Genomic DNA, 1,132,500 nt, shown 5'->3' on the forward strand with positions numbered 1-1,132,500 from the left:
GAAACTCCAGAGAAATGTAAAGGGGAAAATGATGCAGAAACAGAAGTTATAATCTAGGAGTGAGGAGGAGAGAACTAAAGATCAATTAATAACAACAAGGACAGGTAAAGCTTAGTCTGATGGCATGAACCTCAAAGAACCAGAGGTTTTAAATAGAAGAGAAGGATACTAGTTTGGTAGTGCTGACAGGGAACAGGAACAACACCTTACCTCTAGATTTAGTAGTGATTTGAGGATGAAGAAGCAATATTTTTGGATTTCAGTTAGAGGCAAAGGGTGAAGGGAAAGTTCACTGACATTGTGAAAGTTAGGATCTTTCAGAGACCACAATGGAAGGATTATAAAATAGTTGAGGAGTAGGTAACACAACATCAAATTCAGGGACTTACCAAGTGAATATGGATGGGTCTTCATGACCAGGAATGAGCCCTTGGGAAATAGAGTATTTTTCCAGGAAGGTGATCACAGTGTCTTTGATTATGGAAATGACACTGATTTGGAGGAAAGAGAAGGGACTCACCAGGAAGGCAACATAGTTAGCAAGAACTTAGGAGGAGCCTGCAGAACTCACAGGGTTCCTTCTTCAGTCATGCAGATTATGATACTGAGGCCAGGGGAAGTCTCCAGGAACTGCAGCTGCTCCATCAATGTGCTTTACTGGAATAGTTCCCCAAAGAAGAAAAGATGTGAGTAGGAAAGGGAAAAGAAGGGAGTTGTGGGCTGGGGGTGTATGGGGATGTAGCTCAGTATGGAGTTATGTTTTTAGTAGGCACAGAGGCTGCAAGTTCAATCTCCAGTACTGGGAAAAAAAATTGATTAACAATGTGACTACAAAAGAGTTGTTCAGTTTGATTCTGGAGGCTTAAAGATACAATTCTGCCCTTAAAATATAATCTTGGTAGTTTAGATTAAGAGCATAAAATTTGGAACCCAAATATCTGAATTTAAATCACATCTCTTTTTTTTTGTTTTTTTTAACGTATTTAGATGAATGCTTTTATTTTTATTTATTTATTTATTTATTTATTTATTTATTTATTTATTAATTGGTTGTTCAAAACATTACAAAGCTCATGACATATCATCTTTCATACATTTGATTCACGTGGGTTATGAACTCCCATTTTTACCCCAAATACAAATTGCAGAATCACATCGGTTACACATCCACGTTTTTCTGCCAATGTCTTGGCTGGGCACAGAATCATGAGCCACCACACCGCTTTGTAGATTCAAACAGCCATCTTTATTCCCGAACTCAACACCGGCCTCTACACACACATTCTGGGGAAATCCCAGTTCTGTTGCTGCCCAATTCACCTACTCCACGAGGCTTTTTTCCAATCCTTTCTGAATCTCACGAGAACTCAACGGGAACTCAAGGATTGGGCGTGCCTGAGGAAGCAGGATATGCCCTATTCCCCCGCAGGGTACACCTTAAACCTGGAACTTCCCTAAACCCAAGTCTTAAACCGGGAACACCTTAAACCCAAATTATCCTAAACCGGGATACTTCCTAAAACCTGCAGGATACACCCTAAACCTGGATCCACCCTCGTCCTTGAGCAGGGTCACCTTTCTCAAACACACATGCAAGGTCACAGCAAATTTCCAAGGCAAGTCCATTTAACATGGGGTACGCTGGCAAGGAAATTTCGATGCGTCATTCCTACTTGGCAATGGCCCTCAGCACTTTCTTTCTTTCTTTCTTTTTCTTTCTTTCTTTTCCTTGCAAAGCTTGTAATCACTTGAGTACAATTTGGGAAGATGCACAGATTCTATATAAATCAATTAAGAGTTTTTTAAAAAGGATCAGTGTGGGAAGCCATACTAACATGTGATTGGGTGACTCACGTTAAGGGCCTGAGGCGCTTTGGCTCTGTCGAAGCTTTCCCGACCCTTTCCTGATGAGAGAGCCCATCCGTGTGGGGGTGTGCCTGACCACTGACCCCGGGGACCCAATCACTGACCCTGACCTTGGAGTGCAGCCCCCCCTCAACCTTCATTGGATGGAATTCTCCCCTGAATCTCTTGTTCCCCAATAAAGGGCTACTCCCAGGCGTGTTCGCTCTCTCTCTCTCCTGCTAGCCCTGTGTAATCCTCGCTGCCCTGCTGGGCGGCTAGAGGTGGGAACCAGAGAGGTGAGCCGTCTCGGACCTAGCAATATAAATGAGGTAACTGAGTCTGTGTGTTTATTTCGATCTCTTCTAACTAACTTTATGCCTAGAACCTCATTAATGAAACCACTGTGCAGGCCTTGTGGTAGAATTGGCGCCCACCGTGGGGCATTCTAGATTAGTTAGATTGAGTGGGAGCGCACGCTAAAAAGATAAGGAAAAAAATAAAGATAAAGGAAGATAAGGAATAAAAATAAAGATAAAGGAAGAGGTGACAATTGGGTCACAAAAGCACCTGGAGATATTGAAGGAAAGATACGTTAAATTACTTAAAATGGGAAATTCAGCTTCTATGGATAAGGAAATGTATCTGACTATTTTAGACAGTATAATTAATCAGAAAGGAAAACAGATAAAGAAAACTCAGTTATGACAATTTTTAAAGGTTGTAGGTGAATATTGTCCTTGGTTTTGTGACCAAGAGTCTCCAAATTTACTTACTTGGGAGAAATTGGGAAGGAAATTACAGAGTCTGTCTTTCTAATGAACTACCTGGAGGCATAGAAAATATACAGAAAACTTGGACGGCCCTAGAAGTTTGTCTTTTTGAATATATGGGCCAGAGTTCGTGGCCCCCTGAGGACCTTTTAAAAGGCATTCAAAGAGCTGTTAAGTCTATTCAAATGGAAAATCAGCCTGAGGCTAAGTTATTTCCCTTTCCCTTAAGCCATTTAAAAACAAAGGCACTAGGGGCCAAGCCAAAGGTTAGAAATGTGAACTTAAACTCACAGCCCCATGCGGAGGATTCAGATGGCTCGGATGAGCCCGCCTTCTCGCCGCCGGCATTTCCTCCTAGCGAGAGGACAAAAAACTTCCGTTCGGCCCTTCCCCGAGCAACAATACGGGGAAATTCAGGGAAGGTCGCACAGTGTGACGTCACTGGCGCCGACCAGGACAGTCCGTGATTTTTACTGGGACAGAGATCGCAGACAGTTTTCTTAGGACCTTCAAAGACAGTTGAATTAAATCCTGAAACGGGGCCAGAACAAATCCCTACTGGGATTTTCGGGCCGCTTCCTGATTATACTGTAGGTTTGATTTTGGAACGTAATGAATTAAAGGGAGCCATTGAGGTAATACCTGGTGTGATAGATTCAGAATTTAAAGGACAGTTATATGTTTCTGTAAAATCCAATTATGCCCTAAGGCTCACCCCAAAGGATATTTTTGCTCAATTAATATTATTGCCTTGTGTCTCAGAAAGGCACCTGCCGGTAGATTCAGTTTCTAAACCGCTGGACAGAGTATACTGGTCCCAGTTAGTATGACAAGAACACCCTTTATTAAAACTTAAAATTAATAATAAAAATTTCCTAGAAATAATAGACACAGGGGCTAATATTTCTGTATTGTCCAGTAGGTTTTGGCCTAGGAACTGGCCTTTACATGTAGCACCAGCTAACCTAGAGGGAATAGGACTGGTTTCACAGCCTGCCAACTATCTCCGTTGGGAAGATTCTGATGGGAACAGTGGAGTATTTAAGCCTTATATGTTAGAGTCTTTACCAGCTAACCTATGGGGAAGAGATATTTTAGCCAAAATGGGATTGTTATTAGTTACTCCAAACTCTATAAGGTCAGTTGAGGAAGTTAATCAGAGGTATTTTCCTGGAGATGATAAGGAGACCCTTCAGGAAGAGTATCTGTTTACAAGCCAGTCTCCACGACAAAGATTAGTAAATGCTCCAAACCAAAATTTTTTCTAGGGGCCCTGAGTACTTCCCCGATCCCTAAGACAGCTGAAAAAATCACGTGGCTCACAGAGGAGCCTATATGGATTTCTCAGTGGCCCATCTCAGGGGAAAAGCTTAAAATAATTCATAGATTAGTTGAGGAACAACCTCAGGCTGGTCATATTGAACCAACGCTTAGTCCTTGGAACACACCTATTTTTGTTATTAAGAAAAAGTCAGGAAGTTGGAGATTAGGATTTAAGGGTGATAAATCATGCAATTCAGCCTATGGGATCATTACAGCCAGGACTTCCCTCCCCCACAGCCATTCCTTTAGATTATAGCTTGATGGTAATAGATTTAAAAGACTGCTCTTTCTCTATAAGGTTACATCCTGAAGATTGTGAAAGATTTGCTTTCACTATCCCAGCAATTAATTTTAAGGAACCTGTTAAAAGATATTGCTGGAAGGTACTTCCTCAGGGAATGCGTAATAGTCCTACGCTGTACCAAAAATATGTTGACCAGGCGATAAATCCCATAAGAAATAGCTTTCCTGATGCATATATTATTCATTTTATGGATGATATATTATTGGCTCATGCTAATCCAGAAGTACTTTCAGAAATTTTTACTCAGTTAGAGACTTCGCTTGCAGCAATGGGTTTATGTATAGCTCCTCAAAAAATTCAAAAAGTGTCTCCTTTTCAATATCTAGGTCAGATAATTCAAGGATGTTCCGTCCATCCTCAAAATCTTCAGATAAGAGTTAAGGAGTTACGTACCCTTAATGACTTTCAAAAACTATTAGGAGATATTAACTGGCTAAGACCATCCTTAAAACTAACTACTTCTGAGTTAAGTCCTTCATTTCAGATATTACAAGGAAATCCTTCTCCAACCTCTCCACATCAACTAACCTTGGAAGCTAAGACAGCCTTAAGAAAAGTTGAAATTGCAATTAAAAATGCACAGCTTACTAGAATAGATCATAAAGAAATAGTGTATTTATTAATATTTCCAACTGAGCATACCCCAACAGGTGCCATATGACAAAGATTAGGAATTATTGAGTGGATTTATTTATCCCACTCCCCTCAAAAAACATTAATTCCTTTTCATGATTCTATAGCTCAATTAGTAATTAAAGGTAGAACTAGGATTTTACAATTAATTGGATCTGAGCCTGATATCATAATTATTCCATTTTCTGTTCAACAGACTAATTGGCTTTTTCAAACTTCTAGCTCATGGCAGATAGCCTTAGCAGATTTTCCTGGGCAGATAGATAGCCATTATCCTCGTGATAAGATTGTACAATTTGAATCATTAACGTCACTTGTCTTTCCAAAAATTGTACGAGCTTATCCAATAGAGAAATCTTTATCGGTGTTCACGGATGCTTCCAACTCCGGTAAGGCAGGTTTCTTCAGCCGTGTTCACACAGAGGTAATACAAACTTCTTATACTTCTGCCCAAAGAGCAGAGCTTCAAGCTCTGATTTGTGCCTTCGATTACTTTTCAAATGAGCCTATTAATATCTATTCTGACAGCTTATATGCAGTCGGAGTTACCAAAAATATTGAAACCTCAGTTATTGGGTTTACTTCATCACAGGAGTTATTTGGATTATTTCATAATTTACAAAAGACAGTGCTAATGCGAAAGTACCCATGTTTCATAGGACACATACGTGCCCATACTAATCTTCCTGGACCTCTAGTTTCAGGTAATGACAAAATTGATAAGTTAGTAGCTTTTTGTCAACAGATGTCTTTGTATGACTGTGCACTAGCTTCCCATTCCTTGCATCATCAAAATGCTTCTAGCTTACGTAAAAAATTTAATATTACTAGAGAACTCGTCAGATTGTAAGCCAATGCCCTAAGTGTGTTATTCACACTCCATCTGTGCCATCAGGGGTAAATACCCGTGGATTAAAACCAAATCAAATATGGCAAATGGATGTAACTCATATTCCTCAATTTGGTAAGCAATGTTATGTGCAAGTCATAGTGGATACTTATTCTAGATTTATTTTTGCCACAGCACGTACTAAGGAAAATACTCAACATGTAATTTCTCATTGCTTAGCAGCCTTTTCCGTTTTAGGGTGCCCTATGCAGATTAAAACAGATAATGCTCCAGCTTATGTAAGCTTTTCTTTTCAACAATTTTGCCAAGAATTTAAAATTAATCATAAAACAGAGATTCCTTATAACCCCCAAGGTCAAACCATTGTGGAACGAGCTCATTTATCTATTAAGCTTCAATTACAAAAATTAAAAGGGGGGAATAGGATTGTGACTCCCCAAAATAGCCTTAATCATGCCTTATTTGTTTTAAATTTTTTAAACTGTGACACAGAAGGTCACACTGCTGCTGAGAGGCAAATGTCTCCCTCAGTAACAGGCCCCTTAGGCAGAGTTCTGTGGAAAGATTTACAGACTGGTCAGTGGAAGGGTCCGGACCCGGTAATAATGTGGGGAAAAGGCCATGCTTGTATCTTCCCAGAAGGTGCTTTCCGTCCTATTTGGGTGCCTGAACGTGCTATCATACATGGAGGCGATAGAACCCAGATTCAAGCGACTGAGGATCGACCCGGAGGAGCCACTACCCAGAAGGAGGAGATATCGGAAAAAGATGAAGAAAGACAAGATTGAACCAGCTGAAAAGCTGATTTCGTGGAAAGATATGAAGAAGCTAACAACCAGGCTTCCCGAATACTTCGACACCTAGGAAAGAGCAGGACCCCAGTGATGATGGTAGCAACAGTAATTGCCCTACTGGGCTGTCAGGTAAAAGGGAATCAAGTAGACACTTATTGGACATATTTCCCAGATCCACCCCTGGTACACCCAGCTGTGTGGACTGGAGAATCTATTCCAGTATTTACTAATGACTCATTCATGATGGGAGGATTTACAGATACTCATATTACTCCCAATCATATGACTAGATTTAATTATTCTGGCTACAGTGCCCAATTACCTTTGTGTTGGTCACATGATAAACATGCTGGCTGTCTGAAAGTATCATTCGAAGAAAAGACAGCGATTGGTAGACCTAGACTGACAAATAATTCTATTTATGGGGAGTTAAAACCTAATACTACATCAGTAATTAAGATGGGACTTTCCCATAACAAGCCAGTCATTTCTGCAAAACCTCCACCAGTACCCCACTGTCCAAATAGTTCTATAATTGAGATCGGCACCTTCCCTAAATGGATGGATTGTGTAAATACCTTTCCTGTACAACATAAGGTGTCTAAAGATAGTGGATATATTTTCGACTGGTCTCCAAAAATTCATATGAGACAATTACGAAGAAATTCTGCTATGACACTTGCAGGATTTGTTAGTAATATTTTGACTTATAGTGAAGGAGGTGTTCAAAGAGATATTTGGCGTTTAATTGCTGCCTCAGAGTATTTACATTTTACAGATAAACCTTTACCAAAATTTGTCAGTAAGAACTGTAAAGAGGGATCTTGCTATGGCTTAAGAGCCTGTGTCCAATCTCCTTATGTTTTAATTATTGGAAATGTAAAAGTTAAATGGATAGATGATAGATATTTTGTTACTTGTAATAAGTGCAACCTAACCAATTGTATTACTAGGTATAATAGAGGAAAAGGAGTGCTGATACTTCATCAGCCCTCTTTCGTTTTATTACCTGCTAATATTTCAGAGCCATGGTATGCTGATGCTGGTTTACAAGTCTTGCAGCAAATTCATGCCCAGCTAACAAGACCTAAACGTGCTATTGGAGTCATAATTGTTGGTGTTTTAGCACTGGTCTCTTTTATTGCCTCAACTGTCTCTGCATCTCTGACATTGTCTCAGAATATTCAGCATGCAAAATTTCTTAATAATTTAGCTCAAAATACTTCCAAGGCTCTGCGTAATCAAGTAAATATTGATGAAAGGATTGAGACTAAATTAAATGCCTTAGAGGTGACTGTTATAAACATAGGTAATGAACTTTCAGCCTTAAAATTTAAGGAAAGGCTTAAATGCCATGCTAATTATAAGTATGTATGTGTTACAGCTGCCAAGTACAATGCTTCTCTCTGGGATTGGGAGAAGGTTAAAAACCATTTATTAGGTATTTGACAAAATAGTAATAATAGCTTGGATATTCTGGAACTTCATCACCATATCCAAGACATTCAAAATAATAGAGCTGATTTTTCAGATCCTTCTTCTTTGGCTAACCAAATATTGAAGGAGTTAAATGGATTCAACCCTGGAAATATTCTTAAACACTCCGCTTGGTACATTATTGGATTATTCTCTTTGCTGTTAATTCTCTTTTGTATTGTAACTATAGGATGGCGATTCTTCCAATCAAGAGTCCAGGAACTCCAGAGAGTGAACCGCCGCCTCATTGTTAAGAAAAGAAAGGGGGGATATGTGGGAAGCCATTCTAACACGTGATTGGGTGACTCCCGTTAAGGGCCTGAGGCGCTTTGGCTCTGTCGAAGCTTTCCCGACCCTTTCCTGATGAGAGAGCCCATCCGTGTGGGGGTGTGCCTGACCACTGACCCCGGGGACCCAATCACTGACCCTGACCTTGGAGTGCAGCCCCCCCTCAACCTTCATTGGATGGAATTCTCCCCTGAATCTTTTGTTCCCCAATAAAGGGCTACTCCCAGGCGTGTTCGCTCTCTCTCTCTCCTGCTAGCCCTGAATAATCCTCGCTGCCCTGCTGGGCGGCTAGAGGTGGGAACCAGAGAGGTGAGCCGTCTCGGACCTAGCAATATAAATGAGGTAACTGAGTCTGTGTGTTTATTTCGATCTCTTCTAACTAACTTTATGCCTAGAACCTCATTAATGAAACCACTGCACAGGCCGCGTGGTAGAGATCAGTCATCTGAATAGAAAAACCCTTATGTTTAATGGAAGATGGCAACTTCCAATTTCAAAAGTACTTATTGACATTGGATTCCATTTACATATCATAAAAACTTGAACCATTTTCTCTGAGTAGGAATGGACAGGCAGATTTGAGACCTTTTTTCCTAAAGCCCATAATGCCCTTACTTCTGCCAACTCAGCATTGTTATTTTGGAACAACTTTATCTTCATCTTTCAATGGAGAAAAATATGTACTCTTTCATCTTATCAGTTATTCCTAAATCAAGTACACTAGCACATGATTTTAAACCTGCTTAGGTCTTACCCTGACCAAAATAATACTGGACAGGAGTGCTATATTCCCCACATTCTATATTCATGGTAGAGATTGCTAAAGCATTCTTAGAACTAATTCTCACCAATTGTGTGTGTGTGTGTGTGTGTTTGGAAAAATGAGGACACAGTGCATCAAAGAAGAAACTTACTCAAGGTCATAACAAGTAAAAAGCAGGAGAACCAAAATTCAAATACGGTTCAACTTTTCTTCCAAAATCTCTCACTTAATCATTGTCTTTTATTTACTGGTACCAGTGGTGAAATGTCATTGCATTCCTGTGACATGTTTGACAATTTATAACAATATAGATGTTTTTGTAGGAGTAAAGAAGGTGAGCCAGACAGTGGAAAATAGGAGATTACAGACAATGAGAATGTCAGGAACCAAGGAAAGGAAGAGTGAAGAAATTCCTAAAGAAGGTAGTGAATCCATCTTAAGAAATAAATAATTAAAAGGTCACGAATAAAAAGTAGTACAAAAGGATAATTGTGTTAGAAGGAATAATAAATTAAAGTAGAAGGAGGCAGTTATATTTCACCAGGAAGAAACGTACTCAGAGTTTAAAAAAGCTATAACAACCTGAAAATACAGGCCTATGTTGAAAATCCATCAACTATAATTGCTATTGAGTTGTTGTGGTGGCACTATAATTATAGTATATGTACAAGTGGTCCAGATGAAAAAATTAGGACAATCAAAATATTTATATTTTTTCATAAAAGAACAGTTATGGCATTGCAGTAGGCAGCTTTGAATTGCCTCCTATTATTTCCTTTGATTATGGTTTTATCTAGAATCAGGGAGGATTACCAATCCTAAATGTACTTTTCTTTTAAATCAGAAAAAACACCTAATTTTTCATGTTCCTGTAAAGAAACATAAGTGTCTTAAAATGTCTTCATTTAGTTTTTGTCATATACTTTATTCTTTCATCTAGCTGTGGGTAAAGAAGATACGTCATCACTAACTGAAATTGTAGAGGAAGTTGCAAAACAACAACAATCCCAAACATCAGAAATAGAAATAAATAAAAAAGTTCTGTTTCATTTACAGGTAACTTATTTCATATAATTTTTTAAATGTCTTCAAAATATTAGTAGTGACAGAAGGTTTTACGAGAACTTCATATTGGGAATCAATTTTAAATTCCTACTCATTCTCTCAGTTTTTCTATTCTAAGTAAAGTCTGTATGAGTATTCCAGGTTTATGGAACATTTTATATTCCCAATACAGTATAAATATTCACCCATGTCATTGTAACTATAGAATAAGTGTATGAAACCTAACATGTCATATAGAATCATTTTCAATTCACTTTATTGGATAGTTTTTCCTAAAATACTGAATTCAATAAAAGTTACATTGTTAGCCAGTGTTTTAAAAGTTATAGCTTGTGAAAAACTAGTTGTCAGTGAACATTTCAAGCAGCCTCCTCCTATTCCTTGCCTTTCAGAATATATTCATAAGTCCAGTATGAGGAACATGGAAGCCATTCTTCTTTGCATGCAGCATAACCAATTATAACTATATTCTGTGAATATGATGAAATAAATCAATGTAAAAGTAGTATCATCATTTGTAAATCTTGTTATTTAATATATAAATTAAAAGAATAGGCTCTGGAGCTGAACCGTCTTATTTGAAAGGCCAGATTTGCTATTTTTAGTTCTGTATTTGAATTTGTGTCACTATCTCCTTATTTTTAAAATGGAGATAATAATGGGACTTTCCTCTAGGCTTTTGTAAGGTATAAATGAATGACCTCATAACTATCTATAAGGTATCATAGGTGGTGCCCTGGTGCACAGACATACAGGGCCTGATTTTCACATTGGCTTTAGCCAGTAAATTAGCAGACATATGTTGATGATAATTATGTTAATGTAACATGATTCCTTATAAGTATTTGCATGTTAGAACCCTTATAAAAAGCAGTACATTTATACAGTAGGATATAATGCAAGAATAATGTATTGGATTTTCTGGACAACTTACGATTCTTCAAAGAGTTTTGCAGATATTTATTTCTTTAGGGTCCACTTTCTATTGAGCATTTTGCTAAGCATTTTTTTCTGAACATTGTCCTTATCCTTGCATTGCTCACAATTTATTTGGGAAGGAGACAAAGTAAACAAATAACTGCACTCAGGGTGGTAGCATCTACAATAGAGGTAGGAGCCCAACATATTTAACACTGAAGAATGAGTGATTGTCAAAGAATCGATGTTTTAATCTTGGTTTTTAAAGAACAGTTGGAATTCACTGATTGATTTGGTATCTGCAGTAGATATAAGGTTAAGGGATCTGGGATGAGGAAGAAGATATTCCAGATAAATAGAATCTGAGAATATTCACAGAAGACTGAAACAGCATTGGAACATTCATAGAATTCTAAGTAATTTGGTAATAAAGTAATTTAATTTAAATCTAAGTAATTTAATATAGTATAGGGTACACTTTGAGAAGAGGTGGGAGATATATACTATGATAAGACTTTATTCTAAAAGTGATGGGAAACCTTTGATTTTTAAACAGGAAACAAATTATAAATTTCTCTTATATAGAGAGAATTTTTAAAAATATATATAAAAAGTGTTTCTTATAATCCAACATCTATTCATGACAAAAATGTCTTAGCAAATTAGGATTAGAAGGGAACTTCTTCCATCTTAAAAAAAAATACTAAAGACAACCATATACCTAAGGTTGGAAGACTGAATGTTTCTCTCTTAAGATGAAGACCAATGCAAGGATGTCTACTCTTGTTTCTATTCAGGAAGTTACTGGGAGTTGGAGCCAGTATAATCATGTAAGAAAAAGAAATAAAAGGTATCCAGATGAGAAAGGAAGAATTAACTGTTTCTATTCACAGGTAGCATGATTATTTTTTAAAAAATCCCAAATAATCTGTAAGAAAGCTTAGTTCTAAAAAGTTAGTTATAGGATATAAGATTGATATACAAAATAAACCATTGTATTTCTATATATTGGCAGAAATATATAGAGTTTTATAGTTTTCAGAAATTCTATAATTTTTAGAAATTAAAAATTTTTGAGCAATACCACTTACAATAGTACCAAAGTTATGCAATACTTAGGGATCATTTTGACATAAGGTTTATCAAATCTGTATGTTGAAAATGCAAAATAATAATGAGAAAAATTAAACAACACTTGAATAAATGGAGACAGAGACTATGATGTAAATCAGAAACCACAGGATTATGATGTCAGTTCTCCCAGTTTTACTTATAGACTAAAGGTAATACTAGTCAAAATCCCAGAAGATTTTGTTATTGTTGTTGTTTGCTGGCTCTTTGTGTAATTGACAGGCTGATTTCTACAAGTTATATGGAAATACAAAGGAGGACCTAGGCAGCCAAAATAATTTTGAAGAACAATGTTGGAAGTCTTATACTATTTGGATATTTTCCAACACCAACAAACAATTTTCTTATTTTCCCAATGCCAACTGCATATTGAAGAGTTCAATTAAATTCTGATATTATGTGAGGTTAGCATCAGATCTCACAAGTTAAAGGAATCATCCCCACAAGGCTTCCCCATTTCCATTGTCAGTTACAATTCCCAGACCACTCATACACTCATACTTCTGACCAACTGACTATAAATCAGGGATATTTTAGTCAAATTTTTATCACTATCATAAATACTTGAGAAAAATAACTTAGAATAGGAAAGCTTTGTTTTGGCTCATGGTTTCAGAGGATTTAGTCCGTGGTCAGCTGGTTCCAAGGCAGGAATGTCATGGAAGAAATTGTGGCAGAGGAAAGGCAGTCAGAAAGCACAGAGAAAAGTAGGCACCTAGGATGAATAGTCCCCAGGGCATGCCCCAGCGATCTATATCCTCACAAATGCCCCATCTTCCTTTAGTTCCTGCCACCTCCCAGTAGTCCATGAAGCTATCTGTGGGTTATTCCCCCGATGACATCAGAGCCCTCATGATCAATCATTTTCCAAAAGCCCACCTCTGAACCTTGCTGTACTGAGGACCAAGCCTTCAAGAAATAGGGAAAATACCAGATCCAGACCACAAAGAGGGTTTCTCATGTCTACCCCCCATTCATACTCAAGGCTTAATAATTTGCTAGAGTGAATCACAAAACTCAGGAAAGCACTTTACTTACTAGTACTAGTTTATTATAAAAGATACAATTCAGGAAGAGCCAAACAGAGAAGATTCACAGGACAAGGTGCTGGGAAGGGACTTGCATAGAGCTGCCATATGGAGCACACCACCTTCCCAGAACCTGTATATGTTCACCAACCTGAAAGGTCTCCAAAATTCATCATTAAAATTTTTTTAATGGAGGTTGCATCATGTAAGCTTGACTGATTATTAGCTCAACTTCTAGCCTCTCTCCTCTCCCAAGAGGTGGGGACAGTGTAGATAAGGCTGAAAGTCCAGGACTTTAATCAAGTTTCAGCCTTTCTGATAGCCAGTCCCCATCCTGAAGCTCTCTAGAAGCCCATTGAGAGAATTTTTAAAAATCAGATTGGAGAAAAACACTTGAATATCCTCATGCCAGGAAAATTCCTTGGAAGGAAAATTCCTAGGAAGGAAGGAAGGAAGGTAGAAAGGAAAAGAAAAGAAAAACAGGGAGAAAATGTTTGGGGGTAATGGATATGTTTATTATTTTAATTGTTCTGATGACTTTATTAACATAAAAATATTAAAACTCATCACATTGCAGCTTCAGTATATGTAGTTTCTTTCATTCTATTTTTGCCTCAAAAAGCCAAAGCAAACGAGCAAAGAATACTGAGAAAAGGGAAAAGAGAAATACAAAAGAGGAGGAGGAGAAGGATGTAAAACAAGAGGCTGATTAAAGAGGAGGAGGAAGAGGAAAGAGTAGTGGAAATGTATTGAAGGAAAAAGATCTTAAAGCTAGTAATAAAGTTTAACAGACTGTTACATTAGATCAGAAAAGAGAGGAGATCATGACCAAAGTAGTTTTCATCTCCTCTCCCTGTATTAATAAATAGAGTTGATATCCTAATGTAACTGACAACACCTGTCTATTTCCTGACCATGTGCATCACTCATTTAATAAATACCTACTGAGTACCTACTTTGTACTAGTACTATCTTAAGCATTGGGAACATGGTGATAATGACAGAAAAGATTTCTGTAGCCATAGAGTTACTTTATAGTTAGGGGAGGCAAAAAATAAAGAAGTTTTCTTAAAAAATAAAATTAATAATAATAATAATAATAATAATAATAATAATAATAATAATAGATAATTTTAGATACTGATGGGTTCCAAAGAAAATAAAGTAGGGTAATGTATAGAGAGTAACTGGGGGAGGGAAAAGGGTGGTTAATTTATATTTTGAGTCAGGGAAGCCTGTTTGAAGCAATAGTAGTAAGGCTGAATTGTGACAAGAACCAGCAGTGTTAGAGAATTTTTTTTTTTATGTCGTGCTGGGGATTGAACCCAGGGTCTCATGATTGCCAGGCAAGTGCTCTACCACTGAGCTATATTCTCAACCAAGGTTTGAGAATTATAAGGTAGATGGAAAAATAAACAGTTACAAATACTCTTAAGAAGGATTTAGGCATATTTAATAAACAGAAAGGAGGCTACAAGAAAGAAGAATAGTATATGGGCAAGATAGCAAAGTAGAGAAGTACTAGAGCATATAAGGCCTTACAAGCCACTTTGGTGAATTTGAATTTTATTATTAATGCAATGGGACACCACTGGAGAATCTTGAGCAGGGAGGTAGCGTGATATGATAAATGGAGCTTAGAGAAGGACAAGAATGAAAATAGGAAGATGTATTAGAAACTAGGCCACACTACAAAGATTGGCCAAAAGTAAATGTGGGGACTTAAGTGAAGGAACCAATTCTCACATTTTGGTGGGAAGTAAGATGTGGGGTAAGGGAAATGGAAAAATTAAGAATAACTTTTTGGCTTTGGATTATCCAGGTGGGAAATGGTGTAGTTTGTTGGAATCAGAAGAAGTAAGGAGGAGCATGGTTGTATATAAGGTGTCCTCCAAAGCTCCTGTGTTAGTGCAGGAATGTTCTCAGGTGCAATGATTGGATTGTGAGAGCTTTAACCTTCTAATCAGTCCATCCTAGTGTGAATGGACTGGATGGTAACTGTAGGCAGCTGGGGTTTGGCTGAAGGAGGTAGGTCACTGGGGAAGTGCCCTAGAAGGGTTCATCATCCCTGTGACTTCCTTCCTACTTTCCTCTGTCTACTTCCTTGCATCCATGTCTTCCACCACTCCCTTCCACTATGATGTGCTGCCGCTCTTGGGCCCAGAGCAATGGACTAGACCAAAATAAACTTTTCCTCCTCTCCATCGTTGTTGTTGGGTATTTTGGTCATAGCAATGAAAGGCTAACACAGCGTGTACATTGAATATTTTCTGAATATATCTAACTGAAGTGTCTATTAAACACCCAAACATAAATGTCAAGTGGGCATTTGAAATATTAGCACTGAAGACAAAAATTGAGTTTCACCAGCATATTGTACTTTTCAATGTACTTATCTTTTTGGTCTCTGTCAGAAAAAAGGATTGAAGGCCTTGTCTTTTTAATACAATGCCTTCCTCCCAACATTAAAACTTTATTTAGAGAGAATGACCATTTAGATAGAAAAAATAATGGAGATAGCCTGCAATTATTTTGGTGGGAGGATCTATAGAATTTGTTTTACAGTTAGATACAAAGAAAAGGAGGAATTAAGGACATCTCTCGAAGCCATACTGTTAAGTATTTGGGGAATATAGGGTTATATTAATTTGCATTTTTGTTCGCAATTTTTCATCCTTTTGTATATGCACTGTAATGCCAGATTCCTGAGATCCCAATAGACCTCCAGAAGCCAAATCCAGTGCAATCACACAAGAGTCTTTATTGCAAACTTAAGCCTCGACTCACAACCGATTCTGATGCAGTGGTCCCAGGGAGTGAGTCCCGGTCCTTTGTTCAGTGAGATATTATAGGTTTGGGGGGGATACTCTATGCGTCACAACATCACACAGCAAATCATTCCACACCACGGGAAAGGCAAACAACAACTCTTAACATTGATTAGCATATTCACTGGCGGGAACAAGTTGGGTAAGGGTGATTGGTTAGTACAAGAGGGGGATTCCTTTGAACTGATTGGTTTAGGCCACAAGGTGTGTACGTGCTACACTACATGGTTTCCCAACATGTTATAAACCACCATAAACTACTGGGGGTCATCTGGCATCCCAAGTATTTTCCCTGTCTCATGCTGATTGGTTGTTGCTAGGGGGTTGCTATGGGTCCTCACCTAGCCTAACTGAGTCAGGGACACCTGGCACCGCAGATCTCTCCTTTTATTTGCAGACAAATAACTCAGCAGGGTGGGTATGTGCTTAGGAGTACTCTGTGGGTTTTTCCAAGGACAAGGGTCATGCCCCCTTCCTTGGAAAGGCTTTGCTCTGAGGTAGGGACTGGTTTCTCAGCACACCCTTTCCCATATCATTATAATGCTCTCACATCATGGGTAGACATACTTCCACCCCTTGACTCTGAGTTTGATCATGTGACTGGCTGGGGTATTAGCAGATATGATTCCAGCAAAACCTTTTTAAAAGCTCTTAAATAGTTGAGCTTTGGCTTTTCTGCATCTGCTATTGCCGCAGTCCGGCTGAGCAGAATAACTGGGAGGTGACAAGCAACTTGAAGGTTGAAGCAGGAACTGCTTTATTGTAGGGAAAACTCAGCAGGAACTGAGCAAGAACTCAAGGTAGCGGGCACCCAAGGTAGCAGGAACCGCCTTATTGCAAAACAGCAGAGGTATATATATACCTAACTGGTTACACACAGCTTGACTCAATTAGCATCATCCAGTTACAGCAATCAGCCAATAAGGAATCCCTACCATCTTAATGGTTTGGTGGCATTGCCTTACAAACCACTCCTCCTGGCAAACTGCCAGGTGCCATCTTGACTTGATATGCGGTCCCCAACATCTCCTCCCTTTTGTTTTATTAAACAACAAGTATGTGGTTTAGGGACTGTGCCCGTTTTAGGTTGTCCAATACTACATATGGTCCTTACCCGTCATTGGATGGTCTGACCTCAAATCGTCAGCCTCCTGGGCTTAGGTTGGTACCATTGTAATTGGATCTTACCCGTCTTGACTACTGGCCCAACACACTTAGCCATACTTTTGGATAACAACCATAGTGGTTTTTACACAAACACCATAAACAACCTTCCACAAGCAGAAAGAGGAGGATGCAAATGCCAGGATACCAAGCCAATTGATGGCTCCAAGTAAGAAGCCCTTGGAAAAATTGTACCACTGATGACACTGTCAGCAAAGATACCCTGGTACTATTACAATTATCCATAGATTAGTTCATAATGCATATAAGTGATACAGAGTCCAGGTAAATTCTGTAAGCAGCTTAAAGCAGAGGAATCCATTAATATATCTATTTCTTCTTAAAGTAAATTGACTCTTTGATTGAGCATTACTTGTTGAATTACATTATTCATTGATGCATCAGTTTATACAGTTTGTTGTGATAGCTATCACAGAAGCTGTAGTAGCAGCAGCAGAAACAGCAACAGCTGTGATGATGGTAGCTGTAATTCCGAAGTCTCATTTGGTTTTTCAGTAATACTGGAAATTCTTCTTTTTCTGTCTTCACTGGCACTGGGAATGAAGGTAGGAATTCTGGCAATGATGGCCAAAGAAAATTGTGTAGCATTCCAGCAAGCACTAAGAAATCAATTTTCTGAACAATTTAGTACATTATCCTGAACAGAATTATTAGATATAATGAAAAGGAAAGGTGAAAGTAAACAAACAGGAGTAGGTTAAAACATTCTGTTAGGCTTTTATGTCGAACATCTTACTCGGTTGCAGTAAGCCAAATTACTTTGCTAAATTGCTTTCAGCCTAATCATATGCTATTTCTTAACACAGTCTCTGGTGTAACTACTACCAATTAATTGAAGTAAGCTTAACAGGTTCTGTTTTTTACATTTGAAATAGGCCTCAATGGTGCTCATTCTTCATTAGCCTCCAGGTGTGGGAGGACCATTGTTGCAGATGTAAGGATAGCTAAACTGGAGTTAGCATTCTGAACATTTGTATCCACAGGAATAGCGAGGAGTCTCATGGCAGCACCTGCAGCAAATAGGGAAAAACTGACGACTCATTAGTTATTGGCATTGGAAATGGCCAAACTTCAGGGGTGCTGGGTGCGTCCTGCTCCCCAGGCAGCCCCATGGCAGGGGGTGGGGGGTGATGGGCCAGTGGCTGCCGCCACCGCCGGCTGGAAAAACCCTGCTGCGCCTGCGACCCGCTTGAGCACACAGCAGCCACCGTGCCATGCTGCTTCATGCACCCTCTAATGACGAAAAGAGATTAGTAGCAGCCTCCTGTTGTAACTCCTTCCCTGATAGTCCTTCCTCCTCTGAACTTTCTTCCTCTTTCTGACTAGAGTTCCTGGGCTTTTATCAATGTATGCCCTAACTGTTCTTGGTTTTACTGGGGTGCCTCCTTCCTTTAGCAATTTACTTAACACTCCTCCGGTTCGACCTTCATGAACTTCTGATCCCATATTTCCGCAACAAAGACAACACAACACACTAAGATAAAACAAAACAAAAACACACTGTATCAATCTTCTCCATTTTCTTGAAATGGCCATTCGTCCTTCGTCCTATCTGCTTCCTCAGGGGCAAGCAGGTTTCCTCCTGTTCTATCTATTTCTAGGGACAGGCAGCTTTCCTCCCGTCCTATCTATTTCTAGGGATGGGTAGCTTACCTTGTCACTTACCCCCGAGCGTCCCGGAGTTCCCCATATAGGCCACCATATGCCATGGTCTGGCTGAGCAGAATAACTGGGAGATGACAAGCAACTTGAAGGTTGAAGCAGGAACTGCTTTATTGTAGGGAAAACTCAGCAGGAACTGAGCAAGAACTCAAGGTAGCGGGCACCCAAGGTAGCAGGAACTGCCTTATTGCAAAACAGCAGAGGTATATATATACCTAACTGGTTACACACAGCTTGACTCAATTAGCATCATCCAGTTACAGCAATCAGCCAATAAAGAATCCCTACCATCTTAATGGCTTGGTGGCGTTGCCTTACAAACCACTCTTCCTGGCAAACTGCCAGGTGCCATCTTGACTTGATATGTGGTCCCCAACATGCTATCATAAGCAGTACATGCCTGGGCTGACCCACTTGAGCACAGGAGACACATAAAGTAGAACCATGACACCCTACCAGCCAAGTTCCAAGCCAACATGTTATGTTGGTTATGTTGGCATGGTTATGTCTTATAACCAGCCAAACCCCAGTCATTTTTTTCTTTGATAAATATATAAATACTTAAATTTCAGATGTACCTATATTATTAAAGACATAGTACACCTGTATACTATTCTGGGAGGCAAAAATAAAAATTACAAACTGCACGAATAGAGTTCCTAAATTCAAAACCAGGATTTGACCCTTACTGGTCAAATGATGAATTACTTTTGTTATTAAACATCTCAGAACCTCAGTTTCATTATCATACAGTGGGAATAACAATGTTGAGGCTTTTCACCCATACCAGTCCTTTTCTCACTTCTTGCCTTTTACATAGGAAACTGTATCCAAAACTCTGTGGCTAATTTCTTCTTTTTTAAATTTTTTTTTTAGTTGTAGTTGGACACAATACCTTTATTTTATTTATTTATTTTTATGTGGTGCTGAGGATCAAACTCAGCACCTTGCACATGCTAGGTGAGCGCTCTACTGCTGAGCCACAACCCCAGCCCTGTGGCTAATTTCACATGTTCCTTTTTAAAAAATGCCAAGAGAAGGAACCTAATGAATACATTTCCTGAATAAGGGGACTTCAAATTTCTGCCTAAATGCAATTTTTAAAATAAGCCCCAGGGCAGGGATGTGACTCCAGTGAGCACTTGCATGGCATGCAAAGCCCTGGATTTAATCCCCAGATACACACTCATACACACACACACACACACACATACACACACACACACACAAAAACTCAGGTGTTTTGAGCTGTGATTAGAACAACATAGCCAAGCTAGCCAATCCCCACCTCTCCCAGTCATGTGAATCACCTAGCCAACACCTTCTTTTCCCTGTCATGTCAATATTTTTTACTATGAACACCTATTTGTTGTTGTGTCACTGAGGTTTTGTGGTTCTGGCAATAGATAACTGATACAAGGGGAAATAGGCTAGGAAGGGAGGAAAAATTAGTCTTTTGGGACATGATGAGTTTGCGATGGCCAATGGCATCTGGCTATGGAATTAAAAAGTCACTTATTCTCTGAATCATCGGTAGATGCATAGTTCAAAATTATAAGTATGGGCAAGGTAACCCAAGGGTTATGTAGAGAGGGAGAAGAGGAAATGATGAATTACTGAACTCTGAGGAAGACCTGTGTTTGAAGAAATCACTGAGATTAAGAAGGAATGCTCAGAGATAGCTAAGGAGAATGAGGAAGAGTGGTGCTAGGAAAACTCCTTTTAAGGAGGCACCAGTTAGCCATGCCCAATGCCCTAGAGAGGTAAAGTAGATATTGTAGATATATTAATACTCATTTTATAAATTAAGAAAGTGAGGTGGGATGGGTAATTAAATTTGTTATGCATGATCACACAAAGTAGTGAACAGCAGTAAGGATTGCTGGAACCTAGGTCTAGGTCTTTTATTTATTTATTTATTTTAAGTGTTGATGGACCTTTATTTTATTCATTTATTTATATGCAGTGCTGAGAATTGAACCCAGTGCCTCCCACATGGAAGGCAAGTGCTCTACCACTGACCACGATCCCAGCAGGTCTTTTAATTCTTGAGTCAGCATTTTATCATTTTATTGTCTTCCTTGACACCCATAAATATATTATTAAATGATTTTAAGTATTTTTACACATAAAATATTAAAACAAAATGATGAAATTTTAACATTTAGTATTAAATGACCATTAAAGAGTAATAAATATATAACTCTGGACTATTTCTGAGAAATAAATTGTTACATTATTGCATATTTGCTTCTATTATGCATCAGTTCTTTTCTGTATCTGATAAATGTATATTTTTATGTTAAATGATTTTCCTACATGCATTATGGATCAAAACAATTTTCCTCTCATGCTGAGTACCATGAATTAATAATGTTAATGTTGAAATATATTACAGAATGAACTTCATGAGCTTGAAAAACAAATAGCAGCTGTCTGTGCAGAAACTAAAGGCAACAGAGAGGCAGACTTTTACAGTCAATTATTATTTACATGAATGGAGAACAAATATTGAAAAGAACATGCTTTTAATAGTAAAAATTATTTCTACCATTACAGAATTAATATGGAAACTATGAAGATGCATATTTTCACTTGATTATGACTAATTTGACAAAATACAAAAAGCATCTGAAGTATTAAAGGTAAAATCCCCACATTTACATATTCTCTATAAAGAGATACCATGGAAGTACACCATAACAATAGAAAGGACACAACTCAATTCTTAAATTTTTTATTGAAGCTGGTAAGGTGTAGAACATCTGAAGTTTTAAACACTATTGGTGTGAATATACATTCTTAAAAGAATTTGGGAAAGGAATTTGAGATTACCTAGTACTTTTCTTATGCTGATAGGTTTTTCAAGGCACAATTGTCATAAGTCCACAAATTATAAATGTTTGATTTTTTTATTTTTATATGTTCTTTTTGTTACACATGACAGTAGAATCTATTTTGATATATTTAGACAAGCTTGGAATCTATCTTATTCTAATGAGGATCCTGGTTTTGTGCATGTACACAATGATGAGATTCACTACAGTATGTCCATATCTGTACATAGGAAATTACATGAGATTCATTCTAGTATCTTTTCCATTTCCATCTCTCCATTCCTTCACTTTGTTCCCCTTTGTCTAATGCAACGAACTTCTTTTTTCCCCATCCCAGGGTTAGCATCCACATATCAGAGAGAACATGCAACCCTAGATTTTTGGGGGAATGGCTTATTTTGCTTAGCATGATAATCTCCAGATTCATCCATTTACTGGCAAATGTCATAAAGTAATTCTTCTTTATGGCTGATTAACATTCCATTGTGTATATATAGCACAATTTCTTTATCTATTCATATGCTAGGGGGCATCTAGGTTGTTTCCATAGCTTAGGTATAGTGAAATGTGCTGCTATAAACATTGATGTAACTTGGTCACTGTAGTATAATGATTATAACTCCTTTGGATAAAAATTGAAGAGTGGACTAATTAGATCAAATAGTGGTTTCATTCCTAGTTTTATGAGGACTCTCCGTACCATTTTCCAGAATTGTTGCACTAATTGTAATCCTGCCAACAATGTATGAGTGTAGCCTCTTCCCCTCATCCCATCAACATTTATTGTTACTTGTATTCTTGATAATTGCCATTCTGGTTGGAGTGATGTGAAATCTCAGAGTAGTGTTTTTTGTTTGTTTGTTTTTGAATCTCAAAGTGTATTTTGACATTTTTTTCCATTTGATTTACATTTCTCTAATTGCTATAGATGTTGAACATTTTTTCATATATTTGTTGACTATTCATATTTCTTCTTTTGAGAAGTGTCTTTTTAGTTTCTTTGCCCATTTATTGATTGTGTTATTTGGGTGTTTTTGTTGTGGATTTTGTTTTGGCTTTGGTTTTGGTGTTAAGCTTTTTTAGTTCTTTGTATATCCTTATATGAGGCGGAGGCGGGGGGCGGGGCGAAAAGATTTTTCTCCCATCCTGTAGGCTCTCTTCACACTCTTGTTTCTTTTGCTGTGAAGAAACTTTTTCGTGTGATACCAACCCATTTATTGATTTTTATTTTACTTCTTGGGCTTTAGGAGTCTTATTAAGGAAGTTGATTCCTAAGATGACATGCTGGAGTGTTGGGCCTACATTTTCTTCTAGTAGGTTCAGTGTTTCTGGTCTAATACCTAGGTCTTGATCCATTTGAGTTTTGTGCAGGGTGAAAGATAGGGATTACTACATGATTTCTAGTTTGTTTGAGTTGATTTTCATTTTGATTAATGTAAACATGCATCTGTGTTACCATCATCTAGATCAAGACATAGAACTTTCCCAGCATGTCCAGAAAGTTGTTTTGTGCCCCTTTTATAGGCAAACCACAATTTCATCAGCTGAATTTTGAAAAGAGATTTACTGAGAAAAACTCATGTCCCATTCACCATTCAAATTATTTAATTCAGTGGCTTTTAGTAAATCTACAGATCCATGCAACCATCATCCAAATTAATTTTAGGAAATTTCTTCCTCAAAAGAAACCCATTGCTTTCTCTGTGACTTCTCCATCTGTCCTTATTTTATCCCTAATTTTGTTCCACCCTGATTTTTCTCCCTTCCTGATACTCTAAGATTCCATCTTTTATCCTTTCTCACTAGAAAACTTCTTAATTCATTCTCCCAGGGTAGGTTTGTTTGTGACAAATTATTTTCTTTTTATTTATTTTTTTTATCTTAGAATGTCTTGGTTTCCCCTCCTTTCCTGAAGAATGTTTTTGCTATAGATAAGGATATAGAATTGTGGGTCAACAGTTCTTTCCATAGTTTAAAAATACTGTATTACTGGAACCCTTCTGGCTTCCATGATTTCAATGAGGAATCTCCCATCAGCAGACATTTCTCCCCACACCAATGTTTATTTCTTGTTTCTTCAAGATTTTCTTATCTCTGGTTTTCATAAATTTTACTATGACATGTTTAGACATAGATTTATTTAAATTTAACTATTGGTAGTTCTCTCACCTTTTGGATTGTAAAAGTTTATGTCTTTTGCCAGATTTGGGATTTTTTTATCCATTATTTATTTGAATACTTTTTCAGTTTCTCTTTGTCCTCTCCTTACAGAACTTGAATGATAGGACTTTTCTTATAGTCTCATGGGCCCTTGAGACTCTCTTCCTTTCCTCTTTCAAACTATTTTCCATCTATTGCTCCAACTGAGTAGGTTTTAGTGCTCTTTCTTTTAGTTTATTAAATTCTCTTGTTATCTCCATCTACTGTTGAAATCCATGGAAATTTATCATTTGGGTTATTCTATCTTTAATTCTTCAATTTTTATTTTGGTCTTTTATCTTCTATTCATCTTACCAAGATGTTCTTTTTTTCTACTTTTTCCAGGCATGTTCATAATTGCTTGTTGAAGCATTTTTATGATGTTTGGTCTAAGATGCTTATCAGGTAATTGGAACGTCTGTGTTATTCTGGTGTTAGTGCATGTTGATTGTCATTTCTTAGTCAGTCTTGAGATCTTCCTGTTTTTTGGTATGATGAGTGGTTTTCTATTGAAATCTGGACACATTGAGTATTATGTTTCAAGATTCTGGATTCTCCAGGTAGTAAAGAAAGTCCAGATCCTCCTATCAGTGTCTATTGACACCCACAGAAGAGCAAGGGCTTCTTGTTACTGCTGGAGTGGGGTATTGGCTGGGTTCTGGGCCTCTGCTCATAGCACCCTGGCTCACCATTCCCCAAATAACCTCCACCACACTCTTTGGCAGTAGTCTTTTTACCACTGAGTAGTCATGAGATTCCAGACTCTCTGGGCCACCTCTGACACTTCTCAAGCAAGGAGAGGAATTATCACTATTGATGAGGGCAGAAGTCCAGGATCTTCAGATGGGCTCTGCTGACTACCTGATATGGCTTGCTACTGCCCAGAGGGGCTTGAAATTCATGATTCCACAGGTAGTGCTCCAGGTCCACCCTAGTATCGGGATTTGGGAACCTTATTATAGCTAGCAGTGATAGTTGTTTACACTTTCCACTGAGTCTTTACCAGTGTGAAGAGGTTTTTTTGTTTGTTTTTGTTTTCTTCCTGTGGTATTTGACTTAAGGAGTTATTGCCTAAACATTTTATTTTACTAGGCTATCATTTTCCTCATCTTTTGGCTAGAGAAAGCAGGCTTTCCATGGGACTTTTATTATCAGCCTTTACTGGCATTTCCAGAATATTCTCTAGGATATGTAGGAAAAAAGGAAAACCCATGTTATTCCTTGTGTCCTGAGGTCCCTAGGAAGTTTGCTTTCTTCTCTCCAACTTTCAGAAGCTTCTGATATTTGTTTTATACATGATGTCTAGGGGGGTTAGTTGTACTTATCAGGAAGAATAGATACATGAAGTAAATCTCCATTTTTCCATAAGCAGTAGTGTAAATTGGTATTTTAAATGACATAGTTCGAGTTAAGTGGCCACTGATATTAGATCTTGAGGAACTGTCACTGAAGTTAAGACTCCACTTTTAAATGTTTTTATCATAGAACTTCTTACCCTGAAATCTAATAACATTTTAAACATTCATAATAGGGAAGCCTCTCTAAAGATTCATTTATGTTTTTAAATTATAGTTCTATTACTTCTAATACATTCAAATCATTCCCCAATTCCATTAGAGTGTTATAGTCAAAAATGAAAATTTAAGAAATTAAAGACTCTTTGTAAAAATTTTTGAAACTGAAGAATAAATACAGTCAGCTTATTGTCTTGAGAACATTGTATTTTTTCAATAATTTTAATAACTGTCTGATGTGAATTGGTCATTGATTTGAATAACATACTTCTCAAAACAACCAGTTTTTTGAAGAAGAGGATAAGTTCAAATACCAGAAGATTTTTATTACTTATTTTTTATTTTGTGTCTTTTTTTTCTGTCCCTTAGGAATATATTACTGATAGCCTTGGTTGCGTTTAAGGGGGGTGCATTGCATATTTTAGTTTGTATGTCAATATTTCTTGTATATATTTTGGTTCAGAAAAATTGAAAATGGTTTTAGATTTCAATTTTTTCTGTCATGTAACTATTTTTAGTATTTCTAGGTCATACCTAAGTGAAAAAAATTCCAAATATTTATCCCAAAATGTCTTTTTATTCCCCTGTCTATTGTCTACCTTTATACATTTTGGAAGAAGGGAAATGAAGATGAGAGTGAAGAATAAAGATAAGCTATGAGTCATTGAGGGAAAAATTGTGAACCAAAAATACAAAGCATACACACACAAAGATTCAAATACAAAGCATTGAGCAACAATCAGTGATTTTTAGTCCAAAGTTAAAAAGAAAAGTGTTATTTGCCAAATGCAGGAAGAGACTGGAGCAATTCAGGCATTTTTAGCAAATGATGAGTGCTGCAAGCAGTGTTTTGTGATAACAGACATTTTGCAAAGCATTGGTGGTTTACTCTTGCCTAAATTTTGTACAATCTGAGCTGAAAATTTGAAAGGATGGGGGGGAAGTGACAGACTTTCAGAGCTCCTAGAGATCATGAACAAAACTTGTATAACTTGATACAACATGTAGCTGTACAACTGACAAATGCATTCATGTATTAATGTCTGCTGCAGAATGACTACACAGCTAGATGCCAGTCCTATGAGAAAACCCCAGAGAAGCAAGGGAAAAAGGGGGACCTAAAAGGCACCATAAGATTTGTTCAAGTAGATAGCTATAAAATATGGTAACAAATTATTCTGTTTTGTAGCAAGTAGAACAAATGTTAAGCATTATTGCCACGTCCGGCAAAATGGACGGAGTCCGGCGGGAGACGTCAGGGTTAAAAGAGTTCACAGGACACCAAGGTTCTTCATCCAGGGGGAGACTGACTTTATTATCTTAGCTCATACTTATATATTTCTTGCAGATAGAATGGAAAGTTACTGGTAGGCGGGAGCAAGGACAGAGGGGGACAAGTGGTTCTTGTCGACTCATACTAAGCCTTCAACCAGGAACCTTATCAGACCCAAGCAGGTCAGGACGTTCCCACATGACCGTTATAGGCTGAATATGAAAACAGAAACCACAAATCTTTCAAGGCCTTGGGAGCTGGCCTCTTTGGCGTGCACACAAGAAACCAGGGCTGGTACCGGGCCCCGGGGGCCAGGGGGGATCCGAGCCAGCACATTATTATTTATTGAGTTCCTGGTATTTATCAAGCACTTTATATAGTTAACTCACTTAAATCCTTATAACATATCTTACAGATTTTCAGAAAATTTAAATAATGCATACAAAGTTATACAGCTAAAGATAAGTGACAAAGCAAGATATGAATTCATATCTGTTTGTATTCTTTTTCTCCCAAGGTTATTTAAAATGTTTTTTTTTATTTCTAGGAATACATTCATCTTGATAAAAATTAGATATTAGAGGTAAGGTAAACCACTTCCTATCCCATTACTCTTTCTCATCACTGTCCCCTCTTATTAATGATACATACACATACACACACCTCCAGCACTACCACCCCATTCCCCTATGGGTAGGAGGTTATATAAATGTACATATATATGTTTGCCACTGATTTACTTGAGAATTTCTCATGTAGATTTTTTCTATTAGTACGTGTTGACCTATTGTACTCTTCTTAACTGTTACAAAATAGCCCACAGTATAGCTTAGCTTAATTTATATAATTATGTCACAACTGATGGATATTTAAACAGTTTCCAGGTTTTCATTATTAAGAGTTGTGTTTTTCATTATTAATGTTGAGTGAATACCATAGTATATACACCCTATTCACCAAAAATTAGAATTATAGTCATAATAGTCATATTGTCCAAGCTCTTTCTGTTACTTAAATTTTTTTTTGTTTTTTTAAGTTGGAACTCTTAGTTTACTAACAGCCAAAAATATCATATAACAGATACAAGTTCATTTTGTTACTCTCATTTGTAGCCAAATCTTTCAAAATCTTCTCATTCTGGTGTTATTTCCAATTCCCACATTCATTTTTTATTGATTTAAAAAAATAGATGACAGTGGAGTGCATTACAATTCTTATTACATGTATACAGCACAATTTTTCATATTTCTGATTGTATATAAACTATGTTGACACCATTTCATGTCTTCATACATGTACTTTGGATAATGATGTCTATCACATACCACCATCCTTGTAATCTCCTGTGCCCTCCCTTCCCCTCCCACCCCTCTGCCCTATCTAGAATTCACCAATTCCTCCCATGCTCCCCCTCCCTACCCCACTGTGAGTCAGCCTCCTTATATCAGAAAAAACATTCAGCATTTTTGGGGGGTATTGGCTAACTTTACTTAGCATTATCTTCTCCAACACCATCCATTTACCTGCCAATGCCATGATTTTATTCTCCTTTACTGCTAAGCAATATTCCATTGTGTATATATGCCACACTTTTTTATCCATTCATCCACTGAAGGGCACCTAGGTTGGCACCACAGTTTAGCTATTGTGAATAGTGCTGCTGTAAACATCGATGTAGCTGTTTCTCTGTAGTATGCTGTTTTTAAGTCTTTTGAGTATAATCAGAGGAGAGGGATAGCTGGGTCAAATGGTGGTTCTATTCCCAGTTTTCCAAGGAATCTCTATACTGCTTTCCATATTGGCTGCACCAATTTGCAGTCCCACCAGCAATGTTTGAGTGTACTTTTTCCCCCATATCCTTGCCAACACGTATTGTTGTTTGTCTTCATAATAGTTGCCATTCTGAATGGAGTGAGATAAAATCTTACAGTGATTTTGATTTGCATTTCTCTAATTGCTAGAGATGATGAACATTTTTTAATAAATTTGTTGATTGATTATATATCATCTTCTGAGAAGTGTCTGTTTGGGTTCTTGGCCCATTTGTTGAATGGGTTATTTGATTTTTTTGGTGCTTAGCTTTTTGAGTTATTTATATACCCTAGAGATTAGTGCTCTATCTAATGTGTGAGGGGTAAAGATTTGCTTCCAAGATGTAGCCTCTCTCTTCACTTCACAGATTGTTTCTTTTGCTGAGAAGAAACTTTTTAGATTGAGTCCATCCCATTTATTGATTCTTAATTTTAATTCTTGTGCCAAAGGAGTCTTATTAAGGAAGTTGGGGGGCTGGGGATGTGGCTCAAGTGGTAGCGCGCTTGCCTGGCATGCGTGCAGCCCGGGTTCGATTCTCAGCACCACATACAAACAAAGATGTTGTGTCCGCCGATAACTAAAAAATAAATATTAAAAAAAAAGGAAGTTGGGGCCTAATCCCACATGATGGAGATTAGGGCCTACTTTTTCTTGTTGTATTAGATGCAGGTCATACTATAGGGCTCAGCCACATCAATGTTTATAGCAGCACAATTCACAATAGTTAAACTGTGGAACCAACCTAGATGCCCTTCAATAGATGAATGGATTAAAAAATGAGGCATACATACACAATGGGATATTACTCAGCAATAAAAGAGAATATAATCATGGCATGTGCAGGTAAATGGATGGAGTTAGACAAGATAATGCTAAGTGAAGTTAGCCAATCCCAAATAATCAAATGCCAAAAGTTTTTCTTTTTTATTAAAACGAGTCTGATTCATAGTGGGATAGGGAGAGGGACCATGGGAGGAATAGATGAACTCTAGATAGGGCAGAGGGGTTGGAGGAGAAGGGAGGGGGCATGGGGTTATCATTATTATCCAAAGTACATGTATGAAGACATGAATTGGTGTGAATATATTTTGTATATAACCAGAGATATGAAAAATTGTGCTCATGGCATCTAGGAAGCAGACAGTGAGGAGCTAGGAACAAAATACAATCCCTGAGGATTTGCCCCAGTCACATGCTCCAGACCTAATTCCTCCAGTCACACCCCACCTGCCTACAGTTACCACCCCATAATCCATTCAAATTATTAATCCAAGTGGATTAATCCACTGATTAGGTTACAGCTCTCAGAATGTAAGCATTTCATTTCACCACTGAAATTCCTGAATTGCCTAACACCATGAGCTTTTCAGGGCATACCTCATATCATTATATATGTTGGTCATATGGTGTTATCAAGTCATAATGTCATGTCACCTACTAATTTTCCTATGCATATGCCCAAGAAAGATAAAAACATGCACATGTGCAGCAGTCTGGCTGGGCACAAAATCACGAGCCACTCAAGCAGGAACAAACTTTATTTTTGAAACTGCCGCCAATGCCCCGTACGCTCCCGGGAGAAACCGCCAACCGACACACGTGGTGTTCTCCTGGACCCCAACAGGAAGTCCCTCCTCCGGAATTCTCTCCTACTGCACTTCCCCAACCAATGGGAACTCTCCAGGAGTCCCTTAGCAGGCTGAGGTGGACAACAGGGGTCTAATATCCATAAGAATGCAGATCTTAACATAATCATATCATCTCAATGGCTTGCTGGCTTCACCTTTCAACCAAAAATGCCATGCATCACACTACTTGACTATGGCTCTTAGCATCTCCCCCCTTCTGTTTAATTAAGCAACAAGCAATGTGACTAGAGGACCGTACCTGTTAGGTTGTCCAATTCAACATATGGTTCTTACCCGTCATCGGATGAATTGACCTCTAGGCGTCAGCCTCCTGTCTTAGGTTGATACCACTGCAATTGGATCATACCTGTCACTGACTACCAGTCCAGCATATAGCCATACTTGTGGATAGGCCTATGCACCAGTGGGGGGGTGAGGTTCTTTGCCTCACCTCTGTTGGCCCCAAAATTTAGACCATCACTAGTAGAAGGGAGGAGGATACAGAAATGCCACAACACCAAGCCAATTGACGGCTCCTTAGGAAAAATTGCATCACAGGTGACACATCAGCAAAGATATGCCAGCACTACCATAATTCGCTGCATCAACAGAAAGATCACAATGCATACAAGTGATACATAGTCCAGGCAAGTTCTGCAAGCAGTTCAAAGCAGAGGAATCTATCAATATGTCCATTTCCTCCCAAAATAAATCGACTCCTTGAATGAGCATTACTTGTTGAGTTATTATTCATTGATGCATCAGTTTATACAGTTTGTTGTGATAACTATCGAAGAAGCTGTAGTTTGGTTTCATCTTTGTCTTCACCGGCACTGGGATGAAGATAGAAATTCTGAATGATGCTAAAAAAAAAATTATGTAACATTCCAACAGGTACTAAGAAAACAATTTTCTGAACAATTTACATTATCCTGAACAGAATTATTAAATATAATGAAAAGGAAAGGTGAAAGTAAACAAACAGATCTGTTAACCTCCTTATTTGTTCACATATTAAAGCAATCCTCAACAGCTGTTTACCCAATTTAAATTAAACCATTAAAATCACGTGAATAATAAAAAAATTTGGATCCATTTATTCATGAGCGCTGCTCCTCATATATGATATATGGACATACGCACATACAGACATACAACACAAAACAGAAGTGTGCACACATAACATACAACACATAAGACAATAGTAAAGGCCTTGTAGCTTTACATAGGTGAAATCTCCATTGCAATGTTTAAAAACTCCACAGTCAAAAAATAAAACGGATCAGAAAAACATTAACCTAGGTCTGTATGAGCTCAAAAATAAAATAGAACTTTATGATGGGGGAAAAAGCAATAATAAAATAGATATTGAAAAAAGCATCCTGGTTAATCACTGTCGCAGATGTAAGAATAGCCAAGCTGGAGCTCTGGATATCAGCTGTTATGGATTTGAGTCAAATCATCTTATTTTTGGTCTGTAGAAATTGTTTTGGTTAGTCTCTCTGGAATCCAAATCAGCTGTTGTTCTCCCTATGGAAACACACAAACAGAACCCCGACTCCAGACAATCACTGGGTCAGGACCTTTCCATTGTCCTGTTAGAATATCCTTCCAAAGTACCTTAGGCTTATGTACATTTTTTGGATACATATGTCTTTCCGCAGCACTAAGCCCTGATGAATCCAAATTTAAAAAGTTTAGAGTAAAAAGGGTTATTTTAAGTTTATCTTTGGGGGATATATACCCCTTTCCAATTCCCTCTTTTTGCTTTAATAAGTACATTTTAATAGTTTGATGAGCTCTTTCAATTATGCCTTGTCCCTGTGGATTGTATGGAATTCCTGTTATGTGAGTAATGCCAAATGATGCGCAAAATTGTTTAAAAGAGTTGGAGGTATAGCCAGGACCATTATCTGTTTTTAACTGTTTTGGAATGCCCACAGTGGCAAAATTTTGTAAGCAATGAGCTATAATATCTTTAGTTTTTTCTCCGGCATGAAGGGAGCCCATCAAAAATCTGGAAGAAGTATCAACTGTAACATGCAAATATTTTAATTTTCCAAATTCTGGCAAGTGTGTGACGTCCATCTGCCAAATATGGTTGGGTATCAATCCTCTAGGATTGACTCCAAGATTAACTTGTGGTAAAAATGTCACACAATTTTGACATTGTTTTATTATATGTCTGGCTTGTTCCTTAGTCATTTTAAAACACTTTTGTAAAGTATTAGCATTGACATGGAACCTTTTATGAAAATTTATAGCTTCTTCTATTGTGGAGAAAATATGTATGTCATGTGTAGATTTATCTGCTAATTCATTGCCCAAACTAAGGGCTCCAGGCAATCCTGTATGTGCCCTGATATGTCCTATAAAGAATGGATCTTTTATGTCCCAGATTAGACTTTGTATAGTGGAAAACAAAGAGAAAACAGTAGAGGAAGGGGAAATCCTGCCACCAAATGCCGCAGTCTGGCTGGGCACAAAATCACGAGCCACTCAAGCAGGAACAAACTTTATTTTTGAAACTTCGCCAATGCCCCGTACGCTCCCAGGAGAAACTGCCAACCGACACACGCGGTGTTCTCCCGGACCCCAACAGGAAGTCCCTCCTCTGGAATTCCCTCCTACTGCACTTCCCCAACCAATGGGAACTCTCCAGGAGTCCCTTAGCAGGCCGAGGTGGACAGCAGGGGTCTAACATCCATAAGAATGCAGATCTTAACATAATCTTATCATCTCAATGGCTTGCTGGCTTCACCTTTCAGCCAAAAATGCCATGCATCATACTACTTGGATATGGCTCTTAGCACACATGAACACTTGCCTGTAAATGTTCATAGCAGCATGATTCAAAATAGCTAAAAAGTGCAAACAACTTAAACATCCATTAAGTTATGAAGTAGATAAATAAAATGTGATAGATTATATAATGGGCTATTATTTGACAATATAAAGAATGAAATACAAATGCATACTATGAAGTAGTATGCATACTACGCCATAGATGACCCTGTGGTGAAAGAATTCAGTCATAAAAAAACAACATATTATGATTCCATTATAATGAAATGTAGGCAAATGCATAAAAAAGAGAAAGATTGGTAGGGATGCTAATTCACACTAAACGGGGAGAAGAACAGAGGTATTTTGGACTAGACAGAGAGGAAGGAAAGTAGGGGAGGGGCCATGGGTGTAGGAATGATAGTAGAATGGATCAGACATTATTCCATATGTAAATATATGATTACATGACCTATGTAACTTTATATCATGTACAACCTGAGGAATGAGACGTTATACTCCATTTATGTATGATGTGTCAAAATGCATTCTATTGTCATGTATAACTAAGTAGAATAAATAAAGATATATTTTTAAAATAATTGAATTATATGTGTGTTCCTTCTGTAGCCATCGGGAATTTTGACCTTTTTATTTTTTTGTGGAAGGACACCAACCACCTTCCCAATTTCCATTCTGCCTTATTGCCTTGTGTTGTTATCATTGTCTGGCTCAGCATAAATACTGATTCACTTAATAGTAGAGAAATACACTAAGTTATCTCTTAGATATTTAGATAGATGTATGGGTCAATTTCAGTGAACCACTGGATATGGGAAATGGAATCATTTCCATTAACTGATGGCAAGAAAAAAAGATTAAAGAAATTGAATTTAACAGTTTATTAGTAAAAAGAACAATTTGTGAATTGGGCATCCCTCAGAACCAGCAGGGGTTTACGAGATCCTTTCCATAATGTGAGCAGGTGGCCTTTCTAGACAGAAAATGAAAGTGAGGTAGAGAAAAATGTGATTGGTCACTTCTTAATATTGTTCTTATTTGAACATGTTCTGATCAGGTGAATGAAGCATGGCTACAATGATTGTCTGAGACTTGGCTATTTCTTACAAAAGTATACTCCTACGTTAGGTTCTCTATTAGCAAAATTAGTCAGCTTTTCATCACTGTGACCAAAATCCCTGACAAGAACAACTTTGAGGAGGAAAAATTTATTTTGGCTCACAGTTTTAGAGATCTTCTCTCTATGTTCCTCTTACTCCAATGCAGAAGCATGGCATAAAGACATTGTGGAGGAAACCTGCTCAACTTATCCCAGTCAGGAAGTAGAGAGGGAGGGAGAGAGGGAGGGAGGGAGGGAGAGAGGGAGGGAGGGAGGGAGGGGGAGAGAGAGAGAGAGAGAGGGAGGGAGGGAGGGAGGGAGGGGGAGAGAGAGAGAGAGAGAGAGAGAGAGAGAGAGAGAGAGAGAGAGAGAGAGAGAGAGATCCACCAGGAGAAGAGAAGAGGGAGCCAGGGAGAAGAAAAACCTTTCAACTAGGTCCCACCTCCCAGTAGTACAATCAGCTATCAATGATGGATTAATCCACTGATGAGATCAGAGCCCTCAGGATCTAATCATTGCCTAAAAGCCTCACCTCTGAACCTTGTTGCATTGGGAACCAGGCTTTCAGCACAGAAGTTGTTTGTTGTTGTTGTTGTTGTTGTTGTTGTTGTTGTTGTTTGATTTTTTTTTAAAGGGGGGCACATTCCAGATGCAAACCATTACACATACTAATTTAAGTTGCAGTTCTGAGAAGAGAGTCAGAATAAATTTGGTTTAATTTAATGCTGGGTAGCTGCCTTGAGAATGTGTTCCATCAAGGATGCTCACTTGGGTTCAATTCTTAAACACCACTAGCACTTGATAGCTATGAAAGCTTGGACCAATGACTCTTTGGTCTTTGGTTCCTTCATGAAAAATGAGAATAATAATACCCCCATCAGAAGGTGTCCTGAGAATTTACTTATATGCAGAAAGCTCTTGGCACAACAGCTAACTTGTAATAAGTATTGAATAAATAGTAATCACACAATTACTATTTACATTTACTATTATCATTGTTTACAATGGTTTCTAATCAAATGCTTTCCTCTTAGAGTAGGCAAAAGATCTTTCAAGGCTGTTGACTGTTCTTCTCAAGCCCTGTTGATGTGTGCTGTTCTCTTCACAGGTGCAACATAAGAGGTATTATGCAATTCTTAAGCGTTTACATTGTCAGGTGAACAAGCTTCAATCAAATAGAAGACAATGGCAATGGAACATTCAACAGCTGGAAAAAACTGCAGCTGAACTAAGAAAATGTGTTGGAATGAAAGAGTGACATTGCCATCGGGCAATGTGGAACACAGACCATGACAACAAAACTTTGGGGACAGAATTTTAAGAAAACCCTTTGGTTGCTTAACAACCAGCCTCCACTGGCAGAGGCCTGTCTAAATGACAGATGTGTTTTCTCTTTTTTGAATCAGTTATCTGTTGGTTAAAATACCTCCCAACCTTACAATGGATGGCACTAGATAGACAAAAGCAATGCTTACAAGAAAACAGTGGAAGGACCTTTGTGAATATTTCAAGTGTGAATAATATATTATGCTTACATCTTTTTAAATATATTTATTTTATGTATTTTTATGTAGTTCTGAGGATAGAACCCAGAGCCTCACATGTGCTAGGTGAGTGCTCTGCCACTGAGCCACAGCCCCAACCCCCATTATGCTTACATTTTAACAATGTTGTATTCACTACCCTACAAAGTAAAAAATCAGAAAAGAAACAATCAAATTTTCAATAATTTAAATTGTTGAGATAGTAAAAATGGTTGTTTTCAAACTTTTTATTACATCATGCTTTTTATAACTGCCTTCATAGTAGCCCACAAATATTAATATTCACAGTAATGTTGCTATATGTTTAATGTTCCAGATATTTCACACAGATTTCTCTTTTATCCCAAAGGTAACAATCATTTTTCTTTCTTATTAAATAACATATTTTAGAGTATTGCAATGCATATTATTTTTGTTCCTTTTTCTGTCTATACATTCTTTTTTTCTACTGTGACTAAGTTAAAGTTACAACATCATATAAGGCCAACATATGCCAGGTTTCTGTTCTCGTAACTAAAAGGCTCAGGGGTCACTCTAGTTAAACTGGGCTAACTGGGCTGCACGAAATAACCACACAAGAGACACAAATACCTTTTTCTTTGGGGTTGCTGTGACGGCTCCTCTGACCTTAAGTTTCCGCAGAAAGAGAGAGAGAGAGAGCTGACCCCTTTTATTGGGGAGAAGCTATTCAAATGAGGCAAGGGGTTAGGTTTCAGGGGGCTGAGTCTATCTTCATGATGTCCACTGTCAGCAGGTTGACTGACACCTGGGTAGGCCACACCCAAGGGCACAGTAAGAAAAGGGGACACACACAAGGCACTTCCATGGAAGATTCTATCCTAAACAGGGCAAGGGGTAATATTACAAAGGAACAGGTGAGCATAGCTTCACCCATGGGGCTGTAGCAAGACACACCCATTTCTGTGACTGAGTGCCTCAGCACCCAGCTGGGGAGTGTAACTCAGTCACCCATGAGGTTGGCCTCCCGAAAACATACAAGCAAGTTCTTAAAAGAAGTTAACTAGTATAGAGAAACAGTTTTATTCTCCTAGGAAAGCAAATATTATATCCATGGCAATAGATCACATAAATGTTAACTTTTCCTTTTAAAATACAGTGCTCCCTTTCATGGTTCCATTGAGTCAAATACTTGAGGCAAAACCCAAGTATTAGTTATTACAGAGACTAGTTTAAATCTTCACTTGTAGGATTAAATGATTTCAAAGCAACATCAACAAGTCATTTCAAATCCTTTTTCTCTTCACCTTTCTATGTGCCTGAGATTCAGTAAAAGTGTAGTTGATATAAAACCTGATATAAATAATCTCATTATGTCTGACATTAATAGTCTTATCATGGCTTACTATGGTTAACATTTCAAATGGCTCATCCTGTTGTTTAATCAAATGAAAATTGTTAAACCTACAGATTGTAGAGAGTACCTACTAAGCTCAGCTGGAGATAAGGCTGAAACAGATGGTGATCATATAAATATATTTTAATATAATTTGTAGGTTAAGAGTGCTTATATTTAAACTTCATAATTTTAACTATAGTTTATAAAAGAAAAATTTTCTAAACTTTTTAAGTTTATCATGAGATTCAAAATATTTATACATGATAAATAACACCTTGAGTTATAGTTTCAGGAAAATCCAGTGTCTAAGAAGTGACTGCATTAGTTGAGAATTGTCAAGAGACCACAGAAAGAGGCAAACAGATCCCAGATTGCACAGAGTACAAGTTACTGGGGACTTACTGACACAACCATGGTCAAGAGTGACAACAAGACTAGTAGATCCATAGCAATGTGGGCTTAGAAAGAGTGGCTTTCACCCAAGTAGAAGTATACCTGGACTTATCACAAGCTAACACCAAAGATGTCAGGCATATTCCTGGAGCTGACAGTACTAGAGTCTGGTCGTAAAGCTCCACGTACCTCTCTAGCGATTTTGTTAATCTGTCATAGTCTGGGTAACTATAAGGCAAATAGGCCAGAGGTTTCTCAGAGCACCCATGGTGGCTACAATTCAAGATGGTTGCAGTCAGGTTCACTTTATACTAAGATAAAAAATATATATAAGTCTAATCTACTTCAGATAATGTAGTTTTTAAAAATATCATTAGTAATAAACACAATTATTTTCAATATTATGGCAGTTCAATTATTTGAGAGAAATCATTTTTCTTTTCTCTTTCTCCTCTTTAAAACAATTTCAGATAATGGAGAGCTTAATATTAATCAAGAATTAAAACACGAGGTGACCTCAAACCTATTGAATTGGTAGATGTGACATTTCAGCCCCATCATAAAGCCTAAGGTTGGAAAATTCAAATTATTTACTTTTATTTCAATATAACTGAATCTAGCTTAGAATATGAGACCTTTAGCTTAGTGTTCTGTTAGAGACTCTTCTGTTACTATAACAGCATAACTGAGACTGTTTATTTATCAAGAAAACAACTTAGTTAGCCCATAGGTTTGGAGGTTGAAAGTCCAAATAGGGTAGTACCAGCTCTGGCAAGGGAAAGGGTAAGGGCCCCTCTTGCTACTTTACCTCATGGCAGATAGCATCATGGTGGGAGCATGTACAGGAATGACAGATCATATTGCAAGATGGGAATCCAAAGAGCCACTGGGGACGACTTGAGGTCCTAGGAGAACTATGCAATCCCTGAGGACCTAAGCACTTTCCACTAGCACCCACCTCTTAAAGTCCCACCAGCTAGACACTACTACTGGGGACCAAACCTCCAACTATAAACCTTTTGGGGACATAAATTATATAAAAACCATCTCATGGTCTTTATCACATGTTTCTGGTTCCTTTCACCTCCTTGGTTGTATTAATTCCCAGGAATCTTTTTAGGATATTGTGATTGGAATGGTTTTCTTGATTTCATTCTCAGAAGAGTCACTGTGGAAATACAGAAAAGCTATGGATTTATGAATGCTGCTCTTGTGTCATGCTACTTCATTGAATTAATTTATCAGCTCTAGTCTTCTGGTGCAGTGTTTGGGGACTTCTAAGTATAGACTCATGTCATCAGCAAACAGAAAGTTTGACTTCTTTATTTCCTATTTGTAAATCTTTTTTTTTTCCTATTTGTAAATCTTTAATTTCCTTCTCTTGCCTGATTGTTCTGGTTAGGATTTTAAGAACTATATTGAATAGAAGTTGTGAGGGTGAACATCCTTGTCTTGTTCCTGCTTTTACAGAAAATGGTTTCAGTTTTTATCCATTCAGTATGATACAGCCTTTGGGTTTGTCATCTATAGCCTTTATAATGTTGAGGTAAGTTCTTTTTTTTTTTCCTAGTTTCTCCATTCATGTTTTTAACATAAAGGTGTGTTGAAATTTATCAAAGGACTATTCTACATCTATTGGGATGATTATGTGATTTTTGTTCTTAATTTTGCTCCAGTGGCAAATTATATTTATTGATTTGCATATGCTGAATCAACCTTGCATGACTGGGATAATACATTTGATCATGGTCTATTATCTTCTTGATGTTTTTTAATGTCTTGCTGATATCTAGGATTTTTGTGTCTGTGTTCATCAGTGATATTGTTCTGTTAGTTTTCTTTCCTTGATGTGTCTTTGTCTGGTTTTGGTATCAGGATTATACTGGCTTCACAGAATGTATATGAGAATGTTCCCTCTCTTTTAATTTCATGAAATAATTTGAGAACGACCAGTATTAGTTCTTCTTTAAAGCTCTGGCTGAGAATACATCTGGTCCTGGGCTTTTCTTTGTTGGAAGGTTTTGTGGCTGTTACAATTTCACTACTTGATATTTGTCTGTTTAGGTTTTCTATGTCTTCCTGGTTCAACTTGGGCAGGTCATATTTGTCCAGAAATTTGTTGGCATCGTCTGGATTTTCTAGTTTATTGGAGTATAAAATTTCAAAATAGTTTCTAATGATTGTGTGTGTTTTAGAAGTGTCTGTGATGATATCTCCCTTTAAATCTCTAATTTTGTTTATGTGGGTCTTCTCTTTCTTTCTTTTGGTTAATTTTGCTAAGGGTTTATCAATCTTATTGAGCTTTATTGCATTGATCTCTTTATTGCATTGATCCTGTATATTTTTATTCTCTATTAATTAATTTGGACTCTGATATTAATTATTTCCTGTCTTCTAATAATTTGGAGTTAATTTGCTCTTCCTTTTCTGAAGCCTTGAAGTGGAACATAAGTTTATTTAGGATCTCTCTATTTTTTTAATGTATGTACTCATTTTTTCTCTTAGAACTGCTTTCCTACTGGCCAAGAGATTTTGATGTCTTCTATCTCTTATTTGTTTCCTAAAAATTTCTGGATTTCTTTTCTCATTTATTTATTCTATGATCATATTTTATTTAAAATAATGGTGTTAAATCTCCATGTGCTTATGTAGCTCTCTTTTCTTTTTATATTTATTTCTAGTTTTATTCCATTATGATCTCAGAAGAAGGTAAATTCAGTTTTTTTCTGGTGAAATACTCTGTAGAAGTCTATTAGGTACATTTGATTTATAGTATTAAAGTCAGAAAAATCCTTATTAATTTTATATTTGGATGAGCTATCTGCTGGTGATAGAGGTTGTTGTAAACCACATGGTTGGATCTTGTTTTTTGATCCAACCCATTAATCTGTGTCATTTAACTGGGGAGTTGAGACCAGATGCGTTCAGGGTTATTATGGATATGTGTTTGTAGTTTTCTGATATTTAGGTTTGTTTACTACATTTAATTCTGTCTTAATTTTCATTTAGTTGGTTGCTCTTCTCATGGTCACCATCTATTTAGGAGCTTTGGGGATTATTTTTGGGTACATCTTTGTGTAGTTTATCTTTGAGCATTCTTTGTAGTGCTTCTTTGGTGATCATAAATTCTTGAAGCTTATCCCTCTCATGTAAAGTTATACTTTCTGCATATATTTTGAAAGAGCTTTGCTGGATTTAGAAATCTTGACTGATAAAATTTTTCTTTAAGAGCTTTCTTTGAATATCTCATTCTGGGCCTTGCTCTTCTTTAGGATCTGAGTTCAGGAGTCAAAAGTGAGCCTTACTGGCTTGCTCCTAAATGAGACCTGATGGTTTTCTCTTGCAGCTTTTGGTGCTCTTTCCTTTTTTTCTATGTTAGGTATTTTGATTATCGTGTGTCTTAGGTTCTATTTTGATCTTGTCTATTTGGGACCTTATATGCCCCCTCTATGTGGATGCTCCCTCATTTCTGATATAAGGACATTTTTCTTTTACTGTCTCATTGAAAATGTTCTTAATGCTGTCAGCCTGTATTTCCACATTCTTTTCTATCCCAATGACACTCAGGTATGCTCTTTTAATCCTGTCCCAGAGTTCTTGTGCATTCTGAATATGGTGTTTTATTTTCCCCCTTTATTACATGCTGAGTATTCAAGTTCCTTTACCCTGTCTATTTTTTCTTTGACCCATTAAGAATAAATTATTATTTTTGCCTGTACAGAAATGCATCACAAAAATGATATTAAAATAATAACTTTATTATAAAGATAATATTTGATGAATAGGATAAAACTTTCATTGAAGGAAAACTGAAGGATGAGATTAGGAATATTTAGCCAATACACATTAACTTTCACCATGTGATTTTGGAAATTTCAATTTGTTTATAATTCTACTTTGGAAATTCCAATTTGTTGATAACTCTCTCAGTCAGCCAGAGAATATATAAGTGCTTGAATTTAATTATCACAATAACTAATAATGCTTTTCTTTAAAAAAAAGATTTTAAATTTTATGGTAGTACAAAAGTAAAAGACATTCAGTAGAACTCATACATTAGATTTGAATTTTCACTTGTTCCTGGGCTAGCAATATGCAGTACAACACCCCCTTGACAGGGCAGCACCAGTGAGTGGCAGCTCTCTATCAGCCCCATCTGCACACTGCAGAACATTAAGTGTGGTACATGCATTTTCAGTTTAACATGTTTTCAAGTTACAGAGGAATTCCCCGAATGTAGCTCTGCTCTAAGTAGAGGATCATCTCTGATGCTACATTGCACAAAGCTCAGGAGGCAGTTTAACATTTGTCAAATGAACTCCTAGGGCAACTTTCTTTAAATGTACATAAGAATGGCAATATAAATAAGTTATTCAATGTACAACTTCCAACTGTAAATAAGAACATCTTCATACAACTAAGCATCAAGTCAGGACTTTTTATAATGGGCTGAAAAAAAAATTAAAGAAATACTCTTAAGTTCTAAACAGCTGGTGCTGGTGTCATGGAAGTGATTTCAGTGATCCTTAGGATGCAAGTATGTCTCCTGGCTGTGGTGGTGATGGTCACATCAACCTATATGCATGATGAAATCACAGAGAACCATATCCGCAGAGTTGTAGGGAACTGGCAATGCCCCAGAAAAAAACTTCTTCTCCTCCTTTTTATACAAATTCTTCTAAAGATGATGAGCATTTCCTTCAGGTACATTTTCCGCACTATGTAAAAAAGTCACAACTAGTACTTTTTTTCTTTTTTGTAAATTGCTGGAGGTTTAAAAGATAAACCACATGTTCCTATCAAAGAAATTAAAAAAAGTTGACACTGAGAGAAAATTTTAAAAAAAGAAATAAAAAAGAAAAGCTGACACCTGCAGCTTCCAAAACCACTAAGAACACTTTCATTAAAATTAATTTAATTGTATAAAAATTTATATTAAATTATGTAATTCATATTAAATAATCTGATTTATCTTAAATTTTATTTAATTTCTTTACATTTTATTAAACTAATTTAAATAAAATTTAGTAAATTTTAAAATATAACTTATAATTAAATACAATTAATTTTATTAAATTAATAAGCAATACTAATTAAATAATAAATTTAAATTAAATATAATAAAAACTAACAAAATTAATAAAATAAACTTAAATTAAATGTAAGAAAATTAATTTATATTTAATTATGACATAATTTATTTTATATTAAATTTTATTAAATTAATTTTAATAAAAATGTTCTTAATGGTTCTAGAAACTACAGGTGTCAGAGAAACAATTGCCACATAATCTGCTTTCTCTCCTCTCCGACTTTGCCCAACTCAAGTTGGAAACTCTTGATTCATGTTTTATCTTAATTTACAAAAATAAAAAAGATTAATTTTAAATACTCCTTTTGTTAACCCAGAGAAGTGTGTAGATAAATAGTCCAGATTTTAATGATACATTCTTTTTTTTTTTTTTTTTTTTTTTTAGTGAGAGAGGAGAGAGAGAGAGAGAGAGAGAGAGAGAGAGAATTTTTAATATTTTTTAGTTCTCGGCGGACACAACATCTTTGTTGGTATGTGGTGCTGAGGATCGAACCCGGGCCGCACGCATGCCAGGCGAGCGCACTACCACTTTAGCCACATCCCCAGCCCAATGATACATTCTTACAAATTAACTTTTTTATTGGAAATGATTGATATAATGACTCAAACTTAACGTGTAGAAATCATTTTCCTTATGGACATATTTAACACCTAGAAAATTGAATTTAACATGAAGTGACTTTTTATACAAATGAAAATAGTAAAATGGATAGGTTCATAGTATTTTGATTAAAAGAATCTTAGAATTTATCCACTAAATTTCATGTTTGGGCCCTGCAACTGTAATTTTCTTTTAGTTTTATTTGATAAAGAATTCACAACTTCTTGCTACATCATAGTTTGGATTTTTCTTCTTTTCTGTTATTTAAATGTATCATTTTTATTTTAATACAATTAAATTTAACAAATAATATCATTAAAAGAGAGGTTGAGCTGTATAGTTCACTGATACTGTTCTGATTCACAAAGTATTTAAGAATTGATTACTGCTTATGGTTACCTAATAACATCAGAACAAATTTTTATAAACAGAAAGTGCTACAGCAAACAAAACAAAACAAAATTTTTAAGAGCTACATCAAAAAAAAAAAAAAGAAAGAAAAAAGGAAGACAAAATACCCAGTAGCTCTATATATCAGCCTTTTTTCTTTATCTTTTTTCTAAAAATACAGGACTTTTTTTCCAAAATGCCAAATTGTGAGAAGTACCTTGGGTTTATGGCTTCTTTAAAGTGCTAAATCATCTCTGGCTTGAGAATCACATATTGCTTTAAAAGGTCCTTTAGTACAACTCTGGGGCTGTTGTCAAGGGGCACTGGCAATAGTGTGCAGGTCAAATGAAGATGCCCAGGTCCATCAGGTCCAAATCCAGCTGCATTAATAAGAGTCACAGCTTCCAAATGGGGAGCCAAGAATGGTTCTTCTACCAGCTCTGGATTCTGCTGCATCTTTAAAACTTCCTGGTACTTTTGCCCCTTGCTTTCTCCTTCCTAGCGAGTCTAGAAGTTTCATGGCATGAACAGAAAGTTTTGGTGGTAGAATAGCTGGATGAATGTTAGGAAGGCCTTAGGCCTGAGCCTAAGCAACTCCGTTTTAAAAACTTCAGTTTGAAACCTGCAGTTTCACTAGGCACACTCACAGAGTCCTCCAGTATGTCCTCAAACAAGTTGCTTCCCCTCACTCTGTTAAACAGAGAGAAGTCCTTGGCAGGCTGTCCTCTCCTGATAAGAGGGAAAGGGGATAAGATCAGGGTGGAGACCACTAGACCAGTTGTTTCTGACCCCAGGGTAAGTGATGTCGCTGAGTAATCTGGTGGTAGCTGATAAGGATTGAAAGGGGGGTCAAAAAGCCCCCAAATTTAGTATAAATAATAGAGCAAATGAACAGGAATTCAGCCAGCCCAAACAAGGATGCACTCAAGCTGGAAAGCCTGCTAAGGACCTGACATCCCATCACTTGTCATAATTTCCTGAGCCTCTGTGTGAACCTCACTGCTCTCAAACTCCACCACCTTGTGTGGACCTTGGTGAGAGCCACAACTTCTCCCTAGGACCCTCTCCTCAACCAGTGGTCCACTGCATGCCAGGAAAAGCCTGCCTTGATTCTGGACCTGGTCACCGCAGTCTGAGTTAGTGTGCATCTGATGGACTTAAAGCCTAAGGCTTAGGACTTTTGAATTTAGCATGCAGAGGAAATGTCTGTCATTAGCCTATCATGATTAAGTGTGTTTTGCAGTGCTTAGAATTAATCTAGAATTGTTTGCTGTGAATTGATTATGTCTATTGCAGTCCCTAGCATTAAGGATTGTTGTTTTCTTGATTAAGAACCTATAGAGTGAAATTAGTAATTTGAATGAATAAAGCATTGAAAGGGGCAGAAGTACATGAACATTCTTTATTTCTCCCCTCAAGTGCATACATTGCAATTTTGCCCCCTAGTGACAATGAGATTCTGTTTCCAGAAACTGAACAAAAAGTCCTGAAAAAGAACTATTAAGCATAGTTTTCTCATCTGGTCTCAAAGGTATGCTGGGGAAACTTTTGGATCTTCTCATTTAAAACGTTCTCTTTCCACAGTGAAGTCTAGAGTTACTGCTAGAGGTCAAGGACATCCTAGGTGTATGAAACTGGAGACATTCTAGCAGGAAGAGCTCGTCTCTCCATGTCTTTCTGCTGGATAATTTGAGTAAGTTTCTCAACCTCATCTTTAGACAGCTGAACAATCTGTTTGGTTAAAGATATATTCCTTTCATTCAGAAGTTTAATCTCAAATACTCGTTCTTTGATTCTTTTCACAAATTTTTCCATTTTGGCTTTACACATGTCATGGTTTTCACTCCCATTTTCTATATTAAGGCTTTTTACTTTTGTTTCTTGGAAAATATCAGCATTCTCTGTTTGAATGACTTGTCTCTCTTCATGCCCCTGGGCTTTTATTTGTTCAATGGTTTTCTGCAAATTCTTAATTTCCTTGTCTTTTTCTAAAAACAATTGGGTATGTGCAGCCTTCATCTGCTCATACTGGTATTTAAATTCATCCATTTCCTCCTTCTGCTGCTGTAGAGACTGAAGTAGTTGCATTTGACTCTGGTTTTGATCTTCAATGACCTTTTGATGATGTGTAACTTCCTCTTCCAGATGATTCTTGATGGTATTCAGTTGAGATACCTCAGATTCTAGTTCTGTGATACTGTCGAGGGTTTCAGGCTCAGCCACAGCTCCAACTTGATTCTGCTGTTCCCTAAGTCTTTCCAATTCTTCTTGCAGATGACTGTTTTCTTCTTTCATGGAGCTAAGACTTCTGTCTTTTCCCTCTATGGTCTGCCTTAAAGTTTCATTTTGTTTTAAGGCCTGAGAACACTTATCTAAATCCTTTTGCAATTCTGAACTTTCTTGTTTGAGTTGGCCAATAAAAACTTCTTTCTCATTTATAAGTTGCATCAATTGCTTCTGTTCTTCTAAACGAGATGCCAACATTTCCTTAGTTTCTTTTTGATCAGTAGCCATTTGCTCAATATTCTTCTTGAGTCCTGCTATTTCAAAGTCCTTCTCTTGACTGAGTTGCACTACACGCTCTTGTTCCAGCTGTAAGGCAGAGGTATTACAATTACATACATTTGAGAGTTCCTGAATAGTCTGCCTATAATTGTTTGCTTCTTCCAACAGTTTCTTTTTGGCCTGACACAGTTCTACTTGTATCTGTTCTTTCTCTGTTTTCAGAGTCTCCATAATAGTGTCTTTTTCTAGAGAAATTTGGTTGTTACCAGCAATAGATTCTTCCAACTGATGCCTTACTTCTTCACATGCTGAAATTAACTTGTCATTTTCCATTTTCAGATCAAAAGCAACTTTCTTTAAATTTTCATTGAGCTGTTCTACTTCTGCAAGATTTTGCTTCAAGTTTGTAATTTCGACTTCCCCTTCTTTAAGCAAGTCATCCTTAAAATTAGAGTCTTCATTAACAGCACATCTTAACTCGTTCCGAACTCTACATAGTTCCTCTTCCTTTTGGCTAATGTATTCCTTAAGTTCCAGGTTTTCCTGCTGGATATTTAAACTACTTTTTTGTGACTGACTTAGCTGATTTACTAAATCTTCGACTTTATCTTCAAGCTTCTGCTTGGTTAAATGCAAATCACGGAGGCTCAGTGCACTCTCAGTTAACTTTTCTTTCTCTACATGCAACTCTTTAGTTATGTCCATTTTATCCTCCTCAAGTTGATGAACTCTCTCTTTTTTGTCATCTAGATCTTGTTTCAATTTCGTGATAAGACCATCTCCTTCATTTTGCTGTTTTGATAGCTCATCTATTTTCAAATTCATGTGCTTTGTAGCTTCCTGGTTCTCATTGTCCAGTTCTTCTAACTCATCTATCAGCATTTCCTTTTTATTAATACTTTCATTCAGTTCTTGCTCCTTAGCATCCATGTTAAGTGTTAAGTCATGTATTTGTACATTCAAATTCATGTCTGTTGAAGCCGAACTTTTAATGACTTCATATTTCCTGCTCAGTTTGCAAAGTGATATCTGAAGTTCTTCCTTTTCTTGACTCAATAATGACTTCTCTTTTTCTAAAACTTGGACATGCATTTGAAGTTTCAGATTGTCTTCAGCAAGACTGGTATCTTGTTTTAAACTACTCAGTCTCATTTTTTCATTTTCAGCATCAGACAGGGCTTGTTGTATTCTCAACACTTCTCCCACTGATGAACTCTGTGGAGAAATTGTTCCTGCCACAGGATCACTCTGCTCCATCACAGAAGGTTGCAATTTAGTACATTCCAATTTCAAGTTTTCACATTCTTCAATCATTTGTTGCTTTTCCACACTGAGCTGTTCTTTATCTCTCTTCAGGACATCTCTATCGTTTTCTGCAGAAGACAATTTTTTACTTATGTCTTTTATTGTATCCTCAAGTTCTTTGATTCTTCTTGTGGACTCTAGTTTTTCAGTTTGTAAAACTTGAATAGTGTTTTGCATTTCCCAGACTTGAGACTCATCAGTTACTGTAACTCCTGAGTCACCTTGATTTAACAGCTTTTCCAGTTCTGCAATCCGTCCTTCGTAGTCATTTGACTTCTGTTGATGCTGGTGATTTAACTCTGCCAGTTTCTGTTGATGTGCATTTTGCAAAACAGACATTTCATGTTGGTGATGATCCATGTCCTGACTTCGGTTTTGTTCCAGGACCTTAATAGTATGTTGTAGTTTGCAGATTTCAATGAGTCCATTACCAGATGAACAAGGTGCACTGGTTGCTGGTACACCACCCGCTCCTGAAGGTACTGATTGAGCAGCTGACTGCAGGCTCAACAACTGCTCCTGTAGTGCCATTTGGTTTGCTTGAAGATGGCTGATTTCTACCTGTTTCTGTTGCAGTTGGTTTCGGTAACTTGTAGATTGAAGGTTTATTTGAAGCTCTGATGCTTCATGCTTTTTTTCCAGATCAGTACAATACTTTTTAAGTCTTTTATTCTCAGATCTCAACCTTGATTTCCTGGCTTCAATTTTCTTTCTCCGACAATGAAGTGAACGGGTTTCCACAGCTTTGGAGACCTCCACAGCCATATCTATGGTGCAGTTGGAGACTTGGCCAGTGGGGGAAGCCAAGCTGTCTCCCACCTGACCCAAGGAGTGGCCCAAGCCAGAGCCTAGGCCTCTAAACCAGGATGACATTGCTAGAGCTTCAGAGAGCCATCAGCTCCTCTCTGAAAACCACTCTATGGCCATCCATCTTCCAGCTGAATGTCCTGGAGCGCTGTAGGGGTCAATTATGACCAAAGCATTCAGAATTCTGGGCAGTGCAGGGTTCCTGACACCCTTGGCACTCTGCCTCAAATGTAGAGGCCTGGCCTGGGCTTTGATCAGGAACTTGTTGCCAGGGGCGCAGTAACCCCCGTGGAGCCTCTGCTCTCTCCCTGGACTTTCAGCCCTCTGGTTGGGTGACCAGCTTCGTGGGCTGGTCCTGCCACTTCCATGCTGGCTACAAGAACAACCCCATCTGAGAGCCTTTACCCTGTCTTGGCGGCCTGAAGTTGAAGGTCTGTCCTCAAGGATTCAAGTTCTGTTTTGTATGCAATCTAATCTGTTGGTGATGGTTTCCAGTGGAATTTTTATTTTTTTTTAATATATGACAGTGGAATGCATTACAATTCTTATTACACATATAGAGCACAATTTTCCACATCTCTGATTTTATACAAAGTTTTTGAACACCAATTCATGTCTTCATATATGTACTTCATATATGTTCCAGAAAAAAAGTAAAATGGAAATGGGAATGTAGCTCAGTAGTAGAGCATTCTTGGGTTCAATCATTAGTACCACAAATCACTACCAGCACAACAACAAAAAACAACAACAACAACAACAAAGCTTAATACTAAGAGTTTGTATTTATTAAGACTTTACAGTGAGCCACAGTAACATTGTGAAGTAGATCACAAATGTATTTTAGAGATTATGTTAGATTACTTAGATTAGTAAATCATTTAGATTATTTTACGAACTGATTATTTGCTGTGATTCTTACATAAAGAATTTTTATTTTTTTATTTGTTCTAAGTAGTTATACGTGACGGTAGAATATATTCTGAACATCACACATAAATGGAGTATGACTTCTCATTCTTCTGGTTGTACATTATGTAGAATTATACCAGTCATGCAATCATATATACATACATGGTAACACTATCTGATTCATTCTACTATCCTTCCTACCTCACCTCACTCCCCTCTATCTAATCCAAAGTTCCTCTATGCATCCCTATCCTACTCACTTACAGTGGGTTAGCATCCACATATCAGAAAACATTCGGCTTTTGGTTTCTTGGAATTGGCTTATTTCATTTACTATGCTCCATCCATTTACTAGAAAATGCCATAATTTCATTTTTGTTTAAGGCTGAATAATATTCCATTGTGTATATATACCACATTTTCTTTATCCATTCATCTACTGAAAGGCATCTAGGTTGTCTCCACAATTTAGCTATTGTGAATTATGCTGCTATAAGCATTGATGTGGTTGTGTCCCTGTAGTATGCTGTTGTTTAAGTACTTGGGTACAGACCAAGGAGTGGGATAGGTGTGTCAAATGGTGGTTCCATGCCCAGCTTGCCAAGGAATCTCCATACTGCTTTCAAAATAGGCTGCACCAATTTATAGTACCACCAGCAATATATGAGTGTGACTTTTCCCCCATATCCTTGCCAACGCCTATTGTTGTTTGTATTCTTAATATCTGCCATTCTGACTGGACTGAGATGAAATCTTAGAGACTCATGCTATGTAGCAGGCAATCTTAAGAGATGGGTCCTGAGACATTTACAAATTCTTCAAATCCGAAATACCATTATAGCATGCAATTCTTATCATAAAGTGCACTCAAGTATTACTAAAACCTTTTAATTAACTCCCTAAGACTTTTATAATTCTATAAATAGAATTTATTAATGAGAGCCAGACTTATTAATGAAGCTAATAATACAAATTCTGTCTGGAAAATTTACTGAAAATTTGTGAGTTTCCTCTCCTTACTTCTTTACAGAATGCATGACAACATTCATCATATGCATCCATGCCACTTGTCCATGTGGCACTCCAACTCCATAATTCAGCCCAAATTTCTATTTTTTATGAATAAGCACAGGTTTCTTCTTCACTTTTTATTCAATTCTGGGGTGACACTATTTGCTGATTGGATTTAGAATGTTTTTGTTGTTGTCTTGTTTGGCTTTTTGCCTGTTTGTTCCTTTGTTTAGAGGGGGGCATTTTCCAAAGGATTCAGAGACTTTCGTGTTTCACAACAGGTACATGGATGGAAATATGAGCTAAAAACTATAAAGTCAGGCTGAGATGAGGATGCTTGCTGCTGAACAGACTCTAGCCCAGGTAAGTGATCACTCTGCAAACCATGTGTACATTGACAAAGTTCAAATTATTACATTATGTGGACCACTGGAGTTCCTTGAAAGCAATCAAAACTGTATATGTAAATTCTCTAAATGTGTAAGGTCTTAAAATGATTTTTAAAAAATATTCCAATATAATCTACAAATATATAGCCTTTTTGAGAGACTGAGGAAATGAGACTAAATTAGTGAGAATTAGTGAGCCCTGTAAAAAGAGCTGGGCTATTTGCTTTATGATTTAGAGACCTGATATTATTTATTTAATTCTTCCAATAACTTTTTTGTTGTTGTTGTTCTGTTCTGTTTTTGTTTAAGTGCTATGCATCCAACTAAGGCTTTGTTCAGGCTAAGTGGGTACTCTATTGCTAAGCTCTACCCTAACCTCCTTCCCGTAGTGTTTTGAGGTAGCTATGTGATTCCTATTTTTATAAGAAATGAAAGCTCATAGAAGATTTAGACATGTTCATTATTACACAACTAATCACTGGTTGGAAAAAATTCAAAGCTCTTTCTGTCTGACCCAATAATGTATTTCTTTCTTCCTGTCTGTGTTTTTGTAGTTGGAAGGCAGAATATAAAGGTCTAAAGAGGCAACAGATTCCCCAAAGTCCTTTATTTTTCTATACCATCTAGAGAACAGCAGAGAAGAAGGAAGGAAGGAAGGAAGGAAGGAAGGAAGGAAGGAAAGAAGGGAGTGAAGGAGGGAGGGAAACAGTCTTGGACATTAGTTTTCCCACCACTGGAGGATTAGTGTTTGGGCCATGGTGTGGGGAAAGTATGCAGTTGGAAATTTGGATGTATGTTTGTGTGGCAAAAGCCTGGGGAGCCAGCTGCCTCCTGCAGGCCCTGCCATGGGGCCTACACTACCCCTTGCTTCTGGAGCCATGATAGTCTAAACACCAAGAGAATTCACCTTTGTGAGGAAAGGGCTAAAACAATGTTGTTGCCAGAGAGAGCACGTTTTGAAATAAATGCTTTCTTCAGCCTGGGAAAAAGGTGCAAGAGTGAACTGGTAACCCTTTTAGGTAAACTACAACTTTTAAAATGGGGTGGAAGAGTGGGTAAAAATCAGATTTGGGTGACTGGAATGTCTGCAGCACTGTAGACTCTAAGGCTATGGTTCCAAACACCTAAACCTCAGCATATTAAAACTTATGGAAGGTCCTGGGCCTCCACTGAAATTGACTCTATTTTATTCCCATCTCAAATTATACTTTAAATAAAGCAAAGGAAAAGTTATATTCTTTAAGCTTGTTTTCAAGCTTATTATGCACATTCACCAATTATATGAAAAAACCAGATGCCAAATTGTTACCAAAAGTCAAGTGAAACTAAGGTTAATTTTTATCTATAACTTCCATGTGGAAATCCACGTAGAAATATATTTATGTTTTAAATCTAAAAATCCACGTATGCATCTATATATTTTTGCATATAGACATCAAAGGACATATCAGATGTCCACTGACTTACAGACAGTAACACTCTTGGAAGTAACACTCTTCCAATATTCCTATTGGAAGTATCACTTCTTTCACTCAATTGCTGGGACCAGCTTTTCAAAACATATTTTAAAAGATGGTATGAGGAATATGGAAAATACAAGTGTCATGGTTTAGACATGAGGTGTCCCCCAAAAGCTCATGTATAAGACAATGCAAGAACCACCAGAGTGAAATCATTAGATTATGAGAGTTATAACCTAATCAGTGGGTTAATCAACTGATGTGAATTAACTAGGTGGTCACTAAAAGCAAGTATGGTGTTGCTGGAAGACAGAGGTCACTGGGGGCATGTCTTTGGGGTTTAGATTTTGTCCCTGGTGAGTGGAGCTTTCTTCTCTGCTTCTTTGTTGCCATGTCCTCAGCTGCTTTCCTCTGCATGCCCTTTGGCCATGATGTTCTGCCTCACCTTGAGCCCAATGCTATGTAGTCAGCCAACCACAGACTGAACCTCTGAAATCAGGATCCAAAATAATCTTTCCCTCCTATATGTTGTTCTTATCAGGTCTTTTGGTCACGGTGATGGAAAAGGTGACTAAAACGACAATGAAGGAAACTTTGGTAAAAGAGCTACTTCTAAATTCAAACTGAAAACTCAAGGAAGGTCAAAGTCTAGAAGGGTGCTTTATGGGTACAGCAGTGGGCTTACATGGAGAGCCAGGCTAGTGGAATAGGCTCTGCTCAGGTTCAAGGTCCACTATGGGATTTTCTCATGGATCCTATTCTTTCTTCTTTTGCTTCTGCATGAACCTAAATAAACACATTCTTTATCTAGAAGGGTATGTTAACCATATGTTGTGGGCCCAGTTATTGGTTTCAGGGAGGAACCAAGTATTGAAATTGGCTGTGGACATGGTGGTCTTCACAGCCTTTGAGGCAGAGTGTTTACTCAGGGAGAGGAGCTGGCTGCAGGGAGGAGGCATTTGTCTCTGCTGCTGAATTTTAATGAATGGAATCTATCAACAGAGTCAGGACACTGCAAGGCCTACCAGGTTCCAGGACCCACCTGGACTGAGATGAAACTGAAGATTGGAGTCTGACACAGAACTTGTCACATTCAGTATTAACGCAACCCTACCGGGTTTCTGTTCTCAACTAAAAGGCTCAGAGGTTACTCCAGGTAAATTGAGATAATTGGGCTGCACAAAATAACCACACAAGAGACACAAATACCTTTTTCTTTAGGGTCACTCTGATAGCTCCTCTCACCTTAAGGGTCTGCAGGAGAGAGAGAGAGAGAGAGAGAGAGAGAGAGAGAGAGAGAGAGCGAGCGCACGTGCTGACCCCTTTTACTGAGGAGAAGCTATTCAAATGAGGCAAGGGGTATGGTTTCAGGGGGCTAAGTCTATCTTTATGATGTCCGCTGTCAGAAGGCACACCCAAGGGCACAGTAAGAAAAGGGGACACACACAAGGCACTTCCATGGAACATTCTATCCTAAACAGGGCAAGGGGGAATATTACAAAGGAACAGGTGAGCATAGCTCCACCCATGAGGCTGTAGGAAGACATGCCCAGGCAAAAAACAGTCACTTGAAACCTAGAAGAGCGGGGCAGTCTAGCAGCATGGGTGCCTGACACCACATCACTCAGCAGGGGAGTTAACTCAGTCATATGCAAGGTTGGTCTCCCACTAAACCCGAAGCCACAGCTACCAGTTCTCCTAAAACGAAGGATACTCAGCCTGCTCTGTCCTGCCCTGTTGCCAGATGCTACTGGGAAATAAAGGACACCTTCTTTAGCACACTGTATAAATAATGTAGAATAAGTTGCTACCATAGTTAGCAAACAAATGTCACATGTTATAAATTGTAAATACACAAATTCTATTTGCATTTTTCCCTTAAAATGAAAGACAAAACCTGCAGAAAGCAGATCTCCTTCAGCCCCAGGATACAATAGCCCAGAATACACGACAGAGCAGGCTCTACTTTTGGTCTGATCTAGTTGTGCACAGGTGGGAACACAGGTAGCAGTGGTAACTCATTCAATCTTATTCTTCCTAGGGTGTCTCTAAGTCCACTTGATTTATTTCACTGGCAGAAAGCATGTTTTTTCATCTGTTTGTGTCACTGAAAAGGGAGAGAACAAATGGATTCTATTCCTAGTGAATTATTAAAGCAAGCTGTCAGCAACTATAAATCCTGATAATAGGTGACAGCTTCAGAAGCAGAGAGATAAAACCCAGTCTGTAGAACTTGGTGGAAAAAAAGTAAGAAAATCAGTTCAATGAAAATCTGAAGAAACTCCTATTTAGATTTTGAATGCAGATTTTGATTTTCACAGTCAACTCTAATCAATAAATTAGTGAACAATAAATCCTTTTTTTAAAGAGAGAGAGGAGACAGAGAGAGAGAATTTTTTTTAATATTTATTTTTCAGTTTTCGGCAGACACAACATCTTTATTTCTTATTTTTATGTGGTGCTGAGAATAGAACCCAGAGCCCCGCGCATGCCAGGTGAGCGAATTACCACTTGAGCCACATCCCCAGCCCCCAATAAATCCTTTTGAAAAATGGTTGGATGAAGTTTTACCCTATTCCCTTTGCTCTTGTTCCTTAACATCTTATGTGGTTGAGCTTAGAATCATCTAAAGTGATTTAAGTGATGTTGGAGAGGAAAATTTTGTGGTTACTTAATGTGGATATGGCCTACACCTTCTACAAAAGGTGTAAAGAAACAAACAATAAAAAAAATATACAAAATAAAACAAACTTGCTACTTTAACTACCAGATAAAACCGAAATAAGGATACTGAATATTGGACTATTAGCATGAGTACATGTGTTCACATTCCTGTTGCCAGTTGTTATTCATTATCTATTCATTTGGCAAGCCCTTGCTGGGGTTTCAAAGTAACTTCCTCTCTATCCTTTTTGAAGCAAATACTTCTGGAATAGTCCTTTGAATTTTCTAGCCAGCGACAGGATAGGAAAAAAAATGTCTTTATGATGGTGTCAACCTAAATTTTTCTTTTCTGTCAGTTTAGGAGTTTACTTTCATTCATCCTAAATTAGTAAATGCCAGGGAGTAGCTAAATATTAATAAAGCATTTTGTCTTAAGAAACATCATGAACCCCACAGACTCCCTAATTCTGAATGGACGTGAGGGCCAATGTAGAGACCCAATGAGGGCCAATGCAGACCATTGGTGTGGTGGTGTTTGGCCTGAGAGGGAAGGGGATCTTCCCCTCTCAGAACCTGAGATTCCCTGCATTTCTATTATCCTAAGAGTGAATGCCTGCTTACCTGTTGCACGCTTAAGCTCCTTATTTGCCCACTCTAGTCCTGGCCTTGCCTCAATGCTGCTACTTTGGCGAGCTATATGACTCTAGAGACATATAGGACATGCCCCTTTCTTCTCTCCTAGTGTAAGACTAGTGAGATTTAAATAGCTTCCCTTGACTCCAGCCCCAAAGCCCAGCCATAAGTATACTTTTCAAAGAGGCTGCCCCACACTGGGGACAAGGAGACACTATTGCACAAAGAGCACTCACAGAGTCATTTATGAATGCTAACACTGCACATTTTTGCTCAATATTAAATACTTCTTTTGTTCCCATCCTATGCTTTGTCCATGACTTTTGCTGTGACTTTTGACTATGGCTTCTTCTAGGCTTCTATCACCTGGGTTCTACCTTCTCTCAATAATGGGACTTTCCACACTCACCATCAGCTGAGTTCTTGATCTGATTTGTTGTATGCATTCCCTTCATGTTTTCTCCTTTTCCCCCAAGGTTGTGGGCTGAGGTCCTGGTTTCATTTCATAACCCATGGTGGTTGCTGACAGTGTGTCACAGAAGGGAGAGAGGAGCCCAGAAAGACTTGCTTCCTAATGTTTTTTCCCTATCGGGAAAAAAGACTAAAAAAATATATACTTTGCTCTTTTGGACTGCATAGGTGTGTTACAAAGATCAACACTGATGAAGTCTGTGTGGATTAATGTGAAAAGCAGCCATGTAGAAGATTGCCAAGTTATTGCCTTGGTAACATCTCCACATTAGGAAGAAACCTATAACACAAGTGCAACTATAAAGCAGAAGGCTGGTTTTGTTTTTAGCAAACTGTACTTTTAGATGCCTTCTGCTCCCTTCAAATGAGCCATTGTGGGAAACTGTCAGTAATTTCATTTATTTCAGTAATGAATCCCTGCCCAAAAATTGTTTGGAATGACCTTCTGGTATTTCTTTTAGGCTGGTGGCACATCTTCCCCCACAAATATCCTGAATGGGAAAACATTTTTGATTTATCAGGAGGCCCTAAATTTAAACCACCAAGTCTCATGAGGAAAAGTAGCCATTAGTCTAAGAAAAGCTGGAGATAAAGAGACAAAGTAAATCTGGTTATAGATTTTATATATATATATATATATATATATATATATATATATATATATATAATTATTATATCTGATTCTAAAACAGAAAGGTGGAAAATGTGGGTTTACATACACTTATATGGAATAGGGATGCAGAACAGGTGTGAATAAGAGAATGAAAAAGAGGGAAAGAACATCCTAGGTATTCTAATTTATTGGTGAAGTAGTGACTTACCTGTCACAGAACAAAGAAAGCAAATGAACAGGCTGTGTGTGCTACAACACCTCCCCTACCAGCCCCATCAGGAAAATCTTGGAGCTTAAAGGCAAAAGATCCCATGGGACACACCACGGGAATGCCTTTCCTCCACCCAGGATCTGCATAGCATTGTCACCATCTCTCATCTTCAGCTGCTGTAGAAGGCCAGCCAACAGGGCTGGATGCAGACTTATCAAGGGTTTCCATTTGATTTTTGAGGAAAAGCTTCTTTTGCCAATTGGCCAATTTGCTACTTAGCTGCAAGATATCTTCCTCCTTATCTAAACACTTTTCCTTCTCCCTATTTCCACTATTCTCTCCCTCTGACCTCCTTCTACCTCTTTGTTTGTTTTTCTTCAAATAGGATGCTGCTCCTTAGGGGCCTTCCAAATACAGTAATTCTTGAAGAAGTTGGGTGATTTACAGATCAATGGATCCCCAAGAGATACTTTGGGATACTTGTCGTAAAGCCTAAGGGAAGGATGAGCAGTTTTGCTAGCCACAGAAATGAAAATCTGTAAGTGAAGAGCAACCAACCCCTCTCCCACTCCTCTTAAGAAATCTAGTTATTGCTTTCCTTCCCTTTGTCAGACAATTTCATTTTAAGGTGCCTACAAAAGAGACAGGAACATTCTTGCTTTGTGAATTCTGGTATTTACTTATTCATACTGTGTGTCGTTCCTGGCCAACATTAATAATGGGCTGAATTCTCAGGGTTTGCTATATTCCCTGCATCCCAGAAAGGCTGCCTGTCAGATTTTTCTGAGGACCACTTGAGGCTACTAAGGTTTCATATTTATGGCTTTTTGTTTGTTTTATGTATCGTAATTCCTCTTGTAGATTACTGATTGTAGATGGGATTAGTATGATCTGTTGCCTCAATCTCACTCAGTTTAATTATCACTATGAAATCCTTGCTAAAGGTAGACATAAAAGCTTCAAGGTTACATAAAAAATTAAAACATAGCTCACATTTTAAATGGATAGATCATCCAAATGTAACAAGATATTTAACACAGGATGGAGTGATACAGGCATCATAGGAAACATAAAAATTATTCATTTACTACTAGAGTGTTCTATGTATTAGGATTCCAGGAATGGAATACTAGTGAGAAAACAGGTGGGGGAAAACATGAAAAAGGAAAAGAATTCTATCAAACATTCCTGAGAAAAGATAAACCTAAGCCTGAATTATAAGGTTTATGCTCTTCTGGCTATACTGGAATGCTCTGAATAATATTATGTACATCTGGTTTTAGGGTATAAGTGTGGGGAAATGTCACAATATGTGACAGATCAAGGCCACTCCAGGTGGATTGGGCTGGCAATGAAAAAAACACATAAACACCAAAAATAACCTTTTTGGGGTTCAGGATGTCTCTCCAGCCTCAAGAATCAAGCTCCAATGTTGGAGGGCAAGAAGAGCAAGGGAGGCAAGATGCAAGAGGCAGGCAAGAGAGAGAACACACCCTGAACCCTGGTATTTATTGGGGAAAAGACATTCCATAGATATTTCCACCCAAATAAGGCAGGAATTGGGTTTTAGAGGGTGGAGCCTTGCTTGGTGATGTCTTGTGGTCAGCAGTTTGACATCTTGGAAAGTCACACCTATCTCAGGTATTGTGTGGGATCATAGGCAGAGCGAGAGAAACGGCACACATGAGTTGCACAGCCCAATCAGGCAGCAACCTCAGTCCAGTTCCCTCAGCCACTCAAATGCACACAGATCACACACACAGCCCATGGGTGGCTCATGACAGAGAAGCCCCTACTTTATTTCAGAAAATAATGGTGAAAACCAAAGAGTAGAAGGACCTGATGAGTCAGGGAATGTTGACATCTGCCTTTCAATAAAAATTCTATTCTAGCTGGGAGAATGGTCCTGTCTCTAAACACACCCAGAGGTGATTCATTTGTTTCTTCCTGACCCAGCAGCCCATTGATTCTTAAAACAACTCTGTTCAGCTTTCCTATAGTAAAGTAAATCTGCCTCCATGTGATTTCCCTCATATGGCTATCTCGGCCCTTCTCCATGAAATTCTCTCAGATGTTTCAAATAGGTACAAAATCATCCATCTTGTGGCACAATTTATCCCACTACTCCTTGCTTTTATGCAGCTATATACCACTACCTACTTCAATGTGTCTCCTCAAAATACTTTTATTTTATTAAAATATAAAAATAATCAGTGACTATTGTAGAAAATCCAAAAATGTATAAACAAACCTAGAAGTGTGTGGTCCACCTGGAAAACTGAATGTGTGACATAGACAATATACAATATCAGGAGGACAAAAAGTAGTTGTTTGAATGAAACTGGGTGAAAATGACGTTGAGCTGACTGATGACAAATAAACAGAAGAATAAGGTAAGCCTGGCCACAGAAGATGCTCCATGAAGAAAAGAGGTAGAAAAAAATACATGTTGTTTAGAGAACTGTGTGAGTTCAGTTTGGCAAATGGGTTAATTAAAGGAGTGGTAAAAGATGAAACTATAGATCTAGTGGGGCAGGAAGGACCTTACTAGCAAAGTACCTGAACAGACTCTTCTCTGAAGAGAATATACAATCAATCAACAAATATATGGGGAAAAAAATGCTCATCATCTCTAGAAATCAGAGAAATGCAAATCAAAACTACTCTAAGATATCATCTCACTCCAGTGAGAATGGCAGCTATTATGAAGACAAACAACAATAAATGTTGGCAAGGATGTGGGGAAAAAGGTATACTCATACACTGCTGGTGGTGCTACAAATTGGTGCAGCCAATATGGAAAACAGTATGGAGATTTCTTGGAAAATTGGGAATGGAACCACCATTTGACACAGCCACATCAATGTTTATAGCAGCACAATTCATAATAGCTAAACTGTGGACTCAACTAGATGCCCTTCAGTGAATGGATAAAAATGAATGGATAAAAAAAGTAGTATATATAAACAATGGAATTTTACTGAGCAATAAAATGGCAATTGCAGGTAAATGAATAGATTTAGACAATAATGCTAAGTGAAGTTAGCCAATCCCCAAAAAACAAATGCCGACTATCTTCTATGATATAAAGAGGCTGACTCATAGTGGGGTAGGGAGGGGGAACATGGGAGGAATAGATGAATTCTAGATAGGGCCAAGGGGTGGGAGGGAAAAGGAGGGGGTAGGGGGTTAGTAAGGATGGTGGAATGTGATGGACATCATTATCCAAAGTACATGTATGAAGACACGAATTGGGTGTCAACCTACTTCATATACAAACAGAGATTTGAAAAATTGTGGTATATATGTGTAATAAGAATTTTAATGAAAAAAACCTAAAATACATGTATAAAGACATGAATTGGCAATACCATACTTTATATAAAAGATATGAAAATTATGCTCTATATGAGTAATAAGAATTGTAACACATTCTGCTGTCATGTATTTTAAAAAATAAAATCAATAATAAATAAATAAATAAATAAATAAATAAATAAATTCTTCATTCCTAGAACAATGTGAAGGCTTTGAAGAGTGATCAGCAGAGTTTTCTAGGTCAGGGCTCCATTTCCAAAGAGTTCATTCAGGCCACAGTGTGAACAAGGAATTGGAAGAAGGGGTGAGATGAAGACAGAGATAAGTTAAGAGTATTGCAATTATTCACAAGAGAGAACATAGTAGCCTGGATGGAAGAGGTAACACTAGAGAGTGTTGTATTAGAAATATTCAGCATGAACTCCAACAAGATTTAGTAATTGATGTGATTATGATATTGGATATACTAACATCCAGTACATATACATTCTGGGCCTGCACTGTGTTCCCAGTATATAGGGTTTGGTCCCATCACAGAAGATAAGGTCATATTGAAAAGGAAGAGAGTTTCTACTTGAGGTTGGCATATCACAGGATGGTGGGATATACAATTCGAAAGTTCAGGAGAGGTATTGAGCTAGAGATTTAGATTTGGGGATCATCTACATACGTGTGGCAATTGAGACATTGAGAATAGATGAGGTTGCAGGGAGAATGTCTATAGACTGAGATTGGAAAAGATCTAGAGCCAAACACTGAAAAACAGAAATTAGTGACTTTTCCTGTTGAATCAGGATGGGTACTTATACCTATTGTTTCTAAGTACTCACCTCCTAAAGATGAGTGTCAGTCATTATTCTCAAGTATTCTCACTAGGGCTTTCTAAGAATTTTAGATTTCTTCCTACAACACATCCTGAAGTGGATCTACCATGAAACTAATAAAGCTTCAAACTTTAGGGTCCCTCACTAGCACTGGCCTCTTCTAAAGTATTTTGGGGACTTAATAATTTATTCACAAGTCTAATTTCTTTTAAAGTTTTCAAAAGTAAAATACAGGCATATATCCATGTTATCGCATGTTTGATTCCAGATCACTGCATAAAACAAATATAGCAACAAGTTCAAGTACAAGATATTTTAGTTTCCCAGTGCATATAAAGCTTACATTTACACTACACTATACTCTGAAAACTGTACAATGGTATTAAGTGTGGAAAAAAAATGCACAAATCTTAATTTGGAAATACTTTATTGTTAATAAAAATAAAAGACTAATGATCATCTGGGCCTTCAATGAGTCCTAATCTTAATGCTCCTGGTGTGTTTTGCCTGGATGCTGATGGCTTTTGATCAGGGTGGTGAAGGCTGGAGTTTGGGGTGCCTATAGTAATTTATTAAAATAAGACAACAATGAAATTTTTGACTTTTCCTCTCATGAAATACTTCTCTGTGGCAGACAATGCTGTTTTTTAGTAGTTTATCCACAGACCTTCTTTCAAAATTGGAGTCAATCCTCTCAAACCCTTACACTGTTTTGTCAATTCAATTTTTGAAATATTCTATGTCCTCTAACACAATGTCAACAATATTCATAGCATCTTCACCAGGAGTAGATTCCATCTCAAGAAACAAGTTCCTGTTCTGAGCCATAAGAAGACATTCCTCAAACAATAATGTTTTATCATCAGATAACAGCAATTCAATCACATCTTCAGGCTTCACATCTAACTCCATCTCTTACTATTTCCACTAGTTACTTTCTCCATGGAAGTCCTGAACCTCCCTCACAGTCATTCATGGTGGTTGGAATCAACTTCTTCCAAACCTCGGTTAATGTTGATATTTTGATCTCCACCCATGAATCATGGATGTTCTTAATGGCATTTAGAATAATGAATCCTTTCCAGAGTGTTTTCAATTTACTTTCCCCAGGGTCATCAGCAGAATCACTACAAATGGCAGCTGTAGCCTCACAGAATTTATTTCTTAAATAAATTTGAAATGACTCCCTAACCCATGGGCCACAGAATGAATGTCATGTTATCAGGCCTGAAAACAACATTAACTTCAATGTAGGTCTCTATCACAGCTCTTGGGCATTTTCATTGAGCAGCAACATTTTGACAGGAATTTTTTTTCCAAGCAGTAGGTCTCAACAGTGGGCTTATGTCATTCAGAAAACCATGTTGTAAACAGATGCACTGTCATCCAAGCTTTGTAGTTTCATTTATAGAGCGCAGGCTGAGGAAATTTAGTATAATTCTTAAGGAACGTAGGATTTTCAGAATGGAAAAGGAGCATTGTCTTCAATGCAAAGTCACCACTTATATTAGCTTTGAAGATAGGAATCAACTTCTCTCTAGTTATGAAAGTCTTAGATGGCATCTTCTTGCAATATAAGGCTGTTTCATCTACATTGAAAATGTGTTATTTATTGTAGCCACCTTCATTGATTTTCTTAGCTTGATCTTTTGAGTAACTTGCTACAGCCACTACATCAGCACTTGATGCTTCACCTTATACTTTTATGTTGTTGAGACAGCTTCTGTCCTTAACCCTCATGATCCAACTTTTGCAATGTTCAAGATATTACAGCTTACTCACCTCTCTTTGTCTTTATAAAATTAAAGAAATTTAGGGCCTTGCTCTGGATTAGGCTTTGGCTTAAGGGAATGTTGTAGCTAGTTTGATCTTCTATTCAGACCACTAAAACTTTGTCCATATCAGCAATAAGGGTATCTCACCTTTTTATCATTCATGAGTTCACTGGAATAGCACTTTCAATTTTGTGTTAAGAACTTTTCTTTTATATTTACAACTTGCTAATTAGTGCAAGAAAGAGGCCTAGCTTTTTTGGTCCATCTTGGCCTTTGACATCCCTTCCTCATTAAGCTTAATCATTTCTAGTTTGGGATGCAAAGTGAAAGATAAGCCATTGTAGGGTTATTAATTGGCCTAATTTCAATTTCATTGTGTCTCAGGGAATAGAGGGGGCTGAGGGATGGGGAAGATATTGTGGAAATAATAGCCTGTTAGTGAAGCAGACAGAACACATACAACATTTATTAAGTTCACCATCTTATATAGCAAGGTTTGTGGTGCTCCAAATCAATTATAATAGTAGCATCAAAGATAACTCACTGATCACAGGTTTAATAATAATAAAAAATTTTAAATATTGCAATAATTAGTAAAATTTGACACAGAGATACTGTGATTGCACACTTTCAGAAAAATGGCTCACAGAGACTTCCTCTATGTGAGGTTGCCACAAACCTTCAATGTGTAAAAAAAATGCAGTGTCTGCAAAGTGGAATAAAGTGAAGCACAATAAAATGAGCTATACCTGCACTTTAATTAAAATTATTGAAAATACTGCAAATTCTCTCCATCATATTTGTGTTTACACAACTTTTCATTTTTATGGCTGTACATGATGCTTAGTCACACCATTCATGCATTCATACAGGGACACAGAGTAATAATATACATCTCATTCCACCATCTTTCCGACCCCCAGACCCTCTCCCCTCCTCTCACTTCCCTCTGCCAAATCCAAAGTTTCTCTGTTATATTTTTACAAATATAATTTGGTAGAATGATAAGGGTTTTGAATTTTTCTAAGGGGACTCTGAGTTGGGGATTCATTTCGTTTGGGTTTAGTGGGACCTGTTTATATAGTTTTTAGTCACTTTCATGTATTGTTATTTCTGACTGCTCCATTTAGCAATGGATTCCAGAATGTTTCTATCACTCACCATGGCAATTCTCTCAAAATTGTGACAAGAGAACCCACAGCCATAGGACATGTACTGGTATTAACCTTGCACTTGGTACTGTGAATGCACAAGTAGCAAAAATGAAGATATGAAATCTTTGGAATCAAACTCTGGTCTTTGGAAAATTCTTCCAAATCTTAGATATCATGTATGAAAAAATACAACTGAGGTTTCCCTAAATTTGACAAAAATATTTACAATGTATATTAACAACCCTAAAATGAATTGTGAAACTTAAAGAAGCAGTTTAAAACATTGTCAATAATGAAAACAATAGGGTCTGGGGATGTGGCTCAAGTGGTAGTGCGCTCGCCTGGCATGCATGCGGCCCAGGTTCGATCCTCAGCACCACATACAAACAAAGATGTTGTGTCCGCCAAAAACTAAGAAATAAATATTAAAATTCTCTCTCTCTCTCTCTCTCTCTCTCTCTCTCTCTAAAAAAAAAAAAGCAAAACAAACAAACAAACAAAAAAACCCAACAACATGCTTTCTATAAGAAATCCACTTTAAATATGCAAAAGCATATCATGGTCAGAAATAAATCTTTTTCATATTTAATGTACCTATTAAGAGAGCTTCAAAATCATAAAGCAAATACTGATACTAATGGGAAAAATGAATAGACGAATTCACTGAGAGATTGAAATTTCAAAACCCTTCCTCAGTAATTTACAGAAGTAGATAGAAAATTGTAAAATATATAGAAGATTTGGATATCACTAACCTCTGACCTACTGAATTTTATAAAAGATTCTATTCAACATCAGTAGAATATGTATTTTTTAAACAAATATACGTAGTACATTTACCTTGTATGCTAGTTTCCTGGGGCTTCCATAAAAAAGTACCACAAATTGAGTTCTATGGTTTGGACATGGTTTGACTATATCTCAAAACTTTCATGTGATTGAAGGCTTGGTGTTCAGGGTGACAGCACTGGAAAGAGGTGGAGCCTAGGGCAGGTCCTCAGGTCATTGGGAGTGTGAGGTAGTTCTTTTGCAACCCTTTGGTAGTTCTCACAAGAAAGGTGGCTATAAAAGGAGCAATGCTGGCTCCTACCATCCTCTCTGTTTCCTGACTCACCAAGTGATTCTTCTTCACATGCACTCCACCATCTGCTATCACTACAGGTTCCTTGTCAGAGACAGAACATGTACCATGTCATTTGGGCCTTGAATATCCAAATCAGGAGCTAAATAAATCCCATTTTTTAAAAAATAACTATCCTCTGAAAGTATTTAACTACAGTAACATAAAGCTAACCAATACACAGAATGAGTTAAAACAACAGAAATGCATTTTCTCACATATTTGGAGGTTAGAAGTCTGAAATAAGGGTAATTGTCAAGGTTGGTTCCTTCTGGAGCCCCTGAAGGAAAATCTGTTCCATGCCTCTTTTCTAGGTTTTGGTGGTAACAACAATCCCTGGTGTTCCTTGACTTCTGGAGACATCCTTATATGGAATTATTCTATATGTTATTATATAGAATTCTCCCATGTATCTCTAAGTCCAGATTTACCTCTCGCAGTCATTGGATTAGGATCCAGCCTAACTAGTATGGTTTCATCTTATCTTGATGACATCTGAAAACACGTTTTCTAAATAAAGTCACATTCACAAGTACTGGCAATTAGGGTTTAAACATATTTTGGGTGGAATACAATTCAACCCACACCACCATAAATTTTAAATGACTGAAATAATATAATGTATATTCTCTAACCACAATCAAATTAACTTAAAAATCAATAATAAAAATATTCTCAATATATCAGTGACAAATCCTCTGAAATGGAAATGAGGACAACCACCCCATTCACAATATCCTCAAGAAAATAAAATAAAATACTCGGGAATCAACCCAACAAAAGAGGTGAAAGAACTATACAATGAAAATTACAGAACCCTAAAGAGAGAAATAGAAGAAGACCTTAGAAGATGGAAAGATATACCCTGTTCATGGATAGGCAGAACTAACATAATTAAAATGGTGATATTACCAAAAGTACTCCATAGGTTTAATGCAATGCCAATCAAAATCCCAACGGCATTTCTTGCAGAAATAGAAAAAGCAATCATGAAATTCATCTGGAAAAATAAAAGACCCAGAATAGCAAAAGCAATTCTAAGCAGGAAGAGTGAAATAGGCGGTATATCGATCCGATACCAGACTTTAAACTATACTACAGAGCAATAGTAATAAAAACAGCATGGTACTGGTACCAAAACAGGCCGGTAGACCAATGGTACAGAATAGAGGATGCAGAGATCAATCCACAAAATTACAACTACCTTATATTAGACAAAGGTGCTAAAAGCATGCAATGGAGAAAGGATAGCATCTTCAACAATTGGTGCTGGGAAAACTGGAAATCCATATGCAACAAAATGTAACTAAATCCCTTTTTCTCACCATGCACAAAAGTTAACTCAAAATGGATCAAGGAGCTAGGGATCAAACCAGAAACTCTGCATCTGATAGAAGAAAAAGTTGGCTCTAATCTCCATCTCGTGGGGTCAGGATCCAAATTCCTTAATAGGACACCTATAGCACAAGAGTTAAAATCTAGAATCAACAAATGGGACATACTCAAACTAAAAAGTTTTTTCTCAGGAAGAGAAACAATAAGAGAGGTAAATAGGGAGCCTACATCATGGGAACAAATTTTTACCCCTCACACCCAAAAATTAAACAATAAGAAAACAAATAACTAAATCAACAAATGGGCAAGGATCTGAACAGACACTTCTCAGAGAAGGATATACGATCAATTAACAAATACATGAAAAAAATGCTCACCATCTCTAGCAGTCAGAGAAATGCAAATTAAAACCACTCTAAGATACCATCTCACTCCAGTAAGATTGGCAGCCATTATGAAGTCAAACAACAAGTGCTGGCAAGGATGTGGGAAAAAGGGTTCACTTGTACATTGCTGGTGGGACTGCAAATTGGCGCGGCCAATTTGGAAAGCAGTATGGAGATTCCTTGGAAAGCTGGGAGTGGAACCACCATTTGACCCAGCTATTCCCCTTCTGGGTCTATTCCCTAAAGACCTAAAAACAGCATATTATAGGGATACAGCTACATCAATGTTCATAGCAATACAATTCACAATAGTTAGACTATGGAACCAACCTAGATGCCTGTCAATAGATGAATGGATAAAAAAATGTGGCATTTATACACAATGGAATATTACTCAGCACTAAAAGATAACAAAATCATGGCATTTGCAGGGAAATGGATGGCATTAGAGCAGATTATGCTAAATGAAGTTAGCCAATCCCTAAAAAACAAATACTGAATGTCTTCTTTGATATAAGGAGGGCGATTCAAAACAGAGCAGGGAGGAAGAGCATGAGAAGAAGATTACTATTAAGCAGGGACAAGAGGTGGGAGGGAATGGGAGAGAGAAGGGGAATTGCATGGAAGATGGAAGGAGACCCTCATTGTTATACAAAATTACATATAAGAGGATGTGAGGGAAAAGGGGGGAAAAGAGAGAGAAATGAATTACAATAGATGGGGCAGAGAGAGATGATGGGAGGGGAGGGGAGGGGAGAGGGGATAGGAAGGGGATAGGAAAGGCAGCAGAATACAACAGACACTAGTATGGCAGTATGTATAAACGTGGATGTATAACCAATGTGATCCTGCAATCTGTACACGTGGTAAAAATGGGAGTTCATAACCCACTTGAACCAAATGTATGAAATACGATATGTCAAGATCATTATAATATTTTGAGCAACCAATAAAAAAAGGAAAATTTCAATTTTATCTATGAGTTTAAAAATATAAGTATAATAATAAAAATGAAATTCTAAATAAAAAAATCGCCTCAAAATCTCCAAATATTTTGAAACTAAATAACACTTCTAAATTACCCAGGGGTCAAAAGCAAATCATGAGTAAGATTAGAAACTGAACAAAAATCAAAACACAACATCTTAAAATCTATGGACTTCATATATGAACTAGATGAATGGATTAAGAAATTGTGGTACACACACACACACACACACAAACACACACACAATGGAGTTCTTCTCAGCCATAAAAAAGAATGAAATTATGGCATTTGCTGGTAAATGGATAGAAATGGAAAATATCATGCTAAATTAAATAAACCAAACTCAGAAACTCAGTGGTCTAATGTTTCTCTCATGTGTGGAAGCTAGAGTAAAATAAAGGACATGTGGAGGGAAGGATAGGATAACATAAAGAACCAATCAAAGATTAATAGATGAGAAAAAGGAAGTCTAGTAGAGTAGATGAAGGAGAATAGTAGAGTAGATGGGAGAGAAGGGGGAGGATGAAAGGGGAAAAGGGAAGAGAAAAGGGGCATAGAGATCATGAGCTGAAATTGATTTCCATGCATCTGTGAGTTTGGCAGGATGAATTCAACTACTATATATATATTTAGATATATAGAGATATACATAGATATGATATATATATAATATATTATATAATATATATATATAATATAATAATATATGTATAATAAATAAATTTTATTATATATATATAATAAATAAAATTTATTGACTACAATCTAAATGTTCTTAGGGGTATCATAGGTTTAAGTGTTTGTAGTATATATAATATTCATGTATTAGTAATGTAGAAGGGTTTAAAATGAATGATTTAGGTTTATATCTTAAGAAACTAGAGAAAGAAGAAGCAATTAAGCCTATATATGCATAAAAAGGAATTAAAATAGATAATAACAGAAATCAATAAAACAGAGCACACAAATGCAATAGAGAAAAATAAATGAAACAAAAATCCATGCACAAAAATTCAGACACAAATATGTCACAACAAATCCCACTATTGTATATAAATATAATACATCATTTAAAAAGCAGGTCTTTTTAATACAATAAACAACATTAACAATTTTTAGCAAGAATGATCAGGAAAACACATAAATTATCAAGGTCAGGGATGAAACAGGAGGTTCTATTGTCATTAAAAGGAAGATTAAGAACAAGTTTATGCCACTAAATTCTACAACTTGATAAAATGAACAAAAATTCTTGAAAGACACAAATAACCAAAATTCACCTGAGAAAATTTAACTAGAAAACCCCTATATCTTTTAAAGAAATTTCACTCATAGCTAAATTTTCAAACATATACCTCTTTTTAACAGTTATTTTTAGTACTGACATACATATTTTAATTTTTTCAGTTGCTTATAAAATTTTCTCCTCATCTTTTGTGTTCTTAGTCTCATTGCATGTCTAATATGACTTTTGGCATGAAACTCCTCGTGTTTCCTAAATCTGAGAATTAATTATTTCCCTCAATTCCAGAAAATTCTCAGTCATACTTTTAGAAGTGAAACTGACACTCAATCTTTGTTTACCCAGTGTTAGGTTCACTTTTTGACTATAGTTGCAGAACATATTTAGGCAAACAGATCTATCTAGCTGAAATTTTACTTCTTATACACACTCCATTATGAAACCCTTCTGTATTTAGACAGGCTCCTTCTATAAATCATCAATGTCCTATCTCTAAAATTAATTAGTAGAATATCAAAACACTAATTAATTAGTAGAATATCAAAACACTAGAGTAGAGTATATGCTGAGTGCCTGGCCATTCTTTGTAATTTCTCTTGACTCTCACCCTTTCCTGATATATTTGTACCATGTTTTCTCTTCTCCCTTAATTAAGCAAAATGAAACAAAGATGGTGCCTCACTCAAACTGAGTTCCCTTTCTTTGAATTTCAGAATGAGGACACACGAGTCTAAGTCAGTTTATCTGAGGAAAGAAGAGACATAAACCAAAACAAATGTAACCAAGACTTTTTGAAGGAAGCACTATGATGAGGACGGAAAACTCCAAACTAGTAATACCCTCATAACTGACACTCTCTCCCTAAAAAGATTAGCTCCTATAGGAGTGGAATCCCCAGAACACCACCCAGTTTACTTAAGATAGAGTACAAGGGTTTTATGAGAAAAATAAGCAACCCCACAGCACTCCACTTTTCTAGGCATTGGCCTTGAATCCTTGAGTCTAACATTGAGAGAGACATAAAGAAAGACAATTTTTACATTCTTTCAGTATAGGAAGTTTGCCATGTTTTGACACAATATGTGTTGGCTATCAATTAGAATTCTAAATTCAATGCCATAGATATTATTTTTAAAATAAAGTTTCACCACCCATTGTTAAAAAACTATCAATAGTATCTGGTTTATTTCTGTCAATTCTCTTCTTTTATTGCTGTTGCTGCAGAAAGTAGAGATTGGCTCAGAAGGAGACAACTGTCTTGACATCCTTTCTCCACAGCACTAATGTTCATGTTTACAAGACAAAGCTATTGATAATGCTTTCTGATTATTTGGACTCTGACTTTCCACTGCCATGAATAAGCTTTTCGGAAATAAACTTTCCTTTTCATAAAAAATTTCCAGCTTCATAGATTTCCATAAAATTGCTCAAAACCTTAACACAATCCCACAATGTTTTTAATCTCTTATAACTCACCCACTAGAAAAATGATTAATTTCCAATCAGGTCTATATTAATGCTATTCATGATATTTTTATAGCAAAATCTGGGTCCATATTTCAGCATAAATGCCCTTGGAAAGTTTCAGATATATTCTAGTAACTTTAGCGTTGTAAGTGTCTGACTAGAAAACAAGACATTAGATAATCTAACTCAGAAAATTCACAGGAAATATAATAATCACACATCCTCCTTTATCCTCCCATGAACAATGAATGATGAAGAATCTGACAGTGTGCTAAGGAACACTCCTTGCTCCCAGATTGATTTGCTCAGTGACCACAAGAATGGTTTCACTTTTTGTTCTTCAGTCTCAATAAACAGAATTAAATCCACTTCTTTTAAGGTCAAAATTTTAATATAAATGTGTTGATAGGGCAATTTGAGGTCTCACATGATCATAAAGGTAAACTATTAAAGGAAGGCTACTATTATTTTGAGAAATCGAGGAATCTCCACTTGTGCTTGTCAACACCAGTGTTGCTCAATTTCCATAAAGGAATCCAGACATTGCTGTCCATCCCTATTATTTCACCACTGTGCAGTTAGGCCAAAGCATGCAGACTGATTTTGCTTTCAAAATTGGACTTGTAGACAATAAATTTATATACACAAGCAGAAAGCACATCAAATGCATGTGATCTCAACAGCAGAACAGTGTACATGTCAGGACCTCAGAAGGAAATAAGGAGAGCAGAAAGAAGGAAAGAGAAGAGAAGGGAGGGAGAGGGCCCTTGTATAAGTACTGATAACCTCAAATATAATTATCTTAAAGAAGAGTAGATGGGTTGGGGCTGTAGCTCAGTGGTGGAGCACTAGGCTAGCATATGTGAGGCACTGGGTTCGATCCTCAACACCACACAAATATAAACAAATAAAGGCATTCTCTCCATTTACAACAACAACAGAAATGAGAGTAGAGTGAGTTCATGATGAGCTTGGTCCTCCATACACCTAAATCTATCACCCACATACCCATTTCCATTATCCTCATAAGTGGTTATACATGAAAAAATAACTTCATTGCTTTCTTTTCTTTTCTTTTTTTTTTTTGAGAGAGAGAGAGAATTTTTTTAATATTTATTTTTTAGTTCTCGGCGGACACAACATCTTTGTTGGTATGTGGTGCTGAGGATCGAACCCCGGGCCGCACGTGTGCCAGGCGAGCGCGCTACCGCTTGAGCCACATCCCCAGCCCCATTGCTTTATTTTTTAAGAAAGAAAAGCATAAGCAAACATTAGTCTATCACATTTTAAATAAATAAGAAAGTAGATTAAATCACAGTCAATAAAGAACATCAGTTCTATAAGTTACTTCTTTTTCCCACGTACAGTCTATTAGGAGGGGAAAGAGAGAAAAAGGAAGGAAAAAAGGGAGAAAGAAAGAAGAAAAAGTAATAAATAAAGAAAAGGAGAGAGATTCAATGGGGGGAGTCACAGAATAACAAAAATGACATCAAATATACCAATAAAAATAGAAAAGGAATAAATGGAATGACTACCAATAACAAACTTAATTTTTTTGGTCAAAACTGAACTAATTCCAAAATGCCTCTCTCTCCCTTTCCTTTTACCTCTTTCATTTATCAAATTGGTAGTGACCTTTAAATTTCAATTTCAATACAGTAGCTTGCAGGGTTTGAATACAGTTCATACATCTTTCACCAGAAACTGAACTCTGAGCTTATATTCAGAGGTTTGTCAATTTTTTTTTCTGAAAAAAAGGGAAAAAAATTACTGCTTCTCAGTGCTTGTGAAGTTAAAATACAATGCTCTTTTTTTGGATTGAGGGGTCAGGAAAAAGGCTAAATGGTCAACCAACACCTCCAGTTTATTTCTGTCAAATAAGACTCAAAATGTTAAATCAAGTGAGTGGACATTGGCCAACAACCTGAATGTTGTGGACATCATCCCCTATGTAGACAATATAGCAGTGACCAGAGCAATGTTATAACTCTAAAGATAAAGTTTGAAATCATCACATAAAATCTCTAGCAAAGGTCCCATTCTACACTAAGATCATACCTAGGGCTTCCTCCAAACAGCTCAACTACTTACATTTTCATTTCTCATTAGGCCAAATTTCCTGTTCTTATATTTGTACTAACTGTGAAATTTCATTGCTGTATAAAAAAATCTACATAAGTTGCATGTAGCTCTGAGATTTGAGGTACAAATTTCTAGCTCTGCTGAATAAGATACCCAGAGCACACCCAAGCACAAACTGGGGTTCCCTAGGATAAGTTTGGAAGAGACACTGATTAATATTCTAGCTCCTAGATAATTACTTCTCACTTATAGAAATTATGAACTCCCTTAAGAGGAAATTTTAAAAAATAATCTATATCATATCACATTTTATTTTAATAAAAGCATAAAACAATATTTAAACTCCTTACTCCTTAAACACTTACACCCTTATGAAACCAAAAGAAAATTATAATCTCATAAACACATTGAAAAAAATTAGGAAAATTCAACTTTGCAATATTAATTTATTTTTTTTAATTTTTATTTTTTTATTGGTTGTTCACAACATTACAAAGCTCTTGACATATCATATTTCATACATTAGAATCAAGTGGGTTATGAACTCCCATTTTTACCCCAAATACAGATTGCAGAATCACATCAGTTACACATCCACATTTTTACATACTGCCATATTAGTGACTGTTGTATTCTGCTACCTTTCCTATCCTCTACTATCCCCCCTCCCCTCCCCTCCCATCTTCTCTCTCTACCCCATCTAATGTAATTCATTTCCCTCCATGTTTATTATCCCGTTCCCCTCACAACCTCTTATATGTAATTTTGTATAACAATGAGGGTCTCCCTCCATTTCCATGCAATTTCCCTTTTTTCTCCCTTTCCCTCCCACCCCATATCTCTGTTTAATGTTAATCTTTTCTTCCTGCTCTTCCTCCCTGCTCTGTTCTTAGTTGCTCTCATTATATCAAAGAAGACATTTGGTATTTGTTTTTTAGGGATTGGCTAGCTTCACTAAGCATAATCTGCTTTAGTGCCATCCATTTCCCTGCAAATCCATGATTTTGTCATTTTTTAGTGCTGCGTAATACTCCATGGTGTATAAATGCCACATTTTTTTTTTATCCATTCATCTATTGAAGGGCATCTGGGTTGATTCCACAGTCTAGCAATTGTGAATTGTGCTGCTATGAACATCAATGTGGCAGTATCCCTGTAGTGCGCTCTTTTAAGGTCTTCAGGGAATAGACCCAGAAGGGCAATAGCTGGGTCAAATGGTGGTTCCATTCCCAGCTTTCCCAGGAATCTCCATACTGCTTTCCAAATTGGCCGCACCCGTTTGCAGTCCCACCAGCAATGTACAAGAGTACCCTTCTCCCCACATCCTCGCCAGCACTCATTGTTGTTTGACTTCATAATGGCTGCCAATCTTACTGGAGTGAGATGGTATCTTAGGGTGGTTTTGATTTGCATTTCCTTGACTGCTAGAGATGGTGAGCATTTTTTCATGTACTTGTTGATTGATTGTATGTCCTCCTCTGTGAAGTGTTTGTTCATGTCCTTGGCCCATTTGTTGATTGGGTTATTTGTTTTCTTATTGTCTAATTTTTTGAGTTCTTTGTATACTCTTGATATTAGGGCTCTATCTGAAGTGTGAGGAGTAAAAATTTGTTCCCATGATGTAGGCTCCCTATTTACCTCTCTTATTGTTTCTCTTGCTGAGAAAAAAAAAATTTCAGTTTAAGAAAATCCCATTTGTTGATTCTTGTTATTAAATCTTGTGCTATGGGTGTCCTATTAAGGAATTTGGATCCCAACCCCACAATATGTAGATTGGAGCCAACTTTTTCTTCTATCAGACACAGAGTCTCTGATTTGATATATAGCTCCTTGATCCACTTTGAGTTGACTTTTGTGCATGGCGAGAGGAGGGGATTCAGTTTCATTTTGTTGCATATGGATTTCCAGTTTTCCCAACACCATTTGTTGAAGATGCTATCCTTCCTCCATTGCATGCTTTTAGCTCCTTTATCAAATATAAGATAGTTGTAGCTTTGTGGATTAGTCTCTGTGTCCTCTATTCTGTACCACTGGTCCACCCGCCTGTTTTGGTACCAGTACCATGCTGTTTTTGTTACTATTGCTCTGTAATATAGTTTGAAATCTGGTATCGCTATACCACCCGATTCACACTTCCTGCTTAGAATTGTTTTTGCTATTCTGGGTCTTTTATTTTTCCAGATGAATTTCATGATTGCTTTATCTATTTCTACAAGAAATGCCATTGGGAGGGATTTTGATTGGCATTGCATTAAACCTATAGAGAACTTTTGGTAATATTGCCATTTTGATAATGTTAGTTCTGCCTATCCATGAACAGGGTATATTTTTCCATCTTCTAAGATCCTCTTCTATTTCTCTCTTTAGGGTTCTGTAGTTTTCATTGTATAAGTCTTTCACCTCTTTTGTTAGGTTGATTCCCAAGTATTTTATTTTTTTTGAGGATATTGTGAATGGAGTGTTTTTCCTCATTTCCGTTTCAGAAGTTTTATTAATTTAATTTAATGGGTGGTATTGATCTGTGAAAACTCCATCTCTAAAACAGAAAAACATAAATTAAGATCCAGGTTTAAAATAGGCTCTCTTTCATCCACGAGAAAGATTTTCCCTGGTATGTGAAATAAAGTCTAACTCATTAGAATAGCATTCTAGACTCTCTTTGTAGTCAGACCTCTTCCAACCTATTCCCCTCTTTATCCCCTACTCACTCTTTAGAATTCCACCCAGATGATTTGCCATTTTCCAGAGAAGCCCAAACCTTGCCTGTACCTGTGATTTTTGTCAACACTGTCCTCCCAGCCTCCACTCTTCTCAGTCTACCAGCACTCTAATGTTCCTCTCAGATTCAGATCTAAAGCCATCTATTTCATGAAGCCATTTCCATTCCTGAGACTTAAAAATCTTAGCCCACTTCCCCACCAACTTTCTAGAGTGTTTGGCTCATAGTGTATCTTTTCACATCTGCTATTATGTCAGCCATTTATAGATCTGTTTTCTTTACTACACTGTAAACTGGGAAAAATACAGATTTATTTAGTTATAATTCACATAGCATACAATTCACCCATTTAAAGTGTATAACTGAATGATTTATAGTATTGTCACAGTGTTGTACAAACATCATCACAAACAATTTCTGAACATTTTTGTCACCCGTATTGGGAATCCTATGCCCATTTGTACTCACTTCCTGCACCCCACCCCAGACCTGAGCAACTGCTAATCTACTTTCTATATAGATATGTCTATCTAAACATTCCATGTAGATCGAATTATCCAATATGTGATATTTGGTGTATATGTAATCTTTTAAGGGCAGAAATCAAGACCTATTCATAGAACTAGGAGTTAATGAGAAGGACATGTGATATAATAAAAAAGAATGTGTTTGGAGTCAGACAAGTCCGAGTTAAAAATAATAATTCAGTTTTTTACTAGTTGTGTAACTTTGGAAAAGTCACTTGATCCCTGTTCATTGATCTATACAATGTGGATAACAATATCCTTCTTAAAAGACTGTTGTAAGGGTAAGAAAAAGGATATGGAAAGTTCCTGAATAAGAATTTGCTCGATAAACAGAAGTTGTTATTTGTATTTATCGGCACATCCACAGCACATGGCACAGTAGATCATAAGGTAGCTTCCTTTTGTTTCTCAACCACTGTTCTTCCTTAGAAGAAAATTAATCTAGTCAATATGGGGAGATGGTGAAGCCAATAAACAAATCTAGGATCTGAGATCAGAAGGAAGGCAGTTAGCCTTCTGAAGACACTTAGAAAAATCAGCTCATCCATCTCAACTTCTAGCTTTCACTTGCATATATTGTCATGTAGTAATTACTTCTGCTTTCCTTATCAGGAGACAATAGAAGCCTGAATCACACCTGAAATTCTTCTTAGGACTGAGGAGAAATACCATCTGAATCATGAGGAGAACAAAGTACAGAACCCTTTCACAAAACATATGTTTATCCATGAGAAGGAAAACCCAATCATCATGACAATTATATTATATCTAGAAATATCCAAATAAATTAGAGACCTTTACCATTGAACAATTAGGGTCCTCATAGACAAGAAAGGTATTCACATACTAATTCAATTCCACAACATAAACAGGAAAGAAAGAGACAAAAGTCACTATAATAAGTCACAATAATAAGTTTGTTTGAATCATACTTCTAATACAGGATATAAATGATTTAATTAAGAGCCAGAAAGAAACTGAGTAGTATGCCTTCAAATAAAAAGAGTATACAAGTAATTCAGTCCCTATGGAAGAGAAACACAATAGGATACTTAAAGAAGAAAACATCTAATTTACAAAGGACAACAGTATAAGTGATAGGAGTTTTCTGTAGGACATAATTAAAAAGTAATAATCCTACAAATCATGGCAATAAGAAAATATTTTTTTCAGAAGAGATAATGTAGCAATTGACTGTTACAGTAACTTGAATTAATTAATTCCAGCCCATTATGCAGGCTGAAGAAATTTTCAAACATAGTCATGAGGCAGCATTATTAGGACAGAAATAAGCTGAGAATTTCATTCTAAAATTACTCTTTCTCTTTTAATTTACCCTTTCTCCATACTTTTCAAAAACTTTTCTAATGTCACAATTTAAGTTGACCTTCTAATCCAAAGCAAGAGGGCCGCTAAGTTTTTCCATTCACTTGTTGCTTTCAAAATCAGACAGAAAAAGATAAATAATAAATACATATCAGTTCTTAATATATCTAGTTCCTTATGCTGGTGGTCTGCTCACATGTGTTCATGAACAAGTCACTCTGAAACCTCATGCCATCATCTCTCCTCACTTTGTGAAAAGAAATGCCCTGTCAAGACAGAAAAACTTGAGACCCTGTTTCTGGTTTACCATATAACCTAGCTATCACACTTCTGGCTATATCTCCAAAGGAAACCAAATCCGTGTATGAAAGTGATACCTGAACTCCCATGCTATTGCAGCACTGCTCACAATAGCCAAGATACAGATCAACCAATATGTGTCCAGCAACAGATAAATGGGTATAGTAAATCTGTTATATGTTACTATGCAATATATAATTATACATTGTAATATATATGGAATATTATTCAGCCATAAAAATAATGAAATTCCATTATTTGCGCAAAATGGATTAAAATGGAGTACACTCCTAAGTAGAAGCTAAAAAAGTTGACCTCCAAGAAGAGAGAACAGTGATTACCAGAGGTTCAGAAGGATAGGGAAAAGCAGGGACAAAGGTAGTTGGGTAACAGGTACAAAAATAGTTACTCAACTGGCCCAGCTCAGCTCTAGGACTTAGGCACCAAGGAGGGGAAGTATTGTCTACACTTTTTACTGGGCTTCTGTTTGCATAAGAAACTTTCTTATGCTGAGAAAGACATTTAGTACTGAGCATCTCTGAAAATGGTCCTTCAAGTTATGACAAGCTTAGGAACTAATGGGGGGAAGAGGGGAGGAAACTGAAGGGACAAGATATTGGCTTTCAGTATTACCCTAACCATACCTGGAGTGAATCAAAATCCAGAACTCAAAAAATCAACATGAAACTCACTGAAGAAAATGGCCAGAATACAAATATCCTCTCATGTAAAATGATGGAACAGGAAAATTGTTATTCACCAAGCTTTTGAGTCCTCTCTAACATTCACAATGACCTAGGGACTTATCCCAATATGGAATGTCTTCATTAACTCTCTCTTGCTGACAAACCACACAAAATCAAAACTTGAATTGTTTTTGTGCTTTTAACATTTCTTAAGAGTTTTGTTTCAAATGCCAAAAGTTTGCTTCCCAGGCCACTAATCATTAGAATCCTGCCCTATCTTTGGCTTTTCTATTGACTTGTTATTTTAACCAGTTGAGTAGATATTTTTAAATATCTCTAGTTTTTCTTTCTTAACATAGGAATGATAATATAGTACCTATCATTTGTCTTAACAGGGTATGATAAATGTTCTTCAATATTAAGGATATTCTTCTGAACAAATATGAAGAGGCATTTCATATTGAAATGTTATGACACAGGCTGGGGATGTGGCTCAAGTGTTAGCGTGCTTGCCTGGCATGCGCACGGCGCTGGGTTCGATCCTTAGCACCACATACAAATAAAGATGTTGTGTCCGCTGAAAACTAAAAAATAAATATTAAAAAATATTCTCTCTCTCTCTCTCTTTAAAAAATGTTATGACACACTAATACAATATTGAAATAAAACATTAAAGTAATAGTTCCATAGCATTAGCTAACAGAGGTGGTAGTCATGAATATACATACATCCCAGCCCTCAGAATACCTTATTACTGCCCACAGTTCTTTTTCTTCTTTGGAATGGAGGAGCCAATGGTTCATTCAATGTATTCCTTAGTCATCAAAATATTTTATATTCCACTAAAAGGCTTTTGCCTTTGACTCAAATATTTTAGAAACTGACCGAAGTATCCTCTTGCATCTAAGATCTCTATTTGCCTTAGATAGGTATATAAATTAGACTTGCTACTTATTATTATAAAGGTTAGTTTGATGTGAAATCAAAGTCAAAGGGGCAGAATTATGGAGAAATGGAAAGTAAATTTAATCCATTCTATATTCATTATCATGGGGCTCAATTCACCAAGATAATGGGCTTTTGTTGCCTTAAAGATACAAGGATCTCAGCAAAAGTGAGGTATGATAGGATGAGCCCTGTGCTCACCTTGTGGAGACAGCTATAAAGAATGACAGGAACGATTTTAGAATTTAAACCCCCTCAAAATTTTCAGTTTTTTTCTGTTTATAATATTAAACAAATTATTTAATTACTCTGAGGTTTCTTATGTATAAAATGGGAACAAAACTGCTTTTGTTACATTCGTCAAATCAAATATTCATTTGTTTATATTGTTCCTTTGTTTGTAGCTCTGCTCCTGAGTTTCTTGAGGGTAGAGACTAGTCTTATTCATTTCTATATCTTGAATACCTAACACAGTGCCCAATAAACAGAAACACTATTTGTTAAATTATATTGAATCAACTATATGTACTATTGCAGCTGTTTGATGACAACATACTGCATAATATTTGTCTGAGGATAAAAATGCCAGTTTTAAACTTAGATAGTGTGATCACATTAGATTACTGCTCAGGAAATCTTCACCATGACCTTCTCCTCAATGAGAAATTCCCCTACCCCTTGAATATAGGCTTGGCTATGTGCCTTGCTTTGGCTAATAGGATTTTAGTGGCCATGAGTAGAGGATTGTCTTGGGATTGCTCTCTTATTCCTGCCTTCCACCAAGAGAGGAGCATGCTATGGGTTGCCCCTAGTCCTGGAGGATGGGAGACACCAGGAGGGAGGCCTTCCTGAAGCCAGGTTGGATCAGCCAACCTTCAACTGGTTAAGATGTATCAGCCAGAAATAGTACTCTATGCCACTGTTTTGGGAGGGGGGATTGCTAGACAAATTACTGAAATGTACTTGATTAATACAGATGGTGTTTGGTTAAAGAATGTGCACCATTTTCTATAGTATTACTTCTAAAACTGGACTATACTTTTAATCTAATGGGTCCTATTTTCAGTTCAACTCAGTAGATTACCTAATTAATGTAAATGTGTTATTCATGTTTCAAGTAGTATAATGTTTAAAATTGAAGACCCAAATGAAATTCTTGAAACAAGGCATTTCTCCAAGGCAAAGTTCACCATGGCATTTACTGCATAGCTTTACCTAGAAGTAAGAGTTCCCTTTCTACTGCCACTCACATCACCCCTGAAAGCCTGATGTCAGCATTGGGAGCAGAACCATCTATCAACAAGAGCCACATTTTTTTTTTCTCCTCAGGCAACAAGACACATGGAACTCCCCATGTAGACACAGGTACGAGTTGAAGGAGAAAAGGAAACGAGTGGCCTTCTACTCATGGGAGTGGGAGCTAAGCCCCTCTTAAATGTTTTACCATTACTTTTAGAATCCACTAAGGCCCAATGCCATATATGACACTTTCACTTAGCAAGGCACTATGGTGTACACCTGTAATCCCATCAATTTAGGAGGCTGAGACAGGAGGATCACAAGTTCAAGTCCAGCCTCTGCAAATTAATGAGACCCTGTCTCAAAATAAATCATAAAAGGGCTAATACCATAAAGAAACAAAAACCACTTTAACTTAATAATGAAGCACCTCTAGGTGCATCTCCTTTATGATCAGCCAGTGATGAGACCACCAGTTCATATTGGTGTAGGTCCAAAAGTCACATGCAGACCTATAGCTGGCAGACACTTTCAGTGGAACCCCAGGAGCAAGTCATGATCTGTTTTTCAAAAGGAAAACAGTGACTTTATATAGAGGTCTGAGCCTTGTTCTAAAATCCTAGGGACCCATACTGATTCTCTCATCTGGACTTGCTGCAGGCTCTATTCATACTCCTCATCCACTCTGGACACGCAAGCACCTTGCTGTCCCCTGGTTAGAAAAGCTTAAATTTCATGGCCTCTTATACTGAAGTCTGGCCAATCCTGGAGTTCGTTTTCATTTGTCTTGCACTGGGCTCCACTGGAAATATTTCTGGTTGGTGACTAAATGAGCCAGAGAAGATCTAATTCAGTTCATTTTGCTTCAAAAATCCCAAGATGCCTGCTAAACATTGCTCCTCTTTCTTAATGGAAGGGGGGCACAGGGTGAACAATCATTTTCTCTGGATCCAATGTCCCGTCTCGATGCAAACAAATAGACCCTTCAAACTTGATTGAGATAGTGGGTACCTAAATTTTCAGAAATTTTAATCTCTCAACTACTGGCACCCACATCTTAGGGTGTCTATTATTTACTGCTACCAGGTCTTGCCAGTATGATATCAAAGATGTAATGCACAAATGTGTTGTCTTTCAGGACAGACAGAGTTGACATAAGCCTTTGGCAAGATTGGTTGTTGAATAGTTGGGAAATGCCCCAATTTCATGACTAGGTGCATCAGAAAGTGTGGCAGTTTGTATCAGAAAAAAATAACAACAATAACAACAAAACAAAAAACTACCTCTGAATATCTACCAGTTTCAACTGAATTGATTGAGTTTTAATAATTTATTGTCAATCACTAAAATGCAGTCAAACTGGTGAGCTAAATGAGAACATAATAGCAATTGCTTCTGTCTTAGGTCATTTTCTGTTGCTAAATCACAAACTGAGGAACTGAACAAGCATTTCACAGAAGAAGTACAATAGGTCAACAAATATATGAAAAAATATTCAACATCTCTAGCAGTTAGAGAAATGTAAATTAAAACTACACTGAGATTTCATCTCATTCCAGTCAAAGTGGAATTATGCAGAATCCATGTAACAATCTTGGTGAGGATGTGGGGAAAACATACACTTGTACATTGCTGGTGGATCGCAAATTGGTGCAACCACTATAAAATGCAGTATGGAGCTTCCTCAGAAAACATGGAATGGAACCATCATTTGACCCAGTTATTCCACTCTTCAGTTTATACCCAAAGGACTTAAAATCAGCATACTACAGATGCAGCCACATCAATGTTTATAGCAGCTCGGTTCACAATAACAAAACTATGGAACCAATATAGGGGCCCTTCAACAAATGAACAGATAAAGAAAATGTAGTATATATACATAAATAGAATATTATTCAGCCTCAAAAAAGAATGAAATTATGGCATTTGCAGGTAAATGGATAGATCTAGAGACTATAATGCTAAGTGGAATAAGGCAATCCCCATACAGGAAAGGCCAAATGTTCTCTGTGATATGCAGATGCTGACTCACAATAAGTGGGGTGGTGGCTGGATAGGAGTAAGTTCGATTACACAAAAAGGAATGAAGGGAATGTGGAAGGAATGGGAATAGGAAAGATAGTAGAATGAATCAGACATAACTTTCCTATGTATATATATGATTACACAATAACCAATGTGATTCTACATCATGTACAAGCAGAAGGATGAAAAGTTACACTCCATATCTATCTATGTATATATATGTATGTATATATAATATATGAAAATACATTATACTGTCATGTATAACTAATAAGGACAAATTTTAAAAATACCACATACTTGGTAACTAAGAAAATTATTGTTTTTTACAGCACTAGAAGCTGGGAAGTCTAATATCAAGTTGTCAGAATTTGGCAAGAGTCCTCTTGCAGCGTTATCCCACAACAGAAGGCAAGAAGGTGAAAAGGTGAGAAAATAAGACACTGATTTTGCAGCCTCAAGCCCTTTTATAATCTGAATTAGTTAATTCATGAGGGTGTAGCCCCACCTTCCAACACTGTGGCATTTTGGAACACTTTCAAACCACAGCAACTTTTCCAAACATAGTCTCTAAAATTTTAATGGTGGCAATTATCTCTATGGTCACTATTCAAGGATGTAGGATGGTTTGGTTTGTTTATTTGTTTTTTATTTGTTTAATAGTATGAGTAATAAGATCCAGAAGCTTCTACTGGTACCTACAATAGTCTTTGCTCTAAAGAAGTGGTTCTCAAATTTTAGAGTATACCATAATCACCTGGTGGGAGGGCTTTAAACAGAAATTGTTGGATCCAACCCCAGAAATTTATGATTCAGTAGACCTAGGAAAGTTTGAGAATTGGTATTTTTAAAAAATTCACAGAGAGTACTGATATCAATGTAGACTGTGCCTGAGGATTGCATATAAGAAAAAAAGAAATACATTTTTAAAGGAATGTAGAGCCTTACAAATTATTGGTCACTTACAGAGAATGAAATGGAGGCAAGTGGTGAATTTGGTTCTGTGACAACTGGTTAACACAACTACCTTTCCACCACATATAGACTCTGTAAATTTTAAATGAGATCATAAATTTACAGTGGTCAGAACCAGAACCTGGTATATGGAATCACTCAATAAATGAAGGAATATCATCATTATTTATTACTATTTTACTTTTTTCTTTATTAACTTAAAAACTCACCCAACACAGCTGATAACACTTCTGTATCTTTCTCTGTTATTTTACCACTTGGTCACTGAGTTTGTTCATCTGTAAAATAATAGGTGATCTTTGGTATTTTTTTCTAAATTTAAAAACCTTTGCTTTTACATCTGTACGAATGCTTTACAACTGCCCTAAGTTTTACATTTACTGAGAGTATAGTAGCTCTTGATGACTATGGCTCTGATGTCCTGAAAATCTTGTTTCTTATTTACCTTATCTAAAGTTTTCATCTTGTGGAAAAAGTAAAAAGTAGATTGAACTTTCGGTCAGTTTCTACCTCTATTCATTCCTGGAAACACAGAACTGAGGTACTACACAGAGAAAAACCCAAATAGAAAAGGTTGAGTCTTCTATCCATTAGCATCATACTTTTCCCATGTGGGTTTCTCTGAAGTTTTATTTGAGAGAACAAAAGCCCCATTTAGCAGAGGTTCCACAGAAACATAAAAGGAAGCTGTTTTTTTTTTAATTATATAGGTCTAATTATAATAATGTGAGAGATTACTTATCATATACCAAGGAGCAAGAGTTTCGAGTTATTCTAGGATTAGAAACTGGAAATTATTCATTAAGATACCACTGACTTCAATGGAAGTCCATTAAAAATTCTGCATAACAATCCTATTATCAGTGTAATTTCAAATTTTAATGATGAGAAAACAAAACAGACAAGAAATAAAATGTGCACTTGCCAAAATGGTTAGTTTACTGCTGACTTTACCATTGACAATCTGCCTCCTTTTGAAATGTCAAAAGGCTGAATTTTGTAAAAAAAAATTTTTTTTTAGTGGTCGATGGACCTTTATGTGATTTATTTATTTTTATATGCGGTGCTGAGAATCGAACCCAGTTCCTCACATATGCTAGGCAAGCTTTCTGTCACTGAGCCACAGCCCCTGTAATGTGCTCAGCAGAGCATGAAATCATAGCAAATTATATCTGGAAAGGAGACTATTTATGGATTGTGTTTAAATTTAGAACTAGTCTCTTAAGTACAAGAAAAAGAACCAGTCACATATCTCTTCATCTGCACAAAGTAGGATTTAGGCAGAACTCATTTTTATGTTTCCTTCCAATTTGGAGTTACTGATTCTTAATTCAAATACATGTAGCCCTATGTAGATATAGTCATAGACACATAAAATGTCCTTAATTTGGACTGTGTTAATTTGAGAATTTATGATCAACCATCAAAGTGAGGCTGGTTAAGTTAAGTTACAATCTTCCTCTACCAATGACATTAGTAGCTTGTTCAGAAACAACAAACAAATCATAAAAGGCTTACCAGCTTTAAAGAAAAAGCTATTTTCAAAACATTTGGAATTCCTGATTGTAAAGAAAGAGCAGAAGTGAAGGTCAGCCACTTGGAAAACACAGTGATGTTTTGATGTACTTCAGAGAGATCTTCAACTAGGACCTCTTAGAGAGAAGGCCCCCTTGACCCTCAGAGGACCAGGAAGCTTGCTGTGACAGAAGAAGTCAAGGGAAATCATCTGCAGAAGTACCATGGCCCAGAAAATTATCCTCATAGCCTCCTCTTGTATTTTCTGCTCTGGCAGTAAAAGACATTCAATGAAGTTATGCAATGAAGACCACTCAGTTACAGGTTATTATGTGAAATTCATTCATTCAGAAAGATTTATTGAATGCCTCCTTGCAAGATTTGCTATTATGTATCCTTACCAAGTTGATTTCATCTATTGCTTTTCAGGATATGTTATATGAGTACCTCACTATTACACAGATGACTCTAATGGGGGTTTAGTTACATTGTCTCAAAAGGCTGCATGTGGACCTCACAGGCAAATGGGATATTACCAAAAACAGAAACTAGGGCGGTTAGAGAATACTAAAATTTATTAATTGTTTTTAGCACTAACTCTAGAAAAGCTAAAATTCAGAATGAGAAGCAAATTTAGAAAAACCAGAAAAACAACCTGGAAACATATAACCAGAAACTTTCATCACACTTTAGGAAAACTATCACAAAATGAATGCCAAAGAGAATGTGGATGCAGGAGAGCAGCGATAGGAGTCAGCTGAGATAGGAGTCAGAGAACCCTTCAGATTCATTAAGTCACTCTAGCTGAGTCCAAAGGCTAATCAAGATTGGCCAAGGCCTTTCATCCCATTTGAACTCACTGACATAGACTCCTACCTGTCCCTCCTAATGCTGATCTCTTTTCCCCTGTCTGACTTTTCAGAAACTTCATACTTTAGAGAATTGCTCAGCTATCCCCACTGCAGTCCTCTCTGGTTCCTCCTTTCTCAACATGAGACCTACTTTCTGCATGTCCCAGGAAAACCTTTAAAACATGGCTATTTACCACTGAATGGTTCTCTTATGGGTATTGAGTTCTGGAAGTAATATCTTAAACTTTTTGATGATTTATGAATTGCCTTGTGCACAAAAGTCTTACAAGATATATAAATTAGATTGTATCAATTAAATAGTTAATGAATTGCATTTGTTAAAAGAATAAAAATGTAGAAGAATGACACTGTTTTAGAAATTTGGGCATTTATGTACGACCCACAATCCCCACTATTCCTAATTCCTATAAGAAAGAAGGAAGACATTTAAATATTTTTGCCAAATTGAAGAATGGGGTTAAGGAAGTTTTTCATTACTGAGAACTTTCATTCTAATCCATATATTAATGTATGAAGTTAATTAGTACAAATAATCAGACCAAAATGTCCCCAAATATACCGACATTCATCACCACCCCTCTAAGAACTACTCAGTTTCTGTATCCTCTCTCCTAATTAGTGACATCAGCTAGGAACCTGGGGTCCACCCAATTCTCTCTCCCACTCCCATATCTGATTATTCACCAAATTCTGTTGAAACTTTCAGATTCATTCTTGCTCCTCCTTCAGCTCAGGTTTTACCTTTGTTCAGGCCTTAACATCCCTGCCCATCCAGGCTCTATGGTCATTTCTAACTGGTTGCCTAGTTGGTCTTACCTCTTTCTAATCCACACCACAATCAGAAAGGATCTTTCTGAAAGACAAATCTGTTCTTGTCATTCCCCTTTTCTAAGTCTTGTAATAACTTCTAATACCTACAAGATAAAGCCTTAACTTCTTTGGAGTCCATCAACAGTCCTCATAATTTGGTCCCTGTCTTTGTTTCTTTTTTCTTATTTAGTTTGGTACCGGAGATTAGACCCAGGGGCACTTAACCACTGAGCCATATTCCCCAGCTGTTTTCTTTCTTTCTTTCCTTCCTTTCCTTCCTTTCCTCCTTCCTTCCTTCCTTCCTTCCTTCCTTCCTTCCTTCCTTCCTTCCTTCCTTCCTTCCTTCCTTCCTTTCTTTCTTTCTTTTTTGAGACAGGGTCCTGCTAAGTGGCTTAGAGTCTAACTAAATTGCTGAAGCTGGCCTAGAACTTGTGATCTTCCCACCTCAGCCTCCCAAGCCACTGGGATCCAGGTGGGCACCCCCACCCCCAGCTCCACCTTCCTAACATTGCCTTTTCCCACTTGCCTATGTGCAGAATACCTTCTACCCACCCTACCACTTTTAGGCTTTGAAGTGCCAAACTATTTCACCTCACTGTGTAGAAACATTTTGACCCTGTATCCTTTTAAACTACTTGAGTCACCTTCAGACTCAACACAAGGACCAGTTTTTTTTCTTGACCACCTCTGAAAGATGGATGCCTGGGTCACCATGCTGCCTGGTAATTGCCTCTAAAATGGCACATACCCATTTGACCTACTAGACTTTCTCAAGTAGGGAGGGCTGGGAAGAAGATAGATTCTGTGTGAGAGTAGAAAATAGAGTTGGGCATTTCCTATATTAATATCACCCATCACCTAATAACTACTCAAGTGCTTGCTGAACATTAGTGACTTTGGACTCAGCTAGAGTGAGGTGATGATGGAAGAGTTTCAAAGAGAAGGTATTTCAGGGAAAATGAAAGAGAAAAGCTCAGAAGCAAGAGCAAAAGCTCAGAAGTAAATGTGAAGTACACTGAGAACTGCACACCAAGTTTTTTTTTTTCTTTTGATATGGCTACATTGAAGGGTTTTTACAAAAGGGCTAAAGATGAGGAAAGGAGCCAGTCTGTACTAGTACTGAAGATGAAATAAACAAAAATAACTCAAAGACTTTTGCTTGGGAAACTGGGAGACTAGTAGTATCCTGATAGAATATGATGAACCTCAATTGCACATTCAGACATGTTCTTATCATATGAACTTGAAATAACATCGACCAAGAAAAACTGGAGGGTCACCTACAAACTACCTACAAATGTCATTACCAACCTGAAGTCTTATGCCATCTAGTGGTAGTTTACCCATATTTCTATATTCTTTGCTTCATGTTCAATTGTTTTTAAAGAATGGTATTCCTAATACAAGTTCTTACATACAACAGACACACAGTACTTTTTTTCCCTTTTATTTCGGTACTGAGCATTGAACCCAGGTGTACTCTATCACTGAACTACATCCATTGTCCATTTGCATTTATTTATTTTGAGACAGGATCTTGTTCAATAGCTAAATCTGGCCTTAAACTTCCTATTCTCCTGTTTTGGCATTCCTAATAGTTGGGATTATAGGCATGCACAAAAAAGGTATGTCAAAGATAAGGTATGGGTGATACTCAGTTCGTTTTAAAATTTGATCTTTATTATGATCATCATCCAAGGTTCAGCAGTAGGGCACTTGCCTAGACTGGGAAAGACATTGCTTTCGATCTTCAGCAGTGATGATGATGATGATACTAAATTAAATAATCAATAAATTCTAGGACTTGGGTTGGGACTATATAAGATGAGTTATATTCATGTAGTCTCAGAAAGAAGATCTATAGTGTCAGAAAGTAATGAAATGCTGGGTTTGATGGGCATAATCCCAGGTACTCAGGAGGCTGAGACAGGAGGATTGCAAATCGAAAGCCAGCCTGGAAAATTTTATAAGTCACTGTTTCGAAATAAAAAAGGACTGGGGAGTAGATTGCTGGCAAAGCGCCTGCTTAGTATGACTAAGGCCTTGGGATCAATCCCCAGAAGAGAGAGAGAGAGAGAGAGAGAGAGAGAGAGAGAGAGAAAGAAAAAGAGGGAGGGAGGGAGGAAAGAGTGGGGGGAGGGAGGGAAAGAGAGAGAAAAGGAAAGACAAAAGGACAAAAGAAAGGAAGGAAGGAAGAAAGGAAGGGAGGGAATGAGGAAGGAAGAAAAGTGCTTAAAAACTAAAAAGAAAAAAAAAAGGTTATGTCAAAGATAAATAGGAACCCAACTGGAAAAGCAACAAATGGATAATCTGAGCAACAAAAATAAAGTGACATTGGATTGAAATTCAAAGTAGAAAATACATATCCATAAGCCCATACTAATATAAATGATTAAATAATTCATGGAGGAAAGCAGACAACTCTCCTGTACAGAAGCATTTCAAATAATTTATGTAGACAACACACTGAGTTAAAACATAACTCCACTTAGCAAGTCGAGCTATGTATATACTTTCAAACAGTGAGGATCAAAAGGGAAATGAAAGAGTAACTTTCCAGTGGAGGAACCTGGGAAGCACTACTTCAGGCAGGTGACCAACAACATTGTGTTCTGTGGACAGGACAAATTCTTGATAAAAGGTTATGAGAATGACACTTTAGTTTTGTGATCTTCTCTCCAAAGTTTATAATCCCAGGCTAATTATGAGGAAAATATTAGACAAATCCTAAATGAGGGACATTCAACTAAATACCTGGCCAATCTTCCTCAAAGCTGCCAAGATCTTGACGAAACTGTCCCAGCCAAGAAAGCCTAAGGAGACATGATGACTGAATTCAATGTGGTTTCCAGGATGGAGGGCATCTTGGAAAAGAAAAAGAACTGGACATTAGGTAGGGAGATGGCTATCAGGTGGAAACAAAGGAAGTCTGATAAAGAAAGGACTTTAGTTAACAATAAGGTATCATTATGGGCTCATTAACTGTGACAAAGGAGACAAATAATAAGGCTAGTAATAGGGAAACTGGGCATGGGGTTTATGGAAATTGTACTATCTTTGCAATTCTCTGTAAATTGAAAGATATTAAAACAAGAAATTTATCTTTTAAATCAAAGCTATTACACTCAGCAATACCCAGTGCTATGTTCAAGGAAATGTCAAAATACTGCTAAGGAACTATGGGAAAATTAGCAGAACATACAAAGGAAACAGAAGTTTTTAATTTAGGTAAGAGGAAGAGTACAGATGGTTTAAGTGTAGTTGAATATATTTTTCATTAACGATAATATTGGGAAAACTACAAGATAGCAGAAAGGGGAGATAAAAGCTTTCACAATTTCATCTAGAACAATTATTATTAGGAATTTTTCATTTTTTAAAAATGTGTCCATATTTTTGTGGGTTTTTCATGGTTTAATCATAATTCACATGCAATTTAATCTCTTGGCCATTTCTGCCTCTCTTAATTGAATATAAATCTTAGGTAGTCCAAGTCAATTGGCCTCAATTTGCATTATGAACAGAGTTGGTTTAAGTGAAAGGGAACCATATGACTTCCCAAGAATAGAGGTGTTGAAAACCAGAATCTGCTCTGTTTATCTAGGACACAGTGCAGAGTCAGAGGAGATACACATGATATTATATGGGAACTCACTGGTCTATCTCTTGATTTCACTGTGGAGGTGGTATGATATTTAAGAAACAAAACAAAGTGGGGGAAAGCCCTCTGGTAGGCAAGATCCACAGAAATAAGAGGTAGAGTACTGAGAACACTGAAGATGGCAAGTGGGCTTGAGGGATTTGGAAAGGGCATGTATCTATTTCAGATGTGAAAATCTATACAATGGTGATGAAACTGAAGAACATGAGGGGACATTTATTTTGTACATGTGTGGTGTGTGAATTTGATAAAAGAAGGGAGAATGTGTTGAGAGAAATGGCAAGAAGTATTAACACTATTAAAATTCCTGTAGTCTTCTCTGGGGAGGAGCTTACATTCAAGACAATACTTTTTCTTAAGATTTGATAAAATGGCTATTTTCCTAGTGAAAAATTTTGATGTCTGAAATTCTGTAGAGTGAGACTAGAAACAGTAAACATTCTGTAAGAGTCTGGCGAAGCGTCGGAGGAAGAGACCATACAAGAGACTGGCTTCATGCAATTGGCAGAAGGGGATTTATTGATTCAGCATGCTGAGGCTCAAGGCTCACTCAGGAAGGGAGAGCAGCCCAGAGCCCAGAGCAGAGGTCAAGCAGAGCTTAAGTACACTTTTTGAGGAGGGCGGGGGGGCTTTGCATACATCAGAACAAATCATCATGAGGCACGGGAAAATTGAACAACAACTCTTGAGACATGATTAGTACATTCATTGGCGGGAACAGGCTGGGCAGGGGTGATTGGTCACTTCTAAGTGGGGTACACATTCAAACTGATTGGTTTCAGGGCCTAAATAACTACGTGAAGAACTACACAGAATCCCAGGTTATTAGACAACCAGGGAGTCAATGAGAATATTTACTGGGCAGTTCCAGTATTGTCCTAACAGCTACAGGGATTAAAGGTTCTGGGGGTAGCAGGGGAATTTTAACAATACCTAGTCTTTTACTTTTTAACCCAGGCCTTGCAGTTTAGAAACTTTACAATGCCCCGTCTTTTACACTTTAACTCATGCTTTATGGCTTAGAATCAGCTTAGAAATTTTTCCTTTACAATTCTTGAGCACAAACTGCCACCCAGTGGGTGAATGTGCATGATGCACAAAGCATTTGCAAAGGAAAAGACAAAGGAAGACAGCAGGGGGTTGTCTGATGTGAGGTTGAAGCCTTGTGTTCAGTGAAGGAGGCCTACCATGTGATCCAAAACTGATTATGCCACTCAGAATGCCAGGCCAGGTTTTACTATATGTTTTCAAAGTATCCTGATAAACATTATCAAAGGCTTTGGCAATGAAAGAGAAATATTTTGGGATGTTGATGAGGGCCACAGACAAGTCAAGATGGTGCTTGGCACTTTGCCAGAAGGAGTGGTTTGAGAAGTAACGCCAGCGAGCCATTAAGATGATGGAGATTCCTTAATGACTGACTGCTGTATCCAATGATGTTAATTAAGTTAAGCTGTGTATAATTATTAAGATGATGAGGATTCCTTAATGATTGATTGCTGTAACTGGATGATGCTAAATTGAGTCAAGCTGTATATTCAGTAATGTATATATACCTCTACTGTCCTACAATAAAGCGGCTCCCACTGTTTCAACCTTCACAAGTTGCTTGTCACCCCCCTGGTTATTTTGCCCAGCCAGACTGCAGCATGATATGTGTTTATCACCACACTAAATACTAAAGTCTCATTGATGCTAATGAAACTTATGCCCATGAATTTCCAATAAGACAAGTCAAAGTTACTTATCTTATAACAGGGCATAAAGAGGGTTGTCAAGGCATAGACTTGAGGCTCAAGTCATAATCCTCCAGGTACTGAGAGCTCTGACATAAAGTCTGAGATGAATTACATTTTAGGCATAATCACTTAAATATTCCTACACCTAAATGCAAAATAAAGATTTATTGTGGGAATATATAAAGACAACGAATGGAAGCTGGACCATTTAAATAAGAAGTGAGGTTGGGCTGGGATTGTGGCTTAGCGGTAGAGCACTCGCCTAGCACAGGCGGGACCCGGGTTCGATCCTCAGCACTACATAAAAAATAAATAAATAAATAAAGGCACTGTGTTGTGTCCATCTACACTAAAAAAATAAATATTTAAGAAAAAAAAAAAGAAGTGAGGCCATGTTTACCCTGGGATTTCCTAATGGTTCAATTGGGAGATACAGAGCAATATTTTTCTTTTGGGGGCAACTCCACAAGAGTAATCTGGTATTCTATAGACAAGTCCAAACCTATTCACGGTGTATTTAAACAAGAAAAACAGAATATATAAAATTGGAATGACACTGAAGGTCCAAGGAAATCATCTTGTCTGAGACTTTTTTTGTTCATATTCAGCATCCTCACAAAAATGTTTACCTATCCACCTCTAGAGAGAGAACCACCAACTGATATACTTATTCATTATTAGACCTGGGATTTATTGACTTTGCTCTACTTACAAGATAATAAAGTAGCCTATCATGGCTTCATGGATATTGGCAGAAGACTAGAGATATCTGCCTTAGACTTCATTATTCACCACTATGGAGAAGCATGAGCACCAGGTTTGAATTGGTTTTCCTAATCGCCCAAGCCCTATAGCAAGCAGCACCATGGAGGAGCCCAGATATACCCTATGCACAATTATTTGTTTCCTAGGTTGAGAATACCGAGTCAGGGGAATCCACCATTTTTTATAACAAATGGGAAGCAAGCTAGCTCATTTTTCCAATGTAGGACCTAATATACTTCTCAAGGTTGCTTGCTGAAAAATTGCCTGTATAAAAAGCAACCAGGGATTTGCATTCTTGGTACACCCAGTAAAAATGTGCTAGGATGCTTAAGCCTCATTAGTGATTGTGTTTCCCAATTCTTACCCAGCCAAAATCAGCTTTCTGATAATTCCCACTAGTTTTGATATTTTTCTAACTCTTTTGACCATTTTCTACTGCAAATACATGCTGGGTGTTATCCTCTTGCCAACTGAGACATCTTTTCCCCAGGCTGATCATTTCTAACCCCATTCCTCCATTGATCATATCTGATTCTGGGGTGCCCTCACCATCAGAATTGCTTTCCTCTAAACTTGTTTAAGAGTTACTTTCCCAAATGTACTATGATACTCCCAACGATGGTGCTAATGAAAAAGCAGACTAGAAAAAGCCCTTTACTTATTTTATATATATATTTAAGCAAACTATGCTTGGCAGTTCTATTACTTCCCAAAGCAAAATCCTGTTTTTTACCATAAACTGCCACTAAGTCATATATTTCTCTATTCCTATGGCAGAGGATGGAAATTCCATGTAGTTTTTTATCAAATAAATTATTATGTCAAGGAGATCCCATTCATCACAGTAGACAGTGTTAGCGTAAGATCCTTCTTTATTCATCATTAGTAGTTCTAGGAGGAAAGTATAACTACTGTTGTCTTTACTTTGCGAATTATGAAACTCTTCTATATAAGCTATTTGTTCTTTGTGTTATATATATGGCATATGACTCTCAGACTTTGTTTCAATAGGTACCCAGTCAGACACTTTTACCCACTCCACCATGCACATAGGAGAATAAAGACAATGTGCACCTATTGCTTTAAAAAAGGAAATTGATATGTATGTATGTGTGTATATATATACATATTTTAAAGAGAGAGATGTTACCCTATTACTACTAGCAGTATAAATTTAATTTTAAAAACAATATAACTACAAACACACAGAAGAATTGAGAAAATTGTACAATGGACCCCCAGATACCCATCACTCAGATTTCACAATTTTCATGATTTTGTCACATTTGTATCATCTGTCCCTGTGTTCTTTCTTGTTATTAATAGCATTGAAGCATGTAGTAGTAACACTTAGATAACATCAGCTCATCTCTAAATAGGTCAATATGTAGCAACATGGGTGCTTTTTACATAACTGCCATGCCACTAGCATCTAACAAGATTGACAATAATTCCTTGGTATCATTTAATAGCTAACTTTACTCAAATTTTCTGAATAAATTAGTCTTTAGAGTTGTTCTAATCACAATGCAAACTAAATTCACTCATTGTATGCAATTGACATGCTTCCTAAATCTTTGAATCTTATAGTCCCTTTGTCATTCATTTTTTAATTTCTTGACTTTGATCATCTGCAAAAAGTCAATCTTTAACCCACACTCTAAATTTGTGGTATCCTTTAACTTAATCCTCCCTCTCCATATTTCTTATAAACTGCAAAATTATTTCAAGGTGTCTTATGAACTTCTTCTTCCAGCAGATTGAGAAGCAGCAATGTCTGCTTGCCTCACATCTATGAAATCCTGTTAAGGAATTATTATTATTATTATTATTAAAGAGAGAATTTTTTAATATTTATTTTTTAGTTTTTGGCAGACACAATATTTTTATTTGTATATGGTGCTGAGGATCGAACCCAGCGCCGCGCGCATGCCAGGCAAGTGCGCTACTACTTGAGCCACATCCCCAGCCCAAGGAATTATTGACTCATTTCTTGAGCTAGCCTTCCTCTCTCCTTATCTGCCTCACTTTATCCTTACTTCTTTCCTCCCTCTCCCTCCCTCCTTCCTTCCCTTCATCCTTCTTTTTGTCAAGAATACATGTTAAATTTTGCATTCTATTTGACATTATAGATCCTATTTAACAATATTTTTAAAAGATTTTTCATTGATATTCATAAATCAGACAGGCCTGTAATTTTTTAGTACTATTTTATCAGGCCTTCATTTTGACACATACTTTATAAAAAGAATTTGATGTTTTCTCTCTTTTCTACACTCTGGAACAATTTACATACCACAGGGTACATCAGAAAATCCAAAGGCTAAAAGAATTTAAACTCAATTAGGTCTAGAAAGATTATCATGGGAGGAGGATGGCCACTAGTAGAGTACTGACAACTTTTCAAGGTTTCATGTACTTTTGCAAAGAATTATTTAAAGTAGAATTTTACTATTTTCTGTTTCAAACATTATTTCCCTGTGCTATTTTGTATTTTCTGAATTTGTATTTTCACCAAAGAGAATGATTCACAGCTTATTTCTCTTCATTATTAATCACCATTTTTAATGTTTTATTTTGCTTTCTAAATTGTCACCTTCGGCCCTTTTTTCTCCATTTCTTCTGCTTTATTTCAGTTTTCATTTCTGTATTTTTGTATTCTTTTGAGTTGAATATTGAATCCACTATTTCCATTTTATATATAAAGGATTTTAATGTAATAAATGTTTCTCAGAACACTGCTTCAAATGTATCCCAGGGGTTTTGATGTTTCATTATTATTATTTTCTAGAAGTTTGTATTTTCATTTTACTGTTACTTTCAGCAACACTTACAATACTGCAGTTTATCTTCATCTTGTTTAAGTCCTGCTCTTTTTGGTTATTTGGTTATATCCACCCATCGTCTGCGATTTGGAGGGATTTCAATTATATTTCATCTTGTTAATCTGTTTGAATTTCACAGAAGGAGTTTTGAAGTGATGACTCAAGACTGCTACTATGATCATGGATATGGAAGATCTTCCAGGAAGAAAAGCAGTGAGAATTATAGATACTTTTACGAGACCAAAGGCTACTGTCACAAAATGTACTAACAATTATAGAATCTGGGTGCCTTTACAGGGAGGTTCTTTGTTTGAACCAGCTTTTGCAAAGATAGTTTTATAACCCAGAATCATTTCTTTTTATGCATCTGGAGGAGAAGATGGAATTTTCCCTTCATCCTGTGATTTTTTTTATTTCCTTTGCCGGCAGGTTGAAGAGCCTACATCTTCAAGAACAAGCACAAGAATCACATTTAGCAATGAGAAGCTAAAACATTTACAACACGGAAAGTGAAGAATAGAACAATTTTAACAAATGAAACCTGGAGTTCCATATATATACACACACACACACACACACACACACACACACACATATACATATATATTTATATAAAACAATTATATACATATATGTATATGTGTATATATACATATACATGTGTGTGTGTATATATATATATATATATATATATAAAACATATAATGCTCCAATTATATTTCCAAAACCATAGCTTTGGAAGGGAAATATAAAGTCAGGAAGAAATTGATGACCACTTAGACCTTTAAATGAGTAAGATCTGCAATTAACCACTGAGTATTATCAAGGCCAAATTTTCTTCACAGTCTTTAAATACATGTGCTCTGTGTAAAGTTATGAATTTAAATGTACAAAAATAAAATAATATTACTAAAAGGGGGAGAAGGAGAGAAGATAAAACTGGTACAGATTTACTTCATATAAATCTTTTTATATAAAACTTCATCTAGGTTGGAAAAGATGTGATTTTCTATGAAGTTAACAAAATGTAATGGGAGAATGTTTTCCTACTGTGCAGCTCTTGTTGAGGGGCCAAATCTGAGAGCAACAGCTCCACACTCTATAAACAAACAAACAACAGGCCTAAAAAGAGTTTGCTAAGAGGTGGGTCACCAAATATCACCTGAGACGTCTAAAGCATTCTCTACCTGCAGAGATTAAGGCTTGGGATGGAGGAAGTTGGTAGGGCTTTTCTTAAAGAGTTTTGTCAAGGTCTTGTGCATTTTCCTTTCCTCCTCAAAAGAATCCCCACTCTCCACTCTCAGCAGAGACAGTTGACAAAAGGGAACTAAATCAATTGAAGAACTTTTGCTAAACTTGACCTATGCTTCCCATGACTGGGGTGTGACCTATGTTTATTCTCCCCTGTTTTACCTAAAGAAGAGGTAGGCTAATGGTTAGAGCTCTCTGCAGTAACAAAGAAAACAAAGAGGGCTATATGTGAGGAATAGTCTGCACATCCAGAATTTCTTGGGGGCCAAAAAGCCAGCTTTCCTGTAGGCTTAGGAACCATAGTAGGCTAGAACTATCTTTGAAAGACTTTGCCCAAGACTATAGAAAGAGGCTGTGTAAAGTGCTCTATCAAAGTAAGAGCTGAGAGGGACAGAGAATGATTAGTTGAACACCTTGTCTGAACATGTGTGTGAAGAATGTAACTGGGGAGGCCTCCCACTAACCCAGCCTAACTCTCATCTTTCCCTAATATCAAAACTCTGGCATCAGTGAGTAGAAAACATTGGCATCGTATGAAAAACAAAACATATTATACCTTGTTCCCCAGTATTTGTCCAGTCCCATCTGGTAAGGAGAGAAGCTTTAAATTGAGATTAGATTAGACTTGTTAATGTTCCAAACTTTTACCACAAATTAGAAACAGTTTAGTCTAGTGATAGGTAAAGAAACATGACCAAATGCCTTAAAATAGATCTCCTTTGGAAGCATTCTTTGTTTGCAGTTCTTTTAACATGTTATTATTATTTAAATGAATTCAACTAAATATTGAAGATATAAAAGCACCTGGTTAACAGTGGTCTTCAAAATTGGTTTCACATTAGAATTATCTAATAACTTTTAAAAACCACTGATTCTTGTCCTACCCGAGATTCTGATTTTCTAAAGCTTACCAGATGATTCTACTGTGCAGCCAAAGTAAGGAATGACTCTAAAAATAGTCTGCCAAAAAGTATACATATACCTCCCTACATTACCCTCAAATATCAAGAGAAATTAATGAAAAGGTGGAATTTTTCATGGAAAAGATCTACATGTTTGTTTTCTCTCTGGGCACTCTCCTAGAGAACTGATTAAATAGTTTGTATTCATTTCATTAAAGACATATAAATAAGTAAGTGCCAAGACAGGGTGGGATATAATATAAACACTCAAAATATACAGGTGTGGAAAGAAATACATTTGTAAAAATTAATTTTCTAACATACAAGATTTCTAACAAAGAGGTTTCTAACATACAGGATTCTTTGGAAAGCATGTATCGTAAAGTGGTATTTTAAAGTTTATCTTGCTATACAAGTTGGAAATAGGAATGTTTAAGGATAAATAAAGAAACATGGCCGAATGTCCAAAAACAGAACTTCATTAACGGTGTTCTTTCCTGAAAGTGACCTTAATTTTTCCCGATCATTTGAATAAATTCACCTAATCATTGAGAATATGATAGTACCTGGTGAAAATTGATAAAACACACACATACTCCAAAATACAATTTATTTATTTATTTATTTTACCGTTCCAGACCTGACATTACATCATTAAATGATTCTTTTACTTCTTTTCTTCCCTTTTTACTTCCATAGAGCTAAGATGATTGCAATGTAATAATCTATGCTAGATCATAAATATATGAAAATATGTTCTGTGAGTTCACAGGACAGAGGCATCACAATACCTGACTTCAAATTATACTACAGAGCTATAGTAACCATGTGGCATAGGCAGTATCTAGCAGAAAGTGAGTGGTATGGGCAAAGAGAATAACGTATCCATGGGGTTTAAGTCAGAAATACAGAGATGAATGCAACTAGCCTTCCCTTTGAGTCTGGCAGATCACATGACCAGCTGAAGAGGGTCAAGGAAACTGAAGAGGTGGGTATTGATACACTCAGGGACTAAGCCTGGGAAGGTAGTATTTTGGGGTGGCAGAGTGTGCCAGACCTGTGGAGGATTGGCTCCCCTGTCCTAATTCTTGGAAAGCACCTGAGATCCATACTCCCAGCAGGAACTGGTATCTGCTAGGCCCTTGGGGTATGTTGATCAAATCTCCCCACAACAGTTACCAACCAACAAAATCCCTAGGGTCTGATTAAATCTAAACCTCACCCCCAGAACCCAAAACGTCCCTCCCAGAACTCTGTAGAAGTCTCATCCTGGAGTGCATTGATCTGGTCTGTGCAGACAAAACTCCAATCAATAATACTTCCCATTCCATCCTACCTTATACTGGTGAGAACAGAAGCTGAAAGCTATTTCAACCAACTTCACACTTAGGCCACTCCTACTGGCAACTCAGTGAGCAACACAAAAAGAGGAAGGATTTAACAAGCCCTTGGTGTGTGTGCTCTCTTCCTCTCTCCATCTTTCAACATATCCCAGAAGAAATGGAAAGAACAGTCAGGTAGAGGCAGTGACCATTTGTCAATGTTGACAGTTTTGACTACTTCAGTAAAAACAATTCTTTCATTTTTCATTATGTGTGTGTCTGTATGTCTGTGTGTGTGTGTGTGTGTGTGTGTGTGTGTGTGTGTGTGTGTGTTTTCTTGCTGTGCTGATCAGTTTGTGGACATATTTCTTTCTCATTTTGTTAAAAATTTGTTAACTATTGATAAATAGTTATTTTTTGTTGTGTTGTCTTTTGATAGTTTTTTGTTCATTTTGTTTTGTTTGATTCTCATTTTTCTCTCTCCTTCTCCCATTTAACAGCCAAATTCTCTTGTTCATTTTCTCTCACTTTATTTTTTTCTCCTCCTTTTTATCCATCACTTGCTGCATCTCTTCTGCATTCTCCTCACATTTCAAACATCCTAAATTTTCTTTTACTTTCCTGTCACATTTTTTTCTTTTAAGGAACTGTATTTTTACAATCTCTTAGAATATTTGGTTTATATAATTATTGCCCCCACCATTCATGTTGTTGGAATTATTAGTACTGTGGATGGTATACTTGACACCTGCTGTTTACTTTGATACCAGACGTAGTTCATGGCTATTTATTGTTTTTGCTGTTGGCAATTTCCTGTTTTTGTGGTAATTAGTGTTGCAGATGTCATAATAGGCAAGAGGCATTTATTTTGATGCTGTATATTGTTGGCTTTGGTTTTTGCTATTATGTTTCCCCATTTCTGTGAGATGCTGGGAATCTATGGGGACACTGTGAGTTCCCTGGACAGAGGCATCCCAATACCTGACTTCAAATTACACTACAGAGCTATAGTAATTAAAATGTTACTTTTTTTTATGCATGGTACTGGCATAAAAACAGACACAGACTAATGGTAATGAAAAGATACACATCTACAGTCATCTGGTCCTTGACAAAAGTGCCAAAAACATACACTGGAGAAAAGATAGCTTTTTAAACAAATGGTGCTATGAACACTGGTTATCTATATGTAGAAGAGTAAGACTAGATCCTTATCTCTCACCTGCACAAAAATCAACTCAAAATGAATCAAAGACCGAGGAATCATACCAGAAACTAAGCAACTCTAGAAGAAAACAGAGGGTCAATATCCAACATGCAGGCACAGGGAATGACTTTCTCAGTCAGACCACTAAAGTTCAGAAAATAATGCCAAGAGTTAATAAATAGGATAGCATCAAATTAAACAGTTTCTGTACAGCAAAGGAAACAATTAGGAAAGTGAAGAGAGAATGTACAGAATGGGAGAAAATCTTTGCTAGCTACTCTTGTGATACAGGATTAATACCTAGGGGGGAAATATATATATATATATATATATATATATATATATAAATGTAACACCCAAAAGAAAAAATCCAATTAATAAATGGACAAATGAATTAAACAGACATATCTCTAAAGAAGAAATACAAGTGACCAATAAATAAATAAATAAATAAATGTTCAACAACATTAGTTATTAGGGAAATACAAACTAAAATGACACTGAGATTTCATCTTACACCAGTCACAATGGCAGTCATCAAAAATACAAAGAACAATAAGTGTTGGAGAGGATGTTGAGAAAAAGAACACTTTTCCATTACTGGTGTAGTTGTAAAGTACAACCATTTGGAAATCAGTAAGGAGGTTTCACAAAAAGTAGAAAGGAACCACCATATGAACCAGCTATAACACTCCTTGGTACTTATCCTGAAGAATTAAAGTCAGCATACTATAGCAATACATGCATACCCCTGTTTATAGCATCACAAATCACAATAGCCAAACTATAGAACCAGGCTAGATGTCCATCAATGGATTAATGGATAAAGAAAATGTGGCATACATACAAAGGAGTTTTAGTCAACCATAAAGAACAATGAAATCATGTCATTTGCAGGAGATGTGCATATACTACATATATATTTTTTAATTTTTTTGTAGTTGTAGATGGGCAGAATGCCTTTATTTTATTTGTTTATTTGTATGAGGTGCTGAGGATCAAATCCTGTGCCTCACAGATGCTAGACAAGTGCTCTGCCACTGAGCCTCAGCCCCAGCCCATGCATATACTATATTGACAACTGAATGTTGGCCATATCTCTGTAAGAAACTAGGGACACACACTGTATTCATTCCCTTACATGTTTACATTGTATATACATGTCATTGGTATTAAGATGCTAATTTAGTAGAAAGACTAAGTAAAAGTAATCTTGAACAAAGTCTTGATTTCTAAGTGGTCTTTGAATGAAAACCAACCTCTATGAGGCCTGACTTAGGTTACTGGCCCATATTCTAGGAATTGGAAAAGTACAAAATGACTAGAGTAGATGGTGTAGAAAAGGGAGTGCAAAGTGAAGAAGTAAGCAAGGGTGAGCTCATGACTACATTTGCACCTTTTAGTCAGCATGTTCATTTTGGAAGTGGTGGGAAAACCATGAAGTAATTTAGAAAAATGTCCTGGGACGATATTTGGATTTCAAAATAATCAATAATGGCAGGGTTAGATGCAATTAGAAAGAAAAAAAAAAGGCTTATCTAATGACACAGGTGAGCGATGATGACCTGAATGTCTGGTGGTTGAAACAGAAGCATAGGAATAGATGGTAGACATACCGAGTCATTAGTGTGGGAAAGGAAGGGGAAAGGAAAGGAAGGCTTTCGGAGGAACTCCAGGTCTTCTGGCTGGACAACAAAATGAATAATGGCTGAATTCTTTAAGATAACATAGAGCACCAGAGAGAAGCAGGTTTCAGTGAGATAAAGTTTGGAGGATATTGTATTTAAGGGGCCATAAAATATGGCCAATAAGCAACATAGACAAGAATGGATATGTGTTTAAAAACAGAAAACTCAAAGAATGAAGTTACCTGTGACTATGAAATATCAAGGATAAAAACAAGGTGATGGAGATAAGGAAACACAACCTTAAAGCATGTGATTCAGGAAAGCAGTGGGAAAGCATGGTAAGCTATAACTGAAGCAATGTATGATGCAAAATTTTAATTAAGAAAATGAAGGCTATTATAAACTCCATTGCCACCATCAGCAAATCTGTTTTCTACAAATATTTCTCATGAAATGGGAGTACTCATTTGGTGTATGTCTGGGCTGGGGGGGTGGCTGGTTGAAAAGGAATGTGGTATTTTAAGCTATAGAGACTCATGGAAAATTTAATCATTTAATAAAAGATGGCAACTGGACACTAAGAATTGTCCTGGACAACTGAGAATTTGATGAAACAAATGAGCCTGCTCCTGATATACAAGGGACATGGTTCACCTCAGACATCTGGCACAGCCACAGGTAATGTGATGTAAGCATTTCTTTCTCTGCAAAGAAAATGCATCCAAATAAAGTATGAAAAAACTGTCTCAACACAGTAGACATGTAATTACTGTGAGTTCAAACTAAATGTGTTAATCTGGAAAAAGCTGTACTGGCAGATTTCTTTTTCCTTCATTAAGCAATGACTTAGGGTAGAACAATATACTGCTCACAGCAGCTGTCTCATTCTTGAAATCACAATCAAAGTTTAAAAACACTGTCTATAATGGAAAGGTATGTGCCCTAGACCAGGTTACCATAAACACATCCAGTAAGCATACCTGTCATGCTTCCTATTCTTTGCTGCACAATTTATTTTTAAAAAATTTATAGAAAAACCTATGATTTCACTGCAGCTAATGTGTTTGTACATATGAACTGACATTAGGTACAGCAATGAGGCTGCACACCACACCTAACACATGCACATTTCTTGTTTGTACTTCAAACACAGAGACCCATGTATAAAACACACACACACACAAAAAAACACAGATAACTGAACAACGTTTCTTTAAAAGTGCTGGAATCCATTAATTGGTAGTATTCTCTAAGAGTTTACAAAAAAATTAAGATGGATACATTATAAATGTAAATTTAGGAGCCTGGAATTGGATGCTGGGTTGGATCCTCAGCACCACATATAAGTAAATAAACAAAATAGGGCTTTGTGTCCATCTACAACAACAACAACAACAACAACAAAAATCTTTTACATATAAATTTAGGACAACCAAGTAAAAACATCTGAAATCCACTTTGAGATTAAAACAATGTAACTCATATATTACTGTCCTCTTATATTCCAGATTTTGAACTCATCAGTAGCTTCAGTTTTTGTTTTGTAACATAGTATAAGCTTCTAAATTCCCCCAAAATGTCAACTCACATAAAAGTCGTTACTAACAATTGTGCAGAAGATTAAGGGTTCCTAAATGCTTTTATCAACTTGAAGTACAATGTTGTGCCTAAAGTAAGAACAATACACTCAGTCATTTTAAACACCATCCTCTCCTTTTTATTTTATTTCCCCACAAGAAAATTGTAGATAAAATAAGATTGGTTCAATTTCATGCAAAGAAACAGCAGAGGCACTCCTAGAAATTCTGCCACCTAGTGCTCAAGCCCTCTCTACTTTAAAAAGTACTGGACTACAGCCACCATGCAATTCTTCATAAGTTGAAATTATAATTAGATAAAGAGGACAAGGTCATCTTATGTTTGATAATTAGTACTTCCATAAAAGTCATCCCAGGAATTCATTTGATTTACAAATTTAATTCCTCTTACTAATAAAATGGCAACCACACAAGCCTCTGCAGGGCCCAGATGCACAGAGGGCCTGGTCCACCCCTTTCTGGGCAGGGCAGACACTCGCCAGAGCCTAACCTCTGGTGCAGGGCTGCCCCCTCTGATCAGCAGACTACCAAAGGAGCCAAGATCCATCCCAGAAGGCCCACATCAGCCCACATGGGATCCAGGATATCAGTAGGCAGGGTTCACCCCTCCCCAAACAGGGCAGACACTGCCAGAGCCTAGGCTTTGAGGCAGGACTGCCCCTTCCTACCAGCAGACTACTGTAGGAGGTCAAGCCCAACAGCCCAGATGCCTCTGCAGGGCCCAGGCACACAGCATGCCTGGCCCAGCCCTTTCCCGGTGGGGCAGACACTTGCCAGAGCCTAGCCTCTGGTGCAGGACCACCCCTTCTGACCAGCAGACTACCATGGGAGGTCAACTCCAGTGGCCCAGATCTACCCACTCCAACTTATGCAGGTCCCAGATCCAGGATGCAGCAGCATCCACTGAGGGACACCAGCAGGGTCTGGAAGCCCAACATCAAGGTGAGCTACAGACAATTTGTAGGGATACTACACGAATATAGGGAAGAAACGGTAATATCTCAGATCCACACTGCAAGAAAGGAAAACACATATAGACATCATGAAAAAACAAGTGAGAAAAATGTCCCAAACAAACCAGGACACTATAATAACAGAACCCATGGATAGTGGAGAAGGAGTTCAGAAGGTTCATCATTAAATTGATCTGTGAATTAAAGAATGACCTAAAAGAGCAAATATAAGCAAAAATTGATCACTCCAACAATGAGATAAAAGAGCAAATACAGGTAGCAAAAGATTACTTCAAGGGAGATAAAAAAAAAAAACCAGTCAGAAATCCTTGAAATGAAGGATTTAATGAATACAATAAATCAAAAAATCAACAGAAGGCATAACCAATAGACTAGATCACTTGGAAGAAAGAATGTCAGATAACGAAGACAAAGTTTACAATCTGGAAAATAAAACTGATCACACAGTGAAGAAATTATAAATATCAAATAAAATTACACACAGGAAAGAATTAGAAAATTATCAAACTTTCTCAAATAGTAAAATTTTTCCTTGATCTATATTGTTACTATTAAACAAAAGAATATTTTGCATGAGTTTGAAATTTCTATCCTGTGCTTTGTGTTCGATGCCTTCCCTGAACTGGTAAGAAATGAGGTGTTTTTTTTTTTTTTTTTTTTTTTTTTTAAACTTCACAGTGGGCTATCGAATGCACAGAAAAATTAAACAAAACAAGGTACCCAGTTGTGGCCACCTCCAAACACAGTATTGAAACTGCTGGTCTATTGACCACCAGTTTTCAGTATATGAAACATTTTGGGGGTTGCAACTATATGTTTTTAACCTATCCTAGTAGTACCTCAACAAAATTTTGACTGAATGTATGAATAAAGTTGAACATAAAATTTAGATATTTTTAATTAACGATAAATCTGAATGGAGATTTGGAGACACAAAATATGTGCTCAAATCTTATCTTAGGAGAAACAAACACTTCTGTAATTCCAGTGGCTCAGGAGGCTGAGGCAAGGGGGTCACAAGTTCAAGGCCAACCTCAGCAACTTAGTGAGGCCCTAATCAACCTAGTGAGACCCTGTCTCAAAATTTAACAAACAAAATAAAAGTGAAAATAGGTCTGGGAATGTGGCTCAGAGGTAAAAGCCCCTCTGAGTTCAATCTCTTCTACCACACACACACACACACACACACACAAAAAAAAATCACAAATTACATGATTTTGAATTCCACCTCAGTGCAGTTTCCCATCTGGAAAAAAAAGGGCAAACACCTATGTATTTCATAGTAGCTGTAAAGGAAAAATAAAGTAATAAATATGAAAGTCCTTTGTATATATTAAAAAAAAATGATATTTGAGTTGGGTGTGGTGGCCCATGCCTTTAATCCCAGTGGCTTGGGAGGCTGAGGCAGAAGAATTGCGAGTTCAAAGCTAGACACAGCAAAAGCAAGGCACTAAGCAACTCAGTGAGACCCTGTCTCTAAATAAAACATAAAAAGTAGGGCTAGAGAAGTGGCTCAGTGGCCCAGTGCCCCTGAGTTCAATACACATACCAAAAAAAAAAATAAATAAAAGATATCTGCTGTTATTATACTACATTATATACATGTAGAAATACATGCATGAAATTTACAAAATCTAAAATCTTTTAAGATGCAACATGACAACTTATATTTAAAATATTTCCCCAAATTAAATGAAACTTAACATTTCTCTTTAGCCTACAAATACATTCAACCAAAAATGTATATATATCTTTCTTCAAGCTTTTTCTCTTCTCAAGCAAATATTGTCAAAGAATGGACACCTATGCCTCTTCTTCCTCAATGCACCAACATCTGACCTGGCCACCACTGCCTGCAGAACAGCTTCAATACAGCCAAGCCATTAATTTTTCTTCTCAGCTTTTGCTTTATTTTACCCCTGAAGATTTCTTTTTGAGCACCTCTCATAACTATGTTGGCTTCTTCAAAACAGCAAAACTCTATTTATTTCTATAATTATTTTTTGTAACTGGTTCAGCTTCTTGTTCGTCAAATGCAGGTGTTCTCTGAGGTTCTATACTTGTACCTCTATATTGCTCACCCTATTTTTTTCTTAGATGATCAACTTGCTCCAACAGACTCAGGCATCATCTTGGCATAGCCAACTTCTAAATCCATGTGTTTTCTCAAGGTACCTTCAAAATATTTCCATCTGCATGGTCTTTTTTCTGTTTGAAGTGAAACTCACTACCTTTCTCCCTTCTCCAAAACCTCCTCCCTTCCTTCATTACCACTCATGGTAGTTGGTGGAACAAAAATTCTAGAGTCATCAGTGACTTCTCCACTCTTGCACCTTTCTCATTTCCGTGATCTATTCACATAATCTATTGATTCCATCTCTGAAGTGTCTCTCTAATGCATCTACTCTCTTTTCCATTTTAATGTCTACTCTCTTCATTGGGGCTTAGTTATTTCTTTTTTGAAATATTTTCACTGCCTCTTATCTAATCTCTCTGGTTTAGGTCTCTCAAAATTTGAATCCGTCCTGTGAATGGATGACAAGGAAATCAAAACACTCCTCTATTTTTGATGCTTTCACACTATCTGGAAAATAAAGTCCAAACTCTTTGACATGGCATTTGGGATCCTGCTAATCTATTTGCAACCTGTTTTTCCACTCCTAACACTGGCCACTCTGTTCTCTCTCTAGAACATGTTATAAACTTTCACAATTTCATGCCCTGGATCATGGTGTTCCCTCTACTTCTTATGGTTGTTCTTCATTTTGGGTCTATGTATATGTCATTTTCTCTATAACATTGTCTGTGATTGCCTTCTTTCTACTGTTATTAAAAGTACATTTCAGTTTCAAAAAGTGTTCATCTCTTCTACTGCAGTAGACCCAAAGGGAAAAGTCTTACTCATCTTGATTCACTTTGGATAGCACAATATCTGACAAAGACAGTATCTACTAAGTACTAAACTGAGCAGACCTATTCCTCATTTCAATAGGCTATACCAAAGAATCATTTTCATCTGTAAAACATCATACTTATACTGATTATTTTGTCAGATTCATTATAATGTCTTTCTTTCTTGAACTGAGGATTGAACCCAGAGGTGATTTAACTATATCCCCAGCCTTTTTATTTTTCATTTTGAGACAGGATCTCACTGAGTTGCTAAGGGCTTCACTTAGTTGCTGAGGCCGAACCTGAACTTGTGCTCCTCCTGTCTCAGCCTCCCAAGTCACTGCAGTTAGCAATAAAGTTCAGTGAAAATCATTTGGCTTTGGTAATAAAAGAGAAAATGTACCCTAAAGATGAATTATCCATTGTAATCCTCTTGGTTTTACATAAATCAAATAGTAGTTTTTCTCTTGCATTCAGTTTGGAAGGACACAGGAAGTTATTCAAAAATCCAGTCAAATGTCTGTAAAATACAAAGAAACATAATATAAGACCTTTTCTAGCACTATTAGAATACCAAGGTAGGAATTATAATGCCTATCAATTTTTTACATATTAAAAACCTAAAGATATTGTAAAGTCTAAACATAGTATTACTTCAACGAAAAGTAACCTTAGAGAAATTGCATATATGCTAAAGGGGCAGTGTTAAATCAATGTCATGAAATATTTTTGTATAACTCTGAAAAAAAATCTAATAAATACTATTTTAATGAAATTACCTTCAACCTTGCTCTATCACTGTGTATGATATAGTTTGTCAGCAAACTATATCCTGTGGGCAAAATGTGGCTCTTCGCCTGTTTTTTGTTTTAAAAAAAAAGTTTAACTGGCACACAGACACACTTCTGTTCTGTCAGAGTCTGCTTTTGCTCCACATTGGCAAAGGTGAGTAATTTAGATAGAGACTGAATATCACACAAAACATAAAATATTTATTATCTAGCCCTTTAAAGAAAAATCTGGTCAACTCTACTATAGATAGCAGTTGGAAATCTAGCTGAAAATTAATTCAATTTGTATATTGTGGATTTCTTTTTATTCTAGAATTTAGAATCTTTATGCAAAGATACCATTTCAACAAATTTTTTTAAAAAGCATTAAGATGATATGATAGGAATGTATAGATATCAAGTACATAGTAAACACAAAGAACTTACATACAGGATTTTTTTAAAAACTAAATCAGGTAATTGTAGTACTTTTATTATAAACCTGCTCGATTATTCACTAGGAAAAGGAATGGCTCATTTTTATAATAGAATATGTTACTACTACGGTCTCATTAAAAATATATTCTTTTTATAGGAATAAAAGGGTAAAATTATGTATACTTAATTATTTTTTTAAATAAGGGGAGAAAAAGGTTGACAGAGGAAGAAGAAGAGAGGAAAAGAAAGAAGGAAAAAGAGAGGGAGTCAGAGAAAGAGGCAAGAGAGACTGGAAAGGGAAGCGAGAACCCAGTACCTCATTCTCTAATTGATATGAAGCCAATCTGTGTGCCAAAATTAAGGCCATCTCGGACATGGGAGAAAAATTTGTCAGGATGGCAAGATGTACAAAGGTTGAGATCCTGGTTCAGGTCGTGAATATTCTGTGGAAGAATTCCTCCTTGTTCTAGAAGAATCCTTAGGATAAAGATTTTTTGAAAGAGAGCAAGCATTTATTTTACCAAATGCCCAAGAAATATGAAAATAGTATGTAAAACAATGTAAAAGAGTTCTATAAAAAATCTGGCAGGAATAATGCAAATTGTTACTTATGTACACAACAAGGACTAGCTAAGAAATGATAGATTTTTATCACCTAAATTTATAAATGAACTGTATGAACTTCTATACTGTCCTGAAGACATAATCTGGTTACATAAATTTATAATCAAAATCAAGGGCTTACTTAAGAAGAAATTTTTCAAACTACAAGAGTATTTTTAACCAAGATTTATTTGGTTTAGAAAGAGTGTGCTTTTTAGTGATCTAACCATCTAGTCTCCTTTCCTCTTAATTAGCCCTATTTTTCACTGAAAACGTGTTTCCCTATAAAACTTTATTTTTTTTTTTATTGATTATTTATCGCATTACATAGTTCATGATATATCATCTTTCATACATTAGACTCAAATTGTGCTTTGAACTCCCATTTTCACCCCAAATACAGATTGCAGAATCACATCTGTTACATATTCGCATTTTTACATAATGCCATATTAGTGACTGTTGTATTCTGCTACCTTTCCTATCCCCTACTATCCCCCCTCCCCTCCCCTCCCCTCCCATCTTCCCTCTCTACCTCCCCTGCTGTTGTTCAATTCTCTCCCTTTTTTTTTTCCCTCCCCCTTGCCCCTCATAACCTCTTATAATTTTATGTATCCTTGAAGGTCTCCTACCATTTCCATATGCTTTCCCTTCTCTCTCCGTTTCTCTCCCCCCATTCGTCTTTGTTTACTGTAGTCTTTTCCTCATGCTCTTTCTTCCTGTTCTGTTCTTAGTTTTTCTCTTTATATCAAAGCAGACATTTGGCATTTGTTTTTTAGGGCTTGGCTAGCTTCGCTTAGCATAATCTGCTCTAATGCCATCCATTTCCCCGCAAATTCTATGATTTTGTCATTTCTTAGTGCTGCATAATACTCCATTGTGTATAGATGCCACATTTTTTTTATCCATTCATCAATTGAAGGGCATCTAGGTTGGTTCCACAGTCTAGCTATTGTGAATTGTGCCGCTATAATCATTGATGCAGCCGTATCCCTATAGTGCGCTCTTTTAAGGTCCTCAGGGAATAGTCCGAGAAGTGCGATAGCTGGGTCAAATGGTGGTTCCATTCCCAGCTTTCCCAGGAATCTCCATACTGCTTTCCAAATTGGCCTCACCATTTTGCAGTCCCACCAGCAGTGTACAAGTGTACCCTTTTCCCCACATCCCCGCCAACACTTGTTGTTGTTTGACTTCATAATGGCTGCCAATCTTACTGGAGTGAGATGGTATCTTAGGGTGGTTTTGATTTGCATTTCTCTGATTGCTAGAGATGGTGAGCATTTTTTCATGTACTTGTTGATTGATTGTATGTCCTCCTCTGAGAAGTGTCTGTTGAGGTCCTTGGCCCATTTGTTAATTGGGTTATTTGTTATCTTATATGATATGAAATATGAATGAAAATTAGTGATATTATTTGACAAGTCAAATCAAGAATTAATTCCAATTCTTTACACTTAGGTATTAAGTGAGTAAGGTTTTACTGACTAGAATAAAAACACAATTCAAATCATCTATCAATTTCCTTTGTAGAAATAACAAATATTTTTCAAAAGACATTAAAAGCAAAAATTTTAAAATTCAACATGCATGAGACCACAAAAAAATGAAAAGTGGCTGTGTATTTATATTACCTGATATTGTTTCGAAAACATATATCCTTCTAATTAATTAGAAAATATGAACAATTTTAAAATATTAGCTTTCTAAATGTTTTTATATTCTAGAGAGTTTACCTGAGGAATAACTGTAATATCAAATAAATGCCAGTATTTTTATATGAAGTAGAAATTTAATCTTTTTCAAGGCCAGCTGTTTCTTCCTTCATTTTCAAATCAATGAGAGACACCAGATAAGAAATTTAATGTCATTTGAACAGGTTGAGAATAGATTTTATATTTAAAATGAGTTTTTGTGTAGTGTAGTGTGTTGTGTAGTGTATACTGCAGTGTATATCTGCCACCTGTCTTCTTGGAGTTAGCAGTTGTTCTCTAAAATAATTTTCATTTCAGAAGCAATAAACAATAATCAAACTTGCAGTTCCACAGTGAAATCAACATACCTGGTGGCTTTATGGATGTCAATATGGGGTCTGGGTGAGTTAAAAAGTCGTACGCATTCAGGATGAAGATTATGAAATGCGTTTGCTGATTCCCTGGGAAGAGTAAAACAGCAAGGTCCTACTGAAGGTCCCAGTACAACAATAATGTCTTCTAAGCTACAGCCATATTCTGCTATCATAGCATTCACTGTAGCCATAGCAACTCCTAATAAAGTACCTTTCCAGCCTGGTAAACAGGAAGAAAAAGAGATAAGGAAGATTACAGCATAAAATTTCAACTCAATTTGTGTCTAAGTTAAAAATGAATAGATTCAGTTTCTGATTCACATAATTATTACACACAGTACTTTTTCCAAAGTGAGATGTACTATTACAAAATACATGACACAGAAAAGCTATTTAATGAGAGTCACTGTCCTCTTCCTTTAAAATTTTCTATAGGCTTCATTTATACCATCTTAGTCTTCTCTCTTTACAAAATATTAATTGCGGTAAGAAACATATAAAATGTACCATTTTAAGTGTACAATTCAGTAGTATTAAGTATATTTACCATGTTGTATAACCAAACTCCAGCAGAACTTTCTCATTCTGCAAATCTGAATCTCTATATCCATTAAATAACTAATTTCTCCCTTCACTCAGTCCCTGGTGTCACAATTCTTCTTTGTTTCTACAAATTTTATTACTCTAGATACTCCTATAATTGAAATCGCATAGTTTTTATCTTTTGGGGAGTGGCTTATTTTATTTAGCATAACGATCTCAAGGCTCATTCATGATTTAGTATATGTCAGAATTTCCTACCTTTTTAAGGCTAATAATATTCTATTGTGGTATACCACAATTTGTTCATTCATTCACCTGTCATTGGATGTTTCATTTGCTTTCACATCTTAAGTATTATGAATAATGCTGCTATAAACATGGGACGGAATATTAATATTGTATTATTATGAATAATTATTCATGAATTATGAATTAATGAATTCATAATTATTATGAATAATGCTGCTATAAACATGGGGCGGGATACTAATATTAATATTGTAGATTCTGCTTTCAATTCTTTTAAATGTATATTCAGAAATATAGTTGATAAATCATATGGCAATTTTATTTTGAAATTTTGAGGAACTGCCATACTGTTTTCAGAGGTGTGAGTCATTTAACATTGTTCCTTTTTTTTTTTTCCTGAGATTGTTGTAACTATCTGGAGCCCTCTGAGATTCCAATGAAATTTCGAGATGGATTTATTTAGGAAAAAGTGCCTTTGGCATTTTGTAATTAATCTGTAGACCACTTTAGGTAATACTGACATCAATAATAAGTCCTCCAATCCATGAACATGGGATTTCTTACATTTGTTTGTTTCTTCTTTCATTTCTTTCAGCAATATTTTGTAGTTTTCATTTCTACCTCACTTTCTATATGTAAAACAAGTCTATTTCAATTAACCTTCCCTTTTACAAACTTCCCTTTCTCTTTGTTGGATCCTGTGGAATTCTAAGATTAAACCATTCTCCTGCTCTCATCTACTTCTGGAAGACAAAAACTATACAATGTTGCTTTTTTCCTTTATTCCCTATATTGGGAGTAAGATTCAGCTGATTTAGCTGGACAGTAAGGAGCCCCCTTACTCCTTCCTTTCAACACTCCATATGTATATGTTTCTAAAACTAAGCACTCAGGTGAAGAGACCAATCTTTCCAGATAAAGGAAGGAGATGATGAAAGCAAGAAATATTTAGATGATAAACTTCTCCTGGGAACCCACTAGATATGTGGTTTATGGAAAGAACAGAATGAAATATCAGATTCTAGGTAAGTAAGTGGATTATCAGTGGCCAAAATAGGAAACCAATGTGGTAGAGAAGGCATTAGGAAAAACATATTGCATTTTTAACATGATGATTTTCAGCTACCTCTGAAATTACAGGCAGTGATTTCAGAAGAAAGCAACTATGAAAAAGCATTCTGAGCTAAAAAGAGATATTGTCAAGACTTTTATATGTATAAGAGCATCTCTCTGCCTTGGAGGCCTTCCTTAATTATTCACACACATATAATATATTCATCCCCTCTCTATTTGTTTCTTTCCTGAAGGACATGCAAATGCAAATATATACATCTGGCTGAAGAATTTTTATTAAATTAATCATATAGAAGAATTTTATACTTTCTCTGATATCTGATAAAATAATTTCAAGGTTAAAAATTATAATGTGAAAGTTCACTTTTATAACTTCATTTTGACTGCTTCATCTGAGACACCTTAAAACTAAACATTTCAAAACATTATTATTAAATAATATTTCCTTTTTAAAACCAAGAACTGAGATTCAAAACTTAAACAACTTTTGACAATGTCATATGATAAATGTTACTTCTCAACCAATTCCATTAATCTAGTTAGGTCAAAAGAAAAACATGTCACTTTCTTCTTTATAGTCTAAATATCAAAGTAGTCACAGATTTACAACTAATAGGGAATTCAAAACATCATTTCTCATTCCACATAGAACCATAACCACAGGAAAATCTAAATATTATTTCAATACCTTCACACACAAAAAATTCTGTAACCTTAGTATAGCATCTGAAAGTACATCTGTGCTCTTCAGCAACAGTTATGGTTAAATACATATAGCTTTTTAAACTAAAAGCAGTTTTCCAAACGTGTCTTGTTCTTTTTAACTCCCTACTTTTACATCTGTTGCTACATCTGCGTGAATTACTTTCTACACCTGCCTGACATTCCTACTCCCTGGTGCCTGGATATCAAGGGTTCCAAACAGAGGCAGCACCATGTCCCTAGGCAGTGCTTAGACAAGCATGGAGGGTTGCTGTTTGATTATTGCAATGACTGGGGGTACTAATGGGATTAAGAATTGCAAGGGCCAAAGATACTTTCAAGGGCACAGTAGGATTATTTTACCCCTTAATGTTAATAATACCCTTGCTTGCAAACACTGACACTAAAGGATCCTTAGGAATCTACCTAGGGACCATCTCCTTTGGGAATTCTACTCTGATTCATATCATTTGACTTATATATTCCCTTTATCTGCTCCTATAATAAGAGTATGCTGCCCTACCCCTATCACAAAGTAATATAATTAACTGTCACACCCACTAGAAAAATTTATTTCCCAGTACTAAAAATTTAGGAAAAATCCTAAATGCTTAATTAAGTATACTTACCAGAGTGAGCAACCCCACATGCTTTTTTGACAGGATCTGCGAAAACTATAGGTATGCAGTCAGCACCAGGAGCTGCTATTGTGACTCCTCTCTGATTCGAAGTTATTCCATCAAAAGATTCAGGCTCCTTCCTTCCCATAATCCAGACTTCATTGGCATGATCAGTCTAATACCAAAGATACATTATAAAAAGTTTTTGAAAATTGGGTTTCTCATATCATAAGCTTTTCTGTAAGTACTTATTTGAGTGCAAAATTACATAATGAGCATAAATTACTAGAATTCAATAAATCTATCATTTCAATACAAAATACTAAATGCAATATCTCTGTATATTTTATTCAAAGGAAACTAGGTCTTAACACTTAAGAGTTTAATAAAATTCATCATGAAGACCTTATACTTGAAATGGGTACTAGTCTTCCAAAAAGTAGAAATTTAACATTTTAATGAGGAATTTAATTAACTATCAAATTAATATTGCATTTATTTTTCCTAGACTCAAATAAAGCTAGAATTTTGTAAGGAACAAGACATTATTCCTTAATTATGATGCTAGTTTTTAGAAAATAATGGCTTTTCTTTCCTACTCTTCAGGAACCTTTCTTCTACATCAAAAAGGACAGTGTTACTATACTAAGAATTAACCATACTTTTAGAATTGAAGAGCTCCAGTGGGTTACCAATGGTAACCTACCAATGGTAACCCACTGAATAAAAAAAGTAATCCATATGTGTGTGTGTGTGTGTGTGTGTGTGTGTGTGTATACAATGAGATTTATATAAATATGAGATTTATGTAAATATATATTTATGAGATTTATATATCTCATAAAATTGATCTTTAGGCTATGATATATAAATCTAAGAAAACAACTCCTAAAATTTTAGATAAAACACCAAAAGCAAAAGTGAAATACCTTAATTAAAATTCATTTAGTTACTGGTGTGGTCTAAAAATATGGTTCAAAATACAAAACAAAATTTTACCTTTATTTGATAAAATTTTTCCACATTAAATCCTGCAGTATTTGCCAACCTATGTAGATTTTCTTGAACAACCACCTTAGGATCTCTTCGTTTGGAACTACTGAAGAGATTCAAGGAACTAAGAGTTGGTATATAAGATATCCCACCTGTTCTTGTAGTAAATCCATGTATGAAAATATCTGTTGAAGACAAGTAATGAAGATTAAAAAGATTCTCCCAAAAGACTACAAAGCATTACAAAAGCCAGTCTCTCCAGCAGACCTCCCTGATCATTTCAACCAGCTCTTATTTATCTGGCTTCTAATTTTGACAGCACTTTGTACCTCCATATGTTCTTATTACCTACTGCTGTTTACCTTCCATATGGGATTACTGCTCTTCAAAGGGTATCTTCTGTCTCAGACCTGTCTTTTTCATACCAACAGCACACAGCTCACAGTAAATACTGTCTAACCAAGAAGGAAGATTGACTATTTTAAATTTCACCCTTCTGGGAAAGTATTAATGAGTTGATGTTTCAGAACTTCTAAATAAAAGATTTCCAGTGTTATAAATCACATTATAAGGAAGGGCTGGGAAATTTGCTTAAAGCTAAATTTGTTTAGAACAAATTTGTTTATTTAGTATGGCTTTGAAGGTGTTTTCTCTTTTCACCCCTGACTCACAAGGCCATCCATAACACACATTGCAAATGATGCTAATGACCAGTAAGTGAACAAAAGAAAGGGTGGGGAGAGGTGAGCAACCTCTGAAGACAGACTGGATTTTTCACATATACAGAAAAACAACAGAGAATACTGAATATACCTGGGATCGAAGGAGATTCGATAATACTTAATTCTCCTTTCAGTGCTGGCAGACTTCTCAAATATGTTTCTATTTCACTCTGGATTTCTTCTAGTTCATGAGCTGTGATTGTGTTTATCTCAGTGGACTGTTTCAAAAGGCCATCCCTCAAAGTCACCTGTAAATCTTCAAACTCAAAATTGTAAACCTCAGTGAAGAGACGATCAATAAAAGCCTTCATTAAGGTTTTTCTGTGTGCAGGTACAATTACCTTAATGCTGCTCAGATTTTTTTCATCTATTTTTTGTTTAATGGTATACAAAGAGGCAGCCATGCTGGGATTTCTAACAATCTCAAATTCTCTCATAAGAGTTAACAATCCATTGCTTGTTTCCAGTTCACAATCATCATGTTCACCATCCCTTTCACAGCTCATTTTACTGCAATCCATTATGCAAAGAAATTTGGCCTTGGCAGCAAGGTGGTATTGGATGGCATTCAATGTCTTCAATAATGTCTCATAGAAGTTTTCCTGACAGGTTAACTTCAAACCAAAGAGATCAATCAAAACTGCTTCTGCCATCCTTCAATAATACACAAAGTTTTTCAAAGAAGACTTCTATGCCAAACGAATTACCTGAAAAAAAGAAAAACTGGCACAAGTCAGAATACAAAATGATATCAGTTTTCTTACACTTACAAGAGAAATTTGTGGTGAATTAAAAACAAGAAGAATTAATTGTCTTGACCTCAAAAAGTAATCAAAATGGGTTGTGGCTCAGTGGAAGAGTGCTTGCCACTACAACACCACATAAAAAATAAAACAATACATTCATTATGTCCATCTACAACTATATATTTTAAAAAGTAACAAATTGTACCTATACCCCTTCCAGAAAAAAAACAGACCACTATTAATCATAAGAGAAACATGACAAAGTCATCTTTTATTCTTTCTGTGAACATGTGGGTACATCTTTCCAGAACAATAATTCTTTTTCAGTAGAAAATTACTTGTTGCCTTAGAAAGTCCTGTTTTTTAATTACAGGGTGTCAATCTACGTGCTCTACCATTGGTTCTGCATAACTGTTAAATTGGGTCACATCCCCCCATATGAAACCTAGAGAGGCCTTAAGTTTAAGAGTTTAACCTGAAAATCGAAGTTTTGTGGGATGGAAGCTGAGGGACTAAGGGACTTCCCTTCAGCGTGTGCCTTCTGGGCAAGGATCACGGAAGCGGCCGCCACTTGGATCCCAGGCGCTTCCTACCCACCTGGTTATTCTGGTTGGCGCCCAGCTCCTCACCTTCACGCGGGGTTAAAGGTCCCTCCCGGTGACGCTTTGGGTGACCCCTTTGCCCCGACCCTGTTCTTCCGCCGCCCCTCGTCCTCTCCGCTCCCGCCGAATTTCATTTCCACAGCTGTGAGAGGGTGGCCACCCGCCTTTGCTGGACACCACGGATTCCCGCGCGGCACGTCTGTCACCGCGGAGTCCCTGTCCACTGTGTGCCGCTGGGCTCCGGAGCGCGGGTGGCAGCTCCGCACCCACCCGGCTGCTCCACCGACCGCTCCCCGCCCACTTAGGGCTTTGGGACCTGCGGACAGACTGGCAGCAGCGCGGTTCCTCTTCTCGAGCCTCACCCTGGGCTGTCGGCCTGTCCGCAGGCAGCTCGGCCACGACCCGCAGCCTCCCTCCCGAGCCCCGAGTCCACCCGAAACCCGGAAGCCGCCAGCCCCACGCACCTACGTCCCTCACCGCGGCCGCGCGGCCCCGACAGCCTCCACTCCGGCTCCGGGTGGAAACCGGACTGCGGGGGCTCGGGGCCGGGGGTTACCGGGACGAGTCCGCGACGAGGTCCCGCCGCCGCTCAGCAGTTCCGGGTCAAGTCCGCCGCTGAGGTCGCAGGCGCAGGAGCCGCAGCCACGGAGGACCCTCAGGCGGGGCCCGAGGGGGTCAGGCCGGACCCAGAGAGGGGGCGGCGGGAGCGGGGGCGCCGAGGAGTGGTCGCCAGGAGGGAATGGCGGGTCCTGTGAGGGCCGGGGCGGCGGGAATGGCGGCCGTCGGGCCGCGAGCGCGCGGGAGGCAGGAGTCCGGGCTGCGGGCCAGTCCTCTGAGCGGGCTGGAAGTCCCCGCAGCTGGCGCTTCCCGACGACCCGCTGAGCCAGCAGTGGGCGGGGACACTTGGTCTAAGGAGTCCAGGCCGGTTTCCTTCACGTTAGCTCTTAGCGACTTGACCCCTCCAGGTTCAAGGAATGGGCCTCTAGGGGGCGATTGGTTAGTGTAGTTCTTGTTTGCCTTTTGGTGATTCTGCCTTTCTTGAGAACAAGCCAGTCCTCATGACAGCTCCCTCACTTTTATTGACTACACAAGGGTCGCTTATGCCCCTACCCCTTTTTTGCCCTTCTTTAAAAACAGGTGCCTCTAATTGGCAGAAGGCACTGATTCTTAGAATCGTGTTAAAGATACAATTAAGCATGTGTTACATTTCCTCCAAGAATATGATTTAACAAATATTGAACAGGTAAGGATGGAAGGCATGTGCTTTGTTAAAGGAGGAAAACTTCTGCCAATTACAGTCATTTCCTTTCACTTTCTGGTACTAAATTCATCTGTCATCCCATTACTCTACTTAACCCAATGGTTTTCAGTCCTGGCTACACATCAGAATTAAAGTGGAACTTTAAAATAATAATAATAATAATAATAATAATAATAATGCAGGAAACCCTACCCATACATTGAATCAAAATCTTCTAGAGTCAGTCCTGGCATGTTTTGTTTTTCTTTCTTGTTTTATTATTTACAGTTGATTTAGATGCATAATTTGTTTTCAAAAAATAACAGCCTTCTTCCCAAGCCATTCAGATAAAGGCTTTTTTTTTTTTTTTTTTTTTTTTGGATAGGCCACATGACTTCATCTTTTCTTTACATTTGCTGTTTGTTCTACTTAGGACATCCTTCTTTTTGTATGCCTGTTTAACTAATTACTCCTTATTCAGTCTTCAAGCCTAAACATAGCCTTCCTTGAATTCCCATCCAAGATGCAGAATTGTTTCTTTAGCATTTTGTTCACATACCAGAAACCTTCTTTTGATATAGTCCAGACCTCTATCCAAACAATAAATTGAAAAAGTTGGTTAAACATTGAGTTGTATACTTTATAGGGATGAACTTTGTTATGTAAATTATATCTAAGCAAAGCTTTTTTAAAATAGAAAAGAGCAGTTAAGCCAGAAAATCATGAAAAAGTGTAAAATTATAAACTTTTATTTTTTACCTAAAACAGCTGTCTGCTCATTTGCCAATCTATTCAGAAAGCCCAGGGTCTTTTCTTTGCACATGGTCTACTTATTGGAGTTCTGTATTTTATTTCCTGCATAAATCATTTAGCTAACTCACTAGTAAGATTTCCTGAGATTTTGTTCCTTTAAGAGGAGAATAAAGGCACTTGTGAATTAATCTGAGTGCAATTTTAATCTTTATAATCTTTAATAGTTATCTCACACAGCTTTATTGGATCTTTCCAAAATATTAAGCATAGTTTTTAAAGAAATGAGGAACTTTATTTCCATGCTATTACATTTATGTATATAATATGTTATAAAAGCACAATATCAAATACAAGTGGCCTAAACAGATTGGGAACAAACACAAGTAACTCATAGGACCCCACATCTGGTAGTGCAGAAACAGGCAGCCTCATTGGAGAGTACTTTGCTAGCCATGAGCATTTAGCATGATATGGGAATTAGCCACTGCTTACTGTAGATAGTGAGTAGGTTTCCTGGGTAGGTTGCTACAGATTGTTTCTCAGAGTTCTGATTCTTTTTTTAATGGTCTGACCATTGTATGTTTACATATTCATTCTTACACCTTCCATTGAATTTAGGGCCCACACAAAATCCCTTAACAAAACCACATCTGCAAAGATTCCTTCTTTTTTCCCCACTTAGGGTCACATTCATGGGTTTTGAGCATTAAGACATGGATGGATGTATCTTGGGAGCAACCATTCAACCCACCAAAATCTATTCTTGGTTTAGAAATGATGCCTGCTTGTTTAGAAAAATAAGACAGAAAGAAACAAAAACCTTGTCCCTTAGTGTCATAAATAGACAGGCAGGTAGATTATGACTAGATTTTGCCAAAGACCTATTATTTCTATCACAAAGGCAGGGACATTTTGCAACGGTTGCCTGGGCATTCCTTAAAGCTTGAATTGGAGTTTCAGACCAACCCTTTGGTCTACACTCCCAAATGAGATGTTTTAGAAGGCACTAACAAAACATGTCTATATATTCAGAGAAACTCCACCTTTGGTAGAAAGCTTGAAGCAATGTGGATAACATGAATATTGCCTGCATTATCTTAGAAAGTTAAGGAACAAAACAAACTTATCTAATTCTTTTTGTTTTCAATATCCTGAAATTTTCACTTCAGTGCCTGGTTAGAAAATGGAAAAAATTACTAGTTTCAGTAGATTCTAAGGCACTGAGATATAATAGTTACATATTAAAATTTTCATGATTTGATTTATTAATTCCTTTTGGCGAAGGCTGGATATGTTCTAACTTCTAAAAAAGTGGTTGAAAGTTCTGGGCTAGGGCTGTAGCTCAGTGGTAGAGCGCTTGCCTAGGAAATGTGAGTTTCTGGGTTTGATCCATAGCACCACATAAAACTACATAAAATAAATATTGTGAAAAAAAAATTTTTTTAACTTTTTATTGTTTTTATTTGTATATGATAGCAGAATGCATTACAATTCTTGTTACAAATATAGAACCCAATTTTTTATGTCTCTGGGTGTATACAAAGTATATTCACATCAATTCATGTCTTCATACATGAGCTTTGGATAATAATGTCCATCACATTCCACCATCAGTTTTAACACCATACCTCTCCCTTCTCCTCCCAGCACTCTGCCCTAACTAAAGTTCATCTATTCCTCCCACGCTCCCTGTCCCTACCCTACTATGAACCAACCACCTAATATCAGAGAAAACATATAGCATTTGTTTTTTGGGGATTGGCTAACTTTACTTAGCATTATCTTCTCCAACTCCATTTGTTTACCTGAAAATGCCATAATTTTATTCTCTTTTATTGCTGAGTAATATTCCATTGTGTATATATGCCACAGCTTTTTAATCCATTCATCTAATAAAGCATCTAGGTTGGTTCCACAGTTTAGCTGTTGTGAATTGTGCTGCTATAAACATTGATGTGACTGTGTCCCTGTAGTTTGATGTTTTAAGTCCTTTGGGTAAGACTCAGGAGAGGGATTGCTGGGTCAAATGGTGGTTCCATTCCCATTTCAAGAAATTTCCATACTGCTTTCCATATTGGCTGCACCAATTTGCAGAACCACCAGCAATGAATGAGTAGACCTTTTTCCCCACATCCTTGACAACACTAATTGTTGTATTCATAATAGCTGCCATTCTGTCGGCAGTGAGGTGAAATCTTACAGTGGTTTTGATTTGCATTTTTCTAATTGCTAGCAATGATGAACATTTTTTCATATATTTATTGATTGATTGTATATCATCTTCTGAGAAGTGTCAATTCAGGTCCTTGGCCCATTTATTGATTGGGTGATTTGTTTTTTTTTGTTGTTGTTGTTGTTGCTTAGCTTTTTGAGTTCTTTATATACCCTAGAGATTAGTGCTCTATCTGATGTGTGTGGCGTAAAGATTTGCTCCCAAGATCTAGGCTCTCTATTCACCTCACAGATTGTTGTTTCTTTTTCTGAGAAGAAACTTTTGAATTTCAATCCATCCCACTTATTGAGACTTGATTTTAATTCTTGTGTCACAGGAGTTTTATTCAGGAAGTTGGGGCCTAATCCCACATGATGGACATTAGGGCCTACTTTTTCTTCTATTAGACACAGGGGCTCTGGTTTTTTTTCTAGGTACTTGATTTATTTTGATTTGAGATTTGTGCATGGTGAGAGATAGGGGTTTAATTTCATTTTGTTGCATATGGATTTCCAGTTTTCCCAGCACCATTTGTTGAAGAGGCTATCTTTTCTTCGATGCATGTTCTTGGCACCTTTGTCTAATATAAGCTAATTGTAGTTTTGTGGGTTAGTCTCTGTGTCCTCTATTTTGTACCATTGGTCTACAACTCTCTTTTGGTGCCAATATCATGCTGTTTTTGATACTATAGCTATGTAGTACATTTTAAAGTTTGATGTGATGCCACCTGCTTCACTCTTCCTGATAAGGATTGTTCTAGCTATTCTGGGTCTCTTATTTTTTCAGAAGAATTTCATGACTGCTTTTTCTATTTCTATGGGGAATGTCATTGGAATTTTGATAGGAATTGCATTAAATCTGTATAGTGCTTTTGGTAGTATGGTCATTTTGATAATATAAATTCTGCCTATCCAAGAGCAAGGTAGATCTTTTCATCTTCTAAGGTTTTCTTTGAGTTCTTTCTTTAGGGTTCTGTAATTTTAAGTATATAGATCTTTTGCCTCTTTTGTGAAATTGATTCCCAAGTTGAAAATTCTAGGTTGGGATTGTAGCTCAGTGGTAGAGCGCTTGCCTAGCACATGGCAGCACTGGGTTCGATCTACAGCACCACATAAATAAAATAATGATATTGTGAAAAAAAATCTTAAAAAAAAACTCATTCAGTTTGGGGTCTGAAGTTCAATTTCCATTGATTTATGCAACTCCAATGAATTATCAGTAGATGGCAGTAGCATTGTTTTTATTTGTTTCCATTCTATTGTAGAGATACAGAAAAAGCTCACACACCCAATTTTACAGCAGATATCCTTTCATGATTAGTTGGTTTAAATAAATGACATGCACAAGTTCTTCAGCTTACATTGCGTTAGAAAAAGATAGTCAAGAAGTAGCAGTTATTTGATTATTTTCATTGTATAAATCTAATTGGCTTCATTCTTTAAGTTACTTCATCAAATATTCTAGGGAATACAAAAATGAATAACACATTGTATTTGCCCTTTTGCAGTTTATAGTCGAAGGGGAAAGATAGTGTAAAATATTGGAATTAATAAGAATAAATGTGTTGAATACTCACCATGTGGTAGGAATTTGCTGAGGGCTTTATATGCATTATTTAATTTCATGCATTGTCCTTGTAGTAACACTAATGAGGCAGGTACTATTGTTCCCATGTATAAATAAGGAATCTGAGGCTCAGGTTAGAAATAATTTACCTAATAAGCTATGAAATGGCACAACCTGGAATCAAAACTAGCTTTGTCTTACTCTAGAACCTATAATGTTATCTATCATCATATGAGGCAGAGAAACAATCATATTAAAGGAGATCACATATTCCCAGAAAGATTAAGAAAGGTTTCTTTAAATGCCACCCAAAGTAGATTTTTAAGATTGGTTTTGATGTTGACATTACAAGAAACTGTGTAAAAGCCATATTCTGTCAGAACAGAGTAAGTTGGAGTACAGATAGACCACAGTTAGACACCTATTCTGGGCCAGGCAGTGCTCTTCTCTCATGGAGTTTACATAAGTTGAAGGATACAGAAAAGATATAAATGTAAAAGATGTCAGTGGTAATAGATGTCAGTAATAGTAAATGCTATTAAGCAAAGCAAGGAAACAGAAGATGAAAGAATAAGGTCATGTTTTTAAGAGTGTTATCAGGAAAGCTCTGCTAAGACAGTTATTTGGGGGTAGGTGAGGAAAGATTACATTCCAATAGAATTTAAAAATACAATCAATTAATGAAAAAAATGCATTTAGTATGCATGATAATAAAAGAATCAAGATACTAGATTGTCTCTAGTATAAGACAATTATTGGGGGCAACATCCTTGGGCATCCTACCTATGAGGTCTTCAAATGTTTCCCAAAGGGCCTATGAAGTGACAACAATGAGCTCTCCTTTATGACTTGCTGGGGCAGGTCTGGTTGAATTGCCCTGGGGAATCTACCTTTCTAGAGACCTCTCTGCTAATTAATCTGGAGGTTTGGCTTGAACAACAAGAAAAATGAACTTGTAACTTACTGAGATGAATAAAAACTATGAAAGAGCAGTTTTAGTGGTGGTAAATGAGTGGGAAAAGGAACCAGAATTCAATTTGGTACATATTAATTTGAAATGCCTTTTAAATTCCAAGTGGAGATATAAGTAGGCCATTTCAAGACTCTGTACTTGAAGAAAGACATTCAGTCTACAGATATAAATTTGGGAGTTGTTAGTCTATAAATGGATTTTCAAACTGTACAACTAGATGGTGGGTGGCATAACCAGTAATATGTGTATGAGAAAAGTAGATGAGAACTGAGTCCTGGAACATTCCAACAAGTGAGAAAGATGAGAAGGAATTGGCAAAAGAAACCAAGTGTGGTTTTTCAGAGAAGGTAGTCAGTTCAAATGTGTCAAAAGATGCCATCAGGTCAAGTAAAAGGGAGACAGAACTTATCCATTGAATGTGACAACATAGAGGTCAGATAAGAGCTTTAAGAGTAGAGTGGCAACTGTTTGTTCTCATTGGTTGAAGAAGAATGAAGGGAAAGGAATTGAACAGCATGAATTGTTGCCTATAAATGGGAACAAGAAATGGTTGAGTAGCTGACGGCTTACAGAATCAAAGCAAGGGTGGTCGTGTTGGTAGGTGGTGATTTATCAGTTATTTAGGATGACACATACAGCTAAATAAAGAGTGGATTATGTTGAGAAAACATTGAAATAATGTCTTTGACAAAATGAGAAAGTCCAAGAGCAGATTATTGGCCTTAGTTATGAGCAAGGATGCTTTATTCATTATAAGAAAGGATAAATTAATATATGGGCACAGGTTCAGAAAGACTAGTAGATGAATAATTTAGTAACCTCTGATATTTTCTACTATCTCAATTAAATAAGAGGATAGGTTATCAGCTGAAAAGGGAAAATATATGTGGGAAGTTTGTTTGTTTTTAAAAAAAAAACATATTCAGCTACTTGAGCATAAGTGAAGCAACAAGTTTGATTTTTCCAAGAAGAAGGTCAAGGAAAGAGCTCTAGGGGAAGTGGGATGAATGCAAAGGAATCTAAGCCAGATAAAGAAGTAAGACTATATGAAGGGCTGAAGAATCACGTAAAGGTAGAAGTGTTAATGGACTGGAAGTCTTGGTGTGATTGAACAACCCTTATAATCAAAATACTGAATAGAACGAGCCAGAAAATTAAAATATAGTTTGAAACTGAATAAGTGTATGAGGTATTATTATTCCTGTGGGTGCCTGGGGAGAGTGGATGAAAGAAGACATCAAGGAACTCAGAGGCCAGGGTATTAGCTTTACCATCTGTGTGGATGTGGAAACTCCAGAGAAATGTAAAGGGGAAAATGATGCAGAAACAGAAGTTATAATCTAGGAATGAGGAGGAGAGAACTAAAGATCAATTAATAACAACAAGGACAGGTAAAGCTTAGTCTGATGGCATGAACCTCAAAGAACCAGAGATTTTAAATAGAAGAGAAGAATACTAGTTTGGTAGTGCTGACAGGGAACAGGAACAACGCCTTACCTCCAGATTTAGTAGTGATTTGAGGATGAAGAAGCGATAGTTTTGGATTTCAGTTAGAGGCAAAAGATGAAGGGAAAGTTCACTGAAATTGTGAAAGATAGGATTTTTCAGAGACCACAATGGAAGGATTATAAAATGTTTGAGGAGTAGGTAGCACAACATTAAATTCAGGGACTTACCAAGTGAATATGGATGGGTCTTCATGACCAGGAATGAGCCCTTGGGAAATAGAGTATAATGGGAACAGTGATCACAGTGTCTTTGATTATGGAAATGACACTGATTTGGAGTAAAGAGAAGGGACTCACCAGGAAGGCAACATAGTTAGCAAGAACTTAGGAGGAGCCTGCAGAACTCACAGGGTTCCCTCTTCAGTCATGCAGATTATGATACTGAGGCCAGGGGAAGTCTCCAGGAGCTGCTCCATCAATGTTTTTTACTTGAATATTTCACCAAAGAATAAAAGGTGATAGTAGGAAAGGGAATAGAAAGAAGGAAGTTGGGGGCTGGGGATATATGGGGATGTAGCTCAGTGGTGGAGTTATGTTCTTAGTAGGCACAGAGGCTGCAAGTTCAATCTCCAGAACTGGGGTGGGGGGGGGGAGAACGGCCATTAAAGCAACAAAATGACTACAAAAGTGTAGTTTAATTTGATTCTGGAGGGATAAAGATATACTTCTGCCCTTAAAATATAATCTTGGTAGTTTAGTTTAAGAGCATAAACTTTGGAGCCCAAACACCTGAATTTAAATCACGTCTCAATAGCTAGCTGGCTTTGGTTAACTTTCTCGATCTATTCGTGCTTCACTGTATTTTTCTATATAATGAAAATTATAATAATATCTACCTCATAGAGTCAAATGAGTTAGTATCTGTAAACTTCTTAGCATACTGCCAGGCACCACATAAACACTAAACAATATAGATTTTATTGTCGTTGTTGTTTTATCTAAACCACTCATAACAATGTCCTACATAAAGCAAGCACAATATAAATACTTATGGAGAGAACTGTCTGAAAGTATAAAGGCATGCAATTTTACGTTAGGTGGGCAGAATAAGGATGTTGTCTGTGAGCATGAAAGGCAAACTAAAGAGCTCGAGAGAAAAATCAGATTTGGATCTGTTAGCACTGATCTGGGACAGTTCTGTGTGCTAGGAAGAAAGGACTTAGAATAATGACATGAACAGAGTAAATGGACTTGGCATCAGGGAAAACTTCAGGAAAATGGTACATTTGAGGTGAGATTTGAAGGAAGTGACCTGAAGAGACAGGAAAGAATCATAAATTCTCAGGGGTGATATAACAATCTGCTAGTTAAGCTCTCAGGCTTTCTTTTGCATGGTAGGATATTCTGGATAGGCTTAAGTCTCCTCAGATAGAATCAATTTAACGTTGTTTTTCTCTTTTTGTTTATCATATTTTAATCCTTTAAAACGTGTGACTAATACATGAGTACTTTGTTTATAATATCTAGGAAACATATTTAAGTGTTTTTAAACATTTCCTAGCATGTGCCTTACTTTATAACATTTTTCCTTTTTCCTTCCTTCCTTCCTTCCTTCCTTCCTTCCTTCCTTCCTTCCTTCCTTCCTTTCTCTTTCTTTTTTTCTTACAAAGCTTGTAATCACTTGAGTACAATTTGGGAAGATGCACAGGTTCTATATAAATCAATTAAGAATTTTTAAAAAAGGATCAGTCATCTGAATAGAAAAATCCTTACGTTTAATGGGAGATGGCAACTTCCAATTTCAAAAGTACATATTTACATTGGATTCCATTTACATATCATAAAACCTTGAACCATTTTCTCTGCATAGGAATGGACAGGCAGATTTGGAGACCTTTTTTCCTAAAGCCGATAATGCCCTTACTTCTGCCAACTCAGCATTGTTATGTTGGAACAACTTTATCTTCATCTTTCAATGGAGAAAAATATGTACTCCTTCATCTTATCAGTTACTCCTAAATCAAGTACATTGGCACATGATTTTCAACCTACTTGGGTCTTACTCTGACCAAAATAACACTGGGCAAGAGTGCTATTTCCCTACATCCTATATTTGTGGTAGAGATTGCCAAAGCATTCTTAGAACTGATTCTCACCAATTGTGTGTGTGGTTGTTATAATTATTACAACAGCCCTATGAGGGTGTAGACTGAGGACACAGTGAATCAAAGAAGAAACTTACTCAAGGTCATAACAGCTAAAAAGCAGAAGAACCAAGATTCAAATACAGTTCAACTTTTCTTTCAAAATCTCTCCCTTATTCATTGCCTTTTAATTACTGGTACCAGTGGTGAAATGTCATTGCATTCCTGTGACATGTTTGACAATTTATAACAATATCTATGTTTTTGTAGGCATAAAGAAGGTGAGCCAGACTGTGGAAAAGAGGAGATTACAGACAATGATAATGTCAGGCAACAAGGAAAGGAAGAGTGAAGAAGTTCCTAAAGATGGTAATGAATCAATCTTAAGAAATAAAAAATTAAAAGAACATCAATAAAAAATAGTACCAAAAGATAATTATGTTAGAAGGAATAATAAATTAAAGTAGAAGGAGGCAGTTATATTTCACCAGGAAGAAATGTACTCAGTGTTTAGAAAACCATAACAATCTGAAAATACAGGCCTATGTTGAAAATCCATCAACTATAATTGCTATTGAGTTGTTGTGGTGACGCTATAGTATAAGTGCAAGTGGTCCAGATTAAAAAAAAAATTAGGTCAATCAAAATATTTATACTCTTCCAGAAAAGAACAGTTATGGCATTGCAGAAGACAGCTTTGAGTTGCCTGAATTGCCTACTATTATTGCCTTTGATTTTGATTTTGTCTAGAATCAGGGAGGATTACCAATCCAAAATGTACTTTTCTTTTAAATCATAAAAAAACACCTAATTTTTCATGTTCCAGTATAGAAACATAAGTGTCTTAAAATATCTGCATTTAGTTTTTGTCATGAACTTTATTCTTTTGTCTAGCTGTGGGTAAAGAAGATACATCATCATTAACTGAAGTTGTAAAACAAGTTGCAAAACAACAACAATCACAAACATCAGAAATAGAAAGAAACAAAAAAGTTCTGTTTCATTTACAGGTAACTTATTTCATATAATCTTAAATGTCTTCACAATTTAACAGTGACAAAATTTTTAAAAGAACTTCATATTGGGAATCAATTTTAATTATTAACTATACAATCAGTCAACAAATATATGAAAAAATGTTCATCGTTGCTAGCAATTAGAGAAATTCAAATCCAAACTACTCTAAGATATCATCTCACTCCAGTTAGAATGGCAGCTATTATGAGACAAACAACAATAAGTGTTGTCGAGGATATAGGGAAAAAGGTATACTCATATACTGCTGGTGCTGCAAATTGGTGTAGCCAATATGGAAAACAGTATGGAAATTTCTTGGAAAATTGGGAATGGAACCACCATTTGATCCAGCTATTCCTCTCCTTGGTCTATACCCAAAGGACTTAAAAACAGCATATTACAGGGACACAGCCACCTCAATGTCTATAGTAGTGCAATTCACAATAGCTAAACTAGGGCCCACTTTCTATTGAGAATTTTGCTAAGCATTTTTCTCAACATTGTCCTTACCCTTGCATTGCTCATGATTTATTTGGGAAGGAGTCCAAGTAAACAAATAATTGCACTCATGGTGGTAGCATCAACAATAGAGGTAGGAGCCCAACATATTTAACACTGAAGAATGAGTGATTGCAAAAGAAGTGATGTTTCAATGATGGGTTTAAAAAGACAGTTGGAATTCAATGTTGGGTTTTAAAAGACAGTTGGAATTCACTGATTGATTGGGTATCTTGGCCAGGTATAAGATTAAGGGAACTGGGATAAGGAGGATGATATTCCAGATTAACAGAATCTGAGAAATCACAGAAGCCTGAAACAGCATTGTACATTCATAGAACCCTAAGTAGTTTGATAATGGTATAGTATAGAGTATGTTTTGAGAAGAGGTGGAAGTTATATACCATGATAAAAAATTTGGACTTTATTCTAACAGTGATGAGAAACCTTTGGTTTTTAAACAAGAAGCAAATTAAAAATTGCTTTTATATAGAGAGAATTCTTTTTAAAAATATATATAAAGTGCTTGTTAAAATTCAACATCCATTCATGACAAAAATGTCTCAGAAAATTAGGATTAGAAGGGAACTTTGTCCATCTTAAAAAAAAAATCCTAAAGTCAACCATGTACCTAAGGTTGGAAGACTGAATGTTTTTTTTCTTTTGTTTTTTTTTTTTAGAAAAGTATATGACATTTTATTTTCACTTATGGATGTACAGTACACAAATTAGGAAATAAAATCATTACAGGGTTCTGAAATATTGATAGCTTATGACCTAACATACCAATAAGTCCATTCCCTGCAAGCAGCCACATTAGCGATTCAGACTTGGTCTTTGATGCAGTAGTTTTCACATTATTACCGTGAAATGCCCAGTAGTATTTGGATAATATATTACAGTAGTCATGAGTTATGTGTCAATATTCCATCTTTGGAACAAATTATGCTTATTTACATGTTAAGAATAGGTGGCTCTATCTACTTACCCTACTGTGAGTTTTAATGACTGATTTTAAGCTACACAGGGTTTTCCAAACTATTATTTCTTTCAGAGCTTCTAAAAGTAACAATTCTTATTAATGTTTGTAAAAGATTATATTGGAAAAGATAATGTTAAAATGAAGGCGCTTTAAGAAACATTTAAGGACAACATAAGGTACTACTATTGGGAAAAAAACTACACATTTTCAAGCAAAACACTGAAATATAGTAGCAGTGTTTAATTGAATTGTTTCAAAATAGTAGTAACTACACTACCTTACATACTGTACTATTATTGAAACCTCATAATTACAATTTGAATATACAATCTGACTTACAATTTCAACTATGCACAGCTTCTGAAGCATAATTTTCAGGTTTGTTTTTGCACATGAATTGAAGTTGAAGTTGGTCCTTGATTTGGAGAACTATAACTACCTGGAAGCACTAAATTTTAGACACAGTTATTGATAGCCAACAACAACAAAAAAAAACGTGACAGAGGGAAAAGCAATAGTAACATGCGTGGAAAAGCAGCTATTGCCCTAAGTGCAATATCAGATCTAGAGAGGCCTCTGGGTCTTAAGGAATAACCCCCAAAGAAACCAAAATGTACAAGAGGAAGCAGCTGGCCAGCCAGTCAAGGGTATTTCCCACAATGGGACAATCCTTAAAAAGTAGAGGCTTTGGACCTTTAGCATAAGAGAGAGACTTTCCATTCTTTGATTCCATGCACACTTGGTAAAAAGACAGAAGTCTGTCTTGACCCTTCATCACATGTAAACTACTGGTGCACTGCAGCAGCTCAAGCTGACTGAAGTGGAGGCAGCCCACCAGAAACTGAAGAATCCAGACCCCCATCCTCTTCCTCCTTCCCATGAAGTCACAGACTATTTCATCAAGCCATCTTCTGTAAGTAAGAGACTTATATTTTATAGACATAGTAGAGTTAGCTCATTATTAAAATTTGAAGAAAAGTCCAAAGGTGTGGAAAAATATGCTTGCTAACGGTGACTGCATCTACAATGACAATAACGAAACAGCTAGAAAAATAATTGTACTGTTTTAAATAATGAAAGAAGCTAATTTAAAAAAATATATTACTCATCTGCAACAGCTGATTAACTTAACAATGAGTATATTCCTTTTCTGTAAGCTGAATTCGGGTTATTTTTCAGTTGTTATATAGCTTCAAATTATAAATATAACCATCCCAATAGTAAAGAGATCATCAAGGCAGTAACATCAGATCAATTTTAAGTCATTACTCCACACAAAGCACAAGAGGTGCTTTTGGATAAAGGCTTTAAAAAGACAGTGACTAACTGTAGTGAAGACTCCAGTTCTGCATCATGGAATCTTCCAAGCCAAGCCACTTTCCACAAACACAGATTCAGTCTATCTTTTCTTTCTGGACCAATCTAGGAGTATCAACAAAATCTTTGCCATTGTAAAGAATAATAAAAAATGTTCCAATGCTTGCAGCTCCCCAGAAAAGTACATAAGCCAGTGTTTCTGTCCAAGTGTCACCAGCCATAAGCAAACAGATAATGCACTTTGAAAAGGCAACAACCATAATAATAGGCAAAGCCTGGAATTTCCAGTCCCTTGGAACACTTAAAGGACTATGAGATTCTAATTCATCCACTAAATAGTTCCCAAGAAATAAGTCTATGGAATCCTGTCTAAATCCATCAGAAAAGTTGATCTTGTAATATCATTTGAGTGAGTTCCAACCATCCCTTATGAGTACTAACTGAGTTCTCTTCTCAGTTCTGGTAAAGCCAGTCTTCAAGGTACCGGTTCCAGCATATTGTTTGGCACAAGCATTTGCTTTGTCAGCCCAGACATTTTTATAAATCTTCTCAAATTCATCTTGTTCTTCAAGCTTTTGTCCCACGTGCAAAGTACCTGGTCTCTGAAGCTGGGCCTGAAGAGACCGACGAGCTAACAAACTCAGGATCACATTGGTTCTATCCTAGACAATCCATACAATTTCTGAGGAACACACCTTCCTGGTTTGTCACCACTTTGCCGGCAGAGTCTACTAGAAAATAACTTAATTCATCTTGAATTTCTGATACCTGATCCAATAAAATACTTAGTTGATCCCATCTCATATTTTTACATACCTTATGGAAGTCAAAGGCAATGTATCTGATCATTCCACTTCCCAAGGAAGACACCATTGTTGCATATGTTTGTTCAAGTGGTTTCTCTGAGCCCTTCTGGTTTACCAGATTGATTATGACTTGTTTTCCATAAATAATTACTTGTGAATCAAAATGCTTTGGAAACCATCCATATAGTTTGCTTCTTTTTTGATCTGGGGTCATGGATTGTACTTGAGGTTTGGTCTTTGGTACGGGAAGACAGGGATTGATCCTCGAGTCTGTACAAATGAAGCCTTGCTCCCATTATAGTGCACAATTTGTTCTGTTTCTACAAAGTTAGCTGCATGGCCTTCAGAATCAATTCCTCTTACATAATAATCCACGCCAGCTCTGAAACAACTCCTCCTGGAAATGAGAATCCAATTGAAGTATTTTCCATTGATAGAACATGAGTGCATAGTAATAAAACCATGTGACACTGGAAGAGCAAAACGATGAACCTCAGGCTGAGCAGACAGTTCTCTTAGAAGATGACCATTCCATACAAATCGCTGATCTGCCCGTTCCAAGAGACTCATTTCTTGCAATTCTGGACTAGTGTTGGACAACTGCTGCAAAGTATGGATCAAATCATATGTTGTTGAAAAGTAAAACCCATCCACACTCAAGACATGGTTTAGCATCAAAACGAAAGTTTTATTATCTTGTAACTGAATATCAGTTAAGTGCAACATTATCTTCTTATAAGAAAGGACATCAAAATCTGTTGATTTCCAGATTACATGATTAAAAAATTCACCTATTTTTGTATTTTGGGTAATGATGATAAGATAATTACCTGCCACCAGATGGATTGTGCCCAGTATACAAAATATTGGTCTTGTGACAGCTGAAGGAGGAACATCTTTCTTGGCTATAAGGGTGACCTCTGTGGACACATGGTCAATGGTAAGTATGTCATCTGCTTCATCATCACAAGCTTCCACATAAAATTTTTCAGGTATAATATGCAGCTTCAGCCGCTCGTAAGTCATCGCCGCCATCCTACACCACCACTTCTTCTTCTCTGCCTCGCTGGCCTGCCATGAGCCTCACCACCACCTCTGCTAATGCCTACCTATCACCCTGGTACCCCAGCCACCGCGCCCGCCTCACCCCATCCCTTTGCCACCCCACGGAAAGAACCGAATATTTTTTTCTTCACATGAGTAGGAATGAAAGGATATCTTCCCTTTTTTCTAAACAGGAAGTTACTGGGAGTTGGAGCCAGTACAAACATGTAAGAAAAAGAAACAAAAGGTATCCAGATGAAAAAGGAAGAATGAAACTTTCTATTCACAGGTAGCATGATTATTTTTAGAAAATCCCAAATAATCTACAAGAAAGCTCTTAGTACTAAAAAGTAACTTGTAGGATAAAAGATTGATATACAAAAATGAACATTGATATACAAAACAAACCACTGTATTTCTATATATTGGCAGAAATATATAGAATTCTATAATTTTCAGAAATTCTATAATTCTATAATTTTCAGAAATTAAAAATTTTGAAGCAATTCCACTTACAATAGTACCAAAACTATGTGATACTTAGGGATCATTTTGACATAAGGTTTATCAAATCTATATTTTTTTTTAAAAAGAGAGAGAGAGAGAGAGAGAGAATTTTAATATTTTTTTTTTTTTAGTTTTCGGTGGACACAACATCTTTGTTTGTATGTGGTGCTGAGGATGGAACCCGGGCCGCACGCATGCCAGGCGAGCGCGCTACCGCTTGAGCCACATCCCCAGCCCTCAAATCTATATGTTGAAAATGCAAAATGATGAGAAAAATTAAACAACAATTAAATAAATTGAGACAGTATGTTGAAAATCAGAAACCACTGCGTTATGATGTCAGTTCTCCCAGGTTTACTTATAGATTAAAAGCGGTACTAGTAAAAATCCCAGAAGGTTTTGTTGTTGTTGTTGTTTGCTTCCTTTTTGCCGCAGTCTGGCTGGGCACAATTCACAAGCCACTTATCAAGCAGAAACGAACTTTATTTTTAGAACACACAGGCTGCACCACATGAGCTCTTCAGGAATTCCCTCAGAGCCCAACTGCCACCACTGGCTTCCCACAAGCCTCTCAACCCCCCCCCCCCACTCCTCCTGCTCTTGAGGCCAATTGGCTGGGTCGTGTGGGTGGAGCCAAAAGAGTCCCCCAATGAGCAGCTACTTGGTCTAAAAGGGCGGGAAATAGCCCAATGAGCATCACTGCAGAGGAGCCAATCAGCTGGCAGCTGGAAGTTTGCGGGGGGCTGCTGTGAGCCAATCATCAGCTGGCAGCTGGAAGTTTGCTGGGGCCCCTTCGCCTGTGGCTCTCAACACTTTTTGAGTAATTGACAGACTGATTTCTACAAGTTGTATGGAAATACAAAAGAGGACCTAGAACAGCTAAAATAATGTTGAAGAACAATGTTGGAAGTCTTATACTACTTTGGATATTTTCCAACACCAACAAACAATTTTCTGATTTTCCCAATGCCAACTTTGTATTGAATAGTTCAATTAAATTCTGATATTATTTGAGGTTAACATCAGATCTCACAAGTTAAAGGAATCATCCCCACAAGGCTTCCCCATTTCCAATGTCAATGATAATTCCCAGACCACTCATACACTCATACTTCTGACCAACTGACTATAAATCAGGGGTATTTTAGTCCTTTTTTTTTTATCACTATCATAAATACTTGAGAAAAATAACTTAGAATAGGAAAGCTTTGTTTTGGCTCATGGTTTTAGAGGATTCAGTCCATGGTCAGCTGGTTCCAAGGCAGGAATGTCATGGAAGAAAGTGTGGCAGAGGAAAGGTACTTATCCCATGGCAGTCAGAAAGCACAGAGAAAAGTATGCGCCTAGGATGGATAGTCCCCAGAGCATGCCCCAGTGATCTATATCCTTCCAAATGCCTCATTTTCCTTTAGTTCCTGCCACCTCCCAGTAGTCCATGAAGCTGTCTGTGGGTTATTCCCTCCATGACATCAGAGTCCTTATGATCAATAATCTTCCAAAAGGCCACCTTTAAACCTTGCTGTACTGAGGACCAAGCCTTCAAGAAATGAGACTTCAGGGAAAATATCAGATTCAGACCACAATGAGGGTTTCTCATGTCTACCCCCCCATCGATACTCAAGGCTTAATAATTTGCTAGAGTGAATCACAGAACTCAGGAAAGCACTTTACTTACTAGTACTAGTTTATTATAAAAGATACAATTCAGGAACAGCCAAACAGAGAAGATGCATAGGACAAGGTGCTGGGAAGGGACTTGCATAGAGCTGCCATATGGGGCACACCACCTTCCCAGAACCTGGATGTGTTCACCAAAGGAAGGTCTCCAAAATTCATCATTAAAATTTTTTTATGGAGGTTGCATCATGTAAGTTGACTGATTATTAGCTCAACTCCTAGCCTCTCTCCTCTCCCAAGAGGTGGGGGCAGTGTAGATAAGGACTTTAATCAAGTCTTGGCCTTTCTGATAGCCAGTCCCCATTCTGAAGCTCTCTAGAAGTCCATTGAGAGTTACCTCATTCCAAAACAAAACAAAAAACAACAAAAAACCCCAAGTTTTAAAAAAATTAGATAGTGGAAGAACACTTGAATATCTTCATGCCAGGAAAATTCCTTGGAAGGAAAATTCCTAGGAAGAAGGGAAGTTAGGTAGGAAGGAAAAGGGGAGAAAATGTTTGGGGTAATGGATATGTTTATTATCTTAATTGTTGTGATGACTTTATGAACATAATAATATTAAAGCTCATCAAATTGCAGCTTCAGTATATGTAGTTTCTTTCATTCTACTTTGCCTCAAAAAGCTAGAGCAAAGGAGCATACAAGACTAAGAAAAGAGAGAAGAGAAAGATAAAAGAGGAGGAGGAGGATGATGAAAAACAAGAGGCTGATTAAGAGGAAGAAGAAGAGGAAGGAGTAGTGGTAGTAATTTAAAGTTGGAAATGTATTGAAGGAAAAAGATATTAAAGCTAGTAATAAAATTTAACAGCCTGTTACATTCAATCAGAAAAGAGAGGAGATGATAACCAAAGTAGTGTTCATCTCCTCTCCCTGTATTAATAAATAGAGTTGATATCCTAATGTAACTGACAGAACACTTGTCTCTTTCCTGACCATGTGCATCACTCACTTAATAAACACTGAGTAAGCATTGGGAACATGGTGATAAGGACAGAAAAGATTCCTGCAGCCATAGAGTTACTTTACAGTTAGGGGAGGCAAAAATTAAAGAAGTTTTCTTTAAAAATAATAAAATAATGGATAATTTTAGACACTGATGGGTTCCAAAAAAATATAAAGGAGGGAAATGTATAGAGAGTAAAGGAGGGGAAAGGGGGTTAAATTATATTTTGAATCTGAGAAGCCTATTTGGAGGAATAGTAATAAAGCTGAATTGTGACAAGACCCAGCAGTGTTAGAGAATTTTTTTTTTATGTCATGCTGGGGATTGAACCCAGGGTCTCATGATTGCCAGGCAAGTGCTCTACCACTGAGCTGTATCTCCAGCCCAGGGTTGAGAATATAAGGTAGATGGAAAAATAAACAATTACAAATGCTCTTGGGAAGGAATTAGGCCTATTTAATAAACAGAAAGGAGGCTAGAAGAAGAGAGAATTGTAGATGAGAAAGATTGTAAAGTCGATAGGTACTAGAGCATATAAAGCCGTATAAGCCACTTTGGTGAGTTTGAATTTTATTATTAATGCAATGGGACACCACTGGAGATGCTTGAGCAGGGATGTAGCATGACATGATAAATGTCTTTCAAAGATCCTTCTTCCTGATAAATGGATCCTAAGAGAAGGACAAGAATGAAAATAGGAAGATGATTAGAAATTAGGCCACACCACAAAGATTGGTCAGAAGTAAATGTGGAGATTTATGTTGGAGAACCAATTCTCACATTTTGGTGGCAAGTAGGATGTGGGATAAGGGAAATGGAAAAATTAAAAATAACTTTATGGCTTTGGATTATCCAGGTGGAAAATGGTGTAGTTTGTTGGAATCAGAAGAAGTAAGGAGGAACATGTTTGGTGTGTGGTGTGGTTTGTACATAAGGTGTCCCCTAAAAGCTCCTGTGTTAGTGCAGGAATGTTCTGAGGTGCAATGATTGGATTGTGAGAGCTTTAACCTTCTAATCAGTCCATCCTAGCGTGAATGGACTGGATGGTAACTGTAGGCAGCTGGGGTTTGGCTGAAGGAGGTAGGTCACTGGGGAAGTGCCCTCTAAGGGTCCATCTTCCCTGTGACTTCCTTCCTACTTTCCTCTATCTACTTCCTTGCCTCCATGTCTTCCACCACTCCCTTCAACTATGTTGTGCTGCCTCAGTTGGGCCCAGAGGAATGGACTGGACCTCTGAGACTATGAGCCAATATAAACTTTTCCTCCTCTCCATCGTTCCTGTTGAGTATTTTGGTCACAGAAACGAAAGGCAAACACAGTGTGTAACTTAAATATTTTCTGAATATATCTAACTGAGGTGTCTATTAGACACCCAAACAGAAATGTCAAGTGGGCATTTGAAATATTAGCACTGAAGACAAAAATTGAGTTTCACTAGCATATTGTACTTTTCAATGTACTTATCTTTTTGGTCTCTGTCAGAAAAAGGATTGAAGGCCTTTGTCTTTTTAATACAATACCTTCCTCCAAACATTAAAACTTTATTTAAAGAGAATGACCATCTAGATAGAAAAAAGGAATGGAGATAGCCAGCAATTATTTTGGTGGGAGGATTTATAGAATTTGATGTATAGTTTTTTTTTTTTAAAGCCATACTGTTAAGTACTTTGGGGAATATAGAGTTATGTTAATTTGCATTTTTGTTCCCAATTTTTCATCCCTTTCTATATTGACACCCTTTCCCATATCATTATAATGTTCTCACATCATGGGTAGACATACTTCCACTCCTTGACTCTTGAGTTTGATCATGTGACTAGCTGGGGCATTAGCAGATGTGATTCCAGCAAAATCTTTTTAAAAGCTCTTAAACAGTTGAGCTTTGGCTTTTCTGTATCTGCTATCATCATGAGAAGGACATGCCTGGGCTGATCCATTGGAGGACAGGAGACACATAAAGTAGAAGCAAGACACCCCTGCCAGCTCAGTTCAAAGCCAAACTAAATTGTCTTACAACCAGCCAAACCACAGACATTTTTTTTCTTTGGTAAATACATAAATACTTAAATTTCAGATGTATCTGTATGTTTAAAAGACATAGTACATAGTATCTCTATAATAATGTAGGAGAGAAACAAAAAAAAAATTACAGACTGCCTGACTAGAGTTCAAAATTCAAAACCAGTGTTTGACACTTACTGGTAAAATGATGAATTATCTTTGTTATTCAACATCTCAGAACCTCAGTTTCATTATCATACAGAGGGAATAACAATGGCAACTGATGAGGGCACTCACCCATACCATTCCTTCTCATTTCTTAGTTTTACTTGGGAAACTGGATACAAAACTCTGTGGTTAATTTCATTTTTCCTTTTTAAAAAATGCCAAGAGAAGAAACTAAATGAATATGTTTCCTGAGTAAGGGGACTTAAAATTTCTGCCTAAAAGCAATTTTGAAAATAAGCCACCCCAGGGCAGGGATGTGACTCCAGTGAGCACTTGCTTAGAATGCAAGGCCCTGGATTTGATCCTCAGGTACACACACACACACACACACACACACACACACACACACACACAGGTGTTTGAGATGTGATTAGAAACACCTAGCCAAGCTAGCCAATCCCCACTTCTCCCAGTCATATGAATCACCTAGCCAACCCCTTCTTTTCCCAGTCATGTCAGTAATGAACACGTATTTATTGTTGTGTCACTGAGGTTTTGTGGTTCTAGCAATAGATAATTGATACAAGGGGAAATAGGCTAGGAAGGGAGGAAAAATTAGTCTTTTGGGGACATGAGTTTGCCATGGCCAAGGGCATCTGGCTATGGAATTAAAAAGTCACTTTTATTCTCCGTATCATCAGTAGATGCATAGCTGAAAATTATAAGTATGGGCAAGGTTACCCAAGGGTTATGTATGTAGAGAGGGAGAAGAAGGAATGATGAATTATTGAACTCTGAGGAAGACCTGTGTTTGAAGAAATCACTGAGATTAGAAGGAATGCTCAGAGATAGCTAAGGAGAATGAGGAAGAGTGGTGCTAGGAAAACTCCTTTTAAGGAGGCACCAGTTAGCCATGCCCAATGCCCTAGAGAGGTAAAGTAGATATTGTAGATATCTTAATACTCATTTTATAAATTAAGAAAGTGAGGTGGTAATTAAATTTGTTATGCATGATCACACAAAGTAGTGAACAGCAGTAAGGATCGCTGGAACCTAGGCCTAGGTCTTTTATTTATTTATTTATTTTTAGTGTTGATGGACCTTTATTTTATTCATTTATTTATATGCAGTGCTGAGAATTGAACCCAGTGCCTCCCACATGGAAGGCAAGTGCTCTACCACTGATCACGATCCCAGCAGGTCTTTTAATTCTTGAGTCAGTGTTTTATCATTTTATTATATTGTCTTCCTTGATACCCATAAATATATTATTAAAATATATTATTAAATGGTTTTAATATTTTTATACATAAAATATTAAAACAAAATGATGAAATTTAACATTTAGAATTAGATGACCAATAAAAAGCAAGAAATATATAACTCTGGGATCTTTCTGAGAAAGTAATTGTTACATTATTGCATATTTCCTTCTATTATGCATCAGTTCTTTACTGTATCTGATTAATGTATATATTTATGTTAAGTGATTTTCCTATATGCATTATGGATCAAAACAATTTTCCTCTCATGCTGAGTACCATGAATTAATAATGATAATGTTGAAATATATTACAGAATGAACTTCATGAGCTTGAAAAGCAAATAGCAGCCATCTCTGCAGAAACTAAAGAAACAGAGAGGCAAATTTATCAGAAGGATGCTGCCATAGAGAATTCCAGACTTCAGTGTGGAAGCCTGGAATCTCAAATCAAGTCCTTATATACAGAGAATGTGAAGCTTAAGTTTGATATCGAAATGGCCCAAGAAGATTTTGAGGAACGCATGATAAAATATAAGACTTACTATGCAAAAATAAAAGCACATAAAGACAGTTTGGGGGAGATAGAAAGCCAATGGCCATTTATGATTGAACTCTGTGAAAAACGAGATCTAGTAAAAAAACTAAAGACAATGAAAGAGGAACTTATACAAGATCTCCAAAATCCAGGAGGGAACCAAATGACACAAGTACAGGTTTGAATTGTTACTTATCAAAACTTTTCTTTCATTCTAGTATGTATTAAATAGTACATTCATCATTAAGTTAATAAAATGCTATTTTATTACATTCAGAAACTATTTTCACAATTTTTAAGAACTTGGATAAGTACATGAATTTAGATAACAACTACCTCAAATGTGCAAATGCATAAAGGAAATATTTACAAATACATTGTGGATTGCTAAAAATATATAGTTAAACAAAATCACAGTGAACAATTAATCCATGTGTTGCAGAAAGTATAAATTCAGAGAAAGGTTGAGGCTCTAGCTTCTATGCCAATGCATCCAGACCAATTCCAACCAATTTAGTATGCTGTTATGGAAAGAGTCTGAATTAAGAATTGCACTTTAAACATCTTTGTGTTTCTCTTACTATTCTTTGAAGTCAATAATAAGTACAAACTTAAAATACCATTTTTTTTTGCTATTGAATTAAGTATCCTTTGCATTGTTGTCAGGCAAATGCCACGATAAATACCACTTTCCTTTGTCTTAATTTGTTTTTACTTCTGAGTTTTCAAAGTAAGGTAGCTTTGTTTGAATAATAGTTATTTATCCAGTATACCTATAGAAGTCATAATCTAATCCTATGTATCAAAATTAAAATTTAATTTATCTACTTTTCTTAAAATATGGCCACACTGAGTGTTGCAGGTTTATATGAAACATGCCTTTCTGACTTGTATATTTTAAATTTAATAACTATACAGGAAGACATTTCAAAGCTAAAGAATGAAATTATAACTGTAAAAGAATCTATCATTGAAAAAACTTGTTTTCTTGAGGAAGAAAAAAGGAGACATGAAAAATTAACAAAAGAAATAGAGGTAAGTGTTAATTATTGAGATTTCAATGTTTTATAAGATCAGGTTTTGAGCATATGCTACATTCATGTTTCTATAGTTTACTCTCAATTATCAAAACAGCTAGAGAACAAAAAATTTTAAAATTTAGTAAATAAATGTATATTATTAATAGATAGACTCCTCATTCAAAGATGTTCAAATATGTTCAAGCAAAGGAATTACTAGTATTTAAATATGGCCTAGAATTCTTTCAGGTCTCATTGCACCCACAGCTTGATATCTGCTTAATGGCAAGACAGCAGAGGCTATAGTCATAGAAGATGACAATTCCTAGACACCAGATACTCCTCGAAATAAAGTGAAAGACAATGGGAATCGTCCTCATTCTAAATCTCTCTGATTACATATTTGTAATTCTCAAGAGTCAAGTTTTTTTAAAAAGCAATATGTAAAACCAAAAATGAGACAAAATTCTCATCACCTGCAGACTTTTACAGTGAATTATTATTTACATGAATGGAGACAAATATGGTAAAGAACACGCTTTTAACAGTAAAAATGCTTTCCACTATGACAGCATTAATATGGAAAGAAGATGCCTATTTTCACTTGATTATGACTAATCTGACACAATATAAAAAGCATCTGAAGTATTAAAGATAAAATCCTCACCTTTTCATGTTCTCTATAAAGAGATACCATGGAAGTACACCATAACAATAGAGAAGACAAGACTCTTAAATTTTTTTTGAAGCTGGTAAGGTGTAGAACACCTGAAGTTTTAAACACTGTTTGTGTCTGTATACATTGTTAAAAGCACTTTGGAAAGGAATTTGAGATTACGTAGTACTTTTCTTATGCTAACATGTTTTATCAAAGCACAATTGTCATAAGTCCATAAATTGTAAATGTTTGATTTTTTATTTTTATGTGTTCTTTTTAGTTACACATGACAGTAGAATCCACTTTGATATATTTAGACAAGCATGGAATATATCTTATTCTAATTAGGATCCCGGTCTTGTGCATGTATAGGATGATGAGATTCACTATGGTATGTCCATATCTGTACATAGGAAAGTTACATCAGATTCATTCCAGTGTCTTTTCCATTCCCATCTCTTTCTCCCTTCACTTCATTCCCCTTTGTCTAATGCAATGAACTTCTTTCTTCCCCATCCCATTATTGTGGGTTAGCATCCACATATCCGAGAGAACATTCAACCTTAGGTTTTTTGGGATTGGCTTATTTCACTTAGCATGATAGTCTCCAGATCCATTAATTTACTGGCAAATGTCATAAAGTAATTCTTCTTTATGGCTGATTAACATTCCATTGTGTATATATACCACAATTTCTTTATCTATTCATATGCTAATGGGCATCGAGGTTGTTTCCATAGCTTAAGTATGGTGAAATGTGCTGCTATAAACATTGATGTAACTTAGTCACTTTAGTAGGCCAATTTTAACACCTTTGGTTAAAAATTGAATAGTGAACTAACTAGATCAAATAGTGGTTTCATTCCTAGTTTTTTGAGGACTCTTGGTACTGTTCAGCATGGTTGCACTAATTGTAGTCTCACCAACAATGTATGAGTGTAGCCTTTTCCCCATATCCTACCAACATTTATTGTTACTTATATTCTTCATAATTATCATTCTGGTTGGAATGATGTGAAATCTCAGTGTAGTATTTGCTTGTTTATTTGTTTGTTTTTGAATTTCAAAGTGTATTTTGACGTTTATTTTCTATTTGATTTACAGACGTTGAACATTTTTTCATATATTTTTTAACTATTCATATTTCTTCTTTTGAGAAGTGTCTTTTTAGTTCCTTTGCCCACTTACTGATTGTGTTATTTGGATGTTTTTGGTTTTGGTTTTGGTGTTAATATTTTTTAAGTTCTTTGTAGATCCTTATGTGAGGTGCGGGTGGCAAAGATTTTTCTCCCATTCTGTAGGCTCTCTCTTCACACTCTTGGTTGTTTCTTTTGCTGTGAAGAAAATTTTTTTGTTAGTGTTCTTTAATTTTCATTATTTAGATCTTTCACCTCTTTCATTAAGTTGATTCCCAAGGTTTTGTTTGTTTGTTTGTTTGTTTGAGGCTATTGAGAATGGGGTAGTTTTCCTCACTTCCCTTTCTGAGGATTTGTCACTGATATACAGAAATGCCTTTGATTTATTGGTGTTGATTTTATATTCTGCTATTTTGCTGAATTCATTTACTAGTTCTAGAAGTTTTCTGGTGGAACTTTTAGGGTGTTCCAGATATAGAATCATATCATCAGCAAATAGTACCAATTTGAGTTCTTCTTTCCCTATATGTATCACTTTAATTTCTTTCATCTGTCTAATGGCTCTGGCCAGTGTTTCAAGAACTATGTTAAATAGAAGTGGTGAAAGAGGGCATCCCTGTCTTGTTCCAGGCATTTGAAGGTAAATGGATGGAGTTACAGAAGATAATGCTAAGTGAAGTTAGCCAATCCCAAAAAACCAAATGCTGAATGTTTTCTTTGATATAAGGAAGCTGATTCATAGTGGGATAAGGAGAGGGAGCATGGGAAGAATATAAGAACTCTAGATTGGGCAGAGGGTTAGGAAGGGAAGGGAAGGAGCATGGGATAATTAATGATGGTTGGATGTGATGCTCATTATTATCCAAAGTACATGTATGAAGACATGAATTGGTGTGTGTACACTATGTATACAACCAGAAAAATTGAGCTCTATATGTGTAATAAAATTGTAATGCATTCCGATGTTGTATATAAATATAAATAAGTAAATAAATAAAATTTAAAAAGAAACTTTTTCATGTGATTTTTTAATTTTACTTCTTGTGCTTTAGGAGTCTTATTAAGGAAGTTGATTCCTAAGATGACATGTTGGAGTGTTGGGCCTACATTTTCTTCTAGTAGTTCTGGTTTAATACCTAGGTCTTGATCCACTTTGAATTGAGTTTTGTGCCGGGTGAAGATAGGGATTAAATTTTATTTTACTACATATGGATTTCCAGTTTGTTTGAGTTGATTTTCATTTTGATTAATGTAAACATGCATCTGTGTTACCATCATCTAGATCAAGACATAGAACTTTCCCAGCATGTCCAGAAAGTTGTATTGTGCCCCTTTCATAGGCAAACTGCAATTTCATCAGCTGAGTTTTGAAAAGAGATTTACTGAGAAATAACTCATGTTCTATTCACCATTCAAATTATTTAATTCAGTGACTCTTAGTATATCTACGGATTTATGCAACCATCACCCAAATTAATTTTAAGAATTTTCTTCACCTCAAAAGAAACCCATTACTTTCACTGTGACTTCTCCATCTTTCCCTGTTTTATCCCTAATTTTGTTCCACCCTGATTTTTCTGCTTTCCTGATCTCCTAAGATTCTGTCTTTTATCATTTCCTTTCTTGCTAGAAAACTTCTTAATTCATTATCCTAGGGTAGGTCTGCCGGTGACAAATTCTTTTCTTTTATTTATTTATTTATTTTATCTGGGAATGTCTTGGTTTCCCCTTCTTTCCTGAAGAATGTCTTTGCTATATATAGGATATAGAATTGTGGGACAGCCGTTCCTTCCATAGTTGAAAAATATTGTACTACTGGAACCCTTCTGGCTTCCATGATTTCAATGAGAAATTTCCCATCAGCAGACAATCTCCCCACATTAGTGTTTGTTTCTTGTTTCTTCAAGATTTTCTTACCTCTGGTTTTCATAAATTTTACTATGACATGTTTAGACATAGATTTATTTAAATTTAACTATTGGTGGTTCTCTCACCTTTTGGATTTTAAAAGTTTATGTCTTTGGCCAGATTTGGGATTTTTTTTATCCATTACTTATTTGAATACTTTTTCAGTTTCTCTTTGTCCTCTCCTTGCAGAACATGAATGACAGAAAAGTTAGGACTTTTCCTATAGTCTCATGGGCTTTTGAGACTCTCTTCTTTTCCCCTTTCATTCTATTTTCCATCTATTGCTCTAACTGGGTAGATTTTAGTGCTCTTTCTTCTAGTTTATTAAATTCTCTTGTTATCTCCAGCTACTGTTGAAATCCATGTAGATTTATTATTTGGGTTATTCTGTCTTTAATTCTTCAAATTTTAATTTGATCTTTTATCTTCTATTCATCTGCCACTATTTTCTTCTACTTTTTCTAGGCATGTTTGTAATTGCTTGTTGAAGTATTTTTATAATGCTTGGTCTAAAATGCTCACCAGGTAATTGTAACTTCTGTGTTATTCTGGTGTTAGTGCTGATTACAGCAGCCACCAATGCAATTCTGCTAACTGCCCTTGCAGCAACTAATTGAGGAGTGGACCGTGGAGCAAGCACAGGGACTTCAACATGTGGCCTCAAGCCCAGGGCTGTGCCTACAGGGTAAGCAGACTGCTGATCACATGCCTAGCACAAGAGGAGTGGCCTGCCACTCAGATGCCCTTAACGTATGCCATGTAAGCAGTCTCCACTTGTCCCCACATGCACTTGTCTCCACAACAGAATAATTTGTTATCACATTTTCTAACTATCTACTTGAACAAATCTTATGGTGCCTTTTAGGTCTCCTTTTCTCCCTTGCTTCTCTGGGGTTTTCTCATAGGACTGACATCTAGCAGTGTAGTCATTCTGCAGCCAACATTAATACATGAACACATTTGTCAGTTGTACAGCTACGTGTTGAATCGTATCAAGTTATACAAGATTTGTTCATGATCTTCAGGAGCTCTGAAAGTGCATCCCCCTGTCCTTTCAAATTTTCAGCTCAGATTGTTCAAAATTTAGGTAAGAGTAAACCACCAATGCTTTGCAAAATGTCTGTTATCACAAAACACTGCTTGCAGCACTCATCATTTGCTAAAAATTTCTGCACTGCTCCAATCTCCTCCTGGATTTGGAAAATAACACTTTTCTTTTTTTCTTTTTTAACTTTGGTCTAAAAATCACTGATTGTTGCTCAATGCTTTGTATTTGAATATTTGAGTTTGTATGCTTTGTATTTTTGGTTCCCCAATTTTTCTCTCAATGACTCATAGCTTATCTTTATTCTCCACTCTCATCTTCAGTTCCCTTCTTCCAAAATGTATAAAGGTAGACAATAGACAGACGGGGATAAAAAGACATTTTGGGATAAATATTTGAATTTTTTTTTTCATTTAGGTATAACTTAGAAATACTAAAAATATTTATTTGACAGGAAAAACAACCACTGAAATCTAAAAACCATGTTCATTTTTTCTGAACCAAAAAATATAAAAGAAATATTGACACAAAAACTAAAATATGCAATGCAGCCCTTAAAAGCTACCAAGGGGGCTAGGGATATGGCTCAAGCGGTAGCACGCTCACCTGGCATGCGGCCTGGGTTTGATCCTCAGCACCACATACAAACAAAGATGTTGTGTCCGCGGAAAACTAAAAAAAAAAAAAAATACTAAAAAAAAAAAAATTCTCTCTCTCTCTCAAAAAAAAAAAAAAAGAAAAACAAAGAAAAAAAAAACCTATGCCTCGCTGAGTTCTTTCTTTAAAAAAAAAAAAAAAAAGCTACCAAGGTTGTCAGTAAGATATTCAGAAAGGACAGAAAAAAAAAAAACCCTCAAAATAAATAATAAAAACCTTCTGGTATTTGAACTTATCCTCCCTTTAAAAAATTGGTTGTTTTGAGAAGTACGTTATTCAAATTAATGACCAATTCACATCAGGCAGTTATTACAATTACTGTTTTAGGTTCTGATGATAGAGAAGTTAAAAAAAAAAATAATAAGAATCACGTACCTAATGGAAACTGCACTGTAGTTGGAGAGACAGGCATAAACAAGCTATACAAAGCATTTTAGATAAGAATAGGAGGTTTAAGAACAAAAATATGGAGAAGGTCTCTTTGGGGGAACACCCTGAAATATGTGAAGGAGATAGGTATATAAATATCTAAGGAAGAGCTTTCCAGGCAAAAGGAAAGGTAAGTGCAAAGATTTAAAATGGAAACGTGTCTGGGCTCAGGGCATAGAAGCACAGTGTGTCCAGAGTAGAGCAAATAAAGACAAAATTAGTAGGAAATTATTATATATGTTCTTGTTCACTTTTTTCAGTGTGTTTTGTGAATATCAAACCTATTTCTATTGGCTTTATTTTTGCCTGGCTGTCAACAATTACTAAGTAAAAGTAACCATCCATGTCCTAGGGCAAAATCTATCTCTTTCCATTTTTTTTTTAGTTGCAAATGAACACAATACCTTTTTTTTTCTTTCTATTTACTTATTTTCTGTGGTGCTGGGGATCGAACCCAATGTCTCACATGTGCTAGGCAAATACTCTACCACTGAGCTACAACCCTGGCTGCTATAAAGAATTTTTGTCTATAGAACCTCTATATCCTTAGCAGCTTAATGCTGATCAAGTTTTAATTTTAGGACACATATCAAATCACAATGCTACTTGTAGAGTCTCAACAAATGAACTGGTCTCTAAGAAGGCTCACAAGGTGACCTTTGCCTTCATGAAATCACCTCTGAGCCCAATACAAATCTATACTTGTCAGAAAGTACCAGAACAGAACTTCCAGCACATGTTCCTTCACTTGCCTATTTTTGTAATACCCTTTTTATGACACTCTCCTGAAGATATATTTTTTCTTTAGATTTATGAATGTCTTCTTTAAGTCTGACTATGGTTAATAATCAAGAGTTCTACTAATGGGACTCTGCACATCTTTACTCTGAACCATTGTGAATTAATTTCATAGCTTAATTATTGGAGGATAATTTTAGAAGTGGACCAATTTACAACTGACCAAATTTATTAACCAAAAGTTTGGTCTAGATATTTCATTACTATTAATACATCTGATAAACATGAATGTGAGCGTATTCAATGACATGTTTTTATTAACATTTTATATGTATATATGGAGAGAGAGAATGGATATGGTATGTGTAAATGGATACATATCATCTTGAATATATTCAATGTATTTAAAATTTCTTTTGGACATAGTTTCATTATTAACATATTTCATATTAAACTCATTCATTTCTAATATTTTAAGGGTGTTTTTTTGCCCATAGATCAATACGTCTAGTTCATCACTTGATAAATTTTCTACATTTGCAGAAATAACAAAAACTGAAAACTTAAAAGGATATAAAGTTCCAAGCAATTTTTGTGAAATGTTAGTTGACAGATTCTCACTTTGTTTTTCCAGCAGTATTGTTAAATGCTCAGATTGTTTCTGTTCTAGTTTCTCTGCTCCTCCTGCAGAACTGCATTTTAACTTAATTATTTTCCTTCGTAATTGTGTACATTTTATTTTATGCATTTAACAAAAAATTGTGTGAAGGTGTCCATGGTCTTCATTATATTGCCAAAGGGACCCATGGTAAAGTCAAGGTAAAGAACTCCTGGGCTAATGGGAAAGGTGGGAAAGAGTGAGAGAAGCAGGGAGGAGATTCAGCAGATAGCCTGATCTGGGTCCTAATGGGAAGAGAAATTGAGCGATAGAGAGATGGCGCATGGACTTAAGTCTTGGAAACTAAGAAGGATGGCTCCTATATGGTTTTGCCAAATCAGTTATTTTTATACATTTGTAAATTAGCATTTTGAAAACTTGATCCTTCTTTGAATTGACCAAAAAAACACCTTCCCGACTTGCTAGAGCACCTCTAAAATATATATGAAATAGATAGCTTTTGTAAGTCTTTTGTTTCTTTCATTGTATTGGTTAAGGTAGTGCTATAATGAGATATCTGTTCACACCCCTGAGGACAGCCATGACCAAAAAGGCAATAATATGTATACAATAACAAGAATATGAAGAAATTGGAAGCTTCACACATTACCCTTGGGGATGTAAAATGGCGCAGTCATTTTGGAAACTAGTTTGGGCACTTCTTCAAATGATTAAACATAGTTATCATATGTGTCAGTCAGCTTTTCAAGGCTGTGACTAAAATATCCAATAAGTACAACTTAGAGAAGGAGAAGTTTATTTTGGGTTCACACTTTGAAAGTGTGAGTTTCAATCCATAGTCAGTGGACTCCAGGGTTGTGGGCCTAAGAAAGGGCAGGATGTCATGGTAAAAGGGCATGGCAGAGGACTGCTGCTCAGCTCACAGCATCGAGGAAGCAGAGAGTGGGGAGCCAGAGACAAAATATAATCCCCAAGGGCATGCCCCAGTCACATGCCCTAGACCTATTTCCTTCAGTCACACCCCACCTGCCTACAGTTACCACCCCATAGTCCATTCAAATTATTAATCCAAGTGGATTAATGCATTGATTAGGTTACAGCTCTCAGAATGTAAGCATTTCATTTCATCACTGAAATTCCTGAATTGCCTAACACTATGAGCTTTTCAGGGCATACCTCATATCATTATATATGTTGGTCATATGGTGTTATCAAATCACAATGTCATGTCACCTACTAATTCTATGCATTTGCCCAAGAAAGATAAAAACATGCACATGAACACTTGCATGTAAATGTTTATAGCAGCATGATTCATAATAGTTAAAAAGTGCAAACAACTCAAACATCCCTCAAGTGATAAAGTGGATAAATAAAATGTGGTAGATTATATTATTTGACAGTATAAAGAATGAAGTACTAATGCATACTATGAAGTAGTATGCATACTACTCCATAGATGACCTTAACACATTATGCTAAGTGAAAGAATTCAGTCACAAAAAACAACATATAATTGATTCCATTATAATGAAATGTAGGCAAATGCATAAAGAGAAAGATTGGTGGGGATGCTAATTCACAATAAGTGGTGGTAAAGGTGCTCCCTCTCTCACTGTGAGGATAAGTGCTGGCAAAACCATGCTGGTAGGAAACAGAACCCTTTTTTTAATGTAATTGAGACTTTTCATTTTCATGCTCCTTTTCCCAACAGGAGGCATGAATATGTTTAATGCCAAACCAAATTAAATTTCAGATGGCTAGAACACAACAGGTAGTTCATGCCTTGAAGGATGTTCTACTACCCCTCAGCATTTCGAGGACAAAATAGAAGGCTGTTCTTCTATCTCAGCACATTGGGGACAAAACTGATAATGGACAACAATCATTCTCTGAAAGCTCACGAGAATTTTAGGCACCACATTGATTATATCAACTAAGAACACAAGCCCATATTTCCGGCCTCTTTGAAAGCTTAATCATTATGCTTATTGCACAAAGCCCACCATATATAGGTTTATTTGATTAAGGAAAAGTTATGTTATATACCTAGGAAAGTTAAGGCATATAAAGATACATCCTCCTCTTTTCTGTAAATCCACTTTTACTTCACATAGGGACTTATGATGAGCATAGTTAATATTGTCGATAAGTGGACTGATATTTAGAATTGCCTTTCACTGAGAGAGATTACAAAGATATAAGAATGAGTGCACCTTGACTAAGAAACAAAGAAACTCTTTGAGAAATCAGTTAAACCAGTTTTATGAGAATAAATGTAGGAATTAAAGTAGCTTTATACGACATTTTTAGAATAATGTTAGAAATATTATTTTATTTAGATTCTTGGGTTTAGAATTCTTAAGTTTTTAGCTGTATGCTTTCCTAATACGCTTTAAGAATAGTTTATAGACTTTAGGATATTTTAAGTATAATCTTTAAGGGGACTTCTTTAGATGGGAATTTTAGATTACAAATAAAGTACAGGTGTACTTTAAACTTAAAGGTTAATGAAAGGTTAGGAGACTTAGTGTCTGATTATGTAATTTGGCATCTGTTAATAAGAAAATAGTATATCTTGGGAAAAATAGTGCATCTTGGGAAAATCTGAAAAATGTAAATTAGTGTCACATTTTATTAATGATTTTGTACCCTTAATAATTGATAAGTAAATGTCACATCCTGGAAAAATGGAAAGAAATAACTATATTATTTCTTAGACCTTAAGATTGATGTATGGGTCTATCTTAGTGAACCACTGAATATAGGAAATGGAATCATTTTTATTAACTGATAACATTAGGCAAATTGAATTTAACATTTTGTTATTAAAAGAACAATATGTGAATTGGGCAGCCCTCAGAACCAGCAGAGGTTCAGGAGATCCTTTCCATAATATGGGCAGGTAGCATTTCTAGACAGAAAATGAAAGTGAGGTAGAGAAAAATTTGATTGGTCACTGCTTATGGCCTTATTTGAACATGTTCTAATCAGGTCGCAGCCCGTGATTTACTGAAGCATGGCTACAGTAATTGTCTGAGACTTGGCCATTTGTTACAAAAGTATACTCCTATATTAGGTCCTCCGTTAGTCCATATACTATATTAGTTAGCTTTTCATCACTGTGACCAAAATCCCTGACAAGAACAACTTTGAGGAGGAAAAATTTATTTTGGCTCACAGATTTAGAGGTCTCTGTCTATGGTCCTCTGACTCCAATGCAAAGGATACCTGTTCAACTCATGCCAGTTAGGAAGGAGAGAGACAAAGAGATCCACCAGGAGAAGAGAAGAGGGTGCCAGCAGGGAGAACAAAAACCCTTCAACTAGGTCCCACCTCCCAGTAGTACAATCAGCTATCAATGATGGATTAATCCACTGATGAGATCAGAGCCCTCAGGATCCAATCATTGCCTGAAAGCCTCACCTCTGAACCTTGTTGCATTGGGAACCAGGCTTTCAGCACAGAAGTTTGTTTGTTTGTTTCTTTTTGAGGGGAGCACATTCCAGATCCAAACCATTACACATACTAATTTAAGTTGCAGTTCTGAGAATAGAGTCAGAATAAATTTGGTTTAATTTAATGCTGCCTTGAGAAACAGAATGTGTTCCATCAAGGATGCTCACTTGGGTTCAATTCTCAAACACCACTAGCACTTGCTAGCTATGAAAGCGTGGACCAATGACTCTTTGATCTTTGGTTCCTTCATGAAAAATGAGAATAATAATACCCCCATCAGAAGGTGTCCTGAGAATTTACTTATAGGCAGAAATCTCTTGGCACAGCATCTAACTTGTAATAAGTATTGAATAAATAGTAATCACACAATTACTGTTTACATTTACTATTATCATTGTTTACAATGGTTTCTAATCAAATGCTTTCCTCTTAGAGTAGGCAAAAGATCTTTCATGGCTGTTGTGTTCTTCTCAAGCCCTGTTGATGTGTGCTGTTCTCTTCACAGGTGCAACATAAGAGGTATTATGCAATTCTTAAGCGTTTACATTGTCAGGTGAACAAGCTTCAATCAAATAGAAGACAATGGCAATGGAACATTCAACAGCTGGAAAAAACTGCAGCTGAACTAAGAAAATGTGTTGGAATGAAAGAGTGACATTGCCATCGGGCTATGTGGAACACAGACCATGACAACAAAACTTTGGGGACAGAATTTTAAGAAAACCCTTTGGTTGCTTAACAACCAGCTTCCACTGGCAGAGGCCTGTCTAAATGACAGATGCGTTTTCTCTTTTTTGAATCAGTTATCTGTTGGTTAAAGTACCCCCCAACCTTACAATGGATGGCACTAGATAGACAAAAGCAATGCTTACAAGAAAACAGTGGAAGGACAAGTGTGAATAATATATTATGCTTACATCTTTTTAAATACCTTTATTTTGTGTATTTTTATGTAGTTCTGAGGATAGAACCCAGAGCCTCACATGTGCTAGGCAAGTGCTCTACCGCTGAGCCACAGCCCTGACCCCCATTATGCTTACATTTTAACAATGTTGTACTCATTCCCCTACAAAGTAAAAAATTAGAAGAAGAGAAACAATCAGATTTTCAGTAATTTAAATTGGGTTGTTTTCAAAGTTTTTATTAGATCATGCTTTCTTACGACTGCCTTCATAGTAGCCCACAAATATTATTATTCACAATGATATTGTTATATATTTAATGTTCCAGATATTTCACTCAGATTTCTCTTTTATCCAGAAGGTAACAATCATTTTTTCTTTCTTATTAAATAACATATTTTAGAGTATTGCAATGTGTAATATTTTTTTCCTTTTTCTGTCTATACATACTTTATTCTACTGTGACTAAATTAAAGTTACAATATTATGTAAAGCAAAAATACAAGCAAGTTCTTAAAAGAAGTTAACTAATATAGACAAACATTTTCATTCACTCAGGAAACATATTATGTCCATGACAATAGGTCAAATGTTAAACTTTTTCTTTTAAAATGAGTTATGGCTATTTCATGGCTCCAATGAGCCAAATACTTGGTGGCAAAAACAAAATATTAATTATTGCAGGGACTGTTTTAAATATTCTCTAGTAGGATTAAATGAATTCAAAGCAACATCAACAAGTCATTTCAAATCCTTTTTCTCCTCACCTTTCTATGTGCCTGAGATTCATACTAAGTGTAGTTGATATAAAACTTGATATAAATAATCTCATTATGTCTGACATTAATAGTCTTATCATGGCTTAGCCTGGCTTACTGTAGTTAACATTTCAAATAGCTTATCCTGTAATATAATCAGCTTTGGTCCATGACTCAGAAACACAGCTACAAATGAAAATGGTTAAACTTACAGATTGTAGACAGTACCCACTTGTTGAGAGCCACAGCCAAAGGGGCCCCAGCAAACTTCCAGCTGCCAGCAAACTTCCAGCTGCCAGCTGATGATTGGTTCACAGCGGCCCCAGCAACATCTAGCTGATTGGCTTCTCTGCGGTGATGTTCATTGGGCTGTTTCCCCGCCCTTCAGACTGCCAGCTGATGATTGGCTCACAACGGCCCCAGCAACATCTAGCTGATTGGCTTCTCTGCGGTGATGTTCATTGGGCTGTTTCCCCGCCCTTCAGACTGCAAAGCTGATGATTGGCTCACAGCAGCCCCAGCAACATCTAGTTGATTGGCTCCTCTGCGGTGATGTTCATTGGGCTGTTTCCCTGCCCTTTCAGACCACGGAGCTACTCATTGGGGGACTTCTTTGGCTCCGCCCACGCGACCCAGCCAATCGGCCTCAAGAGTAGGAGGATTGTGGGAGGTGGTGAGGCTTGTGTGGGTGAGAGGCTTGTGGAAGCCGGTGGTGGCAGTTGGGCTCTGAGGGTTTTTTCCTGAGGAGCTGTTTTGTTTGGTGTTTGTAGTTCTAAAAATAAAGTTCGTTTCTTTTGACAAGTGGCTCCTGAATTGTGCCCAGCCAGACTGCGGCATTTGGTGGCTCGCACGGGGAGCGACTGAGGGTAAGTAAACTGCTCGCCCCTGAGGGCAGGGCGAGAGAATGGGTAGCCATTCTAAGTTTCCTCTTTTGTTTTGCTTCATTTTTGTTTTAAGTTGCCTGTCCCTGGAGATGAGTGAGACGGAAGAAAAACCGCTCACATCTGAGGAAAAACTATTTGCGTCTGAGGAACAGATAGGGAGAAAGGACGGATGCACATGTCAGGAGGATAGAAAGGCTATAATGAATTTTTATTGTTTGTTCCCTTTTTATTTCATTCTGTCTCGGTTTTGTTTGGTGTTATCTTGTTGGGTTGTATTATAGTAGAAATACGGGAACAGAAATTAGTAAAAAACAAACCGAAAGACTGTTAAGTAAATTGTTAGAGGAAGGAGGCTTCCCAGTAAAATCAAGAGCAGTCAGGGCATACGTTGATACAATACAAAAATGTAGCCCATGGCTTTTTAAGGAGGAGTTGTTAAATATATCACAGTGGGACCATCATGGTGAAGATTTAAAAAGAATAGAAAAGAACATCCCAGGGACACTGCCAGTTGGCACATTGCCATTGTGGGCATTGGTATCTGGTTTGCTTAGTCCAAAGCCTTCAGTTCAGACAATGGTAGAGGAAGGAGAAGACATATTGATTCAAGTAAAAAAGAAGGTCTCTCAAGTTAGTCAGACAGAGGAAAAGATTCAAGTAAAAGAGAAGTTCTTTCGAACTAGTCAGACAGAGGAAGAAAGTGTAAAGCAGAAAAAGCCATCAGGGGAAAAGTTACAACAGGAGACTGCTAATAACACCTTTCTATCAGAGAGCGTAAGTGTCCAACCAATAGCACCACCTCTACAGGAGACTGCTACTAACAGCATTCTATCACCAGAGGGCATAAGTGTCCAATCAACAGCACCACCTCCATATGCTAGGAGGCTCCCAACCCCCGCAGTTGATAGTTGGGATCCTGAGACAGGATCTCAAGTATTAACATACCCTGTATTTGAGGTAGGAGGGCAGCGAATTTACCAGGGTTTAAATTTCAAAACAGTGAAGGAGCTAAAAGAGGCTGTAACAACCTATGGTCCTCAAGCACCCTTCACTGTAAGCTTGGTCGAATCCATTAACAACTTGAACATGACGCCAGCAGATTGGGCTAATATGTGTAAAGCTGTGCTAAATGGAGGTCAATACCTGTTATGGAAGGTTGCCAATGAGGAATTTTGCAAGGAGACAGCTAAGCAAAATGCAGCAGCTGGTTATCCTCAGAGAAATCTAGGTATGTTGTTAGGAAAGGGACCTTATGAGGATCAGCAGCAACAAATTGCATATGATCCTGGCGTATACTCACAAATTGCTGCAGAGGCGATTAGGGCATGGAAGACTTTACAAGGACATGGAGGTTTACAAGGTCAATTATCTAAGGTAATACAAGCAGCTAATGAACCTTACGCTGAATTTGTAGATAGGCTTATTCAAACAGCTACCAGAGTTTTTGGGAATACAGAACAAGCAATGCCATTAATAAAACAACTGGCTTATGACCAAGAGAATCGTTGGTGCAGAGATATCATTAGACCATGGAAACAGGAAGATTTAAACACATATATTAAATTATGTAGAGACATTAATGAACAAGAGCAAGTCATGGCAGCTGCAGTAAAACAGGCTTTAAATGCCAGAGACATTAATGAACAAGGGCAAATTGTGGCAGCTGCAGTAAAACAGGCTTTATATGCCAGGCCAAGAACATGCTACAATTGTCAACAAACAGGACATTTTAAAAGGAATTGCCCCATAGGAGGAGGGTTTAACAAAACTAGGTATCAAAGGAGTAGAATACCGGGTATTTGCCCACGATGCCGTAGAGGGAGACATTGGGCTAATGAATGCCGTTCTCAAACCACCATAGAGGGTACTCCATTACATTGGGCTAATGAATGCCATTCTCAAACCACCATAGAGGGTACTCCATTATCAAAAAACGAACAAGGACAAGGTGTTCATCCACAATATCGTGGACAAAGGCATCAGGCTCCGTTGCCAAAAAATGAACAGGGGGCCCCAATGCTCCGGGGCCCCAAACCACAAATATACGGAGCACTGGAGGAACCCAGCAACCCCATCGGGGTAGTGCCCAGGACACATTGTCCATCAGATCCCTCATCAGAAAAACCAGAGGGAGCGCAGGGTTGAACATCTGCGCCCCCGCCAGATCAGTACTAACTCCAGAGATGGGAGTTCAAATCATTCCCACAGGGGTAAAAGGACCTCTTCCCAAAGGAACAGTAGGCTTATTATTGGGACACAGCTCTTCTACTCTAAAAGGACTTTTGATAAGTCCTGGGGTAATTGATCCCGATTATGAAGGTGAAATAAAAATTATAGCCAGTTCTCCAAAGGGTATAACAGTAATTTCACCAGGAGATAGAATAGCACTGTTACTAATAATACCAAGCCTACATGATAAATTTTCCAGTCGTGCTGTAGAAAGAGGTTCCAAGGGATTAGGCTCCACAGGTGTAGATTGGGCTATGCTTTCTTTAAATTTAGATTCTCGCCCCATGCTAAAACTAAATATTCAAGGACCTGAATTTAATGGGCTACTGGATACAGGTGCAGACCTTAGCATCATCTCTCATCAAGAATGGCCAAAACATTGGCCATTACAACAAGCCACTCAAACGCTTCGAGGCCTAGGAGTGGCGACTAATCCCCGTAGAAGTGCAATGGTATTAGATTGGAAGGATCCTGAAGGATGTGAAGGAACTATACAACCATATGTATTGGATCATCTTCCCATAAATTTATGGGGACGAGATGTCTTAGATCAATTAGGTTTGACATTAACAAATAATATCAATCAAAATGCACCCACTATTATGGCTAGACAAGGTTTTAGGAAAGGAAAAAGATTAGAAAAACAAGAACAAGGTATAGCAGCACCAATACAAATAGATCAAGGAACAGACAGACATGGGTTGGATTTTCAGAAAGGGCCACTGAGACAATAAAAATTACATGGAAATCAGAAAGACCAGTATGGGTTCCTCAGTGGCCCTTGACTAAAGAAAAGATACAAGTAGCCCATGATCTGGTCAAACAACAATTAGCGGAAGGACATATACAACCTTCTGTATCTCCCCATAATACTCCCATTTTTGTCATCAAGAAGAAATCTGGTAAATGGTGATTATTGCAAGATTTAAGAGCCATTAATAATGAAATGATCATTATGGGACCTGCTCAATCGGGGATTCCTCAATTGTCTGCTTTGCCAAAAACTTGGTATGTTTAATTATAGATATTAAAGATTGTTTTTTTTCAATTCCAATTCATCCTGAGGATAGTCCACGTTTTGCATTTACTATCCCTGCACTGAATCATGAAGGTCCTGATCAGAGATATGAATGGAAAGTACTCCCTCAAGGGATGGCTAACAGCCCAACTATGTGTCAAATTTATGTTAACAAAGTAATCCAGCCACTTAGAAATCAAAATCCTGAACTACAAATATTTCACTATATGGATGATGTATTATTAGCACACAAAGCTAAAAACACATTGCTAGAATGTTATGCCACACTTACAAACTTATTAAAGAATTATAATTTAGAGATAGCAATAGATAAAGTACAATTAAATTTTCCAATTAATTATTTAGGAGTTCTATTATCCTCAACCATGGTCCATCTACCAAAAATTCAAATACAAGTAGATCAACTCAAATCACTTAATGACTTTCAAAAGTTATTAGGAGACATAAATTGGATATGGCCTTATCTAGGTATTCCAACAGGAGAATTGGGAGCTTTATTTGATATCCTAAAAAGTCCATCAGATCCAAATTCACCCCGAATGTTAACGCCTGAAGCAAGAAAGGCATTAAAAATCATTGAAACATATATGGAAAATATGCATTTGGATAGAATCGATATAAGTTGGCCTTTATTATTCATTGTACGACCAACAAAAAATATTCCTACAGGAGTATTTTGGCAAGAAGGTCCATTATTATGGATACATTTATCTTATTCTCCTAACACTATTCTTACTAGGTATCCTGAGGCTGTAGGAAAATTAATACTCAAAGGAATAAAAACAGCAAAGGGAGTATTTGGAATTTCTCCCAATAAAATTATTACTCCATATACTATGAATAAAATTGATGAATTAGCTAATGAGTTAAATACTTGGGCAATAATCATGTGCAAATCTAATGTTTCATTTGATAACCACTTACCATCTAATCCTTTATTGTCTTTTTGGTCATTGCATCCTGTAATTTTTCCAAAAATGACAAGAAAAACACCTATCATGAATGCTCCAAATATATTCACTGATGGGTCAAATAATGGTACAGCAGCAATAGTTACACCTGATCAAACTTTTACATTTTTAGTACCCAATCAGCACAAAAGGTAGAGCTTAATGCAGTATTACAAGCTTTTGTGATGTTTAAAAATTCTGTATTTAATTTATTTTCTGATAGTCAGTATATAGTTAATGCTATAGTATCCCTTGAAGATGCTGGTAGGATTTCCCCTTCTTCTACTATTTTCTCTTTGTTTTCCACTATACAAAGTTTAATCTGGGACAGAAAAGATCCATTCTTTATAGGACATATCAGGGCACATACAGGATTGCCTGGAGCCCTTAGTTTGGGCAATGATTTAGCAGATAAAACTACACATGACATACATATTTTCTCTACACTAGAAGAAGCTATAAATTTTCACAAAAGGTTCCATGTCAATGCTAATACTTTACAAAAGTGTTTTAAAATTACTAAGGAACAAGCTAGACAAATAATAAAACAATGTCAAAATTGTGTGACCTTTTTACCACAAGTTAATCTTGGAGTCAATCCTAGAGGATTGATACCTAACCATATTTGGTAGATGGACGTCACACATTTGCCAGAATTTGGAAAATTAAAATATTTGCATGTTACAGTTGATACTTCTTCTGGATTTTTGATGGGCTCCCTTCATGCCGGAGAAAAAACTAAAGATGTTATAGCTCATTGCTTACAAAATTTTGCCACTGTGGGCATTCCAAAACAGTTAAAAACAGATAATGCCCCTGGTTATACTTCTACCTCTTTTAAACAATTTTGCTCATCATTTGGCATTACTCATATAACAGGAATCCCATACAATCCACAGAGACAAGGCATAGTTGAAAGAGCTCATCAAACTATTAAAATGTACTTATTAAAGCAAAAAGACGGAATTGGGAAGGGGTATATATTCCCCAAAGTTAAACTTAAAATAACCCTTTTTACTCTAAACTTTTTAAATTTGGATTCATCAGGACTTAGTGCTGCAGAAAGGCATATGTGTCCAAAAAATGTACATAAGCCCAAGGTACTTTGGAAAGATATTCTAACAGGACAATGGAAAGGTCCTGACCCAGTAATTGTCTGGAGTCGGGGGTCTGTTTGTGTGTTTCCACAGGAAGAACAGCAGCCGATTTGGATTCCAGAGAGATTAACCAAGGTCCTGACCCAGTGATTGTCTGGATTCGGGGGCCTGTTTGTGTGTTTCCACAGGGAGAACAGCAGCCGATTTGGATTCCAGAGAGATTAACTAAAGCGATTTCTACAGACCAAAAAGAAGATGATTTGGCTCAAATCTGTAACAGCTGATATCCAAAACTCCAGTTTGGCTATTCTTACATCTGCAACAGAACCAGGATGCTTTTTTAAATATCTATTTTATTATTGCCCTTTCCCATATCATGAAGTTCTAAGTTTGTTTTTTGAGCTCATACAGACCTAGGTTAATATTTTGCTGATCAGTTCTATTTTTTGACTATAGAGTTTTTAAACATTGCAATGGAGATTTCACCTGCAAAAAGTTATAAGGCCTTTACTATTATGTTATGTGTTGTATATATTATATTATGTGTGCACACTTGTGTTTTGTGTTATATGTTTGAATGTACGTATGCCCATATATCATATATGATGAGCGCTCATGAAAAAATGGATCCAAATTTTTTTTTATTCACGTGATTTAAATGGTTTAATTTAAATTGGGTAAATAACTGTTAAGGATTGTTTTAATATGTAAACAAAAAAGGAGGTTAACAGATCTGTTTGTTTACTTTCACCTTTCCTTTTCATTATATTTAATAATTCTCACCTTTCCTTTTCATTATATTTAATAATTCTCTTCAAGATAATGTAAATTGTTAAGAAAATTGTTTTCTTTTAGTGCCTCCTGGAATGTTACACAATTTTTTCTTTAGCCATTATTGCCAGAATTCCTATCTTCATCCCAGTGCCGGTGAAGACAAAGATAAAACTAATCTACAGCTTCTGCAATAGCCATCAGTGAACTGCTTGCAGAACTTGCCTAGACTATGTGCAGAACTTGCAGAACTTGCCTAGACTTGCCTAGACTATGCATTGTGAACTGTTGGTGCAGCGACTTGTGGTAGTGTTGGGGTATTTTTGCTGATGATGTCATCGGTACTACAATTTTTCCAACAAGAGCCGTCAATTGGCGTGGTGTATCTTCCTCCCTTCTGCTTGTCATGACAAAGACCTCTCCACAGGTATGGCTGTATACTGGACCGGTAGTCAATGATGGGTAAGATCCAATTACAATGGTACCAACCTAAGACAGGAGGCTGATGCCCTGAGGTCAGCTCATCCGAAGACAGGTAAGGACCATATGTAGTATTGGACAACCTAAGGCAGGCACGGTCCCTAAGCCACATGCTTGTTGTTTAAACAGAGAGGGGGAGATGTTGAGAGCCACAGCCAAAGGGGCCCCAGCAAACTTCTAGCTGCCAGCAAACTTCCAGCTGCCAGCTGATGATTGGTTCACAGCGGCCCCAGCAACATCTAGCTGATTGGCTTCTCTGCGGTGATGTTCATTGGGCTGTTTCCCCGCCCTTCAGACTGCCAGCTAATGATTGGCTCACAGCGGCCCCAGCAACATCTAGCTGATTGGCTCTTCTGTGGTGATGTTCATTGGGCTGTTTCCCTGCCCTTTCAGACCACGGAGCTGCTCATTGGGGGACTTCTTTGGCTCCGCCCACATGACCCAGCCAATCGGCCTCAAGAGTAGGAGGATTGTGGGAGGTGGTGAGGCTTGTGTGGGTGAGAGGCTTGTGGAAGCCGGTGGTGGCAGTTGGGCTCTGAGGGTTTTTTCCTGAGGAGCTGTTTTGTTTGGTGTTTGTAGTTCTAAAAATAAAGTTCATTTCTTTTGACAAGTGGCTCCTGAATTGTGCCCAGCCAGACTGCGGCACCCACTAAAGTCAGCTAGAGATAAGGCTGATACAGATTCTGATCATATAAATTTATTTTAATATAATTTATAGGTTAAGAGTTCTTATATTGTCACTTCATAATTTTAGCTATACCATATAAGAGAAAAATTTTCATGAGATTCAAAATATTTATACATTTAACTATATATATATATATATATATATATATATATATATATATATATATATATATATTTAACTACCCCTTGAGTTGTAGTTTCAAGAAAATCCAGTGTTTCAGAAGTGACTGCACTAGTTGAGAGTTGTCAAGAGACCACAGAAAGGGGCAAATAGATCCCAGATTGCACAGAGTACAAGTTACTGGGGACTTACTGACACAACCATGGTCAAGACTAGTGGATCCACATCAATGTGGGCTTAGAAAGAGTGGCTTTCACCCAAGTAGAAGTATACCTGGATTTATTGCAAGCTAACATCAAAGATGTCAGGCATATTCCTGGAGCTGACAGTGCTAGGGTCTGGTCATAAAGCTCTACATACCTCTCTAACGATTTTGTTAATCTGTCATAGTCTGGGTAACTATAAGGCAAATAGGCCAGAGGTTTCTCAGAGGCACCCATGGTGGCTACAATTCAAGATGGTTGCATTCAGGTTCACTTTTAAACTAAGATAAAAAATATAGAGAGTTCTAATCTACTTCAGATAATGTAGTTTTTAAAAGTATCAGTAATAATAAATGCAATTATTTTCAATATTGAGGCAGTTCAATTATTTGAGAGAAAACATTTTTCTTTTCTCTTTCTAATCTTTAACATGATTTCAGATAGTGGAGAGTTTAATATTAATCAAGAACTAAAATATGAAGTGACCTCAAACCTAGTGAATTGGTAGATATGACATTTCAGCCCCATAATAAAGCCTAAGGTTAGAAAATTGAAGTTTTTTATTTTTATTTCCGTATAACTGAATCTAGCTTAGAATATGAGACCTTCAGCCTAGTGTTAGGATAGACTCTCGTTTGTTACTATAACAGCATAACTGAGGCTGTTTAGTGATCAAGAAAAGAATTTAGTTAGCCCATAGTTTAGGAGGCCAAAAGTACAAATAGGATACTTTGGCACCAGCTCTGGCAAGGGCAAGGGCCCCTCTTGCTACATTACCTCATGGCAGATGGCATCATGGTAGGAGCATGTACAGGAATGACAGATCATATTGCAAGATGGGAATCCAAAGAGCCACTGGGGACTACTTGAGGTTCTAGGAGAACTACGCAATCCCTGAGGACCTAAGGACTTTCCACTAGTACCCACCTCTTAAAATCCCACCACCTAGACATTACCACACTGAAGACCAAGCCTCCAATATATCAACCTTATATATACAAACCATCTCATCGTCTTTCTCATGTGTTTCTGGTTTAAAACTCTCTTTGGGGTTACCACTCAGTTCATAATTCTCATCCTCATTTTCTTCTCCTGGGAAATGGTAAGTTCCTGAGGAGTTTAAATTGCTTTGTCATCAGAAGCAAGGCTGTGGCCCAAGTGCCATTCTCTGACATCACTGGCCTCTGCAGAAACAGAATCCATTCTTCCTGGTCTTAAGTATCATCTCTGTCAATGTTATACCTGCAGTCTTTCCTCTGATCAATGAAATCTAATTCCTTGTCCAATCACAATCCTTCAAAAGCTATGATTTAAAGAATATTGTTTTTAATACATACTTTAAGAAGTATCTGTCTTCACCCTGGCCTGCTAGGTGCTATTACTGAAATGATAGGGAAAAGGTAACTAATGCAAGGAAGCAGAGGGAGGAAAAAACTCACAGTTAATATCTTAAAATATTACATATGAAATATAAGTGCAAAATAGAGCTGATATCTCAAAATATTACTACAAATGCAAGCTGTGGGCAAATTAATGGACCAATGTTCAGAAATTGATATCTACTTTGCAGCCATATCTTAACACCATAGAAAGATTTTACATATTAAATCCAGTCACATTAACCATCATGGACACTTGCATGGTGAACATAAAGTACCTACATGTTATCTTTTCAGCCGTGTTTCTTCTAGTCCATTTATTAGACATGCTATTTTCCAAAATACCACTGATATGAAAACAACACTAAACAACAGTAATGTGCTCAGAAACTATGATATTTCATATTTGGCAAATTTTGTACTTTATTTCATTGAATTCCTAAAATAATGGTATAAGGCATATGTTATTATCCCCGGTTTATTGATGGAGGAAATGAGGCTAGACAGGTAATGCAACTTTCCTAAGACCTAATCACACAGCTCATGAGGCGGAGATAAAATTTAAAGTCTTATTTTAGTTACATAGCAATACAAGAAAAGGATTCTAAGGGTAAGTGCAACTGTAGTATAAATTGGAAATAATTCATGTTTATATTTCACCTGTCATTTTCATAGATTGCAAAGCATAAATGGATTTAATCAAAGAGAAAATTTATGGTTAAAAATAATCAGCGCTAAAATGCATAGGTAATTCTACATTGGTGTCTGAAAAAGCATTTTGGTTAAGGAAAAGAGCATTCTGTTTATAAAAACTGCTTTGGAAACTTTTGAAATTCACAAAGGAAATTGCAATTGAATTGAAACTAAGTTCCTTATCATCTTATAGTGAATGTGGGCTTCACCACTCATCCATAAAACTTATTAAACTGCTAAATGAATAATACAGTGATTTGGTGCTATTAGAAGTGGTAGTCCTTGTTTCGTAAGAATGTGTGGTTTTGATTTGCTAGTTGCTCATATTTGACTTGCTCCTATTTTCACTATTGTACTTTATTTTTCATTACTAAGGTAATGATTACTAAAAGCCAATGATCAGAAGCTAGAAGTTATGTGCCTATCACAAATGACCTATGTGATTCGAATTCTAAGGGAAGTGTTTTTCGTTGCTGATAAACTTGGCATTGTAAGAAACAGGTCTTCTATATGATATTAGCTACCATAAATAGTTTCTGTTGAATATTACTGAAAGTATGACTAAAACCAAGAAAAGTAAATTAAAACTGATACTAATAGCATAATCGATTTAATCAATACATAGCTAAGAATGGGATGCCCCAAATTGCTTTTTCTTTTTTATAATGTTCCATTTAAATTATGGCTGTGAGCTTTAAAACTTTGGAAATTTTTTTTTAAAAAGCATATGAATTGAGTTACTGTAATGACAGGGTTGCTGTTTACATAATCCAGTGAAGTCTGACATGCAGTAATTAGACTTCAACCTCTTAATTAATGAGATGGTGTATTCCAAAAGCAAAAACCAGAGTTTGACAGAGAAATCGTTTTAAAAAACTTCTTACCCAGAAAGCTCTGTGGCATAAAAATCATGTCAAAATTGGAATAAAACACTGACATTGCAGAAATTTGCCTGCATTGTTCAATCTCATAGCACAAGGTAATTTAGAGGCTGTGATAATACACTGTCAGTCTAAGATATAAATTTTCCAATATTTTTCCTAAAGTAAATAAGTCAAGACACATCATCTACTTCATTTGCTAATATTTATTGTTCCCCTGACATTAGTCTACATAGAATAGACCTCTGTGATTCCTGTGCTTGTGTTGGAGAAGCCTCCTTAAGGTGTTTTCAAAACCTTTTCTCCCTGAATCTACAATCCTTCTTTCTATATGTGACATGCAAAAAATAGCAAGCCAAAAATGTGCATGGGTTGTTTTGTCTTCCATGACTTAGCATTAACTAGTTGATGCACAGATCTAGCCCTATGTCAGTATGTCTACTTGGCAGAAAATATCACAAAATTTTCTCTTTGTGCACCTTTTCCAGAGACTGACAGCCACTTCAGTTGTCTATCAATCCTTAAGGTGAGAACTATCCAAGAGCATCCCCATCCCTTAAATGTACTATTGACTTTGCTGGACAGCTAGATAACGTAGGTATTATTTTAATTTGTGGTTCATACAAATTTGCATAAAACTCTCAATTCTCAGAAAGACCCATTTTCCCCTAACCCATAACTTATTTTGATTATTCATCCAAGCCTTTCAGTCTCAGTCTGTCCATGTAGTTTACCCATGCACAGGTTTAACAATTGGTGTAATTCCCTCATATTTCTTTTATCTATTTGTATCAAAAATACCACTTCCTCATTCAGACTCTTCCTTTTTCTGACCTTGAACATCCATAAATTGCATTACCTTCAGGCTCCAATTCTCAAGTTTTGGAACTCCAAAGCTTCATCTACTGTTCTAAAGTGAGAACCCAAACATTGAAAACAATTTCTTCATTTCCAATTGCCTTATGCAAGAGAATCTACCATTACTTCAAAATGCTTCACTAAGAGAAGCTTTCTCTGGAACATTATACAATAGACACAGTTAATGTTCTGCCCAGATCTTCTCAGACCTTGTTTTCTCCTTCCCAAGCAGCCCTCTCCCTTTTGAGGCATGCTTTTACCTCCAATTGCTCTTATCTGAGACTTTCCTTGGAAGGTTTGCTATCCTCAAAAGGACTTTGCCTGGTACTGCAGTTTGGCTTTGCCCTTTTTTCCTTACCAGACTTGCTTCCCATTCTGATCTCTCCTAGGAAGCCTTTAATAATAAACAACTAACTCAGGAATCTCCATCTGAGTCCACTTCCAGGAATCCCTAAGTCACCTGTGGAAATAATCACACAATGCAATCTTCATTTTCTTTTCTTTCTTTTTTTTTTTTTTTTAGGTGCCAACCAGTTTTATTTTTTACATATTTGAAGAAGTGATTAAAAAGACAATGTTAATCAGCTTTTATAGTCGAAAAATAATAATAGAGAAAGTAATGGTTTGTTTGCAAGGTTCATTTGTATGTGGGGCAAATTGCAATAAACTTCAAGAAAATTCTAAGTTTGTGGAACCTGGACTTTAAAAAAAAGCAGTTGGGCTGGGGATGTGGCTCAAGTGGTAACGCCCTCACCTGGCATGCACCGGGTGCTGGGTTCAATCCCTAGCACCACATAAAATAAAATAAAGATGTTGTGTCCACCAAAAAAAACCTGAAAAATAAATATTAAAAAATTCTCTGTCTTCTCCTCTTCTTCTTCTTCTTCTTCTTCTTCTTCTTCTTCTTCTTCTTCTTCTTCTTCTTCTTCTTCTTCTTCTTCTTCTTTTCTCTCTCTCTCTCTCTCTCTCTCTCTAAAAAAAAAGCAGTTGGAATTAACACTGCTCTTATATTCATGGCTCAAGGAAGCTGTCGTGTTTTGTTTGTTTCTTTGTATGGCAGATATAACCATATTGGTAGGAGCACCATAATTTTTCACAAAGACACCAAGAGACCAATCCGTATACACAAACTAAAAATTGAAAATGGATCCATTCAGACCTTACATTATTGAATCATATATAAAATCATAATGTGAAATTGTTGACAACTTCCCAGAAGACAGAACAGTATTAAAAAGCAGTCTTTTTCATCATTCTCAAAAATTTTTCCTCATTTATTTCTCCATCCCCATCACAACAGCTTCATCAAGCATTTCCTGCAGTTCATCATGGGTTAAATTCTCCCAGGGCTCCTTGGCAGCTCTCCTGATATTACTTAGTGTTATCTTCCCAGTATCATCATCATCAAATAATTTGAAAGCCTTCAATATGTCTTCTTTTTCATCTTTTTCACCCATTTTTACACTTATAATGGCAAAAAAAAATCAAAACTAAAGGTGCCAATTCCTTCTTTGTCCATTTCAGCTATCATTTGTTTAACTACTTCTTTCTTTGGTTCAAATACTAAGGCCCGCAATGCAATCTTCAATTCTTTCACATCTATGGTCCCAGAGCCATCAGCATCGAATAAGTCAAAGGCCTCTTTAATTTCTTGCTTTTGCATTTCCTTCAATTCAATTTTTGCTGCTCTTTTCTCTGAACACATCGCCCCTCCCGCCGCACCCCACCCCTCCACATGCATTGCTAGGGCGGCCCCCAATCTTCATTTTCAAGAGATGACTATTGTTCTATTCCTCTTTCTCCCTCATCCCAGATCAATTCCACTCACAGCAGGAGCCAAAAAGGATGACATGATAAGAAACAAATGAAGGAATAAGTTAGGAAAAACTTCAGTACCTTGGAAAACTAATCACAGTTCCTCCCCCATTTGCAGAAATTTGATATAATTTATTTACTTTTTTAAACAAACATGCCAAAAGACCCAAATTTTATTACATGTGTTTAGTCCACCACTCAAAGTACATATTACCTATCAAAATAATAAATCACTATTTTGTATTATGAATCTTTTTAATGTTAATACCCTTAGGAACCACCACGTTGCTACAAACAACACATTTGATAAGTAAATCTTGGCTTCTGTAACTCAAGGGTGAAAGCTTAGAATATTTTTTCAACTGTGTTGAGGACACACGACATTAAACGATTTACTAGAAGACTCAAACAATCAGACAAAAAGTTCATATTTGAGGAAAATCTTCTGGCTGCTTTCAATTCCAACTAGAAGACAAAGACAGATGCACGAGTAAATCATGTGCATATCCACAGAACTTATGTCATCATCTAATCATCCTCGTTCTCACAGACCATTCTGTCCTATCTTTTCTATGTTTAACAATTAGCAGTTCCCCCTTTCCTCATTCGTGTTCCAGCTCAAGAACACAAGAGTACCACTTGATACAGATCAAGAGCTATGAACTCAGAAAATGACAAGGAAAATGGAACTACACGACAAAACATTGTAAAATATCATAGTATGACTATGCAGTTGTCAGCATTTATCACCACAGTTACAGACAATTTATAGAAATTTTAAAAGCATTTGTTATTGGGCTGGGATGTAACTCAGTGATAGTGTACTTGCTTTCCATGGGTTCAATCCTTAGCACCACAGAGGTGTGGAGGGGAGAGTTCTTATTGTCAATACCAAACACTACCTTCCTGAAATCTTTATGATGTCAAAATTTAATATTAGTAATAATTTATCAAAAACAACAGTGATGTGAAAATTGTTTTATTTTTTGTGAACATCAATTTAACTTTTTTTGCTCAAATTAACTCTTTCTCCCTCACCCCAGATCAATTCCACTCACAATAATCATAAACATTGATGTTGCTAGCCCTCAAAATTTGTAGCTTTTATATAAATACTTTTAAACTGCTACACAACGTTACACACATGCAAAAGTAGGGGACAGCCATAGGAGAAGATTTTTAATATCAACTTTTGTTATATAGCCTCAAAAAGTTCACTAACATGAATTAGGTTTGAAAACAGAAAATTGATGATAAAACCCTCTTAAACATTTCACGTTATAAGTCCTCTGTGCTAGGTATCTGCAGAAATAAGAATGAGACGATTCTTTCCATTCTAGAGGCCAACTTAGTTGCCAAGAGAGATACACTCATGTATATAAAAGATTCAAATAAATTGTAGAACTTCCTGTAACAGAAGAATAAACCAAGCCCTTCTTTTATTTTGGAAACACAAAATAAGGAGCAATATATTCCAAGTGGGGAGGGGTTGATTAAAAGAAGAGATGACTTTTGAAGTTTGCTTTAAAACAGATTCTTATTCTTAAAGTTCTTACAGTAGATGTTTCCACTCATTAGACTTTGAAAGTTCCTATTTTATTCCCATATATCTGTGCCAGCTAACAGACAACTGGCAAAGAATAATGTTCTGATGTCTGTTGAGTGAATTCATGAATAAGATAACCAAGAAAACAGTCATTCAAACACAGTTTCTACCAAAATATCCCAAGCTTTCTAACTGAAATCTCTCCTAGATCTGATTTTACTGGTGTAGTATTTCCTGATTAAATTTCTTAAAAATTGAGCATATAATGCCTTTTTCTAAAAAGAAAGAAATTTTTAAAATCTTTCCATGGCCACAAAATCAGTTCCATGAGTGAATAGTAAACATTTTTTTAAATTAGAGTGTTATAGTTATAAATAGAAGTTGGGTTTATTTTGACAAAATTACACATGCATGGACTTTGATTTCCTCCATTGCAATCACCTTTTCCTCCCCTTCTCCCTCCCCCTATTCTACGGATCTTTCTTTCATTCATTTATTTATTTTTGATTTGTGTTTTCTGAATGTACCTAAAGGTGCAATTCCCTTTGCTGTGTGTGTGTGTGTGTGTATCAGATTTTGTTAAATTGATTTCTCATTTTCTCTTTCCCATCCTATCCCTCTTCCCTCCCTCTTAATTTTCTGCTCCACTCATCTTGCCTACATCTTTATAATATCAGATCCTCCCATCACTTCTTTCCCTTATTTTGCTCTAGCTTCCACATAGAAAACATTAGATCCTTGATTTTCTACATCTTGCCTATTACACTTAGAATGATGTTCTCCATTTCCATCTACTTACCGACAAACACTGTAATTTCATTCTTCTTTATGACTGAGTAAAACTCCATTATGTATGTGTTCCACATTTTCTTAATCCATTCACCTATGGATGGGCATTTGGGCTGATTCCATAATTTGGCTCTTGTGAACTGTCCTGCTAGAAACATTGAAGTGACTGTACCTTTACAAAAAGTTGATTTTAGTTCTTCTGAATAAATACCAAAGAGTGGGATAGATGGATCCTATAATATGATGGTTCTATTCTTATATTTTTGAGGAATCTTTATACTGCATTCCTGAACGATTACACTAATTTGCAGTCCCACTAACAATGTATGAGCAACCTTTTGTCCCACATCTTTGCCAACATTTATTGTTACTATTCGAAGTTGATCATTGTCATTCACCACATTGATGCTAAACCTTACTGTAGTTTTGATATGTATTTACCTGATTGCTAGAGATGTTGAATATTTCTCTTCTTCTTGGCATCTGACCATTTTCTCTCTGGTAAGCATCTTCATAACTCTCTTGCTTGCTTACAATTCTAGTTCCTTATTTAAATTATTCAATTATTCACCTCTCCTGTGAAACACTACAGCACAGGGACCAAAATCCCCTCATTTAACATTGAACTACATATTGTTTGGCACTGGCTTGACTATCCACCATTATCTGAAACTCAGTGTATTCAAAATGCCTGAGCCCTGTCTCCTCTCCAGCTTTCCTGATTCCTTCAATATTCTCCCATTTGCCAAACACTCAAACTAGAAACGTCCAAAGCATCTGCCTCTGTGACCCACACTCAGCCAGTCTCCATCAGCTCACACCCAGTCATTATCTCAGCTTCACAGTTGCCCCACTTCACTGTGGGGGGGAGGGTCTTTCCCCCACTATCCACCTCTCTTAAGTCCACCTTCCTAATACAGCCTCAGCATCAAACCTTACCTATGCAATGAGCTTCAGCAATTCCCAGTCTTAGGGAACGTGAAGACCTCACTGCAGCTTTCACACATTCTGCTTTCTCCTCTGCCTGTAGCTTCTTATTGAGCCACTGCCCAAAGAGACCTTTGCTTTGGTCAGGTTCCTCGTACAACAGACTAAAGGATGCACTGAGGACAGACCAGGGTTGCCTAGAAGGGGAGTTTCCTTTGCTTTTTTTTATACTAAGGGGTGCTTAATCACTGACCCACATCCCCAGCCCTTTTTAATATTTTTTTAGACACAGAGTCTCACTGAGTTTCTAAGTGCCTTGCTGAGGCTGACTTTAAACATCCTCCATCAGCCTCCTGAGCTGTTAGGATTACAGGTGGATGCCACCACACCTGGCTCCTTCACTTTTAGAAATGCCCTGTGTCAGCAATTCTGTGTTGAAACTAACCAATACTCTATTTTCTGCAATTTGCTAGCCCACACGTTTCTATGCTTAGACCCAGAACTCACCCCCACCTCTGCTCTAGCCTGAGCTCAGCTACCTCCTTGGGATGGTTGGTGTTGAGCCTGGATTTGCCCTTGGGGCTTTGTGCTTAGCTGGATGTACTCACTGCTCCTGTGGCAACTGCTCCCAGGTCATCACTGTATTTGAGGTGACCCAAGCTGTGGCACAAATCTTCCCTTTATTAGGGAAACACATCCTGATCATTCTTTTAGGTATGTTTGCAGTCGTTGTTTTTTGGAATGCAATGCTGGAATGCCTCTCCCTCATCTTTTAACTATCTAAGTACATCCATTTAAAAAAGCACAGACTAAGCTTCAACTCCTTGGCTTATAAAATTCATCAGCACAGACACCTCTCCTGTGAAACACTGCAGCACAGGGGCCCAAATCCCTCATTTAACATTGAACTATACATTGTTTGGCACTTGCTGCTACTTTACAATTTTCAGTTTTGTCTCTCCAAGTATATAGTCTAAGCTCCCCAAGAATAAAAACCATGATAGGTATTCTGGTATTTCCCTGTAGGGCCTACCTTGGCAGGTCCACAGTAAGTGCTGCACCAGAACAAGCTGACTAATGATTTTCAAAGGACTCAAATATCTACTGTTTGTCCAGAACCTCTTGAGTTCAATAGATGACAACTTGCCAATGACACAGCTTGGATCACCATCAACTCCCTAGGAAATTGTGGTTCATTAACCTTATTGGAGCCAGACCTAGATTATAAACACTGTTGTTATATAGTTATAGATAAGCTAGAAATACTGGGGCAGGGGAACCAACAGAATTTTAAAGAACTGAGATTCTAGATAGGGCAGAGGGGTGGGAGGGAAAGGCAGGGGGCAGGGGGTTAGCAAGGATAGTGGAATGTGATAGACATCATCATCCAAAGTACATGTATGAAGACACGAATTGGTGTCAACATACTTTATATACAACCAGAGATATGAAAAACTGTACTGTATACATGTAATAAGAATTGTTATGCATTCCACTGTCATTATTTTTTTAAATCAATAAAAAAAGAACTGAGATTCTAAAGATAAAGCCATAGATTAAAAATATGATGACATGACAGGAAAACTTATCCACCAAAAAAAGTATTTGTGATGACAAACAAATGTAAATATTGTTGTTCTTTATTTTTTAATTTTTTTATGCTGGACCAAATCCAGGGCCTTGTGTGTGCTAGGCAAGAGCCCTACTCCTGAGCGACATTCCTAGCCCATGTGAGCATACTGGATGTGTAGGCATTAATTACGGCTTGGGACTGCTGGAAGGCTATTCCCTAGTATAGAATTTTCATTGAGATTGTAGTTAAAAGTTTATTTATTTGCAGAGTATCAATGATAATTCACTTTTTTAATGTCACAGTTATTTCATGGGTACACAAACATGGCTGAAATAAAATGAAAATGAAACCACGGAAACAAAGCAGTTTGAGAAAGAAAAGCAACTAAGTGAATGAGATGCCAGCTTCCTCTGGGACAGACCAGCCAGTCTAGTTTCCTGGCTTTGCGCCCCAGCCAGGCTTCTGTTGTGCCCAGCAGCTAAGGGCTTCACCTTTCCATTTTAAATGCATTGCATCTTTCTCTCTAAGAGCCAATGTTTTCTGCTGTTTTTAGATATGAGCAGAGGGCAGGGGTGGCTCTGATATTGGGCCATAGGCTGTAGAAGAAATATGTGTGCTGTGCTCTGCCTGGAATGTGAGCAATAATTATATTGTGGAAGACCATTCTCATACCTCCATCTTCCCACCAGAAAATTCTGCAGAGGTTCAAATAAACCAGTTCTAGAAAATCATCTTAACGCCTGTCAGGCCTTGTTTCTTGTTATCATTTGAATGTCTGTTCCCTCTAAAACTCCTACTGAAATTTAGTTGCCACTGTAACTATATTAAAAAGTCAGATATTTGAGAGATGATTAGGTCCTCAGGATTCTGCCCTCATGTATACGGCTAGTATTACTATAGTAAAGTAAATTTAGTTCTCTTTTGTCTCTTTGTCATTCAAAGAGAATGACAAAGGTGATCTAGGTGATCTAGGGATAAATAAGGGCACTACCTGGAATCAGAATTGCTAGACCCTCTGGAGTCTTGATATTGGACTTCCCAGACTCCAGGTCAGTGAGGCAGTAAGTTTTGTTCTTGACAAATTATCCAGTCCGTGGTATTCTGTTAAAGGAGCACAAATGGACTAAGATATGTCTCTTTAATCACTTGTGTAAAATTTTAATTAAAAATTTTAATTTTGCATATGTATGAACAAAACAACAAACGTTAGTATTATTTTAAAATTCATATTCCTTAAACTGAGGATAGAGATCAGTGGGCAGGAGCAAGGTTTGAAACAATTTCTGGAAAGCTGATCAGTAACAATATTACTTATCACAACCTTGATATCAACAGGGCACAGAAAGGTGAGTTCTTTTCTGACCTCTCTGGGCAGAAACATATAAGAAGGTGGATGCAGTTAAGAAAGATACCCTTAAAAACAGACCACCAGGGCTGGGAATGTGGCTCAGTGATAGAGCACTTCCCCAGTATGTGCAATGCCCCTAGGTTTGATCCCTGGCACCACATACACGTGGGACACAGCAGACAACTTTTCTACAAAGATTATTACTTAAAAACAAAAACAAAATAAAGTGATTTAACTTCTGTGATTCAACTGCAACCTTGAGGAGAAGCTACATACCTGTGGGACCTATCCTTCAGTGATCAACCTTGTGTCCCATCATCTGTTCCTAGCCTCTAAAGGCAACTGCTAAAGCTCTGCTTACTATGACTTGTGCTATTTACTCCCATATTTTGGAATAATATTTATTTATTATTACTATTATTATTATTGTTATTATTTTATAGTCCTGGGGACTGAACCTAGAGGTATTCTACCAGTGAGCTATATCCCTATCCCCTTTAATTATTTTATTTTGAGACAGTGTTGCCTTGGGTGACCATGAACTTCAATCTTTCTGCCCTGTCCTCCTGAAAGGATAGGTATGCACCACCGCACCTGGTTTATGTTATCTTTACTTTTCAGACATAATCTATTGAATTCCTACAATGAAAGGTAAGGATTATTTTACCTTTTCACCTCAAATACATATCAATTTTCCTCCTCTCATCTTCCTAATAGAGTGGTATCATAAACAATAAAGATTAATTATTTAACTTGTTACTACATAAGTATGATAGTATGCTTCAGTGTGTAAAGAAATGTGTAATTATATACTACTATATATATTTCCATTAAAATAATACACATTACTATATAATTAATATACTATTTTATATAGATATATATTACTACTACATACTTTACTTTTTCATTTTCCCCACTAATCAATGTACTATTTAAGGACTCTTCATTAATTCATAACTCTATTTTATGTATCTATCTCTAATTGTTCCACAATTCTTCACCAAACCTGTGAGTTCTTCTCATGTCACCAGTCTATCACATTACTAGTTCCTTTCTATTGTTAAAAAAGACATCCAACTGGGCACCATGACACACACCTGTAATCCCAGGGACTTGGGAGGCTGAGGGAGGAGGTTGGCAAGTTTGAAGCCAGCCTCAGAAACCTAGTAAGGCCCTAACAACTTAGCAAGACTCTGTCTCAAAATGAATGAATGAGTGAATAGGCTGGCTGGAGATCTAACTCAGTGATAGAGAACCCCTGGATTCAGTCCCCATACCAGGAAAAAAATAAGATCTACTCTTTCTAGACCCTGTGTCTTCCCACTTCATTTTAGAGAGGTTGTTTCCAGGCCCCCTGCACAGCTAGGACACTCTGTCACTATCTTACTGGGAATTTATTACATTTGCCTCTTTCCTGGTTAAAGCCACTCTTTGTACCCATGTCTTCCTCTTTGTTGGCTATATCTTCTTATTGTACAGTGAGTTGCTTTCTGAGAAAGAATGCAAGTTTTTTTTAGATTTGAAAATTGGACAGTGTTTTTACAATATTTCCTACCTGCACACATGACTAACAGTGTGCAGCTAGATATAAACTCTAGGTTGGAAATTATTTTCCCTTTGACTTCTAAGGCTGCCAAGAAGGCCAGTGCCATTAGTCAGTCTTTCTTTCTTTCTTTCTTTTTAAAATATATTTTTAGTTGTAGATGGACATAATATCTTTATTTATTTATCTTTATGTGGTGCTGAGATTCAAACCCAGTGCCTCATGCATGCAAGGCAAGTGATCTATCACTGAGCTACAATCCCAGTACTCCCATATTACTCCCATTAGTATTTGAGACATGATAGTTAGAATTTTCTAGCACATTTTATATGACCTGTTTTCCACTGCCTCCAACTTTGAAGATTTCATCATTGCTTCATTATCTATGAATCTCTAAAATTTCAGGTGGATATGCTTTCCCATTTGTTACACTAATACCTGTTGTTCCATGAAATTTTCTGAAATTATTTTTTTGTGTGCTTTTCTGCCCTCTTGTTCTCTTCCTAGAGTTCATATTAGATACAACTTCCCCATCTTCTTTTTTTCTATTTTAGCTTTCTTTGGGTTTTGGAAGTGTTCTCTAATATCCAATACCTTATGTGGACTTTTATTAACCTTCTATCACTTTTTAATTTTCTAGAGATCTTCCTTGTTTTTTGAAGATTTCCTACATTAAAATATTATCCATTTTCAGTTTTTGATTTTAATATATTTTTCTTATCTCTCTGGGAATATCAATTGTCCTTTTGTGAAATGTTTTTCAACTATATGTACCACCCCTATATTTCAAAGTTCTTTTTTTTCTGTTTGTTTTGATTCCATACATCATGTAAGAAGTTACCCATTAATATTTAAAATTACTTGTAAAAAAAGTGGCATTTTTGCACTAGGGTAGGGCTGGTGAACAGGCAAGTCTTTGTAAAGTTTTAGGGAAAGAACTCGATGGTCATCCTTATCCGAAGTACGCATATGAAGACACGAATTGTTGTGAACATACTTTGCATTCAACCAGAAAATAAAATAAAATAAGAAGATATTCTATTTAAATCAAAACAGAAAAAGGAAATTTAAAAAAATGGTTACTTTCTGCTCCATCTTTCTAAAGCTTTTGCCCTGTATCTGGAAATAGCCAGATGACTTAATCCCTAAGAATGTGTTTACATCATATTTAAACTATGTTTTTCAAAAGAATTGATGGGAACTCTACTTAGAATGTCCAGCAACCTATATGTATTGCCATTTAATGAATGAATTTTCTCTCACTAATTATTTAGTTTTCTGTATGCTCCCTGTGGACACAGATAGAAAGATAAATAAAAATTATTCCCTCACAGTGATAAAAGGTAATCAAAGGTTTGCTTAATTTTCCACTGCCTTCAGGAAAAAATCTCATGACCTTGATAATACGATACAAGATTAATCTTCCGCCTTTTCTCCAGCTTTCCTATACAGCCCTCCTAGTGTATCTAACCAAACTGAGTTGCTTTCTATGATCCCCAAACTCTCTATCATAATTTCAATTCCATTGCAATATATTTTACTTTTCTTCTCCTTTAAAAAAAATATATTCTTGTCTTGGGCACAGTACTGTCCAAAAAGACTTTTGCTAATTTCCTGCCAAGAAGTGTATATATGTATACATACACACACACACACACACAGATGGCAGCTTCCTTGGATCCAAGTAAGGAAAGGGGTAGACTTTAACTTCATCTCTTCATTGTATGGTCTCACTCCTGGCCTATCCTAAGCTGTAGGAGTCTTCATTATAGTTCCTGCCTTTTGTATGGTAGGGGAGTGCTGCTGTCCAGGAGCACAAGGTAGAGGAGAAAGCCAAGATGTCTAGGCGGCCTCTGTACCAACTTTTAACTAATCTTCCAAATTCTTGGGCCACCCACACATCAATTTCTAGGACTACCCAGTGCCTTCAAGTCCTAAAGCAAACGAAGGCAAGAAAACTAAACAAGAAAAGCGAAGAAACACAGCACCAAATTTGACTTGCTGTTTACTGTTCTCAGGACTCAAGCTCGATGATGTATGTTTTGCTGTGTGTTTTTTAGTCTTATAATTTGTCTTTAGAATAGGCTAAACACTATAATCCTCTGCTGACAATTGTCCTATCATTGATTTCCTGCTTTCCTTCAAGTTGACAAGTTTAGGCAAAGGCCATTTTTTTCAATTCCATTTTTGGGCTTGACAAAACTTTCTCTAAACAGGATTACAAACAAAGCTTTCATTTTAACACTAGGATAGATGATGAATTATGTAACTCATTGGGTCATGATTTAATGTTGGGTATTTAGGTAACACTGTTTCATTTTAATTTGCTTTGTTTCCATGTAAGCATTAAAGTATTCTGTAGCCCAATATTACCTAAATCCTATGTTTCTAATTTTTATTGTTTACTGAGGATTCACTCTGGGTCAGGCATTTATCATATATTTTTCTTATATTATCTTTATATTATGATTAGAAAATGAGGTTTTCAGGGCTGGGGATGTGGCTCAAGCAGTAATGTGCTCTCCTGGCATGTGTGGGGCACTGGGTTCGATCCTCAGCACCACATAAAAATAAAGATGTTGTGTCCATCAAAAACTAAAAAAATAAATATTAAAAAATTCTCTTTTAAAAAAAAAGTAAAGAAAATGAGGTTTTGAAAGAATAATTCATTTGTCAAAGATCCCATACAATGTTCAAAAGGGATTTGAAACCTGGTATGACCACTCCGAATTTCATGCTCTTAACCAATATGCTATACTGCTTATGAATAACAATCATAATTATGTTTGTAAACATAATGATAAGAAAGTTTCTTTCTATAGTCATTGTGATGTGTTGACTATACATATTATGCATCAAATAAGTTCAGCATTGTAAAAATTGTAGAGCCATTGAATATGAACCTATTCATGGCATTTGACACCTCAATTTATAGTAGGTATATTCCTGAGTTAATTTACTTTCCTTATATAAGGAAAATTGCCTTAAATATTTTTTCTAAGTTTGCCTTATTTATTTATCATATTGCTCAACAATATGTGCTGAGGATATGGTAACATTCAGCATAATGATCTTAAAGCTTGTCATGAGAGAAGAGAGCTAAAATATTCCTGCTGATGATTTGAAAAGAAATTTCTCAAGGTTAGGCCTTTCCTAGAGAGTGAAAGTTGATATTTCTATTTTTAACCTTAATTTAAAAGTCTATAAACCCCACAATTTTCTTAGTTTTTAGGGATGTCAGTCTCCTTGTATGGCCCAAAAGGTTAATGAAAATAGTTTCCCTAAAATCACAAACTTGCTGATTTGCTTGTCTTAAGGAGGTGGTTACTGATTTAATTTTAGTTGTATTTGACAATTTCAGATAATCTTATCAATGGAAGCATTACTTCTGGAAAGAATGCAATATCAAGTGGCAGGTTTTCTTTGTTCTGAAATACAATGGATATAAGAAAGGAGGCCCCTACACATGAACCCAGGGGCATCATCTCACTTGAGGACAGACTTCTCTCCAATTCTTGGCTCAAACCAAGCTCCCAGTTCAAGAACGGCCCTGCACACCTGCAACTGGTACAACTCTAGGCAACTACATTTCCCAGAGACAGCATGACACCATCTAGTCTGTGTTCTCAGTCCCCCCTTCCCTTTTCTTTCACCTCTCTCTTCCTATTCACATTCCATTGCCTTGTATCTCAAAATCCTCGCTCTTAGGTAACTGTCATCATGCTCCTCAGGCAGTTGGTTGATAAAGACTTAATTAAGCCAGTGGCATGCGGGAGCCAAACTGTACCAGCTTGTGAGAGATAACTGCTCAATATTCAGGAATTTTACAAGCAAACTTTCAACTTTTGGTAGCTGGTCATCAGCCTTGGAGGAAATGCTTATCCCCAGGAAATCAGCATCGTTAACATTCCCTACTGGCCTGTGAGGAGCTGGCTTATCTGCACACCACTGGGTACTACACTGCCCAGGGGACTTGCAGTCTTAGAGGGTACTCCTGAAAAGCTTAAAGATTCAAAACAAACTTCCATCTCTAAGATTTCTCTAACGGAATATTTTCTAACAGGGGTAAGTGATAAAAATAATAGAGATATTGCCAAGGGTTACCACATAGGCACACCCCTAGATCATCTTGGTCCAAGTTGGCTCTACAGATACATATCACTATGAGATATGTCAGGAAAAGGTCAGAAAGGCAATGCCTCTCTGGGTCAAGAAAGATTCCCAAAGATACGTGTACACGTAACCATTATATAAAACAATTCTGTAACACTGACCTGCTGAGACAGACTATTTTCCCATTACTGACCAAAACAAATAATGAAGCATGCTTTCCAAGAGAGGACCAGGCTTCTTGTACCACCACAAAGGATGTGGCAGTAACTCAGTCTGTGCACTGAAAAACTAAATTTACTGAATGCCAATTAAATAATCTAATGATTTCTAAAATGAAAATAGGTCTTAATATTCTACTGAGATCTTTAAAAATCAAAACTTCTGGACTAATGCCTAAAGAAAGGCCACCTTTGTTACCTAAGTTGCATTGAACTGCACTTATTCATAGCCCCAGAATATTTTCTTTAAAAGAGGGAATGGATCAATGGTGCTTAATATAAATTAGTCATCTTTTCCATGTATTTCTTTCCATGCTTCTCTAAGAATTGATTGTATGCTAACTCTGTACCAGTCACTGTCATGGCTATACACAAGAACATTTAAGTTGTAGTCCCACATTGGGTTTCAGAAGATTCTGTGCATTTCAAAAATAGATGGTGAAGGAAGTACTACTGAAAGCCCTCATAGAGATTCTACCAGTAATATACAGAGAAATCACTTTCTGATTTGCTCACTATAATTAGAAAATGACATTTGAAAGTTATAACCTTTTACCTTTTTGGTCCCACAATAATAGTCATCAAAAGCTTTTGAAAGTATATGATTTTATTTCTAAGGAAAAATGTGATGTAGCTTTATAGCATTCTTGAGAGGAACATTAATGTAACAAATTAAAAATATACTTTACAGGGAATATCATGAAATATAGCAAGAAAAATTTTGGTTTATCATTAACCCATGTTTCTGAAAATATTATAGAGTCACATTTTAATAAAAATGGGTTCTAGGAACTGCAGTTGTAGCAACACTTGAATTTATTTTTATACTTGTTTACTATTGGAAAAACACATGTTTCTGTCAAAGCACATCAAATTCATGATCACATTTTATATGCAGAGCTCAATAAATATGGTCTTGCAAGCTGTACTCATTTTAAAATATGATCAATAATGGAAAAGATTCCATGAGCTTCTGGAACAAGGTAAATTCATTTCAGCTGTCTGGGGGTGAAATAGTGTGTAGATGTCTATTAGGTACATTTGATTTATAGTATTAAAGTCAGAAAAATCCTTATTAATTTTATACTTGGATGACCTGTCTGCTGGTGATAGGGGTTGTTGCAAACAACTTTTATTTAGATCTTGTTTTTTGATCCAATCCATTAATCTGTGTCTTTTAACTGAGGAGTTGAGGCCAGATGCATTCATGGTTATTATGTATATGCATTTGTAATTTTCTGATATTTTGGTTTGTTTACTACATTTAATTCTGTCTTAATTTTCATTTAGTTGGTTGCTCTTCTCATGGTCATCATCTATTTAGGAGCTTTGGGAGTTATTTTTGAGGTATATCTTTGTGCAGTTTATCTTTGAGTATTCTTTGTAGTGCTTCTTCGGTAATCATAAATTCTTTTAGCTTATCCATATCATGTAAAGCAATTCTTTCTACATGGATTTTGAAAGAGCTTTGCTGGATTTAGAAATCTTGACTGACAAAATTTTTCTTTAAGAGTGTTCTTGAATATCTCATTCTAGGCCTTGTTCTTCTTTAGGATCTGAGTTTAGAAGCCAGAAGTGAGCCTTTGTGGCTTGCTCCTAACTGAGACTGATGGTTTTCTCTTGCAGCTTTTAGTGCTCTTGCCTTCTTTTCTATGTTAGGTATTTTAATTATCATGTGTAAAAAACCAAAAAGTTGAAACAGAGAAATTTTTTAAAAATGAAATAAAAAAGGAAGAAAAGATGACATATATTTATAGCTACCAGGTATTTTGTCTTCCCTTTTTGATTTTTGTAACTTAAGAAAAAAGATAAAAGTTACCAGCCCAAGCTAGGTGAAATCGGAGAAGAGAAAAAAGCAGATCATACAACAAATACCTTTCTGACACCTGGAGCTTCCAAAACCACTAAGAACACTTCCTTAAAATTAATTGTATGAAAATTTATATTAAATTATGTAATGAATATTAATTAATCATATTTATATTAAATTTTATTTAAATTCATTTCTTTATATTTTATTAAATTAATTTAAATAAAATTTAATAAATTTTTAAATATAAATTGTTATAATTTAATATAAATTAATTTTATTAAATTAAAAAGCAATGCAAATAAAATTTTAAGTGCTACATCAAAAAATAAAGTTAAATGTAATAAAACTATCATAAAATTAATTATTAAAATAAATTTAAATTAAAGGTAATAATATTAATTTATATTTAATTATAATATAATTTATATTTAAAAATTTGTTTCATACTAAATTAATTTTAATAAAAATGTTCTTAATGGTTCTAGAAACTACAGGTGTCAGAGAAGCAATTGCCACATAATCTGCTTTCTCTCCTCTCCGACTTTCACCCAGCTCAAGCTGGAAACTCTTGATTCATCTTTTATCTTAATTTACAAAAATAAAAAAAGATTAATTTTAAATACTTTTTGATAACCCAGAGAAGCGTTTAGATAAACAGTCCAGATTTTAATGATACATTCTTACAAATTAACTTTTCCATTGGAAATGATTGATAAAGTATTAAGACTTTTGGTTTGACTCACACTTAACGTGTAGAAACCATTTTCCTTATGGACATATTTAACACCTAGAAAATTGAATTTAACCTGAAGTGACTTTGTAGCCAATTGAAATAGTTAAATGGATAAGTTTTGATTAAAGAATTTTGATAAAGAGAATCTTAGAATTGAACCACTAAATTTCATATTTGGGCCCTCCAAGTGTAATTTTGTTTTAGTATTTGGACAATGTTGAATAAAAAGTCCTGATAAAGAACTATTAAGCCTAGTTTGCTCATCTGGTCTCAAGGGTATGTTGGGGACACTTTTGGATCTTCCCATTCAAAATGCCTACATTTAACACCTAGAAAATTGAATTTAACCTGAAGTGACTTTGTAGCCAATTGAAATATTTAAATGGATACTAACAAATAATCCTTGTTCTCGTTCCATAGTGAAGGTCTGGAGTTGCTGCTGGAGGTCAAGGACATCCTAGGTGTATGGAACTGGAGACATTCTAGCACAAAGAGCTCGTCTCTCCACATCTTTCTGCTGGATAATTTGAGTGAGTTTCTCAACCTCATCTTTAGACAGCTGATCGATCTGTTTGGTTAAAGATATATTCTTTGAATTACAAAGTTGAATCTCAAGTACTTGTTCTTTGATTCTTTTCACAAATTTTTCCATTTTGGCTTTACATACGGCATGGTTTTCACTCCCATTTTCTATATTAAGGCTTTTCGCTTTTGTTTCTGGAAAACTATCAGCATTCTCTGTTTGAATGTCCTGTCTCTCTTCATGCCCCTGGGCTTTTATTTGTTCGATGGTTTTCTGCAAATTCTTAATTTCCTTGTCTTTTTTAAAAAACAGTTGGGTATGTGCAGCCTTCATCTGCTCATACTGGTATTTAAATTCATCCATTTCCTCCTTCTGCTCCTGTAGAGACTGAAGTAGTTGCATTTGACTCTGGTTTTGATCTTCAATGACCTTTTGATAATGTGTAACTTCCTCTTCCAGATGATTCTTGATGGCATTCAGTTGAGATACCTCAGATTCTAGTTCTGTGATACTATCGAGGGTTTGAGGCTCAGCCACAGCTCCAACTTGATTCCGCTGTTCCCTAAGTCTTTCCAATTCTTCTTGTAGATGTCTGTTTTCTTCTTTCGTGGAGCTAAGACTTCTGTCTTTTGCCTCTATGGTCTGCCTTAAAGTTTCATTTTGTTTTAAGGCCTGAGAACACTTATCTAAATCCTTTTGCAGTTCTGAACTTTCTTCTTTGAGTTGGCCAATGAAAACTTCTTTCTCATTTATAAGTTGCATCAATTGCTTCTGTTCTTCTAAACAAGATGCCAATATTTCCTTAGTTTCTTTTTGATCAGTAGCCATTTGCTCAATATTCTTCTTGAGTCCTGCTATTTCACAGTCTTTCTCTTGACTGAGTTGCACTACACGCTCCTGTTCAAGCTGTAAGGCAGAGGTATTACAATTACATTCATTTGAGAGTTCCTGAATAGTCTGCCTGTAATTGTTTGCCTCTTCCAACAGTCTCTTTTTTGCCTGACACAGTTCTACTTGTATCTGTTCTTTCTCTCTTTTCAGCATCTCCATAATAGTGTCTTTTTCTAGAGAAATTTGGTTGTTACAAGCAATAGATTCTTCCAACTGTTGCCTTACATCTTCATATGCTGAAATCAACTTGTCATTTTCTGTTTTCAGATCAAAAGCAACTTTCTTTAAATTTTCATTGAGCTGTTCTATTTCTGCAAGATTTTGCTTCAGGTTTGTAATTTTGACTTCCCCTTCTTTAAGCAAGTCATCCTTAAAATTAGAGTCTTCATTAACAGCATGTCTTAACTGGTTCTGAACTCTACATAGTTCCTCTTCCTTTTGGCTAATGTATTCCTTAAGTTCCAGGTTTTCCTGCTGGATGTTTAAACTACTTTTTTGTGACTGACCTAGCTGAACTACTAAATCTTTGACTTTAACTTCAAGCTTCTGCTTGGTTAAATGCAAATCACAGAGGCTCAGTGCACTCTCAGTTAACTTTTCTTTCTGTACATGCAACTCTTTAGTTATGTCCATTTTATCCTCCTCAAGTTGATGAACTCTCTCTTTTTCATTATCCAGATCTTGTTTCAACTTTTCCACACTGAGCTGCTCTTTTTCTCTCTTCAGGACATCTCTGTCGTGTTCTGCAGAAGATAATTTTTTCTTTATGACTTTGATTGTATCCTCAAGTTCTTTGATTCTTCTTGTGGACTCTAGTTTCTCAGTTTGTAGAACCTGAATAGTGTTTTGCATCTCCCAGACTTGAGACTGATCAGTGACAGTAACTCCTGAGTCACCTTGGTGTAACAGCTTTTCAAGTTCTGCGATCCGTCCTTCATAGTCATTTGACTCCTGTTGATGCTGGTGACTTAACTCTGCCAGTTTCTGTTGATGTGCATTCTGCAAAATGGACATTTCATGTTGGTGATGATCCATGTCCTGACTTCGGTTTTGTTCCAGGACCTTAATTGTATGGTGTAGTTTGCTGATTTCACTTTGATCTGAATCATTTGTTCCTTGTACCTGCGTGTTACGCCTCCAATGGCCAACTTCACATTCAAGTCTTGAAACTTCATTTTTCAATCTGTTTATTTCCTGTTGTGATGAAATTATGTCACTAAAGTTCTTGGCATCATCACAGAAAAGTGACAAATGATGGCTGAGTCCATAACCGAATGAACAAGGTGCGCTGGTTGCTGGTACACCACTCGCTCCTGAAGGTACTGATTGAGCAGCTGACTGCAGGCTCAACGTCTGCTCCTGTAGTGCCATCTGGCTTGCTTGAAGATGGCTGAAGTCTACCTGTTTCTGTTGCAGCTGATTTTGGTAACTTGTAGATTGAAGGTTTATTTGAAGCTCTGATGCTTCATCCTTTTTTTCCAGATCAGTACAATACTTATTAAGTCTTGTATTCTCTGATCTCAACCTTGATTCTGTGGCTTCAATTTTCTTTCTCCGACAATGAAGTGAACTGTCTTCTACAGCTTTGGAGACCTCCACAGGCATATCTATGGTGCAGCTGGAGACTTGGCCAGTGGGGGAAGCCAAGCTGCCTCCCACCTGACCCAAGGACTGGCCCAAGCCGAAGCCTAGACCTCTAAACCACAAAGACATTGCTAGAGCTTCAGAGAGCCCTCAGCTCTGCTCCAAAAACCGCTCTATGACCATCCACCTTCTAGCTGAATGTCCTGGAGAATTGCAGGGATCAATTATGACCAAAGCATTCAGAATTCCGGGGAGTGCAGGGTTCCTGCCATTTTGGCATTCTGCCTTAAAGGTAGAGGCCTGGCCTGGACTTTGACTAGAAACTTGCCACCAGGGGCTCAGTCACCCCCGCGGGGCTTCTGCTCCCTCCCTCGACTTTCAGCCTGCTGGTTGGGTGACTTCTCCCTCAGAGTTAGTGACTCCCCCAGCTCCATCTGGTCCTGCCACCTCCATGCTGGCCGCCAGAATACCCCCATCTGAGACATTTTACCCTGTCTTGGAGGCCTGAATTTGAAGTTCTGTCCTCAAGGACTCAAGTTTTCTATGAAATCTAATCTGTTGGTGATGGTTTCCAGTGGAATTTTCTTTCTTTCTTTCTTTCTTTCTTTTTTAATATATAACAGCGGAATGCATTACAAATCTTATCACACACATAGAGCACCATTTTCCACATCTTTGGTTTTATACAAAGTTTTTGCACACCAATTCATGTCTTCATACATGTACTTTGTATAATAATGATCATCACATTCCACCATCATTTATAATCCCACGCCCCCTCCCTTCTTTTCCCACCCTCTCTGGCCAATCTAGAGTTCCTTTATTCCTCCCATGCTCCCTCTCCCTATCCCACTATGAATCAGCCTCCTTATATCAAAAGAAACATTTGGCATTTGTTTTTTGGGGGATTGGCTAACTTCACTTAGCATTATCTTCTCTAATTCCATCCATTTACCTGCAAATGCCATGATTTATTCTCCTTTATTGCTGAGTAATATTCCATTGTGTATATATGTCACATTTTTAAAAAATCCATTCTTCCATTTAAGGGCATCTAGGTTGGTTCCACAGTTGAGCTATTGTGATGTGTGATTTGTGTCTTTCATTTTCATGAGTTCTGACTGGTTCCTTTTCAATATTTCTATTTCTTTATTGAAGTGGTCTTTTATCTCCAATATTAGCTTTCTTCATTCATTGCTTAGATCTTCTTTTAGTTTAACATTTTAATAATCATTTTTATAATCTTTGAAATTTCATCTACTTTCATATCTGTGGGATCCTTTGTTGGGAGATTCTGAATTTTAGAGGAGATTTCTTGGCCTATTTCCTCATGTTTTCAGAAGTCTTGGTTGGACTTGTGCATCAGTTTAGATAGATTTTCCTTCCTCTTTTAAGTCCTCTTGTGGATAGTTATCTTTTTTTGCTTTATGAGTAGATATCCAATGTGCAACCTGAGATGCCCCTCTGATTGTTCCTCCTTGAGACCTGTTTTTTTGTTTTTTGGTTTTGGTTTTGGTTTTTTGGTTTGAGAGTTTTGTTTTCCCAATTCTCTGCCCTTGAAGTAATGTGAAGGCTCAGGTGGGGCTAGATCATCATGTGTGGAGTGAGATTTGCTGTTACTTACTTGGCAGAGTTGTGAGTATTGCTCCACAGTGAAGATCTCCACTCTATGATCTTGAAATGTCCTGATCACTTTCCAGTCCCTCTTTTAGGAAGTGGGAGTCAGGAATAGCACTACTGTTAGCAACAGATGTACAGTTTCTGCTGTCCACTTTGACATCTAGAGCAATAATTGCCACCTATATAGGAATATTGAGGTGAGCATCAGTACCATCAATACCAAAAATAAAAAATCATGAACTCAATCAAGAATTAAACAGCAGGTGTCTACTATGTCATGCATTCTATCAATAATCACAACAACATGAATGGAGTATGAGTTACATTAACTAATTCTATTAGACAGTTAAATTAAAGTTTCTTAAGTAAAGAGAAAATAGGGTAGGAAGGCAAGAAAAGTTTGAAATATGTTAAGTAAACAAAAGAGAGTCAGGAGATAGGTAGCTGATGTTGACTATAAAGAAGGAATTACAAAAAAAATTAACTATAAGTAATTAAAAGACAAAAGAGGAGTGGGAGCATGAAAATTTGGTATTGGGGTGGAGAGAAACTAAAGAAGTGGGATTAAGGACATAAACCAATATAGAAACAAACGAGCAAATGTAAGATCAAAACAGTTCAAACCTATATATAATTATATCCCACCTAAGTCAAAACAAGGCTAAATCATAAACAGATGCAAAAGAAAGCAATTAAATGAAAGTAAAATTACATAAATATATATTTTTTCTAACCTATCCACACAGTGAGGATACACACACACACACACACACACACACACACACACACACACCTCAAAAATTGCAGAATAAAAAGAAATAACAAATAAATAAAATATAATAATTAGCCAACCACAGGAATATGGTTTATTTATCCCAGATTATTAAGGAAAATGTGTATTATATGGTATAAACTATGTAATTTCTAATACATCACAATTTAGGTAAATAAGTTCAAGAACTCTAAACTCTGAAAGTTCATGCATTCTTTGAATCTGAATTTAAAATATAGCACTCTTCATTAGGGTAGGCACTAGATTGACACAAATAAAATATGAAAGTCAAGTATAAATACATATGGAAAAAGAATTTATAAAAATACATATAACCAATAGTATGAACTCATTGAATGAGTTATAGATTATGAAACATCATAAATAATATATCTAATTATGTTTTTGACAAAGTAGCTATGTTTGAGTTTCAAGGAGCTGGAAATATTTAGCCATGACCAAATCAAGCACTGTTTTCTCTGGGCTAATTATTCCCAGTTCTTCTCTCATAACTTATGTGGCTTCAGTTCAAGCACTTTCACCATCCTACTCACATCTCTTTGGATATATTCTGCCTTAACATAATCCTATAGAAGATGAATAATAACAAATGATAGTTGAAGAATAGCCCAATTGGCTACTTACAGAAGAGGCCCATTCTGTTTTGTAATGGGGATGCCGCTTTGTAATAATGCAGCCTGAATTGAGAAGTGCTTTGTACTGTAGTCATATTGTATTGCTCACTCATATTAAACTCATTCTACTAATCTGAAAGATCACATTGGCATACACAGGTACACTCCAGCATATGCTGGAACATGGAACTCTTACTGCCATTTCATAACATATTCCTTACTTGCTCATCCTGGACCTTATGGAATAGTGAATAGAATATGACACTGAGAATAAAATTTGGTTTAGGATAGTGAATATTTTAAGTTGAAACTAAATATGTTCTACATGGGAAAATAAATTTTGAGGATATTTTCATTATCATGTATGTTCTTTCTACAACATCTTCAAAAACAGAGAGTATATTCTTCAAAAAGACAAATTATACTTAGGAGGCTGAGTCAGTAGGAGTCCATGTTCCAGAAAAAATGTAAAAAGGAAAATGGAGATGGGAATGTAGCTTACTAGTAGAGCATTCTTGGGTTCTATCATTAGTACCACAAACCACCATCAGCACAACAACAAAAAACAACGGAAGAAAAAAGCATAATTCTAAGAGTTCGTATTTATTGAGACTTTACAGTGAGCCACAGTAACACTGTGAAGTAGATCACAAATGTATTTTAGAGATTATTTTAGATTACTTAGATTAGTAAATAATTTAGATTATTTTAGGAACTGATTACTTGCTGTGATTCTGACATAAAGAATTTTTTAAATTTATTTTTTAAATTTTTCTAAGTAGTTATACATGACAGTAGAATGCATTTTGAACATCACACATAAGTGGAGTATAACTTCTCGTTCTTCTGGTTGTACATTATGTAGAATTATACAAGACATGTAATCATATATGCACATATGGTAATAATGTCTGATTCATTCTACTATCCTTCCTACCTCACCTCACTCACCTCTGTTCAATCCAAAGTTCCTCTGTGCTTCCCTACCCTACTCCCTTATTGTGGGTTAGCATCCACATATCAGAAAACATTCAGCTTTTTGTTCCTTGGAATTGGCTTATTTCACTTACTATGATATGGTCCAGCTCCATCTATTTACTAGCAAATTCCATAATTTCATTCTTGTATAAGGCTGAATAAACAAGATTTTATTCTTAAATATATACCACATTTTCTTTATCCATTCATCTACTGAAGGACATCTAGGTTGTTTCCACAATTTAGCTATTGTGAATTGTGCTGCTATAAAATTGATGTGGCTGTATCCCTGTAGTATGCTGATTTTAAGTCCTTTGGGTATAGACCAAGAAGAGGGATAGCTGGGGCAAATGGTGGTTTCATTCTCAATTTTTCAAAAATCTCCATACTGATTTTCATATCCGCTACAGCAATTTGCAGTCCTGACAGCAATATATTAGTGTACCTTTTTCCCCACATCCTCAACAACACTTATTATTGTTTGTATGCATAATAGTTGACATTCTGACTGGAGTGAGATGAAGTCATAGAGTGGTTTTGATTTGCATTTCTCTAATTGCTGGTGATGATGAACATTTTTTCATATATTTGTTGATTGATAGTATATCATTTTCTGAGAAGTGTCTCTTCAGGTCCTTGGCCTATTTGTTGATCAGGTTATTTGTTTTTTTGGTGTTTAGCTTTTTGAGTTCTTTACATACCCTAGAGATTACTGTTCTACCTGATGTTTGAAGGGTAAAGATTTGCTTCCAAGATGTATGCTGTCTATTCATCTTACAGATTGTTTTTTTTTTTTGCTGAGAAGAAATTTTAGTTTGAGTCCATCCCATTTATTGATACATGATTTTAATTCTTGTGCTATAGGAGTCTTATTAAGAAGTTGGGGCCTAATCCCACATGATAAAGATTAGGGTCTATTGATAGAGGGGGGCATTCATTTCATTTTGTTGCATATGGATTTCCAGTTTTCCTAGCACCATTTGTTGAAGAGGCTATCTTTTCTCCAGTGCATGTCCTTGGCACCTTTTTATAAGAAAGGAAAGCTCATTATTACACAACTAATCATTGGTTGGAAAATAATCAAAGCTCTGTCTGTCTCACCCAATCCTGTATTTCTTTCTTCCTGTCTGTTTTTGTTATTGAAATGCAGAATATAAAGGTCCAAAGAGGCCACAGATTCATCAAAGTGATTTATTTTTCTATACCACTTAGAGAATAGTAGATAGGAAAGAAGGAAAGAGGAAAGGAAGGAAGGAAGGAAGGAAGGAAGGAAGGAAGGAAGGAAGGAAGGAAGGAAGGAAGAAAGGAAGGAAGGAAGGGAGGGAGGGAGGGAGGGAGGAAGGGAGGGAAAGGAAACAGTCTTGACATTAGTTTTCCCACCACTGGAGGATTAGTGTTTGGGGCCATGGTGTGGGGAAAGTATGCAGTTGGAGACTTGGATGTATGTGTGTGTGGCAAAAGCCTGGGGAGCCAGCTGCCTCCTGCAGCCCCTGCCATGGGGCCTACACTACCCCTTGCTTCTGGAGCCATGATAGTCTAAACACCAAGAGAATTCACCTTTGTGAGGAAAGGGCTAAAACAATGTTGTTGCCAGAGAGAGCACTTTTTTTGATTTTTTAAAAAAATGACAGCGGAAAGCTTTACAATTCTCATTACATGTGCACAGCACAATTTTTCATATCTCTGGTTGTATATAAAGTATGTTGACACCCATTCATGTCTTTATACATGTAATTTGGATGATGATGTCTATCACATTCCACCATCCTTGCTAATCCCCTTCCTCCTCCTTTACCCTCCCACCCTTCTGCCTTATCTAGAATTCACCAATTCCTCTCATGCTCCCCCTCCCTACCTCACTATGAGTCAGCCTCCTTATATCAGAGAAAACATTTGGCAGTTGATTTTTTGGGATTGGCTAACTTCACTTAGCATTATCTTCTCCAACGCCATGCATTTACCTGCAAGTGCCATGATTTTATTCTCTTTTATTGCTGAGTAAAATTCCATTGTGTGTATATGGCACTTTTTTTTTATCCATTTATCCACTGAAGGGCATCTAGGTTGCCTCCACAGTTTAGCTATTGTGAATTGTGCTGACATAAACATTGATGTGGCTTTGTCCCTGTAGTATGCTGATTTTAAGTCTTTTGGGTATAAATCAAGCAGAAAGAGACCTGGGACAAATGGTGGTTCCATTTCCAGATTTCCAAGGAATCTCCATACTGCTTTCCAAATTGACTGCACCAATTTGCAGTCCCACCAGCAATGTATGAGTGTACCTTGTCCCCCACATCCTCACCAACTCTTGTTGTTGTTTGTCTTCATAATAGCTACTATTCTGACTGGAGTGAGATGATATCTTAGAGTAGTTTTGATTTGCATTTCTTTAATTGCGAGAGATGATGAACATTTTTTCATATATTTGTTGATTGATAGTACATTCTCTTTTTTATTGGTTGTTCACAACATTACAAAGCTCTTGATATATCATATTTCATACATTAGATTGAAGTGGGTTATGAACTCCCAATTTTTACCCCAAATGCAGATTGCAGAATCACGTCGGTTACACATCCACAATTTTACATAATGCCCTATTAGTAACTGTTGTATTCTGCTACCTTTCCTATCCCCTACTATCCCCCCTCCCCTTCCCTCACATCTTCTCTCTCTACCCCATCTACTGTAATTCATTTCTCTCCTTGTTTATTTTCCCATTCCCCCCACAACCTCTTATATGTAATTTTGTATAGCAATGAGGGTCTCCCTTCATTTCCATGCAATTTCCCTTTTCTCTCCCTTTCCCTCCCATCTCATGACTCTGTTTAATGCTAATCTTTTCTTCCTGCTCTTCCTCCCTGCTCTGTTTATAGTTGCTCTCATTATATCAAAGAAGACATTTGGTATTTGTTTTTTAGGGATTGGCTAGCTTCACTAAGCATAATCTGCTCTAGTGCCATCCATTTCCCTGCAAATTCCATGATTTTGTCATTTTTTAATGCTGCGTAATACTCCATGGTGTATAGATGCCACATTTTTTTTTATCCATTCATCTATTGAAGGGCATCTGGGTTGGTTCCACAGTCTAGCTATTGTGAATTGTGCTGCTATGAACATCGATGTGGCAGTATCCTATGCTCTTTTAAGGTCTTCAGGGAATAGTCTGAGAAGGGCAATAGCTGGGTCAAATGGTGGTTCCATTGCCAGCTTTCCCAGGAATCTCCATACTGCTTTCCAAATTGGCCTCACCAATTTGCAGTCCCACCAGCAATGTACAAGTGTACCCTTTTCTCCACATCCTTGCCAGCACTTCTTGTTGTTTGACTTCATAGTGGCTGCCAATCTTACTGGAGTGAGATGGTATCTTAGGGTGGTTTTGATTTGCATTTCTCTGACTGCTAGAGATGGTGAGCATTTTTTCATGTACTTGTTGATTGATTGTATATCCTCCTCTGAGAAGTGTCTGTTCAGGTCCTTGGCCCATTTGTTGATTGGGTGATTTGTTATCTTATTGTGTAATTTTTTGAGTTCTTTGTATACTCTGGATATTAGGGCTCTATCTGAAGTGTGAGGAGTAAAAATTTGTTCCCATGATGTAGGCTCCCTATTTACCTCTCTTATTGTTTCTCTTGCTGAGAAAAAACTTTTTAGTTTAAGTAAGTCCCATTTGTTGATTCTTGTGATTAACTCTTGAGCTATGGGTGTCCTATTAAGGAATTTGGAGCCCGACCCCAAAATATGTAGATCGGAGCCAACTTTTTCCTCTTCTGAGAAGCGTCTCTTCAGGTCCTTGGCCCATTTGTTGACTGGGTTATTTGTTTTTTTGCTGTTTAGCTTTTTGTGTTCTTTATATATCTTAGAGATTAGTGCTCTATCTGATGTGTGGGGGGTAAAAATTTGCTCCCAGGGTGTAGACTGTCTATTCGTCTTATAGATTGTTTCTTTTGCTGAGAGGAAACTTTTTAGTTTGATTCCATCCCATTAATTGATTCTTGGTTTTAAATTTTGTGCTATAGGAGTTTTATTAAGGAAGTTGGGGCCTAATCCCACATGATGCAGATTAGGGACTACTTTTTCTTGCATTAGACATAGAATCTCTGGTTTAATTCCTGGATCATGATCCACTTTGAGTTGAGTTTTGTGCATGGTGAGAGATAGAGGTTTCATCTCATTTTTTTTTTTTTTGCATATGGATTTCCAGTTTTCCCAGAACCATTAGTTGAAGATGCTATCTTTTCTCCAATGCCTGTTTTTAGCCACTTTGTCTAATATAAGAAAATTGTAGTTTTGGGGGTTAGTCTCTGTGTCCTCTATTCTGTACCATTGGTCTACCAGTCTGTTTTGGTGCTGTTTTTGTCACTATTGCTCTGTAGTATAGTTTCAGGTCTGGTATAGTGATGCCACCTGCTTCACTCTTTCTGCTAAGAGTTGCTTTAGATATTCTAGGTCTCTTATTTTTCCAGATGAATTTCATGATTGTTTTTTCTATGTCTATGAGGAATGCCATTGGGATTTTGATCAGAATTGCATTAAATCTGTATAGTGCTTTTGGTAGTATGGTCATTTTGATAATATTAATTCTGCCTATCCAAGAGCAAGGTAGATCTTTCCATCTTCTAAGGTCTTCTTTGAGTTCTTTCTTTAGGGTTCTGTAGTTTTCATTGTATAGATCTTTCATCTCTTTTCTTAAGTTGATTCCCAGGTATCTTATTTTTTTGAGGTTATTGTAAATGGGGTAGATTTCCTCATTTCCTTCTCAGAGAGTTTGTCATTGATATACAGAAATGCCTTTGATTTATGGGTGTTGATTTTATATCCTGCTATTTTGCTGAATTCACTTACTAGTTCTAGAAGTTTTCTGGTAGAGCTTTGTGTGTCTTCTAGGTATAGAATCGTATCATCAGCAAATAGGCTAATTTAAGTCCTTCTTTTCCTATATATATCCTTTTAATTTCTTTCATCTGTCTAATTTCTCTGGCCAGCATTTCAAGAACTATTTTGAATAGAAGTGGTGAAAGAGGGCATCCATGTCTTGTTCCAGTTTTTAGAGGGAATGCCTTTAATTTGTCTCCATTTAGGATGATGTTGGTCTGGGGCTTAGCATAGCTAGCCCTTACAATGTTGAGATATATTCCTGTTATCCCTTGTTTTTCCTAGTGTTTTGAACATGAAAGGGTGCTGTATTGTGTCAAATCCTTTTTCTGCATCTATTGAGATGATCATATGATTCTTATCTTTGAGTCTGTTGATGTGATGAATTACATTTATTGATTTCTGGATGTTGAACCAACCTTGCCTGGGATGAATCCCACTTGATCATGGTGCAAATCTTTTTGATATGTTTTTGTATTCGAGTTGCCAGAATTTTATTGAGAATTTTTGCATCTATGTTCATTGGAGATATTGGTCTGAAGTTTTCTAATACTCTCAATTTCCAATACTCTACAATTTATTTCAGGAAATAGAGAAAGAGGCAGCTCTTCCAAATATGTTTCATGAAGCCAATATAACCCTGATCCCCAAACCAGGCAAAGACACATCAAAGAAAGAAAACTTCAGAGAGTGCATATTTTGGAATAAATTCTTTTTTCAGCCAGGGTAAAAGGTGTAAGAGTGAACTGGTAACCCTTTTAGGTCCACTACAAGTTGTTATTTTGAAAATATTTTCTTATTTATTTATTTTTATTTATAAATAACAGTAGAATGCATTAAAATTCTTATTACATATATACAGCTCAATTTTTCATATGCCTGGTTGTGTACATAGTACACTACAACTTTTAAACTGCAATGGAAGAATGGGGAAAAATCATATTTGGGTGACTGGAATTTCAGCACCAAAGTAGACTATAGGGCTATAGTTCCAAACACATAAACCTTAGCATATTAAAACTTATGGAAGCTCCTAGGCCTTCAGTGAAATTGACTCTATTTTACTCCCACTTCAAATTATACTTTAAATATACAAAGGAAAAGTTATATTCTTTAAGCTCCCTTTCAAGCTCATTCTGCGCATTTATCAATTATATGAAAAAAAAAAAACAGATGCCAATTAGTTAGCAAAAGCCAAGTGAAACTAAGGTTAATTTTTATCTGTAACTTCCATGTTTGGTTCCAAATCACTGCATAAAACAAATACAGCAATAAGTTCAATCACATGATATTTAATTTCCCATTGTACTCTGATAACTGTGCAATGGCATTAAGTCTGGAAAAAATACACATATCTTAATTTGGAAATACTTTATTGTTAATAAAAATAAAAGTCTAATGATCATCTGGGCCTTCAGTGAGTCCTAATCTTTATGCTCCTGGTGGGTTTTGCCTGGAAGTTGATGGCTTTTGATCAGGGTGGTGAAGGCTTAAGTTGGGGTGCCTATGGTAATTTATTAAAATTAGACAACAATGAAATTTTTGACTTTTCCTCTCATGAAAACTTCTCTGAGGCAGACAATGCTGTTTTTTAATAGTTTACCCACAGACCTTCTTTCAAAATATGAGTCACTCCTCTCAAACCCTAACACTGTTTTGTCAACTCAATTTTTGAAATATTCTATGTCCTCTAACACAATTTCAACAATATTCATAGCATCTTCACCAGGAGTACATTCCATCTCAAGAAACAAGTTCCTGTTCTCAGCCATTAGTAGACACTCCTCAACCAATAATGTTTTATCATCAGATAACAGCAATTCAATCACATCTTCCGGCTTCACATCTAACTCTGTCTTTTACTATTTCTACCAACTACTTTCTCCATGGAAATCCTGAACCCCTCATAGTCATCCATGGGGGTTGGATCAAGTTCTTCCAAATCTGTGATAATGTTGATATTTTGACCTCCATCCATGAATCATGGATGTTCTTAATGACATATAATGATGAATCCTTTCCAGAGTGTTTTCAATTTACTTCCCCCAGAGTCATCAGCAGAATCACTATCTAGGGTATCTGTAGCCTGAAAAAATTTATTTCTTAAACCTTGAAATTTGAAATGACTCCCTGACCCATGGGCCACAGAATGAATGTCATGTTATCAGGCCTGAAAACAACATTAACCTCAATGTAGGTCTCCATCACAGCTCTTGGGCATTTTCAATGAGCCGCAACATTTTGAAAGGAATTATTTTTCTAAGCAACAGTGGGCTTATGACATTCAGAAAACCATGTTGTAAACAGATGCACTGTCATCCAAGCTTTGTTGTTTCATAGAGCGCAGGCTGAGGAAATTTAGTATAATTCTTAAGGGCCCGAGGATTTTCAGAATGGAAAAGGAGCATTGCCTTCAATGTAGAGTCACCAGTGGCATTAGCTTTGAAGCTAAGCACTGACTGCTCTCTAGTTTTGAAAGTCTTAGATGGCATCTTCTGCTTCACCTTATACTTTTATGTTGTAGAGTCGGCTTCTGTCCTTAATCCTCTTGATCCAGCCTCTGCAATATTCAAGGTATTGCAGCTTCCTCACCTCTCTTGGCCTTTATAAAATTAAAGAGAGTTAGGGACTTTGGCTTAAGGGAATGTTGTGCCTAGTTTGATCTTCGATCCAGACCACTGAAACTTTGTCCATATGAGCACTAAGGGTATCTCACCTTTTTATCATTCATGTGTTCACTGGAATAGCACTTTTAGTTTTGTGTCAAGAACTTTTCTTTTGTATTTACACCTGGCTAGTTGGTGCAAGAAAGAGGGTTGCTTTTTTGGTCTGTCTTGGCCTTTGACATCCCTTCCTCATTCAGCTTAATCATTTCTAGTTTGAGATGCAAAGTGAAAGATAAGATATTGTAGGGTTATTAATTGGCACAATTTAAATTTCATTGTGACTCAGGGAATAGAGAGGCCTAAGGAGGAGGGAAGATATGGGGAAACAGCCTGTTGGTGAAGCAGATAGCACACATACAACATTTATTAAGTTCACCATCTTATATAGGCAAAGTTTGTGGTACTCCAAATCATTACAATAGCACCATCGAAGATATCTCACTGATCACCTATTTAATAATAATTTTAAAATTTTAAATATTGCAAGAATTACTAAAATATGACACAGAGACACAAAGTGAGTGCACACTTTTGGAAAAATGGCTCAGAGAGACTTCCTCTATGTGAGGTTGCCACAAACTTTCAATGTGTAAAAAAAAAAAATTCAGTGTCTGCAAAGTGGAATAAAGTAAAGCACAATAAAATGAGCTATGCCTCCACTTTAAATCAAATTATTAAATATACTCCAGATTCTCTCCATCATATTTTTGTTCACACAACTTTCCATTTCTATGGTTGTACATGATGCTGAGTCACACCATTCATGCACTCATACATGGACACAGGGTAATAATTTCCATCTCATTCCACCACCTTTCCCACCTCAGATTCCCTCCACTTCTCTCACTCCCCTCTGCCCAATCTAATGTTTCTCTGTCATAATTTTATAAAAATAATTTGGTAGAATGATAAGGGATTTGAATTTTCTAAGGGGACTCTGAGTTGGGGATTCATTTAGTTTGGGTTTAGTGGGACCTGTTTATATAGTTTTAGTCACTTTCATGTATTGTTATTTCTAATTGCTCTGGTTTAGCAAGGGATTCCAGAATAGGTAGAGAATAGTGATGGGAGGGAAGGGGAGGGGAGGGGGGATAGGGAGGGCAGAAGAATACAACTGACACTAGGATTGCTGTATGTATACACATGGATGTATAACCAATGTAATCCTGTAATTTGTAGAGGTGGAAAAATGAGAATTCATGCCCTATTTGAATCAAATGTATGATATGTCAAGATCATTGTATTGTCTTGAGCAACTAAAAAAAAAAAAGTGAACTTAACACTGAGTAAATGAAGATTGAGTGTCAGTTTCCACTTTTGAAAGTATGACTGAGAATTTTCTGGAACTGAGAAAAATAATCACTTACCATGGCAATTCTCTTAAAATTGTGACAAGAGAACCCAACATCCATAGGACACGTACTGGTATTATCATTGCACTTGGTACTGTGAACACATAGGTAGCAAAAATGAAGACATGAAATCTTTTGAGCCAAATTATGGTCTTTGGAAAATTCCTTCAAATCTCAGATATCACATATGGAAAAATACAACTGAAGTTTCCCAAATTTGACAAAAATATTTACAATGAATATGACCATTCCTAAAATGAACTGTGAAACTGAAAGAAACAGTTAAAAACATTATCAATAATGAAAACAATATTGATTGGCCACATTAGAAGATAGAACTGCTTGTATATTATTTCTACAGAAATATCAGCCGGCCAGTGTGGTGGACGAGTAGCATCCAGGCAGTCACGTCACACTGGTTGGAGTGGGGGTTGAACAGAGCCGCCGCCAGCGTCCGGAAGGAGCCCAGAGACCCGTTGGAGAGGCAGTTAGGTACCCCCACTGGGAGTGGGGGTTGAGCAGAACTGCCGCCCAGGCCCGCAGGGTGGGCAGATCTGAGACCCACCGGCGGAACAGGCTTGGAGGCCGACCAGCGTGGTAGACACGTCACATCAATTGGAGTAGGGGTGGAGAAGAGCTGCTGCCCACGTCCGGATCAGGACCAACGATCCGAGGATGTGGTAGGAACGTCACCGCAATTGGAGTGGGGGCAGAGTAGAGCAGCCACCCGTGCCCGCAGGGCGGGCAGACCTACGACCAACCAGCGTAGTGGATAGATCACCCTGATTAGAGGAGGATCACAGCCACTACCCGCCCTACAAGAGAGATATCCCAAATATACAAGAGCAACATAAATAAACAGGGGGGGGGGAAATTTCAAAAACACAACAGTTTCACGAAGCAGAAAGAAACGCAAGCAACATGAAAAGACAAGGAAAGAAAGGACCACAAGCAATGCAGGTCAACTCAACTCTAGAAGAGGTAATAGCTGCAACAGATGGAATGTCAGATAAAGAGTTCAGGATATACATGCTTCAGATGATCTGGAGTCTCAAGGAAGACATGAGACAGCAAAATCAGACAATGAAAGATCACATTGACAAGGAACTACAGAAACAAATCCAGGAAGTAAAAGATCAATTTCACAGGGAGTTAGAAGTAATAAAAAACAAACAAATAGAAATCCTAGAAATGCAGGAAGCAATAAACCAACTTAAAACCTCAATTGACAATACTACCAGCAGAATAGATCACTTAGAAGATAGAACATCAGACAATGAAGACAAAGTATTTCAACTTGAGAAGAACATAGACAGTTCAGCAAGACTGCTAAGAAACCATGAGCAGAACATCCAAGAGATATGGGATAACATTAAAAGACCAAACCTTTGGTAGTTCTCACAAGAAAGGTGCCTATAAAAGGAGAAACGCTGGCTCCTACACCCTCTCTGCTTCCTGGCTCACCATGTGGTCCTTCTTTCACATGCACTCCACCATCTGCTATCTGCCACAGGTTCCTTGAAAGAGACAGAACCCGTGCCATGTCATTTGGGCCTTGAACCTCCAAATTAGGAGCTAATAATGCATCCCCCTCTTTTTATGACTATCATCTGTCAAGTATTTAACTATATTAACAATAAAGCTAATCAATATACTGAATGACATAAAATAACAGAAATGCATTCGCTCACAATTTGGGAGGTTAGAAGTCTGAAATATGGGTATCCTCAAGGTTGGTTCCTTCTGGAGCTTCTAAGGGAAAATCTGTTCCACACCTTTCTTCTAGGATTTGGTGCTTACCAACAATCCCTGGTGTTCCTTGGCTTCTAGTTACATCCCTATGTGGAATTATTCCACATATTATTACTTACAATTCTCCAATGTGTCTCTGTGTCCAGATTTACCTCTTGCAGTCATTGGATTAGGATCCAGCCTAATCAAGTATGGCTTCATCTTATCTTGATTACATCTGAAAAGACTATTTCTAAATAAAGTCACATTCACAGGTACTGAAGATTAGGGGTTTAAACATATATTTTTTTTGGGGGGGACACAATTCAACCCACATAATCTAACTATAATCACATTAACTTAAAAATCAACAACAAAAATATTCTCAAAATCTCCAAATATTTGGAAACTAAATAGCACTTCTAAATTACCCAGGGGTCAAAAGCAAATCATGAGGAAGATTAGAAACCGGGCTGAATGAAAATGAAAACACAACATCTTAAAATCTATCAACTCAATATATGAATGTATACGAATGGATTAAGAAATTGTGGTACACACACAGAAACACACAATGGAATTCTTCTCAGCCATAAAAAAGAATGAAATTATAGCATTTGCTGGTAAATGGATGGAAATGGAAAATATCATGCTAAATTAAATAAACCAAACTCAGAAACCCAATGGTCTAATGTTTCTCTCATGTGTGGAAGCTAGAGTAAAATGAAGGACATGTGGAGGGAAGGATAGGATAACATAAAGAACCACACACAGAGAAACACACAATGGAATTCTTCTCAGCCATAAAAAAGAATGAAATTATGGCATTGCTGGTAAATGGATGGAAATGGAAAATATCATGCTAAATTAAATAAACCAAACTCAGAAACCCAATGGTCTAATGTTTCTCTCATGTGCGGAAACTAGAGTAAAATAAAGGACATGGAGGGAAGGATAGGATAACATAAAGAACCAATCAAACATAGATTCATAGATGACAAAAAGGAAGTCTAGTAGAGCAGATGAATGAGAATAGTAGAGTAGATGACAGAGAGGAGAGAGGATGAAAGGGAAAGGGAGAGGGAAAAGAGATACAGAGATCATGAACTGAAATTGATTTCCATGCATGTATGAGTTTGTCAGGATGAATCTAACTACTATATGTACTATAATGTGCTAATAAATAAGTAAAATAAAATAAAATTTATTGACTACAGTCTAAGTGTTCTCAGGGGATGTATCATAGGTTTAAGTACTTGTAGTATATATAATATTAGTAATGTAAAGGATTTCAAATGAATAATTTAGGTTTATATCTTAAGAAACTAGAGAAAGAAGAAGCAATTATATATACATAAAAATGAATTAAAATAGATAATAACAGAAATCAATAAAACAGAGCACACAAATGCAATAGAGAAAAATCAATGAAACAAAAATCCATGCATAAAAATTCATATACAAATATGTCACAACAAATATCACTAATCTGTATAAAGCAGGTCTTTTTAATGAAATAAACAACATTAACAAATTTTAGCCAGAATGATCAAGAAAACACATGAATTATCAAGGTCAGGGATGAAAGAGGAGATTCTATTATCATTAAAAGGAAAATTATGCCACTAAATTCTACAACTTTATAAAATGAAAAAAAAATCCTTTAAAGACACAAATAACCAGAAATAACCTAAGAAAATTTAACTAGAGAAACCCTATATCTTTTAAAGAAACTGAACTCTATTTGGGGTAAAAATGGGAGTTCATAACCCACTTGAATCTAATGTATGAAATAGGATATGTCAAGAGCTTTGTAATGTTTTGAACAACCAATAAAAAAAATGTAAAAAAAAAGAAAAAAATAAAGAACATAAGGCTAAAAAAAAAGAAAAAAATAAATAAAGAAACTGAACTCATAAACAAATACATGTTTTTAAGAGTTATATTTAGTATGAACTTAAACATTTTAATTTTTCATTTGCTTATAAAATTTTCTCCTTGTCATGTGTGTTCTTAGTCTCATTGCATGTCTAATATGGTTTTTGGCATGAGACTCCTTGTATTTCCTAAATCTGAGAATTAATTATTTTTCTCAGTTCCAGAAAATTCTCAGTCATACTTTCAAAAGTGGAAATTGACACTCAATCTTCAGTTACTCAGTGTTAAGTTCACTTTTTTTTTTAGTTGCTCAAGACAATACAATGATCTTGACATATCATACATTTGATTCAAATAGGGCATGAATTCTCATTTTTCCACCTCTACAAATTACAGGATTACATTGGTTATACATCCATGTGTATACATACAGCAATCCTAGTGTCAGTTGTATTCTTCTGCTCTCCCTATCCCCCCTCCCCTCCCCTTCCCTCCCATCACTATTCTCTACCTATTCTACGGTAACACTTATCTCTCTCTTTTTTTCTTCCCTTCCCCCTCACACCATCAAATATGTATTTTGTGAACCCATGAGGGTCTCCTTCCATCTTCCATGCAATTCCCCTTCTCCCTCCCTTTCCCTCCCACCTCTTTTCCTTGTTTCGTGGTAATCTTCTTCTCTTGCTCTTCCTTCCTACTCTGTTTTGAGTCACCTCCCTTATATCAGAGAAGACAATCAGCATTTTTTTTAGGGATTGGCTAACTTCGCTTAGCATAATCTGCTCTAATGCCATCCATTTCCCTGCAAATGCCATGATTTTGTTATTTTTTAGTGCTGAGTAATATTCCATTGTGTATAAATGCCACATTTTTTTTATCCATTCATCTGTTGAAGGGCATCTGGATTGGTTCCACAGTCTAGCTATTGTGAATTGTGCTGCTATGAACATTGACGTAGCTGTGTCCTTGTAGTAAGCTCTTTTAAGGTCTTCAGGGAATAGTCCGAGAAAGGCAATAGCTGGGTCAAATGGTGGTTCCATTCCCAGCTTTCCCAGGAATCTCCCTACTGCCCTCCAAATTGACTGCACAAATTTGCAGTCCCACCAGCAATGTACAAGTGTACCTTTTCCCCCACATCCTCACCAGCACTTGTTATTGTTTGACTTCATAATGGCTGCCATTCTTACTGGAGTGAGATGGTATCTTAGAGTGGTTTTAATGGTTTTAATTTGTATTTCTATGATTGCTAGAGATGATGAGCATTTTTTCGTGTACTTGTTGATTGATTGCATATCCTCCTCTGTGAAGTGTCTATTTAGATCTTTGGCCCATTTGTTGATTGGGTTATTTGTGCTTTTTTTTTTTTGTTATTGTTGTTTAACTTTTTGAGTTCTTTGTATATTCTGGAGATTAGTGCTCTATCTGAAGTGTGAGGGGTAAAAATTTGTTCCCAGGATGTAGGCTCCTTATTCACCTCACTTACTATTTCTCTTGCTGAGAAAAAACTTTTTAGTTTAAATATGTCCCATTTGTTGATTCTTGATTTTAACTCTTGTGCAATAGGTGTCCTACTAAGGAATTTGGAGCCCGACCCCACGAGTTAGAGATTAGGGTCAACTTTTTCTTCTATTAGATGCAGAGTCTCTGGTTTGATTCCTAGCTCCTTGATCCATTTTGAGTTAATTTTTGTGCATGGTGAGAGAAAGGGATTCAATTTCATTTTATTGTATATGGATTTCCAGTTCTCCCAGCACCATTTGTTGAAGATGCTATCTTTTTCCATTGCATACTTTTAGCACCTTTGTCTAATATAAGGTAGTTGTAATTTTGTGGATTGGTCTCTGTATCCTCTATTCTGTACCATTGGTCTACCCACCTGTTTTGGTACCAGTACCATGCTGTTTTTGTTACTATTGTTCTATAATATAGTTTGAAATCTGGTATCGCTATACCACCTGTTTCACTCTTCCTGCTTAGAATTGCTTTAGCTATTCTGGGTCTTTTATTTCTCCAGATGAATTTCATGATTGCTTTTTCTATTTCTTCGAGGAATGTCATTGGGATTTTGATTGGCATTGTATTAAACCTATAGAGTACTTTTGATAGTATGGCCATTTTAATGATATTAATTCTGCCTATCCATGAACACGGTATACCTTTCCATCTTCTAAGGTCTTATTCTATTTCACTCTTTAGGGTTCTGTAGTTTTCGTTGTAAAGATCTTTCACCTCTTTTGTTAGGTTGATTCCCAAATATTTTATTTTTTTGAGGATATTGTGAATGGGGTGATTGTCCTCTGATTTCCCTTTCAGAGGGTTTGTCACTGATATACAGGAATGCCTTAGACTTATGAGTGTTGATTTTATACCCTGCCACTTTGCTGAATTCATTTACTAGTTCTAGAAGTTTTTTGGTAGAACCTTTTGGTCCACTAGGTATAGGACATGTCATCCACATATAGTGCTAATTTCAGTTCTTCTTTTCCTATTTTTATGCCTTTAATTTATATCATCTGTCTTATTGCTTTGGCCAGTGTTTTGAGAACTATGTTGAATAGGAGTGGTGAGATAGGGCATCCCTGTTTTGTTCCAGATTTTAGAGGGAATGCCTTCAATTTTTCTCCGTTTAGAATGATGCTAGCCTAAAGCTTAGCATAAATAGCTTTTACAATGTTGAGGTAAGTTCCTGTTATCCCTAGTTTTTCTAATTTTTTTTATATAAAGGGATGTTGTATTTTGTTGAATACTTTTTCTGTGTCTATCGAGATGATCTTATGGTTCTTATTTTTAAGTCTATTGATGTGGTGAATAACATTTATTAATTTCCGTATATTGAATCAGCCTTGCATCTCAGGGATGAATCCTACTTGATTATGGTGCACAATCTTTTTGATATGTTTTTGTATCCGATTTGCCAGAATTTTATTGAGGATTTTTGCATCTATGTTCATTAGAGATATTGGTCTGTAGTTTTCTTTCTTTGAAGTGTCCTTATCTGGTTTAGGAATCAGGGTGATGTTGGCCTCCTAGAATGAATTTGTAAGTACTCCCTCTTTTTTTATTTCGCAAAATAGCTTGAAAAGTATTGGTATTAGTTCTTCTTTAAAGGTTTTGTAAAACTCTGCTGTATACCCACCCAGTCCTGGGCTTTTCTTGGTTGGTAGTCTTTCGATGGCTTCTTCTATTTCCTCAATTGATATTGGTCTGTTTAAGTTGTGTATATCCTCTTGACTCAATCTGGGAAGATCATATGACTTAAGAAATTTATTGATGCCTTCACTATCTTCTATTTTATTGGCATATAATATTTTGAAATAATTTCTAATTATCATCTGTATTTCTGTAGTGTCTGTTGTGATATTGCCTTTTTCATCCCATATGCTAGTAATCTGAGTTCTCACTTTTCTACTCTTTGTTAGCATAGCTAAGGGTCTGTCAATCTTATTTATTTTTTCGAAGAACCAACTTTTAGTTTTGTCAATTTTTTCAATTGTTTCTTTTATTTCAATTTCATATCTGATTTTAATTATTTCTTGCTTTCTACTACATTTGCTGTTGTTTTGCTCTTCTTTTTCAAGGGCTTTGAGATGAAGTGTGAGATCATTTATTTGTTGGTTTTTCCTTTTTTTTGAGGAATGAATTCCAAGCAATGAATTCTCCTCTTAGAACTGCTTTCATTATGTCCCAGAGATTCCGATATGTTGTGTCTGTGTTTTCATTTATCTCAATGAATTTTTTAATTTCCTCCTTGATGTCTTCTGTAATCCATTGATCATTCAGTAACATATGGTTCATTCTCCAAGTGATATAGGGGTTTTCCCTCCTTCTTTTATCGTTGATTTCCAGTTTCATTCCATTATGATCAGATAAGATGCATGGTATTATCTCTACTCCTTTATAATTGCTAAAAGTTGCCCTATGGCATAATATATGATCTATTTTTGAGAAGTATCTATGTGCTGCTGATAAAAAAGTATATCTGCTTGTTGATGGTTGATATATCCTATATATGTGAGTTAAGTCTAGGTTATTAATTGTGTTATTGATTTCTATAGTTTCTTTATTCAACTTTTGTTTGGAAGATCTGTCCAGTGGTGATAGAGGTGTGTTGAAGTCACCCATAATTATTGTGTTGTGGTCAATTTGTTCCTTGAACTTGAAGAGAGTTTGTTTTATGAACATAGCAGCACCATTGTTTGGGGCATATAAATTGATAATTGTTATGTCTTGTTGGTGAATGGTTCCCTTTAACAGTATATAGTGTCCTTCTTTATCCCTTTTGATTAATTTAGGCTTGAAGTTTGATATTTTATTTGATATGAGTATAGCCACCCCTGCTTGCTTCCACATGTGCATGGTATGATTTTTCCTAGCCTTTCACCTTCAGCCTGTGTGTGTCTTTTCCTATCAGATGAGTCTCCTGAAGGCAGCATATTGTTGAATCTGCTTTTTTAATCCAGGTTACTAGCCTATGTCCTTTAATTGGTGAGTTTAAGCCATTAACATTTAGGGTTACTATTGATATATGGTTTGTACTTCCAGACATGTTTGTTTATTTATTTATTTATTTTTAAAATTTGGTTTGTTTTTCCTCTTTGATTAGTTTTTTATCTCCCCCCCCCCTTACTGAGGTACTTCCCGCTGTTGGTTTTTGTTGTTTTCCATTTCCTCTTTGTGTATAGTGTTTTGCCCAAAATGCTTTGCAGTGCTGGTTTTCTGGCTGCAAATTCCTTTAACTTTTGTTTATCATGGAAGATTTTTATTTCATTGTCAAATCTGAAGCTTAGTTTTGCTGGATACAATATTCTTGGTTGGCACCCATTATCTTTCATCGTTTGAAGAACGTTGTTCCAGGATCTTCTCGCTTTCAGTGTCTGTGATGAGAAATCAGCCATTAACCTAATTGGTTTACCCCTAAATGTTATCTGCCTCCTTTCTCTTGTAGCTTTTAATATTCTCTCCTTGTTCTGTATGTTGGATATCTTCATAATAATGTGTCTTGGTGTTGGTCTGTTGTGGTTTTGAACATTCGGCATCCTGTAAGCTTCTAGGATTTGGACATCCATTTCATTTTTCATGTCTGGAAAGTTATTTCATTTAACAGATTGCTCATTCCTTTGGATTGGACCTCTATACCTTCCTCTATCCCAATGACTCTTAAATTTTTTTTAATGATATCTCATATCTCTTGGATGTTTTGCTCATGATTTCTTACCAAACTTTCTGAGTTGACTAGACTCTTTTCGAGATGATATATTTTGTCTTTGTTGTCTGATGTTCTGACTTCTACTTGGTCTACTCTACTGGTGATATTTTCATTTGAATTTTTTAATTTGGTTTATACTTTCCTTCATTTCTAGGATTTATGTTTGATTTTTTTACAACCTCTATCTCCCTGTAGAGTTGTTCATTTGCTTTTTGAATTTGTTTGTGTAATTCATTGTCGAGGTGTTCTTTCATTGCTTGCATTTGCTGTCTAATGACCACTTTAAGACTCCATTCCATCAGAATCAAGTATGCCTTGAGTTCTTTATCTGACCATCTTTCTGATGCATCTAGCATCTCCTGTAAATTTAAGTTGTCTTGCTTTTTTGTGTTCCTTTTCTTCCTTTTTTCATGATGCTTGTGTTTCTTTCCAGCACTGTTTGACTGCTGTGTTATTATTTTCTCCTATAAATTTGTTTTGGTTTTGTATATCTCCAAGATCTCTCCTTTGTGATGGGAGACAATGTCTAGAGATGTTGGGTTTAATTGTGATTTAAAGTAAATTCATTAAAGGCCTACAGATTTTGATGGCATATAGAGAATTAAGGTTTGAACTTAGGATTTTATGTTAAGGTCAGGAGATGTGATGGTATGGAAGTTAGTATATCTTAGCTTCTTTGGTGGATTGCTCAAATGCAGGCGGATATTAACACAACAATAGACAGGAGTATTTGGGGATAGCTAAGGGCTTAGGAGGACTATAGACCATCTTGTAACATTCATCTATTTGCATTTAGTAAATTACACGTAATCAGAGTGGACATGCTTGGGAGGAAAGATAGGGGAAAAAGTAAGGAAGAAAACCAAGAAAGAGAAAGGGAGAGAGGAAAGGAAAAAAAAGGAAAAGAAAAAGAAGAAATGGGAAAAAATAATAATAAAGTAAAATAAAAATTAAAATTAAAAAAAAAATGCACTGTTAGGCTTCTATTTTCTTTGCTTCCAATAGGTGGAGCTGTGCTTTCCAGATCAAGATTTTGTAGGAAACAATCCGTGTGAGGTGGCTCCCCCACCCCACCTGGTGTCTCTTCAATCCTGTTCACTTAGGGTTGCTCCTGGTCTCTAGCTTCCTGGCTTCTCCCGCCAGCCAGGCCTTCCCCAGTGTGGTACCTCTCCACAGTTCAAGCTACATACACTCTGGGCCTGCAGTTTCCTGGATGTGGAGCACGGGAGTTGGAAACCTGCCCCCTAGTCTTTCGATTTCCTTCAATAGCCACGCCCCTAAGAGCTGGCAAGACAAGTTTCCTTTAAGCTGCTGATGGGAGGGGGGAGTTGGAGGTCAGGTGCCTTTACTGTTCCCCACGCCTCTGATATTCATGCCCACAGAGAGCTAGGGAGAGATTTTATGCGATTTCCCCGCTGTATGGGAGAGGGGCTGAGTGTCACATACCTGTTCTTTCACTGAATTTGCTGCGATGGGGTCGGATCAGTCGAAAGCTGGCAATTGTGACATCAGCTCCCCAATATGGTGGTCGCTAGACTCCTGGATGGGGTGTCCGGTGTGGAGGGCAGATCTGGGCCGTTTCTCTCCCCCATCCCAACCCCAGAATTCAGCCTGGAGCACTGTAGGGGCACAGTTGGCAGGACCCCACATAATTCATAGCACTGTTTCTCTGTGTTGCTGGCACATCAGCGCGCAGACTCCGGCTGCTGGGTGAGCCGCCAATCAGTCAGCCTGGATCTCCGCACACAGTTCACTCACGATTGAGCCATGATTGATGATCCTCAGGTGTTGAAACTCTTCCTCTAGGTTTCAGTACAGCCCAATTTTGCTGGACATTCCTATCAAGATATCTTCTGGCCCTTCTAAACTCTCTAATCACCAGCACAGTGAAGCGGGACATGGGGGTGTCGCACTCCATTCGCCGCCATCATCCTCAACCGCCTCAGTTCACTTTTTGACTGTAGTTGCAGAACATATGTAGACACATAGATCTATCAAGCTGAAATGTTAGTTCTTGTAGACACTCCACTATTGTAGCCCCTCTGCATTTAGATAGACTTCTTCTACAAATAATCAATGCCCTATCTCTAAATTTAATTAGTACAATATTGAAAAATAAAACCCTACAGTAGAGACATTTTGGAGTATCTGCTGAGTGCCTGGCCCTTCTTTGTAATTTCTCTTGACTCTCACCCATTCCTGCTATATTTTACCATATTTTCTCTGGTCCCTTAATGAAGCAAATTGAAACAAAGATGGTGCCTCCATTAAACTGAGTTTCTTTTATTTGAATTTCAGGATGAGGACACATGAGTCTAAGTCAATTTATATAAGAAGAGACATAAACCAAAACAAATGTAACCAAGGCCTTTTGAAGGAAGCACTATGATGGGGATGGAAAACTCCAAACTAGTGTTACCTTCAGATCTGATACTCTCTCCCTAAAAAGATTAGCTTCTACAGGATTGGAATCCCCAGAACATCGCCCAGTTTACTTAATATAGAGTATGAGGGTTTTATGAGAAAAATAAGCAACCCCACAGCACTCCACTTTCCTAGTCATTGGCTTTGAATCTTTTGAGTCTAACATTGAGAGAGACATAAAGAAAGACAATTTTTACTTTCTTTCAGTATAGTAAGTTTGTCATGATTTTGTGGCACAAAATGTTTTGGGTATCAATTAGAATTCTAAATTCAGTGCCATAGATATTGTTTTTAAAGGAAAGTTTCACCATACACTATTTAAAAAAAAAAAAAACTATCATTAGTATCTGGTGAATTTTTGTCAATTCTGCTCTTTTATTGATGTTGCCCCAGAAAGAAGAGAATGGCCCAGACATCCTTCTCCACAGCAATAATATTCATGTTTATAAAACAAAGCTATTGATAATGCTCTTTGATTATGTGGACTCTGACTTTTCCACTGTCATAATAAGCTTTTCCAAAAATAATATCTTTTTCATAAAAAACTCCAGCTTCATAGATTTCCATATGATCGCTCAAAACCTGTACACAATTCCATAGTCTTTTTAATCTCTTATATCTCACCCACTAGTAAAATGATTAATTTCCAATCAGTTCTATATTAATACTATTCATGATATTTTTATAGCAAAATCTGGCTCCATATTTCAGCATAAATACCCCTGGAACGTCTCAGATATATTCTAGTACCTTTGGTGTTGTAAGTCTCTGACTAGAAACCAAGACATTAGATAATCTCACTCAGAGAATTCACAGGAAATATTATAATCACACATGTTCCTTTATCCTCCCATGAACAATGAATGATGAAGTATCTGACAGTGTGCTAAGGATCACTCCTTGCTCCCAGGTTGATTTGCTCAGTGACCCACAAGAATGGTTTCACTTTCTGTTCTTCAGCCTCAATAAACAGAATTTAATCCACTTACTTTATGGTCAAAATATTTAATATGAATGTGTTGGTAGGGCAATTTGAGGTCTCACATGATCATAAATGTCAAGCTACTAAAGGAAGGTTACTGTTCTTTTGAGAAATTGAGGAATCTCCGCTTGTGCTTGTCCACATCGGTGTTGCTCAACTTCCAGAAAGGAATCTAGACATTGCTGTCTATCCCTAATTATTTCTTCACTATACAGTTAGGCCAAATCATGCAGACTGATTTTGGTATTAGAAGTGGAATTGTGGACAATAAATTTAAATACACAATCAGAAAGCATATCAAATGCATATGATCTCAACAGCAGAACAGTGTACATGTCAGGACCTCAGCAGGAAATAAGGAGAGCAGAAAGAAGGAAAGAGAAGAGAAGGGAGGGAGAGGGCCCTTGTACAAGTACTGATAACCTCAAATATAATTGTCTTAAAGAAGAGTAGATGGGTTGGGGCTGTAGCTCAGTGGTGGAGCACTTGGCTAGCATGTGTGAGGCACTGGGTTCGATCCTTAGCACCACATAAAAATAAAAAATTAAAGGTATTCTCTCCATTTACAACAACAACAACAAAATGAGAGTAGAGTGAGTTCGTGATCATCTTGGTCCTCCATACACCTAAATTTATCACCCCCCATACCCATTTCCATTATCCTCATAAATGGTTATACATGAAAAAATAACTTCATTGCTTTGTTTTCTAAGAAAAGCATAAGCAAAGATGGATCTATCAGATTTTAAGTGAATAACAAATTAGTTTAAATCACACCCAATAAAGAGCATCAGTTCTATAAATTATTTCCTATTCCCATGTATAGTCCATGAAGGGTGGAAAGAGAGAAAAGGGAATGAAAAAGGGAAGAAAGAAAGAAGAAAAAGTATTAAATTAAAAAAAGGAGAGAGTCAATGGAGGAGGTACAGAGTAACAAAAGTGACATCAAATATACCAATAAAAATAGAAAAGGAATAAGTGGAAAGACTACCAATAACAAACTTAATTTTTTTTGGTAGAAAATGAATTCCATTTCTTTTTACCTCCTTCATTTATCAAATTGGTAGTAATCTTTAAATTTAAATCTCAATACAATAGCTTGCAGGGTTTAAAGGCAGTTCTTACATCTTTCACCAGAAACTGGACTCTAAGCTTATATTCAGAAGTTTGTCAATTTTTTTTTTCTGAAAAACAATGAAAAGAAAAAAATGACTGCTTCTCAGTGCTTATGAAGTTAAAATATAATGGCACTCCATTTTGGGTTGAGGGGTCAGGAAAAAGGCTAAATGGTCAACCAACACCTCCAGTTTATTTCTGTCAAATAAGAGACAAAATGTTAAATCAAGTGAGTGGACATTGGGCAATGACCTGAATGTTGTGAGCTTCTTTCCCTATGTAGGCAATATAGCAGTGACCAGAGCAATGTTATTACTCTAAAGAAAGTTTGAAGTCATCACATAAAATCTATAGCAAAGATCCCATTGTACACTAAGATCATGCCTAGTGCTTCCTCCAAGCAGCTCAACTACTGACATTTTCATTACTCATTAGGCCAAATTTCCTGTTCTTATGTTTGCACTAACAAACTGTGAGACTTCACTGCTGTATACATATTTACATAAGTTGCATGTGGCACTGAGATTTGAGGTACAAATTTCCAGCTCTGCTGAATTAGACATCCAGACCACACCCAAGCACAGACTGGGATTCCCTAGGATAAGTTTGGAAGAGACACTGATTAGTATTCTAGCTCCTAGATAATTACGTCTCACTTATGGAAATTATGAACTCCCTTAAGAGGAAAGGTTTAAAAATAATCTATATCATATCACATTTTATTTTTAATAAAAGCATTAAATTATATTTTATCCTTACTCCTTAAACACTTACACCCTTATGAAACCAAAAGAAAATTACAATCTCATAAACACATTGAAAAAAAATTAGGAAAATTCAACTTTGCGATATTCATTTAATTTAATGGATGGCAATGATCTGTGAAAACTCCATCCCTAAAACAGAAAAACATAAATTAAGATCCAGGTTTAAAATAGGCTCTCTTTCATCCATGAAAAAGATTCTCCTTGGTATATAGAATAAAGTTTAACCCTTTCGCATGGCATTCTAGATCCTCTTTGTAGTCAGACCTCTTCCAACCTCATTCCTCTCTTTATCCCTTACTCACTCTTCAGACTTCCACCCAGATGATTTGCCATTTTCCAGAGAAGCCCAAACCTTGCCTGTACCTGTGATTTTTGTCAACACTGTCCTCTCAGACTCCACTCTTCTCAGGCTACCAGCACTCTAATGTTCCTCTCAGATTCAGATCCAAAGCCCTTTATTTCATGAAGCCATTTCCATTCCTGGGTCTTAAAAATCTCAGCCCACTTCCCCACCAACTTTCTAGAGTGTTTGGCTCATAGTTTATCTTTTCACACCTTCTGCTATTATGTCAGCCATTTATAGACTTGTTTTCTTTACTACACTGTTAACTGGGAAAAAAATACATATTTATTATTTATAATTCACATAGCATACAATTCACCCATTTAAAGTGTATAACTGAATGATTTATAGTATTGTCACAGGATTGTACAATCATCATCACAAACAATTTCTGAACATTTTTATCACCTGCCTTGGGAATTCTATGCCCATTTGTACTCAGTTCCTGCACCCCACCCCAGACCTGAGCAACTGCTAATCTACTTTCTATATAGATCTGCCTATCTAAACATTCCATGTAGATTTAATTATCCAATATGTGATATTTGGTGTATATGTAATATTTTAAGGGTAGAAAACAAGACCTTTTCATAGAAATAGGAGTTAATGAGAAGGACATGTGATATAATAAAAGAGAATATGTTGGGAGTCAGACAGGTCTGAGTTAAAAATAACAATTAAGTTTTTTACTAGTCGTGTAACTTTGGGTAAGTCACTTGATCGTAACTTTGGGTAAGTCACTTGATCCCTCTGTTTATTGATCTATAAAATGTGGATAATAATATCCTTCTTAAAAGATTGTTGTAAGGGTAAGAAAAAGTATATGGAAAGTTCTTGAAGAAGAGTTTGCTCAATAAACAGAAGTTGTTATTTGTATTTATCTGTACACCCACAGCACATGGCACAGTAGATCACAAGGTAGCTTCCTTTTGTTTCTCAGCCACTGTTCTTCCTAAGAAGAAAATTAATCTAGTCAATATAGGGAAACGGTGAAGCCAATAAACAAATCTAGGATCTGAGATCAGAAGGAAGGCAGTTAGTTAGCCTTCTGAAGACACTTAGAAAAATCAGCTCATCCATTTCAACTTCTAGCTTTCATTTGCATATACTTATCATGTAGTAATTATTTCTGCTTTCCTTATGAGGGGACAATAGAAGCCTAAATCACACCTGAAATTCTCCTTAAGACAGAGGAGCAATACCATCTGAATCTTGAGGAGAAAGAAGTATAGAACCCTTTCACAAAACACATATTTATCCATGAGAAGGAAAATCCAATCATCATGACAATTAAATTATATCTAGAAATATCCAAATAAATTAGAAAACTTCACCATCGAAAAATCAGGGTCCTTCATAGAAAAGAAAGGTATTCGCATATAATTCAATTCCAAAACATAAACAGGAAAGAAAGAGACAAAAGTCATAGTAATAAGTTTGTTTGAATCATACTTCTAATAGAGGATATAAATGATTTAATTAAGAGTCAGAAAGAAAGTGAGTAGTATGCCTTCAAATAAAAAGGTATACAAGTAATTCAGTCCTTACGGAAGATAAACATGACAGGATGCTTAAAGAAGAAAACATCTCATTTACAAAGGACAACAGTATAAGTTATAGGAGTTGTCTGTAGGAATTAATTTAAAAAATAATAATCCTACAAATCATGGCAATAATTAAGAAATTTTTTTTCAGAAGAGATAATGTAACAATTGACTGTTATACTAACTTGAATTAATAAATTCCAGCCCATTAAGCAGGCTGAAGAAATTTTCAAACATAGCCATGTGTAGGATCCATTATTAGGACGGAAGTAAGCTGAGCATTTCCATGTGAAATTGCTCTTGCTCTTTAATTTACCCTTTCCCACACTTTTCGAAAACTTTTCTGATAATAAAATTTAAGTTGACCTTCCAATCCAAAGAAAGAGGGCCTCTAAGTTTTCCCATTCACTTGTTGCTTTTAAAATCAGACAGAAAAAGATAAATAGTAAATACATATCATTTTTAATATATATCTGTTTCCTTATGCTGGTGGTCCTCTCACATGTGTTCATGAACAAGTCACTCTAAAACTTCATGCTATTACCTCTCTTCCCTTTGTGAAAAGAAATGCTCTGTCCAGAAAGAAAACTTGAGACCTGGTTTCCAGTTTACCATATAACCTATCTATCACACTCTGGCTATATCTCCAAAGGAAACCAAATCAGTGTATGAAAGTGATACCTGAACTCCCATGCTATTGCAGCACTGCTCACAATAGCCAAGATACAGATCAACCGATGTGTGTCCAGCAGCAGATAAATAGGTATAGAAAATCTGTTATATGTTATTATGGAATATGTAATTATGTATTGTTATATATGTGGAATATTATTCAGCCATAAAAATAATGAAATTCCATCATTTGCAGCAAAATGGATTAAACTGGAGGACGTTATGCTAAGTGAAATAAACCAGGTGCAGAAGAAGTAGAAGCTAAAAAAGTTGACCTCCAAGAAGTTGGGTAACAGGTACAAAAATAATTACCCAACAATAATAATCCCAACCCAGCTCCAGGATTTAGCCACAAAGGAGGGGAAGCAATGTCTACACTTTTGACTTGGCTTCTGTTTGCATAAGAAACTTTCTTATGCTAAGATAGGCGTTTAGTACTGAGCATCTCTGAAAATGGTCCTTCAAGTTCTGACAAGCTTAGGAACTATGTGGGGGGAAGGGGGAGAAAACTGAAGGGACCATTCAGTAGTACCCTAACATACCTGGAATGAATCAACATCCAGAACCGAAACAACCAACGTGAAACTCACTGTAGAAAATGAACAGAATACAAATATCCTCTCCTGTAAAATGATGGAACAGGACAATTGTTATTCACCAAGCTTCTGAGTCCTCTCTAACATTCACAATGACCTAGGTACTAATCCCAGCATTGAGTGTCTTCCTTAACTCTCTGTTGCTGACAAAACACACAAAATCAAGCTTTAGGGCTTGGATTAGTTTTTGTGCTTTCAACATTTCCCAATAGTTTTGTTTCAAATGCCAAAAGTCCTCTCCCCAGGCTAGTAATCATTAGAATCCTGGTCTATCTTTGGCTTTTCAATTGACTTGTTACTTTACCCAGTTGATTGGATATTTTTAAATTTCTCTAGTTTCTGTTTCTTTCGATAAGAATGATAATATAGTACCTATCAGTTGCCTTAACAGGCTATGGTAAATGTTCTTCAATCTTATGGATATTCTTCTGAACAAATATGAAGAGGCATTTCATATTGAAATGTTGTGACACACACTAATATGATATTGAAATAAAACGTTAAATAATAGCTCCATGGCACTAGTTAACAGAGGTAGTAGTCATGAATGTACATACATTCCAGCCCTCAGGATACCTTATAACTGCCCACAATTCTTTTTCTTCTTTGGAATGGAGAAGCCAATGGTACATTCAATGTATTCCTTAGTCATCAAAATATTTTATATTCCACTAAAAGACTATTGCCTGTGACTCAAGTATTTTAAAAACTGATCAAGGTATCCTCTAGCATCTAAGATCTCTATTTGCCTTAGATAGGTATATAAATCAGACTTGCTACTTATTATTATAAAGGTTAGTTTGATGTGAAATCTAAGTCAAAGGAGCATAATTATGGAGAAATGGAAAGTACATTTAATCCATTCTACATGCATTATCATGGGGCTCAATTCACCAAGATAATGGGTTTTTGTTGCCTTAAAGATACAAGGATCTCAGCAAAAGTGAGGTATGAGATAGGATGACCTCTGTGCTTACCTTGTGGAGACAGCTGTAAGGAATGACAGGAAGGATTTTAGAACTTAAACCCCCTCAAAAAGCTTAAATTTCAGTTTTGTCTGTTATACAATATTAAACAAATTATTTAATTGCTCTGAGGTTTCTTATGTATAAAATGGGAACAAAACTGCTTTTGTTGCATTCATCAAATCAAATATTCATTTGTTTATATTGTTCCTTTGTTTGTAGCTCTGCCCCTGAGTTTCTTGAGGGTAGGGACTAGTCTTATTCATTTCTATATTTTGAATACCTAACACAGTGCCCAACAAACAAAAACACTATTTGTTAAATTATATTGAATCAACTATATGTACTATTGCAGCTGTTTGATGACAACATACTGCATAATATTTTTCTGAGGATAAAAATGCCAGTTTTAAACTTAGATAGTGTGGTCACATTAGATTATTGCTCAGGAAATCTTCACCATGACCTTCTCCTCAATGAGAAATTCTCCTACCCCTTGAATATAGGATTGGCTATGTGCCTTGCTTTGGCTAATAGGATTTTAGTGGCCATGAGTAGAGGCTTGTCTTGGGATTGCTTGCTTAAGTTCCTGCCTTCCACCAAGAGAGAAGCATGCTATGGGTGGCCCCTAGTCCTGGAGGATTGGAGTCACCAGGAGGGAGGCCTTCCTGAAGCCAGGTTGGATCAGCCAACCTTCAACTGTCTTTTAGATGTGTCAGCCAGAAATAGTATTCTATGCCACAATTTGGGAGGATTTCTAAACAATATTACTTCAGTACACTTGATTAATACAGATGGTGTTTGATTAAAGAATGTGCACCATTTTCTATAGTATTACTTCTAAAACTGGACAATACTTTTAATCCAATGGTTTCAATATTCAGGTCAACTCAGTAGATTACCTAATTAATGTAAATGTGTTATTTGTGCTTCAAGTAGTATAATGTTTAAAATTGAAGAACCAAGAGCAATTCTTGAAACAAGGTATTTCTCACAGGCAAAGTTCACCATAGCATTTTTGCTTAGCTTTACCTAGAGGTAAGATTTCCTGACATGGAAATCCACTCATGTCACCCCTGAAAGCCTGATGTCAGCATTTGGAGCACAACCATCTATCAATAAGAGCTGCATATTTTTTTCCTCCTCAGGCAACAAGGCACAGGAAACTCCTCAGGCAGCCAGAGATAGAAGAAGAAGGTGAAAAGGGAATGAGTGGCCTTCTATTCATGGGAGTGGGAGCTAAGCCCCTCTTGAATGTTTTCCCATTGCTTTTAGGATCCATTAAGGCCCAATACTAGGTGCATCAGAAAGTATGCAGTTTTTATCAGAAAAATTAACAACAATAATAACAAAACAAAAAAACTACCTCTGAACATCTACCAGTTTCAATTGAATTGGTTGAGTTTTAATAATTCATTGTCAATGATTTATTAAATCGAATACAGCCAAACTGGTGAGCTAAATGAGAATATAATAGCAATTCCTTCTGTTTTAGGTCATTTTCTGTTGCTAAACCACATACTGAGGAACTGAAGAGGCACTTCACAGAAGTTCGATAGGTCAACAAATATATGAAAAAAATGTTCAGTATCTCCAGCAGTTAGAGAAATGCAAATTAAAACTATACTGTGATTTCATCTCACTCCAGTCAAAATGCCAATTATCCAGAATCCAAGTAACAATTACTGTTGGTGAGGATGTGGGGGAAAAGAATACTCATACATTACTGGTGGGACTGCAAATTGATGCAAACACTATAAAAAGCAGTATGGAGCTTTCCTCAGAAAACTTGGAACAGAACTACCATTTGTTATCCCACTGGTCAAATGACTTTATACTCAAAGGACTTAAAAGCAGCATACTACAGTGACACAGCCACATCAGTGTTTATAGAAGCTCAATTAACAATAGCAAAACTATGGAACCAACATAGGGGCCCTCCAACAGATGAATAGATAAAGAAAATGTAGTATATAAATGGAATATTATTCAGCGTCAAAGAAGAATGAAATTATGGCATTTGCAGGTAAATGGATGGATCTGGAGACTATAATGCTAAGTGGAATAAGGTAATCCCCAAACATGAAATGCCAAAAAACTACCTTTCCACCACATATAGATGCTATAAATGTTAAATGAGATCATGAATTTAAAGTGGTCAGCACAGTACCCAGTATATGGAATCACTCAATAAATGAAGGAATATCTTAATTATTTCTCTCTGATATCAGATCCTGAATTACAGTAGGTGAGGTGGTGGGGGATAGAAGTAAGTTGGATTACACAAAGAGGAATAAAGGGAAGGGAGAAGGAATGGGAATAGGAAAGATAGTAGAATGAATCAGACATTACTTTCCTATGTGTATATATGATTACATGATGACCAATGTAATTCTACATCATTTACAAGCAGAAGAATGAAAAGATGAAAAGTTTCTCTCTCTCTCTCTCTATATATATACACACACACACACACACACACACACACACACACACATTATACTGTCATGTATAACTAATAAGAACACATTTTTAAAATACCACATACTTTGTAACTAAGAAAATTATTGTTTTTTACAGCACCAGAAGCTGGGAAGTCCAATATCAAGTTGTCAGCATTTGGCAAGAATCCTCTTGCAGCATTATCCCACAGCAGAAGGCAAGAAGGTGAGAAGGTGAGAAAATAAGACACTGATTTTGCAGCCTCAAGCCCTTTTATAATCTGAATTAGTTAATTCACGAGGGTGAAGCCCCACCTTCCAACACTGTGGCATTGGGTTTAAGTTCCTAACACATATATTTTGGAACACTTTCAAACCACAGCAACTTTTCCAAACAAACATAGCCTCTAAGTCTTTAATGGTGGCAATTATCTCTATGGTCACTACTCAAGGATGTAGGATGGTTTGGTTGGTTGGTTTATTTGTTTGTTTGTTTAATAGTATGAGGAAAGAGATCCAGAAGCTTATACTGGTGCCTATAATAGTCTGCAGTGGTTCTCAAATTTTAGTGTATATTTTAATTACCTGGTAGGAGGGCTTTAAACAGAAATTGCTGATTCAGTAGACCTAGGAAGGTTTGAGAATTGGTACTTTTAAAAATTTCACAGATAGTATTGATACCAATGTAGACTGTGCCTGAGGATTACATAGTAAAGAAATAAAAATATATTTTTAAAGGAATGTAACGCCTCAAGCATTCAGCATTATAAATTATTGGTCACTTACAGAGAATGAAATGGAGGCAAGTGATGAATTTGGTTCTGTGACAACTGGTTAATACAACAGGAGGGAGGGCTGAGCTGAGGAGCACAGTGTTGAGAGGTTGGAGAAAAGGCAGCTACTCTAACTTGCATCCAAACCAGGGGTTAGCAAGTCTTCTGGTCTAGTTCAAGGCAGTTGAGGCTGGGACTGGGAAAACAATGGGAAAGGTGGGCTTCAGCAGAGAGATGTAGCTTTGTAACTATCAGGCAAAGAATGAGAGAGTAGAGCTCCAAACACTGAACAGGTTATCCACCTGAAACTACAGGTGTCCTGGAACAGAAGACAATCTGCCACACCTGAAGGAGACCTATCACCCTGATGCCTATTTCCTTGATTTCAGTGCAGAATCAGGGCTACCTGCATGATTCATGTTCAACTTCACAGCAGCTACTAGGAAAGAACTGGAGCAAGTACAATTGGGAATGAAAAGACAAATAAAACATAATCTCTTCCTTCAAAGTATCTGTAGACTTTTAGGAGATAAGACACAGCCAATAGATGTAAGAGCATTACATAACATGTAATGTGCTCAGCAGAGCATGGAATCATAGCAAATTATATCAGAAAGGAGGCTATTTATGGATTGTGTTTAAATTTAGAACTAGCCTCTTAAGTACAAAAAAAGAACAATCTACCAGTCACACATCTCTTCATCTGTACAAAGTAGGATTTAGGCAGAATTCATTTTTATATTTCCTTCCAATTTGGAGTTACTGATTCATAATTCACATATGTGAAATCCTATGTAGATACAGACATAGACACAGATAATAAAATGTCCTCCATTAGGACTATGTTAATTTGAGAATTTTTGATCAACCATCAAAGTGTGGCTCATTAAGTTACAATCTTGCTTTATCAGTGACATTAGTAGCTTGTTGAGAAACAATAAAACAAATCATAAAAGGATTACCTGCTTTAAAGAAAAAACTGTTTTCAAAACATTTTGAATTCCTATTTGTAAACAAATAACAAAAGTGGAGGTCAGCCACTTGGTAAACAGAAGTCATGTTTTGATGTACTTCAGAGACATCTTCAGCTCGGACCCCCTAGAGAGAAGGGTCCCTGACCCTCAGAGGACCAGGAAGCTTGTTGTGACAGAAGAAGCCAAAGGAAATCAGATGCAGAAGCACCATGGCCTAGCAAATTATCCTCTGAGCCCCTCTTGTATATCTTGCTCTGGCAGTAAAACACATTTAATGAAGTTATACAATGAAGAAGATGCAGTCTTCCTTATTTACAGGTTATTATGTGAAACTCACTCATTCAGAAAGATTTATTGAATGCCTTCTTGCAAGATGTGCTATTATGTATCCTTACCAAATGTTGAATTCATCTACTGCTTTTCAGGATATGTTATATGAGTACCTCATCATTACACAGTTAACTCTAATGGGAGTTTAGTTACATCGCCTCAAAAGGCTGCATGTGGACCTCACAGGCAAATGGGATGTTACCAAAAAAAAAAAAAAAAACAAACAAACAAACAAAAAACTAGGGCAGTTAGAGAATACTAAAATTTATTAAATGATTTTAGCACTAAGGCCAGAAAATCTAAAATTCAGAATGAGATGCAGATTTAGAAAAAACAGGTAAGGGATAGAAAAACAACATGGAAAACATATAATCAAGAATTTTAATTACACCTTAGGAAAACTATCACAAAATGAATGCTGAAGAGAATGTGGATGCTGGAGAGCAGCAATAGGAGTCAGAGAACCTATCAGATTCATTAAGTTACTCTAGCTGAGTCCAAGGGGTAATCAAGATTGGCCAAGGCCTTTCATCCCCCTTGAACTCACTGACATGGACTCCTACCTGTCCCTCATAAGGCTGTTCTCTTTGCCCCATCTGACTTTTCAGAATCTGCTCATACTTTAGAGATTTGCTCAGCTATCCCCACTGCAGTCCTCTTTGGTTCCTCCTTACTCAACATGATGCCCACTTTCTGGATGTCCCACAAACATCTTTAAAACATAGCCATTTACTGCTGAATGGTTCTCTATTGGGTATTGAGTTCTGGAAGTCATATCTTAAACCTTTTGATGATTTATGAGTTTACATGTGCACAAAAGTCTTACAGAAATAAAAATTACATTGTATCAATTACAGAGTAAACAAATTGCATTTGTTAAAATAATAAAAATGTACAAGAATGACACTGTTATTTTTTATATATTTGGGAATCTATGATCCACAATCCCCACTGTTCCTAACTACTACAAGAAAGAAGGAACACATTTAAATATTTTTGCCAAATTGAAGAATGGTATTAAGGAAGTTTTTCAATACTGAGAACTTTCATTATAACCCATATACTAATGTATGAAGTTAATTAATACAAATAATCAGACCAAAATATTCCCAAATAAACTCAACACATTCATCATCACCATCTCTAAGAACTATTCAGTTCCTGTATCCTCTCTCCTAATTAGTGACATCAGCTAGGAACCTGGGGTCCACCCAATCCTCTCTCCCACTCCCATATCTGATTATTCACCAAATTCTGTTGAACCTTTCAGATCCATTCTTGCCCCTCCTTCAGCACAGCTTTTACCCTTCTTCAGGGCTTAACATCCCCACCCATCCAGGCTCTATGGTCATTTCTAATTGGTTGCCTAGTTGGTCTTACCCCTTTCTAATCCACACCACAATCAGAAAGGATCTTTCTGAAAGGCAAATCAGTTCTTGTCATTCCCCTTTTCTAAGTCTTGTAATAACTTCTAATGCCTATAGGATAAAGCCTTAACTTCTTTGCAAGCCCATCAACAGTCCTCATAATCTAGTCCCTGCCTTTATTTTTTCTCTTATTTGTTTTGGTACTAGAGATTGGACCCAGCAGCACTTAACCACTGAGCCACATTTCCAGCCATTTTCATTTCTTTCTTTCTTCCTTTCTTTTTTTTTTTTTTTTTTTTTTTTTTGAGATAGGGTCTTGCTAAGTGGCGGAGGGTTTCACTAAGCTGCTGAAGCTGGCCTAGACCTTGTGATCTCCTGCCTCAGCCTCCCAAGCCACTGGGATTCCAGGTGGGCACCCCCACACCCAGCTCTACCTTCCTAAATTGCCTTTTCCCACTTACCTATGTGCAGGATACCTTCTACCCACCCTACCACTGTTAGGCTTTGAAGTGCCAAACTATTTCACCTCACTGTGTAGAAACATTTTTGACCCTGTATGCTTTTAAATTACTTGAATCACCTTCAGACTCCACACAAGGACCAGTCTTTTTCTTGACCACCTCTGCAGGATTGATACCTAGGTCACCATGCTGCCTGGTAAAATGCCTCTAAGATGGCACATACCCATTTGATCTACTAGACTTTCTCAAGTAGGAAGAGCTGGGAAGAAGATAGATTCTGTGTGAGGGTAGAAAATAGAGTTGGGCCTTTCCTATATTACTATCACTCATGTTTTGATGTACTAAGATATCTCTTTTCAGTTACATCTTGTATTTTAGCTGAAAAACAACTACTCAAGTGCTTGCTGAACATTAGTGACTTTGGACTCAGCTAGAGTGAGGTGATGATGGAGAGAGTTTTAAAGACAAGGAATTTCAGGGAAAATGAACAGCAGGAGCAAAACTCAGAAGCAGTAAAATTGAAATACGCTGAGAAATGCACACAAGGTATTTTTTTTCTTTTCTTTCTGATATGGCTACATTGGAGGGTTTTTACAAAAGAGCTAAAGATGAGGAAAGGAGCCAGTCTGTACTAGCAGTGACTCATTAAGTAAGAGATGAAATAAAACAAAAATAACTCAAAGACTTTTGCCTGGGAAGCTGGAAGAATTGTGGTATCCTGATAGAAAATGATAAGCCTCAATTGCACATTCAGACCTGTTCTTATCATTTGAACTTGAAATGATATCAAGGAGGAAAAATTGGAGGGTCACCTACAAACTATCTACAAATGTCATTACCTACCTGAAGTCTTATGCCACCTGGTGGTATATTACTCATATTTCTATTTAATTACTAAAAGTGGTGCAAATTTGTACTTGCGAACTCTAGCATAGTGTCAGGCATGAAACAGCTCTCATAAACATTCTGTGGAATAAATGAATGAGTCAGATGTACAAATGTTTAACAAAGCACAATTCTGTAGAAAAAATCTCTGATTTGGGGCTAGGGTTCTGGCTCAGCAATAGAGCACTCGATTATCACATGCGAGGCCCTGGGTTTGATCCTCAACACCACATAAAAATAAGTGAAATAAAGGTATTGTGTCCAACTAAAATGAAAAAAGAAATATTTTTTTTTAAAAAAAGCTCTGATCTGAAGTTCAAGAGAGTCAGTATTTAATTCCACACTATTGACTGTGGAGTGACCCAAAGGAATACACCAGACCTCTCTGGGTCTTGTCCTAGTACATATAGAATCATTATGTAAGTGATCTCTAAGGTTATGTCCTCCTCTAATGTTCTTGACTTTATAATAGGAATTTAGTTTGAAAAAAATGATAGGTGACCATCCCTTATAGTCATGGGATTGTTTGATAAAAACACACAAACCATGGTTTTCCTTGAAAGTTATTACCTGAGTTCAAAGCTTCCAAGAGAGTCAGAGCATAAGAACAACTGTCAAAAATGACAAGGAAGCTTGTGGCAATTGAATTTGAATTCATAACTGGAGGAATCTTTCTGGTTCTGATCTAGCTTTTTGCTGATTATGTCATCATCTTTTCTCCTTAGCAAGAAGTTTCTCAAAAAGGCTTTCTAGATGCCATTCCTTTTGGCTTGACCAACCCTAGGATCTTCTCTTACAGCACAGTTGATGCCTCCCTCAAAAACAAGCTTCACTCATGGACAGTAGTTGAAAGGTAAACAAATACTACATGAATTATTTTTCATTTTTTAAAATATGTTCATATTTTTGTGGGTTTTTCATGGTTCGTAGTCATACTTGACATGCACTTTAGTCTCTTGTACATTTTTCTCCCCTTATTGAAGATAAATATTAAGTTTAATAAATGAAACTGAGATATATATATATATATATATATATATATATATATATATATATATACACACACACACACATATATATATCATCTGAATTTGAAATGACATCGAGGAGGAAAAATTGGAAGGTCACCTAAAAACTACCTACAAATGTCATTACCTACTTGAAGTCTTATATTTGTGTAATTTTTTCAGCCAAAATACAAGATGTAACTGAAAAGAGATCTTAGTAAATTATATTTCTGCTCTTCCTGTCAAAGGCCTGAAGTGCTCTATTAAATGGCTTGCTATTCCCTTAACCCAGAGAACCCCACAAATTCAAGCAAATCAAGAGATTCAACTCTTCATGTTCAATTGTTTTTAAAGAATGGTATTCCTAATACAAGTTCTTACACACAACAGACACACAGTACTTTTTTTCCCTTTTTAAAAAAATATTTATTATTATTATTTTTTTTTAGTTTTCGGTGGACACAACATCTTTGTTTGTATGTGGTGCTGAGGATTGAACCCCGGGCCGCATGCATGCCAGGCAAGCGTGCTACCGCTTGAGCCACATCCCCAGCCCCACTTTTTTTCCCCTTTTATTATGGTACTGAGCATTGAACCCGGGGGTGTTTATCACTGAACTATATCCATAGTCCATTTGCATTTTTTATGCTCGAATTCGGGACCCCCAAAAGACCACCAGAGATCCAAGATCGATGTAAGCAGCAAAGAGATGTTTATTGCGAGCTAGCTCGGTCCTCTGCGTGCACACACAGCAACTGGTGGCGCTGAGAGGCCCCGAGCCCAGGGTTGGCAGCAGTTTTATACACTCTTTGGAGAAGGCAGGGACCCCCCACATACATCATAGCATCTCTTAGCAAATCATCACACACCGCGGGAAAATCAAATAGCAACTCTAAAACATGATTAGCACATTCACTGGTGGGAACAAGTTGGGTAGGGGTGATTGGTTACTACAAGAGGGGGATTCATTTGACCTGATTGGTTTAAGCCAAAAGGGGTGTACATGCTGAACTACATGGTTTCCCAACACTTTATCAACCACCATAAACTACTGGGAGGGTCATCTGGCATCCCAGGTATTTCCCTGTCTCATGCTGATTGGTGGGTGCTAGGGGGTTGCTATGGATCCCCACCTAGCCTGACTGAGTCAGGGACACCTGGTGCAGCAGATCTCTCCTGTTATTTGTAGATAAACATCTTAGCAGGGTGGGAATGTGCCTAGGAGTGCTCTGTGGGTCTTTCCAAGGACAAAGGTGATGTCCCTTCCTTGGACAGGCTTTGCTCTGAGGTAGAGGCTGGTTTTTCACATTTATTTATTTAGAGACAGGGTCTTGTTCAATTGTTAAATCTGGGCTCAAACCTGCTATTCTCCTGTGTTGGCCTTCTTAATAGCTGGGATTACAGCATGCACCTCTGTGCCTGAATGATACTCAGTTCGTTTTAAAATTTGATCTTTATTATGATCATCATACAAGGTTCATACAAGTGCCTCAGCAGTAGGGCACTTGCCTAGGCTGGGCAAGACACTGCTTTCAATCTTCAGCAATAATGATAATGATTATGATGATGATAATAATAAATTAAATAATCAACAAATTCTAGGACTTGGGTAGGGACTATATAAGAAGAATTATATCCATGTAGTCTCAGAAGGAAGATCTATAGTGTCAGAAAGTAATGGAATGCTGGGCTCCATGGGCATGCCTATAATCCCAGGTACTCAGGAGGCTGAGACAGGAGGACTGCAAATCAAAAGCCAGCCTGGAAAATTTAGCAAGTCACTGTTTCAGAATAAAAAGTACTGGGGAATAGATTGCTGGCAAAGTTCTTGCTTAGTGTGCCTGAGGGCCTGGGATCAAACCTCAGAAGAGAGAGAGACAGAGAAAAAAAATTAAAGAAATGAGAGAGAGAGAGAGAGAGAGAGAGAGAGAGAGAGAGAGAGAAGAAAAGACAGAAAAAAGGAAGGAAGGAAGGAATAAAAGGGCTTAAAAAGTATAAAGAAAAAAAAGTTATGTCAAAGATAAATAGGAACCCAACTGGAAAAACTCCAAATGAATAATCTGAGCAACAAAAGTATAGTAACATTGGATTAATATTCAAAGTAGAAAATACATATCCACCCAAAGGACTTAAAAACAGCATACTACAGGGACACAGCCACATTAATGTTATAGCAGCACAATTCACAATAGCTAAACTGTAGAGCCAACCTATATGCGCTTCAGTGGATGAATGGATAAAAAAAATGTGTCATATATACATAGTGGAATTTTACTCAGCATTAAAATAGCATAAAATCATGGTATTTGCAGGTAAATAGATGGTGTTGGAGAAGATAATGCTAAGTGAAGTTAGCCAATCCCCCAAAAAACTAATGCCAAATGTTTTCTCTGATATAAGGTGGCTGTCTCATTGTGAGGTATGAAGGGGGAGAATGGGAGGATTAAATGATTTCTAAATAGGGAAGAGGGGTGGGAGGGAAAGAGAGGGGGAAGGAGATTAGCAAGGGTAGTGGAATATGATGGACATCATTATCCAAAGCACATGTATGGAGACTTGAATTGCATATCAACATACTTTATATATAAAGAGATATGAAAATTTTTGGTATATATGTGTAATAAGAATTGTAATGCAAAAAAAGTACATGTATAAAGGCATGAATTGATGTGAATATACTCTGTATACAAAGATATGAAAAATTGTACTCTATATATGTAATAAGAACTATAATGCATTCTGCTGATATCATGTATTTTTCTTAAAGAGAGAGTGAGAGAGGGGGAGAGAGAGAGAGAGAGAGAATTTTTAATATTTATTTTTTAGTTCTCGGAGGACACAACATCTTTGTTGGTATGTGGTGCTGAGGATCGAACCCGGGCCGCACGCATGCCAGGCAAGCGCGCTACCGCTTGAGCCACATCCCCAGCCCCTGATGTCATGTATTTTAAAAAATCAATAAAATTAAAAAAATACATATCCAAAAGTCCATACTAATATAAATGATTAAATAATAAATGGAGGAAAGCAGACAACTCTCCTATACAGAAGCATTTCAAATAATTTATGTAGACATCACATTGAGGTAAAACATAACTCTCCACTTAGCAAGTCTGAGCTATGTATACACTTTCAAACAGTGAGGATCAAAAGGGAAATTAAAGAGTAACTTTCCAGTGGAGGAACCTGGGAAACACTACTTCAGGCAGGTGACCAACAACACTGTGTTCTGTGGGCAGGACATAGTCTTGATAAAAGGTTATGAGAATGACACTTCACTTTTGTGATCTTCTCTCCAAAGTCTAAAATTCCAGGCTAATTATGAGGAAAATATTAGAAAAATCCTAAATGAGGGACAGTCAACTAAATACCTGGCCAGTACTCCTCAAAGCTGCCAAGATCTTGACTAGGTCTGAGAAACTGCCCCAGCCAAGAAAGCCTAAGGAGACATGATGACTGAATTCAACGTGCCTTCCTGGACAGCATCCTGGAAAAGAAAAAGGACTGGACATTAGGTAGGAGAGATGGCCATCAGGTGGAAACAAAGGAAGTCTGATAAAGAAAGGACTTAATTAACAATAAGGTATCATTATGGATTCATTAACTGTGACAAAGGAGACAAATAATTTTAGAGGCTAGTAATAGGGGAAACTGGGCATGGGGTTTATGGAAATTGTACTGTTTTTGCAATTCTCTGTAAAACAAAAGCTAGTCAAAATAAGAAATTTATTTTTTGTAAAAAAATAAGTCAAAGCTATTACACTCAGCAATAACCAGTGCTATGTGGATATTCAAGGAAATGTCAAAATACTGCTAAGGAACTATGGGGAAATTAGCAGAACATACAAAGGAAACAGAAGTTTTTAATCTAGGTAAGAGAAAAATTAAAGATGATTTAAGTATAGTTGTATATATTTTTCATTAAGGATAATATAGGGAAAACCACAAGATAGCAGAAAGGGGACATAAAAGCTTTCACAACTCCATCTAGAACAACTATTATTAGGAATTTTTTTTCGTATTTTAAAATATGTCCATATTTTTGTGGGTTTTTCATGGTTGTAATCATACTTGACATGTACTTTAATCTCTTGGACATTTTTGCCTCCCTTCATTGAAGATAAGTCTCACATAATCCAAGTCAATTGGCCTCATTGTTCATCATGAAAAAAAAAAATTGGTTTCAGTAAAAGGGAACCATATGATTTCCAAGACTATAGGTAATGAAACCGGAATCTGCTGTTTATCTAGGACACAGTGCAGAGTCAGAGGAGATAATATGATATTATATGGGAACTCACTGGTATATCTCTTGATTTCACTGTGGGAGGTGGTATAATATTTAAGAAACTAAACAGAAAGTGGGGGGAAGCCCTCTGGCAGGCAAGAGCCACAGGAATAAGAGGTAGGGTACCGAGAACACTGAAGATGGCAAGTGGGCTTGAGGGATTTGGAAAGGGAATGTGTCTATTTCAGATGTGAAAATCTATACAATGGTGATGAAACTGAAGAGCATGTGGGGAAATCTATTTTGTACATGTGTGGTGTGTGAATTTGATAACAGAAGGGAGAATGTGTTGAGAGTAAATGGCAAGAAGTATTAACACTATTAAAATTCCTGTAGTCTCCTCTGGATAGGAGCTTACATTCAAGACAATAAGTTTTCTTAAGATGGCTATTTTCCTAGTCAAAAAGTTTGATGTCTGAAATTCTGTTAGAGACCAGAAACAGTAAACATTCTAGAGCACATACTGCCACCCAGTGGATGAATGTGCATGATGCACAAAGCATTTTCAAAGGAAAAGGAAGACAGCAGGGGGTTGCCTGATGTGAGGTTGAAGCCTTGTGTTCAGTGAAGGAGGCCTACCATGTGATCCAAAACTGATTATGCCACTCAGAATGCCAGGCCAGGTTTTACTGTGGGAGGCCATCCTCGCATGGCCATCCTCGCATGATTTGAGTTACCTCCCTGGCTGGGTGAGAGGCGCTTAAACACAGCTATGTTGAAAGCCTTCCCCACCCTTTCCCAGGTCTGAGGGCTTGTCCTTGCAGAGGCGTGCCTGGCCATTGACGTGAACACCCAGTTGTCCTTGACCTTGGGATGCTGTCCCCCTTAGCCTTCATTGGATGGGATTTTCCCTTGAATTTTTTGTTCCCCAATAAAAGCTCACTCCCTGGCGTGCTCTCCCTCTCTCGCTAGTCTCTTCTGTAAACCTTGCCACCACATTAGGTGGCTGGAGGTGGGAGCTAGGAGAAGCCATCTTGGAGCTGGTGTTAAGGTAATGAGAGTCTGTCTCTTTAATTTAAAACTCACTAGCAATTTCTTATGAACCGAACCTTCTTTCATGAAGCTCCCACTGGTCGCATGTTAGATTTTACTATATGTTTTCAAAGTATCCTGATAAACATTATCAGAGGCTTTGGCAATGAAAGAAATATTTTGGGATGTGTGTTTACCACCACACTAAATACTAAAGTCTCATTGATGCTAATGAAACTTATGCCCATGAATTTCCAATAAGACAAGTCAAAGTTACTTATAACAGGGCATAAAGAAGACTGTCAAGGCATAGACTTGAGGTTCAAGTCATAATCCTTCAGTTACTGAGATCTCTGACATAAAGTCTGAGATGAATTACATTTTGGGCATAATCATTTAAATATCCCTACATCTAAATGCAAAATAAATATTTATAGTGGGAATATATAAAGACAACGGATGGAAGCTGGACCATTTAAAAGCAGTGAGGCCATGTTTACCTGGAGATTTCCTGATGGTCCAACTGGGAGGGACAGAGCAATATTTTTGTTTTGGGGGTAACTCCATAAGAGTCATCTGATATTCTGTAGAGAAATCCAAACCTATTCACTGTGTTATTTAAACAAGAAGGACAGAATATATGGAATTGGAATGACATTGAAGATCCAAGGAAATCATCTTGTCTGAGACTTGATTTTTTGCTTATATTCAGCATTCTCACAAAAATGTTTACCTATCCACCTCTAGATAGAGAACCGCCAACTGATATGCTTATTCATTGTCAGGCCTGGGATTTATTGACTTTGCCCTACTTACAAGGTAATAAAGTAGCCTATCATGGCTTTATGGATATTGGCAGAAAACAAGAGGGATCTGTTTTTTTATTCACCACTATGGAGCAGCATGAACACCAGGTTTGAATTGTTTTCCCTAATCGCCCAATCCCTGTAGCAAGCAGCACCAAGGAGGAGCCCAGATATACCCTATGCACAATTATTTGTTTCCTAGGTTGAAAATACTGAGTCTGGGGAATCCACCATTTTTTAAAACAAAAGGGAAGCAAGCTAGTTCATTTTCCCAAAGTAGGGCCTAATATAACTCAAGGTTGCTTGCTGAAAAATCACCTGTATAAAGAGCAACTAGGGATTTGCATTCTTGGTATAACCAGTAAAAATGTGCTAGGGTGCTTAAGCCTCATTAGTGATTGCCTTTCCCAGTATTCTTACCAAGCCAAAATCAACTTTCTGATGATTCCCACTAGTTTTGGTGTTTTTCCTAACAATTGAACATTTTCTACTTCAAATACATGCTGGGATTTATCCTCTTGTCACTGAGACTTCTTTTCTCCAAGCTGATCGTTTCTAACCCCATTCCTCCATTGACCATATCTGATTCTGTGTGCCCTCACCTTCAGAATTGCTTTCCTCTGAACTTGTTTAAGAGTTACTTTCCCAAATGGACTATGATACTCCCAATGATGGTACAATACATTTAGACCAGACCAGAAAAAGTACTTTTATTTTAGAAATATACTTCTTAAATTTATTTATTTTTATCAAACTATGCTTTGATGAGATTTCTTGGCAGTTCTGTTAGTTCTCAAAGCAAAATCCTGGTTTTTACCATAAACTGCCACTAAGTCATATATTTCTCTATTCCTATGGCAGAGAATGGAAACTCCATGTAGTGTTTTATCAAAAGAATTATTATGCAAAAGGGATTCCATTCATCACAGTAAAAAGTGAGCGCCTTCTTTCTTCACCATTCAGTAGATCTAGCAGGAAAGTATATCTACTGTTATCTTTACTTTGTGAATTATGAAACTCTTCTATATAAATTATTGGTTCTTTGTGTAAATATATATGGCATATGACTCTCTTTGTTTCAATAGGTATCCAACAGTCAGATGCTTTTACCCACTCCACCATACACACAGGAAAATATACACAATGTGCACCTGTTGCTTTAAAAAAGGAATTGATATGTATGGATGTGTGTGTGTGTGTGTGTATATATATATATATATATATATATTTTTTTAAGAGAGAGATGTTACCCTATTACTACTAGGAGTATAAGTTTAATTTTAAAAACAATATAACAACTACAAACACAGAAAAATTGAGAAAATAGTGCAATGGACCCCCAGATACCCATCACTCAGATTCCACAATTATCAAGATTTTGTCACATTTGTATCATCTGTCCCTGTGTTCTTTCTTGTTATTGATAACCTTGAAGCATGTAGTAGCAACACTTAGATAACATCATCTCTAAATAGGTCAATATGTAGCAACATGGGTACTTTTTACATAACTGCCATGCCACTATCATCTAACAAGATTGACACTGATTCCTTGGTATCATTTAATAGCTAACTTTACTCAAATTTTCTGAATAAATCAGTCTTTAGAGTTGTTCCAATCACAATGCAAATTAGATTCACTCATTATATGTGATTGACATGCTTCCTAAATCTTTGAATCTAATAGTCCCTTTGTCATTTGTTTTTTAATTTCTTGACTTTGACCATCTGCAAAAAGTCAATCTTTAACTCACACTCTAAATATGTGATATCCTTTAACTTAATCCTCCCTCTCCATATTTCTTATAATCTGTGGAATTATTTAAAGGCCTTTTGTGTTCTTATTCCAGCAGATTGAGAAGCAGCAATGTCTGCTTGCCTTACATGTATGAAATCCTGTCAAGAAATTATTGACTCTTTTCTTGAGCTAGCCTTCCTCACTCATTACCTCCTTCACTTTTTCTTTCTTTCTGTCCTCCCTCTCCCTTCCTCCTTCCCTTCCTTCCTTCTTTTTTTCAAGCATATATGTTGAATTTTGTTAAGACTTTTAGATACCTATAAAGACAGTTACATGATTTTTCTTCTTAACAAGTATGGTATGATGAGTAGATGAATTATCCTAATGATTTTTCTAATATTGAACTTGTGGCATTTCCATAATGAATGCCATGTGCTTATGATATATTCTTAATATTTTGCATTCTATTTAACATTACAGATCCTATTTAACAATATTTTTAAAAGATTTTGCATTAATATTCATAAATCAGACAGGCCTGTAATTTTTAAGTACTATTTATCAGGCTTTCATTTTGACACATACTTTATAAAAACAATTTGGAAGTTTTCTCTTTTCTACACTCTATAACAATTTATATACCACAGGGTTTATTAAATCATCCAAACGCTAACAGAATTTCTTGGTAAAGTCAATTAGAATGATTATCTAGAATGATTATCATGGGAGGAGGATGGCCAGTAGCAGAATTTTGAAAAATTTTGGAGTTTTCAGGTAATTTTGCACAGAATTATTCCAAGTAGACTTTTACTATTTTCTGTTTCAAACATTATTTCACTGTATCATTTTGTATTTTGTGAATTTGTATTTTCACCAATTAGGATGATTCACACTTTATTTCTCTTCATTCTTAATCACCTTTTTTAATGTTTTATTTTGCTAAGCTGTCAATTTCTGCGCTTTTTTTCTTGATTTCTTCTGCTTCATTTTAGTTTTCATTTTTGTATTTTTGTATTCTTTTGAATTTAATATTGAATCCACTATTTTCACCTTATAAAGGTTTTAATGTAATAAATGTTTCTAAAAACACTGCTTCAAATGTATCCCATGAGTTTTGATGTTTTTTTCATTTTTATTATTTTCCTGAAACTTTGTAGTTTCCTTTTACTGTTACTTTCAGCAACACTTACAATACTGCTGTTCATCTTCATCTTGTTTAAGTCCTGCTCTTTTTGGTGATTTGGTCACATCCACCCATAGTCTGAGATTTGGAGGGATTTCAAGTCACCAACTTTTCTTGAAGATGCTATCCATGTTTTTTGTTTTGTTTTGTTTTTCTCTCTGTTATCTTGTTAATCTGTTTGAATTTCACAGAAGGAGTTCTGAAGTGATGATTCAAGACTGCTACTATGATCACTGATCTGGAAGATCTCCCAGGAAGAAAACCAGTGAGAATTATAGATACTTTTATGAGACCAAGGGTACTGTCACAAAATGTACTAACAACTATAGAATCTGGGTGCCTTTACAGGGAGGTTGTTTGTTAGAAACAGCTTTTGAAAGGATAGTTTTACAACCCAGAATCATTTCTTTTTATGCATCTAGAGGAGAATAATGGAATTTTCCCTTCATCCTGTGATTTTTTTTTTTAATTTCCTTTGCTGGCAGGTTGAAGAATCTATAGTTTCAAGATCAAGCACAAGAATCGCATTAGCAATGAGAAGCTAAAAACTTACAACATGGAAAGTGAACATTACAACAAAAATTTTAACAAGTGAAACCTGAAGAATAAAATGTTCCAATTATATTCCTAAGACCATAGCTTTGGAAGGAAGTGAAAGTCAGGAAGAAAATGATGACCACTTATGGGGCTGGGATTGTGGCTCAGTGGTAGAGCCTCCTCTAACACATGCGAGGCCCTGGGTTCCATCCTCAGCACTATATAAAAATAAATTAATAAAATAAAGGTGTTGGTTAAAAAAAAGAAAATGATGACCACTTAGACCTTCAAGTAAGTAAGATCTGCAACTAACCACTGAGTATTATCAAGGCCAAATTTTCTTCATAGTCTTTAAATAGAGGTACTATGTAGAAGGTTATGCATTTAAATGTACATAAATAAAATAATATGACTAAAAGGGGGAGAAGGAGAAAAGATAAAGCTGGTACAGATTCACTTCATATAAATCTTTTTACAAAACTTCATCTAGGTTGGAAAAGAAAAGATGTGATTTTCTATAAAGTTAACAAAATGTAATGGGAAAATGTTTTCCAACTGTCTAGCTCTTTTTGAGGGTCCAAAACTGAGAGCAACAGCTCCACACTCTATAAACAAACAAACAAACAAACAAGCATAAAAAGAATTTGCTAAGAGGTGGGTCCCCAAATATCATCTGAAATCTCTAAAGCATCCTCTAACTACAGAGATTAAGGCTTGGGATGGGGGAATTTATGGGCTTTTCTTAGTATTGTCAAGGTCTTGTGCATTTTCCTTCTGTCCTCAAAAGAATCCCCACTTTCCACCCTCAGCAGAGACAGGTGACAAAAGGGAACTAAATAAATTGAAGAACTTTTGCTACTTTGGAGTTCTCCCAGGGATTCCTGGGGAGTTCGCGTTGGTTGGGGAAGTGCTGGAGGAGGGATTTCCAGTTGGTGTGTGGTGTGTCCAGGGAGAAGGCCGCGTGTGTGGCATTCACGGGAGTTGGGAAATAAAGTTTGTTCCTGCTTGAGTGGCTCGTGTTTTGTGCCCAGCCAGACTGTGGCAAACTTCTATGCTTAGAACCTCTAATATGAAGCTAGCATGCTGGTCGTGCGCGGTTGACCAGACCTTACATTACATCATTAAAGGATTCTTTCTCCTCCTTTCTTCTCTTTTTCCTTCCATAGAGCTAAGATGATTGCAATGTGAAAATCTTTGCTAGATCATAAAAATATGAAAATAATTAAGACATGGTCCTTACTCTATGAAGGTTATATTTAGTAGTAGACAGGCAAACAGAACAATATTTACAAATCAATTCATTAGGAACTCTAAAAATTGATGCTCAGAATGTATAATAATGAGGCAAACAGCCAAACAAAATGCTCTGGTAGAAGTGATCTCTGATCTAAATCTTTTTTTTTTTTTTAATACTGGAGAATGAACCCAGGCCTTACACATTCTAGGCAAGCACTCTACCATTGTGTTAAATCTCCACTTCTGATCTGACTCTTAAAGGGTGGTTATGAGTTCTTCAAGAGAGTGAGGACTCAAGATGGCAGATTAGAGGAAAACTGAATTTCCAGTTGGTTCATGGCTCAGAATTCAAGCAGTGGGAGTATTACTTCAGTGCAAAGTGGGTGAAAGAGGGTATTAACCCAATGTCGGGCAGAGTTCCTTAGAGACTCAGAAATTTGGGTGCATTGAACAAAGAACAAGAAGGAGTATGTTGGAGCCAAGTAGGCTGCAGCAGTAGCAATAGAGCTGGTTCACCTCAGAGAGGAGGAGTAATACAAAGACAAATACAGTGGACACATTTGGCACATACAAAAAACTGTGGATCAAATAAAGCAGCCTGAACTTAGCTGATCCAGAGGCTGCATAGCAAACTGGTGTCTGGAAAGTGGAGAGAAAGCTAAGGCCAGAGCCTTCTTGGGCTACACTGCAGCTGACTGCTGTAGAAACCTGGGAGACCAGAGAAAATGTTGCCATATTGTCCAAGCAAGCCCCTACCATGTGTCATAGGCTGTATCTAGCAGAAAGTGAGTGGCATGGGCAAAAAGAAGAATGTATCCAGGGGGATTTAAGTCATACATACAGAAGAGAATGCAACTAACCTTCCCTTTGAGTCTGGCAGATCACACGACCAGCTGAAGAGGGTCAAGGAAACTAAACAGATGGGTGCTGATACACTCAGGGACTAAGCATGGGAAGGTAGTATTTTGGGGTGGCAGAGTGTGCAAGACCTGTGGAGGATTAGCTCCTATGTCCCACCAATAGAATTCTTGGGAAGCACCTGAGATCCTTACTCCCTGCAGGAATTGGTATCTGCTAGGCCCTTGGGGTATGTTGATCTAATCTCCCCAGAGCAGACCAACAAAGCACCTAGGGTCTGATTAGACCTAAAAGCCACCCCCAAAACTTCCCTCCCAGAATTCTGCAGAAGTCTCATCCTGGAGTGCATTGATCTGTTCTGTGCAGACAAAACTCCAATCAACAGTACTTCCCATTCCATCCTACCTTAAACTGGCGAGAAGAGAAGCTGAGATCTACTTCAACCAAATTCAGGCTTAGGCCACTCCTGTTGGCAGCTCAGTAGGCAACACAAAAAGAGGAAGGGTTTAACAACCCCTTGCGGTGTGTGCTCTCTCTCTCTCCCTCTTTCAACATAGTGCAAGAAAAAAATAGAACAGTTAGGTAGAGGCAGTAACTATTCATCCATATTGACAGTTTTGATTACCTCAGTAAAAACAATTCTTTCATTTTTCATTGTGTGTGTGTGTATGTGTGTGTGTGTGTTTTCTTGCTGTGCTGATCAGTTTATGGACATATTTCTCTCTCCTTTTTAAAAATAGTTATTGTTTATTGTGTTGTCTTTTGATAGTTTTTTGTATATTTTGTTTTGTTTGATTCTCTTGTTTTTCTCTCTCCTTCTCCCGTTTAACAGCCAAATTCTCTTGTTCATTTTCTCATTTTTTCTCCTCCTTCTTTTTACCCATCACATACATGCTGCATCTCTTCTGCATTCTCTTCATTCCAAACATCCTAAACTTTCTTTTACTTTCCTGTCACATTTTTTTTCTTTTAATAAACTGTAGTTTCACAATCTCTTAGAACTATTTGGTTTATATAATTATTGCCCCCACCATTCATGTTGTTGCAATTATTAGTACTGTGGATGGTATACTTGACACCTATTGCTTACTGTGATACCAGATGTAGTTCATGGCTATTTATTGTTTTTTCTGTTGGCAATTGCTGACTCATCTTTCCTGTTTTTCTGTTAATTATTGTTGTAGATCTCATAATAGGAAAGAGGCATTTATATTGATACTGTACATTGTTAGCTTTGGTTTTTGCCATTGTATGTTTCCCCCATTTCTGTGAGATGCTGGGAATCTACGGGGACACTATGAGCTCACAGGACAGAGGGAGGCATCACAATACCTTAGTTCAAATTACACTACAGAGGTATAGTAACAAAAAAACTGCATGGTACTGGCATAAAAACAGACACACACTAATGGTAATAACAGAAGACACAGAGAAAAACACACACATCTACAGCCATCTGATCCTTGACAAAGGTGCCAAAAACCTACATTGGAGAAAAGATAGCTTTTTAAACAAATGGTGCTGTGAAAACTGGTTATCCATATGAGGAAGAATAAGACTAGATCCTTATCTCTCACCTGCACAAAAATCAACTCAAAATGAATCAAAGACCGAGGAATCAGACCAGAAACTATGTAACTCCTAGAAGAAAACACAGGATCAATATCCAACATGCAGGCACAGGGAATGACTTTCTCAGTCAGACCTCTAAAGTTCAGGAAATAATGCCAAGTGCTAATAAACAGGACAGCATCAAATGAAAAAAGCTTCTGTACACAAAAGGAAACAATTAGGAATGTGAAGAGAGAATGTACAGAATGGGAGAAAATCTTTGCTAGCACTCTTCTGATACAGGATTAATACCTAGAATATGTATATATAAAAACTTAACACCAAAAAGAAAAAAGACCCAATTAATAAATGAATTAAACAGACACATCTTTGAAGAAGACATACAAATGGCCAATAAATAAATAAATAAACGTTCAACATCATTAGTTATTAGGGCCATACAAACTAAAATGACATTGAGATTTCATCTGACACCAGTCACAATGGCAATCATCAAGAATACAAAGAACAATAAGTGTTGGAGAGAATGTTGAGAAAAAGAACACTTTTCCACTATTGGTGTAATTGTAAAGTAGTACAACCATCTTGGAAATCAGTAATGAGGTTCCACAAAAAGTAGAAAAGGAACCACCATATGACCCAGCTATAACACTCCTTGGAATTTATCCTGAAGAATTCAAGTCAGCATACTATAGCAATACATGGATACCCATGTTTATACCATCACAATTCACAATAGCCAAACCATAGAACCAAGCTAGATGTCCATCAATGGATGAAAGATAAAGAAAATGTGGCATACATACAATGGAGTTTTATTCACCATAAAGAACAATGAAATCATGTCATTTGCAGGAGATGTGATATACTATATATTTAAAAAAATTTTTTTGTAAGTTGTAGATGGGCAGAATGCTGTTATTTGTTTATTTGTATGGAGTACTCAGGATCGAACCCAGTGCCTCACATATGCTAGACAAGCACTCTGCCACTGAGCCCCAGCCCCAGCCCATGCATATACTATATTGACAACTGAATGTTGGCCGTACCTCTGCAAGAAACTAGGGAAACACGTTGTGTTCATTCCCTTACATGTTTACATTGTATATACATGTCATTGGTATTAAGATGCTAATTTAGTAGAAAGACTAATTGAAAGGAATCTTGAACAAAGTCTTGATTTCTAGATGGTCTTGAATGCAAACCAACCTCTATGGCCTGTCCTAGCTTACTGGCCCATATTCTAGGAATTGGAAAAGTATAGAGTGACTAGAGTAGATGGTGTAGAAAAGGGAGTGCAAAGTAAAGAAGTAAGCAAGGGTGAGCTCATGACTACATTTGCACATTTTAGTTAGCATGTTCATTTTGGAGGTGGTGGGAAAACCATGAAGTAATTTAGAAAAATATCCTGGGGTGATATTTGATTTCAAAATAATCAATAATGGCAGGGTTAGATGCAATTAGAAAAAAAAAAGGCTTATCTAGTGATACAGGTGAGCGATGATGACCTGAATGTCTGGTGGTTGAAACAGAAGCACAGGAACAGATGGTAGACATACCGAGTCATTAGTGTGGGAAAGGAAAGGGAAAGGAAAGGGAGACATTCAGAGGAACACCAGGTCTTCTGGCTGGACAACAAAATGAATAATGGTTGAATTCTCTAAGATAACATAGAGCACAAGAGAGAAGCAGGTTTCAGTGAGATAGAGTTAAGTTTGGAGGATGTTGTAATTAAGGGGCCATATAATATGGCCAACAAGCAACATAGTCAAGAGTGGATATGTTTTTAAAAATAGAAAACTCAAAGAATGAAGTTATCTGTGACTATGAAATATCAAGGATGAAAACAAGGTGATGGAGATAAGGAAACACAACCTTAAAGCATGTGATTCAGGAAAGCAGTGGGAAAGCATGGTAAGCTATAACTGAAGCAATGTATGATGCAAAATTTTAATTAAGAAAATGAAGGCTATTATAAACTCCATTGCCACCATCAGCAAATCTGTTTTCTATAAATATTTCTCATGAAATGGGAGTACTCATTTGGTGTGTGTCTTGGCTGGGGGTGGCTGGTTGAAAAGGAATGTGGTATTTTAAGCTATAGAGACTCATGGAAAATTTGATCACTTAATAAAATGTGGTAACCGGACACTCCAGCCTTCTGAGAATTTGATGAAACAAATAAGCCTGCTCCTGATAAACAAGGGACATGGTTCACCTCAGACATCTGGCACAAGCCACAGGTAATGTGATGTAAGCATTTCTTTCTCTGCAAAGAAAATGCATCTAAATAAAGTATGAAAAAATTGTCTCAACACAGTAGACATGTAACCACTGTGAGTTCAAACTAAATGTGTTAATCTGGAAAAAGCTGTACTGGCAGATTTCTTTTTCCTTCATTAAGCAATGACCTAGCGTAGAACAATGCACTGCTTACAGCAGCTGTCTCATTCTTGAAATCACAAGCAAAGTTTAAAAACACTGTCTATAATGGAAATGTATGTGCCCTAGACCAGGTTACCATAAACACATCCAGTAAGCATACCTGTCATGCTTCCTATTCTTTGCTGCACAATTTATTTTTTAAAAAAAATTATAGCAAAATCTATGATTTCACTGCAGCTAACATGTTTGTGCATATGAACTGACATTAGGTACAGCAATGAGGCTACACACCACACCTAACACATGCACATTTCTTGTTTGTACTTCAAACACAGAGATCCATGCATAACACACACACACACACAAAAAAAAAAACCCAAAACATAGATAATTGAACAATGTTTCTTTAAAAGTTCTGGGATTCCATAGATTGGTAGCATTCTCTAAGAGTTCACAAAAAAATTAAGATGTATACATTATAAATATAAATTTAGGAGGCTGGGGTTGGGTGCTGGGTAGGAGCCTCAGCACCACATGGAAGTAAATAAACTAAATAGGGGTTTGTGTCCATCTACAACTAAAAAAAAGAAAAATCTTTTACATATAAATTTAGGATAAATAAGTGAAAACATTTGAAATCCACTTTGAGATTAAAATATTGTAACTCATGTAACTCATATATTACTGTCCTCTTACATTCCAGATTTTGAATTCATCATTAGTTTCTGTTTTTGTTTTGTAACACAGTATAAGCTTCTGAATTCCCCCAAAATATCAACTCACATAAAAGTTGTTACTAAAAGTTGTGCAGAAGATTAAGGGTTCCTAAATGCTTTTATCAACTTCAAGTAAAATATGTTGTGCCTAAAGTAAGAACAATACACTCAGTTATTTTAAATATCATCCTCTTCCCTTTTTTTCCACAAGAAAATTAAAGGTTAAATAAGATTTGTTTAATTTCATGCAAAGAAACAGCAGAGATGCTTGTAGAAATTCCACCACCTAGTGTTCAAGCCCTCTCTTTGCTTTATAAAGCACTAAAGTACAGCCACTATGCAATTCATCACAATTTGAAATTATAATTATAATTATAATTAGAAGACAAGGTTGTCTTACATGACCTATTAAAATTGCTTGATAATTAATTAGTACTTCCATAAAAGTCATGCCATGAATTCATTTTATTTGCCAATTTAATTCCTCTTACTAATAAAATGGCAACCCAAATCACCTATGTACAGTTAGTAGCAGTGCTTAAACTAAAAACAAAATTTACTAGAAATAACCATTGTTTTGTACCCTAAAAGTCCCAGAAACCTATACATATATGCTTGAGAATTATAGGGTCTTTAGAGGCAATAAGATATGATTATTTAATAACCTAGTAGTTCTCTGAGTAGCTGAATCAATTCTTCTCACTCAGTAAAAACAAGAACACAATTTGGTACAGATAATCCAAAATAACAGATAATAAAAATAATTTCATTTGTATTTTGAATGTAGTCATACATAGTGAAATGTGGCTCATACTGCCTAATACTCTGAAATTATAAATGTCAAATACAATAACACAGAGGGAAGAATTAGAAAATTATCAACCTTTCTCAACAGTAAAATTTTCCCTTGATCTATATTGTTACTATTAAACAAAAGAATATTTTGCATGAGTTTGAAATTTCTATCCTGTGCTTTGTGTTCAATACCTTCCCTGAATTGGTAAGAAATGAGGTTTTTGTGTTTTTTTTTTTAAACTTCACACTGGTCTATCAAATGCACAGAAAAATTAAACAAAACAAGGTACCCAGTTGTGGCAACCTCCAAACATAGTATTAAAACTGCTGGTCTATTGGCCACCAGTTTTCACTATATGAAACATCTTGGGGGTTGCAACTATATGTTTTTTAACCTATCCTAGTAGTACCTCAACAAAATTTTGACTGAATGTATGAATAAACGATATTAACAGAAAGTTGAATATAAAATTTAGATATCTTTAATTAACTATAAAATCTGAATGGAGATTTGGAGACACAAAATATGTGTTCAAATCTTATCTTAGGGGAGGCACACACCCCTGTAATTCCAGTGGCTCAGGAGGCTGAGGAAGAGGGTAGCAAGTTCAAGGCCAGCCTAGCAACTTAGTGAGGCCCTAAGCAACCTAGTGAGACCCTGTCTCAAAATTTAACAAACAAAATAAAAATTAAAATAGGTCTGAGAATGTGGCTCAGTGGTAAAAGCCCCTCTGAATTCAATCTCTACTACTACTACACACACACACACACACACACACACACACAATATCACAAATTTCATGATTCTGAACTCCATCTGAGTACAGTTTCCCATCTGAAAAAAAGGGTAAACAACTATAGTATCTGTAAAGGCAAAATGAGGTAATAAATATAAAAGTCCTTTGTATGTATTTAAAAAAATGATATCTGAGCTAGGTGTGGTGGTGCATGTCTTTAATCCCAGTGGCTTGGGAGGTTGAGGCAGAAGAATCTCGAGTTCAAAGCCAGATGCAGCAAAAGCAAGGCACTAAGCAACTCAGTGAGACCCTGTTTCTAAATAAAACATACAAAGTAGGGCTAGGGATGTGGCTCAGTGGCCTACTGCCCCTGAGTTCAATCTCCAATACCAAAAACAAACAAAAAAAAGATATCTGCTGTTATTATACTACATTAAATACATGTAGAAAATACATGCATGAAATTTACAAAATCTTTTAAGATGCAACATGACATCTTACATTTAAAATATTTCCCCAAATTAAATGAATCTTAACATTTCTCTTTAGCCTACAAATACATTCAACCAAAAAAAAAAAAAAATATATATATATATATATATATATATATATATATATATATATATATATCTTCCTTCAAGATGTAGCTCCTAGAATTTTCTCTTTTCAAGCAAATATTGTCAACGAATGGACATCTATGCCTCCTCTTCCTCAATGCACCAACATCTGACCTGGCCACCACTGCCTGCAGAACAGCTTTAATACAGCCAAGCCATTAGTTTTTCTTCTCAGCTTTTGCTTTATTTTACACCTGAAGATTTCTTTTTGAGCACCTCTCATAACTATGTTGGCTTCTTCAAAACAGCAAAACCCTATTTATTTCTATAGTTATTTTTTGTAACTGGTTCAGCTTCTTGTTCTTCAAATGCAGGTGTTGTATGAGGTTCCATCCTTGCACCTCTTTTTTGCTCACCCTATTTTTTTTCTTAGATGATCAACTTGCTCCAACAGACTTAGGCATCATCTTGGCATAGCCAACTTCTAAATCCATGTGTTTGTCTCAAGGTACCTTCAAAATATTTCCATCTGCATGGTCTTTTTTCTGTTTGAAGTGAAACTCACTACATTTCTCCCTTCTCCAAAACCTCCTCCCTTCCTTCGTTACCACTCATGGTAGTTGGTGGAACAAAAATTCTAGAGTCATCAGTAACTTCTCCACTCTTGCACCCTTCTCATTTCCATGATCTATTCACATAATCTATTGATTCCATCTCTGAAGTGTCTCTCTAATGTATCTACTCTCTCCATTTTAACTTCTACCATCTTCATTGGGGCTTGGTTATTTATTTTTGAAATATTTTAATGGCCTCTTATCTAATCTATTTTTTTTTTGAGCTCTCAAAATTTGAATCCATCCTGTGAATGGATGACAAGGAAATTAAAACACTCTTCTACTTTTGATGCTCACACACTATCTGGAAAATAAAGTCGAAACTCTTCAACATGGCATTTGGGACCCTGCTAATCTATTTCAAGCCTGTTTTTTCACTCCTAACTCTGCCCACACTGCTCTCTCTCTAAAACATGTTATAAACTTTCACAATTTCATGCTCTGGATTGTGATGTTCCCTCTACCTATTATGGTTGTTCTTCACTTTGGGTCTATGTATGTCATTTTCTCTGTAATACTGTCTGTGTCTTGCCTTCTCTCATACCCTTCCTTCTTCTGTTATTAAAAGTACATTTTAGTTACAGAATGTGTTCATCTCCTCTACTGCAGTAGGCCCAAAGGGAAAAGTTTTACTCATTTTGATTCACTTTGGGTAACACAATATCTGACAAAGAGAGTATCCACTAAAATACTAAACAGACTTATTCCTCATTTCAATAGGCTATACTAAAGAATCATTCTCATCTGTAAAACATCATACTGATATTTTGTCAGTTATCATTATAATGTCTTTATTTCTTGTACTGAGGATTGAACCCAGAGGTACTTTACCACTAAACTATATCCCCAGTCTTTTTATTTTTCATTATGAGGCAGGGTCTTGCTGAGTTTCAAAAGACCTCACTTAATTGCTGAGGCTAACCTTGAACTTGTGCTCCTCCTGTCTCAGCCTCCCCAGTCACTGCAGTTAGCATTTGAGTTAAATTAAAATCATTTGGCTTTGATAACAATAGGGAAAATATACCCTAAAGATGAATTATCCAGGGGCTGGAGTTGTGGCTCAGCGGTAGGCGCTCGCCTAGCACATGTGAGGCCCTGGGTTCTATCCTCAGCACCACATAAAAATAAATAAATAAAGACATTGTGTCCAACTAAAAAAATAAAATATTTAAAAAGATGAATTATCCATTGTAATATTCTTGGTTTTACATAAATCAACTAGCTAAATTTCTCTCTTGCAGTCAGTTTGGAAGGACACAGGGAAGTTATTCAAAAATCCAGTCAAATGTCTGCAAAATACACAGAAACAAAATATAAGACCTTTACTAGCACTATTAGAATACCAAGGTAGGAATCATAATGCCTATGAATTTTTTGCATATTAAAAAGCTAAAGATATTGTAAAGTGTAAACATATTATTACTTCAATGAAAAGTAATCTTAGAGAAATAGCATATATGCTAAAGGGGCAATGTTAAATCAATGTTTTGAAATATTTTTGTATAACTCTTTTAAAAAATCGAATAAATACTATTTTAATGAAATTTCCTTCAATCTTGCTCTATTACCGTGTGTGAGGTGTCAGTAAACTATATCCTGTGAGCAAAATGTAGCTCCTCACCTGTTTTTTGTTTTGAAAAAAAAAAAAGTTTAACTGGCACACAGACACACTCACTTCTGTTCTGTCAGAATATGATTTTGCTCCACGTTGGCAAAGGTGAGTAATTGAGACAGAGACTGAATATCACACAAAACACAAAATATTTATTATATGGCCCTTTAAAAAAAATCTGGTCAACTCTACTATAGATAACAGTTGGAAATCTAGCTGAAAACTAATCTAATTTGTTATTGTGGACTTCTTTTTATTCTAGAATTCAGAATCTTTATGCAAAGATATCTGTTAGGGTCCGTAAACAAGTCAGGATGGCGCCTTGCATTTTGCCAGAGGGAGTGGTTTGTGAAGTAACGCCAGCGAGCCATTAAGTGTGGAGATTCCTTATTGGTTGACTGCTGTATCTAGTTTATGTTAATTAAGATAAGCTGTGTGGAATGTATATATACCCCTCCTGTCCTACAATAAACGGCTCCCACTCCTGCTGTATCAACGTACACAAGTTGTTCCTCACCCGCCCCCCCCCCCCCCCCCGTTATTTTGCTGCAGCCGGACTGCGGCAGATATCATTTCAACAAATTTTTTTAAAAGGCATAAAGATGATATGATAGAAATGTACAGATATCAAGTATATAGTAAACACAAAGAACATACAGGATTTTTTAAAAACGAAATCAGTTTATTTTAGTTCTTTTAATATAAGCCTGCCTGATTACTCACTAACTAGGAAAAGGAATGGCTCATTTTTATAATAGAATATGTTACTGAAAATGAGGTTTTCTACTACTATGATCACAATAAAAAAGAAAGACCAATTCTTTTTATAGAAATAAAAGGGTAAAATTAAGTATACTTAATTATTTTTTTAAATGAGGGGAGAAAAAGGCTAGAAGAGGAAGAAGAAGAGAGGAAAAAAAAGAAGGAGAAAGAGAGGGAGTCAGATAAAGAGGCAAGAGAGACTGGAGAGAAAAGGGAGAACCCAGTACCTCATTCTCTAATTCATATGAAGCCAATCTGTGTGTCAAAATTAAGACCATCTTGGACATGGGAGAAAAATTTGTCAGGATGGCAAGATGTACAAAGGATGAGATTCTGGTTCAGGTCGTGAATATTCTATGGAAGAATTCCTTCTTGTTCTAGAAGAATCCTTAGGATAAAGATTTTTCGAAAGAGAGCAAGCATTTATTTTACCAAATGCCAAAGAAATATGAAAACAGTATGTACAACGATGTAAAAGAGTTCTATAAAAAATCTGGTAGGAATAATGCAAATTGTTACTTATGTACACAACAAGGAATAGCTAAGAAATTATAGATTTTTATCACCTAAGTTTATAAATGAACTGTATGAACTTCCATACTGTCCTGTAGACATAATCTAGTTACAGAATTTTATAATCAAAATCAAGGGCTTACTTTCAAATACAAGAGTATTTTTAACTAAGATTCATTTGGTTTAGACAGAGTGTGCTTTTTAGTCATCTAACTGTCTGGTCTTCTTTCCTCTTAATTAGCCATATTTTCACTGAAAACTTGCTTCCCTCTAAAACTTGAAATATGAATGAAAATTAGTGATATTATTTGACAAGTCAAATCAAGAATCAATTCCAATTCTTTATACTTAGGTATTAAATGAGTAAGGTTTTACTGATTGGAATAGGAACACAATTCAAATCAGCTATCAATTTTCCTTTGTAGAAATAACAAATATTTTCCAATAGATATTAAAAGCAAAATTTTTTAAATTCAAGATGCATGAGACCACAAAAAAAGAAAAGTGGCTGTGTATTTATGTTACCTAATATTTTTTGAAGACATATATCCTTCCAATTAATTAGAAAATATGAACAATTTTAAAATATTAGCTTTCTAAATGTTTTTATATTCTAGAGAGTTTACCTGAGTAATGAATGTAATGTCAAGTAAATGCTAGTTAAGTTTAAGTAGAAATTGAAACTTTTTCAAGGCTAACTGTTTCTTCCTTCACTTTCAAATTAATGAGAGATACCAGACAAGAAATTTTATGTCATTTGCACATGTTGAGAATAGATTTTATATTTAAAATGAGTTTTATTGCAGTGTATATCTGCCACCTGTCTTCTTGGAGTTAGCAACTGGTCTCTAAAATAATTTTCATTTCAGAAGCAATAAACAATAATCAAACTTGCAGTTCCACAGTGAAAATCAAACATACCTGGTGGCTTTAGGGATGTCAATATGAGGACTGGGTGAGTTAAAAAGTCATAGGCATTCAGGATGAAGATTATGAAATGTGTTTGCTGAATCCCTGGGAAGAGTAAAACAGCAAGGTCCTACTGAAGGGACATACAGCAATAATGTCTTCTAATCTACAGCCATATTCTGCTATCATAGCATTCACTGTAGCCATTGCAAACCTAATATAGTACCTCTCAGGCCTGGAAAATAGGAAGAAAAAGAGACAAGGAAGATTAAAACATAAAATTTCAACTCAATTTATGTCTAAGTTAAAAATGAATAGATTCAGTTTCTGATTCACATAATTATTACACATAATACTTTTTCCAATGTGAGATGTACTTTTACAAAATACATGACACAGAATAGCTATTTAATGGGAGTCACTATCCTCTTTCTTTAAAAACTGTTCTATATGCTTCATTTATACCATCTTACTCTTCTCTCTTTACAAAATATTAATTGTGGTAAGAAACATATAAAATGTACCATTGTAAATGTACAATTCAGTAGTATTAAGCATATTTACACTGTTGCATAACCAATCTCCTGCAGAACTTTTTCATTCTGCAAATTTGAATCTCTATATCCATTAAATAACTAATTTCTCCCTTCCCTCAGTCCGTGGCATCACAATTCTTTGTTTCTACAAATTTTATCACTCTAGATACTCCTATAACTGAAATCACATAGTTTTTATCTTTTGGGAAGAGGCTTATTTTATTTAGCATAATGATCTCAAGGCTCACCATGATGTATTATGTCAGAATTTCCTACCTTTTTAAAGCTAGATAATATTCCATTGTGGTATACCACAATCTGCTCATTTATTCACCTGTTATTGGGTGTTTCGTTTGCTTCCAACTCTTAGGTATTATGAATAATGCTGCTATAAACATGGGGCGGGATATGTCTTTTAGGTTGTGCTTTCAATTCTTTTAAATGTATATTCAGAAATATAGTTGATAAATCATATGGCAATTTTATTTTGAAATTTTGAGGAATTGCCATACTGTTTTCGGAGGTGTGAGTCATTCAACATTGTTCCTTTTTTTTCCCCCTGAGATTGTTGTAACTATCAGAATCCCTTTGAGATTCCAATGAAATTTTGGGATGGATTTATTTAGAAAAAAGTGCCTTTGGGATTTTCTATGGATTGCGTTAAATCTGTAGACCACTTTAGGTAATGACATGAATATTAAGTCCTCCAATCCATGAACATGGGATTTCTCACCATTTGTTTTTTCTTCTTTCATTTCTTTCAGCAGTATTTTGTAGTTTTCATTTCTACCTCACTTTTTACACATAAAACAAGTCTACTTCCATTAACTTTCCCTTTTACAAACTTCCCTTCCTCTTTGTTGGATCCTGTGGAATTCTAAGATTAAACCATTTACTTCAATCATGCTTTCATCTACTTCCTGAAGACAAAAACCAAACAATGTTGCTTTTTTCCTTTATTCCCTATATTGGGAGTTAGATTCAGCTGATTAAGCTGGAGAATAAGGAGCCCCCTTACTCCTTCCTTCAGCACTCCATATGTATATGCTTCTAAAACTAAGCACTCAGGAGAAGAGACCAATCTTTCTAGATAAAGGAAGAAGATGATGAAAGCAACAAATATTTAGATGATAAATTAAACTTCTGCTGGGAAACCATGAGATATGTGGTTATGGGAAGAACAGAATGAAATATCAGATTCTAGGTAAGTAAGTGGATGGGATATCAATAGCCAAAATAGAAAACCAATGTGGTAAAGAAGGCTGCAGAAAAAACATATTGCATTTTTAACATGATGATTTTGAGCTACCTCCGAAATTAAAGGCAGTGATTTAAAAAGAAAGCAAATAGAAAAAAGTATTCTGAGCTAAAAAGAGATATTGTCAAGACTTTTATATGGACTAGAGCATCTCTCTGCCTTGGAGGCCATCCTTAATTATTCACATACCTATAATGTATTCATCCCCTATTTGTTTCTTTCCTGAAGGACATGCATATGCAAATATATACATCTGGCTGAGGAATTTTTATTAAATTCATCATATAGACTGCTTCATCTTAGAGATCTTAAAAATAAACATTTCAAAACATTATTAGTAAATAGTATTTCCTTTTTAAAACCAAGAACTGAGATCCAAAACTTAAAAACTTTTGACAATGTCATATGATAACCCTGAATGCTCAATCAATTCCATTAATTTAGCTAGGTCAGAAGAAAAATATGTCACTTTATTCTTTATAGTCTAAATATCAAAGTAGTCACAGATTTACAAGTAAGAAGGAATTCAAAACATCAGTTCTCATTTCACATAGAATCATAATCACAGGATAATTTAAATATTATTTTCAAATACCTTCACCAAAAAAAATTCTGTAACCTTAGTATAGCATCTAAAAGTACATCTGTGCTCTTCGGCAACAGTTATTGTTAAACACATGTTGTCGTTTAAACTAAATGCAGTTTTGCAAACACGTCTTCCTTTTTTTAACTCCCTACTTTTACATGGGCTGCTGCATCTGTGTGAATTTCTTTGTATACCATGCCTGACATTCCTACTCCCTGGTGCCTGAATATCAAGGGTCCCCAAGCAGAGGTAGCACTATGTCCCTAGGCAGTACTTAGACAAGAATGGAGGGTTGCTGTTTGATTATTGCAATGACTGGGGGTGCTACTGGCATTAAGAATTTCAAGGGCCAAAGAAACTTTCAAGGGCACAGTAGAATTATCTTACCCCTTAATGTTAATAATATCCTTGCTTACCAAGTCAGTGAGACCCTGTCTCTACATAAAATACAAAATAGGACTGGGGATGTGGCTCAGAGATAAAGTATCCCTCTAAAATTTTCTCATCTTCTCAGCTTTTAGAAAACTTTATTTCATGCAAAGATATTCTAAGATTTTTCTACAAGCCACTGCCCATACTTCTCCATTATCGAATATACCAGTTATACCAATTTACCTGCCCACTACATGTGAGAAGGAGTTTCATGCATCCAGCAGCACCCAGAGGCAGTAAAGCACAGTGGTTAGCAGCATAGGCACAAAGCCACTTCTGAGCTTAGTCTGGCTCTACCAAATACTAGCCACATGATCTTGGGTTAAGTTACTTAAATTGCTGTTCTTCAGTTTCCCCATCTGTAAAATGGGGATAATGATAGATTTGACTACTTTCCATTGTTGGAAAGCTGACAGATGTTAAACACTTAACAAGTCAATATAATAATGCTTAGTATGTGCTACACATTATGCCTGTTATAGGTGAAAATGGTTTCTGTTGTGAATTCCTTCTATAATTCATAAATGTTAAGCATTAAAAAATAATAATATCCTTACTTACAAACACTGATACTGAGCCAAAACCTAAAGACTCCTCAGGAATCTACCTAGGGACCATCTCCTTTGAGAATTCTACTCTAATTCGTATCATTTGACTTATATATTCCCTTTATCTGCTCCTATAATAAGAGTATAGTACTGGCACGCCCACTAGAAAAATTTATTTTTTCCTCTACTAAAAATTTATGAGAATCCTCAATGCTTAATTAAATATATTTACTGGAGTGAGAAACCCCACATGCTTTTTTGACAGGATCTGCGAAAACTATAGGTATGCAGTCAGCACCAAGAGCTGCTATTGTGACTCCTCTCTGGTTCGAGGTTATTCCATCAAAAATTTAGGCTCCTCCCTTCCCATAATCCACACTTCATTGGTATGATCAGTCTAATATCAAAAATACATGATAAAAAGATTTTGAAAATGGGGTTTCTCATAACATAAGCTTTTCTGAAAGTACTTATTTCAGCGCAAAATTATGTAACCAGCATAAATTACTAGAATTCAATAGGTCTATAATTTCAATACAAAACACTACATGCAATATCTCTGCATGTTTTACTTAAAGGAAACTAGGTTTTAACACTTAAGAGTTCAATAAAGCTCATGATGAATACCTCATACTTGAAATGGGTACTAGTCTTCCAAAAATTAGAATTTAACATTTTCAAAAGAAATTAAAATTAATTATCAAATTAATATTGCATTTATTTTCCCTAGACTCAAATAAAGCTAGAATTTTAAGGAATAAGATATTATTCCTTAATTATGACGGTAGTATTTAGAAAATAATGGCTTTTCTTTCTTATAATTCAGGAATCTTTCTTCTACCTCAAAAACAACAGTGTTACTATACGAAGTATTAACCATACTTTTAGAATTGAAGAGCTCCAGATGAAAAAAAAATCTGTATGTGTGTGTGTGTGTGAGTGTGTGTGTGTGTGTGTGTGTGTATATGTATATATATAATGAGATTTATATAAATATGAGATTTATGTAAATATATATTTATGAGATTTATATATCTCATAAAATTGATTTTTAGGCTATGATATATAAATCTCAGAAAAAAACTACTAAATTTTTAGATAAAACACCAGAAGCAAAAGAGAAATAACTTAATTAAATTCCATGTAGTTAATGGTGTGGTCTAAAAATATGGCTCAAAATATGAAACAAAATTTTACCTTTATTTGATAAAATTTTTCCACACTAAATCCTGCAGTATTTGCCAACCTATGTAGATTTTCTTGAACAACTACCTTGGGATCTCTTCGTTTGGAACTACTGAAGAGACTGAAAGAACTAAGAGTTGGTATATAAGATATCCCACCTATTCTTATAGTAATTCCATGTATGAAAATATCTGTTGAAGACAAGTAATGAAGATTAAAAAGATGCTCTCCAAAAGACTACAAAGCAAAAAAAAAAAAAAAAAGACTACAAAGCATTACAAAAGCCAGTCTCTCCAGCAGACCTCCCTGATCACTTCAACCAGCTCTTATTTATCTGGCTTCTAATTTTGACAGCACTTTGTACCTCCATATGTTCTTATTACCTACTGCTGTTTACCTTCCATATGGGATTACTGCTCTTCAAAGGGTATCTTCTGTCTCACCTGTCTTTTTGGTACCAACAGCATACAGCTCACATTAAATACTGTTTAACCAAGAAGGAAGATTGACTATTTTAAATTTCACTCTTCTGGGAAAGTATTAATGAGTTGATGTTTTAGAACTTCTAAATAAAAGATTTCTAGTGTTATAAATTGCATCATAAAGAAGGGCTGGGAAATTTGCTTAAAGCTAAATTGGTTTAGAACAAATTTGTATATTTAGTATGGCATTGAAGGAGTCTTCTCTTGTCACCCCTGACCCACAAGGCCATGCATAACATATATTGCAAATGATGCTAATGAACAATAAGTGAACATAAGAAAGGATGGGAAGAGGTTAGCAACCTCTGAAGACAGACTGGATTTTCACATATACAGAAAAACAACAGAGAATGTTAAATATACCTGGGATCAAAGGAGATGTGATAATAGTTAATTCTCCTTTCAGTGCTGGCTGGCAGACTTCTCAAATATATTTCTATTTCACTCTGGATTTCTTCTAGTTCATGAGCTGTGATTGTGTTTATCTCAGTGGACTGTTTCAAAAGGCCATCCCTCAAAGTCACCTATAAATCTTCAATCTCAAAATTGTAAACCCCAATGAAGAGACGATCAATAAAAGCCTTCATTAAGGTTTTCCTGTGTGCAGGTACAATTACCTTAATGCTGCTTAGATTTTTTTCATCTATTTTTTGTTTAATGGTATACAAAGAGGCAGCCATACTGGGATTACTAACAGTCTCAAATTCTCTCAAGAGAGCTAATAATCCATTGCTTGTTTCCAGTTCACAATTACCATGTTTACCAACACTTTCATACCTCATGTTACTTGCAACCCATTATGCAAAGGAACTTGGCCTTGGCAGCAAGGTGGTATTGGATGACATTCAATGTCTTCAATAATGTCTCATGGCAGTTTTCCTGACAGGTCAATTTCAAAACAAAAAATCAATCAAAACTGCTTCTGCCATCCTTCAATAATATACAAAGTTTTGCAAAGAAGACTTCTGTGCCTAAGAAATTACCTGAAAAAAGAAAAACTGGCACAAGTAAGAATACAAAATGATATCAATTTTCTTACACTTACAACAGAAATGTGTGGCAAATTAAAAAAAAATAATTAATTGTCTTGATCTCAAAAAATAATCAAAATAGGGTTGGGGTTGTGGCTCAGTGGAAGAGTGCTTGCCTAGCAAGTGTGAGGGTCCATCTACAACACCACATAAAAATAAAACAATACAGTCATTGTGTCCATCTACAACTAAACACACACACACACACACACACACACACACACACACACACACATATTTTTTAAACTAACCAAATAGTACCTATACCCCTTCCAGAAAAGAAAGACCACTATTAATCACAGGAGAAACATGCCAAAGTGATCTTTTATTCTTTTTGTGAACATGTGGGTACATCTTTCCAGAACAATAATTCTTTTTCAGTAGAAAATTACTTGTTGCCTTAGAAAGTCCTGTTTTTTAATTACAGGGTGTCAATCCACGTGCTCTACCATTGGTTCTGCATAACTGTTAAATTGGGTCACATCCCCCCATATGAAACCTAGAGAGGCCTTAAGTTTAAGAGTTTAACCTGAAAATCGAAGTTTTGTAGGATGGAAGCTGAGGGACTAAGGGACTTCCCTTCAGCGTGTGCCTTCTGGGCAAGGATCACGGAAGCGGCCGCCACTTGGATCCCAGGCGCTTCCTACCCACCTGGTTATTCTGGTTGGCGCCCAGCTCCTCACCTTCACGCGGGGTTAAAGGTCCCTCCCGGTGACGCTTTGGGTGATCCCTTTGACCGACCCTGTTCTCCCGCCGCCCCTCGTCCTCTCCGCTCCCGCCGAATTTCATTTCCACAGCTGTGAGAGGGTGGCCACCCGCCTTTGCTGGACACCACGGATTCCCGCGCGGCACGTCTGTCACCGCGGAGTCCCTGTCCACTGTGTGCCGCTGGGCTCCGGAGCGCGGGTGGCAGCTCCGCACCCACCCGGCTGCTCCACCGACCGCTCCCCGCCCACTTAGGGCTTTGGGACCTGCGGACAGACTGGCAGCAGCGCGGTTCCCCTTCTCGAGCCTCACCCTGGGCTGTCGGCCTGTCCGCAGGCAGCTCGGCCACGACCCGCAGCCTCCCTCCCGAGCCCCGAGTCCGCCCGAAACCCGGAAGCCGCCAGCCCCACGCACCTTTGCCCCTCACCGCGCCCCGGCGCCCCAGCAACCTCCGCGTCTGCTCCGGGTGGAAACCCGATGTCACAGGATGGGGGCCGGGGGTTCCTGGGACCGGTCCGCGCAGAGCGCCCGCCGCCGACCAGCAGTTCGCAGTCAGGAGCCGCAGCCGCGGAGGACCCTCTGGCGGAGCCAGGCGTGTCGGCGGCCCCGAGGCGGGCAGGCGGGACCCAGAGAGGGGGCGGCGGGAGCGGGGGCGCCATGGAGTGGTCGCCAAGAGGGAACGGCGGGTTGTGTGAGGGCCGGGGCGGCGGGAATGGCGGCCGTGGGGCCGCGAGCGCGCAGAGGGCACGAGTCCGGGCTGCGGGCGACTCCCCTGAGCGGGCTGGAAGTCCCCGCAGCTGGCGCTTCCCGACGACCCGCTGAGCCAGCAGTGGGCGGGGACACTTGGTCTAAGGAGTCCAGGCCGGATTCCTTCACGTTAGCTCTTAGCGACTTGTCCCCTCCAGGTTCAAGGAATGGGCCTCTAGGGGGCGATTGGTTAGTGTAGTTCTTGTTTGCCTTTTGGTGATTCTGCCTTTCTTGAGAACAAGCCAGTCCTCATGACAGCTCCCTCACTTTTATTGACTACACAAGGGTCGCTTATGCCCCTACCCCTTTTTTGCCCTTTTAAAAATATATTCCTCTAATTGGAAGAAGGCACCGATTCCTAGAATAGTGTTAAAGGTACAATTCAGCGTCCCTTACCTTTCCTCCAAGAATATGATTTAACAAATATTGAGCAGCTAAGGTATGGAAGGCATGTGATATGATAGTAAAAGGGGGAAAAAAATCCAGCCTCCTCAGAATAAGAGTCTCTGTAGAACTGGCTAAGATGGAAGAAGAGGTCCCCCTATTATTGTTCAGGTGATAAGTACTGAAGAAGCCTTGCATGAATGACAGAGAATCTCTTGGAGGTGGGCACCTGCTTTTTCTTGACCAGAGACTGGGAGCACCAGCCCAGAATAGAACCCATTCTCCATTGTCCCTGGCAACTGTTCTTGTCAAATTGGTATTTTCATTGGACATTTTTTAAAAAACTTTGAGTGGTAAGTGGTATCCCTAATCGAAGGTACACTATTTACCTCAAGCAATATATAGGTCTTTTAGTTATTAAAGTAAGTTTAATATATTTATTCCTGCTTTTATAGGCAGTGTTGAGAATTCAAATTTTTTCATGCAACAGTAAGTGGCAGTAAAGGACAAAAAGAAAATATTTCCAAACAGTGAAGTTGTTAGGGAAGAGAGTTTGTTAAATTGTGTTTACAGTCCTTTCACTTTCTGGTACTAACTTCATCTGTCATTTCATTCTTACTCATCCTACCCCAGTGGTTTTCAGTCCTGGCTACACATCAGAATTAAATAGGAAATTTTAAAAAAATAATAATGCAGTGAACCCCACCCCAGATAAACATTGAATCAAAATCTCCTAGAGTTAGTCCTGGCATATTTTGTTTTTCTTTCTTTTTTTAATCTTTATAGATGGTTCCGATGCATAATTAGTATTGAAAAACTGCCTTCTTCCCAAGCCATTCAAATAAAGGCTGTTCTGTGGCTAGGCCACATGACTTCATCTTTACATTTGCTATTTGTTCTACTTAGGACACCCTTCTTTTTGTATGCGTGTTTAGCTAGTAACTGCTCCTTATTCAACCTTCAGGCTCAAACATAGCCTTCTTTGAATTCCCATCATAGATGCAGAATAGTTTCTTTAGCATTTTGTTCACATACCAGAAGCCCTGTTGTAGATGCAATCCAGACCTCCATCCAAATAATAAATTGAAAAAAGTTGGTTAAATATTGAATTGTAGACTACCACTGGAGCCAAGATCCAGCCCAGACTCCCCACACAAGCTCAGGTTACAGGCTCTCAGTAGGCCCAGTTCAACCCTCCCCCAACGGGGCAGACACTGGACAGAACCTACCCACTGGCATAAGATTGCCCCTTGCGACTAGCAGACTACCACTGGAGATCAAGCCCAGCAGCCCAAACCCACCCACTCCAACTTATGCAGGTCCCAAATCCAGGATGCAGTAGCATCCATTGAGGGACACCTGCAGGGTCTGGAAACACAACATCAATGTAAGGTACAGACAATCTGCACAGGTACAAAAATATAGGGAAGCAACTGTAATATCTCTGTAAGAGATATAACTGTAACTCTAAGATCCACGCTACAAGAAAGGAAGACACATAGACAACATGAAAAACCAAGGGAGGAAAGTGCCCCAAACAAACCAGGACAGTATAATAACAGAACCCATGGACAGCGAAGTTGATGAAATATCAGAGAAGGGGTTCAGAAGGTTCATAAATAAAATGATATGTGAATTAAAGAATGACCTAAATGAGAAAACACAGGCAAAGATTGATCACTACAACAATGAGAGCAAATACAGGTAGCAAAAGATTACTTCAAGAGAGAGAGACTCTAAAAAAAAAACAAAACCAGAAATCCTTGAAATGAAGGATACAATAAATTAATAAAAAACTTAATAGAAAGCATAACCTACAGACTAGATCATTTGGAAGAAAGAACATCAGATAATAAAGATAAAGTATACAATCTGGAAAATACAGATGATCATACAGTGAAGAAAGTTAGAAACCATGAGCAGAACATTCAAGAATTATGGGACATCATCAAAACACCAAATCTAAGAGTTATTGGCATAGAGGAACGCACAATCTCTCCTATGAGATAATATAAGAAAATTTCCCAAGCATGAAGAACGAACTGGAAAACCAAATATAAGAGGCTTATAGGACTCCATATGTATAAAATTACAACAGATCTACACCAAGGCACACTATAATGAAAATCCCTAGCATACAGAATAAGGATAGAATCTTTTTTTTTTTTTTTTGGTTTGTCTTTCACATTTACATTTTTTTTTATTGTTGGTTGTTCAAAACATTACATAGTTCTTGACATATCATATTTCACATTTTGATTCAAGTGGGTTATGAACTCCCATTTTTACCCTGTATACAGATTGCAGAATCACATCAGTTACACTTCCATTGATTTACATATTACCATACTAGAGTCTGTTGTATTCTGCTGCCTTTCCTATCCTCTACTATCCCCCCTCCCCTCCCCTCCCCTCTTCTCTCTCTACCCCCTCTACTGTAATTCATTTCTCCCCCTTGTATTATTTTTCCCTTTCCCCTCACTTCCTCTTGTATGTAATTTTGTATAACCATGAGGGTCTCCTTCCATTTCCATGCAATTTCCCTTCCCTCTCGCTTTCCCTCCCACCTCTCATCCCTGTTTAATGTTAATCTTCTTCTCATGCTCTTCGTCCCTACTCTGTTCTTCGTTACTCTCCTTATATCAAAGAAGACATTTGGCATTTGTTTTTTAGGGATTGGCTGGCTTCACTTAGCATAATCTGCTCTAATGCCATCCATTTCCCTCCAAATTCTATGATTTTGTCATTTTTTAATGCAGAGTAATACTCCATTGTGTATAGATGCCACATTTTTTAATCCATTCATCTATTGAAGGGCATCTAGGTTGGTTCCACAGTCTTGCTATTGTGAATTGTGCTGCTATGAACATCGATGTAGCAGTGTCCCTGTAGCATGCTCTTTTTAGGTCTTTAGGGAATAGACCGAGAAGGGGAATAGCTGGGTCAAATGGTGGTTCCATTCCCAGCTTTCCAAGAAATCTCCATACTGCTTTCCAAATTGGCTGCACCAATTTGCAGTCCCACCAACAATGAGCAAGTGTACCCTTTTCCCCACATCCTCGCCAGCACTTGTTGTTGTTTGACTTCCTAATGGCTGCCAATCTTACTGGAGTGAGATGGTATCTTAGGGTGGTTTTGATTTGCATTTCTCTGACTGCTAGTGATGCTGAGCATTTTTTCATGTGCTTGTTGATTGATAGTATGTCCTCCTCTGAGAATTGTCTGTTCAGGTCCTTGGCCCATTTGTTGATTGGGTTATTTGTTATCTTATTGTCTAATTTTTTGAGTTCTTTGTATACTCTGGATATTAGGGCTCTATCTGAAGTGTGAGGAGTAAAGATTTGTTCCCAGGACGTAGGCTCCGTATCTACCTCTCTTATTGTTTCTTTTGCTGAGAAAAAACTTTTTAGTTTGAGTAAGTCCCATTTGTTGATTCTAGTTATTAACTCTTGTGCTATGGGTGTCCTATTGAGGAATTTGGGGCCGACCCCACAGTATGTAGATTGTAGCCAACTTTTTCTTCTATCAGACGCTGTGTCTCTGATTTGATATCAAGCTCCTTGATCCATTTTGAGTTAACTTTTGTGCATGGTGAGAGAAAGGGATTCAGTTTCATTTTGATGCATGTGGATTTCCAGTTTTCCCAGCACCATTTGTTGAAGATGCTATCCTTCCTCCATTGCATGCTTTTAGCCCCTTTATCAAATATAATCTTAAAAGCCACAAGATAGAGGAATCAGATCCCATAGGGGGGAGACCAAATCGTATCTCAGCAGATTTTTCAACTCAGACTCTCAAAGCCAGGAGATCGTGAAACAACATATACCAAGCTATGAAAGAAAATGGATGCCAACCAAGAATATTATATCCAGCAAAACTAAGTTTTAAATTTGATTTTGAAAGAAAAATCTTCCATGATAAACAACAGAACATCATCAGCAAAATATTCCAAGAAGAGGAAATGAAAAAATAAGGCTGAAAATCAGTAGAGGGAGGGATTACACTAAAGAAAATCTAATCAGAGGAGAAACCAAGTCACAACAAATACCAAACATAAACAAAAATGGCTGGGAATACAAACCATGTCTCAATAATAACCCTGAATGTTAATGGCCTAAACTCACCAATCAAAAGACATAGACTAGCAGATTGGATTAAAAAAAAAAAAGACCCAACCATATGCTGCCTCCAAGAGACTCATCTCATAGAAAAAGACATTCACAGATTGAAAGTGAAGGGTTGGGAAAAATCATACCACTCACATGGTCTGCAGAAGCAAGCAGGGGTTTCTATCCTCATATCAAATAAAGTAGACTTCAAGCTAAAGTTAATCAAAAGGAATAAAGAAGTACACTACATACTGCTCAATCGAGCCATACACCAACAAGACTTGACAATTATAAATATATATACCCCAAAACAATGGAGCATCTATATTCATCAAACAAATTCTTCTCAAGTTCAAGAGTCAAATAGATCACAACACAATAATTTTGGTGACTTTACCACACCTCTTTCATCAATAGATAGTTCTTAAAAAAAGCTGAACAAAGAAACTATAGAACTCAATAATACAATCAATAACTTAGACTTAACAGACATATACAGAAAATTTCATCCTTCAACAAGTGAGTACACTTTCTTCTCAGCAGCATATGAATCCTTCTCTAAAACAGACCATATATAATGCCACAAAACAACTCCTAGCAAATATAAAAAGGTAGAGATACTACCCTGCATTCAATCAGATCATAATGAAATAAAATTAGAAATCAATGATAAAATAAGAAATGCTACTACAACACCTGGAAACTAAATAATATGTTAATGAATGAACAATAGATTGCAGAAGACATGAAGGAGGAAATTTAAAAAAATTAGTATTGAATGATAACAGATACAACATATAGAAATCTCTTGGATGCTCTGAAAGCAGTTCTAAGAGGAAAGTTCATCACATGGAGTTCATTCCTTAAAATAAGAAAAAGTCAACAAACAATTGACTTAAAGTTACATCTCAAAGCCCAAGAAAAAGAGAACAAATCATCACCAAAAGCAGCAGAAGACAGAACATAATTAAAATCAGAACTGACATCAATGAAATTGAAACAAAAGAAACAATTGAAAATATTGACAGAACAAAAACTTGCTTTTTTGAAAAAATAAATAAATAAAATTGACAGACCCGTAGCCATGCTAACAAATTGAAGAGGAAAGAAAACTCATATTACTAACTTATATGATGAAAAAGGAAGTATCACAACAAACACTATAGAAATAAAGAAGATAATTAGAAATTATTTTGAAAACTTTTATTCCAATAAAATAGAAAATATTGAAGGCATTTACAAATTTCTAGAGTCATATAATTTGCCCAAATTTAATGAGAATGATATATACAATTTAAACAGATCAATTTCAACCAATAAAATAGAAGACACCATCAAATGTCTATAAACCAAGAAAAGCCCAGGACTGGATAGATACATAGCCAAGTTCTACAAGACGTTTAACGAAGAACTAATACCAATACTCTTCAATTTATTTCAGGAAATAGAAAAAGAGACAGTACTTTTAAACTCATTCTATGAGGCCAATATCACTCTGATTCCAAAACCAGGCAAAGTCACATCAAAAAAGAAAACTTCAGACCAATATCTCTAATGAATATAGATGCAAAAATTATCAATAAAATTCTGGCAAATCAAATACAAAATATAAAAAAGATTGTGCACCATGATCAAGTGGGGTTCATCCCAGTGATGTAAGGTTGGTTCAACATATGGAAACCAATAAATGTAATTCATCACATCAGTGGATTTAAGAACCATATGATCATCTCAATAGATGCAAAAAGAAGCATTTGACAAAATACAGCATCCCTTCATATTCAAAACACTAGAAAAATGAGGGATAACAGGAACATTGTAAAAGCTATCTATGCTAAGCCCCAGGCCAATATCATTCTAAATGGAGAAAAATTGAAAGCATTCCCTCTAAAAACTGGAACAAGACAGGGATGCCCTCTTTGACCACTTCTATTTAACATAGTTCTTGAAACACTGGCCAGAGCAATTAGACAGATGAAAGAAATCAAAGGGATACACATAGGAAAAGAAGAACTCAAATTGGCACTATTTGCTGATGATATGATTCTATACATAGAAGATTCTAAAGGTTCCACCAGAAAACTTCTAGAACTAGTAAATGAATTCAGTAAAGTGGCAGGATCTAAAATCAACACTCATAAATCAAAGGAATTTCTATATATCAGAGAAAAATTCTCTGAAAGGGAAACAAGGAAATCTACTCCATTCTCAAGAGCCTCAAATAAAATAAAATAAAATACATAGGATCAACTTAATGAAAAAAGTGAAAGATCTATATAATGAAAATTACAGAACCCTAAAGAAAGAAATCAAAGAAGACCTTAGAAGATGGAAAGATCTACTTTGCTCTTTGATAGGCAGAATTAATGTCATCAAAATGACCATACTTCCAAAAGCACTATACAGATTTAATGCAATTACAATGAACAAATGACATTCAAAATCACAATGGCATTCCTCGTAGAAATAGAAAAAGCAATCATGAAATCAGTCTGGAAAAATAAGAGACCCAGAATAGCTAAAGCAATCCTTAGCAGGAAGAGTGAAATTAGCCAATCCTCCCAAAAAACAAATGCTGAATCTTTTCTCTGATACAAGGAGGCTACTCATAGTCGAGTAGGGAGGGGGAACATAGGAGGAATAGATGAATCCTAGATAGGGAAGATCAGAAGGAGGGAAAGGGAGGAGGCGGGGGATTAGCAAGGATGGTGGAATGTGATGGACATCATTATCCAAAGTACATGTATGAAGACACAAATTGGGTGTCAACTTATTTTATATACAGAGATATGAAAAATTGTGGTATGTATGTGTAATAAGAATTGTAATGAAAAAATAACAAAGTACATATATAAAGACATGAATTGGCATGAACATATTTTATATACAAAGATGAAAAATTGTGCCTTATATGTGTAATAAGAATTATAATGCATTCCTCTGTCCTGTATTAAAAAAATAAAATCAATTATAAAAAAACAAGAATAAAATGTTCCAACAGGTAAAAACAAACAAAACAGAACAAATATCCTTAGGAAGAGTGAAGCAGGTAGCATCACTATACCAGACCTTAAACTATACTACAGAGAAATAGTAACAAAAAACAGCACAGTATTGGCACCAAAACAGAGTGGTAAACCAAAGGTACAGAAAAGAGGACGCAGAGACTAACCCACAAAACTACAATTAGCTTTTATTAGACAAAGGGGCCAAGAACATGCATTGGATGGGCTGGGGATGTGGCTCAAGTGGTAGTGCGCTTGCCTGGCATGCATGCGGCCCAGGTTCGATCCTCAGCACCACATACAAACAAAGATGTTGTGTCTGCCGAAAACTAAAAAATAAATATTAAAAGATTCTCTCTCTCTCTCTCTCTCTCTCTCTCTTAAAAAAAAAAAAAGAACATGCATTGGAGAAAAGATACCCTCTTCAACAAATGGTGCTGGGAAAACTGGAAATCCACATGCAACAAAATGAAATGAAACCCCTATCTCTCACCATGCACAAAACTCAACTCAAAAAGGATCAAGGACCAAGGAACAAAACCAGAGACTCTGAATATAATAGAAGAAAAAGACCTAATATCCATCATGTGGGATTAGGCCCAACTTCCTTAATAAGACTCCTGTGTGTGCATAAGAATTAAAACCAAGAATCAATAAATGGGATGTACTCAAACTAAAAAATTTCTTCTCAGCAAAAGAAAAAAATCTGTGAGGGGAAAAGAGAACCTACATCTTGGGAGCAAATCTTTACCCCTCACACATCAGTTAGAGCACTAATCACTAGGGTATATAAAGAACTCAAAAAGCTAAACACCAAAAAAACAAATAACCCAATCTATAAATGGGCCTAGGACCTGAATAGATACTTCTCAGAATATGATGGACAATCAATCAACAAATATATCAAAAAATGTTCATCATCACTAGCAGTTAGAGAAATGCAAATCAAAACTACTCAAAGATATCATCTCACTCCAGTCAGAATGGCAGCTATTATGAAGACAAGAAGTGTTGGCGAAGGTGTGGGGAAAAAGGTACACTCATATACTGCTGGTGGGAGACTGAAAATTGGTTCAGCCAATATGGAAAGCAGAATGGAGATTCCTTGGAAAATTGGGAATGGAACCACCATTTGACCCAGCTATCCCTCTCCTTGGTCTATACCAAAGACTTAAAAACAGCATATTACAGGGACACAGCCATATCAATGTTTATAGCAGCACAATTCACAGTAGCTAAACTGTGGAACCAACCTATATGCCCTTCAGAAGATGAATGGATTAAAAAATGTGGCATGTATACACAATGAAATATTACTCAGCAAAAAGAGAATAAAATCATGGCATTTGCAGGTAAATGGATGGAGTTAGAGAAGATAATGCTAAGTGAAGTTAGCCAATCCCCAAAATCCAAATGCCGAATGTTTTCTCTGATATAAGGAGGCTGATTCATAGTGGGATAAGGAGCAGGAACATGGGAGGAATAGACAAAAATTCTAGATAGGGCAGAGGGGTTGGAGGGGAAGGGAGGAGGCATGGAATTATTAATGATGGTGGAATGTGCTGATCATTAATATCCAAATTACAGGTATGAAGACATGAATTGTTATGAATATACTATGTAAAAGACCAGAGATATGAAAAAAATTGTACTCTATATGTGTAATGATAATTGTATTTCATTCTGCTGTCATATAGAAATAAAAACCCCAATGTTGGCTAGCTAAATGTACAATTAAAAAATTTAAAAAAGAAAATATTGAATTGTATACTTTATAAGGATTAACTTTGTGTTATATAAATTATATATAAGTGAAACTTTTTAAAAATAGAAACAGCAGTTAAACTAGAGAGTCATGAAAGAGTGTAACATAAAAAACTTTTATTTTAACCTAAAACAGCTGTAAGCTCATTTTCCAATCTATTAAGAAAGCCCAGGGCCTTTTATTTGCACATGGTCTAATGATTGGAGTTCTGCATTTTATCTCTTGCATAAACCATACAGCTAACTCACTAGTTAGATTTCCCAAGATTTTGTTCCTTTAAGAGGAGAATAATTTAAAGGTACTTGTGAAGCAATCTGAGTTTAATTTTAATCTTTATAATCTTCAATAGTTATCTCACACAGCTTTGTTGGATCTTTCCAAAATATTAAACATAGGTTTTAAAGAAAAAACAAACTTTATTTCCAAGCTATTTCATTTAATTATATAATTTTAAATTATGTTATAAAAGCACTATATCAAATACAAGTGACATAAATAGATTGGAAACAAACACAAGAAACTCATAGGACCCTACATCTGGTAGTGCAGAAACAGGCAGCCTCATTGGAGAGTACTTTGGTATCCATGAGCATTAAGCATGATATGGGAATTAGCCACTTAAGATTTACAAAAGAAATAGGGTTAATAGCTTAGAGATCAAATGTAGATAGGCTAGGAGAGCATCTACTCTGCCTCTCCATTTTTTAAATTATTTGACTATATGTGTTCTTCCTCATAGAGATTTAGAACATTTATTCTGAAGACAGAGATTGGGCCTATCTTTTCAGGGGAACTGCTGGGGAAATCCCCAGACATTCTTACCCTAACATGTGAATTTCATGAAAACAAGTGAAATTTTTAAAAATTATTAACAGTTTTTTAAGGCATTTGCACTACAGTTTATGAATCTTTAATGAAAAGGCCATGTAACAGATAAATTTTACCTTCTTAAAGCTTGAACTAGTTTCCCAGGGCTGCCATACCAAATTACCACAAACTAGATGGTTTATAATAACAAAGTTCCCTCAGAGTTATGGAGGCCAGGTTATAAAACAGAGGTGTTGACAGGACTGTGTACCCTTTGAAGCTTTCCTTGCCTCTTCCAGCTTTTGGTGGCTCCAGACATTCCCAGCCTGGTGACTACCTGACTTAGGGGTCTGTGCCTCCATCTTCACTTGGTCTTTCTGTGTGTCTGAGTCTCAAACCTCTCTCTATATTTCTCTTATAAGGACAGTTTGAAAATAAATGGAAGATCAACCAAATGAGAACAAGCGAAGGCTATTTGTTCAGAGGTTGCAAGGAATTGGGCTACCATCTGCATTTTAGCTGAGTCAGAGGCAGGAAATGGAGTGAGTATGACTTGATTGTAGGTATAGACATAGGGAAGCTACAGGCAGGCTAATTAGAAGTGAAGCATCCAATGTGATTCATCAGGGGTGTATATTTGGTGTTTTCTGGTTGGTCCCAAGTTGGAAGCAGAGATGAGAATTAGGGAAAATATCATCATTAATCAGGGAGTGACTATTTGGGGGCACTTGTTATATTTGGTTTCCTGGGTTGTTACTAGAGATAGTGTTCTAACTTCCTACATGTCTGATTTATAAATAACAAATTGGCTTCTTGACTGCTTACTATAGATAGTGAGTTGGCTTCCTGGGTAAATTGCTGCAGATTGTTTCTCAGAGTTCTGATTTTTATTTTAATGGTCTGGCCATTGTATGGTTGCATATTTATTCTTACACCTGCCATTGAATTTAGGGCCCACACAAAATCCCTTAACCAAATCACATCAACAAACATCTCTTCTTCTTCTTCTTCTTTTTTTTCCCACATACGGTCACATTCGTGGGTTTTGAGCATTTAGGACACGGACAGACATATCTTGGGAACCACCATTCAAATCACCAAAAACTCTTCTTGGAGCTGGGGATGTGGCTCAAGGGGTAGCGGGCTCGCCTGGCATGCGTGTGGCCCGGGTTCTATCCTCAGCACTACATACAAAACAAAAGATGTTGTGTCTGCCGAAAACTAAAAAAAAAAATTTTAAAATTCTCTCTCTCTCTCTCTTTCTCTCTTTAAAAACAAAAACTCTTCTTGGTTTAGAAATGATGCTTACTTGTTCAGAGTTATAAAACAGAACAAAACAAAAACCTTGTCCCTTAGTGTCCTAAATAGACAGGCAGGGGGGTTATGACTAGCTTTTACAAAAGACCTATTATTTCTGTCACAAAGGCAGGGATATTTAAATTGCAATGGTTGCCTGGGCATTCTTTAAAGCTTGATTGGAGTTTCAGACCAATGCCTTTATGTCAACACTCCCAAATGAGATGTTGGTAGGTACTAACAAAACATGTCTATATATTGAGAGGAAACTCTACCTTTGGTAGAAAGCTTGAAGCAATGTGGATAACATATGAATACTGCCTGCATTATCTTAGAGAGCTAAGGGACAAAACAAACCTTTTCTGTTTCTTTCTGTTTACAATATCCTGAAATTGTAATTTCAGTGCCTGGTCATAAAAGGGAAAAACCACTAGTTTCAATAAATCCTAACACTGGGATATAATAGCTATCTAATAAAATTTTAATGATTTCATTTATTAATTCCTTTTGAATGGCTGCTAGCTATGTTCTAACTTCACTTAAAAACATGTTTGAAAGTTCTGGTCTGGGGCTATAGCTCAGTGATAGAGTGCTTGCCTAGCACATGTGAGGTGCCAGGTTCAATCCACAGCACCACGTAAAGATAAATAAATAAAACTAAAGTATTGTGAAAAAAAAATTCTTAAAAAAAAAAGTCCTTTAGTCTTGGCTCTGAAGTTCAATTCCCATTGATTTATGCAATTCCAATGAATTATCAGTAGATGGCAGTACATTGTTTCTAATCTATTGTAGAGATTCCAAAAAAGCTCAAATACCCAATTTTACAGCATATATCCTTTTATGATTAGTTGGTTTAAATAAATGTCATGCAAGAGTTCTTCAGCTTACGTTGCTTTAGAAATAGGGATCAAGAAGTACCAGTAATTTTATTATTTTCATTGAATAAATCTATTTGCTTCATTTTTTAAGTTACTTCATCAAATATTCTAGGGAATACAAAAATGAGTAACACATTGTATTTGCCTTTTTGCAGCTTATAGTCACAGGGGAAAGATAGTATAAAATAATTAAATTAATAAGAACAAATATGTTAAATACTCACCATGTGGTGGGAATTTGCTGAGGGCTTTAAATACATTATTTAATTTCATGCATTGTCCTTACAGTAACACTAATGAGGAAGGTACTATTGTTTCCATGAAGAGATAAGGAATCTGAGGCTAAGGTTAGAAATAATTTACCTAGTAAGCTATAAAGTGGCAGAACCTCAAAATAGCTTTATCTTTCTCTAGAACCTGTAATGTTATCTATCATCATTGTGAGACAGAGAAACAATTGAGTTAAAGACAGAGATCATATATTCCCAGAAAGATTAAGAAAGGTCTCTTAAAATGCCACTCCAAGTAGAGTTAGAAGATTGGTTTTGATGTTGACATGACCAGAGAGTGTCATAGAGGCTATATTCTGTCAGAATAGGGTAAATTGGAATAGAGGTTGACCACAGTTAGACACCTATTCTGTACCAGGAAGTAGTGGGTCTCTATTCTCATGGAGCTTACATAAGTTGAAGGATAAAGAAAATATATAAATGTAAAAGATGTCAGTGGTAACGTAACAGATGTCAGTAATAATAAATGCTATTAAGCAAAGCAAGGAAACAGAAGATGAAAGAATAAGGTTACGTTTTTAAGAGTATTATCAGGAAAGATTTCTCTGCTAAGACGGTTATTTGGGGGTGGGTAAGGAAAGATTACATTCCAATAGAATTTAAAAATATAATCAATTAATGAAAAAATTGCATGTATGGTAATAAAAAAATCAAGATACTAGACTGTCTCAAGTATAAGACAATTGGGGCAACATCCTTAGACAGCTTACCTGTGGGGTGTCTTCAAATATTTCCCAAAGGGCCTATGAAATGACAACAATGATCTCTCCTTTATGACTATCTGGGGCAGGTCTGGTTGAATTGCCCTGTAGTTTCTACCTTTCTAGATACCTCTTTGATAATTAATCTGGAGGTTTGGCTTTAACAAGAAAAATAAACTTGTAACTTACTGAGATGGAAAAAAATATGAAAGAGCAGCTTTAGTGGTGGTGATTGAGTGGAAAAAGGAACCAGAATTCAATTTGGAACATATTAATTTGAAATGCCTTTTAAATTCCAAGTGGAGATAACAAGTAGTCCATTTGGCCTGAGTCTGTACTTCAAGAAGGACAGATACAAATTTTGGAGTTGTTAATCTATAAATGGATTTTAAAGCTGTAGAACTGGATAGTGGGTGGCACAACCAGTAACATGTATATGAGAAAAGTAGATGAGAACTGAGCCCTGAAACATTCCAACAAGTGAGAAATATGAGAAAGAATCAGCAAAAGAAACCAAGTGTGGTTTTTCAGAGAAGGTGGTCAGATCAAATTTGTCAAATGATGCTATTAGGTCAAGGGAAAGGGAGATTGAACTTATCTATTGAATGTTACAACATGGAGGTCAGATAAGAGCTTTAAAAATGTGGAGTGGCAACTGTTTGATTCTACTGGTTTCAAGTAGAAATGAAGGGAAAAGAATTGAACAGAATGTATTTGTTGCCTATACATGGGAACAAAAAATGGTTGAGTAGCTGACAGGAGTTACAGAATCAAAGCAAGGGTGCTAGTATTAGTAGGTGGGAGTCATTCAGGATGACACATATGGCCAAATAAAGAGGGGAATTATGTTGAGGGAACATTCAAACAATGTCGTTGAAAAGATGAGAAAATCCAAGAGCAGAGTACTGGCAAGGACGCTTTATTCATTGTAAGAAAAGAATAGACTAGTATATGGGTACAGGTTCAGAAAGACTAGTAGATGAATAATTTAAAACCTCTGATATTTTCTATTATATGATATTTTTATTATCTGATATTTTCTATTATCTAAGTTAAATAGGAAGGTAGGTTATCAGCTGAAAAGGAAAAATAGATGTGGGAGGTTTGAAGTCAGAGGAGGAATGAAATAACCATCTATAAAATTCGATAAATTCTAAGGGTCTACAATCCAGGGCCCACTTGACATGAATTGCCTTGAATTTAAAAAGAGAACATAGCACATTTGTGTATTTAAAAAAAAAACATATTCAGCTACTTGAGCATAAGTGAAGCAACTGTTTGGATTTTTCTAGGAAGAAGGTCAAGGAAAGAGCTCTAAGGGAAGTGGGGGGGGGGTGAATGCAAAGGAATCTAACCCAGATAAGGAGGTAAGAATACTCAAAGAGATGAAGGATCAGGCAAAGATAGAAGTGTTAATGGATTGGAAGTCTTGGTGTGATTCAACAACTCTTAAAATATTGAATGGAATGAATTAGAAAATTAATTTCAAATTGCATTTGAAATAATGTATGAGGTACTATTATAATCTGTGGGTGGCTGGGGAGAATGGATGAAAGAAGACATCAAGGAACTCAGGCCAGGGTATTTGATTTGCCATCTGTGTGACATGGAAACTCCAGGGAAATGTAAAGGGGAAAATGATGCAGAAACAGTCAGAAGTTATAATCTAGGAGTAAGGAGGAGAGAAGTAAATATCAATAACAACAATGCAGGTAAAGCTTAGTATGATGGCATGAACTTCAGAGGAACCAGAGGTTTTAAATAGAAGAGAAGGATCCTAGTTTGGCAGTGCCAACAGGGAACAGGAACAATGCCTTACCTACAGATTTAGTAATGATTTGAGGATGAAGAAGCAATATCTTTAGATTTCAGTTAAAGCCAAAAGGTGAAGGGAAAGTTCACTGAAATTGTGAAAGATGGACCTTAATTTCAGAGACTACAATGAAAGCATTATAAAAAGGTTGGGGAGTAGGTAACACAACATCAAATTCAGGTACTTGCCAAGTGAATATGCATGGGTCTTCACAACAAGGAATGAGCCCTAGGGAAACAGAGTATAATGGGAACAGTGATCACAGTGTCTTTGATTATGGAAATGACACTGATTTGGAGGAAAGAGAAGGGACTCTCAAGAAAGCAATTTAGCTAGCAAGAACGTAGGAGGAACATGCAGAACTCACAGGGTTCCCTCTTCAGTCATGCAAATTATGATATTGAGGCCAGGGAAAGTCTCCAGGAGCTGCAGCAGCTCCATCCCTGCCCTTTATTGAAATATTTCCCCTAAGAAGAAAAAGGTGTAGGAAAGGGAATATAGAAAGAAGGAAGTTGGGGACTGGGAATATATGGGGATGTAGCTCAGTGGTGGAGTTATGTTCTTACTAGGCACAGAGGCTGCAAGTTCAGTCCCCAGTAATGGGAAAAAAATTGATTAAAGAAAAACAGTGACTACAAAAGAGTAGTTCAATTTGATTCTGGAGGGATAAAGATATAATTCTGCCCTTAAAATATATTCCTGGTAGTTTAGTTTAAGAGCATAAACTTTGGAGCCCAAAATAACTGAATTTAAATCACATCTCAATAGCTACCTGGATTCAGTTAAGTTTCTTGATCTATTTGTGCCTCACTGTACATGTCTGCAAAATGAAATTATAATAACAATGATAATATGTACATCATAGAGCCAATTGAGTTAATATTTGTAAAGTTCTTAGAATACTGCCAGGTACAACATAAACACTATGTAATATAGTTTTGTTGTCATTATTGTTGTTGTTTTATCTAAACCACTCGTAACAATGTCTGGCATAAAGCAAGCACAATATAAATACTTATGGAGAGAACTGTCTGAAAGTATAAAGGCATGCATTTTCACGTTAGGTAGGCAGAATTAAGGATGTTATCTGCGAGCATGAAAGGCAAACTAAAGAGTTCAGGAGAAAATCAGATTTGGATTTGTTAGCACTGATCTGGGACAGTTCTGTGTTCTAGGAGGAAAGGACTTAGAATAATGACATGAACGGAGTAAATGGACTCAGCATCAGGAAAGACTTCAGGAAAGTGGTACATTTGAGGTGAGATTTGAAGGAAGTGACCTGAAGAGACAGGAAAGAATCATAAATTCTCAGGGGTGTTTATAACAATCTGGTAGTTAAGCTCTCAGACTTTCTTTTGCATGGTAGGATATTCTGGATAGACTTAAATCTCCCCAGGTAGGAAGCAATTTAACTATGTTTTTCTCTCTTTTTGTTTATATATCATGTTTTAATCCTTTAAAACACGTGTGACTAATACATGAGTACTTTGTCTATAATTTTTAGAAAACATATTTAGTGATTTTAAACATTTCCTAGCATGTTTCTTACTTTATGATATTTCTTTCTTTTTTTTATTCTTGCAAAGCTTGTAATCACCTGAGTACAATTTGTGAAGATGCACAGTTTCTATATAAATCAATGAAGAATTTTTTAAAAAGGATCAGTCATCAGAATAGAAAAACCCTTATGTTTAATGGGAGATGGCAACTTCCAATTTCAAAAGTACTTATTGACATTGGATTCCATTTACATATCATAAAAACTTGAACCATTTTCTCTGAGTAGGAATGGACAGGCAGATTTGGAGACCTTTTGTCCTAAAGCCGATAATGCCCTTACTTCTGCCAACTCAGCATTGTTATGTTGGAACAATTTTCTCTTCATCTTTCAATGGAGAAAAATATGTACTCCTTCATATTATCAGTTATTCCTAAATCAAGTACACTGGCACGTGATTTTCAACCTGCTTAGGTCTTAGCCTGACCAAAATGACACTGGACAGGAGTGCTATTAGAACTGATTCTCACCAATTGTGTGTGTGTGTGTGTGTGTGTGTGCGTGTGTGTGCACGCGCGCGCGTGTGTGGTAATTATTACAACAACCCTATGAGGGTGTAGAGATGAGGACACTGGGAATCAAAGAAGAAAATTACTCAGAGTCATAACAGCTGAAAAGCAGGAGAACCAAGATTCAAATATGGTTCAACTTTCCTGCCCAAATCTCTCACTTAATCATTGTCTTTTAATTACTGGTACCAGGGGTGAAATGTCATTGCACTCCTGTGACATGTTTGACAATTTATAACAATATAGATGTTTTTGTAGGAGTAAAGAAGGTGAGCCAGATAGTGGAAAAGAGGAGATTACAGACAATGAGAATGTCAGGAAGTAAGGAAAGGAAGAGTGAAGGAGTTCCTAAAGAAGGTAGTGAATCAATCTTAAGAAATAAATAATTAAAAGATCATCAACAAAAATTGTACAAAAGGATAATTATATTAGCAGGAATAATAAATTAAAGTAGAAGGAGGCAGTTATATTTCACCAGGAAGAAACATACTCAGTGTTTAGAAAAAGGCATAACAACCTGAAAATACAGGCCTATGTTTAAAATCCATCAACTATAATTGCTATTGAGTTGTTGTGGTGGCGCCATAATTATAGTATATGTGCAAGTGGTCCAGATAAAAAAAATTAGGACAATCAAAATATTTATACTCTTCCATAAAAGAACAGTTATGGCATTTGCAGTAGGCAACTTTGAATTGCCTACTATTATTGTCTTTGATTTTGGTTTTGTCTAGAATCAGGGAGGATTACCAATCCTAAATGTACTTTTCTTATAAATCAGAAAAAAAAACACCTAATTTTTCATGTTCCAGTAAAGAAATATAAGTGTCTTAAAATGTCTGCATTTAGTTCTTCTCATACATTTTATTCTTTTGTCTAACTGTGGGTAAACAAGATACATCATCATTAACTGAAGTTGTAGAGCAAGTTGCAAAACAACAACAATCATAAACATCAGAAATAGAAAGAAACAGAAACGTTCTGTTTCATTTGCAGGTAACTTATTTCATATAATCTTTTAAATGTCTTCAAAATATTATTAGTGACAGAAGGTTTTAAGAGAACTTCATATTGGGAATCAATTTCAAATTCCTACTCATTCTTTCAGTTTTTCTGTTCTAAGTAAAATCCATATGAGTATTCCAGGTTTATGGAATATTTTGTATTTCCAATACAGTATGAAGATTCACCAATGTCATTGTAACTATAGAATAAGTGTATGAAACCTAACATGTCATATAGAATCATTTCAAATTCATTTAATTTGATAATTTTTCCTAAAATACTGAATTCAATGAAGCTTACATTGTAAGCCAGTGTTTTAAAAGCTATGGCTTGTGAAAAATTAGTTGTCAGTGAACATTTCAAGCACCCTCCCCCTATCCCTTGCCTTCTACAATATATTCAACAGCCCACTATCAGGAACATGGAAGCCATTCTTGGTCTTTGCATGCAGCATAACTAAATGTAACTGCATTTTGTGAATATGACTAACTAAATGAATATAAAACCATTGTCTTTCTATATATTGGCAGAAATATATAAAATTCTATAATTTTCAGAAATTAAAAAATTTATAATAAATGCCACTTACAATAATACCAAAATTATGAAATACTTAGGGATCATTTTGACATAAGGTTTATCAAATCTATATGTTGAAAATGCAAAATAATGATGAGAAAAATTAAACAACACTTAAATAAATGGAGACAGACAGTATGTTGTAAATCAGACACCACTGCATTATGATGTCAGTTCTCCTAGGTTTACTTATAGATTAAAACTAATACTAGTCAAAATACCAAAAGGTTTTGTTGTTGTTTGCTGGCTCTTTGTGTAATTGACAGGCTGATTTCTAAAAGTTATATGGAAATACAAAAGAGGACCTAGAACACCAAAATAATTTTGAAGAACAATGTTGGAAGTCTTATACTACTTTGGATATTTTCCAACACAACAATTTTCTGATTCCCCCAATGCCAACTGCATATTGAACAGTTCAATTAAATTCTGATATTATTTGAGGTTAGCATCAGATCTCACAAGTTAAAGGAGTCATCCCCACAAGGCTTCCTGATTTCCAATGTCAATTATAATTCCCAGACTACTTATACACTCATACTTCTGACCAACTGACTATAAATCAGGGGTATTTTAGTCAGTTTTTTTTATCACTATCATAAATACTTGAGAAAAATAACTTAGAATAGGAAAGCTTTGTTTTGGCTCATGGTTTCAGAGGTTTCAATCCGTGGTCAGCTGGCTCCAAGGCAGGAATGTCATGGAACAAAATGTGGCAGAGGAAAGGTACTTAGCCCATGGCAGTCAGAAAGCACAGAGAAAAGTAGGCGCCTAGGATGGATAGTCCCCAGGGGTGCCCCAGTGATCTATATCCTCCCAAATGCCCCATCTTCCTTTAGTTCCTGCCACCTCCCAGTAGTCCATGAAACCGTCTGTGGATTATTCCCTCCATGACATCAGAGCCCTCATGATCAATCATTTTCCAAAAGCCCACCTCTGAACCTTGCTGTACTGAAGACTAAGCCTTCAAGAAATGAGACTTCATAACCAAGTTGAATCTAATGTATGAAACATGATATGTCAAGAGCTTTGTAATGTTTTGAACAACCAATAAAAAAAAAAAGAAGAAAAGAAATGAGACTTCAGGGAAAATACCAGATCCAGACCATAACGAGGGTTTCTCCTGTCTACCTCCGATCCATACTCAAGGCTTAATAATTTGCTAGAGTGAATCACAGAACTTAGGAAAGCAGTTTACTTACTATTACTAGTTTATTATAAAAGATACAATTCAGGAACAGCCAAACAGAGAAGATGCACAGGACAAGGTACTGGGAAGGGACTTGTATAGAGCTGTCATATGGAGCACACCACCTTCCCAGAACCTGGATGTATTCACCAACCTGGAAGGTCTCCAAAATTCATCATCATTTAAGATATTTTTTTATGGAGTTTACATCATGTAAGCTTGATTTATTATTAGCTCAGCTTCTAGCCTCTCTCCTCTCCCAAGAGGTTGGAGCAGTGTAGATAAGGCTGAGTTCCAGAACTTTAATCAGGTCTAGGCCTTCCTGATATCCAGTCCCCATCCTGAAGCTCTCTAGAAGCCCATTGAAAGTTACCTCATTCAAAAAAAAAAAAAAAAAAAAAAAAAAAGAAAGAAAAAAAGAAAAAGAAAGAAGAAAAGAAAAAAATTCTTTATCAAATACTAGAGGAACACTTGAATAACCTCATGCCAGGAAAATTCCTTGGAAGGAAATTCCTAGGAAGGAAGGAAGGTAGGTAAGAAAGAAAAGGAAAAGAAAAGAAAAAAAAGGTAGAAAATGTTTGGGGGTAATGGATATGTTAGTGGTAGTAATTTAAGGATGGATGTATTGAAGGAAAAAGATCTTAAAGCTAGTAATAAAATTTAACAACCTGTAACATTAGTTCAGAAAAGAGAGTATGATGACCAAAGTAGTGTTCATCTCCTCTCCCTGTATTAATAAATAGAGTTGATATCTTAATGTGACTGACAGAACACCTGTCTCTTTCCTGACCATGTGCATCACTCACTTAATAAACACTTACTGAGTACCTACTTTGTGCTAGTACTCTCTTAAGCATTGGAAACATGGTGATAAAGACAGAAAAGATTCCTACAGCCGTAGAGTTACTTTATAGTTAGGGGAGACAAAAAATAAAGACATTTTCTTAAAAAAAAAATATATATATATATATAGATAGATAGATAGATATAGATAAAATTTTAGAGACTGATGGGTTCCAAAGAAAATAAAATAGGGTAATGTGTAGAGAGTAACTTGGGGAGGAGAAAGTGTGGTTAATTTATATTTTTGAATCAAGGAAGACTATTTGGAGGAATAGTAATAAAGCTGAATTGTGACAAAGACCCAGTAGGGTTAGAGAATTTTTTATAATGTGGTGCTAGGGATTGAACCCAGGGCCTCATGCTTGCTAGGTAAGTGTTCTACCACTGAGCTATGTCCCCAGCCCAGGGTTGAGAATTTTAAGATAGATGGATTAACAATTACAAATTCTCTTAGGAAGGAATTAGGCATATTTAATAAACAGAAAAGGCGCTAAAAGAAGGGAAAATAATAGATGGGAAAGATAGCAAAGTAGATAGGTACTAGAGCATATAAGGTAAGGCCGTATAAGCCATTTCAGTGAAATTGAATTTTATTATTAATGCAATAATAATAAAATTATTATTTTATTATTATTGCATTAATAATAATGGGACACCACTGGAGAATCTTGAGCACAGAAGTAGCGTGATGTGATATGATAAATGTCTTTAAAAGATCCTTCTTCCTGATAAATGGAGCCTAAGAGAATGACAAGAATGAAAATAGGAAGATGAACTAGAAATTAGGCCATACTACAAAGACTGGCCAGAAGTAAATGTAGGGATTTATGTTAGAGAACCAATTCTCACATTTTGTTGGGAAGTAGATTGTGGAGTAAAGGAAATAGAAAAATTAAGAATAACTTTTTGGCTTTTGAGTATCCAGGTGGAAAATGGTGCAGTGTATTGGAATCAGAAGGACTAGAGTGGGAACTTGTTTGGTGTGTGGTGTGGTTTGTATATAAGGTGTCCCCTAAAAGCTCCTGTGTTAGTGCAGGAATGTTCTGAGGTGCAATGATTGGATTGTGAGAGCTTTAACCTTCTAATTGGTCCGTCCTAGTGTGAATGGACTGGATGGTAACTGTAGGCAGCTGGGGTTTGGCTGAAGGAGGGAGGTCACTGGGGAAGTGCCCTCTAAGGGTTCATCTTCCCTGTGACTTCCTTCCTACTTTCCTCTGTCTACTTCCTAGCCTCCATGTCTTCCACCACCCCCTTCTACGATGATTTCCTGCCTCAGTTGGGCCCAGAGGAATGGACTAGACCTCTGAGACCATGAGCCAAAATAAACTTTTCCTCCTCTCCATCGTTATCTTTGGGTATTTTGGTCAAACCTAACACAGTGTGTAATTAAATATTTTCTGAATATATCTAACTGAAGTGTCTATTAGACATCTAAACAGAAATGTCAAGTGGGCATTTGAAATATTAGCACTGAAGACAAAAATTGAGTTTCACCAGTGTAGTGTACTTTTCAGTGTACTTACCTTTTTTTGTCTCTGTCAGAAAAAAAATTGAAGGACATTGCCTTTTTAATACAATACCTTCCTCCCAACATTAAAACTTCATTTAAAGAGAATGAGCATCTAGACAGAAAAAAAGAATGCAGATGGCCTGCAATTATTTTGTTTGGAGGATCTATAGAATTTGATGAACAGTTAGATATAAAGTAAAGAAGAAATTAAGTACATCTCTCAAAGTCTTACTGTTAAGTACTTGAGGGAATATAAAGTTATGTTAATTTGCATTTTTGTTCCCAATTTTTATCCATACCCTTTCCTATATCATCATAATGCTCTTGGCTCATGGGTAGACATACTTCTACCCCTTGACTCTGAGTTTGATGATGTGACTAACTGGGGTATTAGCAGATACTATTCTAGCAACAGCTTTTTTTTTAAGTTTTTTAAAAGTTATATATATGACATCAGAATACATAACAATTCTTATTACACATACATAGCACCATCTCTGGTTGTATATTCACATCAATTTGTGTCTTTCTACATGTACTTTTGATAATAATGATCATCACATTCCACCATCATTGATACCTCCATGCCCCCTCCCTTCCCCTCTAACCACTCTGCTCTATCTAGAGTTATTTTTATCCTCCTATGCTCCCTCTCCCTATCCCACTATGAATCAGCCTCCTTATATCAAAGAAAACATTCGGCTTTTGGTTTTTGGGGATTGGCTAACTTCACTTAGCATTATCTTCTCTAACTCCATCCATTTACCTACAAATGCCATGATTTTATTCTCTCTTATTGCTGAGTAATATTTCATTGTGTATACATGCTACATTTTTTAATCCATCTACTGAAGGGCATCTAGGTTGGCTACTGTGAATTGTGCTGTTATAAACATTGATGTGGCTGTGTCCCTGTAATATGCTGTTTTTAAGTCCTTTGGATATAGAGTGAGGAGAGGGATAGCAGGGTCAAATGGTGGTTCCATTCCCAATTTTCCAAGGAATCTCCATTCTGTTTTCCATATTGGCTGCACCAATTTGCAGTCTCCCACCAGCAGTATATGAGTGTACCGTTTTCCCCACACCTTTGCCAATACTTATTGTTGTTTGTCTTCATAATAGCTGCCATTCTGATTGTAGTGAGATGAAATCTTTGAGTAGTTTTGATTTGCACTTCTCTAATTGCTAGTGATGATGAACATTTTTTCATATATTTGTTGATTGGTTGTCCATCATATTCTAAGAAGTGTCTGTTCAGGTCCTTGGCCCATTTATAGATAGGGTTATTTGTTTTTTAAGTGTTTATCTTTTTGAGTTCTTTATATATCCTAGAGATTAGTGCTCTATCTGTTGTGTGAGGGGTAAAGATTTACTCCCAAGATATAGGCTCTCTATTCACCTCACAGATTGTTTCTTTTTCCGAGAAGAAACCTTTTAGTTTGAGTTCATCCCATTTATTGATTCATGATTTTGATTCTTTTTTTTAATTGTATCTCTGATATTCTGATTAACAAATATTTTATATATTTTTAAAAATTTATTTATTTTGCATTACGATACTTTTTTTTAAAGGAGAGAGAGAGAGAGAGAGAGAGAGAGAGAGAGAGAGAATCTCTTTTGTAGATGGACACAACACAATTCCTTTTTATTAATTAATTTATTTTTTATGTGGTGCTGAGAATTGAACCCGGGTCCTGCCCGTGCTAGGTGAGTACTCTACCACTGAACCACAATCCCATTCCAACATTACAATTCTTAATACACCATTATAAAATAATTTATTATATCTCTGATTATATATAAAGTATGTTGACACCAAATTCATATCTTCATACATGAATTTTGTATAATGATGAGAATCTCTTTTGACCATCCATGCTATTCTCCTTCTCCCTCCCTTTCCCTCCCACCCCTATTCCCTATTTAGAGGTAATCTTCTTCTTCGTTGCTCTCCCTCCCAACCCCATTTTGAGTCACCCCCCTTATATCAGAGAAGACATTCGGCATTTGTTTTTTTGGGATTGGCTAACTTCACTTAGCATAATCTGCTCTAATGCCATCCATTTCCCTGCAAATGCCATGATCTTATTATTTTTTATTGCTGAGTAATATTCCATTGTGTATAAATGCCACATTTTTTTTCTCAATTCATCCACTGAAGGACATTAGATTGTCTTCACAGTTTAGCTATTGTGAATTGTGCTGCTATAAACATTGATGTAGCTGTGTCCCTGTAATATGCTGTTTTTAGGTCCTTTGGGTATAGTCTGAGAAGAGGAATAGCTGGGTCAAATGCTGGTTCCATTCCCAGTTTTCCAAGGAATCTCCATACTGCTTTCCAAATTGGCTGCACCAATTTGCAGTCCCACCAGCAAAGTATGAGTGTACCTTTTTCCCCAGCATCCTCTCCAGCACTTGTTGTTGTTTGTCTTCATAATGGCTGCCACTCTTACTGGAGTGAGATGGTATCTTATAGTAGTTTTAATTTGCATTTCTCTGATTGTTAGAGATGATGAGCATTTTTTTGTATATTTGTTGGTTGATTGTATATCATCTTCTGAGAAGTGTCTGTTCAGGTTCTTGGCCCATTTATTGTTTGTATTTTTTGTTTTTTCGGTGCTTATCTTGTTCAGCTCTTTATATACCCTAGAGATTAGAGCTCTATCTGATGTGTGAGGGGTAAAAAATTGTTCCCAGGATGTAGGCTCCCTATTCACCTCACATATTATTTCTTTTGCTGTGAAAAAACTTTTTAGTTTGAATCTGTCCCATGTGTTGATTCTTGGTTTTAATTCTTATGCTATAGGCATCTTATTAAGGAAGTTGTGGCCTAGCCCCACGTGATGGAGATTAGGGACTACTTTTTCTTCTATTATACGCAGAGTCTCTGGTTTAATCCCTAGATCCTTGATCCATTTTGAGTTAACTTTTGTGCATGGTGAGAGATAGGGATTCAATTTCATTTTGTTGCACATGGATTTCCAGTTTTCCCAGTACCATTTGTTGAAGATGCTATCTTTTCTCCAGTGCATGGTTTTGGCACCTAAGGTAGTTGTAATTTTGTGGGTTAGTCTCTGTGTCCTCTATTCTGTACCATTGGTTTACTAGCCTGTTTTGGTGCCAGTATCATGCTGTTTTTGTTACTATTGCTTTGTAATATTGTTTAAGGTCTGGTATAGTGATGCCACCTATTTCACTCTTCCTGCTTAGAATTGCTTTAGCTATTCTGGGTCTCTTATTTTTCCAGATGAATTTCATGATTGCTTTTTCTATTTGTACGAGGAATGCCATTGGGATTTTGATCAGAATTGCATTGAACCTGTATAGTGCATTTGGTAGTAAGGTCATTCTAATAATATTAACTCTGCCTATCCATGAGCAAGGTAGATCTTTCCATCTTCTAAGGTCTTCTTCTATTTCTCTCTTTAGCGTTCTATAGTTTTCATTGTAAGGATCTTTCACCTCTTTTGTTAGGTTGATTCCCAAGTTTTTTTTTTGAGGATATTGTTTTCTTCATGTCCTTTTCAGAGGATTTGTCACTGATATACAGATATGCCTTTGATTTATGGTGTTGATTTTATATCCTGCTCTTTGCTGAATTCATTTACTAGTTCTAGAAGTTTCTTGGTAGTTTTTTGGGCCTTCTAGGTATAGAATCATATCATCAGCAAATAGTGCTAGTTTAAGTTCTTCTTTTCCTATAGTTATTCCTTTAATTTCTTTCATATAATTTCTCTAGCCAGTGTTTCAAGAACTATGTTGAATAGAATGGTGAGAGAGGGCATCCCTGTCTTATTCCAGATTTTACAGGGAATGCCTTCAGTTTTTCTCCATTTAGAATGATGCTGACCTGAGGCTTCTTACAAATAGCTTTTACAATGTTGAGGTAAGTTCCTGTTATCCCCAGTTTTTCTAGTGTTTTGAACATAAAGGGATGCTGTATTTTGTCAAATGTTTTTTTCTGCATCTATTGAAATGATCATATGGTTCTTATCTTTAAGTCTATTGATGTGATGAATTACATTTATTGATTTCTGTATGTTGAACCAACCTTGCATCCAGGTGTTGAATCCCTCTTGATCATGGTGCACAATCTTTTTGATATGTTTTTGTAATCCAATTTGCCTGAATTTTATTGAGGATTTTTGCATCTATATTCATTAGAGATATTGGTCTGAAGTTTTTTTTTTCTTTGAGCTGTCTTTGTCTGGTTTTGGAATCAGGGTGATATTGGCCTCGTAGAATGAATTTTGGAATTTGAAATAGATTGTAGAGTATTGGAATTAGTTCTTCTTTAAAGATCTTGTAAAGCTTGGCTGTATATCCATCTGGTCCTGGGTTTTTCTTGGTTGGTAATCTTTTGATGGCTTCTTCTATTTCCTCGCTTGATATTGATCTGTTTAAGTTGTGTATATCTTCCTGACTCAATCTGGGCAGATCATATGAATTAAGGAATTTATCGATGCCTTCACTATCTTCTATTTTATTAGAATATAAGGTTTCAAAATAATTTCTAATGATCTTCTGTATTTCTGTATTGTCTGCTGTGGTATTGCCTTTTTCATCCCATATGCTAGTAATTTGGGTTCTCTCTCTCCTTCTCTTCCTTAGCATGGCTAAAGGTCTGTCAATCTTATTTATTTTTTCAAAGAACCAGCTTTTAGTTTTGTCAATTTTTTCAATTGTTTCTTTTGTTTCAATTTCATTGATTTCAGCTCTGATTTTAATTATTTCTTGCCTTCTACTGCATTTGCTGCTGATTTGTTCTTCTTTTTCTAAGACTTTGAGATGTAGTGTGAGGTCATTTATTTTTTGGCTTTTTCTTATTTTAAAGAATAAACTCCATGCAATTAATTTTCCTCTTACTACTGCTTTCATAGTGTCCCAGAGATTTTGATATGTTGTATTGGGGTTTTCATTTACCTCTAAGAATTTTTAAATTTCCTCTTTGATGTCTTCTGTAACCCATTGTTCATTCAGTAGCATATTGCTCATTCTCCATGTGATACAGGAATTTTTCTTTCTTATTTCATCATTGATTTCCAATTTAATTCCATTATGATCAGATAAAATGCATGGTAGTATCTCTACTCCTTTGTATTTGCTAAGAGTTGCCCTGTGACATAATATATGGTCTATTTTTTGAGAAGGATCCATGTGCTGCTGAGAAAAAAAAGTGTATCTGCTTGATGTTTGTTGATATATTCTATATATGTCAATTAAGTCTAAGTTATTAATTATGTTTATGAGTTCTATAGTTTCTTTATTCAACTTTTGTTTGTAAGATCTGTCCAGTGGTGAGAGAGGTGTGTTAAAATCACCCATGATTATTGTGTTGTGGTTGATTTGACTCTTGAACTTGAGAAGTGTTTGTTTGATGAACATAGCTACACCATTGTTTGGGGCATATATTTTAATGATTGTTATGTCTTGTTGGTGTATGGTTCCCTTGAGCAGTATGTAGTGTCCTTCCTTATCCCTTTTGATTAACTTTGGCTTGAAGTCTATTTTATTTCATATGAGTATGGACACCCCTGCTTGCTTCTGAGGTCCATGTGAGTGGTATGATTTTTTACCAACCTTTCACCTTCAGTCTGTGTATGTCTTTTCCTATCAGATGAGTCTTCTATAGGCAGCATATTGTTGGATCTTTTTTTAATCCAGTCTACTAGCTTATGTCTTTTGATTGGTGAGTTTAAGCCATTAACATTTAGGGTTACTATTGAGATATGGTTTGTATTTTCAGCCATATTTGTTTATTTTTGTTATTTAACTTGATTTGTTTTTCCTCTTTGATTAGTTTTTCCTTTACTGTACTACCTCCTACTGTTGGTTTTAATGGTTATTTTTCATTTCCTGTTCATGTAATGTTTTGCCAAGGATGTTTTGAAGTGCTGGTTTTTCTAGCTGCAAATTATTTTAACTTTTGTTTATCATGGAAGGTTTTTATTTCATCTTCAAACTTGAAGCTTAATTTTTTTGGATACAAGATTCTTGGTAGGAACCCATTATCTTTCAGCATTTGAAATATGTTGTTCCAGGATCTTCTAGCTTTCTGAGTCTAAGATCAGCCATTAACCTAACTGGTTTACCCCTAAATGTAATCTGTTTCCTTTCTCTTGTGGCTTTTAAAATTCTCTCCTAGTTCTGTATGTTGGACATCTTCATTATAATTGTCTTCATGTGGATCTCTTGTGATTTTGCACATTCAGCCTCCTATAGGCTTCTAGGATTTGGATTTCTGTTTCATTCTTCATGTCTGGGAAGTTTTCTAATATTATTTCATTGAACAGTTGCTCATTCCTTTGGTTTGGACCTCTATACCTTCCTGTATCCCAATAACTCTTAAATTTGGTCTCTTTATGCTATCCCATATTTCTTGGATGTTCTGCTTGTGGTTTCTTATCAGTCTTACTGTGCTGTCTACAGTCTTTTTGAGATGATATACTTTGTCTTCATTGTCTGATGTTCTATCGTCTAAGTGTTCTATTCTGCTGGTGATACTCTCATTTGAGTCTTTAATTTGGTTTATTATTTTCTTCATTTCTAGGATTTCTGTTTTTTTTTTTTTTTTATAAACTCTATCTCCCTGTAGAGTTGATCTTTTGCTTCTTGGATTTGTTTATGTAATTCGTTGTCAAAGTGGTCTTTCATTGTCTGCATTTGCAGTCTAATGTCTTCCTTGAGACTCCAGATAATCTGAACCATGTATATCCTGAAATCTTTATCTGACATTCCTTCTGCTCCAGATGTTACCTCTTCTAATGCTGAATTGTCCTGCATCATTTGTGGTCCTTTCTTTCCTTGTCTTTTCATATGGCTCATGCTTCTTTCCAGCTCTGTGTGACTGTTGTGTTAATGATTTTCCCTTATATATTCATATTGCTCTTGTATAGTTCAAAATCTCTCTGATCAGCTACAGAACCATGCTGGTAGCCTCGCCCACCAATAAATGGCAAGTAAGATTTCCTGTCTGTTTCCCACCTAGGGTGTTTGATGTGGTGGGGGGTGCTGGGGTTACCTTGTTCTGTGTTTAGAGCTCAGTCTGGTGACCCAAAAGCAAAGCCTCTGCATTCTGTGCTGCACCCTTGATTTTAATTATTGCACCACAAAATTGTTATTAATGAAGGGGGCTAATCCCACATGATGGAGATTAGGGCCTACTTTTACTTCTATTAGATGCTGGGTCTCTGGTTTTGTTCCTAGGTACTTGATCCATTTTGAGTTGAGTTTTGTGCATGGTGAGAGATAGGGGTTTCATTTCATTTTGTTGCATGTGGATTTCCAGTTTTTCCATCACCATTTGTTGAAGAGGCTATCTTTTCTCCAGTGCATGTTCTTGGCCCCTTTGTCTAATATAAGCTAATTGTAGTTTCGTGGGTTAGTCTCTGTGTCCTCTATTCTGTACCATTGGTTTACCAGTCTATTTTGGTGCCAATACCGTGCTGTTTTTGTTACTATTTCTCTGTAGTATAGTTTAAGGTTTGGTATAGAGACACCTGTTTCACTCTTTCTGCTAAGGATTGCTTTAGCTATTCTGGGTCTCTTATATTTCCAGATGGATTTCATGATTGCTTTTTCTATTTCTATGAGGAATGTCATTGTGATTTTGATTGGAATTGCATTAAATCTGTATAGTGCTTTTGGAAGTATGGTCATTTTGATAATATTAATTCTGCCTATCGAAGAGCAAAATAGATCTTTCCATCTTCTAAGGTCTTCTTTGATTTCTTTCTTTAGGGTTCTGTAATTTTCATTATATAAATCTTTAACCTCTTTTGTTGATTCCCATGTATTTTATTTTATTTTAATGTTTTTGAGGCTCTTGAGAATATAGAAATTCCTTTGATTTATGCATGTTGACTTAGATCCTGCCACTTTACTGAATTCATTTACTAGTTCTAGAAGTTTTCTGGTGGAACCTATAGAATCTTCTATGTATAGAATCATATCATCAGCAAATAGTGCCAACATGAGTTCTTCTTTTCCTATGTGTATCCCTTTGATTTCTTTCATCTGTCTAATTGCTCTGGCCAGTATTTCAAGAACTATGTTAAATAGAAGTGGTGAAAGAGGGCATCCTTGTCTTGTTCCAGTTTTTAGAGGGAATGCTTTCAATTTTTCTCCATTTAGAATGATGTTGGCCTGGGGCTTAGCAAAGATAACTTTTATGATGTTGAGATATGTTCCTGTTATACCTAGTTTTTCTAGTGTTTTGAACATAAAGGGGTGTTGTATTTTGTCAAATGCCTTTTCTGCATCTATTGCGATGATCATATGATTCTTTTCTTTAAATCTATTGATGTGATGATTTCCACTTATTGATTTCCGTATGTTGAAATAACCTTGCATAGCTAGGATAAATGCCACTTGATCGTGGTGCACGATCTTTTTGATATGTTTTGTATTTGATTTGCCAGAATTTTATTGAGAATTTTTGCATCTATGTTCATTAGAGATATTGGTCTGAAGTTTTCTTTTTTGATGTGTCTTTGCCTGGTTTTGGAATCAGAGTGATATTGGTCTCATAGAATGAATTTTGAAGTACTGCCTCTTTTTCTATTTCCTGAAATAAATTGAAGAAGTAGTTCTTCCTTAAAGGTCTTGTAGAATGTCACTGTGTATCCATTCAGTCCTGGGCTTTTCTTGGTTTGTAGACTTTTGATGTTGTCTTCTATTTCATTGCTTGAAGTTGATCTGCTTAAATTGTGTATATGATCCTCATTCAATTTGGGCAAAATATACAACTCTAGAAATTTGTCAATGCCTTCAATATTTTCTATTTTATTGGAGTAAATGTTTTCAAAATAATTTCTGTAGTGTCTGTTGTGATATTTCCTTGTTCATCATATAAGTTAGTAATTTGAGTTTTCTCTTTCCTTCTCTTTGTTAGCATGGCTAAGGGTCTGTCAATTTTATTCTTTTTTTCAAAGATCCAACTTTTTATTCTGTCAATTTTTTCAATTGTTTCTTTTGTTTCAATTTCATTGATTTCAGTTTTGATTATAATTTTTCTGTCTTCTGCTGCTTTTGGAATTGATTTGTTCTTTTTTTCTAGGGCTTTGGGTTTAATATTATGTCATTTTTTGTTGACTTTTTCTTCTTTTAATCAATGACTCCATGCAATAAACTTTTATCTTAGAACTACTTTCATAGTGTCCCTGTGATTTCAATATTTTGTATCTGTGTTCTTATGCACCTCTAAGAATTATTTAATCTCCTCCTTGATGTCTTTTGCAACCTGTTGTACATTCATTAGCATATTATTTAGTGGCCAGGTGTTGGAGTGCCTTTATTTTTTATTTTACCATTGATTTCTAATTTCATTCCATTATAATCTGACAGAATGCAGAGTAGTATCACTACTTTTTTATATTCACTAAGAGTTGCTTTGTGGCATAGCATATGGTCTATTTTAGAGAAGGATCATGTGCTGCTGAGAAGAAAGAATATTCTCACTTTGAATGATGAAATATTCTATATATGTCAGTTAACTCTAAGTTTTGATTGTACTATTGAGTTCTATAGTTTCTTTGTTCAGCTTTTGTTTGGAAGATCTATCTAGTGATGAAAGAAATGTGTTAAAAACACCAAAAAATATTGTATTGTGGTCTATTTGACCTTGAACTTGAGAAGAGTTTGTTTGATGATTGTAGATGCTGCATTGATTGGGGCATATATGTAAATTTATTTTTTTCTTTTTCATTTTTAATTGATTTTTTTAAAAAATAAATGACAGCAGAATGCATTACAATTCTTATTGTACATATACAGAACAATTTTTCACATCTCTAGTTGTATACAAAGTATATTCACACCAATTCATGTCTTCATACATGTACTTTGGATAATAATGTCTATCACATTCCACCATCCTTGCTAACCCCCTGCCAACTCCCTTTCCCTCCAACCCCTCTGCCCTATCTAGAGTTTGTCTATTCCTCCCATGCTCCCCCTCCCTACCCCAATATGAATCAGCCTCCTAATATCAGAGATAACATTTGGCTTTTCTTTTTGGGGGATTGGCTAACTTCACTTTGCATTATCTTCTCCAACACCATTCATTTAACTGCAAATGCCATGATTTTATTCTCTTTTATTGCTCAGTAAAATTCCATTGTGTATATATGCCACATTTTTTTTATCCATTCATATACTGAGGGGCATCTAGTTTGGCTCCACAGTTTAGCTATTGTGAATTGTGCTGTTATAAACATTGATGTGGCTGTGTCCCTGTAGTAAGCTGTTTTTTAAGTCCTTTGGGTATAGACCAAGGAGAGGGAAAGCTGGGTCAGATGGTGGCTCCATTCTCCTCTTGTCAAGGAATCTCCATACTGCTTTCCATATTCATTGCACCAATTTGCAATCCTACCAGCAGTGTATTGAGTGTTACTTTTCCCCCACATCCTTGCCAACATATATTGTTTTTTATATTCTTAACAGCTTCCATTTTGACTGGAGTCAGATGAAATCTTAAGAGTAGTTTTGACTTGCATTTCTCTAATTGCTAGTGATGATGAACATTTTTTCGTATATTTGTTGATTGACTGTATATCATTTTCTGAGAATTTTCTCTGTAGGTCCTTGGCCCATTTTTTGATTGGGTTATTTTTTGTTGTTGTTGTTGTTGTTTGTTTTGTTTTTATTTTTTTATTTTTGTTTTTATTTTTTTGATGTTTAGCTTTTAGAGTTCTTTATATACCCTAGAGATTAGTGCCCTTTCTGATGTGTGAGGGGTAAAGATTTGCTCCCAACATATAGGCTCTCTATTCATCTCACAGATTTTTTCTTTTGCTGAGAAGATTGACTTTTGTTTGAAGTCTACTTTATTTGATATGAGGATGGAAACCCCTACTTGCTTCCGCAGTCCATGTGAGCAGTATGATTTTTCCCAAACCTTCACCTTCATTCTGTGGATGTCTTTTTCTTTGAGATGAGTCCCTTGGAGGCAACATTTTTTTAAAATATAATCTGCTAGTCTATGTTGTTTGGTGATTTTAGGCTACTAACATTCAGGGTTATTATTGATAACCCTGAATGTTATTATTGATACATGATTTGTATTCCCAGCCATTATTGTTTATGTTTGGTATTTAACGTGACTTGTTTTCTCCTCTGATTAGATTTTCCTTTAGTGTAATACCTCTCTCTGCTAATTTTTTCATTGTTTTTTATTTCATCTTCTCAGAATATTTTGCTGACAATGTTCTGTAGCACAGGCTTTCTAGTTGTAAATTCTTTAAACTTTTGTTTATCATGGAAGGTTTTTCTTTCATCATCTATCTGATCCTGGGCTTTTCTTGGTTGGTAGGCTTTTGATGGCATTTTCTATTTCATTACTTGAAATTGATCTATTTAAATCATGTATGACCTCATCCTAAGTTTGGGTAAGTCATATGTCTCAAGAAATTTGTTGATGTCTTTGATATTTCCTATTTTATTAGAGTATAAATTTTCAAAATAGTTTCTAATTATTTTCTGTATTTCAGATGTGTCTGTTGTGATGTTTCCTTCTTCATCTTGTATTTTAGTAATTTGAGTTTTCTGTCTTTTTCTCTTTATTAGCATGGCAAGGGATTTATCTATTTTTACTTATCTTTTCAAGGAACCAACTTTTTGTTTTGTCAGTTTTTTCAATTGTTACTGTGGTTTCAATTCATTAATTTCAGCTCTTATTTTAATTATTTCTTGTCTTCTACTGCTTTTGGTGTTGATTTGTTCTTCTTTTTCTAGGGCTTTGAGATAAAGTTTTAGGTCATTTACTTGTTGACTTCTTATTCTTTTAATGAATTCACTCAATGCAATAAACTTCCCTCTTAATACTGCCTTCATAGTGCCCCAGAGATTTTGCTATGTTGTATCAGTGTTCTCATTTACCTCTAAGAATTTTTTTATTTCATCCTTGATTTCTTCTACTATCCATACATCATTCAATTGTGTATTATTTAGTTTACACTTGTTACAGTAGCTTCTATTTTTATTTTATCCTTGACTTCTAATTTCATTCCATTGTGGTCTGATAGAATGCAGCATATTAACTCTGTTTGTTTGTTTGTTTGTATTTACTAAGAGTTGCTGCTTTGTGGCATAAGATATGGTCTATTTTAGAGAAGGAGCTATGTGCTGCTGAGAAAAAAGTATATTTGTTCATTGATAGATGAAATATTCTATATATATCTGTTAAGTCTAAATCGTTGATTGTATTATTTAGTTCTATAGTTTCTTTACTTAGTTTTTGTTTGGAAGATCTGTCCAGTAGTGAGATAGGTGTGTTAAAGTCACACAGTATTATTGTATTGTGGTCTATTTGACTCTTGAAATGAGAAGGTTTTTTTTGATGTATATAGATCTTCCATTGTTTGGGGCATAAATATTTATAATTGTTATGTCCTGCTTATATATAATTCCCTTAAGAAGTATGAAATGTCCTTCTTTGTCTCTTCTGATTAACTTTGGTTTGAAGTCTACTTTATCTGAAATGAGAATGGAAACCCCCACTTGTTTACACAATCCATATGAGTGATAAGTTTTTCCCATCCTTTCACCTTCAGCCTGTGAATGGATATCTTTGCCCATGAGGTGAATCTCTTGAGGACAGCATATTGTTGGGTTTTTCTTTTTAATCCAATCTTCCAGTCTGTCTTTTGATTGATGAGTTTAGGCCATTAACATTCAAGGTTATTATTGAGATATGATTTGTATTCCCTCTCATTTTGATTTTTTTCTGGCTTTTGATTTGTCTTAGTTTCTGATTTGGTTGAATGTCACTTTAATGTAGACCCTCCCTTTGCTGGTTTTTAGTTATTTTTTCACTTCATCCTCATGGAATATTTTGTTGAGAATGCTCTGTAGTGTAGGCTTTCTAGTTGTGAATTCATTTAATTTTTGTTTATCATGGAATGTTTTAATTTCATCTTCAAATCTGAAACTTAATTTTGCTGGATATAAAATTCTTGGTTGCATCCATTTTCTTTCAGAGTGTGTAATATATTATTTCGGGACCTCCTAGCTTTGAGGGTCAGGGCTAAGAAATCAGTTGGGATCTGAATTCGTTTCCCCCATAACATAATTTGATTTTTTTTCTCTCACAGCCTTTAAAATTTTATCTTTATTCTGTGTTAGTCATTCTCATTACAATGTATCTTGATGTGGGTCTGCTGTAATTTGTACTTTTGGGGTACTGTAAGCCTCTTGTATTTGATTTTCCATTCCATTCTTTAGGTTTGGGGAATCTTCTGCTATTATATCATTGAAAAGCTTTTGCATTCCTTTGGTCTATATCTCTGCTCCTTCACCTATTCTGATAACTCTTAAATTTGGTCTTTTCATGTTATCCCATAATTCTTAGATGTTCTGTTCATTTTTTTTACCATCTTCTCCACATGTTCAACTCTTCTTTCAAGGTTATAAATTTTGTCTTTATTGTCTGAGGTTCTATATTCCAAGTGGTTTAATCTGTTGGTGATGCATTCTATTGAATTTATAATTTGGGTTACTGTTTCCTTCATTTCAAGGATTTCTGCTTGTTTTTTTCCCACAATCTCATACACTTTATTGAAGTGGTCTTTCACTTCCTGCATTTTTTCTTTGATTTCACTCCTTATACTATCCTTTTCTTCACATGTCAGTTTAACTACATAAAATCTGAACTCCTTCTTGGACATTTCTTCTATGTGTTATCAGTGGCTTCTGTTGTTGAAGCATCTTTGTTTGTTTGTGGTGATTTATTCCCTTGTTTTTTCATGTTGTTAGTGTATTTTCCCACTAAAAGTATGGATCTAATGCAAGATAAATTCTATACTGTAGACCTATAATGTCCCTGAAGGTTTCCAGTGCTTTGCCTTTACTGGTATATATTGTGTTCATTGGGTGGTATCAATACCACCCAATGAACACAATATATAGCCTTAAACCTAATAGTTCCCACTAAGGTGTCTATTGATTTCTCACATTGAACCAAAATGATGAGTTCAATAACTATCTATAATATAAGCAGAATATTTGTTAAAATGATTTACAATTCCAAATGGTGGATGAGAGAACAGAGGTAGTGTAGTACTCAATATTCCCAATGGAGAAAGGTAGAAACTAGAAGTAAAAAATTCACAGGAAGAGTGGAAAGTAGCTGACAGAGATTGGCTGTTGGTTGGAGAAAAGTTGGAAAGAAAATCCTAGAAAATATACTAGAGAGAGGAAGAATATGAACAAAGAAAAAAGATTAAAGACATAAGAATACAACAAAAATGCAAAATACCAATCATATATTATTGTCCTCCATAAACTGATGCATAAAAAATTTTTGTTTCAAATATGGTAGAGAGATTAGTGAATCAAAAAATAAAATAAGTCTTGCTGGACAGTTGAACTGTCTCTGCCAGTGTTCAACAGTTTCTCAGCCTTGTCCCTGGCATCTCTTGGGATCACTAAACCCAGATGATCCCTCAAAAACCTAGTCTCGTCCTACTGATCTGGGATCTAGATACCTCAGGATTGGCCATGTTGCAGTCTCAAGGTCTCAATGCTACTCCTACTTGCAGAGAGACCACTAGGGATACACTCATGCAAAGGAGATGCAGCAGCAAGACAATGACCACCAGTGCTCTCAGCAGGAAGACCCTAGACTCCCCCAAACCTGAGGAACCTCCACATTGGTCCTGCAGGTCCCATCTGGAGTCCCCAGACTGAAGCTCTTGTGGTGGTAAACCTGCTGGCATCCAGGCTCCAGGCCCTGGCTGGTGTCCCAAAATGGATATAGTCACATTCAACCAAACCTGGAGTGTTCCCCTAAGCAGTCCTCTAGGCCATGGTAGCAATGGTAGTGGTGGTGTTGTTGGCATCAGGCAGTGGGTCAGCAGTAGCGTGACTGCAGACATATCTACATTTGCAGCTGTGGGGGCATTGTCTCCAGGCAATCTCCAAGGGTCAGCAGCAGTGTTGGTTTCAGTTGCATCCATGGCAGTGGTTTCTTCTGTGGGATCAGCCCTCAGAAAGAAGACCTCCAGGCGATCTCAGGCTGGCAGCAGCAGAATCAGAGAAAGCAGCAATGGCTGCAGCAGTGCAGGCAACAGTTGATTGATAGGAAACCTCCAGTTCAGCAGTAGTGACCACAGAGGTAGCTACAGAATTGCCTCCGAAGTAATGGAGGCTGTGCCCAGAGAAGAGACCTGGAGGCTATGCCCAGAGAAGAGACCTGATGGCACTGCAGCAGGGTCTGTGGCAGCAGCCCAGTCTTTTAAGCCCAGTCTTAAGTCAGGGTTATATCATTTTTATTATATTGTCTTCCTTGACACCCATAAATATATTCTTTAAATGTATTATTAAATGATTTTACGTATTTTTACACGTAAAATGTTAAAACAAAATGACGAAATTTTAACATTTAGAATTAGATGAACATTAAAAAGTAAGAAATATATAACTCTGGGTTCTTTCTTAGAAAGTAATTGTTACATTATTACATATTTCCTTCTATTATGCATATTTCCTTCTATTATGCGTCAGTTTTTTTCTATATCTCATAAGTGTATTTTTTTATGTTAAGTGATTTTCCTACATGCATTATGGATCAAAACAATTACTTTCCTCTTATGCTAAATACCATGAATTAATAATGATAATGTTGAACTATATTATAGAATGAACTCATGAGCTTAAAAAACAAATAGCAGCTGTCTCTGCAGAAAGTAAAGTAACGGAGAGGCAAATTTATCAGGAGGATGCTGCCATAGAGAATTCCAAACTTCAATGTGGAAACCCAGAATCTCAAAACAAGTCCTTATATACAGACAATGTGAAGCTTAAGTTTGATATCAAAATCTCCCAAGAAGATTTTCAGGAGCACATGATAAAATATAAGATTTATCGTGCAAAAATAAAAGCACATAAAGATAGTTTGGGGGAGATAGAAAGCCAATGGTCATTTATGATTGAACTCTGTGAAAAACAAGATCTAGTTAAAAAACTAAAGACAATAAAGAGGAACTTACACAAGATCTCCAAAATCCAGGAGGGAACCAAATGACACAAGTACATGTTTGAACTGTTACTTATCAAAACTTTTTCTATTATTCACATTATAAGAATATATTAAATAATACATTTATTATTAAGTTAGTAAAATGCTCTCTATTAACCTTCAGAAACTATTTTCACAATTTTTAAGTACTTCAATAAGTACATGAGTTAACATAACATAACAACTATCTCAAATGTGCAAATGCATAAAGGAAATATTTACACTGTATTTCTAAAAATATATAGTCAAAATCACATTGAACACTTAATCCATTTGTTGCAGAAATTATAATTCAGAAAAGATTGAATATGAATTAATAATTGTACCTTAAGCATCTTTGTATTTCTCTTACTATTCTTTTAAGACCATAAAAAGTACAAACTTAAAATATATTTTTTTTGCTAGATAATTAAGTATCCTTTGCATTGTTGTCAGGAAAATGCCACCATAAATACCACTTTCTTTTGTCTTAATTTGTTTTACTTCTGAGTTTTCAAAATAAGGTAGCTTTGTTTGAATAGCAGTTATTTGTCCAGTATACCTATAAAAGTAATATTCTAATCCAATGTATCAAAATTAAAATTTAATTTATCCAGCTTTCTTAAAATATGGCAACACTGAAAATTGTGGATTTATAGTATTGACCATTCCTCTCTGACTTGTATATTTTAAATTTAATAAATATACAGGAAGATATTTCAAAGCTAAAGAATGAAATTATATTTGTAAAGGAATCATTGAAAAATGTGTTTTCTTGAAGAAGAAAAGAGGAGACATGAAAAATAAACAAAAGAAATAGAGGTATGTGTTAATGGTTGAGATTTCAATGTTCTGTAAGATAATTTCTTAATTTTCTGCTATATTCATGTTTCCATAGTTTACTCTTAATTATCAAAATAGCTAGGGGACAAAAATTATAAAATTCAGTAGATAAATACATATTATTAATAGATAGACCCCTCATTCAAAGATGTTTAAATATGTAAATATATTCAAACAAAGCAAGTACTTCTATTTTAATATATCCTAGAATTCTTTCAGGTCTCATTGTACCAACAGCTTGATACCTGCTTAATGGCAAGACAGCAAAGGTTATAGTCATAGAAGATGACAATTCCTAGACACCAGATACTCCACAAAATAAAGTGAAACACAATGGAAATTATCCTCATTCTAAATCTCTCTGATTACATATTTGTAATTATCAAGAGCCATGTTTAAACAAAGCAAAATGCAAAACCAAAAATGAGACAAATTCTCATCAACTGCTGTGGTACCACCTACAGAATTTTATAGTCAATTATTATTTACATGAATGGAGAACAAATATGGAAAAGAACAAGCTTTTAATAGTAAAAATGATTTCCACCATTAAAGCATTAATATGGAAACTAAGAAGATGCATATTTTCACTTGATTATAACTAATTTGACACAATATGAAAAGCATCTGAAGTATTAAAGATAAAAATTCCCACCTTTACATATTCTCTATCAAGAGATACCATGGAAGTACACCATAACAACAGAGAAGACAAGACTCAACTCTTAAATTTCTTGAAGCTGGTAAGGTGTAGAACACCTGAAGTTTTAAGCACTATTGGTGTGAGTATATGTTGTTAAAAGCATTTTGGAAAGGAATTTGAGATTACCTAGTACTATTCTTATGCTGAAATGCTTTATCAAGGCACAATTGTCATAAGTCCACAAATTGCAAATGTTTGACTTTTTTATTTTTATGTGTTTTTTTTAGTTATACATGACAATAGAATCCATTTTGATATATTTAGACAAGCACGGAATATATCTTATTCTAATTAGGATCCTGGTCTGGTGCATGTACAGGATGATGAGATTCATTATTGTATGTCCCTATCTGTAAATAGGAAAGTTACATCAGGTTCATTCCAGTGTCTTTTCCATTTCCATCTCTCCCTCTCTTCACTTCATTCTCCTTTGTCTAATGCAATGAACTTCTTTCTTCCCCATCCCATTATTGTGGGTTAGCATCCACATATCAGATAGAACATTCAACCTTAGGATTTGGGGGATTGGCTTATTTCACTTAGCATGATAGTCTCCAGATCCATCCATTTACTGACAAATGTCAGCAAATAATTCTTCTTTATGGAGGAATCACATTCCCTTGTGTATATATACCACAATTTCCTTATCTATTCTTTTTCTAATAAGCTTCTAGGTTGTTTCCATAGCTTAGGTATACTGAAATATGCTGCTCTAAACACTGATGTAACTTGTCACTGTAGTATGCTGATTTTAACACCTTTGGGTAAAAAATGAAGAATGGACTAACTAGATCAAATAGTGGTTCCAGTCCTAGTTTTTTGAGGAATCTCATCCTGTTTTCTAGAGTGTTTGCATTAATTTGCAGTCCCATCAATAATATATATGTGTAGCCTTTCCCCCACATCCTACCAACATTTGTTTTTGCTTGTATTCTTGATAATTGCCATTCTGGTTGGAGTGAGGTGAAATCTTAGTGTTTCTTGTTTTTGAGTTTCAAAGTGTATTTTGACATTTATTTTCTCTTTGGTTTGCATTTCTCTAATTGCTAGAGATGCTCAACATTTTTTCATACATTTGTTGGCTATTTGTATTTCTTTTGAGAATTGTCTTTTTAGTGTCTTTTCTCACTTATTGATTGTGTTATTTGAATGTTTTTGTTGTGGTTTTGGTTTTGGTGTTAAGCTGTTTTAGTTCTTTGTGTATCCTCATGTGAGTTGTGGTTGGCAAAGATTTTTCTCCCATTCATAGGCTCTCTCTTTACTCTCTTGATTGTTCCTTTTGCTGTGAAGAAACTTTTTTGTGTGTGATACCAACCCATTTATTGGTTTTTTATTTTACTTCTTGTGCTTTAGGAGTCTTATTAAGGAACTTGATTCCTAAGACGACATGTTGGAGTGTTGAGCCTACATTTTCTTCTAGTAGGTGCAGTGTTTCTGGTCTAATACCTCATAGGTCTTGATCCACTTTGAATTGAGTTTTGTGCAGGGGGAAAGATAGGAATTAAATCTTATTTTACTCCATATGGATTTCCAGTTTGTTTGACCTGATTTTTATTTTGATTAATTTAAACATGCATCTGTGTTACCATAATCTAGATCAAGACATAGAACTTTCCCAGCATGTCCAGAAAGTTGTTTTGTGCCCCTTTCATAGCAACTGCAATTTCATCAGCTGAATTTTGAAAAGAGAATTACTGAGAAATAACTCATGTTCCATTCACCAAAGCATTTAATTCAGTGGCCTTTAGTGTATTTATAGATCCATGTAACCATCATCCAAATTAATTTTAGGAGTTTTCTTCAACTCAAAAAGAAACCCATTACTTTCTCTATGACTTCTCCATCTGTCCCTGTTTTATACCTAATTTTGTTCCATCTTGCTTTTTCTTCCTTCCTGATAATTCTAAGATTCCTTCTTTTAATTTCCTTTCTCACTAGAAAACTAGTTAATTCATTCTCCTAGGGTAGGTCAGCTGGTGACAAATTCTTTTATTTATTTATTTTATCTGAGAATGTCTATATTTCCCCTTTCCTGAAAAATGTTTTTTCCACATATATGATATAGAACTGTGGGTTAACAGTTCTTTCCATAGTTGAAAAATACTGTGCTACTGGAACCCTTCTGACTTCCATGATTTCTGATGAGAAATCTCTGTCAGTAGACATTTCTTCCCACACCAGTGCTTGTTTCTTGTTTCTTTGGGATTTTTATGTCTCTGGTTTTCATAAATTTTACTACAACATGTTTAGACATACATCTATTTAAATTTAACTATTGTTGTTCTCTCACCTTTTTGATTTTAAAAGTTTATGTCTTTTTCCAAATTTGGGCTTTTCCATTCATTATTTATTGGAATATTTTTTCAGTTTCTCTTTGTCCTGTCTTGCAGGACTTGAATGACACAAAAGTTATATCTTTTGTTATAGTCTCATGGGCCCTTGAGACTCTGTTCCTTTCCCTTTTCAATCTATTTTCTATCTATTGCTCCAACTAAGTAGCTTTTAGTGCTCTTTTTTTCTAGTTTATTAAATTCTCTTGTCACCTCTAGTTACTGTTGAAATCCATGGACATTTTTCATTTTGTTTATTTTATCTTTAGTTCTTTAATTTTTATTTTGGTTTTTTATCTTCTATTCATCTGCCAAGACTTTCTCTTTTTCCACTTTTTCAGGCATGTTTGTAATTGCTTGTTGAAGCATTTTTATGATGATTGATCTAAAATGCTCATCAAGTAATTTTAACTTCTGTGTTATTCTGCTGTTAGTGCATGTTGATTGTCATTTCTTAGTGAGTCTGAGATCTTCCTGGTTTTTGGTATGATGAGTGGTTTTCTATTGAAATCTGGACACGTTGAGTATTATGTTTCAAGATTCTGGATTCTCTAGGTAGTAAAGAAAGTCCACATTCTCCTATTAATGTCTGTCGACACCCACAGAAGGGCAAGGGCTTCTTGTTACTGCTTAAGTGGGGGGTGTTGGCTGGGTTCTGGGCCTCTGCTCATAGCGCCCTGGCTTACTGTTCCCCAAATAACCTCCACCACACTCTTTGGCAGTGGTCTTTTTACCACTGAGTAGTGGTGAGAGCCCAGACTCTCTGGGCCTCCTCTGACATTTCTAAAGCAAGGAGAGGAATTATCACTATTGATGAGGGCAGAAGTCCAGGTTCTTCAGATGGGCTCTGCTGATTACCTGATGTGGCTTGCTACTGTCCATCAGGGGCTTGAAATTCCTGATTCCACAGTTAGCACTCCAGTTCCACGCCAGAATTAGGATTTGGGAAGCTTGTTATAGTTAGCAATGATAGTTGTTTACACTTTCCACTGAGTCTTCACCAGTGTGAAGAGGTTTTTTGTTGTTGTTTGTTTTGTTTTGTTTTCTCCCTGTGGTATTTGACTTAAGGAGTTATTGACTAAACATTTTTGTTTTACTAGGCTACCATTTTCCTCATCTGTTGGCTAGAGAAAGCAGGCTTTCCATGGAACTTTCATTATCTGCCTTCACTGGCATTTCCAGAATATTCTCTAGGATATGTAGGAAAAAAGGAAAACCCATGTTATTCCTTGTGTACTGAGGTCCCTAGGCAGTTTGCTTTCTTCTCCAACTTTCAGAAACTTCTTATATTTGTATTATACATGATGTCTAGGGGGTTTAGTTGTACTTATCAGGAAAATAGATACATGAAGTAAATCTCTATTTTGCCATAAGCAATAGTGTAAATTGGTATTTTTTTAGAGAAGAGGATAAGTTCAAATATCAGAAGATTTTTTATTACTTATTTCTTATTTTGAGTCTTTTTTTTCTGTCCTTTCTGAATATCTGATGGCCTTGGTACAGTTTGAAGGTCATGTTTTGCCTGTAAGATGGCATCTTTTTTCCTATTTTTTAATGCTTTTAAATATGCATGGTTTTGTGCATTGCATAATTTAGATTTTATGTCAATATTTCTTTTTTATTTTTTGGTTCAGAAAAATTAAGATGGTTTTTAGATTTCAGTGTTTTTTTATATTCTGTCAAATAAATATTTTTAGTATTTTTAGTATTTCTACATCATTCCTAAATGAAAATTTTTTTTTCAAATATTTATCCCAAAATGTCTTTTTATTCCCCTGTCCATTGCTTGTCTTTATATATTTTGGAAGAAGGGAATGGAAGATAAGAGAGAGGAGAATAAAAATAATCTTTGAGTCATTGAGGGAAAAATTGAGGAAGCAAAATACAAAGTATACAAACACAAAGATTAAAATACAAAGCATTGAACACAATCACTGATTTTTAGTTCAAAGTCAAAAAAAAAAAAATAAAAGTGTTATTTGCCAAATTCAGGAAGAGACTGGAGCATTTCAGACATTTTTAGGAAATATGGAGTGCTACAAGCAGTGTTTTATGATAACACACATTGTGCAAAGCATTGATGGTTTACTCTTGCCTAAATTTTGTACAATCTGAGCTCAAAATTTGAAAGGACATGGGGGAAAGTGATGCACTTTCAGAGCTCCTGGAGATCATGAACAAAGCTTGTATAACTTGAAGATACAACATGTAGCTGTACAGCTGACAAATGCATTCATGTATTAATGTCGGCTGCAGAATGACTACACAGCTAGATGCCAGTCCTATGAGAAAACCCCAGAGAAACAAGGGAGAAAAGGTGACCTAAAAGGCACCATAAGATTTGTTCCAGTAGATAGCTATAAAATATGGTAACAAATTATTCTGTTTTGTAGAAAGTAGAACAAATGTTAAGCATTATTATTTCTTGATATTCCTGTATTTATCAAGCACTTTATTTCTAACTCATTTAAATCCTCATATCTTACAGAATTTCAAAAAAATTTAAATAATGCATACAAAGTCATACAGCTAAACATAAGTGACAGAGCAGCATATGAATTCAGATCTGTTTGGATTCTTTTTCTCCCAAGTTTACTTAAAAATGTTTTTTATTTCTAGGAACCCATTCTTCTTGTTAAAAATTAAATATTAGAGGTAAGGCTATAGTTCCTTAAAAACTACTTCCTTTCCCATTACTCTTTCTCATCACCCTCCCCTCTTATTAGTGTACACACACAAACATATACCTTCAGCACCACCCTATGGGTAGGAGATTATATAAATGTGTGGGTGTGTGTCTATATATGTGTGTGTGTGTGTGTGTGTGTGTGTATATATATATATATATATATATATATATATATATATATATATGCCACTGATTAACTTAAGAATTTCTCTTGTAGATTTTTATCTAATTTTTTAAATTCTCTTTTATTGCTGAGTAATATTCCATTGTGTGAATATTTAAACAGTTTCCAGGTTTTCTTTATTAGGAGTTGTATTTTTCATTATTAATGTTGAGTGAATAAAACGATATACACATTATTTTCACCAAAAATTAGAATTATAGTCATAATGGTTATATAGTCTAAGCTCTTTCTGTTATTTAAATTTTTATTCCATTGTCCCAGATGTGGAACACCTAGAAAAATTTACATTGAGCAATAAATAATAGCGCTTATGATAACTCTGAAATAATGTCTGAATCCTTACTATGTTTGCAGAATTGAAAATTTGGGAGCTAATGAGTTAATACTTGCTCTTAATGAAGACGAAAATAATATCTTGAATTTGAAATAATTTTATTCTGTTTTATAGATTCTTAGTCCTTTCTTGTGAAATTGATTGGGTGAATATTAAAATTAGTCAATTTTAATATGGGGAATTTCAAGTATCCATATTAATTCCTTTCAAATCTTTGCCGGTAACTTGAACTACGTGCCTAGGTGATAAAACTCCAAGGAGCACAGTTAGGAAACAATAGTAAGAATGCTGATGAGCTGAGTAAAGTCTCAAAGTTCAGGATGATCCACCAGTCATTTAACTGTTCCAACAAAACACAACACTTTCAGAGGAAAATAACAAAATCCAGAGTTTACAATTCTGGTTATACACAAGGTTTAATTAGTATTCCAACAGTACTAGATAAGTTAAGAAACTGAAAAATATTACCCATAGATACGAAAATAATAAAATAATCACTAGAGCACTATTTGACTCAGAAATTGTTAAAGACTGAATACAGGTAAAGACAGATATATTGATGGATATAAGGGATAAAATTAAGAATGAAAATCTAAGCACTGAAAAATAATATGTTGAAATAAGTATTTTCTTTCCTTGAATTATTTGAAAGTCAATAGATGCTTCAGAATGTATTTTGAATTTTACAACCTACATACAGTAAGAGATATCTAAAACTCTTTTCATTATAGAGTGCTTACATTTATATGAACTGGTATAATTTTAATTGAAGACAGATTATGATATTTTAAGGGTTCACATTAAAATTCCTATAGTGACTTTTTAAAATGACTTTTTGTTTTACTTTTACTTTTATTTGATACATAATAATCACCCCCATACAGGGTACAATGTGATGTTTTAGTTCATGCATACATTTTTAATGATCAAATCATGGTGATTACACATTTAACATTTATTCATGATATGAACATTCAAAATCCTCTCTTCTAGCTATTTTTAAACATACAGTGTGTGTCATTAACTGTAGTCACCCTACACATTACTGTACAATACTGCACAATAGAACACCAGAACTTATTCCTCCTAACTATAACATTGTACATATTGACTAACCTTTCCCCACCACCCCTCTCACTTTTCCCAGCCTCCAGTCACCACGATTATACTCTCAACTTCTATGAGGTCAGTTCTTTCAGATTACACATGAGTGTGATCATGCGATATTTATCTTTCTATGCCTGGTTCATTTCACTTAATGTCCTTTGGGTTCATGCATATGGTTGCAAATGGCAGGATTTTATCCTTTTTCTGGAAGCAAAGAACTTCGTTGAATATATATTCAAATTTTCTTTATCAATTCATACATTGATGGATAATTAGGTTGATTCCATATCTTAGCTATTGTTAATTGTACCTAGAGCAACTTATTTTTAAAAACATACATGGATATAGGCATAGAAAAACAGACAAAGGAAGAATCAGATGGAACAATAAAAATACTTTATTAACTCAAAGAAGAAAGAAAAAAGGAGTAAAATGAAATAATGAAAGAAACTAATAGAAGACAAATATTAAGATGGTTGTGTTAAGCCCCTCAAAACCAATATTTATGTCATATGTAAATAGACTAAACCCTCCAACTAAAAGGGAGAAGTTTCAGTCTGGATTTTAAGAAATGAATTGCAAGCATAACCTCATAACCTCTTCAAAAAAGATGCACTTTTAATATAAAGGCACAGGATAGACTGAAAGTAAAAAATAAACTATAAAGCTACCAATCCTAAGAAACCTGGTGTGACTGTGTTAGTATCAAATCAATTGCAAGATATGAACTTTGAGTTCAAGAGAGTTGGTAAATTCACCAAGAAGTCACACAATGCTAAAGGTGTATTCACAGTCTAATAACAGAGCTGGAAAATACATAAGCAAAAACTTCATAAAATTAAAGAAAAAAAGAAAAACCTATAATAATACTAAGAGATCTTTACCTTTTGAATAATTGTGTGTGTGTGTGTGTCTGTGTGTGTGTCTCTGTGTGTGTGTGTGTGTGTAAGTACCAGGGATTGAATTCAGGATCATTCAACCACTGAGCCATATTCCCAGCCCTATTTTGTATTTTATTTAGAGACATGGTGTCACCAAGTTGCTTAGTGCCTTGTGGTTGCTGAGATTGGCTTTGCACTTTTGTTTCAGAAACAGCAAAAATAAAAATTCAACCCATTTATAGTAATGACTCTCAGAAAATTAAGAATAGAATGAATCTTCCTCATCACACTTATTCAACATACTGTAATCCTAATCAGTGTTACAAGGAAAGAAAAAAAAATAAAGTTATAAAGACCTGAATGAGAGAATTAAAATATCATTATTCATATACAGCATGGGAATCTGCAAAATTATTATTAGAAATTAATAAGTGAAATCAGTAAATTAGGAATTATACCTTAATATTAAAACGTTAGTATATACCTACATTACATCAAACCAATTCCTCTCCTAGCTGTTTCCTTAAGAAAAAAATGTAAACATACCTTAAAATTTTTTGTATGGTCTTATAGCAGCTATATTCTTTTTTTTTTTTTTTTAGAGAGAGAGAGAGAGAGAGAGAGAGAGAGAGAGAGAGAAAGAATTTTTTTTTTTAGTATTTATTTTTAGTTCTCGGCGGACACAACATCTTTGTTGATATGTGGTGCTGAGGATCGAACCCTGGCCGCATGCATGCCAGGTGAGCGTGCTATTGCTTGAGCCACATCCTCATCCCTCAGCTCTATTCTTAATAGCTCCCAAATAGAAACATCCAAAATGCCCCTAAAAAAGGAGAGGATAAATAAATTGTACCATATTCATATATAGAATACACATATGCTATATATATATATTATACTACAATGAGCTATGGATACACACGTTATGGGTGTTTAAATTTGAAAGAAATCATTGAACTTCACACTTAAATGTCTGTGCATTTATATCTCCATAAAAACATTTAGTTGTACTTTTTTGATTTGACATCTGAAACAGAGATGTTAAATGATATGTTCAAATAATAGCAAAACTTACATTTTTTAAGTGCAGCATTTTCTCCATTGTAAATAATGACATTGTGTGTATGACATATATGGAGAAATTTTAAACAACATAAATTTCAGCCATATATTTCTTGTAACATTCTACCAAGTAGTGTAACAATTCCATTAACTTATAGGTCTTAAAGTAGTGTAATTCTTGATTTACAAGAACCGTCTTGTTTTATTCATTTACTTGTTAATTCATTCAACACATTTGTTGAGTGATTACCACATGCCAATTACTCTCTGATGATAGAGTAGTGGAAAAAAATTAATAAAAATATCTTTCCTCATGGAAAATGCACTGTATTGGAGAGATAGGCATAAATAAGATATACAAAGCATTTTAGATAAGAATAGGATTAAGGATAAAAATATGGAGAAAGCCTCTTGGGGGAATACCCTGAAATATGTGAAGGAGATAGGTATATAAACATCTAAGGAAGAGCTTTTTAGGCAAAAGGAAAGGTAAGTGCAAAGATTTAAATTGGGAACATGCCTGGGCTCAGGGCATAGAAGCACAGTGTGTCCAGAGTAGAGCAAATGAAGACCAAATTAATAGGAAATGAGATTGGAGTGTTATTCAAGTTATATACTTGTTCACTGTTTTCAGTGTGTTTTGTGAGTACCACACCTATTTCTATTGGTTTTATTTCTGCTTGGCTGGCAACAATATCTAAGTAAAAGTAACCATCCATGTCCCAGGAGCAAAAGCTTTTTCTTTTTTTCTTTTTTTAGTTGTAGATGGACACAATACCTTTTCTTTCTATTTATTTATTTTATGTGGTGCTGAGGATCAAACCCAATGCCTCACATGTGCTACGCAAGCACTCTACCACTGAGCTACAACCCCAGCCGCCATAAAGGATTTTTCTCTTCTGAACCTCTATATCCTAAGCAGCTTAATGCTAATCAAGTTTTAATTTTAGGACACATATCAAAATCACAATACTACCTGTAGAGGCTCAGCAAATGACTGAGCCTCTAAGAAAGCTCACAAGGTGACCTTTGCTTCATGAAATCACCTCTGAGCCCAAACTGCTTTTTAGCCTTGTAAACTAGAAATGTAAACTTGTTAGTGTCTCAGTCAGGTAGTCATGGAGAGACGCTGATATAGTTTGCAAGTAACTGACATATAAAACTCAAATGCCAGATTATTAATTTATAACAATAAATCTTTCAAGGAAACCAGTCACCTAAGTCAGTGATCAGTGCTGCTTCTTCCTGTAGGGAAACTATGGCTTTGGAAGCCACTTTATCACAAGATTGGGTAGTGATCATGGTAATTGAGTCAGTCATCTGAGTGTGAGTGTTCTTAACCTCTGGCTCTGTGTGCTTAAACTGCCAATCTCCAACACAAAGCTATACTTGTCAAATAGGACCAGGACAGAACTTCCAACACATATTCCTTACTTGTCTATTTTTGTAATACTCTTTTTATGAAACTCTCCCAAAGATATATTCTTCGTTTAGATGTATTAATGCCTTATTTAAGTCTGACTATGGTTAGTAATCTAGAGTTCCACTAATGTGACTCTGCACATTTTTACTCTGAACCATTGTAAATTAATTCATAGCTTAATTATTGGAGGATAATTTTAGAAGTGGACCAATTTGCAACTGACCAAATTTACTAACCAAAAATTTGCTCTAGATATCTTATTACTATTAATACATCTGATAAAGATGAATGTGAGCAAATTCAGTGACATGTTTTTATTAATATATATATATATATATATATATATATATATATATATATATATGGAGAGAGAGAATGGATATGGTATGTGTAAATGGATACATATCCTCTTGAATATATTTAATGTATTTAAAACTTCTTTTGGATATAGTTTCATTATTAACATATTTTAAAATTATACTAATTCATTTCTAATATTTTAAGAGTGTTTTATTTTTTGCCCATAGATCAACAAGACTAGTTCACCAGTTGGAATAAATTATCTACATTTGCAGAAATAACAAAAACTGAAAACTTAAAAAGATATAAAGTTCATAGCAATTTTTTGTGAAATATTAGTTGACAGATTCTCACTTTGTTTTTATAGCAGTATTTTTAAATGCTTAGATTGTTTCTGTCCCAGTTTTTCGCTCCTGCTGCAGAACTGCATTTCAACATAATTGGTTTCCTCTGTAATTGTGTGTTTTATTTTATGAATTTAACAAAACATTCTGCCAAGGAGTCCATAATTTTCATTATGTTGTCAAAAGGACTCAAAGAAAAATCAAGGTAAAGAACTCCTGGGCTAAGGGAAAGGTGGGAAAGAGAGAGGGAACCAAAGAGGAGATTCAGCAGATAGCCTGATCTGGTCCTAGGAGGAAGAGAAAATGAGGGATAGAGAGAATGGTGCATGGTCCCAAGTCCTCAGAAACTAAGAAGCATGGCTCCTATATGGTTTTGCCAAATCAGTTATTTTAATACATTTGTAAGTTAACATTTTGACAACTTGATGGTTCTTTGAATTGACCAAAAAAAACACCTTCCTGACTTGCTAGAGCACCTCTAAAATATATATGAAATGGATAGCTTTCTTAGGTCTTTTGTTTCTTTTATTGTATTGGTTCATGTAAAAATAGATGTTTTGCTATAATGAGATATCTGTTCATTTCCCTGATGACAGGCATGACCAAAAAAGGCAATATAACGATAACAAGTATTGGAAGAAATTAGAAGCTTCACACATTACTCTTGGGGATGTAAATTGTGTAGTCATTTTGGAAAATAGGGCACTTCTTCAAATGATTAAACATAGTTATCATATGCATCAGTCAGCTTTTCAAGGCTGTGACTAAAAAATCCAATAAGGACAACTTAGAGGAGGAAAAGTTTATTTTGGGTTCACACTTTCAGAGTTTCAATTCATAGTCAGTGGACTCCAGGGTTGGGGGCCTAAGAAAGGGCAGAACGTCATGGTAAAAGGGCATGGCAGAGGACTGCTGCTCAGCTCATGGCATTGAGGAAGCAGAGAGAGGGGAGCCAGGGACAAAATATAATCCCAAGGGTGTGCCCCAGTTACTTGCCCTAGACCTACTTCCTTCAGTCACACCTGCCTACAGTCACCACCCCATAATCCATTCAAATTATTAATCCAAATGGGTTAATCCACTGATTAAGTTACAGTTCTGAGAAGGTAATCATTTCATTTCACCACTCAACATTCCTGAATTGCCTAACATCATGTACTTTTCAGGGCATACTGCATATTATATATATGTTGGTAATATGGTGTTATCAAGTCATAAGGTCATGTTACCTACTAATTCTCCTGTTCATATGCCCATGAAAGTAAAAAATATGCACAGGAACTCTTACATGTAAATGTTCATAGCAGCATGATTAATAATAGCTAAAAAGTGGAAACAACTCAAATATTCCTCAAGTGATAAAGTAGATAAATAAAATGTGGTAGTTTATATAATGGTCTATTATTTGACAGTATAAAGAATGAAGTACTAATGCATACTACACCATAGACGACCCTTGACACATTATGCTAAGTGAAAGAATTCAGTCATAAAAAACAACATATGCTTCCATTATAATGAAATGTATTCAATTGCATAAAAAGAGAAAGTAGATTAGTGGGGATACTAATTAATTAGTGGGGTATTTTGGACTAGAGAGAGAGGAGAGAAGGGAGGGGAAGTGGCATGGTAGTAGGAATGATAGTAGAATGAACTGGACATTATTACCACATGTGCATATATAATACATGACCTATGTAACTTTACAACATATACAACCAGACGAATGAGAAATTATACTCCATTTATGTATGATGTGTCAAAATTTGTTCTATTCATGTATAATTAATTAGAAGAAATAAAAATTATTAAAAATCATTCAATTATACACTTCAAAGGATGAATTATATGGTTGTAAAAAATAAAGATGTGTATTCCTTGTATAGTTAACATTGACATCGGGAATTTTGACCTTTTTATTTTTTTATGAAAGGACACCAACAATCTTCCAAATTTCCATTGTGCTTTATTGCCTTGGGTGTTATCATTGTCTGGTTCAGCATAAATACTGATTCACTTAATAGTAAAAAAAAATAAACTATGTTATCTCTTAGAGCTTTAGATTGATGTATGGGTCTATTTCAGTGAACCACTGGATATGAGAAATGGAATCCTTTCTATTAACTGGTGGCAAGAAAAAACAGCAGAGGTTCAGGAGATCCTTTCGATAATGTGAGCAGGTAGCATTTCTGGACAGAAAACGAAAGTGAGGTAGAGAAAATTTTGATTGGTCACTGCTTAGTGTTGGCTTCATTTGAACACGTTCTGATCAAGTAGAAGCCTGTGATTGACTGAAGCATGGTTACAGTAATTGTCTGAGACTCAGCTATTTGTTACAAAAGTCTACTCGTATGTTAGATTTTCTATTAGTCTAATATACTGTATTAGTCAGCTTTTCATCACTGTGACCAAAATATCTGACAAGAACAACTTTGAGGAAGAAAAATTTATTTTGGCTCACAGTTATAGAGGTCTCTGTCTATGGTCCTCTGACTCCAATGCAGAAACATGACAGAAAGACCATGTGGAGAAAATCTGCACAACTCATGGCAGTCAGAGAGAGAGAGAGAGAGAGAGATCCACCAGGAGAAGAGAAGAGGGGGCCAGGGAGTAGAAAAACCCTTCAACTAGGTCCCACCTCCCAGTAATACATTTAGCTATCAATGGATTAATCCACTGATGAAATCAGAGCCCTCAGGATCCAATCATTGCCTAAAAGTAGAAGCCTCACCTCTGAACCTTATTGCATTGGGAACCAGGCTTTCAGCACACAAGTTTTTTTTTTTTTTTTTTTTTTTTGAGGGGTGAACATTCCAGATCCAAACCATTACACATACTAACTTAAGTCGCAGTTCAGAAAAGAGAGTGAGCCTCAGAATGAATTTAGTTTAATTTAATACTGGGTAGCTGCCTTGAGAAACAGAATGTATTTCATTAAGGATACTTCACTTGGGTTCAATTCTCAAACAACCATCAGCACTTGCTAGCTATGAAAGCTTGGACCAATGACTCTTTGATCTTTGGTCCCTTCATGAAAAATGAAGATAATAATACCCCCATCATAAGGTGTTCTGAGAATTTAATTATATGCAGAAAGCTCTTGGCACAGCATCTAACTTGTAATAAGTATTGAATAAATAGTTATTCACACAATTACTGTTTATATTTATTATCATTATTATTTTCAACAGTTTCTAATCAAATGCTTTCCTCTTAGAGTAGGCAAAAGATCTTTCATGGCTGTTGACTCTTCTTCTCAAGCCCTGTTGATGTGTACTGTCCTCTTCACAGATCAACATAAAAGATATGATGCAATTCTTAAGCTTTTACATTGTCAGTTGAACAAAGTTCAGTCAAATAGAAGATAATGGCGATGGAACATTCAACAGCTGGAAAAAACTGCAGCTGAACTAAGAAAATGTGTTTGAAAAAAAGAGTGACATTGCCATCGGGCAATGTGGAACACAGACCATGACAACAAAACTTTGGGGACAGAATTTTAAGAAAACCCTTTGGTTGCTTAACAACCAGCATCCACTGGCAGAGGGCTGTCTTAATGACAGATATATTTTATCATTATTGAATCAGTTATCTGTTGTTTAAAGTACTTTCCAACCTTATAACAGGTGGCACTAGATAGAAAAAAGCAATGCTTACAAGAAAATAGTGGAATAATCTGTGTGAACATTTCAAGTGTGTATAATACATTATGCTTACATTTTAACAATGTTGAATTCACTGTGCTACAAAGTAAAAACTTAGAAGAAGAGAAACAACAGAATTTTCAATAATTTAAATTGTTGAGATAGTAAAAATGGTTGTTTTCAAACTTTTTATTGGATCATTCTTTTTACTACTGCCTTCATATTAGCCCACAAATATTAATATTCACAATAATATTGTTATATGTTTAATGCTCCAGATATTTCACTCAGATTTGTCTTTTAGAAGGTAACAATCATTTTTATTTCTTATTAAATAACATATTTTAGAGTATTGCAATACGTAGTATTTTTGTTCCTTTTTCTGACTATAAATTCTTTATTTCTACTGTGACTAAATTAAAGTTACAACATCATGTAAGGCAAACATACAAGCAAGTTCTTGAAAGAAGTTAACTGGTATAGACAAATATATTTTTATTCTCCTAGAAAAGCAAATATTATGTCCATGGCAATAGATCAAATGTTAACTTTTTCTTTTAAAATAAAGGTGCTCCCTTTCATGGCTCCATTGAGTCAAATACTTAGTAGCAAAAACAAAATATTAATTATTGCCGAGACTGTTTTAAATATTCACTTGTAGGACAAAATGATTTCAAAGCAACATCAACAACACATTTAAAATCCTTTTTATCCTCACCTTTCTATATGCCTGAGATTCAACAAAAGTATAGTTGATACAAAATCTGATATAAATAATCTCATTATGTCTGACATTAATAGTCTTATCATGGCTTAGCATGGCTTACTATGGTTAACACTTCAAATGGCTTATCCTGTAACATAATCAGCTTTGGACCATGACTCAGAAACACAGCTACAAATGAAAATAGTTGAACCTAAAGATTGTAGAGAGTACCCACTAAGCTAAGCTGGAGATGAGGCAGAAACAGATGCTGATCATATAAATATATTTTAATATAATTTGTAGGTTAAGAATTCTTATATTGACACTTCACAATTTTAACTATAGCTTATGGAAATAAAAATTTTCTAAACTTTAAGTTTATGATGAGATTCAAAATATTTATACATAATAAATAATACCTTATATAGTTTCAGGAAAATCCAGTGTCTAAGAAGTGACTGCACTAGGTGAAAGTTGTCAAGAGACCACAGAAAGGGGCAAATAGATCCAAAATTGCACAGCGTACACATTATGGGGGACTCACTGACAGAACCATGGTCAAGGATGACAATAAGACTAGTGGATCCAGGGCTGGGGATGTGGCTTAAGTGGTAGCGTGCTCGCCTAGCATGTGTGAGGCACTGGGTTCGATTCTCAGTACCACATAAAAATAAAATAAAGATATTGTGTCCACCTTAAACTAAAAAATAAATATATAAAAAAAAAAGACTAGTGGATACATAGCAATGTAGGCTTAAAAAGAGTGGCTTTCACCCAAGTAGAAGTATTCCTGGATTTATCGCAAGCTAACATCAAAGATGTCAAGCATATTCCTGGAGCTGACAGTGCTAGGGTCTGGTCCTAAAGCTCCACATACCTCTCTAATGATTTTGTTGACCTGTCATAGTCTGGGAAACTATATAAGGCAAACAGGCCAGAGGTTTCTCAGAGCAATCATGGTGGCTACAATTCAAGATGGTTGCAGTCTGGTCAAGCTGGGTCCCTACAATCATATGTGTGGAAGTTCATTTTTAAATTAAGATTAAGAGGCTGGGGATGTGGCTCAAGTGGTAGCGCGCACTCGCCTTGCATGCGTGCAGCCCGGGTTCGATCCTCAGCACCACATACAAACAAAGATGTTGTGTCCGCTGAAAACTAAAAAATAAAAAAATAAAAATAAATAAAAAAAGATTAAAAATATATAGGTCTAATCTGCTTCAGATAACATAGTTTTTAAAAATATCATTAATAATACATGCAATATTTTCAATTTTGTGGCAGCTAAATTATTTGAAAGTATTTTCCTTTCTCTTTCTAATCTTTAAAATGATTTCAGATAGTGGAGATTTTAATATTAATCAAGAATAACTAAAGCATGAGGTGACCTCCAACTTAATGAATTGGTAGTTATGATATTTCAGCCCCATCATAAAGCCTAAGGTTGGAAAATTAAAGTTTTTAAATTTTTATTTCTGTATAACTGAATCTAGCTTAAAATATGAGATCTTTAGCCTAGTGTTCTGTTAGACTCTTTTCTGTTACTATAACAGTATATCTGAGGCTGTTTAGTTATCCAGTAAAGAAGTTTAGTTATCCCATAGATTTGGAGGTCAAAAGTCCAAATAGGATAGCACCAGCTCTGGCAAGGGCAAGGGCCCCTCTTGCTACATTACCTCATGGCAGATGACATCATGGTAGGAGTAGGTGTAGGAATGACAGATCACATTGCAACATGGGAATCCAAAGATCCACTGGGGACTACTTGAGATCCTAGGAGAACTATGCAATCTCTGAGGACCTAAGGACTTTCCATTAGGGCCCACCCCTTAAAGATTCCATCTCCTAGACATTACCACACTGAGGACCAAAGCTCCAACATATAAACCTTTTGGGGACATAAATTATATACAAACCATCTCATGGTCTTTCTCACATATTTCTTGTTTAAAACTCTGTCTCTTTAGGGTCAACACTCAGTTCATAATTCTCATCCTCATTTTCTTCTCCTTAGAAATGGTAAGTCTCTGGAAGGCAAGAGTTGGTTTCACAAAGATGGAAGCAGAGTTCAGAGATCATCCAGAACATCTACACAACTTGAAGCTTCAGAACCAGCAAAAGTCCCATAGGGATACTCTCAGCACAGCAAAATAGAGACAGCCTAAAAGATCTAGGTCAGGCTTGGCCCAGATCCCCACTGACCTGCATGGGAACTCGGGCCCAAGGTAGGCCAGAGTCCATCCTGCCACTGGCAGACATCAGCTGAAGCTCAGGATCCACCCAGGACCACCTTCACTCACAGGCCCAGGACTCCCTCCGTCCATCAGTAGACACCAGCCAGAGTCAGGCTTAGCCCAGATCTGCCTCATTGATCTTCAGCGGGATCCAGGGCCCAGGGTAAGCTTGGGTCTGTCCCCACCTCGAAGACCAGGTGTAACCCAGTTTCATCTTGAGACACTGAAGCCAGCTCCATAGCCTTCACCATGCAGTAGCCTCTACCTTGGGACAACAGACAGGGCCTAGAAGCAGCTGTATCCTGGAGCAGGCATCCCAAAGCCACCTGTTCAGCCCCCATCTCTGAAAGACATTGCATCCATCTTGGGGCACCTCCATTGCTATCTCCATTTTCGTCCTGCAATTACCACCACCAGTTGCAATAGCATCCATCCTGGGACACCAACAGGGTCTGGAAGCCCAACACCAAGGTGAGACACAGATAATATGCACAGACACTACAAGATTATAGGGTAAAAATTGTAATACCTCAGATTCACACTACAAGTAAGGAAATCAAATAGAGAACATAAAAAAAAAAACAAGGGAGGAAAGTGCCCCAAACAAACCAGGATACTATAATAAGAGAACCTATGGACAGTGCCATTCATGAAATCTCAGAGGAGTTAAGAATGTTCATAATTAAGATGATCTGTGAATTAAAATATGTTCTAAATAAGAAAATACAGGCAAAAAAAGAAGGAGGAGGAGGAGGAAGAGGAGGAGGAGGAGGAGGAGGAGGAGGAGAAGGAGGAGGAGAAGGAGGAGGAGGAGGAGGAGGAGGAGGAGGAGGAGGAGGAGGAGGAGAAAACGATGAAGGAGGAGGAGGAGGAGGAGAAAAAGAAGGAGAAGAAGGAGAAGGAGGAGGAGGAGGAGGAGGAGGAGGAGAAGGGGGAAGAGGAGGAGGAGGAGAAAAAGATGAAGGAGGAGGAGGAGGAGGAAACTTTTGAAATTCACACAGGAAACTGCAATTGATTTGAAACTAAGTTCCTTATCATCTTATACTGAACATGGGATTCACTCTTCATCCATAAAACTTATTAAACTGCTATATGAATACTACAGTTACTTGAGTCTATTGGAAGTGGCAGTCCTTGATTCAGAAGAATGTGTGGTTTTGATTTGCTAGTTACTAATATTTTACTTGCTCATATTTTCACTATTATATTTTATTTTTCATATTAAGCTAATGCTTACTAAAGCTAATGATCAGAAGCTAGAAGTTACGTGCCTATCAAAAATAACCTATGTTATTTGAATTCATAATATGCTTCTAAGGAAAGTGTTTTTCTTTGCTGATAAATTTGGCAATGTAAGAAACAGGTCTTCTATATGATATTGGCTATCATATAATACTTTCTCTTGAACATTACTGAACTATGACTAAAACCAAGAAAAAGTAAATTAAAACAGATACTAATAGCACAATAGATTTATTCAATACATAGCTAAGAATGGGATGCTCCAAATTGCTTTCTCTTTTTTGTAATGTTCAATTTAAATGATGGCTGTGAGCTCTAAATCTTTAGAAAAATAAAAATAGCATATGAATTGGTAATGACAGGGTTGCTGTTTACATAATCCAGTGAAGACTGACACGAAGTAATGAGACTCCAACCTCTTAATTAATGAGATGATGTATTCCAAAAGCAAAAACCAGAATTCGAGAGAGAAATTGTTTTAAAAGTCTTCTTACCCAGAAAGCTCTCTGGCATAAAAATCATGTCAAAATTGGAATAAAACACTTAAATTACAGAAATTTGCCAGCATTGCTCAAATCACAGAGCACAGGGTAATTTAGAGGCTGTGATAATACACTGTCAGTCTAAGATATAAATTTTCCAGTATTTTTTCCTAAAGTAAATAAGTCAAGACACATCATCTACTTCATTTGCTAATATTTATTGTTCCCCTGACATTAGTCTACATAGAATAGACCCATGTAATCCTTGTGCTTGTGTGGGAGAAGCCTCCTTAAGGTGTTTTCAAAACCTTTTTCTCCTTGAATCTATAGTCCTTCTTTCTATATGTGACATGGAAAAATAGCAAAAATTTGCATGGGTTGTTTTGTCTTCCATGACTTAGCGTTAACTAGCTCATGCACAGATCTAGCCCCATGTCAGTACGTCTACTTGGCTGAAAATATCACAAATTTTCTCTTTGTCCACCTTTTCCAGAGACTGACAGCCACTTCACTTGTTTGTCAATCCTTAAGGTGAGAACTATCTGAGAGCATCTCCATCCCTTAAATGTACTATTGACTTTGCTGGACAGCTAGATAACATAGATATTATTTTATTTTATTTTGTGGTTCATACAAATTTGCATAAAACTCTCAATTCTCAAAAGACCCATTTTTTTCCTAAGCTTTTGCTAATTTAGATTATTCATCTAAGCCTTTCAGTCTCAATCTGTCCATGCAGTTTACCCATGCACAGGTTTAATAATTATTGTAATTCTCTCATGTTTCTTTTATCTATTTGCATCAAAAATGCCACTTACTCACTCAGACTTTTTCCTTTTTCTGTCCCTGAACATCCCTAAATTTTATTGCCTTCAGGCTTCAGTTCTCAAGTTTTGGAACTCCAAAGCTTCATCTACTGTTCTAAAGTGAGATCCCAAACATCGAAAACAATTTCTTCATTTCCAACTGCCTTATGCAAGAGAATCTACCATTACTTCAAAATGCTTCACTAAGAGAAGCTTTCTCTGGAATATTGTACAATAGACACAGTTAATGTTCTGCCCAGATCCTCTCAGACCTCGTTTTCTCCTTCCCAAGCAGCCCTCTCCCTATTGAGGCATGCTTTTACCTCCAATTACTCTTATCTGAAACTTTCCTTGGAGGTTTGCTGTCCTCAAAAGGACTTTGCCTGATATTGCAGTTTGGCTTTGCTTTTTTTTTTCCTTACCAGTCTTGCTTCCCATTCTGATCTCTCCTAGGAAGCCTTTAATAATAAACAACTAACTCAGGAATTTCCATCTGAGTTGACTTCTGGGAATCCCAAACTAAGTCATCTTGTGAAATAATCACACAATGAAATCTTCATTTTCAAGAGATGACTATTATTCTATTCCTGTTTCTCCCTCAACCCAGATCAATTCCACTAACATTAGCAGCCAAAATTAAAAAGAAAAGAAAAAAGGAAGACAAGAAACAAATGAAGGAATGAGTTAGGAAAACTTCAGTATCTTTGAAATCTATTCACGGTTCCTCCCCCATTTGGAGTAATTTGATATGATTTATTCACTTTTTGTAAGCAAACATACCAAAAGACACAAATTTTATTACATGTATTTAGTCCACCACTCAAAGTACATATTACCTATCAAAATAATAAATCATTAGTTTGTATTATTAATCTTTTATGTTAATACCCTTAGGAACTACCAGGTGCTACAAACAACAAATTCAATAAATAAATCTTGCTTCTGTTGAGGTCACATGACATTATTAAGCAGATTTACTAGAAGACTCAAACAACTAGACAAAAAGTTCATATTTGAGGAATATATTCTGGCTGCTTTCAATTCCAGCTAGAAGACAAAGACAGGGACAGGGACACGAGTAAATCATGTGCATATTCACAGAACTTATGTCATCATCTAATCATCCTCATTCTCACAAACCATTCTGTGCTATCTTTTCTATGCTTTAAAATTAGCAGTTCCCCCTTTAGTCATTCGGTGTTCCAACTCAAGAACATTAGAGTAACCACTTGATACAAATCAAGAGCTAATAAGTCAGAAAATTATAAGGAAAAATGGAACTACAGGACAGAACATTGTAAATGTAATAGTATGACTATGCAATTGCCATCAGTTGCCATCACAATTACAGACAATTTATAGTAACTTTAAAAGTATTTATTATTGGGCTGGGATGTAGCTCACGTAGTGTACTTGCTTCCCATGGTGGGACCCTGGTTTCAATCCTTAGCACCAAGGGGGCTGGGGGTTGGGGGGAAGAGTATTTATTGTTAATAACAACATACTATCTTCCTGAAATCTTTATAATGTCAAAACTTAAAACTAGTAATAATTTATCAAAAACAACAGTCTTTTGAAAATGGTTTTATTTTTCGTGAAAGTCAATATAAATTTTTTTGCATTTGAACTGACAATAATCATAAACATTGATGTTGCTAGTCCTCAAAATCTGTAGCTTTTATATAAATAATTTAAAATTGCTACACAATGTTACACACATGCAGAAGTAGGGGACAGCCATAGGAGAAGATTTTTAATATCAACTTTTGTTATATAGCATCAAAAAGTTCATTAACATGAATTAGGGTTGAAAACTGGAAATTGATGATAAAAAAACCTCTTAAACATTTCACATGTTATAAGTCCTCTGTGTTAGGAATCTGCAAAAAAATAAGAATGAGATGATTCTTTCCATTCTAGCGGTCAATTTAGTTGCCAAGAGGGACATACTCATGTGTATAATAGATTCAAATAAATTGTAGAACATCCTATAACAGAAGCATAGACCAAGCCCTTATTTCATTTTGGAAACAAAATAAGGAGCAATATATTCCAACTAGGGAAGTGTTGATTAAAAGAAGAGATGACTTTTGAAGTTTGCTTCAAAACAAATTCTCATTCTTAAAGTTCTTACAGTATATGTTTCCACTCATTAGACTTTGAAAGCTCATATTTTATTCCCTTGAATCTCTGCTAGCTAACAGACATCTGGCACAGGATAAATGTTCTGATGTCTCTTGAATGAATTCATGAATAAGATAATCAACAAATCAGTCATTCAACCACAATTTCTTGTTACCAAAATCTCCCAACCTTTGTAACTGAAATCTCTCCTAGATGTGATTTTATTGATGTATTATTGCTTTATTAATTTTTTTAAAAATCGGGCATGTAATGCTTATTGTAAAAAGAAAGAAATTTTAAAAATCTTTCCCTGGGCACAAAATCCATTTCATAAGTGAACAGTAAACATTTTTTTTTATTAGAGCATTATAGTTATAAATAGTAGTTGGGTTTATTTTGACAAAATCACACATGCATGGAATGTGATGTACTCCATTGCAATCACATTTTCCTCCTCTTTTCCCTCTGCATATTCTATGAATCTTTTTTTATTCATTTATTTATTTATTTTTGATAATATACATAAAGGTAAAATTCCCTTTGGGATATATATATATAATTATTATAATTATTATAATTATTATTATTATTATTAACAGATTTTGTTAAATTGATTTCTCATTTTCTCTTTCCCATCCCATCCCTCTTCCCTCTCTCTTAATCTTCTTCTCCACTCATCTTGCCTATATCTTTATAATATCAGATTTTCCCATTACTTCTTTCCATTATTTTGCTCTAACTTCCACATAGAAAACACTAGATCCTTGATTTTCTACATCTTGCTTATTTCACTTAGTATGATATTCTCCATTTCCATCTACTTACCAACAAATACTGTTGTAATTTCATTCTTCATAATTACTGAGTAAAACTCCATTGTGTATGTGTTCCACATTTTTTAAAAATGTTTATTTTTTAGTTGTAGTTGGACACAGTATCTTTATTTCACTTATTTATTTTTATGCGGTGCTGAGGATTGAACCCAGGATCTCAAACATGCGAGGCAAGCACTCTACCACTGAGCCACACCCCCAGGCCCTCCACATGTTCTTAATCTATTCACCTATTGTTGGGCATTTGGGCCGATTCCATAATTTGGTTCTTGTGAATTGTGCTGCTATAAACATTGAAGTGACTGTACCTCTACAGTAAGTTGATTTTAGTTCATCTGAATAAATACTAAAGAGTGGGATAGTTGGATATATTTTTGAGGAATCTTCATACTGTTTTCTAGAATGATTGCACTAATTTGCAGTCCCACCAACAATGTATGAGCAAACCTTTTGTTCTTCATCATTGCCAGCATTTATTGTTACTATTTGTAGTTGATCATTGTCATTCACTGCAGTGACATGAAACCTTAGTGTGGTTTTGATAGGTATTTGCTTGATTGCTAGAGATGTTGAATATTTCTTATTTGTTTGTTGGTCATTTGTGTTTCTTCTTTTGAGAAAGATCTATTTAGTTATTTTTTTCCACTTACTGATACTTTCTTGTTAAGTTTTTTGAGTTTTTTAATATATTTTGGATATTAATATGATGTCAGAGAAGCATCTGGCAAAGATTTTCTTCCATTCTGTGGACTCTCTCCTCATGTTTTTAATCATTTTATTTGCTGTAGAGAAGTTTTTAATTTGATGGCATTCCACTTATTAATTCTTGGTTGTATTTCTTGAGCTTTGTGTGTGCCTGCACCTATATAATGGAATGTTGACTCTAGGTATTCTTCTAGCAGTTAACAAAATTTATAGTCTAATTCCTAAGTTATTGATCCCTTTTGATTTGACTTTGGGGTAGGGTGAGAGATAGGGATCCGGTTTCATTCTTCTACATATGGATATGCAGTTTTTAGCATCATTGTTAAAAGACTGTCTTTTCTCCAGCATATATTTTTGGCACCTTTGTCAAGTGTCAGATGGCTGTATGTATGTGAGTTGGTCTCTGTGTTGTGTATTCTATTCCACTGGTCTTCATTTCTATTTTCATGTCACTATTAGGCTGTTTGTTTCTTTTTACTGTAGCTCTATAATATAATTTGAGATCAGGTATTGTGATACTCTTCTTACTTGTGAGCACTCTTCTTGCTCAGAATTGCTCTAGCTATTCTGTGTCTCTTATTATCACAAATGAATTTTAGGACAATTTTTTCTAGTTCTGTGAAGAATGTCATTGGTATTTATTTATTTATTTTTTATTTTTTATTTTTGTTACACATGACAGTACAATGATCTTGACAATTCATACATTTGAATCAAATGGAGTATAATTTCTCATTTTTTCTGATTGTACAGGTTACAGAATCACATTGGTCATACAGTCACCTATATACATACAGAAATAATAATGTCTATTTTATTCTGCTGCCCTTACTATCCCCCCTTTCCCCCTCCCATCACATCTCTCTACCCAATCTAATGTGACACACTTCATTTTTTTCTCCTCACAACATCATACATGTATTCTGTATAACAATGAGTGTCTCCTTCCTCTTCCGTGCAATTACCCTTCTCCCTCCTTTTCCCTCCCACCTTTCTTCCCTATTTAGTGGTAATCTTCTCATGCTCTTCCTCCCTATTCCTGATGGGGAAGGCAATGAATATGTATATTGCCTTTGGTAGTTAGGACCATTTAACAATATTAATTCTGCCTATCCAAGATCATGGGAGGTCTTCCATTCTCTAAGGTCTTTTTATATTTCTATCTTCAGTGTTCTATAATTTTTATCACGCTATCTCTCACCTCCTTGGTTAGATTAATTCCCAGGAATCTTTTAGGATATTGTGAATGAGATGGTTTTCTTCATTTCTTTCTCAGAAGAATCATTGTCCAAATATAGAAAAGCTATGGATTTATGAATGTTGCTCTTGTGTCATGCTACTTTGTTGAATTAATTTATCAGCTCTAGTCATCTGATGCAGTGTTTGGGGTCTTCTAAGTATAGACTCATGTCATCAGCAAACAGAAAGTTTGACATCTTCATTTCCTATTTGTAAACCTTTTATTTCCTTCTCTTGCCTGATTGCTCTGGTTAGGATATTTTAAGAACAATATTGAATAGAAGTGGTGAGGGTGAACATCTTTGTCTTGTTCCTGCTTTTACAGAAAATGCTTTCAGTTTTTCTCCATTCAGTACAGGATTTGGGTTTGTCATCTACAGCCTTTGTAATGTTGAGGTAAGTTCTTTCTTTTCCTAGTTTCTCCATTCATGTTTTTAACATGAAGGGGTGTTGAACTTTATCCAAGGCCTTTACTACATCTATTGAGATGATTATGTGATTCTTGTTCTTAATTTTGCTTGAGTGGCAAATTACATTTATTGATTTGCATATGTCAAATCAACCTTGCATGCCTGGGATAATACACTTAATTATGGTCTATTATCTTCTTGATGTGATTTCTAATGTGACTTGCTAATATCAAGGATTTTTGTGTCTGTGTTCATCAGTGATATTGGTCTGTAGTTTTCTTTCCTTGTTGTGTCTTTGTCTGGTTTTTGTATCAGGATTATACTGTGTTCATAGAATGTATTTGGGAATGTTCCTACCCTTTCAATTTCATGAAATAATTTGAGAACAACTGGTATTAGTTCTTCTTTAAAAGAACATGGCTGAGAATACATCAGGTCCTGGGCTTTCCTCTGTTGGAAGGTTTTGTGCTGTTGCAATTTCACTACTTGATATTTGTCTGTTTAGGTTTTCTATGTCTTCCTGGTTCAACTTGGGCAGGTCATATTTGTACAGATATTTGTTAGTATCTTCTGGATTTTCCAGTTTTTTTGGAGTATCAAGTGTCAAAATAGTTTCTAATGTTTATGTTTTAGAAGTATCTGTGATGATATCTCTCTTTAAATCTCTAATTTTGTTTATGTGGGTCTTCTCTCTCTTTCTTTTGGTTGATTTTACTAAGGGTTTATCAATCTTATTAAGCTTTCCATAGAACTCTTTATTGCATTGATCCTGTATATTTTTATTCTCTATTCATTAATTTGGACTCTGATATTATTTCCTGTCTTCTGATCATTTTGGAGTTAATTTGATCTTCCTTTTCTAAGGCCTTGAAGTGGAACATAAGTTTATTTAGGATCTCTCTATTTTTTAAATGTAGGTACTCATTTTTTCTCTTAGAACTGCTTTCCTACTGTCCAAGAGATTTTGATGTCTTCTATCTCTTATTTGTTTCCTAAAAATTTCTGGATTTCTTTTCTCATTTATTCTATGATCATATTTTATTTAAATAGTGGTGTTCAATCACCATGTGATTATATAGTTCCTTTTTTTGCTGTTTTTTTCTAGTTTTATTCCATTATGATCTGATGAGATATATATATATATATATATATATATATATATATATATATATATATATATATACACACACACACACACACATACATATATAGTACTTGTGACTTATATAGAGACCTAGAAATATATAATATTTTTGACTTATATCATGACCTAGAATATGGTCAATAATGTAAAAGATTCCATGAGCTTCTGAGAAGAAGGTAAATTCAGCTGTTTGGGGGTGAAATAGTCTGTAGATGTCTATTAGGTACATTTGATTTATAGTATTAAAGTCAGAAAAATCCTTATTAATTTTATATTTGGATGACCTGTGTGCTGGTGATAGGGGTTGTTGCAAACAACATTTAGTTGGATCTTGTTTTCTGACCAATCCATTAATCTGTGTCTTTTAACTGGGGAATTGAGACCATATGCATTCAGGGTTATTATGGATATGCGTTTGTAGTTTTCTGATATTTTGGTTTGTTTACTACATTTAATTCTGTCTTAATTTTCATTTAGTTGGTTGCTCTTCTCATGGTCATCATCTATTTAGGAGCTTTGGGAGTTATTTTGGGGTACATCTTTGTGCAGTGTATCTTTGAGTATTCTTTGTAGTGCTTCTTTGGTGATCATAAATACTTTTTGCTTATCCCTGTTATGTAAAGCTTTTCTTTCTACATCGATTTTGAAAGAGCTTTGCTGGATTTAGAAAGTTAAAAATTTTTCTTTTAGAGCTTTATTTGAATATCTCATTCTGGGCCCTGCTCTTCTGTAGGATCTGAGTTCAGAAGCCAGAAGTGAGCCTTAGTGGCTTGCTCCTAAATGAGACCTGATGGTTTTCTTTTGCAGCTTTTAGTACTCTTTCCTTCTTTTCTATGTTAGGTACTTTGATTATCATGTGTCTTAGGTTCTATTTTGACCTTGTCTATTTGGGGCTCTATATGTTCCCTCTATGTGGATGCTCCCTCATTTCTGATATAAGGACATTTTTCTTTTACTGTCTCATTGAAAATGTTCTTAATGCCGTCAACCTGTATTTCCATGTTCTTTTCTATCCCAATGACACCCAGGTGTGTTTTCTTAATCCTGTCCCAGAGTTCTTGTGCATTCTGAATATGATGTTTTATTTTCCCCCTTTATTACATGCTGAGTATTCAAGTACCTTTACCCTATCTTTTTTTCTTTGACCCATTAAGAATAAATTATTATTTTTGCCTGTAAAGAAATGCATCACACAAATGAGATTAAAATAATAACTTTATTATAAAGATAATATTTGATGAATAGGATAAAACTTTCACCAAAGGGAGACTGAAGGATGGGATTAGGAATATTTAGCCAATACACATTAACTTTCACCATGTGATTTTGGAAATTCCAATTTGTTTATAACTCTACTTTGAAAATTCCAATTTGTTGAAAAAATTTCTCTCTAGCTGGAGCCAGACCTCTTTACATATTTGAACTAGCCTTGTTTTCAACTTTTCTGACTATACAAATTTTCTATTTCAAAGGCATATCTAATTTAAAAAACATGCAAGAAATACCTCTTCGATATACAACTTAAAACTGTAAATATGAACATCCTCATACAATGAAGCGTCAAGTCAGGACTTTTTATAATGGGCTCATTAAAAAATTTAATAAATACACAGGTTCCCCCAATTCAATTTTTTTTAAATAAACCATACTGTCCTCTCTCTGCCTGTGCTCCCCCCTTACCCCCAGCAGTTGCCACCAGCCAAGCTGGCCCTGCTCTAACATAAAATTTTTCATATGATTTTTGAAGTTTCTGACTTCCCATGTCTCTGTGGTTTCTTTTATGCTCCAGTATAAAGTTTCAGTGAGTTCCCTTAGTTATCCACTTTGCTGAGGAGCAGTCTTCCTACTTTGTTAAGTCTGTACTGAGGAGCTTCTGGGACCTGTACCCTTCCTCTAATCTGCCATCTTCCCATCTTGGAGCAGCAAACAGAGATCTGTCAGCAACCTCCCTGTTCATTCTCATGTTTTCCTATTCTAGCAAAGAAACCCTATGCTTCGCCAGAATAAAATTCTAGCTCTTCTGTGATCATGTGTTTTCATATATTATTCTATCTGCCTGAAAGTTCTCTCTCCTACTTCCAGGAGTTAATTCCAACTCGGCCTTCAGGATCATGTTCAACAATTACCGCTACTTTAGCACTTAAAATGCCTCAATTTTTCTCAATGCCATAGTTTAGAAATACTAAAAGATCTATATTATGAATTCTTAATAAAAAATTGGCTTACCAGTTAAAGAACTTATGTAGTTGCTTGTTTGGAATATATTAAAATGATTTTTAGTGTTTAGATATTGTGCTTCATTATGGATAGTCTAGCATTTGATTAATGTAAGAGGAAACCAAATCTTCCTACTTCCTAAGTCTACTTTCATAATTTTAAACCAAAGTTCATGAACAATTATAAAGACCAAAGACTTTTTAAAAATGCTTTTCTGGAACATTTAATGATACTTTAGGTAGCTCTAATGAAAATAGACATACTTAACAAGCATGCTTTTGTGTTCTTTTGTTATAAACACTTTGAACTATGCTTTTAATATATTGAAACTACGCTTTTCATATATTGAAAAAATATGTAAAATATTCTACCCTTTAAATGAGAAACGTATCATAAACTCCATGAAAATATACCTAAATAAATGGGACTTCATGGGGATCAACAGGAAAAGTCTTATTATTAAATATATTCCATTTTTCTGAACATTAGAAGTTAATTACAAATATGATGAGTATTTAGGATGATTTGTGGAATTTTCATTTTGTTTTACTGTTTCTACATGGTTGGGAATGACTATGGAATTTTACTGTAATTCTAATATCATTTTTCTCAGTGACATGCTTTATATCTTTTGTAATTACGCCTGTAGCACAATTATTTTCAGGAACCCAGCTTTCTGTGTATGGTATATTATTTTTTGCACTACTGAAAATAACCTCTTTTCTATCACTTTCAAATATTCTTTACTTTTCCCCTAAAATTACAATATTTCATTAGTTGATGCCACAAGAGTTTTAAGTACTTCTCTGAGTGTTGGCATCAGAGGTATCCTTAACCATGCTTATTAGGCCTTAGAGAATCCTAATTTCCTTGTACAAAGGGAGTTTTGAGCTTTCATTAGGATGTTTCCCAGATGCTTTAATTTTCAGATGCACTTTAGTACAATATGGCTGCTTTAACCAAGGATATTTGAAAAAAATATACACAGAAAAATGGAAGAGTAATAAGTAACCAAATATTAACCAACCATAGGAATATGGCTTATATATCCCATATCCAATAAAGAAAATGTGTATTATATGGTGTAAACTATGTAATTGCTAATACATACATCATAATTTAGACAAATAAATTCAAGAATACCAAAATCTCTGAAAGCTCATGCATTCTTTGAATCTGAATTAAAAATATAGTACTATTCAATAGGGTAGGCACTAGAGTGACACAAATAAAAAATGAAAGTCAATTATAAACTATAAACACACATGGAAAAAAAGAATTTATAAAAATGCATATAACTAATAGTATGAACTCATTGAATGAGTTAAGAGAAAAAGTAGATTATAAAACATTATTAATAATATATTCTGATTATGTTTTTTTTTTTAACAAAGTAGCTATGTTTGTGTTTCAAGGAGCTGGAAATATTTAGACAAATCAAACACTGTTTTCTCTGGGCTAAATATTCCCAGTTCTTCTCTCATAACTTATGTGGCTTAAGTTCAAGCACTTTCACCATCCTACTCACATCTCTTTGGATATATTCTGCCTTAACATAATCCTATAAAAGATGAATAATAACAAAATGGCCCATTCTGTTTTGTATAGGTAGGCTGTTTTGTAATAATGCAGCCGAAGTTGAGAAGGGCTTTATACTGTAGTCATATTGTATTGTTCACTCATATTAAACTCATTTCTCTAATCTGACAGATTACATTGACATACACAGGTTATACTCCAGCATATGCCAAATATGTTACTGTTACTGTCATTTCATAACATATTCCTTACTTGCCCCTCCTGGACTTTACGGAATAGTGAATAGAATATGACATTTGAGAATAAAATTTAGTTTAGGATAGTGAATATTTTAAGTTGAAACCAAATATGTTCTACATGGGAAAATAAATTTTGAGGATATTCTCACTATCATGTATGTTCTTTCTATAACATCTTCAAAAACAGAGAGTATATTCTTCAAAAAGATGAATTATACTCAGGAGGCTGAGTCAGTAGGAGTCCATGTTCCAGAACAAAGTAAAAAAGGAAAATGGAGATGGGAATGTAGCTCAGTAGTAGAGCATTCTTGGGTTCAATCACCAGCAACACAAACCACCATCAGCACAATAACAAAAAACAACAAAAAAGAGTAATTCTAAGAGTTTGTACTTATTGAGACTTTACAGTGAGCCACAGTAACACAGTGAAGTAGATCACAAATGCATTTTAGAGATGAGGAACTGATTATTTGCTGTGATTCTTATATAAAGAATTTTTAAAATTTATTTTTTATTGTTTTGTTTGTTCTGAGTAGTTATACATGACAGTAGAATGCATTTTGACACATCACACATAAATGGAGTATAACTTCTCATTCTTCTGGTTGTATATTACACCAGTCATGTAATCATATATGCACATATGGTAATAATGTCCATTTCATTCTTCTATCCTTCCTACCTCTATACCCCCTCCACTCCTCTCATTCCCCTCTCTCTAATCCAAAGTACCTCTGTGCTTCCCTAGCCTCTCCTCTGTCTAATCCCAAAGTACCTCTATGCTTCCCTAGCCCAACCCCCTTACTGTGAATTAGCATCCACATATCAGAGAAAACATTCGGCCTTTGGTTTCTTGGAATTGGCTTATTTCACTTACTATGATATTCTCCAGCTCCATCCTCTTGACCAGTGGGGGCTTCTTCAAGTTAGCTTCTACATCCTTTTGGCATAACCCCAAGTTTTCTATGGCTTACCTCATGTAAGGAATTGATGAATTGTCCCAGAGTTATGGTCCATATTCACTGCCTCAGAACTGAAACCTGCCACTCCACCATGGAGCTCTTGTTTGTTTATTAGAGAACAATATATAGAAACCACAAGCCAAGTGCTAGGATGGTTCACTAAAACTAGTTTTTCACTTTTCCTAGGACTTCTAGGACTATTCATAAGGCAGAAGTAGGTGATATCAACATTTTTCGACTAAAAAATCAGTTTATATGGTATTTTCAAGTCAAATTAAAAAGCACATGAAGTTTTACTTAAAATCTTCAATTTATGTGTGTATAAATTGAAATCTTAGTTCCTAAATCACATTAACATAAATGTGGGCTGGGGTTGTGACTCAGAGGTAGAGCACTTGCCTAGCATGTATGAGGCACTGGGTTCAATCCTCAGCACCACATAAAGTAAAATAAAGACACTGTATCTACCTATAACTAAAAAAAAAATTTAAAAACCCATAAATGCTTGTCACTTCAAAGTAACAAAATAACAATAATAATTGCTTCAAAATAATAATAATAACTTTATTCACAGTAAGATAGTTTCAAAATTGTAGTTGTTTTTGTTCTTGTGATATTCCACTAGCAATGAACAGACAAAATATGCATTCTTAAGTCCCTTAATTATTGTCTATGTGGCTATGTCTTTGAATGATATACACTTAAATTCATTCGTTCTCTTTGCTAAATAGTTTAAGAAACTGCATTTTTAAAAAATCTCCATTTCATCATTTTATGTGAGATATTTGCAAGATTCCAAATACAAACTATAAAATAAAATAAATATAGAGATGTCTGGATTCTATACCTGTTACTCTCCTTGCTTTCTTTCTCCCCTTATACCAAGAAATTGTATCTAGTTTTAGATTCATTTAGATTCATTCTTTCAATGTTTCCTTTTAAATATAATACTATACTGTATTACACCATTTATGAGGGGAAAAGTAGCATACTCCACTTTTAAATTTTGTGGGTTTTTTTAATTGGGGGAAAGTCAACTAAAGATATCTTGTATATAAAATTACATATAAGAGGTTGTGAGGGGAATGGGGAAAAAAACAAGGAGAGAAATGAATTACAGTAGATGGGGTAGAGAGAGAAGATGGGAGGGGAGGGGAGGGGGTATAGTAGAGGATAGGACAGGTAGCAGAATACAACAGTTACCAATATGGCAGTATGTAAAAATGTGGATGTGTAACCGATGTGATTCTGCAATCTTTGTAATGTTTTGAACAACCAATAAAATAAAAAAAAAGATATCTTGTAGATACTTGTATAGCAGTACACAGAAGTCTTCCTACTTTCTCATTTATAGCTATGTAACTTCGCACCATAACCACTTTTCTATTTTTGTCTCTATGAGATTACTCTAGGAACCTCGTATAAATAGAACCATATAACATTTGGAATTTTTTCACTTGGCACAAGGTCTTCCAGTTTAATAGATATGTCAGAATTTCCCTCCTTTTGAAGATTTAACAACATGCCATTGTAGGCATGTACCATGTATTGCTTATGCATTCATTTACCAATGGACACATGGGTTGCGCCTACATTTTAGCTATTATACATAATGTAATTATGAACTTGGGTTCATAATTTCTTTTGGATATACATTATTATGGTTTGCCTTTGTACCCTAAAATTCATGTGTTGAAAACTCAATCCCCAATGCAACAATGTTGGGAGGTGGGGCCTAATGGGAGGTGTTTAGGTTGTAAGAGCTTTGCCCTCATGAATGGACTAATGCCATCATAGAAAGGGGTAGCTAGAATGGGTTCACCTTCTGCTCTTTTGCCATGTGGAAACACAAAATCTGTCGCTCTTTTACCTTCTATCTTCTGCCATGTGAGAACTCAGCAAGAAGTTCCAGCCCTGGCTTATGTCTTGGACTGCCCAGCCTCCAGAACTAAGAAAAAAATATCTGTTCTCAGGTATTGTGTTGTAGCAATACAAAACAAACTAGGACACATACCCAGAAGTATATTGTATGGTAATTCTATTCGAGCATATACTTGTGGGAATGTATGGTAATTCCATGTTTAAGGTTTTGAGAAGCCACCAGACTTTTCCCCCTATTTACTGTACCATTTCACATTCCCATCAGCAAAGTACAATGGTTTCAGTTCCTTCACATCTTCACCAACACTTGCTGTTTTTTTTTTTTTTAAATAATGGCCATATTTATTGGAATGAAGTAGGATCTCATAGTTTTGATTTGTTCTCTACGTGATATTGGACAACTTTTCATGATCTTATCAGCCATTGGTAATAGAAATAGACATGTCTATTTAAATAGACATGTCTATTTTAAAACTTAAATAGACATGTCTATTTAAGTTCTTTGCCCATTTTAAAAACAGGTCATATTGCATTGTTATTATTGCTGTGGAGTTATAACAGTTCTTATAATAGTCTAGATAGTAATTCCTTATCAGGAATATGATTTGCACATATTTTCTCATATTCTGTGATAGTATTGACACATAGAATTTTAAAATTTCTATGAAGTTCAATTTATTTATTTATTTTCATAGCCTGTGCTATTGGTGTCATACCCAAAAAATCCTTACAAAATCCAGTAACATGAAGCTTCCCTCCTGGTTTTCATCTGAGGGTTTTACTGTTTTGTTTCTTATATTTAGATCTTTGATCCACTTTGAGTTAATTTTTTTTTGTATGGTATATAAAGAGAATCCAACATCATTGTTTTGTGTGTAGATATCCAGTTTTTCCAGCATCACTTGTGGAAAACTCTGTCTTTTCCTTATTGAGTGATCTAAACACCCTTGTCAAAAATCACTTCATCATATATTTCTGAGAACTCATTCTATCCCATTAGTCAAGATTGTTATCTTGGGACCATAATAAGTTTTTGTTTGTGACCAAAGTGGCAAATATTTTTTTTTCAGTTTGTCCTTTGTTTTTCTACTTTGTTTATAGTACTGCCAGATAAATTTTTTTATATTTTGTATGGAGTTAATTTCTCTTTTTTTTTTTAAATATTTTTTTAGATGTTGATGAAACTTTATTTTATTCATTTAAATAAATGTGTGATGCTGAGAATTGAACCCAGTGCCTCACACATGCTAGGCAAGTAATCTACCACTGAGCCACAACTTTAGCCCTGTATGGAGTTAATTTCATCAGTCTTTTTTAAAATTATACTAGCTTATAAAGGAACATGCTGATGTTTCCTTCTAGCACATGAGGAATACCATGTCAATCCATCTAATAATTATTATACTCAATTCTACTTTAATGTTCAGAGAAACTGAGAGATTGGCTGCTTTTAGTAAATCCATGATAAAAAGCCAAATTAAAAGAGACTACAAAAGGACACCAGCCAAGTTAGGATGTAATCTTTTGTTTTAGTAACAATGGCACTAATAGTGATGATGATGACAGCTACTATTTAATGACTTGGGAGACTGCATAAAGCACTGTGCGAGGTCTCTGCATAAACCAACTAGAGGCAAAGAAGCAAAGCACAGTTTTTAAGAGCTTTAACTTCAGAGCTACATAAACCTGAGTTCTAATTGTTGCTATACTAGATTTGATTCCAAACTCGGTCACTGACATGTCGTATGGCTTTGAGAAAGTTTCTTACATTCATTAAGTCTCAGTTTTTAAATCTGTGAAGTGAAAATAAAATCAGATTCACTTCATGAAGTTGTTATAAGATTAAATAAGTCTATGAATATAAAGTCCTTAGGGATTAGCATGCAATACATGTTGGTCACTGCTAGTCCCCAATTTATAAATGAAATTATGAAACTGATGAGAAATCAAATAACATCATATACTATCATGTGTCAGAACTGGAATCTATTTTCACTCCAAAGCTCTTCTCCTTCCTTCTACTACATCAGTAGAAAGTAATTTTTACATGAATGCTGACTTTTAGAAATGTCTAGAGTAAAGCAGACTTGTGTGTTAAGGGAACTCTTCTTGATTAGAAACAATGGTATTTATACAAGGAATTTAGTGTCCAAAAGCAAAGTGCACAAACCCATCCTTACAATCAAATGGAAAGTATTTAAATTTTTAGAGCTGAGAAGTCAGAGAAGAAAAGGACTTAGGCAGTGTCTCTGTCTGGAGATGGTTGAAATGTGCCTCTGATTCCTGCATAAACTTCTATGTCTCTGGGGAGAAAAAAATAAGAAAGAAAAAAGAAAAAGAAAAATGGATGGAAACAGGGTCATTAGATTATGTGTTGCAAGCCATTAATGGGCTGTGTGTGTGAGCTATATGCATTGGAGCTATATGAGGGGACAGGTCTGGTTTTGCATGCTGAGTGGGCTACGCGACACAAGTGCACCTTTCCTCTCGCTCTGCCTGTGATCCCACACAGCACCTGAGATGGGTGTGACTTGCCAAGGTGTAAATCAATCTGCTGACCACAAGACATCACAAAGCAAGACTCCACCTTTGAAAAACATTATCCCCTGCCTTATTTGGTGCAGAACATTCCATCGAATCTCCTTTTGGGTCCCCCCTATAAAAATAAAGAGATTCCAGGTGCATGCTCTCTTTCCAGCGCTGTCCATCTTAGAAGCTGACCCTTACAGTTGCAGAGCCGTCCCACCCTCAACATGATAACTCATGATAACTACTTCTGTGTTGCGGTGACTTCTCACCATTTTCTTAGCTCTTTTGAGCCTAGATCATCTAGTCAGCGTGAGCAGCTGGCGGGAATTGGGTAATTAAGATCTTGTGGTTGATTATTGGGCAGAAATCATGGTGTATGATTAAGGAGTGAGTGCAGACCAACATCAGGGCTGGTACAGGCTAGATGGGTCAGAGCCAAGATTAGATAGACTTCTGGGACAGAACAGGAACTGGGAGAAGCCCCAGCAAGAAGGCAGAAAATGGATAGTGGGGACCATTTATTCCCCATGACTCACACTTCCATACAAGGAAGGAGATGTTCAATCTATTCTCCAGGAATGGAAAATTATGGTAGGAATGTTTCCAGCTTATCTCCAATCTTTCTTTCTTTCTTTTTTTCTCAAAAGAGTGACTTGTTCTTTGTAAATTTGGAAGAAGGCTTAGCTCCTGACTCTCCCATAAGGTAGCCAAGTGCAAACGAAGTGCAGAAGATTCATCCTGGGCTGTTCTTGAAAGGGAAAAATTCACTATAACAAGGCTTTTGACCAAACACCTAAAGACATATTCTCCAATCAGTCCTATCAGTAGTGGTGTTAACATTTGATGTCAGTTTACACATTGACAAATAAGATAGTAAATGAAAGGCCAGAAATACAACCATAACTTATAGGGTAACAGGAAGGGTCAAGAGAAAGATTTTCTAGAACTTGGGTAATCTGACCATTAAAGCATTATTTTAAATAGTTATTCTTTCCTGTGGTATTATAGACATAAATATAAAAATTGTAAAAAATAATATTGAACTCAAAACATACCTTGGAAGTAGCTTGTCTGATTTGCTACTTCATTTTAAAACCAAATTCAACATCTCATATCATAAGTAGAGTGCAAGTATTTATTAAACACCTAAGAAATGCCACACATGTGCTAGGGCACACACAAATATGTAACTTGATTTTATTAAGTACTCCAATTGGTCAGGTTCTGAGTCAGTTCTACATCTAACTGCATCTCTCTCCAACATGATGTAATGTGCAGTGCATGGTCCTCTCTTGTTTATCTTACAACCAGTTATGAGACATGAATGAGATTAAACAGTGTAACAACAAAGAAAGGGTAAATATAACAAAATACCAATATGTGTTACAAACTTTTAGAGAAATTAAGAACATGAGTTAGCTTTGAGATGTTGGGCAGGATTTGGATGAAAAGGAAAAAAAAAAAGATTGGATATTTCCACCCAGAGCTATTGTGTGCCAGAACAACCACAGTGTGTGGATCAAAATACTAGGGGAAAGGAATAAAAGAGAATCTGAATCAGTTTCACTGAGACTCTGGCTGGGCTGGTAGGAATAGGAGAGAAGGGAGATATCTCTGAAAATCTGCACCATTAATTCAACTGCTTCTTCCAGCTTCTCTAGGTTGTTTTAGATTTGAAGTAATAACTATGGCATGCTTCTTTCTATAGTTTTCTATGAATATTATTATTTAAAATAATTTCATTTTAGTGTCTTTCAAAACATGAAGTGTCTAAGAACTGGTGTACTCTGTAATTGTTGAAGTAAGTCCCTCTCCTCAGAGCCAACCTTCAGAAACCCATCAGTCAAAGTCAAATTGTAGCCTACTAACTTTGGAGTAAGACACAAGGCCTTTAAAAGAGCTAAACTTTTTCCTTTTATAAGCCTTAAAATATACTAAATAAATATTGAGAGAGAGAGAGTACCGTTTAAATATTTGAACTTCTCTTTTAATGTCATAAACTGAGTTGTGATGTTTTTATTGTTTATGGATTCAAAAGAAGCCAATGGGTTGATATCATTTTGTCAAACCTCTTGGAACTGAAAAGAAACAGAGTTGTAATTGTTTCGTTTTGATAAATTCTTGAACAAAATCCTCCGGAATATATTCACTAACCCTCTACCCTACAGCAGGTCATGGATAATGCCAGAATGCCCCTGAGTCAGGAAGATCCTAGACAGCTAGTTAGCTGTAAGGTATCTCAGGAGTTGACTTAGTTCAGTCTACACATCCCTCCTGAATCCCCAGCTCTTCTCACAAAGAAGCTAGATGGGTAGGTAGTCTGGCCTAGGCGGCCACCCTCCAAGCCTATACCTCCTTTCACACCTAACACTTTGACATTTAACAAAAATATCTATGGAGCAGGTTGTTCATGCCACTGGGATTCAGAGTGATAAGACAGACATGGTTCATGTGATCATGGAGTTTACAACTGATAAGGGAAGGAATACAATAAAAAGTGATTATGATTTAATTGTACTTATTTAATTGTTAATTATTTCACTGTAAATGAGGTAAATTCTTTGCTGTCTCTCTACCAGGGCCCATATGAAGCTTAAGGGAAGAAGCAAGTACATCCATGTATAAAGTATGCTTGTGCTTAATTTAAGTTATATCACTTTTCTGCATATGATAACAAAATACAACCAGATAAAAATTAAGTTCTTTAAGAGATCAAAGTTGAGCTGCATAATATTTTTAATTTATATTTTTTTATCACTTATTTTTCCCTTAATCTTTCCAGATTCAAGCAAGTAGCCAGATCTTTGCTTCACCTACTCCAGATATAGAAAGGTAAAGTGGTCCCTATCCTTTTTGGCTTTTGTTTCTGAAAATAAAACTAAGCCCATGGAACAAATTATACTGTTTAGTAAAGTAGATGCACAAGGGGTAAAACATTTTCAGGAACAAGTATTCTCCCCAGGGATGGAGGTTCTGGAGCAGGAGATATAGCTTCCAGGAATTATCCAGCAAGAGCCTAACATATAATGGCTTCAAGCAATGGCTATGATTGGGGAGGAAGGAGGATGTGGAAGCATCTGAGGACAGCCAGACCTGAAGGGACAAAGCATGTGGAAAGAGATAACATTCTCTGTAGGATGCAACCAGGAAACTATTGTCCTCATTCATTATGTTCAGTTGGGTATAACCTCTCCTACCACTTGGCAATATTGCAGAGAGATCCTGCTCATTTTACCATAGCTACAGTCTCATTGCTAGGAAAGTATAAATCTAGCTTTAATTACTTGTTTGAATTCAAGCTTCTGGGTATCAGGAGTAGAAAGTACAGGCTGTTTTTACTATTAGGAGGCAGTTAAATGAGAATGGTGAGAACACCAGATTAAAGGATAATTTTATAAAATGAGGCCACTGTGCCAAGAAGCAATTTGCCTGCAACCCCATCTGGCCTAAGTGAACAAGATATGTCACTTTCCTTAGCAAAGGGCAAAGGTCAGGCAGTCAGTGTAGGTAATGAAGTATGGGGGTCAAGAGGATTAAGACTGGTTATCAAAGAGAGAACAATGGGTTGCTAAGGGTTATTCTCCTGGATGGAGCTCCTGTGCACTCTTGGTTGCTAAAAATTAACCTCTGCACTCCTGCCTTTGGTCACATATACACGGAAGAGAGGGATGACAATAATTAAAGAGGGGGGTTCTGGAGTCTACAAAAAGGCAAGTTGCATCCCCTACCATAGGCTTTCAGTTCCAAGGCCCCTTCCTCTCCAGAGGAGTGTGTCTCTATCACTTTCTTAAAGAAAACTTGATCTCTATGTTTGCCTCCGAGTCTCTCAGGTGTTTTATTCTTCAACACCTGGGAAAAAGAACCTGTTCCTGATCTGCACCAGACTGGTATCATTACTGCTGTCTTCTCCAACTCTCAATACCACCAATGCCTGATTTGCATAGCTTTTGTTCTTTGTACTTTGTCTAGAAAGTCATTATAATGTACTCAGTCTCTGCCTCTCTTCTCTCTCATATTTTTAGATTATTTAAGTACCTTCCCACCAGGGAACTCTAATCTGTGGTTCTCTGGTAAGATAGATTCCAGATGACCTATTACCATGCTGCCGCTGTTGTGCTCCACAGTCTCTTTCTGCGCCAGTCCTTTTACTTCAACAGGCAGCCTGTGAAGATGGTTCAAACCTGGCTCCACCTGGTGGTGTGCAAAATTCTGGATCAATGACATATTTTGGGTTTGAAAGGCTTCCAGAAAATTAAACCAGAACAATCAGATCCTCCATCTGGCACGTTATGCCTGTGGTTTGAGAGTCATATCTGCTAAAATAGTAAGTCACCTATTGAATGTTGTCCCTGCAATTGTGTAACATGGCCATGATCTTCAGTTCATGTAGGCCAGGAAGGTTTTTCCCACTTCAATATATTTCTCTGGACTTCTTTTGCCATAGTTGTACAGGAGGGAAAAAATAATTGCTTTTATTGTCCAAGAGGCTGAGGGAGTTATTTCTAACCAATTTCCAAAGCTAGAAATGAGGTTTTCTCATGCAAGTGTTTAAGAATAGGGTTTCCTTTCATAGAGTAAAAAAGAGAAAGGGATTTTTACCCCTCCTCCCTTTCCCCAAACCTCCCTCTTTCTTTTGTCAGTTCATCAGTAATTCAAATTCCTCAATTCACTGCTAATAGCTGACTGGCACAAAGTTGGCTTCTGGTTGCTATCTACTTTCAGATTTTACATTGTCCTTGCTGAGACCATAGGGGCCATCATGTTTTGACAATTTCTGTTCTGTTGATCTTCTCTGTTAATTTTCAAAATAGTTAGCAAGGGAACCCTTTATTCTGTTGTGGGGGGGGGATCTGTTCCCTGGGCATTTATCCATTAATAATAGTTCTAAAAGAAAAAAAAATCCATGCTTAAAAGTATATGATGCTACCGTGCCATTGTATTCTACTTCATCTCTAAAGAGCTATTTTAAATGCTGCTAGGTCAACTTTGACATACTTAGTTAATGGGGAAAAGAGAACAAAGAAAATCAACCTACATAACGGGTCTGTGAATAAAAAGAAGACTGCATGGTTGGGGGTCTCTCAAGAATCACACATCTGTGTATTATGTCTCTCACTCTGCCTTTCTGCTTTGTCAAGTCTTTTTGATTTTTCAATTACACATACCTGAACTCTTAGAAAGGTATCAAAACCAAAACTTAGCAAACTCTGTCAGAATCCTCAAAACAGAAACAAAAAGCAAGGAAGGTGGAATAGAATAGAGAGGGGTATTCTTAGCTTGAAGAGAATGTTTCTGGAAGGATGACATGGTTTCCTAACAGTTTTAGGTCAATAGTTCATATTTCTCTTCCAAGTTTCATTCTTCAACTGGTTACAAGCTCTTTTACAGTTGTCCTCAAAGTTCCCTATACACTCATAAGGGCCTATTCAGGGAAATTGGCAGATAAAAATGCCCATTCTTTAAAAGTGTTCAAAAACACATTTTTTATAAACAAATTATGTATTTCAGGCTAGCTCGTTTTTCCTGGTAAATTAGATGTTAGACATGTAGAATTTATGCCATCATCATTTCCATTGATTACAGACAGAAATATTAGGGTTCCAGTGATGTGGAATACAATTAAATAAAAAATTTTGAATAGCTAGAGGAGGGCACTCTGTCCTAATGTGAACCATTTTATTTTAACAAAACCCATTACACACATATATTTATCAGCCATTCGCATATACCCCCAGACACTTTATGTGCTTTGAAAAATAGAGTGATGGGCTGAGAAATAACCCAGGCGAATGTACTTGATAGTAATTAACTTCTAAAATCCTGGAAATGGCACAGAGTGGGCAGTAAACCCAGTCCAATGTGATCGCTGGCAACTTCATCTACTGGGCAGAGCGTTTGAGTGGGAGCCGTGAGTTCTAAATTCCATCCAAGGCAATCGTCTCCTTGGAATAAATCATATCTCTTGACTCCTTAATTTTTCCAGCATTAGAGGTTGGCAGAAATGCTTGGGAAGGGAAAACATTGGCAGAGTGTCTCAAGATATTGTTTTAGCAGAGCTTTCCATCTCATACCATTTTATAATTCATATTTTAACGAGGTAGTTCTTAAACTCACGTAACTCTAACCCTAGCCCTAACCTTAAGGTAGTTATTTTCCTAAGGTGATAGAAGAAGGGTAGAATATAATGTATCTCTGAATTGTGTTTCTGTAATTTATTTGGTTTCATTTTAGTCTACATTCCTGACTTCTTCCTTATTGTAAATATCTCTGCTTGCATATATTCATTTTTAATAGCTAAACCTTAAGCCAGGATTGTGGTCTAAATTGTGAGTAAAGGCAAAATAGGAACTTCTTAGATGAGCACAATCAAAAAGAAAAAGTGGAGTATTCTCAATTTTAACAGACACTAGAATTACCAAGAGAATTTTAAAAACATCGACTCCTGGCAAGTCTCCAGAACAACAGAATCAAACTTGCTTAGGGAGCCTGTGCATAAACATTTTACAAAGTTGGGTTTCTAAAATGTAGCTAGCATTGAGAGCCATTGGAACAGACATATCCACAATGAGTTAGAAGAGGATGTGTCTATGGCTGTGGAAGACTCTGGAGAATGAGATAAGAATTATGCTTAAAGAACAACAGAATTGCCTGAAGGGCAGTTCTGTAGACATGGAAAAGGGATGCAGAACTGAGGAGAATAGCAAAAGAGGTAAGCTTCTACCATCACCAAGTAAAGAAGAATGGGTCTGGGAAGGAGATGAGTCTGAGATTCCAGAGGGTGTCTTAACCAAAGACATATCCCACTCTGTGACTCTGTAATTGCCAGTCTGCAGCAGGCACAACAAATTCTGCATGAAAAGAGCTTCTGAGCACACCTATAAACTGCTATTCATGTCGTTCTTGAGGAGACATGTGAGAGGAAAAGTTGCATCAAAGGAGCTAACATTTACTTTCTCCTGTGTGAGATTCTATAGAAGACACAAACAAAAGACATGATCCCTGGTTTTAATGAGCATGTTTCCAATGAGTTAGAACGATTATTGTAAAGTGAATATCAATACTCATGTGACATATTATTCTGAATTTTCACTTCCAAATCATTCTTCTTTACACCTCTGATCTTCAGCTCAACTTTAAGAACTATTTCGAAACAGTCTGTAACTTAGTTGTTGCATAGTGGCTCAGACTATATATGCTTTGGTTTTGGAGAAAGGAGACCACTATGGATGAACTTCAGAGAAGGCTGAGACCTGAGATGGACTTGATGGCTAATCTGGCAATAGATAAGTGTATCCTTAGTCCCAGGGATAAGGATATCCTTGGTTTCTCCTATCACTTTTTCAGGTGGGGTAGTGAGAGACAAGTCAGTTTTGTTGATTCCTTATTACCTTCATGGTATATACCAATATTTCCAGAACAGATGACACTTCACACAAGTCACCTGCCACAAAGGACTCTGTTCAAACTTCCACAGTATTCACAGTGTGTTCTGATTCAACCACACATGCCCAACAGCATAATACCATAAAGGCTTCACCAGGATAAATCCATGGACATTATATGTAAAGAAGGAGGATTAAGTCTAAAATCATAGTTGGACAAAGAATAAATTGTGTATTGATATTACATTACAATACATGACAAAATAATATTTTGTTTCCAGACTTTATAGCTATGCTGTGAGCATCTAAATTAATTAAAGCTAGTGTTCTGGAAGAGCTGTCACCAACAAGCCCCATCAAGAATAGAATAAATGAAAGGAATCAGAGAATAGGGAGAAAAAGAGATGGAGAGGTCCACAGAGAAGGGGACAGTGTCAAGAGCAAGGAGGGATGACATTCAGTAGGAAGTCAGCCAACACAGGCTGTCTGCTTCAGGGTCTTCCTGAGGACTATCTTTTGCAGGAGTGATCCTAGAGTTTCCCTAAACCCACAGCTGGCCAAGATTGGCTGTACATCAGCAACACCTGAGAAGATACCTAGTGGCTCAGAATCACTGAAACAGGACCCAGGGTTGCATAACTGCTAAAATTGCCAAAGTTGGTGCTGATGTGCAGCCATGCACTGCTCTGGAAGAGTTCTCACAGGAAAGGCTGGGAATGGATCACTGTAGGCTCCACCATCCAACCAAAGAGTATAAGGTAGCAGACCAGAAGTTTTAAAATTTAGCATGTCTTGTGTTCAGGCCAGGAACTTGCATCTTTAACAAGCTCCCCAGGTTGTCTTGATACTAGTGGTCCAAGGACCACAATTTGAGAAACACTGTTTCTGGGCTGTGAGTTAATGTCAACTGGTAGAGAAAGCCAGATGACCCAGTGCAGAGTCCTCTGAGGAAAAGACTGGGGATAGCACACCTAGCCCTGCTATGGTTTGGATATGGTTTGAGAGTGTCCCCAAAGGAACATATATTGGAAGTTTGGTCCCTCATGTGGTGATGGTAGAAGGTGATGGGACCTTTAAAAGATGGGGCTTAAAAGAAGGTAATGAGTTCACTGGTGGTATTACCCTCGAAAGAGACAGAAGTTGGTCATACAGAATGAGATAGTTGTTTTCCTGAGAGTGAACTTTTTATGAAAAAGAAAGATTGGCCCCTCCCTATTCTCTAAATCTCTCACTATAATTCCATCTACAACAATATGACCCAGTTAAGGGACCATAACCAGAGGCCAAACTAATATGGTTGCTGTATCTTGGACTTTTAGGCCCTATGACTTTGAGTTAAATCAACTTCTTTTTTTTATGAAGTATCCAGCCTTGTTATAGCAATGGAAAACAGACTAATAAAAACTCCTTCTTTTCCAGCAAGTGGGCAGCATAGAATGAGTATTTCTACATACTATGTAGGCCATGGCCTCCTTATGGGAAGTGGTGGATTAGACTGAAGTTGGAAAGGAGAATCATCAGTTGAGCAGAGGAATTGAACTATTTCATAAACCTGAGGGTTTCTCTCAGTTCTTACTTGGTAATGTTTCTATGTAAAGTAACTGTTGTTGTTTGGGTGTTTTAAAGAAAAAAATTTAAGGGGCTGGGATTGTAGCTCAGTAGTAGAGCACTTGCCTAGCACATGTGAAGTACTGTAGTTCAATCCTTAGCACCACATAAAAAAAAATAAAGGTATTGTGTCTGTCTACAACTAAATTAATACTTTAAAAAAGAATTTTAAAATATCAAGATATATTTCTTTGAAATAAATTATTTTGTTTTTATTGAATATTTATTTTAGTATCAATAATAAAATGGCTTTGAATGTATTCATAAGGAGACAAATACAGCCATTGCTTTTAAATAGCTTAAAATATTTATCATATTTCATACTTATCAAATGTTTTCTTTTTTATATATTCAATATTCACAATAAAATTATGATCATCTGCCAACCCTATAACAAAAAGAAAATTAAAGTCCAATAGATGGCACTGTTTGCTACTTTTTACAAATGCATTCTGAGAATAGTCACCACCAAACTTATATATTTTTAATTGTATAAGTTCAACTTCCATTTTTTAAAAGCATTACTTACAATGATTCTAATCATTATGTCTTTTCCAGGCCCACATTAAGAGAGTCTGCCACAGTTTATTAAATCAAAAACTACTTCAGAATTATTAATCTTGAGAATAAAAAGCATTTACCTTGATCCTTCTCTTTCAGTGTTCCTAGGACAGCTGTTTTTCTCCTTCTCTGTCAACTCCCCCACACTCTACAGATGTGATCAAAAAAAGATGAGAGTTCAAACATTAATTTCAATACAGAACTACACTTGTGTCTAATAAAATTATGTTTATATTGAGAACACAACTAGCTGTCCTCAAAAGTTTTTTTTGCAAATATTATACTGCATTTATAAAAAAAACCTTATATTGTCTTTTGACATAAGAAAAGGAGTAGTATAGGTAGGTCTCTGAAACAGAAAGGGCACAGGTATCTTTGGAGATCTGGTCCCAGCTCTAATCATGTAGAATGGTAATTAGCTTTTCTGCACATCCGTCTTATCACATTTATAGCTGTGATAATAATGCCTACTCCATATGGTTATTATGAAAATGAAATTAGATAAAATATGACACCCACTACAGTACACAGTATATGGTAGATACTCAGTAAATGGTACTTTGTTTATGTTATAGTGAGCTTAGAGTCAGATATGCCTTACACAAAGCTCTCTTCAAGGAGTCCAGAAAAATAAGTTCTATAATCTCCATTATCAATATGTTTAGTCCCAACTCTCCTCCAACCTAAGCAATGCTAATTTACTGTGTTTTCTCATCATTAGCATCAAACCTATACTTTTGAGCTTCCTGGGCTTTGGAGGCACACAGAGGCAATGGAGAAAGCATCATTTACTGTTGAAGGTTAAAGCAGTGTACTTTATAATCTCTTCCTCAGCTGCCAAAGCCAATTTAATACAGGGAGGTGAGCACATGGCTGAAATGTTTAGCACAGTATTTATTTTTCCCATCTTGTCTTAGGATTATGAAAATTACATATTGTCTACAAAAGGTAGTGTTTCTAGTTAGTGATAGTTTCCCAACATCAGGGCAGTAAATACATCAAAGCGCCAACTTATTCTGCATGAATTAAAATTTGATTATCTGTCAGTATTCAGTTTAATTAAAACTCAAAAGTAATGCAGAAAAAGATTTTAAAAATGAACTGAAATATACAGAAGGAAGAAAAATACCAAGAAGTAAAGAGAAAAGGGGGAAAAGAAAACTCACCCTAACAATAGCTTGAGTTTTCTATATTTATCCATGTGTATTTGCTTCGCTTGGCTGTCAATTTTAATTGGTCTGCAACATACTGAGGTTCTAATGGATTCAGAATTTCAATTGTTGTTGCTTCCATCTTTTATAGTATCCAAAATGCAGTCTATTCCTAGTGAATACTAAGACTTTCTCTTATTATAGAAATAAATAGCTTATTAAATCTACTGTTAGTTTTTATAGCTGATGACACAACTCTTTACAGGTGCAGAAAATGGGAAACTGTCTCCTTCACAAATCATATTTACTTTACTAAGAGCAACGATGATTCATCAAGGTTGTCCCAATGCTAATTAAGACTTTGTAAAGGTTAAAACTAAGGTAGGTTTATACCAAAATGTCATAAGCTCACACTGGTTTGCATATCTTTCCAATGCAATTGCTTTTGGGATGTCAAGACTAGCTTGAAAAAGGAAAAACCCTATTCTGTGTGTGAATGGGTATGCAAATACATGCATCTGTACAAAACTTGGTGATTTTAGAATTTGAGAGGCCACATGATACACACACACACACACACACACACACACACACACACAGAGATACACACAGGCCTTGGAAAAAGGCAGATTTGGATATCTAGACAGATTCTATCATTTATTACCTTGGGAACTTATTCAACCTTTCTGAAGCAGAGCTTTGTCATCTATAAAAAATGAGAATAATAACATACGCCCTACAGGAAGTGATTGGTGTACTTTATCATATTGCCTAAAATGTAGGAGATGTTCAATACCTGATTAAAATTCAACTCAGTGTATAGGTGGGCCCTTATATGACTTGATATTGAAAATCTAGATTTTCAACAAGAAATTAGTTGTTGATGATTATTTTCAAAGGTTATTTTATGAAAAATATCAGGAGAATCACTTGAAAAAGCATTTATTCATGTACACAAAATTTTTAAAAATAGTGTTGTGAAAATTTTAAGTGAAATATACCTATAGAATTAACAGAACACCGAAGGACTCAATGTGTTGTTTCTGGACCATTCATTTATTCATTCCTATTAATAAAAATGAACCATCTTCACACTTGGGTAAAAAAATCTAATAAGTACTTATCTATGTTTCACTTTAAATAAAATTTGCTGATCTTTAGATATTTAGGTTTGCTAGTTTAGCCAGTGTCAATATGTTACATATATTGTCATATATATATATATATATATATATATATATATATATATATTATGCATAATACATATATATAAAATACATATATATTTTTATATAAATGAATACATGTTTTGCCCTGTTCAGAAATGTTAGTCAATATGTGACTAATCAGCATATGAAAATTAAAGGGAAAAAAATAAACATGAAGAAAAATTAAGAGTCTTGGTATAGGAAGATGAAACCCACTTTCCTCTGTCATTTTTCTGCGTGTCCCTCAGCCTTAACTTGATAAAAAATTTGGAGAAGTACAAAAATTCTCAGATGACTTTATTAATGGGATAATAATATTGAACTACCCCATGTTGATACTGACTGAATTAATAAATCCCAGGTTGTATGTTCTATAATTATTCAAAATGTGATTAGAACATATCATAAGGTCTTCATTTTAAATAAGCTTTTCTTCCAAGAGAAATGATGATTCATTTGTGGATGGATGATTCACTTGTCAGTTTTTCTGGAAAATGAAAACCAGAACAAGAGATGTGGGTTTTTCTGTAATACAACAATATGTGTGTTGGAGAAAATCTTTAGAAAAGATTGGTGGTCAATCTTGAATTGATTCTGATTCTGAGAAATGAGATAGTAAGTTCAACCACTCATTCCTTTGAAAAGATATTTAGCTAAGATGCTAGTAAAAAAAAAAAAGACAAAGCATCTGAAAAGTGATAGCATTAATAGAAAGGATGTTGATTTGGTCCTGAAGCAACTGCATATATTAAAGATATGCACTGTGACTAGATTTTTGTTCTGATCAAGGGTTGTAGGGATTTCTAACAACCAATAGGTTAGCATCTCCCTCACCCAGATCTGTCCTTCCACATCTAAGAAAAGTAGTCACTGAGAAGTGCACAGCCATTCTAACACCCTTCTGAACTTCATTACTCTCAATGCCCACCACCCTTTGAAGCTTGATGCAATCCACGAATGGCTCAGAGCTCTCCTAAGCCATTAGCACAGACAGAGGACATGAATATTAGATTCCCTATTGTAAATCATGTGTATCCTTGAATCAGTGTTTGGCTTTAGGAGGGTGGGCATCTGAACAGCTCACAAGGCTTTTACAGTTAAATACACCATGTATTTTCTTAATGAAATAAAAAGCTAAGCTTTCATTTTCTAGGGCTTTTCCATTTATTGCATTTTGCAGGTTATAGTTAAGTCTATGAGAGAAGTGGCTACATCACTGAGTTACTGAATGCAACTTGTTGGGAGAAAGATAGGACTGTAATGCAGTATTGGAAACAAAGATTAACAATACCTAACAGTATGGATTAAGCAAGAGTTAGATGGCAAGGATATCAGGCCTTTCCATTGATTCAGTAATTTGTTTTTAAGATCTGATTTGATCAGCATTATTAATAACTGAATAAACAATGATTTCCAAAGCACTTCCTATGGGTTAGGTGCACAGTTAAGAGCTACAATACAAAGGTACCAAAACAGATGTGATTTTGACATGTTCAAAACCCACCACAGTTATTGCCATGAAGTTTCTTTGTCATTGGTTAAGAATCACACAGAGATGCTGCAGGTGTGGGTCCTCCTCTAGCTGTGCTACTTGATGTAGGACCTTGGATGAGGCACATAACTGCTTACTCTTACTTATCCTCCATGGCACAGGAAGGATGATTGTCAAACTGTACTATCTGGCTTTCTCACAGTGTTGGTGTCATGTATAAATAAAAATTGAGAGGAGAATGCTTTGAATATTGTTAAGTAGCCATTTTCTTTTCTCCTTGCTATAGACAGAAATAATCACTCTCACCTCTTCACCTCACATGGATGCTGTTGCTTCTTGGCATTTATAGAACAACAATGCTCTCTCCCTGATTTACAAATAGAATTAGACAGAGTTCCTGCCCTGTGATTTTTAAATTAGGCAGATATGCATGATAAAAAGATGAGAAAACACACAATGCAGACAAAATTGTGTGATCATTAATGTGTTCACAGAAGGCCTCAGTGTTTTCATAGTCCTTAGGATATTTTCTTATTGTGAAAAAAAATGTAATGTGCATGATGTAAGACAAAAAGAAAAGTATAGTACAAGAAGACTGAAAAGAAATTAAAGAAGGGAATAAATGAAACATGGGTCAGGTGAGTAAGACCCCAATACATTAGCATTTATACAATAACTTAGATTTTACAAAACATTTATGAAAGCAATATCACTCTCATAATAACTTACTGGTATGTGCATCACCATTAGCTTAAATTTAGATCTGAGAAAGCTGGACAGGAGCTGGCAAAGTAATTTATTCTAGGTAAGACAGTAAGTGGAAGAATCATGGCTTGAACTCAGGATTTCTGACTCTTTAAGATTTGTGCATTTTCTATCTCCACATCACATCAATAAATCAATGGCTTAAAATAAAGCACTATCATCGTGGGATGGGGAAGAACTCTGAAAGATAAATTTAAAAGCAAATTCAAAGCCTTGGTTGAATTTTGAAGCATGGTCCCTTACATCTCCTTCATATTCCTGTTCTTGATTTTGCAAGTTAATTCCATTGGTTTCCAGAGCAATGCAGTTACTATGAGGGCTTTATGAAATGGTCATTCCAGGCCAACACTGCTTCCTTAAGAAATGACTCTGAGGGCTTAATTGTGGATTGTGGTTTTGTGTAAGTAATGGAAAATAGATACATCCAGGGCTGGGGCTGTAGCTCAGTGGTAGAGTGCTTGCCTAGCTCATGTGGGACACTGGGTTCCATCCTCTGCACCACATTAAAAAAAAACAAAGTTATTTTTAAAAAATAGATGTGCCCAAGTGTATGCAATGAAGTTCTCTTTTGAGCAGAGAAGCAGCTTCAATAAGTCAGAGGAAAAAGGAAGAGAGCTGATACCTTGAAGAAATACAGAGAAAATGGACAAGTGACCTCAATGGTCTATTGGTGGAGAAAGAAAGCAAACTCTACACTTCTGTATCCCTTATGGGCATGTCAACACCAGGGAAGGAACAAATGCTGTCAATTGTCTCATTTCACCTTTACAAAGGTCATGAGAGGTAGACACTAAGTTGTCACTATTTTTAAATGAGGATGCTGAAGTCTAGTGAGGCTAAAAGAAATTTACCCAAGTTCATAGACCCATGATTCAAATCCAGCTCAGTCTGATGAAAACTCTCCTTATAGCTTCACTTTTCCATGCTTCCTACCTTACCATTAAATATTAATATTTATTCTATTGACATTGGTTTGTAAAAATTAAGTTAAAGGGCGTATAGCCAAACTACAGATATAGTTTATCTCATGTGTTAACACTTTGTTACCTTATTATTTTCTTTATATTTGTTGAAATACAGAATATAAATTATTTACTTAAAACTTTCACAACTTACAACATAGGGTATATGTATATTTACAGAGAACTCCAAAAATCCCACCTGATTTAATTCTGTCTTCCTCCCCACCTCTTTTTTCCCTTCCATTGATTCTACAGTTTTAATTTTAAGAAAAGTAGCACACGAAGTCCTGGTCCCTTAGATTTGTAGAATGGAAGGGGCGGTATGAAGCTATTTTCTCTGGAAACCTGTTGCCTTCTGTACAGCTAGTGAATTGGCAAAATTATTAACTTTGGTGGACTTTTTGTTAATGGTGATAGCTTGCTTCCTGGATAAAATAGTGAGCATACTAATCTGCGAAAGTAGAAAATTCTATTGGAACTTGAACTGAACTTTGTTCAGTATAGTTTATAGACTCTTTTTAAAAAAATATTTCTTTAATTGTAGTTGGACATAATATCTTTATTTTTATGTAGTACTGAGGATCAAACCCAGTGCCTCACACATGCAAGGTGGGTACTCCACACTGAGCTACCGCCCCAGCCCTAGACTCTTAAAATATATATATATATATATATATATATATATATATATATATATATATATATATGTTGTAGAGAGACACAATACCTTTATTTTGTTTATTTATTTTTATGTGGTGCTGAAGATGGAACCCAGTGCCTGCACATGTAAGGCAAGTGCTCTATTGCTGAGCCACAACCCCAGCCCCCGTTTATATACTCTTAGAAGCAAAATATAACAAACTCCCCAGATTTTGCCTGCAGAATTTAACATAAACATGAATTCAACAATTCACCACCTCTGGGCAAGCCCTCTGCAGAACCTGTCCATGGCCACTCCAGTGAACAATCTGGTTACTTATTGAAATCAAGAATCTTTTCTGTTCCTCGGGGACTGTTGTATCAAATCCAAGGTTAGAGCTGGACCTCATTTTGGGGGTAGAGGTTAAGTAATGCAAAGCAACCACAGAATGGCCAGAGGCCAAGGAGTAGGGCTTGTGACTCCAGAACACGTCAGCACAAGGTGACATTAAAAAGTGCTCATTATTAGAAATAATGAAAGTAAAGAAATAAAGTGGGAAGGTTTCAAGGTTGACCAGTTAAAATTCTCAGGACTTGATGAGCAAAGATCCCATCTTGATGAAAAGTATGAATGAAAAAAAATTGAACTTTTGTGAAAGTGTTTAACTCTTTTTGCTAAAATGATGGCATTTAGATGGTTGTGCTTTGACTTGAAAGACATTTAAAGAGAACAATTATAAATTAAAAGAAATATCTGAAAGGATGTATACCAAAATAGTATCCAAGGTTCATCCCTGAGAGGTAATGTTACTGAGATTTCTTTTCTTTTTTCTTTATACATTCTGTAGTCCCCTCCCCACCACAATGAGCACACCCACTACTTTTACAATTAAGTTTGGGGATGGGAATGGCAGAGAACAGTAAACTATTTTTGTTTAAAAGAAAAGAAGTCTTATGGTTGGTACTAATCTGCAAAATGAATGTTTGCATAGTCAAATTAGCACAGCAAAATGTTATTGGGGAAGCAGAATCTGCATGACAGGGGAAAAGAAGAGAGAATAATTAAAAACAAATGAACGCAAAAGCCTGGAACAGTAGTAGAATTTATAGAATTACAGCACCTCTAAAATTATGGAATCTGCAATTTCCTGCATGTGTCAGTTTGTGCCAACTTTGGTTGTATGTGGTTTTCTTAAAATATCCTTGGAAAGGACTTCCAGGAACCATCAACCCAGTTCAACCTTCAATCTAGCAAATGTTTCCAGAATTTCTGGAGAAGCTTCCCATTCATGTCTGCGTTCCATTTACATCTGGCACATACTTTTCATTTAGATCCAAGATTATACTATGTCAGTACCCTTTCTTGTTTACATCATGTAATTTTTTAAACAAACCAATGAGGTAGGGTTGTTATCATATTTCACATGTGTAGTAACTGAAGCTAACTAAGTAAGGTGCCCAAAGTCACATGGCAAGTGATTGGCTGGGCTGGGATTTGAACTCAGATCTTATGACTTAGTGTCCTGTGCTATTTTCATGCTGCTTTAAGATCTGGAAAAGTCAAAAGGTGTGACTTCCTATTTCCCATATGAAGCTTCTGGGACCCCTGGGGAGGCAAGTTATGTAAATGTTCAATACATGGATGGCTGGGCTTTCAGCAGCTCTAATTAGGTAGATGGCTTTATGTCAATGCCACCATATAAGTGGCAGGGAGTCCATGTTACACTGCTTTTAACCATTGAAAATTTTTTTCTGTGGATTATTACTTTTCTACTCTTTATAATTTTATCATGAACTGAATGAAGGAGTTATATTTTTAAAAGTTATATTAACCAAAATATTTCTGTGTTAATAAGTAAAAAGAATCTGAGAAGGCAAATATTAAGAAATCCTAAAGAGTAATAATAAAATATTATATTAAAGTCATCCAAGAATAGACTGCTGGGTCTTTGTGGATACAGAAATTTCACACTACATGGGCAGCCCTACAAATTCTTTGATGGATTGATTATAAGCTGTAGCATATTCTAATCTTTCTACTCCGCCCAGGGATCCCCAGCATAGGTAATCCATAGTTTCCATTTTATATCCCCAATCTCAAATTCAGATGATGGTATTAAACTAGCTTTTTACTTTATATAACATGTGATAATCTAAATTATTATTACAGAAAGCATGAATGTGAAAATATGCACATATACATTGTTCACTAGTAATCAGTTCTCACCAAAACCATGTGCTTATTTAATAATTGCTCTATTCAGTCTTATTTGTAGTTTAAATTGAAGTTCATTGTACCTGGTCAAGTGATAAATTTGCCTACATCCACATTTTTGTTTTCAAGAATAATGATAGGTAAATTGTAGGCTCCTTACTCAGTGCAAAGAGAACTGATTATGAAGTAAGGACTTAATAGTTGTTTAACTAACTTTGCATGTGCATCTTTTTGTGTTGGCCATCAAATGAATTTCTGGGTTAAAAAAAGAAGTGAGGATATTATCAAGTCTACACATTCATTTTCCTTTAGCCATGACATATCAGTATGGGAAGGATCTATATTAGGCAGGGCTCTTAACCTGAGCACCAGAGAATATCCCCTCAACTCCCTGAAATTTTATTCAAACGTTTTTGTGAACATTTGTATGTTCATTTTTTCTGGAGAGAGGATCCATAGCTTTCTTTGGCTTCCATGAAACCCCCACACTTCATAAACTATTAGAACCATGGGTATATAACATACTACCTGCACCCCAAATTTCAGCGCTGATGATTGAGAAAGAAAACTTGTCTATTTTTTTGTTTAGAATAAATAATAAGCTTCTGATTTTATTTTTTTACTTTCCCAAGGATGTCTGACATCAGGTCAGAATTAAGTTGTCCTAAGAAGCATCTGGAATAATACAATGTATAACAACATATACACAAAGAAGGTAATTCAAGACTGCTTCTTGCTTCTGGGCTCCACTCTGCATTGAATTGGCACTTTAGTACTAGGTTCAGGTCAAGGTGTTTTTTATCATTTAAAACTCTAATGGACTAAGTGATCTGGGACCTAATTGTGTGGGAAATTACCTGTATCCTTATGCATGCTCACAGTCACTAAAATCCACAGCAGTGCACTTCAGCTAACGGTTCCTGCCCTCTCACTTCAAAGAATTGGGGCAACCTGTGCCCAGACTGAGAAGTTGACTTTGGAATTCATAGTACTTCTCACAGCCTAAATTTACCAGTCTTGAGAGGTGGAAAGCTTTTTTTTTTTTTTTTTAAATCTAGACTGAACAGTTAGATGTGATCAAATCAGCTTAAAGTGTTTCTCTACATGCTCCACCCCTTCACAACCCTGTGATATTGAGGAAGTTAATATTTGACCAGTTTGTTGCACTTTTACAAATTGAAAAAAAATGTAGCATTCCCTTTTTAGGAAGAAAAATAGACCTTTAGAAATATGCTGTTGGGTCTCAGACTTACTGATAATTAAGTATAAAAATGAATGTCTCAGGGCTGGGGTTGTGGCTCAGTGGTAGAGCACTTGCCTAGCATGTATGAGACACTGGGTTCGATTCTCAGCACTGCATATAAATAAATGAATAAAATAAAGGTTCATCAACATCTAAAAAATATTTTAAAATAATGATTGTCTCAGCTGTATATTTTATTATTATCTAGCAATTATGCAGCATGAGCATTTATGGGTTAATGACAGTTTAATCACAGTTGCTTCTCTAAACTTTTAAAGTATGTCAGAAATACTACATATCTTATTTTGTTTTTCTTTCCATTATCTTTTATTTGTCAGTAACTTATCTTTTAAATTAACATCCATTCACATTGCTGCATGCCTACGTTATTTTCCAATGTTAGCTTCTTATAAATATCTATTTTTACAAAGAAAAGACTGCTCCCTTTGGTGTCCACCAAAGAAACTACAGCTTTGTTAACATTCCAGCAAGTAAGACAAGCACTTGGGAAACTGCTGAAACCCTAAAGGCGACTTTCTAAGGAAAACAAAACTTTAAAATTATTTTGGAAGAATTTTCACCAACACCTATTTTTTTAGGTTGCCTGTCAAGGGTCAATTTGGGGTATCAGTTTTCTGCTTGCTCTACAAGTTTTAGGGATTCCTTTCAAGTAAAAATTTCTTTTTACTCGTTTTCAACATAATAAAAAGCATAGGAATTCCAATATCAAAACATACGTCTTCCAAGAAAGATTATAAATTGAGTGAAAGTGCAAGTCATTTAAAGGGACCCCTACTAGATAAAACAAAATGGATTTATTTGGCAGCACCCAAATAAATCCATTTTAATTTTCACTTTATTTCAGTTACATTTCACAGCTGTGATATCCTAAATGGAGAGAGAAGCTGCTCATAGAAGAGTCTAAGTTCAAAGGAACTGAAATTTAGCATGGAATGTGAAATTGAGGACTTCAGCTTCTAAGGAGATGATTGTGCAATCACCAAGGTTGAAGGATGTGAGCTTGGTGCTACAGCAGAATAAGTAGCTTGGACGACCACACATGTTTTGGCCAGTGTTCATGAAGTTCTGCTCTTTGCAAGAGAAAAGTTTGTTCCCGACAAGCTATCAAAACGTACATTTCTCTTAAAACTCTTTTCCCATCATCTATTCTAGAAGGGACTGCATAAACTAAAAATGAAGAGTGACTTTAATATTTTGAGAGGCTCGGTTCCCCTAGGACCGAAATAAAGCAAACTTGAGCCTTCTCACATTCAGAGTATCCCATTGGGTTCCTTTGCATGCATCCTTTGGTAAGGTTGCACAATGGGTCAATATTCTCTATTTTCTTTCTTTGCACTGGGGCTCTAGCTGCCAGAGGGGAAAATAGCCACACACAGGGAAATAGCATAAGTTAAAATCAAGCAAGCCTAGTGGGATGGTAATGAATTTCCCAGCATCCAAGTGTTTTTTTTTTTTTTTTTTTTTGCCTCTGGGATACGTGAAGCTAGAAAACAACGCCATTCATTCAACATTTATAGAAAACACACAATGTAAGCGGTACTGTGCTAAGTACTGGAGGGCATGCAAAAGTATGCAAAACAATCCCTGCACAGGATTCATGCCAAGAAGTGCATTTCAAGTATTACCTTGCGACCCTTGAAGAAATACATAGGTGAATAGAAACCCACTCGAATTTTAAACTAAGCATGGAATGATATGTTTTAGGAAGCAGGACAAATAATGTGCTTTCAAAATTTATATCTAGGTATTACAATGTGGAGTGCATGGACCAAGGAATAGGGTTCTTGGAGAAGCCTGATTGAAAAGAGGCACCGCCTGGATGCCTACACAGCGGAATCCTAACAAAGAGGCCAGCAGTCTTATCAGGGAAGTGGGTAACTTTCAGTAGAACTGGCCTCCAAGGAGGACAAAAAGGCCCAACCAACTTCAGCTCCCTAACCCGGATACTTTGCCCAGGCCAGACAGTAGTCTGCTTTGGCCAAATTCCTCTTTGCACCCCAAACCAGCATCTTCGCACAGGCCGCCTATATCCTGGAGACTGCCACGTGCGCCCCGGGTTCTGGGCTCAATCCCTAAACAGGCCCAGCGCCTTCAAGGTCGCCATGGCAACTGAGGGGTTCCTATCTTTGTCCCTCAGAGCCTAGCCGAGAAGTCCGGACCGCGGCAGCCACCAGAGGAAGCACTCTTGGCCCCTCCTCAGAGCAGGGGTAGCGCGATCTTGAGCTGCAGGCGCCACTTTTGCCGCATCAGTGGCTGCGCGCTCCACTTGGCTTATCCAGGCTCGGATCCGGAGCCCAGAGAGCTGCGCTGCCTTTATCTTCACCTCTGTCGCCACCCGGCGGGCAGCTCCTCCAGGCAAGACGGGCGATCCATCTTCTTTCCCCGGCTTTACGGATTTCCGGGGGCAAAGAATTTTGCCTCGGTCCCTACGAGCATCTCTCAGCCTCTTTCCCCCTCCCCTTGCGACTCCCCCTCGCTGTGGGCGCGCGCGCGCACACATACACTCACACTGGCAGGCGCGCGTGCGCACGCCCGCGCGCCCCGAGCCGCGGAGTCTCCAGCGCCCCTGAGCAGATCCCACTCTCCCGGGCGCCGCTACTCACACAGGCTTCCAGCCGCCACGGGGCGTCCTCTGTCTGCGGCAGCAGCGACGGTGGCGGAGGGAAAGGCGTCTGCAGCCTGGCCCCGACTGGCAGCTTCGTGCTTGGGACAGAGTCCGGGAGAAGCGGAGAAGAAGGAGGACGCCGAGGCGAGGAGGAGCCGCGCCGCACCCGGCGCTTGGCTTTGCGCGGCGGGCTGCCTTCGCTCCGCGTACCGCGGCCCCAGGTAAGCTCCGCGGCCCGCAGCATCCTCGAGGCGTTGGGGCTGGGAGCGGGGGTTCTTTGGTCCCACCCCCGTCAGGGCACTGGGACCGAGGCTGGAAGGGGAGTGGGCGAGGGGGGAGGGGAGTGGAGCTAGAGGTGAGGCTGGTATAAGGAGCGGTGCGTGAAAGCGTGGGGCTACTGTGGGCTGCCTCCCCGCCCTTCTCCGCCGTACCCTAGTTCAAGCTCCATCACTTTTATGAGCCGGGGTGCCGGCGCCCCAGACAGCTGTGCTCTGCTTCTTCTCCGCCAGCTAGCCGGTGTTGGCTGCGGGCTGGGCGCCCGCCGCGCGGCAACCACCTCCCCTGCACCTTGGACAGCGCACCCCGCCGCTCGCCGCCCCCCGGCACTGCACCCGGGAACTGTCCTGCCCGTGCAGCCCTCCCACTGTCCTCTTCTTTCCAGATTGTCACCATCCCGCCCTGGATCCCATCTCCTTCCTGCCTTGGCATACTCTGCTCTGGTGCGGGCCGGAAACTTTCCTCTCAGCTTGATCTGCGCTAGATACTATTGTTATTTGTGGCTGTCCCCTCTCACGGGGAACTAGACACCTTGGACAGGTCTTCCTTGGCGGGAGCGCTCCCTGGCAGGCCCAGCCAGAGGCAGAGGAAGCACTGGGCAGCTGGACTTGGCGGCTGCCCGGGTGCAGAGCCCGCACCTTGGCAGCTGGACGCTCTCGGGTTCCCCGCCTCTCTGGACACGTGCACGCCTCCCACGGACGCGGCCCCTCCCGGACCACCCCACGTCCTCCTCCTGCACAGCCACGGCCACCCCATAGGTTGGACACCCGGGGATCGCGGGTTCTGATTGGTTGAAGGCGTAACCCCGCCTCCTTGGAGGGGGGTGGTTCTGGAGTGTTGTGGTTGTCATCCCGAGGCGAGCACATGGGGGAAGTGGGGTCCACAGGTGGGGATGCCCAGCTGTGTAGGATTCCTGAGTCCCACTCTGTCTAACCCGCTTGTCCGTCTTCTTCCCTCACATACAGACTAGCTTTTCTTTACTCTCTTCCTCGGTCTTTCACTGCTATAACATTTAAAAAACTAGCTTGTAACCCTAATTTTATTAAGATGGTTCCGTGTAGCAATTTTTAAAAGCAGATCTAGTAGAATCCGGGGAAACAAGTGCCTATGAAGAGGTTCATGGCACACTGAGCCGCGGATTTGAGTCTGATAGTTTGGAGAAAGTAATGAGGGGTACTTAACGGATCTGAAGGGGTGGAGAAAGGGAAAAGGAAATTGATTCTTGGAGAAAAAGAGACACAGGTGAACGAGGGTAAGAAGCTGAGGAAGAAGTAAGTAGGTCATTTGTAGGGTGAGATTGAAGGAGAAACCTAGAGGTGGGTGTGTTCTGCTGAAGACAGCTGCCTGGAAAAGTGGTAATTTTGGCTAATACTTAGTTTCTTATCATGCTTTGCTTTTGTTTTGCTAGCGTTGCATTTTTGATAGGCGACTTTATAATAATGTATATCCATCTAAAGGATATTGATTATTCCAGTTTCTTGTTACATACAGATTTGCAAATGGTAATAAATTTCATGAAGTGAAAGGCCCCTCTAGAGGGATGCATTAAACAGTTAACTTAAAGTGCTTTTGAAATACTGGGGGAGAAGGCAGATGAGCATTGTGTAAAATACTGATTGTTCTGGCATTATTTTGAGCCTTTGCAGAAATACATATAAATGATACTGATTTCATTTCAAAGTGTGATTGCCTCTAGCATTTTCAAACTTTAATTCCTTCAGGCTGTTTTGATGTTGTGTCTGTACATCTAAGAATATTGTAATTCTTATCTTTAGAAGTCTTGTCAATGCAAAACAAACAGCACTGGTGCAAATTAATGTTGACAACTTTATATTGAGTACAATGTGTGTTATTTTACTTGTAAGAAAGTAAAATATGGAAAAGTAACACAGCCTGACTGTTACTCCCCCTGGGGATTCATATCAAAACAAAGTGGAGGATTATATGAGGCTATTCCAGGGATAAATTTTAATTTTTTTTCTTTTTAAAGATGAATACTTTTTAAGATTCATAGGTATAAACAATAACATTAATTGAATTATCTTTTTACACATTGATAGCACAGGATATTAAGTAAAACACGATATTTAATATGTTAGATAGTTTCAAAGTGGATGGTAAAGGTTATCCATTTATTACTATATAAGTAGATAGAATTGCTTTTCTGACTGGAGGACTTCATATTCAAGGAGCAGGATTTGATACATCTGACAAATTGGAAAATTCCTATTGTTGAGAAAATAATTCTGTGTTTTCATTTCTTTACTTCATGCCTTGATTTGCCTTCAGGGATTTGGATTCCAGTTGTTGGCCTACAAATCTAGATGGGTTTATAGATAGAAAGAATGTATATAATCATGCCTACATATATGCATATCTGTAAAATGTATGTATTTATGTCAACGCATGGTTATATATTTATACACAATTTTAGTGTATATTCCATGTCTTTATATGCATGTTGTTATCATCCTTAGATTTTTTTGCTCATTTCTTCTTGTCCAAAAGGTGGCCCTCTTTTAAACTGTAGAAAGCATTATCACCAGAATTGGCCAATAGATCATGGAAACAGACAATAGTATTTTGTTGCCTGGCAACCACCTACTGTGAATGAAAAACAAAGCAGTGACAGCTGCTTCCACATCCTGATATTCATACTGTAGCTCAGGCATTGCAACCCTGCACATGAGACAGATCTAAGTTTCATTTCAGTAAGGTGAAGCTATTTCTTTTTTTCGATGTTTTAAGAAGAATATTAATTGTTTTATTGTAGTAGAAATTATGTTGTTATTGTGGGATGAAATGAAGCATCTAATTTCAATTGTTCTCTTAAGCCTAATATAAACTGAAAAATACAAAATCATGGGGACTGTTCAGACCCTTCTCATTCTTCCCTTTATAGTCATTAAACATCCATAAGCACATTTTCTGCTGCTCTCAGTTGCTCTTAGGATATTATAAAAACCTTGAGTTATCTGTGATATCTAAATGAATGGCAGGCTTTTTAAAAAAATATTCTTTAAGTTATACATGGGCACAATATCTTTATTTGTTTGTTTATTTTTATGTGGTGCTGAGGATCGAACCCAGGGACTCACTCACACGTGCGAGGCGAGCACTCTACCACTGAGCCACAACCCTAGCCCCCAAATGGCAGGCTTTTACTGCTAAAAGGAAAGCAGAGATTGTTGCTCTGCCCCAACCCTTTAATTTTAAAGAACAGTAAGGCAGAGTGAGTGAGTCAACCCTGGTGTCAGAGCTGGTTTCAGGGTGTCTTCCTCTGTGGAACACTTGACAATTCCCACCCTCCGAATTATATTTTCTTTTTTTTTTTTTTTTTTTAAAGAGAGAGTGAGAGAGGAGAGAGAGAGAGAGAACTTTTAATATTTATTTCTTAGTTCTCGGCGGACACAACATCTTTGTTGGTATGTGGTGCTGAGGATCGAACCCGGGCCACACGCATGCCAGGCGAGCGCGCTACCGCTTGAGCCACATCCCCAGCCCCCGAATTATATTTTCTTTGTTCTCTATTTACATAAAATTTGTAGCTCAAATTACAATAAGAATACTTAGAAAGTACAGTCATATATGCAAGTAGAATTTTGATATTGACATACTAGGGCTATATTGTGGCCTTAGATGCATTGTATACATCTAACTCATATACATGAGTTCAGTCAGTTCTATGAATCCCACCTCTCTCAAAACAGTGAAGCCAAGATACTTGCTTAAATAGTTGTTTACAGCTATTGATAATCTTCGATAATATCTTATTCTATGTGTGCATTTTTTAACAGGGATGAAATTGAAGATTGCATTGGTCAGGATGCCCACTTGCAAGAGTTTAAATTTTATGGGTGATTAATGCATCACGGTTTGAAGTTTCCTGTCCTGCAACACTAAACATATGTTGGTATAGTGATTTGGGCTCTTTTAAAGTTGGTGGGACAGACTCTGTGGCTGCATACTCTTGTCTATACCACTTTGCCAGAGGGGCTGCCTGGTGCCTGTTGATAGAGGATGAGCCACTTGTCTCTGAGAGAGGTAAAATGGAGATTGTTTCTGAACTTTAAAATGATAACAAATGATTAGGTGACAAACTTGAATTACATATACACAGTTTAAGGGTATCTCCTAAACTTGGGTAACGTATTGCATGTGTGATGTTTTGAGGTTCCTTACGCTATTTTAAAGAACCTGTACTATGTTGTTTATTGTTTATGACAAAAGTAAGCATTTAACTTTAAAGAATATCTTAAGTAGAAAAACCTGGAGTGGATTGATTGTAGAAACAGTATAGTGATGGTATTAAGTACCATTGAAGAGTCATTTTCACCAGAAAAGATGCACGTTAGCAGATTTGTGAGGGGGGAAGAAATTGATTTACAGCATGTTTAAACTAATTTTAGAAGGCTGCCATTAACTTTTTGTAGCTAGAAGGCTTTTCAAACAGAATAATGATTTGGCAGATTTCAAGTGAACTTTATAATTTGAAAAACAAAAACAAAACATTTTCTAGTATCTGGGTATAATCTCTTGAGGGACAAGTACTTGTTTTTGAACCTTTGAGAGAAATATGAATTTCAAGGATATTTAAAAAAAATCGGAACCATTTCTGTATCCATTTTCATAGTGTGATGTTAAATATTCAATAGTTCATACATTTAATCCACTGGAATCTTGAAATTTAGTTAACTTCCCTCTTCTTTTTTCTTGTATTAGGTAATGTATGTGTAGATATGTGCACACACACAGTACTTAGATTTTTTTCTTATTGCCATTTTTCATCCTTATGATAGAATACTATTGGACTTGATTTGTGGTGTTTTTCATGCAGTAAAGAGAAGCTTTAAACAAGAGATATTTACGTTTTCTATTTCTTTATATCAGCTTCTGATATTATATCCTGTAAACTCTCACCATCCTGAATAAGATGATTGCTAAAAACAAGCCAGCAAATAAATATATAAGCAGCATCCTATTTGCTACCCTCCAGGCTAGCTGGGAAACTATATTTTCTCATTCTGAGACATACATTTGCTTCTGTGCACACCCACGTACACATATAGAGCTTAAGGTCCTGCAGACTCCTGTTTTAAAGGTGGATAGATACAGTATTGTGGGGGCAGATCTATGTGTGATAGTACTTGAAGTAAAGACAATGTAGTTAGGTTTTCAGAAATACAACAGTATAGAAAGTATCAAATTTATTCCTTTTGTAAAATGTTCACATTGATGTTGATGGTATGACCAACCCATGGCACCTAGAGTAGTGCTCAATACCTGCAGTAGAGGTTTGCATGTGGTAGACAGTACATATTTTGTGAAATTAATGCACCTTTCATCCCTTTCAGATAATGATGCAAGTATTTTAGTCTTTGTGTGAAAAATATAACTGAGAGAATGAAGAAGAAACACTATATTTTTCTAATTGTTTTTATATAAGAAAAGTCAAAATAGCTAATGTTTCCAGTGGTATTTTGGAATATACTTCTTGTCAGTGTGGAAAGTTATACCAGGGCTATTGATTTTTCACAAAAACAGCCATCCCAAGTATAGGACAGTTCTTTAATAGCCCACAGCAGCAAAACAAAGGTTATGGCACCAAGTCTAAAGGAATACTTTATTCAGCTGGTGCTGGAGGGTGAAGTTTGCTAGCCCCAATGTAATTATCCAGACTGGAATTCGGCCAACATGCTGTGGTTAACATCCCCAACAGTGGGAGAAAAACCACCAATGAAGTCTTTAAGGACTAAAGTGGCCAGAGCTTCTGCTTTGTTCTTATTTGCAAGAGGACACCTTGAGCATCTAGTAAGCCTTGAAAGCCATTGTGCACCTAAGGGATAAGAGTCTGCAGTTGACATGCAACCTCAGGTGCAAAAATTGTGGTCATTGGAAAAAAGTTACAATCCTAGGTGTTCAGTGCCAGTGAAACAAGACCTTTATCCTGCCACATCTGTGTGATGTAGGTAGAGAGTAGTGGTGTCTTGCAGACAATTCTAGAGGGTCATTAAGTAGGCTCCAGTTCCTTTTATTCCTTTTACCATTACACCACGGCTTAGATATTTATCTCCTTTGTAGGGCTTTATTCATAATTTTACAACAAATATTTGTTAAAATGTGAGATGATAAAAGGTTGAATTACAGGTTTAGAATCCCTAATATTAAGTGTGAAGTGTAAAATACAAAATTTTTGAGCTCTGATATGATGCTACAGGTGCAAAATTCCATAGCTGTTCTCATGTGACAGGTCATAGTCAAAAAAATCACTAAAAATATTGTATAAGGTATATATGAACCATAAATGAATTTTATGTTCATACTTGGTTCTCATCCCTAGGATATCTCATTATGTATATACAAACATTCCAAATCCAAATTTCAAAACACCTCTGGTCCCAAGCATTTTGAATAAAGAACACTCAACCTATACTTTTCTGGAAGAATTCCTGATTATTTTGTGTATAATAGATGCTCAACATATATTTGTTTGAAAATATACAGTGAAATAATTTGTATATTTCGTTGGGGCAATTAATTGTTTTATTTAGGGAACCTTTGATCTTCAAACATTTATTGCGCAATCACTCTATGAATGGTACTGTGTTTGACTCTGGGAGTCATAAAGACTCTTTAAGACACAGATCCTACTCACAGAAGAGGGGGCAAAGTGCACAAAAGTGACATGCACAAATTCACTGTGATTTGATAGGTGACTGTGTGTGGGGGTCAGTTGGCTGGCAGGACCAGGAAGGGTCTACTAAAAAGGTTTTGAACTTAATAATGAGATTGGCAAGCTTTTCTCAAATCTACTTGTTTGTAGGAACGAGGTGCTCATAACAATGCTGATTTCCAGATTATACCCAGGACTCACTGTGTGGGAATCTGTAGGGACATGGCCTGGTGGAGCAAACACAATCAATTTTGTATTCATAACTCTGATACTCCATATGCCAGTACATGTCTATAGAATTTGTTTGCAAATGTTTCCTATTCTCTGAGTGCTCTTTCTCTCACATGTGGGACTGCTTGGTAATGTGACAGAGTTAATGGCCTCAGGAGTTGACCTCAGCCATGACAGAACACAGCTAAATAATAATACCCTAGCATCCTTGACTCTTTGAGTGCAGTAACTCTAATTCGCATTCTATACCATGTTCCAGAGTCCCCTCATGAAACCCAGACTCAGTAACCCAAAGGGACTGCCTGTTAGACAAACTGTGCTTTCTGGCTATTATCCTTCCCACTTCTCTACCAGTACTTCTAGGATTCCCTCCCAGATAAAAAACTTGCTCTCCTGAGCTGCCTCAAGGTCTGCTTCTGGGGAAATTCAATATGAGAGCTGGAAGAATCTGCTTTTACCTTTTACAATGAGGCAGGTTTTGGAGGCTCAGTCTTAGGCGAAAAAGAGCTCCTGAAGAGTTTGGGAGAGGGCATTTCCATGTTGGATTTGGAACTTAGAAAGATCCCTCTGGCAGATGTGTGGGGAAGGGATTGACAGAGGAAGAATCAGGGACATGAAGGCCAGCTGGGAAGTAGCAGTGCCCAGGTAAGCAGTGATAAGCACTTAAGCTAAGGTAAGTGCTGGAAGTGCAGGAAAGGATTTTAGATGGATTTTGACAGAATACTACCTAGAAAAACTAGTGATGTGATGTGTGATTAGGTCCCAAGAGGAGCTTCCAGTCCTTCACCCTGCCCCATTGCCTTGTTGTGCCCATTAGACTTGGCACCCTTGGAAGGGCTGCGAATCCTCTGTCTTGCCTATAATCTCACTCAAACTTTCTAGAGTTAAATTGTACAATTCTGAGCATAAATAAAAGAAGGAAGGATAAGTTGAAGAATATAAATAATTCACTATCAGATCATTAAAGGAAGAAAGTTATTTTATAGGAAGGATTTGTGGAGTTTATAGGAGGGCTGGAGAGGTATCTGTGATGCATGTTCATTTTGTGATGAATAGTAATTTTTCCCCCTTTGCTCTTGGCCCAGAAGTGATTTCCATCCACCATCAGTTTCTGGAAGACCTAGCATGACTCTCTGTGCACTTATGCCTATTGTTTTTCCTGCTGCTCTGATAGCCTGTGTTTTAGCTAAGTGAATGAGTGGTAGCTGGAGGTGGGGCGGGATTTTTCCTCTTGTTCTGTCATAATTCCAGGCTTTGGACTGCAATTTCTCCTGCCAGTTCTTAAGCTACCAGTTCCTAAAGAAGATCAAGAGGTAACAGAGTGGGAGAAAGAAAGCATAAATCCATAAAGAGAACTGTTTTGAATTAAATGCTTAATTATGAAATGAGCAAGTTAAAGCTTGTTAGATGATATGAAATGAGATAAGGCAGTCTTCTAATTAGTATTATGAATACTAATATTCAGGCTCTGTCTATAGTCAGAAATGTGAAGACTGAATAATCAAACAAAAGGAACCTGACACCATCGTATTTTTGGAAAAGTGTCATTGACTCAATGACAAAAAGACCAAATTATGAGAAGTTGTAGAATGGGTCAGGAAAGAACTTCCTAGGCTATGATTAACAGGGAGAACAAAGAGTCATGACAGTAAAAATGCTGAGCATGTGGGTGTAAGGCCAGGGACACTGTGGGTGAAACAAAATAGGAAGGAAGAGGCCTTTTTAACGTAAGAAATTATGCGCGTGTGTGTGTGTGTGTGTGTGTGTGTGTGTGTGTGAGAGAGAGAGAGAGAGAGAGAGAGAGAGAGAGAGAGAGAGAGGGAGGGAGGGAGGGATAATATCCCCCCACTGCCCATGACACTGGGGATTGAACCCAGGGGTTTCCTACCAGCATTTCTCTCCTTCCCTCTTATGTTGGGTGCAGCCTTCCTTGCCCTTCTCAGTTGCTTTCTGTATCAGATGGGGCTCACTCCTGCAGCTTCCTTTCTGCGATTTCTTGGGAAATCGTGGCTTGCTGTATTGGGTCCATGGGAGGCCCGGGTGGGAGACAGTAGGGAGAAGGGCAGAGCAGGGTATTTTTTTCTTTGCCCTGATTGGGCAAAGGAGTCTCTCTCATAGCATATCTAATGCCCCAGCTGCTCACTGGTGCCCTTGGTCCAGAAGGCTTCGGTACCTCTGGCTATCCTCTGTTTAGTTGGGGGGTCAGAGGGCTTCTTGTTCTTACTTATTCGTCTCTGGATTACCTCACTGTCTGGTGTTGGGCTTGTAGTGCCTCCATCACCTGAACCACCAATTCTCTATGAAATTTCCTCACTGAAAATTAATTGGAGAGATTCTGATTTCCTAGTTAGACATTCTCTAGTTTCTGAAAGCATGGGAACGAGGTAAATCTGATGAACCCACATTTATAATCTCATCCCTGGCCCAGGAGTCTCCACCTCTTTACTGATTCTTCTTTCCTTAGCATTAGTCTTCCCTTTTCAAATATATGTGTCATTTTTGCAGTCTCCTTCCAATGTCTTCACTATTTTATCCTTCATCCTCTCATTTGCTAACGTTCCTTATTTTATGCCGGCAATTCTTACTGACTTCATCTCTATGTGTGATATCCTTAACATATTAATGTAATGGTCTTATGACACTCTCCTGCATGTGCTTTGGCTTAAGGTCATACCTCTGCTACAGGAGGGTTCAATTTTGGTGATACTTCACTTTTCTTTTTTTTTTTTTTTAAAGAGTGAGAAAGAGAGAGAGAGAGAGAGACAGAGAGAGAATTTCTTAATATTTATTTTTTAGTTTTCGGCGGACACAACATCTTTGTATGTGGTGCTGAGGATCGAACCCAGGCCGCACTCATGCCAGGCGAGCGTGCTACCGCTTGAGCCACATCCCCAGCCCCGGTACTTCACTTTTCTGCATCAGCATGCTTTTGATATATGTTATCAGATTCCACCTCATCTCCTATAAAAGTATATGTGGTTTTATAGGAAAAACAAAGCAAGAATGTTGGCAAGAAGGGAAGAGTTCTCAAGCTGGGCCACCATGGTGGCCACACATGGCTTTAAAAAGACCATAAAAGAGCAACTTGGAGTCCGCAGAGGTGGTGGTGGGATAGTGCAGTGACTGTTCAGAGTCCTCTTCCTGCTAGAAAGCAGTCTTGTTGGTTGCTACCATATTGGTCCTATAGCATCTTCATCCCTTATCCAAGGTGTCCCCAGCCAAGCACAGAGAGTTGGAAGCTGGATCCTCTGTCAAGAAAAAGATATAGAGGTATCTTCAATAGAAATGTTCAAAAGGGCCCATGAACCAGCTGAGGTGCTGCATACTCTAATGCCAGAGGCAGTACATTTGGGCATTGTAGCACACATGGGGACATTTTAAAAATTAATAGCCATGCAAATCACCACTAGTTCTACACATCTGGCACCTGGGAAAATTAAAAGCGTTGACCAAAGAAGAATTTAAGTTTTGAAAAACAGCCCATGGCATGGGTAGTAAATGTGTTTTCTTACCTTTGAGTATAAATAGGGCTGGGGACTGTGGGCTGGTGAACACATTTATGAACAAATGGATCTTTTTGGAACCTGCCTTTAAGGCTACTTGATTGTCTGTGCTCTCCATAATGATAAGAAGTGGTGAGTGCCAGGCTGCAGAATTGTGGATTAGGCAGCTCTGGATGAGTTGACAATGGAAAAGAAATAAGCTTATTTTAAATGGGCATAAGCTTCAAGGCAAGTAATTAAGACACACTTCAGCATCATGGAAAAATTAGGGTTCTAGTTAATACAAACACGAGATTGGAAAAAATAAATCGCATACCTATAATCACCACAGAACAGTTTGTTTAGTAACAAAACACCAATTATACTCACTCTTCTGTGCATTTATCCTCTTTTCCCTGTATCTTTCAGAACTGAGTTCAGGGTGTTTTTTTATCCTGGTAGTGCTCTGTGCACTTTTCTTTAAAAAGTCATGTCTGTGAGAGCAGCTGACAGTTTCTTGTGAGATCTTTCGGAAGCCTGGTCTTTTACCCTTTTCAATATTGCATCTTTCTACAGAGATGTACACTGTTTCTTTCCTTATTACTCAGTAATGTGCAGTGGCGTGAGGAGAGAGCTTTTAAATGGAACTTTCTTGATCATCAGGGACTTTATCCTGTCAAGTAACACAAAGAAGGGGGCTAGGAATGTGGCTCAGGCGGTAGCGCGCTCGTCTGGTATGCGTGCGGCCCGGGTTTGAGCCTCAACACCACATACCAACAAAGATGTTGTGTCCGCCGAGAATTAAAAAATAAATATTAAAATTCTCTCTCTCTCTCTCTCTCTCTAAAAAAAAAAAGTAACACAAAGAGGGTGCTTTGAAAGTTAAAGAAGCTGTTTTCTGTGCATTCACTGAGGCAGATTTTATATACAGCACGCCAAGTTGATCTTACATAGTTTGATTTTTTTCTTATCTAGTTATTAAGGGATTATTTTTGACATGTATATTTTAGGTCTCATGAAATATTGTGACCTACCTTAACGCTCATTTTTTAGGAGAGATTTAATGGTTTTTGGATGCTAAATCCATGCTAAATGTTCTGTTTGATGAATGAATAGGTATTTATTGGGCTAAGTTCATACTAGGTACAGGTAATACAGTAGTGAGCAAAATAATCATTATTTCCATCTTGCTTGGAGTACACAGTTTACTGGAAAGGACACTAGATAAATCAATGAAAAAAATAATTAGGTAATTGAAATTTATAATAAGTACTTGGAAAAGACCACATTTTTCTGAAGGGGCATGGTGAGGGTGAGATGGTCAGGGACCTTGAATGGGAAAGTAATTTATAAATCAGTGCATGAAGAATGACTGGGGTTATCCGGTGGGGAGTCCTGTGTTATAGCCAGATAGAGTTTGACCAATGTTGCTGAAAAGCAGAAAGCAAAGGTAGACACTAGCTGAGAACAAGGCTGCTGAGATATAGGGCTTGGTTATGCCAGAGCTACTAGGCCATGCTCTGGACTTTCGATCTGTGGGGAGATATTGAAAGGTTTTTGTTTTCCTTATTTTATATAGAGGCGAAATTCATATGACATAAAAGGAACCATTTCAAATGAACAATTCAGTGGCATTTAGTATATTCACATGATTGTATAAGTACTATCTATCTATTCTAAAACATTTCATACCCCAGATTAAAACTCTATGCTGATTAAGAGTCTCTGAAGGATTTTAACTGACTTATCTTTATGGAAAGCTTCCTGAGAAAGGATCATTGTGGCAAGACTAGAAGCTGGAGAACCAACTTGGAAATTATCGTCAAGTCCAGAGGTACATGGTGGTGGCTTCCTAAACAAGCAACAAGAATAGTGACTGGAGATATGGAGATGACGAGAATGATCCAAGATAGAGTTATATGATTAGTTTGATTATACTATATGCATTCTTATAATTTTGAGTGGAAAAGGTCCTTATAGTAGATGCATCTTTAACTTGATCCCAATGCCAAATATAAAGTATTGACAATATGATAGGTGGTGTTTATTTTCGATTCTTTCTTCAGGTGCTGTGACTCTCCTAATTAAATGGTGACTGTTAATAATGGCAGTATCATGCATTATAATGTAAGCACAGTATAGTGATTTACTGTAAAAGAAATAAATAACTGCTGGAAATTAACTTGTGAAACAAGTTAAAAAAATTTCAGCTACCTGATATCTATAAATTTCCTATTACTTTAAGGAGATGTTCAAACTGATAAACTGATACTAGAAGCTAAAGTTTCTGAGATCTTCTTTTTGGAGATCCTACTAGTTGGAGTAAAAAAAAAATCACCCAGTAAATCAATCAAGATTTTTATCTTTGACATTTGTTTTCTTTTTGCCTTTAAGTACTTTTCCTAACCGGTTGCTACCTCTTAGATCTGTGATTTCCAGCCTGAGTCTATTACACTCAGATGCCACTGACCCAAAGGTATTCAGAAATCTAAGTGATCTCCTATCCTCCAACAATTTATATAATGTATCTAACTGAATGGTAATTTTAGAACTGAAAGAGGTCACAAAGAACATTTAGTCTTCTAGTTTGCTTGAAAGCAATACATTGGGAGGGTGTGAAGTGCCTGGAATAAGACTCTACTGAGGGTGGGTTAGGTCCTGGTTTATGCAAGGAAGCGGAAGTCCAGCAGCAGTCAGGGATAAGCCATCTCTCTGCTCGACATAATGGCACTCAACACCAGCCACTCTTTGCAGCTTTTCAGTGACGTCCATAGTCCCTCCATCTGAAACCCTGTCATCGCTCAGACTGTGCCTTTTCCTCCCTCAAAGAGGAGTCTTTTTGTTTTGGGGTATGAACTGTTCAGCTTCTGTAAGAAGATGTTTCATTTTGATTAATGTTATTCCTACTCTTCTAGAAAGATGCTTAGGCACCCCTGGCTATGTTTCTTTTCTGTCATGTATGGATTCACATCTGAACGTTATTTTGTTCCTTCATCATGGAATTTTATAATGAAATAATATTTGGAGTGCCTGGCTAGTTTCTTTGACTTTTTCCTCCCTGGAACACTTAAGTTTGGAAAGAGTTTTTAGGCCAAGCTGTCAATTTATTTTACAATAAAGGCAGAATCAATAAATAGCCAGTTTTTTCCCCCTGGATATCTGCAGTGCAACACTTGCATTTCAGTCTTTCTAATCTCTCTCTTTTTTTAGTTTTTTAAAGATTTATTTATTCAGGGCTGGGGTTATGGCTCAGCGGTAGAGCCCCTCACCTCGAATGTGCAAGGCTCTGGGTTTGATCTTTGTCATCTCATTAAATAAATAAATAAATAAATAGTTATAAAAATTTATTTATTCCAATTAAGTATATATGACAACAGAATGAATTTGATGTGGCATCGCACCATATTTGCAGTCACATATGTACCCAGGATAATAATGTCCATTTCATTCCACCATCTTTTCTACCCCCGTTTCTCCTCCTTTCCCCTCCCTCCCCTTTGCCCTATCCAGAGTTCTTCCACTCCTCTCATGCTTCCCCCTGCCCCATCCTCATTATGGATCAGCATCCACTTATCAGAAAATATTCAGCCCTTGGTTTTTGGGGATTGGCTTACGTTGCTTAGCATGATATTCCCCAGCTCCATCCATTTACCAGCAAATGCCATAATTTTATTCTCTCTTAATGTTGGGTAATATTCCATTGTGTATATATACCACAGTTTCTTTATCCATTCATCTAGGTTGGTTCCACAGTTTAGCTATTGTGAATTGAGCTGCTATAAACATTGATGTGGCTGTGTTACTATAATATGCTGTTTCTAAGTCCTTTGGTTATAGACTGAGGAGTAGGATAGCTAAAATGGTGGTTCCATTGCAAGTTTTCCAAGAAATCTCCATACTGCTTTCCAGAGTGGTTGCACCAATTTGCAGTCCCATCAGCAATGTACAAGTGTGCCTTTCCCCCTACACCCTCGCCAACACTTATTGTTGTTTGTGTTCTTGATAACTGCCATTCTGACTGGCATGAAATAACATCTTAGAGTAGTTTTGATTTGCATTTCTCTAATTTTTAGAGATGCTGTATATTTTTTCATATATTTGTTGATCTATTGTATGTCATCTTTTGAGAAGTGTATGTTCAGCTCCTTAGCCCATTTATTGATTGGGTTGTTTGTTTTTTCAGTGGTACAGTGCTTGCCTAGCATGTGTGAGGCATTGGGTTCAATCCTTAGTACCACATAAACTTAAAAAATGTATTGTGTCCATCCAGTTTTTTTTAAGCTTAATTCCCTGCCTTAAAATGCATGTGGTTGTAAAACAGCAAATGCTATAGAAAAATTCAAAAAGGAAAGTAATATTTCTCAAATGTCCTACTAGAGATAACCATTGTTGATATTTTAGTGAAATTCTTCCAGGCAGATATCTGAGTCTGTGTGTGTCTCTCTCTATGTGTATATATACATGTACGTGTGTGTGTGAATTCACATATAAGCACTAAGTATAGATAACATTCTAAATAAATGAAATTCTTCAACCTGTATTTTTCTGATAACATGTAGCCATTTTTTTATGTCAGTAAAAAATATATGTATTTAATGACTGTATACTTTTATTGGATGTAAGAAAAACAATTTCTGGGGAAAACTGGCATTTTATGTATATATGTATGTGTAAAATAAATAAATAAATAAATAAATATTTATATATAAATATAAATACAGCTGCTGTAATTTAGATCTGGGCCCATGTGTTGAAAACTAGGTCCCCAGCCCATTGCACTGTTGGGAGGTGGTGGAACTTTTAGGAGGCAGGGCCTACTGAAAGGAAATTTATTTAGATGAACCCTTGGAGGGGATATTAGGATGCTTGCCCCTCTTCTTCCTACCTCTTGAATTCCTGGCCTCTGTGAGGTAAGCAATTCCTTCTGCTATGTGCTCCTGCCATGATGTGCTATCTCATCACAGGCCCAGAAGCAATGGGGCCAACTGAGCATCAACTTGAACCTCTCAAACAATGAGCCAAAATAAACCTTTCCTCTTTATAAGTTGATTTTCTCAGATATTTGTTATTGAAATAAAGCCAATTTCTGATTGCCTTAGATTTGGGTAAAAATTTATGTTAATCCCATCCAAACTTTATGAATTGGAAACTCAAGAGTTCTCTTGGAGAAAAAGGGGAAACATCTTGCTGAGTAGGCAGCTAATGGTGTCTATTAAGAGTTCTCTCTAGTTTTACTGATAGACATTTGTTTTCAATTTTTCATTCTAAAAGTCATTGCTGCTCTAAGCATACTCATATGTACACTATTTTACACTTGGGTGGTTATCTCATTTGGGTAAATTCTTATTAGAGAAATTGCTGGATCAAAAGGTATACCCATTTTATATTTTAATAGCCATAAGCCATCTAAGCTATAATACCACACTTTTGCCAATTATGCGTTGATATCCCTCAACTGCCTGTTGGGAGTTTTTCTTTTAAGCCTCTGAATCTTTAAGTGGAGGCTTCAGAATTGAAGCAGAATCTCAGGTGTCACAATTTCTCTGAGCAAGACAAATTTGAAGTGACATCATGTGAGGTGAATCAAAGCCTCTGTGGTGTTAAAATGCTTCACCAGGAAGGCAAGGAGGGAAAGATAGAGTGGAGCGTGCTCTACCTGTTGCAAGTGAGTGATGGCCCAAAGATTGACTATTGGGGAGCCTCTGAATCTGCTCATAGCACATTGCTGTTTCTGTAGTCATGTGTTATTGTCTACCTCTTTCTTTATTTCAATGAATGAGGCAAACACCAGTGAGCCATATTGGAAGTCCTGGGAGTTGATGGCCATTCATGCATCTACTCTGAGCTCTCAACTTGTATATTTTATGCAGTTGAATTTATTGGAAAATGAGTAACTTAGAAATCAGTGGTTTCTCGGATGGCAGGGCAGTGGGTACATTGGTCATCCTTTGAGACAGTGAATGGGGATGCTTTGGGGATGATACACTTTCAGGAACCCAATGCAGAGATAAGTTTGCCAGGGTAAATAAGTACATTTGATTGGAAACCTGAAGAATGTCAGAGTTATGATTAACACCTTTTGAGTATTTTAGGCATAGTGGCATATATTATCCTCTTTAATCCTCATGACAATTCTTTATACCAATAAGAGGAAACCATAATTTGTCCACTTAAGCAAGAATCTTGAACCCTTTTTTCTATAATATTGTGTTCCATGATGCTTCTCTCTTAAAATAGGAATATTATAGCAACTTGCTTTTTTTAACTGATAATGGAAAAGAAGCACTCAGTGTTGAGTATTGAAATTGAAATATGGCATTGAAGGAATTTACCTTTTATGATTACAAATGATAAAAATGACTAAATTATAAATGACTCAGACAAAAATCGTGCAACTTAGAAAACAAGGAAGTTGGATCAACAGTGGCAAAGGGAACAGGCTTTCCCTTAGGAAATGACTTGGCAAATTGGAAGTTTTCATGAACATTAGACAAGTAGAAAGAGGCTAAGTAGTACAAATAGACAAGATAAATGATATGGTATATGTGTATATGTTTTAAAGCTATAAATATGCTAAAGAAATATAAATAATTATTTTTAAACAAGAAATGTTTACCATGGAAGCATAAGTCCATGACAGAAAATTTTATTACAAAATATGAAGTAAGTGGAGATTTGGAGATATCTGAACTTATCTGCTGTGGTTTTTTGGGTTCAGAATGCTAGAAAGGCATAGATCAGTGGAGTCAAACCATAGCCTAATCAAAAAAAGTGGGGGGAGGAGGACAGATTATAAAAAAAAGCATAACTTGATCAGAATGAAATACATGTATATGAAAAAAGAGAACATTAGGGTATAGAGGACTCAGTGGAGAAAAATAATCTTACTAGAATGGAGTTACATAACGTAAGTCCAGTTCCTCTGACATTCAGCACATGGGAGAGTTCTTTGGGAGCATGGATCAGAAAGGCCCAGCTCTCTTAGTACCTGTCTCTCCTCTCCCTTTCTAATTGTTGAATGCTTGGTGGAGCTAGAGGCACTGACCGATGAGTGGTCTTAGTGAGTCTTGTATTGCATCTGGCAGCAAGTGTATTGCTCTCCTCAGGCTCTTGCCAGCTGCCTCATACTGCCTGTGTGTGTGGTGTCTGCCAGTGGACAACTGATGAAGAGCCACTGGGGAAAATACAAGCTTTGGCAAGTGTCCAGCAATACATGGCAGAACCTATTCACTGTGAGTGCTTTGGTGGGAGTTGAGTGCATTCTTTCCCACTGATCTCTAATGAACCTGTTATGGAATATTTGCTATAGTATCTCCTAAGTCACCTTTATTGGGAATCAAATCCCTTTCCTAGTTGCACTGGTTGTTAGAAACTTTCTTTTAACGTGCAGTCTAAACTTTTCTCACCTTGGTTTCAGGGAGTTGCTGCCTATCTTATTTGGCAGTTGCTGGGAGTAGCAGTGGCCACTGGTGATGTTGTAGAATGAGGAGCAAAACAGAAGCTGAATAAAGTTTGGCTTTCTGCATACGCCAGGACAGAACTTTGGGTTCCAAGGTAAAAAATAACACAGAAACAGGAACTGGACATGTTACTGAGCAGTGAGTGCATCCATGAGTGGCCTTTGATGCCCAGTAGGTGTATCTGTGTCTCAGTGTTAAAAGAAGTTGCTTCAAACTTCCAGTGCTCCAAATTTGTGCCCATGTCTCTTTAGTCTCAAAATCTTAGCGTGAAATATTTAGTACCTTAGGAAAGTTAAATTAATGGTGAGTCAGAGTAATTAAGGCAAAGTAAATAATCTCCAAGGTTCTCATTCCCCGTGAAACTAATTTCATATCTTATCCTTCATGTGTTAAAAATAGTTCTCTGCTAATTCAAGATGCCTGTGCTCTGTGTTGGTGAAGTGCACTTCAGTTCTATTGAAAGGATGCAGATTAGAGAGTTATTTTCAATTGGGCATTTTTTTTTTTAAAGTGAGACATTCATTTTGGCACCACAAGAGCATGAATCTCTTTGGGTGAGTTGAGAGTTGGATACAGCTGCAGCTGGGCAGATGATGGGCCAACTAGCTTATGATAACTCACAGCTGGAGCATCCTTTTCATCCTTCTAGAGAGAACTCTTAAGTTCCCTTTCATCTTTCTGACGATGAGGTTAGTTTTACTCTTGCAGCATTTTTGACTGGCCACAGTGTATTTATGTCTACAAGTTTATAAAGTAAAGCTCTTTTGTTCTTCTGAGCAATGGGAACATTAGGATTGAAACACAATTTTAATTATTTTTTTAAGTTAAAATAATCACAAAATTTGAGCTTACACTTGTTCCCTTATTTGTGTATTTTTGGATGTCAGTGCACCAAATCAGCTACAGCCTCACACTGCCCCATCGTCCCAATGCCTAAGGTCATCATAGTGCTCTGGCTTGAAGGCAGGGCTAGGATGCTGTGCTTGTCTGCAAATGAAACTGCTTTAGGACTTATTGTTATAGGGTAGTCTTTGTGAAATGAGAGAATCCTTGTGAAATGAGAGAATCCTCTCTCTGTAACAAGAGGATTTTTTTGTTTGGAAATAGAAATATTTAACATAATCTTCTGTTACCTATAGCTGAAATATAAGATCATTATCACTACAGTGCACCTTCAAAATCCCTGTTATCTTTTTCTCTTCAAAGAGAAGCCTCAACTCTTTAGTGCATCATGGGCCTATTCTTCCAGAAAACAGTTTTGCTTTTAAAATGTTTTGAGAAAGCAAGATGGGAGTGGAAGTTGTGGGGTCCTGTGTATGTTATAGAATACAATCTGTATATTGCTACATGTCCAAGTAGGAACAAAATGCTTATTTAATGGAGAAGCATATGTGTAAAGTGACTTTAATGAATTTCTGATTTTTAAGATATCTAGTTTCAGTGTCATTTCACATATTGGGCAGTGAAGTAGCACCTTTTGTCAAATTTTTAATTTCTCTTTCTGACAAAAAAAGAAAAGAAAAATGAAAATACTGAAATTGAGTTGAGTTTAGGCATGTGATGTGTATGGGTGATAATAACTCCTTTGTTGTATGCCAAGACATCAGACTTCATTATGACCTTTATTTTTTTGTGATACCAGGGATTGAACCCAGGGACACATAACCACTGAGCCACATCCCCGGGCATTTTTTATATTTTGTTTAGAGACAGCGTTTCACTAAGTTGGTGAGGCTGTCCTGCTTCAGCCTGTGGAGCTGCTGGGATTACAGGTGTGTGCCAACCGGCCTGGCTTCATTATGACTTTTTGACTTCACTATCCATATAATAATAATTATGTAAATATAGAACCGAACAATGTGAAAAGCCACATCTCACCTTTTGATCAACATGAGTGAATTGTGTCATGACTAGTATCAGTTTGAAAAGTGATGACATAGAAATTTGGTGGAGTTGGTTTATCCTTTGTTCCTTCATTGGTTGATCCTTTCCTTCATAATTATTTACTACGTGCTTTCTAATGTTACAGCAGCTCCAAAGGTTCAAAAATGAGTTGATCCTGTCCCCTTGGAGTACGTGGGTTACAAAAGGAAATGGAGTGGTAACCAGCACTAAGTGATCAGTCTCAGGAAGCAAACAGTTGAATATTTGAGGAGCAACCAGAGGGTGGAGATTAATTCTGACCTGGGCATTGGACTGCCTTTCTCAGAGAAGACAATGAAGCTTCCTGCAAAGGAGCTCTTCAGCTGAGCCACAGAGGTGCAAAGAACACAGTACATCTGGGTAGAGTAGTCCGCAGTGACTGGGGCATTGAGAATGTGGGGAGAGTTACAAGGAGATGAGGCTTGGAAAGGTCACATAGCTTGTGAAGGACAGGGCTGGAAGGAACAGGGTTTGTTGCTTCCCAGTTGATGTTTCTCCATTACACTAGGTTCTTTGTTATTTAGATTCCCCCGAAACCATGTCATTAGTACCCTCTATACAAGCCATGTTGAAGGATATGATAACTAGACATTTTACTTGACAAGATTATTCCATTTAGCTAGTGGCACAGCTTGTGTTTTGGTCAGTGTGGAGCTCTGTGGATTCCTGTGGATTTGTCAATGCAGGAAATAGGGGCTGAAGTTCACCCTGGTGTTCTCAGCTAGGTGTTTTCTGGCAGGCCAGGAAAATGCCATTTTAATCAGCCACAAAAAGGCCTATTCTTACCGCATGACCTGCACCAGTTTTAAGGTCTCACAGGTTATGTCTGGGGAATATATAAGTTTTATTAATTATTTTGAAGGAGATGGTGTATTTAAGCTATTTCTTCCATTGAAAATGACTTTTTTGGTTCATATACATGAGTAAGTGCTAGAAATAATTGGAAATGTCTTAAAGAAAAAGGGTAAAGTCGAGGTAAGGCTTGTTAGCTGTTAGCTGATACTCTTGCTTGAAAGCAGGCAGGTTTTGTTAGATTTAGTACACTGTATGTGGTGTAAAGAACAAACCTTTCCATTTTTTTTTTTTCCTGAGAGCCATGATGTTATCTCCATAATTGAAAATAATCTTCTAAAGTTGCTCTTTAACTAGATTTACACAATCCCCTTTCAAATCAGCTGTTATCTGCCCTTACATTTCACAGTAAATGTTGCTGTCTGCACAGCTCCTGCTAACAAGAAGATCAAGTGTAACTCGTTTCATGATTCGAAATAAAGTGTTTCTATTGTAATTATCCTAGCTCTTGGTTGTGCTATTACAAGTGGGCTCATTTCTCAGCTGCATTTATGAGGATGTTTGATTGTGGAGTGAAGGCCCTTGGTTGAAGCAATGTTTTCTTTCATGAACATCTTACGGATTTTTCTAACTCTCCCAATCACTTTAGTTTTTTTATGTTTGAAATGCTTTTGTAGCTGTTTCAAGGTTGTGGCTGGCATTAAGTGAGGTAGGTTTTGAGAATGTTTTCCTCAGCTATACTGGGTGATACTAAAGAGGCATTATATTCCCTGTTTATATCTTCACTGATTCAATTTTGGCAAAATTAGAATAAACACTATGCCTATTAAGCTGCAGTTGGCAGATTTTAAATAGGTGTTTTATGATGGCAGTAAGGGAAGTCAACATTTAAATGTGCCACCAGGCAATGTTGTGAAAAGCTGTGGCATTTCCTTTGGAATTCCTCAGGTACAGGACAAATTCTCGTATGTTTAAGATATACTCTGAGTCTTTCATATCTGTGATAATCCATGTAACTTTCTAGATAGTGTTCACATTTCATTATTATTATGTTGTTCCACTTACATTATTGATCTAAAAAAAGACTTTTGCTTATTTTAGGCTAGCAACATTTTCAATATTTTTTCTTTTAAATCAAAACTGCTAGTTGCTTATATCCTCAGGGAAGATGTTAATCAGCAGCTTTGGAAAGATGAGACATTACATGCTGTTTAAGTTGGAGCATCAAATCCATCTTGAGACTGCATATAGGAGGCATTCCACAGGTGTTTGTGTCTGGTACTTTGGGAAATGAACAAGGCTTGAAAGTGGAATGAAAGATGGGTCTGGGGAGGAAAGACATCGAGGCAGCTGATTGGTTTTCAGACTTCTTTGAATAGAGTCAAGACTCCACTTCATGATGTTAGTTGGAATGTTTAGATGAAGACCTATAGGTTGAATGTTTGTGTCCTCCCCAAATTAGGATTCCCTAAATCCTAATCCCCAAGGCTGTGTGGGAATCTTTAGGAGGTGGTTAGGGCATAAGAGCACAGGCCTCATGATTGGGGTTAGTGCTTTTATAAGAGACCCAGGAGAGCACCCTCTCCCTCTCTACTAAGTGAGGATGTGGTAACAGGAAGGAAGCCCTTGCCTGACACTGAATCTGCAGGCACCTTGATCTTCCTACCCTTTAGGATTAGATGGTAGAATGAATTCCTGTTGTTCATAAGCCACCTAATCTATGTTATTGTCATAGAAGCCCAAATGAATTAAAGATAAGACCTAACTCTTCTATTTAACAACTGTATTTTAAATATTTAAGGCTAACTTTCCTTGGATAAAAAATAAGAGGGCTGCACAAGAAGCAACTGCTCCAAAATGAATTTTGTTAAATCTGAAGATCCAATGTACATGTACCGATAATAAAGAGACTGAATTTATGAGCTGTATTTAAACTAGTTTGCCATTTTAGACTATCTGTTGTATTGATCAGTTCCATTAGTAGGGATAATTGAGAATTGACTGAATCACTTAGACACCTTCCTAATTACATTTACACAAATATAAATATTCCATAAATATTCCACATACTATTTCACAGGCTTCATAAAATGTGAAACTTTGTTCCCTTAAAATATCTTGTGACTTTGGGTAGAATAAGCATTGTTTTGCATTATAATTAGGAAGAGTAAACCTCTTGCCCAATTCCCACAGTTAGCTACAAACAGTGCCTCTTTAGGAATGCAGGGTTCCACCTGATGCTTGTCCCAGAGTGCTGGCTTCCATCTGGTGAAAGTAGATACTGCTGGCTCACATGTGTGGGAGGCAGGAGATTCAAGATGTGTTCTACTTTTTATATTGCATTCTAACAAGTCAAAGCTTACTACTGCTGCTACTCTAAAGACATATAGGGACAGTCTTAAATTAAAATTTTGTACTATGGTTAACTAAACAAGTGAAGAAGTTAATCAGAAGGAAACTCCAATCTGACAAAGTGAAACAAGCAGATGAGGCTGTGCTATAGGATAAATAATAGCTCTCCACCTGCACGCTGTTTCCTCTTTCTTCTCAGTACTAGGTTGTTGACAGCTCAGGGAGTAATGAAAATTGGAAGGGGAGGTCTGAGGAGGACATGGAAATGGCTACATCTGTAGCTTATATTTATTTATTCTAGCACTCTGAACAGAGGGCATACTGTAGGAGGAGAGATGGACTTGGTAAGAAGTTTAAATTGCCCCTGAGCTGCTTTAATTTATGAGTTTCTCAATCGAGATGTTGCCAGATGAATTCTTCAGACCTTTGCCAACACTGAGCTATCCCTGAAGACATATCTCAGCAGTTGTATCTATCTCAGATACTCCCATGCACATTAAACATTATCCTTCTACTTGCACCAATAAGTTCAGCTTTATTGGACATATGGTGTAGAAAAAGTAAAAAAGGAGGATGTGCATTAATTAGTTTTGCAGGAGGAGGCAGTTGACCTAGAGAAGGGCAGAGAAGCCCGCCTGTACTTTCTTTTATTGTTTGTTTCTGCTGCTGCCTACTTGGAAGGCTGTTTCCAATTCCCTGTCTGTAAAAGTGTGTAGTATTCTACTAATTGAGACTGGAAAGTGAAACAGGTTTTGCTTAAAGTAGCAAGAACATTGTGAACACTTTAAAATGTTCTATACCAAGAATTCTGGGTGATTTTAGCACACAGAAATGAGGAGAGCAAAGAGCCACAGGACCTGTATCTGAATAGCAAGTAGAGGCTGCCCTAGCGGAATGAAATCCATCTGAAAACAATCAAGTCTAATGCAGCAAAGTGAGGAGGTGGCCAGAGACCATGGACAGGGCGCTGGTATTTGAAACAGGCTAATGCAGAGTCATTTCTGTGAAGGTGAGTAGCTGTGTATACTTTCATGGAATGGAGTGGTTTTCTTCACTGTTTGAATAGTGCTCTGAGAGTTTCTGCATTCGTTGGAAGTAATTTCAAGGTGTTTGAAAAGTTGACCAATCTGGTGATGTAGAAAGATGAGGGTATTTTTCTTGTAAATTTCACGTACTTTCTCTTAAGTTTTTGTGCAAGATAAAGCTCATTTTCTTTGGACTGAAAAAATTTTTAAATTTTCTTTTCATTACTTTTTTATGTATCTGAGTTCTGAGGAACTTGCTTTTCTTGCCTCAACTTCTCTGTATCTGAGGGGAATATTAAGTATCTTAACGCTTCCAGAGCAGAGATGCAGATATTTCCTGGAAAGGAAAAGGCAGAGAGGCAGGATGACCCTTAGGCCTCTTTCAGTGACTTTGGACAACTAAGAATCTTGGTGGTCTGTTTCAAACTATTAATAATTTATACCTGCTTTTTCTTATAACTCTAGAGTTTGGAGGAAAATAAGTGATATTAATAATCAGTGCAAATGTTTGAGTTCTTTCTAAGAAAAAATTCTGTATAAGCATATTCATAATGGACACAGTGCTCACTGCCAGACAGGTGGTGTTTGTTTTCATTTAGAAATATTTATTATCCTGGAGGTAAAGTCAAGAAAGCATGGTGCCTCTTGGCTCAAAGAAAATATTTTCCACAAATCCCATGCACTTGAAATTTATTTTAGGTAAAGGTTCTTTGTATGTTAAATTTATATATGGTGGTGCATGACGCATGGGTTCCCTTGAATATTTTCATTGTTTTCCTCGTTATAAAATATATAACACCTAGCTGGAGAGAGTGTGTTAGAAGGCAGGAATGATGTCAGGTAGGCAGTGTGGACAAGTGTCAGTGGAGTCAGTGGTTCCTCAGGACAACAGTGATAGGGATGTTGAAGGTAAGGGACACATGCTGCTGAATGCCCTCAGCACAGGGAGTGGTGGGGAGGGTGTGGACAGATGGCAGGGTATGGCATGCTTAGGCAGCTCAGTTCCTTCGTGCACCTCAGGAGAGTTCAGTATTTGGGCATGGATACATGATGCTGGCAATCACAGTAATCACAAGGGCCACTGAAAATAGTGTAAATTACAATCATTTGTCTATTATGATGATGCAGGGCAGTACATAATTGGTGTCATTTTAGAAGGAGTGGTTTTTAGAAATTTTAAATAGAATTTCAGCAAAGAGTGATACACTCCAGCTATCTAGAAAGTGCACTTAACCAGATCAGGACATTCTTTCATGATAGAAGATAAATTGAGGATTTATTTTCATTATTGAAATGGTCAAACAAAAATTTGAGCCATGTTTTCTTAATTTATCATTGTAGGGAAGAGTCAGAATGTAGATGATCCCCTTTCAGGGGATAAATGATATAATCTCCTCTTTATAGCCCTCAACATTGTTCATTTTGTGGCAATTAAGCCATTATTTGAATCTCTTGATAGTCTCTGCCTTCATAAAAGTTACATTCTATGTCACTCTTGCTTGTAGCTACATAATCAGCGGCAGTGCTCGCACACAGAAGATGCTTAATAATTGTATGTTGAATGAATGATTGATGGATAGATATATTTAAAGATGGTACAAACTCAATTTTCCTGTACCTTGGATGGATGAAGACACCATCCAAGAAGTAAATACCGTACTTAAGGTTTTGCCTATATCTAGACACAGAAGAGGCATCACTTTACCTTCCCAAGCTGACAAAAAAGTCACACCTTTACAAACCATTAATCCTTATTTTAAAAATGCTTATTAGCTGATTCTGATGTGTCTCAGAATATTGGCCTCTAATTGAGTGCTTAACAGTTACATTTTACTCTGCAAGGCAGTGGCTTCTCCATCACTGGAAGTTTAGATAACAGAAGACATTTCCTTTTGAAGCATGGTAGAAATTGTTTGAGAATAGCATGAGAGGTTAAAAAGGTTCTAGGTTAAATTCTAATTTAACCCCAGGATTCTATGACTCTTGAGATATGTGTTTAATAATATATCTTTTGGCAGATTCTAGAGACTAATCAATTCCCATCCCAAGATTTCATTTGCTTTCTGACACATGTGTTCTTTGTTTCATTCTATGCATTTTTTTCTAAAACAGAGCTATTTTCTCAGTTCTCTGGCCCTGGAACAAATAGGGCCTCCTTTCCTTTGCTTCAGTCAACACCTTAACAAAATGAGCTGCTCTAGTCTTCCTTGTTCTTATGCCCCCTATTTTCCCAGACTTTAAACAAATTTTTAAAATTTTGATTAATTTATGAATTGGACTAGGCATACTTATTATCTTTGTTGCTATTGCTACTAATATAATAATAACATTTTAAAATATTTATTTATTTATTTATTTATTAGGTGTAGATGGACACAACACAATGCCTTTATTTTTATGTGGTGCTGAGGATCGAACCCGTGTCCCGCCCCATGCCAGGGGAGCACTCTACTGCTGAGCCACATTCCTAGCCCCTAATAACATCGTTTATTGAATGCTATTTATGCTCTAAGAATGTTATACACATTTTATTTAATCATCTAATTTTAGCAGTAGTAAGTATTATTTTTCCCGATTTTACAGATAAGGAAAGCAGGATTTAGACAGATTCAGTAACCAACTCAAGGCCATTCAAGAAGTTCCTTTTAAATTAAACATTTTGAGATATTTATATACAAAGAAATATGATTTTGGCCCTTTGCTTTGTTTCTTGAAATAGTAGCATTTTGCAAAACTGTGGTTGGAAAGCAGTTAGGATACTGACTCAACAGGTCAGATCAGAACTTCACTGCAAGGATACCTGTGTTGCCCATTTATAGCCATGCCCACCTCCTTGCCCCTTCCCTAGTCTGTGATCTTGGCAGCTCCTAATCTGCTTTCCATTTCTATAATTTTAAAAAACAGTTTTTGATGTATGGACCTTTATTTTATTCATTTATTTATATGTGGTGCTGAGAATAGAACCCATTGCCTCCCATATGCTAGGCAAGCACTGTACCACTAAGCCCCAGCCCTTCCATTTCTATAATTTTGTTACTTCTGAAATGTTATATAATACAATGTCATTTTTTTTTGGTTTGGCTTCCCTTCCTCCCACTCAGCATAACTACCTGGCAATTCATCCAAGTTCTTGTATCTATCAATAGTTGATTTCACATTGTTTTGCTGAGGGGTAATTCTGGTTTTAATTCTGTTGAAAATCTTCTGGGTCGTTTGCAGATTTTGATTACAGTAAATAAAGTTGCCATGGACATTTGTGTATAGGTTTTTTAAAATATTTTTTTTAGTTGTTGATGGACCTTTATTTTTTACTTATTTATCTGTGGCTGAGAATAGAACCCAGGGCCTCACACATGCTAGGCAAGTGCTCTACCACAGAGCCACAACCTCAGCCACTGTGTGCAGGTTTTTATCTGAACATAGGTTTTTATTTGTCTGGGATAAATGCCCAAGAATGCAATTGACGGGTAGTTGCATGTTTTAATTTTGTAAGAAACTTCCAAAATGTTTTTCATGGTGGTTGCACTATTTTATGTTTCTGCCAACTATGTGTGAATGATCTTGTTTCTCTGCATTCTCACTAATATTTGGTTCCATTATTTTTTAAAATATTTATTTTTTAGTTGTACACAATAACTTTATTTTGTTTATTTGCTTTTATGTGGTGCTGAGAATCGAACCCAGGGCCTCGCATGTGCTAGGTGAGCGCTCTACTGCTGAGCCACAACCCCAGCCCATTATTTTTTTAATAAATGTAAAAGTGTAGTGATATCTCAATTTGATTTTAATTTGCATTTCCCCCTTTGGTAAAGTGTCAGGCATCTGTACTTACATGGCAGAGTGGCTCAAGGCTGACTGGTCTAGGATGTCTTTATTCACATGGTGGTTGGCTCATTGTCAGCTGGAGGGATGAGGTTAGCTGACCCACAGGGCCACATGTATCCCATCATCCTAATGACTGGATGGGTGGCTGGGCAGGGTTCTGAGTGAAAGTACAAGCTCAAAAGATCTTTCTAGACCTAATTTTGGAACTGGCATACCTTGGGGGAAATGGACTGTCTCTTTCTTGATGGAGGAACCTGTAAAATCAGATGTCAGAAGGCATGGATATGGAAAGAAACAGAATTTCGGACCATTTTGCAATTAATCTACCACAACAGGTATATAGAATAATTGTGTGATACTTATTTTTCTCCTGAAATGCATATTAATCTTGGAAGCAGTATATCTTAGTGATAAAAATGTTCAACTGGGAGTTGGAAGATAATTGTGTGTGTGTGTGTGTGTGTGTGCGTGCATGTGTGTAAAGAAGTTGGTTTAAGAGTGCCTAGAGCCTTAAAACTCTCCAGCTCATTCATGAACATTTACCTGTAACATATGAAAATAGTTTCTGCCTAAATAACGACAGAACAGTTATAATTAGAGATTTTTTTTTCATTTTTTAGTAAATAGACATTATGTAGACAGATTCCTCTATCCAATGTCAGCTCAACTGATTCTAGGGTAGCCTCTAAATACAGCAAATCCTAAGTGCCAGACGCTAGGGATCAAAAAAGAGGACTAAGGTATACCTGCTAAGGATTTCCAGTTGTGAAAGACATGGACACACAGCAAGGGACAGATAGTGCATTGTATTTTCCACCTTGCATATCTTTTTTCTGGACTCCTGGCACTTTTCCTTCTTACTAGGAACAACATAACTTTGGCTCTTTTCCATTTTCCTACCCACAAGTATGTTGATGCCCTGTAAGTAGGGGCTGCTAGAGGGTTGTCTGTTTGTTTGTTTTTGGGTCAGTTCATGTTACCTTGATGAATGACAGTGTTCATGGCCTGGTTTTCTGATTAGTAGATTTCCGATTCTTTTACTAATAAACGATGGACTGGCTATCGGTAGTTCAGGTCTTACATTGTAATTATTTTATGGCTTTGTTTGAAGATCTCATTCTTTCTGTCATATTATACTCACTTTCCTAAGATTGTACCAAAAAGTAATTGACCTGTCTTCCTGCCATTTTACCTATTCAATAACTCAGAAAGCAACTGAGAATAACTTCTCAATTTCAGTTTTCTTGAAAATGTAACAGGGGGGAAAATGTGGGGGAATATATACCAAATGTTAGAAGTGATAGTTTCTAGGTAGTAATTTTCCTATTTAGGATAAATTTTGTTTTCTAATTTTATACTGTAAAACTGTATTGTTATTATAAAAACAATAATGTAATTATATGTGAAAAACACTTAAGGCCCATGGGTAAGGACTTATGACTGGAGAGAGCACATCAATCTGAGAGCCCTCAGAAATCCACAGGTATGCCAGGCCTGGTGGAAGCCGTGCAGGCCTTCTGAACAATGGGAACATCAATCTAGGGGAGACAGAGCAGGTTTGGGGAATTTTGACAAGATTTCATTCTTTGATGTTAATTTGGTGTGTCTTTTTTGGTGTGTGTTTCTCCCTGCCCTTCCTGAAGCATGCCTTTCATATTCAAAGATAATGCTTCTGACAGTGATAGTCATCTGGAAACACAGATGCAGCTGAAAATGCTCATGTTCAACCAAAACTCCTTCCAGTTAGGAACATGCTTTGAGGTTTTCTGTGCAGTGTGGAACAGAGAAGTGGTTTGTGTTCTGGGGCTTGTAACAATAGTTTCCTTTCTTTTGTGTTCTGAGCAGACAGAGTTCTGGTGATGTGAAGGATGGAGAAACATGTGACCTCTGAATTTTCTATTGTAGAGAATCGATGCAGCAGCCTCTGCTGCATCGTTAAGCACACATCTTGTTTTTGGATGCAGGGTTGACAGAAGTACCAGTCAAATAAATTAATATATAGGATTTTGAATCAGGAATCCAAGAGTAATCACTCAACATGTAAGTAGACATATTGAGAAATTGCTGCCACTTAAGCAGTTCTGAAATATAAGGACTAGATTCCTAGGAAGGAAATCTGATCATAAAAGGTCAAGGAAAAGAGGCAGAAACCCACTTAATAAAATAATCAAGACCAAAGAACAGTGAGGCATTGCAGTTTCTGTTCTCCTGAGTTCCTCTTCTGTGTTTACACTGTTTCACATTTTGGAAACTTCTTTTAGAAGGATCATATGCATTAATTCTTCAGACTTTTCCCAAATCACTCGATGAATGTGGATGCTAACTCAAATTATCAAAGGCATAGACATGGAAATACTGAGGTTATGTCTACTTCTCCTCTCTCCCCTAACAAATGTGTCTCCACAGCATACATTTTGCTGTCTAGTTGTGAGCAACTTCCTTTGTCCTCCAAGGCATTGAGATGTTCATTTTAATTTTTAATTCCAGTGAACTCTGTTGTAGGACATATCAATGTATAAAAATCAGTTGTGTTACTGTATACTAGCAATGAGCAATCAGAAATTGAAATGAAAATGCCATTTGCAATAGTGTCAGATTATAAAATGCATAGAAATAAATCTAATAAAAGATGTGCAGTTGGGGATGTAACTTAATGTCATGTGGGTGCTTAGCATGTACAAGGCCCAGGATTTCATCCCCAACACCCCCCGACACACACAAAATGCAGAATTTATATATAGAAAATCACGATATTTTTTGGAGAGAACTGTAACTTGTCCATGGTCAGAAGTCTCAGAATTATTATGGGTCTGTTTTCCCCAAATTGATTCAGAGATTCAGTGTAACCCTGATCAAAATGCCAGAAGTTTTTGATATGAAAAAAATGAATCTAAAAAGTCATGTAGAAATGTGGAGAATCTAGAATAGTTAAAAACAACCTTTTTCAAAGAAGAATAAGGTTGAAGGACTAACTCTAATTTCAAGACTTACAAAGCTATTATAATCAACAGGAGTGTGGTACTGGTGTCATAACAGACAAATAGGTCACTGGAACAGAAGAGAGAGCCAGAAATAGATTCACAAATGTGTAAACCACTGATTTTTAAACAAAGGTGCAGAGTCATTTTGGATAATATCTTTATCAAACATCAACAGGAAAATTGAACCATATCTTATAATATATTTAAAAATGAACACAAAATAGATTATAGACATGTAATACCTAAAACTATAAATCTTATAAAACAGGAATAAATTTTTGTGACATTGGATTTCTTAGATATAATACAAAAAAATCCATTAAGAACAAATGACATCATCAAAACTAAATTTTTTCTTTATAAAAGGGTTGAGAATGCAAAGATAAGTCACAGATTGAGAAAAAATACTTGTAAATCAGATATCTGATTTGTAGTTCATAATATACAAATTACTTAAAAAATAACTAACTAAAAAATGAGTAAATGATTTGAACAGATAATTTGCCAAATAAGAAATATGGATGCCAAATAAGCACATGAAAAGATGATCAACATGATTAATCATTGAGGAAATGCAAATTAAAACCCCAATTAGATAACACAATAGATGTAGTAGACTGTAATTAAAACAACAAACCAGATCGAGGATATATTGACAAGGATTTGTAGGAAATGGAGCTTTCATACATTGTTAGAGTGTGGCACAACACACTGCTTGGCAGTTTCTTAAAAAGTTAAACATACACCTACCACTTGCTCTATCCCCTCCCCTACCTAAGAGGAAAGAAAACATATGAAAACTTGCAGGTGATTGTTGCAAACTTGAAATAACCAAAATGTCTATCAACAGGTGAAAAGGTAGATTCATCATAACATGTCCATATCCATGCTGCAGCCACTCGCCAATAAACTAATGAACTATCTATTCATGGAGCAGTGTGGATGAATCTCAATGTAATTATGCCAAATGCAGAAAACAAGACAAAACTAAAACGATTTTATATATTTAAAACTCTGGAAAATGCTACTTAATCTATAGGATCAGAAAGGAAGTTGGAACCATTCCACCAGGGACAGAGGTAAGGCAGTGTGACAAAAGGGCATGGGAAACTTTTCCTTATCTTGATTGTAGTCATGGTTTCACAGGTAAATACATATGTTATAACTTACAAAATTATATGCTTGAAAATGTGCAGTTTGTTATATTTGAATTATTCCTTCTTGCTATTTAAAGTCAGTGCCATCAAATGCTGTGGCATCCGTAAGAGCAACTGTGGCACAGGGGACTTTGTGGCTGCTCCTCCTTACAAAGGCAGGGTGGTTCAGTCTTTCCTGGTAAGGAGGGTTGGTAAAAGCTTTTCAGCTGAGCTGGGAAAGGTGAGTAAGCATTTGTTGAGGTGGCTACAAAGATGGAACATTCTAGGTACAGAGGCAGTGTGCAGAAGGGCTGAGGGGTAAGAAGGAGCATAGAAAAAAAATTCAGTACTCCTAGAGGAATGTAGTGTCCTGGCAGTCTGGAGGTAAATAAAACAAGAGAAGTGTGTAGCAGCTAGACCGCAGAGGTCTTGTTTGTCATCCTGAAGTATTAGTTTAGCCTATGAGCACTGAGGAGCCACTAAAGGTGTTTAATTTGGGGAGTACCAGGCTATGTTTGTGTTTATGGAATGAATATTTACAATGATGAAGGAAGGATATGTAGGATTTTATTTAAATAATAAAATGTTCCATTGGTAAAGGTTTGATATAAGCACTTCCTGTAAAATTATTTTATTTGAATGGGCTCCAGAGAAATTTAATCACATGGAAAATTATGCACCAAATGCCAACTGTGTAGCTGCATATATATGGATGTATGTTCTTGGGTTTCTCTCCTGTCTTCCTCTAACCTATCTATTAACATAGAGGGCCCATTTGTCAATCTTACTTTAAGCCTCTTTTGATAAGCGTTTTCAGACCAAAGCTCTTGCCTTATCTTCACTGCAGAATAACATCAGAGTGACGTTGAGAACCAGGCTTAGCAGCCCCGAAATTTGGAAGGCATCTCAGTGTGGTTGAGCTCCTGTGGTCTGAGCACTAAAAACCAGACCCACTTGGACCTAGGGTGCATTAAAAAGCCCCTTGTGTTGACAGCCAGCACTGCAAGAGCAGCTGCTTATCCCTCAGCCGCATGTTGGACTGTTGGCATCATGAGGGACACTGGAAAAAAATCACACAGACATGAGGAGAACATTGAAAAGTGGAGCCCTCTGCTTGTTACTTCTGCCTTGACTTCACTGTTAGTGTTTTTACCCCCTGATAATCTTTGGTCACTAAATTCAGAGTATGCCAAATTTTATTTTCCCTTTAGGAGTAAAAGCTTCTTGGTTTTAGTTTCTCATGGGAATGGGTTTTTAGTCATGTGTTGGAAAATAAATATCAAAGGATAGCTCCGTGTGCATCTGGGAAAAACCTAAAGACTATTGCTTCTGACTTTTTAACACTAGTTTTTAATTGTTATAATTAAAAAAAATCAGATCTAACATTTTGATTTTGGTGAGTAGTGGGAATGATAATCATTAATCTCAGAGTATAATGGAATTATTGTGATACGTATCATAATATGATTTTTTAAAAAATATTTATATTTTCATTTTAGGTGGATCCAATATCTTTATATTTTATTTTTATGTGGTACTGAGGATGGAACCCAGTGCCTCATACATGCTAGGTGAGCACTCTACCACTGAGCCACAACCCCAGCCCCTCATAATATGAGTTGAATATTCATTTTCATCCATGTTGGGAGAGTTAATACTATATGCAGTGAATAATTTTGAATTCTTTTAAACTCATAAGTAAAAAATAGTGAAATAAAATATTGGTGAGAATCCATTGACTTGCTTCATAATTTTGCTATAATGACTAATTGTTCAGGTAATAATTACTCAGCTACCTAAAAGATGGGGAGAAGTAAAGTGCTTGTTCCTGTCATTATTGTTTTTATACTTGCTTTTAGTTCAGAAAATAATCAGTGGCATTCTCAGAGATCAGTGGTTTGTTTAGGTTTAAAATGAAGTATACCTTACTAATTGCTAGGTGAGGAGCAAGGCTAGTCCCCTGCTGGGAAACTGGAAAACTGTGTCTTTGCTCCTGTAATGCTGATGTGGTCCTTGTTGTTGTCACCAAGCCCAGCATTTCCTTGACTCCTTTCTCCAAGGTGAGCTCTGTCCAAGGCCCCAGGAGCTCCTGTGTGTATTTGTTTAAAGGTGAAAGAGCAAAGTTATCCCGATAATGCATAGACCTGTTACCATTAAAGAAGCATTTCAGACTCTAGAGGGTTTCTCTTACACAGTCTTTGACTTGACTAAAAAAGCCAAAGGATGTGGGGTCTTTCTAGTCACTTCTTGGAAATAATTATAGCTGAATTTGCTTTGTTCCTAGTCTTCATTAACATCAAGAATATTCAGTGGAAATAGTTTCATTTAAGTGGCTTATTTCATTTATAAGAAATCTTTACTAAAATTCAGATAGGAGGAGGAAGAAGTGGTTCTATGTAACTTAGTGAGAAACTACAAAATAATGACTATTGATAACAATAATGCCTGATAATTACAAAGTACTCTATGCCAGACACCTTTAAATGTGCTTTATATGACCCTTTAAATGATCCTTATAATGATCCTTGTTATAAGGATCTCAGAGAAGTTTTGCCTACTTGACAGATCTGAAATATAGGATCTCAGAGAAATTAACTAATTTATCCAGAGTCACACAGCAAGGAATTGGTCGAGTAAAATTCAAACTCAGGCAGTCTATTGTTAGAGTTTGTGCTCTGAAGCAATATACTATATTACCTCTTAATTTTAGAATCTTTTAATGAAATTTTAAAGTCTCAATATAAATTATTATTTAAATTACATTAATGAATAAAATAGGGCAATACTATTACTATAAGTCATTGAGCATTCATTGTGTCAGGGTACTTTGTTTTCATTGTGCTAAGTACTTTGCATCTATTTTGTAGTTTTTGTGTATTGTTTAGTCCTCTCAATGCTGTGATATATTATCCTTCACATTTTATAGATGAGGAAACTGGGGCTTAAAGGGGTTTTTCTGACTTTGCTAAGTACATTTAGTAAACTTGAGATAGGATTCAGAACCCAGATCTTGATGACTAGAAATTTTTATGTTTTTAACCCTGTGTTAAAAAGTAATAAAACGAATTCAAGTTGTACTGTTGCATACATGGATTGAATCATGCCATTAGTTTTGAACTTTTTAGTCAAGAAAAATAACTCCTTGCAGATTCTCAAGTAGTGTTTTCATATGCACATTTAAAAATGTTTGAAGTAATGACTCTGGTATGTATATAAAGCTTAGAATTATTGGGCAGGATCATCAAGAACATAGGTTCTCAGCTTTTCAGTGCTTTGGACAACTTTGGTAGACTGCCAGAGTCTGTGTGGACTGTTTCTCAGAGTAGAGCATTTGAGTGCATAAAATACCTAAAATGACAAGCAATTATATTGAAAGAGTTATCAAATTATTAAAACAAATTGGGATTATAGTAATATACATGCTTCTTCATTAACACTTATATTAGATCTAGTAGTGGATATAATGACCACTGTAATTTCAAACTGGTGATGAACTTAGATAATATTTTGAGATATAAGATATAATGAGTTGCAAAAATATCTATGATTTCTGTTGGTGACAAATGTATGAGTACTGCTAATATAACCAGGATTGGTTTTAAGGTCCAAATTCATAATAAAAGCAAATGCTATATTTCAGTTAGATATGGATGATAATAATTCAGGTCTATTGCTTTCCCTATCAGAGTTTAAGCACTTAAATGAATTCTCTCAATGGTTCCTTCAGATCTGAGGTCTCAGATTACAAACTCTAGCCAGTATTTCTAAATCTTATGTCCTTCACGTGGAAGATAACCAAACTTGGAGTGCTGTTCACATCTAGGTCTTCAAAAAATTTTTTTTTTTACCTCAACGTTATCAAAGGACCTGGAATTTTTTTTACTGTTATCATGTAGGTGTTGGCACCAGGTTCTCCCTAGGTCTGAGGGAGACTTAGAAATAGTTTCCTCTCTGAATGTTTTGATGGTTATGTGCCTGGTCTCATGAATGATGAAGACAAAGTCCTTTTCATCCTGGAGCTTATAGTTGTGAAGAGAGATGACAAAACGCACCGAAATATACTTTCAAGGATACAGATAGGATTACAGGTGACTGGAAACTTGCTTAGGAAGGCAGTAACAGAAATAGAAGCAGTAATTGGGGTGATAAAGGGAAATTCCTTGACCTTACTACATTGATAAAATTCACTACAGTATTATGCTTTCCCATGTCTTTTTATCATGCACAATAATGGTATCATATAGAACCATACCACATTGGTTCATTTATTCATTCAAATATATTTATTGAGTGTCTACTGTGTCTGAAGAATTGAGCTGTCATTGATCTGTCATTTAAATCTCACAGTTCTTTGACATTAAACCCACTTTTGAAACTAGAAACTGAAGCATGTAGTGGTTGTAAATGGTAGAGACAGTCATTTTGCATTTTATACTGACAGGTACCACTTACTTATGTCACCATTCCCAGTCTGCTAAACTGGAGGGGCAGGCCCAGTAACTGAACAATTTAGCTACCCCAATTCCAGGAAGCATCTGAGACATGGTGACACAGACTAACTATATAAAGATGGTGATTTTCAACTGAAATTTGCTGAACTTGTTAAGGGCAGAAAAACTGCATTTTGAAGTTCAGATTGCTATTTGGAAGCAAGAAAGTGGATTTCAGGTTAATGGATTTTGAACCAGATTACTTTGTGCTTGACTGGCTTTTGGCAAATCAGCCATGTGTTATGAGGCCCCTCATAAATTCTGTGTATTGTCCTGTATTTTATTCACTTTTACCCATTAACTGTCTGTTTTTTTTTTTTTTGCCACCTCCTTTTTCTCTTGTTTCCAAAATTCCTTGTCACTTTTTCTCAGAACTCCATGGCTGCACAGTGGTCTTTTGTACCTTATGACATACTTTCTCCTGCATTTATTCTTGTTTTTCTATCTCTTGTCACCTCCCAACTTACTGTAGCTAGTTAACTATTGCCCAGGATAGAGCTCATTTATTTTCTCATTATTAACAGTTGTTGTGACTGTTCACATATGCTTTGATTGCCTTTCAGACACAGTGTGGTCATTTTACAGTAGAAGATTAAAGGAAACTTCAAAAGAAAACTGATATGCTCACAGTTCTATCACTTTCATTCAGTAGTTTTGACTTCTCTGTATTCTCTTCGACAACAGCAGCCTTTTGTATATGTGATTTTATGTCTTTATCATTTTGTATTTTCTTTTTAAATTTAACATTATTTTGTAAGCACTTCCACATGTAGGTAAATTTTCTTGGTTTAATGGAAGCATTATTTTCTGGGACACTGATGTTCTGGTTGGACTTGGAATCTTCTACCCTCTTTTCTGCTTTTTGCTGCCCACCTCCTGCTGCTTCACTGCCTCAAGCTTTCTGTTGCCTGTGCCTCTCTTGCTCTACCATATCTTCTGCGAGGCCGCGGCTTTTCCTCCACTCCTGTGAAACCTTCTGATGGGAGGCTGCCATCACCTTATCACCTCCTCTGGGGAGTTAAAGGCCCAGCTCAATGCAATGATCCTTGTTTGTGAGTGAATGCTTGCAGTTACTTCCCTAAGAATTTTCTTCACATTGCAGTGCCTCTGCAAACACTGCTTCTGGAGGAACTGTTGGTAATCCATAATGCTAAGATGCATTATGGATGTAATTTATATTCACAGCCATTTACACACTGTATTATTTAGGTAGTTCAGCACCAAGGAGAGTGACTATTTGTTTTAGCTGGGGTTCAAGGTCAGTGGAGGATTTACTGTTTAGGCCTCTCTAGTGCTGTTGGCAAGATGTAATTTTTCCATAATAGATGAAAAGCCAAACCCTGTATAAACATACTTTAATAATGGTGAAAGCACTAGCAGAGCTGTACACTGAGGAAATATTAAAGTTCACACTCCCATAGCTTAGACTTAATTGAAGCAAATAGCCTTTGTATTTACATTTGGGTTGTTTGTTTTAATATCAGTTCTTGAAGGGGTTCATCACATGTCTTCCATTCCTCTACACATAACTGCTTAATAGCCCATTCTAGGATTCTGCTTGGTCTTTGTCCTGTCTCTAGGCCCCAGGACAGATACACGTCTTCCTTTGTGTGCCTTGGAAATTCTTGATGTGGTATCCTAGCCTCCTTTCCTCCGAGTACCTCCAGTGCTTTGAGGCACAGCTTCCTCATTAGCTGTTGGTTCACTGGCAAAAAATGACTTCAGGGTCTCTCTTTGTGTAACAATTTCTCAGAACCTGCTTTCAGAGAAGGCTGAAGCCTCCTGCTTTCACTGGACAGGAACACTAGCCAGTGCTATTCCTTATGCCCTGTGGTCAGTGGATTTTCACTGAGATGGAAATCTTTTGAGGATAGAAGGGAATGGAAAGCAGCTAAATCCAGAAGGGGAAAAAATCCTTTCTTATGCAGAAAGAGGCAGCTTTAGTGCATCTGTTTTCTCCCTGTGTGTTGTAGTACTTATCCTACTTCACCTCCCTCTCTTGAGGCCAGGGAAGGAAGATTAAGCCTCTTCAAGGGACACTAGCTGCAGTGACTTTTTTGCAGTACAGTAGGATGAGCTGGTGGGGTTATGCCTTGGCCGTTTCCTCAAGGGCCTTCAATAGAACTTGAGGATTTATGCCTGAGAACCCCCTCCGCTAAAGCTGTTAGAAAAAATGCCACAAAAGGTGCTCAAAAGAGTTTCTGAGTTAATAGGAATTGAGGTGCTATTTTATTCAATTGGAGTTGTTCCAGAAAAGTGTGATTTGAGGTATGTCTCAAATCCCATCTACCCTGTAATATCTCCTCCGTTGACTTAGGGTGAAATTTATAGTTTTCATGATTTTTTGTTTGACATTTGTCATAGTATCTCTAAACAATACTAATGACATTTCAAGTGAATTCCTGATGCAGGATTATCAAGGTAGCTTTCTGATGGGTTTCTCTGCTTTGTTCCTATCCCCCCAACTATTATTACACTAGAAGTATGAATGATCATGTCACTCTTACCCACAAAACTGCAGTGTGTCTGACCTCAGAACCAGAAGCATCCCATTCAACCCAGAGTCCTTCCTGTCTCTCAGCCACATTCAGTCTTAGCAGATCTGATCAGTTCCACTTTCAGAGAACCCAGAGTCCTGCTGCTTCTCACCACATGTACAATAACCCTCTTGGTTGAGCCACTGTCATCTCTTATCTGTTGTGATGATTAATTTTACATTTCAGCATGACCAGGCTGTTTAACTAGTAAGATATTATTTCTGGGTATGACAGTGAGGATGCTTCCAGAAGAGATGAGCATTCAAATCCATAAATTATCCATAAATAAATAAAGAAGATGACCCCTACAGAGGTAGGTGGGCATCATCTAATCCTTGGAGGGCCCAAATAGAATAAAAATATGCAGATGGGTGAATTTTCCCTGCTGGGCATCATCTTCTACCATTGAACATTAGTGCTTCTGATTATCGAGTCTTCTGACTTTGATTAGGGCTTACAGTATTGGTTCCCTTAAATCTTAGGCCTTTGGATTTGAACTGAAACTATACCACAAACTTTTTGGGATTCCAGCTTGCAGATCATAGGACTCTTCTGTCTCCATAATCATGTGTACCAATCATTCATAATAAATCTCTTTCCATATATCTCTATTTGTCTTGATGGTTCTTTTTCTCTGGAGAACCTCAATATACCTGATTTATGATAGTAGCATCCTAACTGGTCTTTCTACTTCTGCCCTTGCCCTGTTAGTCTATTATTAATAAAGAAGCTAGAGAAATATTGTTAAAATGTAACTTTAGTTTAATGTGGGTATAAGATCATCCCATGGGAGAAAGAATATGGTCTTTTCAATTAATGGTGCTGAGACACTGGATTTCTGTATACAAAAGAATAAAGTCAGACCTTATTCCCTTATACCATATACAAAATTTATCTTATTTATTTATTTATTTATTTATTTATTAATTATATGGACATACCAGCGATCCAACCCAGGGGTGCTTTACCATTGAGCTATATTCCCCAGCCCCTTTTTGATATTTAATTTAGAGACAGGGTCTTTCTGAGTTGCTTAGAGCCTCACTAAGTTGCTGAGGCTGGCTTTGAACTTGTGATCCTCCTGCCTCAGCCTTCTGAGCTGCTGGAATTATAGGCATGCACCACCATAACTGGCACAAAATTAATTTTAAAATGTACTTAAAACCTCAAGGTCAAAGCCGGTCTATAAAACTGTTAGAAGAAAACATAAATTTAAACTTTCATGACCTTGGATTAGGCAACTGCTTCTTAAATGTAACACCAAAAGGACAAGCAACAAAAGAAAAAACTAAATTGGATTTCATCAAAATTAAAACCTTGTTTCTTTCAAAGCACACCAGAAAGAAGTGTAAAGACAACCATAAAATAGGAGAAAATATTTGCAAATCATATATCTGATGAGGGACATGTGTCTAGGGTATACATACATAAAATCTCTTGTAACTCAGTTACAAAAAGACATAAAATTTAAAAATGAGCAAAGGATCTGAATAGACATATCTTCAAAGAAGATATATAAAGATCAATAGCACATGAAAGTGTATTCAACATCATTAGGCATCTGTTACATGCAAATCAACAACAAGATCTACCCTTTATATAAACTTAAATGGATCTATTCCAAAAGACCAATAACAACAACTGTTGTTAAGGGAATGAAGAAGCCAGAACCTTCATACACAGCTGGTAGAATGTCAAAATGTTCAGCTACGTTGGACAATGATTTGATAGTTCTTCAAAAGGTTGAATGTGAGTTACCATATGACTCATAAGTTCTACTCCTAAATGTTTGCCTGAGAGAATATAAAATGTGCATTTTCACAAAAATTAATACACGAACTTTCACAGAAGCACTGTTCACTATAGTTAAAAAGTAGAAACAATCAAAATTTCTGTCAATCAATGAATGGATAAATAATATGTGATTTATCCAGATAATGAGATACTATTCAACAATAAATAAATGCAGGGCTGACCCTTGAAAACATGCTAAATGAAAGAATCCAGTAATAAAGAATGCTTATTTATGATTCCTTTTATGTTAAACATTCAGAATGTTCTAATCTATGTAGAGTGTAGATTAGTGATGCTTAGAGTGGGAGTTTAAAGTGGAATGGGTGACTGCTGATAGATATGGAATTTCTTTTTGGAGTGATAAAAATGTTCTAATGTTGATTGTGATGATTGCACAACTCTGAATATCCCAAACACCATTGAATTACATAGTTTAAATAGGTTAATTGCATGGCACACTAATTGTATCTAAAAAAGAGGGTTATATGTATCATTTTCTATTGTTAATAGTATAATACCACAGAATGGGTAAGTTATAAAGAAAAAAATGTTTATTTTGGCTCATAGTTCAGGAAGTGCAACGTCAAGGAGCAGCACTTGGTGATGACCTTCTTGCTGGGAGCGTCCCAAGATGGTGCAGGGGGCATCATGTGGCAAGAGACCGTGTATGATTGTGTTTCTTCTTGCCTCTCTCCCTCTTTTTATAAAGCCAGCGGGATTCAATCTGGGCCTCCACTGTAATGACCTTGTCACCTCTCAGAGGTTCCACCTGTAAACACCAGTCAGATTTAGTTTCCATTAATGAGGCACACTTGAGGATTAAATTTGAGCTTGAGTTTGAAGGAACAAACTATATTCAAATCAGCAAAGTGCTTTACAAAAGCAGATATGTCAGATGAAGTCACTCCTTTTACTTAGAACTCTCCAGTGCTTTCCCTGCTCACTGAGAGTAAAAGCAAAATTTTGTATAATGGTTGCTGAGGTCTCCTGAGTTGAACACCCACCACATTTAGTCTCTTTTACCCCACTGTAGACCCAGCCCTAAAGTTCTGTTCCTCAAAAACGTTCGTCTTCTAACTTAAGACTTTTGAATCTCCTTTTCCCTCTGATGGGAACACTTTCCCCATAAAAATACAAGCTTCTCCCTCACTTTCTTGACATCTTTATTCCAAGTATCATCTTGTCTTAAGAACTTATTTTAAATGCAGCCCCATACAAAACCTCTTATGTTGTTTTTCTCTACCAGTCTTAGAACCAACTAACAGTACATACTCATATATACACATGTATATAAATTTATTATTAATAGATTGACTATATAACATGTTACCCTCCAATGAAGGCAAAACTTTTGGTCTGGTATTGTTCACTGATATATCCCCAGTACCTAGAAGAGTGTTGTAATGAAGTAGTATGCGGTGGATATTTGTTAAATCAGTGAATCTTGGAAGATGGTTAGTGAACTATTGGTATCAATTAATCTGATTTATCTAGTTGCACCCTATGTACAGTGGGTAAGAGAAGAGATGGGAATAGGACAGTTTTATTTTTTAACATATGACTTTGCAGATTGGTAAGCACTCTCCATAAAGCTACAGTACCTCTAAGCCATGAATACAGAGGATGGAAGTCCTGGGTGCTAGTAGAGAAAAAGATTTCAGAGAAGATGTGGTATGCAAAAACCTTCAAAACAAATGGGTATGGTTAAAGGCAGTATCTCTCTTTTTGAAGTTTTAGTTGTGGTGAGTACTGACCTTTCTTAAGCATTGAGTTACTGTTAAACCAAATTAGTATGAGTAAGTGAGATGGCTTCAGAGTTCTTGAGACAAGAAAATTGTCTATATATGCTTGACATGGTCAGGATCATGAAAAAGAACTGAGCAAACATAACCCAAGAAGAATCAGTTGCCATCTTGGTATGCCTTTTGGGCATTAACTTGCTTGTTCCCCCCGCCCCCAGAACATCTCTAAATAATATATAATTAAAGATTTATTATTTAGAAGGCAATTGTCTTTGAAAAGTAGTGAGAATATTGTTTCAATTTAAATTGGATGAGAGATGTTATATGATATAGTTAATATTATCTTTACCAATTAATCTTTTTAATTGATAATTTGAGAAATAGTTCCATTATAACTCCATACATGGTATGAAAGCAAGGCAGTTAATCATAGAATAGATGGTTTCAGTACAAGGTATTTTATATCTGTTCATTTAATGTTAAAGAGCTTTTCTGCAAATTACTGGATTGTTTGTAGACTTGACTGCATAACTACATCATTATGTTGGAAAACTGATTAAAGACTCTTACATTTAAAACACTATGGCTTAATTTATAAAATAATTTTCCTCCAGGTGGAATCATACTACGTACTCTTTGAGCTTGGGTAAAAGGGCTTTTGAAGTGATTCATAACCATAAAATAAAGAATGTGACATTTCTAGTGCTTTATGATCATATTTGGAAAATACCACCTTTTAAATAACATTTTGTGCCCATTTCAGCTAAAGTACACAAGGTTTTCAAGAAAATTAATTGTGGTGATGAATTTGGGTCTAAATTAAAATTCTTCAGAAGGGACAGAAAAGTGGGTTAAAATCATAGCCTGGTTTTCTATCTTCTGTGGGGAAGTGAAGCTGAACAGGAATCAGACCCCACAGTATCAGATATGTTTGCTGTGTAAGGGCCCCTTGTATGTTCAGGCAAATTAGCTGTATGTGAATTTTAAATAAAAAAAGCCAAGATATATGTATGATGTCTGCAAATTATGACTTTTTAAATGAAATTTATTAGTGGATACCAGATCTTTATTTGGGTAGATCCTTTTAAAAGGTCAAGCCCGGGGGATCCAACATGGCGGCCGGCAAGGAAGCAGCGATTCCAATGTCTCCACATTAACGGGATCAGAAAGACCCATTGGAACAGCTGCAGTCTACCTACTGAGGAACTTCTAGCAAAATTCCGTTAAGAGGAGACCTGCCGGGAATTGGTAGGTTTATTAGAAGTGACAGTTTGTCCCAGACAAGTGGATCTTGGCCAGCCACGCGGGCGCAGAGGTCCAGTCCCGCAGCCACCAGCCGCTTCTGTGGGCGGCCAGCGGCCCGCCCGAACCGGCAGACGGCCCCGCCATCCCGGCTCTCCCGGGAGGCTCCGTTCTCGCTCTGCGATCGACCACCCCCCCGCCCGGCTCTTAGCCATGCGGCTGCAGCTGCCCGGCTCTACAGGCGGCCCCCGGCGGGCGCAGAGGTCCAATTCCGCGGCCACCAGCCGCTTCTGTAGGCGACCGGCGGCCCGGAGCGGCAGACGACCCCTGCCATCCCGGGTCTCCCGGGAGGCTCCGTTCTCGCTCTGCGAGCGACCGCCCTGCCCGCCCGGCTCTTAGCCACGTGGCCACAGCTGCCCAGCTCTACAGGTGGCCCCCGGTGGCCCGGCACAGCGAGAAGTGTCCCCGCCTGGCCCAGCAGACGGCCCGTGCCCTCCCGGCTCTGCTAACAGCCCCGCCCACCCAGCGAACGGCCACCCCCGTGAGACCACGTGAAGGGAATCTAACCAAGCCTTTACGAAATAGCGAACTGGGAACTAAAACCAGAGATTGTGTCAGACCAGAGACAAACCAGTTCCATCCCTCCCTCCGGACACTCCGGCAAGGAGCCAGGGGCCCGCCATAGCAGAGAGGGAAAGTCACCAAAGTTCGGCATAAGAGATTCCTTCCCAGCGGAATCTACTTTAGCAGGTGTGTGACTCCCACCCACACCAGATACAAACAACCGGGAAACTTCAAAATCTTTCCGTGGGCGTGACCGTAAGGGCCAAAGGACTCTTGACCCCCAACTCCCCCTACTGCCAGTGACGTGGGCGTGACTGTAGGGGCAGAGGGAAGCAGAGAAGACTCCCCACCCCCAACTCCCCCAACCGTGAACTGAGAGGGTGTGACGGTAGGGGCGGAGGGAAACAGACGACACTCCAGACCCCCAACTCCTTCTACTGCCAGCAGAGTGGTTGTGATTGTAGGGGCTGAGGGAAGCAGAGGGTATCCTCAACCCCCAACTCCTATTACCACCAGCAGCGACACCAATGGTCTTAGCCACCAGATTCCGAAGGTGTGCCCACCAAAGGGGTCCAGAAAAATTAAAAAATTGACTCCCAGACCACAGCTCCACATCACTGGGGCTTAGATGAATGACAGAGAGAGTGCTCAGTTGTTAGAGAAATAGAGCACTCGGTGGGGCTGAAAGTGTAACCAAATCCTTGGGGAACTGCCTCCGGTGAGCAGGACCTGGCTGGCTGGCAGGAGGAAGGGGAGGAGGGGCCGTAGAAGTGCAACGGCTCTGGACCAACAGGATTGAGAGACTCCCAGGAACTGCCTTACAGGGATTGCTGTTGACACTTTGAGGGCAAAACTCAGCCCGGAGGGCACAGCTTTGCCTACAGGAAGAGAAGAAAATGGATCTCTAAGACCTAATTTTATTTCCTATTTCATTTTTTTTATCTCCCTTTTCCCTCCCTCTCTCTCACCTTCCAAGTTTTATTGCTCTTTTCATTCTCCTCTATGCTGTCTATCTCCCTCTCCTTCTTTCTTTTCAAGAGCACCTACCTTCCCCTTCCCCCCAACTTTCATCCCAAGCATTACGTCCTCCATTTTGTGTAAGTGTCTAAATGCAAATAGGTGAATGTTTCAAGGCCGTCTATAGTGCTCCTAAATACCTAGCTCCTACCAACACCCTGACCCAATCGACGGTTAGTATCCCCCTTCAGTAGAGCAATCTTCTAAAGTCGCCAAGACATACTAACCCTTATACCTGCATAGCACCTAACCTAAAGTCCTAAGAATAAAAAACAAACGACTATATGCATACAAAATCCGGAAGCCCTTTATAAATTGAATGAATCAGCTCTAAAGTACAATAAAGCCCAACATCTATAGGCATAATCTCCCACCACAAAGGAGAGACAACAGAGATAAACGAAGCCAAAACAAATGTATAGGAGAAAGCAGTTTCAAAGCAGTCAAACGGAGCTGGAAAATAACGTGAACAACATGAAAAAACAGGGGAAAAAAGGATTACAGATAATGCAGGACAACTTAAATCTACAGGAGGACCTAGAAGCATCAGAAACATGGACAGGGAAAGAAATCAAGGCATACCTAACTCAGATGGAACGGAATTTTAGAGAAGACATGAGACAGCAAGTCCAAGAATTGAAAGTATATTTTGAAAACGAACTAAACAAACAAATTCAAACTGCAAAGAAGGAGCTTTACCAGGAGATAGAGATCATAAAAAAAAACCAAACAGTAATTTTAGAAATGCAAGAAACCATAAACCAGATTAAAAACGCTAACGAGAGTATTACAAATAGGCTAGATCAAGTAGAAGTCAGAACATCAGATAATGAAGAGAAAGTTTATCAACTTGAAAAGAGTATAGTCAGCATTGAAAAGATGCTTAAATCTCATGAGCAATCTATCCAAGCGTTATGGGATCTCATCAAAAAACCAAATTTGAGAGTCATTGGGATAGAAGAAGGCACAGAGGTTCAAACCAAAGGAATGCACAACCTATTAAATGAAATAATCCTAGAAAACTTTCCAGAGATGAAAGATGGAATGGATTACCAAATCCTGGAAGCCTATAGGACCCCAAACATCCAAAACTGTAATAGACCAACTCCAAGACATATAATTATGAAGATAGCCAACATACAGAACAAGGAGAGAATATTAAAGGCTACAAGGGAAAGGAGGCAGATTACATTCAGGGGTAAACCAATTAGGTTAACGGCTGATTTTTCATCACAGACTTTGAAAGCGAGAAGATCCTGGAACAATGTATTCCAAACACTGAAAAATAATGGTCTCCAACCAAGAATACTGTATCCAGCAAAATTAAGCTTCAGATTTGACAATGAAATTAAAATCTTTCATGATAAACAAAAGCTAAAAGAATTCGCAGCCAGAAAACCAGCACTGCAAAGCATTTTGGGCAAAATTCTACAAGAAGAGGAATGGAAAAATAGTGCCCAAAACCAACAGCGGGAGGTTTCTCAGTAAAGGGGGAGGAAAAAAATCAAAGTAAAAACTAGCCAAACTAAAATAAATAAATAAATAAACATGACTGGAAGTACAAATCATATTTCAATTGTAACCTTAAATGTTAATGGACTAAACTCACCAATCAAGAGACACAGGCTGGTAACCTGGATCAAAAAAACAAACCCAACAATATGCTGCCTTCAGGAGACTCATATGATAGGAAAAGACATACACAGGCTGAAGGTGAAAGGTTGGGAAAAATCATACCACTCACATGGCCCTCGGAAGCAAGCAGGAGTGGCCATACATATATCGAATAAAATCAACTTCAAACCTAAGTTAATCAAAAGGGATAAAGAAGGACACTATATCCTGTTAAAAGGAACTATCCACCAACATGACATAACAATTATCAATTTATATGCACCAAATAATGGTGCAGCAACGTTTGTAAAACAAACTCTCCTCAAGTTCAAGAGTCAAATTGACCACAACACAATAATTGACTTCAACACACCACTCTCACCATTAGACAGATCCTCCAGACAAAAGCTGAATAAAGAAACTTTAGAACTCAATGACACAATCAAGAACCTAGACTTAACCGACATATATAGAATATATCAACCATCATCAAGTGGATACACGTTCTTCTCAGCAGCACATGGATCTTACTCAAAGGTAGATCATATATTATGCCATAGGGCAACTCTTAGTAAATATAAAGGTGTGGAGATAATACCATGCACCATATCTGATCACAATGGAATGAAACTGGAAATCAATGATAAAAGAAGGAAGGAAAAATCCAGCATCACATGGAAAATAAACAATATGTTACTGAATGATCAATGGGTTACAGAAGACATAAAGGAGGAAATCAAAAAATTCTTAGAGATAAACAACAATTCAGACACAACACTGGAATCTATGGGACACAATGAAAGCAGTTCTAAGAGGGAAATTCATTTCCTGGAGTTCATTCCTCAAAAAAAGAAAAAACCAACAAATAAACGAACTCACACTACATCTCAAAACCCTAGAAAAGGAAGAGCAAAACAACAGCAAATATAGCAGAAGACAAGAAAAAATTAAAACCAGAGTGGAAATCAACAAAATCGAAACCAAAAAAACCATTGAAAAAATTGATAAAACTAAAAGTTGGTTCTTTGAAAGAATAAATAAGATTGACAGACCCTTAGCCATGCTAACGAAGAGAAGAAGAGAGAAAACTCAAATTACTAACATACGGGATGAAAAAGGCAATATCACAACAGACACTACAGAAATACAGAAGATAATTAGAAAGTATTTCAAAACCCTATATTCTAATAAAATAGAAGACAGTGAAGACATTGAAAAATTTCTTAAGTCATATGAGCTGCCCAGATTGAGTCAGGAAGACACACACAATTTAAACAGACCAATAACAAAGGAAGAAATAGAAGAAGACATTAAAAGATTACCAACCAAGAAAATCCCAGGACCGGATGGGTATACAGCGGAGTTTTACAAAACCTTCAAAGGAGAATTAATACCAATACTTTTCAAGCTATTTCAAGAAATAGAAAAAGAAGGAGCTCTTCCAAATTCATTCTATGAGGCCAACATCACCTTGATCCCAAAACCAGACAAAGACACTTCAAAGAAAGAAAACTACAGACCAATATCTCTAATGAACATAGATGCAAAAATCCTCAATAAAATCCTGGCGAATCGAATACAAAAGCATATCAAAAAAATAGTGCACCCTGATCAAGTAGGATTCATCCCTGGGATGCAAGGTTGGTTCAATATACGGAAATCAATAAATATTATTCACCACATCAATAGACCTAAAGATAAGAACCATATGATCATCTCCATAGATGCAGAAAAAGCATTCGACAAAGTACAGCATCCTTTTATGTTCAAAACACTAGAAAAACTGGGGATAACAGGAACTTACCTCAACATTGTAAAAGCTATCTATGCTAAGCCTCAGGCTAGCATCATTCTAAATGGAGAAAAACTGAAGGCATTCCCGCTAAAATCTGGAACAAGACAGGGATGCCCTCTCTCACCACTTCTATTTAATTTAGTCCTTGAAATACTAGCCAGAGCAATTAGACAGACAAAAGAAATTAAAGGCATAAAAATAGGAAAAGAAGAACTTAAAATATCACTATTTGTGGACGATATGATCCTATGCCTAGAAGACCCAAAAGGGTCTACAAAGAAACTACTAGAACTAATAAATGAATTCAGCAAAGTGGCAGGATATAAAATCAACACGCATAAATCAAAGGCATTCCTGTATATCAGCAACAAAACTTCTAAAATGGAAATGAGGAAAACCACCCCATTCAAAATATCCTCAAGAAAAATTAAATACTTGGGAATCAACCTAACAAAAGAGGTGAAAGATTTATACAATGAAAACTACAGAACCCTAAAGAGAGAGATAGAAGAAGATCTTAGAAGATGGAAAAATGTACCCTGTTCATGGATAGGCAGAACTAATATCATCAAAATGGCAATATTACCCAAAGTTCTCTAGAGGTTTAATGTGATGCCAATTAAAATCCCAATGGCATTTCTTGTAGAAATAGACAAAGCTATCATGAAATTCATATGGAAAAACAAAAGACCCAGAATAGCAAAAGCAATTCTAAGCAGGAAGTGCGAATCAGGCAGTATAGCGATACCAGATTTCAAACTATATTACAGAGCAATAGTAACAAAAACAGCATGGTACTGGTACCAAAATAGGCAGGTGGACCAATGGTACAGAATAGAGGACACAGAGACTAATCCACAAAGCTACAACTATGTTATATTTGATAAAGGAGCTAAAAGCATGCAATGGAGGGAGGATAGCATCTTCAACAAATGGTGTTGGGAAAACTGGAAATCCATATGCAACAAAATGAAACTGAATCCCCTCCTCTCGCCATGCACAAAAGTCAACTCAAAGTGGATCAAGGAGCTTGATATCAAATCAGAGACTGTCCGTCTGATAGAAGAAAAAGTTGGCTCCAATCTACATATTGTGGGGTTGGGCTCCAAATTCCTTAATAGGACACCCATAGCACAAGAGTTAATAACAAGAATCAACAAATGGGACTTATTTAAACTGAAAAGTTTTTTTCTCAGCAAGAGAAACAATAAGAGAGGTAAATAGTGAGCCTGCATCCTGGGAACAAATTTTTACTCCTCACACTTCAGATAGAGCCCTAATATCCAGAGTATACAAAGAACTCAAAAAATTAGACAATAAGATAACAAATTACCCAATCTACAAATGAGCCAAGGACCTGAACAGACACTTCTCAGAGGAGGGCATACAATCAATAAGTATATGAAAAAATGCTCACCATCTCTAGCAGTCAGAGAAATGCAAATCAAAACCACCCTAAGATACCATCTCACTCCAGTAAGATTGGCAGCCATTATGAAGTCAAACAACAACACGTGCTGGTGAGGATGTGGGGAAAAAGGTACACTTGTACATTGCTGGTGGGACTGCAAATTGGTGCGGCCAATATGGAAAGCAGTATGGAGATTCCTAGGAAAGCTTGGAATGGAACCACCATTTGACCCAGCTATCGCCCTTCTTGGTCTATTCCCTGAGGACCTTAAAAGAGCATACTATAGGGATACTGCCACATCAATGATCATAGCAGCACAATTCACAATAGCTAGACTTTGGAATCAACGTAGATGCCCTTCAATAGATGAATGGATTAAAAAACTGTGGCATTTATACACAATGGAGTATTATGTAGCACTAAAAAATGACAAAATCGTGGATTTTGCAGGGAAATGGATGGCATTAGAGCAGATAATGCTAAGTGAAGCTAGCCAATCCTTAAAAAACAAATGCCAAATGTCTTCTTTGATATAAAGAGAGCAACTAAGATCAGAACATGGAAGAAGAGCATGAGGAAAAGACTAACATTAAACAGAGACGAGTGGGGTGGGAGAAAGGGAGAGAGAAGGGAAACTGTATGGAAATGGAAGGAGACCTTCATTGTTACACAAAATTACATATAAGAGTTTGTGAGGGGAAAGGGGAAAAAAAACAAGGGAGAGAATTAAACAACAGCAGATGGGGTAGAGAGGGAAAATGAGAGGGAAGGGGAGGGGGGATAGTAGGGGATAGGAAAGGTAGCAAAATACAACAGTCATTAACATGGTATTATGCAAAAATGTGGATGTGTAACCGATGTGATTCTGCAACTTGTATTTGGGGTAAAAAATGGGAGTTCATAACCCACTTGAATCAAATGTATGGAAGATGATATGTCATGAGCTTTGTAATGTTTTGAACAACCAATAAAAAAAATAAATTAAAAAAAAAAGGTCAAGCCCGGGCTCCTTCCTTGTTGAATATGTTATCATATAAATCATATAAATCATATCATATAAATATATTAAATATGCATTCTAGGTTATGCATGTAACTTGTGCCAGTGGATGGTGTCTTTGGCCCAGGAGATAACTTCTGGGGAAGGGTTCCCATCTATTTGGAATAGTTCAGTGAAGGACTGCACCAAATGGAAGGAGTTTTGTGTGGACTCAGGAACAGTAAACCTTGCAAGAGAGCAGAACTTGGCTGACTTTTCAAGCATTCATTACCATTGCTGAGCAATGCAGAGCTTTTTCAGAGATCCAGAGCAACATTGGCTTGGGGAAGTCTATTTCCATCACTAGTCCAGTGCCCAGGCTTTCTAGCATTTACTATCAGTGCTCCAAGATGTGTAGTCCTTCTCTTAATACTCAGGACCATTCAGCCCCAAAATGGCCAATCTTCACATTATTGCCTAGAAATGGGAAATTTAAATCATTTAAATGCAAATTTAAATCATTCCAAATCGGATCCATGATTCTGATCCATGATGTAAATAAAACATACATCATTGCCTTGCTATTGCAAAGTATAAGATGCAGTGGGGAACATATTTGCTGGTAATCATTGAAAAAATACTAAGTGTAAGATTGGCTTCCCCTAGAAATTGTTTGTGGCATAGTGGAGTTTTGCCTGCATTAGGATTTATCTTTTTACTGGTTCCCTTAATCAAAGTGCAAGCTGACTCTATTTAAGGCTAGCTAAAGTGGTATTTCAGAGAAGAAATGGGGGAGGACTTTGAGCAGGAAAGAACATCTAAAGCTTAATCTCTGATCTACCTTGAACCTCATGTCTTTGTTGCCTCCTGTGTCTTCAGTAAGGTCCCAATACTGCCCCTCCCACTTCTACCAGAGGTCCTGCTTTTCATTTGAGCCTGGTGATTGGTTCTGTAGTTTCCCACCTAGAGTGTCCTCTTACTTTTTCTGTTAATTTAGTGCAGAGTATCTAGATGAGAATGAGTCGTTCCTTAGGAGTAGAGGGCCATGCTGTAGATTAGAGACAGAGTATTAAGAATTAATGTAAGTGGGATAAAGTAGTTCCACAGACAATGTGTGACACTTTAATTTGTCCCATAACTGTTAGCACAGGTTGTTAGTCTTATGGCAATTTTGTTAGCAAACTTGCTCACCTGATGTGTGTCTGTAAATCTGAATATCACCACACTGAAATTGAACACTTGCTTGTTGTTCCTGGGTCAAATTAGGGCATATGAGTAATAATATTTCTGGAAATTAAAACAATGTTTTAAAATTTATTGAATTGTTTAGGCTAATATGATTCTGATTTTAGAAAAAAAAATTAACAGCACATATGAAGTATAAGCTGTTGACTAGCCTTTTAAAAAGAACTTTGCTGACAGTTTTTGATAATTTCCTTGCCATAATCTGAAAAAAAGAAAAAAGCCAAAGCTCTTCAGGTTTTGTGGCTTACATTAATAATTAAAAGATCAATAAATGCACTGTAGTGAAAGTTTCTACACAAGTATAAATGTGTACAATTGAATCAATAAGGCACATTAAATGATGTTCCCTGCAACCAAGCTGATGGAGGGAGTGCAAAGTGGATAAAAAAATCAATAAAAGGAGGGAAATGGAAGGAGTTCGTCCTGAAAATGGGTTTTGATCATCATTCTCGGTAGCTCACTTTACCTTCTATAATGCTGCTCTTTTACGGGAAGTCTGAGAACGTGAGGAGGCTTTTCTTCTCCCCATCACGGTATATACTGTGATCAGTATGAAATGGAAGGACCCTTGTTGTTTTAAGCCTTCACCTTGAGTGACCTTCTGGTGTGAGGTGTGTGTGTGTGTGTGAGAGAGAACTGTCCTTCTAATTGGGAGATTTTGAATTATTTTCCTCAATGGCCTCATCTCTCTCTCACATTTCATTTTTGCTCCAAATTTGCCTTTTCCTTCTGTACTTCTTGATTCTACAAGCACTTGTATTGTTTAAAATGAGTGGTAGTAAATTCTGTTATTTGTTTTAGCTTGGTAAATAATGTGTTTTATTGATCATATTCTTGTTTTGTTATATATAGCACAGAAGAATTTTTTATGTCTGTTCAGAAAAACCAACTTGTAATTGTGGTCTTTAAAGGCCCAGTTACTAAATTGTTACTCTTAAATGTCATGCTTTCTTATACATTTAAACATTGAATATTTTGATTTACTTTTTATAGTATAGGAATATGTTCCCCATTTTCCACTTTAAAATGGTAGCCAGCTTGCCTGTCTGACTTCTTCCTTCTTTCCTCCCTCCCTTCCTTCCTTCCTTCTCAAATTAAACTGGTTTTAGCTGGGATATCTGAAGCATATTATAAACAAATATCATCATCGTCCTTTGGAGATGGAGAAGCATATGGATTGCAGTCTGTTATAAAGCCTGTCTCGGCCAGGGTTGGCAGTGGTGACTCACAGATGTATCTTCAGCATGATTTTTTCTCATCTGTAAAATTATGGTAAGATCTCTAAAAATATAACTAGCAACAAGTTCTCAGATGCTGTCTTCCTTAGCATTCCTCTATCTTTGTGAACATATCCCATATATCTTATTCCAAACAGAGCAAACTAGAATCTCCTTTACCTTGCATTTTATTATAGTGTCTCCAACAGGAACACTCAGTTTTACCAGTTGCTAGTGGTGCATGCTGTCATTTCTTTAAATGTCTTAGAGCCATCATCTATGTACTCATACCTGCAGATGGCAAAATGTGAAGTTACTAAGGGTGTTCTGAGAAGCAAATGACAAGGATCAGAAGTTGGTTGCTGGTCCTTTGGGATGTCCTCATTGCCTCCTGCAGGATAATTCCCTCAGGAAAAGAAGGCAGGATGACCTCAGCAGTTTCCAAAGATACCTTCAGGCTTGAAGGTATTGAATTGTATTAACACAAAAGGTTTCTCTTTTGATTGTGGGTAACAATTTCTGATGTAGAAATGCTTATCTTTTGGGATAGACCATCCATCAGGATTTTTATGCAGTCCTACTGGAAGGTAAAAAGATGGAGGAGACAGCCCTTATTTTAATTTCTTAGGTTTACTATTGAAATACTGCAGATGAGGTTGCTTTGTTGAAACAACAACAACAAAAAATACTGTTTCATGGTTCTGGGCGATAGAATTCTGAAATCCAGGTGTTGTCTGGGCCATGCCTCTTTTGACACTCTCAGGGGAGAATTCTCCCTTGCTGCTGCTTCCTTTCTGGCAGTTTACCTAAAGTCCTTGGCCATCCTTGGCTTTTGCTCGGAACTTCAGTCTCTCTTTTCATCACCACAAGTAGCTTTGTCTGTTCTCCTTCGCATAAGGATTCCAATCGTATTGAAATGATCTGATCTTAACTTGAGTCCAGTTTGAATGACTCCATTTTCAAACAAGTCAGATTCACAGGTACTGGATGGGGGAACACAATTCAACCTATAATAACCCTGAAGTGGTTTTGTTTTTCCCATGTCGGAGATGCAGAAAGTCTTTCAGTTAGTGGTTGAACCAGAAGCTCAGCAATCCAAACAGTATGTTTGGAAAACAATTGTCTGTACAAGGAAAGATGAGAAAGCTTTTTTTAAAGGACAGTGCTTTTGGTGTATTGAAAAACTGGGTCTCTGTTTTTCTTTTGAGCATTCAGACAAAGTCAAGGATAAATCACCACATCGGATGTGGCTTACTCTAATGCCTTTTGATGCTTCTGGCATGTTTGTAAAGCCCAAGATTCGTTTGTGCATAGAGGTTATTATCTTTCAGTTCTTTGTGTGGAAAATAACTGAGCTGACGGTGTTTTTCAGTGGCAGTTACTGTGCTTTCCATATAGCAATTGCTATTTGCTGTTTGCTCTTCTCTTGCTGTAGAAGGTATTTTACATACCATTTGTTGTATTTTTGTCATTGTCATTATTTCCCTGTGTGGATGGGATAAAATCATCTGGAGTGTATGAAATCCTTATATTTTTCCCCCAATCCCATAATACTCATGTTTTTTTTATGGAGAATGGGGTCTGGTAATCCAGGTATGAAGGTATATCCTTTAGGCACAGAGGGAGGGTTCCAGGAAGGGATGAGTTAATAGCCAGATCTGTTTTGCAACTGGCCCAGCCAATTAGGCATGAGCTGTCTTTTACTCTGCATATGTGCCCCTGTGCAATTGGATACAATTTGTGTCAGTGATGCAAGCTGTCACTGTGTGCAGCCTGAGCACTGACTTTTTCACAGAGAAGTCTGATGGGCAGGTGAAGAACTTGCTTTGTCTCCTGTTCCTCGGGCAAACCCAATAGCTAGAGTATTAAGTGATTGCTGAGGGCCAGTAACTGAAAACAGGCAGGCAGCACTGTCTGAACCCGTAGTTCATTCTCTGAACTTTTAAAAAAGTCTATCAAATTAATTTGCAGGATTCTCAATTAAGAAAGTTTTGGAGCAAGATTTAATTTTACTATTCTTTTATGTAATAGTATATTGTTTTTTTCCCTTAAGAATATTGTGTTTGGTCTTGTTTCTTCAGTGTTTCAAAGCTAGTTTACTTTTTAGTTTTTTAAAAAAATAAAGGGCCAATTGGGCACTTTTTACTTGGTACATTATTTTTCAATGAATCCATAGAAAATAAAGCTAATTGTATGGGAATTCAATTCTAGAGACTTAAATTGTTTATCCATCAATTTCAAATGCTAGCCTTTGGTAATAAGGATGTGAGGGTGCATATTTAGGAACAAACACAGTTTGAGATAACTATAAGGTTGTATGTTTTCTTTCATTGCATGCTTAGTCATAAGGGGTGTGGGAAGACAGAAAACGCAAAGAAAATTATTGAGTTATGAAACAGGAGTGGGTCCCTGGAGTTCATCTTGTCCATCCTGTGTCTTCAGGCAGTTCTATCTATTGACTGTGTGAGGTATAAGAATCAACCCCAATAAGATGCCATTAAGGAGTTAGCCAAGTAGATGTGGGAGCAAGAGGGTATCAGGTGGACCTGCTATTGTTACAAGCTTCTTAAATTAGATTCACATTACAGATGACTCCTGTAAGGTTTGAAGTGAATTCTGATGCTGTTAATATTGATTTTAATTTTCTTTCCCCTTTCCTTCTCTGCTTGGGATAAAATGTTAATTAACTCTCACCTGTGAAACTTGTGTGACTCATATTGCTTGTTTAATTTAGATTACAAACCCATGGGGCAAACTGCTTTCTTCTTTCCCTCTTCAGTGCCAAGGGCCTAAATGGGAGAAATGTTTATTATTATTATGTATTATAATAATCGTGATGTTCTGCTGAATATTATGCTGATTACATTTACTCATAAGTGATAGCTTCAGTCTTTTCTTTTTTTTACATTGAAAATATCTTATTTAGCTTTAAGCTGGCCAGACAGTGACTTCATATGGAAGACTAAGCGAGTGATGAAATTGAAATGTATTTTGAATGCATTTTAGAATTATGTTGGCTATTCTGAGCCAAAAGCAGTTACACCTTCCATGTAAAGTATGTTTTAATCATTTCCAATTTTCTTTCACTCTAGAATGGCTAAGTGGAATTTTTCCCCTCAAATTATTCCCAAAGAAAGAAAAAAAAATAGGCCTAGGACCAAGCTTAAAAAGTTTGGCTGAGGAAAGATGCTATGATTGAGTGGAAACAGGTGGCCATAATATCCTCTTCTTAGAAATGTCTTCAACAAGAACTTTTGAAAAATTAAAAACTCTGTCATTTACTGTAGAAGACTCTACCCATGGAAAGTGTCAGAGAACAGAGGCACAAGTAAGAATAATTCCATCCAGAAAACACTCTGTGAAGTATCTCAACAGAGGAAACCTCTTTAATTAAAACTGACTTGGAAAGGCCAGCCAAATTAGTGAAGTTTAAATTAGAGTAATCTCCAGTGTATGGCAAATTGATGTGATTACCCAGTGCCATTACCTAGAACTTGGCAGGGGTCCTCAGGAGTGGGGAGGAACTCAGAGAAGGGCCCTGGTGGGCCTGGGCTCCTCATCACTGCATACTTGCTTTATGCATTCAACAGATGTTTGCTGGGCACCTGTTCTGGAATAGGCAATGTGCTAGGAGCTGGGCGTGTGTGGATGAGTAAACATTGTCTTGATCTTCCAAGGATGAAATACACTGCAAGGAGAGAATTGGGAAGCAATGCTAAAGAGCAATAGATACTACAGGGTATTAGAGGAATACTGAGAATAGATAGACTCCTCCAGGAGACAGGGCAGCTTCCGGAGGAGGTGATGCCTGAGCCAAATCCTGCAGGATGAGGAAAGGATGAAGGAATAGTGGGAGCAAATGCTCATGTTAGAAATAGCACAGACATTGCAGGAAGCTACAGGTGGCCCTAGACCACACAGGGGTGGTGGTATGACTGAGCACTCTGAATCCCACTGTTCTTGTTTGACTATCAGAGGAATTTGCTAGTGCTAACAGCTGAGACTAAGAACAGAAATGGAGGTATTAGTGAGGGTGTAGATCAAGACAGACTTAGTTTGATATGTATGTGATGCCAGGCTGGAGATAACACCTTCCTTCTTTCTTTTCTATTTTTTCCCTTTGCTCCTTCACTGCAATCTTGATGGATTAGGGATTCATTGACACATTGGTTAGATAAGACTGTGACAATAGGAGAGATCTGCCCTTTCCCCATGGGTAGACAGAATGAAGCTAAGAGTATAGTTAAGATCCCCATCCAGAGTCGAGGTGTCCCAGAGGATAAAGAGGTGATCTCTGGAGTAGGACAAAATTTCACCCAAAAGGAGAAGTTCTCCCAGGAGCAGCAGAAGGGATTCCACCCAGAGTGGCTTAAGAAGGGATCCAGTGCAGGGGAATAGACCCCTTGCAAAGTTCACTATTGCCTTTCAATAAAGGCAAAACTTTACTCATTCCTTCCATAAGAGAGATGTTAATTATTTTCAGGTTACATTTGCTTTCGTATGCAGTTACCTTAGTAGCTTTAAAACTGTATTCACTCAGAATAAAACATTGACTTTTGGAGGGTGATGGGATGAGATCCAATAGAGAATACACTATGCTAATCTAAGCTACACTTATTTATTGTTTTACTTTTGAAGCTAGGGGTTGCACCCCAGGGCCTTTCATAAGCTAAGAGGGCTTCCAGGGTAAGTGATACCTGAGCTATACTCCAGCCCAAGACTGCTCTTATTAAGAATATTTTTATACTACTATATTTTCAAGATATAAATAACACAACAAAATGTTATACAATGTTTTAGTAAGTCAGTATGTTTTTCAAGATGTAAAAATCAAAACATCACAAAAATGTTTTGATAAATGAAAAGTAGATGAAAAATGAGTTATTGGTGTGCTACTGTTAGATACTTGAAAATTATTTTTTTGGTCTGTTGTGTATGAATTCAGTATATCCTATGATAATTATGTTTACATTAGACATGTTCCTTCTTCATAAATAATGCAAAGGAAATGCTAACCTCTACCTAGCTGAATTATACTAAATGCCACATTTGCAGAATAGGAATTAATAGGTTTTACTGTAATTTAATCAGACGATTGGTATTTTTAACCTGAGTTAAATAGATACTTATTCAGATTTTATAGTTTATCTTTGCATATATAAATATATCCAGAGTACATACTGAGTAAAGATAATTTGGGGGGATGTTGGCTGTTGTGGAATATTAGATTTCCTACTTTATATTTTGCCACTTTCTCATTGAATGACCTCAGGCAAAGCAGGTATCTTTTTTGGTCCTATTTTCTCATGTGTAAAACAGAGGGACTGAACTAAATGGATGGACTTTGTGGTTATTCTTTTTTTGAGACATAATATTTGTACATCTTTATGGGGTGTTTTATGATAATTTGATACATGTATTTAGTGTGGACAAATCAAATCAGGGTAGTAAGCCTTTCTGTTTCTTTAAGCATTCGTCATTTTTAACTGTGAATTTTGTACTTTTGTCTAGTCATTTTAAAATGCGATTCTATCTCACTCAAGTCAAAATGGCTATCACCAAAATCCAAAAAATAACAGATGATGATGAGGATGTGGAGAAAGGGGAACTGTTGGTGGGAATGTAAATCAGTAGAGCTCCTATAGAAAACAGTATGAAGATTCCTTAACTTCCATATGATACTGCAATTCTGTTACTAGGTGTGTATCCAAATGCACTCATTTTACCAAAGAGATACTTGCACTCTCATGTTTGTTGCAGCACGATTGAGGTGCCCATCAGTGAATGAATGGATAAAGAAAACATAGTACATAAACACAATGGAATATTATTGAGCCATAAAAAATGAAATCTTGTCATTTTCAGCAACATTAATGGAAGTGGAGGTCATTATGCCAAGTGAAATAGACCAGAAAGACAATTGTACTTACTCATTTGAGGAGACTGAGAAGTCAATAAAAGAGTGGTGTGGAAAAGTAGTCATTTGGTAGTAAAAAGGGTGGAGAGGGCTATTGATTGGGACTAGGAAGAAATTAGATAAAGGGTACTAAAACACAAAGTTTTGGTTTTCTATAGCACAGTAGGGTAACTTTGTAAAAAAGAAAATCTATGACATATTTTATTTTTCTTGATCAAATGAATACAGCTGAGTGAACCCTCAGGAACTTAGCTGCCTAAAAGACACCAACTTCTTTCTATGTTCCTTTCCTGGTCATTCAGATTCTTCATGACAACTCACACACCTCCATTTTCCATTTAAAATATTTAGATAAAATATTCATAAATATGCATGATTATATTTTAATTATGTGGTCTATTCTTTTTTTCCTCCTGTTGTGTTTTGTAGAACAAATGTTAGTGACATGTAACGCCAAAGGATTTAGTGGTCAGATAAGTCTTGGGAAATGCTGCTTACCAGTCTTACCATTTCCTATCATAGAAATTCCCAGATGCATCTTACGGTCTCTAAGAGGTTCTGCTGTAAATGAGTATACTTTTATTTTTTTTTTAAACACAGTAGTTTGCAAATGAATTTACGAGACTCCTTAATTTACTCAGAATCTATTACCATCTCAGAGAGTCCCAGGTCTCAGTGCACACTTTGGGAAATGGTGATCTATTTGCCCAGGCTCTCCAGATGTTCACTGAGGTGTTTAAATGCCAGAGGGATGAGCACTGATTAGTAGACTCAGATACATTCACCCACCCCCACGAGTGCTTGCAATCTGAGGAGGCCTGGAAAGTGAATGAGAAAAAGAAGACACAAATGTCCCCACCAGAGACTTTAAACCGAGGCATGCCGCTGCCTTTGGTTTGTCTTTAATTTCACAGTAAGCAAGAGAGTTCACCTAAAACTTATGTATTTAAGGTTTCTCCTTTTCCTTTTATTCTGGGGAGAGTCCTAGAAAAAGAATGTGCTCTGACTTGTGAAAATTTGACCTGATTTGATCCATAGGTCACTTAACCTATCCCCACCTCACTTCTGTCCCTTCTCCTCATTCTAGGGAATAAGGAAAAGAAAGATGAACTGAGAAGAGCAAAGGAAAATAAAAGGGGGAAAATTGGGCTTTTAAAAATCCAAGCAGCATTAAATTCTGGCAGCTGGTGCCGTGGCGTTTACTGTATTCGACTACTGTATATTTTCTATAGTAGAAGATGGTGTGGAGGGAGCTTTTCTTTTCAATTGAAAATGATTTATTATTGTGGATCAGCAATATTAGTGTTTATTCTGGATGTGCTAATATAGTTATTTTGACTCTACCGCTAACCTTTTTAAAATTTTGATTTGTTTAAAATGACTCAATAGGTAAATGCACAATAATTATGATAATAATTTTAGCAGCTAAAGTCATTTAAAAAAAACTCTCAAAGTCAATATATTTTTCAAATGGGTTTTAACATTTAATTAAAGCTGGGGACAACAGGGGGGTGCCCTCTAATCCTTTTTTTGATGTGGCCATTGGCTAATTCAGAGAGCTTCTTCCCCACACTTCTGCAGCCTTTCCTCTCCTGCTGTCCTTCCTCAGGCACCCGTGCACTCTGCAACACCACCTTTGCTGAGAGCCTGTCCCCCTTGCGAGCCCACGGATCTCAAGAAACACCCTCTGTAAAGCTGGATTTTCAGAGCAATGCTGTGGTTAAAATATGGCTATGCTGTCTGTCAGCTAAGTAGAAAAGAACATTGGGTTGCATTCATTTTTATCTGTGTCTACATTGTCCACAAGAGTGAGGTGTAGTATAATCAGGAAATCCTTGCAAAGACAGAACTCAGCTGTGTGTGAGGGCATGAGAAATACCCATTGTTGCTGGGGCTGAAGGAAGATTGTCATCTGGCTTAACAAGTATGATGAGGAGCTAGCACCACAATGGTCATAAAAAAAGATCTAACTCGTGTCCTTTAAAATGATTTGGGGGGCATCTGCCTTTGCTTTGCCATTTGAGGTGGCAAGAAGTGCTCCAGGAAACAGCTGGAAGGCATACAGTTTGTGACAACTCCTGCGGAGAGGGAAAGAAATGTCCTGAAGCACAAAGAGTGTTCCTTGGTGCCAGACTTTGGCTTTGAGGCTTCTGCCTAAAAGAAACAATGCATTTCTCAAGTCTTCTTCTTTTAGAGCTGGTCCTGACTCCTAACCTCTACTTTCCCCATCAAGTGCACTATCCACTGATATGGATCAACCCTGTGGTAACTGTAGGTGGGTAGGGTGTGGCTGGAGAAGGTAGGTCATTAGGGATGTGCTCTCTCTACTTCCTTATTGTCATGTCCTGAGCTGCTTTCCTCTTCTACCATGATGGTCTTCTACCTCACCTTGTGCCCAGAGCAATAGAATTGGTTAGCTATTGGCTGAGACCTCTGAAATTGTGAGCCCCCCCCAAAAAAAATTCACCACCTCTAAAATTGTTCTTGTCAGATCTTTTGATCACAGCAGTGAAAAAAACTGGCTAAAACATTATCTTATATATGCTTTGTTCATAGCAAGTCAAAGCAGGATAATGGTGACTACATAAGGTAAAAGTGTATTTTTTGTAGGGGTTTTAGTAGAAGCTAGTGAGTAGGAAAGATTGCTTGTGTGAGTGCTCCCTAGCTGGGGAAGAGGAAGGATAGAGAAGGAGACACGGGAAGGAAAAAGATCTTTCTCTTGAGAGAAGGTAAATTAAATAAATATGATTTGGAGAAGAAAATCCAGATTCTTTAGTTCACTTTAGTTTTTATTTAAATTTTCCTCCAACATCTATTACCAGAATTACAATAAAAAGACAAACTAGACTGGTTTTAGTTTAATCTGTGATTATGTATTTGGTATCTGTTGGGTTTTAATGTCTACTACTAGTCAGGGGAGATACACAATGAATAAAATAGTGCCTGTGCTCAGGCAAATAGAATGTCTCATCAAGATGGTGTGATTGTGCTGCCGAAGAGAGGATGCACAGGTGCTATGGGAATTCCCTCTCTGTCCTTTCTATCCATGTATTGGAAGCATTGACAACACAGAGGTTGAAGGTGGAAGAGAAGCTAGGTAGCAGCTTATGAGAGCATGTGGAGGAACCCAGAACTCTGTATTCTGGGTTCTTGGAAACACACATAGGCCATTCCTATTTGAGCAGAAGCATGTGTTACCTTTCATACATGAAAAGTGTTTTGTATACATTTGATTTATTTAATTGAAAGGAACTGGTGGTGAGGCAAAGTAGAAATTTCCATGTGGGCAGTAGCAAAAAGAACATGAAAAATGAATCCCTAGAATATTTTCCTGGTGTTCACAACATTATTTTGAAAACCTAATGTGATGTCATGTATGATTTATGCCATGTAGGTGTTTCTCTACTGTGTTTGAAGCAGATAGGTGTTAAAGTATAATATATTATGTAGTTCAAACTTAAAAACTACTCTGGTGATGTGAAGAGATAAGGCGTTGTACTGCTGATCAGATAGTCCAAAAGAACTGTTTTCGGTGGCTACGCTTATATTTGGACATTTTTATCCTAATGAAACATTCATGAGTTTCATTTCTTTTTTCCTACTTGTAGCTTGATAGTTTGGTCTAATTATTTGTGTGTGTGTGTGTGTGTGTGTGTGTGTGTGTGTGTGTTTTAAGGCATTATTTGTAAAGGTGCTTACAGTGCTACCGCCAGTTTGAAGAAGAGCTACAGCTGGACAGTCTTGGATCCCGTTTATAGCTATGATAGCATCTCACTTCTAATATTGAGTGCCTTCAGTGATTCTCACTTCTTTTTCTTGGCTTTCCCTTGTTTTAAAAAAAAAGTGTGTTAGAAATGCATTTGCGCCCATGGAGTACTTTGTTACCTACTTGAAATGAATGTAAGAAGATTAAGAGTTTGAAGTGCTTTTCGAATAGCAGACAGAGACGGCTGTCTTCCAGTTCATAATTTTCAGTTGAAATTTGTGGTGATGTCATTTGAAAACAATCCTAACAGGTAGCACACAGAGCACTTACAAGGCTCCTGAGTAATTTTTTGATAATGGAAACATTTAAATGAGCATTGCAGCTTTGCTTTTGCAGATCCAGGTTTCAGTTGTGTTCTGGGCTTAAGTGGTAGGGAAGCGAACGGTGTGCTACTAAAGGTAATTTCACACCTGCTCTACTTCGAAGTGCCCAAATATGGCTTTCCCAGAGTGATTTTCAAGATGTTTGCATCTAAAGAACCGTGCAGCATATCTTCAGATGGAACAAAGGCACTATCTGGCAGGCCCGGCTCCAACTTGCCCTGTCACAATGGAGGCTAAGGCCTGAGTTTAGGGATCTGATGGGGGAAGACCAGCTCCTTGAGATTTTTTTATGTGTGTGTGTGTGTGTGTGTGTATATATATTATGTAGTATATATATTATATAGTATATATATGTGTGTGTGTGTATGTGTATGCCACTCTCAAACCTCCTTCACACACACACATATACATACATATATATATAATAAATTATCAATGCAATGTAATTATACATAATAGTAGGATTTGTTGTTACATATTTATACATGCACACAACATAAGGATAAAATTTGGTTAATTGAGGTTCTGCTTTATAATGATGTAATCCTGAACAGATTTAGCGTATCTTTTAGTTTTCTTCGTGATCCAGATGGATATTGCCATGTTTATGTGAAATTGAGGATGCCATTTTGGGAGTCCTTCACATTCAGATATGGGATTTGTAATCATTCTTATTTCTTTTAGCATTTGGGTAAAAGTCCAATTTTTTTGAATCTCAGACTTTGGAGAGAATTCAGTGAAAGAGGACTATCTTTCTGATCTTGGATTAATTATGACCTTTCTTCTTTCCCTTCAGGGTAATAATAAGAGGAATAGTCCCTATGAATTTGTTGTTACAATATAAAAAGATGATGTATGTGAAGTGCCTCTCCTAATGCCTGGTATTTAGGATGTGTCAAGAAATAATGTCTACCACCATTATTATTATCATTGTTTCATGACCAGTCTCATCTGATGTTATGTATTTAAGACCTTGTGAGGGACTTCCTGTCCTCTCCTAAGGACAGGAAACTTACTTTATCTCTGGGCAGGTCCATGTTTGTCTCATGGTTCCTCGTATTGGTTTTTGAACTTATTATAAATTGCTTCCCAGGCTGGGATATGGTGCCATCTTGACACTTTGGTTAATCTCCTGTAGACACTTTCTAGTTCACATTGTAATAACTAACACGTGTACAGAGCGTGAGATTTTGCAAAATGCTTTTCTCTTAAATTATCTTTTTAAATACCCTATTATCCCTATTTTTCAAATGAGAAAACCGAGGCTTACAAAGGTTAATTAACTTCTTTTAGTTACATAGTTAGTAGGCTGCTGAAATAGTTTGAACTCAGTACCTTTTGATGATTTCTTTTTTATATTCCTTTTCAAATGTGACTCTTGGTATTGGGCATAATACCCCAGGTGTAGTCTATCTAGCACTGAATGAAGAGTGGGATTATTGCTTCTTGGCTTTCATTCTGAATTTTATCTACTACATTCTACATTTAGCAAGAATTCACTGAAAACTGAATGAACATAAAACAATAGCCTGAGTTCTGCCCTTATATAGCCATGAATGAAGCAATGTCTTTGTGCTCAAGGTATTGATGTCTTAGGAACAGCCATCTACATAATGTGCAGGGTCTAATACAGATGAAAATATGTGGCCCTTTATTCAGAAAACAGGGAAAAGTACACTTAAAGCTATAAAATATAAAACATTTTCCTTATTTCTGCAGTCTCTTCACTTATGGTACTTTGTAAATTTGCTATTTAATATTATTCAAAGTAAAGAATGATTAAGTTTAAATTATTAGCATGAAATTCATCATTCTTCTTATACAATGCAGGTTTTAAATGTAAGTACAAGAGCCCTTAATTGGTATATGGACTCCTTGAAATTACATAATTATCTTGTCACCAAACTAACTCAGTATTCATTTCACTTCCCCTCACTCTCTACACAGTATTCTCTACCTTTTGACTACTGGTCAATGCAGAGGGACTGAAATGACCTATAGGTTGCCCCATCCTTCCTGTCCTTCTATGTTTTGAGTTTCCGGATAAGTGGTTGTCAACTGTTTTCTGGAATGCAGATAAAGTTGTGGTTCAGATGGAAAGATCTCCTTTAAGGGCAGCCAGTGCCCTGCTTTCTCACTGTTGAGCCACAAATGCAGTGCATTTACCCTGCACTTGGTTTGAGTCTTGCTCAACTTCCAAATGTTGTGGAATTCTGTCTTCATGAGGCACTGAGCAAATCAGATGCAAATGAGATACAAAGGAATGGTGGAAATGAAATCTCTTTTGCTATGTTCCTTTGCCCTATCAGACCTCGCTTACAAGATAAATGTTCAAGATGATGACAACACAGTGTTAAACCAAATATGAGCCCTTCTGAGAGTGGGGGCTCTGCATGGTTCTACAAGTCACACCTCCATAACATCAGCCTAATGGAAAAACAGCTAAGTTCAGTACAGGTTGAGCATGCCTAACCCTAAAATCAGAAATTTGACAGTTCCAACATAGAAAACAATTTGAATGTTAACATGATGCCACAAGTAGAAAATTCCACACCTTAATCTCATGTGACAGGTTGCAGCCAAACATGCAGGTACACTAAAAAGATTATATAAAATTATCTTCATATATGTCTCAGGATTTACATGAAAGATAAATGAATTTTATGTTTAGAGTTCGCTTTTGTCCCTAAGATATTTCATTATGTATATATAAATATTATAACTTCTGAAAGATTCCACAATCTGAAATAGTTCTGGTCCCACATATTTTTGTAGGGATACTCAAGCTATCAAAGCAAATGGAAGCTGAGCTGCGATTGAGACAGTTCTAAGGCCAAGGTCCCTGAGAAGATGGGAAAATTTCAAAAAAGGGTGTTGTTTGAGTAGGCAGTTAGGAAGGAAGATGACAGAGAGAGACATTGAATGTGCCTCTGAATTAGGCATAACTTGGTGCTAGGGAACTAAGGGGTGGAAGTTCAGAACCCAGTAGGTTCAGGGAGCAGCTACTGGAGCCAGGTGGCCTGAGCAAAGAGAATGAGGTGTGTCTACAGAACATTTATTCTGAGTAGCAGGAGAATATTGAATAAGGCTGTTGCTTCCTCATTCTCATTTATATTGCATAGGGTCTATAAATCTGCAAACACAGTCTGGAGAGAAATAGCAGATTTATATATGTGATTTTTTAATAATAATGTAAGTAATTTATATTAACTTTAGACAATTTCCTCCCAAAATGAAACACTATTAATTCTCTGTCTTGCCTTTAGAATGATTACAGTTAGAGATATAAATCTTGAATTTCTTCAAATATATCTCTTTGAAAAGAGGACTAGGTGCACATGTTGTTGGTTCTTTACTTTATATGTGAATATTCCAGCAAATTCACAAATGTGGCCCTGATGATATCTCAGAAGTAGTGTGAATTCTAACGCATTTTCAACAGCCTCAGAAGGCCAGAACTTACTCTTTCATTTGGCGAGGCTGGGGTTTAGGGGAGAGTATAGTCCATTATGTGGCAAGCGCCATGACTGGAGGAAGTAGCTAGCTCTTTAGGATGTGGCCAGCACTGCAGCATTCTGGTTGCTCTGGTACATATTCGAGGACTATCTATACTTGATAAGCTACTTTAGAGGTCTCTGCCGGTTGCTTCTTTGGATTCTTTATGTGGAGGTGAGGGCTTACAGCTGTTTTGTCAATGAGAGCCTTATGACTTTGTGCATCTCTAGTTTCTACTCCTTTCACTTGTGATCCCTTCCTCTCCCAACTTTGCAGCCACTGCATTTTGAGCACTAGGGCAGGAAGATTCCAGGGTAGATTAAATGCTTGGGAAGAGCATTTAGTAGCTTCAACCCTCAGGCAGAGGGGCAGGCTAGAACAAGGCCAAGTCACAGAAACCAAAGCCCACCCCTAACCTTTCACATGCAAGTACCACAACATGTGCATGCATGTGTATGTTAATGAGTGTAAATGATTTTCTTTCTTTTTTTTTTTTTGACTTTAAAAACCAACTTTGTTCATTATTTCACAAAAATTCACAATAAAACAATAGAAAGTGAACCAAATAAAATAATATTTTTTCATTCTTAGATTATACATTATTCACTAACATTCCATGGCAAATCAGATATATTTAAACCTATTGCTTTGGAATAGAACAACAAATTCACACAGCTTCAAAAGTAAAGTATGTTTATTATTATTAAAAGAAATTTGACAAAAAGTACCTTTAAAATGATAAATAAATCTAAAAACATTGAATGACCATTACTATTTTTTCTCTTTTTTTACACAATGCTATTACATTACAGCCCAGAAAATTTACATAGAACAATAAAAAGAAGGCATTGTGCTAACAAATGTAAGTGGATAATTAAAATTAGTGAACATTAAAAGCTATATTTAAGTCTAACTTTAAATCTTTTTTTTTTAAATTTTTTATTGATTATTTAAAGCATTACATAGCTCATGATATATCATCTTTCATACATTAGACTCAAATTGTGTTTTGAACTCCCATTTTCACCCCAAATATAGATTGCAGAATCACATCTGTTACATATTCACATTTTTACATAATGCCATATTAGTGTCTGTTGTATTCTGCTACCTTTCCTAACCCCTACTATCCCCCGTCCCCTCCCCTCCCATCTTCCCTCTCTATCTCCCCTGCTGTTGTTCAATTCTCTCCCTTTTTTCCCTCCCCCTTGCCCCTCATAGCCTCTTATAATTTTATGTATCCTTGAAGGTCTCCTACCATTTCCATATGCTTTCCCTTCTCTCTCCGTTTCTCTCCCCCCATTCGTCTTTGTTTACTGTAGTCTTTTCCACATGCTCTTCCTTCCTGTTCTGTTCTTAGTTGTTCTCTTTATATCAAAGCAGACATTTGGCATTTGTTTTTTAGGGCTTGGCTAGCTTCACTTAGCATAATCTGCTCTAATGCCATCCATTTCCCTGCAAATTCTATGATTTTGTCATTTCTTAGTGCTGCATAATATTCCATTGTGTATAGATGCCACATTTTTTTTATCCATTCATCTATTGAAGGGCATCTAGGTTGGTTCCACAGTCTAGCTATTGTGAATTGTGCCGCTATAATCATTGATGCAGCCGTATCCCTATAGTGCGCTCTTTTAAGGTCCTCAGGGAATAGTCCCTGAAGTGCAATAGCTGGGTCAAATGGTGGTTCCATTCCCAGCTTTCCCAGGAATCTCCATACTGCTTTCCAAATTGGCCTCACCATTCTGCAGCCCCACCAGCAGTGTACAAGTGTACCTTTTTCCCCACATCCCCGCCAACACTTGTTGTTGTTTGACTTCATAATGGCTGCCAATCTTACTGGAGTGAGATGGTATCTTAGGGTGGTTTTGATTTGCATTTCTCTGATTGCTAGAGATGGTGAGCATTTTTTCATGAACTTGTTGATTGATTGTATGTCCTCCTCTGAGAAGTGTCTGTTGAGGTCCTTGGCCCATTTGTTAATTGGGTTATTTGTTATCTTATTGTTTAATTTTTTGAGTTCTTTGTACATTCGTGTAAATGATTTTCTAAAACTCAGTGGGAAATGTAAGGACATAGTTATCATTGCAGAATGACTTCTGACTTCTAAAAGATTTAGGAATCTTTTTGGAAACCAAGATCTGGCATTCATCCTTTCACGAGGACTGAGCCCCTATAACATAAACACCTCCCCAAAGACCCTACTTCTCAACATTGTTGTATTAGGAATTTAAAATTTCCAATACATGAATTTTGAGGGACACATTCAGATTATAATATTCTGCTCCAGGCCCCCCAGATTCATCTCCATCTCATATGTCTCAATAGCTCCCAAAAGTCTTAACTCATTGCAGTGTCAAATTACCCTCCAGCTATGAGTCTGTGAAATCAAACAAGTTATATGCTTCCTAAATATATGGGCAGGACAAGCATAGGATAGATTTTCTTATACAATAGGAAGAAATAGGAAAAATGAAGAAAAATGAAGAAGAGGATCAGGTCACCTCGTAGGGTAAACACCATGCAGTTTTAAGGCTTGAACATAATCTCCCTTGACTCTATGCTCTGCCTTCCAGGTACACTGATACACCTGATTAGGACCCCAAGGACTCAGGCAGCCCCTAAGTGAGGTCTATGCTTTAGTTCTCATGCTGAAGTTGCATGTTAGCAGCTTTTCCAGCCGGTGGCTGTGTCTTCTGGGGTTTGGGGATGGCTGTCTCCATGACTCTACTAGGCATTATTCTCATTGATGGTTCTGATTCTGTGGCCGGTCTGTACCTACACTTTTGCTCTACAAAGGTTGTCTGACATATTCTTTGAACTCTAGGTGGAGGAAGACGTGTCCAGGGTGCTTGTATTTTAGGTGCCTACATATTAGCACCACACGGATGCTGCCAAGGCTCACTGTTTATGCCCTGTGGAGCAGTGGCCAAGCTATACCTTGGTTTGCTTGAGCCACAGTTGCAGCAGCTAAGAAGTAGTACCCTGGAATGCCAGGAGCAGAGATCTGAGGCATCTCGGTACAAAGATCCCTTCTGGGGCATTCTCCCATTGTCATCCTGAATGGCATCTGATAGCATCTGGCTGGCTTCTATCCATACTGTTTCATTATCAGGTGGTTGTTTGGCCACACTCTGGATTTTTCTCCTAAACATGCCTTTTCATTCTTTACATGGCCTGGCAGAGAATTTTCCAAATCTTTACATTTTCCTTTCCTTTAATTATAAATTCCACCTTTAAATCATCTTCCTCTTCTTTCATTTTACTATAAGCAATTAAGAGAAACAACACAGCAACTGAATGCCTTGCTTTTTAGAGAGTTCTTCTGACAAATATTCTAGTTCATTGTTCTTATATGCCTTGAACAGAGTCCTAGGACACAGACATAACTCAGCCAAGTTCTTTGCTGCTTTACAACAAGGATGTTCCTTCCTGCAGTTTCCAGCCCCTTGTCCCTCATTTCCATCTGACACCTCATCAGAAGGGTGTTTACTGTCCCCAGTTCTACCAGTGTTCTTATCATAACCACTTGGACACCACTAAATTTATTTCTCATAGTTCTAGAGCCTAGGAAGTCCAAGATCATGCTCTGGCTTCCAGTAAGGACTTTTCACTACATCCTTACCTGGAAGATGGTGGAAGGACAAGAAAGAATGAACCCATTCCCAACAACCCTTGTAATATGGCATTAATCCATTCATGTCATCTGTGTCCTCATGACATGAACACGTCCTAAAAGGCCCCACTTTCTGACACCACTGCATTGGGGTTAAGTTTCTAATACATGAATTTTGAGGGATACATTCAAAATTGTCATTTGTAGTGTGTGTGTGTGTCTGTGTGTGTGTGTGTGTGTGGTGTTTTTCATTTTTTTAAACAGTGTTACTTTGTTTTTTCCTAGCTGTGGTTTATTTTTTACTTAGATTTGTGATTATTTAGAATAAATTTGTAATATTTTCAGCCACCCTAGTTTCAAGACAGCTTTTCTGTTCCAATCTCTCTCTTCTCTGAAGTTTCCAATTCCAAATATGTTAATTTGTAATGCCCCACCATTTATTGAGACTTTGTTTTAGTAATGAATTTTTTGTTCATTTCTGATATTTGTGCTTTAGTTTGGATGATTTTTGTTGAACTTCTTTTAATTTTTTGTATCATTTCTTGTACCTAATACTATTAATCCCACCTATTAAAAATTTCAGATACCGTGTTTTTCAGTTTAGGACTTTTTAGTACGGTTCTCCTTTTACAGTTTTAATCTTTCCTGAAATGACCCATATAGTCATCCTTTGGACTCAAATTCTCTTGTAGATTTTATAATGACTTTATTGTATTTAAAGTTCTTATTGTGAATTCCAATATCAGCATTGCTTCTATTCTGAGTTGTCTCTTAACTATATGTTACATTTAATTATTTTTTGTGCATGCCAGTACTGTGGGATATGTTATACTCTGTGTTAATTTTTTTCTGAATTCTTTTGTGTTTTGTTTTAGCAATAAATTATGTTAATAGTTGATTGTATTAAACTTGAAGAGGCTTAGTATTAGATTTAGTTGAGGTAGGTCTGTTTTGATTTTACTTTTAGTCCTAGGTCAATTAGGCCTGAAATATAGTCTTTATTTCTATATTTTGGCCCTTCTATGGAATCAGTGAAAATCCCTTGTTATTTCCCAAGCCCCACCTAAGTTGGCAGAGCTTGAATTGCATATTCTGATTCCCCTAAGATGTGAAGCTATTGAGTAAGCGGTTTCCCTCAGGCTTCCACTAACCCCATTCATTAGGTTCTTTATCTCCTAGACTCTACCTCTTACTACTTATTTAAATTCCAACATATTCATTTTGAGGCAACACATTCAGACCATAGAAATGCCTGAGAGGTGAGTTAGGGAGTACAAATTTTTAACACTTTGGACTTCTAAATCTACCTGTTACTAGTTCCCCGTCTAGCCCCATGGGTGAGTTTTAAACCTGTAATAGCATACCAGCCAACACTTTGAGCAGCAGATATAAACCAGGTTCTCCTATCAGCTGGAACAGTAAAACACTAATATCCTCACTTTCTATCTCCCTGTGTCATTTGTCTTATTTGATTCAGAACTTGAGAGAAATAATAATTATCAAATATATGAAAAAATGTTCAACATCTCTAGCAATTAGAGAAATGCAAATTAAAACTATACTGAGATTCTGTATCACTCCAGTCAGAATGGAAATTATAAAGAATACAGTAATAATAAATGTTGGTGAGGATATGGGGAGAAAGGTACTCTAATATGTTGCTGATGGGACTGCAAATCTGGAAAGCAGTATGGAGATTCCTTAGAAAACTTTGAATGGGACCACCATTTGATACAGTTATCCCACTCCTCAGTTTATACCCAAAGGACTTAAAATCGGCAAACTACGGTGATGCAGCCACATCAATGTTTATAGCAGCTAAATTTGCAATAGCCAAGCTATGAAACCAACCTAGGTGTCCTTCAGTGGATGAATGGATAAAGAAAATGTGTGTGTGTGTGTGTGTGTGTGTGTGTGTGTATGTATGTATGTATATATATATATATATATATATATACACACACACACACACACACACACACACACACACAATGGAATATTACTTAACCATAATAAAGAATGAAATTATGGCATTTGCTGGTAAATGGATGGAACTGAAGAATATCAGGCTAAGTGAAATAAGCCAATCCCCCTGCAAAACAAAGGCTCAATATTCTCTCTGATATGTGGATGCTAGCCCACAACAAGGGTTGGTGGGGACGGAAGAACAGAAGTCCAGATTAGACAAAGGGAAACAAAGGGAAGGGAGAAGGAAGGGGAATAGAAAAGGACAATAGAATTACTCAGACATAACTTTCCTAGCCTGATATTTATAAATACATGCCGAGGGTAACTCCGCGTCCTATACAACCACAAGAATAGGATCCTGATTAGAATTAGTTATACTCCATGCAAGTATAATATGTCAAAATACATTCTATTGTCAGGTTTAACTAAAATTAAGAACAACAACAACAAAAAAGAAAACAATGTATCTTTTTATCATGATGATCAAAATGATAGCAATAGCTGGACATGGTGGGGTACGCCTGTAATCCCAGCAACTCAGGAGGTTGAGGCAGGAGGATTACAAGTTCAAAACAAGCCTCAGCAATTTAGTGAGGCCCTCAGAAAGATTCTGTCCCTACATAAAATATAAAAAAGTGGCTCACCTTTGGGTTCAATCACTTGTACAAAAAATTAGCAATATTTTAGATCACTAAAATGGGTACAAATGAACTGTCGATATATGAAATAACTTTGATGGATTTAAAGTGCATTAGGCTAGGCTGAGGCTGTGGCTCAGAGGTAACACACTTGCCTGGCATGTGTGAAGCACTGGGTTCGATTCTCAGCACCACGTATAAAATAAAGATCTATCAACAACTAAAAAAATTTTTTTTAAAAAGTGCATTAGGCTGAATGAAAACGGTCAATGTCAAGAAGTTTCATACTGTATGATTCCATTTATTCTTGAAAAGACATAATTATGGGGATGAGGAACATATTACTAGTGGCCAAAGGTTAGAGACAAAGTAGATGGCCTAGTATAAGGGAGTTCCTTGGTACAGACTGAAGAATTTTACACCTTGATTTTAGTAGTAGGTATATGCATCTATTCTGGGAATAAAATTACCTAGAACTATACAAATGCATATACACAAATAAATAGTGTATGCCAAAGCTGGTAAAATCTGAATGAGGCCTGTGGTCTGTTTAAGAGTATTATTCCAATGTAGTTTCTAGAACTTGGTAATAAGATGTTATCATTGGGGGAAGTTGAACAAGGTACACAGAACTCTACTATTTTTGTATCTTTCTGTGAATTTATAAGTATTTCTAAATAAAAAGTTTTCAGAAGTGTGCAAACATTCTCACTCTAAGTTCCTCACATAAAAGATAATAAGCAAGAGGTTGAACAGGAGCTTAGTTATACAGATTATGAGAGCCTTTTCAGTAATACATTTTGTCTTAGCTAAAGTTATGACACACTCTTGAAAACCCAAGAAAACTCTTAGTAAATAATGAATTTGTAAAATTTCATTTATCTCATCTCAAAGATCGTTAATTTAACTAATTTTTTTTAAAATTTATGCCCTTTAGATGGGATTGTTGACTGTCTTGCTACCTGGTTGAATTCCAAGACTTATGAAATCCAAATTCACCTGTGAATGGTACAAATGGATTTTCACTTACAATTGGCTTAATTAAAATTTTCAAAATTAAGGGTTTTTTAAAGCACAGTAATTGTGGGGAAAGAAGAGCAGACTTAGAAACAATTAATCGTTTTGGTAATTATTCTTTTCTGTGCAGGCATGAACAGTAACCACTCTTTAGTGGCAATATGTACTTCAGGCCCTAAATATTCAAAACATGAACTAATTTTTCTTCATTATTGAAATCTCTGTATGCAAACCTAGTAGCATATGAAAGCTACTCTCCCTATGTGCCAGAGTAATTACAGAAAAGTAAATAATCTCCAGTGTTCATATTCCCCATAGAAATGGTTTAATATCTTATCTTTCAAAACTGGTTTTCAGCTCATTCAAAAAGGCTAAGAAAAGTTCTTTAGTGTTCAGAAAATGGGTAACTTTAAGAGCAGTCTGGAAGTATCTCTCTTCTCTAGCAATTGGTGTTGTGTTGGGGCACTTTCTCCAACCTAGAAAGAGAAAACAATTATCTCTGCTCCTTTTTCCTACCATGGGGCATGAGTTTCGCCTGTATGGCCCCAAATAGACCCCCTGAATTGGAAGTTGCTATAGGTAAATGGGAAATGCTCCGTTGGGCTTGTGGAGTATTCCACAGGTGGAATTCTTCCCTCAAGTCATTTTCTAAACTGATGCCCCCATGTCCCATAACAAGCTACTTATCTTTTCCACAAGATTTTGTAGGATGCCTGAGCAGCCATGCTGATTGGTTATCTACTGAGATATTGTAACCTTTATAGAGTTTGTGGAGTTTGTCCAGGGCCCACACAAGTTCTAGGGAGAGTCATTATGCTATTGCTTCCCAAATTGAAAGGCAGTCAACACCTAGGATGCCTTTTTTTTTTCTGCTTCTTTATCTGAAATATTGTATATCAGGCCTCAAAGTGCCAAAGTGAGCCTTGCTTTTTAAACTGTGAAATTGTTTTTTCACAGGCTCCTTACTAGTGTATGGGCTGGAAGCTATGCCTTTTTTCCCCCAAAAGTTGAAACTGTGAGGAGAGTTTCCTGACATATGTGACTTATGTTCTTTCTAGAGCAGGATCGCTGAGAGACATTTTGTTTTGAATAAACATATATTTTGTGACGTGTGTAATAATGTGACATGTGCTACTTGCAGTTTTCAGCCTGTTATAATTCTGTGAGAAGTGTAGTGCTAATTGAAATTTTGTGTTTTCGATCATGGTGTTAAGATGATCTTTGTTTTGTTTTACTTTTTGCCTCAATATAACATGACAAGCTATTTATTTTTATGAGGTTTTGTTTGTATTGAAATTGTAATGCTTTAAGTTTTCAAAAAAAGTCTTTATATAGATAATAGTTTAATTATTTACATTTTAATCACAATCCATTTTATAACCACTGAGTTTTACATTTTCTTATTTATGCTGTGATTTGGTAGTCTTTGAAATTTCTGATATTTTGATGGCTACTTTAAGAATTAGGGCCTTTGATGATCTGTATTTCCAGTTTCATATAATTAAACTTTGTTTTTCATAAAGCTTCTGGATCCAACTTGAATGTCATTTTCAAAAGGTATTTATGTAAGAGTTACTATTCATGTTGCCAAAAATTTAAAAAGAGGACTTTTAAAGTGGGCTGACAAGCAAAGCATTATTTGTAATAGATCATCACAGTTGGATACAGTGAGGAGAAACTTTTGGTGAGAACCAGTGAGATCTGAAAGATTGCCTAGCAACTCGCCCCTCCCTCCTGAGTCCTCTCCTGTTCTGTTAAGATCTGCCTCTCTCCTGCTTCACTGCCACTCCCTCCTGAAGTATAGTGTTTGCTGAATTCTCTACCTTGTCTTCTTTTCTCCTCTTCCTTCTTTGCCCTGAAGGTGTGGGTATTTTGTAAGCGGCTAACCTTCTCTTCCTCTACCCTAATTTTGGAGGAACTGAGCATTGTCAGCTCAGCTTCACTCAGTTTCTGAGCCTTTCTGAGTACAGCAGAAAGAAAAAGAGGCGCTTCCTCTGTAGGAGCAAGATGCCTAAGTCAGCCTTGCTTCCCTGGGATAAATGTGGAAAGAGGGGAGGCAGGATAGGTATTGGTTAGCTACATGCATAGCAAATGGTATCCCTCCTCCAAGCCTTCTGGATCCATCCAATCCATGTGAAACAGGGCCCTCCTGGAGCCCCATCCCTTTGACCAGAACTTGGCTTTTTCACCCAGCTCTTGCTAGTTCTGGGAAGACTGCTTTTCAGGTCCTGGGTCAGTGGTGGGTGATCTCTGAGACAGTTCTCTCCAATTTGAAATTCCTGCTGTTGTGTCTGACCTATTGGATTAAACCTCCCATGGATTGGCACTAAAGTCAGTTTGATGTACCTCTCAGAACATTGCAGTTAGACAGCCAGTACCCTTCTCAAGGTTCTACCTTAAATTAGGGTCAGTTCTTCAAACTATGCGCCTACCTTATCCTGATCTCCTGGGCTTCCCTAGTAGCTCAAGTGCCCTGTTTGAGTAGAAGTTATAACAGATTTTATTTTTGTCCCTCTTCACCATCTGAAGGCTTGATTAACAACTTCCATTAGGAAATATATTTCTTAAATTCCAATTCTATATATTTTTTTCTGCCTAATGGATCCCAAGTGCATATGTTTCCTTAGTACCTTAAACTCAGATTATGTCTAAAATTGAACTCATTGCCTCCTCTCTCCCACCAGCTCTTCCTCTAGGCTTTATTCTCATTTCTGACGCTATCATCCATCCCATTTCCCAAGCTCAAAACCTGGAGTTGCCTGTCCCTCCACCTTCTCCCTCACTTTTCATATTCAGCACTGGCTGAATGTTTGTTCATATCTGTATCTTTTTCTTTCTAACTCTTCATTCTGCCTTTGTTTATACAGTTTTCACTGTGGAATGCAATTCCTCCTTATTATCCATTAAGATCCATTAAAGGTGTTTTCTACTCTCCCAAATTGTCTTTCCAGCTGGAAATACCATCTCGAAAATTGTTTTTTAAAAAAACCAAACCAACACAAATAGCACCCAAAATTTATTTTGTCATTATTTGTGTGCCTGTACCTGTTGAATTGTCCTGTGGTAGTGAAAACACCTGAGATACAGGTGCTATGCATATGTGTGGTTTACTATTACATCAAAACCCACACAGATAGTCCTAAATCAGTCCCTGAACTCCAGGCATAGAACCAAGCATTGTTGCCTGGCACAGAAGACCTTGATGTGTGCACTCTAGTGTCACCTTTTGTGGTTTCCAGGTTTACTCCAACATTTTTGCTGTTTATATTGACCCACAGTGATGACAATTTTTGTAGGAAATGCTTTCACAAGCACCAATTTTCTCACATCCCCAACATAGCTAAGCTACACAACCATAAAGCAGATGGAGAAGGAAATCAAAAGAAGTCAAATAGTCAAAACAATGGTGCAACCACTGTGGAGAACAGTTTGAGTTTCTTAAAAGATTAAACATAGTTACCCCATGATTCAGTGGTTCTTCTCCTAGGTATATATCCAAGAGAAAAGAAAATATATGTTCTCATAAATAACTGTACACAAAGGTTAACAGCATTATTAATAAAACTATAAAGTGTAAACAACCCAAATGCCCATCACCTGATCAGTGTATAAACAATATATGGTACAGCCATGCAAAGGAATTTTATCCAGTTGCATAAAGGAATGAATTACAGATGCATGTTGTGGCATGGGAGAAACTTGAAGACATAAGCTAAGTGAAAGAATTCAGTCAAAAACGTCATGTATTTTGTAATTCATTTATATAAAATGTCCAGAATAGGCAAATCTGTACAAAGTAGAGTAGTGGTTACTATGCATTGGAAGAGGGTGTGAGGGCGGGGGTGGGGGAGGCTGTTAACAGGTATGAGGTTTCCTTAAGTTGATGAAAATGTTCTGGAATTAGATAGTGGTAATAGTAGACCAACTCTGGCTACAATAAATTCTACATTTGAAAAAAAAACTGAACTTTTATTGTTTGTGAATCATATCTCATTAAGACTATTATTAAAAAAATAGTGAAAAAAATCTAAAGTAAATGGAGAAACTGTTTGATGCTTTGTTGAACAAGGGTGGACCCTTGACTGCAGTAAGGTCACTTAAAGTACTTTTACAGAAGAGCAGATCAAGGTTCAGAGAGGTAAGTGACCCTACTTGGTGGGGATGGAGAAAGGAACTATTTTTTTTAAAATACATGCTTGTTCTGCTAGTCCTGTTGCCTTCTCAGGCGAATACACACCTCATATCAGGTGTGTCTTTGTGGACACACCTATCTCTGTAGAACCTGAGGGCAGCATACATTTCAAGTATAAATTTACTAAGAATTAAGCCTTACCCATGGCCTTCTGGTGCCTTGAAGGGTGCTGTAGATGTGTACTTATTAGTGTTTGCATTTTTCTCACTCTGTTAGTAGTGTTTTGTATTTTCACTAGAAATAGAGTGGTTGCTGGTTATGCCTATGAGAGGAGAATGATTGGAAGCTGTATTTAAGGGTGGCTTTGATTTCTTATGCCCACAAGGGTGAAGACAAAATGCACCAGAGAATAAAGGAGAGGATTTTAATCAAGTTTTTGAAGGGGGAGAATGTTCATTAATAATAATGATTGTCTCAAAGAGAAGGGAGAAAATCTTGGGTTATCTAGGGAGAAATCTTATTGATTTCATCCAATGAGGGAGTCATTGAGGAAGGGTGGAAGTGGGTCTTATAATAGGAGAGCACAGAGTGGTCCTTTGCCCTCAGCTGTTTCTTCAACTGCATCTTCTCTAAAATTAACAGTACATGGAAATTATGTGTACTTCCATATCTGGTATTATAAAGAGGACAGCAATCTGGTAATATCACTCATGTATTGCCCGATATTTACATAATTGTGCTGAGGCTCATTTATTCTCTGATGGCCAGTTTTGAAGGAAACACAAAAGAAGATTAACCAAAGAATTCATGAAAGAAGGACTAACTTGTCAGAACAAGGTAACAGTGTCTTGGCAAAGTTACTGCTGAGCCAGAGCCACTGCCAGGTAGGAAGAATGACCTCAGCAGGTGAGTAACTTTGGAGGGAGCTGAAGGAAAGATTTTTCTTAAGAGCAGCGGGAGTTATTTTTGAATATAAGAAGTGGTCAAAATTCCTAGACGTGTTGTCAGGACTGATTTTGTTCCAGCATAGAATAGCTCCATAACAAATTAGTCTATTTCATTTTTATTTTTTTCCTAAGCCTAATTTCCATGATTTCACCATATGGAAACTCCGACTTTTAAAAAGAACTTGCTCCATTGAGCAAGGTTGGTACATTTTTCAAATGTTTCTTGACATTAACAGCTCTATTTCTCAATTAGCAAAGGGAATAAAGTTGATTATGCATATCCATGGGGTGACAATTTACATCTGATTAGCAGCTCTAAGGTATACATTAAAAGGTCACTATAAATAACTTTTACTTCTTTTGTTCTCAGAAAGACCAGTTACTAAGTTCTAGCTTTCCCCCACTTCCCTTGGTTGATAAAACCCTATTTTAAGATGAACTTAAAACTGATATTGGATAATAAAATCTATAGAATTTAAAGCTTTTTTAGTTGACATTTTGCTTGTTTCATTTTCCCTATCCATATTCTGATACCCATCTGCTTTTGTGACAACTATTAGCTAATTATAGACATTAAGAAAATAAATAAATAAATAAATAAATAAATAAATAAATAAATGAATAAAGAAGGAACATATGTATAGGCTTACATGACTTGGTAACCTATCATGGGTTTATCCTTAGTACCAAAATGTCTTCCATCTCTTTTGTTTTTAAAGAGCAAATTGTCTGAAGGGGAAGGAGGAATAGCTCTACCTCCTCTACTATAATAATGGTCAGAGTCCTTGAATAGGAAACAGTTCAATCTTATTTGTTTTTCTAAATATAAATATAAATATATATATATATATATATATATATATATATATATTTTTTTTTTTTTTTTGTTTTTTTAAGTTGTAGTTGGACACAGTGCCTTCATTTTATTTATTTATTTTTATGTGGTGCTGAGGATCAAACCCGATGCCTCACACATGCTAGGCAAGTGCTCTACTGCTTGAGCCACAACCACAGCCTTGGAAACAGTTTATTCTTGTTTTATGTTTACTGGAATCAGAATGACAGCTGACTGACTGTCTTATAAGACAATATAAGAAAGTGTAAGATTCAGAAAAAGAAATTGATAGTGTTGATTGCACAGGCAGTACTTTGGTGGTCTTATGTATTATGACTTTATGTTAATTGGATATGATACGGCTGTTGAGAATGGACTTTGAGAGGTCCTTGTTGGTAGTTGGTATGATTTAGTTAAAATGGCAGCTTTTCCAGACATGTGATTACTCTCTCAATTCATTCATATGAACTCTTTTTTTGTCTGCTCCATTCTTTTTAAACAGTGGAAATAATTATGTCGTTGATCATTATTTTTAATTGAAAAAGTATACATGCTCTTTAAAAAAATCAAAATCAAAAAGGTGTGATGATAGAAAGAAGGGTTGAAGAAGGAATTCATTCATTATATCTTAGATGGTATACATTTTAGTAAATACTCTTTCAAAGGTTTTTATGTTTGTTTGCTTCTTTTTCTGGGCATGTAAACATACCTGTTTTCAGAGAACTATATTATGCATTGTTTTTAACCCAAAATTTGGAAAAAAAAATATAGCATATACTTAGCTTTCTGTGTAAATATGCATATCGTTGATTATGATAGGTACATGATATTACTATTCCATGACTAGATATATTGGTCAAGGAGCTAGTATAATTTGTTTGACAGCTTTCTTTTGATGTGTGTTTAGGTTATTTGGTAGGATAAATGCTAATGAACATTTTAGGTCATAATTTTTAATATGTGCTGTTAAAACTATTTTCCAGAAATTTTTATGAGTTTATTTTTATCAGTAGTATTTAGTGGTGCCCATTTTCTCACAACTTTCATTTATAACTCAAGAGTATTTTAAAATCTTTACTATTATTTTATACAAAATAGCATGTAAAATGTGAATTTCCTTGATTTTAAAGTTTGAAAATTTCATGTAAATTTGGAGGCAATTTGTATGTTTGTTCATGTCATTTATTCTGATTTTTCTAATATGAAGTTTTTCTTTTTATTGATTCACAAGAATTCTTTATATACTAGGGAGATTAGTCACTTGCTATATAAATCAATTTACTCAGACTATGTTAGGTTCTAGGCAATGTGTTAAATATACTTTTTTTTTTTTTGGTATTTAATGATTGTCTTTTCACTTGGACTTACAGTATTTTTTTTCCAATTGAAGAACTACTTACTTACTCAAATGTATCAATCTTTGTAGTTTCTGGCTTTTAAAATCATGCTTGGAAAAATATCTTCCCTCTGGATTATAGAAATTGTCTTTTTAATTTTATTCTAGTTTTGTGATTTTTTTAAAAAAACATTTAAATATTTAATCCTCTTGGGGTTAATTTGGGGGAAAATAATTGGTAAGAATAGGGAATTTTTTTTTTACATATTTAAGTCATTATCCCAACACCATTATTTCAGAATTGACTGCTTTGCCACTTTCATCATACATGAAGTTCCCATGGGTCTTTGGATCTAATTCTGTTTCCTCTATTGGGTTCCAGAGATCTGTTACATTTGCTATCTCAGAGATACAAAAATAGATCATCATGTAGAAGTATTAATTCACTCAGAATTAAGTAGGGAGTGCTTGGAGAATATTGAGAATGAGTCTTAAGCTTCCAGGAGGTGACCCCCTAGTGAACCTTAAAGATATGATTGAAGTGAGTCAAGAGAGAATCTGGTGGGGTAATGAGACAGTGAAGAGACTTGAGTGTGAGCAAAGTCTCAGGAGTAAGAACCAGCAGATGTATGTGTATGGTATGAAATATGGGGCACAATTCATGAGAAGTGAGGTTGTGGCCATGGTCAGGCACCTAATGTTAGCAGAGTTCCTCTGTCATGTCATACATGTAGACTGATCTCAGATGGCATATATTGTTATAGTGTTTTAAGCACTATCTGAAGTGTGTTGTAGATAGATTTTTTTTTCTTTTCATGGAAGGTGACTAGGATTCATTATAGAAAAATTAGCCTGTAAACAAGGAAATCTCCAGAGGTTTCTGTAGTTATCCAGATAAGTGACCTGGACTAAGATGGGGGCCACAGAAAGAGAGAACAGGGCAGACAAAAGACCTATTTGGTGATTACTTATGAACAATGATGGATAATGCAGATTGAAGAGTGAAGCATTGGTTTCTCAGCATTGGTGAATATCATCATGGGAGAAACAAAAGTGTCTTGTGAGGAGAAAGAGATGGCAGGGTTGACTTGTCTGCTTAAGGAGAATAAAAGAAAAAAGAGAAGGGTCTAACCAAACAGATTCGATGGACTTTCAGCCCAGTTGCCTTTTTTTTTTTTTTTTAAGAGTGAGAGAGAGAGGGGGACAGAGAGAGAGAGAATTTTAATATTTATTTTTTCTTAGTTCTCGGCGGACACAACATCTTTGTTGGTATGTGGTGCTGAGGATCGAACCCGGGCCACACGCATGCCAGGCGAGCGCGCTACCGCTTGAGCCACATCCCCAGCCCAGCCCAGTTGCCTTTTGAAGGCATTAGATATAGTGCTCAAATATTCTTTTGAACAAACGCCTGACTTTTCCCAAGCTATGTCAACATTATATTGGCCAGCTCTTGCTCATCTCCACACCCACCCGTTCAGACTAGCTGAGAGATCCTAGATTTTTTTTTTCCTTAAACTACATGTTGAACAGCTAGTGGGAAACAAATTACAGTTTTTCAGTTTCATACATTATCCGTATCAGCAGCTAAATTTCTAGATGTGCTTTGCTGATGACATTTGAAGCTAGCAGACTTTGAATAATGATGACTCTATAAAAGTAGCAATAAGAAAGACTTGTTGGAGCTGACAGAAAATCTCATCACAGAAGCCTGAGTAGAAATGCTGCTTGCAAAGTTTTCCTGTTTATATACACTGGTTGATCTATCTCCAATAAAGAATTAACTTTTCTAATTGGAAGGCTATTTTCCATAGCTCAACTCACACCTGATGTGAGTTACAATGTGAGGAGCAGTAAAAGAACAAGAAAATGTGCATGATTTGTGTTTGTGAACTGCTAACTGAGTGTCATTAAGTAAGGACACATGGATAGCATTGTTACTATCTTCAATTTATATTTATTGAATACCATGATGTTTGAGGTCAGGCTTATAAATAGTTACTTGGTTAGATTGAGTACACTAATAATTTATGAAGGGCAACTAGAAGAGGTTACTAATTTGTTCTCTTTACTATCTGTGTAATCTGTGTGCCTTTGGGGCAGATAATCTTTTAAAAATCTGCTTGTCTTTTTTAAAACTTATTTGTAAGCAAGACTGATCATTTTTTCTGCTTGGAAAAAAAAGCACTATAGATACAAACCCCTCCAAACACCCTCACATTCTGAAGAGAGAGAAGAGGGTAGATTGATAGACCCTGCTCTGCTATTTGGTAGCATGCCAAGATCTCAGGTTCCTCTCTTTCTAGCTGAGGACTCTTGGATGTAAGAACAGAGGAAGGGCATATGGGTGTTCCTGCCTGGATATTTTATTAAAGCTACATGCTCAGTTGTGTTTTATAATAATGGGCGCATGGCTTAAAATGTCAGGGAAGCTAGCATCTTTTCTTTGGTCTTCTCACCCAAAACCATGAACAGGGGTAGGGTGGGAGGTGAAGGAAAAGCTTTGAGCAAAGCAGAGAGCATGGAGCATTGCAAAAAATGGAAGCAAAAAAGAAATGCATTTTGGTAACAAATCCTGTAAGTGTGTGTATATAGAGACACAGGTATATATTCATATTTACATTAATGTTTACATGTATATAAGATCATATAAAATTCTTGATGCAAAATACACACTTAGGTAGGTTGATTTTTGTGGTGTCTACAAAAGTAAATGGAAAGAAATGAATATTACAATACACAGCTCTAAAGCAATCCATCTACAGGGTAATGAAAATTGGACTTTTTTAAGGAGTTAGTGTTGCCATTGTCTCTTAACTGCGATTTGGCTCATTTTTAATTCAAATATCTGAGGTACCCAGCTTATCAGAGATGGGTTCAATTCCTAATGATTATTTCTATGTCCAGTCATTAAGTATATAACACAACCTCCTAATTTTATTTTCGTTTTGTTGTTGTTCTTCTTGGCTGGACCCTCTTATCTGAGTTAATCTGCTGACATTGATGTTCATTGGATCTCTGACTTGGTCTCAAGCTTCAGTTTCGTGGATTGCTTTCATTCATCTTCATGCGTTCCTGGCCTATTGGACTCTACTGGTAGTTCCTAGTATCTCTCTACCCTCTCAACCCTTGATCCTAGAAACACAGTGAATCCTGCATTTCCCAGCTTCTCTCGAAGTTGCTTCATCTCCCATTTAGTTCATGAATCAGTATGTTTCAGCCTTGGGCCAAATTCAGCCTGCTGGCCAGTTTTTTTAGTAAATTTTATTGGAACACGAGTGAATTCATTCATTTGCATGCTGTCTACGTCCATTTTTCTCACTACCACAGAAGAGTTGAGTGTTAGTGACAGAAACCATATGGTTGGTAAAGCTTAGATATTTCTTATCTGGTCTTTTTTAGAAAAAAATAATTGCCAATCACTGATCTAGTCAATTTCCAAAGCTTGTTAATTTTGTCTTCTTGGTATTAAACTGATTTGCTTCACTTCCAGTAGCAACTTTACCATCCTCATTTGGACTACTGAAATAGCATCCTAAATGGTTTCTGTGCATCTGATCTCACATTCTCATAATCCATATTCAGAGATATGGCAGCCAGAGCAATCTTGCTAAAAAAGGAAAATGTTGAGGTCTACTTGTTACTACAGTTAGCCTACTCTAATGATACTACTCCTAAATCCGTATGTCTTTATCTTCAACCCAAGTTTCTCTCCAGAAACTCAGACTGAAATGTCACCAGCTGGGTTAAAATCCTTCAGTGGCTTTCCATTTTCCAGCCACTGAAGGATTTTAACCCAGACCTGAGCTCACCTCCTCACTTAAACTAACCCTTCTTAACTTTTAGGTGTTTGGTTTATATCAAGTTTTCTATTGTCTTTTGGTCTCCCTCCTTTCCCATAGTCTGTTCACCTAGGTAAATATTGTTTGTTTCTCAGGTCAAAACTTGGCTAGGAGGTCTTTACTGATCTTCAGATTAGATTTGGTCTCCTTCATATGTGCCCCACGGTCCCTTGAGTTTCCTGTCACTATACTTATACACTTTATTGGTTTCATTATTTATCTTTCTTCTTCTCACTTCTGCAAAAGGAGGCACCTTGTTTCTACTGGGTCTTGCAGAATATCTAGCATCCAACATACTTGGAATATGGTTGGCAGGTTATAGGCAGTGCTGCAGAGATAATATCAAGTCAGAGTTCCTGCCCTCCCTTCCCTCCAGGATATTACAATAAGAAGAATATCTTTTTAGAATATGAGTTTTAATTGACTCAATTAAATTCAAAGAAAAATATTCATGAAATAAGCTGGCTTGGTGGATGCAAAAGAGTAGGAAATATACAGAATAAGGAGCAAAGGAATCTGACACAGACATAGACATGTAACCACACACAGTACTTACATAATTACAAAAATATCCCGGACACCTAATCCTCCAAACAGACATGATCCACCTCCCCATCTAAGTGTATCCATGCCAATTGTCTTCAGTCATAAAGAATAGAAGAAAAAGAACCTTTCTTTTTGTCCCAGTAGAGAGAGCCCTGGAGCAAATTGTCATTTATTCATTGTTCCATTTAATCTTTCATTTGTTTGTTTAACAAATATTTGTTAAGCATGAATACCAGATGCTTAGTATACAAATGTTAAGGGGAAAAAGGAGCTATTACACTAGTTGGAAGGCAGACACCTAAAATCTAATTATAGGACAATATGGTAAGCACTGTAATTTAGCAATTTGTACAAAGTAGTATGAGAGCACAGAGGAGGAAGCAAATTATGTTTTCACCTGTTTCTGGTGAGATGAAAATGGAACTGTTATATGTGTGTGTTTTTTGTGAGGAGCAGAGGATGTGGATAAAGTTCACCTCTCTCGTGTTTCAGTTTTGCCTCAGTAATTTCTTGTTGCTGTCTTCCTCACTTCTCTCTGGGGCTGGGATGAAGATGCTATGCTCTTTTCCATGTGAATTTGCTTAGCAGTTGGAATAATTCATTGCTGCTGGACCATCAGTAGCAGCATTTCTTCCACATTCTTGGTTGAGTCACAGGAGAGAAGAGAGATGCTGTTCCCATGACGTCACCACTCCTCCCCAAACTCCCTGGAGATGTGGTAGGAAAACTCAGCTCCTGGGCGTTGACCACTTGAAATAGCCAAATGGAGAGGAATCACACTTGAAATACCATGTAAATGTGGCCGGAGTCTACGTGAAAAACTTTGTTTAGCGGAAAAATTACTTAGTTAAGAACAAACTCCAGTCTTTGTGGGCAAATATTCAATTTTAGACCCTCCTTTTGCTTCCTTAATCAAGAGATAATAGAAATGAACCAACAATGAAGTAGGAGAGAAATCCACCCCCAGGTTGTTTCTCTTTAATTCTGGTCTTTTTTTTTTTCTTTTTTAAAGGAACTCTGATTTTTCTACTCAGATCTTTTCCTTCATCCTCCAGAATTCTTGAAAATAGGCTAATTGTGAGGAAAAATTTCACTGATCATTGATAAACACAAGAAATTGATAGCATGTATTCATATCCCATTTCTGCCACTTAACCGAGGATACTTGAATGAGTTAATTATGCTCACTAAGCTTTAGTTTCATCACCTTAAAAATTATAATATTAATACTACTATTTACCTCAAAAGAGTATATTGAGAATTGAATGAAATAACACAAATAAAGTCTGTATATTCCATGAGCTTCTTAACGTTATCTTTTGTTTTCAACTCCATCATCCAAGCCTTGTTACATTTTCTTGTCTGTTTCCTTTGCCATTCCAATCACAATGGGAGCAAAAACCTGCTGAGAGATCATTCTAAGAGATTACAACTTATTTTTTTAATATGGGGGATTGAACCCAGGGGGGGGTCTACCATTGAACCCAGGGGGCCTCTACCAGGGATTGTTCTACATCCCCAGCCCTTTTTATTTTTTATTTAGAGTCAGGTTCTCACTAAGTTGCTGAGGGTCTTGCGAACTTTCCCAGACTGGCCTTGAACTTTGGATTCTCCAGCCTCATCCTCCCAAGTTGCTGGTATTATAGGTGCCCAAAACCATGCCTAGCAGGATTCACATGACTTTTGACTCCTTGTGAGACAGAAAGATGGACTACCCATCGGGCAGCCAGGAAGAGGGTCTCAGAGAAGAAAAGGAGGAAGAGAGAATTGGGGAATCAAACTCTAATCCCAGCTATTCCTAGTTACAAAGAGAGTTCCTTAACAGCCCCTAGACACAACCAACCCCCAAAGGTACTTCTTCTTGTGCCAACAGACCCCTCATCCCTACTCTTTTGCTGAGTAAGTTTTAGAAATCACTTTCTTCAGATTTGCTGAAGAAAGCAAAATAGAGTTTATTGACTCCCTTTCTAAATCCTATATCCCACCAATCATTTATAGGCACAGATCAAGCCCATAGAAACACCTAGACAACAGACACCTGTTGGCTTCCCTCTCTTGGGACCCCTTCTTCGTTGGAAGCTCTGCTTTCCATTACTCTAATAAATCCTGTTACTTTGCTCTCACCCTTGTGTATGTGGATTTCATTCTTCAAATTTTCCGGACAAAGAACCTAACCATCCACCTCCCACCCCTGCTATACGTGATTAATGTATGATGGCTGACAGTTCACTTACAATTGCAGATTTCTGAGTGTTAAACCATGTAACTAACACACACACACACACACACACACACACACACACACACTCAGAGACACACACATATATTTTTTGGTGTTTCCCCTCTGCGTTTTCTAAAAAGCTATGGCAAATTTTTGCAAATCCTGATCTGGGTTGGTCTGGTAAGTAATGGGTAAACCTCTCCTTAGGCCAGAGTGCTCTCACTCTCCAGAATGCCCCGGAGGCAACCACTGGCTGAGCTCCAGTTGAGCTCACAGTCATCTCAAAGTCCAGAAAGATGAAAACAGCAGAGGAATACAGATGTCTATAATTCATTAGCCTTTAATCCCATCACGAGCACCATAATGAAAATAAATCTGTCACCATTTAATGCTTTTCTTCCAGAATTTCCTATTGAATTAAGGCCTTACATAGCTCAGAGTCTGAATTGCCAAGTACACTGACTCATTTCTTCATTATGTAAGCCATTAATAGGTTACTGCTCAGGTCCTGGAATACCTGCTGTAGGCTAACAGCAAGGTGCCCAAATGACTCTCAGCTGTGCCCTTACACTTTCACTCACCTGGACTCCCCAGAGAAACCACACTCAGCTCCTCACCATTAGCTCTGAGTCCTGCACTGGGGCCTCATTAGCATCCAAAAGCTCCTCCTCTCCTCTGCCTTCCTGGCAGCAACCTACCCAGGGGAGAAGGAAACTATACAAGAGGCAGTATGCAATTACTGGGGAGAGAAACTTCTTGCAGAAAATGCAGATAGACTAGATCTGGATGTAGGGAAATATGAAGAGACACAGTGTGGGAAAGTGTCATCCGAGTGAACTCGAAAGCTGAGACAGACTCTCTGGCACCAAGTTGTATTTAAAGCAAACACCACACCGTGGAGAATGACCTTGGGGATCCTGGGAAATTAAGGAAGAGCAGCATGATTTACACAATGAGGCCAAAAGGAAAGCACATGCTTAAGGAATAGTAATATCTAAAAACTATCACCTCTAAAGAGACATCCTAAATACTATTTCTTTGATTTTTTTAGCTATGATCATGATTTATATGTACATATGTGTATATATACTAGTTTGATTATAGTATATACATTCCCATTTTGTAATAATCTAGGAAAAAAATATCATTCCAAAAAATCCATGGAAAGACTTAGGTTGTCAGCTTGACTGTAGCTACTATGCATGGAGAAGCATTGGCTCAATTGAGCTCTTTTCTTTTTCCCTTCTCTCTAAAGAGTTCATATCATCCAGCCTGATAAATGCAAACATGGGAATTCAATTGCTTCTGAAGATTACCTGTTCTCTGTAGGGTGGTAGTCCTCAGAGGAGTTCCAAGGCCTCAAAAACAAAGATATTATCTCCTAATCATTATAACCACTGGTGTGGGATTAGAGGTGCTATTGGGGGGATTGATGATGATGTTTTAAAAGGAGTTCCAATTTCCTTTCATGACCACTCAAAAGTTCATCAGAATATACTGTATTTTACATATCAGTGCTAGGAAACATCCCGAGACTTCAGACTTTCACTCATCTTCATCTTTACTTTAAACATGCTTTTATTTGCTTCATTTATAGTGTCCCATCAAGTAGGGCTAGGGGAAGTCCTTCATAATCACTTGGATTCCTTAATAACAGAGATACTTTTGTTTACCACACAAGAGTAAGGAATTTGACATGTTGTGACATGTATTACTTTTACCAGGCATTAAAATGACATTGCCCCAAGAATTTAAGAGGACAATATGACAAATATATCAATGTCTAAAACTGAAGAGAGAAAAGGACCTAGGTGTTCAAGAGAGTGTAATATTACTTCTGGTTGGAACAACCTCATGGAGTTGGTGGACATTTAAGGTGGACCCCATAGATAATCCAATTTGGGCAGGTGAGGTTACTTCCTGCACAGATGTGCATCTTCATTAGTTTATGGGGTGATCTCTGTGGAGGCAAATTTGATTTGTCTTTTTCATCTTTAATAATAAATGATTGAGTAGTTGAGACAACAATCTTGCCAGAAGCAGAAAAATAACCATTCTTTCTAGTGGGAAATATAAGTTGAGGTAATACAGCCATAATATTCACCTACGTGTTAGAACATATAGCCTTGAAATGCTTTTAAGAGACCATGTTTACTTGACCTCTCTGTTAGCTTCCTAGACATAATTACTTCCATGCTATATTAAAGAGATGGTGAAAGAGTGAATGGATGACTTAAGGGGGTTGTCTGATTGAGCCTCCAGTCATCCTTGGAGATGGAAATGTGACTGCTTCATCCTGGAAGGAAGAGTAACCATCTCAGAAACCTAATTGGAGTTGGTCTACTTTTAAATCTCTGTCTTTCGGTTCTATTGTTTTTGATATACTGCTTTGCATTTAATTAGGAGAGGATATACTGAACTCAGAAATCACTATTGCATTAGTTTAGTGAGCCTGGAGAGATCCAGGAGTCAGGGACACCAGTTCCCTCTTCCCATCATCAGCTAAAACCCTGGGCCTACTTCTGCAACTGTGGAGATACTCTAATGCCTTCTTCTGCAACCCTAGCATCTCCTGTCACAGATTTATCTGGAGGCCACTGAGGAGCTCCATGGCTAGTGGGGGAGGTAGGATGCTTGAAAATACCTCATGCTGTGCAGCCCCCTTCACCAAGGATTTGCTGGATAGTTGTAAGAACCTCAGAAGAGTGCACAGCAGTCAGCCACAGAAGTAGAGTTTCTCAGCAAGCATCTGCCATTGACCTTGACCTAATTCGTCCTGTTTTGGCTGACAGTTCCAAAGATAAAGGTTGAGGTACCTATTAGATTTGATGTGCCACATTCTCCTTCTGAAGCTGTTTGTTTTACTAGCTAGTAATTCAGTTCTATTAAAAACCCAAGGTTTATTTTATAAGCATGACAACTAGCCATTATATGAGTAGTATTCCACAGGCCCTAAGCCGAACATGTAAAATGTCATTTCAAGTGCCAGTTTTTTTCTAATGCTTTTTTTTTTCTTTACAGAATTTTGAAAGCGGCTTAAATCTAATTGGCTCCCCCAGGATCTCAACTCCTGTTACATTTGTGGCATTTCTTTTTTCTGAGAGGCATCTGGAGAGACTGAGCTGCTGCTGCTGGCTGGCATGCAGGGTAGGAGGATGCAGCAATTTTTTTTTCCTTCCTTCCTTAGAAACTTTCACATCTTGCCTCAACTCTTCTTGAGCTTTGAACACTTGATTTTTACTTTTTTTTTTTTTGTAACAATGGGTACTGCCTTTCCTATTATTGAATTTCCTATGAGTGAGAATGGCATCCACTACTGCGTCCGCCCATGGTAGCCAGCCTGCATCTCCTGTGTGAGAAAAGGAAAAACAAAACACATAATAGTAGTCAGGGACAGAGCCACATAAGTAATATTTACCAAATGTAGTTCTAATAAGCTAGCTTTATGCAAAGTTCATTCACAAAAAGTAAACACTTCTTTGGACAATGGAAGGGAATTATTTTTAGTGGTCCAGAATCAGAAGTTCCTGTAGTCTAAACAACTATGAAGAGACTGCCCAAACCTTTCCCTTCATCACAATGAGTTCATACTGTCTAAACCCTGCATGGTGAAGTGAATGAGAGGAGAGAAAGGATATTCCCTTGAGGCCAGGGATAAGGACAGGGGAGAGTGGAAGCAAACACATGAAAGAGGAGAGAGAGGGACTTTCCCTACCTCTTTCAAAATGTTTTAGTTGGATTCTTAATCTTAAGGATCTGAGTTATGTTAACAGAAAAACAGACTGTTTTCAATACATTATTAAAAAGGCTCTAGCTTCTGAACCTCAGTCTTCCGCTATGCAGTTGAATCCTGGGAGGAAGGAATGATGCCCATTTAGGATGCCACGTACCTGGTTTGGACAAAGCATGCTCTAGACATTCAGAAACCAGATGCAAAGGCTTGTTGAATATATTCCATCAGCTGCCTTTTGCTGTTGGGGTAAAAATAGCACAGGAAGCAATGGCAAGAAAGTTGTTCATCCTCTGGAAAATAAATCAAGTTTCTGTATTAGGAGAGCCTAATCTTAAATGTTCACTACCTCCTCCTCCTACCATAAGCTAGACTAGTGACAATAAGAATGGGCTTGAACTTTGTTTTGATTAAATGCCCTTGATATTGTGTGAGTGTGAATGAATGAGTGTGTGTGTGTGTGTATGTGTGTGTGTGTGTGTGTGTGTGTGTGTGTGTGATGGCCCAAGTGGGAATATCTGTTTAATTGCAATCTGGTTGTCCTGTTATTGGTTAGGCAGGACCTGCCCAAGCATAGAAAAACCTAATTTCAGGCTTAGCAGGCAATGAAGTTAATAATAAAACATGTTTATTAAATTAAAAACAGTAATATTTTTACTAATTCATTTAAAAATATTTCTCCAAGATTTTCTTCCCAAGGGAAAAATTTATATATCTGCCAAATGGGATAAGGGCCAGCCAGACTACATTTTGGTAAATATATTCATTTTGTTGTTCTAAGGGAGAAAGCACAGACTCAGGGAGTCCAGTTTTAATTTTGTGTGTGCCATTATAGAGTTGTACAACTGGGGGCGAGTCTTTGTCTCACTGGCTCTTGATTTTTCTCATGCATAAACAAAGAAAATTGGATTAAGTGATTTCTAAGGTCCTTTCTACATCTAATTTTCTACAAAAAAAAGTATAAACAGTAGAAGGAGATGCACAGAAATAGTTAGGAGAAGATGAGCATGGAAGCTCAGTGCATGAGGAAGGGCTTACTTGGGAGAGAAGGGAGAGGAGCAGGGTAGGTGTTCCCTCCCTATATCCTCTCCTGCCTTTCTCGTGGCTCAGTATAACCCAGAAGTGTCCCCCCCCCCTCTTTCATGTGATTGTTTCTTTACATCATCTCTCTCCACTTCCACTCACCTCTATTTTTACCTCTCTGAGCAATGATATAGTTAGGATTTGTCAGGGAAGATGCAGGAATATTGATTAAATCTGAAAAAAATGATTTTTGAGTATGTTTTTGTCCTTTCATTTCATTCTTTTAAATTTTAATTTGTTATATATGACAGCAGAATGCATTACAGTTCACATTACACCTATAAAGCACAATTTTTCATATCTCTGGTTGTATAGAAAGTATGTTCACACCATTCGTGCCTTCATACATAGACTTAGGGTTATGATGCTCATCTCTTTCCACCCTCTTTTCTACCCCCATACACCTTCCCTTCTCCTCCCACCCCTTTACCTTATCTAGAGTTTGTCTAATCTTCCCATGCTCCCCCTTCCAACCCCACTATGAATCAGCCTCCTTATATCAGATAAAAAATTTGGCATTTAGTTTTTTGGGATTGGCTAACTTCACTTAGCATTATCTTCTCCAACTCCATACATTTACCTGCAAATGCCATGATTTTATTCTCTTTTATTGCTGTGTAATATTCCATTGTTTATATATACCACATTTTCTTTATCCACTCATCTACTGAAGGGCCTAGGATCTGTTACAGTTTCAAGTTTATTAAAAAGAAAACAATGAATTGTTTTTAGGCCGTGGGTTGTATATTCACAATAAGGATAACTGGGATGATACTAACACGGATACATAGTGTGCCAGGAACCACTTTTAATGCTTTTGAAGTAATAACTTACCTAATAATGCTAACCTAACAACAATGCTATGAGGTTGACACTATAACCCTCACCATTATTCAGATAAGGATACCAAATCAGGAAGGCTAAGTAACTTACCCAAGTTTTATATCTTTTTTAGGGTAAAGTTGGGATTCAGTCATGGGCAGTCATTTTCTAATGTCACTGCTCTTATACCTGGTATTACATGTTTTATTCATGTTCATATCCGTATTAGAATAGGTATAGTGTCTGAGGGAAGTATACTTTGAATTTGTGTAGAATTGAATTAAAGAAACTCCCTCCTACTGGGAGACAACTGTCCATGGTTTCCTTTGACTCTGGTCTCTGGTGAACAGTCTTATGATGCCTTCCTAGGTGTGCAGTTAACATATAATTGACTTGTTATTTGAAAGTATCTACTTCCAGCCATCATGGTGGCACATGCCTATAATCTCAGCTACCTGGGAGGCTGAGGCAGGAAGACCACTTCAAGTTTGAGGCCAGTCAGGCAACTTAAGGGGGCTCTGTCTCAAAATAAAATAAAAAAGGGCTGGGATTGTGCCCCAGTGGTAGAGTTCCCTAGGGTTCTATTGGCAGATCTGTTAAAAGAAGGGTGGGGAGGGAGAGAGAGAAAGGCAAAGTATCCACTTTTTTCAGTGGAAAACTCATGAATTCTTAGAAGTTTCAGTTTAATAAATTTAGACTAGTTTAAGGAAATCAGATTGAATTTCTTTGCAAAGACTGAAACTAGTTTTATTTAAACAGATGTGCTAATAAATTAATATAGGAATCAGGTGGCACTTGAAGAAATAGCTAGGAACACAAAGGGTCAATGAAAACACTGTATTTAGGTATTAGAAAAAAATTCCTTAAGATTTTTATTTGCTTGAACTCAGTTGACTTCTTTTGAGATATATGAGGGTTTTTCACTTATTAACAACATTTGACACAGAAAAAAAGGATCAATATGTTTACACTCTAAGTTCAATATTTCTACCTTATATATGGTATTAGTACTGAGAGAAAGAAATAAGAGAGCTAATTCTTTTTCTGTTCGTTGCTTCGGAATAAAGATAATACCTTCTTGATGGGATATCCATATTAGAGGGCATAGGATGCATTGTTTGTTCATTATAGCCACCAGTACCTCGCCTATCAGGTGGTCATATTTCCAGCAGCTCTATCATCTGAAACATATATATGTGTTTACAAACACAGGGTATAGAAGATTACTATTGGGAAGGATCTTGGGATAATTTAACCCACATGCCTTACTGTGCAGATGCAGATGAAGTACAGCCCCAAGTCCTAGCCATGGATTAGGCAAAAGCCTACAAATAGGAAATAGTAATTACAAAATTTGTATACTGTTTACTCTGTTAATTCACTTTGTAAATGTTTTTTTGAGGAGCTGTTATGTATGAGACTTCAGGGAGAGAGCAGTCTTCCTTGGACTAGAGGCTGTCTTGTCAACTCACACCAGTTTGTGTGTCATGAGGCCACAGATGAGGAATGGCTGTGAAGTGTTTTTGGTGAATTCTTTGAAGATGACAGGGAATTGATCTTGTTCATTCCCCATGTCTCCCATCTCTCAAGGGATGAAGGTACTGACCACAGGTAGAAATTAAAGGAAGGACCATAGCTTAGCAATCTGAGATCCTTTCCAGTAGTAATTGACTGTGGGCAAATCTAGTGGATTTAAAAAAATTCTAGGAGTTATCATTTTTTAATCTAGATAAAAATTAGTGCTAAGTCTAATTTCATGTTGATGACCGCAAAAAAAAAAGTTTTTTTTTCCCACCTACTGTTGTTATAGGGTAGTGGTTAATGGTATAATATATTTTGAAAGCATTCAAATATAAACAGTATTGGTGCCTAAAAGAGTGAGCTTAAGTTCTCTGGGATATTTATTCCAAAGTCATCAAAATTTATTGAACACCTGGTGTGTATAACAACTTATCTCTAGGCTGTAAATAGATAAGTTTGATGCTAGTAGAGGGGGAAATTGAGTGTCATTGTAAATAAACCTGATGTTTAGCCATTACTTTTACAATAAGGTTTTGTATACTGAGACACCTTTATTAAGGTGGATGTTTTGTAAGGGGTCATGGTAAATTTGAGCTAGCAAGTGAGGGGAGATAAATAACCTACATTAACATATGTAATCTTGATCACATAACAAGTCTGTAACTTCATTTGGGCCTGAGTGGTACTCAGTATTATCCTCATTTCATTCATGGAGAAAACTTGGAATAAAGAGGCAGTATGACTGACAAACAACTAGACCTGAATCTGTGGGATTTTTAAGCTTAGAGCTGGCCCATCCTACCTGACGTAAGTGTTATTTGATGCTCACATTGACTGCTATTGTTAATTTATGCACACATGGATTCATTTATTTATGAATCCATATACCAAACAAATATTTGAAAACCAATTTAATGCCACACTCTATAAGAAGAGGCAGATCTGAATTAATAGAAATTATGAATGATAGGATAATATGATACATAACAAAGGTACTTGATAAAACCACATGACTTATATTTTAGCTTAATGTCTCAGTACAGTTATTTTAGATGGATAAAATTTCTTTTAAAATTTCTTTTAAATTTTTAAAAATAGTGATTAGCTATAAGAATAAACTAAATCATTTGTAGTTAGAAAATTGATTTTTTAAAATAATGGCATATTGGTGCTATGTTGGTAATATTGATCCTGATGATGAACTGAAGGCAAGCTTTCTTCCCCAACCCTTTACAAGATGGTAGCTTTCCCTCTCCAGCCTCCTTGCTATTTATGTGCAGCATTTACTGTAGCATCTTGTAGATTTCCAAGGAAATGGTCTACCAAATAGTCTGAAGTAGAGACGTCTTGATTAGTAGAATATGTAGTAGAGATAATCCTTGAATATGACAGGGTTGTGTCACTGTATACCTATGGTAATTTGAAAATCATTTTAAGTTGAAAATGCATTTAGTGCACTCACCTAATGAACACCATAGCGAGGTGACAGGGTAAGGAGCAGTGGCTAAACTGGAGTGATTCTGTAGCTGACTAGGAGCTGAGGCTCACTGCTGCTGCCCAGCATCACAAGAGAGGATCGTAACACATATCAAGATCAAAATTCAAGATTCCAAGTACAAATTCTACAAGGAACACTTTCACATCATTGTACAGTCAAAAAAATTGTTAAGTTGAACTGCTATAAGCCAGGGATATCTGTATAAACAATAAGAGAAAAAAATAGTCTAATGATGTATTCTGGAAGTCACAGGACCTCACATCAGCAGATCAGGGACTGGGGGCTGTGGCTGTATGTAGCTCAGTGGTAAAGTGCTTGCCTTGCATGTGTGAAGCACTGGGTTCGATCTTGAGCACCACATAAAAATAAATAAAGATATTGTGAGTCCATCTACAACTAAATTTTTTTTTTTTAAAAAAAGGATAACATCAGGATCTGAATGTAGATTCTCTCACTTTTGTGGAATTGCACAAGATTCTGAGTCTCTTTGGGACCTGGATTTATTTAATAGTCTTATGTCACATTGTTGTCAGAATTAAAAGACATGATAGATTTGAAGAATGCTTTGGAGAGGGAGTTACAGTGTGTAATTTTATAAACATTTTTTTCAGGATCTTCACTGTGATCATTGGTACCTCATTATGTCAGGTGTCAAGTGAGGATAATAGGGCGTTTGACATGGGCTCAAGCTGTGAAGGGAAGAAGAGAAATAGGGCTCTAGAGAGAGGTTGTTTTGAGAATAAAGGGAAAAGTGTGTCAGCGCTTGCCTTATTCTTGACTACTCAATGTTTGTCTCTTCCAGTGGCTGGTCATGCCACTGACATCCTGCAGCCTTCTGTTCCAGCTTCTGGAGTGACCCTGAGATGTCTTGCAGTGGTGTCGAAGGCCGCCTCCTTGGGTCCTCCCTGGTCTCTGTCTGCTTCCTTTGGGCTACTCCCCACCCGTGCTTGTCTGCTCTCCAGGCCTCCAGCCTCAGCCTGTCCTCATCCTCTCTGGGTCAAGTCCCCTCTGAGTCATGCCCAGTTTGCTTTTCCTCTTGCCACCTTTGTCTCCTGTACTCCCTTGGCAAACTACAATCACCACACTACCAAAAAGGGAAGAACATTTTAATGATAAGGGAAAAGAGAGTTAAGAATGCAAAGGATTCAGGCAGTAAAAAGAGCAGAATACACAGGGAGACAGGGCCTGGATGAAAGGCAGGGTGTGATGCCCTGTGGGCAGTTTCAGAGGGTGACCCACATGTTTATCAACTCTGTTCTTGTGTGTGTTAGGAGCATATCACTTAAAATGCCTTTATTAAAGCAGGATCATGAATAGTGCATGAAAATTACTCTGTTTTAATACACATGACCCCCAGGTGCTTAGTCCTGAAGGTAATATTTTAAATCTTTAGCCTAGAGGCTAGGGTGCAGCTCATGAGGCATTTCAAACTCCTTTCCCCTGGACCATCTTTGGATGTTCTCAGTTCATTTCCTGAGGGAACCCATAGCTGTCATCCTATGAAGTCACCAGTTGCCCATTAGTGGAACTGTGCTTACAGTGGAAGGGGGCCTTTGGGAAAATATTAGAGAAAAACAGCAGAGAGGAAGTCTGCAAATCAACAAGAAAACAAACAACCCACATTTAGTAGGAACAAAAATGTATGACTCACAGGGCCAAACACAGAGGTGGACACCCCCTCACTGTTTCTCTGTCAGTATGCAAACTGTGGGGAGGTAGGGTGCAAGATGCCTGAGGAAGTGCCTGACAGGTGAGAACTGGAAGCCTGTTTTTAAAAGGTGGACAGGTGGTGTGCAGACTAGATAGTGTGTCCAGGATCTTGAGGCCTGCCCTTGATGCTTGTCTTCTCTAAGTAAGATCTGTGTTATTTCAGAGGTAATCCCATCTAATTAAATTTTACTTCCTTAAATAATGTTACAGAGACCAGGGCTGTGATTCTTTGGTTCTAGTGGTTTTGTTTTTTCTTTCCCTAAAATTTGTTTAGTGCTTTTGATATTCTTTGAGAAAATAATTGATGAGGAATTCCAGAGGCGGCCACATACAACAATACTCTTAGGTTAGTGAGCCCTTCCCATTATAAGGGATCCTGCCTCTGTGGACCTGGGGAGGGTTTCTGATGTGCTTGTGCGATGTTGCTCATAATTAAAATGTATGCTTAAAAATCTGTGTCACATTGCACTTTAATATTTGATTTGCTGTCTGTAAGGTTTGCTTTAATGCCATTGATTTTGTTTTTTTGTTTTACATAATCCATTTTGTGGATTATTTAACTAGCATCTGTGATGGGATCAGGCAAAGGAAAGGTAAGAGCAGCACCTCAAAAACTTTACCTCCTCAGGAGTGTATTTTCTCAGATCCAAGCAGTGCCTGCAGGTGTCCTGGGAGGTGCTCTGGGGGGTGCACAGAGGCTGTGAGGATGGTGTGATCGCTCTTCTTGCTCTGGTTGTGTGATGGCTTGCTGTGTCAGTGAGACTGGTCACCTCATTTGCCCTCATGTTTGTTGCATAGTAATCAGGACATCAATAAGAGCAACAATCCTTTCTCTCTATTCCTTGAAAGATTGTTGCAATGATTTAAACTTTTCTCTGCATTGCAAAAATGGTGTTTAAAATAATGTGTTTACATGTGCATGTGTATGTACAGATGCGTTTGCTGTTTCCATTGAGGTAGAAATTAAGCAAGCTGAACTTGAGTTCTTTTGGTGGACTTGAATATGCCTATCACTTCCCTCATCCCTAGGTCTACAATATGGCATATGCCACCTCTTTGGTCTTCATAGCTTGTCTTCAAGAAGGATCATTTTCCTATCAGTGCACGGTGTCTCTTCCCATTCAGAAATGCCTTTGATTCCTCTTTTCTCCTTATCCCTCACATTCAATTTATCCATCACCAATTCTGTCAGCTGTTCTTTAAAAACATCTTTCAAATTCTTCCACTTTTCTTCTAATGCAGTCTCCTTTGACCCAGACTCCCACCATCAGCAGCCTCTGTGGTCTGCTTCTCTATAATCTCTTTTCTACCCAGTAGCCAGAGTGAACTTTCAAAAATGTAAAAACATTAAGACTAACCCTATTTGAAATGTTTCAATGCCTTCTTGGAGCTTTTAAACTGAAAGTCACACTTCTATCCACGACCTTCCTGGTGTACCTTCATGCCAGCTCATGTGCTCCCATTTGTTAGATTCTAGCAGAGCTGGACCCAGCACTTTTTTTATACCTTAAACATTTAAAAAATAGACTTTTTTTTTTAAGAAGAATTTTAGGTTTGAAGCAAAATTTAATGGGAAGTACATAGGTTTTCCAAATATTACCCAGGTCCCCCCAATGTTGAATAAGCCTCCCCTGCAATCAGCATTCCTACCAGAGTGGTGCATTTGTTAGAATTGAGGAACATACATTGATGCAGCATTATTGCTCAACGTCCAAAGCTCATGTGTGGATTCACTCTTGTTGTTTTCTAGTCTGTGGGTTTGGACAAATGCATAATGTCATGTACCCAACACCGTAGTGTCATAGAGAGTAGCTGTGACCTAAAAAGCCTCTTCGGTCCACCTGTTCATCCCTCCCTTCCCCCAAGCCCCTGGAAACCCCTGATTCTTTCGCTGTCTCTATAGTTTTGACTTTTCCTGAATGCCATGTAGGTGGAATCTTAGCATATGGAGCCTGTTGTGACTGGCTTCTCTTGCTTAGTAATATGCATCCATGCTTCCTCTGTGTCTTTTCATGACCTTAAGGATTCTGCTATAGTTTTTTGCTTGGCTTGGCTTTAAATTTCCATCCAATTTAATAAGATTCTCTTATCACGGCTGTTGTATTTTCTTTATAGCACTTGTTGCCCTCTTATTTATTTATTTTTCCTGCTCATCACCTCTCTCACCCACTAGAACATAAGTTCAGAGGGACTAGGGGTCTGGTCTGAATTTTTCTGGGCTCTTCTTCCCAGTACCTAGAACAGTATCTGCTGCATAGTAGGCTCAGCAAATGTTTGAAGAGGTGAATGCACACATGGCTTGAATATTAATTTCCTTGAGCTTTACTCTTCTCTCCTACATGGTTTTCAAGGTGACAAACTCTTTCATTCACTGTGCTCTGGATTTTGTTCAGAGGATGAGTCAGAAATTCATGTTAAGTCACTGAGTCTGGGAATTATTTCTTGTTCACCTTTGGCTTCTGAAGCTCTGTTGGCTGCCTGCTGAATTTAATGGGCCTCCAGGCGAATGGCAGGGTGGTAGCCTTGGTGAAATCAGTCACATTGTGAGAGAGAACAGAGGCTGTAGAAAATGATTAAGGGAAAATAACAGAAAAGTGTGATTTAACATTTATTAAGTCATACATTGCACTCAAAGCTGTGTATAACATAAAAGGGGAATTAGGAGACAAGGCTGATATAAAATGAGTGAGTACACACAAGCATACAAACATCACCCGGAGGAAGGTATTGCCTCAGATGTCTTCACTCACTGACCAAACTGTAGTCTTTTATCAAAAAATTAAGGGCTAGTTCAGGAGGGAGATGATTCAGCCAGTGCTTGTGGCCCAGTCATGCCCTGTGGGTCAGAGGGAAGCCTGCAATTTCATTATTGGTTTTTAAAGAAACTTTCTCTAAGGCTAACAGTCTTTCTAGGAAGTCCAAACCAAGTGAAGCTGAGTTAATGTTCTCATTAAAATGTTAAAGAGGCTTTATTCATGAAGGACTGAAGCTGTGATTGCTTTATCCTTGTAAACTATGAAAATACGGAGGTGATGTCTCTGGAGGCTTCCACCTAGTTCCTGTGTCAGGAGGAGCTTTGTTTAAGAGGGCTTGGCTGGATCTAGGGATGGAGTCGATCCCTGGGTTCTCTCTTTCTGGTAAGCAGTGGAAGTGGTGGTGAGGGCCACTCAATCAGTCTGTTCTCATTCTTCTGCAAGAGGTATTTGACTATTTGATCTTGAGTTCCCATTTGGAAATCATTTGCACACATGCACACACACACTGTGGAAGGAAGTATTTTCTTATTTTCTATCCTTCCTAAAAACACAGTTTGTGAGATGAGGACAGAAGAAATCTAAAGAAGTTAAAGTGCTGGTGAAAGTGAACAGAGAATCAATCTAGAAAAGCTATTGAAAATGAATGGCAGAGGGAAAGGGCACTCAGAGAGCTGGCTTTAGGAGATAACAGATGTCCCCCCACTCCTTGCCAGCCCTTGGTACTGCAGCACAAAAACAGCCGTAGAACTTTAGGTAGTGAATGCAGACGGCAAATGCAACTGTTTTTTTTCTTTCTGGAAATGACTTATAATGATGTTTGGATAACACCAAAATTATGAAGCTGCTATTTTTATGGAAACCTTGTTGCTGGAAAGCTGAAAATGAAATTTAAGGAAAAAAAGATTAAAACATACCACCTTTTCTCTAATTCCTTCTTAGTAGAAAACCCTGTTTGTTGATTGTTAGAAAATGTTTAGGTCTTTTTATATACAGACATACTAGTAGAAGTAATATCTAGGGATTGCTTAAAAGTAGTGCAGGGGGGCGGGGAATGTATTTTTATTATACCTCCTAGGTTGGTGGCTGAGGCCACTCTAACAAAAGACAGCAAGAGAGAACATAGAAATTTGCTTGAGCTTTATATGGGAAGGGGGGCTTTGCAAGGAAATGAAGACCTGAAGAACCTATTAAACTGTGGACAAGGTGGATTTGATCTGATAGTAATAATGGAGGGATGAGAGTGAAGCATGACATCTACCAAGGCCAGTGTGTTCAGATTCTTCTTGGTATCACTTGTCTTTGGTTCCTTTCTTTTGCATGTAGGGAGGGTATCTCCCACAGGAGAATATAAAGATCTGCTTCAGGAGAAGTAAGAAAATCTCTCACAAATTTTGTGAATTGCTTTGTGGGAGAAGGGTAAGAGGACACGGCAAAGACCTATTTGCCTCTCCTGTTTTCTCAAATGCCAGCCAGGGTGCCATATTTTGGGCTAGCATGTCTTAAAGCCCATTAATAGTTACTTTTATTTTTCTTTTCCCTCTACTGGGTTTTAGATATTTGAGCCTAAGTCAGATTTAGGTTGAAACACAAATGTGCTAGGGCTGTCAAAGTTTTTTCTTCATGGGTTGACTCCTCTTCAGGTGAGTTCAGGGCATTTATTAAACTGGCTACAGAGTTAGAGGCGGTGGTGTTGCAGGTTAACCCAGGATGCTCTAAAGGTTCCTAAGGAGTTGTGTTCTAGAGAGGCAATCATCCCAGTCCTGCGATATTAATGGTGTTAATGTAAAAAAAAAAAAAAAAAAAAAAAAAAAACGAAACACAAAACTCTTGATAGTTTTGAACTTCAGTGAATTCCAATTTCTGGAACACTGTTGGTGATACATAATGAAATAGATTCTTAAAAAAAAGTATTAAGAGAATCAAAGCAATAAATAACAAATTTCTAGTCTGGCTCCATGGGGTGACTTGCAATCCCTGTTTTGAGAAACTGTTGACCTGGTCTTTGAATTTAGAGGTGAATCCATAGAGATGGGGCTTCCTTGTTTTTGTTTTTTTTTTTTTTCCAGACACAGCTTAACTGGTCATGGCTCATTTTTCCTTTATCCAAGGTAGAATTCCAACCCTGTTCCTGGCCTGTGGAGTGAGTCCATTCTGGAGGCTTTTTCTTGCTTGCCCGGGAAATCTTGGTGTTTCATGATGAGGTCTTTACTTCCCAGTATGACTCAGAAGCCTCTGAAAGAGCATAATTGTAGGACAAGACATTCTGTGATAATGGGGTAGGTACAAGCAACCTTGGGAACAAACAGAAAGATTGACTAATTTGTCTAGGGCATTGTGTTTTTTTTGAGAACTCTTGTCCACTTTTCTGATTTTTTTTCCTATTTCCTCATTTGCTGTTATAATGTTAGTTATCACATCTGACTGTGCAGTATCCCTGGCAAAAGCAGCCCCTCTTCACATTCTGGTGCTTGGAGACAAGTTACCTCTGAGATTCTATGTTGACCTTATAATTAGACGACAGTGTCAGAAACCTAGGGGAAGTTTTCAAAGTCCCTCAGTGTGTGATAACAGTTTCCTCCAGCTAGGACTTCTGTGTGTTAGACTTCACATTGGTTGGATGGTTGATTGTTTACGTAACTCATCTATTCACCAGATACTTGGGGAACATATGCTGTATGCCAGGGAGCATGTATTATATCTAGGGGATGTGATAAAAAGGTGGCAAACCAGATTTACCTACAAAGTTTTACTGATAGCTCACAGGTTGAATATAAAAGCATGGAATACCTGAAGAAAACCAAATTGCTTTTCTGGAATTTGAAGAATCTGTGTTGCCAGGTCACAGCCCGCTCTGTAAAGTCCTACCTAAGCATATTTTATGTGGGAAGTAGTACCAGATACTTTATATGTTGCAATAATCTCCATATATTTATTAAGCTAAACTTATAAGACTTCCTGATGGGGCATTGAATGAGACCTTTTGTGTGCTGCGTTGTGTCTTTGTCAAGAAGCTCTCCGGTAATTCCTGCCTGCATCATTCATCTGGCTTATGCTGGTAATGCAGCATGTTTCAGTCATTCTGAGAGGGTTTGGGGATCTGCACAAAGAAGAAAACGACTAACAAAGGATTGGTTTCATGGCAGGTTGGAGAGAAAGAGGGAATGCACTTAGGGGCATTTAGGGAAAACAAAAGAGAGAATGAAACTCTTTGCCTAGTGTATTTTACATCTTTATTCCTTTTCAGTATGGCAACTGAATATTCCAGAGTTCTATGTTTTTAAAAATGCTAAGAAAATGTTAGGTTACTGTATTATTTTTAATAGGTTCTTTTGAGTTATACATGACAGTAGAAAGCATTTTGACATACTTTTGTTCTAACTCAGATCCCAGTATTTCTACTTCCCTTTCCTCTCTCCACCCACTACTCTCTTCCCTATATTGATCTTTCTGCCATTTACCCATAGTATTTCTTATATTAATTTCTTGTGGATGTTCTTTATGGTGAGATTCACTATGGTGTACTCATGTATGTACATAGGAAAGTTATGTCAGATTCATTCCACTAACTTTCTTTATGACATCCCTCGTCCCTTCCCTTCATTCTCCTTTTTCTCCTCCACTGAATTTCAGCCCTCCCCCCCACCTCCACCTTATTGTGAGTTAGCTTCCACATATCAGAGAAAACATGTGACCTTTGATTTTTTTTGGGACTGGCTTATTTCACTTAGCATGATAGTCTCCAAATTCATCCATTTACTGGCAAATGTCATAAAGTCATTCTTAATGTCTGAGTGATATTTCATTATGTATATATGCCACATTTTCTTTACCTATTCATCTGTTGAAGGGCACACCTAGGTTGGCTCCATAGCTTAGATATTGTGAATTGTGCTTCTATAAACATTGATGTGGCTGCATCATTGTAGTATGCTGATTTTAAATCCTTTGAATTTATACCCAGGGGTGGGATAGCTGGGTCAAGTGGTGGTTCCATTCCTCGTTTTCTGAGAAATCTCCATACCACTTTCTAGAGTAGTTGCACCATTTGTAGACCCATCAACAATGTATGAGTGAACCTTTTTCCCCATATCCTCGGCAAGGTAATTACTTTTTACTTCTATTATTGGTAATATCCATTCTGACAGGAATAAGATGAAATTTCAGTGTAGTTTTAATTTGCATTTCTCTAATTGCTAGGGATGTTGAACATTTTTTCTTATACTTGTTGACTGTTCATATTATATTTCTTTTGAGAAGTGTCTGCTTAATTCCTTTGCCCATTTATTTATTTATTTGGTGTTAAGCTTTTTGAGTTTGTTGTATATCCTGGAAATTAATGCCTTATCTGAGGTGTAGTTTCTCTCCTAAGGAGCAACCAATGGTTTTCTCCCATTATATAGACTCTCTCTTCATGCTCTTGATTGTTTCCTTTGATGTGAAGAAGCTTTTAAATTTGATGCCATTTTGTTTATTGATTTTAAAATTTTACTTCTTGTGTTTTAGGAGTTTTGCTAAGGATGTTCATTCCTGAGCTGAAATGTTGGAATGTGAGGCCTATATTTTCTTCTAGCAGTTTCAGGATTTCTGATCTAATTTTTATGTCTTTGATCCACTGTGAGTTGAGTTTTGTGCAGGGTAGGAAATAGGGGTTTATTTTTATTCTGCAACATATGGATTTTCCAGTTTTACCAGCACCATTTGTTGAAGATGCTATCTTTTCTCCAATGTATGTCTGTGGTGCCTTTGTCTAGTATGAGATGATTGTATTTATGTGGGTTTGTCTCTGTATCTTCTATTCTATTCCATTAGTCTTCAACTATACTACAGAGCTATAGTAACAAAAACACCATGGTATTGGTGTCCAAACAGGCAGGTTACTGCATTTTTTGAAAGCATTCTCCTAAATGACCTGACATAGGTAGAAGAATCTGAGAACTCCAGTATTACACCGGAGCTGTAGAGGAGTCCAGCATTATTCTGTGGTTTCCAAACTCTGTGCTTGGGAACACTGACTCTATGCTAATAACAGAGATTCTGCTCTGGGAGAGGGAAGGGCATCAAGGAGGGCAATATAAATGTGGGAATGTTAGTGAAGAAAAGGGTAAAGATGGAAGGAACGTATGGAAGGGCAGGAAGATGTTTGTTGGTCCTTCCTCCTCTCCCTGTCTCCTGCACACAAAGGTAGAGTGCGACAAAGGAGGGAAGGAGAGCGCTGGTTGGAGAACAGAGGGCACTGGAGGCCATAAGGGAGAAGGAAAATGAGTTAAAGAAATCACAAGGATAAGTGAGGGGGAAGGAGACAGGATAAAAACTATTTAAATGCAAGAAAAAGAACCACAGAAAGGGGCGCTCCCACTTTGGTCACACTGAGAGCCTTCAATTGCTCCCAGCAGTGCATCTGCCAAATAGCCAGTGTCCCTTGCCGAAGACATTTTCCTGACTTTTGTATTAACTTTAATGCAATTCTCTTTATGGTCCCTGTATTGCTCATTGACACTCTGCATGATCGCATAGCCAGTGTGGAGGCACAGTTCTGTTATCCCTGCCCCCTTGGCGTGTGCAGCTGACTTCCCAGGCAGTGCTTCTTATGTTTGATGTTTTCCATTCCTCCCTGTCTACAGGTAGGCAAGTTAAAAGGAAAGTGGAAGAAAAAAAAAAAAAAACCCTTTCTTAAGGGCTGCTACATAAGTTCATGCATACAAATATCCAGAGCAGCTAAAAAAAAATTCTATAAAATCACAACTACTATTTTTTTTTGAAGCAAGGTAGTTGACTCTTTTTTTGCTGGACTGCTTACTTGCCCTAACTAACCCAGTGCCACACTCACTGTACCTGTAAGTGGACTGCTTCTTGAAAGATCTTATCTTTCCTTAGTCTTTTTTAAGACTGAGCTCAGAAAACCTTCCCAGTATGCCAGGTCTGGGTCAGGTGCTTTCTAAGTGGGACACCAGTGCCCATTATTATTCCTGGTTTCCTGTGCAGTCCCTTCTTGTTAGAGCTACTAGCCATGTCACAATTTGTGTTTGTCTACTTTGGGGTCTTTGCACAGTATTTGTTATTATTGAGATCCTATTTGTGGAATGAATGATATCTGTCATCAGTATCCATAATGCTGGCCTTTTGACTATAAAATAAATTCTTCTAGTATTGGCTATACTTTCAGATATTCATTTACAATTGGTCTACATATTATGGAAAAGAAAAGGGAGTTGTCCAGTAGTAAGGGGCTTCCAGAAAGTTTAGTAGATATTTATCCCAGATTCACACAACTATAATGAAAGGATTGTGATGCTACTAGCTTCTGAATACAAGAGGATAGTCTTGAAGTTGGAAGCAATCTGTTACTTGTGATCCTGGCAACCACAGGCTTGATGCACTTTCAAACCAGGCTTCTCAGACTTTACTGCACTAGAAACCATCTAAAGAATCTTGTTAAAATGCAGATTTTGGTGATAGGTCTCCTTAGAGATGATACTGTCCGTCGACCATGCTCTGAGAAACAAGGCTTTGAAATAGTTCCCAGAAAATTAAGTTGGGATTTGTTCTAATTTGAAAATATCCAGGTGTGTTTTATAGTTTCCAGAACAACAGATTTTTCTGAACAAAAATATAAATAGCTAACTCATTTCAGCTTGGAAATTTGCAAGAATTTCCCACACTTAAAAATAGTATATCTGATCTTGGTAAGCCCCCAAATTTTCTTTTGAATGACTTGAATGGCACTGTGAGTTATACTGCCCTGATTAACTTACAGATTTATTTCTTTAGGCTTTCTTAGATGGGAAGGCTACCCAGCACTAGCCCCAGTGTAACTACCTTAGCAACAAGGATTACTTTTAACGCAGAGATATTCTATGGAAGATTGACTGTTCAAAGGCTGTGTTTATGATGAGACCTTCACATTTATTGATTGTTACCAGGTTAGCACCATGCAGAGACCTTCTGCAAGGGCATTCAGTTGGAATGGCTAGAAATGGAAAGGGCAATGTTCAGCTCAAATTCTGCAAGTGAACCTTGCATCTGCTTACATATGTTCAATCAGCTCTTTGAAATTGATGTTTGAAGTTTCTTCTAACAAGATGGCCTTTGTTTTACAGGTCCTTTGCAGCCAGCATGCTATCATATTTATAACATATGGAGAAGAGATTGTTCACCATGCTCAGGTAAAGGGATTGTGTGCGTGGCACAAATGACAAGCAGGACTAATGTCAGGTTGTCACTGTATGAAAACTGATTTGGCTTAATTATACTACTGACATAATTCCCTTACTCAAGTTATGCCTGTGCTTCAGAGAGCCCATGGTTAAACATCATGAACTAACATGCATTTAGGGAGCATCTACAAAGTACCTACAACAGGGCCTCTGCAAACAACCAGAAAAGAAACAAGACCAGTCACAGGAGATCTGTTGGCAACTTCTACAGAGTTAATATAGAACAGTTACTATTGTTCATCTTATTCCCTTATCAGAAATCTTTTTTTTCAAATTTATGTAAATATGTGAATATTGAAGGCTTCTAATTAAAGTGTTATCTCTGTCTCCTTATCTGAAGTGATCCTTCTAAATTTCCTTTGCATATTCTTTTAAAATAAATGCCTATCTCACAACTTTGATTTGCCCAAATAGGTCACCATGATTAATTTCCATTAACTTTTAGGGCTTTCTAACCATCTTTTTAGAGGATTAAACTGTCTCCATTGAGTCAATCTGCTCCTTAGGAAAGAAACCATCTTTTTTTTTCTCTGATCACCTTTATAGAACTATTGTAGATGGTGTTGATCAGTGGTGTAGGGCCCAAATCTGGCTCCATTAATTGAGCCAAAACAGTGTAGATAGACCTACACTGTGAGTTCTCTTGCCCTTGCCAATTTTGTTATTAGTTTTATTTATTTTCTGAGCCAGTTGATATTAGTTTCTTAAAACTACCTTAACAAAGTACTACAGACTGATTGGCTTTAGTAATAGAAATGTGTTGTCTCACAGTTCTGGAGGCTGAAGTCCAACATCAAGGTGTTGGTGGCTTTGCTTCTCAGGGTGAGGAAGATGCTGTTCCAGGCCACCTTCTGGTTGCCTTAGGAATTCCTTGGCTTATAGATGGCATCTGTTTTTACATTGCCTTCCCTCTCTATGTGTCTATCTCTATGTCCAAATTTTCCCTATTTATAAGAGTACCCATTCATGTTGGGTCAAGGCCTACTGTAATGACCTATCTTAACTCTATCATCTTTATCATTGTCCTATTTCCAAATAAAATTACATTCACATGTATTGAAGGTTAGGACTTCAGCATCTTTTGAGTCACACAGCTCAACTGGAATACTGTCTAAGGGAAGGGAATGTATTTACTCTTGGTATACCCTTAAAATCTAGCATAGTGTGTGCTGCTTATTATTTGTTGAATGTGTGTGAATGACTAAGAACACAACAGCCATGGTCACTAGTTTGAACAAGCAAAGTGCAGTTACCAGAGGTGGGGAGGCAGCATGCTGACTCTTACTATCCTCAGTGAACTCTTAGTTTTAGGATAGTCCAAATTAAGCAACATTATAACAGGGATAAGACTTTTCCTTTATTAGTAATAGAAAGTGGGCTTAAGAAAACAAAAACCAACCACACAAAAAACTACAACAACAAACCTCCCCAAGCCCTCTGTAGGAGCAGTCCTGCCTTCTCTGCTGGCATCACAGGCTGAACTGCCAATTTACATGAGTCCTTTATCAGTACATCAAGATATATTTCCAGCTAATTCAGGGCCATTTAAATCATACTGAGCGGGTCTATTCTTCCTTTCCAGCTGCATCACTTTGCACTTATTAAATTTAATGTTCTATTCCCTACCTTCAGTCTGTAAGTGCTGTCCTGTAACAGATCTGCCCGTGGAGCATCTTCTCCTGTTTCTATGCTTCTTCAGCTCAAAATTATTAGAAGTTATCTACTGAGTGTTCAGATTTGGGTGTTGATGAAATATTAAGATACTGATCTCAAGGAAGTACTTAAATGATCTATTCTTTAGGGATGTTTATTGGGGAAAACTTTGTGTCCAGTTGGGTTAGTACATTCTGTCCCTGTCTGTGGTTACTTCCACAAAAGGAAGAGGAAGGGTCCTGATGAAAAGAGGCAAAAGCCAGGGGCAGATTTCCTCCTGGGAATAAGTGGACAGTTTAGGAGCTCTGAATTCTTCTAAGCCCCTGGACTAGTGCTGTGTAGAGCTGTAAGGCCACAGTGTAGGTATTGACTGTGGGTCAGGCCCAGGCCTTCTTCAAGCCTGTGCTGCAGGCAGGTTGGAAACATTTACTTATAGGCTGCCCCAGCCCCACGGGGGCATCTGTGCTCCTGGCATGGGGCTTTAGGCTGTCCCATGGCCAAGGGATAACATTGGCTCTGTCAACATTGGATTTATTAGATGATGACAGGCAGTAAAATATGAAAATGAATAAAAATTTATTTCAGCATTTTCTACAACCACATTAGTCCTAAGAAAATTGGTAAATAAAGCAGCAAGTGTTTATGGCGTGTATGATGCATGTAGGCGCGGTTCCACCAAACACCGTGTAAGGATGTATAACTTCATCTTGGTGCCTTCACTGTTTAATTTTCTTTTCCATTTTCTTCAAGGGCTTACTACTGTCGATTAGAGGCCTTCTATAACTTTCCATGTGCATTCTCCTTGGTTGGTTTGTGAGGATGTCTGCAGGGCTTCATTAAAATTAAAATAATAAAATTGTTTCGGTCACACAAGTGATCAAATCAGAGTGATGGTGGGATTGTTCTTCGTTGTCTGTAGGTGGAGGAGCCCCGTGAGCTCCTGCTAATTGAAATAGCTAGCAAAGTACTCCACGGTGTGCGTGACTCAGTGATAAATAAGTGATAAATCGTACTTTAATAACTAATTTATTTTGTGTGTACCTAGTACTTTCCTGTTATTAAAAAGGAAATTACCCACGAATTACACTTTAAGAACCCTGATCACTGAAAGCTTAGCTTACTGTTGATGCCCAGTCTTTTTTTCTACTACCATTTTACATTTCTTCAGCTTTGTCAATCTTAGATTTCTGAGAAGTCGGCTCTAAGACTTTCATGGAACTGATCATAATGGATTGTCAAACACTGATTTCAAAAAGTGGAAAGTCATTTTTATATCCATCTAGTTAAGAATTAATGTGGTAGGTTTTAAAAAATCTCTTCAAGTGTATTTGTGACATTATGGAAAGTATTTAAATTCAACAAATTCTACTTTGAATCAAGATCCTATCAAATTTCCTTAGGAAATTTTTGCAATGAATAAGTTAAAATATGAATCTTAGTGTTTGCTTTCTCTGGGTTCTTCCTCTGTGTCTCTCTGATGATTCCTTCTTGGTTTCATTTAAAATTCATGAGTTTATGTTGAGTGATCCTGAGCTGATAATATAAAATGATGAAGAGGAGCAGTGGGCTCCTGCTAGGGAGCGCAGAAGCCTGGCATTCTCCCCCATCTTTTGCTGCTTCTACATTTAGTTTCATATATCTACTTTCCTTTTCCTTTGTATCTGTGACTGTCCTTTCTTCAGACTTTGCACGTTTTCTCTTAGTTTATTAGTTCATTCAGTCATTTGTCTATTTATTCATTCACCCACATATTGCCCTTCTGTCCTGTGCCAAAAATTACTCTGAGGAAGATGTCAAGTGTATTGTAATTTAGATAGGAGATAGTCATGCAAACATCATCGCTCTGATGGAGCTATCCATATACCGTATATAACTTCCATATAAAAAGCAGAGCAACTGAATTGGCTTGAGGGAGTTAGGAAATGCTTCATAAGTGAAGACTTAATTGGAGTGGAGATTGGAAAAAGCAGGAAAGAGATTGCTAGGTGGATCAGCAAGGTAGAGAGAGATCATTCCAAATGGGAAATGGGTGGATTGGCAGGGAGGTCTGAGGGAGGAGGGTGTGTTTTTATTGTTCAGAATATTGCTGGATCATACAGTGGAAGAGGGAGGTGCGGATAGGTAAGGCTTTTTCGGAACATGGAAATCAGGTTTTGAAGGTCCTTTTGTACATTACCAAGCCTTCCCGTCTCAGGCCTACAAACAACAATTGTTTTTAGTTCATCCTGCAAGAAGGCTGAGTTAAAGAAGTGCATATCTTCTGCCAGACTCTTCCTTTATGACCCTTACCCTGGTCTCACTACTTCCAAAGGAAAATCGGGCCTTTTTCACCTTTTATTTATGCATTAAATAATTTATGCTCCTAGATTAGTTTGTTTTGCTTCTCACAATTTGCTACTTTTCTATTTCCATTTTCAAAATGCTTTGGTTCTTCAAGACCTTCCTGAAATTCATATTCTTTATGAAAACTTCTGTGCTCCTTCTGAATCCCCAGAGAACTTTCAATGGACTCACTATTTTCACATACTTCTCTATATCATGTTATTTTTATAACACTCTCAGACACCCACACATTGAAGGGAAGGGCAGCATGTCTTTTTTGTAGCCTATCTACGCTGAAAGTGCAGCTTCTCATGTGTAATTGATACTGCATTGGCATTTGTTAAAAGAATGCTGGGAAACAGGGTTCCTGCAATTCGTAATGCTATTATAGAGGTGGAACTGAGGGATTGATTAATTGTCATATGGAAGAGGCAGTGGATAATGTAACATACAGATGAAACTTGTGGGGTAGAAAAATTGTCAGTGAAAGTAGAAAGATTTTATTAAAAGACAGACATAAGTACAAAAAATAGGTCCATTTTAATTGAAAATCTATAAGTATCCTCAGGCTTAGATATGGGAGGAAGACGGTTAGAAAGCCATTGAGCCACATGTGATTGACTTTGACAGTGAATGATAAATGACCCAGCAGGTAAAAGCACCTATATTGCATTAAGATGCTCTGCATCATTATACAAAATGATCTCTGGAAAGTGTGATTCAATTTCAGACTTCTCAGTTATAGATCTGGAGACAATCATGAATTCAGAAATACATTTATGAAACTCTGTTGCCACTGAACTCAAAAGACCATAATCCTATTACTTGTGGTTTTGAAAAGGGTAAACATGAGTAACTGGAAAGAGATATTGATTAAAGAAGGAATATGAGCAGGAATAATGGAATTAAAGTAATTGAGGCAATATTGGGCCTAATGGACCTTGTTCTCTTAATGCTTTCCTTCTGCTTTTGTATTGAGTTGACTCTAAGTCGATTGGACTGTGTGCACTGAAAGAGAAGAACATGATGGAAGAATTAGTATTGCTGTCTATAAAGAAATCAATCTTAATTGATGCTCTTCATTCTTAAGGAAGAGCATCAATCAGTCTGTGAAATTAATTAACTGGAATTTTTAACATTTGACTTATAATGAAACAAATGGTGAGACAAGACTTTATGCCTAGCTCAACATATATACTCAGTATTTCTTGTATTCTATTTGGTCTTCCATTGAAGACCAAAGGATATCAGGGTTTAGTTTTAAAATGACATCAGTGTACATCCTTTTGTTAGTACTAATTCATCCTGTTCTTTTTACCTGACTGCCCATATCTACAGTACTGTAAATGTGGGTTGCTCAATTTCATTGATTCTCTCTAAAGTTAGTTTTCTCACATTTCTACTGCCAGCCAGGCCAGGCCAGGCCAACTTTGTGTGACCTTGGATCCTGGATTATTTAGTGTTTTAACCACTTTTTTTCCTGTTGTTTTATTTTATTGATTTTTGTAATCGGACTTTCTGCCCTAGGCAACCACTGGAAGTTTTAATTTTTGAAATAGCATGTTGATGACAAAACTCCCTATTCAGAAAACTTCAGTGTTTTCCTTTTGTCTACCAAGTTATGGGTTCAGTGTATTTGGAGTTCATTCCCTACTGTATTGCTTTGAAGAGTTTCTGTGTTTAGGCTTCTGCTACCTGTCATACTAAATCTCCCCCAGTCCCCACCCCGATCCTAAGGGGAAAACAGGTCTGTCTCTTCATGGTATCATTCTACTTTTGAACATATACAGTGTTCTACTTGGAATCCTTCTTTTCATATCTTTATCTGTCCAATTAAATCAATTTAGCTTCAGACAATAGTGATATAGTGATTTTTTTTTTTAATCAAAAGCTGTGTTATAAAGACGGTTACTTCAGTGGTATAAAAAGTATTAGGGCCTAAAGAATCTCGGGTGCACAATACCAAAGTTGTTTTTACCTACAGTTATTTCAATAATTAGGCTGTTTTCGATCTCTATAAGTGTATAACTTTAAAACTTGAGCATCACTACAAAATGCATTTTACTATATCTCTTTTCATAAGATTGTAGTGAGCTCAAGTAAACAATGATTTCTGGATCTTAATGATCCACTTACTATGAGAAGCAAGATAAAAATACTTAAAGCCCAAGTGTGCATGAAAGAAATCTTATCTCCAGTTGATCTCTGCATCTGCTATACATTACACAACCTTTGCAAAGAAGTATCTGTAATACTTATTTTCAAACCTGAGGGTTTTTCCTCCACTGAGTTTCCTCTGACCATTCTACTCCCTTGTCTGGTGGTTTTCTCCCTCTGAATACCCTCTTTTAGGTTAATTATCAGCACAAAAACTTCTTTACTAGTTCACGTTTTAAGAATTTTAAAAGTCTATATTGAAATAAGGGCATGCTTTTATTTCCCACAATGTTCAGTGTGGGAAATGCACATTGCTAGACAATGAGTTGTACTATGTGTTAGAACAGGCAGATATTAAAACCAGATTGATCTAAATTCTCAAGTTACTATTTTCCCCACTTCCTCCTGAAGGCTTGGCTTAATGCCGAAAACAAAATTCCTAGTGCAAAAGGATGAAGAATGATCAACAGGTTTCAGGTTAAAGATGAATTCATGTGTTCCTGACCCTTCTAAAATGCCATTGAAATGACCCATTAGTTTTTGTTTTTTAAAGGCTCACACCTTTAAGAACAATAAAACATACCTACACTATAGACTTTTAGAAGCTAGGATGCAGATGGATGGGTGGTACCTTATTTAGAAGCCTGAAAAAGTAGAGTTTATTTAAATCTGGCAAAGGAGAAAGGAAGGAGTAGTCCAGTTTGAACTGATGAACTCAGCAAAAACTCAGAAACAAGAACCTCTGGAAGTAAAGGTGAAGATAGGGTTAAGAGCAGAACTATTCATTAAAAGTTCAGTTCTGCTCTCCAATTTCTGCTTGCAAGATATCAAGGGAAAGCAAAAAGTCTTGAAATATGGTGGATTATGTTGATTTACCAAACTCTAAATACCATAGTACCTTCTTCCTGTTCCTTAGCAGATAGGTTGAAATTTCACCTGTAGGAGGCTGCAGGAGACTTTCCTGGGAATCAACCTGAAAACAAAACTCAAGGAGCCTGACATCAGGGTTTCTCAAAGGAAAGGCCTAGCCAAAACAATCATGAAATGAATCCCATATAAACACCCCCAATCTTCGTGTTGACTTTCTGGTCCCCAACCCTTAAATATCAGTAGACAACCAGTGATCATCAGACATTTCAGGAAATCTTCTATCACAAGAGGCAGAAATTAAAGGGTGCAAACAGAAACCTTATAGGAAGAAGAAATCTTTCAGAAAGAAATCATTAGTATATCTGGAGAATTAAGGGAAGATATTACAATTGTGGAACACAATAGAGTATGTAATAATTACAAGGTAAAGTTAAGGAAATATCCAAGAAAGTGGAATAAAAGGAAAAAGAATAGCAAATAATATGAAAAATGCATGAAACTTAAAGGATTTGTTTATGAACTCCAGCATCCAAAATAGCAACACCAGATGGAGAAAATATGGAAAATGCAGGACAGAAAACCATCAAAGGAGCAGTGCAACAAAACTTCCCACTGCCAAATTACAGGAGTTTCCCAGTCAGAAAAGAACAACAAATCATCACGAAACTTTACAACTCTAGGATGTGCTTCAATAAATGACAGGGTAAATTAATAAAAGGAGACCCAGGACCCCAGAGACAGACCCAACATGAGAGGTGAAAAGATTCCCCAAAGTGGAGGTAAAAGTGTGTGTGTGTGTGTGTGTGTGTGTGTGTGTGTGTGTGTGTGTGTGCGCGTTCGTGCGCATGCATGTATAGCAAGAGAAGATTTTCAAATCTTGAAGAGGCTTTGGGGATAAAATGATAAGTACATGGGAAACTAACCTAAACTGAATTTAACAGTAAGTAACTCTGGAGAGGTTCACAGGTCATGCAGAAAAGGGAATGTAGTCAGAGTGCTATAGGACTCAGCATCAGTAGTTTTTCCAAAGCTCTTGTATTTAGTGTTTTACAACCAGAATTATGGCAAAATTCTATGAAGATGGGAACATGGGTCACATATCTGAGTATGAAGGATAACCTAACCCTCATCTTCCTCATTGGAAGGTCAATATACTTAATATTGGAAAACCAAGAAGTAGTAATATCAACATGTTATTTATATTTATTGCATCTCATATTTGTCTCTTACACACAGAGACTATGATACTAAATAACACAGGAAGCTGAAAATACCTATTTGGGGAGTATTCAATAGATATAAAACTTCCAAATAAAATATTTTTAAATTAGAAACCTGAACTTGCTTTTATGAATACAGCTTTTAAAATATTGTTTATATACCTGAAGTGGCTAAACACATTCTTGATCAAAATTTCAGTGATTTTTCTCTTCAGCTTCTTCTTGGTCAATGCTATATGGTTTGGATCTTAAATGCCCCCCAAAGGCCATATATTGAAGGCTTGGTCCCCGATCTATGGTGCTACTGGAGGTGGTGGGACCTAGTTGGAGGAGGTTAAGTCATTGGCAGGTATGTGCTCTTGAAGGGGATATTGGGACTCTAGACCCTTCTTCTGTTTTTCTTTGTTTCCTGGCCACCATGTGGTGATTAGGCTTCCTTTGCTACTTGCTCCACTGTGCTGCCATAGGCTTAAAGTGACAGGGCCAAGTGATTATGGACTGAAATCTCTGAAACCGTGAACCAAAATAAAGCCATCCTTTCTTTGTGTTTATTATCTCAGGTATTTTATTATAGTAACACAAACCCGACTAACATGGTATCATTGCGGTACTATAGAAATAGTGATTAAACCAACAAAAATTTAAGCCATTTTAGAAAATCCAAAGTTCTTCAACTTGGAATTTTGTAGATTTAGCCTTGGATGGTGGTACATGCCAGTCATCTCAGCAGCTTGGGAGGCTGGGGCCAGAGGATCACAAGTCCAAAGCCAGCCTCAACAACTTAGTGAGGCCTTAAGCAACTTAGTGAAACCCTGTTTCTTAATAAAATATAAAAAGGGATGGGGATGTGCTTCAGTGGTTAAGCACCCCTGGGTTCAATCCCTGGTACAAAAATAAAAACTAGTTTTAGCCTTTTTCTTTGCTAGAAAAATCTACTCTGATAATTCCAATAGGTTTCAAATCCACTTAAATTTTTTCCTGTGAAATGATTACAAGTAGAAGCACATTAATCTCAAATGTGATAGAAAAACTGAGGTGCTGCAAGAAGTCAAATCTGTGCTCATAAGTGGATGGGCAAGGCAAACTTTTACTACTGCCAGAGGGGCATGCTACCAGAATGTGGCTAGCAAGCATGCCTGGGTGGGCAGTCTGCCTGTTAATATCCCTAATGCAGCTCTGCCCTTCACCCTGCCTGGAGGAGTTTTGGGTTACAGTCTCCATGATTGGCTAATTTTAAAATTGGGGTGAGCGAAGGGAAGGACTGTAATTCAGATGCTACAATTGGATCCAATTAAGGCTATATTCTGAAAATGGACCACTGGATTTTCTGTTTCTCACAAATGGAAAGAAGTGTATGATACTGATAAAGCCAGGATTTGGAAGGCTGCCCTTTCCCCCCAACTTTCCAGACCCTTATCTTCAACCAGACGCATCTTATACACCCGGAGCTGGAACTCCTGAAGCAGCTGCATGGGCTGCTTTTCCATAGTGCAGTGGAGCTCTCTGTAGAAACCTGTTAAGTTAGTTTCCCTGGTTTCTGTGCCTCTCAGCAGAGCTTTGAGAATCATGCCTACTGGCCTTGGGGCGGCCAATAGTCAAGTAGGAACTACCCAGACACCAGCTACTCCAGACCCCACTTGGTTCTCCAAGGCTGAGGTCATTAGTATCTCATAGCATGTTTGAAACCAAGTTTTAGCACAGTGGTGTAATAGCAGACCTATCAGTTGGGAAACACCAATTTGCAGATGAGGAAGCAAATTTCAAAATAATTGCTTAAAAATTGAAGGCAGTTTCCTTTGTGTCTAGTACTATTTAACAATTGAGACTGCATTATTAATGTTCATTTAAATACAATCTAATTTTTAAAAAGCATCTCTCAGGTTTTATTAAGTCTTCCAGACAGTTTGCCTTTCAACTGTTTTCATGAGATAAGATGTGAATATATATAATTGTGGAATATGGTCTACTTCTTAAGTATAGAGACTAGTCACTTTGTGGATTATCTACATGGCATCTTATACCTCAAGGATTAAGATAAAGATAAGAATAGCAAATCTAAAGATAGCAAACTTTATTTTAAAATAAAGAGGTTGAAATCAGTGAAAAGTAGCACTTGTGTTTTGAAACTTCACTTGATTATTTTCCTGCTGTCTCTTTAACATGCTCCTAGGGAAGTCACTAATGATATTTTAAAAGAAGAGTTTGGAAACCGAGAGCCACTCTTTCACCAAATTAGCTGGAAAAGAAGAAAGGCACTTGATAATCCACAGTGGAGAACCCTGCCCCTCTGTGGTAGGGACTGAGAACCTGCAGGTCAGGTTTGGCGCTGTCTGTATTCAAGTCTGGAATTGGAATCATGGAACTTTAATTCACTGCTCAGCTAATGGGCCTGCTGATTTGCTCTCATTTTTCCGGCTTCTAATATGTCCTTAAAACCTTTACAGGGGCTTTATACTTTTAGCCTGAGGTCTCTGTGCTTTACATTTCCCTTTGTTTTTTAGACACTTAAATCACCTCACTCTGTTCCATCTTCTGAGAGGTTCAGAATAATATATGATATGCACTGAATAATTTGGATGAAGCTTATGACATGTCTTGATGATGTTCAACTACTCAAAGTCCTAGGAAACAGTTCCAGCTTGCATTAGCACAAGATTAATGCAGGTGAACTTTATAAAGTCTTAATTTTTAAAAAATTTACATTTTTACAAGTGATGATTGAAAAAAACTATAGTATTCTTTCAGCCCACATTACTGATTACAATTGCAAATATCTGCAAAAAGTGCTAAAATGGCTTCTCACTGTTCCATAAGAATCTGAATATTATTTTACTCATTTAATGGCTATTAAATATTTTAAAAAGTATTTTCTAAAAATATATCCATAACTATATGTAACATGTGCATAACTCATAATGGGAAATGTATTATGATATGCATGCATAATAATACTTGCTTAGACAGGTTTATATTCTAAGAAAATTTGACAAGAGGAAATTCAAGTTTTTGAGAGATTTCTTATTTGAGACATCATTATGAGAAAAGGTAAAAATAGGGGTGCTTTCACATGAAGTCAAGATAGTAATTATTCAGGTAGTTACTATCATTTTCTCCAGGATTTTCTGGATGTGAATTACAAATGGTAGAAAAATGTGATAAGCTAGTTATTTCCAGGGTGGGACAAGGAAACCCGTCAGCCCTTGAACTTTTCCAATGAAAAATGAATATGTGTCAGTTTTTTAATCATAAGAGATATCTTTTCTTAGTGGAGATTCAAAGGAGAGCAGGAATATGTCCTCCTAGAATTAATGGCAGCTGAGGGCTTACCAACCTCTGCAAGCTGGGGAGAACAAGGGAGTAGGGGGCAGCAGTTGGAAGGAGAGTCAAGGGGATTAACTGTTGGATTTGTAGATCTGGGATAGAAATTTAATTTAAGGAGAAACAGTTGGAACATTTGGCAACATGATCAAAATGACATTTAGGGGAGATGATTCTTACTTTGGACTGTAAAATAGCTCAGAGAGTAGGAAGATGGCTGGCACATGATAAGAAGGACTGCCAAAGAGGGAGGGAGAAGGGTTTGACTTGGTGACAGGATTGATAGAGAAGACAGAAGATAGAAGAAGTTACAGATAACTTAAGTCAAGCCTGGATTGCTGCCTTGGAGCAATCTCTACCAATCAATGAATCAATAATAAATAAATGAATGAATGAATAAATAAACACACACACACACACACACACACACACCCCTGAAACAAAAGCAGTGTATCCAGTAGATTATCCAGCAAATATCCAAATACTTTCTGCAATAGGTCAGTTCTCTTTCCAGCTCACAAGTTTTAGACCAGAGGCAATGGAACAGTTTGCAAAATATAGAAATTTGCTACATTAATAAATCTTTCCTGCATATGTTACTACCTTCCCTGTTGCTTCACCTAACCCAGAAAATCCTCCTGACAAATATAAATAAAGGAGCATGGTAAGAGAGGTCAGGGAAGGAAGCGGAGGTCTGGGAGCATCTGTGCACACACAGGAATAGGATCCCAGTGTATGGATGAGCATCCATCACAACTGAGGAAGGAGAGGAGCAGAGGCTTGGAAGAAAATATTATAGGCTGCTCTATGGAAAGGCCAGGGACAAGAAGACAGAGAATGGTTGGAATTTCAAGTTTGAAATTGTTTGATCTAAACTTTAAATAAGATATTTGCTTCATTAAAGTAGACTGATTTGTGGTTTTAGGCTATAAATAGGGCACAGTTCCATCAAGAATAGCATCCACAGAAAATTCACAATTTAAATATAGCAGGGTGAGCCCCCAAACTGGCATGTCTGAGCAGTTTGGAATCACCAGAAAGGTTTTCATGAACTTCTCTTGTTGAACAAACACAGTTCATCTTTATTCTTCTTAGAGTTGACTGAAATTTTTAGAGTGAGTGTTAGGAAGGAAATTTTCAATAAAAAGTAGAGCAGTTATTGAAAGAATATATTAATTTCTACATTGCAGTCAAAATCAACCAGCTCTCATCCATCTATCAGAAGGGATTATGATACTGTGTATTTTAAAAAATTCTAAACTAGAAATTCTTTTGAATATGTTTATCAGTAAGTATTCACCAGAGAAATGGAATCTACCTGTATATCATGAGCATGTATATGTATTGGTTAATGATGATTGTAGGGAATTGACTCATACAAATGTGGAATCCATCAAGTCTCAAACTCATGGGCTGGCCAGCAGTCTGGGAATTTGAGTTGATTTGTACCCTTAAATCTTCTGGCAGAATTTCTGTGTTAGTCTTGAGGCAGAATTTCTTCTTTCCCCAGAAACCCAATTTTTGTTCTTAAGACTTTGAGTTGCTTAGACAAGACCCGTCCACATTATCAAGAGTCATCTCCTTTATCTAAAGTGAACTGATTATAGATGTTAGAGACATCTAAAAACAAAATACTTTCATGGTAACGTCTGACCTCTTGTCAGACCCAGGCAACAATTCAGCTCACAGCCTAGCCCATGTGACACAAAGTTTTGTAGTCACAAATATCTTACTTACATAGCAAAAGATCAGAGTCAGCTTTATTTGATAGGATTTCCTTAATGTTGTGATCTTAACAACAAAGAACCTGTGAACAATGTAGTGGAATGTAGTGGTGGCAGTTTTAGTTTATTTTTAGTTTATTTTTCTTTGAAATTATTAAATAAAATAATTTGTCTAAAAATCTGGGCAATGTTAGCACCTTACCTTTGCCCCACCCGGCACCACATAGCCTTGTCTGCTTTGCTTGGTGAGTTGGGTGGGCAAGAGTTATGCAGATTTTGGTGGAGCTGGATTATTGACTTCTCAAGTTCTGCAGTGAGCCTGCTCAGCTGACTATATGACAGTCACATGGGATGTGGGGAGTTAATATTTTCTGGGAAGAATTTTAATGTTAGAATTTACTGTCTTTTGCTCATATAAATTTGAAGGCTTAATGTTATGCTCTTCTGGTTATTTGCATTTAATATGCATGCAAATTCACAATGTATACTATGTGCTGAGAACATAATTTATAAATCGGTACTTTCCCTGGTTGTTAGCAATTTTGGCTGCTTTAAAAATTAATACTTTGAAGAAATATATGTTTTCAAATTTATTTGTAGTATCTTTAGTTCCCAGCGAAAAATATGTAGTGCATTCTCTATCGGAAAGGTAGACCTCTGCCGTCTCATTCTCTTGGGTTTAAAAAAAGTTGTGCATAATGGTGAAGGTTAGAATGCTTTCATTTATCTTCCTTATGAATGGGTTTGGATTAGGTGCTGCAGAAGTTTGTTTCTATTAACAATGCTGAAAAATATGTGTTTCTGAAGGATGATTGCAACCTGCAGTATTCTGGTACAATCAGGGGTGAGTCACTTCAGTGGTAAACACACTTTGAGTAACAGAGTAGAATATTATGCTTCTGAGTTGAAGATCTGTTTACAGCATCATGGAAAGCAAGAACATCCCATAGAGGACTTCTGAAGCCTCTAAAGCTGCCTTTAGGCGTGTCGTCCTGACAACTAAAACATAGCCATGCGTCCTTCCCTAGATTGGGAGTGTCAGTCATCCTTGGTTCTGCCATGGCCTTTTCCCCTCCCACTTCTAATCTGTTTCTCAGTTCTGCCATGCCTCTCCCAGGCAGCTTCAGGTTTCTCTTCCCCAGACATCTTTAGCTCAGCACCGTGTTCTTCTCTTTCCCCGCTGGACCATCAAAACCTCAGCATTGGCTCCTTACCTGCTTGACACTTCCGTCACTTCAAAGCAAGGCCACTCAACTCTTCCTGGCAAAAGTTAATTCATCTTTTGGCATGGATTTTGGGTACACTGTTCTTTCCAGGGTGCAGATGTTCATTCTGTGCTTTGGCAGTCTGCTCCTTCACACTGTTTAGAGTCATTTCTTAACTATTCTCTGTGAGCTGGGCATCTTTCATGACTGTTGCTCTCTTCTACTTTACGAACCCCAAGGACCAGTTTACTTTCTGTTTCTGAGTTACCTCATCCTTTTCTCCAAACAGCCCTTTCTAAGTGGTGATGAGCAGAGGATCCCAGCTGCAAAGTTCAGCTGCTGGCAAATGTCACCACCATCATTGCCCTGTCACCATGAACCTTGGCCATATGGGGATGTAGTACGAGTGTCTGAAAAAAATGGGCTAATTTCAGCTGCCCTGTGGACACTGACTCAAAATCTAGGTCAGGGCCTCCATGTGTACTTTTGCAGCCTGGCCAAGGGCACAAGTCCCAACAAGAGTCCTTGGAGACACCTGGGTCTGCCAGGGTTAAGAAGTAACTTTTATTCCTCACTAATTTCCCCCCAACAAAGCCATTAGAGAAAGCCCAGTGGTGCTAAGATTCAAAGCTCTAGGGTTACAGTTTTCTAATTCAGTTTTGGGCTGAGGAGGCATCAATTACTAATTTGCAGCTGGTAACCTATAGGCCTTGGTATACATATAGGATATATGTGAAAATCAACAAAAATCAAAGTGAACACTTCTATTAAGATGGTAAAACATCAAAAGGGAAACCAAATCTAATTCTTCTCCATTAGACACTAAAAATGGTACTGAATATTACTTTTGAATTAAATCACCATTTTTGATGAAGTTGATGTAAATACCAACTGAAGATAATTTGGTTTTGTGGTAATAATGACCTCCCATCCAGGCAAAATTTTCATCAGTGGTTTTTCCTCTCCCTCCTGCTGACCTTCTCATCTCCCTTATACCTCTCCCCTCTTTTCTACCCACTTTCTTCATTCCTCCCTTCCCCTTGCCCTCTTTCCCTTCTACCTTTTTGATAATAATTGAATAGTCAATAAATGTATAAAATATTCTGACTCAGAGATGCATTTTTATGGCTTGATGGTATCATAGGTGGCTCCAACCAAGAGGGCCCATGTACTATGGGCAGAGCAGCCTTCTAACTGCCATAGAATGTTAGGGCCCTGGAAGCCACACAATTTGCATAGAGCCCAGGATTCCCAAGTGTGAGAACTTGAGTGTGACTCCCTTTCAGAGTTCAGACACCTACTGATCTCTCCCCTGGCTTATAATTCCCAGAAGAGGCTGGATCAAAGGGAAGTGTCAGCTCTCCAAGAGAAAGCCACAAGTGAAGAAATCTGCCAGAGAGCCCTGACTGAGCCACAGGGTCTGGATTTCCAACGGAGTGGTGGGTCCAGGTACCTCCCCTGATTTAAGTGCTTCCTTTCAGGGACTCTACCAATAGCAGATTTCAGCTCACAACAAACCAGATATGCTTTCTTATAAATGAGGGTCAAGGGAGAAAGCAGGGTGGGAAGTTTAAGGCCCTTGAGAAAGTTCAGCTTGTGTCCTATTTATTTACGGCCCAAGGCTAAAAGGTTGTTTTGTTTTGTTTTTTCTTAAACATTTTTTAAATGTTGTATAAAAATAGCAAATAAATATGTACTAGAAAGACATGTGGTCTGCAAAATTAAAGTATCAACTGACTCTTTACATGTGAAGTTTGCTGACTCTCGCAAAGAACTAGCTAGTGATACTGAATGGGGCTGTCTTTGTCTTGAAAGAGCAAGGCCCGAGAGTGGAATTGGCTTCCTTGATGACTGAGCAGTGAGGCTGGTGTCCCAGATGAAATTATTTGCCCATAGATTGCTGTTGTCGATGGTGACTTGTGGATGGTAGAGGGACCTAGGTCAGTGAGGTAGAGGAAGCGCTAGGAGAACAGGGAGGAAGGCCTGGGTTTGAAACTGCCAGCCGTGGATGGAGCCGTGGATGGAGAATTCCAGAGTCTGTTGCTAAACACAGCTGTGTCTGAAGCAGCATGAATGGGGAGGTGGGGAACTTTGAGTTTACACTTGTGTAGTTCAGAGTCTCATTTTGTAATTGTGAAAACCCTTTGAGGCCAGCATGATTGTTACTGTTGACCTCAATTTATAGAGAAAAAAAGGATTGCTCCTGGGTCAGGGAAGTGTCTTCTTCAAGGTCATATAGTTATTATATGGTGGAGTTGGAAATCAAATCCAGATATTCTGGCTCTAAAACTTCAGAGTCAGTGCATTCTCACTGCTCAAAGTGTTAACCCTGCACCTTCAACACAGAAGCCTTTCCACTTGCTATTGTTTAAGTGTATTTGTAAGTTGATTATGTTTACACTCGAAACAACAACAGGAATGGGCAGGATGGCTCCAGAACTGGAACAACTTGGTGTATCTCAGCTTAGTTCCTTTCCCACACAGAACAAACTGACAAGATGTAAGAGGTAATTTGCATTCTGGTTTATATATATATATATATATATGTGTGTGTGTGTGTGTGTGTGTGTGTGTGTGTGTGTGTGTGTGTATGTCTGGGAATGCTGGGTAGAGACAGGTTAGTTAGAGGTTCTAGTCTTGCTTAAAAAACCTATGAAAGGAGAAATTGTGAGAAGCAATTTTTTTGACACTGTGACACCTTAATCAAAGTCAGAACTGTTTTTACTACTTTACCATAGACATTAGACCAAGACACTATGCAATACATGAATTGAATGGCATGTTTTGTGTGTATAATGGTTTGGTTATCAAAGACAATCATTTGCTGCATGATAAGACAGGAGAGGAAATTTTATATACTTACTTGCTGCCTTCACACTTTGATATTTTTGTCATAATTAATGTGCAGTGGAGCCAGTGGTGGTCCACACAGGCTCTAGCGCTGTCTGGGTCTGCCCTGAGCAGTGAATTTGGGCCCTGGAGCCAGTGTCACTGATAAGTGCTGCAGCAGCCATAGGGAAATCCATCACAGTAACAACATCTGGCTGTCTCAGGGAATCTAACCACATCCATATTCAGATAAGGAGAACACTGAGTGTGCTTGCTGAGAATGATATCCAGGGACTCTGGGATAATGCCACCTTTACACTGTTCATAAAATATGTTAAAAAATAAAGCCTTAAAAGTCATGCTGGTGAAGAGTGAGGACAGGAAAATGAGAATAGCAATTCACACAGTGCATTTTTCCTTGGAGCGAGAAGTGGTGTCAATTTTTCAAAATGGGTGTTTCATCTCTTGTAGTATCCTTAAGAAGGCCAGGTTGGCCCTGGTTTAGTGGCTTATGAGCTCACTTGGAGCTTTGCCTGTCTGGCTCCTTGTACCTGTTAGATCTCGGCTCAAATGTCGTTTCTTAGAGAGCTTTTTATCTGCCCAATCTAGGGATTCTGTCCCCTCAGCTCTTCCCCCTGTGTTTTCTACCTTATTGTCTCGTTTGATTTTCTTCACAGTTTGTACCTCTGTTTGCAGTTTTACTTTATTTACAGGTTTGATTAGTGTCCTTTTCTTGTAGCTCTGGATCCTGAGCTCCATGGGTACTGAAGCCAACACTGACTCTCTGGCTCATTGTTGCTTTCTGTGGCACACACATGGTGCCCAGCCTGTGGCAGGTGCTCAGTAAATCCACAGAGTGAGTCGATGAATGAATAAATTAGTGAGCAAACATGTGCTTTCTGGTTGCTTAATCCCACAGTCCTAGATTGTAGTCTTTCACTAGTGGAAGAATCCAAAAGAACGATATTGGCTTTCTATTGTTGCAGTGACAAATTACCACAAACTTAGAGGTTTTATGCAATACAGATTTATTATCTTAGAATTCTGGAGGTCAAAAGTTCAACATGGAGCTGAAACCAAGGTGTCTACAGGGCTGCATTCCTTCACTCGGACTGGAGGAGAAATCCATTCTCTTCCTCCCTTCAATTCCTGAAGGCCTCACACATACTTGGTCTGCTGTCCTTTCCATCTTCAAAGCCAGCAATGCTGAGTTCTTTACAGCTGGAAAAAGTGCTATGTTTTTAAGTACTGATGTGATTAGATTGAGTTTATTTGGATAATCCAGGATAATCTTGAATCTCAAGGTTCTTAAACTTAATCATGTCCGAAAAATTCTTTTTACCAAGTAAAGTATCAGGGGAAGGATTCTTGTGTCTGGAGGGAAGGTTATTATTCTGCCTTTTAAATGAATGTACTCATGAAAGAAGTATAGCAATGGTCAAGCCAAAACCTCATTTCTCTTCCAGAATAAATATTGTGAAAGAGTCTTCCCAAGTTATTTATTCATTCAACAAGAAATATTGGTTGTGCTTGTGACAATCCCCTTGGCAATTTTGTTACTAATGGCAGACCAGGCCTAGATTACAGAGGACGAGATTGCTAAACAGAATGGGATCAGTGTGTCCAAAGAGGACTAAAAGCAGTTGTGGTGGTAGTGATTGTGGTGAGAGACAATACTTATTGAGTTTAGGCTTATTTGGAGTGATTTTTTGAATCATGCAATATTTAAAATTATCCTGTAATGAGAAGTACTACTTTTAAATCTCACAGATAATGAAACTAATATACAAGTAGGTAACTGAATTGCTTAAGATCACACAACTAATGAATGACAGAGCCAGGATCCATAATCCCAGGCATTCTGGCTCTTGGCCCTGCTCCCTAATCATTGTACTCCCGTGCCTCTTACAGGGCCAAAGAGAAAATGGCCAAAGTAGCCTTTGAGGGCCAGAGGGGTACTAAAGAGCAGAGCTTCAATTTCTGTGTATATAGTGCACTAGGTTATTAGAACCTCTTGGTTTCTGCCTCAGGGACCGCCCAGAACAGAGAGTAGATCCCATTGTACTTCAGGCATTTGTCACTGGAGCTCAGGGATGTAAAAAATGCTTTCTGAGCTCCGGAGCCTGCAGAACCACACAGCCTATAGGCATTCCCTGAGGGGTTGTTGGGGGAAACACAAGGTAATGTGAAATTTGCTGACCCATCTGTTGGGGTTCTAGGTTTTGTGTAGTAGAGGAAAACCCCTCTCTGGTTAACAGGATTGGGAGCTGGGTCAAGCCATTTCAGTTCATTAAGCCTGTGAAGAGAGTATCCACATGCTGTTTGTCTACATATGCGGGGCAAGAGAAAGTTCAAATGAATATTGAGAAGCTCTGTTAGTTATTACTGTCCATTTGCCTGTATGACAGGTGAGGAAGGGAAGCAAGTGCTATCGCCTCCATGCCCCAAGAAACTGTCTGGCTTGTGTCACCCTGGGATAAGCCAGAGAGCCTGATTGAGACAGGAAGTCTTCTTCCCATAGCCTCTGTGAGAGAGGCTGATTGATGGTGGGGATTTACAGGTCAGCCTGTGAAAGCATGTAATCAATCAGGACTCCAGAAGGCTAGCTTGTCTTTGGTGTACAGATGAGGGCTCTAATAACCCAACTGTGGATTGGGTTTTCTCTGATCCCCTTATTTCAGTAGCTGAGGGGTAGCTAGGCAATCCCATTTCTTGCACCAGATGGTATTTTGAGAACAAGTGGCACCTTTAAGTTTTAGGTTTCAGAGGGAGGAATGAACAGTTGACCTTGAACTTAGTGAGCATCAGAATATATTTAATCAGTCATAGATAAGTGGCAAGATTAGGGAGGGGTCTGAGATTTTACTCTACCTGGAAGCCAACAAGTCAGCCTGATAGTTTTATACATTCAGACAGAAGACACAGGGCTCTTGGGTCAAATACAAAGGATGTTATCCATCCTGGCACAGCAGGCAGCTTAGCGTCATGTGCTCACCATTTTCCATGTCCCAAGCTCTGTGCGGTGGCAGGGAAGGGCAGTGCAGTGTGGGCTCAAGTGGATGCTTCACACATGGTGGGTTGTGTCACAGCTGAGGAGCACAGAGTTAGGAAATTACTAATCCTATAAAAGGCTGATGGCAAACCTGTCCAACCTTTGCCCTGGCAGAAGACCTTGTCTTTATTGCCCTGGCCAGGAAACAGAACCATCCTCTGTCCTGGGAGGAGACAGGATCTTTATCCTTCAGCTGTTTGCCTTACAAATATCCTTGAAAAGGTCCTCTAGACCAAAAGATGTTGTAGAATGAGAATGACTTCCCAGTAGAAACTAATATATAAGTAATTAAATTTCTAATAATGATAGTGAGAATTATTTTTATTTAAATATTCGGAATTGTAGCAGTGAATTGATATAAAATGAATTCTATTTGAGAATGAAATTCTTTTTCTAATTCCCTTCACTTAGTCCGATTTTGTAATTTGGTGATTCAGCCAAACTTGTTGCTAAAATACACAATTTCCATGGAGTTTAGAACTTCCAATGAATTGATAATTAAATGGTATTCGAATGAAAGGTTGTTTATGTGGAATATGCAAGGGGCATATGGCCAATCATCTGTGTGATTATCTTTAGTTACAGGAATAAGTGAAAGTATGAATTTTGTGCTTTAACAGTTGAAGATACTGATTTTGGCTTAGAAAAACAGAACCTTTTCTTTGATTTCCTTAATAATTTTCTAGGCATATTCTCAGTGGGAAAATTATTACTAAATGCACAAGTTTCTTTGTATTTGATTTTTCAATTCCTAAAGTACATTGTTTTTATTTATAGTCATGATTCAAAATATAGATGGAATCCAGATGAACCCAAATGAACTGGATAATCCATAAGACAGTCAATCTCTATACTAAAAAAGTATCAACAAGACCATGAGTTCTCTAAATTGTCCAGAAGTTTGACGATCCATATTTTACCAGGCGCCATGCTATGTGAACATGGCTATAAAAGCAGCTGAGTCTGAACTCAACTCCAGCTTTACAACACTTCCTAATTCTGTGATTCATCTAAAATATCTTCAGTCTGTTTTCTCACCTATAAATTGTATATAAGGATTACTGCATTACAGAGTAGTTGTGCATTCTACATGAAATAAGTTATTTGAAGCTGATGCATTCCTTTAATAATGTCAAGAGAATATTGAATTCAGTTCAGGACCATTTTAAGTTTTTTATTATTATTATTACTTTCAGCTTGGGTGAAGCTTTAAATTCTTAGTTAAATTCCTTCTCTAAAGTACTCATTTATTGTCTATTATTTTTCTAGTTATCTAGGTGCATTGGGGAATTAAAATCATCATTTAAAAATCATCCCATGGATATCAAAAGCTCATAAATTGTTAGATGCTAATGGGAAAGTCAAGAATCTGCTCCAACTTATTATTGTAGGCATACACAGAGCTATCTAGGGAAAAGCAAGGGTTGGCTTAAATTCCCAGAATAAAATGCTTTGCAAATTTTAAAATATGTCACTCACTATAAAATTAATTCAATTATTTACCAGCTACACACATACTAATCAGGGCTGAAAATATGAAATACCACAGGGAAGAATGGACGGTTACCTTTCTATTATGAGTGCTGTATTAAGAAATAATGACAGCTCACATGTGAGTGATGCCCTCAGTTTTATGGGAAATCAGGAATTGAATATTTAAAAGCTAATTACAATTAATTAAGATGAGTAAAAGAGCTGTGACAGTTTGGGATTCTATTTTTATAAATTTAATCAATCTCTTCAATGAAAACTAGAAGAGATTTTAGATTAGACACACAACTTAAAAGCCTTTTAATGGGAATGGAATGAGAAAGCACAGTGAGTAGAGTACAACTTAGTGGAATCACACACTCTTTAAAATAAGCAGCTACTTTTTTTCTGAGCTTGTAGACGTAAGGAGAGAGGGAGAAGAAAGTTAATGTGTTTCCACCAGTGGAGTGATAGAAGATAAATTGTGAGGTGCCTGCCTTCTCCTCTCAATGTAAATCTCTATTTGCTGCTCCGTGTAGAAAACGGCCTTCTATCATACTGCCAGCTTTCATTCTCTCTCTCTATATATAAATGTGTGTTCATATATAGTGCACATTGATATCCATATTTATGTATGGGTGTGTATACACACATACACACATGGATATACCACATATGAGCACGCTCTGATGAGTATACTTAAAATGTTAGGAACTTTACTTAGTAGAGATTGATTAGACATTTGCTTCTTGCTAAGTATTAATAGTAGCTATTCCAAGAAGAGAAAACAAACTAAACAATTTGGAAGACATGCCAAATCTATCTTTAACTGATTGTTAATGGAGGTGACACGGAAAAAGATGACATTATAATTTTAGACCAGCACATAGTAAATAGACACGTGCCATCAATGGGAAGGGTGCTATTCTGGATCTGTAGTAACTAAACTTATCATCACCATTAGTATGGTCTTCTCAGTTCATTCACAGCCAGAGAGTAGATGGGGGTGTGAGAAATAGAAAGTCCTGTGGTCCATTTTCAACATACAGCATTTGGCCTTAAATGTAGAATTACTGGGTAAGTTAAAAAGAAAACAAAACCAGGGAAATAGAACAGAGTGTTTACCAGCAGTTAACACTTGAGTGTGGCAGATTCAAAGTCTATACACAGAAAGTGTGGAAGGAGCCAGCCTGACCAACACAGATAAACTGCAAACATGCCATGATATATTCACCCCAAGAAGGCCTTTCCACCACAAGAGAACAAAGAGAGGTGGAGACAACTAAAGGAGCATTTCCTTAAATAACCCAATAGGTAACAGTTATGCCTAGGCAATGTCTGGAAGAATTGTGCACCTCATAGTGCTCAGCCAATGAGGTACTGGGGGAGGGACCTTGCACACTAGGGAATAAAATGCTGATTATAGCTGCTCTGGTATGCCTGCTTACCCAGACACCTGATCTTGCAAGACCATCAATAAAAGTCTAGCTTTATCTTTTGTGTCTCAGTCCATTCTTTGTTTTGGGCAGGTGAACATGTTTCTAACAGGAGAAACACAAACACTATGTGCTCATCCCTAGTCATTGACATCCCAAGTAACTGACAAGGTTTTTCAGTCAAACCCTTGCCCTCAAGAATCTTATGATATGGTAGGGAGGCAGGCACACTGGAGAAGCAGGACATCTGTAGATATGTAAATCAGTATATCAGAACAAATTTTCTTTATGTATTAAAGTGGTTTGAATTACAGCTATTACCCCCTTTTCTCCACATAATTGTTTTACTTCAAAAGATGATGAAATGTATGTTTCCTCCTTTTAATTTTCAACTTGTATTTTTCTTTATCTTGGACTCTGCATGACTGCACAAACGTTCCACACCTTTTATAAAAACAGTTGTAGCATAAATGAGGAAGTAGAATATCCGCTCATGAGAAGGAAGTTCAAACTCTGGGCTCTGTGAGACAGGAAAATGGATATTCCAATAAATAGAGTTGTTGAGGCCACAGCAAGTTATCAGCACACAGCTGCAGGGTCAGCAGTTTTAAGATAGCATCTTGGATGAGTAGTTAATTAAGTAAAGGAATCCAGTCCCAGTGGAATCTTGGAGAAATGAGGTCTATGCTGTCTTCTCCTGGAACATGGGGCAAATTGGTCTTTGATTCTATTGTAGCCATCTCCTGGGTGCTTGTGCCCCCGAGTTCTGCTTCTGTTACTTTGAAAATCCTTCTTATTGAAGTGACCTTAGTGTCAGTGATGCCCATTGGCTAAATTTAATTGCCTTTCTGAAAAAATACCATTCCCCCCCAATAATTACTTCAGTTCACAAGTAATTAAAGCATAATGTGTTGGAAACTTTTTTGTTTAAACTCTTTGTATTCTTTACCTTATCAATGTATTTATTTATCCACAAATGACCAACTTAGCAAGGGAAGTATTTTTCTAAGATCTAAGATTTCTTTCCTATAATTTATTAAATTTTGAGATGTTTTAAGTTAACAGACCACAGGGACAGATGAAATTGGACCCCTGTGTTTTTATATATGTGTGTTCCTGTGTAGGGAAGTTGTCATTCCTTTTAAAGAACTATTTATAGTACAGTGGTTAGAGCTTTGAAAATAGAGTTGTGTTTAAAGTTCCTGAATTGTATAATGATTATTATTAGCACACGTTAATTAGGTTATTAAATAACTCCCTAACCTCCTTTTTTCTTTTTTTTTTAATAAAATTAGGTTGATAATATCTAATGACTTTTTTTTTTAAGAGAGAGAGAGAGAGAGAGAGAATTTTTTAATATTTATTATTTTTTAGTTCTCGGCGGACACAACATCTTTGTTGGTATGTGGTGCTGAGGATCGAACCCGGGCCGCACGCATGCCAGGCGAGCGCGCTACCGCTTGAGCCACATCCCCAGCCCTTTAATGACTTTGTTGTGGATTAAATAATAAAAAGCACTTAGCAATGTGTCTGGCATGTAGTAAGTGTCCAATTAATGTTAACATCATGGAAATTATCATCATGGTTCATTCTTATGTGGATTATTTATGTTAGGACTTTGTCAAAATGAAAAACTTCTTTTCATTTGAAATCTAAGAGGCACATGAGACTTCTTTTTCGGTTTCTCTGTGTTACTTCCATGTCTGAGTTCAATTGAATTGATTTGAAAACCACAGTTTGTTATCTAGACTCAAGGGCCTTGAAGGCAGGACCATGTCTTACTCTGGTGTACATTATCTCTAGGATAGCACTTTATACAGAATAGGTGTTCAACGAACTTAGGCAAAACTCTAGGATGTGGAATTGTAAGACTTGGATTTAGTTGTTTATTATTAGCTATGAGGTTTCTCAGGTCACCTTTCTAAACTCGGAGAAGGCCTGTTTGTAAACCCAAAGGCCAGAGATTTGAGTTCCACCTCAGATAAGTGTGGGTCCAAGGTGAGCGGAGTTTCCTGTTCAGGCTTATATTTTTACACCATCCAAATGTATATTTTTAAAACTTTTGTTTACTGTTTATTTAATGGAGGCATGGGGGAAATTATTCTTAGTTAATAAAAATGTAATATACTCAGAGTCACTAGATCATTTGTTGTCTCTTGCCAAGGCAGGATCAATGTCATTGTTGATTTTGCTGTAGGGTATTTGTGTGTATGTGTATGTTTTCTAAATCAACAGTGGTTAGGAGGTATATTAAAAGATTCAAATCTTTATTAACAAAATATTTCACTGGATTCAGTCAAGGAGCACAAGCCCTGCTTATTTGATTTCATAATTTTAGCAGGCAGTAAGAGGTTACTGTATTGGTGGGGGAAAGAGACAGAAAGAAAGAGAGGGAGAGAGAGAAAGAATACTGGCAGATTTTCTTTTGACTAGGTGGATGGGGTTGGGGAACACAGATTTTTTTTTCTACTTTAGAGTACTGTATTTATATTTTGTTTAATATAAAGGATTTCCTGATAGAATTTTAGGTTTTTGGGCATTTTAACTTGAGTAATCTTTTAGTACTCTAAAAAATGTGGCTCTTGAGAAATTGGTCTGCTATTCTGAGGCTGCTTGTTAGGGCTCTCTGTGTATCTAGCTTCTAGAAGCTGGTAAGTAGTAGGCATATAAAAAACTAAACATATTTTCTTATGTCTTATATACTATAAAATAAAAATGTTTTAAGGAAAATAAAGAAGCAATCACATTTTATATATACTATTATGAGATAAATCTTATTTTTATAAATGTTAAAATGGGAAAAAGTCATCCATCCTGGAATTTCCCAGAAGTAGATGTGATTATAGTCATCTTAAAACATATTTTTTCCATTAGATAACATTTTTAATAGAGCATAAATTTATTGCATGGTTTTGGCTACTCAAATTAAAAACAGAAGCTCTTTTTAGAGATCATATCATCTACTATGTTTAAAATATTTTTTAGTTGTCAATGGAGCTTTAATTAATTAATATGTGGTGCTGAGACTCAAACTCAGAGCCTCACACATTCTAGACAAGCACTCTACCACTGAGCTACAACCATAGCCTTCATCTACTTTTACTGTAATAATTTGGGGAAATTACTTTAAGATTAATTTTGTAAGTTTGCCAGAACACATATTTTAATATAATAAAAATAACAAATGAAGATTTTTATTTATTTAAAATAGCATTGAAAATTCTAAAGAAATCACAGATATGAAGTGTTTTTTTTTTTTTTTAACATAAATACCAGGCTGGTTGAACACATGGTCTCTCTGGTAACACTACAGGATGTGTCATGGCAAGATGTGATCATTATCTCGGTGGTTGATGTGCCCCTGACTCACTCCCAATCAATGCCCTTTATTTTCAGTTCTGTTAATAAATATGAACTGAAGGTTGGGTACTACTGGCATTAGACTAATGTCAACATCTAAGACCAGTGCAAAACTTTTGAAGAAAATGGTGGAGTTCTTAACAGTTTTGTACAATAGCCAGTTTATCCTCATCGATTGATTTTTACCAAATTTCCCCAACTTTTTCTCCTCATCAGAGAGTTTCTATATGTCATATTTTTTTTCCGGTGAATGTACTAATGTTCCTGCCAATTCTGTGCTGTCTGTAGTTCCTAAAGAAGTATTAATATTCCTAGAACAAAGGGAACAAAAACCCCCCAAAATCCTGATTGTTAGAAAGTTTAGATGTGAGCCTGAAGCCCCAGTGAATTAGTTATATAACGCTGTCCATCAATGGTGGTTTCCAAATCCCAGTACTGAGAGGTATTACACAGGCATAGAAAGTATCCTTCATCATCAGTTGTTTTATCACAGTCTAAATTTAGATAAGTCTGTACATCTACACACAGAGTTTATATATAGTATATAAATAGGTCATGAAACAACCTTGGAGAATAAAATGCATCACCATAAATAAATAAAGACCCAGTATTGTTGCTGGGAGACATGTGGATTAAAAAAAATCACCATTTGTTTCTATTTTCAGTGATTATACACTGCACAGATTTCAACTTTTTAGTTTATCTGGCAAGGAAGTTTATTAGGTTAGAAATCAGTTCATTAAATTACAGCCTTTGTTAAGCTCAAGGCATTTAAAGAAACTCTTTTTAAATTGGAGGGTCAAATATTATAGTCTCTGAAAGAGATCCCAGACACTTGTGCTGATAGTGTGAGTGAATTCACTTTCCATAAGTGAGGAGGTCTCACTGTGAGGACACAGTGCAGCACTTTGGCTAATAATGCTGTTTTCAATAAATATGGAAATTATGGCTTCCAGTGCAGTGGCCTGGTATGAAATCTCATGGGAAAAAAGCTCAAAACGATGTAAAGATTGAAATTAATTCCTAGCCACTTCCGTGAAGCAACAAACTCACATGTGGAGGATGTACCATTATTTCTTGGCCATCCAGAAGGATGAATAAATATTGTCCTCTTTTATAAAATGAGACTGCAGCAATAAAAGTCTCTTGGTCCATATATCCTCCTCAGAGGGCAAGTTGAACAGAGCAAGCCATGATATCACAGTTCAACAAAGTGGGCTAAGCTTTTGTAAGTTAGAGTTGCTCTTTGCCCCCTTTCCATTCTGTTGCCTAAGCTATATTTTTTTTTTTTTTGTACCAGGGATTGAATCCAGGGGTGCTTAACCACTGAGCCACATCCCTAGCACATTTTAATTTTTTTAAAATTTTGGACAGTGTCTTGCTAAGTTGCTTATGGACTCGCTAAGTTGCTGAGGCTGGCTTTGGACCTGGATCTTCCTGAGTCGTCCTCCCAAACCACTGGGATTACAGGCGTGTGCCATCTCACCCAGTTTCTATTTTTAATGACTCTGCTGAAAATGAGGTTTTCCTTTTTGCCAGATGACAGTGGTTTTGCAATGATGGGTTTCAACTAAACTCAAGTTCTCATCTTTGTGAAATCCTGATAGAACAAAGGTGAAATGTGCATGTCATTTTTGAATTGTCTGTTAAGAAACCACTGGAGATTTATTATCCTGTAAAATTTTTCCAGAAAGCTGTTAAGAGTGGGGAACAATTAGAGATGAGAAAGCAATTTGGAAATCTCTGAAGATAAGGCAGAGACAATTGGTAAACAGTTGCCAGAAAGCTCTTCTTAGAAGTCTTAAATTCAAATGTCGCAAATGACCCCTGGAGGTCAGAAATAGTGAACAAATATCTGCTCCTATTCTCTTAGTATATGAGAATAGAAGAGCCACAGGAGGCCTGGATATTTGTAGGCAAAGGCTTGTGGACATGCCATTAATTTTTCTCCCTTCTTTAAAGACCAGTATCTCTGAGTCTCCTCCTGAATGACCAATGTCAACTGTTCTCTTTAAATAAATCATGCTTTACCAGTCAACAAAACATATGAAGCTAACCCCACTTTGTTCATTTCTCACCAAAGGGAATGGAGCTTTGTAAAAATTCAGTAGATTAATGAAAAAATAAATACTTCTATGGAATATGTTGAGTTCCTGGGAAATTGGTTCTGAATAAAACTAAAGTATGTGTGTCATGTCAGGGTTGGAATTCCATGAAACAGGAGGAGCCTGAAGCTGCATTCCCTGGGTTTTACATAGCAGTGTTCTCAGGCAGTGCTACTAGAAAGTTATGCTTTTTTTTCCCCATGAAATTAGGTCCATGTGGTAGGTTATTCAGCTCCATTTGTCTCATTGTGTGTGAAGTCCATTTGTCCTAACTGCCTAATCAACAAACTCAAAGTTGTAATTTGATCAAAGTTTAAAATTGGGCTGTGCCAGGACTTAGGGCCCAAGCCTTTCTCTCCAGTCCTGTTTTCTACAGTGCACCATGTAACGTGAAATACCTCATTGCATGCTCCCACCCTCCACCCTCTCTGTTTATTTTCTGAGCTGTAATTTCTTTCCTAGTGATTTCCTCATGTCGTAGCATTTCTTCAGTGCCTGGTCTCCCTCCTCGTCTTAGTTCCTTCTTGTCTCTTGGATCTCTGCCACCCAAGGCTTTGTTATGCTCTTGTTATGACTATTTTTCAAAGGACTTCTGTGAAGCAAGCTAGAATATTCCTGAACATCTATTTTGGAATGTAATTATTCCTTTTAGACTTGTAGAATAATTGAGAGTATCAAAATATAGGATACCTTTTATTAAGAGAATACAGGTTGAACATCCCTAATTCAGAAACCCCAAATGCTCCAAAATGCAAAACTTCTGAGTGCTGACATGATGACACAGGTAGAAAATTCCATACCTGACGTTCATGTGATGAGTCACAGTCAAGTGCAGATGCACTAAAAATATTATTTGAAATTACCTTCAGGGCTGGGGTTGTGGCTCAGTGGTACAGCGGTTGCATGTGTGAGGCCCTGGGTTCAATCCTCAGCACCACATAAAAAATAAATGAATAAAATAAAGCTATAAAAAATTCCCTTCAGGCTATTCGTGCAAGTTGTATATGAAACATAAATGAATTTTGCATTTAGACTTGGGCTCCATCCTTGAGATATCTCACTAAGTATATTCAAACACTCTAAAATCTGAAAAAGTTAGAAATCTGAAGTTCTTCTGGTACCAAGACTTTCAGATGAGGAATACTCAAGCCATATTTATAACAAGAACTTTGTGTTAAAAATTCATGGGCTTCTTAAATTTTAAGAGGTATCCTAGAGACTGTTGGGCATGAGAAAATTGAGGCCCTGGGCAGATACTAGATGATCTGCCAGCTCTTCCAGGTTCATCTTCCCATGATTTCACAAATTTAAATGCAAAATCTTCACCTTTAAGAAGACTAACATTTGAAATTGGATGTGATATTATGCTACTGCTAGTAATAGGAGAACTTTTCATATTATTTGTCATGTGTCATTATTATTTGTATGATGCTGGGCATGTACCCAACCTTGGTCTATTATCAGCTCTGCTCATTTGGCATCAATTCTTCTTGATGCCATTGCTAAACAGCAAAACTTTTGTGTCTGAATTCCCAAGATGCAGGCAGGTCAGAACTCCCTTCTTATTCAGTCACCAGGTCTCTGTTCTTGGAATGAGGCAAACATTGCTCTGCTATGCACTTTGGGCTGTTCTGAGGCTATGCTACTCCAGAAATCCAGTCCTGTGATAGGGCCCTGCTGCTTCCCCATTGACAGATTAATTGTGCACTGACCACTGCAGGAGGGCTTCCAAGGACTGCTGGCCTGCTTCTGCAGCTTGCCCTGGTTCCTTCCACTCTTTATCTTTCTTTGCTGCTGAATTGAGGTCAAAGTGAGTATTATGTTTGCTCACTCCAGCATGTACACACACACACACACACACACACACACACACACACATACACACACACAAGCACACATTTGCTCTCACAGCAAGGTTAATGCAAGCCTCTGCCCTTCCTTCACTGCCTTATCTTTCTATAAGTAGCTGCCAGAATCCTGATATTTATCATATTTTCCTGACACTGGATAATTTTAAACACTATTTCTCACTTCTCACTTGTGGAAATTACAGGAAATATATAAATCTAACATCTACTTTTAACACTTAAGATAAAGAATGGAAGATATCCTTCCATTGCATTTCTTTGTCAAAAGATGCCCCCCCAAAAAAAAAAACAAAAAAAGAAACAAAAATTTAAGAAACCCCACATTTATTGTTTTAATGCTTTTTTCTAAGTTTCTTTATAGGGAACAACATTAGACACTGAAAAGTCAATACAATTGTGGCTTTGTTTCTTATAATGGGCATTTGTTTAAATACTTATCGGTGGAAATGATAAACTGTGATAAATTGCCTCAGCTTCTTCGTGTTTACCTACTATTTTCTGGTGGCAATAAATCCTAGTTTTAAGTCTGAACAAAACTAAGCTAAATGTCTTTCCAGCAAATCTTCCATTTCACATTGATTATTTTTTAAAAATATTTTTATTAGTTATAGATGGACACAATGCCTTTATTTTTATTTATTTTTTTTATGGTGCTGAGAATTGAACCCAGTGCCTCACACATGCTAGGCAAGTACTCTACCATTGAGCCACAACCCCAGCCCTACCATTGATTATTTGTAGAATTTTTCTCATACACCTGTTCTTGGACTCTTGCCTTTTTTATCACTTCCCAGATATTAATCCCCCCTTTATCCCTTACTATCTAACTTTATTTCTACCAAGATTTCAGCCTCTCCATATTCCTTAATTCTTCCCTTTTCTTTCTCTCCCCTTGCTTCTGATCTTCAGAACAGTTGCTGTAGACACTTCCCTCTTCTCTGCACACAAATCTGATGAACGTGTTCTTAGTCCTTGGGGGAATTAATACCTAGGAGAGTCACCTAGCTTGATTAGTAAGTGACAGATATCCCCACAGTGCAAAAGAGTGTTCTGGGAGTTGTGTGTGCTCACGTATGTGTTCATAGCTTCGTTGGCCCATTAGCAATGTTGTGTTGTATTTGGGACCTTTCTTTTAAGACAAAAGAGCACATTTATAGTACCAACTGACTAATAGGGCCTGATGCAGCCTCTCCCAACTTTCCACTTAAATACCACTGGTGTATACTGGTGGAAAATGCTACTGATGAGCTTTCACAAAATTCCTGGAGGAATTTATGCTGATTACAAGGCTGATGGAGTTGAATTGAGAATAACTATCATTGGCCAACTCTGGGTTTCTGTACCAGTCAGGAAGCCATCTCCTGTGGATAGTGCTTTGTAACATGTTAAGAATACTGTTGCATATCTTTTCTACAACAGCCTTTTTGTCCTTGGTGCTGGAAGGAAAGAATAGAATATCTATCCTATGTGGTGAGGCTTCCTTCACCCCTGCAAGATCCCATCATCAGAGTCAGTAAGTCTCAGAAGCAGGACTAGCTCGTCTGCATTGAGTGCAGGGATTGTGACTTCTCTTGTACTGTGTGTTGGATGAAGATTTGGAGAAGAGAAACAACAGGAAAAACATCTTTCCCCAGTCACTTAGCTTGGTCTAGGATGTAAAGTACCTAATTCCAATTGGATGGCTTTTGGGTGCACTATTGGGAGCACCCAGAATGGGATTCAGAAACCACCACCCAAGAATGCTGTCAGCCAGGAAAGCCACATGTCACCCCCTGGGACCAATCTATGTGTGAATGACTCTGTACCAGTTAATCCATGTGTGGCTCTTTCTCTGTTCAGGAGCAAATAAATATGCCCCAAATGGTGATCCAGGGACAGGTGATGTTAATAGTGAGTGGGTGTGGATTTAAACATTTTTAATTTAAAATATAGAAGTTAAGGGTGAAGCTGAACTTATGGTGGATAAATAAAATAGTATATGGATACTTAGATTAGAAAGTTATAGTTTCTTTTTACTAATTTCACTTAATTTCCTAGAAGGAAATACTATTACTTTCTTCATGTCTGTCACATATACACCTTACATACAACACAGATACACTCACACTCACACAGAGATAAAATATCTCATAAAAAGCATTATCTTGGTCATATTGTTTTGAAACTTGTCTTTTTATTTAATGTGTCTTAGAGGTTTTTCCATATTATGTGAAGATTTATTTAATTTTTAAATAGCTGCTTAGTATTCCATTGTATGAATACTTCATATTCTACTTTATTATTCCCTTATAAATAGACTGTGATGTGGAATCAAATATGGGATTTTTACAAACAATGCTACAAGGAACTGCCTTTTATCTTTGTGAACATGTGTAAGAATATCTGTGGGACAGATTCCAAGAAGGGGGATTGTTGGATTAAATGGTGCCCATATTTTGCATTTGATAGATACTGACAGATTTTCCTTAAAATAATTCTACTAATTTTCTTTTCTATCAGTCGTTTGTAAAACACCCATATCACCCATATTTATACCACACTGGATATTATCAGTCTTTACAATTTTTACTTAGTAGATTGCATATTGGAGTTCCATACTTAGTAGCAAGGTTTGATGGCTTTTTATGTATTTACTAGTATAAACTTTTTAAAAAATCTTAATTTTTTCTTAATTTTTTTTGTTTTATTAGTTATACATGACAGTAGAATACATTTATGCACTTTGATATACAGAGATGGGATATAATTCTTATTTTTCTGAGTGTACATGTTGCAGAATCATATTGGTCATGTAGTCACATATATACATATAGTAATAATGTCTGTTTCATTCTATCTTTTCTATCCCCACATCCCCTCCACTTCCTTCCCATCACTTCCCTCTACCTAATCCCTGTTCTTCCCTAGTGCCCCTCACTACCCCCGACTTATTGTGAATTAGCATCTGCATATTAGAGAAAACACTCGGCCTTGGTTTTGTGAGACTGGCTTATTTTGCTTAGCACGATATTCTCCAACTTCAACTATTTACTTGCAAATGCCATAATTTTACTCCTCTTTAAAACTGAATAGTATTCCATTAAGTGTGTGTGTGTGTGTGTATATATATATATATATACACACATATATACATACACACATACACACATACACATACATACCATATTTTCTTTATCCATTCATCTATTGAGGGACACCTAGGTTGGTTCCATAGCCTAGCTATTGTGAATTGAGCTGCTATAAACATTGATGTGGCTGTGTCACTATAGTATCCTGATTCTAAGTCCTTTGGGTATAAACCAAGGAGTAGGATAGCTGGGTCAAATGGTGGTTCCATTCCCAATTTTCTGAGGAATCTCCATAGTGGTTTCCATAGTGGTTGAACCAATTTGCAGTCACACCAGCAATGTATGAGTTCACCTTTTTCACCATATCCTCGCCAACATTAATTGTTGCCTGTATTCTTGATGATTGCCATTCTGACAGGAGTGAGATGAAATCTTAGAGTAGTTTTGATTTGCACTTCCCTAATTGCTAGAGATGTTAAACACTTTTTCATATATTTATGATCAGTTGCATTTCTTCTTCTGTGAAGCATCTGTTCAGTTCCTTAGCTCATTAATTGATTGGGTTTTTGTTTTATTGGTGTTAAGTTTTTTGAGTTCTTTATATACCCTAGAGATTAAGGCTTTATGGGAGGTGGTAAAGATTTTCTCCCAATCTGTAGGCTCTCTCCTCACATTATTAATTGTTTCCTTTTCTGAGAAGAAGCTTTTTAATTTGAATCCATCCCATTTATTGATTCTTGATTTTACTTCTTGTGGTTTAGGAGTCTTGTTAAGGAAGTCAAATCCTGAGCCAATGTGGTGAAGATTTGGATTTAGTTTTTCTTCTATTAGTCACAGGCTCTCTGTTCTAGTGCCTAAGTCTTTGATCCACTTTGAGTTGATTTTTGTGCAGGGTGAGAGAAAGAGGTTTAATTTCATTTTGCTACATATGAATTTCTAGTTTTGCCAGCACCATTTGTTGAATAGGCTATATTTCTCCAGTGAATTTTTTTGGCACCCTTGTCTAGTATGACATAACCATATTTATGTGGGTTTGTATCTGTATCCCGTATTCTGTATCATTGGTCTATAAGTCTATTTTGGTGCCCAAACCATGCTGTTTTTGTTACTACAACTCTGTAGTATAGTTTAATGTCTGGTATTGTGATGCCTCCTGCTTCACTTTTCTTGCTAAGGATTACTTTAGTTATTCTGGGTTATTTTTCCAAATAAATTCCATGATTGCTTTTTCTATTTCTATGAAGAATGTCATTGGGATTTTAATAGGAATTGCATTAAATCCATATAAAGCTTTTGGTAGTATGGCCAAAACAAAAAGAGAAAACTCAAATTACCAAAATACAAGATGAAGAAGGAAATGTGATCACAACAGACACATATGAAATATAGAAGATAATTAGAAACTATTTTGAAAATTTATGCTCTAATAAAATAGAAAATATCGATGACATCGACAAAATTTCTAAAGACATATGACCTACCCAAACTGATTGAGGAGGTCATACCATGCTTTAAATAGGCCAATTTCAAGTAATAAAATAGAAAACACTATCAAAAGCCTACCAACCAAGAAAAGCCCAGGACCAGATGGGTTCTCAGCTAAGTTTTACAAGACTTTCACAGAATAATTAACACCAATACTCCTGAAAGTACTCCATGAAATAGAAAAGGAGGGACCCCTTCCAAACTCATTCTATGAGGCTAATATCACCCTGACACCAAAACCAGACAAAGACCATCAAGGAAAGAAAACTTTAGACCGATATCCCCAATGAATATTGATGCAAAAATTCTCAATAAAATTCTGGCAAATCACATACATAAGTATATCAAAAATTTAGTGCACCATGATCAAGTAGGATTCATTCTAGGGATGCAGTGTTGGTTCAACATATGGAAATTAATAAAAGTAATTAATCATATTAATAGACTTAAAAATCATATGATCATCTCAATAGATGCAGAAAAAGCATTTGACAACATACAGCACATCTTCATATTCAAAATATTAAAAAACTAGGGATACTAGGAACATACCTCAGCAGTGTAAACTTATTTTTAAAATTAAAAGAATTTCTATTTTGAAACTTGAATTATTCTAAAATGTATTTAGAAGAGTAAATGGGTGTGCCACTTAAAATGTTGAAAAAAAAAGTAAACTATCAAAAAAGAGTAGTTGTTTTACAAGATATCATACATGTGACACATCTCTAATAAATAATCTAAAGGATCAATAGATCCACAGTGGTACAACTAGAAGGGTTAGAAAAGACCAGTATATTAAATAATGTAGTCAGTGAGAAATGTGGCATCTAAATCAATTTGAATAACTAAGTCATTTCTCAAAACAGATTGGCTATTTAAAAATCATGATAAAGCTAAATTATGTTCATTAAAATATAACATAATAAAACTAGAATAAGAAAATATAATTAAAGAATCTATATGTACACACATATATACACATTTGTTTATATATGATTTTGAGGTTAGGAACATGTATTAATTGTGAAACTAAAGAAATAAATGCTACAGTAAAAGGCATTTTAAATGCACTAAATTTGAATATTTCTGAATGATAGAAAAGAAGTCTACCATATATAAAACAGATGGCACTGAAAACTTGAAGAAACATTTGCAGCAAATATGACAGATACAGGATTGAGTAAAGGACTTTCTCAAATCCACAAGAAGAAAAAAATAAAACTAACACCTCAATAGAAAATTTAATGATGGGCATGAATAAATAAAATATAAATCCTTCCCTGCTAAGGCTGCTCCAAGAAAAGCAAACAGCTGATAGAAAGTGGGCTTTTCAAAGTAAGTAGACAGATGAGCACTTCTTTTGTACAAAGATACTGTTGTTTGTCCTGGTGGCAATGGAAAACATTCTTATTTTAAAGAATATAGTATTAGAAGGTAGTTTATAACAAGCCAAATTTTTATAATTAACATATAATATCTATTAAGGAAATGGCTTCAAAATTGCCTTATTGACAGCAACATGTGCCCAGAGATGAAGTACTATAATCAGATAATGTAATGAAACTAGGTGTTACCTAAATTTTGGAAAAAGAAAACATAAAACATTACTTACATATAGATATTGTGTTGCCAACATGATTTTAAAGGTACTACTTCATTATACTAAGGAAGTTACTCTATTTTTCCTGAAATAAATCAGCAGTCAGGACTTCCTGCAAAATCTGTTACTCACCTTGTGTGGATTCATGCTCTCATTTTCGTCCTCATTACTCTTGTGGTGAACATAAGCAGAATACAAACCAAAGGAGGCATGCTTGTGTGATTTGGTTTCTTTGGTTCCTGGAAGGCCTTCTAAGGAGCTGGGGAGGCAAATATACCTTGCAAGCTAGAAGCACCCTAGGTCTGCTTGGCCTCACCACTGCACAGAAAAGAACTACTTTAAAGAGAACCTCCAAGGTGCCTTGCCAGAGGTGCAGAGGTCTGCACCCTCTTTTAAGTGAAGGGGCCAGGAGGAAACTTGGCCTTTGGGAGGGAGCCTGTGCTGGCAGTAATGTAACTTCTAGCAGTCCACCCTAAGAAAAATGTAAAGGAATATGTAAAAGGATATGCATTGCATTGCTATTTAAAATGGGAAAAATGTAGACATCTAAATATCCTCACATAAAAGAATGTTAAACATATTATGGTGTCTTCATGAGGTAGAATATTATTGCAGCTCTTAAAGACATGGTTTTCAAGACTGTTTAACCAAATGAAAAAACACATTATTGTGTTATGTGAATAAAGCAGGATTCAAATGGTATTTATGATGTGAGCTCATTTTATACAAAAAAAATGTTATTCAGAGAGAGAGTATAGCAAAATATTCCCCCCCAAATTACAGTAGTTTATAGCTATTGTAGTATAATATAGTAGATGCATTCTTATGCATTCCCTTTTTTTCCCCACAAATATTTTACAGTGAACAGTTATTTCATCAGAAGCTTTTATTTATATCTTTACACATTCTTTTACGCTACTTGAGGTTGAAAGGAGATAATAATTCTGTTACTTCATTGTGTGTTTCTCTGTAGAGAAAAGTAGAACCTTCAGATTTTGGAAAAAAAAATCAAAACCAAACGTTTTTGGAAATATTTGTGAAATAATGGCGATATTCTTTAACTGACAGAGAGTGTTTTAATTGTATTCCTGTTTAAGTTGGGAGAGTTTCCTAGTCATACTTCTCTCTTATTCTTTGTTCACACAAGTGTTGAAAGTAGCATTTAAGAATTATCAGACAAACATGTCTGGAAAATAAAGATGTAGTATAATTAAGTGGGAGGGCTAGAAAAATGAAAATGAATTCTCAACCAGCAAGGGTTCTATTGCCTGTCCTTAATTATTTCATGTATGTTGACCTTCAGATGCCTCTGAAAAGGAGCTGTTTATATAAGGTGTCTATTTAATGTTTCTTTGAATGTTGGCGCCTACCCTTCATCCCCCGATACAAATATTCTGCAAAATACCAGACCAGACAAAAAGAGCATTGGATGGTGGGGAAAATAGTTAGACTAGGGAAGGCCTCAATAAAATGCTACAAATCTCAAGGAAGTTAACACAGTCCAATGTGGATCAGTTTAAAAGAAGATACCAGGGGTCCTAATTAGAATAAGATATGTCCTAAGCTTATTTAATTTTATCAAAATGGATTTTTCTGTCATGTATAACTAAAATAAAATAAAATTTTAAAAATATATCCTTATCAGGACTCTGTAGTACTTATTTCTATAAGTAGAGGAGACTTAGTAAATCTCCACTAATAGACTTCAGATCAGATCCATAAGGGCTGGGTGAGAGGCAAGCAGATGAAAGGAGGCATCTACCAGAAGCTCATGTCTGTATGTCATAACTTATTTTCTACCCTACAATTTTCTATAAGAAATCACTAAATTGACTCTGAAGTGGCAGGCATGGAATCTCAATAATCTGGACAAATTTATAAGGGTAAAAATAAATGGCAACAAGTGGTTTCTGCAATGAAAGCCAAAGGCATAGAGCAATGTCAATTCTGCAGAATTGTTGTTGGTTTGACTGAAATGTAAATTGGTACATTTATAGAAAGAAATGAAGTGATATTTAAATTAAAAATGCAAACTTCTAGGTCATTGAACTGTAGATTGTCCTTATTTCTTCCACTAAGTGTAACTAAAACCCCCAGACATTACATATAATAGAATAAATAAACGAAGTTCCTGAATGGTGGAGAAAAGTAGGCAATGTGATTAGGGACATCAAAACCAGTGCTTTGCTTACATTTTCTTCTTGCTGCATGTATTTAAGATTTGACATTGAAGAAGCCAGCAACCTGGGAATACAAATGCATGCAGACAACAGAGCCCCCAATGAATCCTACTATATCTAGCCAGAAAAATAGGAAAGGGAGAACACAGAAGAAAAACCTGTAACCTTACCCTACCCGTGCCAGGGAAGCTGAGTGGGGAACCTGGACTCTGTCTCCAACTGGGAGTAATGAGGTGGTATCCTTTCCTCTCCTGTTGGAGCAGGGTCAGGAAAAGCCAGTTTAAAGATTTAAATAAGATGCAAAATCTCAGAGCATAATGTAAAAAGTATGTAGGTTTCAAATGAAATCACTCAATTCCAAGAACCAGGAAGTCTCAAATTATATGAAAAAGGCAATCAATAGATTCCAAAGTTGAAAAGACTGTCAGAATTATCGAACATGTATTTTAAAGCAATCATGAGAAAAATGAGAAAAAAAATACCTTCAGTTTTGGTAATTACAAACCCTTGAATAACTGGAAAAAATACTCAAAATAAGAATTAGAAATTCTCAGCCTGGAAACATAAAATATAAAGGACCAAGTTAAAATTTAGAAATGGAAATATGAGAACTGAAATAAAATGTTCAATGAAATGGCTCAGTAACACAATGGAGAGGAGAGAGAGAAAAGAATTAACGATTTGGAAATAAAAATGACAGAATTTCATTCCATCTGAACAATGAGAAAAAGTAGAATAATAAAAAAAAATAAACAGAGCCTCCAGGTCCTGTGAGATTATAAGAAAGATTCTAACATTTATGGCTTTGTAGTCCTAGAAGGAATGAGCAAGAGGGCAATATTGGAGAAGGACCTAAAGAAATAATGGCTCTAAACTTTCCAAATTTGACAAGAAATATAAACTAGTTTGGGGATCAGAGTGTTGTTGGCCTCACAGAATGAATTTGGAAGAGCTCTTTCTTTTTCTATTTCTTGAAATAGCTTGAAAAGTATTGGTATTAATTCTCCTTTGAAGGTTTTGTAGAACTCCGCTGTATACCCATCGGGTCCAGGGCTTTTCTTGGTTGGTAGTCTTTTGATGGCTTCTTCTATTTCTTCCTTTGTTATTGGTCTGTTTAAATTGTGTGTGTCTTCCTGTCTCAATCTGGGCAGATCATATGCCTTAAGAAATTTATCAATATCTTCACTATCTTTTATTTTATTGGAATATAGGGTTTCAAAATACTTTCTAATTATCTTCTGTATTTCTGTAGTGTCTCTTGTGATATTGCCTTTTTCATCCCGTATGTTGGTAATTTGAGTTCTCTCTCTTCTTCTCTTCGTTAGCATGGCTAAGGGCCTATCTTATTTATTTTTTCAAAGAACCAACTTTTAGTTTTATCAATTTTTTCAATGTTTTTTTTTGTTTCAATTTCGTTGATTTCTGCTCTAATTTTAATTATTTCTTGTCTTCTACTACATTTGCTGTTGTTTTGCTCTTCCTTTTCTAGGTTTTTGAGGTGTAGTGTGAGTTCATTTATTTGTTGGTTATTTCTTTTTTTGAGGAAAGAACTCCAAGAAATGAATTTTCCTCTTAAAACTGCTTTCATTGTGTCCCATACAGAAAGAAAACTACAGACCAATATCTCTAATGAACTTGGATGCAAAAATTCTCAATAAAATTCTGGCGAATCGAATACAAAAACATATCAAAAAACTTGTGCACCATGATCAAGTAGGATTCATCCCTGGGATGCAAGGCTGGTTCAATATACAGAAATCAATAAATGCTATTCACCACATCAACAGACTTAAAGACAAGAACCATATGATCATCTCAATAGATGCAGAGAAAGCATTCAACAAAGTACAGCATGCCTTTATGTTCAAAACACTAGAAAAACTAGGGATAACAGGAACTTACCTCAACATTGTAAAAGCTATATATGCTAAACCTCAGGCTAGCATCATCCTAAACGGAGAAAAACTGAAGGCATTCCCTCTAAAATCTGGAACAAGACAGGGATGCCCTCTCTCACCACTTCTATTCAATTTAGTTCTCGAAGTACTAGCCAGAGCAATTAGACAAAAGAAATTAAAGGCATAAAAATAGGAAAAGAAGAAATTAAATTATCGCTATTTGCGGATGACATGATAATATACCTAACAGACCCAAAAGGGTCTACAAAGAAGCTGCTAGAGTTAATAAATGAATTCAGCAAAGTAGCAGGCTATAAAATCAACACGCATAAATCAAAGGTATTCCTGTATATCAGCAACAAAACCTCTGAAATGGAAATAAGGAAAACCACTCCATTCACAATATCCTCAAAGAAAATAAGATACTTGGGAATCAACCTAACAAAAGAGGTGAAAGATCTATACAATGAAAACTACAGAACCCTAAAGAGAGAGATAGAAGAAGATCTCAGAAGATGGAAAAATGTACCCTGTTCATGGATAGGCAGAACTAACATCATCAAAATGGCGATATTACCCAAAGTTCTCTACAGGTTTAATGCGATGCCAATCAAAATCCCAAGGGCATTTCTTGTTGAAATAGATAAAGCAATCATGAAATTCATATGGAAAGACAAAAGACCCAGAATAGCAAAAGCAATTCTAAGCAGGAAGAGTGAATCTGGAGGTATAGCGATACCAGAGGTCAAACTGTACTACAAAGCAATAGTAACAAAAACAGCATGGTACTGGTACCAAAACAGGCAGGTGGACCAATGGTACAGAATAGAGGACACAGAGACTAATCCACAAAGTTACAACTATCTTATATTTGATAAAGGAGCTAAAAACATGCAATAGAGAAAGGATAGCATCTTCAACAAATGGTGCTGGGAAAATTGGAAATCCATATGCAACAAAATGAAATTGAATCCCTTTCTCTCGCCATCCACAAAAGTTAACTCAAAATGGATCAAGGAGCTAGATATCAAATCAGAGAAGGTGCGTCTGATAGAAGAAAAAGTTGGCTCCGATCTACATATAGTGGGGCCAGGCTCCAAATCCCTTAATAGGACGCCCATAGCCCAAGAGTTAATAACAAGAATAAACAAATGGGACTTACTTCAACTAAAAAGTTTTTTCTCAGCAAGAGAAACAATAAAAGAGGTAAATAGAGAGCCTACATCATGGGAACAAATTTTTACCCTTCACACCTCAGATAGAGCCCTAATATCCAGAATGTACAAAGAACTCAAAAAATTAAACAATAAGATAACAAACAACCCAATCAACAAATGGGCCAAGGACATGAACAGATACTTCTCAGAGGAGGACATACAATCAATCAACAAGTACATGAAAAAATGCTCACCATCTCTAGCAATCAGAGAAATGCAAATCAAAACCACCCTAAGATACCATCTCACTCCAGTAAGATTGGCAGCCATTATGAAGTCAAACAACAATAAGTGTTGGTGGGGATGTGGGGAAAAGGGTACAGTTGTACACTGCTGGTGGGACTGCAAAATGGTGAGGCCAATTTGGAAAGCAGTATGGAGATTCCTGGGAAAGCTGGGAATGGATCCACCATTCAACCCAGCTATCGCCCTTCTCGGACTATTCCCTGAGGACCTTAAAAGAGCGCACTATAGGGATACGGCCACATCAATGATTATAGCGGCACAATTCACAGTAGCTAGACTGTGGAACCAACCTAGATGCCCTTCAATAGATGAATGGATAAAAAAAATGTGGCATCTATACACAATGGAGTATTATGCAGCACTAAGAAATGACAAAATCATAGAATTTGCAGGGAAATGGATGGCATTAGAGCAGATTATGCTAAGTGAAGCTAGCCAAGCCCTAAAAAACAAATGCCAAATGTCTTCTTTGATATAAAGAGAGCAACTAAGAACAGAACAGGAAGGAAAAGCATGAGGAAAAGACTAATAGTAAACAAAGACGAATGGGGGGAGAGAAAGGGAGAGAGAAGGGAAAGCATATGGAAATGGTAGGAGACCTTCAATGATACACAAAATTATAAGAGGTTATGAGGGGCAAGGGGGAGGGGGGAAAAGGGAGAGAGAATTGAACAACAGCAGAGGAGGTAGAGAGGGAAGATGGGAGGGGAGGGGAGGGGAGGGGGGATAGTAGGGGATAGGAAAGGTAGCTGAATACAACAGTCACTAATATGCCATTATGTAATAATGTGAGTATGTAACAGTTGTGATTCTGCAATCTGTATTTGGGGTAAAAATGGGAGTTCAAAACCCAATTGAGTCTAATGTATGAAAGATGATATATCATGAGCTCTGTAATGTTTTGAACAATCAATAAAAAAAAGAAATATAAACTAAACATTCAAGAAACTGATTGATCCCCAAACAGAATAAATCAATCTACACCAAGACATTCTAATTAAAAATAGAAAAATTATTTTCAAGAAGAAGTCTTGAAAGAGCAAGAGGAAAGCAAAACTTTACTTAAGGGAAAGAACAGTTAGAATTACATATTTTTCTTCAAGTGCAATGGAAGCTAGAAGGAAGTGGCATAATATATTTCAAGTGTTGGAAGAAAAGAGCTATGGACTCACCCCTAATCCAGTGAATTTATCCATCAGGAATAAAGAAGAAATGAAGAAATTCTATTAATCATCATTAAACCTACCCCCAAATTGTAGCTTGAACAAGTTCTTCAAATGGGAGGGAAATAATAAAAGAAAGAACTTTGGGAAATCAGGAAGGAAGGAAGAAAGAACCCAGTAATCAAAGACTTGGGTAAATATGTTAGGCTTTCCTTCTCATTTTGGGTTTTATAAGTTATGCTTGGTGATTGAATGAAAATGATAACACTGTTTGATGTAGGTTCTCAATAAATTCAGTGGAAATATTTAAGACACTCATATTTCAAATGGGGAAGGCAGATATATTAAAATAGGGAGGGTTTCTATACTTTCTAGAACTGGTAAAATTATAACACTAATAGACTGTACAAGTTCTGTAATCCCAGAAAAATCACTAAAAAACATTAAAAACTACTATGATATAAATGAATTCTAAATTTCTGACTAGGATATATAAAGAACACACACACACAGGAAACAGAAATGAAAAACCGAACAAATAGAAAAGAAATAATAAGATAGCAGACTTAAACCTAACACATCAGTAATTACATTAAATGCTGATAATTTCAAATATTTGGTGAAAGAGATTGATAGAGTGGTATTAAAATTCATGAACCAACTTATGTTGTCTAGAAGAAAGTCACTTCAAATTAGGTATATTTAAAGGAAAACCATCTGAGCCTGAAATTTCTTTCTTGAGTTCTCAAATTGTGAATCTAATTTTCTTAATAGTTATAGGGTTATTCAAATATATATATATATATATATATATATATATATATATATATATATATATATATATACACATACACACACATACACATACATATATATATACACATACATACTTACTCTATACCGTAATAAATACCAAATGGAGTAAAGTTATGAAAGGAAAAATGAAAAAAATGTATAGTTTGCAAGCATTTTCTTTCTTTCTGTAAAGTTGGCTGTTTACTATGTTAATTGTTTGCTGCACAGAAACTTTTTACTTTTGATGTAGTTGCCCTGGTCTATTTTTGCATTTGTTGCCTGTGCTTTTGTATCATGTTTAAGAAATCATTTCTGAGACCAATACTATGAAGATACCCCTCCCATGTTTTTCTCTAGGAGTTTCATAGTTTTAGATCTTTTGTTTAAGCTTTTAATCCATCTTAGATTGTGTGTTTTATTTTGTATGATGATGAATGTCCAATTTCATTTTATTGTAAATAGTTATCTAGTTTCCTTAGCATTATTTGTTGAGGAAAATATCCTGTCCCATGTGAAATCTTGGTACCCTGTGGAAGTTCTGAGTTCTTTATTCTGTTTTATTTGTCTGTCCATCCATTGTATGCTAAAATCATATTATTTTGATTATGGTAGCTTATATTATGAATTGAAGTCAGGAAATATGAGGCCTCCTTCCACTTTGCTACTGTTTTTCAATACTGTTATAGATATCCAAGGTCCTTTATGATTCCACATAAAAGAAGATTTTTTTCTATTTTTAATACATAATGCCATTGGCATTTGATAGGGATTGCATTCAATCTGTATATAACTTCAGGTTATGTGGACATTATAACAATATTAAGAACTGTGTTCCATGAGCCAAGGAATTATTTCTACTGATTTGTGTCTTTAATTTCTTTCTGTGCTGTTTTGCAGTTTTCCGTGTATGTCTTTCACTTATTGTTGGTTTATTTCCAAGTATTTTAATTTTTTTGATGATTTTTTAAATGGGATTGTTAATTTCCTTTTTGGATCATTAATTATTGGTATATGGAAACAAATGATTTTTAAGTGTTGATGTTTTTATTCTGAAATTACTGAATTCATTTATTCTAGGTGTTGGGATTTGTGTGTGTGTATAATTTAGGGTTTTCTTTATATAAACTCTATATTATCTAAGAACAAATATATTTTTACTTTTCTTTTATAATTCGGATATTATGTATAGTCTTTCATAATTGTCCTAGCTAGGATTTCCAGTGGTCTGTTGAATAAAACTGGCATGAATGGGCATTCTTGCCTTATTCTAAATCTTAGACTATAATCTTTCAGTGTTTAACCATTGAGTATGATGTCACCTGTGGGCTTTTTTTTCTTTCATGTTTTTATTTTAATTTGTTATATATGACAGCAGCATGCATTACAATTCATATTACACATATAGAGTAAATTTTTCGCATCTGTAGTTGTACACAATGTAGAGTCATGCCATTCGTGCCTTCATACATGTACTTAGGGTAATGATGTCCATCTCATTCCACAGTCTTTCTGTACCCTCTCCCTTCCTCTCCCTCCCCTTTTTCCCTTTGCCTTATCTAGAGTTCATCTAATCCTCCCACGCTGCCCCCCACCACTTTATGAATCAGCATCCTTAAATCAGTGAAAACATTGGGCATTTGGTTTTTGGGGATTGTCTAACTTTACTTAGCATTATTCTCCATCTCCATCCATTTACTTGCAAATACCATGATTTTATTCTCTTTAATGCTGAGTAATATTCTATTATGTATATATACCACATTTTCTTTATACCTTCATCTACTGAAGGGCATGTAGGTTAGCTCCACAGTTTAGTTATTGTGAATTGTGCTGCTCTAAACATTGATATGGCTGTGTCCCTGTAGTGTGCTGTTTCTAAGTCCTTTGAGTATAGATCAAGGAGTGGGATAGCTGGATCAAAAGGTGGTTCCATTCCCAGTTTTCCAAGGAATCTCCACACTGCTTTCCATATTGACTGCACCATTTTGCAGTCCCACCGAGCAATATATGAATGTGCCTTTCCCCCCACATCCTCACCAACATGTATTCTTGTTTGAATTCTTAATAACTGCCATTCTGACTGGAGTAGGATGAAATCTTAGAGTAGTTTTGATTTGCATTTCTCTAATTGCTAGAGATGTTGAACATTTTTTGATATATTTGTTTATTGATTACATATCACCTTCTGAGAAGTGTCAGCTCAATTCCTTGGTCCATATATTGATTTTATTTTTTGGAGTTAAGATTTTTGAGTTCTTTTTTATGTCCTAGAGATTAGTGCTCTATTTGATGTTTGTGTGGGAAAATTTCTTTCCCAAATTGTAGGCTTTCTATTCACCTCACTAATTGTTTCTTTTGCTGAGAAGCTTTTTAATTTGAATCCATCTTATTTATTGTTGTTGATTTTAATTCTTGCACTATAGGAATCTTATTAAGGAAGTAGGGGCCTAATCTGATATGATGGAGACTTGGGCCTACTTTTTCTTCTTTAGACACATGGTCTCTGGTTTAATTCCTAGGCCCTTGATCCACTTTGAGTTGAGTTTTGTACATGATGAGAGATAGGATTTAATTTCATTTTGTTGCATATGGATTTTCAGTTTTCCCAGCACCATTTGGTGAAGAGGCTATCTTTTCTTCAATGTATGTTTTTGGTGCCTTTGTCTAATATAACTGTAATTATGTGGGTTAGTCTCTGTGTCCTCTATTCTGTACCATTGGTCTACCACTCTATTTTGGTGTCAATACCATGCTGTTTTTGTTACTATTGCTCTGTAGTATAGTTTAAGGTCTGGTATAATGATGCCACCTGCTTCACTCTTCCTACTAAGGATTGCTTTAGCTATTTTGGGTCTCATATTTTTCCCGATTAATTTCATGAGTGCCTTTTCTATTTCTATGAGGAATGCCATTGGGATTTTGTTTGGAATTGCATTAAATCTATATAGCACTTTTGGTAGTATGGTCATTTTGACAATATTAATTATTCCTATCCAAGAATAAGGTAAATCTTTCCATCTTCTGATGTCTTCTTTAATTTCATTCTTGAGCGTTCTGTAGTTTTCATTGTCTTTCACCTCTTTTGTTAAGTTGATTCCCAAGTATTTTATTTTATTTTAACTTTTTTGAGGATATTGTAAATGGTGTAGTTTCCCTTTGATTTATAGGTGTTGATTTTGTATCCTACTCCTTTGCTGAATTTATTTACTAGTTGTATAAGTTTTCTGGTGCCAATTTGAATTCTTTTTTTTTTTCCTATGTGTATCTCTTTAATTTATTTCATCTGTCTAATTGATCTGGCCAGTGTTTCAAGAACTATGTTAAGTAGAAGTGGTGAAAGAGGGCATCCTGTCTTGTTCTAGTTTTTAGAGGGAATACTTTCAATTTTTCTCCATTTAGAATGATGTTGGCCTGGGGCTTAGCATAGATAGCTTTTACAATGTTGAGGTATATTCCTGTTATCCCTAGTGTTTTGAACATGAAGGGATACTATATTTTTTTCTGCATCTGTTGAGATGATCATATGATTCTTATCTTTTAAGTCTGTTGATGTGATGAATTACATTTATTGATTTCCATATGTTGAACCAACCATGTATCCCTGGGATGATCCCCACTTGATTGCGGTGAACTACCTTTATGATATGTTTTTGTATTCGATTTGCTGTAATTTTATTGAGAATTTTTGCATCTGTGTTCATTGGAGATATTGGTCAAAAGTTTTCTTTCTTTGATGTGTCTTTGCTTGGTTTTGGAATCATGGTGATATTGGCCTCATAGAATGAGTTTGGAAGTGCTGCCTCTTTTTCTATATCCTGAAATAAATTGAAGAATATTGGTATTAGTTCTTCTTTAAAGGTCCTGTAGAACTCGACTGTGCAACCGCCTGGTCCTGGGTTTTTCTTGATTGGTAGGCTTCTGATGGCATCTTCTATTTCATCACTTCAAATTGGTCTGTTTAAATTGTGTATATCATCCTGATTTAATTTGTACAAATCATATGACTCTAGAAATTTGTCGATGTCTTTGATATTTTCTATTTTATTGGAGTAAAATATTTTAAAACAATTTCTAATTATCTTCTGTATTTCTGTAGCTTCTGTTGTGATATTTCCTTTTTCATCACATATGTTAGTAATTTGAGTTTTCTTTTTCCTCTTCATTAGCATGACTAAGGGTCTGTCAATTTTATTTATTTTTTCAATGAACCAACTTCTTGTTCTGTCAGTTTTTTCAATTGTTTCAATTTCATTGATTTCAACTCTGATTTTAATTATTTCCTGTCTTCTTCTACTTTTGGTGTTGATTTTTTGTTAATTTTGGGGGGCTTTGAGATGTAATGTTAAGTCATTTATTTGTTAACCTTTTCTTTTAAGGAATGAACTCCATGCAATGAACTTTCTTCTTAATACTGCCTTTATAGTTTTCCAGAGATTTTGATATGCTGTATCTGTGTTCTCATTCACCTCTAAGAATTATTTAATCTTTTGCAACTTTTGTTCATTCAATAGCATATTATTTTGTCTCTTAGTGTTGGAGTAGTTTTCAATTTTTATTTTATCCTTGATGTCTAATTTCGTTTCATTATGATGTGATAGAATGAAGGGTACTATCTCTACTTTTTTTGTATTTGTTAAAAGTTGCTTTCTGGCATAATATATGGTCTATTTTAGAGAAGGATCCATGTGCTGGCGAGAAGAAAGTGTATTCACTTATTGAAAGGTGAAATAGTCTATATGTGTCAGTTAAGTCTAAGTTGTTGATAGTATTATTGAATTCTTTAGTTTTTTTGTTCAGCCTTTGCTTTGAAGATCTATTCAGTGGTGAAAGAGGTGTGTTAAAGTCACCCATAATTATTGTGTTTTGGTCTATTTGACTCTTGAACTTGAAAAGAGTTTGTTTGATAAACATAGATACTCCATTGTTTGGAGCATATATATTTATTATTATTATGTATTTTTGATGAATATTTTCCTTAAATAGTATGACATATCCTTCTTTATCCCTTTTGATTAACTTTAGCTTGACATTTACTTTATTTGAAATGAAAACCCTGCTTGCCTCCACAGTCCATGTGAGTGGTATGATTTTTACCAACCTTTCACCTTCAGTCTGTGGATGTCTTTTCCTATGAGATGAGTCTCTTGGAGGCAGCATATTGTTGGGTCATTTTTTAAATCCAATCCTCCAGTCTATGTCTTTTGATTAGTGAGTTTAGGCTATTAACATTTAGGGTTATTATTGAGACATAATTTGTACTTCCAGGCATTTTTGTTTATTTTTGGTATTTTACTTGACTTGGTTTTTCCTTTGATTAGTTTTTCCTTTAGTATATTACCTCCCTTTGCTGATTTTCATTGTTGTTTATTAATTTTTCTTCATGGAATATTTTGCCGAAGTTGTTCTATAATGCAGGTTTTCTAGTTGTAAATTCTTTTAACTTTTGTTTATCATGGAAGGTTTTTATTTCATCATCAAATCTAAAGCTTGGTTTTCCTGGGTATAAGATTTTTGGTTGGCATTCATGTTCTTTCAGAGATTGATACATACTGTTTTAGGGTCTCCTGGCTTTGAGCGTCTTGGTTTAAAAATCTGCCATGACACAAATTGGTCTCCCTCTATATGTGGCCTGATTCTTCTCTCTTGGGCCTCTTAAGATTCTATCCTTATTCTGTATGCTAGGCATTTTCATTATAATGTGCCTTGGTGTAGATCTGTGGTAATTTTGTACATTTGGTGTCCTGTAAGGCTCTTGTATTTGATTTTCCAATTCATTCTTTATGTTTAGGAAATTTTCTGATGTTATTTCATTGAAGAGATTGTGCATTTCTTTGATTTGAATCTCTGTGCCTTCCTCTATCCCAATAACTCTTAGATTTGATCTTTTGATGCTATCACATAATTCTTGGATGTTCTGCTCTTGGTTCCTTACCATCTTCACTGTGTGGACAACTTTATTTTCCAGATTATATACTTTGTCTTCATTTTATTTGCTGTTCTATCTTCCAAGTGATCTAGTCTCTTGGTGATGCTTCCTATTGAGTTTTTTATTTGGTTTATTGTTTCCTTCATTTCAAGGATTTCTGATTGTTTTTCAGAGACTTTATCTCTTTCTTGAAGTAATCTTTTGCTATCTGTATTTGCTCCCTTATCTGTTTTTTGGTGTCATCAATGGTTGCCTATATTTGTTCTCTGATCTCTTTTTGCCTGTATTTGCTCATCTAGGTAATTCTTTAATTAACAGATCATTTTAATTATGAATATTCTGAACTCCTTCTCTCACATTTCATCAACTTTGCTGTCCATGGGTTATGTTATTGCACTATCCTGGTTTGATGGGGGCACTTTCCTTCCTTGTTTTTTCATGTTGTCTATGTGATTTCCTTACTTGTAGTGTGGATCTGAGGTATTACAGTTTCTACCCTATAATCTTGTAGTATCTGTGCAGATCATTTATATCTCACTTTGGTGTTGGACTTCCAGACCCTGCGGGTGACCCAGGATGGATGCCCCTGCAACTATAGGTGGTGGTGGCAATAGCAGGAGGTAACTGGAGATAGCAGTGGAGGTGCCCCAAGGTGAATGCAACGTCTTTCAGAGATGGAGCTGGAAGGGTTGGCCTTACACTGGCTTTGGGATGCCTGCTCCAAGGTGCAGCTGCTTCTATGCCCCATCTGTTGTTCCAGGGTAGAGGCTACTGCATGGGGAAGGTTATGGGAATGGCTGTAGTGTTTCAAGCTGGATGTGTGTAAGACCTGGGCTCCCAGATTGGGGTGGGAGGGACCCAAGTTTACCCTGGTCCCTGGTTCTCGTGCAGGTCAGCGAATTGGATCTGAGCTGGGCCTGAGCTCTGGAGGGGTCTCTACAGGTGATGGGGTAGACTCGGGCCTATCCTGGCCCTGAGTTCCCGTGCAGGTCAGCAAGACAGGTCTGGGCTGAGCCTGACTCCAGTGGTGTCTAATGGTGGGTGGAGGCAGTCCTGGGACCTGTGGGCTTTTTATACATGGGTATTGTTACACTGAAGTGATTTTACATACAAGTAATTTCTTTGTATACTAAATTTGATGAGATTTTTAAGTAATGAAAAAATGTTGATTTTTGCCAAATCTTTTTTTAATCTATTGAGATGATCATGCGATTTTTATCCTTTGTTCAGTTAATATTGTCTATCAGTTAAATGATTCTTCTGTTGAGCCATCCTTCTATCCCAGGGATAAATCCACTTTGATCATGGTGCATGATCCTGTTCATATGCTGTTGAATTGGACTTACTATCATTTTATTGAGTAGTTTTGCAGCTGTATTCATTAGTGACATTGTCCTGTAGTTTTCTTTTCTTTAGTTGCCTTGTCTGAGTTTGGGATAGGAGTAATGCTGTCCTTCCAAAATGAATTTGGAAGTGTTCCATCACTTTAAATTTTTTGGGAGAGTTTAAAAGGATTGCCATTAATTCTTCAAATGTCTGTTAAAATTTACCAGCAGGATTCTCTTGTCCTAAGTTTATCTTTCTCAGGAGAATTTTTGATTCCAGATTCAATCTTCTTGCTAGTTGTAGGTCTGCTTAAATTTTCTGTCTCTTCATGAAATATTCTTCACAGGATATATGGTTCAAGGTTCTTTCAGGTTTTATCTAATTAGTTTGCATATAATAATCTTGTATTCTTTTAATTTCTCTGCCGTCAGTCATAATGCTTTCTCGTTTATTTCTGGTTTGAGTCTTTTCTCTTTTTTCCTTAATTATCTAGCTCAAGTTTATTAATTTTTCTGAACTTTTTAACAAAGTCTTAATGTTGATTGATCCATTTTAAAATAGCTTTGATGAGATATAATTTACATACCATAAAATTCAAATTATACAACTTAATAGTTTTTAGTGTGTGTATAGAGTTCTGCAACCATTGTAATATAATTTTATTTAATTTAATTTTTACATCCTAAAAGAAACTTCTACTTGTTAGCAGACTGAGCTGTTTTTAACTGCATAAATGATGGACTGTTAAGAACTTTTTTTTTCCTTTTGGTATTGGGGATTAAACCCAGGGGTACTTTACCACTGAGCTTCATTCCTAGACCTTTTTAATTTTCATTTTCAGATAAGGTCTTACTTACTTGCTTAGGGCATCACTCATTTGCTGAGGCTAGTTTTGAACTTGCAATCTTTCTGCCTCATCTTCCCAAGTTGCTGGGATTATAGGCATGCACCACCCCCTTTTGAGAACCTATTTTAAACTAAAACATATGAACTTTTGAAGACAGATTAGAAATTGATAAAATTTATTAAGAAATATATTCTCTAGTTATCAACTGATGTAAATTTTTATCGCTCAACTATTTTAATTGATAAAATTTATATATATTTAACGTGTACAACATGTTTTGAAATTATACTTATGTGTATTGTAGTATGGCTAAATGAGTTAATTAACATATGTATTGCCACACATACTTATCAATCAAATATTTATTAACATGTTTTATCACTCAGAAGTACTTAATAAAGCAATGTAGGGATAGTTCAGTAGTAGAGGTCCTGAGGCTCTGGGGTTGACCCTCAGTACTGAAAAAAATTAATACAAAATGTCAGGCTTAACATTTGTTTGTAGTAATTATGTTTCACTGATGGTATTGAAGAAGTGAGTAAAAGCAGTAGGTGAAATAAAATATTCTTTGTGTTGTGTTTATAGGACAAGTCCTGAGCTGTGGCAGAGGGCACAGATTTAAGTCAGTGTAGCTGACTTATCTTGGGAATCATGTCACGAAAGTCACAGTGAGGGAAAACACTGAGGAGAATTTATGAGAATTAATTGGTTACCAGATTAAGTTTTTATGCAAGTTGCCCTGGGGGAAAAAGCATTAATTTTCAAGTCCATAGTACAAAGAATTCTTGAGTAAAAACTTTCTAGGAGCCATGAAATCTGTTTTTGCTTTACATTTTTGGAAAGTACCCAAAGTTCTATTCCTAAGCATTTAGTGAAAAAAAAAAATCTTCCCTTTATAGCTTTATGACAGTTGGGGCCCCAAGAAATATGTTATTTCTGTTCATTTAGAGCTATTTATCAATGAGGATGCAATTCTTCTCCCAATCTTTCTCATTCATCAAGAAAACTCTGCCTTTCATATATGGTTCTCCAGAGCTAGTGACTGACAAGACAGTGAGTGTGACCCGTACAGCATAAATCTGCATTTCATTTCTAGTGTGTTCAGATTCCATCAATGGGGCTGGTCACTGTGATCTGTAGTGAGCCCTTCCTAACTTTAACAGGCACTGTCCTGTTCAAAAGTGCTCTGCCTGTTCTCTCTGATAGCATTCCAGAGCTACGCTTCCAGAGGAGTTTAAATGGTTTTCTGTGAGTTCCTTTTATGGTTCATCCCACATCAGTCAGTTCAGCCCACAAAACAAATTACCAAGAACTCTTTAATAACACAGTATCAACATTCATATATGAAGATGGCTTGGCCGTGATATGAGTGATTGAAAAAAACTGCACAACTGGCAAAAAGGAAAAGAGCGTGTCCTGAATGTGATATCAGACTCCTGGAGAGCATGTGGGGAATCTGTGTTTATGAGGTCAGTGCGTTAGCAGGCTGGAAAGCAATGTGACATTACTGGAACTCATGAAGAAGAGCAAGGTACCGTGCCAGGGGCAAGCCTGGCCTGTGGGCAAAGCTCCCAACTGCTGAGAAGCTTACTTGTTTTGCAAACTGTACAAGTAATTGATTGTTAAGTCCCATTCTGTGGTTGCTGGCCCTATTGTGCAACCTGGCTCTACCAAAGAAGCATTTCTAGAGTTCCTTAGAAATGGTGACTGCAAATTGTAGTGGCCCTCTTGAAGTGACCTAAATTACATGGTGCAACATGTTTTTTTTCCCGGATGGCTAAAATCACTGACTTAAGATGTTTCAAATGCCAGAAACATGTATTCTTAATAAGGCCGGAGCATCAGCCATACTTGAGGGAGTATCATAGGTCTTCATCATCTCTGTGGCCCTTGATTTCTCTCATTATAAAATAAGTCCTAAATGACTCATGTATTCAGACATCCAGACAGGGCTGAAACAGATGTGTGACGAAGTCATGGTTGAAAATTTCTTGCTTCAAATCCTTCAGTGTGTATCTGGCATTCAACATTTAAACATTTACTCTAAAAGATTGTTCTTCTAGGTATTGTGATTCTTCATGCTGGACAGATAGATATAAGGGTGCATGTGTGTATCTGGGGGAACAGTGCTGGATTGAGGAATAGCTGTTTCCCTGGTCATATGGAATTGGAATTTCATTGATGGAAGTGGGAAACAAGGCACCTGCTAACTGGGTTTTCTACAGGTAAAACAGGCGATCGGCAAGCAGAGTTTATAACTCTCTCAAGGGAAGGAAAGAGATAACAATAATTGTTGCTGTTGTTGAACTCTGTTGAATGTTTTTATAACAATATTGAAAAATCATTGGCATTGCTGAACTCTATTGAGTATTTTGCACAATGTAATAGCAAAGCCCACTACCATTGTAATTTAGAATCATCCGAATTTGACGGCTCACACTCATTTGAAATCCTTATAACAAGTAGAATTTTTGTATAGGCTTGTTTTTTGGCAGTGAGTTATTTTTTTTTTATTATTTTATTGTTGGTTGTTCAAAACATTACATAGTTCTTAATATACCATATTTCACAGATTGATTCGAGTGTGTTATGAACTCCCATTTTTACCCCGTATACAGATTGCTGTGTCACATCAGTTACATTTCCATTGATTTACAAATTGCCTTTCTAGTGACTGATGTATTCTGCTGTCTATCCCATTCTCCACTGTCCCCTCACCCCTCCCCTCCCCTCCCCTCCCCTTCTCTCTCTCCATCCCCTCTACTATAAATCGTTTCTTCCACTTCTATAATTTTCCTCCTACTCCTCCTTTCCTCTTATATGTAATTGTGTATAACCCTGAGGCTCACCTTCCAATTCCATGCAATTTCCCTTAACTCTCACTTTCCCTCCCGCCTATCATCCCTGTTTAATGTTATTCTTCTTCTCCAGCTCTTCGTCTCTACCCTGTCCTTGGTTACTCCCCTTATATCAAAGCAGACATTTGACATTTGTTTTTTAAGGATTGGCTAGCTTCACTTAGCATAATCTGCTCTAATGCCATCCATTTCCCTCCAAATTCTATGATTTTGTCATTTCTTATTGCAGAGTAATACTCCATTGTGTATAAATGCCACATTTTTTTAATCCATTCATCTATTGAAGGGCTTCTAGGTGGGTTCCACAATCTTGCTATCGTGAATTGTGCTGCTATGAACATCGATATAGCAGTGTCCCTGTAGCATGCTCTTATTAGGTCTTTAGGGAATAGACCGAGTAGGGGAATAGCTGGGTCAAATGGTGGTTCCATTCCCAGCTTTCCAAGGAATCTCCATACTGCTTTCCAAATTGGCTGCACCATTTTGCAGTCCCACCAACAATGAACAAGTGTACCCATTTCCCCGCATCCTTGCCAGCACTTGTTGTTGTTTGACTTCTTAATGGCTGCCAATCTTACTGGAGTAAGATGGTATCTTAGGGTGGTTTTGATTTGCATTTCTCTGACTGCTAGCGATGTTGAGCATTTTTTCATGTACTTGTTGATTGATTGTATGTCCTCCTCTGAGAAGTGTCTGTTCAGGTCCTTGGCCCATTTGTTGATTGGGTTATTTGTTATCTTATTATCTAATTTTTTGAGTTCTTTGTATACTCTGGATATTAGGGCTCTATCTGAAGTGTGTGGGGTAAAGATTTGTTCCCAGGATGTAGGCTCCCAAGACCCAGAATAGCAAAAACAATGCTAAGCAGGAAGTGTGAATCAGGCGGTATAGCGATACCAGACTTCAAACTATACTACAGAGCAATAGTAACAAAAACAGCATGGTACTGGTACCAAAACAGGCGAGTGGACCAATGGTACAGAATAGAAGACACAGTAACCAATCCGCAAAACTACAACTATCTTATATTTGATAAAGGGGCTAAAAGCATGCAATGGAGGAAGTATAGCATCTTCAACAAATGGTGCTGGGAAAACTGGAAATCCATTTGCATCAAAATGAAACTGAATCCCTTTCTCTCGCCATGCACAAAAGTTAACTCAAAATGGATCAAGGAGCTCGATATTAAATCAGAGACACGGCGTCTGATAGAAGAAAAAATCGGCTATGATCTACATACTGTGGGGTCAGGCCCCAAATTCCTCAATAGGACACCCATAGCGCAAGAGTTAACAACCAGAATCAACAAATGGGACTTACTCAAACTAAAAAGTTTTCTCTCAACAAAAGAAACAATAAGTGAATTATTTTTTTAACATCCAAAATTAGAAGTTGTTGCTCTGGTTAGTAAGAATTTGTTTGATCTAATAAATCGTAAAAGAAAACTGAATTGAGAAATGGGACCATGAAAAAATGGGAAATGTCTTTACTTGATTTAAGAAACTAAAAGAACTTTGGAATTTGTTTTGTAATTTTGTAATTGTTATTGTTATTGAGTTACCTCTGCCCTCCCTGGTATGAGCAATGAGAAACCAGAAATATGTGAAACCAAGAGGGTTAAGCAAATGAAATGGCATCTTCATTCAGTGTGTGAACCAACAGTAGCAACTAAGCATAAATATATATACAAGCTATTCTTAAAAGAAAATAAGTTTTCCCAACTCTACTTAATGTTGAGTAAATTCCTTAAAAATAGCAGTTTGAATGAATACCAAAACTTTAGTCTTCCTGGATACCCACATGATTTAAGCTCAGTTTGGAGGTCTTGTGTACATGTGTGCATGTGTGTATCTCTCACATACACATCACAACTGTGAGAGGCATGGGAATGGGAAGAGACAGCAAGTGAGCAAGTATGAACATACATATTTGAAGATAGAGCACAAGAAAAGTATCATTCGTGAGAGTCAGTGGTTCTCCAGTTTGGAAAAGCTGGAATCCATTTATCACCTACAAAATGTTGCAGAAGCAGAAGCATTACATAAATTCTAAGAACACTTTTGACTTAATAATATTACATTGGAGAAACATTGAGATTCTGTACCAATGGCCAGGGCAGATGGTTGACATCATGTACTAAGAATGGGGACTTGGCAATTCCCAGCCTTTGAGAGTCTGCCATGTAAATTTGAAATGGATCAAAATGAAATACTGGGATTTTCGTATGGTTATGAGAATTTCAAAACTGGGGGAGAAGTAGGAATTTATTTTCTGATTAAAAAACTCTACAAATAAAGATATGTTTGGGACCTGCAACTAATTTATCTAGCTCTTATCTGGATGAACATGTAATGAGGAAAATTCTTAAATGAAATCCCTAAGAGTATAGTGGATTAATGTTTTTCCTATATTTGTAAATGTCATTTTTAATATTTGTTTAGTTCCTTACATTAATTCTCATGCCGTAATAATATAAAAGTTATCACTTTTCAATGCAATTGTGTGTGCAAGTGTTAATGAGAGTCTGCAAGGAGATTAAAATAAAATAGAATGACATGGTTTGTTACAAGTAAGAAAATAATATTTTTTCAATTGCAAGTGTGAAGTTATGTGGAAAAAAATTAGATGCTACATGTGCTGTAGTTTATAATTCCTCTGCCTTTTAAATTTGCATCTTAGGTTTTCATCTAATCTGGAGTTGTGGTCACAAGACAAGAGTGGGCAGCATCAAGATGGTGGTGATGCAGCCTCTAGAAAGCTGAAATTGTTTGTCCACAGCGTACCTCAGACCTGGCATTATTCATTCTATTAAAACATTCTACTTTTAAAATATAAATGAAGCCAAAGTGACTATTTTCATTAAATTAGAACCATTGGGTAGAGAATGTTCACGAAAATAAGAATCTTTTAAAATGTCAAACTATTCAGTAAACAAATGAATTATTACAGTATAGACAAGAACAATGAGTACCTCATGCAGGGGTGAAAGGAAAACACCTTTATTCACAGATATGCATAAGTGGAAAGTAATGGGTTGCAACTTGTTGTTTTGCTGACCTTAAAGAAGAACAGTATCTATATGTACCAGCCTGGTCATAAAAGGGAGGAGAGACTGGGGAAAATGTCAGGTAAAAGATGGTACAGAGAAAGGGACTCCTAGTGTTGATTGAGTGCTTGCTCTGTGATAGGCTTTGTGTGGGGGAGGATTTTATACACAATGTAATTTAATAACACACAGAGTGATGGATAGTAGAATAATTGGCAGAGATTAGATTAGAATGGGTGGTGCAAGTGGTGCAGAATTTCAGGTGATGGGGGCGGGGGCTGCTGCTGATGTTAGAGAAGAGGCCCAACAACAAGGAGTAACCTTAAGTCAGCTCTGTAGTCTTCAGAGTGCTCAGCAGGAGACAGTCTCTGCTGCAGCTGCCTAGGCCTCAGTGATGGCTCACGCTATTAGGCTTATTCTAGATTTTCACCTTTTCATTAAATTGGTGATTTCTTGAGGGAAGGAATCATCAATTATGCATCTTTATATCCTTTGACATATAGCACAGTGCTTTTTACTTAATAGATAAAATATTTGTACCACAGCATAGGAATAATTTAAGTTTTGGGGAGAAATTGTACCATTAAATATCCAGTACTCCTGTTATCAGGAAACTCAACCAGAAATGTCACATTCCCATGCCTGTGCTCTTATCCATCCTTAACCCTCAAAATGAGATGGTATTTTTAAGTATTGGAATTAAAAATTCAATTACTTGACCTGGGGATGTAGCTCAGTGATAGAGTGCTTGTCTAGGATTTTTTAGGAGCAAGGGCCCTGGGTTTAGTTTCCAGCAACACACACACACACACACACACACACACACACACACACACACACACACATACACACATATAATAGTAATAAATAAAGAATTTGGTTACTGAAATGTCTTTAATAATGAAGAGGCTGGCTATATTTCAAGATTTTTCAGGGACATTTAATGAAGGTATATATAAAGATGGTGTCACATGCAATAATCATTCCCTGCCATTCTGTATCATATGTGCCAAGCAGAGGCATATTCTCCTGCCTTTTTCTTGGATGGTTCTTCATATGACTTGGTGCCATTAGCCATAAGCCTCATGCAACCAACTGAGCTCAGGTGAGACTGGCCAAATAACACCTGTGATGAGGTCAGTAGGCCTTCCAAAGGATGCCCCTGCCTTGGCCAGCACACCTTGCATCTCCCCATATCTATCACCTACCCCTACAGAGACTTCCCTCCAAGAGTACCAGCATCATTGTTAGACTAAGCAGTAGGGTCTGGAGCCTGAGAACTGGGGTGTCAGTGATCACATTCACCCTTCAGTGGTGAACAGAAGCTGCCATGTGTGTTGTTTTCCCTAATTACCAAATGAGTATTATAACATCTGATCTACAGAAGTATTGGTCAGATTATGTGAAACAATGTGTCTGATGCACTGGGCTCTTTCTAAGCCTCACACAGGCATCAGATCAGGGTCCTCCCGGTGCCCACAGTGACCTTTGATAGTTTTCTTCCCAACAGTGTGTTACTTTACTATCACTGGTAATGGGAGAAAATAAGGAAAAGTATAAGGAACTTTGACAATAAAGTATGCAGTTACAAATTATTTAAGGTGTATTGATTAAGGTAAAGGAAAACTGCCCATGAAGCACAGGCGGTATGTCTGCTCTCGGCGCACTTAGTACAGTGCTTTGATTCTGATATCTTTGTCACAGACTCTCTCCCCTTCCCCATGGAATTCCAATCCCCATGGTGTTCCCCAAGCTCACTAACACATTAGTATTCCTACTTAAATCTAGGTAAAGCCCCATTAACCCTTCAAAGTGGGTCAGCAATGTTCTCTATTGATAGAGACATTTTACTCACCACAGAGTTATGCACAGTGTGCCTGAAGGAATGTCTCCTCTGCAGGTCTTCGTCAGCTTGCCTTTTCCTTCAGAGCCTCTCAAACTGCTCTTGAATCCTAAAAATAAATACATAAATGGTTTCACATTTCAAACACCATGTTTTAAAGAAGTCTTGTTAAACATTTCCCTCAACTTTAACTAACATTTCCTGTGACTTTATACATAGCATACCATATCAACTGCAGTTTAGAATTTAACAAGTTACAGTGAGAGTGAAGAACTGGCTTTGTCTTTCTTTTCCCAATTTGCTCTTTTGCCTTTTGTCACTTGGAGATACGTGCAGAAACTGAGGTGTGCTGAAATGTTTGTATCTTCAGTGCAAGAACCACTCAAGTGGAGAGGAACCCCCTTTGGGAATGGATGTAGGAGGACCAGGGAAATGGCTTACCTTTCTCAACCCAAGAACATATGTAGGACTGTTCTAAATACACAAGTCTGGAGTTCTGGAGCTCTTTTGTCAGTCTGAGCATAGGAGATATGATAAAATATTAACTCATTTAACTAATTCTTACCTTGCTCCCACAATGTGCCAAGTACCATTGGTTCTGTGGAGAAAGCATTGGTTTCAAGCTTTATGAAGCTTATTTTCTTGTCAGGAAGGGCTGTATATTCTTAGAAGAAAGTGCTGTGAGGGAAATTTGGCTCTCAGGTTATACAAGACAAAACAAAAATCCAATTTTTAATGTTTGCTCATCACAGCTGAGTTCAGGATAGCAATGCAATGTCATTGGGTGAGAGTGGGAAGAAGTGGGCACAGTCAGCTCTGTGAAACTGGGGAGCGAAGGAGAGGCCGCTGCTAACAAAATTAGCAAAAATGTAACAGGTCGGGTGGTGATAGGCACTGAGAAGGATAAGACAGCAGAGAGGAAAGACTGGGGATGTCAGAGAAGGGAGACTGTCGTAAATACAGTGACTGGGTGGGTCCTACTGAGCTGGTAATGGTTGGGTAAAGACCAGAGGAAGTGAGAGGAGAGCTCTGGGCAGAGACCGCAGCAAGTACATAATCTTGAGAAGATGCCAGGCAGCAAGGAGCTGGTGAGGCCAGAGAAGAAGGAAAGAAGGTGAGTGACACAGACATTCCTTATGTAGGACTGGTAGTGCACAGAGGACTCAGTTGCTTCTCCACAGGAGATGGGAGCCTTTAAAGGGTTGTAAGCAGAAGAACACCATGGTCTGCTCCAAAAAAAAAAAAATTTTTTTGTATCAAGGATTAACCCTAGGGGTACTTAACAACTGAGTCACATCCCCAGCCCTTTTAAAAATATTTTTTTTAGGTTAGGGCCCTGCTAAGTTGCTGAGGCTGGCTTTGGACTCCTGCCTCAGCTCCTGAGCTGGTGGGATTACAGGTATGTGCCACTGTGTCCAACTCTGATCAGACATTTTAATGGAACCCAGATGACTGCCCTCAAAGGACAGATAAAACAGAGGAGGAGCTGAAAAAGTGGGAGATGGGTTTGGAGTTGACCTATTAATCCAAGTGAGGGGAGGCTGGCATTTGGACCAGGGCTGGTAGATGTGGTCATATTCTAGGTTTATTGGTGCTAGAGCCAATGAGTTTTTTGGTGGGTTGAACATAATGTATGCCATGGGGCTAGGTGAAGTCAGGTGAAGTCAGTCAGACCTGAGCCATTGGACCTGAAGTCCCATTCCCACCTCTGTCTCTCATTGCCTACGTTTCCCTTTCTTGCCCATAGTTGGTGAGCTCCATGAGGAGAGGGATGTACAGTAATTCTTACCCTTCTATTCCTGGTGTCCCACATGGTGCCTGCACACAGCAGGCTGAGTCCATGTTTGCTAAGAGTATGTTGTCATACCTCTTTTCATACTTTAGCCTCTATAAGATCAAAATCATAATTCCAACTTTACAGGTGGTTATGAAGAATAAGTGAAAAACGGGGTGTTTAAAGTGCACCGGACAACCAACATACAGACAGCATTACTATATTGAAGCTACAATTATCATCACCCATATCACATGCACTTTAGCACTCTGATAAAATTTTGAACACTCAAAGGATGCTTTTCATAGGAAAAGTAATGGTGGGTCATTTTCACAATTTTTATTAAGACTTCATCATCAAGAACCATCTCTTCACTGACTCAGAAAAAGAGGAAGGACTTCCATGTCTAAAAGCCAGAAAAATCCAAACCAGTTAATTGCATCCCTGAAAATGGAAAGGATTAAAGTAGGACAGTAGCAAGAGAAACATCCTTGAGGAACTTAACTTTCTACCCATAAATATTACTTGCTATGTTGATTGTTGTTTTAAAATGGTTAAAAATGAAAGGACTGTACAGTGGGAAAAGCAGAGACAACCGTTTGGGAGACAGTGCACTTTAGTTGTCATGGAGGCCAAAAGCTCCCAGACAGGTCCTTTCTCTCCTGTCCAGATGTTGTGTCTGTATTGACATGGCCTGAATGGTGGTGGAGCCAGATGTGGATGTGTAATGCCACTTATTTATTCTTGTTCCCAGCAGTTTAGAAAATCTTTTTAAGTCTCAGAGATTGAGTTTAGCTGGGACTAAGTGAGAATTTGTTAGTACATCTGTGTTTCTGAAGTTTGTGTTTTTAAGCCATATGTGAAAACTCACTTGCCTTTCTGGATGAATGTATTAATTCCTCACATTTTATAAAGGAGTTCATAGAATCAATTAACAAGAGTGTATCTATCTGGTCATTGAGACTGTGGAATTTTGAAGTGTCTATGTAAGTCCTTCATTTTCTACTATCATGGCTTATATACCAATTTAGGCTAATGATTAATAAAGAACAGACATTAATTTGTAAGTAGCTCCTAAGGTCATGTGCTTTAAGAAAGAACTTTGCCTTAGTCATACTTTTTTTTTTTTAGGTGAGTAAAATTGTATATACCTCTTTTCATAAGAACATTTGATTTTCATGTGTTTTACTTTTATTTTGTACAAAAAGTTTACACCATTGTTTTCCCCCTGTGAAAATCTCTCTGATGAAGGAAAAGAGCATAACTTTTCCTTGCCCTTGACCCATGACCTTATGAAAGAATGCTGATGGAGGGCAGTGATATATGCTGCAATAGCAGTGAACTCTTCTTGATAAAGAAATGTTTAATGTCCAATTAGTGTGTATGAAGAAAAATGCACATATGTCTAGCACATAAAAGAAATAAAATATTTATTGCAGCTACATTTTTATTTTCCCTGGTGACTACAGGGTGAAAAAAAACAACAACAGGGAGAATCAGTTGTTTGCTTTTTTAAATAGGATCAGAGAGTCAGATAAAATTCTATTTCTCTCAGACCTTTGCGTCTCCTGGGTCCTAGTTTCCCTTCTCACTCCAAAGCCACATAAAATCTGGGGCACTGAGTTCCCTTCTGATCTGCATAGCCACTCTGCCCTCTTGGAGGCTCCTTGTCTTTCCCCAGCTCTGGGTCCAACCCCACAGAGGCATGTGAGACCCATGTGGCTGCTGAACCACCCTGGCCCTTCACCTCTGATAGCCTTGTGCCTGTAGGTTCTGGGAGACTTCTGTCTCAAAGGGAAGCATCTCTTAAGTAAGTCTTGTATACCTCCCTTTGTACCTGTACAGAGTTCAACTCAGTGAACTCCTTGAAAGCAAAAGTTGTTCTTTTAACATAATGTCATTTAACAGAACTTTCTGCAGTGGTAGAAATATTCTGTCCTTGTTGTTCAATATGGTATACAATAGCAATATGTAGCAACTTAGATTTAAATGAATAAAATGCAATAAAATTCATTAAGTTAAATAAACCAGGTACAGAAGGGCAAATGCTGCGTGATCTCATTTACATGTGCAGTCTAGAAAAGTTGATCTCATAGAAGTTGAGAATAGAATAGTGACTAGAGCGGGAGGGAGAGTCATGCTGAGGAAGGGGTGTCCAACAGGCATAATGTTTCAGTTAGATAGGAGGGATGAACTCTGGTGTTCTCTGACACATAATGGTGACTGTAGTTCAGAATAATGTACACTTCAAAATAGCTAGAAGAGAGGATTTTGAATGTCCCCACCACAAAGAAATAATAAATGTTTATATGAAAGATAATAATTATCTTGACTTGATCATCACACTGCATATACATGTGTTAAAATATCACACCATTGCCCATAAACATAATTTTTATGTAATTAGAAATATAAATAAACAATTCCATTTCTTAGTCATTCTACCCTACTTTAGATGCATGGTAGCTGCAAGCGGTGAGTGGATACAGGGGTCCCACTGTGCAGCTTCAGGGGATCTCAGATCTGGTGGCAGCAGGCCAGTTCTAGTGCTCCAGCATGCCCAGACCAGCTGATCTTGGGCTTGGAGTGAAAACTATGGTAGACACTAAGCCATAGCAACTGAAGGTTGTCAGTCAGCTGTGCTCCTTGAAGTGGCTTCTCCTGAAGGGAGACCAAAGCCAGCACCTCCCTGCCCACCACATGCACTGTCTCCCAGTAAATATAGTGAGCGTAGGATTTGGAGTCAGGCCTGGGTTTGATGTTGGCTCTGCTAGTAGTTAGCTGTGGACCAGGGGCAGTTGGGGTTAGTTCTTTCAATCTTTTTTCGTTCACTTTTAAAATGGAGATAATGCCACCTCCCCAGGGTTGTCATGAAAATTCAGTGAGATGATAAATGGAGAGCAACCCAGGGCCTGACATATCCTAACCACCCACTGTGTAAGCTGATGATTAGATACTATGGGTACTATGTCAGTTTCAACCCCCTCTTCCTACAATTTAAACAAAATGCTAATTAGCCTTTTGAACTGGAGTACTCAATAAACAAAAGAATAATCCAGGAATTGTTGCTGCATAATTTTCAAACACATTGTTTTTTGAAAATGTGATGCTCTTATATGAAGATGCTATTTTGAGGGATTGCATGTGTGTGTCTATACAGACTAATCTTTATTCGCACTTACACCAGGAAAGCAATGTCTAACTACAGTGTATATGAAAAGATGTACTTGACCACAGTTTATAGATCCAAACCAGTTGCTATTTTCATCACTGACATTCACACTTGCTGACAATCCGAATCCTCTATTCAAAGAATTGCACCACATTCCTGGATTTTGCATTCCAGATTGCAAAAGGAGCAGAAATATTTGTAAGGGTAGTATCTGTATATCTTGGAAAAATTCCTTCTGCCTCCTTTCCAGACTCTTTCACCCATGCACAATGGCCTTGATGTTAGTGGGCTTGGTAAGAAAAATTTCAGGTTGGGCACATCCCTCTAACCAAACTCTGGTAGGAGTCAACTGGCTGACCTTCCCATTTTAGCATGTTTTTCAACTCCATTGCTCAGTAACTTCTGTGCAAAACAGGTCATAGATTTGACAATAGGAGAAGGAGGAGGAGTTTGACAGCTAATATTTACTGAGCATTCTTACTTAAGGGATTGAGTTTTGAATAGTTCAAGAGTTTCTCTGATAAATTATTTCAAAAAGGCAGAAGTGTGTGGGAGGGGGGCAATAGAACTATGAATCCAAATCTGTCCTTTGAGTTAAAGGGACCCCTTTTGGCTGTCCCCATTCTTTCTGATTTTTGCTTTTCTGACTCCTGTTTTCTATAGCTCCCTTTTAATTCCCTTACCTCCCAGGTGAACTTTGAAGGACTTTTTGTTTGTTTGTTTTAGAGGTTTCACTGCAGACAAGGTAACTAAGAAAGCCAATTTGGGCAAGTTGCAGCTGCCTCAGAGACTTGGAATGGCCCTCCTACAGTGTCTCTCAGACCCACACCATCTGCTCAACCTCGTCCCCAAGCAATTTTATTTCTGATCCCAATCCTGTCAGTAGGTAAAGATATGGAATTGTGTCTTCACTTTGGTCCTTCTCCCTGTGAGTATGTAGCTAGGGAATGCCCTTTAGGTGAAACAGTAGAATCCTTTCATTAATAGTGAAACAGGAAATCAGTGAGCAGGAAGCCATACCAGGCTGCAGTCTTTATCAGGACATAGACTATTCTTCTCTGCAGGTCTTGGAATTCATTGACATTTATTCTGTTAATATATGAAACATTAGCAAAACATTCCTGCCAAACAACTATTATGATAGTTTCTTATATTACTTCAAAAATGTAGCTTACTAAGTAAAATTTCAACAGTTTCTAAATGTCTTTTTGAATGGGTATCTGCCAAAGAAGTAATGATAAAGCAACTTGAGGTAGATTTTTAGTTTGCTAAAGAATTGTTGATTGCATCAGATCCAAATTTAACTGTAGGAGAGTTTGTGATAAGCATTAATGTTTTCAGGGCTCTTCCTCTGCAGAGAAGGGATAGCAATGTGATAAATAGCAATGCATTACATTAAATTGGTTTAGTTAGGTCATATAGACTGTCTTTAGAAAAACATTGATTCCTTCTTTTCTTCCTTCCTTCCATAATATATTTCATTAAGATTGCATTTCCAGCACAGAAAAATGTATAATTTTTGCATAGTGATGCAAAAACATTGAAAATCTAACCAAACTAATTTTGAGAAATGAACTTAAATTACATACTTATAGTTATTGATATTCTATTATTGGCAAGAATAAATAAATCACACTGTTAGCCTCAAATGGCCTAGTCTTTACTCTTTTATTTTATTTTTCTGTAGTTTCAGTTACCTAGAAATTGTATTAGGAAAAGTCCTGATTATCACATAATCCATTGGTGGTAGCATTCATGGATGGGGAATGTAAGAACTGCCTTTCAGGCCAAAAAAGATACAGGTGAGAGGGAGACAGACACACTTGGCCAAGTACATAGTCTTGCCTGAGTTTTGCTGCTTACTCCCAATGCCAGTGCTCTTCTAAGAATTTTAATACTTAAGTATTTCATGCATATATAAGGAAGTACATGTATTTGCATTGTAAGACCAATAAAGCAAACACCTGGGGGTGTACCACCTAGCTGAAGAAATAGGCCAATCTCCTATTTTACACTTGTAGACAGCCTTCTCCATTTTGTCCCTTCTCTTGTGTCTGCCCATTATGAAAAAATTATTAGGAGTCTGTACTGAGGATGCTGTTTTCTCCAGAGTAGACTTGCCTGTGCTTCATTGGACATTAGGGAGTGCTGTCAAGGACACTTAGGATGGCTTTAATTTAATAATTTGGCCTGAGGTTTTTCTGAAAGCCCAAATAATACAAATTTGAACTCCATACCAAATGAGAGCAGGTCATCTGTGGTAGATTCAAAGGGGAGACTGTTATTCTTTCCCACTATTAATTTTTATCCTGAGACTGGTCAAGGACAGGTAGGGTTACCATTTGGTTCCTTTGCAACATGCTGTTGTGTCTAGTGCTCATTTTCTGTGAGTATGAAGTTCTTTCAAGAACAAGTTGCATGTAGTAGTATTGGGATTAACAGCCCCATTTCCCCATAAACTTGTGGTTTATTTATTTACTTTTCCCCTCCATTAGTGTCCAAAATCCTGGGTACTTGGTTTAGTCATTTTCCCTCAGGGAAGTCATAGCTTAGTGTTTATTTACCATTCTCATTTTTATTTGTAGCTTCCCTCTTTTATGAGCTTCCCTTGTTTTCAGGAAAGCTCAGAAATGTCTACACATATAACTTGTTACTTATCCAATGTGTAGGTGTTTGTGACAGAACAGCTCTCCTGAATATTTAGACCATCAGTAATTAGAAGTTTAAATCTGGCCCAGGGCTCTTTACTATTAAAATACATCTTGTCCCTCGCACCACATCTTGCAGGTACATTATAGTTGAGAGACATGGAGACTTTATAGTTGTATAGGACCATATCCAAATTTTTTCCATTGGTTTTAAATTTGCTTTCTGGAGCTGTGCCTGGACTTACAGAATGGAGGGTTAGAGCAGCTCCCTGCATCTTTAACATCTGCGTCACCAGAGCAGTTTTCATCATTTATTTATGGAGGTTCTGAGCAAAATGTCACCTTCAAGGACAAGAATTTGAAACTGGTACCATCAATCTCATGCACTATGGAGGTGTCTGAGGCTTAGAAGCTACTTCTCTAGACATATGGGGAGTGGGGCTCAAGTAGGACTTTCGACTTCAAATTTAAGCCTGATTTTCCTGACACTGGGATTCCAGGTTCTATGCTACAGATTATACTGATCCACATTATAAGATTGTATTTTAATATTATTCTTCATTCTTTAAGGGTTGTATGGATTTCTTAGTCATGATGACAATGGAGCCAAGAAGGCAGAGTGTAAGCATTAGTGTGGTTATTTTCTTTATCAAATAAGGAAAAAGGACATCTAGAGGGGTAATATGATATTTTTGATCTGATAGTGAATGACACTGTGAACCAGAAGTTTTTCACTTCAAAATGACTCATTTATATCTAATGAGATAATATTAAAATTATCTTTAAAGTATGTCACAATTTAAAAATAATATTTGCATGTTTTAATCTTACCAGGTCAGCATAAAAAGTGAAATTAATTTTCATGAATTAGTGGAAATATGATCTAGAGTCAAAGATTTTATTCCCCAAGAGCAAGAGATGAATTTTTTTGTTCATTTTGTCTATTTCACATCAGAATCATTATATGGATCTCTACTTTCATTACTTGATCAGAAAGGCAGATACCTAAAAAGCACTCTGCCTTCACTTTTTCTTTCTCATTTTAGTATTTTTCAAACATAAAGAGATTAGTGAAATCTGAGGATAACCCCTAAAAATATTTCCATATGGTCTAAATTGTTATTTCAGTTGTTTATGGCTTCTAAAAGCAAGTTGTATAAACTGTTAGGTGAGGAGTATGTGTGTTTATTTTTTGCTTTGAATTGAATTACAATTTGCCCACATAAATATGTAACATTTAAAAATGAAACTGATAGAGAACTTTTTGAAGCTTATTTGAGTCTAATGGTTCTAATTATAGATTGGAACATCAAGTCAAGACGAGTTAGACTGTCAGTACATGAGACAGCTCTTTGCCAAAAGCATGTGGTTTTTATTATTCTAGGGGGAAAAAATACTGAGAGACTATCCTAGCCATCACAAAGAGTAGAATTGACTTTTAAATATTCTTCAGGTAAAAAGCCATCTCACCTGTCACTTGGGGATAAGTCAGCAATATAGGGCTGTTGTCACCCAAGTGAACACGATCTAGGATTATACTAACCAGGCTGCAGCACATAGAACCATGAAAGAAGCCACTCACAGTGTTCAATATGGGTAAGACCCATATGAGAGTCTAATTTTCAGCTCCACAAATTAGGAAATTGGAGATGGGCCAGAGAAAAGAAATGAAAGTAATTAGAAAGTATAAAACATTATCTGTGCTGAGGATTGAAAGTGGAGTTCTTTATAACCAAGAGGGGAAAACAATGGGGTGGCATAAAGGTTGCTTTGAGTGTGTCCCCAACTATAGAGGAAATGAGACTGACAAGTGTTTGTTGTGCTTAATCTATTTTTTTTTTTTTTTTGGTACCAGGGATTGAACCCAGGGGTGCTTTAACCACTTAACCAAAATGAGCCCTTTGTTAAAAATATTTTATTTAGAGACAGGGTCTCACTGAGTCACTTAGGGCCTTGCTAAATTGCTAAGGCTGGCTTTGAACTTGTAATCCTCTTGCCTCAGCCTCCGGAGCCGCTGGGATTTCAGGCATGCGCCTTAAATCTAGCACTTGCTAACTGAAAATAGCCAGGTAAAAGGGCATATGTCAAACTATGAAAGAGCTTTTCTTCAGGGAAAAGAAACATAATTGCTATTCTGCTGTTTACAGTAAGCCATTGGACTTGAGACATTATCCAGTTTGGGTTGCATTAAGAACTTCTGGGGCATTTGGAGCATGACCTTGCCTAGGTTGAGATGAGAAGAACCAGTGGTCTGAGAAAATGCAGGGAGGCTAGTAAGGAGTCACAGGACCAAGATTTGTTCCAGAAGGGAACATGAAGAATTTAGGAAAAAGAATCAATAAGTCTTGGTAAGTCATTGAGAAAAATTTAAAGTGATCAATGAATAAGAATGCTTCAAAGTGGTACCACAAACCAAGAAGAGAATTAATTGGTCTATTAATGTCCTATTATTGCTATAAGAAAATATCACAAATTTGTGACTTAAAACAGTAAAAAATTGTTATCTTATAATTCTGGAAGCCAGAAGTCTGAGATTGGTTTCAGTGTGCTGAAATCCAAGTGTCAGCAGGGCTCCACTCCATCTGGCTATGTTGAAGAGAATCTTTCCTTGCCTCTTCCAGCTCTTGAGGCTATTTGTTTCATGGAACCTCTTCTGTCATTAAAACTAGCAATGACCAGTCAAGTCTCTCTTACATCAAATCATACACTGACTTTCAGCCTCTCTCATAAGGCCCCTCATGATTTCATTGAGCCCACCTATATGATCCAGTACTGTCTTCCATCTCAAGATTCTTAACCTAATCACATCTGCAAATATTTATTTTGCTTTCTAAGGTAACATATCCAAAGGTTCTGGGGCTTAGGATATGGACGACTGTGTATGTGTGTGTGTGGGGGTACTTTTTTCAGCCTACCACAGTTGATATGCGAGAAGTAGGCTCAGTTAATGTATGTGATGAGGTTAAAAAAAGAAAAGAAAACAAAACAAAAACTTTGACAGTTGGGCCTCTGATTCCTGTCTGGAGATATTTTGGTGACAGAAGACTTTGACTATAGTTAGGTTGTCAATGAAGCCAGCAAAAAATGGATCAATAGAAGAGCAGGAAAAAAAAAGTAACTACTAGTTTTTCTTACTAGCAAAGTGCTAGTTATGTAAATTTCATTGGTTCTCCTGGTCTTAAAGTGTTGTTAACTCTTGTATTCTGAAGGAACCATAAATTTGTAATTTCAGTAGATTTCATTACTTTTGAAATTATAATCATAATAACAGATTTATGTTGGAAATTCAGTTTCCAAGAACTATATCAACGATGGTTGGAATATGGCCTTTTTGTATTGTTCTGACCTTGTGTCAGTGTCGTACGTTAAGTCTCATAGCCTCTCCTCTGTTAATTATCTGTTATTCACAAAACTAAAGATACAGTGCTGATAGGACTGTTGACTCTGCTGCCCATAACAAATTATACATACATTTTGAAATTCAATATTATAACTGTCTCACAAGCTCATATATTTTCAGTGAAAGTATAGAACGCAGTTAATATTTGGGGTTTATAAAAAATGAAAATGTAAAGACGATAAATGAAAATGTAAAGAGGATGAGCGTGTTAGAGGGGTGTGTGTGTGAAGTACTTCCTTCCCAAATAGCAGTCTAACAAAGGCAGCAGTTTCATCCTGACTCCTTCACTCACCCCACCTCCATGCCTGCAATTGATGGTAGTGGCTGCTTTTTGGCTTCTGCAGTAGCTGTTGCTGTCAGCTACTGACTGGCTGAGGATAATTAGAGTTCCTCAGTCTGGAGCTCGAGCTTGCTTCATGCTGCCATGACTCTGGCTGTGGGATGCTAGTGGGGCTGACATGGCTGCTGCCATGCTGATTTTCAGATTCTACCTTTTCATTCTGCACACGTGCAGTAATGTTTTAAGGAAAACCACTACTCACAAGTCTTCAGTAGACTTTTGCTTCAACAGTCTGGAGTTTTGTGTATTCATGCAGCGAAATGTGCAAGGATTAAGGCTTGGGTGATTGAAATACAAAAGTACATATGACATAGCCCTTATCCTCAAGAAAAATAACCAGTACAATAGGAGAAGCAGGACTTTTATGCAAATGTATGTAATAACAGAGTTACATGTAAAAGTGCTATGAGAGAGAGAGGGAGCGCACGTGCGAGCGAGCCAGCATGTTGGTGGTTCTGCAGGAAAAGGTTCCTGATGGTGGAGACAATCCAGGATTTTTTTTTCTTATGAGTTAATATTTAAATTAGGTTTTTGTGGAGTAGAGAGGACATTTAGAACTAGGAAGAAGTTTAGGCAGATGGCATTCTGAACACAGATACAAAATCATCAAAAGATAGGAAACAGTGTAAAATAGTGAATGACGTTGTTTTGCCTCCATTAGAATAGAGAGTAATTGGGAGAGGAATTGTTTAACCCTATGTTATAGATATTTACATTTTAAAGGCTCTATGTTGTAGAATAAAAGTCTTTGAATGCCATTGTGAGGAATTTGGTGTTCATAGATTTATTTATAAATTGTTTTGTTTATTTCTCTTTCCTTTTTAATAAATCTCTTCTAGATGTGGTGTATTATTTTAATTACTGTTAGATTCTATTTGTCAATATTTAATTTAGAATTGTAGCATTGCTATTCCTAAGTGAGTTTGCTCTATAATTTTCTTTTTGATGCAATCTGTCAGGTTCTGGTATCAATGTTACTATAGCTTTGCAAAAAGAACTTGGAGAGTACCCTAATCATATTTCCCTTATGCTGGAAGAGGTTAATGATAGGGGAATTATCGGTTATTTTAAAGGATTGGCAAATTGTTTTATGGAACCATCTAGGCCTTGCACGTGTGTATCTGTCCAGGTATGAGTACAAATCTCACAATTCCCTTTATTTGTGTCGTAATTGTTCTACTAGATTTTCTCTCTACTGTAAGTATTTTGCACACCATCATTTTAGAAAATTATCTCTTTCATTCAAGTTTTTAGATTGACTTGCATCAAGATGAGAAAATAAATCTTTTGTGGTTTTTTAAAATTTCTTCTATTTTGGCATTATTTGTTTTTAAATTTTATGTAATTGTATTAACCTCCTTAATTTAGCTGTTAAGTTTTCCCTTAGTAAGCTGTGTAAGTACTGGATTGGCAATTTATCTATTCTCTGTGTCTATTTCTTCCGTTTAATTTGTACTTATGCATACTAATTCCTTTTTATGTTTTCTGTAGTTTTTGTTTCTATTAATTCCCTAAGTTGGATGCTTGCTTTATTTTTTATTGTTCCATATTGGCTAACAAACTAAGTCTATAAATTTCCCTTTCAGCATGACTTCAGCTATTCATAGGTTTTAAAATATACTTGTTTTCTAGGTATTATTATTTTTTTCTTCTTTGACTCCAAGATTATGAGGGAAGTTTAAAATTTTCAGAAGGTAGGACATACCATTTTTTCTGCTTTTGTTAGTAATTGATAATTCTATTGTACTGTGATATAAATGATGTTTTGTGTATTTTCTTATTTTAAGGAATTTAGTCATATTTTGTTTATGGAATAATACACATTTTCAAATTTATGGCCATTTGATGGCTACTAATAAAGAAGGTATTTTCCATTTTCCGATGTAGATTTTGTGTGTATGTGTAATACACATACATACATCTCTTACCCCTTACATACATACACACATACAAGACACGATCTGTCATTTTAATTATGTTATTCAGATATTCTATACCATTACTTTTTTGTCCACTGATTTATCATAAATAGAATGAGAGAGATAATTTCTTTCTATTAATTGGTTTTTGTATTCTCTCCCAAGTCACCAAAGATGTTTCAGGGGGGATGGTTCTTCATTCTGTATGCTGCCACATGCATTGTCAGAGATTTAGCATCCCTGCCTTCTACACAATAAAGGCCAGTGGAGTTCTCCTGTTTATTTTGACAATCAAAAACACCCACTAGTGTCTTAGGAACAGTGTCATTTATAACCGAAAACCACTGATGTTTGGAAAATATGTGCTTTAAATGTTTTTTTTTCCCCCTCGTTCACATTATGTCTGCATATTCTATTGTGGGTATTCTAAAATTTAAAATTGTTTCTATTTGTGTACAAAAAAGTGATTTTTTCACCCCTGGTAATGGAAAAAAAAAAAAAACTATGAAATAGTGATGCCGGAAGTAACAAACAGTCATGGAGAGCTCAAATTGTTTAACTCAGATCCCCTCTTTTATGCCCTGTGTTCAGGACCAGGAGACTACAAGGGATACAGATAAGCTAACTCTACCAGAAGTCTTAAAATAAATACATATCTCATATTTCAACACAGAGAACTTATTACCACCTGCTGCAATTAATCTCTTAAAGGGCAAGCTATATTAAATTGACAAGTTATTGAATGTAAATTCAGCTTACTAAATAGCATTTACACATGTAAATTTAAGACTTTGCAAGGTTCTAAAATGAACACCTAAAAGCTCAAGTATCTGTATATACAGAAAAAAAAAAGGAATTATGTTGAAAGGGAGTGGAACATTAATTGTTAAAAATAAAGTTTGAAGTTCTTTGAACTCAAAATGAGCTTACTAAAATTGTGTGCAAACATTGAAGACGAAGTATAACAATTTTGAGGCAACTTTTGGTTAGCTCATCAGAATTTGAAAGACTCCCCCCACATGTATGTATAGGATTTGAACCAGCGTAACTGAGGCTAACACATATTGACATCAAAGTCTTTTGTAGGGAGGTTGAAAATGACTTTCCCTGCTATAGAAAGGAGAAAGGTGTGTATTTTTAGATATTCACCTGAGCATACAAGAACTGTTCTTAGTGCAGCTATTCTGGTCAGCAGTTGAAAACATCTTGCAGAGAAGCTGCTCCAAATCTACCGCTGGTGAGAATTAAGTCATACTATGTCAGTGAATACTGCATAACATTATTTGTTGATGAGAAAGGGGTTCATTAATTTTTAGAAGAAAGAAAAAAAATACTGAAGGTCAACTGACCATGCACATACACTTATTATTTTTTTTTTTTTGGAGAATTAGGATATGATCGATTCCATTAATAAAAAATGAACATAGATGACATTTAATTGATCTTTTGTGGTAAAGCAGGTGAAATCAGAATTTTGTATATCTGATATGAGTGTTCCAGGTTATGTCCTTAGACTGTAGACTTAGAAGTCCCCTGACTCATTCTCTCAGTCTAAACCTGGACTTAGGTTTTTTTAGGTCTTCTTTCCTTCAGAAGAGACAGGATCACCAGCTGCTTGCACCTAGGTGCACCCCTGCACAGAGCACTCACAGCCCTACCTCTGTGCTCTTTGCTGTTCATATCCGTGGTCATTTTGAAGAGCATCTTGAACTCTTCCCTACTTTAGGACACTTCTTTTGGTGAAGTCACCTAGTTCCCAGTTTCCTTTATCCTTAGTAGGGCTTTTTTTTTTTTTTTAATTTGCATTAATTTAAATTTTTATTTTCTAATTAAGAACTACAGCTGTTTATTTTGTATTTTTAGAGATTTTTTTGAAGATCTCATGTTGTTAGCAATTTCTCCCCTTTACGCGTGCTCTTGCTTCTCTTGAAGCAATCATGCATGAGCCACCTAAGCAAGCATAGGTGGCTCATATTCCTGAAAGGAAACCCTATACCCATTTGGCAGTCATTCCCTACTCTCTTCTCCCCAACACCTGTTTCATGTCCCATGTTTATCTACCCCTGAATCCTTGTGATCTCATAGGAAATAGGGAGCAGAGGCAGCAGTGGTAAGAGGTCACAGGAAGATCTTCTGCATGGAGAAGACACTGGCTCAATTTGAAAATAGTAGAAATGCATCTGTTGGATATCGGAGGCTGAAATAAGTCTGTTTTGGGGCCTGAGAATTGTGGTGTGTAGTTCTGAGCCTCAGTTTACAGTGATAGTATATCTTGGGATTTTAGAGTTGGAAACTTAGGAAGGGTAATGTTGAATGTTATCTAATGTAAATGACTTTCTGATACATGAATCCTCCTTCCCATATCTCCAGCAAAGTTGAAAATTAAGTTTCTGTTTGAACACCTTTGGGTGCAGATATCTTACTCCTAAAACCATCTGTTCTGTTTTGAGGACAGAAAAATCTTTCATTTTATTAAGCCACTATTCTTCCTCCATGACTTCAACCTATTATGGAATTTGCACACAGTGAGTGTTTAGTAGGTCCTAGATAACTGTCTATACAGTTTTAGTTTTTAAATAAGTATTAATTATTTGATTTTACTGATAAGGAACTATATTAGTCAAATCACTATGACCAAAATTCCTAACAAGAACAACTCAGAAAGAGGAAGGGTTTATTTTGATTATTTCAGAGGATTCAGTCCATGGCCAGCTGGCTCCAAGGTAGAAATATCATGGAGTGAGGTTATGGTGAAAGAGAGCTGCTTAGTTCAGGCAGCCAGGAATGAGAGAGGGAGAGGGAGAGGGAGAGGGAGGGGAAGGGGAAGAACACAGGGGCAGATTTAGTACCCAGGCTCATGCCCAGTGACCTACTTTCTCCATCCCTACCTGCCTACAGTTACCACCCACCCACGAGTCTATTCAAATTATTAATTCATTAAGTGGATTAATTCACTGATCAGGTTATAGTCTTCACAAGTCAACCATTTTCTTCAGGCCCTACCTCTGAACATTGCCACATTGGGGACCATGTTTTCAAAACATGGGATTTTAGGGGCACAATCCAGATCCACACCAAAACAGGAACCAGGCCGTAGAATGGCAAAATAGCTTACCCAAGGTTACATAACTAGAAGAAAATAAGGAATTAGAATTTGTATGCAGGAAATAGGATTTCTGGACCCATGCTTTTAATTAACAGTAGAATACCCATTAAATGTAACAGGACGACTGGAAACAACATGAAACCAACAAATCTTCAAGTTATATAGTCCTGGAAATCATTGCTGGAGGAAATAGGAGGCGAGATAAAGTTAAGACAATAATAATCGAATATCTTACCATTAATATCAGCAAAGGTACCTACTAAGTGCTGGCAATCTTATAGAGGTAGCTAATAAAGCTGCGCACAAGACATACCAGCTGTGCTTTAATGGAGCTTATATTGTTGAGGGAGAAGGCAGACATAGACAGCTATAAACTGAAAAACATAAAGATAGGTAGAAAGTGGAGGTAATGATCAGGAGGTGCTAAGGCAAGGTGATTTGGTTGTATCTCTTAAATGATGCTGCTTTTGATAGGAAGGCCTTTCTTAGAAATAGCTGAACTGAAAACCAGTATTTGGAATTTCATTCATTATTATTAAGAATTAAAAATAATAGTGTTCAAAAGTTTTAAAAATTTTAGAAACACAATCCTCTTGGACACAAATACATTTTCCCCAAGTTGCCTTTTCTTTTATATCAAGTATACAGTTGAATTTGAGCCATCTCTTAGTTGACAAGATTTTATTGACATTTCCAGACTCAACAGAAGCCAGCTGGGTCTCATCTGTCTTCATGTCTATGGTATGAGTTTGATGACCTCTTGTTCTTCCCAGATTGTCTTCAGATCTATGCATCTTACTTGAATCAGAAGCCTGATGGTTTCAAAGGGCTGTCCTGTGCAGTCAGATAAAGTCCAAGATAACCTAGTTCTGGTTGTTTCTCTCCCTCCCTCTAATTACATATTACACACATCTTTTGTTGGATTGCTCATAGAATCAATCACGTCTCTGGTTCCCATTCCCTTTCCTTCCTCGGTAGTTTCTCATTTTAAACATCTCTTTGTTCCATGGGTTCTGTAATTGTGGATAACTACAGTAACTGTGGCTGCAAGGATTTCTCTGTGAGGACTATCAATTAGGATAGGGACAAGGAAGCAGACAGTTGTCAATTAATTGAGAATGCCAAGAGTCTGAAAAGTCAGCCAGGGATGCTGTAAGTTAGCTTTCTGTCTGGAATATTCCTTCTGCCACAGTTTGCATCTTCATCTTGAAGATTTGGCTAAAACATCTCATGGAGTTTATAGTCTAACCCATTTTATCCTTTCAAGCTTCCCCTGCCCCCAACAACTGTTTCTTTAACCTACCCTCATTCCCTACCTTCCCCTTGCCCTTCGCATAAGCAGCTATGGTCTGGATACAGTGGTATGGCGTAAGGCCCCTGGTGCTCTATGGCGTGTTTTTTCCCACATACTTCTCTTGGCTGCACTGAGCTCCTTGAGGTCAGGGACAAGAGACCATGCCACCCTTTTGTTTATTTTATTATTATTTTATTTTTATTGAGGTGAAATTCACAGAACATAAAAGTAACCAATTTAAAGTAAACAATTCAATGACATTTAGTACATTCACAGTGTTGTGCAAGCACCATTCCTATCTAGTTCCAAAATGTTCTCATATTCCTGAAAGGAAACCCTATACCCATTTGGCAGTCATTCCCTACTCTCTTCTCCCCATAGCCTCTGGCAACTACTTCTTGTTATATTTATTTCCTTGGCACCTTGCATAGTACCTGGTTCAAAGTAATTTTTTTTTTTGCTAGAATAATGAATGGATTAAAAGTTCTGTAGGGAGAAGAACTTTTTATTTAAATTGCCTTATTCATTTATTATATTTTGGACTGACCACAAGTATCCATCTGTGTGCTGGGTTCAGGACATGGAGTAATGAACAAAATAGACATGCCTCTGCCCTCATGGAGTTTATAGTGTAACCCAGAGCTGGCTGATAGTTACATTATATGATCCACACATGAAATTTAAACTTTCTAATAGCCACTTGTGTTGGCTTCCTATTGCTGCTATGAAAATTATCACCAACTAATGACTTACAAGCTCTAACCTAAGTTTATTCTTTTTTTTATTTATATATGACAGCAGAATGTATTACCATTCTTATTACACATGTAAAGCTTAATTTTTCATATCTCTGGCTGTATACATAGTATATTCACACCAATTTGTGTCTTCATTCCTGTACTGTGGATAATAATGATCATCACATTCCACCCTCATTAATAACCCCATGCCCCCTCCCTTCCCCTCCAACCCCTCTGCCCTGTCTAGAGTTTGTCTGTTCCTCCCATGCTCTTGCTCCAATGTACATTGCCCTCAATGGGCTAAAATCAAGGTGCCAGATAGGCTACATTCCTTCTAGAGTGATAACATATTATTAAGTCTTGCCACATCTGATGTGGTTTACGAAAGAGCACATCTCAGTTTAAACTAGACATATTTTCTATGCACCTGTGGTTACTGTTTTCCCTGTTGGTCAGCATAGATTTAGGAGGATAGACAGAGATTAAAAATAATAATTTCTAGTGTGATATATGTTAAGAAAAATTGCAGTGCTCTACAAGATTGCATTCAAGGGAATCTGACCTTATTGTGAGGTGTGGGACAGTTTCCCAGAGAAAGCAAAAACCTGAGTGACAAGTGGAATGAGTCTTAAAAGCAGAGGGAGTGATTACATGCTCCCTTCCCCTTCCAGTTTAACACCTTTAAATAGCTTCTGTCATTCTATGGCACAAGTCCACATCAAAGAATTTTTACCCATGGAAGCAGGGAAGTGATGGGATTGGGTATGCATTTCTTAGACAAGCATGTTCATAAGATCCCATTTTCTTAACTCTTAATATTTCTCCATCAGTTTTGTTTGTAACTGAAGAAAATATTTTTGGTACATTATTTTTTGTCACAAGTTCACCTTAGACCATAAGGTCAGTACATTGCAATAGAACATAAATTATAATGCTTTTTTTCTTTTTAGGTTTTAGAAACATATGTTATAATATATTCCTAAATTGTGCTTTTATGAATTCCCTCCTAGGCAACCTCTTAGGCACAGTGCAGGCATATACCTTCATTCCTTACCACCAAGGTGACTGTCGTGCCACTTGTGGGGTCCACTTTACAGAGGAGGAACCTAGAGTCATATTTTAAGTGGCCAGATAGTCAGTTTATTGGACGAGGAGAACTACAGATGGGAATTTGCCAAATTACTGAGGAATCTTTATTTGTTCCACTGGTATTAATCCTCCTCCTGCTGTTTTGAGCCATTAGGGTAGATAGGAGCTTTTTAATAACTACCATGTAATAGCATCTTGTAATATGCATCTCTTGAGAGGAGTTAAGGAGGGGTAGGTCAGCAGCAAGACTAGGGGTACATTTTAGGAATAGTTAATACAGCTGACTTCAGGTGGCTGGAAGGAATACGGGGATTCTCCCAACGAAATCTGCTGTGTTGCTTAGAACTGTCCAGAGTGTGGCTGACCTATTTTCCCTGTGTCAGGAGTTGGGCCTGGAGGGCAAAGAAAGGAGCAGTAGTGTAGTTTCCTGAGATTTATCTGGTTTGTTGTATGAAAACCATGTACCTTTGGCAAACCTTCCTTTAATCTCTCACCTGGTGAGCAGGTAGTGCTTTCTTCCTTTTTTAAAGAGGACTGAGACTTAAGGTACTGGATGAAGCCAAACTTCCTAATAGTCCTTCTCAAGTCTGTGCTTGTCTTGCCTCCTTCAGGAGGCTGTGTGGGTCTATTTTCATAAGGTTAAATGTTAAAGGGACAAGCGATTGATTCACGCCGTACTGGACACTTGTAATTTTTTTTCCTCTCAAAACTTAACATTATTTAATTATAGGTGCTTAAGATGGAATTTATATTCAGTTTTAGGTCAACTTTAGTGCAGTGAGCTTTGAGGATACATTTGGGTCTCTTTCTTTGGCATCTCTCCAGTAAGCTGTTGGTTCTTTTGCTACTGTCCCTGTCCTCTTTGACTCTGAACGGTCCTAGAAGAGGCTTTTCCTGAGTCTTCTGGATCCAGGCTACTGTGTGTGTTCCTGACACTATTTATTTTCTTAGTCTCGTTTCTGTTTAGGCTCTACTTTGGAGAAACATCCACAAGTGAAGGAAAGAGAACATATAGTATTTGCCAGCCCATTTCCCATTCTGTTACCTTTCAGTATGACACACAGTTTCTAGAACCTTCAGCAGGCACACCTAGAGGACAGTTTGGAGTCTCCCAATACAGATGCCAATCATTGTAGGAGAGGTTGACAACCTCCATTGTCTGCACACCACATCTCTGCAGTGAATCCATGTAGTAAACATCCCCGCAGCGGTTCCTGGGGATGTTTCCCTTCTATGATTGAGAATGTATGAGAGCAGTGGTTTCTTTTTACCAACCACTCAAGCATGAGATGTATTTAAATAGCATGGATGCCCTGACTGGGATTAAAGTTGAAAACAAAATGTGTGTTTAAGTTAGCAGTGGGAGTTTTCAAATTCTGAGTGTTCTGCCTCTCACAATTTTGGTGCATAGTGGATTACAAAGATTGAAAACTCTAGAAATAGTATTCGTGACATACACATTAAATCATTTCCACTAATGTCTTCTAAGCATTGATTTTAACCCAAAACATTAATTTTAGTGGAAACTAATGTATTATACATTGAAGGTCAGCTAATTGAGTGGGTATATGCCATTGAGCTCATGGGCTGGAAAGAACCTTTCATTTGTAGAACTTGCTGACAATACTGCACTTTAACTAATTGGATTGGAAAAGCTGTTTGGTAGTTCTCTTTCTGAACTGTCATCTTTATAACCTTTTAGGACCCCTGCCTACCTGAAAAGTCCTTCCTTGGCCTCTTGTTATTTTCCCATCAGATTGACACATATATTATTACATTTTAAACAGCACTTAGTCTGTCATATGGAGCATTAGCCTTGAAGATTTGCAGTCCATGCTGGAATTTCAAGGGGGAAAATTGGTTAAATGACAGGAGAAATATGGCAGTTCATGAACAAAATTCTTTCTGAGTTTCAGTTTCTGTTTTAGTCATCCATATCCCTGTCACTAACCTCATTAGGTCAAGGGCTTAGAGGCATTTTGTACAGAATTGGCATATGTTTTGGTGACAGTGGCACACATTTTAGCATCTGAACAGTGATATTCCCTCTTGTTTGGGGGAGCAGTCATTTCAAATGCTTCTGATTTTTAGCTTGAGAAATTAATACTGTGAGATGTATTTTGCCTCCGGAGGCCTTTACAGCTGGATTCTGAAGTTCATCTCTCTTCTCCCATAAGTCTGGGCCTTCCTCAAACTTCCTCCAGCAGCCGTGAAGGTCAGAGAATCTAATCAACTTCTCTGGCAGGTCTGGAGTTTGGGGTACTGTTCTTTAATTTATCCTGAAGTTACCAGGCCTCTGAGTCAAATAACAGACTACTACAGGTTTAAATCCTTAAGGTACACTTCTTTATTTGAATGATAATGGAAAAAAAAATTGGCCATGTTCATATTGAACACGGACCATGGAAGGAGCATCCATAGCCCTCAGTGGGCGACTGGGGGACATACTTAGGGTGTTGTATTTCCAGCTTACATCTACAATAGTTCATTACTACTGAACAGATGCAGCCTGAAGTAGGTCATCATTGTGGCAGGGCATGAGAATGCACACATTTCTTTATTCTTACAGAGACAACCATTGCATTTTATCCATTGCTAATTTTGACAATGTCATACCCTCTCAGAAATAGGAATACATGTACAATAGTGAGTCTTGGAAGCATCTAGAGGTAAAATCAAACTAGCCCCAGAGGATTCATAAAGCACTATCTCCTTGGTACATTCAAATAACTCTTTTGATGCAAAGGCATGGAATCAGAGGAAGGAGGGGAACAAGGATGCAAGGGGTTCTAATATAGGTATTTTGGGATGCTAGAAAAATTGGGTGTTAATTCATAGGGGAACATCAGTCCTGTGAAAAGAGAAGTCATTGAGATAAGAAAAATGGACAACATGTGGACATGAAGCCATGACATTTAGTGAGTCCTTGTCATCAACATTGATTAGGATGCAAGCTTGATATTAGTTTTCCATGGTTTATGGGTTTTTCTTGACCAAGCAGGGAACCTTTGGAGGATTAGTAGCAGTTAATATCACACATGATATTGTTTCTGGAATGTCTTATATTTTTAGTACCAATGAGATACTTCTTTGTCCCCATGTGCCTCTAAAATTTTAAAGAGAATCAAAGAATGCATAATTTATATCTGTCCCAGAGGTAACAGAGTAACTCAATGATATCTATGAAGGGATGATTTTAAATTTCATGTCTTATGCAAGAGGTGATTTTTATGTGAAAACTGTGAGAACTGGCCTCAGGGATAACCAGATAATTATCCCTCTAACAGCAGAGATAGATTCCAGAGGGACTGAAGCCGAAAGCTGTGGTAGATCAGCTATGCCCTTGTGGATCATGGTTGCCACAGTGGAGCACATGGCAACAGATGCACTGCACAAAACACATCCTGCCTCTCCCTCTGGAGAGGGCTGTTGGAAACCTTGTGTGTCTCAAAAGGCAGGTGAGCAGAGATTTCCTGTGGAAGAATCCAGGGCAAGGCTGAGTGAGATGTTTGTTTACAACAGTAGCAAAAAAAAAAAAAAAAAAAAAAAAAATTGTTTTTTCCACTCTGATCCCCGAGGTGCTCACTGATAATCAGATGATTATCAGGAGTGCCATGACTGCCCTGGATCATCCTTTCTATCATTGCACTAGATCCTGGAACCTTCCACACTTAAGCCCTGTGGTGTATGGAATGCTGGATTTGGAAAGGTCTTAGTGCTGTCCAAGGAGCAATAGGACAAAATAATATACTATTGTCCTCGGCTTGGTTAAGTCAAAGTTTTGTTCTCTGAGCCAAACAATTTTTAGCATAGGTTTTAATCATTTTCTGGTTATTCATCACCCACACCCCAGAAAGTATAGGTCCAGAGGAACAAAATCTTCTAACCTAGTGGGGAAGGGGAGCTTGTGTAAGTGTTGAAGGGCTGGTGGAATGCGAGAGTTTTTTTTTTTTACGGTTGATTTTCTTTTTTGTTATTATATTTATATGTATTGGATATCCTTGTATCTATATGTTTTTGTTTATATATAGCAATTCTCATTTATCCATCAGGGTATGCTCTTGATAAGCCAAAGGTCTCTTTGTATTTCTAGGAGAACTTTCTCCTTACTAGACTGTCACTGTCAATCACCTACTCCTGCTCTGCATCCTATCTTCCTTTGGCTTCTAAGATATGTCTGACTTTTGCTCCTCCTACTTCTCTGATATGCACATGTACACAAAGCAAACAAATGTTTAAGGATTGCTGGAAGGGACTTTAGAGATTATCCACTTGAACAGCTTCATCTCTCAAATGAGGAATTGGAGGCCTTTTTTTTTTTTTTAAATCTCTAGTTTCATAGCAGTGTGACTGAGAAAGAGGGAAAGCTATAGGCAGGAAAACCCTTTAAGAAAGGCTGTTGACGACATTATTACCCTATATACACATATGATTATATGATTATATGTGCATATAGGGTAATAATATACACACGTTATATATGTGTATTTATAGTATATGGAGCGACTCTACAACCAGAGGAATGAGAAGTTGTGCTCCATTTGTGTACAATATGTCAAAATGCACTTTATTGTAAAATAAATAAATAAATAAATAAATAATAAATGGAAAGGCTGTTGGAAGTATTTCAGATGAAAGGTGAGTGAATGGATGAATGAAAGAAGGAATATATTCATATTTAATGACATACAGCTATTTAATATCTGTTATGTTTTTGTAAAGCTTCTTTTCCAAAGAGACCTCAGCCGTATTTCATAAAACCATTCATTGAAACATATTGAAACACAAATATTTATTGATTTTCTACACATATTGTAAGCTCTGGGGATTTGACTGGCCTGCACCCATGGGTGGTGGACAACATAAAGTCATTAGATTGTGCTTTCCCAGTATGACCAGCCTCCCAATTCTCCTTGTTAGACCTCTGGATGCCAATACTCATAGATAAGCTATTGGCTTTGAAATGAAATCTGTTTGCCTTCTTCTACCTAGCGTCAGTAGAGTGAATTTTAAAAACTTACTGATTGAGGACATGAAAATAATAATTGTACTAATAGGCACAAAACAACAAATTAGTATAAGAACTTGAATTTTGGCAGACCAAGAGAAACACAGCACTGGAGTTTTAGGACCTGCCCGAAATGAAAGAATGGTGACTGTGTAGGGGATGTGTACTTTTTTGGAGCTTGGTATCTGATTTGTGTGGCTTTCTTCTCTCAACTTGTGATCGATTTGACCCTTAGAAGTTCAAGTGGAGTGGGCCAGTCTAATGGTATTTCTGGGAGGAGGTTATCAGCCTGACGTTGGTTTGGTTAAAGTATGTTTTTTCTCTCATTTAGTGATGGAAATGGCTGGGAGACTCTCTGGCTTTCTTCTGAGGGCAGCTGACATAATGGCTGAAGACAGCTCCTCTATGGCATAGCTAAAATTTTAAGTCAAATGTTGTGTGTTCTTAATGAATGTTGTTCTAACAGGCAGTATGTTGCTTCCTGCTTGCTGCTGGAGAAGGTCTCTTATGTTGGGAAGGGAAAATGGCTTCTGGATTAGTCTTTGGGCACAAATCATTTATCTGACATCTTTTATCAAAATATTGTGGCACTAGTTATGTACTACCCTATGTAACTCAAGTTTATAAATAACAGTTCCACTTGTCAAAGAATTGAGAAAAGAGTGTTACTCTATCACAAAGAAAGATTCATCGCTTAGGGATTTTTCATATTATGATTTGAAAGTATAATAGGTCCACATTTTTGTAGCAGGGCACTTTTCTGTGGTTTTTAGAGACCCACAGTAAACCTCTTTAAATGTCAGAAAGCTTTAAAACCCAAACAGGCTGTAGTCTCATTAGAGAGCAGTCTGGCTAGAATTCACAAATTGAAATATTCTGCCATAAAGTTTATTGTAAATGAAATGCAAGGAAAAGGCATATGTGTGCGATTCAATAACTATCAAGCTTGGGGTTTCTAGGTTGTTGAATGCAAAGATATTCAAAGTTACATGATCATACCCTGACTCATGTTATCATGATTTACAAATCTAATTTATACATTCTGTATCTCATTCTTGCAGACAGTGGGGAGGGAGCAGTGTAGTCTTAGATCCAGCAATGATCCCTCCTCTGCAAAAACCCCTCTCTGTACCTTGGTACCTTTCCTTTAAATTATGAATGTTTGTGATTCTCATTCAAAATGGAGGTAAAATGATCTTTGAGAGTTACATTAATCATTTCAAATAATTAAAAAAAAATTTAACAAATGCCTCTTGGCAAGCAGTATATTTATTGGATATGCTTTTGTTCATTTTAAAACATTAAATATTTAAAGCTACTATAGAAAGGCTAGATAAAAGGGAGAGTGATCGAATTCATCAGGCTGGAGATCACCTTTTCTAAAAAACAATGATAGAGGTAAAATGAGATTAAAAAAATAAATGCTGATTCAGAGAAAAAGCTCTTGATGCTGACATTGTATAAGAATATGTTATTTTGCTAACTCTTCAAAGTGTAATGAATATATTCTGATACCTTCCTGTTAAGCATTTTGTGACCTGGTTTTTACTCCAAGCTTTCCAGGCCACTAATTGTGGTTTTAGTTGTATTGTTTTTTCCCTCCATCCATTTTAGCGAGTTTTAAAAAGTTTGTGAAGGGACCAATCAGAATTGGCATAAAGGCATTTTATTCAAATTTTGAATGAACAAATTGATTTATTGGATGGAGTGACATTTTCCATTGGTTGTCTCTCCTTTTAAAAGGTCAGATTGTTCAGCTTATTCTTATTTTTGATGGTCTGGAGCTGCATTGAAAAAATAATAATAGGCAGGACTTTAGCCACAAGAATTGCCAAAAAGTAAACCAACTCCAAAAATAATAATCACATACCTTTACATTTTACACTAGTTTATAATTTGCAAAGCACTTTCACATCCATGAACATTTAAAATACAAATATAGTTCAGTAAAATATTAAACTTGCCAAAGACCTGTACTGTGGGCTTTACATCATTATTTTTTAAATTTTTTTAAGAGAGAGAGAGAGAGAGAGAGAGAGAGAGAGAGAGAGAGAGAGAGAGAGAAGAGAGAGGGAGAGAGAGAGAATTTTAATATTTATTTTTTAGTTTTCGGTGGACACAACATTTTTGTTTGTATGCGGTGCTGAGGATCGAACCCAGGCCACACGCATGCCAGGCGAACGTGCTACCACTTGAGCCACATCCCCAGCCCCGGCTTTACATCATTCTAATGAAATATCTGAGATAAATTCATTTATAAAGAGAAAGTTTTTATGTTATGGTTTATGGTTTGGTCTAGTCCATGATAATTGGCCCCATTGTTTGGGGTTTTTGATGAAGCAGCACCTCATGGCCTGAGTATGTGGTGGATCAGAACTGTTCACATCACAAGGTGGAGAGTCCAGGGAGAGGAACAGGTTAGGGTCCAACAGTACCTTTCAAGGGCACACACCCAGTGACCTATAGACGTCACATTAGGCTCCACCTATTAAAGGCTCCACCACCTCTCTTGCCTCTGTGGGGACTAAGCCTTTTAACACAGGGGCCTTTGTAGGCCATTTAACTTTGAAACCATAGCATAGAACTTGCCTTCTGAGAGTGGGGACAGCATCTTATAATTTTCTTTTCTTTGTCAATATTAGTCTAGGTAATTCCATGATCTTCTAGCCTTAGCTTTTTGTCCTTTTAAATCACAGTTTATTTCACAAATAAACAGTGTTCTTTCTGTATTATTGCAAATGTACTAAAAAAATTCTATCAAAACATAGACACAGTGTTGACATTGAGAAAATAATACTTTATATAGTCCAAATCCAGAAATAAAATACATTATTTACCCTGGGGGGCCCATATTCCTTAGAAGTACTAGTATAATAGAGTTTCATGTGATATAGCAAATGTAAAATTCATTGGCCTCGGCGTTCATTGATGGTTTGCCGTATGATGACTATACTTGAAATCTTCAAAATGCCTAGAATTTGTGGCCAAGTTCATTTGAGTTTTACCCCTCACAACCATGGAATAATCATGCTTTTCAAGAAAGCATTATGATCTCATTGGGAAATCTCTAAAAATCTAGTGTCAAATACAAATGAGCATGTTAACTCATGCTAATTAATAACAAATGGGGAAAAAATGTAAACAATAACCTCCCCAGAGCAACTTACTTATATCCAGAATCTGTATAAGAAAACACAATTTTTTTTAGCAAAAACATTTAAAACTTGGCTCAGGAAAGAAGACATTTCTTAAACTTCCTATTCTTAATTATCATCAGTCACAAGTTATTTTGCTACTGTAATATGTATGGTAGTTATAAAGATCAAGCATTTAAAAACAAGGCCAACAAATAAAACTGAAAAGCTCATTAAAATTGCTATAACAGGTGAGAATAATTTTCTATCAGTTGGTGGTTTTACTTCTCAGTGATCCTAAGGGACATTTACTGTGATGTCATGTTTTCGTTTGTCTGTTTGTTTTCTGGCATAAACGTTGATGAAGTGCCAGCAGCTCCTAGTTCTCCTAGTCTTGGTATGTGCCTACCCTGCCCATGGATTTTTCTTTCTTTTCTTTTCTTTTTTCTTTCTTTCTTTCTTTCTTTTTTTTTTTTTTTGCCATCCCCATGTGATTTTGACTAGTGTGCTAATTTGGAAGCTCACAGACAAAATAAGGAAGATTCTGCTAACAATGCATGGAAATCCTCCAGTCCCCAAAGTGTGTCTTTGTGGGTACTGGAGCTATAAACCCTTTGGTGACTCCACACCCAAGCCTTTCACTGTCCTCCATTTAGCTCTTGGGATCCCAAGGTCCCACTCTGGATCCATGTGGCCCCAGGCCCACACATTTTTGTTTTGTGAACTAAGGTTCTACTACATCTCTCACCCCACAGAAAGAAGGGGGAGATGTGTGTTTCGTGTTCAAAGCTGGACTTCAGAATTCCTTTTGGCCTAGAACCTGAGTCCCTGGCTTGCTCCCTGGGTCCTCCCTGTTTCTGGCTGGCCGGCCTTCCTCTCATTCTATGAACTCGCCAAGCAGGCCCTTCCCAGCCTCCTCTTGCTCTTGCTCTTGCTCTTGCACTTGCTCTTGCTCTTGCTCTTGCTCTTGCTCTTGCTCTTGCTCTTGCTCTTGCTCTTGCTCTTGCTCGGCCCTTTGCCTGGGATGTCCTGCCACTTATGTTCTATCTCATCATTCAGCTCTCAATCCAGATGTCACTTCCTCAGAGCAGCCTGTCCCATGACAGCACCTCTTTTGTTTTTGGGAAGTCCTCTCCATCGCTGTTTATTTTTATGCTGTGTCCATTGTCCCACCCTGTGCTTCCCCGCACTAGCAGAAGCCCTATGAGAAGAGAGACCTTGCTGATTTTTCCTCACCTTCCCTTCTCTTAGAGCTTGGAAGGGACTGGTGGTGGGCATTCATCAGACACACACTGAGTGACAAGATGTGACAGACAGCAGTGCCTCTGCTTCCCCATCACAGCACGCATGGTCAGGGCCTGCAGAGACCAGCCTGGAAAGTTGTCCATCCTCTAGGGCAGCTTTTCTTTTCAAATATTTGCCTTGGAGATAAACTTCTGGAACATAACTTTCTTAAGTTAAGAATTAATGCTACTTCTCTGGTAACAGCTGATTCAGTTTACTAATTGAGAGCAAAGAATAAGTAAACACTGTCTTATTTAAATAAACAGAAAGAGTCTGAGATGTTTGAGAGGCTAACTCTTTGGCAATCTACATTTTTAAGTATTCCCAGCTATCTAGATGTATTCACCCCATGCCTCCACAGTCCCTGAAGTCCACAGTTTTTCTGTTAAGGCACTCTCCTACTTTGGAAAGTACACAACACTTCCTGGTGCTTATTTTAGGCCTCCTACTAAAATTCTGTCTACCTCTTGTTGCATTTCTTGAGTGCTCCTTGGGGGCTCCCTTTTCTATGATTGTTAGTACTTGCTGATGCACTTGGTGCATGCCAGTGGCAAGTACAGTGGAATCACACTCTTATATTGTTGTCCATATTAATTATTATTATACTCACAGGCCACATTTAATAAAATGCCACGTGTATGCGGGCACTGCTCTGTATAATAACTTTTTTCAACTATAGCAGTCCTCTGATGTTACTGCTTTTATTATTCCAACATATTGTATCTGTCCACATCTATGGATAAGGAATCTGAGGCCAGAGAGGTTATCCAGCCCTGGGTAATATAGTCACCTGCACGGAGGGTCAGGATTTGCTCAGGGACCAGGCTCCAGGACATGTTCCGCCTCCCCATCTGCTCATCTGCACAAGCACAGGGGAGCTCTTTGTTGGCTGGGCTGATGCCTTGGAACTTGGTGCATGCCAGTGGCAAGGACAGTAAGTGCCCTACACAGAGTATCCCCCAATTGGTATGAGGATAAGAGGGAGCATGCAAGATCTTAGAATATAAGCTGTAGGTAAACACTGTGAAGATACAAAAGGAATCCCAGGAAGTTGCTGAATTTTTTCAACAATAAAATAATAATTCTCTAGATCTGCCTTTTGGTTACATACTTTGTTCTGTCCCTGCAAGAATTGTAAGTCAAGAAGCAGGACAACAAATAAAAGAGTGGCTTTTGAGCAGCTTCCAAAAAAGGGTGCAAGTACTCTGGAGTGGGGATCCCTACTGAGAATAAGAAAAGCTGCTGCCAGGAGAGATGAAGGCATTACAGAAGGCCTCTGTGGCTTTGTGAAACTTGAGGGAGTTTTCACTAATTAGTCCTGTGACCTTGTTACTTAAGACAAGCATGAACACCTGATCAGAACACATCCTTGCTGGCAGCATGCAGCCTGTTTTACAGTTACTAATGTGCTGTCTAAAATGCCTTCTCTTCTAGAGACTGTCCCACTCCTGAACAAAGCAAAGCCAGTTGTTTTAGTCAGCATTTTTGCTGCCATGACCAAAAGACCTGATAAGAACAATTAGAGGAGGGCTCATGGTTCAGAGGTCTCAGTCCATAGATAGCCAGCTCCTAGCTCTGGGCCCAAGGTGAAGCAGAATGTCATGGCAGAAGAGTGTGGCAGAGGAAAGCCCCTCAGGACATCACAGGAGGAAGCAGAGAGCTCTGCTCACTAAGCACAAAATGTGTACTTGAAAGGCATGCCCTCCTAATGACCCACCCCCTCCAGCCACACCCCACCTCTCTATAGTTACCACCAAATTAATCCCTATCAGCAGATTAATGCACCAGATAGGTTAGGCTCTCATAACCCATCATTTCATCTCTAAGCTTTCTTGCATTGTCTCACACATGAGCTTTTGGGATACACTTCATATCTAAACCATAACATCAGTAGATAAATGGAAAATTAGGAAAAGTATTTGCAGGATATGATATGTGAAGAGATGAGTGCTGATTTCCTTGTTAAACAAGAGGCACATATGTATCAATCAATTAAAAAGAAATAATCCATGGGCTGGGGTTGTGGCTCAGTGGTAGATCACTTGCCTAGCACAATGTGAGGCACTGGGTTTAATCTTCAGCACCATATAATAAATAAATAAATAAATAAATAAATAAATAAATAAAGTTATATTAAAAGGTAATCCAATAGAAGAAAATATGGAAATAATATAATTGGACAGTTCAAAAAATACAGTGGCTGACAAACATTAATGATGTTAGTGATGGAAACAAAATAGGACAGTATTTTTCAATTATTGAAGACAGTTGATGCTATTCAGTAATGGTGTGAAGCTATCATGCTGTTTGAAGGAGTGTAGATGGAGAAAATATTTCTTGGTGGTGTTTTAGTTCTAATACAGGAAAATATATTCTATATTTTTTGTTGAGGTCAAAACTTAGAACTAATCAAAAAGTACACTGATAGGAATATGGGTGTTGTTAGTGTACCTATTCAGTAGAATACAATGTTGCCATTCTATGCCAGTTATGTGGAATAATGATATATGAATATCATACATAGTATAAGCTCCTCTGGATAAAATAATAAGTGTTTTCATATAGTTTAAGCATGTATCATAAAATATTCATATGTGTAAATATGCAGATACACATTTTTGTATATGCAAAGGCTGTACATGAAACAGTTTGTGGTCCTTTAGAAAGTGGGACTGTGGTGAGAGAGAGCTGACATTTCTTGCTTTGGTTTTTTAACTGGTTGAAACTTGCAGTTTAATTATATATTACTTTTAGGAATGGACTATAGGGAATACATAAAGTACCTTACTAAAGAACATTGTTTTATTATTTCTTAAAAGTTACTTAACCTGATAAATCTGACATTTTTTTTTCTTGTAGTCCATGCTTCTGGCATGTTGTAATTTCTTTTGGAAATTGAAGTTCTCTTTGTTACAAACTGTATACATTTTTCTAAGCTCCTATATGAGACCCCCTTCCACCATTGTTCTGTGTGGTTCCTTTCTACTGTAGCACCTCTGGCAATGAAGTTAAAGGGAAGAAATCCACAAATTCTCTGCAGCCCTTGTTCTCATATTCACAGCTTTGGATAGCTATGATTTAGCATAATACATGTATATACTTCAAAACAATAGAGGAAGTATATTTAAATACCCATTTTCAGAAGTTGTCTTAGCTTCCTGAGAGACGTTGAAGTCTCAATCCGTAGTTTGGGGCCATAGACTTAGTTCCACATCTGTCTGAATTTTGTAGTCTTCTGTGTCCAACACAAAGTAAAATTGTGAACCAAATACTGGATTCCAGTGTAGTTTATAAAGAGCCAAGGTATAAAACCAGTTCTAAGAAGATAACTGAACCCTGAAAATGCAAAAGAAGTACAAAGGCACTAAATAAGGGGACCTGTGTTTTCAGGGGCTATTTTTGTGGCCCATGACCTTTGCACATTTTGGGGGTCCGCAAGGCAGGGGCGTGTTTCTCTCTGAGAGGTATCTCCTCATCCATGTTTTGGCGCAGCTGAATTCTGCAGAGATATGCCAACAGGCCAGATGTGTGTGAATTTGCCAGAGTTAGCTGAAGGAGTACTGCAGTGAACTGAGAGAGTCTCTAGTAACATATTTTTGCCCTATTTATGGCATTCTTAGTTATGGAAGCCAAATAGGTCTCAGAGAAGAGGGACAAGTGTTCAGAAGAGTGAGAAAGAGAAGAATTTTCTCATGTTGTCTTTATCTTCCTTAAAAGGACCAAGTATGGGAGAGAATGTAAGTGGAAGAAAAGAAATGCTCTTTGATCAGAAAGGAATATCAGTCTCAAGACTGTATTGGTCAGCTGGTAAATGGATGTCTGCTACATTGAAACACCAACCTAAGAGTTTTATTAATAAAAATCTGTTTCTCCTTAATCTCTATCTTTTGTTGATTTCCCATCTGTAATTTGCCATAATGATCTATTTTTGCCCCTGACCTGGAAGAGTGGAAAATGACAAAAAGAAAAATAATGAATATTCAGTCTATCTGGTATGAAAGGTAAAAGGATCTCCCTGTAACAGGAAAAATAAAGTATGCCCTAGCAACTAAGGCAAATAGATGAGTGATTCACTGTCATCAGGTTAGAAGTGCTGGACTTCTCCTAACACCAGTACAAACCCAGACCCATCTTGGAAACGCTCTGGCCCCTTCAGAGTGTTGTGCCGGGATGTTCGTCCAGCCTGACAGCCTGTCCAACCTTGCTGTGCCTCAAAGAAGTGAGTGGCCGGCTAATTGTTTTCAAATTAACTGCTGCTTGAACAAGGACACCCAGAGGAATTGTTCAGACTGGAGACTGCAAAATTCTTTCAGCCAGTGGAGCCCTGTCATCAACACGATAGCTGATAGCCTCATTGCTAAAAAACTGTCGGCAGAAAGGTGCTTCTGCTGGGTGGAAAAGGCAGTTGTCAGCTGGACACTCTTTGCCTGGCATAGACATTTTGTGGTCTCCCCAGAGGTCCCCAACTCTGCAGATCCTGCCTTCTAGACAGCTCTGCACTGGGTTGGTTTTCCAGCTCCCAGAGGGCACCTTGGGGCAGCCTTCCCCTCAGCATCCTTCATGGCAGGGCTCTTGCAGAAGCGCTCTTCTCCCATCAATATCAGCTCTTTTTTTTTTTCTTCTTGTGACTTCCCACAGTGGTGCACTGGGCATAAATTCACTTAAACTTCAGAAGACAGGAGAGGGTGTGAGGGTAGAAGAATGTCAGTTTAATACTTAGTATAACCTGTGGCCTCCTAATGACACATCTCCCTATGTCTTGTTTCTCACCATGCCTGTTTTTCGTGCTTACAGTCTCAAAATGAATCTCTGCTTTCAGCTCACTTCCTTAAGTTGCTAGAATCTGGCAGGTTGCACTCTAAGGTATCTTAGGATGTTACCCTTGCCAGGGATGGGAGAGGCCGGTGAGGTGCTGTTCCTAGCACTGTGTGCAGCTCCTGACCCAGCGGGACCTCTGATTTCACTCAGAAGTAGAAGATCAAAGCTACCTGATTCTCATCTCTGCCATCCTTGCCCCCCACCCCACTCATTCCTGTACTTGTCAGGGAGTTGCTACAAAAAGAGCCATTCTCCCCATGCCCCCTCCTTGGAGATGTGACTTGCTCCTCATCTTCTGAAACCTCGTTGCTGTGGTAGGCAAGCTTCCTGATGGTCTCAGGCTTCTTTACCCAGGTTCCCACCTCCATCGCTTCTTGGTCACATCCCTTCCTTTGCCATTTCAATTCCCCCAGTCCTTCTGGATGAGGGGATGGAATGTACATTCTCCTGACTCTCCATGTTTCTCCCATCTTAAGGAAAAACTCTCCTGACTTGAGGCTCTCACAGTTTTCCTGCCTCTTGGGGAGGACCCGCCCCTGATCTGCAACATGTCCACAGGGCCGTCTCTTTGCATGGCATTGTGTACTTGCACCTGCTTTTTCAAACTTTCTCCATCCATGAGAATAAGTGTTCTTTTCTCCACCTACTTGAATCACATCTAGCTAGCTAGTCCTTTGTGTCTCTTCCCAATAACCTCTGCCAGTAGAAATTTCCTTTCATCTTAGTGTATTCATTCTTTGGCACATGACCATATGTGGTAAATGTGACAGTTGACTTTTACTTTGAATTATAATTTACATCTTCTAATATTGTTGAATGTTTTAAGTGTTGTGTTACTAACATACATGCTTAGATTGTCAAGTTCTTGGAGGATAGAACCTTTGGGGAGCTTTCTTTAATATAATTATCATCATACCTAAGCCTTGTATTTAAATTCCTGAAAATGTTTTACTGAACAAAATAATTAATCATGAATGAATGAATGTTTCAAGATTTTGGGAGAGCTTTGCTTTCTTTTGTTGCTGAATTTGCCAGCTATGACCTTTCTAAATAAATTTTCTGATGCAAGCTCATCGTTCTAACTTACCATGAAGTTTGACAGATTTCTAGTAAAGTGATTTGAACTCATCCGAAAAAGAATATTTTCGATTAAACTTTACAAATACAAAACAAAAGTTGTAGTAGAATTAAAATAGTGTCTTTATTCACCATCATCTCAACAAGTAGGAAAATACTGCAGCCTTAAGGGAAAGCCTAACCTTATATGGTATTAATCTCTGTAAAATGTTCCTTTTGTCTTTTTGTTCCATAATAGAAAAGCAAAATTGTTCTTGAGTTAAAAGAGAAAACTGGACCAGTAAGCCTAGAAACTTCTTTTAATTGCTCACTTGTTTTTCTAGGAGCATCAAAGAGAATGGGAATGATTAAGGGTTTAGGGGAAAAAAATACTATTATTTATGTCTCATGATACAGTGAGAACTCACCACAGGATGCTTTTTGCTATACATTGAACATTCACTGCTATCAAAGTCCTTTTCATTTTAGGAAACTGTACCCAACTGAGTAATTTAAGTAGAGGAAGATTTGGAAGATTGAGAACTGCTAAACGTGGGAGGAGGGGGAGGGAGATTGCAACCACTGATCCGTCCTCTACTTTGATTTCTCTGCCCTGTGCTATCTCTAGAAAGCAGTATGTCATCCCTCACTGCAGTGGAACAGATTCATACATATTTACTAGTTGCAAATTATAAATGTGCAGCCCAGAGAGTAGCAGTGTTCTTTGTCTTCCTACTTTTCTTCGTCACTAATGATTCAAAATTCTTTATATACTCAGAACTGGGAGACTGGTTTTGTAGCTTGTCATATCCTTTGTACAACCAATTAGGTCTTTTTCACTTACATGGAATTTTATTTACCAGTTTGGAAGCTTGTATGGAGGTAGACTGAGGTTTTCTCCATCCTGTGTCCAGCCTTTGATGTAATGATTTATGAAGGTACTAGGAGAGATATTGATCCTGCTAATAGCTTCTGCCTTGCCACATAATGTTTTACATTTTACTCAGCTAAAAGACCATATTCCCTTTCTCCTCATCTGATTGACCATAAATGCTTTGGCCTTTCCTCGATAATTATCTCACTTACCAAAGCAGTGGGTAAAAGTCAAGTATTTATAGACTAATTAGTGAAGTCAACATGCCTAAGTAGGGTACTTTACATAATACCAAGAAATATGGTACAGTACTATGAAATTAGCAAAGTTTGGTATGAGGCAAAAAAGCCAGGGCCAGGAATGCCAAAGGTGGAGGCTGGATGCTGTGGTAGCAGCTGGCTGTGGTGGCAGTGGGCTGTGGTGTGAGTGGCAGGACACAGCCAAGGTGCTGCTCTGATAACAGCATGCTTGCTCTGTAGCTTCTCCCCTTGCTTCTCATTTTTTTTTTTTTTTTTACTTACAAAAGTTTTGGAATATTAGTGAGGTCTGATTTGACTTCAGGATTTTTTTTTTTTTTTTGGAATTTACTATCTTATGATACAAACAAATGTCTTTGGCATCATTTAAAACACTTTAGTTCTGGGGTAGAATGCAAGATCATTTTGTTGTATATTAAGCTATATTACACTTTTGAAATGCATTCATTCTTGTCCATTGTATAGTTAGCTTGACTTTGAAAATTAGAAAAACACTTCCGATGTGACAGTTGTGGGCTAGGAGTCAGAAAACATAGTTTGGGTTCCGGCTTTGTAAGCAGTCACTACATGTCCTCGTGCTGGCCACACAAGCCCTTTGGGTACCAGTATCCTCCTTTTGAAACTAGAGATACAACATATTATAAAAATCAAAGGGGATAATGAATATCCAATTACTTTGTAAATTGTACAGCACTGTAGAGATGAAATACTTTTAAAAACTCATTTACAGTTGCATAAGGGCCAGTGAAGGATTTCTTTCAAGATAAACGTGGGCAGAAATAGGATTGCAGCCTAGTCTGCTATTAAGTCAGTATGTTTTTGCCAGTGATCCGATGTATAGCTAGATCCTCATGTAACTTGCCTTCTGCACCCCATATACTTTTAGACAGGATGAAAAATCTCTTAGAATCTCCAAAGAAGGTGTGGGATTTCTTTGGAAATAAGAAGGAATATCTCATTAGCTAGGACTCATGTGTAATGATTGCTATTTCTGCCAAATAGCAGTTATGCATTTGGAAAGATCCTTTATGCTTTCTTAGAGTATTCTAGACCTAGAATGGGAAACAAAGTTGGCCACAGACCAGCAGTACCTCAGTCTGTCTGCCCCAAGTGAACATCCCTGTGCATCTGATTTATGCCTACTTTTGTTTGTTCATTATCCTGTACTTCCTTTAATCCCTTTACTTGTCATCATCCACAGGAACTAACAATTTGCAAAACCAGATGATAAAGCAAAATTGAAGCCCACCCATGACATCAAAAAGGGAGAAGGCAGGCGAATTTAAATGAGCCAGCTTTAAAGAAGCGGTGAGTACCTGCACATGAATGAGGTGTGAACTTTCTGACCTTGTCATCAAGGGCTGCCCGGGCTCAAGTGCTGTCTGTCTTATGTGTAACATTTGTTTGGTTTGGTTTTATTGGGGGGGGGGGGATATGTGCAAAACAAAATCATGTTGAAATGATGGTGGTCATATGTTCACTGTTAATTTTGTCATGACTGTTCTATAGACCACTCAATGTAAGTTCCACAATTCAGCACATAGATGTTATTAATATAGATACACAATTCTAATCCTAGTACAATTACCTGTATTCAGGTTTTTTTGCTATCAGTCATTTTTCTATCTTCCCTACCTCCTGGTGCCCCTCACACCCATGTTTAGATGCCAGTAGGTATCTAGGTATCTAGATTTTAGGTATCTAGAATTTAGATAACTAGATTGCCCCTGACATCCTAAATTTCCCAATTTGTTTGAGGACCCCTCAACCCCTCTCTTTTTGTTCTATTTCCACCTACAAAATATCTCAGCCTCCAAAATTGCCTTTTCTTCCTTGGGATTATTAAAAACTGTCCTCTTTTCTTGTTACAACTGGCTAAATTACCAGTTGATCACTAAATTATAACAAAGTAGCATCCTAATTTATAATAAAGTGTCTCTAACCAATGATGCTCCTCCTTTAATTCTCAATTCTCCCTTAATTTAAACTTTAAAGGAGAAAGATGATCCTCAGGTATGCTATTTACATGGCAAAGCAATAATTTGTTTGTTTACTAGTTCACTACTTGAGTGGCTGGTCTTCCCTGGATGTAGTAAGATAGGTGAAGGACTGTGAGGGTATGTAAATCCTTCTGGGCAGGTATGTCCTAGACCTCACCTTATGACAGAGGAACTTTTTGATGTCAAGCTCATCTTGGTTCTACCATTTAGAAACAAGTGACCATGTTCTTCTCTGTGCCTGCCCTGTAGGCAGCAACAATTTCACAACAAATGGGGAAAATAATAATAATTACAAAGATGAATGGAAGCAAGCCAGGTATGAAGCTGCATGGAGAAGACAAAGCCAGAGGGGTTGAGTAATTTAGCCTGCAAGGTTTTTTTCTCACCCTGAGGTTCTGGGTAATTGAGAAAGAAGAAAGGCAGAATAAGAGATGGTATGAAAGGGAAAGCGGAGATTTTCAGAGAATACAGTGAGGGCTACATTTTTTAGTTAAAAGCCTCCAGATTAATAAATATATTATGATGTATTGTTTACCTCCAGGAGCAGAGGTTAGCTCTTTTCTGTGGACTCTAGGAGTTTCAGAAATCAATTGGCTTGTGGCCTCTCTGGCATGCCCCTCTGGAGATATCAGAGGACATCTCCCACAGTGAGGTTGAGGCTGTCAATAAATACTTACCCATTTTCTTTTTAATCATTTGCTACCCTAATTCAGAATGCCTAGAAAGGGTTGGTAAGAGATCACAAATCTCTCAGAGGGACAAGGCTAAAGGTCCTTGCCTTTTCCTGCTGAGGTTGCAGACAACTCAGGCACCAGGGCTTCAGAGGGACACTGAAATTCAGAGAGGCTAAGGACAAACCCCAGCTCCTTCTAAAATGAATGATTCCTAAACTGAAGAAGCAAGTGGGGAGAAATTAAATGTGTGTGAAAATAATTTAAATACAACAAGCTTACTGCATAAAGTTCAAGTTGAAACCACTTCATCTGTCTGAGTTAGTGCACAGGTGTGGCTCTGTCAGCCCATCCTTACCTGCCCTGATCATGGCCAGAGAAGAGGACATGTAGGGAATCGCTGGAAAGCTAGAACAGCTTCTAGGGCAATTGTGTCATTAGAATATTGGGTGCAATTTAACTTGGTATTAAGATGCCATTTTTTTTTTTGCTTTGCAGTCATCATATTATCAAATATAATCATCCATGGTTGCAGCCTATTAAACCCATAACTATCAAATTTGACTAAATGTTAGTGTACCTTTTAAGATAAAAATGTTTTTGTTGTATAAAAATGCTTTGTAGCTTTAAAAGGTCAATAGCTTCCTAGAGCAGAAATATGCCATGTAATTTTTAGAAGATAAATAATCCCCCAAACTTGATTTAATTGCTCTATTTTGAAGGATCGCCATGGACAAATGTCAACTCTGTTCTGTTAGGTGTGTTATGCTTGGAGGAGGACTTGAGAAAGCATTTCTTAAATCTGCAATTTTCAATTTCATTTTAAAAATCCAAACAAAATTATATTTAGGATCTTTTGAAGTGTTTTCTGAAGTTTCTTATAGAAAAAGAAACCATATCTTAAGTGATAAAGGTATTTGAGGATGTTACTAGGATGAAACACAATTTCACAGGATTTACTTTACAAATATGGATTGTTTATTATCTAAACTCTTAAACAATTAATAGGCATATTTTGTGATATAAAACCCTTGCCAAGCACAAACTGATGATTTAAATTACTATTGTAATACCTTAAAAGGTTCATTGGTCGAAGATAATTAATGCTCCCTTCAAGATAATACAAAATGCATCTCCTTTGCTATGTACAAATATCCTAAAAATAACTATCAGAATCCTTGTGAGGAAAAGAATTGTAGTAGGACTTTTTGAAATATAATTGTCAGAAACTTATTTAAACTCTCTGAGGCTCTTGTTTCTTATATATTAACAAGACTAGTAATAATTTAACCCTCTCAGAGTTTGTATGGTGTTAACTAAGGCACTAACCCTCTCAGAGTTTGTATGGTGTTAACTGAGGCACTGAGCAGCCTTGAGATGTGCAGTCACATCTTATCTCAGGCAGGGATTCAATGCACCTTATCTGGAGTCAGTAGAAGATAACTGTGTAGAGGGACTACTCTTAAAACTCCCCGAAATTTCCCCTAAAGAGCAGCACAGCACGCGTGGTTCTCTGCCTTCTTGTGCCACCCATTGAGAAGTCTAGCATAGTCCATCGTCTCTCCAGTGTGAAACCAGATTCTCACAGCCAAGCATGGGAGGTAAATGTCAAGTGGAATGAGAAGTTACATTTGGGTGACTCCACTTGTGTGTGGCACACCTAACTCCATGCATTGAACAGTTCACAGTAATTGACCTTTGCCTTGACACTCACACATTGGTATAAGTCTCTCCTGAAACTGTAGGCCCTAGATGTGATATTCATTCAGTACACCTTTAAATGTCTTGATCAATAGGATTCAAGTTGACAGGGATGGTTCTAAAACCTGAGATGCTGAAAGTGGGTTATTATGGAATAATGCTCATTTCTATCCAAGGCTGAGGAGGAGACCTGTGAACATTAGGCTCAGGGTACATATATAATTTGCAGAATGCAAAGGAGTATTCTCTAGACTCCATTTATGTAGTTAGTGTATTTTAAGTAGTGGTAAATTTCAGCAATGTTAAAAATAACATCATCTGAATAGTCATGCATTGCTGTTCCATAGGCTGTTTTTACATGAAGTATCTTTGATCATAATGGAATACAAAACCTATATTTTTGTGAAGTCAGAAGATGAACTGAGGGTATAACTGAAGTTGGGGATGAATCATGATTATTTTACTAGGCTTGGTGTTGAATAGAGGAGCTAGCACTTCCTAATGAATTATTTTAAGTTCCTTTAGCAGTTAATATTTTACTGTTCTTGTCTGAGTTCCAGTCTTCAAGACTAGGTAAAAATGCATTTCTCAGTTGCTGAATTTTCAAGTTTTCATCTACAAGATAACAACATCAAAGACCAAAGTTTTGCTGGAGAGTGTTTCAGAATTATTTCAGAATAAATTCAGTATAACTGATATTATAGTAGGCCTGTCAGTATACCCCAAGAAAGAACTGCCTCCATCAACAACAGCCCAGTTTCGTAAATTTACATCTTTTGTGGCAAATATTGTCCTAGGTGTCAAGGACAGGAAAAAAAAGCAAAGAGGAAAAAACAGTTACAAAAAGTGTGGTAAATTTTCAACTGAGGGAAGCATGAGTATGTTGTGGGACAATCACCAAAAAGAGAGAATCTGGACCAGCTCTTTGCTTTTTTAATTAACCATTTCTGAGTAAACAACTCAGTGGAATTTGGAGAGTGTGTCTGCAGAAGATAGTACCTTGATTTGTCTTGAAAGGCTTTTGGGGAAAAGAGGAAATAGGTAAGTGGAGGCAGCAGATGGATATTACCATAACATTTGGTCTTAGAGGGCAGCTTACTTCCCTGGTGAAAGCACATCAAGTTTTCCTGTGGAAGCCAAATCACACCCCATTGTCCTTGTGGAATCCAAGGGATGCAGCTGCAGGAGCGGGTCCCCAGGGAGGTCCTGTGATCCAAGCCAGGCTTTTGAAACCCAATCCAAAGACATTTGTTGAACTCTAGGAGGAACTTTTGTTTTGTTTTAACAGTGAGATTTGTTAGTTACATGATTCATTGTAAATCTGGAGCTTCTAGCGTTATTTTGTTTTCAGTTAAACATACCCTGCTTAAAGTTGAGCCAATGCAGAGGGCAACAGAGTTAAGAGATGGAGAAAGGTTCTCATGATGTAATATCCTAGGTCCACCCATACCTGAACCAAAGGGGCTTTGGATTTAAGTCTGTCTCTATTCCCCCCTTTCACTTTAGCTGCTTGGAGTTGGCTTCCTGCCACTGGCAACTGGAATAGCATTGACAAAGTTGTTTTTTTGTTTTGTTTTGTTTTTGCAGGGAGGGTTTAGGAATTGTTTTGCTTTTAAAAAATTTTGATTATTTTGACTTAAAAAAGAAACTGGGAGTTTCCACATAAATATATTTTGAAAGAGAATTTTTCTTTTTCTCTAATATCTTCCAAATATCAAAAATTGAAGTTCAGTTCTAAAACCAGTGTTCCATTTCAGAACAGAATTTTGTGTATCAGTTACACAAAACATAGAAAGTCATTGTTTTTCTGCAAAAGGTTTATTGTGTTTTTATATACTCTCCAGCTACTCTCTTGCTAGGTTTCTGGACATGGATTCCCCCAGCTGTGGGGAAGTCAAGCCTACCACCAGGTTAGGGTTGCACCAGCCTCATCTGACAGCACTGATAGCTGTCTTTCTTCTGGGGTTCACAGGATATCTCCTTAGTACCAGAGACTCACTTTCTGGAGTTGCCTCTTAGGAGATCATCTGTTATTCAGCCCTAGTACAGGTTTTGTGAGCCATCTGAGGATATGTGGACAGGACATATTTCAGTGCGATCATGCCTGATAATATCTGACCCGTGTCATTAACTCGAACTTGTCATTTCAAATTGTTAAATTTCTGGATTTTGTTGCTGACCAGTTTTTCCAAACCAAAAGCATTCCCTTTAAACCAATATGAATAAAACTAACCAAAATTGCACCTACATTGGTCTTATCTGGTGATTATTTAGGAAGTTCACTTTCAGAGCATTCTCTTTGATGTCTTTAATCAGTTACCACACATCATTGATGAATTTTTTAAAAATTTTGCTTCCCTCTTGCACTTATCCTCTCATTTACCTGGAAGCCCATAGGACGTTAATGTGTTCTTCCACAAGGCTCCCTGGCTGTTTGAAACCATTTCCTTTCCATGCTGTGTCTCTGATTTATCTGCATTTCAGGAAACCAGAATAGGTACAGACTTAAGAACATGAATTTGACAAAAAAACGGTTGATTGTGTTGGGAAAATCTTTCCTCCTGGAAGCAAAATTTGAACCTCGATAAAGAGCCTTGTTGCCCAGTTGGTCTGTGGACCTGGGCTGGGGCTCTCAGAAGATACTCTGATCTAGTTCAGAGGCAAGAAGATGGGCCAGGCTGACTCTTCCATGATGTGTGGCTGGCTGAGCCAGTTTCGCCAACAATGAGCTTGCAGGCGCTGTTGAAACAGTAATCCTCAATTGGCCCACAAGGAACTGTTGACATCTCTGTTGAGGCACTTTGTGGAAGGCACTCATTTCCAGGGAACCAATCTGACAAGGGGACTTGGCAACTCAGTCCTCAGGATGCAGTGAGAAGGATAGTTCAGATTAGTCTGTACTGTTTTGGCTGTTTTCTGGTGTTGTGTGTTTCTGTTTAAGCTACTAGGAAGAATGAGACGGGTAAGTGAGAAGTGTGGTAGTAGGTGACAGATCTTACTATTTTATTTTTAGACACAAATTGTCATTGCAGTTCAGTCTACATTGAATTGCAGATAATGAAAAAGCAGAAACTGAGGTTGCAGGGAAGTTATCTCTGTGCTGTCAACATCTGTGTAGGCCCAAAAGGAACGAGTCCTTAGAATGTGGTAAACTGAGGACATGCGGAGAGGTAGCAAAGGGTATTTAGTTTGATTTGGATTCCTTCCACTTGTTTACTTCTGCAAGGAGAGTGACAGGAACTTCATGCCACCCATAAGCCCCTGCGGGATATGACCCTGCTGCCACCAGTGGCCTTTCTCATGCCTGTGCCCATTGTTCACCATGCTTCAGAGATGCAGGTGGAGCGTATCTTCCACTGACACCACAGGACATTGCATCTTCTGCCTGGGATACTCTTGACCAGAACTGAGGCTTGGCAGCTCCTTCTGACGCTTTAGCTTTCAGCTGGAATGCCAACTCCTCTGAGGGACCTTCTCTACACCTACCTAAAAGTGTCTCCACTCCATAGCCAGTGACCACATTTTAAGTTCTTCATGGCACTGACCATTATTCGAAGTTATTCTCCTAATTTTTTTGCTTCTCTATTTTTGTCTTTTCCTACTAGAATACCTGTTTTATGAAGGCAAGGATCTTTTAAAAAAATATTTTTTTTCAGTTGTAGATGGACACAATATCTTTACTTACTTATTTTTATGTGGGGCTGAGGACTGAATCCAGTGCCTCACACATGCAGGGCAAGTGCTGTACCATTGAGCTACAACCCCAGCCCGAAGGCAAGGATCCTGCCACTGTATTCCCAGCACTTCAGTATTTTCCAACATAACATAGGGTCTCCTTTAACACTGAGCATATAAACTTCCCATACCTGTCTGAATTCTGACCCATTATTTTGTGTTTCACACATAAACAAGCAGTTTTATTGCCCTTTTACATTATGGGGAAAATGTCACCCTCCACACACTGTGCCCCCCACCTAATACCCATTGGAGTCCCTGAAACTCAGATAAGGTGACTGGTTTTAGTTAGTGAAAGTGGAGAGATGATTTTGGACACTAATGATTAGACACATATCAAATCCTTGAATAGAGGTGACACCCTCCTGTGACATGAACAGTCATCTTCTCATGCTGCGGAGCATGCATATTTTTACACAGCATGGGCATTAATTTAAAAAATCAACAGCTCCCTAAAAGTTTTTGTCATCTCTCCATCTTCAACTTTGCTTTATGAATCATGGTTCCAGCCCTTGGGAAGAAAAGCAGAAGCAGGTGTCCAGAAAGCTTAGCATCCAGGTGACCTCACAGTGACCAGGGCCCACAGACCAGGCCTCCATCTGAGGCTGCTCACAGGATCTGATTCCATCACATTTGCTCCACCCTTGGGGCCTTTTATGTATGTGTGTGAGAGGAAAGAGAAAGGAACTTGACAAGAAGATTTTTTGTGAGGCAGTTGAATAGCAGAATAGACAACAAATGCCACCCTAGGGTAAGTTGGAAAGGCTAGTTGCACAAAAATTGCATTTTTTCATTATTATTTTAAAGATGGAAGGATGGGAAAATGCAGCAGCTTCCTACACCTCAGGTCCTTTAGAGATGAGTGTCAGCTCACTGAAACACACATGGCCTGTTTCATGTGGTGACACAGATACTTTGATTTTAATGATATCTGGAATTCATTTTGAGATAGAAAAGAGATGGTGTTGAACTCTGTGCTCCCTCGGCCCCTGGACTCAGCCCTGTGGTTGCCAGAGCATGGGGCTGCCTGTGAGGTCTGCTCAGAGGTGCACCTGCCCCCTAAGGAGGATAAGGATTCAGAGGACAGGACACTTGGAGAAGGGTTAGGGGCATAGGGTGGTGTTTATATGCAGAAGGAAGAAAGTTTTTTGAGGAAAATAACTACTGGCTTCTGTTCAAGATGGTTAATTGTAGGCTTGCTTCAGAATGAACCAACTCCTCTTTCTTATGAACTCATTTATTTCTTTTGAAGATAAGCAAAAATCTGACTCCCTCCTCAGCCTAAGCATGCCACTGGTCTTGACCGGCAGGTGCTTTCAATTACTGGCTTCTGCCTGAGCTGAGATGTGTTAAATTCCTGCCAGGTAAGGAGAAACTTGCTTGATGAAGCTTGACTTTTGTCCCCTTATTAGTTGGATCATTTGGAAAGTGGGTGGTTCCTATTGTGGTTATGTTTCCAGTCCAAAAAATTAACAAGCTAATGTGGGCATTATAATTGGTTTTTATAGTTATTTTGGCAATGAGCATATTCTCTTATCAAGAAAACAAAACAGTACCCTTTCTGCATTCAATTCTGTCAACTTTTATTAAACATCAACTGTGTGTTGGGCCCTGTGTCGGCCCTCAGGGGAGGAAAAGTGATGAAATATTTTCTTCAAAACAGTGGGAAACAAGATGCTGGCTTCTGTGCGGGGAGACAAAAGACACTGTTGCGGCCGAGGCTCTCATTTTATTGATTCAAAAATGCTTATTTATTGAATGCTTAACAGTTGTCAGGCACTTTGCATGAACCTCCCCCTTGCAGCAGTCTGGTTCAGGGGATAATACTGATGTTACAATCAACGAAATGGAGGCTCAGAGAGAGTGAGGGATTCCCAAGCTCATACAACAAGGAGGGACTTCTGATGTTTTGTATGTCTATTTTTCTGTCGGATGACAATTTAGATAGGAAAGCACTTTTAAATAAAAACACCTCATAGATTGATTAAGGTCATCTACAAAAGAGACGAAGGAGAAAAATGATCTTCATAGTCTTAAACAGCTCTGTGATCTAGCATAGCTCAAAGATTTTAGAACTTTTAACGGAGAATCAACATCAAGAATTTCTGAGAAGTTGGAAGTAAGGTTTTCTTTTCTGCTTCATTTTTAGAAACAGAAGCAAAGAAAACTCAGTGGTTTGTTCTGAAGGTATATAACACAAGTAAAATAACAGTTTTTACTATTGGAAGGAGGCAGGGGACCTTAAATACTATAGCTTAGTGACTCATTTTACTACAAACCGTGGCGCAAATGAGAAATCAATAGACAATGTACATATTCCTACACAGTTTACTCACGTGTGTGAAACAAAGTTTCCATGAAGTATTACTTCACTTGCACAGCTGCCATGATAACACCCTCCCCTTCCTTTCCCCATCCTGTGTTCCATGCACAACATGCTTACCCCGCCCCCACCAAATATACTTGTTGCTGGAGACTGAATGCTGTGTCTCCCCCAAAGGCCTATGTTGACATCCTAATCCCCAAATGACGTTATTAGGAGGTGGGGTCCTTGGGATGTCATTAGGTTATAAATGGGAAATTGCCCTTATAAAAGAGACCCTAGATAATTGCTCCCTCACTTCTGCCATGTGAGGACTCAGCAGGAAGGCAGCTGTCCCTGAACCTCATGAGACCCTCACCAGACACCAAATCTGTTATCGTCCTGCTCTGAGAGCTCTGCCTCTAGAATGTCACACGTCTGGTGCTCACAGGTCTGTGGCATTTTGTTACAGCAGCCAGAGTGGACTATGGCACCTGTACTTTAAATTCTGAGGAACCCTGCCATCGCCACCACTTCATCTTCGCAGATGAGGGATGTATGTCCTTTGTCACTGGCACTTTGCAGGTTTTGACTGCTGAGGGGAGTTTCTCCCAGTAAATGAAGCTTTCATATTGTTCAAAAAAACTTTCTCTCTCTTTTTTTTTTTTTGTGTGTGTGTGTGTGGAAGGGATTGCTTTTTGACCTACTTTTTTACAACTGGAAAGAGAAGAAAATTTTGTCAGTCTTAACAGTCTTACAATTCCATTAGAAATTTTACCCTTTTCATTTTAGAAAGAACTCAAAACTTGAAAGCCTAAATAAACTCCAGGCCCAGTAAATGATTGGAGGGTTATCATTTCAATTACAAGCATGGTTGTGTAATGGAAATGCTTCTTTTGAAAGCAGTGGTACTGGAGTTTTGTGTTAGGGAAAAATAAATTATCTTTTCCCAGGATTGTCTATTTCAATTTTATTTTCTTGAAAAAAAAAACAGAATGTAATGAAACTTCTGTGTATTAATTTTTTTAGAGCCTCTGTCAACCTGGTCTCACTTCTGAAGTTTTCTCTCTGAACTGTATTGTGTCCTTTTAAAGGAAAATAGTATGTGGTGCACTGTTTAGTTTTATTCAAAATCATTTTTAGCCTAAAAACTGCAGGAAAAAAAGTGATGTCATTAGGAGGTGGGGTCTTCAGGAAGCACTTTTCCTTTCACCAGGACCCTCCCCTCCCCTCACCACCTAACAGACTTCAAAGCTACAGAATTGGAACTATGAGAGATTTCTAGAGCTTGCCATTTTAAAAGTGTTGTAAATAATGGAAATAAGATAAAATAACAGCCAGTGGATTTGATAAGTGGGCTATAAATATCACACTTCGCTGTAAGTATAAATTCACTATAAACACTTCCATTACCATGTTACTTGATATAAATCATGGACATCATCCTCCGTACTACCCTTACTCCTCACAGGAGGTACCACTATCCCCTATTGAGCCAGGCACAGTGGCACACACCTGTAATCCCAGCTACTCAAGAGGCTTAAGCAGGAGGATCACAAGTTTGAGGACAGCCTGGGGAACTTAATGAGACCATGTCTCAAAAAATGAAAAGGGGCGGGGATATAGCTTGGTTGTAGAGCATCCCTGGGTTCAATCCCATATATATATCTCACACACACAGAAAAAAAGCCATAACATCCTGTTGATTAGCCCTCAGCAACAACTCATTTCCTATGTACTTCTATTTCTCAAATAAAAGGTACTACTTTATTTTGGGGGAGGAGGGTCTTTAGAATACTGAAATGGTTGTCTTATCACCTACTGAACTCCATCCTTGCTTCCTATAATCAATTTTTACCCAGACACCCAAATAAACAGTTAAAAACAGAGGCTGGTAGTATAGCTCAGTGATAGAGCACTTGCCTAGCCAGAGCAGGAGGCTCTGGGTTTGATACCCAGCATAGCAAACAAAACAAAATAAAACAAAATGTAAATCCAAACATGGCATTGCCATACACAGTAGGAAGTACATTTCTAACAAAGTCAACAACCCCACAAAGCTCAACAGGATCCAGTTTATGACCATTTCTCATCACTTCTTGCGTCTTTGACCTCCTTTCCATTCCTTTAACTCTCTGAGCCTATCCTTCAACATACCTTTCTATGACAAGTATCATGAGCTTAGTTTGTTTGAAAACATACACCTTAAGAAACATTTATTATATTGCTGTTACTTTATGTACATTATAATGCTACCTTTTTTAAAAAATAGAAAGGAAAGAAGGTTGATTGAGGACACTGTAGGTTTCAAAGCTTTAAATTTTGTATTATCCTCACAAGACCCACATTTGTAATTGATACTTACGTTAAGAAAAGCTGAAGGGATAGTAAGATAGTAGACCTAAATCCAAAAATGTTAGCAATGAAATTAATTGTAAACAGACAAAATACTCCAATTAAAAGTCAAAGATTGTTGGAATAAATAGATAACCTACAACTTAATGATACTGTTAAGAGATATGTCTAAAATATAAGAATGTAAAAAGATTAAATGTAAAAAATGAAAAAAGTCTGAAATGCAAATACTCCAATGCCCCTTCTCAGAAAAGGGATATAATAACAACATTAACACTAATAAGACTTTAAAGCAAACAAAAAATACCAGATATAAAGAGGATATTTTCAAGTGTGAAAGTTTTAATTCACCTGGAAGAAAATAATCCCAAAGTTTTAGTCACTTTAGTCATTAACATAAACTAATTAAAGCAAAGATTGACAGAAGAGGTAAAAGAGAAAAACACACAGATAGTAAGAGATTGTGATATATAGATTTCAGTAATTGAAAGAGCAGAGAAAAGCCAAGCATTTAGCAGGTTTGTATAACCTGATTATAAACTTTACTTATGGATACGTAAAGACATTGAACACACAAGTACAGAAACTATTTTTCTAGTACACATGGGACATATGAAAAACCTGGCTAGATAGTTAGCCCGAAACAACTCTAAAATTATTTCAAAGAATTAAAAACTTAAAAAGTATTAAAATTTGATCATGATTCATTTAAATTACAAATTAGCAATGTCAATTCTGAAAACAACAGTAATTTTTTTTTGGGGGGGTACCAGGGATTGAACCCAAAGGTGCCTAATTACTGAGCCACATCCCTGACACTTTTTATATTTTATTTAGAGACATGAACTTGTGATCCTTCTGCCTCAGCTTCCTGAGCCTCTGGGATTATAGATATGTACCACCACACTGGACAACAACAATAAAATCTTGAATGTTCTCATATTTTAAAATGAAAAATTTCACTTCTATATAGTTATAGTTCAAAACAAAATCACAATGGAAATGACATGATATTTTGAACTGAATGATATTAAAACTTTGGTATACCAAAATATATACATGCAACCAACACCATCTTTGAGGGAAATGAATAGCCTTAAATGCAAGTCAGAAAGAAGTCTGAAAATTAATAAATAGCTATATCCAGAAATGTTTTTTAAAAGAGAAAACTAAACTGAAATCAAGTGAAAGAAGAAAAAATAAAGGGCAAACAGAAAACTATGACAATTAAAAAACAAAGAATACATAGCAGAAACCATCACTAAAGCCAAAATTTTTTTCTTTGAAAAATATACTGAAATTAGTAATTTCCCACGAAGAAAAAGAGATTAAAATAATACCTGGGTGGGCATTAGGGATGAACAAAAATCATCAGTTGTTTACAAACATTGAGAGAATAATAAGAGGGTATTACCAACAACATTGTCAAGCAAGTAAAAACTTTCTGAAGAAACAATAGCAAGTTAAGTCTGGTAATATAATAAAATGTTAATAAGTGAGTAAATTGGGTTTAAACCTGCAAAATAAGACTAGCTTAATGTAACTCTTCATGTTAATTTTATAAAGGAGAAAAAATTATGTTTACCAACAAAATATTCATTATAATTCAACGTTAGTAGTGATCTTTACACAAGAAATAAAAGGAAGTTTTCTTATTCTGAAAAGCCCATCCACCCCCAAATCCATAGAGTGTGCATGTGTGTGTGTATACATATACGTATAATATATATATATATATATATATATACACACACACACACACACACACACACATATACACATACACACATGTATCAGATGAACACATGTTCAGGCTGTAGATTTGATATGTATCAAATGTACTGTAGATTTGATACATATATATTTAATCAAATATATATGTATCAAATCTACGCCTGAACATGTGTCCATCTGACCTCTTTCAGACATGTGCCCTGCAGCTCAACATTTAGTCACTCGTCTTCTCTGTGGTTTAAAAAGAATGAAGAAATAGAAAAATGAGGGAAATTCTTCACCTGTTTTTGAAACTATACAGAGTGCATGGTAGGAATAGATTAAATCTGTCCCGTGATTTTAAGTTAGGCCTTACATGATAGAGCATAGACATGTAGGAACGTGAGTGTAGAACTGGCAGGGAAGGCCAGGCTTGGAAGGCAGCATGATCAGGTGGCCAGCCCTAGGACGTGCTGATGGACCAGCTAGTGCTCAGAGGATGGCTGTCAGTTTGGCGTCCAGCAGGCTGAGTGAGTCTAGAGCACAGGAGACACAAGTCACTGAGAGTCAGAGGCAAGTACCTTGTAGGTCATCTCTGCTTTCAGGTGTTTGAGTACCCTGGTTCCTGGGACCCTGCACTTGAGTAAGAGACTGGGAAGATGTTGGAAGTGCTCCACAAAGGCCTGGACTTCAGGCAGATTAGACATTCTTTCTTTCTCTTGGTTCCAATCAGTAATAAGCCAAGAGATGTGTTTTGACTGTGACTTATTATCATGAGAAGATAGAGGAAACATTGATTTTCAGCAGTTTTCTCCACCTAGTTTAATACTTTGGGATGTTATATCACAAGCTCTTTTATAATTTAACTTGAAAGCTTATTAATTTTCAGTGAAATATTTCAATATAGCTGTCTTACTTTACAGAAACAATGCGGAGAACTACACAGAAAACAAAGTAGTTATTATCACAGTCATCATTATTACTTCTGCATGTTTCCTGTATTTCCCAAGCCACTTCTTCCTGGGGATAGAAACATATCACAATAGCAGTTAAAAATCCCTACAAAAACAGCATTTCTTTGGCTCCAGCTGGCTGTCTCAGATTCCTTCCAAATAGCTCTGGAGTCTTCAGGGAGAGTTTCACGTGTATTCTGGGAGTCAGCCCTCTTGATTACCGCTAATCACCAGTAAGCTTTTTCCCCACCCAGGGGAGGGTCCCAGTTGCTGCACTTCCACATGTGGTCCCTATATCATTCAGGAGTAGGAATTGTAACTTCTGGCACCCATCCATGGTGATAGACCCTCACATCCAGGGCGTATCTCTGTTCATAAGTTGACAAATGGTACTAATGTCTTTCATTTCTGGTACTCCCAAGACTTCAGATTAACTGCTTTCATATCTTAGCTCTACCCTTATTATAATTTCTCTGTCTAGGGCTGTGGCATGCCCATCACAGCAGTCTTTCTGTGTTCAAAGAGTAGATGTGTTTTTCTCAGCATTATTTCTTTTGGGGACATCTCTGTCCCTTTTCCAAGAAGAATATGGTTTTCTTGTTGCTCATTTTCCTTCCATTTCTATCCTTAGTTCTCATAAAAATTGGTCCAAAGAAAACCTCCCCTCCCCAAAACCCACACATAGTCCTGCATATAAATCTGATAAGCCTGGGTCTGAGGGCAAATGGAGCAGCGGCTCCGATGCAGAAAGTGTGCTCCCAGGACCGCACCACAAAGGGTGGGCAGCTTCTTGCTTTAATTTACAGTTTGGTCTTAAGAGTACTACTTTTCAAACATATAAGGTTTTGAGTGACCAGAAAAATGGAGCACATGTTCTGGAATGTAATAATATATTTTGAAGAAAGAAGGCTGTCAGGCAGACACTTCTGTACCTCCTTTATCATTCTGGTTTAGAAAGTATATTTTTCCTTGAAGAAGGGTTTATAGGGTTGAGAAACCATGGAGTGGGTTTAAAACAAAATGAAATTCTCTGCTTTCTAAATACTCCAAAAACTAATTATCTTGTATCCTCTTATGGTTTGAAGCTTCTCAGCAAAGTATGGGATTTTTGTATTACATGCAAGTAAATCAGCAATAACTTTCTCTGAAGTAAATGCTGTAAACTTTTCTATGCAAGAGGACAAAGTTCCTAAGATGCAACACTAGTTACCTGCTTCATTAAGAAACATGAGTGCAAACAAATTTTATGAAGAAATTATGGAAAGCAATTGGCTAGAGAGTGATTACAGAGGTTAATGTGTATACTAATTGGCTTGTTTAGGACATACCATAAAACCAGATTCACCAATCATTTCTAGTTTAAGTAAATTATGCAGCATTATAGCAATTAAAATATGATTCATTTTTCCACAGTGTTTCTACATTAACTAAAAAACAATCATTTGGGTTTAATCCAACTCAACAAAAAATATATAGCATCTAAATGGAGCATTTACCTTTCAAGTAATTTTTTTGTATTGCTGAATGTGTAAAACAGGATAAGACATAACCTCATCTCTGAACTGCAGAGCTTGGAGGATATTCTCTGAAGGCATATCCTTCCTTACAGCCCCTATTTATTTATGCTATAGGTCATAATTCTAGTGAATGTGACACTGCAGTCATTCTTATAGTCACAAATTATAATGTGTATGTGCAAATTATAACTTTCTTGCACAGAGGAAGGTACAGAGCTGTATCAGGTGATAAGAAGGATAAGTAAAAGTCACTTGATATAATAAGGAAAATAAATTTTAAAGACTTTTTTAATGAGGAGAATTTTTTCCGAGAAAGATGCTTAGTTCTGCTAAATTAAGAGTTTCCAGCTGACAAATGTAAAAAATTCCCATGTGGGACAGGTAGCCAGAGGGATATACCAACAATGTGCTCCTCATGGGCTGAAATGTTAGTTCCCAAGTCTTGAACATGGTGACATTTTCAGCTCTGCCCCTTTCTGGGGTCCCTGGAAAGTCTTTGTGATGAGGGTCAGTCTTTGCCACAAAATGCCTGAGGTACCAAACTAGAGTATCTGGGGTTCTGAAGGGAGGGAGTGGTAGCAGGGAGGTAGAATATGAGAAGACTCAGTTAAGATTAGCACCCCTTCCTGGGATTATATTGGCAAATGAAAAGACCTATCTGATGATTAGTGGGATAGGACTTCTGACTGTACTTTTGCTTAGCTAAGTGTCTCTCTGAGCTCTGTAATGATAGATTCCCAAGTCTGTCTTCATTCCTCTACTTCCGGGTCCAAACATAATGTTAGGTACCTAATAGTTATTAAATGCTTGATGATGATGATAAGAACAAGAGCAGCAGCTAACATTTATCCACTGAGCATTTTGTGTGTATTATCTCTGCTTATAGATGAGGAAGAGAGAGTTTAAGTTTCTTGCTTAAGGTCACACATCTGGTAAGAGTTAAAGCCAAATCACCTCTCACATAGTGAAAACAGTACACAAACACAAGTAGTTGAACTGACTCTTGAGTGACGTGAGCAGTGTCTCCATTTACATACATGGGTCCAGAAGCATGTGTTTTGCATTAGACCGGTTCAAGGTCTCTCGACCTATTGACATATTGACCTATTGGCTGAATGATATTTTGATGTAGGGGCTATCCCGAGCATTTTAGGCTCTTCAGTGGTATTCCTCCCTAACTTTTAGCCACTAGTTGTCAGTGACAATCTCAAGCCAAAAATTTCTCCAGAAATTGCCAAATATTTCCTGCAGTACAAAATTGTTACTAGTTAAGTAGTATTGAGCTGAGAAGACCACCTTAGGCATATGTAACTTAGGAGCACCAACCTGTTCTCTACTATGGTCATCAGGAAATACTCTAATTTGTCAAGAGATTAGAAGCATCACATTCATAGCACTTGATATAACTCCAGAATATACATTTCTTGAAAATGATGACTGCTATGTAAATCCTAAAGGGCACAGGACAGTGTGTGCACCCAATAAGTCACGAACTGATTTGGAGTTGGAGCCACAGCTGAAGGTTCTCATATCTTCTTCCCAGGAGTAGGGAAGATTCGGGGGAAAGCCTCAGTACTAGAACTTTTTCTGCCTCTGATTTGTTATGTTTTAGTCAACTTTTGCACTGCTGTGACCAAAATATCTGACCAAAACAACTGAGAGGAAGAAAATTTAATTTGGGGCTCATGATTTCAGAGTTCTAAGTCACTCATTGCTCTGGGCCCAAGATGAGGCAGCACATCCTGAGGGAAAGTCCCAGCAGAGGAACGTTGTTCAACTCATGGTGGGGTCACTTAGCAGAGAGGTATGGGAGGGGGCACAGGGAAGATTAACCCTTCCAGGGCACACCCCCAGTGAACCACCTCCTCCAGTCATGTCCTACTTTCCTATAGTTACCACCTTGTTAGTCCACTTAAACTAGAATGGACTGATTAGGTTACAGCTCTTATAATCCAGTCATTTTACCTCTGAATATTTCTGCATTAACAGAAGCATTTGGAGGATACCTCACAACCACAACATCCTGCCCTGGCCTCTAAAAACTCATGACCATCTTACAATGCAAAATTTATTTAGTCTATGGGAGTCATTTCTAAGATTCCCATAGTCATAATAGTGATAGAAATACTCAATAGTCCAAGTCCCACTTCTTTGACTCAAGGCAAATTCTTGTGTGTTCCCTGGGGGGGGGGGGTGTTACATATATCCATATATACATTGGCATGGAGCAAACATTCACATTCCAGAAGGGTATAGAAAGAATGGATGATGCCAAAGCAGGATCAAAACACAACCCAGTAAATAGGTCCTGGAACTCTGTGTACAGCATGTAGGACACATGTGAATAAGATGTGCTTTCCAAAAGGCTCAGGCAACCCTGCCCCTTTGGTCTTGTCAGTTGCAGTGCAAATGGACTACCTCTTAGCCATAGCCAGCACCTTCTCTTGGCAGACAGTCCATGTTACTGGCATCTCTTAATTTCTGAGGTCTCCATTCCAACTTTGACTTCATCTTCACAGCTTCACACATTGCCCTCTCAGGGGCAGCTTGCAAGGACTCTGACCCTACTACATTTTGCCTAATGGCCTTCCTTTGAAATCTAGATAGAAGCCTTTATTGACCCTTAACCTCCAGAATCCTGCATTCCTGCAGAACTGGCACATTTGGATGATGCCAAGGTCTACTGCCAGCTTATGCAATATGCAGGCCCTCTAGAGTCATTGCTGCAATAGCTTCCGAGTGTCTGCTAGCTTAACGTGGTGAAACAGCTTCCTAGGCCCCCTTGTACAAGTAGGGCACTTCCATGTTTTCTTCTCTATGAAATTTACTCATTTATATCCATGAGCCTGTAGTGGATATGGTCTTTCACATTCCTAGGAAATCATTAAGGCATGTTTCTTAGTATCTTTGTACAAAGCACTTAGCATCTGTTTACGGGATAAAGCACACTTTCTTTGACCCTTGCTTTACATGTTCTTTTCTGGCCATATTTCAAGTTTTTAAAGTTCTTTAGTTCTGTTTTCTGCTCCCAATTCTCACAGTAAATGTGGTTAAAAGATGCCATCAATATCCATGCTACTATTGAATGCTGTTCTGTCTTGAAATTTCCTATGCCAGATTAATTTTAACATTTAATTTAGTCTCACATAAAGTCTCAGGACATGGAAAAAATGTATCCAGGTTCTTTGCTAGAATAGGAGAGTAGCTTCTAGTCAAATTCTCAGTAGAATGCTCATTTCCCTCTGAAACCTCAGGACATTGTCCACATTCCTGTCAGCATTCTGGTCTTCTGAGCTCCCACCACACTCGCCCATTAAGTTTCACTTGCAACATTCTGAACTTTTAAAGTTTGCATTTATAAATATTTAAAATTTATTCCCATAAACTATCTCCAAGGGCTTCTGAAATACATGATCAGTTTAGTCACAGCAATTGCTCTACTTATTGGTACCAGTTTCTGTTTTAGTCAGATTTGTATGTGACTGTGACCAAAATAGCCAACAAGAACAACTTAGAAGAGGTAGAGATTATTTGGGGCTCATGGTTTTAGAGATTCAGTCTATAGATGGCTAACTCCATTGCTCTGTGCCCTAGATGAGGCAGTACATCATGGGGGAAGGGTCCAGCAGATGAAAGCTGCTTAGCCAGGTGGGGTCAGGAAACGGAGGGAGGGAGGGAAGATGCACCAGGGCATGCCCCCAGTGACCCCCCTCATCCAGCCACATTCCACCTCTCTACAGTTAGCACCCCATCATTCAAACCAGGATGGACTGATAATTTAGCCATTTCACCTCTAAATACTCCTGTATAAATGGGAGCTCTAGGGTACATCTCGTAACCAAACCATAATACATTCATTCCCATGCTCCATTTTTTTTCCTGCTCGCTATTTTTTAAAAATTTTTAAAAGATTTCAACAGTAACATATTGAAAGAGGTTGAAGGGCAAATTTATTTCAGTAAGTCCAGTGACATTTTCTTTTTGTTCACTTTAGGATTGGGACATATATTTTTTTTCATGTCTGGTTGAGAATTAGGTTGATAATCAGGTATCTTATTTCACTCTTCTCCCTTCTCATTCTTATTGCCTCTGGATCAAATCACTAGTGATACACCAGAAGTATTATTTAAATCAGGCTTTAATTTTAAAGAAGGCTAAAAATATATTTATAGTATTAAGAACTCATAGCCCCAAGTTTATGTTTTGGAAATCAAAATTTTCTTAAGCCAGATTACTGACCTTAATTGATCTTTTTGATTAATTGGATTTTTAAAAGTCTTCCCTGATTGCTTAAGCTACAAATTCTATAAAATGCTTTTCTTTCATGCATTAATATTACTGTTTTAATGAATTAAATATATACAGAGTTAGCCTCATTAAACTCAAATGGTCTCTGGGGAGCCGACCTAAGGAACTTAAACCAGTCCATCTCCCTAAAATGTATTCTGAAGTACTTAGGGATTTTCATTGTTATAGAAGCACTTGAGCCCTATTTTAAGTAGTTCAGGGCATTCATTCCAGAGTGCTGCACAGAGTAGAACTAAAGGAGAGTGGGCCACATGAGGTTCTTACACTGCAAACACTGGTGCTATAGATCTTTATTAGTGCAAAATGAGTATGGGAATCCTAAAAAAAATGTGGCATATATACACAACAGAATATTACTCAGCAATATAAGAGAATAAAATCATGGCATTTACAGGTAAATGGATGGTGTTGGAAAAGATAATGCTAAATGAAGTTAGCCAATCCCAAAAAAACAAATGCCACATGTTTTCTCTACATAAGGTGACTGACTTATAGTGGGGTAGGGAGGGGGAGCATGGGAGGAATAGATGAACTCTAGATAGGGCAGAGGGGTGGGAGGGGAAGGAAGGAGACAGGGGGTTAGCAAGGATGGTGGAATGTGATGGACATCATTATCCAAAGTACATGATGAAGACATGAATTGGTATGAACATACTTTATATACAATCAGAGATATAAAAAATTGTTCTGTGTATGTCTAATAAGAATTGTAATGCATTCCACTGTCATTTATTTTTAAAAAATCAATTAAAAATTTTAAAAAATAAAGATAAAAAATTTTTAAATGTAAAAGTTGAATTTGTCCTCCAAAAATCTGTACTGGCCCTTCTGTTGTAAATAAAACCTTATCCTCTTAGTCTAACATACCCTTTCTATTTTATGCATCAACCACAGTAGACTTTGGAGCATCAATGAACAGATTCTCAAGAAAACATACCAGTGGAATATGGAACAGTCCACTTGATTCCTCCTCATGTTCCTTTGGGCTTAGGAGGAGTGCATCTGGGCCACAGGGTTGTATTTCTAAGAGTGGACCTGATGTTGCTGGTAACCACTGAGTTGAAACTTTTTCCACTGATACAATGCCTCTCATCCTTGACTCTACTTCTAAATGTCTTATCTGTTGCCTCTGTTGGAAGAGGAAAGTGATTTCCATACTACATACGGATTCTATTGTTTTGCACACACACAAAACAAACAAACAAACAAAAAACCAAAACCATTCTAACCCATCCCCTCGATTTTAAAGAATGAAGACAGTAATGCTGTTATAAACAGAAGAAGGTCAATGTATCTCAGCTAGGTCTTGTAGGGCCCTGCAAAATCGTGTGGGTTACCAGTGATTTGACTCAGAGGCAGTAAGGATGGGAAAGAAGCCAAGAAACAAAACTAAGGTGCCATGTTCAGTCTGCTTGAATATCAACCAGAAATGGAGAAAAATATATCCATTATCTGGGTGAGCTAAAGGAAAATGCCAGTGGAGGTACTGAAATAAGTTTATATTCTAACTTCTTTCAACATGTTTCTGTGGAAATCCTTGAGAAATCAGATTATTGAGAAGGGAAAACAAAACCAAGCAGAGGAATGAACATACTTGTAGTGGTGGAGGGAGCTCCTTGAGGGTCTGAGGACCCTGAGCTGTGGCTCCAGATTCAGATCAGCTTGTGAGGCACCAGGTGCACACCTGTGGAGGGCCCTTCAGGATTTACACTGCAGTCCTCACTTTCAGGAAGGTGTATTCTGGAGTTAAATAGATTAAGGCATGTGTATTAAAACAAAATCACGTTTTCAATAAAAGTACTGTTAAAAAAAGAACATTTTCCACACTTTTTGGCTTGGGGACTTGTTTTACCCTCTTAAAAATTATTGGTAACTCCAAAGAATTTTTTTTCAGGCAAGTTCTGTTCATCAAAATTTAATTAGAAATAAATTTAATTTGAAATTAAAACAATTTTAATATATCTGTATTTATAAATTTAAAAGTAATAGTAAACACGCAAACATTCTACCTATTAACATAAGTAATCATTTTTAGAAAATAACTATTTTTTCAAAACAAAAATAGTAGCAAAATGGTTACTGTTCTTTTACATTTTTGAAGTTTTCTTTCATAACTTACTTAACTAACTTAAAAGAAAGCATCTGGATTATCTTACCTTTGTCACTATTCAACCTTTTGTGATATGTATCAGTTAAAGAATATAAAGAAGCTTTACAAATATATGGGGTCATAAAGTTATTTTCAGATGATTGCAGATATTGTTATTTGATACTGTACTCAAAAACCACTTTGATGTTTTAAACCTACCACATTTTGGTCCACTCTTGCTTTTGCCACATCAGTGCAAATATCAGTAAGCAAAATAAAAATAATAATAATTATTATTACTATTATTATTATTTTAATTATAATAATGTTTCAGTTTTACTATAAAAGAGGATTTGACTTCCCAGACCCCAAGAAAGAAACTCAAGAATATATCTAGAGGTCTCCAGACCATATTTTGAGAACTATATGTATAGAAGAACATTTTTAAAATGTGGGAAAAGTCCACAATGTATTGTCAAGTGATAAAGGGACAGAATTGTTATTACTATTATAACTTTAAAATTATATATTTTTAATTAAAACTATAACAAAGAGAAAAACTTGAAAAATATATATCAAAATGTTAAACTGGGTAGGAATATCATTATTTGTCTATTATTTTCTTTTTACTAATAAATTTCTTATAGAAAATATTCTATAACAGAACAAAGTAATTATTAATTTGTCTTTTAACACGTTAAATACAAAACATTTTGAAAACTTAAGGAAAATACAAAAACTTATGTAGGCCCATTATCCTAGTAATACTGTTTGCACTTGATTGTTTTGGTTCTCATTCCTTTGTATTTACATTTTGCATGGTGGTTTTCAAAGAGAAGTAGAATTTGTTTTTCCACTTATTACTTCCTAAGAACTTTCCCACATTGTATATGGCAAGGAATCTTTTCCCTAGTTATATAAAAGTATTAGTAATTCTAATTACTGGTACAAATTTTGGCTTATATTGAGATGAACTGGCTAATTTAAATGGGAACCAATGATATAAATTAATGCAATTTTGTCCTAAAAGGGAGTAACAGTGATTTTTCATTAATAGAATTCAAAGAAATGTAATCATCGCATTAATATGCTAACAATTTTAGATCTTTAATTATGCTAATTTGAATTTAATGATTTAGCAAATTCCTGTTTGTTCTTAAAGATTTAAAAATAGCCAGAGGTACTTTCAGTTTAGGCACAGTTTTGTTTAATATTATTGTTGTTGAAACTACACTCTTTAAACTTTTAATCATATTTAACCTGGTTTATTCCACGACTTTGGGCTAATGTGTAAAGGTAACTATTTTCAAATTTTCATTTCATTAAGTCTGCACAGAGAGAGCCCTGCTTTTTGGCATTCTGCTACAACCATTTTCTAAACCTTATAGTTTTCAGTTTGTGGTATCATCTGCATGATGAGCTATAGGCAAGGGAATTTTAACAGGTTTGCTCTGCAGGCTCACTCCCACATGGATTCCTATCAGAAGCGAGAGTAGGAAATAATTAAATGTCTGTACCTTTACTTTGTACAGCTTTCATTCTTTTGGAGAAATTTTACTTCATCTATCACAAAGTGAATCCTCAGAACATCTTGTGTCTACTCTGATTATATACTTCAGTTCTCAACAATATCTGTGTCAAGATTGCCATCTCCATAGAATCAGATGATTTATGAAAACTGATAGGTATTGTTAGAAATGCTATGAACATTGGATGCTTTGTTTAGTTACTCTCTGTCTTCCCCAGGATAGTCTGTGCTCACATACAACATGAAGTAGTAGATGAATATTGAAATATTACATGTATACAGGAGAGCCATCCTTATTTTAATCTCTGATACAGACAGATCCTGAGTTCAAGGCATTCTTGTCATTGAAACTGAGACTACTGTAGGTTCAACAGCTTAGTGTGGCAGCTCCATTTATTGTTGTTTTCCAAGCTATTGACTGGGACCTTGGGAGAGCTGGCCTAGGATAAATCCAAGCTCTTCCACTTCTAGTAGCATCATTTGGGGAAGCTACTTGACCTTTTTATGTTAATCATCTTTAAAAAATACTTTTTAAATTGTACATGGACACAATATCTTTATTTATTTATATGTGGTATTGAGGATCAAACCCAGTCCTCATGCGTGCTAGGCAAGCATTCCATCACTGAGCCACAACAACCCTAGCCCCCCTCTTAATGTCTTTATATGTAAAGACAAAAGTAACATGGTTTCTATAGCATGTGGTTTCTAAAACAGGTAGAAATTTTCAGCAATTTATATTAGCTACTGATATTGTTGCTAAAAGTCTTTATTTAGGTAAGCACATAGTATTAATACACAGTATTAATTAAGCAACGTCCTACAATTCTGAAACCTAAACTCAGATGCTATGTTAGAGTTGGGGATCAAGTTTTATATACTTTGGCCTCATTGATGTGTATTTCAAGTGTAAGAAAAGATCATACTGCTCAGACTTAAGAAATGGGGGAAGGAAAATGTTAGAGAACAAGAAAGAGATTCTGGAAAGTAAACATGAACTGTCCCAAACTAAAATAGTAAGAGCCATCAGATGAGTGGCTAAACAATAGAGTGGATATACTGAATGCCAAAATGGTGATTTGGAAGGTTAAGGCACTCCAAGAATATAAAGCAATGAGGCAGAAGATTGAAAACAGTAGTGAAGAGTGGGGTGGAAAATCAATCCAAGAGGTCAGATATTTATTGACTAGGAATTTTAGAAAAAAAGGAACAGGGAAAATTGATAAGACAATTAGCGAAGATATTATCGGAGAAATAATGGAAGGTAATCTCTCTATATTGATGATAGAATGTGTCTTCAGATTAAATGGTCAACCAGTTTCTCAACACAGTGAAAGAAAAATCACCTATACCTATGTACACCTTGATGAAACTTCAGAACTCCTAGGGCAAAGAGAAAATCCTGACTGTTTCTAAGTATGGGTGTTGGGGAGCTACCTAATAAGAAAGAGCATTCTGATGGGGGAGTTCTCTTGGGCTGCCCTGGATTCTGCAATAGTGAAGCATCAGGCTTTAAAATTCTCAGGGAAAATAATTTTGAACACAGGATTCTTAAGCATAAAGATGAAATATTTTTAGAGGTGTAAAACTTCCTCTAGAAGAAAAATTTATAGATCTAAGAGAATAGAATAAAAAATACTCAAAGGTAAGATAAGAAAATTTTTAAATGGACTATAAGATACTAAAACTCATAGTAAATATGGGATTATAAATTACTGATAATAACAAGTGAAATTTTATATAATAGATTGGTAATATCCAACACACACACGCACACACACAAGCACACGCACACGCACACGCAAACATACTCTTGGTGAGTATTATATGTCCCCTGAAAGTTCATGTGTAAGACAATGCAAGAAGATTTAGTTGTGAAATGATCGAGTTATGAGAGCCTTAACCCAGTCAGTGAATTCATCCCCTGATATGGATTAAATTAGTGGTAATTGTAGGCAGGTAGATGTGGCTGGAGGAGGTGGGTCCCTGGGCACATGCCTTTAGGGTATATATTTTGTCTTTGTTGAGCATAGCTCTCTCTGTTTCTTGGTGGCCATGTCCTGACCTGCTTTCCTCCACTACACTCTTCTGCCATGATATTCTGTCTCACCTCCAGCCCAAGATATGGAGTCGGCCATCTATGGACCGAGATCTCTGAAAATGTAAGCCCCCAAATAAACTTTTCCTCCTCCAAAATTGTTCTTGTAAGGTGTTTTGGTCATAGTAGCAAAAAGCTGACTAAACCAGTGAGATTATAATAACCAGTATAGCTCTTTTGGAAGATAGTTCAGCACTGTTTAAAATGCACATTGCATCTAATCCAACAATTCTGGTTGTAGTTTTCAATCATGAGACAATATACAAAGAGTGTCCTAGGAAGTTCATTGTACAAGGGAAAATGAACTTCCATAGTGTTCTGCACTATTACATTACTTAAGTAACTATTCTAAGTACCCAAGACTTCAGACACAGGATGATACCTGAAGTCTGTGAGAAGCTTCATCAGCAAAAATGAGATTAAACCTGGACTATTTGTATAGGAAGCAGTCATATGATCAACAGGAAAGGTTGAGTTAAATTTTCTCTAAGTTCAAGTGAATCAGACATTCGGTTTTGAGCTGAAATGAAGCTTAGAAAATTTCAACCTCAAAGGAAACCCTTTTGGAAAATTATGACAGAGTGCAAATTGGATTATAATGGAAGTCTGTGTACTCTATAATTTTATGGTTTTCCAAAGAGTATATCATCTCATTTTGCATTGTGTTTACCTAATTAGATGTTTGAAATATGGAAAACAATATTTAGAAGAAGGCAGAAACAGAGTCTTAATGAGAATCAAATAACATAAACAGGAGAGATAAATTCAGGTGTCTTTATGTTTTAATCATACAAATAATAATTCTGGTGTTGAAGGTAAGCCAGTTGTTTAATTGTTTTCCATGAGTCAGATTCTTTGTCACATATGTTAATATCAGACATCTCTTGTAAAATGCATCGGGGGTACATTCAGTGACATAGAATGAAATAAACAAAACAAAACATTATTTTTAGACTTATTCTCTGCTGAGCTGAAGTTAGATGAGTTATGGGGAGAAATACAGAATTGAGTGGAGTAGAGTCTGGTAGTCACTTCATGACCACAGCTGCCCTTAGAGTGTTGTGACATCATGAGTGTGAAACACATAACCTGAGGGCTTCCTGTAATACCAACAAATTCTACATAATATTTAAGTCATAAATGTATATGTCACATTTTTATTTAGTGTCTTCTCTGCATAAGGGACTATGTGCTCCCTTATATGTAGGGCTTTGGGAAGAGGGAACTGAGGCTGAGGAAGGTCGTGTCCTGCCAGGCCATTTTCTGCAGAGCAAATAACTGTTCCAATTAAGAAGAAGGGAACGCAGGCTGTCACATAACTGAATGGCTTTTCTCGTTAAAACTCCAAGCTGGTACCCTTGAAGTATGGTTTCTTTCAGTTAGCATGAGTAGAGTGGTAGAAAGAAATTATTTATTAATGTAAATTCTTTTTAGAATATAAAAGAAAATTTAAATCCAAAAATGTTCTGCTAAACAGAGCTTTTCTTCCCCCTTAGCCTTCTAGTTTAAAGAACATTAAAATCTTATTTTTTCAATATTTTAGAAAACTATGCCTTTCTATTATGATAGCATAAAAAGCTCATTTAGGAACTTTTGTGCTTTTACTATTTCTCATCCTGGTTTTTCAAGGGTAGAATAAAGAATGAAAATAATGGGTACGAAACAATGGCTTTCAAGTGCAAGATGTAGAGGTTTTAATTAAAGGATGATGAAAAAGTGACTAGTCCTCCAAATCTTTAATAAAGCTAGTTAATTCTCCACTAATGCTGTAGGAATTATGCTGTAGTGAACTGGGACATTTTATTCATAAGCAAGCAACATTATGTGCTTTTAATTAACAGTTGTACTTCGATTTGTTGGCCACTATTGAAAGAAAAGTGATACTAAATAATAGTTCTTGTTTCATAGTCATCCTCCAATCTTTAAGCATCAAGTGTGCAAAAAGCATTATTCATTAAGCATGGCATGCATCAAATCACAGATACCGTCTCTGTTCTCTAGGAGTGTACTGTCCAGAATGAGTAAAACCATTTTGGAAAGATTAAAAGGACACCAACCAATTGGGGGAATTAAAATATACATTATTTAGTAACCCACTAAATGGGGGAAATGTTCTCAAATAATGTATCTGATAAGTTAATATTCAGCATATATAAGAACTCCTACAACTTAACAATAACAATAAATATACTTGCTACCAGGTATAATGTGGTATCTCACTATTCATTAGGGAAATGCAAATCAGAAACAGTGAGATACCATGTCATACCTGTTAGATAGACTGTTAAAACAAAGAAACAAAACATCCAGACAGTAACTGTTGGAAAGTATATGAGAAATTGGAATCCTTGAGCACTATTGATATGGGTATAAAATGGTGCAGCTGCTGTGTAGAACAGAATGGTGGTTCCTCAAAAAGCAGAAGTAAAATTACCATATACTCCAGAAATTACATTTCTGGGTATATATCCCAAATAATTGAAAACTGGATCTCAAAGAAATATTTGTACACCTGTCTTTATAGCTTTATTCATAATAGCTAAAAGATAGAAGCAAGCCAAATATCTACCAATGAATGTATGGGCAAAATAAATGTGAGGTGTGTATGTGTCTGTGTGTGTGTGTGCATGTAATATTATTCAGCCTTAAAAAGGAAGAAAATTCTGGTACATGCCACATAACTTGAGGACATTATGCTTAGTGAAATAAGCAAATCAAAGTATGAGTCCATTTATTTTAGGTGTCTAGAGTAAATTCATAGATTCAGAAAGCAGAATGGTAATTTCAAGGGGCTAGAGAAAGGGAGAATATGGAGTTGTTGAGTAATGGATCTAGAATTTCAGTTTTGCAAAATGAAGAGTTCTGTGGGTGGGTGGTGATGGTGGTAAATGTAAAACTGGTTAATATGGTAAATTTTATGTTATATGCATTTTAACAAAATTTTAAAAATATATGTAGATAGTTTAGCATTTAATGTGAAAGAGTCGTTTATGAAATGAGAGCTTTAAAGACAGGTCACCTTTTGGAGATTTATTTATTTATAATATTTGTCAAACATCTTCCAAGTGCCCTGTATTACTGTAGACAGTAGGGATGCTAGGTCAAAAACATAAAGTTACCACTCATGATGCTGAGGAACTGATGAGAGTGGAACCAGACAGTAAACATCAACTAGTGCATATATAATTGATTTTTCAAGTGGTAATGTCATGAGAAAAGCAAGCAGGATAAATATAGAATAATGAGAGTACTCCATTGAATAAGGTAGTCCATGAAAGAACTCTGTGAATAGTAATATTTAAACAGAAAGCAAAATGAAAAGAGGGACAACTCCATGCAGATATCTTGGGGAAGAGTTTTATAGGCAGAGGAACTTGCAGAGGTTGAGAAGCCATGTGTGCTTGGTGTATCTGAGAACAGCATGAAGGCCGGGGAGTGAGAACTGGGCTGGGGGAAAGCACCAGGAGCTGAGAGCAAGGAGAGAGCCAGGGAGGCACCATGGTGGCTGGGCGGGGAGAGGATTTCATACATGAGGGGTCGGGTGAGGACGTGAGAGAAGTTAGCACATCAGGAATGACTATAAGGATCTGACGTGAACACCTGTGTGAATTGTGGCAGTTGTTGTCTACCATGAAGGGGACCTAGACAGGAACAGGGTGGGGTATAAAAAGGGCTTGGATCCTGATGGTTCCAAAAGACCACTAAGCAGACATGCTTGGTAATGAAAAGAGCTTGGAAATGTGGGTGGCTGGGAGTGCAGGAGTATCTCGGTGCAGACCAAGGGGGTGAGAATTTAAACCTGATCATGGTTGGATTTTCAGATGTCACTATCAAGACGGCAAGTTGGGTAAGCAGGCTTGAGGTGACTAAAGGGAACTGCAGGCCAGGGTCCTGTGAGGAAGGTAGCCGAGTGGCCCACATAGTTTCCTGAAACTTGTACCATGCCACTGGCCATGGAGGATGGAAAGTAAGAGGCAGATTCCATAGGAACTCTGAAGAAAGAGCGAGCAAGAGACTTGGCAAAACCCTCTATGTTAAGTGAAGAACAGAGTGGACTAGATGTACAGTTATCTTCTCATTGACGGTGTTGTGGTGTGCCCAGTTGCTGAGATGTCTCACAGGAGTCACCTGTCAAGGAGATTCTGGTGAGAGGGTGGCTACATTTCCTATGCTGATTATAGACAGATCAGTGGCACTGGTTGATGGGTTATGGTTGGAACTTCCCTGTCTGGAGCAAGAGGGAGAACTCAGAGGCCAGAGAGTTCTATCATCATCTAGAGTAGGGGTCTCAGAGGATCGCCGTATGGTTCTTCTGTCACTACTTCCAGAGCAGCTCTTCATTTGCTGAATGAGATGGCTTCCTATAATGTTTTACTTCCTTAAAATATTTTTCTTCAACATGGTTTAGCTGCTGTGAGGGATGTTAAAAAGTCACATTGATCTAGTTCACAATCCTCATTTGTCCAAGGAGAAAACAGACATTGGAACAAGTTATTGCCTTCCTCCACTGTTCTCTTGGTTCTCGTCCTTCTTGCTCTTGTTCTCCTTTCTCTTTTTCTTCTTCTTTTTCTTGTGTTTCAAGGTGATTTAATCCTTATAATCTTACCATCATTCTATTTGGTCAGATATTAACCATAATTTAAAAAACAAGAACTTGGGTTTCTTGTCTTCTGACCCAGACCTTATAGAGCTAGATCCCATTTCTGTAGAACTTCATATGGGGCAGAGTCAAGGAACTTGCTTTTTAATATGCACCATAGGTCATTTTGATACAGGTAGTCCTGAAGCCACGTTTTTGGAGAACAACCAAAGGAGATTTATTTTTTTTTAGAGGAATAACTCTTTCAGTGGGTAAAATGAGGATCGGTCAGAAATTATTTTTGAACTTTATGGATTTAAAATTATACTTAGATGTCAAAATAACTTACCTGTGGATACACTGCTCCTCTGGTGTGGTTGAGAGCTAAAATTCTTGCCACAAAACCATTGCTCCCCAAATACTGGTCTACAGAATAGTGACTTTCCACATTGGATTTTTTTTTTCTATGATCCATAGGGAAATGAGAAACATAGGGAACAGTACCGTATTTTATAAAGGATCTTGATTTATCCTCAGATTCTGTCCTTCCAAATGTTTTGAGTAGTAAAATACTCCTTTTATTATATAATGATAATTATATATGGTACTTTGTGCTTTTCTTTTTGATGGCAGGAAACCCACAAATGTGGTTATCAGAGTACTAAAGTGCTGTGATCTGCATGAAGACAGCATGATACAAAAGTGAAACTCTGCTGCTGGGGCTCTCCAGCCCCTGCCTCCTGTTCCTGTAGGAGTTCTGAGGATACTCTTTTAAAACACTGTTGTGATGTAAAGTATACTAAATAATTGTGAGACCAAAATCCCCATCTGTTCTCCTTCATTAATCAGCTGTGTGACTTTGGAAAATCACTTCATTTCTCTGGGCTTATATCATCATCTAGGGTTCTGTGTGCTTAAGGATATTTTTTTTTATTTTGAAATATGGGAATCATTAAAATGGATGAAGAGTTATTTTCCTTCATTATGAGTAATTCATCAGCTCTAACATATGTACATGAAATGACTAATACAATTTTTTCATTAAGCCCAATACACAAAAAGCTCATTAAGCCAATGCTGGATTACTCAGGGTGGTATTTTATTTGAGGCAATTGCTATTCCCTAGTAATCCAGATTTCTGTGGTTTACTAGTAAAATATTGAATTAGCTGAATTTAGTTAGTGAAAGACTTATTTTTTAATCTCTGTATTTTTACATAGTCCCTCCCCACCCCACCCCATACATTAGGAACTGGATGTGGCAGAGACATATTTGCGAATGAGCGTTAACCTCTGTCTTCTTGGAAGGAAGGGACCCACCTTGCTGTCCAGGGTACTCTTCCAGTGATTTTGTCCACAAATAAATGTTCACATACTTGGGATTTGAATCTTCCTATGGTTCTGTATAAATCCATCTCTATGGTATCATAAGTACTCGAATGTCACATCAGCTCTAAATCTCTTTATTTTCCTTTAGAGCCACTCTCCTGCCTTCAGCATTTATTTTCTCATGTACTCAAAAGGCATGATATGAGTCCACACTATCTGCTGAACCATAAGAGAGGCTCGGGATACCTCAGGGAGCTCCTTGTCTCAGAGGAGTTGGCCTTCGACCAGGTCATCATAATATAGTGTAATTATAATCTAGGAACATTTGGATCTTCAGTAAGTGCTTGCACTCAAGCTCCTTTTCATATTTACTCTAAGCAAGACCCTTCTAAGTCAGAGTATATTTTATATCTCTTCCTTTTAGGGGGAAGGACATGAGAGTGGCCTTATAGAAATTGGGGACAAAGGACTACATGTCATGAAGAACAAGCTGGGTAGGGTGCAGGGGAGACTTTGCAGTCCTTCTCTTGAGGATAAGGGTAGTCCCTGGCCTCATGGGAAAAAGAATTTGGATGCAACTCCACTGCTGGGAGCAGCGGTACTCAGCCCCACAGCAGTTGTTGTTGGGCAACCTGGGTAAGTCTCTAGTATCAGGTGTTGGACAGTTCTGACTGCTTCTCTCTAGAGGCCATGATACCCTGCATGAGACATGTCATCATGTCAGGTTGAACTCAAATATCTCTTCTTACAGTGGTTATCTCATTGTTCTAAAATTGAACATGTCCCTTGGAGTTTGATTTGTGTCTTTCATAAAGTACCTATAAACTATAGAATTTAATTATTCTCTTATTATAAGAAAAGTCTGTTTCTAGACACAAGGGACCAGTGTACCTCATGAAAAAGGTCCAGACAAAACTCAAATTATGTTAGTTTTCCACATAGCTCCAAATAAGAGTGGGCCGGAGTATGCTTTTTTGGAGTTTGGTTTGGAAAATAGTGATATATTCTCCTACATCCCTGTGAAAGGTAAACTGTTAAAAAAAAAGTCCATCTATTTATCTGTCTCTATTTATCTACTCCTAGAAATTACTACTTTAGTTTCCTTCCTCGTACTCTGCTGCTCCCCCTCCCTCCCTCCCTTCCCTTTAGCTAAGTTGAAAGAACTCATAACATTTGGATGTGGTGGATGACAGGTTAAAACATGGCTCTTCTGGTCTGTTTCTTTCTGTTTGTGTCTGGACCTGAGAGGCCAATTTCTTCCCTTCTCTGGACTCCTATGGTAATTTTTTTGGTGGTTATGTTTGCCATTGTGCCTAACAATGCTTCCTGTTGCTTGTCAGTGTCCCCCACAGTACTGTGTTTCTTTAAGGACAGGAATCCTATCTAAGTGCATCTTCCACACTAAATGGCATAATGTTGTGCTGCAGTTGGGGTCAATGAAAGGGTAACAGAGTGAATTTTGCCTTACTCCATTCACCAGCCCAAAGTAATTTCAGACAGCCAAATTATGTAGGTAGATGTTCATATTTCCTTACAATTATTTGTTTAACATCAAATCCTCTTTTTAAAAACATGGATCAGATAGGCTTAATTATAGACCATGGCTAATCACTGGTTTTTGCTTCTTTGGACTCCAAGTGTCTGCAAAAACATCTCAGTTGAGCCCCATTCTCCTTCTGCTGGGCCTCCCCAGGAGGTACCAGTGTTTACATCCCAGTTCATGCTGCTCAGTGGTGGAACTGAGGGAAGGCTGCAGGATGGAGCAGTTCTTTGCACACTGCTCTGCCTTCCTGGCCTTCTCTCCTGTGCTATGCCTTTGGACTCAGGTCAGTGTTTAGGTCCTAACTTCACCCCTTGTTTTCTTCAGGCCTTGGACAAAGCACTCAACCTCTTGTAGCATCACTTCAGTTGTTCATTAAAATGAAGATAAAACCTACCATATGGGTTTGTTGCAGAAACTAAGTAAGGCAACTAATAGACATCAGTTTCCTTCCTTTTCTCTCACCTGGTGGGAATCTGTGGGAGAAGGAGAGAAAAAGACTGAGCATTCTTTCTGGTGTAATTAGTAGGCACAGTCTTTATATTTCAGCTCTCTGAAGTAATGCCACATTTTTTTTTTTTCTGAGTACAAAAGATGTCTGTTGAGCTGGTGCTACAACCCTTTGCAGATTAAAAAAAAAAGAAGAAGAAGTGTAGATTTCTGCATTGGTGAAAGTCACCTTAGCTTACTTTTGATTAAAGTTCATGGTATCATGCTAATATCTTAAAATGGGTCTGAAAATTGGAACATAGTTTAGAATTGGTATGCCAGGCCTTTCTTGATATTGTGCAGTTAAACATGGTTAGGGTTCAACTCTGCAGAAACACGAAGTTCTGCCAGGTCACATCATCATGCCCCTTCACCTTTGCATTTGGCCCATTTTAGCCACTCTGTTACTATAGCAGCTGGCCATAAGGGGTGCACCAGTGGCCACTTTAACAACACTGATTTGCCAGGACATTTTTATCCAGTACAAATGTGACACACTGAAAAGTTTTCAACAATTTAAATTATTTATTATCTATTATATATGTTAATACTTTTATTTTTATCCTGGTATCTAAAGAGGAAGAGAGAGTTCACTGGAGACTTGCATTAAAGGAGTGATGGCTAATGCAGGTGGGGGCTGGTGCCCAGAGTGAATCTTCCATGTGATCATTGTGGCTCCTAACTTAAACCTGCCTTGTCTCTGCCCTTCCATGGAGCCTGACCTTGGTCTGTCTTCACCTACTGTTGGATTGCTGCAAAGCATTCTTAGGCCTAGGCCATAAATGATTCCTTAATCCTCAAGTACCCTCTCTTATACCTGATGGATGGTCACCTGGCATAGCCTCCCTAATCCACCATCAGTGTAGCTCCTTTGATGGTGGTTTTATTCATAGGTATACATCTATCTCCTCATATAGACAAAAAGATCTGTGAAGAGAAAGATTGTCGTACCACTTTTGGGACCTGACCCAACTAGCCTGATTTCTTGCACACAATAGTTTATTAGTAATATTGGAGAATTATTAAGAATTCAAATAAAACATATCCATTAAATTAAAAAGCAACAGCAATTTGCTTTTTGCTTTAGAGAACTTATTAGTAAGAAAATGAGAACATGGAGATGCCTTGTGTGTTTTCAAGGTGACTTTTGTACTTGAATTATAATGAGCAACGAGGGACAACACAAGTGAAGAATGTTCCTGCAGAGTTGCTGGGTAAAGGCTCAAGGGCTTGTTTCTGGCATAGTATAGAAGTGTTAGAAAGTGGGTATTATCCAGGGTCATGGTGATGGTGATCTAGATCAGCAAACCTGCAGGAGGTGCTGTCACATTTCTAAACTAGAGTACATTTATTTGTTTATTTATTGGAAAAACACTTTAAAAAGGATTTACCATGAGCTAAGGACACTTCTGGGTTCTGGGAACCCTAAGATGCATGAGACCCATATCTATTTGGGAAGCTTATGACTCAGTGGGGAGCGAGACACACTTAAAATGCAATGTAAATGTAAGGGAAGGAGGGAACTGTTGTACATATCACTGGAAGGATACTACACCAACTGGAAGTCCAGATCCAGCTTCTTAGTCTAAGTCAGAGGCATACAGAATGGAGACAGCTTGTGTAGAAGAGAAGAGTGCGTGTGGAGAATTGCTCCTGAGCTTGGTCAAAGACACTGACTGAGGTTTATTTCATGAGATTTGTATTTAACTGGCCTGCACATTTCACAAGAAATTTGCGGAGACCTAAAAAGTTGAGGGCACTTTCCTTAAATAGCGAGGCCGACAGCTTCATTAACATATTTGCCATCATGAAATATACTTGTAAAGTATGGCATGGTCTCTGTTATCTGAAATGCCTTGTTTATTTGTGTGGTAATCTGAGCTCTTCATCACTAGATCAGCATAATGACGATAGCCTGTTTTCATCTTAGCATATTGTTGAGAAAGAAAAATTAATATAGTCTGTTTCTACTAATCACAAATTGCATTTTGTATTTCTTTGATAGGGATTCTTTGATGTGAGGGGAAACTTTAAACTTCTTTTAAAGGAGGAAAGATGTCAATGTGTCTATTTAACATGTACACAATCTCAAAAAATTTAGTAAGTGCACAAGAAGGGGAATGTATGCTTGGGGCTGCTTTGTTTGAGGAATTTAATTATGAGTTACGTGGCTTTCTAGGTACATAAGTAATTTTATTCTAAGATTGTAGAACATTTTGATTTACTAGGCCACTGAGAGAACAAGTTAGATAAAACACTAACTAGAGTTTTCTGGAAGCAGGAGCTAAAGAACCAAAGTCCTGCAGCTTTGTTCTTTTCGGTGTTCCCTATGTTCTTCTTGTGCAAAATAATTCTGATTCCTCAGATGGCTTCAGTGGTCATTGCAGAGCAGGGAAACCTGACCCTTGGGTAGCCAGGAGAGCAGAGCTCTAAACAACATTTCTTGCTTGTGCCAGCTGGAGAGAAAGGTCTGAATTCACAAGCCAAGCTTTGCTTCTCCACCTACTAACACATTTATAACACTAGGGCCAACATGCTCTATGTGGCCACACTCCCTTGTAAGCCACAGAAGTGTCCTTGAAAACCTGTGTTCAATCCCATTTTCACAGATCCCATAGAATTTTTCCTACTGACTTCCCTTATAATTTCAGAGATGTTATATTGAAATTGGATTGATCTCAAGTTGGCAGTGGCTTTAACTTTCTGCCCTCAAGGCTTTCTGTAAAGAAATTAATGATATGTCAGTGAACACAGGGATTTAAAAACCTTAGGTAAACTCTGTCATAAAGGGAATAACCACTCCTTACTCTATATCCAGCCATTTATTTATTCCTCAAACACCTGTGAATTTCCTGCTCACTGCTAGACACCTAGGGCAGAAAATAATAAGTATCCATGTCAGTCCTAAGGGGGTTTAGAGTTTCCTGCAGAAGATGGAGTTAAGGCTTCAGGTATAGCATGGTGTGATTGAGGCCTGTGTGCACCACACACTGGAGCACAGAGGAGGGCCATCTGCTTCATTCTGGACATCCAGGGGGATTTGTGGAGGAGGAGGAATTAGCCATGTGAAGAAAGAGGTGGGGTATTCAGGATTGTTCACAGGGAGGGAAGGATCTTGTTATTGAGTCTCTGGGTGCCTCAACCTAATCTGGCACAAGAAAGCCAATCTATGTCAGTTCTGGTGACAGGGTTATTTTAGGAAGGGAGGTTGCTGTTGAAGCTGGACCTCTGGCCACTGTGATCCACACCTGCCTGTTCTACTTCTCTTGTCTATGGCGTCTTGACTGATTATCCAGATAATATTTCCAGTGCTCCACCCACATATGTGGTGGCAGTTACTACTTAATAAGGCAGACAGTCCAATGGTTAGATGGCTTTTGCTGTAAGAAAGTTCTATAAATTAAGCTCAAATGGGACTGCCGGTAGGTTTTATCATGTCACTTTAGAAAACAAAAGGGTTAACTAGAAGATGCTGGTTAGACTGGATGGGGAGATCCCAGAGGAGGGCTGATGGGCTGCTAAGCCCCTGCATTGATCCCTCCCAGCCGGTGAGTTTACAGTCCTGTTGGGACAATCATGTGGACTACAAGAGCAAGTTCACAGGCCACCGTGAAAAGAGAAACAAGAGTGGATTGAGGGTGGGTAGAAGAGACATTTTATAATTTATTAAGGTAAACATATATTTGGTGCTTGATATAAACATTTAAATAATTGTTTCCTGAAATATAGTTGGTTCTGGCTAAGGAATTTAGTATCTACTTCAAAGGAACTTACTATGATAGAGTCAAGTATTTTGGACTTAAAATGAAAATAACTCTCCACTGGAAATTAGGACATGTAAACCTGACTTGGATTGTATTTTGCTCTACTTTAATTTTAATGGACTCCAACAAGAAAAGGAGCGAAAGCCCAAAATTGCCTTTGTCTCTGGAGGTAAACATGCAGTCGATATTATTTCTCTACCTAATTCACAAAGGTAAAGGCTAATAATTACTTCTACTTCTGTAACTGCCTGTGAAGAGAGAAATAGATGCACACTCAAAGTATATATGAATGCATCTCAGCATAAACAAGCATTGTGTGACTATATGCACTTCATTTTAAAGAACGTGATGTTACCTGTAAAAAACATTTTATTATTCATACAATAAGTTAGTGAAAAATCATGATTTAGAGATCTTTTCCTTTGAAAACTATACCATTTTCAGACTGTGTGATCAATAGCTAAGGTGAGCTTTTAAAGATAAAAGTTGTTTTTCTTCATTTTTTATTGATTTTAAGTGTATTCATTATTTTGTGTTATTTTTCCCCAATTATAATCAATTTCCTAAAGGAGAAATCACCAAATGTAGCTCTGGTTATAATGCTTGCTCTGCCATTTAGAAGGCTTTCTAAAACTTCCTGGTGGAACAGATGGGTAGTTGTTTTGTGTTTTGTTATAGACAGTTCTCTGGGTTACAAGGAGAGGCTGTGTTAAGAATGATGGAATAATGTTTATATTATTTATTGCCACTTCAGGATGTGTTATTAGTTACCCTGTCCAGAGTTTATTAAAACTATAAATGATAATAGTTGATAAATCAAGGACAAAGGATACATGTTAGAAAAGCAAGACAAGTCCCAGCCTGCAGCCAGCTCTCTAGTCTTTTCTTAAAACTTCTCCCCTTGTTCTCTGCACACCAGCCATTCCTCTCAAGTTTTTTTTTTTTTTTGATATTTCACATTCTCCTTCCCCTGGTTATTAAATTGTATGGTTCCCTCCAGCCTTCAACTCCCTTGATTTTTTTCCCCCTGACCTCCTGCTATTTCTTAAAGCCTCAAGGCTGTCAGGAACGGTTTATGACCTTTCTCTGCACTCCCCCTTGTAGCTATTCTCTTTATACCAGCGTTTAGCACAAATCATTGTTTCCATTCCTTTAACCATGAGTCTTTCCAAGGAGGCAAAAAACTCCATTTTGGCAGTGATTGTCTTGTCTGACATTATTTCTAGCATTCAGCACAATGAGCGATGCATCTGAGGTACTCTACTAATATTTGTTAGAAAAGGGGATGGATGGGTAGCTGACTGGAAGAGTGGGGAAATGAATAAGTAGAAAAATATAACATTCATAAAGAGGGCAGATGTTGACCTTATGAAGCAGGATCTTTACAATAGCAATTTAGCCGGGAAATTAGTTTTTCTTAGCTTCTCAATAATAAATACAGGCTGATTGACTGATTTATTTGACTGTCATTCAAAAAAATAATGTGAGAGGCAGAAAATAAAATGCAGAAATCCAAAGTATGAAAACTCATTAATATCAAAGTATTTTCTTGGCCTAAAATGAAAAACTTAAAAAAAAAACAACTGTGTATACATCAGTTTTAGAAGCTATCTAAAAGTGCATTTATGACATTTAGGAGTTTTTTTGTGTAAATGGTTTTCTTTATTATGTATATGTTAGAAATCTCTAGCACAGTGCTGGCAAGTCTTTCAGTCAACTGTATGCTCATTGGCAAAGTGATTCAAAATATTGTGGTAAACTTCGGAGCTGTGCGCTATTCAGAGCTCACATGACATTTCCATGTCAGCGTGCTGCTTTTTTTATTGCATTTTGTTCACTCATCACTTGAGTGCTTCTTGCCAGCTTTGTTCTCAGAATGGAGTAGGTTTGGATTTGTAGATGAAAATATGCAAAATGGAATGAGAGCCTAACCATGTGGTGAAATTTCAAGCTTGCTGGGCAGTGAGAAGGAAAGCAGGTTAGGACAAACTTTCTGGGCTCTGTGACCCTGGGAGGATGTTTGCTTGGAATTGAATACAGGGCATTCTTTATGCTTAGCAAGTGCCCTACTAGTAAGCTACACCCCCAGCCCTTCTGGTAGGATTTCTTTGTGTGTGTGTGTGTTTGTAATTGTTTATAATTTGAACAGCCTTTGTAGAACTGCCAGTAATAAGAAAAGTCAACCTGATCTCATAAAACAATTAGCCAGTCAATCAGTCCACATGTGTGTATGTAGATTAGATATACATACAAAATCCATAAAGTATGTATACAGAAAATATACAAATATGTTATCTACATATTATATAAAACATTAATATATGCATAGTATATGTGTTTTGTATATACATAAGCTACATATGCTGATTACATAGATTATACTTCTGAGCTTTGCATTTGGGAAAAAAAATGTTTGGTTCTCCCTTCTTGGATCCCCTAAAATCAACCTGGAAGATTATTACAGTTGGAAGCACTAGCTGCTGGTGACAGTTTTTCTCCTACAAAGTGAAGTGATGCAGACCAGTGGTCCAACATTTCCCAAAGCACCATCAAAGAAAGAATCAGAATCAGTGAAATGGCATATTGTTTTATGTCTTATTTTTGGAATTTTAGAATCTCTTTAGCAAACCACTTTTTCCCAAGAGAACTCCTTGACCTAATTTAGCAAGTTCTAACCAAAAGGTCTTGCTCACAGTGCAAGATGCAGTGCGTTGTTCTGTTTTGGGTGTTTTCTTTTAAAGGTTCCAGGGTAATTAAGGTTAATCTGATTTGCTTATATTAAAGAAAACTGATATTTGGATTTCAATACTAAGGGAACAAATAGGAAAAGTAAATATAATTACACAACCTCATGTATATAATAACCCATAAACTAACCTCCTCTGATTTAAATTACTGGCTGAAACATCAGTTACCAACTCTAAGGATATTCCTAAAGCAAATCTCAATGAAAACTAAAATTGTTTTATGTTTAAATAAGTTTGTCATGTCTAAGTAACTTTTCAAAAAGGCCTTCATGAAATAGAAAACACATTTAGCAATGTGCTATGAAAAACAGGCAAAAAATGAATAGAGACCCTGAGGCTGCTTCTGTGATTAAATGCCTCAGCTCATATCCTTATTTTATCCCAAACATACTTTATTGAGCAGTAGCTCCACTGGTCTCTTTAAGGAACTACATATGGAGAATACTACATCAAGGTGAAACTTCAGAGAAATTTAGGAATATAAAATATAGCCTCAAACTTTTATGGCCTAATAAAAAAAAAAGAGGAGTAGGAGAAGATGATGAATTTGGGCATTGCTGGATTTCTGGAAACAGTACATCTACATTAACCTTACTATACCTGGTACTTCCTTTGTACCAGGCCTGTTTTTCAATGAGTTAGGTAAAGTCATCCATTTAATTCTCACAACAACCTGGTGACCTGGGCACTATCATTATCTTTAAATTTGTAGACAAGGTAACTAAGCATAAAGAGGTTAAATTATCTTCTCAAGATAATACAGGTGGCAAGTCAGTGGTAGAGGTGGCATTTGAACCTGGGCAGTCTGATTCCTGTGTTCATATTCTGAAAAACTGCATTATTTGGGCATCTCTCCGGTAGTTGAATCTTAATTATAGCCCTACATTAGAGTTCAAATCATAGGGCTTTATCAGAACCTTTAGGGTTGGCCTCAGCAGGGGTTAGATTAAGCAGAACAATGATGCCTCCCAGATCAAAATGTTTTGAATTTACAAAGTACTTTCACCTGGACTTGTACTTTTACTCTTTACAATAAAAGTATGGAGGTATCATTCATTTAAATTTATTTTAATTTAAAAGAAATTTATAGTCCCTTTTATATATTGGACCCTCTTTCTAGATTTTTGGATACAGTAATGAAAGACAGGATCCTTGCTCTCGTGGAGCTTCTTTGAGAAGGATCATATCATTATGCTGGTAACAACCATCACTGCATGTGAATGCACAGAAATGTGTGCACAGGGATGGCAGGGGAGCAGAATCTTTTTCTTTACCAATGCCGGAGGACTGTAAAGGCTCACATGGAGTGATCCTCAGGTTCTGTAAGCTCTAGTTCCACCCACAGCAAGATAACTCAAAATCATTTAGATATAACTTTATTCTTCTTTTTGTTGTTTTATGGCAAAAACAGTCTGGTAACTTTTCTACATAGACCTGTATATGTATGGATAAACCTTTTCTGTAATGACTTCCAACAGAGGTCTGAAATCTGTTACTACTTGTGAAACTTTCTGAGCCCCAATTTTTAGAAAATAGGAAAAATGAATAGTTAGATATAGGACTGCCCAACCCTAACAACATGTCTGGAGACTTCCAGTTGCTGGAAAATTCTAATTCAGGGAAGGGGTGGGGGGAAGAGCCCGTGGGTATTTTTCGCTTGCTTTCTTTAGGAAAAGCGATCCAAGCATTCATCTGTAAAACTCCTGCAAGATGTGAAGACGGAGTATTTAAAGTATGCTGTGGAATTCAGATGTTTGTCTATATCAAATGACATTGGAAAAACTCTTCATTTGAAATGTTTAAACACACAGCATCAGAAATTTGTGGATGAATGAGAATACCATGCCAATACTCTATACTCTTTCTTATTTTGATGTCTCCTTTTAAGCTTTTTTACTCATTTTTTTCATTTTTTCTAAATCTGTATTGCAGAGTAGTCATCACATCCAGGAAGTCCAATTCATGCCACATCAGATATATTCCAGATTTGAATTGACTTAATTCTGTGGTATCCTACTAAGTCTGATGTCTTCTGAGCTATGTCATTTTTAATGGTGGAGCTGTTGTGTCCTAGAGAGGAAAGCTGGGGATGCAGCTCACAGACTCTGTTTCTGATGGGCATTTTGTCATCTTGCACATTGGAAATCACAGTGGCATTAAATGACAGACTTAGGATATTTCAGGACAGCACCAATTTAAGCAGTCCTCCATTGTTGCATTAATGAGCAAGAAGACCAACACTCCCCTTTCTCTGACATGTGTTCGGTACATCACGGAGAGTTATTAGGACAGGTATGTACTTACCTCATGTATTTTTCATAAATATTTTAACCAGCTTCATTTCTTTACACCTAATATTCCTGAAGTAGGCTATTTTGTCACATATTCTAAAGTATTGCTGTGATACTATCTGCCACAGGATAGAATATGTAGAAGACATTTCTATTTGAGACTTAAAAATGTATGTTTTAATTTTTGAATTTCCAGCAGGCCCACATTTAAATGCCGAGGGCTGCATTGTGAAGCAGAAGTCTAGTTGGATGATTTCCTGATGGATTTTTTTTTAATGTTGATAAATGTTGCATGTTTATTTTTCATCAATAAAACATATATACATCTCTTAGAAATCAAAAAAAAAAAAAAAACAGGAGACTTATAATGAAAAACTAGTCTTTGATTCCACCTCAAGTTATTTACCCACAGAAGAGCTTATAATTCTGTATCTGTTTCTACGTTTATTTTTTTCTTAGTTCCTTTTTTTTTACCCCTTTGGTACTAGGTATTAAACCCAGGGGCTCTTAACCACTGAGCCTCATCCTCAGCCCGATTTTATATTTTATTTAGAGACAGTCTCACTGAGTTGCTTAGGGCCTCACTAAATTACTGAGGCTGGCTTTGAACTCGTGATCCTCCTGCGCCACTGCGCCTGGCTTGTTGGTTTCTTTATAAATCTAAATATACTTATAATATTGGCTGAATCAATATATACGTTTATGTATATATGTAATCATAATTTCTTGATTTATCAAAGTTTAATATTATTAGTGACTTAGCACTGTGGTAGTAAAGATCTAGTTTATTTGTATCATTAGCAGCCCACGTCCAATGTACCTTTATTTTTAGTTCTTTTACCTATATACCTCTAAATAATATACTTACACTATCATTTAGATCTATATATTCCTCAGTGGCCCATGTGTTGAAGTCTTTGCACTATTGGGAGGTGGTAGAAACTTTAGAAAGCAGCGTCTAGTGGAAGGAAGTTAGGTCATTGAAGGTGTGCCCTTGAAGGCGTATTAGAACCCCTGTTTTTGTTTTTTGTTTTTCCCACATGAAGTAAGCAGTTTGATCCACCACATCCTCCCTGCCTCCCTCCTTGCTGCAGAACAACCCCCCAACCCTGCTAAAAAAAAAAGCAGTAGGGTCAAGCAACTATGGATTGAAACCTGAAACAGTGAGACATAATAAACTTTTCCTCATTGTAAAATGATTTTCTCAAGTATTTTGTTATAAGAACAGAAAGCTGATTAACACAATTTATTCCGTTACTTCTCTCTTATCAACTATTAAAAATACTGATTTCTTTGTAAGATGAATTCTCATTACCTGCATTTAACTAGGAACAAAATACCTGATACTGGGTAGTTTATAAAGGACAGATTTGTTTTCACAATACTGGAGTGTGGAAAATCTAAGAACAAGATACCTTCCAGTTTGGTGTCTGGCGAGAGACTGTTCTATCAGTGGCATCTTTCCATAGTAGGACCCTCATGTAGATGAGAAAGAAAGACAAAAGAATGAACACCATATTCTCATATGACAGAAGAACAAAAAACGACCTAAGATAGTTTCCTCCAGCCCTTTTATGAGGCACTAATTCATTAACAATATTGGAACCCTCATGATATATATGCAGTTCCTAAAAGAATCTACTTAATATCACAGTGGGGACAGTTGTAACACCTGAATTTTGGTGGACACATTCAGACCATTGGAGTTACTCTTTCCATAAGTCTTTTCTTACCTTTAATACCTTCCAGTTTTTCTCATATGATTTTAATTTTACATTATGAAGGTTGATATCAGTTATAATCTTTCTTTAGTTATATCAAGACTTTAGCAGTCTATTTGTAACATGATTCTAAAAATTAAAAGTCCATAAAAAGTATTTTATATATATATATATATATATATATATATATATATATATATATATATATATATAAAATATCACTCAGTCCTGATGTAAGTAGTACAGTGTAATGACATTCCCTTATTTTGTATAAATTTTTGTGTTCCTGGAGTTTTAATTGCTTATATTTTCCTGTGCATCTTCTGCCTGTATGGCATCCTTATGTACATTTTACCTTTTTTGGAAGTGGAATGAAATCTTTAGAACTCTCTCTCCTGGATACTTCCTCATGTCCTGGACTAAAGAAATTGATATCTGTGCATCTTATTTTGTGCTGTTCGCCTTCCCTTTGTTCATTTTAATCTCAGGTCCTGCTGAAGTACATGTTCAAGAATCTTCCTAAATAGGAAATATAAGGTAAATATTCTGGATTTCTTTATATCTGAAGTGATTTCATTAAGCTCATTTTGTGCCATCATCTCAGATGAGGATGTATGAATAAAAAGATAAATATAATTATAGAATAAGAATAAAATAATTATACAATTATAATCATATGTAAATTTTATGACTAATACAATTACATAAACTCTAAGAGTATGATTTTTCATCCTATTTCAACACATCTCTGTCAACTTCATTGAAATATTTGCAGAATTAAAAGCTTGAGACTTAATGGGTTTAAATGTTTTATCTAGATCAATAATTTTAAGTTAAAAATAATTTTTCTTTAGAACTTTTGAAGCATTGCTCTATGTTTTAGCATCTAGGTTGCTAACAATAAATCTCATTTTTGTCTCTTTGTAGGCTACTTTTTTTTCCTCCCCAGTTTTTAGAAACTTATCTATCAAATCTCTTGCTAAAATGTATCTAGTTATGGTTCTTTTCCTTTTTTTCATTAATTATTTTTACCTTTGGATGTGCCTTTTATTCAGAAAACTTTGTCCTTTAGTTGTGGGAATTTCTTTTCAATTATTTAATTTATTATAACTCTACTTGTTTTACTTCTTGGGGTTTCCTTCGGCATTCTTAGTAGTTGGTTCTTATGGTTGGATTCTCGACATCTTTTGTCATTTTCCTGGGTATTGCGTTTCTCTCTTAATTTTTAAACACTTTCTAGAAGATTTATTCAACACCATTTTCTTACACTGATTTTTTAAAAAAAAAATACTGTTAGCTATTTTTCTGACAATCTAATTTATTTGTTGTACCTTTTTTATAGAACCACTTTCTTGATTTTAGAGTTTCAAATATTCTTATTTCTCTGAATTATTCAGGCTTCCTCAGAGGCATTTTTGTTTGCTTTGTTTATTCTTTTTCCTTTATTTTTCTTTCTTCAAAATTTTGTCAATAATTGTTATCCAATTATATTTAAGAATGAGCATTTGACTATGAACTTTGTGCCATCAGAAATTATAGCCTGGCATCCTGCTTTTTCAGGTGTATTGTTGGAAACCTGGGTGCTTTGCTTCAAGACTCTCCCACGTTTCTGCATTCTTTTTTTTTTTTTTTTGCCCATTTTATTTTTTATTTATTTATTTTTTTATTGGTTGTTCACAACATTACAAAGCTCTTGACATCATATTTCATACATTAGATTGAAGTGGGTTATGAACTCCCAATTTTACCCCAAATGCAGATTGCAGAATCACGTCGGTTACTCATCCACAATTTTACATAATGCCCTATTATTAATTGTTGTATTCTGCTACCTTTCCTATCCCCTACTATCCCCCCTCACCTTCCCTCACATCTTCTCTCTCTACCCCGTCTACTGTAATTCATTTCTCTCCTTGTTTATTTTCCCATTCCCCTCACAACCTCTTCTCACATACACCTACATTGTAGCTTTATCAGTCCTCTGTTCGATTCCATCATTGTGCATTTTGCTAGGCTTTTTTATTCACTCTTATTTATTTGGTTTTTTGAATTTATGGACATATGGCTTCTTGACTTCAATATTAATGGAAACCAGGGGAGATACAGAACTTGGCTACTTTTCCATGTGGAGTTGGATGCATCTGGAAAGACTATAAATCTTGTGTCCTTTGAAAAACGCTTGAAAGTTAAAATTTTAAATAATTTGGTACCATCTCACCAAAAGATAGCTGTTTCTTTTATTTATTTGTTTCCTAAGAAACACAATGGTACTTTCCAGACTTTTGAAGTTGGAATGTGTTTTAGTTAACTTTTGCTCTATCATGATTAAAAGACCTGACAAAAACAATTTTAGAGGAGGAAGAGTTTATTTGGTGCTCATGTTTTAGAGGTCTTGGTCTACAGGTGGCAAAATCCATTGCTCTAGGTCTGAAATGAGGCAGAACATCATGGCAGAAGGCTGTGGAGGAGGAAAGCAGCCCCAGACATGGCCATCAAGAAGAAGAGAGAACTCCATTCACCAGGATCAAAATATAAACCCCAAAGTCTTGCTTACAGTGATCAATTTCTTCCAGCTATACCCTCCCAGCCTATAGTTACTGCCTAGTTAATCTATTTCAGTAGATTAATACACTGATTAGTTAAGGACCAATCTTTTCACTTCTGAACTCTGAAGCATTTTCTCACACATGTACTTTTAGGGGACCCCATTTATCTAAGTCACAACAGAATAGCTTTTGGATATTGACTGTTTTAACAAAACCACTGTATTAAGGTAAGATTGTTAAACAAGAAGATGTATATAGTTTGATGAGTTTGGAGGTAAGTATATACAACCATGAAACCATCAGTATGATCTATGACATGAACATGTCAATCACCTCCAACATTTCGCTATTAATTATTACTGTTTGGGGCTAAGAACACCTAATATAAGATCTAGAAAATAAAATTTTAGCAAAACTGCAAGTGTATAATAAAATGTTTTAATATTTGCGTTGTAAACTATACTATAGATCTCTAGGATTTACTCATCTTTTTGTACCTGAAACTTTCTACTCTTTGACTCATGCTCCCTCTAGCCCTTGGCAACCACCATTCTACTATCTGCTTCTGTGAGTGTGACTAGTTTAGATCCCTCACATAAATGGTCTCATGTAGTGTTTGCCCTTCTATGTCTGGTATAACTTACTGAGCATAAAATCTTCCAGGCCCATTCATGGTACTACAAATGGCAGGATTTCTAAAGGCAGAAGAATGTTTCATTGTATGTATATACCACATTTTCTTTATCCATTCATCTATTGATGGATATTAATGTTGTTTCTACTTCTTGACTATTATGAACATGAGAGTGCAGATATCTCTTAGAAATCTGGATTTTGTTTCCTTTGGGTCTGTACTCAGAAGTGGGATTACTGCTATCAAGTGATAGATAATTCTATTGTTAATTGTTTTTGAGGAGAATCTCCACACTGTTTTCCATAGTAGCTGTGTCCACCCACACTGATTATCCTTGGTTTTGTTATTTTTATTGTTGTTGTTGATAATGATAATGTTTTATAATATCCAGCCTAACAGATGTAAGGTGATACTTTGTTGTTGTTTTGATTCACATTTCTCTGAGTGTCTTTTCATGTACATATTGACTCTTTGTATGTCTTTGTAGAAATGTCTGTTTAGTTACTTTGCCCTGTGTTTATTGGATGTTTTGTCTGCTATTGAGTAATAGGACTTCCTTTTATATTTGGATATTAAACATTTATCAGATAAAGATTGCAAATATTCTTTCTTTCCATAAGTTACCTTTTCATTTTGTAGATTGTTTTCTTTGCTACATAGAAGCTTTTTAGATTGATACAATTCTACTGATCTACTTTTGTTTTCATTGCCTTCAATTTTTGTGTTATAGCTAAGAAATCATTGCCATAGTTAATATTCTGGAACTTTCTCCTTCAGTTTTCTTTTCAAAATGTTATGGATTCAGGTTTTCTTATAAGTCTTGAATTCATTTGAATTGATTTTTTAAATCTTTTTTTTTATTGTTGGTTGTTCAAAACATTACATAGTTCGTGACATATCATATTTCACACTTTGATTCAAGTGGGTTATGAACTCCCATTTTTACCCCATATACAGATTGCAGAATCACATCAGTTACACTTCCATTGATTTACATATTGCCATACTAGTGTCTGTTGTATTCTGCTGCCTTTCCTATCCTCTACTATCCCCCTCCCCTCCCCTCCCCTCTTCTCTCTCTACCCCCTCTACTGTAATTCATTTCTCCCCCTTGTATTATTTTTCCTTTTCCCCTCACTTCCTCTTGTATGTAATTTTGTATAACCCTGGGGGTCTCCTTCCATTTCCATGCAATTTCCCTTCTCTCTCACTTTCCCTCCCACCTCTCATCCCTGTTTAATGTTAATCTTCTTCTCATGCTCTTCGTCCCTACTCTGTTCTTAGTTACTCTCCTTATATCAAAGAAGACATTTGGCATTTGTTTTTTAGGGATTGGCTGGCTTCACTTAGCATAATCTGCTCTAATGCCATCCATTTCCCTCCAAATTCTATGATTTTGTCATTTTTTTAATGCAGAGTAATACTCCATTGTGTATAAATGCCACATATTTTATCCATTCGTCTATTGAAGGGCATCTAGGTTGGTTCCACAGCCTTGCTATTGTGAATTGTGCTGCTATGAACATCCATGTAGCAGTGTCCCTGTAGCAAGCGCTTTTTAGGTCTTTAGGGAATAGACCCAGAAGGGGAATAGCTGGGTCAAATGGTGGTTCCATTCCCAGCTTTCCAAAAAATCTCCATACTGCTTTCCAAATTGGTTTCACCAATTTGCAGTCCCACCAACAATGAACAAGTGTACCCTTTTCCCCACATCCTCGCCAGAACTTGTTGTTGTTTGACTTCCTAATGGCTGCCAATCTTACTGGAGTGAGATGGTATCTTAGAGTGGTTTTGATTTGCATTTCTCTGACTGCTAGCAATGTTGAGCATTTTTTCATGAACTTGTTGATTGATTGTATGTCCTCCTCTGAGAAGTGTCTGTTCAGGTCCTTGGCCCATTTGTTGATTGGGTTATTTGTTATCTTATTGTTTAATTTTTTGAGTTCTTTGTATACTCTGGATATTAGGGCTCTATCTGAAGTGTGAGGAGTAAAGATTTGTTCCCAGGATGTATAAGGAATTTGGAGCCCGACCCCACAGTATGTAGATCGTAGCCAACATTTTCTTCTATCAGACACTGTGTCTCTGATTTGATATCAAGCTCCTTGATCCATTTTGAGTTAACTTTTGCGCATGGTGAGAGAAAGGGATTCAGTTTCATTTTGATGCATATGGATTTCCAGTTTTCCCAGCACCATTTGTTGAAGATGCTATCCTTCCTCCATTGCACGTTTTAAGCCCCTTTATCAAATATAAGATAGTTGTAGTTTTGTGGATTGGTTTCTGTGTACTCTATTCTGTACCATTGGTCCACCCGCCTGTTTTGGTACCAGTACCATGCTGTTTTTGTTACTATTGCTCTGTAGTATAGTTTGAAGTCTGGTATCGCTATACCTCCAGATTCACACTTCCTGCTTAGCATTGTTTTTGCTATTCTGGGTCTTTTATTTTTCCATATGAATTTCATGATTGCTTTCTCTATTTCTACAAGAAATGCCATTGGGATTTTGATTGGCCTTGCATTAAACCTATAGAGAACTTTTGGTAATATGGCCATTTTGATGATGTTAGTTCTGCCTATCCATGAACAGGGTATATTTTTCCATCTTCTAAGATCTTCTTCAATTTCTCTCTTTAGGGTTCTGTAGTTTTCATTGTATAAATCTTTCACCTCTTTTGTTAGGTTGATTCCCAAGTATTTTATTTTTTTGAGGATATTGTGAATGGAGTGTTTTTCCTCATTTCCATTTCAGAGGATTTGTCGCTGATATACAGGAATGCCTTTGATTTATGCGTGTTGATTTTATATCCTGCCACTTTGCTAAATTCATTTATTAGCTCTAATAGTTTCTTTGTAGACCCTTTTGGGCCTGCTAGGTATAGAATCATGTCATCCGCAAATATTGATAATTTAAGTTCTTCTTTTCCTATTTTTATGCCTTTAATTTCTTTCGTCTGTCTAACTGCTCTGGCCAGTGTTTCGAGAACTATGTTGAACAGAAGTGGTGAGAGAGGGCATCCCTGTCTTGTTCCAGATTTTAGAGGGAATGCCTTCAATTTTCCTCCATTCAGAATGATGCTAGCCTGAGGCTTAGCATAGATTTCTTTTACAGTGTTGAGGTATGTTCCTGTTATCCTTAGTTTTTCTAGAGTTTTGAACATAAAGGGATGCTGTACTTTGTCAAATGCTTTTTCTGCATCTATGGAGATGATCATATGGTTCTTAATTTTAAGTCTATTGATGTGGTGAATGACATTTATTGATTTCCGTATATTGAACTAGCCTTGCATCCCAGGGATGAATCCTACTTGATCATGGTGCACAATTTTTTTGATATGTTTTTGAATCCGATTCGCCAGAATTTTATTGAGGATTTTTGCATCTGGGTTCATTAGAGATATTTGTCTGCAGTTTTCTTTCTTTGAAGTGTCTTTGTCTGGTTTAGGAATCAGGGTGATGTTGGCCTCGTAGAATGAATTTGGAAGTTTTCCCTCTTTTTCTATTTCCTGAAATAGCTTGAAAAGTATTGGTATTAGTTCCTCCTTAAAGGTTTTGTAAAACTCTGCTGTATACCCATCCGGTCCTGGGCTTTTCTTAGTTGGTAGTCTTTTGATGGTCTCTTCTATTTCCTCAATTGATATTGGTCTGTTTAGGTTGTCTATATCCTCCTGACTCTAGGCAGATCATATGACTTAAGAAATTTATCGATGCCTTCACTATCTTCTATTTTATTGGAGTATAAGGATTCAAAATAATTTCTGATTATCTTCTGTATTTCTGAAGTGTCTGTTGTGATGTTGCCTTTTTCATCCCATATGCTAGTAATTTGAGTTCTCTCTCTTCTTCTCTTTGTTAGCATGGCTAAGGGTCTGTCGATTTTATTTATTTTTTCAAAGAACCAACTTTTAGTTTTGTCAACTTTTTCAATTGTTTCTTTTCTTTCGATTTCATTAATTTCAGCTCTGATTTTAATTATTTCTTGCCTTCTACTTCTTTTGCTGTTGTTTTGCTCTTCTTTTTCTAGGATTTTGAGATGAAGTATGAGATCATTTATTTGTTGGTTTTTTCTTTTTTTAAGGAATGAACTCCAAGCAATGAATTTTCCTCTTAGAACTGCTTTCAGTGTGTCCCATAGATTCCAATATGTTGTGTCTGTGTTTTCATTTATCTCTAAGAATTTTTTAATTTCCTCCTTGATGTCTTCTATAACCCATTGATCATTCAGTAACCTATTATTCATTCTCCAAGTGATGCATGATTTTCCTTCCTTCTTTTATCATTGATTTTCAGTTTCATTCCATTATGATCAGATAAGATGCATGGTATTATCTCTACTCCTTTATATTGTCTAAATGTTGCCCTGTGACATAATATATTATCTATTTTTGAGAAGGATCCATGTGCTGCTGAGAAAAAAAGTGTAACTGCTTGATGTTGGGTGGTATATTCTGTATATGTCAATTAAGTCTAGGTTGTTAATTGTGTTATTGAGTTCTATAGTTTCCTTATTCAGCTTTTGTTTGGAAGATCTGTCCAGTGGTGAGAGAGGTGTGTTGAAGTCTCCCATGATTATTGTATGGTGGTCTATTAGACTCTTGAACTTGAGAAGAGTTTGCTTGATGAACATAGCTGCACCGTTGTTTGGGGCATATATATTTATGATTGTTATGTCTTGTTGGTGTATGGTTCCCTTGAGCAGTATGTAGTGTCCCTCTTTATCCCTTTTGATTAACTTTGGCTTGAAATCTATTTTATTTGATATGAGTGTGGACACTCCTGCTTGTTTCCGAAGTCCATATGAGTGATATGATTTTTCCCAACCTTTCACCTTCAGTCTATGTATGTCTTTTCCTATCAAATGCGTCTCCTGTAGGCAGCATATTGTTGGGTCATGTTTTGTGATCCATTCTACTAGCCTGTGTCTCTTAATTGGTGAGTTTAAGCCATTAACATTTAGGGTTATTATTGAGATATGGGTTATCCTTCCAGCCATATTTGTTTATTTATGTTACTGAATATGGTTTGTTTTCCTCTTTGATTATTTTCCCCCCTTTACTGTCCTATCTCCCACTGTTGGTTTTCATTGTTTTTTTCCATTTCCTCTTCCTGAAATGTTTTTCCAAGGATGTTTTGAAGGGATGGTTTTCTAGCTGCAAATTCTTTTAACTTTTTTTATCATGGAAGGTTTTAATTTCATCTTCCATCCTGAAGCTTAATTTCGCCCCCTACTGCAGTTGGGGTGAAGTGATATCATGCTGGCGGGTTGCTAGGCCTGTTCCGGGCGCGGGCGGCAGCTCTGCTCTGCCCCTACTCCAATTGGTGTGACGTGTCTACCATGCCGGCAGGCCGCTGGGCCTGATCCGCCGATCGGTCGCTGGTCTGCCTACCTTGCAGGCTCGGGCGGTGGCTCTGCTGGGCCCCTACTGCAGTTGGGGTGAAGTGATACCATGTCGGCGGGTCGCTGGGGCTGTTCCGGGCGCGGGCGGCGTCTCTGCTCTGCCCCTCTGGCTTCCACAGTATTCAGCAGGATCCGGACCGAGAAGCAGTTTCCGCGGGTTCTTTAGCCCTGGTCCAGAGCAGTTCCAGGAGCCAGAATTCGGCCACTCCCGGCTCGGTGTATGTTCTGAAAGGAGCAGGCTCCAAGAGGCAGTTTCCGCGGGTTCTTTAGCACTGAGCCTGAGTACTTTGTCTGCGAGACGCAGGCGAATGACAGCCTGAAATTACCTGTTCTATAGTTGAATGAGCTGTGATCAGTCGAAAACAGGGATGATGACGTCAGCTCTCCAAGATGGTGGCCGCTGGCCTCCTCTGTGGTCTGACCGGTGTGGAGAACCTAACTGGACCGCTTCCTTCCCCTGTCTCAAACCCAGAATTCAGCACTGTGTACAGTGATTGTACAGCTGGCAGGAGCCCACAGAATCTGAAGCGCTATATCTTTGCGTTGCTATCTCTTGCTTCCCAGCGCGTGCCGCAGATTCTAGCCGCGGGGCACTTTGCTGAATAAGCAGCGTGACCCTCCGTGCGGACAAATCGCTCACGTTTGAGCCCCTGTAGCTGATCCTCGTGCGATGAAAATCCTTCCATTAGGTTTTGGAGCACCCCAGTTTTGCTAGAAATTCCTAACAAGATAGTTTTTAGCTGATCTAACTCATCATTCTCCCGAACGGTGATGCAGTACATGGGGGTGATGCACTCCCTTCGCCGCCATCTTCCCTATCTTCATTTGAATTGCTTTTTTCTGCATTATGGAATCAGCATTCAATTTTGTTCTGTTGCGTACAGACATACAGTTTTCAAAGCACCACATATTTTAGAAACATTTTCCCCCATTGTGTCATCTTAGCATTCTTGTCAAAGATCATTTGATCATTTTTTCTTTTTAAATGTTTTAGTTGTAAATGGACACAATGCCTTTATTTATTTATTTTTATGTGATGTTGAGGATCCAACCCAGTGCCTCACACCTGCTAGGCAAGCATTCTGCCACTGAGCTACAGCCTCAGCCCTGATCATTTGATCTTATATGCATGGGTACATTCCTGAGCTCTCTTTTTTGTTCCATATATCTGTGTTTATACAGGATAGTTCTCATTGGATTATTTTAGCTTTATAATATGTTTTGAGGTCAAGATTGTGATGCCTATAGTTATTTTGTCTTAATTAAAAGTGCTTTGGTTATTCAGGATTTCTACATGAATTGTTTTTCTATTTATATAAAACATGCCAATGGAATTTTGATAGGGAGTGCATTGAATTTGTAAATTTATATTGTATGGACACAATTTTGAGTTTTCTAATTTGTGAACATGTGATATTTTCCCATTTATTTGTTTGTGCTTTAATGACTTTTATCATGCTTTTCAGTTTTGTCTAGAAGTCTTTCACCTATGTGGTTAAGTTTCTTCCCAAATACTTAATTCTTTTCCATGTTACTATAAATGGGATGCTTTTCCTGATTTCCTTTTTAGATAGCTCATTGTTAGTGTATAGAAACAGAACTGATCTTTATATGTTGTTTTCTTTTCCACAACTTTATTAAAAGTCATTTATCAGTTCTAATATTTTTTATGGACTCTTTAGAGTTTTCTGTATATAAAATCATGTCATTAACAAACAGAATTGATTTTATTTCTTATTTTCCAATTTGGAATTCTTTTTTTTTCCTTGCCTAATGCTATGGCAAGAATTCTACTACTCTATTGAAGTTCTGAGAGTGGGCATTTGTACCTGTTGCTAATTAGAGGAGAAGCTCTCAGTTTTAACTATTGGGTGGGCTGTTACTTTGAACTTTTCATATAAAGCCTTTATTATATTGAGTTATGTCCATTATTTGTTGACTGCTTTAATCATGAAAAGGTGATGAATTTTCTCAAGTGCTTTTTCTGCATGTATTGAGAATGATTATGTGATTCTTTTTTATCCTTCATTATATTTATGTGTCATATCACATTGATTGATTTTTGTATGTTAAACCATCCGTGCATCTAAGAGATAAATTCCATTTGGTCTTGGTGTATGACCCCATACACCATATTGTTGAATTTAGTGTGCTGTAATTTTGGTGAGGATTTTTCGTATCAATATTCAACAAGAATATTGGTCTGGGTCTTTAATTTTGTTTTTATTTATTTATTTGCTTTTTTTTCTTTGTTCATTTGTTTGTTTGTTTATTTATTTATTTATTTATTTATTTATTTATTTATTTATTTATTTATTTATTTATTGGAAAATAGGGATTGAAATCCAGGGGCTCTTTCCAACTTAACCATGCTCCCAGCTCATTCTCTTTTTCTAAATTTTTGAGACAGAATCTCGCTAAGTTACTGAAGCTGACCTCAAACTCCTCCCTCAGCCTCCAGAATCACTGGGATTATAGGCACACCAGCCAGCACACCCGACTGCTTTTCTTTTCTTGTGATGTTCCAGTCTTGGTTTGTATCAGGGTGACTGGACTCATATAAAACATGTTTGGAATTATTCCCACTTTTGTTTTTCTGGAAGACTTCAGAAAAATTGGTATTAAATCTTAAGTATTAATGTTTGATAGAATCTATCTGTGAAACCATCTCAGGCTGGGTTTTTCTTTGTTGGGTAGTGTTTGAATTTTTTATTCAATCTCCTCATTTGTTATCAATCTCATTAAGCTTTCTGTTTCTTTTGGATTCAGTCTAATAGATTGTATGTTTAGAATTTACCTTTTTTTCTGTAGGTCATCCAATTTATGGCATATAATTGCTCATAATGGTCCCTTATGATATATTTCATTTCTTTGGCATCACTTGTGATGTTCCCCCTTTTGTTTCAGATTTTATTTTTTGAGTTTTTTCTCTTTTTGTGTTAGTGTTGCTAGGATTTTGTCAAGTTTGTCTTAAAAATAAAACAACTCTTGGTTTTGTTGACTTTTATTCTCATGTTTTTCTATTCTCTATTTATGCTCTAACCTTTAGTGTTTCCTTCTCACTGCTAATTTTTTTTATCTGGTTTGCTCTTTCTTAGTTCCTTGAGGTGTTAAATTAGGTTGTTCATTTGAAATCTTCTTTGATTATTAATGTGGATGTTTATAACTATTAATATTTCTCTTAGTACTCCTTTTGTTGCATCTAATAAATTTTGGTATGTTGTTTTTATTGTTCTCAAGATATTTTCTAATTTTATTTTTATTTCTTCTTTGACCCAGCAGTTGTTTGAGTGTATGTTTTTAGTTTTCACATGCATGGTAATTTCCCCTTTATGCTTGATATTCTGATTGGGTTCATTGTGGTCAGAAAAGATAATTAGTATGATTTCAGTGTTTTAAAAATTGTTAAGATTTATTTTGTGACCCCACATGTAATCTATTCTGGAGAATGTTCCACACACATTTGAGAACACTGTGTATTTTGCTCTTGGGTGGAATACTGTATATTATGTCTGTTAGTTCCATTTGTTATATAGTGTTGTTCAAGCTGGCTGTATCCTTATTGATTTTCTGTGTGTATGATATATCCATTATTGGAAGTAGGATATTGAAGTTTCCTACTAATATTTTATTTCTGTTTTTTCCTTCAGATCTGTTAATGTTTTTTTAAACATATATTTAGGGTTTCTGATGTGGAAATATTATATATTTACAATCATTATATTATCCTATTGTATTGATCCTTTTTTATTATATGATGATGTTTGCTTCTTGTGATAATTTGTGACTTTTTGTCATTGTCTGATATTAATAGAACCATGCCTTCTCTTTTTTTGTTTACTATCACAAAGGATTTTTTTCCCATCCTTTTACTTTAGCATATGTGTGTCATTAAATTTAAAGTGTTTCTTTTGTAGATGGCATATAGTTGTATCTTATTTGTATATATTCAACATCTTTATATCTTTTGAATGAATTTAATCAATCTGCATTTAAAGTAATTATAGGTAAGGGCTTATAACTATTTGGATAGTTGTTTTCCATCTATTTTATGATTCTTTTATTCTTCTCTTCACTTGCTGTCTTCTTTTGTGATTTGATGATTTTTTATGGTGATATGCTTTGATTCTCCTATAGTTTGTTTTCTCTGTGACTACTATGAGACCTGAATAAAACTTCTCATCACAGACAAATGATCATCAACACATACAAAACGTATTCCATTATTACACATGCGTACATTGTTATTGATATCTGAAATTATTTTTCATATTGTATATCTAATAGTAGATCTTTATACTCTTAATACTTTTGCATTAGGATTAATAAAAATTTGGGTACCACTATTACAATTCATATTGTTCTGTACATATCTATAAGTTTACCTTTATCAATGAGGTGTATGCTTAGATATGCTTTGTTATTCCAAGTTAGTGCCCTTTCATTTTTAACTTGAAGAACTTCTTTTGGAATTTCTTGTAAGATTGGGCTAATGGTGGCAAACTCCCTATGTTTGTCTTAGAATGTCTTTATCTCTCATTCAGTTTTAATGGCGTTTTTCCAGGTATAGTATTCCTGGATGGCAGATTTTTTTCTTTTCGCACATTGAATACATCATCCTATTCTCTTCCAGTCTGTGATGTTTCTGATAAGAAGTCTGCTGATAGTCTTGTGTAGGCTTCCTTATATGTGATGAGTTGCTTTTCTCTCTCTCTGCTTTCAAAATCACTTCTTTGTTTTTGGTTTTTGACAATTTTAGAACTTTTTTTTGTGTGAATCTGATTGTCCATTTCCCTCCCCAGTATGAGAAGTGTTCAACCATTATTTGTTTAAATAAGCTTTCAGCCTTTTGTTCTCAATTTTCCATAATGCATGTGCTGGTTTGCTTGATATCACCCCATTAATACTGGTAGGCTTTCTTGACTCTTTTTCATTATTTTTTATTTCTGCCACTCTGATAACTTAGAGTTATTGATTTTTCTGTTTTATCTAGTCTGTTGTTGAAGCTATTTGATTTGTCATTTTAGTTATTAAAATTTAAGTTTCAGAATTTCCATTTGATTATTTTTATGGCTTTTATCTCTTTGTTGAATTTGAAATTTTGTTCATTCATTGTTTTATTGATATTTCTTTTAATTGTTTATATTCCCTGTGTTCATAGAACTTTTTAAAAGATGATTATTTTGAAATCTTCTTTCAGTGTTTCATAGATCTCCATTTCTTTAGGGCTGTTTCCTGAAATTTTTTCTATTCCTTTGTGTGGTGTCATATATTCCTGATTCTTTGTGATTCTTGTAGGTTTTCTTGATGTCTGTGCATTTGAAGAATTAGTTTCTTTGTCTACTCTTTATAGTCTGGCTTTCGCAGGAAAAGTCCTTCATCATTCAGCCCATCCAGTGATCTGAGATGGCTGGTTGGTGTGGCCTGTGGGTAGGCCAAATGATGAGGTCTATGGGTGGTTCTGCTTTTGGGGTCTGTGAGTTGATAGGTATTCCTGTGAGGTCTGTTTGTGTGTGGAAATACCCTTTGTTTCTCTAATAGCACCCTGAATTTTCATGGAAATAATTAGCATGAATATTACTAGTGATGACTACTGAATTGTTCTTGTTTATCCCTAATTGTGGTACATTTATGAAAACTAAGAAAGTAACATTTATATAATGTAATTAACTTTAGTCCAGTTTAATTCTGCCTTATCTAATTTTCAACTTTGTTCTTTTTCTGTTCTAGGATCCAATACAGGGATTAAATTTCTTTAACCTTCACTAACCTGTGTCAATTGAACAGGTTTTTCTTTTACTTTTTAAGAGTACTCCTCAGGTATTTTACATCATATTCCTCAGTTTTTCCCCCTGATGCTCTGTCACAGTTAGACAAGATTTATTAGTTCTTGGGAAGAATACCACAGAGGTTCAGCACATTTCTTATCATATCAAATATACATATTATCAACATTATAAGTGGTGATGTAAAATTTGATGACTTTATTAGGGTAGTGTCTTATACGTTTCTCCACAATTATATTTGTTTCAGGAAAGTCATTAAGTCTAGCACATAGTCAAGGGGAGAATAAATATGTTTCATCTCTTAGATGGAAGAGTATTTTTTAAAAAATCAGACATGTTAAAGCAATATTTATTAACATTTATTAAACTAATAAATATTTCAAGGGGCTACTTTATGGCTGTTTAACTATCTTGGTCTTCATTGAAGTTTGGCCCACTCATTAGTATTATTTTTGTATTCATCATTGGATCAAACCTATAGCATGGTCTACTGTATTTTTTCATCATCTCTTTACTTCATTTCTTTTACATTTTTTTGAAATTTAGAATTCTAGAAAAGAGTGACTTGTCTCTTCTATCTATCCAGTTTTCTATTTATCCAATAATTTATTTACAGAATGTTAGACTTGTGAATTTTTTTCCCTCTGGATTATATGATCTTTGTTATAGTTTGGATCCAGAACGTCCCCCAAAGTTTTATGTGTTGAAGGCTTTGTTGCTAATACATTAAGGTGGAGCTTTGGGGAAGTGATTGGGTCATAAGGACTCTGATTTAATCAATGGATTAATCCATTCATGGGTTCATGAATGGGCTATTGAGAGGTGGTGGAAACTGTAGGTTGGGGACTAATGATATGACTCCAAGATTTACTATAAAATCAATAATTAAGAAAATATAGGTAAATTAGATAGATTAGTGGAACAAAATGGATTGTCAAGAAAATAGACACACGTTTATATAGTTGATTGATTTTCACACAGGCACCACAGCAGTTTCATGGGATAAAAGAAGTGCTTATTTAAAACTGCAGGAAATTGCTGGAGCAATCCATTAACTGTTTTGAAACAAAATAAATATTAGAACATACCTCATATCATACACCAAAATTAATTCAAAGTGAATAATAGACTTTTACATAAAAGTAAATGAAGTATAAACCTTCTAGAAAAAAAACTAGTAGAATGTCTTTGAAAGATGGAAACTATTTCTTAGGATACAAAAAAGTATTAGCATTATAAGAAAAAATTAGTAAATTAGACTTCACAATAATTAAGAACTCTTATTAAAAGATATTGTTAATAGTCAAGACACAGTGGTAATATATTTTGCTATACATATGATAGAGGAATTGAATCCAGATTATATGAAGAATCTTTGTAGCTCAACTTAAAAATACAAAGAAAACCCTTCCCAAAATGTGCACACTATTTAAACAGAACCTTCAGAGAAAGATATAAGGATGTTCAGTAAATATTTGAAGTTGTAATAACACCTCACTAGCCAGGAGCGAAATGCAGACTAAGAACCAGTTCACACCACTAGAATAGTTAAAAGTCAAAGGACTGGGGACAGGAACTGTTGATTAGGATGTGGCAATACAGATACTCATAAAATGCTGGTGAGGCTATCACATAGTATAGCCCTTTGTGGAAAACTAGGGTTTCTTATAAACTTCAATACATTTTTTTTATCAAATATACTGAGCATCTACTATATGACAGGCACAGTACTAGAGCTGTAGACTTATTTGCAAGCATATTAACAGACCTTGAAACCTATGTGTTAGAAATTGCAGTACTTATAATTCAGTGAGATAAATGTGATGGGTGTATATCATACTAGTTTTGCAATTTGTATGGTCATTGTGTTAGTCCACTGTGACTATTGTGATTGTTGACTTTGGTTGTCCATGTGACTGGATTAAGGGACACCTTGCTAATTGGTAAAGCATTAATTAACTATTGCATTAGGCACTGAGCCCATCCTCATCAGCTGAAAGGGAAACTCATGTGGTTTGGAACTTGATTAGAATAATCAGGCTGCCCCAATCTCACTCAGTAGTTGTTTGACTGAGGGCCTCATTTCCTGGCTGGCCGTTGCTTAGAAACTTCTCTCCATGTTTTTTCAAAGGGGCCTCTTCATAGGATGATTGACAACACGACAGTGAATGCCAACAAACTGAGAGGGCAAGAGAGCTGTCACTTCTCACTACTTTTGTCATATTCTAATTCTGTAGAAGTCACAAGGTGCAGCCCACACTCAAAGTGGAAGCGGGGAAGAGGAGATGCACAAGGGTGTGTAAACACTTAGTGTAGCATTGAGCCACTTGGAGGGCACTGCCTTAGGATTCCAGGTGAAGAGGGAGAAGGGAAGTCTTTCCAAGCACAAAGAACAACCCCATGGACCTGGTATGGAGACAGGGCAAGGCTGCTGGGAGGAACTGAAATTTCTTATGGCTGAGGCTACAGAGAGCTTCAAAGTTCTGTTGGTTTGTAGGTGATTCCAGGAAGCATTGGGATTCAATAAAGGAAGAAATGAAGACCAGGAGTAAATCGTATTGAAGGATCTGAAGTGGGAAGTTGGGGTAGCTTTTAAATTGGAAACCACAAAGCAAAGACAAAGTAGAGATCAGGCTTCTTACTCACCCATCTATATTTAATTTTGGCTCGGCACGAAACATTTAGACAGAAAAAGGCAAGAGAGAAGATAATCAAAGCTTGCTTATGAGTCACAAGCCCTGTGTCTAACTTTGGAACCTCAAGTAATAATTCCAGCATGGTTCTGTAAAGTAAGAGAGTAAGAAAAATCATTTGGCTTTCAAATTTTGCTTCTGGTGTCTATAATGGTCAGGCTAGATAATGCATTACTCATGCAGATACCTGTAGGAACCAGGCAGAATCTCCCTGAAAGATAGTAGGGAGTGGTGAAGATAGTAGGGAAGGGTGGCAGCTAGGTAGCTCAGGCCCTTGGTCCATTCACACACCAACCTCTTAGCTCTAGCTAGACACTGACATGAGGGAATTAGTTCCCAGTGTTCTCAGATCTTGGTTTTATGATTTTATTTACTTTTTATTTTTTGGTACCAGAAATTGAAGCCAGACGCACATAACCACTGAGACACATTCCTAGCCCTTTTTATTTTTTATTGTGAGACAGGTTCTTGCTAAGTTAGTTAGGGCCACACTAAGTTGCTGAGGCTGGCTTTTAACTTGCGGTCCTGCTGCCTCAGCTGGGATTACAGGCATGTGCCATTGCTTCCAGCTCTTATTTTAAATGTTGCTGGTTCATTCAAATGTACTTAAAACTCTGCATAGAACATGCCTAATGGCTATGTATGTTCTAGACTCATTGAGAATCACTGGAATTCCCTTATAGTTAAAATATTTGTACCCTACAATGAAAAACTAGAGAATACATGAAATATTGTTGTGGTTTGGGAAGATTCAGTTAAGGAAGTGAGGCTTCTGGTGTGTCTACCAGGTTGGGTAGATACACTTGGAAGAATCACACCATTTATACTTAAATGTCCATCTGAATCTCCTATGGAACATTTTTTAAGCATATGATGAGACTTCTCAAAGATTCTATTCAGTACATCAAGATGTCCATGATATATGGGCCCTTAGTTGAGATGCACTGCAATATAATGAGCAGTGTAGTTAGTTCTATTTGATATAATTGTTTAGGACAGAAATGGCCTGTTTGAGGATTGAAGAGTCACACTTAAAAAAAAAAAAAAGTCATACTTAAGAATTATTTATTGATTCTGGGGGGAAGATGGCGGCGGGAAGTGAGTAAGCCGCTCCGTGCTCCGCGCCACCACGCCCACAGCGTATGTTGCTGCGTCTTAAAAGATGAAGTAAAGATCATTAAAGGAGATCTGTCGACAAAGACTGAGCACCTTTCAAGAAAGGGGCCTAGGTGGAGTGAATCCGCCACAACTCCAGCCAAGGTGGAGTGAGTCCATAACGACTTCAGCGCGAGCAGTAAGGCTGCAGCCCCCGAGCTGCCCGGCTCCCTCAGCCCCTTCTCCTTCTCCTCTCCGCCTTTCTGCTTTGCTTCTCCCCCGCCGTCTCTCCTCCCACGCTCAGTCCCTAAATCTAGATCTCAATTTCTTTCCCCCACCCCGCCCGCTCTCCCGCGTGTCCAGTACCCGGCCCGGGCGGGCCCCGAGGCACTGCCTCCCCTCCCCCAGCCCACACCCCCTCCCCGGGGGTCCCGAAGGCCACAGCTGGTCCGCCACTGCGCCTCTGCCGCCGGCGCCGCTTCCCGCGGAGCACCATAGAGCAGACTCTATGGAACAGCTGATGAGTGACAATTTAAAATCTAAGTGATCCAACATGGCGGCGGACGCGGACAGATCAAATCTCTAACCCCTTGAGCTGCGCGAGCATAGGGAGAAGTAAACTGTCAAAATACTGTTCGCTCAGGACCACTAGGCACTGTTGAGCTGAAGGGGATCCCGGGCGAACAGTCTGCCCCTCTCAGAACACACCGAGCCCGGATTGGGCTGCATTCTAGTTCTGGTTCGCCTGCTTCTCGTGACTCAGCACTAATGATCCCGCTGAAATAACTAGTCGGCCCACCTGAACTCACAGAGGTAAAAGCCAACTGAGCACGATAGTCAGACCCAGGGTATCTCTCTGCTGACAACAGAGGTCCCTTGCACCAGCTACCAGGGGAGTTGCTACCTGAGGGCAAAAAAATTTGCAGGGGGTCCTCAGCCCCAAGCCCTACAAACTTAGGGTCTGAGGGAGGCAAACAGAAAGGGTGTGCCCAGGCATCCATGGAAACAGGGCTCCCAGGAGCAGCAGACCCGGCGTGTAGCCAGTATTGTGGTGAGCGTCACAGGTGAGTGGACCTGGCTTGAGGAACCACAAGAGAAGGCCCTAGGCACTCAGGATTGGAGACCCGCACAGTCTGGGAAGAAGAGCTGAGGCACAGTGATTGGTTCCCACCCATCAAGAAGAGAAGCCTGGCCCAGTTCCCACCTACTGGAAGAGAAGTTAATTGAGCTCTATGACTGCATTTATTATTATTATTTATTTTATTAATGATTATTATTGGTATTTTTTTTTAATTTTATTTTCACTTTTTGTTGTTGTTCTTCAACTTTCTTATTAATGGTTTCAATTTTTTTAATTCTTTTTATTCTATTATTATTACTATTTTTTAAACTTTAATTTCCATTTGTTTATCATCATTATATTTTTTTTTCGTTTTTTCTTTCTTTCTTTACACTTTTTTTCTTTTGTCTTTTCATTTCTTTTCAATTTTCTTATTCCCCCTTTCTTGAATTCTACCTGCCTACACTCACTCTCTTTAGTGACTTCTTCCCTTCCCTTCTAATACCTCTCCTCCCAAGCATCAAATAAATTTATAAGAGTAAACAGTAACTCAGCAGTCAAACAGAACAAGAAGTATCATGAGCATAAAAAAGCAAGGAAGAAAAGGAGTACAAACAATGAAGGACAGCCTAAATATTCAGGAGGACCTGGAGTCATCAGAAAAATGGCCATATAAAGAAATCAAGGAACACCTTAGACAGATGGAAAGGAACCTTAAAGATCACATTGAAAATGAATTACATAAACAGATAAAAGAAGAAGTTAAGCATCTTTATCAGGAGATAGAGATTATTTAAAAAAATCAAACAATAATTCTAGAAATGAAGGAAACGATAAACCAAATTAAAAACTCAATCGAGAGTATCACTAACAGAGTGGAGCAAGTAGAAGCCAGAACGTCAGATAATGAAGACAAAATATATCATCTTGAAAAGAGTCTAGCCAACTCAGATAGGCTGGTAAAAAATCACGAGAAAAACATCCAAGAGATTTGGGATAACTTAAAAAAACCAAACTTACGAGTCATCGGGATAGAGGAAGGCACAGAGATTCATGCCAAGGGAATGAGTAACTTGCTGAATGAAATAATTACAGAAAACTTTCCAGAAATAAAAAAGGAAACAGATATACAAATTGTAGATGCATACAGGACACCGAGTACACAAAATCACAGTAGACCAACGCCAGGACACATTGTTATGAAGATATCCAATATACAGAACAAAGAGAAAATATTAAAAGCTACAAGAGAAAAGAGGCACATTACATTTAGGGGTAAACCAATAAGGTTAACAACGGATTTTTCATCACAGACGCTGAAAGCGAGAAGATCCTGGAACAACGTATTTCAAACACTGAAAGACAATGGATGCCAACCAAGAATTCTGTATCCAGCAAAACTAAGCTTCAGATACGACAACGAAATAAAAATCTTTCATGATAAACAAAATCTAAAAGAATTTGTAGCCAGAAAACCAGCATTGCAAAGCGTCTTGAGCAAAACTCTACACGAGGAAGAAGTGAAAAACAATAACCAAAACCATCAGCGGGAAGTGCCTCGGTAAAGACAGAGGACGGGGGGAAAGCTAATCATGGAGAAACAAACTAAATTAGAAAAAAAAAAAAGAGAGATAAATAATCAAGCATGGCAGGAAGTACAAACCATATATCAATGGTAACTCTAAACGTTAATGGCTTAAACTCTCCAATAAAGCGACATAGGCTGGTAACATGGATTAAAAAAACAAACCCAACAATATGCTGCCTCCAGGAGACACATCTGATTGGAAAAGACATACACAGGCTCAAGGTAAAAGGTTGGGAAAAAATATACCACGCACACGGTCCTCGTAAGCAAGCAGGGGTGGCCATTCTCATATCGAATAAAATCTACTTCAAGACTAAGTTAATCAAAAGGGATAAGGAAGGACATTATATACTGTTAAAAGGAACCATTCACCAACAAGACATAACAATTATCAATATTTATGCACCAAATAATGGCGCTGCGACATTCATAAAACAAACTCTCCTCAATTTCAAGAATCAAATAGACCACAACACAATAATCATGGGAGAATTCAACACACCTCTCTCACCATTGGACAGATCCTCCAAACAAAAGTTGAATACAGAAACTATTGACCTCAATATCACAATCAGTAACCTAGACTTAACTGACATATATAGAATATATCAACCATCATCAAGTGGATATACTTTTTTCTCAGCAGCACATGGATCCTTCTCAAAAATAGACCATATATTATGCCATAGGGCAACCCTCAGTAAATATAAAGGGGTGGAGATAATACCATGCACTTTATCAGATCATAATGGAATGAAACTGGAAATCAGTGATAAAAGAAGGAAGGAAAAATCCTACATCACATGGACAATGAACAATACGTTACTGAATGATCAATGGGTTACAGAAGACATAAAGGAGGAAATGAAAAAATTCTTAGAGATAAATGAAAATACAGACACAACATATCGGAATCTATGGGACACAATGAAAGCAGTCTTAAGAGGGAAATTCATCGCCTGGAGGTCATTCCTCAAAAAAAGGAAAAACCAACAAATAAATGAGCTCACACTTCATCTCAAAGTCCTAGAAAAGGAAGAGCAAAACAACAGCAAATGTAGCAGAAGGCAAGAATTAATTAAAATCAGAGCAGAAATCAATGAAATTGAAACAAAAGAAACTATTGAAAAAATTAACAAAACAAAAAGTTGGTTCTTTGAAAAAATAAATAAGATCGACAGACCCCTAGCCATACTAACGAAGAGAAGAAGAGAGAGAACTCAAATTACTAACATACGGGATGAAAAAGGCAATATTACAACAGACGCTTCAGAAATACAGAAGACAAGTAGAAATTATTTTGAAAACCTATATTCCAATAAAATAGAAGATAGTGAAGACATCGATAAATTCCTTAAGTCATATGATTTGCCCAGACTGAGTCAGGAGGATACTCACAACTTAAACAGACCAATATCAATAGATGAAATAGAAGAAGCAATCAAAAGACTTCCAACCAAGAAAAGCCCAGGACCGGATGGGTGACAGCAGAGTTTTATAAAACCTTTAAAGAAGAATTAATACCAATACTTTTCAAGTTATTTCAGGAAGTAGAAAAAGAGGGAGCTCTGCCAAATTCATTCTATGAAGCCAACATCACCCTGATTCCGAAACCAGACAAAGACACCTCAAAGAAAGAAAACTACAGACCAATATCTCTAATGAACCTAGATGCAAAAATCCTCAATAAAATCCTGGTGAATTGGATACAAAGGCACATCAAAAAAATTGTGCACCATGATCAAGTAGGATTCATCCCTGGGATGCAAGGATGGTTCAATATACGGAAATCAATAAATGTTATTCACCACATCAATAGACTTAAAGATAAGAACCATATGATCATCTCGATAGATGCAGAAAAAGCATTTGACAAAGTACAGCATCCCTTTATGTTCAAAACATTAGAAAAACTAGGGATAACAGGAACTTACCTCGACATTGTAAAAGCTATCTATGCTAAGCCTCAGGCTAGCATCATTCTGAATGGAGAAAAATTGAAGGCATTCCCTCTAAAATCTGGAATAAGACAGGGATGCCCCCTATCACCACTTCTATTCAATATAGTTCTCGAAACACTGGCCAGAGCAATTAGACAGACGAAAGAAATTAAAGGCATAAAAATAGGAAAAGAAGAACTTAAATTGTCACTATTTGCGGATGACATGATTCTATACCTAGAAGACCCAAAAGGGTCTACAAAGAAACTACTAGAACTAATAAATGAATTCAGCAAAGTGGCAGGATATAAAATCAACACGCATAAATCAAAGGCATTTTTGTATATCAGCGACAAAACTTCTGAAACGGAAATGAGGAAAAACACTCCATTCACAATATCCTCAAAAAAAATAAAATACTTGGGAATCAACCTAACAAAAGAGGTGAAAGACCTATACAATGAAAACTACAGAACCCTAAAGAGAAATAGAAGAGGATCTTAGAAGATGGAAAAATATACCTTGTTCATGGATAGGCAGAACTAACATCATCAAAATGGCGATATTACCAAAAGTTCTCTATAGGTTTAATGTGATGCCAATCAAAATCCCAATGGCATTTCTTGTAGAAATAGGTAAAGCAATCGTGAAATTCATATGGAAAAATAAAAGACCCAGAATAGCAAAAACAATTCTAAGCAGGAAGTGTGAATCAGGTGGTATAGTGATACCAGATTTCAAACTATATTACAGAGCAATAGTAATAAAAACAGCATGGTACTGGTACCAAAACAGGCGGGTGGACCAATGGTATAGAATAGAGGACACAGAGACTAATCCACAAAGTTACAACTATCTTATATTTGATAAAGGAGCTAAAAACATGCAATGGAGAAAGGATAGCATCTTCAACAAATGGTGTTGGGAAAACTGGAAATCCATATGCAACAAAATGAAACTGAATCCCCTCCTCTGGCCATGCACAAAAGTCAACTCAAAGTGGATCAAGGAGCTAGATATCAAATCAGAGACTCTCCGTCTGATAGAAGAAAAAGTTGGCTCTGATCTACATATTGTGGGGTCGGGCTCCAAATTCCTTAATAGGACACCCATAGCACAAGAGTTAATAACAAGAATCAACAAATGGGACTTACTTAAACTGAAAAGTTTTTTCTCAGCAAGAGAAACAATAAGAGAGGTAAATAGGGAGCCTACATCCTGGGAACAAATCTTTACTCCTCACACTTCAGATAGAGCCCTAATATCCAGAGTATACAAAGAACTCAAAAAATTAGACAATAAGAAAACAAATAACCCAATCAACAAATGGGCCAAGGACATGAACAAACACTTCACAGAGGAGGACATACAATCAATCAACAAGTACATGAAAAAGTGCTCACCATCTCTAGCAGTCAAGGAAATGCAAATCAAAACCACCCTAAGATACCACCTCACCCCAGTAAGATTGGCAGCCACTATGAAGTCAAACAACAATGAGTGCTGGTGAGGATGTGGGGAAAAGGGTACTCTTGTACACTGCTGGTGGGACTGCAAACGGGTGCGGCCAATTTGGAAAGCAGTATGGAGATTCCTGGGAAAGCTGGGAATGGAACCACCATTTGACCCAGCTATTGCCCTTCTCGGACTATTTCCTGAAGACCTTAAAAGAGCACACTACAGGGATACTCCACATCGATGTTCATAGCAGCACAATTCACAGTTGCCAGACTGTGGAATCAACCCAGATGCCCTTCAATAGATGAATGGATAAAAAAAATGTGGCATTTATACACCATGGAGTATTACACAGCACTAAAAAATGATAAAATCACGGAATTTGCAGGGAAATGGATGGCACTAGAGCAGATTATGCTTAGTGAAGCTAGCTAATCCCTAAAAAACAAATACCAAATGTCTTCTTTGATATAATGAGAGCAACTAAGAACAGAACAGGGAGGAAGAGCAGGAAGAAAAGATTAACATTAAACAGAGACATGAGGTGGGAGGGAAAGGGAGAAAAAAAAGGGAAATCACGTGGAAATGGAGGGAGACCCTCATTGTTATACAAAATTACATATAAGAGGTTATGAGGGGAATGGGATAACAAACATGGAGGGAAATGAATTACAGTAGATGGGGTAGAGAGAGATGATGGGAGGGGAGGGGAGGGGGGATAGTAGAGGTTAGGAAAGGTAGCAGAATACAACAGTCACTAATATGGCAGTATGTAAAAGTGTGATGTGTAACCGATGTGATTCTGCAATCTGTATTTGGGGTAAAAATGGGAGTTCATAACCCACTTGATTCTAATGTATGAAATATGATATGTCAAGAGCTTTGTAATGTTGTGAACAACCAATAAAAAAAAGAATTATTTATTCATTTGTAAGCTTTTTTACCCAAATATTTATCATTGTTGTAGATTATTCCAAGGGATGTTGATTTTTTCAGGATCAACGACAAGTTGGAAAGACTATTACAAGTTTGTGCTAGTGCATGAAATGCAGCATCATGAGTTAGAATGAATGGAAAGAAGAATTGATAGGATTTTATAATTCAGTCAGAGGGATGAAGATGGATGAGGAGGGGATGATGACACTGGCTCTTTAGGTTCACTATCTTAGTCCTTTTGTGATGTTATGACACAACCATGTAGAATAACCACTGAATAACTGAAGCACAATGAAGTTTTATTTTCTATTTCTTGAGTCTTGGAAGTTAAAGATCAAGGCACTAGTGGGTTTAGTTGTCTGATGATGACTGCTCTTTGCCTCCCAGATGATTCTTCTACAGTGTAGGAATGATGGGTCCTCATGTGGTGGAATGCAGAAGGGCTAGGCACCTGAATGCTGTGGTAAGCCTCTTCTATCAGGGCCTTAATCCCATTCATGAGGAAGGAACTCTCAAGGCCTTACCACCTCCTCTAGGCTCCACCTTGTAGTACATCTCATTGACAGCACCTTCAAGCCACAGCATTCTGCTTCTGACCTCCAAAAAATTCATTTCCTTCTTCCATGCAAAACACAATCTCTCCAGTCTCAATAGCTAAAAATTCTCAATTTGTTCCAGCATCTAATCAAAAGTCTATAGTCCCCAGAGTCTTATCTAAGTAAGACTGAAGATGTCTTTCAAACTGAGGCCCACTGGGCTTGCACTGGGCATGGCAGGCTTGAAGTTGTCTGAAATGCCTTTGAGGTCATTCTCCCATGTTTTGATTAATAGCACCAGGCTTCCTTCTGTTCATATTAGTCTTTTATTGAAGGACCACTTGGTCACACTCTTGATTTGTTCTCTTTTTTGGGGATGGGAGTGTACCCAGGATTGAACACAGGGGCACTTGACCACTGAGCCTCATCTCCAGCCCTAATTATGCATGTCTTTTTTAAAGACAGGGTCTCACTGAGTTGCTTAGCACCTCCCTTTTGCTGAGGCTGGCTTTGAACTCTCGATCCTCTTGCCTCAGCCTCCCAAGCCACTGGGATTACAGGTGTGTGCCATTGCACCCAGCTAGGTTTGTTCTCTTAAAGGTACTTTTTATATTCTTCACATGACAGGCTGAGAATTTTCCAAATTTTACATTCTACTTCTCTTTTAATTACAAATTCCATCTTTAAATTGTTTCTCTCTTCTCACATTTAAGAGAAGCCATTAGCCCCCTGAATGCTTTGCTGCTTAGAGATTTCTTCCATCGAATATCCTAGTTCATTGCTCTAGAGTTCTGCCTTCCTTAGAGTCCTAGGGCAGGCCTAATTTGATCAAATACTTTGCTGCTTTACAACAAGGATGGACCTTCCTATAGTTCCTCATTACCCCTTGTTCCTTATTATCATCTGAGACCTCATCAGAAGGGTCTTTACTATCCATATTTCTACTAGAATTCTCATCGTGGCTACTTGGATAATTACTAAATAGGCTGAAGTTTTCCCTTCTACTCTTCTCTTCACTAGAATTGCCCTGAATGTTTTATTCACAGTGATGATATAGGCCTTTCTCAGTATTCACTTCAGACCTCTCCTGGTCTCTATTTATCACCAAATTCCAAAACTGCTTCCACAGAAATGTCTTTATCATAACAACACCTCACCCCTCTGTTACCCATTTTAGGTCTTCATTCATTTGATACAGCTGTAACAAAATACCATAGAGTGGGTAATTTATGAAGAATAGAGATTTATTTTCTCACAGTGTGGGAGGCAGGGAATTCCAAGGTCAAGACATCAGCAGGCTTGGTTTTCTAGTGAGGGCTGCCCTCTGCTTACAAGATGGTTCCTTCTGAGAGGAGAAATGCTATATCCTCACAGGCAGAAGAAGAGGCTACCCGGATGCAGGTGAAGACTTTTTTATAAGGGCCATAACCCTGTTAGCAAGGAGGGAGCCCTCATGTCCAGTCACCTCCTGAAGGCCCACCTCTTAATACTATTGCATTGGTAAGGGACACGTTTGAACCATAAACTCTCATAGAGAAGATGGCCCTGAGCTAGAAGCTAGAGGGTGGGGGAGAAGTCAAGCCACTGTGTGCTTCTTGGTCTTCTGTTTAGTTCAGTTATTGTAAGAGCCTGGCAAGGACAAAGTGGTGGCTCAGTACACTCTTAGAAAAAGGATATATTCAGAGGGATTATATTTTAAATCTACAAGTGAGGGGATTTCTGCCAAGCTTCTTTTGAATTAAAGTCCAGAATATGGGAGGAATAGGAATGGCCATTAATGCAATAAGACAACGTTTCTGAATGAAGGATGTAGAATCAAATAGAGTCTGTTTTTGCTGCTCCTGGAGAATCACAGCAACAATCATTTTGCCACTCTGTGCTTTAACAATACAGTACATCTTTCATTATACTTTCCAGAGTGAAAGGGCGTGTGGTTTCTCTCCACAGTAACAGACATGTTTTCTTGAACAATACCCAGTAAAGGTCACATTGGAGATTTAAGTCACAAGCCCTGTGATTTAAATTTGAGGCTAGGTTTAAAAACGGTATGTCTAGAGCTTGCCAAGTTCCATTAAAAGCCCTGGTGTCATTTTGGATTACCGTTGAATAGAACAGGATCCTATGGGATATTGTACCTTTGTTAGTAGCAATACATAGATTTTCTCCTTTGTGTTATTCCTTGGCTGTGTTGTTATGGTAAATATCTACTTTCATGCCAAATATTAGAAAATATCATCAACGTTCCTGAGTCTACTGTTTCTGTAGGATGCCTAATTTTCTGACTTTTGAATTATCATCAGAGGACTTCTGAAGAGCCCTATCATGTGAAAAGGCTTACCATATTTATTTAGTAATAGTTTATCTTAAATGCTGCTTTCCTCCCCGAAGCATTCTCAATTCCCTACATCCCCAGCAGAGCACATCGCCAGCTTCTCTGAAGCTCAGAGCAGCTCCTACCCCAGCTGATGTTGTCATGCTGTTACGCAGCAGAACTACTTATATTTTCTAGCATCCACTGAGTTCCTACTTTGTGCCCCTTAGTGCACCAAACAGTTCATATGGATTACCTTACTTAATCTTCCAAGTATATCACACAGTGAGGAAGCTGAGGTAAGAGGGTACCATGGCCAAGGCTGTAAGTGATGAAGCAGGAGAACCCCAGCCAGCCTGGCTTCAGGCCCGTTCTTGAATTTATTAGTACAGCCTTCTTATTGTTTTTGATGTTTATAGTTTATGCTTCTACAAGGGCAGTCCGTTGCTTAGGGGGTGAGGTATACAGAGACAATCTTGTGCATTTCAGTGTTTCTAGAATTTTCCAAATTATTGATTGACTCATAAATATTCAATGAATAGTAGCTGAATGAATACCTGTAAATTGAACTGGGACATTCTAGCAAACAGGCATGTTGGTTTAGGAATACAACCTGAAAGTTTCGTTTTGGAGAGCGATGAGGAAAAAAGAATGTTAGTATATGAGGTTTGAAGAGGAGTTTCCATTTGTTTTTTATTCCTGTCACTTAGGTTGGATTCTGTGTTCCAAACTGCCCTCCCCCAGCTCTTCTTCCTTCTTTCATGCAAAGATGATCCAGCTTTTTCACTGTTCTTTTTTCTTTTTTGCCCCATGTAACAATCCCAGGCTTCAGTTCTACAGAACTTGAAAATACTGTCAATCATTCCCCCTCTTTGTTTATTCATGACGTAAGCTCAAGTTGACAAAAATAAAATTTTGAAAAGTTAATGTGTGACCTCCTGGCCCCATCATTTTCTAGCCTTTTTGAGGCTTCACAAGTGCAATGTGGAAATAAGCTAAAAGTTCTAAAACTCAGACAAAAGTCCGTGGCTTTAAAAGCTGGCATTTGGAGGGAAATTTTGAATTGTTTAGTTGGTGGGTACTGACCCTGAAACACTTGTAAGAGTGGGTACTAGGACAACTGGCAGAGAGTAAGCGTGGGGCTCTCTGAGTTGGCACTGGATCTAAGAGAAGCATGTAGATAATTGACTAAAAATCAGGATAGAAATCCAGAGAAAGCCTGCCAAGCCTTGTTCGGTCACCCTTAGCTATTGAGACGAATGTAGCCACAGGGAGATAGTCATAATACTCAGGGACATCCAGGGAGGATGCGGGCTTGGTTCTTAATTGCATCAGAAAAACCATGACAGCTCTCTTGTACCATGACAGCGAAGGAACTGTGAGTCATGAGGAGGGGCCGGAGGAAGATGGGCAGTTTGGGCTGTCTCCTTGATGTAGCAGCACACAGAATCAGCACCCTCACACCAGGGACTCCATTTCCAAGGAGCATCGTCTGTGGAAGAAAGGGTGCATCACTTAAAGCTGGATGTATTTCTGTAGGCTTGACCAAAGAAGACAAAATTTAACATGTAATTAGAACAGATTAGAAAAGATAATTTCATAATTAATTTAGTAATGTTTGAATTAATTTAGTGTATTGTGGTGGCATTATGTATCCTCTCGTCAATTCTGTTTGTGAAATATTTTTCTAAATCCAATAGTCTACAGAGTTCAGTCAGGGAAAGAGACAGGCTTCTAGGTTTTAGTGGACAGTTTACTAAGGTTTGAGCTCAGCAATCTGTGTGTAGGTTTTCTCATCTCTAAAATGAGCCAGTTGCAGGGCTGTTTCAAAGGTCAAAGATCCTCCATGTCTGAAGCCCCTGGCACAGAGCCTCACCCTTGGTAGGTAATGGGGAATGAGCCTTGCTGCCTCTGTACTCAGACCTGCCCACAGTTTTCCAACCCCAGCCTGCTAATTAAGGGAAAATGCAGACGTGTACTTAGTTACAAAATACTGCTGACTTTTAGCTGTCTCTGAATACAGTGCGGAAAGGCAATATCCCACCTTGCCATTTGTGAATAAAAGGTTTTGGGATACACAATTAGTAAAAATTAATAATATCATGCTGATAATTCCTGCAGGTGCTAATATAGTACTTCCTCACTACCAGGGATGGAACTCACAGTAATGGTACTTTGAACATTCCCTAATGGTGCTTTTTTTTTTTCTTCCAGAAGTTTCTGGCATGTCAGAGTCATTCTGTCTTCCATGGGACTTCTTTCTTGAACAACTTTCATTGAAAAGACTTTTATGAATATATTGTTTCAGTAAAGCCCCAAAGAACACATTTGTCTTCTGATCTGCTGGCAGTTTTAAGGTTTGTATTATTTTTTTCCATTGTTCTTACTGGAAGATATTGTTCATTTTAAGGGATACTTTTAAAATGCATAGTAGTCATGTTCCATTTTAAGAAGAACTCTGCAAACAGAAATGCACAAATTGTAATCCTTTGATTTCATTGAAAGATGGTTATAAATGAAAAGAAATAGGTTATACTACTTTTAATACGTATTGTATACTCTGTGGGATGCTATAAGAGTAATAGACATGAAATATACTCCACATTAATTGAAAACACATTTTAATTTTAGGTTAATAAATTTAAACTGAATAGCCAGTAAGTTTTATGTAAAGTGCCTATATCAGCTTTTAAGTACTTTGAAATAATTAATACCTTGTGAAAAATTTATATTTTGAGACATCAAAAACTAAAACTGCATTTATCAATATCAATTATTATTATTGTTATTTTTATACTTTTCAAATTACAAAATCTCAGTGCTACCAGGAAATATTCATCTTAGTTTCATGAATTATAGAATAGGGTTTGTTTAGGATTTGTGTGTGTCTGTATATGTATGTATATTAAAAGTTTGAAAAATTGACAGTATTGTTACTTACTCAAGGAAAAGCTTGCTAGTGAAACAAGCCTTTCATTTGGAAGTTTATGTTAGCCATTGAGATAAAACACTTCCATTTTGAAGACACTTTCTGACAAAGACCTAACCAAAGGTTAAATTCAGTTCATGCATCTTTCATAGCCAGAGAAAGAAACAGGGTATAGGGTGAAGTCTGGTGGTGCTTGAGTGAATGGAAACTAAATGTAGAGCAAATGAGAAGGATCATAGTACTTTCTAGCACTATGACACGTCTTTTCCCAAAGGCATTGATTGCATTTGGTGGGACTTTTATTCTGTTCAAGGTGACAAATGTTTTCCCCCTAATAGAACTTTACTGTGTTTTACTATTTTATTTCTTTTATTTCTACTGAGAAATCAAAGCTGATTTTACTGCAACACTGAGCTATATTCCAGTTTTCCCAGTGCACCCTCACTATTGGGCTTCACGATTAGCTCACACTGAAGAGGGAGGAGGCTGGTATTTATTGAGGGAGCTGGCGGATGGGTAATTGTGCCCCTATCTTCCACCCTCCAGTCTGTCAGTGTGGTAGGATGTACAGTCTGTTGGAACCTAATAACTGTATCCATGGAAACAGAAGCACTGGAAAGGAATTGAGAAGTTACCCAAATGTTCCTGCCTAGTCTACAAGCAAGATTCTGCTTAAACTATCTGAAACCTAGAAGAGCCTATTTGTTTTTAAATTTTCATACCCAGGGATCTAGTTTTCTTTTAAATTGTGGTGAACACACACATACAACATGAAATCTACCCTCTAACAAAATTTTAAGTGCATTTTAAATTATATGCATGTTGTAATAAAGTAAATCCTTATTACTTTTTTAATGTTGCTCGACTGAAACTTTATACCTGTTGAACACCATATCTCCTAACTCCATTCCTGGGCAACTGCTTTTCTACTTTCTCCTTGTGTAAGTTTTATCACTTTAGATACTTATATGAGTGGAATCATACAGTTTGTCCTTTTGTAACTAGATTGTATCACTATCACTTAGCCTAATGACCTCAGTTCATCCATGTTGTCACATACATACGCAAGATTTTCTTTCTAAGTCTGAATAATATTCCTTTCTAGGTATATGTCACATTCTCTTTATTCTTCTGTTGATAGACATTTAGATTGTGTACAGGGGTGAAATTGACTGTCGCAAATATGCCTTAATGAATATGGTATGCAAGCATTTCTACAAGGTCTTTTAAAATTTTTTTGGATATATACCCAGTGGGATTGCTGGATCATCTATCAGTTCTATTTTCAGTTTTTGGAAGAATCTCCATACTGTTGTCTGCAATGCTGCACTATATTGTATTCACACCAACAGTGTACAAGAGTTTCATTTTCTCTGGTTCTTGTTATTTTGATAATAGTCATCCTGACAGGCTCATTTTAGTTTTGATTTGCATTTCTCTAATGATTGATGATGCTGAACATCATTTTATATATCTGTTGAACATTTGGATGTTTTCTTTTTTTTATTGGTTGTTCACAACATTACAAAGCTCTTGACATATCATATTTCATACATTAGATTGATGTGGGTTATGAACTCCCAATTTTTACCCCAAATGCAGATTGCAGAATCACATCGGTTACACATCCACAATTTTACATACTGCCCTAATAGTAATTGTTGTATTCTGCTACCTTTCCTATCCCCTACTATCCCCCCTCCCCTCCCCTCCCCACTTCTCTCTCTACCCCATCTACTGTAATTCATTTCTCTCTTTGTTTATTTTCCCATTCCCCTCACAACCTCTTATATGTAATTTTGTTTAGCAATGAGGGTCTCCCTTCATTTCCATGCAATTTCCCTTTTCTCTCCCTTTCCCTCCCATCTCAAGTCTCTGTTTAATGTTAATCTTTTCTTCTTACTCTTCCTCCCTGCTCTGTTCATAGTTGCTCTCATTATATCAAAGAAGACATTTGGTATTTGTTTTTTAGGGTTTGGCTAGCTTCACTAAGCATAATCTGCTCTAGTGCCATCCATTTCCCTGAAAATTCTATGATTTTGTCATTTTTTATTGCTGCATAGTACTCCATTGTGTATAGATGCCACATTTTTTTTATCCATTCATCTATTGAAGGGCATCTGGGTTGGTTCCACAGTCTAGCTATTGTGAATTGTGCTGCTATGAACATCGATGTGGCAGTGTCCCTGTAGCATGCTCTTTTAAGGTCTTCAGGGAATAGTCCGAGAAGGGCAATAGCAGGGTCAAATGGTGGTTCCATTCCCAGCTTTCCCAGGAATCTCCAAACTGGTTTCCAAATTGGCCGCACCAATTTGCAGTCCCACCAGCAATGTACAAGTGTACCCTTTTCTCCACATCCTCGCCAGCACTTGTTGTTGTTTGACTTCATAGTGGCTGCCAATCTTACTGGAGTGAGATGGTATCTTAGGGTGGTTTTGATTTGCATTTCTCTGACTGCCAGAGATGGAGAGCATTTTTTCATGTACTTGTTGATTGATTGTATATCCTCCTCTGAGAAGTGTCTGTTCAGGTCCTTGGCCCATTTGTTGATTGGGTTATTTGTTATCTTATTGTCTAATTTTTTGAGTTCTTTGTATACTCTGGATATTAGGGCTCTATCTGAAGTGTGAGGCGTAAAAATTTGTTCCCAGGATGTAGGCTCCCTATTTACCTCTCTTATTGTTTCTTTTGCTGAGAAAAAACTTTTAAGTTTAATTAAGTCCCATTTGTTGATTCTAGTTGTTAACTCTTGTGCTATGGGTGTCCTATTAAGGAATTTGGAGCCCAACCCCACAATCTGTAGATCAGAGCCAACTTTATCTTCTATCAGACGCAGAGTTTCTGATTTGATATCAAGCTCCTTGATCCATTTTGAGTTAACTTTTGTGCATGGCGAGAGAAAGGGATTCAGTTTCATATTGTTGCATATGGATTTCCAGTTTTCCCAACACCATTTGTTGAAGATGCTATCCTTCCTCCATTGCATGCTTATAGCCCCTTTATCAAATATAAGATAGTTGTAACTTTGTGGATTAGTCTCTGTATCCTCTATTTTATACCATTGGTCCACCCGCCTGTTTTGGTACCAGTACCATGCTGTTTTTGTCACTATTGCTCTGTAATATAGTTTGAAATCTGGTATCGCTATACCGCCTGATTCTCACTTTCTGCTTAGAATTGCTTTTGCTATTCTGGGTTTTTTATTTTTCCATATGAATTTCATGATTGCTTTATCTATTTCTACAAGAAATGCCTTTGGGATTTTGATTGGCATTGCATTAAACCTATAGATAACTTTTGGTAATATCGCCATTTTGATGATGTTAGTTCTGCCTATCCATGAACAGGGTATATTTTTCCATCTTCTAAGATCTTCTTCTACTTCTCTCTTTAGGGTTCTGTAGTTTTCATTTTATAGGTCTTTCACCTCTTTTGTTAGGTTGATTCCCAAGTATTTTATTTTTTTTGAGGATATTGTGAATGGAGTGTTTTTCCTCATTTCCATTTCAGAAGTTTTGTCGCTGATATACAGAAATGCCTTTGATTTATGCGTGTTGATTTTATATCCTGCCACTTTGCTGAATTCATTTATTAGTTCTAGTAGTTTCTTTGTAGACCCTTTCGGGTCTTCTAGGTATAGAATCATGTCATCTGCAAATAGTGATAATTTAAGTTCTTCTTTTCCAATTTTTATGCCTTTAATTTCTTTCGTCTGTCTAATTGCTCTGGCCAGTGTTTCAAGAACTATATTGAATAGAAGTGGAGATAGAGGGCATCCCTGTCTTGTTCCGGATTTTAGAGGGAATGCCTTCAACTTTTGTCCATTCAGAATGATGCTAGCCTGAGGCTTAGCATAGATAGCTTTTACAATGTCAAGGTAAGTTCCTGTTATCCCTAGTTTTTCTAATGTTTTGAACATAAAGGCATGCTGTACTTTGTCAAATGCTTTCTCTGCATCTATCGAGATGATCATATGGTTCTTGTCTTTAAGTCTATTGATGTGGTGAATAACATTTATTGATTTCCGTATATTGAACCAGCCTTGCATCCCAGGGATGAATCCTACTTGATCATGGTGCATTATTTTTTTGATGTGTTTTTGTATTCGATTCGCCAGAATTTTATTGAGGATTTTTGCATCTAGGTTCATTAGAGATATTGGTCTGTAGTTTTCTTTCTTTGAGGTGTCTTTGTCTGGTTTCGGGATCAGGGTGATGTTGGCCTCATGGAATGAATTTGGAAGAGCTCCCTCTTTTTCTATTTCCTGAAATAACTTGAAAAGTATTGGTATTAATTCTTCTTTAAAGGTTTTGTAAAACTCCGCTGTATACCCATCCGGTCCTGGGCTTTTCTTGGTTGGTAGTCTTTTGATGGCTTCTTCAATTTCATCCATTGATATTGGTCTGTTCAGATTGTGTGTATCCTCCTGACTCAGTCTGGGCAAATCATATGACTTAAGAAAACATTTGGATGTTTTCTTGGAAGAAACGTCTATTCAAGTTCCTTGTTCAACTTTTAATTACATTATTTGTGTTTTTGCTATTAAATTGAAGCAGTTCTTTTGATTCTTTTAGATATTAACCCCACATCACATATATTGTTAGCAAGTATTTTCTTCCATTTTTTAAGTTGTCTTTCACTCTGTTGATTATTTTCTTTGTTGCACAAAAGCTTTTTATCTTTTTTTTTTTTTTTTTTTTTGGTACCAGGTATTGAACCCAGGGCCACTTAACCACTGAGCCAAATCTTAAGTGAATTTTCATATTTTGTTTAGAGACAGGGCCTTGCCAAGTTGATGAGCCTGGCTTTGAACTAGCGATTCTCCTACCTCAGCCTCCTGAGCTGCTGGGATAACAGGTGTACACCACTGTACCCAGCTAAAAACTTTTTAGTTTGATGTAATCCTAGTTCTCTATTTGCTTAAGTCACCTACATTTTTGGTGTCATATCTGAGAAATCATAGCCATAAACAATGCTACAGAACTTTTTTCATGTTTTCCACTAGTAGTTTTGTTATCTTGGGTCTTATGTGTAATTCTATGATTAATTTTGGGTTGGATTTCATGTAGGATGTAAGATAATAGCTCATTTCATTCCTTTGCCTATGGATTACCAGTTTTCACAGCGTAATGTGTTGAAGAGACTGTGCTTACCTTACTGTGCAGTCTTAGTACCCTTGCCAAAATCATTTGATTGAATATGCATGGGTTGATTTCTGGACTCTCTTGTTCTATGCTGTTGATCTATATGGATGCCTCTAGGTTAGTACTATATCATCTTGATTACTATAGCTTTGTAATATGTTTTAAAGACAGGAAGTATGAGGCTTCCAGTATAGTTATTTTTTTTTCTCAATTTTAGAATTGTTTTTGTTTCTCTGTTTCTGTGAAAAATGCCATTGGGGGTTTTGTAAAGATTGCATTGAATCTGTGGATCACCTTGGTTAATATGGACATTTTAGCCATCTTATCAATGTTAAGTCTTTCAGTCCATGAACATGAGAGGTCTTCTCATTTATTTGTGTATTCTTTGGTTTTATTGTTGTTGTTTACAATTTTTATAGTTTTTAATATATAAATATTTTGCCATTTTTGGTTAAGTTTATTCTGAACTATTTTCTTTTACATTATGGTGGATGGACTTGTTTTCTTAATACCTTTTTTAGACTGGTCGTTGTTAGTATATTGAAATACAACTAAATTTTCATCTGAAAATTTACTGAATTTATTCTAACAATTATCTTTATTATTATTACATGCAATCTCTAGATATATCTGCATATAAGATTAAATCATTAGGAAATAGAAATTATTTTGCTACTTCCTTTCCAATTTTTATTTTTTCATTTTTTTTTTGCCTAATTTTTCTGACAAAGACTTCCAATAATATGTTGAGTAGACGTTGTAAGAGTGACAACCTTGCCTTGTTTTTGATCTTAGAAGGAAATATTTAGATTTTCACCATTTAGTATGGTATCTGCTCTGAGTTTCTTATATATTACTTTTATTATGTTGAGATAATCTCCTCCTGAATCTAATTTACTGATTTTTTTTTTATCATGAAAGAGTGCTAAAATTTTGTCAAGTACTTTTCTGCATATGTTGAAATGCTCTTGTGATTTTAAGTTTTTTCTTTTTGGTTCATATTGTGTGTTTTATTGAATGTTTTTTTTGTCTTGAACCATCCTTGCATCCGGGGATAACTCCCACTTGCTCTTGGCATATGATGCTGTTATTGTGTCATTGAATATTTCCACTAGCATCCTTTGGTCAGCTAACATCCTTGAGGATTTTTGTAGTTGAATTCATCAGAACTACTGGCCTGATTTTTCTTTACCTGTTTGTTTATGTCTGGCTTGGACCTCTTGTTATACTGGCCTCATATAAGTTTGGAAGTGTTAAATCTTCTTCAATTTTTTGAAAAGTTAATTCTTCTCTAAGTGTTTGGTAGAATTTTCCAGTAAAACTAAATCTGATCTAAAGCTTTTCTTCATTGGTAGGTTTTTGATTATGAATTCAGTCTCTTTTCTAGTTATAGGTCTGTTCAGGCTTTCTATTTCTAGATTTGATCTTGTTAGGTTATATATTTCTATTTTATTTATGTTATACAATTTTTTTGGTATTTTCTGTTCATTGTGGTTTCTTTTGATTCTTTTTATGTCTGTGTTGTCAGTTGTAATGTCTTCTTTCATTTTTTATTTTATTTATTTGGTGATACTGGTAATTGAATGCACAGTCACTGTACTACTGAGCTACATCCTTAGCTCTTTTTAATTTTTATTTTGAGACAAGGTCTCACTATGTTGTCCAGTTTGGCCTCAAACTCAGGAAGCTCCTGCCGTAGTCTCCCAAGTAGGTGGGATTACAGGTGTGTGCCATCTCGCCTGGCTATTTCCTGATCTGTTATTGTGTTAATTTATTTTTTCTTCTATAGACAAAAGTTTTTATCAGAGTTCCTCCATATCATCAGCATTTCAATTTTCAAATTGTCATTTTTCCTCTTTGGTAGAGACAAGTCCATTTAAAAACAAACAAGCAAACAAACAAAAAACCTTTTCCTATAAAATTATATAATTTAGAATTTTACTGACCTTTATAGTTCTTTTCTAATACTCTTACATTCCTTACATTTCACTTAACTTTAAGATATCAGATGGGTTGAAGGAATATTAAAAATTATCTATTGGTATTTCTCAATTGAGGCCAAATGCGCATCTCAAGTAGGACAGTTTTTTGTAATACAAGGCTGCATCATGCAGTTTGAAATTTTTAATAATCTTGGTTCTCAGGAACTACAAGCCAACAGCTCCTCCATACCCCAGTCATTGTGATAACCCAATTCAGACCTATTTTCCAATGTACCTCTGGAGGAGGTCTGCAACTGCCCAACTACAAAGTCCTCACTTAAAGTTGACGGTACTGAAATTGATGGAGTTGAGTTCAGGGTGGAATTGTGCCCAGACACTCCTCTTTAACTGTGGATAAAATTCTTTTTCCATTTGTCATACTTTAACTCCGAGGTCACATCATTCTTTCCGGTGTTGAGAAACACACCGTCATACGTATGTGGATACTCTTTTAGAGGACAGGGAATTCTGGTTTGATACTGAAGGGTGACCATTTTTGATGCAAGAACATGGATGATGGGATGATGATATGATAATATATGATGATATTTATTTGGTGTTATTCAGGAAAATGGCAGAAAGAGAATAGCTCTGGGATGGAGGGACACCACTGGGCCTGGGCCTCAGGAGAAATGCTGGGACTGATAGCAGGTCAGTTACTAAGAGCAAGAGGAGGATGTAGAAAATATGAAATCTGAGAGAAGACCAAGAAAAGGAGAAGTAATGAAGTACTTTTTTCACTCTCTTTCCACCACATGTCCTAGTTTTGACAGTCTACTCCAGGGCATAACCCTTCTCAGACATTCAAAGATGCTGATGTGAGAAAGCCAAGGGATTCTGGATTCCAGCTCAGCCCCCCTTTCCCTCCCTTCAGGCCCAACACCTGCTGCCTCAGCCACCTGCTGTCCCCACTCACCTCTCTGTCTTCTTCCTCAGTTATTTGTTACCCCCTTTCATTCCTCATGCTTGCATAGTATGGCCAAATGACAACTTCTGTCCCTCCTGATTCTTCCAAGAGATCAAATAAAGTTATCAATTAAAAGGAGAGGACTAAGAAACAATTGATCATTGGGAAATTTCTCCCTCTAAAGCTTTGTTAAAGTTCTGATCACATTAGACTGTTATCATAATATGGGAACAGCCTCTCCAAGGAGAAACTAATTCTCATTTACTGCTGTTTTCTTTGGGTTTAATGTAAGAAATCATTGAATTCCCTAGTCCAGAGGTTACTAAATAAGAATCCATAACTTAAGGATACAAATCTAAATAGGGGCACATTATTTTTATGGTAGGATAACACTTAGTTTCTGCCTTAGCTTCCAGGAATAAAAGGCAAGTTCAGGGACGAAAATGAGAACTGGACAGAAGAGGCATATTCTTTACTTTCTAATAAAATGAGGAGTCCTCCCTGATGATATTTATCATGTCTAAAAGGCTATATTTGTTGTAAAAAGAAAAAGGACTTCTATTATCTTGTGTTATTTAATTATTTAAAGCTCCGTGACTAAGTTCCTGACTCAGGTTGTTAAAACAGTGGTTTTCCTATCCTGTCTTCTTTTATGCCTACGATTCCAAGTTATATTTGGCCTCTCAGAGTTTCTCATTTCCTGAGATGCACTACTAGCTCTATAAACATGGAAGAATAAATATTAGCTTTATGAGAACACGTTCTTCTACTAGTTGAAAAATAGCATATAATAAAAAAATACAGGGATGTAATATTGAAAATTATAGATCAATATGCCATCTTATCGTGGGTGTATATCTAATCCTCATGAAGGAAGTCTGCTTTTTCAGAAAAATGCATGCTGTGTAATACCACTTGTGTCCATGATATATTTTCATCCCTCATGCTTAACAATATATTGCAAGTGACTCTTGCTACACTGTGAAATGCAGGCTTATTTTCTATCATGACTTTTTTTTGAATGCTCTTTGGATTCTCACTATTAATTCTTGGAATTAAATATGATCCAAAGTTAATAAAATGTTTGTAGGTCCCTTTCCTGCTGGAGCCCATAGTCCAACATGAATGAACTCCTTGGGAATTACATTAGAAAAGGTTATTGCAATTTTGAAAGAAAAGGGAATCTTTGCAGGGGACGTTAAAGTCAGTTGTCAGTCTTCCAAAGCTAATCAATGCCTAAAAGTGTGCAAATTGTTATTCCAAAATCCAGACTCTGTACATATGCAGAAGCAATGAAACTGTGTCATCCATTAACTGTGGCCCTTAAACCTCATAGTCATGCCCTGAAAGGAAATAAAGGAGGAACTCACATGAATAGTTTTGTATGAAGTGAAACACTCTTCCACAGTGAGAGAATGCAATACAAGTATGTTCACCTAGTACACTTCATTTAGAAATGACCATCCATTTGCCACTGACTTCTCATCTCAAGGACAGCTTTTCTTTACTTCAACTCTTCATTGTTCCTCTTTCTGAATATAGAGAATAATCAGCCTTGTACATTCCTGGCTCAGAAATAAGAAAATTAGACTTATAGGAATAGTTCCTTCTAATTGTCTGAATTTCTACAGATTTTTTCTTTTACACACAATTTTTAAAAAGTATTCATTTTTATTATGAAGTAGTATAAGACTACAGATAAGAATAAAGCCTATGTGTCTACCCCCATATCTTAAAATGTTGGCACTACTGTATTTCCAGCAGATCCCTGCTTTTTACATATAAAAAGTAAATCACTATTCTTTCCACTCTTCTCTTCCCAAAGGTAATATCACCACAATAAGATTGTTGTATATTATTTCTGTTTTAGTCAGTGTTTGTTTCCTGCTGTGATCAAATGATTTGACAAGAACAATTAGAGAAATAAAAGTTTATTTGGGGGCTTACGATATCAGAGGTCTCAGTCCATAGATAGCTGACTCCATTGCTCTGGGCCTGAAATAAGGCAGAACATCATGGAAGAAGGGTATGGTAGAGGAAAGCAGCTCAAGACCTGGAAATAGGAAGTAGAGATAGAGAGAGAGTTTCCTCTCACCAAGGACAAAATAGAAACCCCAAAGGCATGCTCTCAGTGACCCACCTCTTTCAGCCATACCCTTCCTACATAGAATTCTCATCGACTTAATCTCTGTTAGGCAATTAATGCACTGATTAGATTAAAAATTCTCATAACCCCGTCATTTCACTCTGAACTGTTTATCACACATGAGCTTTTGTGAGGCACCTCATATTAAGTCATAACAATTCAATATTATGTGTATGTATATATGTGTGTATATATACACATATATAACTGATGAATTGATGTGTCTGTGTCTATACATATACACACACATGCACTGTTTAATTAGCTATATCATCTCTGTGTCCAAAAGTCCTGACAGGAGCATCCTAAAGGAGGAAAAGTTTATTTTGACTCATGGTTTCAGTAGTTCAGTCCATAGTCAACCAACTCACAGCCCTGGGTCCCAGGGGAGACAGGATATCATAATGGAAGGGCACAGTAGAGGAAAGCAGCTCAGAATATGGCCATGATGAAGCAGAGAGAGAGAGAGCTCTGCTCACAGGGATAAAACACAAACCCCAAAGGCACACCCCTAGTGAACTGTCTCCCTAGTCACGCCCTACCTGCCTGTTGTTACTTTTCAGTAATCCATACCAGTGGATTAATCCACTGATTAGATTATAGCTCTCATAATCTAATAATTTCACCATCTCACACATAAGCTTTTGGGGTACACCTAATCTCTAAGCCATAACATAATATTTTTTAAGTTACATAAATGGCCGCACACTGAATCTATTTATACCCTCTGTGACTTGTTTTTTTAAAGAACACTATTGTTTTTAGAATTATTTCTGTTAATATATGAATATCCATTTCTTTCAAAACAGTTTATTGTTCAGTAGTTTTTCACAAATGAATTCCTCTATGGCCACCCTCTAAAAAAGAGTATTTACCAGTCTTTTGCTTGTTCTGGATAATTACCTGTCTGCACCCATCTCATTTTTGCAGTAGATGTATGATTTTACTATATGGCACTTCTGTTTTCTAGCTACATAGAATAGGCACCTGGGAAATACCCTTCTTTATTTTCTGCCACAAAACCTTTTATTTCCTTCTGGTTGACAAAAGTTTCTGCTTTGTTTCTTTGTTACTGTAAGATGTATCTTTTCTTTTCTATTGACTTTTTTATGAGTAGTTTCTAATGTGGCTTTACCAGTTCCATCTCAATCAAGTATAATTGTGTCTGAAGAGTGAACAGTGACAAAGAAAACAGAGCAAAGACAAATGAGAGAGAGTAAAAGAAGAAAAAGGGGTTATTTCCAGCCTTGTGCTTCTGAAGCTCAGCTGGTGGACGGGAGTGACACTTTTTGAAGTATATTTGTGGATTCTTCTACACCTCTTGTCTCAGAGGTCAGCTTGTTTTTAGAGGCAGTTTCTCTTCCCTTAGATCAAGAGAAAATTTCCTTTCATCTCTTTGTTTCATAATGATATTAGAAAATATACATCATTCTTAAAAAGTTTGGTACCTTGTTAAAGATTTCAGATATATCTTCTGTAAAAAAATTTTAGTGTCTTGTACTGTCACAAAATGGGAGCTCTCAAAAATTCTCAAAAAAATATATATATATAATTTAATTTTTTATTTCTTATTTTTACTTATTATTTATTATAATATATATATATATATATATATATATATATATATATATATTATTGTAGCTTTTGATAGATTTTTACAGTTGTTTTATGGAGCATTTTGCCTAGCATGTGACAAATGATAAAATGAGTAGGCAAAATAATAAAATTAATAGATGTTACAGTAATAAATGTTTGTAGATGCTACATGGTCATTTGGCTTGGAGGTGTTTTAGAATTCTTATTAATCATGTTTTATCTATTGGAACACAGAACTTGAACAGTTAGACCACCTGTGATTGAACACTGAGATCTAAAAACAATTGGAAGGCTAGAGTTAACTGAGAGCATAAATTCCCAAGATATTGAATTTAAAGCATATTTAGGGTTTACAGCTTATTTAAGATTTTTTAAAGTGTTCTCTACATTAAAATTTTAAAAGCTGTATTTCTTAAATTTTAGACTACTTTCAAAATGTGTTGTTTTGACACTCTAAGAAATTAAAACATTTTTTGCCAGTTATATTTTTTTGTATACACTTGTGGGCTGAGCCAGTTGCCACCATTGAACACACACACACACACACACACACACACACACACACACACACATTACAAAATTAAAGTGTAAAAGCAATTATTTCTAGAATGAATCCAGTCTTTCCTGGGTCCAATTATTGCTTTTTTTTTCAATTATTTACTCTCTTGAAATATTGGAAAATTTTAGACTATAAATGATCTTACCACTGTCCAAATGTTATTTTTTACATAAAAAGATTAATTAATAAGTATTGAGAACTTCCATAGCAATGACCTGGGTTTTTTAAAATCAAATTTGTAGGGCTTCCCCCCCTCAATCCTTATTTTTGTTACATTTGATGGAATTCTTCTAAGCTTTGTGCCAAGTTTAGTTTGCAGTAGACTTTTGTAACTCAGTATAAGTCCTCAGAAAATAGGGTTTCTGTCAGAAATTCTGACACACATTCCCTGTCGCTGCTCTGCTGGCTGTCACCATGCTGCTTTGGCATGTGTGGCTGAGTGGAATCAGCAGGGGAATGCTTTTTGGTCTTAGCTCCCCATATGTTTTTAAGTAGAATTTGTTCTAGGCTAGTACTATATTCCCAGTATGAGATCATTAGTGCTGTTTTCTTAACAGTAAATTTATGATACTTATCAGTATCCATCATAATGATAGATTTGCTGATGGCCCTGGGTTCTTATTTGATATGTTTACTAATATATGATAAATGTAGTAGCTTATTCTAATAAATTTTAAGCTCTGTTTCTGGTTCATTTTACTTTAGAAAACCAAATGCTTGTGCTGTCCATCTTTCTGCCTCTCAGTTGTTACATTGGACTCTGGTCAAACTACCACCAGACTCTGCCTTCCTCTCCTTTCCTAGGGAAGCCCATTCTGTCCTCTTGGTTCTGAAATACAGCTGCTGGGTTTTGATGCCAGCCACGGTCAAGCCACAGAGAAATGAGAGATGTCTAGTATTAGGCCTGCTGTTATTTTTTTACATATTTTTCCTTTTTGTATTTCAGGGACCACATAAATTTTTAAAGTAATAATTAAACTACTGAAATAGCTTAGAAAGTCATATTGTTGGATTATAAATTTTTCAAATAAAATTTGAGAAAATAACCCATTAAAATTTGAAATGGAATGGAGAATAGCGGAAAAGTGTGGGTCTTAATTCAGGGAAGAATACCAGCAACTTCATTTAGAATAAATTGAAGCATGAATTTGGATTCTTTTATACAGAAAGAGCTATGCCAAATTTAAAGATAATGCATTAGGCTCAAAATTGTTGAGAAGGCAAAATTATATGATCAGGTCTAGGCAGAAAACAAAACTGGTAAGTATTAGGAACTTAGGAAAATCTTCAATTTCAAGTGTGCTCTTAATACTTGAGACATAGACATAAATAATTAATGACAAAGTCTCAAGGATGCTTGTGTAAGAGCCAGAATTACTAAAGGGAAGCCTCCCTAATTTGGATGAATGAGGGTGAGCATACTTGTTGGAATTAGATGATGTTTCATTTCTCGGGCAGTTGTACTGCCTGAACTACATACAGTAATGTAGGCTCAGGGCTGATGGAAACTACTATGATAACAACAAACACCCTCCCTGTCCTGCTTCATGATCCCTAATTGCCCCCTTAGAGTTTTACTCTAAGGAGATCCACACTAGGAAGAACTACAAAAGTTTGTCCTTTTATAAGAGTAAGCAAATTGTATTCATTTAGAAAACAGTGAATTCACCTGAAGGTAAACTTAATTTGAGCATAGGTCTCCTAAAATACTACCTTGACAAATCCATTACTATTTAAATTGAAAAGATGTTTTAAGAGTACAGGTATATTGGCATTGTAACACTGGAAGATGACTTCTAAGTGACTATTTTCATTTACATGCAACATTTTATTTCTTCCTAACAGCAAGGTTTCACTTAAGGGGAAGAATAATAAGACATTAATGTGCAGGGCATCTGGTTCACCTGCTTGTGTTTCCACTCAGAGGTGACAGAGTGCAGACACACCAGCACCCCTAGTCTGGGGGAGATAAGGGGAGGGAGTAATTGCCAGCCAGCTTTCTCTTCCCTAGTATTCCAGGATTTGGCATGCAGCCAGCATTTCTTTAATTTTATCTTTAGCTTCTATTGTGAGCACAAAGTTAGTTTGTGTGGCTGGAGGTAAAAGAGGAAGTTCCTTTTTATAAAAGTCATAGGGAATACATATTTTCACAAAACAACATTTTTTCTAGATCTCCCCAAATATGACACTTAAATGCATAATAAGTGAAAATTTGCCAAATAAACATTCTGAGACTATTTCCATTTGTTTGAAATTTTTCACATGCAATACCACTGTTTATTGAACAATGTCGTCACTGTTAGAAATGACACCCTAAATTTCAGCAGAGAGTGATATTACCCACCCCCATCCAAATTGAAAGATGAGCTTAGGGAACAGAATGTACTTTTTAATTTGGAAGAATTTTATTTATTGTTTAAAAATTCTGGGTAAAATCCATTAATCATAGTTTCTTACAATTCAATGTGTGCATGTATGTATGTGTGTGTGTGTGAGAGAGAGAGAGACAACTCAAAGGACTGCAGTCAATAGGACGAAGCAATTAATTTTCAGGATTCTCGATTCTAGAGCTTAATTTTTTCATCAGAAATAACTGAAAGTAATAGATTTCATGTTAAGAAGTTCTACATACATTAAAAAATATATATTTATAAAAATGGTAACACATATTCCATATATAATATAATTCACAAAATCTTATTTTCACTTATATTCATTAGCAAAGTGAGACATAATCCATCCACAAAAGAAATTCTGCTATTTTTTCCCTGAGAATTTCTATCATTTGTGAAAATATTCTGTTGCTTAATCTACTGACTGAAAATGCTAAAATTATATTTTTGAAATAAATATTGCAGTAGGAGGTGGCAGGATGTAAATAGTATTAAGCTTTCATTATACTGTTGGAACATTTTTTCCCCCTAAAATTTCCTTAATGTCACTTTGCTGAGGTCCTGGGAGACATGTAGAGAACTTGGCTCATAGTAGGCTATGATTTAAATGATTGTTGAACAAATAAATAAGAATATAAATTAAAGGTGGTCTACAAAGGTGAATGTCCCAAAATCCCCTAACCTCAATGGGCAAAGTACCAGATGGGAAGGGTGTTAGAGACATAACGCTCCACATTCTCCTTTCATGTGTTGTCTCCAAGTCCCCACTCTATTTATTGCTGCGGCATCTGGCAAGCTTTCTTTTCTGGGCCCTGCATGCTTCATGCCGTGTGTTAGCATTTTCCTGGAATGAAAGTCAAGGAAATACCGTTTCTAAAAATATGCTTTATGAGTTTTTAAAAATGTAATATTTCCCTTCTACTAGTTCATTCACTTAGAGATCTTAATAAATGACATTCAAATGCAGAAAAAAAATTTGATATTATAACAGGACTATTTTATTTTAACAAAATATGTAAACATTGCTTTGTTTTTGTGGGTTTACAGCCACAGGCGCTCACTCTGTTTACTAAAATAGTAGCTAAAACATCTACTTAATTCTTATTTATACCAGGAACTTCTCTTTACACATACGAACAAGTATAATTCTTTAATGATTCTGGAGATTAGACATTATTTATTATTTTATTTTATAAATGAGGAAATTTAGTCTCTTTAAAAAACATGGCTAGGAATTTATGAAGCTGCCACAGCTTTCACCTTTTTTTTCTTTAAATTTTTTTCCCTTTTTTAAAAAAAATAATAAAATGCTCAGATTTTAAGGACTTTTTTCTTTTCCATACTATATGAAGAAAATGTTTAACCATGCAGAAAAATTGAATCACAAATCTACAGTGAACACTTTTATTTACCATGATGCATATTTCTTTTTTTACTTAATAATACATCTTTCTGTCCATCCATGAATTCATTTTATTTTTGGACACATTTTAAAGTAAGTTGTAAATATTATTACATTTCCTCCTAAATTCTTTGGCATGTGTATCATATTAGCATTCACTATTTTATGTATGATTCTTTTTTTCTTTTGAGGTAAAATTTACATATGATACAATATACAGTTCTTACATGTGAATTATCTGGAGTCTGATAAATGTGTACACCTGTGCCACCCATATCTATAGCACTCTGGAAAGTTGCCTCATGAACTTTTATGGAAGGGTCCCAGTAAATCCCTACCCCCAACCCCCAGAGTAAATCGGTTCTTGGTCTAGAACTTCGTATAAATGGAATCACATGTTACAAGATCTTTTGTGTCAGTCTTTCACAAAGCAAAATGGTTTTATGGGCTAATTGCTTCTTAAGTTATTTTTAGCTCTTTTCTATTTGTTGCTGAGTAATTTTCCATTTTATTACAGTTTGTTTATTATCCATTCTTCTAATGATAGACATGAATTGTCTCCATGCTTTGACTAGCAAAAATGAACTGTGAACATTGTTGCACAAGTCTTTTTGTAAACATAGGCTTTTGTTTGTTAGGTCAACATCTAAAAGTAGAATTGTGATCCTAGATAGGTATATAAGTTTTAGAAGCAATTGTCAAAAATTTTCCAGTGTAATTGTTCACATTCCCACCAACAATTTATGATAGTTTTATTTGCTCCATGTTCTCAACAGCATTTGGTATGGTCGGTCCTTTTCTTTTTAACCATTCTGGTGGGTTTGTAGTGATGTTTTATCATAATTTAAAATTCATTTCCCTTGAACAAGGTGTTTGAATTATTTTCATGTTCTTATTGTCATTCTAATGTCTTCCTTCATAAAATGCCTATTAAAATCATTTTCTCATTTATATATTTGGTTATTCATATTTTTATTGCTAATGTATAGGAGTTCTTTACATATATCACCAGTGTTTTATCAGATATGTTTTTCAAGCATATGTGGTTGCTCTATTATTCTCTGATAAGCATAAGTTTTAAATTTTGAGATCTAATTTATCAGGGTTTTTTTCCCAAGATTTTGTCCTCTGTGTTGTCCAAAAATAAAGTAACTACTGCTAAGTAAAAAAAAAAAAAAAAAGGAAAGAAAGAAAAAGTTCTCTTGCTTAAGCTTTATAGTTTTAGCTTTTATGTTTAGATTTATGATCCATATTGAATTAATTTTTATTTATCATGTGAGGTCAGAGTAGGGTTAATTATTTTTTTGTATGGGCTTTTAATTTTTCCAGCACTATTTGTTGAAGAGACTTTACTTTCCCTGAAATGCCTCATAGCTATTCTCAAAAATGAAAGGACTACATAAATGTGCATCTGTTTCTGGGCTCTACTCTGCTCCATTGATTCTCGAGCTCTTCATGTCAGTATTATGCTGTAAGATTACTGTAGCTTTATAGTAAGTCTTCAAGTGAGATGGTTTAGCTCTCCATCTTAGTTATTCTTTACAAAATTAGTTTAGATATTCTAGTTCCCATGAAACTTATTTACATTTTATAATTAGCTTTTCCATTTCTAAAAAAATCAGCTGGGTGTGATTATAACTGGGAATATATTGATAGTTGGGCTCAGTTTAGGGAGGATCTGTATCTTAATATTGAGCTCCAATCCATATGCATAAACTCTCTCTCTACTGCTCTGAGACTTCTTTAATATATCTCAGTAATATTTTGAAGCTTATAGTATAAAAATCTTACATATCTATTATTGGATTTTGTTTTTTAAAAAATATTGTACATAAAATTTAAAATTTAAATTTTCCAGTGGTTCTAATTTTTATTACATTTCTTAGCTCTTTTGGTGAGAAGGTCTGAGAGCAGTGATAACTCAGTAGGATCAAGAACACTCAGCACCCAGATCTTGATTTCTTAATATTATCCTCAATAATAGGAACTAGAGATCTTTGAAGAAATGGCTGGTTCAATGACTGGGGCAGTCAAAATATAAGACAAACCAGGAGTACCTGATTTGTCCTAAAATAAAATTAAAGCACTTAAAAAGATTGCAGGCATGTCAAAAGGAGACAGGAATTAACCTTAAAAAGTTATAACAGGGTATTTGATTACAACCCAAAGGAAAAGATATACCTGAGTTCATCCTGATATAAATAAATGATCAAACAAATAAATAAATGGACTAGAAGGAACAAATCTTCTTTTAGAAGACTTGCAAAATAGTAAAGGCAGAATTCCTCTCTACAAAATGAAGCTGACTCTCTTGTAAATGTGGGTTGTATTATTGACTGGCTTCAAAAGAGGAAAAAGAGTAACATTTCACTGGAGAAACCTGTTAAACACCACCTTAACCTGTTGGCCAAGGTTTATGTCACCAGCGATAATTCATGTTGGTATCATTTGCTCACCCCTCGTGTGGCATGATGAAAAGCATGCCCTGCCTCTGTGATATTCTTCCCAACAAACATAGCCAGTCACGAGGAAAGCATCTACAGCCCCAAAGAGAGGAACATTCTGTAAAATATGTGACAAATACTCCTCAAGACTCAGTGTCATGGGAAGCAAAGGAAGACTGAGGAACCGTCACAGACCTAAAGACACCCAATGACTCATGCAATGGGGTATCCTGGATTGGATCCTGGAACAGAGAAAGGATATTAGTGGAAAAACTGGTGGAATCCAAAGAAGATCTGGAGTTTAGTTAACGGTCACGCACCAGTGTTGTTTTCTTGGTTGTGACAGGCGAGCCATGGTAACGTAAGATGTTCACAAATGGGGCGGTTGGGAGACGGGTGTGTAGGAATTCTCTGGTTTTTTTTATCTTTGTAACTTTTCTGTGTACCCAAAATTGTCCCAAAGTAAAAAGTAATCAAAACAGTGGTAATAAGAGGATGGCCCAATATACACAACAGATTTTAGCAAAACTAATGTGGTTGAAGTAGGGGCTTAGGGCCTGAGTCCCCACTGCCCTACCTCCCCTTGCCCTTATCCCTCCTCTTCCCAGAACCTCAGGTTTCTCCAGCATGTGTTCTGAAAAATACTGCCCTCAGGATTAAACACAGATTCCTTGACGTGCCTTGCAGGGCCTTCCCATTCTCAGCCTGGCCTAGCTTTCATCTTCACTGTCTGTTGGCCTGTTGCTCCTGTACTTATTGCCTTCATATATTCTAAAGGCAATCTCTTTGCTTCAAGCAGACCATGACCTTCTTGTTTATTTTGCATGTCCCATCCTTTCAGCTTGGAATGTTATTCTCAAACACATTCACCCTCAAAAATCTCTTCAGAAATCATCTTAGAGTTCAACTCAAGTGTCTTTTCTCTTGAAAGGCTATGGAGTGTGTGTGGGGGGGTGACACATCTTTAAGTCTTGAAATCTCCACAATAGTGCAGCATCATCCCAAGTTGCCTGCATGGGGATCAGGGCTCACCCACTCCTTAGGGAGATACCAACTTTCAAGCACTGTGCCTGGCTTGATACTCAGTAAGTGTCAAATAAATGGACGAATGGATGCATGAATGAGTGAAGAATGATAGCAAGTTTATTAAAATGAAGTTATTTTCTTTTTAGTAACCTTTATTTGATCTGGCTGTCACAAAGCAACAAATTCAATAACTAGTAAGGAAACCGATCTCAGTTGGCCAGATTTAAAAGAAAAGCATTGACTTTTCAAAAGTAAGTAGAAGTCTGCAGCCAGTATGCATATATGAGATATGGAACCCGATTAAGTTTTTTTTTCCTTTAAGTAACAAAAATTTTACATGGTGTGTAAGAAAGAAGGTACTGTGAGGTTGCCTTTTTTCAGTCTGCTGGTATTTGAGGGAGTTGTCAGTAAAGCTAGTTGCATACATTTATCTTCATTAACCATTCCAAGGTGATGCTTTCTGATTCAGGTGGCCCAGCCATTCTCAGGCATTTTAATTTGCCAATTACTGTACCCACAGCTAGGAACAGATAGTGATTAGTTTCACATTTTGCTCACTGGGCAGCTTAATGTTCTTGTCACCTTACATTGTGTCTTAAATGTGCAAAGCACAAAGAATGTCAAACATGTTTCTCAGACTTGCAGGGGCTGGGGGTCATGCCGACTGTTGTGAATTACTTCTGGATATAGAAATTAAAGGGCCTGGTTGATTAATAATACCATAAGATAATATTGCAAAAGTGCATCAGGCAGGTAACACGAACATGTAGGGTGTGATGGGTAAAATCTGAGGCATATCTTTTAACTTTTCTTTTACAAAAGAATTTTTCAGAGCCAATGGAATATGTGCTAGCTTGCTGGTTTAGACTACTGCCATTAGAAAGAGCCAGTGTTATGATCTTGTTTATAAAATAGCTATCAGCCTTAAGATTTTCCTTCTTTGAATATTCCAAGGCAACATAGGTCAACCAAAAAAGAAAAAGAGTCGCACCAATTTTTTAACCTAATGAATATTCACTGTCTTTTATTCTGGATAACCTTACTCCAGATATCACTTGCTAAGGCCTTCTTTTTAAAATTGCCATAGAAAAAGTTCCCTTTGGAAAAATCCAGCACCACACATGGCAGTTTTGTCTGCTGTTCTTTTGCTTAATTGCCTGGGAGTGAAGTTGACTCATTTATGGGGACTTAAACTAGTGCCACTATTAGCAGAAAAGATTATTTATCATTTTTAAGAAGGCATGGGAAAATGTCAGGCACACAGCATCTCAAACAAACTTTATTTGCTAGCTTCTTAAAGAATTTGTTTACCTAAAATGTTGTTCACACCACTGATAAGAGAAAATGTATTTAATAACTACGCAGAATTAATATGCTATAGTGAGCATGGCTGCCTAATTTAATTTATCTCTGATTAAGCCTATTATGTTTGAGATCACTTTACAGAAGAGATTTTTTTTTGCCAGCTGTAAGCTTATTTGAATTGTAATATAAGTTAATAATGTGTGAAATAACCAGTGGTGCCTACTTCTAAATGTTAATTTTGTCAACCGACTTCCTGAGTAGACACATACCGAGATTATTTATTGGCATTAGTTAATATCTTGCACAGAGACCATATATTGGAAAAAATATGAAAAATATGCCTATTTTAGGAGGCAAAGACAAATGGAGCAGAGGTACTTTAATTCTAAAATCTAAAGGAAAGGCCATTACATTATAAAAGTAATTTAAAAATCAGTGATTGATTAATCATATAACGTGACATTTAAGATAGCACGAATCTCTTGCATGATTTCTGTTCTAAATCTGTTCTTTAAACATTAAATCCTCATGGCTCAGATAAAGTGGAAGCCTCAGGGATTTGGCAGGGTTCTGTATAGCATCTGCCTCTGGGTCTGGGTGATCAACTCCCCTCCTTGAGACCAGCATGAAAGGGACGGGGCTATGTTGTCGTTGTTGAGTGACTTATTCTCTGTATTAAAAGACCAAATTTGTCATTTTGCTTATGCTGAACTATGTATCATTGGCCTGCCTAATTCTTCTTTGCAATATTTTAAGTGGTTATCACCAAAAAGGTGATTGGGCTAAATATTTTCCTTCTTCAGCAGTTGGCTTCATATACAGTTTATATATGGTCTGGTTCCTCAGATATGAACTTTATTACTTAGATATGCAATATTAAATTTGTAGTTTAATTGCTTCTTACCTGCTCCCCAGTGCTTTTCTTCCTATTTGGAATGCCCTGTCTGGCCCTCTAATTAGAATACTACCCAGTCCTCCTGGCCCTCTTGAAATCCTACCTACTCAGTACATTCACCTCAGTCATTTAGACCCATTTCATATATTTTAAGATAGTTCCTTGAAGTTAGAGATGTTGAATATTAAATCTCTTGGTGCCATTGTGCCTAAACTTTTTTCTCTTTCTTTTTTTCTTTCCCTTCTTTCTTTTTTTCTTTCTTTTTTTTTTTTTTTTTTTTTTTTTTTTTTTTTTTTTTTTTTTTTTTTTTACTACCCATGGTGCTAGGAATTGAATCCAGAGCCTCATACATGCTAAGCAAGTACTGTACCACTGAGCTGAATCTTCAGCCTTATGGTTTCTTATTTAAAAAATGATATCAATAGATGTGATGATTGGTGCTCAGGATGCAAACACAACAGGGGAGAAAATTACATAGCACAAACTCTATGTGAATAAATATAACTTAATAAAGTCAGTTTGTGGATTCTAATTTCTTTTATATGTGAAGTAGAAACTTGCATGCAGTATTTAAAAGGCAAAAAGTTGTAAGTAGATTTCTCTTTGCCATGAATAGCTCTTAACTAGATCTATCTTTTGAATATCAGTGTGTGTAAAACATTGTTTCAGAGGCTTACATGAGATTCAGCTAGGGTACTTCAAATATTTATGCCATTGACAGGGACTTACCTTCAGATCTACTGAATCAGGGAGTAGTATAATTTTTAAAAAGCTAACCAGATGATTCTACTAAGCAGCCAGAACTGAAATCCACTGGTATAAAGGAAACTTAAAGGTCATTAAATACATCATCCATCTGGTGTTTGATTGCTTTCTACAGCTGTTTAGCAATGAAAGAAGAGTACTTCTAATAAGAGGAGTGACATTTCAACTCAGTGATGGTATATCCATGCCACATCTAGTCTTCTTGCAGCTGTCACCCAAGGTGACCCACCAACTTGGTCTGTCCCCATTTTAACATGAAAGTCCCATGTAGTTGGGCATCCCTCAGTGCTGGGCAAAGTAGGACCACTGGTCCCTCTATTGCCACACACAGTTTTTTGGATGAGACAAAATTGACTTTTGACAAATTTCCATTTGAGAAAAAAGGAAAGTGTGTTTTTTGGGTAGACTTTTTAAATGAAAAGATGCACATAATTAGAAGACTTTAAAAACTTAGTAGAGTGGAGGGGAAAGAGACACATCTAGAAAAGGATAACACTGCACCAGGTTCTTATGGAGTTCCTGAGTTAAAAGGAGGGGGCTTTATGGAATGTAATTAATTAAAGAACATCAAAATATTTATTCATTTTTTAATGTTAGTAGGCATTACGAGAAAAATTCCAAATTTGTATATGTAATCAACTAAACTACAAGATCTTTGAGGATACTTTCGTTTACAAGTGAGAAATCAAAGACTTATTGGAGGTTATATGGGAAGTTACTGATAGCTGACATCTGACTCCTAGATCTTTTTATGGTAGAGTTTTTGTATCTTTTTTTTCCGCTGCACATTCTTTTATTCCTAGCAACATTTAGCACAGGTTCTTCATTTCAGATAAATGCCAGTAGATTTATATAAAAAGTGAAAGTATTTCACTAACAGAAGTAGTTCTTACAGTTTAATGTATAATGCTAGCATTAAACAGTATTCCATCATGAATGCCCATATAAGTTGTATTCTGATACCATTGCAACCAAAGGATTATGTTATCCCACAGTTGTTTTCTGTTTTGGTCACATTGATCACTGAGCAGTCAGTCTGATCACTACATGGTTGATTCATTTCATTCATTGATTGCCAAAATTGCCAGATGTGTCCCAGCAATCTGACTGTGTTCATGACCAAATCAAATCAACTATGCAACCATTCAGCCAATGGTATGGTGTTCAGCTGTCCTAGATATTGATGGTTCTACAGAGATGAGATATTAAGCTCTACAGGAAATATCTAGCCTCATTTAAATCATGATAGATTTTTCTCCCACTCTAAAATTTATATGCTGCTATGGGAGAAAGCATCAATAAATAAGAATTTTAAAATATTAAGTTTTCCCCTTTTTTCTTAATGAAAACATTTAGAAAAAGTTGTAAAACTCACAAAAACATGTTAAAATGAAAGTTGCAGATCAACAAATACAGGATTTTTCATAATATGTTATCAAGCATTGCCTAAAAGGGGTGGGGGGAGGAGGAGTGTCTGCAGTCAAGTAAGTTTGCATAATTGCATATGTACTGTGGAGCTTCAAGAATGGCAAAATGATCTAATGTCAGTACTCTTTATCATGAATAGTTGGAGAGACAACCAACTTTCCAAATTTGTAGTTAAACAAAATGGATCCAGAAAGGTGAAGAAACTGCTCCAGAGTCAAATATTTTCCTTAATTTTCTGTCAAGGTGCCAAGGCCTCATTTTTCTCCACTTTTGTATTGCTCTCCCTAATTGCCTATAAGTGCTTTCTGTGCCACTCTTCAGTGGCTGACTGCAAGTAGCTTCCAGGAGACCAGCTTACCAGGTATGAAAATGATAAACTTATGGAAGAAGGTCAACATCATGAGGTACTTGGAGAGAAGCCAACTGATTCATCCTGCAGGAACTAGAGGATTAGAGAGGTGTGCAGAATGAGACTGGAAAAGGCAGGATAGATTGCAGGTAGTTACAGAGCAGCTACTAATGGTAGAACATGATACATGAAGTAGTTAGCCTTTTTCCTCTCTCTACTTCACATTGCCACCCAATTCCCATCCCTTCTGGGGGTTCCAGGGGTAGTCTGGGCTGCACTGATTAGAGATGCTGTGGACACAGGGATTAGGCTCAAGGGAGGGCTGAAACTCCACAGAGTGAACAGGTAAAACCATCTTGGACTACTCTCCACATTGTTCCCAGGGCACCCACAGCCAGGAATGGCTCTAGGCAGGAGTTAGAAGATTCTTATTTGGAAAAACTAAATGGCCCAAAGAAATTACCTCACTGGTATCTGGAATCCCCACTGAAATGGCTGGATTCCCACCCCAGTTACCACACAAGGATGCCCACCTGGCAATAAGTATACTCTGCACCCTTCAAAGTTGGAAATGGAACTTACTGTCCCTAAATATAAATGAATTTTTATATTTTCTGTATTTAAATTTTTTATTTTCTATTCATAGGTATATCAAGGTCTTAAATGTAAGTGAATAGTGAGGGGTCAAAAAGTATTTGAGGATAGTCCTCAATGTAAAATACACAGGCCAAAGCAGGGCAGCAGCAAGAGGGTGAGGTGCCAGCAGGGCTCAGAGAAGAGAGTGATAATTCATGAAGTACAAGAAAGGCTTTAAAAACCCTATTATATCTTCAGAAAGATGAGAAAAACTATTTTATTCATGAAGTAAAAAGAGCATTCTATAGAAAAGAAATAATCAGAAAGAAAATAAGATATTGAAGAGGAGATATGAAGCTCTACTGGAAATATCTAGCTTCATTTAAAACATAATAAAAAAATAAAAAAGTTTTCAAATTTATATTTTTAAAAAGTCATTCAGAGTATAGAAGATAAAGTCAAGTAAACTTCCTAGAAAGTATATTAACAGGCATAGATGAAGGTGAGGCGGGATGGAGGTAAGAACAATGGGGGATCAACCAGCATTTTACCAGAGGAGTTCCAGAAAGGGAAAAACTGTGGAGAGATGAGCATCAAAAAATAATATGAGAAAAAGTTTCAGTGAGAAGAGCAGGAATTTTCAGATTTAAAGGAACTAGAAAGTGCCCAGAACGATGAATGAGGAAAAACCCTCATTCTGGTTCTTTATTATGAGATTTCAGAACTGTAGGATTAAAAAGAAGATCCCAAAACCCTTCAAAGAAAGAAAATAAGTAACATGTAAAAGATTGAGGATACCAGTAGCTTCAGTTCTGGAAGCCAGAAGATAGCGATACACAGTTGGAAAATCTGGGAGAAAATGCCATCTTCTTAGAAATCTGTTACAAACTTAGCTTTCAAACACCTGTGAATATGAAGACATTTTTCAGACATGCAAGGTCTCAACAAATGTATCACTCATGTACCTTTTCTCTAAAAGGAGCCCCAGGCAATAGCTAGGCAGCTGGCCTGGAAACCCACCAGAACGAACAAACTAGATGGAAGGCTGTGCAACAAATGGATCAGATAGATTGACTGGTTGGGTTGATCATGTTAAAAAAAAATAGTGATTTTAATAGGGGTTTTGAAGTTCCTTTGAATCATTCAGAAACAATTAGTAAAATAGGTTAAAAAAAGAGAATAGAATAAAAGACAGTAAAAGGAAAAACAAATTGTTGAATAAAATTAAAAGTGTACACTTACATTACTTGCCTCAATAGTGAATAAGATTACATGGTCAAAATAATGTAAACATAGAATATTGATTTAATCCCAAAATGGTTTTTAAACCAAGAAAAACGGGGGACGAAAGTTTATTGGGAGGTAATGATGGTATTAGTGCTAGATTCTTCTCATTTTGCATGATAATAACATATGAGGAAATCCCTAAAAATTATAATTGAAGAAATAATATGCACGTGGTATTTAAATTTCGGGTAGTGAATATCAGAACCAAAAGTTAAGAGTAGTTTCCTCCATTGTGGGTTCAGCCTCTTTGAAGTTAGGGTGGGTTAAAGTACTGGGCCTAACATCTTCCTGCAGCACATGGGGCAAGACTGTGGATTAACCAAACTGAGAACAATTGGTGGGAGCAAAAGTCTTACTTGTGTAGGATGTTACTCGCCCCAGCACATAAATGTTTTTCATGATTAAACAAAAACAAAACATGAAATGCCTTTCTCTGAGGAGCAGGAAGGGTAGCAGAGGAGAGATTATTGGTTTTGGTTACAGGCCTTATCATACCATTTACCTTTTTAAACTATTGGCAAATGGTACCTTGATAAATAGTAAGTTGGCTTCAAAAAATTACTAGAATCACAAATGGAAAAATCCTATTTCCAAAGTACACAACTTTTCATACCCCTAAAAAAAGCAAAAAAGGAGGAAGAAGGTGATTTTTTTCCCCTTGATATCTTTCAGAACTCTCTTATTTAATCCAGTTATAGTAACGAAGTAGGGGACTCAGGACCCTCTTACTCCAACCATTTCCTGTCTTCTACATTCGCTCCCCTCGTTCTGTACTGAAGCCATAAAGGCAACTCAGTGTTCCCTTTATGAAGTCTGTATTTTCCCTCTCTGGGCCTTTTCACATGTGATTATTGCTCACCTTCCATGCACAAACATTCCCAAACACACTCACTCACACATTCATCCAAAATCCCCTGTATTACCTCATCCCTTGGACAGGTTACCTGTTTAGGTTTCATTGATGGCCTCCAAATACTAGAATCCTCCCCTTTCCTTGAGTTCTTATTTTATTGCCTCTGGTATTACTTACCACACACTGGTGTGAATGATGGTGGTTTTTTCATGTGTCCTGTCTTTGTGAAGATCCAAAATGGTGACAAGGGCAGGAACAACAATGCACTGATATTTCTTCCTCTTATAGTGCCTGGCAGAGTGCTGACATATTCCAGGGACTACCTCAGACATTAATTAAATGAATAATCTAATCTTCCATTAAATTAAAATCTGTTCAGTCATATGGTCCAGCACTAAACATCTGCATCTGCATAAATAAATATTACTGGAAAGTAAAGATTTTGTTTTTATTTTAAGGAAGCCCCTGTGTTTTCTGTGTGAGAGAGATCAGGCACAGTGCTCAGAGGGTAAACTGTTCCCTGAAATTTCTGCTTATGCTTCCTTCATGGGGAATATGGAAAGCTTGTCAGCTTGACAGTTAACATTTGTATTTAACTGTGTCAGCGGCACAGGTATGCTGGCACTGAGGAAATGTTGCAAGCAAGATGACACCTAGGCCTGCAGCTGGAGGAGCCCCTACACAGCACCACAGGCCTCATGACAATAGTATCACCGAAGAGGTGAAAGGAAAAAAGAAACTTCTCATGAGAGTAGAGCACTAATACAAAGAAGGGGAGTCCACAAATTCTCAATGCCATGAAAAGGCCACCTAGGTAGACAGCAGCACAGATAGGACTTGGATCTATACCTTCTTACACCTCATTAGGGCCCTTTCTATTTAATCAGGATTTATATTGCAAAACCCAAATCTCTTTATAACCACTCAAATGACCATCTAACAAATTATGACAGGATTAATCTCCAATATCTATTCTGGAAATAACAAAATGCCCAGCACTATTGTGTACATGCAAACAGTATAGTACTCTAGAGCCTTTAAAAAGAATAAGGTGGATCTGTAATTACTGATGTATTTCTAAAGGAAAAAGGAGGTGTAGAATAGGAAGTCTTCCTTCATGCCTCGACTGAAATATCACCTTTTCAAGAGGACTTGCAAACATCCACTCCTCTCCCTCACTACTTGTCCTCATTGGATACATATATAATTGCCTTACTGGGATGTAAGATACTTAAGGGACTGTGTTTTGTGTACTGCTCCCCTCCCCCACCCTCAGCTCCTTGGAATGCCTGAATGAATTAATTTGCATGAAAAATATTCTTATTGCACAGAATGGTCCTAAAAGGCTTACTGAGCAGAACTCAGACTAGGACTGTTTAGGAGGAAGTCTAACTTTTTATTGTATATATTTTACTGCATACTTGTATCACTTTTAAAATATAAAGCATGCATTTAATAGGGAATCCCATTGTAAGTGTTTTGGGAATGTCTGTGATAAACTTATCAGTTATTTAATCCCCACCATCTATTTTTGATCCTGAAATAATGAATACTGTTTTGAATTTCTCTCCTTTCCCAGATTATAAATGGGCCACTATTCATGTCTCTGAACTTATTATTATTTTATGAAGTTTTTACCAATAGATGGTTTTTATTTTCCATCAAAGTAGTGCCATCTGCACTTAAGTTGCCATGGGGAAAATGGGTTTTTAGGCCAAATACATTTGTATCTTCTAAGTTATAGCTAAGTGACCTTGGCAGGTCACTTAACTGCCTTGAATCTCCAATCCCATATCTATGAAATTGGGGTAAATTTTCTTATGAAAAAAGGTTGTTATCTGGAGAAAACAAGCTCAAGTATGTATCCTCAGTGCCTCCCAGCAGAGCTTAATAAATGTTAGCTCCTTTTGTGGTACAAGTTGGCCCAGAGAGAAGACTCCTGGCAATAGTTTTATCACTGACTATTCAAGAGTGTAGTCCCAACATCACCTAGAAGTTTATTAGAAATGCCATCTCAGCCTCCACCCAATCTGATGATTCAGAATCTATATCTAGCACATACCCAACTGTTTTCTATGAACTGTAAGTTTGAGAAACTCTTTACCTGTGGAATTATATTTAAATTTTTTTCTCTATTCTATGATGTTTTAACATGTGGACGGCTTGCAGACTTGGGCTTGAGGAGGGACTGTCCCTTCCAGGCCTAGCTATTTGCTGGAGATGGCAAACATCTTGCCTTTGAGCTGGCCATAGATATTCAAACCAGCCAATCCTGGTGGTATCCTACATGCCTCTTTGTGTTAGCCCCCTGTGGTCTGGAGCACTATCTTCTTGACCTAGGTCACCAAAGCCAGGTACTCGATAACTAGGAACCACTCTGTACCTCAGGACCTGCTGAAATTATTCCAACTAGCCAATCCTAAGCCTGGTTACCTGCCTCACCCATTCTTTCCCAGGGAAACCACAGTGAAGGTGCATTTGTCCACATTTTTCCCCTACTCTCTCTGCCTCCTGACCAACCCTAGCACCTCCCCATGTGGACCCAAATGACATGATGTGCCCCCCAACTCTTGGGAACCATGGGTAGCAACCCCAGAAGCCCCAGGCATATTTTTAAAAAGGCTGCCCTTCTACACTTCTTACTTAAATTTTCCTTGCCATCTTCCTCTGCCCCCACTTCATCTTGTGAATTGTAGGTTCATTTGGAACAGTGTGAGGGAGCCCAGCAGAACCAGATGTTCTGGTAAAGCAAAACTAACAGGCTGAAACACTAGGAGAATGCTAAGCTACCCCATCAGCCTAAACTTAGTTTTAAATGAAGATGATCAAGGATAACCACGTTTTAGGCTGTAAATCTGCTTAATGTACTATGACTATGTTGAATGCCAATAATACTCCTTAAGCACACACTTTGAACACTTCAGAAACTGCTATTACAAATGATTAAGACCTCCAAGATAAGGGAACTGTTTGAATTGAAACACACGAACTTATTTACAGTATTCTTAGATGTCAGAAAAACAAATGAAAACCTGCCATCCACATCCATTCATTTTTCCCTCTGGCTTCTTAATATGGTATGTATGTTTTAGATAGAAACAACTCCTGCCAGGAAGCAGGTATTACCTGCAGCTTGGTATTACCAAGCAGCTTTCCTTCCCCTATTTGCATTTACCACTTGTCGCTTCTATTTTGAAGAGAATCTGAATATGTGGAAGAAAGCTAACAAGGCTGAGGTTAATACAGGCAAATACTAAAAGAACATAAAATAGACTTTCTCCTTATGATTGATTCAACAACAACAACAGAAATATAAGGAGTATCTATTTCAGAAACACTCCATGTTTGTTAGGTATGATGGTTTTCTCTCTCTCTCTCTCTCTCTTTCTCTCTCTCTCTCTCTCTCTCTCTCTCTCTCTCTCTCTATATATATATATATATATATATATATATATATAAAGTTCTTTTATGATAATTGTATTAAGAAATTAAAATTTGTTTAGAAGTTTTGAATTAGAAATATTAAAAAGGAAATTTTCCATTCTCTTATTACCATCAGGTTAATGCCCATAAAAAAATAAGTCCACGTATTATGACAATGAAAGGAAACTGGCTGCCGATATCAGGATTTTGCTCTCCATACCTACCCCTATCATATTCAGCATTATTTCCCAACCAGTGTCTAAAATTTGAGTTGTAGTCTACATGAGTGACAACATCACCTGAAACTACAGGCTTGTTTCTAGTAGGTGTCTGATTGCTCCTTGACCCTTTTCCAAGAAACCTAATTTGCCCAAGGGAGTCTGGCACTGGAAAAGCGTGTTTGCATCTGCTTAGGGAAATGTGCCTGAAATAGTGACTTATTTGGAACTGAGAACAGAATGGAATGGGATGGAGAGATGAGCCAGTTTGAGCAGGCAGAGAGCAATCTGGGCCTCCTAACTCTTATAAAAGGGGCTCTGCAGCAAAGCAGTTTGTTGAGTCAGGATCCAGCAAGACTCGTCACCATTCAACAAACTGTCTCTGTAAACTCTTTGCAAAATTCCTACTCTAACAAATGCCTTAGGACAAGCCATCTCATCCTAAGTTCCTGTGAGTCTTATAAGATGGTACGGATTTCTCGATTCAGCCCTGCAGACACCACTGTAGAAATTGTTCTCCAAGGTATGTTGCACATCTTAAACCCAGTTGCATACCTTAGTTGGCTGCAGAATGCTTGCTGGTGGTGATGTGACTCTTGAGTTCAGATGCTTTCTTGATTGCCAGGAGAGTTGACAAGTGCGCTGATGCACTGATTACCCAAAGAGGGGCCTTGACACAGCAGCTTCTTTTTCACTCACTGACCTGAAAATGAACTGGCAGTCAGAAGTGCGGAGTTGACATCTCATCTAGAGAAATGAAGAATGAATTGAGGCAAATACAAAAAATAGAATATTGTCACTGCATAGTCCTTTTGTGCTGCTCCATTTCTTGTTTCTCTTTTTCTCCTCACTTTTTGCCGATGAAATATAGTTCATAAGTTTATAATCATAGCCTTGAGGCTCATAACTCTAAACTGGCAAAAATGACAATAAGAGGCTCTTAAAATAAAATTTAAAACCCCAAAGTTAGATTAATTTATGTCTTAATCTTTCTCTGCTGTTTAGTAAAAAAGAAAAAAAAGAAACCATTGACCATATTTAAATTGGCAAGGTTAAGCATATACAGTATCCTGTTTAGGTACAGTAATAATAAGTATACATTTTTTTAAAATTTAAATCTATCTTTGAACAATTAGCAACTTATTAAATGACCTTTCCTTCAAAGTCTGCAAGCAATTGCCTGTTCTCACTAATAAGAGAACATGTTTTACAAGGTTCACGTTGATTAATTGACAAATGCTGATAAAATCAAAGCAGTACTAAAATGCGGTGCACCAACTACAGCATAAATTACACTTGTTCAATAGTGTTTCAAGGGGCTATGTGTTTACGGCTTACCTTTTGACAAATATTACTGTCTTAATTGAAACACCTATTGTGGAAATTTATCTCTGAGGATGACTGTCAGGAACCACAGCTGGGACTAAGCATTTCTACATCTGTGTATGGATTTCAGCTTAATTAAAAACATTGATTGATTGCTATGACTATTTTAGAGAGGTGCTTTAAGATTTTGTATGAATGTTACACACCCACATTTTAATATAGTACTTTGAAAAATCATAGATCCTTGATCGATTTTCCTGTTCCATACATCTCTAATAGCTCCCACTACTAAAATAAATAAATAAATAAATAAATATTCTAAACATCTAGTCTTACAGCCTTCACTAACAGCCTTACATTCTTAGAGTTGTGATGGCAGCTTTGATGCAACTCACTTAAGGACTAGATATCTCTCTGTTTTATGCACATGCATACAAACACCAGGGATGCCAGACCAGATTCCTGATTTTATGTATGAATGATAGGCTGTCTACAAGGGTCTCTCACATCCTGCCAAACTCAAAAAGTCTAGAGGTTGCCAGCAGAAGGTGAATGAAGAGAAGTTGGGGTGGGTGGGAACGTATATCCTGTTGTGGTTCATACCCCTGGGATAGACTCCCACGCTCTACTGCCTCAAGAATTCTGTAGCATATAAATCGAGGGGTCCAAACAATCTCATAGCTTTGTTAGAACTGAATGGTTTCTCTATCCTGAAGAAGCTTATAGTATCCAATTGTATCTCTCAACATTTTCCTTGTGTTATATAATAGTTGTACTCATGATTATCTCAGCTGCCAGACCTGAATTGATATTGGGGTTTGACCAGGAGGAGTGAACAGAGACTATCACTCTACCTGAGGGCATGAAGATTGTGGAGCAGGAACATGGGACTGCAGGATGTAGGAGTTAAGGGAACTTTGGGATATATGAGAACCAAGCTGACCTAGGGATGTGGAGTCATAGTAAAGGCAGATGACACTGGCCTGCAAAACCTATAGTGACATTGGATGGTACTAGTAAATAGTAGAGTTCTGTGATTGCCTAGAAGGAGGACTAGTAATGGAGGTCACAGAGGCAGCCAGTTAAAGGAGATCAGTGCAAGTTAGCAAGCAGGTGAGTTGTTAGAACCCCCATAGTCTTGAAGCATTCTCAAAGATAAGGAGCTGTGGGGAGGGGTTTAACCAACAGGAGACTCAAGTGGAAGGACAGAAAACAGAAGATCCCTAGCCACTGAGATCTCCAGTCACAAGCAGCGCATGCTTCAGGTAATCTAGGCCACACGGCTCTGAGCAAGGCTGGCAGCATGATGGAGAGCTTCTGAGTTGGGGCTCATTTTGTTCTTTCAGCCCAGACATCATTAAGACAGTGTCTGGCACACAGTAGAGACTCCACAAATATTCCACTGAGCTGGCCTGGGTTTCGAGAGGAAGGCAGGTTCCAAAATGAGGTGATTTTTATATGGCAATATAAAAATTCTTAATTAAATTGCCCTGACAGTTAATGAAAAGAAAAAAAAAAGCATAGGACAAATGCTGAAGGAAGAAGATGATCATTTGCTTCAGTGATACCTGTGTTGTCCCAGTATTTACATCTGTTTCCCCTTTGGTCCCTTCACTTCTGGGACTGCAGTGAGAAGAGGGCCAGGATGACATAAAACCTGGAAAGTTCTCTGAGTGTGTGGTCAGTGTTAAACCAGAGACATTGCCCTTGTGGGTGCATTTGAGAAAAAGGTGATGAGAAGGAGAGAGTGACGTGATTAAAACCCTGCTCAACTCCCAGAGGCTCAGTGAAATGCTCCATGGCTATGGTGCCTGGTCACCCAGAATCTCTTCTAAGGAAGTTGCTGCCCTCTGACAGCCATGCCCATCTCCAGGAGGTTCGATTGTGTTCGATTGTGACAGATATCAACAAAAATGATAAGAAAGATTATGTGGTACAACCTTGATAAAAAAAAGTCCTGCTGTGCTGGTATAGTACATCACACATAAAAGTTGTAAAACACAGTCTTTTAAAACATGCTCTACTTCTCCAAGTGGGGTCAGTGGGGTAGAGCAAAGGCCAGTGGGCTGCATTTATGCCAGCCACCATACTGAGCCCCGAAGCCGCCATCCTTCTAAGCGCCATTCCTCACTCTGCACTCCTGGACCATGTTCCCTGTTTTGACACTAGATGGGGCATTTTGTTATAACAGTAGCTCTAAAAAACTAAATATACAAAACCTAGGAGGAGGAAAACGTTTCCATAGGACATAATATTGTTCTGTGGAATCAGAGAACATTGCAGCAGGAAGCAGCCATGAAAAATGTCTAATCTCAAAACTTCTACTTCCATTTTTACATGAGAAAACTGTGAACAGCACAAGTTGATGTAGTGAGGGGGTAGCAGACCCCAGACCAAATCAGGGCCCATGTATCCTAAGCCCAGGGCACTCAGTCCCTACCCCTGCCTCAGGCCCATACACCCAGAGAAGAGGTGCAGGTGACTAAGGGGCCATCTTCTTTAGTATGGAAAATAATACAAGAGTTAAATCTCTAAGGCATGCCCTCCTAAATGCATTCCTCCCACAACTCAGGTCTACATGTAGATGACTCCAACAGAAGTAAACAATGAACATAATCCAGTTATTTTTACCTGTCTCTTAAGAACACACTCATTTTTAAATACCAATATGAATGAATGAATTTTATTTTATTAAATGCAAATAAGCAAAATAGAAATTTCTAGTTAACCTAAATTTCCCTTAGGTTTTTAACTCCAGTCTGGTTAGCTCCTAGGCACTGCAAAGCAGCTGAAAGTCTTGTCCTTTTCCTAAGCTCTGCACCTGTACCCCAGCCCCTTCACAGAGCATTAGAACCCAGGGGCTTCTAGTCCTGTCTCACCCATTTTCACCTAGACAGAAGGCAAGGGGTTTCCCAGCTGTCCTTCCTCCCTTCAGGAGACCTGGCTGCCCTTTCACCCCCCACCATGGCAGAAGAGGAACACACCACAAACATTCAATCTGCAGCCAACCTTCATCTCCTCTCACTATACTAGTGATTAAAGAGCTGAAGAGAAGGATGGGGCTCCCTCTGTCCTCCCTTCTGCTGGCAGGTCCCAGCACAGAGCACAGCCATTGCAGAACTGTAGTTGATTGCCCTTTTCAGACTTCTTTGTAAAGCAGCTGTTCTTTTATAAGAAGACTAATGTAACTTGTGTTTTAAGCAGACTGGAAAAAGATGTGGTTGCCATGGGCTTTTCCTCTCCATGCCTCTGTGCAGCCGCAGTGCTCCTCTCTCCTGGGCCACTGTGCTGCTGCCCCTCTGCATTTCAGTATCGCAGCGTTCTCACTTGCTCTGTGTCTACAAAGGTCAAGTCCTCTCCTCCACTTGCTACATGCATTTCCCCAAACTTCCTGAGCCCTTGGGAGAAGAACAGCAAGTCAGGAAAGAACCATCTGGAGACTTTTTTTGTGTGTGTTCAACATTACCAACTTAAACTTTTTGAAAGAAAACACTTAAAAAAAAGTCTAATGTGAAGAAGTTGGCATGTGCCAGCTGATTGTTTTCTCTACTTGGAATACCTCTCCTCTGTCTGGTCTAATCTCATTCATCTTTGAAGGCTCTGCTCAGATGTTACCTCCTTGGCTGAGCCATTACCCTCCCTGTGCCCATGTCCTCTTCCAGAATCCTCAATCTTTATCCTGGGCTGCCAGAGGATCTTATTCATCTGCCTGGAGTATAACATTGATCTCCAGCATATCACAACCAAGTTATACACATGTCTGTCCTGACAGCCCATCTGTGGACAGGAGGGACAGTGGATAGTGTATAATTAATCTTGTATCATCTCTGTGGAGCATAGTGGACACTGTGCCCTGGGAGCTCTGTACATATTTATGGAATTGAATCAAACCATGTCGGCACCAGCTCTTTTAATATAAAGATTCTGAGCTTTCAGAAGGTGTATCGCCTAAAGTGTGATTTAAAAGTCATAGTCCTCAGAAATATCCTTAAGACTTAAAATTTTTATATTCTTATTTTTAAATGAAAGTATTAGATAAAACTAGGCATATATTTTCAGGCATTTGGGGATTCTGGTCATTTGTTTATTTTCCATATTTAATTTTTTGTCACAAATTTACTTTGCTTTATGCAAGAGAAGTATATGGAAAAGTCATATGCAAATCTTAACATCTATAAATCAAATTATGTAGTAAGATACACTAAGGGAGTTGCTTAAAAGAGAACATTTTTCCAAACAAAGAACATTTATATAAAAAAGAAAAATTTCTGGAGTTATCAGAAGATTTGCCTTTTATAGAATAGAGTATAAATGATTAAAGCATTTCTGTATTCTCTTGGCATTAGTTTTGTGTTGTCCACAGTATATTTAAAACTCTGGACTTATTCCTAAGAAGATTTTTTAAAATTGTGATTCTCATTTTTTAAAAATATTTTTATTCTAGTTTGTTATATATGACAACAAAATGCATTACAATTCATATTACACATATAAAGCACAATTTTTCATATCTCTGTGAACAAAGTATTTATATTACAGATATTCTTGGCTTACTAAAGTTAATAATTCCCTTCACTGTCATAAAATGGGTATGTATTATTTCTGGTTCAGTTAATAAAAAATCACTTGCATGGACATTTAATGATTTTAACACAAATCTTATTTGAAGGAATCAGTACTCTGTATTCTTGATTTGCAAAAACAACTGGGGTTGATATGAATGCTTGTCCAGATCCAGGATATGGAAAGGACACTAAGCATATATTTCAGCAAAACACTTATTGTCCAAAGGATCCCAAATTTTATGTCTGAAACTGAAGATTTATATGTGTTTTATTTAAATGTTTTTCTTTTTCTTTTTTTCCTAGGTCGACCAAAATAGATTAGGAGAGAGGTATGGGGTAGCATATGGGTTTGGGGACATGGTCATTAGAGTTTATAGGCAGTGAGTCAGTAGGTTAGTGTCCCCTTACTTCTGAATTCAGGGTCACCGCTGCCCTATCTTCTGGTGGTGAGCACAGCAGAGTCCTTTTAATAATGCATTCACTGAGTTGAAAAATAATGTTCTTGGCTCTGGAACTACGAATTTAACACATCCTCAGCATATGTCACGTGGTAAGCCTGGTGCTGTTAGACTGAGGTTCTGCCACGCATAAATAAAACACTCCAGTGTTGACCTTTTTCGGTAAACAATACTAGAAATGTTGAGTACCTTTAAAATTCAAATGCAGCTTTTAAAATGTGTTCTCATTTTCATGGACAGCTGAGACCTGCCTGCAGTAATACCCAGCTAATCTGAGATCTGGGAAGAGCTTGAGAATCAGTCAAACTCGGTGCATGTACGCTTATTCTAGCTCTGTGTGCCGATGCTCTGGGTCTCTGGTCTGTTCAATTCTCCCCTCACACAGGCCTTTTAATTTCCCAGGAGATCTTTCTCGTGTCTGAGCATTTATATCAGGAACAACACATCTGAACCAACATATATGCCTCCATCCAATTTTAATTAAGTACTAAAGCTGATCTTTATTTATTAGAAACTTATTTTAAACAGATATACCCCTTTTTACCTCAACCTTAAAAATATTTTTATTGGCTTAGTCTCTTCTCATGGCAACAAATACCTAAGGAGAACACCTCCACCTTATTATAAGAGCTCCTCCAAATTTTATTGCTTGTCCTTGGGATCACAACCTTCGGAGCCAAGTAGTTGACTAACCCTAAAGGTAACCACGACCAGCAGACCTGCAGTCTGCCCTGAGGCAGGAAGGTTCTGGAGCAAGACCTCCAGGTAAAAAAAGCTGCATCTGACCTGTTCCATGGTCCAGAAATTTAAATCTACTCAAACCAGGCTGCTCTCTTCTATCCTGAAGCCTGTGGTAGTCAGCCAGGGTTAGTCAGTGTGTTCCAAAGTCTTGCCGTTTCCCTTTCTCTTTTCCTTACTTCTGTTGTCTTTCTTGTTTGGACAATGGAAGTAACGGAGATAATTCTCATAATTCAAGCTAAGGTGCTGATTAAGAAAAATATACAGCCCTAGTAAGAAATGACATATGTAAATTTACCTTAGTGTGATCTAATTTTCATATAACTAGAGTATTACTCTATAGGGAATCTTTTAGTGATTATAACGGCTAGTGGGAATTGAAAATAATATATTAACAAGCTTACCTCATAGAATTTACTGAATATCCTGGATGCGACATGAAATCATTCCCAATTCTTTTTCTTTTTGGTAGTTGTAGATGGACAGTATGCCCTTGTTTTATTTATTTATTTTTATATGGTGTGAAGGATCGAACCCAGTGCCTCATAAGGTGCTAGGCAAGCACTCTACATTTAAAAATCCAGGACTTTGTAATGACCACTGATCTTCAGAATGATGATCCGAATATATCAGAATTAGCACAAAGCAGTAACATGATTTTTCAATCTGTCTTTGTCTTTCATGACTATGACATTTTTGAAGTGTATTACTGGTTATTTTATGAAATGTCCTTGATTTGGTTTTGTCTGATGTTTTCTCTAGATTGAATTGATATTATATAATGATATAATATATCACAAAGTTATATAACTTTGGTATATTGTATCCAAAGGCACTTCATTTCATCATGATCTTATTGCCACTTTTGACATCTGTTTAATAACATCACTTGAAACAATAATTTCTTCTTAGTTATTAGTCAGAACATAGTATTCTATCATTGTGATCATTGAGGTTCATATTTAATATTTTCATGAAAAGTGCTTTTGTAGGGGCTGGGTTTGTGGCTCAGTGGTAGAGCATTTGCCTAGGATGCATGAGGCACTGGTTTGATCCCTGGCACCAAATAAAAGTAAAAATAAATAAATAAATAAATAAAATAAAGGTTAAAAAAAAGTGCTTTTGAAAATAAAATGGGCATTTTCACCTGGATAAAATGATACTTCAGTGATTTTCATTTAACACCTATTCTTAGTTTTAGGTATATATTGTTGCGCTAATCTTTAGTGTCCTGATACAGTGTAGTTTTTGTGAGAATTAGATGAAATACATAAATGAATATGGTAGCAGATTATAAGTAGTATTGGGCAAATTTTAGGTGAAGTACAATTCCGATTTTCATAACTTTATAAATGAATAGGCTCATGTTCATTTCAGGACAGTAAAATGTCTAAAAAAATTCATGAGTTAGTAAAATATTCTAATAAGCACTGGCAGCAAATATTTAACTTTTCCAACAACAATAAAGCCACATTTATAGTCACAGTTAATACAGAGATTATTAACATTTCTAGCTCTCAAAGTTAGTCACCTGTTTCCACTTCTTTCATTACCTAATTGGTATGTACTTTGGATTTCCCACTAGTTCACCTTTTCATTCATTCAGTTGTTCTATATCAAATTGTTAAACTTTATCATTAGACAAATAATAGAAATATCCCAGATCCATTAAGCTCCAAGACTGAGGTTTCTTAAATCTACACGAGGGATAGCAATAAGGTTTAAATTACGTTTTTCAAGTTAAACACCTGTTCCTATTTCATTCTTTAGCTATCTAGTCCACATTTTCAATTTGATATTTTGATGTAAGGACTATCTTATATACCATCAAAAGTTTCAGGGGCCAAAATGTTTCCTCAGGGTTAAAAAAAAATACACCTCAAACCTCTAAAAATTTCTTGTCTGTTGTTTTTATTATTTCTGAGCCCCATTTATGCATATCAGATACACTCATGAAGAGGTCTATAAACTTATTAAAAGTGATGGAATGGAGGCTAAAGTTTTTCACAAGGAAAATCTGGTCCACGTACTCATAAAATACCTGTGCTTTGCTGGATCAATGCTAAATACAAAATGGTGAGTAAATGCCTATCTGCATGAGATTTTAGTCTAGTAAGAGAAATAAATATTGAGGAAAAAGTAAATGGAGAGAAATATGTACTTACAAGTGCACAAGAAGTAGGAATTTAAAGGACTAGTTGGTATAAGACAGCATAGTCATCAAAATGTAAAAAAAAAAAAAAACTGAGAAAAGATGCACCACGTCAAACCAGTGATCTCTCAGGCAGTGCTCTGTCTCCAAGAGATGAAACTAGAAATGTTGCCACAAGGCATCTGTGGACCCTGAAGTTTGGAGACCTAAAAGGCCAATTTCAAACTTCCTGCCCCATAGTACACTGTTGAGCATAGAAAGTCAAACAGCTTTATCATTGTACACTTTAAGCAGCCTTCTCCCCTTCCCTTTCTTGTAATTAATTTATGGAACAATTATTTACTATATCATAGGGGCTGTCAAATTTTGATGCATATTAGAACCTCTCTTAGAACTGTTTTTAAAAATGCCTGTGCCCCATATGAGACCCACTAAAGCAAAAGCTCCCTGGGGTAGAGACCAGGCACATGTGTTTGTTAAAACTTACTGAGTTATTCCAGTGATCATCAAAGGTTGAGAACCACTGTGTGCCAAGCACACAGGCCAGCTGTGTGGCTACAGAGAGAAGCCAGTAGCCACTGGGGGACACATGTGCTCGTGTTGGTTATATAAGTTCAGTATCAAAGCACTTAATTGCTCTACAGAAAGCTCACATTTTTCCCTTGAACTACTCTAATCTTTTAACTGTTCTCATGCCTTCAACAGTCTGTTTTTATCCTCCTGAGTCCCCTGGGCAAGAATCCTGAGAATAATTTTTGCATTTCTTTTGTTGTAGTTTACTCTATTTTTCATTGTTTCTTTTTCAGTTAGTGCATATTAATCATGCAGAATAGTAGCTCTCTCCTTGTGTCACATTCATTAACACAGGCATCACCGAGTTGGCACCATTATGCTTGCCACTCAGTCCTGGTCACCTCCACCTTCCATTTGCTCAGCAAGCCCACCTCTTCCAGAAATCTCCCTCAAAGACACTGCCTCTCTCCTCCACTGCCATTGCTTCATCTTGCCTGGTGTCCAGTAATTATCTCCACATAGATGAACCCTCCTAGAACTTCTCTCCCTGTAGGATTCCCCTCCACTTCACATAAAAATTATCATTCTAAATTCCAAACTTCATCTTGTCACTCCCAATTTAAAATACACTATTCAGTCCACATTGCCTGTGGGAATCAAACTTCTTAGCCTGGCTTATATTTCCAGCATCAGTCCTTACCAATTCACCATTTGTCCCACAAACTTCAGCCAAACAAGAATATTCACTTTCTTAACTGTGCCACATACTTTTCCCACCTAAGTTCTTTTGGTCATAGTATTATCAATGCCTAAAACACCTTTTTATTCTTTTGCAGTTTCCCTTCCCACCAACTTTCACCTTTATTCATCCTTTAAGAAAATCTAAAATCACCGTCACTGGCAGAGTTAATTAGTTTTCCTCTGCATTGTTTCTATTAACCTGTGTTTTAATTAATTTACCCACTTATCTAAGTACCTGCCTGTATAGTGACCTAGCTATCTGGGCCTTCCTTCTTCTTGTTTGCCTAGAACTTAAAATGAGTTGCACAGTATAGGCATTAACTAAATGAATGGATGAGAAAAGGAATGCAAGAACAGTATGGAACCCTTATCTATCAGCCTTCATTCTACTCTTTGGATTGTTACTTAACTAATGTAGTCCATCCTTTGTATCTGGTTTCCTTCTTATATATGAAGATCACTTGCATCCTGTATCTTTTTCTCCAATCATTGTCATTCTAAAACAAGCACCAGCTCTTTGAAATTCTAGTGCCATTGTAAACAGTTTTCAAAGCTGTCCCAAGTTCTCAAGTTCAAATGATAGGATCCTGGTAAACTTGCTACCATCTCAGGTTTTTGAGAGGAAATTGGGAAACATCAGCCCTAGCATCAAATCATGTTTGTCTCAGGATTGGGGCTTATTCTGGCTCATTCTGAGAATATATCATGCTGACTCTAGGGTCTCCCCATCCCCACTTCTATGACCACCTCAGCTGAAATTCCATACTTATGTTTTTTATTCTATCCCTCCAAGTTTATGGATGATTTTGCCCCCAAGGAACAACACAAAATGAAACAAACAATTCTGACATCTTTGCTATTTATTGTTAATGGCTTTCCCCCAAAGAACTTTTTCCTGTTCTTCCTTTACAGATATTTTAAAATATGTTCTATGTACTACCTTTGTTATTTGTTTCGATATATGTGATCCTAGTCCTTCTGGATTTAAGCCTGTCAAACTAACATACTAAAGAATTTTCCTCATATATCTGTGATTGTCTTGCCTCTTGTATCTGCATTTCCATTTATTGTGTATCCTTTTAGAATCAGAATTCATCAGAGAAGTGCTTGTAAAGGCAGACATTTCTGTAGCGTCGTCTCCTTTCCTTTCGCTGGGGGTATGACTGTTCATATAAGCAAACTATTATTTTTCTGAATTTCTCTTAATGCTTGTTAGAACTGTTAGTTATGTATTTATATCATACTTGTATTTTTCTGAACTTTTAAAAATGTTTTCCATTCATTGATGGTATGGATCTGATTAGTTTATGTTCTCTGTCCTGTATTGTGGACTCTGGGTTGTATCATAAGATTCTTCTAAGAGCCCTGTCCTATTTCTTCTATTATTGGCTGTTTTTGCAGCTACTCAATATGAAAGCTGTTATATAGTTCTTCCTTGTCATCAGAGATTGTGAACAGACTCTTGCCCTTCCTACCCTGGTTTAATTAAAACATTGTAAATCTGTTCTCCATGACTTTATTTAAAGCTCTCTTAAAATATACAATATCTTGTGTGTTGTTTTGGTCTCTTGGTTAATGAATTCTAAGATTCCTCTCTGTGCTATAAAAATGTATTTTATTTTCTTTCTACTAAAATGCTCTCCTTGTGCTTTGAACAGTAAACCCTAGTTTTAGTATTTCACGAGTTGGTAAGTGCATGTTTATATTGTCAAGGCTTTCCTAATCTTTTCAGGCTATCTTTTATAAAGAGGCTCACTTTGGTTTTCTAGTTGATAAACCAGCATCTTTATGTGGGAAAACACTGTACTTAGGAAGCTCGAATTTAAATCCCTTGACATTTTCTCAAAGCAGCGTTTTAAAGAATAAAACTACCATTTTCTACCATTATCATTATGTACATACAGACACCAATATAATCCGCATAACTTCACTGAAATGTTAAGATAGCAGAGAAGCATTTCTACCCCTTGGCAGCCTCTTCTGACACTCCCCATTTCACACACTTGTGTCCCACTCCTTCCTTGAGCTGCCTGCCCACTCTACCCCACTCTTCCTGGCGGGGACTTTTTTATTCTGTGACACTCAGCCTGTATTCTGCAGCTTGTGATGTCTCCTGATACCTCAGACTGAAGTAACATCTTTCCTCTCCCTTAACTACTCTAACTTCTATGATAAATATTTCTCTCGACTCCTCTGTTTGTTTCAGCATCCATTGCTGGTCCCTTCAGTTGTCAGGAGACCCACTGTTTTATGAGTGGAAGTAGAGACTGGGTTAGTAACAGAATTTTGCTTCTTAACCACCATATAAAAAAAGCATATATGACCAAAGTTTCAAAATCCCAACAACCCATGAGCACTTTATGTTTTTAAAGCAGAAATGAAATATGTAGGTGGTACGAGTACCATTAGTTTTATTTTTGAAGCACTTCAGTCATAATTATCCCTATACATTTCCAAAGTCTCAGGCATCATTTTTGAAGGTTCTCATTTAAAAGAACCTAATGCTGGTATTTTAGGCAGCCTTTTCGCTGTTGTGACCAAAAGAACTGACAAGAACAATTTTAGAGGAGAAAGAGTTTTTTGTGGGGATCACGGTTTCAGAGGTTTCAGTCCAGAGACACCCGGCTCCCTTGGAATCTGGGCCCAAGGTGAGGTAGAATATCAAGATGGAAGAATGTGGAGGAGGAAAGCAGCTCAGGATAGGCCCCCAGGAAGTAGAGAGAGTGTACTCTGGTTCACCAGGGACAAAATATATACCCCAAAGACATGCCCCAGTAACCCATCTCCTCCAGTCATACCCTCTCTGCCTATAGTTACCACCCAGTTAATCCTTATCAGGGGATTAATGCACTAATCAGGTTAAAATTCTCATAACCCAATCATTTTAACCTCTAAACTTATTGCACTGTCTCACATATGAGCTTTTGGAGACACACCTTATATAAATCATAATAGCTGGTGACAGTGTTCAGTGGCTAAGCAGAAAGTATAGGTTCCAAAAGAAGTTGAGAGGAGGAGCTGGCTCCCTGAGGCCTCTTTTTTTCTCACCTGTTGATGGCTTTGTCGGTTGAGGGCAAGAACTAGAGGGGACCATGCACATTATGCTGCAAAATAGAATGAGTCCAGATGGCCAACCTATGTTCAGCCCCACAGACCACATTACCCCTAAACACTTTGCAGTGGTGAGGTGGGTTCCCAGCGGACAGTGCCACAGAGTCCTCTGGTTCACATTGCTCCAGGTCATAGAATTCCAGGCTACAACAGCATGCTCCATTGCATGGCACATCTGTTTCATTTTAGAATGACCATGGAGGGAAGCAAATAGTATTTCCTGGTGAGATATCATCATCACCAGTGACCAGACAAATCCTTGTCATGACTCTTTTCTGCTGGGCACAGGATATTATGTGAAGAGGTTTCTAATTTCAAATTGCCCCTGGCATCTAAACATCCAGAAAACTAATTGAAGAAAAACACAAATAGATATCCAAAAGGGGAAAAAAAAAGATTGTGCACACAAAAAAAGAGGAAATGTAAGGGACCCTATAAAACACTGCTTTTCAGAACGCAGTTGTTCAGTGATTCGATGATAGATAGAAGCTTCATAACTTTTGCTGTCTCACACCACCAAAACATTTACTTAATATTTATTTACCACTCAATACTCATTCTCAGCCTAAGTACTAATATCAGCAAAATCCTAGAGTTTTCTTCTAATATACTTCTTGTAACATGTATTTGGTTGAAATATATCCCAGCGTTTGACCCTTTTTTAAATCCTCAGAAACTTCAATTTCTCATGGCTCAAAGCTAATCTAACTATTAGAAATGAAAACAATGGTTTGGGATTCCACATTAAGCCCCCTGGGGACTTCTGGAGTTTGGGGGAACAAGAGCTAGTCTTGTAAGGTGCCTTAGAGGAGGTGAGTCTTGATGCTGACCTGAAAGGAAGGAGGCGTGGACAGAGAAGAAAGAGCGAAGCTCCCTGGGGAGCTGCTATGGGCAGTGGTGGGTAGGAGGCTGATGTACACTACCAGTCAGGAGGCAAAGCTAAAGGACCAGAGGGAGAGCTCCTCCATCCTTTGATGTAAATTCTCAATCCTTGCATCTATCTGAACAGCACGTTTTCAAAGTATGTGAGCACAGATCTAAGCCCTCTCTGAATTCTCCTGAGAAATTATTATCTTATTGTTACTAATACCCTGAACAGGCATTTCTATTAGAGGGGTGACCAAGTTGGCAACAGTTCCGTGATGTCAGTTAGGAGGCCTGGATCTGACTGCATGGCGACAGCTGCATGGGCTATCAAATCCCAGTGAAGGCTCCTCTGCCAAGGTCAGCAACTGAATGGGTTGTGATTCCTCCAGTTCATTCCAGAAGCACCCTTGGCCATTCTTGCAGACATCTTTATATCTTTCTCACCCATTCCTGCTGTGCTAAGACTCCAGCCTCAGGCCTTTGTCCTTACCTAGTACAAGTAATGGGTAACCACCCAGCACATTCCTCTGGGCTTACTTCTGAGAGTATATTAAAGGTCAGTTTCCCAAGATCAGTTTCTGTAGCTGCCAGGCCCTATCAGACCCTGGCTTAGCCCTGCTGGAGGTGTGTTCCAACAGAGAACAGCAAGGCATCTGACCAATGGGCCGTGGAACAACATGAACTCTATCTTTTGGAATGAAAAGAGAACAAATGTGTTATGTGTTGAAAAATTCACTGGGTGCTCCAAGTTGTAGAAATGTGTCCTCATTACCTTTAGAGCTAGCTATAATTTAGGAAATTTATAATTTAGGAAATTGTGGGCAGGATTTATTATTTTCTTCAGTAAAAGGCTAGATGTGTTTTTTTAAGTGACCTTATTTTTAATAGCAGTTTTAAGTTCCTAGCAATATTAAGCAAAAGATACAGAAATTTTCCTTATACCTCCCATCCACGCATGGACCCTGCCCCAGCAACATCTTTCACCAGAAGTGTTCATTCATTATATCATCATCTGAAGTCCATAGAGTGTATGTATTTTAATGATAATTTACTGGTATTAGGTGTAGAGTGTTAATTACATCTATCTGGCAGAAGGAATAAGACAGGGCTGCTCCCTTGAGTTAATAGTATTATAATTTAAAAAAAAATGCTTGAGGGTTGAGGATCAAAGTAGAAGTCAACAATAATAACCACAAAAACAATCCATAAATTAATTTCAGAACTGAGATGAAGGCTGAATTATATACAGATCCTTAGAATATCACAGTCATTTTGTTTCTTGTGAGTCCAGGGAAGCTGGAACTCCTGATGATGATTATATATCATTTTCCTTGATGATGCAGTGAAATTCATTTGTCTGAGTCATCCAGCATATTTGTGTGTTTGCATTTTAAAATGTCTTTTTCATTATCATGCTATTATTATTTAGGGATGGTGAGACCAACAGATCAGGAGCCTGCCACAGAGAAGACAGTGTGTTTCTCACAGTTCCCAAGAGGGAAGGGGCACACCATGCCACACAAGGCAGTGTGACTAGACATGGGGAAGCATGGGATCCATCCCAAAGGAGAGGAAGTGGGAGGAATCCTTAGGCAAGGGCCTTTATTGTGGTTTCTGCAGGAGAGAAGATAGGCTTAGGATTGGCTGGTTCCAGTAATTTAAGCAAGCTCTGTGGGAAGGGCTGTCTCTAGTTGTTGGATGCCTACTTGGTCCTGGGGTGGTCAGGGCAGAGGTAGTGGCTCAGCACAGTGAAGGTGGTGCAGGGACTCTGGACTGGCTGGTTTGCACTTGAAGAATGCCCTCTCAGGAGGTTGAGGTTGTTTTACTGTCTGCAGCAAAGGGTTGGCCCTGGGAAAGGCAGTGCCTCCAGTTGCTGCAAGGCCCCAAATGTCAGAGCATCAGGAATACAGAAAATAGAAAGGTAGGATTAATACCATGTGTGTGTGTATATACACATATTCATTTGTAGTTATTAGTCAATGAATTTGAGTGTGTGGGGGAGGCAGGGTTTGTGTACATACCAAGTACCAGGCCCTGTTTTGGCTGATGGTGATTTAGCAGGGAAAAGATTTTTTAAATGTTTAAAAATAAGTCTTTCCTAATGGAAAACTTAACATTTCAAAGAAATAGCTATGTAGTATAACCTTAGATACTCAGAAATCCAAGAGAGAAAAATAAGAGTAGTGAAAGCACAGAAGGTAACAGAAGTTGCCATGTTAAGTAGGGGTCCTCTGTAGGAAGACGTCTCATCAGAGCAGGGTTAAGGTGAGGCAGTGGGGGTGTCATGCAGGTGTCTAGAGGGGCCACAGTACAGTTACCAAGTGAAGACTATGGCAGGCTCAAGCTCCAGGAACAAGCCCTGTGCTCCATGAGAAGAAGAAGCCACAGGAAAAGAGGTGGCAGAGGTAGCCAGGAGCCGCATTCTGGAAGGTCTTAGAGATCACCTAAGAATGGGGGGAAGCTGTTTATGTATGTTTCTGTGAAGCTGGATACTGAAGCCATCTGAAGACAAGAGTTAGGCTTTATCCTCAAAATGTGAATTAAGTACACATCACCCCACTCTATTTTCTTTTCTTTTCTCTACTATTAAATTCTTTTTATAGTCATTTGAGATAACCTTAGTTTGCAGATGGAGAATTTTCATATCTTTCTCCACAAAGGTCTACATTTAGAAGTCATTTTTACAGTCTAAAACAAATAAAAACTTCTCCCTTACAGGATGAAAGGACAGCTTTGGGTCATGACTGAAAATGACTTTCTGTACTATTGAATGCTCTGGTATATGTGTGGCATTTAAATAAAATGGAATACAATTTTAAAAGCTGCCACACTTCTGTAAATCTAGGAGACGAGAAAAGAGCTATGAAAATCAACAATTTCCTTTTGTTTTCTATTACGTAGTAGTGTTTTGCATTTGGTATCATTTACTGAATATGAAATCTCCCCACCCTCCACAAAGAAAACCTCATTTCAAATCTAATTGTAGACATAGTTCCCTCATTAAAAATTCATAAGATTTGTGAATATATCACATAATTACTGGTATCTTTTTTCCCTAGCTCTTTTCACATTATCAATCCTGATCAAAAATTTTAAGCACCCATATCTAGAAAGTTGATCTCTGAAGAATAACAATAACAATAAAACAAAAAAAGGAGAAGAAGAAGGGGGTGGGAAATAAAAGAAATTATAAGTTTAAATAGAGAAGAGGAGGAGGAGGAAGGGAAATAAAGAAATTATGAATTTAAATAAAAAGACCCACAGAATTAATATACTGTAGTTTTCCCAATTTTTTTTTCAGTATATATAGATAAATGAACAGGGGAAACAACCTGCATTATCCTTCACATCTTTTTTTGGGGGGCGGTGGGCAGAACTAAGGGTGTACTGGTAATTGAACCCAGGGGCTCTTTACCACTGAGCTAAATCCTCAGCCCTTTTTTATTTTTCATTTTGAAACAGGGTCTGACTAAGTCACCCAGACTGGCCTTGAACTTGCCAAAGCTGGCCTTAAACTTGCAATCCTTCTGCTTCAACCTCTATAGAGTTGCTGGGATTACAGGGTTGTGCTACCGGGGCCCTCTATATATTGCAATTATTTCCTTCTCTCATCAACTTTTAAATGTGTTATTAACTAGTAGCAGACTGGTCATTTTGTTTTGTTTCAGGTAAAGGGAAGAAACTGAAGTGTAGGCTGTTGTCCTAGTTCTGCTGCCTCTCTACCCACATTAGTCAGACCTGAGTAAACACCTCTTTTAACACTGTTCATGCCATTTGCTGCAGTAGACAAGACAAGCAATGCCATTGAATTAAATGCCTTGGTTAGACTTCACTTTGAGACCCTCTTCCTTATAATTTATATGCTTTTATTGATTTGTATCAAGAATATACAAGTATGGTCATATACACTTAACAGCATTTCAGCCAACAACATATACAAGGATGTTTCCATATGATTTTAATGGAGCTTAAAAATTTGTATCACCTAGTGATGTCATAGCACGAGACATTATAAATATGCTGTGGTGATGTTAGTGTAAACAAACTAGTTATATAAAAGTATAGCAACACAGCTTTGTACAGTACACATATTTTTATCCTAGAGTGTACTCCTTCTGGTGGTTAAATTAAAAAAAATGTTTACTGTAAAACAGTCTACCCTGTATGTTGGCAGCAGCCTCATGCATCTATTTTTCTCAAGTATTTCTTGATTCCTTTATGAAGCCCTATTGAGTGATTGACATACACCATCTAGGTTCCTGAAGTCTACTCCATGATTTTCATATGATGACATTGCATTAACAATACATTTCTCAGAAATTATCCCTGTTGTTAAGCAACACATGACCACATGAGAAAAGTGATAGATGGCCAGGCCCAGTGGCACATGCCTATAATCCCAGCTATGAAGGAGGCTGAGGCAGGAAGGTTGCAATTTCAGGACCAGCCTCAGCAACTTAGTGAGACTCTCAGCAACTTAACAAGACTCTGTCTCAAAATAAAAAATAAAAAGAACTGGGTTGTAGCTCAGTGGCAAAGTACCCCAGGTTCAATCCCCAGTACTGAAAATAGAAAAGAAAAGCAGTGGATTACATAAAATAAGACTGTAGCTCCATATAATAAAACTGTGATCACATGGAATGGAGAAAATATACTCTTCCGGACTTCATATATAAACTTGAAGCAATTCTACTATGTTTAATATATTTCAGAAATAACCTTTTCTCCTCATATAAACCTATTTTTGCAATTTAGCTCAGCAAGGAACTTGCAAATTCAGAAGCAATTTCAGCTCAATACAACTCTGATTGGAAGGATACAACTATAACCTCCATTTTATTCTGCATCACATTTTTTATATTAACTCACATTTTCTCTTTAATTTGTTACCCTTCCTAACATGGCCTGCTCATCTCCTTGGTTCCCCTGAATGCAATCTAATGGCAAATGACATTGCGAAAGGGCCCTGCCATGGCTATCTGTTGGTCTGAAGTCTAAGGGCTGGATTAAGATGAAAGATTCTGAGTCTGTCCCCCATGTGATCTCTTGGACATAGAAGCTTATAAACTAAAACAGTGATAGTGCTACCAAACCCCTGCCACAATCAGGCTCAAACCACCTAATTCATTGTTCTGTACTCACATGTGCTAACAATGGATCAAACCACAGTCCCTGTAGAGAAAACAGGCAGGAATGTGTACCTTCCATGGGAAACAGTTGTGGTGGAGATGTGCTGAGGAAACTGCCTTTGGTGGGTTTTCTGAGGTTGTCATAAACAGTATTTCTCTGTGAGGGGCCTCCTAAAGGGACATGGATTTTAAATATCAAAGTATCTGGCAGTTTAACGAGTAATAGCTCATTTCTTTCAGCTCCTCCACCAGGCATTGTCCCTCCCATGACTGGTGATGTGAGGATTAAAAGCATTCAGTGAAAAAGCTCTGGAATGAGCCCACAGAGAGCCTATGACAGAAGCCCTCCTCTGGTACGCAAAGTGTGCCACCAAACTTCTTCGCATACTTCGTAGGAGAGTAGAGAGAGCCGTGTCCCCTGATCAGCTCTCAGGGCCTAAGTTCACCTTTGCTGAGAACAGAAATGTAGCTTCACAGTGGACAGTGATCCTAGCAAGCGCGGGGGCTTTTAATTCAAGCTTGTCACATGATAATCAACCCTGACTCTAGTGCTTCCTGAACCTTGAAGATGTTAGTGGTCCCTTGGAGAAATCAGAAACTTGGGTTTTCTAATTTCCCATGAATGCCATAGAACCTAGCCTTCCTTGCTTTTTAGCACTTGTTCATGGTGCAGCTTAAAAGGAGAAGTGAATTCCAGGCCCCTGCCTTGTAGCTGGATGCCAGTGCAATGACATAGCTGCTGTTGGTGACACTGCGCAGGAAGAGAAGTAGGAAGGAAAGGGGTTCTGGCGGATGGGAATGAGTTAAAGAAAAATAACAGTCTCCTGGCTTTACCAACCTCAGCCCAGAGAGAACAGTTCTGGGCAATTACTGATGGTGGTGATGCTTCTACCTCCTTTGTATCAAGCATTCAGCTCAAACCACTGACTTATCCTCCGTATACATATTTGGACAAAATTAAGCCCACTTTGGGCTACACATCAGTGCAAGCAGACAATTATGTGTTTGTTCTCCTTCTTTTCCACCAAAGACACAAGTATTACCCTGACTTTAAGAAAAATGTGCTTCTCAAGAAAGCGTGGTTCTAGAGTTAATTTGCCACAGTGATTTCTGCTAGTTTGCTCAGGTTCTTTCCTTGGCTGCTTCTATGACTAGAATAAAAGATCCAAGAAGGCTGACTGGGTGAGGGCCATGTAGAGAAACAGTCAAACTTCAGGGATGGATTCCCACAGGCCCTGAGACCCACAGGTTCTCTCCCAGCAGATGGTGGCATTTTTTCCCTCCCAGTAACCCTGGCTTCATTTTCCCTACTTCTCATGGCCCATCCCTCTGGTTTCAGGCTACTGAGTAGGAGGGAAGGCAAGGAGTAAATGAATAAATAGTTTTGTACAGAATCCAGTTAGGGTTTTTTTCTGGCAACAGGCACATTCCTGAGAGTATCTGTCTTGCCACACTATAGCAAGCCAAAGTCTGCTAATGCTTTTTGATTTGTTCATTTCTCTGGCTGTATTGCTGTAGATACCTTTGATGACATAATCTAGGTCTTGCTCACAATTCCATTTGTAGTATCAAGCACAGTGACCTACATACAGTAAGTGTTTAATAAAGATCCATTGAGTGAATTCATTCCTGGGGGATGGAAGTAACCCTTTAAGATGGCTCTTCCATCTTTAGAACCAGTAAAACCCATAGGTACTTCCTAGCCAGACTGTTGGAGGAAACATCATTTTCCCACATCCGTAACAACCTTGAGGAAATGATCCACATCTTAACCTTCTGAAACTTTTTTCTTTTTTACAAAGTTACAAATATATCTCATAGGGTTTCCCCCTACCCTCTGTGAGATCAATATATGAGCTGCTTACTCCAGGTGCTATTAGGTAGTAAGGTATATTCCTGGTGGGTAGCTGGAGAGTATGGCTAGCTAGGGAATGAGTCGGGGGATAAAGGAATGATATTCCCCTTTTACTTTATAGCTTGTTACTTTTACTTGTTAGCTTGTTTGAACTCATTGCATATATTAGCTTAAAGTAAAAATGTCTTGGTTAAAGTATTATCTCCCTTCTCCCTAATGTACATTGATATTAATTCTCAAATTGAAGAGAATTATGTCATTGCATTTCTGGGAAAATCTCACCTCTAGAGAAAAGGACAGTTGAATTAGCTGGTAGTTAAGAATGGCAGCAAGAGTCTGGGTGTATTTGAATGAAGACAGTGACCCCAATTGCAGTGGGGTTTGGTGGCAGCAGATAGTGGTGGGAAGCCTGGAATCCTGGTATATATATATATTTTAAATGTTTTTAGATGTTGATGGACCTTTATTTTATTCATTTATTTAATATGCAATGCTGAGAATTGAACCCAGTGCCTCACACTTGTTAAGCAAGTACTGTACCACTGAGCCCCAATCCCAGCTCTCCTGGTATATTTTGTTTTATGTTAACCATGTATCTTGCTGTTACATTTACTTTGTTTTTACCTGTTAGTAGAACTCTGTGAGGAGGCGGTGTCAACTTGATATGCTGGAAAAGTAAACAAGCACTTGTCTACTTCATTGTACAAAGTAACAAAATCATTATTGTAGTTGCCATAACAGTCAAGGCCTGGTGAATATTTGTAGTTCACAGCCACTGCAGTTCCCAGTTGCCGCCACTTCAGACACTGCACTGTGTAACCACCACTAGTTGCTGGTTATTTTCTGAAGTCATTATTTTACAATAAGCATTACTGTAAAATAAACCATAATATTTAGAATTGCTCAAGAATAAGGATATCAGAGGACTTGAAGAGCAGAAGATCTTTTGCAGTAAGACTAGAAAAGAAAAAAATGTGATAATGCTAGTGGGAATTCTTTTAAAGTATTTGTTTAGGTTGGGTTTAAGCCATCTAGCTGTGAAAATAATAAACTGTGGTAGCAGTAACAATATACTGTAATTCCCACAAAGCACATTCAGCATAACTTCTTTTATATAAATAATAAAACCATAAATAAATATGATTACTCTAAGCTAACATGAAATTATATTCAGTACTGTGGATCAGATGTTTTTCTCTCATCTTTGTGTTTCTTAAGTTTAGTGTTGGTCTACTCCTACCTCCACCTTCCATGACACATTTAACTAATCTATGAGTGCTTTGGGGTAGCACTTGACCTTGAGCTGAGTTTGGCAGATGGAGGGGAAGTGGGACATTGTGTATTTCTCAGGCAGCAGGCAGGAGGAGAAAGAGTGCCTTCAAACCTATGTGGACAGTGGCAGCTTTACTTCTGGAGGCCTTGGTCTGTATCATGTCAAGCATTCACATCTGACAATCAGACAATAAGATTTTGTCCATAGGAATTCTGGACAATCTTTGTATTGTCTTCTGAGTCACATATGTTCTTGGAGGCCAGAAGCACTTTTTCATGCCTTTGGAGATCTGAATACCTATGGGCCATGAGGGTCTTCTTTCCCTCCAAACAACTCCATTTGAATCTTGCTAACCCTAACCAATGGACCAGAATGTTCTTGGTTAAACTAGAAACTTCCAGTTGGATGCCCAACTGCACATGCATTTGCACCAGGCTCTCCTGCCCCAGGCACCTCCTTAGCTACTCACCAAGCCTTCTGGTTCACCTCCATTAAAAAACACGTAGTTTTTGAGGCCCAGAGGAGTAAACACGGACATCTCAGGGAGGTGGGGCTCCACTGTCCTTACTCCACGGTTACAGAGCAAAATGAGGACTGTAAGTAGTCATTTGGAAAAAGAAAAAGTCGGGTGTCTGGCCCAGGGCAACACATTGCAAGGTGGTAGCAGCATCCTACTGAGGCAATAAGTTCTGGGGCATCATGACTACAGGGCTAATGCTTTATTCATTGGGTGGCAATGGCATCATTAAGAGCACATTAGCTTAAAAAGTAACTAACATGTTCTTTGTGACTCTACTAAAAGAAATGTTAAACAGGATGAGCCACTGGTTCAGGCTGGTCAGGACCTGATCTGGATTTCACTGCAGGTAGATTTCCATAGACTAAAGGGCTTTTTGGAAAATAGATAACTCATTTACCAGAGTTTTCAGCTATTTAGGAGTTAGTTATTACCTATGACAATTAAAATTTCTTACTTTGTAGTTTAATATGTTTTCCATGGTTGGGTCAGGGTGTAAAGAGGGTACATAATGAAAACAGCACAAAACAGCACAAATTATAGAATGATGTATTGTCTGGTTTACTTTATATACGAAGGTAATAATGTTTACAGAAATTGCTTTCTCCACATCAGTGTGGCCTAAAAGACCAATATGTGAGCAGTATTGCCTTTCTATACTGCACATGCATTAAAGACTTATTCTTTGATTTGGGGCTGTCCTCATAGTGTATAGTTCACCTCCCTTGATGCTTGGGCCTTTGGAACATGGAATCTACTTGCAGTATTGTTCCAGAGGTGCTACCCCATTCTCTAAAGGACTCATTCCTGGGTCTTTCTTATTTATCAGCAATCCACAGATTTTTGCTTTAGGTGAAGCCTTTATTTCATTGCAACCTTCTGTTTACTTTGTCCACTCTGTAGAATTTTCTGAATGTTAGCATGAAGAGAACAGAGAAAGTGCAAAACTCAGAAACGACTTAGCAGTGAAAGAAAGGCAAGAGTTTCCTATGTTCTTATTTACTTCCACAAATTTGTCTGTGACTTATTTAAATGGTACTTGAGCCTTAGTAACCTTCTTCAGGAGGTAGAAGAGCCACTTTCTCAAGGTCATGAATCAGTGCAAAAGTAGCATTTGGGACAGAATTCACATTTAGATTTTCTCTTCTCCTGGTATGGTGAAAGGAGAGCTCTGGAACTCTTACAGCTGTTTGAAACACTGGGTGGCCACAGCTCTGCACCATGGCTGAGGCTGGACAATTACCTACCAGAAACATTTTTGGAGTCTTTAATATCTGGGGAGGAGCTGGAATTGATGAGGCCCAGGTTTCATCAAGTTCTTCAAGCCTTGATGCTCTGTGATTCTGGTGTCCTATATCCCAGGGGTCAGAAAGCTTTACTTGGGTGGATCTAGGCTTTGGTTGACCAGTGATGTTACTCTCTTTACTGATTCACTGACTAATTCATTGGCATCCAGTAATGAGAGTAATAAGTTGAATCACACAGTTCATAAACACTTTTCATCTATAATATTGCCCTTTCCAGAAAATCTGATGTAGTCAGCATGTTTTATTATTCGTTTAATCTAGAGATATAAAGTGTAGCCTTTTTCAAAAGTAAAGGTTTCCTGGTGGAAAATTTATTTCTGCCATTTCTCTATACTTGGGCATGTCATGTTGACTAGTATTTTTCTTGTGTCAAAAGGTAATTGGTTTAACTCTTCTACCTGTGTTAGTTTACTTACATGGGTGAGTCTCGTGGGCAAATTTTCCATTGTGGTTTGATTGCATGAGTTCAAAGAGAGATCTTCTGCTGCTCTCCCATCTCTTTTACTATCCCTCCTCCTCTCCTCCTCTTCCTTCTCTTTCTCCTTCCTTGAAGACAGACATGCCATGGGTAAAAACTGTTCCATTCAGTAACCATCCCCTCCCTAAGAGAGAAGGAAGATGATTTGTAGTATAAAACTAGCAGGCAGACAAAGTAGAAAAATGGAGGAGATAATCACAGACCCATAATGGGATTGTGTGTGTGAGAAATGGCCAGATCTGCATCTCTCCTCTGCATACAAGTCACATGGAAACTTTCCCTTTCTTCCAATGATTTCACTTCTTCAGCACTATACATTTATGCCTCTGTCACACTAATATACTGCTTAATGGGTCTGGTGATGCAGTTATTTATAGATTTCAGCTCATTCAAAGAGCAGCTGCAGGAAGTCTCACAGAAGGAGAACATCCTGCAACCTGCTTTTGACCCTGCAGTGTTGCCAGGGAGGTATGGAATCTTAAATCTTAGCGCATGACTTGTTAAGTGCACCAAAAGATTATCTGATAATCTCTGAAAGATTTTTTTTAATTATTTTTCTTTGACACTTTAAATTCATCTGCACTCTAGCTTCCAAAAGACATTTCCCCTTGGTGTTCTTTTAACTTTCAAACTTCCAAGCTCTGGGATTGAACCCTAGAACTGAATTTCTTGTTTTTTTCTAATCCTTTATTACTTCCTTCTTTTTCTTTTTTTTCTTCACTTTTCTTATCGTTTCATCCTTCCATGCATAAATTAATTTGGAAATGTAGAATATTTGCATAGAATTTATGAATGTTTTTTCAACTTGTAAATATTGATAAGTAGATAAAGAGGGGGAGGGAAGTAGGGGGAGACTGCCACATTCCATGAACTGTGCTTGCTAGCTGCAGGGTATGCAAAGATGACTAATTTCCTTAATCTTCCTATGCCCTTAGTTTATTAGGAAGATAGAGATAAAAAACTAATTAGAATGTGAAGTGACCAGTGCTGGTACAGAGAGATGCCCAGATTGCTGTGGGAACACAGAAGAGGGATTTCCTATCACCTCTGTCTTCTTGCCTTAAAGGGAAAACTGAAAAAAATACTTAGAATAGGAAGGGCATCTTTCCTCGGGAGCATTGTGATGGGGTGTGTGTCGAATTGTGACACTTTGACAAGTGCAGTGATTTTTATAAATACATGAGTCAGAGACTAGATATTAAAACAGACCTTTTGATTTCATGATTTGATAGAAAGTGCAGCAGGATTCACCCTTTTTAAAATTCATCTCTCCTGAGCTCTGTCCTCTGCCCATCCCATTTTCAAGAGGTGTCTTTCTACTATGTCACTAGGAAGGAGCTTTCCAGTTTAGTTTAATAGAATAGTCCTACTTTACAAACCTCTGATGAGAAATTTCCCATGAAGAGCCTAAACTAAATCTCGTCTTCAAAATCCAAATTCTATTATTTCCCACTAGTCAGAGGTAGTTAGCATTAATAATTAATCAGTATTCTGTATATTTAACAGACTTGGAAACTTTATCATGTAGGATATTAGGTTATCTCCATTGTCAACTACCTTTTCATTATCATCTGTATTCTCCCTTCCAAAGTGCCCCCAACAAACAACAATTACTCTTAAGAATTAAGAAGCAATGTAGACTTTGCTAACATTTCTGTAGAGGGGGATGGGGAAATATTTGCTTAGCATGCTTTCCAGTAAATGCCCCTGAAATCCTAATTTTGCCACTGTTCTTCTCCATAGCTCCTCCTTTATGTGGGTGGCCAGTGTTTCCTGCAGAGCACTCAGCTTTGGGTTCAGCTTGGCCACATTTTGCAGAGCAATTCCACTCTGACTCTAGACTTGCAAACTTCACTCATCTCTCTGAGCAGTAAAACAAAATACCCCACAGTTGACTGTTCCATTACCCATAGAAGCCTGTTTGATAACCCCCTACAGTAAATAGAGCATTTCCTTTGAGTTTCTTTTGTTTGTGCACAGATAATAGAATTTTACAAAATAGATGAAAAGGCATTAGGCTTTCCAATTTGTTCCTCAATAGAAAGATTGGTCTGCAGTTACTTAGCTTATCATTATAGGAAGCAGAAACATCTCCCTTTTTATTCATAAAGAGTTGCTTAAGAATCACAACCTCAGTACATAAGAAACATCTATTTAATAATATTTTCTTTTGTTTAATCTATAGAACATTCCCATAATCTCAAGAGCATGTCCTATCAATTTCATGAAGACCAAAGTTAGATAGTTTCTTAGTGACAGAAGAGTGAAATTTGGATGGATATGCATTTTTTCTTTATATTACAAGTGTAAACTATGGTGATGCTAATGAAGAGTTCCTATGAAATAAGAAGGGTTCAGATATTATATGAAATGCTTCATTTGGTATCAGCTATTTTTAAGATATTAATAAACCTGCTCTTCTCACTATAATTATTTTGCTATTAAAGTAGGTAATGAACCTAAGGAACTAGATCAAACAAAATTATTTTAATAAAAATAAATTTCAGTAACTACCTGATCTCTACCTGCTTTACAGTAAGAATCTATGCATCATGGACAATTATGAGTTTTATTATTCAAAATATGTATGCCCTTGATGCCTGCAAAAAATTAGAAAGGATTATAAAGGGTTATATTTTTAAGAGTGGGAGTGTTCTGTGCCCCATTTTATGCCAAATAATATTTTTATAGGCTTGTGACTTTTAAAGCTATTTTCTCCGTTGATATAACCCAGTGAAGTATTGAGCAAGTATATGTTGTTGAAGAGTTATGAAACTGGGCATGAGATTTTGTACTTCAGTAGATCTTTATAAAGAGCAGGTTAGATAGTCATTAACTCTAAACAAAGATCTGTTATCCTTGACATTTTATGTATCTGATTATTTTAGGATGGTCAGACATCAGAGGAACCTATAAGTAGAAACTGCCAATTTCATAATTGGTCATGAATCTCCTAAAAGCTTTTGTAGTGCATGAAAAGAAAAAACTTAGGAAAAAAAAATCATACATTTTTAAGTGCATTATATTATTTTATAAAGGAATTGTGGAAAATAAAATATTCTTCTTCAATTTAGGTGTGGCATAGAAAACTAGGGCAACACTTACTTTAGAAATATCAAGTGTTATTCACTGTTTTATAATTAATTACATAATTACCACCAGAACACAAAGATCCCAGGGTACCTTAATGGAAACACTACATTTCCAAATAAAATAATAATAATTATCACCTACTATATTCAAAGTGCTTTATTAGCTATAATTTCTAGCTCCCCACATCTCTGTGTGTAAATAAACACCATTAAGAATATTACTCTTTTCTATAGTTTAGGAATAAGAAAACTAAGGCAGAGAAATTTATTTGAATGATAAATTAGGTACTATTGTTTTGAATCATTTGAAGAGGCAGATATTCAATAGGAACAATAGATGTTGGTAGGGTACAAAAATAGGTCTTGCCACTAGTCATAAATCACCATGTAGTAATTAATTACAAGAATTACCTTTCTTCCAAACCATATGATCAAATCAGCTTAAATCTTGTAAACAATGTCATGGCAGCCTTGAGACTGTTGGAAATACCGGGGATATGATAGAACTTACTTTAAGAGTCACAATCCTAGGTTCCTGTTCACCTCATGACATTATGTGTCATAAAAAGCATTGGATTTGGAGATTGATGAGATGTAATGAATTGAGTGTCTCAGAATTCAATTAGAGGATAAATCAAGCTCTACAAATTATATCTTGCCAGTCTTGTTCCTTGCCAATGGAACAAGACTTTTTTTGTTTTTTAAATCCCCCCAAAGAAATAGAAGCAGTTTATTAAGATGGCCATGGAAAGCATAGGTAGAAGCTGTGGGCCTCCAGCACACTGGATACCCTTGTTTGGGCCTGGAGCCCTGGAGCAGATGCTTTCCCTAAAATATTGTAGCAGAAAGTCAAGGTGAAACGTGGCCAGCAAGGACCAAGTCATAAAGCCTACAAAGTAAAGGGATGTTCTTTATTACAGTGTTTACAAACTGTAGACTCATTAGACCATACACACACAACCAAAATATGTGATTGATGCCCTAAAATGGTTGAAAGCGGAGAAAGAGAAGTGCTTTGAGGTTTCATGATAGAAATATTGTAGTGGATGAATAACTATAGGGCAGACATTGAAGATACCTAAGTATTTCTTAACACCATTAAGTTTATTTTATGTGATGAGAATCTCTGTATCTGATGGCACTCATTGCCTCAGATACCTGATGCACCATATAGGAGTATGTTCTGAACTCATTTGGGTAGTAGAGTGTAATGGCAAGGACATTTACGTATCCTGAGTGCCGTGTACTCCCAAAATTACAATCACTCACTGCTGTTTAGATAGAAATTTTTTGGGAAAAAATCCTATTTGACAGGCCCCTTTAGTTGAAAGCTAGAGATTTTTTGAGACCATAGAAACCATTTGTTCATTATCCACCTATCCTGGAGATATTGAAACCTGAACTTCCATTTGAATTAAACTTCTGTTCAACTAGCAAGAAGCTCTTTTTGACATTACAGTATTCAAGGGACTACTGATTCTTGCACCTAAGAATTAAGGAATAAGAGAACATACCCTGAAAAGATCAAACTTCACGTGAGATATACTGACACACTAGGACATTTAATTCTAAAATTATCACTACCACAAACCTGGTTTAAAAAATTTATAATTTGACATCCAAATGAGAATTAACACTTAAACTCATGTGCTATATCAAGCCAGCTAAAAATCGAACTCATCAGGTTGCTCATCTAGATTGAGAACAGGTGAAAGAATACTTAACCTGTAGAGTTATGCATGCTATGGGTTCTTGCATTTTTAAGAGTAGAGAGAAGGCATAGAATTTTATAAACAGCGTGATAAAAAGGGAATCTTTGTAACTATATTTAATGTTTTATTGTTATTTATATCTGGTAGAGCAATGCTGTGAGAATATAATAAAAAAACATATTTAAATTGTGCAATTCTAAGGAAAATCCAGACCAAACAAATTTTGACCTGTAAAGTTTGGTAATACCATTCTACGGAGCTTAAAAATTTTTTTTTTTCTTGCTGCTCCAGCCCTCTTCAGATTTCCTTATGGACAGCTTGCTCTTCTCCCCTCTTGCTTTTCCTGACTTTTGTAATTTAGGCACCCTCCTTTTCCAGCCTCACAGCAAAAGGGTTCTTGCTTTTTTCTTCCTCCTGACATTCTTTGCTCTCTGAATATATTTCACAGACGACTGTCTCCCAAAATAACAACATCAATTAATTTTTTAACTTAAAAAAATCATATTTTGCCCTGAGTCTGCCCTCTCCATTGATGTGCAGTGTGTGGAAGAGGCTGCACAGGGGCTGATAAGCTCCATTTGTGAAGGCTCTTCTTTCGAGGCGGAGCATTGACATACACACAGACCATGCTGTTTATTAAGCCAGCCTGGTGCTAGGTGAGTTGATGAGTTGACCCACATATCTCACCAAGCTCCCAGAAACTGAGCCACAAGACAAGCTGCTGAGGGACCAACAGGAAGCAGCTGTACTTCTATGCCTATCTGGAAGTTGTTCTTTGTTATTTGTTTTGAATACACAACAGTTGGTCCTGTGAAGTTCTCACTCAGTTAACTATTATGATTTCTCACCACACTCCTCTCCCCTTTTGCAGAATCTGATGATCTCCAAGAGGACCCCCAACTCAGCTATCAAAGTGCTCCTGCATCCCAGGATGCTTGTAATTCAATGGTAGATGCAGGTGGAATTGAGAGCATCACTCAGTGTCCTCAGGAGCTTCCCCAGATGATGGCTGCAGGTAAAGCCACAGGATGCAAAAAGACATTTTGAGTTCTCACTAGAAAAGCTTGCTTGGCCAAGAAAATAGGAATTAAACCAGGAGCTGAGGCTCTGAAAAAAATCAGACCATGAAACTCGGGAAAATCAAAGAGCATGAAGTCAAATTTAACACATTTTTTTTTAAAACCTCTGTACTCTTTGTGTTTTAATTTTTTAATTTATTTTATAAATTCAGTGTTTATAGGGAATACTTTGGAAAAGTCACTTTAGGTAGACATCTGCATTTGCTTAACATTATGATTCCTTAATTTCCTTAATGTAATAGAAGTGTGAAAAGGAGGAAATGTGTTTCTAGGTAACACTTAAAAATTCAATCAGGACCAGTCCTACTGATTGGCATCTGCTCTTTTGTTGCACAGTTAAGAGTACCTGGTCCAGAATTACACTTGGAAACAGATACATTTATTTATCCTCAGTTTACTAAGCTAGTTGACTTGCTTTACCAATAGCGTACTGCTACACTGCTTCTTGACCTTGAACTTGTCTAATGTTTCACTGGGAGGAGGAAGCACTTCTTTGCTTTTTTCCAAGGGTATCTGCCTCCTTAATGGCATGCTGGGTATAACGCAAACTACATGTCATTAAATTTCCTCCCAGAAAGTATTTGGGAACTCTTTGTGTCTGCAGAAAACATTGTTGTAGATTATAGTGCTTTAATATTATCATTACTTTTGTGTCTCTGTGTGTGTGTGGGGGGGTGAAAATGTGCTAAATGAAGCCTCATATGTTTAGAACTGTGATTTTCTTTAAAGTGAAGACCCTTGTATGTTGACTCTAAGCCAGAGTTTATTTTTCCCACAGCAGCTGATGGTTTGGGGAGTATAGCAATAGACACGACGCAGCTCAACATGTCCGTGACAGATCCCACAGCCTGGGCCACAGCTATGAACAACTTGGGCATGGTTCCCGTGGGGTTGCCTGGACAGCAGCTTGTATCTGGTAAGCTTTCGCCTGGTTTCGAAGATGCTTGCAGTGTTGCCAAAGGGTTTGGGTGACAGGTGCCTGTAATCTCTCCCCATGGCGGGTGTTGAACATGGTCTTTGATATATGAGTGGGGCGTGTTTGTTGGATTGTGTTAGAGATTCTTTTCCTTGTTGCCTTGTTCTTATGCCTGATAGCCATTCTCCAAAGCAGCAGTCACCTGCACTGTTACTGCTACATGGAGTGTCTCAGCTCTGTTGCCTCACAGCATCAATTGCATTTTTCAAATTTGTATACAGAATGGCTAATTCTTGATCTCTGATTTGCAAAATTTATTTATGTACATCATCCCTTTGGTTGCAGTCTTCCCTCTGAAGTAGGTAGATATGTATTTTTGTTGTTGCTTCTGTCAGTGTTCCCATTTCACAGGTAGGAAAATAAAGCATTGAAGTGTCAGAGCTAGAAACTCAGCTTAACTGACCCCAAGTCTACATTTTTTGGTCTACAACACTTTTGAATAGTAAGTCGATGAATTTGATAGATAATGTGTTTAGAAATGTCACCATGTCAAAGGTCGTTTAAGATTTTATTATTTAATTCAACACGTTTGTGGAGGATTTTATATGTGTTTTATAAAAAAATTCTTTGGGAAATAGAGTAAACATATACATTTATAAGTGTTTTTGAAAAGCATAGCTTCCTAAATTTGGAAAAAAAAGTAATGAACAACAAGAGTTTAAAAAAATCATGTGTAGAATCAGGTGTTAAATGGTTGTACAGATGAGTCATGTAGTAATTTCCAGATCAGTCACTTGGACTCTTAGGGAAATGTCTTCAGGAAGGTAAGATGGGCTGTCTCTGGAGGAGAGACACATTGGATTTGCATGTTCCTGCCTCACTCACTTTCTCACTCAACACACACTCACTAAGGCAGGCCCTGCCCTGGCACAAGGGTTCTGCAGTAAACAAAACAGGTATGGTCCACACCCTCACAGGCTGTGCCATGGAAAGGGGATGGTCAGTTATTATGCTAAGATCTTTGTTGTAATAGCAGATGAACCCTTCAGTGTGTACTACTTAGGAAACAGTTGCCTTGGGAATGCTGAGTCAGGCCCACAAACATGGACTTTGTGTGCTGAGTTGACTAAGCATTTTATTTCTTTTTCTTCTTTCTTCAAAAAAAAAAAAAGAAAGTGTGTATGGATAAATGTCTGAATTAGCAATGTTAAATTATAGGTGTGCATATATACAATGTATACATACATGAATGTATGTGTATATTCATATATACCCATGTATACATGTACACATATGTATCTAAATATATATAGTTTTTTTTAATATAATAAGAAAGAACATAAGGATAGATAGGACATGGAAAAATAACAGACAGAGAAAAGGAAAGATGAAGATTGAATTATAAAACATTATACTTAGCATATTTATAAAATTCCTGGAGATACTATGAAATCCCTACACTTGAAGAGCTCTCTGTGGCAGGGATCAGGGTGCGCATACATAAATGACATTGTCTGTGGGTTGGACATGTGTTTATACAGGGCCCTTTCCTCAAAAGCTGATCTAGACATTTCTTCTGATAATAGGAGAATAAGATTGGTAATCTTCCACCCAGGTTTTCCCACCTGCCTAACTGAGATTTCACATAGCAGAAATTACTTTATTCTTGTCTCATCTCTCACTTTTCTCAGAAAATGTTGTGTGACTTCTAGAGGAAACCAAAATCTCAATTATTCATTATTTTTCATATGATTTTGAGTCTTGTGGCATTTTAACCATGGCCAATTTATGATTTTCCCAGCAACTTAACCATGAAAGGAATTATAGCCCTACTCGTTATAGAAGATTTACCGCATCTGCCCTGAATTGCGTTCTCTATCTCCTGTATTAGCCAAACTGCTGAAACAGGTTTTGAGCCTTCCAGGGTCTTCCTGGGATTCTCTTCCTCCTTTCTGCAGTCTCACAATGGAATGATACTTTGCTTTGTTCTCAGGGTTACCAGCCAGCTGCTTTTATTGACCTGACCTCAGGCCAATAAGAGTGAAAAGGTTTTCTTTTATGTATGGTTATTGTCCATGTATTTTGTTCCTGTCTTTTTTCTTTGAAAATATTTCAATCACATTGAATACAAGATTTTATTTTATGCACTTTGTTAACGTCTCAAATTGTTTTCCTACTTAATGCTTTTATATTAAAAATGTAAATAATTTATCAAATAAATCATCTTCATGTTGCTTAACCATTCTAAATGTTTCCACTTTTCCACTTTGACTAGCCAAGTGTCTTTATGGAATTTACTCTCTCTGAGCATGTGAATGTATTTTACCTTTCATGTAATATGGTGGTCCTGTCTATTTTATGAAATCATTGTGAGACTTAAATGTGATAACTTGTTAAAAGCAACTTATATCTATATATAGTAAGTATTCACTAAATATTGGCTGTCTTCCTTGGTTTTTTTTTTAAACTAATAATATTACAGTGGATATTTTTAAACATAGCACTTTTCAGCAGTTAGAATTATTTCCTCATATAAATTCCCACATGTAGGTCAAAAGAAGTTAACATTTTAAAGATTATTTTTATGTACTGGGCAACTAATTTTTCAAATATGCAGATGTATTTAGAATTCACTAATTTGATCCTACCATTTTACCTTGAATTATTTTAGGATGCAAATCATGCACTTTCATTCTTTTGTGATTTAGATCTTAAGTATCCCCCAAAGGCCCATTTACTAAAGGCTTGATTGACAGCCTCTGGCACTATTGGGAGAGGTAGAACCTGTAGGAGGTGGGACCTGAGGGGAGAAAGTTAAGTCATTAGGGGTATGCCCTGGAGGGGATATTGAGACCCCTGCCCCTTCCTCTCTTTTCATTTCTCAGCTTCCATGAAGTGAGTAACTTTGGTCCACCACAGGCTCCCACCATGATGGTTCTGCCTTGCCATGCATCCAAAAACATGGGGCCAAGTGACCATGAATTGAAACCTCTGAAACCACAGCCCATTTTCTCTCCCTTTAAGTTGATTTTATCACAGTGAGAGAAAGCTAATATGCCTTCTTAATCCTTTATTTACTGTTGAGTATTCCTCTTTATAAATAGATTTTTCTCATACTGTGTCCATTTATCAGATAGGGTTCTTGGTAATTTTTTAAATTGGTTATGTGTTACTCATTTTAATCCTTTGACTTAATATTTCTTCAAATTATCTGGTCTGTATTTTGCCTTTTAATGTTGGTATTTTTTAAAAAAATTGTTTAATTTTCCCATATAAGTTCTTCATTCCATTTCTAAATACATAATGATTTACCTGCTCCAGAGTTGGCTATGTTTTTGATTTTCCATGCTTTCATTGGCTTTCCTGTCTTTTATCAGAAATTAAATTCTTAGGTATGTGTTTGCCTGTTTCTGGCATATCTATCCTGTATTGCTGATCTTTCTATTTTTAATTCCAGCACCTCATTGTTTCATTTATGACAGTTCTATAATGCGTTTATAGGGAGCGTGTTCTGCTCCGTGCTGTACCTGTTGTGTGGTACTCTTTGTTTCTTTTCAGCATAGCCGCAGAGCCCTGGAAAGCTGTGTCTCCCTCATTGTTCCTGCTGGCCACCTCTGGAGTTCTTCAGTGTGACTGTAGAATGTTAGAGGCAGTCTTTAATGTTTCAAAAAAGGGACTTAAAGATTATTTAGTGTAACATTCCTTCCCAGAAATCCCCTGTAAAATATCTCTGACAGGATTATAGAGAGGCTGGATTTTATGAGCACTTGGCTTTCTCCCAAAGTTTCTGATATTTCTAAATGACCAAGCACTCTTCCCATATTTGTTAAAATTAAACTGACACTAAATCCCCTTTCTTGCTGCTTCTCCAGTTTATTGAGAGATTAAAATTATCAGCAAAGCAAGGTGTCCATTCTTCATACCCTCTGATTTTATCCAGAGGCTTTCCCAGGGAATTACATCCCATTTACCGCCATGTCGCACCTTTCTGATGAGCTGTTGTTATGGGCTCCCATAAACACACCTCTTGCATCTGCCTCTCCTTTTATCGTCATAATTCCATTCCGAATTTAGGAACTTTCATTTGCCTTCCTCATATGAAGCGCTACTTGAGACCATTACATTGAACTTGTTTCTTTTGCCCAAAACACTCCTTTTTTGTTGTTAGAGCCCAATCCTGCATTCCACACTCCAAAGTCTTGCCTTCTCTATTAGGTACTGTTTATCTCCACCTGTCATTTTTTTTCACGTTTGTTTTATATCCATAGTTTATTTCAGTTTTGTGATGTGATTGTTGTTGATTTGTTTTGCTATCAATATTTTGTGATTTGTTATAAATCCAGGTTTTCTGCATGGGTCTATTGGAGCATTAGTGTCCCACAGTTCTTGTTCGGTAGGGTAAATGTCACCTAAGTATTTAGGTGGACTAACAACCATGGCAAACTCTCAAAGTCTTTACTATGCTAATGTGCAGTGTGCACATTCAAAGAGTAGGAGCTAGTACCAAGATTCCTCAAACCTAATTTAGTCTTTAAAAAATACTCACTAGCATCTCATGAGACACTAGAATGCAACCATCTACACCAGATTTTTCCTGTCAACTGAGGAGGCTCCTCTTCTTTGCCTTATGAGACATCCTTCCTATGATCTAGTTTTATAATTTTGTTTGTGTTTGTGCTGAACAGTGTCACTCTCTAATGCCCTAATTTCAAGTTTCAGAATAACTTTTGTGGACAGGTGTTGCCTAAAACCTTCTACTGAGTTTTTGGTGGCATGCCTTGTCCCTTTCCAGGGACCACCACACACACATATACACATACACCACACACTTCTGGCATCATAGGCTAAAATCTGGGTATCAAATACTGAGCTTTGACACTATCTGTGTGATCAGTTGCTCCCTTACTATCTGCCCTTGTTTCTTTCCCCAAGCTATCATCGTCAGCTGGAAGGAGAGTCAAAGAGCAGGAGTTGGGTCCTGGAGTTGGCCCCAGGCCCACACGGGAACTAGTGGTACCTCAAGGATACCCTCCGGGCAATGATATTCTACCTTGCTCTTTTCCAAACTTTCTGAAATCACCTTTCCAAGTGCTAACACTCTTTCCTTAACTGTTTTTGAATTTAAGTTGACATACCTCTTTGACCCCATATTTTTTAGCATGCCATTTTTTAGAGCATTCTTCTGGAAGGAACTGTGCCACCTCGTCAGCCATGATGGAAGGGCTGCCTGCAAGAGAGCACCACACGCTCATCATGAGGAACCCAGAGGCAGCAAGAGGCTTGTTACTTGCACATGTCTGTAAACACTCTAGGTTGCCTGGGCTCACACCTGGCTGTCTCCTCAGAAGCTCAGTGCTCCCATTGCTACTGGCTTCCTGCCACTCTGAGGGAAGGCTGAGGTGGCAGATAGTCTCCCCGCCGTCCTCTTCATCACCCTCTCCCCGCCGTCCTCTTCATCACCCTCTCCCCTTCACTGATGTTTTCACTCATTTTAATTCTACTCTGCTTCCTAAGGGTATTTTTCCCCTAGTTTCCTTCTGGGGTTATTTAATCCTCCCAGGAACACCTTTATCCTCTCTAATATGCCCAGATATGAAGAGGCATTTGTTAAATCCCTTCATCTCCTCAAGCATCCCCCTTTTAACTGGATTTACTGAGCCAGATGTTGTGCTGAATACTGGGAATTCAAGACATAGACCTTGCTGTCATGTTTTAGAGTCTAGTGGGAGAAACAGAAAAGAGTAAATAGGCAGATACAAATCAACATGGTAAGTGGTTACATTATAACAGATAAAGGGTGCTGTCGGTGTCACTGAAGAGCCTCAATCAGGAGAGTCATGGGGTTAACACTGTTTCTGCAGAGGACTTTTGTAAGTTCTGCAGAGTAGCAGTGGCAGTGTAGGAAGGCTGACAACAGGAAAGTCAGATTGGGCTGTAGGAGCTGCCCAGACAAGAGCTAATAATGACAGAGCCAGTCATAATCCTGGCAGCAGAGAGCGGGCAATCTGAAGGTACTCGAGAGCCATTTAAAAGTAGAAACAATGGAAATGGTTGACTGAGTCCCTGTAGAACATAACAAGAGTAAGGAATCACCATGACTCCTGGGTACATAGGCTTGGAAATTGAATAAATAGTAGGGTCGTTTACTGAGAAGAGAATGAGGGGAAGGTAGAAAGAGAAGAGGGGTAAGGGAAGGTGACTGGTTTCCTTTGAAAGGCTTGATGGAAAGTTTGGAGGGCCTATTAGGTGGAAACATGGAGTGAGTAGTCCACTTATGATTCTAGAGCTCAGGAAGGAAGCGCAGATGGAAACGTGTGGCTTTGGCAGCCACAGCACACAAATGGTTGTGGAAGTCCTGGGGATCTTTCTGCCCCAGCCAAGCTTTTGCTGTGAAATTAGATGGGCCCTTGGCTGTTCAGCTCGTGTCAGTCTAATCTCCAATCATGTCCCCAATTCCCCCTTCACCAGTTTCTGCCCTGGTGACCCACTGGATTCCTGACCATTCCTGGACTCCAGCATTTGAATTGAGAGAAGTGGTCAGAAGTAACAAATATAATCTGGAAACCCTGCCTGAAATAATCGCTTCCACCTACAGACACACCCAAGAGAAATGTCTGTCCATAAACCAACCCATGTGCTTGCTTTTAAAATAAAAAGAATACTCCATATCAGCATACTTCCTGTCTCGAGTCTCTCCAGATATTAATGGTGACACTCCCTGACCCAGTCATGATTAAGGGCATACAGACAGCCTGGTGCACAGTGGTGGGGCTCTTTCACAGATAATGCCCAGAATTTGCCTTTGCTTTTATTTTCTATCTTGTTGAATGATTTCTCATTATCCAATGTCAGATAGCAAATAGGCCCTTGGCTTATGTTTCACATTCTGTGTACCTGATTTCATGTATTTTTGACAGTTTTGTTACACTTTGCACAGTTATTTACCTCCACTCCAAGATATTAGGACAGTACATTGGCATATTTATTCATTACTGAAGATTCTCAGAGTACAGTTATTTTAAAGGAAGTAGAGAAACAGCAATTTATGTGACAGATAGATGATGCTCTCATGGAGCCTATGTATTTCTAAAAATAGTAGATGTTATCTAAATAACTGTGCAAATGATTAATTACAGTTATGGAATATTATGGCTCTCTATGGGGACCTACCTTTGTCTGGTGGTATTGAGGTGGGGTTCAGAAAGGCTTTTCTGAAGAAGTAATATTTAGGCTAAGCCCTGAAGGATAACTTATCCAGGTAGCAGGAGGGAAGAGCAAGAGAAAAGGGGAAATTGGGCAGATGATAAAATTCCAAGAACAGAAAATGCCCTGTGCAAAGTCCTGAGGTGATGGGAGCCCTGCTGTTTCAAGGAAATGAAAGGTGGACGTCTGTGGGCAAGAGGTAGTGTTTGGGGTGGAGTGGGTTTTGGCAAGTTGGCACTTATCATGAATCTGCAAGGGTTGGCTGAGGTCAGATCTTCCCTACCAAAGTAAGGAGTGGAGATTTTATTGAAGTGTAAATTATTGAAGGATTTTAAGCACAAAGGCAACTTCCAAAAGTGTGTGTGTGTGTGTGTGTGTGTGTGTGTGTGTGTTTCTTTTTCAAAGCTATCTAAATTGTTTTATAGGGATTATATTTAATTGTGGCAAGAGAGGAGGTGGGTTTTGCACCTGTGCTGCAGATCCACAAATGGATGGTGGAGGTAGAGAGCCCAATTATATCCATGTATGGTGCTGGGCACACACACACTGTCTTGGAACTTTCATTCTAGTGTTATGCTTGTGCTATGTGTATCTACAGAATTTCTTGAGAGAAGAGAATCTGTAGAAAATTGTTTCCAAAAAATAGTTGGTTCTGCCTGTACCATGATCCTATTCAAGGTAATTGACTTCACTTAAAGCCAATCAAGAAATATTTTCAAATAAGTGTTCACAAATGAAAATAGCCTGCATCCTTGCTGGCTAGAAATGTTATCAAATGAAATTGCTTGTCAAATGCTTAATATAATAATTTTATCATCCATGCTATCAAAAAGATAAATTTGCTTGCTTTGTATAGATTGACTTCTTCTCAATTATTAATGTTTAATTTTGATTTTCCTGTGTGTGCTACAATATCCTAAAAATTTTATACTAGATTATGCCTCTTGGTTAGTGTAATCTTTATTTATTCAGTCATACTCGGATACATGCACTAATCATTAGTCTGTCTGACTATCCTAGTCACTTTATTACCAACTAGACAATAATTAGAGAAAGTATTTCAAAAATAATTGTATATCTATTTGTCTGTGAATATGTTCTGTACACATTCCCTAATTTTCCTGGTTTCCTCAGGAGTAGAGAAATTTTGGTATCTTTAATAGTTTCATGAACTGATGGAAAATATTTACATTCATTCCATGCTTGAAATTCATAATTTTCTTCAGATGGGCCATTCTAATTCAGCAGAGAACAGGAGGAAAAACCAAATGGTTAAGTTTCCATATTAAAATTAATTTGGGTGTTCCTCTCCTGATACAAGGATATGTGTCTCTGCACATGCATGCATACACATTAGTATATATTGGATTTTTGTTTTGGACTAATGTCAAAGCTTTTTATTTATAACTATGGAATAATTGTCCAGTGATTTATATATCCTTTGTTTCTCTTTATTTCCTTTCATATTCTGTAGCCTTACCATTTAGTGTGTGTTCTCAAGTTGTGGATACATCATATTATGCACCTATCTGTCATCTGTCTAATAGACTGTCTGGTTTCTTTGGGCAAGAACATACCTAATTCATCTGTTTTTCTTCTCATCAAACACAGAGTTTGGCACTCAGTAATCATACAATTAAATAAATGTATTATTAATACATTTATATAAATAATTATGTAAAGATACATAAGATTTGTAAAAGCAACTTTTATATTCAGTCCTTAGACAATTCTAAAGAATATCCTTTATGTCTTTAAGCGTGTGTAGAAGTAAAGGGTAGCCTCAACCACTAACCCCTGTTATCTGACATCTGTGATGTATTTTGCTCATAATTGAGCATTATCTTTCCAGATTACTTCTGTTTTAAAAATGTATCTCCACGTCTTTCCTTATCATGTTTCAGCTTTCATCCACCTTCTTGTGCATCTGGAGTGTATTTTTAAGAGCTGCTTTAGTGTACTTATCTGCTAATTCTGTTATCTGTAACGTTTGAGACTCTCTCTTGATTGATTTCTCTCCTGGTGGTGGGTCCCATTTTCCCATTTCTTTGCATGCCTAGTAATATTTTATTGGTTGCTGAAGAGTCTGAATTTCATGTTGTCAAGATCTGGGTTCCTTTTAAATTGCATTAACTATTTTTGAGATTGGATTGGAGTTCCTTGGCAACAGTTTAATTCTTTCTTTTTTTTTTTTTACTTGTTGATGGACCTTTATTTTATTATATATGGTTCTGAGAATGAAACCCAGTGCCTCATACATACTAGTCAAGTGCTCTACCACTGAGCCACAACTCCAGCCAACAGTTTGATTCTTTTCAGCTTGATTTTGAGCCTGGGTAAGTCCAGAGCTGCCTTAAGACGGGAGAGAATTTAGTCTACTCCTGAGGTGAAATACTTCCAGGAATTTCCTCGGTGTATGGTTTCTCCTTTCTGCCTGTTGGGAACTAGACCTCTTTCCAGCCCTTGATGAGCTTCAGAAATGATACCAGGGCTCCTTTCCCCTGGCTTTGCTCCCAGCTTGGTACTTCCTGATGGACACTCAGCCAAGGACTTTGAGGATGTCCCTCTGAAGATCTGCAGAACTTGCTCTCTGATGTGTTCTTTATTCCTTATATTCTGCTGTGTAATTTCCAGAGGCCTTGGCTCCACAAATACTGAACTCAGAGTAGGCTTCAGTCTCTGTTTGGGTTTTTTTTTTTCTTGTGTTAAGTCCTGGAAACTTTCTACACAGTAAGCTAGGACAGTCATAGGTTTCATTTCATCTTTTTCCCTTTGGTTAATGATCATTGTCCTGTGCCTTCTATTGTCCCATGTCTTAAAAACTGTCATTTGGCATATTTAATCTCCTATCTTGGTTGACATGGGAGGATAAATTCTATCCCATGTTTTCATCATTATTGTGACCAAAACGCCCAACCAGAAAAATTTAGAGAAAGAAAAGTTTATTTGGGGCTCACAGCTTCAGAAGTCTCAGTCCACAGAAAGCCAGCCTTATTGTTGTGGGTCCAAGGTGAGGCAGCAAATCATGGGGAAAGGCAAAGTGGAGAAAACTGCTCAAAACATGGTGGAATTCAGGACATGGAGGGTGATAACAGGGAAAACACACCATTCCAGGTCATGCCCCTGGTGACCCACCTCCTCCAGCCATGTCCCACCTGCCCATAGTTACCACCCAGTCATTCCATTCAAACAAGGATGCACTGATTAGGTTACAGCTCTCATGATCTAATCATGTCATCACTGGATATTCTTGCATTAAAATGAGCTTTTAGGAAATACCTCACTTCCAAACCATGGTACCCTATTACTTCCTTGTGTCTAGAAGCAGCAGTTTTCAGACAGTCTTTTAAAAGGCTTTTATATGTTCCTTAGAGTTATAATCAGTATAAATATGAGGCTTTGTTATGAATGACTTTACTATGCATGCAAAAAAAGATAGTAACAAAACCTGTCTTCTTCTACTAGTGACCCCATTTTATAGGTGAGAAACTGAGCCTGGTGAAATCAACTAATTTACCCAAAAGTTACCCAGATGGAAGGAGAGAGTGCTGGAATTGATATCCATGTCTGTTGACCTAAACCATTTCCACTTTATCAAGATTTGGGGAGAAATAACTAAAGCAAAATATCTTATGCAAAAGATAGGTCTAAAGATAAATCAGCCCTATCTTCATATTTAAAAAAAAAATATCATTTAAAAGAAAACAATGCTTAAGTGGAAAGTTATCATTGATGATGAAAGAGGGGAATCATAGATATTTTTAATCTTATATCAAAATTAAAAAGGTTTCAATTATTTAATTTTTGTGTTTGAAATGTGAGGATTTCCAGGAAATCGCAAGAATTTAGGATTTGGGTTCCAGTGATTTAGAATTAGTACTAAAGTTGAACCGGGAATACCATAATGATATGAAGTAGACTGCTATGAATGAGACCATAATGGTCATACTCTCAGATTTATGACAGAAACCAAAAAAATGACAATAAATAGTAAGACTAACATGAACATTTATGTCTAAAAATAAGTAAAGCAAGCTCTCTCAAAGAAAAAAGAAAATTTGAATTTTTTAGGATTAGCATAGGTAAGATGAACTTTTGTCAGCAACAGTAGGTGGGAACCCTGTCTGTAGTATTCGCATTAGAAAAAATATTTTGCCTTTCATATGTGGAGCAATTGTTTTTGAAAGAAGTAGATGATGGGTAGCTTTAGAGCCTGAGTTCTTAGGGTTGAATCCAGGCCCTTTCTCTCAGCTGTGTGAACTTAGGCAAATTACATAACTTCTCTGAGTCTTTTTATCTATAAAGTGGGAAATGATAACATCAGAGAATTATTGCCATTTCCAAGATTAGTAATGTAAAGTATATGACATATGGTAGGGACCCAAACATGTTAATATACTCTCAGTGGAGAGAAATGTAGGAAGGAGGAGGGAAGAAGAGGAGAGTGATCTTGGATGAATTACTGTTTTATGGGAATGAAAAGAAAAGGGTTGGCCCCTGTGACAAAGGTCCCCTCATCCAGACTTCTCCCATTCTAGGAGTAGTAACAAAGCCATTGTCCTCTACAAGCCATCTGGAGGCAACCCATGTGTGCCTAGTGCACACCCATCACTCAAGGCAGTTTCCACAAGTCACCTGTATCAGTGTTTCCTGGACAGTAGCTTTCTAAGCCTGCTTTAGACCTTCACCTGTGACGCCCTAGAATCTGCAAGTGAAATTTGAGTCCTTAAGTCACTGCAGGTGCTGGGCTCTTGGAGAAACAGTACACCCCATTTGGCCAGGGCATGGGTAGAGAAAATGATTAGATGCTAAATTTCTGTGGTATTAACTACAACACAATTTCACAACAAAAAATAGTTTTTGTCAAAGTAGCTTAGCCAAAAAGTGCCTATAAGTTAGCTTGCAGATACAAATTTTAAAATTGCATATGGATTATCTACTGCACTCAAGCACTGTGCTATATAGTCTGATTGTTTGTGTTCCCCCCAAAATTCATATGTTTAAATTCTAACCCTTATGGTGATGGATTTAGGAGATGGGGCTTTTGGCTGTGATTAAGTCATGAAGCCAGCACCCTTGTGGTTGGGAACAGCAAAGAGATTTAGGAGAGTTTCTCACCCCTTCTACAGTGGGAGGATGCAGGGAGAAGAGGCCCTCTATGAAACAAGAAGTGACATCACCAGATTTCAAATCCACCACCACTCTTGGACTTTACAGCCTCCAGGAGAGTGAGAAACTTTTGTTTATAAGCCACCTAGACTATGGTATTTTGCTATAGTAGCCAAACAAACAAACCAAAAAACCTAAGACACACTCTGTATAATCTTTTAATCTGTTTTTATCTTAAAGAAAAAGATGTTTTTGTGTCAAGACACATATCTTTGAACCGTAGTAAACTATATTTTTCCTCATCAGGGACATTTTCTTGCTACCATAAAAGATACAGTTTTGACCTTGAGGGTTTACTTCTGAAAGTTAACGCCTACAGAGCAAAAGGATACTTTCTTCTTAAGGAAAGGAGAAATACTGTAGTCTTCAAGTTCCGCTAAGTCTCCCAGACCACAAGGGCATCTTTAAAGAAATATTCCTCACTTCACTGGATGGGACCCTTGTGACCTCCATCAGTTAATGCATCCTCACCACTTATTCCATCTCAGCAGGAAAAATAGGCCTTGGTGCCCTAATGTGAGGCAACTAAAGTCACCGCAGGGGACTTCTTGCCCAGAGTGAATCACTGCTGATGAGGGTCTAACCAGAGACATTTTTATGAGCTGTGCAATCACTCAAAAAATGCTCATTTTATATTTTCAAGACTTTAGTGGCCTCTCTCTTGGAAACCATGTATTTGAGAATGTCTTTTGAATTTGTTCATCCCCAGCTGTGAGAAAATACTGCCTAGTCATGGGTAGGAAAAAGGCAATTTAGAAAAATAATAGAGGAAAATGATTTCATCTTTGTCTAGATTTTCTATGTCATCCTTGCTGGGAATTGGCCAGGAGTAGGGCAGAACCTAGATGGTTCAGGGGCAATGCGGGGCCCACTGTGCAGCAAGCCCTGACTGGCTAGAGGAGACTGGGAAGGCCACCGAAGCATAGAAAAAAGTCAGAGTAAGAAGGGTAAAGCAGAGCACCGAAGGCCCTGGCAACAGACCTTGTTAACTCCTACTCCACTCTGTCACGTGGTGGCCATAGGAGGGTGTTCAGCTCCCTAGCAGCTCTCACACTGTATGACTTAGAGGGAAAATCCTAAAAATATAGAATATATGATACCCAATGGTAAAATGACTAGCATCTGGTTAATACCATCAGGAAATAAAGCAACCTAGTAACTTCTAACAAGAACCACAGGAAGAGTATCTCTATAATTAAAGTAATCTTTTTGGTAGTGAAGGCATTTCTCGTTTGTTTGTATATCTGTTCTCTAATGGATCCAAGGAGGCTGTGCAGCATTAATCACATGCACCGCCTTGTGAGTGATACAGGAGAATCATTGTAAGAAGCTCTAATCTCTCCAGGCTTTCAAGAAACAAGTGCAAGAGGTGGGAGGACAGATTTCTGCTCTTTCAGGGCCTTTGACTTGGTCATGGCATCTGCCGAGCAGCCAGTCCTGGAGGACAAATGGGAAGGTGCACAAACTTGAAGACAAAAGAGTTCAGATGCTTAAAATTAGATGGTCTCAGTTCTAGTAATCTGAGGAAAAGCGTGCAGTGCTGTTCTTTTCTTACTATTACTAGGTACAGACTACCTAAAATCTCACATCAATAGCTACATTAGTTTGTATTATTGCTTTTCATCTTGATTCTACCTGATTTCTGAATTTATATTCTTTGAAGAAAATTAGGAATTTTGTGAAAATATGAACAGGAAAGAGCCAGAAGTGTTCGTTTTCTCACCCACTTCCCTGGCAAAGCTCTTGACATTGTTGAGCCCACGTTGGAACCCAAGCAGAGTGTGCGCAGGGCGTGCACCCTTCCTTCACAGTGTATATGTGATGACCTCTCTCAATGTGTAAACAAAGGATTCCCTCTAAACAGCCTCCTTCTGGCCAAGTATCCAGGAAGGAACAGTGGATGAAGCCTTGCTTCTTCTGCTCATGTAAATGGGAGCCTAAAAAGGAAGATGTGGGGCAAAAATAATGGAATAATGGATAGATAAAAATGTGTTGTTGGGGCTTGGCTGTTGCTCAGTGGTAGAGGGCTTGTCTAGTGTGCATGAGGCTTTGTGTCGGATACCCTGCATCATCCACAAAAAAAAAATTCATTGTAATATGATGCTCACTGTGTGGGATCATGGCAGCTCCAACTCAGAGTTAGTAGAATCATGAAGTAGGAGAGCTAGAAGAAGGAGAGCTTTAGGTTGTAATATCTCACACTGGGGTTTAGTGTGTTAATCATTTGCAGAGAGATTTGAGAGACAGTGCGCTGTTGAAGCTTTAGTGATCTACTCCACACTGGCAAATCTATCTTCACTGTTTCTGTGCATATAGCAGACTGCTCTCATCTGTTCTTTGTCCTTATGTCACCACAGGATACTCCAGGTATCTGGCACCAGAGTTTATGTGAAATCTTTGTGTCCACCCTTTGATTTTTTTGTTTGTTTGTTTACTTTAAAGGTTTTATTGTGAATGGGAGTGGGGCTTTCCTCACGGTGTCTGGGACATCCTCTCCCCTCCTCTTGGTGAGGATGTGTGATTTACCCTTTCTTGATGAATCTGAGGGCCTCTTTGTCTTTGGTGACCTTCAGCAACTCCATGGCAGGCTCAAGGTGCAAAGCCACATACCTCTTGGATGCTCTCCCATGTGCTTGATGGAATTAGTAAGGAGCTGTGGCCATAGCTGCATCTCCACTTGCTCTTGCTCTTGCTCTTGCTCACCTTGTAGACCCGTGTGAAGGTCCAGGGGTAGCACAGAGCACTGGTGGCTGCTCTCCAATGGCTGCCTGCCCTTTCATCTCCTGGATGAGGACACAGAGGTCTGGAGAAGGTCCAGGTAAGTCCTGAAGAACAACATGTCTTGACCATTTTCTCTAGTTTGGGTGGGTTTGGAAAAGTACTAGTGCCTCTTTTTGTGCCTGATGAGGGATGTGCTGGGTTTGGGAGTGCTACTATGAATGAAACTGACTAGTCAGAAAAGAACCACTAAATCCTCACCTTGACTGCTTAAGCAAGACTTGACCAAGAGGAGGTATTTTTTATTCATTCACTATAAGGATTTTGTATATTAAAACAAAAGAAAAGCGTATTGAGATTTCACAAGGCAACTGAGAAATGGACCAAATAATAAACTGCCCATTTCTTCACACTCATAACCAAAGTCTCCCCAGCTCCTCCTTATTTCATTTTACATTCTTTTTATTGCAAGGAGACCATGATCAGTCACTTCCCTCCCTTTATGCAGTATTTATTTATCCATCTTTATGTCTGTTCGTTCATCTATCTGTCCATCCAACCACCTCTTCTGCTTGATGAAAATCTTATTGAAGTAGAGAACTGTTTTACTTATTCTTTGTGCCCCTTACACCTCCTGACATAGTTATTGCCCATGAATTGGTACTCAATGAATGTGTATTAAAGAAAATAATATTTTGCCTATGATTTCTGGCCCCTTTCACCCATTCTTTTTTTATTAGGATGATCACGAGCCATTTTTCCCCTTTCCAATACAAAGAGAAGAAATTAGAAAGTACCTTCCTTCAAGGCTCATGATTGTCTTTTATGAGGTTTTTAGGCCTAAGTTCCCACAGCAGGTAGCTCCAAAAATTTATATATGATCTTCCTGGAGCCAGTTACCGGTACTTGTAGCCAACTACATGTCAAAGGGGTGAAGTACTATTGTGTTTTGGCTGAAAATGAATTTCCTTCCAGCAGTAATTCAAAAACATATAATGCTTCACATTATTTTCTCTTATTTGTGGTTCATCTTTTTTATGTGAATTATTTATAATGACTAGTGTAAAATAGCAGAAATGCCTGCAGAGCCATGCCTGATTTTGCCTCAGACTTTTTGGCATTAACTTAGAATTGTCAGGACAGAGGGACCCATCCCACCCCAGCAGCCTCATACCCATTGCCTTTGGCTGAGGGCAGATGAAGAAACAAAAAGGATTTCCTTAAACTATTTTTAAATAAACACATTAATTTTATACTTTGAAATTTTTTTTCAAAGAAATTAGTAGTTTTGAGAAGAAGATATGATTTTAATGTATATATAAAAATAAATCCAAAGTATATAAAAATAATATTGAAACAATTTTTATTAAACACAAATAGATTTTTTGAATTAATATTAACATTCTCCCACCCCGATTTTAGTGATTCATACAATTTTTAATTTCATAGCTTGACAGTGTCCTTCCTTCGCTCCATCCCACATTTACCCATCAATTTACCACTGTGAAAAATGATGGTGGAGACAGTTAACAAGCGAACAAATAGTAATAGTAATTATGGAGAAAATAATGTAACATTGCAATCACAGAGTATAAAAGGAAGAATCCCTAGCCTGGATCTTCAAGCAACCAGGAAAAGCTTCTCTCTGAAGATCAATGTAAACTGGGATCCAGAAGGATGGAAGGAGCCAAGTCTGGGGAAATCGGAGGAAAGAGCTGGACTTGCTCAAAGGAATCCTGGAGGGTCCTTTTGGCAGATGAAGTGGATGCCATTAGGAGAAGAGTTTAAAATGAATAGTCAGAGGCCTTGTAGGTCCTGAGAAAGAGCTTGGACTTAATTTTAAAATTAAGTGGAAGTGATTTATTAACTCCCTTAACATACTGACTCTGTGATCAAATTTAAATGTCATAAGATGAGGGATTGGGGGTGGGGAGACGGAGCAATGAAGTCAGTCAGGACCTGCAGGTATCCAGGAGAGGTGAGCATGGCTCTCACTTAAGGGATGGAAGTGAGTTGGAGACATGAGGCAGATTTGAGATACATCCTTGGGGTAGAGGACTTGTGATTTAGGGTGAATTTTGGGAGAGGAGAAATCAAAATGGGTCCCATCTTTCTAGCTTGAGCAACTGCACGGTGCTGGCATTTCATGAAATAAGGAACAAATTTGGTGGAAATCGGGCATTCAGATTTGTTCCCCAGGTTTGGGCTCCTGTGAGAAGTCTTGATGTGAATGAGTAGGCAGAGGGATATGTGTGTCTGGAGTAAGGACCGAGGGAGCCAGAGATAGTCATGTGTAGAGATATCTGTGTTCATCAGCATACAGACTGTAATTGGCCTGTGGACATGGGGGAGAGGGCATGAGGAGAACAGAGGAAGGAGAGGTGTGGGAGTTGGCTTTGGAAACTTCCAGCAGTTACAGGTTCAGAAGAAGATGATAAGCCGGCAAACGGGGTTGAGAAGAAGCAGGTGGCCAGAAAACTGTAAGGGAAACAGAAGTGTACGACGTTATGGGAGCCACATCACATCTCTCAGCCACATAGCTGCTAGCAGGATTGACTGTTTTCTGAAAAGTAAGTTAAAAGATGGCAGTGGGTGATGGGAGCATTGAAATCCTTAACAGGAGCCATTTTGGCAGAGTTGTTGGGGTAGAAGCCAGTTTGGTGGGCTCAAGATTGAATGAAGGATTGAGTGAGATGGTACCAGAGGAGACCCTATGAAAAGTCAAAAGGGGCTACACACACACACACACACACACACACACACACACACACACACACGATTAGCATCAGCATGCCCTCATGATATTAATGGTTTCATGGTTTTTAATTTTTTTTCATATTTAAATTTGGACTAACTATTAAATCCTTTTCAAAAATGACAACCAGAGGAAAAAAGAATGATGAGAAATTTGTAAACTAGAAATACCTTGTATGATCAACTCTGTGATGATACTTGTCTATAAGTCAGGCAGATGTATTGAGGGGTAACTTGAGGGAAATGTGATATCAAGAAAAAATTAAGACAGCCAGGCACAGTAGTTGCACTCCTGTAATCCCAGTGACATGGGAGGCTGAAGCAGGAGGATCACCAGTTGAAAGCCAGCCTCAGCAACTGCAAGTCCTTGTCTCAAAATAAAAAAATAAAAAGGTCAGGGGGGTAGATAAGTAGTAGAGTACCTCTAGGTTCACTTTCTAGAGTGCAGAGGTGGTGGAACTGAGAGAGAATCAAGATAAACTAAGATTAAGATGATGTCTTTTTGGAAATGATAGGAAAAAATATTTAATTTAGGACAGAGAGGGTAAGGTAAAAAGTAAAGTCCTTGAATGGAAGGAGTCTCAAACTTCTGATTTGGGGCAGAGATTTTCCTCTTCAGAATGCAGATGGTGAAATTGAGACACAGAAAAATGGTCTGGAATCAAGTAACAAGGCCCTGAAAAGGGGATATTTTAAAACCCAAAATGAAATACATTATTAGCTGACACAGTCTTGTTGTACTCGCCAAAAATATCATCTACTCACTGAATGTCCGCAGGCATTGTCCTTGATAAATAATTGAATGAATATGATATGCATCCTCTGAAGTTACTATTGGACACAGACACCTGGTGCCATGCCACCTTCTCCTCCTTAAGCAACCTTGCCTTCTGAAGAGTCGGTTTTCATGTCTGATGCTCATTTCTGTGCCCTGATTTTATATCTCTGTGCTGTAACTAGTGTTAAATATTTTCTTCATTAATTAATTGATTATTGTGAAACTCACATGGCTTTTAAAAACAGTAAGACTTATCACATTTCCTGCTGTGAAATAATAATGCCTCACCTGGCTTTTGAATCTGCTGCTAAGCCTGCACAGCCCTGGGAGGGAGAGCTCCTACAACTGCACCTTCCTTTAAGTATTCACACTGCATCTTATATTTGCATACAAGTTATTTTTATTTGTTCTTTCACACAAGCTAGGTCAGAGGACCAACAAATCATCCTCCTCCCCCTCTCCTACCTCTCTCCCAAGAATAGTGGAAACAGTGTTGTAATTCCCAGGCTAGCTAGAATAGGCAAGCCATTGTTTGCTCCCATGTGTGCTGCTGCGCTGCCCCCTGCCACCCCATGGGGTTCTATTCCTAAACAAAGACGTACTGTGACCTAAATAAGATGTCTGCCTTTAGCCTTATGAAATTTCCACCTGCTATATCATGGAACATGAGTGAAAGATTTGGCTTTTTCTTGTTAGGAATATTAATTTAGGGCTAGTAAGGATAAATCCCTTTACTACTTTGATCTTCAAGTTTCCCATGGGGAAAAAAAATGGGTCTATCAATAATATCTATATCACTATCCTTTTTTTCAAAGATAAAGTGTATTATGGGTGATCTGATTTTTAAAAAACATAAAATTAGAAGATGTCTTGAAATGAGTGTATCTCTTATACACTTTAAGTGCTTTAACTATCTGGTACTCTGCGTTTCTGGAACTGACCCACAGGACTGTACATTTTAAATTCTGATATTGCCCAAGTTGCCTTCTAAAAAAAATTCAACCCACTCTGCACTCCCACCTGCAGTGAGTATTAAAAATCATTTTAGCCTTTCACCGTTCCACGGCTTAATGATCACCTTCATCTATTTCCATTACTTCAACAACCCTGTTGATAGTCCTTAAGATGCTCCCCATTTGCAGATAGTATGAATCATTCTGCAATTAGTATCTTTGGATTTTTATTTCCCATTTGGACTGTTTCTTTAAGATCATTTTCCAGGTCAACAGATGATACGGTCATTTTGGTTAATCTTGAAACACCCTGAAATTATTTCCAAAAGAGTTTTCTATTCATAGTCTCATCAGGGATGCCTGGATATTTTCTTTGTAGCATCCTTGATGAATCTGGGAATTATTTAAATTAATTTTGCTGGTTTAATAAGCACAAGATTCCTCCCTCTTGGTATTGCCCAGGTAGTAGGATGTAAAGGCTCTCCTGATGGTGTTGCTGCCAGGTGGAAGCTGGCGGTGACGCCAGTGGTTTGTTTCCCCTTGGTTCACCTGCTAGCTAATAATTAGGCAGTATTTCCAGACTCACAGTTGGAGCAGATTGAACTGCTCTCATTGAGCTGTTAATGATTCAGAAACACCTTCCCCTGCCTCTCCACCACATTATCTAAATTCCACAGGCACTGGGAGGACAGCCTCAAGTCCCACGTGATTCCAGCAGCCTTCCCTGGTAGCTCTGGCCAATTTCAGTGATGCCCTTTCCTGCCCACCCTCAGGCAACTGTTGCTGTTGCCATAGGGTGTGACCCTGGGCTGTAGTCAAGTTGTTCCCATTATCTGCTCTGTTGAGAGGCTTCTGTGAAAGGATGCACTCCACATGCCAGGCACTGTTCCCATCCTGCCTTTTCTCTTGAGTAGGTTTTACTCTGTATGAGCACGGACCATCCTAGCACAGTGGTAGCCACACACAGATGCATAATTAATACTGTCAGTGACATCAAACCGAATCTCTTTATCAAACGGATTTTACCCCAAAGGGTAATGGAGTACAAGAAGTAGTGCAGTCTCCCCTGTCAGGTCATTCCTATAACTCTGAGCAAAACAAAGTAAATTTTTTATTATACTTGGCTCTCAGGTATTATTGTTTTCATATTGTTCTGATTTGCTTTCTCCCTAATATTTTTTGCCCCCATTTGGTCTTCCAGCTTATTCCAGTGTGCAAGATTATATTTCTTCAAACAAAACAACTTGCACCTTCTCACACAGAGGATTGAGTTTCTTTCTATTTAGATCATGTCTTGTATGTGGCACCAATCCACTTAATTCTGGCAGCCTTCATTGTTGTTATTGACTCTGTCTCTAATGTTAGCATTTTCCAGCTCTGCTATTTTCAGAATATGCCTGTCCATGTCATTTGTGTGTCTTTTATTAGTAACCTTTGGTTTCTTGAGCTCCACCCACAGATGGCTAACTTGGCCTCCGCAGCTGAAGTATTTCCAAATCGTAGTGCTCAGTTTTACCTCCTTTACCAAGATTTGTAAGTCACTGATTGTGTCCTGTGGATCCTTGTCCAGTGTTCAAAAGCACCTGTATGTGTGTGTCTGCCTTTTCTCTTGAGTAAGTTTTACTCTGTGTGAGCACAGACTGTCCTAGCACAGTGGTAGCCACACACTGTACATGTTTACATGCTTATATATGCATATGTTTGTGAATTTACATTTTGTAGCATGTTTATATATATATGTGTGTATGTGTGTGTGTGTGTGTGTGTGTGTGTGTGTATATATATATATATATATATATATATTGTGTGTGTGTGTGTGTATCCTGCAGCAACTGGAATAAAGTTAAAACTACTTACAGAGATTTTCAAATATTTCTTTTTGACTTTAGTGTACTTTGTCTGTCCCAGCAGAAAGACAATAGGCACAGAAGATGGTGATTCTCCAATTCAACAGTGGGAATGAGGCCCCCCTTAGTGTACTCTATTGAATCTCATGTCTCTTCACTTGCACCCCTGGCCCACCAGGTTTATCCACACTGGCCTCCTTTTAGTTCCAGAACATGCTAAGGTTGTTCTTGCCCTCAGGCCTTTGCTTTGACTACCTTCCTGTTTGCAATCTCCTCATCTGTATCTGCCCACTAGAGGCTGGTTCCTTGTTATTAGGAATTCAACCCAAAAGTCATATGTCACCAGACAAACTATCCTTAACTAAGGGAATGGCTTCTCCCTCTTCTTCCACCCCCAGGAAACTCTGTTCCATCTCTGTAACTGGCACTCCTCAGCACATAAAAGTAACTTCTTTTTATTTCTGTTCCATCAGTCCCCATTAGGAGGTAGGCTCCCAAAGATCAAGGAACAAATCTGTCCTGTCCAAAGTTGTGTCTCCAGTTCCTAAAACAATGCCTGGCATATAGTAGGCACTGATTAATACTTGCTGGGAGAATGAAGACTGTAAATCTTTTTGTATGATTTTCTTTTCCCATTTTTTTAACGTCATGTTTGCTTTTTAACATCCAGTTTTTAAAAGTGTTTATTTTTTAACATTCAGTTTTTAAAAGTGGTTTCACAAGCTTTCTTCTGTGGGTGTTAGGTTCTAAGTTTTGGTAGTTGAACTCAATTCATAGCAGGAATTTGAAAGCTTGTGTCAAAGGCTACTATAAAGAATAAACTAAAATGTGTTAAAATCAGTTCTCCACATTTTAAAAGAACAGCTAAGGAGCAATTTCTGTTTATAAAGCAAGTATCATTTCAAAGTTAATTTCCAAAAAGGGATCCTCAAGATACCATGAGCTTGTGTCTATGACTTCTAATGCTAAAAAGTAATTTTATTTCTAATTGTTTAATTGTTTAAACGTAAAGCAAACCATTTTTACATTCAAATCAACAAAGGGTGGTAAAAAAAAAACAGTCCTTAATAAACATGAGTTTCAACCCACTTTTTCCCCATTTACAGACACATTGAAGGGGAAGCAACTATTAATCACATAATTTACTTGTAAAAATAACCTTAATATGCTGTTGTAATTTAGGTTCTTTTCTTCCCTTTATCATGGAAGAGTTGCCCATGTAGAATTTGACTTCTAGTTCTAAAAATTATTTTAAACAAAAATAAATTTTCCAGTAGACGTACCCATCTAATCTTAAATAATCTTCATGGGGAAACAACACATTGTTGCAAAGAAATTTCATACATAAGTCTGTGTTTTTCATATCAGAGGAGTGACAAGAATCCTGTCTCATCTATATTCATCAAAGATAGAGTGTTTTGTTTTGTCTTGCTTTAAAAAAGGAACTTGGAATGTACAGGAAAGTTTTGATAACATAATTTTATTATAAATATTTTGAATGAATGGAAAAAAGCAGGAAAAAATCATAATTTAGGGACTCAGAAATAACCATTGTGTGTATCTTGATATATTTTCTTCCAGTTTCTTTGTCTACAAATGTGTAAGCAAACATGCTTAATTCTTTAAAATTTGGTATTGTTTCTTTAGTTTCAATTTCGTTGATTTTTGCCCTCATTTTAATTATTTCCTGTCTTTTTCTACTTTTGGTGTTGGTTTGTCCTTTTATTCCCTAGGGCTTTGACCTGTAATGTAAGGTCGTTTATTTATTGACTGTTACTTCTTTTAATGAATGAACTCCATGCAGTGAACTTTCCTCTTAGCATTGTCTTCATAGTGTCCCAGAGATTTTGATAAGTTGTATTGGAGTTCTCAATGAGAATTAATAAGTGGAATGGACTCAAACTAAAAAGCTTTTTCCTCAGCCAAAGAAATAATCACTGAGGTGAACAGAGAGCCTACATTTTGGGAGCAAATTTTTGCCACACGCACATCAGATAGATCACTAATCTTCAGGTTATATAAAGAAATCAAAAAACTTAATACCAAAAAAACAAACAACCTGATCAATAAATGGGCTAAGGAGCTGAACAGACACTTCTCAGAAGAAGATATACATTCTATCGACAAATATATGGAAAAATGTTCAACATTTCTAGCAATTTAGAGAAATGCAAATCAAAGCTAAGATTTTGTCTCACACCAGTCAGAATGGCAGTTATGAAGAATACAGACAACAAAAAATGTTGGCGAGGATGTGGGGGAAAAGACACACTCATATACATTGCTGGTGGCACTGCAAATGGGTGCAACCAATCTGGAAAGCAGTATGGAGATTCCTTAGAAAACTTGGAATGGAACCACCATTTGACCCAGCTGTCCATTCCTCGGTCTATACCCAAAGGACTTAAAATTACCATATTATAGGAATGCAGCTACATCAATGTTCATAGCAGCCAAATTCACTATAGCTGAACTGTGGAAGCAACCTAGATGCTCTTCAGTAGATGAATGGATAAAGAAACCATGGTATATATACACAATGGGATATTACTCAGCATTAAAAGAGAATAAAATTATGGCATTTTTCAGGTAAATGGATGGAGTTGGAGAATATGCTAAGTGAAATAGCCAATCTCCAGAAACCAAAGGCTGAATGTTCTCTCTGATGAGTGGACACTGATCCATAAGAATGCGGGTTAGGGGTTTGGTGAGGGGAGGGAGAGCCCACAGGAAAGATGTTGTAATGAGATGGACATCATTACCCTAGGTAAATGTATGACTGCACATTTGGTGCAATGCTACATCGTGTACAACCAGAGAAATGAAAAATTGTGCTGCAGTTGTGTATAAATAATCAAAATGCATTCGGCTGTCCTATATACCTAATTAAAATAAATTAATTAAAATTTTTGATATTATTTCAAACATACAGTTATCTCTTTTTCTTACTAGTGGAAGGAAGGAGGCACAATTTTCTCATGTCAGTAAATATTGTTTGGGTGTGTACAAATGAATTAGCCACATATATTGTTAATCCATTCCTCAAATCCTTGGTAAAACTGCTATTGCAAAGAATAAACTAAAGTGTGTTAAAATCTGTTAATATTATTTGTTAAATATTTGCAAATAAGATGGATGAAAAGCCTCTTGCTTTTATTTGAAACTTTTCAAATCTTAATTGACTATATTTCTTCTCTTGTAAATTCCCCAGTTTTTTTTTTAACTTTCTGTTAAAATTTCCCCTTTTGCTTGTTAGCTTGCTAGGGTTCTTTGTAAGTTGGGGATTTTACCCCTTTACAGCATGTCATGTACATTGCAAATATCTTAGTAATTAGAGGTTTGAATTTATTTAGGCTATAATGTTTTCATAGAACTTATATAAATAAATATAAAAATTAATCATTATAAATAAGTCTTAAAATTTTTCTGGTAGTTATGAGTTTATTGACATTGTAAAATAAAACTTTCTCCTAGTTATCAATACTTTTTCATATGTAATTTTGTAATATTCCAAATGGGCTCATTTTACTATCCATCAGAGACCTGAGACCCCCTGCCTCTGACTGGGAAGCAGGGAATTTCCGTCTGATCTTGATGCCCCAGAGTTTCCAAAGATGGCCCCACTGCCAGCAGGTCACACAGTCTCTTCTCTGAGCTTTCTGCTCCTTGAGGAAGTGAGCGCTGAACATCCTCTCTTGAATTCCCAGACCAAGTATAGGCCAGCAGAAAATAAGAGACAAGTGATTTTCATCCATATGTGTTACCTTGCCACACATAGATGACCTAACAGCAACACTGTTCTGTGTTCAGGTGTGACAAAGAAACTCTGTTTCACCCAGACTGCCCCTCTTGTCATGGTTACAAAGGCTGTGCACTGTTGGAAACCCCACCTCTTAACAGATTTGTCTTCCTCCTGACTGCCTATGCTCAGAACATAGCACTACCTTTTAGATTGAAAAGCTAGGTGGTATAGTGGAAAACCTATGGGCTGAGAGCCAGCAGTTTCATCTTATGAGACAAAAGGTCTGAGGAAAGTTGTCTGTCTTCTCTGGGTTTCTGTTTCCTTGTCTAGAAAAATCAGAATTCTATCATCTACATCATGGTGTTGTTGCAGGAGTTAATAAGACAACATGTATGGTATCCTTTATACACTGCAGGGTGTGCAGAAGCTACTCAGTAACTGTTGGCATTAGTCTATTATTGTTACTTGAGAGAATGGTCTTGTCTGGTTCTCTTTTACAGATTTCACTGCATCATTAGATGATGCTCTTCCACTTTTTATTCCTACTGTGCTTGTTGTAAGGAGGCAGCTTACAAGGGCTGCTGTCACCCATGCTCCACCAATGCTATTGTACCCACAGAGCTGTGTTAATAATAAGTGTTGCTTACATGTATTGCCTATGTGCTGGGTGTTTTTCTAAGGATCTAATCTTCACCCAACGAAATATAAGCTATAATGACCTCTCTTTTGCAAGTAAGTGCACGAAGGCACAGAGAGGCTGAGTAATCTGTTGGGAGTCACACTGCTAGTGAGTGGCCCACCAGGATGTGAACACAGGCAGACTGTCTCCACAGCACAACAGTCTCATGTATTTTGTTCCATTGCTTCCCTGTAGTGGCAGCCTTTAAATCCTGGGACACTTAATTTAGAAAGGTGTGAAAACACCTACTGGAAGGAGAGAAGGAGGATGCTCAGAATTGAGTGTCATTAACCTGCAGTGGTGTGTCCAGAAGGAGCAAAGCCATTGCCAAAAAAAAAAAAAAAAATCCATGTACTGCTAACAATAAACTGGGTTTGTATTTCTTTAAATAAAGAATCTCCACAGTGCTAGGAGAATTCTTGTCGATGGTAATGGTGTCATTTCTTGTTTTGCCCAGAACCCTTTCTGTAATTGCAACCCTATAAACAGCAGCAGCAGGAGACCACGAGGGAAGCCCTTGTGGATAGTACATGGGGTCTGTCGCCTTGGAATAAATAAATAGACCCTATTTATTAGGCATGTAGAATTTATTTAAAATACCAATTCTAAGGGAAGCAATTGAAGGAGGCATGAGTTTCCCATGGGTTGCAAACCAAAAATAATAATCTTGCAATATTAATAATATCTAAAACTAGCTTTATCTTATTATTCATTTTAGCACCCAGGATGATGATGTTTCTTTCCTCAACTCTATTTTAATCTGAAATACAAACAGTTTAAGGTTTTCTTGCCTTGAATCATTATTACTGTGAGGTTTAGCCATCTGTGTTTTTCTCATTCTGCTCATGGCTCCCAGGAAAAGTCTTGAAATTTAACAAGTTGGGAGAAAAATTTCTGCAGAGTAAATTCAGATATACAGTGACATCTAAAACCCTGCAAGTTTTTATGTTACTTTGGAGACATTTTCTTTCTTGGATTGAGTTGAAAGTGAGAATTAATCTCACCCTACCAAATCAGCTGCAGTTTTTCAAAACCTTTTGAGGTCGGGCCATGTTTCATGCCAGATTTTGTTCATTTCATCTATAATCCCCAATATGTTTCTTGTTGACTTCTCTTAAGATTGTGGAATTGGCATATAGTTGACTGTTTAACTTGAGATCTATTAAGTATATCTCGCTGGGAAACTGAAAAGCTTTATGTGTACACATCCAGTGCTTTTAAGTTGATTTCAGGAGGCTAGCCATGCCTGCTGCCCCTGCATTCCCTGCTGGGTGGATTTTACTTGGGTCACTGTAGCAGTGTTTTCATTTTTGTGGATGACCTAAAGTATCTGTTATAGTTTATAGTACTAATGAAGTATAATGGCACATAATAAGTTATACCTATTTGAATTGTGCAGTTCATAAGTTTTGACATATACTTGTGAAATTATCATCAGTCAAGATAGTGAATGTAACACAACAGTTACTAATAGGGCATTATGTAAAATTGTGGATGTGTAACCGACGTGATTCTGTAATCTGCATTTGGGGTAAAAATTGGGAGTTCATAACCCACTTCAAACTAATGTATGAAATATGATATGTCAAGAGCTTTGTAATGTTGTGAACAACCAATTAAAAAAATGCTTTAAAAAAAAAAGATAGTGAATGTATAAATCACACCAGCAAGCTTCCTGTTCCCTCCATAATCTTCTACCTACTCAGATCCCCTTTCCCATCCACCACCACACCCAGGAAACCACTGATCTTATGTCCATCTCTATAAATTATTTGGCATTTTCCAGCATTTTATCTAAATGAAACAACACAGAATAGAGTCAATGTCTGGCTTTCTAAATTCAGTATAGGTATTCTGAAAGTCATCCATGTTGTCATATAGGTTGATGGTTAAACAGACTATGAGAGAGGATATTCTTGCCTTATTTCTTCTCTTATGAGGAAACACCATCAGATTTGTGCATATCTTTAAGTACATTTGTCTTTATCATGTTTAGCTTTCTTCAAGCTTTTAATTTGTCAAGAGAATGGACATTGGGTTTTGGCAGATGCTTTTTCTGCATCTTTTGACATGATTTTTTTTCTTATTTACTCTACTACATTGGTAAGTTATATTGATTTTTTTTAAATGTTTGACCAATATCACATTCCTTATGTGGTTGTGATGTAGTATCCTTTGTATATATCACTAGATTCAATTTGCTTTAAACTGAGGTTTAAAATTTTGCATCCAAGTTCATGATGGATGTTGTCTATGATTTTCTTTTGTTTTTGTCTGGCATCAGGGTATGGCTAGAATCCTACAGTGAATTGGGAAGTATTCGCTTTCCTTCAAATTCCAGGAAAAGTTTGTATAGAATTAGTACTTACCTTTACTTTAGTGTTTAATTTCTACAAGAGAGAATATTCTAGTGACATCATCTAGGCTTAGAATTCCCTTTCAGGAAAAATTGAAACTACAAATTCAATCTAGAACTATATAGAATATTTGTTTCTCTTTAGTGAGATTTGGTAAATTTTATATTTCAAGGAATCTGTTTTATCTCAATTTTATTGATGTAAATTTTTCATAGTATTCCTTTATACTTTTCATGTATAGGATTTGTAGGTATGTTACTTTCTCAGACCTAATATTAGTAGTTTGTATCTTCTCTTTCCTTCCCAATACTGGCTGGAAGCTTAATAATTTCACTGGTCTTCACAAAGAACTGAATTTACTTTCATTGATTATTCTCTTTAGTTTTCCTGTTTTATATTTCACTGATTTCTGTTCTCATCTTTATTATCCACCTCTCCCCCATATGAGGTTTAATTTGCTCTTTCTATTTTTAAGGTAGGAGCCATGGTCAGTGATTTGAGACCTCTTTTCTTTTCTATGTAAGCACTTAGTGCCATATATTTCTCTGTAAGTACCACTTTAGTTGCATCTCATGAGTTTTTGTATGTTGTATTTTCACTTAATTCAAAATGCTTTTTAATTTCCCTTTTGGTTTCCTTTTTGACCTATAGGTTATTTAGAAATGTGTTATTTAGTTTCCAATTATTCTAGGATTCTCCAGATCTCTTTCTGTCATTAATTTCTATAATTCCTTTGTGGTCCAAGAACATGTTTTGTATGATTTGTGTCTTTGTAATTTTATCAGGGTTTCATTTATGCCCAGAATATGGCATAAATGAAATAAAATTAAAAAATGCACCATATATACTTGAAGAAGTGTTTTCTGTTTTTATTTGATCAATTTTTATGAATGTAATTAGTTTGATTTGGTTGATAGTGTTATTTAAATTTTCTATATCCTTACTGATTCTCTTTATCTGTTCTAGCAATTATTGAGTGAGGATTGTTGAAATTTCTATTATTGTGGAGTTGTCTACCTTACTTTCCCTTCTGTTTGTTGTGACTGCATATGTTTTGAAGCTGTGTTATTCAGTACACATTTGGGATTATTATGTTTACTTGATGAATTTACCTCTTTATTACCGTAAAATGATCTTTTCCCCCAGTAATATTTTTGGTTAAAAACCTACTTTAACAGATATAAATTAGCTCCACTCTCTAGCCTTCTTCCCCGCCCCCCATGAACAAAATGGAAGTTAAATAAAGAAATAAAATAATCAAAGAACAAAATAAATTCCAAAAGTGAAGAATACTGTGATAGAACTGGAAATTTAGTGGAGAATTTTAATAGTGGTATTTATTTCACCACATATATCATATTTGTATGTCTTAAATATATACAGGTTTTTCTGCTTTTTTAATTGGTGCATCACAGTTGTACATAATGGTGGTATTTGTTGTTATCTAGCCTTCTTTCAATTAGTGTTAGCATGATGTATTTTTTTAGTCCTTTTATTTTTTAACCTGACTTCATATTTAAAGTGGGTTTCTTATAGGAAACATACAGTTGGGTCTTATTTTTTTAATCCAATCTGATAATCTCTGCTTTTACTTGGAATATTTAGACTATTTCCTTTTAACGTAATTATTAGTATAAATGGTTAAAAATCAATCTTTCTAATTGGCTTTGCCTATTCTGTCTATATTCTAATTTTTTTTTGTTTTTCTGCCTTTCTTCAGCTTGAGGATTACAATTTTACTCCTTTGTAGGTTTACTACCTTATATGTAATATATAAACCATACTCTCCTGTCCTGTATGCTATTTGCTGTTATACATTTTACTTCTGTGGATGTTATAAGCCCAAAATAAATCATTAGGGCTTTTTTTGTTTTTCTTTTTAAGTAAATTATCTTTTAAAACTTTTTTTAAAAATTTTTAGTTATAGATGGACACAATACCTTCATTTTATTTATTTATTTCTATGTGGTTCTGAGAATCAAATCCAGTGCCTCACACATGCTAGGCAGGCACTGTACCACAGAGCCACATCCCTAGCCCTAAAATAGTTTATGCTTAACCACATATTTGCTATATCTAATATTCTTCATTCCTTCATGTGGATCAAGATTTACATCTCATATTTTGTCTCTGCCTAAGGGAATTTCTTTCTGATATTTTCCATCATGTAGTTGTGCTGGTGATAGATTCTTTCAGCTTATTATCCCTGAAAAAGTCTTTCTGTTGTTTTCATTTTTAGAAGATATTTTCACTGGGTATAGAATTCATATTGCCAGAATTTATTTTCTTTCAGTTCTTCAAAGTTGCTATGCCAGTGTCTTCTGAAGCCTTTTGCATTGTTTCCAACAAGAAATATACTTTCATTTCCATCTTTATTCCTCTATATGTGAGATGCACATTAATCTATTTATTTATGTCTATTTTGCCTTCTGTTCTTGAACTTCTTAGATCTCTGAGTTATTGTTTTTTGTGAATAATCTTCTATTATTTCTTGGAGTAATTTTGGCCCACCCTATTCCCTTCAGGTGATATAATTACAAACATATTCAACTTCTTGAAGTTATCCCCCAGCTCTTTGCATGTTCTGTTCACTTTGTTGTTGTTGGTTTTCTTCTTATATTTCATTTTGAATAGTTTATTGCTATTCTTTAAGTTCACTAGCTTTTTCATAAAAAATCAGTCTGTATTTAATTTCATGCAGTATGTTTTCATATCATTGATTGTACTTCTCTATAAGTTCACTTTGAGTCTTTTTTAAATCTTCCATTTCTCTCTTTAACATGTTCAATCTTCTGCCTTCTTAAACATATGGAACACAGTTATGACCATTTAATATCCTTGCGTACTGTTTCTGTCATCTGTGTTATTTATATTTTTGTTTTTATTGATTTATTTTTCTCTTTATTATGGGTCATATTTTTCTTCATTTTTTTGTGTCACTTTCTTTTTTTTTTTTTTTCTTAACTGTTGCTCCAACAAGTAAGCACAAACTTGCTGGCTTAAAACAATACAGATTTATTATCTTACAGTGCTGTGGGTTAGAAGTCTCTGCTGACTATACTGCAGTAAAGTCAAGGCATCATCAGGGCTGATCCCATTCTGGAGGCTCCTGGAAGGAAATCTGTTTCTTTGTCTTTTCCAACTTCTGAAGGCTGCCATCACTGGCTCACAGCCCTGCCATTTTTTCCCCCTGTCTTTTCCTTTGGCAGTATTGGGGGTTGAATTCGGGGACTCTGTACCCCTGAGCTAAGTCTCAAACTCTTCTTATTCTTCATTTTGAGAAAGGGTCTTGCTAAATTGCTGAGGATGGCTTCAAACTTGCAATCCTCCTGTTTGAGCTTCCTGAGTTGCTGGGATTACAGTTGTATACCACTGGGCCAGGTAGCCCTGTCATTTTTAAAGCCAGCAATGGTAGCCTGACTCCTTCACCCATCAAATCATTCAAGCCTTCTCTTCTGTCTTCCTATTTTAAGGACCCTTGTAATGATATGGGGTCCCCTGAAATAATTTAGAATAATCTTTCGCAAGGCAAGATGATCACCAATCTGAGGTATAAATAAAATATTCAAAGGTTCTGGGATTAGCCTGCCCCACCTGGTAATTTTTCACTGGTTGCCAGACTTAAATTTTGCCTTGTTAGGTGCTGGATATTTTTGTATTCCTCTCAATGTCCTTGAAGTCTACTACGGGACACATGTAAGTTACCAGGAAACAATCTGAACCTTTTGAGTCTTGCTTTTGAAGCTTTGCTATGAGAGATCAGAGCAGCCTTCAGTCCACAGTTATTTTTACCGTACTACTTAGGCAACACCATTCAGAATATTCTACTACATGAATCACGAGGCTTTCCTACGCTAGCCATTGAGGGCAAACTCCTCCCAGCCTTTTATTCTCTCCATGGATTATTCCCTCCAATCCTTTTGTGCAGTTCTCTCCCAAATCTTGTATAGTTTCCTCACACACACACTGATCAGTTCTCAACTCAGGATTTGGGGTGGGCCCTCTTTAGATCTCTGAGGTGTGTACACGTGCTTGCATGTGTGTGCACATATATAAACACATGTGTTTAGTTCTCTCTGACATCCTGCCCCATGGACTCTGGTTGCTTCGGTTTCTCCAAACTACCTACAATGTCTGTACTCAGAAAAACTGCCAGACTCCTTCTCCCTTGGCTATAGCCAGGAAACTCCAGGGAGCAGGCTGGGGCAGTCATGTGGCTTCTCTTGCTCACCTCCTCTCAGGACTCATTATCTTGCACAGCCTGTGTCTGACACCTGAAACTCCCTTCCTATGTATTTTTATCTGGCTTTTTAGTTATTTCAGGTGGAAAGCATATCCAATCACAGTTACTCTCTCTTTGCCAGAAGTAGAAGTCAAACATTTGTTATTTGCCACATATTTCATTTTGATAAGGGCAACAATGATACCCAAATATTTAACAACTGATCTGTCTTAGGCACTGACCAAGCAGAACAGATGCTGGCCTAAAGCAATGATATGGCCATCCTGTTGTTTACAAGTTAAAGATCAATTCTGTCCTGTGTTGTGGCCAAACCCCATAATCCATCCAGTTTAGGGTTTTGTCATTGACAGCCCTGGTGAGACAAAGGAGCTTTGCAATAGGACTGACCTGGATTTGAGTCTTGAGTCTGCTACTTTGGACACTTGACTTGGATTTTCTCCACTCTAATTTAAACTTTCCCTGAACTGTGGTCATGAAAACTAGATGGGCTGTGAAAGTGCCTTGCAGCTTGCCTAGCACCTAGAATGCCTTCCTCTGTGGACCATCTGGAGTCACCAAGGTCAACCACACTGTTCTGCAAATGGCAGATTTTTACTCAGAGGGCAATTCAGTCTCTGAGACCATGCTCAGGAGTACTGTTTATGGGGAGAAATATCCAAAAGAATCACAAGTGTGAGGTGGGGAGGGAGGCAAAAACCAGGGCAGAGAACCTGATAGCCAGGAGCTATCTTTCTAGTCAGGCTGCATCAGGTTGGGGTGGTATCCACAGCCACAGAAGAGGCTGGAGCCCACAGGCCAGCCCAGCAGGTGTGGAGGGGAGGCCAGGGCAGAGTGCCCAGAACTCAGGAGGGCTCAACAGGAGTGTGTCTGGCCTGGATCCTCCCAGCTCAGACCTCTCTGCTTCATAGGGTAGGTAGCAATTCAGAGCTGGCCTGGCCCTACCACTTTACAGACAGTGGCAGAGGGTTCTGGGGTGGCAGTGAGACCTTTCAGGACCTGACCTCTCTGATACTGCCCTCTGGGATTCTGATTTACCCCTTACACATAGGACTTTCTTTTCTTAATCCATTGTGACTGGGTCAGACATGTAACTCTGGGTGTAGTGGCAGCTCTTTCATTTAATTTCAGAATGTTTTCAATAAATTCAGATACTTTTTTATTTATTACTTTTATCTGCTCTGAAAGTCTCTGTCCTTCCTGAAGCCTGAAGCCCAAACACTTGTCTCTCCCTTTGGTTCCTAGCACCCAAGTGCCTTGGACACAAGTGCCTGTTGGTGACAGTGAATAATGAGCGTGTCACAGGGTTCCTTGTTCAGACATCAGGAAAAGATACCGAGCAGTGAAGGCCCAGAGTAAATTCTTTAACACTCACTTGATTCATCCTCCTGAGTTCTCTGTTTTATTTTTATTTTAGTTTAACTTATCTCTGTTTAACAAAAAGTTGATGCTGAAACGATTCACTTCCCTTGGTCTCTGCCCAATCATTCTGTGATGGAAGGAAGTTAAATACTTGTGATATAGTTTTCAAATTCTTTTGACTGACTGACCAAATGCATCTTAAAAAAAAATGTGAAGATCTGTTTTTGTTACAGTCAAGAAAACATAATTGAATAAGGGCATGAATGCCCAAGCTAACATTTCTATTCCGGCTTTCTGGCAAATGGAAATCCCCGTTCAGTTGCAAAAAAAAAAAAAAAAAAAAAAACAGATATAGATTAGCTGGCCCTTGTTCTCTGTCTCTGCAACAAATCCACCCTTTACAACCTCAGTCCTTCTCATCATGGGCACGTTTGATGTAAGCTCAGCCTCAAGGAGCCCGCTGATCCAGAATGCCCCTGTTTAAGATGAGGAGAAAGGTAAGTAATAATATAGATAAAGAAGGATAAATAACAAATCATTCAATAGTCTCCTGCCCATAAAGTCACTTGATAAATTCAGTGAAAACGGCTGCATTTGAAAATATGGCTGGAGCCAAAGGGACTCTTTGACTTGGGTATGTATTCACAAAGAGCTGCTTGCTTGGCTTTGGGACACAGTGGCTCAACTAGATAGATCCTTTCACTGAGGAAGGCCACCTGTAGCTAAAGCAGGGTGAGGCTCTTCTCAGGGTGGTAGCACTATGTTTGTGACCCTATTTATACTGCTGCTTTCCAGTTGGCTTGTGGCCCTATATCTGCAAAACATCAACAGGGAGCACCTTAGGCCAAGGATCCTGACTTGCCTCTGCACCTCCAGCAGCTAGCACATTGCCTAACGACTTTGTAGGTGATTAATAAACGTTTAATGGATAAATATCTCAGAGGAACCTATGGGCAATAAAAGAAAACTGCTCGTCAGTTTTTCCAGCTATAAAACATTCCAGCCAACCCCGCTGTGGAGAAGGCACAGTTCTGCAGAGAAGCATGTATTGTAGTGAGAAGAGAGAACGCATCTCACAAATACTCACACTCTCGCATACTCACACGCACACACATGCTCACACACTCTCAGGCTCACATACACTCTCTCCCTTTTGCCTCCTCCCTTCTCTCCATGTCACTTGTCAAGCTTCTATATATTCTTTAAAGCAGAGTAATATATTGAATAATATATTGAATTTTCTTTCTGCTCGAGACAGTCACTTAGTACCACTGTGGATCCCCAGGGGCCATTGAAACAGAAAAAAAAATGCTAACTATAATTTACATTTGTGTATTGATCACTTATTTGTAAATTGCTGTCACATAAATGTCCATCACACTGTTTGGCACTCAGAAAAACACTGAAGCAGGCAAGGCAGCTTTTACCCTTACATCTCAGAGAGGGAACCTAAGGTGGATTCGGGACTGAATCCTAGTACTGTGCATCCTACCTCCCCTCTGTGCTCTGCCTCCTGCTTCCCTAGAGCAAATAGATGCCCATTGTGGTCAGGACAGTGTGGACCACATTCTTCTGCTTTTGTGGTTTCAGGATGCTGAAGTAAGTAAAGTCTTCCAAACTTTGATTTCCTTGTCCATCTGTAGGGCGGATGTATTGAGGACCAGCAGGATAAATAACTGAAAAGTGGTAAATGTAGCATTGCATAAGGCTTAGGAATAATTGACAACTAGATGCTTCTGGGAATGAGATTAAGATGAAGACCTATAAGTAAAGAACAAAAATTTATTTGAGGTCTGGGGGCATAGCGAAATGGCAGAGCATTTGCCCAGAATGTTTGAGGCCCTGGGTTCAATCCACAACACCACACACAAATTGAAATTACAACAGAGGCAGAAAATAATTAATTTAAAATGAAAGTCTGGGTGATAATCTGTGCCTTTTCTTGGAAATTCCCAGGGAAAAGACGTTCAGGGTTTGTTTTTCATGCAGGAAAGAGTTCTCTGTGTTTCTAAAGCTGAGGGATGGATGCACAATCAAACCAGTTAGGGCTAAGTTAGTTTCAAATGGCAATTTGTTAAATTATTCCACCTTTCTTTACTTCTCTGAAAAATTAGCTGCTATGATGTTGCCAGAAATAATGGGCTGTGGGAGACATGGCTGGCTACTGGTGCTTTCTAAACCAACATATGCACATCATGTAAATATTAAATCTGTCCAATCCCCAGATGCAATGAAGTACGTTCAAGTCTGGTGCTCCTCAGTTTTAATGTATTAAAAAGATGTGTGTGCACGTACATATGCATTAGATAGACACATTCATTTAGACAAATAAAATGGAATTACCAAAGGAAAAAGTAAGTTTAAGGGAAAAGCAGACACACCAAACATAGGAATGAGCACAGCTGGAGTGTTTGTGTGTAATATCTATTTATTTTTCTGGTAGAAGAAGCAGGGAGGAAATATCTCTTAGTTCTGTGTTCTCAGTCCTGAGGGAGAATTTTTCTGATATTACACCCTTAGAGAAATTTCTCACTTAGGAAAGCTGTGTGGCACCTGCCTCTTCTATTGTTTTCCTAGAAGACCCTCTAATTCCCAGCCAATTATTTCTCAGAATTAGGAGACAAAATAAAATATGAACTTAAAAAGCAATAGAGAATTTTTTAAAAGAAAGGACATGAAAGGAGTTTTGTCGCACAGATGTCACATCGTACACCCCTTTCCTCTGCCTCCCACCATTAAGGGCAGGCCTGTTTCCATGTAGCCCTGAGCAGGCAGGAGGGGGAGGAGGAGGTCTGACTTTTAGGGATGTCATGCTGCAGAGCAGTTCTGCCTAGGGGTTCTTGACGCTGAGCACATCTCTCTCTCCTTGTGCCTCAGTTATATTATCTGTAAAGTAGCACCAACCATCATCATTTCCCAATAGCATTAAGAGGAATAACTGCCAGAAACCCTCATAGCTCTCATTGTTCAGTTAAGGTAAAACATGCCGGAGATCAGTTGCTTAGAATCACATATGAGCTGATGCAATGACATTATGGATTGAACAACCATTTATTACTTTCTCTTATCCCTTTAGTGTGAACCCTGAATTCAGTATGTCTTATAGTTTCTTAGATTCACTTAACCAGTGATCTTTAAAAGCGATGCTATGTGCCAAGACAGTGTTGGACCCCAAGATAAGGTGGTATTTAAGCTACCCAGCTCTCCTAACCCACTTAGTCTAGCAGTGAAATTAAATTAACATTCATTTAAGATTTGAAATCCATACATGTTTTGCAGTTCCCTTTAGGAACACCCTTGATGTGTTTACCTATAAAACAGGCTTTCTTTTCTCTCCCAAGTCCACAGCTGTATGCTGATTTTATTTAAAGAGACAAATTCTGTGTTGTTTCAACCATCTCTAACAGTAAATTTAAATTGAACTCTATATAAATTGTTTAAAATAATACAATGTGAGTATTTTCTTTGATGTTAAATATTGAATAAGTTTTCCTTTGTTCTTTTTTAAATTTATGAGATGTTAATGTGTCAGATGCTTTTGTAAACTGAAACTGAGGTTGATAAATAAGATCCAAAGGTTAGCTCCTGTACCTTCCATTGAAAAGAATCAAGTTTTATAGGGAAGATCCCTGCAGAGACACTTACTTGCTGTGAAATACCATCTCTGCTGTTTTGACCAGGTGACTGTGGTGGGCATTTTATCACTAGGATGTCGCCAGGCTGTTCCCGACTTAAAGAAAGAGAAAAGTTCTGTGAAGCAGGGAAATATTGGACACCAGAAAGAAACATGTTGGCAAAAATTGTTTAGTCTTTCAACATACTTCTGGAGCATCCACAGTCCTTGGGAGGGTAATCAATGAATCAATATATAAAAAGTAAAAAGCACTTCTTGTGTTTGTGTATTCAAACAAAATTTTACCTCTGCTGTCTGCTCCAACACCATTGTCTTGTCAGTTTAGATAAAGCAGAGAACACCCAAGGATCTAGTCAGTCCTTTTTTGCCTCGCCCCGCCACATCATTATATAAAGTCATACTGTACAAAGTCACATAATATCATACAGAGAGAAAATTAATCATCAGCTAATGAGATAGGGATGTGGAAAGAAGTTTGAAAGAAATAATTCAGAGGGTCGAATTAAGGCATATTCTCATGGGTCTCCCATGGGCATTGTTGACTGATAACAGGTTCAGGGTGTGAGGAGGGCATGGGAAAGGAGTAGAGGAAGGAAGGACAGGAGAGGGGAGAGGGGAGAGGAAAGTAAGAAAGACAGAGAGCAAGATACAGAAGCCATATCTCTGGGACAAAATGAGGCCTTTGCATTATTCTGGATGACAGCTAATGAGAATCTCAATTATCAATAGGAACAGACCAGATGATGATACAGACATACTTTCAAAGGCAGATCTTTCCAAGAGGGTTTAACACATTACTGAATATGGTTACCCACAGAGGCTTTAAACTAAGAACTGAGAGAAAAGGTGGTGACCTTAAAAGAAATAGACAAGACCGAGTAGTAGGGATGGATAGGACAGATGCCCAGGGTTCCATGAACAGTCTGCTGTGGACCACGTCAGACAACACATACAGACAAGGGAGAGGACACCTATAGGCTACAGAGCAAAGAAATAGCTTGGTACTCATGAGATGTCAACACAAGGAATTGAGCAACCCTCTGTCCATCCCTGAGATTTGGCAATGGCCCTCAAAACTGGAAATAACAACAGAGGGTTCAGCAGAAACAAATGTTATGTGAAAGGATTCCTAATGGATTTGACTAAGGAAATGTTTCCATAAACACGTGCTAGAATTCACAGACCTGAGGGTGCAGGGACAGTAGAGAACAATCAGGATAAAGGTAAAGACAGGGAAGAGTAGAAACACTTGTTGGGGGCAAAGGGCAGAGGGTGGTAGTGAATGAGGACAAGCTGCAGGCACCCAGCAGGAAAAGAAGATAACATTTACCCTCCCAAATCTGGTAATAGGCGGATCTCCCACCTCTGTGGCCGAGTGGGACAGGGAAGGAGAAGTTCACCCGTAAATGAGAAATGGAAGGAACTCTGCTAGAGAGTTGTTCTGCCATTTTATAGAGCTTGAGGTCCAGGTTGGGAAAATTCAAGACAGGAGGAAAACCTAAGGAGACACATTTGGAAAATTAGATGGAAAATGCAAAATCCTTCATTTCGTTTCAAAATGTCAACTGCCAAGTTGCACTGGGACATCATCCTGCAGAGACAAGATGTGTATCTTTCCATTGAATGAGGTCATTCATGGTGTCAGCTCCGTGAAATGGGGACTACCAAAGGATCATATAATAAGTCACAAAGCACTCAGTATAGGCCTGGCACAAGGTAAGCATCAAACATGACCAATGCTTTCCAAGTGGTTAAAATAAATAAATAGATAGATAGATCAGAATGCAGAAAGGGAGACATGACTGCTAATCATTCAGCTTCTTTGTGGCTAGAGCTCAGAAAAGGTGGACCGTTAGGAAAGGGCCATCACATATAGAGGGACTGAGGGAAGCAGGGTACTGAGGCTGGAGTGAGCTTCCTTCAGGCATGTGACCAGTAATGGTGGGAAAGAGACTCAGACCAGGAACTCAGAATAAGAAGTATGGATTTAGGCTGGGTGCAGTGGTACACAACCTGTAATCCCAGAGGCTCAGGAGGCTGAGGCAGGAGATTGTGAGTTTGAGGCCAGCCTCTGCAATTTGGAGACCCTGTCTCAGAAAAAGAGGGTGGGGGACTGAGGATGTAGCTTAGTGGTAGAGTGCCAAAAAAGGAGAAAAAAAAATGACTTTGACTACAGTTTTCTGGGTCCTGAGTCAACATGTGAGGATATATTTCTCACAATGAAGCCCATTAGGAAATAGAATAGGCTGTGAATAAGCCATCTCTAGAAGTCTCCAAAGGCAGGCAGGCTGGAAAGTCACCAAACAATCCAATTGCACAATGAAGTGGCACTATGACTGTCTGTTCTCATTCTATCCCCACCCTTAGCATGCTGTGACTAGCTCAAACTTTGGGAAAGTCACTTTACTCTCTCTGGGCATTGTTTTCTCATCTCTAAATCCAGAGAATAGAACTAGGTCATGCCCATCCATGTCTCTTTCACCTTGGAAATTTATCTTTAGTTAGGTCCAGTGTACCTGGCTTCTTGTCTAAGGGACCCCTCTGCACCTGACCAGCACCTGACCAGCATGCTTCAGCATCTTTGATGGGCCCTTACCTCAGGTTCACTCAAAACACTTTTGGTTTTGCAAATGCAGCCTTGCTGGCAAGATCTGACAGACATCCTTGAGCAGTCACTTCTGTGTTTCTGTTGTGGCCAGAAGTTTTGAAATGTTCTTTACTTCGTGTCATTGCATATTTTCAAACATGGACACAAATCTTCTCACCCAAGTCAACAGTACTTAAAATAGCTGTTGACAACTGCATTGCACCATGCTGCTAGCGTAGCCCCCCTGGTCAAGGAGACAGAGGGTTTTATTGATAGAATGAGGTCTTTGTTTATAAAGCGTGCACAGTGAGGCTCCAGAAGCTCACGCTGGATATACACCTTGGATTTAAGTGGAAAAAATGTGACTTTCTGCCTTTGGATCCCTTTGGAAAGATCATGAGTGCATTTTTAATTTCACTTCCTTCAAGATCCTGCTTGTGGGCATTCACTTATAAAGTACACTATTATGCTCATGTATAATCTGTGCTGTTGATTTGTTCTTAACAATACATAGAAATCTTCAGGGTTTGTTTTTTCCACAACAGGAAAACCTAAGAGCAATTCTGCCTCCGGGGATGAGGTTGGAACATTTCCTCTAAGAGAACGTTTAGACATTTTTGTATTTATGATCCCAATAAGTATATCTCAGGGACTCCTTCTTTTCTACATGTCCACCGCACATAAGTCATCTTTTCAAAGGATGAGGTTGTCTCTCACACTTCCAGGATCCCTTTCCTAACACTGTCCCCTGTATTGGTTTCCTAGGGCTGCTGTAACAAACCTGGTGGCTTGAAATAACAGAAACATATTCTCCCACAGTTCTGGAGGCCAGAGGTTTGAAATTAAGATGTCTGCAGGGCTGTGTTCTTTCTGTAGGACCTAGGGAAGATTTTGTCTCATGCCTTTCTATGTTTCTGGTGTCTGCTGACGGTCCTTAGTGATCCTGGACTTGCAGCTACATATCTCCAAATCACTACCATTGTCAGCACAGGACATGCTCCCTGTGTGTCTCTGTCTCTTCTTATCTTATAAGGACACTAGTCCTATTTTTAGATAGAACTGACTCTGATTCAGTATGACCTCAATTTAGCTTGATTACATCTGCAAATACCGTGTTTCCAAATGACATCATATTCACTGGTATGAGGGCTTAGAACTATAAAATCTCCATAATGTAACCCTTATAACACTCCCTCTTGCAGACTGGTTTAGATGTTCCTGTTTCCATAAGCCTCTGTTATGTTAATATTCCACACAGTTATACTGTATTGTCACTTTCTATCAGGTTGCTCTTTATCACTTGGACGTGTCACATCTGTGAAGACAGGACTCGTACCCCACAATGTCTGTGCTTGCACAATACCTAGCAAAACATCCAACAGCTAGCAGGTGCTCACATGTTTGTCAAATGAAATATTTTGTTATCTTCACATATCATGAGCATTTATGTATATTCTGTATTAACCATATGACATCCATATAAGGTTATATAAATACTTATTACACTTATAGATATATTTGTTAATGCTTTATGTAATTAATACCATTTATTGAGTACTTACCTTGTTCTGGACATACCAAACATTGTCCTTTTAAATACCATTAGTTCTCACAAGAACATAAAAAAAGATAAATTACTCTATTTTACAGATATTATAAGGGAGGTTTAGAAAGATTAGTTAAGTTTCCTAAGGTTAAACCCCGCCAGTCCATGGCAGACCCAGGACTTGGTCTCAGGTCTGTTTGTAGATATGGACTCTTTGCACTTTGATATGCTTTCACCCAGGTGGTCTTGGATCCTCCTGTTTTGTGGCCATACTATGTCTGCTATACATGTTCATATTCACACTGAAACCCAGAGAGGTTCGGAAGCCTATCAGCCTTAGGTCGCCCAGTCTGATCCATGACTTCAGGATCACCTTTTTAAAAACAACTTTTCCTCCCAGCGGCTGGGGAGGCTGAAGCAGGAGGATCATGAGTTCAAAGCCAGCCTCAGCAACTGTGAGGCGCTAAGCAACTCAATGAGACCCTGTCTCTAAATAAAATGCAAAATAGGGCTGTGGTCGAGCACCCCTGAGTTTAATCCATAGTACCAAAAAAAAAAAAAAAGCCTTTTCCTCTGCTGTTCACAAAATGGTTTTTAAAGAACAAAGGAGAACATGAAACAGAATTTTTGAAAGTGTTACTTTAACAGTTTATGTGCTAGCTCACATTATAAAAGAGCACAGCATTGATCAATTGTAGCTTGAGACTACTCTGAAAAAGTCTCTTCATCCTAAACTTCCAGGAAGTAGTGCCCTCATGTGTCATGTGGCTTCTCTGTAAGGTGATAATTGCTTGTATTTTAGGGGAGGGGTTTTACCAGGGATTGAACTCGGGGGCACTCGAGCACTGAGCCACATCCCCAGCCCTATTTATATTTTATTTAGAGACAGGTTATCACTGTAGCACCTTGCTTTTGCTAAAGCTGGCTTTTATCCTCCTGCCTCAGCCTTCCAAGTAGCTGGGATTACAGCACCCAGCTTGATTGTGTTTTTAAGTCAATGATTCTTCTGGAGAAAGGAGAGGTACTGCTGCATGTCTGTCTGACCCATGGATCCACGGGCCTCAGGAGGAAGGACCCTAGAGCCCTGCCTTCTGGGACTCAGCACCCATGCAGGCTTCATCCTCTAACCTGGGCCCCATGTGTGATAACTGAGGTGCCTGCCAAAATCCTGTGCTTCAGTTCTGGTGTCCAGATTCTGTCTTACTTCTGCTTGAGACCCAGCATAGGTAACCTGCCAGATGGCATAGAATTTCTTGACCTAAGACCCAGTGGTGCTGATACTGAGGTAGAACCCTGGCCCAGGATGTTGCAGGCCTGTGACTTGCACAGAGTACCCTGTGCAGCAGCCCTGCCTGGACATTGTTTTACCTGTTCTAACGTCCATGTGCTCAGCCACTCTGTTGGGTACCCTCGGTCCAGGATGAGGCCTGCATTGCTCCCATTTACTCTGATTAATCTCTTTCCTCTTATTCTCTTAGAACACTCTGTTCTGCCTCTGGGCCACAGTTTTTCCTGGCACTGACATCTTGTTTCTGTCCCCTCATCCCCAGCCTCCGCCTGGTTTCCCAGCTCACACCTAACCTAATTACGTCCAGCCCTGACTGGCAAGAGGCCCTACGCCTTTCTTTTCATTGGAATCCAGTTCTCACCTCAAATGGGAAACTCTTCACTAGGAATGTCCACCAGAAACAGCAGAAAAGATCAAGCCACTGCTAGAGCATAGCAGACAGAGAAAAGAAGGATGAGGGCTGCCCAGCCCTGCTGGCCGTGCAGGGTCTGGCTGGCCGACTGCACTTCTGACCTTCAGGGGCTGCCAGTGAGAAGAAAGTAGAAACTCACCAGGTTGAAGGGCAAGGTCCTTTCTGGTCTGCAAGACCCATACAGCCTCTCAGCATGTCATGGTCACCCTGTCACGCACACACCATTACAGAGCCATGGAAAGTATTTGGGATCCCCAGCCTAGGGGACTCTCCACCAGCAGTTCCCTTCCTGGACCACGCATTGAGTCTCATCTCAGGTACCCCACCATTTTGTTGGGTCTGAGGCCTGTCCTTTATTCTCTTCTTGAACTCTGTGATTTCCCAGGGGCGAGTTGATTACTGTTACCCTGACAACTCCAGATCCTGGCAATAGCAAATGACCAAGAAATTCTGAATGAATGAGCTAATAATTAATTCAGCTGCTGTCCCTCTACAATCCCAAACACAAACCTCTCCAACCACACGTGGAAAAATGTTCATCTTGTTTGTAAAACACTGGACTATGAATCAGTAAACCAAACTTTTGTTATAGTTTTTGTCTTCACCAATTGAGAATAAACAGCCAAAAAGAAATGTTGCTGAGCTGTGGCCTCCCGGCTCTGTGCTTGGAGCCAGCAGTACAGGGAGGAGCCAGATAGGGCTACAGTCTAAAGTGGAAAGCCCTCCCTTGGGTAAGAACAGTCTCTAAAGGAAAGTCCTGCTACATACTTTGAGTCTTTTCATCGAATGGCTTATGCGTAGCTCATCATCTCTGAGGTTCATGGGCAATTTTTCAAACAAGCCCAGGACTGACTCTTGAAACTTGTGTTGCCTTCGCCTTTGTCTTCCTGTGTACATGTCTTTCATTTTTAAAGTTTGTGCATTGAATGTAGTGAGTTAGTATGTAATGTGCTTTTGTGCCATTTGAGAAAACAATTTCCATCTGTTCATATATTGTTAAAAAGTAATGGTTTGTTTCTTTTTTTTTTTAAATCTAATCCCTCCCTATTTCCTCCCTCCACTCAAAGACTGAATCTCAGATCCTTTGAGGTCCAACATAATTTAAGTGTTAATTCCTTTCTAAGCTCTTTTCAAGCTACTGCACTCACCATGCAGATTTTATAAAACCTCATAGTCTCTTCATATTGATGTCTCAGAAAAGGCAAAGTAACTCCTGCTGTATATTAAAACATTTGCTCAGGAGTAGTGCCTTTTATCCCTATTTCTGAATATTTATTTATTTGGCCTCTGGAAAGAAAACAGAAGTCTGTTAGAACTAAAAGAGAATGTAAGCTCTGGCTTCTCATCTCATTTGTGGAAAACATCTGCTTATTATAATTCACAGGACTAACATTTCAGGGTTTGCAGTCCTGAGTGGTTTCAGCCTTAAATCATCCTGCATTGGCAAACAATAGTGAGGACCAGGCCAGGAAAGAAACAGATGAAGCCTATGTATGGAATGAGATTAAATTAAAAGCACAACCATGCCCATATTCCCATGGCCAGTACTTCTATGTCCAATATATGCACCTTAGAAGCCAATATATTATTTCAGTGATCAAAATGTGGAAAAGCATTCTATTCTGGACCTTCTTTAGAGTTAGCATCTGGATCAGCAGGGAAAATCTTGATTTTTTCTTTAAGGATAAAGTATATTTTTAAAAGTAGTGGCATGTATAAGCTGACTAATCAAGTTGGGTCATTCTACGTGGAAATTTTGAAATAGTGATATTTAAACATGTTTAAATATAGAGCAGAGACTTAGACCATAGTTCTGACTATCATTTGTTTGCTTTGGGAGGTCCAAAATTTTACTAAACGGCTTTAAGCTCGATTTCTGTATCTATAAAATGGGAATGATGCTTGTGGAACTTTGTGAGGATTAAATGAATAGTTGGAGTTTGAATCTTGTTTTTGTCACTTCCAAACTTTATGTTGCTTGTATAGCTCTTCTTCCTAAACACCATCTGCATGCAGTCCTGGAGTCCTGGGAGTGCTAGTGCTCTAAGGGATAATAAATTCAGTCAAAGGGTCCCATGTTACAGGTGAGAAAACAGAACCATGAGTACAAAGAAAGCACCTGGAATGTCAAGGTGACTTCTAAAAGAAAATGCTTCTTTCGAATTTAAATTTAGAACTTAACCACCCCCCTCCCCCCGCCACACACACACACACAAAGCCCTCATTTTACGGAAGTGACTCTGGTAAGCTATGAAATTAAATGGAGTTTCTAATAAATGAGACATGTTTTCTCCTGAGATTACAGATCAGGGTCACACTCTTTATAATGGTCTACCCAGAGGAGGAATGGGCCTATTCAGAGAAGCAGGAGGAATACTAGCTGCCTTTTCCCAGAAAGAAAAAGCTTTTTGCCTAGCCTTCCATATCCTCTGGAGCATCTTAGTAAACAGAGGGTACAGTTGTCATCACGTCTGCCTCTGGGCTCATCCAGCCTTTCAGCACAGGTAAGCTAAGAGTAGGGCCATGCATAGGGCTAGGGGACAGGCTGGACATGAGAGCATAAAAAGAGATGGCGGGGGGGGGGGGGGCAGAAAGAAAGAATGGGAATGATCTAAGATGAGGGGAGAGAAGGAGCCAGGAGAGTAGGAGATGAGAAGAAATGTCATCCATGCAGAATGGAGTAGAGTCACCATGCCCTCTCTCAGTGGCATCTATGCTACCATCTGTGTACCTGGGAACATCAGAGATAGCATTGTTTTCTGCAAACAGAAAAACCCTCAGAAGAGGGATCCCCTTGCAGATAAGTCTTACAAAAGCAGTGCAGTATTTTAATAGCTCCTGCTCTTAGAAAAGGCTTCCTTTTTTCTGTGTAAAATTGGCAGATAAAATTGTGTATATTTATGGTAAAAAAATATTTTGAAGCATATATATACAGCATAAGACAGTGAAATCTAGCTAATTAACAAAGGCATCGCCTCACATGGTTACCACTTTTAGGGTGAAACCACTTAATATCCACTCTGCATTTTTCAAGAATATAAGATATCATCATTAAGAATAGTCGCCATCCTGTACAACATGAACTTATTCCCCGTATGTAACTATAATGCTATATCCTTTGACTAACATCTTCCCAACCTACCTCTTCAACCACCCCAACCCCTGATAACTACCATTCTACTTTTTACTTCACAAATTCAACTTATTACATTTGCAGATGTGGCACTGTTTGTCACTCAGCCTGGCTTTATTCACTTAACATACTCTCTTCAGGTTCATTCATATTGTCACCAAAGAAAATATTTTTTTCTTTTATGGATTAATAGTATTCCATTGTGTACACATATACCACAGTTTCTTTATCCATTCATCTGTTGATGGATGTTTAGGTTGATTTCATACATTATCTATTCTGAATAGAACTGTGGGAATCATGGGAGTGCAGATGTCTCTTTGACACACTGATTTCATTTCCTTTGGATGTGCACCTGGTAGTGGGATTGCTAGATCATATGGTAGTTCTATTTTTACCATTTCCCATAATGACTGTATTAATTTACATTCCCACCAACAATATATAAGGGTTCCCTTTTTTTTCCAAATGCCTGCCAACACTTGTTATCTTTTGTCTTTTTAATAATAGAGGTCATACATTAAAAAAAAGTTCCTGATATTACCTTGAAAATTAATTGCTTTATTATCCCACTAAAACAATTTTTATACTTTTGGATGTTTTGGTTTTTTTTTTTTTTTTGGTTTGTTTTACTTTTGTACTGGTATAAAGATTTCTGCTGATTGAAGAAAATGTGATTACCCAATAGAATTCTGCAATGTATATAGCTAATTTTTTTCCTGTATGTCTGTAACCCAGCCATAGTAGTTATAATCATTCTTTGCCCAACCTCTACCCCTGCACCTTCCCTCAGGAGAGCTGGGTTAGGTGGGAGCTGAGTGATCATTATAAAGTCTGCACATATAAATCGAACTTTCCCAAATCTAGGTCAGTTGGGCAGGAAGACTCTTTTGATAAAACTAGCTGACAATTAGATTCACAGGGCACTTCAATGTTAAATGATATTCTTCCCACATTCTGGGTCATAAGGCTGTATAAACAGTACACTGATGTTAAGAAACAGAAAACAGATTCACAGTAATAGTGAAGCTTCATGGTGCATGGTTTTACACTTTAATAGGCTGTGTTCTGTTCTGCCATGTTAATATTTTAAGTAATATAATTTCCTTTTCGTGTAGTTTCGGGTTCATCTTTTTTTCTTTCTCTGTTTACCTTTTGAAATAGCTTTCTATAGTGCTGCATCTATGCCATGAGAAATTCCTGAAAAACAAAAAGTATAAAGTCAAATAATCTTTGCAGGAAACTAACAAAAACAGTCTTGAAAATGGATTTAAGATTCTGCCACCAAAATGTTATCTTGTGTGCTTTACAGATTCAATCTGTGTCCCAGGCTTTGATCCAAGCCTCAACATGATGACTGGAATAACCCCCATTAACCCAATGATACCAGGCCTGGGTCTAGTACCACCCCCACCACCAACAGAAGTGGCAGTTGTCAAAGAAATAATCCACTGCAAAAGTTGTACTCTTTTCCCTCAAAATCCAAGTAAGTAACACCTATGAGAAATATTTGTTCATCATTTTAAATTTCTTTTTTTAAAATCTGGAATATTATTGCATTAATTTTCATATATGACTCACACATGCATATATAAAACCAGGAGCCTTTATAAGAAGACTTTTGTCTCTAGATTGGAACAGATATACAAGGACATGTCTGTGTGTCTGTCTAGGGGCTGACATGACACTACAGAGCCAGTACCCGGGATTTGGGGATTTATCTGTAGCATTAAGAATCTTTTTGCATGCAGTGAAGCCTAGCATTTCCTGGAAAACATAATGTGAAATATATAAGCACTTCCATCTATCTTCACAAATGTAGGAGAAAAACTCCAAAATGTGTTTTGTTAGATGGAAATTTGAATTAATTTGGCAGTTAGCAATTTGGGGGCAGGGGTAGCCTGCATCTCAGAATTTCTGGACCAGATTGCATTTGCTCAAAGGAATCCATACATTTGATGGAGTAAATAGGCTGGGAATTTTTTTTTTTTTAATTTAGCCTCAGATACTAAGTTTATGGACTTAAATAGCTAGGATTTTTTTTATTCATATTAATCAGTGTTTCCTTTTTTAAGTGGACTTTTCAGGAGATTGCTTTAGTAATCTACATATAAACTAGGTAAAATGTGTGACAGTGTACATTTTATCTTTTTATACAGCCTCCCCCAAATTTAATAGTTTGCTCATTTAAATGTGAATAATAACAAAGTATTTTTTTTCAGGCATGATGTTTCACAGCCAAGTAAGTATTGTGTGTGCTTCCCTGGGTTGTGCTTCCTGTGTTCAGCCTTTTCTCTCCTTTACCTAGCAACGAGACAAAGCAGATAACAAGCTGAGGTTTCTCATCATGTTGTTATTTCATCATGTTTTGTACTTTGTGAATGTTCCCCCGCCCCTTTCTGGGCCTCTGTGTTATAAAGAAGAAATGAAATTATGCTAACATGTGCGTTATCTTTGTTCATGGACAAGCACAGTCACTCTATGTAGAAATGAACACAGCAAGTAAAGATTGGTAGGAGGAGGGGAGAGGAACCTAAAACAAGACAGCCCAGGAAAAATGTAACTTGGGACAGAAGTTGACCTTTACTCAGCCTGGGCAGAATAACTGGGGCAAGCTTTACCTTTCTTTGCCAGGGAAGCCAGGAAAAGAGAGCCAATCAATAAGACAAAACTTTCTATTTTGTTGTGATATTAGATCTCCCACCTCCTTCCACAAGAGAACGACCTCCGGGGTGTAAGACTGTGTTTGTCGGAGGATTACCAGAAAATGCTACTGAGGAAATTATTCAAGAAGTCTTTGAGCAGTGCGGTGATATTACAGCCATCCGAAAAAGCAAGAAGAATTTTTGTCACATTCGCTTTGCAGAGGAATTCATGGTTGATAAAGCCATTTACCTTTCTGGTACTTTGCATTACATAAGGGGTTTTCTAGGCATTTTGTCATGTTTTGTGATGTTAATATGAGCTTATTCCCTTTTGCCTTAATGCACAATAAAGCCCAAATACTTTGGGGCTACCAAAGGAGGAATTCTGCCTTTTTCCTTGGCTCCCAGAAGCTCTCTGTTAAGCCTGTGAATGTACCTCACTGCAGGAATGATTTCCTACCCTCCAGTCTTAAGGAATTCCATCGAGTTTCTAATTAATGCTCTCAAGCACTTATTAGATGAAAAGCAATATTATGAGTACGGAGGACCATTATTATTATTGGATGTAAATCCACTGGGGGAGTAAAGTACTCTCAGAATAATTTTAGTTTTTTTAGAAGTGAATTCACTTTTTTGACACCAGGGCACCAAAGCAAGATCAGTTCCTTTCAGGAAAGTGTTTTAGGGGCATGATAATAAAGCTCAATATCATGCCCACTTGATGGTTCCTTAAGACTAACCTCCTGGGACTGGGGTTGTAGATCAGTGATAGAACGCTGGCCTAGCCTGGCATGTGTGAGACACTGGGTTCCATTCTCAGCACTGCATATAAATAAATAAAATTTTAAAAAGTATTAAAAAAATCCATCAACAACTAAAAATATACATATAAAAGACTAACTATCCTTAGTCTTTGGTGGCAGTTTTTATAAGAGATTTTTACAGACGTTGAAATGAAGCCTAATGTTACCTTCCACTGTGTGGGTATTAAAGTAAGTGTTATGGAGTCTGTCAACAGGCTTTTGCCAAATCTAAGAACAATGGGACTATTATTAATATGTGGCTTTCAGAGGACTTATTTTCAACTTGATCACCTTTCCCTCGAACCCTCCAATGCCGTTTTCCAGTCGGCCACGCTGCATACCACCTCTCTATTCCTAATGCAAAGCTAATGGGGGAAGGTGGGAAAACAACAGGAGGGGGAAACCATGTGATATTATGGGGAGATTTTACTTAATTTCTGCAATCAGCCTTCATTGCCAGGACGTTCTGTACAAATCCCAGACGCCTTGAGGTTTTCTCAGTACCCCAGAGATTTTCCTGAACCAGATAATGACACAGGGAAATTTTAACCTTTATTCCAATGAATCCTTAGAAAGTGAAAAATGAAGTCTGAAGGCATTCCACAATGGAGATGGAAGACAAACCTGGAAGAAAGACATTTGGCAACTCACTCACAGCTACTAGGCCACCAGGGATTCTGGAGAGGGTAGGGCACTGGGTTTCACATACCCTGATCTAGATGACCTCTCTTCCAGCTTCCACTTCCTCATCTGCACAATAGAGATCCTTACGGTTTACCAACCAAGACTGCAAAGACTAACTCAAATGATGTTAAGCGTTTAGCAGGTACCTGTGATAGGAACCATTCAGTACATGGCTATTTTAAGCAGAAGTATCCTGATCAGGATAAAGAACTGCTTCTTATTTCTCAGCAAACTCTGCCCTAGGGACTTGGGTTCTAATCACGGCTCTATCAGTTATAGTACTACTTGATCCCTCCTGATTCAATGAAAGGGTTAGAGTAGATCATAGGTCTTTTACAACACTAGTTTAGACCCAACCCAGTACTTAGACCTAATCAGAGCCTCATAAGGACACTAACAAGGATGAACAGTCTCAGATTTAGGCATCCAAAAGGTATTCCTTTACTTAGTCTTTGGTCCTTGCTTTTCCTATCTCAGCAAGCCCCTCATGGCTCCTTGGTCCACCCCTTTGCCGCAGGATGAACCACCAGCACAGGTCTCAGCTGCAGCCTCCCTGCCTGGGTGTAGAGGTCTCCAGCCTGCTGCCCTGTGGAGGCTGCGACATCAGAGTCAGGATGATCTGAAAGGCTGGCTAATTGAAGGGGTAGGAAGGCAGGCAGGCTATACCCCAAACCCTGCATCTGAGCTCCTGCAAGCCCAGCCCAGCTGGAAGGCCTATCTAATTTTAGACCCATGTTTGCATTTGAGGGCCAGGCTAATTTTAGTCTCATCCTCATCAGGGTCTCTTTTAAGGCCTTAATGATGATGTTTTGGAGAAAGAGACGATGTTTTGGTGAAAGAGAGGATGTTGGAACCAGAAGCATGAGACAAGTCATTTCTCTGTACATAAGCGAGGGAAAGTTGCTGGGCCAGTTGGGGCAGCTGGCCAGTCCCAAGCAGTCTAGTCAGCTCAGCTGTTATGTATGTATCACCATGGCCTGCTGACTTGTTAACTTTACATGGCCCACAACCAAGACACATTTTACTCTAGCATTAACTCTGCTCATCTGGGAACAGAGGGCTGTTTGCATTTTTGATGGGTATTGTGATATCTTCCCATTTTTAAATAACACTTTGGAAACCTAGGAGGGAGAAAAGTTCAGTGGCATGCAGGCATCAGATGTGAGATCTGTATCTTATTTATAACTTTTGAAAGATATGAAATGCTCTACCTAGGGGGAAGCCAACCTCTACAGGGATTTTCAGCTGTATCTTAACCCAAAATGCTACAGTAATCCATTGAAACCTACCATGAGATCTTGAATACCAGCATAGCACAGCCTAGCATTCTGTAGTCGTATCTTATTTGCAAAGCCCCTGCACAGCAAAAGTGCTTATTTTGGTCTCTCCTCTGGCAGCCCCTGGCAGTCGTGTTCCTGCTGGGACCTGAATTTATGTTCTGAAAATCTGAGTAGCCCAAACTGAAGAACAACCTCAAAGTCAACTCTTCTTCATTTGAAGTTGGGCTGGCTGGCTGGTTTCAGTCCTGTGTTGATTTCTCAGATCTAGTTTTTGCTCATAATCTTTATAAGTTTGGTAGCTCTCAGTAAATCCCCCAAAGATTTCCAGGCCCATTTTTTTTTCTGGCCTACCTCTGGGCTCTTGCATAGGGCTCCCGTGGCCTTTAAAGACTGTATGGACAATTTGTATGATGCTGCATGCAAGATGAGGGTGCTGCGGGGCTGCAAGGGAGGCAGCATTGAGGCCTCTTGATTGAAGGTAAAATATTCCCCTGCATGCCCCAGAGGATAAGTGGAAATAAAACAGCATTGCAAAATTGCCTTGGTAATTGTGGCTTTTGCAGCTGCGAGAGAAAACTGAGCAGCCGTATTTTCTAGGGGAATGAAGCAACAGCCTAAGCGAGGTGTTCTGGAATTTACTTTGGAGATCTTTTTAAATATTATAGATGCTCTTTATTTACTCATACCTCCCATCCCTCTTCTGTGAAAAATTTGAGTGCTTATGCAATAAAATTATAGTAAATTGAAAATAAAAACATCAAGGCCATAAAAGGGCAGGAATAAAAAATATACTACATACCAAATTTGTTTCTGAGCTTCCTGGAAGCCAGAGGGAAGAAGGAATTACCACAATTTGACCGCTGGTTCTTAAGATCATCCTCTGTTGGTGACACTGGGTTAGAACATGGTTAAGACATCCTCTGAAAAACCTCCCAGAGTTATCTTTATTCTCATACCCTAACAGGCTTAATTAATTTAGTAGGGCTTCAGGGTCTCTGGGGAGGAGAAGTGCTTTCCTACCTCTTTGGGGGAGATGTCCTGTCCTGAGGGCAACGGAGTTAAGTGGTTTGCCTAGCCCCAGTGAGGGCCTGGAGCAGAAGTGAGTCCATGGTGACCCTGATATGACCAGACTTTCCACTGGTTTCAGGTTACCGGATGCGATTAGGGTCTAGCACAGACAAAAAGGATTCAGGCCGACTTCACGTAGACTTCGCCCAGGCCAGAGACGACTTCTATGAGTGGGAATGCAAGCAGAGGATGAGAGCCCGTGAGGAGCGGCATCGTCGCAAGCTGGAGGAGGACCGGCTCCGGCCGCCCTCACCACCAGCCATAATGCACTACTCGGAGCATGAAGCAGCGCTGCTGGCAGAGAAGCTGAAAGGTAGGAAGCCACGTGTGCTGGTTTTTCTTCCTGCACCACAGTCACTACTGAAAGAGAAAGCAGTGATCCTCAAATGCCGGAGCCCTGTGTGTTCCTGTTGCCCCTCTCCTGCTGGTTTCAAGTGAGCCAAAGTGTTGACACCTAGGCTTTGTCGTCCTGCTCGGGAGTGAGCCCTATCCTTCTCACCATCAGTGCGTGTGTACTGCCATATGACCAAACTCACTGAATGACGGGGCAGAACAGTGGACAGCGGCAAACCCAAGAGCAGGTTCTTGTCCTCTGGCCTGGTGTTGAATGAGCCTGGGAAGTAACTTCACCTATGGTTTGGCAGTTCCTAGTATTCCCAGAGCTTTGTGGAGTTTGCATCCACAAGACTCTACTCGTAACTTCTTGAGCCATGTCAGACACTGTGCTAGGTAGGATCCATTGCAGGATAGAGGAGGATCTCTGTATTTCATGGAGGCCCGTCTTCAGAGTTGGAGGTGAAGGAACACTCTGAACGCCTACAGATGAGCAGCAGCAGAAGAGAGCTATTTCATTTCCTCCAGTGTTTGCTGAGGCTTCCTCTGGGTTTAAGGACACTACCCTACTGAACATCGTAGTGATTGGAAAGAGGCTAGAGTTTGACATTAGGATGATGCGTGTGTGAACTCAGTTCTATTTTTGACCAAAGTTGTGAGAGCTGAGCAACATCAGGATATTTTATAGGCAAACAATGGACAGACCATCTTTGGGTCATTGGGTGCTGTCAGGACTAGCATAGGTCACAGTTGCCATAGGCAAGTGTCCACAGGGAAATGAAAAACTGTGGAATGAAGCACATGGATAGCCACCAGCCCAAGGCTGTGCAATATGCTCTGGGAAATCAGGCAAGTGCAACAAAGTTGATGAAGGTGTCGAGAAGGTCTTCACAGAGCAGGTAGAATTGGACCTTGGCAGAATAAACAAGATTTTCTTCCAAGATTATAAGGGAAGTCGGGGGCACATAAAGGCATTCTATCCAGAGTTTGGAGCCTAGAAATAAAGACACTTGGGAAGCAGGGAGGAATGTGGCCCAGGTGCTACATTTATAGAAAAAGGTGAAGCTAGAAAAGCAGTCTGGAGCCTGAAAGGCTATTGCTGGATTTGGGTTTTATTTCATAAAGAGCAGAGTGAGAGGAAAAAATTCCAGGTGAGAGGAGGGGTGTGGCCAGTCCTAACTGTTTCAGAGCCTAGCTGATGTGTTTCTGGCAGTGGCTTAAGTGGATGGTATGTTTTCACCGAAGAAAATATATGAAAAGCTGCCTGACACCTATTTTAGAAAGAGAAAAAATGACATTCTATGCTTTAAAATAAAAGGCCTGTGCATCTAGCCCGCAACCCCCTGTCCGGCTAGGGAATTCCTAATCAGCCTCAGTTGCTACTGCAGTGCCCCTGTGTAACCATGGAGCACTTCTTACTGACACTTTAGGTGCATATTTTGTTGCTCTCTGGAGACTTATCAGATGGGCATAAATACATAGGCAGTGGCTGCCCCTTCAATAAAAGTCACACATGGTGTAAATACAGACCTCTCTCTCACTTCTCCAGTCAGCTTAGAAACCACAAGGAGTATCCAAAATGAGAAAGAGCAGTATTCTCAGCCAGGAATGTTCATTGGAACAAATAATTTCTTCTTTAATATTCAGTGCTTTATGTGGTCTCAACTCCTGATCTACATGGACTAAATTATATTTATTCACATCCATCCCTAGAAGTGACAAATACTAGTACCTTGGTTCTGCAACCTCCTGGAGGAATTTCATGAAAGTTTGGCATCTACATTATGTTATTTTTAAGAAACCAGCCCAGAGACATCTATGCATGTATGAGGTACATGGCATTTGCCTCTCCTTTTAGAGGATAGCAGATTGGGATGTCAATTTGGTAGAGTAATTTGCAAGCCTTGCCATTTAAAAAATATATATTTATATAGATGAATATAATTTGCAAAATTCAGAAGCTGTACCTTTGCCAAGTACTGTATGATCCCTTGAGGAGAGAACAGATTGGAAATTTTAATAGATGGCTGTTACAGTAGAATGAACTAGCTGAGAATACATCTTAGGCAAGAGTCAGGTAATATCAGGCTTGACAATTTCAACCCAAGCACAGAGTTTGGAATATAAACAGCATTTAATTGCTTAGGAAATTGGCTGCCTCGGAGAGGAAATCCACTCCATGCTCCTTATAACACTGCAAAGCCAGACAAGAGGAGCCAAGGAAACTGTTTCCCTGAAGATGATTTCACTGATGTGGGGCTATAAAATGCAGTCAAGATGTAAGGTACGGAAACCTGTGTCAGAAAAGCAGTGAAAAAGCAATCTGAATATACCTAATTGGATTTGATTTTTTTCCTCCCCTGAGAAATCTTGCTATCTTAGGTTTATTACAGACATTTTCTCCCATTTTACATCATACTTATTTATTCTTACAACTTTCTTTTTTTGAAGATCAGCTTCATTCAGCAAAACCTGTATAAGCCAATTCTTTCTTATGGCTCACAAGGCTCTCCATGCCCTGATGGTGCCAGAACTACACACAGTAGGTGTTCAGAAATGAATTCCTTTCTCTCTTTTCCATCTCTTTGATGCATCGGTATACTGCTTTTCTGGCCACTAGTGCTGCTCAGTGTGTCAGAAAACGTAGGGAAGGATGTGTGTCTACTCGGCTCTCTCTCCTGTCACTCAGGAAGTATTTGCTGAGCATTCTACTACACAAGCCCCTGCCTTATAGAGGTGAGTCGATAACAAATCACTCTGAACTTTCCACTTACCGTAGTGGGATTGTTATGTTATGATAATAGTATACTTTTATAAGTTGGCAAATGCAGGGTATTCTCCCCAGGTAGATAGCTTACTCAGTGGGGCAGTGCAGGGCTCAGAAAGGGAGCATCTTCTGGGACCAGGTCACCCCCATTTACTGGCTGCTGGGCCTTCGAAGCCAGGAGAAACACTGGGTTGTAATTGTACAGAGTCTAAGGCACGAAGTCACCCAGCGTCTATTACAGTCATATAAATTCTAAAAAAGAAAATCAGCAGGCACCCTGCTGATTAAATAGACATTGTTCGGAGACAATTCAACCTAATGAAGACTGACTGGGAAGTAACCGCACACGGACCCAAAGTTTATGGCGTGGCTTTGAGAAAGTGAGAAGGAGCTCGATACACCATAATTACACTTTATTGGAAACAGTGGCACCAGGCAGATGAGATAATGAATTTCTGTGTGTCTAGCCCAGACCATCCAGCCCTGGAGGAGCCCTGTGTTTGGGCTGTGCAAGGAAAAGATTGATTAGACCGTGCGGAAGGATTATATCCTAATTCACGGGAGATTTCTCTGGGCAAGAACATTAAAAAGTTTTTGTGTACTTTTTCCCCTTTGGAAAGCTGCACATAATCTTTCATTATGTGTTGAAATGAAGAGTTTCTGTCTGTGTCAGGTGAAATTGTAGGAAGACTCTGCACACAGTGCCCTTAGGATTCCCTGTGTGTCATCCAGAATCTAGTCCTCCTGGGATCCTACTCATCATCTCCAGAGGACTGAGATTTGCACACAGAGTGGCCCAAGGATCAGCCTGCCAGCAGGAGATAGGTAGGGAGGGAGGTACTGGCATTTAACTGAGATGGTTGTCAATATTTATGGTTCCATGAAAATAAAAATCAATAATGCTATGAGCCAAATGGGCGTTCCATTAGCTAAAAGCTAGAACTCCTTCTTCAAGCAAGAGGAATATGAAGCACAGGAGCCTGTTTGAGAATCACTTGTTTCATTGTTATTGACCTTCATAGAGGCAAGATAGGCCATTTCATTTAGAAACATTTTGCTTGGCCCTGAAGCAGAAATAACCAGTACATTTTCATATTGCCCCCTTAATTCTCTCATTTTTACAGACAATAATAATAGGGGAGATTGTGTGTGTGTGTGTGTGTGTGTGTGTGTTGGGGACATAGAGAAGCATTAGCCACTTATAAATATCCTTTTATGCCATCTGATTGGTTAATTGATGTGTAGTTCATTGAGCAGCCAGAAATGGAGACTCATTTGAGAATTGTCTTAGTTTTCCAGTACTATAATAAAATACTTATATCTGGATCATTTATAAACAATAAAAGTTTGTTTGGTTCATGGTTCTGGAGGATGGAATTAAAGAGCATAGCACCTGCTTCTGGGGAGGGCATTTATGCCACAGTACCCCCCATGGTCAAAGGAGGAAGGACAAGCGAGCGCACAAGATAGAGGATGAGGACTTACTTGTCCTTTCACCAGGAGCACGCTACCATGATAGTGGCATGATACATTCATGAGGGTCCCATCTCTTAATACTATCACAAGGCAATTAAATTTCTCCACAAGTTTTGGAAGGGATATTCAAACCATAACAGATACACCCAGTGGAATTTTCGGAATGTGATAGCAGCAATGGGTTGACCATGCTGGAATTCCAAATCTACTTAGATCCACACATGACCGTACTCTGTAACCAATTTCCAGCTGTCATCAAGGCCAGAAATCTCTGAGAGTTGTATAGACATGCCATTCATTGTATGTCCACGTCCTCATTTCTTTGGGAAGAAAAGTTTCATATAATGTCTTTTTATTTTTATTTTTTTTCACTTTCTTTCTGTTCAAACATGGAACACCCTCCTGTTGTTCCTGTGTACAACAATAAGTAAAAGCACTGTGGCCCACTTAAATTTCATATTCCATGTTTATGGCCTGGCTTAGAGCCTATCACTGTTGTGAAATTCAAGGCTGGATCTCCCTGAGCACACAAAAAGGTAGGAAAAAACTACTTACCACTTTGGTTCCTTCCCCCATCATTTTCTACATATCAATTATATTAAAATTCACCAAATATCTACCCCTTTCTGCCTTGCCTTGAGGTTTCAGACATGACTATAGCAGGAGCCCTGCTTTTGAAGAAGGTGTTAAAGGACCTATGGTGGTGAAGTCATGACTATCTTACAAATATAAAATGAGCAGTTGCCAGAGATTTTATTTAACTCGTTAATTAATGAGAAAGCAATAAGATGTTAAAATGGGTTTAAAGGAAAATGTGTTCATTATAAAGATTAAAATGTTTCTACATTTGTAATGTTACAGAGAGGAAGTGTTTTCCACAATTTATATTCTATTCCCACAGAGTTGTAAAATGGCCTAGTCAAAGACAAGTGAAGGTTCACACCCCAACAACCAGATAATATTTGTGTGTGTTGTGGGGGGTCCTAGTCCATGCCAAGCATTCCATTGAAAGGATTTGCAGGGATGGCTATGTGCATTTCCAAGTCTTGGATACTTATTTCTTTCTTGGATGGAAGTATCAGCTTCTCTTTGATTGGGAATGGGGATTTAGGGACAGGGATCCCCAAAGTTTCTCAAAATCACATCAGATTCTTCAGTATTCCCTACTATCTTAGCTGCTGCTTTAAATTTCAGGTTTTCGTTATGTCTTAACTTAGATTAGTGCCTAACTAGTTTATCTGGCCTTCATTGAGTTATTTCTTCCAGTGCTTCTCAAACTTCATTGTACCTGTCAGTCACTTGGGGTAAAATGCAGATTCACAGTTGGGAGGTCTGAGAAAGGCTGAACCTGCGTTTTAAACACGCTCCCAAAGGATGCTGATGCATGTGGTCTTTTAGCAGAAATTATCCTACATACAATTTTTAAATGCCTACTGTATGGCAGTTACTCATAAACATGGAAGACAGGGAGAAGGAAGGAGAACCACAAAGTCTGAAATGAGATGGGCATGGATACAGGTGGGAACATTGGGGGATGATAGATAATCATTCTCATATTACTTGTTCCTCAAAAGGCTAAGCAGTGCTTTCCTCCATTCCAGGATTAAAAATGCTTTCAAAATTTTTTGAATCAATTGATAATCTGGTAAGTGTCTTACTGCCAAAGGCTTTGCTTCTATGCCATTATCTGACATCACTTCTAACTTTCATAGCCAGTGATAATGACCTCAGAGACTTGAAGGATAAAAGGAGCAGTCAGCTTGAAGGTCCTGAGAACATTTATCTGTGGTAGACAATGAAATGTGGGAAAATACTCCTTAACATGAGATTAATTTTTTTTTTATTATCAACTGTGAAGCTTTCTGACTCTTATTTGTTGAATTTGTAGCTTTCTAGTAGTAATCACTACAAGTCCATGAGAAATAGAGCACAATAAAATATAAATTACAAAGAAAAAAAAGCCAAAGCAACCAAAAACATTGAAATATGTTTGGCAGGTTTTATTCTCATATTAGACCCTCAGAACAGGAGACAGAGGTATGAGCCAACAGTACTGTGCAGGGTGACTGTATCAGTGGGACACATGGAGAAGGGTGGGAACATAGCAAAGAGTGCAAGCCAGGTTGCTGAAGTTTTCTGTGTGAAAGGGCAGCTGAATCTTAAGGGAAAAATGACCCTGGCCAGGGGGACAGAGTGTTTAAGGATCTCTCTGAGGAAGAGCACAGCAAGTACAAAAGCAGGGCCAGGGCCATGGTGCTTAGCCAGGGCTGTGAAAAAAAAAAAAAAAATGGGGTCCCATTCCTGCCAAGCAGGAAGGAAGACCCGTGAGCAAACATTTCTAGTCACCCAAGTGTGACATGGTGAGGACCCTGCTTAGAAGACGCTGGGCAAGTTTTACTGAGCAAATGGTCCATATTCATGCCATAATATGGCAATTTCCCCAATTCTTACTGTGGAAAAAAGCACATCTGCAGATTTTAATTTCTAAACTGCACACCCATGTTCAGAGTTATGCCTAAACATGTTCATGGAAAGTGCTTAGAATTTTTATAAGTGCATCTTTGATGTGATTTTTATGAGCGGCGTTAATTTCTTTCCGCATGAATAGCTTTAATAATGCTGCAATCTAAAATCCTGTTTAAATTAGTTTATATTGTTTTCTGCTTTCTCAGTGATCTTTCCACTGAATACAAAATTGAATTTACAGATGGGCATTGAAAATGACTGCTCCCAATAAGCTCGTGTAGCCATCCAGAGGGAGTTACTGGCTTCGTCTTAATTAATATAAATTAAAGACACTTCTTACATGGCAACAAATATTGACCGAAGTTACCAAGCATGCCTTAACTGATGTGTTTTAAATTTAATTTGAATGGCAGTACATCAATCATACAGAAAGTTCAAAAATGAAGACGAAGTTGAGAGTTTTCACAACTCTACACTCTCTTAGGCTAATGGGATTTGCCTACTAGTATGAGTTAAAATGTTAGAAAACCTCTTGGCTACTCACTTTTAAATAGTGTATTTTTAGTTGCTTAATCCCAAGGGTGTTGTTTCCTTTCTAGAAGCTATCAGTTAACTATAATCTGCTGCCTGTAACTTGTGCTTAGCTTAGATCTAGGAGTGAAAAGCAATAAAATGTGTTTTTTGGACCACTTGAGCAAACATACATTTTTAAAATTTAAGTGTGTTCTTCCTGACAGTAACTTAGTATATTTATGAACTGAACTACCAAGAGCAAGAAAAGGAAAAACTACCCACTACTATGTGCAAGAGAAAGAAAGATGAGGCACATGGCTTGCTTTCTCGCTTGTGCGTGTGGGCGCACTTTCTCTCTCTCTCTCTCTCTCTCTCTCTCTCTCTCTCTCTCTCTCTCTCTCTTTCTCTCTCCATCTTTCTTCCTCTCTCTCTCTCCCCCTCCCCGCCCTCTCTTTCTCCCTCTCCCTCTCTCTCCCCCCCACCACAAGTCCCAGGGTTTTTCTTTCTCTGTGCTGTGTAGAGGCTAATTCTCAGCAAAGGTGAAAAATAGTACATGAACTCAGTGTTCTTTTTTGTTGTTATTTTTTAAGAAGGAAAAAAAAAGCCTTCTTATAAGCTTTAAGTTTATTTCTGCTGTCTGTTCCAAGATCCATTCTCCAAACATATATTGGCAGGGGGAGCGGTTGAGAGTGTGGAGGGAGGCAGAATTTATTCTGACTGTAACGGTCGCAGTGGGCCTCTCACAAACATAATGCTAAATTATGGGCCTCTCTGTGGGCTGAGCGTAATGCTAAGTTGTGTATGATGGATTTTATCTTACACAAGCCGCTTCAGTCCATGAAATGAGATAAGAAACCACTGCAGCCAGAGTTCACTGAGGGTTGAACTTAGACTGGAATTCCAGAGTTAACACAATTGCATGAGCCAGCAGTACTACTGAGTGTGCTGTGTGCCTGTGGGTTGAGATTTTCAAGGAAACTTGAGTCTTTCACTTGCAGGATATTCTGTGAACATCCCCAGGCAGTTATCTCCTCTGATTCAAGTGTGAGGGCTGAGGAGTCCATTTGCTCAAAAAAAAAAAAAAAAAGAAAAGAAAAGAGAAAAAGGCTTTGATCCCCAGGCCCAGAGGGCAGCTGGGGAACAAGAGAGGGCCTGGAATTGTGTCTGGTCAGCAGCAGAAGTGCCGCTGCATCTGGAGAAGGCAGAGCTCACCGTGCATAGCCTTGAGTTGGGCTGAGTCCTGCCTTCACACAGTGCGTGGGCACACTGGGCTATATACCCTAGTTTGGGCAAATGTCTTTAGGACTTTAGTAAGGTATTTGTACAGCATCCCACAAAATTGGCAAAGTGCTGTAACAAATGGAATACACATAACAATATAATAGTTGATTTTTAAAAATCTGTTAAGTAAAAACTGAATCCCTTCATCAAACATGAATCACCTCTGTCCATAGGTGTGCACAGCACAGGAGGATTCTCCTAGTCCACCGGGGAGCAGGCAGTACCTGGCGTGGAGTAGCACTCAGTGTTTGTCAAATGAATGAATAAGAATCTGAGTCTTGCAGTCTAGTTGGTCCTGATTTTTAGAATTCAGGGTCTGTCTTCACTTGAATACATGTAGGGTAGTTTTCCTAAGTCATGTTTTGTAAGGGGCGGAAAGGCTTCTGCCCTCAAGTCTGCCTAAAAATATGCAGTGAGCCTTCAGCAGTCATCAGATCGATTAATGTAATAACCAACATCCAACTTGCAGTTCTCATTAACTTAATCACCTTCACACTTGCTTTTTCTCCACCTCCGAGCCATACAACACCGGTCTGTTCCAGCAACACTCCTAAACAGGCAAGTCTCTTGTTTTCTTTGAAATAAACTTTATCACTTATTTACAGCAGAACCTCATTTCCCACTTTCTATCCTCCTGCCCTGGCCTCACACCAGGTTCAAAGAGACTTTGTAGTAGCCATCCAAGAAAACACCAACCACCTCGGGGAGCATGTTCTCTACAAAAAAAAAAAAAAAAAAAAAAAGGAAATACTCTATTTTTCAGAGTATTTAAATATTTTTATACTAACCTTAAAATGAAATTAGTTTTGAACTGCAGAACAGAAATGACTTATTCCCACTACTGCCTTGGAAACAATATCTTGCTTTACGACTAGTTTTAAAATAATGTGCCATCTGTATTTTGATGCTAACTCGGCTGATTTCATAAGTCAGAAAACTGGTATCTTCAGGAAATATTTCTGATAAGAGAATAAAGAAGTGAAGCTGAGGACAAATAGGTTAATAACAGTTTTTCAAGTCAGTTTTAAGAAAGAGTAATCAAGATTTGGTGTTAAGAATGGAGTACAACATATTGCTTACAATGCCCAGAGTAAATGTCCTATGATTGAGTCCTTGGAGTTGGTAGGTGAGAGTGGGAGTCTCAGGGATGGTTTCGTGGTGCCATGAGTTGATGAAAAAGAGGAGTTAAGAAAAGCAGTCAGTCACAGGAAGGCTCACTTTGTCCAGTTCTGAGAATTTATCCATCAGAATGGACTGTGTGTGTTGTTCAGTTTTGTTCTTTCAGTACTGGGGACAGAGTCCAGGGACCCTCTATCATTAAGCCATATGTCAAGCCCTTTTTTTAAATTTTGAGACAGGGCCTTACTACATTGCCCAGGTTGGCCTCAAATTTAGGATCATCCTGCCTCAGCCTCCTGAGTTACTGGGATTACAGGTGTGCCCATCGCATCCCTCACAAATTGCTTTTTGAGTGGAACCAGAATAAAGCGTTTTTTCCTCACCTTGGCATGATTTGTACTTGGTGGTTTTCCATTTCCAGATGATAGCAAGTTCTCCGAGGCTATCACAGTACTGCTTTCCTGGATTGAAAGGGGGGAAGTGAATCGGCGTTCTGCAAACCAGTTCTATTCCATGGTGCAGTCGGCCAACAGCCACGTCCGCAGGCTAATGAATGAAAAAGCCACCCATGAGCAAGAGATGGAGGAGGCCAAGGAGAATTTTAAAAATGCCTTAACTGGGATCCTCACTCAATGTAAGTAAAATTTTGGGGGCCATCTCTTTCATTGTGATTTTGCTTTTTCTTTTGTATTCATTTTATGTTCTCATTTGGGGGTAAGTAGTTCAATAATCTCCCATTTTACTCCATATTGAATGACAAACCTCATAACCTATTTCATGTTCTGTGGCAACTTGGAGGAACAAGGACCCTGCCCTGAGAGCTTACTTATCAAGGTGAGCAAAGTTTCTGTAGCTTTTCCTCGGAGCACCAGGCCTGGACCCCAGGGCAGGGCTGCCACACATACCTGTGTTTGTTGGACCCACCACAGGTCACACCACCCCTGAGGGTGCCACCCTCTACCTGCAGGCTGTCCACACATTCATGTGTCCTCCTAGGGCTGTCAGTAGAAAGCAGACCCTGAACACATTGTCTTGGGGCTCTGTTTAGAAAGACAGTCCCAGCAGATAAACTCCTCAGGATCCTTTATTTGAGGTGAGCTTTGGCTGTCTGCATGGGTAACTCAGGAGTGGAGATTTTTTTTTTTTTTGTCCTTTCTTCATTTGGAAAGCAAATTGCCTTAACTACTTAATGTCGGTGATTTTTCATGTCTAGATGCTAAATTGATGAAGGGGTATAAATGGGGCTTTCTCCTAGAACAATAGTCAAGGTAATTACCCAGGGCTCTATTCAAAAAAAAGGGTGTCTACTTTTTCTGTGGGCACTCTGTGTCTGTAGTTAACTTCACAGCAGCATAATGCATCACAGCTGCCCATGTGCTCTCGCTTGGTAAAAAGCCATTGAATGACACTGTAACAATGCAGTGCTCCATTCCACACCAGGTGCAGGGGCCCCCATGCAACAGCGATTTACATTATTTATTCTGAGGATAAGTATTATTTGCAGTGATATAATGTGCCAAAATGTCTATCACCTCTTCCATCAGTATAAACCCAAGAGATAATGTGTCTGTTAGGATGGGTAATAAGAGGGGTAGGAAAAACCAGGATCTTAAATGTAAAAGTAGACTCTGTTGTCAAAAGACAGTTTTTGCAGCAGCATAGGATGTAATGTCATGAAGTCTGAAACATAAACTCTAGTAAGTGACCAAATATTCAATATGAGAATTACCTGTGTTTAAAAAAAAAAAAAAAAAGAAATAAGAAAAATGGAACTGCCCTGTCTCAGACTGATATAATACCACTTTACCTACACTCGCCAGCCCTGAAGATTGACCCTTTATCCAAAGGTGTATGTCCAGCAGTTTTGAAGTTAGGGATACTAGAGAGAGAATAAAGAAAACTGGTATTGTCTTCTGCTTTTAAAGGAGGAAAAAAAAAAGAATGAATTAGTGACCAGAGGGAAAGTAAAGATGGCCTAGTAGGAAAGAAATGAAGAGAGGACAAAGCAAAACGATTCCAATACACAATTCCTACAGAGTCAGGGCAGGAAACCACATACCTGAGCAGTGATTACTGTGTTGTTACCTTTTGGTCACTCACATCAATTTTTTAAATTGATTTTTTTAAATAAATGAGAACGGAATGTATTACAATTCTTATTACACATATAGAGCACAATTTTTCATATCTCTGGTTGTACACCAATTCATGTCTTTATATGTGTACTTTGCATAATGATGTCCATCACATTCCACCATAATTGCTAACCCCCTGCCCTGTCCTTCCCCTCCCACCCCTCTGCCCTATCTAGAATTCATCTATTCCTCCCATGCGCCCCCTCCCTACCCCACTATGAGTCAGTCACCTTATATCAGAGAAAACATTCAGCATTTGTTTTTTTGGGATTGGCTAACTTCACTTAGCATTATCATTAACTCCATCCATTTACAGGCATGATTTTATTCTCTTTTATTGCTGAGTAATATTCCATTGTGTATATATGCCACATTTTTAATCTATTCATCTACTGAAGGGCATCTAAGTTGGTTTCACAGTTTAGCTATTGTGATTGTGCTGCTATAAACATTGATGTGGCAGTGTCCCTGTATTATGATGTTTTAAGTACTTTGGGTATAGACTGAAGTGAAGGATAGCTGGGTCAAATGGTGGTTCCATTCCCAGTTTTCTAAGGAATTTCCATACTTCTTTCCATATTGGCTGCACCAATTTATTGTATCACTTTTAAATAGCTTGCCATTCATGCCGTTTATGTCTCATCTGACAGGGAAGACTCAGCCCTTGGGTCTCACAGTGAAAATATGAGGGCAGCTGTGGAGTAGAATAGAGGAGAAATTTGGTGTTTGGGGCAATAGCTATTGAAAGAGGCACCAGTAAAAATGAGGCCCCTATTATGTGGCTGAATGAATGCAAAATGCCTACCTGTCAACATGGAGGCGTTAAGTCAGCCCGTCTTTGAAACAGCAGAGAGACAGGCAAGAAAATGTAACATGTGGGGCCCCAAATGTCAGCTTTTTTATTACCAATAAAGACCAATTGGGGAAGGAGATTGGATGTGCAGCAGTGCTGGGCTTCCCGATGGCGAGTCTCAGGGCTGAGCAGACAGCACTGGAGACCACAGGCCTCATCCCCTGGGGCATCTGCCTGGACACCTGAGCAGTAGAAGAGCTGACCAGGAGGAGCATTCACTATTAAGAGGGGGTAAGGGAGAGGCTGGAACAGGGTAGGAAATCGTAGGAGTGGAGATCACCATCACAGATACCTCTTACCTCAACATAAAATAACAAAAACTAAATTCTTCCTTGACTTCTTCAAATCATTCCTCTTCCCATTTTAATAAATTCTCAGGCCAAAATCTTGTAAATTTTTTTTTACACCCTCCATCTCCCACTATAAGGCCCCATATCCTAGCCATCAGTAAGTCCTGTTATTTCTACCTTGAAAAATGTACCTCTGTTTGGCCTACTTTTCTTCATTGTGATGGTCACTGCTTAAGTCCATGAAGCCTGGGCAACTCTAACTGCCTAGTGGGTCATTTAGAATCAGTATCCACTGTGGGTAATGGAAATCTCCACCAAACTGCTTCTTTCTTTTTTCTTTTCTTTTCTTTTTTTTTTTTTTTTTTTTTTATTTTGCCATGCTAGGCTAAGGGTCTTGTTTATACTAGACAGGCACTCTACCACTGAACTACAGCTCCCAACTCTCCACCAAACTGTATCTTAAACAATAGGATTGATGTTCTTTCTTCTCCCCCCCCCCTTTTTTGTCACTCAAAGTAAAATTCAGATACAAGTCTTGGTGGTACTGGTTCAGTGGTTCAAGTCTGCATGGGCTCAGGTTTCTATGATGCTATTGGTTTTTCCTAGATTATTATCTAGGATGACTGCTGGTGCTCCTGCCATTACGTCTTTGTTTTCCCTTCCTTTTTAACATAAGAAAAAGGAGAAGAAAAAAGAAAGCTGAAGGAGTTGCATCATTAGAGTAAGAAAGCAAAACTTACCCTAAGGTTCCTCATAGCCTTCCACATATGTCTTATTAGGCAGAATAATTACTCATAGCCACTCCTAACTCCAAGGAAAGTGAGAAATATAAGCTTTAACTAGGTCTACTGCTTTCCAGAAAAAAACTCAGGTCTTTTATTTAGGCCTATTGAAAAGCCTTTGTGGTGCTACCATACATTATAACTCCCTTTACACCTTTACTCTGCTTCAGTTTGTTTTTCACTCATCATCTGATAATAAATCAGCCTGTCTTCTCCATGTAGATCCCTTGGGTAGCTTTCCATTGCACTAGAGATACTGCTCACACTCTAGCCCACAAAACTTTCTGAGCCTTCCTCTTCCGAGTTGGGTGTTTACTGTGTAACATCCACTGGCAGCCTTCCTCCTGAGCCCCTCAGAGCTACCTTCCACCTCCAAGACTTCACACATGCTGTGTGTGAAGGGCTCTTCCCTCCACTCTTTGCATGCTTGAGTCTTTCTTACCCTGTAGGTCTCAGCTGAAGGGCTGCCCCCTTTAGAGAGCTCTTTCTGGTCCACCTTCTTCTAGTCAATGCACCATTACCACACCTTATCACCAGGTCCATGAAGCCCTTGGAGATGATGATTTCATGCCTTGTCTGCTTTTAATCATTGTGCCAGGAAGAGAAAAGACAAGTCTTAGTCATTGAGAGTGTGTGTGTGTACATACACACACAAGTGCCTAGAACATAGAAATATGCAGAAAGTCCTTGGTGGATGATGCAGTGAGTAATGAATGGGCGATGAGTAAATCTGAAGGCAGACAAGAGGGAAGCCTGAAAAGTGAGCTCAAACTTCCTGGTGACCTCGCTGGGCAGTTTGGAGTTGGTATTAGCATTATCCACATGTAAGAAGATTTGGGCTTGCATGTATAATTAATCAAATCAAAGACAGAGCTCAGTAGCTGTGCTGTTCTTAGAAATCATTGTAATTTACCAGACCACTGGTAATAGACTAGGGGATCTGAGGACAGTTGTGGTAGAAAACCAGAGACATTCAAGCTGGAGTGTCCCCACTTGTGGCCTTCCTCCAGTCTTTACTTTCACCCATTACTATTCACAAATTCCTCTTGGCCCTGTAATTTGATCCTGGAAAATACTTCAATAGTCAACAGATACCAAGGAAGATTGTGGAAACCACAGCTGATCCTGACCTTCAACAGCGGCTGACCTAGGGGTGCGTCCCAGCTGTGAAGTGTCCCAGGGACCGTCCCTTGCATCTTTGATAGCCCAGCTTTTTAAGGATGACTTGAAGAGATACCTTAAATGTAGTCTGAGTTGCAATGAAGTAGAACAGGAAGAAAAAACAAAAAAACAAAGATGACTACTTTCTGGATGTGAAGGGAACCAAATCTTTTTTTTTTTTTTTTAAGTTGAGGATGGACACAATACCTTTATTTATTTATCCTTATAAATAAGTGGTGCTGAGGATCAAACCCAATGCCTCACCAGTGCTAGGCTGGAGCTCTACCACTGAGCCACAACCCCACCACCACACCCCCAACCAAATCTTTACCATGAAAATACCAGCAGTAGCCTGACTAACATGATAGGTACACACGTATTTCATCACCCTGTGAATTTTGAATGTCTCATTTTCTGGATGAGTGTCCTTCTGGTGTAATTGTTTGTGTGTCTTCTCAGAATTTTCTGCTTTCCCAAAGCTCATGTCAGTGTAGTAAGAGGAGTTTGGTGCCAGCACTGTGGAGCTGCTTTGAAAACAAGAACTGGTCGAGTTCACAGTGATGGACAACCTGCTGCATTTTCCAAAAGCAGAACCCATCATATCCCTCTTTGTCTGCATTGATATTCATTTCTCACCTAGAATGAGATTAAGACTATATAGCACTGATACTCAAGAAATGGCCTCTTGGTTCACTTTCTCCTAGATGCAGGAAAACTTCCAACTGGGCAGTATCCCTGAGGTGCCCACCCAGTGCTATTCTGCACAGCATCTTTTGGCAGCCTGTCCGTCAAACAGCCAACACTTCTGGAAAATTGTTCTGATGCATCCTGGAAGGAGGGGTATTAACAAAGTAGCTTATTATAGCAAGTGGACTCAGCTGAAGGAGGGCTCATTTACCACCTTCCAAAAAAGTCCAGATATACTGCAAAGCTCAAAGCATGGTGGGCTCCTTTGTAAGTTTTGCTAAAAGTAGCCAGTTGGCAGAGCAAACAAAGGCAGCTTTGGGTGCGAAGTTGTCCATGGTGCTGGACAAGATGCACCTCTTCTTCCTTGTTTCACTTGTCTTATTTGTCTTTGCTTATTTTGAAAAGTAAATGCCAAAAGAATCAGCCTAGATGGCTCTCCAGCCATTTAGGAAAAAGAAAGCAGAGATGCTATGCCTGAATTTTAGTGCTAAACAAAATTTTCTCAAAAAAGACCAAGAACTATCAATAGCAACAACAAGAAGAAAGAAGTATGATGTCAAGGTCTACATCAAAATCCAGCAGTTATCTTCTAGCTTTGATAGTGTTGATCCTGAACAATATTTGCATAAATTCTAACCCTTTTCATATCTGTAGTCTTCACCCCAGGACCATCACTTATCCATGATCATGACAAATAGGCACTGTTTTCATATAAGCCTTGGTTTGTCTGAAAGGCAGCAGCTGAACCCAACCAGGGGCGTGGGGAGTACAGCATCCATTCTCTTGTGTTTGGGGTAACTTTTCACTTATGACCATGGATGTGCAGTTATCCAAGATATTAAACAAAGACATGGTCCATCCTAGTGTGACACGTGGGGCTTTCTCTTCCCTTTTGGGCCACATAGATAGGTCTCATTTGTTAGATATAGAAGAAAGAAAAAAAAAAGCTGCAGAACAGTGAGTCATCTCATTTTCATGTCATTTTATCCTTATATCATCCTTGTCTCACCTTTGTCATTTCTTAATCGGTTCATTTGGCAGAAACTTCCCCGGCTTTTCCATCCTCAGAGACTCTTGGGATTTACTCTCCTTTGCTTTTGGGTTTTGGTCTTCTTTGCTTTTTAAACATTTATACTTCATAGCAACTCCCCATTGGCCTTCCCACTTTGAGTTTTCCAGTTCTGAGCAAAGCTTGTCATTTCAAAGCTCCGACAGGAGCTGTTTTATAAGTCCAGGAAGCATGGACCACTGCATTCACTTATTAATATGCATGCCGATGTGATCAGTTGTGCATGCCTTGTTATGACACATACACTTGAACAAAAAGTGCAGCATTCCATGATAGTCCCACTTGGTACTTTCCCAGCAAGCTTCCTGGTGAAAGAGAGAGAAGGACGCAAAGTGGAGACAACGCAAACGGGAAAGCAGACCTCAGTGGAGAAGGGTCTATTTTTTTTCACATTTTTTTTTTTATTTTTATTAGCTACACATGACATTACAATGATCTTGGAAATTCATACATTTGAATCATTTGGGGTATAATTTCTCATTTTTCTGATTATACAGATTGCAGAATCACACTGGTTATACAGTCACCTATATACATACAGCAATCATAATGTCTATTCTATTCAGATTCTGTGCCATAAATATAATGAGCATGAATGACAGAGCTAGAAGGTACCTTAGAGACCTGTTGGGCCAACCTTTCTCTCATTTTGCAAAGGAGGAAACTGAGGCTTGGGGCACAGACTTGAAATATCTTGGTCATTTATCAATTTATGGGAAAATTAGGACCAAGACATTTTGGCCTGTACAGTTTGCTTTCAAACACCATGTATTTTTTTAAATGCAAAAATGAGAATGATCAGAAAAGGGTATTATAAATGTAAATTTATAGTTTAGGTAGCTTTAAAGAGGTATGCTGGTATCACACTGACCATACATGCTGCTATCTGGTTTGAAAATGGAGTATTTATTTCTAGCACTCCCTTCTTTACCACCTCCACACATTGGCTTGTGCCACTTGTCTTATCTGAAATACCCCTTCCTCCCAGAGCCAGCACTGAAACCCCCTGCTGTCATGCTTCATTCATGAACCCTGTCACATAGCCATCTCTCATCTTCCCTCTACAGCACTCCATACTATATACTCAAGTATTTAATTCAATGTTTTCTAATTTTATGTGCATCAGATTTGTCTGTTTTCTTCTAGCGAGATCTTAGGCTGGAGACAGCCATATACTGTTCTCTTTCCTTACCTCATTGCACCACTCATGGGCGTGACCATATAAACACATAGAAGACCTCAGTGCAAGTAATGGTTATTGAGCAATCACAGATGGAATGAAAAAGGTGCTGGAAATTGGGCTAGAACTAAAAAACTGCAGACAATACTCAAAGGTGGCTTTTTTCCCCCCAGCATAAGCCATGATGGTCTGAGCTAACTTGGCTTGAATATTCATTGTCTTTTAATGGAACACAGAGAATATACTTCAGTGGTGAATTTTGCTGTAGTAGCACTATAGTACTGTTATTAATTATTTCAGCTTATAGATTGGAAAGATTAGAACTAACAGGCAACTTTGCTTTATACATTTATGGTATGAAATAGCCTTAGACTTCTCTTTGGTCTTGAAAAGAGCAAATGGTAACAGTACTTTTGGCTAAGTCTAAAGAGATCCTGGTTCTAATTCCAGCTCAAGCATTACTTAGTCATTTCACTTTAGGACAGTCTTCTCAGCTCTTTGAATTCTGTTTCTTCATCTCTGTGTGAAAGGGTTTGCTCGGAGTACACCCAAGGTACTCAAAGTCCCACGGTCCCTACTCTGTCAACAGCTTGGATCCTTGAATGAGTCTCGATGTCTAAGTGCAACATGGCTGCCGCGGCCCTGCCATGATGTCCAAAGCTCCTGAGGTGACCACACAACAGAGGACAGGAAGTCCCCAGAGCACATGTCCCATCTGTACTCTGCTGTGGAGTTACCCCTGCTGGGCTGCACAGTGAATTTGAAGCCACATTTTGACCCTGAGCATGTGTGCCCGACACCCTTGCAGAAGCTGAAGGCTGGTCAGAGTTATTATCAGAGAAGGCCGTGCAACACACTGACACCCACCCCCCCAGACCTGTCCTCATCTGTCTTCTTGACCAAAATCGTAAAAGCCTCAGCTGTTCGAATGAATGATTAAATTCATTCCACAAATATTTATTGGGGCCTGGTTAAGTGCCAGGTAAGTGCCGTAGTGAAATGTGTGGGTTTCTGACCTCTGTGTACCACAATCCCCCTTTTAAGCAGATTGGTGTCCTTGTCCACATTTCTTCTGCCTAAAAACCTCTCTCTGAAATCATTTACTTCTCAGAAACATCTCAGCTAAACATTTTTTATTTCTGCCAAGGGAAATTTGGTGCCTATGTCCCCTGCTGTCGAAAAAGAATTTTATGAAGTGCTAAAATGTTCTTCCATGTCTGTAGAAGTCATTGCTATAGTTCATCCATGGGAAGGAAAAATCACCATAACTGCTTTAGCAACTCAATAGGTTGTTTAAATTTCTCTCAAAATCATGCTGATGGCTATATTTGCCAATGTATTAAATGCTGGAAACACTGTTTCCATTTAAAAAATATTTCTTTGTTCTAAGGGAATAAATGTCCAGAGGAAATGATTTTACAAAAGCTTCCAAATCAAGGATGAGCACAGAATGTTCTATTCCACAGGATACCAAAGTCAATAGTAGAGGACGCTAGAAGCCTGCCACACTGAGCACAGCCATTTTTAGTATCCTTGCTTTCAGTATCACCAAAACAACAACAAAAAACACAACCAAGTGGAATGATGATGTTGTCATTAAAAAATGTTTTTTAATGATAACCAAAATGTGAAAGAGAAATGAAGTCTTACACTCTGAAACAGTGAAGAATTACAGAAGGCTAGATCTCAAGATTTAACACAGTACGTGGTCATTCACAAAATCACAGCAACTTAGGAAAGATAAAACTTTGCTATGAAAACCCCACTATCTTGATATGAGCCTCGTTCTAGGGACTGGAAAAGAAGCCACCACTGCCAAGCCTCAGGGGAGGTGGGAGGCATGTGTATGTGGTTAGGGTGGGGGATCATGGAAAAACTTAGTCCTTTGGTGGAATGAATCCACAAAAAAAAATATATTTTTTTTTCATGAAATTGATTGAAAGCCAGATATTTAGAGGAAAAGTGAGATGTGACGAAGTTACTATGAGGCAGAAATGAACTTTTCTTCAGTCCATACATCTGAAAAATTCCAGTTGAGCTTAGTGTGCTAGATCTCCATGAGAAGAAAACTGTATCCAGAAAGAGAGTGGGTTTCTGTTGAAGGAGACAAGCCACTGAGGTGTGCAGACACCTTCTGTGGCAGGGCAGGTGTATGACCCACAAAGTCCAAAATGATTACTATCTGTTCCTATGCAGAAAAAATGGCCAACCCCTGTCTCAGAGACTCCAGGACTCCAGGACTGTCTAGTGAAACCCCCTTTGTCTTGGGATCCAGGACAGAGGCTGTTCTCAGGTCACATAGCCATATGGTCGTGGGCTCAGACCTGACTTAATTGGTTTCCCAGCTCCACATCCCTCTCATACAACAGCAGTCCCCAGCCCCACCTCCTTAAGTTTCCCCCACTGAAATGTATTACTCAACAAGGTATATTTCAACCAAAAGAGAAAATGCATATTAGACAAAGGGGAGAAAGCTGAAGGCACAGACTGAGAGAAGACAGTGGTAGCTGGTAGACACAAAAGACGCAGGAACCCTTTTTCCAGACGTTTTGATTCTTCTGCACTGTGGTTCAGATTCCTCAATAAACTTTTGAAGAGAGATAAACATGGCTTCCTGCCTCATCACAACCTCAAATGTTTGGCTTCTTTGCCTTGGAAAATTCTACTGACCTACAAGTGTCAGCCCACAGGTTTTTAAACCTGTCCAGCCTCGACTGGCGCTCTCCCTTGGACTCCCTTACAGTAGTTCCCATGTGGCAAGCTCATCAAGTATGTAGCTCTTTTTCCCAGCTTTGAGCACCTCAAGGACGGGCCACATCTTTGCTTTTTTCATCCCTAGTATCTAGTGCAATGTCTAGATATATTGTATGCCACAGAGCTCATAAGACTGGATGATGTGGACATAAATTCATGAACTGAAGTTTGGCAAATGTGATTTCCATTTCTAACTTTGCCACTTGCTAAATATATGACCTTGGATGAGAAATTACTTATCTCCTTGAATCTCAATTTCTTCATCAGTGGAATGGGCTGATAATGGCAGCTACTTCAGAGGATTGTTGGGAAATTGAAATGAGATAATGTTTTAAATCAGAGGTCCTCAAACAGCAGCATGCATTGGAACCACCTGGAGAGCTTTTAAATAGCAGACCCTTGAAGCCCACCCTCAGTTCCTGATTCAGTGGGTCTGAGGCTCTAGTATTTGCATTTCTAGTGAGTTCCCAAGTGATGCTGATGATGTTGGTTCAGGAAACATGTTTTGGGATCTACCATTTGAAATCATTAAGCATTGTGCCCAGTAATTGGAAATAGCCTAATACCACTGGATAATTTTCATAGTACCATTACTAGAGTTAATCATGGGAAAGAAGAGTCACTGTTTTGAGGAATAAAAGATCTGGAAACCAATATTTCCTCCTCCTACTGGTTGACCACTCTTAACAATGAATCAGCTACTAAAAAAGGGCAGATTTGATAAGCCTGGACTTGTGTCTATCAGTTATAATAGAAACTACAAATATGGATATTGCTGGAGCAGAAATTTGGTTGCCATTTAATTCTTGCCTTCTCTCATCTATCACAAATGGCAAAAATTAATCCTGAGTACCCACTATTGGCCAAGGAAAGGGAAACATTAAGAAAAACATTTCGTGGACATACATCAGAGTACAATTTGGCAATAGGTCTCAAAATTAAAAATTCAGATATTATTTTATCTATCTTCTCCTGAGAACTTTTCATAAAGACATTTACGTAAAAATATTAGAATATATGACTGAGGATACGCATTGCAACTTTATGTATGAATAATTTCCAAGATATGTTAAGTAAATAAAAACAAGGTACAAAGCAGTATGTATAATATTAGCACCATTGTGCAAATGAAAAATGTACAGAATATACATGATCCGCAGAGATGCTTCTCTGGATAGATCTGCCAGAAACATTTAACACCAGTTTTCCTTAAACTGGTAAGGGGAATCAGGATGTGAAGGAAGACTTTTACTTTTTCTTTTGTTCCTTTTTTTCTTGCATACACATATTACTTTCATTGAGTTAATAGGTGTAGACTAGACAGGGACTGTGTCGTATTTTAAAAGCTTTGAAAATGCTATATCATCATAAGGAACCACTGGAATTAGAATCCCTTTGCTTCATTGCTTTCCAAAATATTTTAACCTGTGCATTAATAAGGGGTCCCATAGTTTTCTGAAATGTCTTGAGACTTATACACATCTTTAAAAGTCAATCTCTGTTTAATATCTTTTCATCTATTTGAGCAATCTGATCATTTCCTGCTTGCTGGAAATTTGCTAAAAACATCATCTTTCCATTTTTATAATTTGAACAGCATGTTTCTCTTCCTGCCGTAGGTACCTGTTCCCTAAAAGAACCAAACTTCTGGCCTTATCTAGCCAGGAAGTTTAGAAATACTGCGTTTGAAGTTGGTGTCTTAGACTCTGGCTTAAAGGCTGTAATGGATTCACAATGTCACAGATGCTCTTTTTACCCATCACAAGACAGAAGAACCCCAATGCTCTTTTTCCTCCTTAGCTTGAAATTCTAGTCCAGGTCTCCCATTTCCTGGGCTTCCGGCCAGGCAACTGTGCTTAAGCCCAGCCTCCGACATGAAGTGCAGGAGTCCATCTGGAGGTCACTTTCAAAGTGACCTCCTCATGCTCTTCCTCCCTGGCCTCTGTCCTGCCTCTCTGGGTGTCCCAAGAGCCAGAAACCCTTTAGGGCATTTTTCCAATCTAGGGACAAAATTTCCGAGTCTGGCACATCTGTCACAGCATTATATCTAAAGTCTCAGTCTTTCGTTCCTTCTCCCTGAAAAAGAATTACACCCCAGCTTTCATATTTAAATACAATACCAAGCTTGGGTGGTGGAGGCCAACTGTTTCATTTGTTAAATGCCTTAGAAAATCTCTTCTGAATTGTTCATGGAGGATTTGGAAAAATGTCATCCTTTAAATAAATTAAAAAAAAAAGTTCCTCTGAACCATACAGAGCGGAGGCTCTATCATGAGCCCAGATAGCATTCAAAACAAAAAAATTAGGCGTGGAAGATTTGTTTGAGGTGCTTTATAAAAGCAAGCCTACTGCCTAGAAGAATGTAATCAGTTGCTCCAGATATTTGGGACACTGAATGGATTTAAGGCTCTTTCACAGCTATTTAGCTGGAACAAGGATGCGGGAGGCTCAGGGACCATGAGGAAGAGGGTGGCAAAGGAGCAAGGGCTGTGTTTATGTTCTGAGGAGGAGCTAACATTTCTCTTTGAACACTTCCAATGCTTCTGTGCATACAGCTGAAAATTCAGGGGCTCTGTAAAGCCCCCAAATCTGAGATTTGCCTGAGTGCCCTGCTCTTTCCCAGGAGCCTGTTTAACTGTGGTCTGTTTCTGCACAAGTAGATGTCCTGTTCTGATCTTCCCTTCCTTAAGAAGACTAAAAGCAAGTGCTTTTCAAGGGAGTTAGTCACATTCCTCTATCAAGCAAGAGGTGTGCAGTAATGTGTACATATGATGTATATGTGTATGTGGTGTGTGGGTAGCTGTGTCTCCACACAGACACATGCATGCGTTAATGAACACTCCAGAAGGGATTTACAGCTATACACAGTGCTTTACCAGTTTCATGGAGGCTTTCTTTATCCTTCCCATTTTAACCTGCTGGGTGTACTGGGGACCCTAGTATGGCAGCTAAGGCTGACACTCTGAAGAATTGATCACTTTTCTCATGCTCCTCAAACAACCTAATTTAGGCAAAACACTTACAGAATTTGGGAGGAAAGATTTGCAAGGTATGATGAGTAAATTTAAATTTTCTGACTGAGAGCTCTTTCTGTTGATATATTTCAAAGCTTTGGACTATACTTTCTTGAATAAATAAGTAGCAATCAAAACAGGATTCATGCTTTTTATCTGATACAGGATCATATGGGGCCCTCCAGCCACTGGCGTAGTGAAGGAACTGGGCAGGGGGTGATCTGAATTTGTTATGCCTATAGCACAATTTTCTGAAAGCTGCTTTTTTGAACAAATGCCAATGTCATCTGGTTTGCCATTTATCTCTTTTCTGAGAAGTAGAGTTTTGAAGGTAACAGTAACTACTTGTGACTTTATTGTGCATAGAGCAAGCAATATGAGTTATATGAGAGAAGTAGTAAATCGTAGTTTAATTCATGGACTTCCGCTTTGGTGTTCCCTGCTGGAGACAATGAACAGTGTATGGTCTTTTCCTGTGACATCAACAGTAGTGGTCATCTGATTTATGGCTTTAAAAACATGCCTTTGAATCGCATTCATTAGGGCATTCTGTTTGGGGGTGGTTTTCCCTTAATGATGATGAATTCATGCTGATCCAAGTACTCTTCCAGAGTCTTTCTGTGTGCCCATGAACTTTCATTTGCAAGACAAATGGCTGGTTTAGGGTCAGTCTGCAGAAATGAGAGAAGAAAACTGGGCCATAGGAGTACAGTAAGAGCATTTTCAAACCTATGCTGGGTTGCACTATTTTTATTTTTCTGTCTTTTGGATTTGTGAATATGTGAGCAAACAGGTTGGAAAGCAAATTTCACATCTTTCTCAGCCCTTGTTCTGTGCTTGTTCTTTTGGTCTCTGATGTTCTTCCTAAGCTGGAGTCATTTGATCTCTCTTCTCCCTTCCTCCTCCAGAGCCAGTGAGCCCCTTGTTCTGTCACTGCTCCCTGTCCAATGACTATTCGCTCTGCCCTCCATTCAGAGCCTCTGCCTTAATGTAAGCCTTCATTATTTCTCCTAAACAAATCCTCCTGGCATGTGTCTCCCATGAATATAGTATAAAGTTCAGAGTCTCGATCAGCATTCATGGTTCTTCCTAATTAGTTCTCTCCCAGCATCAGCCCCATCCCTACTAAGGGCTTTCATATGAAGTCCTTTTATAACTCCAGCCTTAGAGGGGCCACTTTTATTTTTCTGCTGAGTAGTCATTGAGTCACTATTTAAAGCCTATCAAAAATGCTGCCTTCTTATGGAGTGATCCCTGATTCCACCTACCTACTTAGTTACTCTCTCCTCTGTCTGTGTCCCCAAAGCACTCATGCAGACCTCTCTTATAGAGGGTAATTATCTGCTTCCCTTTCTTTCTGCCCAAAGACTAAGATCTCATCAAGGGTAAGAACTATGTCTTAATCATATATTTCTAACAGTTAAAATCTCAGATGTTTGTTGAATGAATGAATGGATGGTTGGATGGATGGATAGAACTTATGCCCTAGAATATAGTAATCATGTTTTCTTTGAAATTATATCACAATTTTATTTATAGTTTTTACAGAACATGATCCTTCTTGACATATTATTTTGAAATCTAGTATTTGTTGTTAATAATATCATTATGTAAAAATATATTATTTAGCCCTATGTAAATTAAAATATGATGATTACTACTATTAGGTTCAACATGAATCCCTTTCTTTTATCGTACCATTTTATTTTAATATAGAAATAATAACAATAGTGACACAATTTTAAAATGAGAACTTTTATATGCAGTGAATTACTTAACTGACACACCTGAAAACCAAATCCTATACCTTTGGGGATCCAGGGAATTTCCCACTATCCTCACCACCTTTGTTTTTCCAAGATTCCTTTATAAGTCTGCCAGTTATCAGTTGATGATTGCAAAATACTATGTTGGTCAGCTTTCAGAAAGCCAGAGAAATATAGCACAGGTTAATCATCTCTAATCTGAAAATTTGGAGTCCAAATACTCTTGATTCTAAAAATTTTGAATAACAACATGACACCACAAGCAAAATTCCACACAATGAACTTTATTTCATGCACATAAATATTTAAAACATTGCATAAAATTACTTCCAGATTATGTATACAAGATGTATAGTATACATAAATGAGTAGTTATGTGTTTTAACTGAGATATCACTATACACTTACATGCTTGAGTTGATCTGTTTTTACCCTTAAACCTGTGCATCTTGAGCTCACTGGGTCTTTCTAATAAGTGCTTTGTCTTATCTACTCCTCTGTATGCATTATTGGCTGGCTTTGAACTCACAATCCTCCTGCCTCAGCCTCCTGAGCTGCTGGCATTATAGGCGTGTGCCACTGCACCGAGCTGTGTCTTGTTTATTAAGAGCCTTCCCTGACTAACAGCAGAATTTTGACTATCACCACCCAATGATCAACCTCAACCTTTGTTGCTCCTTCCTCTCCAGCTCTTCTCTCAGGATACCATTTTTCTTCCTCTTCTAAATGATGCCAAAGAGTTCTGCTATTAAATCTTCCCCATTACTCTTTATTTAGTAATCTCATGATCACCCCCTGCCAGATGTTCTCATCCCAGTTGACTGTTGCAACCGTTGCCCCTGCAAAAGGCAACTGAAATCCCTAGGTCCCCAGCCTGCAGGCGGACAAAGCAAATAAAGTCCAGATAGTCTAGCTTAAACAGATTATCTTCTCCACCAGCCCATGCTACACACTGGGGGTGGTGGTCAGGCAAAGGCCGGGACTTACAGCAGCTCAACTAGCAGTGCCAGTTCCTCCAGGTGAGGTTCGAGAAAGAAGCCACGTGAGCTCAGGGACTTGTGTGAGCCAGTTGGTGGCAAATCCTCACATTAAAATTGAGTAAAACAAATTCATCGTGTGAAATGATGACAGTTTATTAAATAAAAAGGTCTACTGCTGAGGTTCCCCTGAAGTAGAAAACAGTAAACATAAATGTCCCCATACATTTAGAAGTAATTATTAGCATTGTAAAGATATTCACAGTGCCAGTGGTGTTTATTTCCTTCTCTGTTTATTTATTTCATGTGCTAATTTTTTAAACTAAGACATTGAGTATTGTGCTTCTGTGAAGGTTATTATTTACTCTCTGACATTCTTTAGACACTAGAAGATCTGGAAGAGCTTTGATGCCCTTTTTTAAATAATAGAGCCTTGGGAATCACTTGTAAAAGATTTATGTCGATAGGGTGTTAACACCCATGACAACCTAGTCTGAGCTGTGCCCTTCTAAGTAAATATTTAGAAGTTCTGATTTAATCATGTGATTAAACCAGTACTCTAGTTTCCTTAATCCCCTGCTTACTGGATCAATACCTATTTAAGCAATATTGAGTCCATATTTGGTTGCCCCCCCACAACACCTACTACTAAGTTCTATCCCTTCCTCTATATAATTCTCATCACAACCCCTCCACCCATATCATTCCAATAGTACCATGTCTGGAAGCAACACAAGTGCCAGACGAAGACAAGGTAATAGAGTTAGAACTTTAAGAGATTTGAGAGCCAGATTGTGGGGATCCTTGTTAACACGATAACAGAATAACAGAGAATAGTATGTGATCATGATGAAGAACTATGGAGGCACCATATGGTGTTGAAATCAGACCTGCATGGCAGTGCTGCCAGTTGGGTGAGCCTTGGTCTGTCTTGATGTGGAGGCGATGGCTCCCGGGACAGCCAGAGGGATGGAGGGCTGGCTGCAGTGGATGCAGTGGGGGGAGAAACAAGAATAAGGAGGAAAACAGTCCCTGAGGTTGAGGGAAGCCGTGACACAGCTATTCATTTTCCCACCTTGGAACCTGGACACGGTAATGTCTTTAGAGGGCTGCAATGGAGTCCTTAAGATGGGACCAAAAGAAGAAATGATATATGCTTGGCTCTTCTCATTCAGCTACTCCTCCCTGGCTTCCCTTCTAAGCTCTTAAACAGGCATTACTTTATCTTTATTCGTATGCCAATACCGGAGTCTATATATCTATAGACCTAGGTATATAGACCTACTAAATCGCATTTTAAACAAGAGCCAGAAAACATTTGGAAGTAGATCTCCATGACCTTTTGCCAGTCATATTTGGAATTTGTTTTAACCTTAAGTTATGGAGACAGACTTGAAGGGAGACATCCCCAACCTTGCTAAAAATGTAAGTACATAAAGGCACAAATTGGATGGATATTGATGATGTTGTAGCTACTGTGACATCATCCATAGACTCCTAGTGTCTTTGCTTTGCTTCCCTATAGTGATCACAACATAAATTACTTGTCTTGTTTGACTTCCTTGTTCACCAAAGTTGAGCAGATTGTGGCCGTTTTCAACGCTTCCACCAGACAAAAAGCTTGGGACCATTTCTCGAAAGCTCAGCGCAAGAACATAGACATTTGGCGAAAGCATTCTGAGGTTGGTGATTTTATTTTTACTTTTTAACCACCATCACACAGCTGGATTGGCAGAGAATAGTGTGGCTGCAGCCACTACAGTTTTTGTGACAGTGGGCAGTCCTCCTGCTGTTGTCCTGTCTTGTTGTCAGCTCAGACGTGTTCCTTCCCCAAGAAGAGCAGCCGACTTAACACTTAGAAGATTCCTCTCCCCTACAAAGGGAGAAGGGAATTTTTCCCATTCATAGTACAGATCTCAGAAGTAAGCCAAGATATTTTTCCTAACAAATTAGTTTGAAGAAAAGTGTAACTTAACATAGGACAAAAGTACAAATTTTTTTTCCAGTGTTCTTCAAGATGACAGTTTGCTCTTTGGGCTAGAAATGGCAGGTATGCCTCTCCATCCATGTCTTCTCATCACAAGCAGTGTCAGTTCCCTGTGCAAGCCATCAGGTTCTATACACATCTCCCCAGAGCAAACGTCACAAGGGTGTGATGTCGGCCCTTCAGCATCAGTGCATGTGTGAAGTGTGAGTATCTATCCTCAGGGAAGGAGCCCACCTTGCCACCTAGACAGACCAAAATGTCACATTAGGCATTGGTCATCCAGCTGTTATTTTTAACTCCACAGTGTAGTGTACGCTTTGAACCTGTAATTTCAAAGTAAGTATACTGTCTTTGTTTGCTTCTTTTTTTTTTTTTTTTGTAAGTGAAAGAATGTTTTTCATTTGGATGCCTCTTCATCTCTAGCATGTTAATATTAAAGTTCTCAAAATGATATTCCCCTCTTTCAAAAATCACAAACTTATAGAAGGTAAGATTTATTTATTTAATGATGTTGGGTCACACTTGTAAAATAAGTGTTTCACAAAGAGTTTGAGGAACCACAAAGTACTATGGTATCAATCATCTGGGTAGCATTTTAAGTTCTCATTTACTAATACTAAATTACAGTTGAATACCAGTGGCACGGGATGTAACATCCACATGAATACCAAATAGATTCTTTATTATCACCATTATTACTGAATGACTGACTTCACAATAATGGGACACTTAAAATGCTAGTGCAATTTATTGTTAAGGGCATTTTAAAAATTTTGTTCCCTAGTGCCTAAGAAGGTGTTGGTGACTGATACAGTTCTGTTCCTCTATTTAGGATTATGAGTGAGGAGGAGATGGGATTTCTCATGAGTTTTTTCAGGGCCCCCCAAATTAGGGCACTTTCCTGATGTTCTCCCTGAAAACGGAATTGAGACCCAAGTCAAGGGTTATTTTCAAGAGGGACAGAGTCCTCTATTTTTGATGCAGATGAAAACACAGATTGGAATCTATAAACTATGATCCAGATTTGGGAATGATCAGTATATAATTTTTTTCCTTCACATAAAAGCCAAAAATTATTAAAAGAAATGTTAAGAGAAAGGCAGGTAGCATGGTACTGAATAAACATGGGCATGAAAAAGACCATTATTGGCATGGGAGGTCAGCAGATAGAGATGTTGATCTAAATCATGCTTCCTATAATGTCTGACTCCACCCACCGCCATCCCTTATTCCTGCCTCCCCCCAGACTGGGGCTGTCCAAAGCAGGACATTCAGGGCTTCTAGCCCTGGTCTAAGGAAGCCTGCTTGCTTTGCTTGGTCCTGGAAGTGGAAATGTGCCCTGCAGAGGGACAGGTAGAATGCAGTCCAAAAGGTCCACCTGTAAAAGGGCTTCACGCCTCCCGCCACTCTGCTACCTCTTTAGGTTTACATTAAGACATGGAACTCTAAATTACCTTTGAGTTTCTCTCCTACATGTTGCTTAATTGATTAAATACCAGTTGGTAATTTGACATTGTGGATGATTTCTCAGTTGCATATAAGCTTGATAATTGGCTTGATTTTTTTTCCCCCACATTCACATGTACAGCATCTGTTAATTATCTGCCGCACCTCTACGGATTTATTAAAGTGTACTAGTGATTTACAGCTGATACAGAGGCACCCTGTGGAAACACCCTCAGCGCCCCCACCCCATGTTTTCCTGTTCTGCCACCCTTCCCCACAAAAACAGCTGTGGTGTGACAGTTTGTCATTAATGTAGGGACTAAACAACAGGCCCTTTGAGCCTTGTTATTCTTTCCACCTGACTTTTCTTTGTTTTAAGTATTTGCAAGCCACCCCTCTGGCAGTTGGATTCTTTGTCAATAGAAAAATTAGCTGTCCACCACCTAAATTTCTCCCCACCGATCATGGGTGACATCACTTCCAAGATCCAATGATGTTATTTAAAGCAGAATTGGCACTTATTTCTTCTAGGTGGCCTGGTCCCATAAGGAGGTGTTCTCTGTCATCCCTGGGCCTCTCAGGCATTGTGATGGCCCCTCCCAGGACCTTGCCTCTCGGCCTTCCCTCTTTCCTGTCCTCTGCAATTGTGATTCCCAGAGTGCAGAAGTGACCAAATACTGTTAGCAGTAATTTCCTTTCCATCATGTGTAGTTAAATTCTAAGAGCTAAGGGGAGCAAAGAATTGAGAGGACCGACCATCTGGGATGATGGGCAATGGAACAATGTTTAAAGTCATGCCACTAATAAATTAAGTGTAGTGATTTAATTTATTGTTCTAACAATTTGACTTTTACTGAGGCTCCAATTTAAAGAAGGAAAATAGAATAATGGAGACTTTTCCCTGTAAGACTTTTCGAGGACAATACATGTAAGACAACAGAATGAATGAGGAATCACAATATATAACATGCAGCTTGGGAAAAAATAATGATGTAATTATTTAAAGGGAATGGTTACAATGTCTTGATTTGAGGCATAGTAATAAAAAATTTAACGTGTAATTCTTTATTCAGTGAGGTTTCATGTATACTATTGTATTCAAACAGCCTTGTATTATTATTATCCCCTGCTTATGGGTGAATGGAAAAAGGCTCAAAGAAATTGAATGACTAGATTGCAGCCACGCCCCTCATTAGTAGAGAAAGTAGGCTCTAAAAGCAATGCTGAAACAATCAGCCATCACCCCAAAAACCATAGCCCCAACATGATAATGTGAAACCCAAAATGAGAAACATCTGTTTTTATTTTGTTCCCTACTATCTTTAGAATTTTAAACTTTGGATATCTGAATGTTGTGAGTGTGCATGCGTGTGTGATCACACACAGGCACATACGTACATGCAAGGCACTAAATTCGTGTGAAAATAGCTCAGTATCATCAGCTTAGCACACCATTTGTCTAGAGTGATGCTAAGACTCGTATGTGCATTTTCTCATTTCATCCTCAAAACTCGTAGCATCAAATTATTCCAGGAAACAAATTGAGGCTAAGATAATAAGAAGAAATGTTCCTAAAGTTACCCCACGGGCCAGTGACAGACTAGGCTCTTTTAAACTTCTGTTGCTCAGGTTCCTTACCAGTCACTGTGCTAGCTAAGTAATAGGTATTTCTATGTAAACTTTGCCACAGACCTGCTAGATTATTAATGCCCCCGTTTCTAACAAATGAGGAAATAGAGACTGAAGAGAGATTTAAAAATTTGTGAAAGGGCCTGTCACGAGGCCTTGGTGATTAGGGATTTATCTCAAGTGTGACACCAAAGCTTTTAACCGGTTTTTGTTTTTGTTTTTTTTTTTTTTTTAACCCTAGCCCCCTTAGAACTTCATCACAGATTAGGTGAAATGATGCTTGGGTCCAAGCTTCAGATTCTAAACATTGATGTGTCAGTCTTAATATACCCAGAGACCAGTGGGAAGAGGTAGGATGGCTGTGTCCGTGACTCTGATAGTCATGTATCTTCTGCTTTCAGGAGCTCCGAAACGCTCAAAGTGAGCAGCTCATGGGCATCCGTCGTGAAGAAGAAATGGAAATGTCTGATGATGAGAATTGTGACAGCCCTACTAAAAAAATGAGAGTCGATGAGTCAGGTAATGCTGATAACTACCACATACCTGCAAGGTATCGGAATGAGTGTCTGAATCTGGAGATGGAGAATAAGTCCCGGGAAGTAGCCTTATAACTCACTTTTGAGTTACACTGAACTTTTGTGTTTGACTGACTCTGCCTTTATTAATAGAACTTTAAAGTCTTAGGAACATAGTGATTTAAGTTGTTCCAGTTATTTCTCCATATGTAGATCTGGGGCCATTAGACTTTTTTTTTTCCAGGGATGTTTGCCTGTTCCCATAAAAATCCTTTTCCAGAGGGTGGCAGCCACACCTGAAGCTGAAATACAGATAAAATTTGGTTTCAGTCCATATACTTGTTATTTGGGAATTATTTAATCCCTAAAGACTCTCTCTAGCCTCTGAGCCAACACGCTGGAAAATTATTAGACTTTTTCCCCAATAAATTTTAGTTCGCCTAACCTGTAATCAAAAGGATGGCCCCATTTGGCACCAAGCGAGGGGCGCCACTCCTTAGATTATAAAAAGAAGAAGCTTAGAGAGAGCCTTGCTTTATGTGTTCTGTCTAATCTGAGATGCTGATTAAAACTCTCTCCTAGAATTGTATATAAATTCTTTGATATTATAAGAGCAGGCAAGTGAAATGCTCATTCAAACCTGGGACACCAAGGGAGACAGCTTGTCTGAGGGGAAGGGTGATAAATAAAGGATCTAGAAGACCCACAATTGCCACCATTACCAGAGAAGAAAATTAGAGAACTGGTATAGATTTGCTCGGTCTCCTCCTAGGTACCAGTGAATAAAGCACACACCTGTCTAAGGCTTTTTAACAGAAAGATTGCAGGAGACTAGAAAAAGGATCTTTGCTAATTTGTCGATAGAAGAGTAGGAACAAAAGGAAAGAGTTTCCTTCGCCCTCTGACAGTTCACTAAAATGAACTGAAAATAAACAGAAAGAGCATGAGAAAAAGAGACACAAACTTCTGATGCACAGAGGTGATCACAGTGTGTAACCACCCCCCACAGCTCAGAAGCTTATGTACCCCTTTAACATAGAGGGGCAGGATGGAGAATATAGACAGTTTTGAGAAGAATAGTCAGTTGTTTCTAGGGGCACTCAGTGGGCTTGTAGAAACACAGTGGCCGGGGATAAATTCCCTAGTTCTATGGACCAGATAATGAATTTTAAATGGTTCTCTTTGGAATGCTGAATGGGACCAAATAGAAGACAATGGTGTATGACAAAAAGTGTCCAGGTGAGTTTACAGACTTCAGCCTCACTTCCTGCAATGAGTTTAGCCAATGAAAGCTCAGGGAAGGGACCAGAGGGAATCCTTCTCTTCTTCTGAGGGTCTGGACTCCTAGCCAACAAGGAGGTATTAGAGCCAAGCCTCTCCCTGTACCCGCTGCTCTCTAAGCTAAAACAATCAGCATACCAGGGGGGGGCTGCTGTTGTAGGGTGGCTGTCCCTGGACTCCTTCAGAAGTGAAAACCAAGATTGCAAAAAGATCAGGTCATTGAGATGGCAAAATGGTTAAGATGGTCATGAGAAAACTCCTGCATCCAGGCCACATGGAAAGGATTTTAATTTCCTTAAAGCAGTCCTTCTCAAAAGTGTGGTCCCAGTCTAGTAACATCTGCCTTACTTAGGAATGTATTAAAAATGTAAGTTCTCAGGCCCCACCCATGACCTACTGAATCAGAGACTCTATGGGGAAGGGAAATAAGATCCAGCCTTCTGTGGTTTAAACCCTGTTAGGGGATCCTGATTGATGCTAGAGGAAGTCTGAGAACCACTGCCTTAGCAAAGTAGAGCTTTCATCCTCAAATTCCATTCACATAAATCTTTCAGAAGCTTAGCATACAAGTAGGCACCATGCCACCCCTTTCTGAAGCCATATATCCTTTGTCTGAAAAAATAAGCCCAGCATCTGAGTGTCAATGTATGTCTCTTATTAAGCTGATCTCACATTTCTCAAGAGTGTTTCACTATCAGGTTTGGGTTTGTTTTTGAGGGAACCACCTTCTTCACAGCATTTCTATTCCATAAGCCTCCGTATGTCAAAAGAAGGGAGCATTGGTTTGATTCTCTTAAATTCAATGAGATCTTGAGATAAATAAAACATTTTTTTCTCAAAAAGAAATAAACACCAGCTTTTATTGTTTTTGAAGTTTGTAGATGAGAGGCAAGTTGACATGCAACTTGGAGTCTTAATTTCTTTACAAGGTAGGTGTAGAAGAAAAGAATTGAGTCAATCAGAAATTCTGATTTGAACTTGTGGCTTTTTTTTTTCTTTCTTTTTGGTGGTGACATTTCTTTTTAAATAACCTGTCAATTGTCCAAAGAGGAAATGTGTATAATTTCAGAGTCTGCTCAGGATAGGACTAGAATAAGAATGACTCTGAACGGTCCGCTCACTGAGAGGTCCCAGCTAGCCTTGGCAGCACATATCCACCTCCAGGACTGGCTCCTGACCTGTGCAGTTAAGTGTCTCTGGAGATGTCAAAGACCTCTCCCCTGGCCTGGGGCCAGAGATCCTCTGGAGGTTTGCCTGCAGAGCACTCTTCCCAGATGTCTCTTAGTTTATTCCCCAGGCATCTGATGAGAGCAGGAAGTCTAATTTGAACTTTTAAAAACTTTCACCAGGCCTGTTACTTGGTCAGCAGAATTAATGAACAAATGCAGCACATGTTCTCTACCACGTACTGAGGGAAGCGATGAAAGAATTGGAGTTCAAATGCCAGGCCCTGAGCAGTTCAAAGTCTTTTTTGTGCTTTTTTCAAAATGGACCGAGGACATGGCATGTGGTTTCTGAAGAAAGCACAGGAGTGATTAAAGAGAAGGGGAAGCAACTAGCCTTTTTCATTCCACTGGGCCCTGAAGATGCTGCCCAAAGGCAGGCAGTTGTTTTTTCTTTCAGCCATGGGTTTTCAGGGACGTGGCCTGACAGCAAGGATCCTTTCTGGTCTTTTTCACTAAACCACAGACAAATCCCTGCTAACTGCTGATTGAAGCAAGGAATGGAAGCTGGAGGAAAGCACCCCCCCCCCCAGTGTATCTTGTTAGGTGACACACTACTCATTTTAGGTACAAATTTGCAATTGCCGCTAACCTGCATAGAAGCTGGCCTCGACATGTAGTGGTCTGATTCACTGGAATTGCCAGATGTGGAAGAAGGTGTGAAATTCTCTGTATTTAAGGAATCCCTTGTTCATGTCCTCTCTGCTAACACAGCAGGAATTTTACCTCAGCTCTATTAGGGAAGTAGCTAAACCAGGAATTCTTGGAATCTCTAGGGAAAAAAATCCTTGGTGGCTGTTTGTTGGGGGCCGTAGTCCTACAGGGTGCTCAGGTCTGGGCATCCCAGTGCCCCACTTTGCTTGTCATCTCCCCTCTAGAACAGAGACCACCCTGCAGGGGTTTCTTTCTGGGAGAGATGGAGAGAATTGCCTTTGTTTCCAGAAAAGGCACAGTTTATTTGGTAAGGACTTGATGATACCTTGGGTTTAATAATTTTTTTTTTAAATAATCAAGCTGGGCAGGATGACATGATTGGAATCTTAAATACAAAAAAATGAATAAATACAATAAATAAGATTGGAGTCTTACACAAACCTGTAATCCCAGCAGCTGGGAGAGTAAAGTTGGGGGATAGCAAGTTTAAAGCCAGCCTCTGGAACTTATCAAGACGCTATCTCAAAATAAAATTATTAAAAGGGCTGGGGATGTGCAAGGCCCTGGGTTCAATCCCCAACACCTTAAAAAAGACAAACAAAAAATGATATTCAAAAAATATTAAATATATTTAAAGTGATATTCAAAATATTCAATATATCTCTCCATTTCTGATTATGAAGAATATTACATTCTAGTCTTACCTTTTACTACATAAAATGATTTAGGACGTCTTTGGCTGGAGTTCCTGGGCTCTGTAGTAAAACTACAGCGTGATTCTGGGCAGGCAAGTCACCCTTCCTCATCCACTCATCTTAAGAGGGGAAAGGAGTTTGTTGGAACAAAACTAAGATGCTGATAAAACTGGAAATGAATTTGTTCACAAGTTTGAAAACCATGATGGATTTATGAAATCAGCTGTTCAAGAAGACTGGTGTCCCACTCGGAAGACTGTGAAGATAAATTTTTATAAAAATTCAAATGTGTGACAGTTTAGTTGGCAGGTCCATCCTTCTTCCTCTTTTTCCCCACTTCCTCCCTCTCTTTCTTCCCCTCTCTCCTGTGACTTTTCCTGCCTCTCTCCTCCTTCTCCCTCACCTCCTCCATCCACCCCCCCCCCTTTTAGGTCGATGGTGGGGGTGGGGCAGATGTGCACCAGGATGGAAAAGGAGAAGGGTCAGAGGAAGTCTGTCCTAGACTATAAGACCTGCCACGGGGCTGGGGATGTGGCTCAAGCGGTAGCGCGCTCGCCTGGCATGCGTGCGGCCCGGGTTCGATCCTCAGCACCACATACAAACAAAGATGTTGTGTCCGCCGAGAACTAAAAAATAAATATTAAAAATTCTCTCTTTCTCTCTCTCTCTCTCTCTCTCTCTCTCTCTCTCTCTCTCTCTCTCTCTCTCTCTCCTCTATCACTCTCTCTTTAAAAAAAAAAAAAAAAAACCTGCCACGGCAGAACCTGATTAGTTTTAGTGTTGAGAGAGTGCAATGAGCCAATGCATGTCAGGCACTTCTGGTTTTAGAGATAATGCCCAGCCTAAAATAGGTGCCCAGTGAGTGTTAAGTCCACTTGTTATCTCCCTCTTCTCCAGCACCTAGCCCTGGACCAATCCCCAGGTAATAGCTGAATGAAAGGGTTGTTGACTTCACTTGCCTATTCCCCTTGGTCTGTTCTTAGTGTTTTTGCTGCCTTTGCCCAAACATCATGAGGAAGATGTGAACATTTACTCTGATTGAATTTAAATGGCAATGGCAAGTGTTAAGAAGCATGTTTAAATAAAAGCATGATTTCTTTCCTCAAAATGTGTGAAAATTTGAATGAAACTCAGTGCTACATGCTGTATAGGCATCCTTCTAATTATTGACAACATTCTGATTTGACGACATTCCGACATTTACAGAACACCTTCTCACACTAAAGCACACTGGACCCAGGTGGAGTTAGATGTGGCAGTCCTGCCCTCCAGGGCGTGAGATGCCTTTTGAAAAGAAAATTTTAAGTTAATAAAGATACAGTGGCCAATAACAAGTATCCTAATGTCAGAAAATTAAATTTAGTATAAACCCAAATGAATGTCACTACCTAGTATACATGCCCCACCCAACATTTGATGAATGTACACTGAACACAAAATGTTTTTATAAGAGTGAAACTAAAATAGCCTTTGCTTAATAGAAAACCCTTAAATCACTCCATAATACACAAGCAAATGCTCTTGGATTTTAACTACATCTCATTTAAACTCTAAGCTCTTTAAAGGAGAAAACACTCTTTTAATCATGAAGAGTGTTCTCTGGGTTGTCAGTTTTCCATGGAAATTCACAACATAGAAACAGAGGTGGTTTTGTTTATTTGTTTGTTTTGTTTTAATTTTCACTAAGAAGTCAAACAAAGATTTTCCAGGTCTTTCAGCCAACTAAGTCAAGTTAGGGACTCAGTTAAGTTCAGTTGGAATTAGCAGTATTCAGTCTTTATACCTTTATATGTAGCTGGAAATATTAGGTTAAACAATTACTATGTATAAGGCTTTCTCTGGTCCTCCCTTTGATTTCTTTGAATACCAGGACTATCTTTGGTTTTCTGATTTAGCTCATTTCCTGCATGGTATTGCTTCTGAAAAATACTAAAGGTCACCTAACCAGGGATATCATCTTCGGGCACAAGCTTAGGAAGAAGCTCGCTGGCCTCCTCCACCAGGCAGCCACAGAAGAAGAGAGTTCTTAAATGCCAGACCAGGCTCTCGTTGCCAACTGAAGAGGCTGACTGCAGAAGGCCATGTTACTGGCAGCTGCTACTGGCTTTCTTTTAGGAAGCATTGACTGTGATCTAAAGCAGCTGACTTTGGAGCTGCTCAGAATTTGGCAGAGGGTCAAGAGCACTGACACATGGAAAGCGGGATGGCTCAGTGGGAGACAACAGGCCAGGGTTCGAGCTTCTGCACCAGCAGATGTGGAAAGCAGGGGCATGCGTCATAGTTGAGTGGAAGCCTGGAAGGATAATATGTTTTCCCATTCATTGACAGCCTGGGACATTATCTCCTGAAAGAGAAATAGAAGAATGGTGCATGTCCAGCAGGAACCACCAAATTAAAGACAAGCACTTTCTTTCCGATCACAGCCAAACATCTTTTGGGAACCTAAGTGCCAAACAAGGAAAAGTAAAGTGATTAATTGAACTAACATAGCTGAAAGATGGTGGGAGGAATCTTCTAAGGTGATTGAGTAGCTGCTTTCTTCTTTCTGTCTTGCTAATTTTGCTGAAGGAATTCAAACAAATGTTTATTTGGGGTCAGTTTTGCAATTATCTGATTTTATGTAGTTAAAATTTGCTTTTCATAATGAACATGCTTCTGAAAAATGTAGAAAATCATTTCTTCTTGCAAATTGCTTTACCTTTTAAACGCAAAGAGATAGATGCTATTAAATCGATCCTGCAGCACAGGATTCCTTTCTACTGGAAGCCCTCCTGCTGCCCAACCATACTGTGTTCCTTTGCTTTATAAATTCACATTTCCAGTGTCAACTTCATGATCCTATTTTTATATTGCACCTAACCATGCCATCATTCCTGACATCTGTCATACTTGCCAAAACTTTCCATAATCCTGTACTTCATATAAAATTGACCCATGTTGCTACATGCCATTGCGTCTCCCCAGTATTCCCACCCTCTCACTACTGTGATGCCCTCCATAAAACTCAGCTGAGCCCTAGCTGAGTTTCTTAAGCAGTACACACCTGGTTGCTACCATTGTGGAGTTGCGTAGGTTCTTCAATTGGCCCATTTTCCCAGCTGCATTTGCAGAGCAGATTCCGGCTCTGTGAGGCCCCGGCTTCTTGCCTCATGCTATGAGCCCTGTGAGCCTTGTAGAAGGCTTGGGCTGATGGGCGGTTATCAGGCAGAGGAGGAGCGTCAGGAAGTTAACAACCAATCTTCTGAAAGGGAGAGCTAAAGAGACCTCTACCTGGGAAGGGTTCAGACAAATGGCCAGCGATCAACACGGGGTCACAGCATGGCCGCTGTGTACAGCCCGCCATGCCCCAATGCTTCTCAACCTCCAGGAACACCATTATCTAGATTACAGTTGATTGTGTTTTCCGGGCATTTCATTCTGGTAAGGCTTGACGCAGGACCATTACATAGGAGAGTAGATTTAATCCCATTTCCTTAGTAGGCTTTAAGGACACTTAGGGAATATTTATGTAATAAGATGCAAAGTTGCTATGGAAAATACTATAGCAACCTAACATCTCCCAGAGCCAAGCAGCCGCTTGTAACAGCAATCTAAATTTACATTTATTTTAGTGTCATTTTATCGACACTCTTAGTATCTCATTCTGACAGGATGTTAAAATATGTTTTCAGCTTGCATTTGAGCAAAATTAACACAGTGTTGTTGGAATTTAAGTGTGGTTTGCACAACTTCTGGAAAAAATCAGAATATTTTTGAAGTTTAGATGACAAAATCTGGGTAAGTTTGTAAGCTTCCCCACCCTCTAAACATGGGAACAAATTCCTTAGTAGCATTTATTCCAAATTTTTTATTTTAGTTTGTAAACAGTAATTAGCAATTCCTACTTACAAAAAAAGGAATCATCCTTTTTTAATGTTGACTTATTTTGTTAAATGCTTACTAGTGAGTGTACTATGTTTATAGAAAATACCTTCAATAGGTCAATCCATTGCCCTCTGGCAACAGGGAAAATTTTTTTTAAGTTAAAAAATTGTCTATCACATAAATTAAAATTTCATCATTTAAAAACCTAATGAATTAAGAAGGAAGAAAATAATACAGTTATATGTTTTGATTTCTATTTTTTCTTTGGCATAGATGAACTTCAAATATTTTTCTATGTATTTTTTAAAGATCAGTAACAATAATTCTAAATGATTTTGGTTTCAGACAGACCTCCTATGTAATAAGTTTAGAAGGTGAAACTAAGATCTTTTGAAGTAGTTACAGGTGCCTGAGGTTATTAAAGTCTGATAACTGGATGAGTCCTTCCAAGAGCACATTTTTAGGTCCCTTAGCTATGAACATGGCTGAGAAATTTTAGATATGTAAGCCAGTTGGTAGAGGGAAGGTAGTGTCTATTGATATTCTTCTCCTCCCCATCTAAAATTTTGAAGTGTCACCATAATGCTGGTAAAATTGGACATTAGCCAAAAGAATCAATAACACAACCATGTTAAAACATATTCTGTTGCCAGTCTCTTAGCACTTTGTAATGTGCTGCTGATGAACATCATTGCCCTAATCGCCTTTGCTTCTATATTGCATTGTTCATCTAAACACAGTTGGTGACATAAAGGTATCAGACCTTCACCAGAGGACATCTTGTAGAATTCCCAGCAGCCATATAACTAATGAAAAAAGGATATTGAAAAAAGTACTTACTTTCTTCCTTTTCTCAGAAATTCCACTTGCCATTATATGATACTTATCTTGTACTTAGACATCCTGGAAATTGAAGCTCATAGCAATATTAAACATTATTATAGTAAGCTCGCCCACATAGAAATGTCTAGAGACTCTTCTCTTGTAAACGATTGAATGCTCTTGATTCCAGGAGGTTCTAAGTACCAACTCTTCTCCCCAGTTTCAGGACACAATGGTTGAAGGCTTCTGGGAAGTTGCTAGAGAAGAATTTTATTTAGATTCCTCATCACTAGAGAAAAAAAAAGAGAAACATTTCTGGGGAAAAGTCATAAGGCAGACTCTGCTAATAGTAATGCTTCAGGCAGGTACTACAGGTTCTTGCAAATGAGCCTGCCCTGACTCTTAGAGTTCCTATGTCCCAGACTATATAATGACATGAGAGAATGTTCTCAATATATTGCTAAGTGATAAAAGCAATTCGAAATCATCATATGTAAATAATTCCAAACATGTGTTGTTTTCATACTTCATGTGTTAGGGAAAAATCTGAAAGGATATGGGCTAAAATATTCAGTGATTGTCTTTAGAAGGTTTGGGTTACAGGTGATTTTATTTTTTCTTCTTTTTGCATTTCCAGAATGTCCACTATAGGTACACATGTTATTTTAATAATACTATAATAAATATTAATTTTAAAATTATCTATAAGACTCTGTGGTAAAACTAATTGTTAGTTGGGGATTCCCTCCTCTCCATTTCCAATCATTTTTAACAAGTCTAAAGTAGTGACAGCTAATATCAGGTGATAGAATATTACTGAATTGCCTTCTCTTGCTTTAAATGAGAGAACTTCCACATTTAACTTACCATAATAATATGCTTACCATCCTAGACCACATAATATTAGAATTTTATATCCCAAGGGATGATCACATTTGCATAACTTTTAAATCAAAGATCCAAGAAACAATTCAAGTTCTAAACCCAGTAGAAAGTGTTCTCACACACTGGGAGACGGGTGACAATGTGACTCCTGAGATATAGGAGAGACTTTAGAAATGTTCTGGAACTTCTTCCCTTCCTCACAAATAGGAAAATGCAATACCATGTCCAGAAGTGATGTTATTTGCTCAAGAGAGTCAGTGGAAAGTCTAGAATCAATATTAGCTTCCTTCTTTTCAAGCTAATTGCCTTAAAATGGTACCACTTAATTTTATGGGGAAAAGACTCCAGAATCTCTCTCAAATATCTTAAGTAGGCTCACAGGAGAGACAGTAATCAAGTAAAATCAACCAAGGGTTTTGGATGCCTGCTTTGTGCATGAAGCCGTGATGCCATTTGGAGGGAAAGGTGACTGGAGACCTTTATCACCTTAAAATGCTAATCCAGACAGAGCTGAATGAGATTTATGCTTAGTCTCAATTTTCTATGTTTTCTGCTACCTTGAGATTTTCTTCAGCATAGTCAGTGTAACCAACAAATTGTTTTTAAGTCCATTTCAACAGAAATGGCAGCTTTAAAAAAAAATTCAGTAAATTGGCACAATCCCTTTTCTAGTTGAATGATATTTATTTCCACAAAGCAGAGCCTTCTGCATGGCTTCCGGCAAGAGAAGAAATGCTTTGAAGAGGTGGAGATACAGAAGGAGCAGCAGCAAGTCACATGTCTCCTCCGATGAACCACACACCATCTTAGCCACGTTCTCTGCTTCCTAACCCTCTAAAATCATGAAGAGAAAAGCAAAGATGCTTCTCAGAACACAGGCATGCACTTGATAGTTGATCTGAAATGATCTGAGCTTCAATGTCAGTCATTGAATTTTTCTCTCTCATCCCTGGTTCTCTCTGCACCCCAGGGTCTGGGAGAGCCTACAAAGATCATCAGTTTATTCACTCACCATCTAATTTCAAGACTTATTGAACTGCCTCTCCTTGTTTTCCACTCCCAGAACTTAGCTTTATGAGATGTACCTCTCAATATATCTTAAAAATAGAAGTCTGAGGAAGAGTATCTACAATATTATCAATCTTATTGAGTTTCACAGACTCAGGGAAGGTTTGATCTGGAAGAGGTTTTGGAAGTAATATATCTTCTTCTTTCCCCTAATGTTCTCAATGCAATAAGAAAAAAAAATGAGTTTTGGCACCCCTAATAATAATCAGTTGAGTTGCTGACTAAATACAAAACGTTTATATTGGATATTTGTGATCCCAGGTTTTCAGGCACAACTTGATCTATAAGGTACATTTGGCAAATCTTTTGCAGGTAGGATGAGAGTTTTCATCCTCCAGTGATTTACCAGTCACTTCCTAAAATATCTGTGCAGCAAACCAAAATCTTCAGTGGAGTTTATATAATCTGAACATCCTAAAGCTATCCATTTCTCTATCTTTAGCACTTTACCTCCATGAATTGTCTTAAGTGATGTCATAATACAAAGCAGGGATAAAATTAAGCAAATATTCAGTGAATTCTTACAACGTTGTTTGGGACAGTATTCTTTGACTCTCAGTGCCAGGTTAAGAGGAAATTTAGCTAGCAAACAAGGTCTTATACTAATTGAGACTCAGTTTTTGATTTTGAGAGATTTTTTCCACTTTAAAAAAATCCTAGCAGCATGTCATCAGTTCTCCTTTTCCTGGAATAGCACCAGATCATGCGTCTGCACAGTCTCTGCTTTCTATGCTCTCAAAGTCACAGCCAAAGGCTGACAGAAAAATGCTGATATGAAGGACTGTGAAAGCTCAGAGTATCTGAGAAGTGTAAATCTGTTCACCTGGACTCTCAGCCCTAGAGAAGCTTTTGTGTAAGCAAAAATGGTGAACATGTGCTGAATTGGGTAATTTTCCCCCACATAAGCTCAGGACCCTTCTTTCTCCATACATAGCCCATTGCCTTGTACACAGCTTTTGAAATAGTAGGTGGATACGCATTTGTTAGATGAATAACAGGAAATCAAAACAAGAACTAATTTTTCATCTCTTGGAGAATATTTTGTATTTTATTGTGGACCAAAAGGGGAGAGAAAACCCTTGATTATCTAATCTTTATAGCATTGACCACATTTTTGCAATAAGGACCCTGAGGTCTCATGGAGATTTGCTCCCAGTCTAAAGCTGGTTTATGGCTTCAAAGCCCCTTCTCTCTCTCTACCACCCTCTTTCTTCCTGCAATTTAGAATCCATGTCTACTTGACTCTAAGATTGATAGGAGCAGAAATGTGGGGTGCAGAGTAACATGTCTGGTGTTTCTCTCAAAACCGCCACTCCTCAGGGGAGGTCCAGTAGACTCCAGACTACTGCATGTGTCTGGTCTACCTTTTCTGTGGAATTCTGCATCCCTAAGTACATATCAGACTCTAGGGCGGGAAGAATAAGATGGCCTTTCAGGTCCTTAAAACCCAGGAGAGTATGGCAAGGTTAAAAGATGAAACTAAGAGAAAGAAGATTTTAAAAATAAGTAAGGTAACATTTGAAAATTAGAAATAGATTGAAATTATTGCAGAGGAAAAATATATCTTGTTTTTTTTTTTTTTGTAATTGAAAGTTGTTAGGTCCTTGGGCTTTTGAAATATAAATTAACATTTAAATTGGACTTTTTGCCCCTTCTATGTGACATTTAGGCTCCTAAGGAATATTATAGTGGATGCCAAATCATCAGCATCATGTTAACAAAGCACTTTCTATAAAACCATCCATAACACTTTCTCTCTCATGTTCAATAAAAAGCTAGTAACAAGAGAGCTGCCTTCTCAGAGGAATTCCTTTAACCTTTCAGAAACAAAATATTTCATGCTAATTCCTGCTTAATTGGAAGGAAGTCATTTTTTAAAAATCATTGAATATGGGTTTGAAGTCGGTTCCATCCCTGACCTCTTTAATTTAATCAAGGTCACCTCATAAACTTGCCCAAACAGCTCTATTTCTCAATTAGAAAAAGAGGCAAAGCCATTTAAAAGCATTTAGTGTCTGATTAATAATGCTTAACTGGTTCTTCAGCACTTGCAGGGGCTTTGTAAGGAGTTGCTGTAAGAATAAAACATTGCTACCTGAAAAATTATACTCATCAGAAATTCAAAACAAATCATTTTAATGAGCAAAGCAAAAACTGGTTTGTTTGGGTTTTTTTTTTGGGGGGGGGGATGTGAGAAAGGTTATCTTGCTTATTATAAAAGAGAGTTTTAATGTCTGAACAGCTCTCTCCCAAGGAAAAATTGCTATAATTTAGCTGTTTAGACAGTTTATGCAATTCACACACTCCCCTGCCCAAGGACTCAGACAAGACAGAGTTTGCCAAAGCGGGGATTTTTGTAACACTCAAACTACAGGGATGAAAAGAAGTAATGAGATTGCCTTGCCTGGTGGAGGAATGTGATCTGGAGCCGTCTGCATGGATGAAATATCAAGCTTTCTTGAATATGTCTTTGGATCCTTCTATACACTCCCACTTTCTGAGCCTACTGAGGACAGTCAAGCTCATCTTACACTCTTTTGAGGAGAGGGTCGTTATTTGGGTGGTCAAAGCATTAGGATGGCTCTGAGAAAGGAGCCTGTGAGCATAAGAACTGGTATCCCTGGCAGGAGAGTTTAGTGTCTGATTTAAAAAAATATATAGCAAGATGAAGTCAGAAGCTCCTAGAAATGTCTTAGTGTTGTATCTGGCACATAGTTTGGCAAATGATATCCCTTCTCCAAGCCTTTCTTAGCAGTAATGTAAATAAAGGTCATGTTAAAATTTCAATGATGAGTTTGTCAGAAATAACCAATTAAGGAACTTGGTGGCATTTTGCAAATACCAAGTTCAATGGTAATGTGGAGAACTGATACTGGTAAGCAATAACAAGAGATATAAATGAGTGGGTCACACAGCCCAGGCTGCACACGGGAATCACCTGGAGCACTGTCTACAAATACTAATGCCTGGGGGTTAATGCGCAAGTATCTGTTATTAAAACACATCCCTCCCCAGGTGATTCTGATGCACACAGTATTGAAAAGTGAACTTTCATGTGAGGAATGATGGCTGTTAGGAAGGAAGGAACCAAACAGTCATGGTAAGGTAATGAAAAGTGAGAATTGAGAATAAAAACGAAGATAAAAGTGTGCCACAAACAGGAAGTGTCTGACAAAGGACCAGTGGAAGGAGAAACTTGAGGGAGGTAGTTCAAGTCTAGCTTGAATCAGGCCAGGAATTCCCCTCACCAGGTCTGTGCCAGGAGTACCTGCAGTATCCCTTGGTTCATTGGAATGGGAGTGTTGTAGGAAAGCTGGGGTGGCCTGATATAGGGTAATGTGATGTGAGCTGGAGACAAATGTCTCTCTTACTCCTGGAGAACCACCAAGGATTATTTTTCCTCACCTGTCAATAGAGAGGGAAGTAGCGGCAGGTCTGGGGAACACGGCCACAGGAGGGCCTCATCTCCCACAGCAAGAGGTTGGTCTGAGGACCCCTGGCCAAGGGCAGTCAGTTCGAGGTTCTGCCTGGCTTCTCTTGGGTGCAAGCCACATACCTGTCATAGCTGCAAGAAATATGGCTGCAAGAAAAGTAATACATGACAACGTCTAGTAGATCAGAACAATGTATTCCGGAGACGGAGCCTGGAGGATTTATGGAAGCATTCAGTCACAATATCATCACAGGAGAGGCAGTAAGTAGCATTCAGAGTGGAGCAGGTAGATGAATGAAATGTGAGGAGACGTGGCAGAAGGCACAGAAGCCGAGAAGGCTATGTTGGACAGTAACAGTTGGAGACAAGATCCTTTCTCCAACAGAACCTATTGGGAAAGAATGAAAGAAAGCAGGTGCCAAAGATATATTGAAAATAAAAGACTGCAAGAAAGTTATGAAGAAAGCATTAGGAAATGGATGCCAGTCCCTAAAGGCTAAGGCAGTGGTTCTGAAAGGCCATCATGCAAGGGGGGGCTCTTCCCACAGTGTGGCAGTGAGAGGAGGGTGGGAGGCCTCTGGCTATGAGGGGAGCTCGGGCAGCGCTGGCTCTTTGTTGAAGAATGTGGGGTTGGACTGGGCCCTGAGGTCGGGCTCCCAACGCACAGAGAGGGAAACGGGTGCAGAGGGGCTGGCAGACCACCTGGACAGGCAGGGCTGTGCTTGTTTGGAAAAGGGTCCTTTATTATTTTTCAAATTATAAGTGTGGGGGGGTGGGATGGGGGTGAAGGGAGACATGCAGCATGGAAAGGAAAATCCTGCTTCTTGGGAAGGATTCGTGAAGGAAATGAGAAGTGATCATTTGTTAAAAGGGAAGGAAATTAGCAGGCTGGGAGGAGAAAGAGGTGACTGACTGCCCTTAGGTTGCAGGCTTGATGAGAAATTCAGAAGTCACTGTGGGCTGGGAGGAAGAATTGCTGTGTAAAGCTTCTCTCTCTTACTAGTCTTACACAACTAGTGGTTGGACAAAACTAACCGCTAGTTATGGAAGTCACTAAAGCAAGTGACTTCCCAAGGTGGAGCCCTGCAGTGAGGGAGGGGCATGTCTGGGGCGGGAGGGGGGGCGTCCCTACTTCCGGAAACCAGTGTCATTTTGTGATATATATTGGTCTAGCAAAGGCTGACTGCCCTAAAAAAAGAATCTTTAAATCCTTTAGAGGTTAGAAAAAAATGGAGTGCTTGGCCTTGGAAGTCAAAATAGAGATTGAAAGTGAAAAAGAAAGCTGAAATCTGATCAAAAGAAGAGTGGGAGTGGAGAGACCAGCAGCCCTCCTGAGGCACCTCATACAGAGGTCCTGAGGGGCTCTGGGAGGAGCTGGCCTCCCAGGCCCCTGGCTGATCTCGCCTCATTGGCCTCAGCACCTTCTGCTGGAGCTTGTCAGGTGCTTCTTTAAGCACTTTCTGCTGTAGTGAGATCCCCCTCTTCTTCCCTTCAGCTTCTCAGCGTGGGAGGCCTGGTGCGGAGGTCCAGCCCCACCTGCTTTAGGAAGGAGCCCTCCCCAGCTCTTCCCACGGCCAGGAGCCTTTTCCCCTTTCCCTCCTGCCACCACCCAGTGTGGAGAGAGTGCTTTCTAATGGCTTTCACCTGGCTCCACAGCACCTGTGATTCTCCCTGCAGCTGGGCTGGAGCTCCTAAGGTCAGGCCAGGCAGAAGTCAAGAACTCTGCTTCCCTGGCCTAGCCTGCCCTGCCCCAGTTTAGCTCAGTGTGAGCTTGGCCATGTTTGCAGGAGCCATCCCCCTCTGGGTTTCTCTGAGGACTCTAAAGCTACCCCGCACCCATCGGAGCATCTTTCGACATTTGAAATGACAGACTTCACCTGCTCCTGGAAGAAGTGAGCATGCCTCTTTATTTTGCTTATTTTCCTCTGAGGAAAATGGGGCTGGTTGGGGGAGGTATCAAAGGATAACAATCCAAGTGGAAAAGTGATAAGGCATGATGTGAATCTCAATCATGTCAGGAGCCCCGCAGCACCTGACAGGGCTGCCACTATGCACACTGCTTTATTAGGAAGAGCCATGTCGGGGAGGGACAGAGGATTTTTTTTTCTCTGAGTCACCTGCTGCCGGTTGTGCCTCCAGACTCACACTGAAGCCATTATAATAACAGGCTCTAGCTTACCTGCACGCTCAAAATTACCCTTATTCCACTGGCCTCATACAAAGATGGAAATAGACACTGCCTTATGCGTCTGTTTAACTCTCCCTAATAATAGCTAATGCGCAGACTATAATACACACCGCAAACATAAAATGTTATGTCAATGCTGTTGTAATAATAATAATCCTGCAAAAATGTAGCAGAAGGAATTTCCATGAGCAATTTGAGGAAGATTGCTGCTTCAGTGGTGATACAGGTGTTACTGAAAAACAGATCAATTGCACTTTGTTGGCACCAGTAGAGGCTCTGTAAGCAGAAGACTGGCTGTTTAGCAGACATCCCACAGTGCCCTCCAGCTCTCCTGGGAGGCACTGGGAGGCACGGATGGCAAAAGCAGCCCAAGGACCCAGATCCTTCATTCAGTCTACTGAGGTGGGGCTGGTCCTTGTCCCTGTCCCACTGAGAGTAGAACCGGGGGACAGCTCCATAGGAGGTCAGAATCAATAGGAAGAGGAGTCTCTGATGCCTTTACTCCAACTGAAGGCCCATATACCTACAAAAGTAATACATAACCAAGTTCAGAGGGATGGGCAGCACTCTGCCTTGGCTCTTCAGGAATCCTGAGGTCAGCATGAGTCTTTGGATACAGCTCTCTTAATGAAGACTTAATTTAACAAACGAGGCTCTGGAGCTTAGGGATTAGTGGGTATCACTGCGGCCCTCTCCCAGGAGAGATCAGAAGGAGGGATCCTCACGTGGCTCAAGTCAGGCCTGCAGACTTCTAGAAGGGGAAGTTTAACTTGCATGGATCATCCACAGATTTGTCCTGCAGAAAGAGCATGTGCTTATTTTGAAATAGATTGACCACCTCCTCCACTTTCTAACAGATCCTCTTTCCAGCAGAACACTCCCCAAACAGAGCCAGAAGTGGAATGTTTCACTTCTGTTAGGAACAAACTAGTCACCGCAGTAGGGTCCCTAGCTTCCCCCTTTCTCAGGTTGCAGCACACAGGTGAACCTTGGCCACTTGATGTCAAGGATCCCACTGGCTGCTTCCCAGGTAAGAAACGGTACTGATAGGATAGGTCTAGAACATAGGAGGGGGGCACACCCTATACCTCCAACAAGCTGTGCTAACTCACTCTCCCTAAAATGTAGCTCCATTACCTGCAAATAGAAATAATAATCATATTTACTGTGTCATATTTTGGTGAGGATGAAAGGAGATGGACATTGTACAAGTGCCATGCTTATCATAGCTTCTGGCACATGGAATTCACTAGCTGTTACCACCACTACTGCCAAGACGCTGATTATTTGGGGAAAATAGGGGAAGGAAAACAAAATGGTGACTGTACCTTTTGCCCAGGTCTTCCCCTGACCCCAGAAGGAGGTGCTGAGGGCATTGGAGCAGGGCCATGGGACCTGAGAACAGCAGTGAGACAGGATTGCTTTCACAGGCACACAGCAGGATGACAAAAGTGGCACGTGTGGTTCCTTGAGAAGGATTTGTCCAAACAAGGCCCAGTTCAGGACCCAAGGGATGGAGAGAGCAGTGGTTGTCAATTGTGGTCTTAGCACCAGTAGCATCAGCACCACCTAGGGAGTTGGAGGAACGTAGATGCTGGAACTTCATCCCAGGCACATGGAACTGGAAACCCTGGTGGTAGGGCCCAGGAATCTGCCTACCCGAAAGCACTTGAAGAACAGTGGGTTAGAGTAACACCAGTGGCTATTATAAGTAAGTCCAAAATTTTCAGTGGCTTAACCAAAAAAAGCATTTTATTTCTGGATCCCAGAACAGTCTATAAGGCACCTTTCTTGGACTAACTCCGAGACCCAAGCTGTTCCAGCAGCAGGAAGAAAACGAAGCACTGCATGGAAGGCACACATCACTCCCTCACACTCTGCTGGCGAGGACTCCTCACCTACAACCCCCAGGGCAGTTCCCCCTAGGAGCAGCAATGAGAACCACTCGAAGAGAAACAAGAGTTTGGGTACACAGCATGATGTGTCTGCCCTAAAATAGTGCCTGGAGACCCCAGGCACCCCACTGGAAAATTGAGATGAGCCCAGAGAGAGTCCCTAGGTCACTAGGTCATGGATGCAGCCTCTGTTTCATAGGGGACCAGAAGGTACAGTCACAGCAGAGGAGGGAGCCCTGGAAGCACACAGATATTGTGGAGTAATCTTTCAGGCTCTGAACCCATCCCCGTCCTCCTATGTTCTAGACATATCTGTAGAGTTTCTTATCTGGGAAGCAGCAAGTGGGATCCTTCGGAAAAGATTTTCTTTGAATGTGGGAAAGAAATTCACAGTTCAGCAGTGTCCTCCCAGCATTCCAGGAAGACATCTGGCAAAGTAGAGGCAGAATGCAAAACACAGTGTTCCCCAAAGACGCAAAGATTAACAGTTCTGGAGAAATCCAGATATTGGTAGCAACAATATGTTAAAGTGTTTTATTATTTAGTTGCATCTTGCCTGAGCATGAAAAAGATATTAACATACTGTCAGCTTACTGGGACATAACCCAAAATAACTCACATTTTTCTTATATTGCTAATTATTTTTCTGAGACTGGCTCAGGCTGGTAAGAGAGAGATTTCAAGGCTTTCACCAGATTATTTACTTAAAGAAGTTAAGCCTGCCATTATCTGTTCCCATGGAAACACCGTAATACAGTAGATGGAGGAGGAGGTCACTTTGACCATAATTAATATAAAGAATAATGGTTTACAGAGAATCTAGTAAAGGATGCCACAGGAAGCGATGTAATACTTTTACAACTTTTCTTTAGCAGTGCAATTTAGCCATTGGATAAATTTTCATATACCAGTGACACTTTGGGAGTTTTACTAGGAAATTTTTGAAGTGCAACAGTTTTGTCTAGCAAAAGTTTTGCAGTTGTTTTTACTCTTGACTCAATTAGAAAATTCTAATATTCAGAATTTTTCTAAAGTATTGAGCAAATATAAAAGTATGACCATATTGGCTTTACCCTTCTTGTGTATACTACAGTTCTTGCCATGTTTTTTTTTTTTTAATAAATGGTTGGTAAATAAGTCATTAATAACCAGAGGCACTAGGTTTAACAGTGGTTTTAAAATCACTGAGGGATTTACTTACGTTCAGTGTAGTTTATATTTAGGGTGCCTTATTGTATCCCCTTTAAAATTGAAAATTGGTAGTCCATATGGAATGTCTCTTAACTAAATATTCCATTTATAAGAACATAGTGCACTCCTTGGAGATTCTTACCCAAAGATGCACAGTGTGGTTTATTTTTAATCCTAATACTTATTTGAATAGTGGATTTCTTGTGCATTCTCTTAAGGATAAATATTATCATGGAAATTTGATGACACATTCATCAAAACTTTAATTTAGTAGAGTGTAACAGAACTAAAGAGAAAGAGAAATGAAAGAGTTGACCCTTCAAATTTCTGAATTTTTAACACACTGAGAAATCACATGAAGTCTGAAATTGGGACTTTGTTTCCTTAAGAGCTGGCTTAAAAAATATATAATGTAGTCTCTTCCAAGTAGCCTTGTCTGAGAGGTAGACCCAGGATGGCAGCCCCATCCTAAATAGTATTTACGACAGGTGACCTGAAGTCAAGTGGAGTCAATATGTGATTTCTCACCCTTTGAAAGATAGCCACTTTGCTGCCACATGAATGACCAGATTTTTTTTTTTTTGTAAATATCAAGCTTGAAATCCTTTAATCAGGAATATAAATCAGTTAGTGCTCCGATTATAAAAATGATGATGGGATTGGCTATGGTATTGATTTTTTTTTCTTTTTTGGTGGGGAAAGCATTACAGCAATCTTTCCTTCCTTTTCTTTTAAATATATCACATTCCTATTCCTGGAATGCAAACTGCATTGTATCCTGCTTGGCAGGCAAAGTGGTCATTTGGCTTAGCCAAGAATAAGAGCTCTCGGCAGTACCATTCCATAGGCCTATAAGAGAGTCCCTAAAATAATGGATGGTGCACTTTCCTATATGTATTTATGTTCAGATAATTTATTTAAATAATGTTGCTGGCACATGCTTTATAGCTGCCTGCATTTTGCTACACAGATTTCAGCATATCTTGCAAACTATGCAATTCATTTGGAAAATGTAATTTCCATCCCTGCATACTAATCGATTTCTTCACAAACACCTGCTATCAGTTATGATAATAAAAATGCCACTCTGAATTGAAAAGGGGCCAAATAGAGCTTCCTAAGGAAATGACTTAAGTGTCTTTGAATGCCACTAAATGTAGTAATGTGCTTGTGTAGTGCCAACACTTTTTTTATCATTTGCATTTTCTGTGATTTTGCCCTATTACAACATCCTTCTTTCAAACGATGTCTCATAACCATTTCCTTGTGGATGGGTGAACTGAGTTGTCAGGAGTTGGTATCTCAGGGTGCAGAAGAGTCTTGATGTTGGCCTGCAGGATGTTAAAAAGCACTAGCTCGTGCTCCTGGGTATGCCCTGGGTCATTTCCGATTTTCTATGTCCCTGAAAACCGTAAAATTGGCCGCTCCTTGGTTTTGCACACCCATCTACACCAAATAAAATTTCCTTTATTCATTCTCTTCAGCCTCCAGTTCATTCCACGCACCATTGCCAAACGAATCTTCCTAAATCACCAATTCCCAGGCACCTTCAGCTCTCAATTGGCCACCCCACTGAGCTTGACCTTCCTGACAGCCCCCACGTGGCTCACCATTCTCTCCCAGCTTCCAGACTGACATTTGCCTTTTTGGTCAAGCCTCTCTCCTTCCTGCTCTGCATATTCTGCCTTCTAGTCTCATCTCAGGGCTTTTGCTTATGATCTTGCTTCTAACTGAGCCATCTGTCCCCAGTCCTGGAACTTTCATATTCCAAAGCCCTCTTCTATTCTTCCAGTTTGCGTTTTTCTTCCTCTTCCCTAAATTCCTATAGAGTGTTTTCCTTTGTCACATCCCACTCTATGCCAGTGGTCATGCTGCTCTTCCTGTGAATGTGTCAGTTGCCTTTTAAATGTGTCAGTTTCTATTTGATTTTAAGTTATTTGATAGAAGAGACATGTTCTGTCCCCACATCTTGTGATCCCATATTCTCAGACAGATGTGGGCATAGGGAAGTATACAGTGAATGTTTGCTGACTAACTGATGCCTAATGGCTCGAGGTGGGGACTTTCCTGGTTAATTGCACGTTCTGTTTGATTAGTATTTCAGTGTGTACTCCACATAGATAATCATTTTACAGAGTGGAATACCATAAAACACTTAACTGTAAAACTATCATTAACATAATTTGATGTTTGATATTTGTGGAGAGAATTCACTGAGGTCTCAGAGCACCTCAGTAAAGCCCAATGATCATTTTACTGCAGTGTGCAGGTGGAGCATCTGGGAGGCTGACCTCCTGTGGCCTTTGAATGCAGGAAATTGGGGCAGGGTTTGAAATGAGCATGTATTGAGAGCCTGTTGCTCAGTGGCTCGCTCTTACATATCAGAAGTTACATCTACCAGGGAGTTTCTCATAACCAGCTTCTCGGATTTCCATCCACTTTTCTCTTGCTGACAAAAGTAGAATTCTGTGAGGGGGAAGGAGTGATGGGACACCTGTGGGAGAGTAGAGGGGAGAACAGGAGACTGGTTTTGAGCAGTTGGTAAACTAAACCTACAGGAACTGACAAGGTGGACAGCAAGGACTTGTGCTGGCCGTCTGTGTTTGGAGACTGTGCCAGCTGCTTACTTTGTGTGATCAAATAAGTATCTGCCTTCTCTGGGCCTCATTTCTTTCATCTGTAAGAATGGGGATCAGAACACCTTCGTCCTAGGCTTGAGTGGGGAGTCAGGGTTAAGTGTGTCAGTTCAGATGAACCTCTTGGTCCAGGGTCCGGTGCTCTTTCAGTGTCCAACAGGCCCTTATATTATTAGAGAGACCATGAGGCAAGAGGGTAGAAACTATGGAGCTGGATTCCCCTCCTCTATCTTGGTTTTGTACCACCCTGTCTTCCCTTTAATTTGGCTTCAACTGTTTCTGAAGCCTTGAGATGTGTAAGACCCTGAGTGAACTGTCTTGGTTTCTCAGTGAGATGGAGATGTGAATGAAGTCAGAATCTACACATTGGGAATTTCAGGTTTCAGGGAGGAGGAGGAGGAGGAGGAGGAGAAGGAGGAGGAGGAGGAGGAGGAGGAGAGAAAGCACTCAGCCTTGCAGGGAAAAGAGTTTTAATCTGTTGGTGAAACAGATGGAACTAGGTTACCATTCTGATAGGAGTTAGAGAAAACAATTTGTGCAATTTGTCCCAGCAATAGAGCAGGAAGGAGTGGTGTGCATATAAATTCCTCTCTCCCCTGGGAGGCTGCTGCATGCCTCAACCTGTGGAAGGGAACAGCTGACTATTTGAAAGAAAGCAGCACTTCAAGTAGCAGAGCAATCCTGCAAAATGAGAGCTGACAACAATGTGGTAGATGTGATTGTTGCCTGAAATTCTGAAAATCCTCATCACTGAGCAATACAGGCCAGTTTGTATGTGGGTGTCTGGGGTTGGGGAAAAGATCAAGAGACAAGAATTGGAAGGAATTGATCTGTGCCTACAAGAAGCATTCATACATAAGACAAGGCAAATAGAAGAGATAAAAAGTCCATAAAGGGGCTGAGGGTGGAACTCAGTTGTAGAGTGCTTGCCTAGCATGTGCAAAGCCCTGGGTTCCTTTCCCAGTGCTGCAAAAGCAAAAACCAATACAAAAACAAAATCACAAAAACTTCCAACAGAAGTGATGCTCACCAGCTGCAAAATAAAAAGCCCCAAGGCAAGACATTTGGGTCTTAAATCTGAGCCGATACAGTGTGAACATTATGAGTTTAGGTGAGAGACTCCCTTTCCCACTAAAGACTTCAATCTAAGCAAGAATAAAACTCACTTGAACTCTTTCTGTTTGTCCTTCAGCCCTGGCTGCTCAGGCCTATGCTCTTAAAGAGGAGAATGACAGTCTCCGTTGGCAGCTGGACGCCTACAGGAATGAGGTGGAGCTGCTGAAACAAGAAAAAGAGCAGCTTTTTCGAACAGAAGAAAACCTCACCAAGGACCAGCAGCTGCAGTTCCTGCAGCAAACCATGCAAGGCATGCAGCAGGTACCAGGCCCAGGCATTTTATTTATGTATTTTTAATGAGGAAAGGATATGTGTGTTTAATGGGAGCAAAATGGCAGCCATTTGCCAGAAAGGATAAAGAAGAAACAACTACCATAAAGCTAAATTCATAGGAAAGAAAAGTGCCAGTGACATTTTGTGGATAAGCAGAATCTGGAGAAAAGTCAAGCTTAAGAAATATGATTGAGCCAGGCATGGTGGCGCACGCCTGTAATCCAAGCGGCTCAGGAGACAGAGGCAGGAGGATTGTGAGTTCAAAGCCAGCCTCAGCAAAAGCAAGGCATTAAGCAACTCAGTGAGACTCTGTCTCTAAACAAAGTACCAAATAGGGCAAGAGATGTGTCTCACCAGTTGAGTGCCTCTGAGTTCAATCCCTGGTATCCAAAAACAAACAAACAAAAAAAAATGTTGAAAAAATTTACCCCAGAGGTAAGAAATAAAGGGAAAGAATTTAGGAGGGCAAAAGATTGTATGTGAAGCTTGGCCTCCTGGCAAATGGTCAGCAAATCCTGGCCTGTTATAAAGCAAGTGGTCTTTAATCACAGAACTTCACATCCAAAGCATCACCACTAATGTTTATGAAAGCAGTTTGTTTTGTTTATAAGATCAGTATAAATATAAACTCTATTGTTTCTGCTTCAGGATCATACGTAGCGTCTGGTCAGATATAAGATATGTTTGTTGATGGATTGGAGAAAGCCCTGGAGGTGGGGCTGGGTGACTTTAGAACAGAGTGCCAGACTTGAGCCTGGCATATTGAATCTAAGGCTATGTATTTATGGAAGTTGTGACAAAAGAAGGGAAGACGGTGGGATTTGGAGTATGAAAAAGGAGCATGTGTTGTGGGAAATAAGAAGTAGAGGAAAGAGGAAATCAGATTCATATCTGGATTTGTATCTGAAAAAATTAATTGATGTTCTTTAGGTATTTGGGCCTTTGAGTCATCTTAGAATAATAAAGCATAAATTATCATCATTTACACATAGGTATTTTTAATGACCCCTCTGAATATTCAAATCCAACCAATATTTTCTGGAAAAAAAATGGTTGTTTTTATTTAAACAAAAGAAATATTAAAATATTTAATGAGAAGGATCTTTTTTTTTTTTTTTTCCAATTTCTCCCATCCATATTGACTGCCCTCTAAGCCCAGGAGCACAAATTGCCGACCAAAGTGTTTCGGTGATTAGGGATAACTACCACAGAAACCTGAGCCACACAGGGGAAAATAATTGAGAGGGAAAGATATAAAAAAGAATCACGGATTGGAAGTGAGCACGTTAATGGCCAGGTCACAGAAATTATGTCTTAAACATCTCTTGCCATTTTAAAGCAATTTTTTGAGACTTGGCTTTGAGTTCTAACTGGTTGATGTTCACAGCGTGTGTTAGACTAATCAGTGAGATTCAGAGGTCAGAGCCAGCCAGGAAAATGTCATTACAGTCGTTGCTCAGGTCCCTGTACTTGGAAATCGATGTAACAGCTGCTGTGTGAGGCTCCAGGGTTGTCCATATGCCCCAACGTGGGGTGTGGGGGAGAGGAAGTTGCCAGGGTGAGAATCTGTAGATTTCCCCAAAGAACATGACGCCTGACACAGCCTGCAAACTACTGTCACACTTTAGGCAACGGGCACTCTTTTCCTCCTGAAAAGATTAAGAGCAGGTAAGACCTTTAAGATTTAAATCTAAAAGAAGTCAGAGAAGGCGAGGCAGAGAAGGTGAGTAAGTAAGATCTGACACCGGGCTGTGTGTGGTGCTCCCTTAGCACTAGGAAGCTCTTAAGCCTCAAGCCAGGCATCTGCAGGAGCCTGAGTTTTTACTGGCTGTTAGGTGGATGCACCACCACACGTGTGGCAGCACATCTCTAATACAGCTCTCAGATAGGTGCTTTTTAAGAGTCCTTTTTCTACCATATCCTTTAACATGTGAGTGAAGGACCACAACTTGTTCACTTGGATCCCAGGACTAAGGATTTTTCCTGATTTTAAAACCTACTCTTAATCTACCCCCTAGCCACTTAGGAAACCATGGTCTTCCCCACCAGCAAGGAGAGGAGGAGCTAGCCTCCTGTGTTAGCTCTCTTTGGCTATAAATACTACCTGAGATAAATCATCTTATAAGGAGGAAAGAATTATTTTGGCTCAGTTTCAAAGGTTTCAGTGCATGGTCAGTTGATCCTGTTGCTTTGGGGCCTGTTTTAGGCAGAACATCATGGTGGGAGTTCCTGAGCTGCTGGCTTCATGGCAACCAGGAAGCAAAGAGAAAAAGAAAGAGAAAGGGGCAGGGTTCCCAATATCCTCTTCCAGGGTACATTCCCAATGCTAACTTCCTCCAACTAGGCCCCACCTCTTAAAGGTTCCACCACCTCCCAACAGCACCACAGATACATATAGGCCTCTAGGGGAAGGTAAAGATTCCAACGATAATACCTCCCATATGTCCTTGGTTCTTCAATCCATCTACATTTTGGAAATTATTCCTATACCAAACAAAACAGAGTAAAGAATTTCAGTGAATTTCAGTGACCTAAGAACTAGCATTTTTTTAGACTTTTCTTCAAGTTTAGACACCAAGTTTTTTTTTGTCTTTTTTAAAAATTTGAAGATGGACAATACCTTTTATTTATTTATCTTTATGTGGTACTGAGGCTCGAACCCAGTGCCTCACACATGCTAAGTAAGCACTCTACCACTGAGCCACAACTCCAGCCCCAGCCACCAAGTTTTTAACTTTTTCTTCTTTTAATCCCTGAAGGATAGTTCACTTATATCACAGTTGCTCACATGTTCAACAAGAAAACATGGGCAGGGTTCTTAAAAATGAAAAACATTTGGGTGACTTCGGATGTTTCTGAGTTACCTCTGCACTGCATGTTACTCACAATTTAATAATATGCTAGGTTAATACAAAAGGGAACAATGGCTTGTATCCATGGTAACATGGGAGTCTTTACCAAATCATAAGACAGTAATGAAGCTAACACATCTCTGCCATGGGGATAGCCATTATTTTTACTTTCATTTGTATCTTCAGGTGTTAAAAATGAACATATAATATATAATCCCAGCAGCTTGGGAGGCTGATCCAGAAAGATGGCAAGTTCAAAGCCAGCCTCAGTAAAAGCAAGGCTCTAAGCAACTCAGTGAGACCCTGTCTCTAAATAAAATACAAAATAGGTCTGGGGATGTGGCTTAGTGGTCGGTACCCCTGAGTTCAATCCCTGGTACCAAAAAAAGAAAAAAAAAGAACATATTTTAAATTCTTGTTTCAATGTTTCAAATCTTAAGGTTACACTGAATTGTTAAGATCATTGAGGTAAAATACATATGATAAAATTTACTCTTTTTAGGTGTGTAGTTCTGTGAATTTTGACAAATGCATACAACCACATAGCTATCACTGCCACAATCAATATGTCACTTACATCATCATTCCCTCATGTCCCCCATTAGTCAGCCTTACTCCTAGCAACTCCTGATCTGTGTTCCAGCCTCTGTTCTTGCCATTTCGAGAAGGTCCCATCAGAGGAATTTTGTAGTATGCAACCTGTTGAGTCTGGCACCCTTTACTTAGCACTTTGAATTTGAGATTCATCTATATTGCTTGCCGTGTGTATAAGAAATGCATTCCTTTTTTTATGCTCTGTTGTATTCCATTGTAGGGAAGAACTATAGTTTGTTTATCTGGTCACCATTTAGGTGGTCTCTTGTTTGGGGAAAATGTGAATAAATCTGCTATAAATGTTCATCAACTGGCTTTTTGTTTAGACATAATATTTCATTTCATTTGTGTAAATATCTAGAGGTAGGATTTCTGGATCGTATGTAAGCCTGTTCAACTTATTAAGAAACTGTTTCCCAAAGCACTTGTACCATTGTGTGTTCTCATGGGACTGCTCAGGAATTCCAGTTTTCCTACATCCTCATCATTTAACTCTGGCACAGTTGGTTTTATCATCTTAGCCTTAGAAGTAAGTGTATAGTGGTATCTCATTATGCTTTTATCCACACCTAAGTTTAAATAATATTTTTGCATTCATTCATGAGGAAAGGTCAAAATATCATATTTTTAAACAATAAATTTTAAATTCAAAATTCTTTTTGAAGCCTCTGTAAATCATATGGACAGGACTACTAAATATTCAGATAACAACAGATGCCATTAAAAACTGCTGAGCATAAAACTGTGTAAGACTAAGGGTGATTGTTGGAAGCCACCTTCATAAATACTTTAATATGATGCTTTTTCAGTAGTGTTAGCAAATCCAATCTGAAGACCAGCTGTCTTAGGCCAACAAACCATTGGCCCGTGTAGAACAATGGCTCTCTAATGCTCTTAGCTCGACATTAGTAAGGGCCAGTGCTTGACAGCTGTCTGAACAACTTTCAGCAAGGGAAGATAGGGGAAAATGGGAAATAGCAAGTATTTTTCTCCTTAAAATCAAAGAACATATGTGTGATTTTCTGTATTTGCATTACAGAATCTCACTAATTCAGATTGATTTTATGGAACCTGGAGAACTAAATTATCACTGCTTTCCCGATGGGGTAACCCCAGTTAGTTTGCTGAAGTCAGGCAAGAGTCGTCTTTGGGGTACATATTAAGGAATCAGTAAGTGTTTTCAAAGTAGAACATGAGTAAGTTAATCAGGCCTACTGCAAACTTGTGTAAACAATAATTGCTTAATAATTACTTTTTCTTTTCTTAGTGATAGAGAAAAGCTCACGCTTGGTTGCACCCCTACACTCACATGTAATGAAGTATGATGTGTATGTTGAAATCAAGACAATAATAATGACAACGGGAGTGGCACATGAGGTGTCAGTGGTAGCTGTGGAGGTGTAGGTGGCTGTGGTGGGGAGACAGAGTGTGGAGGTGAAGGTGGCGTTTGATTCCGTGCCATGTAGGTGGGTGGGGTGCAGATGTTGCTGCTCTTAATGATTAGAAAATTTTAGGGAAGAGATAATTTCTTTTAAAAAACAAAACTCTTGAAAGCTGTGAAAATCCTCAAAAGTGCAGCAGACCCAGTTCTCCCAGCCCATCGAGAAGGGCGAGAAGGGCGTGCTAGGAGAGCTGGGAGACCAATATGCCTTGAGGGCTTATTTACAAGGGAGTCTCTCCTCTTGATCATTTTTCACTTTTGTTTTCAGATTTTATTTTTTTTAATTTATTTGTTCTTTTTAGTTATACGTGACAGTAGAATCTATTTTGACATAGCATGGAGTATGTCTTGCTCTAATTAGGATACCAGTCTTGTGGATGTACGTGATATGGAGCTTCATGGTGGTATAGTCATATCTGTACATAGAAAGTTATGTCAGATTCATTCTACTGTCTTTCCTATTCCCATTCCCCCTCCCTTCCTTCATTCCCCTTTGTCTAGTCCACTGCACTTCTATTCTTCATTCCACCCCCCTTGTTGTGGGTTAGTATCCACATATCAGAAAGAACATTTGATCTTTGGTTTTTGGAAATTGGCTTATTTCACTTAGCATGAGAGTTTTCAGATCCTTCCATTTCAGGTTTTCTTTTTTGTGTTTTTGGTACTGGGGATTGAACTCAGGGGCATTTAACCACTGAGCCACATCCCCAGCCCTTTTTTGTATTTTATTTAGAGACAGGGTCTCACATAGTTGCTTAGGGCCTCGCTAAGTTGCTGAGGCTGGCTTTGAACTTGTGATCCTTCTGCCTCAGCCTCCCAAGCCACTGGGATTATAGACATGCACCACCACACCCAGCTCATTTCAGGTTTTCATTTTTTTCTGAAATAAGCACCGTTCAGATAATGGATCTATGAGGATGATATTCTTTATCTAACATTTTCCATTTTAACTTTTTCTTTCATCCTTTCCATTGAAGTATCTGCTTGATAATTATGTTATTTCCAAAACTTTATTTTGTTCTGTGATTATTCTCTTTTCATGTAGTCACATTCTTTTTGTTTTGTTTTGTTTTATGGTATGTTCTCAACTCTTTTTGAGAATACTAATTAGAATTTTTAAAATTCCTTTGTTCCCAAGACATTTCCATTAATTCCAGTATTGGCTGTTCAGTTTTTGAATTTTAGTCTCTTTCATGACAGGCTTCTTCATGAGTGAGGTTATGATTCGCCATCTGTCTGTTTAAATGTGTGGTCTGCTCATTGTTGCATCCAGCACTCCTGCCTGGCTGTCTTCTCCCGCATGGTAGCTGGGGGCTCACTGACCAGCAGGCTCCATTTTAAGGCAAGCAGAGGATGCTACAGGTGCAAAACCTGTCATATACCATGAACTCCCTGGAATTCCCTTTCTGTTTGGTTTCTTCACTGACAGATATTTGAATCAAGTTCCTAGAGGAAGGGAAACACACACACACACACACACACACACACACACACACACACACACGCTGCATCTGATATCTTGAACAGAAACCTGTTTCAGGGGCTTTCAACTTTAACCCAGTCTTTGGATGGATTCTTATTTAGCATGTGGCCAGGTGTAGAGGTGGGGAGGGTGTTGCAAATTATTCTGGCCATCCAGAAATAGAAGGAAAGAAAGAACAACAAGCAAATTTTATGAAGGCAACTTAAAGCAGCATATTTTGGAGTAAAAAAATAGTTGTTCTAGGATTAAAAGGGAATTAGAAGGAGGAAAAGGAAGACAAGCAGTCGGGAAAGGAGACATGAAGGGGCTGTGATAGCCATAAAGATAGAGGAATGGCTAACTTTGCTAGCCACCCAGTCTGTCTTCTTAGAAGACAGAGGAGGCAGGGAACCAAAGAAAACAACAAACAGAAAAAACAAAAACGATGGTACAAAGGAGCCTAGGCGCCAGGGACTATGCAGAAAGTAGAAGAGTAGAAAATGTCCCAAATCAGATTGAGAAGGACTTGCAGAGATATGGGAAGGTGCTGTGGAAGAACAACTAATTATTCATCTGTTGTTAAAACTAAAAAAAAAAAAAAAAGCTGGCATAAACACAGAAGGACAAGAAAAAGGGAAAAGGAGAAATCCCTCTATGAGAAGAAATTCAACATTTTTTATAATAAATTATATCTTAAGGACTCTTACGCAATATCTATCTAGATGCTAGTCAAAAACATTGACTGTCTAAGTAGAGTCTCTGACTATCAGAAATGGCCAGTTGGAAGGAATAATAATATATATGTGATGATCTCATTGTTGACTCATCCAGGAAGAAGCTTTTAACAATATTATCATAATGTCTTTAATATATGAAAGAATTATACATCATGCACATAAGAATTTTGTACCACTGGACAGGGCAAGAAAACATCATTATTACCATATAGAGCCACAGGACTACTTTTAGTAAAGCCTTCAGCTCTAAAAAGTTCAAAAATATATGCATGTATAAATAGACACATAAAAACCTGGAGTCTTTACAAGCTGTGACTGCAGACATACCCCACGTTTATCTGATTCCATTTCAACTACCCAGATGCAGTTCCTTTTTTTTTTGGCATAGAAAATAATTTGCAAGACATTTCCCACATTCACATTAAAAGCCACTGGCATTTTACTTGAATCAGAATAACATGGACATCTCTCAGATGACGGAGCTTTAAAAGGGTCCAATGTCTAAAACATCAGGGCTCACAAGAGCAGCCAGATTTTTGAGTCCACTGTGATCTCCCTTTCTTTTCATTATCCCAGAGTTTTTCATTTCATTTTCTTTCCATTTTTCAGGCACATACTTAGGGTTGGTGCATTATAGTAGCAGCCCACGTGATGAAAATTCATTAGCCTCCTCAAGGTCATTTGTAGAGTTCCTGCTGGCAACATGTGCATGCTCTGACGTTTGCAGCGCGCCTTCCCCCTTACACCTGGAGAAGGTAGCTATCCCACTTCAGCAGGAGACTCTTGCAGAGATTGTTGGCTACACTTGGAACCAAAAATAGAAATCAATTCTCTAATTCTTGGCCCGGGGCTTTACATTAAAAAGTCCTGCCTATTGGAAATGATTGCACCTGACATCTGTTAGGGGCTTGGGAGTTTTCAAATCACTTTCCTGTTGGACTCTGGAGAAGACAGAAAGACAAAAAGTAAAGATAATGGAGAGGAGAACCTCCCTAAGGTTTTTTATTTATTTTTTTATTAGCAAGGGTGGACCATGGGGTACCTTGCTGTCTTCCCTGGAGAGAAGTCATATCATAAGATGAGGGAAGAAAGAAGCTGTGTTCACACCACTGAAGGCATGAATAATAAGATGACACTGAACTAGTGAAAGGAAAAGGAGGCTCTGGCTTCACTGTTTTTTGTTCTGCTTTGGGACATCAGGCTGTCTGAGCCTAGGTTCTTCACCTGGAGAGTGAGTCCTTCTGACTCACTGAGGCTTAGCTGTCATACAATGAGACCACATCTGCAAACCCAATTCAAAAAGCTACTATGCAGATGCAGACGGCAACTGCCATGCTCCAGGTAAAAAATATAAACAGCTGCAGAAATTTAAGAGAATACTCAGGATTCACAGAGTAAGTGTGGATGAGTCCAGATCCAAAGTTCCCTGATCCCATATAGCTTGTGCGATTGCTCTTGTGCCACTTCCAGGGAGGCTACTCCCTCACAGAAGCACCTGTAGAGTATTTTACTCAATCCTCATAACAGCTCAAAGCATAAGCCTAGGCCAGTTTGTCCAGAAAGAAACAGAGCTACATCTGGGCACTGTGGTGCACACCTGTAATCCCAGTGGCTCAGGAGGTTGAGAAAGGAGGATCGTAAGTTCAAAGCCAGCCTCAGCAAAAGTGAGGAGCTAAGTGACTCAGTGAGATCCTGTCTCTAAATAAAATTCAAAATAGGGCTGGGGATGTGGCTCAGTGGTCAAGTACCCCTGAGTTCAATACCTGGTACCCCAAAAGAAAGAAAGAAACAGACCTACAGGTGTCAAGTAACTGTCCCATCATGCAGTTATACCTGGCAGAGACTGGACTCCATCCCAAATCTGTCTGGCCACAGCTCCTGTACGCCTTCTGTTGTCCCATAACTTTTTGAGAGCTTCTCTGAAAAATAGTGCCTTAGAACTACAGTGACCATGATTGCAGAAGCCCGGGAAGTTTGCTTTTTGTTGGTTTCTGTGCAGTGCTGGGAATTGAACCCAGGGTCTAGTGCATGTAAGCAAGTGCTCTACCATTGAGCTACACCTCCAACTCCAAAAGCCTGGGGAGTGTTTGTGCATTGTAACAGTACCATGGCAAAAACCCATGGTCTGTTTTCTGACTCGTTGTCACAGTGCTAATTTGGTCTTTGCATTAGCAGAGTAAGAGCTAGCCAAAGGAAAATAACATACATGTGGCTTTTAGTTATTAAATTTGAACTGCAAAAATAAATCTCTTCACTTCTGGGAAGAGAAAGAGAAGCCTAATAAAACTTAACTATGGGAGGTTTCATCTCATCATTAGTTATCCCACTCTGCCATTAATTAATCTGATCATCAAATGCATCCTCATTAGTTATCATTCCTTCTAAAAATAATGAGGCCAGCAGACGAATCATTGTAGGAGCCAGGAGAAGAAATAATGGCATTGCCCTGCAGACCATTACCATCATCTGGCTTCTGCCTTCTGCAGCTTTCTCTGACATCTGCATGGGAAACCTTGAATCTCTAGTCGACTTGCAGCCATTCCTGGGCTGGAGGAACTGCTTTTCCTGACTCTGCCAGCAGCAGTGATCGGTTATCCTTTGAATGACCTTCCCTTTCACCACCTCTTTTGGAAATTGCCTCCTGACTTATAGGCCATATCACACTATGAGTACCAGATTTATAGAGAAATGGATCTTTTCTTAAATGTAGTAAATCAAGACAGACTTTTGCCGCAGACACATTCTAGCCTTCTACTCAGCTTGACCACTGCCGTCTCTCTCCCTCCAGCCATGGATGCTAAAATGAATCCTGATGGTCTGGCCTTGACTTCCTTTCTTTATAGCCTGCCAGTGCACAGAAGCCTGCTCCTTCACTTGGAAGCCCTGAACCCTGCCAGTTCCATGGCTGCCTGCATACAGCAGGTGTCCTGCTCCCAGCCAGACTCACACAATTATCCGCCTCTCCAGTCGGGCTGCAGTTGGGAGGGCATCAAGCTCCAGGGCTTTCTCCATGCAGCTGGTTAGGAGAGGCAACCTGGAGATTCGAAAGATGGGCCAATATCCTTCTCATCAGAAACGAAGGTTATGAAGAGGAAGCAAGGGTAGATTTTCCAACAATTACCTTCCCAAACCCTGCCTCCACACCTTACCATACAAAAGTTTACCCAGTCATTGTGAACACAAAAGCATATTTTAAATTTGTCTTCTCTATCTCGTCATTATTTTCCTACTCTAAGTGATATCATCTTTCTGTGAGATCATCATTTAGCTTTCTAAGTGATATTCTTGCTTTTCCTCTTATCTCTGTGAAGGAACACAACTTGGAAACAAAGAATGAGTCAGAAAAAAAAAAACTCCTCTTTAGACCCTCATTGTTACACAAAATTACATATAAGAGTTTGTGCGGGGAAAGGGGGAAAAAAGAGAGAGAATTAAACAACAGTAGATGGGGTAGAGAGGGAAGGGGAGAGGGAAGGGGAGGGGGGATAGTAGGGGATAGGAAAGGTAACAGAATATAACAGTCATTAATATGGTATTATGTAAAAATGTGGATGTGTAACCAATGTGATTCTGCAACTTGTACTTGGGGTAAAAAAATGGGAGTTCATAACCCACTTGAATCAAATGTATGGAAGATGATATGTCATGAGTTTTGAAATGCTTTGAACAACCAATAAAAAAATAAAATAAAATATAAAAAAAAAACTCCTCTTTATCTGAATAAGAGAATACACAAAGGGGCAGAAATGTAGGTGTGACTATTGTTTTCCTGAGCCCAAGTTTGTCATTTTAGTTTTTGTTTTATTTTCCATTTTGCAAAAGAACTCATGCTCAATGCAGAAAACTTGGAAATATAAAGGAAATAATTAACAGGAAACAAAAATTATTCATAGCATTACTACCCAGATCTAACTGCTATTAACATCTGCATGTCTCCTTCCAGTCATTTTCTCTAGATACATAAAAACACACAGTGTTGATCACTTCTAAGTATTGACCAGTGGGATAGCCAAACATAGTTAAAGTTCCTAGAACTGTAACCAAAGTGTGGAATTGGGAATTCACTTCCAAGATTCTCAATGGTTAGTTAAAAACTACCTTTTCTCCTCTGTTTAACAAAGCACCCTGAATAGTCATCTAGGGAAACTTAAAGTTAGTGCCCAATCTGGTCCTCACTTTGTAGAGCACCCACTTCTCGCCTCTAATCAGTGAAAACACCTGTTTCCTGAAGGTTTTTTTTTTTTATTGTTGGTTGTTCAAAACATTACATAGTTCTTGATATATTTCACACTTTGATTCAAGATAATGAAAGACCAACATAGTGATTTTTCGGAGCTTTATCTTAGTCTTCCTTTTGTTCTCTTAATTTGCCCTGTGGTCCTGCCCCACATGCACAAGTCCTTTTCCTAGGTCTTCACCATCATTACTACCTTAGTTTATTTAAAGCTGGGTATCACTCATATGTTCAGAGAGGGTGAGGAGGGAAACTCTCATTTCCACATCAGGTGTGTGTTTCCACCCATGATTTACATTTTATCCTGAGCAAGTGATTTACTGAGATGGTGCACTACACACTTCCAGACATTTAAACACAATCATACACTGCAATTTTGTACTTCATTCGTTATCTATGTACCTTGCTCTCTTTTCTCTGTCTTTTATATTTCTTCCCTATGTTTCTTATTTCTTCATTGCTACTCACAATTTATGTCAGGAAGGTTTTAGTAATGGCCTAACTGTAAACTCTGTCCTGCCAAGTTCTCTTTACCATTTTCCCCCAGCAGTCCTCCTGTTAATCACTTGGGGAGAAAGGACAGGGAGTACTCAAGATAGAGTTTTGACACTCTACCTTTGGTAATATGAACTGATCAAGTTCAGAGAAGATGTAAGGAGAGCCTCCAAGGTTTTGTCTTTTCCCCTTTGGGGCCCTTGGGGTCTTTCATAATGAGGTCAGTCTTCAGCCAAGCTGGAAACTGACTTGCCTGACTTTAAGTCCACAATTTGCTAGCCATTTCTCTGTGAAATCTATGCTCATCTTTAACTACATAACCCATTCACAGTTAATAAATAAATAAATAAGGAAAAGAAAGTAGAATGTGATCATAATTGGAATTTTTCTTTAGATACAAAACTTAGGGGCTGGGGTTGTGGCTCAGTGGTAGAGTGCTTGCCTAGCGTGTGTGAGGCCCTGGGTTCGATCCTCAGAACCACATATAAATAAATAAGTAAAATAAAAGTATTGTGTCTGGGGCTGAGGATATACTCAGTTGTAGAGTGCTTGCCATGAATGCACAAGGCCCTGGGTTCGATCCCCAGCACCAAAAAAACAAAATAAACAAATTTAGAAAACATATGTTTACCACTATTGTTACAACAAGAGCAATACAAAATACAGAAGTTAGAACAAGGAAGGGCTCTAGGGAGTCCCTAATTCCACCTATTTACTATATAGTTTCAATCAAATTGAGAAGTCAAGTCACTGAGCTAAGCCCAGCCCCTCACCTTTGTCTCCCTTCCCACTACCTAGGCCCCTGACTCTTGTCCCCTCCTGCCTGTCTGCATTCTGAGATTTTTTTTTCCTTTCTTGTTTATTTATATCTCACTCTGTGAGTTGGGACATAGGGGCCATATGTTAGATAAGTGTTAATTTATTTTTTTCTTCAGATACTGAATGGAACTGAAACTAATCCTGATACCTAAACCAATCTTCTATGGCTAATTTAGTGGTTCATACCCAGCAACTATATGAATGAATGAATGAATGAATGAATGAATGAATTAATGGCTCCTTGAGTCAGCACACATTTACTCTCAGCAACTGAACACTCTGAACTGTTGCCTGGTTCTCAGACTCTGATTCTTTCCCCACTCGTCGCCCCATAAACAATGTCATCCTGTGGACCAAACAGGTCTGGATTTCTGAGAAGTCTGTTGAAGTGTAAGGATGGATCAAGTCAACCTGTCCTCAGAAGTCATTATCAGGCTCTGCTGGAATGGAGATGCTAGGGCCTGTCAGTCACTGGTCTTCTCCAGTGCAACCTGTGCTGGCCCACAGCTATAAAAGACAGCTGGAACCTTAAGAACCAGGCCAGCACATCAGCATTGATGCCATCTGTGTGTATGTCTGATTGCAGATATTTCTGATCCAACAAGTTTCTTTCTATCCAAAGGCTTGAAGAGCCTTGATAAGTTAGAAAAGACAGTTGAGAAGCCTCCAGACGAGGCAGCACAGTGCTTAAAATTTCTCCTAATTGTTTTGCTTAATATTAAAAAGCAAGGTTATATCACAGATGTACACTTTAAGGTCAAGAATATACAACCCCAGTATTTAGCTGAAAGACTAAAAATACATTAGGGAATCTGGACACTCTTCTAAGCAGCTCTGCTGTTTCTAGTTTGAACTGCTGTGACCACCTGTGTTTGTAGCAATGAAGCATTCTCACAGAACTCAGCCACTAGTTTTGATCCCCAGGATATATACAGAAAACTCTCCTTTTAAAATATACCTGAAATATTTACAAAAATTAATCCTTCACTGGGCCTTCAAGCAAATCTCAACAAATTTCAAAGGAGTGGTATAATTTTCTGATCACAATAAAACTTAAGAAAAATCAATGCCAAAAAAAAAAGGATAGCTAAATCCTATATATTTGGAAGTTAGACGTATACTTCTAAACCCTTGTATCCAAAAAAAATTAAACTTTGAACTTAAAATGTTTAGAGGTAATTGATAATTAAAATACAATATCAGAGCTGGTGGGATACATGTAAGACAGAAGTTAGAGGAAAATTACAAACTTTAAATGAGTAACAGCAGATACAAAATTGCTTCCAGGGGCAAGTTCTACCCTCATTCAAGGGCAAATTCTGCCAATCTTTACAAATTTATTCAGAGAACACAAAAGGAGGAGGAAATACTTCCCAACTAGTTCATAAGGTTTGATACCATTCAAGACAAGGACCAGGGCTGGGGATGTGGCTCAAGCGGTAGCGTGCTCGCCTGGCATGTGTGTGGCCTGAGTTCGATCCTCAGCACCACATACAAACAAAGATGTTGTGTCCACCCAAAACTAGAAAATAAATATTTTTTTAAAAATCCCCCCCCCCCTCTCTCTCTCTCTCTCTCTCTCTCTCTCTCTCTCTCTCTCTTTAAAAAAAAAAGACAAGGACCATGTAAACAGGGAGGAAATTACAGACCAGTGTCATTTATGAATATAGATTTAAAATCCTTTAAAAAAGAAAATTTTAATCTGGTATTTTATAAACTATAAAATTAGACTTACTCCAGGAATTCAAGGTTGTTTCAAAGTTAGAAAAGTCTGTTAATGGAAGCTATCTCATTAACAGATTAAAGCTGGAGTAATATAATCATTTTAGTAGCTAAAGAATATCAGTTCATGATTTAAAACTAAAACAACCAAAGAAAAGTGAAGTTTTTTAACAACTTGGAATAGCAGAGAACTTTCTTACCATGATAAAAGTTATCTACAGTGAACTCAGTGACAAAATGTGTTTTTTATAACCCTCCCAGATTAATCCAGAGATAATTTTTTTAATTACTTGGACTAGAATGCAACTGTTTATTATCATTTGCTCTATATCATGATTTACATTTTCAAGTTGTCATCTGGAAGCAAAAACTCATGGTACACCAAGTCTGCTATCAGACCCTTAAAATGTGGTTTCCCTGTTCTTTCCTTTTGAGAAGACAACAATAACTTTGCTATCTATCATTTTTGTAATGCAAACTTAAGTATCTATATTGTATGGATGATCATCTTTTCTGCACTATTATTGTTAGGAACTGGACTTTGAGCTGCCTTCAGCAAAACTTATGCTTGAAATTTTCACCTAAAGGACATAGGTAGACATCCCACAAGTGATATGGAACTGCATGCAGTTGCAGATTGAGAACAGGGATATGGCTTAGGCTAGAGGAACTCTTTATTATAGTGTGTGATGTCAATAGTAATTATGAAGCTACAGCTCTAGTTTCCTTTAATTTTTGTAACCTGAAGACCTTTTATTTTTTTATTTATTTTTTTTTTTTTGCTGTTATCATTCTTGGCCATACTAACACCCCATACCATTACAAAGGGTCTGATGTACTCAGCTTACTTCCTTAGTTTCCTATATTTAATGTTTTAGAGGTAGAGAAGATTGGTTTAAGTTGGTAATTTTCTCTCTGCACTTTTAAGATCTATGCAAGATGGTGATGCTGTATTGTATTTTACCAGTTAAACCTCAGCCCCAGCTATTAAGAATATGTGGCACATTTCACAATGGCAGTATTTGTTAAGGTTTTCTGTTACTGCTGCTGTCATCATTATTTCTCCTTTAAAAGTGTCTGCAGTTCAAAGAAGGACAAATCCATATAGTTCAGAGGCTAAGCAGCTGCAACAAGACCACCTACAGGTTGTTAAAAACACTCAGGGAAAGGAGTCTTGTCTGGTACAGCCCTTACCTGACCCTGGAGCCAACAACAGGTAAAACTTAGAGATCTCCAAGGGTACCGCTATTCTAAGACTCCTAAACTGTGGGGTTCCAGGCCAGCCTAAATGTATTAAAATACCTTGGAAACCTTGGGGGAAGAGGCAGACTTTCTCTGCCTCTCACTTCTCCTATGATAGATGAATATGCCCATTTATTTATGAAGTTTGTCCTTGAGTCACCCAAAGATTCAAGAAGTTCAGGGACTATGTTTCTCTATCCTGCCCCTAGATATCTGATTCTCCAAGTCTTTAAAATGTCAATTTGTGTTAACTGAGAAAAATTGGAAATATTGTAATCATTGAATTATTGAATTATGTTTACTAAAGTTCTGCCATTATCTGGAGTTAAGTGTTAGGTGATAAGGACCATCTACATCCAGAATAAAGAAAAGTTCCATCCTTGGATAAGACCTGCAACTGTATTTCCTCCTTTCATTTATCTGCAGAACATGCTAGGTCTTTGCAATACCAGTAAGATTCAACTAGAAGTTCTTAAGCCTCTAACACATATCCTTATTCCACACCCATTAAATCAAAAGCTGCTTTCCCCAAACTACAACCAAAGAGGCTAGTGATAGTGTTAATATATGTTGCTGATGATGCTGAAATGAATTATGGATTGACTCTCCAGTGGCTGAATTTGATCAGGCCCTGATTGCTAGCGAAAGACACATCCAAAAATGGCTACAAGATTTTGGTCACAAGTCACCTATATAGGGTTTTCTAGCTGTCGTCTCTGATCATGACTGAGTTATAACCCTTACAAAGAACCAGTCTCTGTTGGCCTTTGGAGCACATTGCAAGACCCAGCTGTTCAATCAGGTTCTTGTTTGATTGAGGTAAATGGGCAACCCAGCTGGAAAACATGTTAATGTTTTAAATTTCTACATTAACAACTGTACATGTGCCCAGAGGTTGGGGTGATAACCACCTCATATAATTGCAAAAGGAGTGATACAAATAAATAAATCCCAGCAAATTGGATTATCATTTGCAGCAGAATTGCCAGGAAATGCAATGGAGAGACTGGCACTCATATCTATTCCTACTTCAGCAAGGCATTTGACATCTTCTCTTATAAATTGCATGAATGATGTTAATTCAAGTTGGCTAGTCTGTGTTTTGAAATTGGCTGAAGGACGGTAAGCAGCATGGTGAGGGTGGGGCAAACAATATACCTTTCTCTGTGAATATTAATCCCTGGCACTGCTCACTCAGGTCAGTTAAAACTCACTTGACCTTGCTGGATTTCCCTCTCCATTTTTTCAGAGAGGATAATGGCAGCACTTTTATTTAACTCAGTATCTTTTGCCATTCAAGGAGCCTCCCACACTTAATCGATGTTCTTCAATTTCACAATATCCCAAGGGTAAGAATTGTTTATTTAATATGTGAAGAAATTGAAGATCAGGAAACTAAGATGACACTGCAAATTACACTATAAAGAAAAATCATCTAAAAAAAAGAGAAAATGGGTTTAGAGCCTTCTGAATTACTTTTGCATCTGCTTTTCCTGTGTTCAGGAAATTAATTGGTGCATTGCTTTGCAGATGAGAAATTAATCCTTATGAGATAGTGCTGAGGGTGGAAAGTTTAGGAAAAAGAGGAGACCAGGGCAGTAAACTGGCTTGTTCAAGGTTTCACAGCAAATCAACAGTAGAACTAATCAGGCTAATAACTTCTGAAATGTTGACATTTGGCTTATTTTTTGCCTTTGTGCCAATCCTTGGCTTTCTTTTAGGTTGTTGCCTTATTTGGGATATAGCATATTGTTGCTGAGAATTTCACTGGTTTATATGAATACCAGGAAGCATCTGTCTTTCACATAAGTCCCTCCCAAGGGTTTATTTAAAAAAAAAAAAAAGGAAGTGGTCTTTAAAACCATGTCTACTGGAAGATTCTTCCAGCTCCCAGCCCAGGGTCATGATATCCCTCTCTTGGGCACCTGATTGCCCTATACATAGTCGATAATTTTGCACCTAGTTCAATTTAACGCTAAGAGAGAATCTTTGTTATCCTTTCCCTCCTTTAAATGACATTGCTTTCAGTGTCAACCATGTAGTGATACAAATGATGATAATGACCAGGGAGGAGATGCAGACTGAAGTTTCTAATATATTTAATTTCATATATATCCAAGCCAGAACAAAGTATTATAGTACAATGAAAAAAATCCATTCAGTAGTTTTCATTAACCCACCTAAGAGTTTGAACTTTGATCCTTTTTTACAGTTAACATAATACTGTATGTAAATCATTGCCCCTTAAGTAATAAGTGAATTTTAATAAAACCTGATGCAAAAGGCACAGTTTAGGCAACTACTAATTATGCCACAAATATAACATTTTCTTGATTTATCTTTTAGTTTTAAAGTTAACAATTAACAATACATTCAATATTTTAAATATTAAAATTCAGTAAGATGTTTCATATAGGAACTAAAATTAGCACTTAGTAACCCAAAATAATACCACTCATAGTTTTTAATCTCACTGTTTTACATTTTAAATATAAAAATTCTTGAAGCAGACCTGTGGTATGAATCCAATTAGCTCAAGTTCAAGTTTGTAGTCTTTGTGGTAAGTGTGCTATCGTTGTTTATTTTTAATCTACTGCTGAAATTCAGGATATATGTGGTGCTCCAGGGACTCTAGAGACACTGCTTTCAAAGCAAGCTCAAAAGATTCTAAATTTAAAAAAAAAAAAAATGAGTGTAGGTGAGTTCTCTTGTGAGGAAGGGGAGAGGGCTGAGAAATGGAGCAAGTCAGTTTCAATATATAATATGTTTGTGAAAGAGTAAACAATGGAATGGGCTAATTTGAAGATGATGTATGTGTTGCTAAATTTTAATAGTACTGGTCGAAATTGTTTAGAATTTAGATCAACTGAAGATTTTTATGAGGAAGGAATATTTCATCACCAATTTTGCTTAGAATTGCTGATGCACTGTGATAATAAATGGATGGACCTTCAGTTAGCTTTGTTGTTGTTTCAAAATTCAGTACCACTGTACTCACTTAACTCCTCCACCCCTAGCAGACAGTTCCCAGGCCCCGCCCTTGGGACCACACTACTTCCTACAGATTTAGACCCTCAGATATGCATTTCCATAACTTCCTGTGATTTCACAACTTCCCCATGGTTTTTGCAGACTGATAAAAATCACTCTTGCCTCTTTTTGCAAATTTTGCATGACTTAAAGGATTCTTGGATTTCCTCCCTCTTTCTTTACAACAGGGAAAGTGCTACTGCATCATAGACCAGCCCTGGGGAACCTGGGGAAAATATTTTTAGCCATCAGTTCCTGTTCTTTGGGGTTCCTTCCTAGTGTTGCTTACCTCTCGCCTTGCATGTCCTAGGAGAGCTCACTCAGATGTATGTACACTGTGCATCCTTTGGTTCAGGCTCTTAATCAGCAAGGAGGAATGGAGTTCCTGGCTCTGTGTGGCCCACGGGAGGAAGCAGGGTACTTCATGTCTCAGGCATCCTGGGGGCCCAGACCCTTGAAAACATTTATTTCTGATTTCTCATTAGCAGTCTCAGGTACCCAAGGTACTGATAAGCATGACCCCATGGTTAATGGTGTTTATGATTGGGAGGGCAATCCCCACCCTCCTGCCCACCTGTACACTCCTCACCCTCCCACGTCGGCCAGGAGGCCTGCACCTGGGTTGTTTTGTTCTGGCTGACATTCAGATCTTTGCAGCAGTGTCAGGGGACAGGACCATGCTCCAGGTGTCCCTTGGCTGTAAATGAAGCCTGATCCCATCAAGAACAAGAGATTGCCTTTTCTGCCTAGCAATGAGAATGGCATTTAAAATTCAATATCAAGAAAGATATTGACGAGATTAAAGGCCCGGAGGAATTGATTTATGAGGAAAGACCCAAGGAATTAAATATGTATGGCCTGGTGTAATAGGATATTAGCTCTGAACACAATTTCATTTCTATGATCCAGGGTTCTGGTATCAGTCATCAGAATGGTGGAGTTCTCTCCAAGCCATGTTCCTCCCCCAGGGGTCATGCGCCTGAGGGAGGGAGGCCACAGGCATAGTTACTTTCATACCTTGGCATAAATTGAAGTGCGGCTTCATCCCCAGGTGGAAGCAGATGACATTTTCAACTAGAATAGATCTTGAGTAGTAGTCTTACCACCCCCTGTGATGAGAAAATTCAGGCTTGTTCAATCCTGTCTTTTTTTTTTTTTTCCCAAGGAGAAGCGTGAACTTTGCAGGAACTGGGTGGTAAATGATGGTCCTTCCCCTGAGCCAGGTTTCTCTGCTTTGTCAGAAATACCATTTGATGTGTTTGCCTTTAGGCAAAGCCTTCCTCCTAGGCTGTTCTGATATGCACTTGATTTTTTTACACCTCACACTTTCCCTAACAATTGGGGATTGGCTCGGGATTCAGAGCATTAGATGTAAAACAGGCAAAGGTGGGAGACTGTCAGCAGGACTCCTGGCTGATGTTCCTGGACAGTATGAAGTCAGAAGAAAACAGGATGGAGGGTTGGAGGGTCTGGAGAGCAGGGGAGACATGGGGGCGAAGGATGGTACCAAGGGGGAAGAGATTAAGGGGGGGTTCTCCTGACTCAAGACTGGCAGGACATGGAGCTGGCAAAGTTGGCCCCAGGAGTGGGGGGTGTCACATTGCAGGCTGAAAAATTGGAGAAATGGGGCTAGAGTCAGGGTGCACAGACAGTATGAGGCTGGCTGCTCCCAAGCATTGCCACAGAGACTGAACATTGCAAGTGCTCCTGGGACCAGTCCATCCAGACACAGTCACACCCACATGGCCTTTGGTGGAAATTCCCTTTGGAAGTCCCTGGCCTCATTTCCTTAGGTGATATTTTACTAGCTTTAAAGGCGTGTCCTCCTGAGTAGGGCATCTAATTTATAACAGAGTTATGGAGATGGAATACTCTCTGTTTAAACTGAGTCAAAAGGGCAAAAACATGTAGAATTTAAGTTGATGATCCTCTGTGAGTTAACAGGTTTCCAGGTTTCTATCATGACTATTTAGTTCCAATAAGTAGAACAGGTTGTGATTCACAGTGGATGCCTCTGAGCCTGTTCTTCCAACCCTGAATCTGATTCCCCCAAACCTCCTGGATTCCTATGAAAACAATATTGGTTCTAGCTATTATTAAGAATATTTCTTGCTTTCCTAAATTAATTAGCATCCTCATGACCTATCATCTTGAGGACAAGGTCCTTATTGATTGTTTCCTCTGTAGCTTCCATGATACCCAGTCCTGCACATAGGAAACTCAGAGCTGATTGAAGGAATGAATGAATATTAGCAGATTGCTTCAGAACTGAATAGAGAGCCAAGCAAAGGGAAGAGAGGAAAAGTATAGTGATTTTGTGTGTGTGTGTGTGTGTGTGTGTGTGTGTGTGCGCGCGCGCGCGCGTGCTGGTGTCACAGTTACCTGGCCTAACAAAAAAGAGTTTCCTGACCTGCCAGCAACATAAATTTAGAAAGGGCACTTAGTCCTCTGCCACCTTGGAAAACACAAAATCGTTGTTCTATTTTAGGGTCTTCTCTACTTTGTGCCAACCACCACTTCTATCCCTAGCCACACATTATCCTGCCAAAGATTCCTGTGAGTGTCAGCTTATAATGGCATGTTGCTGGTGTATTTCATACAGAGTGTTTACACTGCCATCTATGACTTTCTTGGAATCTAACCTTATATAATCTGTTAACTGTATAAAAACTTCACCCTGGTAACAAAACTATAATAAGAGTTTTAGAAAAAACACAGGAAGGGGTTATAATTTTTTTTGTCCTTTCTTTTTGGTACTGAGCTCAAACCCCAAGACCACATGCCTGCCATGCCACTGAGTCACATCTCCAGCCTGGGGGTCACAGTTTATAAAGGAAAGTGAAATCCACCCCATGGCTCACAGGTACACACAATGGCGGGTCTCCAGCAGCCTAGCTTCCAAGTGGGAGTGATGCGTGCTTGGGTGGAGGTCATTGCTAGGAGGATTTTAAGATTGGCATTTCCTGATTTCCATTTAAATTTGATGGTGCAGTGTGGTTTCCAAGGTAGAATTCACAATTTGAGGGAGGAAAATTAAGCTGTGTAAGTGGTAGGTCTCTCCCAGACAGTGTGACCTCAGATACATGACTCAGCCTCTGTGTGCCTACGATTCTCCCATCTGTAAAAGTGAAAATGTGACCTCACTTATTCTGGGGCTCCAAATAACATTTGTAATGCTCTTTGAATTTATCAGAAAGAAAGACCCAATACACATGGAAGTCTACGTCCCCAAAGAGCTTTACAAATGATCCTATTAAATCAGTCACCTGGAAATACCAAGATGTGTCAGGTATGGCATTTATTTACCTGTTTATTGTCCACCAGAGTGTTTCCACTTGATTGGCATATGGATAATTGTCTAATTGGAACACACTCAGTTGTAACCACCGAAGAATGTAATAGTGCATCTGTTGAATGCCATACTCTCAAATGTTAAATTAAAATTATGCTGCAGTCAGCCAATCTAGCCAGGAGACACTTCTGATTAAGTTCTAGCTGCTTGTGAACTTCTATAATTGAGACACGTTGGTACTTAAAAATTCCAGCCAGAAAGAATATTATACAGTCTCATAAATTTCAATGAAAAGGGCCAGAAAGCCTAACTTAAATTATCTGGTTGTGAACTATCTCACCGTTTTTATAGGGCATCTAGACAAATGAAGAATACCAGTTTTGAATCACCACTGTTTTGAATATGTAAATATTAGATTCACGAGTTTCTATTTTGTAAACAAAAGAAAGCATTAATTTTATAGAATGCAAAGAGCAGTCCAAGGATTTTGATTTTATTTTCCCCTCTACTGGTGGTTTTGCTCTCTTTTGGTGGTTTATGGGAAATAAATTACATATTTATAAACTCATTGATTGGAATTATTTAACCTTTTAAGAAATATTCCTATTCAAATTAAGAAAGAAATCTGAAACTACCAGACTAATGAATCAAAATGTCTTCAATGGAGCTTTCCTTTGAAAGCTTTATGTCTACAACAATAAATTACCCAGTGATAGAACCTCAAGTAGTCTTTTTATGTTGTTTGCTAAAACATGATTTAATCCCATAAAGTAGGCAAACCAGAGACATTCATCATCCCGGCATTCATTCATTAATTTACTACCTACCTTTGACCTTCCCATTGGTGGATATGGTCTAGTTGGAGAGATAGATATAAAATGTGACATACCGTAGCAAGTATTCTGGGAACATAGAAGGTGGATGACTAGCTGTGCTTGGGTGATTGGAGGACATCTTTATTTAGGAAGAGGCCAAGGCTACTGCATATAATTGTGTAGCTTCTGCCCTGGACGGGGGTATTGTTCCAGAGGAGTAACCAAGAATGTAACCAAGTTCCTGCTGTAAGGTCTGAGCATGCACCCTGGTGACAGTCATGTGTGCCTAGAGGATGGGTTCTTTTCAGCTGCACAAAGAAACCCTGTTCTGACTCAAAAGATTGAGTCAGAATCTGCCTGGCAAAATTATTGGTAGTTACTTTTGTCATGGAAGGGACCTGGCATGTCTGGGGAAGAGAAGAATGAAAGTGAGAAGTGCACTGGTTTGGGAGCTAACTGGATTTTTAAGCAATGGGACACTTTAATTCTGGGGTGATATGTGGTGAAAGTTAGTGGGACAGGCAACATCCAGAGGAGAAGAGATGTGGTAACTATGACAGCGAAGATGAATGGAGAAAGGGTGGAGGAATAGGCATCCGGCTTTAGAGAGTGATGAACTGGTGACTTAGGGTCCTAACTCTAGATCCCTGGGGAGGAAGTTTGGGGTGGGAAAATGTGCTGACAGCCACAGTTTGGAGCAGTTAAGAGTCTGGTGAGCAGTAAGAGACAGGCAGTGTTATAATGTAGGCTCTGTAATGCGCCAGCATTTGAGGTCTGTGGCTGAAGCCATGGGCACAAATAGGATCGCTGAAAAGAGCATATGACAAGAAGAAAAGGCCCTGCCATGTGAGCTGCAGTTACAAAAGGCTTCTTGATGCTAGTGAGAACTGTTTAAGTAGAGGACTCGGGATGGAGGTCACCTTGCACAAGACTGAGGATTAAATGAGCACTCAAGGGGACAGAGGTTCTCATCCCTACTACCACGTTAGCATTTTCTGGGAAGGTTTTAGAAAAACAATCAATGCCTTCATCCTACCTTTAGATATTTAGAGTTAATTGGTCTTCTGTGGGGCCCAGAAATCAGTATTAAAAAAGAAAAGAAAAGAAAACTTCCTAGATAATATTAGTGGATTGACAGAATCAAGAACCTCTGGACTTGACTATTCTTTAAGAAGTATAAATAAAAACCCCAAAGCTTGCAAGCACGTGATAAGATGCTTATAATCACAGGGGATCAGAGAAGAATAGAATTTTTGTTTTAAAGGTGAAGAATCTATATATTCTAATGTTGGCAGAAATGGAAAATCTGAACAAGGCTTTCTTGTAGCTGTGGTGTACCCCAGCTCTCAAGAGAATACTGGTGGGTAACGGCACTGCTGCAGCTGCTCTGTGGGGCAGTGTGGATATGTGACCTCCTTAGGGCAGCCCTGTGACCCAGCAGTTTCACTGCTGGATGTGTCTCAGGAAAATTCTCCCACAGGACTTAAAGGAACACACACCAGCATGTTCCAAGACAGCCAGTGTAGAGTAGGGAGAATTGGAGATAACCTGAGTATCCTTCCCTAGGACAGTGGATTCAGTAAAATTGGGCCATTGTACCCCTTAGAATATACTATGCAGCCATTAGAAAGAATAGATCAGATCTATAGAATATTAACATGGATGGATCCTAAAAACATCATGCTTACTAATATCATAGTAAACAATAAAGAAATATGGTAAACCCTTAAAAATGCATGCAAAACAGCCATGTATATATAAATAAGAAAAATATACTCAAATAAAAACCTAGACATTATAAGCCATTAAAGTGATCGCCTACACATGAGTGATGATGTGTTATTTGAAACGTGTGATTCCCAGACGTAACTTTCCTCTGTTCATATCTGAATACATGACCAGTGAAACTCCACCTCATGTACAACCACAAGAATGGGATCCTAGTTAAAGTAAGTTATACTCCATGTGTGTATAATATGTCAGAATACACTCTACTGTCATGTATATCTAAAAAGAACAAATAAAAAAAAATGTGAATTAAAAAAAAAGTACCCTGGAGAAAGGCCATGTGAGCCCACAGAGAAGGTCACCAAGCGGGAAGCCTTCACCAGAAACCTACCCAGGGTAATCTGGAACTTCTGGCCTCTAGAACCATGAGAAAGGAAGTCTCTGTTATTTAAGGGACTCAGCCTGTGATGTTTCCTTATATTATCCCAAACTGACTAATACCGTCTAACTGTTCAAAAAAATAAAAGTGTGATTCCAAGAGGAATGAGACAGGATGGAAGCTAAAACAGGAAGTGGGGAAGGGGAAGGAGTGTATGTTTTAACAGTTCGAAGAGTTGTGAATGGGTGGATGAAATGGAAGACTCCAGGGGATTTATTTCCAAGTAGTATTCCTTTCTTTGTCTTGTCCCCAACCTTAAGCTCATTGTTTGTTCCTCATTACTAAAGTAGTATTTGCTCATTACAGATATGTCAGGAAACTGACAGCAAAACTAAAAGAAAGATCCAAAAACCTACTCACCCAGAGACAGAGTCAGGGATCCTTTTTTATGAACAATTGCCAAATTAAATGGAAGCCTTTTGGTAAATGGAAGTGTGTGAGCTGCCTCGTGAGTGTGGAGTTTGTGCAGCTTCATTTTTAATGTCTTCCTGGTGTTCTGTTGTGCAGACCCAGGGACAGAAATGTGGTGAGCCCCCCATCACTAGACATCATCAGTTTCTAAATTTTGCCACCTCAAGTGCTGCCGTGAGCAAACTTAGGCAATGCCTACCTTTAAAGACAATTTACTGTCCTTCATTTCCCTCATTTTGAAAGGAAGATTAAAGATGGGATTTTAAAATTTCTACCAAAAAGTAAAAATTAATTCTGCATCACCTAAAGTCAGAGCACCGACCCTCTTGGGACTGTTCTGGGGGTCAGTGGTGAATGAGAATGAAGGAACAAGGTCATCCCCCACTGGGTAGACACAGTCATAGGTGCTTGACCCTATGCCAAGGGCCCCCTAGTTGCTGTACTTTAATCTCTGATGCATAAATTAAATTACACAGACTCTTAGGAGATCTACTGTGGGTGGTATGATCCCCTCATGTGATGGTGGTATGGATAGGTGGTAGGACGGGAGGTACTGAGCTTTGGGAGATTATCTGAAATAACTGTTTATGACAAAGGAACCAAAGTATGTTATTGAATCTATATGCAGTACCCAAGTTACAAACAACGCCAACAAGCCCCAAGGAAAGCACAGTGTGTATTTTGAGCACTTGCTTTCCCACAAGTTCCCCAAACCCAGTAGTTTTGAAGATTAAATGTAATCCTTCCAGTTGGTGGGCTTACGCACGAGAAATCCGGTGCCAGTGTTTCTTCAGACTCTTATAGTTAGGAACTGGCCAGGCCACTCTGCAGCCAGCTTGTCAAGGCCCTGAAGAAATAGCCTGGATGTGGGAGACAGGTCCCTGGAAAACAGGAATACACCAACACTTTCACATCATCCATGCAGCATTTGTTATGTATGGCAGCAGGAAAAGAGCTCTCCTGTATTTTTAAATAGGTCCTTTGTTGTCTAGAAACTCTGAACAGACAGAGCTGTTTCCAGGGGCTGTTTTGAAGCTCCAGCCTATGTGTATTTTAACATAGAACCATATCCCAAAGAGTCGGTGCAGGGCAGCGCTGAGCTTTTGGCAGACAGGGCAAGCCTCCGCATGAGTTACAGTTGATAGGGCAAGGAGAGCTCAAGGCTTACAAAAATCCCTTCTGTGGCCTGCTTAAAAATAGCAGTGTAGGCCATAGCTTAGTGTTTTGACAGCTTATATCAGCAGTTTTCTTGCCTGATATATTGATTGCAGTTTGGACTTCAGTCCTGCTGATCTAATAAAACATCACCATCATTAACAGAGAAAGTAAAAGGATCTTTGGTCCCTGCCACTTGGTAAAGTAGCTCTACAAAGCTACTATGAACCTAGCTGTATTGTTTTATGTAAAATGAAATAAAATTGGACCAGTTTACTGATTACATTTTTATTAATCTTTAGTTTCTTCATCCGTCAGCATGTTGCTTACTAACACTATTCAACATATTTTTACAAATATGCATTTGTTCAAAGAAATTCAATGGTATCCTCACAAATTCTAAAATGAGTTTCATGCATCAGTAACACAAACAGCCTAATAGTGCATCCAAGATGGTGATGCTCCTGACATTAAGTGGGGAAAATGCATGCACAAAAAGGCAACCAGTGTCTGAATGAATGTCTAAGGTGTGTATGTACAAGTTTCCTTGTCATTCTGAGGATATTTTTACTATCTTGCATTCACCCAGCCTTCCATCCTAATTATGCTAAATATCCTTTAACTTTACAGCAATTGCTGACCATCCAGGAGGAATTAAACAACAAAAAGTCAGAACTGGAACAAGCAAAGGAAGAGCAGTCCCACACACAAGCTTTACTAAAAGTCCTCCAGGAGCAAGTAAGTGAACGAGAAAACACTCTGATTGACGCATCAAGTCAAATGTGCCTGGTGCAAACACCCTACCGTGTCACTCACACAAGCATGGCTGAGGTCATCTCTGGAGTAATTAGCCCATACCCTGTCAATCCTACTGGCAGCTTTGCTTTGTGGAATTTGTCATTCTCAACTTCTCTGTCCTCACCCTGCATTTACTTATATTCCCCAAGCCCACCCTCATTGTGTGAATGTTTCTTCCAGAAGATAAGTGAATTTTGATAAATTTTTTCAATGCTGGTAGTGCAGATATATTTCAAAGTAAGCAGCTAGCTTCCTCTAAGTCTAATAGTGAGGAAAATGAATTTAGCATAATCCATGATGTTCCTGCAGATTTATAACTAAGAAGGACTGATTCATAGCAACATTTAAAAAAAGTCTCTTCCCTGTGTGCATCAGGGCACTTATCTGACCACGACAAGCAACAAACCTTTCATATGATCTGATCATTTCATTCTGGCTTTCCTTGATACGAAAGTGTGGCCTGACATTGATAGGTGGATGGAAAATATCATCTTACAGCAGGATGAGATGGATCACTCCACAGTCAACAGAGTGAAATCTAAGCCTCACTCTCTGTACGGGAGGAGCCAGGAGAGTCCTCGAGAGGTTTTCTGATTTTCTGGCCTTCACTTGCTGCCAACAATGTAATGATTGGTAATTAGGAGGGGAAAAAATCACAGTAACCTCAACTCTCTGTAGTCAAAATGTAGGTGGTTTTAAATTTTTTATTCACACTTAGTGGTTTATAAGAAGATTATTTTAGAAAATAGGAAGCAGCAAGAGTGTGGCCCTAGTCAGCTGGGACTCAGTCACTTAAAAATGATTTTTATTTTTTCAAAAATTTGGGGTATATATATATTTTTTTTCAAGAAAGCAAAGATATTAATTAGATAGTTTATAAACATTTTATAGCTATGCAAGAAAATATTTTTTAAAAGTAATGGTTATCTTTATTGAATAATAGAGACTCAATAACTTATACTGAGGCTGAATTGTATGATTTCAGGTATGTTAGATTGAACTGAAAACTTCAGTCAACTAAATTCACAATGACCTACTACTTGGGAGACCACAAATCACTGTCCACCCCACCTTGATATAACCCTAGCAAAATTGAGCTGAATTGGTCCAAATTTGCTTCAGGTCAGATAGTCATAACTTTGGGCTTTCATTATTTTCTGCTCTCTCTGCTGATTTTTTTTTAAGACGGCTTTAACTGAGGTGAGGAGAGGTGACTTTCTCTTTTCTCTAAATGACTCAAAGCCTTTATTTTTATTTAAAGTCGAAACTCCAGTTATGAAAATAGATTCTGAGTTGTGCAGAAAGTATCAACGTAGTCTTGTTAGGGTATGCATTTTCAAAGAGCAAAGTGCATAGGTAGGCATTGATGGAATATCACATCTCACTTTACATGACTTAAATTTTAAAAAGGAGAATGTTAAGAGAATTCAGAATAACTGAAATCATGCAAGACATAGAAAAATACAACTGAGAAGAAAGTGTTTTTACGTTTACAGTATTAATTTAAATGCGAGGGCCCTTTTTAAGCAAGGTCACCAAGAATACCTAAGTCTACGGAGCCAGTGAGACATAGCAGCCAAAGGAATTTGAACAACACCAAGCCATTTGCCTGAGAGCCCCTTGCCTGCTACCCCTGGTCTGCCTTTCAGAAGGTGGCATACAATGTACATGGAATCTCCCTACAACCAACCAGCCACCTACCCACAGGCTGAAAAATGCACCCCTCACTTCCACCAACATTGCTTTATGAGGTTTGCTTTGGATTTGTGTAAATCCATTATGAGCTTATGTATGGCCTTAACAAATGGGCTCACGCATGCACACCACACACACACACACACACACACACACACACACACACAAACACACACTGTATTTTGCTATTCAATACAGCTGCCACTTGCTGGGAATCCTTACCAGAAAGGCAAAGTCTTGAGGGCAGACCCTCCTACTGCTGGCTCTCCACCCATCAGGGAAGTCAGGTCACTCTCTATGCCCTGTACCTTCCTGTATGCTGAAATACAGATTCCTTAGGTCCCTCCAGGCACACAGACTCCTATCTTTCATCTTCTTGACAATCAAGGGTACATTCTACATCCAATGTTTGTTCATTAACCTAAAATCCATCAGATAAAATGTTCATGTTCTAGCTGAAGAAAGCAGCAGAGTGAGCGATAGCAGTGGACAGAGGTAGGAAGAGAGACAGCGGGCACATCAAAGGGAGGGCAGTTGGAGGATAGCATGGACTAGGGAGGAAGGAGTTTATTTGAAAGGGAGAAGGAGGCCAACTGGCATTTTTATGCAGGTAAATAAACTTGTAGAAGGTAGAATGGTGGAATGGACTTTGACAAATAGTCATTTACTTCTGCTGCAGAACAGAGCCACCTTCTGAGCAATCCCCACACCAGCTCATAAAAGCACAAGTTATGGGACCAAATGTGGAATGAGCAGAGGAATGTTAAATAGGAAGATGAGGAAATCTTCAGCTAGAAGAGATAGTTTTTGTTTATTTGTTTTTTTGTTTTTTAAACCAGGGACTTAACTCATGGCCACTTAACCATTGAGCCACATCCCCAGCCCTTTTAATTTCTTTTTAGTTTGATACTGCTTTTAAACTTGAAATTCTCCTGCCTCAGCATCCCAAGTCACTGAGATTACAGGCATGCACCACCGCACCCAACAAGCAGAGCTAGTTTTTTTTTTGTTGTTGTTGTTGTTTTTACTTTATAAAGAAAAGAGCTAGTTTTTTAAGTCCTTTTATGTACTACCTCTAATTTGGTGCACCTTTTCTATTCTTATGTATCAACTGCATTTGTTATGCATAAGAACATCTATGATGTAGACCTAAAGAAGAATGGGCATTTTTTTCCCCTTAAGCCAGTTGATGTGACAATAAGCCAAAGAGCCTTGGTTCCATAATCAGCTGCCCCATCCTCAAATTCTGCATGACAAATTTTTCATGTCACTTTGGCAAAACTCCTCTGTCGGCCTGGAGGGCATGTGGCTTTCTTTCTGAGATTAAGATTGCATTAAAAAAATCTAAAGATGCCTTCATTTTAATACACACAAATAGCCAGAAAGAATCAATGTTCTGAATCAAACACATTGGTAGTGCATGCAAATTTCTTTTCTTTCACATTTTAAGTATTTATTTCCCACCATTAATAGGTCAGGAGGAAGTGCTGGCAAACTGTTTCAAGGCCAGCTTACCCTTCTTCTTTGCTCTCTGCCTCCAAAGGTCTGCTTTGAGTCAGAATAGGATAAAATGCCAATTACAGGTTTCCTGAAATCTCTTGATAACTGATTACTCTTAAGCCTTCTGAGAGAGAGGAGTATTTCCAAATGTTCACAAGTTAAAAATCTCATTTAAGAAATAGCTTTTCTTTGAATGCTTCAGTGGCCAAAGAGATGTCTTCCCAATTCTTCCTTTACTAAAAGAAGCAAACTGTCTTCTCCAGTTAGGCCTCCAGAGGTGATGTCATTCATTCAAATATGTACTCGAGGAGGACATGTACAGTCGCATTGCAGCATGTTCAAATGGCTGAAAAAATCAATCATTCACAAATAATCGTTAGTATAACATCATTTAGCTACTGGCAACTTGCAAACACTGCAGGGTTTAAATTAATAGCAATCCAACTAGGAAATGAAATCATTTATTATTCTTAAGAACCAATTTTATACATTTTATGCCTATGGAACTGCTTTCTAATCTTATTATTTAAAAAATAATGACCAAGACCCATTTACTTTTTTGCCAGCCCTCAAGCTTCACAAAATATTGGTCTCAAACTGATTTCTATAAGACTCATTAGAATTATGTGCTCCATCTGTTTCTACTCTTCCATTATACAATGCAACCTCAGATAAATCAGAGTTAATAAGATGATTTATATACTTAACAGTTATGCTTGCATGTTCATTTTTTTTTTGTTTTTCTTTAAAAATTGCAGTTAAAAGGTACCAAGGAATTGGTGGAGACCAATGGCCATAGCCATGAGGATGCAAATGTAAGTACCACAAATATGGTATTTGCTCTTTTCACTGGATGTCAGTTGAACCCATAGAGATATGGTCCTTTATTTGTAACATAAAGGAAATCAGAAACTCTGCCTCTCAGTAGCTTAAAAATTATTATGTAGGCTTTGGCAATGAAATCTGGTAGATAGGCACTGGTGTTGTTTGCTTAGTTTACTACATGCCAATTTAAAAGTACTTGAGCTAATCCCCACCATCAAAAATTCTAATCTCTCTGAATTTGTTTGATCCCTTTATATTTCCAAAGCTATAAAGTAATAATGTATTGGGAGGGAAAATGGAATGTGTCCCAATAGGGTAATAAGTTGTATATTGCATGTATAGCTATTAAGTTTGCCTGCCAATGAAGATAGTAATTAAATGATTGACATGCTGAAGAGGTCTCAGAACACCCCACTTCTCCCAGAATAACCCTTGAAATTGTACTTCTCTTCTGTTTCTGATCCAAAACAGTAACCGGATGTATTCATCTTTTTGATAGAACGTGAGGTACAATGATGCAAGATCCCAGTTAGCACCACAACTTTCTACGTTAGTGTTCCCTGAATATCTCATGGCTAGAAAAGAAACTAGTATTCTTCATACCTTAGAAGCTCTTTGGTCTCAGGTGATGGAGAATTATACCTTGCGGATCATTGTCTCTGCATATGCTCGGTAGTTTTGTTTATGTCTTTTTTCAGATCTCTCTTGTATCTGTATGTATTTGATTAGCCTTGTCACAGGAAATGCTTACTAAGCAGTTCTTTTCACATAACACAGAATCAGACATGGTGATGAACGCCTGATTAAGCTACAGCTTGGAGAAATTATATATTTCATGTTCTCTCTTGTTTTAATTATATACGGTAGAGAACCCAATAACCAGAGTGCCAAAAAAATCCCTCTTTGCAAGTGTGTTCATGCCCAATGGATGTGCACAGTAGGATGCTAAGTGAGGATCATTGTGTTCCTGTACCCTACTGAGTTCCGGGGAGAGGGGCAGGGAGTCCAAAGAGGCATAAAGTGTGTAGTCTGCCCTCAAGAAATTGAAACCCAAGCAAAAGAATCTAGGAACACTTGACAATGTATAGGAGGTAAGGTACCCAAGAAGGTGAGGTAGCTGTGACAGGGTGTGATTTGAAATCCAGATTTTGCTGCTTATTAATTAATTGCATCAGCTTGCCAATTAACCTCTCTGATCTGAGCTCCATTTGCCTCATTTGTAAAAAGAATGACAAAGCTTCTCTTAAAGAACTTGTCATGATATGTAATGAGCTAAGGCCTAAATGAGTGAAAGTCTCAAGGTGTCACGACTGTTTCTTTGTGCTGGATAATCAAGAAAAGCTTCCTGAGTCTGTGGGATCTAGGTTGGCTTGGGCTTCACTGACAAATAGAATGTCAAGTGGCACGAACCCTGTTCATAAAGCGCTCCCCACTGACAATGTTGTGGCATCTGTAGAGTTAGCCTTCCTACTGCCACAGTTCTTCACTGCCATAGCCTTTTGCCCTGGAACCCCTCTCTAGTATCCTGTATTCCAGGAACACACTGCCGTCACATTCACAACCAAAACTTTCATATCTATTCCACTCAGAGCCTGTCCCTCTGTGCCTTCCAAGGAAGCTGTTGTCTAACCCAGCAACCCAGTGGCAGTGTGCCTCAGTGTCCTCATCTGTAAAATGGGGGTATTTCCTGCCTTCCCTGCCCTAAGGTTTCTTGTGAGGAGCAAATGCAATGACAGATGTGGAAGTGCTTTGTCACTGTGAGCTTCTGAGTAAGAAAGCCCTTTCCTGGAGAAATGTTGAAAGTCATCTATTATCAAATAATAAGGGTGGTGGGAAGGGAGTTCATATTTAAGATCTTAAAAGAAAGTTCCCAGATTTTAATAATACTTCTCTAGGGTCAAAGAAATGACCATCAAGAGGTGGGGTTCTAACTATGGAGAGAGAAGAGTGACCCTTGGCCAAGAGAAGTGACAGAGCCTGACCATCCTAGCCAGTCAGTATTGGTGTTCCTTCCCCACTGGGCAGAGAACGGAGCTAATTTTTCTGCCTAGATTGTCAAGGGGTTTCCCAGTACGTGGATGAAGCACTTTTTCTTTTCTTTCTTGTCTGTAGTTTTGTCTCCTTTTGGAATTTTCCTTAGTACTTCCAAAAGGATTATGTGAGAGCCAAGAAATAATTTTTAAAAATCAGTTATTTGGGTCATGCATCAGAGGCTCTAGCAAAATACTTTGTGAAGACATTTTTTAATGTCTGAAACTAAGTCTCCATTTCATCTGGAGTTTCCACCAGCCCTACTGCGATTGAAAAAAACAAAGCTTTCATACCAGAAGGAGGGTTTGCATCCTGTGTGATCATTGAATAGCCATCTGACCCTTCTGAACTTCACCTTCCTTTTGTGTTAAGGGAACCATAGACATGAACACCTGGCCTGGAGTGTGCACCAACTGGTGTGGATTCCCTCTTCATGCCTCAGTGGTATTTAACATAGCAGGCAGGATGAATTCTAATGCAGCTCATGAGGTTTAAAGCCTCTGGCCCAGAGGCTGTTTACTAAGACATATGGATTTTTTTTTACTATAATTATTCACATCTAGAGGCAGGAATTTTACACATTATCATTTATTAATAATAATTAAACAGTGGACTGGTGCCAGCTAAGATGGGTATTCTTGTGAGAGTTGACAGTTTCTTTTAAAAAAACAGTATATCTTATTTCTTTTTTTTTTTCAAAAAAAAATGTCTATTTGAAGTTTGCATATTACAGAAAAGAATACAGAGACAAAGAAAAAATAATTTAGCACATCATTATTCAGAGATAACCACTACTCACATCTCATTTTAGGTTTTTCCCTCTGGTCATGGATGTGTACCTGATAGGGAAAATCTATAAACAAATGAATAATTACATGTTATTATATTACCTATTTGAACCTTTTTGATTTCTCATTATATCATAAATATTTTTCTTGCCACCAAAGGTTCCTCAAAGATGTGATTCTTAATGGCTATACACTGTGAATATGTAATAACAGACCCCTGTGCCTATGTGTTAGGCATTTATGTTTCCATTTTTTGCTGTTATAAATAATGCTGTAATTAGCATGCCCTTAAATCTTGGTTGCATCTCTTGTATTTGTTTCTGGGGGAATCCGTATCTATGTCAGTAGTTCTGGCAGAGAGCTTCAGACTTTTGGAATTGCTTGGCCTTTGGAATGGTAGTGTCGTACCTGCACTTTTATGCTATCCACTTTTATGATATTGAAGTGATCCACTAGAAGATATGGTGAGTCTTGCAGTTTCGACTTTTGCCTTATTCTCCAGTCATGGTGTGCTGCTACTACTTTTCTATTATTTTAACATTTTCCTGAGCACCACTGAATCTTACTGATGCTTGGTCCTGCATTCTTGAGGTCTCAAAAAAGTAAATCAACCTTTAGAAAGCACCCCCTTCCATGTCACAAGACTTTCCGTTAGGTCATGCCCAGGAGGAGAGTGTTCTAGAGGGTAATTTAACAGAAACCAAAGGCACCTGCAAAGGCCTTGTTCTCCAAGAGGATTTGTACAGTTCAGACTCACACTTGCTGATTTTCAGTATTTTTCTTCTTTTTATTTAGAACTGGATATATTAATAATAGATGGTGAGTCCAACCTTTTACACGTACCCACATTTAAAATTAACCCTCAGCACAACTCCTTTAGGCACTTCAGTTAGTCCACACCCCAATTTCTTTTCTAGAAAGCAAAACTGTAAATTTCCTTTTGATCTCTATCTGGAGCTCTCTCCTTATCCCTAGGACCCCCAAATAACTAGACTGGTCCCTGGCAATTATGTATAATAGATATCAAAATCTGAAATTTTTTTTTTTAAAAAATCTGTCCTCATCTTGGATCTTTTTTGTCAGCCTTCTTAGCAGCAGCACCATCCATGATTCTAATGTGCATGTTAGGAGATTAAAGGGTTTACAGGGATGGGGGATGGAAGAAATGTTGCAGCAGGTAGGAGATATGAAAGAAAGGGTCAGCTGAAGCCTTCAGTGTACAGAACCCCTGGGTCTAAAAGGTTTCTATGCACATCCCTCCTGCACCCTTGTTGCTGGTATAGGAAAGCTGCCACCCCCCATCCCTCATTTGCAGGATTCAGACTCCCACACGGTGGAGAGAGGTGAAGAAATCATTTGCAATCTGTAAAGAGGTTTAATGGGTGACACCCATGGTTTCCACTGTCAAACAGAACACCCTTCCCACTCAACAATAAAACAAAAGCACAAAAGGACAAAGACTTTTTGGGTTTTCACGTGTCTCCTTAAGAACATAAATCCTCAGAGCTGTCTTTAAATCTGTCAGAGTAAAGGTGTTAAGGGTGTATAGAAGAGATACTGTGTGAGGAACATTCTTCAAGTTTAGCACACCATGGCCAAAAGCTGCCATTAACCATGTATTTTAATGATGGATATGAAGGATCCTCTGTAGGTGCCCTTTGCCCAGTTTCAGAGTATGGCTTTCATCTTTCAGTCAGGTAAAGCAAGAGATAAGAACACATACTGTGTGTTGAACAAGGAGAGACCAAACACCCCTAATAGGAAGCAGATCCTCATTCTCAAAGGGAGAGAGCAACTCGGGCTCCATTCTTTTTTCCATAACCACTTGCTGCCTAGCCTAAGGGGCCCCAATCTTGAGCTGGAATAATAACAGACTTAATGACAGAGTACCCTACTCCATCCCACCAGCTCCAACAAAGTCCCAGGGAGGACTGACCAGCAGACATCATTCCCTGGGGCCAAATATGCCACAGTCCTTCATCTTCCACTCAATTCTCTCCTTCTCACCATCTCATGCTGACCCCGCTTGTACAGAACCCTCACTCTGTGTTCCCATGCTGCCTGCCATCCCTTTCTTATTCCTTAAACCCACATATACTCATGAAGGGAGGTGGAAAAGTGCAGGGGTGAAGCACAGATCTGAGTGCTAAGCAGTTTCAATCCTGACTGTCTCTGAGGACCCTGAGCAATACACCAAACTCCTACACCTCTGTTCTTTTCACCTCTCGGGTGGAGGTAAAATCAGAGCCCTCCTAGAGTTATTGTGATGCTGTCTCGCGGTGCAGATGTGACCAGTATGTGAAGTGTTATTACTCAAGCCTGCACACTGGACACTGGCTCAGTTTGGGAGACCAATTCAGCGAATAAGCATGTGGTCCTTGCCCCCTACCATGGAGCCACTCCCTCTCTTGTCCCATTTATTCTCTTTGCCTTCAGGTCAGTATCACTGTGGCAATGATGGGCTCATCATCTCTAGAAGCAAGACCTTTATTGGAAGGATTGGCTTTCTGGAGGAGGGGGAGCCTGATGAGAGTGGAGCACAATGAATGGTCCACAGGGAGCTTTAAGACCCCCAGAAAACAACTGGAAAATAATTAACCATTTTGTCCCTCCTTCAGGGAGAGATGGACCCACAGGTACAGATGCCCGAGCTTACCCTTGTTCTATAGATGCCTGAAATCAAGAAGGTGGATTTTTAGACTAGTATTTCTTTTACCCTGTAATTTATTCTCTGGTTCACATGTCAAATGCTCACACCCAGAACTGGCCTCTCCCTCCAGTCACAGCTCCTATGATATCACTGATTTCCTCTAGATAATGCTTCCTTTCTAGCTCTCCACCCCTCCTTACCCCACACAGCTGTCTTCTTCAGGCTGCTTCACCACATTTTCTGCTGTTGGTTGTGAAACCAGTAATTCCACCCAAAAAGACCACACATACACATCCCAACCCAGTACTCTTGAGTAGGTTGGCAGCTAGAAGGGACCCCATGGTATACCCCACTCCCTACACTCCCAAGGAGTGTGTGAGCTCCAAGGAGGGATGAGCAAGGGAGCTGTCAAGGCTTGGCAGAACTAGTTCCCCAAGAAGCACCTTTCCCGTCAGCACTCAAGACAGTTTCCTGCCCAAGCACCTCAGCCAGCCTGGGGTTTGACCTTTCAGTCAGGACAGGAGTGGATGTACCTGCTGGGCCCAGAATGGATCTGGGCCATGGAAACAGGATTAGCCCATGTTTAATGAAACTGACCAGTTAGTTGAGAGGAGTGAAAATACCTTCTTCCCCCAGGTCAGGTTAGAGGATAACAGAGCAAGAAATATCAATTTCAGCACCGTGTGAAAGAGTCAGACGTGGACATGGATACCTATATGTGTAAAACCAAGATCTGAACTAAAGTTGTTCATTTTGAAGACAGAATGTACTTCCCCAGAAAGGTTCATGGTCACCCTGCCTGATAAAGCAAATTGCAGCCATTTATTATTATTTTCTTGGGGGGAGGGGGTAACCAGGGATCGAACTCAGGGGCACGGGGCCACAGAGCCATATCCCCAGCCCTATTTTGTATTTTATTTAGAGACAGGGTCTCACTGAGTTGCCTTGCTTTTGTTGAGCTGACTTTGAGCTTCCGATCCTCCTGCCTCAGCCTCTCAAGCTGCTGGGATTACAGGCATGCGCCACTATACCCAGTGCAAATGCAGCCATGTCGAATGGAAGGTTGGCACTTTTACAGAGTCAGTACACATACATATAATTACACAGATACTTTTTATCTTCAAAATGATATTTTCTTTGAGGGGGAAACTTGAAAGTGCAGAAAATAAATAAAGGAAAAAAATTATCTGCAATCTCACCACTCAGAAATTAGTGTTTACACTTCTTTGTATTTTCTTCCCTTTTTGTCTATATTTATGCATATTCATCTTTTACTATATTTATAGCATATCATATGGACAATTTTATAGTCTATTTTTTTCTTTATAAATCATGAGCATTTCCCCATGGTATTAAATATGTTTTCTTAATATGATTTTTAATGACTGCCTAATATTTCATGCTACAGATGTGCTGTAGTTTATTTTATCATCTCTGCTGTGAGACTTTAAAATACTATTTGTTTTTGTTGTCATGGATAGTACACAGTGAATGTGCTGTAACAATGTATTGGTTAATTCATTCATCATTTAAGCACTTTATAAATGGAAAAGCTTTTGTGCTGGGTTGGGATTTAGGGATAGAGGGAAATCTGCTGATTCTTTAAAAAGATTAAAGCTCAGCTCCTACTTGGTAAGGGACGAAATAAATAGCCCAATATAATGTCTGGATATTACCTCAAAGAGTCATGCTGAGTGCCTCAACATGAGAAGAAAATCTCTCTCAAGCATATTTGCACTTTAAAGAGAAAGGAAAATTGTGGATGCTTCATAAATAATTTAGATGAAGGTTACTTAAATTTGGTATGTGGGGGTCTTGTGCTGTCAGTCTTCTTCATAGCCTAGGGACTATAGAGGCCATGCTCTGTGTGGATCCCTGACCAAAGCTCATGGAATCAGGCCACTATCCCAGTGAAATTTGTCCACCCTCTCTGGAGAATAAGTAAGATTGAGAAGAGTGATTTAAAAGAAAATTATATGTAAGTAACATGTAAGCTCCAAACCATCAACAACGGTTGCATATACAGACATACAGCCAGGACATAAATGTAAAAATTACCATTCTGAAGTCAAATAAACCTAGAGGGCTTCATCACAGGACTCCTGCCTCCCATGAGATTCGGCTTGACACCAACCCTGACCAGAACTGATCAGAGGATCATTCAGTAGTATTTGTAAACATGGATAGGAGCCCAAAAGGTGGACAGAAGCAGAAGGTTGCTCTGGTGCCTCATAGAGACAGCAGGGGCTGCCTTTACTCCAGCACCCTCAGGCCCTCCAGCACAGCACCAGGACCCGCAGTCTGAAACAGCAAGGGGGACAATGACCAGCCGGTGAACCTTGCTTCTTTTTAGCTGTGTATGTTACTCAGGTGGCAGAGGGCTTCCTAGAAGTCTGTTTTTATTATTTAGAATATTAAATGCTCTGTAGTGATTTTCATACCCCTTAGTTTCTGCTAACTGCAGGAAACCAGCAAGAGAGGGGTGTGAAATGTATCAGCCATGCTTGGGCTGGCGCTGGCTCCGCTCGTCACCCTATTTTCTGCAAGGACTCCCTCCTGGGCCTGCCCAGCTCTCCTAGAAGGGCTCTGTGATGCCACAGAGGGCGGTCTTCCTGTCTTTCTATGTACATCTCCAGACTTCATTCATCATACTACCCATAACTCACTAGACTGTGGGATTTGTGTGAGGAAAAATCTAGGGAAATAACATAGGAAAACAACAACCAAAAAAAAAAAAAAAAAAAGATACACAGATAGAAAACAGGGAGAAGGGCAATAAAGACAAGAACAGGAAAGACCAGGAGCAGCTGCTACCAGCCCTTCTAGATCAGCCCTGGCAAACAGCAGAGCAGTAACTTCCACCATCAAATGACTCCCTGCCAACTCTAGCAGAGAGTGTGTTTGTGGTTGCATGAATATCCACACTTCGTGAAAAGATGAAACAGAAGTTAGACTCTTAAATGCAAGTCACAAAGCTCAGGTGTCAGCCTGCAAATAATATTAGTGGTGGGCTTCCTGGTAGACACTACACAGCTTGGAATTGGAAATAAACATACTTAAATTGTCCACAACCAAATGAAGTATGTCCTCATCTTTCCAGCCTTAAAACTTCTCCAGCTTGGATGGAGACTCTCCTCTCCATGACCTGTCCTCTCTCTTATCCTAGGTGTGAGTTCACAGCCACCAGCTGCAGCATTCCATGCCCTCCTTCTTGGCCTGTTCAACTTATTGGACATTTTAACCAAGAAGGTTGCAACCCTTATACCAGTGGCTCTAAATCTAACTTAGGTATAGCAAAATTTCAGAACCTCAGCAAACCGCACCTAATGTGAATTAAATCCCCTCCAGGTGTTCCAAATTCAGGCAGAGCAAAAGTTGAATCTGGAAGGAAAACTCTTGTCTAAAAGAAGAGGGGTTCACATGTTTTGATACATTTTTAAATTATGTTCCTTATAGACAGTGAAACTTTCCCCAAAATGATAGGTCTGCGGTTCTGAACTGTGTAAGTACATGTCAGAGTCAGGGAGGTCCTAGGTGCTTGTCACCACCTCTTCCAGCAGCAGCAGCACCTTATAAACATGCAAAAAAATCACTGGGAGACTTGCAAGCATCCTATTGTCAGGTGGTTGATCTCTGAAACTCTGCAGTTTCCCCTGAAAAGATTCTCCAGCTTTGTTGTACTTGATTGATGGTGCCCCCCACCTCCCAGTGAGCAAATTGTCCATACCCTAGTCTTCTCAGTCCTGAAATTGCCCTTGCAAGGGAGATTTGAGGCTGTGATACTCAACATCACGTCATTTCTATTATGTCAGCTTCCCCATGAGATTACAGAGTGGTTTTCTCTGTCTGGACAATTTCCAGACTGTTCAGTGTATGCTGATGAGCTACTTATGTTTATGAGACTTTGCGGAATCTAATTTGCTCAGGCAATTCTTTTCCATGCCAACTTTAAGAAAATGAAACTATGAAAGGTCTGTGAGTGCAAACTATATATAAATCCCTGATACCTAAGTAGGTGTAATTCCCACACCACACATGCACACCCCCCATACACACACACACACATACACACACTTAGACATTGTTCCTAATCATTTCATATGACAGTATTCAAATTGCCTCCCTTGGTAAAAACAGAATCACTACTGGCCTGGTATTGAAATTAACTATTGGCCTGGTATTCTGAATAATGACTTTAGTTAACAGTTCAAATTCAGCGAGGTGAACCATTCATTAAAAATTCCAAATAATTAGATTTTTTATTGATAATTCAGCTTCCTCCATCTGTCATGTCATCCTTTTTGCCTGCAGCACAATTTCCACCTATTTTTAAGCCCGGCTCAATTCCCATTGCTTGGGGTCTTACCCTATGATAAGCTCAAATCAATTACCATCTTCTCTACTTTCCCACAGCATGCATCTACTTTCTAACTATTTTGAACAACCCAGTTATGATAGGCTTTTCCCCAACTCAGGTATGAGTTCCTCAGGGGATTTGTATGTATCCTTACAGAACCTAACTTAGCAAGGAACCCTTATAGGCAGGTACATTCTAGTACTCGTGGATGGATTTTGATAGAACTGTGTAGAATTCGAGCAACCTCAGGCAGTGCTGTGAATCTGTTTGACCTGGTTAGGTGAGACAAACACATTTCATTCTGGTTAGCATTAAGGTATGTACTGAAGTTTATAGACTGTGAAAGTTAGAATTGAGGTGGTAAGGATTACCACCACCAATGTTCTTGTAGTACTGATTGTAACTTGGCAAGAGTTTTCTTATTCGTTTTGTGCATGTGAATCTTATGTTGTACAAGGTAATACTTCACAACTTTACTAAGCAACAGAATCAAACAGTTTTTTAAAGCACAAAGTACTAACCACCCCACCCCCAACAGTTTCTGATTGGGTAGGCCCAGGCTGGGGTCTGAGAAACTTCATTCTTAATAAGCACTCAGGTGATACCAGTGCAATCAGTCTGTGAACCACACTTTGAGTAATGGTACTGCCTACTCTTCAGGCCAGGTTAGGCGGCACTCTGGGCTTCTATAGCATCCCAGCCCTTCCCTTATTAAGAACTTATGTTGCACTTTATTTTGATACATTTTATATGCCTCTTGAATCTTGCACTCTTTGGGAACAGTAACCACTATTATTTGTATTTATATCTTGTTATCTCACAAACTCTACCATTCTAGTAGATAATCAATGAATATTTGATGAATGAAAGAATGGTGGAGACTTAATAAATTCTAATCAAATTGTAGAGAACTAAGACGTCCCAGTGACTGAATAATACTTTATTTAGCCCAAATGTTGAACTTTGCTGCTATTCAGTTCCAAAGAGAAAATGCACAATTAGTCATTGCTGGGCCCTTAATTTCTAAGAAATTGCAACAATTTAGACAGTATACAAAAGGTTGGTGGACCTGCAACTGGCCCCACCTTAGCAGGTCTGTGCAGGTCTATGGGACAAGCAGAGCAGCGCAGTATAGCAGGCATGGTGCTCTCTGTTGGGGGTACACTCCTTCACAGGGAGCATATGAACCATTAAAAAGCCAGTATATGACAGAAAGGCTAACTTACCCAAGAAAATCTGAGGACGCATCAAGGAATAAGGTAGAGAAGCTGTGATTCTCTGAAAGGTGACTTGGAAACAAGCTGTTATATACTAAAGGGCCTGGAGCCTTGACTTCCTGGACCCAGTCTCAATACCACCACTTTCCAGGTGAGTAAATTTAAGGGAGTTACTTACCTGATTTGTGTCTCACTTTTTCCATCTGTAAAATGGAAATAATAATAGTACCAGCACATATCATCCACCAAGCGCTCAGTAAGGGCTATTAATATTATCTTCGTCATTATTTATATCTGTTTTTAACTCATTGGACATCAAATTCTAAATCCCTCACACACCATACCCAGCAAACCAGAATTCTCAGTTCTTGGAATATTTCTCAGGTTTGGCATATGCAAGAAGACAGTGAGGAGAGGGAATGTGATTTTGGTGTTGGGGGGGTGGCTATTTAATGTTTTACCAAGATCTTGCTGGATGCCAGACAGGCATTGTGAAATTTGATTTACTTTAATAATAATCAAATGTCTGTCTTTCCCACTTGTCAGATTTCATCCCGTCTATTTTCATGACCTAATTTACCACTGTAAAGGTCAAAAAAACCCTCTAAATTTTAATATTATCATTAGTAATGTAAACTCAGCAGGTGAAAATTATGATAGTGAGTGCTTTGCCACAGAGAAAAATAAGAAATGTCATACTGAGAAATGAACTGAGAAAATAACATGCCAAGAGCACCATAATACAATTAATCTTTACCAGCAAGAGAGTCAGTATCATGTAAGATAAATCAAGCCAACTAATTCTGGTTGCACATACATACATTTTAAAAAAGTATTTTACTTTAGTTTCTTCTATTTGTTGCTCCATTTTTATTGGCTATAAGGAGATTTTTTGTGTCAGTACTTTTTCAGGCTATGAAGTATATGGACTTGTACAGATACAGCATTTTTTTTTTACATGGTGAAGAGAAAGGATATTTTTGAAATCAAGTATTGTTTTTCATTTGGTAATGTCTACAGTGGTATATAGTAAAACTAAAAGTGTTACAAGTTGTAGTTTAAATAATGAATGGAGTCACCGGAACACAAAGGATTTTTTTTTTTTGCTCATTTTTAGATCATTTTTATTTGACATGACTGTCACAAAACTATGCCAAAAGAAAGTCATTTAATTGCCAGCTTGAGACCACTGTTTAAGCATGGTGCAAACTCTGATAGCCATAATTAAGCTCTGACCCAAGCAGCAGCGATGTTAGTAGTATTCAATGAGAAAGATTAAGAAATTTAAATTACTCTTTCCTATCAAAATCTTTGTTCTTTTTGTGGGATATTCTACTTACATATGTGGGACAACCCTGTTTTTCAAATAAGAACTACACAACAATAACATATACATACACACATATTTTTATATATATGGAAGGAGGATTATATATCAATATAAACGGTAATTATCTGAAAATTAATAGTGCCTATATCTGTGTAGTAGAACTTCAGTTTTTATATTCTATTAATCTATATTTTAGAAATTTTCTTCAGTAAATTATACATTTCATACTTATAAAGAGAAAACCATTAACAATTATTACTAATACTGTGAACTAAGGAAAAATCTTATATTTTGGAAAGGAAAAGTGATATTTATTGTTTGCTCACTTTAAAAAAGATTTAAATTTGAGAACATCAAATTGAGAACATCAAAAATGGATACAAACTCAGAATTAACTTCTTACTTCAATCTGAAAGTAAAACAAATTGTTACTTTAAAATAATGCCATAATACCACATCAATGTTTATAGCAGCTCAACTCCCAATAGCTAAACTATGAAACCAACCTAGGTGTCCTGCAACAGATGAATGAATACAGAAAATGTGACACACACACACACACACACACACACACACACACACAATGGAATTTTACTTATCCTTAAAAAGAATGAAATGATGGCATGTGCCATAAGTGCATGGAGCTGGAGAATATTATCCTAAGCTAAATAAGCCAATCCAAAAAAACCAAAAGCTGATATTTTTTTCTCTGATATGTGAATGCTAATTCACAATAAGGGGAGGGGAGCTAGGGAAGAATAGAGGTTAGGCAGAGGGGAGCAAAGGGAGAGGAGGGGGTATGAGAGTAGGAAGCAGGTAGAATGAACTGGATATTATTACCCTGTGTGCATATATGACCACACAACTGGTGTGATTCTACACCATGTACAACCAGAAGAAGGAGCATTCATACTCCATTTATGTATGATGTGCCAAAATGCTTTCTACTGATATGTATAACTAATTAAAACAAATAATAAATAATGCTATAATAGATGCATTTAGGAACAAAATGCCCAAAGTGATTGTGGTGTTTTGTTTTGACTCTCCACTCTTCATACTCCTCACAGATTTCGTGTCCATCACTCCAAGACCAGGGTTCTAACCAGATCCTTAGGATTACCTGTCAATGTTACCCATGAAGTTTATCCTCTCTCTGTATATAGTATCAAATTCGTTATCAGTAATTCAATAAATATTACTAAGAGGCTCAGATTTATTCTTCCAGAAAATACTGGTATGGCTCTGTGGAGGGCACCATGCTAGGTACTAGAGGTATTCTTGCAATGCAGAGAAATGATCATGGTAGAATGAGCACAGAAAGTCTCCATGGGGCTATTTGAATCTGCGCATCCTTCCTTCACAGTACTTCTGTGTCCCCTTTTTTCTCTCGTCCCATCAGCAGTTAATACAATATGCTTGGGGTGTGGCTTGGGCTGTATCATAGTTGTCTGCTTCAATTGCATGCCCAGCCAATTCTACACATGGCCCCAAAGTGGTTTCTCAGAATGCACTTTGACCTCAGCCTTCCTCTCCCCACTTCTTCCAAACCAGGAGGGTAGGTGTGCCAATCTTCTTTTTCATTGGCCCTAGCACTCTGGCAGAGTTACATGTCACACTAGTCCGTGGGAAGTCTGTCATCACCATACAACAGCAGCCACTCAGACCCTGCTGATGCTGCTGTGTGGCTCCTGCCTTGCCCCATTTTGTTCCCATGGCTGTGCAGAATCCACTGCTTACTGGCCCTGCCTGGAGCCCCTGCTGACTCCTGAGTGAGCTGGGACTATAGGCAGCCCTCAGAAGGGGTTTCTGTCCCAGTGCTCTGCAGCTTCTCAGCATTCATGCTCCAGATATTTTTTAGTTGACAGAGATGGTACCAGGGGGGCATTTAAGAGGCAACTGAGAACAATGGTTAAGGCTCTGGAATGAGGCGGCATTGGTTCAAGTCCTAAGTCTACTTCTTACTACTAGTATGACCTTAGGCAAGTCATTAGCCTTTTTTTTTGCTTAGTTTTCCTCATCTGTAAAATGGGAATACATAGGGTTTTTATAAGGATTAAATGAGTTTATACTTGTAAAGTTTTTATAACACTACCTGCAAATAGTAAGCCCAACATAAAGGTTTGTGATATGAATATAAATAAAGATGACCACCAGGAAAAATTCAGTATCTGGATATCTCTGGCACCTAAACCATACTGAGTTTTGGCCTGTATTTCTTTAAAAAGTTCTCTTTTCTTGCCCTGTTACCAGTCCCCACCTATTGGAATCTTTGTAATTGGAAATCTTAGAAAATATAGTTTTTGAAGTTGTCTAAGAACATGATGCATGATCTCTGGGTCCAGCAATTCAACCCCAATGAGGTGGAACATCTCAGAATGTAAAATATGGCCACATCGTGATGCATTACTGAATCTTGGCTTAGGGCAGGACCTTAAATATCTGTTTTCAAATTCTTTCTCTGACACTAATGTCTGATGGGCCTCTGAGGCTTGCCTTGTGCAGATCCGGAATATCAAAGTCTGCTAGAGAAAAACACAGGTGGGTCAGAGCCTGATTGTGCCAAGATTTAGAAACTGGTTAGGTTAACAAGGCTTTGGGGTTTCTGAGGGATGGAAAATTCCTGAGATTCTGCTCACCCTTGGACTAGAGACATTCTTACTACCCTCAAACCAAGAGAAGTTCTAGAGTTTAGTCACTCCTTCCCATTAATCCTTTTCTTACTCATTTGGTTTCTTACTGATTTTCTTCTTTTGCTTTGTCTTTCTTCTCTAATTCTTATTGACATCAGAAATCCAGGATAAGTATATATTAGCTGTACCAAGTCAGCCTGATTCTGGAGGGAAAGGGCACAGAGCAGGCATAGGACTTTGGAGCAGGAAGACTCTGTAGAGATCATCTGCTTCAAATCTTTTTACAAAGAGAAAAATGAAACAAGGGTACACAGCAGGTCAGTGGCAATTAAAGCCGGAGTCTTCTGTGTCTGGATCCATCATTTTGTCACTATCGCAGTCTATTCCATCATTTATCAGCCACTGGGCGCCTGCTATATGCTAGCAACTGGCTCATAAAGAAAAATACGAGGGATGTCTTCATTCTCCTTCCTCCCACGGTTCTAATCCTGTGAAGAATAACTTGAAGGTTAACAGAGACTAGTATATCACTTAGCAGACTACTTTTTGTATTTTGCAAAAATGTGAGTAAAGGATAAGAAACTAGTTGATTGGCATCTTGATTATTGTCTATTGGGCCCCTGAGTTTATGAAGTGTGACATTTAAGACCAGGACATATAGGTACTTGGGTTGTGGCTCAGCGGTAGAGAGCTCACCTAGCACATGTGAGGCCCTGGGTTTGATCCTCAGCACTACATAAAAATAAATAAAATGAAGGTATTGTATCCATCTACAACTAAAAAAATAAGTATTTTTTTAGTTATGTAAGCAAACTGCAGAACAAAGTCATGGAACCAGTGGCTTAATGGGAGGTGACACGGTGAACCTATACCATGTAGATCTTATTGACTTCCCTTTCATCTTGCATTAGTAGGTATAGAAGCCACCAGCCCTTGGAGGCCATCAAGGAAGTCACATGGCTGTGATCTCAGTTTTAAGGGTATAGGTGTGAGGGGTGTCACTCAGTAAGTTACTTAATGAAATATTTAGCTGCTGGCTCTATACATACATATAGCTCTTCAAAATGGTATTTATGTGCACTTGGTTTCTTTTATTTTTTTAATGATAGGAATAACAGTATAAAAAATGTGACAGAAAATTTAGGAAAGAGAAAATATCCACTATTCAAACACAAACACAGTTACCATTTTTTGCATACTATTTTTACACGACTGCAATCAAGGTCTACACAGATTTCTTGCAAGGATTCTGAACCCCAAGTATATGTTAGGTACCTGTTTTATATCCAGGCAGTTTTATCAATAATAAGAATGGATAATGATGGCACTACAACATATTCCTAGAAGTTTATAGTATTTAAATTTGGTTCTCACGGCCACCTGGATGATAGCCTTAGGATAGTATCCCTGTTTTATGTAAGAAAAAGTTAAAGTTTAAGGAAATATTCTGCCTAATGTTATCCAATATGTATATATTGTGACAGAATTAGAGCTTCCACTTGGCCACATAGCCTCACTTGCATAAATGTGGTCAACACACCAAAGGGGTCAGTGGTTTTGTTGAGAAAGCAAACATGAAAGTCAGTTCTCCCCAAATGCATAATGATCAATTGCTGCATCACTAGCATAGAAAATGTGTTCAGGTGAAGAAGGCTTGCAAGTTGCCTAGAACAAATGTTCTTGGAGACACGGGACTTGTGCTTTGTGGAAATTTAAGTAAAAATGGGAAGGAAGAGAGAGAAAAGAGCTTTCTAAGACCGTATCTAGACATAGCATAGAAGGGGTTGGGTTCTTTGATAGAACTTAGACCTGAATTACCAAGAGGTGTCACCTGTCTTTTTCTTATGGACCACCAGAAAGCAGCTGAAGTTTAAAATCAGAAATTAACATAAGTTGAAAGTTAAACTGTATAAAATAGATGGGAGGAGGAAGGGCCCACAGGCAGAGAGGAAGTAGGTGGTTGTTGCAATGGTCAAAGTATAAAACTAGGAGACCTGACCTGACAGTGGAACACCAGTAGTGAAAATGGGATGGGCCTGAGAGATGCTGCAGGCAGACCTGATGGAATTCAGGTTTAGACAGATCTTAAAAACTTAGGAGACCAGAGAGAATGGATCCAAAGTTGTAGATTTTATACCCCAGCAAGTGAAAGAATGATGGTGTTACTAATAAAGAGAAAAGTTAGAAAGCAATGCAGTTTGTTGAGCAAGGTGAGTTGGATGTTAGACATTTTATTATATTATTCTATATAGAATTTTTAAAAACTGTATCATTAGGAACTGAGTTCAGACTGTAAAAAAAAATAAGTACATTTATTCAAATGAAACTTCTTATAGAATTCCTGTATTGTAAAATAGAAGAAAAGACTAAAGGAGTGGGAATTCCAGGTAACTGTCCTCTTGGACTTTTTCTTTTCTCTCTTTCTTTCTTTCTTTTTCTTTTTTTTTTTTGGGGGGGGGGGTACTAGGGATTGAACTCAAGGACACTCTACCACTGAGCCACATCCCCAGCCCTATTTTGTATTTTATTAGATACAGGATCTCACTGAGTTGCTTAGCACCTTTCTTTGCTGAGGCTGTCTTTGAACTCACTTCAGCCTCCCAAGCCACTGGGATCACAGGCATGCACCACCATGCCTGGCCCTTTTGGACCTTTCATGTCCCATCTGGAAAAACTGATGAGATTCTATGAAGCATTATAAAAGGGTGATTGACGGACCCTACCCAGTACCTTCATGTTTATACAAGTGATCTGAGTCTTAAAGATGTTGAGTAGTTTGTCCAAGGTCAACCAATAGTCAGTGGAAGAACCAAGGCTTAAGCCCAATTATGTAATGTCTCTTCTACCTCTGTGTGGCCACCTCTTATTTTGAATTTGAACTGGGCAGTGGTGAACTCAAGCAACAAGCCCAGTCAGTCAGTCGATGATAAGGAACAGAAACTTAAAGAGTTAAATTTGATCATAATTGAATCTGTGAGAATAAAAGAATGCTGACTAAAAGGGAACAGAGAAGGACTTTGGCAACGAGCAAAGTTTGAGTAGAAGAGGAAGAAGAGGGTAGACGACTCTTTATAGGCAGAGGGACAGCAGAGGGAAAGGAAAAGTCAGTTAAAACTAATTAAAAAAAAGAAGGACAAAGACCAGGTACTTGTTTGCAATAGAAGTAAGTAAAATATCCCCCCAAACCAAAGGCTGAATGTTTTCTCTGATATGCAGATGCTAACTCACAGGAAGGCATGGGGGTGGGGGCACAGCTAGGGAAGAACAGAGTTACCTTAGATTAGGTAGAGGGAGTGAAGGGAGGGGAGGTGGTGTGGGGGTAGGAAGGATAGTAGAATGAAACAGACATTATTATGTGTATATATGACTGCATGACCATTGTGATTCTACAACATGTACAACCAAAAGAATGAGAAATTATACTCCATTTTCATATGACGTATCAAAGTGCATTATACTGTCATGTATAACTAAAACAAATTTTAAAAGTTTTAGAAAAAGAAGAGAAGTAAGTTGGTGTGAGGAGGCTAATCTCAATGACATCAGATGTAGCATGGTAAGGACTGAGAAAATAATTATTTATTTAAAAAGTTACTGGAGGGGCTGGGGTTGTGGCTCAGTGGTTATGTGTTTGCCTAGCCCATGTGAGGCACTGGGTTTGATCCTCAGTACCACATTTTTTTGAAAAGTAGATAAATAAAGGTATTGTGTCCATCTACAACTAAAAAAAATAATAATTTTTTAAAAGTCACTGAAAAGCTTTCAGAGGGTAATGAATAAACAGACTTCACGTGGTGAGGCAGTGGACAAATAGTAGACACCATATGTTCAAAAGATTTGAAGATATGAAGGGACTAAGGAAAGGACTCTATATACTGAGGAAGCCACATTCTTGGTCCTGAGGGGTTATGTAGTGGAAAGGAACTAAAACCAAGCAACAATATAGCATGATTCTGTTGAAAAAGAACTTTTATAAATGATATGTTACTTTGATCATTTCTCAAAATAATTGATAGACTGTTAGAGGGGAAAATTCTACCTTTAAGTAGCTAAATCTTAAAGAAGACTTGTAGAAATATCTGATATCTATAGCTTCCAATTCTTGAAAACCTCTACTCTGGCCCTCTCACGAGCCCTTCTGAGTGTCACAGAAAATAGAGTTAAGAGAGATCAGAACAGAGATGTATCAGGTAATCCTGCCCATTCTCCTGTCAAGTCCAGAATTGTCACTTTGTGCCTGCTGTAGTCTGGTGTGTTTTTCCTGGCAAGTGAATGGCATTCTCACCAGATCCCCTGGAACATGGTTTCATAATTTCCGTGAAGAAACTCTTGGTCTTGACCAGGTATTTCCTTCCTGCTATCTACTTGGTACACCATTAGCGATTTGTCCTCATCAACCCCCTTGTCTCCCACCCCATCTATGCCTATGCACTTCGGCTTCTACTTTGCAGTCTCTAGGCATCTGGGGTGTTGTTTCCAAAACACCTCCCAGACACATCATTCTCTAAGGCATCTATCAGGGTGATTGATTTTAACAGGATAAAAGGATAAAAGTTGTGGATAATTTTGTTTCTAAATAAAACTTTCCCCATTCCAATTGGGCCTTTTCCATTTCCCAGAGATTTGTGGTAGTAATAAGGTAGAGAAGTTTTGAAGAAAGGGGCAACCGTGCATCATTTATGACTCATTGTCCCTGAAAAATATGTTCCTCGATTACTAAATAGATAGTTAGAACATCCTAAGTGGAGAACATGAAATCTAATTGTTTTCTAGCATCTGTGTTATAGCTTTTGACTGAGATTTTTTTTTTAACTCATTCAGGAAAAACAAACCACTAAAAACAGAGACCTGCAGGCTATAGATAATGGTTCAAGTCAGAGATGAAGCATAAATTATATACCCTCTGTTATCCTTGAAAATTCTCTCCCTTACTCTTCAATAGCATGGCAAGTCTGTCTCTATCAGAGGAGTTGTTCCCAGAAGCATTTTAACAAGTGTCCCTTTCAGGTTTTATCATGTGCTACCAGCCATTCTGGCTTCATCAGACTAATATGCTCATGGATCTTATAACCTGAGCATCTCCATGCAGATGGGCCCAGAAGGATGCCTGCACATGTACTGAGTTGTGTTACAGGAAAGAAACACTGAGCTTGAGAAATCAACTTTGTTTATATCAAGTGTGATCAAGCCTGCTCTTGGTCCTAGAAGGAGAATCATGGGTGTTTGCTACAAATACAAACCTGAGAAATGCTCCTTAAAAGAACTATGAAGGCCTTGCTTCTAAGTTAAAAACCCTATATTATCCTACTGCCTCCCCACGTCTATGACAAGATACCATAAACACTGTAAATTCAAAATTTCTAAAACTGAGCAGCCTCATTTACATACTTCTTTATTTCTCTGTTTCCCTACTCACCTTTTCTCATTCATCAGGTTTAAAACCAGATTTTAAAACCTTCTACCTCTTTCCTATTTCTTCTGTTGGAACTCTGCACAACTCATCATTAAACCTAAAAATGACCAGACTGTTACAGTAGGCTCCAACCTCTTATGCCTGACTCCACCTTCATTGCCTTCAAACCAGTGTCCTCAAAAAAATAGACTTGTTTACAAACCCCCTCTGCTGAAAATTCTTCAATTGTTAAAGCTTCCAGGTATAATCTAAACCCCTCTTCTTGAGATACCTGTTTCTCCAGCTTCATCCACTGACTTTACCTTCTTATAGATCTCTTATAGAATTGTTTGCTGGCCCCTGAATAAGAATGCACTTTTTGTGGCTCTGGACTCAGTATTCCTAAACACTTATTAGAATTCCTCAACAGATAATAATCACATGATACGTATGTGATATGTGTGTGTGTGCGCTTGCGTGCGCACACTATATATGTGATAGATATATATTGAGATAGATAGATAGATAGATGAGATAGATAGATAGATAGATAGATAGATAGATAGATAGATAGATAGATAAATAGATCGATCACGTGGAGTGAACATACTTCTCTGCATGGATCCCACACTAGTCAGCAGGCTTGGGCCTGCTAGAGACCTGAGGGTAGGTAAATGCTCCAGTTTGAGGGCTTTTCTGAGAGTTCTGTACAGGTAGAGATGGAGCTGTTTTTTTCTTTTTTTACTCCTCCAGGAGGGAGAACTATGTTGGGAAGTAATACAGGCCCAATGAAGCTGATCAGGTGGGCTCTAAGAAGTGTTTGCATCATATTATATTATCTTAAATACAACAAGGATTTGGTTTGAAGAATTACTTAGTTCTGTATTCTATGTATTCAGTCCTCTTTATCAATTCATGGGGCTGTTTTGACAAACAGTAGAAGTTAATTTAGATTTTTAGACACTAAGTAAAAACATAGAGGGGGTTACAGATATTGCTTACCTACTTTGTCCTTCATAGACTACCCCAAACTTGCACATTACTAATAATTATAATTATCTTGTTTAGGTGAACACTATTATCAACACAGACAAATCAGATTAGCTTTATTTTTCTAAATAACCAATGATGCATGAGTCATTAGGACAAAGACCTCCTTTTTATCGACAAAAATCACAGTACATAATATAGCTATCTAAAATCACTATACTATCTTCTAAACCTTAAGATATATGCATATTAACATTAACATTGACCTTTGACAAAATTTATGACACGAGCATTCACCCATCCAGTTAACTCTATCACTTGTCAGCCAGAGTCTGAGTTTATCTCCTGTCCACAGCAGACTGATGCTTCAGGACACTTAGTAGTAATTCTTGAGTGGTCACAAGTTGATCCACTTCACTACATGATATTATAAACCCAAGTCTCTAGTTAGTATACTTAGACACTCCATTGACTATAATGGAAATGCTGTTTTAAGCCAGTTTATTATAAGAAGCAAACACTTCTTAGAGCCCACCTGATCAGCTTCATTGGGCCTGTGCTAGTTCCCAACATAGTTCTCCCTCCTGGAGGAGTGGGAAAAAAAAAAAAAAAACAGGTCCATCTCTACCTATACAGAACTCTCAGGGAAAAAAAAATAAAAAACGAAACTGGAGCATTTACCAAGCCTCAGGTCTCTAGCAGGCCCAAGCCTGCTGACTAGTGTGGAATCCACGCAGAGAGGTGTGTCCACTCCATAGTCTCTGCTGATGGCCATGCAGTAGCACACTGTTATGGTCAGCAGAGCACAGACCACAATATCCAATAATAAGGCATTTTCAAAGAATGGTGGTTCTAGAATTTTTCTTTTCATCCTCATTTGCCCAACTCTAAAACATCATCAAAGAAAGAGTCACTGGTAGGCCATATCTGGTTCCTGTAGACATGGTTGATTAAGTAGCATTTGTTGGGGCCCTGCTGACAGTCCCCCTTTATGACTCCAGATTCGGATGTGGAGACTGATGCCTAACAGCACCCTTGGGTGGACTTTTTCTTTTCTGCCCTTCCCGTCTCCTGCTGGCTCCCATACATACTGCCTGCCCTCTACAGGCCATCTCCCTCCTAAACCTGGATTCCTAACTATGTGCTGGCCCCAGGATACCACTCAGTCTTGGCAATTAATGTGGGCCTGTTATCTGCTAAACTCTGCTGAGTAATTTCATTTGGCCTCAATTATCATCCAGGCTGTGAACAGATCACCCACTCTTGGAGATATTATTTCCACTTAGCTCTGAATTTCATTATTTGAATATTTTAATGATGCAGTCATTATCCTAGTTAATGTTCTTCCAACCTCTTTCTTCTAAACCTCCCTTGTGAGACCTTTACAGAGCCTCAGCCTGCATTCTGCTTAGCATCCTACTTTCAAGGGCCTGGAAGCCCAGTGCATGGTCCTATTTGTCCTTAAGGCATACAAGAACAAAGCTCAGCTGGTTCCTTGACCCCACTGGCCCAAGACATAAAGTGTACACACAGCCTTCTCTGCTGTAATCGAGACAGCCTCATCAAAATAGCTGTGTATTTATTGTTTCATCTCAAAAGGAAATTCCTATTCCCATCCTTGTAACTCTTTATAAAATGTTCTAATTGCATCTCCATATTTATTCTATTTTAAAGTTCTCAATTGTCTTTCCACTGGGGCTCTCCCAAGACCCCCTTTATGAAGTATAAGAGTCCTTTTTATCTATAATGACCTTTTAGGAACAGGTGGCTCAAGGCTTGCCTTAGACCATTTCTCTTTCTGACCCCTAACATCAGTCTCAGTTGACACATTCTAGTCATCCAAGATCCTCCCTCTGATATGTCATCACATCTCTGATTCCTTTAATTCTTTACCTCACCCATCTTCACCTCTTACTCAGTCTTGATCACTCAGTTGTCAATAGGTAAGTGTGACCTTAAAAGGACCCTCTTAACTGCTCACCAAATATTAAAAACCACAATTTCTCAGAGGTCTTTTTTTTCCCAGCAATTTCTAATCACTCTTGATTTACAGAGTAGTCACTCATATGTTAAATTAAGCTCACAGATCTATTTTGATGGGCATGTGCTGAGTTTATTTTTTATGTGAATGCTTTCAGATGTAGTTTAAACTCTTTGCATGCTCAGCACACTCCCAACAATTTCTAATCCTTGTATGTGACAAGTTTGGTTAATTTTTATTAACTAGCTAAATACCTATCTTGTCCCCAGTTCCGGTTCTATGAAGACCTACCAACCATTTGTTCAGACCATACAAGCTCTTTGTCCATCTAGCGCTATCTAATGACTCTCTCTTCCCAGCAGATTTCTCACCATTTGATGCAAAGATCTTCTAACTCTTGCTCAATGTGCTAGCCTTTCTTTGAGAACCATTTTTTTTAAAGAGAGAGAGAGAGAGAGAGAGAGAGAGAGAGAGAATTTTTTAATATTTATTTTTTAGTTTTCGGTGGACACAACATCTTTATTTTATTTATTTATTTGTTTTTATTTTTTTTTTAATGTGGTGCTGAGGATTGAACCCAGCGCTGCCCCACACATGCCAGGCAAGCGCGCTACCGCTTTAGCCACATCCCCAGCCCCAAAGAACCATTTTTTTTTAAATTGAGACATTATATCTGTACATATTTATTATGAATATTATGGTAATTATATACATGGAGACACTGTGTAATAATCAAACCAGGGTAAGAAACTCTTCCATCTCTTCAAGTGTTATCATTTTTGTGTGTTGTGAATTTTTTGGTATCCCTTATCTAACTTGTTTCCACACACCCACCTTCCACTTCCAGGCTCTAGTGACCACTAACCCACTCCATTCTATGGGATTATTTTTAAATTTCTACAAATTATTGAGAACACATAATGTTTGTCTTTGTCTTTTTTATTTCATTTAACATAGTAATATACAATTCTGTGCATCTTGCTGTAAATGACAATATTTCTCTTTTTAGTGTCTGAATAATATTCCAATGTGCAGATGGGCAACTAGGTTGCTTCTATATTTTATCTATTATGAAGAGTGCTGCAGTAAACATGGGAGTGCATGTATCTATTTGGTACAAGGATTTTATCTTTTTTGGTGATCCACCCAGGAGTGAAATCACTAGGTTATGTGGTAGTTTTGTTGTTAGTTTTTAAAGGAACATTTCATGCTGTTTTCCATAATAGGTGCACTGATTTACATTACCACCAACCATGTATATTATTTTTATATACTTTTATGGTTATTTTTTGTATTTTTGATAATACCCATTCTAACTGGGGTAAGATGATACTTCGTTGTGGTTTTGATTTGCATTTTCCTGATGTTAAGTGAGCTTGCACATTTTTTCATATACTGGTTGCCATTTTTAAGTCTTCCTCTGAGAAACACCAATTCATATCTGAGGCCTCTTTTTAAGTGGCTTGTTTTTGGTGCATATTCAACTTTTTGAGCTCTTTATATATTCTGGATATTAATCTCTTGTCAAACAAATAGTTTGAAAACATTTTCCTCAATTCTTTTTTAAAATTTATTTATTTACTGTAATTTGTCATACATGGCAGCAAGAATGTTTTTAAATTTATAGTACACAAATAGAGCACAATTTTTCATGTCTCAGGTTGTTCACAAAGTAGAGTCACACCATTCGTGTCTTCATACGTGTACTTAGGGTAACGATGTCCATCTAATTCCAGCATCTTTCCTACCCCCATGCCCCCTCCCTTCCCCTCCCTCCCCTTTGCCCTACCTAAAGTTCCTTAATTCCTCCCATGCTCCCCCCAATCCCTTATGGATCATCATCCACATATCAGAGAGAATATTCAGCCTCTGGTTTGGGGGGATTGGCTTACTTCATCTACATAATATTCTCCAACTCCACCCATTTACCTGCAAATGCCATGATTTTATTCTCTTTTAATGCTGAGTAATATTCCATTATTTAAGTTGTCTCTTCACTCTGTTGATTATTTGCTATGCAGAAGCTTCTTAGTTTGATATAATCCCAACTGTCTTTTTTAACTTTTATCGTCTGCCTTTAGTATCCTATCTGAAAAAATTATTGCACACACTAATGTCTAGAAGTGTCTCCTTTATGTTTCTGTGTAGCAATTTCAATTTCAGGTTTTACATTTGGGTCTTAGCTCTCTTTTACACACAGTGAGAAAAAGGGATCTGGCTTGATTTGTCTGCATCTGTATATCCAGTTTTGCTTATACCATTTCCTGAAGAGACTATTTTTTCTCCACTGTTCCTGACACCTTTGTCAAAAATCAGTTGGCTGGGGACTAACAATGCATGTCAGGGGTAGGGTCCTTTCTTAGTTTGCATGAGCCACAGGTTCTATCTTTAGCACCACAAAAGAAAAAAGGGGGGGGGGATCAATTTGCTGTGTGAACATGGATTAATTTCTGTATTTTCTATTCTGTTCCATTGGTTCGTGTGTCTATTCATGCTAGTACCTTGTTCATTTGGTTACTATTAACTGTAGTATGTTTGGAAGTCAGGTATTATGATGCCTCCAGCTTTGTTTTTGTTATTTTGTTTTGGTTTGGATTTTTTTCTTTCTTTTACTTGCTCAAGATCACTTAGACTATTCTGGATCTTCTGTAGTAACATGAATTTTAGGATTGTTTACTCTATCTCTAGGAAGAAAATCATTGGTCTTTTTCATGAGAATTTCATTGAACCTATAGATTATTTTAATATGGTCATTTTAGCAACACTAATTCTACTAACCCATGAACACACAGTATCTTGCCATTTTTATCTTCTATAAGTTTTTCATCAGTGTTTTTTTTTATAAATTTTATTGTAGAGATCTTTCACTTCTTTGTTAAATGTAGTCCTAATTTTCTTTCCTTTTTTTTCTTTGCTTTTGTATATGGGATTATTTTCTTGATTACTTTTTCAGGAAGTTCATTATTGATATATAAAAATGTTACTTTTTTATATGCTGATTTTGTATTCTACAACTCTACTGAATTAGTTTATTAGTCCTAACAGCTTTTTGATGCATAGATTTGTCTGTATATAAAACCATATCATTTGCAAACATGCATGATTTACTTCTTCCTTGCCAATCTAGATGCTCTTTCTTTCTCTTTAGTAATTTCTCAATTGCTATATTAAAAGAATATTGAACATGAATATCCTTGTCTTGTTCCAGATCTTTTGAGGAAAGATGTTTTCAGCTTTTCCCCATTCAGGATGATACTAGCTGTGGGTTATTCATATATAGCCTGTACTTTTTGCAGTATGTTCCTTCTGAATCTAATTTCTTGAGAGTTTTTATTATTAAGAGATGTTGAATTTTATCAAATGCTTTTTCTACTTCCGTTAAGATGTTCATATGGTTTTGTTGAATTCATTTCTTTGATATGTTACTTTCCATTTATCAATTTGCATATGCTGGACCATTCTTGCATCAGTGTAATAAATCCCACTTGATCATTTCTGAAAGATAGTTTACTGAGTATGTATAGCATTCTTGGTTGGCATGGTTTTCTCTTTTAGGAACTGGACTATATCATTCAATTCTCTTCTGGCTTTAGGGTTTCTGCTATAAGTCTAACAGGCATTCCCAAAAGATGTGATGCTTTTTAAAAAGTATTCTTAGTTATAGATGGACAAATTACCTTCTTATTTTGTTTAGTTTTTTTTATGTGGAGCTGGGAATTGAACCCAGTGCTTTGTACATGCAAGGCAAGCACTCCATCACTGAGTCACAAACCCAGCCTCTGACATAATGCTTTTATCTTGCTCTTTTTAGGATTTTCACTTTATCCTATACTTTTGACAAAAATGTGCTTTGGTGAAAGTTGTTTGGGGTTGAATCTATCTGGGAGTCCTCCGAACTTATATCGGATGTCCATACCTCTTTGAATATTTGTGAAATTTTCAATCATTATTTTGTGAAATAGGTTTTCACTTCCTTTCTCCTTTTCTTCTCCTGAAATTCCCATGATGTGAAAATTGTTTAATAGGGTCCCATAAAGTCTCACATGCTTACTTCATCGTTTTTAATTTTTTTTGTCTAAATGAGTTAAAAAAGACCTGAACTTAAGTTCAAAAATTCACTCTTCTGCTTATTCTCATCTAGTATAGACTCTCTCAATTGTATTTTTTATTTTATGGATTGATATTTTTAGCTTCAAGATTTCTTATTGTACTTTTTATGGTCTCTTTGGTGAATTTCTTATTCATATCCTGAAATTTTTTTTCTCATTCCTATGCATTGTCTGTCTGTATTCTCTTGCATCTCACTCGGTGTCTTTAGGGTCATTATTTTGAATTTTTTCAGAAATTTATAATTTTTCCTCAAAAGTGGGATTTCTGGGGAACTGATACATTCCTTTGGAGGTATCTTTTTTGTTCATCTGTTTTGTGTCCCTAATGTTGACGTTGCACATCTAGTGAACTATTCACCTCTTCCAATTTTATGCAATAGCTTTTGTAGGAGAATGTTTTTTCATTTAGATGGGATGTATGATGTCAACCATGTAGCTACTTTTGCTTTGATTATACGTGAGTTCAAAAGTACAGTTTCTTTGATTGCGATTAGTGTCGACAACATCGATGCCTCAGTTGTCTAGACTGCAGCAGAGCACGAAAATAGTTGTGCAACTTTGCACTAGACATAGGCTTTTAAAGATGTAAATCCTCAGATCCCATAGAGTCAAGCAGTGATGGCACTGGGGCATCAATGGCAATGGTAGCTGTTGCAGAGTTGGTGGTGTGGAATGTCGAAAGGACCATCCCCAGGTCCCACAGGCAAGCATAGGTTACACCAAGGATGTCAGCAGCCATCTCCCTGAACCATAGGATGTGAAGGAGACTTTCTCCAGATTCCTCAGGATGAATGTGAGATCCACGGCCTGTGGCACCAGCAGCTTTAATTCTGGAGCCCCAGATGGAATAGAACCTTCCCCAAATCCCCCTGAATGAAAACAGGTGATGATGGGGATGTTGGCACTGGGAACAATGGACTGAAGGTTAGGACGTAAAGGGAACCTTCCTTAGGTTTTATGAATTTATTATGGGTACCTCTGGGCCTCGAAGTGCTGGTAACCACTTTTTAGAACTGCAGGACCCAGATGAGACCTTCTGCAGTTTGTCAAGAGACAAACACAGGTGATGCTAGGGCAACAGCAGGTATGGTTCCAGGACTCCAGGCTGTGGATGAGACCTTATCTAGGTCTCCTAGAGAATACACAGGTGACATTTGGGCTTGTGGTATGGTTACCCATGAAACTAGAAATGAAGAAGGCGGAGGGGACATCTCTAGTCCAAACACAAGGAGTGTCAGGGCTTGGCATTTGGGTACCTATGGTCTGGAAATGTAGGATGTGGATAGGAATGTCCCTAGCTCATGCAGGTCAAGTGTTAATGGGACAAGACTTGTGGCATTGGTAATGATGGTCCTGGAACTTCAGGACATGGTGGAAATGTCCTTATTTTCCAGAGATGAGCATGGTTGATGCTGAGGAATTTTGTACTAGCAATTGCAGTTCCAAGGCTATGGGCTGAAGATAAGACCTTTCCTAATCCCTGCAGGTAGTACAAGATTTAGGGCACTGGTAGTTACATTTCTGGAGCTGAAGAATATGAATTTAACCTTTCCCAGGTTTAGAGCAAGTATGGGTGGTACTTGGGTTTGGGCCATGATTCTGGGACTGTAGCTAGAACCTTCCCCAGATCCCCCACAGACAGACACAAGTGATATGGGGACTTTCATACCAGCAGCTGCAATCTGAAGGCTGCAGACTTTTGAGGAGACCTTCCCTCATCTCTATGGAACGAGTGCCACTGGAACTTGAGCTTCTGGCTCTGGCAGCTGCTGGTCCTGGAGGTGCAAGATGCTGAGGAAGCTGTCTCTCTACTCTGTGAGGCACACACAGGCCCAAGGCTGCCATCAGCTCAGGGAGCCAGCTGCCATCCCCTTAGGCATCTAGAAGTGGCATCTGTTGTAACAGCTTGTGCTCTGGGGGTTGGGCAAGGCCCAATGTGAGTTTATTGTTTTGAGCAGAGAAGTTGTTCTTAGACCAGCCAGTTCCCAAGCTGTATTTAAGCCTATAAGGACTGTGGACCTTGCAATTAGGACCTCCCATATGCTGCTCTTATGGGTTTTGCTGGTACTTTGTCACTTACCTTCTCCTGGCATAGTGGAGTCATTGCATCCCCTACACACTACTCCCCAGACATGACTTGGGGTTGAAGTTGCAGATTGTCTTGTTCTTTTCTCTTGATTGCTTTTCCAGATCTCCAGGTTTTAAGGTTCCCATTATTTCCTTGCTGATTTCCAGAGTCCTCCCTCAGTTACTCTCCTGGAAGTACAGTGTTTCCTTTATTTCCCTGGTACTACTCTGTAGCATAACTTTGTATAGGAAACATATATTTAGTTATCTTGGATCTGTGTAAAACAATCTTTTAGTGAACATCTTTTCTCTATAAGACTCAACTTCCCTAATGATTCTATTATCCCACACATGCAGATCATTAAATTCCTATTAAATCACTCTCTTTTGGGTCTTAATATCAAGACTGGGAATATATGAGTTAGATCTTTATCTCTGTCTTCAAGTTATAAAGAACTAAAACTAGTCCAGCATCAATATTTCATGTGTTATTGGTTTATTGTACAGTTTTTCAATTTTAGCTCCCAAAGAAAAGAATTTCCCAGCTTTTGCTTTATCTACCTTTTCCAGTTGTGTATCAGGATTCATACTTACTCAATTTAAATATTCCTACCAACAATTTCTTGCTCTTCAATAGGTCCTGTTTCCCTACATACTCACTCAAGATACTAGTATAGCATTATAAATCAGTGTGCTATAGGCTTTCCTAGAAAATTTTTCATTTTTAAATAAAACTTGTTAAATTAGCTATAAATACAGCTTTGTGAATAGAATTTAATTAAAACATGGACAAAAATCTAAGATAATTTGTGCCAAATTTTCTACTTGCACCGAGTTTCTTGGTTTGCTTGAAGAAGTTAGGAGCCTAGGTTTTTATAATTACTTTTCTATTGGACAAATCAATTATTTATAAGATTTGATATTCTCTTATAAATGGAAGTGATGACCTCTTTTATAGAGCTTAAGATATCTGGTGATTTTTATTGAAATTTATAGAATCTACATAAACATATATATGGCTTTTGTTTTTTAACTTTATAGGAAATCAATGTGTTGACAGTTGCATTAGTCAACCAAGATCGAGAGAACAATATTGAGAAAAGAAGCCAAGGCTTAAAATCAGAGAAAGAAGCTCTTCTAATAGGTAAGGAAATTCTTTTTCTTCATCTATTCTCTTAAGTCTTGGGTAATTAGCTTAAATAATATTTTATTAATTCAACTCCAGCTTGTTAGCAATTTAAACAACTTTGCCTTCTGGTCAGAGGTGAGATTAATCTCATCAAGAATATATTACATACATTTCACATTAGTGGCATACAAACTAATGGAGGTTTTGCTCTTCTGTAACCATATGTATTAGTTGGTTGTCAGACATGAAACCAAGTTCAAGTAAACAGATTAATTTACACCTCACATGTCACAAATGTGAATTTGGACTTTGTACTTCCACCTGGAGGCCAGGTTGGTTCTAATCCAACAGTTCCAAACCAAGTCAGATGTCTAGGCTTTGAACCCAGAAGATTAACCTCGCACCCCTCAGCAGTGGCCATGTCCTGAGGGGAGCCCCAGAGCCATCCCCGTAAAACACATGAAACAGGTACATCCAGATTCTTGGTGCTAGGCTAATCCAGGGCCTTCTAATCCAGAATTCCTTGTCTAAGTGTGGATCCATTTACGCAAGATGAACAAAAGACACTGGCCACCAAGGAAGATGAAGAAATTTGCTGTTCACCTAAAACACACAATTGCCCCACAAACTACTTCTGGGTTGGCTTTTTCTTTGTCTGGACCAGACAAAGCTCTAGATGGTAACTTTTGAGAGCCATCATCCACAGATACAGAAGCAGTACGGACTCTTGCAGGGAGGAGGTCTTGGTGGAAATGTGTTATAATGTGCCTTAGTAGCCTGTATGCCCCTGAAGCCCTCAAACCCAGATGAAAGGAAGCATTGTCTCACCCTGTGATTCACAGCCTCTATTCAAGCTGCATCTTGGCACCTACCCCAGGTTCTCCAAGTTCAATGGCTCCTCCATGGCACCATTAACAGTGAAGAATGAGACTGTTGTACATGTGAGAAAAATTGTTCTCCTGGAGTTCGTTATCTGGCAGAAGTAGTGCTTGGATGCAGTTAAATACTGCATATGCTCTTACCTCAAGATGACAGGTATACCAAGGCCTGCAGAAGCTGGCACAGGAGGAATTAAATTCAAAAGATAGTCCAAACTTCATCCATCATATATAGATTTTTCAACTACAGGGTTATTGAATATGACATCAACTTAGAGATACTCCAAGGAAAACCAATTATTTTTTTTCTCTCTGATGATATACAGCTATAATAACATGCCATGTGCAAGTCTCAGAAGACATGCTGATGTGCTGTCAGTCTCAGGAACCCCAAATGAACCCAAGTGTAGTTGGTAACTGGATTTTTCTCCTATTGGAAAATGTGTCCAACTCTGACAGTTGTTTCTCTTTCACTCAGTGTGACAAAAATGTGATTTTACCTATAATGCTTTTTTAGGATATTAACAGAGCACAAAATGATATGCAGAAAAAAAATTCTCTTTGTTTAAGTGTGAATAATTCTGACCACTGGAAGGTTTAAAAAAAAAGTGAGAACAAGACTATTTATTTTCTTCCTGTTAAAATCTTCTACATAGTTACTAGGATCTGTCACACACACAAAATCACTTCCCTCAAAATTTAAAAAGAGTGTTTATATACTCTACAATAACAGGAGTAGATAGGGTACATTTATAACACACATTGTTCAGTAATGTCTTTAGTACTAGGAAAAAATTGAAATTAGTTAATTCAAGTGTATTAGAAACAAAAATATTAGTAAGTCAAGGTCTTCGTTAGAAAGTATGCACAATAGACTCTAAATTTTCCAGGACATTCCCCCTCGCTGTTGATCCCTTAAACTAGACTGTCTATATTACCGTTTGAAGTTTAGGGTTGAGCAGAAGAGAACCAGCGAGTTCATTCATCTTAAATCAGTACATGAGAATGTGGAGGTAGAAGGGAGACGGGAGACTTAAGCATTCGATTAAATTATACTTAGAGAATGGAGAGGGGGAAACTCCTATTTCCTCTCTACCTTTCTTGACATTTTATTTTACTCTACATCAGGTTAGTTTGACAAAAAGATACTATTTGTTATTCAAATCCACAAACACCTATATTTTTATACCTTTTTGTAATCAAAGAGAGAATAATCCTATTTTTTAAAAAGAAAACATTATAATTGAGATGTTTCTAAGGATGGCAGTAGATCCTGTGAGAAGATGAAGTTGCCCTCTGCCATTAATCTTGCTAATTTAGCTTGGCCATTCCTACTTTGTAGATACCCGCATGTTGGGAACATTCAGACCTTCCCTGCAGCTTTTGGAATCTAGATAATAGACTGTAGTGGGGACAAAACTGCTGTGGGCCAGGCAAGAGAGAAAAGGGAAGTTCCTGGTGCTGGGGCTGTGCCGCTTTGAAGATTCTTGCAGGTAGAATGATTCTGAGAGTCCTCAGACTTAGGGTACAACTGGAGGGTTTAAAAATACTCTGCAATTCCGCTGGAATAATTAAACATGTAGCAAGGATACAGGCTTAGAGGACACCCTGAGCCAGTCTAGAATCCCAGGAGCACAGCAGAAAATCTCCCTCAGTTTGGAAATAGTAACTGGCAAAATCATCATCACAGATGGGTGTCCATAGTATACATGATGTGCCATTAAATGCACATGACCTGATCCCCTCTTGGGACACATTAATGTATATAAGAAATGCATATTGGCACAAATCTTGATCGCCTGAAAGAAAGGAGAAGTGAACAATAAATGATTTCAAATGGATTTCACCTACAAAGAATATAGAACTGAAGCTCAAGCTTCATAAACAATAAGCAATCCCAGTTACTTTTGATTATTTGGGACACTGATTTATCTGTGTAAAAGCATATGTCCTATCTGGACATTCTCATGAGCACTTTTTAAAATTGGAATCTTCATTTCAAGGGATATGAGTTGATATTTATGAGAGGATCAGTGGGATTTCATAGGTAACATTTGGAGCTTTGCAGATCTGGATCCTAAGGCTTCTGAGAGCTCAGCCATTGTGCCAGTCTTTCTTTGTGACAATTAATGGGGATCAGGTACTCAGTTTCAACTCAACTAGAAATAGGTCTTTAGAAAGCACTTCATTATTGTGATTTGGGAACTATTTATTTTGTAATCAATCCTTGTGAAGACAGGTTAACATATAACTGGACCATAAAGGATTAGATTTTTCTGGGGCTGTTGCTGGGTGGCATTTTATGTTTCATAGCTCTGCTGTAGCCTCACACTAAGTCAGCTTGCCTCTACCGGGTGTCTATGCCAGAACTCCTTGTTCATTTCACATATGGTCTACATGTTGGATCTGGCATATGCTGAAGTTGTTTGAGATAGAATGAGTCAGTACTTTGTATTTAGGACTGAAGTTTTGGAGCTGTGGCTGACTGGAAATCCCTACATAATTGTTATTAAGGAGAATGGATCAGATGTTTTATTGATAAGCTAATGGCTCTGAGGAGATGTTGATAATATATGTGGTCTGTATCCCTATCTTCTCTTGCTTTTGAATAATAACCCAATAGATTTCCCATGCCAGCATCTCTGATTGGCATCCTGTCAATGCCACTCATCACTGAATCCCTTTCAGATAAAATCAAAACCCTCCAGCAACTCAAAGTGTTTACAAAGTAGCTTTTCCTCAAAACCTCCCTTGGTCCTCTGAGAACTCTTCTTAAATTCTTAATGATCAGACAAACTTCTGTACATCCTGACTCCTATGCAGATCAGAACCCTTACTGTGCATCACCAAAGTGCTTCTTCACTTCACGCCACCGTTTTCATCACTGTCACCATCTCACACATGTGCAGTCGTGTCAAAATTGGAATGTTCCCCTGATACTCGGGTATCAGGGAGCAGATGAATGGAAAGTGGAGAGAAGATTTGCAGAATGTTCAGCAGTGACTTTTGTGGTGTTTTCAGTCATTAGCATTGAGGCTATATTTAGGCTGTGCCTGAGCAAAGTAATCTGGAGAGTGAGTTCTTCTCAGAAAGCTACTGACCATAAAGAATGAGTCATTGACCTAAATCTTATTTCTGAGGCACAAATGTCCATATCAGTAAATCAGCAAACATTTGTCAAGAGCCCACTATAAGAATTATCAGCCTTCATTGGGGAGAAGAATCCCCTATACAACTTATGGAGAAGGCAGAAACTTGGATCCCCCTGCCCCTCAGCATCCATGGCAATACTGAAGCCAGCACTTCTGGAACCATGTTTGGAGAAGTACTGGCCATCCTACAGCCATGCCAATGCCCATTTTAACTGTTGGTAGTAAGAGGATCTCTTCCCTCAAGAGGTTCACAGTGAGAAAGGAAGCAATTCACTACAATGAATGAGGTTTGCACTAAAATAAGAAACAGGGGCAACTGCATATGTTCAAGATGCCTTGCCCAAAGAAAGGACGGTCTGCCTGTTCTTAAAGGATGAATGGATAAGAGGTTGTCAAGGGCATTTCAGATACAAGGAGCAATTCACTGAAAGACCCAAACATAGTCTGAGGGGTTTATTTGAAAAGTAAGACAGACGGACAAAATAAAGATAAAAATGAAACAAAAACCAACCAATATGCAAGACTAGGTTGTGCACTTACTACTTTTTAGAAAGTTAAAGCTTTTTAAAATCCCAGGACACCAAGAAGCATCAGCCCAAACCACACGTGTGGTTTGCCTCTGTCCACAAGCACCTTGATGATCTTTAGCTGTCCACAGACCACTGTCCCCTAGTGGCTCAGCAGGAGATCCAGATTTCACAGGACTTCCTCCCTGCTGGCACTGCAGTTCCATGTCCTCGGAGCCTTCGTGTGACCTTGTATGCAAGCACAGGATCACATGCCTCATCATATACACTCATGAGCTCTCTTATCTTGGACCTTTAAAAGAAAAGAGAGGGAAACCTATTTGGACCCCATAACCTTTTGCAACCTATAGCCCATTTCCCTGCTCCACGTCAAAGCATTGTCTGGACTCAGTCTCCATTTCCTCCCTGCCCCTCCCTCTCCAGTCACTCCAGTCTGGCTTGCATCCTCACACCAAAACTACTCTTGCCCAAGTGACCAGAGGATTTCATATTGCCAGACTCTCCACAACCTCTGTCAACTGCACTTTGCATAGTTGAATTCAGGTGTGAGTCCTCTGGAAACGCTTTCTTCTCTTGTTCATCTCGAGGCCATTCTTTCTTGTTGATCACACCCTCCCACATTTCTTTGCTGAGTTTTCTTCAATTTAAACTTTTAGACTTCTTCAGGGCTTAGTTTTGAGTTCCTCTTTTGGTTCCTTGCTACATTTAGAATTTAAACCAGACCCCTAACTCTGGCACAGAGGCCCTACCTTATCCGCCCCACCTACCTCTATTTGAATGCTCAGTGTTCCAGCCTGCTCATTTTGGCCTCATTGGGGCCTTTGCACTATCTATCCCCTACACCTAACTAACCCCTAGGCTTTCTGTGGTTGTTTCCTTCCCATCTCACATTGTTTTGTTTTCTTCCTTATGCTTACCACTATCTGGAAATATTTCCTTTATTTTTTATCATCTGTGTTGTTCCCCTAGAATAAAAGTTCCATGACAGCAGGCACTCTGTCTTACGTGGTGCCATTCCCCTAGCACCTTCGGACCTCATTGCTGCTAAACAAGTGTTTAAAGGAAGTGAATGAAGAACAACAAAACTTGTACTATTGGGTTAATTTAAAGCTGCTCCTTTGATTCTAATGAGGTTCAAAAATAAGAATAAACTAGATGGTTTTGATGGAATGCTTTTACGTAGACTATTTAAGGGGGCTTTCCTAATGAGATTTGCCACTGGTTGTACAGAACTGGTTTGTGTATTTTTCTGAAGTAGCTTTTAAGGTTCTGAGATATTCAGAAAAGCCAAGTAGAACTGACAACTTCCCCTGCTTTTCTTTCCCCTCCTCCGAATTAGCCACTTACAATGGTATTTTCCACTGCTGGGAAACTCATTCTTACCTGTGGAGCCTCCCACTTCTCCCTGGAAATGGCCAGCACAATTGTTGAGTCCATCCTTTTATAAATCCTCCAGTTCAATCTTAGCTAAACTCTCCATCCTCGATCCCTCATGTTCCCCTTACCACAACTTGAGGTTACTTCAGAGGACTGTAAAACGTCTCCAATTAGAAGGTTTGGAGCATTTTCATTAGCTTTTGAGTAACAGCTATCCTTTCACCATTTCAGGGAATAGCCCAGTTCCTTCAAGGGAGCTGAAAAAAGGCTTTGTTTATTCATCTAGGAAGCTCTTCCAAAATAAATCTGATAAAAAATTTTTTTAAACAGGCATATAAAATGTATTTTTCAGGTTGCTATTTAAAAATATTAAAACTACTATCATTACCATCTACTATCACCATTATTTCATTAAAAGACATTTTAGCAAAGAGAGAGAGAGAGAAGAAATAACACCCCCTCAGAATAAAATGGTAGTTCTTTATAATTCAGGCCAGTCTCTGAAAATTGATATCTTTAGCTTCACAGACATATGTAATTGTTTCTACCTTCCTCATTCACAAACCTATAGATGCAGTCTTCAGAGGATCAGTCTAGACCCTCTGTTCTATCTTCCTCGTCCTGAAGATAATCTGGGAACTTTTCTTTAAAAGTGGACACTCACCCCAGAGCATCTCAAGCAGCACACAAACGGGGGGCCATGCAGCCCTATCCCATATCAGCCCAAGGGCACCTGCAAATATAGGATGGCCTCACATAAGAACGACAGGCTTGCCTGGTGCTCTCTCTGAGTGCATGCTACAGAAGTGACAATCTTCCCTTTGACCCCTGGCTCCAAAGCATCAAGGTTCACTATAAACAGAGCAAGAGACTTAATGCATCTTGAAACCTGCTTAAAAGAGCACTTAAAAACATCAGTGTAAAAATGTCAGAATGACAAGTTGTACTCCATTTATGTATGATGTGTCAAAATGCATCCTATTGTCATGTATGACTAATTTAATTTTTTAAAAATATCAGTATAAGCTGGGCACGATGGCACATACCTGTAATCCCAGTAGCTCAGGAGGCTGAGGGAGGAGGATCCCAGATTCAAAGCCAGCCTCAGCAACTTAGCGAGGCCCTGAGCAATTTAGACCCTGACTCAAAAATGATTTTCTTAAAAAAGGGCTGGGCCCCCAGTGGTAGAGCACTTGCCTGGCATGTGTGAGGAACAGGGTTCGATCCTCAGCACCACATAAAAATAAAATAAAGGTATTGTGTCCACCTATAACTAAAAAAAAAAAGGTAGGGGTGCTAGGATGTGGCTCAGTGGTTAAGCACCCCTGGGTTCAATTCCTGGTACCCCCTCCCTCTAGAAGTCAGTGTAAGCACTTCTTAACAGTGGAGTCGACTCCATAGACTGTATTCTGCTTTTTGTTTTGATTTGGGAACACAGGAACAGGGAGGATGGGTGGGTAATACTTTCTGCTTCAGCCCTGACACCAACATCCAGCTGTTCGTTTGTCAGTATTACGCTAACAGTTGGTTTTCACGATGGAAAGACCTTCTGATTTATATTCAAACTCCAGCCAAAGCATCCATTCCCAGACCTTATAAAATGATCTTGTAAATTACAGCAGAGGAAGGAAAGCAAGCTGGCTTCTTTTCAACAACAGCAACAACCAGAGGGAAACGGCAAATGTTAAAGTAAGAATGTGTACTTCTTCTGATGGCAGTTTGGAGAATATGGATTATGCATTTTTCATAATCAGAACTGTAATTATCAGGAAAACTTGAGACAGTGTGATTTTGGACACAACCACATTAGCCATTTTCACACTGCAAAATCTACTGAGAGAAAAAAAAAGAGATAATTTTATCCTTCCAATAACTATAATTTTGTATTGGTAAATCAAGCATAAAATTGGTAGTTGAACTACTTCCAGGAGTCTTTGTTTAGAAATACCTTTATTCATCTAAATGTCATCTCAGAGTCTAGCTTTGCTAACTACTGTCATTCTAGGGAACCGAGTATTTTTTTTTGCCACGACACTGTACCATCTCCAGAACGTGCTGTTATTGAATGCTTGTTGACTTCTCTTAGAAATAGCAAGACCATAACTCAACCTGACAAAAGTCATTGAGGTTAGATGACATTATTTAACTGAGACATTCACTTGCCTCTAAGTACTTTTCAATGTTTTTGCTTTTTTTTTTTTTAATTCAGGCATCATATCAACATTTCTTCACGTCCATCCTTTTGGAGCCAATATAGAATATCTTTGGTCATACATGCAGCAGCTGGACTCCAAGGTAAATGATTTTTCTCAATTGAACTTTCATTGCTGAAATTTAGCATGTTGATTGCTAGCTGCAGGTGGAGTCTGCGTGAGCTGCATCCAGATAGAAGAGCCCACAGAGGCTCCTTGGCGCTTCCTTTTGGGTTTTGGCAGAGAGTTGTCTTCTTCTCACTTGTTTTAATCTTTGTAGAAAGAAAGCAAAAGCAGTTATCTAACATGACAACAACTGTCAGCAAATGTCAAATTTCTTTGCAAAGCTAATGAGATATTTAAAATGACAAGTTGGCCTGAAAGTTCCCATAACAAGGGAAGAAATCAAGTAAGGGTGCCTAAAGGGGCAGCATACTCAGGCCGTATTCTCGGGGGATCCGAGCTAGGGACTTCACACAGTAGAGGAAAAATCACCTCAGATAACAAAGATCTGACATGACTCTCAAGAACATTGTATTAATGGCTGTTTTTGAGCATTATTCTCTAAGTGGAAAAAATTACTGCAAAGGTATTCTCAGCTGTTCCTCTCAGGGGTCACATCCAGAGTCAGACATCACCCCCATTTCTCTGAAGCACAGCTTTTCTCACATGCAAATTAGCTACATTCCTAGTCCACTGCAGTGTTTGTGTGCTAAAAGAGAAGGGACAAAAAGAGCTCAATTTATGTATTGAATTCAAGTGAAGGATGAGAGGGGCCACTATTGAAATAAAGTGGGGTCCTTAACCAGGGCTGCCTGGGGAGCCCAGGATGGGGACACAGAGTAGCAAATCAACTTTCTGCTCGAAGGAAAGCGGAAATAATTAAAGGCTTCTCCAAATTGGGCACAGCAAAATACATGGAACTTATATGACGAGGTCTATAGCCTGCATCGGTGTAGACCTGCATGGACACATGTAAGTCATTCTAACTGTTCAGGGGTTAGCATGAGATAAATTACTACCTGTGTTCTTATTTGACTCCAATGACTGTAATAGTACATGATCAGAGAACTTCTTGGCCTTTCAAAGGATCTGATACTTCCCTTTTGAGAAAGATCATCTGGAACTACAAGTATTTTTCAGTCATAGAGGTTCATGACTTTTTATGATAAACCAAAACAGGGTGAGAGAGGGGATTATAAAATACTTTTTAAAAAGTTTTATTAACACATAGTAATTGTACATATCAATGGGGTTTGGGGTGATATTTCCACACATGCATACAGCATGGATTGACCATATGCAACCACCCTCACCTGTGCCAAAACCCAGTAAATCACTGTTCTACTTTCAGGTTGACATTTGTAGCTTCCATATGTGAGAGAGAACATGCAGTAGTTGTCTTTCTATGCCTGGCTTATTTCACTTCACATATTATCTTCCATTTCCATCTATTTAGCTGCAAATGAAGAAGGATTTTATCCTTCTTTATGGTTGAATAATAGACCAGTGTGTGTGTGTATTTAATCTCTTTGTCTGTTGACGGGTGCCTAGGCTGATTCCAATCTTATCTATTGTGAATATGGCCACAGTAAACACAGGTATGCAGATATCTCTTTTGTATACTGACATATTTCCTTTGTATAAATAAACAGGAGATAAATAGCTGAATCATATGGAATTTCTATTTTTAGTTTTCCATGGTGACTTGTACTAATCTAACAACAGTGTACAAAAGCTCCTTTTTTTCTCTACATACTCACCAGTATTTGTTATTTTTTGCTTCACTTTGTTTTTTTTTAATAATAGAAATCTAACTGGAGTATAGTTCTGATTTTCATTTCTGACAAAGATGTTAAACACTTTTCCATATGCTTATTTACAATCTTTACTTCTTTAAGAAGTGTCAGTTCAGATCTTCTGCCTTTTTTTTTTTTTTAATAATTGGGTTACTTATTCTTTTACTAAGTTTTCTGGGTTCTTTATATCTGGATATTAACCCTCAGTCCGATGTAGCTGATGAATATTTTCTCCCATTCTGTGGGTTCTCTTCACTCTGTCGATTGTTTCTTTGGCTGTGCAGAAGCTTTTAATTTGATGTAACCTCATTTGTTAGTTTCTGGTTTTATTTCCTGTATCAATGCCTTGAAATATTTCTACTATGTTTTCTTGTAGTTGTTTCAGAACTGCAGGCCTTACACTTAGGTCTTTGGTCCATTTTGAGTTGATTTTTGTACAGGGTGAGAGATAAGGGCCAAGTTTCAGTCTTTTGCATGTGGATATCCGGTTTTCCCAGCACCATTTGTTGAAGAGGCTGTCCTTTCTCTTAACATATGTATTTGGCACCTTTGTTGGAATCAGTTAGCTGTAGATGTATGGATTTATTTCTGGGAACTCCATCCTGTTCCATTTGGTGTATGTGTCTGTTTTTAATGCCAATACCATGCTGTTTTTGTTACTATGGGTCTGTAATATGTCTTAAAACTGGGTATTGTGATACCTCTAGCTTTGTTCTTTTTGCTCAATATTGCAAGGTCCTTTGGCTTTCATATGAATTTTAGTATTTTTTCTAGTTCTGTGAAGAATTTCATTGGTATTTTGTTGGGGATTGACTTGAATGTATGTATTATTTTGGGTGATATGGACAATTTAGCAATATTAAATCTTCTAACCCTTGAACATAAGAGGTCTTGCCTTTGTTGTTGTTTTCTTCAGTACCTTTAAATCTTCATGGTAGAGGTCTTCCACCTCCTTGGTTAAGTTTATTATTAGGTATTTTTATTTTATCTCAATTTTTGAGGCTATTATGAATGGGATTGCTTTCATGATTTCCTCAGTAAATTTGATATTAATAGAAAAGCTACTGATTTTTGTGCTCTACTACTTCACTGAATTCATTTATCACTTTTAATAGTCTTAGTGAAAACTATGTTTTTCTATGTGCAGATTCATATCATCTGCAAACAAGTATAATTTGATTCCCTCCCTGTTTGTATGCCTTTTCTTTCTCTTGCCTAATAGTTGATGCTAAAATTTTCAAGTACTATAATGAATAACAGTGGTTAGAGCGAGCAAATACCCTTGTCTGGAACCTGATTTTAGAGGAAATGCTTCTAGTTTTTCCCCCATTATGATGTTGGCTATAGGTTTGTTACATACCCTTATTATATCGAGAAAATATTATCCTGAACCTAATTTATTCAGGGCATTTATCATGAAGGGGTATTAAATTTCATTGAGTACTTTTACTGATCTATTGAGATGCTTCATATGATTTTCCATCATTCTATTAATGTGATGATTTATGTTTACTGATCTGCATATGTTGAACCATCCTTGCATCCCTGGAATGAAACCAGCTTGATCATAGCATATGATCTTTTTGATTTCAAGATGCTAATATTTTATTGAGGATATTTGCATCTATGTTTAGGGATACAGTTTTCTTTTGTTGTTGATTTTTTTGTGTTGTTATCATTATTTTGTCCTTATAACATTTTGGTAACAGGCTAATGCTGACCTCAGGGAAGAAGTCTGGAAGGGTCCTCTCCCTTCCAATTTTGTGGATTGAGAAGAACTGAGGTTCTTTTAAAAGATTGGTAAAACTCAGCAGTGAATCCCTCAGGTCGTCTTTTCTTTGGGAAGACTTAATTTTTTTTTTTTAAGTTTGTAGATGGACACAATACCTTTATTTTTATGTGGTGCTGAGAATTGAACCCAGTGCTTTACATGTGCAAGGCAAGCACTCTACCACTGAGTCACAACGCCAGCCCCTGGGGAGACGTTTTATTATTTATTTAATCAAATTACTTGCTCAGTAATCTTATTACTCTATTTAAGTTTTTTATGTCCCCTTGGTTCAATTTTAGGTGGAACATAAGCATCCACCGTCTTCCTAAATTCATTTAGCTTTTATCTATATTCTCTTGGATCATGCACTTTTTTATAATCATTCTTTTGCATTTTTATTAGCATTTCATCTACTTCAGTTTCTTTGGAATCTGTTGCTAGAGAGTTAGGGACTTTTTGAGGTGTCATATTGTTTTTTCATATTTCTCATGTTCCTACTTTGGGATTTGTGCATCCTAGTAAATCAGGTATTACTACCACTTTTTTAAAAGTACTTATTTAGTTGTAAATGGACACGATACCTTCTTATGTATTTATTTTTTATGTCGTGCTGAGGATGGAGCCCAGAGCCTCACACGGATGAGACAAGTGCTCTACCACTGAGCTACAGCCCCAGCCCCTCACTACCACTTTCATGGGTGTCTTTCTTGGTAGGAAGCTTTCTCCTGAAGATGTGTCTTGGGGTGTCCATTTGCTATGCAGTTGGCTTTGATTCTAGCTGGGCACTTTAGTGTAGTTTTCCTGTAACTTCCTAGTGAGTCTGGCCACAACGCTCGGGCAGGTGTGGTGCAGACCACAGTGGGTGTGGCTTATCTCTTGTGCTCTACCTGAAGGGGAGTAGTGGCCTCTTTAGTGATGGAGGTTTCCTCAGGTGCTGTTAGTGTTATATCTATTTCTATCAAGGGCCTCTGATACTGTCTGAGTAGTGATGAGGGGCCTGAAGCATTTGTCTTCTGACCAGTAGTATGGGCCTAGACACTGCATGGGGATGGGAGGTGGCAGGAACTGCAGCATCCCCTCTGTGGTACTCACACCCAGTCCTGACATCAGTGGGAGGTCAAACAAGGTACAGCAGTGGCCTGCGGTGGGAACAGTGTACTTGGGGTGGCAGCAGGAATTGTGGTATTCCTTCAGCTGCTACTGTAGGAGTGCCCACGCAGGAGGAGTGCCCTTGCTGTATATGCCTACAGACAGCATGACTGGACTTATGTCATCTCCTCCTCACTCTTTCAACTATAGTATGGGAGTAAGCAGGAGCCAGGACTTAGCCAAAGCCTCTCAAAGTTCCTCTCCAGACCTCCACTGACTGTGACAAGCAAGCCGTCCATGTTATCCAAGGCCACCTCAGCATGCCCTGTAGATGGGGTAACAGGGGAACCTTGTTGGAACCAATGCCTGAACATGGCACATGGGGAGTGGTGGCAGGAATCCCAGGGCACCTGCCCTGTTCTTTCGCTACCACAGATTCATTTGGAACTGGCCGTCCCTTGATTCAGAATCCAAGCTCCCTGACCGCCCAGTCCTGGAGGTTGTGCACTTGGCTCCCCTCCATGTGGCAACACCTGATCCCTGCAGTGCAAGACACCCAGCTTGTTTGGGTCAGAGTTTCTCTGCTGGGCCAAGTTGGTCTGGAAAGCAGGTATCATAGAGCCTATTCAGTAGAGCATTTGTAGGGTCCCAGAAATGGGAATATGTGAGGGTTCTGACCCCTAGAGCTGCCCAGATTCAGAAACCTGTCCCTTATCAATGAAAGCTAGGAGTTGATGTCATAAAATTATTGAAGTTTGGAGTTATATTATTGTTTTCTCTGTGGGCTCCCTTCAAATAGATAGGGAGGTAACAAAATGCTCATACTTAAATGAAATGAACAGGATATGCTATGCAATGATCCTTTGTCACTTTATAGCTTGGGAGGAAGGGTCCATTGTTGCTTTGTTTGTTTTCCATCACTACTGTCATTCTTCCTTAATACCACAGTCCCTTTGCCTGGAGGATTAAATAGAACACAGGTTGCACCAAAATGTTGGCATGGAATAAGCCCTCAAGAAATGATTCCTGCCCTAGCAGTGTTAGCGGGTCTTTCCTCCCTTTTCTGAAATCCCTGAGTGGGAAGGCTTGCAGAGAAACAGTTGCCCCAGTAAAAACTGAGACAGCTGCAGAATCCACTGGTTATCTAAGAACCAGGACCGTGGACCTCTCTGTTCCCATGGCAAGCTGATGATCTGCACACGAAAGATCACCTGGGAGTGGAAGCTCTTATTCTGTTCTTACCACCACACAGAACTCAGATGATTTTTGTTGTTGTCTCCCTCATTAGTCTCTAAGAGAAGAGAATTCACATGCATGGTCCCTGACCACTAGATGATAAGCCCTTCCAGAAGAGTTCAGTCAAGAGAATTCCATCTCATGGCAGACCGGTACTTCCTTTTTATAAGATGATGATGAAAGTATTTCCCTCACAAAAGAAACACACAGGATCTCTCCCCAGTCTCATCCCTTCTACCCCCTGCATCCCTACTCTCCTCACTAAAATGCCTAGTAATATTGTCAGGTTTTTTCCTTGTGGTCTGAGTTTAAAAAAAAAAATGTTTTTGAAAACTGGTTCTAAGACTGCTGGGTGCCAGGGATTGGACCATGTATACTTTCTATCCCAGGGAGGCTGAGAGGATTTTTAGACTTTTTAGACTTTTTAATCCAGAAAGCAAATCATTACTGTAGACTGGAATTTCATATCCTTGGGGCTTTAAGCAGAAAGCAAAATAATGAGAGGTTTGCCCTCTAAGTATTCACCAGAGCCCTGTATCCGCATCAACTGCCAAAAGTCTCATAATCCTGGAGCTGCTGGCAGTCTGTGGATGCTGAGGTCTCCGCGTGGCATCCAGGTCCACCTGCCTCTGGTTAATCAGAATGAACTGCATGTCACGGCTCCCATAGAGTTCGGTTAGTGTTGTGTTAAGGCAGTGGGTGGTGCCACATACTACAACACAGGGAGTTTGCTGATTAACAAAATAGCCTTATAAAAATTTCAAATTGAACAATACAGTTTCCTTGAGACCTGACAGCATCATAATTGCCACAATTTTTGTAAGATAACATTTAGATTCTGCTCACCTAGTGGGGATGAGAACAAGGAAAGCAGGCTCAGCCCAGAACTGTAATGTAGCTATTTTTATTACAATTTCCCCAAAGGCCACATATGGGTATGGGGATGATTAAGAATGGAAGGAAAGGTAGGGATTCATTTAAATTATTCTGGGCATGTAAATTGCACATAGCTCTCTAAAAACCATGTAGCCCAGTAATGGGCCATTTTCCACTTAAATATTATTCCTGCTTCTGATAATGATATTTGCATATTTCCCCCTTCTTGGCCTTTCTAAACTACCCATTTAACTCTTTCATTCAGCTCCTTCATATCATAATCACGTGACAGAATCCAATTCATTCAGAGAGACAGGACAAGGGCCAGGGGCAGTGGCTTCCTGAATCTTGGTTTAGTCAAAACTTGTGCATGGACACAGGCAGGTAGCTCTTCAGAGCAGAAAAACTCTTTTGACCAGTTTCCGGTTGCAGCGTAGAACCTCTCATGTCAGTCCCAGAGCGGAGCAAGCCCACCCCTTACTGGTCATTGCCCTGAAGCAGAGCATTGGCAGTTGAACTTCCTGCCTTCCCGCCAAGGCAGGGAGGTTCCTCTGCTGTTCCTTAATTGGGGGTTTTTTAGGTAGTTCTGACTTAATTCTCCAAGTGTGTCTAGCTGACCTCCAGTGTACCTACAGCCTCTTCCCAAGGGCCATAGAGTGGAAAATTTGGCTCTGTAAAATAGAGCCACAGACACTAGAGGTTATGGGGAGACTCTCCCACTGACTTGGCACCACTGTTTGGAGAGCAGCTTAGGTGCTTGTGGCATGTGTGCCTCTCCCACCACAGGGTAAACCATTTGCATTTCTGTACTAAAGGGAACCTCTAGAAGCACAAAATTGACACATCTTTCCACTTCCCAGGATCTTCAAATACTGCCTTAATTGTCCAGCATTCTTTCCTAGAAAATCACCATGCAGTTTTTGTTACTATAGCTCTTTAGTATAATTTGAAGTCAGGTATCGATGCTTCCAGCATTGCTTTCTTGGCTTAGGATTGCTTTGGCTACTCTGGGTCTTCTACTCATCCAAATGAATTTTAGGACTGCTTTTTCTAGTTCTGTGAAGAATGTCATTGATATTTTGATGGGGATTGCATTGAATCTATATATTGCTTTTGGTAGTATGGCCATTTTAACATAAATTCTGTCCATCCATGAACACAGAAGGTCTTTCCATCTTCTGAGTTCTTCTTCAATGTTCTGTAGTTTTTGTTTTGGTACCTAGGAGTGACCCCCAGGGGCACTTAACCACTGAGCCACATCCCCAAACCTTTTTATTTTGAGACAGGTTCTTGCTCAGTTACTTAGGGCCTTGCAGAGTTGCTGAGGTTGGCTTTGAACTTGTGATCCTCCTGCCTCAGCCTTACTAGCCACTAGGATTACAGAAGCATACCACTTCATCTAGCTATAGTTTCATTGTAGAGGTCTTTTACTTACTGGTTAGATTTATTCTGAAGGTTGTTTGGTGTTGGTGTTTTTACTTTCACTACTATCCAATAGTAAAGCATATCACTAAAGCCATCGGTGTTTTTCTCTTTACTAAAGTAAGTTAGCTCAAGAAGGGTAAGTGTTGCTACAGGTAAACAATAAGTGTGAGGGGCTTAATTATTTATTTTGCATCTGATGGCTAATGAGTTCGAACATTGGTCACTTGTTTTATTTGACATTCACATATTATCTTTTAAAAATTATTTTAGATATACAGTAGAGTGTTCATATTATACACTGATTTTAGCATCTGGGCAGAGAAATCAGAGGTGACCCTTATTGGCTTGCCTCTAAATGCGTCCTGATATTTCTCTCTTGTGGCTTTTAATATTCTTTCCTTGTTTTCTATGTTAGGCATTTTTATAATGGTATGTCCTGGTGAGCTTTTCATTTGACTGGGTCTATTGGGGGTCCTGTAGGTATTCTATATGTGGATGTCTATTTCATTTCTGATATGGGAGAAGTTTTCTGTAAATATGTCATTGAAAATGTTCCTTATCTCTTTAGTTTGTATCTCCATGTTGTCTTCTATCCCAGTGATTCTCAGGTTTGGTGTTTTAATGTTGTCCTGGAGTTCTTGTATATTCTGGTCATGTTCTATAATTTTTCCCTTTACTGCCTTGTGTGTATTCAAGATAATATAACCTGTCTTCAAGGGCTGAGATTCTATTTTCTACACCATCTAGTCTGTTATTGATACCTTCTAGTGAGTTTGTAATTTGATTGATCTTGCCTTTCATTTCTAGGATTTCTGCCTGGTTTTATTTTTACCTGTTATTTATATTTATTAAAATGGTCTTTCATCTCCTGTAATTGCTCTTTTAATTCCTTGCTTAGATCTTCTTTTAGATCATTGAACACTTTGATAATCAGTTTTTTATAATCTTTGAGCTTTCATCTACCTCACTAACAGTGGGTTCCTTTATTGGGGAATTGTGGATTTTGGGGGGAGATTTGTTTGCCTATTTTCTCATGTTTTTAGAGGTCTTGTCTTGTGCATCAATTGCAGTGGATTTCTCTTCCTCTTTTTTTGTGCATGTCCTTTTGTGTGTAGTTATGTTATTTGTTCTAGGGCTTCTCTTTGTTTTTGATGAATGAGTAGTAGATGCCAAGAGGTGGGACCTAAGTTCTCTGTCTAGTTGTTTCTCATTGAATCCTTGTTGATGTTTTGAGGCTTTTTTATCTCCTCCCTTGAATAGAAGTAATGTGAGGGAATATTTAGTTCTAGAGCAGAATCTCTAACCTGTGAACTTTTAGTGTCTTTGGAGGTTCTTAGTACCTCACAGAATAAATAACCAATAGTAACAACTGGTGCAAAAAACAAACAGTGTTAAAAGTAAATATCCAGATCCTACTATGATGTCTTCAACATTAATTGCTGCCAATAAATAGGAATGGTGGGTTCAGCATTTGTCAGCAGTGAAAACAATAACCATGAACTAGCTTTGGCTTTAAAGTAAATAGCAATTGTCAGCTATATCATCCACAGCAGCATTGATTGTATTAGCATTAATAGTGGGGGTAAGGGTTATTATAAACCATTTAGTTCTGAACTACGGTAAAAATACAGTTAATTTGGGGAAGACAAAATATGTTAGGAAATTAGAAAGAACTTTATAATTTCAGAAAATAAACAGAGAATGCAGAAGAGCAGGTGATGGATATTCAGAAGGAGGGGAAGAAATAGAAGAAGTACAGTATTGGGAGGGGGAGAATGAACAATAGAATTAGGCCAATAGCAAGAGAAGATAAGGTTGAAAAAGAAATAAGAAAAATAAATGTGTGAATACAAAACCAATACTAAGATATCCAGTGAACTCAAACCCTCACAAGACAATGCTAGAAAAAAGATAATTACATTTTAAAATGCTGACTATAATAGAAAATAAGACAGTTAAGGGTGTATATAATTATATATATATCCCTGAAATATTTAGGACATCCAGAATTCACACACATGAAGGAATAAGTAGAGAGAAAAATCCAATATCTTGGTATAGATTGAAGGGACCTTCTGCACTGAAGTGGTCAAAATATTTGACTGGAATGGGTGGTCAGTGTCCAATAGTCTTTCTTACCAGTTATTCTTGTGCAGGGCAGAGGGATGTTAACCACTTCCTGTTCTTGTTTGGCTTTCTGAGTTACCAGTTGGATTAGCCTAAGATTGTAGCTATTTGACATAAGACTCAGTTTCCCTTTTTGCCAGTATGAGATGGGATGAGTTAAGACATACAGTCAGTTTGTGTTTTGACCCTTCCTACTGGATCTGTGCACTCCCAGGGTACTGTTTCTGCAGTGCATTCTGTGAAGGGGAGGTCTGGCAGGTGGTGTTGAGTCTATTTGGGCCTCAGGTCTTTTGGGGCTAAGTTGAAATGTGCCTTCTTTGGAGAGACTAGGTTGATCTGCAACATGGGTTTGGTTTTCAGATACCTCTCAAGAAATCCAGTCATGGGGCATGAGGGCTGATCCTGCACTCACTTTTGCTCCAGAACTCTTCCTTCCTGGGTGTAATTTCTGAGCATATTCACCCCTCCCACTCTAACTACTGGACTGCTTCGGCTGGCCAAGTGAGCCACCAGATACAAAGTCTCCCCTTTGCCCTTCCAACTCCAGTCTTCCTAGGTATATTCTACTCCATGACTGTTTCTCTCACATTACACCAGACACCATAGGTTCCCCGGCTAGGGATAGGTTCCCTGCCAGGATACAATGGTTCCAACTGCATTTGGGTTTTGTTGTTCCTCCCCCCCCCCCCCGACAATATCCCAAGTATCACTGATGTCATGCTGGGCACTCTTGCTCCTCCCAGATGACTCCTGCCTCAGTACTCTGTGGCCAGATGGGATACAGTATGGTTTATTTAACACCCAAGTGTGCTTGTCAGGGACCCCCGTGATTTGCCACCTCTTACTTATCATAAGTTCAGACAGTGTTTTTGATCTCAGATTTCTCTGCACCAAGATACACTATGGCTTTGTGTACTCCACCTTGCTTTGTTCATAGTGGGTTGGCTCTGGCAGCAGTTTTCTTAATTTTATTGCATCTAACCTTCTGAGACCCCAAGCCACTCTGAGTGTCCAGAATGAAATCCCTGTTTCACCCACCTCACTGAGAAGCTATATATGCATTACCTTAGTGTCAGAGCAACTTGGAAAGCTGCCGCCTCTACTCACCATCTTCTGTGTACCTGTCAGTTGTCATGAATTCTTTTTGTTTCTGCTTATCTTGGAATTTTTTTTATTTCCTCTTCAATTTTAAAGGCTAGCTTTGCTGGATACAGCAATCTTGGTTGACAGTTATTTTCTTTTAGGACTTGGAACACATCATTCTAAGCCCTCTTGGCTTTTAAAGTTTGTGCTGAGAAATCAGAAGTGATTCTGACTGGCTTACCTCTAAATGTGTCCTGACATTTTTCTCTTGAGGCTTTTAAAATTCTATCCTTATTCTCTGTTAGGCATTGTAATTATAATGTGTTGTGGAGAGATTCATTTTTGATCTTGTCTATTTGGGGTTCTGAATGTCTCCTGAAACTGGATGTTCATCTCATTCTCAAGGTTTGGAAAAAAATCATCTCACAACCTTCCTCAATTCCTGTCTCTCAATGTTGTCCTAGAGTTTCTGGATATTCTGATGATGGCTATTTTAATACAGTCTGAATGTTCAAAGCTGCCCCCTTTGTCTTCCAGCTCTGAGATTCTGTCTACAGCATGATCTACTCTATTAAAGAGACTTTCAATTAAACATTTTATTTGATTTATTGTGTCTTTCATGTCTAAGATTTATTTTATTCTTTTTTAATATCCCTATCTCCTTATTGAATTTCTCATTCATATTCTATAATATAACTTCCTTTCTTGGGATTTATTAATCATTTTTATAACCATTCATTTGAATTCTTTAGTATTTCATCTACTTCAATATTTTGGGGGTCAGTTGCTGATTAATTATGAACTTTATGAGGTGTCATGTTACTTTGTTTTTTCATATTGTATATTCCTGGGTTGAGTTTTATGTATCTGTTGAAATGGAAATCTTGTTCACTCTTCTATGTTGACCCTTTGAGGGCACAGCCTTCACTTGCCAAAGTGTCCTAGAGTGAGACCGCCTCATAGATGTGGGATCCGAGTGCCTATCCCTACCCATTTCTCCTTGGGGCTGGTTATTAGTTTGGGTTTTTATCTCTTCTATTCTTGGTATTAAAATATAGCTGAAGTTTGAGTGTCATTAGTTTGTGTATGGAGCAAAGTGCACTGTCTTTTCATTTAGTTTACTTCCACAGAAGTCTCTACCTTATAAACTTGTAGTGTCCCTGTAGTTTCCCTGCACCTCACAGAATAGGGGGAAACAAACAATAGCAACAAAAATGCAAAAATGCAAAAAAAAAAGCATTAAAATAAATACCTGGTTCCTGCTGGGACATCTACAACATTAATTGCCATAAGAAAACAGGAAGAGTGGGATCAGCATTTGCCAGCAACAAATACAATAAGGAACCATGAATTAGATCTGACATTAAATCAAATAACAGGTGTCAACTGTCATCCATATCAGTAATAACTGCTACAGCATGAATGGTAGGAGCAGTTTTGATTTTGTTTTGCTTTGGGGTACTGGAGGTGGGATCCAGGGGTGCTTACCCACTGAGATACATCCATAAATCTTTTTTATTTTACTAGACAGTCTCATTAAGTTTCTGAGGCTGGGCTTGAACTTGCAATCTTCCTGCCTCAGCTTTCTGAGTCACTGACATTACAGATGTGAGCTGCCACACCCAGCTGAGGCAGAAGTTATATAAGCCGATCAATTCTAAAACATGGTAAAAATACAGTTTATTAAGAAAAGAAAATGTGATAGGAAGGTAGAAAAGAGTGAAATTTCAAAAAGTGAACAATGAATGCAAGAGAGTTATAGCTGGTAATGGTTAGAAGGAGAAAAATTAAAGAAACAAAGGGAAAGAAAATTTGGCTAGTGATGAAAAGAAAAAGAAAGAAGAAAACTAGAAACAAGAAAGCAAAACAAAACTGAAACAAAAACCATAACCCTCAAGACAAAAAATGCATACATTTTTAAAATGAGAATTAAAAAAATACATATGTGTCCATGAACCAATCAGCATAGTAAGAACACACAAGAACAAGAAATATCCTTAATGAAAAAAACACATGTCTACTGAGGTGTTCAAAATAGTTGATGAAAATGGATAGTCACTGTCTGCACCCAACTCTCTTTCTTTTCATTTCTTCTGAAACTATGGACAGAGAGCAGAAGCTGGGTTGTTAACCCCTTCCTCTTTTTGTGTTGCTTACTGAGCTACCATCTGGAGTTGACCAAAGTCTGAAACTGGTTAAAATAGCTCTCAACTTCCCTGCTCACTAGTAAAAGGTTGGATGGAATAGGAAGTACCATCAGTTGGAGTTTAGTCTGCACAGACCAGATGGATGCCCTCCCAGGGTGGGCCAGCTGCAGAGATCTGTGGGAGAAATTCCAGAAGCTGGGGTTTAAGTCTAATCAGGCAGTAAGGGCTTTGTTGGATGGTGTTTGCTCTGGACAGATTAGATCAGCATAGCCCTAAGACCTGGATCCCAGGAGCCTCTCACGAATTCTACTTACTGGTTAGGGGAGCCAATCTTCCACACACTCTGGTGTCCACTAACACCGCCCTCCAGGTCTTGGTCCTTTTCACACCCACCTGTTCAGATTCCCAGACTGCTTTAGCTGGTCATGTGAAGCATCCAATTCAAATGGAAAGCAAGTTGGGTTCCCCTTTGTTTTTCTGACTTGCATTCCCCTGGGTACAATCTTCTGTGTGCCTGTTACAGTCACATTCTGCTAGGAACACCATAACACTCTGGACCACAAAGTAGGTGCTTTCTAGGACAGTATGGCCATGTTTGCTATGATCTCCTGTCTCTCATAGCAGCAGCATGGCCACCTCAAGATGGCTCCCGCCTCTTTCCATGGCCATTTGAAAAACAGAGCACTTTTCAAACACTAGTTCACAGCGCAGCCTCTGGCTCAGCTAGGTTCAGCTGCTTTTCTGACCTTGGGTTTTTCCATACCAGATCCTCCTGTTGTTTTTCCTCTCCCTGTGGTACACCAGTGCTGCCCCAGCAGGCTCAGCTCCTGAACTCTTTCTTCTTTGTTCAATGTGCCCAGATTTCTGAGTTTCTAAGATGCTCTGACTATCCAATGTTAAAGTTTAGAGAAATTCCTCTCACGCACCTCACTGAGAAGCAGTATTCCTGCTGTTTGAATTCTAAGCCACAGGGCAACTAGGAATCAGCCTTCCTCTATCCACCATCTTGAATCCCCCCCCCCTTTTTTTTTTAGCTTTGAGGGTCTCCCCTGAGTTGCTGAGGCTAGCCTTAAAGTCTTCCTGTCTCAGTCTCCCAAGTTACTGGGATTACAGGTGCGTACCACCACACCCAACTTTACTCTGGGGTTCTTAATAGCATACCTATTACAGTATGTTAACAAATGAGTGCTTAGATGGACTAATCAACATTTTTTTAGATAGATGAGCACCCCTCAAAAGCATATGACAGTCAAGGTAACTAATATTCTCCATTTGACTACACAAAGAATATAAACGAATCTGCTCACCCATCATTAGAGAAGTTGAGGGGGTTACCAGGACCCCCAATGAATGCTGGGATAACTCACTGCTTGTCATGTGCTCAGCAGTATCCTAGGACCACAGAGGAACAGGGGCTGACAGGACGCAGAAGAAATCTAAAATATAACCCTGCTCTCAACAAACTTGTAGTCTAGTTGAGAAAATGGTATAATAGTTATGAGGTAATCAGGTGTAAACTAATAAAGTGCCAATATTGGGCAGGGGAGATAGTGAAGTAGGTATTAGAGAAGTGTTAAATCTGTTAACCAGTGTGTGTCCTTTAGTTTGTGCTCACTCCAGTGGCTTCTCTCTGGGACATTTAGCAACTGGCCATGTTTCTTCCCATTCTTCCCTTCCTCCTCTTCCTTCCTTCCCTGCTCTTCTCATTCCTCACTTCTGTTTATCTCCTTGGTTTTCTTCCTCTCTCCCTTTGTTTGTTCCCCATCTGCACTGTTTCAGAGAATGCTTCCTGCAAGGTTCTGTGTGTGCCACACCATGCACTGCCCAGGGACAGCAAGAATGAATGAGACTGAAAGGTGCACTGAGGGCTAAAAGCTTATACTATGGAAGGAACTCTGGTTTCATACTTGGCTTCCCTGACTCCACAGCCTTGACACAGCTTCCGTGGGCATCTTTCCAGTGCCCCAAACTCAGCTTCCCTTGCCTGATGTTATGGGATATGGAGCCAACCATCATAATAACCACATTGATTTATGTCTGCTTGTGTCAATTTGTACATGTGCTTAGAGGCCTGGCAGGGAGGCAGTGGGCTAGAGTCAGGAGTTCAGAAAATATATCAAGCAGATCTTATAAATTACCTCTGTGGTGTTAACACCACATAAGCACCCTTGGTTGTGCAGAGACTTCTCATCTATTCTTTGTCTTTTAAATTATAGAAAATCAGGTGTGGGGTACAGCTCAGTAGTATAGCACTTGCCTAACATGCATGAGGCTCTGAATTTGATCTCAGCATTTCAGATAAAGCAATAATAGCCAGTCAGTTCTTCCTAGCTTGAGTAAGTGTCAGGAAGAGGAAGAACCACCTGACAGAATAAGAAGTACCCTTCACAAGATCTGAAAGAGAAGAGTCACAGCAACAGAGGAAAACTATATTCCAAGGAAAGAGGGAGAGAATGCTGGGAACCAATAACAAAGTGAGGAGAAACTAAACAGCATGGAAAATTGGGAAAAGCAGCCCTGAGAAAAGTACAAAGCAATTTGCAACATCTCTGGCTCCTTGGCCAGGGGCAGGGGACCCAAAACTACAAGCATAGGGGAAGCTGGAAGGTGCAAAAGGGCCCAGTAATGAGAGCAGTCTGGCAGTCCTAGCCACAGGAGAAGTACAAGGTTCTGTGAGCTTTAAATCCAGGTCAGGGATTTGGTCTGAGAGTGACTCCCCTGGCATAACAAGCTGGCTTTAGAGAAGAAATTTATTACATCATTCAGCAAACTCAGAGCTCTTTAACAAGGAGTCATCTTGAGAAGGATCCTATCACGGGGATGCAACTGCTTTGGGGACATTAAAACCCGGAACAAACACAAGTAAGCACCCCCATGATCACCTTGCTGCACAGACTGGGTAGGAGACAGCCATGCCAGATGGTTATGGCTTGGGGGAGTGTCTCTCACAAACTTGCTGGGAGAGTTATGCAGAAGGGAGCACAGGCTGTGGTGGGGAGTGCAGGGCATGGCTGTCAGTGATCCCATCTGCTGTGTCAAGAAGAAACATGGGACATATGAGTGGTTTTAAGCAGGGACCAGTTTGGAAGGTGCCAGAACTGAGGCTGGTAAATTGCTTAGTTGTCAGGACCCCCTCCAACACAGAACTTGATGGTTAGATGGTTCCTCCCTCACCAGCACCCCACTACAGCCTCAGAGACATTCCAGGATACACAGTGGCTTGGACATTTGCTATATCCCTGAACTCAGACTGGAAACCTCCAGATTGAATATGCCTAATCAGCATGGCCCACATGCCCCTGAAATTTGTCCATCCATCAAATGCAAGAGCACCCAATTATATAAAACAAACACTGTTGGATATAAAGTAAGAAATAGGCCCTAATACCATAGTGCTGAGTGACTTCACTACTCCACTCTCACCAATAGATAATCCAGACAAAAAAGTTAACAAAGAAACATCAGAGTTAAATTACAGTAGAGATCAAATGGACTCAACAGACATCTACAGAATATTCCACCCAATGGCTGCATCAGTATGTGGGTATATGGGACTTTTTCACATATTAGGCCATAAGGCAATTATTAACAAAGCAAAACTGAAGTAATTTCTTGTATTGAATCATAATGGAATAAAACTACAAATCAACAGCAAGAGAAATTACAGAAATTATACAAAAACACAGAGATTGAACAGTACACTTTTGAATGATTGCTGGGTCATTGAAGAAATCTGGGGGAAAAATTAAAAATGCCTAAAATCAAATGAATATGGATCGACAAAATAAAAAAACTTCTGGGATACAGAAAAATTAGTACTAAGAGGCAAGTTTTTAGCTACACATGCCTACACTTTAAAAGAGGGAGATCTCAAATAATCTAAGAATGCATCTCAAGAAAATGCATCGTAGAAAAACAAGAACAAAAAACCCAAATCAGTAGAAATAAAGTTCAGAACACAAATGATTGAAATAGAGAATAAAAGAACAATCAAAGGACCAATGAAACATTTGGTTCTTTGAAGAGATAAACAAAATGGACAAAGCCTTAGCTAAAAGAAAGAGAGGAGATGCAAATACTTTGGCATCTGTTGTATTATCCTCTTCTTTTTGTCTCCAGTGAAATCTAATTGAACATTAGAGAATAATTTTAAAAACTATATGCTGTAAATTAGAAAATCTTGAATAGCAAGTTTATGGACAAATGACCAAAGTTGAACCAAAAGGAATTTTAAAAAATCTAAAAAAAATGTCTAAGATCAATAGCAAGCAATGAGATTGAATCAGTAATAAAGTCACCAGGTAAAAGAGATTGTTCAAATTATGTGAATGTAAGAATATGGCATAATGGTTCCCTTTATTGTGTATAACTATAACACATCAATAAAAACATTTTTAAAAATCATCTAGCAAAGACAAGCCCAGGATCAATTAATTCACTGCTAAATTTTACCAAACATTTGAAGAGGTAATACCAATGATCCTCAAAACTAGTCCATGCAGGACACGGGTTTGATTCTCAGCACCACATAAAAAATAAATAAATAAAAGGCATTGTGTTGTGACCATCTACAAAAAAAAAGATTCATAAAAAAAATAGTCCATGATATAGAAAGGAAAGGAACCCTTCCAAACTCATTCTAAAAAGCCAATATTATTATGCTATCAAAACCTGATAAGGGGGCTGGAGTATTGGTTCAGTGGCAGAGTGCTTGCCTCTCACATATGGAGCACTGGGTTTGATCCTCAGCACCACATGAAAATAAAGGTATTGTGTCCATCTACAACTAAAAAAAATATTTTTTTAAAAACCCAATAAGGCTACAAAAAAAACTATAGGCCACTATCCTTGAAGAATATAGTTACAAAAATCCTCAAAATAATGCTTGCAAATTGAATTCAATAGTACACTAAAAGATCATATACCATGATCAAGTTGATTTCATTCCAGTTATTCCAGGATGATTCAACATATGCCAGTCAATTAATACAGCACATAAATAGAATTTAGTATTTAAAAAATCACACTATCATCTCAATACAGGTAGAATCTTTTAACAAAATCTTTTGACAAAATTCGACATCCCTTCAAAATAAAATCCTTGAATAAACTAAGTATAGAAGGATCATATCTCAACATAATAAAATTATATATGGCAAACCCACAGCCAATATCATACTACATAGGGAAAAACTGGAAGCATTCCTTTGAAATCAAGAACACCACAATGGTGTTCACTCTCACTGGTCGTATTCAATATAGAACTTGAAAGTTTAGCCAGAACAAGTAGGCAAAAGATAGAAAGAAAAGAAATCCAAATATGAAAGAAAGAAGTCAAATTATCCTGTTTATATATAATTCTATATTTTTTAAAAAAATAATTCTATATTTTAAAAAAATAATTCTATATTTAAAAAAAAACTTAAGACTCCATAAAAAGATTCTTAGAATTGAAAAAGTTTCAGGATACAAAAACCAGCATTCAGAAATGTGTACCTTCTCCATGTACCAATAATGAACTCATTGAGAAAGAAATCGGGAAAACAATCCCATTCATTATAGATGCCCCCCTCCCCTTCCAAAGATAACAAATCCTAGGAATAAACATAAAGAAAATGAAAGACCTCTCAATGAAAATTATAAAACACTGAAGAAGACACAAAAATACAAAAAGATCTCTCATGTTCATAGATTAGAAGAATATTGTTACAGTGAGCATACTAGCCAAAGAAATCTGTAGAATGCATGTAGCCTTCATCAAAATATTGGTCATTTTTCATGGAACTGAAAAAATAGTAAAATCTACATGGAGGCCCAAAAGACCCTGAATAGCCAAAGCAATCCTCAGCAAAAACAGCAATGCTAGTGGTATCACAATACCTGATTTCAAAATACACTACGAGCCATAGTAACAGAAAAGTATGGTATGGCATAAAAACATACAAGTAGACCAATGGAATAGAATAAAGGACCCAGAATTAGATCTGCACATCTATAGCCAACTAATCCAAATGTCCAAAAACATAAGGAATGGTGCTGGAAAGACTGAATTTCACATTGAAACTCAATCTTTCTCACCCTGTATAAAAAACTCACCAGGCACGGTAGCACACACCTGTAATCCCAGCAGCTCAGAAGGCTAAGGCAGGAGGATCATGAGTTCAAAGCCAGCCTCAGCAACTGTGAGGCGCTAGGCAACTCAGTGAGACCCTGTCTTTAAATAAAATACAAAATAGGGCTGGATCAAAATGGATCAAAGACCCTAATGTAAGACCTAAAGCTTTTAACTAACTAGAGACACATAAACACTGCAAGATATTGTCACATGAAGGCAATGATTTTGTGAAAAGGACTCTGATAGTTCCAAAAATAAGAGCAAAAATTGACAAATGAGATTGGATCAAATTTAAAACCTTCCCCATAGCAAAGGAGACAACAGAGTGAAGAGGAAACCTATGGAATGAGAGAAAATTTATTCTAGCTATTCATCTGATAGAGGACTAATATCCATAATATATTTTTAAAAAACTCTCAAAAAGTTAAGAACATGTAATCCAATCAAAAAACATAGGCAAATGATCTGAATGGACACTTCTTAAAAGTAGTAGTACAAATGTTCAAATACACATGGGGAAAAAAAAAGCTTGACATCTTTAGCCGTTAGGGAAATGCAAGCCAAAACTACATTGAAATATCACTCCACCCCAGTTAGAACGGCTATTATCCAAAAAACAAATAATTAACAAAAGCTGGTTAGAATGTGGAAAAGGAGTAGTTTTCATATGCTGTTTGGGGGAATGTAAATTAGTACAGTCACTATGGAGAACAGTATGGAGTTTCCTCAAAACTAAAAAACAAGGGCCAGATGTGGTGATTCATACCTATAATCTCAGCAACTGGGAAGCAGAGACAGGAGGATCACAAATTTGAGACCAGCCTCAGCAACTTAGCAAGACCCTGCCTCAAGAAAAAGGGCTAGGATGTAGCTCAGTGGTAAAGTGCCGCCCAGGTTCAATCCCAGTACCAGGAAAAATAAAAAGAACCCTAAAAATAGAACTGTCATGTATAACTAATTCGAACAAATTAAAAAGTAAATTTAAGTCAAAAATGCATTTATTAAATTCCAGTGGCATTTAGATCCCATTTCATTATTTTCATTTAGATTTAAAATATACGAGATATTTCTAGAAAAAATAGTAGGGAAAAAGTTAATCCTTTGTCAGGAAGAACAAATATTTTTTTCAGAAGACAATTCACCTGCTTGTACAATAATTTAAATCACAAGATTTGAACTACAACCATAGCAAAATACTGAGTAGACTCACTAAATACGGGACCTTTGGCAAGCTTTTTATGCATGCTGTATGTGTTTCTTTGCTGTAAAAAGGGATGCTGGTAACACCTACTTCCTGGGGTTGCTGTAAATATGAATTAGGTAAAAGATGGAGAGCTCCTGGAATGATACCTGGCACATGGTTAGAACTATGGCCTATGATTCCTCAAGCCACACTGTAAATCCTCCTGTGGCCACTCAAGTTCCATGGAGGTACCAAGTCTGCTTTCGGGTTTCTTCTACCATGCCTAGGCCTGTAGTCCATTTTCTTGGGATTCTACAGAGAAGAGAAGAAAACTGGGAAACATCTCCAAAGAGCAGGTCTCTGGACCCCATCTCTGAGCCTGATTATGTAGGTCAGAGACATGGCCTAGGAACACAAGCTCTACATGTGCCTATGGGAAAACCTGTTGTGAAAAATTAGAAGTAGGCTGCTTTTTTGAAGAACAATGATGGAATTCCTGAGTATCGTCTCAAGTATAGCTGCATGAGGCAGTATTTCTTTGGTACTTAAAAAAAAAAAGAAAAATTATTATTGGTTCCTAGTATTCCAAGAAGGGCTAAATATCTGTCTTAAGGCTGTGTCTAACTCACCAAGTTCTTGCATCTACCTTTGTATAAACAGCAGATATAACATTTTTATGAGAATATATTATTCAGGAATGAGTAACTCCAGCTTCAAAAAGACTTCTTATTGTCTGTCTTTCCTTAAACCACTAAAATTCCTTTGGGGGTTGAAATGCCTCATTTTCTTTGCATCATTTTTGCCTAATTATTGAAATTTTTACTGTGCCATGAAATATAACTGAGAGAGTCATTAAATAACATAAGATTCAGAATAAAGAAGCTCAAGATTTCCATATACTACAGAATGCTTAATGATCACCCACCTTCCTTCTTATAACTGGCATAGCTGTGGTAATAATATACCATTACAAGATGTGTGTTTTTAAAATAAACTTGTCCCAGCTCAAAAGAAAAAAAAAGAAATAGAAATACCATATGACTATTCCACTCACTCCTGGATACATATATCCAAAGGAAGTGAGCATAAAAATAGACACATGCATGCCCATGTCCATCATGGCAGTATTCACAGCAGCCAAGACATAGAATCAGCCTAGGTACCTGTCAACAGATGAGTGGATAAGGAAAACTTGCCACTATACATGAAGCAATGTTATTCCTCCATAAAGAATGAAATACTGTCATTTGCAGTAAAATGGATGAAACTGAAGAACATCCTGTTAAGTGAAATAAGTCAGGCACAGAAAAACAAGTATTGCATGTTATTTTTCATATGTGATGATTTACAGGAAATAAAGATGGCCTCAAAGTGGAAGAGTGGGTAGACAAATTCAAAGTACGATATCCTTACATGACAATGCTCCATTGAACCCAATTAAATTTGTGTGATTAATCTGCATAAAACACTATAATTGAAAAATATTTTTAAGGAAATAAATTAGAAATTTTTAAACAACTGAGAGAATCCAAGAACAATATCTAAGATTAAATATATATATATATATGGGCCACCAATTTATTGGAACAAAAGCTGAGTTAAGAGGGTAGAAAAGGCATCAGGCTATGGCAGTCTTCCCTGGGTATAGGGAGCAAGATCGCAGCCACAGCACCTGTCTAACCCAATCCCAGTGCCACACAGGCTACTCTGGCCGCTCATATGTGACTCCTCATAGGAGCTATGGGAAGGAAATCCTTTCCTCTGAGAGCAGAGCTGGATTCAGCAGCAGAAGCCCTGCCCCAAGTTCTAGTCCCTCCATTCACCAGGGAGGAAGACCCAGCCTTTTCCTGTATCCCACCGATGAAAACAAGACCTTAGAGAGAACCCCTGACCTTGGAAGTGACTCCAAGCAAATCCTGCACAAAATGAGGAATGGGTCAATTGCACTCAGAGCTCAGCCCTTGAGGCCTGCGTGCTTTGTGATGACTCTTTGATTCCCTTAGTTCTCAAGATCAAGAATGTTTTTATAGGAAGGAAAGGGATAGATGCAGATATTTGTAAAGCAAAAATTATTTGGTTATAGAATGAAAATGAAGGAGAAATTGAATTTTGTCTTGAAAAATTCCAAAATGTACAATTTGAAGAAGTTTATTTTGTAGGATGGGGAAAGACTTAAAACTATAAAAGACTAAAAACTAAAGACTAAAACAAAAAAAAAAATCAAACTAATCTAAAAGTATTTTCTCCAACACCTTTCTCCTGGCATGCAGTATAAGCATATTTAAGGAAATTGTTTAGACTTAAGCTGAGAGCCTTATTAACTGGATATCTTAGTATTTCATTTGAAGTGGTATTTTCCATAATTATGACACATCTCTGTCCACAATATTTACATCTTTATGGCAGAATCAGGCTGTTATACTATCGACAGAAACATACAGTTAAGTACATTTGAGGATATTAGTTTCCATAATACTAATTTCTAGCTGTGTCCAAATCTGCGGTATGTCTAATTGCTATCCAAATGAAGTAATCATGAGGATTTCAAATACCAGTTTCACTACTTCCTAGCTGTGTGACTTGGGCACCTTACTTAATCTCTCTGTACCTCAGTTTCACCATCTGTAAAATAGGCTTTATGTGTAATTTTTTTATTGAATGACTTTATATAGGAAAAGGATTCAGAACAGTACATGGCACATAGTAGGTACTCCCTAAGTGTTGTTCGCCACTTGTTTTGAAGTACACGAAAAAAATAGAATTACAAAAGACCTATCAAGTTTTCTCATTTGAAGATCTTTGCCAAGCCTAGTGTACAAGTATATTTTGAATGTCTCTCCCTAAGACAGGTGCTAGTACATCAGTGGCCAACATGTAGTCTGACTCCTTAGGGTGTTCAGTGGGTTCTCTTTTTCCAATTCTCTTGTCTTGCAAATGAGAAAACAGGTCCAAAGAGATTATTTAACTGGAAGATGATTAATGGTCATTCCAGAACTAGGATCCAAATCTTCTGCAACTGTACTTCTTTCTTCCAGCAAATGAGGGGTGTCTTTGCTTGTTTAATGAGCTTGCTTATGAGATAAGGTCTCATAATCCTTATCTCATAAGATGTTGTACACATATCATACCCTGTGCCTGACCCACAGTGAGTTGGTGGTGGAGGCTGCCTTTCTGCTTCCTTTGTGGCTGAAGTCTGGGCTCAAGTCAAAATGTACCATGGTAAACAAGATCTAGCTGTATTTCAGTAAATGCCAGGCGAGGTTCCCCAGGATTGACTTGCTGTTTGGCTGAATGGCTCAAGTATGTGTGCCCAAGCATCAGCATATAAGTGTACATGAGCTAATTGAGTCAGGAGCTTTCAGGTTTCTGCTGCTGACTGGGTAGATATCACTCTAATAGTACTCACCACAGAAGAGCCCTGCCCTCCTGTGCACAGCCCCTCCCTGCTGATATTCACCCTGAGCACAGAGGCATGACTGGGAACACCCTCTTGGTCCTCTCTGCACAGTTCTATCTCCGTGGAGGTTGGCATCTGTGATTAAGACGCTGCCTGGACCTGCTTCCGGCCCCACACATATGGCCTTGGTTACTCTACACAGGTCATCTAAGCTCTTTAGGCTCTGCTTCTGCATTTGTGAGTGATTCCCTGTCTCATTAGAGTGTTGTGAGAACAAAAGCAAGTGTTTTGAGAACAGTCTGGCTAGGGAAACTTCTCAGTGACTCATTGAATTAAGTCCTCATTCTTAACCCAAAGGTGCCTGGTCATCAGAATTCCCAGTGGTGGTTGTTAAAAATAGATGAGCTGGACTACATCCCAGATTGCTTCCCAGAGACCCCGGAGAAGAGGCCGGAGGAGCTAGTCTTTTAATAAGTGGCCCAGGTGCCTGGTATTCAGAATGCACCACACAGCACCTCTTGCTGTCCCCGCTACAACTGCTGACATTCCTGGGGGGACTGTTGAGTCCGTTAAGCAGACCAACACCCAGGCCCCAACACAGAGCTGTTTCCTTTCAAAGCTCTGCCATTGACAAAATGCTCCACCCTCTGTAGTTCACTCACCTTTCTCGGCTGTGAAGTGGAGCTGCACCTTAATATCTACCTATGTATCTCACAGGACTATTGGGAGAATGCAGCGAGAACTCAGGGCCGAGTGATCTGCATGGTGCCCATAGAAAGGAGAGTTGCTTTTCCACATCACCATGAACCATTTTAATAATCTGCTCAGTAACCCTATGAGGGTTGACTTGGGAATCTAATAATCCTTCTAACATGGTTTTGTGGCCAAATGCATTCAGATTTCAAAATAATTCATACAAAAATTTTAGAAATACAGTTTATTTCCCTTTTGTTTGAACTGCCTCTATTTAAAGTTTTGTATATTGAAAATATATAAAATGTCTTTCATATGAATATTAAACACAGTTGATTTGACTTTCTGGTCTATTTGGTCTCTATTTTAAGTTAATCTTAATATTGTTAAATGGAAAGTGTAGCATCTGAAATGATCTCTACAGTGATTACACCATGAGAAATAATAATAGCTCTAATTCATGGAGCATTTCTATGTGCCCAACTCTGTGCTAGAGCAATAGCTTTCATAACATCCTTATTAAATGTTAGTCCCATTTGCTGAGGCTTAAAGGGACTAATTATCTTTGCAAGGGTCATTTAGCTCATAACAATAGTAGATAGAGGATTCAAACAGAATATCAGACCCCTAATTAGCCACCTTGCTTCGTGAGATCCCCAGGCACACACACAGATTGGATGTAAACACAGGGAACACAAGAGCAACAGCTGAATTCGGACAGAAGGATTATGGTTCATTTGTTCTTCCTTTAAAATAAAATGAATTGTTGGTGTAAAAATTACTATAAAAAATCTGAAATGAAAAAAATTGCACTAAAAATTCTACCTGGATTTTATGGCTGCATATAAGACATTTATTGTTGTAAGTTTGGGGTTTAGTTTTCATTCTTAAGGCTTCTTGCTCTCTGGTCTGTGTTAATAACAGATTATTAAAAGGTTTATATGCTTCTGAAAAGTATCTTTTTTTTTTTCCTATGAGTACTGTGTGAAGCATCTAGACCATATTCTCTCTGCCTTCTCCCAACAGTCCTAGGAGATATGTGGGATAGATATTAGGTTGCAGCTCCAGGGCTGGGGATGTAGCTCAGTGGTAGAGCACTTGCCTAGCCTGCACAAGGCTTTGGGTTCAAGTCCCAGCACCACACACACACACACAATGTAGCATGTAACTGTAACTCATAGCTGAGAAAAAAGTTTGGATGGCAAGAAATCCACTAGGAATGCCCCCTGCTCCTCACTGACTTAAAGAATATTTCTGTCCTCGGGGTGAGGAATATGCAATCTGAGCATGGCTTGGCCTTGCCAATAAGGCAGCCAGGAAGAGCAAACCCAGAACCTTCTGTCCATTCATCTCATGCCCGGTCCCAGCAGCTGCTCAGAAACCAGGATAATTACATTAGATGCTTTACACACACTCCTACTAGGATGACATTGCTCAGCCACAGAGAACTCAACCTTGTTTGTCTCCCTGGGAAAGGGGGAGGGGGCCTCCCCAGCCCATCACCTGCTTTAAGATGCACTTCTTTCCCACAAGTGATTTCTCTTCCTTTCTAATAGATATCCGCCAACGAAATCGAAATGCTTTTGATGAGGCTGCCACGCATGTTCAAGCAGGAATTCACGGGCGTGGGAGCAACACTGGAAAAGAGATGGAAGTTGTGTGCCTTTGAAGGAATTAAAACTACCTAACTGTGAAGAGCAGGGAATCTCGGGAATTGAAACCCACTGAACGCGGCCAGGGCTGTGCAGAGTGAGAGCCGGAGGGCCAGGCTGTCCAGCACCGGACCTGTGCCGAGCCAGCAAAGCCTGACTTGAGTTCCATCTGTGGCGTTCTCTTGTGAGTGGAAATGTAATCGTGTACCAGTTCCTTAAACTAAACAAAACTTCATACTGTGACAGATCTGTTTCCTCTGAAAACCAAACAATGATTCCACAATCATAATGATGGCAAAATCTTAAAATAGGCTACATTTGAGAATAGCTCACCAAGCAAAATATTTAAAGTTAATGATGGTGTATCGATGGTGGTTGCTAGGCTACAGAGTTGTGTATGTAATGTATAGCTGAAATTATTAAATGACATTTCCCTGAAAGTCAATCTTCCTGTTTTAGTTTAAAAAAAAAAAAAAACAAGAAAAAAGTAATTTTGCAGTGAGAAAAAAAAATCATACCAAAAGAAAACTTGAATATGTGTCTGAACAGTTATTGTATTTTATAAATTAAGTTATATGCTATTCCAGGGACTTTTGCCTTATTGAAGAGGCAGAAACAATGATTGGACTCCTTGAGAATGCTTTATCAAGAATATTATTTTTCTAATGTAACAATTCTCCATCATAAGTTCTTTTAACATGGGCTGCTTAACAATTTTCATAAAATGTAAATAAAGGGAAAACTAGTGCTACTGTCTTGTACTTGGTATGTAACATTCAGGTTTATGCATCAAAATAAACATTCAGTAAATATTCCTGTTACAAATTTTATAGCAAAGATATTAATTTTTTTCAATAAATATGACTTCTACCATATTGGCTTGGCAAATTATTCTTTGATGTATTTCATTTATTCCTTAGGAAATCTTTTTTCTCATTGCTCAGTCCCAGCAAAAATCCTACTATTTTAAAATTATTAAATACATGAGTGACATTAGGAGACAAACATTATTTCAAATAGGAATATATAAAACTTGTAATATGGACAGTATCAACAAAGGAGATTATATAGTATTAGAGTAGATACTATTTAAAATGCTAAAATGTAGCAAATATAATCAACATAAATTTTATCTTTTTGCCCTCATGGACACATAATAAAGTAGCCAGTTAATTTATTCAGTTTGGGGCTGATTTGTTCGTTTGCTTGAAAGCATATAAATTAGAAAATGAATTAAGGAATTCATACATGGATCAACAGTTTAGACAGAGTTTGAGCTTCCTCTGTTTCTTTTAATGATAAATAGGGTTACAGCTTTAAATTTTCTCCCTTGCTCTCTCACATAAAAAAAAAAACACAAAAAAATAAGTATTCAAGATACTGATTGAAATGAAGGGTTTTTTAAGAAAGGCAGCTGAGTAGTGAATATTCTTTGAAATTATATGAAAAGATCCCCATAATTTCCTGTTGGACATTGTTATCCTCACATACTTTCTATTGAACCCTGAAAATTTAAGGTATTTATTCATAATTCCCACAAATATCTACATGGGATCAATATAAACATTTCATGGAGATGAATCAAGAAGAGATCCTTTCCCTAATGTGTTCAGAGTTCACTGGGAAAAGACATTTTACCAAAAGTTCCTCTATGGTGAGATCTGAGTGACAAGAAAGACATAACAGGGGTGCGCTGGGAGTCAGAGTAAATGCCAATATATTAAACACAGGACACCTTCTCCACCTTCTGTCAATGCCATCCTGACAGATTTCTCTCATCAGGAGACACAAACAAGGATGCAAAAGTCACAAAGCAGAAAAGATCATTCGTTGATAATGTCATTGTATAATTTTAAAAACTAAGAGGTCCACCTGAAAAACTGAAGAAAAAGGGGAGGGGATTCAGTAAAGTGACTAGTAATGATGACAAAGTTTATTAGGGGCATAAGAGAAGGCACCATAATCTAGGGTCTTTCTAACTGGATGTTTCTGAACCTGAATTCACACTCTCAACTATTTCTAGGAGTCACTTCAGCAGTAAGACACAATGCAGAGTAAGACCCTAACACTCAGAGCTTTCAATAAACAGAGCCACTTGAAAGGTAAGGTAAGATTCCATCCACCAAAATGATAACATTTCTAAAACACACAGTTCTGAGCCCTAAACTGCAACTTGAAGGAATGAAATGGTTAACTCACCTTCCAAAAATATTTAATTCCTAGAGATTAGCTTCTAAACTAGGAGACTCCACTTTGTGATATATTTGTTTACACTTGAAATTACTTATACTACTTGCCTAGAAACATATCAGTCATATATTTTAAGTTTGACTATACGAATAACTTATTTTTGGAAGGAAAATATCTTCAAAATATTTTACAGACTCTCAGGCTTAGATGGGACTTTTAAAATATCACCTGGGGAAGGTGCTCACACTAAGGTAGGCCTGTAAGCTAAGCATGACTGTTACCCATCCTCTTTAGTCCTCTTGGTCACCCTCTGTGAAGACACTATAATAATCCCCATTTGCTACACAAGGAAAATAAGGTTTTGGAAGTTTTAATTAATTTAGTAATTTTTGAGTCCAAGCTAATAATTTTTTAGTCCAAGATTGGAACCCAGGGCTGACTCCAAGACATATTCTTTTCACTAGTTACACTTTCTGGTTCAATCTATTCCCAACCCACCCCAGAGCCCAATGCCCACTCGGGGCCTTTGGATGACAATCTTTACTGTCTTTTCTGCTCTACCACCCCTTGTACGTGGGTACAAGGAGCAAAGGCTCCTGAGGCCTTCCCCTCCTAAATATAAACAATAACAAAGTAGGGCTCATGGTTCCAAGAATGAGTAGAATATTGAAGACTTTAAGACCCTGCGGCCCTGAAGGACCCTTCACTTGCTTTTTCACAGCTTCCCTGAAGAAAGCACATGTATTTTGCCTCCTGCTGTTCTCCATCTTTCTATGTCCAAATAATCCAAATCACAGCCCTAAATAGGAAAACACAGAGGTCCCATCCCCCGTGGAGCTTCTCCATGCCCCAGCAGAGATCATTTCTGCGACCTCTGCATGGTGGTCCCACACTGACTGCTTCCTAGGGTACCACCAGCTGCCCTCCCCTCATGCCCTACTAATCACAAAACTCTTTGAGGGATCCCAGCACATCCCGTTGACTCTGAATTATTTTTCAAAGTTGTTTTCCTCATAATTACTTAGGAAGTAGGACAGAGAATGCACCAAGATGTTTTTCTGCCCCCAGGAACCCTTTTGCTTACAGATACATAAGGGGAAAATATCACAAAATATTTGAAAAGGCTGCCGATATCTCAGATCCAAGGCAGAAAATGTGAGTGATCATTACTGCCTCTTATTGAAATACAAAATAAGCGGCCCAATTCCTATTCAAACTTCAAACCCAGATCAGTTATCAACTCTCCTCTGGAGCCCCGATTCCCAATTTTCCTCTCCTGTGCTCCCACTAGGGTTCACTGTTTCTCCTATAGCCTTTATAAGTATATTTTAATCATTTGTGAATGTGGCTGTCTCTCTCAGGGCCCTGGGCAAGAGACCTCTCTTACTCATCACTCCGGTCCCTCAGAGTATGATATGATGTATCAATGCTTCCAAATAACTATTTATCAAATGATTGAGCCAAATGAATGAAAGAAAAGACTGCAAGAGAAATTTCTGAAGTGGTTGAATCAGAAAATATTCAAGCTCTGCATCCAAGAAGAAAGGCTAGAACTTTCTGTCCCACTATTGTAATATCTTGGCATAATTCTTACTTTTTTTTCCTTCTTATGGTAAATATAATACTTATTTTAACTGTTCCTAAGTGTATAATTCAGTGACGTGAAATACATTCACAATGTTATGTAATCAATCACCACTATCTATACCCAAAACTTCGTAATTCCCAACAAAAACTCAGTTCTTATCAAACAATAACCCCCTATTCACCCCTCCTCCAGCCTCTGGTAACTTCTATTTTGCATCTCCATGAATCTGCCTATTCTAGGTATCTATCTCCCAAGTGGGATCTGACAGCATTTGTTCTTCTATGTCTGCCTCCTCTGAGTCGATATAATGTCTTAAAGGTTCATCCAAGAACCCATTCCTCATCAGGCTAAGATGCCATTGTACAAGAAAGTGTTGGCTTAAGGAGACTTTACCTATTGCAAAAAAGGGAAAGCCATTGATCTGTGTGAAAACACTTAAATACCACATCAAAAACAACATTCCAAAGTTAGAGGAATTTATTCCAATATGCATCAACTTTTTGGTTTCATGGAAGGTGGTAAAAACAAGATAACAAAAGTAGAAAAAGTTGGTAGTGACTACAGAAAGTAAGACTGATTAAAAGAAATTCCATAAAATGAAATATATAAGACATCTCATTTTATTCATGGTAAGAATTGGGGCTATTTTTCTTTGAGGTTGGTTTTTATTTGGATTGGTTATTTATTTATTTATTTATTTATTTATTTATTTATTTATTTATTTATTTATTTTTTTATATCCCTTTTCTAAAAATTGCTATTGTGTTTATTTGTTGGACACAGTAAAAGATAGTTTATACCCCAAACGTAAGAACACTTTTACCATAATACTCATAGTTTCGTCTCATAAACTGAAAAAATAAAGAGACATCAGAGTACTAAAATCTTACAGTTTGGCTCATTTTATATCAAAATGATAAAAGGTTCCCATCTAGCTTTCATCAGTCTGCCATTAGTGGCTGAATAAACATACTTTTATGTGTGGCACACCAAACATGAACATTTTAGAGTTTAAAAAGTTTATAGTGAATATGTTTGCATATTATTAGGGCACTAGAAATATTGTGCCTGATTCCACTACCTCCAATCCCTCTTCCATTTTCATGTGAATTTTTTTTTTAATTTTTTTTTGAGAGAGAGAGAGAGAGGAGAGAGAGAGAGAGAGAATTTTTAATATTTATTTTTTAGTTCTCGGCAGACACAACATCTTTGTTGGTATGTGGTGCTGAGGATCGAACCCGGGCCGCACGCATGCCAGGCAAGCGCGCTACCGCTTGAGCCACATCCCCAGCCCCTCATGTGAATTTTTTAACTTATTTTTTTTCCATGCTTGGGCTCAGATGTTTGGGAATTTCTAATTCTTTATAGGAAAGTGTTCAAGCTGTTAGGGCAAAGTCTCAGCCCCAGCACTCACCGACCTTGTAACTACTGCATATTACTGAACTGCTCCGAGGTAACGGTTCCAGATTTACAATGAGAACATTAGCACCTACTTCACAGGGTTATCGTGATGATTAAATGAGGTAACATAGGAAAAGCACCCAACAAGAACCCAGACACACTGAAGCCATTGTTTCTTCAAAAAATAACACTTTAGGAGTAGGATGTAGCTCAGTGGCATGCACAAGGCCCTTGGTTCAATCCCTAGCACCATAATAACAATAATAATACTTTAGCTATATCATCCCCAGAAAAGTAAGCAAGTCCTGTCCTGCTATCAATAGTTCTATCCTGACTATTGATAAACAGTCAATATCATGTTTCTAAATGCAAGAATAAAACAAGTCTAAGACAAAAATAAACTTCACAAGTAGTCAATTAAATATATTCAAGTGTAAAGCTGACATGAGCAAGATGACTGTAATTCTCTCACCTACAAAGACTCTCTCAACTCCTAACAGACATGGTCCCAGTGCCTCATCACAAAGAAAAGGTAGAGCTGCCTGAATTCTGTTACAACTCCCTTTTTACTTATTTGGTATATTTCCAATAAACAGTCATTAGGGTCAAATACATTCCACTGTGAAGGAACTCTATGGCTCTGGCCAACTGCCATTTTGAATGATGGTCAACTAGGTATACAGTATGCAAAGATTAAATAAAGTATTAATTATGTTTTTTTAACCCAGCAGAGACATTGTCAGGAAAAATTATAGCTGTGGTTAGAGCATGCAATAGTATTATTTTAGAGAACATACACACTTATTATAGTTGCTGAGAGTATCAAAGTAAAGGACTCCAGTAAATCTAGTAATTACTGACTGATTGTGTTAATAAAATTAGCTCTTCTGGTCCAAAATCTTAACTGTTGCCTACTCTGTGCAGATACCCAAACAGTGAAGCTCTGTGTTTGCACTGTATGTTTTACTTCCTAAATAATGTACATTTAATAGTACCAGGATATGTAATGCAATGTTCCTACTTCATAGGAAAAACAGACTCATAAAAATAAATTGCAGATATTTTACAGTAGAAAATGGTACTTTACTATACAAAGCAAAAAAAGTGGTTAATATACAGTAGAAAGTGCATTGCGTGTAATGAAATGCATTTTTTTGGTCTAGCAAATATATTTATTGTGTGTTGAAAATTGTAATATCTTCCCCTGCACAAAGGAATTTCTATTATAAAGCTCATTTGCTATTGTGAGGAGTGGAACCCTTTTCCTTGTTTACTAAAGTAGTCTATCATAATATCAGCCCACAACACTGTCAAGTTCACTTAAGAAGAGCTATGTGTAGATAAGAATAGGACAGAATCAGAAACCAGAATATTCCATCTCATCTGCTTCTCATATCTGAGCAAGTGCTATGTAATCCACTACATCTGGTAGCAATCTCATTTTGGAAAGCATTTTTCTTTTCTGAAGAAAAAGCTAAAAATTGGTCAATTTGAGGCTCTCATCAATAAATAAACCTTTTGCCTTTGAATATGTTTATGCATAAGTGAGGATTTGTTTCTCTAGTATTTGTTGAGATAGAATATGAAGTATGGGCCAGGGAGTCAAATGACTTCAGAGGGAGATAATGTATAAAAACCTTTGTGGGCCATTTATTAAACAGACACCGATTGTTACATCAAATCAACATATCATGCATCATTTTTATGACTTGCAATCACAGTAAATCAAGTTTCAAGTATGACGTGCTATGAATTTTTAGTGAAAATAATTGTCACTTCCTAAGGTTGAACAGCAACTGGGTAGGATTTTGCATCTTGTCATCTGTTCCTTGAGCAAATACGGGAACTTTGATCCAATGCCAAAGAAAAGGCATTATGGGGGTGGGACCTAGTATGCTGTCACACTGAGCAATAAAGGAAGAACAGCAAAATCTTGATGCTCTGTGACCAAAGGCTGGTAAGTGAAACATACAGCCTTTTTGCTTTGGAAGGGGTAAATCACAGAGGCAATCAAGTGAAGTGTTCAAGAGCATTCTTCTGGAATCATCCCAACTGAGTAATGATGGACATGTGGTTTAATCTCTTAGAGACTTAATCCTAAAATGGGATGATGCTAATACTTATCACACATAGAATCATTCTGTAATTATATCCATTGACTGTGTCTTACCAGGTCAACTGAGATTATAGAATTCTTCAAGCAAAAGTTCTCAATCTTATGGCCTCCCTGCCAATTGCAAAGTATTTCCCCTCAGAGGTCAGCTTCCCGATTCCTTTCTGAAACAACAAAAGCTTAAATACAACAAAACAGGAACTCTCCCACCAGTCCCGAGAGCTTTGTGGAGTGTGTGGAACTAGAATGAGGAATTCTGAAGAACCCAAATCCCCACAGCCTCCCTGGGAGGTTTTAGGGAATCATGATGTGGATGAATGACCAGTCCAGTTCCTAACACAAACCAGACCTCTTGGAAGAGAGTCTTGGCAAAGACAAATCTGGTATGTTTTTTCAAACATAAAGTATTTCAGAAGAAATGGAACACATCCCACTCTTGAAAGAGATGGAATTAGATATCTTCTCTTGGCTCCTCATCAGAGAGAGAAGACTAGAGATCTTGTCCTGGTCCCTCTTTCTCCAATAATGATGGAACACTTTGATGGGAGAATTAAAGAGACAATCTCTTATCATGTACATCTGTGTTTTGTATTACATATGGAAAGGCAACTTGGGTGTTTAGCCCTACATTTGTCTAGCATCCAGACCTAAGGACTTGTACAGAGAAAGAACAGGTAAAGAGGTGTTCATCAATGAAATTCTCAAGCCTGATAGTGTAGGATAGGGCATAGGACCCCCCTTCTGTTCTTATGACGCCTTTGACTCGTTACTTATTTCTTTCTTTTGTCATGGGGCTTTTCCCTACAAGCACTCATCTAACTGACTTACTGATCTATCTGGTCAAATGTAGTGGTATTTTTTAATAAACTGGGAAGAAGCTCCCCTAGCATCATTAATACACATGTACAAAGATACATATACATCCACACGTACCCATTACTGTGCACAGAACATGCCATGCAAACATACACACATGTAGTCACATTCACACGCATTTACTGCTCCACTGATTTTCAAACCCCTTTGCTTTCAACAATCACTTTTGTCCCCTCAGGTTCTTCCCTCTCATTCCTCAACTTCATTTAACTACTTTAGCTACTCATTTACTTCTTGGTAGAAAGCTTAACTTAGGCAAGTAAGAGAAAGTGCTACTCAATCCTGTAGGTTATACATACATGTGTGGAATTTTACCTTGAAAAGATCATTGTGACAGGAACTGTAGATATATTGAAGCTATTCCAAACAAATTTGTGAAAAAAGCAGAAATCAACAAACTAAGACAGCTAATCCCTGAAGACACCAGTGAGCCCTGTTCTAGGAGTTGGGAAACGAGTTTCTTACATAGGAAATCTTAACACTCTATGTAAACAATTCCTCTGGTAGATGGAGGTTACACACATATCACTTCTGAGTCCCCTTTGATGTCCTATCCTCAGTCACACAGTTGCTCTGTAACTTTGTAGTCTCGTCTCACTCCCAACTTGGTCATTTGCCCACCTTTGGCCAATGAGATGGTAACAGAAGCTTAAGAAGCACCTTAGGATTTCTGCTTCCTTTTCACATGATTAGGCTTGTGCACTCCTGCACCCTGACACAGCTTTGAGAACATATTCATGCAGCTAAGTCAAGCAGCTTCAACCAAGGCCACACTAGACCAGTTGAGGACCAGTTGATCCTGCAAGAGATTACCTCAGAGACAAAAAGGTCAACTCAGTTTCAGTGGTTGATCTGGGTGGACTTGTGAGCTTCTGAATTTAGGTCACTGAGTTTTAGAGTGACCTTTTTGCAACAGGTAACTGACATAGAAATTGTTTAGAGGGGCTGGGGTCATGGCTCAGCGGTAGAGTGCTCGCCTAGCATGCACCAGGCACTGGGTTCGATCCTCAGCACCACAAAAATGTAAAATAAAGATATTGTGTCCACCTAAAACTAAAAAATAAATATTAAAAAAAGAAATTGTTTAGAATCGAGGTGCTGCTATAACAACAATAATCAAAACAAAAGTGGTATTGGCTTGCAGATGGAGCAAAGGATAGAAAAGTGAGGCAATTACCACAGGAGGAGGGAAAAGTGACAACATGGGTTATGCAGTGGCATAAAACTTTGGTAATTTCAAAGACAGAAAAAGTACCTAAAGAACACAAGGATTTGCGAGACAACATTTGCAGGCAGAATGTTAAAAATGCCCATGGTTTTTATAAGCTACATGTTGATATAATTGTACTAGAAAGTAAAAAGTTGGAGAAATAACTGGCCAGTGTTTCAGCAAATTTTGAGGAACTTTGGAAGGATCAGGACTGCTTGGTTGGCAAAGTAAATTGTTTTTCATCTTTAGCCTCTTCAACTAAAGAGTCTCAAAGTAAAATATATCCTGGGGCAAGGATCCAACCAAATATTTGTCTTTACAACCTTCTATTAAGACTTCTCAAAGAAAGAAAACAGAGCCTAGCAAACCCTCTGATCTAGAGAAAAAGGTCACTAAGAGTCTTAAGAGCATTGTCCCACAACACCTGATTTGCCTAAATAATAGCAATTAGGTCTTGAGAGCCATCTATCTCTGAAAGAATAGTGGTGTTGCTTTTGGTTCATCAAATTCATAAGAAATTCACCGAAGTTTTCAGGGTAATATATTGGCAGAAGGGTCACAAGTTTATACCAAAAGAAACTGAGATTGTTCAAAAGGCAAGAAAAATCTCTAGGTCACAAATTTCCACAGGCAGGAAGCAGGCTAAGAAAGTTGTATAAAACACACAGAAGTAGCCAAGGAGGGAAGAAAAGTGAAGCCACCCCAGATGGGATAGCACAGAAATTTCTAATTCCATAGAAAATAATGGCCTGGGGAGTCAATTTAAGAACTGAGGCTTAATCAAGAACTGAAATAGGAGATCCTGGCAACATTTTTCACAGCTAGACTTCAGAACTGCTATGAACCACTGCCTCTTGGGTGCTTTCCATTCTTTCTCTTTTTGAGTGGATTTTCGACCACAGTTATTTTGTTCTTTATTACCCTATTATGTTTGGGGGTCAAATAGGCTGCTTTTTTCATTCATATATCCTCAACTCACAGGATCTGCATCCAGAGAACCACATGGCTACATGTTAATAAGATTCTACTAGAAAGAGAAAGGGTAGAGATATAACTAGCCAGTGAGTAAGCAAATTCTGAAGGACTGTTGAGGGACCAGGACTGCTTGGCTGGCAAAGTAAATTGTTTCTCATCTGGCGCTTGAACCTAATGCTATTATTGGATGAGAACTTCCAGGATCTTGGGAGGAGGGGACAGCATATTTTGCTTCAGGCAATAAACTGAGCAGTCAGGACTAGCATGTAGACATTCCAATTTTCTACCAGTTTCCATTCCAGTTTCTTTATTAGTTTCCTATCGCCACACATAATGGTGCTAAGCCAAGCCACCCACTCCAAAACCAGTGGCTTAAGACAGCCAGTCTTTTTTTGGCTCATGGATCCATAAGTTAGTGATTTAAGTTGGGAATTCCTCCTGTTCTTAGTGAGCTTGCTTGCCTGTTCTCTAGGTCAGTTGGCGTTGGGCTGGGACACATATTTCTGGTAGTAGGCTTCAGTCAAGCTGATCTCTAATGTCCTCAGCCAAGACAGTTGCACTCAAAGGAACAGCATCTTAGGAGCCACATTAGAGTCTGCTTTACATCCTGAGATCCTGGCCCTTGAACCTTGATGCCATGATTAGATGAGAACTTTAAGGATCTTAGGAGGAGGGGCAATGTTTTGCATTAGGTAATACATCCCACTTAACCCTAGTAAATACTCTTGATTATGACGAAGCTGCAAGAGAACATTATGATGAAAACTCATGATTATAAAGAGCAGCAAGAACACAAGCCTCAATGCTGAAGGCTTCCCCAAGCCTGTGCTCACTCACATTTGCTAAAAGCCCCATGTTTGAGCCCAGAAACAACATGGACCTATCACTAACTTCAGCCTATCCAAATTTCCAGACCATGTTCCATGGAAACTATTATCCTGCAAGATATCCTCAGAGGTTCCTTTTAAAAAAAAATGATACAAATATGTAAAATACTGCTTACATCTTCTGATGAGCCACAGTACACAGTACCCATTAACTTTTTAAAGGCTCCAAGAACTCCTGTATCTGTGTACCTGAGTTTAATTGGTGTCTCCTGCACTTGCTTAACCATGAAACACATTAATTATAGAAAATTGTGAGCACATCTTGAGAACAAGTGTTCCCTAAATCACAGTCTGAGAAACACCAGTCTAAGTTATGAAAACTTGTAATAATTACATTACAACAAGGAGCTGCAAGAAACCTAGCAGCTTTCATGGCACAGATAAATAAGCCACAAAAAGTAATTATTTTCTCAAGCTCCAGATGAGAAAAACCAAGTGTCAGAGAAACTAGGCAAGCCACAAAGAAAGAGAGAGGCAAAGCGGAGATGCCGTCTCTCATCCAAACACTGCCACGTTTCTATCTCCCTCCCTATCAGTGGCGGGCTGCCTGACACCCTACCAGATGGCAGCAGAGCAGTGCACTGACAGTCTGGTAGCTGGAAAACTGGTTTGGGTCCTGGCTTAGCCCTAAGTGATCTTGAGCAGCTCACGACATCTTAGAGAAGAAGAAACACCATTCCTTATATTTCCTTGCAGCTCAAAGACGCTGGGAAATATTTTAATGAACAGATCTACAGGACACAGGAACTCTCTGAGGCTTCCCGTCTGCCATGATAAAAATGACCTAAAACTTACTGCCTTGTCATAAATCTGGTCCTGAACAAATTTATTTTTTAATCTGTTTATTTCAATCACTTAAGATATTCAAAATACCCTTCAGGCTGAGGCTCTTCCCTTACCCTTTCTAATTTTTCAGTGAAATCCCGGTGGTGCCTTTCAGGAGGGCTGTATTAATATTCTGAGGAAATACAATGCCGCCACTGTGGACTCTAATTTTAGAACATTCATCACCAAGATGGTTTGCTTCTTCCTGTGCTCTGCACCACCCCCCTGGGTTGTCAGCCTGTTGGCCTACGTTAAGCTAGGAAGGAGGCAATTTTCCTCCAGGAAACAGTCCCTTCTTGAGACTTGGCTTTGTGAAGGATGGTGAGAGGCTCAGTCAAGTGAGAATCCCTAGCCCTTACCCACTCTGACCTTGCACTCAAACTAAGGAGAAAACCACAGAGCACTCGAGGCCGAATAGCAGGGACAAAGCCACTGAGTCACCGGGATCTATCCAGGCTTCGCATCACCATTATGCCAAAGCAAGGAAGTGAATTGGTTTCAAAATCATTTCCAAATCACTGATCTAGTATGTAGTTTGGGCGAGGTAGCGGTCTCAGCACCACATGGAGCACTCAAGGAAATTGGGTACCTTGAAGGAAACATCAGAAACACATTTGGGCCTCCTGTTCTCTTACAAGAAGCAGTGACTCCTATACTTTTCTTGCCATCATCCTACTAGTGCCCAGGATGTGCACTCTTCTTGAGCTCAGAGAGGACCCTAGAGCAGGTGCCTCAGCCTTGCTCGCCATTGTTGGCATTTTGAGCTGGATACTTTACTATGGTGCATCTTGTGCATTGTTGGAGGTTTTGCAGTTCTAAATGCCCACTCGATGACAACAGTACTCCTTACCCCATACCTCAACTACCTAAGAATTGTTTAAAGGTATCAGAAAAAGAAAAGAATGATTTTGTTGTAAAATATTGATTCCAGCTTCCTCCAAGCCCCTGCCCTGGTGCGCATCTGGGGGTTCTCAGGGGCTCTTCAGATTACGGCCTTCCTTTAGGAGCTATTCTTCCATTTCCTCTTGCCCCCAACCACCAACACCTTTTGCTGCTCTCCACACCAGGTTTTATAGCTCTTCATTAGGCTTCCAATAAAGAACACATTGTCAAGTTTTTTAAGACCATCGTTCATGAACTACTCAGAAGCAAAATAAGAGAAGAAACCAGTGGTATGACATGGTTCCCTATCCACAAGTCTTGCTTGTTCCACCCAAACACATTTCCCAAGACCTCTACCCCTATGAAACTAGGTCAAACTCAGAGTCTTAGAAGTCCTGACTCTTGAAAAGATGCATTTACGTTAAACCATGAAGCAGTAAGATGGGAGAAGATGAGTTTGCAGGTGCCCACGTGCTTTCCTTTACTACCACAGCACAGAGCTTCCGAAAAACTGGGAACCATGATTCAGGAACTGGGAAGGGCATCCCAAGCTCTTCCCAACTCTTCTCACACAGTAGTACACACCTGGATATTGTTATATGTTTACCATCCCAAGTCAATAGTCTGGGATACCTGTTTAATAAGCTCGGTGTTTATTGTGTTGCAGGCACATTCTCACTGAACCCTCTTAACCACCAAGTATCAAATACTCTTTATTCCTATCTAACAGTTGAGTAAAAAGAGGCACAGAGATGTCTGCAACTTGATCAAGATCACACAGCTAGTAAGAGGCATGGCGAGGGCAGCTCCAGAATGCTTTAATTACCTTCCAGTCCTTTGGAGAGGAGAGAATAGAGTTTAGAATTAATAAGTATGTAAGTCAGCATTTTCTAGAGAAAAAGAACCAATAGTGTGTTTGTATATAAAGATAGGGATGGATAGTTAAATGAATATTTATTAGATAGGATGACAGATATTTAAGGCATGGATCAAGTAATTACAGGGGCTCACAAGACCAAAACCCGTGGGGCAGACCAGTAGGCTTGAAGTTCAGGTATGAGCTGATGTTGCAGTCTTGAATCTGAGCAGGCCCGCAAGCTGGAAACTCGGGCAGAATCTCTATGTTGCAGTCTTCAGGCAAAATTAAGAAACTTGGCTTTAGGCCTTTTTAATAAATGATGCTGGGAAAGCCAGTTACCCATAAGTAGAAAAATAAGACTAGACCCTATCTGTCATCCTGCACACACACACAAAAAAAAAAAAAAAAAAAAAAAAAAAAAAAAAAAAAAAAAACTCAAAATGGATCAAAGACCTAGGAATTGGACCAGAAACTATGCAACTCCTGGAAGAAAACGAAGGATCAACACTCCAGCATAGAGCACAGGCAACGACTTTCTCAATAGGACTCCCTAAAGCTCAGGAAATAATGCCAAGAGTTAAGAAATGGTTGGCATCTAATTAAAAATCTTCTGAACAGCAAAGAAACAATTATAAATGTGAAGAGAAAACCTACAGAATGGGATGACATCTTTGCTAGCTACTCTTCTGATACACATTAATATCTACAATATATAAAGAACTCAAAAAACTTACTACCAAAAAACCAAAATAACACAATTAATAAATGGGCAAATGAATTAAACAAACACTTCTCAAAAGAAGAAATACAAATAGTCAACAAATACATGAAAAATGTTCAACATCATTATCAATTAGGGAAAAATGCAAATCAAAACTACACTGAGATTCCATCTCCCGCAGTCAGAATGACAGTCATCAAAGAATACAAATAATACTAAATATGGAGAGGATGTGGAGAAAAGGGGAAACTTTTACATTGCTGGTGAGATTGTACATTAGTATAACCACTATGGAAATCAGCATGGAGATTCTCAAAAGACTAGGTATGGAGCCATCATATGACCCAGCTATACCACTCCTTGTTATTAAAGTCATCTACACATGGCTATCCCATATTCATAGCTGCACAATTCATGATAGCCAAACTGTGGAACCAACCTAGGTGTCCATCGATGGATGAATGGATAAAGAAAATGTAGTATATATACAAAACAGTTTTATTCAGTCATAAAGAATGAAATTATGTCATTTTTAGGAAAATGGACGGAACTTGAATTCATTATGTTAAGTGAAATTAACCAAACTCAGAAAGTCAAGGGTCATACGTTTTCTCTCATATGTGGAATCTAGCGAGGTAAAAGGAAAAATAAAGGCAGGGGGCATAGCTCATGAAAATCAAAAGCCCAGTAGACCAGAGAAAAGGAACCAGGGGGTGGGAGGAGGAGAAAGAAGGGTTAAGTGCTGCTAACCAAATTAGCCAAATTTGGTTATATTGTATGAATATACTAATATGTACAATAATAATGTATAACTATAATGCACCAATAAAAAAATGTGGGGGTAAAAAGAAACCTATCTTTGCTCTTAAGTCCTACAACAGATTCAATGAAGTCCATCCACATTATGGAGGGTAATCTACTGTTTTCAAAGTCTGCTTTAAACCTTAATCACATCTTAGAAATATCTTCACAACACACCAGGAACTGAGCAGGATGTGCACACCTGTATTCCCAGCTACTTGGGAGGCTGAGGCAAGAGGATCTCAAGTTCAAGATCAGCCTAGGCAACTTAGAATTTGTTTCACAGTAAAATATAAAAAGGGTTATGGTTGTATCTCAGTGGTAGAGCACCCCTGGTTTCAATCCTCGATTCTATAAAAAAAAAAAAAATTAATGAAAAGTATCTTCACAGCATCATCCACTAGTGTTTGACCAAACAACTGGGCACTAAAGGCTAGCAAAGTTGACACATAAAATTACTCATCACCCCAAGGAACAAGAATAGGTGGAAATATTACTCAAAGGGAAGATCACCCTTTCAGTCCCAATGAGAAAGAGGTGCTCTGCTCAAGGTATCAAATACAAGAACAAAGCAATGGAAAAGCCACATAGAGGAGGAAGAGTACAGAGACTAGAGAGAATATTCCAAGTTGAGCACTTTCCTGGAAGAAGATGGAGAGGTGCTGTACAGATGGTGATGATCCAGGATGCTCCAGGAATGGACACAACAGGGCGGCGTTCTCCTTGATACCCACACTTGCAGACTGGAGCTGACTCATCTTAGGAAGTTTCCATGTTAACAGACAAGACAGGCTACAATCATGGTCACTATGGAATTTTGAAGGGCTCTGAAAACTGCTTTCCACTTTGACCCTTCTTCTGTCATCCAACATGGCTATCAAGATCTCCAAAGGTACAGGAAAACACACTCCAAGCTCTTGCCAATGGTTCTATCCAGCCCCTAAGCATGCAGGGACTGAGCAGAATGTCACTGACTCCTTCACAAGGGAGTATTTCCACCGCCTACCATCTCTCCCCTGCTGTCTGCATCCTCGGCTTGCTTTCAGAGGATTTTATGTTGTTGAGGTTTTGTTGGTTTTGTTTAATATGTTTTCCTCCTAATAAAAACGCCTAGTGGAGAGAAGTGCCGCACACCACAAGGAGATCATAGGATGTTACATATTAAAAACTGACTCCGGGTTCAGGCGCCAGCTTCTCTTCACAACTCAGCCTAGAGCTGGTTCCAATTCCTTTTGTATGTTCAGACTGGCCCCTGGGAGCAAAATGCCTATGTTTAGAGATTCTGTGAAATGCTTATGTAGTTTAAAAGAGAGAGAGAGAGAGAGAGAGAGAGAGAGAGAGAGAGAGAAAGGGAGAGATAAAGGGAGATAACACAGTTGTTCAGGAGAGAGACCAGAGCCCCAAGACCCATTTCCAGTTCTCCTCCTCACTAGCTGTCCTTGAACATTACTGACTCTGCCTCAGTTTATCCAACCAGGAATACTTAAGTGGTAATAACACTTCTCTGCCCTCTTTATACCCAATAAGTAATAAATCAGGACATTGGAACACTCTGTAATCTCAAAGTATATAAATCAAGCACAGCAAAATATAGAAACCATCAATATCATCACCTTGGGTCAAAAACAAGATTTAAATTCCAGGCTCCAGTGATGAAAGGCTAGTGGGTGGAAATGCTGTCAGCTGGCCCGTAGCTCTTGTCTCCATGTTGGACACGTTCGCCTTCAGATCAAGGAGTCTTTTCGTGAAAGACAACCTCTCAGTACAGCAGCAGTGTTAAAACAGCAGATTGACAAAAATGGAGACAGATGGCCGCTCAGCAGCAGGTTCTTAAAATGAATTTACTGTTTATGTAACACGTTAGATTGATGGCACCAGTGACTGAGTCTGCCGATTAAAGGGAAGGATCAAGGGGGACGAGGACAATGACCTGGGCAGCCTCCCCAAGCTTCCCCGCTCCTGTCAATCCCAGGCAGGAGGCTCTGGCTAGCTGCCAAATCCCCAAAAGGGAAACGGTATTTGAACTCATGGCGACACTCACTGTGGAACCAGAGAACAGATTCGGCCCCATTTATTCCTCACGTTGGCAGAGAAAATGTCAGCGAGTGCCAGCTGTGTGAGGACAGAGGCAAGAGCAGGGCTTTCCTTCTGGTGATGGCCTTGTGAAATAGCCTGGGGGGGGGGGGGGAATGCATTCTGCAAAATGAGAGCCCCGGAGAAAGGGTGATGTGCCCTTTCATTACTGCATGATCCTTAAAGAGATGACGACTCTCCTCATCAAATCCCCGAAGTCTGACAAGCTCCAGTCATTATTTCTTCTCATTTTGCAAAATTATTGGTCTGTCCTCCCAGGCTGTGACGAGCTTTACACTATCCTTCTTTCATTCTGTCAAAGGATTCCACCAATTCCTAACAGCTTGGCTCTGTGTTGTCAACCATTTCCTTGAAGGCAACTGGCTTTGATAAAAACCCTCCAGTGTGATACTTTCCTTGGCACTTTGGAGGCACCTCTAGTACCTTTTTTCAGCTACTGTGAGTCAATCACAAAAAGAGATCACAGCTGAGTAAATGTGACCAACAGCCAAAGAAAACTAGATCTGACCTGCAAGTGCCATTGTCTGAGCGCTTCCGTGGTGCGCCCTCTACTGGTCTGCCTGTTCCATTGTCCTTTTACTGACAACCTATGAAAAAAGGTCTAGCACTGGAATGAAGGGTGTGTGTGTGTGTGTGTGTGAGTGTGTGTGTGTATAATAAAAGTATCTCTTCCCAATACAGACAGCATTGAGTCATTACTTAATGAGACATGATTGTACCTTAGTCACCTGGCTTGACACTCAGAGACAGCAGCAGTCCTCATGGGGCATGCAGACAATGCTCTGACCACCTCCCAGGAAGACTCAAATGCCTGTCCCCCACAGTCCCTGTCTGGGGGGCTCCTCATATCTAGGACACTGTTGCTGAAGCAGCTGGTACTAGAGCTCTGCCTTTTGCAATAGGACTGTGCTGGATATGGCCAACCCCTCTTGAAAGTCACCAGAAAGGAGAATTTCCTAGAAGCTGAGAGATACTCCAAGACTACACACCACTCAGAGGCGTGAGGTTGGGGGAGAGTAAGAAGTCAGTCAATGGGAACAGCAGGGGAAGACTGAAGCGGTTGCCACCACAATGAAGGCACAATGGTCAGGAAACAATACCTCCTGCTCTCGTGATCCTGATCCATATGGGCTTGCATGAGGGTTGCTGTGTGGCTGTTGAGCTGGTTTCCAGTCTCCCTGGCTTCCACCTTTTACTTTGTCTTTTATCTGGGTTAACTTTAGCATGCTGTTTCTCACTCTCCCAAGAACCTAATACAACAGGTATCATCTCCCTGTAACCTGGCCAGCTGAATGTAAGGGCCAGCACCTTCCTTGAAGTGGATTTCCAATAGCTACTTTTAGCCCTAAGGTGAGTCTTCATGCAACCTGTCCTTAGAGGAAAATGTATTCACTCACTTCTTCATTCGGGCACTCAGTGGTCTTTTTGAATTCCCATTATGTGCCAAACTGTATATCAGGAACTGATAACAAACGAAAATTAGAAATGGACTCTAATCTCAAGAGCATTCCCAGAACTTGAATTTCCCAGTCCACAGTTCTCCGATTGTCAGGCAGCTTGCAGATGCCAAGATATCCCATCCTCAGTATTTTCCATCAGAGATTATGGAACAAACACCATTGTTAAATAAATACCACCTTCATTGCCAGTGGATCAACAGCAGCTTAGGAGGGTTTAGTTATATAGACAACTGAGAAGAGAACATAAGAGTTCAACATCTAAGAGAAATAACTGAAAGGTTAGCTCTTCTACTCAAAAGAGCCCCAACAAAAAATAAATGATCGGCAGAAAAGAGATGAAAGCCCCAGAATATTGCAACAGCAATCCTTTTTTTTTTTTTTTTTTAATGGTATATTTCTATTACAAATGCAATTCCAACCTGCATAGGCTTGGTCAGCAGGTGGGAGGAGGAGGGCAATGGTGGAGATTCAGAGGAAACATGGGTCGAGAGAAAAATAGAAAATGACTGCTTCCCCTGGGAACCTTCTAAGGAACAAAAGTGCCACTGTCAGGTCCCCAAAATGTTTTTGTGTAAATTAGAAAAAGATACCTCTTCTGGGCAGATGAAACCCTACACCAGCACTCCCGTCTCAGTGAACAGAGTGCAGCCTGGATTTCTGCCACGGAGTCTCCTTTTGGCAAAGTGTCCTTGTGCTGTCAATGACCTACAAACACGTAGGTGGCGCAAAAAAAGGGAGGAAGAGGGAAACAGAAAAGAGGGATCAAAAGAGTCCTCAGAGGGAAACAGAAACAGAGACAGACTGAGCAAGGAGGAATAAGTAGAGAAAGAAAGGCAGGAGGGAGGAAGGGAAAACTAGCCTTTAAAAATAAAAAATTCTCGGGGCTGGGATGTGGCTCAAGCGGTAGCGCGCTCGCCTGGCATGCGTGCGGCCCGGGTTCGATCCTCAGCACCACATACCAACAAAGATGTTGTGTCCGCCGAAAACTAAACAATAAATATTAAAAATTCTCTCTCTCTCTCTCAATGGGTTACAGAAGACATAAAGGAGGAAATCAAAAAATTCTTAGAGATAAATGAAAATACAGACACAACATATCGGAATCTATGGGACACAATGAAAGCAGTTTTAAGAGGAAAGTTCATCGCCTGGAGGTCATTCCTCAAAAAAAGGAAAAACCAACAAATAAATGAGCTCACACTTCATCTCAAAGCCCTAGAAAAGGAAGAACAAAACAACAGCAAATGTAGCAGAAGGCAAGAAATAATTAAAATCAGAGCGGAAATCAATGAAATGGAAACAAAAGAAACTATTGAAAAAATTAACAAAACTAAAAGTTGGTTCTTCGAAAAAATAAATAAGATTGACAGACCTTTAGCCATGCTAACGAAGAGAAGAAGAGAGAGAACTCAAATTACTAACATACGGGATGAAAAAGGCAATATCACAACAGATGCTACAGAAATACAGAAGACAATTAGAAATTATTTTGAAAACCTATATTCCAATAAAATAGAAGATAGTGAAGACATCGATAAATTTCTTAAGTCATATGATTTTCCTAAACTGAGTCAGGAGGATACACACAATCTGAACAGACCAATATCAATGGATGAAATTGAAGAAGCCATCAAAAGACTACCAACCAAGAAAAGCCCAGGACCGGATGGGTATACAGCGGAGTTTTACAAAACCTTTAAAGAAGAATTAATACCAATACTTTTCAAGTTATTTCAGGAAATAGAAAAAGAGGGAGCTCTTCCAAATTCATTCAATGAGGCCAACATAACCCTGATCCCGAAACCAGACAAAGACACCTCAAAGAAAGAAAACTACAGACCAATAGCTCTAATGAACCTAGATGCAAAAATCCTCAATAAAATTCTGGCGAAACGAATACAAAAACACATCAAAAAAATAGTGCACCATGATCAAGTAGGATTCATCCCTGGGATGCCAGGCTGGTTCAATATACGGAAATCAATAAATGTTATTCACCACATCAATAGACTTAAAAATAAGAACCATATGATCATCTCGATAGATGCAGAGAAAGCATTCGATAAAGTACAGCATGCCTTTATGTTCAAAACATTAGAAAAACTGGGGATAACAGGATCTTACCTTGACATTGTAAAAGCTATCTATGCCAAGCCTCAGGCTAGCATCATTCTGAATGGACAAAAGTTGAAGGCATTCCCTCTAAAATCCGGAACAAGACAGGGATGCCCTCTATCTCCACTTCTATTCAATATAGTTCTCGAAACACTGGCCAGAGCAATTAGACAGACGAAAGAAATTAAAGGCATAAAAATAGGAAAAGAAGAACTTAAATTATCACTATTTGCAGATGACATGATTCTATACCTAGAAGACCCAAAAGGGTCTACAAAGAAACTACTAGAACTAATAAATGAATTCAGCAAAGTGGCAGGATATAAAATCAACACGCATAAATCAAAGGCATTTATGTATATCAGCGACAAAACTTCTGAAATGGAAATGAGGAAAAACACTCCATTCACAATATCCTCAAAAAAAATAAAATACTTGGGAATCAACCTAACAAAAGAGGTGAAAGATCTATACAATGAAAACTACAGAACCCTAAAGAGAGAAGTAGAAGAAGATCTTAGAAGATGGAAAAATATACCCTGTTCATGGATAGGCAGAACTAACATCATCAAAATGGCGATATTACCAAAAGTTCTCTATAGATTTAATGCAATGCCAATCAAAATCCCATCGGCATTTCTTGTAGAAATAGATAAAGCAATCATGAAATTCATATGGAAAAATAAAAGACCCAGAATAGCAAAAGCAATTCTAAACAGGAAGTGTGAATCAGGCGGTAGAGCGATACCAGATTTCAAACTATATTACAGAGCAATAGTGACAAAAACAGCATGGTACTGGTACCAAAACAGGCGGGTGGATCAATGGTATAAAATAGAGGACACAGAGACTAATCCACAAAGCTACAACTATCTTATATTTGATAAAGGGGCTATAAGCATGCAATGGAGGAAGGATAGCATCTTCAACAAATGGTGTTGGGAAAACTGGAAATCCATATGCAACAAAATGAAACTGAATCCCTTTCTCTCGCCATGCACAAAAGTTAACTCAAAATGGATCAAGGAGCTTGATATCAAATCAGAGATGGTGCGTCTGATAGAAGATAAAGTTGGCTCCGATCTACAGATTGTGGGGTCGGGCTCCAAATTCCTTAATAGGACAGCCATAGCACAAGAGTTAACAACTAGAATCAACAAATGGGACTTAATTAAACTTAAAAGTTTTTTCTCAGCAAAAGAAACAATAAGAGAGGTAAATAGGGAGCCTACATCCTGGGAATAAATTTTTACTCCTCACACTTCAGATAGAGCCCTAATATCCAGAGTATACAAAGAACTCAAAAAATTAGACAATAAGATAACAAATAACCCAATCAACAAATGGGCCAAGGACCTGAACAGACACTTCTCAGAGGAGGATATACAATCAATCAACAAGTACATGAAAAAATGCTCACCATCTCTAGCAGTCAGAGAAATGCAAATCAAAACCACCCTAAGATACCATCTCACTCCAGTAAGATTGGCAGCCACTATGAAGTCAAACAACAACAAGTGCTGGCGAGGATGTGGAGAAAAGGGTACACTTCTACATTGCTGGTGGGACTGCAAATTGGTGCGGCCAATTTGGAAAGCAGTTTGGAGATTCCTGGGAAAGCTGGGAATGGAACCACCATTTGACCCTGCTATTGCCCTTCTCGGACTATTCCCTGAAGACTTTAAAAGAGCATGCTACAGGGACACTGCCACATCGATGTTCATAGCAGCACAATTCACAATAGCTAGACTGTGGAACCAACCCAGATGCCCTTCAATAGATGAATGGATAAAAAAAATGTGGCATCTATACACAATGGAGTACTATGCAGCAATAAAAAATGACAAAATCATAGAATTTTCAGGGAAATGGATGGCACTAGAGCAGATTATGCTTAGTGAAGCTAGCCAAACCCTAAAAAACAAATACCAAATGTCTTCTTTGATATAATGAGAGCAACTATAAACAGAGCAGGGAGGAAGAGTAGGAAGAAAAGATTAACATTAAACAGAGACTTGAGATGGGAGGGAAAGGGAGAGAAAAGGGAAATTGCATGGAAATGAAGGGAGACCCTCATTGCTAAACAAAATTACATATAAGAGGTGTGAGGGGAATGGGAAAATAAACAAAGAGAGAAATGAATTACAGTAGATGGGGTAGAGAGAGAAGTTGGGAGGGGAGGGAGGGGAGGGGGGATAGTAGGGGATAGAAAAGGTAGCAGAATACAAAAATTACTATTAGGGCATTATGTAAAATTGTGGATGTGTAACTGACGTGATTCTGCAATCTGCATTTGGGGTAAAATTGGGGGTTCATAACCCAATTCAATCTAATGTATGAAATATAATATGTCAAGAGCTTTGTAATGTTGTGAACAACCAATAAAAAAAAATTCTCTCTCTCTCTCTCTCTCTCTCTCTCTCTCTCTCTCTCTCTCTCTCTCTCTTTTAAAAAAATAAAAATAAAAAAAAATAAAAAATTCTTTAAAAATAAATAAAAGGAGCCAGGCACATGATGCACACTGATAATCCCAGCAGTTCAGGAGGCTGAGGCAGAAGAATCATGAGTTCCATGCCAGCCTCAGCAAAAGCAAGGTGCTAAGCAATTCAGTGAGACTCTGTCTCTAAATAAAATACAAAATAGGGATGGGGATGCAGCTCAATGGTCAAATACCCCTGAATTCAATCTTCAGTGTCCCCCACCCCCTCAAAAAACAAAGAAAAGAAAGAAAAACAGAATTAAAAAGAGGAGATGCATTAGACTTGTTTTTCCATAGCACATAGATGCTTGGTAGTGATGTGAGGTAAGGCTAGGCCGGGTGACTACCTAAATGTTGGACTGAGTTTAAATCAGCACCCCTATCTACCTGCCTGCCTTCCTTCCTTCCTTTCCTTCCTTCCTTCTTTCTTTCTTTCTTATTTATGTGTGACAGAGGAATGCATTACAATTCTTACTGCACATATAGAGTACAATTTTTCATATCTCTGGTTGAATACAAACTATATTCACACCAATTTGTGTCTTCATACATGTACTTTGGATAATAACGTCCATCACGTTCCACCATCATTTCTTTTTTTTTTTTAAATAATTTATCCTGGGAACATTTATTCATTTGAAAATCCATGTGGGTTTCAGATTGCTTTCAAATAATATCTTTGCATGCCAGGGTGACTACATTATATATTTTCCCCACAAAATCATCTTCACAAGAGTGTTAATCTTTTTATAATTACTTTCTCTTTCCTTTTGCTTACTCCTATAGATTTTGAGCTTTGACTGTTAATTTAAAAAAATTATCATTTATTTGCTTTTAACAATATAAAAACAGTGATTCTACTATGATTCTATACACCGGTAAAAATTTAGATCTGTCATTACCATGCTTTATTTATTTATTTATTTATTTATTTATTATGGAATATTTTATTTTTTTTTAATTTTTATTATTGGTTGTTCAAAACATTACATAGTTCTTGACATATCATATTTCACACATTTGATTCAAGTGGGTTATGAACTCCCATTTTTACCCCATATACAGATTGCAGAATCACATCAGTTACATTTCCATTGATTTACATATTGCCATACTAGTGTCTGATGTGTTTTGCTGCCTTTCCTATCCTCTACTATCCCCCCTCCCTCCCCTCGCCTCCCATCTTCTCTCTCTACCCCATCTACTGTAATTCATTTCTCCCCTTCCCCCTTGTTTTTTTTTCCCTTTCCCCTCACTTCCTCTTATATGTAATTTTGTATAACAATGAGGGTCTCCTTCCATTTCCATGCAATTTCCCTTCTCTCTCCCTTTCCCTCCCACCTCTCGTCCCTGTTTAATGTTAATCTTCTTCTCATGTTCTTCCTCCCTGCTCTGTTCTTAGTTGTTCTCCTTATATCAAAGAAGACATTTGGCATTTGTTTTTCAGGGATTGGATAGCTTCACTTAGCATAATCTGCTCTAATGCCACCCATTTCCCTGCAAATTCCATGATTTTGTCATTTTTTAGTGCTGCATAGTACTCCATTATGTATAAATGCCACATTTTTTTTTTATCCATTCATCTATTGAAGGGCATCTAGGTTGGTTCCACAGTCTAGCTATTATGAATTGTGCTGCTATGAACATCGATGTAGCAGTGTCCCTGTAGTATGCTCTTTTTAGGTCTTTAGGGAATAGACCAAGAAGGGGAATAGCTGGGTCAAATGGTGGTTCCATTCCAAGCTTTCCAAGAAATCTCCATACTGCTTTCCAAATTGGCCACACCAATTTGCAGTCCCACCAGCAATGTACAAGTGTACCCTTTTCCCCACATCCTCACCAGCACTTGTTGTTGTTTGACTTCATAATGGCTGCCAATCTTACTGGAGTGAGATGGTATCTTAGGGTGGTTTTGATTTGCATTTCTCTGACTGCTAGCGATGGTGAGCATTTTTTCATGTACTTGTTGATTGATTGTGTGTCCTCCTCTGAGAAGTGTCTGTTCAGCTCCTTGGCCCATTTGTTGATTGGGTTATTTGTTATCTTATTGTCTAATTTTTAAAGTTCTTTGTATACTCTGGATATTAGGGCTCTATCTGAAGTGTGAGGAGTAAAAATTTGTTCCCAGGATGTAGGCTCCCTATTTACCTCTCTTATTGTTTCTCTTGCTGAGAAAAAACTTTTTAGTTTGAGTAAGTCCCATTTGTCGATTCTAGTTATTAACTCTTGTGCTATGGCTGTCCTATTAAGGAATTTGGAGCCCAACCCCACAATATGTAGATCGGAGCCAACTTTTTCTTCTATCAGACGCAGAGTCTCTGATTTGATATCAAGCTCCTTGATCCATTTTGAATTAACTTTTGTGCATGGCGAGAGAAAGGGATTCAGTTTCATTTTGTTGCATATGGATTTCCAGTTTTCCCAGCACCATTTGTTGAAGATGCTATCCTTCCTCCATTGCATGCTTTTAGCCCCTTTATCAAATATAAGATAGTTGTAGTTTTGTGGATTGGTCTCTGTGTCCTCTATTCTGTACCATTGGTCCACCCACCTGTTTTGGTACCAGTACCATGCTGTTTTTGTTACTATTGCTCTGTAGTATAGTTTGAGGTCTGGTATCGCTATACCACCTGATTCACACTTCCTGCTTAGAATTGTTTTTGCTATTCTGGGTCTTTTATTTTTCCATATGAATTTCATGATTGCTTTCTCTATTTCTACAAGAAATGCCGTTGGGATTTTGATTGGCATTGCATTAAACCTATAGAGAACTTTTGGTAATATCGCCATTTTGATGATGTTAGTTCTGCCTCTCCATGAACAGGGTATATTTTTCCATTTTCTAAGATCTTCTTCTATTTCTCTCTTTAGGGTTCTGTAGTTTTCATTGTATAAGTCTTTCACCTCTTTTGTTAGGTTGATTCCCAAGTATTTTTTTTTTTGAGGATATTGTGAATGTGGTGTTTTTCCTCATTTCCATTTCAGAAGTTTTGTTGCTGATATACAGGAATGCCTTTGATTTATGTGTGTTGATTTTATATGCTGCCACTTTGCTGAATTCATTTATTAGCTCTAGTAGTTTCTTTGTAGACCCTTTTGGGTCTGCTAGGTATAGAATCATGTCAACTGCAAATAGTGATAATTTAAGTTCTTCTTTTCCTATTTTTATGCTTTTAATTTCTTTCGTCTGTCTAATTGCTCTGGCCAGTGTCCACCATCATTTCTAATCCCATGTCCCCTCCCTTTCCCTCCCACCCCTCTGCCCTATCTAGAGTTCATCTATTCCTCCCACGATCCCCCTCCCTACCCCACTATGAATCAGCCTCCTTATATCAGAGAAAACATTCAGCATTTGGTTTTGGGGAATTGGCTAACTTCACTTAGCATTATCTTCTCTGATTCCAACCATTTACCTCTCACCTTTCTTAAGGACAGTTAGGAGGCACTGTGATTGAGTGGGATTCGAGGCCCACTGTGTGTTGGGAAAAACAGAATGAAATGTAATATCTACCACCCACCCTGAGAGCACCAAGGTACACATGAAGAACCTATTTCAGGCAAGGTAATGGAAGTCTTATGATTTTGTCAGGCATTTAGAAAGTCAAACCTGGCTAGATCAACCAACCAACCAACCAACCAATAACTAACCAATCATCAACAAACTTAGCAGTGTCCTTTCCTGCAAGGCATATTATTAAGGTGTGTAGTTGCTATGAGTTTAATAAAAATGTCAGATGTTTTGTCAGTTTGTCAGACATTTTCAATTATCACAGTTTTCTGTTAAAACCCAAAACAGCTGATCCAATCCACCTTCTTTATACTACCACTACCACAAAAAATTCCTTCCCACCTACCCCCATCTGCCACATGGCCTGGTTTTGGCGAATCTTTAAATAGTCTAGGGGAGAATCTCCTGGAGCATATGGTATTTCCTAGATCAGCATGTTGGTTACCAATTTAAAATGTGAGCGGCTGGAACTTAGAAACATCTCTGCTGCTTCAGATTTTTCAAAAATAGCTCAAAACAGCTGTGGTCATTGTTAATTCAGTTCCTGAACTGAGGAAATACCCAACATACAACTAAGAGCTAAGACCTATACATGAATCCACAATGTGGAGATATTTCCAAAATGATACAAGAAGGAGAAAGTACACGAAAATTAAAATAAACTTGCTGGATGCTGCTATCATAACCAGTGCCATTGGATGCTGAACCAGGCTTTGCAGATACAGCAGTGAGCAAGGAGACGACAATCTGTACCCTCAAGGACCTTACAATCTCATTTTTAATCAAAGAAGAACTACACACTGGGTGTGGCAGTGCATGCCTGCAATCCCAGCTATTTAGGAGACTAAAGCAGGAGGATCTCAAGTTTAAGATCAGCCTTGGCAACTTAGCAAGACCCTGTCTCCAGGAGATATAGCTCAGTGGTTGAGTATTCTGGGATTTAATCCACAGTAAAGCGAAAGCATAAAAATTAAAACTACACAATTAATTATTTGAGATTTAAAACCTGAAAAGGAGTGAGCCAGACAAAGAGGTAGGACAGAGGAGGACACAAAGAGAGAAGGACCAGACAGAAAGTTTGAGGCTAGTGTGGCTTCTACCCAGGCCATGAGAAGCGATGATGGAGTGAGCAGAAGTTAGATCACTGGGCTATGAAAGGCCAAGTTAAGGGTAACTTCTGTTCACTGTCTTTTAGACTAAGTCATGGCTTTTTGTCTAGAGTTTGTCTATTCCTCCCACATAGATCCAACCTAGAGACCCTGAAGTAAAGAAGTTAAATCTTTGCATTCCAAGCCATCCAACTTCAGGTAGCCCCCTCTCTACTTTCCCAGATACTAATAGAGCTGCTGCATAACCCAAGAGACCCCATGGCCTCTCTTGGCAATGGATTGCAGAGCTTCCAGTAACTACCATTAGCTTGAGCTTCCTGACAGCTCGCCTATGGCTGCCCTGCTTCTCTGTGGGAACAAAATGCAACCTCTTAATGTGAACACCATCGGTTCCTTCATAAGCAGGTTAAATAGCATAAATGGCTTTCATAGATCCTCTTTGGGTCTCTATGCCTGCCATTTAATCATTTTAATGCCTTTCCTATTCATTTTAATCAACGAAATGCTTAGGGAAAAAAAAAGGAATGCGAGAAGAGGAGAATCTTAGAATTATTATGTTTGAGTAATAGTCCTAAAAGTGTATTAAAAGATTTCAGTCCTTTTCATTTTCCTTCCCCTAGTCAAATTCAACTGATGGTACACAATAGAGAGGGCTGAGGTGTTTCTTTAACATTTTCAAATAAGTACTTTTGCAGCTAGAGTAAGAAATAGGTGGAAATCTTTCTGTGTCTGGGAGTGCTGGCCTTTGAGGCACAGTGTAGTCTCCAGAGTGGGAAAGAATTTCTTTCAGCTCTGCTTAATTGGAAGTTGGTGGACAAAATCAAAGTTGTGCTGATTCCTGGGCTGCCCATGTCTCTGCAGGAAGGAGGTATATATATGGTCAGTGATGGGACATGGCGTGCGGAATCACAGCAAATATGCCACATGCCTACCATCCCCAGCAGAGTGCTTAAGCGAGTCCATGGGTTTTTGCACTTGACAACTTATGGTTGAATTCTGACTTCTCTCCTTACCAGGCTTATGATCTCGAAATTAAAATGATGAGGCCATAGAAGGATCATATAGAACAGATCTTGAGGACTCATCTAATTAACTTAGTAGCATCTGCACTGACCAGGGATGACCTGTCTGGCGGGGAACCATTTGAGCAGTGTAAGAGGGAGCCATGCAAATATGTGGGGGAAGAGCATTGCAGCCAGAGGGGACCTAGGGAAAAGGTACTAAGGTGGAGAGCATTTGGCATGACATCGGCACTGATGTTGCTGGAGAGCAGTGAGCAAGGGGAAGAGAAGCAGCAAAGGAGGCCAGTGAAGTGTTGGGACTAGATCATATACAAGGCCCGTTGGCTGCTAAAGAACATTGAAATTGACCCTGAAGGTGATGGGAAACACTGGGATTTAATCAGAAGAGTTCCATGATCTGATTTGCATTTCTGTAGCAGAGAAGCCAAAGGGGAGGGGAGATCTGTTAGTGGGCTGGTCCAATTGACCACTGAAAGTTGATAATGGCTCACTGGAGAGGTGTGGATAGAGACAATGAGGAGCTTCTGGATTCTGGATATATAAGGGATGTTAACAAGATTTGTGGATGCCGGATGCCTAAAATATGGAATGTGCAAGAAAGAGAAGAGTCAAGAACAACACACACCTCTGTCTCAACTCCAACAGCGGTGGCTCAAGTTCTCCAGGAGACACCTCAGGCTGCCAGTTCCATTCTGTTTGGTTCTCCAGGAGCCACCAGACATTTCTAAAGCCCAGCAGTGATGTGTAACCTGAGACCCAAGACCACTGATTTGATGAGTAAAATTCTGGACCCAGCCAGGTTTCTAATGGGAAGAAACCCTAGGAAGGACAGAATCCTCCCCACAAAAAGGTTCCCTGACTCAATGGCCAAACTGTCTCCTTGTTTAGTATGAAAAGGCAGGAGACAGCATGGCCTTGGTCCCCCAGACCTTGGCTCCAAAAGCCTTATGTTTTTGTCCAGCTCATTTGAGTATGATGTTGAAATCTAGTATCTGAAGCCTGAAATTGAGTTGTAGGAGACCTGGAGTCCCAGCTGGAGAGCTGGTCCAGGCAGCATTTCATGGATTCTGTACTGTTTCGACCCAAACATTGATTTTTCTGTATGAGCAGAGTACAAGTCCCAGAATTCTTCTGGCATGAAAATCACATATGGTTTCTGAATGTAGGGTGTCATTTTATAAATAAGAACTCTCAGCGAAAGAAACGTTTTATATTGTACAGTAAAGAAAAACAAAAACCAAAACAGCCGTCTGGACAAGACGGCATAGAGCCACTTCTCCTGCTTCTCCAGCTGAGCTCCCAGTGAAACCTGCAAATGGGGCAACAGACACCAAAGGATAGCAGAGAGGGGTGAGAACTGGGGGAGCTGGTATGAGAACCCAGCATTCGAGGAACAACACAAAATGTAAAGAGTGAGGCTTCTTGTATCCTCACCCAATAGAGCCATTCAGACCTAGCAGCAGCAGGCTGCCCAGGTTACTTCTCTGCAACCAGACCAGACATCCTCTGACAACAAAGGCAGATCCATTAGAACCCCACAGGAATGGCCAGAGAGATTCTGTCCTTCCCCCATGGGCCACTTTGCTCTTCTTTTCCCCTGACAGATGTTGAGGCAGGCCAAAGGCCCAAGAGCATAAAGTCAGCTACTACAGATGTCCAGCCCTAAAGTCCACTGGTCTCCATTGTCCAGAGACTTTCTACCACCACTAGAAACATTGGGAAGAAAAAATCCTTAGAAACTAAGCTAATGCTAACCCAAAGGACACCACAAAGGCTCAGAAAATTAAAAAAGCAAAAAACAACTTTAGCTCATAAATGATGCTGATATTTTTGCAGCTCAGAATTAATAAAATAAGCCGACATATATGGCAGTACTGATGTAGGACCAATAAAACCTTCTCTGTAAAAGGTTTTGTCTAGAAATTGAGATGTCCAGGTAGAGTTGCTAGCAGTGAAAGCTCTTAACCTTAGCTTTATATTTTAACACAGGCAGATTGAGGTTAAATTGAAATACACAATTTTATTGTTGTGCAGGAAGCAAGAAAGAGACATTGGTCTGTATAAGGCTCTAAAATAAAATTTTATTTTCAGCTAAGGTGCTTTTGGGGAATACACATAAAAAAAGCTTTCAAATAAAATTGAAATATGCTTTTGAAGAACATTTCAGGGTTGTAGACCCCATAGCTGTATTAAGAAGGCTTATTTTTTGCAGGACAAAGTTTAAATATGAAAACAGATCATTTCACTGAATTAGAGTAGAATTTAGGGTCTTAGGGATATCGAGAAAAGTGTTGGCCTAGAAAAGGAATGAAAAACTTTGGAAAGTTCCCAAACCATTTATATCTGAAGGAAAAAAAAAATAAAATAAAATTGCAGTTTTCTGAATCCAAGCTAAGGAAGAAAGTGGAATGATGGGGTACAGGGGTAGGGGGGTTAGTTCTCAACATTTTAAGGAATAAAAGTAATATATGAGAAATCAGTTAAAAACTAATTCAAGATGGTAAAATAAAATATCCCATATGGAGATGCCAAGTAATCAATCAATTAGCCAAATTGCTTCTTTGGCCATGGAAGATAGGATCCCTCCATAAGTGACCTATACTCTATAAAGAACACTAAGATGTTTCTTGTGAAAGGCACTTAGAAATTTCAAGAAGAAATACTGTCATTTACAGCAAAATGGTTGAAACTGGAGGACATTATATATAAGTGAAATAAGCCACACACAGAAAAACAAATACCACATGTTCTCACTCGTGTGTGAAAGTTTTTTTTTTTTTAAAAAAGAGGCAACTGAAATGTAGAATAGTGATTACCGGAGGGTGGGAAAGGGGGAGGAGTGGTGGAAAAAGGAGGTTGGGTTTGATCAGAGCATGTTATATGCATGTATGGAAATATCATCCTAAACCCCATTAATATGTATAATTTAAACATGTTAATAAAAATAATTTTTAATAAAAATTATTATTTCAATAAATGAAAGTCTGAAAATTGCCAAATCAGCAAGGGCTGAAATCTTAGTCAACTATCAAAATACAATTAGAGTCCTGGAGCCAACTCCTCCCTGGAACCCAAAGAAGATGTTCGCTGGGGTCTCTCCAGCACCCTCCTATAGTGTTTCCTGCAAGTGTCTTTGTCTCAATTTCCTAATGTGATATACGAAAAATAAATCTTTAAAAATCTAGATTGCCAAAGACTTTGTGTTAAAGTATTGGTGTATCTAATCCATTGGATAAAAATGCAAGTTTAGGTATATTTTTGTGACAATTTTTTTCCTTGACTATGAAGTTACTACATGCTGAATTTTAAACACTTTTGAAAATATAAAAATATAGAAAGGCATTTTTAAACCCTTAATCTAACCATCTAGAGTGAAGTACATTAAAAACTTTTATATTTTTTTAGTATTTTATATCTGAAGAAATATCTTTAAAAATGGGATCATGATATGAAAGGTATACCATTTCCCCTTATTTATATCCTACTTTTCTTTATCAATAAATATTTGTCAACACATAATTTTGAATCATCTCATCCTATACTGTATTATAAAGGTACAATAATTTTGTTGTCCATAATATTGAATATTTAATTTATAACCACTTTTCTTTATTAAATGTTGTATTGAACATCCTTGTAAATAAGAATATTTTCTTCACTCTAATAATTTTTTTCTAATTTCTTCCCAGAATTGGAGTTGCTGGGCCAAAGAGCATAATGTCCTTAAGGCCATGGGCTAATGGACACAGAACTATTTAGAGAGGTATACTAAATTGCATTTTAATCAGCCATGTTAAGAATGTTTGCTTCAGCACACATTTGAGAAAATGGATTCTTAACAAATTTGTGGGAAGACTTCTGCTCCCAGCACTGGCTAAACACATTGTTTCAGAAAAACCTTCTGAAAAAAAAAACAGAAAATATGGGTAAAATACATTAAAAGAAGTATTTTTAAAGACATAAAACCTACAAAAAAATCCAATTTATAGGGTCAAGAATTACAAGAGGAAAGAAATCTCCCCAAAATGTAAATATAGCATTTTTGACTGTTATTAACATTGAAAGTGAAAATGGCAGCTAAGAATCTGAAAAATATAGAAGAGCTGTCAGGAATCTCCCAGGCTGGGATGTCAACACTGGAAAAAATACCCTGGTAAATCCTTGGGCTTTCAGGATTGGGAGGGTGAACCAGAAATATGTCGCATCTCACAAAACTTAAGTCAAATTTAATTGGACTGATGTAATCAGCTCCCTAGTCTAAAGGCCTTCCAGAAGCAAAGTAATTCTCTTTGAAGGAAGATCATTCAGAGCCAGAATCCAGAGTCAGAGCATCTCTACCATTTTTCATATCAAATCTCTTACATTAAACACAAATAATTAGATATACAAGAAAATAAGACCTAAGAGAAACTAAGAGAAAGAAATAAACAATGGAAACACAATCAAGAACAAAAAAAAATATCTGGCTACGTTGAAGAAATTAATTAACAGATGAAAAGTTAGAACTAGAAAACATGGAAGGAATCAATTTAACATTCTGAAACTGAAAACTGGAATATTTAAAACTAGAGAGATGGAAAGAACCCAAATGCCCATTAATAGAGGAATGGATAAATACAATGTGGTACGTTTATACAATGTAGCATTATTCAGAAATAGAAAAAAATGAAGTACTGATATGTGGTACAAAATTGATCAACCTTGAAAACATTATGCTATGTGAAAGAAGTAGGCCACTAAAGATCACATATTGTGATCCAGTAAGTACCATGTCTGAACAGGCAAATCTATGGAGACAGAAAGCAGACCACTGGTTGCCTAGGAGTGGGTGTGATGGAAACTTCACAGGTAAGGGTAAGGGGTACGGTTTTTCTTTAAACAGTGCTATCATTTGGATCTTGAATGTCTCCCCAAAGTGTATGGATTGAAAATTGGTCCCCAACCTATGGTACTACTAAGGAAGTGGTAGAACATTCAGGAGACATGTAATTGGGGGTTTATCCTTGAAGACAATGATGAGGCCAAGCCCCTCCTCTTCTTTTCCACTTCCTGACACTATAAGGTGAGAATTTTCCTCTGCTATGTGCTCCTTCCATTATGCATTCCCTTGTCACCCACCCAAAGCAATAGAGCCACAAACCTATGAATTGAAACTTCCAAAACTGTGAGTCAAAATAAACTTTCCTCTTTTTAAGTTAATTATCACAGGTATTTATTAAAGTAATGAAAAGGTGACAAAGAAGGCAATCAAAAAATTCTGAAAATGATTGTGGTGATAGACACAAAATTGTAAATATACTAAAAGCCACTGAATTTTACATTTTATATGAGTAGATTATTTGAAATGTGAACTATTTCAAATTAAGTTGTTAATAAAAATCCTCAATCGATAAGTTTAAAGGCTGATTAAGTACAGTTCAAAAGTTGTTTAATAAACTAGACTACAGGTCAAGGTAAAATGTATTGACTGAACACAAAGGGAACAAAACATGGAAAAGAAAAGAACTATATGGAACATGATTGATACTCTAATTTACCTATAAACTGGAGGTGAAAATAGAGCAGGGTTTACAGAAGAAATAACAACCATCAGTATTCAAAAAAGTCAAAGGATAATATACCACATATTAAAAAATTTCCAATAGCCACAAAAAAAGATATGTAGAAGGAAACCACTCTTGGAAATAGCCACACTTAAAGAAATAATTAAGAACCAAAATCAATAAAATATTTTAACCACTCTTAGAAATAACCACACTTAAATGAAATAAGATCAGAACCAACATCAATGAAATCAGAACCAAAAGCAATACAAAGGACTAATACAATAAAGAGATAATTCCTTGAAAAAACAAATTACATTAATACACCTTTAGCCAAACTAACAAACAGAAAAAGAGGAGACCCAAATTAATAGAGACAAAAGAGGAAGAAGTGCCATAGACATCACAGAAACTCCAAAGATCATTTTTTCAGAGTATAATTACTCATTACACTCTGAAAAATTGGAAAACCTAGAAGAAATGGATACATTTCTAGACACATACAACCTGCCAAAATTGAATCAAGAGGACAAAGAAAAATCAACAGACCAATAATCAGCAATGAGATATAAGCAGTAATAAAGACTTTCAACAAAGAAAAACACAGGACAAGAAAGATTTCAGCTGAATTCCAGCAGCCCTTTAAAAAAGAACTAATGTGAATGTTCCTCAAATTATTTCATGAAAAAGACACTTCCAAATTAATTCTATTAAACCAATATTATAATCATACCAAAACCAGATAAGAAGACAAGTAAAGAAAACTAAATACTAATATCCACAATGAACTTGATACAAAAATTCTTAATATTAGCAAATCATACCCAGCAACATATTAAGAGGATTATACATTATGACCAAGTTGGTTTTATTCCAGGGTTGGCTCAACATATGCAAATCAATAAATGTAATTATCCACATAAATATAATTAAGACCAAAAATCACAATCATTTCAATAGATACAGAAAAAAATCTTTGACAAAATTCAGCACTCATTCATGATAAAAACACTGAAGAAATCAAGGATAGAAGGGACTTATCTTGACATCAAGGCAATATACAACAAACCCAGTCAACATCATATTGAATGGGGAAAAACTGAAAGCATTTTCTTAAAAATCCTGCACAAGACAAGAATGTCCACTTTCAGCACTCTTCTTAAATTCCCGCCATAGTAATTAGGCAAGAGAAGGAAACAAAAGGGATAAAAATAGGAAAGAGTTAAATCATCACTATTTGCAAATGATATGATTGTATAAGATCCAAAAAGCTGCACCAGAAGACTACTAGAGCAAGTAAACAAATTCAGCAAATTAGCAAGTTACAAAATCAACATGCAGAAAAAAAATAGCTTTCCTATACACCAATAATGAATCTGAATCTGTGGAGAAAGAAATCAGGAAAACAATCCCATTCGCAATAGCTTCAAAAAAATAAAATAAAATAGCTAGGAATAAATCTAACCAAGGTGGTGAAAGACCTCTATGATGAAAACTACAGAACATTGAATAAAGAAATTGAAGAAGACACAAGAAGATGAAAAGACCTCCATGTTCTTGGATAGGCAGAATTAATATTGTTAAAATGACCATAATATCTAAATGAATAAAAAAAAATCAATACAATACCATTAAAATTCCAAGGACATTCTTCACAGAACTAGAAAAGCAATTTTGTGGTATCACAAAATCTGGCATCAAACTACACTATTGGGCTACAGCAACCAAAACTGCATGGTACTGTCATAAAAACAGAGTAATGTGGTACAGAATAGAAGACACAGAGAAAAATGCACACAGAGCTAGTCATCTGGATCCTTGACAACCTTGCCAAAAACATACACTGGAGAAGGAACATTTTTAACAAATTGTGCTGAGAAAACTGGTTATGTGTACACAGAGGTAGGAGACTAGATCTTCATCTCTCACCTTGCACAAAAGTCAATTCAAAATGACTTAAAGACCTAGGAATTAGACTAGAAACTATATAACTCCGAGAAGAAAACATAGGGTCAATATTCCACTGTATAGGCACTCAGGCAAGGACTTTCTCAATAGGACCCTTAAAAGCTCAGGAAATAATACCAAGAATTAATAAATGGGACATCATCAAATTAGGAGGAAAAAAATAAACTTTTGCACAGCAAAGGAAACAGTGATGTGAAGAAATAACCTACAGAATGGGAGAAAATCTTTGCTACTCTTCCAATAGGAGATTAATATAAAAATGGTGCATTATTTGCATATAATCTATGCACATCTTCCCATATACTCTAAATAACCTCTAAATCAATTAAAATACTGAATATCATGTAATTGTAAATAGCTTTTACACTATTGTTTGGGGAAAAAAGGACAAGAGAAAAAAAATCTGTACAAATTTAGTACAGGTGCATTCCACAGTTGGTTGAATCCATGCATTTGGAACCTATATTGACAGAGGAGTGACTGTATGTATATTAAGAGAGTCAATATTGTCAAGGTGACAATTTCTCTGAATTGATTTATTAATTCAATGTGTTTCAGAACAAAATTCTGACAGGACTTTGCTAATGTCATTGTGGGAGCTGACAAGGTGATTCTGAAAGGAATGTGGAAACTCAAAATATGAAAACTCAATACAATCCTGAAAAGCAAAAAAGAAAAAAAAAGAGTGTCTATTTTATACTGGATATCCAATTTTAATTTAAAATTAAGAGAGATGGTATTGGAGCCAGAGTAGACAAACCAACAGAATAGAAGGTCTAGATATAAACCTTCACATATAAGGATATTTGATTTATGACACCTATTCCTTTGTGTTCGTCATTAGTGGAAAGTTTTTTTCATGACAGGATGTTAAATTTATGCATTTGTTGAAGTGATTCCCCAATTTCTCTTTTATTCTGTGAATGTGGTAAAATAAATTGACATCAATTTTTGTATAGTCAATCCCTATGTATAAAAGTATTTTTCTTCTCATGCTCATGTAGATTTCCACCAATGATCTAGAAAGATGACTGTATTGTCTTTAACACATCTATAAACCATAAGGAATTAATATGTGCATGAGGAGCAAGTAGGAGCCAGGTTTTATTTTCTGATAATACTGCTATCCCAGCCCACTGAATTGATCACTAAACTAAACCTAAACTTGAGTAGCTACACAAGACAACAAAAAAATGCAGACAGACTTTATTTTTTTTCTTTTTTTTTATTGGTTGTTCAAAACATTACATAGTTCTTGATATATCATATTTCACACTTTGATTCAAGTGGGTTATGAACTCCCATTTTTACCCCGTATACAGATTGCAGAGTCACATCAGTTACACTTCCACTGATTTACATATTGACATACTCCTGTCTGTTGTATTCTGCTGCCTTTCCTATCCTCTACTATCCCCCCTCCCCTCCCCTCCCCTCCCCTCCCCTCTTCTCTCTCTACCCCCTCTACTGTAATTCATTTCTCCCCCTTGTATTATTTTTCCCTTTCCCCTCACTTCCTCTTGTATGTAATTTTGTATAACCCTAAGGGTCTCCTTCCATTTCCAAGCAATTTCCCTTCTCTCTCCCTGTCCCTCCCACCTCTCATCCCTGTTTAATGTTAGTCATCTTCTCATGCTCTTCTTCCCTACTCTGTTCTTCGTTACTCTCTTTATATCAAAGAAGACATTTGGCATTTGTTTTTTAGGGATTGGCTAGCTTCACTTAGCATAATCTGCTCTAATGCCATCCATTTCCCTCCAAATTCTATAATTTTGTCATTTTTAATGCAGAGTAATACTCCATTGTGTATAAATGCCACATTTTTTTATCCATTCGTCTATTGAAGGGCATCTAGGTTGCTTCCACAGTATTGCTATTGTGAATTGTACTGCTATGAACATCGATGTAGCAGTGTCCCTGTAGCATGCTGTTTTTAGATCTTTAGGGAATAGACCCAGAAGGGGAATAGCTGGATCAAATGGTGGTTCCATTCCCAGCTTTCCAAGAAATCTCCATACTGCTTTCCAAATTGGTTGCACCAATTTGCAGTCCCACCAACAATGTACAAGTGTACCCTTTTCCCCACATCCTCACCAGCACTTGTTGTTGTTTGACTTCATAATGGCTGCCAATCTTACTGGAGTGAGATGATATCTTAAGGTGGTTTTGATTTGCATTTCTCTGACTGCTAGCGATGTTGAGCATTTTTTCATGTACTTGTTGATTGATTGTATGTCCTCCTCTGAGAAGTGTCTGTTTAGGTCCTTGGCCCATTTGTTGATTGGGTTATTTGTTATCTTATTGTCTAATTTTTTGAGTTCTTTATATACTCTGGATATTAGGGCTCTATCTGAAGTGTGAGGAGTAAAGATTTGTTCCCATGATGTAGGCTCCCTATTTACCTCTCTTATTGTTTCTTTTGCTGAGAAAAAACTTTTTAGTTTGAGCAAGTCCCATTTGTTGATTCTAGATATTAATTCTTGTGCTATGGGTGTCCTATTGAGGAATTTGGAGCCCGACCCCACAGTATGTAGGTCGTAGCCAACTTTTTCTTCTATCAGATGCCTTGTCTCTGGTTTGATATCAAGCTCCTTGATCCATTTTGAGTTAACTTTTGTGCATGGCGAGAGAAAGGGATTCAGTTTCATTTTGTTGCATATGGATTTCCAGTTTTCCCAGCACCATTTGTTGAAGATGCTATCCTTCCTCCATTGCATGCCTTTAGCCCCTTTATCAAATATAAGAAAATTGCAGTTTTGTGGGTTGGTTTCTGTGTCCTCTATTCTGTACCATTGGTCCACCCGCCAGTTTTGGTACCAATACCATGCTGTTTTTGTTACTATTGCTCTGTAGTATAGTTTGAAGTCTGGTATTGCTATATCACCTGATTCACACTTCCTGCTTAGCATTGCTTTTGCTATTCTGGGTCTTTTATTTTTCCATATGAATTTCATGATTGCTTTCTCTATTTCTACAAGAAATGCCGTTGGGATTTTGATTGGCATTGCATTAAACCTATAAAGAACTTTTGGTAATATCGCCATTTTGATGATGTTAGTTCTGCCTATCCATGAACAGGGTATATTTTTCCATCTTCTAAGATCTTCTTCTATTTCTCTCTTTAGGGTTCTGTAGTTTTCATTGTATAAGTCTTTTACCTCTTTTGTTAGGTTGATTCCCAAGTACTCTATTATTTTTGAGGATATTGTGAATGGAGTGGTTGTCCTCATTTCCATTTCAGAGGGTTTGTCGCTGATATACAGGAATGCCTTTGATTTATGCGTGTTGATTTTATATCCTGCCACTTTGCTGAATTCATTTATTAGCTCTAATAGTTTCTTTGTAGACCCTTTTGGGTCTGCTAGGTATAGAATCATGTCATCTGCAAATAGTGATAATTTAAGTTCTTCTTTACCTATTTTTATGCCTTTAATTTCTTTCGTCTGTCTAATTGCTCTGGCCAGTGTTTCGAGAACTATGTTGAACAGAAGTGGTGAGAGAGGGCATCCCTGTCTTCTTCCAGATTTTAGAGGGAATGCCTTCAATTTTTCTCCATTCAGAATGATGCTAGCCTGGGGCTTAGCGTAGATTGCTTTTACAATATTGAGGTATGTTCCTGTTATCCCTATTTTTTCGAGAGTTTTGAAGAAAAAGGGATGCTGTACTTTGTCGAATGCTTTTTCCGCATCTATCGAGATGATCATATGGTTCTTATTTTTAAGTCTATTGATGTGGTGAATAACATTTATTGATTTCCGTATATTGAACCAGCCTTGCATCCCAGGGATGAATCCTACTTGATCATGGTGTACAATTTTTCTTATATGATTTTGTATCCGATTCGCCAGAATTTTATTGAGGATTTATGCGTCTAGGTTCATTAGAGATATAGGTCTGTAGTTTTCTTTCTTTGAAGTGTCTTTGTCTGGTTTAGGAATCAGGGTGATGTTGGTCTCGTAGAATGAATTTCGAAGTTCTCCCTCTTTTTCTACTTCCTGAAATAGCTTGAAAAGTATTGGTATTAGTTCCTCTTTAAAGGTTTTGTAAAACTCTGCTGTATACCCATCCGGTCCTGGGCTTTTCTTAGTTGGTAATCTTTTGATAGTTTCTTCTATTTCCTCAATTGTTATTGGTCTGTTTAGGTTGTCTATATCCTCCTGTCTCAATCTGGGCAGATCATATGACTTAAGAAATTTATCGATAGCTTCACTATCTTCTATTTTATTGGAGTATAAGGATTCAAAATAATTTCTGATTATCTTCTGTATTTCAGAAGTGTCTGTTGTGATATTGCCTTTTTCATCCTGTATGCTAGTAATTTGAGTTCTCTCTCTTCTTCTCTTCGTTAGCATGGCTAAGGGTCTGTTGATCTTATTTATTTTTTCAAAGAACCAACTTTTAGTTTTATCAATTTTTTCAATTGTTTCTTTTGTTTCGATTTCATTGATTTCAGCTCTGATTTTAATTATTTCTTGCCTTCTACTTCTTTTGCTGTTATTTTGTTCTTCTTTTTCTAGGATTTTGAGATGAAGTATGAGATCATTTATTTGTTGGTTTTTCCTTTTTTTAAGGAATGAACTCCATGCAATGAATTTTCCTCTTAGAACTGCTTTCAATGTGTCCCATAGATTCCGATATGTTGTGTCTGTGTTTTCATTTATCTCTAAGAATTTTTTAATTTCCTCCTTAATGTCTTCTATAACCCATTGATCATTCAGTAACCTAATGTTCATTCTCCAAGTTATGCATGATTTTTCCTTCCTTCTTTTATCGTTCATTTTCAGTTTCATTCCATTATGATCAGATAAGATGCATGGTATTATCTCTACTCCTTTATATTGTCTAAGAGTTGCCCTGTGACATAATATATGATCTATTTTTGAGAAGGATCCATGTGCTGCTGAGAAAAAAGTGTAACTGCTTGATGTTGGGTGGTATATTCTATATATGTCAATTAAGTCTAGGTTGTTAATTGTGTTATTGTGTTCTATAGTTTCCTTATTCAACTTTTGTTTGGAAGATCTGTCCAGTGGTGAGAGAGGTGTGTTGAAGTCTCCCATTATTATTGTATGGTGGTCTATTAGACTCTTGAACATGAGAAGAGTTTGTTTGATGAACATAGCTGCACCATTGTTTGGGGCATATATATTTATGATTGTTATGTCTTGTTGGTGTATGGTTCCCTTGAGCAGTATGTAGTGTCCCTCTTTATCCCTTTTGATTAACTTTGGCTTGAAATCTATTTTATTTGATATGAGTATGGACACTCCTGCTTGTTTCCGAAGTCCATATGAGTGATATGATTTTTCCCAACCTTTCACCTTCAGTCTATGTATGTCTTTTCCTATCAAATGCGTCTCCTGTAGGCAGCATATTGTTGGGTCATGTTTCGTGATCCATTCTACTAGCCTGTGTCTCTTAATTGGTGAGTTTAAGCCATTAACATTTAGGGTTATTATTGAGATATGGGTTATCCTTCCAGCCATATTTGTTTATTTATGTTACTGAATATGGTTTGTTTTCCTCTTTGATTATTTTCCCCCCTTTACTGTCCTACCTCCCACTGTTGGTTTTCATTGTTATTTTCCATTTCCTCTTCCTGTAATGTTTTCCTGAGGATTTTTTGGAGAGATGGTTTTCTAGCTGCAAATTCTTTTAACTTTTGTTTATTGTGGAGGGTTTTAATTTCATCTTCCATCTTGAAGCTTAATTTTGCTGGATACACAATTCTTGGTTGGAACCCATTTTCTTTCAGTGTTTGAAATATGTTATTCCAGGATCTTCTAGCTTTCAAAGTCTGTGTTCAGAGATCAGCTGTTATCCTGATTGGTTTACCCCTAAATGTAATCTGCTTCCTTTCTCTTGTAGCTTTTAAAATTCTCTCCTTATTCTGTATGTTGGGCATCTTCATTATAATGTGTCTAGGTGTGGATCTCTTATGATTATGCACATTTGGCGTCCTGTAGGCTTCTAGGATTTGGGATTCTGTCTCATTCTTCAAGTCTGGGAAGTTTTCTCATATTATTTCATTGAAGAGAGTGCTCATTCCTTTGGTTTGGACCTCTATACCTTCCTGTATCCCAGTGACTCTTAAGTTTGGTCTCTTTATGTTATCTCATATTTCTTGGATGTTCTGCTCATGGTTCCTTAACAGTCTTGCTGAGCTGTCTATGTTCTTTTCAAGTTGAAATACTTTGTCTTCATTGTCTGATGTTCTATCTTCTAAGTGTTCTACTCTGCTGATAGTATTCTCAATTGAGTTTTTAAGTTGGTTTATTGCTTCCTGCCTTTCTAGGATTTCTGTTTGTTTGTTTTTTATAACCTCTATCTCCCTGTATAGTTGATCTTTTGCTTCCTGGATTTGTTTATGTATTTCATTGTTGAAGAGATCTTTCATTGTCTGATTTTGCTGTCTAATGTCTTCCTTGAGACTCCAGATCATCTGAAGCATGTATCTCCTGAATTCTTTATCTGACATTCCGTCTGCTGCAGATATTACCTCTTCTAACGTTGAGTTGACCTGCATTGCTTGTGGTCCTTTCTTTCCTTGTCTCTTCATACTGTTTGCGTTTCTTTCTGCTTACTGAGACTGTTGTGTTGTTGAATTTTCCCCCTATATATTTGTATTACTCTTGTATAGTTGCAAAGTCTCCCGCGCAGGCGCGGGCAGGGGCTCTGCTCCTCCTCCAATTGGGGCAGTGTGCCTACCACATCGGCAGGCCGCTGGGCCTGTTCTGCTGGTTGGTAGCAGGTGCGCCTACCTTGCAGGCGCGTGGGGCGGCTCTGCCACTCCCAGGTTGCTGGGCCTGACCTGCTGGTGGGTTGCAGGTCCGGCTACCTTGCAGGCGCGGGGGGAGGGCGCACACCTATTTGTATTTAGACAGTTAAGCGAAATGGAGGACATAATGCTTGGGATGAAAGTTGGGGGGAAGGGGAAGGTAGGTGCTCTTGAAAAGAAAGAAGGAGAGGGAGATAGATAGCATAGAGGAGAATGGAAAGAGCAGTAAAACTTGGAAAGGGAGAGAGAGAGGGAAAAGGGAGAGAAAAAATTAAAATGAAATAGGAAATAAAATTAGGTCTTAGAGATCCATTTTCTTCTCTTCCCATAGGCAAAGCTGTGCCCTCCGGGCTGAGTTTTGCCCTCAATGTGTCAACAGCAATCCCTGTAAGGCGGTTCCTGGGAGTCTCTCAATCCTGTTGGTCCAGAGCCGTTTCACTTCTACGGCCCCTCCTCCCCTTCCTCCTGCCAGCCAGCCAGGTCCTGCTCACTGGAGGCAGTTCCCCAAGGATTTGGTTACACTTTCAGCCCTACCGAGTACTCTATTTCCCTAACTACTGAGCACTCTTGCTGTCATTCATCTAAGCCCCAGTGATGTGGAGCTGTGGTCTGGGAGTCAATTGTTTAATTTTTCCGGACCCCTTTGGGGGGCACACCTTCGGAATCTGGCAGCTAAGACCATTGGTGTCGCTGCTGGTGGTAATAGGAGTTGGGGGTCGAGGATCCCCTCTACTTCCCTCAGCCCCTACAGTCACAACCACACTGCTGGCGGTAGGAGGAGTTGGGGGTCTGGAGTGTCCTCTGTTTCCCTCCGCCCCCACCGTCACACCCTCTCAGTTGGCGGTTGGGGGATTTGGGGGTGGGGAGTCTTCTCTGCTTCCCTCTGCCCCTACAGTCACGCCCTCGTCACTGGCAGTCGGGGGAGTTGGGGGTCGAGAGTCCTTTGGCCCTTATGGTCACGCCCACGGAGAGATTTTGAAGTTTCCCGGTTGTTTGTATCTGGTGTAGGTGGGAGTCACACACCTGCTAAAGTAGATTCCGCTGGGAAGGAATCTCTTTGGCCGAACTTTGGTGACTTCCCCTCTCTGCTATGGAGGACCCCTGGCTCCTTGCCAGAGTGTCCAAAGGGAGGGGTGGAACTGGCTTGTCTCTGGTCTGACACAATCTCTGGTTTTAGTTCCCAGTTCGCTATTTCGTGAAGGGTTGGTTAGATTGCCTTCACGCTGTCTGGGGGGGGGGAGCCGTTCGCCGGGTGGGCGGGGCTGTTAGTAGAGCCGGGAGGGCACGGGCTGTCCGCTGGGCCAGGCGGGGACACTTCTCGCTGCGCCGGGCCGCCAGGGGCTGCCTGTAGAGCCGGGCAGCTGCGGCCGCGTGGCTGCAAGCCTGGCAGGCATGGTGGCCGTTCGCAGAGCGAGAGCAGGGCCTCCCCGGGACGGCAGGATGGCGGGTGCCGTCTGTGGGTTCGGGCGGGCCGCGCCGCTCTGGGCTGCCGGCCGCTTGCAGAAGCGGCTGGTGGCTGTGGGACTGGCCTCTGCTCCCGCATGGCCGGCCAAGATCCACTTGTCTGGGACAAACTGACACTTCTAATAAACCTACCAATTCCCGGCAGGTCCCCTCTTAACGGAATTTTGCTAGAAGTTCCTCAGTAGGTAGAATTCCGCTGTTCCAATGGGTCTTTCTGATCCCATTAATGTGGAGACATTGGAATCGCTGCTTCCTCGCCGGCGGCCATGTTGGATCCCCCAGGGCATTTGTTCTTCGCAGATAGACTTTATAAAATTAGTTCAGAAAAGTCATGAAACAAATATACAAACAACATAAATAACAAAAGCAGCAAGAACAACAAAGTCTGGGTGGAGGAGAGAGAAGTTGATTTCCAAGTTGCCACATTATATTATTTAAGGCATCCAGTTTTCAAAAGAAAGTGATGAAACATGCAAAGAAATATGAAAGTGCAACCAATAAACAGGATTTTTTTTAAAAAGCAATCAGTATAAACTGACCCTGCAGAAGCCTAGATATTGCCCTTACTAGGGAAAAAAAAAATTAAAAACCTTCAAATCAGCTAAACGTGCCAAAGAACTAAAGAAAAACTATGTATACAGAACTTAAGTAATGTAAGAGGATATCTCACCAAATAGAGGATATTAATAAGGATAGAAATTATAAAAGAGGTAGGGCATGGTGGCCTATGCCTGTAATCCTAGCAATCTGAGAGGCTGAGGGAGTAGTTTGTCAGTCTGAGGCCAGCCTGGGCAACTTAGCAAGACCTTATCTCAAAATGAAAAGTAAAAAGGGCTAGGGCTCAGTGGTAGAGCATCCCTGGGTTCGATTAAAGAAAGAAATTATAAAAGAGGTCAAAACTCAAGAAGTACAATAACTAAATTGACATTCCAGCAGCAGGATTCCATAGCACATTTGAATAGAGAGACTAAGAACCAGCAAAGTTGAAGATGGATCAATTGAGATTTTTCAGTTTAAGGAACAGGAAAAAATATAATGAAGTGAAATGAACAGCACCTCAGAAATAGGAGACCATAAAGAACACAGCTATCTATTATCTCTCTCTCTCTCCATCCATATGAGAGACCCAATAAGAGAGGAGAGAGAGAGAAAGGAAGAGAAATAGTGATTGAAATAATGATAAAACTTCTTAAATTTGATGAAAAACGAATCCATGCAAAGAAGCTCAGTGAATTTCAAATACGATCAACTCAAAGAGATGCAAATACAAAAAATGACATATAATAATTAAACCATTCTAAGACTAAGAATGCAAGAAACCCATAGTAAAATTAACAGTTAATTTCTCATCGAAAACCACGGAGGCCAGAAGGCCTCCAGAAAAAGAGTGTCAATCAAGAATTCTGTTTCCAGAAAAACTATTCATCAGACATGAAGAAATTGAGAAATTCATGAATAAACAAAAATAAAAACTCATGCCAACAAATCTGCCCTATGAGAAATACCAAAGTAAGTCATCTTGACTGAAATAAAAGGACACTAGATAGAAATTCTAATCCTCACAAATAATTAAGGAGTAGTGACAAAGGTAGCCTCACAGAGAAATATTAAAAATAGCATAAATGAATAGTTTGATTGTAATCCATTTTTATCAAAAGATAACTTCATAAAGCAATATTTATGATTCTGTTTTGATTGGAACACAATGTAAAAAGATATAATTTTTATAACAATAAGAGCATAAAGGATGGGGGAGGGAATGAACTATACAGGAGTAAAGGTTTTGTAGACTACTAAAATTAAGTCAGCATTCATCTAAACCATATATAGTAAATTAAAGTGTTAATTTTAATCCATAAGGCAACTATTAGGAAAATAACTAAAAAGTATATATGTTAAAAGAAACAAGAAAGAAGATCATATCAATAGCTAAAACTTTTTCCTTTAGAAACTAGACAAAGCAAAGCAAATTAAACCTAAAGCAAACAGAAGGAAGGAAACAAAAAATTAGAGGGTAAATAAATGAAATTAAACAACTCAGTGGGGAGAAGAATAGTCTTTTCAAGCTGGGTATAGTGGCACATGCCTGTAATCTCAGCAACTAGGGAAACTGGGCAGAATTGCATGTTCAAGGCCAGCCTGGCCAATTTAGTAAGACCTTGTCTCAAAATAAAATTCAATAAAAGAGCGGAGTTGTGATTCAGTGGTAGTATATTTGCCTGGCATGTGTGAGGCTCTAGGTTTAATTCCCAGTATGGAGGCAGGTGAGGAGGACAACAGTCTTTTCAACAAATGGCAAACTGAATATGCACGTGCAAGAAGATGAAAGTGGACCTTCACACCACATTTTTCCTCAAAATACATTTATTTGCTCAAAATGGATCAAAGACTAATATGATAGGTAATGAAGAAAACAATGATTTCCCAAATATTATACTTAAAGCATAAGCAACCAAATAAAAAAAAAATGTTGGGCCTCATAAAAATTAAAATCTTTGTTCATCTAAAGACACACTGCTTTAGTGTGGATATGATTCGACCTCCAAACTTTCATGCGTTGGAAGCTTAGTTCCCAGAGTAAGTAGCAGTGTGGGAGAGCGCAAAACCTTTGAGAAGTGGAAACTTTCAGAAGTGGGACCTGATGGTAAGTAATTAGGACCCTGGAGGCCCTGCCCTCTGAAGAGATTAATACTCAAAGGCTCATAAGAGTACTTTAGGGAGGCTGTCCCACGCACTTGGCTCCTTCTGCACAGGGCTCTTTCCCTTTCCACTCCCACCATGTTGTAGATGGCAAATGATCTGAATAGATATTTCTTCAGTGAAGACATACAAGTTGACAATAGGAACAGGAAAAGATGCACAACATCATTAATCTTTAAAGAAATGAGAATTAAGTCAGAGTGAGATTCCAGTTCAGACCCACTGAAATGACTATTACAAAATTATAAACAATAACAAGTATTGGACAGTTGTGGAGAAGTTGGAACCCTTATCATGGTTGGTAAGAATTAAAATAGTGCAGCTACTCTGGGAAACAGTTTGATAGTTCCTCAAAAAGTGAAGAATTGCCACATGACCCAGCATTTCCCTTCCTAAGTATATACCCCCCAAAAAACTAAAATCAAATGTCATGCAAAAAACTGTGCATCAGTGTTCACAGAAGCATGATTCTGAATAGCCAAAAGGTAGACACAAAATATCCACCAACTGATGAATGAACAAAATGTTGTATATCCATACTATGCAATATTATTCAGCCATAAAAGGAATGAAGTACTGATACATTCTATAAAGTGGATTTAAAACATCATGCTGAAGGAAGCCAGACACATAATGCCACATATTATATGAAATGTCCAGAGTAGACAAATACACAGAGGCATAAAGTAAATTAGCAGTGACCAGGGACTATGGGGAAGGGGAAAGAAGAAGCAACTGCTAATGTGTATGAAGTTTCTTTTGGGGTTAGACAAATATTCTGAAATTAAATAATGGTGATTATTGCAATACCTTGTGAATATACTAAAACTCACTGGACTATACAAGTTAAAAGAGTGAATTTTTATGGTATGTGAATGGTATCTCAAAATTATATATTTTAAGAAATTATCAAGGACCCTTTAAATGTTCTGTGGAGTAATCATAACCTGTTCCTTTCAATCATCCTCATACCATTAATTTAAATCCCTACATAATGGTGACTATTTTTCTATGGGGATGTACCTAAAATTAAAACTAAAGCAACCAGAGAATATAGTACTGATCTAATCACTGTGAAATGGAATGGAACTGGTATCTACAGTTTCAGATTCTGTATTTCTATGAATGTAGCTGAATAATTATATTGCATAAATGCATCATTTTAACTCATATTGACCTTACTGTTAAATATGTTAATAATGTTAAATCTTGAAATCATATTTCACACATCTCATGCATTCTAGACTTGCAAGTTAGGCTTTTTGAACATACACTTAGGGGTTTTTGTTTAGACCTTGAGATGTTTATCTTTGATTTGGACCATTATTCCAAATTTTCTAGTTGTGTTTATTTTCCCATGTGTTTAGATTCAGCTTGACATAACTGTCATAACTTGTCATCTCAAGTCGTAACTGCCATGATTGCCACAGAGTAATCCAGTCAGTTTCCTGCATAGTTCCCCAGCAAAATACAAATAGGAAAAATCATTATATGAAGTTTTACAAACAGACCCTGGCTCTCTGACTCTTTGATATTAGTTTCAGATAATCCATATACATTCCAGCTAGAATGAAACCACTTTCATCCTAAACTATACATGTGCCCCTCTTTCTGACCCAAGATGTGGTATCTAACTGGTCTTGCTGCTCAGGAACAGTCTTCTTTCCGTAAATCAATAAATCTCACTCTGGCAATCCTAGGCCTGACTGCCTCTCTTTCTCCAGTCTCACAGAACCCTGAGGCTGGTCCTCATACACTAGGACCAAGTTGTTCTAGAATGCCATGTTAATAGATTCATGAGGTATTCTTTCCTGTTTCCTATCAGTTTCTAATTTGAACAGCATACTACCACTGTTCTTAGGCAGGTTATAAACAGGCAGGAAAAAGATCCTATTCATACACCATTAAACCCCTTTCTAAAGGTAATCAGTAACAGTTTATTGTTTAGAGCCCTTTCAAAGTAGGTTACCCTGTTATAACAAACTCTCAAATCTTAGTGACTTCATATAATAGAACTTTCATTCTGATTCATGCCTCTGTCTAGTTAGCCTAGGTTAGGTGACTGCTGTCAGCAGATTTAAGCAAAATCCAAAGAATGCTTATTTCCATGGGGCACCTCCACCTTGTACGAGGTCAGAGAACAGAGAGAATGAACTAAAAATATCACAGGAGATTGTAAGGGCAAAGTCTCACATTGACATCTTATCACTTCTGCCCACATCATATGTGCCATACAAGTAATGTAGCCCAAACTAAGTTCTGGGAAACAGTCTTCCTATATACCCAGAAAGATAAAACAGTACTAGTGAGCTTCTAGCCATACCTCCTATATGTAACAATACCTCAATCTTTCAGAGTTGCCAAGACAGGAGACTCCCCAGGTGGGAAACAGTGAATGAGCTTTTCAGACTTACTCTTTTCCCCTCAGGATCTGCCTTCCTTTGGAGCTCTTCATTTATAGCACTGACTAGGGCTTCAGTAGCCTCTGCAATGCACCCACCCAAAGACACATTCCACAACCTGCAAGGAACAATGTGGAAAATGGAGTTAGATGAAATAGGTCAGCTCCTTTCCACTCAAAGAAATTTAGTGAAAGAAATTAGCTTCCCTCTTCTGAAGACTGTTGAGCCCTCCAGCCAAAACAAACAAACAAACAAACCAAAAACAAACTAATATGTCTCATGCTGACCCTTTCTTGTAGGTGGTCCTACATTGTTCCAAAGTATTCTGGGATGTTTTGCCCCACCTAAACTATGAGATTTTTGGCCTGATAAATAACTTCTTCAGAAAAATCAACACACTAGCCTTCCCCCCACCCCAGGAGTGACCCCATCCTAGCCTTAACTCCAGAAAGAGTATAGACCTTTGTGGTGGTAACAAGACAGTCATAGTAGAACACTATATGTTCCACTTACAGGCAGGTGTGGTAATTCTAGGATAATTCTTTCCTGGAATGAACTAACAACTAGCATATACTAAAGGCCCCACAGCTACTGTGCCTAGAAAAAATGACCCCCAAATTTTCCATATGTCCAAAGTTGAAAATCATTGCAATTTATATGCAAACTCATCTAAATGCATCCCTTCAAAGACATACATAATCTAGTATTCAGTACCATGAGCTTTAAAAAGGAAACGAGACTATTTATTGGGTTTCATGTGCAAAGAAGGAAATAATACTACAAAGACCCTCTTTTTCCTATTTCACCCCTCTGCTTTTAAAGTCAATTATATTTGCCTAGTGACAGAGGTGACATCTTGGAGTGTAACTGGAAGCTTCTGTATTCCCATTTTATTTAGTTGCTTATTCTCCAGGAGAAATAACAGAAGTCTGGTCCATCATATGAACAAGCAACCCCTACTATATGCTTGTAAGAATGAGCTTTCTGAACAAGTAGCCCTTCCAAACTGAACCTCCTCACAGAACCCCCGTACTGTCTGTGTCTCTCAGGTCTACTTCTTTCTGGCCCTGGTCCCCACGGTTCTAACATTAGATATGGTTCATCTCTATGAGGCCTTTTCAGAAAATGAGGCTCCATTTTTTATTATTAAATTAACTGATTTAGTGATTGGTAACATTTAGTAATTAATTTAGTAACATTTAGGAATTTAAACATTTTTTAAATTTTTTATTTATTTTAATTAGTTATACAAAACAGTAAAATGTACTTATATACTTTGATAGAGCATACATAGATGGGATATAATTTCTCATTTTTCTGAGTATACATATTGTAGAATCACATTGGTCATGCAGTCACATACATAAAGTAATAATGTCTGTTTCATTCTACTATCTTTCTTATCCCCACATTCCCTGTAGGAATTTAAACATTCTTGTAGGCAAGGTATGAGAGCCCGGACAAATATGCCTCTGATTCATGTGCTTATAAAACTTGTAAACCCAAAGCATTTTTAGTATGACTTTCACTTCTCTTTCCTGAGATCATCATGATAATTACAGCAATATTTTGAAATATGACAGCATAAAGGACCACTTTTTATCTTGCGTCAATCATTTACTAATACATGTGACTACACCAACGTGTGTTTTTCCACCAGGTTATAAAGAACAACTTTGTCAAATGTCAGGTTAATATCCACACATGCTTAATCTAGCTCATAAATGAATTTTTCCAAAAACAATCAAAATAGAAGTCATATCACAAAGGTTTAAAGCTCTTTCAAATATAAAGGCACATGAAAAAAATACAACCAGATATAGCTTTTGTATGATCTTGGAAAAGTCTTTATATATGTTATATATTGCTAACCAACAGAGATATGACCTGAGAGAGGCAACATTAGGTGATTTCTTTGTGGTGCAAGTGGCATAGAGTCTACTTACACAAACTTAAATGGTGTAAACAGCCTACTACCCTCCTAGGCTATATGGCATATATATGGTATAGCCTGTGGCTTGTAGAGTCCTGATGAACATAACAACATGAGATTAAATTATGCTCAAGAGAAAACAATACAATCAAGAGACCCAGTAAATAGGAGATATGGAGGCTGCTGGTGGCAGAACACAGCATAGTTTTCTACTAGACTTTTGTTTTGATAAATACTCTAAAGGATAGAAGGATACTCTAAAATAATGATAAAAGTGTAACGTGTTATGGTTTGAATATGAGGTGTCCCCAAAATCTCGTGTGTTAATACATGAATGTGTCAGAGGTAAAGCGATTACACTGTGAGAGCTGTAGACTAATCAGCTCATCCTAGTTTAAATGACTGAGTAGTAATTACAGGCAGGCGGGGCATGGCTGGAGGAGGTGGACCACTAGGGGCATGCCCTGGAAAGGTACATCTTCCCTGTGGCCCCTTCCCCCTTCTCTCTTATTCTGCTTCCCGACCTCACCTGGAGCTGAGCAGTTTTCCTCCTCTGGGCCCTTCCCACATGATGTGCTGCATCACCGTAGGCCCAGAGCAATGGAATTGGCAGTCTATGGCTGAGACCTCTGAAAGAGTAAGCCCAAATAAACTTTTCCTCCTATAAGTTGTTTTTGTAGGGAATTTTGGTCACAGTGAAAACAAAGCTAACCAAAACAATATAGTTAGTACATAATAAACCAGTAACAGTTATTTGTTAACATTATCAAGTATATATTGTATGTAATTGTATTGCTATCCTTCTAGTGACTGGAACCAAGTACGTTTGTTTACCCCAGCATCACCACTAACATGTAAATGATAGGTTGCACTATGATGTCACTAGGTGATAGGAATTTTTCAGCTCTATCGTAATCTATGGGACCAGTGCTGTACTGTGGTCCCACACTGACCAGAACATCATTATGTGGCACGTGACTGCAGGGCTTTTTCATTCCCATTATCTCTATGGGAGGCAGCACAAGGCAGTGGATAAAAGCTTGGATTTGGAGTCAGGAGACTATCCAGGGCTCTGCCTCTTATGTCTGGTTGACCTTGGGAAAGTCATCTAAGTCTCTCCTTACTTATAAAGTGCTAAGAATAATGCTTTCCTTCTACTTAGAATCTAAGTAGGAAAATACAATATTTGCAACCAAAAGAATATTTGCAACCCAAAGAATTTAATGAAAGGATTGCTTGCTCAGGTAATTACTCTTTCCAAGAGTAGAAAGCAGGTGAGGAGGTAGAGCAGAGATTTTAAGAGGGAAACCAAATAACCCCTCAGCAGGAGCTGGGGGGCCAGAGGGACCAGAGTACTGAAGTCCAGGCATAGACCTGTCTGGTGGGAGGCAGAGCCCCAGAGAAGCAGCTAAGTTCCTTAATGGAGAAGCTGTCCTTCCTACCAGTGCTTCCCACTGGGCAAACCCACCTGGCAGTCAGCTAATAAGGAGGCGGGGATGTGGCCTGCAGGGTCAGGTCCCTCACAGTACAGAGTAGATCAGGACTAAGTCTGAGGGCAAAAAAAGTACCTTTATAGGTTACTGTGAGAATTAATATAAACCAGAAAATACATAGGAAAGGTCTTTGTAAACTGTAGAGCTCTATAAAACATGACCTGATATTGATTTATAAAATGCATTTCACGGAAAACATCAGGGATCGCTCTCCTGCCTCTAATCTTCTATACCATTTTACCTTTACTTCTCTTCCACTTATTACTTTCTGCCTGGTTCTCCTGATTTTGAAGTACATGCTATATCTTTCCCTACATGACTTTGATCCTCAAGGCCGAGTCCATGTCTGATTCATCACCATAACCCCCACCATACATTTTCCATAGTGGACATTCAGTGAGTATTGGATGGAAGAAGGGAAGTAAAGAAGCAAATAAGAAAAAAAAAGAAAAAGAAAAATAGAGAAGGTGGAAGGAAGAAACAGTATAGCCTGGAATTGAACCAACTTACAACTTACAACCAACATACAACAAAGAAGATGATGCCCATCTTAGGCAGAAAATTCTTCATCACAGGATTGACTCAAGCATTCTAGGATGTTCAGCATTCTGCCCCACCTTTGAAAAGCCATCAGTTTTCAGAAATCATGACAACACAGCTACCCGCACTGCATACTGCCCTAGCAGGCAGACGAGACCCTCTCTCATTTGAGGATGTTCCTACATCCCCATCAAACCTGGCCTCAGGATTAGCTCAGGCACCCTTTGTCTCAAACTCCCAACCATGCTACTTCCCTTTTAGGATAGGATTATTCATTGTCATGTCTGCTTAGGGAGAGAATGGCTAAATAAAGTGTAAATGATCTCAATATTCATTACCTACATGCAATGCAAGAGACATAAAGTGATCCAAAGGAAATTAGAGGAGATGAACATTATCATAAGGGAAATACTCAGCACAAGAAACAAAACAAAAACTGATTTCCTTTGGCCTGAGGAGATAGGGCCATTCATTTATTCAATCAGCAAAAGCTATTAGTTACTATATGCTAGCATATTGTGTTAGATTGGACATACATAGGACATGGTGTTTGTAATCTAATGATGGAGACTGATCCATCTGATGGAGTTTAGGACATACTACTCCAAAACATTTTATTTATATTATATATATATATAAAATTTAGAGAGAGAGAATTTTTTTTAATATTTATTTTTTAGTTTTTGGTGGACACAACATCTTTTTTTTTTTTTTATTAATGTGGTGCTGAGGATCGAACCCAGCACCCTGCGCATGCCAGGCGGGTGTGTTGCCGCTTGAGCCACATCCCCAGCCCTACTCCAAAATATTTTAAGCAGAAGGAATATAAGAAAACCGCCAAAGCAGAATGGTCACTGCCACCTCTGCCGGTCCTTCTTCCCTGAAGCAATTCATAAGACCTAGGCAGGCCTTCCTGGCTGTCTCCTGGAGCAAGTCATAAGAACCTCATCCGAGAGGTAACTTCCCTATACCTACAGGAAAGGAGCATCCTCCTCTCTGAAGATAAAGGGACACAAAGAAGAATCTACACAGACAGACACTGGCAAATGCCCCCTGGTTTATTACCATTAGGTTATAAACGTTGGCTCTATCGTATTTCTCAACTCTTCATTCTTCATCAGACCTACTCTTAATAAAATACTCAGGTTTAGGGCTGGGATTGTAGCTCAGTGGTGTGCTCTCGCCTGGCACACGTGAGGCTCTGGGTTCGATCCTTGGTGCCACATAAAAAGGAAATAGGGTTATTGTGTCCACCTACAACTAAAAACCAAATACTTAAAAAAAATAAATTCAGGTTTAACCATTTCTTTGGACCTTCATTTCCTTAGGAAGGCTCCAGTGCCATATAAGACTTCTGTTAAATGGGTATGTTTTTCCTTTATTGATCTTTCTTTTGTTATAGAGGCCACAGCTATAAAGCTAAGATGGAGAGGGGAAAAGACATTTTTCCTCCTCTATGAGATAATAACAGTGTAGTATGTTCAAAACTATGACAGCGGCAGAGTCTAGGGGACACACCCAAGTGTGTTCCATTTCAATAGTTGTTCTGGGTCAGTTTTAAAAAGCCTGGGTAATGACTGGTTCAAGTTGTGGACTTCCAGAAACTTCATACCACAGTCCAGGCAGGTACCCTGGAGGGCAGCGAAGCCCAACGCTGGTGAGCTGCCGGAGGCATACCCCAAGCTACCTTGAACTTCAGGACCCACAAGCACGCAGGCAGCTAGTGCCCAGGCACAATCCTTTATATGACTTGACAGGATGATCCCTGTTTGTCTTCCTCACTAGGCTGGCTGACACATTAGCCCCTGTGTCGCTTAATGACGCAGTTATCATTGTTGCTTTCCAAAATGAAGCATCACATGGATATACAGACATGTGCAGGAAATATTTATGGCCTCTCCCAATGAAATACGTGTCAGGGCAAGCTTTTCCACTGAATGCATTCACTTACAAGTGTCACTCCACCCCCCATTTGCTAAGATATAAGGGTCCAGGCAAGGCGACATGACCCTATAAAGATGTGTAAAATGCACACTGTGAATTAGTCCTTAAAGATGAAAAGCCTGTATGCTCAGAGTACTTAAATCTTTGTTCAAATTTCAGATTTCTGTTGCTTGAACCATGGACGCCGAGTGTGATTCATCAGGGCCTCACTCCTGTTTGGGCTTCAGACATGTTGAGAAATGACCCAATAATCCCAGAGGAAGATGAGCCCATCCTTTCTCTGAATTTTCAGAAACCCAATACGTGTCTCCACTGAGAGACTAAAACTGTGATGTCTCGTCACGGTGGCCCCTTTTGTTGGAGGTTTCCAGCCTAGACATGGGATCAATATACCCTGCCCCCATGACTTTGTCTATTATGGATTGATATGGGGCCTTGTCTCTCCTGGAAAGTTACATGAGCATCACAGAGCCACACAAAGCAGGGAGCTGTGTGCCTGTGTGCACTTGTACCCAGTCAATCCTGTGGTCACCAGGCCCTGATTTGCAAACCCATCAGGTATAAATAGAAAAGGAAATTCATTTGAATGAGGAAAAAAAAAAGAATTGAAAGTGCTTTGTAAACTGTAAAGCACATGCTAATGACAGTTGCTAGTTGCTATTTTGTTTTTAGTACCCACTTAAATCATTGTCACCACTGGTTATCATCATCAATAACTATATGTGGATTTTTGCTATTTACAAAGCTTCTAGTTGAATTTCTTTTAGGACTAGCCCTATCTTTAAGAAAATATCATACTTGCCATTTTTGGTGCTGAAGGTAAAGTCCCAAGGACTTTGCCCTAAAGAGACAGAGGAAAAGCAAAAGTCAGGAAAAAGGTAATTAGAAAAAAGTGATGGGGGAAGGCAGGAGGCTGGGGACCCTGGAGTTCAAATGACTTTAAAAAGTCTTAAACTAAATGGATATCTTAAATTTAAATCTTTGCTGTGTACTGCTGTATTATAAATTCCCCTCATTGCCCTAAAACTTCAGGAAGCCTCTGCATTCCCAACTTAATAGAGTATTCAGGGGAGCCAAGAAATCAGGGTGGCAGCAAGCATGGGGCGACCATGCAGAAAGGGATGACAGAACACAGACATGACAAGACAGTCCCTGGAACTGGCCTCTTTTTGCTGCAGCAGAAATTGAAAGCCACAAGATATTAGAAAAGCGTAAAGTCTTCTTACAGGGTCTTTTCTCCTCATAGGGCAGAGGTAGTGGTAGCATTACCTGCTCACCCTGCTCTTAATGCTTTATGTGTTCACCGACTCATTGCCCCAAGGTTGTAAGGGAATTACAATGCTTATTTTGCAAACAAAGAAATGAAGAGATTAAGTCACCTGTGCGAGAACATGCAGGGAGGAGGATGAGTACCTGGAGATGGGATCAGGCAGAGGAGCTTAGGGCCCATAATTTGGTTTATCATGTTTTGAAGTCAGTGTATTTGAATCTTCCAGCTGACATCTGATTTACAAATACCTTGTGATTAACAGTTTTCAAATTAATGGACCAGTTCAGCTGAGTTTGGATGGTATATGAGTCCATAGTGCTCACAAACAGAAGCCCCAGAAGCACACATTGCTGAGAGTTGATCACCAGGGCCCTGGAGTGAAGGGTATCCATTGTTCCTACCTTGGAGGGCCAGACCCTGGGAGTCTGAGGGGCAGTGGAGGAAATGACCATGTATGTGTTGTTGAAAGCTTAGGGTAGTCAATGGGGGCCTCAGTGAGTGACCCCAAACACGAGGTAACAGCAAAAAAAAAAAAAAAAATTGTTTCAGGGAGATGAAGTAGAACCAGTTTGGCAAAGCAATGAGAAACCAAGGAGGCAAAATGAAAACAGGAATTGAGAGAGAGGAATCCAAAGGGCCACAGAGGTACAAGCTATCGGTTACATTTGCATCCCCAGCCCTTTGGCAAAAGAAAGCTGAGCCAATTTACAGAGCTCAGGCTAGGAACAGCAAGACTGATTACATGTCTGCCTTTGATTCTTTAAGGCACTCTGACAAGCTTTCTGGTTTAAACCACAGCCAGCCGCCAGCCAGGACTGCTTCTAGAGGAAGACTCTTCCAGAAGTCAAAGGAAATTTTCTTTAAACGCTTTTAAGAATTCTGAGATTTAAAAAAAAAAAAATAGGAAGATAAAATTATACCGAGATAATCATGTTATAGGCAGAAACCTTTACAAAGGTATAGTTTCAGGGGCATCAGGAAGCACAGTGTTCCCTAGGACGCCAATTTCCTCACTGGTAGCTAAATTTGCTCCATAGGTAATGCATCTTCTCCCAAAGGCATTCTTGAATATTCCAGCACAAAGATTTCTGGAACACATCTATCCCCCTGCCCTGGATTTGTTCACTCAGCTCACTGGTTCCCCAGAAATAATTAGAGTTCCTGGAGGGGGAGGCTTGTGATTATTCAGCACTGGGGAAAGGAGGGGGTAGCAAGGTACCCCCTTTCTCCCATCCTGCCTGTGCTTCCCATTCTAGGGAATAATCAGATGCCGTCAAATGAGCGATAGAATCTAATATGGTTTTAATGAAACGAGGGCCTGGGATTGACAGTACTTTGTTTTAAGGACTCTCTGGGCTCTGACAGCATAATTTATTCATAACCTGCTACTCTCCAGGAAGAGAAAACAGATGGTTTATCTATTTTCAACTTGGAGGTTGAAGGACTGAGATCAATAGGCATGATCCCACGGCAAACACTGCTGTCTGGCTGTGCTACAAGTCCCCCTCCTCATTTCCCCTCCTCCCACTGTTAAGAGTAAAAATGCTAGAGGCTCCTGTTCCTTTACAAGGGAATGGAGTGTAATAGCTATGTTTGTAGGCCTCTGGGAAGGATTTATGCTCCTTGATCAAAGTAAGGAGGCACACAAAGAGAACACTCTTATGTAATGCTCCTTTCTCCCTTTGGACATGATTGTACAAAATATGGTGCCTGGAGTTGTGGCAACCATCTTGTAACCATGAGGAGAATGTCAAAAACTGACAGATAAGACTTGATGTTTTGAAAAAGCTAAACTTACCCTGAAACTACCTATATCTAGACTTCTTGTTGCGTAAATAAAAACAATTTCATAGTTCAAACCCCTGCAACTTATAGCTAAACACATTCTCTCAAATCTAGTTATAATATATACAGCAGCATAACTATAGTAAGAAAAACATAGAATGGGTGATTTGAGGTGGCAGGGCAGAGGGCAATGAGAACCCAACAATTATAGACAGGTGTGTTGGTAGCATTCCTAGTAGATGGTGGCAAGACATTTTTTTCAGACTCTTGCTTGTCATGCCTTGAGATTCAAATGACATGTCTGCTGGAGCTGTAGTGTTGAGGGAAGCTCAGCATTTAGGATATTATGTGGTTCTTGCAACTTTTGGCAAGATACTATAAGAAAAAAAATGATGCACATAAGTCAGAGAAGATCTATCAATAGGGAGGTAAGGAGATGAGTTTTTCTGAGTTGTTCTCTGTTGGTAGTCCAAGATCCAGGTTGACGGAGAGTTCCATAATTTGGAGACTTGCTGGACCGAGAAGCAAGGAGTGTGGATATAACAAGCAATGACTGTCTGGACCAGACGCCAAGTTCCCAAACTCCTGTCATTCAGCATTCTTTGTCAGGCAAAAAGGGCGAGCCTGATGGTAGAGGTCTGATGCACATGGGGCCTCCCCAACCAGCCTCCTTTTGTGAATCACCTCAAGGTGGCCACCAAATTAATGAGAGAGTGAGAGAACGAGAGCGAGAGAGAGCAAGAGAGCGAGAGTGAGAGCGAGAGCGAGAGCGAGAGACAGACACACGCACACCAAGAAAACAGCTGAGCCAGATCCTTGTCAGTCATGAAGGTGCCCCAGGCAGGTCTCCCTTCAAGAAAGAATTTGTGAGAAGAGTTGGTTCCCTCAGCTTTGGAGCTGAGGCCATACTCTAAGATTCTAGTCAACAATGAGGACAACAGGCATACAAGGACCTGGCTTTATCTGCCCAATGTAGGGCTCCTCTAAGGAGCTGTCTTTTCTCTGAAGCTTCCAATCTCACTTCCTTCCCCATTTGATTTCACAGGTATGAAATTTACATCATAGCCTGAAGACTTTTTTCCCATCCCACCCTCCCTTCTCACCCTTTTAACTGTCATAAGTATAACCCCTGCTAGTTTGCATCTCCAGTCTCCCCCAAAGGCCTATGTGTTAAAGGCTGGGACATGGTAGAACCTTTAGAAGGTGGAGCTTAGTGGAAGGAAGTTAGGTCATTGGGAGCATGTGGAGACCCTGGCCCCTCCTCCTTCACTCTCCTTGCTCTCCACTGCCATGAAGTGAACAGGCCTCTAATTCCAAATATTATTTTGGCATCCTCCAGTCTAATGCCCTCACTATATAGACAACAAATTGAGGTCCAGAACTGTGGAGTGACTTAAGTTCATTCTGTTACTTAGTGACAGAGCAGGGACAGGAAACCAAACTCAGTTCTCCTGTTGCCAGGTGCCTCATCCGCTGAACTTTCCTTCCAACTGGTCAAGGACAAATAACAATCTCTTGTATTGCTCCTTCCAAAATACTAATCCAGAATGGCCATAACCATATCTAATAAGTGTCCAATAAGGTTTTATTGAATGAATGATCCATCAAACAAACAGCTGTAGTATAAAAATGGGAGAATTTTTTTTTTGCCATTACTGAAGTCAGATTTGAGAGTCCAAACGTGTTTAGACTTTACATCCCAACTTTTCCCACTGAAATGAAGATTTCTACTGCCACAGTGGGGGCCCTGGACATCATAGGCACTTAATTAATACTTGCTGAATTAACTGAATGGAATTGAGTCTTTATGGGATCAAAAGTATCGCAGTCTTACACATATTTAGACAAATGCCTTTGCTTTGCAATTACATTATTAACAAAAGCCATTGGAAATTAGATTTTTCTAAAAGTATTATTGATGGCCAGAGATGAAGATTCCCATATTTCTCAGAAATACATGAGAAAAATGCTTTCCAATTTATTTATTAAATTAATTCAATAAATTTTATTGAGCATCCCTATCTGTGAGCATAGGATTAAGCATTTGGGGGAACTCAAAGGTGAGATAAACACAATATCTTGCTATTCTGAAAGCACTTACAATCTAGAAATATAGATAGGGGATGGTTGTCTATGTATAATAAATAATTGTTTTAGAAGAAGTATATAGGTTCATCAACAGTCACACACCTGTGAATTCCAGGGAGAGAAAAGATAGTTCGTGAACTTGGAGTTGAGCCTTAGAGGGCGAGTGTCCAGGGTCTGTGAATCCTCATTCACCTACCTGAGACTGGTGGTGCTTGTCTCCAGCCAATCTTGAGCTGGTAGAAGCTCCCTGTGAGCAAATAAAGGACCCTAACCTAACCCAGGCATCAGGGTGAGCAGGTAGCTACAAACAGAGGAGCTCAGGAATGTTCCTATTTCCTGAGAACATGATCACTGAGATGATGAAAGAAGCATGAGAAGGAGGTAAGAGAGTAAAGGAGAGTAGAGAATATTAACTCAGAGGAAGTGGCAAAAGGGAAGCCTCACACTGAGATATTGAAGTCAATGGCAAAACCAAGAACAGGTAGAACAGGGACCCGGGCCAAGGCAAGACTAGAAAAGCTAGAAACCAAGTTCACAGCATTGATCTTCACAGAAGAAAGTAGGAAGCCATGGAAGAATTTTAATTGAATGGTTTCTTTGGTGTATATTTAAAAGTACTTATTTGTAAGTCAATGCTGAGATTATTTAACTACCTGGCCAAGCTAATCATAAAGTGGAAGGTTGGCGATAGACCCTGCAAATTGTTCTCAGAAAAACTCCTTCTCCAGATTGGATGGCTGTGAAAAATTCCACAGGTCGCCTTTGCCGTTCATCGCCAGCGAATACTGGGGTGCCCTGACAGGGGTCTGGCTTCTCTCGGGGCTGGGCAAGTCTAGCACTGTTTGTATCATGACAGATTTAATATATGCCGGCTCACGGCATCGACGCTTTACCAGAGGAATAAATGGAAAGTTATTCTGGGCTGAGAGGGTAAAGAGATCAGTTTATGGAAAAGAGAACCTCCTCCTGCACACATCCTGTAAACTGCAGATCAAAAGCTGAAGAGGAGCACCGACCACGAATAATGAAATCACACATCCAAAGGTCTGGATGGAGGCAGACATCCCAATGGCTTCTTTTTAAGGGAAAAAAAAAAACTTGAGGTTTTTGCCTCATGCTGAATGCTTTGAAGATAAGTGCTCTGAAGGTTGCACAAGACAGCTATCGCGTTCAGTAGAGACAGGTTATCTCTCAAAACCAAGTTCATTTAAGTAGCATACCCTAAGAGCGCCTGCCAGGCAAGGAGGGTTGGAGGAGCTTTCACAATGTTGGAGGGACACCTCAGACTTCTATAATTCAGTTGTTCTATGATGTCAGATGGCTAGAGAGTGAGCTGGCCTTGCCGGAACATTGTACTTTGGACTAAAAACCCAAGTCTACATCCTAAGCAAGAACATTCCAAATGCCAGAAAAACAGTGCAACCACAATGAGAGCCACAGCTCCATCCCAAACAAGTATATTTCTTCATGCTTACTCACTCCCTGACCCATTAAGCCTGAGCCCTGCTAGTGCCCAGGTAAGGCAGCCAACTTCCTTCTCTCTCTGGGACTCTCCAGTTGCAGCACTGAAAGTCCTGCCTTCTGAACTGCCCTTCTGGTCATCTACAAATTTCTGAGGTTGGTCACCCTACTGTGGTCACCAGGACTCTGATGGGCACGTTCAGTGACCCATTTACATTCCACACTCCTTCACAGCAGCAGGATCTTGCATGTGCCATCTCTTCCTCTTTCTTTCTCTCTGCCATATTTCTTTTTCCTCTCTCTCCCTTTCGTTTCTCTGCAGGCACTCCCCTTTTAACCACCAGGATGATGATGCTCCTCATGATGCTGCCTGCTGGCTTAGATTCTTCACTCTTTTACTGGATTAAAGGATATCACACTGTGGAGAGCCACCCATCACCCCTGGGCTGAGCTTGCTCCCCCTACCTGGAGCGATGGGGGTACTGGACTGGCACACACATGAAAACTGTTCAGGGCAACTGTTCAGGCCTCAGCAATGAATCCTGCTTCAAGCCTTACCTGGCCTGGACATTACCTTATGGGAATGGGCAACCCCTGAAACCCAATCCCTTGCCTTATTTGAGTAGAACCTTCTTGAATGTCTTTTCCCCAGTAAATAGAAGGTTTGGGGTGGGCTCACCCTCTTGCTTTTTCCAGTGCTGGAGCTGACCTGGCCGCACCATCCTGCCTTAGAAACTTATGTTCATGTGCTGCATGGTTTCTACACTGTTTTCTTAGTAATTGATACAGCCAGCTCCTTTGAACCCAGTTCATATTGCCAGCCCGGCCAGCTCAGATTCATGTCCCCTCAGAACATGACCTTATCTGGAACCAAGATCTTGGTAGATGTTTAATTAGTTGAGTTAAGGTCATACTGAAACTGGTGGGTCCTAAATCCAAGTGACTGGTATTCTTATAAAGAATATAAGGAGAAAGAGCCCTCAGACAGACTTGCAGAAAAAAAGCCAGGGCACTATGGAAGCAGATTGGATGATACTGTTAGAAGCCAAGGAATGCCAAGGATTGCCAACAACAACTGGAAACTAGAAAGGTCAAGAAAGGAGATTTCTTTAGAGTTTTCAGGAGGAGTGAGGGGACACCTTCATTTTGGATTTCTAGCCTCCTGAGTTGTGAGATGCTAAACTGTTCGTTTTATGCCAGCCAGCCTGTGGCAATTTCTACAGCAGGCCTAGGAATCTAAATGTGGCCATCTTCTCATGTAAGATTATTCGACCCTTGGGGTTTCGATTCCATCTACATATCTGTGTTCTTAAGTCCTTTCCCAAGTTCTAGATATATTTTCAAGCACATCTCAATATGGCAGGAATAGAGGATTCCAGTATTCTTCATATACCATCTATATAATATGTATTTCTCTCTTCCACTCTCCTCTTCCTCAATATTTTTTTTCTTTTTTTTTTACTTGGGATTGAAGCCAGGGGCACATAAACACTGAGCCACATCCCTAGTCCTTTTTATTTTTTGAAACAACCTAAGCTGCTGAGGCTGGCTTTGAACTTGTGATCCTCCTACTTCAACATCTCGAGTTGTTGGGATTACAGACGTGTACTACTGTGTTTGGCTCAATTTTTTTTATTGGTTGTTCACAACATTACAAAGCTCTTGACATATCATATTTCATACATTAGAATCAAGTGGGTTATGAACTCCCATTTTTACCCCAAATACAGATTGCAGAATCACATCGGTTACACATCACATTTTTACATACTGCCATATTAGTGACTGTTGTATTCTGCTACCTTTCCTAACCTCTACTATCCCCCCTCCCCTCCCCTCCCATCTTCTCTCTCTACCCCATCTACTGTAATTCATTTCCCTCCATGTTTGTTATCCCATTCCCCTCACAACCTCTTATATGTAATTTTGTATAACAATGAGGGGCTCCCTCCATTTCCATGTGATTTCCCTTTTTTTCTCCCTTTCCCTCCCACCTCATGTCTCTGTTTAATGTTAATCTTTTCTTCCTGCTCTTCCTCCCTGTTCTGTTCTTAGTTGCTCTCATTATATCAAAGAAGACATTTGGTATTTGTTTTTTAGGGATTGGCTAGATTGACTAAGCATAATCTGCTCTAGTGCCATCCATTTCCCTGCAAATTCCGTGATTTTGTCGTTTTTTAGTGCTGCGTAATACTCCATGGTGTATAAATGCCACATTTTTTTATCCATTCATCTTTTGAAGGGCATCTGGGTTGATTCCACAGTCTAGCAATTGTGAATTGTGCTGCTATGAACATCAATGTGGCAGTATCCCTGTAGTGTGCTCTTTTAAGGTCTTCAGGAAATAGTCCGAGAAGGGCAATAGCTGGGTCAAATGGTGGTTCCATTCCCAGCTTTCCCAGGAATCTCCATACTGCTTTCCAAATTGGCCACACCAATTTACAGTCCCACCAGCAATGTACAAGTGTACCCTTTTCTCCACATCCTCGCCAGCACTTGTTGTTTGACTTCATAGTGGCTGCCAGTCTTACTGGGGTGAGGTGGTATCTTAGGGTGGTTTTGATTTGCATTTCCTTGACTGCTAGAGATGGTGAGCATTTTTTCATGTACTTGTTGATTGATTGTATGTCCTCCTCTGTGAAGTGTTTGTTCATGTCCTTGGCCCATTTGTTGATTGGGTTATTTGTTTTCTTATTGTCTAATTTTTTGAGTTCTTTGTATACTCTGGATATTAGGGCTCTATCTGAAGTGTGAGGAGTAAAAATTTGTTCCCAGGATGTAGGCTCCTTATTTACCTCTCTTATTGTTTCTCTTGCTGAGAAAAAACTTTTCAGTTTAAGAAAGTCCCATTTGTTGATTCTTGTTATTAACTCTTGTGCTATGGGTGTCCTATTAAGGAATTTGGAGCCCGACCCCACAATATGTAGATTGGAGCCAACTTTTTCTTCTATCAGACGCAAAGTCTCTGATTTGATATCAAGCTCCTTGATCCACTATGAGTTGACTTTTGTGCATGGCGAGAGGAGGGGATTCAGTTTCATTTTGTTGCATATGGATTTCCAGTTTTCCCAACACCATTTGTTGAAGATGCTATCCTTTCTCCATTGCATGTTTTTAGCTCCTTTATCAAATATAAGATAGTTGTAGCTTTGTGGATTAGTCTCTGTGTCCTCTATTCTGTACCATTGGTCCACCCGCCTGTTCTGGTACCAGTACCATGCTGTTTTTATTACTATTGCTCTGTAATATAGTTTGAAGTCTGGTATCGCTATATACCACCTGATTCACACTTCCTGCTTAGAATTGTTTTTGCTATTCTGGGTCTTTTATTTTTCCATATGAATTTCACGATTGCTTTATCTATTTCTACAAGAAATGCCATTGGGATTTTGATTGGCATTGCATTAAACCTATAGAGAACTTTTGGTAATATCGCCATTTTGATGATGTTAGTTCTGCCTATCCATGAACAGGGTATATTTTTCCATCTTCTAAGATCCTCTTCTATTTCTCTCTTTAGGGTTCTGTAGTTTTCATTGTATAGGTCTTTCACCTCTTTTGTTAGGTTGATTCCCAAGTATTTTATTTTTTTTGAGGATATTGTGAATGGAGTGTTTTTCCTCATTTCCATTTCAGAAGTTTTGTCGCTGATATACAGAAATGCCTTTGATTTATGTGTGTTGATTTTATATCCTGCCAATTTGCTGAATTCATTTATTAGTTCTAGTAGTTTTTTTGTAGACCCTTTTGGGTCTTCTAGGTATAGAATCATGTCATCCGCAAATAGTGATAATTTAAGTTCTTCTTTTCCTATTTTTATGCCTTTAATTTCTTTCGTCTGTCTAATTGCTCTGGCCAGTGTTTCGAGAACTATATTGAATAGAAGTGGTGATAGGGGGCATCCCTGTCTTGTTCCAGATTTTAGAGGGAATGCCTTCAATTTTTCTCCATTCAGAATGATGCTAGCCTGAGGCTTAGCATAGATAGCTTTTACAATGTCGAGGTAAGTTCCTGTTATCCCTAGTTTTTCTAATGTTTTGAACATAAAGGGATGCTGTACTTTGTCAAATGCTTTTTCTGCATCTATCGAGATGATCATGTGGTTCTTATCTTTAAGTCTATTGATGTGGTGAATAACATTTATTGATTTCCGTATATTGAACAATCCTTGCGTCCCAGGGATGAATCCTACTTGATCATGGTGCACAATTTTTTTGATGTGCCTTTGTATCCGGTTCGCCAGAATTTTATTGAGGATTTTTGCATCTAGATTCATCAGAGATATTGGTCTGTAGTTTTCTTTCTTTGAGGTGTCTTTGTCTGGTTTCGGAATCAGGGTGATGTTGCTCTCATAGAATGAATTTGGCAGAGCTCCCTCTTTTTCTATTTCCTGAAATAACTTGAAAAGTATTGGTATTAATTCTTCTTTAAAGGTTTTGTAAAACTCCGCTGTATACCCATCCGGTCCTGGGCTTTTCTTGGTTGGAAGTCTTTTGATTGCTTCTTCTATTTCATCTATTGATATTGGTCTGTTTAAGTTGTGAGTATCCTCCTGACTCAGTCTGGGCAAATCATGACTTAAGGAATTTATCGATGTCTTCACTATCTTCTATTTTATTGGAATATAGGTTTTCAAAATAATTTCTAATTGTCTTCTGTATTTCTGAAGCGTCTGTTGTAATATTGCCTTTTTCATCCCGTATGTTAGTAATTTGAGTTCTCTCTCTTCTTCTCTTCGTTAGCATGGCTAGGGGTCTGTTGATCTTATTTATTTTTTCAAAGAACCAACTTTTTGTTTTGTTAATTTTTTCAATAGTTTATTTTGTTTCAATTTCATTGATTTCCGCTCTGATTTTAATTAATTCTTGCCTTCTGCTACATTTGCTGTTGTTTTGCTCTTCCTTTTCTAGGGCTTTGAGATGTGAGCTCATTTATTTGTTGGTTTTTCCTTTTTTTGAGGAATGACCTCCAGGCGATGAATTTCCCTCTTAAAACTGCTTTCATTGTGTCCCATAGATTCCGATATGTTGTGTCTGTATTTTCATTTATCTCTAAGAATTTTTTGATTTCCTCCTTTATGTCTTCTGTAACCCATTGATCATTCAGTAATGTATTGTTCATTGTCCATGTGATGTAGGATTTTTCCTTCCTTCTTTTATCATTGATTTCCAGTTTCATTCCAATATGATCTGATAAAGTGCATGGTATTATCTCTACCCCTTTATATTTACTGAGGGTTGCCCTATGGCATAATATATGATCTATTTTTGAGAAGGTTCCATGTGCTGCTGAGAAAAAAGTATATCCACTTGAAGATGGTTGATATATTCTATATATGTCAGTTAAGTCTAGGTTATTGATTGTGATATTGAGGTCAATAGTTTCTTTATTCAACTTTTGCTTGGAGGATCTGTCCAATGGTGAGAGAGGTGTGTTGAAGTCACCCATGATTATTGTGTTGTGGTCTATTTGATTCTTGAACTTGAGGAGAGTTTGTTTTATGAACGTCGCAGCGCCATTATTTGGTGCATAAATATTGATAATTGTTATATCTTGTTGGTGAATGGTTCCTTTTAACAGTATATAATGTCCTTCCTTATCCCTTTTGATTAAGTTAGTCTTGAAGTCGATTTTATTTGATATGAGAATGGCCACCCTTGCTTGCTTACGAGGACCGTGTGTGTGGTATATTTTTTCCCAACCTTTTACCTTGAGCCTGTGTATGCCTTTTCCAATCAGATGTGTCTCCTGGAGGCAGCATATTGTTGGATTTGTTTTTTTAATCCATGTTACCAGCCTATGTCGCTTTATTGGAGAGTTTAAGCCATTAACATTTAGAGTTACTATTGATATATGGTTTGTACTTCCTGCCATGTTTGATTATTTATCTCTTTTTTTCCCCTAATTTAGTTTGGTTCTCCATGATTAGCTTTCCCCCTGTCCTCTGTATTTACCGAGGCACTTCCCACTGATGGTTTTGGTTATTGTTTTTCATTTCTTCCTCGTGTAGAGTTTTGCTCAAGACGCTTTGCAATGCTGGTTTTCTGGCTACAAATTCTTTTAGCTTTTGTTTATCATGAATGATTTTTATTTCATTGTCATATCTGAAGCTTAATTTTGCTGGATACAGAATTCTTGGTTGGCATCCATTGTCTTTCAGTGTTTGAAATACGTTGTTCCAGGATCTTCTCGCTTTCAGCGTCTGTGATAAGAAATCCGTTGTTAACTTTATTGGTTTACCCCTAAATGTAATGTGCCTCTTTTCTCTTGTAGCTTTTAATATTTTCTCTTTGTTCTGTATATTGGATATCTTCATAACAATGTGTCTTGGCGTTGGTCTACTGTGATTTTGTGTGCTCGGTGTCCTGTATGCATCTTCAATTTGTATATCTGTTTCCTTTTTTATTTCTGGAAAGTTTTCTGTAATTATTTCATTCAGAAAGTTACTCATTCCCTTGGCATGAATCTCTGTGCCTTCCTCTATCCCGATGACTCGTAAGTTTGGTTTTTTTAAGTTATCCCAAATCTCTTGGATGTTTTTCTCGTGATTTTTTACCAGCCTATCTGAGTTGGCTAGACTCTTTTCAAGATGATATATTTTGTCTTCATTATCTGACGTTCTGGCTTCTACTTGCTCCACTCTGTTAGTGATACTCTCGATTGTGTTTTTAATTTGGTTTATCGTTTCCTTCATTTCTAGAATTATTTTTTTTATTTTTTTTATAATCTCTATCTCCTGATAAAGATGCTTAACTTCTTCTTTTATCTGTTTATGTAATTCATTTTCAATGTGATCTTTAAGGTTCCTTTCCATCTGTCTAAGGTGTTCCTTGAGTTCTTTATATGGCCATTTTTCTGATGACTCCAGGTCCTCCTGAATATTTAGGCTGTCCTTCATTGTTTGTACTCCTTTTCTTCCTTGCTTTTTTATGCTCATGATACTTCTTGTTCTGTTTGACTGCTGAGTTACTGTTTACTCTTATAAATTTATTTGATGCTTGGGAGGAGAGGTATTAGAAGGGAAGGGAAGAAGTCACTAAAGAGAGTGAGTGTAGGCAGGTGGAATTCAAGAAAGGGGGAATAAGAAAATTGAAAAGAAATGAAAAGACAAAAGAAAAAAGTGAAAAGAAAGAAAAAACGAAAAAATAAAAATTTAAAACCAAAAAAAATTATAATGATAATAAACAAATGGAAATTAAAGTTTAAAAAATAATAGTAATAATAATAGAATAAAAAGAATTAAAAAAAATTGACACCATTAATAAGAAAGTTGAAGAGCAACAACATCAACAACAAAAAGTGAAAATAAAATTAAAAAAAATACCAATAATAATCATTAAAAAATAATAATAATAATAAATGCAGTCATAGAGCTCAATTAACTTCTCTTCCAGTAGGTGGGAACTGGGCCAGGCTTCTCTTCTTGATGGGTGGGAACCAATCACTGTGCCTCAGCTCTTCTTCCCAGACTGTGCGGGTCTCCAATCCTGAGTGCCTAGGGCCTTCTCTTGTGGTTCCTCAAGCCAGGCCCCGCTCACCTGTGAAGCTCGCCACAATACTGGCTACACGCCAGGTCTGCTGCTCCTGGGAGCCCTGTTTCCATGGATGCCTGGGCACACCCTTTCTGTTTGTCTCCCTCAGACCCTAAGTTTGTAGGGCTTGGGGCTGAGGACCCCCAGTGAATTTGTTTGCCCTCAGGTAGCAACTCCCTTGGTAGCTGGTGCAAGGGACCTCTGTTGTCAGCAAAGGGATACCCTGGGTCTGACTATCGTGCTCAATTGGCTTTTACCTCTGTGAGTTCAGGTGGGCCGACTAGTTATTTCAGCGGGATCATTAGTGCTGAGTCACGAGAAGCAGGCGAACCAGAACTAGAATGCAGCCCAATCCGGGCTCGGTGTGTTCTGAGAGGGGCAGACTATTCGCCCGGGATCCCCTTCAGCTCAACAGTGCCTAGTGGTCCTGAGCGAACAGTATTTTGACAGTTTACTTCTCCCTATGCTCGCGCAGCTGAAGGGGTTAGAGACTTGATCTCTCGGCGTCCACCGCCATGTTGGATCACTGAGATTTTAAATTGTCATTCATCTTATCAGCTGTTTCATTTAACTCGGCAGCTCACTCGCGTGGTGAAGAGTCTGCTCTATGGTGCTCCGCGGGAAGCGGCGGCGGCGGCGGCGGCGGCGCGGTGGTGGCCTAGCTGTGGCCTTCGGGACCCCCAGGGAGGGGGTGTGGGCTGGGGGAGGGGAGGCAGCGCCTCGGGGCCACGCGGGCTGGGTACCGTACACGCAGGAGAGCGGGCAGGGTGGGGAAAGAAATTGAGATCTAGATTTAGGGACTGAGCGTGGGAGGAGAGACGGCTGGGGAGAAACAAAGCGGAAAGGCAGAGAGGAGAAGGAGAAGGGGCCGAGGGAGCCGGGCAGCTCGGGGGCTGCAGCCTTACTGCTCACGCTGAAGTGGTGATGGACTCACTCCACCTTGGCTGGAGTCGTGGCGGATTCACTCCACCTAGGCCCCTTTCTTGACACGGTGCTGGGTCTTTGTTGACAGATCTCCTTTAATGATCTTTACTTCATCTTTTAAGACGTGGCAACATACGCTGGGGGCGCGGAGCACGGAGCGGCTTACTCACTTCCCGCCGCCATCTTCCAATCCTCTCTTGGCTCAATTTTTTACCTAGCTTCATGACCTCACTGAACACCTGCCTCCCCAACCTCAAGTCTTGACATTAACCTTTATCTCTCCTTCTCTTCTACCTTCATCGGACCACTAAAGCCTCTCAATGTTCTCTCAGAAACTTATCTTTGAAGAGTATCGGGGAGGTAGAGGGCATGTCCAGCTCAGGGGATCTCCAAGGCTCAGTTTCACTCGCATATCTGAGCATGTTTGATGGCCTGGGTCCTGGGGTGGGTGTGGAAAATCCAACTAGGAGCCAACTGGGGTAAGAGATTTTTGAGAGTAGAGTCTACATATTCCTCGCTTCACTAGTCTATGATTATAAAACAAGGTCATACTTCCCTTTTAGAATTCAAATTACTATGGAAGAAGATATTCTCTACTTGCCTATAGGACATGCATCTTTCTCAAAGTGTCCTTGTGCTATTTATTTCCTAAACTCCCTAAAGGGATGTCTCTTCTGTATTCACAAATCAAGTTGGCACCTGCTGGCATCAGAAAGTACATTAGTCAGGGCCCTTTTGGCCATGTATGTCAGAACCCATCATAAACTCGCTTGGAAAGATAGGAGAATAACTGGCTCTCATTGTTGAGAAAGATGCTGAAGATTTTCACTTAAATGAAGTAGCAATAAAAAGGACCCTGGTTTCAAGGACAGTGCTTGGTACCTCCACAGTGACTCTTGTCTTTCCTCCTGTGTCCTTTACCCCTGGTTGTCATTGCTCTGTTCTTCCACAGGAAATACAACATGGCTGCCAGCAGCCCTTGCTTAGCAAACGCAATAGAAAGGAAGAGCTTTTCTCTCCTGACATCTATAAATCAATCCCAGCCACAGACTCTGATTAACTCTGAATGTGTCTGACACCCAGGCCCCAGCTGATGGCTCTGTCCAGGGAAAGGACAGATGATTAACTAGGCCTGGGTCAGGAGCACATCTCTGCAGCTAGGAGACAACGTCTGTTCTTAAGAGGGAGAGAGAACTAACGGTGAAAATCAATAGATGTTATCAGTCATCATGTATGTGTCTGACTTCATTTTCCCTTCCTGCTCTGATTCCTGTGTGTCCCCATCCACTGCCTCTAAAGTCACAGGGTAAAACCTGGTCACTGCCACCATGATACCTGGTATGCAAGCAGCACTGGGTAAGGCCAAGTGATGAGAGCCTCACCAAGAAGAGAAGAAAGGCATTCTTCCATGTGTAAACTCCAAGTAGCCTGACACCCAGGGACCCAGAGAAATCAGCAGTCATATCTAGCAGACACTGGAGGAAGCAAGATGAAGGAAGAGATTGAAAACCAAGAGTGCAGATGTGCATAGGGAGAGGGAAAGGTTATTAGAATCAAGGTTAAGGACAAAGTACTAAGGTTGGCTTTATAGCCTGCAGTTCAGTTGGGACCACATGAGATGGAGAGTTGGAGACTCAGAAGTCAAACCAGGAGGTGGAGTCTTATTGACTAGGATTTATGTTAAAGGGTTAGGAGGGGTGTAGGGGTGTGTGTGTGTGTGTGTGTGTGTGTGTGTGTGTGTGTGTGTGAGAGAGAGAGAGAGAGAGAGAGAGAGAGAGAGAACATCCCTTAGAGAGCAGAATAACCTATGTCAAACCAGTTGGATCCAAACAGATTCACAAAATTCTGTATCATTCAATCCCCTATTCTTTCTGTCCTTCTCAAAGCATCAGGTCAAGGAGGTGGCCCTAGAATCCCATTGCAAGTGTTTGCCTTCTACTTCCAGGCCCTGCTGCCACTTTTCATGGGCAACAACAGAGCAGCATGATGCCCCATTTGGATCAGAGCCAGCAGAGAGCCAATGAGGAGGAAGTGTTGATGCATGAGCAGGATTGACTCTCTTGGAGAGGAGGTTCTGGGTCCACCCTCAGGCTTGAGTCAGTTGTCATAGGATGTGAGGCTGATGGTCTGCTGCAGCCCATTCTGGCCCAATACAAGTCCTGGGCCTTGACTGCAGCAACTCAATGAAGCCAAAAATCAGCAGCTGAGGCTGATGTAAAGGGACCATTTAGACTTATCCTCCCTTGCAGCATGAAACCCAAACACTTACGCTTACTAGGAGAAGCTTGGGGAATAGAAGTTTGTGGCTTGACAGAGTGTAATTAACATATCATCCACACAAAGCCGGAAGATGGAATCCACACACAGCACCTCTGTGATTACTCCCAGGAAACACACTAATTGCATTGTCCCTTCCAAATGCATTGGGACAAGCATTTATGTGCTGGATGAAAGTCAAGACAGATTAAGAAACACTTATACCCAGAGGCGGCTTCCCTGACCAGCATGAGGAGGTGAGAGGAAACTGGAAGGGGCCAGTTACACAACTCCAGAGCTGCACCATAGAACGTGATGTGCAACTGGAAACTGCACTGTGGAAGCCCCCATAACAAGAAGGACGATGCTTATACCATAACATGGAAAGAGCACATGTCAACAAAACAGTATAACCCCAGCACCCCCGCCATGCTTTTTGGAATATTTCTATATTTTGTTTAGTATTATTTTTACTTAAACAACAAAATTAAAGTTTAAAAAGGCTTTTCTCAAGCCAGTAGCCTTCTCGTAGCCATCACTCCTTTTCCCTTCACAATTCATTGGCACTAAATCCTGCCAGGAGTCAAGACTGAGCTGTCCTTTGGAACCACTAGGGGACAGAAAATCCAGAGGTCTAATCTGAGATGAGACAAGCATATGTGCACACACAGTAAGGAGGGCCATCTCCATGGGATTTGAAAACCAAACTCTCTGCCTTCATGCTGTTCTATAAAATCTGATTACTACAGAAACTCAATTCTGCTCAAAGGTAATGCCACAAAGGTTATGAATGTAGCAAAGGAAATTTCTGCACGGAGAGGGAAATTGAGTCCAATTCTCTCTCAGGACATGTCCCAATCTCAGATTCTATGAAATAAATGGTGAGCTATAATAAACAGAAGCATAGAAGAAAAGACAATATCGGGAAACCCTCCACTCTGCTTTGACATATATTCCAATTCCTGGCTCTATTTTCTGCTCAGCCTGAAGGCTGGACTGGTCCTTTTTTCATGTTTTGAAAGACTCACCCATATGTAGCCTGTTTCCCCTTGAAGAAAACCTGGTCCTCACCACATACCAGTCCCCTTCTCTGTTCTGTTCTTTGGATAGTTTTTTTTTTTTTTTTAAAGAGAGAGTGAGAGAGGAGAGAGAGAGAGAATTTTTAATATTTATTTTTTAGTTCTCGGTGGACACAACATCTTTGTTGGTATGTGGTGCTGAGGATCGAACCCGGGCCGCAAGCATGCCAGGCGAGTGCGCTACCGCTTGAGCCACATCCCCAGCCCCTTCTTTGGACAGTTCTGACAGTAGTCTCTCCTTTTCCTCTGCTAGTCTCATACAGCCCGAGTTGTGGAGAGAAGCCGCTGTGGAACCACCCAAAGGAGCATGTCCTGTCTGATAGGGGCTCAACCTACCTCCTTATTTCTCTACCTTCCTGGCCCAGACAGAGGCACCAAGAACCAGAATGCTCCTGGGGGCAGCTTCTCAGGAACAAGCCCTGCTCATGCGGGTTAGCATTTCACGCTATGCCGTCTATGATTTACTTTAGGCCAATGTGTTCACGTATTTGTGGAAAAGGAGGAGGAAGGGGCAGATAATATAGGCTAACAACTGAGAGGTACATTTTAAGTGAATTATCTTATCTCCCTCTTCTCAAAAACTCTATTTTACAGAGTGACTTGGTATATCTTGGACAGCTCAAATATCTTGCCTAGGGTTATAGAGTCAGTAAGTGGCAGAACGAGGGTTAGAGTCAAGTCTGTCAATTCTTTCTCTATTTAACCAATGGAAAACATACAATTTTACTAAGTGTTTTATGTGTGTCACATTACTTGGAAAAACATTAATGAGCTGATGTAAAAGTCATACTTGTACCTTAACAAAATTCAGCATATAATTCAAGTTATGTGTAATTAAATTGTATAATTTAGAATATAATGATGCTGCTGTATTAGCAAGATAGACACACTTAGTGACGCTTACTACTAAACACAAAAGAGCCATTTAATCTAAACATTTCAAATGTTTGATTTGCCTAATGCTCATAAAATGTCATTTCATTAAATCATGTTCTCATTTATGTAAGATGACTTTTGTAGTGAAGCTATTTTATTGTTTAGGAAGCTTGAATAGTATAGTATATTTTTATTAAATTATAAACATATAAGGGCAGATACTTTTCAGAATAAAATACACTGGGTTGTATTAACTTATTTACTTATTTTATAAATGACAATTGAGCATCTGTCATATGTTGGAGTATGATTCTAAGCACCTGGGGCGAAGCAGCTTCCCCCCACAGAGTAAGTAGGTGGAGGTAGAAATTGTAGGTAGCTACATAATGGTTCCCAAAAGATGCCAGGTCCTAAATCCTACAGCCTATAAATGTCACCTTACATGGAAAGGGGATCTTTTCAGATGTGATTAAGTTAAGAGTCTTGACAATGGGAGATTCTGCTAGCCTATCAGGGTGGGCCCTAAATGTAGTCCTCTATCCTTCTAAGAGGGAGGCTAAGAAAGATTTCAACACAAGCACACAAAGAAGGGGATGTGAAGATGGAGCCAAAAGACATTTGAAAGTGCTGGCCTCAAAGATTGAAGTGATGGGGACACAGGCCAAGGAATGCTAACAGTCACCAGAATGTTGTAAGAGCCAAGGAACAGATACTTCCTTAGAGCCTCTGGAAGTATCATGGCTGTGTGGACACCTTGATTTCATCCTAATGGTGCTGATTTTGGACTTGTGGGCTTAAGACTGTGGAAAGATAAATTCCTTTTAAGTCACCAAGTGTGTGGTCACCTTCTATAAGAAACTGATATACACACAAATAAACATGATTCCATCAGTAGTCATTAGTAAAACAGAGAAATGTGATGAGTGGTAATCGAGGGGGACACATGAAGAAAACATCACAGGTGGGTGTATCTGGGGATTAACATTTCAGAGGGCCTCTGTGAACATGGATAGATCAATTCAAAGGGAATGGCTGGCTTACAGTGGTCCACAGATGGGTAGGCTCCATGAGTGTAGGGAACATATGAAAGTCAGGGAGATTGGAGCAAGAATATCAGGGCCAAGGGTATAAGAGAGTATCAGAAAGATAGGCTGGGCACCATACAGGGTTGGTGAACTTCAGTAAGAAAACTAGATTTTAGCTTTGCTAGCTGGGAAGACATGTAAGGATTATAGCAGGGAACAACATAATCTACTTATATTATGTAGAGATTCTTTGTCATACAAAGAATGGAAGGGTCATGGAGGAATCAAGAAGAGAGGATTAGACCAGCATAAAATGCTAGTGACCAACACTAATGTGCCATCTTGTTCCAAAAACCGGATAATCTTCTGGGTTCCCCTATTTTAACTGACATTACCACTATTTCTGCAGAACCATGGCAATAAGTTGGGTGACCCTTTTCACTTTTCCTTCTCCTAATATTTCCCCTCTCCTGCCATCACACATGATCAGGTGGCCCTGAACCCATGATGTCCCAGCTCATTGCCACTACCCCACTTTAACTCAAGCCTTCATTGGACTTCCAGATTGCCTAAATTAATAATTAGGTGGATGACCCTGAGCAAGTTTATTTTCTGTGATTTCATTATCTGTTTTAAAAAAATGGTGGAAACAGTTACTGCAACTCCTAGTAGGGTGTGGGGATTATGTGATAAGAGACACAAAGTATCTTATTCCACAAGGGAGCAATATCTCATGGGAACTGAATGGCCCCATCCAGGATCCCAGGTCTGATAAACAGCCTGCATCTGTGAAGTAAGTGGAGATTGCCTCAACTGATAAAGACTTCTTTAGAGCCACCTGGTAGAACCAGAACTGAGATAATGACCCACCAGCCCACAATTTAACAAAGACTGCTTAATTATGTATAACTCCTGCCCCCGTCCCAATTCATCCTCTATTAAACCTAAAGCTCATGTCAGTACCTGGAAGATGGAAGGGAGCCTTATGAACAAGGGCAAAGAGGCAGGCCTCAGTAGTGGGTACAGAACAACTAAATATGTCGACATACCTGAGGCAGCAGGTACAACCGGTTGTGAGAGGTAGGAAGACCACCAAATCCTAAAGGTTTCACTCTACTTTGATAAGGAATTTGAACACATCCTGTTGAGATGATAACATACAGCAGGGTCACAGCCGTCAATAGATTAGTGATTTGGCAAAAATAAACATGTCTATTTAAACATGACTTCCATGGGGCTGGTGATGTGGCTCGGTGATAGAAAGTTTGCCTGGTGTTTGTGAGGCCTGGGTTCAATCCCCATCACCAAAAAAGAAAAAAAAAAAAACACAAACAAAAAATCTGTCTTCCGGAGCATTTACCAATTTGAACCAATTTTTAAAAACATTTTATTTACCATGGCAATTTTGGATTTCTTTTTTTTGAATGATCATTAAGTTCTAGGCATTGGGCACAGTGAATGTCATTAACAATACCCCTTGGGTACCATCCTTTGTACTGCCTGTGAAGTACAAAGCCCGCAGCCTCTCAGCCCCTTCTGCTTGTCCATCTTCCCTCTCTACTCATCTCCCACACCTTAACCAAAGGCGACTCTTTTTCCTGAAGGCAAACACAGACCAGGCCTCTGCACTTGTAGTTTCCTGTGCCTGAGAAGTAAATGGCACCATCAAATGGGACCAGATTCTTTAACACAAAGAGTGAAAGATCATAAAATGAGATAGGAATTGGGAACGTTTCTGATCATTTGGGTTTTCTATTATGTGTTTTTTGTTTTGTTTTTGTACTGAGGATTGAAATCAGGCGTGCTTAACCACTGAGCCACATCACCAGCCCTTTTTTGTATTTTATTTAGAGATAGGGTCTTGCTAAATTGCCTAATATTACTAAATTGCTAAAATTACTAAATTGCTGAGGCTGGCTTTGAATTGCATTGCGATTCTCCTGCCTCAGCCTCCTGACCTGCTGGGATTACAGGCATGCACCCCCGCATCCGGCTTGTTATGTTTTCATATGCCTTCTTTTTTAATTACACTGTGGCTCCTCTTCCCTCACCCTTCACCTCTGCTGGTCCAGGTCCATGTATGAATGCACACGCTTGTCCCTCTTAAATGGGTCTGTGCCAAGTTGCCATTCAAAACAGAATCCAGGAAGAAATAAAGACCCAACGAGGCTATCATCACAAATCTTTTCCAAGGCACCGGACCCTCCTGTTGTGGCCTCTGAGGTGTACAGCAATGATCCAGAGGCCAGCCATTTCCCAGAGACTGAGAGCCAGGTAGGTTAAATTGATGACCTGAGATTCCGCCTTGGGGCATTAACTTCAGTCAATTATTGAAGTTACTGCTAGTTTTGAAATAGTGTTTGCTTTAAATCTCAAATAATGTAAATCTCACAGGCAGGAAAACTCCCTGGGCAGTCATTCCAGCTCCAGTGAAGAACCAGAAAAGACACTTAGAAGTTATGGGGTGGTGAAGATGGGGCCTGTCATTTGACTGACATGACAATCACCTTTAATGTACAGGGGAGAGCTGAGGGCTTCTGCTTTGTTTGATTCACATGGCAGAGTGGAGCCACTGGTTTGAGTTTCAAATTATGGCATAATGGATCATTTATGTAAATCATAAACCAGCTTATATAATGTTGTTCTGAATAAAATACACACACCAATCTAGGCGGGCATTTCTCCCTTGTTAATTCTTATATTTTGTTTGTATTTAATACACCATTAAGATCTAAAGTCCTAAAATTTGTTCATTCAACCAGAATTTACTGGCATGCTCTGTGTTGTGTTAGGCCGTAGGCTCTAGGGAATCTTCAAAGCTTCTAGTCTATTGAGCGAGATCAGATATGCTTTCGAGGAAATGCAATTACATCTGGCTGCAGGGGCCATCAGAGTGGGTACTAGTTTCCTAGGGCTGCCATAACGAAGTACCACAAACTGGGTGGCTTAAACCAACACAAATCTGTAAGCTCTGGAGGCCCAAAGTCTGAAAGCAAGGTGTTGGCAGGACTGTGCACCCTCAGAAGGCTCTAGAGAAGATTCCCTCCCATCTCTTCCTTGTCAGCAGTCCTTGTCCTTCTTTGGTTCTGCCCTCACCCTCACAGCTCTTTCCCAGTGTGCCTCTGTCCAACCAAGACCTTCTGAAATAGGACACTAGTCATACTGGATTAAGGGCCCACCCTATTCCACCAGGACCTCATTTAACTGATTGTATCTATGCTATTTCCAAATAAGTTCACAGATGAAGTTTGGGGGATTAGGGCCTCCATATATGTTTGAGGGTGTGTGTCAGAAGGGACACAATGTCATCCATAACCAGGCAATCTTTAAAACTTGATGCCCTCTTGTGAACAAGAGCAAAGAGTTAAGGTTTTGTTCCTACTCTACATGCAAGACTCAAGATGTGAATACAATCCAACCATGGGGTCCACATCACACTGCACCCTGTCAGACAAAACCCAGAACCTCTGAGGTCTGACCACTGGGAAGTGTGTGCCCTCTGCGCTCGCTCTTTTCTTTCCTTCATTTGTCCTGTCCTCTTCTTCTACATGCTAGCATGTACTTCTTAGACGTGATCAAACCAATTCTTACCAAGGGGTCATAAAAGTTTTAGTTGTTTTAATTTATCTACATATCTTCAGCAAAAGCCTGCAGGGAACCTCTCATGGGCAGGCTCCTTGGATGGGGCCAGCTAATGTGCTGGCTACACATGGTCCACCAGGGAAATAGCTCAGGGCCCATGAGCTCATCTTACAGGCCAGGGCCAAGCTTAGAACTTGCAACTTCCCATGAAGGAGACCAGTTTATAAGATCAAGAAAGAAAAAAAATGTAGTTTGCAAACTGAATAACTGAGGAGCTTCATTTCCCATGACCAATGCTGTAGCCATTGCTTGGGAAGGGCTTCTGTTGGAGTCACCCTTGGGAACTCACGGACAGCTCAGGACACAGAGGGCGGGTCCCTATAATTCAAGTGAAAACTCCTACCTAGGCTGCTCCCTGCTCCTTCCAGTCCAACTCCAATCCTGAAGAAGCTGTGCAGGTGGGGAGGGCATGGCGTGGTTCACACCCTCCCTCCCCACATACCTCTAAAGCCAAGCCTGGCCTGAGCGAAAGAGAAGGGAGAAGCTATGAACAGGATGTAAGACTGCAATTTTGATATCAGATCGTTTTGGAGTTTTTAATATCTGATAATAAGAATGTACATTATTACATGGAAGTAACCCAAAAAGCTACATGCTCTGCCCTGAATATTGTCCAAGGTCAGGAAAGGGCGAGAATGAAAGACAATGTGAGAGAAATTCAAGTGGCTTTCTGCTGATGCCAGAGTGTGTTCAGCTGAAATGTGTATGCTAACGAGAGGCTGTGGTGGAGCCAGCAGAAAGTTATTTACTGAAGGGTCAGGTGCAGCTTAATCTAGCATTACTGTAAGGGAGAAATAGAAGCACTAAGCAACTTAACCACTGAATTCTATCACAGAAGGACTGGCTTGCACACCTTACTGACAAGTGGTGGTGAAGGGCTTTCCATGGAAATGTTCTTCCCGTCTTTCCTCCTTTCTAGCAAACATACCATATCCCCCATACAGCAAACAGGTTGCCCGTCTCCATTCTATCTCAGAAAACTCTATTCCTCCCCAGGGCTGTTTCAGCCCTTGGGTTCCTTTCCTGGTGTTGTAAACTTGAATAGCCAGGCTCTAAGGAGGTTGTCAGCTCAGTCCTGTTGATACCAGAAAGAGTTGGTTATTCTTTTCCTAGCACACCTCACCAGGATATTACCAGGGAGCTTGGAGAAGAGGCATCTTGGCCTCACGCAAAACTACTGGACTAAGCCTGCATTTTGAAGAGATCCTCCTGTGGTGATTCATATGCACACAAGCATTTGAGAAACACTTCTCTGTCCTCAGGAGAAGTCCTAAAGGTGATGACATCTGGATTTAGCAAAGTACCCTTGTTGATGTTAATGACATTAGGAGAGAAAGGAGATTGTGCCAGACACCACTTCCTACATCCCATATGCTGCCTGTGAGCCTAGGGGTTCAAGAGTCTTTCCTGTCTCAGGCATTCTTTGAATGGCAATGTCTCAAAATCTGATGTGCCTGTCAAGGGATGAATGGATTAGGAAATTGTGGCATACATACACAATGGAGAGTCAGCCATTAAAAAGAACAAAATTATGGCATTTGCTGGTAAGTGGATAGAAATAGAAAACATTATGCAAAGTGAAATTAGCTAAACTCAGAAACCCAAAGTTTGAAATGTTTTCTCTCATGTGGAAACTAGAGTAAAATAAAAGAAAGGGGGAGGGAAGGATAGGATAACAAAGAACCAATCAGATACGAATTAATAGATAAGCAAATAGTCTAGTGGAGGAAGGAGAAGGAGGGGAGAGGGGGAGGACAGGACGGAAAACAGAGGAAAAACAGTATCATGAAATGAAATAGTTTTTCATGCATATATGAGTTTGTCATGATGAACCCAACTACTATGTATAATTAAAATTTATTTTTAAAAGTATGAAAAAATCTGATGATAATGATGATGATGATGATGATGTGTGTATAATTTTAAAAATTAACTTCCTGGTTTTCTATGATCATGGTGTCTCATCCATCCTTGGCAAAGTGTATGGTTACAGCAGATTGGCAACTAAGTCCCTAGCAGGGACAACCCACACAACTTCAGAGCTGGCTTTTGAAAGGGCTCTCCAGCAAAGTAATCAGAGCCACGTGTTCAGCTACCCTCTTAGCTCAGGCCTCTGGAAGTGGCAGGTTGTAAGAGAGAATTGGGAGCACCCTTGGTGCTTCTGAAGCACTAGAAACTGAAAATCTAGATTGAAAGTTTCTTCAACATTCCTTAGAGAATGCATTTCCCAGAACCTATCTGGTTTAAAAAGCCAAGCCAAGCCAAGCCTCTGGAGGAAGATAAAACATTCTCAAAAATTCAAAATATATACAAAATATAAATCTCTGAATTTAATTTTTGGAGGTTTTGTTTCCTGTAACTATCCACAGAGCTTTCAGGACAGGGCTTGAGCACTGTCCTCCACTTCCTCCCAGCATATTTTAACACTTTATTTTAAAATTCTGAACTTTACTGGGGCCTCCTCCCTGGCAACATATAGCATTAAATCAATGTCTCAGCGGTCCAAGCTTCGAAACTTTATTAGGGATATGGAGCAAAATACATCCAAAACCTATTGCAAGTTATAGATCATACACAAGCTATGCAAGAACACCTAGAATAACCCATGCTTGTTCCTAAAGTGGCTTCTAACCAAATGTATGCTCAGACATAACGAGGTCATTTTTTCAAATCTAAATTGCAATTCCAGTCTAAGAAGTATATTCATTTGCATGAAATATTCTTTTCGAGAAGTTCCTCCCAGGTGAGGAATTTTAAATGTGCTTCTCTCACAGGGAAGGCAGACAAATGGCTTCTGCTGGTCAAGGGTTATATTTCTCACAGCCAAGAGATTCCAATTGGTTTCCCACTCCACGGGATCAATAAACAGCCAGGCTTATATGCATAAAACTGACCCGGCCTCACCAATGCTAACAGACCCTCTCTTCAGCTTCCCCCAAGGTAAAGCCTTAAAAAATCCTGACATCACTAAAATGTGCACGGTAACAAAAACAATAAAAGGATGAATATAAGAGACAAACTTGGCTCTGGACGTGCCCTCAAGATAGCTGTTCAGCGCTGTTCACACTTTCTTCTTGTGAAGAGGAAACATGGGCCAAATTTAACTCTGTCAGCAAGAACGAGCTCTGATTTCTGTCACAGTCATATTATACCCCAGAGAGGACCCAATAAGAAAAATGGCCTACGTGAGAAGAATTAATGTGACAGAGCAATCACTATGAGTCATAACCGCACCCCCCCCCACACACACACACACACACACTGCCAAAAGGCCTCAGACCTGCAGAGGAGCACAGAGATGGAAAATATTTAAAGGCTGTAATCTCCATTTATAGGTGTCTGTATCACCGGGGCTTCAGGCGGGTGGGCTGGGAGTTCATTCAGCCAAGAGGCACCTGAGCATCAGGTATCAGCTTCAATGCCTGTTCACCCCAAAGGCCAGGGGACACAAGGGCCATTTCCTCCTAGAAGCAGAGTCTTGGGGATATTTGCTGATCTACTTCCTGCAATGGGTTTGAGGGTCACATGTGCTCTTCTCAAAAACAGGTGGACATTTCTAAGAAGCTTTGTGAGAAGGTAGGATCAAGAGCCCTTCTGTCATCTCTCACCCTCTTTCACTAGCATCTCATTTTTCTCTTGAAACTCCACAGTAAAATGATTAGAAATAATACATCCCTAATGCAAACATCTGATATCTGAATTCCTCCAAGATCTGAAACTTTTTGAGCACCAACACGATGCCATAGTAGAAAGTTCCACACCTGATGGCATGGGACAGGTGGCAGTCAAAATGCAGGAGCACTGAAATTATTGTATATGCATTTAAGATGCATATGAAACAAATAAGTTTCATGTTTAGACCTGGGCCCCATCCCTAAGATATCATGTTTTGTGTATGCAAATATTCCAAAAATCTGAAAAAAAAAAATCTGAAATTTGAGAGACCTCTGGTTCCCAGCGGTTTCTGATATGGGATACCTAACTTGTGGTATCTAAGAGCAGGTTTTTGAGCTTATTGTGTGATAATCAATATTCTAGGCCCTGTAACTAGAGAGGACCACAGTTAAGTAGAAAAAGGCTTTCATGCAACTCTTGAAGACCTCTGGATCGTGGAGGATACAGAAAAGTGAATGTGGCTTTTTACAGCACATCAGCAGTGGGGGTGTCTACAGCACAGGTGCAAAGGGAAGAATCTGAGAGCAGAGAAAGGTGCTCAGTCTTTTCAGAGCAACAAGGGATGGTTTCTCAGAGAATGTTAATTCCTCAGTGATTTTAAAGAACAAACTAAGATGACAGCCAGCAGTATATGCAATGTATTAGGTTCATCTAGCAGACAATAGCATCCTGAGTTGGAAACCAGGCCCATGTTACTTAGCCTGGGTGGGCCTTCTTTTCTGAATCTGCAAAATGGGGAGAGTCATATCTCTCTGCTGCTGCCCCAGACACATGCTTCTTGATTCTCGGTGAGAAGCCAGGAACACAGGCTGCCCTGTGCATGTGTCCCCTTGATCTGTGCAATTCAACAGATTTGCCAGGAGAGTCCATCTCCAATTACCTGGGTCCTGGTTTACTCCTAGGGAGGAACACCTTCCAGGTGTCATCAGGTCCCTCAGAAAGCCAGATCCCTTGCCAGTGCCTGAGGCATATTATACAAATCAAGGAATGGAAGGGCCACTTGGAATGAATGTGCTCAGCAATGGGGTTGTGGGTCCCAGAGGTTCTGAGCCACAACTTGGGCAGTCCCAGAGCTTGGTGGGCGGGAGGGATGCGTGGGGTAGGTGGCATCTTTGAAATCAAGGTAGAAGCGAAGCGAACCTGCAGCTGCCCTCTACAGTTGTGTCCAATATAGTGCGTTTCACAAAGAGTTCTTCCTAATCCAAACTTAATGCAAAATTACTTCACAGGACATCCTTGAAAAATCAGTGGTCATGTCTTTTGGCTAGTTTTTTGCTTAAATCCACATCAGGTCACAGATTCACCTGGAACAGTTCTGCTGGATGCCAACTCCCCTCCCAAGGCCCTGAAGCCTTCAGTTCCTTAAATCCCCTATTCCAGATTCCGCTGGCTTTGATCCGGGTCATACCGGTTTTCTTTCCTCCCTCTGCAGCCTAGGACTGGAGTTCTGTGAATTTGGGCCTTAGGTCTCAAACCTCTCACCTTAAATGATACAGAGGCCTCTAGAAAGATTACTCAGTGCTTCAAAATGACAGGTGAAATGGGGTTGGCTCCTGTGAGAAGCAGATCTGAGATGGGAATGAGAAGGGGGAACAGGACTGGGCTGTCAGTGGCCAGCCAGGTTTCCAGGCTGGATTTCCTTGTCCCAGTCCCAGCCTGTCTGTGTTCCATGGTCTCAGGACCACACTTTTCACCTGTAGAGAATCAGGGGCACAGGATTAGCCCAGCATTTCTGCAAGAGGCTGATGACATGCTTCAGTGCCGTATCTAGTCATGAAGGTCTATAGCTCCACAAAACAGTCTATTGAAATTGGTTTGGGGTCCATTTAGCAATTTCTTTCAAAAAGGTGACAGAATATGAATATTTTTTTCCAGAAAGAATATGCATTTTCCTACAGTCCATTCATTGCTTTGAAGCTTAACACTGCTCAGGGGTGTGTGTGCATGCGTGTGTGTGTGTGTGTGTGTGTGTGTGTGTGCGCACATATGTATTAGGAGTTGTAAGGTCACAAAATGAGGCAGGAATAAAATCTGAAAAAAAAAAATTCTTGTCTCCTCCACCCCTGCCAACAACACAAAGCCAATCGATGCAATAGGCTATTTCAGAGGCAGCATATGAATAGAAATCTCTCTGCCATCACTCTGTGCTCAGAAGAGACAGGGACCCTTCCTGCCCTTTAACTGTTCTGTCTACTAGATCCATTGTCATGCTTTTTTTTTTTCAGGAGGAATTCAGAAATTAATTTGGTTTCCCAGCATCTTGTCCTATTTTTATATAAGTGCTAACTGTTCATTCAAAAATAAAAATAAAGGATCATAAGACTTGCACACAGCTGCCTTTTATACTTAAGGATGAAAAACTGGTTATGAAGGAGGTTAATGTTGTTATTCCAGAGAGACAACCCTGGTTGCTATGGTGAGGAATCTTCTGTCAATCATCCCGATGAAGTTGGCTCCTCTTACAAGAACGGCCTCTATTAGAACCACAGTTGGAATGTATTTGCCACTGAGCTTCGACTCAAATGTTTAGCTTGGCGGACAGGTCTGTGTTTTATCAATTGGAATACTATAGAATTTAAATGTGGTACCTAAAAAAAGACAACTGGGCTTTCTCTGAATGCTCTCAGAAAGGGACAATTTAACAACTTGGGCTGGGTAGTCTTTAATGTCTGAAAAAGTATGGAAAGATTTTGACAAGGATAAAGCTAACCATGACCAGCAAAGGAAAAGCTCCAAGGGATATGTTAAAATATGAGGTGTGATTTAGTTCGTAAAATGGGAGTCCTTTTGATGGATTAGTTGATTGATTGATTAAAAAAAAATTCAATGGTTTTGATCCATGGTGCTCATGGCTTAATGATCTGCCGTTCCCGGTAAAATTTATTCAGGCAATAATCCACAAGAAATTGGTTGTTTTCAGCAGTTTATGACTTGTTATTTAACATTTAACAGAATGGCTATTTATTTTGGAAACAACCAATTCTGAGAGGTTTATTGCTATTGTAAACCATAATCAACTGCTTGTATCATTACTAGTTTTGCAAGAGATAAAATGGGCAGCTGCAAGGAGAAAATTGTTGAGTAGCTTTAAACATTTGCATTCGAGATTGCACAGGGAAGTGGCTTCACCTTGAAGCCTGCCTGTATTCACAGCCGCTCTGCACTTGCCTTCAGTATGAAATATTCGGCGTTGTGGTTAAAATTGGATCCAAATACGATAATGCTCCTAAAGGTCTCTGCAATTTTTTTTTCAATTACTTACATGGAAAAAGATGATAAGACTTGGATGAGCTGGGACAATGGTGTAGATTACATTTTGTTTATCCCAGTATCATAGCAGGAATTAAGTTTTGCTGCTTTTGTAGAAACCCAAGTGTTTGAGTAATTTATTCCAGCAAACCCTCAGAGAGCTCCTTCTGTCATCAGGGTTTCTGCTTTAGCACTTGCTGCGTGGCTGTAAGATTCACTGCTGGGGACTGAGATGGAGAATGTGATTAGATCTCTGAGCTGCTCTTCATCTTGGAGCACATGGGCCAGAGCATGTGGGGCCGGCCAGCGACCATGATTTACAAAGGACACCATGTGGTCAAAGCCACACAGGTTCTTTTGGGCATGTTTAGTCTGAGATGTTTGGGGATTCCCCACAAGAATAGGAGTCTTAGAGCTGACGGGGGCACCAAGGGTCAGGAGAGGACTTCTGATCTCCAGTAGATGAATATACTGGACCCTGGGGCGATGGACATGTGAGGGTGAGCAAATCATTGGATGATGCTGAGCCTCAGTTCTCATTTTAAAAAATGGAGATAATAATAGCACCATCTCTCCTACTCTAAAAAGGTCATCCTTGCCAGGCATAGTGGAGTAACATGTAATCCTGGTGACTCAGGAGACTGGGCAGGAGGATTACAAGTCTCTGCAACTTAGCAATACCCATCTCAGAATAAAGTGCTGGGGATGTGGCTCAGAAAACAGGAGATAGAGAGAGAGCGATCCAACTGATGAGAGACAGAAACAGCCAGTTAGCAGGAGAGACATGACGATTACAGACAAGGAAGAGAGAGAAAGGGAGAGACCATCATAATTGTGGCAAATACTTGCATCATATTTACTAGGAGAGAAAGGAAATAGAAGAGTCAGTGTTATGCAGAAAGAATCACCGGGAAAGACAGAGTCAAGAGCAAGATGGAGAAGGGAAGGGGGAAAGAGAAAAAAAGCAGGATCAGACAAGAAGGGCAGCTCCCCAGAGTCTCAGAATGTGTGTATGTGTTTGTAAGAGAGAGGGTGAGAGAGGGAGAGATGAAAGTGAAGGCAGCGCTCCCTGCCCTCCCAGGGAGCTAGCTGAGGCCTTCATTAGCAGCTGCAGGACTTAACAGAAGGGAGCAGAGCAGACACCAGGAAAAAAAAAAAAACTGGACAGTGTCCCTATTTTGTACAGATTTGCTTCAAAGGACAAGCTCATTTGCAAATATGACAAGCCTAAAATTAAAAAAAAAAAAAAAAGAAAAAATCCTTCTAAACCCCCTTGGCTTAAACCAAGAAGCATAAAAAAGGTAAGAGATGGCTGGCAGCATCTTCTTGCTGGGAATTTCAGAGGAGACTTGGCTGGCTGCCCTGTAGGGAGATGGTTGGGCTGGCAGGACCTAGAATCCCATTCCCAGGCCCAGAAACTTCCTGTTTTCACCCCACAGGAGAAGGGGACCAGCCCCAGCAAAATGAGGATTCTAAGTCCTATTCTTTTTTCCCCACACAGATTTCTAGTGCAATAAGAAGAACTGCTACCTGGTACCTAGTATTTTTCATGTGCCAAAGGCCATGCTAAATCTTTCTTGCATGTTTTCAGTTAATCCTCACACAGCCCAGTGATGTAAGTAGTATTACTTCTCCCAGTTCATTAGGAGGACCATGAACGTTTGTACATATTCCTACCCGCTCCGATATAGGTAACAACAATATTTCAGGAATCTGAAAATAATTACCATAATTCCATAAATCTTCACACATGTAACCTATTTTTGCATAATTCGAATTTTAATGAATGTATATTCTATATTTCCATTTTTCCATCAATGTGTCATTGTCATTAGCATCATTATTATAATAGCATCTCCCTCCTTCCCTTGATCTGAGAGGAAGACATTCAGCATGAAAATTATCTGACCATCCTATACCAAATCCTTCTGGATTTGTGTCAGGTCCATGTCAACCCAACAAATGTTTACTGAGTACTTCAAGGAGTACATGACACTGTGCTAGGATCTGGCAGAAAGCCCCTGTTTAGCCTAGGTACAAACGTATTTCCCCAGTGCTATGGTTCCCATGTCCCCTCCAAAACCCAAGTTGAAACTTAATATCCAAATCCATACTTTGATGGTATTTAGAGGCGGGTCCTTTGGGCAATAATTGAGATTAGATAAGGTCATTAAATGAAGCCCCCCTGATGATACTGATGGCTGTATAAGAAGAGTGACAATGATCTGGGCTGACCTAGGCTTGCTCTGTCTTGCAAAATGATGCCCTCTGCCATATTATGATGCAGCAAGAAGACCCTCACCAGATGCCAAGCAGATGCAGACTTCCCATCCTCCAGAATCATGAGCTAAATACACTTCTGTCTACCACGCGGCCTGCGCAGTGGTTTCATTAATGAGGTTCTAGGCATAAAGTTAGTTAGAAGAGATCGAAATAAAACACACAGACAGTACCTTATTTATATTGCTAGGTCCGAGACGGCTCACCTCTCTGGTTCCCACCTCTAGCCGCCCAGCAGGGCAGCGAGGATTACTCTGGGCTAGCAGGAGAGAGAGAGAGTGAACACGCCGGGGAGTAGCCTTTTATTTGGGGAACAAGAGATTCAGGGGAGAGTTCCATCCAATGAAGGTTGAGGGGGGGCTGCACTCCAAGGTCAGGGTCAGGGATTGGGCCCCCGGGGTCAGTGGTCAGGCACACCCCCACACGGATGGGCTCTCTCATCAGGAAAGGGTCGGGAAAGCTTCGACACAGCCAAAGCGCCTCAGGCCCTTAACAGGAGTCACCCAATCACGTGTCAGAATGGCTCCCCATACTTCTGTTCGTTAGAAATTACCCATACTTTATATTTTGTTACTGAAATATAAAATGGACTAAGACACCTATACATGGAAATAGTTTCTGTGTTAGCTCAGGCTGGAGAGCCTGGACTAGGCCCAAGGATGTGAAGCGGGATGGTGAGGACTCATTCAAGGCTGTCTTTGCTTTTGTTTCCTTGAAGCCAACCACAAGCCGTACAAAGGACATATGGTGAATGCCCAACAGGGTAAATGGGGCTGCCCATGCCTCTGCCCTTCCTCCAGCACACCCAGTGTGTCCTGGTCCTGACACCTGGGATGGACTTGAGTCCCACCAAGATGGAGGATAGAACTGCTGCCTTGCTGCCTTTCTAGTGCCAGCCCTGTCAACCACCAGAAATGACAGATACAACACGACAGGGCAGTAATCCTCCCACCCTGCCTGGTATTCCAAGGTTCTGGATCAGCTCTGCCCCGTGAAACTTCTTGCAGTGATGGACATGTTCCATATCTGTGCTCAGCAAAATAGCAGCCACTAGGCACGCGTTGCTACTAAGCACTTGATACAGGCTTAGCGTCCCTGAGGAAATTAATTTTTAATTTTATTTAATGTTAATATATTTAAATTCATATTTCAACAGGCACCTGTGAGTACCAGCAACCATGGTGGACAGTAGATTTCTAGGCTTTGGGTTTCCACCTGGGCCAGCACTGAGCTGTCTCTCTTTATCTGGGCCTGTGCTTCAGGTCTGTGAGTTTTCTTTTCTTCTCTTTTTTAGGGTCTGTGAGTTTCTACCCAGGCTGCTTAGGGACTCTGTGGGCAGACCTGGCTGCGTCCTTACATCTTTATGCATCCTTGGTTTTCACAGCAGTCTGACTTTTCTATGCTCTGCATGGTAGGTGGGCGGAAGGCTGAGAAAGACAGCAGTGTCCATCAGGCAGGCTCTTTCTTGCAACTGAAACGTCTCAGGCTGATTTAAACAGAAAACAAACTCATTACAAAGATATTTAGAGGTGCGCCGGAGCACCAGGAGGATGGGAAAACCAGGTTCAGGGCTCCTGCAGCCAGAATGATGACTCAAGTTGAGTGGGGAAGCACAGTTTCATTCCTGATACCATGAGCCCTTATCACTACTTGCCACCAGCAGTGTGGCTGCTAGTGCTTCCCTAAATAGGCCATCCTTCTGCAGCCACTGTCAGCACCCCTGTCGTCATTGTAAGTCTGGGGCAGTGTGTCTGGTTGGTGGGACTTGGGTCATCTGCTCACTGGCTAGCTGCAGGGAAGACTGGTGAAGCAAGTTGCTGGCTGACACTTTCAGCTTCTATAATGGGAAGCAGGATCTGTCTTAGCTCAGAGAATTCCACAAAGCCAGGAAAGTACACAGACACTTGGGGATGACCAGAATATTCATTTGTGTATAAGTGCACAACACTGATTCAAATTTCCACGGAGGCAGTGAGATCTGAGTTCCTGTAGATTCAGTAAAGCTTATTTGTGAATCCAGCTAGCCTTCAGAAAACCACACAGCTGAATCTCACACTGGCCATTCTGTAGAACTGCTTTCTCCAAAGGGCATTGTGGTGTGATGTCGTGGGTGCACAGAAAGGATGTATATGACACAGCCGCAGTGTCCACCCCAAGGACATTGTGAAGAACATTGCTTATGACCCCTTGCAAGGTCCTGTTTATGAGAAACCATGAGAGAAGTTCATATTAGTGTCAGAAACTGGAAAAGCTGTGCCTCTCCTGACCAATGGTGAGCTGAATGAATTAAGGAACTTATGGCTTCCAGAAAGCTTGGGGACAAGCCATGCATGGCCCACCTAAAGTTTGAGAAGATCTCACAGTATGTTTTGTTGTCATTGTTGTTTTCTTTTCTTTACGTTTTTTTTTTTAATTTTTTATTTGTTCTAATTAGTTATACATGATAGCAGAATGCATTATGATTCATTGTACAAAATAAATCATGACTTTTCATTTCTCTGGTTGTACATGATGTAGCATCGCACCATATATACAGTCACACATGTATCTAGGGTAATGACATCCATATCATTCCACCATCTTTCCTACCCCCATCCCCACTCCTCTTCCCTCCCTCCCCTTTGCCCAAAGTTCCTCCATTTCCCCTGCCCCCCATTATGGATCAGCATCCACATATCAGAGAGAACATTGGCCTTTGTTTTTTTTTTTTTGTTTTTTTTTTTTGGAATTGGCTTACTTTGCTTAGCATGATATTCTCCAACTCCATACATTTACTTGCAAATGCCATAATTTTACTCTCTTTTAATGCTGAGTAATATTCCATTGTGTATGTATACAGTTTCTTTATCCATTCATCTGTTGAAGGACATCTAGTTTGGTTCCACAGTTTAGCTGTTGTGAATTGAGCTGCTATGAACATTGATGTGGCTGTATCACTATAGTATGCTGATTTTAAATCCTTTGAGTATAAACCGAGAAGTGGGTCAAAAGGTTGATCCATCCCAACCTTTCTAAGGAATCTCCATACTGCTTTCCATAGTGATTGTACCCATTTGCAGTGCAACCAATAATGTATGAGTGTGCCTTTTGCTCCATATCCTTGCCAACACTTGATAATTGCCATTCTGACAGGAGTGAGATGAAATCTTAGAGTAGAGAGTGCCCACAGAATGGGAGAACATCTTTACTACATGCACATCAAATAGAGCATTAATCTCCAGGATATATAAAGAATTCAAAAAACTTAACAATAAAGCAATAAATAACCCAATCAATAAATGGGCTAAGGAGCAGAACAGAGACTTCTCAGAAGATATACAGTCAATCTTCAAATATATGAAAAAATATGGAGTAGGGAAGATGGCGGCGAAGGGAGTGCATCACCCCCATGTACCGCATCACTGTTCGGGAGAATGATGAGTTAGAACAGCTAAAAACTATCTTGTTAGGAATTTCTAGCAAAACTGGGGTGCTCCAGATTTTAATCGCATGAGGATCAGCTACAGGGGCTCAAACGCGAGCGATTTGTCCGCACGGAGGGTCATGTTGCTTATTCAGCAAATCGCCCCGCGGGTAGAATCTGCGGCACATGCTGGGAAGCAACGAGATAGCAAAGCAAAGATACAGTGCTGCGGATTCTGTGGGCTCCTGCCAGCTGTGCAATCACTGTACACAGTGCTGAATTCTGGGTTTGAGACAGGGGAAGGAAGTGGTCCAGTTCGGTTCTCCACACCGGTCAGACCACAGAGGAGGCCAGCGGCCACCATCTTGGAGAGCTGACGTCATCATCCCTGTTTTCAACTGATCGCAGCTCATTCAACTATAGAACAGATAATCTCAGGCTGCCATTCGCCTGCGTCTCACAGACAAATTACTCAGGCTCAGTGCTAAAGAACCCACGGAAACTGCCTCTTGGAGCCTGCTCCTATCAGAACATACACCGAGCCTGGAGCGGCCGAATTCCGGCTCCCGGAACTGCTCTGGCCCAGGGCTAAAGAACCCGCGGAAACTGCTTCTCAGTCCAGGTCCTGCTGAATACTATGGAGGCCAGAGGGGCAGAGCAGAGATGCTGCACGCGCGTGGAACAGCCCTAGCGACCCGCCAGCATGGTATCACTTCACCCCAACTGCAGTAGGGGGCGAGCAGAGCCGCCACCCGTGCCCGCACGGTAGGCAGGCCTGTGACCGACCAGCGGAACAGGCCCAGCGGCCTGCCGGCATGGTAGACACGTCACCCCAATTGGAGAAGGGGCAGAGCAGAGCCGCCGCCGCCCGCACCCGGGACAGACCCAGAGGCCCGCCAGCGTGGTAGTCATGTCACCCCAATTGGAGTAGGGGCAGAGCAGAGCCGCCTCCCACGCCCGGAACAGGCCCAGCGACCCGCTGGCGTGGTAGACACGTCACCCCAATTGGAATAAGGGCAGAGCAGAGCCGCCGCCTGCGCCTGCAAGGTAGGCAGACCTGTGACCGACCAGCAGAACAGGCCCAGGGGTCCGCGGGCATGGTAGACACGTCACACCAACTGGAGGAGGTGCAGAGCAGAGCCACCGCCCGCGCCTACAAGGTAGGAAGACCTGCAACCGACCGGCAGAACAGACCCAGCGGCCCGCCAGCGTGGGAGACAGATCACCCCAATTGGACGAGGAGCACAGTCACTGCCGACCCTGCAAGGGAGACTTTTCAACTATACAAGAGCAATATAAATATATAGGGGGAAAATTTCAAAAACACAACAGTTTCACCAAGCAGAAAGAAACACAAGCAGTATGAAACGACAAGGCAAGAAAGGACCACAAGCAATGCAGGTCAACTCAACTTTTGAAGAGGTAATAGCTGCAGCAGATGGAATGTCAGGTAAAGAATTCAGGTTATACATGCTACAGATGATCTGGAGTCTCAAGGAAGACATTAGACAGCAAAATCAGACAATGAAAGATCACTTCGACAATGAATTACATAAAAAATCCAAGAAGCAAAAGATCAACTATACAGGGAGATAGAGGTAATAAAAAACAAACAAACAGAAATCCTAGAAATGCAGGAATCAATAAACCAACTTAAAAACTCAATTGAGAATACTACCAGCAGAGTAGAACACTTAGAAAATAGAACATCAGACAATGAAGACAAAGTATTTCAACTTGAAAAGAACATAGACAGCTCAGCAAGACTGTTAAGAAACCATGAGCAGAACATCCAAGAAATATGGGATAACATAAAGAGACCAAACTTAAGAGTCACTGGGATACACGAAGGTATAGAGGTCCAAACCAAAGGAATGAGCACTCTATTCAATGAAATAATACGAGAAAACTTCCCAGACTTGAAGAATGAGACAGAATCCCAAATCCTAGAAGCCTACAGGACGCCGAATGTGCAAAATCATAAGAGATCCACAACTAGACACATTATAATGAAGATGCCCAGCATACAGAATAAGGAGAGAATTTTAAAAGCTACAAGAGAAAGGAAGCAGATCACATTTAGGGGTAAACCAATCAGGATAACAGCTGATCTTTCAACACAGACTCTGAAAGCTAGAAGATCCTGGAATAGCATATTTCAAACACTGAAAGAAAATGGGTTCCAACCAAGAATCGTGTATCCAGCGAAATTAAGCTACAGGATGGAAGATGAAATTAAAACCTTCCACGATAAACAAAAGTTAAAAGAATTTGCAGCTAGAAAACCATCTCTTCAAAACATCCTCGGCAAAACATTACAGGAAGAGGAAATGGAAAATAACACTGAAAACCAACAGTGGGAGGTAGGACAGTAAAGGGGGGAAAATAATCAAAGAGGAAAACAAACCATGTTTAATAACATAAATAAACAAATATGGCTGGAAGAACAAACCATATATCAATAATAACCCTAAATGTTAATGGCTTAAACTAACCAATTAATAGACACAGGCTAGTAGAATGGATCACAAAACATGACCCAACAATATGCTGCCTACAGGAGACGCATTTGATAGGAAAAGATATACATAGACTGAAGGTGAAAGGCTGGGAAAAATCATATCACTCATATGGACTTCGGAAACAAGCAGGAGTGTCCATACTCATATCAAATAAAATAGATTTCAAGCCAAAGTTAATCAAAAGGGATAAAGAGGGACACTGCATACTGCTCAAGGGAACCATACACCAACAAGACATAACAATCATAAATATATATGCCCCAAACAACTGTGCAGCTATGTTCATCAAGCAAACTCTTCTCAAGTTCAAGAGTCTAATAGACCACCATACAATAATCATGGGAGATTTCAAGACACCTCTCTCACCACTGGACAGACCTTCCAAACAAAAGTTGAATAAGGAAACTATAGAACTCAATAACACAATTAATAACCTAGACTTAATTGACATATATAGAATATACCACCCAACATCAAGCAGTTACACTTTTTTCTCAGCAGCACATGGATCCTTCTCAAAAATAGATCATATATTATGTCACAGGGCAACTCTTAGACAATATAAAGGAGTAGAGATAATACCATGCATCTTATCTGATCATAATGGAATGAAACTGAAAATGAACGATAAAAGAAGGAAGGAAAAATCATGCATCACTTGGAGAATGAACATTAGGTTACTGAATGATCAATGGGTTATAGAAGACATCAAGGAGGAAATTAAAAAATTCTTAGAGATAAATGAAAACACAGAAACAACATATCGGAATCTATGGGACATATTGAAAGCAGTTCTAAAAGGAAAATTCATTGCTTGGAGTTCATTCCTTAAAAAAAGAAAAAAACCAACAAATAAATGATCTCATACTTCATCTCAAAATCCTAGAAAAAGAAGAGCAAAATAACAGCAAAAGAAGTAGAAGGCAAGAAATAATTAAAATCAGAGCTGAAATTAATGAAATCGAAACAAAAGAAAAATTGAAAAAATTGACAAAACTACAAGTTGGTTCTTTGAAAAAATAAATAAGATCGACAGACCCTTAGCCATGCTAACGAAGAGAAGAAGAGAGAGAACTCAAATTACTAGCATACAGGATGAAAAAGGCAATATCACAACAGACACTTCAGAAATACAGAAGATAATCAGAAATTATTTTGAATCCTTATACTCCAATAAAATAGAAGATAGTGAAGGCATCGATAAATTTCTTAAGTCATATGATCTGCCCAGATTGAGTCAGGAGGATATAGACAACCTAAACAGACCAATATCAATTGAGGAAATAGAAGAAACCATCAAAAGACTACCAACTAAGAAAAGCCCAGGACCGGATGGGTATACAGCAGAGTTTTACAAAACCTTTAAAGAGGAACTAATACCAATACTTTTCAAGCTATTTCAGGAAGTAGAAAAAGAGGAAGAATATCCAAATTCATTCTACAAGGCCAACATCACCCTGATTCCTAATCCAGACAAAGACACTTCAAAGAAAGAAAACTACAGACCAATATCTCTAATGAACCTAGATGCAAAAATTCTCAATAAAATTCTGGCGAATTGGATTCAAAAACATATCAAAAAAAAAAATGTGCACCATGATCAAGTAGGATTCATCCCTGGGATGCAAGGCTCTTTCAATATACGGAAATCAATAAATGTTATTCACCACATCAATAGACTTAAAAATAAGAACCATATGATCATCTCGATAGATGCGGAAAAAGCATTCAACAAAGTACAGCATCCCTTTATGTTCAAAACTCTAAAAAAACTAGGGATAACAGGAACATACCTCAACATTGTAAAAGCAATCTATGCTAAGCCTCAGGCTAGCATCATTCTGAATGGAGGAAAATTGAAGGCATTCCCTCTAAAGTCTGGAACAAGACAGGGATGCCCTCTCTCAACACTTCTGTTCAACATAGTTCTCGAAACACTGGCCAGAGCACTTAGACGAAAGAAATTAAAGGCATAAAAATAGGAAAAGAAGAACTTAAATTATCACTATTTGCAGATGACATGATTCTATACCTAGCAGACCCAAAGGGTCTACAAAGAAACTATTAGAGCTAATAAATGAATTCAGCAAAGTGGCAGGATATAAAATCAACACGCATAAATCAAAGGCATTCCTGTATATCAGCGATAAATCCTCTGAAATGGAAATGAGGAAAAACACTCCATTCACAATATCCTCAAAAAAATAAAATACTTGGGAATCAACCTAACAAAAGAGGTGAAAGACTTATACAATGAAAACTACCGAACCCTAAAGAGAGAAGTAGAAGAAGATCTTAGAAGATGGAAAAATATACCCTGTTCATGGATAGGCAGAACTAACATCATCAAAATGGCGATATTACCAAAAGTTCTCTATAGGTTTAATGCAATGCCAATCAAAATCCCAATGGCATTTCTTGTAGAAATAGAGAAAGCAATCATGAAATTCATATGGAAAAATAAAAGACCCAGAATAGCAAAAACAATGTTAAGCAGGAAGTGTGAATCAGGCAGTATAGCGATACCAGACTTCAAACTATACTACAGAGCAATAGTAACAAAAACAGCATGGTACTGGTACCAAAACAGGCGGGTGGACCAATGGTACAGAATAGAGGACACAGAAACCAATCCACAAAACTACAACTATCTTATATTTGATAAAGGGGCTAAAAGCATGCAATGGAGGAAGGATAGCAACCTCAACAAATGGTGCTGGGAAACCTGGAAATCCATATGCATCAAAATGAAACTGAATCCCTTTCTCTCGCCATGCACAAAAGTTAACTCAAAATGGATCAAGGAGCTTGATATCAAATCAGAGACATGGCATCTGATAGAAGAAAAAGTTGGCTACGATCTACATACTGTGGGGTCGGGCTCCAAATTCCTTAATAGGACACCCATAGCACAAGAGTTAATAACTAGAATCAACAAATGGGACTTACTCAAACTAAAAAGTTTTTTTTTCAGCAAAAGAAACAATAAGAGAGGTAAATAGGGAGCCTACATCCTGGGAACAAATCTTTACTCCTCACACTTCAGATAGAGCCCTAATATCAGAGTATACAAAGAACTCAAAAAATTAGACAATAAGATAACAAATAACCCAGTCAACAAATGGGCCAAGGACCTAAACAGACACTTCTCAGAGGAGGACATACAATCAATCAATAAGTACATGAAAAAATGCTCACCATCGCTAGCAGTCAGAGAAATGCAAATCAAAACCACCCTAAGATACCATCTCACTCCAGTAAGATTGGCAGCCATTATGAAGTCAAACAACAACAAGTGCTGGTGAAGATGTGGGGAAAAGGGTACACTTGTTCATTGTTGGTGGGACTGCAAATTGGTGCAGCCAATTTGGAAAGCAGTATGGAGATTTCTTGGAAAGCTGGGAATGGAACCACCATTTGACCCAGCTATTCCCTTCTTGGTCTTTTCCCTAAAGACCTAAAAAGTGCATGCTACAGGGACACTGCTACATCGATGTTCATAGCAGCACAATTCACAATAGCAAGACTGTGGAACCAACCTAGATGCCCTTCAATAGATGAATGGATGAAAAAAATGTGGCATTTATACACAATGGAGTATTACTCTGCGTTAAAAAATGACAAAATCATAGAATTTGGAGGGAAATGGATGGCATTAGAGCAGATTATGCTAAGTGAAGCCAGCCAATCCCTAAAAAACAAATGCCAAATGTCTTCTTTGATATAAGGAGAGTAACTAAGAACAGAGTAGGGATGAAGAGCATGAGAAGAAGATTAACATTAAACAGGGATGAGAGGTGGGAGGGAAAGCGAGAGAGAAGGGAAATTGCATGGAAATGGAAGGAGACCCTCAGGGTTATACAAAATTTCATACAAGAGGAAGTGAGGGGAAAGGGAAAAATAATACAAGGGGGAGAAATGAATTACAGTAGAGGGGGTAGAGAGAGAAGAGGGGAGGGGAGGGGAGGGGAGGGGAGGGGAATAGTAGAGGATAGGAAAGGCAGCAGAATACAACAGACACTAGTATGGCAATATGTAAATCAATGGAAGTGTAACTGATGTGATTCTGCAATCTGTATACGGGGTAAAAATGGGAGTTCATAACCCACTTGAATCAAAGTGTGAAATATGATATATCAAGAACTATGTAATGTTTTGAACAACCAACAATAAAAAAAGAAAAAAAAAGAAAAAAATATGGAACTTCTCTAATAATTAGAGAAATTCAAATCACAGTATATATTTTATACCAAATCCTCCTCTTTACTTTTGTCTCTCCTCCCCTTCCTCCTTTCCTTCCTCCCTCCTTCCCTCCCTCCCTCCCTCCCTCCCTCCCTTCCTTCCTTCCTTCCTTCCTTCCTTCCTTCCTTCCTTCCTTCCTTCCTTCCTTCCTTCCTTCCTTCCTTCCTCTGTCTGCAGTGTTGGAGACTGAACCCAGGATCTCATGGATATAAAGCACACACTCAACCACTAAGTCACATTGCCAGGTTTTCTTACTTTTCTAACCCTCATTTCCTTTGCCTTAATTTTATCTCCAGCTTTAAACTAAGTGGTTTACTTTACGTTTTAATATGTATATTTACTATGTAAAGGGTTTATTTTACTTTTTAATATACTATGTTTGTAATCCATTTTTACTCCTTTTGGGAGCAGGTCAAAATAAAAACACTTCATAATTCTTGCTCAGAACTGTGTCAGGAGGGTGTTTCCCATGTGCTGAGGGTGCAGGAAAGGCCCGGTCTTCCTGAGGGGTTGAGCCAGGGAGGCAGCCCTGTGGGGCTCCTGAAGGATGTCCTTGGAAGGACGAAGAGACAGCTATTCAACTCAGGAAAAGGACAAGGCAGGGCAGACCTTTCCCAGCAGATAGGTACAACCAACATCTGTTTTGTTTGTCATCTCTCTTGCTCTAGCTTTGCTGCTGCAGTCTGGAGGTGAGTTTTTAATACACAGGTTCCTGGCTGGTTTTCTCTGACTCATATTTTGGCCTTCTATGTTTTTCCAATTTCCAGGAAGGCCCAGGCAAGGTGGGAGAGGACCCTGGTGCTAAATTAAGAGGCTCTCTTGGCCCTGCCTTGATCCCATCTTCCCCATTTGGCTGTGGTCCCCTCAACAGGTGGGCCTGGCATGGCAGCTCAGGCCTTTCAGTTAATCCTAGGCAGCTCTGAGAGGTCTGTTCATCCACTTTGGAAAGAAACTCCCAAATAAATCCATCCTCTTTGGTGGAATTAGCAGCCAAAGTTGCTTTCTGGAGAGCAAATGGTGCCAGACCGATTTCCTTTCCTTGTCTGGTGGAGTGAGAGAGCCACGGATAAAGAGCAGATAAAATTGTGGATGTGTAACCGACGTGATTCTGCAATCTGCATTTGGGGTAAAATTGGGGGTTCATAACCCACTTCAATCTAATGTATGAAATATGATATGTCAAGAGCTTTGTAACGTTGTGAACAACCAATAAAAAAAAAGAAGCCCAGCGATAGATGCAATCTCCTGGGGCTGCAGGCAGCTTTCCACTCTGCCCCCTGTGGTGTTCTCATCAGCCAGGCAAAATGGCAGGGTCAGAGTGGAGTGAAATATGGAGAGTGTCAAGTGGCCCTTGACAGTCTATGTTCCAAAGGCCTGGGTGAAACCCAAGCTCTGGGGCTCAGAATTGAGATAGAAAGATTCTGCAGAGACTGAAGGGCTCCTCTATTCGACAGTTCGGTGTTTTTTTCTGATAGGCTTCAAGCAGGGTGTAGAGAAATCCCTCATGCTAGGTGGTGATGTGGCTTTGGGACCCTTTGTTTTTGGGAAGCTCTCTTGGGCTGCTCCTCTTGCGTGGGCCTGGCACCTTCTGTGGGAAACTACACCTTGTGTTTTAAAGGGTCTGGTTGTAGGTGTTATGGATGTGAGAGATACACAGGTTTGGATACCAGCTCTGATTCTTATGAGCTGGGTAAATTCAGGTAAGTCACTTACTTTCCCCAGACCAGTTTCCTTGTCTGTGCAATGAGCATAATTCTGCTTGTTGCACACTGAGCAATAAGAAATTAAGATGACTATAACATGCACAATGCCTGAAAGTCAGTAGGCACCCAGTAAATGTCAGTAATTTTTCCTCCTAACCCCAGGCTTCCCAGTGCTCCCAGGTGTTTTGTGCCCAGTGAGCCAGCGTTGATTACATTAGCCCAGATGCATCACAATTGCAAGGGAGTCCACAATGAAAGGGGTCCAGAATGAAACAAATCTCTCAGGGTTCCAGAGCCCCAGGAAAGGAGATGCATAAATCGAGACATAATCAAACTAAAATTAAAGCCCACAGGAGCATAACTACAAATAAGTGTAGTCAATTGGACTTTGCATTAGTCAGAGTTCTCTAGAGAAATCAAATCAATATGATGTGTACATACATAGATAGAGAGGGATTCACTTTAAGGAATTGCTCATGAGGTTATGAGCTGGCAAGGCCAAGATCTGCAGGGTGGGTTGGTAGGTTGAATTCCCAGGGAAGAGCCAATGTTGCATTAAAAATTGAAGGCCATCATGGACAAAACTTCCTTTGGAGGTGGTCAGTCTTTGTTCTGTTAAGATTGTTAACTGATTGGCACCTGCTCACACAATGAAGGCAATCTACTTAAAATCCCTCCAATTTAGGGATTTGGGGTGTAGCTCAGAGGTAGAGTGTGTGCTTAACATGCACAAGGTTTCCATTCCCAGCACCAACCTCCAATTTAAATGTTAATCTCATTCAAAAACACCCTCTCAGAAGCATCCAGAATAATGTTTGACAAACTGTCTAGGCACTGTGGTTCAATCCAGTTGACACATAAAATTTACCATTTCAGAATGCACACTGCACCAAGTGCTCAGGGGACCTTCATGACCTTCATTTCAATCTTCACTTCTTGCTCTGCGTTAGTGGTTGTCCTCTGTGCTCCCATGGCACACAGGGTCTCCTCAAAGGCAGGACTCATGAGCAACCTAGCTGGGTATCCTAGTGACTTCCACGCACCCAGCACATAGTTAGTGCTTAATAATGCTCACTTGAATATACAAGAACCCCTCTGTCACCTTCTTGAGCTAGGAGGATGCACGAGTTCCCAGTCTCTCCCGCTCCATCTGAATTTCTTAGCTCCACCAGGAATATACATGGCTGCATGAAGGTCAAATGCCAGTTTTCCCACTTACTAGTTGTGTGATTCTTCATTGGGATAGTGTTTTATTCAGGTGTTTTTTTTTTTTTTTTTTTTTGGGGGGGGGGAGGTGCTGTGACTAAAAGACCTGACATGAACAATTAGTGAAAGAAAAGTTTATTTGGGAGCTCACAGTTTCAGAGGTCTCAGTTCATAGACAGCCAGTTTCATTCCTCCAGGCTCAAGGGGAGGCTGAACATCATGGTGGAAAAGTGTGGCAGAGAAAGAAAGGCAGCTTACATGATGATCAGGAAGCAGAGAGAAACTCCACTAGCCAGATACAAAATATATGCCCCAAAGTCACTCCGCTAATGCCCACCTCCTCCAGCCATACCCTACCACCCCGTTAATCCCATCAGGGGATTAATTCACTGATTGGGTGAAGGCTGCCATAATCCAAGCATTTCACTTCTGAATGTTCTTACATTGTCTCACATATGAGCTTTGGGGGACACCAACTATCTAAACCATAACAGATGGGGATATAGATCAGTGATAGTGTTTGGCCAGTATCCATGGGACTGGGTTTGATTTCCAGTTCTTAAAAATAAATAATTAATAGCTTCCTTTCTCTAGCACAGAAGAATCGCACCTTTCTCTAGCGGGTATTCAACTCTTATTTAATAAACCCTGAATTAGCCAAAAAATGTAGAAAACGTGCCAGCCAGAGTGAACAGCGTGCATATTCTGACCCATCCCCCAGGATAACCCAGAGGATGCTTTGGTCTAGACTTTGAACAAAGCAAGATATGACACAATGTTGAGAAGGACAATCAGGGCACTGCTATTTGATTCTCTGCCAAGTTTTAGACACATTTGATTCCATCATTTAATCATTGCAACAACTTATAAGGCAGAGAAGAGTTTTTTACATTTTTTTTGGTGCCATGAGCCTATTGATCCCTTTTCAGAATAATGTTTTCAAATGCATACTCAAAATAAAAATAATTACAAAGGAAACCAATTAGTTTGAAATACGATTTTCATAAAATTAAAAAAACCTTCATGATAACAGTGTAATAGTGTATGTGCCTCATTATTAATGCATTAAATATCAAGATCTAGAGGCAAGTCTAAGAATGACTATAATTTTGAAGTAGATGAATACAAGTGCTATTTAGAGATATCTGCAACAACTGTAATATAATATGAAAATGTCCATGAGCTCTATTGGTGACAGTTACTGGTTGCTACTGAATGTTGTTTACAATCAAAATCAAAGAAAAAGCTGAATTTCAGTTAGAGAGCAGTGAAAATAAAGACAATTATTTTTCTATTCCAAACCATAGACCCCTCTTTATTCCAGTCACAATTTTATTGAGGCCTATTATTAAGGTAAATCATTTTGTCCCTAAATTACAGATGAGGAAACAGGAGTTCAGAGAAGTTAAGTTTCAAAGATCACACAGTAAATGAAAGAGCCAGGGCTCAAACTCAAAAGCACTATTTGCCCCTAAAGCTTGTTCTGTTTTCACTCTACTAGAGATTCCATGCTAATCATGTAGAATCATGTTACAGGGCATAAGCCTGGCCTCCACCAGTGCAGATTATGATTCCGTAGGTCTGTAGTGGGATCTGAGATTCTGCATTTCTGACCAATCCCCCAGGATCATATCACACCTTCCGGTAGTGATTTGGAAATGAGTCAACCAGTCCTTTTTCCCTGGAGGGGGAGAAAGAGACAATCACTTTACTCACATTGTACTGAAATTTGGACTGACGACGTGGTCAGACCTGCAGCTGTGGACTCCTTCAGCTGATCCTTTCTTTCTTGCTCAAGTGAAACTTCTTCAAGCTTCTCTATAATTCCATTTCAAGCTAGTGTCACTTGGATAAAAATGCTGCAAGGGAAGGCCCCAGGGTATGTGCCTCCTTCAGGACCTTGGGACAGCCTGCCCTCACTCCCTCCCAGCCCACCCCAACCCCAGCTGCCTTCCCGAGCTCTGTTCCTGCAGAGTGCTTGCAGACAGGTCCAGCTCCATGCCCAGGCCTCACTGAGCCTGAGTGTAGTCTAGGGATGCTCAACTGTGGCTGGAAAGGGAAATGACAGAGGAGCTTAGAAAAATATTATTGGCTGGCTCCCCCCCTCCCCAAAAGTGGACAGTCTGTCTAAGCATTGGGATTTTTAAAAGCTGTCAGATGATTCTAAGAAATGACCCAGGTGGAGAATCTCTGGTTTAATGAAAGGGCTTCAACTGTGCTCATGATCAGCCAAGAGCCAGGCACCGCGATGGATGGTTTATACTCATCAGCTCATCATACCTCACAGCAATCCTGTGAAGCAGGCAATCTTACCTGTACTTTACAGGAAAGGAAGATGAGGCTCATGGTGGTTAAGTAACTTGTCCAAAGCCACACAACAAGTAGTTATATGACTAGAATTGAAATCCACATTAGTCTGTCTCCAAAGCTTAGATTCTTAAGAGTTCTTAAGAGTTCTACCATTTCCCAATGGAGATGGCATAAAAGTGGCACATTTTATCAAGATCTGATTCTTTCGTTTTAATCTACCGTGTCGATCATCTTTGCTGTGATCAAGTGGTAAAACCATGCCATGGATCTGGAAACCCTACTAGGCCATGTTTGAAGGAGGCTTGGAGATATACAAGGTCTCTTCCAGTTCCAGCTCAGGCTTCTTGAGTCTAGTTGTCAAAAAAAAAAAAAAATGCCTCTTGGATGTTTCCCCTGTGGGAGCAAAATTTAAGCTAAAAAGCTTGAGCATACCGGGAAGGGTGGTACATGCCTGTAATCAAAGCAACTTGGGAGGCTGGGGCAGGAGAATTGCAAATTGGAGGCCAGCCTCAGCAGCTTAGTAAGGCCCTAAGCAACTAAGTGGGACCCTGTTTCAAAATTTAAAAAGGGATGGGGATGTGGCTTTATGTCCTTGGATTCAGTCCCTGGTTAAAAAACAAATAAACAAACCAAAAAAAAAAAAAAAAACTTAAGGACAAATTTGGTAGTTACCTGGAATGCTCCCCAGGAGACAGAAAAGGAGAAAGAGGACAGATTTTGGGAGCAGATCCTGACCTCCCATTCCTGATTGCATTACTCTGTCATAGGTACTTGAACTCTTGAATCCCCTCTTTGTGTAAAATTGGGATAAAAATAAATAGCTGTTTGGGTCATTAGGCTTAAAGAGGTAATTTTTAAAATGGCACCAACACCAATATTTGACAGCTGTGATTATCATCTTGCTTTGCTATAAACCTGGCAGAAGCACTCTTTTTTAAAAATGTGCTCTTGGGTGGTTTTCAGCTATTATACAAGTATACTTCCTTAGCCATAAATGTTGGTGATGGGGTACTTATTTGATAAAGATGTTCAAATTTCATCACACTGTCATTATAACACGAATAGCCTGATTTTGGATCTAGGATCTGCATATTTGTCCTCAGGCATTTCCTATAAGACAAATTCCAAAGGCTCCATGTAAAAAGGTACTTGGAAGGGACTCCAGAAAAAAAAGAAAATAGCTGAAATAAGGATGTTGAAATTGTTGATAATTTTCATTTATTGTTTTTAAAAATCCCTTATTGTTGTTGTAATATTTAGATTACAAAGTGTCATATTTATATCACTTTATATTCCTTGGCTTATTACCTGCTCTGGGATCCCACTTACCTACCTACCCAAGAGTCTATGGAAGGGACTTAAAGCAAAAAGCCAATAGAATAAAAAAGTTAGGCAGTAAAAAGGAACGTTTGGGGAGAACCACTGTGTATAGGTACTACACAGGCACATCTGTTTAAACTCTCCAAATAACCCTCTCAGGTACATGTTATTATGGATTAGGAAATCAAAAGGCAGCTTAAAAAATTTCCACAACATCACTGTGGTAGAATAGAGTGGATCAGGGATTTAAATTAGGTCAGTGTGACTCCTACAGATTGTGCATTAGTGACCATCTAATTCAAGAGGTTCACAGGAGTCTGTGTCCTGCCCAAGGTCACACAGCACATTAACTGCAGAGCTATGTGACTAGAATCCAAGTCCTCAGCCCCCAAAGTTTAGGAACTCAGGTATGTTCTTTGAAAAAAATTGTCATCTTTGCATTTTTTAAAAAAAGGAAACATGAAATCCTCAGACAGGTCTCTATTGAATAATTTAGATTAGGTGTACAGTATTATCAGAAAATGTCCCAAAACATAAAGAATTGTTTCCTAGCTCCCCTCCCAAAGCACTTTGGGTGGGTGGATAGAATTTTCCAAGAGACATCAAATTAATATTAGCAAGACGATTCTGCTGATTCAAAGAGAAAGATAAGACTCCACCCCCCTCGGAAAGCAGGTCAAATCAGCCACATGTGTGCACAGTCTGCCTAATGGAGTAGAGGGGCGAACAAGACCAAAGATGACTGTGTCAAGCGAAAAACATCTTCACAAAGAGCTGAACATGTGCAGTTCCTATTAGAGCACCCAAGTCACTTGCAGATGTTACCTGGCAGCTTTGTACCTGGCTCTTTAGAAAATATTAATTGGCTTCCAGGTATATATGGACAACTGTTTGGCAGGGTTGCAAAAGAAAATTTAAATCCATCTTTGTGGTAGGTTTGCAGAATGGAGCAGACACAGGGCATTCTATGATTCATGGAGTATGTGGTCAAAATTGGTTAACAACAAGGGGCCCCAAGTAGAAATCTTAAAAAGGAATGCAGATTTAAACAAACAAGATTCTCAGCCATCTGCACAATGGGGCAAAGATTCAAGCCTGGAGTTTGAAACAAAAAACAAGTGAGCAAACAAAAAACACACCTCCCCCACCAAAGTTTTGAATTCTGTGCTGTTAGGCTGTGGGTGAGGCACTTCCCCATGTACAAAGGAGAACGGTTCAATCCTAGTGGCTCTGCTAATGCAGAACTGATCTTGGGTGAGAAATCAATGCTGCTGTGGCTCACATAAGATATTAAAAATGCTTTGAACAAACACCTCAAGGAATCCAGAACATGCCATGTAATCTCCTCATTACTCCCCAGGCCTTTCTCATTAGTCTCACTGCCTCACTCTGGGTAGGCAGGTGAGTGGAATCCCAGGAGGAAGTGTGAGGCCAGGAGGTGGGAGGAACAGGGCTGTGAGCCCAGAGCCCACCAGGGCCAGCAGGAACCACATGCTGGGATCCCCATGCTGTTGGGGTGTAGCTAATGGGTGCAGGTGTAACTGGTGCAAATGTGCTAAAAGGCCCAGAGTAGGCAAGGACAAAGGCAGCGGGGCTTATTAGGAGAAAAAAAGTTTCACTGCCATTGTGAATTACAATGGCAAGATCAAAAGCTCTGTCTTAGCTAAGCAGCCTGGAGAACAAAAACACGGCTGCTGTTAGGGGTTGGTGAGAAGTCCCCAAATCTAAAGGAAAGCAAGGAGTCAACCACTGTGCATTTCATCATTTAGTCCAGAGAGTTGGAACCCTTGTCAGTAACCTGAACACTAAAAATCTTTAAACCTCTTTTGGTTGATCAATTTGTCCCCTAAAGCCAATTTATACGGCAGCAATTCCCACTGCCGCCAGTGAATGAGGCACTGAACAATTACCACCTGACCCACTGCTGACCTCCACTAACTAGGTGTTCACCATGCCAGCTATTTCTGATCAGTTTAGACTGGGGACAAATTTGTCAACCAGACTGTTCTTCTTTTCCCAGGAGTAACTATGAAGCAGGCTATGAGAGAAAAACCCCTTCTCTCTTGATGGAATTAAATACAAGAGGCCCTTGGACCTGCTGACAACAGAGACTCAGGGACCTAAGAAAGGAAGCTGGAATGAACCAAGAGCCTCACCCCAGGCCTGAGGCTCTACCTGTCCTTTAGGTGTTACTGCTCTGTTAAAAAAAAAATTAGCCCCAAAGGGAAGATGGCAACACGTGAAAATCATCTATTTGCCTTTGCATTTCTACATGAGTACAGGTGAGAAAGAGCCGCTTCACATACACTTGGAGCAAAAAATTCAAACAAATTGCATCTGTTTCCAGGTTTTTTTTTAACTTTCCCCTTCATTAAATTTCTTAAAATGTAACATCCCACACACCATACTATTCTTGCCTGGTTTCATATCATGGTAATATGTACTCAATTATGTCTGAACAGAAAATTGATGTTCCATACCTAAATCCCATCAACAGAGTCAAATACAACATGCTCACCGTGTGATTCTGTTTATTGTTCTTAACTCACCAGATGGCTGTGAAAAACATTCCTCCTCTGACAAAACAAATTCAAGCTCCCATTTTATGGTAGACTGACCTTTTGTATTATATAAGCCCAATACTGCTGGTCCTCTTCCTCAGATCACATGATGGCATTCATGACATGAAACTCTCCCAGGCCAAGTAAGAAACAGCAGCATACACTGAATGTCTAACTGGCCTTGATAGGTATGATTATTAAGATCTAACCACTTTATGGGGCAGGTGGGCACATAGGTATGTGCCTGTGTGTTTTTTCCATAAGCACATATATGAGAAGTAGGAAAAATAGGATCAAAGGATCAGACAGAAGAAACAGGGCACATCTGCCTATCTGTATGCTCCTCTTCTTGGAAGCTGAAAATGGTGGCCTTATTCTTCACCTGCTCTTAGGTATGGGATTGAGGCACTTCTGCAGACCTATTCAACAATATATTCTGGGGGTGACAGCTCAGTTGTGTCAGCATTTCTACTACCAATGCTTGTGTTTGGAATTCTTTATGCAGTCAAGTGCTGAAGGCCAAAAATTGAAATGAAGATACCCAGGGCAAGAAATATGTAAACAAACAAAGGAACCAGGCTCTTTGGTATTTGTATCATAAAACAAATTTAAAAATCGGTTTTAAAGTATTGTGGGGCTGATTTCTACTTTTTCCCTTACTTACTTTGGTATAAAAGGTGAAAATACAAGTTTTAATAATGGTTTCTGAGAAAACCCACACATCTATGATTTTTGGTTTCTAATAGCCACCCTTAGGAGTGAACCCAGTTAATACCCTGTCCTGACAAACTAAGTTGAGCATCTCATGAAGAAGTATAAGGTCTAAAAGATATACAAGATTCACAGTCTTTAATAAAGAGCTCACAGTGTAGATGAAATTATGCAACATATAAGGTGATCTTCAAGAATTCTATATTCAATTTTGTCATGTCAAAATTTATTTTACCCATATTGGGAAAACTATAAATAAAAGTATCTTACAGTTTATCTTTTATGATTTCAAACAAAGCAAACACAACAGTATTTCATTTCACTTCTTTAAAATTTAGTATATTCACACTTTCACACATTGGCTTTACAAAAATCCCTGTTTATAAGAAAGAGAAAAAGTCCAAACAATATTGTACATAAGTGAGTACCAAGTGGAATGCAGTAGAGAGCAAAGTGAATACATAAGTACCAAGAACCCAAGGAACAAAGCGTAACTCAAATCCAAGTGGGGTTAATTAGGGAAGGCTGCATCTCTGCCGGAGCTGATCTCTCTGCAACACCGCACTATACATCAGCCTAGGATGGAGACTATGCAAATTCGATGTCCCATTTTACCACAGAGGATACGTCATTAGATAATATCATCCTACTCCAGAGGCATAGAAGCCAAAACTTAAACACTTGGAGTCAACTCTTGATCATCCCCATTCACAGAAGAAAAGAGCAAAGGCATTGATGATCCAAGAGTAGATAAATGGAAAATCACCAAGTTGATTTTGGTATGCACTTCTTTTCAAACACAGGTGTACCTAATATTCAGGAAGTGCACAAGTCTGCTATGAATATTAGTCATGAGGAGTTGGAAACCCCTTCAACATTTGAATACAGACACTGGAAACAGAGTTCAGTGAAAATCTCTAGACACATTCAGATAAAATTCTACTGATTCTACTAGACAACCCTATAATTGCAAATATAATTTCAAATTTGACATAAAAGCATTAACATGGACAAATAACTCAGCCTGCAACTGGGAATAGTGAAAAACAATTTTTAAAAATTCTACTAAAGCCTCATAATTCCTTTTTAATTGCTGCAAGTTATCTCGATTCAGTTGTCTTAGTCCTTAACCATATTTTTTCATTGCCTCTCTGTTCCTTTCAATAAACTGTCTTGTTTTTATCGTTCATATATTGAATGATGTCTTCATTTCTCTCCCCAAATCTGCTGCTTCAAGTTCATGAGCTGTCTTCTGAACCTTGCTTTGGATGTTCTCCTTGGGAGCACTTGCCCACGAATGTTTCAAGTAAAACCTCATCAACACTCCCTCCATTCCTTCTGAGTCAAGGAAGTCCATGCTGCCTAACTACGTAACTGAAATTTTGCCATGTGCAGTTGGATAGTATCATAAGCTTCCAGGACAGAATTAAAGACGTAACCCCTTGCTTGTGACGTCTCAACACACTGGATCCTTTCATAAACTATTTTCATACAGCATATACTTCAGGGTCAAGCAAAATGGTATTTGTATCCGAGTCTCACCCACCACTGAAAAAAGTTTTTGGAAAAGTTCCTAAACTCCTGAGTCTTTGGTTTTTCTACCTCAGGGTAGCTATGAAAATTTTAAAAAAGAGACAATGTAGGTAGAATGGCACAGTTATTCAGCAAGTATTAGCTATTATGCAAACACTGGGTTTATAAAAATTAACCAACTTTAATTTCTTGGCCTTTAGCATTATAGCTTAGATGGTGTCAAGAATGAACCAATACCTCATCCGTATCACCGTCCTTCACAACAGAAGTATACCAGTGATGTTTTAATTTTCCAGGGGGCTTTTTCCCCTTACAAGTTGAGGGACTAATATGGAATTTTGGGCCAACATCCAGTCTGAGTGATTATATACTGACAATATGGAATAAAATCTCCACTTACTGTTAAAGACTGCTTATCTATATATTGATATCTATGTAATAATCTGTCCAGACTTAAAATGTTGACCATTGCTGCTAGGCACTGTTAAATAGACCAGAGGGGGAAAGGGTTAGTATGGCAGGAAGAGGGATGAACATAACTTAATGAACTTGAATTTCAATTGAGGAAGGCTTTTTAATAAAAAAAAAGAGCTTTTTATAAATTCTTTTGCTCAGCAACAATAAAAAGAGGAAAAGAGCACTCAGCTGGGAACAATAGCTACTCAGCTCATAAAAAATCATTAGAAGGAACATTTTCTTTGTCTACATGCCTAGCAATTTTGTTGGTGGGCAATGATCCAGATCACTTAGATTCTACCTATAAAAATGAGTCCAGAGAACCTTCTCAACTTTTGCAGCTAATAAATTATACTAACAAAAACTCTAATTTTCTAATGGGTATCACTCCACCATAAATAAAATTTTGGCTCATGATTCATGAAATGTTTTTTGACAAACAGACGATACTGATCTAGTGTTAATGGATTATGCTCTTTGGGTTGCTTTTCCATCAGAAGGGAGGGATGATGTGATACATTTTCTCACTCCTGTCAAATCCTCTTTGTAGTAAGATGCTTGTGCCCCAGAGGTGACTGCTGGGCAAGGTGCAGAGTGCTTGTGGACGGCACGGTTCCCATTTCCCCAAAATAATATCCCCTACTTGGATACTTAACTTCTCACTGCAGTCTCTGTAGCATATCCTAAGTCAGCTGAGTCAAAGAAACATTTTTTTTTTAATATTTAAGGGCCTGATTCATCTTCTCTCACAAGTGTCATTAAATGATCTTAATTTAATTGTGGAACATGTTAAAGATAAGTCATTGAAAGCTCTTTTCTGTGTTCGAGGTTCCCTATGACAACCAAAAGCTTTCTGCACAAATAAAATATGTTCTCTCTCATGACCCTGCTGGATAATCACAAGTAACACAACTCTGAATAATTCTTGTTAATTAAAAAGCATGAGGCAAAAAAGTTACCTATGTTTAAAAAAAAAAATATATATATATATATATATATATATATATATATATATATTTAGTTTTAACACATTAAAGAATTAACCCATATTGTATTTTACTGCCTGATACAAAGTTCAGATATCCTAAATGACTAAAATGATTTTCAAATAAAGGAAATGCTTTGTAGACTAAATAAAACAATGTCTGCTACACTCAACACTTTTTTTTTTTTTTCTCTTACTAAACTTCTTTTGACTTCATGGTCTAGATTGGCCCCACTGACTCTAATCTAAATGGCACTCTATTCTCTCCTATAACTGTCCATCTTATACTCTGTCAAGAAATTGTGTTTTTAAAAGGTCTTCCCTGTTCCCTCAGACTACATCTAAGATGTAAAAATAAAGAAAAACTGCAGTATTAACAAAAAGTTTAATTAAGCAGAATATGCAATGACAGCAGATATATAAAAGCAATCTTTACTGAAGCTAGGTAACCATTCAAATAAGCTTTTTATAGATAATAAGGAGTTGAGGGTGGGTAGCTGGTCAAACTCCAATTTTATAACTACACTGCCATTTAGAGTTACTACTAAATTAATATCTGCCTAAAACAGTAGCTATATTATCTGAAACTGCCTAGGCTTATACTCCAAGGAGTTGTACATGACTAATTTATTTTCAAAGTAATGCCTTACCAATTTGATTAAGAGAAAAAATTATCAACCATGCCCTGGTTACATATTAAAGATGATCAGTGATTCTTTCACACTCTCTCTTTCCTCTTCCTTTGTCTAGGCAGGCTTTGTAACTTTCAGACCAACTGAATATGGCAGAAGTAATGCTCTGACTCAAGACAGTTTGGCAGCTTCCTTTTCCTCTCTTGGACAACCATCACTTGCAGCACAACTGCTATGGTGTGACAAGCTCTAGCAGCCCTGGGAGAAGCCTATGCAGAGGGGAACCATGGCTCTCAGCTAACAACCAGTTCTAATTTGCCATCACAGGAAGTGGCTCCTCCAGCCACAGTTGGTGCTTCATAGACTAGAGATGAGCAATCTCCTATATGATCCCACCAAATTGTAGATTCAAAAGCAAACTGAATGATTATCAGAAAACACCCTCAAACTTGTGTTCTAAAAGATAAAATTAATGGGAAAAAAGTGAAATGAAAGAACTAATTTATTTTTTGGACATTTGCTACATGACTAAATGATTTACACATATTTATTTCCTACAACAAACTTATTAGGATTATTTTCTCTATTTTATCCTGAGGGTTACAGACTTGCAAATTAAGTAACTGCCCAAGATCACTGGGAAGATAGTATTCAAAACCAGATTTGACTCCGAGGCACATGCATAGCAGGAAAATGGGAATGAAGGAGATTACAGGCAAATGCTGGAATGACTCAAATTCTCAATTAAATTACAGAGCTGGCCTTTCATAACTATTCTGTCCATCCCTTGCTTTTGAGAAAAAACTCTACATTATAATTGCACTAAATAATACATCTATTTCTGCAAATAATTTCTGCTAATTCTGATCTCAGGAGAAACAATACTGACTTACTAATCATATGGAATGTGTTGTTATCTTTTTAAACACCCAGCTCTGGGCCACTTGTTCCACAAAGGCCCTCCCCACCATGTACTGAGTTTAAAATATTCTTCTATTTTTTGAACTTCATTAACATATCATCTGTACCTCTCTACCAGTATTCTCTAGAGAAGTTCCTCTGAGGCAGGATCCACAGCTGGTTCATACTTGTAACTCTCAGAGGACCCACTACAGTGCCTTACACAACAGAGATGGTCAATAAAAATTGTAGAATGAATAATTAAATAAATAAACAGTATGGAAAGACTATAATTAAATACAAACTCCTCTGTTTTCTCCCACCCCTTTTCAGCTGTTCCTCAGAGGGCTCATTTTATGAATCTTTAATCATTTTAGTGGCTCTCCAAGTTCTCATGCTTCAGTTATAGGATCTCAGAGACAGCAGAGTTCTTTAAAAAGTCCCAACCCCTACTTAACAAATCACCATTTAGTAAATTCCATTATATCGTATCATTTCTTCATGAGGTGGCAGCCAATGTTGGTCTCAAAGCATTCAAGCACCTTACTTAGGCAGAGTCTCAAATTCTTCTGAAGAAACAAAGGACAGAGAGGTACAAATACAAGCATAAGAACACTTCTACTCAGTGCTCCCAATTCCAACTGCACCAGAGATGATCGTGCTTTTGTACACTGTGTGTGTGTGTGTGTGTGTGTGTGTGTGTGTGAAGGAAGAGAAGGATGTTTAAGACTAATATAACAAAAACCATTAAAAGTATGAATATTACAAAGAAAATAATAAGGCAAAATACCAGCTACAAAACTTCCAGGATTCCTTTAAAAGAAAATAAAAAAGCAAGTCTATTAACCTTTTATTATTATATAATTGAAGGATGGAAAAAAGGTTATGGTCAATAGGTGTATGAAAATCAAGACCATATTTCAGATTAATTGGCAGGACTATTTTTTTTTAAGTCCTCTATTTTTTTCCTTGGCTCTTGAGCATCAATCAATATTTGGTGGTTGCTTCCAGCAAGTCTTTTGCTTCATTGATTTTGGTTGCTAAGTAAGGAGATCCACCTGAGAAGACAAAGAAAAATGAATGGATTAAAACATACTTCATTATTGACATTTTTAAACATTCTTGATATAGAAAAAAACATTCAATTATAATTCTCATATTTCCCCATTCTTTGATAGATTATTTTATATGCTTAGTAGGAATCAAACAGTGAAAAATTAACCTTGGTTAGTGAAGTATTCAGATGTGCAACAATCAAAAACAAACTTCTGAGAAATCAGAGGTATGATCATGTATAATAGGAAAACCACTCAAATATTCACTGGTCAGACATTTACCAATCCTATACCTGACCAGAGAATTTTCTGAACTTAAGTGGATGGTTAGGTAAACAAAAGAAAAAAGTCTTTTCCCATGACTTTTTTTTTTCTTAAAAAGCAGTGAATATTCATTACTTTTAAGAAAGAGGTAAATCAATCTAAAGGATATTTTTAAAGTCTTCTCAAGTTTTCTCATTCCAGAACAATTAAACACATGTTAAAAAAAGGCAACATCCACTGCCTAAAAATCATATTTGTTAATATAGATGAATGAACTAATACTAATAAGTGAGTGATAATAAAAATATTAAAAGAAATTCTCCTTATTCTCTGCAATGATCCCATTAGAATATCAGAAGTAGTCTTGGATTCACAGTATCTTAAAATAAAATTAAGTCAGCTCTTTTTCAGAGTTCTTTTGTTTCTAATGCAAACAGCAAGAGGAAAATTGAGGTGAATTTCAAATGCAGAATCATTATAAATCATGAGCAGTGCCTATTTGACATACAAAAATACTAACCCCAAACTGTCACATTAAAGCTATTTAAACATCATACTCTAACTTCTAGTCCTGAATACTGTCATTGCTTAATGTGTGAGCTAACAATCATATTACAGTTCACCAGTCTTTCTGTGTTTGTTTTTATTTTGTTTTTTCCCCTTAAGTGCAAACCATCTATAGATGTTGAAAACGTTGTAAAGTCTCTGTAGACCTTACAAGAAACCAAATTATATCCAGATAGTGTAGGTGTAAGTTGTTCTGACTTTATTCAGGCCTTTTATTGATATGATACCACCCACCTTATGAAGGAAAAAGAAAGCAGATCAACAAACATGGGGCTGCATTAGAAAGAGCAATGCTGGCGGAAGCTATATTTAGCTTCTTGCCCTTGAGGATACCACTGACATTTTCATATTAGGATCTGAATTGCTATAAACACTTATAGAATATAACACAGAATGTCCTTGAAGATATTAAAAGAATCACAAAGATAGTTCATAACCTACTTGGTTATGAAATAAGTTGACTTCATGGTTATCTCTGAAAATGACTTTGGAACAGGTAATTTCAATCTTGGTAAGCTGATTACATTTTTAGAGTTATCAAGGAGATGTCAGGAATCTTATGTATCCTCAAAAAATATTAAAACATTAACTGAACTTAAACATAATCTTTAATTGACTTATATGCATTCTGGATATTTAAATCACTGACCATAATATCCTCATTTAGCAGTTGGAAAAAAAATCAAAGGCACAGAAGATTGAAAGTCTTATTAAACATTATATTTATTGATGGCAGTGTTAGAGACAGTTTATTCAGAATAATGCTGAATTCTCTACCACTCATTCTGTTTAAGATAGAAGGACAAAGGTTTTTAATTTATGTGTATGGATTGAATTACACTATTACTGAATCACAACCAGGGTGTCTAGAAATGGAATGTTTAGAAAATATTATAGCCTTTTGATAAAGTAGTGTCTTTTTGTAAAATCTAATAATATAAATCAGTGCTTAGATTATACACACACATTATACACACACACACACACACACACACACATAAAACTTCATTTTCTAGTAAATTCATTTTTATTATGTTTTACAAAAGCTTTCAGTTCCACCAGAGATTGAAGGAAAAAAAAAAGACTTCTAACACAGAGAGTCTAAATAGTTCTGATTTATACTATGTTAACTCATCATTTTGGAATTACGTTAGAAATCAATAACAAACACATCTAGGGAACCCTGATTTTCAAAATTAATTAATATACTTCCAAATAATTAATCTATCAAGGAAGAGATCACAAAAGAAATTAGTCAAGAGAGAATTACTCAAGAGAGAATCAGGAAAGTCAAAAGTTGGTCTCTGATGCCAATTTGAGTTCTTCTTTTCCTATATGTATCCCTTTAATTTCTTTCGTCTAATTGCTCTGGCCAGTGTTTCAAGAACTATGTTAAATAGAAGTGGTGAAAGAGGGCATCCGTGTCTTGTTCCAGTTTTTAGAGGGAATGCCTTCAATTTTTCTCCATTTAGAATGATGTTGGCCTGGGGCTTAGCATAGATAGCCTTTATGATGTTTAGATATGTTCCTGCTGGAAATCAACAAAAGTGGTGAAAGATCTATATAATAAAAATTATAGAACCAAAAAGAAAGAAATCAAAGAAGACCTTAGAAGATGGAAAGATCTATCTTACTCTTGGATAGGCAGAATTAATATTACTAAAATGGCCATACTTCCAAAAGCATTATACAGATTTAATGCAATTCCAATCAAAATTCCAATGACATTCCTCATAGAAATAGAAAAAGCACTCATGAAATTCATATGGAAAAATAAGAGACCCAGAAAAGCTAAAGCAATCCTTAGCAGGAAGAGTGAAGCAGGTGGCATCACTATACCAGACCTTAAACTTACACTACAGAGCAATAGTAACAAAAACAGCATGGTATTGGCACCAAAACAGACTGAAGACCAATGGTACAGGATAGAGGACACAGAGACTAACCCACAAAATTACAATTATCTTATATTAGATACAGGTGCCAAAGACATGCATTGGAGAAAAGATAGCTTCTCTTCAACAAATGGTGCTGGGAAAACTGGAAATCCATAATGCAACAAAATGAAATGAAACCCCTATCTCTCACCATGCACAAAACGCAACTCAAAATGGATCAAGGACTTAGGAGTGAAACCAGAGACCCTGCATCTAATACAAGAAAAATAGACCCTAATCTCCATCATGTGGAATTAGGCCCCAACTTCCTTAATAAGACTCCTGTGGCACAAGAATTAAAATCAAGAATCAATAAATGGGATGGACTCAAACTAAAAACAATCTGTGAGGTGAACAGAGAGCCTACATCTTAGGAGCAAATCTTTACCCCTCACACATCAGATAGAGCACTATCTCTAGGGTATATAAAGAACTCAAAAAACTAGACACCAAAAACACAAATAACCCAATCAATAAATGGGCCAAGGACCTGAAGAGATACTTCTCAAAAGATGATGTACAATCAATCAACAAACACATGAAAAAATGTTCATCATCACTAGCAATTAGAGAAATGCAAATCAAAACCACTCTAAGATTTCATCTCACTCCAGTCAGAATGACAGCTATTATGCAAACAAACAGTAAGTGTTGGCGAGAATGTGGGGGAAAAGGTACACTCATACACTGCTGGTGGGACTGTAAATTGTTTTGCAGCCATTACAGAAAGCAGCATGGAGATTTCTTGGAAAATTGGGAATGGAACCACCATGTGACCCAGCTATCCCTCTCCTCACTCTATACCCAAAGGACTTAAAAATAGCATACTACAGGGACACAGCCACATCAGTGTTTATAGCAGCACAATTCACAATAGCTCAATTGTGGAACCAACCTAGATGCCCTTCAATAGATGAATGGATAAAAAATGTTGCATATATACACAATGGTATATTACTCAGCAATAAAAGAGAATAAAATCATGGCATTTGCAGGTAAATGGATGGAGTTAGAGAAGATAATGCTAAGTGAAGTTAGCCAATCCCCCCCCCAAACAAATGCCTAATGCTTTCTTTGATATAAGAAAGCTGATTCATAGTGGAATAGGGAGAGGCAGCATGGGAGGAATAGACAACTCTAGATAGGGCAGAGGGGTGGGAGGGGAAGGGAGGGGGCATGGGTAATTAATGATGGTTGAATGTGATGATCATTATTATCCAAAGACAGAAATTGATGTAAATATACTATGTATACAACCAGAGATATAAAAAAATAGAGCTCTGTATATGTAATAAGAATTGTAATGCATTCGGGTGTTATATAAATTTTAAAAAAAGTTCGTCTCTAAAAAAAACCAAAAAAAAAAAAAAAACCCTTTTAACTGAAAAATAAATTACAGGAAAAAGACAACCTATCAAAACAGATACCAGTAGAAATGGAAAATCAAAAACATCAGATCTACTTGAGAAATTGAATCTGCAATTGAAAATCTTCCCACAAATAAAATCCCAGCCAGAATTATATTGTTGAATTTTTCAAAAAAAAAAAAAAAAAAAAGAAGAAGAAGAAGAAGAAAAGGAAAACAAATTAAAATTTTTTTTTTTCCATATGGCTAGCATATCTTTGAAAACAAGAAAGGAAACCACAGGTGCATATCACTCATGAGCACAGATGCAAAATCAAAATGTTCACTATCAAATCAGACTAAATATCAATGACCAAGTTAGGTTTATATCAGAAATAAAAGCTTGGCTTTAACATTCAAAAATTAATCAATGTAATTCATCTCATTAATAGATAAAAAGATAAATATCAACTAATCATATAAATAGATGGCAGAAAAACATTTATTTAAATGTTTTATGAAATTCAAAACATAACAAAAATTTTTAATGATCTAAAAATAGAAGGAAACTTCTCTGATGTGATAAAAGTTATCAAAAAATATCACAAACAGCATACTTAGCAGTAAAATGTTGAAAAATTTGGCTCTGAAATTAGCAAGAAAATACCTATCACTGCTTCTATTTAACATTTATTTTAGAGGTTCTAGCCATTGTAGTAAGTATTCCCTCTCCTCCACTCCAAACTATGTCATTTATGAAGAAACTGTTAATCTTCATTGAGAATGTAAAAAATCCAAGACAATTTAAAAAAATTATAAATTGAGTCAAATTCACAAATGAATTTATTAAGCTGCTGATAGTAAAAAGCCAAGATTGCTATTTCTTAGCAATAATATACAAACAATTTAATTTATAAAAGCATTAAAAAAATCAATACCTAAAAATAAATTTAACAAATTAAGAATATAATTACAACACAGAAAACTATAAGACTATGCCGAAATAAACTAAAGGTGATCTAAATAAATGGAAGGATATATCTTCTTTAGGGATTGAAAAATTCAATACTGTAAAGGTGTCAGTTCTCCCCAGGTACATATTCATAGCAGTGATAAAAGATACTCCAGATTTGGATGTGAATGTTATGTTGTGTGCACATGTGCACACTTACAAACTAATAAGACAATTCTTAATTTATGTTAAAAGGCTAACAGCCAAACATTGCCCAAAAACCCTAATAAAAATTTTGAAGGATTAATACTTTCAGAAAGATGTTGTGTCCACTGAAAACTAAAAAATATTTAAAAAATCCTCTCTCAAAAAAAAAGTATTAAAAAAAGATTGCAGAATATAAGCCCAAAATACAAAAATTTAATTATATTCCCATAAATTTTCAAGGAACAACCAGAAAATAGAATTAAGAAATTCATCCCATTCACATTGCATAAAAATAGAAATAAATTTAACAAAAGAATTACAAAACTTATAATTTATAAACTACAGAAGTTATAGTTTTCTTTTGCCTGAAATACTCTTTCTTTATTTTCATATGATATATTCTATTCAGGTCTCTGCTTGAATATTATCTTCTTACAGAGAATTTCTAAGATGGCTCTAAGTAAAACTGCAACTTCATTCCCGCCATCTGCCATTCTCCAGTCACCTCTTCTGCTTTTTTTCTTATATATACATATCACACACACACATTTTAGATGTAGATGGACACAATACCTTTAATATCAATCAATTAATTAATGTGGTGCTGAGAATTGAACCCAGTGCCTCACACAAGCTAGGCAAGCACTATAACACTGAACTATATAACTCCAGCCCTCTATTTTTCTTTAAGCCACTTATCATAACATTATGGGAAACTTCCTATATAAGTCTTTCTTTCCTAACAAACCACTCCAAATCAATGGCTAAATGATACAATGATTTTTCATTCTGAATTGTGAATTGGCAGGGTGGGTCTTCAAAGCTAGGTCAGGTCAGTTTGGGCTGAATGATCTAGTATGGCCTTACGAGGGTCTTAGCTGGGATGGTAGCCCTTTTATTAGCCCTTTTATTCCTCTGAAAGAAAGGCTGGTCTTCTTCACATGATGGTTTCAAAGTTTTAACAAGGTAAGAGCTGATGCAATGATTCTGAAGGCTTAGGCTCAGTAGTCACACAATGTTATTTCTGCTATACTCTACTGGTCAAAACAAAGTGACAAGGCCAATCTGAAAGGAGCTACGAAGAACTTGTGGCCATTTATAATCTACTAAATTACTTATCTGTTGTCTCTTCCAGTGGAATATAAAATTTGTGAAGGCAAGGTGTTTAGTTATCTTGGTCAATGTCTAGTACATTACCTGGCCTACATTAAGTACTCAAAAATATTTCTTGAATGAAAGAATGATTGCTTACATGATATTTTTTCCAGACTCCTGACAACCTTGTTGGTTTCCTCTGAATACCACATAGTGTATCAGTATTCAAAATCTGGTATCCAGAAATAGACACAAAATGTGTGAGATATAACTGCCCAGCTCAATACAGTTGGGTAAATATATGTTAACTGAATGAACAAATGAAAGACAAGTACAGAAGATTGTGGTAATACCTTGACTTTTAATAAAGATATTATATACCTTTTAATGCAGATTGAGAATACATAAACTTTTTAGCAGCTTTTATATTGTTATTATAGGCTTTGAAATCAACATACACCCATGACTATTTTTTCATGTGAAACTGCCAAATCTCTGTCCTGCATTTATACAATTGATTTTTGAGACTTAAAAGAACTTTATGTCTATCCCTGCTAAATTAAAGCTTTTCTAAATCATCAATCTCTCTAGTTGATCATTTCCAATAACACACAAACCACCCGCTCAAAATTATGCAATAAGCTTTTCTATATTTAAAAAGTAAAAAGCAAAAGAAAACAAAACAGCATTCCTTCTTTAATCCCTCATCTCCCTCCTACAATCTACTCCCTTTCTCTACTTCCTCAAAAAAGTTGTCTATATAAATTAACTCAACTTCATCCTTTTTGACTTCTCAATCCACTACCAACTGAAACTGTTTTGTTTCTTTAAAGGTCGCTGAAGTCTTCCTGTTTTGTAAATACCATGGACCATCTCCAACCTCATCTAAATGTTTCTGCAGCATTCAATGCGGCAGATCATTTAGTTTCCTTAAATACATTCCTGTCTTTGCTTCTACTATGCCAATTTTTCCTTACATTTTTTTCCTTTTATCTTTGCTTATTTATTACTCCTTTCAAACTTGATCTTTGAAAGTTTGTGTTTCTTACATCTGTGTCCCCTACTTTTCTTCCTCCTTACACATACTTCATTTTCCACAACCTCTTAAGAATAGTTTTAATACCACCTTAAGTTGATGACTCTGAAATTACTAAGTCTAGACCCCATTTCTGCACTGTAGATTCATTTATTCAACTTCCTACTTCCATTTCCACTTGGATTCGCTCCTGACTACTTCATTTAACATGAAGACAGTATTCTTTATTTTTCTCCCAATCCTGTTTACAATCTATCTGCCCTCTCTAAATCATCTCTACTTTAGTAAACTGCTCCACATCAAACCAATCCTTTGATTTGGAAATCAAGGAGAAATATTAAATTTTCTATATTAAATCAACCAGCAATAACTGTTGATTCTGTTTCCAAAATACATTTCAAACTTACTTCCTTTTCTACATCCTGAACTAGATCACAAATATTTCTCACTAAAATTGCTGTACTAGCTAGCCACCTACATAATCTCCTGTCCAATTCCTTTGTGATATTCCTTCACAAGTAACCTTCTTTACTTTTATTTTTTGAAACAGATGATGGAATAGCTTGTCAGAGATTAATGCCCACACTGAAAACCACCACCAAAAAACTGAACAAATTAAAAACAAAAATAAAACAACCACACATACACCAAAAAAATCCCACTTATTTATTACTGCTATTAAGAAAAAAAAAAAAACTAATAAGGAAATTAGGACTTGAGGGTCCAAGGATTTGGGAATGAGAAAAAACTAGGAGGTAAGAAGACACACTGATATTGCTTTCTCCCTTAGGGTTTTTGCCAATTTTTGGTGTGGGGAAGAGGTTAAAATATAGGCAAGAACCCAGGAAGGCTGCTGTTCAAGGGCAAGGCTTTTTTACAATCTCATGAGTTAGCGAAAACTGTAGACTTAATTGTTTAAGATCCAACTGACAAAGGTAGGCTTGAAAATGGAGCTGACATATGGCTGAGTTTTCCTTCTAAATAGGTACTAAAATCTAAACTTGCACAGGGCAGAAGGCTAAGAAACAAAGGAGAATGTTTCTGAAAAAAGCAAAAAGCTTCTGACAAACCAAGGCAAGTTTCTGGAAGTTTCAAAGTACTAAGTAGAGAGTGATTAGAGACTAGAACCTGTCCCAACAAACACCCTAGGACCTCAGTTGGAACTTCCAGAGCAGCAGTTCTCATTTACTAAATATAAGAATTATTTGGGGGCTGGGGATGTGGCTCAAGCGGTAGCGCGCTCGCCTGGCATGTGTGTGGCCCGGGTTCGATCCTCAGCACCACATACAAACAAAGATGTTGTGTCCGCTGAGAACTAAAAAATAAAATATTAAAATTCTCTCTCTCTCTCTCTATCTCTCTCTCTCAAAAAAAAAAAAAAAAAAAAAAAAAGAATTATTTGGAAGGCTTGTAAAATACAAATTGCTGGGCTCCAACCCCAAACCTTCTAATTCAATAGATCTAGGATGAACCCAGAAGTTTGCATATCTAGTAAGTTCCCAGGGGATGCTGAGACTAATGGAGGGAATACATCTTGAGAAATATTGACACAATGAAATGAATTAACATTTGGATGATCTATAACTCTAAGTGAAATAATATTCTCTGAATGACTGATCAAGGATGTTACGAAATCACATTTGGGTAAAAAAATTAATTCAAACTGCATGATAGACCAGTAGATTTTAATGTAACCTAAAACGAATTTAAAAATTCACTGGTATTGTTTCAGATTCCACATATAACTTATCTTAAGAAACTACCACTTGTTGAGTTCTGGTTTAGTAGGAACAAATGCTGCCAACTATCTGAAAAGACAAAATACTGTTTCCCTTTCTTAACTACCTACTTGTGTGAAGTCACATATTCTTTATGTTTAAACAAAACAACATATCATAAGAGAATGAGTGGAGAAACTGATATGAGACTCTAAGGTGTTTTCAATTAAGTCAGCTATTAGAGATGTGCAAAAATATAAAACAATGCCACTTGACTCACATTAAAAAATTTTGTGGGACACAGAAATTATCATAAGGATCATGTAATTGATATTAACATAACAAGTTTAATATTTTAATAAATAAATAGACAAATTTAGATTAAGAATAAGAAATAGTTTCTTAAAAGGTAAATTGCTTAAAAGTTGAAGTAACTTTCCTTTGAATACAGAACAAGTTCACATACTATATAGAACCACCAGTTCTCATTGTCATAATGCATACCTAGTTTTCAAAATCTGGGCATCATCTCATTTCATGTTATTGCTCCTTTTGTCTGTTACACTTCCATCACACTAGTTTTTTTTTCAGATTCCCTGCCCCGCCCCCCAGCAGCACCCTTTAGCTTCTTTAAGCACATTAAATTCTTTTCTGTCTAGAGCCTCTGCACTTATACTTTCCTAGCACTCTTCACATAGCTGGCTCTTTTGTATTCTGTAGGTCTCTGCAGAGACCACTTCCCTTCCAGTCACCCTACATAAAGGTGCCTCTCTCACATTATTCTACATTTTAGGCCAGTAGACTCGACTGCAGGCATTACAACCTGAAACTGGGCTTCTTGGGTTTTGCTTGCCCCTTCATTACAATGCATGCTCTATGAGGATAGAAACCCAGTTGTCTTATATCAAAATTATATAGTCTTAAGATTTAACAATGTTTGACACATGGTAGATGTTAAAGAACTAATGTTTGAAAAACAAAAATAAAACAGTTTTGGGTTGTTTGATATCAGTAAATATTTAATATGATCATTTCATGTATTTGTTATCATTTCCAATTGTTTTGTTTACAATTTTTTGTATTCCTCCTTTTTCCTATTATTTATTTATTTATAGGTTATAAAGATAAACAAGTCATGTACTTTATTTTTAATCTTATTTTTATCAAAGGAAATCAATGTGTGATAAACATAATGAACTCTTCTTTTTTTATTGATTATTTAAAGCATTACGTAGCTCATGATATATCATCTTTCATACATTTGACTCAAATTGTGTTTTGAACTCCCATTTTCACCCCAAATACAGATTGCTTTTTTTTAATATTTATTTTTTAATTTTCAGCGGGCACAGCATCTTTATATGTGGGGCTGAGGATCGAACCCGGGCTGCACGCATGCCAGGTGGGCGCGCTACCACTTGAGCCACATCCCCAGCCCCATAATGAATTCTTTAACAACAACAAAAAGTAACTAAAATACAAAGCCTTAAATCTAATTAAAATGTTAAAATGAAGGGAGAAAAGATAAGCCCTCTGGAAAAAGAGTAGTACATCTATCAAAAAAGAAAATCAAGCTAATTAGGCACTTTTTCTTAGTGATTCCATGTTGACTTTTGGTAATCACATTCTTCTTTTTCTAAACATTTATAACACATACTTTAAATGTAATATACTATGATAAACTGTATTATATTTTTATCAGGTATTCATGTGAAACTTAGCTGCTTCTTCAATGCGAGTAATCAAGGAAAAAAATCCATTCAAAAACATATTTACTTTGACTTGTTTAATTCTAATATTTAATTTAATTTTGATTCAAGCACTACTAAAGAAGAATGAAAGTACTGAATATTTACTGAAAAGTGTATAAATGGAAAAAGACTGAGAATCTCTACTGTAGGCAGGCAGATTTTATTTAAACATAGAAAACATCTTTCTATTAGGCAGAGCTGCTACCAGTGGAGTGGGCTTGCCTTATAGACTGAGAAGCCCTCTACTAAATCTTTTTTAAAAAAAGCTAATGGGCCATTTTCCCCGCTGATGGAGCACAAAGCCCTGATTCAGGAGGCAGCATTGATTAGATCATGTCTCTCAAACCATGGTGAAGAAGTACTTTTCTTTAATTTTCAACCTGTAGTGGACCAACACATGTATCATACATCTGAACATCACAGGTATGTCAAATTATAAAGGTTTCTAAATGTTTTTAACTTATTACACATAGGTAACAAACTGTAGGCTGGCATGAATAGAAAAACTATACTTTGAGTAGCACTAGATTAAACAGCCTGTAAGAAATCTACAGTTTTTCAAATTTACCTGCTTTGTCCTTCCCTCATCAGTTATTAATATTAAATCACTGATTTTTATAACAACCTCTTTCTTTGACAACGTAAGGAAAGAAGCAATCTAATTTTTTATCTTACTAAGTTGAAACAGCAAAATTATAATTTTTACCAAAACACATCTGAATGCTCATTTAAAACTAGCTGCAAAAAATTTATTTTCAGCCATTTCCCACACTTAATTTTCTGGTGTCACTTTCTTTGTACAACCTGATAATGAAATGTGTAACAAATTATAGTTGATCACACATTTGTAGTTCCAAATTTATTCTACCAGCTGGTAGCAAAACCAACAGAAAATTTATTAACGATGGGGTGAAGTAACAGTTTTTTAAATTTCAGAAGCACTGGGTAAAGAATTTAACTACCTATAACTACTTGTAAGACTTAGTGGTGAGCTGGCCAAACCAAATATAGTGAAAAATTATTTAAAAGGGGGCAAAATTAAGAGTTGTCCATTCTCATTTTCCCCTCAATACTCCCGGCTTTCTCTATCCAAGGACAATGACACATTTTTCTTAAAATCTGTTATCTTCTTCCCATTCAAAATAAAACAATCTTTCTCCTCAAAACACACTTTCAGATTTATATCATTCCAACTGCATCATATACAGTTAGGGTCCAATATCCCTTAATTCAGTATACTTTATACTTAGAGCAGAGGCAGAAAAGAATTTACTTCCTAACTGAGCATATGGATGGGATTTAGGAAGTCCATGAAATCTCTGAAGCTCCAATATTTTAAATTTTGGATGAATGGACAATTACACAGAGAAAATATTTATAATGTCAATACATTTTTAGAGGGTACAATAATCTGAAAAGATAAAGAGTGTCTTTCTTAAAACTGTGATCTCAACAGAAACATATAGTACAGGTTCTTCATTAATTGAGTAGATATAAAAGATTATTACATTAAATGTGCAAACAAAAAGGACTTTATAAATAAATTCCTTTTATAAATAAATTCCTTTATTTTATAGGTAATAAAACTCACATTTGGAGAGGTTAAGGGAATGTTCAAGGTCATAATGCTTGCTGGAGGACAGAAACCAGAGACCAATGCTGGCTTCCAGCTTGCAGGTCCATTCACTCACACCCAGCTAACCACACGGGGTCAGACAAGAAGATATTAGTAATTATTGCAGCGTCAACAATCCCATCTCTAATAAATACACTATCTCAGAAAAAAAAAATCAAGTAATTCTTTAAACACCACTGGCTCCTAATATACATGTTCTCTCAAATACATTTTAGAATTTGCCTCCTTGCTAAGAGGCACAATCAACAACTTGTCAATCAGCTGAAAGACATGAGTGCTTGATCCTATTGCAATCAATCAGAGCCAAGGGCATTCACTTGACCTGCAAGGAACAGAGGATGTTTAGGAGCCAGAAGGCTTCAAGGAGGCACTTAAACACACTTCTTTCTCAATTACTCTGAAACTGCACAATGCAAAGTAAATTAGTTGAGTGGATCTTTCAGTAACTATTGAAGCTGTTTAAAAATTTTAAGCAAACCCTCTTTCCAAAGTTTATACTCTTGTTTATTCACACTAAAGAAAACAAGTGCAAAACCCAACAGAGATGATGTTCAGTGAAAAGAATTTTTATAGTAAGTAATTAAGTGGAGAAAGCTGAAAAAGAATGCCATATTTTGGTGTCAGGATGAATAGGAATCCAAAATTTGTTTTTAATTTTTTTTTCTAAATAATTACAAAACTGAAAGTCTGTAAATACAAGAAACCCTTCACTCGCACCCCCACCCTTTGACTTCTGAAATACAGTGCAACTTTCTACCATCTGTTATTTTAAAGCAGAAACAGTAATGAACATATGGGCTTTCTCTATCAAGCAGCTGTAGTGTAGTTAAAGTTATAATAATTGTCTTTCTGTAAGATAAATTTACATTATAAACCTGGCCAGTTAAAAACAAATGGCTCAGCCTCAGAGTATTCCAGAATAAAATTTAAAAATTCAGAATCTTCTATAATATATTCCATTCAGAGATATAGAGGAGATCCTCTAAATCTTGTGCTTTTGTGTGATGTTAAATATCTATAATTCATAGTGCCCAAATCATGTTTTCTCTTTCTTGATCAAAATGGTAAAGTATCAACCAGAGTTAGGTACTCATGTGTAAATGCTAGTAAGGAAGGTCTTAAAAGCCAATCATACGAATCCACTACTGGAAGTCACTGAACTCCACACTAAAGGTCTGCTTATTTTATCAACATCATCTCAATACATGTGACACATAAACTTCTAACTCAACTATATGCCATTTGTAATGAGTTTGACTAAACTGAAAGGAATTTGCAGCACATTCTGATCCACAAATTAAGACAAATAGAAATCCTACCTACCTTTATCTGGGTGATTCAGAATCATGATTCTCTTGTGAGCCATTCTAATCTTGGCCTTGCCAGCAGATGGGCTATAAAGGAATTAAAGTGTTTGTAATAAATACTGCCAAATGCAGATTATAAATTAATGATTTATATGAATTTCAGGAAATTAAAAACTAATGAGAATTTCACCATCTTGTGGACAAATACAAAATTACAGCTTTTCACTTAATTACACAAACCAAAATAAATCATTGATTCAATACCACAGTGTTTTTCTTCACTCCTTTATAAGGTCAGTCCTTATTCTCCATTAAAAAAACAAAACACATATTAATTAGAAGGGTCATAGTATGCAGATTATACTCGTAAGTTTATTTTTCAGGAAGGCATCATACATTGTATGGAAGATAAGGTATCTGGATTCCACAGCCAAAATACTGAATTTTCTTGGGCAAATTTTTGTGTTCAGTTTGAAAGAAGACTTCTGTAAATAGGCCAAAGGAATATGTTTATGTTCGGTTTTTCTCATTGGAAAGGCTAGCAACAACATATTCTTCACAAAGCAATTGTATGAATTAAATGAATTCATGCCTACATAGTGCTTAAAATAGTGCCTGGCACGACTATGTCTTCTGTAATAGTTAGCTTTTATTATCTTTCAACAAAGGATCTCAAAACTGCTGATATTTCATAGTTCATTTAGCTTTGTGAGAAACCTGTGGGAAAAACTTGGCTATTAGAGCCAATACTGTAAATAAAGTTAAAGGAGAAAGTCAAACAAACCTCAAATTATTTTAGTAAAACCTAATTTATCCATTATTGAAAATATTTCTCATTAGTACAATTTCTGGGCATGGAAAAAAATCAACACTAACAACGAAATCCTATTATTGCTACTTAATAGCTATACAATCTTATTTAAGCTACTTAACTTTTTCTGGGCCTCAAATGGGGCCAATAATAGCTTACTTAAAGTACAGGATAGTTGTTGTAAAGCTCAAAATAATTTAATTTGTACGGATGAACCACATATGGTGGCTAAAAGCATGTATTTTTAGCGTTATCCAGATCCAAGTTCACAATCCTAATTCCAACTACTCATTAACCATGAAATTCATCTTGCTTACTCAGTATGAGTTATAATTTTATCATATGTAAAATGCACATAATAAAACTTGCCTTCCAGGATTAAAGATAAATTAGTTAATATAAGTAAAAATATTAGAATAACCTAGCACAGTGTTAAAAAGTAGTTGTATTATGGATATAAAGGATGCTTATAAAATATACATTTCATACTTTTAAAATTCAGTATAAATATTCTAATTTAACATTTCTTTAATGATTCAGTATTTAGTATCAACTTAAAGCAAAAAATCTCAAAGTCTACAGAGGTTGGGTTGCTCTTCTCCTAAATGGAACTAGATGCTGCTTAAGATCTTCAGTCTATTTTGAACAATGCCTCCTCCCCTGGGCTATCAGTTGTGAATCCTTTTTTTTTTTTTTTTTTTTAAGAGAGAGTGAGAGAGGGGGGAGAGAGAGAGAGAGAGAGAGAGAGAGAGAGAGAGAGAGAGAATTTCTAATATTTATTTTTTAGTTCTTGGCGGACACAACATCTTTGTTGGTATGTGGTGCTGAGGATCGAACCCGGGCCGCACGCATGCCAGGCGAGCGCGCTACCGCTTGAGCCACATCCCCAGCCCAGTTGTGAATCCTTGAGTTTCTAACTACCTCTAACTTCCTGAGACTAAACAGCAGATGACCAAGAATGTTAAAACGTGCTATTAATGGCTAAATTTCACATAAAATATTCTTCCATGCATAAAATGAGTAAGCCTTTTCATATAAGGACTTAAGAATATTCCTTTGGGCTGTTTACAGAAGTCTTCTGGGGGACAGTTTCAAACTTACCTTTGGGCTTCTTGGTATGTCCCAGGGAGACAATCAGATACTGTTTGATTACAAAGAATACAGAATTTTGAGAAAGTAACCATTAGACATTGTACCATGGCTATGAACTGCTAAGGAGCCTGCCAATCCAGCTCTGACTGTGGGGAGCTTGAGGGCCTGGAGAAACCCTTCTGGAGATGGTTTCAGAGAACTTCGTCTGCCTTATCGCACAGCAAAAATAGCTTTTATAGTAGGTATGTGCCAATTTACATATAACAGTCATGATAGGCCAGAGATGATACACAACATATCATATTAAGGGAGTCCAGACACAAGAGTTCAGAAACTGCCACGTGGGCTGACCTTGTACCAACAGGAGAATAATTTCTTGTCAAAGGATCAAGGACATGGTGCTTGCCATGTTCTGACAGTACTTTGTCCCAAAACATAGTGTTCTATGTTAGGATTTCCTGCTGCACAATGAGCAAGATAAGCATTCCTCCATGAGGGTCATAGGTCAGGCCCTGCAACAATGAACACTATATATTGTTTAACTGACAATTATTAAGAAATAAAAAACATTCCAGGCATGGGATATGGTGGCACATGCCTTTAATCCCAACGACTTGAGAGGCTGAAGCAGGAGGATTGCAAAATTCGAGATTAGCCTCAGCAATTTAGCAAGGCCCTAAACAATTTGATGAGACCCTGTCTCAAAATAAGAAATAAAAAGGGCTAGGGATATAACTCAGTGTAAGGTGCCCCTGGGTTCAATGGGTGGAGGGGGTGCAGAGAGAGGGGAAGTGGGAGGAGGGAGAGGTGGAAGGGGAGAAGGTAGGGAGAGAAGAAGTAAAAAACACATCATTCTGAAAAATTCCACTATAATTTAGTTTCCTGTGGCTAATTTACATTTACATTCCCTTTTTTTGGTGCTCCCTAGCACTTTCTTCCTTTATTAGCTGTTTTCTAGATCTGCATATATTAGACATGTCTCCTTAGGTAGATTCTAAATCACTTAAGGGAAATAGCTCTGATTTGTCTCTTAAAATAGTATCTAGGATTATATATGCAATGGGTGCTTAGTGTATTTTATAACCTCCCCCCAAAATAAAAAGGAAAATTTCTTGAAGGAACAAAAGCTCTATATTAGTAAGCTCACATTATAAAAGCCTATTGTATTACAAAAAAATAAAGTTAACAAGGAGAGTTTTAAAAATCTATCTTATAAAGCTAATCACTAGATAATGAAGACATAAATTTGGTACAAACCAAATTTCTATTGTACATTTTTTTTTTTTTGAGGCTATACAGAATGTTACTTCTCACTCTGGGCATTGTTTTATTTTTTTTTTAATTTTTTTTTATTGTTGGTTGTTCAAAACATTACATAGTTCTTGATATATCATATTTCACACTTTGATTCAAGTGGGTTATGAACTCCCATTTTTACCTCGTATACAGATTGCAGAATCACATCAGTTACACTTCCATTGATTTACATATTGCCATACTAGTGTCTGTTGTATACTGCTGCCTTTCCTATCCTCTACTATCCCCCCTCCCTCCCCTCCCTTCCCCTCTTCTCTCTCTACCCCCTCTACTGTAATTCATTTCTCCCCCTTGTATTATTTTCCCCTTACCCCTCACTTCCTCTTGTATGTAATTTTGTATAACCCTGAGGGTCTCCTTCCATTTCCATGCAATTTCCCTTCTCTCTCGCTTTCCCTCCCACCTCTCATCCCTGTTTAATGTTAATCTTCTTCTCATGCTCTTCGTCCCTACTCTGATCTTAGTTACTCTCCTTATATCAAAGAAGACATTTGGCATTTGTTTTTTAGGGATTGGCTGGCTTCACTTAGCATAATCTGCTCTAATGCCACCCATTTCCCTCCAAATTCTATGATTTTGTCATTTTTTAATGCAGAGTAATACTCCATTGTGTATAGATGCCACATTTTTTAATCCATTCATCTATTGAAGGGCATCTAGGTTGGTTCCACATTTGTTGAAGATGCTATCCTTCCTCCATTGCATGCTTTTAGCCCCTTTATCAAATATAAGATAGTAGTAATTTTGCGGATTGGTTTCTGTGTCCTCTATTCTGTACCACTGGTCCACCCGCCAGTTTTGGTGCCAGTACCATGCTGTTTTTGTTACTATTGCTCTGTAGTATAGTTTGAAGTCTGGTATCGCTATACCGCCTGATTCACACTTTCTGCTTAGCATTGTTTTTGCTATTCTGGGTCTTTTATTTTTCCATATGAATTTCATGATTGCTTTCTCTATTTCTACAAGAAATGCCATTGGGATTTTGATTGGCATTGCATTAAACCTATAGAGAACTTTTGGTAATATCGCCATTTTGATGATGTTAGTTCTGTCTATCCATGAACAGGGTATATTTTTCCATTTTCTAAGATCTTCTATTTCTCTCTTTAGGGATCTGTAGTTTTCACTGTATAAGTCTTTCACCTCTTTTGTTAGGTTGATTCCCAAGTATTTTTTTTTTTTTTTGAGGATATTGTGAATGGAGTGGTTGTCCTCATTTCCATTTCAGAGGATTTGTCACTGATATACAGGATTGGCTTTGATTTATGCGTGTTGATTTTATATCCTGCCACTTTGCTAAATTCATTTATTAGCTCTAATAGTTTCTTTGTAGACCCTTTTGGGTCTGCTAGGTATAGAATCATGTCATCTGCAAATAGTGATAATTTAAGTTCTTCTTTTCCTATTTTTATGCCTTTAATTTCTTTTGTCTAATTGCTCTGGCCAGTGTTTCGAGAACTATGTTGAACAGAAGTGTTGAGACAGGGCACCCCTGTCCTGTTCCAGATTTTAGAGGGAATGCCTTCAATTTTTCTCCATTCAGAATGATGCTAGCCTGAGGCTTAGCATAGATTGCTTTTACAATGTTGAGGTATGTTCCTGTTATCCCTAGTTTTTCTAGAGTTTTGAACATAAAGGGATGCTGTACTTTGTCGAATGCTTTTTCCGCATCTATCGAGATGATCATATGGTTCTTATTTTTAAGTCTATTGATGTGGTGAATAACATTTATTGATTTCCGTATATTGAACCAGCCTTGCATCCCAGGGATGAATCCTACTTGATCATGGTGCACAATTTTTTTGATATGTTTTTTAATCCAATTTGCCAGAATTTTATTGAGGATATTTGCATCTAGGTTCATTAGAGATATTGGTCTGTAGTTTTCTTTCTTTGAAGTGTCTTTGTCTGGTTTAGGAATCAGGGTGATGTTGGCCTTGTAGAATGAATTTGGAAGTTCTCCCTCTTTTTCTATTTCCTGAAATAGCTTGAAAAGTATTGGTATTAGTTCCTCTTTAAAGGTTTTGTAAAACTCTGCTGTATACCCATCCGGTCCTGGGCTTTTCTTAGTTGGTAGTCTTTTGAATGTTTCTTCTATTTCCTCAATTGATATTGGTCTGTTTAGGTTGTCTATATCCTCCTGACTCAATCTGGGCAGATCATATGACTTAAGAAATTTATCGATGCCTTCACTATCTTCTATTTTATTGGAGTATACGGATTCAAAATAATTTCTGATTATCTTCTGTATTTCTGAAGTGTCTGTTGTGATATTGCCTTTTTCATCCTGTATGCTAGTAATTTGAGTTCTCTCTCTTCTTCTCTTCGTTAGCATGGTAAAGGTCTGTCGATTTTATTTATTTTTTCAAAGAACTGGGCATTGTTTTAATTGGATACATAAAACAAAGTCTGAAAATCCATCAAGATTATCCTTGAAAATGAATTACTTTGCCTATAAAATAACAGTACACATGGTTTTGTACATAAAACTTCATAAAGGCTGGGTGTACACCTGTAATCTAAGCTATGTGGGAGGTTGAGACAGGAGATTCACAAGTTCAAGGCTGGCATTGGCAATTTAGCAAAACCCTTTCACAAAATAAAAAATGAAAAGGGATGGGGATGTAGTTCAGTATAGAACCTTCCTAGAAGTCATAAGGCCCTGGGTTCCATCTCTACTATTGCAAAACAAACAAAAAAACCTCCATAAAGTATTTATATACATTGAGATCTGTCAATTACCAAACTAGATTAAAGTAAAAAATACTGGAAAGGAAAATTCATCTGCACAAGTATGGCAATTCAAAACATTCTGTCTTTAAGATAATAATTATCAGACTCTTAGTGGTGAGCTTTGAGGGTGAGGAAAATATTCTCATTTGCCTACAGGGTTTATTCCCTTTGTTATTGCTATCTTAAATCCCTGGGACCTTACTACATTTTAATACATGTGTTTGTGGTTGCAATGATTAAAGATGGAAAAATCCTAGATTTGAAACAGTATAAAAATTAAATATAGTTGTGATATACCTCTGGTATATAATTTCACCATGAAATTGAAAATGTAATTTTCAATATCATGCTACTTAGATCAGGGATTTCAAACTATGCTCCCTGGAATACATTTGGCTGATAGTGGGGAGGGGGGCAGTGTCAAACTGACTGGTGTTTTTCAACCTTGTGGCAAATAAGCAGTTCTGGTGCCATCTTTTAAAAAAAAAAAAAAATTGGGATTTTAAACATTTAGGGCTTTTTTTTTGCAGGGGGCAGTGGTGGAACTGGCGATTGAACTTGAACTCAGGGGCCATCTACCACTTGCTTGATATTATTCAGAATGGCTGAATAATTTTATTTTTTATTTTGTGATAGGATCTCTCTACGTTGCTGAGGCTGGCCTCAAACTTGCAATCTTCTTGTCAAATACTTCAAAGTCACTTGGATTATAGGTATGAGTGCACCTGACTTAACATTTAAACAGTCTTACAGATGTTTTTAGAAAGTTTGAAAATCACAGATGTGTATAATTTCAGATAATACCAGGTATAATAATAGTTTTCTGGGAAGCCCAGTAAAATATTTTAGGCTTTTTTTTTATAGATAAGAGTTGTAGTACAAAAAACTATTCTTCTGCAAATAAAAATAAATCGAGAACTCAAACACACATTTTACAAAGAATCACAATTAAATGTAATAGGTAAGAATGTACAAATCTTTCAGTAGCACACAGAATACTTTCCTTTAACAGCGCACCGACAGATCGGCTCCATTTTGCCTTTATCTATTTGTTACATAGTCTATATAGTTTAGAGTCAATGACCATAAAAAAACAAAATCACATCAACATATTCACATCTTGAAGTATCCTGTCATAATCAACACTGCCTTGAAGGAAAGACAGAGACAGTGGAAAGCACATAAGTCGGCGTGAACATACTTTATATACAGAGATAAGAAAATTTGTGCTCTATATGTGTAATAAGAATTGTAATGCATTCCACTGTTGTGGTGTATTTAAAAAAATAATAATAAAATAAAAAAGGAAGAATTTTAAAATAAGCAATAAACAATGTGGCATTAATTATATCATAAAAAAAGAAAAAAAGAAAGCAGATAAGTCTCATCTTTTCATTTAATGTGTTAGAGACAAATATTTAGCATCTGCATTCATGATAGAGATAAGAAGAGAGGGGTCAACATTTACTCATTATCTGATAATTGCAAGATATCATTGTATCATTCTTATTCTTATCAATCAGAATAAAATATTAATTCCAATTCAAAAATTAAGAAAATGAAGTACAGAAAAGCTAAAACTAATTTTATATATATTAATAATTTACTCTTTACAGAAAATCTATGCAGTAGAAACTAATCTATTTTACAGATGAATAAACCGAGGTCATGAATTTAAGTGGTAAAACTGACACCCAGATCCACCTGATACTAGAGTCTGTGCTCTGAATCACTGATTTATCCTTGTGAATTTTATATAGCTTTCAGTTCAATAGAATAAAACTTTATAATCACACATTTTAAGCAAATTCAATAATACAAGCAACTACTATAAACATGAGATTCCTTGGATAACATTAAATTATTACCCTTAAAAACTTTATGCTTGGATTTATAATGTGTTTTACAATCGCATCTCAAGACTAGGAATGGGATGTTATGAGAGTCCAAAAAGTTTAAGAAAAATAACAATGCCATTTTGAATAATATAAAGCAAGGAATAGTCAGGGATATAATCTAACTTTCTAATCTGCCTCCCCTGGTCAGTATTATTCATTATTTTTAATCCTCTGACAAGAAAATTCTCATCTCTTAGATTTAAATAAAGCAACAAGCTAAACTGAGGACACCATCACCCCCTTTTTGTTTTTTGCCAGTTCATAAAATATAACATGTTTTGGTTTGAAAACTGTACTGATTTACAAAAGATTAAATTTTTTTTGTCAATATGACTTTATCTGTTCTACTTAATCATATTGATTAAATCACAATATTTTTTTGTAGATTATACAATCAACTTCCACAAAAACTTTAGAGTGGGCTCTAATGGAATACAAGGAAGACAAATGAATACAGTTGCTTGTAAATTTATGTGAGGGAAAATATTTTTAACATTAAATCATAATCATACAGCAATCGCACAAATCAATAACTTTCGCCTATACTAAAATTAGACATTAAATGGACACTAAGGTGAAACAAGTGCAACAAAATATGCAAGATGTCAAACTGCAGAAGTACAAAAAGAATTGTGAGGGTTGAGCTGTGGTAGAGCGCTTGCCTCGAATGTGTGAGGCACTGGGTTCGATCCTCAGCACCACACAAAAACAAATAAATAAAGATATTGTGTCCACCTACAACTAAAAAAAAAATTTTAAAAGAATTGTGAAAAAGAACCTGCAGTATAATTATGTATATGTCAAAATTATAAAACTGAATCCAGAGAGAATTCAGTGTTACAATGAGGGATATTTTGATGAACAGATTTGAAACTTTATAATTCAAATATAATAGTTCCTTGTTAAAAAAACAACAACAAAGAACACCACAATTTTAGATGATTTTTTTTTAAGCGGCAAGAGGAGCATACTCTGAGAACTGAAGTTCATTCATTCTTTTCATTCATTCATTCATTTTGCATGAATGAACCTAATAATTGATGGTTCATAGTGTCCTGCCCTTTGGTTCTTGTGTCCCCAAAAGAGATGAATTCAAGCAAGATAGATAGATTATAGCAGAAATAGTCAAAGTTTATTGAAAGATAGTATACTCTCAAGAGATAGAAGGCAAGTAGGTTGTCTCTAAGGAGATAGACCATTAGCACCTTTGTCCTCTAAAATTTATCATTATTTAAACAGGATCGTGTAATTTATTCCTCCTATTCCCTATGATTAACACTTGTATAGACAATAAAACTGTATCTCCATGCATATGCCCATTACCCAAAAGTACCTGCATGGAAACTCACAGGGTAGGAAGGATCAAAAGCACAATTACAATAAAATGTAAATGACATTATAATAAGGCAAAGCTAACTTTCAGTCACTCAGGCCAGTTGAAATTAGTTTGGTTTTGTTGACCAGCCAGTGGCTGCCATGGTCTTTTCCAACAAAGGCATCAATCTTTCCCTTGTGATGCATGTAGTATTTGCAGTTATTGTTCCTACACATGTTTACCCCCGATACAGGGTCTTTTTGTACATATATGAAACCTAGGTAAAGGAAAGAAAACCTTAAAGTTGGTTACAGTCATTCATCTTATAGATGTAGAAACAATCACATTGACCGCTCTTGGATTACTGATTAACATTCCATTGCTCATGTCTAATTGCTACCAACAAACCCAGGAGTGCTCACCACTAAGTTACATCCCCAACCCTTCCTATTTACTCATTTTTATTTTGAGACAGAGTCTTGTTAAGTTGGCCTAGAACCTGTGATCTTGCTTCTGCCTCCAGAGTTGCTGGGATTATAAGCCTGAGCCAGTAGGTTCTCCTAGAACTAAAGTTTTAAACTGTAAAGATTTGGTCTTCTCTTCTGTCTTCTACTTGTAATTATAAATATAAGTATAACCTTATTGTAACATTTTTCCCTTTTTAAAGACAATCTTAGTCATAAAATAAAAATACATATGCAGCATACCTACCTTACACCTAAAATGAGACTAGCTTCTCGCCTGCTCATTTTCTGTTCAAATCCTCCTTTATAGTAGGACGAAAGGCTCTGTACAGGAAAGAAAAGAGCAAGAAATAATTAGTTCCATGCATGAAGTAACATAATCTCAATCCCATCACATAACAAAGTCACAGCAATGCATTTTTCTAGAAGTTGACTTGAAATTGTGGGGGAAAAGCACTAAACAATCATCCTTTTCAAGAAACTCTAGCCAAAAGGAACACTAAAAAATGTTAACAAAATTTCTTCACTTTAAAACACATTAATATTTTTGCACTCAAATATAACTGAAGGAACAAGAGATCTGCAGAAGCAAAATGCCTCAACTTAGAGCTCTGAGGTATACTTTCTCATTGAATAACCTTGAGCAAGTCATTTATGTTGACATGGCAGACACTTTTTCCGGCTGAGAAAGAAAGTGAGTGCATCAAAATAGCAGACAAGCACACCAAGAGAGGCTGGGAAACTGGACTGAATGGTCAATATGGCTGAAGAGGTGCGAACTAGGAGGAGAGGAGGAACAGAAAAGCAATGGGGGCCAATTGTGAAGCAATGAGAAGATAGGATTTCATTTTAAGCGGAAGGAAAAACTGTTCAGGACACTGGAGTAATACAGTGTGACTTTGTTTTGGTTGAAGCAGATCAGTTAACAGAACATAACAATAAAACAGGCAAGAGCTGATAATGGTATGGACCAACAAAATAGTATAACAGAAAAGGTGGTGAAAAGCAGACAGATTCTGAATATATTCTAAAAGCAGAACTAAAATTTACCTGCTAGACTGAATATAGGAAATGACAAAAAGAGAAGAATTATCAATGATGTAGAGGACAACATTGTACATTGTTCAGAACCCCATTCAGGAGTGAAAAATTTAAGTCCTTAGATGCTGGGGCTGCAGTTGGCAGAGAGGTTTCAGCTCTCAGACCCTTGAGGAGTGGCTTTATTTGAAAAAAAGTTAATCTCATGCCCTCTTCCTGGGGTAGGCTGTATCTAATGAGTGGTTGACAAGAGGGTAGAAGCATTGTAGTTCTCTAAGTTACAGTCTTTGGACTTGCCTATATTCATTTACCACGTAATATCATTTAATCTCATAGACCCTTCCCAACTTGGGATAGCCATAATGAGCCATCCTAGCTTTGAAGGTTCTATGGGATCTATTAGGACAAAACTGCAGCCTAAATTGTGCCTCCATCCTTCTTTTTCTTTCTTTCTGTAGTTGCTGATCCTAAGAGCACTAAACTTACAGTTACTAATCTTTGCTCAGTCTGCTTTTCAGAGAATCCAAACTGTATAAAATGACTTTAACCAAATTGTATAAAATGACTTCAAGGTTTCTGGTTTAAAACTGCCAAATTTCCATTTAATGAGTTAGAGAGCCAGGAACAATGGCACATGCCTGTAATTCAGCATCTTGGAGGCTAAAGCAGGAAGATTTCGAGTTCAAAGACAGTCTCAGCAATTTAGTGAGACTCTAAGCAACTCAGTGAGACCCTGTCTCTAAGTTAAAAAAAAGAAAAAAGTCTGGGGCTGTGGCTCAGCGGTTAAGTGCCACTAGGTTCAATCCCCAGTTACCCCCCCCACCACCACACACACACAAAAAGAGAGAAGGAATAGTCGTTTCTTGTGTCTAACATATATGAGGAGGATGGTTTCAAACATATTAACTTTGAAACATCTATTAAATATCTAAGTAGAGAAATTTAATCCAGAGATAACATTCCAGTCATCAGTATATAGACAGTATTTAAAGCTCTAAGATTGAATCAGATCACCTAAGGATAAGAAGTCTAAACTGAGCCCTTAAAGACAACGTGCTCATTTAGTGACATGAAACTGGAGAGGAATTAGTAAAAGTATCTGAGAAGATGGAGCAGTAAGTTAGGAGGAAAACAAAAAGCCCATATAAGGAAGTGAAAAATGGTTTCAAATACTTCTGACGGGTAAAGTAAAATGTAAGCTGAGAACTAACCTCTGGATTTAGGAAAGAGGAGGTCAAAGACTGAGAAGAGCTGCAGAGGGTGGGAGTGAGTTAAAGACCAAAAGGGAGGAGAGGAATGAAGGCAGCAAATAAAAATATTTTTAGGAGCTCTAAACAGATACAGGATGTATGAAATCAGCTGTTAGAAGTACAATTAGGCACATATGATTGAACACGTACATGTTTCTAAAACACAAGGCTATATTTTTGTAAGGAAACACAATTAAGTATAATATCCATGGGGGATTAGCTTTAGGACCCCCACCCCCAATGATACCAAAATGCTTAGATGCTCAAGTTCCTTAAAGAAAATGGCATAGTATTTACTTATAACCTACACATATATCCCTGCATACTTTAAGTCATCTCTAGATTATTTAGTATGATGTAAATAATACCTAGTACAATGCAAATGCTATGTAAACAATTGTAATACTGTATTATCTAGGGGATAATGACAAGAGAAAAAAGTCTATACACATTCAGCACAGATGCAATTTTTCCCAAATATTTTCAATCTACAGTTGGTGGAATTCACAAATGTGAACCCTTGGATATAGAGGCCGGATTGCATATGTTTGAATAAAATAAAATCTGAAAGTATATATAACAAAATGTTTACACAAAAAATATCATTTTGGGGTAGTGGGATTATGAATAATTTACTTCTTTTTAACATTCTGCATTTTTAACAATGAATACATGCTATTTATATAACTTTCAAAAGCGGAATAAATAAGAATAACCAAGAAAATGATTAGAGCTTAAAAAATTGAGTCCCAGAGTCTGATCTAGACATTTATATAAACTCTTCTCTTTAACAGCTTTTTATAAATTTCTACTAAGTAGTAATTCTTGGTAATTAATTCATTCAACAAGCACTTTGGCAACTAATAACACATCAGGTATTTTCAAGTGAGATACCTATCAGTCTACCAGTATCATGAGGAATATAACGTGCTTACTATTCCAAATTTTAAGTAATTTACAATATAGAATGAAAACAAATATTCCTTCACTTCTGACACAGTTTTGAGGGAGGAAAAAAATGAATTGGTTAGTACCTATACTACCCTAGATAATTTCTGTATCTGTCTAAACATGCAGAGAGAATACGTAGATAGATACAGAGTAGAGCTAAAGCTAGAGGTGGAAAGAAACAAGGGATTGAACAGAGGAAGAACACCTGGTTTTAATATCTCTCAGTAAATCCAAATCTTAACTGCATGCAAACCTTACTCCCTGTTATGGTTTGGATGTGAGATGTCTCCCTTTTTAAAGCTCATGTATCAGACAATGCAAAAAGGGTTAGAGGAGAAATGATTGGGTTATGAAAACCTTAACCCCAATCAGTGAATTAATCCTCTGATGAGATTAACTGAGTGAGAACTGAAGGCAGGTAAGGTGTGAATGAAGAAGGTGGGTCATTGGTGGCGTGCCTTTAGGGTATAGATTTTGTAACTGGAGAGTGGAATCTCTCTCTCTGCTCTCTGATCATCTCCTGAACTGCTCCATGCTGTCACACTCTTCTGCCATGATGTCCTGCCTCATCATGAGCCCCAAAGAATGGAATCAGTGATCTATGTATGGACTGAGCCCTCTGAAACCATGAGCCCCCAAATAAACTTTTCCTCTTCTAAAATTGTTCTCATCAGGTCCTTAGTTACATCAGAGAAAAAGCTGACTAAATCATTCCCTAAATAAAAGCTTATTATCCAATTTAGTTGCAGCAAAATAGCAGTATCACCAACTTGATCCACAGCAGTCATTTCTACAGAAGCATATTTGTTCTATTTTTGTTTTTAAATCATGTTTGAGATTAACGCATAGGGTAATTATTCAGGGAAAAAAAAAACCATTTCTGTGAGTCTTTACCTTAGGGAGCTTGAAAATTTTGAATCAGCATAATAAAGAAGAAAAATTGATGATATTTCCAGTCATTCCCACTACTGTCATAAAATTCATTAACCTTAAAAGCAAGTATTGGTATTTGTGCAATGTTTTCTTTTAATTTTTAGCTTTGCCCAAGTGGAAATGTAGTCTCAGAAAAGGCTCTTTAAAATCCAGGAAGTTGTCAGGAAGTTGTGCGTATCCTGAAGAATTGACTAATAGGAGTAAGTCAATTGTTACATAGATAATTCTCATAGACCTTCTAAAAGAAACTTCATTTTGAAGATAGAAGCTTAATGATGTGGGTGCTGTATACAGAAAAGTATACAAAGAGAAAACAAAATAAGAACAAAATGCTGACACCTAACATACTTGCACATTTCTTCACTGAAAAATCATGCCTTCGAAAGCCGTGAAATTCAGATTTTTTATCACACTATTTTAAATAGAATTATCATAATTTTAATCTATTATGTTTAAGTTAGTATCTGTGTTATGAGCAGGCACAAAATTATTACTCTGTATCTTTCCTCCCTAATAATAAAGTATAACTAAAAGGTTCTCTTAAGCTTTATAATAATATATCAATATTTAGATTGCATTATTCAGATTATAAGGATCTTAAGGCACTGTAGAACCACTTCTGACAATGCTGTGGTGGGCTAAAGGAAATGTTTAGATCTATAAAAATTAGATTACTACAAGAAATAACTATATCATCAAATAAGTGAAGTAAATAGTTATATTTGTCTAATATGATTTCCAAGAACAGAAACAGTGAGACTCTACTAGTTTTATAATACTGTCTATTAGAAACATATCCTGGTTCTTCCAAATTATTATTTTGCACTATTCCATTCACAAAGTATAAACTACAGAAGTCAAAATAATTTATTCCTAAAATTAGAATTAAATGCTTCAGTACCATAGTTTACCAAAGAAGATATGAAATAACCCAGTTAAACCAGTCATCATTTGCTACCACTCAGTAACATGAAACACAAAAGTCCTCCAAATGGGTAAGAACTTTATCATCATCCCATGAGAAGAAATACATTTATCACAAGCTGTATAGTTTTATTACTTATAATAATTTGTTTGATTTATAGAACCATAGAAGGGTGATTTTAATTAATCTATTTTTCTCATAACTTTCACTTGACCAAAAGACAATATTTTTGAAAGACAAATTTATAAATAGAAAATTAAAAGGCTTAAATAAGAAAAGTATCTTAGGTACCTTCTCTTCAGAAAAGGTTAGGGATAAATAGACATTAGCTTAATACACATTAAGCTTAATACATTAAAAAGCAAACAAAAGAGCACTAGTTCAAAAGAGCTGACTGAATCACAAAGTTCTTTTTGTTTTCCAAAGTGCCTTTGAAATGGGAAAAGAAATATTTTCAATACACACACAAAAAAAAGGCAATATGAGGCCTAGAAAACAAGAAATGGGAAGAAATGGGACAAGAAGCAAACCAGAAAGTTTATAAAGAAATCCTGGAAGCCTGAAAAACAGGTAAGATCACATACAAAGAAAAATCATAGTAGTCCCAAACACAGGGTGTTTCAGGAAAAACACCAGGAAGGAACTCATGTATCCGACTCCAGCTGGTAAATCCTAAAATGTAAGTAAAGAATGAAAGAAGAGAGTCAGTGGATCCCATTTTGGAACCCAGAAAATGAGGGAGCGGGTTATCTACAACAAGGAGAAAAATTAAAGTAGACTTTGAAGATCTCAAGCCTGCCCCTGTCTTCTTGCTTTGGAAGATGTGCCTACTGACAAACCTATTGATAGGCCACTGACAATGGTATTAAGCCACTGAAGTAAGTCTACCAAACTGCTGGAGAAAGCCAGGAGCATTACTTTTATTAATCAACTTAGTCCTCACAGATATAAAACAACACCAAGGATCATCAGACATTTTGAAAACCCTCAGTATCATGGAGGGAAAAAAACAACTAAAAGAATCAAGATGAACTGGTAACAATTGTCTCTAGAAGAATAAAAAAGAGAGAAGCTTGTGTGGTGGGACACATCTATAATCCCACCTACTAGGGAGGCTGAGATAGGAGATTTCCAAGTTCAAGGTGGCAGTTTAATGAGAGGACTTAGTCTCAAAAAATAATAGTGCTCCTGGGTTATTACAATTCTTAGTTGTCAATTACAATTCTTAGTACTTAAAAAAATAATAAAATACTAATTAGAATCTTTAAAGTTATTCAAAATGATATCACATTCATTTTAAAAAAGTGGATTGCTATACAAAGAATACAAGAAAGAATTCTTGGAAATTATAAAAAAAAATCACCAATGTATATAATTGAGATGGACTGAGTAACAGAATGATCATTGCTGAAAATCAACATAGTGATTTGGAAAATAAGCTGTGGAAATAACTACAGAATGTACAGCAAAAAAAGACAAGGCAAATAAATAAATAAATAAATAAGGGCTAAAATGTTAAGAGACATAAAGGTCCAACATCTTTATAATAGGAGTTCTAGAAGTAGAGAAGAAAATGGAGGAAGTGAAGGGAAAATGAGGAAGAAGAGTCGGTCCAAGAAGTGAAACACCAAGCAGATAGACACACAGAGTTTATTTGTCAGAGATGACAAATAAAGGCCATCTCTCTATAGGAGAGAGGCAAAACAGAATTGGGTACTCGGATTTTTATAAGGCAGGCTTAGGAATCGGAACTGGGCAGGTCCTAATGCATGGTTAAGGGTTGGGTTGGTATGAGGGAGTGGTGAGCCTTTCTATGAACTGCCCTTGGGTGGGAAAGTGAAACTTTTTCCTTAAAATGGCAGCTGTCACTTAAGATGGCCATCAGATGCTAAGCAAGGACCTCATAGGAAGAAAATAATTTTTTGAATATAAGAAAACATTACAACAAAAGGCAATTTTCAAATAAGTTACCAGTTCACTGAGTTCCTAAGAATTTTCAGAACACCAATAATATAGAGAAAATCCTAAAAACTTTGAGAGCCAAAAAATGAACACTAAAAAAAACCTAAAACCCCAAAACAAACAACAAAAGAAAACCAAGACAACAGGCTATCTACAATAAACAAAAGAAGAAGAAAAAGAAGAAGAGCAGAAAATCTGACTGTGAGTATGCAGGTATGTAGAAGTGTAGGCACTGAGGTTAAGTCTCAGCAGAGAGTTCTGTAGTTCTCTCATGATGGCTTCACTAAATTTCAAGGAACTAGTAGTGATAACTAACAATGAGAATAAAAGCAACTGTTTAACAGAGAAGAACTTACAACATTTACCATCCATGCATACCATATACACAAATTACTCCAGGCAATATTCCAGCAAAATGGAAAAAAAAAAAGAGGAAGATGAGATTTAAAAACAAGATGTTAAAGCTTAGAGGAAATAAATAAAGTGTTACAACAATAATGAAAAGGGAATCCACTGGAACTTGAGTTTTAGGACATTCCCCCTTGAATGACAGACTGACATACAATTATAGTTACTTTTTTTTAAGTAACCTCATTTGGATAAAAATAATTAATATTTACAAAATCAAAATACTGTAAATGCTGTATTTAGGAATTTTGACATTTGGGATTCATTAGTGTGAAGAGAAAGCATGCATATATCTCATTTTTTTTCAGTTTCCCTGGAGTGATTAATTTTTAAATAATTGCTTTTAAGAAACTTGTATCTTCACTGAGGTATAATTATTATGATGATGATGATTAAGATATTCTATGATGTTTTACTATAAACTGTAAGAGTGGAACTTTGTGAAAAAGGAGGAGAAGCCAGATTTGTTAAAAGCTAAATTTCTTACCTAGAATCCCTAATAACAGAAGGAAAGGGACTTGCACACCATTTTTTTTCTCCTTAAAAAAATGCAAGTTGCAGGGCAGGTATACACTTCAATCTACCCTATCTTACCTATGAGCTTTCTATTGAGCAGTAAGAATTTTTTTCATTTTCTTGTTCTCTCTTCCATTACAATTAAATAATTCCTGAAATTCTCTCCATTTATTATTGGTAAACATGGGAAGATATAACTAAAGTCCATTTAGAGAACTATGTCACTATTTCTATTACCATTACTCTCTCTTGAATCATCAACATCTAACACCATTCCCTCGTTTCATGACTTCTAACTCTGGGTCACTATAGACTAAATTCTATGTCACAGGCATAGTGATAATCAAAATGCAAATCACGCTGTGCTCAAAATCTCACAGACTTTCTGTTCATAAGAGTAAAATTTGAAGGTTTCATAGTCCATTAGGCCATAAGGATTTGGGCCCAATCTACTATTCTTCCTTTCATAGATTCCATGAAGTTACCCATTATTATGATTTGGATATTAATTGAAGGCTTGGTTCCTGATGCAGTAATTTCAATGGAGGGAACTTTTGGGAAGTGATTGGATCATGGGGTCTCTGATGTCATCAGTGGATTAATCCATTGATAGCTGAATGACTATAGGGAGGTAGTGGAAACTACAGGCAGATATGGCATGTTTGTCTCCAAACTATAGAAGTTTTCAATGTTTACATAATATTATAAAATTGGAAAAATAACATCCTAATACTCTTTCTACAGAAGTCCCTTTATGTATAAAACATACTTATGATATTAAAACGATAAACAGTATTGCTTTTTACAATGATAATCACTTTGAAATATATAGAAAACCAATACAACCTATGACATACATGACACAGTTCACTGGGTACATGCCCATTGAGACCATATCTTGTCCTGAGCCACCTTCCTTTCTTTGTGTGCTTTCTGGCTGCCATGAACTGAGCAGATTCCCCTGCCAAACTATTCACCATGATGATTCTGCCATGGAGCCAGCCAGTCAGGGACTGAAACCTCTGAAACCATGAGCCAAAATAAATCTTCCCTTCTCTAAGTTGTTTTCTCAGGTATTTGTTACAGTGGTGAAAAACTAACCAAAAAGCCTGTTGCTAAGCTCATTTCCATCTCAGGACTTCTGTAATGTTCCCACTAACCAGAAAGCTCTTTCTTCAGATGCTTGCATAGCCTGCTTCCATGTCTTCTCAGGCTTGCCTGGCCCATCTAATGAAAATTCTTCTGTTGTTATTCTTTATCTTCTTACCCTAATTTAGTTTTCCTTAAAAACACTTAACAGGCTGGGGATATAGCTCAGCAGTAGACTGCTTGCCTATCTTGTATGAGGCCCAAGGTTCAATTCCTAGTATAGGAGGGGGAAAAATGCACTTAACAGCTGGGTACAGTGGCACACACCTATAATCCCAGCTACTCTGAAAACTGAGGCAGAAGGATTACAAGTTGAAGGCCAGCTTGATAACTTAGTGAGACCACAATTCAAAATAAAAAATTTAAAGATGCTGGGAATGTAGTTCCGTGGTAGAATGCTCTTGGATTCAATCCCCAGTACTCTGGGGAAATTTTTAAACTAATTATAAACACTTAACACTTCTAGATATTATGTATTCTACTTCATTTGTTTATGATTTATCTCTAATAAAATATAAAACATAAGTGCCTAGAGGAAAATGTCTTTGTCTGGTCCATGATTGTATCCCATGGCCTACAATGTCTGGCATGTGGTAGGTGCTCAATGAATATTTACTTAATAAATGCTGAATACCCTAGCAATACTTTACCAAACAAAATATAAACAGGAACAAAAAAACAGACATACACTCACTTTAATCACAGACATACATTTATAGGATTCCAAAATATCTTAAAAGTTGAACCTGGGTTTAATTATTTGTCAGTATGTCATCCTTTGGAAAGGCTCATTGTTCTTGGCTAACTAAGTCCCAAAAGCCTGTGATGTCTTTGCTAAAACAAGTCATTCATTCTCAAATTGCTGCAAGCCAAACTGATCTATTCTAGTTCTGCATAAATTTCTCAGAACTCAATGTTTATTTTTCAGGGCTTCAATGAGTCTTATTTGAATTGTCTTCATTGGTCACAAACCTCAGTTCATAGTGTGGCTTTTTAGATAACTATTATCATCCATTCCTCCCTTATATTCAGCTCATCAGAGTCTCTGATGCTGGTAGATGAATGGATAAGCCCTACAGGACTTCAGGCTGGAATCTTGTAATTTTGTATTTGAGATGGGTCAGGTACAGTGGCATAAGGAGAGGAGTTCCAAATTTCAAGATGAAATAAACTCCTGAGTAAGCTACATCGAGGCAGGACTGTGTCTGTTTTGTTTCATCCCTCTCCCTTGCTCCTGTTACAGGGACTGGTGTACAGTGGACACTCACTAAATGTTTATTGAATAAATGAACAGTAGTTAGAAAGGGAAAATAAGTTACCCCAAAATTAATGTAATACTACTGGCTGGAGAATAAAAATTAGTTGTGAAGTCACATTTAACTTACAGAAGATGAAACCTTCCTTGCAGTGTCTGTGATTGCTTGTTCTAGAGGTTTCCAGATCTGAAATGCATAGCGACCTAAATGGTAAAAGGAAGAAACGAAAATATAATTTTCTATAATCAATGTCAATCAATACCTTCAAGGTAACTAGCATGTTGTTTATTGATAGTTTACTATTTTCAATAAATATTTCAAAATTTATAAAAACAACAAACAAAAAAACCAAACCCATGTTTTCTCAAATTTCTAATTTACTGAGGACAGAATTTCATTTTGATATCATTATCACAGCCAATAAATTTATCAAGTTGTAATTTATGACTATAGAAGTTTTCAATGTTTACATAATATCATATTATAAAACTGGAAAAATATGGGTTGGGGATGTGGCTCAAGCGGTAGCACGCTCGCCCGGCATGCGTGCGGCCCGGGTTCGATCCTCAGCACCACATACCAACAAAGATGTTGTGTCCGCCGAGAACTAAAAAATAAATATTAAAAATTCTCTCTCTCTCTTTCTTTCTCTCCCTCTCTCACTCTCTCTTTCAAAAAAAAAAACTGGAAAAATAACATCCTCCTACTCTTTCTACAGAAGTCTCTTTATGTATAAAACATACTTATGATATTAAAACAATTAACAGTATTGCTTTTTACAATGATAATCACTTTGAAATTTATAGAAAACCAATACAACTTATGATATACATGACATAGTGATTTTTTAATGAAGTTATCTCTAAACTAAAAAAAGCAATTATGCATGAAACATTTAACAAGGATGTCAATTATTGGTTTATTACTGAAGATGGCTACTCTCTCTAAAACTTATTTCAGGTTTGCCTTTTGTCGACATACAAATATTCCAACTTCCCCAGTTTTGAAAACCAAGAATCTATAATAAAACAGGTCCTAAACTGTTCTGAGGATATCAAACGAGTATAAAATATCATCTAACTAATTTACCTTTTGTATCCTATTAAGAACATGTGGCTTCTACTAGTGTGTCTTTCTTTAAAAGTCTTGCCAGAAAACAGATTATGACAATGTGAACTTAAACTCTAATTCTCACCATAAGCTTATTTGCAAATCAAGAGTTCCACTGGAAAACCTCAACTACCTAGATCTTTCAGAAGAACTTATCATTTGATTACACAATAGTATAAACTGTAGTTTTTAAATTACCCCAAAATTCTTCAAAACCACAATCAGGTACAGTGACTGAATTGCTTTCTCAGTGAAAAAGCAGATAAAAGCTTTAAGAAGTGGAATCTGAAGTTTTCCTTTAACCATAAACTAGATGAGCTATCCCTCCATCAAATTGAAGTGTATATTCTCCTAAATTGTACTGTTTACTTTATTTGGCTCTGGAAGAGATCTGTTGTTCTAATTAGTAACATGAATTTGGCAATAGTACAATCTGCACATCAATTCTCGTCAATATTTTTAAAGAAGACTTGGAAAAAGTGCATCTATTTTTTTTTTTTTTTTTTGTATTGAACCCAGGGCCTTGTGCATGTGAGGCAAGCATTCTACCGAGTGAGCTGTATCCCCAGCCCCAAAGTGCATCTTTTTCTAATTTAAAATGAAAATCTTACATTTTAATTCATAATGACTATGCCTATTCTACTAAAATACTTCTAAAATAGTTTTATGCTTATGGACAAGTTTGTCAGAATTCCTTTTAAGATATGATTCTCCTCTAGAAAAACCCCAGAATTAGTTCACTTTAGTTATTAGTTCATTTTAGTATACAATTGGCACAAGGCTGTGCTGCCAAAAAAGATCAAGAGGATCTGAACTACTGAACTTCTTTTTTTTCCTCTACTGTAGTACTGGGAATTGAACCCATAGTGTCGTCACACTTCTTGGGCAAGAGCTCTACCACTGAATTACATCCCTGGCCCCAATGAATGTCTAGTTTTTAAAGTTCTATTTGTTAACTGAGAATTGTATGAAATTAAGTACCATGTAAAATAAAATAGAATCTTATTTGTCATTTTTCTATTGGAATTTAACTCCATTTAAACATAGTGGAATAGTTTTACCTAAAAACATCCAATTAACAAGATCAAATCCATACAATTAGAAACAAAACAGTAAATATCAACATGGAAATACTCTTAGATTAACATTTAATTAGGGAATAGCTATGCAATTTAAATAAGTTAGTGATTAAATTAGCAATTTTACTTTTAATATTCATAACTTTTTTCTAAAAAGATAATTTTGACAGTGAAAGAAATTCTCCTGGGTTTTATTAAAGAAATTATACCAATATGCTAAAAGATGAAGTAATAAATCAGTGAATAACTGTGTTCATCAGAAGTAACTGACAGCTTAAGAGTATAGACCCAAAGAAAAAGTGAGCATGGGAATACAAAGGAATTCCCTATCACTGAGATCCTTAGATTGCACTGAGATAGGAATTCAGGGCACAGAGAACAAGAACACTGAGGCATAAAGGAAATGCCTATGAGCCACTGGAATATAAAACAAACAACTAGCAAGTAAGGGAATGTGCATCCTTGCCTGCAGCTTGAAGCTTGGCTGATGAAAAAGCAACAAAACTGCAAGATACCTAAAAAGGGGACTGGAAAGAACCAAGAAGCAGGCTTAAAACATGCAAGGGCACTTTAGAGCACAAAAATATAATTCTGTCCTGACTCTACCTTAGTCTAGCCCCCTAGCTACTCTATAAATATTAGAACCCCAGAGCAAGATTTGACTCACTATCTCACTCTAAAATTTGACTACACTCCCTCTTTGTTTTTGCTTTCCAATAAAGCTCTCCCTTCTTGTTCTACAAGCTGACTCTTCCTTAAATTCTTTTCTGCAATGGAGTAAAAAATGTGGAAGGTTTGAGGTCTCCTCTGCATCTGGAGAAATCTCAGACTCCATACAGTGATAGCATCATATCAAAGATTTCTTGTTATTATACACTATAGCTCAATTTAAAGAAAAAGAAAAAAAAAGCCAAGAACACCAGCTATTACTAGGACTAGCATTCGTAGCACATACATCATCAATTTTCTTCACTAGAGTTTACCTAGATTTTGTTTTACTGACTAATGTTTAGCAACTATAGATGGTGAAAAGAATGAGAATGTATAATGTTTGAAGACCAAAAATGTCAGAATACAAAGGTCCTACTCATCAATCAAAGTAGCAGCTAATTGAAAATCCTATTCCTACAACAAATATTGACATATATTCTTCATTTATCTTACCTGCAAATGCAAGAGCTGCAACACCCAGTCCTACAGCTATCAAACTTCTTGCCTGTGGAGGAAGAAATATGATAACTTGTAGAATTACATACTGTGAGAAACACACTCACCTGTCTAACGCCAAGGAATGAACTGAGAAGGTACAGAGAAAGTGAGGCTTTCGTGACAGTCTTGCAAGATCAGGTGTCTGGTGCTGAGGCACACCCAGAGCAGTTATAATTAGCACTATTCCCTCCAGGGCAGGGTCCCTCCTCTGGTTCCTCATTGGTTGAGTACTAGGGGGTACACAATCTTCCCAGAAGTCACTTAGGTTTTACTGTTGTTTAAAGAAATATGCCTTTAGTTGTTTCCCTCTCCTTTTATATTCTTGTGGCACAAAAGTCTTCTGGGATTGAGTGCCTTCTGGCAGATAGGCAGTTGGTCAGGTTGTCCCTTCCCTCTCACCTCCTGTTTGTTAAGGAGCTGTGAATTTTTCACACTCCAGTGTTACCTACTTTAATTTTCCACTCTGCTCTCCCTTCCTGATTCTTCTTTTTTTTACATTCCAATTTCACATTTAAGGCTAAATAATGAATTCTGAAAATGGTCAATTAGACTTTCTGTCACCATACTAAGTTTTAAAAGAAAATCAATCATCTTAAATAATGAGGATAATTATATTAAATACTAGATTTTCTTCACACTCTACTGTGAAGAACAGAACTTAAAATCTACAGTGTCTAAGGAATTATATCTGCTGCTTGCTTTATCATCTAATTTTTGGTGAACTAAAATAATTCTATACTTTAATTTTCATATATTTGAATTCATTCTAACCAAGAGCTTTTACATTACCAACAGACTATTCTTAATAGTGGGTTTAATACATATACATACATATATATCTCTTCTGTAAGGACAAAAGGTGCATATTTCCTACTCAATATTTTATATTTGCAATGCTCAAATGCATTTGCTGTTTTTAGAGTTTTAATAAAACCTTTAGTGCATCTTTGGGAAAGAAGTTGAGCTTCAAAAATTAGTAAAAATCTTAATTTAATTTAAAAATTAGTTAGGGGGGTTGGGGTTGTGGCTCAGCGGTAGAGTGCTCGCCTAGCACATGTGAGGCCCTGTGTTCAATCCTCAGCACCATGTAAAAATACATTAATAATTAAAAAAAATAGTTTCCTAATTTTCTGGACCGGTAAATTTTTTAAACAATAAGAACCAGGTTCAGAATGTCACAATCTAAAATATCATAAGCTAATTCTGATTTAAAAACCTTCAGTCACAACATGTGGCAGAAATAAATTGTTGACCTCAATATCCGTTCATAAAACCAGGAATTTCTATTTTTAGTTGGACATGTATTTCAAGCCTCCCTTGGCAGTCTGATGCCTATGGTAACTAAGTGTTGGTCTGTAGTACCTAAGCAAAGCTGTGTGTACAACTCTTAGGAAGTCCTAGGAGAGGAAGGGAGAAAATGTCTTTGCTGAATGGAACACACACATTTTACCTGGAGCAGCCTTCTGGACAGAGAAGGAAAAAAAATGAGATGAAAAGAGACTATTTCCTACCCCATCACAGAGTTGTCTTAGCACCCCTGGACTGCCTCTATTTACGTGAGATAAAATAAAAGCTTTATCTTCCTGAACTACCGTATTTTCAGTACTTAGGTACTTGGAGCCAAAGCAAATTCTGACTGATACAGAATTAAGAAAGTGAAATCACAGCAACGTTTTTTTTCTAATTTGTGGTGAGACAAATTTCATAAGCTTCAACAAAGATTCTTTTAAAAGCTTGAATAATCTCACTAGAGAACAGAATGGATATACTTCACACTGGTGCAGACATTGTTAAGAAGGAGGCTGAGACTCTAGATATCAAAACCTAAAAGCCCTCCAGCCCTCAGTCTTCGAGTTCTGTAATGAAATACACATCAGTTTTAGGAAATCAAAGCCCAGACGTTCCAGGGATGACTCTATAATGAGAAACATCAGGTCAGAGAGGGCAGCTGCATAAATGTGCTCTAACTTTAATATCCAATAATTGTCTCTGAGAAATCTAGAGCTCTTGGTCGGCAGATGAAGGCTCTAAAAGTGCCTGCTCCTTTGGCAGTTGCCTTTTGTAAGGTTACATCCATCCCATCCCCTGCCTTTAACTAGGCATTCTAAATTCTAAGGTGAAGCCATACTTAAATGATTAGGATATTAACTAGTAAATAATATTTCTCCAGATTCATAGTGTTATGTAGTAACTAGCAATGAGCAGTGAAATGTATGGCAAAGCCACTTACTGTGGGGTCTTCTTTAAACTCAATGTGGATGAAAAAGCAAAGGGTAGTAGTTAATTTGTAGAAAACAAACAGAAGCAAAGGAGCTAATGGGAAAATATGTCAAAAGGAAAGAATTAATGAGACTAACTCTTAACAGGGTCCATTGAGGTTAGTGTGAAGTTACGAATTATGGCTTGTGTGTATCCATTTGTCTGGGAAGAAAGATTCTTTTAGTAGCACAGGCACACTAAGATAACTTCTGACTGGCTATTGACCCCAATGCCCACATTAACACAGGATTGTCTTATAGATGAAGCCACCCCTAAATAGAATGGCTACCATGACAATTCCTGAGAGGATCAACTAAGGTCAAAAACTTCACTGCCCACATGAAGGAGGAGTTGAACAACTGACTGGCAAAGAGTACAGAAGGTGGTCCCAGTTCTCTTGGTAAACATCAATCAGTCATGAATTTGAAGACAGCTTTGTCTCCTTTGTCATTCTCTGCTTGGAAACTGACTACTCTCTCTCTCTTGAGAATGCTCTCTGCTTAAGCCTCACTTTGTTTTTACTTTACTTTCACTTAAGATCTCTTGCATAGCTTTTGGTGTCTGACTTTAAAATTTCTTTCATCAGTACACAAGAACCAAGGTTTGGAATTTCAGGTCCCAGCTTTCCTGTGACAATAAAACCTAGAACATTTGGTGACCTTGAGATAATATTAGATGGTGTAAGGCCCCTCCTTATACTTAGGTCCTGTGCACCAATTAACACAAAGCATATAAACTGCTGTGTGGTTTACCTTACAGAAAAAGAATGGCTGTCTAAAGAACTAGAGCATTCACTTAGCATGCTAGAGGCACTGGGTTCAGTTACCAGTGCCACCAAAAACCAAAACAAAACAAACTAGTCCCAGATCAACTGATCTCACAGAATGACAGAGGTCATTTACAACTCAGAACAATGGGCACATATCCAAATATACATACAGAATTCCTCCAAATTAAAAAGACAGACAACACACAAGAAATGTGGACAAAAGACTAAGCCAAGGATTTCATTTTTAAAAAAAATGTCTAGGGGCTAGACATCTAGCTCAGTGTTGGAGCTTGCCTAGCACACCTAAGGCTCATAAGAAAAGGTGTTCAGCTTCAAAAGCAACCAGAGAATACTAGCAACAACAATAAAAATGATGTAAAAATATAAATATTAGGATGTAAACATCTGTGCTCTATGTGGAACTTATTTTTGTCCATTGATTAATACCAAGCACCTAGCAATGGTAATTATACCACCTAAGGCTATTGTAAAGATAAAATGTAAGAATACACACAATGGGCTTAACACATGTAGCCTGCACATGTTAGCAGATGTCAGCTGTTTTTAACATTATCAGTAAAAATGAACTAAGGGACACATGAGGTAAGGCACCGAAGACAGCAGGAAACAGTTTTATTTAGCTGCAGCCAGGTTCAGAGGGCACAGCTTTTGCTATAATCAATCAATCCCCTGAACCTCAAGTTCAGGTAATTTCAGAATTTTACACCCAACATGTAAGAGGAGGGGTGCAGAAGTTCACATAAAAGCAGCTTTTCTTTCACTATTCTGGGCAAGTTAACCCTTCAAGGTCAACACCTGAGAAGGGGAGAGCTTCTTCTCCCCTTTCTTCCCTCCCCCTGCCAGCTGTGACCATGGAGCCCAATTGGTAACTTCTCTTATCTTAGAAATGTAGACATCTCTATGAAGTTCCAGCTCAAGGCCAGAGGCCTTGTTTACACATTTTTACAAAGTACTATACTGGATAAATGTTTGTGAAAAACTAGTAAGGGGGTGTCCAGCACCTGGAGTGCTGATTTCTTCCTGGCCAGTGGCCAAGTAAGATAGGGCAACACGAAAATTGGAAGTTTATCTACACTGAACTCTTCTGTAGAGACTCTTTTGCTGACAGTTCTAAAATCAGCCACGGTGAAGATGTTTGGAGAAGTCCAATTAAGATTTTCTGTTGAGAAAGGGGGTGCCACTACAGTACTTTTGAACGTAAGGGGTATAACAAGTACAACAATGTTCTATAATACTTAAATTTGAGTACAAGAAGATTCAGAGATTTTTTTTTAATTAACTGACTTGATTTGTGACAAAAGTAGCATTGCAAGCCAGAAACAAAGTATCTTTTTTTCCCTTAATAAATAATATTTGGTCAGTTGACTATCAAAATGGAAAATATTAATATTAACCTTTCTCACAATATACAAAAGTCAAACCCAGGTAACTGTACCTCAAAATGTAGATGATAAAATAACAAAACTTCTAGAAGATACCAAAGAAGACTATTTTCATGACTTAAGTGTAAATGTTTTTTCTTTTTATCCCAATTTTTTATTAATGCAACATAATTACACATAATAATGGGATTCATTGTTACATATGCATGCATGCACATGATGTAACAACATCATTTGGTCAATGTCATTTCCCAATATTTCCTCTTTCCTCTCCTTATAATCAAAAGCTTAGTCCTTGGTCCCTGATGCCAATCCAATAATGAGGAAACAGTTTTAAGAAAAAGGAAAAATAAGTTTTATTGCTTTGCTAGCAAAGGAGAAACAAGAGACTCCAGTCCTAGAAGCCATGATTCTGCCCATAGGTAGAACAGAGGATTTTTAGGGTTTTTTTGTTTGTTTGTTTGTTTGTTTTGGTACCAGGGATTGAACTCAGGGTGTACTTTTTATTTAGATATAGGGTTGCACTGACTTGCTTAGCACCTTGCCATTGCTGAGGCTGGTTTTGAACTCATGATCCTCCTGCTTCAGCCTCCAGAGCCACTGGGATTACAGGAGAGCATGGCACAGGGTGGGTTTTTGGTTTTTTAAAGAGGTAATTCAATTCAAGTGACAATTTGGGAGATTTCTGAGATACTCTTGTTAACATCTCTGAAGTCTAATTACTTCATTCCTGTGGTAGCTACATTCTCAAGGACAGATAACTTGTCCTAGGATGGGGAAGAAAGGTAATCAATCCTATTTCCCCTGAGATCAAGGAGGGGGAGAGATCAGGGAGAAGGGAGAGAAAAATAGAAAACAAACATGTCCTTTTAAAAAATAAGTTGTAGTGGCAGAGGATCCAGGGCTAAATTCAAAGCATAAAGTACACCACTGACTTCTGCCAACAGTGTACAACTGTTCCTTCCTTTTCCCCATATACTCTACAACATTTATTTTTGTTGTTTGTATTCTTGATGGCTGCCATTCTAACTGGAATGAAATAAAATCTCAGCATAGATTGATTTGCATTTCCCTAAATGCTAAAGATGTTAAACACTTTTTCTTTTATTTTTGCCTTTCACATTTCTTCCTTTGAAAAGTGCCTGTTGAGTTAATTTGCCCATTTATTCATTGGGATATTTGTTTGGTAGTAAGTTTTTTTAGATCTTTATATATTTATTCTGGATATTAACTATTGTATCAAAAGAGTAACTAGCCAAGGTTTTCTATATAGATTGTCTATAGGTTCTCAGAGAAGATTGTTTGAGGCAGGCTCTAGAAAATGAATTTTCCTAGGCTAAATATCCCAACTTCTCACATTCTGAAAAATGCATATTATTAAAATGTAAAATCTTGAAAAAGTTGAGTTATTCTTACTTCAAATTTTATAGAATACTAATATTGTACCATTTTATTAATTCAACTATTCAAATATTCAAAATATATGAGACAAATAATTGTCTGTACAATTTCAGAGATTTTGATTTCAAGGATTAGAGGTATTTGTATTTTAAAAAATTAAACCATTATGCATTTGCTCATTTTCATTTTATTCTAGCAATATGTAAAGCTAAGTTATATTTAACAATAAAAATTCAACTTAATTCAAGTAAGTTTTGAGCACTCTGTTGATAAGCTCCTATTTAATACCCCTAGGTCCACTCACCATCCTCTGCTTAGCTTTGTACTTCTCTTTGCTCTTATCTCTAAAGACTATTATCTAGTACTTACTTGCCCTCTAGCTTCTAACTGTTTCACCAGCAGGAGAAACACGGGAGAGAGAAATAACTACACAAGGTAGTCAAAGTGTTTTTTTCCCCTGCTTTTGTTTCCTCTTTGGCCATAGTTCCCATTGAGTGACCCCTCCACACCTACAATTCTTAATGAGTTCTAGGACACAAGTCCTATCCTTACCCCTTCAATTGATGGATAACTGTTCCAAACCCTTGCTTCTCCTTAGGTGATACATTATTCTTTATTGGGTACCTTCAACCATGCCCACACGGCTGCAAATAGTTCCTCCATTAAACTATCTTCAAAGAGCCATCCATCCATTATTGCAAGGACCTTCACATATAAATGTTATTACCTGCCAGTTACTATATTATATATCAAAGATGTTGCATGGAAAAAGGCAAACTTGGCCCTAGGGCCTGCATCAAATGAGTCCTATGAGGGTCCTTAAACATCCAATGTTTATGCTATTATCTCTCACAGATCTTTATTCTTATCCTTACTATAATACTTATAATATTTTATCTTCTTAGAATAAAATATAATTTTGTATTTATTATACTAAATTATAGTTAGATGTGTTCTGTCTCCTTTAGCATTTCTAGGTATTAAGTCTTAAAAATCCAGTGAAATATATGGACCATTTTCCCAGGAACATACACACACCAAAAGTCTTTTGATATATAATTTGAGGGCATTCATGGGTTTGCCTGAAGTCCTTCAATCCTCAAGCCCCAACATAAGAACTTCTGGCAGACTAGGAAAAAAAGACTCACTAAAGTCAAGAAGGTTGTCTCCTTTATCTTTGAGTTCCTATAAGCAAGTACATCAGCAGAACTGCTATATTTCATTTCCATTCATTCAACAATACAGTAAGAAAAAATAAGCTGATTAAAAATTAATAAAAGGTAACCTCTAATTTCTATTTCTAAAGACTAATTTTAGAGAAAAAAAAACCACAAAAGGCATTGTAACCTTTAAAAATAACAACAAAACAAAAGCAAATTGGAGCGGGTGTTGGGGAAATAGCTGGGGCAGAGCACTTGCCTAGCAAGAGCTGGGGCAGAGCACTTGCTTAGCAACCTATGGGTTCAATCCTTAGTACCACATAAAAATAAACAAATAAAATAAAGGCATGCTGTCCATCTACAACTAAGAAAAAATTTTGTTTTCTAAAAACAAATTAGGTAAATCACTGGAGTAAATAAGGATGTTCAATGAATAAATAAACAAAACTATAAAATCCAACCTTACTTATCCACACTAAAAGCACAAAGTATAGATTAGCTATGCAAAAATTCACTTTATTACAACTAAAATTCCTCATTGGAAGAGAGTTGAATTTAAAATTATCTCTTGAAATGTATTTTAATTAATTTACATTAGAACAGTTTGTATTTTTAAGCATAAACAATTGATAGCAAACAAACAAAAATATATTTAGAAGTTGAAGTTAACATAAAATTTTAAAAAAATCACATAACCTACAACTAATTTTGTACTCTGAAATAAGAATAAAAGTCCTTTTTGTCAAGTTTTATATTGAAATATTAAGATGTTAGATTATTAACAAGTTAAAACTTTAATTGGTCTAGAATAATTTGTTTCTTAGCAAAAAATATTTGTTACCTAATATTTTTTTCATTCTCTAAAAAGCCATTGGCATTTCTTTTTAGACACAAAACTGTGAGCTGAAAAACAATAATAGTTCCTCCCAAACCTCCACATAAGTGAATGATCCAGACAGGGAAAAGAAGCATTCTAATTTCAACTGTAGAAAATAGATAGTAAAAGAGAAGGAGAGTAATTTGAAATCTGAGCAAGTAGCTCATGCAGAATCATACTTTATTTTGCCTTATTTAAAAAAAAATAAAATCTAAAATATAATGGGTTTTTTTTTTAACACTCATGGTTCATTTGGCATAAACATCAGAGAATTCTATGAACATGTTCCCTGTTTGACTACTATTGGAAAAAAAATTCACATGTTCTTTATCACTATGCTATGTTTTTTAACTTAAACTTCAGTATTGGTCCTCAGGCTAAGAAGATCTATTTTGTTTCTTTGATATACCCAACACATTCTCTGATCCAGTTGCAGGCATGAAGATGTACTTCAATTTTTATTTTAAATGTTTTTTAAACAATGATGCTTTAAAACTAAATTGCCAGTAACAGAATGAGAAAAATGACATTGAAAAGACAATATAAAAGCAAAATGGTGAAGCAGGCATAGTGTTAGTACCACAAATACAGTCATTTTCTAACAACGAGGCAATAAACAGGTTAAGTGTCTAAAATTGCTCACGCGATTAGATTCATATCATAGTTCATTTGAGAATTCAACAGAATGGAGAAAAGTTGCTGTTTGTTTGACTCAGGAAAATTAGAATATGTGCTGAAAATATAAAAAAAAAAAAATCAGGTAGTGTGATTTATAAAGAAAGGATGCCACATGAGGTTTTTGTTGTTCCTGTTGATTTTTTATACTGGGATTCAATCTAGATGCATTCAACACTGAGCTACATCCCCAGCACTTTTAATGCTTTGAGACAAGGCCTTGCTAAATTGCTGAGACTGGTCTCGAACTTCTCTTCCCTCAGCCTCCCTAGTCCCTTCTTATAAAGCTACCAGTGTTCAAATCTGGGGCTCCACCCTGATGACTTGATCTAATCCTAACCACCTCCCAAAGACTCTACACTTACATGCCATAGTCAAATCTTTACCTTCTTAATACCTCACATTGGGGATTAAACTTCAATATGAGTTTTGGGGGAAGGGGACAACCCACATTCAAACCACAGTAGGCAAATTTTAGTTAAGAACATTTTCTCTGAAGATTGATGTATATGGTTCAAAAAACTAACAACCATTTTCTAGGCCTGCAGAAGATCTACATAAATTCTAAGGCTGGGCACCTAGTTCAGTGGTAGAGTACCTGGATAGCATGTTTGAGGGCCTGGGTTTGAGCCTCAAAACCACAACTATTACACAAAATTAGGTTAGCACCTCTTCCACTAGTAGCACAAGCTGATCTTTCTATAAACATGAGGTCATATTACTTGAAAAATAAATCATACAAATTTCCATAAAAAATTTATTTTATGGGCTGGGGATGTGGCTCAAGTGGTAGCGTGCTTGCCTAGCATGCGTGACGCAAGGGGTTTGATTCTCAGCACCACATAAAAATAAAGATATTGTGTCTATCTAAAACCAAAAAAATAAATATTTTAAAAAATTATTTTATGACTCATGAAGACTGGTGTTTGGAAAGTGGTCTACATAAGAAAAACAAACCTAATCTTCTGCTTAAGACAAATTTAGAAGTTCAGCTTTTAACAATATTCTCAGGACCACCATGGAAAAAAAAGATCCTGTTTGTTCAAAGGCAATGTTATGTGATATTGGTCAACTGTATTTCAGTTTTTAAAATTCATGCCTTTAAATTATATTGGCCAAAAAGCAGAGTTTTCACCATATTTCCTCTAACCACACATAGTGCAGGAACATTTTGGGTTTTAAAATTTCCAGGCATATATAAATCAGCACTGCAGAAACCAAGAGATACTAAATTCCCAATGAAATTATTGATTGGTTTAAAAATGGTGGGAGAGCAGTCATAGAGAATTCATTTCCTAGACTGCTAAGCATGGCTAGTTAAAAGTCTTATATCCACACTAAAGAATATCATTACACAATGATGGTTTCGGAGGTTTGCTAGTCTTTCAATACCGCTCAGTGTCGTCTTCTTCATTCTTAATTAGTACTCTTTCCATTCCTTATGGATCTTTTAATTCTAAACTTTTATATTTTCCATAAGCCTTCATGTTTTTCATCCATGTAGCAAGCATGAATCTCCACCCCTCAATTTTCCACCACCTTACCTTTGAATGGGGGTGTGGGTGGCAGGATGGGAAAGAGAGGTATGCTAACGGGAAGTCCACAAGGCCTCACTCAAAGTTGATCAGGCTTGGGCTTGAATTTTAACTCAACATTTATCAGTTGATGACCCTAAGCTATTCTGTCTGGACCCATTTCCTCATCTGTGAAATAAGGGTATGAATAACTGTATCATAAAATACTCAAAATGATTTGACACAAGGTTATGAAAAATGACATGACGCTGTGTGAATGTGGCAGATACTCCATTAGGTCTTTCTTTACTCTCACATCTTTATTCTTACTCTTTCTGTTCCTCTGTTCCACTCCTAGAAATTCTCATTCTTCAAAAACAACTTCAAGGTTTTCTCAGTGAAGTTTTCCCTGCTCAACTCCTCACCTAAGCAAAATTCTTCAGTGCCTCCTTATACTCAGCAGATCTCTCTACTAGAATACATACATAGCAGCTTGCCTGTCTATTTTGAATCTCTTTCAGCAAGTGAGTTTTGGGATTTCCAAAATGCTTGCATGTCATGTGTTTTCAAAAGGTTTATATAATGGATGAAAAGGATCTTAAGCAGCCTCCTGACCATCCAGATGTCCTTTTAGTTTGTATTATCTGTGCATGTAAGATAAAACAATTTTATGGGTGACTTAAATTGTATTTTGAAGTGGGAACATACAATGAACAATATTTGTGTTATAGTTTGGATATGAAGTGTCCCCCAAAAACTCATGTGTGAGACAATGCAAGAAGGTTCAGAGGAGAAATTATTGGATTGTGAGAGTCTTAATTCAATCAGTGAATTAATCTCCTGGCAGGGAATAACTGAGTGGTAACTGAAGTGGTAGAGTGTGGCTGGAGGAAGTGGGAATTGGGAGTCTGCCTTTGGGGTATATATTTGTATCTGGCAAGTGGAGACTCTCTCTGCTTCTTGATCACCATATGAGCTGCTTCCCTCTGCCACACTCTTCCTCCATGATATCTTCCCTTACCTTGAGCCTTGAGGAATGGAACGTGCTGTCTATGGATTGAGACCTCTGAAACTGTGAGCCTTCAAATAAAATTTCCTCCCCTAGAACTGTTCTGGTTAGATCTTTAAGTCAAAGCAGTGAAAAAGCTAAAACAATTAGTCAAAATATCCTGGACTGGGTGAATATATCCAAATGTTTCATGGAAGACAAAGAAAATGAAGTTAAAGGCTTTATGTCAATTTTCTTACAAAAGTGAAATGAACATAATCTACAGATCATTCAGAAAAACAGAAAGGAATAACATTAAAAGGACTCTCAGTTTTTGATTAAAAATAGTAACCATTCAAAGGTCACCTCCCATCTCTGACTGATTATTTATTAGTTCATTAAAGAACTACTCAGCAAATGTTTATCATGTACCCGTCATGATTCTAAGTCCTAGGGATCTATCAGACAAAGTCCTTGTCCTTGCAAAGCTACATTTTAGCATGAGAGACAGATAATAAACAATAGAAATGAGGAAAAGAATATTTACATAATAATATGTGCCATAAGTTAAGATAATGCAGGTAAAGCAGTGGGTGTGTGTTTGTATACTGAAAGTGACAAATTTAGGCAGAATGACTAGGAAAAGCTAGAATGAAAAGTGAATATTTCCTCCCCATCTGGTACTGGGAATTGAACCCAGGAGCAATCTATCACTGAGCTACTCTTTAGCACTTTTTATTTTTTGTTTTGAGATAGGGTCTCACTAAATTGCCAAGGCTGGTCTTAAACTTGAGATCCTCCTGCCTCAGCCTCCCAAGCACCTGGAATTACAGGTACATACCTGTGTATCTGACAAAAGTGAATTTTGAAAAATAAACAAGAAAGAAGCCGTGCCAACATCTGAAGAAAGATCACTGTAGGCAAAGGGAATAAATTTGGAGAGGGTGATGCCTCTAATGATTGCCAGTGTGTGGAGAGAAAAAGTTAGAGGGAAAGAGAAACAGAGAATGAGGTGAGAGAAGTCACATGGGAGTAGATCATGTGAGGCCTTACCAGTCAACATAAGGACTTCAGTTTTTCTCTGAGAGAAGATATCATTGTTTGGAGCAGAGATCTGAGATGATCTTACTTAGATTCTAAGAATCCACTCTAGTTGTCTGTTGAGAAAAAATTGCTCAGGGTCAAAAGCGGAGACATGGAGATGAGTTAGATGTCTATAAAAATAATCAAAGAAAAAGGTACTGGTAACTTGGACCAGAATGATTAGTGATGGAAATGAAAGTGGTGGGATTCTAGTGATGTGTATTGTGAAGGTACAAAAACAGGATTTTCTGAGACTGGATGTGGTGTATGAAGAGAATAGTGTAGGATGTCAAGATTACTGTCTTGAACAACTGGCAGAAGGAAATTGCCTTTTGCTGTCAGGAAAGACTAAATGGGCTCAGGTGGAAGAAGCTCTATTTTGGACATATTTTTCTAAAAACAGGTCATGATAAATATGATAAAGCCTAAACAAAGCAGTATGGGAATTCATAACACCTGCAATGGGGGATGTCTCATCCACTAATGGAAAAGAAGAATGTGCAGAATATCTAAAAAATATTCTTTCTTTGTTATTTTGCAGTGACTCAATTCTCAAGGGTTAATCACAAGCAAATCACTTTCTGCTGAACTCAGTGTTTTATGTTGTCTTATTATTTGGTTCAATTTCCACAAAGAAAGCTCTTTGAATTTAAACAACAGTAAGTAGAAGGGAGAAAAAAAGAGAACAAAAAATACTACTAGCAAAGCAGAATTTGAGAAAGATATGCATTATACATATCGATCAAAACAAGGAGGGGAAGAGGGCTGGGGTTGCAGCTCAGTGGTAGAGCACTTGCCTAGTACATAAAAGATCCTACGTTTGATATAAAGCACCTCAAAAATTAAAAAATAGTTAGGCACGGTGGCATAAAACCTGTAATCCTAGCTATAAGGGAGGCTGAGGCAGGAGGATCACAAGTTTAAGGCAGCCTCAGCAATTTAACAAGTTCCTGTCTGAAAATATATGGAAAAAAGGGCTAAAGATGTGGCTCAGTAGTAGAGTGTCCCTGGGTTCATTCTCTCTCTCTCTCTCTCTCTCTCTCTCTCTCTCTCTCACACACACACACACACACACACACACACACACACACACACACACAGCAAAACAATATAATAAAATCAAAAGCCAAATAAGAAACAACTCTTGGGCTTACCTCAAATGAGTATCATTCCACTAAGCAGTATAATTAACAAAAATTCTTCTAACTAAAATCCTCACTGTACATAATGATTTTTTTAAAGAATAATCTTGTAAGTACTCTTTGGGTTTATTCAAAATAACGATGTGAGTTCTTGTCTCTTTATTCTAACAATGGAAGAAGCTTTCTTTGCTCACATTAAGCTACAATGTGAACAAATGTGACTGACCAGAAAATCTTGCCCCAATAATCAACCTAGTCCTGGATGCCTCAGAGAGAACTGGAGCTCCTCGACTCATCACAGGTTTGTCAAACCAAGTTGCACATTGGTTTCAAATTCTTTAACCCAAGTACACTGTGATGGTCAATTTTATGTGTCAACTTTACTAGGCTACACTACCTAGTTAGCACTCCCCAGCATCAAGAGTATGCACATGTGTGTACACAAACATACACACAAACAGATTCAATTTTTACTTGAAAGTTTTCAGTCTGCGTGGGCCCACCAAATAAATTTTAGACTTGCCATCACACAATCATATAAACTAATTCCTTGAAACAGATACATACATACCTATATTACTTGATTCTGTTTCTCAAAGGAACCCTGACTGTGCAGATTTATCCTGTATTTTAGGTCCAGAAAACATTTTTTTTTCTTTTTGCTGTGCTAGGGATTGGACTCAGAGCCTCCCATGTGCTAGGCAAAAGCTCTACTACTGAGCTATACTCCCAGCCCCTAGAAAATAATCTCTTAGGCTCGTTTGTTTGATTCATTCACAAATTAATTCAACATTTAAACACTTAATCTTGGTGCCTATTACAGACCAGGCACTGTGGTGGGACTGAAGACACAAATAAAATGACCTCATTATAAGTCACAAGTTAATTCTCAAATTCAAAACGTATGTTCTCCAAAACATACTAGTTTACTTGTACCTTATTTCTCAATACATATATCTAATTCTTTTTAGAATTCACTACATTTTTAGTCAGAAATGTTTCTTATAATAATATTATTTACCAATTATTCACAAAAGTCTCTGCATCTGACACTTCTAGACTTAAAATTTTTTGAACTTTCACCCTAGGTAGTTTTTTGCTTTTATACTGGGGACTGAACTCAGAGGCACTCTACCAATAACCTACATTACCAACACTTCATTTTCATTTTGGGCAGGGTCTTGCTAAGTTGCAGACTTGTGACTTTCCTGCCTCAGCTTCCCAAGCCACTGGAGTTGTAGGTGTGTGCTACCACGCCGGGTTACTTGATATTTTTCTCTGTGCATGTGTAGTACTAGGGATCAAATCTAGGGGTAGTCACCATTGAGTTTATAATCCCAGTCCTTTTTAATTTTTAAAATTTTGAGACAGGGTCTAACTTGCCAAGGCTGGCCTTGAACTTGAAATCCTCCTGCCTCAGTGTCCCTAGCCACCAGGACTACAGGCACATGCCACTGTGCCAGGCTCTCTATTTTACTTTAATGTCCATTCACAAAAACCTTATAAAGTCTTATACAGACTTATTACTAGGTCACTTTTTATATTACCTAGAGAATATAGTATCATCTAATTATCTAATGTCAAACTAGATACTAGCACTGGTCCTTGGTATACTTACTCCTTACAATTCTCTATTTCATTCACAATGTTTTATCATTTCTCTCCCTCCCTCACACAGAATACACACACACACACACACACACACACACACGTGTGTGTATATATATATATATGTATATATATATATATATATATATATATATATATATGTATATATATATATATATATATATATATATATATATATATATATATATATGTAATGGGTGAGGGATACTAGGGATTAAACTCAGGAGCACTTGGTCACTAAGCCACATCCCCAGCCCTATTTTGTATTTTATTTAGAGACAGGGTCTCACTGAGTTGCTTAGTGCCTTGCTTTTTTGTTGAGGCTGACGTTGAACTTAAAATCCTTCTGCCTCAGCCTCCTGAGCTGCTGGGATTACAGGCATGCACTACCACATCTAGCACAAAGATATATTTTTAATATTTTTATATCTAATAAAAAAATCAAACAGTTTGATAAGTATACAAGTGGAATTACTAGTTCCTGCTTCAACTTTTTACATGGATGTACCATGATGCAATCTGCCATATCTCCAGTACAGGACCTATTAATAATGAGGCATGCATTTCAGACAACAGCTCACAGTCTTACAAGTTTTCAAGAGACTGGTTCAATGAACAATCTCCTGAACTGATACTGGTAATTGGAACAATGTGTCTTGAGGGTAATTTCATGGTTAAGATTCAAAAATATTATATATATTCATGTCTTCAGGCTCAGTAACTAAAATTCAAATGTTTAAGAAAATAATCAGAAAGATGCATAAAACATATACGAGAACATTCTTCACTGTGTTATTTATAATATAAAAACTGGAAACAATTTGAATACTCAACAATAGGAGAATAATTAAAACAAATAAGGCAATCCAAAATATACATCAACTAAATCATTTAAATATTATAATACTGAACAATGCTTAGAGACTATATATTAAGTAGAGAATAAAAAGCAAATTATAAAAAAAGAATGTATAGCGTATGTATACATTAAGAAGCAACAATAGAGGGTAGGGGGTGTAGCTCAGGGATAGATGGCTTCTTAGCCTGCATGCTACCCTGCTACCCTGGGTTCAATCCCCAGCATGGCAAAAAAAAAAAAAAAAAGCCAGAATGATGTTAACCAAAACACTAAGAGTACTTGTATATTCCTAGTTTCTACCTATTTTCAATAACTCAGTAGTAGGGTCACAGGCTTTGGAATCAAAGAAACATGGTTTGAGTTTTGGCTCCCTCCTTATCAGCTCCACGACCTTAGTTAGTCAAGTTACTTGCCCTCTGTTTCCTCATTGGTCCTCATGGGCTATCTAAAATGAGAATAATTATTATATGAAATTCCTTGAGTTGGCAAAAATTTTTATGAATTAGGACATTTATATACATCACTACATGACATGTGAACACTCAATAAATGGCACCTATTACAATTACTATATGATAGTAACATAATTGTTTATTTTAAAATCAGGAGTACAAGATACAAGTTATGAAAAAAGAAAAATCTTAGAAAGATCCCACCTGGTTAGAGGATTTAACAACTTTTAACTTCTTAAATCAGAAAAAATTCTGACCTGTCTACTTAAAAATACATTTTAGAAATGAATACTTCTTTCTTCAGTAAAAACAAGTGCACTGATTTTATCCTTGCACTTAAATTTGCACCCTGATCATAAAAAAGATCCTGCTGTGTCTCTGACTAGCCTCCTTCCTATCAAGTCCTCCTACAAGCTTTTATTATACCCGCTTTGAAGTCTCTGGCCAGAAACTCCAAAACTCTCTTTTTTGGCTTTTGTCTGATGTCTATCTTACCTGTAACATTTTGTAGGTTTTCTTATTTCTTCTTGCTTGGGTCTATCCCTTGTTTTGAAAGCTACTTTTACTCTCTTCAGTAGCCTATTTTCCTTTTGGGCAGAAATTTCTTAGTCTGGTTATACAGCTTAAATTTTTATTACACATTATTCTTGCCTTCCTTTTTGAGTTAAGATGAAATAAAATTAACTCTACTTTAAAGCTGAAGAATTAATTTCTAAGCACATTTTGAAGCATCTGAAGACATTGAAAATTACTACAAAAACTAAGACTGTACATCATTTTCCTGAAATTGGATTTCACCAATTTCTGATATCTAAGAGATGAAGTGGCAATATTAAAAGTCAAGGACTTTTGGAGTCAAAACTGGTTTTATATCTTAGTCTTACCGGTTATTAGCAATATGACCTTGAGATAGTTAATCAATCTCTTTGAGCCTCAAGTTTATCATGTGTAAAATGGTGAAAAATAGCATCTAACTTCACAATATTATTATGAAAAAATATTATCACATACCTGGTACATAGCAGACATCCACTAAAAGTCAGTTTACTTAATCCTTAACTATTTTTCTTTAATTTTTTTAGCTGTAGATGGATACAATACCTTTATTTACTTTTATGTGGTGCTGGGGATTGAACCCAGTGCCTCACATATGCTAAGCAAGCTTTCTACCACTGAGCTACAACCACAGCCCCTACTTCCTCCTTAACTATTTGCTTGTACATAATTAACTCAATAAATTTTTGTATATTCAATGAATAAAAATAGAAAAGACCACTAATATTATGGGAGCAGGACAGAGATGTGAAATTTTTCATCTTATAAAAATTGGATAAAACTGCTTTAGGGTAAATAAATCCAGGGGGTAAAAATAAAACATTTTATGACTACAAGGACCCTAAAACAATTCTGTATAAAAATGTCAGTGGAAGATCCTTATCATAGCAAAGCAAGATGACACATGACTCTAATCCTAGCTACTTGAGTGGTTGAGGCAGGAGAATTGCAAGTTCAAGGTCAGCCTGGGCAGCTATGCAAGACCTTTTCTCAACATGAAATTTTAAAAGGGCTAGGAATAGAGTAGAGCATTTGCCAAGCAAGCACAAGGCCCTGATTTTAATTCCCAGTACTAAAGAAAAAAAAACTTATCATATTGAGAGAATATAGGTAATAACCTTACTGTTAGGAAGAGGTCTTTTGGAATTTAAAAATGATAATGAATATGAGTCAGTAATTCTAAGCTACATAATATTCCAATTGTTTCTAAACAGGAGATAGCACGTTTTCTATAATGGAAGGAAAGGCTGAAATGGGTATCCAACTTGCTCATATTCTTCCCTTCTTAAGGTATAGTTCAGTTACTAACTTTTTCTCAAAAACCTTTAACTTCCCAAACTAGAAACAATGGGTCATTCCTCTGAACTCAAGCATTTTATCCATTTATCTTTCTTGTGACACTTATGGCTTATTCCTTCATTCACTTGTCTTTAAAAAGACATTTACTAAGTATCTACAACCTGCTCTGTGCTGTGCTTAGCCCTAGAGGAACTTATCAAAGTGAATCAGACATGATTCTTGCTACTGCAGAGTTCTGAGTCGAGAGGACTGGACAAGTCCCTTGAGGACTAAATCCATGTTTGATTCATCTTTGTATCCACTACAGGACTTAGTCTCAGTACCTTACCAAATAAAATAGGACTCTGTAAAAGAATGAACAACAACAACAAAATGACAACACTTACTAAAGTCTATTTTTACTTGGGTATTCAAATTTGATCTAAATGTGCATTCAAGAGAACCTGTTTTTGTAAATAAAGGTTTATTGGAACATAGCCACATTTATGTATTGTCTATGGCTGTGTTTACAACAGTAGAGTAGTCATAAAAGAGGCTACATAGGCTAGAGTCTAAAACGCTTACTAACTTAACACTTTATAGGTTTGCTGTCCTCAGTCCTTAAGGGGTAGCAATCCCTGTATACGTATTTACTCCAGATAAACTCCTGGCTTATAGCTTCCACAAAGTTGATTTTTCCCTCAAATTTACTAATCCAAATTAAATTAACAAACACAGAACCTGTTTCTAAGTTGGAGATTGTAGTTGTTATTGAAAGTATCAATAAGCAATAAAATAGCCAAAACTTGGGAAAGCAAATCAGAAGAAGTCAGAGTACTATAAGTCACACATATTTATTAGGTACTTAGATTTTAGGTCATTAAGAGACAACAACTTGAAAGGCTGAGGCAGGAGGATAGTAACTTAGTGAGACCCTACAACAAAATAAAAAATAAGAAGGGCTGGGGATATGGCTCAATGGTCAAGCACCCTGGGTTCTAATTTATATTACTGTGTAGGCTGGCTATTCATCACTCTATAAAATATTTTCCTAATCCTCTGTTTTTCTCCAAAGCAGTTGTTTCATTTGTTAATATAATCAGATGACGATTTAGGGAGCAGCAACTATGTGTGGCATCATTTTGTGAGCTGAAAGAATAAAGATCCTCAAAACTTGATCCCTGCTTGTAAAGATTATCTAATTTCAGTTAAAATACACATATTTATTTTGAATAATGCCAATGAATCAACAAGTGGGCCAAATCAAATGTCTCTTAACACCACTTAGTAGTTTCAAATATACACCAGGAGAAAAGAAAAATCAAATGTTCCACTCCTATGAATCAAAAAATTTCTGAAAACTGGGAAAACAGCCCATTCTATCATAGTTGCTACTGTTGAAAAAAACAAACAAACAAACAGAAAACAGAAAAAAAAAAGGCATGAAAATTGTTTACAAATTCCTTAAGGCATTTTATTCTCCCAAAACAGCATAAGCAGTAAATAACCTTCTATATAAATACAAATTGCTGAAACTGTAATAAAATGCTAAAATGTCTAACTTGAGACTGCAACATTTAGGTTCAAGATAGACAATAGTCATACCAGGGGGAAATTAAAAAGGAAAAAAAAATTATTCTCCTTCCTCAAAAGGAAGTTGTCAATAAGCATTCAGACTCTTAATCTCATTTTATCTAGCTTCAACCTAAGATGCACACCTGAATTTGCTCAGTTCTTGTCCACCAAAACAACCCATAATCTGTATCTCCCTTTTCAAGCTCACATAAACATCTCCAAAGCGTGAAAATGGTTTGTCTAAAAGCAAGTTCAGAAACTTGAACAAATAAAACAAAGTAAAGAAGCTGCTCTTAGGATGACACAAAAAAGTATGAAATATTTTTCTCCTTGATAAACATTAATTCCTATTATTTTCAAGGCCTCCTCTCCTTTTCCTAACACAGCTTTGGCAGCTTCCCACTGCTTTCAGCACTTCCAAGTTCCCTCCAAATTAATATCAACAATTTTATCTTTATCTCATTGGTCACTGCATAGATTAGCAATTCCTACCAGAAGCAGAACAGAAACATCTGAAAACCAACGAGACCTTTCTTGGTTGCAGGATAATCTGGATAAGAAGGAGAGTACTTTATGGACAGGGTGCTACTGATCCTATAAGTCCTAAAATGTGTAAGACAACACAATACCAAAAAGAACTGTCTGCATCCCTGAAGATTTTAAGATTCCTCTGGACCTTAGTAGGTAAATAGCCTATATATGATCATTTTAGTCCAGAACTTTACTATATATAAATTATACCATTTTTGTACCATTTTAGTGTAGACTGATTATTCCCTAAGTACAACTGCCATGTAATTTGAGGGAAAGAGTCCAATTTTGTTCAAAATTTTACCATGAATTGCTTACCATTTGTGAATTGGCCATTTGTTAGCCAAATTGAAAAAGAAACAATCTGAAGAAAATGGCCCTATGATATCTGAAATGCCAATATATCTAATAGTCTACATTTGTAATTGTGGCACACACAATGATTCTTTGTACTGCCGCAGTATACAGGGAACAAACTTACTTCACTGTGTCTCCTAACATAGTCATGCCTGAGCATTTTCATATTTAAAGTCACATATTATTTTCTGATAAAATACTTATTTCACCTTTATGTATGTTTCTTTTCTTTTTAACAATACTGGCAATTGAGCATAGGGCCTCGCACTACCATTAAGCTACATCCTCACCCCTCACTTTTATGCTTCAATTAGAATATTACATTGATTTTTTTAAATCTCATTTCAGGATATTATAGGAAAGTTTACAAAATATTTGCTATAAAAGAGACACTGGGATGGAGAGATTGAGAATCACTGGTCCACAATTTTAGATTCACATGCCTAGACTACTAAAAAAAAAGGCCTCCTGATATTCTGGATTCTGTATATTCTCTCCCCTTCCAGGTAAAATACCTAAAAATGCAATATTAGAGCTTCCAACAGCCCAACAAATCAGATTGATAGAGATATTTTTACAACTTTCTATAAAGAAATTCCTTCTACCTAGTCTTATCCAGCTACATCAAAGACTGAACAATTATCCAGAGAGTCTTACCTCTAAGAAGTCAGCAAGTTATACTGGGAAGAATGCAGTCTTCAGAATCCTAAGTCTGCCACTCATTAGGGGAATAATCTTGGGCAAGTTACATACAACTTTCTGAAGAATTGTTTCCTTGTTTATTAAGTGAAGAACTTCTTCACAAGGTTGTGGAAGGAATGAATCAGGCAGATCAGAAAATCAAGGTGTTTGCTACTTTAAACTTTTGTTTTGTTCACTTCAGTATTCCAAGGTCCAAGGATGGTACCTGACACCTAGGAGTACTCAAGAAATGTTTGTTGAGGGACCAGGGTTGTGGCTCAGTGGTAGAGCGCTTGCCTAGCGTACATGAGGCACTGGGTTTGATCCTCAGCATTATATAGAAATAGACAAATACAATAAAGGTATTGTGTCCATCTACAACTAAAATAATAACAATAATATATTTTTTAAAGAAATGTTTATTGAATGAAAGCAAACTTGATTTACTTGTTTTCTGGAACCTTCCTGGGTAAGTCTACCTAATTTTTATTTTTAAGAGAGAGTGAGAGAGTGAGAGAGAGAGAGAGAGAGAGAGAGAGAGAATTTTTTAAATATTTATTTTTTAGTTATGGGCGGACATAACATCTTTGTTTGTATGTGGTGCTGAGGATCGAACCCGGGCCGCACTCATGCCAGGCGAGCGCGCTACCACTTGAGCCACATCCCCAGCCCAAGTCTACCTAATTGATCCAGAAATGTATCAGTAATGTATCAAGTAATGATAATCGAGTCCTTACAAATGGAATGCTTAATAGAAAGTCAAAATTGAAACTCTGCTTAGAAAACTAAGAAAAATGCTGAAAAATGACAAGTCAACATAAAAAAAAAAATCACAAAACAGTGTGACCAGTAAAAAAATGGTATTGGTGCATTTAAAGGCAAGATACATCACTGCACATTGGAGTAGCATGGAAGGTGGGGTGGGAAAAGGATAAAACCATCACAGTTACAGCCTTTCTCCATCTAATCCATTCTTCTTATACATGGTCTGAAGAACTTTTTTTTTTTTTTTTTTGTACTGGGGGTTGAACCCAGGGGTGCTTTACCACTGAGCTATATCCCAGACCTTTTTAATTTTATTTTTGAGACAGGATCTTATTAAGTTGCTTAGGGCCTCACTAAGTTGTTGAGGCTGGCCTCAAACTTGAGATCCTCCTGCCTTACCCTATCAAGTTGATGGGATTACAGGTGTGCAACACCATGCCTAACTGAGACACTTACTAATAGCCCAAACCTCTGCTGTTCTAGGCATCAAAATGGTACTCTGACCTAAAGACATACAACTCTTTCATATAGTACTAAGATGCTGCCTATGTTCTAGTACCTGTTCCCTTTATCTCTTTTTTTTTAAGAGCTCATACATTGCTTTTTTATTTTTATTTTTTTAAGGTAATGCCTTTTTTATTATTAGTTGTTCATGACAATACAATGATCTTGACATATCATATATTTGAATCAAATGGGGTATGAATTCTCATTTTTCCAAGTGTACAGGTTGCAGAATCACATTGGTTATACAGCCACGTATATACATACAGCAATACTAGTGTCTGTTGTATTCTGCTGCCCTTCCTATCCACCCCTCCCCTCCACTCCCCTCCCACCACCTCTCTACCCAATCTAAAGTGACACATTTCTTTTTTTTTTCTTCCCCCTCACATCATACATGTATTTTGTATAACGATGGGGGTCTCCTTCCATCTTCTGTGCGACTCCCCTTCCCCCTCCCATTCCCTCTCACCTCTCTTCCCTATTTAGTGGTAATCTTCTTCTCATGCTCTTCCTCCCTACTCTATTTTGAGTCACCCCCCTTATATCAGAGAAGACATTCGGCATTTGTTTTTTAGGGATTGGCTAACTTCACTTAGCATAATCTGCTCTAATGCCATCCATTTCCCTGCAAACACCATGATCTCGTTATTTTTCAGTGCTGCATAATATTCCATTGTGTATAAATGCCACATTTTTTAATCCATTCATCTATTGAAGGGCATCTAGGTTGGTTCCACATTTTAGCTATTGTGAATTGTGCTGCTATAAACATCGATGTGGCTGTGTCCCTGTAGTATGCTCTTTTTAGGTCTTTTGGGTATAGTCTGAGAAGGGGAATAGCTGGGTCAAATGGTGGTTCCATTCCCAGCTTTCCAAGGAATCTCCATACTGCTTTCCAAATTGGCTGCACCAATTTGCAGTCCCACCAGCAATGTACCTGTGTACCTTTTTCCCCACATCCTTGCCAGCACTTGTTATTGTTTGACTTCATAATGGCTGCCATTCTTACTGGAGTGAGATGGTATCTTAGATTAGTTTTAATTTGCATTTCTCTGATTGCTAGAGATGGTGAGCATTTTTTCGTGTATTTGTTGATTGATTGTATGTCCTCCTCTGAGAAGTGTCTGTTCAGGTCCTTGGCTCATTTGTTGATCGGGTTATTTATTTTTTTGTTGTTTAACTTTTTGACTTCTTTGTATACTCTAGAGATTAGAGCTCTATCTTAAGTGTGAGGGGTAAAAATTTGTTCCCAGGATGTAGGCTCCCTATTTACCTCACATATTATGTCTCTTGCTGAGAAAAAACTTTTTAATTTGATGTCCTATTTGTTGATTCTTTTTTTTTTTTCAGAGTAGAAATTAGAAGTTTATTAAAGGACAGAAGAAAAGACTTCTCCCAGAGGAAGAAGGGGACCCAAGAGGTGGAATCCCCTATTTGTTGATTCTTGATTTTAACTCTTGTGCTATAGGTGTCTTATTAAGGAATTTGTTCCCTTTATCTCTGAGATCTCCACTGATCAAGAAGATAGCCACTTGCACATGGGGCTTCTGAGCACTGAAAAAGTGATTAATTGAAATTAAGATGTATAAGTGTAAAAAAGAATATAAAATATTTTAATTTTATCATGATTACATGTTATTCTTATAAATGTATCAGATTAAATAGAATACACTGTTAAAATCAAATTGACCCGTTTCTTTTACTTTTTCTTAAATGCTGACACATTGCTCCCCATACACATACGTACTCTTTTTTTTAAACTTTATTTTTGTGCTCATTTTTTTTCATGTGGTGCTGAGATTCGAACCCAGTGCCTCACATGTGCTAGTCAAGCACTCTACCAATGAGCCACAACCCCAGTCCCTCTTTTACTTTTTAAATGACTACATATGTCCTCAGAAGAATGAAACTCAACTTCTACCTCTTATCAGTTAAAAAGTTAACTCCAAATAGATGATGAGGAGGAGGATGATGATGATTACTACTGTTTGTACTGGAGATTGAATCTAGGGTGCTTTACTACTGAGTCATATCCCCAGCCCTTTTTATTTCTTATTTTGAGATAGGGTCTCACGAAGTTGCTTAGGGCCTGACTAAATTGCTGAGATTGGCCTCCAAAGTTTCTGGCATTGTGTATGTGTACCACCAGGCCCTGCTAGCTTAAAGACTTAAATGTGAGACCTGGAACTATAAAAATGCTATGCTAGAATAAAACATAGGAAATGCTTCAGGACACTGGAATGTGCCAGAATTTGGGGCACAAGACCCTGAAAGCACAGAATGCAAAAGCAAAAACTGACAAATGGGACTATATCAAACAACAAAGTTTCTTCACATGAAAAAAGGAAACACTCATCAGAATGAAGGGACAACAGAACTGGAGAAAACTATTTGTAAACTATATATCTGACAAGAAAGATATTACGCAGAATATGTAAAGAACTCAAAAAACTCAATAGCAAAAAGCCAATAACCAGATTTAAAATATTATTAATGACCTAAATAGGCATTTCTCAAAAAAAAAAAAAAAACAGAATCCAAAATGATCAACAGGTATATAAAAAAAAAGAGGTCAACATAATTGTTATCAGGGAAATGCTAATCAAAACCACCAAAGATATTACTGGAGTTACTAATAATGGCTATAATCAAAAAGACAAAAGCAAACTAATGCTGTCAAGATTTTGGAGAAAGGGAAACCCTTGCATGCCACTGGTAGAAATGTGAATTACTATTGTGGAAAACAGTATGTAGGTTCTTCAACAACTGAAAATAAAACTACCTACAATCCAGTGATTCCCGCCAGCCTCAGAAACTTAGCAAGACCCTAACTCAAAATAAAAAAATAAAAAGGGCTAAGATGTGGCTCAGTGGTTAAGCACTGCTGGGTTCAATTCTGAGTACCAAACTAAATAAATAAATAAATAACTGAACAAACAAGTCAATGAGCTCTTCTGCATGCCCATGTTCACTGCAGCATTATGTACAATAGGCAAGAAATGAAAATGACCTACGGGTCCATCAAGTGATCAATGGATAAAGAATATATGGTATGGTAAATATAATGGAATACTCTTCAGCTGTAAAAAATAAATAAATAAAATCCTGTTACTGGCCACAATAAAGATGGAAATGGAGATCATTATGTTAAACGAAATAAAGCAAGCCCAAGAAAGTCAAGTCCATAAGATCTCACTCCTATGTGAAAATATAAACGACTTGATCTCATTGAGTTTAAGAGTAGAATGCTGGTTAACACAAGCTGGGGGCAGCAGGGATGGGCAGAGGTCCATGGGTACTAAATTACAGGACAGATACAGATAGAAGTTCTGATGTGCCATTGCACAGTAGAGTGAAAGAAAGGATCTTGAATGTTTTTCCCGTAAAGGAATGATAAATGTTTGAGGAGACAAATTTGCTTACCCCGACTTAAACATTACACAACGTATACATGTATGGAAACATCAGACGGTACCCCATAAATATTTATTTTACTTTTTATGCATGAGTTTAAAATAAAGCAAAAAAATAAATATGTTTCCAAAAAAACTTAAAAATACATATGTGACTTGCATTGTTTCGATTGGACACTCCCCTTTCCCAGCTCTAACTTGCCACGTGAGTAAACTACTTGCCCTTCTGATTGGACAGTTCATCTGCCCCAGACTTCCCAGCCATTAACTAAAGCACTTGGCGCTCTTCTTTCCCCTGGGTGGCTGTTTTTGCGGATTCTTCAGATGGTGGTTTTTAACCACCGCTTTCCCCAAGAGGAGTCCTGGGTCTCTACCATATCCCCTGCAAGACCCGATTCGAGTCTCCGACACGAAAGGATAATCCAGCCCACAGCACTCAGTATCTTGTCTCTGCGGTGGCGAGTCTTCTGGTCTGTCTGTCCGCGACAAGACTGGAAGCTCCTTGCGGAGACAGAGACCCTCAGAAAGGCCGTCTTCCACGCCTCGTCGCCGGAGCCCCGCGGAGCAGGCTCTCCGCCTAACAGATGAGCGGCCGGAGTGGGACTGAAAAAGGACGCGGGGAGTACAAAGTCGGAAAGGGTACAGAGCCGCACGGGCGAGGTCGGACTCACCAGTCGGTGGTCGAGTTCGGCGTCCGGCAGTTTCCCCTTAGGCTGCGAGTACTCGGCGTAACGCAGAGTTTCGCTGGAAGCGACGCCACCGCTGGCAGCCATGGCGATGTGGTCCCGGGAAACGCGCTGGGCCGCGTCTACGAGGCGGCCGCAGGGACAAACTAGTCAGACTGGTTAATTTCGCGATTTTAGTGGCTTCTTCATTGGCCAAGTTGGTGAAAGAGGAACGGTAGAGCAAGTTCCCACTTCCCTTCCGGCCAATCTGTCCCTATCAGAGACAGGGTTCCGGAACGTGTAGGCTTTTTGTTTGTTTCAGATCTTCAGGACCAAAGGCAAAACTGGGGCACCTGGGACATTGCCTGGTGCCCGCCGCCCCAGGTCGCCGCAAGGACCTGGGCTTCCGACCTGTGGTCTGAGGTGGGTCTGGTGGGATTCCTGGCCCAGGAGACAGGAAGCCCACCTGTAGTGCCCGAGAGTGGCGCCTGCCTTTCTTCCTACCTGGAACTGGTCACACTTCTGTTTAATGCCTCAGTTCTCCCACCTAGACAGTTAGCTAACTCCACCCCCGTAGATGAATGGCTACATTTATGGTGAAATTAGAAGAAGCTGGTAAGCGAGTACATAAATCTCACTCCCTACCAGTTTTGTGCTTACTTGGATGGAGAAAGACCCGCTGTATTATTAACTTTAAAGTCAAGCTTTTGGGATAAAAAATTAAGCAACATTTGAAACTTGTATAGTGTTAACAGCCCCTATACCAACTTGGGAACACGTGAGCCCTTTAGTGCAAAATCAGCTAAGGAGAAGTCTTTTTTTTTTTTTTTTTCTTCCCTATTCCTGAACTAAAGATTTTAAGTGTCATTCATTTCTTAATGTAGTTAATATTATTATGACTTCTAAGAGGTTAGGGCGTGGAGGATTTCACAATTTAATAGGGAAGATAACGTTTACACCCTGATAATACCCTTTCTGATAATTGCCCTTTCTGACTGGACCCTTTGTCTGCCCCAGACTTAAACATATGCATTGTTCATCAATACTGAGACCTGGAGAGGGAGAAAGGAAAAAAGTATGAGTTCTAGCATGTGCTTCCTCTTTTTTCGGTTTTGTGTTCCTGAAAATGCTCATTAACCTCTCCAAATCTCTTTATCTGTAGGAGGGGAAGAACATTTGTTCAACATTCTGACTCAGAGAAGTTATAAGGGTAAAAAAAAGGAAAAAGGCTAGTTGGACTGAAGTAGGAGGATCACAAGTTCAATGCCAGCCTGAATAACTGAAGTGAGACTGTCTCAAAATAAAAACAAAAAGGACTGGAGATGTAGCTCAGTAGTAGAGGGCCCTTGGTTTCAATCCCCAGAACCCTCCCACCCCACCCCCAGAAAAAAAGAAAGAAAAGAAGGGAATGGGAAAATGGAAGCAACAACTGCAGTGTTGGGAGTTTAGAGGAGGAAATGACTACTTTTAGAGGGGTTGTCAGAGAAGATTTGGTAGAGGTTCAGCCATTGAGATGGTCAGTAAATATGTCAGAAATTTCAGCTAGAAACAAACACAAAGAAATGAAAAAGGTGTCATGTAGTACTGTGTTAAAAGTATTCCAAGGATCTTCAGAGACATAATCTTATTACAGAAATTAATTTTTATTAAACCAATTCCTAACTATGAAGGATACTGGTAAATAAATCAGATGAATTATATTGGGGCCTCCAGGTCATTTATTCATTCAGTCAATAAATATCGAGCATCTGTTAGGTCTCAGGCAATGTGCTGGATATTGGGCCTTTAACATCAAGGCAAACAAATAAGGTCTCTGGGTCCTTGGAGTTTATAGTCTGTCAGAGGTTTATGACATACCCTAGCAGCTGGGTCCTAGCAGTCACAGGCTTCTGTCCTTGAGCAAATGAGTAATTAGATCAGACCCAGGTGAACTGTAGCTCCCCCCCACCCGAGTTGCCCTTGCTCAAGAATTGGGGGGAAGTTTCCCCTCCCCCCCCAAAAAAAAAACAAGAAAAGGGGAAAGGGATGTTGTGATGATAAATACAATCAATAAGAGTGTAAGTTATAGGTTATACATTAGTAAAAAATATAGATTATAAATATAAGATTTTGATAAGTGAGATAAGAATTATAAAGCAGAAACTGTCATAGATAGGCCTAAGACTCCATTTTGCTGCCTTCTATAAAAAAAACTGTTACAAGAGCTATTTCTGAGAAACTGAAATGAAAGCTGTTTTCCTATTTAAAAAAATGTCTTTCTGTACTTTGTACAGAAATTTACCCCACAAATTTACCCTATTCAGGATGCAGTCAGTGGTGGTTATGGTGAGCTGCATCCTGGGTGTGAAGGCCCTTGTGGGTCTACATGACTTTGAAGTAAATTCTCACCCCACCGACCCCCACCCAAATTCAGGATGCGGGTGTCTAGCACCTGCTTGAACCCAGGACTGTGGTCAACTGAAGTGCAAAGCTTCCATTTATTGCTTGCTTGCTGACTGGAAAATTCCAGTCCTGCCTGGAGCCCACAAGTCCCACTTATTAATGTTTTAATTTCTCTGATTGGCTAGCTTAAATGACGATAAGCAAGTCACTGAATTGTGGTTTTTGTGCTTATATTCTCTTTGGGTGGACCAGGAAGCTGCTCTCCTCCCACAGAGCTTGAGTCTCTGGAGTGGGTGACAATCCCTGGCCCGATAAATAAAGATCTCTTTTGATTTGAAATTTGGACTTAGAGTGCTTTCTGAGGTATCTCCCCATAACAGGGAGAACTAAGCTTCAGAGAGAATAGCAAGGTCAGAGTTAGAAGGTGGGCTCAGCAGGGTTGAATCTCAGGTAAGACCCCTAGCTGAGAGGTCAGAGTTATTGCTGGCTGCTTCTCAACTTCACTGACCCCATTCTACTGCAGCCTCAGGTATCTTACAGAAGTAGCCCATTTTTAAAGAAAATCTCCTCCACAAATCTCATCCCTTAATCTTTGGTTCTTTGATAGGCTCACCTTTACTAGCAAAGAGAAGATAGACAAAAGAGCAATGAAGTCTAAAAGGATCTCTCCCTAATTTAGCTACACTCACTTTTCTGGTTCCTTGAGAATGAGGACAAATGCTTTTTGTGAAATTCAAAGGGGAGGCCCTATTAAATTTTCATTGGCTTATTTTTATTAATTGTACCATTTCAAAGTTGTTTCATCTCAAAGACAGATTATATTATGTTTGCTAGGAGCCACAAGCAAATAATATGATGCATGGCACCTTTGGTTGTAAAGTGACGCCAGCTAGCCACTGAGATGATATGATTATGTTAAGATTTACATTCATATGGAAATTGGGCTCCTGCTGTTCACCTTGGCCTGCTACCAGACTCATGTTACAGGACTCCTGGAGAGTTCCCATTGGTTGGGGAAGGATAGTAGGAGGAAATTCTGGGGGAGGTCCGGGCCCCCGTCCTGGCAGACTCGCGGTTCCGGTAGACGCCAGCGTGGGAGGACCGGGTTTGGCTTGCCGGCGCCTACGGAGTATTGGCGGCTTTTTCAAAAATAAAGTTTTGTTCCTGCTTGAGTGGCTCGTGATTCTGTGCCCAGCCAAGACTGCGACAATTGGTGGCCCGTGCGGGGATCGAACCCGCGGCTGCGGCAATGTTCAATAGATTTTATTAAAGAAAAAAAGTGAAAAAGTATTTATTATTTATCGTGGTTCTAGGACTTGAAACTAGAGGCACTCTAACCACTGAGCTACATCCCCAATCCCTTTTAAATTTTTTATTTTGAGACAGGGTCTCACTAAGTTGTCAAGGTTGACTTTGAACTTGTCAGGGTTCATAATACTAATAATACATTGTTGTGGGGGTAGAGGAGTCTGGACAACGAGGAATTAGCAGGAAGCAGTTTATTGGCTGGTTCAGAAGGCGGGCTTTCACCACAGTCAATCAATCCCTCTGAACCCTGAGTTCAGAAAGTTTTAGAACTTTATACCCAGTATGAAGGGAGAGGGGCTCAAAGGCTCACTCACAATCCACAGAAGGACACATAACAGTAAGGTTTTTTTTTTTTTTTTTTTTTCCTACTGTTCTGGGCAACCAATTCAGGCCAAGGACACTCTGAAAATCAGTGCCATGAAAAGAAAGAGTTCTCCACCTCCTTTCTTGTTGCTGGCTTCCTGGCCAATGCCTCTGTGAAGGCCTTGGGCTAGTCTTTCTTATGGACTCTGCCTCCGCAAGCATACCCCCCCACCACCTGAAAATTCTTTCGCAGAAGTTTTGCTGAGAGTCTAAAAAAAATTATGGCAAGGGTCTCTGGAGAAACTTAATTAAAATTTTCTGTGGAGGAGGGGGTTGCCACTACAACATTAAATATTATTTTTAACATCATATACAAATCAGTTTTTTTGGCTCTTGACTCAGCTTCCCGAGTCACTGGTTTTAAAAAGTGTTTTAATATTTTGCTGTTTTAGCAAATAAACAAACAAACAAAAAACTCCACCTCTCTATGCCTCAGTTTCCTTATCAGTCAAAAGCACAGCAATAGAACCTCCCTTGGGAAGGTTAAATGAGTTGACTTTGTAAGCTGTTGGAACAGTGCCTGATCTCAGTAAGTTCTTTTTTTAGATTTTTTTTTTTTAGTTGTCAATGGATCTTTATTTTATTTATTTATATGTGGTGCTGAGAATCAAACCCAGTGCCTCACACATGCTAGGCAAGTGCTCAGCTACCACTGAGCCACCAACCCAGCCCCCTCAGAAGTTCTACTAAAGTAACAGTTACTATTTTCTTTATACTACCCCTTTCATTATTTATTTTTCTTCTAATCATTCTACCTCCACCAGCAGTTGAACATTATAAAATTTGAAATTATAAAATTTGATATAACATTAAGTAGTTATAAACTGTACATATGGGAGTTAGTATAAAAATGAAATCAAATATCTTGGAAAGGCCTGATAAAATCGAGAAAGCTGTGGCATAGGGGGGCATGGGAAGGAAATCACAAAAATTGAATCTGACTCTACATTCAGTTTCCCCTTGTTCCTTCTTCATTTTAAATAAACCCTAATTAGGAATCCTTGAGGAGGGGTTTTGATTGCAGAAAAGGGCAAAACTGAATCAGAGGACCCACATCCACATAAAAGTCTTTGACCCTGCAAATAAAGAGTGCATGAATAGATAGACAATGTATCTGTGGTAGTAATACACACTGTTTTATGTATTAAAGTGTCACTGAGGTAGGAAGACAGTTATTAGGGAAAAAATGTCTTAAAAAAACTCTTTGGAGGGCTGGGAATATAGCTCAGTTGGTAGAATGCTTGCCTTGCATGCACAAGGCCCTGGGTGGTTCATATCCCTAGTACCCTAAACAACAACAACAACAACAAAAACAAACAAACAAACAAACAAAAAAACCTCTTTGGAGAAGATAATGAAAACAAAACTTGAGAAATTGATTTATACATACTGATAAAAATGATACTTGATTTAGTATTATAAACAGATTTAACTTTAATTTTTTTTTTCAATTAACTCACCAACCACTGGTCAGGGAAGAGTCTGGATTATAGTGGACACAAAGGAGAAGGTGTCTGGGATGCTTAAAGGAGGAGTGAGAAAAACTGGCATTCAGATGACAATGGAAGGATGACACAGGTTTGCTGCACTGGTGAGAATGAGGCAGGCTTGGAGAAAGGTTCAAGAAAGCAATGTGTGAGAACAGTACTATGCGTCTTTCAGTTTTGCTAAACCTTGAATTGTAAAGAAGAGAATCAAGATGGATGAAGGTGAACAGATAACCAAAGGCCAGATATTGAACGGCTTTATATAATAAGCAAAGGCATTCAGAATTTTATTTTACAAGTAAAGACAGGACATCAAAAAGATGTTGAATCCAATAGTGACATGATCAGATCTACATACTAGGAAGATCATTCTAGTAGTACTGTAGTGATGGGCCCAAACTAAGGAGGAAGATCAGCAAGAAAGTTACCATCATTGTCTAAGAGATGTTGAGGCCTGAACCAGAGCAGTGACAGGGAACATGGAAAGTGACTTTTATTGGTTTCTTCCTCACATTAAATTCCCGTTGACTGTTGCCAACCTGGAGCTTAGCATTGATTGTACCACTTAACCTCTGAGTAGGCTCTGATTGACCTAAGCCAACCAATGCACACCATCACTCTAGACATGTTGTTTGTCCATGGATTGACACTTTGCCCTTCTGGGATATAGGGAGTACAGAAAAGGTTTACTAAATGCTTCTGAAAAAGCAGCTTCTTCTCTCTTTAGCTGGACATGAAAAAAGAAGCATGAAGTCCTAACTGTGGTTGGCAGTTGTTGGACAGCCATGAACTAAAGTGACAGATTCATTTATCATCAAAAACCAGTTCACAATTGAGGGGAAAAAATCATACTATAAATAATTCTTTTAGGAAAATATATGTAACAGGGACTGTTCATTAAGCCAGCATATGTGATCCCCTACCATTCAAAAGAGGTGGTTTTACGATGAAGCAAACACTGAAAGCCAGGAATAAATTAAAAAGAATCTGGATCCTTGGTGATACTCTTTGCTATTATTACATAAATGTCACACAAAGTTGACCCCATCTCTGAACATTTTAGTTATAAGGGAAAAATTCCCTTTAATTTTGTACTTTAAGGTTTAAGCATTTAAAAATTACAACAAATAACATAATGAAAAATTTTTAAAATTTTTTAAATTCTAATTTGTTATATATGGCAGCAGAATGCATTACAATTCATATTACACATATAAAGCACAATTTTTCATATATCTGGTTGTATACAAAGTATATTCACACCATTCGTGTCATCATATATGTACTTTGGATAATGATGTCCATCTCATTCCAACATCATTTCTAACCCCATGCGCCCTCCCTTCTCCTCCCACCCTTTTGACCTATCTAGAGTTTGGCTATTCCCCCCATGCTCCCCCTCCCTACCCCACAATGAATCGGCCTCCTTATATCAGAGAAAACATTTGTTTTTTTGAAATTGGCTAACATCACTTACAATTATATATTCCAACTCCATCCATTTACATGCAAATGACATGAGTTTATTCTCTTTTATTGCTGAATAATATACTATTGTGTATATATACCACATACCTATATACCACTGAAGGGCATCTAGATTGGTTCCACAATTCAGCTATTGTGAATTGTGCTGCTGTAAACATTGATGTGGCTCTCCCTGTAGTATGCTATTTTTAAGTCCTTTGGGTATAGATCAGGGAGGGGGTTACCTGGGTCAAATGGTGGTTACATTCCCAGTTTTCCAAGGAATCTCCATACTGCTTTTCATATTGGTTGAACCAATTTGTAATCCCATCACCAATGCATGAGTGTGTCCATTTCCCCACATCCTCACCAACACTTATTGTTGTTTGTATTCTCAATAGCTGCTATTCTGACTGGAGTGAGATGAAATCAGAGTACTTTTGATTTGCATTTCTCTAATTGCTAAAGATGATGTGCATTTTTTTTATATATTTGTTGATTGATTGTATATCATCTTCTGAGAGGTGTCTGTTCAGGCTCTTGGCCCATTTATTAATTGGGTTACTTGGGGTTTTTTGTTTGTTTGTTTGTTTGTTTTTGGTGTTAAGATTTTTGAGTTTGAGTTCGGGATTGCAGACGGGGAAGGAAGCGGTACAGCCCCATCCCCCACAAGGGACACTCCACTAAGGCAACCAGCGGCCACCATCTTGGAAAACTGAAGTATCCACCGCCACTCTCAGACAGATTGCAACAACAAAACAGGTGTGTATCACTCAGTTCAGCCCCCATACATAGGGGGATTTTGCATAAAATCTCTCCTAGACTTCCAGGGGGAGGGAATATCACAGTGAGCCTGCATAAAGACTAAAGGAGAACTAGAGGCACCTGACCTTCAACCCCCCCTCCCATCAACAGCCAAAACAAAACCTGTCTAGCCAGCGCTGGGGGAGGGGCAAGCAGAAAAAATCAAAACCATAGAGTGCCGGGGATCCCAAAAGCCAACGGTGTGACCCTGGAGATCCAGGCTGTCTGCCCCACGGCTACAAAAGGTGTGGCGCCGCAGAGAAGGGATTAGCTGGTAAACAGGGAGATAAGTGGCTGCAACAGGTGGTATCCCAACAGCCAAGCCTGCACTGACCCGACAGATAGCAACAACAAAACAGGAGAAACCAAGACTAGCAGGAGAAACCAGGAGACTAGAGGCAAGGCCCTCGCGACTGGGCAGCTGTAAACTGCAGGCCCGCCGGTGACAGTTCACCCACTGCCCGCATGACTGGGCGGTAGGAGAATGCCCACCCTCTGGCGACTGATCACCTGCCCGCGGCCTGTGATACTGGGTGGCTGGAGACTGCCCGCCTGCCGCGACCGGGAGCTGAAACCAAACAGAGACAGTCCAGTCACACACCCCCATTAGGGCACCCCGGCAAGGAGACTGGGGCCCGTCATAGCAGAGTAGTGTCGTCACTGGAGCTCGGACGTCGGAATTCCTTCCCAGCGGAATCCACGTTAGCAGGCATAGTTTAACAACACAAAGGAGAGACATCAGAGTAATACAGAAACAAAACAAATCTATAGAAGAGAGCAGAAACACAACAATCAAAAAGAGCTGGAAAGTAACGTGGACAACATGAGAAAACAAGGGAAAAAAGGATTACAAACAATGCAAGACAACTCAGTTCTACAGGAGGACATAGAAACATCAGAAACAGGGATAGGGAAAGAACTCAAGGCATACCTAACTCGAATGGAAAGGAATATTAGAGAAGACATGAGACAGCAAGTCCAAGAAATAAAAGTATATTTTGAAAATGAATTAAACAAACAAATTCAAATGGCAAAGAACGAGCTCTACCAGGAGATAGAGATCTTAAAAAAAAATCAAACAATAATCCTAGAATTGCAGGAAACTATAAACCAAATTAAAAACTCAAACGAGAATATTACAAATAGACTTGATCAAGTAGAAATCAGAACATCAGATAATGAAGACAAGGTTTATCAACTTGAAAAGAATATAGTCAACACAGAAAAGATGCTTAAATCCCACGAGCAATCTATTCAAGAGATATGGGATGTCATAAAAAAACCAAATTTGAGAGTCATAGGGATAGAAGAAGGCACAGAGATTCAAACCAAAGGAATGGACAGCATATTAAATGAAATAATTCTAGAAAACTTCCCAGAGATGAAAGATGGAATGGATTGCCAAATCCTGGAAGCCTACAGGACCCCAAACATTCAAAACCATAATAGACCAACTCCAAGACATATAATTATGAAGATAGCCAACGTACAGAACAAGGAGAGAATACTAAAAGCTACGAGAGAAAAGAGGCAGATTACATTCAGGGGTAAACCAATTAGGTTAACGACCGATTTCTCATAACAAACATTGAAAGTGAGAAGATTCTGGAATAATGTATTTCAAACGCTGAAAAATAATGGATTCCAACCAAGAATACTATATCCAGCAAAATTGAGCTTCAAATTTGACAATGAAATTAAAATCTTTCACGATAAACAAAAGCTAAAAGAATTTGCAGCAAGAAAACCAGCTCTGCAAAGCATTTTGAACAAAACACTTCAAGAAGAGGAATTGAAAAATAGTGCCCAAAACTAACAGCAGGAGGTATCTCAGTAAACGGGGAGGAAAATAACCAAAAAGCAAAACTAGCCAAACTAAAATAAATAAATAAAGAAGCATGACTGGAAGTACAAATCATATCTCAATTGTAACCTTAAATGTTAATGGCCTAAACTCACCAATCAAGAGACATAGGCTAGTAACCTGGATCAAAAAAACAAATCCAACAATATGCTGCCTTCAGGAGACTCATATGATAGGAAAAGACATACACAGGCTGAAGGTAAAAGGTTGGGAAAAATCATACCACTCACATGGCCCTCGGAAGCAAGCAGGAGTGGCCATACTCATATTGAATAAAATCAACTTTAAACCTAAGTTAATCAAGAAGGATAAAGAAGGTAACTATATACTGTTAAAAGGAACCATCCACCAACAAGACATAACAATCATCAATTTGTATGCACCAAACAATGGAGCTGCAACGTTCATAAAACAAACTCTCCTCAAGTTCAAGAGTCAAATAGACCACAACACAATAATTATGGGTGACTTCAACACACCGCTCTCGCCATTAGACAGATCCTCTAGACAAAAGCTGAATAAAGAAACTATAGAACTCAACAGCACAATCAATAACCTAGACTTAACCGACATATATAGAATATATCAACCATCATCAAGTGGATACATGTTCTTCTCAGCAGCACATGGATCCTACTCAAAGATAGACCATATATTATGCCATAAGGCAACTCTTAGTAAATATAAAGGCGTGGAGATAATACCATGCACCATATCTGATCATAATGGAATGAAATTGGAAATCAATGATAAAAGAAGGAAGGAAAAATCCTATATCACATGGAAAATGAACAATATATTATTGAATGATCAATGGGTTATAGAAGACATAAAGGAGGAGACGAAAAAATTCTTAGAATCATATGATAACACAGACACAACATACTGGAATCTATGGGACACAATGAAAGCAGTTTTAAGAGGGAAATTCATTTCTTGGAATTCTTACCTCAAAAAAAGAAAAAAACCAACAAATAAATGAACTCACGCAACACCTCAAAAACCTAGAAAAGGAAGAGCAAAACAACAGCAAATGTAGTAGAAGACAAGAAATAATTAAAATTAGAGCAGAAATCAACGATATTGAAACAAAAGAAACCATTGAAAAAATTGATAAAACTAAAAGTTGCTTCTTTGAAAAAATAAATAAGATAGACAAGCCCTTAGCCATGCTAACGAAAAGAAGAAGAGAGAGAACTCAAATTACTAACATACGGGATGAAAAAGGCAATATCACAACAGACACTACAGAAATACAGAAGATAATTAGAAAGTATTTTGAAACCCTATATTCCAATAATATAGAAGATAATGAAGATATCGATAAATTTCTTAAGGCATATGATTTGCCCAGATTGAGACAGGAAGACACACACAATTTAAACAGACCAATAACAAAAGAAGAAATAGAAGAAGCCATCAAAAGACTACCAACCAAGAAAAGCCCTGGACCGGATGGGTATACAGCGGAGTTCTACAAAACCTTCAAAGAAGAATTAATACCAATACTTTTCAAGCTATTTCAAGAAATAGAAAAAGAAGGAGCTCTTCCAAATTCATTCTATGAGGCCAACATCACTTTGATCCCCAAACCAGACAAAGATACTTCAAAGAAAGAAAACTACAGACCAATATCTCTAATGAACTTGGATGCAAAAATTCTCAATAAAATTCTGGCGAATCGAATACAAAAACATATCAGAAAACTTGTGCACCATGATCAAGTAGGATTCATTCCTGGGATGCAAGGATGGTTCAATATACGGAAATCAATAAATGCTATTCACCACATCAATAGACTTAAAGACAAGAACCACATGATCATCTCGATGGATGCAGAAAAAGCATTTGACAAAGTACAGCATCCCTTTATGTCAAAACACTAGAAAACTAGGGATAACAGGAACTTACCTCAACATTGTAAAAGCTATATATGCTAAACCTCAGGCTAGCATCATCCTAAACGGAGAAAAACTGAAGGCATTTCCTCTAAAATCTGGAACAAGACAGGGATGCCCTCTATCACCACTTCTATTCAATTTAGTTCTCGAAGTACTAGCCAGAGCAATTAGACAGACAAAAGAAATTAAAGGCATAAAAATAGGAAAAGAAGAAATTAAACTATCGCTATTTGCGGATGACATGATAATATACTTAACAGACCCAAAAGAGTCTACAAAGAAGCTGCTAGAGTTAATAAATGAATTCAGCAAAGTGGCAGGTTATAAAATAAACACGCATAAATCAAAGGCATTCCTGTATATCAGCAACAAAACCTCTGAAATGGAAATAAGGAAAACCACTCCATTCACAATATCCTCAAAGAAAATAAGATACTTGGGAATCAACCTAACAAAAGAGGTGAAAGATTTATACAATGAAAACTACAGAACCCTAAAGAGAGAGATAGAAGAAGATCTCAGAAGATGGAAAAATGTACCCTGTTCATGGATAGGCAGAACTAACATCATCAAAATGGCGATATTACCCAAAGTTCTCTACAGGTTTAATGCGATGCCAATCAAAATACCAACGGCATTTCTTGTAGAAATAGACAAAGCAATCATGAAATTCATATGGAAAAACAAAAGACCCAGAATAGCAAAAGCAATTCTAAGCAGGAAGTGTGAATCTGGAGGTATAGCGATACCAGAGGTCAAACTGTACTACAAAGCAATAGTAACAAAAACAGCATGGTACTGGTACCAAAACAGGCAGGTGGACCAATGGTACAGAATAGAAGACACAGAGACTAATCCACAAAGTTACAACTATCTTATATTTGATAAAGGGGCTAAAAGCATGCAATGGAGGAAGGATAGCATCTTCAACAAATGGTGCTGGGAAAATTGGAAATCCATATGCAACAAAATGAAATTGAATCCCTTTCTCTCGCCATCCACAAAAATTAACTCCAAATGGATCAGGGAGCTAGATATCAAATCAGAGACACTGCGTCTGATAGAAGAAAAAGTTGGCTATGATCTACATATTGTGGGGTCGGGCTCCAAATTCCTTAATAGGACACCCATAGCCCAAGAGTTAACAACAAGAATAAACAAATGGGACTTACTTAAACTAAAAAGTTTTTTCTCAGCAAGAGAAACAATAAAAGAGGTAAATAGACAGCCTACATCCTGGGAACAAATTTTTACCCCCCACACCTCCGATAGAGCCCTAATATCCAGAATGTACAAAGAACTCAAAAAATTAAACAATAAGATAACAAATAACCCAATTAACAAATGGGCCAAGGACCTGAACAGAGGAGGACATACAATCAATCAACAAGTACATGAAAAAATGCTCACCATCTCTAGCAATCAGAGAAATGTAAATCAAAACCACCCTAAGATACCATCTCACTCCAGTAAGATTGGCATCTATTATGAAGTCAAACAACAATAAGTGTTGGCGGGGATGTGGGGAAAAGGGTACACTTGTACACTGCTGGTGGGGCTGCAAAATGGTGAGGCCAATTTGGAAAGCAGTATGGAGATTCCTGGGAAAGCTGGGAATGGATCCACCATTTGACCCAGGTATCGCACTTCTCGGACTATTCCCTGAGGACCTTAAAAAAGCGCTCTATAGGGATACGGCTGCATCAATGATTATAGCGGCAGAATTCACAATATATAGACTGTGGAACCAATCTAGATGCCCCTCAATAGATGAATGGATAAAAAATGTGGCATCTATACACAATGGAGTATTATGCAGCACTAAGAAATGACAAAATCATAGAATTTGCAGGGAAATGGATGGCATTAGAGCAGATTATGCTAAGCGAAGCTAGCCAAGCCCTAAAATACAAATGCCAAATGTCTGCTTTGATATAAAGAGAACAACTAAGAACAGAACAGGAAGGAAGAGCATGAGGAAAAGACTACAGTAAACAAAGACGAATGGGGGGAGAGAAACGGAGAGAGAAGGGAAAGCACATGGAAATAGTAGGAGACCTTCAATGATACATAGAATTATAAGACGTTATGAGGGGCAAAGGGGGAGGGAAAAAAAGGGAGAGAATTGAACAACAGCAGGGGAGGTAGAGAGGGAAGAGGGGAGGGGAGGGGAGGGGAGGGGGGATAGTAGGGGATAGGAAAGGTAGCAGAATACAACAGTCACTAATATGGCATTATGTAAAAATGTGAATATGTAACAGATGTGATTCTGTAATCTGTATTTGGGGTGAAAATGGGAGTTCAAAACACAATTTGAGTCAAATGTATGAAAGATGATATATCATGAGCTATGTAATGCTTTAAATAATCAATAAAAAAATGATTTTTGAGTTCTTTATATACCCTACAGATTAGTTCTCTGTCTGATGTGTGAGGGGTAAAAATTTGCTCCTAAGATGTAGGCTCTCTATTTACCTCTTTTGCTGAGAAGAAACTTTTTAGTTTGAATCCATCCCATTTATTAATTCTTATTTTTAATTGCCTTGTTAAGTAAGTTGGGGCCTAATTCAACATGATGGAGATTAGGGCCTACTTTTTCTTCTATTAGATTCAGGGTCTCTGGATTAATTCCTTGGTCCTTGATCCAGTTGAGTTTTTGTGCATGGTTAGAGACAGGGGTTTAATTTCATTTTGTTGCATATAGATTTCTAGTTTTCCCAGCACCATTTGTTGAAGAGGCTATCTTTTCTCTAATGTATGTTTTTGGAGCCTTTGTCTAATATAAGATAATTGTAATTTTGTGGGTTAGTCTGTGTATCCTCTATTCAGTACCATTGGTCTACCAGTCTATTTTGGTGCCAATACTATGCTGTTTCTGTTACTATTACTCTGTAGTATAGTTTAAGGTCTGGTATAGTGATGCAACCTGTTTCACTTTTCCTGCTAAGGATTGCTTTAGATATTCTGGGTCTCTTATTTTTCCAGATGAATTTCATGACAGGTTTTTCGATTTCTATGAGAAATGTCATTGGGATTTTGATTGGAATTGCATTAAATCTGTATAGTGCTTTTGGTAGTGTGGCTATTTTGTTAATATTAATTCTGCTTATCCAAGAGTAAGGTAGATCTTTTCATCTTCTAAGGTCTTCTTTGACTTCTTTCTTTAGGGTTATGTAATTTTCTTTTATATAGATCTTTCACCTCTTTCATTAAGTTGATTCCCATGTATTTTATTTTATTTTATTTTGAGGCTATTGAGAATAGGGTAGTTTTCCTCATTTCCCTTTCTAGGGATTTGTCTCTGATATACAGAAATACCTTTGATTTATGGGTATTGATTTTAGATCCTGCCACTTTGCTGAATTCATTTGCTAGTTCTAGAAGTGTTCTGGTGGAACTTTTAGGGTCTTCTAGGTATAGAATCATATCATCAGCAAATAGTGCCAACTTGAGTTATTGTTTTCCTATGTCTATCCCTTTGATTTATTTTGTCTAATTGCTCTAGCCAGTGTTTCAAGAACTATGTTGAATAGAAGTGGTGAAAGAGGGCATCCCTGTCTTGTTCCAGTTTTTAGAGGGAATGCCTTCAATTTTTCTCCATTTAGAATGATGTTGGCTGGGGGCTTAGCATTGATAGCCTTTATGATGTTGAGATATAATCCTGTTATCCCTAGTTTTTCTAGTGTTTTGAACATGAAGGGGTGCTGTATTTTGTCAAATGCCTTTTCTGCATCTATTGAGATAATCTTACGATTCTTATCTTTAAGTCTATTGATGGCATGAATTACATTTATTGACATCCTTATGTTGAACCAAACTTGCATCCCTAGGATGAATCCCACTTGATCATGGTGCACTATCTTTTTGATGTATTTTTGTATTCTGTTTGCCAGGATTTTATTTAGATTTTTTGCATCTATGTTTATTAGAGATATTGGTCTGAAATTTTCTTTCTTTTATGTGTCTTTGTCTGGTTTTGGAATCAGGGTGATATTGGCCTCATAGAATGAGTTTGGAAGTGCTGCCTCTTTTTCCATTTCCTGAAATAAATTGAAGAGTACTGGTTTTAGTTCTTCCTTAAAGGTTTTGTAGAACTCAGCTATGTATCCGTCCGATCCTGGGCTTTTTCTTTATTGGTAGACTTTTGATGGCATCTTCTATTTTGTCACTTGAAATTGATCTGTTTAAATTGTATATATCTTCCTGATTCAATTTGGGCAAATTATATGACTCTAGCAACTTGTTGATGTCTTTTATGTCTTCTGTTTTATTGGACTACAAGTTTTCAAAATAATTTCTAATTATCTTTTGTATTTCTGTAGTGTCTATTGTGATATTACCTTTTTTATCATGTATGTTAGTAATTTGAGTTTTTTCTCTCCTTCTCTTCATTAACATGGTTAAGGGTCGGTCAATTTTATTTATTTTTTCAAAGAATCAACTTTTTGTCAATTTTTTCAATTTTTTCTTTTGTTTCAATTTCATTGATTTCAGTTCTAATTTTAATTATTTCCTATCTTCTACTGCTTTTGGTGTTGATTTGTTCTTCTTTCTCTAGGGCTTTAGGATGTAATGTTAGGTCATTTATTTGTTGACTTTTTCCTTCTTTTAAGGAATGAACTCCATGCAATGAACTTTCCTCTTAGTACTGCTTTCATAGTGTCCCAGAGATTTCAATATGTCGTGTCAGTGTTCTCATTTACATCTAAGAATTTTTTAATCTCCTCCTTGATGTCTTTTGCAACCCATTGTTCATTCAGTAGCATATTACTTAGTCTCCAGGTGTTGGAGTAATTTTTATTTTTTATTTTGTCGTTGATTTCTAATTTCATTCCGTTATGATCTGATAAAATGCAGGGTAGTATTTCTACTTTTTTGTATTTGCTAAGAGTTACTTTGTGGGATAATATATGATCTATTTTAGGGAAGGACCCATGTGCTGCTGAGAAGAAAGTATACTCGCTTGTTGAAGGATGAAATATTCTATTTAAGTCAGTTAAGTCTAAGTTATTGATTGCATTATTGAATTCTATAGGTTCTTTGTTCAGATTTTGTTTGGGTGATCTATCCAGTGGTGAGAGAGATATGTTAAAGTTACCCAAGATTATTGTGTTGTGGTCAAATTGACTCTTGAACTTGAGAAGAATTTGATGAACATAGATGCTCCATTGTTTGAGGCATATTATTTATAATTGTTATGTCTTGTTGGTGTATGGTTCCCTTGAGCAGTATGTAGTGTCCTTCTTTATCCTTTTTGATTAACTTTAGCTTGAAATCTACTTTATTTAATATGAGGATCCTTGCAGGTGAGGTGTAGGATAATGTGCTGAGGAGGCAGGATGTGAGGATATAGAGTTAGTATATCTCAGGAAGTGTGAAAGAGAAATCTAATGAATAGGGTTAGAAGAAGAATAGACAGGGAGTAATTTGGGGTAGACCAATATGTGGGAAGACACTAGAGTACATAAAACAAACACACATATGTATTAAGGAAAATAAAGAATGTTAAAATAGTAAAAATTGGAGGGGGGGGAAGGCATATACAACACAACTATAACATACTATTCAGATGTCCCTGCCTCAAAATCCTAACTTATGCAAAGGACTTGGTTTCACATATGTTGGGGGATGTAAGGACAGGAGAATAGCATGGAAGAAGAAAAAGAGAGAAAAAAAAGAAGAAATAGGATTGTTAATTGTTTTGGTTGGAGATCAGTATCTTTCTTACTTCCCTTCTGTATGACTTAAGCTCCCGGTCCTATCTCCCTTTCTTGCCTGAAGATTTCCCAGTTCCTGGTCTCTCTGTTAGTCTCCAATCTGTTGAACCCTCTCCCTTTCCCTTACTAGTTCCCAATTAAGGGAACTCTCTCACAGGGCCTCCCGTGGGCAGTGCCCTGATTACACTGCAAACCCACCCCACTGAGGGCTGTTTTGTGTTGGGCAGTTACTGTGCAGGGTTACCAGCCACTGGGGAGAAGGTGGAGTTGGAAACAAGTATCTAGTCAGCTGGAGTTACAATCTGGAAGCTACCTCCACCAAAGATGGCAAGGAAGGTGTCCCAAGATGGAGGTGTGGTGCTTCCAGTGCCAGGGTATCAGGTTGGGTGGGGGAGCGGGGCGATGGTGTTGTACAATAGGTTCAGAGATGAGCTCTGTGGCATGCAATATGGTGGTTTTTGGCTGTCTTCAGTGCCTGTGGGGATGTCCCCAGGTGCAGGCACGCATAGGGGACTATGGCTGTAGCTGCCAAGTTGCAAGATGGAAGCAACTGGGAAGCACCACGTTGGTAGATGGGAGTCCACAGGGGAGTGGTGGCTGGAGTTCCTGTGGGTGGGTAGCAGCTGAGTGCTCTGCATGGGAGCAGAGCCGTGTCTGGGAGTTCTGTGCCAGTGATGATGCGGTGAGCCTGCTAAGGGGCTCGTAAGCCCTGTGTGGGCTAGTAGTCAGGAGTTGTGTGTAGCCCTGTGTGGGCTAGTAGTCAGGAGTCCTGCTCTAATGCTGAGGCCCGGAGCCCTGCACATGGCCATAGCGCTGGTGATTTCTGCATGACAGCAGCTGTGTAGGGGTCCTCTATCACTCTCAGAGAAGCAGTATTCCTACTAGTAGAGACCTGGGTCATGGAGCTACACAGAATGCTGCCTCCCTCTGGCCCACCATCTTGGATCCCCCCATAACATAATGAATCTTTACATCCCCCAAATCCAGATTCATCAATCGTAGATTTTATATACCACAATGTTTCATCTGTTTTCTTTTTCCTAACAAAGTAATTTAAAGACATTTCCTGCTACATATGGACATTTCCCATACCCACTCTTACACTTAACTAAGTCATTGATAACCTGTTGTATCATCTAATACCCAGTTCATATCCCAATTACCTTGATTGCTACAAAAACTTGTGAATAGAGAAGTTGCTCATGTTCAGATCTAAATGAAGTTCACACCCAGCTGTAGATGATTATACCACACATCTCATTTTAACCAGGAAAAATCCCTTGGGGCCTTTTGAAATGCCAATAACTGCTGAGAAACTCTTACCTTATTTTTAAGCCACATGTTAATTGTGTTTTCTGTATTTGCAACCAAAGTGTGCTAAGTGATGCAAGTAGATTGCTATAGTTTGGGTCTTAAATGTCCCCCCAAGACCAATGTGTTGAAAATCTGTCCCCAGTCCATAGTATTATCAGGAGATGGTGGAACCTTTAAGAGTGGGGGCCTAGTGGAAGGAAGTGCGCTTACTGGGAGATGTTTCCAAAGGAGACATGGAGACCCTGACCCATCCTCCTTTCTTTCTTTGCTTCTTGGCTGCAGTGAGGTGAACAATTTCTTCCACACTGCAATACTGCCTTGATATACCATGCTACCATAGGCACAAAGCAACCTTGAATCAAAACCTATGAAAACATGAGCCAAACTAAACTTTTCTTCCTTTTAAGTTGATTCTCTTAATTATTTTGTCATAGTGATAGAAAGCTGACCAACACAGGTGAACTTGATGGCAATAAGCTGGGTGTGGTGGTGCACACCTGTAATTCCAATGGCTTGGAAGGATGAGGCAGGAGGATTACAAGTTTGAGGCTAGCCTCAGCAAGGTCCTAAGCAACATAAAAAATAAAGAGGACTAGAGATGTAGCCCAGTGGTAAAGCACCTCTGGGTTCAATACCCAGTACTGCCCCCAACACACACGCACACAAACACACACACACACACACACACACACAGGTGGCATTAAGAAGACAGGATTGGGCACTAGGAACTAGGAAGATAAGGAAAAGAGGAGATTCCAAACTGATTCTTAGAGGTCTTCCACTGGTGACTATTTTTTTTTTTAAAGAGAGAGTGAGAGAGGAGAGAGAGTGAGAGAATTTTTAATATTTATTTTTTAGTTCTCGGCGGACACAACATCTTTGTTGGTATGTGGTGCTGAGGATCGAACCCGGGCCGCACGCATGCCAGGCGAGCGCGCTACCGCTTGAGCCACATCCCCAGCCCCCACTGGTGACTATTGAGCTCGTAACAATAAATATAGTCTAATCCTAAAACAGTGAGGAACAGATCATATGGACCCCAGGACCCCAAGACCAAATGAGTAAAAAGTGCGGGTAAGGACAACAGAAACTACAAATAAGAAGCCAGAGAAATAAAATAAGCTGGGTTTTGTGGGGTGTCACAGAAACCAAGCAAGTTTCAAAAAGGATGCAATAGTAACAACCCTCATGTATCCACAAGGGAATCAAGTAAGATCAGGATAAAATTTTCCCATTAGGTTTATCAACTAGGTTGTCACTGGAGATCTGAACAAGAGGCATTTCAGTCACACTAGAGAGATAATGATCACCACCCATTCCCCATTCTAGAATATTCCAGGAAATAGTCTTTAAAAAAAAGTACAAGAAATATATGTAGTCTTAGTCCTCTGTGTATTGAAGTCAGACAGTTTGTATAACAAAAAGAAAAGAAAAAACTAACTCATCTGGATTTTATCATCATTCATTAGATTTTTTAAAAACAACTATTTTTTGCCTTACGATTACTTGGGTATTTGCTAAAATATGAGCTAATTTATTCATTAGGACACTACTGGTACCACATTAAAGTACAAAGATGATAAACTCCCTGCCTTTTTCCTTTCATATTTCTCTGAACTACCTATAACAAGGACAGAGAGTTGAGAGGTGGTTTCAGGGATTTATTTTTAATTTTACAGGCAACGAAAACAATAAGAAATGAACCTAATGGAAGGCATGAGGGTATAAAGCAAACAAAAACGTGCATTAATTTTAGAACTTCCACATGTAATTTCAGTTGACTGACAGCCACTGTCAAGCTAGTTTTAGCCTGTGTCAAAGGCAATAAAACAAGTGCCCTTCATGGAGGTGTCCACTGTCTAATGGGGGGAAATGGGCATCTACATCATGTAGATTTGTGTAATGGTCACCCAGAGCAGCATCTGCTGCTCAGGTGCCAACTAGAGATAATCCCATGAAAGAAGAGCTGGCACCGATACACGTATGTTGTTTTCTAAAGCCAATTTGCATTTTGTGCTTTTGTCTATTGGAGCCAAAACAGCACAAACAATGCCAAACCTGGTTTTCTGATTATTTTCAGGCTGATTGAATCTGGCACATGACATGGTTTTATCTAATTAACCCACATGCAGTACAAAACAAAACAAATTTGAAATGGAAAGCTATTTCTATCTTCATTGAAAGACAGAGGTGAATATATAATTATTTTGTCCTTGTCTTTCGGCCAAATTTACAGTTGAGGGAGGAGGTTTTTTTCTACTAGACTGCAAAACAAGTTCTTTGTATATTTTGTCTATTATAATTAAAATGTAATATGTTTTACATTTTCCCAAATCCAGCCTTTTCCTTTTCTCTCACCTAAAAGGAGAAGAAATGGGTGGGAAATATGTTTCTGATTAAACACAAGGATTGTAAAAGGAAAAATGTTCTCTCTCTAACATACAACACCTCAGACACCATATGTGTGAGAGTTTCTCTCATACCAGCTGATTCTCCAACTCGCCAGACACTAACTGTGTCTTACAATTCAATTCGGATACTAATTACTACAGAATTAGCACAGATCCCACAGGTTAAGAGTTTAATCCCACAAGATTGTGGCCAGTTCAGATCTCAATTGCAAGTTCTGGGTTTTCACCTGTTCTTTTGGTTGACTGGCTATAAATCAGGGGTTTCCCTGACCCCCTCTTCAGGTTTAATAATTTGCTATAATGACACACAAAAATCAGTGAAACTTTCTACTATTCCTAGTTTGTCATAAAGGACAACTCAGGGAGAGCCAAATGGAAGAGATGCTGCACAGGGAAAGAGATAGCAATTGGGGTGCACCGAGAACCTCATTGTGTACACTAGCCTTGAAGTTCTCCAAACTGCACGGTTAGGGTTTTTGTGGCAGTTTTATTGCATAGACATGGTTGATTAAATCATTGGCCCTTGGCAATGAACTCCATCTTCATCTCCTCTTCTCTCCTCTCCTAGAGGTCAGGAAATGGGGCTGCAAATTCAAATCCCCTAACCACAATCAATTGGTTCCTCCAGCAACCAACCCCTATTCTCCAAGAACACCTCTTCAGCATAAACTCAGGTATGCCTGAAAGGGGCTTATTAAGAATAATAAAAGGGGCTGGGGATGTGGCTCAAGCGGTAGCGCGCTCGCCTCCCATGCGTGCGGCCCAGGTTCGATCCTCAGCACCACATACCAACAAAGATGTTGTGTCCGCTGAGAACTAAAAATAAATATTAAAAAAAAAAGAATAATAAAAGATGCTCCTCTCATATCACTCAGGAAATTCCAAATTCCAATATAATTTTATCAATGTTTATTAATTTTCTATTGCTGCCATAACAAAGTAAGATTTAGTGGCTTAAAAAAACACCCATTTATTAGCTCATAGTTTTACAGGTCCAAAATTCAAGGGGGGCAAAATCAAGGTGCCTGTCAGGATGGTCTCTTGACTGGAGCCTCAGAGCAGGGGGCGGAAACCTGCTCCAAGTTCATCCAGGTTGTTGGCAAAATTCAGTTTCTCAAGGTTGTAGGACTCAGTCTCCTGTTTTCTTTTTGGCTATCAGTTGGGAACATTTTAAGTTCCTTGTGACCATTTGCTTTCCTTGTCACATTGCTCCTGCCCATTTTTTTTTGCCAGCAGCAAATTGTCAAACCACTTATGTGTCAAATCTCTATGACTTCCCTTCTCTTCCTGAGGTAGGATACAAAAAACTCAATGATCACTCTCTCTCTCTCTCTCTCACACACACACACACACACACACACACACACACACACAGAGAGAGAGAGAGAGAGAGAGAGAGAGAGAGAGAGAACAGAAGGAAGAAAAAGGAGACTATAATCTGAAAATCTGTGCTAAAGTTCCTCATACCGCTTCTCCCCAAGCCAGTTTTCCTTGCAGACCTGTCATTCCTCAAACCAACACTTCTAGGCCTGTCAATCCCAAATATCTGAGAAATCTACAAATCTTCATTCACAATCTTTAAGTTACTGGAAATTCACCCACTTATGAAAATTGCTCTGAGTACTGGTAATTAGCCCTCTAGAACATGTATTTTTAGAACAGGTGAAGTGAAAGAAGATACAAAAATTAAAATATAGAGAATTTTCCCAATGTTATCCATTGATAAAATAATGGAGAACATGTCAACCTAGAGATACTGAGAACTGCCAGACAGCCATAAACCATCTTGTGATCACCAGACTGATATCATCCCCACATACCTTTCCATGCCCACTCCTCACGAAATTTCCTTTGAAAGAAGAGCCTGAGATGCCAAAAGTGCTTGAGATAGACTGCATTCTCCCTTGAATGCGTGCTCTTTGCTTTCCTGAGTAAATCTCATTCTTGTGCCTCTAATTTTCACATGTTGAAATTCCTTTTTGCATTGCTTGTCAAGGACCCTTTCATCCTGAGTTGAGGTCCCCCTCTTTGGGATCTTTTCAGACCTCTTTCGATGACACTCTCAGCTGGAGAGACTCTGTGTTTTAAAAGGTCCTAAATAAGTTCGGCCTACCAAATAATCTTAAATTCAAATGACTTTAGGGTTTAATTATATTTGCAAAATGCCTTTGCAGTAGTATTTAATGCTAGATTGAATAACCAGGAAACAAGAATTTTATGGAGGCCACCTTTAGAATTATGTCTACCATATTATGCTTATGATTTATGGATCAATATTTACATGGATACATATTAGAGCATATGTATCATACATGAATGTGTTTATACATAATACATATTTCCTAGGTTTGTCTTCTGAAAAGGCCCAGAAAAAAATAGATACATCCCAGTACAAATGAATATACCTTGCTTCCAAATCTTGTTTTCCAGATATTGTTGTTTACTAAAAGAAAACACGGTTCTTTGGAGAAATGGATAATTTCGTGTCTGAGGCGGGGAAAATATAAGGTAAGTCTGAAATATCTTCTTGTACCAGAAAGTAAGAAAGTCTTCAAAGAATGGTAAGGACGTGTAAAAAGGATATGAGGGACTGCATGAAAGGACTTTCACAGGCCAAATGCGATCATCAAAATAAATAATGTTCATAGGGGTAGTAGTACATGCCTGTGACCCAGCAACTCAGAAGGTTGAGGCAGAAGAATCACAAGTTTGAGGCCTAAGCAACTTAGGGAGACCCTTTCTCAAAATAAAAAATAAAAAAGGGCTGGGAATGTGGCTCAGTGGTTAAGTGCCCCTGGTTTTAATCCCTGTTACAAAAAAATAAAAATAAATAAATAAATAAATAAATAAATAATGTTAGTGATGGATTATAACCCATTGAATAAAATAAATATTCATGAATCCCTATTTGTATAAATTCATACACAAGGGAATGGAAATCTCTTCCTTTTAGCAGAATTCCAGTTAATAGGTGTACAAGGAATGATAGAGTTAGAAATTACAGTTTCATACTCATAAATGATTCAGGCTCACAACATCCATAGATGCTAAAACCAGTGGGTAAAAGTTTGATGAGGAGCTGGATATTTACATAGCCTCAAAGCATCTATCCACAAATTGGATATCAACGGCTTATTAATTATTCAGTAACCACAGTGAAGAAACCCATCATGTACCATCTTAGCCAAGCAATGATAGCCAACACAGCCAATAATGGGACAAAACAGCATCGTGAGTTTCCTGATGTGATGTACAGAAAAAAAAAACGCTGCATCTCTTCTGTGGAATTCCTGCAAAAATGCATCACTTTATTTGAGTCTTGAGGAAACATCAGACAAACCCAAAGTAAAGGACACTCTGCAAAGTTACTAGACTGTACTCTTCAAAAAACATCAAAATCATTAGAGACAAGAGAAAACTGGGGACTCTTCCAGATTGAAAAAAAATCAAAGAGACACAACAACCAAATAGTCCTAGATTTGGTATTAGAGCATTTACGATAGGTGAAAAAAGGAAGACTATGCTTTTTTTTATTATAAAGGATTTATTAGGACAATTTGCAACATTTGAATGGAACCCATGGGTTAGATGGTAATATGTATCAATGTTGATTCTTTTTTTGGTTTATGGTGGCTATGTAGAAGGGTGTCCTGATTTTTAGAAATTATACACTGAAGTATTTGGGAGTAATGGGCAAGGTGTCTACAACTTATACTCCAATTTTTTTTTAAATGAATATCTTCTGTGGGTTGAATTGTGCCTTCCCTAAAGATATGTTGAAGACCTAACGTTGGTCCCTGTGAAGGACAGGTTATGTGTTTGTTTTGTTTCTATGGTACCAGGAAGTAAACTCAGGCATGCCGTACCACTGGGCTACATCAGCAGCCATTTTTTTTTTTTTTTTTTTTATTTTGAGACAGAGTCTTGTTAACTTGCTCAGGCTGGCTTCAAACTTGCATCTTCCTCTTGCTTCAGTCTCCTGAGTAGCTGAGATTACAGGCTGTGCCATAGTGCCTGGTTAGAAATGGGACCACTGGGTGGGGATGGGGAGGAAATGGTGCCTTAGCAGATATAATCAAGTTGAGCTGAGGTCAAATGGAGGGTGAAATCAATATTAGATAACCTATGTTCTTTTTTTTATTTTTCTATCCTTTTACTTATTTTTGCATTTTTTTATTGGTGCAGTATAATTATAAATAATGGTGGGGTTTGTTTTTCCATATTCATACATGCACACAATCAACAATATAATTTGGCCAATATCACTCCCCAGTATTTCCCTTTTCTCTCTCCATTTCCTTCCTGCTGGTCCTCTACTCTACTGATTTCTCTTCCATATTTATGAGGTCCATCACCTACTTTCTTTTCCTTTTTCCTCTCTAGCTTCCACATTGAGAGAAAACACACAACCCTTGATTTTCTGTGTATGGCTTATTTCACTTAACATAATGTTCTCAAGTTCCATGCATTTTTCTTCAAATGACATAATTCTTGAATTGCTGTGATTACAGGCATTGTCACCGAGCCCTGCTGTAACCTGCTACTTTGCTGAATTTGTTTATTAGCTGAAGCAGTCTTCTGGTGGAGCTCGTTGGATCTTTTAAGTATAGGATCATATCATCTGCAAACAGTAATAATTTGACTTTTTTTACTTTCCTAATTTTATCTTTTTTTATTTTGTTCTTTTGCTTAATTTTTCTGGCTAAAATTTCCAGTACTATATTGAATAGGAGTGGTGAGAGTGGACATCCTTTACTTGTGTTGGATTTTAAGGGAATTGCTTTCAGTTTTTCCCTATGAACTATGATGTTGGTTTTGAGTTTGTCAGATATATCCTTTTGAGGTTGAGGGTCTATCAATCTTGTTTTTGTTTATATTTTCAAAAAAATAACTCTTTGTTTCATTGATTTTTTTTTTTTTTTATGGTGCTGAGGATTGAAGCTAGGGCCTTGTGCATGCAAGGCAAGCACTCTACCAACTGAGCTTTTTGTCCATGTTTCTTAAATGTTTTTATCATGAAAGGGTAATGAATTTCGTCAAAGTCTTTCTCTGAATCTATTGAGATAACTTTGTGATTTTGTTATTAGTTCTATTTATATATTGAATTACATTTATTGATTTGCATTATATTTAACCATCCTTGAAACCCTGAAATGAAACCAAATTTGTCATGATGTACAATCTTCTCAATATGTTGTTGAATATGATTTGCTAATATTTTATGAAGGATTTTTGCATTTAAGTTCAACAGGGATATTTGTCTTTAGTTTTCTTTCCTTGATGTGTCCTTATCTAGTTTGGTTTCAGAATGCTATTGGCTTCATGGAGTGACTCAGGTAGTGTTCTGCCTTTATTTCACAGTATAATTTGAGGAGCATTGGTATTAGTTATTCTTTAAAGTTCTATTCAGCTCAGAATTCATCTGGTCCTGGGCTTTTATTTGTTGGCAGTTTATTGTTTATTTTTGATTAATGCTTCTGTCTTACTGCTATTTATTCACCTGTTTAGGTTTTCTGTGTCTGTCTGCTTTAACAGGTCACATGTGTCTAGAAATGTATCCATTTGTTATGGGGTTTACCAATTTGTTACACTATAAGTTTTCAAAATAGTCTCTAATGACCCTCTGGATTTCTGTGATGTCTGTAATGATTTCTCCTTTTTCATTTCTAATTTTATTAATTTGGATCTTCTTTTTAAATTTTTTTTTTGGTTAGGTAAGGGTCTATCAATCTTGTTTTTGTTTATATTTTCAAAGAACCAACTCTTTGTTTCTTTCTTTTTTTTTTTTTTTTGTGGTGCTGAGGATTGAAGCCAGGGCCTTGTGCATGCAAGGCAAGCACTCTACCAACTTCCCCACCCCTGTTTCATTTTTGATCTTTTGTATTTTTTTAATTCTCTATTTCATTGATTTTGTCACTGATCTTAATTATAGCATCCTTTCTTCTGATTTTGGGATTTTCTTGCTTTTCTAGTGCCTTGAGATGCATCACTATTTTATTTATTTGTGATTATCTTATTTAGGCACTCTTAGTGATAAGCTTTCCTCTTAGAAGTGTTTTCATAGTGTACCAGATGTTCTGATATGTTGTAGCACTATTCTAAGCATCTTAAAGTTTTCCTCTGATTTCTTCTATTCATTATTCTAAGTGTATTGTTAAATTTCCATATGTTTACATAATTTCAGTTTTTTTATTTTTTATTATTTATTTATTTATTTATTTTTTGATTGTTCAAAACATTACAGAGCTCATGATATATCATCTTTCATATATTAGACTCAATTGGGTTTTGAACTCCCATTTTTACCCCAAATACAGATTACAGATTCACAACTGTTACATACTCACATTATTACATAATGGCATATTAGTGACTGTTGTATTCTGCTACCTTTCCTATCCCCTACTATCCCCCCTCCCCTCCCCTCCCCTCCCCTCTTCCCTCTCTACCTCCTCTGCTGTTGTTCAATTCTCTCCCCTTTTTCCCCCCCTCCCCCTTGCCCCTCATAACCTCTTATAATTTTGTGTATCATTGAAGGTCTCCTACCATTTCCATATGCTTTCCCTTCTCTCTCCCTTTCTCTCTCCCCATTTGTCTTTGTTTACTATTAGTCTTTTCCTCATGCTCTTCCTTCCTGTTCTGTTCTTAGTTGCTCTCTTTATATCAAAGAAGACATTTGGCATTTGTTTTTTAGGGCTTGGCTAGCTTCACTTAGCATAATCTGCTCTAATGCCATCCATTTCCCTGAAAATTCCATGATTTTGTCATTTCTTAGTGCTGCATAATACTCCATTGTGTATAGATGCCACATTCAGTTTTTTTATGTGTTGATTTCTAATTTTATTCCACTATGATGAGACAAGATGAAAGGAATTGTACCAATTATTTTGTATTTGCTAAGAGTTGCTTTGTGACCTAAAACGTGGTCTATTTTAGAGATCATTCCTTGAGCAGCTGAGACAAAAGTGAATTTGACTGTTATTGGATGAAATATTCTATAGATGTCTGCTAACCCCATTTTAGATCTGAAGTGTCTACTGAGTTTATGTTTGGATGACTTATGTCTATATTGGTTAAAGAGGTGTTTTGAAATCACCTACTTGTTTGGGGGCTCTTACAAACAATATATGATTGGGTCTTATTTTTTAATACATATGGCCAGCTAATGCCTTTAATTGGAGAGTTGAGACCATTTATATTCAATACTATTATAGTGAGATGATTATTAATTTCTGCCCTTTTAATGTATTTCTAATGTTTAATTTGACACTGTTCCTCATTTGCTTTGCTTCAAATAAGATTTGTCCATTTTTGGGCTATGGGTTTTTGGGTTCTTCTGTATTCCTTTAAGTGTTTTTTCTAGTCATTAATTCTGTTAGTTTCTACATATGTTGAAAGGTTTTTATTTCCTTTCCAGTTCTGAAGGATGGTTTTTCTGGATATAGCAATCTTGGTTGATAATTATTTTCTTTTATTTTTTGGAGTGATGTGTTCTAAGCCCTCCTGGATTTTTGAGTTTGTGCTGAGAAATTGGTAGTATTTCTGATTGCCTTGTCTTTAAATGTGACCTTTTTTTGCTTGAAGCTTTAAAAATTATATCCTTGTTCTGCATGCTAGGCATTTTAATTGAAATGTGTTCTGGATAGGTTCTTATTAGATCCTGTCTATTTGGGGTTCTGAATGCATCCTGCATCTGGATATCCTTCTCATTTCCAAAGTTTGGAAATTTGTCTGTTCTTGTTTCCTGAAGAGGTTTTCCATGCCATAAGCCTGCATTTAACAACCTTCTTTAATCCCACTGAGTATTTAATTTGGTTTCTTAATGTTGTCCCAAAGTTCTTGTATATTCTGGTCATGGTTACTTATTTTCTTTAATTCTGTATTAGTGTTCAAGGCTTGTCACTTTGTCTTCCAGCTCTGAGATTCTCTCTTAAACATGTTATATAATATTACAGATACTTTTTGTTCTTCTTCTTCTTGGTACTGGGAATTGAACCCAGAGATGCTTTACCACTGAGCTATCTACTCAGCCATTTTTATTTTGAGACAGGGTCTCACTGAGTTATGTAAGGCCTTGCTAAGTTGCTGAGGCTGGAATCAAACTTGTAATCCTCCCATCTCAACTTTCTGAGTTGCTGGGACTACAGGCTCAGCTACTATGCCTGGTTTAGAGAGACTTTAAAAAAAAATAATTTTTTAGTTGTACACAATACCTTTATTTTATTTATGTTTTTGTGGTGCTGAAGATCGAACCCAGGGCCTTGCACGTGCTAGACGAGCGCTCTACTGCTGAGCCATAACCCCAACCCTAGAGAGACTTTTAACTGAACATTTTATTTGATATATTGTGCTTTTTTCCAAAATTCTGTTTGGCTCTTTTTTAATATCTCTATCTTTTTACTGAATTTTTCACTCATATGCTCTACTGACTTCCTTAATTCATTCATTTGTTTTTCTACATTCTCTTGGTATTTGTTGATCATTTTTATAATCATTATTTTGAATTCTTTATCTGGAATTTCATCCACTTCAGTACCTTTGGTAAATAGTAAACTTTCTTTTCTTTTTTTTTAATTTTATTTATTTATTTATTTATTTATTGGTTGTTCAAAACATTACGAAGCTCTTGACATATCATATTTCATACATTAGATTCAAGTGGGTTATGAACTCCCATTTTTACCCCAAATACAGATTGCAGAATCACATCGGTTACACATCTACATTTTTACATAAAAATAGTGAACTTTAAAAGGCATCTTGTAACCTTGTTTTTACATATTGCTTGTATTCCTGTGTTGGGTTTTATGCATGTGTTGGGATGTTTTGTTTACTCTTGTGTGGGCAATTTTAGGGCTCATCCTTCTCTTGCCAAAGCATTCTTGGATCTCAGGTTGTGAATTTTTCAATATATTTCCAAGTGGGCTTTGTAGTATAGTTTACTTGCCAATGCTTTTTGGTGAGTTAGTGTATTTCCATCATGTTATATTGTTTCAAGGCTTGAGGGTTCCACTTTCCTTGTAGTTCTCAAAAACATGGGGTCCATCTTAGAGATTTGGCAATTGTGTTGTATACAGCAGAATATGTGGGGTACCCCCTCTGTCACTGCTCTTCTTAAAAATTCTAAATTTTCTGCAGGATATGGGAATGATCTAAATTGAGATCCTTTATCAGTGTAGTATCTATATTCTTCATGTTAATTCTCTGTTTTTGGTGTAGGTGTAGATGTCCATGAGTGGGTCCTGAGGAGCACCCCCCACATACAGCTTTTCCTACTTAGGGCCTGATAGTTTGGGGGGTTTTGTTTCTTCTATTCGTTGTATTAAAGTATTGTTGAAGTTTGAACATTTGAGCATGGTTAATCTTTAAATTTAATTTATTTTTTTTTGTGGTGCTGGAGATTGAACCCAAGGCCTTGTGCGTGCAAGGCAAGCACTCTACCAACTGAGCTATATCCCCAGCCCTAAGCATGGTTAATTTGTGTGTGGAACAAGGTGCATAGTCTCTTGTCTGGGTTTAGCTCAGCAGCAATCTCCACTCTGTGAACTTGTTTTTTTTTTTTTTTTTTACCAGAAGTTTCTCAGCACCTTGCTGAGAAGCAATACTCCTGCTGTTTGAATCTCAAACAATGGGCAACTGCTTATGCAGAATTACTCTAAACTTCCCATCTTGAATCTCTTCAATTTCCATCTGACTTGTGTTTTTCTAAGGAGACAATGATTTAGAGACAGACATAGGGAAGAAGGCCATGCATTGGTAGAGGCAGAGATTGTAGTGATGCAGCTGGTAGCCAAGGAATGCCAAAGGATTTCTGTTGAACAGCAGAGTCTAGACACCCCAGAAGGAACCAACCCCACCAAACACCTTGATTTTGAAATTCTAGTCTCCAGAGCTGTCAGAGAATTTCTGTTGTTTTAAGATATCCAGTTTTTGGTACTTTGTTATGGTAGCCCTGAGAAACTAATATAAACTCTTCAGTTTCTTATGTGAATGATTTTCTGAACTTCATAATTCTACAAGATCAACTATATCAAATTTGTAAGAATGTAGTGCCATGAACTTACAAGAAATATTTTCTTATTTTTATGTGCACATATCTTTAATCTACATACCTATAGGAGCCTTATATATGATATTGCTACACCTCTTAATTCTCACTTCTTTGCTCACCTTTATAATGCCCAATATGATAAGACAGAGAGATAGGTGGTAGAGAGAGCAGTAGGGAGTTTAGTGAATTATATTCAGTGTCTGGATTTAGAAATGACACAACATGGGTAAAAATGCCTAACAATGTCTGACTCACAGAGGTAATCCAGTAAATACGTATATAAACACATGCTTGCATATAAATTATAACACAATAATTTTGAGCTATTTCATTATCATTAAAATTGAGAAAAAACAATCTTTACAGCTCATATCAGGATAAATAATAAGACAACAAATACAAAAGTTCTCTTTAATCTCTAGGCTCTCCTGTTGAGAACATACACATTATCTCTAAAAATGTTACTGAAATAGAAATTTGGGGATATAAGAGAACACTAGTCTCAAAAGAAAAATTCCCACAAAACACTGAAATATAGAACAATCAATTTGGAGCAACTCAGGCTATGTCCTTGTGCCCATGTCCTTGTCTGCAGCTGGTTGACTGGCTGATGGAAAACCAACAAAGTCACAAGATAACCAAAATATATCTGGAGGAACCAATCCTTTAGAGAACGTGTTCATTAGAGACTGGGTGACCAAGAAATGAAACTAGCCTGGTTACAATGGTGAAACACACACCACAGGGGAGATTTAAGATGCCAATGAGACATGTGATGTAGGAAATAGCATTACTAGAACATGCAAGGGCAATAAAGTGAAGTTCTGTAGCTTCACCCTACTCTACCTCTAGTTTAGCTCCCAATTACTGTCTCTCCATAAATGTTAAAACTCCAGACCAAGATGAGGTGCCTCTCTCTCTCTCTCTCAGATCACCTGCACTATCATTTTTGAGGGTGTACTTTCCCCTTTATAATGAATCTCTTGGTATTATTCATACCTGATGTGTCCTTAAATTCATTTCTTCCACTTGATCAAGAATCTTCTGTATGAAGATCTCCTTTACTTCTGGGGATTTCCTCAGACTCATATGTGGTAACTTCTCTCTCACTAATGCATGCTATGTTACTAATTACATATTCAGACTGATCAGTATGCAATTTCAGCTGTTGAGTAACAACAGTTGAGTTGAATGGTATTTTGTAATTTTCAACATGGAATGATCACATCTCACCCCCAACTCATAGAAGTAAATGGGTAAGAGTGGTTTTGCAGAGAAGGAAACTGAGTTTAGGTTCACGTAGCTTTTAAGAAGAGACAAAATGGGGGATTTCTTGTTTGAAATTACAAAAATACTGATGTCAGTTATCTCTTCAGAACACAGCTTAGCATTCCAGACAGAATTAAACATCTGGTTTGAAGTGAAGGTTTTTGATGGTACCCAAGACCTAATCAACTTATTGCCGTTGATGACAGGATACACTGAATTACTCCATTTGTTTCCCAGGTGGGTTTAAAAGTCCACCTTAGCATTCCATAATCCAGAAGCATGTTTTTCTTGGACTAAATATACCCTAAAAAAGGAAAAACAGAATGATGATCCAGGGGATTCTGCCTCAGAAAAAGCATTGCTGACAAGTACAACTAGAAAACAGAAAACATTGTGTTTTTGTTTGGGTCTTGACCCTATTTTTGTAGCCAGATTCTTCATGAATATGTGAGGTTTTGGAGACAAAGTCTGCCGGATGGTCTTAATCTAAATTAAAAGCCAAAACCACTAGTTAAGGCTGACACAGTACAAACTGTACAACTTTTCTAGCATTTTACTTGTACTTCCTACATTATAGGGCGATGTGAATTTGTTCTTCAAAATACTTGTATTTTTCCACAACACTGCACCACAAAACCCATTTCATCCATGCTATGTCCTTGTTCTCTGGCCACAAGAACAATGTGAACTTTGGAGGGTCAGCTGCATGGAATTCAAATGGAACTATACTCTGGCAAACAAACATACCAGAAATATGTTGAAGGAGTTATGAAAGCACTGCCTAAAGCTAGAAAGTTTTCACATCAATAAATAATTTTTATGTTTTTACTTTTTCACATTCTTTTGAAAAATGTCAAGCATTCACTCCTATAGGCCTACATTTTAGTACACTCTGCACACATATTTCATTATCCTTTCCTTGTAGACCAGCTGGTGACACTGATGATATTGTACACCATGTACACTAACACAAACTACAATAGACATCCAACTTGGTGTTCTGCCTGCACACATCTTTGTGGTTTTAGTCTACTGTTTTGAGATGTGACAGCAGGGTTCCCCCAATCCTCTCTGCTTTCTTTCTGTATTTTGACTGAAAATCAGTGTGTCTTCACTGTGCTATCACCCAGCCAATACAGGGTTTTCCTGGAGGCTTGAGCTTAAGCCAGGGTCTTGAATATTTCCAGACACTGATAAAGGTATTGAGGTGGTTGTTTAAAACACTAAAAGAAATATGCCAGATTTGCTAAACCCTCAGATAAAGTCCATATCCTAATCCCTTCACCATACACATCTCTTTTCTCATTGTCTGTCCAGAGGATACACTGTAGGATTCTATAAGTTCCCCTAATAAATGCTTGGTCATTGTGGTATTTAGTGCTTCTTTGAAAGCCCAACTAGCTCCATATATAGATGGTTTGGGGATACTCCCTTATGGAAATTTCCTGTTGTTCCTTTGGGGGTGACTGCAGCCTTGGGTTCGGTGGGACAAACAATGATCTGCTAGAAATCAATTTAAAATAGTCATTCAATCCCCCTTTCTACACTTTGTCTATTTCTCAGTCTCCTGAGTTGTCCTTCCGATCCAGTTTAGTAACTTTGCTGTAATGTCTTTCTGAACAAAAAGAAGAGTTGCTCTAAAAGTACTGATAGTGATGACTTACTAACTATAGTGTTCTTCAGGCACAGCAATGGTTTTCAATCTTGACTGACATGGAATCCCTCAGGGGAATATTGTAAACTCCCAGATTCAGGGCTACTCCCAGACCAGCTAAATCCTGGGGTGAGACTCAAGCCTCAAAGATGCTGAAAACACTCCCATATGATTCCAAAGCTTCATCAAGACTGATAACCACTGAACTATAACAAAAAAAGCTGGCTTTCCAGCTTCTCCTCCCTGGCTATGACAATGTTCTTGATAGACCTGAGATTTGCATGTCTACCTGTGTAGTTTGGGGATGTGGCCTGGCTCCCTTATGCTTACCCCAATGGAAACCCATGGATTCTTACCAACTGACCAGCCTGGAGCAGGGTGAGAATTCTAAAACTAGATTATATCTGTGATATCTTTAATTTTAATCCTCCTCCTTCTCTTCCTCTTTCAGCTCAAATCACGCGTGCATGTCAAGTTCCCTACCAGCTACAAGTGCTAACCCTCCAGCCTCTATGCTTCTCTACTTCTTAGTGATAAAGTTGCTTCTACAAGCTAAAATTAGGAACAAGTTCACCCAAACTTTCTTTTCAATCTAATCTTACAACCTAGGTAATCTCATCCCATTCTCTGGCTTTAAATATACTCTGTGATGAGATCCACATTTATATCTTCAATCTGGATATCTTCTCTGTACTGGTGCTTGTACCTCATCAACTTCTTACACTTGAATGTCTATTTAGCAGGTTTTTGAAACATATCCAAAAGTGAGCTCTTAAGAGCACCTCTTCTTATCAGTGTTACCAGAAATAACCTTCATAGCCTCCTTCAGTGTGGCTGATGGCAAGACCATTCTCCTAGCTATTAAGGCTCAACATTTTTATATCATCCTCAATTCAATTCCTCTCTTTAAAACTCATATCCAATCTGTTCCTGTTCATCCCACTTTCAAAATTATGTTCATTATACCTTTTAAAAGATATTCAGAATCTTGCCCCATTTCACTACTTCTACTGCTATCATACTAGCTAAGTCACCATAATTTCTCATGCAACAATTTGTGAATACTAGAGAAGTATTCTATCACTGAGCTACACCACTATCCCTCATTATAATGTTAATTTGTATTTTCACCATAACAAATAGAGTTATTTTAAATATATTTACTAGCCATTTGTTTATCTTTGTGTGTGTGTATAAAGTGCTTAGCTCAAGTATATTGTGCAGCTCATTTTACTGAGGTTTCAATAATAATGATCATTACAAACATTGAGTATACATTGTCAGATAAATGATATGAAGCACTTTGTACTTACTAATATGTCAAACAACAATATTCAGTAAAGTTTGTGACCATTATAGATGCTTCTCAACTTTGGATGGGGTTACCCCCAATAAACCCATCATAAGTTGAAAATATCCTGTTGAAAATGCATTTCTTATACCTAACCTACCAAATGTTATTGTGTACTGTAGAGTACAATTGTTGTCCCTCAGCTCACTACTGCTACTGCCCAACATCAAAAGAGATCATCATACTGTATTACGAATGGCCTGGGAAAAGATCAACATTCGAAGTTGATTTCTTCAGATGTGTATGGCTTTTGTACCATCATAAAGTTGAAAACTCATAAATTGAACCATTGCAAGTTGGGAGCTGTCTATATTCCCATTTTATAGTTGAAGAAACTGATGACCTGAGATGGTCAGTAATTTTCCCAAATCTCTCATTTGCAAGTAGTTAAGCCAAGATATAAATGTAGGACTAATCTGGCAAAGCCAGCAGTTTGAGGGAGAAGATCTTGGTTGTGAATCAGAATCTCTAATTACTAATCTCCAAAGGGGCCTCCCCCTGTGTGGAGTCTAGCAAAGATCATCACTATGTCAACCACTGTATACTTGCACCCATTGTATCCTGGTTATTGCTTAGGTCCATCATGTACTGGTTCCCTATTTGCCTGAGTCTGGTGAACACACTCCCATACAGCAAGTGATGCAAGGTGGGCTTAATACTTACAGATGTGTAGGTAGCAAAGGATAGAAATCTCAGCTCCCTTGTCAACTGGTCCTTCAAAGCTCAAGAAACCTGCCCAGGGTGAATGGTGTCTTGACTGTGTATGCCCTAATTTGCACCATAGCTAAGGGACCACAAAAGACAGCCTGTCCTGGGTTATATATTTCTGATCCATATGACTCCTTGGATAAAGCTTTGAAGGACATTGTAATTTTAGGGGAGAGAGGAACAAGTCCTGGGCTGTCCTACACAGTTCTTTCCTGACTCGAGATGTTACCTTCTTAGGAAAGACAGGAACAAGGCCTAGGCTGGTTAGGGATATTTCATTTCCAGCATATTATAGTTATTTTTGAGAACTGTATGTAAGAAAAAGGGCGAGAACTGGTTAGGTGCAAGACCACCCAGAGAACTGACCCTCATTGGTAGAAAAGCTAGGAGTCATTTGCTTTTTTGACTGCATATAACTTCATTTTCCTAACCATTTCTCATCAAATCCCCCCACCCCACCCTCCATTGCCAGGGATTCTTACTGGAAATATAAAGAAAGGAGACATATGGTTGTTGGGCTGCTGTGAACTACTCAGAGGAGTCTTGAACTCTAATCTGTGTGGTATGCCTGGGGGGAATCCCAACACCAAATTACAAACCCAGAAGCATTCAAAGGTCTTGGGGATTTCTTGCATAACTTCTATAAATTAAGCCAAGCAGAACCCTGGGTATTATCCACAGCAATGGAACTATGATTAGTGTCCAGAAGTTGTTAGACTTCAACACTGTCACCAAATATCTATGGAGGACTCAGTGCCTTCCAGTTATAAGAAGATTTTTGACTTTGCAGGAAACTACTACTGTGCCAGGCATTGGTAGATAAATCTATAAGTACTGCTTTATTTGTATTCTGAAAGGGGTTTTGAGATAAAACACACTATTGATAGAGCTTTGTAATATTTTAGAAATTGAAAGTCAAAAAGGCCTGGGAATTGAATTAAGAACTTTTTGAGGACAATTTAAGTATTAGCAAAACAATACAAATCTCTCTCTTGACAGCTTTAAAATAATAACATCCATTTGTACTGCATCAAAGTGCAATTTATGAGTCATTTTCACATATGTTATCTCATTTGGCCCTTAAAAACTCCTAAAAGACAAGACATATGGGGTGATTATGATCAATATTTCCATCCTACAAATGAAGCAACCGAAGTGCAGAGGTCCCAAAGTCAAATGTCTTTGCCAGGTTTCAAGTTCAGGTCTTCTGCCTCTGTGTCTACTACTCTTTTCCGTGTACCACATGTTGTATAAAATGCTTGGTGATATTTTCAAGGGATGGTGAAGCTCACCAAACTGTTAGCTTGGAGTTAAAACATCAGAAAAATGAGGACTTCCCTAAGGAGGGGAAATTTTTTTTTTTTTTTGGAAAAGTCACGCATGTTGGGTAAAAAATGGACACCCCTGTGGGGAATTTTGTTGGATTCATTTATCACAGTAAAAGAAATCCTTCAGGGAATCTCCATGCTAATGTTGCTGACAGAGTGTACTGAAATTTCCCCAAAGTTAAGGGAAATTCCTTCCATGGTGCAGCCAGCAGAGATTTCATGACAGCTACTATACAGCCACAGAGTGGGAACCCAGAGATGGCAGCTGCTATCTATTCCTCAGATCTAAATTTACAGAGGGAATTCAGCCCCCTACAAGCAAGGAAGTTTCCACCAAAAGGTAGGAAATATTATTTAATGCACATTCTACATTTCATGTTTTACCCAAGTGACAGTATTCAACATCATCTGAAAAACAGAAAAAAAGTGTATCTTTTCATTCTTAAGCAGAACTCTATACTCTGTACTATACTCTGAAGCTAACTATTTTAGCTATAAATAGACATTTTAAGTCATGTGTGGTGGCACATGTCTCTGATTTCAGTGACCTGGGAGGCTGAAGCAGGAGGATCTCAAATTCAAGGCCAGGCTGGGCAATTCAGTGAGACCCTGTCTCAGAAAAAGATGTAGGGGGAGTGGGATGAAGCACAGTGGTATAGTTTCCCTTGGTTCATTCCCCAGTACTGCAAAACAAACAAAAAGCCAAAACCCAAACTAAAATAAAACAGAAAATAGGCAGTTTAACTCTAATACTAGTCATGAAATTTGGACAAGTTTTATAAAATACAATCATTGCAGAGATCATTTGATCATGTGATTATAGGGTTGACCAAGGAGAATGTTAAGGTTTTTATTAGTGTCAATTGTAATAGGTTTAGGAACTTTTACAAATTTTTGTTTTGGAAAATAATACACAGCTGCACACTGGGAAAATTGTAAGTGGAAATATTTCAAATTCTGAATTTTGCCAAAATATATTTTATCATAATTGTCTTCCAAAATATAAAAATGCTAGATTTGGGAGGCCTAAATTCAAGCTGTGGCTCAGCCACGAATTTGTACATGGCCTGGAAAGTCACTCGCCTTCTCTTAGTTCCTTTTTTCTTGTGTTTAAAATGAAGTAGTTAGATGATCTCAAACATGAAGCTAGAATAGCAGAGTTCTACTTGTTAATAACAGCTTCAGAGTCTCACACAGTAAGTGGTATATGCTTATCATTCTATAAATATATCTTGCATGAACTTATGGTGACTTACCATTGCAGCATCCCACAGTTCTGTGGTAGAAAAGTTTGAAAATATTCTAAAAAATCGGAAATTGTCATAATATAAACATGTATGTGTGTGAATGTGCACACAAGCAAACACACACATACACTCACACATAAAATGAAGAGTTGCCCAGTATTAGGTGAGTTTTACATAATTTCTTTGGTAGAATAGAAAAAAATACTTTAGAATAATTGCTATCCTACATTTATTGGATCAATTTAACTTCCCAGTGAATAATCAAATTTAGGGAAGAATGACTTAGAATTTTCAGAAACAGATTTTTCATTGAGATACTTTTTGAAAAGAAAAGGCTTAGAGATTATGTATCTTTATCTATCTCTTTACTCATACATGCTAATGAAGGAGCAATCTAAGGTAACTAATTTAAAATCAAATATTGTTTCCATTTATGTCCTTGCAAAGTAAAGATATGTTAGCAGTAGGCTAAACTGATGGAAGTTTTTTTTTTAATCTTATCTCTTAAAGCACACCAGCTTCTAAAATTGCTCATCTTATTCCTGACTCTTCACTCCCCCAAAATACCTCATTTTACACTTTTGTGTACACAGATTTTTTTGAATCGTTCTTTTCTTTTCACACAGCTTCTCTCTTTCCCAACCAAAAATCTTTTGCTCATTTTCCTAAAGGAATGAATAAACAATTATTTCCCTGAGGCAGTTGCATTTTAAATGAAAACCATTTCCTAAATAAATCTCAAATTGGCCAAATTTCAGGCAATATAATGAAATCTCATTAGATTTCAGATCTTTTTCATGTCCCTTAAAACATATTCCTAGGTAACTGTCTAGCACCATGATTTTTCAAAACTAAAAAGCCACAGAACTCCTATGGAAAGGAAAATTAGTATGTAGAAGAAGAGATAAGAGGTTAAAGTGCTAGGTTAAAGCAGGGATGGGAAACCCAAACCTTTCCCACTCACCCCTGCATCCCTCCACCAGACATCTCTGCAGTAGTACACATCCTATAACAGCCTTGGTAAAAAGCCAGCCAAAGCCAGGTGTAGTGGCACAAACCTGTATTCCCAGCAGCTCAGGAGGCTAAAGCAGCAAGATTGCAAGTTCTAGGGCAGCTTCAGCAACTTAGAGACACCCTCAGCAACTTAGAGACACCCTCAGCAACTTAGTGAGACTGTGTCTCAAAATAAAAAAAGACTGGGCATGTAGTTTAGTGGTTAAAAAAAAAAGTACAAAAAAAAAAAAAAAAGAGGAATCCAGCCCATATTCTCACACAAATGCGCACATGTAAGATGAGAAAATGGGCACTACACAAATAGATAGCCCATTCTTGTGTATCCTAAAGGAGCCTGTAGATTTCTATTGCAACAATGTGTCATGTGCACCTGGGTTTTGTTTTTGTTTTTGGTACTGGGGATTGAACCACTGAGCAACATCCCCAGCCCTTTTTGGTATTTTATCTAGAGACAGGGTCCCATTGAGTTGCTTAGGGCCTCACTAGTTGCTGAGGATGGTTTTAAACTTGAGATCTTCTTGCCTCAGTGGCAAAAGCTGCTGCGATTCCAGGCGTGTACCATCGTGCCTGGCTGTAGTTTTTGTTTGTTTGTTTGTTTGTTTTTAAACACATTGAGAATGTGATAAAACAAGGAGTGAACAGAATTAGAAATTTACATTTTGCCTCTTATCCTCTACTTGCATCTCACGTTTGGAACTTCAGTGTAGAACATGGTTGTGTTGTATGATAAACATGGTCAGCTACTACTATATCCATTAGAAGAACTGTTTTTCCCCTAACTTGGGTTTTCCCTTATTCAGATTTAATTCAACCACCAAAATAATTTTTTTTTTGCAGTAGTACACAAATGTCCCAATGATATTTTCACAGCAAAAATGATTTTGAAGAAGATGGCATCCATAAAGACCTCACTGGTCCTCTTTTGTTGGGCTTTAGATGTATACTTCTCTTTCCTCAGGTACCTTGAAACCCAACAGTCTCTAAACAAATTCTTTCACCTTCCCTACAACTTGCTCCTTTTTTGGGTTAATGGTTAAATGATTTGGCCACCTGAGCTGTCATGAAATTAAAACCATAAAGTCACCATAAAAACCACCACCATTCAATTATTGGGACTGTAAGATAAACCCATCATGTAGGTCAGTATTTTTCAACCTTAGCAGTGTTGATATTTGGGGCTGAATAAAATCTGTTATGGGGGGCTTCCTGTGCATTGTAGGATGTTTGGCAGCATTCCTGGCCCCTACCCACTAGATGCCAGTAGACCCACCTCCTTGCAGGCTTTACAATAAAAAAATGACTCCAGGCATTGCTCAATGTCGCTGGTGGCAAAGTCAACTCCTTTTGAGAACCACTGATGTGAATTATCTCTTTATTGTTCATATATACTATAAGGTGAGGGTACTGTAACTTTGTGTCACATTGTACAGATGGACTTCTGAAGAAATAAGAGAGTCATACCTGGTAGAATTGGTCTCAAAGTACTAGAAAAGGTGTATCCCATTTCTTCTTCTGCCTCTGATGCTCAATTATCCCTTGCATCTTGTTTTTCTTTTCTTTTTTTTTTTTTTTTTTTTTGTCTGTGTGAATCTTTCATTTGGAAAGGTCCCAACATGACTGTAGTTAGGCTTCCTGGCTGAGACTTCTGGGAGGCTGTTACATTCTTTAAAAATATCTTTATTTTGTTTGTTTATCTATTGTATGTGGTGCTGAGGATTCAACCCAGTGCTTCACATGTGTGAGGCAAGCGTTCTGCCACTAAGCTACAACCCCAGCTGTTACATTTTTAATATGCAGCCAGGGTGGGGAACTGACTATGTTATGGTTAGTCAAGGCCGGAAACACTATGATTCAGCTATAGAACTCAAGGTCATAAACCTTAACTTGTGAGCTTGTGCTCTCATCCCTTAACTAACCTGTTGGCAATGTGCCTTCTTTGTTTGACATGCATATAAAAAAGGGCCTGTGGAAGTGGGCTAAGGTGGAACAGGCTGGAGGCTGAAGCTGAAGCTGAGGGCTGGCTAATGACTGTGGCCACCACTGAATAAAGCATGTCTACTATCCTAACTGCATCTGGCATCTTCTTCTACCTGCTGAAACCCAAATCCGTTTCCTGAATCAGAGCCCCTGCAGGACACCCTGCTTTCTATTTTCTGTGCAACTGCCTATGCTCAGATATGTATTACTTATCTAAATGATACGAGGCTCTTAGTTTATCTCCCTGATTTCAGTCTTATCTTTCAATTTTCTTTTCACAATGCTAGGAGTTAACTTTCTCAAGTAGATATTATTATATAACTGCCCTTTTGAAATCCTCCTTTGCCTTCCACATTACCTATAGCAGGGGTTCCAAAGGGAGTTCCTGGGATGAGCAGCATTGGTCTCACCTGGAAATTTGCTGGATTGCCAGTCCTTGGGCCTCACTACAGATCTATTGAGTCAGAAACTCCTAGGTTTGGTGCCCAGATACCAGTTTTAACAGACTGAGGCTCACTGCAATTTGAGAACCTCTGGCCCCCTGATAGAGCTCTAACACTTTAGGAAATAGAAAACCTGATTCTCTTCCCACCATGTCCCTTACCACTACCTTTTCTTCTTCTTTCTTTCATTAGCTATCAAAGATCTATTTGCCTTTCTGTTCTAAGCATCAATAATGAAGCAAGAGAGTCCAGCTCCTGAGGGGCTTGGTGACCAGGCCTAGGGTACTCCCACCATACCATACCATGCAGAATTAACTACACACCATGGAATTTTAAGCCACAAGCGCCTACCATAGCAGCTCTTGTGAACTTCCATGCCTTTTGTGGCTCACTCTTAATTGTCCCTTTTCTTAAATTAGTTTTTTCCTCTGTCTAGCTTAACACTTCTGCCCACAATTCATTTACTCCCGGGTGGCATTAGTATTTATTTACCAGTGTCCTAGAATATAGGAAGAGCCTTCTAGCATCTTTGTATAGCAAGCATTGTGACCCTGGTGATCAGCCTGGCACAAATTGGAATCATCTGGGCATCTTTAAAAATGTTTTGTAGGCCCAGTCTTACAAATCCATATTTTTTTAAAATGCCACACCATAGTTAAATCATTGCATACTGTCCAGCACAGAGCAAATGTTTAATTAATACTTTTTTGACCATCTGGTCAATTACTTACTTAGCAAGGTTATCTAGAGAATCAACTCTATGTAGTCCTCAGCTTGCTTCTTTAGCTCCATGGGTTTTATTACCAGTTTTCTTTTGATTTCACTTTCCATTTCCTCTAACTAGAAAGGACCTTCCTTGCAACAACCAAACAGCAGTTGTAACTGGAATCTCAAGGTAATATTGTTCACAGTCTCAAACATCTAACATTGACCTCAATTAGGGTTACCTGTTAAACCCTTCCTAAAGGATCCAGTCGCTGTGAGGCTCCTTCCTCACAGTGTCAGATCCTAAGGATCCTTCTCAGCTCTCAGGTGGTTGTGAGACCTTAAGCCAACTCACCTGCAGATGGGACAGTTAGCTCAGTGCGACATCCCTGAGAGCGTGTTGGGGTGGGGTCGCGGCCCTGCTGTTAAACCTGTACTAGGTCAGAGGGTGCCTGGGGAAATTCTCCGGGGCGGGCGCAACCTGTGGCAAGTAGGGAGAAATCGAAACTCAGCTGTTAAAACCGCTGCCTCTGCTCTTTGGAATCCCCTCTCGAGACTCGCCCAGCGTCCCAGCCTGCGTCCCTCCCGCAGCGACGGCGGCCCCGGACCAGGACCGCGGGCTCTGAACCATGGGCACCCGCAGTAAAGTGGTGGGCTTCGGGATCGGCGCCACCCCTGCCTCCCAGGACCCCAGTAGGGGGCGCGGGGAGCTGGGTCCCTTGCAAAGCCAGAGACAGGGTGTGGAGGCGGGCCCTGGGGCCCCTTGGCGGGAGAGCCTGGGCCACGCGGGCCAGGGGAGGTAAGTATTTAACCACCTGTGTTGGCGGGTGGGACCCCGGCGAGCGTGCTAGCAGGCACCTTCTTAGTCTTTGGAGCTGAAAAGCATAGGGGCCCAATAACAGAGTTTTTGAGAGAATGAAAAAACTTTTCATAAATGAAAACATCCAGGAGTTACCTTATCCTACTCCAATCAGCCAGTTTGTGGTCCTTTACTGAATATCCCATCCCCGCCCCACTCTTCTTTTAAGAACATCCTTTTAGGCCAGCCTCAGCAACCTAGCAGAAACCCTGTCTTACTATGATAAATTAAAATAACATAAAATGGACTGGGGATGTAGCTCAGTGGGAGAGCGCACCTCCCCTCCCCCCATCCCCATTACTAAAAACCAAAACCAAAAATAAAAAGACATAGACACGATTTTACTGTTTGTGGCTGGCTACAGAGTTGAAAGGGATGGGTGTGGAGAAATCTCTTATTAATTTTTCAATTGTCTTAAGTATTTATACTCCAACTAGGTATGAAAATAAGTTTCCCCTAATTATGTAAAATTATTGTGCTGTAAATGGAATCACCAGTCAGATGTCAGGGTAAGGGCCAGGAAGGTCTGTGATATAGAGCAGAGAGAGGATCCAGATGTTGCCCTGGGGAGCAAGCTTGCATCCCAACCAGATGCCCACATAGAGGAGCCTCCTGGGAGCAGAAGAGTGGGGCTAAGAGTGAGGATTGTGAAATGTGCCCTGAGCAGGAACAGATAAGTGACATTTACTCTTAGTCTTTGGTTCAGGGCCTGCAGGATCCTGGACACGTTTAGTATGCTGGGGCGTCATCTATCCTCTTCTTCCACCCAATGGAGGGAGCTCCTTTCACACTACCCTACAGTTTGTAAATACATCTATCTTTGAAGTGCTGCCTCTGAATTGTAACTGTTCAGTCTCATGTGCAGTTTCTTCCTTTTCAGTTACTTCTTTGTCACATGAAAGACAGACACTGGTTGCTAAGGAGTAGTTATAACCTTATGACCAATAAATAGTAGAATTTCTTTCATCCCTTGAATTCTGAAAGTATCAGGGCTTTAGCATTATCCAGCTTAGGGTTACCCTAAGATGGGGTGGATCATCTGTAAATCAATTAGAGATTGCTGAATTTCTCTTCTCAGGATAATTGGCATCTTGTTATAATAGAAGCTCATTAATTACATGTAACCTACTGACTATGAGCTGCCACATTTAATATCAGTTGAGGTCATGGATACGTGGTCTCATGTCCATGAATGGTTAATGATAAAATAATTTACATGATATTTTTCTATTAAAAAGTATCTATTTAGATACAACCATTTGTATGCTTGTATCATCTTATAAGCAGTAGCAGTTGTAGCTGTTTTCTTATTTGATTTAACTTCAGAATCTTGCTGGACAAAATTGCTCAGAAAGGGGCAATTTTCTGATTAGTTATCCAGGATTCAGTACCCTGAAGACTTCATTGCATACTATTTCTAAGATGATTTGCAAATAGACCATTAGAGAAATTCCTGGAAGACTTCAATTATCTCTCAATTTTTTCTTTTTCCATGTGACTTAGTTGTGGTAAGCACAGCATGACAGGGTACATTTGTTTTTAGGTGCTTAGTATCTAAAATCCTGTTTGGGCCACTCTGAATTTTTCTTATGTCTCCATTACTTATATCTATTTTCTTAGTTGACTCCTTTAATGGAAGTGGGAAATAAAGGAGAATAGTTGAGTGACAAATAACATCTCAGTAAAACCAACAACAGTAAAAAGTTAGGGTTTTATTTGGGGTAAGAGAGAAATCAGAAGCAATTTAGAGAGGATAAAGTGCTTTAATAGTGAAATTCAGTTCATCCACAGTATGAACTTACTTTTATGACAGTGGGTTGAAATTTAGTCTTGTATGCATTCATTTGAGGAGCCCCATGTCGGGATTAGTAACATGGGCTTTGATGCTAGGTGACTTTAGGTTCAAGTTCTGATTCTGTCATTATTTGCTTTCTGAGATGAATAGATGCTTTATGCCTCAGTTTTCTCATTACTTGAAATAACACCTTCAAGAAAATGTTCAGTAAATATTAGGAGCTTATAGCCTTGACTTTATTTAACAAATGTTTTTTGACCAAGTACTATGCTGTCACCCTTAAATAGAATGATCGTGTTTTGAAAAAAACAACACCCATTTAGAATATATATATATATATATATATATATATATATATATATATATACACACACACACACATACAAAAACTGATGGCAGTCTATTAAAATTGATGATTCTTGAGGACCTCTGATAGACTATCAGGCAAGCTTGAGTTCTTGATGATATTTGAATTTAAGTAATTATAAGTATTTACTAATTCATATTGTCTTTCCCAGTTATTTTTACCTGATAATTGTGTCCCTAAATTTTATATTCACACAGATTTAGAGAAAAGAAGCTTATATAAACTTCTAACTCAAAGTGATCATTTATCTTCCCCTCTAATATTTTGCTTGCTTGTATATATCTTTCACTCATCACATCTAGATAGAGTCAGAGACATGGGGTTTTAACTTGATTTTTACCCTATTCTGGGCAATAGGTTCTTGCCTGTCCTAGTAATAGAGGTTTCACTTCATTCCAATACTTGTCTATTATCATAGCAGGATGTGGTCCTTTAGCTTGATGTTGTCTGAAGGAAATAAAAAGGTATTTTGAAAATGAACCCATAATGTAGAATTTTACTGCAGTTACCTTTAACATAATTTATATACAGATTTAGTTTACCTTAACATATTTGTGGCTGGCTTTATATGGAGTACTGTAGAGACTTAAAGATGAGCAATAATAGCAGCAAATCCTTATGTAGTGCTTACTGTGTAATGATGCATTTCACATACTCAGTCCTCACAACAGCCCTATAATAAGAGGATCTTTCGCTCTCGATAATTTTAAGCATAGGAATAAATAACCATTCAACAAAAAAGACCTTATGAAACTCGCTGTCTAATTGATGGGGCAGACATTTATAAGGTAATTACATGAATAATCTTTTTGTGTGGTATAAAGGAAAGCCAGGGTCTGAACTAGTCTTGGCAGCAGGAAATTCTTTCCTAAGAAGTCATGCCTGAGCTGCAACCTACAGGATGAGAAAGTGTGTGTGTGTGTGTGTGTGTGTGTGTGTGTGTGTGACCAAATATGTCATTACAACACCAGCTAAATTCTGGCACCACTGTGTGTCCTATAGTTCTATCCAATTCTGACCTCAACTGCCCAGTGTTAGTGCAGTTTCCACAAACTTAGGGTTCAGCCCACAAGACTGTCCCCAATTCAGACTTCAGACACCAGCTGCAAATGCGGTTGTCAGCCCGATAGAATGCAAATTTGGGGATTTCCCATAACCTTTCCCCTCCCCCAGGTTTGATAATTCACTAAAATGAATCAGAGCTCACAGAAACCACTAGACTTAGAATTACAGTTTCATTATAAAGGATCCAACTGAGAAATGGCCAAGTGGAAGAGATAGATAGCGCAAGGTACCAGAGGCAAAGATGAAGGGTGCTGTGCAGATGGTGTCTGTGCCCAGTCTGGGTAGGCCACCCTCCCAGCACCTTGATGCATTTACCAACTGGGAGCTCCCCAAACATGGGCTCCCAAGAGTTGTAGAATCTTCATTATATAGGTGTAATTACCCAAATCACTGGCCATTAGTGGCTGAACTCAATCTCTACCCCTGTTACCTGCTCAGAGATTGGGTTAGGGGCTGGAAGTTTTAACCGTTTAATCACATAGTTGGTTTTCCTGGCCACCAGCCTCCATCCTCAAAATATCCAGGGATCCCCACCATGAGTCCTTTCATTAGCATACAAAAATTAATGGCCACTCAGAATTCTGAGGGTTTAGGGAGCTTGATGCTGGCCCAGGGACACCGATTATGTATTTTTTAAAATAGGAGTTTATATGGCCTCTGTGGCAGTCAGAGAAACGTGTCATTCAGATTTTCTCCTTCAAGAGAACTTAACTGTGGGGAATAGAGTCAGTTGACAGCCCCAGCTGCTGCCCTTTTGCCTCTGTCACACCCTTGGCTCCAGTGCTTACTTATGCTGCCATCTTTCCAGCCAGGTCTGGGCATCACAGGTTCTAGTGCCAGCCTGACTCCCCACTAACCCAGCCAACACTTTCTTTCTTTCTTTTTGGTACTGGGGATTGAACTCAAGGGCACTTGACCACTGAGCCACATCCCTAGCCCTATTTTCTATTTTATTTAGAGACAGGGTCTCACTGAGTTTCTCAGGACCTTGCTTTTGTTGAGGCTGGCTTTGAACTTGCGATCCTCCTGCCTCAGCCTACCAAGCTGCTGGGATTACAGGAGAGCACCACCATGCCTGACCCAGCCAAGACTTTCTGAGAACTGTGTAGCACTCTGAGGCTCTTTCTATTCACCCTTTCTTCCTTCCTCTCAGCCCTTCTCTTGTTCTCAGGCTTTCCTGCCTACTCCTGCTTCTTCCCCTTTTATCCTCCACAGGAACTCCTCTAGTCCATCTCTTGCTTGTCTAACCCCATCTCGGTGTCACCTCCTCACAGGACTTAAAGTGGCACAGTCTCTGGGATACACTATATCCAAATCACAATAGTGTGGACTCTCTATGTCCGTTGTTGGCATACTGTCTGTGCATATTCAGGAAACCCACTCTTTTTTTTTTTCATTTCTTCCCTTGGGGACTAGGGGATATTCTCCAGCTCTGCTTGGGGGGAAGGAAATAACCCATGTAGCTGAAACTTTTCCTTCCCCTTTATTCCCAAACTTTCAAAGGAGATGAGGAGGAGATTAAAGGACAGCTTAGTAAGAGCACTTATGAATGGCCAATTCCTTATTTCTCTTTTTCTGTCTTTAAAAAGCATTGTGTTTGTTTTGCATTTTGTAAGATGAAATATAAGGTGGGATATATGTTAATGAAGTCATTAAGTTTTAATATTCATTTTTTATATATTGAAACATTGAAGTATGGTTTTTTCCATCTAAGACAGAACTTAAATTATTCTTGACTCACCGTGTTAAATCTGAACTTGTTATGGAAAAATCATCTTAGCCCATTTTGTCTCATGGCCCCAGATGTGGAACTCCTATAAAACTTAAATATGGTGTATAATATACAACTGTATAATAATATTAGTTAATATATAAGCTATAAATTATGACTTCCAACCCATTTTAATGCACCTGTGTTAGTTTCATTGAAATAGTCACAGAATTGAAAACTTGGGACTTAATGGGTTAAATCAAGTGCAAGTTTTTGCAAAGTTATTTGTATCCATGAGAACTGCTTTCACTATTTCTTCCTCTCCGCAGCACTCCAGATTTCAATTTCCTCTCTCCATATGATTATGAGGAAATGGGCTTTTGCCCATAGATGCTAAATGGCATGAAAGCATCGGCTTATTACTCCTTCCTGGAGATGAAGAACTGGATAATGCTGGCATTCCTTTCAGTGTTATGAAATAATAGTACATCGGAAGAGAAGATCTGTGATTGATGCTAATGAGTAATCTTCCTGATGGCTCAATATAGGTGGTTTTTCACTGGGGAATTATTTAACTCAATCCCTAGACAAGGCTCATAAGCATTCAGGAAGTTTTGTGAAGTAACAAGAGATAGTATTTAACCCCTAATGATATAATGATATGGTTCTATAAACTGAGTAGGTGTCTTGACAATTACCAAATCTAATACCTAACTAATTAGTAGTGCCCTGCCTATTTAACTTGTTTTTGAAATGATAAATGTAACAAAGCATTGTAATACTGTGGTAGCATAAAGTAAATTAGTTGTGCTTAGAATAGTTAAACTGAGGATCTCTGAAAATCCAAAATAAACAAAATAGCAATCAGTACTTCATGTATCTCAAATGTTTAACTATGTGCTAGACCCTGGGCTAAATATGTTACATACATTATTGAATTTTATCTTTACAGTAAACACTTTGCCATTTCACATGAGTTATGGAAGAGAAATCGTTCTCATTGCTTTTCTTATTCATAGTCAGTACTCAAACCTAACTCTGTCTACCAAAGTCTTGTTCATGTCTGTTAGAGCTGGAGGAAGGAGTGATACTGTAGCTAGCTGATGTCCTATTGTTTTATTTTCACATCAAAAAGAGAAAGAGAGTGTTAATATAGGAACAGTAATATGAAGTTTATTAATGACTGTAGGGGAAAAAAGATCTCTTTCTTCATTCATCCCTAGCATCATGTTTGAGACTCCTACAACAAAAGACAAATTAACAAGTGGAAAGCAGACACATTTATTTAATGTCAATTTTTAAATTTTTTAAAATTGTAGATAGATACAATAACTATTTTATTTATTTGTTTTTATGTGATGTTGAGGATTGAACCCAGTTCGTCTGTAGGCGAACACTCTACCACTGAGCCACACCCCAGCCCCTAATGTAAATTTTATATGAGCTGGGAGCCTTCAGAAATGAAGACCCAAAGAAACATATAAACCTTATTTTTATGCTTGGAACTGATGAAAGGTCGACTCTCATGTAGAGGTATGATTGGTCAAAGGGGGTATAATAATAACTTCCTTTTGTTTAATGGTAATAAACTGGGGAATCTCAGCAAGTCTATTTGTCAGATTCTTCTTTATGTCTCTCTGCCTTCATTCCTTTCCTCTTTTCCTCTGGGTATAGGGAGGCTTGCTCTGAAATGATTGGCTTTAGAGAAATGTCAGAGAATTCTGACATTCTGGCCCTCTTCAAGGGATGAGTGATGGGGAAGGTCAGAGAGATCTTCCTGTCTCTGCTGTGTGCTCAAATGCCAAGGTGCCAATGCAGCTTTAAAATGATTTCAATAGAAAAGTAGCTTGCAAGAGCTAAGTTTCTGTGGGGATCTTCTTTTCTGCTATTTCCCACAAATAACAGAGAGCTCCTGCTCGATCAGTTCTTTCACTGTCACTGTTTCTGAGCAACCTCAACCACATAGTATCTTGCAGTAATTTTTCAGACTCCTGACCATAGCCTACTGTGAGCAATTCATTTGACATCATGACCTAGTACGTGCTTGAGTATATATGAGGGTATATATAACTGCAAAGAAATTTCACAAAACAATTCTCACTCGTGGTACATGTGATGCACTCTGACATTTTCTATTGTTGTTCATTAAAAATAAATCTATTGAATTGATTTCATAACCCATTAGTGGGTTACCACCTACAGTTTGAAAAGCATAGTTCTATACATGGCAGAAGAGATTGAGTGGATGGAGAGAAAAGACATTTTAGTTTGATTAAATCAAATTTACCTTCCTGTTTAGGCAGGAGGGTAGAAATTATGGTCCTGTTTAGAATGAATTTTCAACTTTTCTGCTCCCCAGTATGGTATCCATTTGCAGTCTGCCAAGTCTTGGGGAGCAATCATTTTTTACAGTATCATCAAAAATGAATGGACATTTTTCAAAAAGTCTTTGACAGCTGAAACAGTGAAACAATAAATCAACAGGATGATGAAAGCTTGAAAATACATAATACCTATAATGATCAGTAGAAGCAGGGAAGAAATGAGGGAAAAAATGAGACTTAGTTCAATTACACAGTAAGGTTGCTTACTTCAAAGTCAGCAGAGTGCTGTAGGTTATACGTATTGTTAAGGTTAATTGCATCTACTCAGAACATATTTGAATCTGAAACAAAAGCTTAAGAGAAAAGAAAAATAATCAAAGGGAGAAGAGTGCCTTTGAAGAGTCTGTTCTACATTAGAGCATCAGCTGATGATGTTTTCTTTGTTCTGTAATGTTTGTAATCCCCCCACACATCCACACACCAAATATGAAGACTTAAAAGGCAATCCATTAAAGTCCTGTAGAAAAACTGAAGACATTTACCATCATTAAAATTCAAGGGCTAGTACTGTCCAGTGTTTGTTTTAATAAGGTATTAGTGAGAGCAGAAACATCATGCTACCTAATCTTGTAAGAATATCTGAGCCCCTTTCTTAAGAAATACTTACTTCAAATATTTCCCCATTTAAAAATCTTTGAACTACTTTTTCCTGATTATAACAGAACATATTTGAATGTAAAATACCTGCTTGTTAAAAATCTCAAAATAAATGACCAAAATAAAATAGAACGTGAAAGTTCCCTGTAATTCTGACTAGAAATAAACATTTTAAAGGCTATTTACACTTGAAGTGTTTAAATCCTTTTTAGTATAAAGAGATCTTTATTTTTAGGTGTAGGTTGCTTTCTTTGACTCCTTAAGCCAAGTAGAAAATCTTAGACCCCTTATGTCCTTTGGTTTCTACAGCCAAGAGAAAGTGATATGCAGAAGACATTCTTTCTAATCTTTATTTTAAAATGTGATTGCTATCTACCACATAGGCAGATAACTGTTTTTCACATTGCTTTATTTCTTAGTTGTACAAGGAAACAACCCTTGTCCTTACAGTGGAATCTTGGATAATATCTCCTATGTCATCCTTCTAAAAATATTTAAACTCATCATGAGGAAAAAGAATTTCCTTAAATCCAGATTGTGAGACGTTCTAGAAGATGATTTAGCGGGACCCTTCCAAAATGTCAGTCATGAAAGGAAGAAAAAAATCAAAGAAATTGTCTTAGATTATGAGTCTACAGACATGCATAACCCATAATGGGATCCATTATGAGGTGGGCATAGTGAGGAATATCGAAATTGAAAGGATTTGGAAATTTGAACATAAGAAGGTAATGCTGTATTAATATTAAGTTCTTTGGGTGTGATAATGTTATTATGGATAAGTAGGAGAATGTCTTTGCTCTTGGAAATACAGGCCAAAGTATTTGGGAACAATATGTTATGATCCTAAACTTACTTTCATATAGTTCAGAAAAAAAAATTAGGTGAGCAAAAAATGTGTAAGACATTAACAATTGGTAAATACAAGTCAATATTAGTTAATGGCTATTCAGTTTACTAATATTTAAATTTTGCTTGTTAGGCTTAAAATTTAAGATTACAAAGTTGGAGAAAAAAATAGTTCTGGGTAATATCCTGAAGCTCATTGTGCCTCTGCCCGCTTTTCTCATTTTCTCTTTTGGAAACTGAAAAACTTAAAACAAGTTTTGTCATGGAGCTGAATGCTTCCTTCACTGTAGGTATATTTCAATATGTTGAAGAACAAAGTCTTGACTCAGAATTATGCTACCATTTGAAAAGGAAGGATAGCTCTTTAAAAGAGATATTTATCAATATCATTTTGTTTCATGGACTAGGTCTTATTACTCCTGTGACATAGGGCAAGACTTAGGAATCAGGATACTGAATTTAGAGAAGAGCAGGATTTTGATGATAGAGGGAAGAGTCAGAACTATGGATATATGTAAAAAAAAAAATGGGGCTGGGATTGTGGCTCAGTGGTAGAGCGCTTGCTTAGTATGGGCGGGACCCGTGTTTGGTTCTCAGCATCACATAAAAATAAAGGTATTGTGTTGTGTCCATCTACAAAAAAAAAAAAAAAAAAGAAAAAGTCTCTCTCTCTCTCTCTCTCTCTCTCTCTCTCTCTCTCTCTCCTTCTCCCTCTCTCTCTCCCCCCCTCTCTGCCCCGCTTCTGTCTCTAAAAAAAGGAAAAACTAAAAAACATATATACACATATATAGATGCACATGTACACATATACATGTATACATTTATATATATGTAAATATGAAGCAAAGTGATTAAATCAAGCATGAAAAGATGTACTAATGATTCTATTATATACAATAAAATAGGTGTCATCATTACATATAAAGTAGATGTTCTCTGTAGTCATCTTAGACAGGCTTTATGTCCTCCTTATAAAATAAATCTGAAGTTAGATAGTACAGGGGTGATATAGTACAAATAATAGGCAATCATAACAGAACATTTGTTATTTTACAGTATTGTTCTAAGCACTTTATATGCATACCTTATTAAGTAGATAGCTGTTATCCCCATCTTACAGTTGAAAAATAGAAAAATTAATTTGTTCAAAACTATGTAGTTAGGAAGTAGGAGAATTAGGGTTTGAAGCCAGGCAGTGTGGCATAGATTAGCATTAATAGGTGATTTTACAGAGGGCCAGACTTCTTCTTTCTTTTTTTTTATTTTATTTTTTTATTGGTTGTTCACA

At 37.8% G+C, this 1,132,500-nt stretch overlaps 6 protein-coding genes and 3 pseudogenes across 20 annotated transcripts in view; 4 read left to right on the forward strand and 5 right to left on the reverse strand.

Annotated features, from left to right (window-relative positions):
* The first annotated feature begins 9,422 nt into the window (after window positions 1–9,422).
* LOC308654462 (coiled-coil domain-containing protein 122-like) lies at window positions 9,423–35,288 on the forward strand (annotated as a pseudogene). Its single transcript has 4 exons — window positions 9,423–9,468; window positions 9,987–10,102; window positions 21,262–21,397; window positions 35,139–35,288. The product of its transcript is annotated as a coiled-coil domain-containing protein 122-like (transcript).
* Window positions 35,289–45,027: 9,739 nt separating this feature from the next.
* On the reverse strand, window positions 45,028–48,090 carry LOC308646533 (thyroid receptor-interacting protein 11-like; the record flags this gene model as incomplete). Its single annotated transcript, XM_081289597.1, has 1 exon — window positions 45,028–48,090. The coding sequence occupies one exon, from the start codon at window positions 48,088–48,090 to the stop codon at window positions 45,028–45,030; it is 3,063 nt and encodes a 1,020-aa protein (XP_081145723.1).
* Window positions 48,091–95,740: 47,650 nt separating this feature from the next.
* Window positions 95,741–117,890, reverse strand: LOC308646541 (purine nucleoside phosphorylase LACC1-like). 3 transcript variants are annotated; one of them, XM_081289617.1, is made up of 7 exons: window positions 117,378–117,890; window positions 115,657–116,272; window positions 114,850–115,028; window positions 113,860–114,025; window positions 110,657–110,882; window positions 107,190–107,306; window positions 95,741–96,864 (listed from the first exon to the last, which is right to left on the reverse strand). In XM_081289617.1, exons 2-7 carry the CDS (start codon window positions 116,216–116,218, stop codon window positions 96,756–96,758), a joined length of 1,359 nt encoding a protein of 452 aa, XP_081145743.1. In that variant the 5' UTR covers window positions 116,219–116,272; window positions 117,378–117,890; the 3' UTR covers window positions 95,741–96,755. The 3 variants fall into 3 exon arrangements, 2 of the variants coding, with proteins under 2 accessions (XP_081145743.1, XP_081145744.1); XM_081289618.1 differs by lacking the exon at window positions 95,741–96,864 and adding an exon at window positions 108,311–108,471 and having other exon boundaries at window positions 107,171–107,306; window positions 117,378–117,887; XR_014021419.1 differs by lacking the exon at window positions 95,741–96,864 and adding an exon at window positions 108,311–108,460 and having other exon boundaries at window positions 117,378–117,889.
* A 9,676-nt stretch (window positions 117,891–127,566) lies between these two features.
* Window positions 127,567–152,331, forward strand: CCDC122 (coiled-coil domain containing 122; the record flags this gene model as incomplete). 2 transcript variants are annotated; one of them, XM_081289661.1, is made up of 5 exons in its annotated part: window positions 127,567–127,618; window positions 128,159–128,259; window positions 139,788–140,186; window positions 140,927–141,043; window positions 152,182–152,331. In XM_081289661.1, the coding sequence occupies 5 exons, from the start codon at window positions 127,567–127,569 to the stop codon at window positions 152,329–152,331; spliced, it is 819 nt and encodes a 272-aa protein (XP_081145787.1). The 2 variants fall into 2 exon arrangements, with proteins under 2 accessions (XP_081145787.1, XP_081145786.1); XM_081289660.1 differs by having other exon boundaries at window positions 127,573–127,627; window positions 128,144–128,259.
* LOC308646535 (phosphatidylinositol-3-phosphatase SAC1-like) lies at window positions 131,141–132,904 on the reverse strand (annotated as a pseudogene). The gene has a single exon. The product of its transcript is annotated as a phosphatidylinositol-3-phosphatase SAC1-like (transcript).
* A 93,663-nt stretch (window positions 152,332–245,994) lies between the features above and the next one.
* Window positions 245,995–253,132, reverse strand: LOC308646550 (purine nucleoside phosphorylase LACC1-like; annotated as a pseudogene). Its single transcript has 5 exons — window positions 252,567–253,132; window positions 251,734–251,912; window positions 250,769–250,933; window positions 247,189–247,411; window positions 245,995–246,142 (listed from the first exon to the last, which is right to left on the reverse strand). The product of its transcript is annotated as a purine nucleoside phosphorylase LACC1-like (transcript).
* Window positions 253,133–351,529: 98,397 nt separating this feature from the next.
* ENOX1 (ecto-NOX disulfide-thiol exchanger 1) lies at window positions 351,530–901,343 on the forward strand. Of its 6 annotated transcripts, none has more exons than XM_081287121.1 (19): window positions 351,531–352,127; window positions 443,326–443,451; window positions 460,522–460,587; window positions 557,840–557,946; window positions 632,264–632,406; window positions 694,382–694,525; window positions 695,368–695,505; window positions 743,220–743,393; window positions 744,603–744,809; window positions 748,467–748,700; window positions 758,764–758,976; window positions 776,586–776,692; window positions 780,474–780,591; window positions 803,615–803,799; window positions 830,910–831,017; window positions 835,031–835,087; window positions 865,684–865,786; window positions 873,915–874,000; window positions 900,395–901,343. In XM_081287121.1, the coding sequence occupies exons 6-19, from the start codon at window positions 694,456–694,458 to the stop codon at window positions 900,524–900,526; spliced, it is 1,932 nt and encodes a 643-aa protein (XP_081143247.1). In that variant the 5' UTR covers window positions 351,531–352,127; window positions 443,326–443,451; window positions 460,522–460,587; window positions 557,840–557,946; window positions 632,264–632,406; window positions 694,382–694,455; the 3' UTR covers window positions 900,527–901,343. The 6 variants fall into 6 exon arrangements, with proteins under 6 accessions (XP_081143249.1, XP_081143250.1, XP_081143247.1 ...); XM_081287126.1 differs by having other exon boundaries at window positions 695,371–695,505; XM_081287123.1 differs by lacking the exon at window positions 443,326–443,451 and having other exon boundaries at window positions 351,530–352,127.
* Window positions 901,344–1,014,833: 113,490 nt separating this feature from the next.
* On the reverse strand, window positions 1,014,834–1,078,983 carry DNAJC15 (DnaJ heat shock protein family (Hsp40) member C15). The gene is made up of 6 exons (XM_081287182.1): window positions 1,078,827–1,078,983; window positions 1,052,238–1,052,289; window positions 1,049,014–1,049,087; window positions 1,038,744–1,038,820; window positions 1,028,883–1,028,953; window positions 1,014,834–1,015,054 (listed from the first exon to the last, which is right to left on the reverse strand). The coding sequence occupies exons 1-6, from the start codon at window positions 1,078,926–1,078,928 to the stop codon at window positions 1,014,984–1,014,986; spliced, it is 447 nt and encodes a 148-aa protein (XP_081143308.1). The 5' UTR covers window positions 1,078,929–1,078,983; the 3' UTR covers window positions 1,014,834–1,014,983.
* A 43,109-nt stretch (window positions 1,078,984–1,122,092) lies between these two features.
* EPSTI1 (epithelial stromal interaction 1) overlaps window positions 1,122,093–1,132,500 on the forward strand; it is a 100,592-nt gene continuing 90,184 nt past the window's right edge. For all 4 annotated transcript variants that reach the window (XM_081308161.1, XM_081308162.1, XM_081308163.1 and 1 more), the window contains exon 1: window positions 1,122,093–1,122,384. In XM_081308161.1, the coding sequence (XP_081164287.1) occupies window positions 1,122,215–1,122,384 (170 nt within the window). In that variant the 5' untranslated portion in view covers window positions 1,122,093–1,122,214. The remainder of the gene's footprint in view (window positions 1,122,385–1,132,500) is intronic.

Source organism: Spermophilus citellus, assembly GCF_964194105.1.
Source record: "Spermophilus citellus genome assembly, chromosome: 1".
Classification (NCBI taxonomy): Eukaryota; Metazoa; Chordata; class Mammalia; order Rodentia; family Sciuridae; genus Spermophilus; species Spermophilus citellus.

Coding starts and splice junctions, on each gene's coding strand:
- LOC308646541 (XM_081289617.1), bottom strand. CDS start 116,218: ATGGCAGAAGCAGTTTTGATTGATCTCTTTGGTTTGAAGTTAACCTGT. Junction 114,026..114,849: donor AAAAATTTTATCAAATAAAG/GTAAAATTTTGT, acceptor CTTTGGTATTAG/ACTGATCATGCCAATGAAGT. Junction 107,307..110,656: donor GACATCCATAAAGCCACCAG/GTATGTTGATTT, acceptor TGTATTTTACAG/ACATTTGACTGGATTTTTGA.
- ENOX1 (XM_081287123.1), top strand. CDS start 694,456: ATGGTAGATGCAGGTGGAATTGAGAGCATCACTCAGTGTCCTCAGGAG. Junction 694,526..695,367: donor TCCCCAGATGATGGCTGCAG/GTAAAGCCACAG, acceptor TTTTTCCCACAG/CAGCTGATGGTTTGGGGAGT. Junction 695,506..743,219: donor TGGACAGCAGCTTGTATCTG/GTAAGCTTTCGC, acceptor TGTGCTTTACAG/ATTCAATCTGTGTCCCAGGC.
- DNAJC15 (XM_081287182.1), bottom strand. CDS start 1,078,928: ATGGCTGCCAGCGGTGGCGTCGCTTCCAGCGAAACTCTGCGTTACGCC. Junction 1,052,290..1,078,826: donor CCGAACTCGACCACCGACTG/GTGAGTCCGACC, acceptor CTTCCTCCACAG/GCAAGAAGTTTGATAGCTGT. Junction 1,015,055..1,028,882: donor TCTGAATCACCCAGATAAAG/GTAGGTAGGATT, acceptor TTGTCTTCTCAG/GTGGATCTCCTTACTTAGCA.